The sequence below is a fragment of the Triturus cristatus genome, chromosome 12 (genome assembly GCF_964204655.1).
Source record: "Triturus cristatus chromosome 12, aTriCri1.1, whole genome shotgun sequence".
In the NCBI taxonomy this organism is placed as follows: Eukaryota; Metazoa; Chordata; class Amphibia; order Caudata; family Salamandridae; genus Triturus; species Triturus cristatus.
In genome coordinates, this window is record NC_140595.1 from 576211404 (window position 1) to 577364836 (window position 1153433).

The 1153433-nt window shown below is 46.2% G+C and overlaps 3 protein-coding genes and 1 long non-coding RNA gene across 9 annotated transcripts; 2 read left to right on the forward strand and 2 right to left on the reverse strand.

Annotated features, from left to right (window-relative positions):
- Window positions 1–37706: 37706 nt before the first annotated feature.
- RGS9BP (regulator of G protein signaling 9 binding protein) lies at window positions 37707–46619 on the reverse strand. The gene has a single exon (XM_085637543.1). The coding sequence runs from the start codon at window positions 45416–45418 to the stop codon at window positions 44705–44707; it is 714 nt and encodes a 237-aa protein (XP_085493669.1). The 5' UTR covers window positions 45419–46619; the 3' UTR covers window positions 37707–44704.
- A 52112-nt stretch (window positions 46620–98731) lies between these two features.
- ANKRD27 (ankyrin repeat domain 27) lies at window positions 98732–694610 on the forward strand. 6 transcript variants are annotated; one of them, XM_085639132.1, is made up of 30 exons: window positions 98732–98849; window positions 167020–167105; window positions 210250–210384; window positions 212509–212619; window positions 219088–219244; window positions 257716–257870; window positions 286619–286678; window positions 286766–286819; window positions 286904–286969; window positions 287047–287123; window positions 312749–312870; window positions 322076–322154; window positions 337050–337182; window positions 349391–349483; window positions 367260–367387; window positions 368954–369036; window positions 402350–402465; window positions 410539–410631; window positions 418568–418765; window positions 428114–428173; window positions 428273–428392; window positions 441943–441987; window positions 499175–499297; window positions 507568–507765; window positions 514011–514130; window positions 595755–595916; window positions 611742–611856; window positions 628398–628485; window positions 658089–658161; window positions 693223–694610. In XM_085639132.1, exons 3-30 carry the CDS (start codon window positions 210283–210285, stop codon window positions 693763–693765), a joined length of 3474 nt encoding a protein of 1157 aa, XP_085495258.1. In that variant the 5' UTR covers window positions 98732–98849; window positions 167020–167105; window positions 210250–210282; the 3' UTR covers window positions 693766–694610. The 6 variants fall into 6 exon arrangements, with proteins under 6 accessions (XP_085495258.1, XP_085495261.1, XP_085495263.1 ...); XM_085639135.1 differs by having other exon boundaries at window positions 286904–286960; XM_085639133.1 differs by lacking the exon at window positions 98732–98849 and adding an exon at window positions 99331–99350.
- Window positions 694611–803597: 108987 nt separating this feature from the next.
- On the reverse strand, window positions 803598–859221 carry PDCD5 (programmed cell death 5). The gene is made up of 6 exons (XM_085639685.1): window positions 858939–859221; window positions 855827–855870; window positions 846628–846689; window positions 838481–838572; window positions 809096–809167; window positions 803598–804553 (listed from the first exon to the last, which is right to left on the reverse strand). Exons 1-6 carry the CDS (start codon window positions 859002–859004, stop codon window positions 804512–804514), a joined length of 378 nt encoding a protein of 125 aa, XP_085495811.1. The 5' UTR covers window positions 859005–859221; the 3' UTR covers window positions 803598–804511.
- Window positions 859222–911975: 52754 nt separating this feature from the next.
- On the forward strand, window positions 911976–912579 carry LOC146776289 (uncharacterized). The gene is made up of 3 exons (XR_014972374.1): window positions 911976–912066; window positions 912153–912244; window positions 912351–912579. It is a non-coding gene; the product is annotated as an uncharacterized LOC146776289 (long non-coding RNA).
- Window positions 912580–1153433: the final 240854 nt, after the last annotated feature.

Sequence of the window (1153433 nt, forward strand, 5' to 3'; positions counted from 1 at the left end):
CCCTGCATTCCCTCACAGACTGACTTAAAACTTCCCCTGGTTGATGAACCAGAAAAGGAGAATTATAAACTGAAATTAAGGTCTAGCAAGTCAGACAATTTGATTGTTTAAGTCCTCTCCAAGGTGAATCGGTTGAATTTGTCTCTGACATGTATCCTCTAGACCGAAATAGAGAGAGAAATAGACAGAAACAGCTCAAGAAACATGCGCACTGTAAATCACTTCGCAGTCACTGCATAGTGACATTGTTAATTATGTTTTTTCTAAGTCTTCTGATTATCATTGCCAGTATATTATTACACACGTATTACCCTATTTCCAAGCGTGCTTCCAATGCTACTGCCGAACATTCTTTTAGCGAATTACCCCCGCATGAGTTGTCCTATAGATTTGCGCTGCGCAACAACACATTCATTAGTATGTTACATAATTCTCATCAGACCAGCAATGCTACAAATTGTTGGATATGTGGCCGACTCCCTCCCTATCAGAAATATAGGGGAGTTCTGCCCCTCTTTCCGTATCCATTCACACACAATGGCTCCTGTGGAGCATGGTTTAGTTTGATTAATTCCCTAGATTCAAATACAGTAGTTTATCAAGACAACTGGGCATGGGGAAACCTGAACCTAGTTTTACTTAAAGTCTGCTACCCTAACAAGGAGGGACTTCCCAAAAGAACAGGAACTGATCTAGAAAATGAAGTATATGGACTAGGTAACTTTACACTTAATCTCATGATCCTAAATGTTGAATCCGAAGCTACACCAATCTTGCCCGCTATGTCAGTATTTCCAGTTAGAGGCGAATTATGTGTAAGAAAGAATGGTTCAATACACATGGGCCATAGTAAATGTACCACTGTAATAGAATTCAGTGATAAAGGCAAGTCTACATTTAGAGCTTCTCGTCACTCCTACTTCATTTGTGGTCACACCGCATACATACGCCTACCCCTAGATTGGGATGGTACCTGTTACATTGCATTCCTTCTACCACCTGTTTTCCTAGCCCCGCCTGATTACCATAGGAATACCCATTTAGTACACAATAGACAACAGAGAGATCTCCCGATTGTCGATTACACCGAAACAGCATGGGAGCAATACACAGATTTCAATAAAGGTTTCTTTCCCTACATAGGTACAGTCACTAATAGTAAGTTGATACGTAGATTAACTAGAACCCTTGAAGCAGTAGTGAATGAAACTACTTCCGCCTTAGGCAACTTAACAGAGGAGCAGTCTGCGATGCGGATTGTTGTCCTTCAAAATCGTCTTGTCCTTGACGTCATCCTGGCCGATAGGGGCGGAGCTTGTAGGGTCATCGGATCAAGTTGCTGTGTTTTCATACCAGAAAACGCGCCGTCAGTATATAAAGCCATAACTCGACTTCATAAGATTGTAAGCCAGATACACCAGAATCCAGGCACCTGGACTTGGTCCGGTTGGTTCTGGAGCATGTTGTCAGCCTGGGGATGGAGGATCCTATCCTTCCTAGGTATTGGCTTTCTCATACTATTCAGTTGCTGCTTGTGTCTACAATGTGGGCCAGCGATTTGTGGTCTGTGTGCCACATCGTGTATCCCGCCTTCAAATTTTCATTCGAGATCCCGGAAGAAGAAAGAAGAACAAATGATGCTATATGAACAGATTGATGGATTGATGAAAATGGATATTTCATAAGGGTCCGTAGGGGACAAGGAGGGAATGAGGAAATACGAATTTTATGATCAGTTATGTCCCCTATCTTAGACCCCAACGACTCCATGTACATGCTACAAGTACATGTATGTTCCCTCCAGTTCCAGCTATGAAGACGCAAATACATGTGCGTCCAACGCCAACATATCCTCTTTCAGATCCGTCATGAATGGGTCGAATATTCCATTCCTAAGTATGATTGGCCACCGACTTTATATGGTTCACTTTTCTAGTTTTACAGTTCAGGCGAGTAGGCCCTGAATTCTGTCATCGAGCCTTTTCCTGCTTCTGCCTCTGAAATGCTCCAGCCTGGACCTGCATCCGTGTCCATGAACTTTGTCTTACTCCCTGCGCGGCTAGCGGTGCCTGACGCGGCCTGTTGCCTGCCAAAAACTGTATTCAGCCTTCAAAGTTATCTGCTCCGCTCCTCATCCAATACATTCCTGTCTAGTAGTTTAGGTAAACATCCTTCTAGCTACCGAGCAAAGGGCCCGGCCTCGCTGTCTTTATGCAAGTAATTCATAGGCCCATGGAAGATTCTTGCCCCCTCGCATCTCATGTAGACACATAGACGCTTGTACACGCACTAACAGTCAGTATAGAATAGGATCTGTCCGAGAAGACCTTTCCTTCCAGATAATATGGTTCCTTAAACACAAGATATTAGATATGATTTAGGACTAGGTTGTCCTGACACCCCAGACTTCTGTCTCCATATGTAGAGCTAAATGTCAATTCCCCTTCACCCTCTAGTTGCACGTCAATCACACGTCATGCGGCTGCGCGCGCATCTCTGCCAAATATTTCTGCTGACACTGCAGGATTCTCTTATGGATCCACCCACTTGTGACATCATTTTAAATGACGTTTCTAGTATACGCCTGTATTTACGCCTATTTTCATTACGTATGTGTATTCTTATCTGTATTATCAGCTGTTACGCCTCCTGCATCTGTCTTAATGCAATGCTTTTCATATATATATTGTTACTTGTCAATAATGTATTGCTGATCCCTTCCTGAACCTTCGTGGTGATGGAATATGATTGCCTGGTTCGAACTATAATTCCTTTGTAAGGAATAAAGCCCTTTTCAGAACCTCTAATACCACGGATTCTGCCTCTTATTTTGACTGAGTTATTCTTACTAGACTTTACCGCATAAAAAATAGTACAGGTAATTTAAATATTTACCACAACCCGATGACACTTAAGAAGCAATATGGACTAGGGAAGCTCCGTCTTCGATATGTGTACAACATAAAGACAACTCATACAGACTTCTCTCCAGATAGTACCTTATCCCAGTTCCTACAAAGCTATAGTTGTTGGTTCCAATCTATGTTGGAGAGGTTGCTGGAAGAGGGGGGACATGTTACACATGTGGTGGACCTGTGTCAAGGGTCTTTCCTACTGGGAGGAGATCATACACATGGTGGAAGCAATCATGAGAGGAAAACTATCAACTGATCAGCTTCTTCTTCGAGGGGGCTCAGGCGAGGGCTCTGCATACCAGCTTACGCCCCCCTTGGGCAAACTCATATCTCTCCTCCTTGCCGCCCAACTCACATTAATGCAGTTTTGGAAGCAAGAAGTAACACTTCAGTAAAAGTCTGGTGGGCCAAGATCTGGTCAGTCTACATGAATGAGAAATTAATTGTTCTATTACATGACAATGAACAGAAATTAGAGAAAATATGGTCCCCCTTTAAGACCTATCTAAAAACCTGCAAACGCTATTGGGGTGGCTGACGAGCAGACTGTCCGTCCTCCAACGATCAGGGATAAATGGGTGTCCTCAACTTCGGTTCCGACCTGTCAGACATAGCGGATTGATCCTCAGCACCCCAACAAGTGTAGCCCTGCAAACGTGATATACTACCCCTGGTGCTTTGATACCACTTCTCTGTTATCTACCATAGAAAGGTTTGGATTTCTTTCTATAACAAAGATATACATAATATTGTTTTCTCAACACAATATGTATGCTGTTTATTTTAATGTAATTGATGACACCAGTTGAATTATATACAGGTTAAAAAAATCATCACAACTAGTTTGTAGGCCACTAAAGTTAAACAGCCTAAAGTGGCATGCATGAGGAGCTAATTAATCTTAAATCCCCGCCTTAGGACTGGATCCTTAGCTTAGGAGCCAGTCAACTGGTCTACTGGATTGTTTTGCATGGTCTCTTCCATCCAGTAATGAAACGGGGAGGCTCCAGTACAAGGGGAACACCCATTTCAACTTCTTTAAGAGCTCCCCCATAGTACTTAGGTCACTTGAGTTAATTTGGGGGCGAGAGCTGGACAGGATCTATAATTTGTATCCAAATCTATTTAGATGTGCTGGCACTGGGCTAGAAGAACTAGGGGAAAAGGGTCTGAGATCTGAATGCACCTGCTGCAATCCCATTCTGGTCTTTTGAATCAATGCCTAAAACACTCCACTTGAAAGCGTAGTCCGATTGCAAACACCCAAAAAATCTGGAGTCTGCCATCTTCAGACTCACTTGTCTGCTCAACTAAACCACCACTTGTGAGTCACATATTAGTAAGGGTTGCTAAACAGCTGTATTTGTTGCCCAAGGGCAGTGTGTGCATACCATGGTGCCAACAACTAACAAACTTGCCCCCCCCCCAAATAAAATCACCCTGAGAGGAGGGAGCGGGGCCTTGTGCTGAGAAGTACCTAAGAAGAGGCACTTTGCCCCATTCCCCAGTCCCCCAAAACAGCTTGCTGAGGCTGGTGCCGATGTCCTGCCATGTTTTCACACCCCTTAATGGTCATCTGCTGTTCAAAGCCACGAAGGACGAGCTGGGAATCCACCCTTTACAGTGGTTTTCGGCTTGTTTCCCATGTCACTGTGTGATATCGGCTGCACACTGTAAGATCGTGTGATGGGAGCCAATATCGTGTGACACCTGGTAGCACCGTGTGGGTTGACAGGTCTAAATGAATATGGGTCAGCGCACTTCTACCCAGGGGCCAGAAATAAGGTATGATTGAAGTGCTAGAAACTAGTCGAGATTTGTTTTGAATCCTTTGGATTCTGAAGCACCCCTACTCCTGGAGAATGATCCTTCAGTGTGTAATGTTTTTGACCAACTGACCCATAGGGATCAGAACTGCACCAGGAAACTCGGGTTTGCCAGCATTTCCACTGTGTTTGCTAAAGGAATAGCTAGAAAATGTAAATACCCCCTCTACCCAGTTGGAAACAAACTTCTAATGACACCAAATTAGTAAATCATGTAAGTCCAACATTTCCGTCCAATTACCCTTACATCCAGGGCTTTAAGTGGGATGAAAACATTGAAGGGTCCCTAGAAAGGATGGGGCCTATATAATTAAAGGTGTGGCTTAAACATGGAAACTAAATTTCACATAGCGTGCCACTACTCACACAACTGAAACTTGTATACATGACCATTAGTCTGTGTGCTCTGCAGAGAGGCCAAGGATTGGCTGAGCATGTATTCTGAACACCTTTTTGACCCACTGACAGACACCAAGAGAAATTCGCACTGCCTTCAGTCACAACTCAATCGTGGCCCGTTATAAACACCTGGTATGATGCCTAAGAAAAAATACAGTAGCACAAAATCCTGGAAATAACAAACACTCTTAGGGAATGAAAAAGTAAGCAGGCCCTGCGACAAATAAATAGGAACGACATGGATTATTTTAATAATGTTTACACTCATTGTTTACAAATCGATCCGAGTTTTAGCCGGTAAAATAAGGAGATGAATACATGGCCCGAAAGTGACCCATTTCAAAGTCCGTTTTTTAATTACTATTGGCTCTGAGAACCAGAGGGACCCCAGCCAACTTGAAGTCCTGCTTACAGCCACTCAAATATCCACTCCCCCTCTAACGTTTCCATCCAGCCTTTCTCTTTTATATCCTTTCATATATCCATCTTTTCCTTTTTCCCACTATCAATCCACATGCCATCCATCCATTCATCCATCCACTCTTTCACCTTTGCATCCATGCAATGTCCACTCTGTTCACAAATTGATCCATCCATCCTTTTGCTTTTCTTTCCGTTCATCTTTTCACTCTTTCATTCATCCACCAATTAACCATTTCACCGTTCAGTCCATCCATCTTTCCAACCATCATGCTAGGCCCCCTTCCTTTGTTCTTTTCACCCTACCCACCTTTCAACTTTCCTTCCGTGTATGTCCTTCCTTTTACCTGTCCATACTTTGACCCTTCTCTACTCCTCCCTTCTCAGTTTCTACCTACCACTATTATTTCCTATCCCACATTATTCTTTCTTACCTCCCTCTTCTCCATTCGTTCTATTTGCTGCACTCTGTTCATTTTATTTATCATCATTTCTTTCTGTCCCCTTCACAGAACTTGTCTCACTCTGTAGCCCTTGATCCCAGCCTTGTTATTCTCTTGTATGTACTTTTGCCGGGCTCGGCAGACAGAAGAGGTCAATGTGCAACTAATCTCCTTTTAGTGGGACCAAGATTACCAGCCCATCGGGTGCAGCAGCAGCAACCCCCACCTAAACTGCTAAAGCAAGGGTTCAGAAACCACTGGTATTTGCTAAGATTAGTTGCATTAGATGGGAGAGGAGAAACTGAAGTCATGTTGAGGACAACTTGCATTATCAGCAGTGACAGACACTGTTAAACAGGCATGCATAGATGAGACAGTTTTCAACTAGAACTTGCATATTGGGCACAGAACAGAAAATATAAAGACATTACTTATTTCGAGTAAACATTTTGTAGTGTACATGATGTACCACTGGAGTGGCATCTTATAATGTTACGCCACGGTGCTATTCCCTCCAGGCCCCTAGCCTCCTGCCAGGCCTAACTGGAGGCATGGAGGGCGCTTCCGGGTTAGGCCAGGTGTGCTGCTGACAGGAGCAATCTGCAGGGGAGGCAAAATATAGACCCAGCAGTAAGCATAGCTGGTGTGTTGCTTCGGAGTGTTTTTTGGGTGTCACACCCCCAAATAAATACATTCTTGGCATGGCAGGTGGGTCTGGGCAGCCCTAAGTTGGTTCTGGTTTTTCCTCATCATGGTTTTAACTTGTTCATTATTTGGGTTAGTATATATATATATATATATATATATATATATATATATATATATATATGTATTCCAATGGCCCAAAGCTGGAAACATTCACATCTTGTAAGTCGCCTCTGAAGAAAGGCAGGAGCCTTGAAACGCGTCAGGCGCTATGAATACTAACTGGAATGCAAATGCTGGTTTCTTGGTGAAAATAAACCTTTTGGTTTTTCATTTGCTGTCGAGTGCTTCCTCATAAAGCTTTGGGCCATTGGAATACATATATATATATATATATATATATATATATATATATATATATATTCACTTAAAAAACCATAGGTTTCACACACGTTATAGTTAGGAATTAGCATTTAAAAAACCTTGCAAATTCACTTAAAAAACCATAGGTTTCACACATGTTATAGTTAGCTGGACATTTCAACCGTAAAAAACCATTGAAATTCCCCCGTTATAGTTAGTTCAGATAACTATAACTCACGCGCCCGCAATCCACTGCTCATGACATCACATATTACATCACTCATGACATGGTCAGTGGCATCACTCATGACATCACTGATGACATCATCCTTGTGATAGAGTGGCGGTCGCGCGAGTTATAGTTATCTGAACTAACTATAACGGGGGAATTTCAATGGTTTTTTACGAGTGAAATGTCCAGCTAACTATAAAATGTGTCAAACCTATGGTTTTTTAGGTGAATTTGCAAGGTTTTTTAAATGCTAATTCCTAACTATAACGTGTGTGAAACCTATGGTTTTTCAAGTGAATTTGTAAGGTTTTTTAAATGCTAAGTTATGTATGTTTTATTATATTTTTTATATATTTATTTTACAATAAGCTACCTATGTATATAGTTATAGATTGACTGTATCCTGTAATATGGAATGGCTCGTTTAAAATGTTTTTTTTTTAAGGTTTTTCACCGTGCGCGCATGGTGCGCGCACCCCGCGATTTTTTGAAAAAAAAAGAAAATATTTTATTCACCCTTCGGGGTCCTTCAGGGACCCCCTGACAAAGGCTAGGGGGTCAGGAACTCTCTACCCTGCCCCCTTTTCACGTTCTCCACCTTTCTTTTTCACTGTCACACACAAAACACACAAAATGGCGGCCGACACTTCCTGATTTCGACCGATTCGAATGTTGACTGTCATGTAACCACCAATCAGAATTACACTCGCGCACGTTATGGTGCGCACACCGAGCGCGCACGGTGCGCGCACGGTGCACGCTTATAGATATTTATGTACTTTTAACTGCAATTTTCTCAGGAACTACTGAACAGATTGACACCATATATGCAAAAGGCACATGCCTGACCTGAGGATTACCTCTTTGCCAAATTTCAAGTAATTCTGTTCAGCCGTTCGGGCTGTACCTTCGACTAAAGGTCCTATGGGAAAATGCATGGGGAAAACGCATTTTGGGACCCCCTTTTTTCTCAGCCCCCGCTTGACGAATCACCCCCGAGACTTTCAGGGTAGGAGCTGAGCGGAGCGCCCCATTAGTTTTGAAAATTTCGCGCAGATTCGTCAACTGGCGCCAAAGTTATTCAAAATAGAATTTTCAGATTTCCTATGGAAACTCGGTCCTAACTATAACTATCTACTGGCGACCGCCAGTAGATAATATATATATATATATATATATATATATATATATATATATATATATATATATATAAAGTCCAAATCCCCACTCCAAGCAGATAGAAGAAGGGTCTGACACAGCCAGGACGCAAAAAGACGATTTATTCCAAGGTAGGTAACAACGCTGAATGTAACATTGGGCAGACGCGTTTCAGCGGTTCAGCTTTCATCAGTGCCTGTTACGATGTTTGGAGCCTCGCACCTGGTGGCCATTTAGATGTTCTCGTGGCCACTCCTACCATTTTGCTTGGGGCTCCTCCTTAGTTCTTAAAGGAATACTGCAAATCGCGTTGTAAATTCAGACAGGTGCATGCTGGTACTTGCAGTCCCTCTGTGGATCTTCCTTAAGTAAGTAGAGGATCCGCTCGCCCAGTGGCGTCCCAACGATGTGGCCTCCGGACTGCACCCAACCACAGCTGTCTGCGAAGTTGACAAACCTCACTGGAAACCCCTTAGCGCTCCCTGCAGTCAATGCTGCTCCTCTCTCCCCACGTAGTGTTGCTTTCACCCTGTGGTGCTTCAGCCTGCGCGAGGGGGCGCCGCGTTTTGCATTACCATACACAAAGTCCATTCAGATTGCTGGCTAACGCGGTGCAGCCAGATCGAGAGTGCGTGTCAGAAGGCCGGTGCCTGCAATACCGGCCAAACATGAAGTCCAAATCCCCACTCCAAGCAGATAGAAGAAGGGTCTGACACAGCCAGGACGCAAAAAGAGGATTTATTCCAAGGTAGGTTACAACGCTGAATGTAACATTGGGCAGACGCGTTTCAGCGGTTCAGCTTTCATCAGTGCCTGTTACGATGTTTGGAGCCTCACACCTGGTGGCCATTTAGATGTTCTCGTGGCCACTCCTACCATTTTGCTTGGGGCTCCTCCTTAGTTCTTAAAGGAATACTGCAAATCGCGTTGTAAATTCAGACAGGTGCATGCTGGTACTTGCAGTCCCTCTGTGGATCTTCCTTAAGTAAGTAGAGGATCCGCTCGCCCAGTGGCGTCCCAACGATGTGGCCTCCGGACTGCACCCAACCACAGCTGTCTGCGAAGTTGACAAACCTCACTGGAAACCCCTTAGCGCTCCCTGCAGTCAATGCTGCTCCTCTCTCCCCACGTAGTGTTGCTTTCACCCTGTGGTGCTTCAGCCTGCGCGAGGGGGCGCCGCGTTTTGCATTACCATACACAAAGTCCATTTAGATTGCTGGCTAACGCGGTGCAGCCAGATCGAGAGGGCGTGTCAGAAGGCCGGTGCCTGCAATACCGGCCAAACATGAAGTCCAAATCCCCACTCCAAGCAGATAGAAGAAGGGTCTGACACAGCCAGGACGCAAAAAGAGGATTTATTCCAAGGTAGGTTACAACGCTGAATGTAACATTGGGCAGACGTGTTTCAGCGGTTCAGCTTTCATCAGTGCCTGTTACGATGTTTGGAGCCTCGCACCTGGTGGCCATTTAGATGTTCTCGTGGCCACTCCTACCATTTTGCTTGGGGCTCCTCCTTAGTTCTTAAAGGAATACTGCAAATCGCGTTGTAAATTCAGACAGGTGCATGCTGGTACTTGCAGTCCCTCTGTGGATCTTCCTTAAGTAAGTAGAGGATCTGCTCGCCCAGTGGCGTCCCAACGATGTGGCCTCCGGACTGCACCCAACCACAGCTGTCTGCGAAGTTGACAAACCTCACTGGAAACCCCTTAGCGCTCCCTGCAGTCAATGCTGCTCCTCTCTCCCCACGTAGTGTTGCTTTCACCCTGTGGTGCTTCAGCCTGCACGAGGGGGCGCCGCGTTTTGCATTACCATACACAAAGTCCATTCAGATTGCTGGCTAACGCGGTGCAGCCAGATCGAGAGGGCGTGTCAGAAGGCCGGTGCCTGCAATACCGGCCAAACATGAAGTCCAAATCCCCACTCCAAGCAGATAGAAGAAGGGTCTGACACAGCCAGGACGCAAAAAGAGGATTTATTCCAAGGTAGGTTACAACGCTGAATGTAACATTGGGCAGACGCGTTTCAGCGGTTCAGCTTTCATCAGTGCCTGTTACGATGTTTGGAGCCTCGCACCTGGTGGCCATTTAGATGTTCTCGTGGCCACTCCTACCATTTTGCTTGGGGCTCCTCCTTAGTTCTTAAAGGAATACTGCAAATCGCGTTGTAAATTCAGACAGGTGCATGCTGGTACTTGCAGTCCCTCTGTGGATCTTCCTTAAGTAAGTAGAGGATCCGCTCGCCCAGTGGCGTCCCAACGATGTGGCCTCCGGACTGCACCCAACCACAGCTGTCTGCGAAGTTGACAAACCTCACTGGAAACCCCTTAGCGCTCCCTGCAGTCAATGCTGCTCCTCTCTCCCCACGTAGTGTTGCTTTCACCCTGTGGTGCTTCAGCCTGCGCGAGGGGGCGCCGCGTTTTGCATTACCATACACAATATGTATATATATATATATCAAAAACAAGGAGTTCATGGTACTCCCAAGGTCCGGTGCACTCACGGGGTATGTGTCGGCTATAAAACATATGCAGACGCGTTCCCACCACCACTTCACGGTTGCACCCGCCGCGAGTTCGGCTGGCCCCAGGTGGAATACTGTGTTTTGGATTCAATTTGGGCTGCTGAACCGCCGCTTACGGACTCTGTTGACCTATTCAGGTTGTGGCTTATACAAAGCTAGAGTGCTTCACCATATGTGGGACACAGACAGAGTTTTCGTTCTAACAGCGGCAGGTGAGTGGATGTTTTTATTGACGGCTTTTCCGCACTGATGACGGCAAGAGCCAGAAACGCGTCTGTGGATGTTTTATAGCCGACACATACCCCGTGAGTGCACCGGACCTTGGGAGTACCATGAACTCCTTGCTTTTGCTGTGTAATAAGTGGTTTCCACCACCACTTCCCGGTTGCACCCGCCGCGAGTTCGGCTGGCCCCAGGTGGAATACTGTGTTTTGGTTATATATATATATATATATATATATATATATTCACGCTCCATGACTCCTTCAGATTTACAAGAAAGGATCGAGCACTCACGGGTAAGTAGTGTAGCAGCTTCGTTTAATTCGGAGAAGTAAACAACAGACGCGTTTCGGAGCTAGTCCTTCCTCAGTGTTGTTACTAAGTTCATTACAAGCTACTTCTTATATACATCATTCAAAATTAAACATAGAAGAGGTCGGAGGGAACAGCGGTCCGGGATTCTTGGGCGCCATCTTTGAAGGGTCAACTTATAAATTAATTGTTCAAATACAATGGTATATAAATGTATGATTACGGATTGACTGTGAAATTTAACAATTAATGTTTTTTCGAAGCACATCGACATTTCATCAGTTTAAATGCAAAACAAAATTATCACATTGGATATATTTCACAGTACAATCTCTTAGTTATGAAGCCGTGGATCGGCAGTCCGCCTATATTAGGCGATTTGTGACCCCGCAAAAGGTGCCAACCAAAATTGTCCAATTGACCATAGTCATACACCTATTTGTATTTGCCGTGTATCGGCTTTTGATGCTGACTAATAAGTCATATGGTAAAGGGAAATCAATTTAAAGAAAGGAGGAAAGGTGCAAGGAAAGAAAGAAAGTAAGGGAAAGGGAAAATTAGGAACAGAAGAAAGATGATGTGACACATATTTCGAGAGTCAATGCTAGACAGCATATTCAAATGATACACAATGGGTCACAATCATAATTACAATTGATGTTTGGTAGGTCAGGTATTTCAGAGTGGCAATGATTTCTGGAGTATCTACTATCTAGGTCCCTAGATGTACTATCAGCTCTTCTCCTGAGTTCAACCCATATGGGGTCTTAGTTTGGAGATCGATTATATATCTTGACTCCAGTCATCTCAATCTTGCTACTCTGTCACCTCCTCTGGCATGTGCAAAGACACAGTCAATCGCAAAAAACTGCAACAGATCCCTGTCGCTGTTATGTTTTATAGCGAAGTGTCTAGCTACGGGATAGGTAAAATCTTTTTTCGCTATCGCCCGCATATGTTCCAGGATTCTGAATTTGACACTGTTCACTGTACTCCCCACATACATGAGTCCGCATGGGCATTTTAGACAATATACCACATATGGTGTTTGGCAGGTCAGAAATTTTGGAATGACTCTTCCTTTTGGTAAGCCCTTAACATTGTAGTTTAAAACTCTTTTGCTAAAGGCGCAGGCTTTACACTTCCCACAGGGAAAAAAGCCCTTCATTTCTTTTAAAGTGCCCTGTTTGCGGGGAATAGGGTCTAAATGGCTATGTACCAGGTTATCTTTCAAAGATCGAGCTTTTCTGTATGTGATTAGGGGGGGTCATTGAAACATCAGACCCGATAATGGGATCATTTTTTAGTACATGCCAGTGTTTTCTGAGGATAGACCTTAAACTGAATGTGTCGCTGGAGTAAGTTGTAATCAGCCGAAATTGGCCCTCCAAAGCTCTTTCAGATTGTTTTGGTTGTAAGATTTGTTCCCTTGGTATTTTTCTGACTCGTGCAAGAGTGTTCTCTAGAAGATTCGTGTTATAACCTCTCATCTCGAATCGTCTGAGACTGCTCTCTGCTGCTAATTCAAAATCGCACTGTCTTGAGCAATTTCGTTTCAATCTAAGGAGCTCGCCTTATGGAATGCTATTTTTTAATTTTTCAGGATGAGCACTAGAAGCATGGAGGATACTGTTCCCTGCTGTGGGTTTGCGATAAAGGTCAGTTGTCAGTTTCCCTTCTTTGACTTCCACCTTCAAATCTAGATAGTTTACTGCCACTAAACTAATCTCTCCTGAAAAGTGTAGATTTGCGGTATTCTCGTTAAGATGTTGGATGAAATCATTTGCTTTACCCGTGGAACCTCTCCAGATTATAAAAAGGTCATCGATGTATCGATGCCAGGATACTATCTCCTTTGTCCATTCCGAATTTTCCGCGCTCCAGACCACCTGCTCCTCCCACCAGCCTACGAACAGATTCGCATAGCTGGGGGCGAAGCAGGTGCCCATCGCGGTTCCGGAGATCTGTCTAAAATATTCTCCTTGAAAGAGAAAAATATTATTATACAGACAGAATTCAATGAGTTCCAGTAACATTTTGTTATGGGTTGCAAATTTCAAAGCTCTTTTCCTGAGAAAATGTTCAATAGCCTTTAGCCCTTGGTTATGGTTAATACATGTATAAAGACTGGTGATGTCTAATACAATCATACAAAATGACGAGTCCCACTCGATTTTTGCAAGTTGGTGAATGAAATCAGTCGTGTCTTTTATATAGGATGGCAGTCTCAATACAAATTCGAAAAGAAAGTGATCTAAAAATCTAGACAAATTTTCCGTTAGACTTCCCATGGACGAAACAATTGGTCTTCCTGGTGGTAGTGTTGCATTCTTATGGATTTTGGGTAAATGGTAAAAAGTGGGCGTGACCGGATTTGTTGTTCTCAAGAACAGATATTCTTCCAAGTCCAACATTGTTGTGTCGTGCCATTTTTTAATGATGGAATGCAATTTCTTGATGCTCTCTAGATAGTTTTCCTTAGTGGTTAGTTCATAACAATTAGCATCCTGTAATTGTCGTAGGGCTTCATTTATGTACTGGTCACAAGGTATTAGTACAATGTTGCCCCCTTTGTCTGAGGGTTTGATAATCACGGCGGTGTCCTCTTGTAGATTTTTTACAGCTTCTTTCTGTTTGAGAGTCAAATTCTGTTCAGTTTTGCAATTTCCTGCTCTCGCTCGTAATTTAATTAGGTCTTTTATTACCCCTTCAGAGAAGACATCAATAGCGTCCATCGGCATTTGGGGTAAAAATTGAGAAGGTTGTTTGAGGCCACTCGTTGGTGCTTCCTGTGTCACATTGCTTGCTTCAATCCTTTGCGTTGAAGTCATATATGTCGATGTTTCTTCTAAGGTTCCCTCTTTCCTTAGATTTTCCAAGACTTCCAAGGTGGTTAGGTCGTTTACTGTAAGTAGATCAGTGTCTTTATGTTGGGATTTAAGAAATCTGGCTTCCTGTGTTGTAGGTTTTAACTTGAAAAATGTATGTAGTTTTAACTTGCGCACTAGTTTGAAGATATCAATCCTGGTTTGCGTGTATTCCAGACGGGTTCGTGGACAGAAAGAGAGTCCTAGTTTCAGAACTGTTTCTTCTGTCGGAGTCAGGACTCTGGAAGTTAGATTGATTATTGTTAGTTGGTCAGTTTCTTCTACCATTGGCCTCCCCTTTTGCTTCGTGTTATACGTGGGGTTTGATTCCTGGTTTTTCCTCTTCCAGCCACCCCTTCTTGTTTGTTTTCTTTTTCGGGGGGCTTGCTCTTGCCTCCTCTTAACCACGTCTGGCGTATGATGTTGAATTCCAATTGAAAAGGAGTAGTATGCTCACCGGAAGAGCCTGCTGTGTCATCCTCAGAGAACTCATTTTCGGTAACATCCGATTCTGAGGTTACCACTTGGACTGTTGTTTCCGGAGGCAGAGTTTTCCTTTTTTGAACTTCTTTTCTTGATTGATCGAATTTCTTTGCGAAAGTCAACACTCTCCCTGAGGCGTAGTCTCTTTCATCACGCTGAAACTTCTCTTGTTTACGTTGTTTAATCTTGGTTTCGTAAGCAGAGAGTCTTCTTTTCATCGCTGATCGCAATAGATCTAGTCGATTTTTATCAGTTTCTTTGGTGAGTTCCGTTTCCAGTTCCTTGATGTTTTTTAAAGCCTTTTCTCTGTCGCTCCACGCGAACTTTACCAAAAGCTCCAGCGTGCCTTTGCAAAATGCGGCTGTATGTAAGGCCCATTCCTCGAGGAGAAGTGGGTCGGGATTCTCATAGGAAGGCACCGTGTAAACGCGTAACCCCCTCGGTACTCTCTCCACTTCAATATAGTTCTGCAGGGATGTGGCCTCCCACCACTTACGTATTTCTCTCTCGTACAGCCTTTCCAGCTTCGTAAATTGTGATTGTAATGTATTTGGGATATCCCCTAATTCCGTTACTGATGTCGTTTGGGTGTCCGGCATTTTCTTTTTAAAAATGCCCGTTGCCACCTCCCTCCGATCCGCCTCGTTAAACATCTCCATTATGTTGGCAGTTGTCACAATACTCCTGTTTAAAACGAAGCTGCTACTACCTTCCCTTCGCCTAGCTTCAATTACAGATATTCGGCGTCCCAATTGCGTATGCAAGGCTTACCTTCGTTCACCTCGATGGTTTGCCGTGGGTATGCCGGTCTATTTTCGTCCCGTAGATCGTAGATTCGCTGAATCTTGAAACGGTGCCAGCGCTTGGTAATATCCCGCTCAACTGCACCTGAGAAGCGCGGCACGCTAAAGGCGGGTGCTTCAAATGCGGAGGTGCCCCGCAATCTCTATTCACGCTCCATGACTCCTTCAGATTTACAAGAAAGGATCGAGCACTCACGGGTAAGTAGTGTAGCAGCTTCGTTTAATTCGGAGAAGTAAACAACAGACACGTTTCGGAGCTAGTCCTTCCTCAGTGTTGTTACTAAGTTCATTACAAGCTACTTCTTATATACATCATTCAAAATTAAACATAGAAGAGGTCGGAGGGAACAGCGGTCCGGGATTCTTGGGCGCCATCTTTGAAGGGTCAACTTATAAATTAATTGTTCAAATACAAAGGTATATAAATGTATGATTACGGATTGACTGTGAAAATTAACAATTAATGTTTTTTCGAAGCACATCGACATTTCATCAGTTTAAATGCAAAACAAAATTATCACATTGGATATATTTCACAGTACAATCTCTTAGTTATGACAAAGGAGATAGTATCCTGGCATCGATACATCGATGACCTTTTTATAATCTGGAGAGGTTCCACGGGTAAAGCAAATGATTTCATCCAACATCTTAACGAGAATACCGCAAATCTACACTTTTCAGGAGAGATTAGTTTAGTGGCAGTAAACTATCTAGATTTGAAGGTGGAAGTCAAAGAAGGGAAACTAACAACTGACCTTTATCGCAAACCCACAGCAGGGAACAGTATCCTCCATGCTTCTAGTGCTCATCCTGAAAAATTAAAAAATAGTATTCCATATGGCGAGCTCCTTAGATTGAAACGAAATTGCTCAAAACAGTGCGATTTTGAATTAGCAGCAGAGAGCAGTCTCAGACGATTCGAGATGAGAGGTTATAACACGAATCTTCTAGAGAACACTCTTGCACGAGTCAGAAAAATACCAAGGGAACAAATCTTACAACCAAAACAATCTGAAAGAGCTTTGGAGGGCCAATTTCGGCTGATTACAACTTACTCCAGCGACACATTCAGGTTGAGGTCTATCCTCAGAAAACACTGGCATGTACTAAAAAATGATCCCATTATCGGGTCTGATGTTTCAATGACCCCCCTAATCACATACAGAAAAGCTTGATCTTTGAAAGATAACCTGGTACATAGCCATTTAGACCCTATTCCCCGCAAACAGGGCACTTTAAAAGAAATGAAGGGCTTTTTTCCCTGTGGGAAGTGTAAAGCCTGCGCCTTTAGCAAAAGAGTTTTTAACTACAATGTTAAGGGCTTACCAAAAGGAAGAGTCATTCCAAAATTTCTGACCTGCCAAACACCATATGTGGTATATTGTCTAAAATGCCCATGCGGACTCATGTATGTGGGGAGTACAGTGAACAGTGTCAAATTCAGAATCCTGGAACATATGCGGGCGATAGCGAAAAAAGATTTTACCTATCCCGTAACTAGACACTTCGCTATAAAACATAACAGCGACAGGGATCTGTTGCAGTTTTTTGCGATTGACTGTGTCTTTGCACATGCCAGAGGAGGTGACAGAGTAGCAAGATTGAGACGACTGGGGTCAAGATATATAATCGATCTCCAAACTAAGACCCCATATGGGTTGAACTCAGGAGAAGAGCTGATAGTACATCTAGGGACCTAGATAGTAGATACTCCAGAAATCATTGCCACTCTGAAATACCTGACCTACCAAACATCAATTGTAATTATGATTGTGACCCATTGTGTATCATTTGAATATGCTGTCTAGCATTGACTCTCGAAATATGTGTCACATCATCTTTCTTCTGTTCCTAATTTTCCCTTTCCCTTACTTTCTTTCTTTCCTTGCACCTTTCCTCCTTTCTTTAAATTGATTTCCCTTTACCATATGACTTATTAGTCAGCATCAAAAGCCGATACACGGCAAATACAAATAGGTGTATGACTATGGTCAATTGGACAATTTTGGTTGGCACCTTTTGCGGGGTCACAAATCGCCTAATATAGGCGGACTGCCGATCCACGGCTTCATAACTAAGAGATTGTACTGTGAAATATATCCAATGTGATAATTTTGTTTTGCATTTAAACTGATGAAATGTCGATGTGCTTCGAAAAAAAATTAATTGTTAAATTTCACAGTCAATCCGTAATCATACATTTATATACCTTTGTATTTGAACAATTAATTTATAAGTTGACCCTTCAAAGATGGCGCCCAAGAATCCCGGACCGCTGTTCCCTCCGACCTCTTCTATGTTTAATTTTGAATGATGTATATAAGAAGTAGCTTGTAATGAACTTAGTAACAACACTGAGGAAGGACTAGCTCCGAAACGCGTCTGTTGTTTACTTCTCCGAATTAAACGAAGCTGCTACACTACTTACCCGTGAGTGCTCGATCCTTTCTTGTAAATCTGAAGGAGTCATGGAGCGTGAATAGAGATTGCGGGGCACCTCCGCATTTGAAGCACCCGCCTTTAGCGTGCCGCGCTTCTCAGGTGCAGTTGAGCGGGATATATATATATATATATATATATATATATATTTTTTTTTTTTTTCAAAGAAAGGTTTTCCGCTGAACGCCGCACGCCTGCCCATTCGCGTCGGTGCCTGCCGTGGTAGCGGCAACCACAAGAATAAGTAAAGTTCAATCCACAGATAGGAAAGAGGCGGCACACCGTCCTGGTGTTAAAGGTAGTTTAATCGCTCACAAAAAACAACAACGCGTTTCAGCTGAAGAACGGCCTTTGTCAAGTTGTTCGTTTGTTCCACCTTGCCGATTTTAAAGCAATACACGTAATTAATGAACATAGAAAAAATACATCGTGCATCTCGTAAATAATTAATTAGTTCAGAAATGAAATAATAACTGATTTTGAACATCAAATCGTGAATTGCAGAGATTACATGCCAAAATAAAATTAAAATTAAGGGAAAACCGAACACAGAAAACAGAAAACAGTTAATGCTGATATCCTATTCTCCAAGTGGAAACGTAGCAAGGAAATGAAGAAAAGACTGTAATTCGTCATTGCGAAACAACCATCATCTATGAGTTTCGTTCAACAATTAAGAGCATGGATTAATCAAAGGGTAAAATTACCCGTATAAAAACCATGATTCAGCAAAAAAGTGCAATTCGGCTTATAACTGTTGCTAAGAATTCTCCACTTAAAACGGCATAGCGGACATACTAAGTTGTTGTATACAAACAAGTGAAGTGTATAGTGCAACAAGAAATAGAGAGGACTGATGAGAAAGGGAGGTAACCGTTGCATGACACCTATTACCATATCGAATCTCGTTGGTAGTCTTTAAAACGGACAATATAAATAATACAGTCCATTAACCCTAAATAGGGAAGAGATATAGGGAAAAGACCCTAAGATATAGGACAAGTGCCCAATAATCTATTCTCACAAAATCCGAAAGATCACAACGAGCGTATTTGAATTATTTAGGTAGAGTAATACAACCACAGATCAATGTCTGTGCCCGCCCCAACATCAATTCAGTCACAGACATGTGCATAAGTTTTCAAAAATCATACAAAAAGTGAAAAATAAGACAAAAAAATTATTACTAAATATAAGTCATGTATATACAAGGTACAATATATCTCATAGTACCTATCCAGAATCACTGAGCGTGATGCGTATATGAAAACATATGTACACACAATGGACACCGTATGGATTGAACAGGGAAGAGGAACTCAATACTCACATTGGTCATTAATTCAAGCTAGACCCTCTATAACCCATGACATGTCCGATGGAAGATGGAAGGAGCCAGAACGTAAATGTCGAGAAATGGAACACGCCTACAAAGGGAACCCATCCTGGACCCCAGTAAACTTACTTCTACCCTCACATACTCCCGCAAAGCACCTAGCGCTGTCCTCCTCGGCCCGCATGTTGCCACATAGCGGCAGGCACGAATAGAAATGCTTGTTTGGCGCTCACGTGACACCGGCGGAGCGCGTGTGACGCATTACGTCCGGGTTACGATCTGATAAAAACTAGACTGCGCGGAAGTGGGTATTAGACTAAACTTTATTAGCCAACCTCGAGAAAAAAGTCTGTACAAAACCCAATTTAGTTCAGTGGGAGCAAATGTTGATTAGTCAGTCTCCGTCAACAAATTTTAGGAATAACCCATTCTGTGCACTTTGATCGAATGTTATTGGCTCAGTTGTATCTGGAACAGAATTAAGCGTCAAGAAGACGTGTTATTGATGGGGACAGCTCTAGTGTTAATGTACTTATCGTAATTAATGGTAAAATGGAAACAATTGGAACAAGGAACTACCAATAAAAAAGGCAACAATCATATTGCCTGTGGAAGTTTGAAATAATGCTGGATCGCAAATTCTGGTTTGAATTAAAATTAAAACGATACAGCTTATGGTGGGGGAATGTTGGTGCAATACATTCCAAAGGGTCTGTGTCCCTAATCCAAAGGATGTACTAGAGGTAAGGATGGCGCTGTTCAGAAAGGAAATGGTCAATAGTCATTAACGTTTAAGAACTGAACCCCAAGGGATATTATCATTTAGTCCTGTGCGGTGTGTGGACAAACGATAAATCCACCGCTGTTCTTTTTCAAAGAGCGTCTGATGGTTGTTTGAACCTACATAAGGCTGTTCGATAATCGTCCAACTCAGATCGTTCGTAGTGTGATTGGACCGTAAGAAATGTTCTGTGAGTTTTGTGGTGCTCTTGTGACAGCGAATATTGCTCCGATGTTTACAGATCCGTTGTTTTATTTTCCATGCTGTCATTCCCACATACCTGAGACCACAAGGGCATGTGATCAGGTATATCACATTGGTGGAGTTACAGTTCGTATGGGACCTTTGCTCCCATTGCTTTTCAGGTTCCAGTGATAGTTGTTTTCGTAGTGGAGGTTAAGTGACAAACACTGCACGACCCACAGGGGAAATGTCCCGTTACAGGGGGAAGACCCCAAACACTTTGGATCGTCCTGTCGGAATTCTTGTCCAATTTTCTGGGGCGGGTGTGCACGAGTGTGTCCTTAATTCTCCTTGCTCTTTTATAGGGGAACAAAGGCTTCTCCCAAAAGTGGTTGTTGCTCTCCAGAATTTTCCAATGCTTCTTAATAGATTTACTGACAGCATTGGATGCCGCGTTGTACGTAGTCACGCATGTCAGAGGTGGAGTCTCGGTAGTTCTTGCTGGATTTTCTTCTAGAAGTGCTTCCCTATTTTGATTCCTAGCCCTCTTACAGCTTTTTTTGAGGATCCTATCCGGGTAGCCTCAATTTTTCAACTTGACTGTGAGGTCTTCAGCCTGTATTTTGAAGTCCATGACCTCGCTGCAGTTGCGTCTGAGCCGTAGGTATTGGCCAAAGGGGAGATTCTCCCGCAATGGGGGAGGGTGGTAGCTGGAGAAATGGAGAAGATTGTTCTTAGCTGTGGGTTTATGATGCGTCCTAGTCTTGAATTGGTTACCAACTTTAGTTATAACCACGTCGAGAAAGACAATCTCATCTTCTTTATAGGAGTGTGTGAACTTCAGGTTAGGGTCACATGTGTTAACCCAATTTTCGGTGCCTTGCCAGATGATCAGCACGTCATCTATGTATCTTTTCCAAAAAGATACATAGGGTGCATAAGGATTTCTTGCTGACAAAATGTGTTTGCACTCAAAGTCAAACACGTACAGCCCGGCCACACTGGGCGCGAAAGTGCTGCCCATCAAAGTGCCCGTCGACTGTAAGTATAGCTCTCCTTGGTATTCAAAAAAGTTTTTCTTGAGTGCAAGGGTGGCGCATGAAACCACGAACTCTTTAGGTGTGACGTAATCCCATGAGGTTAACTCCAAAGTCGCCTTGATGACGTCAATGGTATCATTCTGTGGTATACAGGTATAGAGACTCTCTATGTCCATTGTGACTAGAGATGATGGTTCATCTAAAATCACAATATCCTTTGGTAGTGCCAGTAAGGTTATGGTATCCTTGAGGTAGGTGCTAGTTGCCTTACCGTTCACACAGTTCTATAGGTTAGGGTGCGCCTTAGCGAGCGCACACCGCCATGGAACTCTCTCGGTCCTGATGAATGCTTAGCGAATATGCATTGATAAGCTGAAACATGTTGACCACTTGCTTTCACTCATTTTATCAAATCGGATGTTCCTGGTCAACCTAACCAGCCAGTTAACGTCCGTCACACCCCTTTTAACGGTCGCCGGTTTTCCACTATTTGAATTTATTTTTGGTCAAAACCTGCCACCTTTTAACATTCACACTACTCACAACACTCACATCCTTGCACACAAAAAAACCTGCTCCGCTGTAACTCAGGCGTTGTAGCACACCAGCGAGGCATTCGGCCTCTCTGGTGGGAACCCAATGATGAAGCATGTCACCAACCAGGTTGGTGACTGAGCGTTCTTCTAAAGAAATAAGTCTTTCCTTGTGCTGTCCTATCTCTTAGATATAACAGTTACTCTTTTGTTGTTTTTGAGTATAACATGAATCCTCTCATAGGGAAGAGAACGAGACTACAAAGAGGTAAATCTCCACCAAACAAATGTCTTTGCTCTTAACTTTATGAAGTAAGTGCTCCTTTGTTAGGTAGAGATGTCCTCATATTCCTTGGCATCAAGAATGTGTCCCCAAGATCGGTGGGAAACGTGCTGGGTTTTTTTTTGGTAAGCTGTCCATCATCCTGGCAAAAGGCAGGAAGACCTTTGCATATTACTAAGGTGGACAGGGTGGGGCCAAAAGGGCAGAGCTAGCAGGTGTGGAATTGCAGAGAAAACACACTTACTTTGTGTGGGGGATGGGGTTCCAAGGATGATTTCGGCCCCGGGGACCTCATTCCCTGGCCAAAATTCAATGGGGAGGGGGCCCGCGCAGCCCCCTTCCCCAGGCCAATATTGGCTCCAGAGACCCCAGCCAAAATTCAATGGGGTAGGGATGCCACGTGGCCCCCCTCCACGGGTCGATTTCAGGTGTCCACTTTTTGGGGGGAACTTTAGTGTAAATTTGTCAAACGGTTCCAAAGTTATAAGTAAGTCGAAAACCGCTTTTTCTATGAAAACTAGGTCCTACCTAAAGCTACCGTCTGATGACCTCTGTAAATTTTACACTACTAGTGGTACTGCAGCACCAATTTTGCCACCCACTTAAGTAGCCTTTAAAACTGACTCAATTCTGACATTGCAGCCTGTGTGTGCAGTTTTAAAGTGCCATGTCGACTTAATAAACCTTTTGCTAGGCCTAAACCTTCCTTTTCAATACATCTATGTCACCCTTAGGTAGGCACTAAACAGCTCAGAGGGCTGGATGCCGTGTATATAAAATGGTGGACATGTTCTTTTAACTTAAGACTTTCCCCAAAATGAATAACCAGTCACTATCTAAAACAAGGACTGGCAATTTTTTGACATGTTGCACAGTAGTTGAGATTCTGTGCAACATGGCTTACAGAAAAAAAGCTCTATGACGCAGTCAATGCTGACCACGTCATAGCGCTTTTTTTATTTTAAGCCATGTCACACGAAAGCTCAACTGCTGAGCATCATGTTAAAAAAACATTGACAAAGCCAACAGATTATGCATAGGCAAAACCTATTGGCTATGCCATTGTTTGTTTTGTCATACTAGTGGATGGCAAAAAAAGTGCTGCAGTCCATGAAACATTTAACTTCTCCATGCCACTGGTATTGTTCTACGCAATATAAGAAACTGGATTGTTGAGGTGGGTCACCACATCATTGTTTGCCCGCTCCTGACATCACTGGACCACAAGGACAAGCATTCACAGGGCCCCTAGAGGAGGTCCCTGCAACGACTTCCAGCTGGCCGCGTCACAGCACAATAAAGCGCACCACAGAGTCCCACGGCGCGAGGGTTGTTTTTTGCTCACACCTAACATCACCGGGACCACAAGATCCAGAAATCACAGGGCCCCAGGAGGCAGTCCCTTCAACGACTGCCGGCTGACCACAGCACAATAAAGTGCCCCATAGAGTCCTGTAGTGCCAAGGTTGCAAGCGACACCAGGGAGAATGAGGCCTCCCTGATTATCAAAGTCATTCATTGGATTAGGTATGTTAGGAAATGCTATAGTGTGACCACTCAGATATCATCCAACGCATGCAACTTCCTTCCACATGTAACAACTCAGATTGTGTTAAATTGGAATTCGAACATCTGTCCATTGTAAATGGCTTGCTGGCACTAGAGGCACATACCCTCCCTACACCCAGCTCACTCACTCAGTTCAAGACTCGTATTCCATCTGTCCAGAAGGAGAAGGAGCCCCAGTCCCAACCCTCTTTAAAACTGGCAGTGTGACTCGAAGCACTAGGGACTCTTGCCCCTTCGAGTATAACTGTGCAAAGTGCCCCTAGGGGCTTCAATGTCAATCGAAAACCCCGCCAAACATTTGTAACTTGTCTCATTATTCTCGCCCTGCTAAAACACTGCGCCCTTTCAAAAATCCGGGGTATGCATTGGCCATGAAGGCCCTCTTGATCAAGCCCAGTAATTTATCCCTTATATTTTGGAATATTGCAGGACTCAGAAGCAAGAGCTTGAAAACATACTGGGGGGGCCTACATTGATTCCAGGGATGTCAACCTATTTCAAGAAACCTGGGAAATAGAGCCATCACATAGGCATGGCTTCAAAAGATTTTTGTTCCGGCCCGTAGGTCCCTGGCAGGTAGGACAGCCGTGGCCGGTGCAGGTAAGAGCGGTGGGGCAGGGTGTTGACATACAATGACGAGGGAGAATGAAATGTAAAAACAAAAAAAACCCACTTACCAAGCACTCGCTGCATCGCATATTCGGTGATGCGGCGAACGCAAGGTAAGTGGTTTATTTCTTTTAAATTGTATTCTCACTCATCGTCGTATGTTGAATCCTCCAATCACCCGCCCCATCGCTCTTACCTGCACCGGCCGCGGCTGAGGTAGGCCATCAGGTGGCCTTACTATATCGCTTAGCATTTCCTTGAACTGTCTGGTGAGACAATTGAGCATAGATTCGCCTGATGTTCTTAGACTAAAAATCTCATATTGGTGAGAGAAAACATTGTTTCTATTTAATGTTTATAACAGAAGTACTACAAAAACTTCAGACTCTCCCATTTTAACTTTACTGAGAGATTTGCTACCTAAGGCTGGCAAAGAGGCTGCCATTATAGTGGGCAGTGATTTAAAATCGACTTTTAACCCTCAGCTCTTCTTATGGATACTGCTAGCTATGAGGACCAATCGCTGGGCATTCCGTAGCTACTGGGCCCATACATATCATCCCTATCCAAGTCAGCCTTACAAATGATAGATTTATGCTTATGTTGTCATATGAGAGCCTACAATGGCCGATCGCCTTCAGGTCTAGGGAGGACCTGGCTTGGCAGTTTGGTATGGACTGTTCCCATGAGGCACAGGGTCAAGACTGATTTGCATATGGCTGGGTGTAAACTGGGGTGGCAGGGTGAGCAAAAGAACAATGGATTTAACACAGACCTATTGACTGGGGGTGAATGTTTGATTTGCTCTGCATTCTGTCCATCATCTGTGTGTCTTTTGCTTTCTAGCCCTAAGTGCGCCAGGTATGCCCAGACGTGGGTCCCGGGCTCACTGTGCCACTGGATTCAAGCTAGCCTGGCTGATATGGGGTGATGCCCCTAAACCAGTCACAGGATGCTTGTCTCCGGTCCAGGGAGGACCTGGCTTGGCAGTTCGGTCTAGACTGTTCCCATGAGGACAGGGTCAAGACTGATTTGCATATGGCTGGGTCTAAACTGGGGTGGCATGGTGAGCAAAAGAACAATGGATTTAACACAGATCTATTGACTGGGGGTGAATGACTGATTTGCTCTGCATTCCGTCCATCATCTGTGTGTCTTTTACTTTTAGAAAGTTGCCATTTTCCTGCCCTTTTGTGCCTGTGGCCTATCTTGAGACACATGACTGAGTGTAAGTGACAGAATTTGTGAATTCCTCTCAAACAATCACACAATAGAGGGATTAGGTGTGCCTTAATTGGCCATCTGCTGACAGGATGGGAGGGGCAGAGCTAAGCGCAGCCTCACTTGCATATGGAATTCTCTGCCCTCACACAAAGGATTTATCACCTCCACATTGTCACTACAGCCAGCTTGGAGCCAGGGAAGGGGAGTCAAGAAATTTCATGCACTTCATAACCACTCTCTATAAGCTTCTCTCACCTTCCAGATGGAGGGCACCAGGGTATAAAAAGGAGGCCTCTGACACCTGTGGACTCTGCCAGGAAGAAAGACTGATGTGCTGCTGAAAGGACTGCTGCCCTGCTGCTTTGCTGAACTTCTGTTCTCCTGCCCGGGAGAGAGCTGGACCAGCAACTTCATATTGAACCCAGGGCTACCAGATTGGCTCCAAGGACTAGTCTGATGGCCTCCTAATCTGAGACTCAGGGACATAAAAGGATCCCTAACATACTGAACAAGCACCTGGACCCAGCTGAAGTGAATGTCTGACCCCTAAGTGGTACCCATGAGGTCCTGGACCCTTAGTGTGGCCTCAACAAGCTGTATTGAAGTTTTGGCTCATCGCCAACGGGCCTATTCGCGCCGAGACCTCACTGCCATTCAATGTGAAGCTCCGGGCAGCCGTCTCTTCACGCTACATCACCAACATGTAGCCTTACGGCTAGAGCTGTCGACCTCGAAGCTGGGGAACCGGGTTCGAGTCTCAGCAATGACGCTCAACATCCAGTGATTCTGGGCAAATCACTTAATCTCCCCGTGCCTAACAAAAATGAATGTGTTCTTCTGTAACAAAACTAGTGCTCATGTGAAGCGATCTGATACCCGATGTCTCGGGTCTAGTTCACGCTATATAAAACTCTAAAAAAAAAAAAAAACAATTGTTGGGCCTCCAACACGGATTTCCAGCAACATCTGGCCTACTCGTTAGGCTACTGCGGCAGCCTGCCGTGGTGCTCTTCCTACTCCTCGAGGGCCCCTCCACTGAAAACAGGACTCTTGGCACTAATTTGAGAAGGTAAACTTTAAGCGGGAATAATATATTGACAGGAGCCGATCTGCACTCTACCGCAGTCAGCCTGAACTTGTGACTTTGACCCAGTTCAGTGAGACCAGATATCCATAGTTGCCGCCTCATGCTTTTTTATGCTATTATCAATACAAATCTTTGAAAATTCATAACTCCGGTTGCACTGATTGGATTTTTGTCATTTTGGCTTCAAATAATTTATTAAAATGTACTCTTAATACTAGATTTTTCTAAACTGGTGTGGGATTTCTCATGTTGTATTTTCACTTTATTACTGTTTGTGTGCAAATAAATACTTTACATATTGCCTCCAAGTTAGGCCTGACAGCTTTTTGTGCCAAGCTACCCAGGGTTAAGCACAAGTTAATTTAGAAACTATTTGTGGTTCATTCTGCAATGGATTGTGGCTGGGGCTTGACCAGGGCTCACACAGCAGGCAACCAACAAACCAATTTCTCAGACATTTTTTAATTGTTTATGTTTCACCTGCAAAATTTGCTTACTTGGTAAAGAACAATTGAGTATATTGTTATAGACAGTCTTGTTCGAGAATCACTGGTGCTTTGTTCATGACTGAATTCCTTGAACACTGTCAATAAATTTGCAATTCACCCCATTTCTTCTGCATAGCAATGCTTTATGAAATTGTAATTTTATTGTTTGCTATCTGAAAGTGGGCAGAATCAACCTTCAGATAAACAAGCATTTGTAATGCAATCGGTCTCGCCTTTGGGACCTTATATGTATTTAGCTATGCAGCACATTAGCTTGGGTGCTGAAACATCTACTGTTCTTTAACATGGAGGGAAAGTAAGCACAAACCTGTGTGACACGCCAGGTATGGAACACATGGAGGGAAATATTGCCTTTCAGCTGGAAATGGTATAGTCCAAAGCTCTGTTTTTAATATAAAATCAGGGCCTTCGGTCGTCATATCACTGAAAATACAAGATTTGAAAAAAATATTATGGTCTACGGGTGCCCATGGAAGACAATTTCTATGGACTGGAATATAGAGAATGCTAAAGTGAATCTGGTATCTTGGCACTAATTTGAGAAGGTAAACTTTAAGCGGGAATAATATATTGACAGGAGCCGATCTGCACTCTACCGCAGTCAGCCTGAACTTGTGACTTTGACCCAGTTCAGTGAGACCAGATATCCATAGTTGCGGCCTCATGCTTTTTTATGCTATTATCAATACAAATCTTTGAAAATTCATAACTCCGGTTGCACTGATTGGATTTTTGTCATTTTGGCTTCAAATAATTTATTAAAATGTACTCTTAATACTAGATTTTTCTAAACTGGTGTGGGATTTCTCATGTTGTATTTTCACTTTATTACTGTTTGTGTGCAAATAAATACTTTACATATTGCCTGACAGCTTTTTGTGCCAAGCTACCCAGGGTTAAGCACAAGTTAATTTAGAAACTATTTGTGGTTCATTCTGCAATGGATTGTGGCTGGGGCTTGACCAGGGCTCACACAGCAGGCAACCAACAAACCAATTTCTCAGACATTTTTTAATTGTTTATGTTTCACCTGCAAAATTTGCTTACTTGGTAAAGAACAATTGAGTATATTGTTCTAGACAGTCTTGTTCGAGAATCACTGGTGCTTTGTTCATGACTGAATTCCTTGAACACTGTCAATAAATTTGCAATTCACCCCATTTTATACCATAAGCAGTGACGATTTTTTTTTTACATATTTGTCATGAGCATTTCTATATTGCACTGTGATTCTTTTATTGTTAAGCAGTAAAAAGCATTACATTCCTGAGTCGTGCAACTCATTGAAACTTTCTTGCGTGCTTTTATATTTGTATAACTTGCTGAGCTAACTTACTGCTCGCTTATGCCTGTGAATAGCCATGTACTGCCTATACTGAAATCAACATATTTGTAATGTGCACACACAGCACACATTGTTCATAATTACTGTAAAACAAGTTTTTTATTACATTTTGGTAAACGTCAGCTAGCTTTTGAAATCTCTTTATTTAATTTCCTAGGGAACTTACATGCTTAATGAAGTGTTCTAAAAAGGTTTGTTATTTTAGTTTTACTGTTGAGTGTGTGCGGGTCCAGTCTTTTGGTTTAAATTTTTTTGGTTCCTTGTATCTTGTTTTAAGCGATGAAGTGCTTAAATTATTCTTATTAGCACTGTTGACTGGGACTCTCATCCTTACGAGGTTAACCAGCAAAAACTGTTGAATGTGTCAGTTGTGGCACTTATTGGCTACTTCTATATTTGTGTAACTTGCTGAGCCATCCTATCCAGTAATCTTTTCCCACCTCCCATATTGCAGGCCTGTGATTATCCAAAGTATTTTATCAAGGTGCATTCCAGTTTAGTGGCTGATGCCATTATTAATTACTTTGCTGTTTTTACTTGTGCTTCTGTGATTAAAAAAATATATATATAATAATCACCAGAAGTCGTTGGGTCTTCCCTGTGTTGTGGTGATTACCATCACCTGGGGATGTCATTGTGCTAAAAATACATGTGAGTGAAGCTACGTTGCTGTAATGTGCGATAATGTGCTGCATCGCGAAATACTTATAAGGGCCCAAAGGTGAGACCGATTGCATTGCAAAAGCTTGTTGTATCTCTGCCTACCATGAACAGAGAATTCCATACAACTTTGCACCTTCCAAAAGTGGTATATATTTTACTCCAATTCTATTGCTCAATTTGGAATAGAGACAATTTTCGTGTTTAAGAATCCGTGATAGATTTTCTGCACAAAGTAAAAAACCATGGCCAGTTTACTCGAATTATTAAAAGAAAATGGAGGGAATTTAGTTTAAGTGCTTAGAAAGAAACCTGTATGCAATGCTTCCTCATCACATCCATATGTTGTTAGGGTTTTGCATTTGCATTCCTAGAGAACACTACATATAACCTTACTTGCTTCTTGACATTACTTACTCGTTGTACAAGTTTCACAGCATTGGGTGACATTTCTCCACTGTCTCTCAGAGGTAGCTGAGACACATCCTTTATCTGTATTTGACCTACTTGAAGGCAACCACTTATAGCAATTTAATCTGAGACCCTTACGATCAGACATATACTATTTGACAGACACAGCCATTACTTAAACTCTTCAGCACAAACTATTACTGCCAACTAACTGTGACCTGCTCTACTACTTCTGTGTTGCTACTTCCAGGCATCACCAACAAACGAGTGTATCCTTTGTAGAGTGGCTGCCATGGCCATATGCAGTGGCTCCAAAAAAAGAACTCAAGTCCAAATACATCAGGGCTAGGAGTCACACTATATCAGTGTTCTTCCTATTTTTTATGTCAAGGCCCCCCGAATAAAATAAACCAGCACTGACAAAGCCAATAGTTCTCTCCTTTGGGATTTATCGGCGTTTCCGGTGGCTCATTCGCAATGCTTTACAGCAAGTTCACTTGACTCTTTGGAGTTCATCAGCATGCACTCATTCACCCTCAGCCCTCGGCCTACCTCATCCGTGTTATAGTAGCACCAAGGAGACTTTAGCTGGTCTTCACATTAGGTCACCTAGCTGTCAGACACCCTATTTCGCCCTCGCCAACACTCAGCCAGCCCATAAAGACCCTTAGGGAATCCTAAGAAATCCCAAGCTAGACCACTTTCTTGCTAATCCTGAGCCACCACAAAAGGAAATCTGCCAGTCCTGAGACACCTTCGTCTGGCTCTTGGGTAGTTCTCTGGTAGCAACAATTGGTCATCAAAAACCCTTAGCTGTCACTCAGCTGTTACTGACCATTATTCACCCTCAAATCACCTCCAAGGTGACTCTGTTGCTGCTCTCAGAGCTGGCCAAACCCCAGCCACAGGTACTCTGCCTTTTCATAAACATCCTCTGTAAGAAATTGGGTTATTTAATGAGGGGGTAAAAACCCTACTCAAGCAGCAACCACAATCCTTGCCTGGATGAACTAGAAAAGTCACTAGATCCTGTGCTTAACCCTCCGATAGCCTGGCACAAAAGCAGTTAGGCTTAACTTAGAGGCAATGTGTAAAGTATTTTTAGCAGCACACAAACAGTAATAAAGTGAAAACAACTCAAGAAAATCCCATGCTAAATTAGAAACAGAGAAAATTGTAATAACTAAAATGACACCACAACAGATTAAATTCAATCATTAGAACCAGAGTTATGCATTTTTAAAGTTTTACATGAAAAATACCGCCTAACAGATCAAAGCACCAACTGTGGTTATCTGGTCGTGTGAGACCGGAGCAAAGTCAAATTTTAAGGCCAACTACAATGGAGCATGATTCAACTACACAAGGTGGATTGGGCCCAGTCTCAACTTAACTTTGAACTTAAAAAAAAGTAATTTTTGAAGAAAAGTTCCTTCTAAGGTAAAATTTAGGGAGCAAGGCAGCTGGTGGTGTAATAAGAGAAGGCGTTGTCGTTGTGGAGCCTCTGGATGGAGTCGTGGTTAAGATTTCTACCTTTCTACCTTTTGGTACCTTCGGTGATTGGTCCTGCTAAACATGATTTGCTGCTGCGGAGAATAACTTATTGGGACCTACCATGGAGTCAGGCAGACCTGCAATGCACCTTGGGAGGTTTGGTGAGCAGGTCTGGGTCTTCTATCAGCTCTCAAGCCATTTTTTGGTGAAATGTTTTATAAGTCCCAACATTTAGGGTGAGCCAGGAGTAGCACCTTCAGCACCACCACCAAGGATCCAGAACTGGAGGGGCACCACTTTGGGGAATCAGAAATCACTCCAGCAGAGGCCAGGTGCAAGGTTCAAGGTCTCTGGAGCTTGTTATGTCCCTGTACCTCACACAGGAGGTCAGCCAATTAGCTCTTGGAGTCACTCTGGCAGTCCTGGGTTCAAGCGGCCAGGCAGGCCTCAAGCAGTAGGGCAGTCCTCTGAGGATACAAGGACTAGTTGAACTGCAGCTCTTTGATATTGGACACTATAATATTCACTGCCCACTGCTAATCTTGTCCCATAATGCTTTGCAGTACCTTTGGTTGGGATTGTATTTTTGCCCATAACTGTGCTTGGGGTGGTTCTAGGAGGAAGGGACCACTACTGAATCGTTCACCAGCATGATATGCTCTTTGTGTTCAAGGCATCTGCTTGGTCCTCCCCCTAGGTTAGGGGGGACCCCAAAATCATCCCCTCTTTCATTGCCTAATATTTTCACTCACAGTTCACAGTTCACTTTTGTGAATTGGTTATATGCTTTTTAGCATGTAAAATTGCTTTATCAAAGCATTTGTGGGTATTGTTGATATTGCTGCTACGCCATGTGTTGTAGCACAGTTTTTGCAATGTGCTACGTGCATTTTGCGTAGTAGTGCAAACTACGCATGTTCCGTGAGCGAAGCGTAGTACTAGGGTTAGTATTTTGAGTGCTCGGAGGTCCCTGAAAGTACTGTGAATGATTGTCATTATTTTAAGCGTGCATTATACACAGTATGATAATAAATTTAGGTTAAAGATAAAAAAGTAATTCTAAAGTATAGATTTCATTAATATGCAGAAAATACCTACGGCAAACATTTTTTATAACTGTCCTTTAAAAGCATGCACTGCATAGCTCAACTTAGAACACCCTGACAGTACCTCGCAAAAAGAAAATATCTTGTCATGAGGAAGCTCCTAAGTGATTTCATCAATGAATACCTCCCAGGCAGCCTTTACATTTGACAAGTCACCAATTGCACACATTTGCATTTCTTTGGGGAAGCAGAGACCCTGACAACAAGCATTTGCAATGGAATAGGTCTCGCACTTGCTAGAGTTTGAGCTACTGGCATTGTAAATGCCAATGCCTTTTATATATGTGTTCTTTTTAAAACCTCTAAATAAAAGGCATTGTCATTTACAATATCAATAGCTTAAACTCTCGCATGCGAGACCTATTGCATTGCAAATGAGTGCTATTAAAATGCAAAAGCACTGATCGATTTCTGAACAATGAGTGTAAAAAACGTTAACGTAATCCATGTTGTTCTTGCTTTAATTTCACAGGCTTCCTTAATCTTACATTCCCTATGAGTGTTTGCTTTTTTCCAGGGTATTAACTTTTTTTTTCTTTCCTTGGGCAGCATATTACTATTGTCCAGTACATAATTTAAATTGAGTCACATCCAGCTGCTTATAAAGGGGCACAATTGAGTTGTGGTTGAAGGCAGAGTAGTTTCTCAGTGCCTATTAGGGGCATAAAGGTGTTCAGAATATGTGGTCATCCAATCCTTGGCCTCTCAGCAAAGCAACACAGCATGGCCTCTTTATGCCAGTTGCAAATGTGTGGGTAAGGTGTCACTCTATACGATTTATAGTGTATATGTTTAAACCACATCCTTAATTATATAGGCCTCACTCCTTTCAGGGACTCCCACTTTTTACATCGCCATTAAAGCCCTGTGCATATCTCACTAGTGCCTAGAAATACCAGATTCTGAGACGCGCACAGTCAGTCACTCAATTGCTATCAGTGGTTTGAAAGATACTTTTGAAAGAAGAAACGCGTGCTAAAGCCCACCGAGTATGAAGCCGTCCTGCGCTTAGCCTTTTACTGGCAGCGTTGAAATGAGGTTTGTTTGACCCAATGTCCTGTTCCTGCTCGAGGAATCCAAGCAGCAAAGGGAGCGAGAGACCTCTGTCAAGAAGCAGGGAGGCTGCTGTGTAAAGAGCAGGGATAATTCTTCGCCTTTCTTCTTACAGTCTTTCGCTGTGAAGGTGACTTGTGCACCGAGGCCTGTTTTCATGTTTTTATTAGGGTTTTTATAAACTCTGCTCGCTATACATAAATACTCACTCCATCAGTAGATAGATTTCAAGCAGCATTACTCGACGTTTAATTCAAAAGACAATTAGGAAAACCCCTGCGTGAAAATCAATGTTTTAATGCTCCTGAAACAGTCAGTTCTCCTGTTTTTACTTTTTTAATGTCCCTAGTAGTAAAACAGAAAACAGAGGACCCACGCTTAACTCACACACAACTAAAAGTGAAAGTTCGCTGTTGTGCCTCCGCCGGCTGCTTAAAAAGTGAAAGCTAGCACGGCGCGCTGAATTGAAACCACAGCACGTCGTTGTGTTTAATCTAGAAGAAACTCAATGACGAAAATAGTACACTGTGTAACAACCACGTTAAGGGGCCAGTAGCCATGGGAGGATACAAATGACGACATGGCTGTACTAAGGAGGGGCTAACAAGCCTCATAATGAATCAGAAGACAGCATTTACAAAGGACAAATACAAGCCAATGAAAAATAAGGGCAGGGGAGTGGGCGAAGCTTCTCTCCGTACTGAACTACCACAGCTCTTTGCAGAGCAGCGCTGGCGCGCTGGCTCACGCTCGGCCTAAAAAGGCTTACTGCTTTTTAGCCCTCTGCCCCACCCTCCAGAATGAAGCACAGGAGACTCCCTTGCACATCAGCTGGGGAATCTAAATTATGGAAATGAACTTCTGTTCTTTACCTGAGAGGCTAAATTTTGGGACAAATGCCATCCGTTAAGACATTAATCACAGACAACTGACTTTAGGGGTAATTTAGACAGTCCATGAAAATTACAGACGGTTGGTCACCCTAGGAAGTACATGCCTGTAAACAAGAAAATGAGCAGCCCAAGAAAACACACTATTCCCCAGCTCTGGCGCAAGCCCTTGGCTTCAGAGGTGGTTACCAAATATGGAAGATCCCATGATGCAAGCGCTCCAAAAGAGCGCTCATATGATATCCCCCGTTGTTAGTGCAACAAGACCAATCTAGCTGCAAAACGAGGCTAAGTGAGAAAAGCAAACAGCAACAGATACAAGGCGAGGTAATTTTCTTCTGCTACTTTCTCCTGTGCTGATGTGGGCACATTTGAAGCCCAAGGGGATGTAATTGTGGCCAGTAACATTCGATGACATTTAATTATGCTACTGTAATAATGCCATGGCGTGAAGCCGCACAACTTTAACCAGACATCAGTGTGCTAGTTCCCTTGGAAATGGCACACATTACTGGGAAGCTGGCAAAACAGCTCAGAGGAGGAAGGCATCTATAGCAGAGATCTACCCGTAACTGGGCAAAACAGAAGTGAATCACTCCCCTGCAAATGCAATCGTTCAGTCTTCTAAGGCGATACAATCAGTACCATTAAATAGGGTGTTAACACCTAGCATCTAGAGGTAATTCAGTTTATCGAGTGCTCTATAACTGAGCTGTCATTCTTCTGAAATTGTTATGTAACCACTAAAAGCGTTCTATGGTCATAGTACAGGAATGTCATTCACTAGTGTTTCTTAAAGAGTGTAGCAGTAAATTAAACAGTGATGTAACAAAATTAAATGAATCCAAACACAATTAAGAATGGTTAAGGAAAGCAAATGTTAGCACTGCATTCAGTGTTTTTCAAACAGCTTGTACATGTACAAACATGCATATGCTTATGCTTCTGGAGGACTATATATTTTTTCTTTGCTTTATAAATAATGCGTTTTCCACAGCGAGAATCTGACTCAAGGTTGAAATAGTTGTGTACACTACTTATAGAAGTACTCCCATTTTCAAAATGTTTTCATATCTCTAAAGCACGCTCTAGTTCCCTACAGCGCAACGTGAGGGTGTGGTCTAGTGCCTAAGTTGTGGACCACAGAAGAGGGATGCTGAGTTCTGTCATCTACTTCCACCCTTGACTAAAATTTTGTTACATTGATCAAATTTCTTGATCCCCCATGTCTCGAGATGGTCTCTATGTTTGTTTACAGAAAGAGGCGTGGGTGGTGCACTGCATAAGCTAGGTGAAAGGTATTTTCGTTCAATAAGGTCTGGGTGCGCAATCAGGGTGGTGTTATCCGTCCTAACACCATCAATGAACAGCTGAGTAGTGTCTTGCAGAGATCTGCAAGTACATCCCCTGGGTAGGCACTCCAATGGGTAATCAAACTAAGTTGATTCATACAAAAGTGAATCCTTTTAAGATGCGTGTTTTTAAATGCTTTTATTCAGCAAATTAGTTCAATTCGATATTGTTTGGCATATCAAATGTTCATTTGTAATCCATACTAGCAGATCTATGAATCTTGATCTCCTATGCATTTCGGGCTGGGACGCCCTTGGTCACGGAGTACTGTTGAGGAAGGGAGGGAGGGATGAGTCAGTGAGGGTATACCGCCTGGATTTACACGTGCTTAATGTGACTAAGTGCAACAATAACTAAAACGGGTGTGTTTGCTAACGTTTTAGTGACTGAGTGAAGGTACTGGGTAGTGCAATGGAAATTACTGCGTGTGTTGGTTGAATGCGCGCTGCGCAATGACATGCTGGGTTCTGTAGCGCTATGGGCGAAGAACACTTACTTCATAGATACCGGTGGCAAAGCGTGCCGTCCATTGCTTAGTCGGGGGGTCTGCGTGTGGTACGGGCGGGTGCTCGTTATGTTTAAACACTCGGTGATGTGACGTGAAGAAACGTAAACATAAACAAAGGACTACTCGGAAGTATGCACGGTGGCGGCCATCTTAGAATGTGGGGAGATAGAGTACAGGTAATGCAAACTGGGGAGAATGCAGAGAGACAATGTCAAAAAACAGAAGTAGTATTACGTGAATAAACAGTAACATACTAAGCAATGCATCATATTAGTATTACAGGTAACAACTATACTCAATACGGTCATTAAGACCATGCGGCTTCAGAGTCTGTAACAGATAAATCTATTCAAGTTCTCTTTTTAACAAGAGTTTATGATTGTCAATCCCTTCTCGTTTGGTGAGGGTTTCAAGTACTATGAATTTTAATTGGGCGATGGAATGCCGAGCCTCAGCAAAATGCATGGCGATGTTGGATTTCTCAACTTTCAGCCTGATGTTAGATTTATGCTCGTTGAGGCGAGTTTTAATTTTCCGTTCGGTTTTACCGATGTACAGCTTTCCACAGGGACATTTCAAAGCATATATCAAATTCATCGAGTCACAGGTAGCATCAACTTGAAGTTTAATGTTGTGACCTTTCATTGGGTGCTGGATACTGTTGCCTTTGATGACACTATTGCAGTGATTGCAATTGAAGCAAGGTATGGTGCCACGGTGTTGTGTGTGGGTTTCAGTGGGTTTAGACAAAATTTCCTTGAAATTTCTGCTTCTTGTATGTGCAAAAATTGGTGGTTTCTCAAAAATGCCCTTGAAGTCGGGTTCACTTTGTAAGATGGGCCAGTGCTTCCGTATAATCTTCTTGTATGTAGGGCTGGCTGTGGAGTATTTGGATACTATCACCATGCGTTGTTCTTGCACTCTATTGCTTTTCAAAAGGCTATCTTCTCTGGTGATGAGAGCAACTCTAGATTGTGCTTCATTCAGAATATGTTCAGGATATCCTCTAGCACGGAATCGTTCACGCATCTCATTAATGCGCATGATGTATGTCTGTTCGTCTGAAACGATGCGTTTAACACGCAACATTTGCGAATATGGCAGGTGTTGCTTCAGGGACCCTTGGTGGAAGCTGGAAAAATGTAAGGTATTGTTTCTGTCTGTGTTTTTTCTGTGTAAATCGGTAATGAATCCCTCTGGTGTGATCTTGATATTGACGTCAAGGAAGGAGATATCTGTGTCACTTATGTGCCATGTTAGTTTTATTCTTGGATCTTTGCTGTTGATTTCTGTTAACAGATCCTGAAGAGACTCTTTGGTGTTGGACCACATGAAAAACAGGTCATCTATGTATCTGACGTACATTTTGGCATAATCTTTAAACTTAGAGTTGGTATATATGTACTGTTTTTCAAAGTTCTCCATGTACACATTTGCATACGTTGGGGCAGCACAATTTCCCATCGCCATTCCGGATAGCTGTAAAAACCATTGATTGTCTAGCTTGAAGTAACTGTGATAGAGAATAAATATCAAAAACACGCATCTTAAAAGGATTCACTTTTGTATGAATCAACTTAGTTTGATTACCCATTGGAGTGCCTACCCAGGGGATGTACTTGCAGATCTCTGCAAGACACTACTCAGCTGCTCTATGTTTGTTTGCCATCTTGAATCAGGGTGGCATTGCCTCCATTGTGGTGGATAAATCTCTCCTTAGTGGAATCAGAAGGCAGAGGCCATGTGGACAGTGCCTTCTGCAGTTTTTAGAACTCTGCTATTCAACCTTCTGCATATTCGGCAGATTATCATGAACTGGAACAAAGATGGTCCTGGCACCAAATGGCAGTTTGGTTTTGGGGGCTTTGCGATTGAAGCAGGAAACAAGTCTTGGAAGTGACGTTTCAGCTGGCAGACAAAAAATAGTACCTGAATTGCGTCGGGAGCAGTAGACGGGCACTAATTAACTTGAATCAATCTGTGCTTGGACCCTGCTCCACAGCAAGTGGTGGAAGTAACGTTTTGGCTGCACTGGCGAATTAAGACGGATGCACAGAAGAGTGAGGCACAAGAGTAAGCAACAGGCAGGCTCCAAGCCATTTTTGGATACAAGACCATCTCGCGAGTGAGGTGCATGTGCTAGCGTGTGCTCTCACAGGCTTGACTCTAAACAGAAATCAAAAAACAAGTGCAACAACTTGTATATGTGCAAGTCCCATGATACATGTGCATGTATGTGTGATGACGTTAGCAGCCTATCATGATGACGTATATATAAATGTGTTCCGACGTATACACGCACAAACGGCATGACATGGTAGCCATTTTGTTTATTTTTTTATTTACCATTCCAAGATGGAGGACTCCAATCTTGGCACAGAAAAAATATATATAATTTAAAGATGCATTTGAAAAAAGGACCTGCCGGCAGGCAGCAAGTGGCAGCTATCCAGATTTCTAAAAAAGTTAATAACAGTTTTTCTTTTCTAAATATGCAATGGGAGGGGAAAGAAAGAAATCAATGCGGGAGAAGCAATGGAGGCTCTTGAGAAGGAAAAAGAAAGAAATTAAAAAAGCAAAAAAGGGGGATAATCAATGGATGAGATGGGGAAGGATGGAGCAAGGCGGTGGGTATTGGAGGAGTTAGGCAGCACAGAAAGAAAACACATGCACTCTCATTAAAGAGGGGAGTGACAAACCTAAGAGCAGGAACGAATTTCACTGAATAAGAAGCAAGCATTTGAGAGAATTAAGTCAACCAATAGTAAGCAATGGACTATCCCAAATCCCAGTGTAAGCTTTGTTATAGTCCTCAATAGGTCTTTCAACAACAGGGAGCTAAAAGCTGTCTGTAGGAGAGACCTAAAAGAGGAAGCCCTCATGACCACTGTAGAATTAATGTTGTTGCAAATGCACACAAAGAAGTAAATCTATGAACTTCTAGGGTAGAATTTATGATAACTAAAAACTCACATCACTTTTACTTTGTTGGAACATTTAGTTGCCACCAATAGACACAGACACCACAACAGTTGTAGAAATCTGTATTGTTTCCTTTGTGGTTTTATTTTCTTATTATGTCTCCAAAATGTCACATCACAATACAGTTTCCTATGTAGCGTGAGTAAGTATTTCTGTCATAAAGATTCATCATTTTATATGCAAATTACACAAAAGGATCTTTTTGATCAATGTTCTGACATGTGCTTTAATAATTTCAAATAAATAACTTTCACTTGAAACTCCATTTTTTGTCCTTCAAACTAGCTTGAAGTGTTAACTGGCATATTACATTTGGCATAGTTTAAAAGGAGGCAAAAACAACAAGAACGGTTATTTATGCGAATAGAGCGTTCAGAAACGATGCAGAGATTAACTGTTTTCCAAATGCTATGGGGGAAAGTACCATTTACACAATCCAGTGTGAACCACAAGTAAAAAAGTGATATTTACAATGGACCATCTCATTGATCGCCCCATCATGTTCCTGACTCTACTCCATTTACTTTGTGATAATTCACACATTGTTAACCCGTAAATAATAAATCTTCAGTGCTTTAATTCTAGATTTTGGTGAACAGAAGCTAGAACTCCAAAGAGAAACATACAATCTTATAATACAAGTAAGGCTGTATTCTCCAAGTCGTGATACTTTGAGAAAATGTTTTGCTCAGCAGATTGCTAATGGAGAAAAAATACAACTATACGTGAATTAAAGATGAAACATATTAACTAATGCCTTGCACTTTGGTAAAAGGTGTCCCTTTAAAACATGTGTAAGTATAACACTATCTAGATTCACATAAGAACACACAGCCTTATATAATAAATATCTAAGTTATAAAATACTGAAGTGCAAAAGTATTTTCACAGATGTCTCCCTACGTTGTGTTTATTTCAGAAAGGCAGGTAGATACACAGAGCTGAGGGTAGGGTGCAAGTTAAACAATTGTTTCATATAGGCCTTATAGTGCAGATTACTTAATTTCAGAAATCGCTCAAGGGCCAGTTCGGTCTGATTTTCCAAAGCATCTGAATAACACAAATGGCTGAAAAATTTGGTACTCTGCATTTCCAGGCTGTGCTGTATGCAGCTCGTACTCTAACTTGTAGCACATTCAGGTTGCTGAATCTACTGCAGACAGCCCAATTTAACTGAAAGCCTGAGCATACCCACCCCGTGCATAACAGAATGGTCGGACTGCCCAGATCTGACCCACAGGTGCCTTCACAGAACAACTATGGGACCTGAACTGCCAAGCATGTTTGACTGAGTGTTTATTACTACTTTCTTATACGTATGTCTGCATTTTCCAGAATATGCAAATGTACTATGGAGAACAAGGCAAAACGATGGTTTGCTGCAAATTACATCCACATTTGTATACATGCTTAAGAGCCTAGATTGCAGGTTTTCAAACTCCAGGTGAATTGTGTTCAAAAGTATCTAGAAGTATCATGACCAGTGTTTGAAGCTTGAAATAAAGAAAACACTAAAGTGTTTCTCACTGCGTTTGTGAACTTCCAAAATGTTCCTATAAGAGGACCTAATAAGAACTACCAGCGCTTTATCTTTGGAAGGAAAAAAACACACATGGTTATACCTAGAGCCCTACAGAAGCTGCCATTTCGGTAGTGGCCCACAAATGCCTTTGACCAGAGGAAAAACAAAATACCAAAGGTGTCCACTATGGAGTTTAGTAACATTTCCATGACAACCCTCGCTCATTACCTATGGTTCTAGAAGGCCAATCACACTTTGCAAGTGGACATCAAAAACCCAACCAGTCAAAGTCAAAACTGGTAATTGTTTGCAACAATTAGGGTACTTCCAGTGGTAATCTCTTTATTAGCACTGAGTGAAGGAAGATTTGGTTTTTAATGGTTGTTTTAAAAGTATTGCAGTGGTTCAATGAAAGGAATCACCGACCTCTTCTAATCTGCAAAGTAAGAACACATGTAGAATCTAGACACTACAATGGTGTGGAGGAAGCATCTAGTCCAAGCAATTCCTTGTAAAATAGTAAGTGCATGAACAGCTTCATAAGCAGCCACCTTAAGACTTTCACAGAAACTGCTTGCCAAAGTTGAACATTTGTGTAAAATTTAACTACACGTCACAGAATCTCTCAATATTCAAGTTACCATTTCCTTTCCATTGTTCTAAATTTCAGCATGAAAGTCAGTTACAGCAACAGCTGACCGAACACTGATGTTAAATAGAAACATGAAAAAGTCAAGTGAATCTCAATGAAATCACTGCAATTTCTGTCAGTCGTCAGTTGCATGATTTGAGATCTGATGCTTTGAAAAGGGGCTCACACTAGTTAACATGTAGCAACAAAGAAAAAAGCTAGAAGCATGTGTAAGTGGAACTTATATCCATGTAAGAAGCGAGCACAGGCCCAATGCCTTTAATTGCAGCAGGTAAAACATAGCCAAAGGCCCTACCCTATGAGCCCTATAGAAAGATTTGTGTTGTGGCCATGACTGTTGCAATTCAAACAAGCAATAGCAAAGCCAATAGGTCTCGGCAATCCGAGAGCTATTGGCCTTGTCAATGTCTTTTAGCCAGGCTCAATAGCAGCACGGCTGCTGTTCAGCATAGCTGAAATTCATCAAAAAAAGCGCTTGACCCAGCCTGTGTTGTATTCTGAACTCACATAATTGAAATCGCTTTCATGCGCGACAAAGAAGAAAAATGTTTTGGTGAAACAAAACATGTGGGAAAGAGCACACGAGTCGCAGAGCTGTTTTTGTCTATTTGACCTGTGGTGTGCTCTGTTGCGACTCATCTGCCAGAAGCAAACAATTATGTTTAAATGAGAGGGGGAACGGTGGGTGAACTGGGAGAGTGAAAGTGAAACAAAATAAAAAAGAGAGGACATGTGGGTGAAGCCAAGCTTGATAAACAACATGCCTTGTGAAGCGTCATTTTAAAAGCCTTGCTACATTTCGGAATGTCTGTTTCTATTCGTTTGCTTTTTTTTTAATAATGAAACACCATAAACAACTGTTAAAATGGAACAGAAACAGTGCAAGGGTGGGAGAAGAGGTGAATAATAAAGCCGATCTGCAAAAGTTAAGAAGCAACGGGTGCGAGAAGACAGAGTGAGCGAAAACACAAGCACTCATGTGCAGTGTTCAAAGACAGAGAAAAAAGAATCTCCTAAAACAGGAGCAGTGGATGGACACACGTACTTGGCCCATGCTCCGAGGGAGGGCCAGACACAGGAAAAGGCATGAGGCATTCATGCTATGGACAAACAGGAATGAAGGATACAAGAGCGAAGATGGAGCGAACAAATGGTAAGCCTATGGGCGGGTTGAAGCCAACCGAATGGAAAACAACGGGTCTCTTTAAAACAGAGCATGCGCTTTATAGCCGAGACCTAACAACTACACACAGGCCACACTGCAAGTTCTACATAAAGGGCTTTTCCACAGGCCATGCTGAATGTGCATATATGTAGCAGGCATGGCTATCCACTACTTACAGGATGTAGTACAGGCCGTTCACTGTGCACTCTATGCCCTCTAGGAAACCCCGATGGTTACATCTTTCATGTCACATGACGTTAGCAGTGATAACATCAATTATATATTCAGAGATGGCATGTGTGAGGTCATGAGCAGAGGACTAGAAGGAACACAGATTGTGCAGTTAATCAGAACTGTTAACTTCCAAAGACTTTGGGATTTTGATTGTAACCATATCGCCCCTGAAATAGGCTCTTCTTCAGGGTTGTTGTAAGGTTATTTTAGTATGTCATCTTAGCAGTGAATGTGTATTTCACAAAACATCAAACTGCGGCAGGCACCACCAGGTGGTAAGTTTAAATTGAAAACGCCTCCATTTACTTAAAAATAGTCAGTTTACAAAAGCTTTATGTGGGATGTTGACACCACAAAAACTGCATATTTCTGTGATTGTAAATTGTGCAAAGAGGAAGGGTGGTACTGGGAAAAGATTATTAATAAACTGATCGTTCAAAGTGGTTCAAAAAACATTTATGATCTATACATGAAAGTAGTTTGATTAAAAAGGGTTGTTTTCAAAAGTACATGAAGGTGCAAAAAGGAAGCAAAAATAGCAGCCCTCCTGTTAATTGGATTTATTATAGCCAATGAGATCAGCTGCCCCAGGCATTAGCAGCTTAATTCACAGTGGAGGTAAAGGTCTCATCAAGTCCAGGAGGTTGGCCACCTATAATCAGCAGATCATTGCTCTCATCGAAGGTATCTGCCTAATAATGAGCCTAACACTGCAGAATCCAAACATGCAAAGCAGGGTGCAGTAAGGACGACGCCGCTGTGAGGTGCCAACACACAAGCACTAAAGACAGAACTAAAAACTCATACTTGTACTTTGCTTCTTCTAGGCTCACATGATACATACAAATCTATCTCTAAACAAAGCAATAAGTTAACACACCACATCAAATAACATTTTATCCTTTTCATTTGACAATACTGATTGATGATGACAGTATTTCCGTCCAAGTACTCGTTTTTCCCCAGTGTTAAGAAACTGTTTTAACTCATTTTCTATAACTATTCCAAATTCAGTAGTGTGGTGACCCTGCTACCAATATGTTAAAAATAACTAGTTGGTTACGACTTGTGACAGACTAGCTGCACACCGTGGAATCCCTGCTGATCCTGCTGGAGTTGCGCCCCACCACTTTGTGGAACCCTTCTGTAAACTGACAGACTTCTGTACAACCAGTCAATTTTCCATGAACCTGCGCTACTGGTATGCTACTATATGCCCTTAGAAATCCAGAAAAGGCAACGAATCTCAAAGAATTGCTTGCGTAATTACTGGAGACAGGCAATCTTATCTGTTCTTGTTGTGCCCTGCATACAACCTGAAGCAGCTTTAGCCAATACCTGGAGCTTAGAGCCGTGAAGGATTTAATTTACTGATTGACATTGACAAGGAATGTCCCAGCATCGGTTTTCTCTGCTGGGGCGTGTTCAGTGAAGCGGTCATGAAAAGTGCATAAAATGGTGGCAATGAAAGTGCAACAGTAAAGAGGACATTCTGCGTTAAACAACTGCAGAATTTTTGCATTTCAATAGTCTATTAAAATGTTCCAGTTTTAAGTGCCATACCTTGTACAACAGCAAGAAATACAATTACAAAAACAGTTGCTAGATCCTGAAAAATACAGCTGTTTAGAAAAACTGGCATCAAAATATACATACACTGTTTAAAAAAACAGAGAGAAATCCAATCTATTTATAGACCAAAAATCCGTTGAAGCTTTGAAGCAAAAAGGCTTCCATACCCTAAGCCACTCTACATATATACGTATATATTTGCACAATACCAGGGTAAAAAAAATGTAAACATTCATCTGTAAAAAATAAATACCTTTTAAATGTTGCCCTACACATAAATATTAATAATGAGGCATTTGGTTCGTCTTATGCCCCTAATCTAATTTGTGCTACCAAGTCAAAGCTAGGTAACAAGCAGATGTCTTCTAAACCTTTTGAGATGATCATCGTAAAATGGCATGTTATCACATCTACTTGTACGTCGCTGCCAGAGAAAACCAAAATAATTTATATGCTGGAAATAAATATGTTTTTGAAAAGATGATGGTTTGTCCCACCTAATGATTGAAAACTTTGTAGATTTGTGCCGTGTGCTAATAATTAAAAGATAGTCTTACGAGAGTTTCACCACACAGACAGCTAAAATTACAGCAATGATCAGCACTGCTGTGAAGATTATCCCAGCTAAAACTTTGCTGAGGTCACAGAATGGCTTGTTCTCGTCCAAAGAGATCATGCCCACAGAGGAGGTCCCAGCACTGGCTGGGTAGTTCAGCTCAGCTCCAGGGTCCTGCTTGGCTTCCACTGTCCACCGAGGGACATTCACCTTCATCTCCATCTCGTACATCATCTCGTCCACTTGGTGGATTTCATTCTCCAGGTCTTTCAAGTCGATCACATCAATATTGTGGTCTGCGTCATACCTCATGGTCTGGACGCTCATGGCCCGGGCAGCCACACCGGAGGTGCCACCACTCATCCCGCTCTGAATTAGGTACTTCCTGGGTACGTTCAAGGGGAACTCCTGCCCCAGCTCGAGAGCACGCTTCATGTCTACCTCCAGGAGGTCCATGCAGGTGGAAAAGATCACCCAGAGCCGCTCAAATTCTGCCCGGTCCTCCTTGCTGATGCTCTTATCCTTCAGGGCGGTCGTGAGCTTGTTCCTGTTGGCTACAGCGAGCTCCTGTGCCTTCTGGCGAGTCTTTTTCAGCTCCTCTCGCAGGTTCTGCGAGTCCGATGTCCCACCAATAGTCAGTACCATGTGCCGGTAGCAGGCGGCCACCCTACTGAGAGCATCCAGCAAGGTCTTGCACTCGTCTTTCAACATGGCTCAGCAGAATATGTGCCCTCACTTTCGAGGGCTCGGATCGTCCAGAATTAAGTGTAGGGCTGGGCAATTCCTCAGTTACATAAAAAATTGATTCTAAAGTCTGAAACTGCTTGGACGGATTGTGTCATTGTGGGTGAGGTTGGGGCTCAACACCTTTGTATCCTCTTCGTTGCAATCCAAGTATCCACATGAAAATCGTACACACAAAAAAACTAGTGTATGGTCTTCCTGCGGCATGCACATTAGTTAATGGTCAAATTTACTATCCAGGCAGCTCTGCTTGGAATGATCCATTTTCAAGGAATATATCGCTTGGAATTGATCGTCAACTCTTCCAAAAAGTACTGTGTTCAGTAAAGGGTTTCTCTCCTCTTCTTGCTTAGAAATTCTTGTATCCACTTGTATGGACTACGCGGTGAAAAGCGTTACATTCTTAGCAAGAGTACAGTGCGCTGGAATAGAGACATTCTCTGCCCTGGGGAATGTTCGTAAAATTAAGGATTCCTCTTCCTGCGAGTGCTATGCTCTGGAATATTTATACGGCCCTTCCAGGCGGGCACGCGATGTCTGGAACTCTTGCATTTTCTTCTCACCAGAAGGAAAGCGCTTAGAAATGATGGAGCAGTCTCCCCAAGCGGACCGTGCTCATAATCTTTTCATTTTCTGAGGAAAGCACGACTACGAGATGACCTGCTTTATTCAAAGCAAGATTTTTGTATTATTATATTCACCCTCCACGTAGAAAGCCCAGGGTCGGTAAATCGTGGGTTTCGTATACCGCTTGCTACTAGTTCAGATGTGCCGTTCCGTAGCGCTGCGTGGAACTAGTATTGGTATTTCCCGAGTGAAGCTCAAAATTACCGTATCGTCTTCCCAGGAAGAAACCCCTTTCGAAGAAACGTGTATTCGCCGTGACAGCCCTTCCCAAATCAGAGGAAGTTCACGAGCACCATCTAACCGCCAACGGCAGAGGCGGCGGCCACTAAATCCGATTGCCTCAGTTCTGGTTACAGCTCCAGCCCTCTTCAGCCACGAAAAGGACTCTAAACCGATTTCCCTGATTGAAGGCAGGGAGAGGCAATGGGAAATCTAGTTTATAGTGATTGACAGGCGAAGAGGCCGTACTAGGAGGGTCTTACTGGTCGCACAGTCCCTTAAACCCTGCAAGTGGTTAGAAAAATAAATATCACCGCTCTGAACAGACGGACCACCCGCTCGACAGGTCCCACCCCCGGCCGCACCAGAATACAAACACCCGCCGCCCCGGAAGAAATCGCCAGCTGCACAGGGACCGGATAGCGGTCTATCCCACACCATCTTCTAGCTGCGCTGCCCCTAAATAGCTGAGCGTTGATCAAAGCCTGGAGCTCCTTCGAGGGGTCAACCGGGAGCTATAACTGGCACGGTGGCACAAAGCTGGCTCTCTTGTTTTTAAAAGTAAATTAAAAAAAGCCCGACATTCCCCCGGCAAGAGCAACGAATCACCCCATGTACACGAGTGCTAGCTCGAAACTTTGACGCGTGAATACATGCAGCATACTGTTAATCACGCACAAGTACCCGTGCATACATTTGTTTTTGATTGATTCCAGATCTTTTATTACAAATAAAACAAGGGACAGAGATGACAAGCTTTTCTTTTGATTCCGCCTATATTACTGGCACAGGTGGCATTTTTGCCCTGATAAGACCCGATTTTTCTTCTACATTCGACGAAACTTTATTTATGAAACTGCGTGCAAAGTTAAATTTAGATAGGCTACATATTGTCCAAGTGTCCTCCTTATTTGTTCACAAGATGTTTAAATATATAAGATCACATTACCTCCTGTTCTTCCTCGCCACATGAATAACGAAGTGAGCTTCAGCTCCACACCAGAACCCTCCAAAGCAAAATATGGCCTCCCATCAGGCGCGCAACACCCATTGGACTCAAAGGGCTTCAGCCCCCCCCCCCCTCGTGTGTGGCAGCCCGGGATGAGACAGCTTCCCAGCGCACACACACCTGCACCCGAGCACTTCACAGGTCTTTAAAGGACCATTTGCATGTTAATGAGGCCTCGCTGTTGTTTCACCCCTTCTAAGAGCCCCTGCAGTTCCACTTTGTCTATGGCTTAAAAGATTCAGCACCCCCCCCGAAATGTTTTCTTAGCCCCCCCCCCCCCGAAATTTGGCTCTAGTTGTGCCTCTGCCTCCCATCCCTTCCCAACATGGCTGATCCCCATCACCCCTGACCTCTATGAGAGGAGGGCCAGCCCAACCCTTAGCCTGTTTTTTTGGTTCTCCGCTGCAGATTCTCCAGAGCGTATTTCAGGTAAGTGGTTCCTGCTGTAGCAGGGACATGGGTCCATGGTTGGTGGCTCTGCTCTAGCGGGCTCTTGGGCTTTGGGACCAGGCCCGGTTGGAGTGGTGTAAAATAGAGTTGCGTGGCGCAGAGTAGAGTGGTTTAGAGTACGTAGAGTAGTACTGTTGTGGGTAACTAAAACGTCAATAGAGACTGCACATAGGGTGAAAGCAACATAAATAAGAAGCTGTAAGCCTGAGTTAAAAAAGTAGGAAAGCACACTGCTCATTCAGGAATAATACAAAAATGCTTATAAAATAAAAATAGTGCATTGCAAAAAGACGAGGTAGAAATAACACGAGGAAGAACACATGTACCTGATCCATGCTCCATTGAAGAGCTAACACTAGAAAGCAAAGGAAGCCCACGGGAGCTAAGCAACCAAAAGATTGTAAATGGCATAGACAACGAAAACAACTAATAGGATGCTGCGGGCAGTTTGTAAGCACACTAAATTGTAAACAATACATCTCGCAGCACAGCGTAGACCTAAAAATTAGGTTAATCCTGAAATTATTTTTCTTGCAACTTAAATTACTACCAAATCTTTCGCATTACTGCACATTGCAGGGCATTTTAAACGTACTCTCATCTTGTATCCTGATGTTGTATATTATACATTTAGTGGCGGTTCAAGTAAACATCCCCTCATTTTCAAGTTGGAATAAATAAGTAGAAACTACAGATTTAGTGAAATCAGCTTTCTAATATACCCCACCATGGGAAGTCTTCAATGTCTTCTTGCGCCCAGCGCCAGGAATCCTGGACCTCCTGCCACCCGTCGCTACACTGCAGTGGAGCTCCTGGCTTTGGACCCCAGAACATCATCTGCTGCACTTCCTCCCCACAATAAACCAAAGGACACTTCACCTGCTGACATTGCTGCTTTTCCTGCCACACAGGGCCACCAGCAGGTACCGGATCCCGCGCCACCTCCACCCAGAAGACTACGAACCTGGAACCGCTCCAGTGCATCCTGCTCAACACCTGATCCCGCTGCAAACACGCCGCAGAAATCCGGGATACCATCACCACCCACTCCCCTGATGTCACCTTCATCACCAAAACATGGCTCAGCCCCTCCTCATCCCCTGACTGTTGCGCTCACGGGCCAGAGGCCAAGGAATAGGGCAGTGAGCAGTCTCTCTAGAACCGTCCGCCGACATAACACGGTGTCAAATGCATGTATCACCGATGGGAGGCCACTAGGGGGCAACAGAAGAAACCTGAACTACATTACCCAGGAGCCCCACGTGGAGACAGCCCGGAAGCAGGAAGCGACTCCCTGACCTCCGGAAGACCTACAAAGCCTCGCCGCTCCCATTGCTTGGGGCTTGACAATTTCATTGTGTCCAAAGAACGAGAGAACGTATTCCGATGGATTACTTTCAGCGTGTCCCGAACCCAGCCGAGCGACAATCTTCTGAGCGTCATTTCCCTCGAGCCCTGGTATCTTTCGCCTCCAGCCCCTCCTCTCCTCTTTGTCAAGACTCGGCCGGCGGAAGGTGTTTCCCCGCAGGACGACCGAGTCTCGGAACTCCCTATACCTCAGTTTCCTGGCGAGCGCAAACGGAGCGCTTTCCCGACGAGACAGAGGATCGCTAACCTACGGTGATGTAACCGAAGGTAGAGAGCGGAGCATCCATACTCCGAGCAGCAGGGACTCCATTCAGGTATTTAGGCTTGTGTAACTGTCGCTCTCGCATAGTGCCAAGACAAGGGGATTGTCTTGGAAGCTGTGCGCGTTCCTCCTGATTTTGTTTTGTTTTGTTTTATTTTGAGGGTACGCACGTGCTAAAGCTACGTGTGGTATTTCCCACCGAAGACCCCTTGCTGATTTTGGTTCTATCATTGACATTTCTATTATTGATCACGCCTTTGGATTCATTATACAAGAGCCAGGAACCCACCCTTGTTTGATAAACCACGGACCGTGCACACGACCGTCTCCTTCCAACTTCCCCTTTTTAATCGTGTCTTCTCAGTTACCCCGGCTGGCCTGACTGTTTGGAGACCTTGGAGTACCAGAGTGCCGCAGTGGTGTTTACTTTGTCCCTTTCCTTTTCTTCCCTTGAGTGCAGTACTGCATAGCGGTGTATCTTAGCCCTGTGTGGGGTTGCGCCCTGGGGGAATTGGGGGATCTTTCAGCCTATCCTCATTCCTGCTGATGTTCTACCGAGGTTAGTGGCTACAAGAATTCACGAGCTGCTGGCATCGTGACAGATTGTCAAGCCCACATATGCCATCAGCCTGAGAGATGGACACTAACGCGGTGTTGACCTCGCTGGTGGAGAGCCTGGCGGCTCTGCAGCAGGAGGTTCACACCTCGCGGCAAGAATCCCAAGAGTTAAGAGCCGAGATCGGGACCCTACGCAGGGAAGTACCAGGCATCTCCAGGAGTGGCAAGAACCCCGTAGGAGGGAAGAGTTCGTACATCAAGGACTGGACACTACCCCCACCTACCACCTCTATGGAGGTGGGTTCTCAGAACACAGGGTTCTTTTCCGTACACACAGCCAGTCCTCCTTCCCAAGGGGCTACTCCCACAGTGCAGGTGATACATAACCCGGGTATACCCTTGGCCCCACCAGAACGTTTCTATGGTGATCCGAAGAAATTCGAGACCTTCCTTAATCAAAGTCGCCTCCATTTTTTATGCAAACCAGCCATTTTTCAAGAAGACGCTGCGAAGACTTCATTCATGATGTCCTATATGGGGGGGGAATGCAGCTAACTGGACAATCCCATTAATGGAGCGGAATGATCCCATGCTGCATGATTTTAAGGTCTTCTGTCTGGAAATGAGGAAACTCTTCGACAGAAAAACGCACATGTTGACCCTGGACAAGGAACTCCTCACCATTCGACAAGGATCACAGGATCTGTTAACGTACATTACGGCTTTCAATCGACTGTTGGTGGAAACCGACTGGCCACCGGAGAAAAGGACCACCCTGTTCTACCAAGGGCACCGAAGCGAACTTATGGACGTCCTCTCCCTAGTGGTGCAACTGCCTCATTCCTGTGAGGAATTAATAGAGCTTACAGTACAATTGGACCATCGGGTGCAAGAACGAAAAGGGGATAGAAACTGAGGAGGAACACGCCCCATCAATTTCAGACCACGACTTAACCAGGGAGACTCGCTCAAGTCCTCAGACAGACTCGAGCCCATGCAGATCGGCGGAATCAGGGGGCCCTTGACAGCGGACGAGAGGGAAAAGAGGAGACAACCGAAGCTGTGTTTATATTGCAGGAAAGGCGGGCATTTTATCAGAGAATGCCGGGCCCGGGAGAGAGTTCCTGACAGAGGCGTCACTCCAAGAACACAGGCCACCACCCAACAGGAGACGGAAAACTAAGAAACCCAAGGACAGACGGGACCACCGCCTTGGGTTTGGGTTCACATACGGTCCCAGCGCTTCTGGCAAACACCATCCAACCTGCAGTGGCACATATCTCCATGAGTGTCGAGTTATGGGTCTCTGAGGCCTCTCCTCTCAGTATCTCGGCACTGCTGGATTCCGGAGCCACAGGAAATTACATGGACCAGCAGTACGCAATGAATATCGGAGTTCCTTGCGAACGCAAGAAGGCTCCAGAAGCCGTGAAGGCAGTCGACGGTAAGGCATTAACGTCTGGACCTGTCACACATCATACCATGCCACTCACCATGCGAATTGGGGCGGATCATTACGAAACCATCCAATTCGATCTTATCGACGCTCCAAATTTCCGCCTTATCCTTGGTATGCCCTGGCTTACAGTACATGACCCGGTCATCAGATGGACGGAACGTACTGTATCCTTGACGTCCACATTTTGTCGAGAGCATTGTACCCAGCGGCCTTTCATTCCAGAACAAACTACCAGTACTCAAGCAGAGTTGTTGGCCACGGGCTGCAGTAACGTTGGATACGGATACTGCTGCTCTACTTTCTTACCCGAGGACTACGATGATTACAGAGAGCTCTTCGACAAACAAAAAGCCACTCAGTTGCCACCCCATCGACCCTACGATTGTCGAATAGAACTTGTTCCCGGAGCGGACATCCCCTGCAGCAGAGTGTATGCTCTTACTGAACCAGAGACACAGTACCTAAAGACATACTTGGAAGAAAACCTTGCTTCCGGATTTATCAGACATTCCACGTCTCCTGCGTCTTCCCCCCTCTTTTTCATTTCAAAGAAGGACTGTGATGAGCTCAGGACGTGTATTGACTACCGGGCGATCAACAAAGTAACGATAAAAAATTGATACCCGTTACCCCTGATTCCTGTCTTGCTGGACCAACTGCGAGGCGCACGTATCTTTACCAAGCTGGATCTGCGAGGGGCCTATCATCTGGTACGAGTAAAGTCCGGTGATGAATGGAAAACCGCTTTCCGAACCAAATACGGACTTTACGAGTACCAGGTGATGCCCTTCGAGTTGTGTAACGTCCCCGCAGCCTTCCAATACTTCATGGATGAGGTATTACGCGGACTGTTGGACACTCACTGTATCGTCTATATCGACGACATCTTGGTATATTCGGACAACCTTCCAGAACACATACGCCACGTCAAAGCTGTGCTAGACAGACTCCAAGCACATTCCCTGTATGCCAAGCTGGAAAAATGTTTGTTCCATGTTGAGGAGGTCGCCTTTCTGGGGTACGTAATTAACGCCCGTGGCTTTCAGATGGATACGGGAAAAGTAGAGGCCTTAACAGGTTGGAAGCCACCCCAGAACGTGAAGGCAGTGCAGAGTTTTTTGGGGTTTGCTAATTATTATAGACGGTTCATCAAGGACTTCTCCAAAGTGATACACCCCATCTCCAGCCTCCTGAGGAAAAACGCTCCGTTCAATTGGAGTGCAGAAGCCAACCAGGCCTTTGAGACATTGAAAGATCGTTTCACCCAGGCCCCCATCCTGCGGCATCCTGATACTTCCTTGCCGTTTGCGGTGGAAACGGACGCGTCGCAATACGCACTAGGGGGAGTGTTATCCCGACGGCACCCTGATACAGGACAACTCCATCCTGTCGCATATTTCTCCAAAAAGCTTACCCCAAGTGAAATAAATTATTCTGTGTCGGATAAGGAACTGCTTGCCATCAAACGAGCCTGTGAGGAGTGGAGGCATTGCCTACTTGGTGCACACCATACTGTTGAAATTTACACCGACCACCGAAATCTCCTATTTCTGAAAACAGCCCGAGCCCTGACCCCACGCCAGCTACGATGGTCCTTGTTCTTCTCAGATTATGATTTTGTGATTAAGTATAAACCAGGACCCCAGAACGGAAAGGCAGATGCCTTGTCCCGACAGGAAGACGATGCATTTCCTCCCCTGACCGAAAACCAAGACCCTCCTGTGAGTAACAGGATGAAATTTGTCCTGGTTATAGTGTACATTTTCTATTGATGGGGGGGAGCCTACCTAACAAGGAGAAACAACAATCTCACTCTTACTGTTCATACTACAGTACGAATGCCGGTTTATCTAGAGTCGGATCATGGGACTCATTTCACTAATGAGGTCCTGAGGATGCTATGTGTAGCATTATCAATTGAGCAGAGACTGCACTGTAGTTATCGACCTGAAGCTTCTAGTACCGTCGAGCAACTCAATGGCACCATAAATTGTTGTCTGGCAAAAGGTTGTGCTTCCACATCACTGAATCGGACTGATGGTTTACAATTGGTGTTAATGAGTATCCCAGAAAAAAAAACGGGTTTGTCCCCTAACAAGATCCTAATGGGACATGCGATGACACTGCCTGCTGTACCTGCAAATGCACTTGTGAGCATCACAGATGACATGATACTTGATTACTGCAAAGGATTGAGTGATGTGGTGCTTTCTGTTTTGCGCCAGATGGCACCTGCCACACAAGACCCACATCGAGAACAGTGCCACAACCTAAATCCAGGTGATCGGGTTGTGATCAAGAAGCTCATTCAGAAGACTTGTCTGGAACCGAGATGGAAAGGCCCCTTCCAGGTGATCTTGGTCATGAGCACTGCTGTTAAGTGTGCTGGAGTACCAAACTGGGTACATGTGTCGCACATTTGGAGAGTCAGAAGTTCATATGAAGAAACAGTGTTCTTTGAGCCTGAACAAAGAGCACAGGTGACAGCGTCACAACAAGCTGACCAACTACAAGGAGCGGTGATACATACAAAGATGTAAGCTGCAAGGACTTCAGACAGTCACACCAACACAAGTTACAGTGATTTCACAAAGTGACATTGACGTCTCTGACGAAGAAGAGAACAAATCTCAGCGTGAGAAAACCATTGAGACAACAGCAGCGAACAGAGGATCCAAGCAAAGGAACAACTACCGAACTAAGAAGAGTCACCCGCAACATTGAATGGCCAGGAAACTATGGGCAAAAGAGACTCAGAAGAAGTGTGTCAGTTGATCTTATACCACTGACTATTCCTGAACAGACAGAGTCAAGTGGTGCAAGGGAGACAGAGGAAGATCAACAAAGACTGAGGAGATTAAAAACAGCAAGAGTGCCTTGTCTACGGTATTCTGTACCTGAGTGGACTTATTTCATGAATAAAGTGCTGAATGTATCAGTGGATGAACTGTGTGATGTGAAATCTGAACTGTTTGAACCTCTATAACATCACATTCGAACAAAAGATTTGGATAAAAGCTGTTCGAAAAGATCTCTGTAAAGAAAAGATTGGAAGATATTTGAAGCAATAATAATTAAAAGTGCAATAAGCAAAATTATTTTTGTTTCGTTTTAAGAAGATATACCTAGGCCAATGCCTGCAGTAGAAGAGTAGAGATAACATTTTAGAAGAACACGGAGAAGGACCAAGGATTATCTATACAAAGATTTCTGAAAACACAGAGACTGTGTAAGAGAGACTGCTTAAAGATAATTGATTAAGAAACTATTGGAGAAAATACGAACTAAAACTGCTGACTTATTGCTGCACATTTTGCTTGAACGATCTGACTACAGACAAAGGTGTTGCCTTAGAAATAGATGCAAACTAATTATGGTATAGTCTTTTCAGTAAAAAAAAAAAATCATACAGAAAATTACATAATATGAGTGGTGATTGACAAACCGAACTTAACACTAACAATGGGCTCCCAAGAATCAGTTCTATTTCAGAGAGAACAACATTGGGTCTTTAGATTGAGAAGTGACATATGGGGTCTGAATGACGATATCCCTTGGACCAGGCTGGACAAATATCAAACAATATATGACCACAATCATAGCCTAGATTTATGCTGAAACACGTTTGTTTGTAATTTATCGCAATAAATCCGAAAGTTGGATTTAACTGACGAGAGTGCTGGTCCAATTTACTTTTTGTTAGGAGCGGGATATCATAGCGGCGCTGCTGCCACAGGACCGGAGCACCCGTTTACGAGTGCGGGACTTCTGGCAGCAACACGGAGTATTGGGGAATGCGAGAAAGGCACACGCACCGCTGCACACACCGGAAAACAAAGTACCCCCGAGGCGCAAACATCTCGAAGACTCAGCCGGGTAAGGAGACGTCGGCTTGACTGTTGCAAGTGCAGTAGAACGAGTTGGGAGGCAAGTATGCAAGAAAACTAGATGTTTAGTGAGGCGGCTCACCGCGAGGCGGCAAAGGACATTTTCAAAAGTAGCCAGGGGCAGGGACACGAGGTGATGGATCAACTTCCAGTACAGGGCAACTAAGTTTAAAGAATAAATACCAACAATTAGAGAGACTACACGAGAGGGAAATTAGGAAGTGGTGGGAGGCCACTTCCCTGCAAAATTATATCAAAGTGAATAGAGTACCCAGGAGCTTCAGAATCTACATGGTCCCTGCGTACGAGAACCCGGACCCAGAGCTCCTAAATGAGTGGGCAGAGTACACCACAGTATCCTCATAGGGTATGCTTAAAATATTAGAGAAATTCGCGTGGGGTGACCATGAGAAAACACTTTTAGAAATAGAAACCCTAGAGAAGAGCATATTGGAGACCGCGGATAGGAGTAAACACGCAGAAGAGAAAGAGTTGATCAAGAAACGATTACTCACCTATGAGAAAAAGATTCAGGAAAGAAAACAACAGAAATTCAAGAGGGACACCAGGGATTACGAATTAGGCAGAATACTAACACCTCTCAGGAGGTATGATGCCCCAAGACGAGATCTGAGATCAAAGAAACGGCCTGTGGTTGAGCATCGAGACACCTCAGAATCAGAGGTGACCAGCGCAGAACAGTCAGAGGAAGAAGGTGGCAATACCAACCAGGGCACCTCACGCCAGAACCTTTTTCACGAGTAATTCAACTTAATAAGACAGACGTGGCTGTGGGGAGGCAAGGGACGACCACCAGAGACAAAACCCACAGAGTCACAAGAAGGGGCGGCTGGAAACACCGGCACAGATACCAGGAACAGGAGAGGCAGGAATACCAAACAATGAGGGACAATTTGACGATTGTCAACCTCACAAAAAGAGCACTAACCACAACTGAGGAGTCAGTTTTGGGATTAGGTCTGACATTCTGCCCGATGGAAGAGTTTGCAATACACACAGACTCGAATTGATTTATTTAAATATATCCGAAAAATGACACTGTATAAATTCTTCAAAATGAGAAATCCGGGGCAAGCAAGAGCAAGAAGTATCTGATGATACTGATATACTGACCGTAGGAGATCTTGAAACCTTGGCGACCTTGGAGGAATTAAGACTCGAAGGAGGCACACATGGTCTGATGGAAGGGAGTACCTCGGACAGACCGGAGGATTTTGGGGTAACACAGGGGGGTGCCCTGAGTCCATTCAAGCCTATCTCGAGATTTTACCCACAGACACCGTTTGATGCAAGTGACATTTTTTCTGACAGTGTGAATAAAGACCTACTGGGTTTGAGGTCAAAGAGAAGATCACACAAAAAATGAAATCTTTCATACAATTAAAGGAAAGAAATCCAAACTTTAAAGGAAGACAAGACAATTATAATGAAACCATTTGACAAGGGTGAAAATATAGTTCTGCATACGAGAGAGAACTATTGTAAAGAGGCCCTAAGACAACTAGAAGACAAACACAACTACACTGCCTTAACAGAGATGGACTACACATTGAGCATATAACCATTTGAACGGATGATTGAGAAATGGTTCTGCAAGGGCATTCTGTCAAAAGAAAAATTCTGTTTCCTAAAGAATAAACATCCTAGGATCCCCACATTCTACCACCAACTGAAAATCTACAAAGATGCCACCAGCCCACCAGGTCGACCAACAGTCTCCTCAATAGGAGGCTTGACGGAGAATCTACTGAGATACGTGGACCATTTCTTATTCCCCTTTGTACTACAATTGTCCTCATACACACGGGACACGAAAGATTTTCTGAAGCAGATACAGGGGATTGAATGGGAACCGGATTTTGTTATGATCACCCTTGACATATCAAGTCTCTACACGAGCATCAGACATACTGATGGGCTGGCGCCAGTGAAGTGTTTTCTGAAAGGACGGCCTCTAAGATTTCTGTAACATAACAATATGCTGGTGGAATTTATTACATTCTGCCTAAATAACAATATTTTTCTTTTCCAGGAACAGAGGAATAGCAGATACAAGGCACGGCGATGGGCACCTGCTTCGCCCCCAGTTACGCTAACTTGTTTGTGGGCTGGTGGCAGAAGCAGGTGGCCTGGGCCGACACAATGGATGAGTGGGTGGACAAAATTGTTTGTTGGAGTAGATATATTGATGACCTCTTCATTATTTGGAGTGGGTCAATGGAATCAGCGAGTCAGTATATCTCCTGCCTGAACAATAACAACCTGAACTTGAGGTTTGCTGGTGAATTGAGCAGCACACAGGAGAACTTTTTAGATCTAAAGGTATTTGTGAGTGACAATAGGAATCACACAGCCCTATATAAGAAGAAAACTGCAGGCAACTCCATCCTACACGGACGAAGTAGTCACCCACTGAATCTGATTCAGAGTATCCCCTAAGGAGAACTCTTGTGAATCAAGAGAAACAGCTCAAGACAGGATGATTACTCGCAAGCATCAAAAGAGAGCATAAATTGTTTCAGAGTGAGGGGATACCCGCTGAAAACTTTGCAAGCAGCACAGCTAAAAGCAGAAGGGAAAGACAGGATGGAACTCTTACAGAGTGAAGGGAGAAAGAAAAAAGAAGAAACAACAAACAACTTTAGAATGATAACACGCAATTCAAATGCAGCAAAAGAAGTTAGAGCCATTATGCGAGAGAACTGGTGGATTATCAAAACAGATCCAGTAATCGGGAAAGATCTGCGAGTAGAGCCAGGGATAACATTCAGGAGATCAAGATCTATAAAAGACTATTTGGTGGAGAGTCACCTCATAACAGTGAAATCACGACAAGGTTTGCTAGACCTCCACGAATCCTTCCCGTGTGGCAAGTGTGGGGCCTGTGCTAACAGCAAGAGGTTCACCTCGTATGGTATACCGGGTACTTCTAAAGAAAGAAAAATAACAAAGTTTATGACTTGCAGCACCACATATGTGGCTTACTGCCTGGTCTGCCCGTGTAACCTACGATATGTGGTTAGTACAATTAACCAGGTCAAGATGAGAATATTGGAACATCAAAGAGCCATTGCTAGCAATGATGCCAACTACCCGGTTGCGCAACACATTGCCAGCCACCATAAGAGTGATAGGGCACTCCTGCAATACTTCTGCCTCGACCATGTACCCAGAGACGTTACAAGGCGAGAGAGAGAAACGACTAAGACGACTAGAATCACGATTTATTATAGACCTACAATCAAAATCTCCAGGGGGTTTGAACAGCGGAGAAGAACTAGCTGTTCACTTAGGAACCTGAAAGTAGAGAGACACGGGCTACTCTTGAGCGTAACAAGGGACATGTTACTGGCCATAAGTATAGAATCTTGAGTCTGAGGTCACCGATTAGGCCCATCCAGGGTGGGATATTGTACGACAGAGTGATGGAAATGATGAGTACTTAAGTGTGCTTTAACAACATAGATTGGGGGTGACAGCTGAGGATACATAGCCCATGGGGGCACAAATTTTTTGCGGTGATCTAGAGAATATCAGGTTATTTAACTTGATAAATAATGTAGCCCATCCAGGGCGGTATTAGGTCGTGTGACTAATACTTAATTGGTTATGCCATCCAAATAAATATGATGTTCTCTGCTGTCAGCGCTAAGAGACCTGTTGGTATATACGCGCTATATAAATCTTCCTACAAATACAAATACAAATATATATTGCATATAGAATGTAACTAGAAATTAGTTGATATGAAATTTAATGGCAGAGTGACCGCAACGATAATGGACATGCTTATAATGAAATGAATAGGCTGTTCAATAGATATATTATAATTTCTAATAGTTCTGACATGTTCCAAGATGGTGCCTAAAGAGATGCGTTATGATGTTGGTCCGTTTTTACTTTGAATGATTAATCACATGTTAATGACAACGCCGTCCACCGACATTGACAAAGGCAAAATGCCGAAACGCGTTTGTTTGTAATTTATCGCAATAAATCTTAACTGATGAGAGTGGTGGTCCAATTTACTTTTGTGAGGAGCTTGATATATATATATATATTTGCTTGGCGTTCACATCATTCTTTGTTTGGTGTTCATATCATTCTTTACACGTCATTTAAACATTTCCAAACAGATATATACATTTATACTGTCTCTACAGGCCTTTCCTACAGTTTCTGCTATATTTGAAGATCACTACAGGTTACCAAAATAATATGAATATGCCCTTTGCTTAGTGTTATTTATAGAGTGCAACTTACATTTTTTTACACCCACTAGATCAAGAATCATCAATAGATATCAGCCATGAGTGCATTCATAATCTGGATTTAAAGTCTGCATTTGTGTCATTTTGAATTTCCACTTATCATTGGGACTACAAGTCCCAAGATTCCCATCACGTGTGCACAAATCATGCAGTACACGTAACACATGTGTCACATATCGCTCCCTCAAATAGGACGCAGACAGCGGTCAAATTCAACTCTCACCGGAACGTCTGATTGTGGCATCAACTATGGAGGTAAGCAGGAATCCACTCGGTTTGCGAAGCTCTGTAGCGAGCTGTTTTCTCAGTATATGCCTAGCCTTGGGTGGCGAGATGCTAACGTTGGGCTCCCACATGCGGTGTACCTGATTGAATTCCACAACTCTTTTTGGCATTTAGGCATTACAACTAATATCACAATTACTAAGGAGAATTCATGATCATGTTTCTCCTTTTTACATGTGGAGAATTGATGTTTTGAGACACAAATATGTATATATCCTTACAAAGTGTTGATATATATGACAGTGCCTTTTGTTAGATGAATAGCAAACGATATATCCTGACTAACTCTGCCATAGTTTGTGACTTGACACACTTCTATATGTTTTGTCTGCAATTGTCATTCACTTTACTTTCCAGTTGAGCACTACAAGACGTGCCCAGTGGTTTGAGAGTGGACTGCACGTCTCTTATCATTATTTAAGACCTATAATGGACAATCATGAAAAGCTATGCTGATCTCTAATAGATAAGAGACAGCTTGAGTAGTATACTGCCAGCCTGATATCCGTGTATACTGTAATGAAACGGTCTCTTATTACTTTCAGAAAGACGGTCCCCACAGAATAACACAGGTTATCGCTACTCTGGCTGCTTAGATCACAAGCCGTGCAGTATATGTATATATTATTTTTTTCACTATCACAAGAGTTTGCAGAGTGACTATGTAAACTTGAGGTCCTGATGAATGCCCCGGGATCCCTGTATGGGACCATCTATGGTCAGAAACATGTTGACCCTTGTGAGGGATATATTTGATTAATCCCCAGTCCTCTTTGTAAACCCTATCCCTGAGGCCACTAAATAAAGCTTACCTGGACCCACGGAGAAAGTTTTATTTATTCTTCACCCCAACCTTTCTTTTGCACTCTGCGCCTAACTCACCCTCGTCCACCGCTCATCTTTGTAATACACCTCAACTCCTTCACTCTGGGGAGTTGTAGCCTACACCATGGACCTTGAAGTCCAGGTGTGAGGAGGGAACCCAATGATGAAGCATGTCACCTTCATGTGAGTGAGGGTTATTGCCCTTAAAGGTTTTCTTTTCTGGGGGTTTTACTACAAACAGCCATTAGTGAACATGCACGGTTGTTGTCTTATTTGTTTGATTAAGGAGCCAAACGTCCAAATTGTGATTTTTTTCGTATACTGGGGATTGGTACATTTTTGGTATTTTTGATCCCATTAACATCCTCTGTGTGGATATAATTGTCTTTTTAGTAGCAGTACTAGTAATAACAAATGTGTTAATAGGGTTTTATTTTACAACCAATAAGGAGATTAGATCTATAAATGTAACTGCAACCTTTACACACACACACACACACACATGAGGAGCAATTGAAAGCATAATTTGCAAACCACAAAAGAGATGATTACAGAGTTAATGTTTATTCTAGATTAGTACAAGAATACACACAAGCTATGGATGCAAACAATTGTTATGTTTGTGTCCACTTACCGTCATCAGCTGCATGCCAGGTTACTTATCGGCATATACCATTGTCATATGCAATTACATGTAGTATTCTGGTTACACTTAATATTTTTACTCGAATTATGATTTAATACTTTCTAGAGTGCCATTATAACAAAGCATGGATTTACAACCCCAAGCAAAATAAATAGACATAGCTTGGTATTATTTTAGACCATCTAACTTTCTTACACAAAAGTTTTCATTAGGACATTAGGGGAAGAAACACTAACATTACGTGCAGTAAGAATAGAGAGGAAGATGTTTTGAAAAACGTCTGTAAGAAAGAAGACAGCGGAGGAGCCTAGCGCGCAACCAAGATGGCCGCGTAGGCTTGTGGCTCCCGAGGGCCTCCGCAACCTCCCACGTCTATCCTGTCATAATCCTGGTTTTCTCGATGGGCTTCTGTTTATGATCTTGCGCTAAGGTGCCACTCGTTTTCCAAATCGAAATTGGACTCCGGGAACCGGTTTTGTGGCGATCTGAAGTTTGCGGCCTTCTTCGGCCTTGGTCCCGAACTCGAGTTGGTGAGGTGCCCGGGTGCGAAGTGAACAACAGCGGCATGCCAGGCCGGGCCAGCCTCGGACCCCGTGCTTTCACTTTCGGTTTCGAGTTGATCTGCGGAAACTGACGTCGGGACATTGGGTGCGCAGCGCCGAGGACGGAGTGCATAGCCTGATTCTTGAACTGTAAACGGGCCTATTTCAGTTGGTGGGCCTGATCTCCTGGCCTTCCTCCGGGTGCTGGAGGGTGCTGACCTTGGTGGTCGCCGACGATGACGACGAGAGTGGACGGCGATAAGCCGAAAGCCAAGTCTACCCGGAGGGGAGCCTATTCCCAGGCCAACAATATGGACCGCTATGCGCAGCCAAAGGGATCCCCTAGTGGATCACGTAAATCGCCTGAGCCGCCCAAGGAGGCCTCGGGCGCATCATCCGAATTGACTCTGCTGGATGTCATGGGGGCCATTGAGGAGATGAAGGCGACTGTGAACCAGCAATTTGATACCTTGGCTAATAAATTGGACTCGGTGTTGATTGATGTCACTTTGGTCAGAGCGGACCTGTCCAAAACCAATGACCGGGTCGACTCATTGACTCAAGCGGCGTCGAGCCTAACGGTAGATGTGGCCGCTTTGCAGACGACGGTGCGGAGGTTGCAGCTCGCCAGTGACCTGACTGATCGTCGCCTTGAGGACTCCGAAAGCAGGGCCAGGCGGAATAACGTCCGTATTATCGGGGTGCCCGAACGATCGGAGGAGTCTGCTGTGGATCTTTTTGTGGAGGATCTAGTGGTGACTCATCTAGCACCCAAAGGGCTGAGCAAGTTCTTCGCTGTGGAACGGGCCCACAGGATTCCAGGGGGTGCGCCGAAGGTGGGTGCCCCCCTCCCCGCGGCCTATCATTGCCCGACTTTTTAATTTTCGGGATAGAGACGCTATCCTTCAGGCATCGAGGGTGGCTGGGCCAGTAAAATTTGAGAACTCTAATGTTAGCTTTTACCCAGACTTCACGCAAGCGGTCCAAAAGCAACGGATGGGATTCTCGGCCATCAAACGGCGCTTGAGAGACATGGAGTTGAAGTATGCGATGCTATTCCCGGCTAAACTGCGGGTCGAGTTAGATGGTCGCTCACACTTCTTCGACCGGCCGGAGGCGGTGGGAGAGTGGCTGGATGCCCTACCCAGGAGTCGAGGTCGGGAAGGTCGGATGGCGGAGAGCGGAGAGGGTTTGACGGAGTAGGAATGGAACTGTGATCCTGTCGATGGACTGGACTGGTAACGTTTTGCACCTGTGGCTGCACTGGACTCCAGTTTGTAACTCTTTGCCCCGTGGTATTTGGAGGTTGCGGGGGGCTTGCTGGGGCCCTTTCCTCCTTCTGGGGTTTTTCTTGTCCCTTCTGTAGTGAGTTTCATATTGGTGCGACAGGCACACTGCATGTTGGGGGGGCTGTTCGGGCTCACGCAGGGGTGCAGGGAGGGGGGAGTTCTGTTGGGGTTGATGGGGTGGGGTTGGGGTTTGTTTGTTTGTTTCACAAGGCGGGGTAATGTTTTTTGTTGTGCTATTATGATTGTGCTCTCCGGGAGGGGGATAGTTTGTGCTGGGAGGGATGGGGGGTAAGGGGTTGAGACTTCTTTCATGGAATGTGAACGGGCTGGGGGACAGGATAAAGCGGGGGTAGTCCTGCAGTTCTTGAAACGTATTTCGCCTGACATTGTGTTTCTGCAGGAAACGCACATCATAGGGAACTCTTTCCATGCCATGAACAGACGAGGATATCGCCTTCTGGCCCATTCTGGTTTCACCTCTGGCTCGAGGGGAGTGGGCATTTTAGTCAGGACCTCGCTCCCGTTGGTGGTGGATGAGGTGCTCCACGACGACAGAGGGCGCTACACTGCGCTGGTGGGGAGGTGGGAGGGTAAGCTGATTTCGCTGGTCACGGTTTACGTGCCGCCGGGCCTGCAGACGGCCACCTTTGCTGATTTGGGGCGCCTGCTACTTGGGCTTCCGGGGGGGGTTTTGGTCTTGGGGGGGGGATTTTAACGCGGTGGTTTCCGGAGTTGAGGATCGACACCCCCCTAGGGACCTCCCTTGGGCCCAGAACTGGTTGGGGGGCTTTCTGGATACCCTGGGACTGATAGACTGCTGGCGGTTGAAACACCCTGGACAAGCGCAATATTCCTTCCACTCTGGGGCCCACGGTAGTCTTTCGAGGCTTGACTATATGCTAGTGCCTGCGGCCCAAGCTGGGATGATCGGGGAAGTGCGACACTTGGCACGCGGTATATCTGATCACTCCCCTCTTTTGCTACACCTAGATATTGCCTTGGGGGCGGAGGGGAGGGTGGCGCCGATCAACCCCTGGTACCTACGAGACCCCACGATCCGTGCAGACCTGGTTAAGTCCCTGGAACACTATTTTACTGACAACGTGGGGTCGGTGTCTTCCGCCATCTCCCTTTGGGAGGCCTTTAAGACGGTGCTCCGGGGCCAGGCTCTGTCTCTCATTTCCCATACCAAAAAACGCGAGGCGCAGGAGGTTGTTCGGCTAGAAAATGAGATCACCGAGTTGGAGATTGATTTGGAGCAAGGTGTTACGGATGACAGACTGCATGTGCTGGCGCTTAAGCAGGCCGACTACAAGGCGCTGGTTACCGAATCTGCTAGGAGTATGAGCAGGGAGCAACAGGGGCGTTTGTACGATATGGGGGATAAGGCCGGGAAGTTGATTGCCTGGTTGGATAAGAAGGAGAGAGCGAGTCGAGTGGTGCCGGAGGTTGAGAGGGTGGATGGTGTGCGTGTGACGGACCCCGGTGATATTGTTGATTGCTTTGCGGATTATTTTCACGGGGTTTACTCTCCGGTCTCAGAGTGATCGGAGGAAGACTCTCGACTACTGCTTCGAGACATTGCTCTGCCATCTCTATCTGATGAGGATAAATTATTGATGGATGCGGCCCCGTCGCCGGATGAGATTGCTTTGGCCATTCGCTCTATTGCCTCCGGTAAGGCCATGGGTCCTAATGGCCTTCCCATCGAATTATATAAGTTGCGCCCAGATAAGATTGCGCCGTTTTTCTGGGACATGTTCCTTGAGGCTCAGGCGGCGGGTTCCCTCCCCCCTGACCAACGTCTGGCTACTATTGTTGTTATCCATAAGGAAGGGAAGCCGCGGGATCGGTGTACTTCCTACAGGCCTATCTCTTTGTTGAACGCGGAGCCCAAAATCCTTGCCAAGGTACTGGCCAATCGCCTGATCCGGGTTGTGGGCGACCTGATTCATCAAGATCAATCCGGTTTTATACCCCATCGCAATACCGCTTTGAACCTGCGGCGACTGCATGGCGTCCTCGCTAGAGCGCCATTCATCCGTGAGCCGGCCATTTTGGCGTCCCTGGACGCTACCATGGCGTTTGAAACCTTGGAATGGCCGTATATTTGGGCAGCATTGGCGAAGTTTGGGTTTGGCCCGGGGTTTATCGGTTGGGTGAAATTGCTCTATGATAACCCACTGGCACAGGTGGTGGTCAACGGACGGGTGTCGGCTCCCTTTGTTTTGGGTAGGGGCACCCGACAGGGATGTCCGCTGTCGCCTCTTCTCTTTGCGCTTTGTTTGGAGCCCCTTGCGGAGTGGCTGCGGTGGCACCCCTCGATGCGTGGCCTTAGATGGACGCCGGAATACGAGGATCGTGTCTCCCTATATGCGGACGATATCCTCTTGTATCTTGCATCTCCGCGCAAATCGCTTATTGTATTGGTGGATGTGTTGAGCTCCTTTGGTCGCAACTCCGGATTGGTCATTAACTGGGCTAAGTCTTGTGTGTACGTTCTCTCCGGGGAGACCCCCCCCCCCCTTCCGCGGGGGTGCCCTATCCAGGTTGCGCAGTCGGGGTTCAAGTATTTGGGAATCTTTATAACCCTGGACCCGGTGGCCCGGTATGAACGGAATCTTCTCCCCCCCCTTCAGCGCCTCAGGGCGGATGTGGCGGGTTGGCGGCGGCTGCCGCTCTCGCCGCTCGGCCGGGCGGCGTTGTTCAAAATGATGTCGCTGCCGCGCTTTTTGTACGCCCTGCAGAACACTATGGACGTAGTGCCGGCCCGCTATTTTCGGGAGGTGGAGTGTCTTCAGCGTCGATTGTTTTGGGATGGGCGGCCGCGGATTGCTCTTGCTAAACTAACCCTACCGTGGTATGATGGGGGGGTCGCTCTCCCTGACATTAAACGATATTATTGGGCCTCCCAGTTGGCTGCTATCAATCACGGGATGTATGGGCCTGCTTTGAACCCGGCTTTTGAGATGGACAAATTGTTATTGCCAAGCGGGGATTATAATCGAGCACTATACTCGGGGTCCCTTGATGCGCGGTTGACAGGCCCGATGCGGGTCGCGGTGCAGGTGTGGCGTGCAGCAAATGCGGCGATGGGGTGGAGGGATCGCTTGACTCGGGCAACGCCATTGTACGCTTCCCAGCGTTTGGGTTATCTGTGTACTACGAAAGGCTTTGAGAAATGGGATATGATTGGTATCAGCAAGGTAGGGGATCTCTGGACGAAAGGGAAATTTAAGACGTTCGACATGCTGAAAACTGAATATCAGTTGAACGATAGGGAATACTTTCGGTATGCTCAGGTTCATCATGCCTTGTGTTCCGTGTTCCCGGACGTGGCGGCTATTCCAGAGTATTCCCCGTTGGAAGACAGAGTATTGGACGGCTATGTGCCGGATAGCACCATTTCGCTGATTTATAAGAAGCTTATCAATGATCGAATGGGTTTGCTGACCTCATTGCGAGAGACATGGATTGCCGACGGTTTGGAACTTAACGACGAGGATTGGGTGTCAGCGGTGGCCTCCCCGAAAGAGGTGGCTATCCCGGCCCGCTTGCGTTTCGTCCAGCTTAAGATACTTCATAGAGTGTACGTCACGGGGTCTGGTTTGATGCGTATGGGGTATTCGGTGGATGGTCTGTGTAAGCGAGGCTGTGGACTACTGGGGACTTTCCTCCATATCCTGTGGGAGTGTCCGGAGGTGACTCGGTTTTGGTGTAGAGTGCATGCGGTGTTAGAAGAAGTCACGCATGTTGCCTTGTTGCCGGAGGCACGGAGATGTTTGCTGAATGTCTGGGAGCCGACTGATTACAATGTGATGCAGACGCAGTGAGTGACTCTGGGCTATATGGTAGCGAAGCGCGACATTGCGCAATTGTGGGGCTCCCAGAGGCCACCAACGGTCTCAGCGTGGAAGGAACACATGGACTGGTGTATGTTCAGAGAGAAAACGGTGTATGTGGCGAGAGGCAAGCCTGGGAAGTGGATTAAGGTGTGGGGTCCCTGGAACTCCTATCGTGGAGGTATTTGCGCCCCGCTCCAGACGCGCGAGATGGATGCTGCTCTGTCTCCCTAGCCCGCGCATTCCTATATGCTCCTGCGACATGCGAATTTGGTTTCTTCTGCCTGGCCCCCCCCCCTCTGTCTCCCCGGGTTTGTTTACTCCTTCGATGCGGGGAGCACATGTTATTGCCATTAACTCCCTCTGCCTTGTGTGTGTGATGTTTTTCGTTTTTTCAAAATATGAAACCTTTCTTTGCTTGTTTATGGACTGCGGCCGGCTGAGTTGATTAGCACTCCAGTAGCTCTTTTGTTGCTTCATCGATGTGAATGTTAAGCTGTGCCTCGGTTTACACTGTGCATTAGCGGCCGGCCTGTTGGTTGTAGGCCCATATTTGTATGTCTCTGAAACTGTAATAAAGGTTTTCCAAAAAAAAAAAAAAAGAAAGACGACAGCGACTTTAAGAAGAAAATTGCTTACCAAAAGCTTAAATTAGACAGAAGACAAAAATCAAAAATCTGTGTTTACAGAAGAACATAAAGTATAGGTTGATATGTGGGAATTAGTAGTGGCATACACACATTTGAAATTATGGGAGGTGCATGGCAAATTTTGCAAGGAGAAGAAACAACCATTCTAGAAGTTTATTTTGTTTGTGGACGGGATGCGTATTTCCAGTTACCTCCTGATTGAGAGGGTATTTGTTATTTAGCTATATTGTTTCGTAAAATGAATCATGTATATAATATAGATGCTTTAACACTGACACCATCACACAGACACACCGTGGTGCAGAAGATGGAACTCAATTAGTGGGAGACATTTTTGGTGCTCCAGTAGGAGTCATAATAAATGACAAAAAGATTAGAAAACTTTCAACTGCTATAGACAAACTGGCAACCAGTACGTCTGGAGCTTTATTAGAGATGAACACAGAATTAGTAGCTATTAGATCTATGGTTTAACAAGACCGTTTAGCATTAGACATTTTATTTGCAGAGAAAAGCGGTGTATGCAAAATGTTGAAAATTCAGCATTTTTTTGGGGTGGGGGAATCTTTATAATAATCAAGCTCACCATACAGTTTAAATTCTGAGATCTTATGACGAGCGCACAATTGCAGTTTAGCATATGTATCACATCATAAAACATTCAAATCAAAACTCCTGAATGGGTCCATGACAGCCTAACAAGACAATGTATAATGTTGGGGGTGGGTTCCCCATTGCCTTTTCTCTCCCAATATGGGGCCCTAGCACCTGCACCCAGGGGAATCAAATCTCCGACTATCTACCCCTATACTCCCGCCAAGGAGCCCTTATATTTTCCCACTTTTTGGGGGCACCCTCTACTTTTATAAACTACTTCTTCTGCCCTCTGACACCAGTCTAGGTTGTTTGCCCATTCCGCCACCTACAGGGGAGTGGAGCCCCCCACCGCCTCCCTATGTTGTGTTTCACTACACCTGCCGCCATTGCCAACCACAACCTACTGTACCGTGGCCATCCCTCCTCGCCCTTGATTATCAAAAGCAGACACTTAACGTCCATTGGGACATTTACAGCAAGGACTCTGGACATTACAGTCGTCATCTCCTGCCAATATCTGCACATCACTGGGCATTCCCACAGGGTATAATAAAAGGTGCCCTCCTGTGCACAGCCCCTCATACATTGGGATGTCACCACCACCCCCAGTTTATGTAACAAAGTGCATGAGTAATAAGAGGGATGCAAGACTTTTAGCTGTATCAGTCGAGATATGGCACGGATCGCTATTTCTCGGGGACTGTGTAGGGCTTTTACGCATTCCTTGTCGTCGATGTTGCCTACATCGTCTGTCCAGGCATGCCTAAGAGAGCCCAAGGGGTCAAGGGGAATTATTAATCAATTTCCGGTATACCACCAATATTCCTTTCTCTGGAATAGGGTCTGCTAGAAAACGGTCCTCTAAAGGGGAGTAATCAGGGGGATCCTGACCCTCCCAAATATGGACCCAGATGGCATGTCCAAGCTGAAGGTAGTGAAGCCTCTGAATGGCCGACAGTTCATATTCCTCCAGACATCACCCATATGCTCAATGCCTATCCTTGCCCATTGTGAGAAACCCCGCAGAAATGACACCTCCCCAGCTGATTACTATGCCACAGGGGGGTCCTGGCTGTCAACCTAAAGTGCCATCCCTGACAGCGTTTCGCCGCAGTCCAAAAACCCCACTACAGTCGCCGTATGTACCGGCAAGCCCACTCTCTGGGGTATATAAAAGGGCCTCCTAATTACCGGCTGTCATCGCCGCTCTGTCAACCCTGTAAGCCGGCTCCCCCCATTTTGAATATACCCAGTCATTGATCACCAGGAGCTGCAAGGACCAATAATATTTTTCAATATAGGCAATTTCCAAGCCGCCATTTTAGGTCCCCCTCCGCAATTTTCTTATGTCAATTCGTGGCGCGCCCCCCTGCTAGAGCAAGGTGTGAAGTTCCTGGCTAATCTGTTTGAAGAAGGTAGGTAGGGCGTATTTTGAACAACGTATAAAAAGCGTTAGGAGAACCATCATCTTGTATAAAGCCACCCTGCCCATTAAAGACAATGGGAGGGTGCGCCAATGTGCAACGTCCGCGCAAAGTCCATCTAATTACTGAGTGAGGTTCTTCTGCATAAACAGCTGTTGGTCTCAGATCACAAAGATCACAAAGATTCTGAGATATTTGAATCCTGCAGTCATGGCTGGTGCCACACATCTTGTCGGAAGTTTCGGGGGAGGTGCCGACAGGGGAAACCCCACTGATTTGGCCCAATTTATGTTGTAACCGGAGTAGCTCCCAAAAAGCTCAATGTCAAGAATCCTCATGATTGAGAAGTACGGCCTGGAGATGTACACAACTATATCATCAGCGTATAAAGAGATATGCTCCTCCTACCCGCCGGACGATGGAATGCCCCATATCAGTGGGTCTCTATGTATCCAGACCGCCAGCAGCTCCAGAGCAAACAGCAAGAGCGATAGAGGGTACCCCTGCCGGGTTCCCCTAAGCAGTGCGAAGATCTTTGATATCACTCCATTTACACTCACCCTGGCCGTTGGGGCTTGATATAGAAGCCTAACCCAGTCGCAGAATTTGGGTCCGAATCCCAATCCGGGCAATTGAGCAAACAAGTAGGTCCATTCTATGCTACCAAATGCAATTGGGGCATCTAACGCCATCAATGCAGTCTGTAACATTTGCGATTTACCTATCCCATGCAAGACCCAATATAATCTTCTAGGTTGTGCTGAGTGCTTCTGCGCTGCATAAAGCCGGACTGGTCCACGTGGACGAGCGATGGAAGGGCAGCCGAAAGCTGGGTCGCGAGAACTTTGGCCAGCACCTTCGTGCCGACCTTTAGGAGATCGGCCTATAAGATCCACACTCCTCCAGGGGCTTACCTGTTTTGTGTATAACTACTATCGTAGCTGTTTGCTGATCCTCTGGCATGGAACCAGCGTCCTTCACAACTTGAAACACCTCTAACATTGGCTCTGCCATCCTGCTGGACATACTCTGGAACAGCTCAACCTGAAGCCCACTAGGTCCCACCGCATTCCCAGGTCGCAGGGTACCAAGGGCCGTCTCTATTTCTTCCTTCGTATGGTTAACGTCAAGGGTGTTCCTCGTCTCACTAGCGAGTGTCGGGAGGGAGAAATTGTGAAGCAAATCTGCTCAGTCTACTGCTGATCTAACACTAACAGGTGTACAAAGTTCCACGTAATAAGTGGGAAATGTATCTGCCAACAGCAGAATTTGTCGTCTGTAGGACTCCTGCTCTATCTTTTACCCCTACCACCCATGATCTGTCCTCTTCCCTCTTGTCGAGCCAGGAGATTAGTTTGGAGGCCTGATCTCCAACATCATACAGGCAACGTTGTGTCACCAGTGAATACAATCAAGCTGCATTGTCTACCAAGGCTAGGAGAGCATGTTGTCGCAGTGATAGATGGTGACACAGGTCTACCCCTCCCTCCTCAACCACTCTCTGTTCCAGGGTAAGAATTTCTTGCTCTATGGTATGGTCTTACTCTTGACCTTTGTCTCCGTCTTTTTACCACCAATAAGTGCCTGAGCCTGGCCACGGATCACTCTTTTAAAGGCTTCCAACAGGGTGCATGGGGACGATACTGACCCTTTGTTTTCTTTAAAATATATGTACGCCCAAGAGTTCAATGTGTCTCTAAGGTCACTGTCCATCAAATACCATGGGTCTGGTCTGGAGAAGATGGCAAAGCTGGCAACTGGGCCTCTAAGGTCAATAACCACTGGGGAATGGTCAGAAATACCCCACGCAAGGTGTGTAGGTCCCTCAAAGCTTCCCACCTGTGCATGGTGTGTAAAAAATAGTTGAGGCGTGAGAATCACACATGTGGGGCAGAGTAGTATGTATACTTATTCTGGTGGGTGTTATGGGCTCTCCATAGATCTACCATTTCCATTGCTCACATAAAGTCTGGGAGAACCTCCCCACCCGCATGTCCTCTTGCTGCACCTAACCGGTCAAAGGCAGGGTCCCTCACCACATTCATATCCCATCCCAGAAAAAGAATTCCCTCGGGCAACTCCAAGAGAAGAGCACTAAGTGTAGACAGGATTATAGTATGGAGTCTAGGTGGGATATACAGGGAACACAGATTGACAGAGGGACCCTCCCAGATGCCCATCAAGGCCACATAGCACCCCTGGGAATCCCACCATATCCTAGCTGCCGTAAAATGCAACAGATCTCTGGTCAGGATGCCTACATCTCGGGAGTTGGTGGACTTTACAGAGTGGGCCGCAAGCTTATACCCAAAACGATCCAGGGATTTATAGCGATTAACTTTAAAAAGAGTCTCCTGCAATAGTTTAATATCTGGGAAATGCCGTTTTATGTGTTGCAGGACCAGGGTAAGTTTAATTGTGTTGCCCAGCCTGATCACTTTCCGTGTTCATATTCGCAGGCTCGCATGTCTTGTCTCAGTCATAAGTATAGAGGTAATTTGTGAGTGACTCTTGCCTCCCAACATAGATTACTCTGTGCTCCTGCTGCTCATAGGCTATTACTGAGATGAGCAAAACAGTCAACATAACAAAACAGTCAAACAATCCCGCAAACTCGCCTCTTCCTTCATCCCTGCTAAGCGAGTTACATACCTCCCACTTACCAACCTGCAGAGTGCCTGTCGCCCAACTGTGTGCCTGACCTCTAGGTGGATAGTCATAACCTATTATCAGAATCCTTCCAACGAAAATAAGGAGAAGCAGGTCCGATAATATTTCGGGACATGGACAGTCACTAGGGCCAGTTAAATGAAGAAAAACAGCCAACCTCCTGCCCCGCCCTCTACCTCACTTCACCCAAAGCCAGGACGAAGAGTTCCAGAAGTCCGCTGTGGCACTAGATGTTTATCTTATGTATGAGTCTATCTCGCGGCCAGGCGGGCTGGTCAAGGGTGCAGGGCTGTGTGACACAGGATGTTTCCCCCAAAGAGCTGCCACCTTTCCATGACTCCTTCCTTGCCCGGCCACTCTCCAGTCCTCCAACCAGTCCCAGGCCCCTTTGGGCCCTGTAAAAAAGAATTACTTTCCATCCACGAGGACTCTGAACTTGGCAGGGTAGTGAATCATTTACTTGACATTTTTTTCCCTTAGGGCTTTCCTAACTGCATTGAAGTTCTGCTGCTGGCACTGCACTTTAAAGGTGAAATCAGGGAAAACGGATTGTAGAATTTTCGTACTGAAGGTCGCCATGGGAGCAGGCCGCTTGGAGGATTGCGTTCCAGTCTCTATAATTAAATATGAGGGCTATCAGCCTGTGAGGCAGAGCCATCGGGTGCAGTGGCGGCCCCAATGCTCGATTTGCTTGTTCAACTGAGAAATAGTTCAATAGTCTTTTGGGCCAGAGAGTGTTAAGAAGAAGGTCCTCGAGAAAAAGATCCGCAGATTGTCCCTAAGCTCCCTCGGGGACCCCCACCACGCGGATATTGTTGTGCCTAGTCCTGCCCTCCTGGTCCTCAAGTCAGGCCAGTGCCTCGGTCTGTTGTTTTGGGAGTTGGGCGACTTGTTCCCCCAGCCGCTTCATTTTAGATTGTAAGCTCCCTATATACATTTCAGCTGTAGACACCTTATCTGCCATTTTGTGGAAGTCTGCTCATAACAGGCTTACCTCCTCAGTCACTGTATTTAGTTTAGGCTCAAGGGGGCCTCTGAGATCCCTGATTGCCTTAATTATATCCTTCAACGAGGGTTCAGGCGTGAGGTCCTCCCCACCCACCTTTGCGGGGTCTGCTGTTGTTCCTACTGATCCCACCGCCGGTCCCATTGCGATAGCATATTTGTCAATCTGATTAGACTGTCCTGGGTGAGGGACCTTGGTCCGAACCATCAATGTCCTGCACTGTGTCCAGTGGCAGGGGATCCTATGCCAGGATCTTGAATGCCTGGGAGGGCCTCACAGCGTCCCGTTTTCACGGGTAGGCGCTCAGTCACTGGCTAGAAGACCCTCAATTAGTTTCCATGCCTGTCACTCATGATCGGAAGGCCGCCGTGCTCTCCCGCAGGCCCAGGTCCTCTCTCTTTACCGGTATGCTGCCTCTCGTCCCCCCGTGTAGGTCTGGACCTCGGTCGCCACCCACAGTGCCTGTGTGGCTCAATGATGAATGCAGGGATGGGGGTGGGCTCACCACACATAGAAATGGCTCAACAATCCTGTTGCTACCCGGTGCCTCCACAAGTCCTCACCTTGCCCCCAGGCAGTGCAGCACCACGCCGGCGCATGCCGGCTCCCAACTGGCAGCAAAGCCTCAAATAAAGGGAGGGCACCGCGCCGAAAAATTCAATCCCCTGGCTCCCGCCACTCCACTTGCGACATGCGGTGGACCGCCCCCTCCATCCCGTAGACCGCAACAGATTCCGAGTTCCTCTGTCCACAAACAGGGCTGCCTGCCGAGCCACATACGTGGGCCCAACCTCGCCTCCTACGGTCCCAGAATCCACAAGATCCCCACAGCAGGAAGCCACCTCACTCTCTCTCAGTGCTGTCAGTCCCGCGTCACCAGGTCCTGGTCTTCTCACCAGGACCATCTCCCTTCTCTCAGCCCGTCAAACTGGCAAGCACCAGCTCCGATTTCCACTCCATCGGGTGGTGTCCCGAGCAAACTCAGGATAGGGATCAGGGAAACTTCTAATGAAGTACCCATACCATTCGCTGCCTGCTTCTGTTTTTGCTCGAGTCACGGCACAGGCCACTGCCATCTTAGACCTCAGGCGAGGCTCGCCTCAAGATTCCAGGTCGTCTCCGCCACCCAAGCAGCTGATTGCCACTGCCGTTGTGCACTCTGGTGTAGTGTGCAAGTCTCTGCGGCGGGCAGTATTCTCAAAAGTAGTCTCTGAAATGTACACAAGAAAATGCTTGTTACTGGGTTCAGACAACGAATCAGTAATCTGCAGGCATGAAAAATAACCTGTTTATCTTGGGAGTTGGTGGACTTTACAGAATGGGCAACAAGCTTATATTGTGAGATCCAAAATTTGTCAACCTTAACGGGTGGCTTACCAAATATGCCAAAAGGATAATGCACTTTTGAGGGTAAGCCCCCTCCCCTCCCTTTTTCCCACAGTATATTAGGCAGCCTCCTATAACTAAAGTAGCATTCAGTACATGTTTAATCACTACCTGTCGTGGGTTTAAAAGACACCAGTGGTGAGCTTGCGTTTGCACAAAACAGTTGAGAAGAATGCGGCACTATATAAATATTTTACTGTTAATTAATTCTTTCTTATTCGTTTACTTACCAATTTTCTTTTACTTGTCCCCCACACATATTTACCATCCATTGTTTTGAAATCTTGACAGGAATGCTTAGGGCACAATTTGGGTGATGGACCCTGGTGATGGAACTGGATATACTACACTATCCCTCCTTAGGCTGACTAACTTGATCCCTCCCCATTCCTTACGATGCCGTTATCTTTGTGTTTCAGCCCTGATGAAGTCTGATGTTAAATTTAAAATAACAGACGAAACACGTGTTGACAAAGAACTAAACAGATAAACGGCAATGTCAAGTGTTTGGATGCTCAAGTAAAGGACAGTGGATACTGTAACAATCACAAATCATTGATCCTCACGGCCAAAGAACTCCACAGATGGATCTTCAACTGCGCAAACGAGCTCGCACCCCTACGTAACCCCGACAGACAACGCCCCAGGAAGGCCACCTGGTTCACCGCCGACCTCCAAGAATCCAGACGCAAGTGCAGACTTCTCGAGAAAAACTGGAGGAACAGCAAAACAGCAGATCGCACCATCTACAACAAGCATTGAAAATGCAATAGGTCTCGCATTTGATTAAGTTAAAACCATTTGCTTTGCTAATGGTATTGTATAGCAAAGCAAATGGCTTCAACTTAATGAAAGGCGGGACTTATTGCATTTTTAATGCTTGTTTTTTTTTACGGGGGCGAGGCACGGAGAGATTAAGTGATTTGTCCAGAATCACAGGTTATTGAGCCGACGCCATGACTCGAACCTGCTTCCCCAGTTCCAGGGTCGGCAGCTGGGGATGTAACACCACATCCTCTGCCCTCTTAGCTGTTGCAAAACTTGTTCCTTTGCCATCTGGGGTCAAAGAGCCTTCTGTGTTATCTCTGCTTCCCAAATGTTTTTGGTGGAATGATTTCATAGCACATAAAGCACCTAAAGGCAAAGTGGTTTGCATCCTACCAAGGGAACAACTAGTAATGCTCAATACTGGACAGATATTGCTTTGCACAAGATTTCACCGCCTGAGGTGTGCTTTTTTTTTTTTTTTTTAAAGATGGGCTACACCAATAGTTTCTGCAGAGGGTGAGCCGGTTTAGCAACTTCTGCGGGATGCTTGCAGTCTACAGATGTGGTTCAAGTCCCAGGGCAGAGAGAGGAGATCCGGCAACAGACTGCGCATGTCACAAACAACTCTCTCGGCCTTTTAAATCGGTCAAAGAACCCAATGTCTGGGGGAAAAAAATAATTTGGGATGTCAAATGTGAAATGCCTAGTGGAAAGTCCTGGTTATGCTTCAGGTCGGAGAAAGAATCCGGTCCTGGCTCCCCTTGCCACTGAAAGGTGTGATCTTGGGCGAGGCCACTAAAATTACCAACCCCTCTGTTGCCCAATGCAAGAACTGAAGGACAAAGGCCTGAGGGCAGAAACCACAGCTTGGGAAGCAGGAAGTAATTGTTCTTGAGAAATAGTCTTGTGTGATACAGCAGTCAATGGAGGGCTTAGGGGCATTGTGATTGAGGCTTCCTCTTTCCGTTTATACTGTTTTCACAGATAAATACAGTCAGAGAAACATTTTGTTTCTTGTCTGTCTGTCTTGTCCGGTGAAGAAGAGTACAGAAACACGGTGCACGCCCCTCTTTTTAGGTCACTTGATGCACGCTGCTTTAGAGATCTGCTCAGAATCACAGTCTTGCACAAGTATTGGAGCCAGGATTAGAACTCAGATTTGTACGTAGCAAGTTCACCATAGAGCGAGCACCAGAGCCGTTTCCTGTCACTAGGATTCTTGTGCTAAAGTGCATAGGGAGGGCGGACTCTCGAGCTGAGACGCGTACATCAGATATCTGCTTCGCTTTACTGTATGGCTGAATTCGCGGCAGTTTTTTGTTGTTGGGCAACAGAATCCCGGAGCATTTCACAGTGGAGTCAGGTGCGCAGGATATCACCGTTTGGCCATGATGACGCCAGGATTGACTCTCTTTTCCGGCAACGGCAGTGACACAGGTTGACACCTACTCAGAGTAGATTGCAGGTTTCTTTCTTCATTGGCAGAGCAGCATGTAGGGTCACCGACAAACAGTGAAACTTCAAAAGGCTATTCGTGGTCCTTGTGGGACAGTGGAAAGCAAACATCCTGCGTCGGGACCATAGTGTGCTATGTGGATTTTTTCAGCGTTTTTTTTTTGGGTGGGGGGTTGTTAGGGAAACCTAACATTCACCCTAATGTTGACGACGAGCCGCGTCTCCGAACCTCTCATTTCACCCAAAATGTTGCTCCTGGTTCTCAATGCCCCCCCTTCCTGCTCCAGGCCTGTCTTGCACTGGCCCAAATTTGGGGGGGGTGGGGGATTTGCTCCAGTGCACACGCTGTGAAATGCACCCCCACAGGACTGGTGAAGCGCACCCCAAACCACAGTCAGCACCCATCTCTCATCCATGTACCACCCAAGCCGAACCTGCTTACTCTGCAAGCTGGAACGCGCCGTGAAACCTGGCAAGAGGTAGAAAGCGCTATAGAAATGGCACGTTACGGTAATTCAGCACGTTTCCATATACATTATGATGGTGTTTAATTTCCTCTCACGAGGCCCTGACACCCTTTTTGGGTCTGGTCTGTAATATTTAACTGTGAATTTAAATCAGTTCCTCCAGTGTGGGGCTCTCCCATCCGGGCGGCTGCACTCACCCCTCCCAGCCCTGCAGATGAGGGTCTCTCCTTCTCTCACATCCGATCCCTCAGCAGCTAAACGCATCCGGCCTGAGGGAAAAGTGAAAGAACGCCATGCGCGCGCTGTGTTCACGAGGGGACAGGAGATGTGCATGCGTAAGCGTGCATCTCCTGTCCCCCTTCAGAGGAGACGCCAGAGAGGAGACGCCATGCGCGTGCACATGGCCTGTCCGGGGCACGCACATGGTTTGTCTCCCTTCGCACACCAAACCGACAACAATAGTCTCGCCAAGGCGAAGCAGCGCATGTGCTACGTTCGCTAGGCGAGACCTAAAAACGCTATGACGGAATCCCACCACTGCATCAGATCCACCAAAAGGACCTTCATCCAGAACAAGATCCTAGCCAACTCCTACAACTCCAAGGAATTCTTCAGCGTCATCCAGGAATCCACCAAGCTCCCCAGCGAAACCACAGACATCACCCCTTCCCAGGACCTCTGCAACAAGCTTGGCTCCTACTTCAACCTGAAAATCAAGGGCCTCTAAGACAACTTTAACGACCAGACACCTGACTCCGAAACCACTTTTTACTCCAGCAACACCAGCCAACCCACCATCTCCTCCTGGACCCCAGTCACCACCGAAGACACCACATCGACCATGAAAGGCATCAACTCAGGAGCCCCGATGGAGCCCTGCCCCCCGCACATCTTCCACAGAGCCGTTGCTGCCATTGCTTCGACACTACTACGCACCATCAATGCCACCTTCGAAACCAGCATCTTTCCCGACGACTGGAAACATGCAGAAGTCAAACTCCTGCTCAAGAAGCCCTCAGTAGATTCCCTGGACCTTAACAACTACCGACCCATCTCCATCCTCCCCTTCACGGCCAAAGTCACAGAGAAGACTGTCAACGCCCAATTAACAAAATTCATCGAAAAAAACTCGCTCCTCGACTCCTCCCAATCCAGATTCCGAAGCAACCACACCACTGACACCGCTTACCTCACTGCAACAGATGACATCCGCACCCTCCTCCACCAAAGACACACCACAGCCCTGATCCTACTCGACCTCTCTGCAGCCTTCAACATCATCTCCCACCGCACACTCACCACCAGACTCCACGACGCCGGCATACAGGGAACCGCCTCGACTAGCTCCGCTCCTTCCTCACCGACAGAATCCAAAGAACCAGACTGCCACCCTTCCTCTCCGAACCTAAGGAAACCAACTGCGGAGTACCCCCAAGGATCGTCACTCAGCCCCATGCTCCTCAACATCTACATGGCCCCCCTCGCCACCATTGTCAGACAGCACGGACTCAGCATAATATCCTACGCTGACGACACCCAGCTTATCCTCTCTCTCACCAAGGACCCCATCACCACCAAACTAAACTTCCAGGAAGGAATGAAGGACGTCGCATCCTGGATGAGCAGCAGCTGCCTGAAACTCAACTCGGAGAAGACAGAGGTCCTCATCCTCAGACCCTCCCCCTCTGCATGGGACAACACCTGGTGGCCCACCGCCCTTGGCAGCCCTCCTGCCCCCACGTACCACGCCCGAAACCTTGGCATCATACTCGACTCCTCCCTCTCCATGACCCAACAGGTCAACGCCGTCATCCTAGCTGCTTCAACACCCTCTGAAAAAGACCACTCTCCCAACTGAGCACATCCCATCACTGGTTCGGGGGATGCACACGTCTCTGAAGAAACAAATGCACAAATGCACCATAAACCCCAAGACTTTCCTCCACACAAAAAAAACACACATCAGACAAAAGAAACACAGCAAAGGAGACCGTCCTAAATGAATCATATGAAATTAAAGCTGTCTACCATCACGATCTAGCTTATTTGTGAAGGTAACCTAAAAAATAATTACCTAGCGTCATAAAGTTGATAAAACTATAATGTATTTTATTTGATCGTGTTCGCCTGCCTAGGCGAGTCTCCTGACATGCAGCCTTGCAGAGAAAGAATGCACAATGGCTAGTAGCCTCGGCACTCATAGAGTGTTTAGAGGGCGCTGGGCAAGTGCTTAATGATCCGTTTGGTGGTTTCACTTATTGTGGTGCACAGAATGTATTTCATGTATCCTTTTTCAGCGATACCCTCCCCCGCAGACATCAAATGTGCCTTTATGTTTGAGTTTGGAATTAACCATTTGCAGGGATCCTAAGAAAAAATCACGAAAGAAAATATATGCCGGACAAAGTAAACTACATAATTTTATGGGTTCTTAAAAGTGTGAGGAAAGAGTGGGAGGGAGAAAAGGGAAGAGTGAAGAGGGCGGATGGGAGCCAGTGAAGGGGAGATAGATGGGAGAGATAAGAAATAGTGCTAAATAAAAATGAAAAAACAGATGGGAAAGAGAAATAAGAAACAGTGCTGAAAAACAGTAGAGAGGCATATTAAAGTATGCTGCAGCATTTTTTTTAAAACACCATGTATGCCGCACAACCCATGAGCGTTAAGGTGCAGGCAGATGGGACAATGATGCAGTCCTGTGATGTTGAAATGCACAGTTACAGCACATGGATGTAAGTAGGGCCCTGATACAGTCCAAGAGTTGGATCTTCAGCTACACTAGGCAGTAGGGGGAGGAGGCAAAGGGACACATTTCATAAAGTTCTGCTTCTTTTTGCAGGCTCATCTCGGGGGTTACCTACTACTAAAATAAAGTAGAGTGCACTGGGGCGAACAGCATTTTGTGACAATTCAAAAATATCTCGTACGGAGCTTTGGGCGTGCACTGGTCGGGGAGTAGGCGCAGTGCTGGTTTTCTGCAGAGAAGTGGTGGGCTGCTGAATTATGTGAAGAGGGGGGATTGGGAGTGCTGGGGGAGCAGTACCCCCGCACGCCTCCCATGCTTGCTGACCAGGCAATAAAAAAGCAAAACTCGGGAACCACATATACTAAAAGCAACCTCTGCACGCTCATGCACTGCCTACGCGCACTTAAATTACTGCTCACCACTCGGCAAGCGCAGTTATTACTGATTACCCAGCCACTATTTACATGGGCAAACGCAAAAAGTGCATTAATGAAACCTGCATAGAGCTGCTTTTATGTGGAGTCGTGTAAGGCGAGACACTGTCAGTAATTAGAGTGGAGAGGGTGTGGGGGAGGTGTGCAACGGTTCCAGAAGACGTTTTGAGTTTTCTGGAAAGAGCAGCCCGCTGTTCTTATCACGCACCAGGAAAGGGAGAGGAGGAAGGATGAGGGAGGGGGCGGGAGCAAACGCAACAAGGAAAACGGGTAGCGCTCATGCTTTAGGATCATAGATATCCAGAAAGGGAATGAGAGCGGCAGCGGGCAAGCGAGAAACAGCATGGGACCATTGAGTGCCATAGAAACAAGTCAGGCAGCGAGTCCCCGTGTTGAACCCAGTCGACCAAGCCACAGAGCGGGGAAGAGAAAACACCACGTCCTAGCGCTTCTAGCAAGGCATACTGTCAGCGCATCCTCGCACTGAGATTCCAGACACACAGGCAGCACGTCCTCTCACTGAAGCCAAACTATTAGGCAGCGCGTCCTCGTGCTAAGAACAGAATGCGCAGGCAGCGAGTCGTCACGCTGATAAAATACAGCTGATGAGCAGGGAGCAGTAGGGAGAAGGTGCACGTGATGCGCTTAATGAGCAATGACGAGAGAGAATAAAGCCAGATGGCGCCTCTGCTCATAACTGTGCGCGTAACCGCAAGCTTTAGGCCACACAAAAAGCTTGGGTCGGCTTTTTGAAGCCCACTTACTGAAAGTCTCGCCAGAGCAGCGCATGTGCTGGCTCAGGCGAGATCTAATGACTGTTTACAATTTATAATGTAATAGAATTATGACAAATCGACCACATAGAAGTAGTACATAAATGTAATTTATTTTCTTTTAAGATACTTGTTTTATTTCACAAGGATACAATCTTGAAGAAAATTTTCTTTTATTAATACAGATGTTTCCATTTCTACATAGTTCATTGTTAGAAAACATAGAATTTTCTAAGGATATAAATGTAGTTCCATTCGTGGGAAAGGATGTTTAAAGTAAAGAAACCTCATGTCTATTTGGATTTCGAAACAACAAAGTTACATACTCGGTTACTGTTTGAAACGCTATGGTATCTTGTGTGAGAAACCGAGGAGTGAACTCAAAGATGATTGGACAAGAGAAGATGCAACATTAACTGCAACATTGATTTTGAACATGTATAATAGTACATGTACCTAGAGTGTTACACCATTCACACAAGTTTTCCACACTTTGTGCTATGCCATTCCATGCAATTTACCCTTTGCCATGGATTGCAGTTGCTGCTGCACATTTCCCCTGCTTTGATTGCTTATTGACGTTTGGATATTTTGAGCTTTATGCTTGTTATTACTCTCTTTTGAACTTTAACTCTTTATGGGTTCTGACTGACACCTTTTCACCCATTCTTAGAATAGGGTTTTTCTTCCTTTGTGGAACAAGCTTAATGCATTGTATTACACTTGAATTAACCATTACTTCTTTATCAATTCTGTAAATGATTGTTTGAAACTAATACGACTGAAATGTATGATTCTGAAGAAAGATCATTTACTAAACTTTCAATTAATAAAACCTTCAATAACTCTCATTATTGACTAAACTCAGATGGAGATTGTGATTAATATTTTTGTGATTTGCATCTGATTTTCTGATTTGGCATCCAAGGTCGATTGGCCTATTGGATGAAATACAGCGGGGATCAGCCCTGTGGATTGGTAAATTGTGTTTTATTTAAGCTGATTCCCGAAGCAGCAGATACAATAGTATTAATAGACAGAAGAGGGCGTGATGAGAGTATTTTTCATTGAGGGTTAAGATGGGACTTTGTAACCTAGCACAGCAAATTGTGCCACAAACTGAAGTGTACCCACCTTGTGTTTAGCCTATGGCTGAGTTGAAAACGACAGCTTTAAGTTGTTTGTGGACATTTGCTTTGATCACTTTTATCCGGGGCAATTGTGCTCAGAATTACCAGGATAGTCCTGCTAATGATATGCTATTACAACTCCTTCTACGTGTGGGGCTCGCAACTTTTGTTTAAATGAAAATATAACACTGGATATGTTGGGTTTATTTCCAAAATTCTTCATAATGAGCAAGGCCTGTGTGTTTCTATGCCAAGTGCATCAGGGCATGTCCTTTGCAACAGAGGCAACATGTCTTATATTACCCTTCTTCCGCCACACTTACAACCCCATATCCTTGCTGCCATTAAAATGTCACATAATAATAAATCAAGCTGCAGTTGCCTAGACCATGGCACCTCTCAATTCAATGGTATTCCAAAATGTATCTTAGTTAAATTTTAGCTTAGCCAGAATGTGGCACTTGGACTGGCCCCTGGAAAAACGAGCAAAACTATTGTCTCGCAATTGAAGAATCCTGCATTGTTTTCTGGATACCAGGCACATTAATTTCAAAAGGCTAATAATGCAATATCTTGCTGCCCAAAACTCTGGCGCCACCTTTATTTAATCCCATTTCCAGAGATATGTCCCTAGTTGCACTCTTCGTTCAGCAGTAGCCCCACTCTTGTGGAACCCACAATCTGCATTTGAGAGCTATAGTGTGTGCTGCCAGCATCTTACCTTGCTTCTAAAATCTGGGATGGTTGTTTACTTAGAGCCATATCTAACTGTTTGCACTTTAAGACGCTGTATACTTTGTTGTTATCATATGCGTATTTTCTCTTACAAAAGCCTTCCGCAGCACTGGGATACCCAGCGACTTGGTACCCAAGCTTTGTAAATCTATTTCCAATCTAGCTCTACACCTTTTTACCCCACTTACAGAACTATGGCAGTGGTGTAACTTAAAGTGGTGCCACCCCTGTCCCCACAGACAGTGACGAGGGACCCTCGACAATCCCATGTGTCACGGATGTAAATTGGTCTAGGACTGAATATTGGCACCTGGAAGGTTAGTGGGGCTACGCCCCAGTGCAGCTAAAGCTAGGGTGACCAGAGTTTTAAAGCCAAAAACCGGGACATTTCCCAAAAATAGAAGGAGGACTACAATTTTACTTCACCCGAGAGCACAGAATGACAGTGCTCCTTAACAAACAATGACAAAATAGGCAGTAAGAACATAAATAAAGTGCCATTCTTTTTATTGTAAATTCTGTTTATTGAATATAGAGCAGAAACAAAGGCCAAACACATTGACACATGTCCCTGTAAGAGAAGCATCAAATAAGTCCACATTCCATGTTACATGGTGAAACATCATAATAAGGACGTAAAAAGCATAGTCTAAACCATGCAAATTATCACCAAATCTTCTATTGTGAAGTATGCCAAGGTAAAGGAGAACAATACATGCTTTACCCCGTCCCCAATCATCCTAACAATATACACATTTCCGGGGGAGAGCAAAGGGATAGAACTGGAAAACAAGAGGCTCTCCATAATCCGGGTGTCGAATGAGATTCTATCATTGATACATAGATGAAATCGTTGGGGACGTGCTATGCATGACATCACAATATATAAGTCCTTCACATTGTCTGAGGGAGCCCTTTGGACTAAGAGGGCAACAGGGAACTGTCGGCAATTTTATAGAAATAATGAAACAAAAGGAAAAACAAGAGAGAAATTCCCTCAAGTAAAGGGGGAGAAAACTGAGGTTGCGCTGGGAGGATCTAGACCCCAAATTGGGAACTAAAGGGTCATCGAGGGGTAAGAGAGCAGGCCCTCTGACTTAGGTGAGCTGTTCCGGGGATTCCGGTTTCCGACCCCTAGAGAATGGCTCAAGGGAGTCTTCAAACAGCTGTAAGGCCCGTAATCTGGGGGGGACCAACCGGGAGTGCCTAGTCATGGTGAAGTAGTGTATAAGTGGCTGCCAAATGCGGTCAAATCTTGCATCTGTGTGGTTGATGCGGGCTGTAAGCAATTCGAGGGCTAAAACATTCCACAATCGTAGAAACCAGGTGGCTATGGGGAGGGAGGAGGGCGGCTTTTGCCAAAATACGGCTATTGACTGCCTAGCGGCTCCTAACAAATTGAGAATCAAGTGCCACTCTGTGTGTCATAGCATTTAGCGTTGAGGGTTTAATGCCTAAACTCGTGACTACCAGGGAGGAAGGAATAGGAAATGCCACCACCTCTATGATGTAACTGAGGACCTCCTTCCAGAACATCATGAGACTCGGGCAGGACTACCAAATGTGAATGAAGTCTCCTCTATCCCTCTGGTACCTCCAACAAGCCGGGGGGAGTTTGGGAACATCTGATGCAGCAGGTTGGGGTATAGTACCAACGCGTCATTAATTTGTATGCTGACTCGCGTTGCGGAGTGCCCTGGTATACCCACCTCTCTGGAGGTATATCCTCTTCCAAGTCTACAGCCCACCGTGTCTGATATGCACGTGGCGTGGGTTGCTGAGAATGCTGTAAGACGGAATATGTTTTAGAAATCAGACCCTTCGAACCCTCAAATTTACGAACCAGGGATTCAAGGGCGGAAAGCTGTCTGGTGGCTCCCTGGGAGTAAGTCTGGGAGCTAAGCCAATGACGTATCTGGTAATATTGCACATGTGTCCCCTCTGTGAGATGAAAAGATTGCCTATATTGTTCAAACGTAAGGAAGTCATCGCCATGAAAAAGGTCCTAGATAACCTGGCATTCCCCCTCTCTCCATGCACTAAACGCCTGAGTTTGCAGAGCAGGGGGGAACATGGGATTACGTGTTATAGGTGTGTTAGGGGAGGGAAATGTCGTTAGGCCTCGGGGTCTCGCCATCTTATCCCAGATCTCTGGTATTGTTCTCATAGGGTTGGCTATGTAGGCTCTGAGGGGCAGGCCTCTCGCGGTAGCCATGCCAAGTCCCACAAAGGTCTATAGGAATCCGCCCGGTACAAGTGGAACAAATGCTTTTCGCTTTTGCGAACCACCCACTCCGATAAATACCAGAGGTGACAAGCCAATAGTATTCCAAAAGGTTGGGGCACGCCAGCCCACCCCTGCCACGAGGTAACATCAGAATCTTAATGGAGAAGCATGGCCGGGAGTTTCCCCATATACATTTTGTAAAGTCCCACTGTAGGGCAAGAATATCAGACTGTGGTATTGGAGTGGGAAGGGTTTGAAAGAGATATAAGACTTTAGGGAGAAGAGACATTTTAATGGTATTGATGCGTCCTAACCATGCAAGGGGAAGGCCCTTCCATCTGTGTAGTTCCTCCCGGATGGCTATCCTATATCTAGGCCAATTTGACAAGGTCCATGTTGAGAGTGTGGGGGTCAAGTCTAGGCCCAAGTACCGAATCGATAAGTCAGTCCACTGTACCGGGATCAGGTCTAGGAATTCCTGGACTTCAGAGGCCTGGAGAGTAAGATTAAGGGCATGAGATTTAGCAAGATTGGTCCAGTATCCCGAAGCATCTTTAACGGACCTTAAGAGAGCAGCTACAGCAGGGAGGGAGGTAGTTGTAAAGGATAGGGAGAGAAGGAGGTCGTCAGCGAAGAGGGAAGCTTTATGTTCATAACCACCCATGGGGATACCCCGAACATCCTGGTCATGACGAATGGCGATGGCCAGGGGTTCCACCACTAGGGTAAATAGTAAAGGGGATAGCGGGCACCCCTGTCTGGTGCCGCGAGAGATGGGAATAGGGGCAGTTAGACGTCTATTGAAACGGATGCGGGTTTCGCATAAGGTGCCATCAATTTAGAGATTATCCCCGGTCCCAACCCCACCTTCCGTAAGACGTCTTTAAGAAATTTCCAGTCCACTCGATCGAATGCTTTCTTCGCGTTGAGGGACACCAGACAGGCAGGAATATTTCTGTAGCGTGCTTTTTCCACCAGGAGGGCTATCCGACGGATGTTGTCTGCTCCCTGACGATGACGGATAAACCCCACTTGATCAGGATCAATGAGACCCGCAAGGTGGGGCTTCAAACGGTTTGCTAGGATTTTCATGTAGATCTTGGCGACTGTGTTTAGTAAAGCGATAGGGCGAAATGACGCGGGTAGGGTATGATCTTTACCTGGCTTTGGAATGAGTACTACTTCCGCTTCATTCATTGTTGGAGTGAGACAGGAGATGTCTGTAAAACTACTAAAAAGATGGAACATTTGATCTCGAAGCTGAGGGTCAAAAAGCCGGTAAAAAGTGACCGGCAAGCCGTCAGGGCCCAGGGTTTTACCAACTGTGAGTGGCTTCAGGGCTCTAGCAATTTTGTCATGAGTAATGGGGTCTTCCAACAGTTTAGTAAAGTATCCTCTCGAATATCTGCCACATCCACAGGGTCCCGGAGGACCTGAGGGGACAGTTTCCATCGAGGTAAGGGCTCCTTATGTGAATTGGGGGGTTGGAGAGAGAAAAGGACATGCGCATGATCTGATAAGGATATATCAGAGATCTCCGCAATACTCAGCGCATGTATCAGGGGGAGGGAAAGGAAATAGTAGTCTATACGAGAATATGACCGATGTGCATGAGAAAAAAAGGAGTAGTCTTTAGAATCCAGGTGTAGGTGTCTCCAGGCGTCAACTAAACCTAAGTCTGTGATGGCATTCCGCAATGTCGCCGACATCGCCCCAGCATTTTAGTGTGCTTGCACAGTGCGATCCCATTTGGGGTTCCAGACCAAATTAAAATCTACCCCAAGAACAATAGGAGTTGTGACTGCCTGCAGGAGTTCCCTGAGGTGTATACGTAGCAAAGCATCCTGATTTTGATTAGGGGCGCATATGTTGACAAATGTTAAGGTCCACCGACCCCAGGCCGTCGTGACTTTAGGATTCACCGCATGCCAACCGGGTTTAAAAAAGATGATCCTCCCCCCGACATCGCCCCAGCATTTTAGTGTGCTTGCACAGTGCGATCCCATTTGGGGTTCCAGACCAAATTAAAATCTACCCCAAGAACAATAGGAGTTGTGACTGCCTGCAGGAGTTCCCTGAGGTGTATACGTAGCAAAGCATCCTGATTTTGATTAGGGGCGCATATGTTGACAAATGTTAAGGTCCACCGACCCCAGGCCGTCGTGACTTTAGGATTCACCGCATGCCAACCGGGTTTAAAAAAGATGACCCTCCCCCCGTTTTGGAAGAGGAGCAAGCCCAATATTGAGTGGGGTATTTGGGGTGTGACATGAGTCTCTTGAATAAAAACGACATCAGGGTCTTGGTGAAATAGATATCGCTACACCTGGAGTCGCTTGTTAGGAGAGGTCAACCCTTTTACATTTAGGGAAAGAAACTTAATAGGGTTAGACATAATACTTCAAAAAGGGATATGCATCCCCTGCAACCCTCACAACAGTACTATAGACCCGCATTTCCACCCCCAAGGCCTCCCACCCCATTAGTAAGATTGGAAGGCCATCATAGGGCTTCGATCCAGCAGAACATGTTGGAGCGGTTCCCAGCAAAGAGAAAAAACAATCTGTTAAGAAAGAAGAAAAAAATAAAGAGTGCAACAACAGATGGCCAACTGTGCCAAACAGGATCAGAGTCTATCAGGAACAGCCCGGAGTCGCGCAGACGGGCCATTCTGGAAAAGTCACTCTCCTAGGGACTCTGAGGAGGGGGGGTGACAGACACACAAAGGTTCGGGGGCCTCAGCTACCCTCATCCCGTGGAAATGTTGGGGAAAGCAATGGTTGCTCTGACCACCAGGCCATCCCCAGGAAACCAGTTGCAATGTTGATGATGATACACTCTGTAGGTATAGTTACTCCATGTAAGAGGGCCGATTGTTGCCTTCAGATACATGCGGCGATTCATCCTATAGTCAACACCTGACAAAATCCAGGCCTTATATCAAAGAACCGGATACGCCCACATTCCAAGACTAGATGCAAGGGACTACAAGGTTAGTCCGGGAGCTGACACAACCAGTGTAGTTTAATCCGCATGTTTTAGCGATCGAGCTAGAGAAGAAGAGCCACTTAGAGAGCGAATGTGGCTAATGATATCTTGCTTAATTTGGGAGGATTCAAGTTTCTGTATACGGTGTTTGGATCTAGGAGGCATAACAGTGGACCATATAGGGCGGAGAGGCACATCTCGATGTTCCCGCAGTGAAGACCGGTCCTCCCCTTCAGGCTCCACGGGGAGCTGTAGAAGCTGTTTTGCGTCCCTCAGCGAACGAAGGACCGTCCGTTTGCCCTCCCAGGTGACAATCAGGGCGAAGGAATGGCCCCACTGGTACTTGATATTGAGGTCTCTCAATTTATCTCTGACAGGCTTGAAATCTTTTCTGCGAAGTGTAGCTGGCGCCAAGTCTTGGAAGATTTGTATCGAGAGGCCATTGTACGAAACTGCCGTAATCCCTTGCACTTTTTACAAATGGCTTCCTTGTCAGCAAAGTAGTGGACTCTAGTACGGATGTCTGGAATAAAATCAGGACGATTGCGTGGGCCAAAGAATCGGTGGGCTCTGTCAAGCATAGGCGGTGAGGCTTCCTCATTCTCTCTGATGGCCTGTTGGAGTTCTGCTGTGAATGCCAGAATGTCCTTTCCTTCCGCTCCCAGTGGAATCCCCCTGATACGCAGGTTGTTCAAGATATTCTTGTTTCAATTGTAGGGTGATATTTTGCTCTTCTATTTCCGTCATTCTTTTCCAAAGGTTTTCGTGGTCTTCTGCCCTAGTGTCCATGGTGCGTTCAAGATCGTCGACCATTCCACCGATCTCCGTGACCTCCCTACATATGTTCTGGAGTCCGGCCTTAAAGTCCTGTCTGAGAGATCCGATCTCATCTTTGATTTCCTGCAGAAAAGGCGCCATGAATGCCTGAGTGATTGGCACCACTTCCTTGATGCCGTGACCGAAGAGTTAGGATCCTCCTGCTTCTGAACTTTCGTTTTAGACCAGAGGGACGTAACCGGGTTGTCACGGGCTGTGGCAGACTCAGTGTCTTTATTGGCTTTACTTTTAGGAGGCATGACACAGTGCACGATGGGGACCGTGGGCCCAGCGATGGAAAGAAGCCAGCCCTTGAAGATGGAGTGGCGGGTGCGAAGATTTGGTGTAGTTTTCCGTGCGTGTTCAGAACAGTCTGGGGTTCAGTCAAGGGGGCACCAAATATCTCATCAGAGCAGAGGCAGAGAAGTTGAGTGAGACAGCTACCCCACCAAAGATGCAGATCAATCTAGGTCTTGGGCGGGAGATTGTAAACCAGGGCGTCCCGCTACCGCCCTTTGTCAATTGGTCCATAATAAGGAAGCTCAGACTAAGGCCACTTTATTCTTTCGCCGGTTCCGCCAGCAAAGGGTGAATGGGAGACTCTCCCCTTTCGTAGTCCACCGTGTTGTGCGCAATAGCTTATGCAAAAGGGAGAGCACTCACCATGCACAGGCAGCTACCAAGGGCACTCACAATCAGGCCGGATTCCCCCCTTCTCCCATTACACCACAAGGCAAAGCAGTTGACCTCCTCCATTCTTCCCACCCAATGCAGGGGGGATCAGGTCGAATGTGCCCCTTTCTACTGTCACTCCACGGGACCAGGAGCCCAGTGCGTGTCCTGCCAGGTGGTAAACGCGCAGTTAGAAGATCTCCAAATAGGGAGGAAGGATTGAGGCCCAACCCGGGGGGGGGGGGGCTCCACCTCTTCCCCTGTGGGTAGAAGTAGTGGTCGATGTGAAGTAGACACTACTGGCCGGTAGCAGGCAGGCGCGCCCCATAGGAGAGACAGCACGTCAGACCCTGGCGCAGTACGGGGGCTCTCCACCTCCCCACAGAGCCCTTGCAGGCAAAGTGCGTCTTACCCATTCACTGTTGCCTTCACGCCCAGCCGTTTACGCCTGGCCTCCCGGGTCCAAGCAATCGAGTCAGGGCGTGCCTGATGCAGGTGCCCGGTGGGGCCCCCTCCGACGTCGGACAGAACCCTGGGGAGCAGGCGCAAGCAAGAAAACCTCCTTTGCGTGGACCCTTCGCTCTCCCGGTCACCAGGCCTGAAGTCACTGCGGCAAGGCCCGACACACAAAATGGCTGCTGGGAAGGCCCCTGGAGAGATCGTCTGAGCCCTGAGAGTCCAGGCACTGCAGGGCGACCTCCCCCGAGCTGGCAGGCTCCTGCAAAACTTCAGCACAGGTAGGGCACCCCACCCCGGTCGTCTTCACTGGTCGCTATATTCTCTTCTAATAGGACGCACCACTGTGCTTACCGTGGGTCCTAGGCACGCCTATCCCCGTCACAGCTCCCGAGGCAGAGTAGCTGGGCCACTAGGTGACCTTAAGGGCGGCGCCTGAGCTCAATGCACCCCCGCACTCACTCCAAAGTCGTGCAGGTCTCGGGGGCCCAGCACCAACACGGGGCCCTCGCCGGCGTATGTACCCCGCACTCTGCTGATGGGGCTGGAGTGGGCTCCCAGCGGCTACAACACAGCAAAGTCCGTCCTACAAGATGGCGGTCGGGGGGATCCTAGTAGAGATCTTCAGAGAGTTCGAGTGCCCAGTGTCTGTAGGGCCTTGCACCACTGGCCAGCAGGGTTCCCCTGACTCACAGCGCCAGTCCAGGCACCCTGCCCCGGTTGACAGACCCGGCAGCAGGGAGCAACAGCAGTTACAGGACACAGTGCAGCGGAGACCCGGAGATACACGTCTCACTCCATTCATGTCCTGGCCACGCCCCCCCAAAAATTCAGTTTTAAAGACAGTATCACCCTTGTTAATTAAATTGCTTTCTTATAACAGCTGCTATCTCTGCTTTGCAAAACATAAAAAGATATCTCCCACCATTTTCAGTCGGCCCTCTCTAAAAACCAGGACATGAGCTAAATTTCCTGAAATCTGCAGGGACAGCTGGTGAAAACTGGGCCTGCCCTGGCAAATCTGAGACACCTAGTCAGCCTAGCTAAAGCCCACCTCTTCAATCCAACTAACAGACTTGCATGCTCAAATTAACACATATTTCATTATACTGATCCACCACTAATCCTTTTTGGGTTCTGGATAGGGTGACCAACTGTAATTTTCACGGACTGCCCGTAAATTAGCCCTAATGTCCCATGATAGGTGTGTTAACGGACGGCATTTGTCCGTAATTTTAGCCTCTCCACTAAACAACACAAGTTAATTCACCCAATTGTGATTCCCCAGCTGAAGAGAGGGAGTTTCCTGTGCTGCATTCCGAAGAGAGGGGCAGACGGCTAAAAAGAAAGGAGCCTTCAAGCCAGAGTGTCTGCTTCCCCGAAGAAATGCAAATGTGTGCAATTAGCAAATGTTAAGGCTGTTTTGGAGCAGTAATTTTCCTTGAATTGATGGAGTCACTTGAAACTTTCTGATAACAGGCATTATCTACTACGCGCTAGCCTATAACTTTAAGATGGCTTTGAATCGCAGTGGGCCCTGTAGCCAGTGTCTAATATTGATGAGATATTCACAGGTAAAATAGATTTTACATCAAGGCCCGGAGGCCAATATTATTCATTACCCTTTTATTGCTCCCCAGACAGCAGCAACAAATAAACAATAGAATTAGAACACCACCATATTCTTATAACACAGAACATGCATAAATACATAAACTGGCAGCCATCTTCCTCTTTTGTTGCTGCTCCAGTGATAAGATAAGTCGATGGTTTATTCAATGAAAAAATGTAATAATTAATGTATTTTGAGATAATTGTGTATGGTTTTTAATTAATAATATGCTTAAGTAATCGAAAGGAAGAACTAAATTTAATTAACGATTATTTAAAAAAAAAAAAAAAAAAAAAAAGAAGAGTTTGATTTTGTAGGGGTTTTATGAGTTTGGATCGTTGGCAAAGGCAGGAAATTAAATTGGGGAAGAGGTAATGAGGTCAGAGAGGCTTCAGTTCGGGTCCGCGATGTTAGTAAAGCATAGTTTAGTTTCGAGCGCTACCTTTTAGCTTTGACGGTTGGTGAGAGGCACGCATGTGAGCGCGAGCTGTGGAGGAGCTGTTCCGTGTGTGGGAAATAAAGCATGTTTTGAACGTGCGAAGAAGCACGAGGGGTGAAAGAATATTTAAATTTGTACAGAAGGGGCCGTCGTACGCACGTAACGTAAACAGCGGCCATTTTAAGAGATTGGGAGAGCCGTAATAGAATACTATGGCTTGAGAGAGAAGCCATATTTTGGGAAATTAGTATCGAAGTCTGTCAAAACAAATGACAGTTTCTGACAGACTTCGGTGAAAGTTCAGGTGTAGGTCGTGTTGTAGTGATTAGCGGAGAGTTATTCAAATACAAAATTAAAGTACAACTAGAAGGAAGACTGTAAGTTAAGAGAAGGTATTTTGAAAGAGACTGGTGAAGGGAGAGTTAAAAAAAAAAAAAAGAAATGAGAGTGAGGAGAATTTGTTTAATTAATTAGGGAAAGATCATTAAAGAAAAGAAAAAAATTATAATTAAAGAGAGAATGGAAGGTGATGAAGGTAGTTTTGAGGACAGGATGAAAAGCTACATGGAGAAAATGTTTGTTGAGATGTCAGCTTCGTTAGATAAAAAGATAGAAAGTACTATGGAGAAAGGGATGCAGAGAAGGATGAGATTGGGTGAGGAAGAGAATTATTGGACCACAGAGTAACAAGAGGTGGTAGCAGGTGGTTCGAAAGATGGAATTAAAAAGACTCAAAAAAGTAAGATCAGTGAGTCAATGAAAAAAGCGAAAGAACGAAAGGTTCAAAAAGGTGTGGCTATAAAGGCCAAAGAGGGCGCCAAAAGGGCGAAGAAGGTGAAACATACAAGTGTTTCGTGTGATTCGACATCTTCAAGCGGAGATGTTGAGCTAACTTGTAGCTCAAGTATAGATGAATCTGTTGTGGAAATTGTACCAATTAAAAGGAGAAAGATTAAGGAGTGCGAGATAAAATTGGAAAATAAAGAGATTTTGGATCCTCAGGGTGAGGATATGTTTAATCCCTTAATAATTCAACATCCTCTCTCTCCACAGTGGGCTCCGGTGGAGCATGTGGCTAGATATGTGAAATACTGGATTAGAAGGGAGATTCCAAAGGAAGTCAGAACGAAAATGAGAAGTGAATGCCCAAGACCTAGTCTAGACAGTAAAGTTGCTTACACGCCAGAGTTAGATCAAAAAATGATGGCGTTCATTAATAAATATGGGAAAGACCCAAGGAAAGGTCTGGAGAAAGGGCTGAAAGGGTGTCAAGACAGGCTATTGGATGTCTTGGGACCGCTCACTAAGATTTTTGATATGTGCGAGGAAGCACATACAAATAATTTTGGAGTGGATGTCGCAGAGATGCGTCAATGGGTCCAAAGGGCCATATGCTTGTTGGGGAATGCAAATACAGCGATTTGTATTGAGAGAAGGAAATCAATATTGTTCAAAATTGACCCAAAATTGGCGGATTTAGCCAATAAGGAACCGGGTGAGAGAAGTGAAGGCTTGCTCTTTGGGGATGAGTTTGTAAAGGACATGTCTCGCTAAGTGAGCACGTGTAGTTCGTTGGAAAAAGCTCAAAAAGACATTAGGAAAGTTTTTGGAGCGGCCGGGAGGAAGCGGGGCCAATTCCCCGGCCGAGGTCAATACATTTCAAGAGGAAATTTTGGAAGAGGAGGAAGGCCCTATGTTTCGAGTTATGGATCAAATTACTACAGTTCAAGAGGGGGACAGAGAGTTTTCTTCCCTCAGAGGCAGAGAAGTAGGGCAAGAGGAATGCGTCCTGAGAGGCGAGCAAGAGGTGCCTCAGGTAAGATGCTTACAAGACCCTTTTTCTATCCAAATAAAGTTGGGCGGCAGACTAGCCCATTTTGTTTTGAGATGGAAAGAGATAACAAGGGTTTTAGAAACTGTAACAGGTTACAAAATAGACTTTTTGCAGACACCGGTTCAGTTGAGGGTTCCGAATATTTTGAGGTTTTCAAAGGAAATGGAGGATTCGGTGACGAAGGAGATAGAAGAGTTAGAGAAGAAAGGTGCAATAGAGGTAGCAAGGAGTGTCAAAGGAAGTTTTATAAGCAATATTTTTCTGGTGGAAAAAAAGGAGAAAGGTATGCGGCCTGTGATAAATCTGAGAGATTTAAACGATTGGGTGTCGTACAATCACTTCAAGATGGAAGGGATTCATATGTTGAGGGATCTCTTAAGGAGATTGGTTAACAAGATTAGATCTGAAGGATGCTTATTTAACTATTCCTATGTGCAAGGATCAGAGGGATTTCCTACAGTTCAGGTGGAAAGGAAGGTTGTGGAGGTTCAAGAGCCTACCATTTGGTTTGAGCTCGGCACCATGGTGTTTCACGAAGGTGATGCGTCCAGTAGCAGCTTGGTTGAGGTCAAGAGGAATACGTTTGATAGTATATCATGGCAGAAGAGAGGAATTTGGCAAAGGAGAAGACGGAGTTTGCAGTGAAAGTAATAGAGGATCTAGGTTTTGTGGTGAACAGGGAGAAGTGTTGTGTGGATCCTCAGCAGACAATTCAATTTTTAGGTTTTCAGATACAGACATTGGAATGTTTGTTGAAATTACCAATGTTGAAGGTGAGGAAAATAAGGAAGGAAGTGGGAAGAGTAATGAAGTCGGAATGGATTACGTTGAGACAGTTAGCTCGGTTGCTGGGTCTATTGTCAGCATCAATTCAAGTGATTTTTCCGGCCCCTCTACATTACAGGGCATTACAGAGATTGAAGGCTTTTCATTTAAGGAGGGGGGCGAAATATTCACAGACAATTGTATTGAACCTGGAATCGAAAGACGAATTGAAGTGGTGGATGATAAATCTGGAGGCTTGGAATGGCAGGGCAATTTTCGGGGAGGTACCAGAGGTAGAGATAGAATCGGATGCGAGCCTTCAAGGATGGGGAGCAAGATGTGGTTTGGTTTCGACAGGGGGCAAGTGGCCAAGGGAGGAGAAGGAGATGCATATAAAATGTCTGGAGCTTCTAGCAGGGTCGTTTGCAGTAAAGAGCTTCATGAAGGACAGCGTGAAATGTTGTGTGTTGTTAAAGATGGACAACTTGTCGGCAGTAAGGTATGTGAACAAGCTGGGAGGAACACGGTCGAGAGGTCTAGCGGAGTTGGCAAAGGATTTTTGCAATTTTTGCTTAGAGAAGGAGATTGTAGTACTGGCTCAGTATATTCCGGGTCTGTGCAACGTAGAAGCGGATTGGTCTTCAAGGTATCTCAGAGATGTGAGCAATTGGAGACTTCAAAGGGAGATCTTTTTGAAGTTGGAGAAGAGATGGGGTCCTTTTCAGGTGGATCTTTTTGCGGACAGACTGAATTGTCAGATGAGGGAGTTTTACAGCTGGAGACCAGATCCGGAAGCAAAGGGAATAGATGCTTTTCTTCAGGATTGGAGCGCGGGGAGAAGTTATGCTTTTCCCCCATTCTCATTGATTCAGAGAACTCTGATGAAAGTCAGGAGAGAGAGGGCAGAGATGGTGATTTTAACGTCATTTTGGAGAAGTCAAGTGTGGTTTCCAGATATGATGGATCTGTTGATAGAGGATACGGTGTTGTTATCGGATTTGAGGGAGATAATTCTGGATCCGGAAGGGAATGTTCACAATTTAGTGATGAGGGGTCAGTTGAGACTAGGGCATGGCTGATTTCAGGAGAGTGTGGCAAGTGCATGGGTTATCGAAGGAGGCTGAGATTCTTATCGCTGAATCATGGTCTAAGGGAACGACAAAAGTTTATAGGTCAGCTTGGAGAAGATGGTCTGATTGGTGTTTTAGGAGGAATTAGGATACCGTATCAGCACCCGTAGTGGAAGTGGTAAATTATTTGTCAGAATTGTATAAGTTAGGTCTTGCTTACAATACGGTTAATATTAGCAGATCAGCGATTTCAGCAGGTCATGTTTTGGTGGACGGTATGCCTGTTGGGCAGAATGTGACGGTCAAAAGATTGGTTAAGAGTATAAGGTTGATTTTACCCCCAAAGGCAAAATATGGTGCATTATGGGATGTTTCTTTGGTTCTGAAAGAATTGGATAGCTGGGGGAATAATATTACAATGGATATGAGTTTTCTATCTTGGAAAATGGCAATGCTTCTTTGTTTGGTGTCTTGTAGAAGGGTGGCTGATATAAAGGCATTGGAGGTAGATTCTAGGTGTTATCAACCTGAGGGGGTGTGTTTTGAGTTAAGGAAAAGAACGAAGAGCATGTCTAAAACTATTTTCTATCCAAATTTGGAGGGAAATGACAATTTGTGTGTAGTACGTTGTTTGAGGGAATATGAAAGAAGGACTTTAACTTTAAGGCAAGGAGGAAGTTCGCAACTTTTAATTTCTTATAAGAAGCCTTTTAGACCAGTATCAACGCCTACGTTGGCAAAGTGGGTGAGAGAAGTAATGTTGAGGTCTGGAATGGATATTGGTGTTTTTGGAGCTCATTCAGTTAGAGGAGCTATGGCATCAAAGGCGTATATGAGAGGTTTTAGTTTAGGTGGGATCATGAAGGCTGCAGATTGGAGTAATGAATCTACATTTAAGAAGTTCTATTTTAAGCCTGTGGAAAATGTCTTGGATAGAGTTTTAGGTGAGCTTTGAACATGCATAATATTGGTCTCCGGGCCTTGATGTAAAATGCAGATTTTCCACATTTAGAAATGGGTAGAAAATCATGATTTTAATAAAGGCACGGAGGCTAATATTATCCCTCCACGGTTCCCTCCCCGATTTATTAATGTTTTTCTTTCTTTGTTATGCAGGATAAAGGAAAAGGAGAAGGAAATAAAGATTCATGGAAGTCATTGGGAAGAAAGTTGAACTTTGTTACTATTTAATAAGAGACTTTGGATTTTATTTCTGGATTCTTCGCAGCACACAAAGAGGTAGATGGCTGCCAGTTCTATGTATTTATGCATGTTCTGTGTTCTAAGAATATGGTGGTGTTCTAATTCTATTGTTTATTTGTTGCTGCTGTCTGGGGAGCAATAAAGGGGTAATGCATAATATTAGCCTCCGTGCCTTTATTAAAATCATGATTTTCTACCCATTTCTAAATGTGGAAAATCTGCATTTTCAACAAGACCACGCTGTTCGTCTTCTCCCTATCCTCAGAAGGGCCAGCCCATTCACTCTCTGATAGACAATAAGAGAGGGCGTTTGGAAAAGATACGTATTATCACTGCAAGGTTTGCTACATTTTGTGTGAAATGCCCAGACACCCCAGCCCAGTGACACATAAAAATGGAAATACATTTCTTTGAAATCATTCTCTGTAATAGACGGTCCGCCAGTTATTTGTGTTGGGTGTAATTACTTTTCCATCTTAAGTAAAGATATGGCGTAAGTGCATGGTACAGAAACATCAATCGTCACCTTTGCTTAACCTCCTCACACACTGTTTTTGCTTAACCGACCATTTCTTTATTAGCTCCTAATGGCGAGGTCTGTGGGGTTACAATATCTGAGAGGAAGCCTGCATGACAGCCCGCGATTTGAGAGCACTAAGGAACAAATGGAGTCAGTTACACTATAGTGAATGTATATTACTATGTAGAAAATAGTCAATAAACGCATTGATAGAATAGTGGGGTATGGCCTCTCCTTTGATGTGTATGTAAAACTGACCCTTTGTCCTCAATTGTTTGCAGTCATGTCCAGAATTACCCTCATGCCAGTTGGTCACCCTAGTTCTGGAGTAGCATCCTACTCGCCAAAAATCGCTTCAACAACTGGTCAGTACTAAGCGCTATATAAATACAATTACCACGCTCTCCCTTACCCAGGCGACTCAACCACCTCCTAACATGTTTTCATAAACTAGGTGACCCAACCACCCCATGGCTTTACAAAAGAGGCCGCCGGAACCCTAAGTTGGGCACACCAGGCCACAATCATGGCCCCTTGCCAATGCAAAACCTGCATGCCAAACCTTTCCTCTTTTTCTGTAGTTTTACATAGCGCGAACTTGACCCGAACGTATTGGAGCGCTTTACATAAGCACCCGTTACGCGCTCTTCTATTTGGTAGAACATGGAGCTCGCAGCGGCAGAATTGTGATCACCAGTAAAGGATCCGAGAAACTTCCGGGTAGAGCAGCTGGTTGGTTCATCACTTCCGAGGGCGGGCTTTTCCGGAGCAACTGGGCGGTCCGTTTCAGGGCGGCCCTTTCCTTTCTAACCAATTAGGGACTCAGTGTGGCGTTCATATCTCTCGACCCATCCAAGTACTGGTCCCTAGCCTGTCAGTCATTATAAACGTAGCTTTCCGATTGGCTTCTTCTGCTTTCAGTTTTTGAAGTAGTAAACGAGTTGAAAACAAGGCAGACAAGAACCGGAATTTTAAGAACCTCCATCAGAAAAGAGGTAAGATGTAGGTGTAACATTTTCGTAAATAATTTCACTGGACCTGTAGTACACAAGATTAACGCTATATACCAGAAGCACTCATTCTTTTTTATTTGGTAGCACCATATTTTAGTCCTTCAATGTATCTGTATACGGGTTGCTATGCTTCATTGACATATGGCTAAAGTTATAGGCACGTGTGTACATACATATGTTTGCGCTACTGCCCCGCTAAAATATTTGTTTTACTTGTTGCCCTGCTGGTAGTGAATTATCATATTAGAACTGAAAACTCGCAGCAGTTAACTTATCCCATGGTTGCTTAATCATTGTGCAGTTATCTTTTAATTGGATGATGGTGTTTATCTGTACGCATAAGATGGAATCTAACCTCGTTTCTACCTAGAAGCGCGAGAGCGTGTTCCTGAATACTCCGATACCTAGTCAGATGCCTTTATTTATGATTCGTTAAAACGTCGTGCGAGTCGTGAGTTTACTTTTCAACCCAGTCTGCTCAAGGTTTGTGATCGTATAATTTGGTGTTACTTAAAAAAAAAAAAAAAAAATGCACGTAAATCACGGCAAAAATTGTACCAATTATACCCGAATTCTGAAATGTAAAATGAAGTAAGCTTGGTAGATGCTTTTAGGGTTACTTACATTTTTAGTTAGCAAATGCTCAGATAAACAGTTTTAAACTATAGCCACAAATGTGTCAGCTACGTTCTTTGGCCTCAACCTTTAGCTGATTTACTACCTTCGTGTGTATGATGTGTTTGCACCTTGGCACATGTGCAATAGCCCTTCGCAGAGTGATTAAAAGGATCCACTGGTAGATTTTTGTTGAGTTATCCATAAACTGTTTTTCACAAGACCTGGGTTATTTCTATTGTTGGTGATACAGCTCACTAAATATGACGTGGCTGATTAGTGTAGTATGTTAATATTGAATTGGTAATTGAATGTTGTGAAATTAATCCATTATTAAAATGCTGAATAATTATGTGAAGAATAAATGGACATGTTTTTGACACTTTTGTTTGATGTTCCTTCATTCTTGGTATTATGACTGTGTAGCATGTAGACTCATAAATAAAAGACTGACATTGAGCAGTGTGCTGCAAGGCAGCACACTGTTAACTAGGGCACAACAGTACGTCCCAAATGCCTACGTGCACGTATACTTTAAGCTTTTTCAAAGAGGTTGATATAATGTATGTAGAAAAGCATAACATTCCTCCCAAAACAGTGGATGGAGATCTACTTACAGCAAACTGAGGTTCATGTTGTTAGTTGTTATGTGGGCTGGAAGTGTTACTGCACGTCTTTCCCCGTTGACCCACAATGGGCGTGTTTTGTGTGCTCGGGGCCTTCTATGTATGTTCTTTTCTCGTACCTTTGTGTTGCCTTGGGTCATTCTCTTAAAGGTTCCAGAGTGATTGTTGGTGGATCCTGTGTCAGGTGTGGCTGTCGTTGTGAACCTGCACCTTATGTTTAATTGAAAAGCATTGTTTTGTATCCTGGTACTAGTATACGATTCATCTTACCATAATGTCCGCAGCATGACAAATGATTTCTCCTCTTCCGAGGGATCCTTAGGATAAAATCCTCAACTCCCCATAGTTAATCTGGTGCAATGGCAAAAACATTTTTATCACCATCTTTGCATCAAGTATCACAAGTTTCAACAGTTTCTATGACCAAGCTTCTTTTATGTCTTGGGTTCAGTACATTTAAACATCTTGAAGATGCATTGCAGGTGGAGGTTTGCATGTACTGTGGTACCTTGGCAAGTAGTTGCAACACATTTTTGGTTATTAGTTTGTGTTCTGAAAATAAGTTTTCAATGCCTGTTCCTAAAGTAGGGCATCATTCTGTACTTGAGGTGTGCAAGCATCGCTCTTGTCCTCACCTCTTGGTGCTTCTTCATAGGGCGTGCATGGCAGACCTGACAACAAATTTTGGGCTCTCTGTGCTCGTTGGTGCACAGCAGGGCCTCCACAGTTTCCGGTTGATTCTCCATGGGAGTGAGCAGAGTGCAGAACATTCAACGTAACATGCCTGCTCATGCATTCAATGCTAGTCGGTCATGCATGGTCTGGCTGCCAGAATGTCTAAAAAGGTGTATAACGTCAAGAGTACTCTAACACACCTCATCCCTACGTGGATAAAGACATAACGGTGTCTCTTGCAAGAGCCACTGCGCAAAAATAAGGCGAGAAAATACATCACAGAGGATACACTACATAGGAATTTCACTCTTACCCGCCCTTGCGTTCTACCCCAGTCCACTTCCTGGAGGAATGCTGATAACTAACTTAAAAGGAATACAACTTTTACCCCTCACCTGTCTTGTGAGCACAGGCGGCCACCTTGACACAATTTTCATTCAGCCCTTTGTGTGTTTCTACAATGAAGTTTTTCAAACTTTTTTTATAAACCTTTTCAGTTGATACTAAAAGGTGCTCAATAGGGCATATAATTATGACTATTTAAGTAATTACAATTGCCCTGGATGTACTGCGCACTTGTCACTATATATCACTTTTAATTTGAGTTTTAATGCAAATTGTGATGTTGCTCAGTAATGCAAATATAAGCTTTCATTGAGGTATAATTGTGGAGAATGTGAACATTCACGTTGAAATACGGCATAACGTATATGTAATAAAAAAGCTGTGATATTTCGTCTGCTTTTTACTTTAGTTTCAACCTGTTCCCTTGGGCAGAGAGAGAGACTTAAGAATGAGGATACCCATTTAGAGCGGGGCATTTACTAGTTGCATTCTTGGGTGATGCCTGGGGAATGTCATCATTTCTATTCTCTGCCCCTTCCCCAGTTACTAACCTCTAACTCTTTTAAATATCACCTTGACTTACGAAGCAGAATTTCGGTGGAACTTAGAAGCACATTATGTACGGAGAGGAGCTTCCTGGTCCATCAGAACCCTCTGTATTAACTATTTGAGCATGCAGTGAACTCGGAGCTCTGTCCAAGGCAGTAGGAGGCAATGATATTTGTGTATCCGTAGCCCCTTTGAGTTCTAAAATGTAATTTGGCCTTTCATTTATAAATTCTACTGCATAACTTACCTTTGTGTGCCTAACCCACAGTTCTCTCCATCACGTTTTGTATTTCTGGTGACATTAGTAGGAGTAGGTCTCACCCAGCCAGCGAGTCTATTGTTCAGTGTTCTTGCTGCCTCTTTTCGGGGTCGTAGGATCCTGCCTTGTTGCTAGCCCCCCCTTCTGCATCCTTCACTTTTCCCCTTAAACCTCCACTGTCGTTTGCTGACACCCCCCCCCCGTAATGTGTATTGCCCGGTCCGTGCTTTCATGATTTACCTAAAACTTGTGATGAAATTTTCTGAGGTATAAACGGTACTGTTGGTCATCCTTCCCCCTTTTTTTTTTTTTTTCCCTCATCTCACGAATAAGCTTCTGCAGATCTTAAGAAGCCGTTTTCCAACTGAGCGCCCTACAGCTTACTGCACTTGCTTAGATCGATCCGACCGGCCCCATTTGATGAAGGCATGGTGTAATCATAGGATTCTCAGGTCTCGGCCCCAGCTCTTAAGGGGCTGCCAGATGTTTATAGAGCTATCCCCAGTACCATCCTGGTCTAGGCGGGCCATAGCAAATGAGGCTTTAAGCAATTCTTCTCTCTTAGGGGGATGGGGATCTTTCCACTTTATACATATCTCTCTCCGGGCAAGTAGCACCAAGTAGAACAGCAACCCACAATGTATCTGTGGTGAGTTCAGATTGAATAAACCATCATTCCCAAAAAACACCAATGATAGATTAACCTCGATGTTAACTTTAAAGATGCCATAGAGAGTGTCACCCACCCCCTTCCAGAAAGTTCTTAATTTGGGGCACTCGTAGAAGATATGAATGTCGTTGGTGTTGGATATCATGCTCCTAGGGCATTTTGGAGTAGGAGACAGGGCAAACTTGGCTATCCTGGCAGGCGTATGATAAAGTTGGTTGGTGACAAAGAAGTGATTCTTCTTTGGACTGGTTGGTTTAATACATTTATAGAGTAATTTTAAAGAGGGCTCAAGCAGGTCTACAATATTAGGCTTGAAGGAGGATTGGTGCCAGACTGAAGATTGTGGTGGAAGTTTCATGTCCTCTGCATCTAGAAATTTCTTATATCAAATGGAGATTTCCTTCTTCTTTGGCTGTGTTGATTGAAAGAGGATCTCCGTATCCCAATCTCCCCTTATATCCTCCTTTTCCACTTCAAACCAGGATTTAAGTTGTAAGTACTTAAACTTAGAAAAACCAGGGCCTATATTAGCTCTTAGTAGCTCCCAAGGGTGGATTCCTTCTACGTCCACCAAGTCAGACCAGGTGGTGATGCCTGCTCTCTTAATTGGTACAGCCAAGCTGTCTAAAAGACAAAGTGGAGTCCCATGTAGGTGCAAGATCTGATTAATATCCGATTCCCCATCTACATGTCACTTTATACCAGGTTTCCAGGGCAGCCTCAAGGACCTTCAGGCGTACTTGTTTGAAATACCTCAGGGCTCCGAACTTGTATAGAAAGCCTTCTCCACCTCCTCCGCCATAGCCATCTCGCCCAACAGCCTTCCCCACGATGACTCCACAGGCTTAGAAAGTAGCATCCAAATGCCTTTGAATTGAAATGCAACTGAGTACCATCTGATGTCTGGGAGAGCCAACCCCTCTTTAGTAAGCTTACGCCTCAACCTCTTCCAAGACAGCCTTACTCCTTTATCTCCCCATATAAAGCTCACGATCTTACTTTGAATCTAGCGAATACACATACTGGGAAAGACATGGGGGACTGCATTAAATAGATAAGTACAGCTTGGGGAGGATGACCATTTTCACCAGGTTGACCTTCCCGTAGATTGTCAGGGGAAGATTCTTCCATCTAGCAAAGAGGCGTTCAATTTCCTTGGTAGTTTTGTTCAAATTTATCTGGGGGATTTTGTCCAGTTCTTTGAGAATATAAATGCCCAGGTATCTTAACTCTTTGCTAGTAGTACTCTCCCATTGGTCGATATTCCAACACATCCCCTCCGTTTTGGAAGAATTGGCTAAGTAGCCAGAGATAGAACCAAATTCTTCCACAAGGGCTTTGACCCGCGGAATAGTCTCCCCCGGGTTGCTGGTGTATAATATTATGTCATCCGCATATAGGGCTAGTTTACATTGGTAATGCTGGGATTTAAAGGGATAAATGGAGTCATCTAGTCTAATAGCTTGCATCAATGGCTCTATATAGTCGTTAAACAACAGACGTGAAATGGGACACCCCTGTCTAGTTCCCCTCTGGATGTTAAAACTGGAGGTGAGCATAGCATTCAACAGAATCTTAGCAGAGACTCCCTGATAACAGTTTCTCAGAGTTTGAATAAAGATGGGGCCGAAGCCCATTGCCCTTAGTACCTCCCAGAGATACACCCAACAGACCCTGTCAAATGCCTTGGCCGCATCCAAGGCTACTACTGCCAAGGGATCTGATTTTACAACGGCCAAGTCAATGTTGCCTATCAGCAATTGTGTCTGCTCCTGGATGTATCTCCCTGTTACAAAACCCTTCTGATCGATGTTAACCAGGTTAGGGACCAATTTGACCAATCTCCCTACCAGAATACCCATAAAGATCTTATAATCGGCATTCAGCAGGGAGATCGGGCGGCAAGAGTCAGTTTTAGTGGGTCCTTCCCTGGCTTTAATATCAGTATAATGATTGCTTCCTTCCAGGATCTGGGGACATGTCCTGTTGAGCTATATACTGAATTAAACAAGTTACCCAATACCGGCATCAATTCGTCTGATAAGATTTTGTAGATTTCATTCGGGAGTGCATCTATTCCTGATGCTTTATTATTTTTAGAAATCTTTATTTGATTTTTAATCTCTTATAAAGTAATTGGGGCATCAAGGAGGTCACAACTAGCTTCAGTTAATGTTGACAAAGATTTACCTCTTAACCAAGTTTGTATTTGATCTAGGGAGGGGGTTAAGTTCTCTTTATAAAGATCCGAAAAAGATAGAGGAGGCATGTTTGCATGTCCTCTACATTGCTTTATTTTTTTCCCCATTATTATTTATTATGAGCTCATTGATATTATTCTTTGAGCGGTCGGCTCTACCTTTCCAAGCCAGTAAAGCGACAGACTTCTCCCCATACTCAAAATTTTGCATGCACTTAATGAGCCATTGTGCTCTACACTTCTGGTTCAGTTTACCCCTATACTCCTGCCTGGCCCCCTCTAAATCTCCCTGCACTTGTGCCAACCTTCTTGGGCTCCCATGGCTGAGTTGATTCCTTTCAGCTTCTAATTGCAAGATTCTTCCCTCGATGATGTGTAGCTCCCGGGCCTCAGCCCGATTTTTGGAGCATGTAAGGCCATGCAGCCTGCCCCTCAGGTTGGCCTTAAAGGCATCCCATACAAAATCCATGGTTGTAGAACCGATATTATATGAAAAATATTCTACCGAGGATGCTTTAACGGCCCGAATAATTCCGGGGTCTAACAGCTTTGCTCTATTGAGCGTCCATCTAGTTTGTAGCATATTACTCTTCCTAAGGTAGGAAAATGACACTGGAGCATGATCCGAGAGATGACTTGGTAATACTGAGACCCCGGTCAGGCTATCCAGGACAAACCTATTAGTTAGAATATAATCAATCCTGGATGAGTGGCGATATTTTTTAATGTAAAACGTGAACCCCTGAAGATCTCCCCTTTTTGCCCTCCAGACATCTACCAGATCCAAATCATGTAGCAGATTTTTCATAGCTCGACGGATTTGGGGGGCCTCTCTACAGTGGCTCTGGTTTGACCTATCTTTTAATGGGTCAAGGAGGACATTAAAATCTCCACCTATGATCAAGGGGGGAGTTGCCACAATTAGTTTAGATTGCAACTTGCAAATATAGGTTGGGTCATCAATGTTAGGTCCATAAAAGGAGGCACAAACTAATTCTATCCCTCCAAAATCCAGCTGTGCCACTATCCACCTCCCTGTCTGGTCGGTCTGAATGGATTTAATAGAACAAGAGACCCCCTGTTTAATCAAAATTGCGACACCCCTACTATTGATCGTTTGTTGTGAGGAGCAATAACTTTTTATCCAGGAGATTCTTGAGAATATTAAGCGGCATTCTGCAAAGCTCAAATGTCTGTCGTAGGAGACAAACCTGAGCTGAGGAAAGCTCTAAATACTTCAGTATCAGCCTTTTGTCTACGTAGACATCTCAGCCCGTTTACATTCCAGGAGATAAAGTTGACCTTACTGTCTCTTATAGAAGTTCCTGCCATCAGCTTGCAGACCCTTGGCGCTAGCTAAACAAACATTTCCTAAAATTCAGATGAGACTAGGTATATTTTTATATTTTATCCACTGCTCCCCGCCTTCCCTCCCCCCCCCCCCACACCCTGTGACCCCTCCTCCCCCCACCCCCCCCCCCCCCTCATAAGGAACCCTCCCTTCCAATAGGCTAAGCCTATTAGATCACCGCTCCCTCGGGTTTCTTAGAAAATACTTAAGTATATACTGATGCGTGATTCTAGGACCTGATGATTTCAACGCCCTCCCTCTCTACCCTCCATCTCCATTTTGATTTTAACAGTGAAGGCATCCACCTCCTCAGCTGTGCGGAATTGGTGCATGTGATTGTTCCACGTGACACGTAATGACGCAGGAAACCTCAACTGAGCCTTGGCTCCCAGACTTTTTAACTCCTCAAGTCTCTTCCCCAGCTCCCATTGTCTTGTTGCTGTGATATGTGAAATATCAGATCTTATAGAGAAGGAGAAGGGGGTTTGACCCGTGGATGTAGATGTTATGGTGCCTTCCTTGAGAGCAGAAGATAAAATTAGCTCCTTAACAGAGTATGACAAAGTTAACCAGTATCTTCCTGGATCTTTGCCTGCCAGGGTTCCTCTTAAAAGGATCACGATGCACCCTTTGAATCTCTTGCACTAGATCTATATTCTTTAAAACTGCTCCTTGTAATAAAGAAATCCCAAACCCCTTTATATCCGACCCATCAAGGGCTTCGGGGATATTTAGGAGCCTTAAGTTATTTTTCCTCAAGTGGTTTTCCAAACGTTCAAGGTTATCCTTCAGTTCCTTATTTTGAGCTGATAACTTTGCCAAATTCGCGGAGGTGGTATGTATAGCTTCCTTAAGTTTGGGGATCTCCGACTCTATTGCATCTGTCCTCATGGTGACTTCTTCCAGTTTCTGAGCCAATACTTCACAGGATGATTGAATAGCAGCCTGGTTTGCTTCTGACACAGAAAATCTACTGGCCATCTCAGCCTGGTTCGTCCCTGGCACAGCAAACCTGCTTGTCATCTCGTACTTCATAGCAAGTAATAAATCTGCCAAAGAGCGAGTCGTAGAATCTAAAGCTACATAGTTCTCAGTGGTAGCATCGCTTATGACATTAGAGATGACTTCTTGCTGATCTTCCTGGGTGTCTGGTATTTCAAACGCCGAGTATCTGTTGGAGAGGCACACTGCAGGGTGAACAGCAGCTGCGGTCGCAGATACAGTTGTTACAGGCGCCTGTGAAGCGTCTCAACTAAGTTACTCAGAGTAACCGATAGTTTTGACCCCTTCAGATTGCTCCGTAGGGTGGTAGCTGTGGTTTCTGAAGCTAGGCTAGTTTGCTCTAGAGGTTCACTTATACCAACTTCTGGGAGACCTTGTAGACTATGCACTCCACCCTGCGGGCTATTCTGGACAACATTCTTTATAGGCTCACTAGCAGTTGCGATAGACGTAGACATTACTTTATAATACGATTTCAGAGATGGAGTGATTTTCACCTTTAAGGGCGATGGTTTCTTGCCCCTGCTTTTCCCTTTCCAGCCTCTCTCCCCTTGATGACAGTTACGAAATCCGTTGTCTCCTTTCAGCTTGCGCTGCTTGACTGATGGTCTAACTTCAGAGATAGGGGGGGGAGACACGGGGGGACAGAATAGGCTGAATGATGTCGGTGTTAAGGGAGGAGTGGGCCACTGTAGCTCGCAGTGTATAGGTGGTGAGGTACCCACTTTCGCTGCATCGCAAGTATTCATACAATAAGGGAGTGCCTCCCCCTCCCCTGGTAGTCTAGTAATTGCAGATGCCCTCTTATAGTAGGTGAAAAGGGTACTCCCAATGGAGCTATCAATAGAACAGCCCGGGAGTAAAATAAGCCCCCTCTTCACTTTACAGTACCTGGCCTTGCAGTCTTCCTTGGAAGGAGTAAGACTCAAACACCCTACCTGGGGGTCTACCACCTGGGGGTCTGCCACCTGCCGCCCAAAATCACCCCCGCAATTAATTCTGATCCGGGAGCTCAAGTAGATGCCGGCACGGGTGCTGGTGCTGTCTCTACCTCCGATGAGCCGGAGCAGGAAATGGGCGGCGTCCCGACATCTCCACTCCCACGCAGCTTCTCTCCACCACCAGCGCCAAACTCCGACTCCTGTCGGGCCACAACGAGTATCCAGGACTGTATGCCCAGCGGATCCAGTAAAGGAAATCTCGCCACACATAATAGGAGGTGAGAGGTAAGGGGTACTTTAAACTGTCGGAAGGTATCAGGCCTCTGACATCAAGCCCTACTGAAGAGCTTGAGGGAGCGCTGCCGTTTAGCTAGCGGCCGCCATGTTCCTTTTCTTACAATCCTACTGTTGGTCATTTCAGGGCTACTTATTTCTGCTCTGGTTCCTTTTGCCTGTCCTAAAGGAAAAAACACAATGCTGTGACACTGTGGTGCAGCAGGACTCACTATAGCGTCGGCGCACTTCTGAGATAAATTTGTTTATCTGACCACTGTGTTGTGACTTCTTGCTATGTTATGCATTCACCCCACAGTCCTAATGTTCCCGGCTGCTCAGCCAGTGAGTGAGGTCATTGACTGGTTGAAATGTTGAGTGTTTGTGCTTCATAAGTGGACAGTTGGATTGAGAGAGGCTGAGCAGCAGTAAGTTGCTCCTAGTGGGGCTTTACATGATTTACCTGTAACCTGATCTAAACCAACATCTTTTATAACCTCCAAGACTACATCCTTGATTGTAAATCACTGTCTATTTGACAGGGCTGCAAATGTTAAGTTCCAAAACACAGCATGGTCTGGGCAGATTCCCATGGCGCCTCTCTCAGCATATTATCTGCATAGTGACAGTCTGCAGAAATCTTGTATTCTTCTTCCTTTACTAAATGTTTTGACAATTACAAGATTTTTTTGGGGAGAGTGATAAACAAAAATGTAAAGCGAAGTGTGAAAAGGTCAGTCTCCTCAAAGTCATATTTTTTGCAGCGTTAAGTTATGCGTTATGTGAATTCAATAACATTCAAACATTTTGCTACAACAACCTTACGAAGTTTGCTATGTTGTGGAACACAGACACATGCCAACTATAAAAAAAAAAAAAAAATACTTTGCCTCATCCCATGTCACATGTAGCAACACCCAAAAGACTCAAATTATGGTGCAGAGAACAGATAGGCATATTTTTTTCCCCAGTTTTTGTATTGGTAGAGGCCATTTCGTGGCTCTGGCATACCAAAATGTTGAGAAATGGTTTTTGTTTTTGCAGTTTTATAAAGCGCGAACCAGACACAAAAGTATCTGAGCGCTTAACATGAGCACCAGTTGCATTACACGAGCACATTCATATTTTTGCAGGCACAGAGATTTATCTGCCCAGAATCACAGGATGTTGAGTCGACGCTGAGATTTGAACCGGATTCCCCAGTTCCCTGCCATTCTGCCACACACTCTCCCATGCAATGTTAACCTTTTTTTATTATATAATTTTTTATTGATTTTACAGTATAAGGATTCAAAGATAAGTATAGAGCAACTGTACATACTTTACTCGTTTCGTTCGCAGCTTCACTCATACCCCTCCTCACGTGTATGATAGGGAGGATTGTACAATCTTACAGTTTAAGCAGGTGTTTTCTCTGTATCTGCCATGTCTCCTCGGACTCTCAGCTCTAATATCATCTGTCTCCACGCCTTCAAATCATTTTCAAGTTTTTCATCCTGTCTGACCTGATTCATTCTGATTTCTTCGGCCGTGGCCCACTCTATATCATGTTTTGCTCCAATTCCCCGTGACTCGCCGGGCGTGGGTTCAGCCATCTATTGTCTATGCAGCGTTTTGCTAGCACCAGCCCCAAGTTCAGAAACCTTTTTTTTTAATTGACTGGGGCCGGTAGGAGACCCAATAGTTTCCCACTTGGAGTACCCTCAAATTCCCACCCTGTTGTTCATCTAAGCGTGCCAAGTATCACCCCGCCCACCATGGCTTTATACCCACACAACCCCAAACTACATGTAGAAAGTCTGCTTCAGGGTCCCTGTAACGTGTGTATTCATCTGATCTAGTGGGGTAGATAGTATGTAGGATCTTGGGGGTGCGATGTAATTGGTGAACAAAGTTAAATTGAATCAATTTAAACTGAGCATGCAAGCCAATCGTATGCCTCCCCTCATGGATTTTCTGCCTGTCTTGTTGGGTAATGTCTTCTTTGAGGCTCTCCTTCCATCTAGAATGTGCTTTTGGGACAATAGTTTGGGCATCTTCCCTTATAGCCCTATATAAATGAGTAACGAGCTTCCAACCCCCTGTCTTATCAAGCAGCCTGGTCAATGTCTGGGAGGAAGTGGGCTCATCAGGCAAGTTTGGACAAATCTTCAGTGCTGTGGCTAACATTTTATTGTATTGCAAGTAATGTCCTGTACCCAGCGCAAATGAATCCGAGGCATCCTCCATTGTTGTGTACTGACTGCCCGTGTATAGGTCTCCCAGGACCACGCAGCTGACAGCTATCTATTTTTTCATGGACATGGTAGTTTCAATGTCCTTAAAAGGTTTAATTATCCATATTGTCTCTTGTGTATGGGGCTCTACGAAGGACGGATGTGACCACTCTATATGTATTTTGTTGACTGTACAATTAATTAAAATCATTACAGTAAAAACAATCGACATATTACTACTAAAACGATAATAAAACTTCAATTTGTGAATGAAATAAAAACATTTTTGATAAGGTTTGCCCCCCCTCCCCAGTTCCACCATGATCAACCTTCCCCAGGATTTATGACTATGGAGGTGTGGCTTTAGTTGCAATCCTGAGTCCCACGATGTTCTGTAAAGATGGGTAGCATTATAAAGCTGTGACTCATTCCCCTTGACCTCTGGTCAGTTATCCAATGAGGCACTGTCCTGGGGGTGTGCTGGAAGTGCTAGATGGCATTAGTGCATGATCGGGACCCCCTCAACTGACTTCCGCTGGATTTGTTACGCTCTTCTCCAGGGTATTGTTTCATTCATTTGCCGTTATTAGGGCGGATCTGATGTGATAAATGAATTTCGCCAGTCTTGCTAGGGTCGTCGTGCTGGAATTGGAAAAGCACATGGCTGACACGTCACTGCAAGAATTTATTCTATTGATGGTACAAATCTGGCGCAGTAGTCGCCGGCGTTCGTTGATGCGATTGGGGCAGCAACATAGAAGGTGCAGCCACGATTCCCTCATGTAGGGGCAGAGTCTACAATTTGTGGCGTCCTCCCTTCGGGTCCATGCAGGGTTGAAGTCCGCAATACCTGAAGTGATTAGTCTCATGGACAGGATTTTCCTTCGGGCCAATGGAGTGAGAGCGTCGCTTAGGTATGCCTGGGCTTTGCCTGCCATATTCCAGTCTTAACCTTGCTTTCCTAGCTGACCTCGGAATATAAAGCACTGTTTTGTATGCTTTAGATTGTGCAGAGTTTAGGCTGGCGTGTTGCGACCCGGGGAAGGCAAGGTGGCCGTAGCTAATTGCTGATAAAAGTTTTGCTTTTAAAACTTAAGTATAGGACCGGCAGTCAGACTAATCAGGTGGAGGCTTAGTTGCTTAAGTAAATGTATGACCTTATTAGCCTTAATGCTCTGATGTTTCAAATGGGTGTTCGCCTTAGCCCGTTCTGTCAGCCACACCCCTAGATAATTATATGCCTCCGCCGTCTTGATTTGCAGGTTGCCCATTTGCCATTGTGCTTTCTTTTTCTGGTGGTAAGTCCCAAAAATGACAAACTTGGTCTTTCCTTGGTTTACTGTCAAATTATTGATGTTGTTGAAGCGATATAGTGCAATTAGGGCTCTTTGTAGGCCCACCTTCGTATGGCCCATTATAGCTGTGTTGTCAGCGTATTGAAGCGCCAGCAGCCTCATGTTTCCTAGTCTTGGTGCTACTAGGCAAGCTTCTTTTAAGGCTTCCCCCAAATCCGCCGTGTATAGATTAAAAAGTATGGGTGCCAGCACGCAACCTTGCTTTAGCACGCTCTACTTAATTATTATCGGAGACACTGTGCTGGCGCTTTTTGTCCCTAACCCAGGTGTCTTTATAAAGCGATCTTATTGCCTTCAGTAGGTTTGGTGGAATGCCCCAGTTTTCTGGCTTCCACCATAATCTTCTGCGAACAACCTTATCAAAGGCTGTGCTATGGGGGCGCTAGGTGACGCGCTAACAAGATGGTCACCAGAGCGTGAAGCTCCTGCCACCCGGTGCCATCATCCTGTGAATTATCCTACCTGCAGAGCGAGTAGACCTCACTGATGCCGCCAGCCGCGACATACAGACCCCCCCCCCCCCGCAGCCCCTCGGAGAAATTCAGAGCCGGCGATAGCCTGCAGCTCCAGTTGTGCTGTGCGGAGTCTGAGGCCGGCGGAAGGAGCAGAGCGGGCCGTAGACCTTGGCCGGCCGCGGGGCACACTCTAGCCCGCGGCTCGCCACGAGGCGACTGGGCCGCGCGGACCGTGATCATGCAAAGGAGGCGGGACGGCGGCTGGCCTCTCGGGCACGGAAGCCGACGCAAGTGGAGGTGGGGAGCGACAGACCCGGCGCTCTACTACTGAAGAGGTGATCCAGCCTGCCAGATTGGGTGAAGCGGCAAAGACGGCGCAAACACAGAGGTGACTGCTGACTGCTGGCGATCGTGCGGAACGCGCGCTGACAGGGCGCCACTGCGGAACGAGTCTGCGACGACATCCCTGGGGTACTGTGCGAGACCCTGGCTTGGAGTACCTCGCTACGGGACCTGGCTGACTACTTACTGGAGCTGCCCGGGTTAGTCGTGCGGACCCGACCTCAGCACTTCAACGTGGTCGAGGGGTGCGGCGGGGAGGCCTGGGAGCAAGGTGGGCCTCTTCGCCAGCTGCAATAGAGTGGTGGGCCCGGCGGCGGCTGCTACGGACGATCGGGGAGTGATGGGCCGCCCTACCACTAGTGGACATGACATTGAAGCCCGGGACTTGCGGGGCCTGTAGCCGGTGGCCCGGTCATTAGACATAGACCGTGAGGTGAACGACTGTGAAGGTGGGGGGGGGCTGCTTTGACCCCGCAGTGAGGAGAGCGACCGGACCTGGCGTGAGCCCCTGGGGCACTGGCATATTGCAGCGGGACTTACACCTTCACATACCCGACGCGCACATGGAGCATCCCAGCTGGCGACAACCGCGTGGAGGGCCCGGTCATAGCTGAGACAGGGGTGCTGTCCGGGTTGTACCACTGTCAATACCAAGTCGGTGGCAGCGGAGGGGTGGCCCACTCGCTAGTGGCCTAGGAGCAGCGGATGCCGACAGCGGAGGTGGCATAGCGTCTGACCTGGTCGGCGCGGGGCACAGACGCTGAGGTGGAAGAGAGATGCCCGACGGAGGGCACTGACGCACTGTGGGGATAGCACGAAGCGGCCTCGGCAGCCTCCGGAGCCTGGGGATACCGGGCAGTTGGCATCTGATAGACAGTGGCTGCGCCGTTCTCAGGAGGATCCTTGTGCCCCCCCCTCCCTCCACTCCTTCCCCCGCGCCGGCGGGGGGGAACGTGGTGTTCACTCTCTCATACCCCGTTGAAACAGGAGTGGGGGTCTGGATTGTTCGCCCGGTGCCGGGGTTGCCGGCGAATGCCTTCAGCACAGCAGTTGGTCATGGGCCGGCTGCGGAACAAGCCGTCTGTGGGCCGATCACAGGCGGAGGGTCTGGGTCCCATATCAGGACGTCATGACAGAGACGTGGAGCCTCCGGCGACGGTACTTGCGGCGAAAATGGACACAGTATTGGCGGCGGTGGAACGGTTGGGTACTACCTTGGAGCAGACTAGGCCCTCCCTGGAGTCCTGGATCGACAAAGTCACAGTGGATTTCACCCTCCTCCACGCGGACCATCGCAAGTTGGCGGAATCCGTTACCCAGCAACGCCAAGCGCTCCAGGATGTCCAACCTGTGGTGCGCAACCACACCGTGGCCCTGCAGGACCTGATCGACCGTGTCCATGCTTTGGAGGATCGTGCCGAGGACGCGGAAGGGCGCTCCTGGCGCAATAATGTCCGAGTGGTGGGACTACCGGAGGGTGAGGAGGGACAGAACCCGGAACAGTTTGTCGAGGGGTGGCTTCGTGACATCCTCCCCCCGGGGGTGCTCTCCCCGCAGTTCGTGGTGGAGCGGGCGCACAGGGTCCCGGCTCGGAGGCCTCAACCCGGGGCTAGGCCGCGACCCTTTCTTTTCAGACTGCTCAACTATCGAGATAGGGACGTGGTGCTTCGTGAGGCCAGGAAGCTGGACTCCATCACAGTGGGAAGTGGACAGGTGATGTTTTTTCCGGATTACACGGCGACAGTCCAAATGCAGAGGAGCAACTACCTGGCAGTGAAGCGCCAGTTGCGTGATCTGGAGATCCCATATTCCCTGCTCTTCCCGTCGTGCCTCAGGGTGGTCACGAAGGAGGGGACCCGATTCTTCGACACCCCGGCCGATGTCTGGGACTGGTTGGAGGAAGCGGGGCTGTGCGGAGGTCGGAGGCCCCCGGATTCCAGAGTTGGTGGACGCCAGGAGAGGAGACGCCGGTGGAGGGAGGCCCGCAGGACAGTGGGGTCGGGCCCCGCCGTGGCACCCAGTCCTGAGAGGATGCGGCTGGAGCGTCAGAGAGCCCTGGAAGCGGTGGCAACCCTGGGGTCCACGAGCAGTCAGGGAGAAGCGGCTGTCCACGAGCATAGCGAACCTGAGACTAGTAGATCGTCTTCCCCGTCCACCATGCTTTCAGAAGATCAAGTTCTACCACTGGTGACACCCCAGACTGCCGACCACATTGTTTGAGCCCAGTGCATTGAGATGGCGGCGCCTACCGGCGTGTGGGCCAACATGAGTGAGACAGGGTGTCGTGGTGACTGTTGGTTTTCCTATTCCCCTATATGATGTGGTGCAGTGCCGCGTGCTGGCACGCACAAGTTTGCTGGATCGTATTGGGTGGATGGGGTAGCGGAGAATCCTGCTCAGGGGGGTTTATGCGTTCTGTGAAGTAAGAGGCAGGTGGTATAGGTAGGCGCAGTTAGGCTACTCGCACATGCTCAGTACCATTCGCACCACAGAAGGCACATATGGCGAATGTAGGGGTAACGCAGGGAAAGAGCAGTTTGCGTTAGCTACAGCCATGCTGCGCACCTGTTAGCCATTACCTGGCTTAGTTTAATTCAATAAGCACTTAGCTTGCAGTTTGGACGAATGCCCATTTTGGGGTTTGCCCCGGTAGTTACACTGTTACCGATTTTCTTTACATATACTCATATACTCAGCAGTACACAAATGTTCCTTTTGTAGGGGGTTTGGTTGCAACATACCGGCATGACACTCAGAGCCTATGTTCCCCCCCCCCCCCCCCCCCCCCCCCCGACCGACCCGACCCTGGCCCCGTGGTCCCTGTAGAGCTCAGTTGCTCTAGATGGCTGCCACTGACGTAATCCCATGGAACATACGGGGAATGCACACGCCAGCGCGTCGTTATTCAATTTTTGCTTATCTGCAGCGGCATGGGGCGGCCATAGCCCTTCTCCAGGAGACCCACATGACGCAGCCTGAGCTCGACCGGCTGCGTGCTCGTTGGAGGGGCCACGTACTCCGCACATGCCCGCGGCACACTGACCTGGGTGAGGGCGGGCACACAGTTTACATGCACGGAGGTAGTAGCTGACCCGGCAGGGCGATACACATTGGCTCGTGGGAGGCTTAATGGTCAACACATACTACTAGGCTCCTTATACGCCCCGAATGTCGAGCAGCCGTCGTTTTTGGCTCGCTTGTCCACGGCGCTGGCACCATATGCGGGTCTTCCCTGCCTACTGGGTGGGGACTTTAACTCTGTCCTTGATACGCGCCTAGATTGGTCCTTTCCCCCCCTCCGCAGCACGCAGGCGGTCTCGAACACACGGACCGTTACCGACTGGCTGTCGCGTTGGGCATTATACGATATGTGGCGCACCCTGCATCCCGATGATCGCATCTACTCGTATTATTCGGTGGTACATGACCTTCACGTCCGTCTCGATAGGGTGATGGGCTCCCACTCTTTGACTCCCCTGTTAGACCAGGCAGAATATTTGGGTCGGACCCACTCTGACCACAACCCTCTTAGGCTGCGTCTCAGGTGGGACCCCAGTCGGCCTCCCGTCCCCACGTGGCGACTCCAGCCGGCAGCTCTAGAGGACGCTGAATTTCGTGCCTCCCTAGGCACAGCGATCGAGCAGTTCTTTGAACTGAATGAGGGGACGGCGAGCAGCGAATTATCAGAGTGGGACGCCCATAAGTCCACTGTCAGGGGCCACTGTCTGGGTGCGACGTGGAACATTCGTTAGCGGCTTGCACTGTCGCTCGCTAGCCTGGAATCTCGCCTTCTTTCGTGCGAACATCATGGCGAAGGCGGGGGTCGTGACTCAGTCCGACTGGCGCGGCTTTGGGCACGCCATGCTGAGTTGCTGGAGCGCTTGCGTTGCCACAATTATGCGGCTCACTCAGCTCGAGTTCACACCACGTCCGACATGGCGGGACGGTTACTGGCCTGGCTGCTCAGACAGGAAGCTGCTCACGCCCCGATAGACGCTGTTCACAGGCCCGACGGGTTGCTCGTGTATACACAGTGGGAGATCCATCAGGCAATGACGGAACATTACGCTGCCCTATATCGTTCGGTGGGGCGCCGACCTGGATCGGTTTCTGGAGGCTGCCTGTCTGCCCACATCCCCAGAGAAACATCAGGAATTGCTCGAGTGCCCCCTCACCGTGGAGGAGATCAGAGACGCGGTGGCCTCTTTGGCCTCTGGGAGGGCGCTGGGGCCAGAAGGGCTCCCAGTGGAGTACTAGAAGGCCTATCGGGAGTCACTGGTGCCCAAGCTGCACGCTCTCTATAACAGATTTTAAAGAACAAAGGTCCTTGGCATAAAAGGAAATAATTCGAATGTTTCAACATAGACTACAATGAGCACTATGGAGGTTCTTCCAATGTCCAGCCGGACAGAGGAATATTTATTCAAGTGAGGTAACAAGATGGGCAAAATACAAGGCACAACAAAGATGGCGAACGGCACAGTCCTGTACCGAGCGTTTGAAAAGAAGGTATAAGTGGTATAGATGCAGGAAGGAAACAACAGGCAAAAAAGAGGGGAGAGAGCAAAAGGCGGCTTACATTTACATAATAATACTATGTAAGCTCAAACCAACAAACAGCACACTCATTTTTTCACAATGGTTAAATAGTGGTGTTTGTTACATAGGTCGACGTTTCGATCCCTAGCTCTCAATACTAAGGGATCATCATCAGGACTAGGAATTGAACTGTTGCCTGATAGAAAGTGTCAAGGAGCCTGTAGGGTAGTAAGACAGGAAAAAGGAACAACAAAAAATTGGTAAATAAACAATAAAGCAAGTCCACCTTACTACGAACAAAACTGGTCAGGAGACCGTTAGAGGGGTGTAAAATTCCGCTACGTGAAGAGGGTGAGTGCATGTACATGTGAGGGTACACATGCGGAAGGAAATGGCAGCGTTGTTGCAGTGCAGTGCAGTGACGCACAAAGTGAAGACAAGACCAAGGAGGTCAAGGACGGTGAGGAAACAGGTGGGGACGTGAAGAGTACCCGTATGGATCAAACAGAGAAGATGCTAACGATGCGTGGTCTGTCATTGCAGGAATTACAATTCGAGAAGGATGCTAACGACGCGTGACCCATTGGACAAGGAATGGATGTGTGTCCTACCGAGAGAGGAGGGTGAAAACAATGGTGGTGGGACGGAGGGGGTGGCGCCGTGCTGTTGGGAGCAAGTTAGTGCTGATGAGGCGGGATCCGTGTGAAGTTTAGGGAACCGGGTTCAGGTGTGAAAGGGGGGGGGGGGGAAGGGGGGGGGCGGGGTGTGTGCTAACCTGGGAGCCAGCTCGCAGTGGAACTGGGAGGGCTCGGTGAATGCCAGGGGCAGCTCAATGGGTGCCTGGAGTTCGTCGGCAATACGTGAAAGCCTGACGAGGGCGTCTGGAACAGCCAACCGATCAGGAGGGCTGGAGCTGGAAAAGGAAAGGATAATGTTGACGGGACCCCAACAAAAATCGACTAGTAAGTTCCGGGGCCGTCGTAGGAAAGGGCTTACCTTATGAATAAAACCAGGGCGCAAGGGGCCAGAACCGAGTGTTCAAGGGCCTGCGGTGGACAGTCTATGCAGCGGAGTGGGCTGCCAGACAAGGCGGGACCGGAGCTGGGAGAAAGTTAAAATAAGGAGATTATATGGGGGAGCACATAGTTTGCGCTCTGGCGGATGGCGTGTGGATCAAGGCTTACCTCTCAATGAGTAGCTGGCGGCCGGAGGAAGCACGGGTCTGCTTTTCCGTTCGGCGTGATAGCAAGGAACAAACGGGACTGTGGGTGTTTTAAGGCGGGCCCGGGGAGTGGGCGAAAGCAAGGGAGGACTATGACGGGGATCGGGAAAGGCCGGCGGCCATGATGGAATGGGGAGGAAGGTGAGGGGCTACGTGAGCATGCTTTAGGAATAGACAATTGTCACTGGAAGTTGACAAACCGTAAAACAAAGGGACACATAATAAAATGAACACAATTGACTTGGAGGTTGATGATAGCAATTGTCAACAATAGACTCAATAGAACAGAAGACTGGACATCCTTACTGTAATCATGTGCGAATTGTGAATCACCTGTTTTCCTCGCTCCAGTCACTATAAGTTGGCATGACTACCCCCGCTGGGACTCCGTGCCTAAACCTGATTTGTAAAATTATGCAAATAATATTCAGCTGTTTTTTTCCCCTTGTTGACAATTGCTATCATCAACCTCCAAGTCAATGGTGTTCATTTTATTATGTGTCCCTTTGTTTTACGGTTTGTCAACTTCCAGTGACAATTGTCTATTCCTAAAGCATGCTCACGTAGCCCCTCACCTTCCTCCCCATTCCATCATGGCCGCCGGCCTTTCCCGATCCCCGTCATAGTCCTCCCTTGCTTTCGCCCACTCCCCGGGCCCGCCTTAAAACACCCACAGTCCCGTTTGTTCCTTGCTATCACGCCGAACGGAAAAGCAGACCCGTGCTTCCTCCGGCCGCCAGCTACTCATTGAGAGGTAAGCCTTGATCCACACGCCATCCGCCAGAGCGCAAACTATGTGCTCCCCCATATAATCTCCTTATTTTAACTTTCTCCCAGCTCCGGTCCCGCCTTGTCTGGCAGCCCACTCCGCTGCATAGACTGTCCACCGCAGGCCCTTGAACACTCGGTTCTGGCCCCTTGCGCCCTGGTTTTATTCATAAGGTAAGCCCTTTCCTACGACGGCCCCGGAACTTACTAGTCGATTTTTGTTGGGGTCCCGTCAACATTATCCTTTCCTTTTCCAGCTCCAGCCCTCCTGATCGGTTGGCTGTTCCAGACGCCCTCGTCAGGCTTTCACGTATTGCCGACGAACTCCAGGCACCCATTGAGCTGCCCCTGGCATTCACCGAGCCCTCCCAGTTCCACTGCGAGCTGGCTCCCAGGTTAGCACACACCCCGCCCCCCCCTTCCCCCCCCCCCCCCCCCCCTTTCACACCTGAACCCGGTTCCCTAAACTTCACACGGATCCCGCCTCATCAGCACTAACTTGCTCCCAACAGCACGGCGCCACCCCCTCCGTCCCACCACCATTGTTTTCACCCTCCTCTCTCGGTAGGACACACATCCATTCCTTGTCTAATGGGTCACGCGTCGTTAGCATCCTTCTCGAATTGTAATTCCTGCAATGACAGACCACGCATCGTTAGCATCTTCTCTGTTTGATCCATACGGGTACTCTTCACGTCCCCACCTGTTTCCTCACCGTCCTTGACCTCCTTGGTCTTGTCTTCACTTTGTGCGTCACTGCACTGCACTGCAACAACGCTGCCATTTCCTTCCGCATGTGTACCCTCACATGTACATGCACTCACCCTCTTCACGTAGCGGAATTTTACACCCCTCTAACGGTCTCCTGACCAGTTTTGTTCGTAGTAAGGTGGACTTGCTTTATTGTTTATTTACCAATTTTTTGTTGTTCCTTTTTCCTGTCTTACTACCCTACAGGCTCCTTGACACTTTCTATCAGGCAACAGTTCAATTCCTAGTCCTGATGATGATCCCTTAGTATTGAGAGCTAGGGATCGAAACGTCGACCTATGTAACAAACACCACTATTTAACCATTGTGAAAAAATGAGTGTGCTGTTTGTTGGTTTGAGCTTACATAGTATTATTATGTAAATGTAAGCCGCCTTTTGCTCTCTCCCCTCTTTTTTGCCTGTTGTTTCCTTCCTGCATCTATACCACTTATACCTTCTTTTCAAACGCTCGGTACAGGACTGTGCCGTTCGCCATCTTTGTTGTGCCTTGTATTTTGCCCATCTTGTTACCTCACTTGAATAAATATTCCTCTGTCCGGCTGGACATTGGAAGAACCTCCATAGTGCTCATTGTAGTCTATGTTGAAACATTCGAATTATTTCCTTTTATGCCAAGGACCTTTGTTCTTTAAAATAAGTTATTACCCGAGGTCCCTAGGCTACCAAAACGGGTCCCCTTGTTCTTTTCTCTCCCGCTCTCTATAACAGGGCCCTTGAGGAGCGCACCTTGCCCGCCTCCATGCGAGAGGCCTATCTGGTGTCTCTGCTCAAGCCTGGACGGGACCCCACCAATCTGGGGTCGTACCGCCCCCTTGCCCTGCTTAATGCTGATTACAAAATCTTGGCCAAGGTGCTAGCGGAGCGGCTGACTCCAACGGTGTTCGTGCTGGTACACGGTGACCAAAACGGTTTCGTGCCCAAGCGTAGCACCTCAATCTGCGTCGGTTTTTTCCGGGTGGCCACTGACAGTGTGCAGCAATGGCCTAGGGCGGGCTGCCTGGTCCTAGATCTCGAGAAGGCCTTTGATTGCCTGGAGTGGGTGTACCTGGTGGCGACGCTGTCGCACTACGGGGTGGGCCTCGGGTTTCTCCAGATGGCAGCCCTCCTTTACAAGGATCCCACGGTGAGGGTGAGAACCGGGCCATATATTTCCGACGCCATCCCGATTTGCAGGGGTGCCCGCTTTCGCCCCTCCTGTTTGCACTGGCAATGGAGCCCCTTGCCGGCACGCTCCGCAAAGTGCTGACTGATGGAATCCCTCTGGGGGATGCGATGCACCAGGTATCGCTTTACGCAAGCGACCTTCTGGTTTTCGTCAGTGACGTGGCACACATCCCGGTCTAACTGGAGCGCATTCTACTCGACTTTGCCGCTATTTCAGGCCTCCGGATGAATGCTGCTAAGTCCTGCCTCTACGCGTTCCGAGCCGACACTCAGGATCTGACCTACCATCTCGGGGGCGTGCTGGTCCAATGGCAGCCGGACATCTTCCGTTATCTGGGTATCCAGATATATCTGCAGCCGGCGGATCTCGTGGAGGGCAATCTGGGCAGAGCCGTGGCAGCGGTCAGGACTCAGATGTGGTTTTGGGGCACCCGCGGTCACGGGGCGAGTCGCCTTAGTCAAAATGGTGATTTTTACCCTGGCTCCTGTACTACTTTGCTAACTTGCCCACTTATATACCGGCCTCTTTCTTCGAAGCCTTTGCACGGTCCCTTCTGGACTTTATATGGGGCACTGCACACCATAGAGTTGCGCTGCCCAAGCTGCACCTTCCCACTGACCAGGGAGGCCTTGCGCTGCCGTGTTTTGAACATTATTACCTAGCTGCACAACTACAGTGGATAGCCCGGTGGTTAGCGGATAGAGGGCGGGGCGACACCGCGACTACGGCACCCCCCTCTCCTTAGCTGATCTCATCAAACTATTCCACCCGGCCGCGAAAGTGTCGAGACCTGTGCCCCTCCTTGTGGTGGTGGCCTGCAAATGCTACCGCCGTGCCCTCTACCTCGCCCGGACTCCTTATGCCCCGGCCATGCCGATTGAGGGTTCTCCTAGCGGACAAGGGGTGCTTAGTGCCTCGGAGCTGGCGGACTGGACCGCGGCAGACATACAAACTCTGGGGAACCTTTACCGGGAAGGTGCCCTCCTCTCGTATGCCTCTCTAGCGGAGGAGACTGGGCTATCACCTGACCACTTCCTTCGCCACCGGTCTCTGATAGCGACACTAACGAGCCGATGGGGAGATCTTCGGGAGGAACCGGAACAACATCTTACGATACAATACCTCCATGTGATGGGACGAGGGAGGCACCTGGTTCGATGGTTTGCGGCCTCCCTGCGTACTCATGCAGCGATTAGCCTGGTCCCGCTGCGTCGTAAATGGGAGGCGGACCTGGTTCGACCTATGACCGACAGAGAGTGGGGACAGAGTGCTGCAGGACCCGACGAAAATTCCCCGGAACATGCGTTTCCGTCAAATACAATTTTTTATTCTGCACAGAGCGTACCTCACGCCAGACTCCATCAACAGATACTTCCGTCGTGCGGACGCGGGCTGCCCTCGCTGTGCGGAGCTAGATGCCGGACTGATCCATATGTTGTGGACCTGTCCCGCACTGGGTTCGTACTGGCGGGTGGTGCAAGAGGCACTCCACGCATGCACAGGTCACAATATTCCGTTCGAATGGCCTGCCTACCTGTTGCGCCTCTTCCACAGAACTCCCTCCACGAAGGTCACCTCTCGGTTTATCGACCTGGGGTTGGTGGTGGCGAAGCAGCTGCTCACTAAACGCTGGAGAGCAGCTGACCCACCCCATGCGCGGGCATGGCGGGGTTCATTCCTGGTGTGGGCCAGGGCGGAGGGCACGGCCCTCTCGAGGGAAGAAACACTAGGCCTCAGGAAGTCGCCCATAGCGAATCAGTGGGAGGCACTTTTGCAGGCCATGGTGCGACTAGACTGGGATCATGCAGGGATCTGTCACAAGCGCGGTGTGGGCGCTCCCCTAGCACGACCAGACACTAGCCAAGCTAGAACTGAGGCATACAGTATTGCAGCGAGGGCCTAGCTGTCCAGGTGGGGCGCAAAGTAAATATGACCATGTCAATAAAGCAGTTTGTATAAGGGGCATAGGGATGGGGGGGACGGACCAGGGGGCAGGGTTAGGTGATGCTAGAGCATAAGCCGGATGTTGCTGGGGTTGTTGTTTTGATTGGCTATCTGAAGTTCTACCCCATTATTTCTTGGTTCGTTAACTGTTTATGGAAACGCACCTGGGGAGAGTGGGTGGAGTGCTAACAGGTCCCCAATGGGGGGCGGGGGGGGTCTCTCAGTGGCAAGATATTGACAGAGACTTTATGGTTACCGCCACAGTTGAGAGGCCTCTAATGCTGATACGGGACTCGGAGATATACCCACCTCCCATTAATTTAATGCCCGCATGCCTGGGTAAATACCAATGACACCACTATTAATGTAAGTTGCTCTGGCTTCAAAGTGCACTGTAAACCTTGTTAAATGCCAATAAACAGATTTTTTTAATAATTAATCAAAGGCTGTGCTATAGTCCAGAAAGCAGCAGAAAAGTGGAGGGTGGTTTTTCCGGGTTGCCTGGGCTGATAAATATGCCAGTGCCAATACGTTGTCAATGGTCGATGCCTGTGACCTGAAGCCAGTCTGGTAGAGAGGTATAATGCTATTCTCTTCCACTCACATCTCCAAGTCCTTTAATATAAGGTGGGCGTAGGCCTTGGCTTCAAGGTCAAGTAGGGCGATGAGCCTGTAATTTGATGGCTTTGAGCGGTCTCCTTTTTTGAAAATATGGACCAAGATGGAGCCCTTCCAAGAGTCGGGAGTTATAGCTATCTGGAAAGTGTAATTGTATAAAGGAGTTAGCATTGCTGCCCAGAAGTCAGTGCCTTTTTAAAGACTGGTGCTGGAATCCCGTTAGACCTGTATTGCCCTGTCCGGATCCTGCGGGTAAATTAGGGCATAGTCTGCATAGAACAAAGTCACAAGAATAGAGCCTCCTACCGGGATACCCCACTGTCTTAGTCTGCTTCGAAGCAACACTGAAAGCAACTCCATCGCCATCGTGAAGAGCTATGGAGACAGCGGGCATCCCTGCCTGGTGCCCCTGCACAGAGGAAAATCCTCAGACGTAGTCCCCCGTGCGAACTCTGGCGGTCGGTGGTGCATACAATATCTGTACCCATCGTATATATTTGGGGCCCAAACCCCATTTTTTTCATGACTTGCCATAGATAATCCCACCTCTCCGAGTCAAATGCTTGTTCTATGTCAAGGAAGACATGGGGCCGCCTGTGTTTTAGGGTCCTGCAGGACATGAAAGAGCCTACGCAGATTTAATGTTGTATTCCTTTTAGGTATAAAACCGCATTGGTCTTCATGTACAAGTGTGGTCAGGTGAGGAAGAAGTCGGAATGCCAGCAGTCCACTGAGTATTTTAGCATCAACATTAAGCATCGAGAGAGGTCCGTAGGACCCTACCTCATCCAATGGTTTGCCCGGCTTGGGAATCAAGACCACAAGCGCTTCCTGCATTGTGCCCGGGATGTGTCCCACCTTAACAACTTCGTTATATACCTCTAATAGCTTATCTGTGAGTGTACCTGCATTTTTATGGTAGAACTTGGCTGGTAAACCATCTCCTTCTGGGGTTTTAGCCGGCTTTTGGTTTTTTAATGAAGCGAGGATCTCCATGACCAGTCAAGTGTGTCTCTAGTATGCTCCTGTCCTCCTCAGACAGTCCTGGTAATTCAAGGTCTGCCAAAATGTTTTTTAGTGCAGAGTCAGTTATTGTTGGGTTTGGTGCATACACATTCTTGAGATGTTCTTTTATCAGCGTATTTATAGACGCCTGTGACGTATGTAGTTTGCCCCCGGCGTCTCGCAGTGCCAGGATTGGGTCTCGTGTCTCTGGTTGTCTCGCAAGTCTGGCCAGAAGAGCCCCCGTTTTTTACACCCTCCGCATTCAATCGTTGTTTGTCGGCCCTATGGGTATATTTTTCGAGCCTATGCCAGTCTTCTGGTGTCTTGTGTCATAGTTGGTGCCATTCCTCTAGTCTAGTGGGTTGTGTTTGAAGAGTCCGTTCTATTTCTAGCAATTTCGTCTCGTTGCGTACCAAGTCACGCTCTAGTTTGCTTCCTGACCCTACCGATATTAATTCACACTCCCTGGAGTACCACCTTCATAGCCTCCCAATCATGAGCCCTCATCGTGGAGGTGCCCCAGTTCTCGCGGAAGTAATGGTCAAGTGTTGTATGTACCGTGGCCAGAAATGGGGGGGGGGGGGAGGGAGTCTGTCGTTGCCTCTGCTCGTAGACACCACTGTGGCACCGCTGGTCACCTCAAACAGACAACATCGCTCCCCATCTTCGCAAGAAACCTCAAAACCAGGCTCTTTGACAGACCCCCCCTCCTTGATAGACAGGAACCTGCACCCCCCCACACCCCACAGCGCCTGGAGACCCTTACGGGTGAGTAGTCGCACTCAATTCAATTCAAATTACTTTATTCGGTTACTTTAAAAGCATACAATAAAAGCACATATTGTAAATTTATACAGTCTAAAAAGAAAAATAGCAGGGAGCAGTTTCTATTACAATCCTATCAAAACACAATTGATTTCCGCAATTTAAAAACATTTTTTAAAAAGGCAGTGATAGCAGCAATTATATATTCAGTGTCCAAAAACTGTAATGCTAATAGTGCAGGACGGCATTGCCTCAGACCTAGTTTTTTAAGCACTGGTACAATCCATGTTTTTCCTAGGGTTACGATAAAATTTGCAAAAAAAAACAATGTGTAGAGAGGATTGTACAGAAAGGTCATCGCATGGACATTTACATAATGTTCTGGACCAGTCATTCAATTCTGGAAAACTTAATGACCTGAATATAATATTTAACCTAAATCTAGTTAACAGGAATCTTTCATAATCGCTAGTGACCAATAGTATATATGGCTGCATATGCTCAAAAGCCAGAGTTAAGTAGTGGGATTGCACTGTTATTTTATCCATTTCCCTCAAGATTCTCCTTTCACTTAAAAATTTCATGCAACTAGACTTTAGGTCCTTTCTAGACACCTTACATAAGGTGTAAGGATCATGATAATATTCCTGATGACTTATTTGACCCAGAAATAGTTTAACATATTCTAGCCATCTTACACTATTTACTCCTTCGAGACCCATTACGTCTTTTAATATATACCGGTTAAGAGTCAGCTCGTCTGTAGTCCAAACCCTATACCATAGGAGGACAGGCTGGATCTTAATCGTGTCCTCCAAGTAGGGTAGGCCAAGTTCCGCATGACAAATGGAGTTGGACGTGCTTTCTGGTACAGACAATAGGAATTTAAGAAACGTATTTTCCATCGTTTGTAGAGTATTAACATTGGAAAAACCCCAAATTCCTGCCCCATAGGTAGCAATCGCAATACATTTTGCCTTATATATGTGCAGTAATTCCCCCGGAGAGTGGTTTCCCAACTTTCTACTGAAGTTTACCAGTGCTGCCAATGACTTACTAAACAGAAGTCTTCTAGATCTAACTGCATTGGTCCAGCTTCCTGTTTGATCAAATAAAAACCCTAGATAAGAAAATGTTTTAGTGCGTTCTATGGCCTTATTGTTAATATAAATATTATTGCTCCTTTTGTTTGATCCAGTGCCACAATTCATAACAAAGCTTTTTGAACAGTTTATTGTAAGACCCAAGTTAGACATAAAACTAGTAAAAGAAGTGACTACCCTTTGAAGGCCAATTCGTGTACGTGACATGAGGACCGTATCGTCTGCATAGAGGAGCGCAGGGATAGGTCGCGTAGATGCTAATGGTAAATCCCTGCACTCTTCTACAAGGGTAGTCTCTAGGTTATTTATGTACATAGAAAATAAGAATGGGGCGAGGACACATCCTTGCCTAACACCCTTCCTAACTCTAAAACTTTTAGTACATTCCCCGTCCCGCCCAAAGCGCACCCTTGCCCTAGCACCCATATAAAGTTGTCTTAGAAGGGAGATTAAAAGAGGATCTGCCCCCTGCTCCTTTAAAATTGACCACAGCTTTTCATGCACAACACAATCGAATGCAGCCGTAAGGTCAACAAATGTTAAAAACAACTTTTCTCCCTTTGCTTTTGTGTATTTATCAATTAAAATATTTAGATTTAGTCCCTGATCAGTAGTCCCTAGGCCTTGACGGAAAGCATATTGTAAATCGCTTATAATTCTATATTCGTCTGTCCAATCCTGCATTCTCTCGAGGATCACTCGGCCTAAGATCTTCACAGTGGAATCCAGTAACGAGATTAGGCGATAACAGGTTGGACTCTGCCTATCTCCCTTTTTAAAAATTGGGACTATGATGGAATCGTACCAGGTCGTTAGGAATCCCTCTGAGCAACATGCATTAAAAACTTGCGTTAAGATCGGTCCCCACAGGGCCAGATTAGATTTAAATAGATCAATCGGAATACCGTCCGGCCCAGGCACCTTTCCGTCCATACTTGCGTTTATGGCGTTGTTAACCTCATTCAGGGTAAAAACCAAAGGTAACTTTAAACAAGCATTTACAATGCAATGGTCTCGGCAATATTATAGGTAGAGCTATTGGTATTGCTCATTATTTTTTTAATTATTTTTGTATCCCTAAATAAATGGCATTGTTATTTCTATTGGCATTAGTTTTTTTTATGCATATGTGATACCTATTGCATTAGCAGAGAGAGAGTGAGGTAGTGAGATAGAGAGAGAGAGAGTGAGGTATTGAAATAGAGAGTGAGGTAGTGAGAGAGTGAGGTAGTGAAAGAGTGAGGTAGTGAGTGAGGTATTTTCTGACGTAGTGAGATAGAAACAGTGAGTGATGTTGTGAGATAGAGAAAGATTGAGGTAGTAAAAGAGAGAGTGAGGTAGTGAGGGATGTTGTGTGGCGCTGAATGAAATCATGCTGATAGGAGTTATGTGGCATGATGGCTCTGTTGGAAGGAATGCAAGAGAGAGGCGACAGAGAGAAGGAAAAGCTGGTAAGGATGAGAGTGCATAACATGGGGAAAAAGACAGAATGAAGGGGAGAGAAGAAAAAGGAAGCAGGAAAAGTGGATAGAGCGGCAAGTGAGAGAAAGGCTAAAGGATGGTAGAGCGAGGAGGGCAGAAAAGGGAATGAAAGGAGGAAAAGGGACAGCAAGAGGAGTGCGAGAAAGGAGAAGGAGGAGAAAGAAAGGAGAAGAGTGGTAAGAGTAGAGGAGGAGGGAGGCAGACTCAGAACGAGGAGAGCTGAACCGGCTGCAGTCAGTGTCGATGCTGGTCCGCACATGAGCCTCACTGAACTCTTGATGTAATCCCTACATGTTAAGCTAGAGCTTTTGAACTGTGGTGTTCAATCCGTGGCTTTGGGATTTTCTTCCACAGCAGCCAATCAGCAAGCAGGTTCCCGGGGAGGCGAGCGGACCGCCATCAGAGCCAATCAGCAATTGCGCTCCGCTAGACTTTTACTGGTTCCTAAAACAAGAACTCAACTGCCACTCGGCATACCTCCAAGTCAACCTCAAACATATGCCAGAGCTTATCTGCTGACACCCAAACCGGCTCGCAGGAAGGGCGGGGTGGCAGTGGCCGGCCAACCATATCCACCAGCAAGGCCCTCGATCTCTGAGACCTGCGGGTGTGCCAAAACACAACTCAGAGGGAGGGGCCCCGCGGGGAGTCACAAGAGCAGGCTCGCGTCCATTCCGAATGTCTCTACCTGAGCTTCTCGCTCGCCCTTCACTGTGTGATGCGATGCCCCTGGAGGGAGGGGGGGGGGGGAGTTTGGTTTTTAAAGCCCTGGATTCCGCGCTCGGCTCAGTGGCCTGTTTCTCACCTGCAAGCCAGTTCTTGAGCTGCACGTTTCATTCGCTGCTTTCCGGCACTCGTAGTTCGAGTGTTTGAAGCAATGCCCCCGCATGAAAAGAAACTAGCTGAAAAGAAGCAGTACGCTTGACACCATCAACAGCAGACCGAAAATGACCCCAAATGGTGTTCTGGAACTTAACGGTGCTGCTGATCCGGAAGGTATTCCTGACGCCTCTCACAAAGCTCTAGTACACAAAACTAACGAGACCCAGAAGATGGAAACACGGAACAGGCACTGATGTGTCGCATTTGTATAGCGCCTCATACCCCGACGAGGCTCCAAAGCGCTTCTGGGCTACCACGGAAAAAGCAACTCAGTTTGCTGTGCCTGCTTAGTAGATTGTGGATTTATACTGTGGGTTGTGGGCCAACGCGTTTTCAAGTGCAACACACATTAACACATTTACCTCAAAGATCAGTAACATCCTTGTCCGATGGGTATAGAGAAAATGCCTCTCCCTGTAATAGATTACAACCTTTAAACAACCGTTACCAGTACCTGGCGGTAGTAGCCGCCATCGACTATGCGCTAAACCACACTCTGTGTACTGCTGGCATTGAGAGGAAAACTCGAGTCCATGTCACAGAAAAGATGCGAGAGGAGGACGAATGAACAAAATGAAGGCAGGGTGGCACCGTTCTGACAGAAAGGAAACGAGTCTTTCAAAGGGGAAGTAGGTAGGAGACACCACCGCCTTTCTCCGAGGCGAAGCAGAAATGCCTCGGAGAAACGCAGTGGCGTTTTCAGATTCGGGGGCGTGTTTCTTTTTCTCTCCTCTTGCCATTGGCCGGAGGAGAGAAAAACATGCCTGAGAAAGGGCGTGGCTAAAAAGTGGAAAGAAGAGCACGGAACACGCCCCCGAATCTGAAAAAGACGGAGCCTATTTGGAGGGACGGCTCTCTCCTCCAATGGCTGGCCTCCGTTTAGGAAGCCAGCCAATGGAGGAGAAGCAAAAAGAGAGGCGGGCTAAATAGCCACTCTAAGAATCATTAAATCTCCGACTTCCGGTTCTGCCTTCGGCAGACCGGACGGTCCTCGACCTAAAAAGGGGAGGGGGACTCGAGTTCATCCCCATTTACCAGGGTCTCAATTTCATCCCTAGTTTCATTATTGTACAATTTAGAGTAATGTGAGATCCACTCCCGTTCTGTTATAGCGCTCTCTATACTGGCTTTGTTACTCTCCGCCAAAAAAGGGGCATTTACTGCTTTCCAGAATGCTATAGGATCTCGATTGGTTGATGCCTCATGCAAAGCGTTCCAAGCTTCTCTTTTTAAGGTTTTTTTCCTAACATTGATTACCCTCCTATAGTTCCTTCTGGTTTCCCTGATATATTCCTGGTTCCTTACCCCCATATTCAATGCATGCTTAAGTTTGGTGTAGGGGGGGAGGAGCCTAGCACGCATCCAAGATGGTCGCGTGAGCACAGGGCTCCCCGGACCCTCGCTGCTCCTCGGAACTTATCCTGACTCTATCCTGACTTGGTTGACGGATTCTGGAAGATGAACGTTGGCTGAACCCTAAACTCTTTTCAGAAACCAAATCGGACCTGGGAGACCTGATCTATGGTGGTTTGAACTTTTGAGGCCCAACTGATGGCTGTGCCCGGTGCGAAGGTGAACTGTGGAGCCGGGGCATAGTTGAACAACAACGGCATCGGGGCTGTGCCGGCGGCCGTCTCATCACTTTCGGTTTCACTTTTGGATCTCTGAGTGGCTGGACAGTGGAGTTGCTTTGTGCGGCTGGGTTTTTACTCGGCCTTCGCTTCGTGCCTTTGCCTCCGCCTGAACCCAGTGTGCCCATTGACTTTGATCCTCTCGCACCGCCACATTGCGGTCCTTGGTACGGCTCGTGTCTGCTTCGCCCGTGCCACTTTGACGCTTGCTCGGCGGTCCCCTTCGGCGAGCGTGGTTCCACATGGGAGGCAGAGGGGATCCCGAGAGGCGTAAGACCAAGACATCCCTACGTGGGGGACCGGTCCAGACCAACAACATGGACCGCTACACTCAGGGTAAAGGGTCCCCTGGGACGGCCAGTGTTCTCCCGGATGACGCTGGGGGTGTTCCGTCCGCCCCTCCGGATTTGTCCCTGCAGGACATCATGGGCGCCATTAATGGCATCAAGGAGACCATCGCTCAGCAGTACGAGGCCTTGGCCCGTAAAATCGACACGGTGGCCATTGATGTTACGCTAATTCGGGCGGATCTCTTTAAGACCAATGAGAGGGTCCAATCGCTGGATTTGCGGACGTCCACCCTTGGTACGGATGTGTCGGACCTGCAGACTGCTCTCGGCGACCTCAAGTCGACCAACGACCTGATGGCCCGGCGGCTGGAGGACTTCGAGGGACGGGCTCGACGCAATAACATCCGCGTCATAGGTGTTCCGGAGACCTCCGACAATCGCCCGGTGGATCTTATGGTTGAGGAACTCATCCTCAAACAGCTTGCCCCCGCTGGCCTGAGTAAGTTCTTTGCCGTGGAGCGGGCCCATCGAGTCCCAGGCGGTCGGCCGCGACCGGGAGCTCCCCCGAGGCCTATTGTCGCAAAACTTTTTCACTACAGAGACCGAGATGCGATTCTGCAGGCCTCACGGGTACATGGCCCGGTCCGATATGAGAACTCATCCGTTAACTTTTTCCCGGACTTCACCCAACTGGTCCAGAAACAGCGGATGGGTTTCCAGGGGGTGAAGCGCCGTCTCCGGGACCTGGGTCTTAAGTACTCGATGCTTTTTCCTGCTAAGCTCTGAGTGGAATACGAAGACCGGGCTACCTTTTTTGACTGTCCTGCGACTGTGAGTGACTGGCTGGATTCTCTGCCGGACCGGGGTGACCGGCCTGGGCCTTCTGGTGGTGCCGAGGGTGGCGGGCCTCCTTCGGAGTGACTTTTGGTCCTTGACTTTGTCATTTTGTTTTGTTCGGCTGGGTTCTACTTCTTTTGTACATTTTGTTTAATTATGATCTATGTTGGGGGTGGGCAGGGACGGGTCCCTTTCCTCCTCCGGGGTCTTTTCGTAGAATGGGGTTTGTAGGGCGACAGGCACACTGCAAGTTGGGGTGGTTTTCTGGACCGCAGGGGTGCAGGGTGGGGGGGGAGTTGAATTTGGGGGGGGGGGTTGGTGGGTGGGAGGGGTTGTTTGGATTTGTGTTTTTTGTTTTCAAGGCGAGGTATTGGCTCTGTTTCAGTTTCAGGTGTCGCGCTATTTGCTGGGGGACCTTTGATCTATTGGAGGGGATGGGGGGGACGGGTTGAGACTGATGTCTTGGAACGTCAACGGATTGGGGGATCGTATCAAACGGGGTGTTGTGCTGCAGTATTTGCGTCGTTTGACTCCTGATGTGGTATTCTTACAGGAGACGCATCTGGTTGGTAATGTTTGTCATGCCATGAACAGGGGGGGATACCGACTCGTGGCCCATTCCGGTTTCACCACTGGCTCTAGAGGGGTGGGCATTCTCCTACGATCTTCACTTCCGCTAGAGATCACCAGGGTTGTCCTAGACGATAGAGGGCGCTATGTGGCTCTGATTGGGAGGTGGGAGGGACAGTCCCTTTCCTTGGTTTCGGTTTATGTTCCCCCGGGCCTCCAGAACTCCACTTTCTCAGACTTGGGTTGTATGCTGCTTGAGCTTCCTGACAGTCTTTTGCTTATGGGTGGGGATTTTAATTCGGTTGTTTCGGGTGATTTGGATCGCCACCCGCCCAGGGCCCTCCCTGCTGCCCAGGCGTGGCTCGGCGGACTCTTAGATACCTTCGGTCTGGTGGATTGTTGGAGGTTAATGCATCCGACACAGTGTCAGTACACATTTCACCCTGGGGCCCATGGGAGTCTCTCCAGATTGGATTATTTTCTTATGCCCGCGGCCCAGACTGCCCGGATTCGAGAGGTCAAGCACTTGGCCCGGGGTATCTCTGATCATTCCCCACTGTGGTTGCTTTTCGACACCGGGATGCGGTCCGCTGGCCGGATCGCCCCTATTAACCCTTGGTACTTGCGAGACCCCAAGATTCGTGATAGCCTTGTTAAGTCGATTGATCAGTATTTTCTCGAGAATGAGGGGTCGGTGTTGTCCTCCGTGTCCCTGTGGGAAGCCTTCAAAACAGTGCTCTGTGGGCATGCCCTATCCCAGATAGTGGAGGCTAAGAGGGTTAAGAATGAGGCGGTGGTGAAGCTGGAGACTGAAATATCGGGGCTGGAGGCGGCTTTGGAGACGGGTGTCACTCGGGATGGGCTTCATGCCCTCAGCTTGAAGCAGTTTGAATATAAGTCTCTTGTCACTGACGCTGCCAAGAGCATGTATAGGGAGCAACAGGGTAGGTTGTATGATGCCGGGGACAAGGCGGGTAAACTGATTGCTTGGTTGGATAAGAAGGAGAGAGTGAATCGTGTGGTCCCGGAGCTTCGGGTTTCGGATGGAGTGTGTGTGACTGACCCTGGTGAGATTGTGGAGTGTTTTGCTGACCACTTCCGGGCGGTGTACTCCCCGGTGTCTGATAGAGATGAGGATGACTCTCGTCTCTTGCTGCGGGATATTGTTTTGCCCGGCCTATCCGTCGAGGACCGTGAGCAGATGGATGCCTCCCTGTCTGTCGCCGAGATTGCTACCGCGATTCGTTCCCTTCGCTCGGGCAAGGCTATGGGCCCCAACGGACTGCCGATTGAACTGTATAAACTACGCCCGGATAAAATCGCGCCCTTCCTCCGTCGTATGTTTCTGGAGTCGCTCGAGCGGGGTTCCCTTCCCGACGACCAGCGTCTGGCTACTATAGTTGTTATTCCCAAGGACGGTAAGCCACGAGACCGCTGTGCCTCATATAGGCCTATCTCCCTACTAAATGCCGAACCGAAAATCCTTGCCAAGGTTCTCGCTAATCGCTTGCTGGGAGTTATCTGTGGTTTGATACATCCGGATCAATGTGGCTTTATCCCTCATCGTAATACCGCTCTCAACTTGCGGCGTCTACATGGCGTCCTCGCTAGGGCGGAGTACTTCTCTGAACCGGCCATATTGGTTTCCTTAGACGCCACGATGGCCTTTGATACCATCGAGTGGCCATTCCTTTGGGCCGTATTGGCGAAGTTTGGCTTTGGGGAGGGATTTATTGGTTGGGTGAAGCTCCTCTATGCTGGTCCAATGGCTCAGGTGGTTGTCAATGGGCGGGTTTCTCGGCCCTTCGCGCTCGGGAGGGGTACTAGGCAGGGGTGCCGGTTGTCCCCTCTGCTCTTTGCTCTCGCCTTGGAACCGCTCGCTGCCTGGCTCCGCTGGGAGCCCTCGATCAGAGGGATCCGGTGGGCCCCGGGCTTCGAGGATCGGGTCTCGTTGTACGCGGATGATATTCTTCTGTACCTCACCTCGCCGCGGAAGTCACTCAATGTGCTTTTTGATGTCCTTACTTCCTTCGGGAGAAATTCGGGTTTGATAATTAACTGGTCCAAATCTTGCGTGTATCCTATCTCCGGTGGCCTTCCTCTCTTGCCGCCTCGGCTTCCGATCCAAACATCTCAATCCGGCTTTAAATACTTGGGGGTATACGTTTCGTTGGATCCGGCGGTCCGCTATGAGCAGAATCTCCTGTCTCCCCTCCGGCGTTTGAGGGCGGACACGGCTCGGTGGTGTAAGTTGCCCTTGTCTCCACTTGGTCGCGCAGCACTGTTTAAAATGATGTCCCTTCCCAGATTTCTTTACGCTCTCCAGAACTCCTTCGATATCATTCCGGCGGCCTACTTTAGGGAAGTGGAGAGTTTGCAGAGGAAACTGGTTTGGGACGGTCGTGCGCGTATCGCTTTGGCAAAGCTGACTCTTCCCTGGTATGACGGGGGCATCGCGCTTCCTGACATTAGAAGGTACTATTGGGCCTCCCAGCTGTCTGCCATTAACCATGCTACGTACGCTCCTGGCTCGAACCCGGCATATGAGATGGATAAATTCCTGCTTCCCGGCGGTAACTATAACAGAGCGCTTTACTCTCGATCTGCCGGAAGGACCCTCACGGGCCCTACTAGGATTGCGGTACTTGTGTGGAAGGCGGCGAATGTAGCTGTGGGCTGGAGTGAGCGGTTAACGTGTGCTACTCCTCTATTCGCCTCTGAGCGCTTGGGAAGCCTCTGGACAACGAAAGGCTTTGAGCACTGGGATACGATCGGCATTAGCAGAGTGGGGGACCTATGGGTTAAAGGCGCGGTTAAATCCTTCGCGGCGCTTCAGAGCGAGTACGAGCTTAGTGAAAGGGAGTTCTTCCGCTATGCCCAGGTTCGGCACGCCCTACTCTCGGTCTTTGGGGAGGGGACCACGGTCCCTGTTTCTTCGCCTCTCGAGGACCGTATACTCGACGGACACGTCCCCGACAGTACTATCTCCCTGATTTATAAAAAACTAATAAATAATCGGGCTGATCTCTTGGTGCGTCTTCGGGAGGCATGGACGGGAGATGGGGTGGAGTTGGACGACGAGGACTGGCAGTCTGCGCTGTCATCCCCTAAGGAGGTTGCCATCCCGGCCCGTCTCCGTCTGGTCCAGCTTAAGATTCTCCATCGTGTCTATGTGACGGGTCCCCGTTTGGTCTCGATGGGGTTTTCTGACGACGGGCTCTGTAAGCGTGGCTGCGGGCTCAGTGCCACCTTTCTCCACATCCTCTGGGAGTGCCGCGAGGTGGCGGAATATTGGCGCCAGGTGCATGATGTTATGAAACGAGTCACTGGGGTCGCTCTGCTGCCGGAGGTGCGCCGATGTGTTCTGAATGTGTGGGAGCCCAATGACTATAATGCGGCCCAGGCTCGGTGGGCGGCCCTTGGGAACATGATCGCAAAGAGAGATATTGCGCAGCTTTGGGGTTCCCAACGGCCTCCCACCGTGTCCGTATGGAAGGAGAACATGGACTGGTGCATGTTCAGGGAGAAGACGGTGTATGTGGCTCGTGGTAAACCGGGGGCGTGGGGTAGAATCTGGGGTCAGTGGAATGTGTATCGAGGGACTATCTGTTCTCCCCCCCCCCCCTGGTGGATACGTCTGAGGTTGCCTTGTCCCCCTGATCCTTGAGGGTTCCTTGCTTACTCTGTTCATCTGAGTATAGATTTGGTTTTCCCGTGGCCCCCCCCTCCCTCTCAGACCCCCCTTTTATTGACCACCCTAGGGTGGTCCTATGTGGAGTTCCTCTGCTATGGTTAGACGCCCTTTCAATGTTTTTCGCCTTGCTTTTTGTTTTTCTTTACTTTGGTTGATAGTTATGTAAAAAGGGTGTATCCTGACTTCCTTTATGTGCAGCTTGATCTCCTGTCATTTAGCGGAGCCCCTGCGGGCCAGTCATTGTTTTTGAACTGCTTGATCATTTCTGCATACTAGCGGCCGGCCCAGGAGGTTGTAGGCCCGTGCTTGTACCCTTTTTCTCTGCACAATAAAATTTTTATAAAATTTAAAAAAAAAAAAAAGTTTGGTGTAGGCCTTTGTACAATGAGAGTCAAACCATCCTTCCTTTCGTGTATTCTTTCCTCTTGTATTTACCCACAATGTATCTTTAATATGACAGGTAATATTTTGGAAGCACATGATAATTTCCTGGTCTGTGGACTTCTCATTTAAGCAGGAGTAAAACATGCTTTTGCATTTCGAGACAATATTTATTACAAAAGTCTCTGTATTCAAGTTCTCCCACTTTAATGCATATCCATTTTGTCTAGATAATATGATGTTCTTCGACAGCTGGTTAGATTTGGAGGTTTAAGACCGTTTCCTGCCTTTTATAAGGTGATCAGCCGCTATAGCGTTTGCCATTACAGTGGGAAGAGGGTATCGGGAAACAGATTCCAAAGATGGAGTGGGATAAGATCCTGGTGCGCACATTAGTAGTGTCCCGAAACGCGTGCTTTAAACTAATCAACTTTTACGTACTGCATAGAGCATACCTCACTCCATCTCGCATTAGGAAATACTTTGGGACGGAGATGGCTGCATGCCCGCGCTGTGGAGAGAGGGAGGCCCTCCTAATACACATGTATTAGAGCTGCCCCAAACTGCAGCTTTTCGGGGAGGAAATAAGGTGGGTGGTGGGCGACCTCATCAACAAGGTGCTCCCGCGCACTCTGGAACACTTTCTCTTGGGATGGTATCCACATACGGCCAAAAATAAGGTGATGGGAAAATTTCAAGACCTGGCCTACATCCTGGCAAAAAGGGAGATCGCTAGGAATTGGAAGATGCCAGGGTGACTGCGGATTGTCTCCTGGAAACATGAACTAGAAAAATGGGCAGGGACGGAAAGCAGACTGCTCCTCAGGGAAGCGAGCCGAGGGATTGGCCAAATAGATAGCTAGGGCGTGGGAAAACCTACTGACTTAACTGATGGTGGGTGCACAAGATGACAACGAGACAGACTCCCCACAACCGGTGACCCCCGAGAGGAAAGGAACCATCGGTGAGCATAAATTGTTTGCAAAACCCATATCATATAGAAAAATTATCTCGTTTAATAAGTCTCCTAGAGGTGTATGTGTAAAATGAGGCAGCGAGATATCTCTTCCGAGTGTTATTTCACATGTCCCCTTATCATCCCTTTTCTTTTGCAGATCGGGGAGTTAAAATCGCCCCCCCCCCCCCTCCCCCCATATGATAATATTTTCATTGGTCGAATGAGCAAATAGCTTCTTCAACTCGCCAATTAATTTACGCAATATACTTTCAGTCACTCCTGTTGGAATATTATTATAAAAATTTAATATAATCACTTGAGTGCCTAAATCAGCTTGTATGGTTATGAGTTGGTAATACTTGTTAGTTATAGTTAGTTCCATTGTCCTCAAATTTAAGTGATTAGAGCTATAGGTGCACAGCCCCCCTTTAGCTCTGCCATGATGAGATCTTCTTGCTGGGGTATGAAGCGTTTTGAACCCGTTTATGTGGATCGGTTCCAGAGCCCAGGTTTCTTGGAGGCTTATTATCTCGAATTTACGCACAAAATCCAACCATGTTTTGATGGAGATCTTGCTTTTTAGGCCAGCCACGTTCCAAAATAGGAACTGGCATTTATCTTGCCTATCTATGCCCCTACTCCTGCCCGGACCCTTCCCCCCCCCCCCGCCTCCTCCCCCTGCAGATTAATAAGCTCAGTTTGTGAGGGGGAAGGTGGAATTATCGTAGCCGGGATTTCTGTTACTGTTCCCACACTTGCCTGAATGTGGCCCATGGTATCTTTTCTTTGTATATTGGTTATTTCAATGTTGGGGGCAATTGTTGGCATACCCGATCTTATTCTATTGTCGATAATTCTGGATGTTGTTGCCTGGGCAAGCTCCTCCTGTCTCAGTCAGTCTACTGCTTCGAGGTTGTTAAGTGCATCGAAGCTATTGTGTTTTTTGAATATTAAAAAGATCGCTAGAGTTTATCGTATGGGGTTTCCCGTTTGACCTTACTCGGCTACTATATAGCGGTTGGTAGAAATATCCTAATGGAAGCACTTTAATACCATGTGCATGTGTGGTGTTGTTACCTGTTCTGCTCAAAATCAAATTTACTAAACCAGGGTTCCTAAAGGTCAAGACTACGCAATCCCCTGTGAGTGTTTTCTGTCCTCTACCAACCCATCCTATTCTCCTTGCCATTTTAAATTCGTAAAATAACTCCCCCCGTAAGGCCTGTCCTAATACCCAGCCAATGAAGTGACCTATTTTTTAGTGTTTCCAACGTTTCTTCTGACCCATGGTTTAATTTAGGTACATTTGCCAACACCACAATATAGGGCGTGCCAGCTGGAGGTAGGTCAAGATATGATATATGCTGTTCCTTCTTCCTTTCGTAGGGAGTATTAGGGTTATTGGCAATAATAGGACATGTGGGCATGATGTTAGCTGGTGGTATAGCTGGCAGGGAAGTCCGTATGTTTACACTAGGGGGCTGAGGCAATGTGTTGTATATGCCTGATCCTGTATCATTAATGGTACCTGGAACAGGCATATTTGTATCATTTCTCAAACTAGTAACTGCCTTGCCCAATGCGCTTTCACGGGTGGAAACACACCCCTGTCCTGAGGACTCCAGTTTGTCCAGGTATTTAGTCAAGTTTTCTTCCACCTGATCAAACCTCGACATCAGATTACTTATACTACTTTTAATATATGTTTCCAGTGCCCCCAACTTAATGTTTAGTTTGCCTACCTCGCTCTGTATGCGTGCATTAGAGCTAAGCAGTGCTTTTTCCCAGTTTTCAGGGTTCTGGGACTTAGCTTTTGCAGGGGCCTTTTTACATAGTTTTGGTGGAGATTTACTTGGCTTTGGGGGTGATGTCTCTAGGATTAAAGGACATGTGCCAGGATTTCTAGGGCGCTTGGTCAGTGGCTGTATTTCGTAATCATGTTCGCTAATATGTTCACCATCGGTTATTTGGTCAGAGATGTTTACCACACATCCATTTGAGATCGAATCACCTCCCCGAGTTTCTGTTGGACCAAAGGGAGTAATATCCCTAATTACGCCCCCTTCCACAGCTGGGTCCAAAGTTTCTTCTACAGTTATTATCTGGTGTTCAAAAGCCCCCACAGCGCCCGTTGGATAGTTTAATAGAGTCTGGCGTGGATGTTCTCCTGACTTAGCTGATATTTTATTCTGGTTAATCGCCAGTTTTCTTTTCCCCATAATTAATCAAATTGGTAGTCGCACTCAACAAACGCCTGATTGATTGATTGAGTGATCATGAGAAATGACTGGTCGTGGTGGTAGGTAGGTGAGGCTCGGATGCAGAGATCTTCTCGTCATCTGGTGCTCAGGCGATGGGGTTCCATGGATGAGTAGCTGCGGGGGGCGAGACGTCCAGGGCAGGGTCGGACTGGGAACCAAAACCAGCCCTGGCAAAGTGCTCGGCTGGCCCCCCGGGGGGTTGGGGGTGTGGTCGAGCTGTTTGCCAGGGCCCATTTCGGACAATTTTGTTACAGGGGCCGATACTGCAGCTATGCTGCAAAAACAGCCCTGTAACAAAAACTGGCCCCAGGTGCCCAAAACCGGCCCCCACCCTGGCGGCCCACTGGGGAAATGCCCGATTCCCACTGTGGCCAGTCCGGCCCTGAGTTTCTGGCACTGGGCTCGGTCCAGGCACAAACGGACACAGACAGGCTTGCCTTTGGCGCGTCAGCGGTGCAGATGGACTGCACTGTCATTAAGTAGGTCCTGGGGTTGGGTGGAGCTGGGAGGTTGGGCTGGGGAGTGGCAGGAAGCAGGAGCTGATATGTCAGGGAGGCCCTGTAGGGAAAAGGAAACAAAACGAGACCCAACAGGCTACAAAATAGGCAACTACAGTAAAACCAATGACTAACAAAAAGGAACAAATGTGCCATCAGATCTGAGAGTGCAATAAAAGGTCACCATACACAGCTGATATTTCTCCAAGGAATATCATGAAGCTTTGATGCTTGGTCTTCACATTGAATTAATAATTTTAACAACCGGAATCCTTGCATGATCAGTCCCCATTTCCTTGGCATCTATTCCATGTGGATGTATAGTGCAATGGTAGTTTAATAATGAAGAGAAATCGGGACCTGCTTTACAATTTGCAATGAAAACAGAATGACAACCTGTCATTGCAGGTGCACCATCAGTTGTTATTGCCACTAACCTTTCCAATGGGACATTTTGTTTTGCAAAATAATTCTTCACCTCATTATGGATGTCGACGCCTCTAGTTGTGGTTTTCAGATGCAATAAAGGTAAAAAGGGCTTTTAATCCATGAAATCTTCAAAAACCATCCTGACCAACATTGCTAACTAGGCAATATCGCTTGCATCACACTGTCTAGAATTTTTCTTTTCATGTTTTTAAATCCCACTCGAGTTGCTTTATCCTTTTGGCAGATAATGCAAAAACCCTCTTGTAATAGTGTTGACTACGAACTGCACATCTGAAATGACAGACATAATTTCAGGGCTATTTTTGAAATCTTAGAATAAGGACTCTGTTATTAGAATCCTTGTTTACTTCACAATTGCTTGATCCAAAAATGTTGCTTTGTTCTTGATCAAGTAATGCTTCACTTAAAAAAAATAGCTGTGTCTGCAATGCAGCTTCTAGGTCACTTGCACTTGTGACCTCCGATTGTTTCCTTTAGGAAACTTCCTCTTAAAATGCATGTGCATTTATGGGACGGGAAAAATCTACGCATTGCAACACACAAATTGACCAGGGGATGGTATGACGGAGGAATTGCGTTGCCAGACTTGAAACAATACTATTGGGCCTCCCAACTCGCGGTGGTCAATCAGTGGGTTTTTGCCCCTCCGTCTGAGCCGGCTTACCGTACAGACCGATGGATAATGACTCCCGGGGGGGGGGGGGGGGGGGTGAGAGGGGGGGTTTCGACGTGCTCTTTACTCCAATCCCAAAGCCAACGCCTCACTGGTCCCACGGCCAAGACAGTTGCACTTTGGCACCAGGCGACAAAAACGCTGGGGTGGCACAGGAAATTGACACTGCTTACTCCCCTGTGGGAATCCGAGCAACTTGGTATATTGAGTAGAAGTCTGGGTTTTGATAAATGGGACTTACCTGGCATCTCCTCTGTTGGTGATCTATGGAAGCGCAGTGAACAACAAGCAGAATACCAACTGGCAGGGTCAGAAACCTTCCGTTACTTACAAATCCGCCGCGCACTGACCTCTGTCGTGGCAAGGCTTTACCCGAGGCATCCCCACTAGACTCTTAACAGACCCACTGACACTTAAGGCTATATTGCTTACGTACCGCAAATTAATAAACCACAAGCCTGACCCTCTGGTGCGCCTCTGACAACGGTGGGATTCAGACCTAGGGTATTTCAAAGATGAGGACTGGTAGGAAGCCCTCTCTTCCCCCAAAGAAGTTGCAATACCAATGCGACTACGACTGATTCAACTCGAGCTCATACACAGAGTCTATCTAGCGGCACATACGCTGGTTATGATGGGACGTCGGCCGGTTCCTGGGTGACTTAGAGGGGCACGACAGAGGGCACCTTTTTTCACACGGTTTGGGAGTGTCCAACCCTTCTGTCATACTGGGTGAAAATCGTTTCCACACTCACAAGGGTACGCGGGAATAATATTACTCCCTCTCCACAACTTTGTCTATTGAATGTGTGGGAGGCTACTGATTTGACTCCCACTGAGCACACATGGGCATCATTGGGGTTTGTTCTAGCTAAGTGGAATATTGCCCAGCTGTGGGGGACCGGGGATCTGCTTAAATACCAAAAATGGGCTAACGGCATGGATAATGCGATGATCGCAGAGAAGGATGTTTTTAAACACAGGGGCTGCCTCACGAAATGGGATCATAAATGGGCTAAATGGAATGCATCACGTGGTGAATTATATGTGTCTCCATCAGTCGAACGGCGCAGGACAGATTTGGACGTTGATCTCCCTCCTCCCTATTGCTATATATTACAGAGGTTCATTTGAGACATGGTTATGTGCTTTTTTTGTAATTGGAGTTGTATGCAATGTGGCCTTGCTGCCGTCCACTGTACGATCACAACTGTTCAATAAAATAAAAAAATGCATGTGCATTGTTGAAAAGTGCCTCTCAACTTTGCCATTTTTTCCACTACAACTGTTGAGCCACAGAATAAACATACACAGGGATCGTTAATGTGTGTACATCATTCATCTACTCTGAATAGAAGAAATATGTCTTACTGTTTTGCCTTTTGGAGGACCTGGCTCTTCATCCATAATTACAATTGTTAACGCTGTAAGCAAGAGTAGAAAAGTATGAGGTACCCACCCATGTTTATTATGCACGAATGCCATGAGTACGACTTCAGTGATAGTGTTTCACGCAATAGCAACCAGTCTGATAATTAAACAGCATAGTTAGAAAGTGAATCAATTAATTCACACATGGCATGTTTAATTATGAAGACTCCTGGATGGCTGCTGTTCCCAAAATTGGCCTAGGCTAGGGAACGTGGGCCTTGAGCGTTGATGCAAGGAAGGAAAATTAGCATCTTTTCCGTATGGTTAAGTATAGAGCAATGGCCGCTATGGGGCCTGCAGTGGCTCCCTCACATCCCTGTGCTTTGGTGCCTCTGCAACTACTTCACTATAGATAAACAGGCCCTTGTACTTTAAGATCATATTATAGCAGAATATCTGGCAATGAATTGATCATCCTTATCCGCCCTTTGAATGGGTCCCTGAACTCAAGTGTACACAGAACACACTCTTGGAGTAAGAACTTGGTACAAACAATGGTACAGGTCAGTAGAGCCATCAAAGCAAAACTAATTGTTACAGCAGTGTACGCTCAACAAGCATTTCCAGGCTAAATTGGCACTTTGCTGGAGAAAGCTCAGTGCAACGGCTGCAAGCGCATTTTTCAGCTACCAAAATATACGTGCAGTACCCAGTTTCATCCGGAGTTTAGCCTTATGCAGCAAAAATATGATTGTTTGGGCACTCTGGCTAAATGCTACTATTGGGTCCTACACGCTCCCATTGGATCCTTGAAGGAAGTGCTTAAACCAATCTATGTAGCAAAGAAAAACCATTGGTACAGCTATCTACAATAAGCGGTATCCCAAAATCTGGCAATTGAAAATTGGATGACAGATTGCACAAGCTATATGCAAAAAGAACAATTGATGTACAAAATGCTGAACAATGTCAAACCTCATGTCCACTCTAAAAACATTACATTGACACCCTAATCAGCACTGATCACAATTCAAGACTATGCCTGACCCAGAAAGCACAGTTTTACCTGAGTATTACTTTCTCCCACATGGGTCAACCCTCTAGGATCAGACTCCCAAATTCTTTTTGTGACCATTTTCACAGTTTCACTGATTCAGGTGTAGATCGTTTCAATTTCAGAGGTCTGCACTCTTAATCAACCTCCCACCACATTGAAGACTAGAGACGTTTTCCTTAAAATCCAGAGAAGCGTGAAAACTTAACTTAACCCCTGACTTGCCTGTTGTAGAGCATTCATACACTGCATAACATCTGTCCCACCTTCATCTCTATCCCCTAGTAGATGCTTACCAATGGTCGTTCAGAATAGAGCGGTTACATTGTATTCATAGTCCTTTTGCAGTACCAAAATCTTCTATGGCTTTGAAGCATCAAAGTCTTTGTGTTGCCGACTGTACCTCAATTCATTGATACATCTACACAGATTTCTGGCCTCCTGCTAATATATTCAACTCAGATCATCAGAAATGTTTGAACTAACCCTTCGCAGGCAATGCCTACAACCAGTTTCTTCCATTCTGTGGCTAAGCTCTCTATCTGATTTATTTATCGCTGTATCTTACTTTTTGTTTTGGTTACACCCATGTCCTTTGTGGCGCAGAGCAGCATCTTGTTTTCTGAATGAAAATGGAATGACAGTCTTTTCACTTCAACTCTGTGAACTTTCCTAAACCATTTCTCCTTCCCTTCCCTTGGCACATCCCTCCTTAACACATGGTTGTCCTTGTAGCCTTCCTCCTACCTTTCCCAAGTTCTAGTCCTTTGAAAGCTTCAGGTGATACGGGCAAGTTGTTATTCTATTCAGTGATTATCCACTGCTCCATATAGCTGCAACGACATGCGATAATTTATCTGCTGTCCTCAATGCATACTTTTAATGTTCTCGAAATTGTAAGTAAAGTTGCCAAGAGTTTGTGACCTCACCTCAGCCAAAAATGTGTAGCTTATAAAAACTGTTTGCTCCCCACACAGATATCAGAGTTTATCTTTAAACCAGCGTATCTTTCTTTCAAGAGGGTCAAGGAACTTATGTGGCCAGAGCGATACAATCAGTGAAATCTGCAATGGCCTTTTAGGGAATGCTGCCGCTATCAGTAGCCGGACGAGTGGCGGTCCTGTTGTATTATTTGGAGACTCTTCCACTGGGGATCTCGAGCATTTTTCAAAGATCTTGACTCCTCAATCACAGCATTCATCTGTGGAGCGGGACGCTGACGAGTAGCATTAACCACCTTGCAGCGACCTGTGACAGAGGGAGGACTTGCAGCCCCAGATTTCGAAGGGTATTATTTAGCTGCCCAGCTGTACTGGCTAATCCAATGGCTGGCTGCAGGGCGCAACTCGGAGAGGGGGCAGTATCCGTATGTGCCGGAAACCCAGGACCTGGCGAGGATCATGCTGAGGGTGCATAGGAATGGGTCGGAGGACACAGCGGAAATTAAGGTGGTGTGAGATGCTGGGTGAGGTACCAGAGAAGTGTGGGAGCCAAAACTCCCTACTCCCCGGATCTGCCCATTATGGCACTTAGAGGGCTGCCGCAGGGAGAACACAGGACAGGTTTGGAAGACTGTGCGTTGGCAGGACTGAAAGTGATGGGGGATTTATATCAGGACGCTACATTCCTCCCATTCAAAGTGCTTCAGGCGGCGTAAGACCTACCGGCAGGTGAGTTCCTGAGGCACGGGGCCCTAACCAGAAGAATCGGGCAACATTGGGGAGTGGGAGGGGCGGAGCCGCAAGCGCTAGTGGGATGCAGATCTGTTGCGTTATAGGAGGTTTAAGACCGTTTCCTGCCTTTTATAAGGTGATCAGACGAGACATGCAACAGCCGCTATAGCGTTTGCCATTACAGTGGGAAGAGGGTATCGGGAAACAGATTCCAAAGATGGAGTGGGATAAGATCCTGGTGCGCACATTAGTAGTGTCCCGAAACGCGTGCTTTAAACTAATCAACTTTTACGTACTGCATAGAGCGTACCTCACTCCATCTCGCATTAGGAAATACTTTGGGACGGAGATGGCTGCATGCCCGCGCTGTGGAGAGAGGGAGGCCCTCCTAATACACATGTATTAGAGCTGCCCCAAACTGCAGCTTTTCGGGGAGGAAATAAGGTGGGTGGTGGGCGACCTCATCAACAAGGTGCTCCCGCGCACTCTGGAACACTTTCTCTTGGGATGGTATCCACATACGGCCAAAAATAAGGTGATGGGAAAATTTCAAGACCTGGCCTACATCCTGGCAAAAAGGGAGATCGCTAGGAATTGGAAGATGCCAGGGTGACTGCGGATTGTCTCCTGGAAACATGAACTAGAAAAATGGGCAGGGACGGAAAGCAGACTGCTCCTCAGGGAAGCGAGCCGAGGGATTGGCCAAATAGATAGCTAGGGCGTGGGAAAACCTACTGACTTAACTGATGGTGGGTGCACAAGATGACAACGAGACAGACTCCCCACGACCGGTGACCCCCGAGAGGGAGGGAGAGGGGAACGCACACTTAGAACAGCGCCGATAGGCACTATTGAGTATGATGCATAAACGCCGCACTTTGCACGAACCCAACAGACTCTAGAGCCCAGCATTCGTCCACATACTTGGAACTCAAGGGGGAGGGGGTCTTGTTTTTGTTACAGGGGGTGTTAAGCCATGCTTGCTGAAGTACAAGGTCATGTTGCCACATGCAATGACGAGATCAATGTATGTAACCAATGCTTCTATCTTGGAACATTAATAAAATATGGTTGGAAAAAAACAAAAAAAGAGGCTCAAGGAACCTGATGAAACGGCAATAGCATTCTACCCTTTTGCAATCTATTTTCTTTTTTTAAAGAATGGCGTCTAGGCCTATACAACTAGCATTTTTAAGCAAGCAAATTAACATAACAAGATGGCTGACATAACTGGTACTCTGTAAAGAGATCTCTCTGATCAGAATTAGAATCCAATATACAATCCGAGTAATTCTGCAACATTGATGGAAGATTTACAGGGCTTAAGTCTACCAGTGCTCTACTCGAGCATTTGTTAGCTTGCAGTGTCCTTGTAGCACAGCATAAGTCTTCTTCGCAATTGAGACACCAGAACACCATGTCATGGTGCAGCCTAGGCAACCAAAATACAGAGGAACCTCCTAGACCATTGGGAATGCAACAGAGGAACACCAGAAGACTGCCTGGCTTCCTATCCACTGGAAGCTCATGGGACTATCTTAATGAAGAACCAAAGCCAATCAGATAGGATCCACTGAACCCGGTAAAGACAGAGGACTGATTGATGTGAGGGCTGTGACTAACCCAAAATCAAGGGGTGGACTTGCTCACCTGACACATCATCCGTCTGGGAACACCTGTGAAAAATGTGCCCTTGAGTCATACATTTGAGGATCTATTCAGGACACTAGCTTTTTTGGAGCAATAAATAAACTGGAGGCTGGCAGAGAAATCTGGCATGACGAGGGAGAGTGTCTGGCCTAACACAATAGAAAAAGGACCGCCTACATGAAAATAGTGATTGACGGGCACTGGAGCAGTAGAAAAAAGCCTATATGACTGAACGGGGCTGGAAAATTAATCATATACAGCAGTCAAAAGTACCCTGCTTGCTTCGCCATGCAGGGACAGACGATAAGGCTGGAATTCCTTCTACAATAAATGGGAAAGCAGGAGATAAAACCCCTAAGGTAGGCCGTAAGTGCCCTTAAGGCCAGGTGAAATGTATTTAAAAAGAAAGACATGCAATTGTTTTACATATACTGACAGTGAAAAATCTTCAAAGTTGTTTTTCACTATGGCAATGTTGGATGTCCCCTAAAAAAGCACTGGGTAACATTATAATACCTATTAATGTGTAACTTCAGTTTGGGAATAGCTAGAACCATGAATAATGAACTCAAAGAATAGGAATTGAAAATCCAATCTGATAGTAAACACCGATTTTAAATTAGTTTAAAAAAATGCCACTTTATGAAAGGTGTAATTTTCCCGCTTAAAACCTGTAGTAGCCCTTTCAGAAATAATCCTGAACTGTCACACGGCAGCCTTCTGGGAGGTATGAATTGCTCTCAGGAATGAGAATAAATGGGCCTTGGCTAGGAGGAACTGTGGAAACACAAGGAGATGATGGACGGAGCTCTGAAACCTTTCAGACACTCACCCCCAGTCACAGATCTGGGTTGAATCCATCATCTTTCTTTAGCTCTCTTCGCCACCCCAGTTCAGACACAGCTATATGCAAATCAGTCTTAGTCCTGTGCCTCATGGGAACAGTCCAGCCCAAACTGCCAAGCCATGTGTTCCCTGGATTGTAAACAAGCATCCTGGGACTAGTTTCGGACTAACAGCCCTCATCAGCCAGGCTCGCTTGAATCCAGTGGCAAAGTAAGCAAGGGACCCACTTATGGGCATACCTTGCCAACTAAGGGCAAACACAAGGAGATGATGGATGTAGCGCTGAAACCTTTCAGACACACACCCTTCAGTCACAGATCTGGGTTGAATCCATCATCTTTCTTTAGCTCACTTCACCCCCCCAGTTCAGACACAGCTATATGCAAATCAGTCTTGACCCTGTGCCTCATGGGAACTGTCCAGCCCGAACTGCAAAGCCATGAGGAACTGTGACCTACTCTTGACATGATGGCCTGGAGGATGTGACCACCAACTGCACAAGCTTAAAGGAGCAGCCCCTTTAACTGGCAGATTCAAATCACACCTCTGCCTGCCCCTGCCATTGTCCAGGTAGGCTGTGGGAGGAACTCGTTTTGCAGGGGGAGTTCCTCATTTCCCTAGACACACCTCAGGGATGTGCCCAGGGTTCTAATCCAGGGAAGAAAGATTCTACCATGTTGGATTTCGTCAGAGCAAGACACTGTAGGATTGTGTAGGGCCAAACTCTCAGGAAATTATGTTGAAGTGAGTAGGGTTGTCCCTGGAAACATTTTCCCTGTTGGTAGGACTTCACGTGCTAAATCTTTACTTCAGAAAGATGACTATACATACTTTAACCTGTGGAGAGAGACCCCAAGGACCTGCTGTCACTTGTACCTAGAACAAAAGAGTGGACTCAAAGGGGTAATTGGTTAGTCTCCTGTTAAGCTACATGGTCACAAAAAGCTGCAAGAAGCCCACCTTCCTTAAGAGTCAGATGACCAGTTCCCACTGGAACATGCTGGTGGTTTCCCCTAGAGTGAGTCCTGACCTCCAAGTGGTGTCTTCAAGTTCTCAAGGCCTTTGGATAAGTGTTGGTGTACTTTCCTCCTGTCTATCCTTAACATCTGGGACTTAAAATCCTTTCCAATGACTTTTACCAGAAGAATCAGAGGTTCCCACCAGACCGCTGCCAAACCACTGGCATGGCACTGCCATTGCATCACCGGTCTAATTCGACTTGGTGGTTTGCTCGCTGAAAGAACTTTGACGCCTAAAAAAGATTTTAAGTCCGAAGGTAGAAATACTCACCGGGAAAAGGCACTGAAAATAGTCGACTAGCAAAGGTCCTTCCCTGGGATTAAAGTTTGAGCTTTCCCACCAAAAGTCAACGGCTTCACTAGTTCTTCAGATAGCTGTCCTGTCTGATGGAACCCATCCCTGCCACAGCTTGCTGCCTTGTCCGCTGAGGATTTTCAACTTCCAAAAGGTTTCCTCGTTGGAAGGAAAAACCTTCCACCGGATGGAACCTGGTCTTCGTATCCAAGCTGCTCTCCATCACAATCAACCTTTAGGTTTTGAATTTGACCCTTTCTAGCGCAACCAGATACCAGTGGTTGGTGCTTTGCTCCTTTTCGTGCTAGAAACATCTAAAACTTTGATAAATCATTTCTCCAGTTCCCTGCATCTGATTTTTGACGGTTGTGTCTATTTGCTCATTACATATTGCTCTCTTTTTATAAATTGGAGTGAGATTTTTTTTTATTGTTGTGTTCTACTTTTTAACAGTTTTGGCACCGATAAATGCTTTACACATTTCTCTTAAGTTAAGCAAGCCTTCTCTGTGCTACAGCTACCAAGGTTCAAGCTCCGGTTCAAATTATTGAACTGACTGGTCCTGGTAAGGAAAAGTGCTATTATTACTTGAAGAGAACTACCACTCATTTACCTAATAATTCTTTTCTCACAGTAAACAACTCCAGTGTTTTCCTAAATTACATTGAGTAAAAAGATTATTTAGTTTGTAAGAGACTGATCTTTCCAAATTTGAATGGAAAGGTACAAAAGGCAGTGCCCAAACAGGATCACTTCCCATTAATGATCACAAAAAATGGCAGATGGCACACGTTAATTTGTATATCAAAAGATGTGATAGCATGACAATGGAACTATACTCCTTGATAGTAATACATATTGTCTTAAACTTATTGCGTTGCCACAGGGAGTCAATGAAGATTTGCGAAGTGAATGTAAATGACCGTAACGATTTAAGCCTAAAATTAGACTATCCACATAATCCAACTTTGCATGTGGCACCTCTTGTATTAACTCCAACATCAATTAACCAGGAGTGACTGTTATTTTCCTCAGAGTTTTAAGAGTCAAAAACTACCTGAAGAAAGCATGCTAATGTAAGGCTTTTGTGAAAGCCAGACATCGAACATGAAGTCAAGATTATATACAACCAATACCTACATATGTGGGGCCTATGTTGCTTGGCCTTGATTCCTTCGGGCAGAGATCTTGCAGTCCTCCAACCACAAGAACGCTAGTCTTGTCTGTATTAAATATCAGGTTGTTAATGTTAATCTTAAAGATAGTTGTGAAGCCGGGAGGCGGGTGCATTGACATCCAGCTGAAGGACTAGCTCGATGATTTCACTAAACAAAGAAAAGTTTAAATGAACTGAAAAGGCCGTGTAAAGGTGAAAGGGTGTAGTCTCAGCACAATTTTGTGTATACATGTCATGTGCATTCACAGTGTTTAAGACGTATAACCAGTCTTCAGTCTTCTAGTGACATTCTGTAACGCCCTGAACGTCTCAGGATCGTTTAACAGACACGATAATGAGGACACAACCACTTGTGAAGGGTTAGTTATTTTAATGAAGGCAAAAACAATACAACGAATAAACAAAAGTTATAGTCACTGGAATCCTCCAGGCGAAGTACGTTACCAGCCCACAGCACGGATGGTCCTAACCGTCCTCTGCATATACGCCGATCCCGGCGTATGCCAACAGAGGGCAGAAATGAAATGGCCGACAATGCCAATCGGTAGGCTGTGAGGGGCACGAAGAGTGTTGGGGAGAATCGAGGAGTCAGGGAAACACCCAGCCGGGGTCTCTACCTGAAGGGAGCAGCCGCTCAACCTCTTCCTCAGACTGCACCGGGACGCGGAGTCACCTCCTGGTGATGCGTCACCGATACCCCAATCAAAAGCAAGAAGACTGAACCGAGAGCAGCCGCTCGATCGATCCTGTGGACTTCCGAGTCTGTAACGTGGCAAACACCTCCTGGTGTGCGTTACAGCTGGCAGTCCCTGTATCTCTGGTCGGGCTGGGAGTTACGACTCCAACCAGCAAAAGCGCCACTGCGCTTTGACTCAGCCGAGTCAAAAAGCGAAGCTCAATGGTTGACCGGTAGAGCTTCCGGGTCCTTCACAGGTGACGATGGGGCAAGACACGGCCCAGGGAGTAACGACTCGACCTACCTCCGTTCTTGCCTTACTGGAGCACCACTCCGGAACACTGCTCTTCACGAAGCAGGTACGTCGGTGTAAACACAATATCCGACAGCGTTGTACCTCCCGGTTCCTCCCTTTATAGGGCGTGTTTTCCTTGAGTTATGTAACAGCTCTCCTGTTTACATAACCTCTCAACCGCTAAGCATCCTGGGAGATGTAGTCCGTTTACGCTGGTTACCGTTTTCCTCCCCTCGCATGACAGGAATTCTTGACAGTACATCCTCCCTCTCAGCGGCTCCCCACGGGTCCAGCGCTGGCAGGAAAACGCCGATGGAACAAGGAGACCAAGCGCGGAGCATGAACCCCTTCAGCCGGTTCCCATGATTGCTCCTCCGGGCCATAGCCTTTCCACGCAACCAGGTACCACAGCTTCCCCCTGCGCCATTTGGACGCCTGTATGCCCGACACTTCATACTCCACCTCCGACTCCACGCATACCGGCCTAGGTGTCCCAGACGGCTTGGAGGGTGCTGGTTTGAGCAATGATACATGAAAGACAGGGTGTATCCGCAATGACTGGGGCAAGCACACCTTCACGTTCATGGGACCCATACACTTGGTAATGCGATAGGGGCCCATGTACTTGGGATGGAACACACTGTTCTTTCGAAACCTCATGTTTCTTGTGGATATCCAGACGTAGTCTCCAGTGCGGTACAGTGGCCCGGGCCTTCTCTTCCTGTCGGCCGCAGCCTTGTATCGTCTCTTGGCCTCTATTAGGACAGCCCTTGAGCGCATCAACGTGTCTTTTATGTGTGCCACCCTGTCCGCTGTGGCGGGAATCCTGTCCTCTCTGAACGGATGTAGAAATGGCAAGAACCTGGGATGTTGGCCATAGTTGCTATAGAACGGAGATGACTGTGTGGAGCTGTGAGTGGCGCTGTTATAGGCTATCTCTGCAACCCATAGCAAGTCGACCCATTCTTCCCTGCCCTGGTCCACAAAACATCGCAGATACTGTTTGAGCGTTTGGTTCAGGCGCTCGGTTTGGCCGTCCGTTTGAGGGTGGTAGCTGGTGGACAGGGCGGTCTTAACATGCAGCGCAGTGCACCAAGTCTTCCAGAATTGCGCAGTAAACTGCGACCCCCGGTCCGACACGATCACCCTAGGTAATCCATGCAGTCGTACCACATTCTTTAGGAGTAGTGACGCCAATTCCCCGGCCGTAGGGACTCTCTTGCAGGGGATGAAGTGCCCCATTTTCGTCAAGTAATCCACCACCACCAGTATTGCCGTCATCCCCTGGTCTACCGGTAGGCCCACCACGAAGTCCAGTGATATGCTATCCCATGGTCTATCCGGGGTCGGAAGTGGATGTAAGAGCCCTTAGGTTCGGCCATGGTCGGCCTTCATGGTAGCACACGTAGGACACTCCTGTCCCCACCTCCTGACATCCACTCTCATGGTTGGCCACCAGAAATGCCGTCCCATGCTAGCCACCGTTTTTTCAAAGCCCAAATGACCTGCGCATGGAGAGTCATGGCACCAGATGAATGCTTGTTTCCTTAGCCTAGGCGTGGGTATCAACAGGCACCTGCCCTTCAGGGGTATCCCGTCCTTCAGCTGCCATTCTCTGTGACTGAGGAGCCACCTCCGCCATGCGAATGACCTGATCCCTCTCTTTATTCCCCTCAGGAAAGTATCCGGTTGGATAACCCCCAATACCATCCTCGGGGAAATGATGGAACGCTCGGTCGCAGGCAATGGTTCCTTAACTGCAGATTGACGGGACAGGGCGTCCGCCTTCCGGTTTTCCGTCCCCGGCCGATATGTGATGCGGAAGTTGAACCCCGCAAAGAAGATCATCCACCGCAGCTGCCTGGGAGAAAGGTGTCTTGTGGCCGTCATGAACTGTAGGTTCCGATGGTCCGTGTACACCGATACCACATGTCTAGCCCCCATCAACCAATGCCTCCATTCGGTGAAGGCGTCCTTGATTGCGAGAAGCTCCTTCTCCGCAATATGGTAGTTGCGTTCGGCGTCGTTGAGTTTGCGGGACATGTACGCAACGGGATGAAGCACCCCTGTGTCGTGGTTGCGTTGGGACAAGATAGCCCCCAGCGCCACATCCGATGCGTCCGCTTCCACCACGTAGGGGAGATCCGGATCGGGGTGAGCCAACACCGGCGCCTTACCAAAGGCGCTTTTCAGGGCCTCAAAGGCTTTGTTCGCTTCAGGGGACCAGACAAACTCCTTGGACTTCCTCAGTAGCTGTGTGATTGGGGCCACCAATCCTGAAAATCCATCTATAAACCGCCTGTAAAAGTTGGCGAAGCCAATGAAACTTTGGACGTCCTTCACGCTTTGGGGCACTGGCCATTCTTTCACCGCCTTGATCTTTCGTTCTGCCATCTCCTGTCCCTCTGGACTCAGCATCACTCCGAGGAATTCCACGGACGTGACGTGGAAGTCACACTTGCTGAGTTTACAAAACAGTATGTTTTCCCTCAGCGTTTGGAGCACAGCTTTGACGTGGTGTACGTGCTCCTCCACACTGGACGAATAGATGAGGATGTCGTCGATATATACTACCACGTAGATATCCAACTCCTCTCTGAATACCTCATTCAAAAAGTACTGAAAGGCTGCCGGGGCGTTGCACAGACCGAACGGCATGACGAGGTACTCAAAAAGGCCGAACCTGGTCTTAAAGGCGGTCTTCCACTCGTCTCCGTCCCTCATGCGCACCAGATGGTATGCCCCTTTCAAATCCAACTTGGTGTAGATACGAGCTTTCTTGACCTGTTCCAGAAGTACACTGATGAGAGGCAAGGGGTACCGATTTTTTTATGGTTATCGCATTCAATGCCCTAAAGTCCACACAGGCTCTCAGCTCCCCATTAGCCTTCGGGATGAAGAAGAGTGGCGAGGCGGCCGGAGACTTGGACGGGCGGATGAATCCTAGCTTGAGGAGTTTATCCAGGTACCCCCGGAGATGCACGTTTTCAGGCTCCGTCAGGGCATACAGCCTGCCGCTGGGAACGCTGGCCCCTGGCACCAGGTCGATCTGGCAGTCAAACTGTCTATGTGGTGGTAGCACTTCCGCCTTCACCTCATCAAATACATCCTCAAAACTGTGATAAGCCTGGGGGAGAGCCACATCTTTTTCTGCCGCTGTAGCCACCGTCTGACTCCCGCTCTCATCTGCGTCAAGGGATTCCGTTCTTATTCCACAATGCAGGATGCAATACGGTGACGTCATTTTGATGCGATGTGTTGGCCAATCCACAGAGGGGTTGTGTTTCTGTAGCCACGGCAATCCCAATATGACGCCATATTGGGGCGCTCGGATGATGTCAAAATCGACTTGTTCCAAATGGTCCCTCCCATATCTCATCGGAAGGACCCCCGTGTGCTGCCCGATGGGCCCCGTCACCAATCGCCTTCCGTCTACAGCATAGACGTCTTCGCGTACAGCTTTGGGAAGAAGCACTAGCCCTAGCCTGCATGCCTCGTTGTGGTCCATAAACATGCCAGTGGCCCCTGAATCCACCATGGCCACAACGGGTATCCACTGGTCATGCACTCCCACGTGCACCGTGAGAAACAGGTGTCGTTGTCCCTTAGTGACCGAGTTGGAAAGTGAAGGGATGGATGAGTGACTCCGAGATGCCCCTTCTTTGGTCTGGGAGTCCTCTAGTTTTCCGCCGGTATGTCCACCACGGCTGTTACCGACCGGTTGGCCCGATAACGTGACGTCTTCGGTTTGGCAGGGCATTCACGTACGTAGTGGCCTTTTTTGCCACAATATAGGCACAATCCTTGTTTACGGCGTGACTCTTTCTCCGTGGCTGTGAGGCTCGCTCGTATTGCGCCGATGTCCATGGGTTCTCCCTTGGATGTGGTGGAAGTTTCAGGACTTCCCACCGTCACAGAGGATGGAAGGGATTTTCCTTTTCTCCCATGATCCCCCTTTCTTTCACTTAGCCTATGTTCCAGCCGTAATACCAGGTTGATAAGGCCCTCACATGTCTTGGGTTGAGGGTCAATATGAGCCACGGCGTCCTTGAGCTCATCGCACAGCCCGTGATGGAAGAGCGCCGTCTGTTTAGCAACAGGCCACTTGGTTTCCGCAACCAGCCTTCGGAACGCGTTGAGATACTGCACCAGGTCGTTGGATCCCTGTCACAACTCAAGCATTTCACGGTCCGCCGTGTACGAGTCAGCCCTTCTGTCGAATACCTTCAGGAATTCCTCGCGAAAAGCACCCCAATCACATAAGATGGGGTCGTCCCTGCTCACCAGAGGTACGGCCCATTGTGCCGCGTTTCCAGCCAAATAGGAAATAAGGAAAGCCACACGAGCCTGACTCGCGGGGAACGCCTTTGGTTTGCACGATAAATGTAGCGCCACTTGTGTGAGGAATACCTGCACTGTGTTAGGATCCCCACTGTACCTCTCTGGTGTTGCCAAGGGGATGGCTACCGGCATTTCCACTACTACCGCAGGGGTCTGGTTCGTGAGGGAGGTGCTGGGCGTGAGCGGGTCCAATTGGATAGCATCCAGTCTGGCTTTTACATCGGCTGTTTCTTGCCTAGAGGCAGCCACTTCAACTTGCACGGTCGCTAAAGCAGCCAGCACATCATCAAGTGTTGCCATGTCTGTTATCGACCGGGAGACAGTTAGTGTTATTACGGTCGGATGTTTGTAACGCCCTGAACGTCTCAGGATCGTTTAACAGACACGATAATGAGGACACAACCACTTGTGAAGGGTTAGTTATTTTAATGAAGGCAAAAACAATACAACGAATAAACAAAAGTTATAGTCACTGGAATCCTCCAGGCTAAGTACGTTACCAGCCCACAGCACGGATGGTCCTAACCGTCCTCTGCATATACGCCGATCCCGGCGTATGCCAACAGAGGGCAGAAATGAAATGGCCGACAATGCCAATCGGTAGGCTGTGAGGGGCACGAAGAGTGTTGGGGAGAATCGAGGAGTCAGGGATACACCCAGCCGGGGTCTCTACCTGAAGGGAGCAGCCGCTCAACCTCTTCCTCAGACTGCACCGGGACGCGGAGTCACCTCCTGGTGATGCGTCACCGATACCCCAATCAAAAGCAAGAAGACTGAACCGAGAGCAGCCGCTCGATCGATCCTGTGGACTTCCGAGTCTGTAACGTGGCAAACACCTCCTGGTGTGCGTTACAGCTGGCAGTCCCTGTATCTCTGGTCGGGCTGGGAGTTACGACTCCAACCAGCAAAAGCGCCACTGCGCTTTGACTCAGCCGAGTCAAAAAGCGAAGCTCAATGGTTGACCGGTAGAGCTTCCGGGTCCTTCACAGGTGACGATGGGGCAAGACACGGCCCAGGGAGTAACGACTCGACCTACCTCCGTTCTTGCCTTACTGGAGCACCACTCCGGAACACTGCTCTTCACGAAGCAGGTACGTCGGTGTAAACACAATATCCGACAGCGTTGTACCTCCCGGTTCCTCCCTTTATAGGGCGTGTTTTCCTTGAGTTATGTAACAGCTCTCCTGTTTACATAACCTCTCAACCGCTAAGCATCCTGGGAGATGTAGTCCGTTTACGCTGGTTACCGTTTTCCTCCCCTCGCATGACAGGAATTCTTGACACATTCATATTTGTTCAGTTGCCTCATCATTTAACAATTGTGTCTTCCAATACATCACATTTGTCTAACACGTTTCACAGATCTTTCTCTATCCGACTGCTATTTCTATTTGTACAGTTATGATCATCACAGTAATGTCTCCTCTTGTGTCCCTTCAGTGTGTAGACTCTAATGAGTCCTCTGCTTTACTTTGCCCTGTGTACCCTTCATGGAGTTAGACTGCTTCTCCCTCTGGTTCTCCTGTTTCTTTACCCACTAAATAAACCTGATAAGTTTTCCAGATGTTCTTTGGCCTGTTCCGAATCGGGAGCAGTTCATATATGTCTCTGAGTGAGTATTACAGTATAACGTGTTGCTGTGCCAAGCTTCTAGGGAGGGGTTGGGCTTTTGCTCATCTCGTCTTCATACGGTGTTTTGCCAGTAGCATACCGATAGATATCAATTTGCGGTCTGCCTTTCATATCATTTTACTATAACCTAGTAGCGCCAGGAACTGGTCCATCTCCAGTGTCATACTCACTATATTCCCAAGTTCTAGCGTGACCTTCCTCCTGAAGGAGAATACTTCCGGGCAGTACCATGCCACATGCATAAAGCCAGCATGCTGTTCAGAGCATCTATAGCATGATGCGGTATCCCGCAACCCATACCTGTGTAACTTTTCAGGAGTATAATATATATGATTTATATATTTGAATTGTATTAGCCTGTGTCTTCCAGTTTGTGAGGCTTTTCTGATCATAGTGCAACAATATTTCCAGCAATCATCTATAATGGCTGTATCAAGGTCTCTTCGCCATTCTAGCCTCGACTTGTCCATCGAAGTCGTAAAGTCCTGTGATTAATTTAGTGGGTGACTTTCCTATATCAAGGATGCGAGTGCCGGCATGTCTGGGGGGCTCTAACATGTAATCTCCCAGTAGTGCATAGCATGTGTCTAATTCTGAAGTAGTGGAATCGGGTGAAGGCTGTCGGGTGCTCTGATTCAGCACCTAGTGCCTCCCAGCTTTTTACTGTTTTATTGTCAAATATGTCCCCCCATCTTGGTGATCCCCAGTGACCCAAGGGCCTTTATCACTCCTTTCACTTTTCCCAGCATGAAGCAAGAACACCATTCCACCAGCATGTGTGACAAATACAGCACCGCTCCAGCGTTTTTTTTTTTTTCTAAAATAAAATAGAGTTGTGGTGTTTAACGAACCAAAGACCCCGTGTCGTCTCCTGAGGGTGGAGAATAGTGTTTGAGGGAGTGTAGCGAGAGCCACCGCGTCTCTCTCTATGTATAAGTAAGATAGATCTGGCGGACTATGGAGCCAGTAATGTGCAAATAAGCTCTGCGCGACTTGGAAGTATAACTCTATGTCTGGTGTGTTTAGTCCGCCCATATCATATGGCAAAGTTAGTGTCTCCTACTTCACACGTGGTTGTTTTCCCACCCAAGAGAGTTTGATCACGAGGGAAGGCAATGTAGTGAAACATGTGCGTGATAGTAGTATTGGGATGTTTTGGAATAGAAATAGCAATCTTTGAAGGATCACCATTTTTATAATGGCGATTTGTACCATTACAGACAGTGGTAGCTTATTCCATCGATGGATATCTTTCTCGATCTTTGTTATCGCTGTTCCATAATTTTCAAGAACAACTGTCGAGGGGTCTGTATGTATATGGGTACCCAGGTACCTGATCTGTTCCGATGTCCACTCTAGCGGGTAATTCAAGGGGCATCGGCCTCGTGGCTGGGCTAAGGAGACATACCATGGACTTCTCCCAGTTGACACTAAGTCCTGATAGTCCTCCAAATCGCACCACCTCTCCCAGAATGGGGGAAAGATTATTCCCTCTGTTTCTAACATATATTAGTATATCGTCTGCATATGCTGAAATCGGGTCTATAGTCCGGGAAACAAATACATCTATGACTATGATATTCTCTTATAGCACATGCCAATGGTTCCGCCACTGAAGCATATACGGAAGAGAGAGGGCACCCCTGTCTGGTGCCTCAGGAAATATTAAAGGGTGCGCTGACTGTGTTCCCTGTTCAGACCCGTGCCACTGGTTCTGTGTACAGTATTTCAACAAATTTCAGAAAGACCTCCCCTGCCCCCACTCGATGAAGAACCGCATGCAGAATCTCCCATTTGACTGAATTAAATGCTTTTTCGGCGTATAGGAATATCGTAGCTGCCTTCACCTCTGGGTCTGTTTGCTGTATCACGCCGAAAATGGTTCCGAGATTTGATTTAACTGGATTGCGCCACTTCTACTAATCCAGGCAACAGTGGGGCCAGTCTATTCGCCAGTATTTTAGCATATCGTTTGGTGTCAACATTTAGAAAAGAGAGTGGGTTTGCCTGGCTTTAATAAAGTAATAATCATGGCCTCTTGCATAGAATGAGGCATGACACCAGTTTGTACTATTTCCTCAAATAATGTGACCAAGTGTGGGATTAAAAGGTCCTGGTATGCCTTGTAAAAAGCGACTGTTAGTCTGTCTCCACCCGGTGCCTCCCAGACTGCTTGCTAGCAATGGCCTCACGCCATCAGATGCTCTCTATGTTCAGCAGAGAGCCATGGCATACCTATATGTGCTAAATAATCAGTCACATCTCCTCAGTCTGGTGGTATGGGTGTGTGATATAGATCCGTGTAGTATCTGTGGAATGTTTTTGCTATACTGTCCTCGTTGTACAATGTACTTCCATCATCTGCTAAAAGCTTCAGAATCCCCCTGCAGTTTTGTTCCTTGGGCGCATGATGGCCCCCCCCCCCCCTCCACATCTTCTGCCTGTGGCATCTTTTCTCATGTGTGTCACTTCACTGTTGGCGTTGTCGTGGTATTCTATTATTTTAGCTTTAATATCCCCTAGTAGGGAGCAGTATCCTGTTCGTTGATGTCTCGATTGAAGCCCCAGGTCCTTCCCAATACCCAGCTAGTCTTTATGACTCCAGTATAGCAGTACCACTCTTGTGATCAGAGTCTCCATGTGCTTGTAATTATATTCATCTCCCCCTTTACTGCAATTCACAGGTGTACTCGGCTGTCTCACCCATCCCGACCTAGTGACCATGCAACTTCCACTGTCCAAATTGCGCATGTTGAAACAGTGTTACCGGGATTACAGGACCATGGTTCAATTGGGCTTCCAGGGTGTCCCCCTGAAACTCTGAAGCAACCTTGCACCCTCTCCGCCTCTCATAGCAAAGAGAGCAGGGGGAGGGAAGGAATGGAGTAGGACAGTAGGTCCGCAAGTCCAACCGCCAGAGCAGCATGTTCTATACAGTTTGATCTGATAGTTCCTCTTGGCATAAGTGTGCTCCTCTCTAATATCCACCAGCACTGTTCATTCCTCTGCGTCTTGAGCATCATCATCTTCATTGGGGGTGGAATCAGGAGAGTTTCTCTTGCTCCTCGGTCCTCCTTTGCGTTTGAGGAAATGGAGTATCAACTTGGGATCTGTGAAGCAATGAGCTTTCCCTTCGGAAATGACTCTCAACTAGGCCGGGTACATCATGCTGTATTCCATATTTAGCTCTCTGTCTTTTCTTTGCCTGGAGAAACTGTTGACGAGCCTCTCATATTTGTTGCGTAAAGTCAGGGTAAAAAGCCAGTTCCGCACCTCCATGCCGTATCTCTTTCAATTCTCTTGACTTGCGAAGTGCCACATCTCTGTCCCTGTAGTTCAATAACGTTGTTACTTTTGGACTGGGTGGAGCCCTGGGGCCAGCCTCTGTGCTAAAGAATAGTGGACGTGCTCTACTACAAATATGTCAGAGAAGGTGTCTCTACCTAGCAGTTCCACCAACAGTCGCTCCACATATCGCTCCATGTTCATTACATTTGCAGATTCCACCACACCTATTCTTTTGCCTGAAGCTTGTCTCCAAATCTTCCATCTTTGCTTGCAATACATGCAGGAATTTGTACACTTTCCCTTGTGCTTCTGAGTATGCATTTATTGTATCTTCAGTGTCAGAAATTCGTTTCTCGGCATTATCCAACCTTTCTGATTGTTTATCCAGTCTTTCTGACATCCTGTCTATACAAATCGTGAGGGCATCTATTTTCCCATCTGTTTTTTTCAGGCTGCGTTGCATAGTGGTTAGAATTAGTTTCAGATCCTCGTCCTCTGGAGGGTCTGTGGCCTCAGAACCCAAGCACAGGTCAGCAGCATTGGTGGATTTCCTCAGTTCAAAGGGAAGTTTAGCTTGAGTTTTATCAGTTTTTCCCATAGCGGTTCACGAGGTCTTTGGTTTAAGGAATATAGTTGGGGGGGGCTCCAAGCTGTTTTCCCTATTGTGTGCTAACTCGCCCCCTTCTGTCCTGTGTTCCAGACTCTTGCTCCCGTCCAGGGCTCTATGATTCAAGCCTGCCCTTGTATACTTTTTGTGAACCTCCGTACTGCTCGAGGTTTCAGCCCTCTTTCAAAGCCAAACTTTTATCAAGGTGGGCTGTCTGTCGTGCGCGTCCTAACAAAAACCATGCGCGTTACAGTTTACTATTGAGGCGGCCTTGTTATGTGCAATCAGACGTGCTGCGTAACCAGACCGCATTAATGCGCCTGATCAGTCGATCACATCTTGCCCATATGTCCACTGGTCACAGTCACGTAGGGCGGTACTCAGTTTTTCCGGCTGTATAGACATTGTGCCCGGTACCCAGTGGATAGCTCTGTTGTTGGAAAGAGGCACTCGTCTGTGTGCGCAGAGCCCACCACGGACTGTGCTTGAAACCCTCTGTTCTGCCGGTGCATTAAATTCCGTACACACTGTGCATTCTCTGTGCAGATCCTGTGCCGTCCTGAAGCACCAGCCGAATCGCCTGTATCTCCAATTTTTCATCCCGCTGCCTGCGTTCCGGGCCCGTTCCCCCTCACCTTACGTCCCTATCCATTGTGGCCTACTTGGGGCTCACCCCTGTCGTCGGTGGCTGCGTCAGGCCATCAACTCTGTCTGTAGTCTGTAGGCTTCCTCCCCAGTTTGCGTCTGTCTTGGGTAGTCTGCTTCCTGGGGGGCCCCCACACCAATTAATACAGCTGTCCACGCTGAGCGCCGCCTTCCGCTACCCACATTATTCGGGGACCCGGTCTCAAGCAGCTCCGATATTGCGCTAGCCTTTGCACTTTTGGTTCCAATTTATGTCACACGTTGTCGTACACGGTTCTGACGGCGATCTCTGCAGTTACAGCGCCTGTCGGGTGTTGCGTTTGGAAAGCTTGTTGAGTTGTTGTTCCCTGTGATATAAATGACGGCGTCTTCTTAGAGGATTATGAAGTATTATGTAGCTGGGTCACCGGAGCTACGCTGTGCTGCTGCCATCTTGGAACCAGGCAAGCTCTGCCCCCAAGTAAGCTATTTAAAGGTGGGATGGAAAGGAGATGTAGATGCCACATGCCTCCTTCCCTGAACAAGTAATGCCAGACATTCCAGTGCCTGCTCCTTCACTCCTTATCCGTATTAGCTGGGAGTAGTAGACCCTGTCTTGGCATTAGAAAAATGTTGAAACATAAGGCAGCTATGTCTCCTCATTTTATAAGAATGGACCTGGTGCTATTTTGGGGTCTAAACCTTGCCTTAATAGTATCCGAATATTGGCCTTGATCCGAGACATTGGAAAGCGCTGTAGAGATAATGCTTTTAATAATTGTTGTTGGAAAAGGAAGAAGGAAAATGGGCCAATAATTGACCAAAGTACTAGGGTCCAGTGTAGAGGGACATAAGCCGCTTGTTTCTATATAGTAGGAGCCATTCTAGTATCGAAGCATATACTACATCTCCCAGTGAGAGCTAGAAAATGTACCTTACTGGCATGTTTGATGCCGTTCAACAGGAATGCGCCCGATCGAAAGCCCAATTTAATGGTGTCAATTTTGGCATGTATTGTATCCTCTGAAAGAATAGAAAAGGAGGAGAGCCTGCGTGGAGGCAGATTGGAGGCAGATTGGTTGCAGACGGATAATTTGAAGTGATGGTGGTAGATTGTAACTTTTCAGTATGAGGAAAAAGAGGCGGCAGCAGTTGGCTCGATTTTGAATGGAAAAAGAAAGCTTGTTAAGTGTAGAAAAATGGATATAGGATAACTTGTTAGATTAGAGAGTTCTCGAATAATGCCGAAACATTAATGCACATATTCTTACTATTAAGAATATGCTATTGATAGTTGGCTTGCCCACTAGTTGTAATATTCTTGTATGTTTGTACACTTTCATGAATTTATATTTTCTTGGCTTTAGTCAGTCCACAAGTATACATTTGTCTCCTCACATAGAAGTGTCACATGCCAAAATATAATTGTACCACAGAGCCTGCGGACAGTTCGCAAACAATTTATCTCCTAACCACTACCTAGAAATCTAGAATTGAGGTGCTAAAATTGTTAAAGATTCTCTGCACCAGTAGATACATTTTCAGTTAACAAAATTATTCCCAATAGTGAAAATCTATTCTTAATGGCATAGGCTTTCATACAATTTAGCAGTTTAGGGCAGTAGAAAAATTCTAACGGTAGTGCATCGTAATTGACCCGCTCTAAAGGCATCTAAAGACCCGAATATTGTCAATATTCGTGAAAATTAGATCCGTCATATTTCTTACCTAGAAGAGCAAAACCTCAGCAAAGGCTAGACTAAAAGTAGTAGCTTGTTCTGGGTTAAGGGGATTATCTATTTTACACTTTTTTGGAGGCAGTAAAATATTGACTGCCACTAATTCTACAGACTCAAAATCAGGCAGTGCAATGTGAAAGACATAAAGTTCTGTTTTTTAATATATAATGGCACAGCCCCCACCCATTTTGTTAACATGATAGATTATCTTTTAGTAAGGTGAATATTGAAATATCACAAGCGATGAATTGTGAAACACATTTTCAATTGGAGAAAAAGAAATGGATATCTTCTATCTTGGCCCACAGTTAAATAATGAGAATTTTGTTTTAAGTTTACTCCGAGAACCAATATTGAGTAATAAGCTTTTAATAGCTCCTGAATGTGAACTGCTATCAAAATCATCCAACACCGGATTGTTATCTACAGGCAAGCAAGCAAAGACATTCACTGCTTACTGCGTGAAGGCCAGAAATTAACATCTTGAAACCAGTCGGTGTTCAGACTGGCTTGCCTTTACTGAATGATAGCCGTCTGCAAGCTGTCACATTCTTCTCCAATAGAAGTAAGAGTGCAACAAGGAAATCCCCAAAATCCAGCCTTCTAACCAAAAGGTTGATCAAAGAGGGTTCATCAGTAAAAGGGCAAGCCCTCCCACTATAGTAGAGAGAGGGACTACTGCCAATAGCTTATCTAGAAGCACAAACTAAATTGTGCCAAAATGTAGCCCAACAACATATAAGTTTACAAGTTCGGTAATTGCAGTTTACTAGACTGTCTGATGCAAATATCTGCTCAAACTGAGAGGGAGAGTGACAGCCAAGAAACGTACTGTTAGTAGTTAAGCAAGAGTGTTTGCAGGGACTATTCTCATAAACTAGTCTGGTGGCTGGCTCATGCTGTTCCAGTGGAAGCTAAAGGACAGTGGGGAGGATACCCCTCCAAAGAGAGGTTTAAAAGAAGGGGTGAAATATACACAAAAGGCTTTTCATGCAAATACTCTGAGTAAGCTGTGACCGTCTTAGCTTTCTAACTACTGTCACAGCTATCCACAAAGAGGTAACCAAAAGGTGGCAATTTTAGAGTTTATAATGCAAGACATAATCACAGCTGCCAAAGAATGGGAGCTCTGACAGAAACCGATTGCAGTTTGGTAAAGTGTCTCACAAATGTCATAAGTTGTGGACAAAATAACCACACATTAGAATCCTTGCCATAACCACATAAAAGAATCACACTGTTGCCTTTGCTGCCTGCCACATTTGTTACTCACCATATCTGTATGCTGTTTATATTTTGCAGTAATAGTCTTATGGCAACCTTTCAAGTTTGTAAATTGCTTGGTGTTGCTACACATGCTCTTTGAAAGCAGACCTCATTTGGCACGAAGAATGAAAATGCAAGCACCGCCATGAAGATGCAATGGTTTTGTCCCTAGACCTGCTGTTAGGAGGATCCATTCTGTAATGAAGTGGCATATTTAATGGCAAATACAGTACTGGTAATTGTGTGCTTGTTCTGACGCATACAGTAAGGCTACATGTGTCATGAGTTAGCAGACCCTCAATGTGAAATAAAGAAGTGTCATACCAGAGGCAGGATAATGTGAGATGTCCATCCTGCACTGTACAAAGTACAGGACATGTAAAAGTAGTCATGCCGGCAGTTAACACTAGATGGGCCCACGTGTAAACAGGGACCTATGGATGTCAGGTCAGTGTCAATTTCTTTTGAACTAAATGCCTGATATTCAAACTGCAGTGTAATTCTGGCAGTCCTCAGCACAGGCTGTAATCTCACCTTGTTCAAGCAGGACCTCATGGATGTACCTCGTATCCTGCCTGTCCTTCTTGAGCAGACATTTCTTGAGCAGGCTTGTAATCGCTAGTTGTAGTCACAACAGACATTCTGAGTCCTGTTGCCAAAATTGAAGAATCCGAATACTCATGTCTAAGGTTAGGAAGTGCTTTACTGCAATACAGTCCCTGTTGTTAAAGCATCTTCAGCTAGTAGTGTTTAATGTTCACAGGTAGAATGCAGCATACATTGAACAGGGTTGCCCTATCGTGCATCTCGTGAGGGCAGTATTCATGATACCTTTTTAAGACCCCCATGGAACATCTGTTGTATATTCCATGAAATACTTCACATAGCTAGTAATTGTCGTGAAAAAATCTGACCTGGATTTTACCCTTCTTTACATACTTTGAGCACTCCTGCACTACATGCATGGAAGCATTCCACCAGCTGTTATCGGCTGGACATCAGGAATGTTCAAGTAACCTTGACATTGCTTGCCCAAAGTAAGGGCAACTCCTTTCAGTAGCAACTGCACCACTCCATGGTAGAAGCATGTGTCTCCCAGAGTCAGTCACTATATGAGGAAAAAGCTGTAAGGGAAAAACTTCCTGTAAAGGATTGTGGAGTTTCCGGATTGTAGATTAGTAGGCGAAGAGTGAAGAAGGACCAGGTATTGAACAGTCCTAACGGAGCTTTACAGAGGCTATGTATGAGAATCTAAGCCAGACTGAAGATGAGAATCCAGGACAAGCCTGTAGTCTGGCCTGGAAAAACACAAACAACAAAAATAGCCACACAATGGGGTGCCAAACCAGCTGAAATAAACTGCAGTTTAACCATGTTATGCAGTGTTCACAATGATTAATTCCATTATATGGGGTAAAATGTGGATTGTTTATAGAGCAAGAGAAACTGTATCAAAGCAACTCATCAGGAGGCTACCATACTATTGGATTGGGATTTTCCTGAATAATATATAGGCAGGTCATCTCCTTGCAGACTGGAGAACCCACAGCTATGGCCATCACTGGTGACCTATCCCTGGCCCTTGAGCTGATTGCAGGAGATCAGATCAGCGTCCCAGCATACCATCTCCAGCACATGCTTAGCAGTGAAGAGAGATTACACACTCAACCATGTGGCATGTAGCCGCACAAGAGGTAGAGGAAATTACCACAGATCTAGGCCCCTGGGTAGCCCATCTTAAAATGCTGCCCAGGAAGCTGGAAGAAGAGCACTGCTGCCAAAACCCAAGGTGATTGCCTACCATGATCATCTCTTGGCAAGTGTGCACTGCGAACCTCCCAATCCCCTTTTGTGCACCATGACCAAAAGGCACAATAGCAGCAAAAGATGGGTTCAGGATGCTAGACTGAATTCCAATAATGCTTCTTTGGTATTGACATTCTGTAACTCCAGCAAACCGTATTACATCTTTCTGCATGATAAGGCAGTGACAGTAAAGGCATGTCTATATTCTGGCTCAGTTAATTAATGCTATCATTACTAAAGGTTCTTTGACATCATTTTTGTTTTACAAAATAAAAAGCCTTCCTTTGAAGGATACATTTGATTATTGGAACAGGTCCATCCTGAATTTTTCCAATAATGTATAATAATATTTGCAGGTAAAAAACACATAACACTTTATGAAGATTTTTAAAAAATTGTTTTGACTTTTCAGAGACAACTAAGAAACACAAATGAAACTGAAGAAAAAGAGCCAAGAAGCAGAGCTGGTGTATTATAGTTGCATCTATTGTAGATAAGGTGAGTGTGGAATAGAAAAAGAGAGAGGGGAAGAGGTGAAGACGGGAAGCTTGCACAAAAGAATATTGATATATTAGTCAATTAAACCATGAACAAAAGGAATGTGTGGCTGAATTGACAGTTCTAAAACAATGTTAATGTCCTGACCAATCCTGAGAAATGCAACGACCTGCTCGGATACTTTAGACATACAGTGAAGCATATAAATGCGATACTAGAAAATGACCACGTATCTCATGGACGAAGATGGTACTCGGGGGGGATTCGAGTTGCAGCTAGGTACAAGACACTGTTTTACTTTGTTTCCTTTTATGGCACAGCTATCCTATTTCAGGGGCTTCCACAATGACCAACGTAAAACTATGAGGCAGATCAGGTGCGTTGGATATTCTCTCTTATTCATATTACATTAGGTGCCATCCCTCTAGTGTCATAAAATGGTGCTGTGGTTGACACCCCAGAAGCAATGCTGCAATTATAATCTATCTTGGCCATATATCCCCATCCTGTTTATGGGAGATTTCAGTATACCATCATCTGAGCTAGATTTCTTAAGGTACTTGCAATTGGGCAAAACAGCTTAAAATCTTTTCATGACTTACTTAAATGTGTTGATATGAGGTTTTTGATTGCAAGACCTCTGACAAGATAAACGTCCACTGACGCTCCAATCTACATATCCTAGTGCATCTTATGCAACACAAGCCTCCCTAGATTTCGTCTTAATTTTTGAAGAGCTAAAAGTAAGCAAGGTAAATATAATGCTGGCAACGTTTTCCATTTGCTGTCCACTGGTAATGTTGGCTGAAGTGGAAGGGTGATTATTGCAGGATCCTTCTATTACATGGAGATTTAACAGGCATAGAGTGCCTTCCAATTTTATAAGTAGAGATGGACTATAGAGGTGCTGTTAGTGGAATTTAGAGGCTGCAAATTCACAACATGAAACAGATCGAATGTGCCTACAAATCAAAATATTGTATGAGAAGGAGGAAGTTCTGCATGCTACTCTATACTGATAGCAATTATACAAGGAGGGAGGAAACCTCTGTAAGCTCATGGCATGGCAAGCATGGCGTAAACTAGCATTGGCATAGCCAATAGGTCTCGCCTTTGGGACCTCATAAGTATTTGATTATGCAGCACAATATCCTTGGTGCAAATCGACTGTTGCATGGCTAAACACTTGTATTGTCCCAGAGGAGAGACCTATTGGCTATGCCAATGTTTGTTTTCTGTATGAGGCCAGGGAAGTCAGGAACATACTAGAGTAAGGCTTGTTCTATTAGTGAGTTGGACTAGTCTAGAAAACAGTGATAAGTTAAGAAGCTGTGATCTACAGCTTTACTTCAAGGATCCAGTGCGAGTCATGGCGAGTTTGATAATGAACGTAAAAGAATGTAATGCTAGAATAGATATTAACCTGATCCACCTACATTTGATCACTTCACAAATCTCCCCCTGGCCTGAAGTGACCGCTTTACAAGCTTTAGTCTGGATCCATGATGTTATTGTAGAGAATTGCAACTCTGTGTTCTGGCTATGTGATCTGGTTAGGGATTGTTTACTGTTCACAGCTGCCTCTGTGGCCTGTGTGTTACGGTGCTTCATAGTCGGCCAATCAACCAAGGTGTAAACAAATCACTTAAATGATGTGGACATCGGGAGAGGATGTGGTCCATCGGCTAGATTGCCCACTTTGGTGCTGGAAACCAGGGTTCGAGCCTCGGGGTCGCGTCGACATCCTGTGATTCTGGGCATATCACTTAATCTCCCCGTGCCTGAATGTGTAATGTAAATACGGTGCTCATGTACAGCGCTCCAATACCTTCGGGTCGAGTTTGCGCTATATAAATATGCACAAAAAAAAATGTATTCACCTGAACGTGCACATCAACCACCTTCTATCTATTAACGATAGTTTAGGAAAATCTGAGGATGAGTGGAACAACGTTTGGCTCACTAACCCACCCGATTATGCGATAACAATAACTCCCTGGAGGTTTTTAACTCAAAAGTAGCAAAAATAGAAAGGAATCTTCAGAGCCTTTATTTCGTGTCAAGGTGCCAGGTGAATTCTTTCTCTCTCTGAAACAATTTATATTCCGCTTCACCGAGACTCCTTCCTTCCCCTTATCCCCACACTCCGTGGTCCGTTTTGTTGTTAATAGATACGCCTATGTTCCCTCAAACAAGATAAACAATGATTGTTGTAACGTGCATTGCCAGTGGAAGGAAACAGATGTGTCATTGTCAAAAGTAATAGATGGCAAACCCAGGGATCGACAAACGCGTGAGCTCCCCCCTCTAAAAATGTCTGACACCCCTGAATACTTGCGAATGCATGAACGGGGTCTGCACCGTCTCACACAGTCTGCAGGGGCTCCTCTTCCGAATGAAGCGATCCCTTGACCTGCAGACTTTTCGTCCACTGTCCTGCCATGGGCCGACTCCAAGTGTGCAATGCAAGGAAGAGATTTACCAGCAGAGAGAGGGCGCGACACCGTGAACCGGGCGCAAGGAGGAATGGAGCTCTGTGCCCATTTCCTGTCACAGAGACGGACTGACGCACTGCCAGCGGACGATCACGTTTCTTCCCGTTTCAACTGGTATTCTATCAACTAGGGCGAAAATATGAGGAGCCGCCCAACCCTTTTGTAGGAGCGTGACTTAGGTGAGTGGGGATACTTGTGTACAGTTTCAGTTTCGTTTCTGATGTTCTGGGAAAGGCGCAGCAGACAAATGCAATGACAATGGTGGGTTGGAAAGGAGATGTCAACAACCACCCCCCAATCTCATTTCTGCTAGCACCAGCGAAGATGCTGGAAAAGACGGTACAGCACCAACTGGCTAATTTCATTGACGGCATGACATTTTGCATGACACGCAGTCTGGTTTTCGGTCCAGTTTTAGCACGAGACGGTGCTGTTGGAGGTGGCGGAGTCAGTAAGTATGACTGTGGACACTGGAGCATCAGCGATGTTGGTGCTTTTGGACCTGACCGCAGCATTCAACACTCTAAATCACCAAATCTTATTAGACAGACCAAATTGGTGGGACTGGGGGGATGGCTCTCTCCTTGCTGCAGTCTTACCTTAAAGACCACACGCAAAGGGTCTCTCCTCAACCCTTTCAGTCGGAACCTAAGCCACTGTGGTGCGGAGTTCTGCAGGGCTCAGCCTTGAGCCTGCTACTCTTTAACACCTATCTGATACCCCTTTTCTCGCTCATTGCCTACTGGAAAGTGAAGGCAATCTCATACGCAGACGACACCCAGTTGGTATTCTCCTTTATGGATCACTCTGCTGACCCTTTCATTAGATTTAAGGGATGCTTGAAGAATATCTCTTGCTGGATGATTAATAATAAACCAAATCTCAATGCGGACAAGACGGAGGTCCTGTTCTTTGGTAAGGTATCTCCTCTGTCCGCAGGACTTTGGTGGCTGGCAGCAATGGGCCTACCACCTATCCCAGCAACTTTGGCAAAAAACTTGGGCATAGAATGGGAAACGGATCATCTGAAAGAAACTGTTAGTTATAGATTCCTTACCTTAGAATTATCCACAGGTGTCAGACTGTATCCGTGAAGTTTTTCATCAGTAGTACCCCTTCGTGTCAGAAGGTAGCATCGGTCGACTCTGCATTTGGCTTCGTGGTCGCCGGGATGACGTCATGGTAGCTACATAGAAGCCACCCTCGTGCACTGATGTCAGTCCCTCCTTTTTCCGCGCCAGCAAGCGCAGAACCAGAGAGAGCGGTACCCCCAGTCACTTTTTGACTGACTTTTTTTCTCGATTTTTGTCGACGCCGTTTTTTGAGTACGACTCCTGGTGCACGAGGGATCCCTGGCTTCAAGGCTTGCGGTTTCTGTAGCCGACTGATGTCGGTGACGGATCTGCACCGCATGTGCCTCTTCTGCCTGGAGCGCTACCATGACTCCTAGTCATGCTCTGACTGCCGGACCATAAATCCGAACTCTTTGCGGGAGCTGTCCCGAAAGCTTCTCGAGGCCCGGCAGTAGGCTCCACGCCATTCGAGGTCACGGTCGCATAGGAGGTCGAGGGACTGGTCGCGGAGCCACCACCATTCTTCGTCCAAGTCTTCGCACTCGGGGTCAGGTAAGTCGAAGCACAAGAAGAAGTCTAAGAAGCATCGTCACTCTTCGACTTCTTCCCGTCCGTCCTCCGATGCGATGAGGGATGCAGGTGGTGCCCCTCCCACGGCTCTGCGTGCGGAGCCTGAAGGGTCGGCTCCGGGTTTCCTCCCCTTCCCGGGACCTGGAGCGACCCCTGCCCAGCGTTGTCAGTTTTACGAAGCGATGCACGCCATCTTTGGGCAGCCCGACTCCACCTACGTGCCTTCGGGCCCCGCGGACTCAGCCTGGGGGCCCTGGGCCTTTGACGCCGGCAGCTTCGGCCTCTGCACCGCCTGGCCCCCTTGGATTGGCGCCGGTCGATCTTGTTACACCCGTCCACAGCCGCCATCAGCTGTGTCCCCAGCCGACGTCGACCCCGGCCCTCATCCCGATGTAGACACTGAGCCGGACCGACGCCAGACCCGGCGCCGATGGGTACTTTCGTGCCCCTGTTCTACCCTGGCTCTTTGAGACTAGATTGGCAGCCAGAGGAGGGTGAGGAGGACAGGGAGGGGTCTGGGCACCCTTTAACTGACCAGTTGGTTTATGAACAGGACTGGAGAGGAACTGCGGGAAGCCAGTGGTCTGGATACCTCACCAGACCCTGGCATGTTGTCTCTTCTACCGTGGCTACGGAGGAGAGAATGTTGTACGCAGTGGTGTTGCGTGGGGCAGCTGAGGCTTTCCACCTCGAGCTCCCTAGGGTGGCAGTCAGGACTAACCTCCTGACAGAGGTGCTTCAACCGGCGGCGAGCTCTTCAGAGCCGCCGCCGCCGCCGCTGCTGCTGTTTAATGAAGCCCTGACGGACATCCTTTTGGGCACCTGGTCCAGGCCCAACACAGGGGCTCCTGTGAACAGGATGATTGCTCGACGCCACCGCCCGGCCCCGGGCGACCCCACTTTACTCTCCTAACACCCCACCCCTGAGAGCTTGGTGGTCCAAGCCTCCACCTCCAAGGGCGCATTCCCTACTGCTCCACTGGACAGGGAATCCAAAAAGCTGGATCATCTTAGGAACAAGACGTTTTCTTCCTCCAGCTTGGGACTGCGGTCAATAAACACTTCATGTCTGTTGGGCCGTTACACCCACTCCGTGTGGGACACGGTTGCGCAAGTATTGCCTCAGTGCCAGGAGGAGACCCGGGCCGTACTCTCTAGGGAGGTTGCCGAAGGGAGAGACGCAGCGAAGTTTACCATCCACTGTGGGTTGGATACCTCCGAGTCATTAGGTAGAACGATTTCCACGTCAGTAGCCCTTCAACGCTACGCCTGGTTGAGGTCAACTGGTTTTTCCAGGGATGTCCAATCCACTCTTAGGGACATGCCCTTTGATGACCATCGCCTTTTCAGTGACAAGGCAGACAACACCTGGAGCGCTTTAAGGACTCTCAGGCAATGGCCAGGGCCTTGGGCCTCTCCACCACCTGCCCTGCGCAGTCTGCCTTTCACCCCTTTCGTGGCTATAGAAGGGGTTCCCCGCCACGTTCCGCACAGAGCCACAGGCCGGCGCAAGCTGTTCAGCCTCTGCGGGGACGTGGGAACTAGCGCTGTGGTTCTGGGGGCCAGAGGCCGGGCCAGTCCACCACAGCCCCCTCTGCAGCAGCCTCCAAACCCTCCTAGTCCGACCTTTCAGGGCCTCCAAACGGCAGTGGGTGGCAGGATGCGCCATCATGTCGGACAGGTGGGTTTTGCAGATAGCCCAAAGGGGCTACTCCCTCCCCATCAAGACTACCCCTCCATCCATGCCACCTCAGTACCATCGCATGTCGGAGGATCATCTGTCCCTTCTCCAACAGGAAGTTCTGACACTCTTGGCCAAGGGAGCCATCGAGCGCGTTCCTGTCCCAGAAGTAAGTTGTGGTTGCTATTTCCACTACTTTCTGGTGCCCAAGAAGGACCAAGTCCTGCGTCCTATCTTGGATCTCAGGAACTTCAACCGCTTCCTCCGGAAGTTCAAAATGTTGACGCTCGCTCAGGTCCTGTTTGCCCTTAACCCTGGAGACGGGATGGTAGCGTTGTACTTGCAGGACGCTTACTTTCACATCCCTGTCCTGCTGGCCCTCAGGTGTTCCCTGCGGTTCACAGTAGGTGACGAGCACTTTCAGTTTACCGTGCTCCCCTTTGGCTTTACCAGCGCCCCTCGGGTGTTCACGAAAGTGATGGCGGTGGTCGCAGCTCATCTGCGCAGATCAGGGGTTCCAGTTTACGGGCGACCTCCTGCATTTGCTGGGGTTCTCTATCAAGGTGCCAAAGTCACACCTGACCCCCTTTCAGAACCTCCTCTTCATCGAAGCGGTTCTGGACACGACACCGTTTCGGGTTTATCCTCCCGAACAGCGAGTCTGTGGTATTCGGGCTATGATTCCGATCTTTTAGCCTCTATCCCAGATTTCGGTCAGGATGACCCTCAGGCTGCTGGGTCTGATGGCCTCCTGCATCCTGCTGGTGGACCATGCCAGATGGCATATGCGGGCTCTGCAGTGGGACCTGAAGTTCCAGTGGGCACAACATCAGGGGAATCTGTCCGATTGCGTCCAGATCTCGGAGGGCACTGCACACCAATTGCGGTGGTAGCTTACGAACCAGGATTGGGTTGACTGCAGATCCCTCTCCCTTCCTCAACCAGAGTTCACAGTGGTGACCGACGCATCACTTCTATGATGGGGTGGCCACATGGTGGAGGCGGAGATCAGAGGCCTCTGGTCTCCGGCGGAGTCCGGGCTCCACATCAACCTTCTGGAGCATCGGGCAATTTGTCTTGCACTCAAAGCATTCCTTCCCTCTGTCCGGAGAAGAGTGGTGCAGGTGTTCACGGACAACACCACTGCCATGTGGTACTGCAACAAACTGGGCGGGATCGTGGACCCTATGTCAGGAGGCCCTCCGCCTCAGGACATGGCTGGAACATCAGGGCATATCTCTCCTGGCTCAACACTTGGCAGGTTCCCTGAATGCCAGGGTGGACTAACTCAGCCGCAGGTGCATAATGGATCACGAATGGCGTCTTAACTCGGAGGTGGTGCAAGGTCTCTTTTGGGAGTGAGGAGAGCCTTGGTTAGATCCATTTGCCACCAAAGAGAACGCGCAATTTCAGCAGTTCTGTGTGTTGGAATTCCCAAGGCGGCACTCGCTAGGCGACGCTTTTTGTCGCGAGTGGAGTTGCGGTCTTCTTTCCACCTATACCACTTCTGTCCAGAGTGCTGAAGAAGATCAAGCGTGACCGACCTCAAGTCATTCTTGTGGCTCCAGATTGGGCACGAAGAGTCTGCTATCCCGAGCTGCTCAACATGGCCATCGATCCTCCGATCCAACTGCCTCTTCCGGAGGATCTTCTGTCGCAGCAGCAGGGGACGGTCCTCCACCCTAACCTGTCAAGCCACCACCTCCTTTCGTGGAGATTGGGTGGCGGCAGTTGACGTTGTTTGACCTGCCTCCCGAAGTCTGTGATGTTATCTTGGCAGCCAGGCGTCCCTCCACTAAGACAGTATACGCCTGCAGATGGGACTAATTTGTGGCATGGTGCACAGCAAAGACCGTGGATCCCCTTTCCGCCCCTCTTTCTGAGGTTCTCTTGTTCGTCCTCTCTTTGGCACAGCAGGGCTCTGCTCTGGGCACTCTAAAAGGCTACCTCTTGGCCATTTCAGCCTTCCTTAGGCTTCCTGATCAGCCTTCTCTTTTCAAGTCCCCTGTTGTAAATAGATTCCTTAAGGGTATTACTCATCTTTTTCCTCCTGTTCCCTTCGTAATGCCCCAGTGGGACTTGAACTTGGTTCTGACCTATCTTACATGTGCTCCCTTTGAGCCACTACATAACTGTCCTCTCAGGCTTCTCACTTTGAAAACTGCCTTTCTGGTGGCCGTCACCTCTGCACGCAGGGTGAGTGAGCTACAAGCTCTTTCTTCCAAGCCTCCGTTTCTGGCTGTCCATCCGGACAAGGTCCTTAGAACTAGACCTTCCTTTCTTCCCAAGGTGGTTACTTCTTTCCACATTGGCCAAACCATCACTTTCCCCACCTTCTTTCCGCCTCCGCATCCTTCAAAAGAGGACGAGAGGCTCCACCGTCTGGATCCAAAATGTGAGATTTCCTTCTACCTGGATCGCACAAAGCAATTCCGGGTGGATGACCAGCTCTTTGTTGGTTATATGGGCGCTAAAAAAGGTCGGGCCGTGCACAAACGGACCATCTCCAGGTGGGCCGTTCTGTGGGTCAAAGCTTGCTCTTCTTTGTCAAAGAAGGAGCCTCCAGTGGGACTGCACGCCCATTCCACCAATGCCGCCACCCGAAGAGAATTCCTGCCCATATTTTTCATTGGCTTGTGTCTTTGGCCTTCGCAAATGCTGCAGTTTATTCCTGAATAGGCATGTTAGTCTCTCCTTGGTACGGCCATGTCGTCATTTGTATCCTCCCATGGCTACTGGCCCTTTTACTTGGTTGTTACATGGTACGTGTACTTTTTTTTTCTTTATTCAGCTTCTCCTACATTAGGCACCCGACGTGCATTTGCTTACATTCAGCGCGCCATGCCCGCTTTCACTTTCGAAGCAGGGACAATGGCGGCCGTTTGTTTGAATTGCCATAGGTCTCACATTTAAATGCGAGACCTATGGCATTGCAAATATTTGTATTAACGTCTTTAGCGCAGAAAGGAAAGGAACGTGAAGGCAGGAGGCTCTGAGCGAGGTGTTCTTTCTCTCTGATCCTCAGAGTGCCAGGGAATCCGGGACATAGTAATTTGTGGGGTGCTACATCATTTCAAGGGTACGAAGGGTGTGCGGAGAGGACCGAGCATCGTATTCGGGCACAGCTTCCCAAATGGCAGAGCAAAGCTTGACACAGATCTTTAGGCAGGAATCTGAGGTGTGGAACAAAAACCTCTCTGAAATCAGAGCTGTTCTGGGAGCCGGTGGGTTCCCTCTTCATACAGCACAGCCCGTCTCTGAGCCGAGCAGTCCCCGCTTCCGTTGCATGTAGACTTCTGCCCCCGTTCGCGTATCAGGATTTTATTTTTATTGCCGTTGGTATGTCAAAATTAAAATTCACTTGTGACACCCCTGCCCCACACCACACACTTTCACCCAACCCACACTTCCAGAACGCAGATATTTTCATTTTCTGCCAGAAGTGGTTTATATCATCTTGGAGGTCCTCAGAAGTTGAAATTTTTGTTGTTGATCGGCGTAATTGTGGTGCTGAAATCTTTTACAGAAGGATGGTCAATGCCATTTCCATTGCAAATATAGAGGAAAAACCTCAACGGAGATGTAATCGTTTTTATTTAAAAAATAAACGGGCGTAATAGTTTTTATTTGAACATACATGTTAGAAATGGGGGTCTCTAGTTGGCACAGGTATGCACTTGCGACAAGCAGGGACTCTCAATTCTAAGTCAGAGTAAGGGGATCACCCTTTCAAATAACCCCTGCTCACCCTTTAGGTAGTGTGGCGCAAGCAGTCAAGACTATTCTCAGGGCGTCATAGGTTAAGCATTTGTGAACACATACAGTAATGCAATGACACACCACAAATGGACACCAGTCAAGGTTATATCAAAAATAGGTTTCTTTATATAAGGCTTAGCACAAGACCAGAATAACGATTAAAATGACCACAGTATTATTTTAAAGTTCAAGGTTCTTGCAAAAAGGCTTAAAATGCAAAAATAGGCTTCTTTTACTCAATTCTGCTTCTTTTCAGGCTTTGTACGGTTCGTACCTGGGTGTACGACTCGTCCGCATTAAAAACAAAAAAAGTACGAGTCAAACAATCGGTGCGGACTCCGGGGTCCGGGACGTGCACACTGCGGTGCGAACAGAACAAAGTACCTTAAGTTCGTGGGGTCCGCGACGGACAGTGCGGGACAAGTTGATGGGTCCGGGTCGTAGTTCGGCAGTGTACTCGGTCGGGTCCGGTCGCGGCGTCGGGACGCGGCGTTGGTACGGGACCTTCAGGGGTACGTGCGGATGATCCGGATCAGCTTGCAGAGTCCGTGGCGTCGGCGTTCGGGCCGTACCTTCGGTGCGGATCGGCGGCGACACTTCTCGGCGCCGTACAGCGTATGGGGAGGATCAGCGTACTGCGGCTTCTCGGCTCTGAGTACGGCACGGTGCAGTACGTTAGCAGCGTACGGACCGTACCTGCAGGACGATGGAGCTTGGGTCCGGCGTACAGGGTTCGGCAGCCAGGGTGTACGTCTCGAATCGGCGGGGAAGGTTGGGTGCAATGCAGCCGGGAGGGATACGGTGCGTACTAACGCTTTTGGATCAGCGTAGACGCACGGTGCCGGGTGGCAAAGACACGGCTTCGCGGCGGATGGTGTACGAGTCGTACTGGGGCCAAATCCAGCAGGAAACAAGCACAAATTGTCCAGGCAACTCAATTTTGGAAGGCAGATGAGTCCAATGGTCCTGGGACTCAGTTCAGGGGGCAAGCTCTTTTGCCAAGCCCTTGGGGATAGTTGAAAAACAAAGTGCAAAGTCTCTTTCAGTCTTTTCCTCTTCTTTCTCAGCAAGGCACCAACTTCAGGCCAATCCCCCAGGTCAGGGAAAGTTGCTCCTCCTTCAGCTTCTTCCAGGTCCTTCTAGTCAGGCAGAGTTCCTTCGTGGTTCAATCAGGATCTGATTTCTTAGGAGCAGGGCTCCTACATTTATACCAAGTTTCTTTTGTCTTTACAGGCCAGGGGGGCCTTTGCATAATCCCAGTCCAGTTCTTTTCAGTGAGGAGCACTTTGTTGTTGGGACTCTGGCTTCTTCTTTCAGCAGGCAGGGCAGAGACATCAGACGCTCCCCAGGGGGTGGAGCCAGCATTGTGGTGGCAGAGCACAGCCCTATTCAGAGTCAAGGTGCACTCCTCCCACCCATCCTGGTGTAATCTCTCTATTCACCACCCGGTAGCCCCAGCCTGTCTCCTGGAACGTCCCAGCTCTGTCACTCAAGCTACACACAAAGAAGATAACCCCTCCCAGCAGAGGCGGACTGAAATGGTTAGGCATGCAAAGGCTAACTTTCTAAAAGTAGCATTTGCAAACCCAGGATATTAAAATAACCTTTACTAAAAGATGTATTTTATTATTCTGAGTTCAGGCATACTAAACACAAATTTCTACCATGCTTCCTGAGCCTGCTAGGATTATAGAGTGTTATAATCTAGCAGCCCATTCTCATTCTGGCCTATGGAGAGCAGGTAGCCTTACAATAGTGAAAAACGAAAATGGCTGTAATTCACTATTAGGACATGCCACACACTTCAGGGCATGTCCTACCTTATTCTTACAATGCAACCTGCCCTAGGGCCTACCATAGGGGTGACTAACATGAAGGTAACGGAAGGTTTAGGGACTGGCAAGTGGGGACACTTGCCCAGTCAGCGCGACAGTACCAAACTGCATGCAGGTTCTGCAATGGCAGACCTTAGACACATTTTACCCCACTGCTTCTGTGGGTGGCACAACCAGTGCTGCAAGCCCACTAGCAGCATTTGGATATACAAGCCCTTGGCACCCCTGGTGCACTCTACTAGGGACTGATAGTAAACCAAATAAGCCAAACATGGAAGTCAATTAATGTATACATTTTACCATAGGGAGAGCATATGCACCTTAGCACTGATCAGCAGTGGTAAGGTGCCCAGAGTCATAAAGCAGCCAACACCAGGTCAGAAAAAATACAGGAGGAAGGCAAAAGGTTTAGGGATGACCCTGCAACAAGGGCCAAGTCCAACAATACATAATTAAATAAACTCCGCTCTATGAGATACAATAGTGTGTTGGGTTGTCGTAGTATGCCTAAACTAACAACTAGTGATGCTTTTTCTCGGATTGTTACCACCTGTCTCGAAATTCGATGGACAGTTCCTACTTTTATGGGAGAAAGTTATCATTCTTGTCAATTACATTTGATTTTCTTTTTTTTTAAGTGTGCTGCATGTACCTTAACCTCCAGCAGAAATTTAGATTACATCAGCAAAATATTTTTGTGTGTTCTGTCTTTGGCAGCTCACTTATATTTCCTGCGTGGCCCAAATGCCTCCTTATTGAGTATGTAAGCACTATTTACTTTATTGAGTTTCTCTTACTGCAAGCCGGACATGCCCTGCTTCAGCTAAAAATGCATGTGGTTTTTTTTAAGCGGCACAGCCGCATCTGTAACACTTCATCCTGTGCTAATGGGCCGAAGCTGACGAGCACATCTGTGTTACATGTCATCTGTACTAAAGCCGCCTGATGGGTTGTTTTCCAAAGCCTGTTTTATTAACAACACCACCACCACCAATACCACCACATCCACTACCACCACAACCACTACCACCATCTCTACCACCATCAATACCACCACCACCTCCACGAATACCAACACCAATATCATGACCACAAATACCACCGCCAATACCACCACCAATACCATCACCACCACCAATACTGCCACCACCAATACTGCCACCACCAATACTACTACCACCACCACCACCAATACTACCACAACCACCAACACCATCACCAATACCACCACAAATGAACCCACCACCAATACCACCACCAATACCACCACCAACAATACCACTACCACCAATACCGCCAGCAACACCCCCACCACCAATACCGCCACTAATACCAATACCACCACCACCAGTACCACCACCTCAGTGCCTCTCGCTCACAAGTAATAGCAGGGGCATTGTACGACGCCGGAGCTGCAGGTGAGACCATCCCTCTCTCCTTCCATGCCTGCCATAAAGCACAGCCCGTCCTGCACCAGGAAGTGAAGCCAGGGCCCTACTACAGCTGGAGTGTTTTTTATTAGGCCAAAGATTGCAATGACTTTATGCAAAGCCACAGTGCACACTCAAATCATGGAGGGGGCAGAAAATAGCCCCCTCCCCTCCCGTTCTTCCTCCTGAGCCTCAACAGTTTAATCACAGAGCGAAAGGTGTTGGAGCGCTTTGTTAGTGTTTATAGCTCGAATCATATGTAACTCTCACTTCACACTTTGTGTCTGTGTAATTTACAACAATTACACATCATCTTCACTGCACTATTTATCACTACTTTGAAGACGTCGCAGGCCTGTTTCTTCGTCTGATGTTTATAATCTAACAAGCGGTCGAGCAGGCCCCTTTATTGTAATGCAATAGGTCTTGCATTTGCCAGAGTTTAAGCTATTAGTATTGTAAATGACAATGCCTTTTATTTGTTTCAAACCCCAAAACATGAATAAAAAGGCATTCGCATTTACAATTGCTGTAGCTCAAACTCGCATGAATGCGAGACCTATTGCATTGCAAATCCTTGTTTTATTATGGAAGGACAATTCTCCCACCACCTCTGTGTTTTGATATATTTTTTAACTGTTGGTAACCCACTCAGTCCCAATGCTATATATCTTCCAAATACCCTTGTTATATACTAAGCTATGCAGCACTGATTATATAGATGTTTTCTTTTAAACATTTTAATATACATTATTTTAATACATTTATATTTGTTTATGTATTTTCATTAGTATAGTTACTGATTTAAATGGGGTTCACCCTTCCCATTTAATTGGGGGGTTAAACACTTCCAAACCCCCCCCCCCCCTTTTTTAGCTGTTAATTGTAAATATGCATCTATGTGTGTGCGTGTGTGTGTGTGTGTATGTATGTATGTATGTATGTATATATATATATGTGTGTGTGTGTCTGTGTGTGTATATGTATGTATATGATATTTTCTGTGAATTTTTAAATTGGGATAATCCTCTAAACCCTGCTCTTGCTTCGATTTTCATTTTACATCTAGCTTTTTATATAGTTTATGTATTTTAAAACCCTAATACTTTCCTATTTCCTTACCTTTTTTAGTCTGTTATTATATTAATCCAAAATTATGGTGAAAACGAATTTCGGGATTCTCAATTAATGGTAGGTAGAATATGTGGACCCAAAATGTTCGTGGTATACAGTCACAGGTGCTAGCAATGATAAATCCACCCAGCTTTTTATTCTTCGGTCTTACTAACCAAGCACCACATCACATGTTGCATCAAAAACATCTCCTTAAAATGCATGTCCTTTCTCTCAGCCTCTTGCCCTCCTGACCTAATTAGGTTCAAATATACAGCCTTTTACTATCGAGAGAGAGAGAGAGAGAGAGAGAGAGAGAGAGAGAGAGAGAGAGAGTATATATATATCAGATTATTTGGTAATAATATTAAATATCTTTCATGTTTGCTCTCGTTTTGGTGTTCCTTTAGAATATTCAGCATCCGAACTAAAGATACTGGGGCTCATTTCCCTGCCAATGCAACAGTCGGCCCACCTAGAACTCTTCCTTCTCATAGCGGTAGGAAGCCCTCTTAGCTGCTCAGTCAAATCTTAGCTGTTTCTTATATGCTGTCAACTTCGTATTTATAATACTATCGAAGAATTTATTATACAGGTATAATAAAGTATATTTTAACTTACACTTTCGGAAATGGTTCCCTCCAAAATTCTGGCAAACTGTCCGTTTCTCCGCACACTCTTTTTGTAAGCATCGCTTAAAGTCTACATACATATACAATGCAGTTCACATATTCTAATGTCTAGCTTGTCGGGCTTTGAAATGTAATTAAGAATTAAAGACTGTAATGGGGTTAGCTCCCTCGGGGCTCTACCATATGAAATGGTTTCCAGTATTTGAGTGACTAAACCAGCCACAGTAGAGGGATTGCTTTTTTTCTGTTCCTAAAAAGGTGGTCGAAAGTAAATCTGTTGTCGCCCAGTGGGACCTTGCCTCTGACCTAGTCACGGATTTGCATGAATATGGAGCTTAGCTCTCGCCCGTAGGGTTTTGCGTCTTGTGTCACACCCGCCTCCTGCACTTGCTGCCTGCTTTCTGCCGCCATGCTTGCTCGCTCTGTGCCGCTTCTAAGCGGTTTAGAGCTAGTTATTTGTGATGTGTAATCTCGTCCACCATGGATTAGGTGAGAGATCACCACTGTAAACTCTTTCCATGCCACCATCTGCCAAATCGAAAATGGCTTTAAGCTATTTTAGTCTGAGGTGAATTTGCTTAATGCTCATTTAAATCGGAGTTTGTCGATTAGAGCACCAGCTTGGAGTAAAGTGGCCTTGTTTTCACATTAAAATAGCAACCTGTGCCTTACACGCGTACTGTCTTTATAGTTTTTACTATATGTTCTGACATATTGTCTTATTAAATTAGATATTAAATTGTGGGTTTTTGAGCAAGCATAGGTTTTGTTCTGTTTTCATATTCTGAATTGAAAAACATGCCTGTAATCCTAGTTCTTCCCGAAATGAATCAGAACAAGATATTGTTCCCCTGTGCACAGGATTCTGAACGCCTTTTTTTAGTGGCAAATACAACTCTAAAGAAAATGTAAGGCTGCAGCACTGTAAGCTTTTAATTCTTTCTTTAACAAGCATTTGCTATGCGATAGGTCTTCCATTACTGAACGTTTGAGCTATTGGCGTTGCAAATAATAATGCAAATCCAAAAGCGTAAACTTTCAGTAATGCGAGATCTATTGCATTGCAACTTCTTGATACTCTTGTTAAAAGTATCTGGACATTGCACCTCATTTTAAAACCTACATATAGCAATAAGCAACCAATGAACCTTTTCAAACGACTTTACGCTGTACGGCAACACATGTTGCTGCAATTTTAGTAACTTTTGAACTGTTTGCGCTATAACCAAATGTTGTGTTAACAACTGCAAATTATGCAGCAGATCATGAATAATGTGTCAAATGCAGCTTATCTATGACAATGCAAAAATCACCAGATCGCACAATCGCATACTTCCAGTGGCCCTGCTTAAGATACTGCCCGAGAATGTCCCACTTCATTTTCCGCTAGTCCAACATAATTTGAATAACCTTCTTCATGATTTAGATAATCTTAACACATAAGCCTCGTGGCCCTAACAATGGCAAAGCTCTACAGAGGGACGTGAGGGCTGTCATTATGATGAAACCATAGTATTTTTTGAAAAAATGGCAAATGGGTCATATAATGACATCTTAGGGTTTTGGTGACATTAACAAATCAAAACGCCTTCAGCCTTGTGATTACATTGAATGCCACTATGATATTAATTGTACCATAAAGCATGGCCGATACACAAATACGTTCACAATTTTTTTTATAATTATCTAAAAAATGCAAAGGACAGCCAACTCCCTGAAGGTGCTACATTTGGGAAGCTGGCTATTTGGTGTGAAGGGGAGTTATTGACAACCCTGCACGCTCAACAGAAGCTCAGGAATGCCAGGCTGTTGTAATTAAGAGTCAAACGTGTTCCCAACAAGGAGCTCCGAGCCTTGCGGGACCTATGGTTGGCTCCGGCCTTTTGATCTGTTTGACCTTTCTAATTAACTAAGATCCCTGTGAAGGAAGGATTATATCAAGTCCAGCAGAATGCATAGACAGCAGTCAGGCTGACTGGCACGGATGTGTCTGTGTATTGTCGAGGCACTCCTTCACCCCAGTACATTCTGCCTGAGACACTAGAGTGAAAACAGACACAACTAGAGCAAGCTGGAGAAACGCTTCTTCTCACGCACACGCGGCATTTAAAGGGCATTTAATATGCCCGTATAGACAGTACTAAGAAGCATTGCATGAGGCAACATATTCCACCAAAGAACGTTTTGCGGTGTTTTTGTGGTGTACAGTAAGTTCAACCTGCGAAGATCCAATGTATTATTGGAAATACAAAGTTCCGCCTTGCCCTCAGCTACTGCCTCTCTGGAGCCATGGCGTGTCTGCAGAAGATTGCTGTAGCTCGTTACTGCAATTATTTTTATCCAACTGTATCTGCTGAAAAAAACAATCTTTAGAAATGTTGGAAATGAAACCTGTGAAGGGGCAGTCCTGCAGCCAGCGGACAACAAAAAAATGAAAGTTTGAGCTATTAGCGTTGCATTATTATTTCAAACGCCAATAGCTCAAACTTTCAGTAATGCGAGACCTATTGCATTAGGGAGGTGGTGGGGGAGGGGTTAAGATGCAAAGCGGAAGGGTATTGGGAGACGGAGGCCGGAACAGGCGCCCTCAGAAACCAGCGCCGTGCTGACAAAAATGCACATCAAGCTTGGCATGCCACACTTTATTAAACAAAAAATATGCCTTTTAAAAAAAGGTTTGGGAGAGCTGCACTGTAAGAAAATCGCACCACTGACATACGCGCCGCATAAAAACCCCCAAAAGGATTTGGGCGAGCCACGCTATAAGGAAGTCGCGTTGCCACCATTATTGAAACTCAAACGGCCCGGAGATGAGAGAAAAAAAATTGAAAGGAGCGCAGCTGCCATGAAGATCAAGATTAATCAATAAAGGGTTCTGGCCCTTAATCAGTAAGGCTGGACCAATCCATAATCAATACAACACAACCGCTGCCAATACTGATAAGTATTCACTGTTTCACTCCTAGCAATCACACGTGACACTCATAGTGATTGAAAAAATTAATTAATAAATAATTTATTTTTAATTTTGATACTCTGTATCTTTTTTCAAAAGGAACTTGTTCATGTTATTATTTTCATAAACATTACAAATATTTTCGGACCACAAAACACAATACAACTATATACCATCAACTTTTACACTTACAAATAGGACATTACATTACAATACATTTCATGAATAAAAACATTTTTACCAAATCTGAGCAAGCTCAAATTCCATCCTACACTAAAGAAAAAGAAAGAAAAAGAACCCAAGGGAAAGATTTAAGAAGGTACACCACAGTCGTAGTCTAAGATGCAACACAAACAGAGAGAATTTTGGTCATAAAAAAATATATATATATATATAAAAAATTAAAGGATTTTTGGCAAGCCGTACTATAACAAAGTTGTGCGGCAGCCATTATCGGAGCTCCAGTGAAGCATGTCAGTGTGCCTCATAAAGAAAATAGTGCTCACAAACGGTAAATAACACATCCTGAGTAACACTTAACAGGGGCAGTCCTTATGGGAGGGTACAACAGGAGAAAAGCCGGTACTAAGGAGGAACTAGAATAGATTAACCAACAAAACAAAAGCATTTCGAAAAAACAGTCAAAAGAGCCAATTAAAAACATTGGCGCAACATGGGTGGAGCTTAATGCCTATATCCTGAATAAAACATGACTCGAAGAGACAGCTCAAGCGTTGCCTCGGCGAGACCTAGAAATTAAAGCGAAGGATAGCAAGGAAGGAAGGAATGTTAATTTGTCAGAATTAAATTTAGCATCTTCCAGACTTGACTTGCAGTCTAAGGGTGAGTTTAAATTCCTGTTTTGTCTGTATTTGGGAGTCTGGCTGCGAAGGTAATTGACTTCAGGTTAAGGGCAGGGCTTTTCCTTGTGCTCCGGACAGAAGACCCTGCATGTGCTAGGTACTGAAAAGACAGCGTGCCACTCAGCATACAAACATGTCCCTCTATCTTTTTGGTTTGCTTATTTACCACTTCCCTATATCTGACTTGGCTACCTATAATCAATTCATAACTCTTGCTCTTGACCCATGCATACTAAGCCTTACACAACTGTTGACCCACCTACTTCAACCACCGTCTGAAATTTCATCAGCCCCCCAGACACCTCTGATCTGCATCCCTTACTCTAACCCTTAACCCCCGCATCTGACCTAGCAGATGCAGCGGTTGCTCTTTCTCCTACCTAGCAGCGAAGACCTGATGCTAGCTACCCTTTTAGCTATGATCCTCCCCATCTCTTTCAGAGTTCTGCAAGTCCCTGAAAACCTTGGTTATTGGGCTAATCAACTGGACTCTGCCAGCGCCTCGATATCCTCACGGATGACGAGAAGAGCTCTACAAATCTACTGATTGATTGGAAAACCACATCCATTTTTAGGAGAAATATTTTCCATATTTTCAATCAGTTGTAGAGAAGTTTGGATAGACTCCCTAAACCCCTCCGATCAATAAGATTAGCCGCATATGTTTTCTCTTCATCAAGAGATTATGAAAAATGCATTTTTTTTTTTAAAAAACATCTTAATTGCAAGCCTATTTTGATCGAAGTTGCAATCTCACCACTTTAGGCGAGAATGTTTCCTGCGAGTGCATTATACTTTTATCTCCATAAATCTCTTCTGAAGAGGCTGTGGATTTCTAAAATGCTACTGTCCGACTATTCCACTTCTGTTACCAGTTAGTCTAGCTGCTTTAGCTGCTAGCTTTGTGTAAGGCACTGTTTGGTGCACCTCTAAAGGAAGTTTCAGCAATACAGTCCATCTGTGACACTTCTGTCTGCAACACAGGGCCTGCTTATCTCACAAATTAAGGTGTGACAAACTCTCTCTCATCCTTCAGCCTCCAGTTGGAAATGCTTCTTCTTTTCATGTGAGTCATCAACGTAGTTAATTTTAGTTTTATACCTATTTAGACAAAGTGATTGCTTGTAAAGTATCATAACGTCTGATCTATTCATACAACAGCTAAAATACCCGTATTTGTGTACCTTCAAAACTGTTTGGTTACTTTGATAAATCACCGTAGCACCTTTGCTGCTTGAAAATTTCATATTTAAGTACTGTTTATTTGTATAGTCCTATACATTTCCTCGTTTTTGTTTTTAAATATGTGATTCTTAATAATATTGAGCATTTATTACTTGGGGGTCATTCATCGATTGCCCTAGTGCGGCATAACTTATTTTTAAAATGAATCCCAAAGTAACACCAGTTTTCTGAGTTGTGACAGATTAAGCAGATCTGAGAACCACCTGGGGCTGCTCTATAGTGAACGGAATCTTTTACTTTGACCTGTTTTAGTTTGATGATCGGCTGTATGATAAGAGGAGTTGGTTGATAAGTGTAAAGAACTTCATCGGACCGAATGAGCAAAATCACATTCCCCATCTTCTGGTCTTCGGGTACTTTAATATACCATGCACTTAGACAGTTTTTGGATATTGCTTGTTGACGTTTGTGAAATAATGCTTCACATTTTACCAAAAAGATCTTCGAAGTGTTTTTTTAAGTGGATGTGAGGTGGTCTGAGAAGGGTAAGAATATCCGGTCGTATTATGTGTAGAGGATAATTTGGCCTGTCTGATTGGCGTAAATACCATAAAGCTTTCACTTTGCCGCCTTGCTTTGTGTACTTAACTGGGATGGTGTAGCCTGGAGTCTTTAATATCTAACCCTATGCACAGGGCGTCTGGAATTATGCAGCAGTATGGTATTACTTAATTATTTTATAATTTCTACACACGCTAACACCGGGAAAAGATCTCACCTCATTAGTACTCCTTTAATATCCAAATATAACAATAAGCAGCAAAAAAGTGACTAGCTAACCTTTTCAAAGATCTTCATCGTTGCCTCAAGTTTAACTGCATTTTTTGTAACGTTTGATCTTTTTGAGCAGGGAGCACTTTTTTTTATTAGTCTGGAGCATATGCAGCAGATGATAGATCATATGGCAAATGCGGCAAATCCATAATAATGCGAAAAACTGTGCGGCAGGCAAAATCTCATCATTCCAGCGGCCTTGACTATGCATCAGATTTTCATTGGACAAGAAAACTTTGGTAGCTAATAACACACCAATAATGTTTAGTATCAATAAAATTGAGCGATGCAATTTAAGTGACTCATGTTAATCTTTTATTTACAAGAACTTGCATCCTCCTATAATAATGGGGCTGTCAAACTTTTATTAGACAAGTTTGTTTTCCATAGCAATAATTGAGATGTGTAGGCCGATAATTCTGTCGTTTATTTTGAATTTCTGAATTTACTTACAAAATGAGGCAGATTTAAAGCTCACTCGATTCTATTCTGGTCAGCCATCCTAGGTTGAGGATTTCCAAGATTCCTCACATTTATGTTGTTTTGAAATCTAATCCTCTAAAAGCTGCTTCTATTAATGTATTTTTTGAGGGTAAGTGGCCTTGTCAGAAAAACTTAGAGGGATTAATTCAGTCAATAAATGTTGATCGCAGTAACGTTGTATGCTTATTAGAGGTACAGACTGCTTATCAAGTAATGGAATAGGTTTGGCTATTGAGTGAGATCAAGAATCATGGAATTATTTTGTCTTGTTCTGTAGTGTTGTATTAAATTATTCTACACTGATTTTTTTTTCTCCATATATTTGATTTTTTTTCGTGGGACAAAAGCTCCTCAGTTCAGACTGTGGCTTCTCAATCTAGTTGCTAGCAGTCAATGTAAAAAGTTTAGAACGAGGCTGACCAGCCTTCTTGAGTCTAGGGCCAGGTTGCAGTTTTGTCGCCAACCATTGAGAAGTCAAACCAATATTTGAGAACGCACAAACTGATTCCAAGTCAGTAATTGACGGTGCACTTCCCCTCAGATATTTGACAGCTAAATGGGAAGGTGGATCCTGTGATAACTGCCCTGTTTGTGGTATTACTAAAGAAACGATCGGTCACTTTTTATTTTCTTGTAAAGTCTATCTGGCCCCAAGGCGTACCTGGCTGTCCCCGATGTGTAAAAACTTGGGGACCACCAGTAGCATTGCTGCTCTGCGTATTATATGCACTAGCACTTTGACTTGGATTTCAGTAGCCACTGCAAAGTATCTAGGGTGGGCGTGGTCGATTAGACAGAGACTGCTAGTCACCTGACTATTCTCTGGATTAGACAGAGACTGCTAGTCATTTGACTATTCTCTGCTATGTTATTTCGTCTGCATTTTTTTAACTTGTATGTTTTTTAATCTACCTTTTTATCCAAATCATTCTTATCATTTTTTACAATTCCCTATTGTCTAATAGTACGGTACGTTCAATTTAAAAACAGGATTAGTAATCAAGTCTGAAAACTTTAAGAAGTATGTCTTGTATTCTGATATTACTGTTTGGAATTTAATTCTATTTTAAAAATGTTGTATGAATCTGTTTTTATTGTAAATTTGTATTTTGCTTTTATGAATGAAATTCGAATAAAGCATACCTTGACTTGACTTGATGTCATGTGTCTTTTTACATCAGTTACCTCTCAGGGCGTGATATTATTGGATGAGATATCCCAGCATATAACAATAAAATGGGTAAATAATACACTAAAAGGTATTTAGTGTTCAAATATAAAATGAAAAACTAAAACATTTTAAAAAGTTACAATAAAACCAAGATTTCACTAAAATATAGCCACCAAGTACTATTTTTGGGAAACCGAGAAGTTCAACGTTCCAATGGAAAATGATTCATAAAACAAAACTCTGCATTACATTCATAGTTGTGGTGCAAAGTTCATAGCAGTTAGTGCTTCAGGCCATTATAAACTTGTCTTTGCAACCGCTCATAATACATCAGATTGTCAGTTGCATCAGGTGTGCTCATTTTATTTTCCTCAAAATATCATCTTATTCTTTTTTTGTACAAATGTACTCAAATTTTCCAAAACCTCAGGTTGTCTTTTACAGAAAGCGCAAATGTGTTCAAGAATATCATTTTGTCAATGGCTTCTTTTCTCAAAATATGGAATTTACTTCTTTGTTGACTTCATGCTGTTGTTACAGACCTGCGGGCAGCCTTTCCCAAAGCCTCTGCTAAGGGAGACTGCTACAGAACTTTCTCTGCCATGGACATCCATGGGACCTGACATGGTCATTGTCTGGTGGCACACAGCCTGGCTAACCAAGGCTCACAGAGAGGAAGGCTGTCTGCTTCTGACTGTTCCAGCCAGTCTTAACGTACAACAGCATTGGCCAATCACTGGATGAAGCAACGACTGGAACCATACTTCATCAATGTTGAAAAAACGCACAAAGTCTGAATGGGCACACTTAGTACATAACAAACTGTGCATGCCCAACCCCATCTTAATTCTGTGGGCAGTGCTAAAATAATAAAAAGAAATTACTCTGGGACACTGATGAATGGATAAGGTTGATTTGTCGGTGGTTGACATAGGAGAGGCAATGACAGTCGAGCACACAATCCCCTGCATGGACTCTGAATATGCTGTGCTTCCTGTTTGGCTCTCGTGATCGACCCGCAACATCATACATTTGCAAATAATTTAATAACAGTGGTTTCTTGTAATTTGTAACTAATTAAGATATTATAGATGTTGATTAGCTTGGAAAAATGTATTATCAATTACTCCTTTAAATATATAAAGCAATAATATTTTCAAGATCTTGCAAGACGCCGGCGGGAATCTAGTGGGAGATCCAGCAGAGGAACCACACTTTAAAAAAGGATTGGGATTGGTTCATATGGATGTCTTTATTCAGAAGGAGTTGTTTCAATCCTTTTTGCTTTGTTTCACTATTGGATTTTGGTGAGAGTAGACTTATTTGGCTTGGCCTCCTTTCCTGTTTGCCTTTCTTCACAAAGATATCTTTATCAGGTTCTAATGAGCAGTCAGGGCAAGCTGCAACAGCTAATCTATCTCAGCCTCCCTAGGATTCCTTTCTGTGGCAATTCTTTGAAATTAGGACAGGTAGCAAGAAAGTTTCTGCGAAGTACGTTACCTGTAAACTTTGAAGCAAAGAGTTCAACCGGAGAAATAAACAATATAGCATGAGTACCAAAGGGATGTGGAGATACCTTAGATCAGTGAAGCCACAAAGGCTCGCACAAGCAGGGTTGGCTGTTGCTTCGGAGCTAGAAAACTCTCCTGGGGCTTCAACATCATTTGCTCCAGGAGATACTGTGCCTGCGCAGGTTCCAAGTGCATAAGCAGACAAAAACCCTGCTTTTTATAATAGAGCGCTATTTTGCTGTTTGCGTAAGCAGATCGTTTTTCATCAGAGACAAGCGGGTCTACCCAGGAGAAGCTGTTCCAAGTGCCCCCTAGGCAGTCGTTTTTTTTTTTAACTGTTTTTTTGTCCATTTTTTATTTTTCCTTTTGGTTTTAAGGAGATGCGGTTGGTAGTTAACACTTCAGGTTGATGTTTTTGTTGTACCCTTTTAAAAAGAAAAAAAAACTAAAACTGTTTGAAAACACATTTCTTTTTTAGAGTTGTTAAAGACTGTTAACAAAAAAAACTCTTTTCAGAGATACCCTATAGTTTAATGATCCACGTTCTTTGTAGTATATATCCCTTTTTTGCCCCCTTCTCCAAAGCTCTCGCAAGATGCTCGCGAGAGCCAAGGAGGCACTCCCTCGCATGCAGTCCGAGTGGGAAGGGCTTCCTGTTTTGATCTCACGAGATAGTGCTTTTTATGATGGACTTTGCATTTACACTGAATATATCCTGATGTATGTATAATTTATATACACCAGAATAGTGTTTATAAATTGGGTTTCGATTAATGAAATGCTATCTATTCTATAATTGTGGAGAAAAATAAATCGCTTAGATATATGAAACGCGCTTTTTTTATCTGCATGAGACGATCATTGGTACATAGCACACAGACACTCATTTCTTTACTTTATGTCCATTTATTATTAGGAAAAGTTCAATCGCTACTTTTTTTGCAATCCAGCGAGATCATAACCTTTTTTTATATGAAGAATTTACACTTTCCATTATTACAATTCTTATGCCTTATAAGTACCCATTAGTAGGGTGTGGGGAGAAAGTAGATTCTCAAATTATACTAGTCACAGTATACTAGTAGGGTGTAAGGAGACACTGTTCTCAGTGACCCCTCTCTGTAGCGTAACAACTGTATATAGTAGACTATGGGGGAGAGACTGGCCTTTCCATTGAGACCTTACATGAAGCAACCAGTGTGTAGAGACACTTCTTTTCCACTCGCACCTTTCCCCAGGCTCAGCAGTATGCATAGTAGGGTGGGGAAAGTACAAACCTTACACGTAAGACCTTACTATTCCATAGTAAGTATAGCAAGTACTGACCTCTCCCCTGAGACCGCTCCTTAGATAAATAACCATATATACTAGGGTGTGGGAATTGATTAGACTGTCCAGTCCCAGCCCTCCCCAACATGACAGACCAATATATTAGTGTGTAGGTAAACAATGTCGTTCTCCACTGACACCTATCTCCAGGACAACATGATTGAGCAGTACGGTGTAGGCAAGCAGGGGCCTCACTACTGACACCTCTCCCTAGAACAACAGTAATACGCAGCGGTGTCTACCCGCTAACACATTTTTTACCAGGGTGAGAGGTGTTTGTAATAGGATGTCAGAATACATTATCTGTCCATACCTCTTCCCATGCTGACAGGTATGCATAGTAGTCTATCGGGAGGAACTGTTCTGTATGCTGACACATCTTTCTTGTATCATAAGTCTGCGTAGTAGTGTCGGAAGAGACTTGCCTCTCTCCTGTGACCTGTGTCTTGGATGATGGTTGTTGCAAATAATGGTGTGAAAAGAGCCTTACCTCTCTGGTCACAGTTCTCCCCAAGATGACTGATGTACAAGTAAGGTGTGGGGATGAAATCACCTCTGCTGACAAGTCTGTCTTGCATACAACTATACATACTATGATATGGAAACGCACTGCCCTGTCAGCTGAGACATCTCCCCCGAATAACACATGTGCAATGTAGGCTATGGGTAGAGACTGATCTCTCTGCTCATACCTTTCTTCATAGTAATGAATGTCCATAATAGAGTATTGAATGATGTCACCTCTCTGTTGTGAACTGCCAGTTTTAGTCAATATTGCAGTACTATAATAAAATCGAAAGTTATAATAAGTGTTAAACCAAGAGATCAAAAGTAACTTAAACTTTTTTATTACAACAAAACAATTGTACAATACAAAACTACAACTATATTAACAAACTACATCATCAGCTATAAATTAAACAAACAACTTTAGTAATATAAAACATTTTTCTCTGATGTTCTTCAGAAGATGGTAACGGCTCCCCCACCTTTTTGTTAGGTCTCAGCTCTAGACAGAAAGAGACATCTTTATGCTTTGTGGGCTTCACCCCGCCCACAGGCTTCCCATTTGCTGGCTCCATTGTCGCTCATCTAATCTTTCTCCCCATTTGTCTATGGCATGCATGCGTCATTCCGCTTCCTGTGTTTAGCCCTCCCCGAGAGCAGGGACCAATTACTACTATCCATCCACTCCTCCTATTTAATGACCATTTTAGAAACTTCTTTTTTCTTTGTTTAAAAGTCCATTTCAGGAGCAGTTGTGGTTTTCACTAACTCGGAGAGCCGTGCTGTAAATCATGTTTTTTATATTGTTTCTTGTCCCATCCCCCAAGGGGGTTGGTGGTCCCTCACAGCACGCGGCCGGTGAGGGTGCTTAGCTGCTCCATGCTAGGAGGGTAACAGGCGACAGCAGCCTCCGTGCAAAGTACAGAGAACCCAACTCTACACCTTCGGTCCAAAACTTTCCAAATCACAACCAGTGCACCAATTTCATGGGAACCTGCCCAGAACCACACCTTAAAAGGGACACAGCCTTTTACAAAACTTGCCAGCACTGCGCCCGCTGCCCAGATTGTGCCATTTAGCCTCCCCTCCTCGTAAGCACCCAGCCACTCTCTTCACTTCTCTCCAGTCCACCTCCTTTTACATCATTTCATGTGTAAGTCTAAGTTATTGTTCTCCCTCTATCCTGTTCTATCATTTTTGTCATCGCCCTCTACCACTCTTTCTGTGAGTTGGATAGTCCTCTAGCTTCTCTTTAGGAGGGACAGCCCCGGCCCTACAAGGGTAGGGCTAGGAGAGGATCTTTCCCATTGACAACGACTAACCGTTCCTGGCACGCACTCAGTGTGCCATGAAGTAATACCACAGAATGCGCAGATTTAAAATTACCGAAAACCAAAGAAAGACTAGGTCTCTTACAACTGTCAGTATAACTTTTTGAATTTTCACGCTGTTATGCTATCACGTCCAACTTTTTGCTCAGAGTTCATGAAGGCATGACTGCAAGTGGGTGCTTCTCAGGGATAAATCAAATTTCTGAAAGTTTCCGCTTTCACATACTTTTATCCAGTGCTAAATCACTTTACAAGTAAGAATGATGTGTAGATTGTTCCTCTTTCACTGCTGTGATCATGAATGAGCTCTTAGTGCCAAATCAGAGCCTTGGCTAGGCTCTCCCTGTCAACTTTTTGTCTCGCCCACCTCTAACACTCAAGATTAACTATTGGTAAGGTTTATTTGAAGAGCATTGTCAGGTGTCAGCCTTTGTAATTAAGTTGATGTACATATCACTCAATTAAATACATTGGCCAGCCCCTGACTTTGCCGTATAGCAAAAAGATTACCTGTTCATGTATACCCGTGGTTATACAAAGGAGTAACTGTGCATTAGCTGCAGGCGCTTGAGAGCTGCATTTGGCTGGGGAACACTTACCATCTGGCCATGCTGTGCTGAAACACATTGACATTGACAAAGCAAATAGCTCTTGCATTGCAGAGACCGATTTGCTTTGCAAATGCTTGTTTCATCTGCCTACTGGATTTTAATGTCGGTAGTACTTCTTTTTCTGTCTTTTAGCCACCTTAACCTGCCAGAGAGCCTTCAGCTTCCTATTGTTTCATAGTAGGCTAGGTGGCAAACCAACATAGCTTGTGCATAGTTTGCTCGTGCTGCTAAACTAGACAATTCTTCAGACACTTCCACATCCTTCCAACCCGAATACACTGTACCTGAAGAAGTACTTATTGCTAAACAGCACAATAATCCTGCTTGACTTAACAAGTCTCTTTTTTGCTGCTTATGTAAGCAGATAATTCTTTCCTCCGAGACCAGTTTCCATTTTCCTCCTTAAAAAAAAAAAAATGTTACCGAAAAGATAAGTTACATACTTATCAATAATTGATAAGTGTGATACATCACTGTACTGTCTAAGCTTTACTACATTTTTCACCCAAAATCACATATTTATAACATACACAAGTAACTTGTTATTCCTTTCTCCTGGAAAAATTCCACACCCCAAATCACTATTTTTCTTATTTTCACATTTAAATTATAGTATGCCATGAACCCTGCTTTCATAACTGTTTATAAAGTAACACATGAATCTTCACATACCTTTGCTGACACACACCACAGTGTTTCACAGTAGAAATAGCAAGATCACTCAAACACCTCATAGGGCTACATTATGTGTACAGTGAGGGTCATAAAAACACTAGGGCTTGTACCAACACATTCCACAATCTTTCTTTTATAGTTTGGGAAACACTGCTTCCTTTACTTACAAGTACATACACTTCATTTTTTACATTATCTGCAGTACTTGCTGATGTCTCTACATTCTACAGTCTACCTCTCAAATGCTATATTGGGAAATCTACAAACCGCTTTTCTCTCAGTGACCCTTGTGTAGACTAAGTTTACCAACATTATTAGTACACTTACTGACACTTCACATCAAAGTTTGTTAAATGTATAATTAAATACCAGAGCCTGAAACTCTTTCTTAAATGCAGATGAAAACACCAGTCTATTTCAGCTCAACATAAATTCACTTCTGTTGAGTAGAACTCAAACAGACTCCCTTCTCCCCTAAAACACCTAGGACAAAGTGAGCTATCTCTGGTTCTCCACCCAATCACACCACAGCCTGTCTTCAACCATGTAATGAGAATTGTAACTATTGGTTGAGCCTTGGCCCTTTTTAAAAAAAAACCTTCTCCCCCATATGATCTTGCGAGACTCTCGCAGGATCGTAAAACACCTTGTGGCAGGTAGAGGTGGGACTACCCTCTACTTTCAAACCGGCCTTTCAAAAGTGTGTGTGTAGAGACTAGCCTCTCCGTTGAAACCCCTCTCTCGCATAATGGGTGCACATAGAAGGGTGTGTTGTGGGACTGGCCTCTCCTTTGAGATCTCTCTCTGAGGATGAGTGTGTGTAGTAGTGAGCGGAAAGGGACTGCTCTTTCCTCTCTGACCCATCTCTCAGATGACAGGTGTGCATGGTAGGGTGTGTAGAGAGAAACTGGCCTCTCCTCTGAGACCTCTCTCTCAAATGACAGGTGTGTGGATGGACTGGCCTTTCCTGTCAGTGCTCTGTCTCAGATAACGGGTGTGCATAGTAGTGTGTGGAGAATAACAAGCCTCTGCTTTCCCACCTATTTTTCAGATGACAGGTGTTCATAGTAGTGCGTGTGGAGGGACTGGCTTCTCATTTCAGACCTCTCAGGTGACGGGTGTGCGTCTTAGTGCGTGTGGAGAGAGCCTGGCCTTTCTGCTGAGACCCCTCTCTTGAATGACGGGTGTGCGTAGTCAGGTGTGCAGATGGACTGGCCTGTCCTTTCAGACCTCTTGCTCAGATGGCAGGTGTGCATAAAAGGGTGTGTTCAGAGAGACTGGCCTCTCTGCTAAAACTGCTCTCTCAGATGACAGATGCACAGAATTGTGACTGGAGAGGGACTGTTCTCCCTGCTAACACCCCTCTCTCTGTTAATAGGTGTGCATAGTAGGGTGTGGGAAGAGATTGTACTCTACTTGCAACTCTTACCAAGCAAATGGGCGTAAATAATACACTGATAAACACCATCTCCTGGACCACTCTTTCCTACAGTAGCAAATGTGCATACTACAGTGTATTCAAAGATCACCTACTCATTTCTACTTTTCAAAATCCTGCGAGAGTCTCTCAAGATTGTAACATTATTTGGAGAAAAAAAAAAGATTTAACCTTCTAATCATCACAGTACGTCTCTCACATTCTTCCTCTCAAAAACAAGGACCACAATATGCATTCCTATTAATATGGTGTATTGAGAACTCATCTACACCTTTTTACTATTTACGATCCTGCAAGATAGTAAAAATGAGTTTAAAACAATATACATTTATTATCATCACAGTGGTTATCCTGAGACACCACCTTTCAGATCTAGGGGCCAACATGCCTTTCTGCTGCCCCTTTTATATTGTATTGTATTGTAATTGCATTTATATAGCGCTTACTACCCCTTTACGAGGCGTCAAAGCGCTTTCTCGGCGAGTAGCACGCTACTCCGGGACCCATAGAGGATTAGTGTTGAATTAGTATACTGAAACATGCAAGTAGTTTTAAGTGGTGGATAGGTTAGTCAGTTATTTCGATTCAGATTGATTGCAGAAGGATAGAAGAGGAATAAAGGTTTGTATTTATATAGCGCTTGTTACCCCTGATGCGGTGTTGAAATTTGTTTTGTTTTTTGGCGAGTAGCACGATATTCCTGAAACCTGTAAAGAATTAGTGGTGAATTAGTATGGTGAAATATGAAAGTAATTTGAGTGGTGGATATTAGTCAGTTATTTGGAGTGAGAAGGATCGCGGAGGGATAGAAGGGGAAGAAAGGTTTGCATTCATATAGCACCTGTTACCCCTGATGAGTGTTGAAGTGCTTTTCTGGCGAGTAGCACGCTGCTCCGGAACCCATCAAGGATTAGTGTTAAAAATTAGTATAGTAAAATGTGGAGTAATTTGAGAGGTGGATATGTTATTCAGTTATTTGGATAGAGAAGGGTAGTTGGCGGGATAGAAGAGGGAAAGAGGTTTGTATTTATATAGCGCTTGCTACCCCTGAAACCCGCTTTTTTTGGTGAGTAGCACGCTACTCTGGAACCCATAAGGATTAGTGTTGAATTAATATGGTGAAACATGAAAGTAATTTGAGTGGTGGGTATGTTAGTCAGTCATTTGGATTGAGGAGGATTGGGGGGGGGGCAGAAAAGGGAAAAATGTTCGCATTTATGTAGCGCTTGTTACCCTGATGGGGTGTTGAAACGCTTTATTGGCGAATAGCATGCTACTCTAGAACCCATAAAGGATTAGTGGTGAATTAGTATAGTGGAATATGGAATGTGAGAAGGGAACATGTTAGTCTGTTATTTTGATTGAAAAGGACAGTGGAGGGATATAAGAGTGAAGGATTTGGATTTTCTTTTTTTTTTAGGTCATAGCAGTAGGAGGAGGCTTTTGGATGAGTAAAAATGGGTTTTGTAGGGGAAGAGTCAGAGGGAAGAGTTTAGAAAGGTTTGTTTTGGGGGATCGGTATAGTAAAAGAGGTGTCAGATGATGCAAGGAGGTGTAGAGTAGGAGAGAGTTTAGAAAGGGTTATTTTGGGGGTAAGAGTAGTGGTATGGGGTTTGGGATAAATGAGAGTGGATGTAGAGGATATATTGATAGATGTATTATAGGGTGAGGGATAGGGTAGTGCATTGTAAAGAGTAGTAGGAAGAAGTTTGAGATGAGTCAGAAAGTTGGGCTAGAAGATGTATTGAGAGAAGTAAAGGCTGAGAAATAGGGTAGTGCATTGGAAATGCTAAATTAGAAGACAGTGATACATACATAGATCCATAAGTACATTGAAAGTATATAGAAGCATAAAGGAGGTAAGTATATGGAGATTAAAGATATTGATAGAGGTACAGAATGAGAAATAGGGTAGTACATTGGATATACTGTTTCAGGAGAAAAGTAGCAAACACACAGATCCAATTGCATACAAGGTACATAGATGCACAATGAAAGCAAGATCACGTAGACCAATGATGTTTTTTTTTTGTATTTTTTTTTAAACAACACAATTCTACATGTTTATACAAAGCAATACACAAAGATGGGTACATATCTATAGTGAAAATAAATGCTTATATACAGAGGGATATGCTGTAAAATTCTGTTTGCCTATGGTGCTTATGTGGGGAAGAGCCAATTCTTGAGTAGTTTTCTGAAGATAAGGTGGATCTTATGTTGGGGGTAACGAGTTGCATAGCTTGGCTGCTTGAACAGAGAAGGATGTGCCACCCATGTTTTTTTTCCTTGTATCTTGGGATTTTGAGGCAAGATGCCCCTTTAGAGCAGAGATTCCTTTGTTGAATGTGTTTGGTGATTTTATTCCTGATGAAGAGCGGTCCCATCCCATGTATTGCTTTGTGGGTGATACAAAGCAGCTTGAATGTGGATCTTCTGGCAACCGGTAATCAATACAGAGCTTTCAAGGCAGGTGAGATGTGGTCTCGCGGTTTGATATGGAAGAGTAGTCTGGCAGCCAAGTTCTGAATCCGTTGTAGTCTTTTCATGGTTGTTAAAGGTGATCCGTGGTAGAGGCTATTGGCGTATTCGAGTTTGGACAGAACAAGGGAGATGGTCGCTTGGACCTTGTGTGGGAATCCCAAATGAGGGAAAATTTGTTGGGAAGGCACTGCCCCGCCGCACAGCAGGCAGCCTGGCCCACACTCATCTGAAGCGCCGCTGCATACGTCCCAGACGACCGTCAAAAGGAACATGGCCTTCCAGCAGGTCAATGCGAACTCCCCAACCCTCCCAGCACTGCACAGCAGAGAACAGAGCCACCAAAGCTTTGAAAGATGTGCACCACGCCTGCCCATAAGAAACGTGTGGAGATATCCACAACAAGGAACAGGAAGTATGGAGGAATTAGGGATTCCCATCTATGGGAAAGGCCGTTTGATTGGAAGCAAAGGGGTAATGGAAGACAACAATTCCATTTAACATTTGTCGTATAGAAAACCCAATGTGGGCCACTGTTAAACAGGACAAACCTACAACAACCAACCAAAATTACTACTAAACACAATGGATCTATTAAATACAATGGCATTATACATCACGGCTATTGACATAAAAATAGGAGTATTGAACCAGTGGGTACAAAGGGTGCAGGCGGAGGCGCAGGTCGGGACAGTGCCCACTAGCAGTTGTGCCTGTAGCCCAGTTCTGGAGAAATTGTCCACTCTCCCTGGAATGCAGGTAAGGTTCCTGTAGAGAAAGGGCAAATGCAATCTGCCAAAGTAGCGACTAGCCCGATAGGTCATTTATACACCAACAGGTGGGAGACAGATGAAAAAGAATCGGCACAAATAAGCGAACGGGAAGCGAGGTCCCTTCGGGGGAGGGGGGGGGGTTAATTCCAGTGCGGAGAAGTTACAGCAGAGGAACAAGGTTGATCCTACTCGGCGAAGTAACCGGGAAAAAAAACGTAGCCAATGGGTAAAAGGCGCACAAATGACCAGTCATCCAGTACACCAGGAAGGAAGGGGGCAGAGGAGGATGGAGCATCAGATCCAGCCTTACAAGGGGAAGCGATCTAGATAAATAAGCTTTCTAAGAGACAGCGCAAAAGACTCGGGAAAAGCCATAACAAAAAAGAGGTGCAGAGCACTTCAGCACATCAAGGGAAGGTGTACCCAATTTTCTGTTTAAAGACAGGTAATTGAGTGGAATGTCAAGGAAAAAAGAATGAAGACTGGGTAGGGGATAATAAAGTGGAAAAGGAGATGGAGAGGATATCTATTTGAGTGGAAGTAAAAACGATGACAGAGGAAATGCATGGACAATCTATCGAGACTCAGTGGGAGTTAGATCAGATCAGACCAGGAAAATGTGAAGTAGCAAGTCAAAGTAATATAGTAAAATCAGTGGGGGGCCGGGAAAGAATACAAAAAGCTCTGGAAGCAGAGAAAGGCATGGAAGACAAAGATGAAAAGGAGATTAAAACGTGAATAAGAGAAGAAACATTGAGGACTGATAAGGCCGTAAAAGATGAACAGATGCAATGTCAGTCAGGAGACTCAACTCGGATACAAGGTCCCAGAAGAAGCATTGCAGGTTAAGATCATACAGCAGGACATAGTTTGTACTATAAAGCAAGGTCAAAGAAAGTGGTCGATTCGCCCCAGCCCGCCTAGTAGTCACTGCAAATTGACATTTTTTCCTAAATACAAATCCAGGGGGCATTTTGATAGAATAAATAGAGGGTCTGTGATTCGAATGACAAAACAAATACCGGAGTTATGTCATATAGAGCCTATGGGCATATACTCAGTCACATTCGTAAATATTGCAACGTGGGGAGGTGAGGAACCGACTATGATTACATGGGCTACTCCAGTGTTAGCGGACCAAGTTTGAGCGGAAAAATAGAAATTTGAAAAAGGGGCATTGAGATCCCTAGGGAAAGGGAGGAACCCTACCCACAGTTTTTAGATCCGGACCGTTGTGGCACTCGTCGAAAAAGGGTAGAAGAGGAGTGTGGTAGGGGACGTCAAAGCCAAATAAAAAGTCCATTATTGTGTAAGGTGCAATTAGGCTTAACAACGATCCTGAAGGGGGCAAGGAGTAGTTCAATTACATCTTTAAAGGACCACACAGCCATTCAGGCAGGTAACCATATAGACGTTATGACGAGCGAAGACCATCATCCTAAATCTGATTGGTCTTGGCTCCCGAGTGTGCTGAGTGCCAGTTCAGACAAGGATCGAAGACCCTGACAGAACAAAGTTGGCACAAACGACTGTATTATGAACAAAGTTGACATCTGCTCATGGAATATAGAGGGCCTGGCAGCAAAGACAGATGATGAGGAATTTTTATCTTATATTAAAATGTTCCAGATAGTCCTCTTTCAAGAAACATGGGCACAAGAGGAAATTAAGCTTCCGGGATATCTGTTACAGTAAGCCAGCGATCAAAATAAAACAGCAGGAGGTCTGGCTTTATATGTAACAGTGGACCTAAGACTAGAAATTGAAGAAGTAGAAATTGATCATACGAACATACAAGCTATTCAGGTGTGGCCTCATAGTCCTGCTAATAGGTTCCCCTTGATGATAATAAATGTGTATACACATCCCCTTGGAAGCAGAAAAAAAACAATCGACAAGATTGAGTTTATTGACATCGCAAAGCATAATGAAACCAGTTCCGTGGATTCTCTTGACGGGTGATTTTAATATGAATCTCTTCCAGGTGACTCCTAGGGATCAAATACTGGACGTATGGACCACATTTGACATATTCTGGTGACGGAAGTACCCAAACAGCGATCTGATAGATTGGGCAAAGAAGCGGTGAGAAATTTAGAGCACCATGGTCTCCGAGTATTGAATGGCCGGACGTATCCGGATATATCAGCTCAAGCGACTCGTTACTCGGTAAAATTGAAATCAGTCATAGATTACTCACTAGTATCACTCCCACTATATCATATGGTAAGAAGTTACAAGTTGGGCAATAGGCTGGAAAGTGATCACCAACCACAAATGATTAGACTTAACTTCTATTCCTCTACATGACCAAACTGCCCCAGAGTTAGGTCAGACCATTGGCCTTAATTATGAGACTACACTGGTCAGTAAATAGTATACAAACTATCGAGCTGCAAGCAAGAGCTCAGTGGGAAGCATTAAATAAAATAGATCAAAATCCTTTGACTCAGTGGGAGCAGTTTTCAATCTGTCTAGTAGAGAAGAATGCTGTTCAGTCAAAAGTCAAGGCAGCAACAGTTACGTCATTCCCAAATAAGATGTCTGCACAACTTAAAACAGCAAAGAAAAAATAGAATCATGCCTTAAGGGTTTTAAGAAATGACGCATCCTCCAGAATCAGAAATGACGCCCTACCAAAATAAAGGTCACTTTATAAAAAAGAGGTATGGTTACAAACAAAAGCGGAGCTAGATCTATATTGGTGTAAAATTAATTATGCAGCTAAACGTAAAGACGCACGTGAGTTTTGGAGTTTGGGTAATCAAGCAAATGGCAGGAAACAGCAACTAATATCTTCAAATATATCGGAAGAAGTCTGAGAAAAGCACTTGGGTTCTACATCAGGTGCCATAAACAACATAATAAAGCCAGTGGAAGATGGATCAGGTGATAATTCAAGGGACATCATGCAGTTAAAAATCCAGTACACAACAGTGGAAAAAATTATAAGTTCTAGTCGTCTGAGTGGTGCGCCAGGACTAAATGGCATCCCTCAAGCCCTATTTAAAGAAAACTCGCAATATTGGGCTAAGAATCAGACAATACTATTTAATAACGCCTTGCAGAATGAAGAAATCCCCGATAAATGGAGGGGCTCAATCTGGGCCCCGATCTTTAAAGCTGGCCAGTCCTCGGACCCTGCGAATTATAGGCTAATAGCCTTAATGGATTGTGAAGCGAAGTTTTTTGCTAAATGCCTGCTGGCAGAGCCAACGGCTTGGGTGGGAGACAGTAAACAGCTGTCAATGAATCAAACAGAATTTATAAAAGGCATGGGGACTATTATTAACAAACTGAAATGGCAAAGTGCCGTTCATTGAAACTGTATTTGTTTTATTGATTTTAGTTCGGCCTTTGACACGGTACAAAGAAATATTCTTTGGAACAAGTTATCGAAAAGTGGAATTGCACCTAGTTTGTAGAGAGCCATCCAACTGCTGTATAAAAATACCTAGACAAGAGTAAGGTTGGGCCAGGGTACAGTAGTGTAAAAATAAATGATAACAAGGAATGGGCTGAAGCAAGGATGTGTGTTGGCTCCTACCTTGTTCAACCTGTATTTGGCTGATATTTCGCCTAGGTTGACCGATATTAATTCTCATTCCCCGTCTGTGGCCGGTTTTAAGGTTTCCCATTTATTGTATGCCGACGACATTGTATTAAGTTACACAAAGTTGGGGCTGCAGAGACTAATAAATGAAACTGCTCTATACGCTTCATCTCACAGGTTAAAGGTCAACTTAAAGAAGTCAAAAACAATGCTGGTGGCAAGGGGGTTAGCAGCGCAACCTCGATTGAGTATAGAGGGGTCTGTATTAGAATCAGTTTCAGAGTATAGATATCTGGGTTTCCTACTAGACGCTAGGGGTCCGGGTAAGAATCCGTGGGCTGCACTACAGAGAAGAAATAACTCACTAATTGCAGCATTCGCAACCCTAAAGAACAACTTAAAAGGCCTTTCTCTCAAACCATTACTAGAAGTAATATCAGTAAAACACGTTCCTTCTCTGACATATGGTGTAGAGACTTTGAGGATGTGCTGATAATATTATAGACAAGTTGGTGACAGGTACCTATCGTCGCTTGTTTAATCTCCGTCAGCAGACATCACCAGCGCAAATTTGACTTGAATTTGGCCTTAGATGACAGAACCTAAACAGTTTAGGGGCATATTTAACATTTTGCCACAAACTGAGACGGGATAATAACGCAACGCTGATGACCGTGATTTGGGAGGCGGTTAGTGACAATAAACATAAGCAGGCCAACGATTACCTCAAATTGGCTATAGATACGTTCAAGGCTGAACAATTATGGGCTTTACCCCTTTCACAGGTGGCATTTAACAAAGTGATAAATGGCAGTAGCAAACAAATTTACTTGCTGCTGGATAAAGCAGTATTGGCTAAAAGAGCCAATGCATGGACAGTGATTGCTTCATATGGTATGCTTCAAGCTCGGAGCTATCTAGGGGGTCTAAATAGACAAAGGGCCAATTTTAAATGTATGAGTCTCCAGTTAGGCAATAGCTTATTCCGTGGGGACACCCCAACGTGGAAATAGCCGAGTGGTAATAAGATGTGTCGCCTCTGTAACTATAATAGAGAAGATACTTGTCATATCATCTGTAGTTGCCCGGGGCTATTAGTGGAACGTAGGAGGCTGCTGAGGCAGGATTTTAATACTCAATTGATATGATCATGCCGACAAGCAGTCCTTGCCAGCCTGCAGGGGGAAGGTTTACAATTAACTGGCAGATTTTTGAAGTTTATAGATATAGCAGAGAGGAAATTGATTAATAGTGATCAATGAAGATTTTTTTTTAGTATTTATGATTTGAGGAACTGTACTTTTAAATATGTGGTTTTTAAATAAGGGCTTGGGATTGGTTATGTATGAAAGGTAAGGAAACTTCCTAAAGAGGCTTTAATTTATGAATTGTTAAATTTGTATTAAGATGTTTTTTACTGCAAGTTTTTACTAACTGAACAATACAATGTTTCATTCATTCATTCATACTAAACACAATGGGAAATATCTGGGTTTGTATACTAGGCAAAACACCTGCACTCTTACTTTAATTTTACAGGAATCAAAAGATATATACCCTAATCAATTCTTTTATATACAGTTTCATACTGCACAGCTGTCGTTTCTAAGCACGGTAAGTAATAACCGAAGTAAGTCCCTCACCAATACACTGTGTCATGTGCCTGGCTGGTCCACTGTAATCCCCACCCCCTCCCCCCCCATCACTGTAACAACCTTTATGACACCTATTACCAGCACCCCTGTAGGTTCAATGAGCACTAAATGAAGGACCAAGCCACTAACGCCATTTCTCTAGAGATGTTGGTGCAGCAACAACCATAAGTAACTTTTGAAAATTAGTAATGTACTGACTTTCTAGCAATGTACTGAACTCCCTCCTTTGCCCCAATGCAACACCAGTTTTATACACTAATACCATCAGTGGTGCCCTAAGCCCTGATCGAGCCAGCAAAATCAATAGTAGCAACTGGTTCTATTGTAATCAAACTGCAGGCATGAAATGATTGTCAACAAAAGCTTATGCTAACCAGGCAACGTGCCCAGGTCAAGTAGACTTAATAAGGAACTGCGTAGTAATATTTAGAAGAGCAAGGGGAACAGAAAGTAAGTCGAAGTTGACCTGGTGGCCTTGAAAGAGGGACTTTGTCTAAAACAAGCTTGAGCGCCATCAATCGTTTTATCTGCAGGGCTTGTGCACTGCATAGAAGCAGGAGAGCACTAATGGCCTTACGTCACAAGCGGAACATTCAAGTGGTCACCAGGTGCTTTACAGCTCAATCGCATGTACTCCAACGGCTTCAAACCCCAATTTTTTGCCCAATACCAACTCACTAGTTTGCATTGTGGACACATACCTAAACAACAAGTAACACATCACCAAGAAAACAAAGAAAATGTTGTACCAGTTCTCTCTATTACAGAATGTGAGACCATTCCTCCCAGAAAGCGACAGAACTATTGTGCAAGCTGTTGTACTCTAAAATCTGGATGGTGGCAACAACTTGCTTCATGGCCTTACAAATTCCACGCTTGTTCCTTTGAAAGGCATCCTTCATGCCTCAGTATGCATGATCCATGGCTTTAAGAAATATGAGCACATCACCCCTATCCAGATGGATTTCAAATGGCTCTCCTTTCAGGCCCCCACCTTTAAAACCAACTGTATCATTTGCAAAGCCATCACGACTAGCACCTCCATCCATATGAGGGTGACAAGCTCACCATCTCCAGTGGTCCTAGCTGCAGGTGAGCTGGGAGCAACATAAGAATGGAGGCATAAGAAGTGTAGGAAAGGAAAACAGAACAAGGCAACAGGCCTTCTCCCTTGATACACTCATGATCTAGAACTACATCCCTCGAGCCACCAAGCAAGTCTCAACCCTCCAATTTAGGGACGAGCTACGAATCATTCTAAAGAACACACATCACAATGCAGTAACTAGTGCTAAAATAACCAAGCTATCGCTTCGTTATTTTGTTGACTGTTTTTTAGCTTTCAAGGCTGCAGAGCACCCAGCTGCTTTTTGGCTAGGTTTGTACTATACAAATAAGTATGCATTTGTGCAAAATTCTTTCACATTAATTCAATATAAATCTAAGTCTATATCAAGAACTGATTGGTAAAACACACAGGGCCTAATTCACAAAGGTAAACCCACTCTCCTGTCCAAGTTTATGCCCTGCCTGGCAGTCACAAAGCACATGTCAACAGCAAGTTCACGACTACTGAGATTCCGCAGTCAAGGTCGAGAATTCTGCACATAAAAAGATGGGTCTCCACAATTGTAAAACCACTGCGAACACGCACCCCGCGACCACCAAACAAAACATAAAAGTACACAACAGGGCAAGTTTATCTTTGTGAATCAGGCCCTAATTACAACCGGTCTTTTAAATTAACAATCTATCTACAAACGGGATTAATATTTACTGTCTGCACCCAGTATTTACCAGCTAACATTCTTCAACAGCCAGAGCTTTAAGTGGGCTGGGTCCTGTCAATGCTCAGCAGATGTTAAAAGAAGGTGTTGAGGCGGATCCCAACCGGGCTCCCGATTTTTACGTTCAGGGTTGGGGGGGGGGGGGGGGGGGAAGCTTAACTCTGCAATAGTACCACCTTCCGCTGCTTTTGATGTAACTTCAAAGAGACACATTTTTCAGCTTTTTATAGGCCAAACTTGTAGCAAACATGAGCACCAGTTACATTACACAAGGACATATTCATGTTTTGAATCACAGAATGTTGAGTCGACGTGAGGCTCGAAACTGCTTTTTCAGCTCGAAAGTCGGTAGGTCTTGCCTCAGCCATCACCTGGCCCACTAGAAAGGATGCATTTTCAATATTATTTACAAGGGTTATTTATCTTATGCAATTTACAATCCTTGATAAAGCCAATAGTCCTGGCTTGTTGTAGGTGTAATGTTACTTGTGTTATATATCTGGATGAATGGCCAGAAGAAGCCAAATGCCAGTGGGGCAGCATACTATGCTAAGTACATATTTTTAGCTTGTGTTTGAAGCCACGCCCTTAATTAAATCAACCACGCCCCTATGGGACTACCCCAATTTTTTCATCCTACTTAAAGCCCGGTCTACAGCGGATCATGAGCATCTCGCAAACCCTCTGCAGACGAGTGCCAGTGTTGGCTGATTTCTGGTATCTGAGTTGGGACATCGGCAGGTTGGTAGAACACCAGTGGTATTTCAGTCTGCTAGACATCTCAATGATCGTTATTGGGCGGTTTGCGTAAAATTTAAAGATTTTTTTAAAACACTTCAAGAAAAGTAATGAATGTCGATTAGAGAAGGGACCTGCACTGCACAGACAGGTACAGGGGTTCTCTTGCGGAAAATAATAGCAGACGATGTGTACATACTCTATCCTAAAAGTATAAAACTGCATTATTAAAGAGGACAGGAAGGGATATACGTGGGTGAGTTCAAATGGCGTAGAGATAGCGACTGTCGAAGCAGCTCTGTCCAGGGGTACAACGAGACCCTTTCTTAATTACCAACCTGCCGTTCTGACCCTGCTGCACAACCCGCCCCCCTGCAGAAGTTGCCCTCTGGGCCAAGGGACACCAGTCCAAACCCTAAACCAACTGCACCGCAGTCCTAACAGCACCATCTCCCCCTACTCCTCTCGTTTTGTTACTTCATTTCCACACCACCTCCAAATATTCACAGTAAGCCATAATGGCGGCCATTTCATTTCTAACATTGCAAAAGCCATCCAATCGGAACACTCGCTTCCGCAGGACTATGTGAATGCTCACACGAAAAATGGGCCTTTCTACCAATCATAGGCCTCCGTTTTTTATTTTGCCCTCTCACTGGAGGCTCACAGTACTCTTGCGAGCCCAACTGCCAAAATATGCAGTTATTTTTCACCCTTAACTTCTCAAAAACTGGTTAACGGATTTACACCAATTCACGAACAGCACAATCTATGGACCAAGATTAGCTTCCTGACAAATTTGGTGTAATTCCTTTTAGCAGTTTTTGCTATAACCTGTCTTAAAGAACTCTATGGAAAATGCATGGAGATTTTAAATTTTGGTACTCACCCTTTTTTTCTTGACTCCTGATTGACTGATCACCTGGAAACTTTACAGGAATGAGCTGAGGTGGATAAACATTTGTTTTGGAAAGTTTCATGAAGATTTGTCTAACGGGGTCAAAGTTATTAGCAAACCAAAAAATGCTCAGTCTTTGGAAAAGCACGCCACTAGATGGTGTGTGTGTGTCTATCTTACTCTCAATTCATGCCACGGTTCACTCGTCCAGCGCACACAGCAGCACCAGGAGTAGAAATGAAATGGTGGGGAACCAAAACTTTTCGTTCAGCAAAGTTTATTACTACCTCATGTGTATGAAGTTAAACATGCAGGGTGCATGAGTACATGCCGGTCTCCAGTAGGTATAGTTAGAACCTAGTTTCCATGGGGAAAGCATTTTTTGTTTTGCTAATAACTTTGGCACCATTTGATGAATCTTCACGGAACTTTCAAAACTAGTTTGCCACTCACTTCAGCTACTGTCTTGATAAATACACAGCACCAAGAGCCATTTAGGTTGAGAGCACGCAGAGTCCATAAAGGCCCTTGGGGTTTGCCACTTTCCCTAGAAGGGATTTGCAACTTAATACACTTGCATGCTCAATACCACCATACTGGTCTAAAATCCTTAGGTCTTTTACTGAAGTGGTACTGCTGGCCAGCACCCCCCTTCTGGAAATCGTTCCAGCACCACTGACGGATTCTGTGTTTTTAAAAGACTGGATGCGGGGCGTGGAGGATGCGGGAGTCGTGACTCCACGAGGAAGGCAGGAGCGACTGACAGACTAGGAAATGATGGGGAGCAATGGTGTATGCAGCGAGAGGGAAGGGGCGGATAAACGAGGGAGCAGCTGGACAAGAGCCGTGAATGTGAGCGAGAGAATGGAGACAGGACGTGAGAGAAAGGGAAGTAGAACAACATGGGTGAGGGGAAGCAAGCAGCATGAGCGAGCCAAACTCGGACTGATTATTACTTGTTAAGCCCTTTCGCCCATGGGAAATTGTGAAATAAATGCCCTGGGCTTGATGGGAAGATATTTATCCAACAGCGAACCACGGAAAACATGGAAGACAGTGGCTGAAGGCCGGGGGCTGACCAAAAAGCCCACTCTTCCGTGCTGTACACTATGTACGAGTATGGTGACATGAGGTCTCCGAATAACCCATATAGCTGTCGGTAGGCGAGACCTAAGGGCCTGTTCTACAGTCCTGCTTTCGTTGCTTTTTGAAAAGCGCTGAACGTTGAAGGCTTTCACCTCGCCCCATCTAGGCCGGACACAATATTTCTAGTCCCGTTGTTTATTTTTACAAATCCGTGTCGTACATCAGTTGACCCTCTTTCACTAACGCACGTGACAATGTATAAACGCGTAGCCCGGGACTGGAGCCTGTTCTCAGACCCTCCGCGGCCCGCTGACACCCATAGCCACGTCGGATCCTTTCATGCTCACTTCTGAGGAGGTTTTCAAGCGTGTTTCGCCGTCACATGTAATTCCTAGACCCGAGACTACAGAAGGGCCCTTGTGCTTTTAAGCACATCACATTCCCTGGCGCTAGAGGCTTATGTCATGTTATAGTTTTTTCAAGACAGAAAGGAACGGTTCGTTGGCACTTTAATTCCTCATAACGCGTATCTGCTTGTTTTTGTTTCAGGTAAATTATTCAATTCACGAATCTCCCATATTTGACGACTCCAGCGAGATACCTTCTAAACCTTTTTCATTTATGTGATCGTAGAAATTCTGCGTGCAATTGTATAGAAAATTGGTTTGATTCTTCGCGTTTTTCTTGGCAGGAAGCGTTCAACTTTGGGGAGGCGGAAGTCCTTATGGCTGTGTATGATGAGGATATTTTGAAAAACCCCTTCTATCTGGCCATTCAGAAACGACGCCCTGATCTTTACAGCAAAGTCGCCGAAATCCATGGCATTGTAAGTCACTGTTTCTTTTTTTTTTTTAGTCGCCCGCAAATGTCTCCAGTGCTGCGCTTTAAACATGCTTTCTACTGGTTTGATAAAGTTCACCATTTTGTCTTTCGGTCTTAAGGGTTGAATTGGTGGTTGTTCTGCTAAAATACCTGTTGGGTGGATCGTAAATAATTGTATTTCTTTCTTGAAGCTTTTAGTTGCTTTATTGCATGATTCTATGCTCTGTGATGCTTGTGAATGTAATTATATAGCTGTACGCTACAGACTGTCCATATGCCTTTATTGTAAGCCATAATTTGGTTGCCTGTAGCATTGCTACTTTTGTATCGAAAGGCTTCCAGTTTTCGATTCTTACTGATTTTTACTAAGAAATATACTCTGAAAACAATCTATTTTGCTGTCCCTATTGATTCTTAAATACGGAAAAATACAGAAAATATCTTTTCTTTTGGACAATTGTCACTCCTGCCAGTAATGTGAACTAGGTCAATAGTTGTGCAGATTGACAGGTAGGCGAGTTGAAAAGAAAACATCCTAATGAAGCTTATATAACTGCAGCAGTATAGCTGTTTAGCTGTTTAAGCTGTTCTACAATGCAAATTATTTCAAATGACTGTATTGTACTGTAAATGGCTCAAAAAATAAATATGGCTAAATACACACTGAAATGGAAAAAAAAACCCCAAAAAACATAAAACTGTGAGCCCTAATCTCAAACTATATTACCTGTGTTCAGTTATGTGTAAACGGTTAGTGGGGGCCCTTTGGTCGGCTGATTTTATATAAATATAACGAGGGCAATTTTGTTTAGGTATTTTTTTAAAAACATTTTCAGCAGTATTTTTCCATATTTTGTTTCTAATTTTAGCTGTGTTTATCCACCTTTCTTTTGAGTTATGTGAAAAATCGAAGCTGAAACTCATCTCCACATTGATTTAACTGCTAAAAGTATACTCCTACTTAAATGCCTGACATTTTTCAATGATATAAAAGCACATGGATGATAAATCAATACGTTCATATGAAACAGTGCACATTTTAGTGTAAACCTTTTGCTCATCTACAGCTCTTTAAGCCTCATTGGGAAACTTTTCTGTCTTTAACGCCCTTACCGGTCATCAGCATAGCAGTCATGACTGGCAGCATTTAGAATACCTCAGGCAACTACCCCGATTCCCTTTTCATCCCTTTTTAAATATAAATACATAAAGGAAAATTGATGAATTTCTTACTGTATATATCTAAACAAGCTGTAGAAATAGGGCACCTTTATTTAAATCACGTTGTTTTACATGGCATACCACAGCCTACATTGAATTGTGGTGCTCAGGTGTGTTGTTAGAACCCATCTCAATGGAATTCGTTAAGTCCAATCAGAAGAATCATTGGCCAAGTGGATCATTCAAGGATTCAAACTTGTGCGTGCCAGGTCTCGTGGGTGAATAGGGGTATTAAAACCACCTAATCTGTTGCCACATATCTTTTGTCTGTCTTGCCAGATCGCCCCCATCTCCTATCATTGGGTGGCGTGACAGTCTGGTGGGTAGAGTCAGCCATAGGTGCCCTATGCTGCCCCTTCAGCCGAGGAAGGAGGTAAGGATTTGTGGTAGATGCACAAGACGCAAGGATGCACCTGGAACTGAAACCGGACACACGGTCATAGCAATGCCACACAAGTCTCCAATTTAATGATTTAAAATGCCAGTATCAGAATATTTTGTAAGGAGAATACATTTTGTGTGGAGAAGGACTGTTTTTTAATTCAAACTTGCCTGTCCAGAATTAATACTCTCATCAGATCCCAGGTGTTATTAAAATCCCTCTTGTCCTGAACGCTGCCCTTCCAGTTTTATCCCACCTTTTATACACTATTTATTTCACTTGAATTTACCTGCGTTTCCCCTCTTTATATATAGCTTGTTGCCATTCAGGGACTTGGTAATGGCAAATTTCCCCCTTTGTAAACTTTCTGTGTCAGTAATCCTCCCTTTATGTAGCCAATCCTGCCTTGACTATTCAGTATATTGCTGATTTAGAATCATGAGAGAAAAAAAGAATTTCCAATTATGTAACAATGTTTCAAGTTTACCAAAAGAATGTAATGGCTTGTGTGTATTTTTCATTTAGATCTTGGTGCCACGCAAAGGCAGCCTTTCAAGCACTGTTTATTCTACCTGCCCTTTCGACTCGTATGTTCTGAAACATGTGGAGGATGGATTTCAGACACTAAATGGAAAGGTACGTTTTTTATTTTGGGGAGGGAATGGTTGGTTACTTGTATGTAAGAATATGTGGAATCAAAATATTCCTTTCCATTCAGTTTACTAAATCAAATATGAAGACACAAATGATTCACCCGATGTAGGTACTTGTTTATGATTCTCTCTCTGTGGAAGAGAAGGAAAGTCACCTTCCTTTGTGACTAAACCACTTAAACCCCTGCCTCACACCATTTTAAGAATCTGCTTCAGCGACAGAAGATTTTTAGGATCTGGCCCCCCTTATGCCACCCATATTACTTCCCACTTCACTCCCTTAAAAGAATCTCTTATGCAAATGGAAGAGAAAGGAAGTTTGTCAGGACACATCCTCTTCCCTCCATGGCCATTGATTTGGTAGCTCTTTTAAACCTAATCCTACTGATTTGCTCCAATTCTTCCTTCTCTTTGCTCTGGATAGGATGATAATCCTGCCCAAAATAAATTGGATCAATATTCAGTGTGGAACTCCTGTGATGGGCATGCCTGTGTCCGGTCCCTGAAACAAACCACCTATGGTGGATCCTGCTGATTCCAGATTGGTCACAGTTTCGTTATTTTTACGTGTTCATCAGGAGCTTTTTCTATGATTCCTTCCTTAGTTTACTAAAATATATGGTGAAGGGTCAATCATTGGATCTGCCTATGCCTTTGGATCTTTATTTGCAAAGACGTGTAGCACTTGGAACAGGCAAAATACTGGAATTAATCAGCCCATAAAAAATAAACAAGGCAGTTATGGAAAACATTTTTCTCATGGTTACATTTAAATGCAGATTCCGCAACTTGTGGACATGATCAGGTGCCAGACTGGATCTGGAAAACTCTAAAGCAGTGCTTCTGCGTCAGTAGGTGGTGTTATAAAACTCTACATTGACACAGTTTTACTAAGCAAGTGATGAGAAGAGCTGCATAAAAGCGCCACTAATACGTGCTGACATCAGTTCCTTTCTTACCACACCTTCAGATGAAGATGCAGAGCTCTGATCCTCTTTTTCTTCACTCTGTGAAGTGATGTTTTTTCTTCAAATTTTTCCAGTGTGCAAGGGTGCATGTAATCACCAAGATTACAAGGGCTAAGCCTTGTAGGGACTGTCAGAAACAGATGTCTGTGACTGATCCCCACAAGATGTGTCTTTGGTGTTTGGGTTCGGTGGATGACCCCAAGGTCTGTGGCGACTGCACACAGATGAATGCTAAGGCCATCCGAGAACAGGTCCTGCTGCAGGCTGAAGTTGAGTGCAAATTTGGGTATGGTCTAAGGTGCACCACTCCATTGATCCTATTGTGAAGTTGAAAGTGCAGACCAGCTCCCATTTCTGAAGTTGTTCCCAAGCCAGATCATCTTCGCAGTCAAATTCTTTGGGTAAGTCCTAGAAAAAAATATAAGAAGCCCATATGGAAATCTGGGCTTTCCTGCCACTCCTTCTCTGTGTCACCGAGCCTCCAGGTCTTGCTCCCGGTCTGCCGAGGAGCTGATTCCGTCCTTGGTCCTAATGCATCCCGGGTCCGTTAGTGACATTGCAGCAGGTCGAAGCCTTTTGAGAGGCTGTGCTGCATATCTTTGACACTTTTCCGGAAGTCCGCCTTTGGACCCTAAAAAGCTGCAGGGGCCTTCAGTCTGGTAACTGCCAATGTGTCTACCATTGGCACTGCCTGTGCTATGTGAACCTGCTTTGTTTTCCACTCTGGTGTCAGTGCCGACTTTGTGTTCAGCCCTAAAATCTGTGCCGGTCCCACGGACCTTGACGGTTGAAGAGGGGCTGCAACTCATTGTGGTCTCCATACCAAATTCATCTCGACCAAGGCTGCACCTGGATCCCAATGTATCACAGCCAATACTCAATACTTAGGCTCAGATGCTATCCCTCTACCACACAGTCGTGGACAGACAATAAACAAACATTTTGGCTTGGACTCTGACTACAGCCAGCCATATGGAGATGTTAATGGAGGGGATAAGTAAGAGTTTGCCTCCCCACCCTTATGATGAAGCCAGGTGGTACATGGATCTACGGGATGGCAGTGGGTTAGATACCTCATCCGATACTGGGTTGGTATAAACCCCCCCCTCCAATTCACCCCATTCTCCTCACTATGGAGGTGAAAACAAATGTCCTCAGAGAGGTACTTTAGCCTGCCGAGGCACGCCAGGGCGCATTAACAATTCCCTCACTGATTCACTATTGGGAAGTTGGGAAAAACCATGTTCTGACTTCTGGTTAATCAAGAGATCACCCCTTGCCAAATACAGGCTCCAGGCGCCTCCAACTTTTTAATTTTACATCCAACCCAGAGAATTTGGTAGTGCAGATGTCCACCAACAAAGTCAACTTGAACTCCTTTCCAATGACTTCTGACAATAATCCAAACAGATGGAAATGTTTAACAAGGGAATGTTCTCATCGGCCAGCCATGTCTTGAGGTGCCTGCTGCCTTCTTGGACGCTATCCCCACACACTTTGGGACATGGTTGATGATATTTTACCTGCAGCCCCAGAAAACGTATGTGCTTCATTGACTCAAATCATTCAGGATGGCTGGCATGCAGCAACATTTATCGCCGCTTGTCCCTGGACAACCGGGATTGTCTACGAAGGGCTAATGGTACAAGCGTGGTGCTCAGGCGCGACGCATGGAACAGATCACAGATTTCACAGGAGACATCCAGGTATCCTTTATGGACTTGTCCTTCAACAGTACGCAACTGTTTGGTGAAAAGGCGGGTTCGACCCATGAGCGTTTTAAGGAGAACAGAGCCACGGTGAAATTTCTGCCACTCCCTCCAGCAGTTTGGGCCTTTTTGGAGCTAAGGGTTTTGCTTAGTGGCGGGCTTTGCCACCAGCACAACAGGCTTCCATGTCCTTTGAAGCTTAGGGCAGTGGGCCCAACAGACAACTACCACCAGGGTCAATGTAACCCTAAGTCCCCCGCCCTTCTGACAACAACCTAAAAACTTCTATAGTGCTCATTTACTGGCACATAGCCACTCAATAGGAGGCAGAATAATCCACTTCCTTAGGAGTTGGCAGAGCATTGCATCTGACATTTTGATCCTCTGAATTGTCCAATGGGGCTATGTCCTGCTATTCCTTTACAACCTTATGCAGCTGCCACCTATATCAGAGGAGCCTTTGGAGGACCATCTGTCTGTTTTGGCACCAGAATGTGCTGGCACTTTTAGCCCAATGAGCCATAGAGGGAGTGCCTAGAAGTAGGAAGCGGATGTTAGTCATCCTTGTGCCGAAAAATGACGAAGGCCTGCATCCTGTTTTAGATCTTTGCCCTGTCAATGCCTTCCTCGGCAAGGACAAACTCAAGAAGCTCACGCTGGCCCTGTTCTTTCTGTCCTGGACATGATGATGGTGGTGTTGGACCTGCAGGACCCTACTTTCACATCCCCATTCTGCAGGTGCTACCTTCTGTTCAAGATGGGCCACAAGCATTTTCAATTTGCGATGCTTCTTTCCGACCTCACCAGTGCCCCTCTGGAGTTCACAAAAGTAATGGGTTTGTCGCTGACCGTCTGCAGTGGTCTGGGGTAATAAGTCTCCCTTTACCTCAAAGACTAGCTGTTGAAGGTGGGCTCACCACAGTCCGTTGCGAACCACCTCTAAACAATGGTGAATCTCTTGGCATCATTAAGGCTCTCAACCATCCTGCCAAAGTCAAACCTGACTCCTTCGCAGAGGCTCCTTGTCATCGCACCCATCCAGGATACGGTGCGCTTTGGGCCTTTCCTCTGGACCAAGGTGTTCAGGACATTCAAGCTATCATCTTGATGTTTCAGTCTCTGTCCGGGGTCTCAGTGAGCAAGGCTCTGAGACTTTTTGGCCTGCTTGCCTTCTCCATTCTGCTTGTCAAGCATGCCCTTTTGGGACATTTTGGGAACTGCAGTGGCATCTGAAGTCTCAGGGGGCCCAGCACCAGGCAAACCTGTCTGATTCTATCCAGGTGTCAAAGGAGACTGCAGAAGATCTCTAGTGGTGGCTACTCTACCACAGTTGGGCCAGTAGCAGATGCCTCCCCATATCACACCCAGAACTGATGGTGGTACCTGCTGCATCACTTCTGAGTTGGGGAGGCCTTCTTGGAGAAGTGGATATTAGAGTACTCTGGCCTCCGGCAGAGTCCTACCTCCACATAAACCTGTTGAAGTTGTGAGTGATGCACTTGGCATTGAAGGCCTTCCTGTTGACCATCCGGGGCAGGCTGGTTCGGTTTATCATGGGAAAAACCAATACATTGTGATACTGCAACAAGCAGGGTAGGGTTGGGTCTTGGGTTCTGCACCATGAGGCGCCACACCTCTGGATTTGGCAGAGCAGTCTGTGCATTTAGCCGGTGCAGTCTACCTGACGGAATCTTTAAACAACAATACAAAGAAACTCATCTGCGTGTGCTTAGCTGATCATGACTGTGATTATACCTGGTGATGGCGGATCGCGTCTTCCAGTCTTCCAGCAATGGGGTGATTCATGGCTCAATCTCACCACCAACAAGAATGCGCAGTGTCAACACATTTGTGCGTTGGAGTTCCCAAGAAGGCTCTCCCTCGTAGACTAATTTCGCATGCAGTAGAGCATGGGACTCCTGTACGCATACCCGCTGCTACCTGTTTTGCATCAAATTTTGAAAAAGATCAAGAACAATTGGGCCCCAACTCAGTCTAGTTGCTCCGGATTGAGCCAGGAGACTATGGTACCCTCAACTTCTGGGCCTGGGCATCTGTCCTTCGATCAGGCTGCCATTTTGAGAGGATCTTTGATTGTCACAGAACGGCAGGGTCTTGCATCCAGGCCTTTTGCAACCTTCACCACCATGTGTGAACATTGAATAGTGACAGTTAATCTCCTTTGACCTCCCTCCCTAAGTCCTTGATGTTATCCCGGTAGCCAGGCACCCTTCTGCGAAATTTATGTATGCCAGATGCTGGGAGAAATTTGTGGCTTGGTGCAGTACTTGCCAGATGGACCCATTGCAGGCAACACTGTCAGATGTATTGTTTGTTTTGTCCTTGGCCTAGCAGGGTCTAGCTGTGTGCATGGCTAATGGTTACTTTTCGGGCTGAACAGCCTTTTTACGTTTGCCAAGCCAACTGTCATCGTTTAAATCACTGGTTATGATGCATTTTATTAGAGGGTTTGCTATACATGTTTCTGCCAAAGCCACTTTGTGTTGCCACAATGTAATTTCAATTTGGTCCTCACTTTCCTCATGTGTACCCCTTTGGAGCCAATGGAGAGTTTGCCATTGCGCTTTCTCATATTAAAATGATCTTGATGGTTGCGATAACATCAACACTCCTTGGGAATGAGCTTCAGGCCCTCTCTGTCCATTCTCCTTGTACCAACTTTTTTCCAGACAAATTGTTTTTAGGGACCCGTACAGTGTTTCTACTAAAAGTCGTGACACCCTTTCACTTCAGACAAGCCATGATTCCTCCGACTATCTTCGCTCAGCCTCATTCTTCGAAATAAGAAAAGAGACTCCATTGTTTGGACTCCAAAAGAGCCTTCCGCTTTTACATCGATCACACCAAGGAACATCTGGTGGAGGATCAGCTGTTTGTGGGGTTCCCTGGGGCAAGTAAGGGCAAGGTGGTGCAGAAGCAGAGCATTTTGCAATGCATAGTTCTCTGTATTAAGATCTTCTACTTCTTGCGTAAGAAGCAGCCTACAGAAGGTCGGAATGCTCATTCTACCAGAGCTAAGGCTCCTACCACTGCATTGGCATGCAAACTGACTGTCTTCGATTTCGGTCAGGGTGCTGCGTGGGCATCCTTGCAGAAGTTCACAATGCACTACTGCTCGGACAGTCCGGTACATCAGAATGTTAATTTTGCCTGTTTGGTTCTATAGGACTTTTCAGTCTGAGCCATTCCACAGATCTAACTCCTTGGGAGGTACTGATTTGGTATCTAAACACAAAGTGAGTAATCTGTGGTTAGAAGTATCCATCAGAAGAACAAGTTACTCATCTTCGGTAATGTTTTTTCTGATGAATACTCTAAGCAGATTCCTCACCGCCCTCCTACGTCCCCATTCTGTAGAATTGTGTCTTTTCCATCTAAATGTTCCTGTTAAGGAATTTACCCAGTGGTTAACGCAATTTGCTGATTAACTCCCTGATGAGTCGTGAAAGAAACGGACGTGAGCGTGCATGGGTGGTGCTTGTATGTGGCTCCGCTCTTTATTTCCGGAGTGAAACCGCATCAAAGTGGAGTCGCACGGCATCACCAGCCGGCATGCCAGGAGCACTTCTTTTGAGTTCTCTGGATATAGTCTGGCTGCTGGGGAAATTCAAGGTGAGGAATCTGCTCTAATCCTCCACTAAAAGCAATAACCAAAGATAGTAACTTGTTCTTTTGTATGGTATGTTACGTCTACATTTCTAATGAAAATAATTACAGTGCTCATCTGTTCATATTGATTCTGTTGAATTTCAGGGACTTACAATACAAGGCAACCAGATCAAGTTAGGTACTGGATTTTCGTGGGATCTCACTGTACCTGTCCTTTTTGAAGAAACTTTTTACAATGAAAAAGAAGAAAGTTTTAGCATATTATGTATAGACCGTCCACTAGAAAAAGATGAAAGTTCAGGTAAGTTCAATTAGTCATTAAAAATAAGTGCATATGCTTAGTTGTTGGGCAAATCACAGTGTTCTTTTTATGTTCGGTGGTTGTTAAGTTTAAACATGGACTAAAGAAGAGGGTCAAGGAACATGTCATATTTGTTTGAAGACAACATTTAGTGTTATGTGGGCTTTTAGATGCAGTAGTGTTAGTTAATGATTAGTAACTGATGCCAATGTAATTTTTGAACTTCCACCTTTCCTCCACTGCAAAGTAGTTTCTTCCACTATATTTGCCTATAGTAAATTACCTAACATCTGAATATGTAATATTTATTTCGCAAAGTGAATTTACTGGTATTTCTTTCTACTGTTGCGCAAACCAGTATTACATTTAGCAACAGTCTCTCACTGATGGTAAGCTGTTTACACAGAAACAATTGTCCACAATTAACTATTCATTATTAAATGCAGTTTGTAATCCATTTGTACACGCAACAAGTTGGCTTCATATCATGTTCTAGCAAGTTCGGCTCGGGAGGCAAAAGAAGTTAGGGAAGAACACACCAGGCCATTGACTCATAGTAGGGCTTTGGGTCTTCTGTAAGAAATTTGATTACTTGGGTTGGGCAACTGCCCAACTCTAGGCATAATCAAAACTGTTGACAGTTTGAACCCTCAAAGTCATTAAATTAACCAGAGCTCTAATCACTGATAGCTATGGCACAGAGCAGACCGGCTTCGCTTAGGACCATGTTTAATGTATTTATCACTGTTATGGTACTGCATAAAGAGTAAAAACACCAAGCAATAAAAATCCCAAACCCAAATTAGAAAAAATAAACTTTAATGAATAAAATGTCAAAATTTGAAATCTTAAGTGAAAATAGCGCCAAAAAGTGAAAGCATAATGGTAGTCACTGGTCGCAGTAGACTGGGACCTAGGCACGATTTGAGGCCGACCATGATGGAGCCTTGGCTGGATGATGTTGGAAGGTTTACCTTGGTATTTAGTCTGTGTTCCGAAAGTCAAAATCCTTCAGCGTGGTAAGGCAGCAGGCTGTGTCTGAGGAGATCTTTGCAAAGTCATGGGTGAGGTACTGCTGAAGCTGATGGTTTTGGCGGAAAAAGCTCAGAGGGAGAGAAATTGAGATTTTATACCCTAAAAAGACCACTCGCCATTTGTATACTTTTGGCACCTTCGCCGGGTCAGGATTTTTACCTTGGGGCCTGATTTAGAACTCGGCTGACCGGTTACTCCGTCACAGCAGTGACTGATATCCCCTCCGCCGAAATATAAATCCCATAGGAAATAATGTAATTTATATTTTGGTGGACGGGATATCTGCCAACATTGTGATGAAGTAATCCGTCCGATGAGTTCTAAATCAGGCCCTTGGGCTCTTTTTTGGAGCTGAGAATCCTTCAGTAAGGCAAGGCTGCAGCTGTATCAAACGTTGACTTCCACAAGGCTGCATACCTTCCCGTCAAGGGTGTGCTGACTGGAATTTGCTGCTGTGGAGAAGCTTTGAGTGAGAGAAACCAGATTTCTTAGCCCAGTGAGGTCTCTGCTTGGTCAGATGGACCTTTTCCTCCTAAGGTCTGGAAGTCCACCTTTATCAAGTTCCTGGTTTGCAGGGAGGTAGGAGAAATCGAGGTGAGCAAAGCCAAGTGTCCCTGGACCTCAGGAACAGCACTTGGGTGCCAAAGCTCACTCCAGCAGGGGCCACCAGCAGGGCCCAGGCCAGGTCCAGTTGGTATTGGGCAGCTGGAAACTTCAGGGAAAGGCCACTTGCAGCTTTTTGTAGCCCTGTAGCCACACGGGAGGGCAGCCAACTGACCCTTGGAGTCTACTTCTTTGTCCTTTGTATAAGAAGGAGCAGGTCCTTCAGGTCATAGACAGCAGGTCTGAAGATACCATATTTATACCTGGCACTCACTGGTGAGTAGGGGTGAATAACCAAGGAGTGAACCAAGTTCTCAGAGGTTACACAATCCACATCTGCAGCAGTTCCTGTTTGCCGTATTACAAACAATCCCACTGTTCCCCTTATTCCCAAAATCCAACATGGGCAAATACTTCTTCCCTTGTGCAGAACCTTTGTGCCTATTCAGAGGTGTGGCCAGGATAATGAACAGTCCCCTCCTCTATGATCACTTCAATCCAGTCCTTAAGATAACTATCCCCTATTTGGTTTGGTACCTGCCTTACTGGGAGGACAGAAGCTGGAGTCTTTCCACGTGTCACCTACCATTTGCTTGCGTCAGTGGAGACCCTTTGGAAGTAAATTAAGTTCCTAGGTATACCCCCAATGGTTTTCCTGCCAGGGAAAGAAAAACACCTCCCTACACCCAAGCCATTGTCTTTGCTGTCGGCAGTTTTCACACCTCATCAGGGCTAATCACCCACTGGACTACTGCTAAAGAGCAAATGTGGAGCTTCAGGCATGGGCAAGGTAACTTTATAAAAGTTATCTTTCCTTGATGTTTATTAAAAATCCAGTTTTACTATTAAGTTTGGCTTCTAATAAATATTAGAAAGAGTAGTTTAATCCGATTTCGAGCTGGTCTCAATCCAGAGATGGCACAATTGATAGTTAATCCCACTACCCATTATTTCCTATGTGCCATCTAGAGCCTTCCTACTGTGAAAATAATGTTTGAGTACTAGTCACTGTGAGAACATCTTGATTTTACATTTCTACTTGTCATAGTTTTAAATTCCATGCATTCTGACTTGTGAGCTGCAAGTTCTACAAAGGAGGGCCTTATTAATACTTGAAAGGATGGGTTTCTTCTGCCAAGAACGGTTACAGTGCAGTTTTACTCTACAGTAGTCGGGGTACACAGGGTAAGCCTCAAACCATGTTTGCCATACAATTGTAGTGGATGGCACAGTAGGTGCTGCAGTCCACAAGTGGCATTTAACTTCCAGTACCTGGGTGTACTTTCTTTACAATATGGTTCTTATAGGCAAGTGTAAAGGTACCAATTTGGAATAAGCCAATTCAATCATGTTTAAAGGGGAAAAACAGGCACTGTACCACTGGTTAGCAAAGGTAAATTGCACAGAATTCTAAAGCCAGCAAAGTAGGTAGGGCAAAACTGTGGGGGGGGACACCACACAAAAGATGGTCATTGTTAGAAATTGGGTTTCTGGTTGGCAGAGGTATGCTCCCTGTCCAAGCAGGGACCACAACCCTAGTCAGAGTAAGCCCCAAACACACCCTAAATTAACCTGTGCTCTCTTCCTAGTAGCTTGGCATAGGGCAGTCGGGCTTGACTTCAGAGGCAATGTGTAAAGTATTTGTGCAACACGTAAAACAGTAAAACAGTGATAACAAATCAAGGCAAAAACAACAAAAATCCAATAAGTAGAATTTGAGAAATGATTTTATAGAGAAAAAACTGTAAAATGGCATGTAGAGACAATAAGCGCATACTTGGGTATCTGGTCGCTCCAGACCAGAACAAAGTTAAAAGTTCAGGACAACCACGATGGAGTGTGGGCCAGATACAAGGACCACGTTAGGCCGGCTGAACAAAAGTGCCTTGTTCCTGGTTGCTTCGACAAAGATGCTGGGTACAACCGAACGATGCATGAATGTTCCTCCCGCAGTAGTGGTGATGCATTAATTTTCTTTATGCAACAGCGGCGAAGCGTTGGTTCCTGAAGGCGATGCACTGGCTCTTAAGGCACTACGCTGGGTCCATGATGCGATGGTTCCGAAGGCAATGGGCCAGGTTTTTCCACGCAGTAGAGGTGATGTTCCTAACACAACAGGATGCGTTGATTCTGCTCTTGCTGCAGAGGATACATCAGTTCTGCTTCACCAAACACCTTAGGCCACTTCCAAGGTTACAGGCCTCGTTTGGCACCACTTGGAATGTCAGACTCACAAATTGCAGAGTCCAGGTGTAGGAAAAGGATGGTTGGAAGTATTTTATGTCCTTGAGACTTCAGATCAGTAGGCAAGCCCTCTTAACAGGTCGAAAAGTGTACTCAAGTTGCGACCCCAGAGGTGCAGTACTTCTATCCAGTTGGGTCGTTGTAGTGGGGGAAACTTCAAAGAGATGCCTTTGAATTGCAGAGTTCCTGCCCTAGCTCCAGACCTACTAAATGGAGGTATGCGGTCCTTGTGTGGGGACAGGACATAGCCTATTCAGGTATAGGTGTGAGGCTGTTTCCAACTCCTCCCTCCCATCGTGCCCAGGATGGCCCATCAGGACACAGATGGTCCATCAAGTCACACATAAGCTCCTTTTGTGTGTGGCTGTCTAGAGGGAATGCACAAAGCCCAGCTGTCACCCCCTTCCAAACGTGTATTCAGAGACCCGTAGCAGACCCAAAATGGCAAAGTAGAAAAATGCCAACCTTAAAAAAGCAGTGAAAAAGGGGGTCAGCCCAAAGATAAGTAGTTAGATAGGGCCTTATTAAAGTAACACAATGAGAGACCTAGCTACCATTATCTGAAAGAAACACGTTAGTTAGATTCCTCACCTTAGAATATCCCCAGGCGTCAGACTGGATCTGGAAGATTTTTCGTCAGCAATACCCCTTGCGCGTCGCTAGGCGTCGTCTGCGGCTCCGCGTCCGTCGTCGGCGTCGTGCACCGGAATGACGTCGTCGGAGTACATAGACGCCGCCCTCGCGCGCTGACGTCAGTTCTTCTTTTTTCCGTGCCAGTAAGCGCCGATCCGGGAGAGCTACCCCTTTAGTCAATTTTTGACTAACTTTTTTGACTCTTTTTGGTCATTTCTCGACTCTGGTGCCGGTAGGATGCCTGGTTTCAAGGCCTGCGACGACTGTCACCGACTGATGTCGGTGACCGATCATCACCGCCGGTGCCTGTACTGCTTGGGCCTTGGCCCTGACCTCGAAAGCTAGGCGGGAGCGGTCCCGCAAGCTTCTCGAGCTTCGCCACTCGGCTCCGCGCCGCTCTCGATCCCGGTCACTCGTCTGGCTCGAAGTCTTCGGGTAAGTCGAGGCACTCCAATAAGTCCAAGAGGCGACACTGCTCTTTGGACTCCCCTCGCCGGTCGCGCGACTCGGCCGAGGGTCTGGGTGGTTCCACCCCCGCGGCTCTGCAGGAGCCGCAGGCGCCGCGCAAGTCCCCATACCCGACGGTCCCTGGGACTGACGCGACGCCGGCGGAGGTCAGTGCCTTCCTCTCGGCCATGAGGAGCCTGGCCCCGCCGTCGACGCCCGCTGGCGCGCCTTCGGGCCCCGCAGCCTCGACTGGGCGACCTCGCGTGCCGGCGGCTCCGGCCCCGGCGCCCGTTGGAGGCTCCGGCCCCGACGCCGCAGGTCCCCGAGGGGCCCGAGCCTGGGCCCCCGTCGACGCCGGTCGACCTCGTTACGCCTCCTCCGCCGGCACCGATACCACCCACGACGCCGGCTCCGGTCGACGTCGATCCCCGGTTCAGCCCCTGTCCGGTCCCGACGCCGCTGCGGCGCCTCCCGACGCCGCTAGAGACACATATTGTCTATCGACCGGCTCCGATCATTCCTCCTGTTTACCAGGAATCGGATGACGGGGGCGACTGGGAGGGGTCTGATGACCCTATGGCCCTTCAGAGCCAACTTGCACAGGACTGGGCAGATGAACTGGGGGAGGCCAGTGGGTTGGATACCTCACCGGACACTGGATTCATCTCTCCTCCGACTGTGGCTTCGGAGGAGGGTGCAGCTTTTTCTGTGGTGCTGCGCAAGGCGGCCGAAGCCCTTGGGCTTGAGCTGCCTGCCGTGGCTGTGAGGACTAACATCCTCACTGAGGTGCTTCAGTCTGCCGCATGCTCCACTGAGCCTCTGCTGCCATTCAATGAGGCCCTCACTGACGTTCTGCAGGGCACCTGGTCCAAGCCCTCCACAGTCCCTCCTGTGGATAGGAACGTTGCCAGGCGCCACCGCCCTGCTCCGGGTGACCCCAGTTTCCTGTCCCAACACCCCACCCCCGAGAGTCTGGTTATCTAGGCCACTACCTCCCAATCCTCCTTCCCGGCCGCTCCTCCGGACCGGGATTCCAAGAGACTGGAACAGTTTGGTAAGGAGCTGTTCTCTTCGCTCAGTTTGGGCCTGCGGTCTTTGAACACCGCCTGTCTCTTGGACCGTTATTCCCACTCTCTGTGGGATGCGGTGGAGGACGTGCTGCCACTGTGCCCGGAGTAGGCCCGGGCGCGGCTTTCCTCGGCCCTGGCCGATGGGAGAGATGCAGCGCGCCATGCAATCCGATGTGGGCTTGACACTACGGACTCGCTGGGTAGGGCGATTTCTACCACGGTGGCGCTTCGACGTCACGCCTGGCTGCGGTCCACGTCTTTTTCAGGGGATGTCCAGAGCACCCTCATGGACATGCCTTTTGATGGCGCTCGCCTTTTTGGTGAGAAAGCGGACAGTGCGCTGGCTCGCTTCAAGGACTCCCGGGCTACGGCCACGTCCTTGGGCCTCTCGGCCCCGCGGCCACAAACTTCCGCTTTTCGCTCCTTTCTTGGCCAAGGAAGGGGCACCTCCTCACGTCTGCCTAGCCACCGGCCGCAGAACCAGCCTGCACGCGGACGTGGTTTCCGCCGAGGCGGTACTGGAGGACGACGCGGTCAGTCCACATCCACCCCAGCAGCATCCGCCTCAAAGCCTTCCTAGTCCGAGCTTTCAGGCCCATTCCACGCCAGTGGGCGGCAGAGTTCGCCATCACCTGCTCCACTGGCGTTCCATCACGTCGGACAGGTGGGTACTGCAAATCGTCCGAAGGGGCTACTCCCTCCCCTTCAAGACGACCCCTCCAGCCATGCCACCGCAGCACCACCGTATCTCGGGGGATCATTTGAATCTTCTCCACGAGGAAGTTTCGGCCCTCTTGGCCAAGGGGGCCGTCGAGCGCGTTCCGAGCCCAGAAGTAGGCCGTGGTTGTTATTCCCACTACTTTCTGGTTCCCAAGAAGGGCAAAGGGGGCCTACGCCCTATCTTGGACCTCCGGAACGTCAATGCCTTCCTCCGGAAGGAACGGTTCAACATGTTAACTTTTACTCAGGTTCTAGCTGCCCTCGACCCTGGAGACTGGATGGTAGCGTTGGACTTGCAGGACGCATATTTCCACATCCCCGTCCTGCCAGCCCACCGGCGTTATCTGCGGTTCACGGTGGGTCAGGAGCACTTTCAGTTCACCGTGCTCCCCTTCGGCCTTACCAGTGCCCCTCGTGTGTTCACGAAAGTGATGGCGGTGGTCGCAGCTCATCTGCGCAGATCAGGGGTCCCAGTCTTCCCCTATCTCGACGACTGGCTGTTGAAGGCGGGCTCGCCCCAGGCAGTCGTCTCCCACCTCCAGACTACGGCGGATCTCCTGCATTTGCTGGGGTTTTCCATCAACGTGCCGAAGTCACACCTGAGCCCCTCTCAGAAGCTCCTCTTCATCAGAGCGGTTCTCGATTCGGCGCAGTTCCGGGTTCATCCCCCGGAACAGCGGGTCTGGGATATACAGGCCCTGATTCCCATCTTTCAGCCTCTATCCTGGGTTTCGGTCAGGCTAGTGTTGCGGCTTCTGGGGCTGATGGCCTCCTGCATCCTACTAGTGCATCACGCCAGGCGGCGCATGCGGGCTCTGCAGTGGGACCTGAAGTTTCAGTGGGCCCAGCATCACGGCAACCTGTCCGACCATGTCTTGATCTCGGAGGGCACTGCACAGCAGTTGCAGTAGTGGCTCACGGACCGCGATTGGGTCACGGGCAAGAGCCTCTCCCTACCCCTACCGGAGCATGTCGTAGTGACGGATGCGTCCCTCCTGGGATGGGGTGGCCATATGGGAGAGGCGGAGATCAGAGGCCTCTGGTCTCCGGCGGAGTCTCGCCTCCACATCAACTTGTTATAGCTGAGAGCGATCCGACTTGCACTGAAAGCCTTCCTTCCCTCTGTCCGGGGAAGTGTTGTGCAGGTGTTCACGGACAACACCACCGCCATGTGGTATTGCAACAAACAGGGCGGGGTAGGGTCGTGGACCCTTTGTCAGGAGGCTCTGCGCCTCTGGACATGGCTGGAACACCAGGGCATCACCCTGGTGGTTCAACATCTGGCGGGCTCTCTGAACGCCAGAGCAGACGAACTCAGCCGCCGGTGCATGATGGATCACGAATGGCGTCTGAACTCCGAGGTGGCGCAAGGTCTCTTTCAGCAGTGGGGAGAGCCTTGGTTAGATCAATTCGCCACCGACGAGAACGCGCAATGTCAGCAGTTCTGCGCGTTGGAATTTCCAAGGCGGCACTCGCTCGGCGACGCTTTTCGTCGCGAGTGGAGTTGCGGTCTGTTGTACGCCTTTCCGCCTATACCACTTCTGCCCAGAGTGCTGAAGAAGATCAGGCGAGACCGGGCCCAAGTCATCTTGGTGGTTCCGGATTGGGCACGAAGGTACTGGTGTTCGAGGCATGTGGGCTGCTGAATTCATATCTGTGCATAGATCGCCGCCTAGTGTTGGGTCCGGATGTTTGCACGTTGTTGTCCTGGAAGAGTCTTCGAAGTATCCTGAGATAGGTGACTCCTCCCCTGGACCACAGTGCGCATGGGCATCCTCTCCATCCTCAGATTGTTTTTTTCCGCCATTGGGTTCGGATGTGCTTATCTTAGCTCAAGTTAGGAAAATTTAGTTTAAGGCCAAAAGGCCTTTAGTTTTCGTCGGTACTGTTCCCGCTCGGTATCGACAGCTTACTTGCTAGTTTAGCAAACTTATTCAAGTTTTTTCGGATCCGTTTAATCCGACCATCGACCTTACATCGACGATGGAATCGAGGACCCCATTCAAACGGTGTCCTGTTTGCCACGCCAAATATCCACATATCGACGTCCACCCGGTGTGCAACAAATGCCTCTCGCCGGATCACGACGAATCGAAATGTATGGCCTGTGCCCGATTCCGATCCAAGAAGACTCTCCGGAATCGACGGGCAGCGAGATTAGAAGCGCAGCAATCGGCACCGGCCCCGACCAACATCTTCAGCACCGAGGACGAAGATGTTGAAAGCGTGGAAGACATGAACTCCAGCCCCGCTTCCGAACACGATTCCCGATCGGAAGACGCCGATGAAGCGCTTTTTCACAGGGAAGAAGCCGACGATGAGGTAGGAGACTACGATGAGGCCTTTGGGGCCGAAGAAGATAGCTCTGGTGAAGAGCAGGGCCTACCCGTCCAAACGGAGGCTATCAAAGTGCGTCAGTCTACGGCTCCGGTCGAGGGATCGCCTTCGGGCCTTAGCCGAGATCAATCCCGCTGTTCTTCGGCCCCGCCTTCTGGCCCGGCCTCGAACATCCAGCGAGAGCCATTATTACCGAAAAAGACTGGTTTCCCTTCAACGAAACCGAAACCAATCGTCGCACCGGTTCAACAGAAACCGAAAGTGAAACTGGCAGTGGTCGGCTCGAAGACCTCCACTCCTTCGACGCCAGCCAAAACCATCGGCTCCGAACGCACAAAAAGGGATTTCGGCGCCGAACTCGCTGCAGCGGATGTCGGCACCGACCCGAAAAGGAAGGCCATCGGTACCGCCAAAGCGCCTCGGCCCCCGGCACCGAAGCAATCGGCCTCGACCACCAAGGTTAAAATGACCGCTCCATCGGAGTCCACTTCGAAGGCAGCGACTAGGGTCCAGTCATCGACGCCGTCGACCGCTACTACCTCTCCTCGACTCGATGACCCTGGGGCTCCGAAGAAGTCCACGCCTACCTCTACAGAACCACTCTGCACCAAAGAACCTTCGGCGTTCTCGGTGCGACAAGTTGCAGCGTCATTGCAACGCATCAGAGAAAAGGCAGCCCTCCAGTCCACGTCGGGCTCCGACCCGAAAAAGGCTCCAAAGGCACCTTCGGCACCAACCAACATCACTTTTGGTTTGCCGCCGTCCACAGCGCCAAAAATGTTCGAGATCCGAACACGTGTCACCCAGACAAGGTCCCCATCTACTGGACACTCTCCTACTGGGCCTTCACCGTCCCAATTCATCGACGCCGACACCGGCAGACTCATGCTCCGAAAACGGAAGGTCACGCCAGACCAGGCTTTGGACTCATACAGAATTCCTCTAAAGCAGAAACTGCCAGCAGAATCGGAACCGGTTCTATACGAACGCCTGCACACCTCCTATCCAGATCCCCAGTCCTTTTCTCCGACGCCCTCCGACACGGACGCAATGGAGGATTATATGGGTGATGATACCACCTACCCCAGGGATATAGATCCTGAGGAGCAGCAGGACCCAGATCAAGCTTGGGATGACCCTGCAGACCCGGGTGCCACAACAGATACCCAGGACACGCAGCTTTACGGCGCAAAAATATCTCCCACAGAGGACACTGCTGCCTTCAATGCCCTCATAGAACGTGCTGCAGCCAATCATGGAGTGCAACTCCACTCTGACACAGTTGAGGACGACTTCTTGGTGGACACTTTCGCCTCCTCAGAGAGGACTGTCAAGACTCTGCCCATGTTAAAAGGTGTTCTCAAGCCAGCAAAGGACATTTTCAAGGAAACAACCAGGGCACGGGTGATGAACCCCAGGATTGAAAAAAAATACAAACCTGTGCCTGGGGACCCTATGTACATTAGAGGTCAGTTACCTCTGGACTCCATGGTGGTTGCTAACGCTCGCAAACGAGCGCACTCGCAAACAACTGGTGATGCTCCTCCCCCAGACAAAGAGTCCAAGGTGCTGGAGTTCTCCGGCAAGAGGATTGCAGCCCAAGCAGCAAACATCTGGCGCATTGCCAATACACAGGCACTCCTGGCTCGCTACGATCGTTCACACTATGACACGCTAGAGTCACTACTCCAACATCTACCAGACGAGTACAGAAGCAGCGGAGCTCCTCATCAGAGAGAGACAACTTTTTACAAACGCATCCATTAAGTGTGCACTAGATGCTGCCGACACAGCTGCGAGGGCGATAAACACCAGCGTCATGTTACGCCGACACGCTTGGTTAAGAATCTCCGGATTCAAACCTGAGATTCAAAATAACATCCTAAATCAGCCTGTCAACCCCGACTACTTATTCGGACCAGAAGTTGACACCACCTTAGAAAAGATCAAAAAGGACACTGACACTGCAAAGTCAATGGGGGCTCTGCAAACGCAGACATTTCGGAGCGGCTCCTTTCGTCGCCCCGGAAATAGGGGAGCGGCTAGAGGACAGGGGTCACAGCAAACATACAATAAAGGGGGCACACAGAGTACCTACGATAAAAACAACAGAGGTGGATATCGTGGCTCCAGCACCAAGGGCAGAGGACGCGGTTACGGCAACACCAGGTCCTCACCCAAGAACAAACAGTGACGCCCTCTCCCTTCCCCCCGACCACATAACACCTGTCGGGGGGAGACTCCAGCGGTTCCTGTCCACGTGGAATACCATCACCACGGACAGGTGGGTCAGGGATGTTATCCAGCACGGTTACTGTCTCGAATTAACCTCCACTCCACCCACAATACCGCCAAAGCACCGTCCTATGTCCTCAGAGCACTTAGCATTATTGCAGCAGGAAGTGCTAAGTATGCTGCAAAAAGGTGCAATAGAGGTCGTGCCCGTCCACCAGCAAGGGACAGGGGTGTACTCTCTGTACTTCTTAATACCAAAGAAGGACGGGTCACTCAGACCTATACTAGACCTGAGACCCCTCAACCACTACATTCTCTCAGAGCATTTCCATATGCTCATCCTACAGCAGGTTCTCCCGCTGCTCAGCCAGGGAGACTTCCTAGCCACACTAGACCTCAAAGATGCGTACTTCCACATCCCCATACCCCCGTCACACAGGAAATATCTCTGGTTCACTATTCAGGGGCAGCACTACCAATTCAAAATCCTCCCCTTCGGTGTGACAACAGCACCCAGAGTTTTCACCAAGTGCCTAGCTACAGTGGCTGCACATCTACGGAGACAACACATTCACGTCTACCCTTACCTGGACGACTGGCTTGTTCAGGCAAAGTCAGCCCAGCAATGTGCCAGCCACATGTCCCTCACCATTCACCTTCTTCACAGTCTGGGATTCTCACTAAATTACCCAAAATCACATCTCCAACCCGCACACGTACAACAGTACCTAGGTGCGACCATAGACACTCTGGCAGCCACAGCTCAGCCAAATTTAGTGAGGATCAACAGCATGCAGATGCTGATTTCAAAGTTCAAACCTCAACACTCCCTTCCTGCGCGAGTGTTCATGCAGTTGATAGGCATGATGGCCTCCTGCATTTTCATAGTCCCACACGCGAGACTACATATGCGCCCGCTTCAGGAGTGCTTAGCACGTCAATGGAATCAGGCTCACGGGCAATTAAAAGACCTAGTGTTGGTGAGCGGTCGGGCATACAACTCTCTGCATTGGTGGAATCCACAAAACCTTTGCAAGGGCCGACCGTTCCAAGAGCCTGTTCCACAAATAATACTGACGGCGGACGCGTCTCTCCAGGGATGGGGAGCTCATGTACTCAATTACACAGTGCAGGGACTATGGACAATACAACAAAAGAAGATGCACATCAACCTTCTAGAACTGATGGCAATCTTCCTGGCAATGAAGGCATTCAAAGTACACTTGTGCAACAAAGTTGTGTTGATCCGGACGGACAACATGACTGCCATGTACTACATACAGAAGCAGGGAGGAACACATTCTCCACAGTTGTCTCATCTGGCTCAGAGCATGTGGAAGTGGGCCATTCAGAGGAACATATTCCTCATGGCGGAACACCTCCCCGGCAAGGACAACCAGATGGCGGATCTGCTCAGCAGACACAGCCACCAGATGCACGAGTGGGAGCTACATCCGTCAGTACTCCAACCGTACTTCCAACAGTGGGGTCATCCAGAGAGAGACCTATTCGCCACACACGAAAACGCAAAATGCCAAAGCTTTGCCGCCAGGTTCCCACATCCACAGTCGCAGGGCAATGCGATATGGATGAACTGGTCCGGCAGATTTGCGTACGCTTTTCCCCCAGCGCCATTGATACCGCTGGTGGCACGCAAACTGCGACAGCACTCACTGACACTCATCCTAGTTGCTCCCACATGGGCGCGCCAGCCATGGTACACCACCTTTCTATAACTTTCCGTGGTGCCGCATCAAAGGCTGCGGATCAAACCTGCACTCTTAATGCAGAACCATGGCGAAATTCAGCACCCAGATCCGCAACAGCTGAACCTGGCAATCTGGCTCCTGAAGTCTTAGAGTTTGGCTACCTAAACCTGCCACCTGACTGTATGGAGATCATTAAGGAGGCCAGGAGACCCACTACCAGAGCTTGCTATGCAGCTAAATGGAAGAGGTTTGTCATTTACTGCAACAACAATGACATTAACCCGCTAGACGCATCCATTCAAAATATAATCTGTTACCTCTTACACCTATACCGATGCAATCTGGCATACACCTCAATACGTATCCATTTGACCGCAATAGCAGCCTATCTCCAGAATAGGCAGCACCTCTCTTTGTTCAGAGTGCCTGCCATCAAAGCTTTCTTGGAGGGACTTAAACGAGTAATTCCCCCAAGACACCCACCAGCACCGGTGTGGAACCTCAACTTGGTCCTCACCCGACTAATGGGTCCACCCTTCGAACCTCTCCACTCATGTGAGATTCAATTCCTCACCTGGAAAGTAGCTTTCCTAGTGGCAATCACTTCGTTAAGAAGAGTTAGTGAACTCCATGCACTAACCATTCAAGAGCCATTCATACAGGTTCACGCAAACAGGGTCGTACTTCGTACCAACCCCAAATTCATGCCTAAAGTAATATCGCAGTTCCACATGAATCAAACTATAGAACTGCCTGTTTTCTTTCAAAATCCACAAAATGTAGCAGAGAGAATGCTCCATACACTAGATGTAAAAAGAGCCCTCATGTACTATATAGACAGAACTAAAGTCTTTAGGAAGACAAAACAACTTTTCGTTGCCTTTTCTCCACAACACAAGGGCAACGCCATTTCCAAAGCAGGTATAGCCAGATGGATCGTTAAATGTATTCAAATTTGCAATCAAAAGGCTAAACGCACATTAACAATTCCCCCACGAGCCCATTCAACACGTAAGTTAGGGGCGTCCATGGCTTTCCTGGGAAACATTCCTTTACAGGAAATATGTAGAGCAGCCACATGGTCCACTATACATACATTTACCAAACACTACTGTGTAGATGTACACTCAAAACAGCAGGCAGCTGTAGGACAGGCTGTTCTCAAAACTCTTTTTCAGTCCGCTGCAGCTGGCACTGGTGGCCGCCGCTAATAGGAGGTACTGCTATGTATTCTATGCACAGATATGAATTCAGCAGCCCACATGCCTCGAACTGAATATGCTACTTACCAGTATGCATCTGTTCTTGGCATGTAGGGCTGCTGACATTCATATCGCCCACCCTCCTCCCCGGCGCCTGTAGCAGCTGCAGCTCTCAGAATTACTGTATAGCATGGTCATCACTTTCTGTATCTACGCCATCACTGCCACAATGGCGAAAAACAATCTGAGGATGGAGAGGATGCCCATGCGCACTGTGGTCCAGGGGAGGAGTCACCTATCTCAGGATACTTCGAAGACTCTTCCAGGACAACAACGTGCAAACATCCGGACCCAACACTAGGTGGCGATCTATGCACAGATATGAATGTCAGCAGCCCTACATGCCAAGAACAGATGCATACTGGTAAGTAGCATATTCAATCCCGAGCTACTCAGTATGTTGACCGATCCTCCGATACGTCTGCCCCTTCGGGAGGATCTTCTGTCGCAGCAGCAGGGGACGGTCCTCCACCCGAACCTGTCCAGCCTCCACCTCCATGCGTGGAGATAGAGCGGCGGCAGTTGATGCCCTTTGACTTGCCTCCTGAAGTCTGTGATATCATTCTGGCAGCCAGGCGTCCCTCCACAAAGACGGTATACGCCTGCCGGTGGAACAAATTTGTGGCATGGTGCACAGCAAAGGCTGTGGATCCCCTTTCCGCCCCTCTTTCTGAGGTTCTCCTCTTTCTTCTTCCTTTGGCCCGGCAGGGCTCTGCCCTGGGCACCTTGAAAGGTTATCTTGCTGCCCTCTCTGCCTTCTTACGGCTTCCTGATCAGCCCTCTCTTTTCAAGTCCCCTGTAGTGTCACGCTTTTTTAAAGGCATTACTCGCACGTTCCCTCCTGTCCCTTTCGTAATGCCTCAGTGGGACTTGAATCTTGTCTTAACATTCCTGATGTGCGCTCCTTTTGAGCCTCTTCACAATTGTCCTCTTCGTCTTCTAACTCTTAAGACTGCTTTCCTGGTAGCCATCACCTCGGCTAGGCGGGTGAGTGAACTCCAGGCTCTATCGTCCAAGCCTCCTGTTCTATCTGTTCATCCGGACAAGGTTGTCCTTCGGCCTCGTCCCTCCTTTCTTCCGAAAGTGGTGACCCCCTTTCATCTTGGGCAATCTGTCACCTTGCCCACCTTCTTTCCGCCTCCGCATCCTTCCAAAGAGGAAGAGCGGCTCCACCGTCTGGACCCAAAACGTGCGCTCTCCTTTTATTTGGACCGCACAAAACAGTTCCGAGTGGACGACCAGCTTTTCGTTGGCTACGTGGGTGCAAAGAAGGGAAAAGCTGTGCACAAACGGACCATCTCCCGGTGGGTCGTTTTGTGTATAAAAATCTGTTATTCCTTGGCGAAAAAGGACCCTCCTGTTGGGCTGCGAGCCCATGCTACTCGGGCCACAGCGGCTACTACTGCTTTGGGACGGGGAGTCCCTTTGCAGGACATCTGTTAGGTGGCGACGTGGGCTTCGCTGCACACGTTTGCCAGGCATTATTGCCTAGACAGCCAAGTCCGGAGGGATGGCTTCTTTGGCCGTTCTGTCCTCCAGGACTTTCTGGTGTGATCTTGGTTCGCAGACCCACCACCGGGGTTGGTATTGCTTGGGTACCTATTCTAAGGTGAGGAATCTAACTAACGTGTTTCGTTCAGATGAACAAGTTACTCACCTTCGGTAACGATGTATCTGTAAGAAACATTAGTTAGTTAGATTCCTCACCGACCCACCCATCCTCCCCGTTCTGCGAACTGACATCTAGGGTTAAGGCTATCCCTTTCAGGGCCCTAGAATTTTTTGGCACCAGTGTCGGTCTCTTGCATGGCCCTGCGTTCCTGGCGCGGAAGGGTATGTACAAGAACTGACGTCAGCGCGCGAGGGCGGCGTCTATGTACTCCGACGTCATTCCGGCACACGACGCCGACGACGGACGCGGAGCCGCAGACGACGCCTAGCGACGCGCAAGGGGTATTGCTGACGAAAAATCTTCCGGATCCAGTCTGACGCCTGGGGATATTCTAAGGTGAGGAATCTAACTAACTAATGTTTCTTACAGATACATCGTTACTGAAGGTAAAGTAACTTGTTCTTCTGTGCTGCTATCTACTTAAACAAAGGGCCAATATTTGATTTAATTGGTCCTGGTTATTTATTCAACCATTACTTTTTCATGTCGTATATCATTTTCTTCATTTCATAGAAGTCTGAAATGGAAAATACACCATTCATTTCAGACCAGTGCAACACAGTAACATGTGAACATAACAAACCATGTGCTCTACATTAAACACATGAAATGATACAAAGTTAATACAACTGAAAACAACTGTACACCAGTCACATCTCAAACATGTAGCAAACCCTTCATATGTGATTCATGTAGTCCTAAAGGGGAATGCTAAACGTTGGGAACAAGCATAACACCAGCTGGGGTTGAGTCAACGCTACATCTCCCTCAAAGCTGTTTATGTTAATGAATTATCCATTCCTCAATGATAGTAGGATTGCCAAAATGCCGACGCGTTTCGAGTCCCAGTGATACTCGTGGGGCTCTCTTCAGGGCTTCTGACTTAGTGTAATCTGGTCAGTGTGGATTCTTTAATTTCGGCACTGCCAAGTTCTTAATCTCCAATATTCCTTGGAAGTGAAAATAGGGGAATTCACTATCCTTTTTGTTATAAACGCAGATTATCTTTCTTTATTCTCGTAATTGTCTCATCGGATGGGTCCCCCGTTACGGGTTACTTTTCCTGTTGTCTTTCTTTGTCCAAACAGTTATACCGTTGAATTGGTCCCCCGTTAGAAAAGTGAAATTTTCAGAACTGCAATTTAAAATCTGACTTCACCATTAGTTCAGATTTTAAATTGAGTCCAGAGACACTAAACCTAAAAAGACTATCTCTTCGCAATTGGCAATTACACTTCTAAAGTTTAATAAGGTAATCCCAGTGTTGTTATATTGGAGAGATGGGCCTTGCAGTACTGAAAAACGAATTTGAGAGTTTTTCACTACATGAATATGAACAAGTAGCTGAAAAGGGAGCGAGGAGGGCGCCCAGGGTATGTAGGTGATTAATAGTGGGGACGGGGTGAGTGCGGCTGCTGTCAGGCAGGATGCAGGTCGATCAAGAATCGGGCAACTGGAGCTCCGCTAAGGCTCGACCGCCATCTTGTGCTCTGTGGCCACGCCCCTCGCATCTGCAGCCATTTAAGAAAGCCCTCACAGATGTCCTCCTGGGGGTCTGGTTCAAATCCTGTTCTGGGGGTTCACAACACCAGGGGTTCCTCACTCAGCACCCCACCCGAGGGTTTCGTGGTGCAGGATTCAGCTTCCAAAGTCCACCCAAGTGCCTTTTCTGCTACTCCCTCTAGATAGGGAGTCCGAGAGGTTGGAGACTTTTGGAAAGAGGATCTTCTCCACCAGCTTTGCCTTGCGGTGTGTTAATATCAGTGGCCTTTGGGCTAATACTCTTGTGCTCTAGGTCATTCGTTGGCACAAGTGCTGCTCATAGTCCTTAAGGAGGCTTGTGCAATTCTCACGCAAGTCATCCTTGATGGCCGAGACTTGCTCGGCACAACAATGGGCTCCACGGTGGATCTTCGCCACCATGCTTGTTTGCAGTCAATAGGCTTTTCAGGGGATGTCCTCATGAGCCTCATGGACATTCCATTCAGTGGCTGTTGCCTGTTCGAGGTCAAGGCAGATGCAGCGCTGAAGCGCATTAAAGACCAGGTCGCGGCTCGCTCCTTGGGCTTGTCTTCTGCCCCCGACAGCCGCATTCATCTTTTTGCCCCTTCCATGGCTGTGGTGGCAGGTTTCAATCTGGTTTTCAATATCAGCCATACCTGCAAGACCAGTAGGCTTCCCAGACTTTTTTTGTGGCCGCTGTAGAGGTTCCCACACATCTAGCAGACACCAGGGACACAGTGCAGCCCAGTTGTCTACCCCTTCATATTCAACCCCACCCAAACTGCTTTAGTACTCCCTACTCAGTGCTCTGCCCTCCACTAGGGGCAGAATCCAGAACTTTTTTACCAGAGTGGCAGACTGTCACTTCAGACGAGTGGGTGTTGCAGATTGTTCTGTGGGCTATGCCTTTGCATTCATGCAAACCCAGCTACCCATGACCCTATCCATACAGTGGCTATGAGGAAACCACCTGTACTTACGTCAAGAATTTCAGCCTCTTACGTCTGAAAGAGCTATCAAGAGTGTGCCGACGACCAGAAGTAGGTTGTGGTTGTTACTTCCAATACTTTCTGGTGCTGAAAAAGGACCGCAATCTGTGCCCTAGTCTAGACCTTTGCCCACTTCACACCTTCCTGAGAAAAGACCGGTTCAAGATGCTCACCCTTGCTTAGATCCTGTCTGCCCTAGAACCCAAAGACTGGATTGTAGCATTGGACCTGCAAGAAGATTACATTCAAATCCCTGTCTTGCAGGTCCACAGATGTCACCTGCGGATTACGGTGGGTTTGTTGCATTTAAAGTTTGCTGTGCTCCCCTTTAAGCTCAGCCCTGCACCTCCGTGTTTCCGAAAGTGATGGCGCTAGTTGCTACTCATCTTTGGATGTCCCAGTCTTTCCCTACCTCGAGGACTGTCTGCTGAAGGTGGGCTCACCCCAGACAGTCGTCACCCACCTCCAAACTCTGGCAAATCGCCTACCTTCCTTGAGGTTTACTGTCAACATGCTGAAGTCATACTTGACTCCTTCTCAAACCCTCCCTTTCATCTGGGCCCTTCTGGACAGTGATGTTTCGTGGATATCCTTCAGTGCAGAGAGATCCCGATCTTTCAGCCCTGTTCTTGGATTTCGGTGAGGCTGACTGAGGCTGCTGGTTCTGATGACCTCCTGCATACTGCTGGTGAAGCACACCAGATTTGGCATGCAGGCTCTGCAGTGGAATCTGAAGTCATAAGGGACACAGCACCAGGAGAATCTCTCCAATCTCGATCATCTTTTGGAAGAAACTGCAAGAGATCTGCAGTGGTGGTTACTGAATCTCGATTTGGTTAGCGGCAGGCCCCTCTCCTTTCCCCTTGAAGCCTTAACCGTGGTGACCGATGTATTTTTGTCAATGAATCAAACTTACAAGGGCTTCTGGGTAAGTAAACCTTGTGGGATCCACATAAAACATAGCACATATGTGCCCTGTTTCCAAAAAGATGCCAGGGCAGAAGGTGCTCACTACAGAGAGAATATACACAGACAGTAAAAAGGTAAACACCAGAAATGTATTGCACACCCATTCACTAGTCAATCACAGGTATACTGGTTGGATTTGGCTCAAGGGTAAGTAAATGGTTCATCACAACATTTTTATTCACCATTGACTTTACAAAAAGAAATCTGCAAAAGTCATTGTTAATTATTTCAACACCCAGACAACTACTGAGTTGCACTTGTAGCTTATAAGCTATAAAACCACATGAAGGCACCAATCACTTCACAGTCTGTTCACACGCCTTTCATGCGTTACACACAGAAAACTATTCACAATGTCCGCTTCTGGCCCAACACAATACAACATTTATGTTTACAAACAGCACCATTCCAGGGCCCATCACTCATTCGCCCACAGGACTAACATGCCAGTAACACCACCAAGCACCCAAACATAAAGCAACTGACAAACACACCCAAGCAAGTCAGTACACATACTTGATACCAGCCACCAACACATCGCCAGTCCACACACATGGCCAGGCAAGCGCCAGTCCACGCACACTGCCAGGCAAGCGCCAGTCCACGCACACTGCCAGGCAAGCGCAAGTCCACACACACTGCCAGGCAAGCACTAGTCCACGCATACTGCCAGGGAGAGGGAGCAGAAAACAGCCAAAATATTGCCCCAACACCTTGCTCCCGACATATAAATAAAGAAAATTCGTGGTGTCTAATAGCTTTTTGGTCTTCTTTTTTTTTTATATATATATTTTTATTGATTTAGCCGTACAAGCATATTGCAATACACTGATCAAGCAGTACATTTCGTGTTCAAATATACATAAGAATATATCGTCTCCCGGATATAATTACATCCTAGAGAAAGAAAAAATAATAAAGAACAGTGCATTTCCACAACAATCGTGTCGATACCTATAATACTGTAGTAAGGCGCATCCCGGTCATTTTTATCCAGAAGGAAGAAAACATAACATAATAACGTTAACTATCCCCCCCCACCCCCCACCTCCCCAATCACATCAAGGTTAACACTATCTTATAAGGCCATTGCAGGCCAAATGTTAAATATGTGTAAAGATATCTTACACTACAGCCATGGTATGTGAGGCCTGTGGGCTTGCTGCCGCCTCTGGATTGTTCTCAGCAGCATCTTGTGTCTCTATTACTTGCGAGGAAGGATCCACCCCCTGTGGATATCTGTGATCATGGCATACCAAGCCATCACATCTTCATCCAGCCAATCACGATCCACCGATTTACCAGAACTAGTCCCAGCTGGGCGAATTTACATGTGAGCTTTTTCCCTTTGGGTTTAGGGAGCAGTCCTAACAAGATCTCTTTGATAGATTGAGGTAGTGTCCACCCCGTTACTCTCCAATATTTCCCCCCAGAAGAGCCCCAGCCCTGGGCAATCCCATAGCACATGTAGGAATTGGGCGTCACCATGCCCGTATCTGGGACAGTCAGCGAGACGATCCGGGTATATTTTATGTAGAACACTCGGTGTCAGGTAGGTTTGGTGCACTATGTTAAATTGTGTAAGTTTAAATCTGGTATTGGAGCTTATGCTTTTAACCCCTTCGTGCACCTTTTGCCATTCCAGGTTTGTTAAGGGCTTCCCTAGCGCCACGTCCCACTTGGCCTGAACAGGCAGCGGGCACATAGTCAGATCGTCTCTCAATGCCTTATAGATATGCAATACCAGTCTACGGCCCCCCGATAAGGTCACAAGAGCCTGCAGCGTAGCAGTAGTCGGTGGCTCCTCCGGAAACATCGGCCACACCTCTCGTGCGACCGCCGAAATCTTGGAATACTGAAGGTATTGCCCCCTACCTAGCCCAAACTTGGCTTCCGCCTCCTCTCTGGTAATGAACCTCTGACCCAGATCTAGATCCCCCCCCCATCGTGGAGCAGCCCCCCTCTGTCCATCTAAGAACAGACATGCTTTGACTTATTCGTTTGAATGGCACCACCACCCACAGCAGGGCCCCGGGGGCATATGGCACTCTCTTCACCACAGTTTTGATTGCGAGTTCCCAGATCCCTGCCACATGTCTTGTAATGTATGGGTGACTCTCTGGCACTCGAGATCCCATCATGAGGAGGTTCGGGAGAGGCATCTCTCCATGTGTACCCTCCAACAACCGTTTCTCCCAATTGTCGTCTTCATCTAACCACTGGATGGCGTGCTGAAGCTGCGTTGCCATGTAATAAAAACCTTGCCTAGGAACCTCCAATCCCCCTTTCCCCATGTCCTTTGTAGGGTGTCTAATTTCACCCTTTTCCGTTTGGGCCCCCATAGAAGATCCACCAGTAGGTGATCAAGATTACAAAAGTATGTCCATGGAATACAATAGAGGGAATTCTGCATAGTGTATAAACAACGTGGAAGAATTACCATTTTTATCAATGCTACCCGTCACAGCAGGGACAGGGGTATCTCCTTCCACAATTCAATCGATTTGCGAATTCCCTCTACATAATTCCCCATAATGCGCTCCAGGTAGGTCTCCTGTGAATGTGAGAGCTTTACCCCAAGATACCGTACCGAGTGTCTAATCCAGGTTATCCCAACCCTAGGTAACTCACTTTCCTCTCTGCTCACCAGGTCCCCATTGGAAACAGCCTAGACTTCCCTGGATTGAGGCAAAGACCCGACAGTGCACCAAAGTCGTTTACTTCCCGTAGGAGCTCAGGAGCCGCTTCTACTGGGCGCCTGAGGAATACCAAGGTATCGTAAGCGTATATTGACACCACGTGGAGTGTCGTGCCCAATCATATCCTTCGATGTGCCATCCTAACTCAGAGGGAGACCGCCAAAGGCTCCATCACAAGAGCGAAAATGAGCGGTGATAGGGCGCAGCCCTGTCAAGTGCCCCTCCGGAGATCCGATCTCTGACACCTGGTAGCGAATGGGAATCAGCCGCAGGCTTATTGTACAGCAGCTTTAACCATCTCAAGTATCTTTCCCCCCAGTCCCATCCGTCCAAGCACCATCCACAGATAGTCCCACTCAACAGAGTCAAAGGCCTGTCTGATGTCTAGGCGACACAAAGCCCACTCCTCTCCCTGTAGATGCGGTGCGTGCCAGACATGAGCCAGCCTACGCCGGTTATGCCTTGTTACGACCGGGAATGAACCCAGCCTGGTCCGGGTGGACCAATCGGGACATATATGGCAAAAGGCGCGTTGCGAACACACCACTCAGAATTTTCCCATCAATATTTAACAGGGAGATAGGTCTGTAAGAGCCCGGGGAGAGGGGATCTCTATCTGGCTTTGGAATGTGTCTAGTGGCTTTATGTCTCCATTGGGGGCAGATGGGCCTAAAAGTAAGGCCTATATGCCACCAGCTTCCAACATATAAATAATTTGAATCCCTGGTGTCTAATGTCCCTCTGCCCCCTTGGGGACCAGAAAACGGCCAAAACTATGCCCAAAATATTCGGGAGCGACCCTTGCCCAAGGGGCTGCTGCTCTACACCAAATATACTCCTAAATAAATCCCTGGTGCTAGTGGCTGCCTTACTGCTGTGCAATCGCAGCCCCACCTGTGATCGATCATACAGCTGGAATGAACGGCAAAGAGACACTGGGTGTAGGAAAGTGCCACTTTTTGCATGGTTGACACTCTTCGACTAAGTGTGCCCTGGGTTCCTGCTAACCAGGTGCCCAGGGCCTATGTTCCTTCCTGAAACTGTACCTTTGCAACCCCAATTGGCAACTCTGTAGCCACATGTACGTCCCTCATAAAAGGTACCATGGGTACCAATGGCACTGTGACCAGGGAATGCCCCACAGGTCTGCAGCACATATTGTGCAACCCTTAGGGGCCCTGTACCTTAACACACATACACTGCCCTTGCAGGCTGCGTGTTTTGGAGCAGAGAAAAGTGAAGCGTTGATATGGCACACATACATGTGTGCCATGCCTAGAATCCACTGCCTATAGTATAGGTAATAAACCCCTATAGCTAGGTGCACTATACTACTGGTGAGGGTACAGGTGCATGAGCCCTGGACCCCTACAGTGTCTAAGTCCATTCATAGACATTGTAAGTGCAGTAAAGCCATAAAGAATAAATGATCTGGGAGTTTGTCATTACGAACTCCACATCACCATAATGGCCTTACTGAATTCTGGGAAGTTTGGTATCCAACTTCTCAGCGTATTAAACCCACACTGATGCCAGTGTGGGATTTAATGCCAAACGCACTCAGATGGCATCTTAGAGATGCCCCCTGAAAAACGACCTAACTCTAGTGTCCTGGCTGACTGGCTGCACGCCAGCTGCCACCCCTAGACCTGTTTATAGACCCCTGGGTCGAGAGCCTCCCGCTCTCGGGGTCCTGAAACAAAACACATCTTGGGTAGTGGTGCCAAGCCTCCACCCCCAGGAAGAGCAGGGTCCACGAAGGGGAAGCTTTTTGCCTTTGTGAGCTGACCCAGCCATTTGCTGCTCCCAGCAACTGGCCTCCACTGGTTCTAACCCCCCACTTTGGGAGGGAGAATCGGCAGGAAAACCAAGATAGTAGTGGTGTGCCCACCTTTGCCAACCCCACCCCTCAGGTGGGGGAGGCAAGGCAAAGCACAACTCTCAGTCCCTACCCTCTTGAAGATTGAGGAGACCCAGCCGACCAGAATGACGCTAATGCCCCCTCCCACTGGAGGCTGGCATAATAGGGGGCCCATCGCCTATCCTGCATGCGGCTGCCCCTGTGCCGCTATGGGTGCACCTTGTGTGCTAAGTTGGATCCCCCTTTGCCCTGACCTTAACCCTACGAGCTTCGCTCCCTCAACCCTGTGACTTGCCCGAGAGCAGCCACTAACCGACTGCCCCCTGGCCCCATAGGCTAACATCAGGCCTCAGCACTCTACACATGGCTGCCCTAGTGCTGCTGTGGGTGGTTTTTGAGTGCATCCTTGACCCTGGGGGAACCCTTGTTCTAACCCCAGAAACTGGACCCTCAAGACTGTTTACTTACCTACAAACAGATAACCTAATTTGCATTGACTGCTTTCCGCTGAAAAACCTTTAAGTGTGGGGGGTGTTTGTATAGAAAGCTAAGTAACTGTGTTTTAATGCAAAAGTGTTTTACTTACCGTTTATCTAAGAAATGTCCTAGTGTGATATCTATACATACCACACGGAGTAGAAAATGTAATCCCAAAAGTACTCTAGAAAAAAATCTGAAAAGTAATCGCAAAGAAATTACACACACTTACTGATTTGAAGTATTTTGCAAACCTGTAACAATTCACTCTCATCCAGCTTGCTTTTTTTGATCAGCCGGTCTTGAAAAGTAAAATTCTATTTGCCTGTATCAAGTCCTGCTTAGTTCTAAAAATAAAATAAAACTAAAGAAATATTTTTAATACAAACAATTGTTCGGTCTTGGAGTGTGTGACGTCATGTCTTGCATGAGTGTGCACAATAAATGCTTAACACTACCCTTTGATAAAGCCTTACAGCTCGCCCACACTACTTCAAATAGAGGAAGGTAAAATCTGCTTTTACCTTTGTAAGCCTTTGGGGATCCACTGGACGCTGTGCACACTATACCTTACTTTGGTATAGTACAGTGGTTCCCAAACTTTTTTGACCCGCGGCTCCTTTGACCAATTGGCCGTTGGCTGCGGCTCCCCATTACATTACTATTTTTTGGTGGGGGAGAATGTAAGGCCGACCTTGGTAGGACTTCCATTGTAATCCCTGAAAATAATAGGAATGAAGGAATGGAGAGCTTCTCATATCAGTTTCCTACAATCGTTCTCTTTTGAGGTCCTGCTCAACTGACTAAATCAAACTTGGTTCACTTCTTAGATTGTTTCTATAAAGAAAGCCAGCACATTTCTCAGGTGGATAAACCACATGTTGTGGGATTGATTTTTAAATGCATTTGTGTACCTATTGCAACGTAGGTTTGCAGGCGAAAGGATTTTCAAGGGCAAAATTATAATCATGATTAGCAAAATTGGCAGGATTGTAGTGTCCTAAATGGGATTTATGAATTTGTAAATTCTGCAGTATGGTAAAATGTCTGCATTCACAAATGTAGTGTTGTGTGTGGGATGTTTAGGAAGTCCTACATGAAAATGAGGTGAGCATTACAAATTAGATTTGAATTTCCCTTTCCCCTGCATCTTTACAGGCCCGATAGAAAGGAGCCTCACCCTGCACCTCAACAGGTCTTGTTGACTTGGATGGAATTTTCTTCCCCTATCTCTACCACCTTATAAACTGGAATGGAGTCTCAAACATGCCCCTGATTGGCCATATATAGTCTCAAATTGAGTTTAAGCTCTGCACAAGTGTCTACAGGAAGGATGAGACTGATTTCAAATACATGCTTTGTGGAGCAGTTCGGAATGACTAGCAGACTTTCACTTTATATTTATAAGGGTGTCGAGCTGGGTATTAATCTTGTGATAAACTGAGCAAGAGCTGAGCGTTTCATCGAGAGGGCTTGTGAAGTTCTTGGAAAGAGTGAAACGCGGTGAAAGATGGAGGGGGTCAAGAGAAGAGCACACTTGCTTGTGGGTCCACGGTGCCCTCTGATCTTGAGCTTCCCAGTTCGAAGAAGGCACTGCATATTCCTTCGTATGCTGCGAGAGCTAGGTCTTCGAAACTGTGTTAAGTGCTATAAAGAAAACTGAGTTGTGATAGTGTCCCTTTGAAGAGCTGATTTAGTGCATGTGCGTCAGATACATATAGTACTAAGATTAATGGTTACTTAAAAAGATTGAAATAAAGACTACATTCACACGGATTTCTAAGTATAAAGGATATTCAAATATGGTACGAAGTTCTGCACCCTGGGGGTAAGTACAAGTGAGAAAATGGTGATTTAACTGAATTTAAGGGACCCTCTTCATCAAACCCTATATATAATCTAATGACATAGCTCTTTTAAGTTTCAGTTTGAGGCTAGTTATCCGAAAGTGTGTGATAAATGCATATTGCAAGCCCAGTGCCAGTAATATTTCTATTTATGGTTATTTCTCAAACCGAAGTTCAGAAACAAATATAATAGACCTATATAATTTGAAAAAAAAAATGACTGCATACTATTTGTCCAGACGCAACTACGAGAGTTCCTATACCGATTGCCACCTGCTCAGTGCTCTCACTACCCGACTCATGCACTGCTCTCCTCGTGAACTGACAGAAGACATTCTGCTGCGCCGCCTCCGATCAGGGCTCATGGGGAGTTAGGAATTCAGGTGCGAGTGAGAGATGTTCTATAATTATCCAACTAACATTTTCAAAGTGAATAAAAGAACATGCATTTTAATATCTGGTGTAATCTGTGAGCATTCCCTAACGTAAATAAGACTAGTAGTACTAGTCAGTTGAAACAAAATTTAATAAGAAGGACACTTTACCAGGTAATAATGCCACGCTCTCGGCTCGACCTGTGCTTCCAAACTCTTGCTGGCTGACTTCCTCCCTCCCTCTCCCTGCGTCCACAGGGCCCCAGGCTGCAGCAGCAGAGAGAGAACGAAAAAAAAACACAGAACTACAGCTGCCGAGCGGAGTTACAAATCATTGGGCTAAGAGGCAGCAAGTGCACCACCTAGTTGGCGCCAGGAGCAGTGCTGCCGGCCTACATACAAACGGCCAATGTGATTCCTAATGGGTTTTTCTCAGCAACTGCAACCGTGGTGCCCCTGGCTGGTGTTAGTGGCGCTACGGGGTGCCGCGGCGCACAGTTTGGGAACCACTGGCTAGTATATACAGAGCCACCTTCCTACACCGGGGAAAAGTAAAAACTCCTTATTTTCCCCCTTTGCCTACTTGCCGTTCCTGATTCCTCCCAGGAGGAAAGTCTGTTTCCTCTGACGCGCTGGAAGGAATGGCTTCCAGTGTGTCCCCGGGCTGGTCTGATGACATCAGCGTGCAGTGTGCCCACTGACGTCATCAGTTCTCTGACAGATGGTTCTAGGGTGGCAGCAGAAATGCTTCTGCTGCCACCCCCAATGAAGGTATGTTGCCTGGGGTGGGGGGGAATTCTGTAGCGGACCTCCAGTGCTCCCAACTCGGGTGGGTGCCAGGACAGGTTGGAGCCGTCCTCTGCACATCCCCACTTTGGCTGTGGATGACTCCAAACCGTCCAGGGTCCCCAAGGGGTTAAGGGGAATTTGCTGACTATCTCAGCTTTTTTGCGGTTTTCAGGTGAGCTGTCCCTGTTTAAGTCACCCTTAGGGACTTGTTTCTTCAAAGGTTTTAAGCACATTTTTCTGCCTTACTCTTTCATTATGCCCCAGTGGGATTTGAATTTGTCCTTGACCAACCTGATGTGTTCTCCTTTTGAACCTCTGCATATGTGTCCTCTCATACTTCTGTCCCTTAAGACAATATCTTTTTGGTTGCCAGTACAGTAGCTTGGACAGTGAGCGATCTTCAGGCACTCTCCTTTCTACCTAGGGTGGTGACTCCCTTTCACGTTGGTCAGACGTTCACCCTTTTGACGTCGTTTTTTTCCCCTTCACTCCTCCAAGGAGGAGGAGCGAGTCCATCGTTTGGATCGAAAGAGAGCCCTTTGTTTTTATATCGATCATACCAAAGACCTTCACCTGGACAACCTGCTTTTCCTTGGATTCCCTGGAGCAAAGAATGGCAAGGCAGTGCAGAGGAGGAACATCTCTTGATGGATTGTACTCTGCATAGAAATCTGCTAAGCATTGGTGAAAAAGAGGTCTTCGGAAGTCTTGAGGGCTCACTCCAGGAGAGCCAAGGCATGCGACTACTGTGGTGGCACATGGGGTGCCTAACCTTGAAATATGTTGGTCGGCAATGTGGGTGTTGTTCCATATGTTCACAAACCACTATTGTCTAGTCAGTCAGGACCATCGAGATGGTCATTTTGCCCGCTTGGTTCTGCAGGACTTTTCCATCTAAACCAGTTTGCAGTCCCTCCTTCAGGGAATTTATTACTGTAGTATCTATTTTAAGGTGTGGAATCAGTGGTTAGAAGTCTCTACGAGAAGAACAAGTTACTTACCCTTGCTAATGTCTTTTCTGGTTGAGACTCTAATATTTAGGGCTAGTAATAATGCCTTGCTTTACATTAATAAAACTCAAACTCACTGGAAAACCATAGGTTAAAGTGATGTTATTGTATGGTGTGGTACTAAGATTTTAGCTTACACTAACAAAACAATCTCTAGAAACTCACTGAAAGAAAACCAAAAGTTAAACTGACATTATAGTTAGGGCATGTAATAATTATAAAAACTACTTTAAAAAACACTAAAATTCAACAGTTCTAGCTTACTGAGTTCACTATAAGTTGGGCCCCACCATACACTACTTATGGCGCTCACATGTAACATCACTCTTGACCTGTTCAGTGACATTATTGATGACTTCACTGATTACATCACTGAGGACCTCTCAAATGCCATCACTGATCAAATTACTGATCACATCTTCCAACCTACTGCTGTTGAAAGTTGTCAATAAACAAATACAGCTTTTCATATATGAAAGTAAATACTAAGTGATGCTGAATCATGTAAAGCATAAATTACCTTTCAGACACACAAGTCTCTTGGGTAAAAACTTTATGAATATCACATCTCATGTGGGCAATCAACCAGACATCAGACATAGGCAGGCAAGCCTTTGCTGCACAGGATGCTCGTCCTGTGAACAGTTCTTCATTGAAGAACCCAGTCACCCAAGCCCCATTTGGGGGCCAAGCCCCTACTACGTCCATCTTTGCCCTGTACCGAACCTTTTACCGTTAACCGTCCTCTTGTGGGCAATGAACCAGACATGGATAGGAAAGCACAAACCATATATAGTCTTTGCCCTATGAGGAACCCTACCACGGAGAGCCCACTCCCTCCCTTTAGACACCCAAGGTCCCGTAGGTGGTGAAGGCTCTACTGCTCACAGACTTCACCCTGTACCGAACACTTTGTTGAGAGCCAACCTCTTGAGGGCAATCAAGCAGTCATGGTGGGTAAGTGCCTGCTGTGTACAGTCTTGACTCTTTTGTACAGCCTCTCATGGAGTGCCCATTCCCTCCAGACACTCAAGGCCCCTTAGGACAGGAAGCACTTACCACGTACAACCTTCATCCTGTAGAAGAATCTTTACAGATATCCGACCTCTTGTGGAGAGACCCGAGCTAACAAGTCACTGCTGCGCATGGTCTTTGCGCTGTGCGCAACCATTCACAGAGAGCTCACTACTTTCACACCTCCAAGACCCATTAGAAGACAAAGCATGTTGCTATAGCTTACACCCATTAGCATTAAAGAGGCGATAATACATTCGGTCTAGATGTACCTTGGGTCTGAATGATGTCATCAGTGCTGTCCTTTTAAATATCCTCAGAGGTGTAATTTGGGATGTCATCTGTGATTTCATCAGTGATGTCATTAAACATCTCATGAGTGATGTAATATGTGAGGTGATCAGCAGTGGAAGGTGGGGTGCAAGTTCAAGTTAGCTCAATAAACTATAATTGTTTCATTTCGGTGTTTTTGTATTACAATTCTAAATCTTATTACAAGGCCAAGGTATATTGTCACGTAAACCATTGTGATGTACAAGTGAAATCTGAGCCTAACTATAATATTCCTGTAACCACTTCCCTGTAAACTTTGTTTTTTTCCCCAGTGAATATATCATATATATGTGTGTGTGGATGTATATATGTATATATGTGTGTGTGTGTGTGTGTGTGTATATATATATATATATATATATATATATATATATTACCTACTGGCGGTCGCCAGTAGGTAGTTATAGTTAGGACCACGTTTCCATAGGAAATCCGCAACATTCTATTTTGAATAACTTTTGCGCCGGTCGACGAATCCTCGCGAATTTTTCAAAATAGGTGGGGCGCTCCGCTCCTACCCTGAAAGTCTCGGGGGGATTCGTCAAGCGGGGGCTGAGATAAAAGGGGGGTCCCAAAACACGTTTTTCCCATGCATTTTTCCATAGGACCTTTAGACACAGCTACAGCCCGAACGGCTGAACAGAATTACTTGAAATTTGGCAGAGAGGTAGTCCTCAGGTCAAGGAAGTGCCTTTTGTAGGTTTGGTGTAAATCTGTTCAGTAGATTCTGAGAAAATAGCCTTTAAATCAATATATATATCTGAGCCAGCTTACGGTGCGCTTACCGTACGCGTACGGTGACGTGCGCGAGCGCGATTCTGATTGGCTCTTAGATCTTAGTAAACATTCGATTCGGCCGAAACCAGGAAGCGGCGGCCGCCATTTTCTCTCTCGCACTCTGAGTGGGGCAGCATAAATGAAGCCCAAAAATGTGTAAAGGGGCAGTTTATTGAGATAATATTCACCCAACAGTGATATACGGGCCCCCAAACAACCCCCAAGGCCAAAAAAAAAATTTATTTTTTTTTCGAAAAATCGCCGATTACGCTTACCGTACGCGTACGGTAAAAATTGGTTTAAAAAAAAAAAAATTATCCACACTCTCCCCACCCCAAGTGCAAATGGTGCCCTAAGGGCAGCATTTGTGCATGGCATATCAAACAAATGAAAATAATAAACAAAACATTTCACAACGATGCGCATAATATGTTCCCCATGTGCGCACGGTGCGCGAAGCGCATCGTGCGTACATGGCCCATCCCGCATAATGTGGGCACGCGGTGCGCACAGCGCACCGCGTGACCACCGTGCGTGCATGGCACTAACTGCGTAAAGTGGGCGCGCGGTGCACGAAGCGCACCGCGTGCTCACTGTGCGCACACGGTGCGCGAAGCGCACCGTGCGCGCACGGAACAAACTGCGTTAACTGGGCGCGCACGCCACGAATGGCGTAAAGTAAGTTAGCATTTAAAAAACCGTACAAATTCACTGAAAAAACCATAGGTTTCACACATGTTATAGTTAGCTGTACATTTTACTGATAAAAAACCAATGAAATTCCCCCGTTATAGTTACTGTAGGCAACTATAACTCACGCGACCGTAATCCTCTGCTGATGACATATGTGTCTTTATGAAAAAAAAATATTTGTAATATATGTATAGCTAAAATTTAATGGAAGAAGACATGGGCAAATAAGTGTCTAAATACAGTATTCGCATCAGCAGAGGATTACGGTCGCGTGAGTTATAGTTGCCTACAGTAACTATAACGGGGAAATTTCATTGTTTTTTTATCAGTAAAATGTACAGCTAACTATAACATGTGTGAAACCTATGGTTTTTTCAGTGAATATATATATATATATATATATCAGCTTCAACTCTCCTCCTCACTCTGAGTTTCTCTGGAGAAAGAAAGCACTCACGGGGGGCCGTTTCTGTAATTTTATTAACTGGAAACATTTGCACATATACAAACAACAAACAGACTTGCTTTGGTAACAACTATTCTCTATGTTTACCGAAGCGCCAACAAGCCATGATTTTAAACATTCATCTTTTTACATAAACATCAAGGAGGGACTACCGCACATTGCGATGTCTCCCACATGAGTGCACCCGATTGGTGCTTTGGAGCGGAGATATATATCTCAAACCACCACCTCCCACAGAAGCTCTATGGAAGAAGGCACGGACTCAAGATGGTTCCGGATTCGGCATCTTTTTATTTATTCAGGTCGCCCTCAATCCCAAGCACGAGGAGAGACTCGTTTCAGCCTTCAAGAGGCCTTTGTCTATCTCGTTTGGCGCTGAATTGCACCTGTATTAAGTAGCCCTTCCCACCAGACTGATGAATAAACATAAACAACATACTATAAAGTACGTGATCAACTCACAGATGAAATATAAAATATATATGTACTATCCACAGCTAGAAAATCAGCATAAATGCAGGTAAGGCATAACTTCATAAATATTACGCACAATGCATGTATTTAGTTTGCTTAAAATACCGAAAATGTTGTCCGCAGGGATAATTATACATATGAATCACCACAATCGTTTATCACAGTGGGATTAATGTGGGTATTTCAAAAAATGCAGCCAAACTCGTAATCCTGTGTTGCCTTAATAAAAATATATAACTCTTAATATAAAAATGCCACTGCTGTCGAACGTTATTGTTCATGTCCGCTTTTGTTAGCCAATGTCCCGAAAGCTCACCCGAGCTGATAACAAATCCGCAGCAGCATGACAGCTGACCTTAAATTTGAAATTGAAGTGTTTTCCTGCCGCGATATCAATGTCACAATCCTGATGAAAACCGAGCACCGGGACTGGATAATTAAAGTCTCATCTCGGGGTTGCATGTTCAGACATTGAGTATACTGGCAACTCAAAATCTGCCGAGCACGTGCTCCCAAACCCTTAGGACTCCATATATGTGTATGTATTACTGTTTTGGCTACTGAGGAGACAGTCCCGCAATAATAGCTCACTGGGGGTCGGCAGATCTCTACAGTTTTGATACTTTTTCTGACATTCTCCCATGCACAGTAGTCATCAGTCACTTGACCATCTATACTTCTCAGATTCATAATATGGACTTTACACAGTTCGCATCGCCGATTGTTTTTTCTTTTTATATGGTCAGATACATTTATTTAATTTTTTATCCAGATCATTTTTTGTCACAAACTATTTTGATTGTTCGTATATTTTTTTGAGTCTGTCCTCTGTGACTAATATACATGCAGGAAATGTATAGCGCAAGTCTTTTCTGTATGTTGATGCTCCATGTTTACTGTGTTTTTTATGTTAAGTAGTGCACAATATTTCACGGTCCAATTTACTTTGCGAAAGACCAGAGAGGTTGAAACGCGTCAGTTGCAATAACATTTCCAAAAGAATTTAGCTTGGAGTGTGGGTTTGTTTATTAGTGCGGCCGCTAGTGGAGAGAGATATATATATATATATATATATATATATATATATATATATATATATATATATATATATATATATATCCATATATCCTACTGGCGGTCGCCAGTAGGTAGTTATAGTTAGGACCCTGTTTCCATAGGAAATCCGCAACATTCTATTTGGAATAACTTTGGCGCCGGTCGACGAATCCTCGCGAAATTTTCAAAACTAATGGGGCGCTACGCTCCGCTCCTACCCTGAAAGTCTCGGGGGGATTCGTCAAGCGGGGGCTGAGAAAAAAGGGGGGTCCCAAAACGCGTTTTCCCCATGCATTTTTCCATAGGACCTTTAGACACAGCTACAGCCCGAATGGCTGAACAGAATTACTTGTAATTTGGCAGAGAGGTAGTCCTCAGGTCAAGGAAGTGCCTTTTGTAGGTCTGGTGTAAATCTGTTCAGTAGTTCCTGAGAAAATAGCATTTAAATCAATATATATATCTGTAAGCGCGCTCCGAGCGCGCACCGTAAGCTACGCGTACGGTGCCGTGCGCGAGCGCGATTCTGATTGGCTGTTAGATCTTAGTAAACATTTGAATCGGTCGAAACCAGGAAGTGTCGGCCGCCATTTTCTCTCTCGCACTCTGAGGGGGGGGATGAAAAACAAAGTTGGATATCATTTAAAGGGGGCAGGCTAGACAGCTCCTAACCACCTAGCCTTGGTTATGGTGTGCCAGAACGCCGAATACGCTTACCGTAAAAAATAAAAAAAATCCATATTAACCCCCCCCCCCCCCGTGTGCAATAGGTGCCCGCAGGGCACCTTTTGTGCATTGCATATTCTTTATTTGTGAACATTTAATAGAAAACCTTTCACAACGAAGCGCATAATATGTCCTCCGTGTGCGGACGGTGCGCGAAGGGCATCGTGCGTACATGGCCCATCCAGCGTAACGTGGGCACGGCACTAACTGCGTTAAGTGGGTGCGCGAAGCGCACCGCGTGCTCACTGTGCGCGCATGGTGCGCGAAGCGCACCGTGCGCGCACGGAACGAACTGCGTGAAGTGGGCGCGCACGGCACGAACGGCGTAAAGTAACTTAGCATTTAAAAAACCGTACAAATTCACTGAAAAAACCATAGGTTTCACACACGTTATAGTTAGGAATTAGCATTTAAAAAACCTTGCAAATTCACTGAAAAAACCATAGGTTTCACACAAGTTATAGTTAGCTGTACATTTCACTCGTAAAAAACCAATGAAATGCCACGTTATAGTTAGTGCAGGCAACTATAACTCACGCGACCGCAATCCTCTGCTGATGACATATGTGTCTTTAGGAAAAAAAAATATTTGTAATATATGTATAGCTAAAATTTAATGGAAGAAGACATGGGCAAATAAGTGTCTAAATACAGTATTAGCATCAGCAGAGGATTGCGGTCGCGTGAGTTATAGTTGCCTGCACTAACTATAACGTGGAATTTCATTGGTTTTTTACGAGTGAAATGTACAGCTAACTATAACTTGTGTGAAACCTATGGTTTTTTCAGTGAATATATATATATATATATATATATATATATATTCACTTAAAAAATCATAGGTTTCACACGTTATAGTTAGGTGGACATTTCACTCGTAAAAAAACAATGAAATTCCCCAGTTATAGTTAGTTCAGATAACTATAACTCGCGCGCCCGCAATCCACTGCTCATGACGTCACATATTGCATCACTCATGACATGGTCAGTGGCATCACTCATGACATCACTGATGACAACATCCTTTTGATAGAGTGGCGGTCGCGCGAGTTATAGTTATCTGAACTAACTATAACGGGGGAATTTCATTGGTTTTTTACGAGTGAAATGTTCACCTAACTATAACATGTGTGAAACCTATGGTTTTTTAAGTGAATTTGCAAGTTTTTTTAAATGCTAATTCCTAACTATAACGTGTGTGAAACCTATGGTTTTTTCAGTGAATTTGTACGTTTTTTAAAATGCTAAGTTATGTATTTATTATATTTTGTATATATTTATTTTACAATAAACTACATATTATATTTAAACATGTTTTTAATGGTTTTTCACCGTGCGTGCACGCACCCCGCGATTTAAAAATAAAATAAAAATTTAAATATTTTTTTCTGCCCAGGGGGTCCTTCAGGGACCCCCTGACAAAGGCTAGGGGGTCAGGAACTCTCTACCCTGCCCCCTTTTCATGTTCGCCACCTTCCTTTTTCACTCTCGCACTCAAAACAAACAAAATGGCGGGCGACACTTCCTGATTTCGACCGATTCGAACGTTGACTGACATGTAACCACCAATCAGAATTACGCTCGCGTACGGTAGGGTGCGCGCAACGTGCGCGCACGGTGCGCACACGGTGCACGGCTATAGATATTTATGTACTTTAATTGCAATTTTCTCAGGAACTACTGAACAGATTGACTCCATGTATGCAAAAGGCACATCCCTGACCTGAGGACTACCTCTTTGCCAAATTTCAAGTAATTCTGTTCAGCCGTTCGGGCTGTACCTTCGACTAAAGGTCCTATGGGAAAATGCATGGGGAAAACGTGTTTTGGGACCCCCCTTTTTTCTCGGCCCCCGCTTGACGAATCCCCCCGAGACTTTCAGGGTAGGAGCTGAGCGGAGCGCCCCATTAGTTTTGAAAATTTCGCGAGGATTCGTCAACCGGCGCCAAAGTTATTCAAAATAGAATTTTGAGATTTCCTATGGAAACACGGTCCTAACTAGAACTATCTACTGGTGATCGGCAGTAGATAATGTGTGTATATTTAATCCTGTGACGCCCTCAGTTTGAACGCCTGCGCTCCTCTTTTGGCGCTGTGCGAAATTCCCCAGGCAGGGCAGCCGGTAAATATAAACTATCCTAACCATAACTATCTACTGGCGACCGCCAGTAGATTTTATATTATATATATATATATATATATATATATATATATATAATCTCCCATGAAGCGCACTCTCACGTGAATTGTAGAAACAGTGAAAGTTTCTTTCTTTTTTTTTGTAGCAACAGCAAAAGTTTATTTGGTTTTGTAACACATTTCGACTAGTGGCACAGTCTTGTTCACACACAGAATAGCCACAAAAGCAAGGTTTACATACCCGGATAAGACATAAAAAAAAGGACTACACCACATAGTAAAGGACTACACGAGAAAAGGAAAAGTACCGAATAAACTTTCGCTGTTTCTACAATTCGCCTGAGAGTGCGCTTCATGGGATTGGAAGTAGTAGATTGAATGTCCAGTGTGTCCCGCCGGAGCAGTGCGACAACTCCCACGGGCCCTGGGTCATGGAAGGTACATTAGCTTTTGTTGCAAAATATATATGTATCTCACAACCATTGGCTGTCATCTTGGAGCATTTCTGAGATACATTCTTTCTATCCCCCCCCCCCCCCCCTCCCCTCCATTAAGCCCTCCTCCCCTTCCCGAGTGCTCTGCAGTGTGGATTCGGTTTCAAGTGAGGAAATCTTTGTGCCATTAGTAAAAGGTACCTGCAAGTTAATTAAATGTGTGGATAAATGTTGATCCTTGTGGCATATACAGGTTGCTATTTTACTCCCCTACCAGTAGTAAAATACTTTATCTCGGCCATAGGGCACTGAAGTAGCACTGTAAAACAACTTAAAATACAGTGCATTAACTTCTCAAAAACAGTACTGCCATCTTGTACAAGAAAAGTTCATAGAGTACTCCACTATTGGCCTGAGTGCACAAAAGAGAATACACAAGCACAGACCATAGACAACAAACTAAAGTGGTCCACCATTTTTAGAGTCTCCCCTACCAGCTTTGAATTATCTTGCTTGGATATGGCTGATGTGGTTTGGAAATGGCAGGAAAGTTTATGGTCCTATTGTAGAATTCTGTTATTGTTCAAGGGACATGTAAGGGAATGCACTTGGTCAAGGGAGGTAACTGCAGTTGAGTACTAGTAACACTGTAAAATTAACAAAACCACCAAGCTACTTTATTACTCTAGAATTTCAATTATGTTTTACTGAAGAGCACTACATTGACACAATGTTCAGTGTTCCCTCATTTCATGTAGGCAGATCTGCTTTTGTGCATTTTGGTGGCAAGGAAGATGCAAAGGACTTCGAATATTAGATTAAGTATACCGGTAGAAAACCAAATATGCATTTAAGTGTTTAAGTAAATAAGCAAGCCATTTGATTTGATGTTTGATGGAGGAGCAGAATTAGAATGACGTCCACACAGACTCCATGTTGCTGGCTCGGTTAGAGCAACTTGCAATTTCTGGGTAGCTGTGTTGTAATTTACAAGGGTTAAATAGCGTTCCTAGGGCATAGTTTCAAAAGGAACAATTTAGTATAAATAACCCGATATTTGTAAAGCGCAAATTAATCACCCGTAAGGGTCTGAAGGCGCTGGGGGGGCGGCAGAATGGTGAGCATAAGCTTGTTAGAGGGACCCGCTCCATTAGCACCCTTAAGTTGGAATGAGCAGAGATGGCCACAGCTTGACACCTGTACAAGCAACTGCAAAGCTGTGGACAAACATAAAAGGGTGAGTACCCACCTTGTTGGTCTGAGCACTAGTTACAGACTCCACTTACAAAAGTATCTTCTCAGAATCGGAGTGTGTTCTCAGTTGTGTGGAAGCATAGATGGCCCCATTTTTACTGCTGTAAAGATATAGTTTTGTCTCATTGTTTTTAGTGATGTTAATGCACTCTTCTCTGAGGATTTGGGAGACATTTGAATACTCGTTGGGGACATTTTCTTCAGATGAAACCTTTTTTAGAAAAATAATAAATTAAGTTGTTGGTGGGAGCAGCATATATAGAAATTAGTTTGCCAAGGAAAGTAAGGGTCTTGTAAAGTCTGAAAGCCTGTTAGCACCTGAATTGGTGATGGCGGGTAGACTAGATGAATGTCAATTGAGTTTAAAATGTCCTTTTCCGTAATATTTGCACCGTATAGCTTAGTTTTATCACTGAGTGAATGTTGTTTCCTTTCAATCTATATGAGAAATGTCAAACAACTGATAGTATGTGGCTTCATACAAGATCATACTTTGATTTAAACAGTCACACATCTAAAATAGTGCTGCATATTATGTTGCCCGATCAGAACTGCCAGCTAATATGCATCTTCATTGATAAATTAACATTCTAAAAATGCATTTCAATGTTTTTTTCTCCTAGAAAAACCTCTAATAACATCAGCTTCATATTCTTTGAAAAACATAGAAGATGCAACAGAGTTTTTAGGAAGGCACACCGAAAAATTTGATAAGATCATTGCATCATTTCACGGTTCGTTTAAGGAATATGAAAGAAAAAGTCTCCGACATTATATAGTGAGTAGTTCAAATGTTTAAAATCACCTGTTTCATCTATGCTGAATCTGAATGAATGAAGTAGATGTCTGCTTGGGTAAAAAACAGAAATGGCATGTGTGAAACGGAGTTAAATGTAGGTAATAATCTCACAAGCCATAGTATCTCTTAATGCAATGTTTATAAATGTTAGTCTTTTCCTAATATAGGGTCTAAGAATATACTCAAAACTCAATTAATGATTTTCTTTACCTTTGATTTTTCTGCTTTATCAATCAAATATGTGCACGCCCAAAGCCATTCCTAGACACTTGACCTGCCTACTCTTCGCACTTCACCCATTGTGCTTTAGATACTTAGTCCCTTATTTGCAGGTATAAGAAAAGTTTGCAAATTACTCCATGTGATGGTTTTTCTCTGCACAGCACAGATTTTGACATTTAAAACCTAGTTGCATTCTTGTGGAGAAAAAATAAAACAAGTATGCAGGATTTGGCAGCTCGGAATGGGTGAAGCCACGCAGTATTATCATGTCAGCCTCCATTTCTTGGTGTACAAGTCAAAATGAGGAGGCAGAACTGCACATGGCTGCAGCCCTACAGTACTTGGTAAGGTCGGTTTGATGATATATTGGTGTACCCTACATCGAGGAATGTGCATTTTAAGGCAATGGCTGGTCTCTACAGAGGGAGGACTTTGCCTTGCTTATTACATGCTGGAAATGAAGGAGCTCTGTCAGTTGCATGTATTTTCCCTTCCCTGAAAGGGTGTGTGAGAGGATGCAGGCTAAGCAGCCCATCGCTATTGTGTTCCCTCCCTTCAATTATTCAGGCAAGCTCAGTTGGAAACACAGCTCCAGAGTTTGAGCGAGAGTTAAGTGCATCATATACTTTGAGTACTGACTGTATTGATTGCTTACCCAGAGACCGATCAGCTGGTTTAAAGGCCACTGAGAGACCCACCAAATGCTGCTCATATCGTGATCCCGTGAGGGAGGATTTCTAGGAATAATAAAGGCGGAAGAAGAGGAGAGACAGAGAAGATACTGTACAACAGTGAATGAGTAGCCAGCCCATTGATATACAAACAGTGGAGAACCAAGATTCCTTACCTAGCTAGTCCTGAGCCCTAATAAAACTTTCACAAACACACGTTTGAAACCTAGCCTTTGAATTGAGTCATATGCCGCATTTGTAATCACCATGGTGACATGAACTGTTTGTGTCTTAAGGCAAGTAGTACAAAAGTATTGAGACCTTTGATGGCCATTTTGAAAAATAAACTCCTTTGGACATTACTTGAATTGTACAGTTTGATAGCACACTATAGTTGCACTGCAGATGAGAGCTGAGACATTTGGTGGTGGTTACAGGTGGTGCTGGACATAAGTGGTTGATACAGGATGTGAAGAGTGCACTACACTGTACAGATTATTCTGGCATGAAGAACATCAGTAATACAGCGGGGTACGTGGGGAGGTTTTATTTGTTTCCTGTCCTATGTAACTTCCCAATCCAACTGTTACTTTCCTTACTGCCTCCATTTAAGGGATTGCTTAGTGCTCCCCTGGTTGGTGTAAAGCCATGACACCTACCCAAAAAACCCATCTTTGCTGCAGGCAAGGACCCTACTCAACAGAAAGAACATCTCTCCATAGCTCCACTAGTTTCCTGTGTGCAGGGTTTTGTCAGACTCCAAAAAGATTTATATAACCATCTGGTCCTACACAAATCTTAGGTTTATATCCCATTTTACAGTGCATCAGGAAAAGTGTTTGGTTGAGCTCTCATTGTTAGGGTCAGGATATTTTAAAGAACACTAGAATACTGTACATTTAATTTATTGGCAGTATTATCAGTAGTAGTGACTGATGCATTCCAGCACGGTTGGGGCAGATGTATGTACCACATTTGGATGAACAATTAAATATCCGGTTTACTGTGATTGCAGTATGACTTATTATTGTTACGGTTGGCTGACACTTTACTTCTCTGGCTAAACTTCTCACAACCTGGTAATCAAATAAATTATCATTTAAAAGCCCCTGGATTAGTCAGTTTAAGATTTCCTTGTATCCTAGCCAGTTTGGCAACCATTGACTGATTTATTTATTTTTCAGTAACGTTTAATTATTTTTTTATTCTTTTTAGCAAGAACATATAGTTACTATACACGTTACCATCCAAAGTATGATGAAGTTGGTGTCATTCATGGAAATCACCAAGCGCCTGTCCGCCCACCACCTTTGTAGGAGAGGCGTATAGTAAAATCTGGTGTGACTCTTTCCCAACAAGGCTCTTCTCTTGGTGCTCTGTGCTACACATTCTGGTGTACTTCATGCTTTCACACATTTTGTAATCCGTTCTTCTGCAGATGAACACCTGTCCAATCCCCGGTACCAGTCGGTCAGTATGTCCGGATCACAACTTACATCCAATCTTACTCATGGCCACCAGGAACCCTATTGCAACTTGGGTCTTAGCGCAAGCCATTTTCTCCCAACCATCCAGAATTCCCAAGATTGTTATCTTAGGGTCCAGGTTCACTGGGTGGCTAACCACCGCTGCAAATTCCCTCTGGATGTATTGTTAGTATGTCAAAATTGTGGGGCATTACCAAATAACATGCAGGAATGTGCCTTGTGAGTGTACATAATTGAGAAAGTGAGGGTGCCCTCCCCATCTGCCACAGTCTGGCCAGATGGTAGTATCCCCTGTAGAAGTTTTTGAGTTGTGTGTGCATCAAACAAAAAGCCTAGGCTAATTTATATGAGGCCATCGTTGCTTCTGCTCATGCCTAATTCTTGAGCAGCCAAGATCCGTCTCCCATCTCTTTCCTGTACCAAAGTGGGTCCAACGCATTGAGAAGCAGGGATTTATACATCTTAGATATATCTTTTTTATTTTTTTTACCCAGCTGCTCCATTTTTACTTTAGTTCTCAAAGAGTTGTGTTCCCGTACTGCTTTGAGCCTTTCTCTATACGCCTTCAGAGCGTGGTGAAGTTGGGTAATGCTGAGCAAATTATCTCCTGCTAATTGCTTGAATGCTTTAATGTGGCTGTGCATCCACACTTCTCCCAACTTGGAAATGCCAATGAGGTCCCACATGTGTAAACCCACTAGGTCCGTACAGTGGGGTTTTACTGGATAGTTTCTCTTGCTGCTGAATCCACTTAAGGGCTGTATTCCAACATATTAGTGGTGCTTTTGTGGTAGGTGGTAGAATACTTGGGATGGGGGTTCCATACAGTAAAGCATACAAGTCTTACAGTTCTAATCCGTGTAGCTCTAGTAACACCACAGTCTGATCTATCACCAAAAACAGTCATTAAGTGTGACTAACTGTGGATCCAGTAGCATTGCTGTGTATCTGCAATTCCCAGCCCGCCTTCAATGGTGGATGGCATGCATTTCTCAAATGAGACTCGTGGTGTCCTACCAGCCTAAAGAAAAATTACTAAGCATTGATCTTAGCGGCTGAAAGAATTCTCATGAGTGGATAAGGGTAGTTTTGGACAGCACAGAGAAGGCATGGAAGTATACCCGTTTTAGAGAGTGCTCCGGTCCCATTATGACTAAGGGGCAAAGCTGCCCACCCAGTCACTTTGCATTTAGTTTGCTTCAGAAGCAGGGCAATATTGAGTTCCAGCACGTTTTCCATCATTCACCATGATCATGCTTAGGTAATGGAAGTGGTCTACTGTGACCTGTAGTTTGGTGTCAAGCAACATTGCTGGCGGCTCGCCCCTCACTGTCCGGTAAGGGAACTTTACACTGTTGACCCAAGGGCCACAGGCTTCCCCATATATCTAAAGCATTTAGATAGGGGGTATAACAGTATCGTGGGCCAATAAATATAGAGGAACAGATCATCAGCATATAGTGACTCCACCATACCACCCAAAGCCAGGCACCTGCACATCCAGGTGCATCTACAATGCCACAACTGCAAACGTAAGCAGTGAGAAAGGACACCTTGGTGCATGCCACATCCGATGGGACAGGGGGAGGATAGTACTCCATTCACCCTTATTTAAGCTGCTGCTCTTTATTCAGACTCCTGGGCACATTTCAGATACTGGGTGCTAAAGGCCTTTCTCAAGAAGACCTGATTCATAAAGGGTAATGGACCATGTCAAATGCTTTCTCGGAGTCCACCGGCCACCTGGCTGCTGATTTCACAAGGGTCACCTGAAAGCATCTGAGACCGTGTCTGGGGCTCCTAGTGGACATAAAGCCATTCTAGTCACTATGTATTAAGGCACATATTATTTTGGAAAGCCTGGTGGCAAGAAATTATGCCAGCAGTTTCACCTCAATAGTTATTATTGAGATCCCCTAGGCAGGATACACTCCTGTGTAAAAGCTGCTGTTTCTGCCATAGGAATAACAATGTAGTCTTTGCGTGATTTGGAATTATGTTTCCTACTTCGGCTTCTCTCCCCCTTCTGCAAACTGATCAACCTAGCTCTGTCTTCTGCGGTACTCCCCAGGCCTGGAAACTGGCCAAGGTGGTCCCTTTACTTAAAAAACCCACACTGGACACCTCAAAACCAGAGAACTTTCGCCCTATTTCTCTCCTTCCGTGGGTATCTAAGATCGCCGAAGCTTATATCAACTCTCTTCTCACGAGTTTTATCGAAAATAATGATCTGCTCGACCCTTCCTAGAATGGCTTCCGCCCACATCACAACACTGAAACCGCCCTTCTGGCTGTAACTGATCATCTAAGGGGCGCGTTGGACGGCGGTCTGATACATTTGGTTCCAAGCGCTGCGTTCAACAGTGTCCCACCATATCTTGCTGCAGCGCTTGGAGGAGATTGATATTGGAGGCCATGCCTTGGGCTGGTTCCCCTCCTTTCTATCAGAGAGAACCTTTCAAGTGTCCGTCCCACCCTTCTGCTCCCAGGTACATGCTGTCCACCAAGGGGTCCCTCAGGGCACTGCTTTGAGCCCAACACTATTCAACATATACATTCAACCCTTAGCTGCAGTAGCCAGGAGCAGAGGATTAACTGTGGTATCCTATGCAGATGATACACAGTTGGTGGTGGCACTATCAGACGACTCCGCGCAGGATGAGCTTAAGTTTAGGAATGATTTAACAGCTATCGCAGACTGGATGACCGCCAACTGCCTCCAACTGAATACTAGCAAATCTGAGATCTTGCTTGGTAGGGAAAGACACTCAACTGTGGAGTGAGTGTTGGTGGACTTCCACTCTGGGGTGTCCGCCCGTCACTAAACAGACAGTCAAAAATCTGGGAGTATGAATAGACTCCACTCTTACTTTTCAAGCCCAAAGCAAAGCGGTAGCTGGGACCTGCTTTGGGCTCCTACATGGGCTTAAACCACTGTTGGGATTCTTTGACCCCACCATCCGTCAGGTTATCGTCCAGACCACCATTTTATCTATGCTGGACTATTCCACCTCCCTATACTTGGGGGCAAACAGAGCCGAGATTCTCTGCCTACAAAGGGCACAAAAACTGCGGCTCAGACACTCCTCCGCCTGCCAAGAACCTGTCCTACAACTGATGTCATCCGCAGACTGCATTGGCTGGTGGCGGCAAAACGTATCAAGTTCAAAACTTTGTATGGCTCACATAATTCTGAACCTTCATTCCCCTGATATTCTGGCCAATCTCCTTTCGCCCTACACACCCACCAGCCAGCTACGCTCAATGGTCCAGCACCTGGCGGTTGTCCCCCGGGTAAGGAAAGCTCGGGCGGGAGGATGTTCTTTTCACGTTCTCGGTCCGAAGCTCTGGAACTCTCTTCCTGGATCAGAAGCATCCAAAACCATGCGTTGTTCCGTAAAGCCATTAAAACGCATCTCTTTCCTGCATAATCGGTCTCCTGTGCTTCTTTTTCAGTGCCTATAACAGTTTGCAGTTTTAGCACTGCGACGTCCCTTTGGTGGGGCAGCTGCGGGCTCTACAAAACGTGCAACATAACGTGCATTCAAGTAAAAAGTGAATTGTTGCTTGCCATCTACACCATGTATCAACCTGACCGGAGTAGGTTGCCCAAGGCTCCTGTGTCTCTCACGGAGGATGCACTGTATTCATCTAGCGTGGGGTGTACTACTAAGTTGAAATCCCCACCTACAATAGTCATCCCTCATGTTGCGTTTAATAGGATATTTAAAGCATGTTTAAATGTGTCCTCTTTGAGATGTACTCTAACAAGTATCCACCGCTGTCCCACTACTCTCCCTCAAATGACTAAGCAGCGCAAAGGGTCTGCATTTTTTGTCAGATAAAGTGAAGGCGGATGTATTCCTCAAAAGGATGGTTACCGCATCCTCCCCTCCTGCCGAAGCCTGTTTGAAGCTAAAATGGGACACTCTAGTATAGCCTGTTTGGTGCCCAGTAAGTGGGTCGTTGGGAGTAAAAGGGTTTCAAGAACATATTTCTTGGCGTAAAGCATCACAGCTCCCCTCTTGATTTTATTGTTCAACCCATTTTACAATCCAGGAGATTATTGTGTGGTGGCCTATGGTCATGTCATGGATAATTGTGTGTATAGCCAGTGCATCCCCAGTGAAGGACATCTAATCCCATAAGTTCTCGTATAATGCTAAACAGACATATGTCTTGGGTCCACTAAATCTCTTGTAAATATGCTATGTTCGTCTAACGATCAAGGCTTACACCAGGGGCTTGGGAGACTGTTGTGTATCTGGAGGCTATTGTGTATTAGAACCTTAGGAACAAACAGCTCCGCTGCATGATACCTCAGACCTGTAACAAAACAAAGCAATTTGAACAATAAACAGCCAACCTGTCTGCACTGCAGCTTCAACTTTCTCACTCCCCCACCCCATTATTCCACCCACAAGCATCTGTTGCCCAATTCAAGAGCAGTGAACAATTAATAGTGGAACCAGACTCTATGGATGTGCATAGTCGTTCAATGTTGATGCACCTCGCCCATCATCTAGCAGTGAAAGCCTGTCTCTTGTTGCCATCCGCAACAAAGGTGCGCATTTCTGCTTCTAGATGATCTGCAGACTGCTGTATCAGGGTCTTGTTTTAATTGGGGGTTCGAACTGGGCCGTCCCACCAGACCCCACCAGCCTAGGATATTTCATTCTCTGTGTTTAGCACCAGGCGCATAGTACTGCCAGGTGGCAAGGGAAGGCGGATATGGGGGAGGAACATCTCTATCTGTGCATTCTGGTGAGCTGAAACCTCTCCCTTTACCACCAGTGTTCTTGGCTGCAGGACTCTCTTCGGGCAGCCAAAATCTTTTCTGTTGTGGTTTAGAGTGTCTGTCCACTCTAGCCCTTCTAGGCTCTGTGTCTGAACTTGCTGGATGCCTCTTCTCAAACCAGTCCCATGCAGCTGCAGACTTATCCAACAAAAAAGGCTTACCACTGAAGGGAACCCTGAGTTAGGCTAGGTACATCAACACATACCTCCGCTGCATCGCCATGAGTTTCTGTTTGTGTGGAATGAGCATTGTTGCTGTTGCACTGCTCGTATGTACTCTGGGAAGAGCATGATTTTGTGATTCTCCTGAGTAACTGTCACCAGTTTGTGGCCCATTTCAAGGGTAGTGTCCTTGTTGTTATAATTGAGGAGGCGCACAATAACACATATTAAGGGTTCACCAGGAGAGAGCCATGCCATCAGAGTGCGATGTGCATGCTTCACAACAAAGCAGTGAGACAAGTGTCCTTGGGTATACCCAGGATTTTAACCAGCCTATAAGAAAGCCCTCTCCTTTCGAGTATTCAGCTCCCTATGGCATTCTCACAATTTGAAAAGTGTTCCTTTGGGATCTCCTTTCTGCATTCTTCGCTATCTTCTAGGCATTTGGTGGGCTCTAGAAGCTGGACCCGCATTGCATGGATCTGATCTTCTGATCCTGAGATTCACATCTCCGCTTCCGTTAATCACTCTTTTGTCTTGCAGAGATCAGCTGTAGTAGAGAGTTCCTTCATCTTAACTTTTAAGGACAGTCTCGAGTAATTGATAACTTGAGTTAGCGCCTCCGCCTTGGATGACATGCTGTCCTGTTCCACAGGTTACGGTCCAGAAGACACCACAGTCAACTCGCCTTGAGGTGCCTTTGTCTAACAGTGAATTTTTGCCTACGATTGATGGGTACTCCTCTTACCCATGATGGCAGTGTCCCCCTGATCGATGGACATTTAGAGCGTGCATGGTTGGCCAAACATAGGTCCCAGACAGGAGGGGGATGGGAGTTTGTTTAATCACTGTTCTATTTACTACTAGAGATGCAGCTGAGCGGACATGCGTCTCTGACCCCTAGCATTTCTACACAAAAGTCAGAACCAGCAGGCTACTGTTAAAATGTGGGTGGCGGAAGACCAGCCCCCAGCAGCTGCTCACCACATCTGGCACTGCCCCTCAAGAGACAGGTCTCGAAGCCCCCCCAATTACAGTGTAGTCTGCCATTCAGGCAAAATCCAGATCAGCAGGCGAGGGAACCTCTCATTCTCCACCAGTCACAGGCGCATCTGACCCAGGGAGAGGACCGGATTCCATTATGCAGATTCAGAGGTGGTCAGCCCCCTATTTGTCTGGAAGCACATGCCGACATCGCTCCCTCCATTCCTCCACAACACACCCAGCAAGGCATAAGTGCAGCATGCCTGTCTCCTTACCCACTGTCATCAAGGTATATTTCTGGGGACTCAACCCCCACGTGGTGTTGGCAGCTACCCCCTCACCCCAGTGCCACTATCTGCCACTATCTCTGAATGTTCACAACTGTGATACCAGAATAATGTTTGCAAAAGGTGCTGAAGGGCGGTAGCAGTTTTTGCTCTCCCCGTCTCCATCCGCGCAGAGCCTAGGTATCTCTCCCGTCTGCTCCAGACCTGTTTCCTGACCACGGACCAGGCCTGGGAAGTTTCAGGGCCTCTACATCTAGGCTGTGTCAGAGTCCGATCTGCTGCAGGGGCGGCAGTAACAAGATTAAAAGTGCAGCTAACGTCAGTCCTTTGTTGCTGCTTCTCTCGAGCACCCTAAGGCCCTTTTCTACCATGAGATCATTCCCTGCTGTTGCCTTCTGTCCCGTTACTTGCTCTGCTCCTCCAGACCACTTGGGATGGATTCATTCAGTTTTTCAAGGGGGTCGCCAGTCCTCCGCTCCTATTTACAGCAGCCGCATTATAGATGGGCCCAGGTAGGGTGCAGATCACAGCAGGATTCTTGCAGGATGGTAAGGGTGGTGTAGAGACCCCCGTTTAGGCGTCCATCATCTTAGCCTGCTCGCAGCCATCCCATTGACTCATTTCTAAAATCCTGTTCCAATAAGAGTCCTGGAGAACATGGCTGACAGTATGTTTCAGGTTCACCTGCAAAGTCTTTTATGCTTGGGTCTTTCATTTGGGTTTCACTCAAGTTAGCATTTTTAAAACAAGATGGGACAAAGATCTTGCATCTTTGCTTCTACAGTTTGTACAACCAGTGAAGTCCATTAAACTAGAAGGATTTTAAAAAATCACTACCTCTCAAAAGAACTGAAGTTGCTTGCACAGAAAATAATGTACATGCTCACCTTTGTTTGGATGTTGGCTATACTGTGAGGAGAGGAAGCAAGTATCTTGAAGATGATGATGATATACTACAAATGTTGTGTCTGCAGAGAAAAAAAAACACCCCCTACAAGTGTTTAAGTGTTGAGTTATTTCTTCCCTACACTCTAAGTGTGAAAAATATGTTTGTTTCTAATGGAAAGAAGGTAGACCGGCTTGGTTTAGGTGCTTTGTGTCCTGACCTCGCAGGTTCAAACATCGCCTTTTTTCAGACTTCTGTCTGAAAAGGAGCCTAGATGTTCACAAGGGGCACACACTCCATTGACCTGGTCTAGGTTGCAGTTTAGCCAGCCTGACCCTCTTGGTTGATGGTGGACATTTTTGTTCCACCTGTCTATTGACATAACTATTTTCCTGTCTTCTGATACCATTGCAGGCACTGACATTGGTTCTTCAAAAGTGAAAATGCCATTCACACTTTTACCAAAGTGATGTCACAGTGTTGGCTTCTTTTCCTACAGATAGTCTCTTGACAGCCTCATGTTTGAGGCTGAGCGACTCTGGAATGGCAATGAATGGAAACTACAGACAGTTAATAGAGCATGTGGCACCTGTTTACTTTGTGTCTGGTGCTTTCTTCTTGATCCCTTAGTCAAGGGGTAACATAGGCACCAAGGTGCAGGTTCTTATTGAGACAGATGTTTCAGGTATCATTTTTTAATTTTTTTAATTTTCTTTCTTTGAACATCCCTTGTTATTTCTTTACTCATTCAGTTATGTTACAAGACTTATTGTGCCATACCATATTCATAGAGTAAGTTCGCCCATGGCCTGCTACTAGAGCGAGACCAGTGCTGCTGTGGTACACTTTACCAAAGTGCCTGAATCACTCCACTTATGTTTCAAGGATATTTGGCTTAGTACAGTCTGAGTTTAGTTCTACTCCCTCACTATTAAAGCACTTGTCTTAATCTCATGAATTACAGTGCCAATATTTGTTTCTCGCCTTTTTTTTGTTTAGTTGCATGCATTTGTTGTTGCTTTCTACTTGATGCTTCTCTTTAAAATTGGTCCAAAATGGAATACATACTCTGTTTTTGTTAGATACCGGTTTGAAGCCCTAGCCTGATCCTCCTTCCTAACTCACTAATAGGAGTCCATTGTGGCACTATTATGGTGCTCATCAAATAGTATATTTTTATTCTTTGGGGCACAGTAATATATATAGAATTGCATCATTCTGACAACAAAGTAATTTTTTTAAATTATTAATTCTTTTTGAAGTTTTCATTGATAATACAGCAGGAGCAAATAATAGGCCACTAATGTGCAGGTAGTTCCCATTGTTTGCGTGTCCAAAACAATAACTAAATTCAACACCAAAACCCACCTCCCTCGGCCCCCCACCCCACTTCCCCCCCCCCCCCCTCCCAATTCCAACAGAGACCCATATTCCTGTAATGGTGACAGAGCACATCCGACAACAAACAAAAATGTTATCCGGCATGAACCCAATGATTGTCCCCAGCCCCATCTCAATCCAACTCTTCTGTCTCTATCAATTCCTCCAGGGAATAATATGATGTCTTTTTACACCAGACTTTATGGAATTTTTGGGAGCAGCCTCTGCTGATGTATATGACTTTTTCAGCCATCGTATACATATCTTTTCCACTCCTGCCATGTGGGGCATTCCCCCAATCCCCAGTGGCGAGCCAAATCCCACTTTGCCACTACCAGGCTGAGGCCACAAAACAATAGTTGGGCCCGGGGCAAATCAACATCATTAGGGCTTCCCAAAAGGATAAACTTGGGATCTAATCTAGCAAGAACATGGCACGAAGTTCTCCAATGACGGCACTCCAATAAGATTGTATGTGTGGACAACTCCAGATGGTATCGAAAAAGGAACCCTGTGTATTGTTACATCTCGAGCAGTGCGAATCAGAGGCACTTCACTTGTCATGGAGTAGGTGCCTATTGTAATAGACTCCGTGAAGAATCTTAAACTGAACCAGCCGGAGCTGTACCTTTATTGAAACTTTTCTGGGATGCATTAAGGGTGCTCCCCAGTCAGTATCCTCCATATCTCCCCCATCAGCCACCCACTTCTCCCGCAAGCCTGTTAGGGTGTTCAGCTTATTCTTAATGAGGATCCTGTAGGTGGAGGAAATGGCGCCCCTTCCCAGGTCTTTTATCAACAGCCTCCCTTACAACAGTGGAGAGTCTGGCATACCTTCACCTGGGAGCCCTTCTCCCTTCCATGCCTGCTGTACTTTAGAAATTGATTTCCATGCATGCCATATTTGTACAGGAGTGAGGAAAATGACATGATATCGCTATGCCAGATGAGGTCGCCCAATTTAGAAATCCCTATCAAGTCCCAGCCCCGAAAGCTTACTTAATTCAGGCAGCCATCTCCCCTCCCACAGTGGCATGTCTCTAGTGACCTTATGCCACCCAACAGACTTTGTGGCATTGACCCAGGCCACCGAGTGGCTGGCAGAAAAGGGTTGGTCCCTCAACCCCCATATAGGTAAGGAAGACAAGATTTCTGTGTCCACTGGGACCGTTCTAATCTAAAAGGGAAGTGGTCTTGGAGAGTTTAATTCCACTCAATGGCATTGATGAGGTGGGATGTCAAATAGTAAGCACATATACCCGGTAAAGCAATACCCCCCATTATATTAGTTGCGTTAGAGAGTTGATAGGGATATTCTGGGGTGTATATCCTTCCACAGCAGGGTCCGTAGGGCGCCTTCTATTGTGGAGAAGGTCTCCGATGGAATAAGGTAGTATGTATGTTGGAGGGCATATAGTAGCTTGGGCAGTGGTACCATTTTAAACATAGTGGCCATCGCTAGCAATGTAAGGGGTAGACCTTGCTACCTCTCCATATTTTCACGGCAAACACGTACAACCCTTTTGAGGATGCGTTCAAAACATATCTTTTTGGAGCGTCAGAAATATCCCCAAATACTTAAACCGCAGATTAGTATGTGTCCAGCGATGGGGGAGAGGAGGAACAACAGTATTTTCTTGTGGAAGGTACAGTATTAACGCAGTATCCCGACTAGCCTCCACATTCCTCCAGTGACTGGAAAAGTAAAGGTTGGACCAGACCAGGTCAGTAATGTAGAGGAGGAAGTAATCCGCGTACAGAGAGATCTTTTGTTCGAAGATTGTCTCATCTGAGGTGCGGAAGCCCCAGATCTCTATATGGTTGCGGATCCTATATGCTAGTTATTATATGGTGAGGGCAAACAAGAGGGCGTATGGGGACACCCCTGGCTCATACCCCTACCTATCAAGAAGACACCGAAGCATTCTTAATCAAACACAGAAGTGTCATTTTAGGTATGTTAGCTTAGAGTTTTTAAAGATTTTGTTAAATGCAGCCTAGGTTAATGGGAAAGTGACGCAAGTTGTGGTTGATCTTGCGGTGTGATGAACAATGAAACATGTTTTGGTCAGGAAAGGGGAGAGCTAGGAGCGTTGAGTTTAGTTCAGACTGAAAATATATTAAGTTAATGGCTAAATATGATCAGATGTTAAAATCTATTGTCAAACATGGCTGCAAGTAATAGGAAAGAGAAATCTGGAAAAGTAAAGGTCAAAATGGGTTATGATGGGAGCATAGGTACTGAATTCATTGAGGATAATAACTAATTCTAAATATGTTGTTCTGTGACTTTAGATTGTTTTTTTCTTTATTAGATTTTTAGAACTATGCCTGGGCGTAACTGTTTTTCTGAATGTGGATATTGGATCAAGAATTTGGTTGCAGGTCAAAATTTTCCAGGAATAGTCATTGCCTTTCACCCCGTCCTTTGTAGTTTTTAGAGATTACTTTTGCCACCATCATTTTAAACAATCCCTCAATTCCCAAATCATGACTCTACTTACTATTCTCATAATCTTGAATCCGAATGATTCCTGGACCAACCCTTTTCCGCTTCCTTGCTAAAAGTTCAGTTCTGACATGACCCAGAGTCTGATTTTTACACTTTGGAGACACTTAAGATTGGAATATTTCTTTTGTTTTTAATGGCCTATGTATTTTACTTTTCTCTATCAAATGGCTTGCGTTTTTGAGTACCCCACTTAAAATTTTCAGTAGCGGATTGTGTGGAAGCATCTGGCCTTAGATTTTAGCAACAGATGGCTTTCTAGGTACCGTCTACAAATTTAAAATTGTTGAAGGCTTAGTTACTCAAGCTCCTGGACTGGACAGTGAGGTTACTCTTTTGGGGCACTTTTATCATACGTGTGCAAATTCCCTGGACTGTAAATGAGGTAGAAGATTTCGTTTTTCTGTCATCCTTGGTCAATAAAAAAGAATTTTCTATTGTGAGCTTCACTTGGTCTGTTCCACTAGTAGAACCACCTCTTCTCGACCAGGATATGTCCTGCCCAAGCAATTGTACGGGAAACCAAGGTGGAACTGCATAAACACTGGACTGAGGTGGGAGGGAAGAAGGTGTTGAATTACTGTATGCAAAAATACTACGTGAATTCTGTGCATCAATTCATTTGTGATGTTACAGGGTCGCAGGTTACCTTAAGATTGATGTTGAATGTTATATGTTGGACAAAAAAAGTGAGATTCTCAGCTGGTTTATTTAAATTACAGTTCACTATTGCACTAAACATAAAGCTATTTATATAAATGTCTACAACACTACCCCCTCACTATCTCTATATTCCTATGGATTATTTTTTAAAGTGTTGAAAATAATTTGTCAATGACCATCTAATATGTAGGCATTGTCTGTTAACCATGAATCTTTTACTCAAAATATTTGCCATTTAATTTCCTCGCTTGGGTTGTGAATATCAGGTGAAAGCTTCAAGGCTAAAAGGTCCCGCATTCAATGACTCCCAGAACAGAGAGGCCAGATGAGGTACCGTAGGAGGGCTCTCTGTAATGATTCAGGAAGCCTCAGTCCATCTTGGCTGACGATAGTGCATGCGCGGTCTGCTTGGAGGGGTATGGTACACTATAAAGGGCTTAGAGTCCGTCCACTGCTTACGTTGGCATTGTCACTCTTCTTTGCTGCATCCTATATGGCCAGCGGGTGCCAGGCATCACTTCCTTTTGTGGCGCATGGAACAAGCAGAGATTGATTTATCTTAAATAGTGGTTTGGGATATTGCTGTTCCCTCCATTTCCCCATTTCTGTAGTATTCCTTCCATTTACCCTATACTCCTCCAAATTATTGGAGACAGCCCCTAATCGCATAAACCACCCCCTCCGCCTCAGTACAAAGAGTATATCAGTTCTTGTTCAACTTTTTTATCTTTGCTGAGTTTTACCACTGTCCGACTTAAAATGCCATATTTCTCAATGAGGCCAAGGACTTACCATTATCTGTCCAAGTTTTGTCTCGGAAGTGTTTAAGGAAGATTTAACTCTCTGGTTGGAAACATTGATCAATAAACATGCATCTGAAATAGCCGTAAGGTCTATGAACTGTTGGGTTCACTTAGCTAATCTCAATCTCTACTCACCTGTCTGGTCATGTTTATGACCTTACTTTCAACTGTGGCGTTGAGTCACAAAATCTAAATATGTGAACTACATCGTGATCAGATCATTTTTTTAAAACAATGCTATTAGGAACTTCTGCTCAATCAATCTTCTTAAAATTAACCTCTCATTACTTTTCAGGCTTACAAGAGATCCGCACCAATGCTTATGGGAATGACTTTGATAACCCTGATATACTCCTTGACAGTTCAACTGCATACATCATGAGGAGCCTTGAATTGCTTGTCCCACCACAATTGAAAACAGGCATTGGCAAACCCAATGGCTCTCGCCTATGCTAGAGCTATTGTCTTTAGCCATGTTGCACAGAAGCATGGTTGCTGTTCATCATGGCTAAAAGTCAGTGGTACAGAGTAGAGTGGCGTAGAGTGGAATGGCATAGAGTAGTACAGTCCAACAACGTGTTTGAAAACAGAACAATTGGAGAAAATCTGCATGGAAACAGAGAAAGTGTTCTGAAACGCATATTTGCATGATAAGCAATATAAAATTATAAAAAAAGATGTATATAAAAAGCGCAGTAGTGAAAGAAATATTACCTGAATCACAACGTGAGCAGCAGACAGACACTATTTAAGATAAATCAATCTCTGCTTGTTCCATGCGCCACAAAAGGAAGTGATGCCTGGCACCCGCTGGCCTAATAGCATGCAGCAAAGAAGAGTGACCATGCCAACGAATGGTAAGCAGTGGACGGACTCCAAGCCCTTTATAGTGTACTATACCCCTCCAAGCAGACCGGGCATGCGCTATTGGCAGCCAAGATCTAAAAATGAAAGATGACCTGAGCGTAGTGTAGGGATTGTAACTTTGAACATCAATAGAAGCAGTCAGAGAATGAGGACAGTATCTAATACTAGATTCTTAGAACAGGCTACCTCAAAGCCACGAATCAAGTCTAGAAGATGTACAATTTTATTTGTATTGTGCAAAGAACAAATCAAACTAGTTTAAAATCTCGCTTGAGGTGATGAACCACAATCGCCCAAGAGTACCCCAGGTACTACAATTCAACAATGTGACAATCTGTCAAATGAGGCTCCCGACTCTTGAGCATGGCCATCGATGCACCGATCAGACTGCCTCTTCGGGAGGATCTTCTATCACAGCAGAACCTGTGCAGCCGCCACCTGCTTGTGTGGAGATTGAGCAGCAGCAGTTGACAGCTTTTGACCTTCCTCCTGAAGTCCGTGATGTCTCCTAGACAGCCATGCGTCCCTCCACTAAGACGGTATATGCCTGCAGATGGAACAAGTTTGTGCCATGGTGCACAGCAAAGGCTGTGGATCCACTTTCTGTCCCTCTTTTGGAGGTTCCCTTGTATAATACTTTCTTTTGCCCAGCAGGGCTCTGCCCTGGGCACTCTTAAAGGCTACCTTTCGGCCATAACTGCCTTTCTTCGCTTCCTGATCAGCCTTCTCTTTTCGAGTCCCCTACTGTAAATAGATTTCTAAAGGCCATTACTCACCTCTTTCTCCATTCATAATGCCCCAGTGGGACTTGAACCTGGTCTTAACCTATCTTATGTGCACTCCTTTCGAGCCTCTTCACAACTGTCCTCTCAGGCTCCTCATTCTGAAGACAGCTTTCCTTGTTGCCATCACCTCTACTCGCAGAGTGAGTGAGCTTCAAGCTTTGTCTTCCAAACCTCCTTTTCTTGCTGTTCATCCGGACAAAGAATTCCTTCGCACAAGGCCCTCTTTTCTTCCCTAAGTGGTTACCTCTTTCCATGTAGGACAGACCATCACTTTGCCCTCCTTCTTCCCACCTCCGCACCCTTCCAAGGAGGAGGAGAGACTCCAGCTTCTGGACCCAAAATGTGCGCTGTCTTTCTATCTCCACTGCACAAAAGATTTCCGGGTGGACGATCAACTCTTTGTTGGATATGTGAGGGCCAAAAAAGGTCGGGCGGTGCAAAAACACACCATCTCTCGATGTGTTGTCCTGTGCATTAAAATCTGCTACTCCTTGAGAAAGAAGGAAGCCCCAGTGGGACTGTGTGCCCACTTCACCAGGGCGACAGCTGCTACTACTGCCTTGGGGCATGGAGTCCCACTCCTTGACATCTGTCAGGCGGCCACGTGGGCATCTCTGCACAAATTCTGCATACATTATTGCCTGGACAGCCAACGTCCGGAGAGACTGCTACTTTCGCCGTTCTGTTCTCCAGGACTTTCTGGTGTGCACTTGGTTCGCAGACCCACCTGCGATGTTGGCATTGCTGGGGTAGCTATTCTAAAGGTAAGGAATCTAGAACTACAGTCTCTTTCAGATGAACAAGTTACTTACCTTCAGTAACAATGTATCTGTAGGAGACCTATGCAGTTATAGATTCCTTACCGCCCCACCCATCCTCCCCGTTAAGCGAACTGACTTCTAGGGATAGGGACTCCCTTCCAGGGCCCTAGTTATGTGCACCAGTCGTTGGTGTCTTGCATGGCTCTGCGCTTCTGCCGTGGAAAGTCTTGTCAGAACTGACGTCCGCGCGCAGGGGCAGTGTCTAAGTAGACACCGCGACGTCATTCTGGCGACTACGGTGCCAACTACAGACGTGGAGTTGACCGACGCCACCTACCAACGTGCAGGGGTACTGCTAAAGAAAAAACCTTCATATCCAGTCTGACGCCTGGGGGTAATTCTAAAGGTAAGGAATCTATAACTACATGTGTCTCTTACAGATACATTGTTACCGAAGGTAAGTAACTTGTTCATATAGTGAGTATATGCCCTGCCATTCAATTGGTTAGGAGGCTCAGTTTTCCTGCCAGTCCATAACTGGTGCCCAAATCCTAACCCCCCTTTGTCTCGCAGTCTTACCCTTACGTGTATACAAGCTCTGCTCTAGGTGTAATATGGAAAGCAATCTAGCCAGCCATTGGTCATAAGTAGGAGGGTCTGGGCTAAGCCAGGCCCTGGCAATGCAAATCTGAGCAACTGCCATAGCTACAAATGCAAAGTATTGAAACTCATTCCTTACTTCCCGATTATCTAGACCCAATAGCATGAGCTGTGGTGAAAGGCAAACCCGTGAGTGAAAAACGGCCCCTAGAAACCCAGTAATCCCTTGTTTAAATCCGTACAGCTTACTACACTTACTGAACATATGAGCAAGACCTGCCTCTTGACTACTGGATCGCAGACAGTTCGTACCTACACTTCTCCCCCAGCTAGCTATTTTTGCAGGGCTATAATAAAGATTAAATAATGTCTTACAGTGCTTGGCCTGGAAACTGGCCGACAAAGGTACAAAGTGTGCTATCTCTAGTGATTCATGAAATTGTACATCCTTAATACCCAGCTTCCGACTCTAGTTCTCAGATTGTTTTCCCAAATCATCAGGCAAAGCTCAATTAGACATATATAAATCAGACTAATCCTGCATTCGTCCGAATTGCCAAGTAGCTCAATTACCAAAACCCTCTCTGCCCATGCAGTTTCCCTGGCACTTTTTAACAAAGAATCCATAACCTGGAGCCTCTTAAAAGAATCCAGTCTTTCAAACCCATATTCCCCCTGAAGCTCCACATAGGAATTACATTTTTTTAATTTAAAAAATCCTGAGCTTCCCTATATCACACTGTAACCGTTTAGCATAGTGTTCATCATGAAAAATGGGTGATCTTTACCGAGGAGTGTAATAATTATACCGACAAATCCGATCTTACTTTTGACCAGAGTGCAAATCTTAAATGCAGATTGCACTGTCTTGAACGTAACTTTTTTTAAAAAATAACTAGGTTCCACTGTTCTTATGACACATTTATTTACCTCTGCCCCCATTAAAAGGTCACAAATGGGGGGGTAATTCCTCTACCAATCGATCGCCAGGCTGCTTACCAAATAATATCTAAAATTAGACAAAGCCCTCCCACCCCTTGCCCTGGGTAGCATCAGATAGTTAAGGGCCCTTTAAGCTCTGGTGTATGACCATATAAAACTATTGGCAATATTCTCCATCCAGCATTATCGAATTCTAACGGGATAGCCCTAAATGAATAAAGGACTTTGGGCAAAAAAAGCATTTTATTTACATTGCTGCGCCCCACTATTGATAGATGTTAATTGTCCATCCTTCTAAAAATCCCTCTTGGCATTCTGCAACACCGGAGCCAGGTTTAATTCCACTCTCTTTTCTACCTTACTTGTAATATTTATACCTAAATATATGGCATGCCCAACCCCTCATTATCCACCAACTGTATACACTCACTAGCAGTGCTTGAAATGGAAAAATAGAAGTGCAGGTACTCTGTACCAGAGTACCTGCTTGTTTCTGAAAAGGGCCGGTACTCTCCATTTAAAAGTATAGCCTTTCTCTTGAGAAGTGCCGGTAGTCTCCCGCTCAAAATAAAAGAGTGCCGGTACTCCGTACCGGACAGTACCGGCCCATTTAAAGCACTGCTCACTAACCACTGTCTGACTTTTATTCTTATTTAAAAGATACCCAGACACTTCCCCAAACCTTTAGGCCTCACCCTCAACTTCCCTTATTTCCTTTTCTGGGTCAGGTGTTACTAGTGCAATATCATCTGTGTAAGCTAATGCCTATTTACTCAGGTCTTGTGAAACTACTGAGGAGATTAACATAATATCCTCGAGCCTCCTAATTAGGGGATATTAAATAATAATAATAATAACCCATATTTAGCGCAAACATCTCTCCCCTTAAGGTTTCAAGGTCGCGGGGGCCGTCGGGGAGATTAAGTGAGCTATTGCCCAGAGTCGCATGATGCTTAGCTGCTGTTGTTGCTGTGATCCCCGAACTCCGGAGTCAGCTGCTCTGGCCACTGCACCACACCACTCCCTCCAAGAGGGGATCAATATATTAAGCAAAGAGAAGGGTCGAGCAGGGACATCCCTGCCTTGTCCCTCTCATTATGCAAAAGGCTTCTGACTCTGCCCCCACTATTTGCAATCTGGCTTTAGGATTTCTGTACAGTGCCTGCACTGCCTTTATGAAACCCGAGCCGAACTGCTTTCATTTAAGGACAGCCCACAGGAAATACCATGCCACCGGAAGGCCTTTTCTGCATCCATATTATCAGGGACATGGAGTCACCTACTATGCCAGCCTTATTGAACAATGCAGTCACCCGTCTGGTCTGATCAGTAGTCCCTTTGCCATCAATAAACCCATGTAGCCATGGGGATACCAACTTATCAATAACTTTACTTAATTTGAGAAGCTAAGATCTTAGCATACAGCAATGCATCCCCATGTATCAGTCAAATGGGTCTAGAAGACCCTGGCTCAGTTGAAGGCTTCCAATCATTTTAAAACATTATATTAGTAGAAACACAGAAGGACTGAGCTTGTAGGCCGGATGGCACTGTCCTAAATAAATTAATTAAATCTGCCCACAATACAGTCTGAAATACTTGATAAAGTTCAAGAGGGATTTGATCCAGGCCTGCTGCTTTCCCAGATGCTAGTGCGCTCAGTGTGTCCTCTATTTACTCTACTGCGTACGGAGTGTCTAGACAAGCCTTTCATCTGTGTCTAACCGTCCTCCTCTAATAGTGCTAAGATATTGCCCTTTCTCCTTCTCTGTAGGTGTAGCCTTTGCCTGATACAGTTTCCTATAGATTTCTTTGAATACTTCCAATATCGCTTCTGAAGTAGTAGCCAATTGTCCTACATTATCCTTTATTTCCTGGATGTGTCCTTGTACCGCCTTTAACCATGTCCGAAGTGCCAACAACCTTCCCACTCTCCTGGTATATTCGTACCACTGGGTCCTACACACCAAGTATTTTTCGGCTGCTTTTCCTGCATAGATATTAATAAAGGATCTCGCTGACGAGATCCTATGTTGTCTTTAATGCTGTTCGCCACCTTTCATCGCCACTTGCATAAGCTGTGCCTCCAAATTACTCCTCTTCTCACATCTAGCTTTCATTTGCTAGGCTGGAGTTTTCTGTCTGTGCAGGCTAAAAATAAGAGTTTCTCCTCTTACTCCGTCCGGCCTTCAGGGCATCCTATACAATATTGTTGGGGGCACTATTCATATTGACCTCCATAAAGGCGGGAATCCATTTCTTCATAGGAACAGTATATTTTATATTTGAAAGCAATCCCATGTCAAATGGCCTAGTCAGCATCTGAGACTTAATTACCAAAGTAAAAGTTTCAATCAATAAGGGGTTATGATCCAAAAGGATTCATGAAAACCTCTCAATTTTTAGCCCGTTAAGAATGCCTGTCGATACTAAAAAAAAATAATCAAGCCTAACATGCTTCTTATGAGGAGCTGAGTAAGATGTGTATCCTGTATCTGGGGCCCTTAACCTAATCCACACATCAACTTCAATTGAAGCACCTGTAATGCCTGAAAAACCCTAGGCTTTCTGCACTTGTAAGGATCGGTAGGTACTGCTTCCAGACCCCTATTATTATGAATATTCAAATCACCACATAGTTTCACCGGGGGTAGCCCAAGATGCAAGTTCAACATTAATAAAGTCGATTACCACTGGGTCATCCAGATTGGGCCCATAAACGGAGCAAACGATGAAAGCTAGATCCCCCACCACCGTAAACACTCTTATCAAGACCCTCACCCATATTTATCAGTGAGTTTTTGTCTCACTTCGCTAACTTTCCTACAGGCCAATACAGCTATCCCCCCTTGTAGTAGTTCCCTGTGTGGTATGTGCCAATAGAGTATAGCCAAGAGTTTTCAATAAGCTTTTTCTCGACCCTCCAATATGGGTTTCCTGCATGCAGATGATGTCTGCCCTACATAACTTCAGGCATTCTGCTACGTCCCTCCTTTTAATATGACCATTAAGGCCACAAATATTAATTGTGGTCATACACGGTTTCCCTACTTGTGACATTTACATTTGCAATTCTCTTTCTGGCCATGTCTTAAAACTACAACCAGCAATAATCCAACCAATCCTACTTTCCAGATACTTGTGTCCCATCTTCATCTTTTCTCCTCTTGTCAGTCTCCCCACCCACCCTCTGTTGCTCCGTAAACCCCCACCACTAAAAGCCATAACCACTCCTGGCCCACCCGCATGACCACCCCTCCTACCATTCAAAGCAACCAGAACTACACTGGTTAACAGATGGACTGCATCCTCCCCTCCCTTACCAGCTATACCACACACTACCTACCCTAACCTTCAGACGAAGGTGTTGTATAGAGAAAAAAACACATGCTTTAAAAGAGACGGACAGAAATTTCGAAAAATAAAAAAGTAATCTAATTTATAATTCGACAACAAGAAAGATAGAAAGCTGCAGCTGAATTAAGAACACTAGGATCCCAGCAGTAAACATAGTTGTATTTTTGTGTTAGAGCAAACCCAGACATATCCGAGCCCTCTACATCTACGTGGAGAATCCCCATAAAGAAAGCTACAGAACCTAATAACATTCATTCATGGCCCATTAGACTAATCCGTCTAAAAATTCCTTGGCCTTGCTTTCGGGGGTAAAAACCCAGGTCACATTCTTATAAATCAGCCTTAATTGAGCAGGGTTTATTAGGTACGCCTTACCCCCTTTCTCTTGACAGGTCTTTATGAGCTGCCTGAGCCTCCCAACTTCTCTCTACCGTAACATGAAAAAAGTCAGGCCTAGTAAAGAAAGAGAGACCCTCAAAATTCCGTTTAGAGTCGGGGTGTGTCATTTCAACTACAGCTTGTCTAAGCAAAAAGTTTCCAAAATAGACAACAATTTCCCTCTGCTTTAAGGAGCCACTGCCATTCGCCTAGGCCGTTTTCTCTTCGACAAATGGAAACCTATGGGCCCTTGGAATCTCCAAGTCCCATCTCCAATTCTGGGTAGGCGCCCTTAAACAATTTTACAACAAAACACCTCACATCCTGGTCTTCAATCCTTCCTCAACGCCCAAAATCCGTAAATTATTTCTCTATTCTCAAAATCCTCCATTTTCCACTGGATATCTATAATCTGAGATTCTTGCATAGAGGATTGCTTTTTCAAGCTCCACACATCTGTTTCCAGCGCCGTCGCCTCAGTCTCTACAGCTGCAATCCTTTTCCTATTCGCGATTCTCATTTTCCTACTGTCCAAGCGGTTTTCCTCATTGTAGGAAGGAGGATATCTGACTATGGTTACCCCCTACTTTTTGCCTAGTGTCTAGCTGGTTTTTCGACTTAGTTGGCCTGAGATCCTGCCATTCAGGATCTCAGCCCATGTGCTCTCTTTGAAATGGACTCCATGTACCGTAGGTGCATAACCCATTGGAACTAGATCACCCTGTGAGCCCCTGTACCAGTGTACACTAGGTACCCAGGGCATTGGTGTTTCTAAGGCCTACCAGGGGCTGAAGCATGTATTGTGCCACCCCTGGCCTGGCCTAACAATTTGACACAACTGGCTGATCACTCAGCTGGGGTAAGTGGTGTAACCACCTCTTACTTAGGTGTAGTATACCTATACCTAACCTTAAATGGGACACATGTTAACCTATAAGTCACTCCTATGGCAGGCCTTAACAATCCTGAAGGCAGAGTGCTTGGTTTCATGTGAGATGGTGCTCTGGCATGAGCTGAGCCCGTCTGCAGTGGTCGGAACAACTTCCTTCTACCGTTTCCAGATATCGCCATACCATATACTCTTAAGTGCATTATAAACCTCGCGGTTTAAATGCTATCTTGGGTTTGGCTTTATCAAAACATGTCGAGTAAGGTGTCATACGAATTGGAATACTAACCCCTCGCCAATTCTGGCGACGGGGTTAGCATTCCACCCTTCTAGAGGGACACAACATGTACAGAACCTGAAACCCGGGTAAAATCAGACATAGCCTCAGCTCCACAAAATGCACGCTGCCACCACAGACACAAGTCTGCCCTCCTGCTGCTGGGAGTCCTTCCAGCTTGGGAGACGTGGACAAAGGGTTTCCTGCCAGGGGAGGTGCGAGCACCACCCCAGACAGGATTTTGTGTATTGGTCAGGTAGGGCTTGAATAGAATCAGACATGCCTGAGGCTCACAAGGAGCCTCGGTGCATATGCCAGTTCAAACCGGTCCTGGGGCACACCAGCCCCGGACCTGGGGCGAGCTGGACAAAGGATTGGGGGTGTAACCACCCCCCTTCCTGGTCCCACCCTTAGGGAGGGACCTAGCAGGTTGTCCGGCCCCTAGAATCTGCTTAAAGGTAGGAGCTGTGTCCTAAGACTTCAGACATCCTGGAATCAACTTAACACTAAGAAGAAGACGGGAACTTCGACGTTCTGCTGCACAGAAGACTGAAGGAATTTGTATTGACCTGGGAGTACATGCATATTGGGGTGATCCACATATTCAAGGTGTTTTAGATCTGATGTCTATAAGCATGTCCCCAGGTGTAAGAGCTTCATCTGCCTTTGACGTCATTGGAAGCCATGGTTTTCTGTCCCTGGAGTTGGACTATATATCTGCGAACTAAAGTAGATACCCAAATTGCTGGCCTGTATCCCTGACTAATAACCTGGGTGTTGAACTGGGGTATTGATACGGGGTGAGCAGGAAGGGGGATGGGGTGTGTGAACTGAGGGAGGGGGGAAGCAGATCTTCTGTCCGAGTTCACCTGGTGATCCGGCGTGCTACTGCCGTGAATGCGGGGGGGAGGGAGGGGGGGGGGGATTATCTTCCTGGGGCTATTCTGGGGCTGAGCTCCCAATAAGCTAGAGCCACTTATTGTACCATCTGTACTTGACTGTTTCACTCGGAGTACTGCAACAAGTTCCTTTCTTTGTTCTAATGCCAGCATTTCCCTGCTCTAAACAACCATTACTCCATCCAATGCAATTAGCTCAAGAAAGGATTGAACACAAGACAAAGGAATTTAAGTACTACGACCTGCATTCTTGCTTTGTGATACGAGGGCAGGCATAGGTCCAATCAATCTTTTACTAGGTCTATTATTGGCACTGGCACCCAAATTGCAGCCCATGTGAGGTTGAAGTCTTGATACCTGCTGAAGTCATTATGCCCATCCCGCAAACTTGACATATTAGAGTCCTCACCATCACTGGCACTGACCTGTAGTCTGGCCTCTATCAGATTTTCTTTTCCATTCTGGAATTCTTTCCCGTCTACTATCGGTATGCTGGTAGAAAGAACCCCGTGAAAATCCAGCTTCAAGTGCGCCTGTGCCCTCACAGCCACTACCACTCAGCTCAGTGGACTGAGGCTCCACCATATTGCTCTTGCCAGCCCTCGATCCGGGCTTCCACAGTGGGATAACCAATGTAGGAAAGTGCCCCTTTTTGACATGGTCACCCCCACGTTTTGCCTGGCATTCAATGCAATTTTGACAGACGTGTACTGGGTTCCTGCTATCCATGTTCCCAGTGCCAGATCTTTTCCTAAAACTGAACAATTGTTCCACCAATTGGCAATACCTTTAGCACACCCTGTAAGTCCCTAATAAGTGGTACCACTGGTACCTAAGGAAAGGAGGCTAAAAAGGGTCTCTAAGTGCCGCAGTATGTATTGTGCCACCTCAGGGGCCCATCAGCAGACTAATGCACCCCGTCATTGCAGGCTGCATGATTTGGTGCAGAGGAAAGTGAAGACACATGTCACACCTCCTGTGTGTCATGCCTGCAGACACTGCATGCAGTATAGGTAAGTCACCCCTTCAACAAGGTGCACAATACTACATGTGTGGACATTTCTGCATGAGCCGGCATGCCCCTGTAATATCTAAGAATCGACTTGAACAGCACAAGTGAACAGGGAAGCCATTTTAAGTACATATGCTGGACACTGATAATTACGAGTTCCCCAGCTACATTATGGCGTCACTGAAACGAGCGATGTTTGGTATCAAACATCTTGTATTAATAGGCTCACACTGATTCCAGTGATGGATTTATTAATAGAGGTGCACTCTGAAAGCCTGCTACCACAGACTGGTTTCTGATACCCTGCTGATGAGACCCCGCACTCCCTGAGGTCAGAAACATTCCTTGCCACGCTACCACCTTTTCCAAGCTGGATTGCTAACTCAACAGCATATCAAGGCATGAGGCTTCAAAGGCCTTCTCCACCTTTGATATGCGAACCACGGCTTCCCCAGACAGGAGAAACGTCCCCAAGGCTCACTGGGTCAGGGTTATTCCCACTTTCCACATCAAGTGGTCATATAGAGGGTGTAGTTGCCCTAAAGTTAAGTAGCCCATTGGTTGCTTCCTGTCACTCTCCTTAACACCCCTAAATTGAGTATTTAGGAGGCACCCCTGATGCCAGGAACTTAGATTCATCGAATCCAGAAAAAGACAAAGTAGAGCTGCGAGACAACGTGAACTGAAGACTGCATTGGACTTTTGGTGCCAACCCCTTCCTGCTTGCACCAGTCCAGACATTTGTTAATTGTCCTGCTGCTGAGCAACTACCAAAAACCTTGGTAGACTGCCAACCCTTCTCAAATTGACAGCAATCTCCCTTGGAGTAGAGGAGACACTCCACTGCATTCTGCAGGTATCAGAGAACTCCAGTTTATCTTGTTGCCGCTCCCCGGCCAGCCCGATGCAGTAGCCCCCAGGAAGAGGTACCTAAGTGCTTAAAGGTCCGATCTGCACTCCCCCTCCCCCACCGAGTGAAAGGACACCAGTACCAACTGGAGCAGCACTGGACCAGTACTCAGGATACTGGACTCCTTGCAGCAACCAAGGCCTTTTTAAGTCCAGGCGGGACTCTAACAGCACTGTGACCGAGCAGCCATCTAGAGATGTCAGCACCGCAGATACCCACTTCCAGAATCCTCCAGCTGTCCTGACTTCTGCTCCCTCAACTGGCGAGACGGACAACCGCCAGGTCCTAGATCGCACAGGGCTTAGCCAAAATTTCCCCTCTGCTTCCGAGCGCCCCAGCCCGGGTACCAATGAACCGGCTGTGCCCCTTTGTTCCCAGGACTCTTGTGACCCGAGGCTCCCGTTGGGGGGCTTCCAGACTTGAACCCAAGTCCTCCTCTGCAGCCTCTTTCTAGGTGCCCCCATTATTTCCACTGGCGTAGCGCAAAGCTACCAACCCAACCAGAACCTGGACTCCCTAGATCAGGTAATGAGTAGCTGCTGGTGGTACTTTGGACCTAATCCCCTACGACCATAAGGCCAGAAGGAGACCCCCAGAAACCAACAGTAAATAACTTTATTCAACATATGCCTTTTCTCCCACAGGGCAGCATTGCTGCATAAAGATGTATTCAAGTGAACTGTTGAACTGTTTACTTACCTGTGAAATTCATCATTTAAAAATGTACTTACTTGATAACACATATTTGGGTATCAAAATGTATATAAAAACATTACGACTTATTTTTCAAAATTTGTCTCGGATTTATTCTTGAGTGCGTGTCCTATTTATTTTCTCTGTGAGTTCAACAACTGCTTAGCACTACCCTCTGATGAGCCTAAACTGCTCGCCCACACTGCCACAAAAAATTAGCGTTTGGTGTTATCATTTTTGACTCTCTAAACCAATAAGGGTTCGCAGGACTCTTTACACAGTGTGCCTTTTTTTATCCACTATATAAAGAGCCAGCTTCCTGCAACCAACACAGACAGAAGGGCGGCATAGTTGTCTTTTTTACCTGCAGGATATCTTTTTACTGTACTAGGCACTTATATTTCTGCAACTTTGGGGTTGAATGCACCTTTTATCGCCACTAGAGTTCGCAGTCTCTCGCCGTCATCTTGTTTTCTGGTGTTGCAGTGGGGGCCTTCCTTAGTTGATTCCCTGCTTAGAGACTCCACAGGGCAATCTTCATAGCTGATTCGCCAAAATGGCCACATAGCCCGGGGACACTTTGGGGCCATTTCTGATCAGACTACCTTGATGTTTGTATGCGAGGCGTCTGTAGCTCCTACCTGGTTCTCGTGATGCTGCGTTTAAATCAGATCGCAGTAAGTATGCAGAACAATCCTCTACAGTGCACAGCGGGGCTCAAAATTCCGCTCTTTTTTTTGCCTACTCGGCTCATAAAAAGCTGAGCTGAGCATCCGCTCCCCATTTCAGTATTGCCTTCATTCTCCCTTAACCTCAAAAAGCCATGCTTGAAGGGAGAGGAGCTTGCACAGATGCTGCCATCTTTACTCCCTGAGAATCTATTTGGCTGTTGATAAAAATCCCACATTAACCCTTCCTGAAGGGATCAGGTCCAATGTTGCATATCGGAGGACAACAGCCAAGTTCCTATTTCTAGATTTTCTGCAAGAAAGAGTCTTTAGGCATAGGTATTCAATTAGGTGACTCATGTCTTAGCCTCACTCTTCAGCACCTCACATTTTCAACTCTGTGTGGAATGGCTGTAAGGCAACATACTAGTGCTTTCTAAAACACCTAGACTAAGTAAATAAGTATAGTATGGTATGTTAACGTGCTGCTAATCCTACAATATGTTTTTTCCTGTGTAGTAGCTGGGAATACATTATCTGAGGTAAACATTCACATTTGTATTTACATTACAATTAGTCAAAATACTTGTGAGCATTTATTATGCACACTTCTTGATTCCATTAGGCCAGCGTTTAGTTTTGGTAACAGTGGAAGCCTTTATTGTTGCTCCACATGTCGTTTTGTGATAAAGTATTATGCAGTAAATTAAAAATCTTGGATTTTGTTTTGCGAAGTCAAAATGATAATTTGTAGATACTGTAGTTGATCATCTTTGCATAGGTAAAAACAAAAAAATAATTTACTACTTGATCACCAATGCATTTAATTTTTTTACAGGATTCTGTCAATGCAATTTACACAAAATGTCTTCAGCATTTATTAAGAGATTCTCATTGGGTAAGGTGCATTTTTATGTGCTCTAAATTTGTTTGATAAAAAAATAAAAATGGGCATAGTAATCAGAATTGTCTTTAAATTTTTTAGAGAACGATTGCGAAACAGGAACCTCAGATGAATCAGATAAAACAAGCTGTCGAAGTAAGTGCCTTTCAATGGGTTAAAAAAAAATTAGAATGTATGTATAGTTTTGGTGAGATTTTAAACATGTTGTTTCATTAACAGATGTATGTACACCACGGTATTCATGAACTGATCTTTAAGTGCGTGGGAACTATAGAGGCAAGTGAGGTATGTCTTAATTATTTATAATTCAAAGTTAATACACAAACCAGTTCTTCCAATTTACTAATGTATTTATTTGCTAGGATGCTGCCTTCAATAAAATAACGCGAGGCCTACAAGATCTTCAACAGAAAGATATTGGAATTAAGCCTGAATTTAGGTAAGTAATGTGCTAATGATACTCTTTTAAATTTGCATAAGAAATGAAGGTTATTTAATTTAGTGTGTGCTCAAACATAGTGCCTTGTGCCTTTGATGGTGTCACTGCATTTTATACTTATGAGGACTACTGAGCAGATGGATGCAAGCAAAAAGTGATAATAAGCTCAGGATATTTGGGAGCGGTGTAGGTCATCATTTTGTTTTTGTGTTATCTTTTAACCTCCTGTATACCATTCAAGATGGGAGCAGTTTGATAAGTCTACATTATTTCAAAGAAGCACTCGTTTCTAACCTCCATTAGTAAGCTTCCACCTTGGAGGAATTGGCTGGATCTTGTGCAATAATACCTTTCCATATCGGAAAAAACTAATACAACCATGTGCAGGGTATTCTGATAATACCACAGTTCCACAGAGTAACTTTCTAAAACCCTTTCCTTTGATCTAAAAACCTGTGCTAGGATGTCATATGCCCTGTTTAGCTGGGCATTGAAGAATGTGGGGAACAATGCCATTTTGAACAAAATGGCCTACTTTAAAGTAATATTGACCTGGTTGATAACTCCGGACATCTATTGTGAAGTCATATAAGATCAGATGAAAGTTCAATTTGAGATTCTTGCCCACAGCTGTTTGAATTGTCTCTTCATATTTGTCAGGCAAAAGGCCAAAAAAGGAACTAATTTCTGCAGTCCTCCAATCCACAGTACAGTATGAACATATTTGCATGAAGTGCATTAGTATAGGGCTTGGTTTGTTAGGTACACCGGATATCACCGGAGATTGTCAGGGTTTTTCTACCATCTCTTTCAATGTCTGAAATTCACCCCTCGTAGCTATTTTTTCTAATGCCATGTAGAAGAGAATACAGCTGAGCGAGCAACCCTACCAGTGCCCAGGACTAGAGCTTTAGTAATATCCGTTTAATTGTACCTTGACAACCGGCACATTGTATAATAACATTCCCTATTTGCAAAGCTGCAATCTCATTTATGTTTTTTACCCCCTAGTAGGTAGTCCTATTCAAGCAAATAGTCTTTCTTGGTGTTGGGATATCTCTGGTCAAGGTAACCTTTAATGGATAATCCTTCCCCCCACCATCCTCTGAACCACAGGATGGTGTTCAAAGATACGACTAAATGTATCCAGAAAGGCACTTCAGAAATTTGCTGAGTTTTGTTTATTATTTTTAGATGTCAGATTTTTGCACTGTTTTCCACTCTGTCTTCTCTGGGTCTCAGACTGATAAATGACTGATGTAATCCTTCTCTTGTAAAAGGAAATGTAACCACTAGTATGCTTCCAGACTCCTAGAGCAGCACATGAGCAGGTGCAGCCGTCTGGGAGGCATGATGTCTGTTTTGAGTTTATAACCCACATCTACACCATCTGGCCCACCTTCCATACGTGATGCAGTTTTCATGGCATCTATGATTAACTTCATTTCTGAGACCACACTGGTGGCTTCAGCCCCCAGCCAACCAAGTCTTCCCCAATTTCTGTCCTTGAGGTGACCATAATACCTCTAGCATCTGTGAGGCTCGCGTGTCGGAGATGTCAGTTTTGGCTGTGAAGCAGAAGTTCTGTAGTAGGGGATCTCTGTGTATAGTCATAATCTAGTGAATAGTCCCGCCCATGTGCGCGGACCCCGGAGCAATAAAAAATAATCTCTAAAAGGTGACAAATCATGCAGACCTGCATACACCTTTAAGAGAGAATTTAATTTAAAGACAGATAATGCAGCCTATACCCACAGGCTACACTGTCCAGTACTTCAACTAGAATTCCACCAAAATCCACAAACAGCACTGCCTGTCCAATTTTCCTCCACATAGGAAAAAACCCTGCCTCTACCAGCAAAAGCCTCTGGAATGATAGAGAGGAAGGAGTGGACAGACAAGCCCCATAGGCTGCCATTATGTGGCTTGGAACAGGATACTGTGCCTTTAAGAAAACTTTCCAGTTTTCCAGAACTTTCCCCAGTATCCCAGAATGCCCAGCAGGTCCCATTTACTTTCAGTTCTTTTTTCCGGCTCCTGCTAGCAGGACCCTGGAGCATTGAGCTCTACCTTTTTCAAGGTTTTCATTGAGATTTTGGCAATTTTTGTCACTTTTTCTTGTGTTTAGTAGCTGGTACTGTCAACATGCCTGGCTTGTTCGACAAGTGCCCGGAATGTGGTCGAAAGAAGGCTAAAACTGACCCACACGAGGTGTGCATAGCTTGCCTTCCCCAGTCCCACGTGCCTGAAAGCTGTACCATCTGCCACTCGTTTTCAGCCAGAACCCTGAGGGACAGGATGAAGAGCAGGCTTCAAGCTCTGGAGGAGCGAAGACTGAAGGCACCAGGTGGGTCTGGAGGGGCTGATTTGGCCCATACTGAGGCCTCTGGGGGGGCTCCCCAGGGGCAGGAAGACCAGTAAGCGCTCCCGCTCCCCGTCGACGTCGAGGGCGTCGACGGCGACGTCGAGGAGGATGACCACCGTCTGTTCGCCGTCTCCCCAGGGCTCTGGGGAGAAGCGGCGTCGACGATCGCCGTCGAGGGACCTGAATAGGCCGCCGTCGACTACATCGGCGTCGTCGGCGACGACGCCGTCTTCGGCTGCGTCCAGCGGTCGACGTCGAGAGAAGACCCGGCGTCGGCGTTCGGCGTCGAGGGATCGCAGCTCGCCGTCGATGAAGAGAAGGAGATCGCCGTCGAGGCGAAGATCGCCGTCGAGGCGGAGATCGCCGTCGAGGCGAAGGTCGCCGTCGAGACAAAAGTCGACGCCGAGGAAGAGATCGACGCCGAGAAGATCGACGTCGAGGCACAGGTCGACGTCGAGGAAGAGAGAGTCGCCGGGATCGGTGTACTCAGTGGTGTATACCCCGCCTCGGAGGTCTCCGTCGCCTCCTCCTCTCCCACCTCTGCCACCGCCTCCTCCACCACCGCCACCTCCTCCACCACCGTCTCCACCTCCTCCACCGCCTCCTCCGCGGCCGCGGACTCTGTCTCCGCCACCCCGGCCTCTGTTGCTGCCAAGCACTCCTGCGGGACCGCCGCCGGTCCCCCCGAGGTCGGTTTCCCTTCCACGGTACCAGACTCCGCCGCAGGGGACCCCGAAGCCACGACGCCCACGGTCGCCTGGACCAACGAGACCGGCGGACAGGCCTAAGCCGAAGAGGTCGCGCTCCCGCTCTCACAGGAGGCGACGATCGCGGAGCCGAGGGCGATCCTCGTCAGACTCTAGACGACGCCGCAGAAGGTATAGGTCCAGGTCGCGCTCCTCGGACAGGGACCTTTCCCCGACGCTGTCGGACTCCCCGGGGACTAGGGTGTCGCCGGTGGACGACTTGGTCTCGTTCCAGGAGGTGCTGTTGCGAGGGGCTGCGAAGCTGAATATCACGGTGACGGTTCCAACACCCACGACGTCCGTGATATTTGAGACGCTTCATAAAAGACACTTGTCTCGCCCCCTCCTGCCTCTCGTGCCTGGACTGGTGGAACCAGCCTTGGAACTGTTCCTCACTCCCGCAACAGCGAAGGCCGCTCCGTCCAGGCTCATGAAGAAATATAGGGCCCCGGAGTCGGATCCGTCATTCTTGAGAGGGGACCCGAAGCCGGATTCGGTTATCGTGACGGCGGCGAGAAAACAACATGCGACCGCCCCGGCCTCCACGGTGCCACCGGACAAGGAAAGCCGCTGGCTGGACTCTGCGGGCAGGAAGGTGTGTGGTACCGCCGCCACCACGATGAAGGCGGCGAGTGCAGGGGCGTTGTTGGGCCGTTACGACTGGGCCCTGTGGGAATCCCTGCAGCAATATGCGGACCTCCTGCCACGAGACAAGAAGGAGGACTTCTTGGAGACGGTGCGCGAAGGCATGCTGGTTTCTAACCAAACGATCAGCGCAGCAGCGGATATATCGCTATTGGCCGCCCACGCCTACTGTCATGGCGTCCACCAGCGGCGCCATTCCTGGTTGCGCCTGACGTCCCTCAAGCCGGAGGCGCAGCAGAGAGTGGCCAACCTGCCCTTCTCGGGGGAAACCCTGTTCGGGAAGCATGCGGACGATGAAATGGCCCGCATGAAGGCTGAAGCGGAAACCCTGACGGCCGTCGGGTTAGAGAAGGCCGAGAAAAAGAAACGACCGTTCCAGAGGAGGTTCGGGTCGTCGGGCCGAGGGCGTGGGCAGGGCTCGGGACAGCAGCAGCCACAACAGCAGCAGTTCCGCAAGCCCTTCCAGAAGCGCCAGAGGGGTAGAGGTGGCCAGCAGGCTACTACCACAAACAAGGGCCCGGCCGGGTCTCGGCCCTGAGCTGTTACTTCCCCCTCAACCGTTACCCACTCCAGTGGGGGGGAAGCATTCGATTTTTTCCGGCAGAGTGGAGAAAAATTACTCAGGACAAGTGGGTGCTGAATATTGTTTGCAATGGATACAGTCTTCGGTTCATCAGCCCGCCTCCAGCGATTCCGCCGGTCAGCTCTCGCTTCCAGCTGAGGGAGCTCCAGGCGGAGGCAGACATCTTGTTGAGAAAAAAGGCGGTAGAAGAAGTACCTTTGTCTCAAAGGGGAAGAGGTCTGTACTCTCGGTTCTTCCTCGTTCGCAAGAAGGACAAGAACGAGTTCAGGCCCATTCTGGATTTGCGACAAGCAAACAAGTGGATTCGCAGAGAGAAGTTTCGCATGCTATCGTTGCACCAGATTTACCCTCAGCTGCAACGGGGAGACTGGCTCTGTGCCATAGATCTACAGGATGCGTACTTCCATGTGCCCATAGCACAGAAGCACAGGAAGTTCCTGCGATTCCAAGTCGGCGCCAATCACTATCAATACACAGTACTGCCATTCGGGCTAAAGTCTGCTCCAAGGTCTTTTTCGAAGTGCATGGCAGTGGTGGCGGCACACCTGCGGAGGAACAAGGTGTTTGTCTACCCGTATCTGGACGATTGGCTGATCAAGGCGTCATCCTTCGAGGAAGCGCAAGAACACTTCCGTTGGACGTGCGAGCTCTTGAACAAGCTGGGGTTACACGTCAACATGTCCAAATCGGTCCCATCTCCGGTACAGTGCATACAGTACCTGGGGGCCTCCATAGATACGCGGTCAGCAAGCGTGTCTCCTTCGGAGGAGAGACGGTTATCACTCCTTCGGAAGGCTCAGGACCTCAGGACTGCTCCATCGACGACTGTGAGGAAGGTGTCGTCTCTACTGGGATCGATGGCCTCCTGTATCTTCCTCACTCCGCACGCACGTCTACAGATGCGACCACTGCAGGAGTGCTTGGAGGATCAGTGGGATCAGAAGACAGGCTCTTGGGACGACAAGATCCGACTGTCTCTACATGCTCGTCAGTCTCTGAAGTGGTGGTGTTCGGCGGAAAACCTCCTCCAGGGGGTTCCCTTCCACAAGGACATTCCCACGACGAATGTGGTGACGGATGCTTCTCTCCAGGGCTGGGGTGCGCATTCCGGGGACCTGCAGATTCAAGGGAAGTGGTCTCCTTTGGAATCGACGTACCACATCAATTTCCTGGAACTCAGAGCTGTCTTCCTGGCACTGACGGCTTTCCTTCCGTCCTTCCAGACCAACTCGCTGCTGATACAGACGGACAATACAACCACGATGTATTACCTCAACAAGCAGGGGGGGTCGAGATCGCGCACTCTGTCGCAGGAGGCGCAGGCGATCTGGCGCTGGCTGCTGGCCCGAGGACTGACGATTACGGCCACGCATCTGCCAGGGGTGCAGAATGCTCAGGCGGACGCCTTGAGCAGGCTGATTCAGGAAAACCACGAATGGGTCATAAACGGCGAAGTACTAGGAGAAGTCTTCGCAAGGTGGGGGACTCCAGACGTAGATCTGTTCGCCACCGCCGAAAACAGCAAATGCCGAGACTTCGCATCCAGGTACTACCAGCGGGGGACGCTGGGGAATGCGCTATGGATCGATTGGTCGAACAGCTTTCTGTACGCTTTTCCACCCATTCCCCTGATTCCGGCGGTGCTCATCAAGCTGTCCCAGTCCAGGGCGCGGATGATCCTGATCGCCCCGGAGTGGCCCAGGCAGTGGTGGTTCACGGACCTTCTTCACCGGTCTCTCCTTCCTCACATGCGGTTGCCGTGCAGGCCGGACCTTCTCACGAAGTTCGGGGGGCGGATGGTGCACCCCAACCTCTCGTCTTTGAGTTTGGCGGCATGGCTCCTGAAATAGTGCAATATGGTCATCTGAATCTACCAGACGATTGTATGGACATTCTGAAGGAGTCTAAGCGACCTTCCACTAGGACATCCTATGCTTACAAGTGGAAGAGGTTCTGTATCTGGTGTAAGTCCAAGAACTTTGATCCGACAACATGTAAGGAAGATGTCATCCTTCCATACCTTTTGCATCTGGCGCAGTCTGGCCTTAATTTCCATTCCATTAAGGTTCATCTGGCTGCTTTGACTGCTTACAGGAAGTGCCCTTCACAGACGTCCTTCTTTCAGATTCCTGTGGTCAAGGATTTTTTGGAAGGCTTGAAGAAGGTGTTCCCTCCTGTCAGACTTCCCTCGCCTTCTTGGGACTTGAATGTGGTGCTGTCCAGACTGATGAGAGAGCCTTTTGAACCTATTCACAAGGCTTCATTGCAGCACCTATCCTGGAAGGCGGCGTTCCTAGTGGCCATTACATCGGCCCGCAGGGTGAGTGAACTTCAGGCATTATGTTGTCAAGAACCTTATACTGTGTTTCATGCTGCTAAGGTTGTGATGCGTACTCACCCTAAGTTCCTTCCTAAGGTTATCTCTGACTTTCATGTCAATCAGACCATAACTTTACCTACGTTCTTTCAGAATCCCTCTTCACCAGCGGAAAGGGCTCTCCATTCCCTGGATGTCCGAAGGGTGTTGAAATTTTATCTGGATAAGACCAAGGATATTCGTAGGTCTGACCAATTGTTTGTTAATTATGGCTCAGTCAGGACTGGTCTTGCAACCTCTAAGCAGTCCATCTCTCGGTGGATTGTGTCCTGCATACAGTTGTGTTATCAAAAGGCTAATAAGACCTTAGGGGGTAAACCTAAGGCTCATTCCACCAGGGGCAAAGCTGCCACGACGGCTTTGCTGCGTAATGTTCCGATTGCGGAAATCTGTAAGGCGGCCACTTGGAAGTCGGTCCATACCTTTGCTGCGCATTACTGTCTGGACACGGATGCCAGGGCAGATGCTCAGGTTGGGCAGGCTTCGCTGCGAAATTTGTTCGCACAGTAGTGGTAGTGTCTTATGTGTTCTCCACCGCTTTTGTTGTGTGGGGATGGGCTTGCCATTCTATTCACTAGATTATGACTATACACAGAGATCCCCTACTACAGAAGGAGTAGTTTCTTTTCTGTAACTCCAGTTCTGTAGTAGGGGTATCTCTGTTATAGTCATAAGCGCCCGCCCTCCTCCCCGGTGGAGAGATACTTATTCATATGTAGAATGCTACAGGTCTGGCGTGCTACGCCTTCAAAAAGAACTGAAAGTAAATGGGACCTGCTGGGCATTCTGGGATACTGGGGAAAGTTCTGGAAAACTGGAAAGTTTTCTTAAAGGCACAGTATCCTGTTCCAAGCCACATAATGGCAGCCTATGGGGCTTGTCTGTCCACTCCTTCCTCTCTATCATTCCAGAGGCTTTTGCTGGTAGAGGCAGGGTTTTTTCCTATGTGGAGGAAAATTGGACAGGCAGTGCTGTTTGTGGATTTTGGTGGAATTCTAGTTGAAGTACTGGACAGTGTAGCCTGTGGGTATAGGCTGCATTATCTGTCTTTAAATTAAATTCTCTCTTAAAGGTGTATGCAGGTCTGCATGATTTGTCACCTTTTAGAGATTATTTTTTATTGCTCCGGGGTCCGCGCACATGGGCGGGACTATTCACTAGATTATGACTATAACAGAGATACCCCTACTACAGAACTGGAGTTACAGAAAAGAAACTACTCCTTACTGACACTAGCCTTGGGTAAGCCCTTACGCCCATGACTGACCAGGAAATTCATTTTCTGATCCCTGTGGTTGGTACTATTCACCACATAATAGAACAAGAAATGTCCTTTATTCTGTTCACTGAACTGTCTCAATATGGCGTTTTGGTAATGTATTGCTTCGATTAAACAGTGGCTCTGAAAGTTTGATAACCATTCACTTCCTGCAAAGCTTGAAAGGGTTTGCAGTGATCATGTACATAGAAAGCGGACTGTGGTCCATCAATCAAAACAAATATACAAAACAGTTGTGTAATATGATGTTTATTTGGGAACCCATGTGTTATCACACTGTCACATCATGGTAGTGCCTATTGCCTCTCTATTTCTGCATAGTGCCTCTCTGTGTGTATTAATCACCCGGTTGTAGGTTTGTTTGTGTTGACCAAGTGCAGGAACAGAGAGGCAATGGGCACTACCAAAACCACAATGCACCAAGCGCGACACATAGAACACACATGCAACAAAATTAAGTCTATAGATACGATGGAATGACGCGGCAGTGTGATAACACATGGGTGCCCAAATAAACATCATATATTACACGACCACATAGATTATGTCAATTTGCTCTCTCCAAGATTGCGCTTGTACACGGTTTTGTATATTTGTTTTGATTGATGGACCACAGTCCGCTTTCTATGTACATGATCAATGAGGAAATGTATGTAAAGCTTTTACTCACTGTGTAACCGTTGGGTGAACTAGCCCCTTGATGGTGAAACGCATCACTGCGGGTTTATGAGTTAATAAACCCCCTCTTTGATGAAACTTGGATTTGGTGATATGATTTGCTCAGAGTGCGATTGGAACTTCGCAATTTAATATTGAAATACCGTCTCACTCCGCCGGCATCGCACCACCCCTCGAAGGGCTACAATCTTCAGGAAGGAGTAACTCGAGTTTGATGTATATGTGTGTATATATATATATATATTTATATATATATATATGTGTGTGTGTGTGTGTGTGTGTGTGTGTGTGTGTGTGTGTGTGTATATATATATATATATATATATATATATTCACTGAAAAAAACATAGGTTTCACACACGTTATAGTTAGGAATTAGCATTTAAAAAACCTTGCAAATTCACTTAAAAAAACATAGGTTTCACACATGTTATAGTTAGGTGGACATTTCACTCGTAAAAAAACAATGAAATTCCCCTGTTATAGTTATTTCCGATAACTATAACTCGCACGCCCGCAATCCACTGCTCATGACGTCACATATTACATCACTCATGACTTGGTCAGTGGCATCACTCATGACATCACTGATGACGACATCATCCTTATGATAGAGTGGCGGTCGCACGAGTTATAGTTATCTGAACTAACTATAACGGGGGAATTTCATTGTTTTTTTACGAGTCCACCTAACTATAACATGTGTGAAACCTATGGTTTTTTAAGCGAATTTGCAAGGTTTTTTTAAATGCTAATTCCTAACTATAACGTGTGTGAAACCTATGGTTTTTTCATTGAATTTGTAAGGTTTTTTAAATGCTAAGTTATGTATGTATTATTATATTTTTTATATATTTATTTTACAATAAACTACGTTTTTAGGGTTTTTCACGGTGCGATTTTTTTCGGAAAAAATTAAAATGTTTTTTTCTGCCTTCGGGGTCCTTCAGGGACTCCCTGGCAAAGGCTAGGGGGTCAGGAACTCTCTACCCTGCCCCTTTTTCTCGTTCGCCACCTTCCCTTTTCACTCTCGCACTCAAAACAAACAAAATGGCGGCCGACACTTCCTGATTTCGACCGATTCGAACGTTGGCTGACATTTAACCACTAATCAGAATTACGCTCGCGCATGTTAGGGTGCGCGCACGGTGCGCGGCTATAGATATTTATGTGCTTTTAACTCAATTTTCTCAGGAACTACTGAACAGATTGACTCCATATATGCAAAAGGCACTTCCCTGACCTGAGGACTACCTCTTTGCCAAATTGCAAATAATTCTGTTCAGCCGTTCGGGCTGCACCTTCGACTAAAGGTCCTATGGGAAAATGCATGGGGAAAACGCGTTTTGGGACCCCCCCTTTTTTCTCGGCCCCCGCTTGACGAATCTCCCTAAGACTTTCAGGGTAGGAGCTGAGCGGAGCGCCCCATTAGTTTTGAAAATTTCGCGAAGATTCGTCAACCGGCGCCAAAGTTATTCAAAATAGAATTTTGAGATTTCCTATGGAAACACGGTCCTAACTATAACTATCTACTGGCGACCGCCAGTAGATAATGTGTGTATATTTAATCCTGTGACACTCTCAGTTTGAACGTCTGCGCTCCTCTTTTGGCGCTGTGCGAAATTCCCCCGGCAGGGCAGCCGGTAAATATAAACACAAGTGACCTCTGAGCCCAGAGGTCGGTTGAAGATGCACTCACTCGGAATCTGCTGCTTTTCAAGTTGCTTTTTATTACATATTAGCAAACATCGCTATGCCCAACGTGTTTCGGTTCTCAACTCGAACCTTGATCACGATTAGATTGTAACAACCGGGCAAGACCAGGCATTATTTATTTCTACTGCCACATCTACTTCCGGTTTGTGTAGTTGCAATGCATTCATGGTCCTAGTAGTGCTCAAAACTATTTTTTCACGTGTCATAAGTGTTTTCTTTAAAAATTCATATGATTTCCTTTTTTGAGAGTGCTATATATGGAAGTGAGACACAGTGCGTGATGATTCGATTGTTAAAACAATAACATTTATTGCTACAAATTAGCCAAACGAATGTTTCCATTGCTCGCCGTTGAAGCATTGCAGTGCGGGGGAAACTTTCTCCTGCAGCCGGAGGGACATAGGAAACCGTGGAAGCCTTCGGAACAGAGGTAAGAGAAAAAGGCAACATTGTATCTCTGCAAAGCTGTCTCTGAAATCTGTGCTCATAGCGGGTTACGGAGCTCTCAATTTCGTTTCCGTGTGACGGTAACATCACTAAATTAAACAGTGAATGTAATGAAGCCGCGCAATTGGTAATGCGCGACTCGGTCAGCATGATTCATGAAGGACTGGGATTAATGTTAGAAAATACATCTCGACTTGTAGGCTTGTGAGCAAAAGACATTTAAATGAAGGAAATATCTTCAGATTTCTGCCTCAATCTTGTTATCCAGCGCTTTGTGAAAGAGAACTCTGAATCTGTTCTTAAATGTGCAAACGAAATTTATAAATAAACATTATTTCTTTAAATATATAAAAAGTAGAGAGCAACATACAAGCTATGGAAAGAGGAGAAGCCAAACGAAATGCAGAAGTGGCTCAAGTGTTTGAAACCATTCCAAGTTTATTTCATTCCAGAGGCAAACTTAATGTCAAAGCTCTCAATGACAATAAAGAAACTCTCCGGTACTGGAAGAGACTCTCTAGAAAAGAAATCAATAAATGATGGGAACTGATCACTTTAAAGAAATATGTGGAAGTAAAAAGAATCCCCCGAGGTCTATGCCTGACACACATGCCTAGTCATCAGGATACCAGTGGAGAGTTACTCAAAGAATGGGGTGAACATCTGCTAGGCTCTTCAGTGGGACTAATAACAATCCTCATCAAACACACAAAAAAAGCACTCATGGATATTCAGAAAGAATTGAGTGAGATAGAGGAGTCCCTGGAAAACTTTACTTCATCTGAAGAACATCAAAAACTCAAAGAGGAAATGACTAAAAAGTTGGAAAAACACGAGGAACGTGTTAAACAACGCAAGCAATTTAAATTCCAGAGGGATAAGTTAGATTTTGAAGAAGGGCGCATCTTCACTTTCGCGAGAAAGTTCGAGCAACAAAGGAGCAAAGAACAGCTGGAAACTACCAGTGGTCAGTTTTCCAGCTATAAATCCCTGACAAGCACTGACGTAAGTGAAAATGAAGGTTGCCAGTGCCCCACAACAACCCCCCACGACTAACAAGAAAATTCATTTTTTAACGGAAATGCGCCTGGCCCTGCAACAACAGAACTGGGAAAAGATAAAACCAGCGGGCCGTGGAAGAGGAAGGGGAAGAGCAATGGGCAGCGGAGGTTCATTAAAACAAGGAGAGGCCAAAGAGGGCTAGGAAGGAGGCAACTTAACAATGGAGATCCGGGGCAGGACAATACAGAACAAGAAATAATAGACCACAAAGAAGAAGGAAATAGAGATGACTCCCAAGAACTCAATGTCCTCAACCTTTCCGACAGACAACATACAGATCCGGAAGAACAATTATTAAAGAAAGGTCTTAATTTTTGCCCCAATATACATCTGGACATCACACAAACACGTATAGATCTTTATAAGTACGTCCGCAAAATAAAATTGGCTAAAATCTTTGCGGAAAAAACATAGTCAATAAAAGGCAAATCTACAACAACTTTTAATAGTGAACTATTGGCAGAAGATGAACAAGCCTTGGCAACTTTGCTAACAATGGGAGATGTGGAACAAGAAGACCATACAGACAGCTTGGGGGAATTACTGCCTCCGTTGGGAGCAGGGGCAAGTGGCCAAAAAACGAAATCCTATTTCTACCCAACTCTGCCGCCAGGAAATAAGATCGATGTGTTCCACGAAGCGGTAATACATGACCTATATCAACTCAACCAAAGAAAGGGTAAGGACAATCTATCAGTCCTGGAAAGAATGGCATTAAAGAATCTGCGGCAGGACCCCTCAATCGAATTAAAACCCGCGGACAAGGGCGGGAATGTAGTAATTCAAAACAAAAGACTACATATGGGAAGCGAACAACCAGCTACAGGATGAGTCCTGCTATAAGGAAATGGATTACAACCCAACTAAAGAAATAGAGACAACTATAAACAAACATCTAAATGATTGGCTTGAAAACGGTCTGTTAGACGAGGATGAGAAGAAATATCTAACAGTTGCAAATCCAGTAGAAGCTACAATTTACTTTCTACCGAAAGTGCGCAAAACGTCAATGTAAACCACCGGGCAGACCAATCACATCTGCAAATGTTTCAATAATGGAACTGATGTCAAATTATATTGATCACTTCCTAGCACCAATGGTAAAGGACCTTACTTCCTATTTGCGAGACACAACATACCTACTTCAAAAACTAGAAGGGATACCATGGCATCAAGGATACAAATTGATATCAATGGATGCAGTCTCGCTGTATACAAATATAGAACATCAAATAGGATTAAAAGCGTGCAGTTTCTTCTTAGGCAAAAGGAATATTCAATATAAACAACACAACACCATGCTGCTAGAAATGATATCCCTGTGTTTACATAATATTTTCACCTTCAATAAGAAACATTACCGACAAATGAAAGGTACAGCCATGGGCTTTTCTTTTTCTCCAAAGTTTGCAAATCTTGTGATGGGTTGGTACGAACAAAAAATAGCTTGGAACTGCGAAAATGACAAACGTGCAAAAAATCGTTGCATAGTGGCGGTTCATTGACTATCTATTCATAATATGGGATGGATCGGAAGAGGATTTTGCCGCATATTTCCAAATTTTAAATAACAACTAGACCAAATTGCAATTCACATACGAGATCAGTTCAAGTAAAATATAATTTTTGGACATCGAAATGTATGTGAAAGATAATACCTTGCAAACCACACCCTTCAGAAAAAAAACCGCCACGGCAGAGCAATGCAAACTAGGTTCGAAAAAAGAAACTACCCGAACAAAGTGGTCAAGAAAAGCTTAATGAAGGCGAAACTAAAAAATTGAACTGAAATGCTCAAGAAACAAGAGAGACTAAATAAAGAGGACCTCACAAAAATAAGATTGATATTCAACTGAAACAAGTGACTTGACTCTCATACTTAAACACTGGGGCATTTTGAAACTAGACACAACGCTTGCTGAATTCATAGGGGATCATCCCAATGTCACCTATAGGAGAGCTCCGAACTTGGGTGACAAACTGACCCATAGCCACTTCAAGTTAAAACAACAGAAAACATGGACTGAAATCGAGGGTTTCTGGCTGTGTAAAAATTGCAAAGCTTGTAAAATAGCAACCCCCCCCCCCCCCCAAAAAGGTGGAAATCAAAAAGGGCGTCAAGTGGAAAATAAAACAACAAATCACTTGTAAGAGCAAATACGTTGTGTATATATAGTGGAATGCCTATGTAATTTAAAATACATAGGTAGTACCATCTGTGATATCAAAAAAGCATCCTCTAGCATATAAGAGCTACTGTAAACAAGGACCGTTCTAATGCCATTACAAAGCACATGGGAAAAATACATGAGAGTAAATGGGAATCGCTGAGATTCTATGCAATAGAACAAATACCGAACCCAGAATGAGGAGGAAATCATCAGAAACATCTACGACAGAAAGAATCATAGCACATTGTGTCGTTCAGGACTTTGACTCCCCTAGGGTTAAATCAGGATGAGGAACTGTTTGTACATCTGTAAATATTAAACTACTTCACTTAAGGGACAGTTACCCTGACTAACAATATATCAGCCACGATGATTTCAAGGACAACATTAAAGATTGCATGCTGCATCTTTTATTAGATAGAATGTCATCATAAATTTGGTAAAATTTTGTATCATCGATAAATTGTTTCCAGAAAATACATGCAATTACTAGAATAAGTATATATACCTACTAGAGGGAAGATAGAGCTTTAATGAATCAGTCGGGACTGTTTCATTGATAACCTGGAAGATTCGAATCTGCATTTCTGACTAGACAGAAAGCGACTATGATCTGGTGAAAATATTGTAATGATGACTGACTGCTCCTTAAGTATAAATATGGGTTCAAACATAAATACCCACTGGAGGGTTGATACTGCTGCAATGCCTCAACGGCGAGCAATGGAAACATTTGTTTGGCTTATTTGTAGCACTAAATGTTATTGTTTTAACAATCTAATCACCACGCACTGTGTCTCACATATGTTTTTGTAAATGGCACTTCCATATATAGCACTCCTAAAAAAGGAAATCATATGATTTTTTAAAGAAAACACTTATGGCACGTGAAAAAAGTTTTGTGCACTACTAGGACCAGAATGCCTTGCAACTACACAAACTGGAAGTAGATGTGGCAGTAGAAATAAATAATGCCTGGTCTTGCCCGGTTGTTACAATCTACCCGTGATCAAGGTTCGATCTGAGAACCGAAACGTGTGGGCATAGCGATGTTTGCTAATATGTAATGAAAAGCAACTTGAAAAGCAGCAGATTCCTAGTGAGTGCGTCTTCAACCGACCTCTGGACTCAGAGGTCATTGGTGTTTATATATGTGTATATATGTATATGTCAGTGGTAATACAGTGATCATATCACCTGCCTAAATTGAAAAACACTTTTAGTAACAACAATACAGATCCTACATTAAAAAAAAACAATTTGGCGCAAAAATAAATTGTTAAATTTAAATGAAAAGGGAGAGACAGAGAAAAGAATAAAAATATATATCTTTAAGTGGTACCAATCCGTTCAGTCATTATACATGATGTAATGTAGAACTCACCATCTATTGTATCAAGATATTATTCAGATTCAGTTAATCAGTTACGTTGACTCGTTTCGGTGGGTTTCAGGACTAGAACATATATTCTCCCACACAAATACAACAAAATGTGTTCAGTCAATTGAAAAAATACAAAGTTCCTTAATAGGACATATCCATATCTTAGTGTCCCAGAAGAGCTTCTTATCCTAAAAGCTCATGGTCATCATGGACCAGAACATAATCCAGGGGAGCATTTGTTGCATCGATAATATACAATAACTATGCGGACAGTTGATGAAGCATTGTCCAGACTAGTAGGTTTCATAAGGGAAATCAATCCTCCTTATTTTTTCGTAAACTGTAACTCCGTTTATATGAAAAATATGAAAAGCGGTTCATGTCCTTTGGTTGATGTGGCACATGGACGCCAATATGCGTTCCTATTAGAATGCTCCCCTGGATTATGGTCTGTTTCTTGATGGTCTTGAGCTTTTAGGATAAGAAGCCCTTTTGGGACACTAAATATGGATATGTCCTGTTAAAGAACTTCATATTATTTCATTTGGTTGTATACATTTTATTTTATTTCTGTGGCATAATAGATGTTCTTGTCCCGAAGAAAGTGGTAAAAATTTGCGAAACCCACTCAAACGCATCAATGTAATTGATGTTGTAATTGGGACTGATCTGTCCTCAGTTGCCCAGGTAATAACAAGCTTTAGACAGTTTTGCTCTTGTTCTTGTATCTATCATAATAGGAAGAGTTGGAATGGTAGGGATTTTCTGTCTCATGACCTCTGTTTTTCATTTTCCGTAACTGTCAGTAGACATTTTGTCAAACATTCAGAATCTACAGCCTCTTCCTTTTCTAGTTCATGTCCTCCAAGATTCCATTTCCTTTGCTCTTATTTCCTGGCTCAGTGAGTTCAAATATGAATATCACCTGATCTTTCTCATCTTGGTTGACTGCTTCTGAAATTTGGTAGGCCATCCGGAATGTTGCATTATTGGAGGAATATAAGGTTTCACTGGCATCAGTGTATGTTTGTAACAGGTGCTAGGCAAAATGCAAAGTATTCAAAAGCATGCGATTTCTCTGTGCGTTCGTGTACAAAGCTGACAAGCTCAGTGTGTTTTAAATCCTGCTGCTCTGTTTACTGGCACAAGCACAGAGAGCACTGTTAATGGGATCTACGTGTAATATGTGAGTCTGTGTTAAGGACTGGTGTTGGTCATTATATTTATTTTATTAAGAGTAAAAAACAGCATTTGTTCAGAACCTGAGGTGCTACACTTTGTATGCCCGTATATCAAAACTATCCAATGGCTCTCCTATTTTTCCCGTTTCAGCAATGAAGAAAAAACACACTGGCCCTACAAAGCTGGATGGCAGTAGATACAGCCGGTCCTTTGTATTGTGTTACGTGCATGGCCACCAGGTGGTTTTCTGTAATGTGCTTCTTCGGATCCTAAGTGTTATGTAATGCGTCTTCTTTAGTCTTGGGTTGTGGACAGCTACTCTGTTTGAATCGCCTTTTTCCTGCATGGGGTCAATCAAGAATCAGCATGGATACACAAAACCTGTTTTTGGTACCCTAGTTTGGTTCCATAGTTTTTCTGCCCCCATTCCTTCTATGAAGGTGGGCGTCCCTCAGGGCTCAATTTTGAGTCTGACACTTTTGAACCTTTATATGTCTCCCCTTGCTCCCCTGGCAGAAGCTTGCGGTGCGACAATTTCCTATGCTGACGACACGCAGCTTCTGTTCACCTGTGACAAGGGTGATGAGAAGATCAATCTATGTCGGACTGGGGTTTTCGCATGGCTCAGAGAGAACCAGCTCAAATGCAACCCAGAGAAATTGAAAGTAATTTTCTATGGTTCTCCACCTTTGGACGGGTGGAAACAATGGTGGCCATCAGACGTGTCACCTCCTCTCTCCTCGGTTAGTACGGTTAAGAACCTGGGTGTCAAGCTGGATGCTACTCTGTCCATGAAAGCCAAAATCCAGTCAGTCGCTTGTTTCGGCCTCCTGCCGATGCTCCCTAAGTTCCTTCCCCTCCTGCATTTTGTCCACAGGAAGGCCGTTGTTCAAGCTCTTATTGTCTCAAGGTTGAACTATGTTAATGTCCTATATCTAGGCCTCCCGGAGTACCTTTTGAATAGATTACAGGTGGTCCAGAATGTGGCCACTAGGGCGGTCCTCCTTCTTAAACCTAGGACTCAGATCTCTCCTCACCTGAAAGCTTTAGACTGGCGCCCTATGAGGAAAAGAATTTGCTTTAAAGCCTTGGCCTTGGCTTTGAAGGCACTACAGGGCACGGGCGCATACTATCTCAGAAGAGTCACACTCTATGCCCCCGGCAGAACCTTGAGGTCATCCTCACCGTATCTGGCGGCTGTCCCTAAGTTTTCCCGCACCCGTATAGGAAGTCACTCTTTCCAAGTGCAGGTCGCCCAAGTCTGGAACCTCCTGCCGGCGACACTCAGACAGATGACTGACCTACTTACCTTTAGTAAGTTGTTTAAAACCTGGCTCTTCCAACATCTACCTTAAGTTTTCCTCCCTTCCAGGGACAGAGGCAGCCTAGTTCTGAGGTTCTTCAGCGCCGGGACACTCTGCCTGAGTAGCTGTGCACTTTATAAATACCCCTCATATCATATCTAGGGCTACCGGTTTTATGGTATTTATTTTTTTGCCATTTCCGTCTTTATTATCCATATTTATTTTTTGCTAATTTTATCTGTATTTATCCATATTTATTTTGGGTTTCGTGGAAAAAGTAAGCTGAAATTAGTATATTTCCACATTTATTTAACTGATAAATATGCGCTTATGCTTTAATGTCTGCCAGGTTTCAGTGCTGAAAGATAAATCGGTGCATTATATGAAAATATGTGAATTTCAGTATCAACCTTGTGCCTATCTACTGCTGTTAAAGCCTCTTGGCTAAAATTCCTTTATTTTTTAACCCCTTTATCTATCAATCCACACATCTATTGGCCTGGCAGTCATGGCAAACATTGTTTAGAATTACTCAAAAGGCACCCAAATTTCCGTTTTGATCCACATTTAAAAATAAATGCATCCAAAAAAATAAATGTTTTCTGTCTGTATTTATCTGTAAAAATCAGTAAAAACGGAAAACGGGGAGCCTTAATCATATCATATCTTAGTGCTTCCTTTATTATCCAAGTGTTTTGTTGATGAAGTAAGGACAAGGAAGAAAACACAGCTTCAGGAGCTCTTATTACTTTTTAGATTTTCCGTGTATGACCTTCATCCACCCCTTTAAGGCTTGAAGGCAAATCTTTTCACTTTTTTCTCTCTGGCAATTTGGTAAATTAGGTTCTATGGGCTCCTTGAGGTGGCATCCAAGCAGATTCATCAGTCAACTGCACATTGTGCAGATCCTCATGATATCCTAACTGGACATTTCAACTGCTCTTTCACTGCTGTGCGCACACCCCTTGACACCTAGCAAAGTAAAAGATACTGCCTAGAGGGGGGCAAGTATATATCTCAGTTGGAGAAAACTGGTAGAAAGCCAGGTCCATTCAAATTGAGGCTTGGTTCAGATTTTGAAAGCATTCTTAATTTATGAAGTGTGTCCTTAGTCTTTTTTCTTGACTTTAGCTGTGTTTTTTCTGGCTCCTGCACCTGTCAGGCAGACCAGTGAAAGTTATGCACATTTGGCTGGGAGGTGCCTGCCACTAAATAAATAATGGAGAATTGGCTTACCTGCTGATGTGTTTTTTCCCCTGTCAGGGTTTGCAAACTGAGCCAGAGGTACACCTTTGGAGTGTTCAGTGCTTATGCGTGAAGTGTTGGACATTCACATTATGACACTTTCCTTCGTTCTGTCACAGCATCCATGAATATTAAAGAAAATCCTTTCACTTTCAAACTGAATATGTTTTGGTGAATATCTCATGAACAGGTGAACACATCTTTTCCAATACAAGAAATGATATGCATGTTCTGCATGGGAAAAATCTCACAGGGAAATCCTGTTTCTGATAGAGACTTCAAGCTGCGGATCCCTCACCTTTCGAATATTCACCAGACGTGAGATTGGATCCAGAAACTTTTTCAGCAGTACCGCTGCATGCCAAAAGGTGGCACAGGGCACCTCTACACTGATGCGGTTCCTCTACGGAAATGACATGCAGAGCCTTTATAGGCGCCACTCCTGTGTGCTGACGTCTGTTCCTTTCTTTCTGTGCCTATAGATGCAGATCCGCTGGTCTCTTCGCGTCTGTCTGTGACTTTACCTTAAAAACGTTATTTAGTCCCCATTGGAGTGTAGGGTGCTGAGTTCCTACCCGACTATTCATGCAGTGTCCCGTATCTACTCCACATTATTGCAAAATAGCCTTCCCTCAATGGACCCATTGCGGGAAACATGGGAGGGGGATGTGGGCAGACTAGAGGAGGCTAACTGGACACGGACAGTGGAGTACCCTAGAGACCTAGCGATCCAGTTAAAAATCCTACATTGGGCATATTAAACCCGGATTTGTCGGTTTCATATGGGTCTGGCACAGGATGATCGGTGTCTCAGAGGATGCCATATGAGAGGCGCTCTAATCCACACACTATGGGACTGTCTGCGGCTGGTGACCTTCTGGGAAGGTGGGTGAACGTATCTCAGAGACTTTGAGTGAGGAGGTGAAGCTTACGCCACAACTGCTCACACTGGGAATTTGGAGCGAACAGACACTGGGCCGCTATGCCCTACTCTTTTGTAACCTGGCTTTGATGGTGGTCCGTAGGGATATCTTAAAATACTGCTGGGCACCCACTCCACCCACACTGCAGGAATGGTAGGAAGGTTTGAACTGGTGCATGGAAACCGAAAAATTAATATACCAGGCGAGAGGATGCCCGCGTAATTTTGAAAAATTTGGGGCCCATGGAGAACATGGAGGGAAGAGGCTGGGTGGTGAAGGAGGAAGAGGCCTGCCCAGATTGGGGAATAACTGGATACCCTCTACAAATAAGGAGACCGTGTCAGAACTCGGGCCTATTACCCTGGGAGTAACACTGTCTGACCCGCTGACGCCCGACCCTGACTGGACACACAAGATGAGAATTGTTGCAATAAAAGTGTGTATGGCCTACATGCCCATGGATGGGGGGGGGGGGGTGTTTATGATGTTTGAATTTTTTCCAAAATAAATGGAGTCTAAAAAAAAAAACTTTTATTCAGTGTGCATAGATGTCACCCCTAAAAAAGACAGTTTTTAAGCTCTGTAGGGACAGTCAAAAACAAATGTCTGTGACAGACCCTCACAAGGTGTGCTTTTGGTGCCAGGGCCGAAGCATGACTCCAAGGCCTGCAGCGACTGCATCTCAAAGAACCCAAAGCTTGTCAGGGAACGGGAGGCAAAACATTGTTGCCAAGCATAAAAAGATGCTGGGACCGTTCCAAGTCCTGATCCGCTTCATAGATTCAGTCTAGGTCGTATTCCTGGAGACGACCAAGCCGCTCCAGAGATAGGTCTTAGTCTCACTCCAAGTCTTCAGCCAAGCAAACGTCTAACCGTCATTTGTCTCCCTCATGCCACTCTCACAATTGCCTCAGCAGGCATGGAGGGAGTGGCGCTACCCTTCTCTATGTCATTCCTGAGTCGATCACGCAGCTTGTTCTGGCATAATCTGAGTTTTCTGGCAGCTTCAGCCGTGCTGCATAAAGATTGAAGACTTACGCAGCCATGCTCTCGCTCATTAGATCCCTGCCAACTCCCTCTGGTATGCCTTCGTGCTCCAAGGAGCTGAGTGGCTTTCCACTTGGGATACCGCCGGCAGGTTCGCATTCGACGCCAACGTGACACTCCTAGCCTGTCTTGCCTGTCTTGATTCTGACTTTTGTCCCGACCCACTTCCGGCGCCATTACCCATGCCGGCCCCGGGTATTTTGAGGCCAATGCCCACTTCACTGATGCCAGAGGATGAGGCCCAATAGTATTCCTTTAGGCTGGTCTGACTTTGACCGCAGTTGTGCTCAAATCTGCCCGAGGCACCACTTCCTCCCCCCCCCCTCCCCCCCCACCTGATTTGTCACAGGTACAACAACACTTTGCGTTCCCTTTTTGAGACCGATTCGGATAATCACTGTTACATAACTTCGGAGTTTGCTCAGCACTACCAGGATGTCAGTTGGTACGAGGACTTACACAAGGATAGTGGCCTCGATACTTCTCTGGACACAGGTCTTTTTTTTTCCACTGAACCAGCCGCAGAGTAATTGGCTTCCAACGCAGGCATGGCGCTCGAAGTTCTTGACCTCCAGCTTGGAAGTTAAGAATAATGTTTTGACTGAGGTCCTTCAACCGGGCAGACATCTTTTGAGACCCTTCCTTTCAACAAAGCACAAATTGATACATTATTAGGGATTTGGACCAAACCGCTCTCTGGCCCACCGGTCAGTCTACAAATCGCTAAGTGCCATCTCCCTGATCGAGGCGACCCGGCATTTCGTTTTGCATTACCCCTCACCAGAAAGCCTAGTGGTGCAGGCTTCCACTAGCTTCTCTAATCCAAACAGATTTCCTACCACTCCCCTTGACAGGGAATCTACGCGAGTGGAAACATTTGGCAAATAGGTATTTTCCGCTACCAGTTTGGCCCTTCTCTCTGTTAGCACCAGCAGTTTGTTGGAATGCTACTGAGCAGGGCCACCGCAAACTCTCTGGGCTTCCCGCCCCATTACAGCAAACAAAATAGTTCCATCGCTCCTTTGGCAGTTTTGGCCGAGACGTATCTTACCGCCAGCATGTCCAACCCCCACCTTCGTTGTAAAGGCCGATGTCCACACCACCCCCTTGGACAAGATCAGCATGCCACTCAGTCTGCACCCCCCCCCCTCCCTGGGCCTGCGCCCCATCTTCCAAACCTCATAAGCATGCCCTTACATGGACACAGCCACTCGGTGGAGGCAGAATCCACCGATTCTTACCGGGTTGGCAGGCAATCACGTAAGACATGTGGGTCCTGCATATGGGTCCTGCATATTGTTCACAGGGTATTTGCCTTACTTTCCTTTTCTTTCCTGCCGCACCTTCCACTGTCCACCAGCTGGTGACCGGTTTTGAGCTTCCATTTGCTCCGGCAATCTATTGAGATGATTTACTCCCTCCTTGACCGAGGATCCTAAACTGGTCCCAAAATAAATTGAACTTGGCATTTTTTGCTCATCTAGAGCTGATTTGTAAGCTCTATTTTACGCCCCTGATGAAATTCACCCGGTTTCCTAAGGCCAGAATAGTAAGAGGCCCGTCTTTTAACCTACGGATACCACATTAATTGAGAGACCTTAATACCTAGATTTGAGGTTACGTCTCGCTACTATTAAAGATGCTGGTATGTGTGCTCAGTCCTGATGAAGACCCGTGGTGATTGTTTTGAATTCAACACATAAAGGGTCGAAACGTCTACGATAATTGACGATCTCCACTCCTGCCAAGCCAATCACATTGTAATTTCAAACAGCCAATTGCCTAAGCAGTTACCTTCTTTTCTTGGGACACCCTACCAATTTACTGTTGTAACATTTGTATCATTGTGTGACTATTCTCACTTTTTGTTCATGTTTGTTATTTTCATCATTGTATCATTGTTCAACAGCCCTGTGTGTGTGTCTTTTGGTGATATGTCAATATATTTTTTTGCATCACTTCAAGATATATGATTGACAATATATCGTACATGTTAAATCTCCTTTTGGTGTCGTATCCAAGTTCTTCTAATAATTTGTTCTCATTGGGGTGCAAATTGGTCTACTGTGCTATGATACATTTTTGTTATTGACTAAATAATTTCTTCAATTTCAATAATGCACATATTGATTTTGGTTTTATAGAAGAAATACTTTCCCCACAGAACCAACTGTTGCATACCAACAGAGGTTTTGAGGCAGGAAGTGCAAGCTCTTTTGGCCTAATGGGCTGTCTAGGGGGTACCAATGCCAAAGGGCATGACACCGTTCCACATCAGTCAAGCTATCGTGTTGTGCATTAGAATCTGCTGCACATTGGTCAAAAAGCAGCCTCCAGAAGGCCTGAATGTTCATTCTACCTGGGCCAAAGCTGCTAACACTGCGTATGTGGGCATCCCTCCATACAGTCATGAAGCGCTGTTGCCTGGACCGTCTGGTAGGTCGAGAGGGTTATTTTGCCCACTTGGTCTTGCAGCACTTCTGACTTCATTCACAGGCCCACCTCCGAATAGGTATTGCTTTGCTTTTTATTCAAAAGGTAACAAATCTGTGGCTTGAAGTCTCTATCGGAAGAACAAGTTACTTGCCTTCTGGCAGAGACTCTACCGATCCACAGATATCTCACTGACTCTCCCATCCTCCCCATTCTGAGATTTGCCTCTGTCCATTAATAAGGTCCTAAGTCTAGGAATCTGGGCAATGTCTACAAATTTGCTTTTGGGGACTTTGCTCTGGGGTTGCAGACAGTCTTGAAAGCAACTGCCGACAGTGTGTGGGAATAGCGCCTATATAGGCTGTGTTTTGAAGTAAGTTGAAACATTCGGTAACTTAGACATATTTTGTTTTGTTTAAAATGCTTGCCATTTTTGTAAGCGAAGGGATTTGTAAACCTTAGAATTGTCTTTCAATATTTTAATGTTGACAAATTGTGAACAGGAAATTGCAGCAGCCACTGGAAGAAGTTAAACAAACCTGGACGGGGTCAGACTGGCTTTTCTGCCACTCTGTTATTTCTCATGTAGGCTGCCAGCTGTGGGGGGGGGGCATTCACAGTAGGATGAGTTGCCATGGCCCAATTCTAGTCACTGCTGCCGCAGAAGGAGGCTGATTTGAACCTGTCACTGAGTTTGTCAGTGTGGTGAAAGTCATTATGGTAAAAAATGATAAAAACGTGGTTTGATGAAAAGGGACCACCAGAACTGGTTTCTGTGTTGCTTTTCATAAAATTCACAAACCACTAATATCCCATCCATCTTTTCTCCAAACTCTTGACACCGTGTCAATTTGTTGTAAATGTTAGTCAAGCTGCCTGATCTAACCAAAAATGAGGCACACATGATGTATATATTGTTTTAAATAAACCTTTAGTTTGTTTATTCCAGGACATCAGACCAGTACTCATGAACCTTGCCACCACCTGAGCATGTGGGGGGTCCCTTCCTCTTCCTACAGTCTTTCTGACATTGGTGTGAGGAGTTTGTCATTATATTAGCCTGTTTATGATGTGTGTAATGCCTCCACTGCAGTAATGTGAATTACATTACTCATTTTTTTGCAAAACTACATTTTACCCCTGTTCTTCTGAGGTTGGGTGCCAATGTATTACTTTTCCTATTCTACATATAAATCCTTTCCTTAATATCTAGATACAATCTTTTTTGATCACCCAGGGTCCCCTTATTGACATTGTAGAAAATCTAGTTGTGGCTTCTTTATTTTTTAAAGCAAATGTCTGTATCAATTGAAAGCGAGTTGAAAATCTTAATTCCAGCTTATTTACAACGTATATTTTATACAGACTTTTTAAACCCCTAATTTATGTTTAATTTATTGCAATTAAAATCATCTACTTAGCTTTTTAGAACAAAATAGAGATTTTTATTTGAACCTCGAATAGTTATAAATTAATACAAGCTTAAAACCTGTTAAAATAAATGTAGATTGTGTTTTATGTCCCAAAACATTGTTCTTGTATTCTTATGTTTTAAAATAAATTATGGAATTTCTGAAAGAGAGAAGCATCTAAGGTCGTTTAATTATGTGATAAATCATTAAAAAGAAGAATGCAGGTTCAGAGACCTTAAAACAGAGGAATAGCATGGACATTTGCCATTTCTACCTTACTGAATTGGTATCTGCAGTAGCAAATGAATGATCTGTGAGGAACACTTGGAAGAGACCCCTTCTAGTCTGATCAGTGAGCATTGATCCAGACACAAGCTGATTTAACTGAAGGTCAGCCATGTGTATTTGTAAATTAAATGTTTCTCGTTAAATTAACGTTTACTTGCTGACTTTTATCTGGGAACGCATTTGTTCAGTTGATAAGTTGAAACTCAATGTTTGTTGTATTGCTTTAGATGACGGTTTCTGCTGTAACGCTGACTTCATATTGATGCGTTGAAATAGGTAAAGAAACCTTCATTTCTTCTGAGAATTAATATACCTTGTATGTGTTCTTCTTTTGACAGTGTTAACATACCTCGAGCAAAGCGAGAATTGGGTCACCTGAATAAATGCACTTCACCACAGCAGAAGCTGATGTGTCTGCAGCAGGTGGTTCACAATATAATGCAGTCTCCAAGCCAAAGAGGTTTGTGTCCGAGATTCAGCAATCTGCATTCTCTCATTGCTGTTTAAAATTGTATGTAGTTCACATAATCCGCTCAGTTATGCAGATTATTTTTCAAACACTGCAGAAATTTGGGAGTTGAAGAAAGTTTTTTTGAAAAACTTTCGTTTTTCTTTCTGGAAAATGTAGGGCCTGATTCAGAGTTTGGCGGACAGGCGCTGCATCCACAAACAAAGGTGCCATAGCGTATAATGCACTTGTAGTAAGGAGGACTTGATTTCCGTCACGTTTGTGACGGAGTAACCCATCCATCAAGCTCTAAATCATGCCCTTGTTTTTTTATATCAACCTGTTTCCTCTGTTCAAAAACGCTGTTTACTAAAGATGAGATTTAATTGTAAGTGATATATGCTTTAACCTTTTACATGAACTGAATTACCATTATTCCAAAATGTTATAACTGTGGTTTTTTTATGTGCTTGGCTAGATATCAAGGAAAGGAAGACACAAATTCATAGGTCTGAGCTTGAAGTAGCATATTTGGAGAGATGAAGATTTGGGGTTTTAAATCTAGCTTCCGAATTCAGGAATGGTGGGTGCTGAGGACAATGTGTGAGTACAAGGTCCCCTTAAAAGTCATAGGGTGTAATGAAGTGCAAACCCTTGCTCAATTTCGTGAAAAAGAACTATGGTTGGATATGCAGTGTAAGTAGAACATTAAAAAAATAAATAGTTTTAACCCACCTCTTAGAAAAGTAAATATATGTTGCAGAATGTAATTGACAGTACACTGAGTTTGTGCTTCAGTTATTGTACTTTAAACATAGCCCTAAGACCGCTGACCATCCACTGGAACAAAGGAGCAGCATCAGGTGCCTAAAAAGAAGTCAAACTAGCAACAAGGGACTTTGATTATTCTTTTTCAGAACTAGGTTACTGAATCTCACTGGATTCATTTGAGTGGTTATTTCATATAGTACAACAGACATTTACAGAATTACATTATATTCACTTAGAAGTGCCCCTTTAGCCCCCCTGTAAGAAGCTGGCTCTCTATATGGTATACCAAAAAGAAGTATACCGTGCAAAGAGTCCAGGCAAACCCCAAAGAAATTAAAGAGGAACAAATTACATCCCAAATGCACTTTTGTGGTAGTGTGGGTGAGCAGTTAGGCTTATCATAGGGTAGTGCTAAGAATTTATCTCGCACACAAGTGCAGTAAACGAGACACACTTAAATAAATAAGACACAAATTCATAAAAATAACATGTACTTTCATATAAATTTAGAAACCAAGATCATTGGGTAAGTACTTTCTTGTTATGATTTTTTTCAGTTTTCAGAAATGGACACTTAGTGCATTTTCTGGACCGGCAATGTTATTCAATGGGGGAAAAATATGTATTCCATTCGGGCACTTCTCAGCGACTTACGGGTGTGTTCTTCTAGACTTAAGGTGAGTATGGGGCAAGGTCCAAGGCCACTCCAAAGGACACTTCGGAAGGCTTTGGGGCGTCCAGGTGCAGAGTTGTCGCGGCGTTTAGTGTCCCATTCACTTCAATGGGAAAACGGTCCAGTTACAGGGGACAAGTGCGGGGGAACCCAAAAGGGGGCTCGATCCTTGAGATCCTTGGGCATGCAGGGTCACCTTTGGTCCACTTTTCCTCGGGCTGTGGGGCTTGAGTACAGTGGTGTCTTGGGGTCTGGTTCTGGTGCAGGGGTTTCTCTCTGTTGGAGGGGCCTGCAGAAAGAGGCTGCAGGTGGTGACTGGAAGTCCAGTTTTGGCAAACCCAAGCGGGTGCTTAGCTCTTGTTGGTCTGCGGGACCACGTAGGCACCATTACCTCACTTGGACTCGGGCTCTGGAGCACGGGTGCATAGGTGCTTTGAGGTGTTGGGTGTCAGCGGTCGCAGACTCACTTCTTTGTATTTGTTTGCTGTAGTAGGGGCAAACAGGACAGGTGGGCCACTCACGAAGTGGGTCTCACTGTCCCTGAAGTCCCTCGACCTGCAGATTTGTCTTCCTCAGTGCCGGTCTGGGCACAACAAGCCTTGGCTGCTGTTAGGGGTCAAGTACCCCAGGGATTGGTACTGTGCAGCTCTGTTCGGTCCTGGCACCCCCACACTTGGAGGGAGGATGATTCTGACCTGTAGGAGCACTGCTACCTCTTCCTGGATGGCTGCTGCATTGGTAGACTCCGCAGGCAGCAGGTCAGTGTACCGGGTCTTGCTTCTTTGATGCCTGTGGCTGCAGGGGATTATCTCCTCTACTCCAAGAGAGTTCCTTTGGCAATTTGCAAAGCTCTGGCAGCCCTCCGGGTTTCTTGAGGTCTGCACAGCAGCAGGGCGAATCAGTTGCTCCACGAATATCAGGTGCAGCAGAAAGGCCGGCGAGGTTGGCGCCAAGTCAATCGTGCTTCTCGGTTTCTTGTGTCAGTAGTCTTCTTCCACTTTTTGTGTCCAATGAAATCTGAAGATCTGGTATCAGGAGGTCCTCTAAATACTCAATTTAGGGGTTTTAAGGGGAGTGAGGGGTAGCAGGCATTGGGCTTTACCCCTAGGGTCGCTACGTCCCCTGGCATAACCCAGTCCCAGAATCCCTAAGTTTGGCATCATCAAGATCTGGGTTCTCCAAAGTCTATCCTTGAGGGCTGGATCCATGCCAGATGTTTAGCATATCCACGTTTAGATAAATGTAGTTATCTTAAAAATCTGGCATGGATCTGGTCCTCTACGACCAGCTTTGGCAAACCCTGATCAAGATGGGAAACTCCGAAAAATCGTTCCCACTTCAGGTAGCTCACCTTAGGGATGGTACTAGCCTGCCTGAATAGCTAATTTTCGCCACCTGTCCAGGTGCCAAAAAGCTCTGAACGAAGGGGGCCGACTTCCTCTCCTGTGAGGGAAGCCAGACTCGCATTTCAAAGGTGGTGGCTTCTTTGAAGCTCTCCTGCCTCAGAATGCTAATCAGCAGGTCATCCTTTGGGAGGTGGTGTAAACAACCTCTTTCCGAGCAGGCTTTGTTTCTGACCTCCTGAGAGCAAAGGCCCTCACACTTGGGGGGGGCGATCAGAAACTTGTCTCTGGCGGCAGACAGTCAAGAGCCAGTCAGTCAACACACCAGAGGCTGGTAGGTTTTCTGGGGTCACCTATAAGGTGCCCTCTATGTGCATGTATTAATACATCAGACACTGCATCAGTGTGAGTTCATTAATACGAGATGTTTGATGCCAAACATCCCTATTTTCAGTGAAGCCATGGGGTAGCTGGGGAACTCGTTTTCACCAGTGTCCAGCACATGCTTTTAAAAGGGCTTCCCTGATCACTTGCATTATCTAGTAATGGAATAGACATCACAAGGGCACATCTGCTCATGCAGATATGTCTTCACATAAAATATAATGCACCCTGACTTAATTATGTTAAATGCAGTGAGTTTGGCATCACACACAGGAGTGTCATGTTGTTTTTTCAATCCTGGTTTGCACCATGTCATGCAACCTGCAATGGCAGTCTGTGTGGAATATTTTTATGGGTCCCTTAGGGTGGCATAAGATATACTGCAGCCCTTAGCTTTAGTACCCCTGCCCTAGGGACCTGGAGTACCATTTACTAGGGATTTACAGTGGTGCTAAAGTCCTTAGCCAATTGTAGCACAATTAGACTTCTCCTTGTTTTAGGGACGGAGAAGTAGCACTGAGGTCTGGTTAGTAGGCCCCAGTGTACTGTCAGAGTCGAAAATATGCTTCTAGTAGCTAAAAAGGAGGCAAAAAGTGGGGGTGTAACTGCAAAAAAAGCCCAGCTCCCTACACCCCTCTCCCCAGTTTAGCATCGCTGAAATAAGTATCATGTATGCCTATCATGTAAATCCCTTAACCACCCCCACACTACTAGAGAGATTGTTGCTGGCTTATCACTTCTTTCCAAGTATTTGTAAGGAACATAACACCCCCCCTCCCCTCGCCCCCAGGTAAACCTAAACGTCTCACTCCATATTAAGCAAAGAATTCCAAAACTGTCAACCTACCAATGCATGTCGTGGGGGGAGGGAGGGGGGTATCCTCCAGATATATAGGAAATCACTCATCACTTTTTTTCAAACCTAGCCCATTATAATTCATGTTGTCAGTTTTTTCATTGTATATTCCCCTGTGACATTGTAAAACGGAAGACCAATCTTGTTGCCTCCAAGATGTTGCTGTTGGCAGCTTTGCGGCTCTCCAGCACTTCCTCAGAATCACAAGGTCACACTGTCTTGCCTTATCATGAAGCCGAACATTAGAAGTCTCAGAACCAGCAGGTTGGCATTCATCCTAGAACTAGATAGGTTAGGAAATCTCTACCAGATGGGAATAATTTCTTCCTGAGCACCATATTTGTTACAGCAATTAAGATTTGTGTAAGAATGCATGCGTTTGAGTTTCCGTGGTGTGAGCTACTAGCTGAACATTACTTTATAGTATACTTACCTATCCTAAAAGTTCATAATACCTATATTGCCTTTCCATCATTTTCATTTTCTTTACTAATCTATCTGCCCAGGACATTTTTCCATTTCCTCATGTAGTTTCCCCTCACTTCAGGCTTGATAACAATATCTTGTAGATGGACAATGTCATGCCATTAGATTACAGTCCAAAAGCCAGTAACTTTACAAAATCTGCCACAGTACTGTGCCAGTGTTTGCCTTATTTTGTGATTGTCTATAATGGAGTCTACAACTTTGCTGTACCCCAGATTGGATAATTGTGATCAAGTAATAAACTCTCTTGCTTCCATTGATCAAATGGGTCCGGGCCAAAAATGTGTGTGTTGGGTGGACTACTAATAGCTAAGGAATTTCCTATAAAGCACTTCAAATCAATGCTTGGTCCATGGGAACTAAGTTTATCGGATTCCTTTCAGATCTAGTATATCTTAATGCAAAGTTGGGTTACTGGATAGTACAATTGGGAGTTGAGTTCGCCTTAAGCCTGACTTGTGTCTTTCTAAAAGCCTAACCAAGAGATCACCTTGCCTTACAAGTTTGTCAAACAAAATTGCCTAGAAATGTGGTACTTGCACTTAACGATAGCCTTAAAGAAGTATATGGCCCCTAAATAACATGTTTATTTTAAAGTTGCTGAACCAAGAGAGATACAGTAGGCTTCTTATTAGGTGACTCTTTTTAGGCTTCATCTAGGGACATGGGTACTTGGCTTTGAAATGGTCAACATTAAGGCAGAGTGCTTCACTCCCAGGTAAGTAATTCCATCTGCTGCCCAGTGGAATGGCGGGGAAGTTGGGTGCTTCTGATTTTGTCAGATTTATTTAAAAGCCTAGCACCCTCTTGAATGTAACCAACTGAGCCAGTAGTTGCAGGGCTGAATGCAGTTGTCAACTTGAGAACACTTATATGGTCATCATCAAAAGCTTCTTTATGTGCCTCCTCCAAAGTGCAGACATGGATCTTCTGTCATCTGCTGGGCAAGCAGCCAAGAATCAATGTGAAGAGTAGGGACGACAGCAAGCAATCTCGTATAGTGCCCCTTCAAAGGATAACCTTCTCAGTGAAGGACCCATTGAGGCTTATTCTAGTCACAGATTTGATGTAGCTATAAAAGCCAGTTTCTGTGTGTCTGAAGAACCCCAGACAAGAGTAACATGCTAGGTCAAATGCCTTATCAGCTTCTGAAGAGAACAGTGGATTATTTTGTTCACAACTTCTTCCATCAAGGGAACCATTCTCATCTCATAAGTCTGAAAGCCCATGTCCAAGTTGAACTGATCATTAGCAGTGAGCAGATAGCAACAGTGAAAACATGTTTTAGATGAGCAAAAACTAGGTAGGAGAATTGTTGCGAAATGCATTCGTTTATATGCAGGGTGACCTAGTGGAGTGGGTTAATTGGCACATTTGGAAAATATGGGCTTTCAACATTTTCCTGAAAGAAATGAAGGTGGGCTGATTTATCAGATGTGTGGGATCGGGATTTCAATAGCTGGTCTCTACTCCTGAGAAGGATTGATTCAATATTAAGATTGTTTAAATCTAGGTGTCTTCTAGTAAAGTGAGTGTTACCTTCTCACATCTGTTTGGCTGTGAATGGAAAACAACCCTCAGGGGAGTGAGGGATGCGAAATGCTGGCCTAAATGTAATTTCCAAAGTCTAATCGGAAACTAATCATGGTGTGAGCATCTGTTTTAAATTGGCATGGAAAGAGAAGGTTCTTGAATTTTCTTATTTGAATGAAGATAGATATTGACTTATTTTGTTAAGTTTGTTTATATGTGAGGATAATGATAGGATATTTTCAAATGTTAAACCCAGTGGATTTACTCCTGATATCAGAGACTTTGAGAAATCCGCTAGTTTCAGCTCATTTAAATAATGCCAGATCGAATCTGTGTTCGATTTTGGGGGTGAGGAGATGACATTTATTTTTGTGGGTTTAACTTAAGGAGATGTTGTATATCCATTGCTGAATTTTTAGGAGGCCTGGTCACTGGAAGAGAATGCCCTAGGTGGACTATGTTGGATGATCTTGGGCATTTGTAAGCCAATCATTGCCAAATGGCCACTTAGGTTTTATACCAGGGTTGTCCTGGGCCTCCCATTGAAGTCTTAGATCATTTCAAGAGCCTATATACCAAGTTAAACCTGAGCATTATGCTTGACTGAAGCCCAGGATTCTTTAAGAGTTTTTACCTTAGTCATCCCCATTAAAAACTTGCCCTTTTGCTTGAGGGCATTGTTGCTTCCCTTGCCTAAGGTAAGCTCATGCATTATTACACCTGCTTTGCCTCAAGATGTCTTAAAGGGCTCCTTAATGGCTCCTTTCATCTTCTTTCCAAATATTGCCCAGTGCTTCATTCAGAGCCTTTGACCAGGACAGGGATTAGATGCCCACGGGCCCTTGAGCTGCTAGTCTGGGCTTTAACTGGAGTCACAGTGAAAGGTTAGATATAGGATTCTTCCTGATTTGCCCTTTTAGTACTTATGTAAACATTTAGAGCATTCTCCTGGTCCCTCCCCTTGGTGCCCTCTGGTGCTTCACACAGAAACACTCCTGCCTCTGGAATTGTGGATAACCCATTAATGATGCCACCAAAGGCAACATTTGCAATTACTCATGAGTTACTCTCATGGTCTGTAAACATTTTTTCAGCATAGAACTTAGATTCCCCAAGATGCCCATTAGGCTCTGTTCTAGCATCATCATTCGCATTCAATCAGTAATAAATGCTTGCTGCTATTCTCAGAGAGATGGCAGTGGTTTTGTTTGCCAATATGTGTTTTTTTACTGTTGCTTAGTTTTTCCTAGTTTCTTTGCAGGGTCTCCATCTGTTCCAAGTAGCACTTTGCCTCAGGTGTCGTTGACTTTACTTTGCAAGCCAGTTGGGTGCCTTTTTTCAGAGGGTCCTTGGTCACTCATCATCCATTTGGAGGATGCATGCCATCTCTGGCTTGTATCTAACCAGGTGTTTCATAGACGCAATGTTTGCTCATTTGATTCCTCAGGCTCCATTCCATTGGCCTTTACTGGAGCTTTCCTTCTATGGATTCTGACTGACCTTACATGGACTTGCTCCAAGCTCAGAATGTATGGGATCTAGCTTTGCGGAAGAGCTGCTGAGTTCTCTCAGTTGGAGTAGTCCTTAAACCCCCTACTGGGACTGTAGTTGCCTGCTAGTCCACTGGTGAAGAGTGTAATGAGCTTGGGTGGACTATGTAGAAAGCTCTAGCTCATGGACACTGTGAGCAGCTATCATTGGTGGGTAGTGTAAGGTGCAGACATTGATGAGCAGTGTGAGGAACGGTCATTGGCGAACAGAATAAGAAGCAAGCATTGAGGTCTGTGTAATAAGCTGGCACGCACAGTGATGATACTTGTATACGATTTGAGGACATGGCACTTGATGCAAATGTCAAAAACTGCTGAGCATTTGGAAGAGCTCACTCTGGGGCACAGTATAAGGATGTGGCAAGCAATGTAAGGCACAGGAACAGGGTGAGGCTTTGAAAATTGTAGTCTTGAGTGGGAAGAGCACATTGGTGGGGAATCTGACACACTAGCACTATTGGGAAGTGTGTGTGGGGAGGGCAGATAGGAACACAAGGAATCGTGTTATGGTAATTGAGGTTACTGGTGATCAGTTGTGCAAACCCACACCACTCAGACGTTTGAGCATCTGGCGCCGAGTGCAGTGTAAGAAACAATAGTGTAAGTGATGACACGGTTGGGCAGTATTAATAGCAAGTACAATATAGAATAGGTCTGGGAATTGAGAGAAGCTGGCATTTGTGGCTATTTTAGGGTTGGCACTGGTGACTAGTGTTAGAAATGAACCTTATAAGGCCATGGGGCTGGTGACCAGAGTGAGATGCTGGCACCAGTGAGCAGTGTCAAAAGCTAAATCTGGTACACAATGTGAGGACCTGCCTTTGTTGGACAGTGTGAAGAGGAGGTATTTGTTGGGAGTAAATAGATGGTGCTAGTGGTTCGTGCAAGGCATTTACCCTGCTATGAAGGACTTCAGGCTCCTTTGCTGTCAATCTGGCATCTCCCACAGGCATCAAATTCACCCCCAGTGTTCATATGAATGATGTGCATAGCAAAGGAAGTTTAAAGTGCGACTTGAAGTAGGACTTACTTAGATACTACTTGTTGGTTTTCCCAGCTCACCCACCTAGATGGCACCCTTCCACGTTGAGTGCTAAACCCTGCCAGCAATATATGCCATAACAGGAAAAGGAAGGAAGTGTGTAGCATGCACCATAGCCTATGCTGAAATGAAACCACCAAAGAGTGTTAGTAACTGGAATTTATACAAGAAATGTATTAGAGAGCTTAAATGGGAGAACATACCTGTGTAGAGGTAAATAATTTGTTATATCTATTCCCCATGGGCCCGTCCACAAAAAACAAAAGAGTAGACTGCACTCATTTTCGGTCCCCCAAACAAATCATAATCCTTAAACCCAAGAAACAGCCTTGTGAACCTAAATCGCCGAACACTATTTTATTATCACAAAATGCATGATACCGCAAGCATCCCAACAAAAATACAGGAATCTACAGGCTTTCTTCCTGTCTTCAAAAGAAAGATAGTGGAACATGAGACAGAGGAACAGAGCTACTTTTGTTCTTAGGATCTAGTGAATGCACAGAACTAAAATCAAATGTTTGAACTCTTGTTAACCTGCCCATTTTTCTCTGTAATCTTTCCATGCTGTCTTGACAGTGAACATGGAGGCAATGTGTGCGGATGATCTCCTCTCCGTCCTTTTGTATTTACTTGTGAAAACCGAGATTCCCAACTGGTACGTTGTCCTATTTTTTTCAGTACATAATTACTTACGGTGCTTTCTTTTGTAAGTGACATAAATGATGGCCATTGGATTGTGAATATGCCTCCAAGGTTTCTCTTGTGTGTGACAATTACACAAAACAAAGCTGTTTTCAGGCACCTGCATGTCTTTTATTAATGTTCTGTTATGAAATAATTCACTGACATTGTTTCAATGGGCCAGCCTTAAGCTAGGGAGCAGGACAAAAATCCAAAGAACCTGCAAATATCTCGAGCTAAGCCCAGTGCCATATTACTTCTGCATTTTTCTCTTGTCAGGAAAGAAGTAGCATAATTTTTATTAGTAGTTTTGTTTTTCATTTAGAGTGATAGTGCATCTTTTACTACATGCTAATGGTGAAATTATACCTTTTTATCAATTTTCTTTTCTTCTGCTGACCTTCATATTGACTACTTAAAATCCTAAGGTGTCTTGCCTCTAGTTAACTGCTAACATTTTTTTGAGCATAGGTGTGTTTTCTAACTTGCCATATTTTGATTAAAAGTTGAATTGCATAAATATATAATATACAAGGTTGTAAATTAATATATAAGAAAAAGAGGTAATATACAAACTGTTTCTAATCTATAACTTCAAAAATGTACACATTAAACTAATCTCCTGTCTAACAACAATAATAAAAATGCGCAGTGGAAAAATATTTATAAATTAGAAGGAAAATGAAGGGCAAGGTCCAAAAGGTACAAGATGTCCATAATCTGGTACATTCTAGGACAAATAAGACTACAAACTTCTGTTCTTGAAAGTTATAATAAAAGCCATAATCATTGCAGTTACTTGAAGTATATGACCATAAAATAGTCATACTTAGTAAATATAAATGATGTAAAACCAAATGCGCATTCCCACAGGTTTAACTAGTGGTTTGACCAGTTTTATCTACCTCCACATTGGAGAGAAGCATTAAGAGGGTAGCTCTTCTAGTAATAGAATTTTATTTGGAAGTCTGAATCTCATCAACCTTTTAATTTAAAAATGATTTATATTCCACCAGACATTAGAAGTTAACTTTCCCCCCCCCCCCCATTTTATGGTGATTTGGTGTAAAGCAGCAGCAGTGTATTAATAATTTTACCTTTATTAGCTAGAATTTCACTTTCTTTTTCAGGCTACCCAGAAGTGTATTATGTAAATGAATAAATTAAATTAGCATGCAGAATATCAATTCCACCCCATCCCCCATATAGAACAGCTTGTTGCCGTCTGCTTCTAAGCGGTTCTTTTGTATTCTTTTTCTTGGAATTTTGGAATCAACTTATAGTAGCCAGATTTCACATTGTCCTTGGAAGCTTCCAAGCACCTCATTAAATATGCAATTGTTTTTATTAACTTAGGTTTGCTCATTGGTCTATATGTGACAACTGCACATGTCTTTATCTGAAAATTCTGAGGCACGACATTATGTACAAGTATGACATTACCTCACTCCACTGTTCCTCAAAGACTCACAGATGTTATTTAGTTTACTGATAGGTAGAATTTTTGGTATAATTATTAAAAATTTTACAGTATCGTTGAGACAATAAAACGTATTCAAATTCAGCATATTGATTGAGGCATGGGACTGTCGCCCCACACAGTAGAAGGTATAAAACTGTTAATCATGACAAAACAATCTCAAACAATAAAACAAACAATACAAAAGATGAATTCCAAAATGGTAATGTTTGCCCTACACTACTCGAATTATAGCTCTGTTAATTCAAATGAACCCCACTTGTTCATATTAAACTAAAACAAATCCAATATTTAGAGATAACCGTCCAAGAATTTAGCAAATGCCCCTGTGTGATATACATGTTTGTCTCTTAGGGACTGCACATTCACTTCTAGCAAGTTTGCACCATAAAACCAATCCAACATTTTTTAAACATTAATTTTTTTCAGCCAGTAGTTTGGGGCAAAAATCAAAAATATGATCTAATGATTGTTTGGTATCGCCACAGTCTGCATACCTTCTTTCCTTGTACTTCTGGATGCAAAGACCCCCCAATATATGCAGGGGAAAATGGAAAAAAGTAGGTTGGGTAAATATAGGTTATCGTCTGATGCCGGCATGAATATAGGTAATAAGGTTTCCATCTTAATTCATGCCATTTTGCTTATAATCAAATGTGTGTGTTTTATGCATGTTTTTTATTTTTTTATTTACCATTGTTTGGTACAGTCTGAACCAAACATGAATTTTTCTAGGTTGCAAGTAGTGTAGATATTCATAATAAACACAAAAATTTAAAGGTTTTAGATTGTTCTTCAGAACCCCTGTTTAAGGTACCAAATGAGCTCCTGTCATTCCACAGGCACTTTATTCCAAGTATGTCTACCGGTGACTCCCAATTATCTAATCCAGGGTCCTCCAATTATCTAATCCAGGGCCTTTAATTATCATACAGAACCAATTTATTTCCAAATTAACCCTTCATTCAGTCTGGGTCTTCAGAATGCAGGTGGTAGCAGAATTTCACAAACCATGCTTTCATTCCAAGTGATAGGTAGAACTCTCTAAATTCTAGGCTGTTTGGTTATGAGCCATGCCTGGATGAATACAATAGAGAGCAGAGCAGATTATATTGTGCTAAATCAAGTTCTTTTTCTGCCAACCCGTTAGCTCCTCTAAGCCATAGGTTAATGATAGTGGGCATTTGTTTTTAATTACATGCTTTGTGGGATGTGTAGTCAGGCTGAAGAGATCCAAGTAGAAAGGACATTTACTAATTTAACTGACTTGTTCTTCAACATAGTAATATGTCCCCTAAAATCATTTTTCTTCCCAAACTGGCCCCCAAATGGCAGAGCTATAGGGCGGCCCTGACATCTAAATGCCACCTGCTATTTCTCTTTACTCATATAAAAAATTACAATACTGGTTTTGGACAATTAATAGATTTGTATATTTTACTAACGCCCCTATTGACCAATCTTAATATAGTCCAGCTCACTGGGCAACTTGACCATATCTGTGGTGCATAGGTTAAACAACAGGGAGGCAAGCACACAGCTGTCAGAGATCCCTAGACCTATGCAGCATGCAGAATACAATTAACTTCAATAATTGGCCCAAATGTTTGAATTGCACATAAGTGTGTGTGTGTGTGTGTGGCTTTTTAGATAGTACATTAACCAACATTCTCCTTCTTTATTTAACAATGATTTTTTGAAAGGCATTTCCTTGCTCTTTTTGAAACCACCCTGTTAGACCTGGTACCATTGGCGTGGCTCTCCCTTCCATTTTTTTGCTTTTGCCTCCTGTGTTTTTGCTATATGTTTTACTGGTTTAGATGCTTTGGACACTGTGCCACTGCTATACAGTGCAAGTGCTCCCTATGTTAAATTGATGTGGACTAGATGCCCCTCCCATGTGGAGCTAAAGATGACAATGTCGTCTAGGTAAGCAGACGAGTAGCTCTGGTGTTCACGGACCACGGTGTTCATTAACCGTTGAAAGGTGGTGGGCTCTCCGTTGGGAGGACAGTAAACTCAGAGTCTATCAGGGGTGATGAAGGCGGTTTTTCCCCTATCCTGTTCTCTAAGGGAGACCTGTCAGTATCCTTTTTTTAAATCAAGGGTTGTTATGTACTGGGCGTCCCCGAGTTTCTCTATTAACTCCTCTATCCGTGGTAGGTGGTATGAGTCAAATTTGGAGATGGTGTTGACGGCTCTAATATCGATGCAAAACCTGATTGAGCCGTCAGGTTTAGGTACCAGGACGATGGGGGAGGTCCATTCGCTCCTAGAGGGACGTATAACGCCCATCTCTAACATGGCTTGGACCTCATTTTGGACAGCTTGTCTCCTGGCAGCTGGAATACGGTATGGTCTTTGTTTAACGGTCTTGCCAGGGACTGTCTCGATGACGTGTTCAATCAGGGACATCCTCCCTGGTGTATCCGAAAAGATAGAGGAGAGCGGCTCAAGAGTTTTCCTCAGGGACTGTTGTTTTGCGGGGGACAGGGACTCATTCACTACCAGCTGGGGTATGGTACACGTGATTCCTACCCGTGTTGACATTCCCGTGTGGGCTGTTTTTGGGATGGGGCCTAACCACTTCTTTAAGATGTTGATGTGGTATGTCTGTACCTTGGAAGATTTGACCTGTACCTTATAGCTGGTTTTCCCTACCACCCCCACCACCTTATAGGGGCCCATCCACTCTGCTTTTAATTTAGTTGTGGAGGAAGGAAGTAAAACCAATACCCAGTCACCAAGGTTCAGGGTTCGCCACTTTTTTCCTTTGTCATAGTGATACTTCTGTTTTCTTTGTTGTTTTTCTAGGTTGGAATAAGCGAGATCCCGCAATTTTCCTATTCTGGACCTGAGACTATGGGTGTATTCAAGAAAACCACGGGTCTCACACTCCTCTTTTTTCACACGCCTCCTTGGTCATTTCAAGAAATGATCTGGGCTGTCTTCCATAAAGCAGTTCGAAGGAAGAGCAACCCAGACTGCTCTGTACTTGACTGCGGACGACATACAGGGCGAGAGGAAGAAGTAGATCCCAGTCCTTCCCCTCACTTTTGAGCATCTTCTTCAGGGTCAACTTCAAGGTCCCATTATATCTCTCTATGAGCCCGTCAGTTTGAGGATGATAGACAGACGTCCTGATATGTCCTATATTCAGGGTTCGGCATACCTCCCTCGGCCTCATCTGGCGAGAGACAAATGGGGTGCCTTGATCCGTCAGGATTTCTCTGGGAAAACCTACCCTGGTAAATAGCTCAATGCGCTTTTCTGTGATGTTTTTAGTTGGTGGTGCTCTCTTAAGGGGAAGGCTTCAGGGTAGTGGGTAGAATAATCCACCACTACCAGGGCGTAGAGGTGTCCTTTCCTTGTTTTCGGTAGTGGGCCGATTAGATCCATCCCGATTCTCTCGAACGGGTGTCCTATTATCGGGAGGGGCTGAAGGGGAACAGGAGGAGGTCGGTAGGGATTCCTCCTCTGACAGACCTCACATTCCTGGCAGTAGGTTTTTATGGACCTATATATCCCGGGCCAATAAAAATGTCTTAGAATACTCTGGGTTGTTTTCTCTGCCCCCAAGTGGCTGGCAGTAAGGTGTGAGTGGGCGAAGAAGAGTATTTGATCCCTAAAGGCTAGGGGTACCAGTAACTGAGGGGTACTATCTGGTTTCTCTTCTCGATACAAGAGGCCGTTCTTTATGTGGAACCGGGGATACTTCGGGGGTTTGGTAGGATGCAGGGTCTGGGCTATTTGCCAGGCGTTTTGCAGGGTAGGATCATTACTCTGAGAATATTTGAAGCTTTTATCTAGGGGCCAGGGGGTTGGGGTGACAAGGGCTTGGTATGGGGATTTTCTGACATTGTTCTCCTTTCTTCTTGTTTTGGGGGACTGTAGAGTGGTAACAAAGAGTTTGAAAAACCCGGGATTGTCTGTCCCTATTATGACGTCCTCTGGCAGGTCACTCAGTACTCCCACCCTTTCCCTATATGGGGATCCTTGCTCAGTTTTGAGGGTTACTAGTGCCACCGGATATGGCTCAATGTCCCCATGTACACACCGTATGTGCACTACAGAGTCTACAGAGTCTATTTCTATTTGCTTTTTGTCAACCAAACATACCTGTACTACCGACTGTCGACATCCTGTGTCTAGGAGAACCTTAACCCATTGTCCGTTTAGTAGTACACTCGCGTAGAAGGCACTCCCCAACTCAGCGGTGTAGAAGACGGTCTTCGGTGTATACCCAATGTCCATGGGCTCCTCCTGGAGCTTTTTGTGGGGGCATAAACGGGCGATGTGCCCTCACTCCCCACAATCGAAGCATTGAGGACCCCGCTGCGTTGGAACGTCTACTTTGTGGGGTCGGAACCACTGAAGTTCGTGGCTGAGTTTTGTGGGTAACTTTTTCTCCGGTTTTCCTGGTACAGGACGGTGGGCTCTTTCCATCTCCCCGGTATATCCTCGTGATTGTGCACGAGACAAGGTAGCAGCCATTTCTACTTCCTCAGCGGTGGTGAGGTGCCTATGCTGTCATAGCCAACGCTGTGTGTTAAACGGAATGGCCTCCTGGAATTGTTCCAGATAAAGCATGTCCATTATCTCCTCTTTGGAATTTTCTGTGGGCTTTGACCATTTGTCTGCCGCGGCCTTCAGACGAAAGAAGAGGGTCTTGGGGTTCCCTTCTGGTATGCTTTTTTCCCTGCAGAATCGTACACGGTATGCTTCTGCATCCAACCCAGGGTGGTCTAGGATGATTGTCTTGATTTCGGCATACGGTGTATTGCCGTTAGCGTTTGCTACTTGGTAGGCTGCCTGTGCTTCGCCTGTAAGGAGAGGGGCCAAGAAGATGAGCCATTTCTCATATGGCCATCCGCAGGCCCGGGCGGCTCTTTCAAAGTTAACGAGAAATGCGTCCGGATCCTCCCCTGGGACATATTTCTGCAATGAGACACCTGGGGGACCCGAGGCGCTGCTTCTTACTTCTCTTGTCCCAGAGGCCACCTGCTCCTCCGAGATCTTATGCAGCCCTTCCAGTTGTGCTGCTATGCTTTCCTTAATCAAATCCCTGTCGGCCTGGGCCGAGGTCATTTGCTGCTGGACTGCCCATCCCAGCTTCTCCTGACTCGCCACAATGTGTTGGATTAAGGTCTCCATTATTCCGATTCTAATGGAATGTTGCCCGCATTCTCCACCACTTGTAAGCGGGACAACAAAGAAAGGTCCACAACCATTGGTATGTTTAAGAAGCGCCTTTTATTTACTGGCTGCGCCGGTTTCAAAAGTCAGGTTTTACATGGTAATAATACGTCTTATCCCTGTAGACAAGAGTACATCGTTTCTGGGTTAGAGGTCCTTGGAACTCTTCCGGCAGGAGTCTGGAGCGTCCGCGTCCCCTCAAGGAACAAACAAACAAAATACCCAATTGGTAAAGGATTCTATTTCCTTCTACCGTCACCACAAGGGAAAGGGAGTGAGGAGACACCCGGGGACTTCACACTTCCAGAGAAAGTGAAAGGTTGAGCTGTCTTTGTGGGGAAGTGCACGTGAATGCAGGCAGCGGCTTAGAGAGTCGGGGACGTGGGGAGGCTTCAGCAGGGACTCTGAGACCTTCTCCCACCTCACGACCCACCCCGCAACCCTTGCACGCACCTGTGAGAGCCACGCTCCTCCTGGAGCGTGGGAATGTTGGCCTCCTGGCTTCTCTGGAGCTTCTGTCTGCTCGTCCTCGGCAGTCAACACGAGGGCCGTGACGTCTTCCCTTCTTCCTCCGCTCTCCGACCCGGGGGTTCTGCTTTCCGCGCCAGCTCTCTCCACTCGTCTTCTGGAGTCCGTCGTCTGTGTTACAGCCTCTCTCTTTTCATTGGGAGCGGGGCCGATGACGTGTAACTCGGAAGTGGGTTCCTGAGACAGCTGTTCACAATTAAAGGGGCCTTGGCTGAAGACCGGCGTATAGGTGTCTGGGTTTAGATTCGCCGCGGTAAACCATTCCGAGGAGTCCCCCGGCTGTGAAAAGAGGAGAGAGGATCCTCAGTGTCAGGTACATGCCACCACTCTTTTGCCTGCACAGTAGGGGTCGGGACCCCGTGACAGTTAGCCACCCCTAAGGTAGGCCGAAGGGCAGGGTGCATTGTATGTACAAGGTAGGACATGCGGTGGTGTGTGTGTGGCATGTCCTGATGGTGAATTACAGCCAATTTGGTTTTCACTATTGCAAGTCTACCTGTCCCCATAGGCCAGGATGGGCAGTTTGATTATAACAGCTTATAATCCTAACTGACCCAGGGACCACGGTAGAAATTAGAGTTTAGTATGCCTGAACTCAGGATGATAAAATACATCTTTTAGTGAAGTTGGTTTTAACATTCTGTGTTTTTTAAAATACCACTTTTAGAAAGTAGGTATTTTCTTACCTAACCATCCAGCCTGCCTCTGCTAGGTTTGTGTATTCCATGTCTGGTTTGTGAGTGACAGGGGCTGGGGTGGCTCCAGGGTTCGGGTGAGTCTGCACTAGGATGAATAGACCTATCTGCATTGGGATTGGTGGGAGGAGTAGCACCTGGGCCTGAATAGGGTTGTGGCTGCCTATCACAATGCTGGCTCCACCTCCTGTGGTACGTCTGATGACACTGGCCCACACTGACAAAGGAAGAAGTTGTGCACTGGCAGAGTGCACCTAGAACTGGTTTGGACTAGGTACAGACACACTCTGCCTTCAGAGACAAAGGATTTGTGTGTATAAAAAGGGGGACCCAGAACTTTAGATCACTTCTGGGAATCAAGACACACCTTTTCTGAGGAGAAGAACCAGGAAACTGAAGGAGGAGACTACCCCTGTGCTGTTTGGGGGTTGGCCTTCAGTGGTTGCCTCATTGCCAAAGAAAGGAGAAAACGACTTGAGTGTGCTTTCATCATCTTGAAGAAGATCCCCAAACACTTGAACTGTGCTTGCCTCCTACCTGAAGTCTCAGGGATACAAGACTTCACCACCAGCTCCCCCCGAATTCCCTTGCTGGGAATTGAAGGGCCTGCTGTTGTGCTGGGCCTTCTAAGAGACTGCGTGTCGCTGGGAGCTGGAAGCACGACTCAACAAAGAAGTGTGTCGCCGCCGCAGCAGTTGTCGTCACATCGCCGAGTAAGCGTGCCACTGCTGCTGCTGTCCCCATCGCATCACCGAGGCACATTGCATCACCGGAGAAGCGTGCCGCCGCCACAGAGGTCGTCGTCGCATCACCGGAGAAGCGTGTTGCAGGGCCTGTGGCGGCTCAGAAGATCACAGAGTCGCCGTCGGGCGTGCACGCATCGCATCTACGTTGTCGCACCATAACCAAGACGCCATTTTTGTCGCACCAGAGCACAGGAGTGCCATCGCATCAGATCGCAGTAAGAAACCTGCGCGTCAACTCCCCACATCGTAAGGAAGCGAGCCTTAACTCCCCTGCGCAGCAGTAAGAAACCGACGCATCCACTCCCCTGAGTGTAAGGAACGGCGCATCACCTTCCCTGCGACCCTTTTGTTTGTTTTGCGTTACAGATCCCAGGTACTTTGTGAATAAAGTGTTGAATTTACAATCTAAAGTGAACTAAGCTATTTCTACCATTTTAAAGACTTGTTTTGATTACAGTATTGTGGATTTTTGTTGTTTGGTCTTGTGTTAAGTCTAGTAAAAATGACTTATTTTTCTAAACTGGTGTGGTGTCCATTTGTAGTGTTTTCACTGTATTACTGTATGTGTTCACAAATGCTTTACACACTGCCTCTGAGATAAGCCTGCCTGCTCGTGCCAAGCTACCAAGGGGGTGAGCAGGGGTTATTTTAGGAGTGTAGCCCCTTACCCTGACTAGACGCAAGGGTCCCTATTTGGACAAAGGCGCCAACTAGAGACACCCAAATCTAACACACCCTAATACTCCAGGCGAGCAGGTGGAGAACTCTATACTAACATGATTCTTTCAGCACCCGCAGGGGTCAGTATCCATGTTCACTCACTGTGCATTTCAGTATTTCAGTTGTAGCCGTGATTTTGCTAATCAGATCTACTTATTTCACTGTCACTAGTGTTTCCTATCCAAGATTTTAATCTTTACAAACTACTTTCAGCATCTGAGGTAGAGAAGTTACCTGAGTTTGTAGCAGTGCCTCTGAGATATCTATTTTTTTTATAATGTCAGCTTAATGAACTGGATGTGGAATTCAAGTTAAGATATAATTTCGGAATGACTGAAACCACGATATATATCCCTCTTCACCTGCAGGCCCAAGTTCTAAATTACCTTCCATAGAGTCTGCATTTATGGGTGGGTTATCTGCTTCTGTCCCCATAGGGGCAATTGACATCCCTTTAACATCCCCTTTATACACAGACCTGGGGCATTCAACATTCCCTACGGTACTCTTTACTCAGGACTCTGAGACCAACGTTTGTAGTTCCTGGCTTGTCCTCTGGCGAAGGCTCCGTTCATGAGATACTGATTAGATCAGGAAGCCGAATGGTGATGCTCTTTGTGCATTCTCATGCATCAGGTGTGCTGCTGTCTCACTTCTGCAGCCGAAATTCAGGTTCGAGGCATGTGTGCTGTAGATAAACACGCTTTGCATACTCCTGCCATCTAGTGTCCGGATGTTTGCAAGTTGTTTGTCTTTGAAGAAGGCTTTCCTAGTCACAAGGTAAGGTGGCTCCTCCTTTCGGTGATAGTGCGCATGGGCATCGACTCCATTGTTAGATTGTTTTTTTCGGCCAATCGGGTTTGGTCGGGTAGTGCTGCGCTCCAGTTCAAAACTGTTCTTCGAGTTCCCCTCGGTGCGCAATCCTCTCTAGCCTCGACGGTAGATATGACAGGGCACACTGGGATGAAATGGAGCAATTGCTCCAATATCTCCCAGAGGAGCGTAAAGCAAAGGTGCTAGATTTGGTAAATGAAGGGAAGCTAATTTCCTATTCTTCAATAAAATGTGCTCTAGATGCTGCTGATACCACAGCTAGGGAGGTCAACTCTAGCATCTTACTCAGGAGACCTGCTTAGTTAAGGATTTCCGGGTTTAAACCTGAAGTCCAACAATTTTTTTTAAATAAACCATCTGACAAAAAACATCTCCTTGGTCCTGAGGTCAATCGGGCACCTATGCAAATGAAGGACACTGAAGTGGCCAAGTCTGTGGGAGCGCTCCAGTCTCCTTCAAACAAAGGCTCCTTTTGTCGCTCCTTTTATAGAGCAGGGTCCAAAACCACACCCTCAGACCAGAATACCTCCTCTTACAAAGGTAACAGCCAGTCCTGCCCCTCAAAAGGATTTTATAGAGGAGGATATAGAGGAAACAACTCTAAAGGCAGGGGCAGAGGCACCACACCCCTTAACTCCCCTTCCCGCGACCACCGACTATACTACACCTGTCAGGGGAAGACTTCAACAGTTTCTCCCCATTTGGCAATATATAACAACCGGCAAATGAGTGATCGAAATGATTCTACATGGTTATTGCCTGGAGATTACCACTAATCCTCCAAACATTCCGCCTCGCTCTCGCACATTGTCTCCAGATCACTTGCAGTTGCTCGAAAAGGTAGTGCAATCTATCTTATTAAAGGGAGCCATAGAACCAGTTCCAGTACAGTACCAAGGTTCAGGGGATTACTCTTTCTATTTTCTGATCCCTAATAAGGATGGGTCCATAAGACCTATTCTGGATCTCAGAGAGTTAAAGAATATATATATAGTGTCAGAGCACTTTCACATGGTAACACTTCAACAGGTACATCCACTTTTACAGAAAATACATTTTATGCCTACTCTAGACTTAAAAGACTCCTATTTTCATGTTCTAATTCATCCAGCTCATCGCAAATGCCTCAGATTTGTGATAGCAGGCAAACATTACCAATTCAAAGTACTCCGGTTTGGAGTGACTACTGCTCTGAGTATTTGCCGAATGCCTGGTGGTAATCGCAGTTCATCTCCGAAGACAACATATTCACATCTTCTCCTACCTAGATGATTGGCTCATCAAAGCCAGCACTTACCAATACTGTCTACGACACACTCAGACCGCAATACACCTTCTTCATCAGCTGGGCTTTACGGTCAATGCACAGAAATCCCACCTGCATCCTTCACAGATGCAACTTACCTAGGGGCCAGTCTAGACAGTATCAAAACTCTAGCCTCTCCCAATTTAGCCAGAATTCACAACATTCAGTCTATGGTAGTACAATTTCAATCCAACCAATCATTACCAGCCAGAGTGTTCATGCAACTGCTGGCAATGATGCCGTCTTGCATCACAATTGTACCCCATGCAAGACTCCACATGCGTCCCCTACAAGAATGCTTAGCACGTCAGTGGAATCATTTGCGGTGTCAATTAACTGATCTAGTGTTGGTAGAAAGCGCACCCATCGCTCTTTGCAGTGGTGGAACCCGCAAAATGTATCAAAAAGATGTCCTTTCATCGACCCTATCCCACAGATCGTGCTCACAGCAGACGTTTCTCAGACAGGATGGGTTGCCCATCTCCAACATTACACAATAAAAGACCTGTGGAGCAACTAGCACAAAAGTCTCCATATCAACTAATTAAGAGCTTCTAGCGCTCAAAGCTTTTTATTCTCACCTAATAGACAAAGCTGTCCTAGTCTGAACAGACAACATGATAGCAATGTACTATGTACAAAAACAGGGGGGGGGGGGGGGGGGGACACACTCTCTCCAACTGTCACGCCTCTTTCAAGTCATTTGGAATTGGGCAATCCATCAAAAATGTATCTTCTGGCAGAACAGCTCCCAGGGGTAAGCAATCCAATTGCCGACCTCCTCAGTAGAACGAGGCAGCAAATTCACAAATGGGAACTTCATCCCCAAGTTCTCCTTCCATACTTCCAACAATGGGGATTCCCATAAATAGACCTGTTCGCCACAGTCGACAACACAAAATGCCCAAACTTCACCTCCAGGTTCCCACACCCACTCTCCAAAGGCAATGCCCTATTAATGAACTGGTCAGGGATATTTGCCTATGCTTTTCCGCCTCTCCCTCTCATTCCATTTCTGGTTCGGAGGCTAGGGCAACATTCCCTCACACTGATTCTAGTAGCTCCCACATGGGCCCGTCAACCATGGTTCACCACCCTGTTGGAGCTGTCAGTAGTTCCACATCAAAAGCTGCATCTCACTTCCAGGCTTCTCATTCAGAACCATGGAGAAATGAGGCATCCAAATCCTAAAGAACTAAACCTAGCGATTTGGCTGCTGAAGTCAGAGTTTGGTTATTTAAATCTACCATCAGATTGTATGACTATTCTGAAAGAAGCAAGAAAGCCTGCTACTAGCTCATGTTATGCAGCAAAGTGGAAAATATTTATTGTCTACTGTAATAACAATAAAATCAATTCTGTTGATGCTTCTGTACAAAACATTGTTACCTGTTGCACTTACAGCAAACTGGACTGGCTTATACATCTATTTGTTTGCACATTGCAGTGGTAGCTGCGTATTTGCAGAACAGACAACATTTATCCCTATTCAAAGTTCCAGTAATCAAAGCCTTCATGGAAGACTTGAAAATGGCAATACCACCAAAAATTCCCCCTGCAACAGTGTGGAATCTTAACATTGTCCTTACAAGACTCATGGGTCCATCTTTTGAACCTTTGTATAATTGTTCTTTACAGTTTCTTTCATGGAAGGTTGCTTTCCTCATTGCAATTACTTCATTGAGGAGAGTTGGTGAGCTACAGGCATTAACCTTAGAAGAACCCTTCTTTCAACTCCATAAAGACAGGGTAGTTCTTCGCACCAATCCCAAATTCCGTCCCAAAGTAGTTTCTGCTTTTCATATTAACCAATCAGTTGAGTTACCTGTGTTTTTTTTTCTCAGCCTGATTCAGTGGCAGAGCGAGCTCTTCAAACGCTTGATGTTAAAAGAGCCTTATTGTATTACATAGAAAGGACCAAAGATTTTCGCAAAACAAAACAACTGTTTGTTGCATTTGCTCCATCTCACAAAGGCAATCCCAACTCTAATCTGGCATTTTAAGATGGATCATTAAATGCATTCAAACATGCTATGCAAAAGCTAAAAGAACTTTATCCATACCCCTTAGAGCGCATTCTACTTGCAAAATAGGGGCTACTATGGCCTGTTTAGGTAACATTCCTCTAGCTGACATATGTAAGGCAGCTACATGGTCTACACCAAACACATTTACCAAACACTATTGTGTAGATGTATTAGCACGCCAACAAGCTAATGGAGGCCAAGCAGTACTTCAAACACTGTTTCAAACATCAACAGGTTAGCCACCGCTTTGGGAGTATACTGCGATGTAGTCTATGCAAAGCATGTGAATCTACAGCACACATGCCTCAAACGGATTATGTTACTTACCCAGTAAGCATCTGTTCTTGGCATGTAGAGCTGTAGATTCACATGCGCCCACCAGCCTCCCCGGGCACCTGTAGTTGTTTCGGTTCTTGATTATACATTCATACGCATGGACATCTCTAGACTACACTTACTTACTCCATTCTCACCCTCGTGCGGGAAAACAATCTAACAATGGAGTCGATGCCCATGCGCACTATCACCGAAAGGAAGAGCCCCCTTACTTCGTGACTAGGAAAAACTTCTTCGAGGAAAAACAACTTGCAAACATCCGGACCCAACACTAGATGGCAGGAGTATGCAAAGCATGTGAATCTACAGCTCTACATGCCAAGAAAAATGCTTACTGGGTAAGTAAAATAATCCTTTTTGCACTCTGGTTCATCAATTGTAATCCAGCCGCAGACTTTGCTTTCCCTTTTTTCTGTTTTTTCTCCTTGCTGTTATAATATGGTATTGGGTTACAGGCTGACAATGGGGAGAACTTAATACAAGCTTAAAATTCACACATTAAAAGCTGCTAAAACAATTCAAAAGTGCACATTGCTACACCAAATCTATTTGGTATAGTGCATGCTCCCAACTAACTTGCCATTAGATCCTTGTGTGCATTTAGGATGTGAACGTTTGCGATGAAGTACCCCTCTGCCAAACTCTAAATCCAGTCTTTTGTATAGCTGGTATGAAGGTAGTTACAATCATGCAGCCAATTATTCCTTGTCCTCAGTGCAAAGACTTAAATAAAGGTGTTCCAGTTTGTTAGAATAGGAAACTCTCCCCTGGGACCAGATATAGACCAACAACTCGTTTTTCAATGGTAACAGAACTTTTTCGTACATTGTAATAATTTTTTATCATTATCAAAGTTGGACGCTGTGGTGGTATTTGCTTTTTTGTGTGACTTATCCAAAAATGAATTAGCTGTGGACTCGTTATTTGTCAAATGAATTGTAAACACGCTGTATGCTTAATTCCTTTTTGCATAAGGATTGTCTGTGTTTTGCTTTTTTAAGGATGGCAAATTTGAGCTACATAAAAAATTTCCGGTTCTGTTCCACTGTGAAGGATGAGTTGGGGTACTGCTTGACCTCTGTTGAAGCCGCGGTTGAATATATTCGCCAGGGAAACCTGTCTGAAAAGTCATCTGTGAGTAAACCCTTTTGCCCTTTTAAATTTAAATGATTGCACGATAATACTTCTAGTGTTCATGCTAAAATGCTGTGGAATAAAGGAGCTTGAAAACTAAATTGCAATTTTGTTAGAATTAGAACATATCTGAGCACTTAATCCAGTGATCCCCTCTCTTCGATTTTAAAATGTCCTACATTCCAATCAATAAACAAGCTCCCAATTTCCCATTCTGAAGTCACTGTTTGCTTAATTTATAGGGTGTTTAGCAACTTGCTTGGATATTTGTTGGTGAAATTTTTAGGGTATAACCAGTGTTTGTACATTCCCTGTCCAGTTTTTAGGTTGAAGCCTTCCAGACAGTGCAGCTGTCTTCTTTAACAACATCTTGGGAACATTTGGAAAGCTTCCCTGGATATCACTCTGCCCATGACTTACCATTGGCTTTGTGTTTGTTTTGTAACTCCTATTTGCTGGCATTATTTGTTTTAGTCTGTCCAGCCTGAGCTCATCCCTTCTGTGGTTCACACAATATTTACGGTATCCCTCCACCGGTGCTCAATTTCCGTAAACAGGCCTTTACATTTTGTTCTTATCTTGTCACATTTATTGTACATTCTAAGACAGAGTTCAAATGTCCGGCTCTGTCTTCATAGGGAGCTAGGTGGTTGCTTTTTTTTCCCTCTGACTTCGAAGTGAGAGGATTTATGTGACAATCATGCTTGCAACTGGGGGGGTGCTGGACAGAAGGCTGCACAATGTTTTTTTCTAGCACACAACAAAATGTAAATGTTTATAAATGAATTGTGCACATATTTCAGAATTTAGGAAGTTCAAATGAGGCGCATTTTTGATAATTCTGAAATGTGATGAACTCATTTTTTAATACGATAAAAAACAAATCAGTCAATAGATGACGTCACCACATAATATCATTTGTGCGCAGTATAGTTTTGTTAGGAAAACTATGTCTGTGCAAATGTAATGGTCATTTCAATTGAAGATGTTTGGTCTGTAATGGCTGAGTGCTACCACACCATGAATACTCCACCTTACCCCACTCTACTCCACTTTGCAGCACTCAATTCAACTGGACTCTACTCTGCACTGCTCCACACTACGCGTCACCTCTACGCCACTCCACATTGCACCAATGCATGCAACTTCACTCTACGCCTCTGTATTCTGCACCACTCTACGCCAATGCACTCTACCCCACCCCATTCTACTCTACTTTGCACCACTGCTCTTTACACCACTCTAGTCGAGGACAATCCACTGTACCCTGCACCACTCTCCTCTATGCCATTCTACTCTACAACACTGCACTCTACTCTGTACCACTCCACTCTACGCCAGTGCACTCTATGGCAATCCATTGTACTGCACTCTAATCTACACTGCACCACTGTATTCAGCGCCACTGCACTCTGTGTCACTATACTGTACCGTGCACCACTCCACTCTACTGCGCACCACTCCACTCTACAACAATCCACTCTGCGCAGCTCCACTCTGCCCCACTGTATTTTACTCTAATCACTGCACTCTGTGCCACTGTGCTCCATACCAATGCACTCTACACCACTGCAGTCTATGCCACTGTTCTCTACGCCAATCTACTCTGCACCACTCCACTCTACACCATTGTACTCTATGCCATTCTATTCTACTCTGTTACACTATGCCACTGCTCTCTATACCACTCTACTCTACACTACTGCAATTCAGGACACTCTGTTCTACAACATTGCACTCTCTACCACTTAACGCTACGCCATTCTACACTGTACCACTTCACTCTATGCCTCTTTACGCATCTCTAATCTACTATGCACTGTTCACCACTCCACTCCACATTGCTCCAGTCTTGGCCACTCCACTCCATACCACTCTACTCTGTACCACTCCTCGCCGTTACTCTGTGCAACTGCACCACTCCCCTCTACCCTGCACTACGCCACTTCACCCTTCTCTGAAACAGTTTACTCTATGCCACTGCACTCTACCCACTCTGTGCCCCTCCACTGTTTACCACTCTACTCCACTGTACTCTATGCTGCCCCACTTTACTCTACTTTGCCCCATTCTACTCTACACCACTGCGCTCTACGCCACTCTACTCTAAACCACTGCACTCTCTGCCAATGTACTCCACACCACTTTACTCAAAACCAATGCACTCTACGCCACTGCAGTCTGCGCCAACTACTCTGCACCACTGCACTCTATGCCACTGCATGCTACTCTACACCATTGGAGTGTACATCACTGCACTCTACACCATTGCACTCTAAGTCACTGCATTCTATTCTACTCTTAACCACTGTACTCTATGCCATTGTTCTCTGCACTACTCTACACCACTACACTCTAGGCACTCTGACACTCTACTCGACAAGACTGCACTATCCCTCACTGTACTCTACCCCACTCTTCTGGATTCTACACCAATGGACTCTATTCCACTACACTCTGTGCCTCTCTACTCGGAAACACTCCACTCAATCCCAGTGCTCTTTTCTCTGTACCACTTCTTTCCAGTGCACTCTTCACCACTACTCTATGCCACCACACTCCCCTGCATTACGCCACATCACTCTACTCTGAAACTATCTACTCTATCTATGCCGCTCCACTCTACTTTTCACCTATGTACTCTACACCAGTGAGCTCTTCCCACTCTACTAAACAAACCTCTGCACTCTCTGCCTGCCAATGCACTCTACACCACTTTACTCAAAACCAATACACTCTATACCAACTACTCTGCACTACTGCACCCTGCACCACTATACTGTACAACACACTACGGCGCTGCACTCTACTCTACTCTACACCATTGCAATCTACGCCCCTCTACACCATTGCACTCTACATCACTGCACACGATGCCTCTGTATTTTACTCTGTACCACTGTATTCTACTCCATTGCTCTCTACTCCACTGCACTCTACACCAATACATGCTACACCATACCACTGCACTCTACGACACTCTTTTCTGCAAGTCTTCTACCTTCGCCACTATACTCTGCATCAATGTACTCTACACCACTGCACTCTACTCTACACCACTCAACTCTGTACCACTTTACATCACTCAACGCCACTGCACTCTACCTCAGCCTAATCTACCCTGCACTACTGCACTTTACCCTGCACCACTCCACTCAGCACCACTCCACGCCACTTCACTCTACTCTGAAAAGTCTACTCTATGCCACTGTGCTCTATGCCACATCATCCTGCACCACTCCACCCTGCGCTGCTTCACTCTACGCTGCGGCACTCCGCTCTACTTTACACCACTCTACGCAACTGCACTCTGTCAATGCGCTCTATCACATTACTCAAAACCAATGCACTGTATGCCACTGTGCTCAATGCCAATCTACTCTGTACTTTACACCAATTCACTCTAAGTCAACTTCACTCCGCGATGCTGCACTCTTGGAGTCTCTACTCTATTAAACACAACTCCACTCAAACTTCACTCCGCTCTGTGCCACTCCACTGCACCCACTTTATGCCACTACTCCACTCCACTATGCTCTACACGACTCCCTCTACGCTACTCCATGCCACTTTACTCCCCTCTGTTCTGTGACACACTGCTGTACTCCATTCCACTCCTCCTCCTCTCTACGCCACCCTACTGCTATCTAGAACACTCTATTTCACTCTATGCCATTCTACTCTGCAACAATCTACTCCGCTCTATGCCACTGTACTTTACAACACTCTATACAACACCCTCTACACCACTCCACGACACTCTGACGCTGTACTCCACTCAACTTTATGCCATTCTACATCCTTCCACTCTGCAACACTCTGCTCCCTCCACAGCCTTACGCCACTGCACGCTACTCAACTCTACGCAGCTCCACTCTCCTTTACACTACTTACTTTTAGCCATGCTGAACAGCAGCCACGCTGGTGTGCAACATGGTTAACACATATTGGCAAAAACAATAGACCTTGCATAGGCGAGACCTGTTGGCATTGCCAATGCTTGTTTAAAAAGTGTGGCCTTTTGCAGAGCTAACATCTTTTAGATTCACATGCTGTGCATTACTCTGTTTTCTACAGGTAGGGGCCTTTAAATGTATCTAAGGGCCTGATTTAGATCTTGGCGGGCGGCTTACTCCGTCACAGCGGTGGCGGATATCACGTCCGCCTAAATATAAATCCCATACGATATAATTCGGATTTATATTTTGGCGGACGGGATATCCGTAACTGTTGTGATGGAGTAACCCATCCGTCTAGTTCTAAATCGGGCCCAAAGTGTTTAAAGCGTTAACTTTCGGTGTTGACCATAGGGGAAGTCATGATGACTCACTGTGATGTCGACTGTAAGCTCACAATACCCCCAATGCATCACCATCATTTTATAGATTTTTTTTTCCCTCTCAACTAGGGTTGGGGAAAACTTGTGTGGATTGGGTCTAATATTTCTTGTAGGTATAGAGAGTGTGCAATAAAATGTCCTAATTGCATTCGAAAAGTTGCATCAATTGACAAGCATGAAGTATATGCATCGCAGTGATTTTGCAGGCCGTCATGCCTGAGGCAGTCATTCGCATGTCATGTTGTTCGGGCTAATGGCACAGCTGTGACACGGTCCATTACATGTCTGTGGGGCTGTAGCGGAGCAACTCCGATGGCAGGCCTGTATGGCTAGGGATGAGTCAGTCTCATGGAAATCTAGCAAGGTTGAGGGATTTGTATACCACGAAAATCAGGAAGTAGCATGGCCTGTCAGTAGCTGGGGAGTGGAGTCACGAGATTGGACGGAACCAGCAGGCTGTTATTCATTGTAGGCAAAGGCATTTTTGATTCCCCACTGTTTTCTCTAGTGCTAACCACAGGGCTGGCTTGATTTCCCTCACAACTGTGACCTGGCCTGACATCAGTAGACCAGGGTGACACACGCTGTGAGTTCATTATGTTGTGGCTCAAACATAGCATCATGACATGAGTTATGTTGTCATTCAGTGATGTAGCAAAAAGTATTTTTTGCACTGTGCAGTCCTGTCAAGGGCACAGGCAGGCTGTTCCACTCAATTTTAAATGACCTTTACAAAACTAAACCTTCACACCGACTGCACGCTATAACAAGGATTGGCAAAGTCGATAGGTTTGACTTTGGCCAACAGCCTTTTGGCTTTTTCAATTATCATTTGGTCATGACTTTTGTAAAACTTTATTTTTGAGGAGGTCCCAGGTCCTCACCACTGTAAAAAGCAAACATTGGCTAAAAGCAAAAAGCCGAATGATGTACCTGACAGTGAATTACACCAATAGACTCCCACCTGTCTTCTATACCGAATTCTGCACTCTCTTCTATTCTTCCTCCCTTTCTTTCTACGCCTCCCCAACCTCGGGCATCTCCTCCTTTCCTTTCTTATTTTTTTACTACCTGGGGCAGTATTACATGTACGGTGCACTTTCCCTGTTTGCGCCAAGGTGCACCTTTAAATAGGTGCACCGTGTGCAAACAAGGGAAGTGCACCGTATTGCAGTGAATGCGCTGCCCTAGGGTACAGTGGCTGCTTCAAAACTGCTCTGTGTTTCACAGTGCAGTCATCAACCTGCCTGTACTTTCAAGAAGGGAGAGACATGCCCTTGCAGGCGGGTGCAGTGAGCAACTGCACCCGCTTGCAAAGGGATGTCAGTGGGGATCTCATTCTTCTCTCCAGAGAGCTGCCTTTAGAAGGTACACTCAAAGTGCGCCACCTTTTTTGGCTCTGTTTTAGTGAGCCTCCTAAAGACATGCTTGCCTCTGCGACCGTGTCTATTATACGGCATGGTTGCAGAGGCAAAGTGATTGCCTCATTTGCATGGGACTACGCCCCCGTGCAGCCCCTCATTGCTGTAGACATAGAAACTACTGAGAACCTTTTTTAAATAAAGATTTACCTTTTTAACAAAGGCATTTTTTCCTACTAAAGGTATTTCGTCCTTTGAACACTTCTCAAAAATTAGGATATCTCGGCATGTTTTTGTCAGGCTAACTTGATTCAGGAAAGTCATCAAAATTAATAAATTCCTTTGAGCACACCAAAGGACGCTCATGTTGAAGGGTTTCTGAAAACTTTTAAAGTTATGACTTTCTTTTGAGATGTTTTCTGGTCCTGTCAGCATGTACTTGCAAATATATATATATATATATATATATATATATTCGAGGCATATGAGCTGCAGATTACACACTTGTGCATAGATCGCCATCTGGTGTTGGGCCCGGATGTTTGCAGTTGTTTTTCCTCTTGGAAAGTCTTTGGAAGTCACAAGATCGGTGACTCCTCCTTTGGATCGTATTGCGCATGGGCTTCGGCTCCATCCTCAGATTATTTTTTTCCGCCATCGGGCTCGGATGTGATCTTCGTGCTCCGGTTCCGAACAGCTTCCAGTTCGACGATCGACGCGCAATCCTCACCCCAACTCGCGGTATTGTTTTCGATCGCGATCTCCCCACTCGACACGCCTCTCATCGGAAAAAACCTTTGATTCCGGTCGTCGACGACGGCCTTCGGGCCTACCCAAGCTCCGGTCCTGGCTAATGGAAAGGACTCCCTTCAAGAAGTGCCCTCGATGTGGGTCCAAGTTCCCCCACACCGATCTCCACGAAGTATGCAAACTCTGCCTCTCCCCTGAACACGAGGCTCGAGATTGTCCGGCGTCGAAGTCCTTCCGGTCCAAGAAAACCATCCGAGACCGAAGGGCTAGAAGAACCATGGCACACTCGTCGACAGCGATTCCGGACGACATCTTTGGGGAAGGCGTCGACGCTCCAGAAGAACACCACACCGACGAGGGACTCGTCAGCGCCTCCGAAGCCGACGATTCAGATGTGGAGGACATCACTCTGGCACAGAGGGTCGTGAGTACTAATCTACACCCCCCCCACACCCTCGCCTCCGGGCCTAAGCAAGACCAAAGACACTGCTTCCCACACCGCACCTTCGGGCCCGGTAAAGAAGCTGATTAAGCCTTCCGGCGGCTCGGGCTCGAGCAAGCCCACCGTCGGTGCCGATAAACACTCTTCCACACCGAAAAAGAAAATGGCCTCCGCTTCGACACCGAGCCCTGCACCGAAATACTCGGTGTCGAGAACCAGTTCCAGCTCCTCAGTGCCGACACCATCTTCGGCACCGACAAAAGCACACAAGGCCAACGACACTTCGAAGCCGAAACCCACCTCGGCGCCGACCAAACAATCAGACTTTTCCAAGCATAGTTCCAAACAACGAACCAGCGCGGATAAAGCCAAAAAACCAACGGCCCGACGCCTTCGGCGCCAACGGACCAACCAACATCACCAGAACTCTTTACACCGGATCCATTACAAAAAACACTAACCAAGGATCCTAAAACCGGACATTTGATGCTCTCCATCAAAAAGAGACAGCTGGAAAAACCTGCTCCGCCTCCACTTCCAAAGAGGAAAGACTCTGCTACCTCTCCTTTCAGAATACCTTCCCCACCTCCACCACCCCCTCCACCTTCCCCATCTCCACCGTCTCCGCCCCCACCTCATCATTCCCCAACACCCTCTCCGGATGGTGATTATCAGGGGGATCCATATGATGACATAGGAGACGTACCCCAAGATTTACCTACAGGGGACCCTACTCCCACAGGCTCCCCAGACCCATGGGACGATTACAATATCCCTGACATCCCTAACGTCCCACAGGATGATCTCTACCCTTCCAGACCTTCCCCACCAGAAGACTCACTGGGGTTCAACCATCTATTACAAAGGGCAGCACACTATCACGGGGTAGATCTCCATACCGACCCCGTGGCGGAGGATTTCCTCCTAGATACGTTTGACACCACACATAGGACTACCTCAATATTACCTATGCTCAAGGGAGTTATAAAACATGCGCCAGAGGTCTTTAAAGATCCAGTCAGAGCCAGGGTCATTAACCCGCGCATTGAAAAGAAATATAAATCCGCCCCTACAGATCCCTCCTACATCAGAGGGCCAGCACCACTAGATTCTCTGGTAGTATCCACAGCACGTAAAAGGGCCAACTCCCAAGCGTCCGGCGAAGCACCACCACCTGACAAAGAGTCTAAACTCTTGGACGCATCAGGCAAGCGTACTGCATCCCAAGCTGCCAACATATGGCGTATCGCTAATACACAAGCGCTACTAGCCAGGTATGACAGGGCCCATTATGACGAATTAGAAGCCATAATGCAACATCTCCCCGATAAATACAAACCTAGGGCCAACAAGCTAATTCAGGAGGGCAAAACCATTACTAACACCTCCATACGGTTGCCCTAGATGCAGCAGACACAGCCTCCAGGGCCATCAACACTAGTGTCCTCCTCCGTCGCCGTGCATGGCTAAGGATCTCAGGTTTTAAACCGGAGGTACAGGCCTCCATCCTCAACCATCCCTTTGACCAGGAACATCTGTTTGGCCCAAAAGTGGATGAGGCCCTAGAAAAGATGAAAAAGGACACAGACACGGCAAAATCCATGGGAGCTTTACAATCACACCCTCCCAGGCGCTCCTTTCGCCGCTCTTCCTTTCGGAGCACATCTAGAGGCTACTCCTCCGACACCGCTTCCACTTCCTATAAGGCCCCTACCCAGTCCATCTTTACAAGGGGCTTCGAAAGAGGCGGCTACAGGGGCAACAATAACAAAGGCAGAGGCAAAACAAACACTGCCTGCTCTGCCACCGCACCTACCCAATGACTTCCCTCCACTCCCCCCAGACCATCCCACTCCGGTCGGGGGCAGACTCCAAAATTTCCTCCCTGTCTGGGCCACCATCACCTCAGACAAATGGGTAATACAAATAATTCGGTCAGGCTACTGCCTAGAACTAATATCTACCCCCAAACATTCCACCCAGACAACGCCCAATGTCACAACAACATTTAACACTACTAAAGCAGGAGGTAATCTCCCTCCTACAGAGAAGGGTGATAGAACACGTTCCTACCGACCAACGAAATATGGGGGTCTACTCCCTATATTTTCTCATACCAAAAAGGGACGAGACTCTGCGGCCCATCCTAGACCTCAGGCCCCTAAACGAATACATACACTCAGACCATTTTCACATAGTAACGCTTCAGCAAGTACTTCCACTGCTTTCCCAAAACGACTTCCTGACCACTTTAGACCTAAAAGACGCTTATTTCCACATTCCAGTGCACAACGCTCACAGGAAATTCCTCAGATTCGTAGTGGACGGCCAACACTACCAATTCAAAGTACTCCCGTTCGGAGTCACAACAGCACCACATGTATTCACCAAGTGCCTAGCAGTAGTGGCAGCACACCTCAGGAGACAACACATCCATGTCTTCCCATACCTAGACGACTGGCTAATAAAAGCCAGTTCATACAGCCAGTATGTACAACACACGCATGCCACTATCCAGCTACTTCACCAACTGGGCTTCACAGTAAACCACGCAAAGTCCCATATACAACCATCCCACATAAAACAATACCTCGGTGCAACCATAGACACCTCAAAAGCGCTAGCCTACCCCAATCCTGCCATGATTACAAGCATTCAGGCTCTCCGTGCAAAATTCATGGCACAGCACTCCCTTCCAGCTCGAGTGTTTATGCAACTAATAGGGATGATGGCCTCTTGCATATTCATAGTACCTCATGCAAGACTCCAGATGCGTCCTCTCCAAGAGTGCTTAGCGCGCCAATGGAACCAGGCCCATGGTCAGTTAACAGATCTTGTGTTGGTAGACGGTCGCACCCATCGCTCTCTGCAGTGGTGGACCACCACAAACCTTTCCAAAGGTCGACCGTTCCTGGACCAGTATCCCCAGATAGTACTAACGACGGACGCATCGCTCTCCGGATGGGGAGCTCATCTATTACATCTCACCGTGCAGCGCACATGGACACCTCAACAAAAGTTACTCCACATCAACCATCTGGATTTACTAGCGATCTTCTTAGCCCTAAAATCTTTTCAAACATAAATTTCAGGCAAGGCAGTCCTAATCCGCACAGACAGCCATGTACTATATTCAAAAACAAGGCGGCACACACTCTCCACAGCTCTCTCAGCTAGCACAGAGCATATGGAGATGGGCCATACCCCAGAAAATCTTTCTCCTAGCCTAGCTCAGCATGTACCAGGAGTCCAAAATACTATGGCAGATCTGCTCAGCAGACAAACACAACAAATCCACGAGTGGTAACTCCACCCACAAGTTCTACACCCGTACTTTCAGATGTGGGGGCATCCACAGATAGACCTCTTCGCCACCCACGAAAACACCAAATGCCCAAGCTTTGCCGCCAGATATCCACACCCATTGTCCAAAGGGAATGCGATATGGATGAACTGGTCAGGCACATTTGCGTACGCTTTTCCGCCTCTCCCACTCATTCCACTAGTGGTGCGCAAACTACAGCAACACTCCCTCACACTAATCCTAGTAGCTCCAACTTGGGCCAGACAACCGTGGTACACCACACTGCTGGAACTATCTGTAGTACTGCACCAAAAATTACGCCTCTCTCCACACCTCTTAACCCAGAACCACGAAGAGATCAGACACCCGGACCCAGCTCAGCTCAACCTTGCGATCTGGCTCCTGAAATCCTAGAATTCGGTTATCTAAATCTTCCCCCTGACTGTATGAACGTCATCAAGGAAGCTAGGCGACCCACCACTAGAGCGTGCTACGCCGCCAAGTGGAAACGTTTTGTTGTCTATTGTCACAACAACACCATCAATCCCCTAGACGTCTCCATTCAACACATCAGGCTTCTTACTCCACCTACAAAGGTGTAATCTAGCCTATACGTCCATTCGCCTGCACCTCGCAGCTATAGCAGCTTACCTACAAAACAGGCAACATCTATCACTCTTTAGAGTACTTGCCATTAAAGCCGTCATGGAAGGCCTTAAAAGAATAATTCCCCCCAGAGTGCCACCCTCACCTGTGTGGAACCTAAATATCGTTCTCACCAGACTAATGTGGCCTCCCTTCGAACCTCTAAACAAATGTGAACTCCAATTTTTAACATGGAAAACCGCTTTTCTCGTAGCCATCACTTCCCTCAGAAGGGTCAGTGAGATACAAGCCTTTACCATTCAAGAACCTTTTCTACAAATGCACCATAACAAAGTTGTTCTCCGTACCAACACAAAATTCCTCCCTAAAGTCATTTCCCCTTTTCACCTAAACCAATCTGTAGAACTACCAGTATTCTTCTCGCAACCACAAACCGTTGCAGAAAGCTCTCAACACACTAGATGTCAAACGAGCCTTACTCTACTACATCGAGAGAACACAACCTTTCCGTAAGACCAAACAACTGTTTGTCTTTTTCTCTCCACCACACAAGGACAACCCCATCGCCAAGTCGGGGATAGCTAGGTGGATTGTCAAATGCATTCAGATTTGCTACCACAAAGCAAAACAAACGCTATCCGTTCCCCCTAAAGCCCATTCTACACGTAAAATAGGGGCTTCAATGGCTTTTCTAGGAATCATCCCATTAGATGATATCTGCAAAGCAGCTACATGGTCAATACCGCACACTTTCACTAAACACTATTGTGTAGATGTGCAAACTAAGCAACAGGCTAGTGTGGGCCAGGCTGTACTCAAAACATTATTTCAAACAACTGCAACAGATACGGGTGGTCGCCGCTAAGGGTGGGTACTGCTATATAATCTATGCACAAGTGTGTAATCTGCAGCTCATATGCCTTGAACGGAATATGCTACTTACCAGTATGCATCTGTTCTTGGCATGTAGAGCTGCAGATCTACACACGCCCACCCGCCTCCCCGGCTACCTTTATCTGTTCCAGTTTTATCTTATTTAGATACAACACACATGGGCATCTTCACTGTTTATTACTACGCTCCATCATTTCCCTGCTGGCGAAAAACAATCTGAGGATGGAGCCAAAGCCCATGCGCAATACGATCCGAAGGAGGAGTCACCGATCTCGTGACTTCCAAAGACTTTCCAAGAGGATTCAGCGCCTGTCATTCGCAGATGCCAGGATTGGAAATATATGTATTTTACTAATCCCCATGAAGGCATTTTTTTTTCCATTCAAGTGAAATATATTGACATACTGGTATGTTTTAATGTCTTTTTCTGCACATTTGTATCTTTTACAGATCGAAGACAACTATTTAAAGACATCTACAGTTTTGTTATAATAATGTGTTTTATTTTCTAGGAATCTGGTGAGATTACTGATAAGCAGTTTTTGAGGCAGAGAATGAACATGCTGTCCCAGATGTCTGCAACACCAATTGATTGCTTGTTTGAGGTGCCACCCTAAACAGATGTTCTAATTAAATTATTTGTACTATTAAACATTTTTGACATTTTGCTTGGTAACCACTTTACATCATTTAACTGCATAAGCGTTAGTGTGATGGGCTCAATCTTTTTGATTAAATAAATGATCAACATGCTAACAGTGTGGCTATGGTCACAACGAAGTCCATCAGCAATACAATTTCTTAGTTTGTGCATGAGGTTTAATGAGATGAAAGAGGGATTTAAAGTGAAAATTAAAAGATATTATGTGTTAAGTGCTCTTGGAGTCATCCCCTGGCGTATGTGTAATGTCTGCACACCTTTCTTCAGATGATGTGCTTGCTCCATAGTGCAGATTAGGCAGAAGGCTGTTAGCTCACATTTAAAGGCTTTTCTCTACATCTTCTTGCGTCCATAGCCCACATTCTTTGCTTGTTCTGTTCTGCTGAGCCTAGTACTTACCCTGTAGGAGGTCAAACTACATCTGTTTGGTTAGTGGGACTATTGTGCAGGTTGTACTGATCAAGATCTGAGATCTGTGTCCTGAATTGTCCACTTGCGGCAAAGGTCTGTCTCTGTGTTGATCATAGACTTGAAGGGGTCTGGAGCAGGATTTAACGAAGGCAAAGATGTTGCATCTATAAATGTGTAGGCGATGAGTGTTTGCTTGGAGGTTGCAAGAGCTGAAGGTTTTAGCCACTAGTTATTTGTGGTATTTTGTGACAGAAAACCACATTAGCCAATTAAAGGCATGTTATGTTATTGCAACTTGTACAATGCACAAATACCCTAGGATGTGTTGGTGCTAGCTGAACGGGAGCTTAAAACAGAATGCGCTAATTGTTAAAAAAAAAGAAATGTGTTCGAGGCATATGAGCTGCAGATTGTATACTTTTGCATCGATCGCCATCTGGTATTGGGCTCGGATGTTTGCACTTGTTTTTGTCCTGGAAGAAGTCTTTGTAGTCACAAGGTAGGTGACTCCTCTCTAGGATGATAGTGTGCATGGGCATCGACTCCATTCTTAGATAGTTTTTTTCCGCCATCGGGTTCTGATGTACATTGCTGCGCTCCGGGTCGATATCGGTTTTGAATCCCCCTTCAATGCGCAATTCTCTCCATTGGACGGTATTGTCTCGATCGTGTTACCCTTTTCGACGCGCATCTTCAAAACCGACTTCTCGACCTCTATCTTCTATGCGGGCCGTTGGGCCTCTCCGCTCCGACCACGCCTGCAGTCAATGGAAAGGACTCCTTTCAAGAAATGCCCCGGGTGTGGTGCTAAGTTCCCCCACACAGACTTGCACGAGGTGTGCAATCTCTGCCTCCCCCGGAGCACGAAGAAAAGAACTGCAAGGCCAGTGTATCGTTCAGGTCGAAGAAAACCATCCATGATCGTCTGGCTTAACGTCCCAAAATGTCTCGTGGAAGCAGCTTGATTCCGGACGTCTTCGGAGCAGATCCCGAAATGCAGCTGGAACAATTGGGTGACGAAGAAGACATCTACATCTCCGAAGCGAATGACTCCGACGCTGAAGAAGTCACCCCTGATCAGCGGTCCGCGAGTACCAAAAACCTGCTCCCCAAAAACAAACCGAAGGCCCCGGTAACACCCTCGCCCTCCGGCTCTGGTCGACACCGACAACATACTTAAGATGCCCCGCCCTTGGGCCCGGCTCTGAAACCGAAACATAGGCCTTCCGACTCTGGCTCGAGCCAACCCCATTCCGGTGCCAGGAAGTCCTCCCCGGCACCGAAGCCAGAAGGCAAAGACTCTTCGTCGACGTCGAAGCTCTCTGCGTCGAAACATAAAGACAAAGAATCGAACCGAAGAAATCTTCGGAGCTGATAAAGGCCTCGGACTCCAATAAGTCGTCAGAGCCCAAAAAAGCCTCGGCGCATAAAAAACACTCACAGACTCCGTCTAAAGAAGGCTCGGTTCCGAAATCTTCGGCACCGAACAAGGACATTTTGCCCACTCAGCCTGAATTTTTGGACCCAAAACAAAAGACTTTGTTTATTGATCCAAACACAGGCAAACTAGTCACCAAGCCTCCAAAAAAGAGTAAACTGGACACTTCAGAGGACCCTTCAATACCTCCCAAGAGACAGGACATGGGCACTAACACTTCCCCACCGCCTTCTCCTCCTCCAGCTAATCCACACTTATTGATTTCTCCTCCACACTCCCCACAACCTATAGTTTCACCTCACACATCAGATACTGACGATCATGTAGGTGGGGATACAGATCCACAAGGGTTTGATAATGATGATTCACATACCATCCCACATAACATAGACCCTTGGGAAGACTACAATACAGACCCCGACCCACATAATGACCCGGATGTCTATCCATGTAAGCTGTCACCACCAGATGACAAACCTGGGTTCGCGCAACTAATCACCAGAGCTGCCCAATACCATGGAGTCCCCTTACACTCCGGCCCCCAGAAGAAGATTTTTTGCTAGAAACCTTCGCACCCTCGCAAAAAACAAGCACCCTGCCAATGTTAAAAGGCATGATAAAACATGCCCCAGAAATTTTTAAGGACCCAGTCAGAGCCAGGGTTCTCAACCCCAGTGTGGATATAAAATACAAGGCAGCTCCTTATGACCCAATTTATAATACAGGTCAGATCCCCTTGGATTCCCTTGTGGTAACTAATGCACGCAAGTGGGCAAACTCACCTCACAGGGTACAGGCGACACCCCACCCCCTGATAAAGAATCCAAATTAATTGACGCATCAGGGAAACGTATCGCGTCATAGGCTGCAAACCATAGGCGTATTGCCAATGCCCAAGCCTTATTGGCCGGATATGACAGAGCCCACTACGACGAGCTTGAAAAGCTCATGGAACACCTTCCTGACCAGTACAAGCAAAAGGCCAACAATCTTATCCAGGGGGACAAATTAATTACCAACACCTCAATAAAATGTGCGTTGGATGCAGCCGATACCGCATCTTGCGCAATCAATACTAGTGTCTTGTTGCGCAGACACGCCTGGCTCCGGATTTCCGGATTCAAACAGGAGGTTCAGACTGCTCTTTTAAACCAGCCATTTGATCAGGAGCATCTTTTTGGGACGACAATTGACACATCCCTAGAAAAGATGAAGGAGGACACCGAGACTGCTAAATCTATGGGGGCCTTACAGTTCCCTTCCCTTAGGCTCTTTTCGCCGCTCTTTCTACAGAGCCGGCTCAAAAAGCACTGGTTCAGAACAGCCTACTACCTCCTACAAAAGCCCCACTCAAACATCCCTCAAAGGATACTTTTGCGGAGGATACAGAGGCAACAATAACAAAGGAAGAGGTCGCGGCAACAACCGCACCTCCCCTACCACTAAACAGTGACTTCCCCCCGATTATCCCACTCCTGTCGGGGGACGTCTTTCACAGCTCCTACCTGTCTGGAATTCCATCACAACAGACAAGGGGGTAAGACAAATTATCCAGTATGGTTATTGCCTGGAACTCACTTCTACCCCCCAAACATTCCTCCCAGACAGCACCAGATGTCCTTAGAACATCTAACACTTCTCAAACAGGAGGTTCTCTCTCTATTACCAAAACACGCAATAGAACCAGTCCCCTTGCCTCATCAAGGCACAGGGGGTTTACTCCCTCTACTTCCTAATTCCAAAAAAAGGACGGCTCTCTCAGGCCCATACTGAACCTCAGGCCACTAAACCGTCAGACCACTTTCACATGGTCACTCTACAGCAGGTGCTTCCACTACTTCAACAGGGCGACTTTCTCTCCAATCTGGATCTAAAGGACACCTACTTCCATATTCCCATTCACCCCGCTCACAGGAAATATCTCAGGTTTGTGATAGATGGTCAACACTAGCAATTCAAAGTCCTCCCGTTCGGGGTCACTACAGCACCCAGAGTCTTCACCAAATGCCTCGCAGTAGTTGCAGCCCACTTAAGGGAAGACATGAATGTGCTGTCTCCTTATCTGGAGGACTGGCTCATAAAAAACAAATCACACAGCAGCTGTGTGCAACACACCCACAAAACAATTCAACTGCTTCACAGCTTGGGATTCACAATAAACCTCGCCAAATCCCATCTCCAACCGTCCAACATACAACAATACCTAGGGGCTACAATAGACACTTCAAAAGCTCTAGCATACCCCTACCCAGTCAGTATAAGCACCATACAGGCTCTAATCCAAACATTTCAGCCTCAACACTCACTACCAGCGCAAGTGTTCATGCAGTTAACCGGAGGGATGTCCTCCTGCATTCTCCTCGTCCCTTATGCAAGACTCCAAATGCGTTCATTAAAGAAATGTTTGGCGCGTCAGTGGAACCAGGCTCAAGGTCAGGGAACAAATCTGGTGTTGGTGGACGACCGCACCCATCGATCTCTGCAGTGGTGGAACACACAAAACCTTTCCAAAGAGCGGCCGTTCCTCGACCCGGTTCCACAGACCGTGCTAACAGCAGACTCATCGCTCACCGGCTGGGGATCTCATCTGCAAACCCATACCATCCAGGGCATATGGACCCCCCAACAAAGACAATTCCACATAAACTACCATGAATTGTTAGCAATCTTTTTAGCGTTAACATCTTTTCAACTCCACCTCTAAGGCAAAGCTGTCCTGGTCTGTACAGACAACATGACAGCAATGTACTACATACAGAAACAGGGGGGAAACACACTCTCTGCAGCTTTCACACCTATCTCAGAGCATATTGAGATGGGCCATCGCGCAAAACACACATCGCCTTGCAGAATACCTCCCGGGTGTACACAATCAGATAGCAGATCTGCTCAGTCGTCAGACACAGCAAATCCACAAATGGGAACTTCATCCTCAAGTTCTTCGTCCATTCTTTCGCATGTGGGGCCAACCAGAAATAGATCTGTTCGCCACACATTAAAATGCCCAACCATCGCGTCCAGGTACCCACACCCATTGTCCAAAGGCAATGCACTATGGATGAACTGGTCAGGCAAATTTGCTTACGCTTTTCCGCCTCTCCCACTCATTCTGTTAGTGGTTCGGAAACTCAAACAATGATCCTAGTTGCTCCAACATGGGCCCGACAATCATGGTTCACAACCCTATAAGAACTATCAGTAGTACGTCATCAAAAACTATGCCTCTCACCCAAGCTTCTCACTGAGAGCCATGGAGAGATAAGACATACAGATCCCAATCAACTAAACCTTGCGATCTGTCACCTGAGGTCTTAGAGTTTGGCTGCCTAAATCTTCCGCCAGACTGTATGAATATCATTAAAGAAGCTAGACGCCCTACCACCAGAGCATGCTATGCAGCAAAATGGAAACTATTTGCCATTTATTGCACAAACAACAAGATCAATCCACTAGATGCTTCTATTCAGAACATTATCTGCTACCTTTTGCATCTACAACAATGTAACCTAGCATATACATCTATTAGGCTGCTATGGCAGCTGGATGTAGCCTAGCATATACATCTATTAGGCTGCTATGGCAGCTGGATGAAGCCTATCTCCAAAACAGTCATTTGTCTTTGTTTCGAGTGCCAGCTATCAAAGCTTTTATGGAAGGACTTAAAAGAATAATCCCACCCAGAGTCCTGCCCTCTCCAGTATGGAACCTAAATGTGGTCCTTACCAGACTCATGGGTCCCCCTTTTGAACCTCTCCACAAATGCGAAGTACAGTTCCTCACTTGGAAGGTAGCCTTTTTGGTTGCAATCACATCTCTCAGGAGAGTTATGAAACTCTAGGCATTAACCATACAAGAAACATTTTTACAAATCCATCATACCAAAGTAGTTCTTAGGACTAACCTGAAATTTTTACCCAAAGTCGTATCTGCCTTCCATCTCAACCAGTCTGTTGAACACCCAGTGTTTTTCCCTCAACCAGACTCAGTGGCAGAACGAGCTCTTCACACCTTAGACGTTAAAAGAGCAATAGTCTACAACATTGAAAGGACAAAATCCTTTAGAAAGACCAAACAACTGTTTGTGGCTTTCTCCCCACCTCATAAAGACAATCCCATCTCAAAAGCAGGAATTGCAAGGTGGATTGTTAAATGCATCCAAATATGCTATATCCAAGCCAAACGCACACTAACCATTCCCCCTAGAGCTCATTCCACACACAAACTAGGGGCATCCATGGCATTCTTAGGGAACATTCCCCTAGATGACATCTGCAAAGCAGCAACTTGGGCTACACCACACACCTTCACAAAACACTATTGTGTAGATGTGCAGGCAAAACAAAAAGCAGGTGTGGACTAGGCTGTATTAAGAACACTTTTTCAAACCACTGAAACAGTTACAGGTAGCCACCGCTAAGGAGGTAACTGCTGTACAGTCTATGCAAAAGTATACAATCTGCAGCTCATATGCCTCGAACGGAAAATGCTACTTACCAGTATGCAACTGTTCTTGGCATGTAGAGCTGCAGATTTGTATACACCCATCTGCCTCCCCGGGTACCTCTATCTGTTCCAGTACTATCTTACTTAGATACATTACACATAGACATCTCTTTCTACTTCTTACTACTCCATCGTAACCCTTCATGGCAAATCAATCTAAGAATGGAGTATATGCCCATGCACACTATCATCCTAGGGACTCCTAGGGAGGAGTCACCTACCTCGTGACTACAAAGACTTCTTCCAGGACAAAAACAAGTGCAAACATCAAAGCCCAACACCAGATGGCGATCTATGCAAAAGTATATAAATCTGCAGCTCTATATGCCAAGAACAGATGCATACTGGTAAGTAGCATTTACCTTTAAGTTCTTTCCTAAAGTGAAGCTACGAGGGGATGGCTCTGATATGGGGCGGAAGACTGTTCCAGAGTTTGGCAGTCCCAGTAACAAAACCTCTTCCACCCCAATTAGACTTCCAGACTCTGGGGATTGTAAGAGTACTAATTCCCAAAGAGCAAAGGGGTCTGTTATAAATGTACCACTGGAAAATGGGTCTCAGAAATTCAAGACACATGTTGTGTAGTGCTTTATGAGCTACACACACAGCTTTGAGTTTTACATGACTTCGCACAGGAAGCCAGTGAAGCTTCCTGATTCCAGGAGATACTGAATGGAATTCAGGCAGTCTTAAGACTAATCTGGCTGCAACATTTTGTACTGTGTGGAGCCTATTAATGTGTTTTTCCTGAATATTCAAGTAGAGGACATTGCAGTGGTCTGGTTTTGATAGAACTAATGCAGTGACCACATTAATTGGAGAGTTAGTAGGCATGTATGTTATCATTTTGTTGATCATCCTAAGAGTGAAGAAGGCAGATGAGATGACTGCTGAAACCTGAGCACCATAGTTTAGCCTATTGTCAACATAAAAAACAAGATTCTTGGCTTTTGATAGAGGGGTGTGAAAGGAACCAAGCTCATCTGGACACCAGGAAGGAGACCAGGTGGGAAATAGGTTGCCGAATAGTACAACCTCAGTTTCCCCCGAGTTGAGCAACATACATTGCCAGGAACTGACTGCCCTCCTACAGTCCTGGATGCGCAGAAAGCACTGTAGGGTCATTATTGAAAGTAGAAACTACTAGCTGAGTGTCATCAGCGTAAGAGGTAGGTGCGAAGTTGTATTGTTTGATTAAAGAGGCCAAATTTGAGACATACATGTTAAAAAGTGTAGGACTAAGTGAGGATCCCTGAGGGAACCTGCAATGTAAGGTAAAAGAAGAGGACTCCTAGCAACATAAGGTCACTGATTGGTTCCTATTTCAGACTCCTATCTTAGCTAGACAGTTGACCAAGATTTTATGGTCAACTGTATCAAATGCTGATGTTAGGTCGAGGAGAACAAGGGCCGCAGTGCCACTCTGGTCTACGGCGGCTCTTATTTCCTCGTTGGCATTAATGAGGGCTGTTTCTGTGCTGTGCCCTGGCCTGAAACCAAACTGAGTTGGGTCCAAGAGCTGGTTTTCATGGATAAACTGAGCTAAATGTGTGCTCAGTACTTTAACTGCAATTTCGGCAGGAAGGGGAATGTGGGACATATGACGGTTTGTTTTGAGGGTCTGCTGGATTCAAACTGGGTTTCTTTCTTGAGGGGATGGAGGCTTTTTTCCAAACCACTGGGATGATTCTGAATGGAAACATATAATTAAAAATGAATGAAAGATTGTTGGCAATCTTTTCCGGGACAAGCTTGAGTATAGCAGTAGGGCAGAAATCATGTGGGGAATCAGATTTTAATTCATTGAGTATTGTTGTGACTAGCTCTGAAGTGGTGGGTGGAGATTCTAAGAGAGTAGCATAGGATAGAGCTGTCTTGGTGGGGAGGGGGAGGTTTTTTGGCATCTTCTGTATGAGTTGTCAAAGTTTCTAAACATTTTATCCGCTTTGTCTTTAAAGTTAAGTGATAGTGTGTCACAGAACAGTTGGCTATGAGTGCCTGAGTTGTTACTGGGAGTGGATAAGTTAAGTAGAGTACATTATTCAGATCTGGTAACATTTATATCATATTTATAGGCCCACTCTTCATTCGGCATGACAAGATCAAAATGCAGCCCTTTATATGGGGCGGTTACTGGCTTCCCTGTGTTGCCAGGATGCCTACTTCAGTCTGCCAATCCTCCTCAATCACAGACATTATCGGAGGTTTTATGGTGTGGGGGGGTCGTCCATGCACTATCAGTTAACCGTTGTACTGTTACGCCATGCCCCTTGACAAAAGTGCTCATAATTGTGGCAGCTTCACTCCAACGATCATGAGAGAAGTTGCAGTTCCTGACAACATCTTAAGCACACGGTGACTCCTCCCTCACGTGGGCTTTACTAGCGATGCCCAAAAGTCTCAACTTACTCCAACATACTTTATAGGAGTGGTGCTGAACATTGCCTACATAAAGACTTTTGTTACTCAGAGGATAATGGATATTTAGGGAATAATTTTGATTCAGGCACTAATACCAATTCTGCACACCCTATGTCTGCCTGGTCTTATGGGCTTGTGCATCCCGTTGTTCTCATTCCAGTTGGCAGATGAGAGGCCTTTAGTGCCTGAGAATTGAGAAAAGAGATTGGCTGCAACATCACAGAAGCCTCTCGGGTCAGATGCAGATCTTCCATTCAATTTCCATGAATTTATATTGATGGATGGCCCTCTCAGCCGTTTGGTAGGTCTTCCCTCCAGCCTTCCGCAGGCCCAGACTACCGTAGTCGCATACGCCTTCTGTAGGAAGCTGGCTCTGTATACGCTATACCTAAATGAGGTATAGTGTGCATAGAGTCCGGTGGAACCCCAAAGGTAGGCAGAGGTAAAAGTAGATTATACCTTACACTCCAATTGTGGTAGTGTGGGCGAGCAGTAAGGCTTTATCAGAGGGTAGATTTAAGCATTTGTGGTACACACTCAGGCAAGAAATGTCGTCACACACTCAAAGACTGAACTCAGAACAATTTGTTTGCATAAAAAGTATTATTGAGTTATTTTATTTCTAAAGCCAAGCAGGTGAAATAATACTTTGCAAAAACGTATGCAATGTTTTACAATTTAATGCAGGTTCAAATGCACTTAATTGAATTACAGGTATGTCAATGTTTTGAAATTACTGTTCAGTTACTTTTCAGATTACTTTGAACATTGCTTATTGGATTACTCATCAGATTACTTTTGCAAATCAGTGTGATATGTCTAGATATCAAACTGAGACATTTTGTAGACAAAACGTAAGTAAGTCACTTCTTGTACATTTGCAGTTTTGTAATTGTTCCATAGAAAATAACTCCACACGTAAAACATTTTTCAAGAAAAGCAGTCAATGCAATCCTATGGAAGGAAATTGAGTTATCGGTTTACAGGTAAGTGCAAGTTTGTGGGAGTTGGTATTCTGGGGCTAGAACCAGGCTTCCCCCAGGGTCAAGGATGCACCCTTGAAACACCCTCAGTGGCAGAAGGGTGGCCGGGTGCAGAGTGCTGAGGCCCAATGTTATCCAATGGGGTATAGGGGGCCTCAGGTTGGCTGCTGACAAGCAGGCCAGAAGGTTGTGGGAGCAAAGCTCCTGGTGTTAGGCTCAGGGCACAGTGCCACAGTGCCCTTGGTACATGTGGTACGATTTACAAGGGACTGACCTGTGGCCAAAGAGTGACAATTGGGTTTAGTCTTAATGCAGTTTTAGGGAAAGAATATAGGCCCTGGGTACCTGTTTGTCAGGAACCAAGGGCACACTCAGTCAAAGTGCAACAGCAGTTTAGCAAAAAGTGGGGGCAACCATGCAAAAAGAGGGCACTTTCTTACTCCTTCTCTTTGGGTTGGGGTGCTTATTATGGTGACATGAGGATGTGTGCTTTTTTGTCTATGAAGTAGCTTTTTCTCAAAAACGTGCTGGAGCTGCATGCGGCTCGCCTTGCAGGCTTCCTCAGTGTGACAGTGGATGTTTTTGGTCACCTATTACTAGGGGGACTATGAGCGAGAGCTACACTCTGAAGTGACAGAGAAGAGATGATAGTCTTCATTTTGAGGTGCCCATTGCAGATCAGTTCCCCATAGCCTGTTATAGGAAGTGTCTTTGGTGTTGTGCTATACACTTTCGGGGAATGGTTCCCCCTGGGGATGCCTTTCAGTTTTGTTTGTCTCAGGGCTTGCTGTATACATTTTCAATGATTCTGCTTCTGTCAAAGGTCCAGCGAAATGTGTGGGGAAGATTAAGCACAATTGATTCTGATTGCCTGAGTCTGGGCTATGGGGAATTAGGAACTGTTGCTTGCAATAAGGACTAGCTAATTTTGGGTTCGATTATCTGTAATTTCCCATCATTTACAAGTAGCTTGTTTGACAAAGCAAAAGATATATGTGAGGAAATGCCCTTTTTGTGTGGTCACCCCAGTTTCTTTATGAAGTGTATTGTAAAATTTTAGTCTCTGCACCCTGGGACATTGCTGTTCAGTGTATATGCTCTGACCCCCTAAAACATGTAGAAATTGGCTAATCCTTGATTGCCTTATTTAACCTTTCTGTAAGCCACAAATGTATTGTGTGGAAATACACATGGCATTAAAGGTTAAATATGATCTATAGATTGCAACACTTTTTGTGTGATCCTGTAGTGTGATAAAGGAAAACATGGCTTCGGGCCTACCGTTGTAGCAGGACTACTGTAGTGTGAAACCACAGTGCGACCTGTTAAAATAACCTTTTTTAACAGGTGAAAACGCCCCTTTTAAATATTAGTAAATCACCCCTATTGAAAGACTTGTAGCCCACAAAGTAAGGTGTATGGTATTTAGAAGTGGGGCATATTGAAAATGAATGTTAGCATGTTCCTACAGTGACAAGGCCCTAAAAGCTATTGCATGGTGGCAGACCTAGCTGTTCTTTGTAGACGACCAGAGTGCAGATTAAAATAGTATTATTGTATCTCCGCACTGACTCAGTCTGCCCCAGATGTAGTTTGCCCAATGCAGATCTACTGTGCATGTTATGGCATTGCCCTGCCCTGGGAGAGTACTGGACCGACATAGTGACCACTTTAGCCCGCTGCACCGAGCGCTACATCCCTTTTCACTGGGCGGTTTATATTTTGCACCTTTTTAAGAGGGGCAAGAAGAACAGGGTCACGTCACGATTCTTGGACCTGGGCCTAGTCACAGTAAAACGCCTGATCACTAAGAGATGGATTGGACTGGTGCTGCTTATTGCTCAACTGGGCCATGGCAGAGGGTGTGACCCTGCAAAGGAAAGACCTTCTGGGACTTTGCAAATTTCCCCAAGCTTGTGGTTGGGGGACTATTTTGAATGACCTACAAAATCTAGATACGCCCACTGAGGATATATGAGGGGACGGAAGTCTAAGCAGCTCTAATGCCACAAATTGCTGTCACTACTGCAGTGACTCAGGTGGGGCAGTGTCCTTCAAACTCTATTCAGCCAGACATAACATAGTTGCTTAACACCTGCTACAAGCAGATAAACACCTGATGTAGTACCTCACGGCCATAGGTCAAGGGCGGTTATCCCTTACCCCTTGTTGAGTTATTGTCCTCATTTTGTTGAACCCAACTCCCACTGTTCAGAGACGCGTTCTATCAAACACAGATCATCAATGGGCCGCACATTACTTAGGCAGACAGCACGGTTACTCCTGCATGCAGGTGACTTACCGTTCTCCAGTATTGGATCTTTCATAGATTCACATGCTTGAATCATCCCCGTCGCCGTAGTGAGAGTCCCACGGTATACATATAAAAGCAGTAGATAAAATAACCATAGGCTCCCATGCAATGAAAAGTCCGTGCAATAGCCTATCCACCCTCTTTTGTAAAAAGACCAAATCCTACCAACAGCCAATTAGGCGACGGCACCCTCTAGAACAATCCCAAGAGAGACTAGGTTCCTCAGATTTTTCTACTGCACATCGTGTGAAAGGAAGTCTCCCTGAGCTCTGCTCCGTTTTCTAGCAGTATTTTCATCAAAAATATCTGAATCTTCAAAGAAAGGTCTCTTCAGGTCGTGTGGATCATGTGGAAAAAAGAGGCTGCATGCTGAGGATCCACATAAGAGCTGCATCTACTGTCTTTACCCTTAACACAAGGGAAAGACTGCAAAATCTGCTTTTCTACTAAAACCCTCAATGATAGGGAGGGTAGATTATTGATTTGGCTACAAAAACTTAAGTCAAAATCTGATTTTCTCACTGGCTTAAAAGTAAACACCTAAAAGGAGAGAGAGATCTCTTGAATCTCCTGAAGTTTCCAAGAAAAAGACATCAAAAAGGTCTCATCATGAGGAGGGAGGTGCCTCACATAAACGAAAGCTTTCATTTCCTACTGAGGAGAAAAGCCATAAGAAAGACAAATATTCTTCTATCCATTCCATGAAGATATCTATCTCAAAGAAGCTTGTACCACAGACGGCGTTAACTTCAGAATCACCGTCGAGGAAAAAATGATCCTCTAAACAAGTGTTTCCTTCCTCATCGTCCCAAAAATCTCCATCGCCAACAATGGACTCAACGACTGTCCCGTTGACGACAATTCCAAAGACGACAATTGCTGTACCTCCATCGAACTCATCGTCGACGGACACACTTACGATGACGACTGCAACATTTTCGTTGGCATCCTTATCTACGACGGTGGTTCCGTCGACGACTTCATCTACGGCAGGAGTACCTGAATGAGATGAATGAAGCTAAAGGAAGGTCTGGATTTGCATGGTCTTCTCAAGCGGCTCCACAGTAGGCCGAGACTTTCGTATTTAAGAGTTGCAGGACTTTTTAGAAATGCCTCTAGTCAAAATGTGTATTGAATTTTTTTTGCCTTTTCACCCGGTGTGAAACACAGTGGGTATATTCAAGGGATTGGGGTGAGGACTCTGCGGCGACTCGAGCTGTGAGACTCGGCCGCCACACATGGGTTATGCTGACTTATTTGCTCGTGAGGGGTTTAGGGCAAGGGTGGGGGGTGGTGGGGTTTAGCGGGGGAGGGACAGTGGGAGCAGGAAGGGGCGAGATGGGCAGCACAGCATTTGAGGAACACCTTGATAAGTTGGGAAACTAATGAGTGCAGGCTGATTTATAAAATAACTGATGTAGGATTGCAAGGATACATTAAAGCTATTATTATGGTAGGCAAACTGTCGAATTGTATTTAATGAGTATACAATTTGTCTCAATGAATATTTGTGCCTTAAATGATCTGGGCAAGAGACAAAGAGCAGCAATAATTTTTAAAACTCTCCTGGCTGATATATGTCTCCAGGAGACCCACATAGAGGGCACTAGAGGGAATATACTGGAACAGATAGGGTATAAACTTATTATCAATACTAAGCAGGGGACCAGAACGAGAATGTTCGCCATTCTTTCTCGGATGGCGGATATATCTTTGAAGAGAAGCCAATCGGATAGGTGAGGTCTCTGTGTGTTGGTTGAATGTATGCTTCAAGATGCCACTTTCACTTCATGTTCAGCCTATGGCTCGACTACAGATGACCCTGAGCTTTTAGAATTTTTGGATGCAGAGCTTGCACAGTGGCCTACCCCCATAATATGTGGTGATTTTAATATTAATGGCTTGGGAGGACTTTGGGGGGAAGCGGGTGATAAATATATGGGGTAAAAGAGAAAAGTCTTTAAGGCTCTCACTAATTTAGTACAAAATAACGGACTAACAGATGTGTGGCCGCACCTAAAACCAGCTGACCTGGGCAGCACGTTCTTCTCAGCCCCCCACAAGTCAGTTGTTCGACTAAATTACTTCTTTGTCTCCCATCAGCTAATACCTAGGTGTAAATAGAGAAGCATCCCCGGATTATTCAGAATCATAATCCCTTAACTCTAATAGTCACTTTTGCAGGGGTCGGAAGATCAGAGCGGGTGTGGACATTCGAAAGAAGGCTTTTAGAGGATCAAGAGTATGTAGCGCATATGAACAAATGGATTAAGGGCTCTGGGATATCAATAGAAGGAGCACAAGTTGTGGGATGGTTTGGGACATGTTCAAAGCTGGGGTCAGGGGGGAGACACTCCGCTATAGTCTGTACCGGCAAAAGAGCGAGGCGCAACGAGAGAGAACGCTGTATAAGTCCGTAACGAATATAGAAGAGTAACTCGCAGCTACCTTGGCGCTGGGTACACCACCGGATAACTTACTGTTTAAGCTAGCTATAGCCAAGGCAGACATTTTATTTAACTTAATTAAAAAAATTCCTTAGCAAAGTGCTCCAACAATTCATAAATACAATACAACATAATGTCAGTGAAACACGCATCACATTAATCTGAGAAAACTAGTGTAATCTGGGAAAGATAAGACAAAACATTAATTCATACATATAAACATAATGAAATAGGTATGGTGGCTATAAGATGGATACATGTTTTAATATAGCTTCACTGTTACTTACACTGAGTTCTCCATATTATGTTGTTTTTGTTGTGATGAGTTGTTAATTAATTTGAACCATCTGACTGCCTAGGGATTTTTCACTCAATTGTATTATTGCCCTGTCCTAGGAGTTCTAGATTAATTACAGGGGTCCTTGATATCTGCATTGTATAGCCAAGGCAGAGCTAGAGGTCATTACTGCAGCCAAGGCATCTGAAAGAGTCCTCGGTAGGAGGGAGCACTGTGATGAGTACAGCAAGCGGGTGGGCCACGCCTTGGCAGCACAACTGAGACAAAAGAACGCGGTAGGCGAAATCCTCAAAGTTTTAGACTCTAGCGGGAATCTTATTAGGGGCTTGCCGGAGATTCGAGAAGAGTTTCGGCAATACTATAAAAATCTGTATTGTGAGGAACAATGAGGAGAGGAGTGTCTGGTGCGTGAGTACTTAAGTGATATACCCATACAGCGTATAACCCCGAAGATGCAGAGTCACTTGAGACTTTATTGACTATGGAGGAGATCTATGGCGCACTTAGTAGTCTCCCCTCTGGCAAGGCAGCAGGACCGGACCAGATCCCACTAGAATTTTATAAAACCTTCCTCAATATAATAGGGCCGGTCCTGGTCTATACTGTCTGTCAAGCTCAGCAGTGGAGCTCTGCTCCTGAACCCTGGGCTGGGGCAGATATTACCATATTCCTTAAAGGGCTAAACACCTAGAGAGCCAGGTTTTTATAGATCCATCACGCTAATGAACAGTGATGCTAAAATACGGTTGTAAGGCCTTGGCGACACGCTTAAATTATATTATTGGTAACACCCACGCCAGCACAGGTTTATACCAAGGAGGGGCACCACAGATCACACTTGCAGTGTTATAACTTTGTTTGACGCAGCCAAAGTCTCAGGGGATCCTATGGCTTTGATACTCCTAGATGCCAAAAAAAGCATTTGATAGGGTCTCCTGGGACCCTCTTTGGATGGCTATGAGTTGGTATGGTATTGGGAATCGCTTCATCAGTGCAATACAGGCTTTGTACAAAGCACCGACAGCCCCATTGAGACTGAACGGGGGGTATACAGCACCGCTATCAATCACACGGGGCACCAGGCAGGGGTGCCTATGCTCCCCCCTTCTCTTTGCCTTATACATTGACCCGCGGATCCGGAAGATGGAGGCCAACAATATAATCAAGCCAATTAGATTTCATGGGCTCGAAACAGAAATACTGGCCTACGCAGATGATATTGCTGGGGTTAGTAGGCGGGACTGTTGAAGACCAATGGATAAAAACCGGCTCCCCAGATGTGAGTTACTACTTGGGGAGGATGCGTGGAACTGTATGCTGAAATACAGTGAATCCAGTTACTATAAAAGAACAAGATTTAAAACACTGGTGGCAGCATTTAAGATCTGGGCTGCGTTTAAAACAAATAACCGGTTTAGGGAGTCAATTTTTAATACTCGGATGTACAGAAATACTATGTTCCCGGGAATTTTCTCTGATAGCGTAATGTTAGAGTGGGAGGGGTGTGGACTCCGTAAGATAGGCGATTTCATAGTGCCAGAGGGAACTCGATCTTTTGGAGACATTCAGGCTAAATTTAGAATTGCACAAGAACTTTTTTAAAATATTTACAGGTACCTAGTTTTCTAGGAAGCAAAATAGGCTGACTGAGTGGCTTCAGGGAAGTCAAAACAATTGAGACTGTAAGGGATGATGAGCACTGCACCATTAGGAGAATCTATGCAGAACTCTTTGCTGAAGCAGGACGATCTAGGGAAGCAGGGGAGGATATGGATGGAAAAGCTTAGTTTAAACCAAGAGGGATTCCTTGAGTCCTTAGACTTAGGTCAGACCATTTTGTATTCAGCAGGGCTGCAAGCCCAGCATTTTAAAACAATATTTTCACTGTATTACACCCCGGTGAAGATAGCGCAGTGGGGGGGACAGGATGGAACTGGCTTCCCCCGCTGTAATAGCACTGACGTGGATATAGTTCACACGTTCTCAATTTGCCCACGGCTTGAAACAATAATGAATGCAATTGAAAAATTACTGGACCAAACTTTGAATTTAAATGTGCTATTAACGCCTGAATTAGTGCTTCTGGGGACTAGCAGTGGCAATACACATGATCCATCTCAATACTTCCTTTTCTTGGCCATGGCAGTGGTGAGAATCTGTATTACCTCTGCCTGGCTTGATAAAATGGCCCAGACATTTTAGCAATGGCTTGCTAGGCTGTTCGCCATCTTTAATCTGGAAAAGGGAATTTATGAGAGAAAGGGCACACGAGGGAGAATGCTTGTCAGGTGTACTTGGGCACCGATTTATAGATTGAAGGATGATGGGGCTTAGTACAGACCCTCACTGACTGCTTGGCTATTTTTCTTTTCTAATTTCTCTTTATGAAGATTGGTCTGCCTCCCGTTATTAAACGACATGGCTTTTGTTTAGCAGATATGCAAATCTTTGTATATACAGTCCTATCTGTAGCACCTTATTTTTTCAAGTTCGATTGAATTATTGTTTATATGTTTTGATTGTCCCCGTTTTATCTTCAGCATGTATAACTGATGACTGATAATTCCTCATGTACTAACTGTTAATGTAATAACGATGCTGCAAAATAAAAAACTTATAGGATTGTAATTTATTATGTCGTGTTTTCGTCTTTTTTTTTACTGTTTTGGTACTACTAAATGCTTTACACATTTTCTTTAAGTTAAGCCCGCCTGCTCTGTGCAATAGCAATCATCGGTTCAGCTCAAATTTAACTTATTGAAAGCTTTGACTTGGCCTAACAGGATACTTATTTTATTACTTGTGGTGGACACCAATCTACCCTAATTGATAAACCATGTTCTCAGAATATATATAAAAAAAAAAATATTGGATGATATTTAATTGGTGTCTTTTGCTTGTACAGCTCATTGCATCTGGCAACCAGAAAGAAGTGGAGAGGTTGTTAAGTCAAGCAGAAAGCGAGGAAGATACTGTACTGAAACTATGCCATCCTCTTTGTTCCTGTGACTGTTGTGAAAAGCTGGTTTCAGGGTAAGGTATAGTGTTCAAAAGCAACGATGTGTGTGTATGCATTCACTCACAGATTTGCCTAAGAAATGAATGGTGTGCTGATTAAGTTTTGGTTCACTTTTTTCATAGGATGATTCTTGAGCACTTTACCAATCACATTTTAACAATCCAAACTTGCAATAATAACTGTTAAAAATATTCCTGTAAAAAATAACTAATAGAATCATTATAGGATTGCTGTTATGCAAAGAGCACAAAATATTGAATATAGAAAATAGACTTTTACATTGTTATGGTTGGTCCTATCCATCCCTTTTTGTGTTAAATTTGGATTACTGAATTGTCATGTTTTGGTGTTTTCATAGTCATGCTAATCTATTTGTCATAAACTTGGTTTTGCTTAGAAGTGGAGCCAATCTACACAAACGTGTGTATCCCACTTCTGTGAGCTATCTAGGAGTTAGAAGAACTGGAATCATGACATTTTGTTAAATATTTGAAACTCCACTGAATGAGAGATCGTCTGTGAGAAATGACCAGTTCATTATGAATAGTCTTTGTGTTCTTAAATTGGAATAAAGTAGTCCACGTTTTGGGATGCCCCTTAGTTTTCAAAAGAATAATTAAGCACAAATAACTATTTCTTGAAAATAGTGTAGTTATGAGCATTGATATCTTGTTCACTTTGATGCTGATGGTTTCAGAAACTTTAGGATTGCGTCAAACACTCATCATTTCCAATCTACTGTTTTCTTTCAAGCCGGTTTAGGTTTATGTTAATCTTTTTAGTGGGAATGAAAATCATATTGTACTTGGTTAGATTCGGTAGTAACTACATCAGTGGTTCTAAAACGAAATTATTAATTACATTGGGTGGTGACGGTGCAAGGGGTTGCCCAAAGTCAAGAGTAGGTACATTGATATTTTTGTGACCTCTAGTTGCTTTATTCACCAGAATGTTTATGCATGCCATTTATAAAGGTAGAGACTGCACTCTTGTTTCTGAACCCAGGTAGTGCCTTCCGATTCATATCTGTAAGAGCAGGGGAAGAGCTTCTCTTCTCCTGTCTTGACATTCCTTATTTCCTCATGAATCGATGATTGTCATGAACAAAGTGAGGACACAATGGATATATTACATATTGGTGGTCTTCAGTGTTCTAAGTCCTCCTCTCCCACATCAGTTGATATGAATGGCTCTCTTCCACCTCTGTGTGAAGTATATACATGTTTGTACTGCTTAAGTACACTAATGAAGAAGTTCTTATGGATCAAGTATATTTGTAACTTGGTAATAAAGAGGGGGTAACTTTATTTTATTATTTTTTAAAGGTAACTCAAGTGACTTACCCTTATGTAATAAGGATTGTAATGAGTAAAGCATCTCTCTAGGCAGTGAAGACCACTCTCAAGTACCTGATGCATCCATTTACTTTAGGAAGTGACAAGATGCTGTGGAGGTTATGGGTTACAGTAAAATGTTTTAGTTATTCATCTTATGAGCCACACAGATGCTTGATTACCAGTACTTAATTGAAGATTTGTAGATCATACTTACTAATACCTGATGTACCGTATTCTTTTCAGGAAGTTGAATGATCCTTCTATTGTCACTCCATTTTCCAGAGATGATAGGGGATACACACCACTTCACATTGCTGCTATCTGTGGTAAGACTTCCTTCTGGCATTCTATGGATGTTAAAGAGAAAACCTTGTATATGGCTTGCGACAAGCTTGTTTTATCTAATTAGATTATGATATATGTTTTGAAAATATAGGTAAAAGTCCTCCAGTACTAAATAGCAACAGATAATTTACATTTTATTGCAAGATAATCCAATATACATTTAAAATTCCATTTATAATTGCAATTAAAATATATTCCATTCTAACAACAAACACAATGTTCACACTTTTAACTGTAGTAACATTCTCTACTTGTCAGGTATTTCCTGATTAGCCTATGAAAATAATCAAATTGGCATAACAAAGCTCATTATATTTTTCCTCTATTAAAAGTGCAGTAGCATTATGGCTGTTAGCAGTATTGTAATTAAAAAAAAAATTAACCCTATCTTCTTCTAGAAAATATGGAAGTAAAAGAACAATATGGCTTAGCGTAACTACAGATCCACTACAAAACATACATTTACGTGAATTGTAAGAAATCATAGCTCCTTCTAGCATGAGCAGAAGAATATAGAGTAAGCCAAATATCAAGTCTTTTAAGTTCTATGTTTAGTACTTTGTGTCCCAAAAATGTCTTATAATTATACACCATTGTTTTTTGTTCTTCAGGTTATTCATTTTACTTGCTGCACTTAACTGATTTATCAGTTTGTTTATTTTTTCCTGGAATTGAGTTGCAGGTCCTACCACTAACTACTTATCCCTGGATACACCTCATGATTGATTTTGAGGGCTACAAGATTGCATACTATAGCATAACTAGTATTAATATCCAAACCTTAACCATAAGCTCGAGACCACAAAACAGACTTATGGATTCATTTCTGTTTTACTCCCAATGTTATTAGTGTCTTAGACTCCAAACAAATTATTCCTTTTAAGTTTTTCAAATACATTTAAGGAAGCAGCAAAGAAATATCCATCATAAAAAGAAAGGAAGTTCATTAGTGTAATTCTGTTTAAAGGAGGGTTACTAATAGGGCAACATTGACATCTAATTGGTTGGTTTATTTTTAAAGCATTTTTGCAGCAAACTTAATACCAAATTGGTATAGGTACTCACATGAATTTGAGAACATGCTTGTATCTAGGTCTTTGAAACTGTCTGATAAGGTAGGTTGGATTGAGCACAGAGGGATCTTAATCATTAAGATGGAGTCTTATATAATCCGTGCGCTCTTTTGTTGTCTATTCTAAAACTTTACATTTGGTAATTCTTGTTGGTCTGAAAAGTAATTTGGACTAGCAACAACTTTCTTCACTGGCAAACGAAAGTTCTGGATTACCATGCTAGTGAGTAATATAAATGTAAATAGACTAACCTCATTTTTAAACTATTCTCTTCACTAACCACTTTAGTGATGTAATCTAGGGTGTTATTATTACAGGCAAACTTTGTACCTCTAAATATGTCCACCTGCAATTCTGCAATGCTCCTGTCTTCAGTTCTCCTGTGGATCGCAAAATTGGTGACCTGAGATAAATGTTCAGTGTCTTTATTATGAACAGCTTGAAATGAGCTATGCTTTACAATAAAAAAAACTACAACCTTAGGAAATGGTGTTATATTTAATGTATTTAGTTGTTTAAAACCATAGTTTTAGATTTGTGAATATTCCATTATATGACTGTAAAGTGACTTGTTCTCCCTAAAACGTAATCACCTTTTCCAATGCGTAGCAAGAGTAACTAGTACTAAATGGTTATGTTTTCCCTTTGCCAGAAAAAACATTCTTACCCATTGGCACCACAATTTTTTCATTGTGTGATTATCATTTAATTTCTGGCAATTGGTGTTTTTTTTTCAATATTACTGAATTGTTTGGACAGAAGACAGATGTCCTTTCTCTGCAGTTTTTTGTAATGGACATGTCTGGCTTTCTTATATGTCTATTTAATTTTCTCTGCATATTTTAAACAGTTCACTCATCTTCCCTGTTCAAAGAAATTTGCTTTTCTTACAAGACTGGTTAAAAAGCTATGTGCCCTTTTAGGCAAAGAGCTTGAAGTAATTTCAGGTCCTTCTTACTCGAGAAGTAAGGGATTGCACTCTTTGAGCTTCATATTAGTCTGAATTATGTGAAGGCTGCTCTGCGAAGAGTGCAACTCTTCTGATATTTAACAGAGTTTTCGATCTGCTCGATGAAAAATGTGGATCTGTCTCAGACAAAATCAAGTCGATTTCAGAAACCAACTCCAGACCCACAATAGAATTACATTGTAATTGATAATAATGTTATGTAATTAAAAAAAGAGGGAGAAATGTGCAGCATATGTATCATAATTGAAATCAGTCACACTTTCTAGAAGCATGCATGTACAGAAAATATTTGGCAGTGCATTGAAACCATGTCACTTTAAAGGTGTCAAAATATACATTTTCCACAGGTATGCAAAGTTTTTGGGGGAAAACATGAGTAATGTGTATTTCACTGCTTATTACTGGTAGTATAAGATTCTAATGCAATGTGTCCCTAACTGTAGATCGCAACCCATTGGTTGGTCGTGAGGCGATTTTCGGTGGGTCACAAATGTCCAAGCAATAAATAAAGATCCCTTTAAATTCTGTTTTTATCTCGTCACATTTGCTGTGCTTCAGAGACGGAGGTCAACTGTCAAGCTGTGTCTTCTGACAAATGACTGCTTATTTGTTTAACATGAGGATTTACAAACTCCACTCACCCTCTCACATTGCAGTCAGAGAAAGAAAAGCAAACTCAATTATGTAATAATCTTGCTGAGGTATGTCATGATGACCGGGGGACGGACAGTTCACTGTAGTAATTAATTGATAACCTGCCCTTGTGCAGTACTGGCGGTACTTCCTCAACGCTGATCCACCTGTTTTTCGCAGCCCACGCCAGGTCAGGCATCAGAGAACAAGACTGGCGGAAGTAATTGCTTCACCCTTTTAAACTGGAACTGGGAGGAGGTTGGATTAGAATTTACGGGACACAGTCCCTTAAATTCAAACCAACCCTGATGCACATTGTCGACGCCGAAGAGGATGTAGAGAAGCCTGCGCGACTGTAGACCGCATGCACAAGGAAACTTATCACTGACAGACACCATTGGAATCAAGGAGGAGAGGACACCGGACGGCCTGAAGGAAGAAGCTGAGGGCCAGAGATTGCCATCAGGAGGAGAAAGGACCGTCCGAGTCAGAGGAGTCCCCGAGAAGCCAGGAGGCCGCTGGCAGGACTTAGCTCCCGGCCACGCTCCTGGAGCTGCATGGCTTTCCCAGGCACGAGCGCCAACCCAGTGATCTGACTCTCCAGCCGCTCGATGAAGAGTGGTATTACCAAAAGCCTTGGATCATGCCAATAACTCTAAAAATAAAAAAACACTAAACAACCGACTGTGGTCTGCGTCATAGATCCCGCTAGCGCGACAGGGTAAAAACTGTGAAAGGAAAGGCTGTGAGATTCCTTTTTTTGTAGTACTCAACAAAATGTACATACCTGTAAATAAACTGTACACATTCAGCAGTTAGCACAACTTGGTATGTACCAGTTTATTTATTTTAAGTATTTATAAAGCGCACAGCTACCCAACAGGGTTTCCCGGTGCTAAAGTTAAAACTGTGTGATTGATGTTTCGACATGCACTATGAACTCCACTAATTTTGCATTTGGTTTCTCACTGTAAAAGCAACAAAAATCTATTTAAAACATAGTGATGGAAACAAGAAATTTAATTGGGTCAAAACTAATCAAGACACTTTACTTGGTGATGCACAAATGATTAAAATTTACTGAACCCCGATTTCCACACATTATCATTTGTGTGCAATATATATTTTTATCAGTTAACTACTGTGTCTGTGCAATGTAGTGGATAGTTCAATGGAAACGTGCTGTCTGAAAATAACAGTGCGCTGCCACATAATGCTTTAGTTACACTAAAAATGTACCCTCCTCATGTCTGTTAAAGCTAGGTGAGTCAGGAACGTTTGTCATTCTAAAAATTGGGTTGTGGTTCTAAAAAGTTTAGGAAGCACTGTTCTAATGAATAGTGACAGAAATGGTGGAGCTGTAAGTAAGCGCCACCCCTGCGCACTGACATTTATTTCTTTGTTTTTGCTCTTTCAAACGCAGAAGTGGTGCTATGTTCCCTTTTTTATCTGTTTGATTTTTTTTAAACTGAATTCCAGTGTGCAAGTGAATGATGTCCCCACCTAAAACTACAGGCTTCAGACCATGAAGTGACTGTTGTAAATAGATGTTGGTGATGGATCTGCATATGGTGTGGCTTTGGTGTCTGGGCTCGGGGCACAACTCCAAGTCTTATGAGGACTCTGCCCCCAAGCATCCGAAGGTGATCCAGGACCATGATGCACAGCGGTATTTTGCTAAACATCAAAGAAGTCACAGATCTCGTGTAAGTCCTGCTTCAAGTCGAGGGCATGGACCTGTTTCCGCTCTCTAGGCCAACACCGTGGCAGCTGTTCTTTGCGGTCGAAGTCATCCAGCAAGTTAAAGTCCATATTGAAGAGGAAATGCAAGAAGCCGAAATCGTATTCAACTTCATCCCGCCACTCTCAAAAAAAAGTTGTGAGGGCTTGAAAATGCAACTCTGTCACACCTGATCTCCAATTTAGGAGCCGATCCAGCAGTTAATTTTGATGTGCCCTAAGTTCCCTGGGCCATTGGCAATGTCACAGCATGTCAAGGCCTTTAAGGGGGCCATGCTTAGTATTTTTGGCACTCTTCTTGCTCAAACCTGCTTTGGGTTCCACACTGACTCAAGTGCAGATATCAGGCTCCAAGCGATGCGTCAGTCCCTCTTTTATTGACTGTGATGGTCCCGGCATTGCTGGTTCCAGAGGGGGCTCCGCTCCCGATCCCGGTGTCAAACACTGACCCAGATGTATCTTGTCCCTGGCTGAGGGCATACTCCAACTCTATTGTGGTGCACCCAGTTACCGTTCAGCCTGATTAAGACAATAATAGTCCTTCTACCATGGAGCCGTCCTCTGTGGCTCCATCAGCTTTTCAGTTCCGATTCTGACCAGAGTTGGCTACCACTTAGAGATGACAGTGGTGATGATGGGGATAATTTATCCCCAGATTATGGTGATGGCCGTTTATGCATGGATGTGCAGGAGACCATTGGGCTTGATATTTACCCTAATACAAAGTTGATTTCCTCCTTTGAGTCGCCACTGGGGGAGAGCACTACCTTTTCTGTAGTTATCAGACATGCTACTGAAGCACTGGATCAGCAACTACCCTCTGTTAAAGTTAAAACAAATGTCCTTGCTAAACTTCTATAGTCTGGACTTGCTTCTTTTGTGCCCTTATTACTTTTCAACAAAGCCCTAACTAACTTATTCGCTAATGGGCAATTTGTCTAAACCTTGTTTTGTTCCCTGGCAGGTAGCCAAACGTTGCAGACCGGCACCTGGCGACTCTGATATTCTAGATCAGAATTTTCGCAGTGCACTCGATGTATTTCATAGTTTAGGCTTTTTAGTTTAATTCATGGTGTGCTACGACATCTGTTGCACTGTGTCTGGAATTGCCCTTGAAAATCCAAAACTGTGTGGGTCAGGAACTCCTTTCCCTTAGATGTGAGCACCATTATCTTGAAACAAAAATGTTTCTTATCTTATTGTAGATCAATTAATTTTCACATGAATCTTCAATGTTTGCTCAACATAAAGTTTTATTCTTGGTTTTCTTTCTTATGTGAATTTCCTTTACAATTCTAGCATCTTATGTTCAGATGCACAAATATTCCATTTGCAGTTTCTTCTATACCCAATGCATTTAGGGTCTTATTTGACCCTTCCTCAGGGGTCTAACAACAAATACATGAATAGAACAAATCCAATATACAATCTGAAAATCCTTGAATACTTCAAACAAAACAGGAAAAAACGAAGGCTAAATTCAGCATGGTAACAGTATTCTGATTAAACACGCACTTCACAAAGTTTAATGCAATCTTTCTGTGTGTCGATAATCATTGCGTTTTGAAACCGTGGCAAATTAATTGTAAAAACAATAAACAATCGCAATGGAGCGCACACCGCTAGCCCCTCCTCCGGGTTGCCCCAAGGGAAGCTGGTACATGAAGTTCCCGAGTGGTTCACCCCAGTGGGTGCAAGTAAGTACTTGTTTGATCTCTAGACCCGATACATGTCCCGGGTTTTAAAATATCGCCCGAGACATGGCTCGGGTTTCGGGATAACTTCCCTCCTCAGTAGAGAAAATAGTTAGGGGCATGTATCGGGTCTAGAGATCATCAGTTCAACAAGTACTTACTTGCACCCACTGGGGTGAACCACTCAAGAACTTCATGTACCAGCTTCCCTTGGGGCGACCCGGAGGAGGGGCTAGCGGAGTGCGGTCCATTGCGGTTGTTTATAATTGTAAAAACAACCTTACCAATTTTGGAATCTTAAAATACACGCTAAGTATGTAGACTTTGTATTCTGTGCATAAGCTAAGCTAACGCAGGGCAAGTGCGAGGAACATTTCCGTGTCAAAATATTGGCTACATTGTATCGGCAGATAGCTGTTGCTTACGGAAAGAATGCGTACATAATCTATCATTTTGCAGCGTGAATCTTTCTGGATTCACTATGCTGTGCATTATTCCGCGATCTTGTGGTTGGGTCCGGATTCGTAGTCTTTTCTTTGTTTTTTTTTTTTTTGTTTGTTTTTTTTTGTAGCCCAGGTGGGCGGCGACGACCCACCATTTGGTGTACCTCCCGTGACGTCGTCGTGCTTCCTGCGGAAGTCCCACCTTTGGGGCGCCATCTTCAGATTCTTTTTTCCGCCGTTGGGTCTGGATCGTCATCGGGAAGCTCCAGAATTACAATCAAAGGAAGAAGGAAAAGCGAGTTTCGTCGATAACTAACTACGAAGATATCACAGGAAAGGAATAGATTACATCAGGAGCGCGAAGAAAGGAAGTTTTGCGCCTTTTTCTTCTACGCCCTTGGAGAATGCGCACTCAGAGGCCCTGAGCGCAATGGACAAGACGCCATTCAAGTTCTGCCCTAACTGCCACCACAAGTTCGCGCAGAAGGACCAGCATCCGGTCTGCAACCTCTGCCTACCGGTCGACCACCAGAGTAAGGACTGCAACGCCTGCTCAGCCTTCGCGCCGAAGACGCTCCGGGTGAGAGAACGACAGAGAAGAGCCAACGCCAGCATGGATGGCAAGGGTAAGGCCCCGTCGCTCTACGATCTGGGCCTCTCCACGGACGATGAGGACAACGTCGCCGAGGGACCCGAAAACTTCACGGTCGTAGAGACCGACAAGAAAAATGAAGACTAGGTAAGAGAATCGTCGAGCTCGAAAACCCGAGGGTGACTCGAGAAAATCTGAGTCCAAGTCCACGAAGGGAGCCCCGGCGCCGAAAACTTTGACGACCAAGGGGGGAACCATGGACAAGAGGCCGAGCGGATCCTTCGAAAAGAACTCCCTGGTGCCGAAAGACGCCGAAAGGCAAGGATCGTCGAAGACAACCCATGAAACGGGACGCTCGACGCAGAAGGAACGGTCGGCGTCGACGCAAGTTCCGTCGAAAAGGCCTGCGGTCGACGCCGAAAGCATCTCCGAGATGGAGAAAAAGAAGAGGCGGCTCGAGGCCGAAATGGAGAACATCCTTCAAAGGAAGAAGGAGTAAGACGCCAAGATGAAGGAATTCAAGATTCCAACGGCTCCACTGACGAACGTCGTCGAAGTCGAGGACGAATTCGACACCGAGGGGCTGACGAGAGATCTCGAAGAGGAAGACAAGACCTATTATGAAGGCGAAGCCGAGGAAGAAGACCAGCAGTCATTCTACAGCTCGGCGCCATCTACCAGCCACGACATCGAATGGCAGGATCTCGACACCGAAAACCCGGAGGAGCCCGTGGACACGTACCCTTCGAGGCCTTCGCCACCCGACGACATCGGGGTGTACAATATGGTGGTCAGGAGCGCAGGGACAGCCTTCGGCGTGAAACTGGACGAAGAGAGGCCGAAAGCCGATTTCCTCCTCGAGACCCTGCTCCCCATCCAGACGAGGAGCCAATTCCTTCCCATGCTACAAAGTGTGATGAATCAGGGGAGAGAGGCCTTTAAGGAACCAGCGACCTGCCGTTCGATCACGCCCAGGACGGAGAAGAAGTATAAGCACTCTTCTCTGGACCCCCCTTACATCAAGGGTAGCATCACTGCCGACTCCATCATAGCTTCCACGGCCAGGAGAAGGGCCAACGTGCCAGCAACTTCGGGGCCACCACCTGATAAAGAAAGCAGGAGGATAGACCTCACAGGAAGAAAGGTCGAGAGGAACGCCGCAATGCACTGGCGCATGGTGAATTCCAATGCACTTCTCAATAGGCACCAGTACCAGCACTGGGACGAGATGGGGGAGCTCGTAAAGCACCTTCCCGGAGAATACCGCCAGAGAGCCTCGCACCTGGTGGATGAAGGTAAAAACATTGCCAACTCTTGTATAAAGACGGCGTTGGACGGGGCAGAGACTTCGGCAAGACTAATGGCCATAGGGGTCACCGAGAGAAGACATGCATGGCTAAGAATCTCGGGATTCAAACCGGAGGTGCAGAACAACATCCTTAGCACCCCCTTCAACGGAGAGACACTGTTTGGAGCAACAGTAGACGAGAAACTCACCCAGCTGAAAAAAGAAAACGAAACGGCGAGGTCCATGGGGGCCCTACAGCTAAGGGGAATGAGGCGAGGCAATCCCTCTAGGAGACCCTACGGTCGGGGAGGAAGCCAGCAGGGGGCGTCGCACCAGACGTTCCAGCAGGGTCAGCAGGGTGATAGTCACGGACAACAAGGTCAACAGAAGCAAAACTGGCAGTACCAACCTCGGGGTCAGTCCTTTCGCGGGAGAGGGAACGGACGTGGCCAGAGGAGGAGAGGGGGTGACCAGCCCTCATCAAAGTGACTCAGCACGTAGGAGGACGCCTACCCTCGACATGCCCCCAAGGGTGAGGCGCAGTACAGTAACATCAGGGGGGAGAGAAGAATCAAAAGCCTACGAGCATGCAACACCAGTAGGCGGAAGACTGAGGTTCTACCTTCAGGAGTGGCGGCGTATAACCACAGACAAGTGGATACTGAACGTCATGCAGTACGGATACTGCGTGGATTTGGAGAAAAGACCTCCAAACAGAAGACCAAAGGGAAGGCAGAGGTCGGCTCAAGAACTGGCCCTACTCAGAGAAAAAACCCTGAAACTTCTAGAAAAAAGAGCCATAGAGGCAGTGCCGTTCAGAGAACGCAACAAAGGGGTCTACTCAAACTACTTTGTGGTCCCGAAAGTAGACGGAAACCTCAGACCCATCCTGGACCTGCGATACCTAAACAAGTTCATCAGAACGCAGAAGTTCAAAATGACTTCGCTGCAGGAGGTACTGCCCCAAATAAGAGACGGGGACTTCATGGTCACCGTGGACCTCAAGGATGCCTACCTGCACATCCCAATAAACAGAAGGCACAAGGGCCTTCTAAGGTTCAACATCGACCAGGAACACTACCAGTTCACAACCCTGGCCTTCGGGCTAAAATCGGCGCCAAGGGTTTTTACAAAATGCCTGTTGGTGGTCGCGGCCCACCTACGAAGGCAGGGGATCCATGTCTACCCCTACTTAGACGACTGGCTGGTCAAGGCAAACACACGCGAGAAGTGCGAGAGGCACGCAAAACGCGTAACAGACACTCTGACGAACCTGGGGTTCTCGATACACTGGGGGAAGTCATCGCTGGAACCGGAGCAGGTGAAGATTTTCCTGGGAGCAAAAATCAACTCCCTGAACAGCACAGTGGTGCCCAGCGACAGGAGGACAGATGCCCTACTGAAGGAGACGCGGCTCTACCAGAAGGGGCGAGCTCTGACAGTGAGGTCAGTGAGCAAGATGATGGGGATGATGGCGTCGTGTATCCAGCTGGTGCCGAATGTACGCCTGCACATGAGACCATTCCAAGAATGGCTACAACAGCAATGGTCACAAGCAAGCAGAAGTTGGGAGGATCTAGTGGTTGTTACGCACGCAGTGCAGGAGGAGATGACTTGGTGGAACAGAGACAACATGACAGCAGGGAGAAGCCTGACACCACCAAACCCAACAATGACCATTACCACGGACGCATCGCAAAAGGGATGGGGAGCGCACATGGACAACCTCAGGGTGAGGGGTCTGTGGGCTCCAGCAGATGCGGTTCGCCATATCAATTACCTCGAATTGAAAACCATCCTGCTAGCCCTGAAGGCATTCCAGAGGCACCTGTATAACCAGAGGGTGTTGGTTCAAACAGACAACACCACGGCAATGTTCTATATCAACAAGCAGGGGGGGACACAGTCGTTCCCTCTCTCCTCTCTGGCACAGGAGATTTGGAGATGGGCCTTACCTCTCAGGATAGATCTACTGGCAATTCACCTACCGGGGAAGGACAATGTGGAGGCAGACTGGCTAAGCAGGCAGACCTCGGCATCGCACGAGTGGGAGCTCAATGGCCAGGAAACGGAGAAGCTTTTCCGGAGATGGGGAACTCCCACAATAGACCTATTTGCAACACGCCAAAATGCAAAATGCCAAAGCTTCGTGTCCAGGCAACCAGATCAGCAATCCCAAGGAAATGCCCTATGGATAAGCTGGTCGAGGACATTTGCCTACGCCTTTCCACCGATACCCCTGTTGCACAGAGTGCTCGACAAGTGGAGAACCAGCAACATGACTCTGATCCTAGTGGCTCCGCAGTGGGCAAGGCAGACATGGTTCTCACAAATTCAAGAAATGGCACAGGGTAATCCCCACAGGTTCGAGAGGAGAAGGGACCTGCTCTCCATGCAAAACGGAGAGGTCCTGCATCCGGAGCCAGAGAGCCTCAACCTGGCGGCATGGCTCCTGAAGACCTAGAGTTTGCGCACCTTAGATTGCCTCCTAGCACTATGCGGGTGCTGCGGGAGGCAAGAAAACCAACTACACGCAAATGCTACAGCGCAAAATGGCAGAGATTTACGGTGTGGTGCAGGAAGAAGGGCTTGCAAAACAGAATGACTAGAGACTCAACAGTACTGAGGTACCTCACACACCTTCTAAAGAGTAACCCCTGCTCGAGCTCCCTAAGGGTACACCTAGCGGCGATCGTAGCCTACACCAGAGGTGAGAAGGGTGGAAGTTTCTTCACTTCGCAGGTTGTGAAGAGATTCATGGAAGGAGCCAAAAGAATTTCCCCTCCTAAAAGGTTGCCGCCGCCAGCATGGAATCTCAACGTGGTACTGACGGAGCTCATGAAGGCACCGTTTGAACCCATTCACAAGGCCTCACTGCAAATGTTGACGATGAAAACGGCCTTTCTGGTGGCCATAACCTCACTACGCAGGGTGAGCGAGCTTCAAGCGCTAACGCTACAGGAACCCTACATTCAGATTCACAAGGACAGGGTGGTCCTGAGAACAGACCCACACTTCATGCCCAAGGTGGTGTCGGCGTTCCACATGAACCAGAGTATTCAGATACTGAGTTTCTTCCAAAACCCGACTACGAACGCAGAAAGGGCGCTGCACACTCTCGACGCTAGAAGAGCGGTGATGCACTACATTGAGAGAACCAAGGAACTCCGGAAATCAAAGCAGTTGTTTGTGTCCTTTGCTACTAGCTTCATGGGTAGACCAGTGACTAAGGGCACCATCGCTAGATGGATTGCCCTCACTATTCAATTCTGCCACAAACAGGCTGGGCAGGAGCTAGCAGAGGGGCCTCAGGCTCACTCCACAGGGAAGAAGGGGGCCACCGTGGCCTTCCTGGCAAACACGCCCATTCAGGACATATGTCTAGCGGCAACTTGGGCATCTGTGCACACGTTCACGAAACACTACTGCGTGGACATTCAGATGAACAAGGAAGCACAGGTTGGACAGAAGGTGCTTCAACACATTTTCAACGACCAACACTCATCTACCACCCAGCCGCCACAAAATTAGGAAAACCGCTACAAAGTCTATGCACAGCATAGTGAATCCAGAAAGATTCACGCTGCAAAACGAATAGTTTCTTACCTGTCGGTGTAGTTTTGCAGCTTGAAGATCTTTCTGGATTCACTAGCGAACCCGCCCACCTCCGCCAGTAAGATGAGGCTGGAGGAAGAGGGGGTGAAATGGAAAACATCAGAAGGAATAAAACGTACAAAAAATGGACTGAAGGACTAATCAATCGCCTAGGGTTAAAAAAAAAAAGGAAAAAAGAACCCGAAGATGGCGCCCCAAAGGTGGGACTTCCGCACGACGACGTCACGGGAGGTACACCAAATGGTGGGTCGTCGCCGCCCACCTGGGCTACAAAACAAAAAAAAAAAAAAAAAGAAAAGAAAAGACTACGAATCCGGACCCAACCACAAGATCGCGGAATAATGCACAGCATAGTGAATCCAGAAAGATCTTCAAGCTGCAAAACTACACCGACAGGTAAGAAACTATTCGTTGCAAAGATTCAAAAGATTGTTTAGTTTCAGTAATGTTGCTACTGTCATAGAACCTTTCTCGTACGCAAATACTCTTGCGTTTCAATTATTTGCTTAACAAAAACACTTACATTGAAGAGCGCTGCTTCAATCGCGGAATGACGCGCGAGAAACTTTACGATAGTGGCTTCTCTCACGATACCACAGGTATTTACGTAAAATACGTCTTACCGGTTCAATTGGACCTTAAAGCGTCCGTGCTCCTATTTTGTGATGGGTGATTGTGGAAAACTATACTCACCATGATGCACTATTGTGGTATGTAAAGTAACGCCAGCTAATTTCAAAGTGTTCTCGGCTGTAGACATGTAATGATAGTGATTTAAAAAGGATTTACCACATTTCGTCAGTATCATCCTTTGATCTAAAACAATTAAGCGCAAGATTATTTGATGACTCGCAATGATAAGATACGGTACTATGTCTCAGTGTGCAAACGCTAACAATCGTAACAATCATGTAACTATTCAGTTAGAATTTACGGTTTCTATATATAAACTGATCATAAAAGTCTATGTGAACAGAGTAGTGCTTTACCCATAACCGATTTAAACAGTGTAAGTTACACCAAATATGCTTATGTGCATTTATAGAAAACAAGACAGTTCAATGCGATCATTCATTCCAGTCGGTTGCATGGACTGCAATTTTCTATTCCAGAAAATTTCAGCTCTTAATAGTTGTTTTTGTGGGTCCATGTCTGGACGTAATTGTAGTGATTCCAAAATGGTGAATCTTAATTGAGAGATTTGATGATTGGCTTCTTGCCAGTGCGATGCCACTGTAGATTTAAGGCTTTTTAATCGGATGTTGCTTTTATGTTCTGTAATACGAACTTTCACCTTCCGTTCTGTAAGTCCCACATATATTTTGCCACAAGGGCATTTAATTGCATAAATAATGTTCTTGGTGTCACACGTACTTGTGTGTTTTAATATGATTTTTGTGCCTTTTGTCGGATGTGAAAATTCCTTTCCCACCATGAAGTTATTACAGTGTGTGCAGTTCTCACATCTCTGCATACCCTTGAACTTATGTTGTTGGCTCGAATCTTTCCTTTGTGACAAAAATTCTTTGAGATTTTTTCCGCGCTTGAACGCAACTTCAATATTCTAACACAGCATCCTACTCTTTTTAGTGGTGCAAGCTTCAACCAGCAAAGTGAATCCTAATTCTACCCTAGAAGATGCCACACTGCGTTATTTGGGCATTTTGACCCAAGCAGACCGTTTCCTTCTCAGTTCTGAGGTTACTCCAGAGGTTTGGTGTATATGCAAAGCCAGCGCTCCCTCCCGCTGCTGTCATCCCAGTATTTTCGTGGTCAGGAATCCGGTCCAAGCAGGCAAAACACTGGTCACCAGGGACACCTTTCTTCCCAGTCCCCTGTATTTTCAGCATCAAACTCCAAGCTGCTTTAGTTTGTTCTTAGCGGCACACAAAAACCCTGTGGGAGGCAGGATCCAACATTTTCTTACAGGGTGGCAATCAGTTACATCAGAAAGATGGATCCTCCAGATCGCCAGCAGAGCTAAGCTCTCCCATATCTTTCCGTCCCACCATAGCTTCCTTCCACATCTGATCGGTTTCAGAAGTGCCATCTTGCTGCCAAGTTTTCAAGCTGTACTTTTTTCATGGGGCCATTGAGAGGGTACCGCACTCAAAGAGGTAAAGGTTGTGACTTCCGCTATTTCCTCATGCTAAAGAAGGCCTTCATCTTATTTTAGATCTTCACCCTCTGAAATCCTTCTTGCAGAAGGATAAATTCATAATGCTCATACTGGCCCAAGTTCTGTCTGCATGGAACCTGGGTGGCTGTATGGTAGCCTTGAACCTGCATGACGCATACTTTGTTGTGCCCATCCTGCAGACCAACATAAGTTACCTGTGGTTCAAGGACAGCGAAGAGAACTTTGTTTGCCATGCTCCTTTTTGGCCTTACCAGTGTCCCTCGGTAACACACAGCAATGATGTGGTGATTGCCACCCATCTTCGCAGGTTGTGGATACCTGTTTTTGCCTTCCTCAACGATTGGCTGTTGAAGCTGGGCTCGCTATTGTCAGTCATGGACCACCTTCGGATGATGATTGTGAACCCCTGTCTTTATTGGGGTTCTCTATCGATGAGCCAAAGTCACACTGTCTCTTTCACAGAGGCTTCGTTTAATAGAAGCAATCCTGCACACAGTGCAGTTCAAGGCTATTCTTCTGTTGCAATAATGTATTAGCATTAAGGCTAAGATTCAGATGTTTCTTCCTCAGGATTGGATCTCCGTGAAAGTGATTCTGAGATTTCATGGTCTCCTGCATCCTGCTTGTCCACTTTGCCAGGTGACATATGAAGACTCTGCAGTGGGGTCTAAAGTCTCAGTGGACCCAGCACCAAGTAAACCTTTCGGATGTCATCCAGGTTTCGGAGGAAGGAGACTGCGCAAGATCTTCAGTGGTTGACCGCAAGCAGACCCCGCTCCTTTAAGGAGATCTGGTTGAGGTATAATACAGAGAACTCTAATCTCCGGAAGGAAAAAAGGTGCCTCCGGATCAGTCTGTTGGAGTTGCAGGCCATTTGTTTGGAGTTCAGGTTTTCCTACCATCCATCAATAGAAGGATGGTACACATTCTCATGGACAACACAACCTCCAAGTGGTTCTACAACAATCTGAGTGGAGTGAGGTCCTCTGCCAGGAGGCTATGCACCTGTATAGGTCGTTGGAATGTCAATGCACCCTCTGGTGGGATTTATTGAATGCCAGGTGGGATGAGTTCAGCCATTGGTACCAGGCAGATTGCGTATAGCGGTCACATCTTGGTGTGGCACAGGGCATCTTCTGGCAATTGGGAGAACCATGGCTAGATATTTTTCCACCGCTGAGGACATGCAGTGCCCAAATATTTGCGCTTTAGAGTTTCAAAACAAGTCCTCTCTAGGAGACTCATTTAAACTGGGGTGGAACACTGGACTCCTATATGTCTTCCCGACTCTGCCTCTCCTACACTGAATTCTGAAGAAGATCAGTAAGGACTGTGCCCAAGTCATCCTAGTTGCCCCAGATTGGGTCAGCAGAGTGTAGTACCTGGAACTTGTTGACATGTGTGTCTGCCCTCTGATCAGGCTACCACATTGCGAAGATCTTCTGTTGCAGTAGAAGGGCAGGTTCTCCACCCGAACCTGCACAATCTTCACTTTCATGCATGGAGCTTGACCAGCGGAAGCTGACAGTATTTGACTTGCCAACAGTTGTAGACGTCATCCTGGCTGATTGGCACCCTTTCACAAAGTTTGTTTACGTCCGGCACAGTTACACATTTGTGGCCTGGTGTGGAGTCCGGAGGACAGACCCTCTGCAAGCTAAGCTTTCGGGTATCTTGTGTTCTATGCATCTGTTGCTTTAGATACACATACTCCTGCCATCTAGTGTTGGATTCATATGCTTGTGAGTTCATTTTCTTTGAAGAAAGTCTCTCAAGTCAAAAGATACACTGTGACTCCTCCCTTACCTGGCAGTATACATGGGCACTGACTACGTTAGATTTTTCTTTTTCGCCTTCAGACGTGTATTACTGGGGCTCTGAATTTCACTTTGTTCTTCATTGTTCCGCTCAGGCCCACACTGTAAACATTGATTTCTATCTTCGGGAAAGGCTTACATCACCCACGTTCTTCTCAGCAACAACATCTAGAAAAAACAGACTTAACCATCAAACTCCCTGTGAGAAAGTGGGTTTCTGTTGCAGTAAACCCCCCCCCCCCATTTTTTTGTTGTTGTTGCCAGACTACTGATGCTCTTTGACTTGATGTGCTCTGTGGCCACATGTCAGCCCCTGGTAAATGGTACCATAGGTACCCAGGGCACTGTGACCAGAGACTGCCCCTAAGGACTGCAGCACTTATTGTGCCACCCTTAGAGGCCCTGTACCCTGACACACGCACACTGCCTTTGTAGGCTGGGTGTCTAGGTGCAGAACCAAACAAAGAGTTGACATGGCACACATCCCTGTGCCCACAAACCACTGCCCTGGCATACGTCAGTAACCCCTCTAGCTGGGTGCCCTATGCCAGTGGTAAGGGTACAGGTGCATGAGCCCTGTATCCCTACAGTACCCAGGTCCGTTCCTGGGCCCTGTAAGTGCAGTGCTGCCATTAAGAGTATATGGTGCTGGGAGGTTGTCATTACGAGCTCCACAGCACCATAATGGCTATACTGAAGACTGGGAAGTTTGGTATCAAACTTCTCAGCACATTAAGCCCACACTGATGCCAGTGTGGGATTTAATGTAAAATGCACCCCAGAGGGCATCTTAGAGATGCCCCCTGAAAAACGACCAACTGCCAGTGACCTGACTGAGTGGCTGTGCAGGCTGCCACCACCAGACATGTTTCTGGACCCCTGGGTCGAGAGCCTGCTGCTCTCTGGGACATGAAACAATGCACATACTGGGACGAGGTGCCAAGCCTCCTCCCTCAGGATGGGCAGGGTTCACGAAGGAGAAGCTTCAAAGTCATGCCGCCTTTGTGAGCCTCTCCAGACCATTTGCTGCTTTCAGCAACTGGTCCCCACTGGTTCTACCCCCCACTTTGGGCGGGAGACCTGGCGGGAAAAACAAGTGAGGAAGAGAGGTGTGCCCACCTCTGCCAACTCCACCCCTAAGGTGGGGGAGGCGCGGTGAAGCACAACCTCGAGTCCCCGCCATCTTGAGGATGGGGGGACCCAGCCAACCAGGGACAGGCTCCTGCCCTCCTCCCACTGGAGAGTGGCAGAATAGGGGGTGTACCCACCCCAGGGAAGGAACCCATTGGTCCCTGCGCTTTACCTACCTGTAACACCCCTAAATTTAGTATTTAGGGGCACCCTGAACATTCCTTCCTCAGATTCCCGCAACCTAAGAAGAAAAGGATAAAAGAAGAGGCCCAGCAGAGGAGCCTGCAGAGAACAACTGACTTGGCCCCAGCCCTACCGGCCCGTCTGCAGTTTCCAGAGAACCTGTGCCAAAAATAGTCTTGTCCTGCAGCTAGCGACCTCCAGAACCCCTGGGAGGACTGACTGCCTTCAACAAAGACCGGATCTCCTGTGAACAGCAGCCCTGTTCAAAAGAAACTCTGATAACAGACTCTGAGCCTGCTGAGAACAAAGAAACCCGACGCCTGGAACTACCACTGCACCCATCGCCAACGGCCCGAGTTAGAGTGGCCCACTGGTCCCAGCGAGGTCTCCCAGCGCTCCAGAGTCCGAGTCCACCATGGGTTGAACCCTCCAAGACTCCCCGACGTCGCCTGCAGCCTCTGCACAGAGACCCCCCCCCCCCAACCACGAGTGGCCGGTAAGCTGAAATCCGACCTCAAAAGACACCCCTGCATCCAGCCGCCCTGCGCCCTGGAGAAAAGAACCTGAGGTGCACCTACGTCCCCAAGCCCTCCAACTTACCTGCCCAGCTATTGGTTCCTCCCGGAAGTCTTCCTGGACCGAGCCTGCAGCTGAAAACCAAAACCGAAAATCTCCTTTGAAATCAACAGGGCACCCGACCTCAAAACAGCACCCTGCACCCAGCTGCCCTAGCGCCGCTGAGGGTGCCCCTTTGGTGCTAACTTGGTCCCCAACTTGCCCTGAGCTTAACCATAGGAGCTTTGCTCCCACAACCATGTGGCCTGCTTGCCAGCCGCCACCGACCGGAGCCACCCTATCCTCCATAGGATAACATTGGGCCTCAGCACTCTGAACCCGGCCGCCCTAGTGCCACTGGGGGTGCAACAACAGTGCATCACTGACCCTGGGAGACCCCTGAGTCTAACCCCAGAACCTTAACTCAAAAGACCGATTACTTACCTTGAGACCGATAACTCACTTTTCCTCATAGGATAACATTGACACTTTTTCTCCCAAAAAGTTTCTAAGAGTCGACTTTTGAAAACTAAGAATATTCCTTAAAAATCGCACAAATAACCTAACCGAATTTTCTCAACTGTTTGCAGGAAAGTTCTCAGTGCTGAACCCAGGTGTCCAGCACTGAGTAAGAAAAGTAACTAAAAAGTAACTTACCTGTGATTGAATTTCCTTCCATAGGATAAAATTGGGGGTTCTTAGTGAAAAAGTTTGTGCCAACTTTTGAAATACAAGAATATTCTTTAAAAATCATACAAACTACAAAAACGTAATTACTTACCTGTTTTAAGTAGATGTCCCAGTGCTGAATCTAGGAGTCCAGCACTGGATTACAAAAGTAACGCAAAAGTAACTTACCCGCTAAGTGAATTTCCTCCCATAGGATAACATTGGTGAAAAAGTTTGATGCAGCAGCCAGCCTCTGACATCACCCTTGACATCTTCGGAGAAGAGGGCTTGCTCGACCCTGGAAAAGGTGAGGATGCTGGGTCTTATAGCAGTCTGCCCTATCAGCTGTCACCCAGCCAATAGGCGGTGTTTTCAGCCTACTTAATCAAGGAGTAAGAAGTACAAGACTTCTTCCTCGCCTCAAACCTCTGGTCCTCACATGAAGCCCTCCGCAAGGGTCACAATATGGTCGACATCGACACCAAGCCTCTGAAGAGGCCTCATGCACAGACAGAGCATCACCCCCAAAAGGGTTGTGTATCTACTCCTCCCCACACCTTTGGGGCCTCCGTAGCCTTTGGGCTCAAGTAGGCACAAACAAAGGCTTCAGAGTTTGTGCCACGCTCGGCTCCAGGCACCAATCCTCTTTAGCTGTCAAGTCCCAAGTGTGAGAAGTTGGCCTGATATGTAGTGCTCACTATTCTAGTGATCACTGTGTATCATTCCAAACGACCCTTATTGATGATTGGTTGTAAGTCAACCTTTTAGACCAGCTATCCTAGTAGCGTGGATACGAGCAGTCTTTAGGCTAAACTCTAGAGGGCGTGTTAAGCCAGCTGTTTACCATCACATATACCCCTTGAACACCAAGTGAAAGGACACCACACAAGTTGTTATGAAAATAAAAGGATATTTATTTATAACAAGACTACCCTGGCTCTTTATGAGTCAGGGAGCTAAGCACACTACAAAACTCTTAGGAAAATACTTCAGTTGCACAATTTACACAAATGCCCGAGGGGCACGAGAAACCATCTACACTAACAGTGGAATGCGAATGGTTAGAGTCTGGAGATACTGATTCCGGAGTGATCCGATCAGTGGGACTAAACGAAAAAGGAACTGGACACTTGTAGGGCGAACCTGCGATGGAGCACCGAGATGCTCGAGTTACCTAGCCCAGAGGCTGCGGCGGTTGAAGGTTCGGCAAGATGTCGGAAGTCCTCGTTGTAGTCTCAGGAGCCTGAAAGAAGAAGTTGCTGGCAGGCGACCAGTGACGATGTTCAGAGCGATCCAAGCCTGGATCGGTGGTGAAGGAAAACCTGAAAGCAGAGGGGACTCAGTTCTCAACCGCTAGCCAGCGATCGTGTGGGTACCAGGAGGGTACCGGCTGAAGTCACCTCGACCAGGTGAGTGGGTGACGTCGGACTCGGCTGTTCCTCGGACCAGGAGGCGCGGCGGCGACCAGGAGGGAGGGCGAGCTGTCCCACGAAGGTGTCTGCTGTCGATGATGCTGGGCCCAGGAAGGGGCAGCGGATCTTGGCAGTGGCCACCCAAGCGGGGGAGTCAAGATGGCGTCGGGAGTGGACCAGGAGGGTCCGTGGTACTCCTCTGTTGAAGGGGAGCAAGAGCCAGTCTGGAGCAACCAGACTAGTGATGAAACAATCGTGGTGCGTCGTGAAGAGGGCCACAAGCCGGTCGGCAAGTGGTCGAACAACGCGGTGAACAACAAGGAGCGGAAGGGCCCCCACGCAGGTCTCGTGGATGCTGGGGAGGCAGACTTCGATGCTGGAGCTGCTCAGGGTTAGGGCTTCTCAAACCCTAGGTGCACTCACTCGAGGGTCCCTCGGTGGGCGTGCTAGATAAGCGTCGTGCAGGTTCTGAAGATAGCCGGTCCCGCAGGTCTCGTCACACCTACGACTCTCAGCTGAGCTGATGAGGGAGGTAAAAGGTCAGAGATGGCATGGAACTCGGGTCTCGTCGAGCTGGGCAGTCTTGATCCGTAGGAGAGACTTACAGCAAACCGCAAGCGCTTAGATGGTGCCTGCTGGTGCAGGGTGGCTACTCCTTAGCCACAAGGGAGAGTCTTCAGAAATAGTCAAGAGTTCCTTTCGTGGAAAGTAGTTCGTGATTCGGAGTTATCCGATTATCTGATTATCCAATTTGGGAAGGGGACGCGCTCCTACCTTTATTCTAAGAAAAGGGGCTGGCCCGTGACTAGGTTCTACCTATGGGTGGAGCCAGGAGGGGGGTGGTTACACCCCTAACCTTTGTCCGGCTTCGCGCCAGCTCAGGGGCTGGTGTGCCCCCGAAACTGGTTTGAGCCGGGCTATGCACAGTGAGCACCGGGGTGCCACTTGCAATCACCTTCCTTTCAGCCCTGCCTACCTGGGATACACAAACCCTGTCTGGGACGGTGCTAACACCGCCCTCGACAGGAAACCCTTTGTCCAAGCTCCCCTTGCTGGAAGGTCCCCCAGCAGCAGGAGGTCAGACTTGTGTCTGGTGGCAGCATCCATTTTGTGATGCTGAGGCTTGAGTCAACTTTAACCGGGGTTCAAGGTTACTTCCATGTCGTGTCCCTCTAAAAGGGGGGAATGCTAACCCCGTCACCAGGACTGGCGAGGGGTTCGTATTCCCATTCGTATGACACCTTACTCGACATGTACAGGTGATGCGATGCCAAAGTTAGCAAATAACCGCAAGGATTATAATGCATTAAAAGTAGTTGGCCCGCGTCACCATGGAACGGCTATTAGGACTTGGTTCCGCAAGCCGTCGACGGGCTCAGCTCGCGCCAGAGCACCGTCCCACATGATTCCCTGCACTCTGCCTTCAGGATCAATAAGGCCTGCTATAGGAGTGACTGATAGGAACCCATGTGTCCATTTTAGGGTTTAGGTGTAGGAATACTACACCTACAGCAACGGGTGATTACACCACGTGGCCCCAGCTGTCGTGCAGCCAGTTGTGTCAGATTTGGGCGGCCATTCCAGGGGCGGCATAATACATGCTTCAGCCCCTGGTAGGCCCTGGGTACACCGATGCCCTGGATACCTGTGGTATGCTGAGACAGGGACTGACAAGGTGGCCCAGTTCCAATTAGTGGATGCACCTAACGTACATGTGTGTTAATTTCGAGAGAGAACAGCTAGGCTGTGGGTCTGATTGGCAGGCCCACAGCCGGAGAAAGTCGTAAACCAATGAAGCAAAAGCAAAAAATCTGGGTGATCATAGGATTGCAGACCCTACTCTCCTACATGACCCCCCCCAAACTTCGGGACAATAAGCTAACCTTGACCAGGTGAGTCTTCTTGCTCTAAGTGGAAATACCTGGAGAGCCCATCTGCATTGCCATGATCAGTGCCAGGTCTATGCTCCACTGTGAAGTCCATCCCCTGTAGGGAAATGGACCACCTAAGTAGTTTGGGGTTTTCACCCTTCATTTGATTTAGCCACAAGAGGGGCTTATGGTCGGTCTGAATCTTGAAGTGAGTGCCAAACAAGTATGGCCTCAACTTCTTCAGGGCCCAAACCACAGCAAAGGCCTCCCTCTCGATAGCTGACCAATTCTTCTCTCTGGGGGTCAGCCTCCTGCTAATAAAAGCTATGGGCTGGTCATGACCATCAAAATTCAGTTGCGATAGAACAGCTCCCACACCCAGCTCCGAAGCGTCTGTTTGGACAATGAATGGTTTGGAGTAGTCTGGACTCTTTAGGATAGGTGCTGTGCACATGGCCTGCTTTAGATCATCGAATGCCTTCTGACAGCTTGCTGTCCACTGAACTTTTTTTGGCATCTTTTTACTTGTCAGGTCGTTTAGCGGGGTCACAATGGATCCATAATTTCTGACAAATTTCCGGTAATAACCAGTCAGGCCCAAGAAAGCTCGAACCTGAGTCTGGGTGGTTGGAGGAGCCCAGTCCCGGATGGCCTGTATTTTGCTCTCCAATGGTTGAACCTGGCCTCCACCTACAAGGTGGCCCAGGTATACAACCTGTGTCTGCCCTATCTGGCACTTGGTGGCCTTGATAGTGAGGCCTGCCTTCTGCAGGGCCTCTAACACTTTCCTCAGGTGGACCAGGTGATCCTCCCAGGTGGAGCTAAAGACAGCGATATCGTCCAGATACGCCGCACAGAAGTCGTCCAACCCAGTGAGAACGCGATTCACCAGCCTTTGGAAGGTGGCAGGTGCATTTTTCAAACCAAAGGGCATTACCACGAACTGATAATGCCCACCCGGGGTAGAAAATGCTGTTTTGGGCTTGGCCTCCTCAGCTAACCTGATTTGCCAATACCCAGCGGTCAGGTCAAACGTACTTAAGTAGTTGGCCGAGGCCAACCGGTCGATAAGTTCGTCTGCTCTTGGTATCGGGTGGGCGTCGGTCTTAGTGACCGCATTGAGACCTCTGTAGTCCACGCAAAACCTCATCTCTTTCTTACCGCCCTGGGTGTGAGGTTTCGGCACGAGCACTACGGGACTAGCCCAGGGGCTGTCCGAGGGTTCAATGACTCCCAGCTCCAACATTTTCTGCACCTCTGTCTTGATGCAGTCTCTGACATGATCAGGTTGCCGATAGATTTTACTCTTTACGGGTAGACTGTCCCCAGTGTCGACCTCGTGGGTACACCACTTGGTCTGACTGGGTGTCAGAGAGAACATATGTCGAAAGGATTGAAGAACCTGTTTACAATCCTCTTGTTGATGTCCAGAGAGGCTGCCACAAAAGACAACACCATCTACTGATCCATCGTCAGGGTTCTGAGAGAGCAGGTCTGGGAGAGGGTCACTCTCCTCCTCCTGTCCCTCATCTGTGGCCATGAGCAAGCCCATGCCCTCCCTGTCGACATATGCCTTGAGCCTGTTTACGTGGAGCACCCTGTGGGGGCTCCGGGGAGTTCCCAGGTCTACCAGGTAGGTGACCTCTCCCTTTTGCTCAATGATCGTGTGGGGCCCAGACCATTTGTCTTTGAGTGCTGCTGGGGCCACTGGCTCCAGCACCCACACCTTCTGTCCAGGCTGGTACACCGTCAGGACAGCCTTTTGGTCGTGCCAAGCTTTCTGTAATTCTTGGCTCGCCTCAAGGTTTTTAGACGCCTTTTCCATGTACTCCGCCATCCGCGAGCGGAGACCGAGCACATAGTCCACAATGTTTGATGCCGGCTTTCTGAGAGGTCTCTCCCATCCTTCCTTTACCAAACAAAGGGGTCCCCGTACAGGATGTCCGAACAGAAGCTCAAAAGGGCTGTAGCCAACCCCCTTCTGCGGGACCTCTCTGTAGGCGAACAAGAGGCAGGGTATCAGGACATCCCATCTTCGCCGAAGCTTTTCAGGTAGTCCGTGAATCATCCCTTTTAGGGTCCGGTTGAATCTCTCAACCAGCCCATTGCATTGTGGGTGATAGGGTGTGGTGAACTTGTAGTTGACACCACATTCCTTCCACATAGCAGTCAGATATCCCGACATGAAGTTTGCACCTCTGTCTGAGACGACCTCCTTAGGGAAGCCCACTCTGGAGAACACTCCAAGCAGGGCCCGTGCCACCACAGGTGCTGTAGTGGTCCTAAGGGGAATAGCTTCAGGATACCTGGTGGCGTGGTCCACCACCACCAGTATGAACTTGTGCCCTGATGCTGTCTGGGGTTCCATTGGTCCGACAATGTCGATCCCCACTCGTTCAAAGGGTACCCCCACCACTGGTAGTGGTATGAGGGGGGCCTTTGTCGTGCCACCTGACTTACCACTGGCTTGGCAAGTGACACAGGAGCGGCAAAACTCCTTCGTATCTTCGGACATGTGGGGCCAGTGAAAGTGTGGAACAATTCTGTCCCAAGTCTTATTCTGGCCTAAGTGACCTGCAAGGGGAATCTCGTGGGCCAAGGTGAGAAGGAAACCTCTCAGAGACAAGGGGATGACCAACCTCCTGGTCGCACCAGGTTTGGGGTCTCTTGCCTCAGAGTACAGGAGTCCATCGTCCCAGTACACTTTGTGGGTACCTGTGGCGTTCCCTGCAGCCTCAGCAGCGGCCTGCTGTCTGAGGGGTTCAAGTGAGGGGCAGTCTAACTGTGCCTTCCCCAGGTCTTCCCTGGAGGGTCCCCCTGAGCCCAGAAACTCAACCTGACCAGGTTCAGGCTCTTGCGGCTCAGTTTCCCTCAGTTCTTTAAGGTCAGCCTCCTCGGAGACTTGATCCACGACCTGGGGCAAGGGGGAAGGCGAAGCCTTACCCTTACTGCTCCTTTTCTTGGAAGGTGTCTGGTCCGTTCTTCCAGGATCCAGCACCTGTTCAGTGGGGCATCTTTTGGCCTGTGACCTGGTCACAGCAAGGACATGTGCTGGCAAACCTAACATTTCCATGTGAGTCCTCTGCTCCACTTCTGACCATTGTGACGTTTCCAAATCATTACCCAACAGACATTCTACGGGGAGGTCTGAACTAACCACAACCTTTTTCGGGCCACTTACCCCTCCCCAGGAGAAATCAACAACTGCCATACTGTGATTGGTAGTGACGTTGCTGGCATTGGTCACTAGGTAACTGGTACCTAGCATGATCTGTCCAGGGTCCACGAAGTTAGGCGTCACCATGGTGACACTGGCACACGTGTCCCTGTAGGCCTGAGCCACTTTTCCATTTATCAAAGGTGTCTGCCTGTATTTGCCCAAAGTATTGGGACTGGCATCAGGGGACATATCCATATCCCCTGTACAGACAAGGACGGCCTGAGTGAGCGTGCCGACTAAGTCGTCACTCCCCTCGGTTCCCAAGGTTAACCCAACTAATGCCTTGGGAGGCGCACTACCACTGCTGACTGTACTAGGGGGCGCAGGTGCCTTAGGGGCTGCAGTGGTAGGAGTTTGCCCTCCTTTCTTGGTGCACTCACTAAACCAGTGAGTCTTACTTTTACAGTATTGGCACCACCTTTTTGACTGGCCTTCTTGAGTCTTCTTCTTCTGTGAAGCCTGACCCCCACCCTCTTTGGTTTGTTGGGGACCTGTCGAAGACTTCTGGTCATTTTGTTCGTTCTTGTTACCCTTTTGGTCTGCTTTCTTCTGACCACCCTGGTTCTGATTCTGGTTCTGCTTGACCCTTGTTCTGACCCATCTGTCTGCCTTCTTTCCCAATTCTTGGGGAGAGGTCAGATCCGAGTCGACAAGGTGCTGATGCAACAATTGGTTCTGACAGTTGTTTAAAATCTGTTCTCGCATGATAAGATTGTACAATCCTGTGTAATCAGTAACCTTGCTACCCAGCAACCAGCCTTCCAAAGCCTTAGTGGCACAATCGACAAAGTCAGCCCAATCCTGAGACTGAATTTTCTGGGTGTCCCGGAACAGCACCCGGTACTGTTCCGTGGTTAAGCCGAACCCATCAATCAGTGTGTTCTTCAGGACTTGGTAGTTGTTAGCATCCTCGGCTCTTGTAGTGAGGAGCTTGTCCCTTCCTTTACCTTCAAAGGAAAGCCACAGTATAGCTGCCCACTGACTTGGGGGGACGCACTGGACAGTGCAGGCCCTCTCCAAGGCAGTTATCCACTTGTGGATGTCGTCCCCTTGTTTAAAGGGGGGCACGATTTTACTCAGGTGTCTAGTGTCTATACCCCTGTCTTTCTCTCTATTGAGAATGCTGCCACCAGTGGGATCTAACCCACTTAATTTCTGCTCTCGGGCTAAGGCAAGTCTTTCTTTGGCGAGGGCAAGTTCTTCCCGCTCGATCCTCAGATTGACCTCCCGCATCTTCGCTTCATGCTCCCTCCTCTGAGGGGAAGTCATTCCTCTCTGAGAAGGTGCCTGAGAGACATGTGTATGAACCGATCTGCCAGAGCCTCTGGAGAGAGACCTAGCTCGTCCGTTCCCAAGGTTAAGCCTGCTTGAGCGTGGGCCCGGGGCTCCCCCAGTTCCATTCTCATGCCTGCTTAAGTTGGTCCTTGTAAGCCTGCCGACTACCACTGGACCTTTGTCTGCCTCGTCTCCCGATAACTCGTCCTCGTCCTCCTCCTCTGTGTGGAGGTCGAGGTCTGGGTCACCGAGGGTTCCCTCTAAGGGAGGCATGTTCCCATCTGCACTGGGGGGACCTGGGTTAGAGGACCTCCTAGCATCGTACGCCTCTAAGAGACCTATCAGTATTGCGATGGTAGGGTTAGAACCCTGGTTTAGCTTCCTGGAGGCACACAGTTGTCGCATCTCCTTGAAGCTAAGAGTTGCATATCGTGACACGACCTGTGGAGGGTCACTGACCACTAAGGGAGTCCCTGCAGACTCTCCGTGGACCGACATGCTTTTCTAGTGAGGTGTAAGTGTTGCACCTACCTACACTATGGGTTTACCTACTGATCCCTTGCTAAGAGTTGTAGTCAGGGTGTGCTAGCCCTGTTACACTACAACAGCCGGTTCAGTAGAACTCGGAGTATTCTAAGTTAAGTTATATGTACCTGGGTACTTATGTGATCTTTCACTGCGATATTCTTAGGATACGTGTGTGGTAAAACAACAGCAAGCTCAAATCCCAACCGCTGCTCACCAATGTGAGAAGTTGGCCTGATATGTAGTGCTCACTATTCTAGTGATCACTGTGTATCATTCCAAACGACCCTTATTGATGATTGGTTGTAAGTCAACCTTTTAGACCAGCTATCCTAGTAGCGTGGATACGAGCAGTCTTTAGGCTAAACTCTAGAGGGCGTGTTAAGCCAGCTGTTTACCATCACATATACCCCTTGAACACCAAGTGAAAGGACACCACACAAGTTGTTATGAAAATAAAAGGATATTTATTTATAACAAGACTACCCTGGCTCTTTATGAGTCAGGGAGCTAAGCACACTACAAAACTCTTAGGAAAATACTTCAGTTGCACAATTTACACAAATGCCCGAGGGGCACGAGAAACCATCTACACTAACAGTGGAATGCGAATGGTTAGAGTCTGGAGATACTGATTCCGGAGTGATCCGATCAGTGGGACTAAACGAAAAAGGAACTGGACACTTGTAGGGCGAACCTGCGATGGAGCACCGAGATGCTCGAGTTACCTAGCCCAGAGGCTGCGGCGGTTGAAGGTTCGGCAAGATGTCGGAAGTCCTCGTTGTAGTCTCAGGAGCCTGAAAGAAGAAGTTGCTGGCAGGCGACCAGTGACGATGTTCAGAGCGATCCAAGCCTGGATCGGTGGTGAAGGAAAACCTGAAAGCAGAGGGGACTCAGTTCTCAACCGCTAGCCAGCGATCGTGTGGGTACCAGGAGGGTACCGGCTGAAGTCACCTCGACCAGGTGAGTGGGTGACGTCGGACTCGGCTGTTCCTCGGACCAGGAGGCGCGGCGGCGACCAGGAGGGAGGGCGAGCTGTCCCACGAAGGTGTCTGCTGTCGATGATGCTGGGCCCAGGAAGGGGCAGCGGATCTTGGCAGTGGCCACCCAAGCGGGGGAGTCAAGATGGCGTCGGGAGTGGACCAGGAGGGTCCGTGGTACTCCTCTGTTGAAGGGGAGCAAGAGCCAGTCTGGAGCAACCAGACTAGTGATGAAACAATCGTGGTGCGTCGTGAAGAGGGCCACAAGCCGGTCGGCAAGTGGTCGAACAACGCGGTGAACAACAAGGAGCGGAAGGGCCCCCACGCAGGTCTCGTGGATGCTGGGGAGGCAGACTTCGATGCTGGAGCTGCTCAGGGTTAGGGCTTCTCAAACCCTAGGTGCACTCACTCGAGGGTCCCTCGGTGGGCGTGCTAGATAAGCGTCGTGCAGGTTCTGAAGATAGCCGGTCCCGCAGGTCTCGTCACACCTACGACTCTCAGCTGAGCTGATGAGGGAGGTAAAAGGTCAGAGATGGCATGGAACTCGGGTCTCGTCGAGCTGGGCAGTCTTGATCCGTAGGAGAGACTTACAGCAAACCGCAAGCGCTTAGATGGTGCCTGCTGGTGCAGGGTGGCTACTCCTTAGCCACAAGGGAGAGTCTTCAGAAATAGTCAAGAGTTCCTTTCGTGGAAAGTAGTTCGTGATTCGGAGTTATCCGATTATCTGATTATCCAATTTGGGAAGGGGACGCGCTCCTACCTTTATTCTAAGAAAAGGGGCTGGCCCGTGACTAGGTTCTACCTATGGGTGGAGCCAGGAGGGGGGTGGTTACACCCCTAACCTTTGTCCGGCTTCGCGCCAGCTCAGGGGCTGGTGTGCCCCCGAAACTAGTTTGAGCCGGGCTATGCACAGTGAGCACCGGGGTGCCACTTGCAATCACCTTCCTTTCAGCCCTGCCTACCTGGGATACACAAACCCTGTCTGGGACGGTGCTAACACCGCCCTCGACAGGAAACCCTTTGTCCAAGCTCCCCTTGCTGGAAGGTCCCCCAGCAGCAGGAGGTCAGACTTGTGTCTGGTGGCAGCATCCATTTTGTGATGCTGAGGCTTGAGTCAACTTTAACCGGGGTTCAAGGTTACTTCCATGTCGTGTCCCTCTAAAAGGGGGGAATGCTAACCCCGTCACCAGGACTGGCGAGGGGTTCGTATTCCCATTCGTATGACACCTTACTCGACATGTACAGGTGATGCGATGCCAAAGTTAGCAAATAACCGCAAGGATTATAATGCATTAAAAGTAGTTGGCCCGCGTCACCATGGAACGGCTATTAGGACTTGGTTCCGCAAGCCGTCGACGGGCTCAGCTCGCGCCAGAGCACCGTCCCACATGATTCCCTGCACTCTGCCTTCAGGATCGATAAGGCCTGCTATAGGAGTGACTGATAGGAACCCATGTGTCCATTTTAGGGTTTAGGTGTAGGAATACTACACCTACAGCAACGGGTGATTACACCACGTGGCCCCAGCTGTCGTGCAGCCAGTTGTGTCAGATTTGGGCGGCCATTCCAGGGGCGGCATAATACATGCTTCAGCCCCTGGTAGGCCCTGGGTACACCGATGCCCTGGATACCTGTGGTATGCTGAGACAGGGACTGACAAGGTGGCCCAGTTCCAATTAGTGGATGCACCTAACGTACATGTGTGTTAATTTCGAGAGAGAACAGCTAGGCTGTGGGTCTGATTGGCAGGCCCACAGCCGGAGAAAGTCGTAAACCAATGAAGCAAAAGCAAAAAATCTGGGTGATCATAGGATTGCAGACCCTACTCTCCTACACCAAGATTCCTCCACAAGCCTCGAGGATCTTCGAAGATATAAATGCCCTCAGTGCCGACAAGGAAGCCTTTCTCCATTCGAACCCACTGTTGACTGTCACTGGCGCCAAAACCGCCACTGGATGCGGTCAACATCCGGCTCCAATGATGCAGAACAACTGGTCCTACAGAGACTGCATGAGGGGTTGGATGCTCCGCCTAAGCGCCTGTTCATCAATCCCCGGATGGTTATAATCCCCACAAAGCTCCCTCCAGCACTACCTTCATAAACTTTGCTTCTGCAGAGAAAATAGCTTTCGAGAAACAGCTATCTTTGGAGCACCCTTCAGCTCCTACGCCCAAGAAGCACAAAGGCAGTGGCACCAGTTCTCTCCCCTGTATTACCCTTCTTTCTCCTCCTCCACCACCTCCAACCCCACTTCGTCCTCCATCACCAAAACCACCTCCATTGCCTTCTCCTTCACCAGAGAGTTGCCCCTACTCTTATGGCGAAGGTACACCCCTTCCACCCAGCAAGACCCTTACGAGGTGCTATTCGACCCGGTGTGTACGGGGCAGGTTCCAAAGCTGCTTCAGCGGGCTCTACACCCTCATTTCAGAAGCAGCAGCAATCATTCCCTCAAGAGGCAGCACAGCGGTACAACAGGGGTGCCTATAGGGGCAACAATAACCGGGCCAGGACGAGATAGGTTCTGGCAAAGGGGCCTCCACCTCCAAACATTGACTAGCTGTGTCTACTCAGATCACAGAACTGTCAGAACTGCAGAATTTCCTCCCTCTTTGGCAGGAGATCACATTAGACAAGTGGGAGTTAGCAGTGGTTCACCACAGCTACTGCCAGAACATCTCATACCCCCTCTCAACAGCCCACACCTCACTCACACCTTTAACAGCAACCATTTTATCCTTCTTCAGGACAAGGTATAAGCATTCCTCCAAAAAGGGGTCATAGAGCTGGTGCCCCCTCGCCAAAGGGGAGGGGGTCTACTCTCTTTACTTCCTTATCCCCAAGAAGGACTGCTCCCTCAGACCCATCTTGGACCTCATGCCTCTAAATTGCTACACCATCTCCAAACAGTTCTATATGGTGATTCTCCAGGAAGACATCCTTTTATTACAACAAGGCAGTTACATGGTGGCTGGTCAAGGGCACAAGCAAGCAACAATGCCCCACAGACTATTAGGCTACCATCTAACTCCTACTCAGCCTCTGATTCACAAGAAATGCCACAAAATATCACCTACAATCCCTATAAAAGCCAGCCCTTTCTATTGCAAGTGCTACACCTACTGAAGCCCACAAAAGGTGCTAGCCTTCCAGCAGCTCTTACCTCTTATTCAGCCAAATAGTCAACTCTCAATCAAAATCTTTAATTTCTTGTGGGGCATGTCTTCCTGAATTTCCATAGTACTCAATGCCTGTCTCCACATGTACCTGCTACAACAGTGCCTCTCTGCTCAATAGCCACAAACGGTGGGTCAATGGGAAGATCTAGTGGTTGTAAGCGCCAGAACCCATTGCTCTCTCCAATGGTGGAACAGCAACAGCCTGTTGCACAGGCTCCTCCTAGACACTATTCCGCAAGTCACTTCACCACGGATGCCTCTCAAGCCACCTGGGGAGCACATCTTGATCACTGGACCATATAAGTTGTATGTGCTCCTTATCGTCAGGAGCACCACATCAACTACCCTAAAACTCATTTCTACACACCTAGTCCTGATAGCCTTCCTCCCCCCACCTTCAGGGCAAGGTAGTTCTAATCGAAACAGACATGACAGTAATGCACTTAGTTCAGAAACTGGGCCATAGTCATTCACTCCCCTTGTCGCTTTTAGCAAAAAGACATGGCAATCCCTCACCTTCCCAGTGTTCTTGGCCCTGCCTGCCCCTTGAAGGAGGCTCCCTTGGCTAGAGCCTTAATCTTTTACATCTATCGCACCAAAGATCCTTGGGTGTTCAATCAGATTTTTGAGGGATCTCTGGGGCAAAAACGGTAAGGCGGTGCAGAAAAGGACTTTATGAAGGTAGATATTCTTTGCATGAAGATTTGTTATGAATTGACCAATAAGCTGCCTCAAAAATGACTTGAGGCTCAGTCCACCAGAGCCAAGGCTGCTGCTACTGAGTTGACCTGTGGAGTGTCTGTTTTTGTCATCTGTCAGGCTGCGACATAGGTGTCCCTATGCACGTTCATGAAGCACTACTAACTTGACAACCAGCTCATACTGGATGGGAATTTCCCTGTTTCGGTCCTACAGGACTTTTTGATCTGAGCCCACTCGACAAAGTTTCCTCTTTGTGATGTACTGATTTGGTATCTATTTTGAAGGTGAGGAATCTCCAGTTAGAAGTATCCATCAGATGAGCAAGTTGCTTACCTTCCGTAAAGCTCTTTCTGGTGGATAGCTCATTTAACTGCAGATTCCTCTCTGCCCTCCCACTTCCCTGTACTGTGGAGTGGTCTCTTTTTACCATCTGAAAAGGTCCCAAGTTAGAGATCTGCACACAGGTACCGCCAGTTTTGAGCTCCGTGTTACAGGGCACGAAAAGAGTGTAGCAAGAAACTGGCGACAGTGTGTGAGGGTGGAGCTTATGTGTCTCTGTTCCATCACTTCTGGTGAGGATTGAAGTCAACGTGGAGCTACATGGTGCCACGTGGTAGCTCAAAGGAGCACTGACGAGAAATCTCATGGATCAATTGTGACTCCTGGGGAATATTCTAAAGGTGAAGAATTTGCGGTTAGATAGAATATCTACCAGAAAGGGTTTTGCCAATGTTGCATAACTTGTTCATCACAGCCATATCCTTGCACAGTTCTGTATTGACAGATATAAATACCATGCAAAGTCTTTGTTAGCCATTAGGTGCCTGATGATTATTTACAAAACATGGATAGACATTAGGCTCATTAAAAAATCCATTGCATCTACCTCCCTAAGAACCAATAGCATCACTATTCTTCGTGCAGAAAGGTTAAAGAAGGTTTCCCTTGCTACGGAAATAGTTTCTGAAGAGACATCTTGATTTCAGTCATAATTTAGACAACTCCTTTTAGTGACAAGTAAGCCTAGGGATGCCTGTTACCTGATCACTACTAAAGATCAATGATTATCTCTTGAGAAGGAAGTGTGGTAGGGCTTTAGGGCGTAGGGCTGTTCCTTTTCTTATGCCCCATTTCGATCAACGGAATTTTGTGAAGAATCATTTGTGAAAACCTGAATATGTGCCAAAGCATCTTAATCTCATGCACTCAAATTGGTGCAGTATTCCTACAACCCAGCTGTTTATATTTTATGTTGTGTTTGCAGAAGCCTTCCCTTCATATGCTTTAGCTCCTAGTTAGTTAAACGGCATTCATCAGTTGGTTGTTTGAATAGAGCGAGTCCTTTAATCCTGAAATAGTTGTATTTATTTCTGAGCAAGCAGTCTCAACTTGAGATGACCATGTCAATGCCTTTAAGGACATTGATGACTAAAAGATTGTGACTCACACTTTTTTGTTTGGGCAATTATAAAAATGCAAGCTGTGACAAAGCTTCAGAAATGCTTTCATTGTGTGCTTTCCTCTAAAATGCAGTTTTTTTGTTGAAGGAATTGTTTAATTTTCAGTGTGGTTTTTTTCCCTGAAGGGCAAGCACCATTCATTGACCTGCTGGTATCAAAAAGGGCTGCCGTGAATGCCACAGATTACCATGGATCAACTCCTCTTCACCTTGCCTGCCAGAAGGGATTTCAGAACGTAACAGTAAGCACATATCAAATCAAGACTGTAGTTAGTGTAATGATAATTTAAGGTCAAGCATCTACTTAATTTTCCAGAACATTTTCTTTTGTTATATATATGAGAATATAACTCCAAATCAACAACTGCTTCTTATAAACATGTATGACATTATTGGCGATCATTATAAGTAATGTAAAGATACAATAAATCCCGCCACAGTACTGAATTTGTGCATAGCGCATTCGTATAATGCTACAAAGAGTGTCCACAGTCCTTGTGTAAAAAAAAAAAAAGGGTCATAAATAACTATAATCTGATCAAGTGTGACCCATGTACTTATAAGCATAAAGGAGTCAAGCTATAAAATGTGAGGATGTTAATAATATAGGTATGTACAACAATGTGGTGTTATCTATGGCCAGTAAGTACAAAATTGAGGTACAGCTGACAAACAAAAGATACACAGGGTAAAAACTGCCAAGGAAAAAGTAAAGTACCTGGACCTAAAATCAATTGTAGATTGAGAGGAAATATTGGCAGAGCTGAGAATCAAAAAAATAATCTGGTGGCATAATTTCTTCCATTTAATTCATAGATGTTTATCAACCTACTTAAGATTCCTTGATCTTTTGTAGCATTTGTTTGAGAACCTTTTCCAAGAGGACCTATATATAAGTAGTTTGTATCTTTTGAGTGACCTCGTTTTCTGGTTCTTCCTTCAATATGTGATGCTATATTGGCGAGTAAAGCTTCAAGCCAGGACGCAATTCACCCAGATCTGTATAAAGCCAAAATCGCTTTATGGGGGGCCTTTACTGACAATAGTTCTCAGTGCATGCTGCACTGCTGGGTTTTTACCCACATGGTCGGAATCAATTATCATCCCTATTTATAAAATGGGAGATCGATCTAATCTGGCCTCCTACAGGCCAATTTCTGTACTTGACTCCCTGGTGAATATTACGGGCCGCATTATTTTTAATAGATTACAAGATTGGGCAGATACACATAGCATTTTATCAGACTTACAATACAGTTTTCGTTCTGGCGTTGGAACAATTGAATTTAAGAATGTTACTTGGGAGATATGTTAAAATCAAAGAAGGAAATATGTATTTAGCTTTTGTTGACCTCTCCTCAGCATTAGACTGTGTTATGCATGCCAAATTGTGGTCAATTATGAAAGAGCTGGGGGTAGAGATGCCGATCATTTGTTTTTTGAGGGACTTGTACTCTGGCTGTAAAGCTAGGGTAAGATATGGTGTTAGAGGGGAATGCACTGAAGCATTTGGGGTGGAGAGGGGGGTGAGGCAGGGCTGTCTCCTGTCCCCCTTCATATTCTTTCTTTATATAAGTAATGTGGGTGCTGTGCTCGTAGCTCGTTGCATCGTCACAAGTGGGGACTCGCCCTGTACTGGCTTTCCTCTATGCCGACGATGCCGTCCTTATGGCACGTACTCCTTTCGCCCATCAGTCCTCGTTGACAAATATTGCTGAATATATGCAGGATCTTGGTCTTTTAGTAAACCAGTCTAACACTTTTGTTATGAAATGCGGGAAGAGCACCACTAATTGCCGAGACCTAAAAATACATGGTACAACTATAGGCATCACCAATAGTTTTTCGTATCTGAGGATTTTATTTGATAACGAGTGCCTATGGAAGAAGGCTATTTCAGATAGGAAGTTGCAATTCGGTAAAGCCTGTATGGCTCTCAGAGGGTTTGCTAAACGACTGGGTTCTGATCCACCTGCACTGATAATGTCAATCTACAAAGTTAAATGTTTTAGTGTTGCACTTTATGGTGCAGGCATGTGGGGATAAAAGAAATGTAGAGAGATTCAACTGGTGGAGAAGAAGTTTTTTTAGATATCATCTTGCCATCCTGAAAAGTACTTCAGTACAGGTATGTCACGCCGAACTTGGAGCTCCATTCATTACAGATCTGATCCTGCTACAGCCTATTTTACTTTGCTATAAAGTATGGACTTCTATACATACTGATTGAAATCGTGCAATAATCGAGGGCTCTCTTAAATCAAGTCTATGTCCGCACATTCCATGGCTTGTCTATATCCATCATTTCTGTAATGATCTGGGTTATCCTGAGTATTTTGAGAAGGCTGAAACACTACCTCCCAATAGAAGAGACTTTAATTTTTTTTTTTTTTAATGATCCATTTGGAGAATGTTAGACTTGCATCTGAAATCTGTAAACCTAGTGTTCTCAAAAAATCAAATGATTTTAAGTATAGTATGATATGCTACCCTATCTTAAAGCAGTTTTAAATGCAAGACATAAATTTGTGCCGACCCGCTTAAGATTAGGTACCTTTCATGGATTGGTCAGTTTCCCAAATATGAATGATTGTTCCAAAATTTTATCTAGCTGTCCCTGCAGTGATGTAATGGAACAGAATATTATGCAAGTGGTGTTTTTTTTGTGCAAGTTTTTACCCACCAGAGGAAGCGCTATATTATACCTATTATAAGAGGGGCACATTTCACGCAATGTTGACCTGCGTATCTATACTTGCATTCTGTGCCCACTCTGGAGATCCTTTTTATAGGCTTTTACACCAGAAAGAAAATTTCTTCACTTCTTTCCAAGTAACAAGATACAGTGTGTAAATTTAAGCTGTAATGCCGGGTGGCGCAATCTGCGCCAAGTGTATTTTATTTCTTGTTTATCTACTGCCATTGTATGTTCCTGCAATAAAAAAAAAAACAATTCTAAGTCTGTTTGCTGATGAGCTGGGACCTGCACTTACAGTGGATATGTGGAAAGACTGCTGTGTGCTAACAGGTCGCCTCACGGCGAACTGCAATCTGCGGCTAATCCACTTGAAATATGTGCACCAATTTTATTATACCCCATTGCAACTTCATAAGTATGGTTTGCATGAAACTGCTAATTGTGTGAGGTGTGGGCATGCTGACGCTGATTTTTTACATATGTCCTGGAATTTCTGCTTTCTGGTCCAAGGTTACGCATATTCTCACGGAAGTTGTGTTGGAACCTGTACATTGCAAGCCGGAGCTCTGCCTGCTGGGTAATGTGAAAAAGTTAAAGCCATGCAATAGGCGGATAATCGCTGTTTCCACTTTGTGTGCGAATTGGGGTTGGTTCACTTTTTGCTCTTGTTGACATGATCTACCATGCATATATATGTGTGTCTATATGCTTTTTGATTCAATAAACACATTTAAAAAAAAACTTTAAAAAAAAAAAACTGTTACTAATGAGGTGAAATCTTTGCAGAGCCATCATGTGTAAAAGTTGCAAAATAACGAATACCATCATAAAATGTGCCACATCATGCAACATAATGTGTCTTTTCTTGCGACATAATTTAGTCCATCTTGCCTCATAATTTGTGGGTCCCTGCTGCATAATACCAGTGGACCTGACTGTGACTCAAAATGCAAGTGTAAATGTGCTGATAATAAATATAGGAATATTTTCAGTGATTTAAAAAAAAAAAAAAAGTCTGTTTGCTGGGAGAGATGGGGAGTGCATGGCGGACCCAATACAAGGTTTTTGTCCCCCCTTCTTTGCTCTAGTTTCGCTGAATTTCAGCCAACTATGCTCTAGGAACTTTGTGTGAATGCGGGAAACAATCCATCTAGATGTGAAGGTCTTTTATATTTTGTTGATTTTTATTGACGCACTTTTGTCCTTTATTAACGTTACATAATGGTATTGTGATCTCATTTTAAGTTCTTATTATTATGTGGTCCACCGGTAGAATTGGGCATATATTTTGACTCGATGACATGAATTGTATTTTTATATTTTTTTTAATCTTGTACTGTTTTTATATATTGCTTTTATGGATGGCTAACTGCCACCAAATAAATTATTGATTGATTGATCTTTCATAGCATTTGTTTGAGAACGTTTTCCAAGAGGACCTATATATAAGTGGTTTGCATCTTTTGAGTGACCTTGTTTTCTGGTTCTTCCTTCAATATGTGTATTAAACAGTCAAATATACTGAATAGTTCCCTGTTCAGACATCAAAAGTCACTAGCCAAGTGGTATTTATTATTCAATTCCACCAGTTATCAAATTGGTCATTGGAGGTCCCATCTGCCAGAAATGATCAATTCTAAAATTAATAGTAGATTTAGTCAGTTCTAAAGAACTTGTGTCAAACCCTTTACACTCAACTGCATTTTGCAGAGTTCCTTCATGAGGACTGCAATGCCATCATATCAATTCACCTAGCTGCAACGTAATAAATGTAACTTTTTCACAGTGAATGATTTATCTAAAAAAGCAAACCATCTGTGTTACACCAGCAAAAGAAGACCGCTTTTAGCATCTGGTCCATTAGCCATTCCTGCAATCATTGTTAAAGTTTGTTTTACTGTCTTCCCTTTTCAATTCAGACTTCCTTTTGACAATGGCAGTATTTCCATGTTTTAATCACATACATATGTGAAGCGTTGGTAGCATTTAATAATTTACATAACTCCTCACAGCTGGCTCTAACTGAGGATGAATAAAGGTGGTTTTCAGTCCAAAACACTTCTTCCCCTCAGACTGATAGCTAGGCCAGATTGTGAATGTAAACGGTCAAATGATTTGATACCACTGGCATTAGTAACTTGTTTAAGTGAAACAAGACCTATTCCTTTCCCTATGGGCCTGTTGAGCAGCTTATCATTTAATGTAAGTATTTTAATTGACTTAATTGAGATTCCTCAATTACATTTGACAAGATGACTATGCATCTTAACATTCTCCTCAATGTTCTTGAACGTTAATCTTTTGAATCATTGTCTTCTTGAAACATCAGGGTCTCTCCAGTGGGCAATAAATTCCCTCCAGTAGGGGCAACACACTTCTCTTCATTCAGAACCCATTTCATTGTTTCTGTATTATCTGCACTTAGCCAATTCATTTGGGTATATTAAGGTGAACATGCCATAATATTTATTAAATATCGTGGCTTTTCTGCCAGTCGTAGTTTTATCTGTCCCTCTACCTCAGCCAGCAGAGGTGTAGGTCTTTAGCCTGCTCTCAGAAATGTAGAAATGAGGAAATTTAATTTTCTATAAAGCTCCAAATGGAGCAGCATTATTGGAATCATAAGTTGATGTACATATTTTGGAAAAAAGTGTATTTATAACCCAGTAATATAATTGATTGTTTTAAAATGACTTCACCAGATCAAATGTAATAGTAAACTCCCTACCATTACATTAAAAACTTTATAAATATTGATTGAATTGTCTTATTTGATGCAGTAAAGTGTAAGTATTTCCAAGTTGGTTTTTGCCACCTCAGTTCACTCTTTCATGTTAGTTCTTAATTAGCAATGGTTGGATATAAGAAAAATCTTATACTTATCAGTAATTAATATACTATCTGTTAAAGATGATAGCAGCTTAACCACCTTCAAGATAGGCGTAAAAAAGGAGGAGTTGGGATCACTCATAAATAGGAATGCCCTTGGGAGTCATAAACATTGTATGAGATGAATAAAGTTATCATACGTATTATATCATACGTATTGTTTCATTTAAGCGAGTGCTACAAGAAGGTCTCTGCTTCAAGTGAAAATTCAGCTATCTCCTTTCTTCTATATTCGTTTGTGTTTAATAGGTAATATAACAAGCACATATTTGATTAACCATTCTTGCTCAAACTGAAACTTGTCTGTTTTACCTGAACTCTGAATTGAGGTTATCAAGCCTCCTAAGTACTCTACAATCAATACTGATTAACAACAGGGTGAGAATTTGAGGTAATTCTGAAATCTTTGTCTAATTTTTCTAGTAGCACAACAATAGCCTTTTGAAAGCTACGGAAACCTTTCTCGTATTTCATGTATGTTGGTCTCCTAACTTTGGTGCCATTAAATCAGCTAGCGTGTTGAAAAATTCAAGATAAGTCATCTGGCCCAGAAGATGTCCCTAATTTTAATTACGCTATGGCATCCTTAATTTAACTTTTGGTGACTAGTATCCCAAGGAACTTGCCAGACATCAGTGTATTTTAAAGTGGAATATCCTGAAAACAATTTAAGCTACTTTGTTGAACGGTAATTACTAAGGAATACAGATGCACATTAAAAACTGAAAACGTATTATTATAAGAAGATACAATTTCACCTACCCTTTTCTAGTCTCCAAACATGTAGCTCAAGGTCTTAGAATGAAGTCACCTGCCACATTGGTGCAACATTTGTTGGAGTCAAACATCAGTTTATTAGGATTATGTAGAATACAATAAAGTTCTCAAATTTTACAACCAGAATATCCTGTTGGTCCAGACTCTACCACCCAATGGTCTGGAAGGCAGTTTACCTTTGCAGACTAAATAAAGACATACACCTCCCTCTTTGCAGCTTCCAGCAAGCATGAAAGGTTTCAGAACGCTAGGCTCATTAGTCCTTAGATTTTCCACAGTGGAGACTTGCAACTTTATTGTGGTTTGAACAGCAAAGAGTAATGGTTTTATTCATTTCATGTTGAGGTAGTTCTTGAGCCCCTTTGTGAATTTCTGTCTCTAAAATTGGTCTATTAAGTATAAAGCCAGTGTCTTTTTGAAGTTCAATTGTTATCAAAGATTTGTAGATTTATTTTTGGTACACTGCTATTGGATTTATTCTTGATAATGGGCCAAGTTTGAAATCCAGTAAACCCAAGAGCCTTGACATGCTAACATTGTCAATAATCTGAATACTCTTATCCGTCGTATAAATGTACATTTCATGTGGCAGTTTTTAACAGACCGCTACAGTGGATTGCTTGTGGCAGAAGCAACTTTCAGTGGGGTTTTACCTTCTGTATCAAAAGAGGATTATGTCTAACTTGATGGCAACAATGTTTTATACTATGTAAAAAGAAATAGACAAGGAGTGTAAACTTTTTGCAAAACTACCTCTGAAATGTGGTTTACATATAAAGAATACAAATGTATTATGATGTATTGTTTATGATCAGATTTCTCAAAATAGCCTACATTGATACAGTGTATATTGACAATGTTGAACATATTAACAGCGCATGCTCTGGTCTTACAAATGCAGTACCTTATTAGACTTTAAATTTATAAATTATTTATATTTTCCAGGCTAAATCATACACTACAATAAAGAACTTAGGTCCACGCTCAATTTGGCGTTGTCTCTACTGTTCCTAATTCTGATTGCAAATTAAAGATGGCTTTTTATCACCTGAGACAGATCCTTCCTTGTTGTGAGAGTTTAACCCCTTCTGTGCCCATGACGAGCTGGACTCGTCATGGGCCGCGGTTGCGCTGTGCCCATGACGAGTCCAGCTCGTCATGAACCCCGCCCACTAATGCAACGGCCGGCACAGGGCGGGGAAAGGGCGTGGTACACAAGGGGTTAAATACACTTCTCTACAATACATGTTGACATTTGACTTTTGTAAGGCACTCTTCTCTGTCCCAGACTGTTGTACTCCAATATCAGCATTTTGCTTCAAAGAGCCTTCATGTTCTTTACAGTAAACCACCTAACATTACCATAGCACAACTGGTTTGGCACTTCGTTGCATACCGTGGTGGGATGAAAATAAAACCTTGTTGGTATTCGAATATCTGACCTTGAGGCTTTTCATAGCTAAAATGGGTGATTTAACCAAAGGTGCATATTTTCATAATCAGTGCAGCTTTTATCTAATGAAACATTCTTTTGTGTTTCTTTTTGTCTGTAAAAATCACTTCTCTTTACCAGGTTCATATTATGCAAAGAAAAAAATCAGAAGGATGAGGGGTCAAAAAGGGGATAACATTTGTTACTATGTGCATTTCAAATTCTTTTAGAAAGGGCATGAGGAGGGATGAGGATGTTCATTATTCAAAATATAAGGTTAAGGAACGTAAAGGAGGACCATATTTTCCAGCATTCAAACATGGATTTGCAGTTGGTTTTGGTTTCGTAGGTTCATGGTAGATATTAAAGGCAAAGGTAATTTTATGTTATGAAAAAGTGCATGTTTGTGGAGTTTTAAAGTGTCATTGAGATGTAACCGGCATAGCATGGGTTCTATTTTTATTATTATACTAATGCAAGCAACACCATACATTTGTAACATTGTTTTTGTTTTCAAAGCTTCTCCTTTTGCACTATAAAGCCAGCACAGATGTTCAAGATAATAATGGAAACACGCCACTTCATTTAGCCTGCACATATGGCCATGAAGATGTGAGTAGCTATTGTTGCCATGTAGCTGGATATTCTAAAAAATGTTCATGTAGTTAAGCATTTTAATTATTTTTGCATTACAAATTTGTGTTCTGAAACTGTACTCTTGATGACATGAAAATGTGTGCTGCACTGCTTACTATATGCGTTTGAATCTTGTGGCACCTGCTTTAGTTGATAGCAGCTAAAGTTACTGCCAATAATTCTGTTTACATCACTTTTCATTAATGAGCATCAAAGCACACTGACTTGTTTCCAAATTTAGGATGGCAACTAGATGCGTTCCTTGGTGTAGTGCTTGATACTTGGGGATCTAAGAGAATTAAAGATTGAGCCTTCCTTAAACGTATGTCATTCACAATCCCTTGCTCTTTAAATTTCCCATCTATAAAGGCAGAACTTTCTGATAAAAAGTAATTTAATGGTTCTTTTATATACGTGACCGTAACAAAAGATATGCAGAATTTAACAAATAAACTATTTGTCATTGGGATTAGCTACTACAAAAATGTTATGTTATAAAAAATCGACTTGTCCAAATGAGTGAGTTGACAAAGTATCGCAATATACTTATTATATCAGAGAAGCGTTAGAAAAAATCCTCTGAATATGCTAAGGCTAATATTGTAACCTCTTTTTTGAATACACTAAATTTGGAATTTACCAAGCGTATTTTCTCAAATCTCCTAATCTTTGAATGCCATTGTTTTAGCCATATATTTAATTCATAATACCCAATGCATTCAGCGTACGGCTAGTGTGTATCTCAGACCTAGTAAGTGCGGATGCTGAAAACACATCCGGTTTATCAAGTACACACACTACTCTTTTTTTCAATATTCCTTATTCAGTATTGGATCTTTCATAGATTCACATGCTTGAATTATCCCCGCCGTCGAGGTGGGAGTCTCAAAGTAAAATTATAATAGTAGTAATTCATATCATCATAGGCAACAATCCATTGCACAGTCACTGAAGTAGCCCATCCATACGCATTTGTAAAAAGAAACAAAGTTGAAACACAGCCAATCTGACATCATCACCCTCTAAAACACTCCACACAGAAGCCAGACCCTCAGATTTTCTGCTGCACGTCGTTGTGACAGTCACTCTGAGCTCTGCTCAGCTTTTTCTCTTCATCTTGGATTTCTGTAGATCTTAGTTTATGGAGATCATCATCATTGGAAACTAAAGGCAGTGACGCTCACATCTTGCTAGTCTGAACTCTGTGTGAGGTCCTGCAAAACATGTCTGAACTTTTGCAAGAGCTCATACTGGCTGGTCATTATATGGGGGAACAGTGTGCACAGACTGGAAGTCACAGAGACGTTGCTGGCACTTGTGCAGGAGGTATCTCTTTTTTTTGTCTGATTGCAAAAGGAGTTGTCCCTGTCTGGCTGAGCACCCATTTCCAGAACAGTCTACTTCAAGCTTACTTTGTGTACTGTGTCCCCTCCTTGAAAAGGGGGTACAAGCTGCACTTTAGTCTGCAGTATGAAACTAAGGTTGATAACACTAATCATCTGATGGATACCTCTACATGCAGAGTCCTCACCTGTAGAACTATCCCAGGCACAAGACTGGACCTTGAAAACTTCAAAGCTCTCAAGTCGCCGGTTGAGGGCGCTGGACTCTGTCGAAGCCAGAAGTGACGTCCGTGTCACTGAGGCCATAAAGCATCTGCCCCCCAGGGCAACGACTCCATTCTGGTTTTTTTCTGCACCTTCGCTGTGGGGCCTGAGCTTGGTTCTCTCGGAGGAGTTTCCTCACAAAAAATCATTTTGAAGCAGTACCATTTCTCCCTCCTCATCTCCCCAGGAAATCAGGGTTCACACCCTGCAGGGTTTGTGAGGGACAGTTTGTCTTTGGTGCCTGGGGCCACTCCAGGTGTCCTGGGTCTGCTTTTCATGCCTCAGCATGTACCCTGAGGCTATAAAAAAGCAGGAGACTAAGCTCTTCATGGCCAGGCCAGGAAAGACCATCAATGCTGCAAGCGGTCAATTGCATCACTCTAGGTCTCCATCCTCCTCATCAGTGGACAAAAAAAGAAGCATTGGAAGTCGAAGAAACACTCTAAATGTAAGTCTCCCTTTTTCTGTAAGACTTCCACAGGACCTTCATCTTTGAAGCAGGAGTTCGTTGACCTGACTTTGGTGGTCCCCCAGCCCTGCTGCGCCACTGGACTCTGCTACAGCCGGACCTTTGGCACCTGTGCAGCCACCGCCCGATGTTCCGAATGTGGTGCGATCTTCCCTGAGTTCCCAACCCCAGGGTTGGACCCAGTGGTGTACCATAACACTATGTATTATATCTTTTTGAAGGCTTTGGAGCTGGCAGCACCTTACCGGCTTCCGATTTTCATGCCCTTACATCCAACACTCTTCCACACCGCTCCGATTGATCCAGCGCCAGAGCCACACTGTTCAGAACTGGCGCTCAGATACACAGCACCTCAGCAATTGCCACCACCACCTCCGATACAGCTGCAGCACCACAGATACAGCACACCTTGTCACCCCTCGAATCAAATTTCATAGGGATACCTAACGTCTTTCGGAGGAGGAAGGCAATAGAAATGTTTTACATGACATTTTTTTGGGACGCACTCTGATCCTATTGATTTCATGTCATATGGAGGAACTGGGCATGATTCTTATGAATTTCAAGGAATGTCCTCTGCCAGTGGTTTAGACATGTCTCCTGAGCTAGCCATGGACTTCCCCGTTGGTCCACCAATGCCTGAAGTAGTTTTTTCTTTCCACAAACTGATACTGAAGGGTGTCGAAGTTGTAGATTTTACAACTTCCCACCACAGAAACCAAGACCAGCATTCTCACAGAAGTCCTTTTGCCTTCCTCTTGAACGTCCAAACCATTTATTCGTTTTAATGAAACTATATTAGAGCCCTTTTTGGCAGCCTGGGGAAATCCCTTCTTCCACTCCAGCAGTCCACCTAGGTAAGTAGGCCAACGCTATAGTCCAGCTGTAGGTGGCACAGCATTCCTTTTGGCTCATCCAGCACCCTTGAGCTTTGTCATCCGGTTTACGTAGACATGGGGGTCGATAACCTGCGTCATTTCAATTGGTTCCGGGGGCTGGAAATTGATGGCCTAGGGAAGGGTCAATGATCCTTGTTAGAGGTCCGTTGGGATCCTCTTCTGTCTGGCAACTGTAGTTGGCCCCCATATTTTCGTAAACCGGATGTCCCTGTGATGACACTGGTCACAATCCATACTGCTGAACCCCAACCATTTGCCTGGATTCAGCGTTCCTGCAGCCCTTGAAACTCACTCCGGTGCACCCCGGCTAGTTTTGCATTTTAACCTCTGGCTTTCCCAACCTATCTCCGTGATTCACCGATCCCCGTCCATACCCAGGTCAGCACGAACAAAATTGTAACCTGGTCAATAAGATGACCATAATTTACTACAGGTCGAAACGCTGTTGACCTCCCAGCACAACTCTTGGTGCAAATCTCTGGTTCGCAAAATTGTTAATCCTCTGTAAATCATTTTTCTAAATAATCACTTGTGAACCTTAGAGTAACTTGTAAATATTGTCACTAATGCCACCCTGCGCCACTCTTCGCTGTGTCACTTGTCTCTAGCGCCATCCAGTTTGTATTTCAGGAACACTTAGGTGTACACGTTTTTTGGGTTACACCCACATCCAGTGTAATCAGTGCTGATACTTTTGTTTTCTATACTTGTTCTAAATGCATAGTGCTCCTTGCATATCCTTTAAACCCTTTGAGTTACCCTTATTTCCTTTTTGCAACTATATGTGCATGTTTTGTTAACAGCCTGTTGAATATTACATTATAAAATCAGGCGTTGACCCTGCACATTCTGTGGCATGTGGCACCTCCATGACCATTTGGAGACATGCTTGGATCCGCACATGTAACTCCAATCAAAACTTATGAACGTTTCTTTTGATGGGATGTGACATTTTGGTGATATGGCTGATACAGCTTTAGTACGTTTAAAAACCAGCAAGTCCACTACACCCTCCCTCGGCCTGCAGCTCCTACTACCGCCAGCTTTCAATCTTTTAGAGGGGATTTTGTTTTGTTTTTTAATTTTCTAGTTTTATATAGGGCGAACTTGACCCAAAGGTATCAGGTATCGGAGCGCTTTACACAAGGACACATTCATTTTTGTTAGGCATGGGGAGATTAAGTGATTTGCCCAGAATCACGGGATGTTAAGCGTCATTGTCGAGACTCGAACGCGGTTCGATTTGAGGGTGACCGCCCTAGCCATTGGACCACATCCTCTCCCCCTTCCTTTTGTTCAAGACATTATAAGCCGTAACTCCCACAGCATCCTAATCCTCTTGTAGAGCCAGCGAAAGCACAGTGTATCTGCCTTGCTACCCTTCTCCTTTTTCTTCCTCCTCCTCTCCCGCCCTGCCAGGCAAGCTAATCTAGTTTGTTTCCCCAAGTTCACCTGGAGCCTTTTGAAGGCAGTAGTCTCATTTTCTTCCGGTCTGGAAGGGCCTTACTTCGGACCACGGGGTTCCTTCAAATCATTGCAAAGAGCTAAGCCCTCCCCTTTCTTCAGGTTACATTCACTTCCTCCTTCCTCTTCTCCACCCTCATACCACCTAGCCATACTGCAGCGCTTCTGTTGAAAGTGATTGGAGTTGGTACCAGAGCAGGAGTGGGACCAGGGATGTTACGCCTGTTACTTCCTCGTGCCCAAAAAGGTCAGCAGTCTTTGTCCCATCCTGGAACTCAGGGACCTGAACTTCTTTCTCGAATATTAAAAGTTCAAGCTGCTGACCCTAGCTCAAGTTCTACTGGTATTGGAACTTGGAGACTGGATGGTGTTACTTGATCCACATGATGTGTATTTCACCATCCCTATCCTACGGTCACACCAGAAGGACTTGCTATTTGTAGTGGGTTGTACCCACTACCAGTTTTGCAGTACTTCTCTTTGACCTAACATCAGCACCTCAGGCCTTCACTAAGGAGATCACAGCAGCTGCAGACCATCTCAGAAGGTCAGGCATCCCAATTTTTCCATATCTGGACGACTGCCTAATCAGAGCTAGTTTGCCAGGGCTGGTGTCATGCCATCTGCAGTCAACAGCATCCCTGCTGTACGGTCTGGGTTTTTCGGTGAACAAGCCTAAATCTCACCTGTTGTCCTCCCGTGTCTCCATTTCATATGACCATTACTGGATACCAGCCTTCACCATGCCTTTCTTCTGCCTCAGAGGATAACTGATATCCAGGAAATGGCCCCATCATTTCACCAAAGTGCAAGAGTACCAGCCCTAAGAACCCTCAGATTCCTAGCTTTGCTGGCTTCCTGCATTCTCCTGATCACGTAGGCACTTTGGCACATGAAGGCCATGCAGTAGTGCCTACACACAGTGGCTCCAGTACAGGGAAGATCTTTTGTAATCTCCACCAGCGGTGCAGTGGAAGTGGCTTGATGAAGGAATGAGGCGAACTTCGCTCCACCTCTGACTGTGACTACGGTAGTGACAGATGCTTCTACCATTATCTGGGGAGCCCATCTGGAGGATCTGAGATCAGGGGCCTCTGGTCTCCAAAAGAGCAGGTTCTTTACATCAACCTGCTGGATCTGCAGACGATCCAGCTGGCATTTAAGGCCATCGATCCCACCATCCGAAGTCGGTCCTCCCAGATCTTGAAAGACAACAAAACATCGATGTGGTACGTTAACAAAGAAGGAGAAGTAGGTGTCTCACCTCCTATGCTTGAAAGCTTTGAGACTGTGGTCCTTGGCACACCATCAAGGGACTTGGCTCATCACCAATCATCTAGTGGGGGTCTATGAATGGCAGAGCAGACAGCTTGAGCTATCGACTAGTGGCATCTTCTACCAGAGGTAGTCCAGGACATCTCCGCCCAGTGGGGCACTCCTCAGGTAGACTTGTTCTGCAATCTTCAGTATTCATTGAGGGAAACCTTGGGGGATGCTTTTCAGTTGAGGTGGAACTTTCAGTTCCATTACGCGTTTGTTCCATACTCTTGATTCCTTGAGTTCTCATGAAGATTTGTGCTTTAACTAAAGCCATTTTTAGAAGTCTTTCTTGTAACAGGGATGCTTGCAACATCCTCTGCTTTTATGACCTGTACCAAAATGCTATTTAGATCACCACATTCCCCATTAAACCAAGAGCTAAATTTGGGGCCATGCTTCTTGGGTTGCGGTCCAAAGATTGTAAAGTATGACAAAATACTTTAAAAAAAGACTTTGTGCAGGTCGGTAAAGGTTGCAAAGTCTACATCACTCCTAGAGTCAGCCTCTATTTAGGAGAGAACCTTTGGAGTAATGGCAAATAAGATATCCGGAAGGGCTACTAATTGGCGCCATTTTAGGTGCCGCATTTTATTTGTAGACTTGATATCCCCTGTATAGGAAAGTAGGCAATGATTGGAGGGGTGTTTGTCACAATAGGCAGACATAGAAAGAGACAGTGGGTTGTGATCGCTCTCCGTCCTTACTTAAATGACTGTCATCAACTTTTGCCCAGAGACGTAAATCGACTAAAATATGGTTGATACTGCTCATGTGGTTTTGTTTATTGATCGTGTGGGACCCCTTTAAGTCGGGTCTTGTTCAGCCATTGGTGGCCCTGGCCCATACTCAATGGGAAGAGCCTTAAGCTGAAGAGCAGCCTGTGTCCCATCTTTTTATAGGGGGGATATCCAGAGGTTCATTAGTTAGCTGGACATCATCTATGTCAAGGGGTTCATAGTGGTGTTGAAATCCCCTGACCGAATAAGGTGATAATGGAGAGAACTCCTTTCCCGATAGTCCTCAAGGGTCTGCAAGGTTTTAGAAGCCTAGCACCCTTTCGCCCCTCGGGCATAAATACAAAAAATAGCAATCCTAAGATTTTCATAGTGCGTGAGCAGGATGCCCAGAATATCCGGGCAATCAATGTCAAGTTGTCGGAATTTACAATTAAGTGAACCTCTGGCACATGTACTTAAACCACCCGAGGCTTTCTCACATGTGATGGGTTTTTGTGGAACTTGAAAGCTATGGGACCCTGGTTTGAATATAGGGTTCACAGACCATTTTACTTGGTGCAAATATTGAGACCAGCGTAGACATTGGGGGTTTCTGTACTGAGAGGGCCGTACTTGTGCCATGATTCAGAGATGGAATAATTTCAGCGGACATGTTGCCAATAGTAATGGGTAGACTTGCAAGGATATCAGATTTACATTTTATCTAGTACTTGCTAGTAAATTGGAGACTGACCGGCCCTCTGCTGGCAAAGGAAGGTTTGGGAACTGCCTTTCATTCATTCCCCCAGTGACAAGATGACAAAGGGTATATTTAGGCTCATCTTCGACTCCACCCTTTATCATCTTCTTATATACTGTGGGTGGAACCACTGAAATCTGACCCCACTACAACCTGCGCCATGAGAATTAAGAAATGCATGAAAGGCAGGTTTGAACCATGATACCTCCAACAGTCTCAGACAGGACTGAAAAGCCCTGCGCTCAGAGATGTTTTAAAACATATCTTTACCCAAACATGCACAGTGGAGTTAGATCAGTAGTAGGGGATGGGTTCCCATCAAAAAGTGCAAGGGCTTGTACTGTTTAATAGTAATGAAAGACTGAGATGGGTATAGAGCCTAGCCCTAATGTCTTATTCCGGAACTGCCTCTCTTCAACATTTGTGAATTCTTTGTTTTACATCCAGGCCCTTAACTCCACCCTAAAGTTCTTTTTTGTGGTGCTGTTCCTTGGACAGAGCAACTGATATACACTTTTACAACATATCTAATAGACATGGTTTTGTTTGAGCCATGGTCTTTCTCTAATCTGCAATTGATGATAAACTTTTGTTGGAGCCTATAAGATTAAGAGTTTGAAAGAATAAGTATGTTTTGCCATTGGATGTGGATGGCATTTGTCTTTCTTTTCTTCTAGTGTGTGAAGGCATTGGTGTATTATGATGTACACTCCTGCAGACTTGATATTGGAAATGAAAAAGGAGACACCCCTCTTCACATAGCTGCTAGATGGGGCTATCAAGGAATTATTGAAGTGCTGTTACAGAACGGAGCCAGTACAGACGTAAAAAACCGAATGAAGGAGACTCCCATGCAATGTGCTTTAAATCCCAAGGTATTCTTTATTTTGACAGAAATACACATTTTGTTTCCACTTTATGTATTTGTTTAATTAGGCATGTCATGCATAGGTCCAGGAGAGTCAGGTCTTGAACACAAAATAATTTAGTAGACCTAGGTGTGGCAAAATAGCCAAATAAAAAAGTCTCCTTGCAGCAGTCTAGGAAGGTAAGTGCCATAATGTATGCACTAGGAAGTAGATTCATTTGTTTGGATCTGGCGCTTCTAAAGCTACACAGGTTAAATAAGAAGCTCAAGGGTATGCTCAAAATAATTATTTGCTTCTCCTTTTGAATAAAAAATGTACTTGGAAACATATCTATTTTTGACACACATTATTTGAATTTTGTTTGTTACGTTTAGAAGCAGTTAACAGGATGGTACTGATGCAGCATTCAAATATATTTGAATGTTATCACATCAGCTGTGCAGAATGTATCTATTGAATGCCAAACAAGCTATGATCATTTTTTTTAGTTGATTAATATTAGGTCTAGGATAGCCATTTTCTATTGTCTTTCCATACAAGATATAACTTCCTCTTTTTCACAACTTTATTATTCTGCCCTTGGATCCAACAACCCACCATACTAGAACTTCTCACCAGAGCAATGGAGGCACTTCCCAGCAGCTGGGACACATTCGAAACAATGGCACAGTACTAGGAAACCATCATGGTAGTGGTTTCCTCAAGATGTAAGAATATTTGTCATTAATATTGGCACAGGGACATTTGCTTTTGAGGGAGGCGGTTTTAATGTAGATGAGCAAGTTGTAGCATACGGTATGAAACTTAAATTGCTACAAACATTCCTTTGGAAAATCATGTAATGTATATGGATGCCTGGGATTATCGCAAACTGTATTTCAGCCATTCTGTCCCTAGACATACCTGGGTGTGATAGATTTTTTTATTCAGTGAGGAAACATGCCTTAATTAAGCTTCTTCATCCGTCAATAGGTTTGCTTAGATCTTTTCACTTGCACCCTTATTTCACAAACTGGAAAGCCCTAAAAGATTGCCCGATTTGCTCCATCAACATTACTGAGCTTATTTAAATTCTTTTAATTTAGAAATTTAATTATTGCTTGCAAAATACATTATTATATATTCTCAAAACAAAATGTTGAACTTTGCTTGTTCAGAATGAGATCATTTCTGAGGTCATCAAAGTAAACTTTATTTCAATCACTTGGATCTTAGAAAGTACATCACACGTAGATAATAAACATAAATAGATGTAATGTTAAAAAAGGATCACAGAATGTATACACAAGATTAATCTCAAGGCTGTCCTCCCAGGATAAAAAGTAAAATCATAGTAACAGCACAATACATTTCCAAGTGTATAGGCCAGGCCTCGTGCCCTTAAAATGACATAATCAACAATTCAGAAGTCATTCCCTCCTGGCTATCAATGGGTCCCTAGGTGACCGCATACAATAAACTATCTCAAAGTGGACTGGATTGCTCCTTTTTAGATGGTAGTGACCAGAGACATAGGCCATTTTAACAACAACAGTTTGCAGTAAATATTATCAATTAAAGTGGCCTGTGCAACCATAGCTTGAATTAATCACACTTTCCCATCCGATTTTGTATAAAATCATAGCAAGTGTTGACCACATAAAGAAAAACAATCAGAGTAAGAGCGTTTGCAATTTCAGTTTTCTCTACTCGGCTAGACAGCAAATAGAAGCTAAATGGACAAGAGGAATGAGCTAATATAGTCGCAGTTCCCACATCAGTTGTTCTCTGCCCTTAGAATGCTCTTTAAGTGCCTGATCCCTAGAGCCATAAGCTATTAAGCCATACCAAAAACCAGTACTTTACTCTGGTCTCTTCTGAGTATTCTATCTTCTGCTTCGAGGTGTTGTCTAGTGGCAATATTCCTGCACAGGGGGACGATCCACTTCACCTTAAGATTATTATAACGAGGGCAAAAAATAGTAGGTGTACTAAAGATCCCCCCTCGAACATTCTGGACACAAATCATCAGGCAAAGACTTCACTTGCCATTTACTACAAACCAATATGGTGGGAAGAGTCCTGTATCTAAATTGAAGATGCAGTTTCCATGCATCGTCAGGAACAATTTTGTCTATGGTTGCTTCATACTGTATGCCAGGTTTAAAATTTATAAAAGACAGTGAACGCGTTCCCTTAGACTTTGTCACGTTTTCCACAGTAATTAACTCCCAGTAAATTTCTTTGACCCTTGCTCTAGAGATCAAACACATCTTCACAGGTGAAGTCCAGTAGATTTCCAGCCCCAAGTTCTTCATGAGTGCCCTAATGGAGCTCATTCAAGGTATTTTGTTGCAGAAGTCAATTTCACCAGGTACAAATTGTAAAACATATGCAAAATATGATTCAATTTCCTGTGAAAGATAAAACATTTTATGATAGGTTACACATTATTGAATCGGAAGATAAGAATTACATTTTGCCAACATCAATACAAACTTTGATGAATATAAATTTTGGGATGAAATAGAAATACTTAAATTGTGATCCTGTTAATATTTTCCAAATTGCATCAAGACACAACGTCTTGTATATAATTTTTCTCCTACTCATGAATAGCTCACATATGTAAAAACCATCAAAGAAGTGAGTGCTCTGGCTCAGTAATTGGCCTACCACTATTTATCAGTTTTCTAGTCAAAGGCTGCTGTGTACAGAAGAGCATCGGAACACACCTTCTCATGAACAGAATACAAATCCAGTCATTCTCAACAGTACAGTAGGTGCCTAAATATACTTGACCATGCTGATCAAATACACTTGAAAACCTGCAACGTAAAGTAGGTGAAGAGACCAAACTTGGATTAAAGACCTTGGGCCTCATGTAGGTAAATAAATTTTACCGGTTCTTAAATACCGAGCCGTACCGAATCGGTAAATTAGAATCGGTAAGTTATATGTAGGTAAAAATTCGGTAACAGTTACCGATTCGGTAACATTCGGTAAATACGAATCGGAATTCACCGATTCGGTAAATACCGAGGTGATAATTACCGATTCGGAAAATACCGAGGTGGTATCTACCGAATCCGAAAATACCGAGGTGGTATCTACCGAATCGGAAAATACCGAATCGGTATGTACGGATTCGGTAAATAACATCACATGACTTGACGAAACAGCTAATCCTGTGCAACGACAGCCCACCCAACCAGGAACTGCCCACACCCAGGCAGGTGTACACAATTAGCCGAAGTGGCCACACCCAGGCAGGTGTACATAATTAGCCGACCCTGGAGAGGCTTGGAGTGCAGAGGAGAGGCAGGGAGCAGTTGCATGTGCGAGCGGGAAACGAACAGCATGTCCAGCCAGAGAACACAGAAAGACGGAGGGGAAAGGAGGAGGAAGCTCAAATTCAGCCCCAAGGAACTCCAGGTGCTGGTGGAGGAGGTGGTGAAGCAGCACCAGAAGCTGTTTGGGAGGCAATCCCTGCAAGTGCCTGAGGCCGAAAAGCGCAACATATGGCTGGCCATCCAGGCGCAGGTCAATGCCGTGGGAGTGACCCACAGGGACATTGAGGTCCTCAAAAAGCGCTGGTATGACCTGAGGATTGTGACCAAGAGGAAGATGGGCGACATCCAGAAGGAGGCCAGCCAGACCGGAGGTGGAACCAACAGGGCACCTGCCCTCACCGAACTGGAGGAGCTGGTGGCGGCCACGATCGAGCAAGAGAGCGTCGTGGGTCTTGGGGACGCCGACAGCTCTGCCAGAGCCGCAACACACTAAGGTAAGACGAAAGCACAGCAATGTAGCCTCCCCTACCCCTATCCCACATTCCCCATTGTGAAACGAGAATCACACTGCAGTCCACACGTGTCAGTGCAGACAGGCATTGCATTCCGGGAGATGTAGTCAGGGCAACACTAACCATGACGTAAATGTTACAGGGCAACAAGGCATGTCACGCACTCGAGGCACAAGGAGACAGAGGACAGATTGGAATGTGAAATGATTTATTGTGACGCTTGCAATGCAGCCCTTCGGGGACACTGAGCCAATGTTGTTTTTCTGTCCACAGATGTGACATCATGCAGTACAGGGCATGCTGCAGGGGAGACGGCACACCGGCCACAAAAATCACCTCTAGCCAGCACGAGTTCAGACCAGGGAGCAGGCCCACTCGCAGCCGCACCACCAACACAGCCAGCCTCGCCGCACACAGAGCCAGCATCACCTCACCGAGAGCCAGCATCACCTCACCGAGAGCCAGCATCACCACAACCACAGCCAGCATCGCCACTCATGTTCGAATCACCGGCCACATCTCCGCTTGCAGGTGTGAGAATGAGGATGCGTCCAGCAGCCAGGCTACGAGCCTTCGACACCTCGTCAGACGACAGCATGGGCCCAGAAGACCGCACCGGGCCCCAGGAAGGGAGCCATCCCACTGTGCCCCACACCTCACAGGCAGCACAGACGGGAGCAAGAGGGCGCCGCAGGTCGCGTGTCCAGAGTCCACCAGCACCCACTGACGGCCATGGTGTCTTCTTGGGGCTCGAGGGCCAAATGTTGAAGCAACAGCGCCTGCAATCAAAGGCAGTTATGTCAGTCCAGAGGCACATGCGGGTGATGAAGACAAGCTTAGTCAACATGGACACAAACATTGGCGGCATGGCTGCGGGCATTCGGGACATGTCCCAGTCAATCCAGCAGTTGTGCAGCAAATTAGATGCTGACATCGAAGCACGGCGCCGGGAACGCCAGAGAAGGGACACTACCAGCAGGGCACTCAACCGTCTGGCAACTGCGACTTCCCTACTTTGCCGGCGCTCTGTGACGATGCAGGAGGGCCTAACACAGTGCTGCAGCGACCTGTCTCGGGGGATGGTGCAGGTGACAAGTGCACTAGGGGTGCTATTGACTAGTCAGGCGTCGACAACTGCTGCAGGGGATGCTGCGGAGAGCATCGACACCAGCAGCAGCATCACACCCCCCGTCCCCGAAGCACGCAGGAGCAGCAGGCGGCTTGGGGTTGGCTCTAGTGAGGATGCACAGGCCGTGCAATCCACCACTGCAGCGCGTATGCGCAAACATTGATGTGGCCCTGCTTAGCCACTTCCCATTGGGTGACGTAACCCTGGACATACTCCTTGTATAGATGGTATATTGCCAGATTGGCCTGTTCATGTGTTCATGGCGTGGTGCCACATTAAACTACGTCATGACTTCTCACAACTCGCTGTGTCCCCTCACTTACTCAGAAATAGTTGCATGTGATCTCTGCCCGTCTCTCTCTCCCATCGATTGCAGTTGGCACTCTAGCTGCGCTGCCCTCTGGCTGGCCTGACTCATCCTCGTTGTCCTCAAAATATGTTAGTTCCACATCTGTACCTTTTTTCGTGGCAAGGTTGTGCAGCATTGCACAAGTGGCAATAATCTTGCAGCAGGTGATGGGTTTGTACTGGCGTGCGCCTCCGCTCTTGTGGAGGCAGCGGAACCTGCTCTTCAGTAGTCCAAACGTGCGCTCCACCACATTGCGTGTTGTTTTGTGGGCCACGTTGTATCGTCTCTCACTCTGGGTTGCTGGGTGTAGGTAGGGAGTGAGGATGAATGAACGGCATGCATATGCACTGTCGCCTGGATGAGTAAAAGGGAACCATCAGTTACATGCCTCTATACACTCTGATTTGCAGGTTTCAAGGGGCGTCACTGTTACTTACCCAGCAGGTATCCCTCTCCGAATTCTCCGGCACTCAGTCGTGTGTAGATCCCACTATTCTGGAAGATGTAAGAGTCGTGGGTGCTCCCAGGAAACGTTGCAACAATATCTGTGATGATGTTCCCTGCATCACAGATCACCTGCACATTGATGGAGTGGGTGGACTTCCTGTTCCTGTAGATGTGCTCTGTATCAGCTGGTGGACAGATTGGGATGTGTGTACCATCAATACAGCCGATGACATGGGGGAACTGTGCCATGTGATAAAAGTCTGTTTTTGTTTTCTGCAGTGCAGCCTGTGTGTTTGGGAAGCTTATGTAGTGGTGCATTCTCTGCATCATGGCATCCAGGAACTTCCTGAAGAAACGGGACAGGCAACTCTGGGATACACCACCCACCGCAGCTATCACCACCTGATAACTGCCGGATGCCAGTAGATGTAGGCTGCAGAGCACCTGCACATGTGGTGGTATGGCGTGCGCCCTTCTTGTTGGCTGGTCCAGGAGTGGGTGCAGGTCCCTTATCAGGTCCATGATGGTTTCGGGGTGTAGCCTGTACCTCTCATGTATCTCTGCATCAGTCAGCTGGAGTAGTGTGATGCGCTGTCTGTAGATTTGTTCCTCCCGTCGCCACACCCTCAGTCCTGCTGCCTGTAGACGTAGGCGCCTTGCAATGACGTACATGGCGGCCATGTTGTCCACGCTGTTGCATTTTGGGATTGCTTATGTGCATTGTTGATGGTTACCACCTGCTTTCAATCCGTGTTAATTACTGACTCTTATTTACCGATTTTCCTGGATTTCTTAATTACCGACTGCTCCTACATGTCATTTTAAATTTTTACCACTTCATATTTACCACTTCATATTTACCGATTCGTTAATTATGTATTCGGTAAATATGAATCGGTATTTTAGAATTCGGTAACTATGAATCGGTATTTACCGCCTCATATTTACCGAAAAGTGGTTTTTGGACTCCTACATCTCACTTGTCTGGATACCGGTCGGTAACGGCATATTTACCGAAAATCGGCCGTTACCGACCGGTATTTCGCTACCTACATGAGGCCCTTAATGAGGAAAATATTTAGGGTTGTTTCCTTTTAAAGAAAAAGTTTATTCTTTCAAATGCTTCTCCGCTAAAATGTGTGGCTGTTTTGACAGCTGTTTCATTGCTCTTGACAATGGGACAGATGCCAAAATCTCCATTTCTATTAATCACCACGTCGCTTGATACCATTGCCAGACTTAATTTTTTTCCATATTTCAAGAAGGTTAACAAACGTAGCACTCAACTTGAGACCATAGTGATAAAGAAATCAAGCCAGTCCCAACATTCCAATCCTTAGTGGCATGTAAAAAAATTATAGTTCAGAATGATAAGTAACATTACAAGGTAGAAATCTATGTAATTGCAAGACATCCTGGCAGAAGTCATGTTTGCCATGACATTCATATAATTGACCAGATTTAAAAAAAAATTTTTAACACACACTGCTCCTAGATGCTCATAAAGACAACATGTCTGGTTGAGGGTTTTATTAGGAAAGCAGGTACACTAAAAAAAGACCTACGAAGGAGACTAACACCATAAGAGAAATAGGCACCCTTTTTCATAGGAATATACTAAATTTGCAGGGGTCAATCAAGAGCATGATTGAAACACGGTGGGTAATTTAAAGTGGCAATGTTGGACATCCTCTAAGCTGTAAATAAACCCAAAGTCCATTTGAACCGACATCATTTGACAAATTGTATATTTCCCAACGTTTGCAGAGGTGCCGCAAGAAGAAAACCCTAAACCCAATGATCAGCCATTTACCATGCTTTGTTTTTTTTTGTTTTTTATTGTTTTTCTCTTTTATCTAAAAAATAAAAACACAATGTGTTCTCCTTTTGCCAGTTACTTTACACTGGGCCTTCCTGTCATCTATACAACTAGCCTGTTTAGTGTTTCTTCTTTAAAAGGTGAAAAATTGCTATGAAAAGCGACTGCAGATAAGGTTAAAAGGTTAATTTTCTTGTATTAAGCTATGTGGTATTTTAAAGATGGTAACTATTAGAAAAGAAGACCAATGATTCGAGAATTTTCCTTAAATTTGCCAGAGAAGACCAATTCAAGGCTGCTTCTTGCAGATCTGGAGCTCCTCAAGATTATTTAAAGCACTTTATCTTGCATGTGCGATTGAACAGTTGTCTACTTTCTAATCATAATTAAAAAAACACACAATCTGCTCATCACTGTAAACATTGCATTGTCACTCAGCCATTGGGCTGAAGGTTTCCAGTTTGTTGGTTGTGATAAGCTCTTTCATAGCAAAGCAATCCATTCAATTTCAGACTTGAATGGACATTTTTATGAGTGTTCATTGAGAGCTAGTAGTCCCTTTGTCATCAAGGTACTGTCAAATATTTTTCCTTTGAAAGTCTGGAATTTGTAGACCCATTTTTCAACACAGACTGCTTGTACTTACTATCAGCAAATATGAATCACACATTTACAAAAGTTACTTGTCTTTTCCAGTCTCATCCTCCATTACAGTAGCATTTTCAACTATTCACTTACATTATTATTTTGTATCCTAGTATTTCTTTTTAATATTTGGTTTAGTGTGTGCTAGACCACCGCACATCGGCGTGCTGAAGTGCAGACATATAGTGTAACATCAGCAAATGTTCCATGGGTTAAGACCACCTCATGAAAGATTGAGTGATGAGTTGCCCTAGACACAGGTAGAAAAAGAAACAGTTGGAAGGTGCCACGCTTAAGTCGGAATTAGAACGTACCCAACTCAGTAAGATTTAGAAGGACCTTAAGGAGGTGAATTTCTTTAATGGATAACACCATTAGATAGAGTTGGGAGTGTTCTGTATTTTATTTAAAATGAATGTACCTTTTTTACCTTAAAAAATAAATGGGGGTCATGAGTGAAAAAGGTGCTTATAAGTTAGGTATTCAAATGTAAAACCCAAGGATCCTGAGGTATAATGTACATGGTTAGATATGCTTTAGTCCTTAGCAGCCACCTCCTTACATTCCTGCTTCTAAGTATTGTATTCAATCAAGAATGTGATTCTATGGCACATCCAATGCTGAAGAAGAAAATATTGTGGACCTGACCTATGGTTGTCCAGTGTTGGTTTCTTCCATAGATAAACAGGAAACCTCCAGTCCCTTCTCAGCATGTCACAAGCTTTCTTGGCTGTCTTATACTGCTCCATAATAAATCTATGATGCAACCTTTGTGGCTTATTATGTCCTGAATGCGCTTTGAACAATAAGGATGCGGAGAAGCTACAAATAGAATTTAGCACTCAAATCCAGATTATTAGAATCAAGGAAAACTCCTTTTGGCTGGTAACAAACATTTGAGGAAATCTACACAGGAAAGGGAACCTGGAATGGAGGAATATCAAGTGGAAATCGGTGCAAAATCACATATGTCCTTTGTTCCCCACGTCCAGGAATTAAAACACTAAATGATTTCATTTCTGAATTGGGTAATAAGGCCCAAGGGTTTATGGGCCGCTGCTGCATAGGGGTCTCGGTTCATCAAAAAAATTTAAGGCTTATGAATGTACTAATACTGCTTGATGATTACAGACCAGTAACTTTTTTTTTTCTTGCATGCTCCCATTTTAAAAAAAATCTAGATTTTATCTTTATTGGAAACTAACCATACAAGAGTTGAAAGGAGACCAAGCACGTCTGAGGTAATATACTTTGCACATTCATATAAACTTGTTAAATAAATTGTATTAATTTAAAGAGCACTAAATTATCTTTAAAATGTTGTGTTGATATCATTGCAGTCACTGAGTCGTTCTCCCCAGCTTTCTGCTGATACTTTCAGCAGAGGGTCATCAGTTTCCAGTTTGTCCTCATTATCTGTTGATCCCAAACAGGAAGAAGGAAAAAACCATTATAAAGAGGTAAGCTCAATTACTCTAGCAAACAAATATATTAAAGTAGGTATTTTAGCCCATGTTAGAGTCAGTCTTTAATATTGGTTATTGGCACTCACCATTCATTTGAACCTTATCTGCAATCAAGGGTGTGCAAAGAGTAAGAAACAATAACTAGTGTTATGGGCCTGCATGTTGGTACAATAATGTGCCAACAGTGAAACTCTGTCTCATTTGCTTGATCTAACAAGCCTTCCTCCGCTGATGGCCACTTGTTTGAATGAACTGCTATTTCTGAGCAAGATTCCAGCACACCTGTATACCATTTATTTATGGCTGCATTCTACGGAATCTGATCGCCTATCATTCTTTAAACGTTCCCATGAATGTTCTAACCATTATTTTGACTTAAAAAATGTAAAGAGGAACTACTTTCCAAATGGTAGCTGCATTTAATTGTTCTTGAGCTCAGTGACTCAGATGTTCTAAAATACTGTCCACTAAATGGCAGGACAGCGTAACATGTGGGTCTGCATCTAAACCAGCTGCAAACCGATTGTTACCGGTAAAACATTGTCCTGCATCCAGGCTGCTTGTCCATATAATTTGATGTTTTACATTATATCAGCTCTTCCCCTGTATTACATTATCATGTAAAGCTCTTGCAAACTTGAATAGCTTATTTATTGAATGATCGCCTTCAGGTTCCTGATAGGAACTTTCAAAAATGTATTTACTCCTAAAACAAAATATAATCATGGAAAATCGAAAAGTAATGAAACTGCAGTGACAAATGAAAAATAATATTTGCTGAAGTTAACCCTTTTAAGAATAAGTTTGGTTAAAGGGGCTTTTTGCACTACTTTTCTCTAATTGTATTTACATTTGGGGCACACTTTTCTTATCAGGAATGAGACCCATTTGAATGATGAACACCATTTGGGTCTCCCTCCTCATGCCAGTAGTTGAATGCCTTGGAAAAGCCTAAATTAAGCCATTAAGAGATTATATGGAGATAAGTCAGGACTGACTTTTAGGACATGCCTCAGAGTTAACTTTACGTTTACTAATGTGAGGTAGCTTTTCATCAAGTGGCAGCATTTTATGGGTGAAGCGGTAGAATACCATCTTTACTGCATTCCATTTACCTGCCCTAACAAGTCAGGCATGATGGATTCATTTTTTTTTAAATTCCATGGTTTGTACTGTCTTTACTGACTGAGATTATGTAAATTGGAATCTTGCTGTATTGTTTGTATGCAGTAGACTTAGCAATCAAACATTCTGTGTTTTCAAGAATACATGAAAAGCTTAGTCTGTTAGGAAAGTCTGTCCCATTTCTAATATGTGAGGGGTACTTATATACTCTGGAGTTTCTTTTACTGCATGGTTTGGCGTCTTGTGTTTGCTTCAGCATGATAAATGAGGCTGTCTTTGGTGGTGTAATCCAGTGATAGGGTTTTGTGTCTAAAGATGAATCTTGCAGTGATGGAATTTCTGAAGATGATTGTACCATGACTGTGCTCCAGTTGCCTTTCAAGAACTCGTCCTGTAGGTGAGCATGCTTGTTAGTGTGGACGATCAAAGATGAGTTGGCAGTGGACTTATTCCCTTTATGAGTAAAGGTATAGGGAGTGTAGTCTCCTAAATAAATATTTTATTATGTTATGTTTTTTTTTTTATAGAGCACTGTCATCCGTGCTGGTATCCGGGTGCTTTGCAGGAATGTGAAGCTAGCCTCGAGGGGATTACTCGAAGAGCCAGGGCTTCAGCTTCTTGTGGAAGTCAAGTTGAGAGGAGGAGGCTCTTGTATGGTGTGAGAGGTCATTCCATGCTTTAGGAGCAATGTATGAAAAGGCGCAACCTCCTGACATGCTGATGTCTATGCGTGAGATGTGTGCTAAGGAAAGTGCTGTTGAGCGGACGTGCCTGGAGGGTTGGTGGAAATGTAAGCGGCTGTTCAGGTCGGAGGGTCCTGGGTTATGTAGAGCTTTCTATGTGTGAATGAGAAAGTTGAACTGTGCGTGCTTGGAGCCAGCGGAGTTCCCTAAAACAATATATCTTTCCTATTTGTAAAGCGCAAACCTATCATCCTTCAGGGTTTCAAGGTGGTGGAGCTATTGCCCAGAGTCACACAATGCTGAGCTGAGCTGCCACTTGTGCCCGGGATCGAACCATGAGCCCCACGCTCTGGAGTCAGCCGCTCTGGTTGCTCCGCCACACCTCCCTCAGGTGTGGGGTGATGTGAAACTGGTGTGGGAGGTTGAGAACAAGCATGACTGCTGCGTTCTGAAAGGTCTGTTGTCTTTTTGTGAGTTTTGTGGGTGATACCTATGTACAGGGCATTCCCATAGTCCAGTTTGCTGGTGAAGGGGTTTTGGATGACTGTCTTCCTGGTGTCGTTTGATAGCCACTTGTATATTTTTCTCAGCAATTTTTCTCAGGGTGTGGAAGCAGGTCGAGGCGATGGCGTTGAGTGGAGTGAACATGTCAAGCGTACTGTCTATAATGATTTTGAGGTTTCTTGCTTGTGGGGTGGGAGTGGGTCTGGGGTCTGTAGACCAGAAGGTGGAGTCCCACAGTGGGGCATCCTTTCTGAAGATCACTACTTCAGTTTAGACGTGTTCAACTTAAGGCAGTTGGACTTCATTCAGGTGGCCTCTTCTGTCATGTAGGAGTTACAATTTTGCCTTGGGATGAGTGTTTTGTCTATGAAGGAGTATCAGTTGCATGTTGTCGGCGTAGGTGAATATTATCAATGGTGTGTGCTTGGATGACATCTGTTAGCGGAGATCTGTAAATGTTCAAGAGGGTGGACTAGACGAGGAGCCTTGTGGAACTCCGCAAATGAGCTTCCAGGCTTCTGAGGAGTAAGGTGGCATGTTGACGGTTTTTGCTCTTCTGGTGAGAAATGTGCATATGCATTGGAGGGTGCGAGATTAGGTGGCAGTCTTGTGCAGTTGTTAGATCAGGGTGGGGTGGGAAACTGTGTCGAAGGCCGCAGAGAGGTCAAGTAAGATCAGGGCTGCAGTTTTTCCTCTGTCAAGGATCACCCAGATGTAGTCTGTTGCTGCCTTGACGTCTGTCTCTGTACTTTGGTTTGGTGCGGTAGTTGGCATGACGTCTGTTAATGGCTTTTTCTAGGACTTTGGTTGGGTATGGTAGGAGGGGAATCATTCTGTAGGTATTTCCCAAGCTTGGCTGGGTCTGCTGTGGGCTTTTTTAAGAGGGCATTTGCAGCTGCCTGTTTCCTTACTTCCAGACAGGTGGCTTTGTCAATCGAGGTGGTGAGGGTGAGTTTCCTTGATAGTGGTGGACGCTTTGTAGTAGACATGTTGCGGGCAAGGGTCTGTCTGACCGGGCCAAGGAGTGGATTGTCTTCATGATTGTAGCGGTTTCCTCTGTAGTGATAGTGTTCCATGTGGTCAGGGTGTTTCTCTTTGTCCAATATTGGTATACTTGTTACCAATTTGCTTGGGTCCAGTTGCAGATCAAGTTGTTGTATATTTATGTGATTTTGCTGCAGAAGAATCCTGTACGGTTGTTACCAATTTCCTGTGTTGGGGTACTGTTGCTGGTGGTGAGGTGATTCTTAATGACTGCAACAATGTCTTTGGTGTTGCTGCGTTCGACCAGGGGCTTCCTCTTGGTGTCCTGGATCTGCTTGGGGTAGTGCCTCGGGGCAGAATTGAACACGTCCTTGTCTGATTCTGCTTGGCTTGCTCTCCACCTCTGTTCTAGTTTCTTGCAATGCCGTTTGGTAATTTGAAGTTCCTCCATGGCCTGTGGCCGTGTTTTTTGCTAGTTGACTTCGCTTGTTAGAAGTCATGGTATAAGCGCAGGCAGTAATCCAGTTATTGATGTTGCTCGATAAGTGGACTGTATGTTCGGGCTGGTTCTTCTGGAGGGTGGGAGCCCAAGCCACTTCTCTTCTGTTGTTCCAGTATCGGCTTGCAGGGCCTGTCGAGGTAATTCTTCTGTGGTGAAGGGATGTAGGTTGTGAAGTTGAGAATGGCCAGGTTGGCCCAGGTAATGGGTGTTTTGAAAGATATGTCATTGAAAGAGGTAAAGACACCTGGAGGTGGTGCAGGCGAATGTGTCCTTGAGAATAATTGCAGCTTCTCCTCCGGGTCTGTGTTGTCAATCTTGCCTGAAGATCTTGTGTTTCACAAAAATGACTGTGGCAATGTCTTGCACTTGTGCTACAGCGTCCGAGATTTGAATACGTTTTGACAGAATTTCCATGGTGCTTTCGTGTTTTTTAATATTCAACCTCACAATTTGCAATACCAGGTGCCTGTGCCCACTTGTGCACCCAGGTGCTACATTTTGTTGGGAATGGCAGGGAAAGCCTCAAAGGCCCCGCCAGCTACCCATGAGTGGCTTGCTTCCAGTGCACCATGCAGGAGCTGGCTTCATTTTCTGGGCTCCCCCAGGAGCAAACTGCCTTCCTCCTGCCTATCCCATCTGCGGTGAGGGTGGTGGTTGGATGCTGGTCTCCACAGAAACGGCATAGTGAGGAGTGTCCAGCTTGGAACATCGTTTGGTCCCCGAAAACTGGGGCCTGTGGCCAAGAGAGGGTTTTGTGTTGCTGATGGGTGTTGGGGGTTCCCAGGGGCAAGAGAGGCTCTGGGAAAGGGGCCCCACGCTCGTCCCCTCCTCTCCCCATTGAAAATAAATGAAGATGGTTGGTCCGACCCCAGGGGCGTGCCTCTCCATAGGGTAGTTTGAAAAATTTGCAGCAGAGCATTATGTGCTTGATTTTCCGCCTCGTACCCCATGGACCATTCTTTGTTACCTCCGGTTATTGAGGCAATTTGGACTAAGGAGGTGGGGAGACCAGCTCTCCCCACTAGGAGCATTTTCATCAAGCTTTCAAACTTTTCTTTCTGGGGCTTGATTTCCTGCCACTGCTGCAGGATCTGTGCTCCGTTTTGCCTCCTGGCCCCTACCTTCACCCGCTATCTTTTTTTCTCAGCCCCTGCACAGCCTGCCAGCAGAGTACTCTCCCTGCTGCACTCCCAAGACCTATGGCACCTGTCTTTCAGCAGCAGAGTCGAAAGGCTTTTGTCTTGATGGGGTCACCCATCTCTAGGACCAGTCCACAGAAGATCCAGGTGAACCCTCCAGGGTCTCCCCTCTTACCCAAGCAGGTCCATCCCTCAACTGTCGCTCAGGGCCGTAAGGGGGCCAGCATCATTGGCCCTGGAGATGACACCCCTAGTCCTTGGGAGCCATCTGCTGTCGAAATCCTTAGGTCCCAGTTCTCAGTGGGGGTCAGGTGGATTCTCCATTTTATGCCATACGGTACACTCACATGCTCAGCCCTCACACGTTTTTGTGTAATGAGCCCAGGGCCTTCTACCCAGTAGGGGGCCTTATCTTAAACCGCTGGCACTGATAATTAGCAGTTTACCTTGAGTGAGGTACGCTCACAAGAAAACTCCAAAACTTGGGTAGTCAGTAAGCAAAAAATCTAGGGGTATTAAGTGGGCAGAACCCAGTACCTACACTTACTATGCAAATATTTTTTCGGATGGCAAACAATGCTACCATGTGCATTCTGCGGCTCAGAGCTGGCTACACACCACCCCAGAAGTAGCATAGTGGAGCTGCAAATAAGTGCCACCCCGCGCGCTGACATCAGTTCTTTTATTTCCATTACTTTGACAGGATCCGGGCCTCCACTCCTGACTTTGTTGGTTTCAGATTACTTTCTAAAATTATTTCACCAGTGTGCTAAGGAACAATGTCTCTACCCAAACCAACAGTTTTCGAGCTCTGCCAGGACTGTAGGAAACAGATGGTGGTCACAGACCTGCATGAAGTATGTCTTTGATGTCTGTTCACTACTCTAAGTTGTTTGATAAGTGCATCATCATGCACCTGTATATGATCTGAGACCGGTAAGAAAATCTGTATGTTGCCAAACACATGATGTCGCAGCTTTCATGTAAGTCCCACTCGACTCCAAATCACAGACACTGACTTATTCTCGGTATTGTTCCTGAGGATTTTCCTGTGACCACTTAACTTCGCACTCCAAGTCTTCTGTTAAGTCAACGTTCAAGCCCAAGGATAAGAAAGTGAAGCAGTACTCAACCCCATCCTGCTTTCTGACTCCAAAGACAAGGCGCAAGTATATTAGGCATCTCTTCGAGGTCTCCATCTACAGAAAAAATTTCTCACCTGGTCCAAGTCGTCCTACATTTCCTGGGCCATCGTTGGCTCCACAGCAGATCGAGACCTTCCATGTCTTTTCTGAATGACTCTTTCTCGCATCTGGGTCCCCATGAAACAGGGAGCTCCAGTTGGGTTACAGGCGGCAGGTCCTACTGCCTGTACATTATTGCCACCTATCCGCACATGGAGTACGCTGCTAGTGCTGGTAGGTGTAGCATTGACCTCCCTGCCCTTCCATTGTGCTCTTTATGTTCGTGAGTGGGTGTGCACCATTTTCCAGGACTTGTGGTATGATACTGGGAGTGTGGTGACCCTGGGCAACCCTGGAGGCTGATTCTGGGTACCCAGGACTGGTCTGCAGTACCATTGGAGGCCATTCCTCCGTTTTGTGGGTCCCTCCTTCCCTTCTCTCTACTTGTTGCACTTTCCCAAGAAGGCAGCCCCCTCCCCTCGAATGGAAAGGGTCATAGGACTCAGTCCTATGAGGAATTTCCAGAAATTAAAGTAGGACTAAGGCTGTACCTCTAGAAACCCTGAACTCCGAATGGAGCGGCCATCTTGGAATGGCTCTGGGTTTTAATGCCTCACTATAATTTGGTAGCTTGGCACGGTCCCAGGGTGGAGAGGATCACACTCACCGCTTGATACCATCACAATCTGGTTTCCTGCACACTGGATCTGCTATAGTGCACATGCGGCCCGCATTATGAGCTTTCTCTTGTTCGCTCGGACAACCGTTCCTCTCCCTAAGAGACTGCTTGAGGGCCCCAGCCTGCCCACTTGACACTTCTCCTAACTCTTCCCGCGTCCTATGACATAGGAGAGAGATCTGGAACCCTTCGGATGCCTCCTTCTGGGCTTTTACTCATCTCCGTTGGGAGGTATCTGGTCACCCATATTTGCCACTATCTCTCCTAAAGCAAGGGACATAAAACTAGAACCTGCGGGTCTTAACTCCTTTACAACTAAGTATCCTCCTAATCTCTCCAAAAATGCATCCAAAAGCTTCAAACACAGACTCCTCAAATTCCATCCTGAGACCCTTATCTTTGACCCATACTTCTGCTCTAGTAAGGGAACGTTAACTAGTGACCTGCTCTTTTACAGTAAAAGACGTGCACAATGGACAAATGCCCTTTACTCCTTGCACCAACTCAGCAACTCTAGGAAAAAACTCCACGGTCTTAGACTTTCAGTATCTCCCTTGCTTTTCTGTAGAGTAAAGGTTACTATACCCCTATACAATAACGAGAACGTACTAATTCAATCTTCGAATGACAGACTAGCAATATTGGATAAGATCTTCTCTATCATCAGAAGGGCTGTGAACAATAAGATCTCATCTCCCATCCAAAGCCACTCTAGCTCCCCTGGTTTCAATTTTGCACCCCTAGTGATGCCCATACTTACCCCATAATCACTTAGCCCATACTTCACCACCAACCCAGGCTCCCCCACCTAGTCTCCTACCAGTCTAACCTGTGATTCTCTGTATCCTGCATAGTCGAGTCTCACTAAGTGATGCACTGATCCAGACCCCAGGCTCCATACACCCCTACTAGTAGTAGCATAGACTCCCTCATTCCAGGACCTAATACCATCTGAAGACCTCACCCCGGCCCCCGAATTCTTTCTAGAGAGTCCATCCTGTACTCGTACATCCTACCCCTGGGCCTAGACATCTGAATCCATATACCCTAACAAGACTATCCTCTCACCGTCTAGGTCTTCCTGTCTACACATAATTCCCTGTTCTCTCCTTCCTTCTATTTTTGCCCCCACACTGACTCTCCCTCTGCAATACCTTCCTACCTTCCTGAGCTAGAGATCCTTCATTCCTCCCCTCTCAACCTGGCCTCACCCCCCACAACCCACGACCACCCACCACCAGCCTCTGTGGAATCTCGTCTTGACAAGATTTCTCTTAATCTGCTCCACCTCAAGGGTGAACTACAGAGACTTATATCCATCATCACAGAGTTGCTGCTCATTCAAAGGTCCAACAGAGTCCTAATGAATTGGTCTGGTACCCAAACTGTCACAATGCCTGCCCACATCCTTCACACTCATCACCTTTGTTGGAAAACCATACCTCTCCCTAATGCCCCCTCTCGACCCAGAAGACTGGCCGAGTGTCTATCAGACATTGACATCCATGCCCTCCTCCTCACTGTCAGGGCTTTAAGTGGGATGACAAAACCAGAGGGTCTCTTAAAGGGGCGTGCCTGATGCAAATAAGGGTGTGGCTTAAAAGCAAAGAAGCTAAAAACCTGTGCTTAGCTTAGTGTGCCACCGACTGATATTTTGCTTCTTCTGTCATTGCATCCAGATGTATAATACAAGTACCATTACACCTACAAGAAGCCAGGACTATTGGCTTGGTCAATGGTGGTTTGTTGCATAAAGTTGTATATAATATTGGAAATGTTTCCGCTCTTGTGGTAGAGGTTGTGGTTTAATGCTCGAGCTGCAGACTTAGTTGGGTTTTGAGTCTTGAGGCAGATTAACTAATTTGCCGAGAATCACAGGATGCTAATCTCCCCATGCATACAACTAAATCATGTAAATCGCTCCAATAATTTTGGTTTGAGTTCGCACTATATAAAACTTGCTGCATTTATTTTCCAAATGCAGGGCTGATAGTTTGCCTTTTGAAAGAATTTGTTAAATGCTGTCCATGATGGACTCCGTGATCAGGGGACCAACTAGCCCGAACTTGGGGGGGGGGGGGGGGGGGGGGGGGTTATAGGTGTTTAACACTCCCAGCCAAGGCTGGCCTTTGCACTGGTCGCACATTGTGCAACAGTCTTTTTGTGCGCCCCTCCACCATTTCCTCCTCTTTCATAAATTCCCTCACTACCACTCACCAACAATGCACCTCTTCACTCTATAACACCTTTCTGACAAACATTTCATTTTTTAATAGTGCTGCTCATAGTTTATTCGCACTCAGTTGTGTGATCTGCATGGTACACGTTCTTTATAGCAGGCACATTAACCCTCTGCGCTGTGTGGGTGGCAGGAGTGCCCATGTGAGTGCAAGGTGAGCGATGAAGCAGTGTGACAGTAGGTTAAGAGGAGTGACTGCAGGGTGAGTGAGGTGACCTTATGAATTTGGGTGCAGATGCAAGTGCGAAGTAGGACGAATGAATTTATGGTTAGTGATGGGCTTGTTTGAGTGAGATTGCAGATTGAGCAGTGAGGGGGACAGGTGAGTGAAGTATCAGATGTGTGCAGGGTGAGTAGTGTGCTTGTGTGACTGCAGGGTGAGGTACAGGGTGAACAGCACAAGTGTACTGCGAGTCCAAAATGATCACTGTGAGTTCAGGTTGAGTGGGTGAATGGCGTGAGTGCATGGTGATCAGTGTGTGTGCATTGTGACTACTGAGTACAGGGTGAGTGGGAAAGTGAAGGGCGAGAATGAGGAGCAAGTTGTCTGAATGCAGGGTGCATTCCCAGACACTTAAAGTAACTCAGCTTGTTATTGATAGCGGCATAGGGTTTCAGATACAAGTTAAACTATTGCTATTATGGTATTAACTGGGGATCGAGGGTGGAGGAAATAATGTGCTGATCCTGCAGCAAACTTCCAGTCTCATGATTAGGGTTGCCAGGTAATTATTTTGATGTCCCAGATGATACAAAAATAAGAAGTCACCTTAAGCAATATTTTCAGCACTTATCCGTGCATACTTCAAACAGCAAATATAAATAGAAAGCACTTTTAATTGTATTCTAGGGCTGCCTGAATGTTCCATGACTGATAATTAAAGGGAACAAAGACAGAAAAGTCGCATTACAAATGAATACATACTTTTTTATTTATAACCCTATTTGGTGTCAAGGCGAGGTTTTTGCAAGCTCTTTAAACAAACCATGATGCATTTTTATTTTGGCAACCCTTCTTTATATTACTTTTCATGAAATGCATTCTCACACTATGGCAGTAAATGTAAAATGCAAATGTTAAGAATAGGCAGAGTGGGGGCCCAGGGAGTAAAAAAAAACGAAGCCTCGGAAACCAGTTTACAAAGGTATGTAAATTTGCAAATGGTCTTTAAAGACCTGTGGAAAAACCTGGGCATGCTGGAATAAAGACTCCAGACACCCAGATCTTCATTGGGGTCTGGAATGACCTGAACGGCCATGCAGTGACAGGTTCAAATCCTTTCTTTCTGACTTCGTGTTGACCCAACTGTGACAGCCATACTCGCAACAAGGGTTAGACCTTAGGCCTTATCATAGCAAAAACAGACAGAATCACACTGCACTCCATTGTCCCTTAAGACTGGACTGACCACTACCATATCACCTTCCTCATCAATGTGGTTGTGATCCCGAAAAGAGCTCAACCAAAGAAACCAAAACAATGGAAAAGACGTTTATAGAACACAAACCTAATTACTTATCTATCCTCAGTTACAGTTCCATGACTCCCACAATGACGCCCTCCCTGAGCACTACAACACCTCTTTTTTGAACATTCTTGACTCGATCGCCCCCCCCCCCCCACTTCAACTAAAAAACATATCCAACAAAGTCCCAAAACCGTGGTTAATCGGCAACCTTAATACTGAAAGACGCAACCTGAGATTAGCAGAAAGAACCTGGAGATCCTCGCCGTCAATGAAGCACCTAAAATGTTTAAGATCAGTGAGGAAACCTATAATAAAAGAATCAGAAGCACTTAAGCCAACTTCTTTAGAACCCAGCTTGACCAAGCTAAAAATCGACCCAATAAACTTTTTGAATTTGTCAAGCAACAATCACTTAACCTACCAAACCTTCTTGACACCTGGGCTAGCACTCTCCCAAACTGCGAGGATTTCACTTCCTTCTTTTTGGGTAAAACAGAAAACACAGAAAAAGATCTGAAGTCGGCGAGGAAGCTCCTACCAGCTATCACACATCTTGCCGCATCCCTTGCAGACTTCTGATTCAGCTGATCACCCTGGGCTCTACCCAAAAACTATGCCTCCTGGCACACAATCACTCCCCTCAACAAAATTGACATTCACAACATTTTTATAGCGTTGAAACCCTCTAATCAACTAATCTACCCTTTACTGCCAAATATCTTCAAGGAGATCAAATTATCTATTCTCCCTCTGTGGACTAAGATCGTAAATGCCTCACTCTGCCAAGGCACTGTCCCTGACCGCAAGTTAGGGCAAGTAACCAATGTTTTGAAAAAAACAACTGCAGATTGCTCAGATCTTACCAGTTTCCACCCAATATCCAACATTTCCACTCTGGCAAAGCTACTTGAAAAATGCGTCCAGATCCAGCTCTGCAACCACATAGATCATTTCCAACTCCTTGACTAATAGCAAGACGGATTCCGTCAAGGGCATAGCACAGAATCCGCACTCAGTGACATAGTGGATGATGTATTAAAAGTGCTGGACCAGAATGAATCATGTCTTCTTATTTTCCTTGACTTATCGCCAGCGTTCGATTCTGTCAAACATGTCTCCTAAATCTATTTGAATGGAGTATGGGTTTATCAGGGTCCGTCCTACACTGGTTTACCTCATTCCTCCATAACAGAACCCAACGTGTCATGGTTAATCAATCCTTGTCCAAGCCCACTGTGGTCCCCATGGGAGTACCACAGGGAATCACTCTCTCTCCTACTCCAACATATTCATGGAACCTCTAGCAGACTCCTTGACATCCTCTAACATTCACTAACCTATGTATGCAGACAACACCCATTTGCATCTGAAAATCTCCTCCCCAGAAGACATCATGTCCTCAACACTTATATCTGGCTTACTTGTAACGACTCTCTTCACATTATAGACTCTGCAAGATCTTTGGGATTTACCCTAGACAAATCCCTGAACATGCAGGAGCTCATCAGTACTGCCACCAAAGGTGCAAATTATCAGATGAGAATTTTAAGGAAACTAAAACCCTTCCTCCCCCAGGGCAACTTTAACTCGGCGGTCTAAGCTCTCGTCTTGCCCAGGCTGGATTATGGAAGTGCTTCACTCTGTGGCTTGCCTATATAGAAGTTGGCCACTCTGCTGCCAGACTTGTTCCAGGAACAAAAAGGAACAAGCCCATCTTCCCAAATCTGAAATCCCTGAAATGGCTCCCTTATGAGGCAAGAATACAATTAAAAATTGCGTGCATAACTCCAAAAACCTCCACATTTTAATACCCCTAGGTATTTGGCACAAAAGCTAGAATTATCAGGCGGATGCCATCATCGTGAAGTACCAGCTTTCTGCTGCTGAAACCCCAGATTTTTCACAAAAAGAAAACGTGCAACAGGGCCTTCTCGGGCATCGCCCCAAACATTTCGAACTCTCTGCAATATGCCTGATTTCGTCTACGCCTCCTTCAAAAAAGAAGTGAAAACACTTCTGATGAACACATTTTTGTCTTAAGAGCACGCTTTTTGGCCCTTGATCCTTTCCGTGTTTTTTCTCATTTGTTGATCATGACTACTATATTTCTGACTTACTGTGGAGGTCTAATTTATCACCTGTTTAATCTGCTCTGTTTGCATCCTTCTCGTATATGTGACTGTTTGCTCTTGTGTCTTTGTGTCTTACTTAGCTCTTACTTCTCCCTTTTTCTAAAGCGCATTGATACCCTCACAGGTTATGTTCGCTCTATATTAAACTTGATAAATGTATCTTCAAAAAACAAAAAAAGATTTTTGGTGTTAGTAAACTTTGTCAAACGGTGTACCTCTTTATGCTGGTTTTAGCTTTGTTGTTAAAGAAATACACTTTTTTTCAGTTTTGTAGAGACGTTATCATATTTTCATTAAATTGCACGGAAGACCATCCTTGGGTGTGTGTGGCCGTTTACCATTGGCCTGTGAAGTAGCAGTAGATGTTGTAGAACCCAGGATAATGTGCTACATGGTTAAATAATTATAAGGTCCTAAAGGTAAGACCTATTGGCTATGCCAGTGCTTGTTTATGTTTGATACAATCAAAATAATTTGTCAATTAAAATGCATCAACATAAATACGAATTATATTATTTAGAATCTACTGGTCAGTGACTTTTTGGCTTACATTGTAAAGTAGGCTTAGAATTGTATTGTTAGTTGTTTGTCTTCAAGCCTGTTATTTTGTGCTGTTTTGAAACCAGTGAAATGTAATGTCGCTGCCGGGTCCCAATTTAGATTTGCTTTTGTATTATGTCTCATGATGAACATTTTCATTTTCAGTTAATCAGCAGTTCATTTCGCAGGTTTATCTTTCTTACTGTGTACCTCAGACTCTTACAAATGATAAAAATGAATGTGCCCTAGGCATTTTTTAACCCTGCAGTATCCGATTGAGAGGTTGGCAAGGACATTGCATTTATCTCTGAGACTGTAGCTTAATTCCACCATTAAAATAATGTCAGTTTTTTCTTTAATATAGGTAGATAAACTCCTCAGAGCTGTTGCTGATGGGGATCTCGAAATGGTGAGTTAATACAGCTATGTTTCATACTACATAAACAAGTATATGTTGCCTTTGTTAAGAAAAAAAAATAAATAGAATATTTAGCTTTCTATTTATAAGTAGGACACAAACTTGTACATTGTCCATGGAGTTTGTCGTCAGTGATTAAAGTGAAGACCATAGATGGGTGCTTGGCCCATTTCTTAAAAGCAACATCAAAACGGATCTTGAATGATCAAAAGTTTCATTTTAAAATTGTCTCATTAGGGCATGGAGGTTAACCTCTACTACAAGATGCCAACTATTACTTTTGCATTTGATGTTTTAAAAAACGGTTATATTGTTTTGCCCGACAGAAAAGTGATGTGAGGCCAACAAGGTTTGGTGATAGGTTAACTCGGATGGTTTACTTAAAAGCATAGGCTGATATTTGCACACTATTTTGTAGCCATAGGCAGAAGCTGAATATTGTACTTTCACGTTCTTATTCACCATTACATTTGAACATGCAGGTCATTCTTTTGTCATTGACATGTTGTACATAATCCACCATATAGTAATTGAGCTTAGAATCTTTTTTCCCATAAAGTGTTTGTGCACTGGCTGTAAGTTTGTCTAGTATGGTGCTCTGACATAGATATTAAAAACTCACAGTGCACTGGCAACAGACTGCTTCTCACATTGTATTTCCTCCTGTGAGTTTGGATCCATGCCTTTTAGTGGGAGGTTGACTAAAGGATCTGAAAGAAACACGTTAGTTGGATTCCTCACCTTAGAATATCCCCAGGCGTCAGACTGGATCCGGAAGATTTTTCGTCAGCAATACCCCTTGCGCGTCGCTAGGCGTCGTCTGCGGCTCCGCGTCCGTCGTTGGCGTCGTGCACCGTAATGACGTCGTCGGAGTACTTAGACGCCGCCCTCGCGCGCTGACGTCAGTTCTTCTTTTTTCCGCGCCAGTAAGCGCCGATCCGGAAGAGCTACCCCTTTTAGACTTTTTTGACTAAATATTTTGATCCCTTTTGATCTTTGTCAATCGACATCTGGTGCCAGTAGGATGCCTGGGTTCAAGGCTTGCGGCGATTGCCACCGACTGATGTCGGTGACCGATCACCACCGCCGGTGCCTCTACTGTTTGGGCCTCGACCACGACGCGGACTCGTGCTCCGACTGTCAGGCCCTGACCTCGAAAGCTAGGCGGGAGCGGTCCCGTAAGCTTCTCGAGCTCCGACACTGCTCCGCGCCATTCTCGATCCCGGTCCAGGAGGAGGTCCAAGGATCGGTCGCGGAGCCGCGACAGACGTCAACGCTCGTCTGGCTCGAAGTCTTCGGGTAAGTCCAAGCGTTCTAAGAAGTCCAAGAGGCGACACCGCTCTTCGGACTCCCCTCGCCGGTCGCGCGCGACTCGGCCGAGAGTCAGGGTGGTTCCACCCCCGCGGCTCCGCAGGATCCGCAGGTGCCGCGCACGTCCCCATACCCGCCGGTCCCTGGGACGGACGCGGCGCCGGCGGAGATCGCTGCCTTCCTCTCGGCCATGAGGAAACGGCCTCCGCCGTCGACGCCCGCCGGCGCGCCTTCGGGCCCCGCGGACTCGACTGGGTGACCGTGCGTGCCGCCGGCGCCGTTGGAGGCTCCGGCCCCGACGCCGCAGGTCCCCGAGGAGCCCATGCCTGGGCCCCCGTCGACGCCGGTCGACCTCGTATCGCCTCCTCCGCCGGCGCCGACTCCGGTTCCACCCCCGCCACCGACTCCGGTCGACGTCGTTCCCCGGTTCAGCCCCTGTCCGGACCCGACGCCGATGCGGCGCCCACCGACGCCGCATCCGACGCCGCTCAAGACTCACTATGTCTATCGTCCGGCTCCGATCCTTCCACCTGTTTACCAGGAATCGGATGACGGGGGCGACTGGGAGGGGTTCGATGACCCTATGGCCGTTCAGGCTCAACTGTCACAGGACTGGGCAGATGAACTGGGGGAGGCCAGTGGTCTGGATACCTCACCGGACACTGGATTCATCTCTCCTCCGACTGTGGCTTCGGAGGAGGGTGCAGCTTTTTCTGTGGTGCTGCGCAAGGCGGCCGAAGCCCTTGGGCTTGAGCTGCCTGCTGTTGCTGTGAGGACTAACATCCTCACTGAGGTGCTTCAGTCTGCAGCAAGCTCCACTGAGCCTCTGCTGCCATTCAATGAGGCCCTCACTGACGTTCTGCAGGGCACCTGGTCCAAGCCCTCCACAGTCCCTCCTGTGGATAGAAACGTCGCCAGGCGCCACCGCCCTGCTCCGGGCGACCCCAGTTTTCTGTCGCAACATCCCACCCCCGAGAGCCTGGTTATCCAGGCCTCTACCTCCCAAACCTCCTTCCCGTCCGCTCCTCCGGACCGGGATTCCAAGAGACTGGAACAGTTTGGCAAAAAGCTATTCTCCTCCCTCAGTTTAGGCCTGCGGTCTTTAAACACCGCCTGTCTCTTGGACCGTTTCTCCCACTCTCTGTGGGATACGGTGGAGGACGTGCTGCCCCTGTGCCCGGAGGAGGCCCGGACACGACTTTTCCAGGCTCTGGCCGATGGGAGGGATGCAGCGTGCCATGCAATCCGGTGTGGACTTGACACCACGGACTCGCTGGGTAGGGCGATTTCCACCACGCTTTTCGCCCCTTTCGTGGCCAAGGAAGGGGCGCCTCCTCACGTCCGCAGAGCCACCGGCCGCAGACCCACGCGGTCGCGGACGTGGTTTCCGCCGAGGCGGTTCTGGAGGAAGACGCGGTCAGTCCACATCTACCCCAGCAGCATCCGCCTCAAAGCATTCCTAGTCCGAGCTTTCCGGCCCATTCATCGCCAGTGGGAGGCAGAGTTCGCCATCTCCTGCTCCACTGGCGTACCATCGCTTCGGACAGGTGGGTGCTGCAAATCGCCTGAAGGGGCTACTCCCTCCCCTTCGAGACGACCCCTCCAGCCATGCCACCGCAGCACCACCGTCTCTCGGAGGATCATTTGAATCTTCTGCCAAAGAGGCCGTCGAGCGCGTTCCGAGCCCAGAAGTAGGTTGTGGTTGTTATTCCTACTACTTTCTGGTTCCCAAGAAGGGCAAAGGGGGCCTACGCCCTATCTTGGACCTCAAGAACGTCAATGCCTTCCTCCGGAAGGAACGGTTCAAAATGTTGACTTTGGCTCAGGTTCTAGCTGCCCTCGACCCTGGAGACTGGATGGTAGCGTTGGACTTGCAGGACGCATATTTCCACATCCCCGTCCTGCCGGCCCACCGGCGTTACCTGCGGTTCACGGTGGGCCAGGAGCACTTTCAGTTCACCGTGCTCCCCTTCGGCCTCACCAGTGCCCCTCGGGTGTTCACGAAAGTGATGGCGGTGGTCGCAGCTCATCTGCGCAGATCAGGGGTTCCAGTCTTCCCCTATCTCGACGACTGGTTGTTGAAGGCGGGTTCGCCCCAGGATCTCCTGCATTTGCTGGGGTTTTCCATCAACGTGCCGAAGTCACACCTGAGTCCCTCTCAGAAGCTCCTCTTCATCGGAGCGGTTCTCGATTCGGCGCAGTTCCGGGTCTATCCGCCGGAACAGCGGGTCCGGGAGATTCAGGCCCTGATTCCCATCTTTCGGCCTCTATCCTGGGTTTCGGTCAGGCTAGTGTTGCGGCTTCTGGGGATGATGGCCTCCTGCATCCTACTAGTGCATCACGCCAGGCGGCGCATGCGGGCTCTGCAGTGGGACCTGAAGTTTCAGTGGGCCCAGCATCACGGCAACCTGTCCGACCATGTCTTGATCTCGGAGGGCACTGCACAGCAGTTGCAGTAGTGGCTCACGGACCGCGATTGGGTCACGGGCAAGAGCCTCTCCCTTCCCCAACCGGAGCATGTCGTAGCGACGGATGCGTCCCTCCTGGGATGGGGTGGCCATATGGGAGAGGCGGAGATCAGAGGCCTCTGGTCTACGGCGGAGTCTCGCCTCCACATCAACCTGTTGGAGTTGAAAGCGATCCGACTTGCACTGAAAGCCTTCCTTCCCTCTGTCAGGGGAAGTGTCGTGCAGGTGTTCACGGACAACACCACCGCCATGTGGTATTGCAACAAACAGGGCGGGTTGGGGTCGTGGACCCTTTGTCAGGAGGCTCTGCGCCTCTGGACGTGGCTGGAACACCAGGGCGTCACCCTAGTGGTTCAACATCTGGCGGGCTCTCTGAACGCCAGAGCAGACGAACTCAGCCGCCGGTGCATGATGGATCACGAATGGCGTCTGAACTCTGAAGTGGCGCAAGGTCTCTTTCAGCAGTGGGGAGAGCCTTGGTTAGATCTATTCGCCACCGAAGAGAACGCGCAATGTCAGCAGTTCTACGCGTTGGAATTTCCAAGGCGGCACTCGCTCGGCGACGCTTTTCGTCACGAGTGAAGTTGCGGTCTGTTGTACGCTTTTCCGCCTATACCACTTCTGCCCAGAGTGCTGAAGAAGATCAGGTACGACCGGGCCCAAGTCATCTTGGTGGCTCCGGATTGGCCACGAAGGTACTGGTATCCCGAGCTACTCAGTATGTTGACCGATCCTCCGATACGTCTGCCCCTTCGGGAGGATCTTCTGTCGCAGCAGCAGGGGATGGTCCTCCACCCGAACCTGTCCAGCCTCCACCTCCATGCGTGGAGATTGAGCGGCGGCAGTTGATGCTATTTGACTTGCCTCCTGAAGTCTGTGATATCATTCTGGCAGCCAGGCGTCCCTCCACAAAGACGGTATACGCCTGCCGGTGGAACAAATTTGTGGCATGGTGCACAGCAAAGGCTGTGGATCCCCTTTCCGCCCCTCTTTCTGAGGTTCTCCTTTTTCTTCTTTCTTTGGCCCGGCAGGGCTCTGCCCTGGGCACCTTGAAATGTTATCTTGCTGCCCTCTCTACCTTCTTACGGCTTCCTGATCAGCCTTCTCTTTTCAAGTCCCCTGTGGTTCAACGCTTTCTTAAAGGCATTACTCATACGTTCCCTCCTGTTTCTTTCGTAATGCCTCAGTGGGACTTGAATCTTGTTCTCACATTTCTGATGTGCGCTCCCTTTGAGCCTCTTCACAATTGTCCTCTTCGTCTTCTGACGCTTAAGACTGCTTTCCTGGTAGCCATCACCTCGGCTAGACGGGTGAGTGAGCTCCAGGCTCTTTCGTCCAAGCCTCCTTTTCTATCTGTTCATCCGGACAAGGTTGTCCTTCGGCCTCGTCCTTCTTTTCTACCGAAAGTGGTGACTCCCTTTCATCTTGGGCAGTCTGTCACCTTGCCCACCTTCTTTCCGCCTCCGCATCCTTCCAAAGAGGAAGAGAGGCTCCACCGTCTGGACCCAAAACGTGCGCTCTCGTTTTATTTGGACCGCACAAAGCAGTTCCGGGTGGACGACCAACTTTTCGTTGGATACGTGGGTGCTAAGAAGGGAAAAGCTGTGCACAAACGGACCATCTCCCGGTGGGTCGTTTTGTGCATCAAAATCTGTTACTCCTTGGCGAAAAAGGACCCTCCTGTTGGGCTGCGCGCCCATTCTACTCGGGCTACAGCGGCTACTACTGCTTTGGGACGGGGAGTCCCTTTGCAGGACATCTGTCAGGCGGCTACGTGGGCTTCGCTACACACGTTTGCCAGGCATTATTACCTAGACAGCCAAGTCCGGAGTGATGGCTTCTTTGGCCGTTCTGTCCTCCAGGACTTTCTGGTGTGATCTTGGTTCGCAGACCCGCCACCGGGGTTGGTATTGCTTAGGTATCTATTCTAAGGTGAGGAATCTAACTAACGTGTTTCTTTCAGATGAACAAGTTGTATCTGTAAGAAACATTAGTTAGTTAGATTCCTCACCGACCCACCCATCCTCCCCGTTCTGCGAACTGACATCTAGGGTTAAGCTAGTCTTTTTCAGGACCCTAGACTTTTTTGGCACCAGTGTCGGTCTCTTGCATGGCTCTGCGTTCCTGGCGCGGAAAGCTATGTACAAGAACTGACGTCAGCGCGCGAGGGCGGCGTCTAAGTACTCCGACGACATCATTACGGCGCACGACGCCAACGACGGACGCGGAGCCGCAGACGACGCCTAGCGACGCACGCGCAAGGGGTATTGCTGACGAAAAATCTTCCGGATCCAGTCTGACGCCTGGGGATATTCTAAGGTGAGGAATCTAACTAACTAATGTTTCTTACAGATACATCGTTACTGAAGGTAAGTAACTTGTTCTGCAGCTAGAGAAACTGAGAGCATACTTCAGAAGAGAGATGCGTCCTTTGGTCTAGTAATTTTTTTTTTTTAAACAACAAATTTTATTTGGTCATTTTTCAATATATCGGGCCGAAGCCCCACAGTGGCATATATGAGCGTTTGGATGACGTATGCAGCAATAACCGTTACCACTAAAACAAATGGTCCCTGCCAAACATGCAGGTCAACAAAAAATAAGAACAGTATGCAGACAGTGGTCAAATCCCCAGATTCATTCAGTACATGATGCAGCAAGTTTCCTAGAGTCATCCCAATAAGACAATGATATAAGCATACAATAAGGTTGGGAGCGTTGTAGGGCGGGGGTCGAGGGGCAGCCTTTATGACTCATCCTCAGGCAGGGGGGGGCAAGTATATTCCCCGATATGTCGCCCATCGTGTCCGTATCTTACGGTGTTTCCGGGGGCAGCCCGAGCTTCAAAAACAGCGATTTTCGCCCCCATACACTTGTCCAGTGCGGCCTTCCATTTACCTATAGTCGGGGGAGATGATGCCTTCCAACACTGCGCTATGTCTCTTTTGGCGATGGTGAGGGCAAGGAACAGTAGATGTTGTTTATAGCGATTCCCCCCCCAATGTCATCTGTGGAGTGTAAGAGAAACAGCCGTGGGTCCAGTGGAAGCACCCACCCCAATACCTCATTGAGGCATGAACTAATCCTGTTCCAAAAGGGTTGCAGGGCAGTGCAGGTCCACACGGTATGGAAGAAGGACCCCTCCTCGCTGACACACCGCAAGCACACTGGGGACTGAATGACCCCCATTCGCCACAGACGTACCCTAGTGTAGTAAACCCGGTGCAGATATTTAAACTGGATGAGTCTGTAGCGTGTGGAGACAGCCGCGCCCATAGGGCTGGCAATCGCTTCAGCCCAGTCGTCATCAGCCAATTCAGGGATGTCAGCCTTCCAGGCCAGTCGGGTCTTGTCCAAAGTGGTGGGGTTGTGTGTCGTAAGTGTTTGATAAATTTGCCTGATTTTATGCAATCCGAGGTCCCCCATTAATAGATGGCCCTCCAAGGTCTGGAACTCCGGGAGGGTTTCCATATTATGGATCTGGGGAGAGAGTGCGTGTCGGAGCTGTAAATATTTGTAAAATTGTGACCTATGAAGGCTGAACTCCGTTTGTAATTGTTGAAATGATTTTTATGTGACGCCCCTCATAACATCTCCTAGGGTCGAGATCCCCACCAGGTCCCAACCCCGAAACCCACTCCGTGTGGTCGCAGTCTTGAGACATGTGCCCTGCCACAGTGGGGTTTGTCGAGTTAGTCTCCCCTTCCATCCCATCTGCCTGGTCTTGGCCCGCCACAGCTGTATGGCTCGTCTGCTAGCCGGCGGTAGATGATCTAGCCTTGTATAGCTATATAATAAGTGGAGTATGGGGACATGCTCCATGGCGGCATGTTCGATAGCATACTCCGGGTCCGTGGGAGAATTATACCACAGTTCATTGATTGCAAGGATGTGGGATGCGACATAATAGGAATAAATGTCATCCGCCGCAATCCCTCCACAGTACGAGGACTGGGAACAGGTGCGGAGCGCCACCCGAACTGCCCCCCCCCCCCCCAGGAAATTATTTTGGATGGCATTCACTTGTGCAAACCAGGTGCGGGGGATAGGATATGGGAAATTTTGGAGGCGATACAAAATCAGAGGCAAGGACACCATCTTAAAAATGGCTGAACATCCATGAAGGGACAATGGGAGAGCAGACCATACCACTGTCTCGTTCTTGAGGCTAGCCGTTAATAGGGTGATATTGTGTACCCAAGAGATTTTGGGGCTTGGGTAGATGTAAATCCCCAGTTATTTGAGCCCATCTGTGGCCCGGGACAGCTGGGATTTGTGTGAAGACCGGTTGTGCTACCAAATAACCGAAGGATTTCTAGGATACGGGGTCCAGAGTACCACGGGTCTGTCATGAAAAAAAGGACGTCATCCGCGTCTAGCGCTATACGGTCTGACCGTGAGCGGGACCAATCGAACCCCCGGAGCACCGGATCGCTTCTCACCCAGGCCGCCAGGGGCTCAACCGCCAGGGCGAGCAACAATGGAGAAAGCGGGCAGCCCTGGCGGGTACTCCTTTGGATCAGGAAAGGGCAAGAGCGGTGTCCAGCAATTCGGACTGACGCCGTCAGGTTCATATACAACAGACGTATGTACGCCAGAAAGCGGGGCCCAAAGTTGACCGCTTCAAGCAGCTAAAAAAGATAGACCCAGCTTAAGGAGTCAAACGCCTTGTCAATATCGGCTAGTAACAAGGCAGCCGGGCGGCCTAGAGTAGGGGCCGCTGCGATGGCGTTGTGCACGCGTCTGATGTTATGCCTCGTAGCCCTCTGCGGCATAAAGCCCGACTGATCGGGGTGAATCAGATCGTGCTGCACCCCCGAAGGCGATCAACCAAGACTTGCCCCAGCAACTTGGGTTCAAAATTAATTCGGGAGATGGGGCGATAGGAGGATGGGTCCTCAGGTGGTCTGCCAGGTTTAAGAAAAAGCACTATTTCCTCATGTTGCCAGTCCTGGGGCAGACTTCCCAGGTCAGTTGCGTCCGCGATGGTCGCCAACAAGTGAGGCCCTAGTAGGGTCATCGTCCGCGATAGTCGCCAACAAGTGAGGCCCTAGTAGGGTCATGGGGAACCCATTGGGGCCCGGGGCGCAACCCGGCTGGATCGCACTGAGCACGCCGAATAGTTCCTCTAAGGTAATGGGTATCTCCAGGGTCTCCCGCACTGAATCTGGGTGCCGGCGAGGCGGGATGTCTGTGAGAAACTCCGCTATAACTTCGGCAGAGATCTGCTCCTTACGGGCGTAGAGAGATGCGAAGTGTCTCGCAAATTCGTCTGCCACCTCCTACGGCGCCGTGTACATGGACCCATCTGGACCTTGGAACGTAGGCGTGGCGGCCGGGGCGCCATCTGTTTGGCACAGTCTATGGAGCATTTTACTTGACTTATCCCCCCACTGATATATCCGATGTTGAGATGCCTCCCGGATCTCCTTGGCTTCGCCAAGGAGGTATTGATGCAGTTCTCGTTGTGCGAGGAGCAGATTACGGCGAATACCGGGACAAGGATTGGCACTGAGTTGGGCAGACAAGGTCACCTGGCGCGTTTCCAGGGTATCGAGGTATTCGCGGCGCTTACGTTTTGGTCTAGTAATTTTGATAAGATTATTTGTTCACAGAGAGAATCTGGCTGTATGAGAATTAGCCCGCACAAATGCAAATTACAGCCTTTTAAATCCGAATTGATAGGCCTGATTTAGAGTTTGGTGGACAGATAACCTGTTGATGGATATGCTGTCTGCCTTATTGGAACTATATAATATAATGCACTTCTAATACAGCGGATGGGATATTTGTCACGTTTGTGGCAAAGTAACCCATTTGCCAAACTCCAAATCAGGCCATAAGTTTAGAGAACACACCATATACATTTATAAAGCAATGCAATAGACATTAAACGTTTAAAGCTAATTAAAAAAAAAAAAATAAAGTCAACTCAGTTTGGCTAAGGTGGGATGACCCATAGTTCCATGCTATATATTGTGGAGAGAGGAAACAAAATGTGAAAGACGCTTGAACAAAACAATGCATGATGATGGCTGACCAAAAGTCATGTATGTATGCATACCTATAACGAGAGGTCAAATTTCTAGTCCACTCAGTCCAGAGTTCACCACCAGCAGGTTTTGTGAGTTCTTTTGAGATATGCTAGCATTGTTTTTTTGCCTTTTCTCAGTTTTCTAAAAATGGTTTGCAATTGCATTTTTATAGATTCATCCCAGTGATTAGTTGCAAAGTGCCTTCAGTGGTCTGGGAGACCATTTCTGGCCATGAGAGAGAGATTACTGAATTTAAAATAGATTGTGAGTCCCTTCTCCAGTCATATACAAAAATGCCACAGCAGGCACCTCCTTGTCCATTGTGTTCTTTACACAGCCTGATAATACGCAAGATGTGGTCTGAAATGTTATGCTTTTCTCCCCTTTTAATCATTGCTTTCTCTATTAGCATTTTGAGCTATCGCCCAGTTTTGATCAAAGCTAAAGGGGCTCCATTGGGGCGAGCGTCCTCTAGCTTTGTTTTGTGAAGGTTGCACTCCCTGCTGTGTGAGCTTTCTCTTAGCAGTGTCCTGTCATTGTTAAATGGTAACAGCAGTGACCTGCCTCCTGTCACTCCCTGTTATTACTAAAGTACCTCAGCAGTGTCAATTAATATTATTATCATACATTTGTAGAGCACATCTTTCACCTCAAAGGTATCCTGGCCGTGACCTCATTTAGACCCAGACGACAAGGGGAAAACACTAGCTAATTTGTGAACAGGCCCTTTCTTCAGTGCAGCTATTTTATTTAGGAAACAGCCAGGATTTAAGAGCTTTCCTAAACTGAAGAAGGTCCTTGCTGGCTCTCAAGGGGGCTGGTAACTTGTTCCAGAACTATGCTGCCCTCACTGAACATCTGCCCTCCATGTCTCACTTTCTGAAATTTCGGGATACATAGGAGATTAGCAGAGGTTGAACGTAAGTTTCTTGATGGTATGTATGGTTTGAATTTTCTTTGTAGGGGTATGGATCCTCCTTTAGTTTATTCAGTGACCGTTATACTGCTGCAACCTGCACTCTGTGAAGTCCTCTTACTAAGTAATCTGATTCGCCTTATAGCAGGGAATTAGAGAAGTTAGGCCTGCTTAGAGTAGTAATTTAAATATTAATGTCTTTGCTGACGGTGGTAGCATAGGTAAACCTTTCCTCAGGTTAATGCAGCACAAAACATGTTGCGGCTGTCTTAACATGGGTCTTCATGGATAACGTATTGTCAAAGTAAACTCCTAGATTGCGCACTGACTGAGATGTTTCTGGATTGCTCTTATTTGCCCAAGGCCAGAAGTTAGGGAGTTTACTTGGGTTTAGTGGCTGAGCAATATAGAATTTCTCTTCTGCCTCTATTAAACTTTAAGGAGTTGTTGGTCAGTCACTTCATAACATCACTCTGGCAATTATGGAATGCTTCTAGTGACACTGGTCTGTCATTGTATAAGGAGAGGATCAACTGGGTATCATCCGAATAGTTTACAAAGCTGATACCATACGATCAAATGAGTGACATAAGAGGATGCAAGTCAATATTCAAAAGAATAGGGATCAGAGCCAAGCCCTGAGGTACTCTGTGCTCCACTGTTCAGAACTCTGAGCAAAAAAGGGTGAGTGAGATAGTTTGAGTACTATTTCTTAAATAAGATTTGATCCAGTCCAATAGTGTCCCATCCATACTAAACTTTACTAATCTAGACAGCAGTATCATATACTTAACCATGTCAGATGCGGCTGATAAGTCGAGCAATATCAGAACTGCCGTTTGACCTTTCTCTTCTGTCATCTGTCCATGGCGAGAATCCGCGCTGATTCGGTACTATGTCAACTTGACTTACCGGTGTCCTATCAGAAATATGACGCCCCTAGAGGATGATCATCTTCTTATTTTATAAAGGTAGAGATGAGCCCTGTCATTGTAGCTTATTTTTTACTTGTATTGCTCTGCTTTAAAACAATTCTTTCAAATCTCTGCATATTTCCATTTTATGTAGTATGGCCTATTGAATAATACATTCATTTTGAGCATTGCACTAACTTTGTGTGCCCTGAAGTCTCAAAAATATCTTTTTTTAGGTGAAAAGAGCATACTAAAGAATAATACACCCCTGTGATCATCTGAACATCACAAAGCCCCATTCTGGTTTCACCATAGAATCGCAGCTGAATAGGATCAGTGTTTCTGGTTAACAAACACTATAAACATATTTTGTGATATGTATTGTTTAATGATTCTGTCAACCTCTCACTTTCATCATTTGTACAAAATAAATGTTAGTTTAAGTTGAGTAGTGGCTAAAAGCAGAAAAGCCATATAATTTTGCAACTATTTTTTTAGATAAACTGAAAGTACGTTAAAGGCCTTAAAATCAACTTTTACATAGTTTGTGGTAAGCTGGATTTATGTGTACCAACAGATTACTGTTTTTTTTCTTTAATTTTTAGTTTGATTGGGTATTTTCTTTCAAACAATGTGACTGCCATCTGAAGCTCTGCTTAGAATTCTACCAAGAAGACTGATCCCAAATTAAACATGGAGTGCATGCATGGTCAGTGGAGTAGCTATCATTTGTGTAGCAGATAGAGTGGTAGCTGGGGTGTAATGCACCACACCCCCTTGCAGTTAAAAGGCTGCCTTTTACAACCAAGCTGGATCAGAGGCTCATTTTAATGTTGCTTTAGTGTCAATAACATAATTGCTGGACTATAGTACAAGGTACAAATTCAGCTTTGTGATGCACAAAATGGCAAGTTGCACTTCTAAATGTGTTAACTCAAAGTAGAATGGCGTGACTACAGTGTCATTTAGAATGTGAGTAACTATTCTCATAAAAGTGGTTAGTGGGTATTCCAGAGTACAACCTCCTGCATAGTTTTGAGAACGCCTCTAACCTCACTTTTGTGGGCATTCGCAGGTTTTTTCCCCAGACAGTTTTCTACCCCAAAAAACTGTTGAAACTTGCACTTCTCTGAAATACAGGATTAAAACCATTTTAAAGTGGGCAGGTGAGAGGGAGAACTCCTAAAACTCCTAAGATTATAAAAGAAATTCCTTCCTATGGAAAACATTTCATCTCATAAAGGTGAGAAATCAGGCTGCCTTGTCCAAAGAAGGTACTTTAGTGTGCTATACAGAAGATACTCTTAAATGACCCATTTAGGTTTTATTGTCACAGTACATCTCAAAACCTCATCTGGCATCACAAGACAAAGCAACATTCTCCTATTTTTGGTATTTTTAAAGATGCTGGACTGGGTAGAGAAAACTGTTTTTCCTTTATACTGGATGGACACTCTAAGAAAATACATGCATTTTCATTACTGTATATAAAAGCAACTAAGTAAGCTGTTGCCTCACATCGAAAAAGTATTTGACAATGTTTTTTTTAGTATCAACCTATTCTGGAGTTGTCCTAAAGTCATCTAGAAGCTGAAGAGCTTTGGTAATGAGTATGTGGGTGACTGTTTTTCTGGATTCTGTGGGGATCCAGCTGAATGTCTTTCAAAGCAGGCTGAGCTTGTGGAAGCAGGATGAGGATCCTGCGTTGATTTGGCAGTTCATTGTGAACGTGGAGTCCAGGATGATGCGGAGGTTGCATGCCTGGGCCCTAAGGGTGGGAGGGGTTCAGAGTGAGGCGGGCCACCAGGAGTCGTCACAGGCTGAGGGGGTGGATCCCAGGATGAGTACTTGGGTCTGGTCCAGGTAGCAATGTCTTTCATACCGTTGTGAAAGCTGATTCTGGCAGCTGTGGGTTCATTGGTGAGGGTGATGATCAGCTGGGTGTCATCTGCGTAGAAGACAATGTTGAGTCTGAGGCTTCTGACGATGGCTGCAGGGGGGGGGGGGCATGTATACGTTGAAAAGCGTTGGGCTTAGGAAGGAGCCCTGGGGTACAATGCAGCTGATCTCTATAGGTTCTGAGAGGAACAAGGGTAGACTGACTTGCAGTGTTCGGCTGGTCTAAAAGGAGTGGATCCAGTCCAGTGCCTTGTCGCGGATGCTGACATTGTGGAGTCTTGTGATTAGGGTGCTGTGGGAGACCTTGCTGAAGGCGGGCGAGAGGTCCAGTAGGATGAGGGCTTTGGTTTCGCTGTGGTCGAGGAGGGAGCGGATGTCGTCGGTGGCGAGAGTAGAGCGGTTTCAATGCTGTGGTTGCTTCGGAAGCGGATTGGGAGGTGTCCAGGCTGTGGTTCTCGTCGAACTCAGAGTTTGGCATTGATTACATTCTGGATGACCTTGGAAGGGAAGGAGAGAGATAGGTCTGAAGTTCTTGAGGGAGGAGGGAGATAGGTCTGAAGTTCTTGAGGACTGTAGTTCGGCGGACGGTTTATTCAGCAGGGGGTGATCTTGGCATGTTTCCAGTCATCGGGGAAGGTGGTCGTTTCGATAGAGCAGTTGATGGTGCGGCGAAGCTAGAGGCGATGGAGGCGGTTGCTCTATGGAAAATGTGCTAAGGGCAGGGATCCAATGGGGCTCCTGAGTGGATGCTCTTCATAGTCTTGAGTGTGTCATCTGTGGTGAGCGGAGTCCAGTTGAGCACGATCTGTTGGGGTGCGGCGTGGTTGCGTGTGGTGGTGGCGGACGTAGTGGCAAGGCCTTGGCTGTCAAAGCTGTTGTAGATCTGCCGGATCTTGTGGTGGAAGAAGGTGGCGAGTTTGTTGCAGAGGTCTTGGGAGGGTGGGTTATCTGTGGTCTCGCTGTTAGGCCTGGCGAACTCCTTGATGATGGCAAAGAGTTGTTTGCTGTTGTGTGCGTTGGCGTTGAACCAGCTGGCTTTCTTGGAGCTCCATCAGTGAAGGTTACTTGCTGCAGTGTTGACATCTGTTGGTGTTGGCGGAGTGGTCGTGCTGAGAAAGTCGACAAGACATTCTGCGGTGGCCTTGTTCCATCACCGACTCGGGGGTGATGAGGGCGGTCGTATGTGGTAGGCGTGGCAAAGGCAAGATGTACGCAGTGGTGGTCAGTCCAGAGGAGTTCGTGGTGTGGCTCTAGGTGAAGTTCCCACTGATGGAGAAAACTGGGTTGAGCATGTGTCTGGCTGTGTGGGTCGGTGTAGTGACTAGCTGCTTGAGTCCGATGTTGGCGAGGTTCTCTAGTAGTGATGCGGTGTTCTGGTCACTGGGTTTGTCCAGGTGGAAGTTGAAGTCTCCGAGTAGGATGTAATCCGTGGATGCGAGAGCCTGGGGTACGATGAGATCTACAGTAACGTCGGTGAAGGGTGGGTGGGTACCAGGGGGCATGTAGATGAATGTGCAGCAGAGAAAGGTGTTGGGGTTGGTCTGGACTAGAAGTGGAGGTGTTCCATGGTTGTTATTGGGTTGTTTGAGTGCGTGGTCAGACGGAGGGTGTTCTTGTGGACGATGGCGATGCCTCCTCCTGGTGAGGAACTTGCAGGTTTTGTAGCCATCGGGGATGGCGATGTCTGGTCCAGAACAGGGGTGGTCCAGGTTTAAATGAAGAAGGCGATGTCGAGGGAGGCAGCGTTGAGGAGGTCCCAAATTTCTGTGGTGTCTTTGTGGAGGATGCAGTTGAGCCGGTCGGGTGCGCTGTTTGTTGGCTGGGCGGCATGGTTTGCTGGCCTGTTGGCGTGGGAGAGGGTGTGGCTGCAGTTCCGGCAGGCGAAGGGTCCCTGGGTCTCCTTCAGCGATGCGGGGTGGCATCCTGAGTTGAGGGTGAGGAAGGTGCTGTCGGAGTGGTGGAAGGTGCGAGAACCAGGGTCCCTGGTTCTGGACGCGGCCCAGGATCGGACGGGCGTAGACGGGCTTTTGTTCGGCGTGCTAGCAGCTTAAGTAATGTTGCGGGGGAATTGGAAAGCTGGAAAAAGCGGGAAGGGTCACTGGAGGGGGGCAGGGTCTTGAGGGATCTCGGGGCGAGGGCGGTAAAAAAGGCAAAGGAAAAAGACAGAATAGGGGCAGAATCAAAAAAGAGACGAAATAAAGGCAAAACAAGCATTCTCAATGCAATAGGTCTCGCATTTGCGAGAGTTTGAGCTATTGACATTGTAAATGTCAATGGCTTTCATTTCATTGTGTTGGTTTTTAAAACATAAATAAAATGCATTGTCATGTACAATGCCAATAGCTTAAACTCTCGCAAATGTGAGACCTATTGCATTGCAAAAGCGTGTTGGCAGGTGAGCAGAGGGGTTGTGTCCACACGGCGCTTGTCACTGCATCCTGTCCTGCCAACTCGGGTGAAAGGGAGTGGGGGAATAAAGTGGTCTTTGGAGCCCCATGCCCTCCCTCGTTCAAGCTTGCTGAAGGAAAACCGTGACTTCAACAAGCGTTTCTTGCCTTCTCTTTCCTCCCTTTCATTCGTTCCCCTGTGAAATGGATTCAAAGAAGAAAGAAACATTTTGTTGGAAATGTTGTCTCTGTCATATTCTTTTCAAACTGCAGCCTCGGTACGTGAGGGAGGGAGGGAGGTGAGTTGATGGTCCGTGGAGCCCCTTGTCCTCCCTCGTTCAAGCTTGCTGAAGGAAAACTGTGAATTCAGCAAGCAGTTCTTACCGTCTCTTTCCTCCCTTTTATTCGTTTCGCTGTAAAATGTATTCAAAAGAGAAAGAAACACTTTTGTTAAAATGTCATCTTTCTCTACCATTTTTGTTCCAAACTGCAGCCTCAGGACGGAAGGGGTAAATAAATGGAAAAAAACTGTTCTAAATATGGGAAAATAACTAAATAAAGCAAAATATAGTGGCTGTAAATTGACCAGATTGGTTACTGTCACATGCAAACACATTAGTGCCACTTTACAGAGTGGGCCAGTTAAAGCGCTACTTTCGTTTTCTCCTCTTTCCTAGAACAGCAGCTTTGAAAGTGAAAGCGCGGATGGCTCGCTGAATATAAGGAAAGCACGTCGTGTCTGCAGTAGTGAAAAACCCATTGAAGAAAATAGTGCTTACAGACGAATTCAGACATACCCTGTTGCAACAGAAGTAAAAGGGTCAGTCGCCATGGGAGGTTTCAAAAGAAGACATGGCGGTTCTAAGGAGGGACTAACAAGACGAAGGAATCAGAAGGCAACATTTAGGAAGTATGACACAAGCCAATGGAAAATATGGGCAGAGAGTGGGTGGAGCGTCACATCCCTAACTCAATACTACATGCCTCACAGAGCAGCGTATGCGTGCTGCCCAGCCAGGCTTGACCTAAATAGGCGAAAAAGCCAAAAACTGAGACGGGGAGGGGGGGGGGGGGGGGGGCAGCCCTAGCAGCAGAGCAGAGATGCTCAGACACTAGACCACCTGGGATGAGGCGCAGGCAGGAGCCTGCGGGTGGAGGAGAGCCTCGAACTCCTGACCAGTGGGTCCGCAGCAGCAACAGGGGCAGTAGCAGCTACCAGGCGAAGCTGCGCTGTGAAGGGAGCAAATCCACTAAAGGTTAGTGGACTGCCTCTTAGACATCTCTGAAAGACAGAATTAAAACCATTTCAAAGTGGGCAGGTGAAAGGGAGAACTCCGAAAATTCCTGAGGTTATAAAAGAAATTTCTTCCTAGGGAATTCTTTTATCTCATAAAGGTGAGAAATCAGGCTGCTTTGTCCAAAGAAGGTACTTTAGTGTGCTATACTGAAGATAGTCTCTTAAAGAAGCCATTTAGGTTTTAATATCACAGTATGTCTCAAAACATCATCTGGTATCACAAGGCAAAGCAACATTCTAGAACGCCTAGTTTTGGTATTTATAAAGATGCTGGACTGGATAGGGAAAACTGTTTTTTCCTTTATACTGGATGGACCCTTTAAGAAAATGCCTACATTTTAATTACTATATATAAAAGCAACTAAGTAAGATGTTGCCTCACATCGAAAAAGTCTTGGACAATGTGTTTTTTTTTTTAGCATCAACCTATTCTGTGGTTGTCCTATCCTCATCCAGAAGCTGAAGAGCTTTGGAACATTGCCATTCTGAGCAAGCTAATAAGTAAACTATTTAACAGTCGGGCAAAGCTGCTATCAGGCATGTTGGACAGGAAAGAATTCAGTAACCAGTCTCATTCCATACTGGTACCTGCATTTTACAACTCCCCCATATCACTTAACCCCCCCCCCCCCCCTCCCCCTTTGCTTCATATTTTTAAGCAACCATGGTCTCTTAAGTTAAAAAGGCAGGTGACGTGCTACAGATTTGAATCAATCCCACTAAAGACTCAGTGGTATGGCAGATTAAAAAGTGTCCCAGATCGGTTCTATCCAATATGTAGGGCTGCATCCAAATCATTAACTCATTGTAAGCATCTGTCGCAATCTTCTAGAGCTACACAATTTTTGGTTAAAGCCTATATTAAGATCGCTAAACATTCGTACATGTGCCCTGGCAGCAGAATTGTATTTGACGGGTGACTCAGGCCAGCTTAATGCTCGGTTTTTAAGGTTCATGAAGCATGCAATCAAAGTAATGAATGGCCTAGCGTCCATCGATCAACCCAGCGAAGTAAGGAGCTTAGCTGGAGAACTATGATGCTCATGATGCTGCAAGAGGTTATTCAAGCTGGAATGCACTGAAAGACATCTTTCATTTGCTGACTTCAATCCATGTTGTGCCTGTGATTTCTTGCTTCACCTACACTATTGGTTAGTTCATGGCACGCCTGTTATGGCTTTTGATGCAGGTACCTAAACATCTGATTGGTCAGTTCCCAAAGAACAGACTAGCCATGTGTGGAGTTTGAGATGAAGAATAGTGCCAGTAAAGAAAAAAGCTAAGCCTTCAAGATTACCATAGCCATTATGCTATCAAAATGCATTCAACTTTGTTCAAGGATGTACTTATAGAGGCAAAACTGGCCCTTTTCTCCTAAAAGGCCTCTAGGTCGAATATGAGAGGACTGCTACAGTGATCAATTCTTAAATTCACTCCTGGTTACAAGAGGACTGTCACTCTGATTGGTCAAGTTGTCCTGCATTTTAAAGATTTGTGCAGCTATTTACAAAACCATATAAAGAAATGATCTGAAGCTTTATTTGTATGCTGATGATTTCTTTCAAATACTCCCTAAAGTCGATTTTAAATATAGCTTCACTGGGTACTTATCACTCTGGAAAGGACAGCATGTTTGCTTTATTGTTTACTCTGATACAACAACAACGATGCCAATACTGAAACTCATCTTTAAACTCATATTCAATTGTGAGGGAACATCTTGAAGAAAACAAAATGGACCTTAGACCTCTCTTTCCATCGATTTAATCAATGAATTTTTATTTAATTTCCATTCTTTACACCTTCCATTTTAGAAATTAATCAAACCTCAACAAGCTATTAATGAATACTAATACAACAAGTTTCATATCACAACATTCTTTTTTCACTCCATACATTCTATTCATACATAGCTGTCATTTATTCGCATTCATCTCACACATTCAAAACATACATCAACTTAATTCAGCATAACTGGATTCAAATTTTATAAAAATCTTTTCATATACGCCACATAAACAATGCTAAACAAAGTCGTCACTATGTTCAACACTTTTTAAATGAATTCATAGTTCTTATGGCCAAATATCAAGGTCTACGCGTTTCAAGACCCCTTCAATCATGGGGATCTCATCAGGACCTGTAAACTAAAATCAAAAAAAACTTTTTCAGTATAGCTAGATACCCAATTCCTCTTAGTGCAATTAAAGATCTTATTAACAACTTGGATTACCTCAATAAGATGATGAATAGATCAGCCGATCTAACAACCAGGAAAAATCTAAATTTCGGAAACAAAACAGATGGTGGAGGGCAAGAGTCAAGCCTTGGGTATATGTCAAAAATGTAATCTCTCATTCATTCTTTTATACTCATTTTTTACTTGCATAGTAAGTTTTCTTTCTTGCTCTAAATCGGGGTGTGTCTTTTATTGTTTCTGTACCTAAAATGAAGTGAACAGAGAACGTCTTACTTCTATCTCTGGCATCCGGTTAAAACCAATGTTCCGTTCTAAATTTATTGACACATGACTTACTTGAAAAAACGTTACTTGAACAAGCGTTGGTGAAAGGTGGTTTTTTTCCAGTTGACCAATATGATCTCATGACCAGCTGTGAAGGATATGAACAAGCCTTAAGTATATTTAATTATTATAGCGGAACGATACTTCTTTTGAAGGAGTATACCACTAGACAAAGTACCTTAATTCTTTAGCCCCCAGATGTTAATCACTTTCGTTGAGTCCAGCACACTGACTGGTCTTCGATTATATTTATGTTTTTTATCATCAACTATAAGAAATCAAAGGTTGACATTATCTCCATCCTTAAACTTGTATCTTTTGCTCAAAATGCAGTTAATAAATGACCAACCAGCTTTGGAGTTCTTTGCAGAATGTAAACCTGAGCCAGTGTTGGATTAGAGCAATTTTCCAGTCCAGTGCAATCTATGTGAATGATAAGAGCAGCTTCACAACATAAAGAGACATTTCCTCTGGCTTTGTTTTCCAGCCAGACGTTATTGTGTACCAAAACCTTTCGCAAAGAACTGCTCATTCCAGCTGTTGTAAACAAAAACTGGAGAGCAAAACATTTTACCCCTTAAGACCGTGTTGAATCATTAATTTAGCTTCTCTGTATGTTTCAGTTTATTTCATTGACTCTTTTAGAACCTATTATTGAATCTTATTCAAATCTACATATTTCCACCAACCTTCTGTATTCAAAGACTGCCTTTTGCACAGGGACACCCTGTTTACCAGCAGTGTCCTCAGCAAGAAACAGGTTTTCTTTCTCTGCTAATTTCTGAACTACCTCTATGGGTGGTGGCACTTTATTGGACCATTCTTAATGGGTTGTTGGCTCTGTTGATTGTTTGGCTTACAGAACCTCAAACTCTTCACCTGTAACTGTGTAGCATAGGAAGCTCGTACACATTCTGTAGTCCTCTGTTTGGTAATAACCTGAGAAGATATTTCTACCTACATAGGGTGTGGTTTTTATCTTTGAATGGGTTTTTAATGTTTAAATATGTTGTATTGCGTACAAGAAACAAAGTACGCATTGCTGCAAATACACCCACATATATAAATAGAGTACACTAAGTTTGTCAATAACTAAACAACTTCATTTGAACCCAGCTACTTCCTTAATAGTGGGTGGGACACTAAATCTCTGGCTAAATCCTGAGCAGACCCAGACTAGTATCCACAGTTATGCCCTTGATCATATGCCTCATCACCCTTGAAATAGTTCCTCTAACCTAAGGACTGACATAAAACTGGCCCAGCACTGTCACAAGCATTCCAAGAGCAGGAGGAAACAAATGAGTTTGCGCAGCCTGTCATGGACTGACCCAGTCCAGCCTAGACTGGATCACCCCCAAGAAATCCTTAGCAACCTCTAGATTAGAAAAACGGTGTGTAACCCACAGGCCACAGGATAGGAATCCACAATGAGATTTCATTAATGGTGTGTTTGAACATTTACTTTATGCTCTGCATTTCTCCTCTCCTTGTCATTGTAACCCTACTCCTATCTGGGAACACATGCACCCTTTTCTGAAATGCACGGCCACCTTCGAGTTTAGCGTACAGGATACTTCGTCAAATGTCCTGTCTGCTGCTTTTAAAGTGCCATTGTCTAGAATGCACTTGTGATATGATGGAATGAACACCTGCCATGTTTTTCATTGGCGTACCATGACTGCCAAACTCCAAATAAGGCCCTTATTTCTTTCATATACAGGAATAACACTAGATCGACACCAAGGAGAATCCTTCCCTTTGGACAGCATAGTTGCATTGATTATACAGAAATGCCATCCTCTACGGAGTATCCTAACCATGGAGGCACATCTGATTTTGTCCCACCTACTCTTTATGGTATCATCATATTCATCCTCCTGAATGCCAAAGCAGATACTAGATTTGTACAACAATGTCTGGAGGATCAGTTGGTGCAAGTGGATGCAGATGAAGAGTTCTTTGGAAGATATGCTTTAACGCTCCTCAAGCAGGACATCGGCTTTTGTTGTGTTATATTGTTACATGTGCATCCTTGATAGGATAGCACATGTCTGAAAAATCCCATGATAGGAGAGTTGTGGTCAGAAAGAGAATCTCATTTTCAAAGCAATCTCCTACAATCCAAGGCAGGTCATCTTTCTCTGAAAGCCTGTACACTATCTCAAAGTATGGCTAAAGTTCTGATACAGACGGACAATTCCACAACAGTGTATTTTTTGAACAAGAAAGCCCCACATCCCAGACACTATCACTGGAGGTGCAGTCAGTTTGGGAAAAGATTTTGCCAAGCAATTTATCCATATTAGCTGTGATTTCTCAGGAATTCAGAAACCCAAAGAAGATGATGTCAGCATGTTCTACAAAGAAAAGCACAAATGTGTTGTCCATTGCAATGTATCTGTCTGAAAAATAGCAATTAGCTACCATTTGAGAATATATCTCTTATTAAAAAAAGTACCCCAGAATCCTCTCACACAGGCTTAAATATTCTAAGGGTTATGACATCTAAGAAGCTATGTATAAAACAGGTGTTGGTTTACAAGGAAGTGATGTTTCCTTCTTCTTTGTAGCCCTTGTTTTAATTTCTTTCAGTGATATAATTAACTATCTCCTAGATTCCCAAATTCCAAAGCTGCAATAAAGCACCCAACCTTGTAATTAGAAGAGACAGTCGCTATGGACCTGCAGCTTTGCTCAGTGCCACTACCCTGGGTCGCCGTCATGCTTCTAACAGCAAAGGGCCCGCCCATCATCATAAGACAGCGCTGTCCTGTCGAGCCTCCACAGCAGCTCCTGCCGCATCCTTCAGGCTACCAGACTCTGATGGGCTTCAGAACTCATATTCTTGTGGCGCCAGTATTCCAATGGGCACAAAAACCTGTTTACACCTCTCTGCCACCGCCATATTTATTCTAACTGGAACACCAGTTGGGGACTAAACATAGAACAGGATCCAGCTTGAGACCCAATGCTTCACCATATTTAGTTTGGCACTATTAAGCTCTTTAGGTCTCGCCTTGGCAAAACAACCTATTGTCAGCTTAGAGTAGACATAGAGCCCGCATTTGGCTTGCCATTAGTGGTCTTTATTGTCACTCTCATTAGTTGTTTTTTTTAATTGGCTTTATTGAGCTTTCCTTCCTTTTATTCGTTTTTCCCTTGTTTGCCCTCTCCTCCAGTATGGATACATTATTTGTGTCTGTCCATTGCTTGATTATCAAGATCTTCTTAGTTCTTTTGGGTTAAGCACTCCAAAGGAGGGCATGTGTTTACCTGATGTCTCCCTCATGTACTTCTCTCACCCTGCACTCTGTTCCCTGTGTGCTTATGCCACCTGTCCATTTTGTTCTCACCTTCTTGTACTCCCCATGGTGCTTTCTTGCACATGTGCTTCTCCCCTACTCGGCTCCACGTTTCTCTCTTCCCATTGATCCTCCTCCCTACTTGCTGTTTTTGTTGCTTACCTGACCTGCACCCTTCTTCTCTTCCCTACCCAGGTCCTCTGTGCCCTGAGCCTAGCTCTTTATGTTGCTGCACCCCACATGCTGCCTACCATGTTTTCCCTTCCACAAAAAAGTGTTTTTGTAGATACATATTTATTTACAGATTCAACTCTGGAAATTAAATAAAACGATTGCCTCATTTTGCAAGTGCACGCGTGCACCAGCAGATGATTATGGCATCACATCATAACACCTTTTTTCACTTTGTTTCCTTTACCCATGCTGCACATGATCAGGGATGCTGTAGACCATGGCTAAAAACCATTGGCGAAGCAAATGCCCCAAAGGCGAAACCTATTGGCTTTGCCAATGCCTGATTGAATCCGAGATCTTTTTCCCTGGGGCAACAGGGACATTTTCTGTATTTCCAAGCCACTCAAACTCCTACCTCTCAGCACAACACAGATTCCCAGCAAGATTCTGCTAAACTCCCTCCAGGCTCTTCTCTATTAAACATGGGTTTATGTATTGAGACTTTCTCAGATGCACTGTGGGCCTCTCTGGAGAGCTGAGGGGTCTCTATGGGGACAGGAAGTCTCACCTCTCCATCGGTACTGTTACACCTGCAAACTCACTAACTTATGTACTCGCACTTGAAGCTATCTAAAACACTGTACCAATATAAAATGAATATGCACCGTTTTGATGCTTTTTTTTGTGGTCGTGTAGCGAGTTGCTGTATTTTAATTAGCACGCTGTGGTAAAAATGCTGCGCACTTCACCTTAAAACAGTAATGCACCTTCCATTATATACTTAATTGTATTGGTAACATTTATAAAGTGCAACTGAAGAACTAGAATGAAGTGCAGCTCCGTACGTAGCTGCAATATACAAAGTCTGCATGTGAGAGCACATTCAGGTCATGTATAGTGAGGACTATCTGAGTCATCTGTGAGAACTCTGGGTTAAAAATATCAGATCGTTAGCATATGCCTCCCCTGGCTTAAAGCTCTGCAAAGAGGGTTAAAGGGTGCTTTATGCACATGAGAAGTTGTACCTTAAAAAAGCAGGACTCTGCTCATATGGTGGGTTATTGAAGGTGAAGTGTTTAACTGCACCGGTCCTTGTCGTTATCATTTAAACATAATAATCTTAAAGTGGAAAAGGCTGCAAACGGATTCTCTTGTATTGAGTGGTCACAGTCCTAGGTTATCTCCTGAAATCCAAGATTACAGGATTTAACCAGGTTGAACACAGGCAGTCAGTGAAGCTGTATTACTTTGAGTTTTGCTTTACTGCTTCCTGCCTCTTTGATCTTTGAGTTGTACCTTGTATTGTATTTTATGATTGTTGTATTTGTAGTGAAAATGTATGTGCTTTTATGGACTTTGTGCTTAAGCTCCGAATAAAGCCTTATGAAATGAAATGAAATGAGTTGTACCTTGTAAAGCACCACATTTCTGGAACGCTTTATCTTTATATGAAAATATTATTTAGATATGTAGATTTGCAGTTTAATTGGAGCTAAAGCAAAGGTTTTGCCCTGAGAAAAAGGTCTCAAGAATGTTCAATCAGTGTTTGACATTTAGCCACTGGTGGCTTTAGCTTATCTTGGATGCTAAGTGAAATGCATGCATCTTAACTGTTGGAGGGAGGGCCACCGGGTAGTCGGGGAGACTATTCCGGGCACCTTCCTACCGCAAAGGTATAGCCGAGCGCTGCTGAGAAGCCCCCTCGGGGAGGTCCTTCTCCTATGATCGTACTAGGCCCAGTAACACCACCACACAGGACTCAATAGCAGTTGCAAGATTGGACTCTTTATCAGCAGTAATACGGGCAATATTTACAGAGGGATCGAGGGATCCTATCAGAGTCTCAATGTTCGTTAAGAGGATAGGGTAGCGGGACAGTCTTAGTACCAACCAGGTACGGGAGGGCCCTGTGCCAGACCTTGGATGCTGGCTCGGACGTGGAGAGCCGCGACGGCGTCTGCAGGGCTCGGATGGTAGTTCCGCTTAGGTCGAGCCGCGACACGGTCAGCAGGGCTCTGGTGGTAGGTCCGCTTCGGTCGAGCCGCGATGAGGTCAGCTGGGCTCAGGTGGTAAGGTTCAACAAGGTCGGGCCGCGACAGCGTCAGCAGGGCCCCAAAGGTTCGTGAAGGTCTTTAAGCACGGTGGAGCCGCGCCGTCGTCAGCAGGGCTCAAGTGGTGGTTCCGGGTGAGTCTTCTTCCGTAGGGTCAGCCGCGATCCGATCAGCAGGGCTCTTGACTCCAGGATACAACTCCTGCCCTGTTGTCGGGTCGCCCCAGATCTAGGACGGGAGCCCTTTGATGTCCGGACCCTTGCGCCCGGAGGGGGCGGAGAGGCCGGGTAGGGAGCGGCCAGACGCCCAGCAGGAGAGGCGCCAGGCCCCAGAGAGCTGTGGGCCGGTCACACCCAGGTGTGGGGAGACGGTTGGGGGTCCCATCGATACTGCCCTCTGCCGGGAGTGGGAAGGGCTCACGTGGTATCCCCCGGGCCAGGGGTTGGCGTCTCGATGTCGGGCCTCGCTGGGACCGAGGCCGGGTAGAGCAGGGTCATACAGATGGTCACGTGGAGTGACGTGCAATCCAAGATGGAGGAGTCCCGATGTGCATGGGACCTCGTGCGGCTTAGCGCGGGGAAACAGGACCACGCCAGGAGGCCGGCTCCCACACGCGTCCCCCCCAGCTGAAGGCAGGGAGAGTCACCCATCTTCTTGGGGGTTCTCCTCGCCGAGGCGGAAGAATCGGGACAGGCCGTCAGCATTGGCGTGGTCGTTGCCGGGCCGGTGTTCTACAGTGAAGTCCATCCCTTGCAGTGAGATGGACCAGCGCAACAGCTTGGGGTTCTCGCCCCGCATTTGCATGAGCCACCGCAAGGGCCGGTGGTCAGTCTGGACCCTGAAGTGGGTACCGAAAAGGTAGGGCCGGAGCTTCTTGAGAGCCCATACCACAGCGAAGGCCTCCCGCTCGATGGTGCTCCACCTCTGTTCTCGCGGCAGCAGTCGGCGGCTGATAAAGGCCACTGGTCGGTCGAGGCCCTTGGCGTCCAGCTGGGAGAGGACTGCCCCGACCCCGTACTCCGATGCATCGGTCTGGACTACAAATTCCTTGCTGTAGTCGGGGGCCTGTAGCACAGGGGCAGCGCACATGGCCGCCTTGAGAGCATCAAACGCGGTCTGGCAGCGGGGCGTCCAGTGCACCGTCTTGGGCCGCTTCTTCGAAGTGAGTTCCGTAAGGGGGCCCACAATGCTGCCATAATCTTTTATGAAGCGTCGGTAGTAACCGGTGAGGCCTAAGAAGGCCCGGACAGCGGTTTGGGTGGCGGGAGGCTCCCACGCCTGGATGGCGTCGACTTTTACTTGGAGGGGGGCCAGCTGGCCACTCCCCATCTGGTGGCCCAGATAGGTCACAGAGCCTTGACCGATCTGGCATTTACTGGCTTTAATGGTGAGCCCGGCTCTTTGGAGAGCGGCCAGGACTTCCCCAAGGTGTCCTAGGTGCACGGCCCAGTGGTCGCTGAAGATAGCAATGTCATCGAAGTAGGCCGCGCTGAAGGCTTCGAGACCGGCCAGGACCTTGTTTACTAGCCTCTGAAAGGTCGCTGGGGCGTTCTTCATGCCGAAGGGCATCACCCGGAAGTGGTAGTGGCCATCGGGGGTAGAGAAAGCTGATCGTTCTTGTGCGCCGGGAGTGAGCTTGATCTGCCAGTACCCAGCGGTGAGATCAAAGGTGCTTAGGTAGCGGGCGGCCCCTAAGCGATCAATCAGCTCGTCGGCTCGTGGCAAAGGGTGGGCATCGGTCTTGGTAACTGCGTTCAGGCCCCGGTAGTCGACACAAAATCTGAGTTCGGGGGCCGTGCCGGGGGCGGCGGCCTTTGGTACCAAGACTACCGGGCTGGCCCACGGGCTGTCGGAAGGCTCGATGACTCAGAGGGCGAGCATCTTGGCGACCTCGGTCTTTATGCAGGCTCGGACTCGGTCAGGCACTCTATAAGCGCGGTGTCGTACAGGGGGGCTATCCCCCGTGTCCACGTCGTGGACGCACCAGGGGGTCACCCCGGGCGTGAGAGAGAAGAGGGCAGCGAAGGGTTGCAGCAGCTTCTGGCAGTCGTGGCGCTGTTCTGGTGTCAGGGTGGCGGAGAGGCGGACGCCCTCCAAGGAGCCGTCTTGGCTCGAGGACCCCAGGAGGTCTGGTAGGGGCTCGGAGTCACTTTCACCCCCATCGTCAGTAGCCAGCAGTAAGCTTAGTTCAGATCGGGCAAAGTGGGGCTTGAGCCGGTTGGCGTGCAGGACCCGGAGGGGGTTCCTCGGAGACTCCATGTCGACCAGGTACGTGACGGGGCTCTTCCTCTCAACTACCTTGAAGGGCCCGGTCCACTTGTCCTGCAGGGCGCAGGGGTCCACGGGTGACATGACCCAGACCTGCTGGCCCGGCTCAAACTCGACGGCGGAGGCATTCTCGTCATACCAGCGTTTCATGTCTTCTTGGCTGGCTTCAAGGTTGGCTTCTGCCAGGGCCCGGAACTTCCAAGTCTGGTTCCGCAGGGTCAGGAGGTACCGGTAGACGTCGGGCGTGGCACTTTGGACGTTCGCCTCCCAACCCTCCTTGACCAGGCTGAGGGGCCCTCGGACGGGGTGCCCATACAACAGTTCGAAGGGGCTGAAGCCCAGGGACTTCTGTGGTACCTCCCGGTAGGCGAACAGGAGGCAGGGCAACAGGACATCCCATCTCCTCCTGAGGGGCTCTTCCAGGCCCTTGATCATCCCCTTCAGGGTTCGGTTGAACCGCTCGACCAGTCCGTTCCCCTGGGGGTGGTAAGGGGTAGTGAATTTATAGGTGACCCCACATTGTTGCCAGAGGGATCTCATGTACTTCGAGATAAAGTTCGTCCCCCTGTCGCTCACTACTTCTCGGGGGAACCCCACCCTGGAGAAGATGCCCATCAGGGCCCGGCCCACCACTGGAGCTGTCACAGTTCGGAGGGGGACAGCTTCTGGGTATCGGGTGGCGTGGTCGACCAGTACCAGGATGAAGCGGTGGCCCAGGGCGGTTCGGGGGTCGAGGGGCCCCACGATGTCGATCCCCACTCGTTCGAACGGGGTGTCGACGGCTGGAAATGGTTGTAGGGGGGCTTTCACCCGTCCCCCAGTCTTCCCGCTAGCTTGGCAGGTCGGGCAGGACCGGCAGTGCTGGTCCACGTCTCGTCTCATTCGGGGCCAATAGAAATGGGTCACGAGGCGGCTGTAAGTCTTGTCCCGCCCTAGATGTCCGGCGAGGGGCACGTCATGTGCCAGGTTCAAGAGGAACTCTCGAAATCAGAGGGGGACCACCAGCACCCGGCCGGCCCCTAGTTCGGCGACTTTCTGCTCGCTATACAATAAGTCATTGTCCCAATAGACCCAGTGGGTTCCCGTAGGGTCCCCCGCAGCCTGCGCGGCCGCCTGCTGTCGGGCCCCCTCGAGGGACGGGCAGCCCTTCTGCTCTTGCTGGAATTGTTCGCGGGTGGGGCCCCCGTCGTGGCGCCACTGGGCCAGCTCGGGGATCTCGCTGAGGGGAGCGGCCTCGTTGGAAGAAAGTTCGGGCGGCCCGGCCTCCTCGTCAGGTTCCTCCGGGCCGGAGGAGGTGGATTGTTCGGGGCCCGCCGGCCGGTTGGTTGGGGGCCGCGGCTGGCTGGGCGGTCATGGACCGAGTGGTGGCGCAGGCCCACTCAGGTAGTCCTAGCATCCCCAGATGCTCTCGGCGCTCCACCTGGGCCCAGGGGGAGCTCTCTAGGTCGTTCCCCAGGAGGCAGTCCACCGGGGCGTCGTCGCGGACAGTTACTTTTAGGGTGCCGGACACTCCTCCCCACTCGAAGGGGATTCGGGCCATCCTGCACATGCTCTCGGTGTTGTCTGAGGTCCGGACAGGGCAGAGGACATGTGGCAGGATCTGTTCGGGGGTCACCAGATGGCAGCGGACAGCGGTCACACTGGCCCCAGTGTCCCGGAGGGCCTCGGCCCGTCGCCCGTTGATGGTGACCCACTGTTGGTACTTCTGGGTGTTGCTTGGGATGGTGGCTCGGGGCACCATTTCTCGGGAGCCTAGGCATACAAGCGACATGGCGGCTGGTTCCCACTCGGGGGACCCGTCGTCGTGGTTTTCCTCCTCGTCCTCTCTCTCCCCCAGGGCTGCGGCGGCTATGTGTCGGGGAGGTGGCCCCGTGGTCCCGTTCCGTCGGTTCACGGGGCAAGCCGGGTCGCTTGCATAATGGCCGGTCTGCTGACATCCGAAGCAGGTCACTGTCGGTCGTGGTCCAGTCCGGGCGATAGGGGTCCCTCTTCGGCCCTGGGTCAGGGAAGCGGGGTTGGTTGCTTGCCCTCGTGGCGGACTTCTGGGCGGCCCGGCTGGGAAGTCTCGACTGCGGTGGGACCCCCCTCCTCCGCCTCGCTGGCGGGGAGGTCCCGTGGTACTCCGGGTGTAGTCCCCCACAGGGTTCCGAGGGACCAGGGTGTTGACCCATCGGTCCGCTTCGGCGGCGAGCTTCCGGGGCTCGGTCAGTTTACTGTCCAGGAGGTGTTGCCTTAGTTCCACAAAGCAGTTGTTGGCGAGGTGCTCCCAGACAATGAGGTCGAACAGTTCATTATATGAGGTGACCTTGCTCCCTTTTATCCATCCTTCCAACGCTCGGCTGAAGAAGTCCACGTATTCGACCCATGTGGTACCGGGGATCTTCTTGCAGTCCCGGAAGTGTTGCCGGTACATCTCGGCCGATAGTCCGTTGCGTGTGAGTAGGGCTTCCTTCATGTGGTCGTACGAGGTCATCACGGCGTCGGGGAGTTGCAGCAGGGTATCCTGCCCCTCGCTGAGGAACCTCCCCCATAGGCCGGCGCCCCAATCCTTCCGGGGTACCCGATGGGAGGTCATGGCTACCTCGTACGCTCGGAACCATTGCTGGATGTCGTCATTTTTATAGTACTCCTTGACGACATCCTTGGGGATGTGGACCTTTGGCTCGGTCAGGGGCAGAGCGTCCCGGGCTCCGGGGTTGCTGGTCTCCCCAGTTTTAGCTTTTAGTTCAAGTTCTTTAAGGCTCCTCTCGTGCTCGAGGGTTAGCCGTCTCTCCTCTAGCTCCCGATGCCTTTTCTTCTCCTCGATTTCTTCTTGCAGCCGTAGTTGCTCCAGGGCTATCTTTTTCTCCGCCAGTAGGAGCTCACCGTCCAGCCGGAGTCGGGCAAGGTCCATTTCGTGTGTCCGTGCCCTTTCCCGTTCTCGTATCTCTTCGTGGGAAAGGCTGGTGTCCGGGACGGTTCGCTCCCCGTTTGTCGGGGGCGTGGTCGGCAGGTTTCCGTCCCGGGCCGAGGTCCCTTCTGCTCGGGGTGGAGGGGTCTCGAGTTCTGCCCAGGCTTTCAGGGCTCTCTGCATAGCTTCCTTGGTGCCCAATCCTGTGGTTGGGATCCCTTTGTCCTTGCAGAACTGTTTGAGTTCTTTGTGGGTGTATTCCTCCAGTTTCTCCACCTGGAAGGTTGCGGCCACGGTTGCTTCTTGGCCATCCATGGTTTTCTTTTCCCGTCTGGTCCGGCAGTGGTTGCGTTACTTGCTTGTACGATTGCGTCTGGCTCGGATCCCGTCGCTGGCCACCAAATGTTGGAGGGAGGGCCACCGGGTAGTCGGGGAGACTATTCCGGGCACCTTCCTACCGCAAAGGTATAGCCGAGCGCCGCTGAGAAGCCCCCTCGGGGAGGTCCTTCTCCTATGATCGTACTAGGCCCAGTAACACCACCACACAGGACTCAATAGCAGTTGCAAGATTGGACTCTTTATCGGCAGTAATACGGGCAATATTTACAGAGGGATCGAGGGATCCTATCAGAGTCTCAATGTTCGTTAAGAGGATAGGGTAGCGGGACAGTCTTAGTACCAACCAGGTACGGGAGGGCCCTGTGCCAGACCTTGGATGCTGGTCTCAGAGCGGCTCGGACGTGGAGAGCCGCGACGGCGTCTGCAGGGCTCGGATGGTAGTTCCGCTTAGGTCGAGCCGCGACACGGTCAGCAGGGCTCTGGTGGTAGGTCCGCTTCGGTCGAGCCGCGACGAGGTCAGCTGGGCTCAGGTGGTAAGGTTCAACAAGGTCGGGCCGCGACAGCGTCAGCAGGGCCCCAAAGGTTCGTGAAGGTCTTTAAGCACGGTGGAGCCGCGCCGTCGTCAGCAGGGCTCAAGTGGTGGTTCCGGGTGAGTCTTCTTCCGTAGGGTCAGCCGCGATCCGATCAGCAGGGCTCTTGACTCCAGGATACAACTCCTGCCCTGTTGTCGGGTCGCCCCAGATATAGGACGGGAGCCCTTTGATGTCCGGACCCTTGCGCCCGGAGGGGGCGGAGAGGCCGGGTAGGGAGCGGCCAGACGCCCAGCAGGAGAGGCGCCAGGCCCCAGAGAGCTGTGGGCCGGTCACACCCAGGTGTGGAGAGACGGTTGGGGGTCCCATCGATACTGCCCTCCGCCGGGAGTGGGAAGGGCTCACGTGGTATCCCCCGGGCCAGGGGTTGGCGTCTCGATGTCGGGCCTCGCTGGGACCGAGGCCGGGTAGAGCAGGGTCATACAGATGGTCACGTGGAGTGACGTGCAATCCAAGATGGAGGAGTCCCGATGTGCATGGGACCTTGTGCGGCTTAGCGCGGGGAAACAGGACCACGCCACGAGGCCGGCTCCCACATTAACTCATATATTTTTTTATTTTTTTTAAAAGTTTTTATTGTTTTCAAAACCGGTACAACCAAAGGACATTGAAACAGACCGTGTGTATAATTCACATGACAGATCACCACCCAGGCATAAAATTCCTCAACCAGTCCCAGTTCTAATGCAGTGAGAAGAACAGTGCCGTCCCCCCTCCCCGCCACCCCCCAAGCCTTCTTAACCATCCGAGTCAGAGGAGTCCTCATCTGAGAGAGGCGGCGGATCACATATGTCTCCCCTGTACTTGTTCCATGCTCCCCATACCCTGACCCACTTTCGAGGACATCCCCGCCTGATAAATACGGAACGCTCAGCAAACATGGCTGTATCCATCTCTCTCTTCCACACTGACAGCAGCGGTGTCTCCACCGCTCCCCATTTTTGGGCTATGTTCCTTTTGGCCGTCATGTTCCCCAGCGTCACCCAGCCCTGCGCCTGACGATTGAGATCATTGGGCTCCCACACATTCAACAAACAACGCCTGGGCTCAGGCACCAGTGACACCCCGCATACCTGTGACATCGTTCGCATCACTCACTTCCAGAATACCTGGAGAATAGGACACTCCCAGACAGTGTGGTAGAAGGTTCCCTCCTCCCCGCAACCCCGCAGGCAGAAGGGGTGAGGCGCTTTGCCCAGTTTATGTAGCAAGCATCTGGTGAAGTACGAACAATGTAGAATACGAAGTTGCACCAGCCGCAGCCTCGAGGGTATACCCGCCTCGCGCGGCGAGGCCAGTGCCTCACGCCAGTCCGGGTCATCAAAATCACCTTCGGCCCACCTCTCCCGCAAGAGCCCCATAGGGTCCGGCGAGTTGTTGATCAGTTTGCGGTACGTGAAGGACGTCGCCCTCTTTGGCATGTAATCGGTCAACAATCTGTCCTCCAGCGGGGACGCCTCTGGAACCTGCACACCAGGAGCTAACTGTGCCGTCAGGGCATGTTTCATCTGGAGGTATCGGAACCATTCCGAGGGAGCCAGCTCATATTGCTGTTGTAAGCGTGCGAATTGGATGACCGCCCCTTTTTGCCACACATCGCCTACTACCGAGATTCCGATGTTGTCCCAAGCGTCGAAGCCCTTGCTGTCCCTCAGACGTCCCAGCCGTTTGGTATCCCAGAGAGGTGTAAGCTGAGTCAGGACTCCCCGCCAACCCAACCTGGCCTGCGCCGCATGCCAGATAGATACAGTCTGTCTCAGAGGGCCGATCAGCTGCGGGGCCAGTCGGGCATCATACAGAGGGGACAGCATACCCCTTTCACCCAGTACATCCCTGTCCGCCTTAAATGCAGGGTCAGACTGAGGCGCATGAAGCCACTGGTTGATCACCTTGAGCTGCGCCGCCCAATAATAGAGCTGGATATCCGGGAGCGCGATTCCCCCATCGTACCACCCGCGAACTAGTTTTGTTTGCGCAATTCGCGCCGGTTTGTTGCCCCAGAGTAGGTTGGAAACCTGTGCTGCTACCGCGCGGAAGTAGGTCGGAGGCACCGGATATGGAGTATTCTCCAGCACATAGAGAAACCGCGGCAGGGCCATCATTTTGAAGAACGCCGCTCTCCCCACTAGGGTCAAGGGCAACGCTCCCCAGTGCGGCACATCACGCTTGAGGCGGTCCAGTTGAGGGCTCAAGTTGCGCCTGAAAAACTCCAGCTGATCCATTGTAACGTGCACCCCCAGGTATTTGAATGACCCCTCCACCACTTGTATCTGGCATCCCGCCGACAGTCGAGGAGGGGGGCCCCGCAGCACCAGGAGGACTGACTTCGACCAGTTTATCGTATAGCCAGATGCCCGGCCAAATACCTCGCAGATGTTAAGCAGTGTCAAGATGGAACGCCTAGGGGAAGACAAGTAAAGCAGTATGTCGTCCGCGTAGAGGGAGATGCGGTCTTCCCAGTCAGCAGACCAGCGAAGGCCCCGCATCATGGGCTCCCATCGTATCCAAGTCGCGAGCGGCTCGAGCACTAGGGCGAAGAGCAGCGGCGACAGAGGGCAGCCCTGACGCGTACCACGCCCCAGGGGGAAATCCTCCGACATGTGCCCGTTGGCCGCGACACGGGCCAGTGGCTTGGTGTAGAGGAGTCGGATCCAGGCACAGAACTTCGGCCCAAACCCCAGATGTGACAACACCGCGAAGAGAAAGGGCCATTCCACCATGTCGAATGCCATGCGGGCATCAAGGGAGAGAATGACCGCCGGTTCCTGCAATCGTTCCACCCGGGCCAGCACACCATGTAAGCGCCTCAGATTGTGGGATGTACTTCTCCCAGGCATAAAGCCTGATTGGTCCGGGTGTACTATGTCAGACAAATGAGGCGTGAGTCGGAGGGCCAGCAGTTTCGCAAGGATCTTGGCCTCTGCGTTGATCAGCGAAATGGGACGATAGGAGGCACATTGATCCGCCGGCTTACCTGGCTTTGGTATTACCACGATAGTGGCAGTTCGCTGGTCCGCGGGGAGTTCCCCCGCCTCCAGGCTGTGCGTGAACATATTCAGCAAGTGTGGGGCCAACATCTCGGGTAACCGTTGATATAGCTCAATCGGGATGCCGTTGGGACCCAGCGCCTTACCGGGCTGCAATGCTTTAATAGCCACCTGAAGCTCCTCCACCGTGAGCTCGGCCTCAAGGGTCTCTCGAGCCTCCGGGGAGAGCTTGGGCATCTGCAGGTCTCTGATGTATGTCAATGCCATCTCCACCGACATGGAGGAAGCGGAGGAGTACACTTCCCGAAAATGCACCGCCAGGGTGCGCACTATTTCTCGCGGGTCTGTCGTTTTCAACCCCTCGGCAGTGCCAAGCTGCGCAATCAACCGGGCACCGCTGTCGCGTCTGTCCAGCCACGCCAGCAGCCTTCCAGTTTTATCCCCTACGTCATAGACTGTGTGCCTCGAGGCCTCTGGTCGTTGTCGGACACGCTCTGCGAGGTGCTCCTTGTATTTCACCTGAATCACTCGCAGGTCATGCGAGGCTTCACGGGAGGGGGTCTCGGCTTGGCGAGCCTCCGCAGCCCGGAGCTCAAGCTCTAGCGACTGTAGCTCAGATGTCTGTGTGCGCTTATATTCTGAGATGGCGGCCATCGCCTTGCCCCGCACCACCGTTTTGTACGCCTCCCAAAGAATCGTGGGGGAGTCGACCGAAGCGGCGTTTTCGTGGAAGTAAAGTTTTGTCGCCTGTTTTATGGATTTACTAATCTTCGGCAGTCGCATGCAGCTGGGGCGTATCGGATATACGCGGCGGCGCATCAGGTGATAGCTAGTGTATTGCAAGAGGATCGGGGAATGATCAGAGATGCCCCTGGGTCTGATGTCTATACTTTCAATATTGTGGAGACAACCGGGGGAGCCCAGAAAGTAATCAATGCGGGTTAAACTAGCGTGTACCCCGGAGTGGTACGTGTAGGACCGCGCCCCCGGGTGATGCCATCGCCATAGATCTGTGAACCAGAGCGCCGCCGTAAAGCTCGCAAGGCGGGACACCCCCCCACCCTTCACTCGGGGTGGAGACCGGTCAGTGTGGTCATTCATCACCGCATTAAAGTCGCCCCCTATTAACACCTCCCCCTCCGGTAGTGTAAGCAGAAATTCACTAAGTGCCGGGAGCGCCTCAGCATGTAACCCAGATGGGATATAGACCGACACTATGTTGTAGGGCCTCCCCTCCCACTGAAGGTGAGCTGCGGCGAAACGCCCAGCCCCGTCCGTATATACACTAAGCACGATTAAGTGGGACTGATTGCGCATCAATATGCCAACCCCCCGGGACCCAGAAGTGAATTCAGAGTGCGCCACCATCTTGTACCCCCATCTGTCCAGCGCTCTAGTAGTGGAGCCAGTGAGATGGGTCTCTTGGAGTAAGACCAATGCCGGGGCACACCGTTTGATACTATGCAGGACCAGGCCCCGTTTGATTTTATCTCCCAATCCCCGAACATTCCACGTGAGCAAAGAGAGGGGCCGCACCGGGGTCAAATTGGTGTCAGGGGATACGTCACTCATCAAGCCTGACATCACGGCGGCTGGGAGAAATGACATAGCATGATGCGGATAGTACGTAAAGAGACATGTGTCGTGTAGTGTGTACGCGCTTGGGATAAGTCAATGGCCCGTGTCCTATAGAACCAAAACAGAAAAACAGAACCATAAAACGTTCCCCAACCCCCCAACCCCCTCCCTGCCATACGGACTCAGAACTGCCCGCCACCCCAACTCAGCAGAGTGCTCACTCCCTCTAACCCCAACCAGTACTTGCGCTTTAAGGAGCGTGGAGTCCGAGGAAGACCAGGACATCCCCTATCCCTAGGTCCCATCGTTCATGCCCCAAAACAGCTGATGTTAGGCCAATACAGCAGCAGCAGGCCCCGGAGGTCAGTCTTGAACTACATTTCGGGGGCAGCACAAGCCACGATGTCATCCGGTCGGCTCTTCCTCAACCTCTTCCGTTCGCCGGTCGTGTCCAGTAGGATCTTCCGCACTCCCGGGGTGTCTTGTCCCCCGGCTCGAGCTCCCAGCACTCCTAGCCTGGCGCCACCCCTCTAGCCAGTCATGAGCCTCCTCCGGTGTGTTAAAGAATACAGTCTTGCCCTCCGCCACAACACGGAGCCGCGCCGGAAAGAGCATTGCATATGGAAGTTCTCGGGCCCTTAGCTTCTTCTTGACCTCCACGAAGCCCCGTCGCTGCACCGCCGCCGTATAGTCTGGGAAGAAGGACACCGTGGAGTTTTGGAGACAGAGGGGCGGCGCCACCCGCGCCGCCTGAAGAATGGCATCCCTATCCCGGAAATTGAACAGGCGGGCCAGGACGGGCCTCGGAGGCGCACCCACCTTCTCGGTCGCCCACCCGGTACTCTATGGGCTCGCTCCACCGAGAAAAAGGCAGAGAGGCCCCGGGGCTGTAACTTGGACTTGATCAACTCTTCAACGTAGAGATCCATGGCTGGATGCCCCTCACTTTCCGGAATCCCGGTAATACGCACATTATTGCGGCGGGAGCGTCCCTCCTGATCGTCCAGCCGGGCCACCATACGTTTATTCTCCGTCTCTAACTGAGACACCTTTTGTAAGAGGTAGTTCGCGTCTTTCGCTAGGCTCTCCGTTACCTGCTCCACATCCGCGACCCTGGCGGACATTTTCTGGAAGTCTGCGCGAAGCAGAGATACGTCCGTGGAAATCGACCCCACAGTGGACTGTACTTGCGTTAAGGCAGCCATAATGACTTCCAGCGTTACCTTCGGCGTTTCGTTGGCCGCCGCCATCTTCTCGGCGCGGCCGCTGCGGTCTGGCAATGCGGAGGAGTCCTTGGTATAGGCGAATTTATCCAGCTTGCCTTGCTGGTGCCCTCTGGTTCCTTTCCCGCTCATGGTCCGATAGGTGATGCCTCCAGACTCGCACTCCCGCAGACCGCCAGGGAGTCAGTGAAGCAGGCCGCCCCGCTCAGGCCACGTCTGCTCAACAAGAAGAGGTCTAATGCTACTTGACTTACGGCTCTTATCAGTGGAATAGGGATGTTCACAAACAGAGAAATGTGGGCAAAATTACCATTTTGTCTACCGGTATAGAGAACAGCAGTTTAACCCAGGCACAAGTGTAATCTTTCAGCCAAGCAGCAGTCCTCCCATAATACTATTTCCAAGCTACATCGATATCCCTACGATCCAGATCCCCAGATAGTTGATAGTGGTTACAGCCTACTTAAGTGGAGATTCAATTTTGAATTGGTTGGTAGCAGGGATCAATGGGAACAAATATCAGATTTACACACTTTCTAATGACAATCTCTACTCCCCTCACGTAGTAGGAAGCTACATGTGCCCCCGTCCCTCCAATCTATCCCACCTGCAGCCTGGTTTTGGTGTGCCCTGCAGCAGTATAATGTCCATATGTGTCTCCTAAGATACACAAAAACCTAAAGCAGCTTGAGTGGGTCATTCATGCCTTGGATGTTCAATGACATTAAGGTAACTCCGTCATCTCCCAGAGTTCAGTAATGGCGCCCCATTCCTGAAGTTAGAGAGCAGGGTGGCGGCCCAAGATCCCCTCAGCAAAAGCTGTAGTGTTGGCAGGACAAAAGCACTTCCCACTGGAAGGTCTTGGGGATGCACACATTAAACAGACAGTCAATACATTCTAACACCCACCCACTTCTACCCCCCCAAACTGCTGAAGAAGAAACCCCTCCCCATCCACCCCCATATCCAGCCCAGGTCTGAAAGGAAAAAAGAAGCAGGGGAAAACAATTGGAATCCATCCAAGTGTCGCTCAGTGAGCTGAGTAAACAGTCCATCTCTAGAGCGAGACTGGTGGCCGAGGAATGCATAGGAAAACCAAACACCACAGTGTAGTAGGTTTCAGGTGCCCCACCATGGCAGCCTGCATAGGTAAGTATATGGTGTAGCCACAGGGTCTTTGGTGTTTGTCAGTCTGGCATTGTCTACTGTAAGATGCTTGGTAGGAGCTGACGAATTAGAGCTGTGAAATCAGTCATGGTCACTCAAATGATCCCCTAGGCTGTTGGCTATATCACTTGCATCTGCTGGAGCCTGTTGAGTATGTCTGTAGCAAACTTTTGTAGCCAGTTTAGGGTTGACCTGTAGTTTGGCTAGATATGAGGGCATTTGATAGTCCGGCTTTTATCAGTAACCGTTAAACAGGCAGGAACTCTCTCTAAGCAGGTTGAACAGACAGAGTGAAATTCGGGTAGATCAAGACCCTGTTTCCCTGATGATGCAGATTTCCTATCTTCCTTGCAAGCCTCAAGATTGTGTTGCGGTCTCTGCAGTGAAGTAAACTGGTGATAATTGGACGCGGGAGCCACGGTGGGGAACGCAGGTCCAGTGAGCGGTGTGCACATTCAACACAGAACATACTTGTGAGCTGCTCACCAAACACAGTTTGAATAATATTTTCTGTGTAAGTTTTGGTTTTGTCCATAACTGTAGATTCCAAAACTTTTAATCTTGTTTTTCATGGAGTGTGCCTCCAGATCCTCATTCCTAGCCTTAATACCCTCAAGCACCTTCTCCATTATCAGCAGATGTTTGTTTTGACACGTGACATTCTGTTTAAGATCAAATATTCTGCACTCTAATTGATCTCAGCTGTCATCATGCTTATCAATTTTTATCACTCATCTGGTCTAAACTAATCTCTTGGTCAATGTATTGATCTTAGAATCAACAGTGCGGGGGCTGTCTCATTTCAGAGAGCAAGTTTTCTTTATACACTAGTCTCTCCAAGGCATCTATCTATCGAATGTTTTCTTTTCGTATCACTACTGATGGATCGCATAGGTCTCTTCCTCTTGAGGTTTAGCTTGGCCTAGCCTTGGTACTGTATTGTTTCCCCATCTGGTGTTTGAGGACACAGCGCCACCAGATTAGCAATTAATTATGGAACCATTGGGCCTGCAAGCTCATAGTAAGAGTTTTTCCAGACTTGTTTCAAAGAGGCACAGTGGATCCTGCAACACACCAGCAATGTTGTTGCTCTGGGAGGCACATGCAGACTCTTGATGGTGCCTTTATACCCCTGGAATAAGTCAGCCGAAGCTCACATGTAATGTCAAAGTCTTCGGGGTGTGGTGTAACATGGGGCTATAGCTATGGTGGAGGGGCACATTGGATCTCTGTGTCTGTTTTATAGTTTACTCCGGGGTTCAGTCCTTATTAGATTCCTCTTGGGTGGTCTCCACAGGGGAGAAAGAGCTGCGCGAAGAGGATCTCGTTGGGAGCTGCAGCAAGGGGATGGGAAGAAGCCGCTGGACCTATGTCGTCTTCACAGCACCAGCTTATCCCTCCTGGGCCGACGTGCCACTAAGGTGACCACTGCCCCGTCATTGAAAAAATGGTTACTCTCAGCTGGCAGTACCTGCCACAGTAGCGGCCATCTTGCAGCCCGGCTCCGTGGCACCACCGGGCAGGCACTTAACGCAACATGATGAACTTTTTTTGCATAACAGATGATGACTGCCCTTTTCTTTTTCTGGTAGGAAGCTGCTTCCTGATTGGGTGAGACTTTGCTAGTCCGTGTTCTGCACTGTGTAGGCTTTGATTGCACTAGACCAGAGGTTCCTAATCATTTAACTTCCGTGGACCCTCACTGAATCAATACTAGAAGGTGGGGACCCCTGCCTAAACAATTTATAAGATTTGAACCTCAAACAATTATGCAAAGCTACAGAAACAAGTAAACCTCAAGATACACAAATTATCAAATATTTTCTTTAATTCACAAACAAAAATCAAATTTATAATTTTGATGGAAAGGTTGGAGCTTTTTGAATTTTGGTTTATTTCTAAAAGGCAAAGCAATATGCTAATCTCGACCATATTGCTTTGACTTTTTTTTTGCTCCTAATAAATTCTTTTTTTGTCAGAGCACACTAGTGCTTCAGTTGAGGCTTGTACTTATCCACACTACTGTTCTCTATATTTGGACTGTTCCTACAAATCAAGCTAAAGATACCAACTTAATTTTTTGCCTCCAGTTTCAAATCTCTTCAATTTTAATGAGCGTTTTAAAATTTTTGAGTTTGCGTGGTTATGTGTATATACTTTATGAATCTACTAATATTGAATTTTCGTAGACCCCCTAAGTAGGTGTTGGGGACCCCCAGGTGTCCTTGGACCACAGGTTAAGAATCACTACACAATACCAATACCATCAGCCATCCTGAATGAAAAAAACACTCGAAAAATAATGGGACAGAGCCCTAGTCAAACTTTCGTGATAATCTGGCAAGATTGAGATGTCAGTCTGCATTAATACTGATGTCAAGACCAGCCACTGTTTCCCTAAAGACTCCAGCTCTGCTTGCTTCTCCATCAGTTTAATCCCTTGGCTGCAAAGCCTTTCCCTCCTTCAATGCTAAGCCCTTACATCTACCTATAGATTCCTCAACTTTTGAATATCCCAGATGCTAGTCTGGATCCACAAACCTTTCTCTAAAAGCTCTCCCACACCAGAAGGGGGCGCCAGCTCCAAGTCTGCCTTTCCTGTGGTACCACATTGTCACTGGAGCCATCTGTGTACTGACGTCTGTTCCCTTTTTTCTGCACCATCGACCCATTCCGGACTAACTCCTCAGGAAAAAGGGAATCGTTATTAGACGATTTCTCTCGCTTAATTTGTATTTCGGTGCATTTCTCATCAAAATGTCTCAACCAAAATGATCTGGCTTCAAACCATGCGGAGATAGTGAGGGTTGAATGTCTATTACAGACCCTTATAAAATCTTTCTTTGGTGCCTTAGTTCGAACCAAGAGGTCAACAAGTCTGAATAATGTCAGAAGATGCACCCAAAGGCAGTTGAGGTAAAACCAAGATGTTTACGGCCAGAGCTCAAGTTGAAAAACGGGGTTGTCGGAAGTCACACCCCAGGTCAAGATCACCATCTCCTCCATTTTTAAATTATCTCTAAGAAAACATAAGAAGAGAAGACATGCATCCTGGTGCCAATCTTCAAAAAGCAACCGCCACAAGAAGAAGATAGACTGGCACTGACTCCTGCTGACTCATCTTCTGCGGCTCCATAGGGCCTGGCGACAGTGTCTGATCCAGTTTCTCTTGTTGCGCAATCTCCAAGGCCCCAGTCAGCAGCCCAATTCCCCGATTTCCTGGCTCTGGGGTCGGATCCATCAGCCTTTCTGAACACTGTGTTTAGTATGTTTAATAGAGTCATGATACCTACTGGCGTGCCTGTTGGCCCCATGGGTACCCTGTCATATAATATAGGAGGAATGCAGACTCCGTTTCAGCCAATGCTTGTTACTCCTTTTTACCCAGTGACACAGGTCTCTTGGGTGAATCCATTCCTGGCTCCAGCATCTATTGGATTTGAGCTGAGGAGGATGCCACCACCTCTCTCAGAACCCAGCATCTCTCCGGTGCCACTGGACATTCCACTGACTCCGCTTCCATCGATATCAGCAGGCACACTGCCTATGCCCCCCACTTCAACCTTTCATGCTACCTCCATCAGAACCTCATTCGGAGGGCTTTCACATGAGGCCTCATAGATCAAGAAAGAAGGTGAGGAGGCTGTTAGAGGAATAACGATTTTTCATGGGTCAGATTGCTCCCCAAGATGATCAATATGAAGATGACCATGATGAACATAACCAGTCAAATCTAGATACGCAATATGACACAGCTCTGAAATGGTGCTCCTATCTACCTCAGGCATTCCTCCTCCGGAAGTCGCCTCCTACCGTACAGTGTAAAGGAAAGCTGCGGATACCTTGGACTTAAATTTATCAACAACATTAATCTAAACCAAGACCGGGTGTTGAGGAATGACAAGATCATTCCACCATCTGGGTTAAGAGACAAAATTATCGACCTAGTTCATGAAGGACATATGGGGCGAAGCTTAACTAAATCAAGACTTAGGGAGCGATATTGGTTTCCGGGTATGGACTCCTTAGTAGAAAAGAAAGTAAAAGATTGTAACGCGTGCGCAAATAGTGACAAGTCAAAGATGACATATAAAGCACCGTTGTCTCCGGTATCCGAACCTTGCAAACCATGGGACAAACTAGCCCTTGATATCATAGGTCCTATCTATCAACAAAAAAGGAGTAAATAAACGATTTGCGTTTGTTATAACTGATTACCATTCTCACTGGGTGGTCATCACGATGGTGAACCAAACTACTACAGAGGCACTTATAAATTTCTTAAGAGACATATTCACATCAGAAGGCATCCCTTCGACAATTGTGACAGATAATGGGGTGCAATTCACTTGTTCAGCCATGTCGTCATTCTTGTCTAATTTAGGCATAACACAATTTAAGACAGCTCTTTATTGTCCTAGAGCAAACGGCATGGTTGAAAGAGTCAACAGAATGGTCAAAGAACACATTCAAATTGCATGCTATAACCAATTACCAGTTGAGAAAGTTATGGGCATACCATACAACTCCTAATCATATCACTGGCACCTCTCCATTTTCGTCCCTAAGAGGGAGGAAACCTGGCACTAAATTCTTCCCCAATTGGATTGGTGGGGGGGGAAAGTGTGGAGCAGGATGATGTAGAAAGAAGCAGAAGAATTGTTGCTAACCAGAATAAATACAAATGTTACTATGACATCAAACATGTTACAAAGGAAAAGAAATGGGCAATTGAAGACTGGGTGTCGGTTAGAAGACCAACACGTAGTTGGGAAAGTGAATCCAAATTCATGGAACCATTGAAAATTGTGAAGGTAAAGCAGAATACGGTTACTCTTGAAAAAGGACAAAGCTGGAGCATGGATAGACTGTCAAGATCCTCTGAACCTGTTTAGAATCTCTTTAGTTCCTCTTGCTTTTTCACCATGTAACCTTGGTTATCAAGAAAGCGACTATTATGCTTATTAGCTTGTGTTTAATTCTTACTACCAGAATTACAACCCCTGTTAAGTTTACTGTAAGATTACTGATTTTTTTCCTTCTTCTGTTAAGGGGAAGATGTGTTATAATTATGTTCTTTTACGGTGCGTGCTTTTCCCTCCTTTGTCTATTACTCTTTTCCCCTCTCGGAATCTTCCTACCTTCCTCCCCTTCTCTTTCCCCCTTCTCCTTTCCGCTGTTGGTATTTCCCTACTGTTGGCCGAGAGGCTGCTTTAAAATGTTGGTGACAGAATCCTATCTAGCAGAGCAGCTGCTGGATGTGTACTGTGGAGGTGGAATAAAGAAGATCTTACCTGCATTGGAGTCTGCATCTTTATTGCAACACCTAACATCCCAATAGGGCGTCCTTCATTCCTCCACTCATACATCTGAGCCTCTTCTCCCATTCAATTAGGCACTCACTGTGCCTTTTTGTTGTGATGTGCCAGAAACCAACCACCTCTACAGCAGTTCCAAGATCAGTTGCTTGAAGGAATAAGCCGGCACAAGGAGATCGTACTTTTCTTTCAGCCCTCTCATCTCCTGAAAGTTTAGTGGTTGGTTTAAGCCTCATACTCCTCAGAAATAACCCCACGATCATTCCCATCTACTGTGGGGAACCAGAAATTGAAGATGGAACGCTTTACTAAAAAAATCTTCTCAACAGGCAACATGGCATTAAAATCTCTTAATCCCTCTTGGTTGCTAGGAAGATATGTTCGTGCTTTGCTAGGCTCCGCCCAAGTTGTTAACACCAACGTCTCAGATGTTCTTAGAGAACATTTTTCTGAGTTGATTACAGACAAGCAAGCTGCGGCCAAGCAAATGAACCAATCAGGCCTGTACACTAATTCAGCGATCATGGCTATTGGTACATCAATATCCCTTCATCACCATGCTTGGTTCAGGAACTCTGGATTGTCCATTCCGCTTTAATACACCTTCCCTTTGAGGGTTCTCACCTTTTTGGAGCAAAGGCTGACTGCTCTCGAACGATTCAAGGACAGCAAAGCTACAGTCAGATCCTCAGGTCTTCAAACTTTAAAGTCCAAAGGCAGTACAGGAAATTTTAAGTCTTTAGCCATGGATTTTCTTTTCTTTTCAAGTCAGACAGAAATACAATCTGCAACCACAGCAGCAGTGTAGGAAGGTGGAGTATTATGTGGCGATGCTGTTTAGGCTTCACTGTGCAATACTCCAAAGATGGACCTTGAATTTACAATATTAAATCCTTAACTCTGTCCTGGTTGAGTGGCAAAGAGCAGTTGGGGTTTACTAGAGGAACATGTGTTAAGCATTTCAGATTACCAACATAGGACGATAAGTAATTGACACTACTCAAAAGAACTCAGACACCAATTCATTAAAATAAAGCATTAACTTATAATGATTTAGACTCCAGAATGAACAAGGTGAGATGCATATAACCGGAGTTATAGATGTTGGAAGGAAGCATAAATCACAGCAATTCAATACTGCAGAACCTTTGCATTGTGGTCAATAGGGAAAAGGTGGGAGTGCTAGTTGATTACTTGCAGGTCAAGTTGCATGGAACCCAAGGAGAGAAAAGGTTATGCGGGTCCCAGGACCAAGCCATGATAGTCAGTTCAATGTTACCTGTCTCGAGAAGCCTAGATTCAGAGTTAGTTACACATGATGCTGGTGCAGAACAGGGTGCAAAAAGTCAACAACGAAGCCAGTGCTGACGTTGGATGAAGGTTTTGTGGTTTTCCTTCGAGGTGCAGCGTAGGGTAAAGGGGTTGGTTGCCTTGGCAGCAGAAAGTGATTTCAACGTCCGGAGGTCCTGGGGAACATGGTAGACACTTGAAACTTTGTGGAGGTCAGGACTACATTTCCCACATTGCACTTGACTATCTACTTCTGGGCGATCACTCAGAGGGCCCGATGGCCAGCGATACTTTGGTTCTGGTATGCTGTTTTTACCTGCGGCTGTAGAGGACTAGTGACACTAGTCCAGGCAGTCTGCTAATGCCTTTGGCTCTCAAAGGGGTCCCTTGGTCTGGGGGAACCAAACTTTAGTCAGGGACGAGCCGCATTCCTGCAGTTCCAGGAAGGTTGTCACAGGTGCAGAGTATCACACCTTTGGTTTGTGCAGCTTCTGTTGTCGCAAATACGGGTCTCTTTTTTCCTTCTTGTAAGTCCAGTCAGAACGAAGCTTCTGGTGCACGGAGTAGCCCTTAACTCCTGGATTTAGGTGTGTGGGTGCAAGTGGCCAATGGGCTACTAGCTCCAGCAGCTAATCTGCCCCTGAAGTGACCACATCTGAGGATGAAGGACAACTTTTCTACCCAGAACCCACTATTCTACCACTTTTTTCAAAAATGGCAGAAGTTTTAGCCCACCCTAGCTGTGTGATAGCCTTCTGAGGGTGTACACCTCCTAAAAACTTAATTTTCCTGCCTCCCTGGGTGCGGATGTGCCTGGGGGCAGGGTGAGGGCTGTTTCCTCTTTTGGGAAGGAGCCTGGTTGCACATCACAGGCAGTACAGCCTTTGAAGCTCACTGCCTTGCTATGCCACTTGACTAGCCAGCCTGGTACGGATAAGGTGCGACCACCATCTTGTCCAGGATATTGTTTTTGACTCCTGTGAGAGCTCATACCTCCTGTCTTGGTGGCAGCAAGTGCAGGCTGGCAGCCAGAGCACAGGAAAGGTTTGGGCAGCCAGGTGGGCAACTTCTAAGGTAGCCACATGGGTGCATGCCACATCGTCCTCAACACAAGATTTGTGTCAAAGGTGATGAGGTAAGTTGTTTGATAACAAATCCAACATATTTAGGCGGTATTATAATGGAGCTGCCAACCTCGGGTTTGCCCAGGTGCCAGCCCATGTATCCTATGGACTGTCTATCACTTATAGTGTCCTTTAATGGTAAAGGCCACAATAGGTTTACATGTCCACACCTTTAAAATAATGCCCCCTGGGCTTAGGAGGCCTTCCTTAGGGGTGACAGGTATATATTATCAAGCATTGGCAAAGCTAACCGGTCTCGGCAATCGGGAGCTAATGGTGTTGTCAATGTCTTTTAGCCATATTGAATAGCAGGGATTCAAGCAACACAACAGGGAGAGGGAACAAAACAACACAATGGGGAATTAGTCAAACCACAACACGGTATAGGGCAAAGGGTGATTGGGAGAAAGTAAACAAGCAAAATAATGAGGGGGCATCCAGCAACACAACATGCGAGGGGGTGGAAGGCAGCTGAGATCTTAGAAGCCCATGCACTAGCTGAGCCCTAGAAATATTTGCTATGTAAATCATACAGCACACCTCACATAAGATTTGAAAAGTTACTTCAAAATTCAACCATGTATCTTTGTTTTTATCATGTGGAATGCACTATTTAGTTGCCTAGATATGAGCAGCACTTACAAGAAGTAAAAATATGCATCAGACATGAAATAATGAAGTACCTAATCGGGTCGCAGGAAGTTCAAATTCTGTTAACATTAATACTACTTTCTTTACATCCAACCCAGTTTTTTGGTCTGAGGTGCTAATGCTTCTGTTTAAATACTGCTTGGTAACTAACACCATCCCAGACTCTGAGAGGAACCATTATTCAACCAGTTTTTAAAGGAGGCACAAAATCAGACCCCCGCCACTGGGGACTTAATGTCCCTAATAGATAATGACGCCAAACTTTACACCAGCTTGTTGCTTGATGATCTTAGAGCCTGGGCAGAAGATCATCAGATCATACCAAAAAATCTATGTGGCTTCCGAGAGAAAGGTGGCACCTCCTGGGATCTGATGGCCCTGGCCCTCATGCGTGACAAAGCAATCCGAAACAAAAGACCACTTTATTTCTGCTTTGTGGACTTCAAGGCCGCTTTTGATAGCATTTCAAGAGGTCCCCTCTGGCACAACTTGCGGGAGTGGGGTCTGCGAGGCCAACACTTGGTTGCGGATCAAAATAGGTTGAAGGCTCTTGTATTTCAAGGAGGATTCCCACAAACGCTGAGATAAAGCAGACTGCATTCTTGCTCCTTTGCTTTTTAATCTATACCAAGATGACTTGTCAAAGCACCTTGACGAAGCAAATTGCCACCCATCCAAACTAGAAGGCCATCGAATGACAAACCTGCTATACACAGATGATCAAGTGCTTCTTAGCCAGACAAGGATCAGCCTTCTGCGGCTACCTACCACCCTACATGCCTACACTGCCAAGAATTTGCTAGAAATTAACAAAGATCAAGTCTGTCACATTCAGCTCAAAACCAAATCTGAATAGTAGGTAGCAGCTTAATGGCATCTGGCTCCATCACAGCAAGGACTACAAATATCTGGGCATCCTTCTAGATGGCAAAGGATCATTCACATCTCACCTACGCTCCATACACAACAAGGGCTCTGGTTTAATGTTTGCTCTCTCAGCCATCACATGAAGCTTCGAGGACCAAGTCTCGACCACCTTCTCTAGGTAATAAAAGCAAAAATCATCCCTGCACTAACCTACGGGAGTGAAATAGCCCTAGGCAGGGAAGCTGGGTCAATAGGCAAACGGGTTGCTAGAATCTACACAGCCACTCTCTGCCTTCAAAGAGTGCGTCACCGGCGCAAGTGAGACTTGAGTACAACATCATAAAACAGCATTGGGCCAGAGGCAGCTCTTTCCTTAACTTCTGTCACTGGCTCAGATCTGCACCACCCAACTCCATGCATGGTCTTAGGTGGTGCGAATTAGAGGGCGCTGATTCAAGATAGTCATACAGGCAACATCTCGAGGACAAATTGGTGGAATTCTCACTGTCTGAGGCCTGGAGTAAACACCTCTGTCACAAGGTCTTTAAAAATTTAACAACATCCATGGCAAAAAAATTGTCAAAACTTGCGGATTTGTCAGAGTTAAGCAAGTGCTCCCTTGCTCATCAGTTATAAACTCCTATTCTTCCAGTAAGTGACAGAACAACATTTCCTGCAAATACCCTATATGGATTAAGGCAAGGCTCATGATCTTAAGACTGGACAAATGGAATACTCATGCTAATTTTCCTGGGCAGGCACCGCTCAGTTTCCTATGACACGAGTTGCCGCTTACGCGAAAATAATCCTTAGTCCATATCCTATGTTCTGCCATCAATTGCTGCAGCGAAGGAGAATTCTTCTGCGTGCCAATTTCATTCGGCTAGGAGTGCGCACCTGCCGGCAGGCAGTCATGGCCAGCCTTAAGCCTTCTAACCCATTACTAAATGTCAAAACTGTTAAAGTTCTCCGGATGGTTGCAATCAAACTGGACTCTGTCAATTCCACCAGTACCGTGGTAACACTTTCTTAAATGCTGAATTTTTGTTACTCATAATAGTTATAAAATGATCAAAACTGCTTCAGTTCTCTCTGGATTTGGGCCTAGCTAAGTGTTTACAATATTCCTCAGACTATCACCATTCTTTCTTCGTTTGGTCTAAATGTGCACTGCCTGGATGTACTAGGTCAGCCTTTGAGCAAGACGAGCTTGCTACCTGTTTTGGTTTTGCACTGTTTGCAGATCTGTTTGCAACAGGCCTGTGTTTTGAGTATGTTGCACATCGCGTCATAATCTAAGCATAAGAATTTGATCTGTTACTTCTCTGCCTGTATTCTGTAGATCTATTTTTTGACAACAGGTCTGTGTTCTGCGTATTTTGCACATATTTTCAATTCCATGCGCAAAAGTCAGTTTCGTTATGTGCTTCGACTTCTTTTTTTACCTGCTTAAAAAAAAACACGTTTCAGCTGAATCCTCTCTGCTTGTATTTAGCTTTGCTTATTTTTATCGTATGGTTCCACCATTATACGCTGTATATTTTTCGCTCTTTTAAAAAGTTTGTAAACTTTTTATGTAAACATACAGTAACATTGAATGACCTCATTACTACCAATGCTAAAAGCTGTTGTAAATTATTTGAAATACGGGAGTAAAAGAAAAAGCTTAACACTGAATTACTATAATCACTGAGGGCAAACAGCTCAGCAGCACACAGGGAGATAAAAAGGCAGTGCTGCTCCATGACCATGACCCTAGGCTCCCTGCCTGCTGCTTACAGTGACCAGCCCAGTCCTTAGCTAAAGCAAGCCTTGTCACTGAGCTGTGCTAGGCTGAGAGTTTCCCCTCCTTCCACAACGCTTATGTTGCAACCTATTGCAGGCAGTTTGAGTACGACATCCACACTTTGGTAACCCCAACTCTGGATGAACACAAGTACTTGGTCCATGCTCCAGGGCAAAGCCAAGCACAAGCTCAGGGCATGGCACAGGCACAGGCATGCCTTCACAAACGGGAATGAAGGAAATGAGTAAATCACATGTCTTCGAGAGCCTGCCTGTGCGCTATCTAGCCGAGACCTAAAAATAGTGCATTGACTTTGCAACACATGGTTAGGGCACAGTAGAGTTCGAGCATTTTAAACTGCTCCTGCAGTCTGCAATGGCATGCCTGCCGTCATTAGTTTACTTGGGTCACTCAGTGTGGCAAAAGCAGTGCTTGAGGCTCTGATGACCCCTTTAAAACCCATGCCCTGGGTACCACTTGTACCATATACTAGGGACTTATAAGGGGGTTAAAGTCCTTGGCCTCTTGTCTCCAGAAGACAGATGTTACACATCAATCTTATGGAATTTCAGGCATTGCGTCTGGCTCGCAAAGGCTCCCCTCTTCCTTTGACGGTCTGTATGTCAAAGTTGTACTGGACAACACCACTACAATGTGGTACACCAGCAAACAGGGAGGAGTAGGGTTGTCTCTTCTCTACAGAGAAGCTCTACGACTAGTCATGGGCTCAGGACTATCAGATTTGCGTGGTAGGAAATCACCTGGCCTGAGTGCTCAACTTGTGAGCGGACAGTCTTCGCCAGTATCATCTGGCCGACCGTGAGTGGCATCTGCACCTAGAGAAGCTCCAGGACATCTTCTATTTATGTTGGATTCCTTATGTGAAACCCCAAAAAACTGCCAAAATGTAGCTACATGTTGGGGTTTAAAATGAAAAAGAAAAAGCAGAAAAAAGTGCTCCGCATAAATGTTTTTTGCTTTTGTCCTAAGAAGACTTCAATGAACGAATTGCTGTGATAAAGTCACCATCTTAACAGCTTTCAGGAACATGCAGAGCTGAATCAAAAAAACTTTTTTTTTAACCACAGTGTTGGCATTTTTCAAAGAGGTAGCTCATTTTTCTAAGTTTTGTGCTTTCAAGCTATTTCCAGTTTGTGGTGGAAAACGATCTGAAATCCATGTGTGATCCTAGAAAGCTAAAAAGTTCTGGAAAGTAAACAAAATTACGAATTTAAAAAAGGGGGTATTTGTGTAGAATCCCTCATGTTTTTCCAAAAGAAACAGATTTTATCTGTAACTTCTTGTCATGATGGGCGACATATATTTTGACCCTTCTAGTGATTGAGATAAATAGGTTTTGTAGATTCTTCAAGAACTTAAGGCACCTAAAGACAACTGAGCTGCACCTTACAATGGTTTTCCATTGTGTATCAACTATACAACAAAGAATATGGTAAAATATAGAGAGTGAAATGTGTATGAAGGGAACGTATGTATTTCTGACGTACACCAGATAATGAGTTAAGGAGCAGTGGTACCAACCTGCAGAGGGTATGTTTCAAACTGTGTTCTTTCTTGCACACTGACTTACATTTGGGAGACACAAAGGCAGAGAAATCCAATTGGTAATAACTAATGTTCTACTATTCTGTTATTCTTTCACGTCTCCAGATTTAAATGGTACCTCACTTGTGTCTGTAGGCCTAGTGTCCAAGTCCAGAAAGGCCCCAAAACACAACAAGGACACCGCTCATCTTTCCACTGATAACTGAAACTAGACCCCCAGGGGAAGCCAGTGTGGAGGGCCTGGTGTGTATGCCACATAGTTTTCTTACCCACATTGCCCTGAAAACCTCTAACATTACCTCCTGCAAGGACTCCTGTTGATCATCGTTTGATCTGTTCCTGTTGCGAACACTAGGCCGAGCCACACAAATGGGGTATCAAGAACAAGTGGAGGAATACTAGGTGGTCAGTATTGTCTGGAGTTCTGCATATTCGAGAGGTTTAAGTCACAGAAATGCAAGAAAAATGTGCGATTTTATAGAAATTTAGAGGTTTGCAGGGCATTGTGGGTTTGAAACATTGTGGGATCCACACAAGGCACACCACCCTGAACACCCCTAGGTATTTAGTTTTCAGAAATTTCTGAGGTTGGTAAGTTTTTTTGGGTGGCCGCCGAGCCTGTGCCAAAATCCATAGCTACCTTTTTGTTGATGGTGCCACATTGCATTTTGGACTCCTTCCTGTTGCAGGCGCTAGGCCCTCCCACACAGATGAGGTACCATGTTTATTGGGAGACATGTGGGAGTGCTGGGTAGTGAGAAATTTGTGTTTTCCTGCAGATTGCAGTACTTTCACTCACAGAAATATGAAGAAAATATTTGTAGCCACTGTTCGAGGTTTGCCAGGGCTTTTGTGTAAGAAACCCATGTGGGATCCACTAGAGACACATTACCCTAGAGTCCCCTGTTATCTAGTTTAAACTACCTGGGATTGCTAGGTTCTTCCTAGAGTCAATGTACACCCTGGACTTGAAAGTCAGAAAAAATGAATATTACTGCATGCCCATCTGCTACTCAAGTACACACGTATACTGGTTGGATTTGGCAGGAGTGAAAAGTTCAAAATGTAAATTTTATTAACAAAAGATTTAATGAAAATTAAAATGCAGTAATCACTGTTATTAAGATAATTGAAATTTCAGAATACATAACTAGTGACTCGCAGCTCGTGAGCAGTAAAACCACGACAAGGTACCAATCGCTTTACTGGCCATTGGACACTGTTAATGAGTCACACACAGAAAACCATTCACACTGCCAGCCTTGTGCCAAACAACACTCACATCAACAAACCGCACCATTTAAGGACCCATAACTTTCGGAGCCAGATGGCTGTGTCTGTGGACAGCCGGTGTGTGTGGACTGGCATTTGGCTGGCAGGGCGTGTGCAGTGACCAACAGCAGGTCACCACACACACACAGCAAGGCAGCCGCTACTGCACATACAGTCAGTCTACTGCCGCTGCACACACGCTGCCAGCCAGCCACCACTACATACACCACCAGTGAATCACCACCAAACACACTCCCAGTCAAACAGTCCACACCCATCACCAGCCAAACGCCAGTCAGATAACACTATGAAGTTCCATACCACTTTCATTTCTGAAACACTCCCAGAATTAACAGATTACACACACACATAGCACATGCAGAAAAGAACATTCAACTAAAAACAGGACCTTATTTTCATTTTTCCCCAAATGTAAAAAAAACCCTCCAATTAAAAGAAAGTGAAAGAAAAATCTATGATTGCATGCATAGCAAGTGTAATTAAACATATCAAACTATTGGCGGCCAGAAAAAAATTAGCAATACAGACCATAATCAGTTGTGTTTTACTCTCATGGTTACTCCCAGTGCTCGAGTTGCGTATGGTATACTTTCAAACATGTGGGAACACATAGGCCAGAATTAAAAAGACACTGTCGGCAATACATACGACTCTCCTTTCATTCTGTTATTTGAGCACATACTCTACAGCTCCGACAAGGAAATACTTTTTTGGTGTTGGAAGAATGTATTCAGGAAAGTGGTGATCTTTCAATTTAACCACATCCTCAACTACTCCGATTCTAGGAGCGCTTGCTTGCTGTACTGCAACAAAGCTGACTTTTAGAGACTGCTGAAACTATACAAAACTCATCTTGCAACCTGGAAAACGGTTTTTGTAAACATAAGCATTGAAGGATGCTAAATCAAATAGATAAACAGCCAACTTCTTGTACAAGATTTAGGACTTTTGAGCAACATTGTAAGGCTCCAACCTTTGATACTCTCTATTCTGGTCTAGAATGCAGAATGGTTTGTGCATTTCTGCTACCTGACCCCAAACAGCCACAGGTGCAGTACTTTCATCATGCATAGTGGAGAGCATGTGGACATCTCTTCGGACTGAAAATTTCAATATGAGCAGTCCATTGCTATGCAAGTCACTGCTCTATCCCCTATAAAGTTTCTAACACACAAGCTCTTTATGGTAACCTAAATGATTAGAGCAAATTGAGCACATGCCACAGTGCCCACTCTGAACAATTCTTTAAATATTCTTTAAATATTTGCACATCTGTGCAGAAATTGTCCTCGTATAAATTATGATTTTTTTGAAAACATGCTCTGGTAAGTTCCCACACAATATTTTCATTGACTGCAAAAGTAGAAGGACAACTGGGGGGGTAAATTGAAGATTTCCTACCGGTGTACACCCTGAAATGATACACATACCCTTTTGCGCTTTACCACAACATATATAGCTTAATACCATAATATGCTCTGTTGCTGAGTATATACTGTCTGCAAACCAAACTGCCCTTGATCAGGACCAGACTCAGCCACATACATATTGTGTTCTGGAATATAGATGTCTGAGAAACATTCAACTAAATGGTCAAGGACTGGCTGAATCTGGAAGTGAAGGTCGCAGTCAGGGTGATCTTGTTGCAACGCTGTAGCATTGTCCACAAAATTCCACATCCTCTGCAGAAGAAAATTCCAATCTTGACTGATGGATGTTTGAAAAATAGCACTTGGCATCAAGGGCCTAGTAGACCAATATAAAGACAATGGTTTCCGTAGCAATACCTTCAAATAAGTTAAACACCAGAACTACTTTACTTCATGGAGATTTGTTGTCTCCCAAATACGGTTTTGCATAAAATAAGTCTACTCCACAATATCATGCAAAAACACCATCAATAAAGAACTGGGAGAAATTGATAGGCAAAAAGTCCTCTGTATTCATTCTACACTCTGCAACACCACTAATGACAGGCAAAACAGGCTGCACCTTGTTAGGGGCTACCTGGGGTTTAGCACTTCAGATGGCATCCTTCCAGACAGGAAAATTGAACTGCCAGGATCTTGCACTTGGTCTTCTGCCTCAAATGCAGTGTCAGTCTCAGAGCCATGTCGTAGGCAGATTCAAAAAGCAAACCACCAACCTGTAGGCGGTCAACCTGCAAGCAGCCATAATGCTTACTAATACAATTGTCACAAACAAAACAGACAACTGTAAACAACAGTACGTCAAATTAGAACTACACAAACTGTGGCTGTATCCATCAGTAAATACAACTATTGAATTATGATGATCGGGGAAGAAACTAGCAATTCAAACCACACAATAAACCTTTTACTATGAAAAGATTCCTAGATACCTCTTTACTTGCCACAGACCGCTAGATTGAGGATCAACTGTGCCTACTCTGCACACACACAGCATTCACTAAAGATATACCACTAGAAAACAAAAACAACAATAAAATTAATACACAAGACAACACATTATAAGATCTTGCACAATTCCAACCATGAATTTGAAAGACACTAAAACATAAGCAAAATATAACAAAATGATTACAATTGTGAAAAAAACATGCCAAACGGGGCAATAATACACATTTGAAGTTAAATTTACAAAAAAATGTTTCCTTACCAAACAGTTGCAACTATACAACTGCAGATCAACCAATCCCAAAACCGCAATCAGGCTACACCACAAAGAAAAGCAAAAGCTTTGCACTACAACAAAAAATAACATCACAAATGCACATGCTAAAAAATAAAATATTTAACACTATAAAGCACAATGAAACCTTCTCTGAGGGGCAGGTCCGAATCAAAAAAGGGTGATCTACACCCAAGAGGGACACAAAGCGAAGGCAAATAATTGGTATCCTAGAATGGAGCCAATCCTTACCCCATGGGCTTCTCCCCCCACATACAGAAACCTGTCCGTGGTGTCTTGTGTGTTTCGATCAAAGCAGATCAACCTCCAAAATGGCCAATCTCACCCCATGCAGGGTGGAAACAAACGAAAAAGAAACATGCCCCCTACAGAGAAGCGACGCTTGCCCAAGGGGCTGCTCCCCACAAAAAATTAAAGGCACAAATTCCATGGTGTCTGGTGTTTTTCCACCTACACCACTCCCACCCCAGGTGCGGCCTAAAGAATGACTGATCTCCCCCCACGAGGGACAGAAGCAAAATATAATTGCCCCCTTGAGGAGAGAGACATCCCTGGTGTCTAGTGGGCTTCCACTCCCCGGAGAGCAGGTTGGCCTAAAAAATTAAGGAGAGGTGGAAGCCCTCTTGAGGGGAGAGATCCTTGGCCAAGGAGCCGCTCCCCAGAAATGTAATGCAAGTCATCCCTAATGTGTTACCACCACCCACCAACCGCAAAGGCAGATCGGCCTAAAACATGGTAGCAAAAGAGAATTCGGGCCGCTTCCTAGAAATAAACAATACAGACATCCCTGGTGTCTAGTGGGTTTCTACCCATCCCCCCCCCTCCTTCTGCCCTGCCCCTGGGACAAACAGGCCCGATAAATGGCTGTTCTGCTTGGGGGGCATGGGAGGAGGTGGAAAACAAGGTAGAGGAACAGGCCCCCAATTGGGGAGCAACCCTCTCCCAAGGATCACTTCTTGCCACAAAAAACAGCCCCTAGTGCCTAGTGCCTGCATTCCGGCTGACACTCATTCTGGTCAGACCTGTGATCCTGCAGCAGGAATGCACTCGAGAGACACCAGGGGAGAGGAAAATCTCATTCCTTTCCTCCGCTGTCTCTCCTACTGCCTCATTTCCCCACCCCAGAAGGTGAGAGGACTCACTTAAAACTTCAGCCTTTCACTTAAAACTTCTGCCTCACCCAACACAACGTCAATGCAATTTGTTCAATTAGAACCTTGAATCCCTGAGTTCGGGCTTCATCAGGCAATGAGAGAGCTGTGTCTGCTCAGTGGCAGTTCAGCACGACTTGTGCTGGCTCTTCCTCTAATGGCCTGGGCCATTAGAGTAAGAGCTCTCTCATTGCCCGATAAAGCCCAAACTCAGGGATTCAAGGTTCTAATTGAACAAATTGCCGAGTGGGTCAATCTACCCCTTTCACAGGAGACCTCAACAGCAGACGGCCTCCATTTCACTTTCTTCGGTCCTGAAGAAAGCCCACTTGACCCCCAGGGGCAACCATAAGGGCTGAAACATGTCGACCTTTTTATGGAAACCCTAAAGTGTACTAGACCATAACTAGTCTTCCTGTGCACGCCAAGACTTTTTAATTATCTCAAATCCAGTTTGATTAAAAGTACTTTCTGGCTGTACGAGATTTTAATTTCACTTCACTCCAACACAACCACCTATCTCTTGATCACTACTGCAATAACCAGTGGTTCAACCTCCTGGTCGAGGAAGCATGAAACTAACCCTGTGATGATGCTGTCACGTTACCAACAACAGAGCGGAGAATCAAGCTATACCACTTTTCCAGCCTGTGAACGTAAATGAGGGTTTTTATCGGTATACTATACGAATATCGCAAACCCTGGTTACTCAGGTCAAGTGATCCATTCTCCATTTGATATTTAGCTGTAGAATATCTCCAGCCTGTTGTGAAGGGGGTATAAAGAGGACTAAGAGTATCAGAATCTCCTTGAAGGTTATTTCTTTCAAGTTTTACTTTGTAACCCATCGGTAGGCTTAAGGGCACAATAGTCTTCTTTTAGGCTTTATTAAATATGTGTTTTGGGTTGTTTATTTTGGGTTTTGGCAGTATGTTTAGTTTCACTGACATTTATTTAACTTGTAAAGTGTATGGATCCAAATCTGTAATTCTTGTTTGATGCCTTTCCTTTGCGAGAGCATAGCCAAAGGTTTTTACAGCCCTTACCCAATGACTTAAATATCAGACAAAATATGCAGCTTAAAATAATGTTCTAATATATAAAAATTATTAGTATTCCTATTCCATTTGTACTAGGTACGTTATCTTTTTGAGTGGCTGGATGAAGACTTTGATGAAACAGAAGAAGCTGTCCAGACAGAGAAGGTTGAGTTCTGTCACCCTCTGTGCCAATGTGCTAAATGTGGTCCTGCACAAACGGTAAACATTTTGAGTGAAGTTTTTGCAAGAGTGAAATCTTTTCATAAGTGCTCCTGAGGAATACATTTGTAGATGATTCTTGATGCTACAACAGTGGTGAATTAAAACATTGTGAACATATTTAGAATTGTGTAGCATAGGCAGTTTGTGGTCACTTCCGCACAACGCTTTGCCCATAATCTCTTCCACTTTCTTTTGTTATTGTTTGCCGAATTTGTTTTATTCATCTGTTAAATATCTGTAATTGCAGTGCAACCTCAGTGGGATTTGCCTCTATATGTAAGTATTACAAGGGTATGCAAAGTGTAGTTGTGAATTTAGAGTCTATTTTGATTTCTCCCCAGTTTGACCATTTATCAAACTATATTTTACATTGGAGTCCTTTTTTTTATTTTTTTTTTTTATTTTTTTAGCAATAAGGGAAACCTAAAATGAGACAGGCATGGAAACATAGTTAGTGACTTAAAGTAAGGGAGGTAAAAAGAAAGTGGCTATTGTAGGAAGCAGCAAAAAGGAGCTGCACTGAGCTAAAACGGTAGAGAAAAGGGAGGTGTAGTTCAGAAAGGAAGTCTAGAAAAAGCCAAAGACAATAACATATGAAGAAAGGAGGAGAATAATAATAAGGAAGTTAAAGGTGGTGAGTGAGAGGGGATGGAACAGTCACTGTATATGCATCTATTTTGAGATTTAAAGATACTGACCAGTAAAATGGGGTTGAGGTGCAGCTTAAATTTGGTGATGGAGTTGAATGGAAGCAGAAACGTACATACTGAAGTAGGTAGTGTGTCAGTGCTAGTTACTGGGCTGAGTCAGAAATGGCTACCACTGAGCCTATGCAGAGTTTATATCCTGTGGGCACAGCCGATATTCTAGAGGAAGAAGTATGAACATATAAAATGTGATATGCTAAGGACACAATTTACAACAAATGGTTGTAAGTTGACTTGATCAGTATAAAGAGAGTGAGAAACGAATTACAATACTGCCGAGAGACAACTGTAACTAATATGCAATACAATATCACGTTATAATAAAAAGTTATTTGTAGGGAAAAATGACTCTGAACTTCAGTTTTGAAATAAAGCTTATGGTCTTCCTTTGTTGGAGTTTATTATTTCATTTTATTTTCAAAAGTACCCTTTATGGGTAACTCATCGGTCCTCTGTAAATGTAGCATTTGGTGATAACTACAGTATTCCTCATTTCATCTTAATACAAGCCTGAGACCAATATTTCATAATGTTTAGGAAATTAAGGTTTGTGTTAGTGCTACCTTTAGGGGTAGGGTTATGTTCAGTTCAAAGTTGAGATAATGTTTAAAGTCAAGGATCTACTTGGGTTTATTCATTTTTTATTTATCTATGTGTTTTTAAGCTCTACCTCATTGTAAAGTATTAAGCACAGGAAAGAAAAAAGTCAATACATAAAAAACAGTAACCGAGAATGAGGAACAATCAATCCAGTTGTTTAGATCAGGTAGTATTGTGGTAGGATTTCTTTCATGAGGCGCAAATAAACAAGTGTGTTTTAAGGATGTTTCTATGACCGAGTTGGACAGTCTGACGCTTGGATACTTCGATGCAGGAGGGCTGAGATGGCCACAGCAAAGAAACAGCAAGAATCATCTCATTGCTGATAAGATAGCTGCATTTGCTTAAGTGTGTTGGTGAAGTAGCTGCTAAGAAAAAGACAGTGAGAAAGGCTCCCAACAAAAGGCCAGCAAAAGCCAAACCTGCGCCCCATGGATATGTGTAACCAGATGACAAACTAGCCTAGCAGGGTGGCAGACCACAGCATAGACAGCCAATGAAGGTAGAAAAACAGATCCCTGTGTTGGGGTGCGGGAGCAGAAGAGTGGACATGATAATTAACCATAAACTGGGGTGATGAAAATGATGAAAAGAATAAACAAGACAAGCCCCCCCCCCCCACCCTTCCCACATGGGAAAAGAACTGGGTCAGGTGGAAACTAAAAGGATCTGAAGGGTGACTGTGCTGAAGAGGTGCACACTTATTACTTAATGCGACGTTCAACTTAAAGTAAAGAGCTGCTTAATTATGTTGATATTGAATAATTGCCCATGTGCACTAACACTCTAAGGGCCAAAAAATGACAGCTAAACCAGGCAAGATATACTGATCCCGGTAAGGGCAGTATAAAGGAATTGCGCTGTCAGACATACCTTTAGGCGACAAACCTTAGCAAATGGTAGGCAGAAACAAGAATGGCTAAATCCAGAAGGGAAAGGGAATTGATCATTGAGGACTTGCTCTAACATGGTGCTGCAAAGAAAAAAGAAGGGGCCATCATAAGCAACTACAGCGAAGTGATAAAGATCACAATAGGGCGGCAACCTCACAACCCAAGATCATAACCAAATTTTATTGCAGCAGTTATTCCTCAACATCAAAACTGGAATCCGATCCTCACGAGGAGCTGAACGGAACATAAAAAGATTAATAAAGATGTTGCAAAGGTAGACGCTAGAGTATATATACTGGAGAAGGTAATGGATGATCAGACAGCCAACTAAGAGGCATTCAAAGCAGGTTTACTACTTCTTAAAGAACAATGTATAGTATTCCAGGAGATGTCGAAAGACCTAGAGAACAGATCGTGCATGAACAACTTTCAAATTTGCAGAGCCCCAAAGGGGTGAGAAGGGCACAGATATAAAGAAACACATCCAGTGCCTCTATGAAGTGTTGCTAGGATCAGTTCTTGAATATCTGACCAAAGTTAATAGAGTGCATTGAGTAAAGTCCTGGTCTAGGAAGACCCCAGCTCCGCTAGTTATATTGGTAAGGCTCCACCATTTCATGTATATTAAATGGGTTATGGAAACACTACATGGTGGCAGACTGGTTTCCTTCAATGGAGTGGCCTTTCAAATTTTCCAAGATCTATTTCAAGTGACCCTTCAGAAAAGTAAAGATAATCACCAACTGACTACTTTCTTAAAATCCAAAATAGTAAGAGACCGGTTCAATTATCCATTTAGAATGATATTGTCATGGAAAAGATGTGTATAGACTTCAGTATCTTTGTCAAAGGTAAGAAACTTCCTGGTGCTTGAAGTGCAACGTGAGCAGCAGACAGATGGTTCAGCTATACCTCCACAGCAGTGTAAATCAGAATGTCTTACAGTGTGAGATGGAAGAGATGCAACAGAACACCAAATGAGGAAGAGATTCTGGCATCTTGGAAAGATACAGTAGAACACCTTCAGAAAGTCTGTTTCAACTGACAGAATAATGGGTTGGATTGGCATGAAGAATGAGCGACATAGACCTAGTTATTAGAATGGTGTTGGGGGGAGGCTTGTTAAGTCACGACCACAGAGGAAATCTCAGGCAAGAACTAGAGGTGGGATGGTAGAGATCTGCAAATGATAATGGGGAGGTTACTCCAATGATTCCCTGGGATGCATTGAAAGTAGGAATTAGGAGGCAAATGATAATGGGTGCAGGCTGCTTAGGAAAATAAGGGTAATGTTTTTAAACAGACTAAATGCAACTTGGTAGAAGTGAAGAAGACACATAGAAACACACAATCACAGTGCATACACAGAAAGCTGATGAGCTCTGAGGTGGCACACAACAGAGGTTCACAGATTGAACTGTTTGCTGGTGAATTTGGACAGTCGTTTTTTTGAAGGGGAAATAAAGCTGGCATGTTGTTGGCAAGCCTTCTCAGAGCAAAGTAAGTGTATTACTTCAATACAGAGATTAAAACCAGGGGCACTATATGCATTGGAGAAAGTGAACATTTGGACCGCCTCAAAGAGTTCTATGAAGAATTCCAATCCAGAGACTACACAAGAGGAATTCCAGTATTGGGAGTGCAGCTCTCCTGTGGCAGTCAGATACCAACCAGACAATCCCAAATGCAATGATTGTCAAGGAAGAAATTCTGAAAACAGTCAAGAACCAGAAGTTTGCTAACGTGCTAGGGTCGGATGTCTTGATGGCCAGATTTTTTTAAGTGTTTGAACCGCAGCTGCTCCCGATTCTTGCGAGGTTCTTCAACAATGTAGCACTAAGGTGACCACCTAACTGACAAAGGTGTCAATCTTGTCAGTACTTAAACCAAACTTGCCTCCAACAGAGGGATCCCCCATCTAGTCTGATTTCATTATACCATACTGGTGCTACCCTGCTCGCTTCTATTTTGGCAAGCAAAACCCAAAAAGTAATACCGACCCGAATCTACGCCACCCAGGTCGGTTTCATAATGTGGGGACAGACAGGGAACAATACTAAGAAGTCCATTCCTTTAATCGAAATAGGGAGAAGAGGTGGAATCATGTTGGCGCTCCTCTCATTTGATGCCAAGAAAGCATTGGGAGTTCATGAGCGCTTCCTGAGCTGGGTGCTGTAAGTGTATCCTGTGCAAAATCAACAGTTGATGGACAGAATGCAGAACAATGTCATATATTCACCCCAGTACAGAGATCTGGGCCTAAATCCATCGTTCTTTTGCTCACCATGCTGTTCCAGTTTGAACCCAGCCATATGCAAATCAGTCTGGACCCTGTGCCTCATGGGTACAGTCCAGCCCGAACTGCCAAGCCAGGTTCTCCCTGGACTGGAAACAAGCATCCTAGGACTGGTTTCGGGGGTTCATTCTGTCCATCATCTTGTGGGTTTTGCTGTTCGCCCTCTGTGGGAAGGGTATGCCCAGACGTGGGTCCCATGCTCACTACGCCACTGGAGTCAAGCTATCCTGGCTGAAGAGGGGTGAAACCCCGAAACCGGTCCTAGGATGCTTGTTTCCAGTCCAGGGAGGACCTGGCTTGGCAGTTCGGGCTGGACTGTACCCATGAGGCACAGGGTCAAAACTGATTTGCATATGGCTGGGTTCAAACTGGAACGGCATGGTGAGCAAAAAACGATGGATTTAGGCCCAGATCTCTGTACTGGGGAGAATGTATGACATTGTTCTGCATTCTGTCCATCTACTGTTGTTTTTGCAATTCTCCATACTTCACAGTAGTGGCAGATGCGTCATCTCTGTTTATCTGGGAGAGTAACCTTCTGGAGGTTTACGCCATTCAGTTGGCTCTGAAGGACCTTCCTCTCATCCGCCAACGGGAAGCCAGTCTCGGTCTTCATAGACAACACATCCATCATGCGACATGGGGTAGTGAATCCAGTTGCCAGCAGACGATACATTTCTTCACGGCTGGATCTTCTAGGGATCTCCCCGACAGTAAACTATTTAGCGGTATGGCTGACTGCCACAGTGGAAGAGCTCAGCAGATGCCATCTAGTTGACCATAAATGGCATCTCTGGCTGGAGCTGGGGCAAGGCGTCTTCACCCGGTGGAGTGTGCCTTGGTTAAATCGCCACTGCTGAGAAAATGCAATGCCACGATTGTTGTGCACAACAGTTTTTGTCCAGGGGTTCCTTGAGAGACGTGTTTCGCCTGCAGTGCAGTGGGACATCTTCTCTGTACTTCTTTCCTCCCCTGCCTCTCTAGCTTCTCCTGCCCCTTTAGCTTCTCCTACCCCTTTAGCCTCTCCTACCCCAGGATTTGAAGAAAATCAGGACAGGCTTGGTATATGCCATCCTGATTACTCCACACTGGGCCAGTAGAGTGTTGGACCCTGAAATGTTGAGTCAGAGCATGTGGGTCCCACACCCAAGCCTCCTCGACCTATGCCTCCATACATGGTGGACTGAATGGCAGCAAATGGGGACTAACCTTTACACTGCAACTGTCACAACTCATGCCATTACCCTGCATGCCGTTGCAAGCAAATGGTGTGCAGCTGTGGGTAGAAGGTGTTGAATTTAACTCCAATACCTTCTCTACTGTTGCACAGACTGGAGTTGTAATAGAAAATTAAACTATTCCAACTTCCAGCACTCCCCCGACAGCAAGTCGGGGTAAAGTTTTGCGCTTCAACGGCATGCGAGGTAATGGCATGCATTGTAACGTCCCATAACAGAGACAATGAGCAGTTTTGATTCACCTGCTGAAATAGTTCTTGCAGCATCCACTACTTCATCAGGTAAATCCCATCATAAACCCATCTAACAAAAGTATATGCTCTGGTTGTTGGGAATAGTCCAGCAAGTCTATGACCGGTACTGTTACATGTTGTTTTGCGACCCTTTCAGCATTTCTACAATTGCTTAGCCAGTCTTCATTAGTCAAGTCAACAGGTGTGATGTCTTTTCTAAAGGCACTGATATACATGTTTACAACTGTGTCTTTCATTATGCTTCTGAGGGACCTTAGCTTGGTCCTTGTGTTCCTGATTTGCACACCCTTTGAGTCTATGCAGAATTGCTCCATAAGATTGCTGATAATCAAAATAATTTTCCTTATTTGTGAGCTGCAGGCTCTGTCAGTGCATCCTCCATTCACCCCCTTCGTAACTTGGTGCTGCAAACTCAAACTTAATTTCTACCGAAAGTCACGCCCCCCTCCCCCTTCCATGTAAAATGTCCAATTGCTTTTCCTGCTTTCTTCTCTCTGCCAACCCCTCAAGTAAGGAGGGAGGAGAGGCTTTACGAGCTGGAACCAAATGGAGCCATCCATTTTTTCATCAAGCCCACAAGAGAGTACAGAGAAGATGACCAGCTCTTTGTGGGTTTTACTTGAGCACAAATGGGGAAGGCGGTGCAGAAAAGAACCCTGTCCAGGTGGACCATCTGTGACAAGTAGTAGTGTTGGACATCCACCAGGCTGCTACATGGGCATCCGTGCACCCATTCACCACACACCAATGCTTCGGCAATCAAGTTTGCAAAGAGTGACATTTCTCCCTCTTGATCCTGCAGGACGTCTGAGAATCTAATAGATTCAGCTTGCTACCAGTTCCAGTCAGTCTCTTTTAATCCACATATGAAGGTGTAGAAACAAAAGTCAAGATAAACTGATTATGTATGGCTCCACGCCATCTTTTCTGGAGGCCATATGGGGTTGACATGAAGTCCAATGGAGCCATGTGCAGGTGCTTAGGAGCGGTTGCTTTGAAAACAATCTTGCTCCAGTCTGGCATCTATGGGATAGTCACAAGGTGAGGAATCGGAAGTTAGAGTATCCACCAGAAAGAGTCCTACCAAAGGTAACTAATTGTTCCTTCAATGAAGATGTAAATTATGATTTGTGCATGACTGGAAAGAATGCAGCAGTGAAAAATGGTTCTACAACTGGTCTGTTTTTAGAGGAGACAAGCCTATCTCCCACAGTCCAGTTCTTTTTCTGACTGAAACTCTTTTTGAGGTACTAAATGCTGTCCTCTGGATGCCCTACCTCTATGCCTTGCGCAATTCCCTTTCCCTTTGCGTACATGTCAGATACACGGCAAGAGGAAGAGGTGTGGCGCCGCGGCCAGGGCGACTGACTCCGGAATCTGGGGATCACGGTTCGATCGCCGGCGGCAGATTAGCCCAGCACCATGTGACTCTGGGCAATAGCTTGCTTAATCTGCCCAATGGCCCCCAGCGCCTAGAGACCCTTATGGGTGATTCTTCGCGCTTTACAAATGTGGATTATTATTATTATATTATACGGCACTGGCGCACAGGCAAAGGCTTTGCCTCATTTGCATGGGGCAATGCCGCCATTCAGGTGGAAAAAATACTCCCTTCGCATTGTGTGGGTGTTCATTCAGATTTTGTGTTCGGATAAGAAAAGAAATGTAGTGTGGGTGTGAACTTGGGTTTCCTTTGAGGATAAGGTAAGCGATTTCAGACCTTTTATTCTTTTGCCCATTCTACACGGTAGAGCGGAAAAAAATCATTATCCCACTGCTGAAAAAATTCTGCATCCGATCGCACAAACAAGCTCTTGAAACTTTCTGATTATTGGAAACTCCGTTCATATGTTTTATGTTTGCTAATTTCCTGCTTCCGTTCTTAAAATCAGAAAAATGCACTTTAATCCACATGGGGCACACTTTTAGAACTTGCACTACCATCTATTAGTGGGTGAAAGCCGTTTTATGTATATGGTTTTATGACTTTTTAAATCAATTTAATATCGGTTTCATGAACTTAACATCATCTTTTTAATAATTGCCAAAGCTGAATTTCTGTTTTATATGATGTATTTCACTTTTCAATGATCTTATGTACTTTTTATGCATTTATTCGGATGCGAAATAAAGATGTGATTGATTGATTGAAGATAAGCGATGTTGCAGATGACTTTACCTTTCCGTTTATTAGACCAGTTTCATGGCCATGCTTGCAGTTTTTTAATTAAATATTTTACTTGTTGTGTTACTTAAACCATTGTATTGTTTTCCCACAGAAGTTCCTCAAGGTCCCAGCTAATGGACTTGGAGTGAATGTTGCAAATCGCGATGGCTTTACTCCTTTGCATATCGCTGCACAATATGGGCATGCTGTTTTGGTCTCTCTTCTGGTAAAGCATGGTGCAAGTGTTGGTGCCAGAAATGCAATTCAAGCTGTACCACTTCATCTAGCCTGCCAAGCAGGAAATATGCAGGTAAACTGCGCTTTTTGGAAGGGCCTCTTCAACTTTCATACTATAGTCACAGTGATTTTGGTAACATAATTGAGAGTTTTTGTAAAGATTCTTCTTAAGAATGGAATTGAATTGGGTATGCATATTGCGAAACTGTTATGGCACCTGACTGAACTATTAAAGACTATCCTGTTGTATTTTGTTGAATATATTTTGTAGAGTATTCGGAGTAGCTAGCAAATGTATGAGAATCTAAGAGTAAATGCCTCGAACCATTATTATTATAAACATGACAATAGGAAATATACATCTAAAGGGTTTGCGTAATCTTTGCCAAAAACCTAGCGGCATTTAAAGCAGCTATAACAAACCTATTAGTGAAGTGTACACAATAGTTACTGAGTAAGTGTTTGTTTCTCCCTCTGTGTATTTGTGATCATTCAGTAACCTAACATAGATGTTTTTAACATCTTTGGACTATAGAATATGGTCACCACCAGGCATCTGACTAATGTATTTGTTCTGCCATAAAAGATTTCAATGTCTGGGTCACACTAGAGGTTACGGTGTATATGCTTATGCCTACACTTTCTGTAAAGGTGTACTTTTCATGGGATTCAAAGCTATCTCAGATTCCTGTCTATAGAATATCACCTATTTCCAGGAGTAGTGATAATCTTGAAGCAGAGTTTCTGTGCTCATGCCCCCTCTGCCCCCCATTTCCCACTTTACTGACAGGGATCAGAAATGATGGGGAAGTTGGTGTTTTTCAAACCAAATTAGCATAATTCATTCAGCTGTTTTTGGCACCAAGTTTAAGTGTGAATATTGGTTTTGAAAACCACTGAGATGGATGAGAAGCTTATGACTGTGGGTTTCTTTATCTTCTCAATGATCCTCTTCTCCTGGGAACACCTATGTGGCCACTGATACACACCATTGACTACACATGCAGCTTTTCCAAAGTAGTAAAGGTCCACAGATTTTTACTCTGCCACGCAGGATCTGGTTTTAGTGCCTGACATTTACTGATTTTGCACATCTTAAACTGAACTGTAGGGCTTAAAACGTTTTTGGAAACATTTCATGCTACCCTGTCTGTCTCTTCCTCACCCCACTCTTGACTTTGGAACACTGGCTGTAGAAGAAAGCACAAACTACACCTCCTTCGGTGATTGGATACATATAATAGGGGTGTTGATAGTGGCCTCTTTGATAAGCTGTTAATTAGTTCACCACTTACTTCTCTTGTCCACACAGAATTATTTTTGAGAAGGTAGGGTTCATTCTCCTCACTTTGCTCTTCTATAAAGTCACCTCACCTGTGTCAACATACCGGTCTTGTTTTACAGATTCCTTTCCTCCTGTGGTAAAACACCCATCAAATTTAATGCTGTGACTATAATCTGTATACATGTTTTCACAGCAAGGAAGAGGGATCTGTTAGCCAAGTAATTTATTTAGGATCTGGGTTTCAGTGTCTCAACCTGAGGCAATTTCAGCTCACTCCCATCCTATGCCACACTATGAAATGACTAAAGCGAGACCTGTTGTTTTCAATGACTTCTGTATTGCTCTCCTCCTTTGATATTGACTTGAATTTGATGCATTCCTTGCGTATGATCCAGTACCTTATCAAAATGATATTGAGGAGGAGAGGATCACCTTTGCACCCTCACTTCACCTGATGACGGTCTATGTTTGAATGTGTAGAGTGCCAGTAGCCTTGACACTTCTCCAATCAATCAGGGGACTTATAAGCACACTACTCACCTGTGAGGGTCTCAAGGCGTGGGTGGGGGGGGGTTCAGCAGATCCGTTCATGCGAAAAGCCAGGTCTTCAGAGCCTTCTTGAAGGTGTTCAGGGAGGGGGCGAGTCTGATGCCGCTGGGGAAGCTCGTTCCAGGTCTTGGCTGCGATGTAGGAGAAGGATCTTCCCCCAGTTCTGGCCCCAGCGTGGACCCTAAGTCCACGCTGGGGCCCTTAGCACCCATCCCTTGCCCCTATCCTTCACTTGGTAAAGTGCTGCCTTTGGTGTGGTATTATGCAGGACCATGGAGGTTTTGGATTTGCAGTTGCCTACTGTGGACACACTTGCGCTAGTTTCTTGACCAAAATTCCTCAACCTGGGCTATCTACATCTGGCCTGTTGTTGCCTAAATGACCCCCTCACAGATGGCCTTTCTGTGGGTTGGTTCAGACCTTGTTCTAGTTTCCCTGGTGAGCTGCCCGTTTGCATAGCGCCATAGTAAGTTCAGGACAACCAGGCTATAATCCCAATGTTTCAGGTAGGAGCCTTTGTTCTGGCCCACAAGCTTATGAGACCTATTGGTCTCCTGGCATCGTGTACACTGCTAGTGCCTCATGGCCATTGGCACATACATACTTTGCAGTGGAACCTTTGGCTACAGTGAGGCCAGCAGTGGGCGTACCTCCCGGACAACATTAGTTTCTCAGACAAGGTGGTCCAGGACTTTCAGTTGTGGATAACGGATGCCAATCTAACATGTAGCAGACAGTTCTCCTTACTCTATCCAAAGCTCTCACTTGTGATAGATGCATCAAACATGGGATGTGGGGGCCACCTGGACAACATGAAGATCAGAAGACTCTGGTCTCTGATGCAGCAAAGGCATTTTCCAGAGCAGTGTGACCTCAACGTAGGTGTGGATGGTGAACTCCGCTTAGTTTGTGGAGTTTTCCACGCTTCGTGGCATTCCGAAAAACTCACCTCCGGGAAGCGGAGATTTTTCCTTGCTTGCGCTCACCAACGTCGAGTTTGCAAGCAAGGAAAATCCACCTCCCGGCGAGATCTCACCGCAGGCGGTCGCGGATGTTCGCGACCGCTCACGTTGAGAAATCTTCCGCACTCATTGAGAAAGTTGCCGCTCGGGTAGAAAATCTACTTGAGCGGCAAAAAAAGAAGTAGCACACTCTTGCACTGTGCATGGTGCTGTTCATGCTGATTTTACAGCGCGGGACAAACACCCGGCTCTGAAAATCAACACGAACGGCATGACCGAATGCACTCCGCCACTTGCGGAAACTCCACGCGGCGTTGTTTTTGGACACTTCGCAGAGTTCCACATAGCGGAACTCCGCTCAGGCCTACCTTTCTACCTTGCATCATGGGTAGGTCTGTCCAGTTTCTGACAGACAACTCAACTGCCATGTTCTACTATAACAAGTAGGGCGGCATGAGGTCTTTCAGCCTGTCTGGTGACTCTGCAGCTGTTGCTGGCTCATGGGATTTCATGGAGGTAAGCCACCTAGCTGGCTCCCTCAGCATCAGGGCAGATGAACTCACTAGCGTCATTTTGCCAACCACGATTGGCATCTGCTTTTGGAAGTGGCACATGATGTGTTTTCCCAGTAGGGTGTGCCCATAGTAGATCTGTTCGCTTCCCCCATAAAGACACCATGTCTGACCATTTGAGCCTTAAAAGTTTCTTCTCCAGTTTCTCTGGGAGAATCGTACTCCCCTCACTGAGGTTCAGGCCTCCTTTACACCTTTACGCCACTATTGCTCACCCCACATGTCTAAAGGAACCCCAAGAGGCACTGACCACAGCTCACCCTGATAGCCCCAGATTGAGTCCAGAGAGTCTGTTGTTCTGAACTGGTGTGTTGAGATTATGCCCTCCACTTCTGCTACCTTATTGAGAGGACCTACTGCTGCAGCAGCATGGCATGGTCCTACACCCGAAACTAGACAATCTACACCTTTATGCATGGAGATTGAGCGGAACCACTTGAGTGATTTTGTTGCCATCGAATGTTGTGTATATGATCCTGGTTGCTCGCTGCCTTTCTATGAAATCTGTCTGTGCTGGCCACTGGAGCTGTCTGCTCTCTTGAAGCCATATTGTATGATATCCTTTTGTTGTTTTCATCTCTGGCCCAGGGAGGTGTATTGTGAGCACTGTTAAAAGTTACTTATCAGCACTTTTAGACTTTCTGTTTGCCAAATCAACCCTCCTTATTCATCTGTTGTGATGCCTTTTTTTAAAAAGCTTATATATATATTTCCGCCTTTTATGATGTCGCTCTGGGAATTGGATGCGGTTCTTACATTTTTTGATGTGCACACCATTTAGGACTATGCAGAGTAAGTGAGGTTATTGGCTCTTAAAACCGTCCTCCATATTGTGATTTTCTCAGGATGTATGCTGGGTCTACTGGTGTTGGCATCCTATAACACCTTCTTTTCTGTCAGATTGGTGTTTAGGATGAGACCATCCTTCTGAAGATAGTGTCGCCCTTCCATGTGGGTGTAGTCAATCACACTCTCTAGGTTTTTTTTCTGCCACATCCCTTTAAGGAGAAGTTAAGGTTGCACTATCTGGATCCTAAGGAGGCCACTAGTTTCTACTTTGATAATTCTAAAGAGCAGGTGGTGTGCCACCAATGTGAAAATAGGAACGATGGTCCAAAAATGGACCATGTCAGGGTGAATTGTACTTTGTATCAAACTGTGCTATGCTTTAATGAAGAAAGAGCCATATGAGGGGCTTTGGGTCCTTTCCATAAGTACAAAAGGCACCACTATGACCTTGGCGTGGGGTGTTCTTGTATTATACATCCTCCAGGTTACGACATGGGCATCAATCCACACCTTCATTAGGCACTGTTGCATCAATTTTCATATCCACAGGGAGGGCCATTTTGCCCGCTCAATCCTGCTGGACTCCCTAGTGGTAAAGTTCACTTTTCAGACCCATCGCCTTTTTGTAGGTATTGGTTTGGTAACAGTTCAATAGGTGAGGAATCTGCAGTTAGAAGTATCCATTTGAAGACAAGTTACCTACCATCAGTGGTGCTCTTTCTCCTGGATACTCTGTTTAACAGCAGATTCCCAGCACCCACCTGACTGTCCATTCTATTGAGCGGCCTTCCTCTGATTGATAAGGCCCAGAGTTAGGTGTTGCACACTGTTTATTTCCACAGTTGTTAGTCTTCTTGTATCAAAGTGGGCAGAATGTGTGAAACACAGGGATGGCACCTCTATGTAGCTCCTTGTTATCACATCCAGAGGTGATGCGGAGTTGACACAGTGGCTGACTGTGCCACCATCGGCCTGTGGGAGCTAGCACAGAAATTTCCGGTTACAGTCTGGGATGATTCAAAAGGTGATGAATCTTTAGTTGGAGTATTTGTACAGAAAAAGTGTTACCAAAGGTATTTTTTTTTTTAATGCATAGCAAACACGGATGTAATTTTGGGCTAGTGACAACTGTCTAACAGCTCAGTTTTCCATCCTTTTCTGTAATATGAGATACTTAAGTTCAATGAAAATCATCATGAGCTACTAATATTATTAGTGTTGTAATAGTGGCCATGTGAGACGTGATTACTTTAGTGCCACCAAGATTACTAGTAGTGATCGGCTAAGTTTATCAGGCAGGGTCGCTAGCAGAAATGTAAAAAAAAAAAAAAGGCTTGGTCAATTTCTAATGCCTCTACATGTGAAATACATAACAGCCATAGCTATAAAGCCCCTGATACCAATGTAATGAAAATAGTCTTCCCTAGGCAATATGATTTATCACTCTAATATCTGCTCTAAATATACTTTGGAAATCTAGCCATTTTTCTCCAAACATCAACTGAGTTCTGAAAATGTTATGTGTATTTGTAAAGCACACTATCACCCATGAGGATATACTGGCCCTACATAGGTGTGTGAGCCTAGCCTTACCTAAGGTTGAAAAGCCAGGTCTTCAGCTTCTTGCGTATTCAAGAAGAGAGGAGGGGGCTCTGATTTGGAGAGGGAACGATTTAAGAGCCTGCTTGTTCTCCTGGTCTGGTTCTGTGTATGCGTGGGAAGGTTGCGATTAGGATTCCTGCAGAGAGGAGGTGTCTGGATGGTTGGTGGAAGAAGATGCGACTGTTCAGGTAGGTATTATACATAATTTAGTCTTGAATATACACTGTCAATGTTGTTACACATATTAATTCTTCCAAGCAAAAACTTCAAATTCAGTAGGCTGAGGTGTACACAGGAGAGCTACTTTGCAGGTAGCTGGTGAGATACCAGTAGCTCATGAGGTACTCGTTGGAGAAACCCGATATAGGATGTTCTAATATGCACATGTAAATAGACCTATATCGTTGCAATTAATACCAGTGGGAACAACCTGTCAAAAAAAGCTTGCAAAAGCATTTCAAATTCTGTATTTGGCTAGTGGAAATATCATACTGCGACTTTATCCCTTTTTTAAAAAAAAGAGATTGGTCAAATTAATAACACTTTTTCTGTCTTGTAGGTGGTGAAGTGTCTTTTTGATTACAATGCAAAAGGGAATAAGAAAGATAATAATGGATGTACACCTTTGATGTATGCTTGTTTGAATGGTCTGCATGAAGTTGCTGCATTATTGTTGGAGGTAAGAATATTTTCTAATGTTTTTCTGATAGCAATTTTTATATCACTTATTGCTTGATCAAATGGAAGGAAATGTTGCCATTGTGTCTTTTGCAGTGCATCTTAAACACACAGAAATGAGGTGCAATCGAACAGTGAATGAAGCTTACGTTTAGGTGGTTTATCTAAATGTGCTACATGAACCATGATTTAGTCTTTTTTTCTGCTATTATACTGCTTAGTGGTTGAAACTCTCCTTGCCCTCGATTTTAATGGAAATAAAAGCTAGAAACAATTGCGTCATTGGATTTTATCTTTTATCTTTTATTTCCATTAAACTGCGTCATTGGATTTTAGGGCGGCATGGCCAAGCAGGCTACGATGGTGGATGTGCTTTAGCAGCGCTCTGTGCTTTCCACCCTGCTAACGCATTAAATCTGCACCTTGATCCCAGCATCTGTGCTATATTTTTATCCTCTTGAGGTGCACTGAGTGACGGCGGCACACCACCCATGGATTGAGCTATTTTCATGCCCCCGCACTGTGTACGACAACTGGATTGTCAGCCACACAGTCGGGGGTGAGGGGGGGGATGGTGTGCTGTCTTACGATCTGAAGCACAGTCCCGCTACCTAGTGGGCCCCGCCTGTCGCTGCACCTTCCTACTCAACCCCCAAGACCTGCGACCGGAGACTTGGGGTCCCTGGTCGCAGAACTAAGCTACATAAGGGATGACAACAGGAAGCTCGCGGATCTGGTGACTAAAGGGAGATAACTCTAGCTGCAATACAGACCCAGACAGCAGACTACCAATGTTCCATTAGACACCTGCATGAGCTGTTTAGCACATTGGAGGAGAGGTCAGATGATGCTGAAGGCCACTCACTTAGGAGCAATGTTTGGATCCTGGGCATACCAAAAGGCCTGGTTTTGGTAATTAGTCCCCTTCTAGGACAAGAACACTACTTGTTCACAGTGCTCAAGGATGATGTACATGTGATGCAATCGACAGGGTTCTTCCTGCAGCTACTCCTCAGTCCATGGATGGGGTGAGGTGGTCCTGGCCACGGTGTTGATGTCCCTCAAAGTCCTTTCGGTCCTTGTAGAAGTCTAGTCACCCGGTATCACGGTCACAGTCAAATCCTTCTCTGGCCGAAAACTCGTCTCCTGGACTACCAAGCTGCACTCTGAAGACTCTCCTGGGTCCAGTAGACTGTGGTGCAATTTTAAGTGTTGGGTCTTGGCCTCTGGTGCTGCACGGCAGTGATTGGTGGTGGTGTGAAGATTCTGGGCTACCAACTTGCCCCAGCCGGCTTATTCAGCTGTTGTGGCCCTGTGCTGCGAACAGGCGGTCACCCAACTGACCCATGGAGTTCCTTGTTTCTTCTGGGCTCCGGAGATGACTTCTCCACAAGCAGCACGCAGCAGACACAATCCCTTCTAATTTGCTAGCCACTAGGTGAAGCCCACACTAGTGCAGCCTCTTTGCCGGCTTCTCAGTGCAGCAGGGCAGCCCTCCTTGGTTCCTTCTTCCAGTCTAGATCTGAGTTCTGGGTGCTTGGGGTACCCTTTTTATGATCAGAATGTTACCTCTGGGTTGATGTGGCCAGTAGCCAATAGACTACTAGGTTACCTCCCTCGTGTTGACCACTCCCTTGGAAGTATGGTATCTGGCTATCCCAGGGTGCACAGTTCTTTCCACTCCTAACATGACAGAACCCCTCTCTCGGCACACAGAGCTCTCTAGCCCAACCCAGGAAGGCATGGGGGAGCAGCCGGTTTCCCCTTCCCTGTCCCTAGTGCCAGCCTGTCTACCTAGATAGTGGAGCAGCCCCTCTTCCAAGTGTTAGCCATTTGCCCTTCAAAGGCCGCTTCTCCTTTGAAGCTCACCTTTTGGGCCAACACCTGTGTGGCTTCCTGCAGGAGGGAGAGAACAGCTCACTTCAGTGCAGGCTTCTATTGTCTCCTTTCCAGGGTGCCGTTGGTACCTCTCTCCAGGAGGGCAGAAAGCCCTCTCTGGGACAGGCTCCTTGTGCAGTCGTCAAGGACACAGGAGACTAAAGGCAACAAAGTAGTAGCTTTGTAAAAGTTGCACATTGCAACATGTTACATTAATTTTGACTTGAGCACTAAGTTGAGCTCAATGTAACGAGTTGTTTAGTACCTTGGAGTATACTAACTTTGGTTGCACTGTTCAGGAGTTAGCACAACTAAGTGGTCAGTGTTTAACCCTGTACTCGCCAATGGGGCGACCAAATCTTTCAACAGTAAAAAGTTTCACGTTTTTACTGCCAGATGATGTAAAATACATGTTCTGCCGGTGAAATATGCTGAACTCTGCTTTTGAGCTCAGTAGTCCTGCCAAAGGGGTGACTTACACATATTGCTGAGTGAGGTTTGGCTTTGCCATTGCTTGACAGTCAGGCTAGGAGTTTAAAACTGCTTTTCCAGTCTCTAGTGGTGGACTGGAAGACTCGTTTTACTGTTGTCATACCCAGGGTGGCACTACCAGTGCAGCAATCTCTGGGGTGACACTCTAACATACATTCCCTGGGTACCATATACTAGGCACTTATGTGTAAGTTAGCCTATGCTAATTGGGTATAGCTAATGTAAGATGCACCGTTTAGGGTCAGGGCACTGCCATGGAGGTCAAATTAGCAGGGCTTTGTGCACTCTGACTTGAAAAACCAGCAGCATCAGTCCAAAAACTTGGGGGTGGCCATACAAAAAAGAGGCTTTTCCTTACAGTTAGGTTTGCTGATAGTTGTCGTCCACTTAAGAAGGGGGGTTTATAATACTCACCCCTGTATGGGCGGCTGTCCCGTCAAGGCAAAGTCAGAAGTGCGTCCAGGTGTCTCAGACAACTGTACAGTTAGGGAAAACACTTTAATTCACTGTCCATTTAAAAAGGTTAAATCTTGTTTCAGCTTGACAGATCATGTTTTAGGCATAATAAATGTAAGAAAATGCAGCTGTTTATTTGATTACCCTCAAGTTTTGGACTGGTGCGGCTGGTTTTTCAACTCTGAAAGTACACCGAGTCTGCCAGCCAGGCTTCAGTACCAGTGCTCTGACCCTTAAAAAGGTATATGTCTAATTGGCTCCACCACAATTGACAAAAGCTTATTTTCTTGCAAGTCCCTAGTAAATGGCACTAGAGGTACCTAGAGCCTGTAAGTTAAACTGTTCCTCGTGGACTCTAGCACGTATTCTACTACCATGAGTATGACAAAGCAAAGCATGACTCTCAGCCTACCATTGCCAGCTTGCAGAGCATTTTACACTTCTAACAGAACTTTGTCATTTAAACCAATGGCAAAGCGAAGACCTTCCTTTTTAGGTTTCGCGCCTGCATGCTTGTGAAATCCATTGTATTCAATATAAATCTTAAAAGGGTCTTGCAGCCGTCTCCCTTGCTTTTCATTGGTTCCTGTGCCTGTCACTTACTTTTCCTCCAATTCCATTGGCTGTAGCATACTATTGTCTGCTGTTCCTCGTATATTTGCTCTTATCAGTGTCCCGAGTACTGTTTTCATCCACTTTTGGGGAATTTTTAAAAATGTTTTTACTGCACAACGCGTGCGCTCTGCTTGTTTTGTTTGTCCTCCACCTTCAGCACGTATTTGTCTGATGCCCTAATCTCCCTGTGTGAGCACGCATTTCAAGCGCTCACCGTGCAGCCCATCCTGCACCTCGACCCCCACAGCTTATACCAACAGGCGCACACCAAGAAAGCACTGCTTTTGTTCCACTGTTATTTCATATTAGTTTCAATTTCCCCTATTTTATGGCACTCTCAGATAATAGAGACGTTGTTTAATCTTTATTTGATAGGCTCCCATTTTTTAAAACTTACAGGATAAAGTTATATTATAATTCAACACGCTAATGATATTTGTGTGCTGGTTTCTTTCTGAAATTCATGCATGTCCGTCTGCAGAGTCATCAGTAAGCTTGTGAAATGCCTGGTAAATACTTCCGCCATATTATGGCCCAGGCTCTAACACTTTGCCTATATTGGACAGCGGCTCGTGAGCACAAAAGACGGTGTTTAGCTTCTGATTTTTAGGGACAGGAAAGGGGCCATTTTTCAGAACATTAATTATCTCTACACCAATTCCACTTACATTTCGTTTAAACATAGAAACCGAAAGCTTGTGTGTGTATGTGCTGTGGCTGCCATCTTCTGGCCATATGAAGCAACCCCAATGACAGATCACCGAGTTGTTCTCATGGGGAAAACGTTGGTGGTAGGAATTCACCATTTGGAAATACTGTAGAGCAGAGTTCTTCAAAGTAGGGAGTGAGCACCCGTGCTCAACCGGTCTCTTTAAGGCCTGTGAAATGATTATGAAGCAGTTTCTTGATTTTGCCAGTTAAGCTGTGGGTTGCTGTGTGGTAATGCAGTGGATCCGGTCTGAGCAGATCTGCATGATGCAAAAAGAGCTTGCTATGTGCGGTTAAAGTCCAATCCAGTCCGGGATTTGTAGCTCACTTTAATTTGTACAGGACAGACGGCAGTAGCCAGTAAAATAGTTCATCTAGTTATGGGAGCCAGGAGCTGAGAATATTATTTATTTTCTTAATAAGGCCTTAAGGAGTATAATCATTAAAAGATATATATATATATATATAACATATTTCAGTATACAATTGTAAATATCTATTTTATGTCTCCACAAGACATTACCACTTGACTTCATGCATCCATTCAACGCAATGCCTTATAAATTTCACATGTTCTAACAGCCATGATCCAACAGTTGTCAAGGTGTCCCACAGCCAACATGTGTTTAGCAAGTTGTAGCTTCTTTGGCACGGCGTGGGGTGCCACTGTTGCTAAAGTCAAGCACCTCTCTCGAGTACAGCTCGCCGCGGCATCTTTAAAGATGGGGCTTGTCTGTTGTTGGGCAGCTGTGACTGTCTGTCTCCCTTCCAATTCTCTTCCGCCTTGCTCAAACTCTGGGTCTCCTCTCTCTTACCCTGCAGATTCCTCCTTTCATCTCTCCCTTTCTCCACATCGCTCTCCCAAACCCTTGATATGAATATTTTGTTTGCTGTCTCTCATTTGCTCCCTCTCAGTCTCTTCTGCTTTCCTATTCACCTTCTGTTTTCTTTCTCAGCGCCCTCTGGCTGTCTGTCTCTCTCTCCCTCTCTCTCTGCAACTCTTTCCTCACTCTTGCTCACTTTTTCGCTCGCTGTCTTTCTCGCTTTGAGCCTGCCCTCCATGCTTTCTCTCTTGTACCTCTGTCTCTCTTAATCGCGTACTCTGTCTGATGTCACTTCTCCCTTTTCAATCCCCTGCTGCTCACTTGTGTTGCACTCCTCCACCCCTGTCCTCCTCTCGCTGTCCATTGTTTGTCCCCCATCCTTGCTCTCCTACCAATGTCTGCGATTTCCACCCACCTCCACCATCTTTCTTAATGTTGCTTTGCAACATGTGTAAAAATAAAATAAAAAACATGACAGAACCAATATATTTCACAAAGGTGAAACCCATTGGCTTTGTGCATGTTTGTTAATATTTGTAAGTTATCTCTAAGGCAGACCTACCAAGAACAAAAACGCAGACTGCATTATATTAAAAATATGGACATGTGTTTTATCAACTTTGCATGTCATGACTGTAAAAACCCTACATTGCTGTTTTTACTGTTGAGAGGCTAGCAGCCACATTGGCCAGTATGGAGTTACATACTCAGAACTTAGCAGTGCTAAGTTCTGAATGGACTACCAAATATGGTAAAACGTCAAAAGAATTGGTGCATTAATCCCAACTTGTTGCTCAATTTGAATTTAATCTAACTTGTCCACGGATGGCAACTTTAGGAAGTTGGCACTTTGTTGCCCAAAGTTTCTAGTGACATTTATGGTTGCACACAAGCTGCTGTCCTCAAGACAGCCTTTTGCCCTCCTGGGGTGAGGTGTGAATGAGCCTTGGTAAGGAACTCAAAGGATCTGCCAAGAGTTGGTGTGACACCCTCCCCCCCCCCCCCCCCCCTCTCCTGGCAGGATGGCCCATTTGGTTGTGAGTGCAAAAGGCGAGCTTCAAAGGGGAAGCCACCTTTGATGGGCAAATGGTAGTAACAACCAAGAGGGGCGGCTCTTTTGTTTTAGTGGCCAGGCTGGCATCTCGGACCGAGAGGAAAAAGTCATAGCCGAACCAGTTTTTCCATGGGCATGTGGCCCCCAGGCCTACACCTCTGGGGTGGATAAGTAGCTGCACACATCAAGAGAAAGGTTCTGCCATGTTGGAAGTGGGCAGAATGGTGCATTCTGGCATAGCCAAATGCCACACTTTGCTGAAATTTGTCACTAGGTGGGAGGGGACCTGTTAGCCCATTGGCTAGTAGTCTCAACATCCCAAGGTCCAGAAACAGAAATAAAAGTGGCACCCAGAACTCAGATTACGTATATACTGGAGAAAATACAGAAGGGCTGTCCTGCTGTTCTCTGGACCCAGCAAAGAGAGGCTGCACCAAAGACTGGACTGCTGCTAGGGCTATCAGAGAAAGGACTGTACCTGTGGTGTCCTGCTCCAGGAAAAGTAATCCCTGAGCCCCAGAGAGAGAGTGTGACTCCAAGTGTCCATTTGCCGACTCCCTATTCACAGGGCCATAAAAGATGAGAAATCTGCTCCTCTATGAGCCCAGCGATAAGAAGCCTGAGTGTCGCTGGACACCAAGGTGGGGAAATCTGGGAAACAGAGTCCTGACCTTCAAAGGTTTCACCCGCATCTGCTGGACCCAAGATAGTCATCTGAGTCCAATTTGGTCTCCTAGCAAGGAAGTTCTTTCTGCCAGTTAAAGGGAATCACTGGTTTTGCTATAACTGCCACTCCATGTTTGTGGGCTAGGTTGTGGTCACAGAAAGACCCCAATACTTGCTCAGCATCATGCATTCCTCACAGCAGGACCACTCCATTGATTTCTATGGAAGTTCACCCATAGACCCTAGAACTGGCCTGGAGACTGATTTAACTGCAAGGTAACTGTTCAACTGGACCTTATTGGTTCCTATGACTGGCTCCCTACCAGTGTTGGCTTTCACAAACATTCCCTTTGGGCCCATTTCAAGTCACTTGTGGCTAACCTTTAACCACGAGCTGCGATAGATTACAATTAAATATTGCAATGTGTGAAAAGCTATGATTTATTGTCTCTTTAAAAATTCATAACTCTGAAACCCTCCAGGGGATATTTGTTGTTGAGGTGTCTATTTAAAGATAAAAGTATAACGTGTTATACATTGATTTCAGATTTTTATTGTGTTTCATTTTCTTCTTATTCAACTATTTGGTACTTCTTAATGCTTTACACTTGTTCCTTTGATAAAGCCTGGCTGCTCTGAGTCACAGCCACCCAGAACTGAGCTAAGATTTTACAAACAAATGTCACTGGACCCAAAATGGAATTGTACTTTTATTTTACATGGTGAGGTTGCTCATCCACATCATATAATAAATCACTTTCCTCTCAATAATAAACTTTCAAAGATGAATTATGGTACAATCCGAAAAGCAGTGCTTTTCGGATATACAAGACATATGCCACCTGATGGTAAGAAATGCAAAGGTTTTGATGAGCATTGACCATGATTTAAGAATGTCACCAATACAAGAACATTGTGATGTCCATTGAGCAAATTCACATCTCTTATGACAGAACCAAGAGAGTTTAAGGATGTTAAGACCATTCAGAGATCGTTATATTTAAGTCAAGGAAACCTTCGATTAATCCCCTACCATATGAGGGCCTAATTTCCTAATCGAGAGGGTACCAGCATGAAAAGTAGGTTGTGGTTGCAATTCCCACTACTTTATGGGGCCGAAAAAGTGAAAACAACCTTGGCCCTGTCCTAGATCTTCACCTTCTCAACACCTTCCTATCAAAAGAGAAATTTAAAACGCCCATTCTAGCTCAGGTTATGACTGCCATGGATCCTGGAGACTGGATGGTAGTGCTGGATCTCCAGGAGGCTTATAACCACATTCCTGTCCTACAGACCCACAGGCATTACCTGCTGTTGACCGTGGGCCAGGAGCATTTTCAGTTTGGTGTGCCCCTCTTTTTGGCTTCACCAGTGCTCCTTTGGTATTCCTGAAAGTGATGTCTGTGGTTGCAGCACATCTTTGGGTGTCAGAGATTCCAGTCTTTCCATATCTCGACAACTGTCTGCTGAAGGTGAGCTCACCACAGGCATTCATCACCCACCTTCAATCAATCTACTTGTAAAGCGCGCTATTTACCCGTGTGGGTCTCAAGGCGCTGAGGGGAGGGGGGGTGGAGGTGCTGCTACTTCTTCAAGAGCCAGGTCTTGAGGAGTCTTCTGAAGGTGAGTAGGTCTTGGGTCTGCTGCAGAAGGGTAGGCAGGGTGTTCCAGGTCTTGGCGGCGAGGAAGGAGAAGGATCTGCTGCCGGAGGTCACTCGGATGTGAGGAACAGCGGCGAGGGCGAGGCTGGCAGAGCGGAGATTGGCGGGTGGGGGTGTAGAAGCTGAGTCTGCTGTTAAGGTAGGCTGGTCCGGTGTTGTGGAGTGCTTCGTGTGCGTGGGTGAGGAGTCTGAAGGTGATCCTTTTGTCGACGGGGAGCCAGTGTAGGTCTCTCAGGTGGGGGGTGATGTGGCTGCGGCAAGGAATGTTGAGGATCAGGCGGGCGGAGGCGTTTTGGATGCGTTGCAGTCGTCGTAGGTGTTTGGCTCAGATTCCTGCATAGAGTGCGTTGCCGTAGTCCAGTCTGCTGCTGACGAGGGCCTGTGTCACTGTTCTTCTTGTTTCGGTAGGGATCCACTTGTAGATCCTGTGGAGCATGCGGAAGGTGTTGTAGCAGGAGGAGGAGACGGTGTTGACCTGTTTCTACATGGAGAGGGAGGAGTCGAGGATGATTCCTAGGTTGCGTGCGTAGTCAGTGGGTGTTGGTGCTGCTCCCAGCGTGGTTGGCCACCAGGAGTCATCCCAGGCTGATGGGGTTGGTCCGAGGATGAGGATCTCCGTCTTGTCTGAGTTCAGCTTCAGTCGGCTGCTCCTCATCCATTCGGCGACGGCCTTCATACCCTTGTGGAGGTTGGTTTTGGTGGTGTGCGGGTCCTTGGTGAGGGAGAGGATGAGCTGGGTGTCGTCTGCGTAGGAGATGTTGAGGTCGTGCTGGCGGGCCACTTGTGCGAGGGGGGCCATGTAGACGTTGAACAGTGTCGGGCTGAGGGAAGAGCCCTGGGGTACGCCGCAGATGATGTCGGTGGCTTCAGAACGGAAAGGTGAGAGGCGAACGCTCTGGGTTCTGCCAGTGAGGAAGGACGTGGTCCAGTTGAGGGCCTTCTCTTGGATTCCGGCTTCTTGGAGGCGTGTCTTTAGTGTGTGGTGGCAGACCGTGTCGAAGGCGGCTGACCGGGTCCAGGAGGATGAGGGCTGATGTTTTGCCATTGTCTAGTTGGCGCCTGATGTCATCTGTGGCGGCGATGAGGGCTGTCTCGGTGCTGTGGTTTCTTCTGAATCCGGACTGGGACGGGTCTAAGATGTTGTTGTCCTTGAGGTGGCGGGTCAGTTGTATGTTGACGATTTTCTCGATGACCTTTGCTGGGAACGGGAGCAGGGAGATGGGCCGCAAGTTCTTGAGGTCCTTGGGGTCCGCCTTGGGCTTCTTGAGAAGGGCGTTGATCTCGGCGTGCTTCCAGCTTTCCGGGAATGTAGATGTCTCGAAGGAGATGTTGATGACTTTCTGTAGTTGGGGTGCGATGGCTGCGTCTGCTTTGTTGAATACATGGTGTGGGCAGGGGTCTGATGGTGATTCTGAGTGGATGGAGTTCATGACCTTGCGTGTCTCGTCGTCGGTAACGTTGGTCCAGGAGGTCAGGCCGTTGATGCGGGTGGTGTTCGTCGGGTGGGTGTTGCCTGTCGTTGTTGGGGCGATCGGGGTGTTGAAGCTGTCGTGGCTGTCCACGATCTTGCGGTGGAAGAAGGTGGCCAGCGCGTCGCACAGTTCTTGTGAGGGCGGGATGTCGGCGTTGGTGCTGGGGTTGGAGAGTTCCTTCACGATGCTGAAGAGCTCTTTGCTGTTGTGTGCGTTGTTGTCTAGGCGGGCTTTGAAGGAAGATCTCTTGGCGAGTCTGATGAGGTGGTGATGTCTGCGGGTGGCGTCCTTGTGGGCTGCGTGGCTGACTGGTGTTTGTTCGTGGAGCCATTTCTTCTCCAGTTTTCGGCATGCTCGTTTGGAGGTCTGGAGCTCTTCGGTAACCAGGTGGCTTTCTTGCTGGTGTGGCTGTTGGAGGGTTTCTTGAGCAGGGCAAGGGTGTTGGCACAGTCGTTGATCCACTGTCTGAGATTGCGGGCGGCGACATCTGGGTCGGTGTGATCGGTGGGTGGGTTCTGGGCGAGGGTGGTGGTCAGCTTGTCCTCTGTGACTTTGCTCCAGCAGCGGCGGGGCAGCTGTTGGGTGCGGTGGCGAGTGGTGGCCTTGTTGAAGGTGAAATGGATGCAGCTGTGGTCGGTCCAGTGGAGTTCGGTGGTGTGGTCGAAGGAGATGTGGGTGTTGGTGGAGAAGATGGGGTCAAGCGTGTGGCAGGCGGCGTGGGTGGGAGCTGTGAGGCCGAGGTTGTCGATCAGGCAGGTGGAGTTGGCGTCATTGTTGTCCACAAGGTGGAAGTTCAGGTCCCCGAGGAGGATGTAGTCTGTTAAGGCGAGAGCGTGGGTGCTGGCGAGGTCGGCGATGGAGTCGCTGAACTGCGCCCGGGGTCCGGGGGGTCTGTAGACGAGTGTTCCTTTGAGGGTGGTGTTTGGGTCGGTGTGGATCCGGAAGTGCAGGTGTTCGGCGGTGTTGAGGGTGTCGTATGAGTGTGTGGAGACCTTGATAGAGGATTTGTGGATGATGGCAATTCCTCCTCCGATTCCGCTGGCGCAGTCCCTGCGGGTGATCTTGTAGCCGTCCGGGACGGCTATGGCGATGTTGGGTGCCGAGGAGTCGTTCCACCAGGTCTCGGTCAGGAAGGCAACGTCTGGTGCGGAGGTGTCGAGCAGGTCCCAGAGACACTTTACCACTAGGGCAACAGCAGGATCAAACTCACGGCGGAGCGGCAGCACAGGGAGGAGAGGCACAGGCACACAGGTGGAGCTGTGCGGCAGGTGGAGAGCGACCTGGCCTGCAAGCAGGGTCAACGGTCGCTCTCACTGCCGCGCAACGGCCGCCATTTAAGGCGGGGAGGGAGGGAGGAGCAGCTGGGAGGCGGGAGCGGGACGGCGAGGGGGCGGGGCCGCAGGGGAGCAGCGGAGGGAAACGGGCAGGGGGAACATAAGAAAAGGGGGAGGGGAATACGAGGCAAAAAATGAAGAGAAAAACGAGGAAAGAGCAAAAACAGAACAGTACAGCAATTCACAGAATCACAGGTTACAAGGCACAAAACGGAGACACTTTACCACTTGGGCAACAGCAGGATCAAACTCGAGGCGGAGCGGCAGCACAGGGGAGAGGCACAGGCACACAGGTGGAGCTGTGCAGCAGGTGGGGAGCGACCTGGCCTGCAAGCAAGGTCAGGGGTCGCTCTCACTGCCGCGCAGCGGCCACCATTTAAGGCGGGGAGGGAGGAAGGAGCAGCTGGGAGGCCGGAGCGGGGCGGCTAATGGATGGCGAGGGGGTGGGTCGCCGGGGAGCAGCAGCGGGAAACGGGCAGGGGGAACAGAAGAAAAGGGGGAGGGGGGATACAAGGCAAAAAACAAGGTGAAAAACGAGGAATGAGCAGAAACAGAACAGTACAGCAGTTCACAGAATCACAGGTTACAAGGCACAAAAATGAGACACTTTACCACTTGGGCAACAGCAGGATCACACTCACGGAACTCCCGGCGGAGCGGCAGCTCAGGGCGAGAGGCACAGGCACACAGGTGGAGCTGTGCGGCAGGTGGGGAGCGACCTGGGCTGCCAGATTATGGCAAACATACTCCATTTGCAGGGGTCCCTATCAACGTGCCAAAGTCACACCTAACTGCTTCTAAGACGCTCTCCTTCATCTGAGACATTCTGTACACGGTGCAGTTCTGTATACCCTCTGGAGTGGAGAGTCCATGCCATATGGGCCATGATTTCAGTGTTTAATCCTCTGTCCTGGATCTCAGTGAGACGAACTTTGAGGCTGCTGTGTCTAATGACACCCTGCTAGTGAAGTATGTCAGGTTGCACATGCCGCCTCTGCAGTGGAATCTGAAGTCACATTGGGCACAGCACCCGGGGAATCTCTCCGACCTGGTCTGGATTGCAGAGGAGGCTGCAAAAGATCTTCAGTGGTGGTTGATGAACCAAAATTGGGTCACTGGCCTAGAGTTTACAGGGATGACCAATGCATCACTTCTGGGATGGGCTGGCCATCTGGGGAGGTGGAGATCAGAGTTCTCTGGTCTCTGGCAGAGCCACCTCTCCACCTCAACCTACTGGAAGTGAGGGCCATCCTCTTAGCATTGAAAGTCTTCCTACCATCCATCAAGTGAATGCTGTCCAGGCATTCATAAACAACACCACTTCCATCTGGCACCATTGCCATGTGATACTGCAACAAGCCGGGCTGAGTGGAGTTGTGGACCTTGTGGCAGAAGGCCCTGCGCCTCTGAACATGGCTGTAACGTCTGGTCATTTTCTTGGCTATGCAACACCTGGAGGTATCTCTGAATGCCAGGGCAGATAAACTCAGCCATTGACCCCTTATGGATGATGAATAGCATCAGCACCCGGAGGTGTCACAAGGTCTCTACCGAGAACAGGGAGAACCTTGGGACGATTTATTTGCCACTTCCTTGAACCGGCAGCGAAAGAACTTCTGCGTGTTGGAGTTTCCAAAGCGTATCTCGGTTGGAGACGTATTCCGTTTTGAAGAGAACTTGGGATTCCTGTATGGTTTTTTTCTGCCGATGCCTCTCCTGCCCCGAGTTCTGAAGAAGATCAGAACAAACCTGTCCCAAGCCATCCTAGTGGCTCGTAACTGGGCACAGAGGGTATGGTATCCAGAACTCCTGGGCCTGAGCATCTGTTCCACGATAAAGCTGCCCTTTTGGGAGGATCTTCTGTTGCAGGGCAGGGTCTTGCACCCAACCTGCGCACTGTCCACCTTGATGCTTGGAGATTGAGTGGCGACAGCCGAGTGTTTTCAGTCTTCCTTCCCAGATCTGTAATGTTAGTGCCTCCGTAAAAACCGTATACAACTGCTATTTTGGACATATTTGTGGATTGGTGTTCCTCACGACAAGTTGATCCACTTTCTGCTTCCCTGCTGGAGTGTGCTAGAGGTCTTGTTGTTTGTGTTATCATTAGCCCGACAGGGTGTTTGCTCTGGGCACTGTTGAAGGTTACCTCTCTGCCATTCCGTGTTTTATTTATTTTTTCTCTTATTTTTTGCAGTTCTCGTATCAGCCTTCTCTGTTTAAGTCATGGATTGTGACATGTTTTCTCAAGGGCTTCCAGCATCCGTTCAAACCTACCACTTTTGTTATGTCCTAGTTGGACCTTAATTAGGCTCTTCTCTTATGTGTTCTCCATTTAAACCCATGCATATCTGCCCTATGCGAAGTCTGACACTAAAGACCGCCTTCTTAGTATCAATGACATCAGCCAGGAGAGTGAGTGAGCTTCAATCTCTTTCTACCCCTCATCCGTACACCTGCTTCTACCCATACAAACTGGTTCTTTGGACCTGGTGCTCCTTTCTGCCGAAGGTGGCAAACCCTTTCTATGTCTGACAAAACATCGCGCTGCCAACTTTTTCCACTCCACTACAGCCTTCCAAGGAAGAGAGTCTATAATTTGGACCCAAAATGAGCCCTCTCTTTTTACGTCAATCGCACCAAAGAAAACTGGTGGATGATCAGCTCTTCATTGGGTTCACTGGAGCGTAAGAGGCGAGGCAGTGCAGGAATCGATGATCTCTTGATTTATTGTGTAGCGTCTTGTGCGTTAACAGTGACAGAACCCTTTTGGCTCCTGATGAATTCCATAGAGCTATGACGTAATGGATTGAGAGTATTGCATTGAAGGTTGCTTTAGAATGTTGAATTTGCAGTTAGGCGCAGACAAAGATGTGCTAGCAAGCTCCGTTTATGGCCTAGTCATTGGCGGGTAGCCCGGCTGGGAAGATGCTACAAGTAACCTGAAAGTTGACAGTGCGCTCTCACAGTTTGCCATGGCCCAGGCAAACTGTTTGTGCATGCCACGTGTGCTGTCTTTGATGTACAGAATCAGCGCTGAATGCATCTGGAGTCAAAGCACAGTTCCAGGCTCTGTGAAACAGTTGAAAACAAAAGCATTTACAGAGAATCAACACGTCTTTGGCTGAGAACCTGTTGTTCAGGACATGCATAACCTGCTACTACGCAACATAGAGCCATACCAAGTATGCAGCAACAATGCTGCAATTACAAGTGCTGTGAGGCAGAGATCAACCAGATGTAATCAAGTGCACAGAGACACCAAGAGGCCTAGATGCCAGAAATAGTCGTCTGCTTACCTGAAGTAATTAAAGAGTTTTCATACCAAGCACTGAGCAAAGCAGCCAAGGAGAAGTGTCCATGATTTTGCTTACAGAGCCATCCATACCTGAAGAAGCGAGCCACCAAAGCCGCTGAGTGGGTCACGGAACAACTCCACAGGTCTTTGAAGAGTGAAAGTCAGTGAAGGGTTTGGAATAGTGGCAGGTTGTTGTTGCAATGGAGACTAAGAAGAAAATCAAATTTCCAGTTATCATCAAGTATGATCCAGAGGCCAGTACATCACAGGGTCTCAGAGAGAATGAGCCAGAAACAGTGGCGAAATACCTCTGCGTCCTGCCTCATTAAGTTCCACACTGGTCTACAATTCTGCCGCATTCTTGAAACCACCATCATCATTTGATGACACCTAACAACAAAATATTGGCAACTGATGGTCTACATGGATATTTAAGATTTCATTGATGCACTTGAAGAGATTGATAAAAAAGATTATCAAATACCTCAAAAATCTTGTTGGTGATGGCGTAAAGGAAGTCATAAAGAAAATGGCATGAACTGATGAAGAAATCACATACCGTCAGATTAAAGAAACTTGAATGTTAAGTTCAATTCAGTGCCCAATGTTGACTATGAAAGATATATTTTCAGTCAAGAACGATAGAAACTTGACCAAATCATCGATGACTTTGTAGAAATACTTGACACGCTCATCAAACACTGTTAAGTTCAATTAATTTAATGAAGAAGCCATACATCTCAGGGTCCTTCATGGATCCTTGTCTGATTCATTCAGACGGCAAATACTGAGAGAAACTCAGTCTGGAACGAATGTTAATAGGTGCTAGAGCTGATGATCTTGCTGATTAACAAGCTGCTGACATGGGGACTGGAGGTGCCCAGAATGAATCAGTCATGAGTGTGAAAGTAAGTCAAAGCAAAAGACTGATGGACACTAGGTGATGTCTACACTTAACAAGAAGTTATTTTTTAGATGTGGATTTTTGTTTCCACACGAAGACAAATGTCCCACCATTAGATAGATATGTGAGGGCTGTGGGAAGGAGAACAATTTTGTGTTGGTTTGCAAAGGGAAAAACAAGTGTATTGTGGCTCGAAGACAAAATGTCCACTGCAACGCTTCAGAACTACGTTTGACGCACACCCACAAAACCCCGCAGTGACGTCAGGTACCCCAGAGCGACACTGAACAAAGTTGATTGTCATCTAAATCATCGTCACACAGTTCATCCATATCAGTATCAAGTGAAAGTGAAGATATGTTTGTACTATGTGGACTTTTTTTTCAAAAAGATTGTGCACATGTTGGGCCTGCCGCATGTGAAGAAAAATGTCAGTCCAGGTGAAGTCGACATACCAAAGTCACTCAAACATTGTCCAAAAATTACACTGAAAGTTAATGGTTGTCCGATACCTTTTTACATCGACAGTGGTGCGTCGATAAACATCATGCCTTAGCAGAAACCAGGCCTGGACACGAACGCCCTGAACAATTTCAGACCCGTTTCCAATCTTCCTCTCCTATCTAAAATCCTGGAAAGGTGTGTTCTCCTACAACTGACGGAACACATTGACAGCATCAACCTCCTGGACCCCCACCAATCGGGCTTCTGAATAGGATGCAGTACAGAGACAGCAATCCTTAATGTCCTAGACGATATCCACAAGTCACTAGACAAGGACCAATGCTGCCTACTCATCCTTCTGGACTTATCTGCAGCCTTCGTCACGGTTGACCACAAGCTACTCATCAAAATACTTCAAGAAAGGCTAGGTGCAGTAGAGGTGGACCTCCAGTGGTTCTCCTCCTTTCTCCAGAACCGCACACAAAGAATAAAAATCAAAAACTTCTCGCCAGACCTACACCCTGTCAGCAGGGGTGTCCCCCAAGGGTCAGTTATTTCCCCGCAACTTTTCAACATCTACATGGAATCCCTCACCACCATACTCAAAAGAGCCAACATCCCCTTCCACCTATATGCAGACAACACCCAGATCTATCTCGAAACCTCCATCGATGACATCCATAGACTAAACAACACTCTTAGAAGTCCAACACTGGCTATCACTAAATCACCTGAAACTCAATCAAGACAAAACGGAATTCCTCCTCATTTCTAACAAAGAGGAGAACCCCCAAATCGTAGAATGGCTAAAAGCCATTGACGATCTCAATGGCAATGTCACCCTGGCTGACAACGTGAAATCGCTGGGAATTACCCTCGACCCAAAACTAGCCATGGCCAAGCACATCAAGAATTTCGCAAAGAGCGCCTTCCTCAATCTGAAGTTACTCAACAAAATAAAACCCTTCATCCTGCTCAAAGACCTCAAACAAGCTACTCAATCACTGGTGTTGTCCAGACTAGACTACGGGAATGCAGCCCTCACTGGTGCAATGCCACTTAGCTCCCCTAAGAACAACGCTCAAAGCAGAAGCAAGAATGATCACAGGAGTAAAGAAATATGATCACATCGCACCCACACTCAGAGAGCTAAAATGGCTCCCAGTCGAATTGCATGCCAACTTCAGAACTGCCTGCCTCACGCACAAAGCTTTGCACACTGGGAAACCCGCTTACCTGGCCTAACTTAAGAAGGCAGGTCAGGCAAGGACCCTCAGGATTTCCAATATGCTTCTCCTCATCCCGCAGAAAACTCGTAAACAAAAAAACGCAGCCCGTTCCTTTTCTGGAAGTGCGCCCAAAATCTGGAATTCAATCCCTGTACATATCGGAACTAGCCTATACTTTCCAAAATTTAAAAGGCAGCTCAAAGACCTCTTCCTCAATCATCCGCCCCCAAACCGATAGCTGCCACCGGAGCACACAAGCTTGCACAAGACAGCATACCGATACTTTGACATTAAGACTGCTACCTCTGCCAAGCCACCGGACCCCTTCCTTTATACCCCCTCCCTGAAAGAGGTCAGCTTGAGGCAACGTGCATACTGCTAGAATTCTATCTGTCCCCCTTGCCTCAACGCTGTGCCACGCTCTCAGATCGCCGTAGCGCCATGAGCCATTATGTATACTACTGTACTACTGTGTTATTTCCTTGATACATATGTTGTAAAGCGCTCCAATACCCTCGGGTCTGGCCAGCGCTATATAAAACTCTTAATAAATAAAATAAATATAATGACTTGCATAGCTTACTGCAATTTATGCCATTGAAATCAAAAGTGTATACATGGACTGCATCAACACCCTTAAAAAGTCAAGGTTTATTTGTAACGACGATGAAACACAAGAAAACGAAGGTACAAGAACACATCCATGTGCTTCAAGGGACAGTGTCAAGTGCCTGTCTACTAATCATCAGGACAGCTGCTGATATGGAACTTGATTCTCGTGAACTGCAACATGAATGCTCACCATGAAATAGTAAGTCTAGCTTAAGACTATAAAAGTAAAGTTGCATATTAATGAGGATGTCCGTCCTGTTGCTCAAAGACCTAGGCAAATTGCTTTTCATTTACAAATGAAAAAAAGACCTTGAATTGGTACTTCAGCATATCATTGAGCGTTCTCCTGGTCCATCAGCATGGGTTTCTTCCATCGTGGTAGTGCCCAAAAAAGAACATTGAAGGTGCAGTATGCATATGTTATGACACACATCGGGCAAACAAGGTCACTGAATGAGAACTAAATCAAAGTCCATACATTGCCCCATTTAATTGTGTAATTATATCCGCATTATTCCCCCCCTTGATTTGAATAAAGGTTATCAGTTGGAACTCGAAGAAAACTGCAGGTACATTACAAGCTTTTCCACATATGTTGGTCGGTTTCAATACAAAAATCTAAGCTTTGCTGTCTCATCAGCTGCTGAACTTTTTCAAGACGTCATTCGACGTATCGTACAGCCATGAATGAGTTAAATTATAGTGATGATATATTGGTTTTCGGAGCTACACAATAAGACTCTCACACAAGTATGTTATTTACTGGCTGATGCAGGTTTGAATTTGAATGCAGATAAATGTGAGTTCCATAAGACGAAAGGCCTGATTTAGAGTTTAGTGGGCAGGTTACTCAGTCACAAATGTGACGGATATCCCGTCTGCCATATTGCAAGTGCCATAGGATACAATGGGCTCTTAATACGGCAGTCAGGATATCATCCAGGTTGTGACGAAGGAACCCGGTACGCCAAACTCTAAATCAGGCCCAAAGTAGAGTTCTTTGGCCGTATCTGTTCTGATGGGTGCATAACACCGGACCCTGTTAAAGTACAAGCACTGTCAGTTGCTGATCCCCCCCACAAGATGTTTCAATGGTGCATTCATTTCTTGACATGGCCAGCTATTGTTCTAGATATATACGAAACTTTGCCACTGTAAGTGCTCCATTGAGAGAGTTGAAAGAATGTTGAATTTCAGTGTTCACATGAATGTGAGAACATTTTTAAGAAAATCATTAAAGCCATTGACCATGTCACTGAAGTGGCGCGTTTCAATCCGAAACTTCATACAGAGGTTGTTGTTGACGCTGGCCAATTTGGGTCAGGTGTTATCCTTGCACAGCACTGCGGACAGCCAAATGCTCGAAAGCATATTATTGCGTATGCAAGTAGGAATATGGCCCATCCAGAGTGTGCTTACTCACTACCTGAAAAAGAAAGTTTAGGCGTGGTATGGATGTGTGAACACTTCCATGAATTCCTGCACAGAAAGCCTTTTACACTGGTAACTGATCACAGTACTCCAATATAGAATTATTGGCTCTGAATAACTAAGGTAGGTCGAATTGCCCATGTCTAACTATAGATTTTAACTCTAACCCTTACTCTCATCATATCCCTCTTGTCATGTTTTTTTTCCCCAAGTTGCTCTTTGAGTGTGTCATTAATTCCTCCTCCTTAAAGGCCACTTTTTCTAACAAAGTTAGGTTAGAGAGCGATAAGCCCCTTCTCTGCGCTCTCATCGCAAGATCAATAGTAAAGCACAGTTTAGAATGTGCTGAGTTGATTGAAACAACAACAAACCAGGAGGAGGAACCGCCATCATCCACAGGAACACCATCAGAATCTCAACAAGCACCGAAGACGTCCTCAGCATGGTCGAACACCTACACTTCCAGATCCACATCAATAACAACACCACCCTCAGAGGAACCCTCGTCTACAGACCCCCGGGACCCCGACCACAGTTCAGCGAATCCATCGCCGACCTCATCAGCACGCACGCCATCACCGCCACAGACTACATCTCCCCTGAGACCTGAATTTCCATCTCGAGAACGACAACAACAACTCCACAACACTGATTGACAACATAACCAACCTCGGACTCAAACAACTCGTCACAACACCCACCCACTCCGCTGGACACTCGCTCGATCCCATCTTCTCCGCCCAGCGACCACATCACCTTCAGCCACACCACCAAACTCCACTGGACTGACCACCACTGCATCCACTTCTCCTTCGAGAAACCCACCTCACACAACCAACCCCAACGCATCCCACACCGCAACTGGAAGAAAGTCACTGAAGACCAGCTCATCGCCACTCTCGCCCGAGCCCCTCCTCCCGAACCCTCCGAGACCGACGCAGCTGCCCACAACTTCAGACAATGGATCAACGACTGCGCCAACACCCTCGCCCCGATCAAGAAACCCTACAACAGGCGCAATGACTCTAGAGCCACCTGGTTCAACGCCGACCTCCAGAACTCCAAGCACACCTGGAGAACACTCGAAGCAATGGCGCAAGGACCAGATACCGGACAACCACGCAGCCCTCACGAACGCGAGACGCAAACACCACAAACTCATCCGATCCGCCAAAAGAAACTCCTTCAAGGAACGCATCGACAACAACACACACAACAGCAAAGAGCTCTTCAACATCGTGAAAGAACTCGCCACCCCCAGCTCCAGCTCCAATGAGGTCCCATCGTCACAAGAACTCTGCGGCTCCCTCGCTACCTTCTTCCACCGCAAGCTCACAGACATCCACAACAGCTTCGACACTCAGGAGCCGGCGACAGACAACGACACCCCCAACTCTACTCCCACGAAACTCCCCAACCTTCTGCTCTCCTGGAAGAACGCCAATGTCGAAGATACCATCAAAATCATGAACACCATCCACTCCGGATCACCCTCCGACCCCTGTCCCCACCACATCTTTAACAAGGCAAGCTCCATCGCACCTCAAATTCCAAAAATCATCAACAGCTCCTTCGAGACCGCCACCTTCCCAGAGAGCTGGAAACACGCCGAGATCAACACCTTCCTCAAGAAACCCAAGGTGGACCCAAAGGACCTCAAGAACTTCCGACCCATCTCCCTGCTCCTGTTGCCGGCCAAAGTCCTCGAGAAGACCGCCAACAGACAACTGACCCTCTTCCTGGAGGAGAACAATGTCCTGGACTCCTCCCAATCCGGCTTCCGCAGCAACCACAGCACCGAGACCGCCCTCATAGCCGCCTCTGATGACATCCGGACCATACTGGACAAGGGCGAAACGCGGCACTCATCCTCATGGACCTCTCGGCCGCCTTTGATACCGTCTGCCACCACACCTTGTGCACACGCCTTCATGATGCAGAGATCCGTGGAAAAACCCTGGACTGGATCACCTCCTTCCTCACTGGCAGAACCCAGAGAGTACGCCTCCCCCCCGTTCTCCTCCGAAGCCACCACAATCACCTGCGGCGTACCCCAAGGTTCATCGCTCAGCCCGACCCTTTTCAACATCTACATGGCACCGCTCGCCAACATAGTCAGAGCGCACCACCTCAACATCGTCTCATATGCCGACGACACACAGCTGATCCTCTCCGTCGCCAAATCCAACCTCCATGAGGGAATAAAGGCTGTCGCAGATTGGATGAAGACCACCCGACTAAAACTGAACTCAGACAAGACGGAGGTCCTCATCCTCAGCTCCACCCCCTCCGCATGAGACTACTCCTGGTGGCCCACCTCGCTGGAAGCTGCCCCGACACCCACTAACCACGCACGCAATCTGGGGTTCATTCTGGACTCAATGCTCTTTATGACCCAGCAAGTCACCGCCGTCTCCTCCTCCTGCTTCAACACCCTCCGAATGCTCCGCAAAGTCTACAGATGAATCCCCACCGAAACCAGGAGAACAGTTACCCAAGCGCTCGTCAGCAGCAGGCTGGACTATGGCAACGCCCTCTATGCAGGAATCATGACCACTCTCCAGAAAAGACATACAGAACACCTCTGCACGCCTCATCCTCAGACTTCCCCCGCCCCATCACCACCCACCTAAGAGATCTGCATTGACTCCCGATCGACAAGAGGATCCCCTTCAAACTCCTCACCCACGCTCACAAAGCACTCCACAACGCCGGACCAGCATACCTCAACGAACGCCTGTCCTTCAACACCCGAAACGCCAGCTCCGCTCAGCCGACCTCGCCCTCGTCCCACGCATTCGCCGAACGACCACCGGCGGCAGATCCTTCTCCCACCTCGCCGCAAGGACATGGAACACCCTCCCCGCCAATCTGCGGCAGACCCAGGACCTGCTGACCTTCAGGAGATGTCTCAAGACCTGGCTGTTCGAGCAATAGCTGCCCCCGCCCTTAGAGCCTTGAGACCCTCACGGGTGAGTAGTGCGCTCTACAGATGCCTCGATTGATTGATTGAAAACCACCATCTGGATACATTGTTTGTCACGGTAACTTGGACAGATGCTGCCCCGGGTCCCAGCCTGTTAGAAGCCACTCCCCCCTGGTTTTGCAGTGCACGCTTATGTCAGACCCGGAAGAATGGGAGGGGGTCTTGCTATTTTATATCGAGAGACATTTGTCATATCCTTTTTAGCCTATCCCTCTCAGGAGTGTGAAGCACTTGCTTTTAACATCCAAGCCACTACGCAGCACTGCTTTAAGGGCATACTAATCTATTGTGCCCCAGCCCTAGGGCTCCTTTTATTGACCAAGAAGATGGACTAGCTTCTTCTAATATTACCATGTTGGAAGACTTTAACTTCCATTTAGAAGCTGGTTCAGACCCCGAGTCCTCGCGGCTCATAGACGCTATGAATTCTCTAGGTTTATCCCAACAGGTGGTGGGACCCTCGCATGTAGCGGGCCATACGCTTGACTGCGTCTTTTTTAATCACCGTATCTTATTTCAAAGGTACTTTGCCTTTAATCTGGTCTGACCACTCTGCGGTTCTATTCAACATAGCCTTCCCACGTGGTCCAGCCACCTATAAGACTATGCTCAACCCCAGAAAGATACACGGCTGGAACAAAATCAGCCTGCATACTCTTCAGGAGCTTCTTCTCTCGTTACAACTGGTTTATACCGTGGATGTTGACAGCAACGCTGTGATCTATTCGAGCTGGCTGGATGCAGCTGTGACCACAGTCGCACTAGAGCTAAATATTAATGTAGGTCATAATTGCCTCTCAGCCCCGTATGCTATTCTGAATTGCTAAAAACACAAAAACTAATTTGTAAAAGACCAGAACATCTTTGGAGAACAGTGTAAGACAGCCAGAGACGGACAAATATAAATTATGTCTAATACCTAGAAAATCCCTCTTAGTTAAGGAAAAAACTAAGTGTAATACACAGAACGAGTGCGTGAATGACCGTTTTTCTGAAGTCGGGGGATCCACTTGAATGTCTTACGTAGTATGCAGAGAGAGTTGAAGCATGTGGAGGAGACAGTGTTGAGCTGGTGATTCATAATGAGTGAAGAGTCCAGCGTAACCAATCTAGAGCCTTTCCCCGGACTCTGGCGTCGTGGAGTCTGGTGGCTAGTGTGCGGTGGGAGACAGTGTTGAAGACTGCTGATAGGTCCAGGAGGATGAGGGCTGCTGTTTGGTCTTGGTCAAGAAGGGCACGGTTGTTGGCTTTGGCGGCGAGGAGGGCGGTCTCGGTTCTGTGGTTGCTGCGGAAACCGGATTGTGAGGTGTCTAGGATGTTGTTGGCTTCGAAGAAGTGAGCTAGCTGGGTTTTGACGGCCTTTTCGATGACCTCAGCTGCGAAAGGAAGCAGAGAGATGGGCCTGAAGTTCTTGAGGTCCGTCGGGTCTGCGAAGGGTTTCTTCAGGAGGGGACTTTGGCACGCTTCCAGTTGTCGGGGAATGTGGTGGTCTTGAGGGAACAGTTGATGGTTTGATGTAGCTCGGGTGCGATGGCAGTCAGTGGCGGCCCTTTGCAAGATGATCGGTGGACAGGGGTCAGAAGGTGTTACAGAGTGGATGCTCTTCATGATCTTTAGTGTGTCTTCTGTCGTCAGTGGGGTCCAGGTAAGTAGGGTCTGTTGGGTGTCGTCGCTGAGGGAGGGGGAGGGGTGGTGCAGAGGTCTTGGTTGTCGAAGTTGTTGTGGAGCGTCTTGATCTTGAGGTGAAAGAAGCTGAGTCTGTTGCAGAGGTCTTGGGAGGGAGGGACGTCTGTTGTTTCGCTGTTGGGTTTGGCAAATTCCTGTATGATGGCGAAGAGTTCCTTGGAGTTTGGGTGTTGGAGAGCATTCTGTCATTGAGAAAGTTCTTCTTTGTGAATTTGATGAGTTGGTGGTGTACCGTGGTGGCTGTTTTGTAGGCAGAGCATGCTTCCGGAGTTTTGCTGTTTCTCCACGTCCAGTCGTCGGCAGGAGTGTTTTGGTGAATCAGTTTGCTTTCTTGTTGTGTCGTCTTGTGGAGTTCTGGAGGGGGGCGAGTGTGTTGGTGCAGTTTTAATGACATCTACTGTCCTAGGGCACCTTTAGACGCTACCTCTACGCCGAAAGTCTAGAGTCAGTAGCCACTCCGGATTTCTCCTCCTTGTCTAGTTTTGCTCCACTTGCCTCAAACCAGGTCTAGGACCTTATTGGCCCTGCAAAATCAGGTTCTCCTTAAGATCGCTGCCCAGTAGCAGTTCTAAAACTGGTGCCGGACATCATCGTAGATAATCTCACGCTGCTGTTCAACTCCATATTCCTTTCAGGATGTTTATCCAAAATTTTGAAATGTGCTTCAATTTTACCAATCCCAATGAAACCCAACCTTAACCCTAACGATCCGAAAAACTTTCGCTCCATTTCCCACCTTCCGTTACATGCCAAAATGATTGAGAAAACCATGAATTATCAACTCTCTTCCTTTATTACCAAGCATAGCTTGCTGGATGATACCCAAAACGGATTTAGAGAAGGATATACCACAGAATCAGCTTTGATTAAATTAGTGGAGGAAATCAGAGCGGCATTTGACGGGGGAGGTGAGACAGCCTTGATCCTTTTGGATCTCTTGGCGGCTTTTGACACCGTCCATCATGACATCTTGAAGGATCCTCTAGCAGCTTTAGGATATGTGATCCTTTCTTGCAGATAGGAGGTGTAGGAAAGTAGGATATGCTTCCTATGGTTACCGCCGCTTTTTGCACCCACTGTTTTGACTAGTCTGGCTGGGATCCTGCTATTCAGGACCCCAGCTTATCTGCTTTCTCCATTAAATTGATATGTATGTACTTTGGTACAACTCCGGATTGGATACTGGGGTACCCTTATCAGTCCCTAGTATATGGTACACATGTACCCAGGGCATAGGTACGCCAGAGGCCTCCCATAGGCAGAAGCATGCATTATGCCACCCATGAGAGGCCATGCAAAGTGGAACCTCAGGTCTTCTGCTGCAGCCTGTGTAAGCTGGTGCTTGCACCACTTATGAGAGATATAGGTTCACTATATCTACATATATCACTACACTTAAAACTTTATAAGTCACCCCTATAGCAGGTCTTAACAAACCTGACGGCAGGGTGGCGGGTTTTACGTGAGAGGGTGCTCCTGCATGAGCAGAGCCTCTCTACAGTCTTAGAAGACCATTCTCCCGGGCTGTACTTGATACTACCAGACAGCGCAGTGGACTAATGCATCCACTATAGCGGCCTATTTTCGACCTCATGGTCACAGGTTCTAATCCCGGCGGGTCCACTCAGCCTTTCATCCATCTGAGGTCGATAAAATGAGTACCATTGAGTTGGGTAACAATATACATCTGTTATTCAGCGCCTTGAGACCCTTGGGTGATACGTGCGCTTTACAAATACATGTTATGTTATATAGGTAGAGGTGCATTATAACCTTACGGTAAATACTATCTCAGAAACGTCTGCAACAAAGTATGTCGTGTTTGGTGTCAAACACCTTGGAATCCTACCTCCACACCAGTAACTGGTGTGGCAGGTATGATTCCTCACCTCAGAACCGAGGTTCTGGGGGTACCCACCGGTACCAACTTTATCGAGCCTTACAGCACCAAATGGATTCTGCCAGCCACAGGAACGAGTCTGCCCTCCTGCTGCTGTGCCAAGCTCGAGCAGGGTAAGGCAGTACAATAGGTTTCCTGTCACAGGGAGGGGTGACCACCTCCCAGACAGGATTTAGTGTATTGGGGCTGGGTGGGTGCACTCTCTCAGTGTCAGAAAGTCCAGCTCTGGGGCACATTTGGTGTCCCTGTGCATAGTCCAGCTCAAACCCTTCCTGGGAGCCATTTGCTCACGCTCTGGCACAAAACTGGACAAAGGACATGGTAGTAGCCTCCCCCCTGTCCTGTCCCTCCCCTAGGAGGGACTGAATTTCATACGGAATCTTAAAATAAAGTAAATAGCTCAAAATAACAAGAGGCAGAATCCGTGGTATAAGAGGTTTTCTAAATGGGCTTTATTCCATTCAAAATGGCCGACTCGAGTCGCGGCCTTCAGGTTCCGTCACCACGAGGGTTCAGGAAGTGAAGTACAATACTTTATTGACAGTCATGTATTTTTATAATAAGTGCATTACAATGAAACGAATGTAGAAGGCGTAACATTTGATAAGAAAAGTGACAAAATAGGTACGTAATCGAAACTAGGCGTAATAAGGAATAGAAGAAACATGATTGGTTAAGATTATCAGACATAGGTGGATCTATAAGATAATACTTGGCATAGATGCGCGCGCAGCAGCATGACGTGTGATAGACGTGCAACTAGGGGTGAAGGGGACTTGACATTTAGCTCTACATGTGGAGACGAGAAGTCTGGGGGTCAAGTCAACCTAATCCCAAATCATATCTACCATCCTATGTTTGGAGAACTATGTTATCCACAAGGAAGGACTCTCGGACAGAATCTATTCTATACTAACTGTGTGTGCGTGTACAAGCGTCTAAGTGTCTATATGAGATGCGAGGGGCAGAAAACTTTCCATGGCAGCAGGGCTATGAATCACTTGCAGGAGGACGGAAAGGCTGAGTCCTTTGCTTGTGAGCTAAGGGAAATGTTTACCTAAATCACTAGACAGGAATGCATCGGCTGAAGAGCAAAATAGATAATTCGAAGGTGAAATACAACTTCTTGGCAGGCAGGCGAAAACTGGCCGAGGCAGGCACCGTTAGCTGCACAGGGAGTAGGACAAAGTTCATGGATACAGATGCGAGCTCAAGCTGAAGTTGTCAAAAGACAGAGAGCAGGGAAAGGCTTTGAGGACAGAATCGGGCCTACTTGCCTGAACTGTAAAAATGGAGTAACTTAGCCATATAAAGTCGGTGGCCTTTCATGTTTAGGAATCGAATATCCAGCCCATTGATGGCGGATCTGACAGAGAACATGTCGGCGGTAGACACACATATGTTTGCGTCTTAGAAACTGGAACCGGAGGGAACATACATGTACTTGTAACATGCATATAGAACCGTTGGGGTCCAAGATAGGGGACATAACTGATCAGGAAAATCCACATTTCCACATTCCCTCCTTGTCCCCTTCTTGCCCTTCAAGAGATATCAATCTTCATCATTCCATCGATTTGCTCATGGAGCATCATTTCTTCTTCCTTCTTCTTCCGGCATTTTGAACGAGAACTTTGATATGGGATGCATGATGTGGCACACAGACCACAAATCGCTGGTCCACATTGCAGACATAAACAACAACTGAAGAGCATAAGAAGGCCAATACCTAGGAAGGATAGAACTCTCCATCCCCAGGCTGATATCACATTCCAAAACCACCCGGACCACGTCCAAGTGCCTGGATTCTCGTGTATCTGGCTTACAATCTTATGAAGTCGTGTTATAGCTTTATATACAGATGGCGAATTTTCTGGTATGAATATGCAACAGCTGGATCCGATGACCCTGCAAGCTCCGCCCCTATCGGCCAGGATGACGTCAAGGACAAGACGATTCTGGAGAACAACAATTCTCATCACTGATTGTTCCTCTGTCAGATTGCCTAGGGCGGCTATAGTCTCGTTTACTACAGCTTCAAGAGTCTTGGTTAGTCTACGTATCAGCTTACTATTTGATATGGTACCTATATAGGGAAAGATACCTTTATTGAAATCTACATACTTGTCCCATGCCGTCTCAGTATAATCGACAACTGGGAGATCTCTACGCTCTCTTTCATGTACTAAATGAACATTTCGATAATAATCAGGGGGAGCTAGGAAAACAGGTGGCAAAAGGAATGCTATGTAACAGGTACCATCCCAATCTAGAGGCAGACGCATATATGCCGTCTGGCCACATATGAAGTAAGAATGGCGAGAAGCTCTAAATGAAGATTTGCCTTGATCACTATATTCTATTGTAGTAATGCATTGGCTATGGCCCATATGTATGGAACCAACTTTTCTTACACATAATTCACCTTTAACTGGAAATACTGACATAGTGGGCAGAATTAGTTCAACTTCGGATTTGACATTTAAAATCATAAGATTAGGCGTAAAATTACCTAATTTATACACTTCATTCTCTAAATCAGTTCCTGTTCTACTGGGGTGACCCTCCTTATTAGGGTGACAGACTTTGAATAAAGCTAGATTCAGATTTCCCCATATCCAATGTTGTTGATAAACTGCTGTGTCTGGGTCTATGGAATTTAATAAACTAAACCATGCTCCACAGGAGCCATTGTGTGTGAACGGATGTGGAAAGAAAGGCAGAACTCCTTTGTTATTCTGATAGGGAGGGAGTCGGCCACACACCCAACAATTGGTGGCATTACTAGTCTGATGGGAATGATGTAACATACTAATGAAGGTGTTATTGCGCAGCGCAAGTCTATAGGACAACTCATGTGGCGGTAGGTCACTAAAAGAATGTTCACCAGTTATATTGAAAGTACGTTTAGAAACAGGATAATACATATGCAACAATATACTTGCAGTAACTATTAAAAAACTCAAGGAAAACAAAATTAATAAAGTCACAATACAGTGGTTACGCAGTAATTTACAATAAGCATGTCGTTTCATTATGATTCTGGACTCTACATGATTCAGACCTAAGGGATACATGTCGGGACAGATTCAACCGCTTCACCTTGGAGAGGACTTAAACAATCAAATCGTCCGACAGCTTGGATCTGGACCTGAGTTTCTGTTTATAGAGTTCGGTGCTACTGGCCTCAGCCAAAGGTAGCTTTGAGTCAATGGGGGAAGACACACGGGGAGTACTGTTTGTGTCAGGAGGAAGTCCATGAAATTTTTTTATATGGCTGGAATGCACCCATCCTTTTCTTCCTTCGATCTTCACAGCTGTTCTGGTCGTCAGCAGGACCAACTTAGGAAGCCTCCACCTTGGCTCCAGTTGGGTTTTCCGATCAAAATTTCTGATGAGAACATAATCACCGGGAATTACATCATGAGGTTTCACCTCGGTGTTGTCGGGAAAAGCTGCGACTACCTGTGAACGACAAGATTGTAGTGCAGACATCAAGGAAGCCAGGTAATCTGTCAGCATATTACAGTCAACATCAGTTATTTTACGGGGTATAGGCGTCCCCCACATATTCGGTGGTCTACCAAAGATCACTTCATACGGGGATAGCCCTGTTCGAGAGTGTGCTACCATTCTCATGTAGAATAGCGCAACTGGTAAGGCTACTATCCAGTCCACACCTTTTTCCTGACATATTTTAGACAATCTGATTTTTAAAAGTTGATTATGTCGTTCCACGAGACCTGCTGCCTCGGGGTGTCGGACACAGTGGAATTTCCACTGATATCCCAACAAAAGTGAGACATGTTTCATTAATTCGGATGAGAAAGGCTGGCCGTTATCTGAATATACAACACGTGGTAAACCGTACCGTGGGAAGAATTCTCGAACTAGCTGCTTGGCAGTAGTCGGGGCAGTGTAATCTGATACGGGATACGCCTCTGTCCAACGGGAGAGAGCGCAGACAACTACGAGGACATATTTGAATCCTCGACAACGTTCCATCTGAATATAATCCATCTGGAGGACTTCAAAAGGATGGTCAGGAGGCTGAAATCCACCCTGCTCTACGGGAACACTTTTTCCTGGATTAAACTGACAACATATCATACAGGTACGAACTTTTTGTTTAGCTGCTGCTCGTAAATGTTTATTGAACCAAATGTGCTGAATGCTGTCTAGCATAGCCTTCTCTCCTAAATGTGCTGGACTGTGAACTGTAGCTATAATGGCTTGAACCATGGAATCAGGGAGAAACCATACAGATTTCTCCTTCGTCATCCACCCTTGATCTGTCTGGATCCCTCCTAGTTCAGTCCACTTCTTTATTTCTTCTGCTGTGGCATGTGTCTGTATGTCAATTACGTCAAGTGCGGGATCCTTAATTGTCATACACTGTGTTGGTGTCTGAACTATTGGCTTTGTCATGTCTAATGTGCGATTCTGAGCAGTCTGTTTAGCTGTTCTGTCAGCTAAATCATTGCCTTGAGAAATGGTATCAGTGGCCTTCGTATGTGCTTTACATTTCATAATCGATATAGCAGTGGGTAGATGTATTGCGTCTAACAAAGCATGAATGAGGGGTCCGTGCTGAATGTGGGCACCATGGGAGGTTAAATAACCTCTCTCTCGCCACAGCACGCCGAAGTCGTGTACAACTCCGAATGCATAACGTGAGTCAGTGTATACATTAACTTTCTTATTTGTGGCTTGAATACAGGCTTGTGTTAGAGCAATAAGTTCTGCTGCTTGGGCTGACAAAGTATCTACACAATTTGTCTCAATAACTTCAGTGTCTGTTGTGACTGCATACGCGGCCACTAAGTCTCCTGTACTTGCTCTCATGCACGATCCGTCTACATACAACGTCAGGTCTGGATCTAACAATGGAACGTCTGTCAAGTCTTGTCTAGGTTTCGTCTTTATTTCAATGATTTCGACACAATCATGAGCTAGTGGGTCTGTTCCAATTATAGGTAATAGTGTAGCAGGATTCAATGTATTACACCGTCGAATCTCTATGTGTGGTTGAAACAATGTCAGTTCATAACCGGTAAGTCTTGCTATGGTCAAGTGTTGTGTTTGTGTTCGGTTCACAAGAACCTCTACCGCATGTGGTACTTGTACTGTCAATGGGTGTCCTAATACTATGGCATCGCTTTGTCTGATAGCTAAGGCTGTCGCTGCCACTGATTTCAGGCATGCAGGCAAAGCCTGAGCTACGGGATCTAATGTACTGGAAAAATAAGCACATGGCTTACGTGATCCTGCTTGATCCTGAGTGAGTACTGACAAGGCAGTACCTTCGCGTTCTGTAACAAAGAGTGTAAAATGTTTGCTATAACATGGTGTTGCTAAAACAGGTGCTTGACATAAAGCTTTCTTTAAACTTTCAAAAGCTTGTGTATGTTCTTGAGTCCAAGGGAGAACAGTCGATGTGGCTGCCTCCTGTGTGGTTAACTGAATGAGTGGTTTTGCTAGAAATGCGTACTGAGGGATCCACTGCCTACAATATGAAGTGAGGCCTATGAAAGCTCGCACCTCCTTTTGTGTCTGGGGTATTGACATGTTAGCAATTAACTGGATGCGATCTGGTGTAAGCTGCCTTCCCTCCTTGGACAGCGAGTGACCAAGATAAATAACTCGCTGAACACAGAATTGCAGCTTGGAAGGGGACACCTTGTGCCCCTTGTCGGCTAGGAAATGTAAAACTGTCAGAGAAGCTTTTTCACATTCTGACTCGCTTCTCGCGGTGATCAGCAGATCATCGACATATTGAAGCAGTGCAGTATTGACTGGCATGTGGATACTGTCAAGTTCTCGTTTCAATGCTTGGCTGTAGATGCTGGGGCTTTCTGTGAATCCTTGGGGAGCGCGTGAGAATTTAAAGCTGCGCCCATTTAAACTGAATCCGAACAAGTATTGGCTTTCCGGATCTATTGGGACGCTGAAAAAGGCATTCTTGAGATCAATTACAGTAAAGAATGTTGCTTCGGAATCAATTGCTGTCAATAATGATGATATATCAGGGACCACAGGGAATTGTGGTACAATACACTTGTTTAGTTCACGCAAATAAATAACCAATCGGTATACTGGTGGGGCAGTAGGATCAGTTCGTTTAAGAATCGGAATTATCGGTGAATTACATATATTAGAGTCTGTTTCTACAACTACTCCCTGGGCAATCAGCTCGTCAATGATTTTCAGCAAAGCCACCACAGCATCATGCGGTAACTTGTATTGTCGCATTCGTGGTAGTACCACTCCTGCTTTCAATGTAACTCGATAGGGTGTAATGTTCATGCAGCCAACATCCGTAGGGCCTTGTGCCCATAGATGTACTGGTAAAGTCTGTAGTCGGGGATCCATGTCTCTAGACACATAGTGACCTTTAAAATCACGCAAAAACAACCTTACTCCTTCCGGAGAACAACATATTATGGCTCCTAGTGCTTTCAGAGTCTTAATTCCTAACAGATTTTCTGGGCATGATTTAGTAAGCAATAAATCTGTAGTTCGTGTCAAAGGCCCTATCGTAAGTGGTAGAGGCTGTGATACTTCATTAACAATAGGTTTTCCCGAAAAACCAAGGGAAACATTTTGAGAGCCTGAGAGGGGTGCCCCTGGAACTTCACTACGTTTTATTGTTGTTCGACTTGCCCCTGTATCGAGTAAGAATTTTCTATTTTGACCTAATAATTCACTATGTACATAAGGTCCTTCTTGATCTACAGGAATCTCGATAAGTGGTAAGTCAACTTCCCTCTCTAGGCTGGTTCATGCGTAACGCTGATACTCAGGGTATTCATACTGTGCGGTCTGATACATTTGTCGTGTTGTGGTTTGTGTGGCAGTAGCAGGCAACGGTGGTGCAGCTGGCACAAACTGTATGGGTTGCTGTGAGGCTGGCATGGACTGTTGCTGAACTGGCATGGACTGTCCATGCTGCATAGCTCCTTGTTCATTCTGATCTTGTCTAACTAATCGTGGTCTCTCTTTTGCAATACCTGTAGCTATATTACGTTTTAGGACTGGGCAATCATGTACATAATGGCCTAGTTGTTTACAGTAATTGCAGGTTCCTTTTACAGGAACTGCAGAATCACCAGAATGTGTCACACCCTTTTTGTGACCATCTGCTGGTACTGTCTGAGAAACTAGCATTTTCATTTTTGTATCCTTCATGCGTCTATGCTCATGTTCTTGTTCATCCCTAATTCTATTGTGATGATACTGTAACATTTGTAGCATTTGCGACGGAGTGTTACTTTGCCAGGTACTCTCGAATTTCAATATTCTATTCTTCACTGGAGGCAATGCATTTTCCACTAATTTTGTCACAAATAGATGTGGATATGAGTCACTACTTGCTTTTATACCACTATTTATACCAAAACATTTTTCAAATCGAGCATAATAATCGCTTGTGTCTTCATCTTGCTTTTGTTTGCAGGCTGTGATTGCACCCCAATCTTCCTTTTTTGTAGTTAATAAACGTGGCAGTACCTGTACTAGTAAACCTGGTAACAGTTTAACTTTATCCCCGAGCCCTGAACCTGCAGTTCGGCCCCTTTCTTCCTCTGCTAATGCTGTCCAGTCTATCTTTTGGTCTCCTACTTCCCACTCTTTTTCTTTCAGTTTTTCATATATGCCAGCAGGCAAAAGCACCTTTAATATCGTCATAATATCAGGAAAGGTGTACTCTCCCATCAGTAACATGTCTTTAATTTCTCGGTGGAAACCCGCTGGGTCCTTGTCGTGACTAGGTACTACTTTCTTCATTTCTAATAATTCCATTTTTGATATGGGTGTGTAAACAAATACACGGTGAAACTCATTGTCTTCGCCTTTTATTGGGTGCACTTCTCGTAAAGGATTTTGTCTATCCATATAGTACGGTGCTCTTTCTCTGCGGGGCAGGGAGAGAGAATCTGGATTTACAAAAAGGACATACTGTTTACGTGACACTAATATCTCCTTAATTAGCTTGTTACTAGAACCTCTCCATCTGTTCGTGAGTAGTTCCGTTAATATATCAGGTAAAGGACCAGGGTCAGCATGTTGGCTCTTATATAATATGAGGAGTTGCTGAATCATATAGATTCCAGCTAAGCGTTGTTCATCTGTACTGAGATTAAAAAACGTGTGTGCTACGGTCTCATCACCGTATTTTTCAGGACTGTCAATCCAGTGAACGGCTGATCTGGCCAATTCTTGCTCATCCATGGAATCGAGGAGGTGGTAACCCCTTCGTTCTCGCAGTATCTTATCTGCGGCTTGGAACGAATGTTCAGGAGATTTCAGATTTATTACAGGCGTCGGATACGTTCTGTTATTATTTGGACATACAGAGTGTATGGGATCAGAAAAACATCTAGCATTATCACAGGATCTTCCTCTGCCTACATAGGCTATGGTCTCTGACTGTCTTGCGGAATTCCCTGATTCGGACACTTCATCTTGCTCAAACTCGTCTGTTCCCAATCTTTCTTCATGAATACGCTCTATTTCTTTACGTATTTTTCGGCACATGGCCATTATACAATTTTGCTTATCGTGTCTCCCTTCTGATATATTCTGACTCCATCTTGTAAGAGTAAGCATTGCATTCGGGTCTACCCCCGGACGGTCTTGATTTCTGATTACACAGTTTATGAGGAAACGTAACAGTTCCCCTTGTATTTCTACTTTCTGGAATTCCATAGCTCTGTTAATACATCCTGGATCTCGTCCTGTTTGAACAAAATGATATATGTTATCTAGATGCGTAGTCATTCCTGGTAACCTCGCTAAATACTCGGCGGTTCGCCTGATACGTAATGATGCCAGGACCATTTCGTCCTCTTTACCAACCACTGGGTCATATCTACAATTTACAAGGAGTTCCTTAAGCGTACGTTCACTTACGAATTTAGGTGTACGTGAATGTGCTGACTCTTGAAAAACAAGTTTATTTATTCTAGGTGGTGTGAAGGTATTGCTAGCCCCTCCCGTGGCCCCATCTGGGGCGTCGGGTGTGAATGGGTTCGTTGAACGTGACACAGCAACTATGGGTGTCGATACCCCTGTAGAGTCGACTGCGGAGACAGATGCGGAAACAGATGTGCTTGCCAAAGCTTGTGTCGGGACTTGCTGTTGCACGGGGACAGGTACCTGATCCTGACGTTGAACCCCTCCGCTAGGCGGTCTATGTGGTGTGGCGTTAGCATACTCGGGAGCTGCGTCGTCTAGATATGAGGAAAGAAAAACATCTTCTGCGGTTCTGGGATGCCCTTTTGGATGTACCTTAATTGGAAATAATGGGGGTGGCAAGTCTTTTGGCGTCTCTGGAGCAGCCTTAGGTAGTCCTTCGGCTAGAAGGGGATACATACCATTCATAAGAGCATTTCTTTGTCTATTTACTTGTTCTGATTTCACTCGGATACCTTCCTTAATTAATAGATTTTCTTCAATTTTATTTGAACTTTCTTTACTCCTCTCTTCTTGTCTACGTGCTTTTTCTGTTCGTCTATGAGATTCTTTACGCCATAACTCAACAGCGTCTTTCTGTGACTGTCTGACCTTTCTTTTCCATAACTCTTCCTCCACTTTCATGATGCATTCTGCATCCCAGGTTCCCGCTACGGGCCACCTTTGACTTTCCGGCAATCCCTTGGTATAATCTACCCATAGATCAAGAAACAATATGGCATCTAAGCCATGTTTATGGTACATAAAATGCCCTGGAGTGTCCCTAGGAGGAATAGGAACTGCTTCTTCAAGCACCCCTTTTCTGGTAGTAATCTGTCTTAACTTCGAGAAGAGCGGCATATTTACAACTGATCTGATACTTACTCTTGAATTTTCTTAAATACGAAAAACACAATAAATGAACAGTGAACAATGAACAGTCATTCATACCACAATATGCAAGACATTTCTGAATACTTTAGACATTAAACATTAAACATTATAACAATGATCGACAATGATGACAGTCTGCCTAACTAGTCACCACGCTGAATTCTTGACAATAACTGAATACTTCGGAATACTTGATCTACTGCTAAACAGTACATATACACTGCTAAACAGTGCAGACCGGATTTGTGTACCCAAATCCGTCTTGACCGGCACAACCTATGTGCGCGTAAACACGCCTCCCCGGTGATGGTACTCACCGAGTAGCTCCTTGAAACGGAAGGCCTCAGAGAATGGACAGGACTCGATAACTGCGGACAGCGGACCCTCTGGACATCGGGATTTCGGAAAAACCTGGTGGGCCTCAGTATACCTCGGATCTTGCTCTCTCAGCTAGGCTCTGGTCGGGATACTTCGCACTTCTCACCGCCTCGTCTGGGTTGATCGCAGCCTCAGTCGCCCCCGCTTGACCGGAGGGAGCTTACAGGAAATCCTGCTGGTACGCGTTTATGGTCCGTCCAGCTGTGGCAGGAGACCGGGCCTGCAACGCACCGCCGGCGCGTGAGATGAGAAAGTGTCCCTGTTCGGGCGCCATTATGTGGTAAATAAAAATACCGGACTGAATTTCATACGGAATCTTAAAATAAAGTAAATAGCTCAAAATAACAAGAGGCAGAATCCGTGGTATAAGAGGTTTTCTAAATGGGCTTTATTCCATTCAAAATGGCCGACTCGAGTCGCGGCCTTCAGGTTCCGTCACCACGAGGGTTCAGGAAGTGAAGTACAATACTTTATTGACAGTCATGTATTTTTATAATAAGTGCATTACAATGAAACGAATGTAGAAGGCGTAACATTTGATAAGAAAAGTGACAAAATAGGTACGTAATCGAAACTAGGCGTAATAAGGAATAGAAGAAACATGATTGGTTAAGATTATCAGACATAGGTGGATCTATAAGATAATACTTGGCATAGATGCGCGCGCAGCAGCATGACGTGTGATAGACGTGCAACTAGGGGTGAAGGGGACTTGACATTTAGCTCTACATGTGGAGACGAGAAGTCTGGGGGTCAAGTCAACCTAATCCCAAATCATATCTACCATCCTATGTTTGGAGAACTATGTTATCCACAAGGAAGGACTCTCGGACAGAATCTATTCTATACTAACTGTGTGTGCGTGTACAAGCGTCTAAGTGTCTATATGAGATGCGAGGGGCAGAAAACTTTCCATGGCAGCAGGGCTATGAATCACTTGCAGGAGGACGGAAAGGCTGAGTCCTTTGCTTGTGAGCTAAGGGAAATGTTTACCTAAATCACTAGACAGGAATGCATCGGCTGAAGAGCAAAATAGATAATTCGAAGGTGAAATACAACTTCTTGGCAGGCAGGCGAAAACTGGCCGAGGCAGGCACCGTTAGCTGCACAGGGAGTAGGACAAAGTTCATGGATACAGATGCGAGCTCAAGCTGAAGTTGTCAAAAGACAGAGAGCAGGGAAAGGCTTTGAGGACAGAATCGGGCCTACTTGCCTGAACTGTAAAAATGGAGTAACTTAGCCATATAAAGTCGGTGGCCTTTCATGTTTAGGAATCGAATATCCAGCCCATTGATGGCGGATCTGACAGAGAACATGTCGGCGGTAGACACACATATGTTTGCGTCTTAGAAACTGGAACCGGAGGGAACATACATGTACTTGTAACATGCATATAGAACCGTTGGGGTCCAAGATAGGGGACATAACTGATCAGGAAAATCCACATTTCCACACCTAGAATCTGTCCAACTCTCTCCCGTGGGTATAAACTGGGTTACCTGGCTACAGGACATTAGATTTTACGTGGACAAGATTCTGCAAGAAGATACCACTACACTTCAACCGTATGGACACGCTGGACCTCCCTTGGGCTCGACTTCATCTTCCCTTGCCGTCCCCAGTCTCGCCACTGTCCGTGATCCATACAGGCTCCTTGCAGGACCTTGTGAACCTCCAAGACAACAGAAGAATCTCCCTTGGGGTGAAGGAGTCACTTCCCTGCAAACGCAGGCCCCGTAACGCATCTGACCGGTTTGCTGATCCTGAGTTTCTGGCTCCAACAACACAGGAGGTGGGTTTCTGAAGGTCTCTGAGGTCGAGCTGCCCTCTTACCAAGTTTGAGGCAGATATCCCTCGTGGGAACCGTATAACCCATACCCCTGTGCACCGTGTCCATTTGCAGCTGCACATGCTTGTTGTCATGCAACAATTCCGTGCATTGGGCCATTTGTAGCCCTGACCCCAGCGCATCTTTTCTGAGAAGGACTCTTGCATCCTCGCACTCTGTGCCCTGCTAGCTGGTATCCTGTGAAACCGCCTGAGGTCCCCTCACGACTCCTGTGCCTTCGGCCTTTGCGTCCACTTGAGGGTCAACTTTGCTTTATTTGGGCTCCCCTGGTTGCTCCAGGCCTGCCCTGACTCCCCTTGGTGTGGTGAGTCCCCTGGTCCTTGCTGGGCCAGATCAACACCGAACTTGACCATCTGCGTTGTTTGCCACTACCAAGGCCTTTTGGTGCTGCTGCCAGACACCGACCCCTCAGCACTCGACATCCTTCGTGGGACAGCTCGTGTCCAGCTCCTGGTCGTCCAAGACGTCTCCTGGTCCGCACAGCTGAAGAGTCAAGATCACCGTCAACACACCTAAAGCACCCGACATCAGTGGGCATTCGTCTACCGAGCCCCTGGTCACTCCAGAATGGCCTAGACTCTGTCCCCTCTGCTTTCAGGTTCTTCTCATCTAGAATCCACGTTTGGATTCCGCCGGACACTTTTCGTACTTCCAGTAGCAGCATTTCTTTGTCAACATCCATAGAGAATGACACGGGTTTGCGATGCCACTTCGTGCCTATGCACCGACTCCTCTGGGATAGGTAACTCTGGTACAAAGGTATCCACGGGTGGGGTGGCTCTCCAACCTCTTAAGTTCCAAGGGTTGTCTTCGTAATCTGCTGGGAAGGGTCCTTAATCTTTAATTTTACAACTGCGACTTTCACATTGAATTGTACGGAGCACACGGACGTGTTCTCACTCTGCACCTGTCCTCCGTGGGGTCCCTACTCACTCACCTTGGGTGGTTCCTTGGGGTCCCAGCAATTCTACACCTCCTAGACTGTCTAGCCCCGAGTCGTGGTTCTTATACCACTTATTTAGTATATGGTTTGGTCTCCCCCTGGAGCCCACTGTGTATTGTGCTACTTACGTTTGATTCTTTGCAATTGTATTATTTGATTTATTTATTAAAGAGTTTTATATAGCGCTGGCCAGACCCGAGGGTATCGGAGCGCTTTACAACATACGTATCAAGGAAATAACACAGTAGTACAGTAGTATACATAATGGCTCATGGAGCTTCGGCGATCTGAGAGCACGGCACAGCGTTGAGGCAAGGGGGACAGATGGAATTCTAGCAGTATGCACGTTGGCTCAAGCTGACCTCTTTCAGGGAGGGGGGATAGAGGAAGGGGTCGTGGCTTTGTGTTCTATCCTCGTGTAGAGGATACTAGAGTGTTCTATAGAATAAATACATATTTTTAGAACTACTGTGTGGTTTCCCTTCCATTTAACCAATACTATAAGGTTGCATTCTGGTAAAACAAGGTGCTTAACATTCCTTCAAGACTTAGCCTGAAGGCTGCTCTCCACAGCTACCACTAGGATAGCTTCCTATAAACGTTGTCTTTGACCTAATCACCATAAGGGTTGTCTGGACTGGTACAAGTTGCCCACTTCAAGTAGTGGACAGAATTTACCAGACCAACTTCTCACAGGAGGTAATTTGTTGCTTCAGATCCTTATACTTGAGAACACTTTTTACTTCCTTGTGGGGTGCCCTAGGGTTCCTCCATCAGTCCAACTCTGTTTAATGTTTAGTTTGCAGTCCTGGCCCCATAATTAAATCATTTCAGTTTGCCCTGACTTCTTACGCGGATGATGCTCAGATAGTCGTTGCGGTTTCCAACCAACACAATATCATTGGCAAAAACGTCCGTGACTGCATCTTGGCTGTTCTTAGATGAGCAGAATTTGCCTAAAACTTAACTTCAATAAAACGGAGGTTGTACTCTTTGGAAATGACCCCTCTTTCTGGTCCCCAGGGTGGTAGCCAGGTGACTTGGGATCACTTCCTACTCCAGTCGTGAAAGGCAAAATCTGGGAGTGATCATAGACAATAAGCTCTCGTTCGGCTATCAGATTAATGCCTTGATGCCATCGACTTTCTTTATTCCAAGAATGATTAAAAAGATCTTATTTTTCATTTCCCTGACTTCCCAAAAACTGTAATGCATGCTTTGATTTTGTCATGCCTGGACTATTGCAACAATATGTGTATGAACATACAGCAGTAACACATGAAGAAGTTACAGGTGTTGCAAAATGCACCTGTGACTTCTGTCTCACACTCCCAAATTTTGCTCAGTTAAAACTGTGATCCAAAAAACTCCATTGCCTACAAGGCACTTCACAACATAGGCCCATCGTATCTCACACAGAAGTTTAATTGGTATGTACCCAACAGGCCACTTCGGTCGGCTGGCGCTAAAACCTTGGCGCTAAAACCTTGGTAGTATCCAGATTTTAAAAAGCTAACTGGGGCGGTAGAAGCTTCTTTACATGCACTGTCATGGCCTGGAATGAATTACCCTTTTCCATCTGGGCTGCCCCGAGCTTGCTGCCCTTTCGAAAGGCCTTAAAAACCTGGCTCTTTTGCAACTAAGCCACGGTCCGGGAGCTAGCGCCAGGGCACCCTAGCGTAACCGTGTGCTCTACCAGTCTCAATAACATTAACAAACTTTACTAACAATATTTGGCAATCCAAAGGCCATGTTGCCTCATTGCATTGAGTGTTAGGGATTATGGCTACAAGAGTACAATTATAAAATTGTGCATCATCCAGTTAAGGATCAGAACCCTGCTGACTACTTTTCGAGAGTGCCCATTCAAGGTCATGGCACTCCATCCAAGTCAACTGAAACTTATAACTTAATCGTAAAATCAAACACACCAGCTGCCATTTCGTTAGTCCAGATTATCACAGCCCCAAAATATCTACATGCTAAAGTTGAAAGACATAATTACACATCAGTCATGAAAGCAGCACACTTGATTTCTCACCAGTGAGGGTAAATATCAAAAATTAAGAAATGTCAAAGATGAACTGTGCATAACTCAAGAGGGAGTTATATTGCAAGTGTCAAGAATCTTGATTCCAGAGAGTCTGCGGCAGTAAATGATTTAAGTGGCCCACAAAGGACATAGGGGAATTGTTGCCACAAAACGAGCTCTCCGAGACGGAGTCTGGTTTTTCGAAGGGCAAGTTGAGAAGGAATTTAAGGCCTGTCATCTATACAACTGCCTTTCTACAAACGTTACTCAACACACCCTAAACATGTCAGAACTCCCAAAGCCTGCCTGGTAGAGAATAATCATTGTCTTTTTTGGTCCACTCGACAGCGGACATCACCTGATGGTGATTGAGGCCAAATACTAGCGATTTCCATTAATTGAGGATCTCTCATCCGCCACTCAAGAACAACTCATTGGGAGACTGGATGGCATCTTTGCGACATGGGGTGGTCCATCCATCATAAAATCTGACAATGGCTGCCTTTTAATAGACAAGAGTTCAAAGACTTTTTTTTTTTTATTCTTTTTATTAACAAAAATAAACATATCGGTCACTTACAAATTTCAGATCGTTTAGAGTTACAGTGGCACAACTTTGGACTCTTAGACATTCGTATCTCTTAACATGGCACAACAGATCAGGAGCGTAAATTCTCCCCACGTTCTTGGGTTAGCCTTTCCTCAACCGAAGGATAGGTTGGGGGCTCACAGATGTTACCACGGTAAGCATTCCAGGGAGACCAGATCCCCGGAGTTCAAAGACTTTTTAGATCAACGGAGTAAAAGCATCAAAAGAGCCAAATCTGTGGCCGCAGTCCAATCGACTGGTTGAGGAGTAATGGATGAGTACACCAAAGAAAGTTGTGCAGTGTGTTGCACTTTAGAAGCTTACTTTGTGTTAAATTTAACAAGGAGAGCTTACTGTTAAACGCCTCACTCTACCACCTATGAAAGCCGTGCAACATTAATGTTCAGGAGAACAATGACAACCAAGATACCTCAGTGCACCAATCGGAGTGAAAGAGGTGAGAATGCAACTCTTACAAGGGACCCGTACTTGGTTCAGAAACAAAAAATGAAGCGATATGCTGACTGAAGATGACATGCAAAAAACATTGTCTTCCTGAGAACAGACAGAGTGCTTGCACGTCAGATGTGGAAAAGAATATCTGATTCAGAACCTTTTTAAGTGGTGTCAACCCAGAAACGCATGGGGACTGCCCAGTGCCTTGGGAGTCTATTACCAGAGACTCTTCTCACTTTCTGTATTTGATTCATTGTGCTAGATTTCATGGTGTAAAGGGCTACTGATACTGAAGCGCAAGTGACTGCTGCTGCCTTTTCACCATCGCAGCAGATTTTAGATATTGATGGTGGCAGATCTCAACTTCACAAGATGGCCACTTGAAGTGATCGCTCCAAGTACGCGGTATCCCTAACTGCACATTACCAGCTTATTTTTGCATGCAGTTCTCTTCTCACCAAGTTCCCCATTTCCATGCTGAGCACTACATCACTGGAAAAGAGTAAAAACAAGGAAGCACTGAAACAACAAGGAAAACGAGCAGTGATCATGACACCAGACAGACGACCATCCACAAAGCCTGATGCTGCTTTCCGAAAGCATTTACCATTAAACCTCGAACAACCTCGCATTTGGTAAAAAATGCCCCTTACCACTCTCCCAAAGTCTCATGCACAAAACTTGAGGCCACCATGATCACTCCATTTGTTTTTTAATTCAAGTCGTTTTTATTGAAAAGAAAAATAGAAAAATGACAAACACAAACAATAAGTGACAAATGAGATCCAATACAAATAGGCAGATATTATCTGAGAGCCTCAATGCTATAGGTGATTCATACCCATCCCGGACACGTAAATGTCATATACCTCAGAACGTAATAATAGAATCAGTAGGCCAAAACAATAAGTCAGAATTTCACGGCCGGGTTACATGGATGAACGTGTATCAAGTCAAATTTACATATAGATTAAATTCAATTTAAATTTAAATTAAATTAACTCAACTAAAATATGTCGTGAAACCACGCTCAGCATACCAAGAACCGCTCGCTTGTGTTGAGTAAGCAGCATAACTACCAATGCCTTATTCATGTGTGTTATCTTCCCTAAAGCCCCTGCCGCAGTCTGCCACACTTTAATACCGGAGTGTTCACAGTCGCATATCCAGCCTTTCACTTCAAGGGGGGTCAAATGAGAACGAGGATCTATCTAGGGCTTTCCATAGCCGCTTATGTGGAGCACGCCACGGAGAGGAGTGCAGAGCTGGATTGTCAGCCCCTCTTAGAAACGAGAGCCATTCCTGCCAAACCCTGAATGAGACCTCAGAGGCGCTCTTCCATTTACATAGTACCACCTTACAAGCTAACGTGAGTAAGATATCTAACAACTGACGATCATTGTCATTATGAAGCTCCTGATCCAACACCCCCAATAGAACATAAACGAACACTCTCTTAGATTTGATCCTGAAAACACGATCTATGCAATCAAACACTTTCCCCCAGAATGACCCCAGCGCCGAACATCCAAAGAGCATATGAGCTAAGTCTCCTACCGCCGACTCACAGTTCCAGCATATGGGACTATCTCTCAGATGTGATTTATGAAGTTTTTCCGGCGTCCAATATGTCCTATTAATGAGCATGTATTTGGTTTGGGCTAGAATCGGGGAGATCTTATTCGTTAGGGCAGTAGCATGTATCAAATCCCAATCAAACATCAAACTGGTAGAATTGGGTTCAGATTCCCACCTGGATTCATTCTTTTTATGTGTCTTCCGTGGGACAGGGAGAAGTAGTTTATACATTTTGGAAACAAAGTGCCCTGACTTCAAAAGTCGTGGGACATGGGTCTTAAGCCATGGGTCACTCGTATTGAGGGAGCGCGTAGACAGAATAACTTTAAGTTTCAAGAAGTCGTAGAAATCCATCGGTGACGGATTGTGCCTGGCCTGGAGCGTGGAGAACGGCAACGGTTGCCCCCCTCAAATAAGTCGTTCACTAGGTTAATTCCTCTCCTAGACCAACTCTCCCACTGCAGGAGTTTCCCTTCCATCTTAAATGAGGGGTTATACCATAAGGCTACCATAGTGGTCTTTCTCCAAAGTAGTCCTACTTTGTGAGTTTGGTCAAGCCTGAGAAGTGCTCTTCTAGTGTTTAGTAGGATGTATTTGGAATGGGGCAGATGGGATATATCCATCGAGAGCAATGCTATAAGAGGTGATTTACCGATCAAGGACCTTTCAATCTCAATCCATAACGGAGTGTACCCCGCATCTTCAGTTAGCCATTGGGCCCCTTGTTTACATAGAAAGGCCGTTTGATAATTCCTGAGGTTAGGCAGACCCAGGCCTCACTTTTCTTTCGATAGCTGTAGCTTCTTCATAGATATCCTGGGTTTCTTCCCCTGCCACAGGAACTCGCCAAATAGCCTCTCTACCTTTGTCAGGAAGGCCTCCGAAAAGGTCATTGGCAGCATGCTCGCCAAGTAGTTTACCAATGGGGTCACCATCATCTTTAAAGTTTCCGCCCTGCCCCACCATGAAAGAAACTTCGGTGACCATCCCTCTAGTAATTTCGAAATTTTCTTCAGAGTTGCGCTCTCGTTAACTTCCAATGTTGTGATTAGATCCTTGTCAAACTCCAGCCCCAGGTACTTAAAACAGCCTGGTTGCCACGTCAGGCCAGAGTTCCCCAGAACTTCTCTATTACCAAAATTATTCAGTAATTTAACCTCTGTCTTATCTTTATTGAGTTTGTATCCCGACACCCTGGAGAATTTGTCTATGGTAGAGATGAGGGCTGTTATAGCCTCCTCTGCCCTTTCTGATACCACCAAGACATCATCCGCATATGCGGTCAGCTTTATTATACAGTCTTCAAATGGAATTCCAGCAATCCCTTCATTAGTTGTCAAACGATAGAGAAATGGTTCTATGGCTAGTAAAAACAGTGAAGGAGAGAGGGGACACCCCTGCCTGGTTCCCTGGTGCAACTGAAACGCAGAGGAAAACGAACCTCCAGCTCTAACTCTAGCAGAGGGGCAAGAATACAAGGACATTACCATCTTCGTAAAGAAATGGCCTAGGTTGAATTTATTTAAGACCGCATGCAAGTAATTCCAGTCGACTCTGTCGAACGCTTTTTCGGCGTCAAGTGTGATTGCGACAGTGGGGGTAGACAACAGTTTTGCCTTTTCGAGTACATGTGCAAGTATCCTGGTGTTATCACTGGACAGTCTATGTTTTAAAAAACCCGCCTGCGAAGCGTGTATTAGTTTGGGCAATACCTTTTGCAGTCGACTAGCTAGGATCATGGCTAGGAGCTTACAGTCCAGATTAATGAGTGAGATAGGCCTATAATTCTTTGGAAGCGTTGGATCTTTCCCCTCTTTTGGTAGTACTGCAATGATTGCCTCAGCTAGCGTTCCTTTCACCTCCCCAATGGTGCTGATTTCCTGGAATAGATGTAAGAGTGGTTGTAATAAGAGGGAGGAAAAGCCCTTATAGAATCTAGCAGTGAACCCATCCGGGCCGGGTGCCTTCCCGCATTTTTTAATGATTTAATGACCCCCTCCACTTCTTGAAGTGTGATTGGACCGTTAAGGTCATCACGATCTGTATTAGAGAGGGAGGGAAGATTGCACTTATCCAAATAACCTTCAATTTCGGAGTTTACTACTTCTGTGCTTTTCGCATAAAGTTGCTCATAGAATTGTTTGAATACCTCCGCTATCTTTACTGGGTCTGAGTGTGTCGACCCCCCCTGATCCCTGATGGACTTTATCATGTTTTTCTGTATTTTGAATTTGAGGTATGCAGCGAGACTCTTACCTGCCTTATTTGACTCACATAGTTTGAATCTCTTCCTCCTAGCTAGCCAGATCCCCGCTCTTTCACTTACTATTTTGTTATATTCGTATTTCTTATTAGCTAGTATATTCAGTGTTGCCTCCTTCCTATCCAGCAGGTGTCTCCTCTCTAGAGTGGCGATTTCTCCCTCTAAGTCCTCCAATACTTTATTATGGTTCTTGTTTATTGCAGATTTTATTTTAATAACAACCCCTCTGATCGTGCTTTTAAGTGCTTCCCAGCGAATCAAGTCAGTAGTATCCCCCCCTATTATTATGTTCTAAAAATTCTCTAATAGCGGAATCTATCGCCCCCCTATGTTGTTCTTTATCAAGGACCTCCTCATTAAACCTCCAGATTGACTGGTGAGAGGAAGATCTGACGTTGGAGATGGACAGGGAGATACAAGAGTGATCGGATAAAACCCTCGGCTCTATGGACGTTTCTTCTATTCTGGGAATGCCATTCTTTGTGATGAATAAATAGTCAATCCGGGAGAATGAGTCATGCGGAGGAGAGTAGAAAGTATAGTCTCTCCCGTCAGGGTTCTGCAACCTCCATGTGTCTACTAGATGGAACCGTGTACATAGATTAGTAAAAGCCTTATGAGATCTATTGCTTCGAAAGGAGCATCTAGAGTCTCTGTCCAATACCGGGTCAAATGGCAGGTTGAAATCCCCTGCAAGAATGTGTATGGCCGAATCAGGGATAGTCTCGAAATGTTTAGACAGCTCGGACCAAAAAGCCAGGTCACATGTATTAGGAGCATAAACGTTCGTAACATAGAATTCAGTATCATTCTTAGCCAACTTAGTTGTGACCCATCTCCCTTTAGTGTCGGTAGTGGAGGAGAGCAAGTCTACATTAGATTTTTTTGCAATCAATGTCAGGACCCCATTTTTCTTCCCTAATGCTTCTGACCCTGTGTGGCGGGGTAGTGGGGACAGATTCTACAACCAAGCCAGTACGTTGTAACGAGGGTTTTATTTTTGATAACAATGTCCTTTGCCGTGCTATTTGTCGTCTCGTAGTCGATGCCGGGGGGAGGGTTCTGCTCCTTCTGCTGGGCTCCAGATTGAGAATCGGCTTAGGACACCAGTCCTTCTCTTTTAACAGGGGCCGGGAGTGAGGGAAACCGAGTGCTCCAGTGCTCGTTTGTACAGGTGCTAGGTGCTAGGTGACTTAGTGCTGAGTGAGGGGAGGGGGTGGTGTAATCACTATTACGGTGGCTCTATCATCAGTAATTACGTTCAAAGAGGAGGCTGCGTCTTTCTGCCCACCCAGCCCGCTACTTTCCCCCGTACCTGCTTGAGCCACGCTCCTCCCGTGGGAACGTGGCGGGGCGCCTCGCGGGATCGGTGGCCTCCTGGCTTGTCGCGGTCGTCTCCACTCTGCTCGGATCTCGGGTCTTCGCTCTCTGCTCCACGTCGCTCCTCTTCCCCACTCCTCGTCTTTCTCCACTGCAACACTCCGTCTGCCTCCAGGGAATCGCCGTCTTCCGGGTTTCCTCCGTCTTTATCCCGCCCTCTACCATGACGTCATCAGGGGGCGTGGTTTCGTCCTGGTGGTAGGCCGCCTTAAAGGAGCCCGGTTCCGACTCCGATGTCCAGTCCCGTGATGGATAGGGATACCAAACGTCCTCTGCAGATCGTTCCATTGGCTGCTGTAGGGGAAGAGAGGGCGGTGAATTCCACCAATTCCAGTCTGTTGAGGCGGCGTTCTCGTCCCCGTCACACCCTGAAACCTCAATGAAAAATTTATTCCTGAGAGTGTGAAACTGTGCAGCACTAAGTTTAGATTCTTGCACCAGGACAATGTCGCCTTTTTGCCTACGTAAATAATCCAGGACCTTCTGGCGTTTAACAGGCTGATTAAGACCTTTGACGTTAAGAGAGAGTATCTTCAGATTGTGCACTCTCGTCGTGCCCATAGGAGTGTCAATTGTGGATAGTGACATAGGTATTCAATTGCTAGACATAACGAATTATTAATAGACTGCACTTATATGTACTTATATGGGACCCTTCAGACTTGCCTAGAGCGCCTAACCATAACGACATTGGCCTGCAGGAAAGTACAGCATCCGGTCTAACCGGATCAGGTGAGACAGCGACAGGATGAAAGGTGTCAGCAGGGGTAACGCAATAGAGTACTCTATCAGTGACCTGGTAGTGTAAATGGCTCTGGCATTGGTATAAGCAATGGAATTGGCTGTGGCAATGGCAGTGGCAGTAAACTGGTGTCGGCCTTGGTATGCGTTGGATCATGACAACATAAATAACACAAAAGAATATTAACACTAACAACAAACATGTACCCCACCCTATCCCCTTGCCCCCTCCTCCCACCCTCCCTTCTATCCCCAAACCTCCCTCCCCCTCCTCCCCTCCCCGAGATAAGCTAGTAGACATGGTGACACGGAAAAGACAGTGTCCCTCCCATGGCTTCAAGCCGTATCCATGTTAATAGTAATACGGGAGTCAACCCAACATACAAAACGTCACCTAACTGGTGTATCCATGAAGTAGCAATACTGTTTTAAGTAACAAGTGAATAATGCAAACATAGATCGGTATATCCCCAGAGGAGTTCTCTACTATCTCTACTTCTCTGACCACAGTAACCACATATTCTCCCAGCCAAGAAAACACCGCCTAACAGACCTCCCCTCCGCCCCAAGGCACTTAAACCGGTGTAATACAAGATCCTCTCATGAGCAGGACATCGGGCGCACCTTCAGAATTCTAGACTAGCTGGAGTCCACCAGTGCACCCAGGAGACCAGTTAGTGACAAGCATTTGAATAAGACAGAAAATGCACCTGAGCGCTTAAGATAGTCTCAGTACAGAACTAGTATACCCCTGTCCTCCGGAGCATAGCCCAACATAGCCCCACATTGTGTCAGTGCAGCAGATTATCCGGACCTACTAGTATGTTACCACCGGTGATACAAAAAACTGTTGCATAGTAGGCAGAGATCTGACCCTATTTAGCGGCAGAAGTAGAGGCCAGTGATGGTGTATCCATAAGCAGATCCTCGCCTCCTTCCAGAAATCGCCTGAGCTTTAGCGGATCTGTGTAAATCTGTGGAGAGCCTTTAACGAAGATACGGAACCTTGCAGGACCTACAAAACCAAATTGGTGTCCCAACGACTTTAACTTTGGACGCAACGCAAGAAAGGCCTTCCTCGTGTCTACAGTTTCTTTGCTATAGTCCTGTGATATGTAAACCTTATTTGACTTCCATAGAACATGGTTATTTTTGCGTACAAAGGACAGTATTTGATCCACATGTTGGTAGCGCAAGGGTTTACACACAATAGGTCGTGGACCTTTTTGACCCGTCAGGATCCTGCCTGGACCCCTATGAGCTCTATCAAATTCCAACGGGTGATGAAAGGTAAGGTTGGTTGCCTGTGAGAACCATGCCTCCAGAAATGGGACACAGGACTCGTATGCCTCTTCTGATCCCTCCGGTATTCCAAAAATGCGCAAATTCCCTCTTCGATTTCTGTCCTCCAACTCCGACTGCTTCCTTGACATCTGTTCTGTGGAGATATGTAGGTGTTTAAGAGAGCTACAGGTTTTGGTCTCTGAATCTTCCAGTCGGCTGATTCTCGATTCTGACTCTGTAAGTCTGGCATTAGTGTCTCTGATGTCTTTACGGATAGCTACAATTTCTTCCTTTGTGGACCTTGCAATCTCCTTCACCTCTTCCAGTTTGTTCAGTATTATGTCCATCGTGTCGGTCACATCCTTTTTACCCTTGATGGGTGAGATTGGAGCCGGAGGTTCAGCCTTAAGTCTTTTCAGGTTCTTTGTGTCTTTGTCCCCCATTTTGTACCCACTATTGGAAGTCACTTGATACGGCTGCTAAGACTGATGATTCTAAGCAGGCCCAAATAGCTTCTGGCTAGGACTCCAGACACACTATGAGCACACGGACAAGATATTACCACAGCAAGAGAGCTTCCACCTGGACTCCTCCCACCGCTGCCAGTGGCGTAGTCAGCGACTTAAAACTGCAGAGCGCACCTCAGAATTACACTCGTGGTCACTTGTGTCACTTGTGATCACATGTGGTCAGCAAGTTGTTGAGCATATACTACATCGCCTTCAATCTGCACCGACCTCCTTGATCCTCTTTGCTCCACTACTACTGGTAGTTGATATAATCATTCAGCAGATCCGAACAGGCCAGGCTGCCCCTGCATACTCTGCATTTCTTCCGTAGTCCACGAACTGTACCGCTGTACAACTGCACAACTCCCACGTGCCACAAGACTTGCATATGGTGCTTCAGCCTCTCACAGATCTCTCAGCTCTCTCCGATCTCTCAGTTCTCTCAGATTTCCCAGATCTTCCAGCTCACTCAGCTCTCCAGGTCCCTCATGTCTCTCAGATCAGCAGCGTAGAGTAATGGCGGTGTTCATACATATATGGGAAGAGCCATGGCACCTATGTCGCCATCAACCTCCTTTGCAGTATCTCTTGCCTTCAACCAGAAACATACTATGCGCACTCCATGTGTTGACTCTGTAATTGTAAAACGCTAATTAGCTTACTACAATGTTCCGAGAGGAGCCTCAATAACCGCCGACACAGCCGCCATTTTGTAAGGATCAGGGGAGTGATCGTGTGCACCAAAACCGCTTTCACTGCTTACGCCACTTTTGTTTGTGATACGCTGTACCTGTGGTACGCTGCTGCACCCAATTGCCTCTGTATTCATGTAGCTTTAGTCGTGGGGTATGTCGCCCCTCTTACACTCCGGCGGCAGCCCTCGCGTCTCGATCACACACGGGGGCTGCGGAGACTCTTGTAGCCGCCATTTTGCCTCTCCTTACCTCGTTTTTTATTGGCCCCGCTCAGCATGTTTGGGGTGATATAAAATATTATCCGCTTTCCATTCCAAGCGCTTTTTAATAATCTTGCGCTGGCCTCTCCTCGACTGTCTTCGTTTCTTCGTCACACTTCAGGACATACAGAGACTCTCAGAGAATTCCTACATCCGCCATCTTGCACACTCCACACATCAGCGGTATCCAAGCGTGTCAGGAATGATCTATATTCACTCAGATCCACTCACTGTTGATGTGGTGGCGACGTGCTTCCTCCAATCTTCTTCCGATCTCCTCCAGCACTCCGGTGAGGTAGCGGTAGCAACAGCGCCCGTCCGGGACCGGCAGGCTCCAACTGCTGCACTCCGCCCGTGTTCGGTCTCCAGGGCACCGCGCTCAAACTTGCTTCCAGGAGCACCTCGCCGACTCAAATTCAACCCAGAGGTAGGGCTCAGCCTCCGATCGATGAAATCGTCATTCTTGTCACCTATTTGACAGGCATTAACTCCTAAATCACTCCGTATTTCCCTGCCACGGGAGGAGCGTCGCTTCAAGCCGCCATCTTCTCCGGCGTCCAAACCACGCCCCCTCCATGATCACTCCATTTTGATAGAAACATCTAACCCCCAATTCCTCACCTTTTGAATTCCTCCAGGTGTTGGAGTGGATCCGGAAACTTCTACAACGTAATATCCTCTAGTGTCGACAGGTGGTATTGTGTGTCGTGTGTGTGTGTGTGTGTGTGTGTGTGTGTGTGTGTGTATATATATATATATATATATATCACCTGCTCGCACCCGTTCCTTTTTTTCCATGCCAACTGATGCAGATCTGAAGCATCGTCTGTTCTACAGGTTTTTTTGTGCTAAATTTCTACTAGAGATTGCTTTTTGTGTGCAGAATGTCACCCAATCATCTGGTTTTAAGCTGTGAATGGCTTGTAACTGATGGATGTTGGTTACAGATCCACACAAAGTTGTGTTTGTCTTGCTTGTCGTGCACTAAAATGAATAAGAGGGCAATCCAAGGCCGTGAAACAAAACTTGAAGACTTATTCTCGTTCGATGTCAACGGTGCGATGTTGCTGGTCGGTTTCAAGGAGATCTCATTCTCTTTCTAGAAGTCCCCGAGAAACAGTACTTCATCAAAATCGAGTAAGTCCACGAAGAGCTATAAAAGAACATACAAATTCCAGACATGGCTCTCATGCTTTACAACACTCGAACCATTCGGGGTCACATAAAGCACCTGGAACATCTAGACAAATTTGTTTCCCGTTGTGGAAGCACCTTTGACATCCTTTCCATTTTGACTTCCAATGGATAAAGTAGCAATGCCAAACCAGCTCCAACAGTTTAAGAAAGCTATGGAAATCAGTGGTGTTACTCCATATCTATCTGGTACACTTTCAAGTGCCAAGGATCGGAGGAGGCCTTTGGCTGTTCAGACGTCGACAGATCCATCCTCGAAGCCAGCTGTACCTCTTTGTTTTTGAAGCAAACAACTTCAGATCCGTCAAACAAGGACCTGTCGACGTCTCTGCTTTCTTCTTTCCACAGGCTATTCGGTCAAGACCGCAGACTCAATTGGTGACACAGGCATCGACGAGACAGATGCCATGTGCAGATCCAATCTTTCTTTCGGACACAGAAGCCAATGTACCATCTAATATGGTTTATGCTCCATCCGAACCTGACCTGACCAGTGAGGAATATCTTTTTGAAGTTGATTTCCCTCAAGATCACATTTTACAAGATTTGCAAGATACAGCTGGTTTTGACACCTCTCCAGAAATAGGTTTGTCTTCTCCTACTTCAGTCATAGCCACAGAGGAAGGAAGCATTGTTTTCCACAGTTATACGCAGGGCAGCTGAGACTCTTGTTCCTATTTTGTCCACAAAAGAGGTTAAAACTACTTTAAAAGAAATTCAAGACCCCGCTTGTACTTCACATGAGTCTTTATTGCCATTTAATGAGGCTTTGACAGATGTTTTTATGAGTACCAGGGCTAAACCAGGATCTTGTCTCCAATAAATCACCAGATTGCAGAACATCATCCTGCCCTAGAGGTTCTGGATTTTTTTCAAAAGCACCCAACTCCAGAAAACCTAATAATGAAGGCTTCCTTTAGCCATACTAATCCCAGTGCTTTCCCTACTAATCCCATGACCAGGAATACAAGAAGATGGAAGCTTACACAAATGTATTCTCTTCGATGAGTTTGGCTTTGAGGTCTGTTAAAACTTCCTGTCTTTTAGGGAGATATTCCCATGTTTGGTCAGATAGTGGCTGAAGTATTGCCTGCGGTTCCGAACCATACTTGCAAAATATTTCAGAGTTTGGTTGCTGATGGACAGGATGCAGCAAAATTATCAATGAAATCTGGTTGGGATACAACATATGGGAGAGCACTGATAACCAGTGTAGTTATTAGACTACCTGCTTGTATCTGCTTCACTGGATTTTATACAGATGTTCAGCATTCATTAATGGATATGCCTTTTGATGGCCCTAGATTGTTCAGTGAAAAGGCAGACCCAGCCCTCGAAAGGTTTAAGGAGAGCAAGACCACTGCCTGCTCCTTAGGTTTGGCACCCCTGGCTTGACAGCTACCACAGCAGCAGCTCACCTTTCGAGTCTTTGGAATAGGCTACCTTCAGAGAGAGAGGTGGTATATGCCTCGGTTGCAGCAGACCACCCAGTATTTTAAGAAACTTAGTTGTGGAGCAAGTAAACAACATCCAGCAACTTATGGACGCTTGCCCACACTCCAGCTGCCCCTTCTACAGCAACTTCAAAGCATCCCTAAGTTAACCTTGGTGCCCCATGATTGCCAGGTTGGAGGTTGAATCGCCTATCATCTCCTAAAATGGAGGGGTACAACATCACATCAATGGGTGCTCCAAATCGTGGCACAAGGTTATTTCCTGCCCTTTCAGTCGTTCCCTCTGAACATTCCACCACCACCACAACATCTACTGGTAGATTACTTGTTAATTCTTCAGGAAGAAGTTCAGGCTCTCTTATCAAAGGAAATAATTGAGAGCGTTCAAATTGCAGAAATTGAGTTGTTTCTCTTGTTATTTTCTAATACTGCAAAAACGATGGGGGTCTTCGGCCCTGAATTTTATTTAAAGAAAAGACTAGTTCAAAATGCTCACTCTGACCCAAGTTGTATCTGCCCTGGACCCAGAAGACTGGATGGTAACGTTAGATCTGCTGGATGCGTATTTTCACATGTCCATCCTGAAATCTCAGATGTTACCTGCGGTTTCCTGTGGGACAGGAATACTTTGTTTTCTGTCCTCCCCTTTTGGCTGACCTGTGCACCTCAGGTGTTCACAAAGGTGATAGGTGGTTGCAGCCCATCTACGGAGGTTGGATATACCAGTCTTTCCACCGATCGTCTACTTGTGTTGATGGCTATCTTGCCACCGACCATTGCGAACCATCTCTAGATGGCAGTTGACTTGTTAATACTGTTGAGATTTACTATCAATGTGCCGAAGTCACACCTGACTCCTTCGCAGAGGCTTCCTTTCATTGGGGCTATCCTAGATATGGTGTTGTTTCGAGCTTTAGCACCGCCCCGGCGAATCCAGGGCATTCAGGCTATGATCTTGATGTTTCAGACTGCAGCCTAAGTCTAAGCAAGGGCGGTTCTTAGACCTCAGGGTCTCTTGGCCTACTGCATCCTGGTTGTGAACTATGCCAGCTGACACATGTTGGTCAAGCAGCAGTCCTCTTTCCCTATCCCATCCGGAACTAACCGTAGTGACGGATGCATCGGTTCTGGGGTTGAGGAGGCCATCTGGGAAAGAGGAAGAGTAGAGGACTCTGATCTCCGGCAGAAGCTTGGCTTCACACATCTGTTGGAGTTTCAAGCGATTTATTTGGCTTAAAAGCTTTCTTTCTGAAGATCAGAAGGAAGAGAGTTTCGGTACTCAGAGACAATACAACCGCCATGTGGTATTTAAACAAGGCGGAGTAGGGTTGTCGGTTCTGTGCTTTGAAGCTCTAGGTCTTTGGAAGTGGCTGGATGATCAGGGCATATATAGGATTGTCCAACACGTCAGAGCAGATGACCTCAGCTGGCATGGGGTAGCGGATCACGAATGGCATTTACACTCCGAGGTTGTACAGGGTATTTTTCAGCGGTGGAGAGAACTGTCTCGATCTGTTTACCACTGCAGAGACTACACAATGTCCAGAATTTTGAGAGTTGGAGTACCTAAGGTAGTCTTACCCTGGCAATGCCCTTTGCCTACATTGGGGCTTGAGGCTCCTGTATGCCTTTCCACCCCTACCTCTTCATTTTGGAGTACTCGAGAAGATCAAGAGAGACTAGGTCCAAGTAATCATAGTAGCTCCAGTCTGGTCGAGGAGTGTGTGGTTCCCAGAAATTCTGGCCATGAGCATCATTGCTCCAATTCGGTTGCCTTTTTGGGAGGATCTCCTGTCACAGCAATAGGGTCGGGTTCTGTACCCGAACCTGGGCAATTTACACCTTCATGCAGGAAGATTAAGCAGCAATAACTGATGGGATATGATCTTCCTTTTCAAGTAATTAGCTTGATCCTAGCAGCCAAGCATCCATCTACAAAGACTGTTTATGTCAGACAGTGAGAGATGTTCGTAATGTGGGGTTACTTTTGTCATGTTCAACCCTTACACGTTTCCCTTTCCGATATTCTCTTGTTTTGTTTCTCATTACCACAGCAAGGCCTTTCTGTAGCTGTGGTTAAAGGTTATTTAGCACCCCTTTCAGCTTTTTTACATTTGCCAGCTCAACTAGATCTCTTCAAATCACGTTGTGATGCATTTTTTAAGGGGTTGAGCCATGTTTCCTCAGCTAGAAAATCCACCCGCAGTGGTGGCGTCCACTATTTGTGCAACATAATTCCCGGGGCAGTCACAGCTCATGTCATACCACACTATGTGGTCTAATTAGCATGACTTGTACCCGGGGGGGCGCCTCATGATAATTTTCTGCTGGAGTTCGGGCGGCAGCAATCAAGTCATCCTCCTCCAGCTCCTTCAAGTACATCTCAAGAGGGGACCATCTATTCTTGGGGCGAGATTTAGCGGGCATCAATTTCCAGTAAGCATTCAGCTGTTTCTGATAGGAGGCCTCATCCTTCAGCCACCTGTCCTTCCGAGGCGTCTGGGGTCTACCACAAAACCAGGACAGTGGTCAGTTTGCACGTTTCAGGCAGGAGCTCCTTAATGTAGCCTAGAATCACAACTCTGAATGCTCTGGGCATGCCCTGTGATTTTGTCAATATTATCCAAAATTGTTTCCCAGAAGTGCTGCACCTCGGCCAGTCCCACTCCAAATGCAAGAAATCGACGCTCAGTACAGCACGCACATATCGCTTCGCCCAGACCCATCCTGTGAATCTTCGCCGGAGTGTGGTAGAGCCTATGAAGATATTTAAAATAAACTAAACGCAGCCTATAGTTTGGGGACAAGGCCCTGAATTGTGTACTGCAATATTTCCACTGCTCTTTAAAAAGGGGGACCTTAAGGTCTGAAGGCCATGCCTGCAGGGCATTGCGCACTCACACCATCACAGTCTCCTGCATTCCTGCATATAGCTTTGTGACCAGCCTGTGCAGGGACAGGCTTGTGAGAGTCGCCTCCAGGACCAGAAATGTGTGAGGGGCCTCTAGAAAGGAATCCTGAACCACCTGCACATCAGCTTGTTGTTGATAGTAGGTGAATGTGTTCATTAGTGAAGCTGCAGGCCCCTGTAGAGCCTGTTGTGGGGCAGCAAAGGTGCCCTCCGGGCAGCTGTAGCCACTACGATTGCCAGCGTCCAGAGTAATAGGGAATGAGGGATGGCCAATAATCAGTACTGACGGGGCGAATAAGCAGTTCAGCCCACACCGTCCAAGCTACTAAATCAATCCGTGTCCTCAGTCGCCTAGGGGGCATTTACCAAGGATTCTGAAGTGGCCACGGGGCAACATGGTTGTGTTCAGGTGCCGCATGCGGCTGGAATTGTGTAGGGTAGAGCCAATAGTGTGCAATTCATACCCATATCTGGTGCTCCCAGCACCCCCTTCTCAAAGGCGAGTGTCATTGTCTTCCACACCACTCGGGGCTATTCGCTCGCCCACACCATTGTCACCACATGGGACCTGAGCTGCCTGAGTAAGTAGGCCAACAGGGGGAGAGGCAGGTTTATTAAGAGATGGAGAAATGTAGGGAGAACCACCATCTTGGCAGTGGCCAGTCTCCTGGTTAATGATAACGGGGGCTTCAGCCAGCCCTCCACCGGTTCCCCCAGCCAGGACATCAGCCTGCCATAATAAGCTCACCACAATTCATCCATATCCTGGCTCAGCCAGATCTTTAATTATCTGACTACTTCCCACACCAACTCTGAGTCGACTTCCCTGGTTACAGCCATAAGCAGGAATATGATTAACTTAGCCCAGTTGATATTGATACCAGTAATGCCACAAAATTTGGTGAAATCGGATGAGTGGGTCCAAGTTATCCTGCATGTTCCTAACATACAGAGTGACGTCGTTCGCGCATATGGAGATCAGGACGTCGCGGGTAATAAACGCAAGGCCGCAGTGCCAGTGGTGTTAATGCAGTCAAGCCACCGATGTTTCCATTGCAATCACAAATAATGTGTGCGGCAGGCGGCATGCCTGGCAGGTGCCCCGTGATATTTTAAAAGGGGGGGGGGGGTGGGTATTGTTCCATTATTCCAAGGTGTAACAACTGGCTGGGCGTATAACAGGCCAGTTAGTCTGATAAACTAGTGCTCCACTCCAAGGCGCTGCAGTAGTTTAAAAATGTGAGGCCATTGGAGCAAATCAAACACCTTGGTTGGGTCTAAGAGTACCGTTGCTGTGCCGAGATCCGGGTCAGTGGTATGTACATGGGCAAATAAGGTGTGCAAGTTATGGGCAGTTGACCATCTGGGTACAAACTCAGACTGATCTGGGCGTGCTATACTCTGTTGAAGCAAGAGTAGCCATGAGGCTATCAATTTCGCTATGATTTTATTATCAGTATTTATCATAGATAATAGTCTGTATGATTTGAAGCACTGGGGGTCTTTGTCTAGTTTTAATATAGTCCCAATCAATGCCTCTCCAAGAGAAGGGTGGGGTATACCGTTAAACAGGGATTCCTCATACATTGCGAGGAGCTGTGGAGCCAGGAGTGGGGAATACTCTTTGTAGAATGTGGTAGTAAGGCTGTCCAGGCAGGGAACCTTATCACATTGCAGCGCGTTAACCTGGACAACAACCTCCACCGTAAAGGGCTTATCCAGGAATCACTAATAGCCCTTCTCGAGCCAAAGCAACTGCACATAGTCCAAATAGGAAGTAAGGTCGGGGGGGGGCGTGGGCTGCGTGGATGTGTATAAGTCAGAGAAGAAGGTTGTCATTTCGCCCTGTGTAGCTTCCACCCCAACATGCGGATTTTGCTGCTAATCCGTTCATTCAACAATATAATCATTAGCCAGGGTCTTACCCACCCTATCCCCCCTCTTGATAGCATTGGGCGCAGGCCTCCTTTCCTTAATAATGTGTTTCTTTATGTACTGCTTCATCAACCTCAATGAGTTTACTAAGAATGGCTGCTAGCACAGATTCAGTGCATGTCGCAAAGTATTGGAGTTCTAGAGTGCAGATCTCCGCTTCTAGCTTCACCATCCCTGTGTAATGCCTGCAGCACGCCAGCAAGCTTTGCTACGCAAACCCTCCGGATCCCCACCATAAAGGCATCCCTCAGCATGGATGGAGAGAATATAGACTGCGCATTGTGTTCAATGTACTCTATAACGACCAATAGGACCTCACTAAAAAACACCAGGTCAGGAACGGCACCATCCAATAAGCGCCATGCAAAAGCGTTGGTTATTTAGTCCGAGGAGGTCATCTTCTACAGGACTGGGGCGTGATCGAAGAGCTTCTGCATAAGGTGCAGGATGTTAGTGGTCCTAGCATCTACATCTCTTGTCGCTAGCCAATAATCAATTCTCAACCATGTGGTGTTTGTGGGCTGTATGCTCGTACCTTCTGCGCTTCCTTAGTGGCGAGATCTCCAGAGGTCAGTGCGGTAAATGTCAGCCATTATGATGCAGTTGCGCGACCACATTTGAGTGTGGACATCTGGAGTCGCTGGACCTGTCTGAGCTAGCATCGAAGACTACATAAAAATCCCCTCCCAAAATGATCGCATCTGGCCCAAGCATCCCCGCCCATCTCCAGACCTCTGCAAAGAAATGGAGGTCCTCTGCATTCGGGCCATATATGGATGCTACCTTCAAGGGGTGGCCCTGCATACCGGCCTTGTTGACCACATAAGACGGTAGCCCCTTATGGATTAGCACTGCAAGCCTGCATGCATAGTTAGAATACGCCATATGTCGCTTCCCAATCCAACATGCACACAGGCGCATCTGAGTTCCATCTGTGAGGTGCAATGCCTGTAGGAGACAAATACCTATGCCATGCCACTATAAATGTGCTAGTCTGTCTATCATTGAGCCCCCTTATATTCCCAGTCACACATTTAATCAACAGCATTGAAAGCTGTAGATGGAAGTAAAATCGCTGGTCATGCATGCAGGGGTCGCCAGTCTAAGAGGCAAGCGTTATCATGCTGAGTAGCAACAGGTGGGGGGGAAACAGCCAAACACATTGCAGACAACATGCATCTTGCTTCAACATTACCCCCAACATACAGCCAACCTCCAACTTTGACCGCCAAATCTACTTCTATTAAATCTCTATTTACATAATTTATAGAGCGCATGGCGACCCAATGGCATCCCAGCGGTGTTTGAGGCAGCATCCCAACAGAGTGAGACCCTCAAGGACTAAGCTATTTAAAGAGCCAGGTACTGATCGCTTTCCAGAAGCGTAGCTCATTTTCTATTGCACAAATAGCTGGTGGTAACTTTGCCACATTAAAGCCGAACGACCAACCACCTCTTCTAATTTTTCTGATAGTTGGGATAGAAGCCAGATGTAAATTCACAGACCAGAGTGGTCTATTCGGAGTATAGGGAGTGATCAGTTGTTGAAGGATAGGTGGACCATGGCCTTGCAAAGACCGGTGTGCAAATTAGGCCAAATATTACCACACCCATCATACTGCACCAATATTGTCCAAAGAGGACAGTAAGGGAATCATCCCGAGGGGGAGATCTAGAGGCCCAACACTCTCCCAGCCAGGTCGAAGCTGTGTGGCTGGAACAGGATAAGATCAAAGGGTCAAAGCCAGCCCGAGCAGAGCGTCCAGTGTTTTCCTAGTCCAAGTCTCCGGTGTCAGTGTTCAAGTGTCCGGCTTATTTCCATCTCCTAGTTGGGGGAGGAGTCTGTAAAATGACCATTTCTGTCAGATGTCTGGCGGGACATTCTCACTCCGTCGGTTATGTTGGAGTCTCCACATCAATCATTATCACTAAGATGCCCCAGCTCGGCGCCTCTGCACAGAGATGCCCTTGAACAATTTGGCAGTCTCCTTCGGGTGTGTAAAGTAAAGCGTTTTTTCAGAGCTGTAGATTCAAAACTTCGCAGGATGATTCCGAGATTGTATAGCATCCATTTTTCTGCAGTGAGCATTTGATGGGAAGAAAATCCAGTCTGTACAGCAATTGTGAAATCCTGGTAGAATGTTATTGCCCTGGTATAGGAGAGGCTGTCTATCTCTTGCTAATCTCAGCATGGTATCTATGTCTCAATAGTTTAATAGACAGGCGATGTTGGAAAACGAGGCAGCATCTGTGAGGCCTGCACAAATAACATGACTACATTTGTCCTTCACTGGGAACCAAACACCCAATTGTAGCGCCTGACTCTCAGAGGGTAGCGTTGCAGAGCAGTCTGAGGCTTACTCAAGGGAGGTGGTGTGGGCTAGTAATCGCCATTTGCAGGTGCACAAAAATAACACTCAATTATTGATTGTCCAGTCTGTACTTTGCTTTATAAAAGTAAGAGTACATTTATTAAACATACACACTACTCAATACCATGCACCAATTTACAAATATACATAAGCTGTTGGAATTATTTTGTGACATTGCATAACATCTCCACCCCTCCCGCAGGAGGGGTGGGGTCTAGTACCACCACTCCCATGTATGCACATCAACTTGCCCCCAATGCAGTTAGTTGAACATAACCTGGAGCGAGGGCCCTGCGCACTGGCACCATCCCAGTGGCGACCCACCCCATTACCTCAACAAGCATTAAAAAGGGGTAAACCTGCCTTGGTGACACATGACCCTGACTAAGCATCTCCTACTGACCATAAACTTGGCACCTCTATATCTTAAGGGCTAGCAGTCTGGGGTCTTCACCTAAGCGCAGCAGCAAGAATCCATGTTTACGCACACTTTAGAATGACAGTACTCATCACCTTGGTTGATCATTTGAATGCATTGCAATTACAGCCCCTTGGGGCATCACAGATGAAATCACAGGATTGCTCATATACAGCCAGACACCCTAGCAGGACTGTCTGGCCACATAGCCCCACTTGGCCTATGACATCTCCTTACACATGTGACTTACAGTCCCTTCAAAAGAAGTACTCCTGTCAACTACACTTCTCCTGCAGTGTGCCTCTTCACTTTAAAAGGAATCACAAAAGCATGGGATTACGTAAATACAGCCAGACCCCCCTAGCAGGAGGGTCCAGCAACATAACTCCATTTAGCTTAACATCACCTTACACAGGTACTTCACTTTACACATGTGACTTTCAGTCCACCTAAAAAGAAATAACCAATAGTAAATGCATTTCGGTGCAATCACACCACTTCACCTCCAGGGGATGCCCTTCTCCAGACATCCCCAACTCAGCCCTTCTGCTGAGCCCTTGAGGGGTTATTCTTTCAGATGCCCCGTGAAACTTAGGGGTGGACTGTTCTTCTTTATGCTGGGGGAGACTGCGGTGCTCCTGCCGCCCCCCTGCACCCCTTTCCACAGATGAGGTTGACCCCCTCCTCTGGAGGCCACCAGGCACAAAAATGGCAGATTTCTTCGTGCTGGGGGGGGGGGGGGGGAGAAGAGCCCTTCTCTTCCTGTGCAAGCACTTTTTAAAAGTTGAGTAGGGGGCTGGCATAAAGTCTCTGTTGGTCCTATCAAACGGCGACACATCACGTCCCTGCCCCTGCTCCCTCCTTGTCCAGCCTCTGAGCTTGTTCAAAATGGTGTCCCCCAGGGTTTCTGGCCACGTGTCTGAAGCCTCATCCCCCACGCTGCCTTCCCTCCTTGGTGCAGCCTGGTGCCTGGCACCCAGTGACAGCTGCTAATTGATGAGCCTGTATCCCCTCCCATCTTCTCTTCTTCGAGAGGAGGCCCTAGCTTGTGGAAGAAAGGTCATCAATCCATCCAGCTGAGGTCAGCCCTCAGCCTGGGTCTGGTCCTGGCTGGCTTACAGAAATATGACAGTTCTGGATGACCCAAAAGCAGTACAAATATGACTTTGGACTCTGCAGAATACTTCTTTTCACCTCCAATACAATGGACTTTAGGGCATGTCTGGAAACTGTAGGCCTTGTGGAAGTTAATTTAGCCATGGGCCCCACATTCCCTTAGGGAAATAATGAAGTGAAAACACAGTAAAACACACTGACTTTCCCTGGCATGTTTCTTTCCAGCGTATAAAGCCTATTCCATATCACCACCTAATACTGCATAAGTCCTGCCGTACCATTCACTTTGTAGCTGCTCTTGGACTGCGCACGCTAGGAATCTCCCCTGCGCAGCCCGTACACGTGTGCACACGCATGTTCACATGTGTCTGCATGTAACCAGCCCGGTGTCCCTTACTCCAGCTGCTGCGCAGTGGCCTGGTCAAGCCAGGGGAACACCAGTAAAATCCCCATGCAGTCTCTTACATCCTGAGTTCACTGTGGGTGAGTCCCAACTTATGAGGCTCCCCCACAGTAAAAGCTAAACAATTAGGTGCTCAAAAAGCAAAAAATCCGGGCGGCCCATAGTGTCAGAACCACCTTCTAACACACGCCGCGCCCAGCTGATTCCTACAGGGAAGAAGTAGCCACTCTACATGGGTACACTTCCCGTAGTCAGCGATAACTAGTTATAAGGGGTTCTGACCAGACCCCCCCTTACTGACCATTTATCCGCTTAGACTCCTCCCATCCATGAAATCTCCACCCATGACAGGGATGCCAGACTACCCTAAGAACCCCCCGGGCTCTAGGTTAGATACCTCTAGGTCACTCATGATCTACATGGACTCAGCCTAACTAGGCTCACCTTTGCCGTTGGGCATGCAACACTATGCCTACCACTTCTCTGGACAAGGGTCCAGTGCCTCAGCACTGATGCGGTCTTCTGGGATAGGTCTAAATCCCATCCCCGGGGTCACTAGCTGGTCTCCCTTCCAGAGTTTGTTCCAACCAGTACCCTCTCTCCGTTTTGGTCCTTGCACCCCAAAGATGCAACCTCTCTGGACCCTCACCCTCAGCCTGCCGCTGAGGTCATTCTGCTGCCACCACCCTTTCGGGATGACTGTCTTCCCTAAAGAAAGCACATCCACTTGTGCTTCCCCACACAGAAAAGCACCCTTTGGCCACTGGACTGGCTCCCTGATAGGACCTCAGACCGGCCTCACCACCACACTGGCAGTGCCAGGGAGGAACACTGAGGGTGCCTCATCAGACATACTACAGCTCATTCCCCCCCATCAGTAGCTCCACACGGAAACTACCCCGGGAACCTAGATCCCTTCCTTGTTCTCCGCTGCGAGAACAGGGCCTATGTACCCTTCCCTCCGAGAGGTGCGCTCTCCTCCCGGAGAACCCTTAGAGAGCCTGTGGGCCTCGAGTTAGCTAGACCCAGGCCCACCTCTCATGGCTCTCCCTGGTCTCCCTGCAGCGCCTTGGGAGACCGCCCAGGGACCTACATGGTCCCTGGATGGCCTGCACCACCCCTTATGAAGAGCAGGGTCCCTTCACTTAAGATAGGCCCCACCTGCCTTCAGGGTAGTACTACCACTCTCAGCCAGGGACCCTAAAGATCCCGGCTAGGCCTGCACCACCCCTTCACGAAACACAGGGTCCCTTCACTTAAGATAGGCCCCACCTGGCTTCAGGGCGGTACTACCTCCATCAGCCAGGGACCCTAAAGATCCCGGCTAGGCCTGCACCACCCCTTTGGGGAAACACAGGGTCCCTTCACTTAAGCTGGGTCCCACCTGTGTCCAGGGTGGTACTACCTTGCAGAAGTCCACCTCCTGCCTCGAGCTAAGGAACACCCCCATGCTCCTGGTCCTGGGGTTCAAGACCCACAGGGCCTACCTGACTGGTCACCAGCCACCCGACCCTGACACCTCAGGGTCCACCACTAACCCTCCACGTTGAACTAGGGAGCACATCGCCCCCACTCAGATCTCCACTGGGTCAGTTACTTGGCCCACCTAGGGTACCTAGGGGCTACCACTACACACCATCACTCAAGAACTACCCTCCTTGGGGGCCACCCACTACCAGGGGCCCCCCCTGGGTTGCTCACCTCCCCACCAGTTAACCTGGGGGGACCTGCCGGACACTCAACTCTACCACACCCTCCTCCCACTGTGGGAAAAGGTTCTTGGGGTCCCCCACCATGGGAACCCCTGGGGCGCTACTACCTGGGGTAAAGAAACCTCCTGCCCCACCCTTCCAGTGGTTTTGGCCTGCGCCATTAGCAAGAAACTTCCAGTGGGGGAAGGATATCTGGGGCCCCTCCTGTGGAAACCCTCCCTGCCCTTAAAAAGCGCGGGAACCTCCCAGGACCCCTACTTCTCCTGTCCCCCTTGAAGGTCAATCCACTCCTACACCCCCACCTGTGATGTAGGTATCAATTGCTGTCCCTATCTCTTGAGGAGACACCCTCCTCATGCAGGTGTAGTGTATGTAGTGTTAGGGTTCAAAGGTGTACAATATGGCTCAGAACATTTGTATGCAATCCTTTCCTGGAAAGCACCATCCCGCTAGCACATTATAATCAACATAGCGCGGTCATATCAATACAGCTTACATTTAAACCATAATAACTTCACATGGCACATATGGGCGCGGGGCTTTCCTTTCCCATACCTTTAGTTCACATAACCAAAACGTTGAACCTTTCTCAGAGCCTTGCGCTCTTCCATTTGCTCATTGCTGCATAGGTAATGTGTGGCAAAACTGGACTTATCAAATGCTATAAATGCACACCAGAATGGGATACTATGTTTCCCGCCGCTAGACACCAATGTTGGAAAACGAGGCAGCATCTGTGAGGCCTGCACAAATAATATGACTACATTTGTCCTTCACTGGGAACCAAACACCCAATTGTAGCGCCTGACTCTCAGAGGGTAGCGTTGCAGAGCAGTCTGAGGCTTACTCAAGGGAGGTGGTGTGGGCTAGTAATCGCCATTTGCAGGTGCACAAAAATAACACTCAATAATTGATTGTCCAGTCTGTACTTTGCTTTATAAAAGTAAGAGTACCTTTATTAAACACACACACTACTCAATACCATGCACCAATTTACAAATATACATAAGCTGTTGGACTTACTTTGTGACATTGCATAACATCTCCACCCCTCCCGCAGGGGGGGTGGGGTCTAGTACCACCACTCCCATGTATGCACATCAACTTGCCCCCAATGCAGTTAGTTGAACATAACCTGGAGCGAGGGCCCTGCGCACTGGCACCATCCCAGTGGCGACCCACCCCATTACCTCAACAAGCATTAAAAATGGGTAAACCTGCCTTGGTGACACATGACCCTGACTAAGCATCTCCTACTGACTATAAAGTTGGCACCTCTATATCTTAAGGGCTAGCAGTCTGGGGTCTTCACCTAAGCGCAGCAGCAAGAATCCATGTTTACGCACACTTTAGAATGACAGTACTCATCACCTTGGTTGATCATTTGAATGAATTGCAATTACAGCCCTTTAGGGCATCACAGATAAAATCACAGGATTGCTCATATACAGCCAGACACCCTAGCAGGACTGTCTGGCCACATAGCCCCACTTGGCCTATGACATATCCTTACACATGTGACTTAGTCCCTTCAAAAGAAGTACTCCTGTCAACTACACTTCTCCTGCAGTGTGCCTCTTCACTTTAAAAGGAATCACAAAAGCATGGGATTACGTAAATACAGCCAGACCCCATAGCAGGAGGGTCCAGCAACATAACTCCATTTAGCTTAAGATCACCTTACACAGGTACTTCACTTTACACATGTGACTTTCAGTCCACCTAAAAAGAAATAACCAATAGTAAATGCATTTCGGTGCAATCACACCACTTCACCTCCAGGGGATGCCCTTCTCCAGACATCCCCAACTCAGCCCTTCTGCTGAGCCCTTGAGGGGTTATTCTTTCAGATGCCCCGTGAAACTTAGGGGTGGACTGTTCTTCTTCATGCTGGGGGAGACTGCGGTGCTCCTGCCGCCCCCCTGCACCCCTTTTCACAGATGAGGTTGACCCCCTCCTCTGGAGGCCACCAGGCACAAAAATGGCAGATTTCTTCGTGCTGGGGGGGGGGGGAAGACTGTGCTCCCCCAGCCGCTCCCCCAGCACCTTTTCACAAGTGAGGGTGGCCCCTCTCCTCTGGGGGCCACAAAGCACCAAAACAGCAGATTTCCAAATTCCTGGTGAGGCATTATGGGGCACTTCATGCTCCTCTTTACCAGGCCCCCGCCACTGGGAACACTCTCCTCTTCCCTCAGGGTCTCTGATTCAGCAGGGTGCTGTCTTCACTGGCTCCCTGCGCCAGCCTCTCGCCAGGCTCTCCTTCTGGGACTCTGTTCTCCCTGCGCAGAGGCCCCTGCTTCTGTGCACCAGTCCTGGGCTCTTCTTCTGGTGCTGATAGGGTCCTGGGGGCAGTCGGGGGGTCTCTCCTTCCAACTGCCCATTGCGCCAGGCTCCAGCACCTTCACACTCAGCAGACCACACCCCAGAGAGCCCTTCTCTTCCTGTGCAAGCACTTTTTAAAAGTTGAGTAGGGAGCTGGCAGAAAGTCTCTGTTGGTCCTATCAAACAGCGACACATCACGTCCCTGCCCCTGCTCCCTCCTTGTCGAGCCTCTGAGCTTGTTCAAAATGGTGTCCTCCAGGGTTTCTGGCCACATGTCTGAAGCCTCATCCCCCACGCTGCCTTCCCTCCTTGGTGAAGCCTGGTGCCTGGCACCCAGTGACAGCTGCTAATTGATGTAAATTGATACTTGTATAGCGCACTACTCACCCGCAAGGGTCTCAAGGCGCTTGTCGAATACCGCTGTGGAACCCATCCTGGCTTTCCCTGTGAGGCATCCACTCCTGGGCACCCCCAAGGTGGAGGCCAGGCATCCTTAGCGTTGTGGGGGCCGTTGTGGAGATTAAGCCAGCTATTGCCCAGAGTTGCAGAGTGGGACTCCATGATTGGAATGGCACCGAGGCGAAAATTATCAGGTCCGTGGAATTTTTGAGCCCAAGACCCGCCGAGGCAGTTCTGGATGACCCAAAAGCAGTACAAATATGACTTTGGACTCTGCAGAATACTTCTTTTCACCTCCAGTACAATGGACTTTAGGGCATGTCTGGAAACTGTAGGCCTTGTGGAAGTTAATTTAGCCATGGGCCCCACATTCCCTTAGGGAAATAATGAAGTGAAAACACAGTAAAACACACTGACTTTCCCTGGCATGTTTCTTTCCAGCGTATAAAGCCTATTCCATATCACCACCTAATACTGCATAAGTCCTGCCACACCATTCACTTTGTAGCTGCTCCTGGACTGCGCACGCTAGGAATCTCCCCTGCGCAGCCCGTACACGTGTGCACACGCATGTTCACATGTGTCTGCATGTAACCAGCCCGGTGTCCCTTACTCCAGCTGCTGCGCAGTGGCCTGGTCAAGCCAGGGGAACACCAGTAAAATCCCCATGCAGTCTCTTACATCCTGAGTTCACTGTGGGTGAGTCCCAACTTATGAGGCTCCCCCACAGTAAAAGCTAAACAATTAGGTGCTCAAAAAGCAAAAAATCCAGGCGGCCCATAGTGTCAGAACCACCTTCTATCAGGCGATTATTGGGCGAGCTGGCGCGACCGGGGGAGGCAGCTGGCCCGGTGACGTGTGACCTCTTTTAATGATGAGCATGGCTGAGAGGGCATCTCCAAATAGAGTCCGAAGTATCGCTTCAAATTAATTAATTTGACACATTGTCTTTGATTCCGGAACTCCTATTATTTTTAGATTATTCCTCCTTGAGCGTGCTTCCAAGTCTTCATGTTTGTTGCGAATAACCTCTAGGACCTTCTAGATCTAGAGCAGCTTCTCCCTGGCCGAGGAGTGCGTGTCATCTCGGAGACCACGACGCCAACGACGGACGCGGAGCCGCACGACGCCACCTACCGACGCACAGGGGTACTGCTGATGAAAACTTTCCAGATCCAGTCGGACGCCTGGGGGTAATTTTAAGGTAAGGAATCTATCACTATGTGTTTCTTTCAGATATACATAAACTGAACCTTGTGAATGAGACCATCAAAACATTTTGTAGCAGGAACTGATCCATCAGGCAATGAGCCTTATGTTCTAATTATAATCCTGTAAAAATTATAATCCTAAAAATGAAGACTGACTATATGTGGTTGACTCTGAGCAACACATTGTTTTATTAATCCTTCCCACAAATTGATTTTGCATTAATAAAGGGTATTTTGTACCTGGAAGCAGGAATTCATTATCCTGGGAGAAAGAACTAGGGAAAGTAAAAAAGCAGCAGTTATCCTGGAGAGGGAGGGGAGGAAGGAGGGCAAAGGTGAAAGTGCCTCACTGACTTGGCTATTTCATGTCCGGATTATTTACCCTTGTCCCTGTGGTTCAGTATAGTTTCTATAGGAGCTAGGTATATTGTCCTAGGAGATATGCTTTTCTTATTGGACTGCACCCAAGGAGGTTTGCTTTTCTGTAAGTAGATGTCAAAGGTATCTCAGTTTCCTTGATGAGTGTGACTTTCACTAGTTTGTGCTGTCTGTGCTTCTAATGAAGTATAGGCTATCCCACCATGAAAGGAAAGATAAGTTCGCTGAGTTTTTTCTTTCTGTGAGGATCAGTTTAGTGCCCAGGGCTCTGAGAAGCTCAATCACGCAGAGATTTGGGTGGTTGAGGCGAGAAGTGGGTTTGCATGCAAAGATACCTAGGGATGCTGTAGAGACGTCAAGGAGTACCTGGATATTGAATATTTTTTAATGGAATCTTTTATTTTAAGGCAGACAGCATTGGCATTTGCAGAACAACTAAATTTTTTGTCTGTTACCAGCTTTCACCCTGCAGTTCCAGCAGAGCTTGTAATCGAGGAGGCCTACTTTGTGTAGACTGGGGTCCACAATACGTTATGTGATGGCCATAGTCTTGTCTGAGCTAGGGGAGGTGTGGATTTTCGGACATAATCTTAATTCGGGATGAATATAATTAGGGAAAATCATTATTAGGAGCATATAAGTTTATAATATAAAATTCGGTGTTATAGTTTTTGCTGTTAAAATTAACCACCATCATAAACTATCATGGGCTGGCAAAATAATTTTGATGTTTGTTTTTTTGGCAAAGTAGCAACTCCCAGGCGCAGGGTCTGTGGAACGGTTCGAATTCTGATATTTTGCACAACATATCGGGTGAAGTGTCTCCAGCCCGACTTAATTGTCCAGGCAATAGTGGTTGGTGAGCGTGTGGAAGGATGCCCACGTTAAAGGGGGTGAGTGGCCCTGGAGAGCCCAGCCGCAAGATGGCTGTCGCCTAGCGAGGCTCTGCTGGCATTAACGACAAATCTGTCAATTTTCCGTACAAAATAAGGGCATCGGGTCTAGCCCAGCGGCACCCGTGCACTGCTAAACTGGCCGCACCAGTGGCGCCCAAAATCAGGGAGGAAAACAGAGCCAGGGGCCGCCTTGTGGCGACGAGCATACTGTGGCCTGGGGACTGGTGGAGGCACTTCTCTGCGCGCCTACGGGCAGAACATGAGGAGCAGAGCAGACAGGGTACTTGTGAGTGAGTGCGTGCTGGCGGGCCTCCCGGGATTGGGCGGCTCACGCGCGGCAGTTGGTGCCTGATCAGTTTGCCACTTTGGAGTGCACCGGGCCTGGCAAAGCCAGGCCAGGCTTTCTCGGGCCCCTGTGGGCAGCATACTAAATGTTTTGGGCCCCTGCGATTGCAGCCTAAGGGAGGGCCAGGCGGGGACCTGACATCCATGATCCGGAAGTGGGAGAAGGACAGTGAATTAAGTGATGGGACGGGGTTGGCCCCAGGGGGGATTCTGGCAGTACTGGGTCACGTTCAGAGCCTGGGCCACGACACAAGAGGTTGTCTGGCAGGCAGCTGCTCCCGTCTCCTTGCAACTGCCCAGAGGGGTGTTGGAGGACTATCTGTGAGGATTGGAGCACGGCCAGTGCCTCGGCCTGGTGCCTGCTGGTACCCCCCAGGATTGGGCCCCTGGGCTGAGGCGGGCCCAGCAACAGTGCCCTGTGCCACATCCCACCAGAGGAGTCTAGCAGCAAGGCTCATAAGATGCGTCTCAAGAGATGCGATTTCACCGCCCATTCTCTGGTACTTTTGCGGGTCCACCTCACCCCCAGGAAGCTCTGTTGGGATGCTGCCTCAAACAGTGCTGGGATGCTCACCAACCGCTCAGTGCAGGGGCCCACGCACAGAATGGGTGGGCTGCTAATCCATTGCTTGCTGCTAGACTCCTCTGGTGGGATGTGGCACAGGGCACTGTTGCTGGGCCCGCCTCAGCCCAGGGGCCCAAACCTGGGGGGTACAAGCAGGCACCAGGCCGCAGCACTGGCCGTGCTCCAATCCTCACAGATAGTCCTCCAACACCCCTGTGGGCAGTTGCAAGGAGAGGGGAGCAGCTGCCTGCCAGACAACCTCTTGTGTTGTTGCCCAGGCTCTGAACGTGACCCAGTACTGCCAGAATCCCCTCTGGGGCCAACCTCGTCCCATCGCTTACTTCACTGTCCTTCTCCCACTTCCAGATTATGGCTGTCAGGTCCCCCCCTCGCTATCCCTTAGGCAGCAATCGCAGGGGCCCAAAACGTTCAGTATGCGGCCCACAGGGGCCCGCGAAGGCCTGGCCTGGCTTTGCCAGGCCCGGTGCACTCCAAAGTGGCAGGCTGATCAGGCACCAACTGCCGCGCGTGAGCCGCCTAATCTCGGGAGGCCCGCCAGCACTCACTCACTCACTCACTCACTCACTCACTCACTCACTAGTACCCTGTCTGCTCTGCTCCTCATGTTCTGCCCGTAGGCGTGCAGAGAAGTGCCTCCACCAGTCCCCAGGCCACAGTATGCTCGTCGCCACTAGGCGGCCCCTGGCTCTGTTTTCCTCCCTGATTTTAGTCGCCACTGGTGCGGCCAGTTTAGCAGTGTACGGGTTCCGCTGGGCTAGACCCGATGCCCTTATTTTGTACGGAAAATTGACAGATTTGTCGTTACGGCCAGCAGAGCCTCGCTAGGCAACAGCCATCTTGCGGCTGGGCTCTTCAGGGCTCTCCAGGGCCACTCACCCCCTTTAAAGTGGGCATCCTTGCACGCGCTCACCAACCACTATTGCCTGGACAATTAAGTCGGCTGGAGACACACTTCACCCGATTTGTTGTGCAAGATATCAGAGTTCGAGCCGTTTCACAGACCCAGCGCCTAGGAGTTACTACTTTGCCATCTATTCAAAAGGTGAGGAATCTACAGTTAAGTCTCTATTCAAAGAACAAGCTACTTAGCTTTGATAACACCTTTTCTGGTAGAGACTATCTAACCCCAGATTCCTCACATGCCCTCCCTTTTCTGTGGAGTGTTCTCATAAAAATCTGTAGGTAACAAGATTCCAATACTAAAAGTCTGCACACAAGTGTTTATAATGATGGTTTCTTAAGGTTCCACATCTGTTGCATGGTTGGAATACCACCTATTCTACAACATACGGTCCCCTCTATCTTAACAAGAACTCTCAGAGCGTCCAATTGTGGTAAACAGTAGTGGCTGACATAAGCCCTAAACAGCTAAGCGCCTGACTTCTAAGTTAGCAGGCAGACCGCTGTCCTCCAGGGCGATGAGTAAATTACTCTCACGTCCTGACGGAGTTTGCTTACCAAATTTAGAAATGTCTGTTGGCATAGCAGACTTGTATAGCATTGGCAGAAATTGTGTTTTCTGTCAATGCATTGTAGGTTTGCTGTATGGCTCCGTCAACATGACCGGCAAGCTTATAACGTTTTTTTATTTTCAGAAAGAAAATCCCACAGTGGGATAATAAAAACAGTGCTCCCCAACTTCATGGGACTTTTCTCCCATGGCAAGGGGTACATAGAGCACTTTTCAATGCCCCTTACCACCAGGATTTTCCTGGCGATGACAGACATTGAAAAGTTGCTGTGTGTCCGCCCATCTAAATTAGGTAGGCGGACCTACATCCAGACTTTCAACGGCCCTTACTCCGTGGGGCCATCAGAGGAGTTTTACCACGGGTGAAACGGACTAGTCTCCACCGTCAAACCATGAACCGACTCAGGCAGGCGGACGATTATGTTGGTAGGGAAGGAACTCTGTTGTGACAGTTTCCTCTCCACTAACATATAAATCAGGCCCTAAGTCTGTGTGTATTGTTTCATGCATTGAATCAAACACAGTCACACAGCTCACTGTGTTAGTTCCAAGATCTGGTCAGGATGAACATGGTGCATCTAGGCCTTATTTTTCAAGTATCAGTTAATTGATCGTCTACTGTAATACTGTAAGACACTACCTCTGTGTCATTATATGAACCCAGCCTCCATGCATTAAGGGGAAACAAAATACAAACAATTTTGACAATACCTACCTTGTTTCTAACAAGCATCTTTCTGGCACCACAGTCTTTGGTTTGTAAAATCAGTACAGTACTCAAACATGACCAAGGAAACCCCACTTTTGAAAGAACTGTACCTTCTTTATTCCGAAATCAAGTACGTGATCATTTTTCCAAATATGTCTGATCAAAGAAACAAAAAAAGTCACAGACAAAAAAATAAAGCCGGTCAGAAACAACTAAATCAGACCCGCCTCTCCCAGACTTCCCGATAAAACCAAAATGGGATTTGAAAGCTTACATAGACCCAATTCTCCAAATATTATTGGCCCTACTTGAACTGGCACAAGGAAAGAACTCCAATACTGATATTATGCAAACTGAGATCTAAGGTATAAGGAAATATGTGAAAGATCTAGGAAACAGAATCTCAGAAGTGGAATCCAGAATAAGTCCCAGAGAAGATGAAAAATAGCAAACACAGTATCCCTGCCAGCTAAAGCTGCGACACTAACAAAAGACATTATTGAGCTAGAGGATCTCAACTGCATGGAAGACCATAGGAAATTTGGCCTTTGAGAAAGCTCAACTAATGAGGCCCACTCTAGCACTGGGTTCTTAGAAACATTGGTACCTTAAACTTTGGGAATATAATTCAGGAAACATTTTGAAATTGAAACAGCACACAGAATCCCATCAGGGAAGCTTTCACCAAAATCATTTATTGAAAAGAACAACTAAGACCTCTGACCTTTGGACCTATCGTACACAGACATGCAGAGGATATTTTGAACCATATAAAAAAGCACAGCAGATTCCATGGAATGGAGTCAAATTTGGCATTGTCCTTTAGGGGGAAAACCATGATCTTCAGTGAACCGTCTGGCTTAGTCATTCATCTTGAATGCTTCTTGATGTGATATGGACATCTAAACTGTCTACACTCTTACCTCTAAGCAGGTTGTGTTAATGAGACAGAGGTGTTAACAGAATATTTCAGGCTTAATCATTACATAAGCACTGGAAAGTCAGTGGAAGTAAGATTAAATGGATGCTTGTATGTCGCATACTACTCGCAACATATCCCTCTCACTAAATTGTCCAATGTATCTTCTAAATGTTATCTGTGGTCTTGCATAACAATTCAATACTTTGGTATGTTTAACAACCCTGTTAACCCAAATCTACTGGAAAGCTAGCCAATATAGTTGTTAACCTTGGCAACATGCTTCCAAGGTGTGCTTTAAGAGAACGATTGGCAAGAAATGCGTAACCTTTGTCTAACCAATAGCATCTAGATAGTCTGGTTCCACTCATATGTGATGCCTACACTGATCGGCCCTTATCAAACAACCTCTGATGCCCAGTTCTTTGGGAAGTTCTGTAGTGTGAATGCAACTATAACTATGCCAGTTGTCTTAAAGAATGCAATCATAACAATAAGCATTGCACTAGAATCACGTATGCCCTAGTTCATAGTTGTATAAGAATCTGTTTGCTGATCATGACAGAAGTTGTATTTTCGGTAAGGCTGTACTTACCAAATCTACTTTGCAGATAGCTCCGATGGGTCAATGCTCATGGCTTTCTACACTCTAGCTGACATACAGGGGGATTAAGAGCCTTGGTGGTCTCTCAGGAATCATTAGGATGAGCTTTTTATTACATTTTTTTGTTATTCTTTCTTCTGTTTCTCAACGCCCTTCCCTCTCCTCTTTCATTTTCTTCCAGTGAAATGTCGTCATCGGCTTACCCAGTAATCTGCTGATTCTCAAAAGGATATATTAACCCCTTCTAATGTTTGAACTATGCTGTGACACCGTCACTGAGTTACAAAACCATATCGCAAGCCAGGCAAGCTTACTCACAACAAATTTCACACTAATAAGGTTACAATTCCCAAAACTCACTGTATTCTAATTAGGGTTATAAAAGCTGCTACCATCCTATGCAATACTCTAGAGTAAATATTTGCTACTATAGATAAATAACCAGATTTTAAAAGTTCTTTGCCTAAAAAGTTCTTTGCCTGAACACAAAGAGCCTTAATTACCATTTGAAGATTGTATTATTTTGTTACAAACGTATAGGGGTTCAAATCCTTCATAAGGAAAACAGGACGGGTCCCAGAGACTTCTTACAATTCAAACATAGTTGGATAGAAGATTGTTTTATTTCCCCGGCAAGCAAAAAGAAGTACGTGTCATAACTCTTCTCTCCAAAAAATCAAACCTCAAAATTATTTTTCCAGCCCATGATTGTTTATGATGGTGGTTAATTTTAACAGCAAAAACTATAACACTGAATTTTATATTATAAACGTATATGCTCCTAATAATGATTTACCCTAATTATATTCATCCCGAATTAAGATTATTTACGAAAAACCACACCTCCCCTAGCTCAGGTAAGACTATGGTTATCACATAACGTATTGTGGACCCCAGACAGTCTACTCACAGTAGGCCTCCTCGATTTCATGCTCTGCTGGAACTGCAGGGTGAAAGCTGGTGACAGACCAAAAATGCAGTTGTTCTACAAATGCCAATGCTGTCTGCCTTAAAATAAAAGATTCCATTAAAAAAATATCCAATATCCAGGTACTCCTTGACGTCTCTATAGCATCCCTAGGTATCTTTGCATGCAAACCCACTTCTCGCCTCAACCAACCAAATCTCCGCTTGATTGAGCTTCTCAGAGTCCTGGGCACTAAACTGATCCTCACAGACAGAAAAATACTCAGCAAACTTATCTTTCCTTTCATGGTGGGATAGCCTATACTTCATTAGAAGCATAGACAGCCCAAACTAGTGAAAATCACACTTTCTACACTCATCAAGGAAACTGAGATACCTTTGACATCTACTTACAGAAAAGCAAACCTCCTTGGGTGCAGTCCAATAAGAAAAGCATATCTCTTAGGACAATATACCTAGCTCCTATAAAACTATACTGAACCTCAGTGACAAGGGTAAATTATCCTGACCTATGAGCTAGCCAAGTCAGTTAGGCACTTTCACCTTTGCCCTCCTTCCTCCCCTCCCTCTCCTGGATAACTGCAGCTTTTTTACTTTCCCTAGCTCTTTCTCCCAGGATAATGAATTCCTGCTTCCAGGTACGAAATACTCTTTATTAATGCAAAATCAATTTGTGGGAAGGATTAATAAGACCATGCGCTGCTCAGAGTCAACCACATGCAGTCAGTCTTCATCTTTAGGACTATAATTTTTACAGGATTATAATTAGAACATAAGGCTCATTGCCTGATGGATCAGTTCCTGCTACAAAATGTTTTGATGGTCTCATTCACAAGGTTCAGTTTATGTATATCTGAAAGAAACACATAGTGATAGATTCCTTACCTTAGAATTACCCCCAGGCGTCCCGACTGGATCTAGAAAGTTTTCATCAGCAGTACCCCTGCACGTCAGTAGGTGGCGTTGTGCGGCTCCGCGTCAGTCGTTGGTGTCGTGGTCGCCGAGATGACGTCGTGGGCGCTACTTAGACGCCGCCCATGTGCGCTGATGTCAGTTCTTTCTTTTTCCGCGCCAGCAGGCGCAGATCCGGGTAGAGCAGGTACCCCCAGTCATTTTTTGACTGACTTTTTGAGGCTTTTTGTCTCTATTTTTTCATTGAGTCTTCGACTCTTGGTGCAGTTAGGATGCCCGGTTTTAAGTCCTGCGAGGACTGTCACAGCATGATGTCGGTGACGGATCCGCACCGAGTGTGTCTTTTCTGCCTGGGGCGCGACCACGACCCCAAGTCATGCCCTGACTGCCGGGCCATGGTGCCGAAGTCTTTGCGGGAGCAGTCCCGAAAGCTGCTGGAGGCCCGGCAGTCGACTGCACCGTTCGAGGTCCCGGTCCCGTGGGAGGTCAAGGGACCGTGCGCGTAGTCCTCATCATCGATCTTCGGGATCCAAGTCTTCGCAGGTCATGAAAGGCGAAGCACAAGAAGTCGAAGAAACGTCATCGTTCTCCGACTTCCCCTCGCCTGTCGTGCGACGTGGCTGAGGGTGGTGCCTCTGGCGGAGCCTGTGGTGTTGCCGCCGGCCTACCCGCCCTTTCCGGGTCCGTCGGCGACTCCGGCCCAGATACAGGAGTTCCTGTCGGCCATGGCTCGCCTCTTTTTGGGCCGTCAGGTCCCGCTGGTGTGCCTTCGGCCTCCGCAGCCCTGACTGGGGGACCTCACATTCGATCGCCGTCAGCTCCGGCCCCAGCGCCGCAGGACCCCCATGGATCCAGGACTGGATCCGGGTTGACGCTGGTTGACCTTGTAACACCTCCAACGACGTCGACCTCACTGGCACCACTTACGACGGCGCCCGCTCCTCGGGACAACGTCGGCCCAGGTTTCAGCCCCAAAGGGGACGCGGCGTCGGGATGGTGTCAATCGATGCCATTCTCGGCGTTGCTCGGTGATTTCTATCCCCAAGTCCCTGCTCCTTATTTAAGGCCTGCGGAACGCCCTGAGGAAGAAGGGGAGGACTGGGAGGACCCTCTCGCAGCTGATTGCGAGTCTGAACAGGACTGGGCAGAGGAGTTGGGGGAAGCCAGTGGTCTGGATACCTCACCAGACCTTGGCATGCTGTCTCCTCCTACCGTGGCTACGGAGGAGGGCGCTAGTTATGCTGTGGTGTTGCGTAGGACAGCCGAGGCTCTACACCTCGTGCTCCCTATGGTGGCCGTCAGGACTAACCTCCTGACAGAAGTGCTTCAGCCAGCAGCTACTTCTGCGGAGCCGCTGCTCCCCTTCAACAAAGTACTTTCCGACGTTCTTTTGGGCACCTGGTCCAGGCCCACCACAGGGGCTCCTGTGGATAGGAACGTGGCCTGATGCCATCGCCCGGCTCCGGGTGACCCCATTTTCCTCTCCCAACACCCCACCCCCGAGAGCTTGGTTGTCCAAGCCTCTGCTTTCCCAACCCCCTTCCCTTCCGCACCACCTGATAGGAAATCCAAGAAACTGGATCAGTTCGGAAAGAAGATTTTAAGTTCCGCCAGTTCTGCGCTGCGGTCCGTGAACACCGCATGCCTCTTGGGCCATTACTCCCACTCTCTGTGGGAAACAGTGGCACAAGTGCTGCCTCAGTGTCCGGAGAAGACCCGGACAGCACTCTCCCAAGCTGATGCAGAGGGGAGAGACGCAGCTAAGTTCACGATTCGTTGTGGCCTCCTTTCATGGCACCGGAATGGGTACCCCGCAGCATTCGCAACAGAGCCACAAGCCTGCGCAGCAACGATCCCAGCGTGGACACGGGTTCCGCCGTGGCGGACCAAGGGTCCAGCGGGTGGGTCAGTTCTCCTCCATCCCGGCCACCACTGCCTCCACACCTTCCTAGTCCGAACTTTTAGGACCATCAAACGCCTGTAGGCGGCAGGCTTCGCCATCACCTCCCCCACTGGCGCACCATCACATCGGACAGGTGGGTTTTAGAGATAGTCCGAAGGGGTTACTCCCTCCCCTTCGAGACCACCCCTCCAGCCATGCCACCTCGGTACCACCGCATGTCAGGGGATCACTTGGTGCTTCTTCAGCCTCTTGTCCAAAGGGGCCATCGAGCGCGTTCCGACGCCAGAAGTAGGTCGTGGTTGTTATTCCCACTACTTTCTGGTGCAAAGAAGGACAAGGGCCTGCGTCTTATTTTAGACCTCCGGAACGTCAATCGCTTCTTCCGCAAGGAGAAGTCCAAGATGGTGGGTCTTGTCTGCTCTCGATCCACAAGACTGGATGCTCGCTTTGGCTCGGGTCTTGTCTGCTCTCGATCCACATGATGGATGGTAGCGCTGGACTTGCAGGATCCTTACTTCCACATCCCAGTCCTGCGGGCCCACCGACGCTACCTGCGGTTCACGGTAGGCCACGAGCACTTTCAGTTCACCATGCTCCCTTTTGGCCTTAACAGCGCCTCTCGGGTGTTCACGAAAGTCTTCCCGTATCTTGACGACTGGTTGTTGAAGGCGGGCTCGCCCCAGACAGTCCTCTCCCACCTCCAGACTACGGCTGACCTCCTGCATTTGCTGTGGTTCTCCATCAACGTGCCTAAGTCGCACTTGATTCCCTATCAGAAGCTCCTCTTCATCGGAGCAGTTCTGGACACGGCGCAGTTTCGGGTCTATCCTCCTGAACAGCAAGTCTGGGATATTCGGGCTCTGATTCCGATCTTCCAGCCCTTCTCCTGGGGTTTTGTGACCCTGAGGCCGCTGGGCCTCATGGCCTCCTGCATCCTGCTGATCGATCATGTCAGATGGCATATGCGTGCTCTACAGTGGGACCTGAAGTTTCAGTGGGCGCAGCATCAGGGGAACCTGTCCGATTACGTCCAGATCTTGGAGGGCACTGAACGACAGTTGCAGTGGTGGCTCACGAACCGACATTGGGACAACGGCAGATCCCTCGCCCTTCCCAAGCCGGAGTTTACAGTAGTGACTGATGCGTCCCTCCTGGGAAGGGGCGGCCACATGGGAGAGGCGGGAATCAGGGGCCTCTGGTCTCCGGCGGAGTCCAAGCTCCATATCAACCTTCTGGAGCTTCGGGCGATCCGACTTGCACTGAAGGCATTCCTTCCCTCTGTCCAAGGGAGAGTAATGCAGGTGTTCACAGACAACACCACCACCATGTGGTACTGCAACAAGCAAGGCGGGTGGAGTCGTGGACCCTATGTCAGGAGGCTCTGCACCTCTGGACATGGCTGGAACAGGGCGTTTTCCTGGTGGTTCAACACCTGGCAGGTTCTCTGAAAGCCAGGGCGGACGAACTCAGCCGCATGTGCATGATGGATCACGAATGGCGTCTTCACTCGGAGGTGGCGCAAGGTCTCTTTCAGCAGTGGGGAGAGCCTTGGTTAGATATATTTGCCACCGAAGAGAACGCGCAATGTCATCCGTTTTGCGCGTTGGAATTTACAAGGCGGCACTCGCTCGCCGACGCTTTTCATCATGAGTGGAGTTGCGGTCTGTTGTACGCCTTTCCACCTATACCACTTCTGCCCAGAGTGCTGAAGAAGATCAGGCGCGACCGGGCACAAGTCATTCTTGTCGCCCCGGACTGGGCTCGAAGAGTATGGTATCCCGAGCTACTCAGTATGAGCATCGATATCCCGATCCGACTGCCTCTTCGGGAGGATCTTCTGTCGCAGCAGCAGGGGACGGTCCTCCACCCGAACCTGTCCAGCCCCCACCTCTTTGCGTGGAGATTGAGCGGCGGCAGTTGATTCCTGGAAAAAATTTGTGGCATGGTGCACAGCAAAGGCTGTGGATCCCCTTTCTGCCCCTCTTTCTAAGGTCCTTTTGTTCCTTCTTTCTTTGGCCTGGCAGGGCTCTGCGCTGGGCAATATCAAAGGTTACCTTTCTGCCATTTCAGCCTTTCTCAGGCTTCCTGATCAGCCCTCTCTTTTCAAGTCTCCAGTTGTAAATAGATTTCTCAAAGGCATTACACACCTTTTCCCTCCTATTCCGTTTGTGATGCCACAGTGGGACTTGAATATGGTTCTTACTTATCTTATGTGTGCTCCTTTCGAGCCCCTTCACAACTGTCCTCTTCGTCTCTTGACCTTGAAGACTGGCTTCCTGTTTGCCATCACCTCCGCTAGGCGGGTGAGTGAGCTCTAGGCTCTTTCTTGTAAACCTCCGTTTCTGTCGGTCCATCCGGACAAGGTTGTGCTCAGGCCCCGTCCTTCCTTTTTGCCAAAAGTTGTTACAGCTTTTCACATTGGGCAGACCATTACCTTGCCCACCTTCTTTCCGCCTCTGCATCCTTCCAGGGAGGAAGAAAGGCTCCACCGTCTGGACCCAAAACGTGCGCTCTCATTTTATCTCAACTGCACACAACCGTTCCGGGTAAAATGACCAACTCTTTGTTGGCTACGTTGGCACCAAGAAAGGTCGGGCAGTACACAGGAGGACTATCTCCCGCTGGGTTGTCTTGTGTATCAAAGCCTGTTACTCTTTGGCTAAAAAAGTGCCTCCGGTGGGGCTGCGTGTTCATTCCACTAGAGCAACTGCAGCCACTACTGCATTGGGACGAGGTGTCCCCCTGCAAGCATCTGTCAGGAAGCGACGTGGGCCTCGCTGTACACGTTTACTAAGCATTATTGCCTGGACAGCAATGTCTGGAGAGACGGCTTCTTTGGCCGTTCTGTTCTCCGGGACTTCTTGGTGTGATCTTGGTTCGCAGACCCATCACCGGGGTTGGTATTGCTAGGGTATCTATTCTAAGGTAAGGAATCTATCACTATGTGTTTCTTTCAGATGAACAAGTTACTTACCTTCGGTAACGATATATCTGTAAGAAACATTAGTAGTGATAGATTCCTTACCGCCCCACCCATCCTCCCCGTTCTGCAAACTGATTTCTAGGGTTAAGGTCATCCCTTTCAGGGCCCTAGTTTCAATGCACCAGTGGTCAGTATCTTGCATGGCTTTGCGTTCCTGGTGTGGAAAGTCCTGTACAGAACTGACGTCAGCGCGCGTGGGCGCGTCTAAGTAGCGCCCGCAACGTCATCTCGGTGACCACGACGCCAACGAAGGACGCGGAGCCGCACGACGCCACCGACCGACGCGCAGGGGTACTGCTGACGAAAACTTTCCGGATCCAGTCTGAGGCCTGGGGGTAATTCTAAGGTAAGGAATCTATCGCTACTAATGTTTCTTACAGACATATTGTTACCGAAGGTAAGAAACTTGTTCTTCATGTGGGCGTCCAACAAGCAACATGTTACCATTTTCAAGTACCACCTCCCACCCTGAAACCCCAACTCTCCCCCTCCTCCTTTTACACCCCCCCCCCCCCCCCCCCTTACCACCACCACCACCACCACCACCCATCACCCATGTGTGGCCATCCTCCTGGTAATTGCATGTCCGCACAACTTATATACCCCTTCTGGCCAGTTTACCTCCGAACTGCAAGAACTGCCTGTGGACATTTTGGTCTGTAACAATATTTCCAGCAGCTGGGAATCTCACAATGCTCCTAATTTGGGCCATTTTGTTTGTTGATGTTTATTCATATTTTATGCACCAGAGTAAAAAAATATTTGCAGTCTTCTGATCTGGCACTCTTCTTTTTTTTTTTTGTGTTTTTTTTTTTTTGAGTGGATAAAGGACTAGTTGACCATTTTGGGATTTTAGATTAAGAACCTTTAGGGCATTAGTCCATCACTGGCTGTATATGTTTCGTTCTGGTCTGTACATAGCAGGAATATTCTGCCCATGGTGATACAGCATGTCTTATTCCCAATCATGACAAGAGATTGTAGAAACAAAATAGCAGCTTATTTATTTATGTTTGTTTCATTACACAAGATGTCTGTTTGCTTAGCTCCTCCACACAACATAATTTTAACTTGATTTCACTGGCTTCATTCTAGAATGGTGCTTCAGCTAACATTTCAAATAACAAGGGAAATACTGCATTGCACGAGGCAGTAAAAGGGAACCACGAGGTTGTGGTGGAGGTTCTTCTTCGCTATGGAGCCTTGGTCCACGTCTGGAACAAACAGCAGCGCACACCCATGGACTATGCACATGAGGTACTGCAGCCATCTTCCATCTTATAACGTGTTGAGTCATATTCCTCCACCTCCCGATGTACTCCTCAGCTGTAGGCCAAATGGTATTTATGCACATCTATATTTTAAGGTGAAATGTTAGTACTTTTTAGCCTTCTGTATTGTGAATATTGAACTGTCAACAAGAGGCACATGCACATCAATATCACAATGATCATATGATTTTGACATGCTAAGGATTCACAAAATGTCATTTTTATTTGCATCTAGGAGTTCTTTCAGGTACCCACATTTTCTCCTTTGCATCCGATAGGGAGATGAACCTTTGTATCTTTGTTTACTCTGTGTAATTATTTTTGTGAAGGTTGAGTGAATTTTATGTAGCACAATGTTCACCTTCACCTGGCAATGAGTTCAAATTAGGAATGCCAGGTTTTTAAAGCTTTCTTAAACTTCAGATTGTTGAGACCTCCTCTGAGAGGTCTGGAAAGTACAATTAAAAGTTAGCTGCATGAATACGGGCATACTGAATAAGGGCGCAAAAAGCGAATCCACCTACCCGTATAACAGCATGGTAGAATCTCAATGGAAAAAGTAAAGGACATCTAAGGGTAGAGGGCTCCAATTTAAAAAGTAAGTTACAGATGAACCATGTGTCTGTATTCTAAAAGACATAGTGAAAAAAGGCAAACATGCAATAAAATAATTTTTCTCAATAATAAACACCAATATGGTTGAGCTATCACAGGTGTCAAATCTTCAATTTCACCTAGTTTCAAAGGTAGGTGAGCAGCCACATTCTGGACCATATGCAGACATGATAGTGACTTTTTTTTTTAATAGTCCCAAGTATACATTATCTTAATTGAACCTGAAGTAAAGGGACATGGTTACACTTGTTTAAAAGGGAGAAAGGGAATATGTTTAATACGGTGTAATTGAAAGAAGCAACTCTTGTGAGACCTCTGTGATCTCTAGATAAAAGCACAAGTGAGAGTCCCTTGGATCCAGGTCGGGGATTCATATTCCATAATGTAGAATGCATAGTTGTCAAAAACATCGCTAACATGTTCAAGTTGATTGATGGAAAGCCACCTTCAGATAGTTGACAGAGTGACTCTTATGTCAACTGTGGTCGAAGGACTCCCAGATGTGAGGCTGAGAGAAAGATGGATTTTGTCAGCATGCGTAAAACACTTGACAGCAAAAGACTGGAGCAGGGTCATAAGAGAACACTGTTAAATATTCCACAATCCTGGAGATCTCATACATAGATTTCCCTCCTGAAGAGGTTAAACTGCAGCAGCAGTAAACATTCACCTCCAAAGAAGGGAAAAGGTTGAACATTAATGACTGGCATGAGATGGGTTAAGACTACTGTGCTTTGCGCATACCTGTGATGCAGCTGTGCTGCAAACAAAGTGTGCTCCATCTTAGCTGCTCTGGACAGCCTTTAAATAAGGCTAATGGCTAAGGTAGACTGCCTCTGAACACTATGTAAAGGCAAGGTAGAGTTGCATGATGGTGTTAAACATCACCTAACTGCAAGAAGTTGAAAAGTGACAAAATGAACATCAAATTTAGGCTGGCCAACCCCTCTGGAGTTCTTTTCGGCTCCACAGGTTCGGCAGGTGCCACAACTGGATTCCCCCTGGAAGGTCTGTCCTCTGTGCCAGCCAAGCCATTAGATTTGTTCCTGAATTCCAAAGGGCTCCGGTCGCGAGACTGCAACCTTCCCATAGCTGGTCCCAGTGACATTGTTCCCGGTGCTACCTACCTCATTGTCATACCCGACTCCAATACAGAGCTGGACAGGCGTTGCTCGATGTTGATTCCGGCGGTGGCCAGAACTCAAACTTCAGTCAGAGCCAGGACCTACTTTCTTCGAAAGGCCTTGTAGGGAGTACGATTGGAAGGGATCTGAGCAAAGAGAACTAGTACGAGGAACTGGTGGAGGCCAGTGGTTTGGACACCTCCCCAGACCCACTTATTTTTTTCTCCTAGTTTGGCTTCAGAGGAAGGGCCTTCCTTTGTCATGGTGGTGAGGAGGGCAGATGAGGTCCTGGATCTAATGCTGCCCTCAGTGGCTGTCAAGACAAACGGTTTGACTGAGGTGCTTCAGCTGGGAGTCGTCCCACAGAACCTCTCCTCCCATTTAATGAAGCCCTTACAGATGTCGTGCTCGGGACATAGGTCGAGCCCTTCACAGGCACTCCTGTGCACAAAGCAATTACACGCCACAGCCCCCTTGCTCCTAGCGATCAGGCTTTCTTCCCCCAGCATTCCAGCTGTAGAGTCTGGTCATGCAGGCCTCCACTTCCAAAGTCAACCCTAGCATCTTCCTTACCGCATTACTGGATAGGTAATCCCAGAGACACCTTCGGCATGAGGATGTTCTCTTCTGCCAGCCTTGCACTGCTGTTGGTGAGTACCACGTGCCTGTTGGGCGGATATTTCTACTCAGTTTGGGATTCTGTTGGGCAAGTGCTGCCCATAGTATCGGAGGAGGCCCAAGCCATCCTGACCCAGGATATCGCTGATGGCGGGGACACAGCAAAGTTCACCATGAGCAGTGGAGTGAATACAACCAACTCGCTAGGCAGAGCGATTGTGTCAGTGGCCTGGCTGAGATCTACTGGCATTTCGTGGGATGTCCAGGCATCCCTTATAGACATAGCATTTAATGACACAACCTGTTTGGCGACAAGGCAGTTTAAGCACTTGAGCGCTTTAAGGACAACCGCGCCACTGCCTGGTCATTAGGACTCTACACAATCCTGCCCCAGTCCCGCTCTGCCTTATGCCCTATCCATGGCTACAGTAGGGGCTACCAACCGCTTCCATTCCCGCCCAGCCACTAAGGCCAATAGATCTCCCAGTCCTGTCATGGCTGCGGACACAGTTCACCAATCCCTGTGGGACCCAAGGCTAGAAGTCTGCCCAGTCTGACAAACCACTCTCCACCACTCCAGCAGCCGCAGCCTCCAAATCCCTTCAGTTTTCCCTCTTGCCATCATGGGCAACTGGTCAGCGAAAGGATCCAGCACCACCTGTCCCACTGGTAGTCCATACATTGGACAAATGGGTGCTCCAAACTGTTCAGTGGGGTTGCACCCTTCTATTCACCGGAATCCTGCCAGCCATTCCACCATCCTCAGATCAGCTCTCTGAGGACCACCTCTTCCTGCCCTGTCAGGAAGTGCAGGCTCTTTTGGCCAAGAACAGAGAGGGTGCAGGCATCCGAAGGAGGTCTTGGTTGCTTTTCACACTACTTTCTGGTTGCCAAAAAAGAGGGAGCCCTCTTCCCTATAGAAGAACTGCAGCCTCTCAACTACTTTCTGAAGAAGGAGAAATTCAAGGTACTCATGTTATCTTAGGTCCGTCTGACCTGGTCCCTGGAGACTGGATGGTAGTGCTGGACTTGCAGTGCGTCTATTTTCACATACCCATCCGGTGCCTTCCCACAGGCATTACCTATTGTTTAGGGTAGGCCACGTGCACTTTCAGCTTGCTGTGTTCCCTTTCGGCCTTACCAGCGCCCCTTGGATGTTCACAGAACTGATGGTAATGGATTCAACCCATCTGCGCAGGTCAGAGTTTCCAGTCATCCCTTTCCTCAAGGACTGGCTGTTGAAGGTGAGCTCACCCCAAGCAGTCCTCTCCCATCCCCAGACTACAGCGGACCTCCTGCATTAGCTACAGTTCACTACCACAGTGCAGTAGTCACACCGGATACCCTCTCAGATGCTCGCTTTCATTGGAGCCATTCATTGCACAGTGCAGTTTCAGACCTATCCTCCGGAGCGGCGAGTCCAGGATATTCAGGCTATGTTTCCGATGTTTAAGCCTTTATCCTGGATTTAAGTGAGACTGGCTCTTAGGCTGCTGGGCCTCATGGCCTCCTTCATCCTGCTGGTAACATATGCCCACTGACATATGCAGGCTCTGCACTGGGACCTGATGTCCCAGTGGGCGCAGCATCAGGGGAATCTCTCCGACCTGATCCAGATATCCGTGGAAAGTGCAAAAGATCTGCAGTAGTGGCTGATGAACTGCAATTGGATCAACTGTAGACCCCTCTCCTTTCCCACCCAGAGCGGAATATGGTGACGGATACGCCAATCACTCCTGGGTTAGGGTGGCCATCTGGGAGAGGTGAAGATCAGAGGACTCTGGTCCCTGGCAGTCTCTCAGCTCCAGCTCAACCTGCTGGAGTTCTGAGTGATTTTCCTGGCATTGAAAGCCCTTATTTCTCCCATCAAGGAAAGGCTAGTTCAGGTGTAGAGAGACAACACCACCGCCATGTTGATATTGCACAAGCAGGGCAGGATGGGGTCATGGGTCCTGTGTCAAGAGGCTCTGCGTCTCTTGACATGGCTGGAACGTCAGGATATTTTCTTGGTCATACAACACCTGGTCAGATCTCTGAACTCTATGGAGGACAAACTCAGCCATTGATTCCTCCTGGATCACAAATGGCTTCTCCGCCCAGAGGTGTAGTGGAAGGTCTCTTCTACAACTGGTGAGAACCTTGGCTAGATCTTTTTGCCACCATCCAGAACTCGCAATGTAAGCACTTCTGTGTGCTGGAGTTTCCGAAACGGCTCTCTCTGAGACTCATTTCCCCTCTACTGGAGTTCAGGACTCCTGTACCCCTTTCTGCCGATACCACTCCTGTTGAGATTTCTCAAGTAGATCAAGAATGACCAAGCCCAAGTTATCCTAGTGACCTGGATTGGGCAACGAGAGTCTGGTATCACGAAGGCCTGAGCTTGAGCATCTCTCCTCCTATCAGGCTGCCCCTTCGGGAGGATCTTCTGGCACAGCAACAGGGCAGGGTCCTGTACCTGAACCTGCATACTCATCTACATGCATAGACATTGAGTGGCAACAGTTGAAGGTGTTTGAACTCCCTCCCGAAGTATGCAGTGTCATTCTGGCAGTCAGGTGTCCCCACACTAAAACAATTTACGCCTGCGGGTGGGACAAACTTGTGGCTTGGTGTACTGCCAAATCCATTGATCCTATGTCTGCACCCTTGTCTGAAGTCATTTTGTTTGCCTTTTCCCTTGCCCAGCAAGGCCTTTCTTTGGGCACAGTTATAGGGTCCCTTTTCTCCATATCGGCCTTACTCAAGTATTGGAACTTTCATAGATTCCCATGCTTGAATCATTCCCCGTCGTCGAGATGGGAATCCCCGGTATACATAAAATAGCAATAGAAACCATTACAAAAAAAGAAACTAGGCCTAGGCCCATTCTAGTTTTGTAACATATCCACCTCTTTTTGTAAAAGAGACCAAATCAAATAAACAACCAATCCGATTAGCCTCACCCTCTAGAACCTTCCTGAGAGAACCTCAGACCCTCAGATTTTCTATTGCACGTTGTGCAAGGGAGTCTCCACTCAGCTCTGCTCAGTTTTTTCCTGTCAACCTTATTCCTACAGTTTTTTCACCTGTTTTTTCTGCAAGACCTGCTTAGACTATGTGTCAATATGTCTGACAAGGAGAAGAAAGCCCTCTTTAAAGCGTGTGCAACCTGTGCTAAGAAGAGACTTTATGTGGAGGACAAGCACAAGGATTGCATTTACTGTCTGTACCCAGACCATAAGGCAGCAGACTGTAAGATATGCCGGACATTCTCAACGAAATCTTTGCGAGACCGTGAGGGGCATCTTTTGACCTGGTTCCAGAAGCTTAAGTCAAGGAAGTAGCCAGTCTCCAGTGAGAGTGAGGAAGCGTCCTCCACTTCATCTTCTAGGAGGTCTGTGAAAATGGGTAGGTCTTCTCCTTCACCTTCTTAAGACCGTCCCAGTAAAGCCTTGAAAAAGACCTCTCATAGGTCTGAAAGGCGTAGTCCTAGCAAATCTCCTCACCGAGGTGTAAAGGAGAGGGAAGGACTATCTGCAAGAGTGACATCAGAGAGGACGTCCAGCTCAGTTCCTCCATCTTCTCCTGCAGTGCCAAAAGCCTTTAAAAAGCCCCCATCTGTCTCTTCTGATGGCAAGTCTGTGAAGAATATTCATTCGTTGACGACGCGGTCATCGACTCCATCAACGAAGGCTTCAGAGGTACAATCAAAGTCCTCTTCTCCTTCAGTTCTGGCTCCGTCAACGGTGATTTCCTAGTCTCCTTCGCCTACGCTGCATGGTTCAGTGTCGACGGCATCGACGCCGGTTGTGAGATCCGCAGTGGTGGCAACTCTATCGTCGGCGATGGCATCGACGACTTTGACGACGGCAGTGGTGATGACGGCACACACATCTACCACAACAACGGCAGCATCTGCTACAGTGGTGTCGACGATCTCGACGACTGTACCGTCGATGGCATTCATGTCTTCGTCAACGACCCTTACATCATCGTCGACGACCCCATCGATGAGGGAAAAAATTCCAATTATGATCAGGAAGCGCAAGATTACCCCTGAGATGACTTCCCCCAGGAGGGTGACACCTCTACCACTTGCACTCATCCTTGAAGAGGAGGAATCTGAGGAAGATGACGGGCCGTATGGGTATGCGAATAGCCCGTCTCAGTTGCACGTTAAGCGCAAGGAAACAGACTCTGAGGAAGAATACGTGGAGGAGCAGCAGTATGATCCTCCCTTAGGTTATCAAGAGGTCTACTAGCAACAGATGGTCTCTATGCCTTCCTCCACTAATGGACTTACAATTCATGCTTTCAGTCTGTAGACGGAGATTCCCAACACCATCTCTGTCTCCGTTTGGGGTGCCAGTTACAGCTGTTCCTCCTGCACTGCCTTCTACGCCTCAATTGCCACCGCCTCCACCACTGCCTGTGGCTCCAGATACACCGCCAATTGTCCCTCTCATCCAGGATGACACCTCTGATGAGGACCAGGGCAACGTCACTCTTCCAGATCCAGGCACGGAGTGGAATGACTATGTTATTCGTGATCCCGCTTCGCCTTCTCCAGCGCCAGTGGATTCTTCCCCTGGAGACATAGGGAGTTTCCATAATTTGATGGAAAGGGCTACTAAGAGATTCGAACTGCCCATGCCCCCGGTGCAGTCCAAATGTTTCCTTTATGACTTCAAAGAGCCTTACAGAAAATCCGTTCAGACCATTCCTATAGTTGGTCATGTCTGGGACGAGGGTCTAAACGTGATGAGAAGTCCTGCCATGGAAATTCCAGTACTACCTCGCCTTGAAAAGAAATATAAGGCTCTTGAGGATAGCCTGGCCTGCCTGGTCAGTCAGTCTAAACCGGACTCTGTCATCTCCCAGGCAGCCCAAAGAAAGTCCCAAAATCCTTCAGCTCCCCTCACGACACCTCCAGATAAAGAGGGTAGACGCCTCGATAACGCCGGCACAAGGTTTTCCTCCATGTCCAGCCTGATGGTCAGGGCTGCAAACGCCTTAGCAAATCTTGGTCACTACGATAGTCAGATGTGGTGCGACATTTCCCCCTATCTGGATCAATTGCCGGAAGATGCAAGAGTGGAGGCGAAAAAGATTCTTCAAGAGGGAGGGAAAACCTCTTCTGAGGTCATGGACATTGCAATGGACATTGCAACGACTGCGTTCCGCTCCCTAGCGGAAGCTGCTGTCCTTCGTCGCCTAGGTTGGCTTCGAGCTACATGGTTTGGCCCAGAGGTCCAAAACAAAATCTTGGATCTTCCCTTCGATGGGGAGGCGCTCTTTGGGAAGCACATTGATGATGCGCTCCAGGACATTAAGAAAGACACGAAGACCGCAAAGTCCTTAGGGACTAAAATACCGCAAGGTCGCCTTTCGTGGGGCCAGAGGCAGAGGCCTTCCTACCTACAGAGTAGGATACCAGCAACAACGGTATTCTTCATATGCATCAGCCTCTCAATCTTACCGCCCGCAATATAACCAGCGGCAGGGTCAATCATCCTCTTTCTCTCGATCTAACAGAAGACGACAAGGACGCCAGGGGAAGGACTCCTCTAAGCGTCAATAGCGGCTTGCTGACTCTTACTACTGATCCCTCTCCTTCTGTAACACCAGTGGGAGGCAGAATCTCCCATTACTTTCACAACTGGCGGCAATTAACATCGGATCATTGGGTTCTGAAAATCATTCAGTACGACCATACTCTGGAGTTTGTCCATGCACCGCCTTCCAAGCCCCCTCGCGCCACCGAGTCAAAATATCTTCGTGTTCTACGTTTGGAAGTCCATCAAATGCTCCTGAAAGGGGCGATAGAGCTGGTTCCTCTCTCTCAGCGGGGAGAGGGATTCTACTCCAGGTTCTTCCTGGTTCGGAAGACCTTGGAGAAGTGGTGCCCTATTCTAGAATTGAGGGAGCTCAACACCTATCTCATCAAAAAGTCATTTTGAATGGTTTCCTTGCTAGACATTCTTCGACTCCTCAACTCAGGAGATTACATGGCCACATTGGATCTAGAGGATGCATACTTCCATGTACCCATCCATCCAGCCCACAGGAAGTTCATTTGCTTCACAGTAGCCAAGAGCCACTTTTATTTCAAGTTCCTGCCATTTGGACTCAGATCTGCTCCGCCGATCTTTACAAAAGTACTAGCTCCCGTGGCAGCTTTTCTGCGAAAGCAACAGCATCAGGTTTTCCCTTACCTGGACGACTGGTTGCTAAAGGCTTCTTCCAAACATGCGGCAGAGGAATCAGTCGCGGCGGGCACACACCTTTTCAACAATCTGGGTCCTACTCTCAACACGGAAAAGTAGACTCTGTGTCCATCCAGAACAGCTCAGTTCCTGGGAGGCATTCTGGACACGTCCCTCAACAAAGCCTTTCTAACCCTAGAGAGACAAGTAAAGCTGATGGTTATGGCCTGTCTACTTATAAGAAAGCAGTCCATTTCAGTTCGCCTCTACAAGTCCCTCCTAAGGTCCATTTCTTCCTGCATTCCTCTAATTCGTCACTGCAGGTTACGGATGCGTCTCTACAGGAGGAACTAGACTTGCAGTCGCGCCAAGTGGACGGGTCCTTCAAGGACAAGATCTTCGTTACCGCGTCCATGGGGGACGCCGCATCGTGGTGGACGAACGAGGATAACATTTCTCAGGCTCTCTCCTTCAGGGTCACCCCAGCTCCTCAAATAATAACTATGAACACCTTGCTGGAGGGCTGGGGAGCGATCTTGCAAGACCTTCATATAAGCGGCCATTGGCTACCCCAACATCGTCTTCTACTTATCAATCTGCTGGAGCTCAGAGCGATTCGCCTGGCCTTGCAGGCTTTCCTCCCGCAGATAGAGCAGTCTGCAGTCCTGATACGAACGGACAATACGACTGCCATGCATTACACAAACAAAGAGGGTGGCACCAGGTCTCGCCTTCTGTCAAAAGAAGCTCAGACAATCTGGGAATGGGCGATTCAGCATGGAATATCACTAAAAGCGGAGCATCTTCCGGGCATTCTCAACGAGAAGGCGTTCACGCTGAGCCGACTGAAATCAGTCAGCCACAAATGGGAACTAGACCAGTCCACTCTGGAGCAGGTTTTTCGCCTATGGGGCTGGCCGTCCATAGACCTCTTTGCCACGCCGGCGAACAAGAAATGCCGATTCTACGCAAACAGGTTTCACAATTCAGGATCATTGGGGAATGCACTTTCATTGGCCTGGTCAGGCGCCTTTGTTTACGCTTTTCCCTCCATTCCCCTGATCCCCAGACTTCTCAGGAAGCTCAAGGCAGAACCTTGCAAGATGATTTTGATAGCTCCTGCGTGGCCCCGCCAATTTTGGTTCACAGAGCTGCATCTTCTCTCCCTGGAGCATCCACTTCCTTTGCAGCCAATTCCTTTGCTGCTGACAATGTGCCAGGACCAAGTCTGGCACCCGGATCCTCGACCCCAGCAGTTATCGGCATGGCTCCTGAGCACCGAGAATTTCTTGGTTTGATCCTTTCGGCAGAATGTTGAGACGTACTTTCTCAGGCACCGGCTCCAAGTACCAACAAATCTTACCGGCTAAAGTGGAAGCGTTTCTACCTTTGGTGCTAGCAGGAGGGCATTCATCCTCTTCCTTCTGCACCGCATGAAGTTCTTCCTTACATCCTTTTGTTAGCAAAAGCAGGGCTGGCTCACTCATCCATCAAAGTTCATCTTACCGCCATCTCTCGCTTCAGACGCACATCCTCTTGTCGGCAAGGATAATTAAACAGTTTCTCAAGGGCCTTTTTAAAGTTTTCCCTCTAGTCAAGCCCCCAGCTGCCTCTATGGCACCTTAATTTGGTTTTCAACCAGCTCATGGAGCATCCCTTTGAGCCTATTCATCGGGCGGACTTGAAATTCCTCTCCTGGAAGGTGGCTCTTCTGCTAGCCTTAACTTCGGCTTGGAGAGTAGGTGAATTACAGGCACTCACCATTCAGGAACCTTTTCACCAATTTAAAAAGGGGACAGTGATACTCCGTACCAACCCAAAGTTCATACCGAAAGTTCCTTCAGACTTTCATTTGAATGAGCCTGTCGTACTCAAAACCTTTTTACCTCAACCTACTACTCCGGCAGAGAAAGCACTCCACTCACTGGACATTCAGCGGTGCTTAAAATTCTATCTTCAACGTACTAAGGACTTCAGGAAGTCACCTCATCTCTTTGTGTCTTTCAGCGCCCCTCGTAAGGGTTTCCCCTTTCCAAGCAGTGGATTGCTTGTTGGATTACCAGCGCTATCCAGTATTGTCACCGAGCAGCTGGCAAGCCCCTTAATGATCGGGTCCGTGCTCACTCCACAAGGGCGATTTCTTCTTCGACAGCCCTCTTTGCCGGAGTTCCTATCCGGTAGATCTGCAGAGCAGCAACCTGGAGCAGTACTCATTTATTTACAAGAAATTTTTTGTGCCTGGATTCTTCAACGCAGAGTGACACAGCAGTGGGCCAGGCAGTCCTGAGTGCCCTCTTTCATTAAGTGGTGAGCTTTTCCCTTTCAACCCTCCTTCCGTCTTTCTGTTTAAGCTCTTTGCACATTTTTGAAGTTCATTTGCTGGTTTCTTCCTTTTTCCTTATGTTTACAAATGTGTTTATGTCGCGAAGGAAGAGTCTTGACTCACCGTCAGCAGGGTACAGCAGGAACGATGCGTTGCTAAGAGGCCCTCTCCCCACAGGGGTGACACCCCTGCGTGCTCATAAAACACCGCATGTATGTCACCCTTCTAGGGGGAAGGGTAAAAAGGGAGAAAAGAACCAAAACGAAATAATCTACTGCTGGCAGGCTCAGGCACGGGAGGTCCTTGCTAGATACTCATTCTCTGGTAAGGTCCACCCCAAGAAGCCCTGCAGGTGGGACAGAAGCACACAACACATCAGACGCGCGCTCTGCTCCTAACCCCCCCTTCTCTAGCTCCCCTCCCCGCTTAGACACTTACTTTGGCCAGTCCTTGCTTTTCCCTTAGGTCTGCAGGTTGAAGAAACACACGTCTTAGTACAGTACTAAATGGTAGGAATGTTAATAGTACTTATCTGCAGTGAGGGAATACGGGATCTTCCTTGGTTACCTCACCAGGAAGTCTTCATGAATCTCGGCATGCCCATCTACCGGCGTCTCCCGGGTGTCCTTGGGGAGTCGGCTCGGTAGGGAAGCACGTCCCCGAGAGGGTAGGGAGGAAGGGAACAGAGAGCCGCGCTTTCGCGGTAAGTTGGGGGGTGTGCGGTCGTCACCGCGATGCAAAGGGGGAGTAGCGGTTTGTAATCCGGTAGTGAAAAACCATAGAACCGGGTAACGCGTAGAGCGCGTCACCACCAGGTAGGCGAGTGTGTACCACGCACCCGCCCTTCACTCCGGGAATGGGAGCAGCGCTCACCACAGTGGGGCTCGAGGGTTTTCAGTTCCTTGCCGCGCTCTGGAAGGGCGGCAGTGGTGAACACGGGCCAAACGCCCGCGAAGAATCCGGGAAGTGGAGAGGTCCGTTCCGATGCCGAACTTCTCGCTCCGTAGCAACGAGGCCAGTCAAAGGGATCTCCGTCTGAGACCCGGAAGTACTGAAAGTGACAAGCCCCGCGTTACCGGTAGGCGGAGCTTATAAAGGCCCCGCGCGACTCACCCGAGGAGTCTGGGAAGTGTAGTTCTAGTCGGGCTCAAACCTACGCTGCGCCTCAGCTATCTCCTCCGTCCCTGCACCCTGACAGTTTAGTTACCATTGACTTTCGGTTTTAATAATTAATAATGGATAAATAAGGAATTAAGGTTAAATAAATGTGCTCATAACTGCTAGCTACTCTGATTCAAGAATGGGAATCTATGAAAGTTCCAATACTGGAATAAGAAAACAAGTTACTTACCTGTAACTTTGGTTTTCCAGAATTGGAAACTTTCATAGATTCCCATGCGACCACCCTCCTCCCCTGGGAAAGTTCAGCCTTCAGCATCTTCAGTTATATGATTACACAACGGCTACAAATATCTGAGGGTCTGAGGTTCTCTCAGGAAGGTTCTAGAGGTTGAGGCTAATCTGATTGGTTGTTCATTTTATTTGGTCTCTTTTACAAAAAGCTGTGGATATGTTATAAAACTAGAATGGGTTTCTATTGCTATTTTATGTATACCGAGGACTCCCATCTTGACGACTGGGAATGATTCAAGCATGGGAATCTATGAAAGTTTCCAATACTGGAGAACCAAATTTACAGGTAAGTAACTTGTTTTCATCCTGGGGTCGCCAGATCAACCCTCTGTGTTTGTCACGTGTGGTGACTTGTTTCCTGAAAGGTGAACAGCACATGTTCCCCCTTCACCTTTCATCATGCCCAAATGGGACCTGAATTTAGTCCTCACCTTCTTAATGTCCTCACTACTTGAGCCCTTTGCACAGCTGCCGTCTGAGACTGCTGACCATCAAAACCGATTTCCTTGTAGCTATAACATCTGTAAGGAGGGTTAGCAAATTGCAGTCACTTTTAGTTCAACCCTGTACAAAACCGTTTTCCTAGATAAACTGCTCCTTAGGATACATGCTTCGTTTTCCAAAGGTGGTTACATCTTTCCAAGTCAAGTGGAATATCATACTGCTTAATTTCTTCACACACTCGCATCCTACCAAGGAAAAGGAGAGACCACTGTTTGGACCCAAAATGAGCACTGTCATTTTACATCCATCGTGCCAAAGACTTCCGGGTGGGCGATCAGCTCTTTGTTGGTTTTACGGGTAAAAATAAAAGCAAGGAAGTTCACAAGAGAACCATCTCCAGATGGATTGTCCTCTGTATTAAAATCTGTTGCACAATGGCTAAAAAGCAGCCCCCTGTCGGCTTAAGAGCTCATTTGGCCAGAGCTAAAGCTGCGACCCCTGTGTTAGCTAGGCTGCAACCACTGTGTTAGCTAGAGGAGACCCAGTTCTGGATATCTGTCAGGCAGTTATGTTGGTATTGCCGCTCACAGATCAGTTGACTGGGGGCGAGTGCTTGCAATGTTCAACACTGTCCATCATCCCCTTAGGTTTTGCTTTGTTCGCCCTAAGTTGGCAGGGTATGCCCAGATGTGGGTCCCTTGCTCACTTTACCACTGGATTCAAGCTAGCCTGGCTGATGACGGCTGATTAGCCAGAAACCGGTCCCAGGATGCTTGTTTCCGGTCCAGGGAAGACATGGCTTGGCAGTTCGGGCTGGACTGTTCCCATGAGGCACAGGGTCAGACTGATTTGCATATGGCCATGTCTGAACTGGGGTGGCGGAGTGAGCTAGAGAATGATGATGGATTAAACCCAGATCAGTTGACTGGGGGTGAGTGCTTGCAATGTTCAACACTCCGCCCATCATCCCCTTTGGTTTTGCTTTGTTCGCCCTAAGTTGGCAGGGTATGCCCAGATTTAGGTCCCTTGCTCACTTTGCCACTGGATTCAAGCTTGCCTGGCTGATGACGGCTGATTAGCCAGAACCCGTTCCCAGGATGATTGTTTCCGGTCCAGGGAAGACATGGCTTGGCAGTTCGGGCTGGACTGTACCCATGAGGCACAGGGTCAGACTGATTTGCATATGGCCATGTCTGAACTGGGGTGGCGGAGTGAGCTAAAGAATGATGATGGATTAATCCCAGATCAGTTGACTCGGGGTGATTGCTTGCAATGTTCAACACTCCGTCCATAATCCCCTTTGGTTTTGCACAGTGGCTAAAAAGCAGCCCCCTGTCGGCTTAAGAGCTCATTCGGCCAGAGCTAAAGCTGCGACCCCTGTGTTAGATAGGCTGCAACCAATGTGTTAGCTAGAGGAGACCCAGTTCTGGATATCTGTCAGGCAGTTATGTTGGCATTGCCGCACACATTTGCCAAACACTACTGCCTAAACAGTTGGGTCCGCTTGATAGGCATTTCATCAATTTGGTCCTCCAGGACTTCTTAGGATAATGCAGTCCACAGACTCGCCTCCTGGAAGAGGTTGCTTTGATATCCATTCTAAGGTAAGGAATCTGCTTCTAGAAGCCTCTATCAGATGAACAAGTTACTCACCTTTGGTAACGCTTTATCTGGTAGAGAGTAGTGGACCCTCCCAACCACCCTGCTTCTGCAAACTGATTTTGTTAGGCACACTAGTACATCAATATTCTGTCGTGACACCATGCTTCTGGCGAGGAAATGTCATGTTAAGTAGCTGATGTCATCACTCAGGGGTGGCGCCCATGGCAGATGACGACGCCGGCCCCAACACGGAGCCAATTCATGCCACCTACCGGCATGCAGAGATACTGTTTGAAAATGTCCGGATCCAGTCTGACGCCTGGGGAATATTCTAAGGTAAGGAATCTGCGACTAGATAGTCTCTAACAGATAAGGCGTTAGCGAAGTTCTTCTAGCCCAAACGACTGGTATCATCATACAACCACTCAAGGTTTGTTATAGAAACCTCCACAGATGTTTCTATAACAGTCTTAAAATAATCTGAGTCATCTGTTTGGAGTGGTACTAGAATATTGATCAGAATATCTTTGGACATAAAAATTGTGTCCTAAATATCATTTACAAAAATATTGCACCAGTGGATTTAATGATACAAAATCTAACCCAAGTGGGATGATATTTCTGTAGACCTTATTTGGGCCACTATATTTATGGCAGACGGTATATCTGTGTACAGTATAATGATATTCAAACCACCATTACGTCATCTTCATATACCATTCCCTGCAGCTTTGCACAACCTTATCGGCAAGAATTGAAGACGTTAAAGGGAGCTGCTCCACTGTTTGTAAGACTAATGAAACTGGACTCCCAGTTCCACAGCTCAGTTGAGGTGTCCAGTTTACGAACATTTTAATGAAAGAGGACACGGATTGGGTTTGGCAATCAATGTGTGGCATTCGGTAGTGTTTTCCAGAAATCTCTATTATGCGGGTTTACTGAACATTCTAAGAAGCTTTTTGTAAAATCTAAAATTACGTTTTTTGTTTGCTGTGTTTGTCGTCTTTCTGACAGTAATTTGAAATGTGTTTACACCTCAGTTTCTGTTGTCAGATTTATAAAGAACTGTAACTGAGCCGGTTGTATACTTTTTTTGTTTAGTAATTAGAAACATAGGTACAGTATACAACAATAGTCATAAGAAAGTAGCCAAGAATTAGCAAACAGAATAAATAAATTAAATGAATAAATGACCCAAGAATGTAGTCATTAATATAAAAGTACTCCAAAAGGGGAAAAGCAATAAGAAAGAGCTGTACCTAATAATACAATAGCATTGTATACTTTCACGTTAGCCTTTGACCCTTGCGCACAGGCGAGCTAGGAGATTTATTCATTACAAAGTGATTATCTCGGGATGTAAACCACCATTGGAAAAGGAATGCACGTCTAGAATGTCTTTTATCTTTGTTACACAAAGGTTTTTTTGAGCAGTTTTGGGGAGCGCAGGTATTAATTTTTATTTACATTTTTTGTATTTGTTTAAGAATTCTAAGATTATGAAGCTACTACAAGCTGCCTCCGAAAATGGAACCTCTGTACCAGTGGAAGAACCAGTAACAACAAATAGTCAGAGGCACAATGCCAAGATAAGGAAGAAAAGTAAGCGTTTCTTTTCATAGTCCATGCTTCCCGCCTGATGTTGTACTCCATGCCTGCACTTAGGAAGGTGTTTGTGGCCATTAATTAAGAAAGAAAGGTTGTGTAAGTAGATACCACTGTGAGTGGATAACTGGTATAGATAGCCTGGGGTTAATCTTCCCAGCCTAAAGATTATCTGCCCAAGGTCAAGGTTATGTCCTCAAGTGTAAACCTCTGAGAAGCCCGCTAGTGCTAATGAAATTTAAAAAGGGGTTGTGGGATTGTAATGTTAGCTTGTGACAATGATTTGTTTTCTGTGATTGTTATTTAGAAGGTTTCTTGTGTACAGTTGTAGTAGCATTTTTTTATATATATAAATATATATTGAGGTGTCTAATTCTGTTGTGTTGTATTTGTACCTCACTTTATGCCTGATATTTTCTGTTTCAATTCGAAAAATTGTCAATGAAAAGAGAAATAGACAGTTGGTATTATGTGGAATATCAAACTAAGCCCAATTAATTTTCGGTTTGACTTTGGCGCAGTTGTAATCAACGTTAATTCACCTCAATGCCATGTATGAGTAGCGCTCTTTGACCAGCAATAACATCTTAGGTTTGACGCAACCTTTGTACCTAACCTGTCAACAGACTCCTATATGGTTCTAAGGAAACTGCCAACGTAAATAGAGCTGCAGGAGTCATGTTCACTTTGTCATGGCTGCTTGTTTTCATGATCGCTGCGGTCAGCGTAGCAAGGGCAGTGCAAGCAGTAACAGCCTCCCCAGGGGTCAGCCTAAATCTGGAAATTCTTGCAATAGCTCCTGCCTGAAATATGTGGCAACTTTGACCTCTGTTACGCCATTCTGCCTCTGGACATGAGGACACAGAGATGCATAAAGATGCCACCGCTGCATTCTTTTCTCGGTTCCTCTTTTTTCCACAACCATTAAAGCAGATGCGGAAATCCGCTGCTACTGAGTCTTTTCACCAAAGTCTTGAACAAACTTAGACAGTGTGTAGGTATGTCACCCTCGAAGACAACTGGTCTCAAGCCGTGCTGTGCATGTGCATGTTGGAAGCAGATGTCATTGACGGACCCACACAACATTGGCTTATAGTGCCTCGGGATCAAGCAGGACTCCAAGTCATGGTACTAGGGTTCCATGAGACTCTGTAAGGCCATTAGGGAGAAATAGGCCAGCCTCTAGGTCGCAGAATACAGGAACTGAGGCTGGTGTTGGTAAGATTGCCCTCGCCAGGTAGGTCTAATGTCAAGTCAAAAGACAAATCTTAAGGGTTAGTCAAGGAAGAAACACAAAAACATAACCAAAGCTCCTTGACATCTAGGCACTCCCAATCCATGGAGCGATTGCACAGTTGGTGATCTCGCACTTAGTCTGTCCTCTGTGTCCAACTTCAGTTCATGCCAAACTAGAAGCTAATGTGCTTAATTTCTGTTGGAAGCTACCCGCTCTGTAGCAGGTTACAAACTTCAGGGAGGCAATGCTGCAGATATTGAAGTTCATCCGGGTTCCTTGTAGTGTGCCTTTCTGGGCCATGGATCCATTGGAACCTCCTGTTGAACTTCCGTTGGTAGGCCCTGTCTCCTTGCTGACTGTCTCTGGCCAAAGTCAGCCTACTCTGTCAATGGTTCTGTATTGTGCCTTAATCTTTATGATGCAAGCCCTGCCTTCTGGTCTTTTGTCAGCTCAGAGTCCTCTACCAGTTCTAGCCTTGAATCTGGAACCATCTCCAGCTAAATCTCCCCTATCTTCCCCCACCCCCCTCCGCCCTCCCCCTTCTGTATCAATAGTTGTACTAGTAGAGGGTGGAGGGCGTTTTTGGGGCAGATTTGAACCATCATGCTTCTGACATTAAAGACAACCACTTTGCTTATATGGCATCTTTCTTGGAAATCTCTCCAGATTTGGGGCCAGCAACAAACCCTTTATCATCCACGGGCCCTAGAGCTGATGCCCCAATCTCTGTCAACTCCACCCCTTAGGTGGGGGAGGCGAGGTGAAGCACAACTCTCAGTCCCCGCCATCTTGCAGATGGGGGAACCCAGCCAACCAAGGTGAGGCATATGCCCCCCTTCCACTGGAAGGTGGCTTAATAGGGAAGAGACCCATTGGTCCCAACTTTTTTACCTACATTTATTCATCCCTTGGAGAGCTACAACATCTCACATAAATGTAGTAATAACTGCATTGGACCTCTCCTGTAGGGAAGACCCGCTAGGATGAACATGTTGGATGTCGAAAAGGCATTTGACAAATTCTCTTGCCGGTTTTTGTGGTGGGTGATGCGGTCAATGTTTTTTGGCCCAACGTTTCTGGGGTGTGTTCTGGCTTTGTACACTTTTTTGACTGCTTGTATTGTTTGTGGGAGGTGCTTGTCAGAGCCTTATCAGATGAACAAAAGTACACAGCAAGGCCGTCCCCTCTCACCACAGCTTTTTGCGCTCTACCTTGATCCCTATATCTTCGAAAAAGACAGTTTTTCTTCCTTCCTTATACCTTCACAAATTAGATCTCAAAGTCCTTGCTAATTTAACCTCCTCCCCTTCTAGTGCCCTAACCGCTATCGTAAAGGCTGTCAAAAAGTTTGAGCAGATTCCCGGATATAAGCTTAATGTTGATAAAAAAGCAGGTGGTGAGTAATATTTCTGCTCCAAAATCAGAGCCGTACCTTACTGGGCTGTATCAGTTACTTTTCTGAGCAATATACATGAAATTAAAGGATATTTTTGAGCTTAATTACAAAACACTATTTTGAAATAATTGCTGATCTTTAAAACATGAGATCAATAACATCTAGGCCTTATTGGTAGATGTAATATTATCAAAATGGTCATACTCCCACATTATCTTTGCATTTTAGACTATGCCTTTGTATCTTTCCAAAGTCTTTTTAAGAAGGTAAGATTAAGTTTATCTGGGGATACAAATAAGCATGTTTTGCAGTACAATATACCTTCAACTTGGCCATCATATGAGAGGATTGTCACTCCCCTCTCTATCGTTATATTATATTGCTGCTTTTCCCTTTAGGCATTTCACTGTAATGGGAAGAGAGCAGTGCTTAATTTATAAAATATTAAGTGCAGGTGCTCCATTTTTTTTTATGATGCCACACCCACTTCCCCTTGCTTCACCCACATCCTCAACTGGCACTGCTGAAAGCCAGATGTAATAGTGCGAAATAATCTATCCTGCAACCCTAGGTAGTGTACGGTGGTAGGTGGTGTTCCCCACAGTGATGAAGGTTGGATAGTGATGTGGGTGGGCCACTGCTTTAATAATAGGGTTCCTCTTAAGTGGTTGTGATAGGCACCCTCAATCAAAAGGGGATAGAGGGACTCCTGCTTTGAGTTGCTTTCAGGGCAGACCCTTCCTGAAAGCAGCCTCCCAGTCTCCATTGGAACGGTGTAACTAACCCCTTACAATCCAGTAGCTCAGCCCCTCTGTACATGTTCAAACCCTGTAACACATACTAGGGGTAGTTAGATAACACTTGGATCCGCATTACATTTTGGAAAATACATATGCTACCATGGTTTAATAGTTACGTTCAGTGTTATGTCTGTTTTGGTACCTGCTTGTATAAGTTTATAGTTGTCTTTTTTAGATTCTTGCACTCGGAGGCAGGCCGCGAGTTGCATGTGGCGGCGATATCTGTAAAACACCACATAACACAATATTGGATAACTGCTCACAAAACTATGCTGTGGCCTCGTGAAGGCAAAGTTAAAATAAATTATGAGGAACTCAAGTTGCAGATCTGAGATCCCTCGCTTCAGCTGCTACGTTGCTTTGCTGGAATGCAACCAACCTTGGTTTTGCAGTTTTTTGTTTTTTTTACATATACGCAAACTCGACCTGAAGGTATTGGAGCGCTACATGAGCACCAGATACGTTACACAAGGAGATGTTAATATTTGGTAGGCACACTCAGATTAAGTGATTTGCCCAGAATTACAGGATGTTCAGTTGATTCCATTTCATTTATGCAGCGCTTAATACCTGCATCTGATAGAGACTACTAGCCGCAGATTCCTTAACGTAGAATTATCCCTAGGCATGAGACTGGACTCAGAAAACTGTCTTGCCCAGCATCTCTGCGCGCTGGAATTGGTGGTGGGGGGGGGGGGGGGGGGGCGGCGGTATCACGCGACTCCGCCCTGATGTCTTCCGCGGGTGTGATGTCAGCGAGGTCACATAAGCCCCACCCCGGCGCAGATCCGGATCGTGTCCCTGGCCTGTTTTCAGGCCTTCTTTTCACGTCTTGCGTTTCTTTTTTGAGAGCAGTGTGCGAATGCCTTCGGGTTTTAAGACGTGCTCGTCTTGCGCACGCCAGATGTCGGCGACGGACGCTCACCCCATTTGTATGTGGTGTTTGGGGCAGCACCATAACTCCACGGACTGCGAGGCTTGTCAGCAGATAAAGCCGAAGTCCCGGCGGGAGCGCCGGATGAAGCTCCTTTCAGCCCGCATGTCCAGGACGGCGTCGTCACCGCGTCCATCCCCCACGGAAGGGTCCAGGAACCACTGCTTCCGTCTCCGACATGGTCCTCCTCAGAGGCCGCAGGGGCGTCGCTCGCCCTTTGGTAAGTGTTGCAGTTTGTCCACGAGGCCCGGTCCCTGCCCTATGGGGAGCGCAGGTGCTTCGCGAGTCGTGCGGCCTCAAGCGTCGCCACCCTACCCGCCGTTTCCCGGTGTGGGGGCATCCAGAGTCCAAATGGAGGCCTATGCTGCGGCCCTGCAGGCCTCCTTTGCTCCTCCTCCCCTTCCTGGGACGTCCACGGATCCCTTGTCATGCGCGGGGCCATCTGAGTCGCCGGCGGCTCCGGCCCTGGCGTCAACATGTTCGGCTCCAGGTTTTGGGGGTGTGGTGTCGTCGGTGTGCGGCCCTACGGGGTTCCCTCCTTCGGCCCAAGGCGCCTCTGCCTCACCGCAAACCCCCTTAGGGGTCCCTGTGATGTCGCGGGAGGTTGCTGGGACTCGTGGCGAGTCCTCCTCGGTCCTCTGAGCAGGCGGCGGCCTTGTCCGAGGCCGAGCTGATGCCGCTCAGGCGCCAGTGGCTGTCGGCCCTGGCGGCGCCGCAGGGGCTGGCTGGGGGCTGGGTGCGTCCCGGGTCCCCCTCGTTTCTCCACGCAGGCGGCTGCCTCGTCGGAGGTAGAGTCGGCGCCTTTTCGGCGTCGTTCTTTAGCCGCCCCTGCCCCGACCCCGCCCCATTCCCCCCTGCGCCAGGGGTGGTGGAGGTCGTCTCGGCGTCCCCTTCGGCGCCAGTCGACATCAAGCTGGCGCCTGTGGCGGACTCCACGGCGCCGTGCCGGCGTCGGGTCGTTGATTCGTCTTCAGAGGCCCCCTCTTCTCCAGAGGTTCGGCAACTTGTTTTATCTTCTTCCCCGGAGACTGAATGCCGCGTCGTGGCTTTTTCCCCAGCGTCTTCCAAGGAGGGCTCTTCGCTGTCCCTGTGCCCACAGTCTTCCTCAGAGGCGCCTCAGGCTCCCCACTCGTCTGTCCAGCCTTCTCCTGTCCGCACTTGGCTGTTTCTTCCTCCGGTTGGGCTGGGGGATGGCCGGCTTAACTTACAGCAGTCTCCCACGGAGGAATTGCTCTCCCCACCGCGTTGCCCTACAGAAGCGAGTGCTGCCTTCACCCGGGCTGTCTCCACGGCCGCTAGGATTTTGCACATGGGCGACCTGGCTGCCCATTTCCCAGTGGACCATTTGCTTGAGGTTCTCCATCGGGGTTCTGGTGGACGGGAGCTGCTTCTTCCTTTCGAAGCTTCGCTTCATAATTCTCTCTTGGGAGCCTGGGGGCGTCCTGCCATGGGGGACCAGGTGGCCCAGACGCTTCTCCACCGCCACCGTCCTGCTCCGTATGATCCTGCCTGCCTTTCCTTCCACCCTTCTACCAGGGGCCCTCTTCTGCTGACTGCCTTTCCTTCTTTGCCCTGGGTGTTGTCTCCTCCGTCACGGGAGGCCCTGTGGCTAGATTTGTGGGGGCGTAACATCTTCGCTTCCTCCAGTGCTGCCTTGCGGGCGCTCAACACACTTTGCGTGTTGGCCAGAGCCACTTCCTCTGTGGGATTCCGCAGAGTCCCTTCTGTCTTGTGATTCTCAGGAGGGTGCCTGCGCTGATCTGCGGCACCATGTGTTGGATGGCCAGGAGCTGGCCGCATTTATTCTTCGCTCGGCACTGGATGTCTCTGAGGTTCTTGGTCGCACTATGGCTTCTTCGGTGGCCCTCCATCGCCATGCTTGGTTGAGGGACAGTGTTTTTCCTGAGAATATTAGGGAGCGTCTGGTTGACCTCCCTTTTGATGGCACTCTATTGTTTCATGCCCCGGCAGATTCTGCTACTCAGCGGTTCCTTGCGGGGCTTTGTCGTCCTCCTCCTCCTCCTCCCCCCTCAGTAAACCTGGATGTCGGTCCTCTGCTGTGCTCTGGGAGGTGTTCTCCCTTTGTTATTCTGGGGTCTAGTGTTTGGTAGCCCCGGTTGCGTGTTCTGTCTGGTTGGTGTGCCTTCAGGGTCCTTCAGTTGGCCCTTCGGTGCTGTTGGCTGCTGGTCCGGCCCTTTTTTGACTTGTGGTTTTGGCTGTTGGTAAGCCCGTGTAGGTCCTGAGATTAGACCTTCTGTGTCTTCTTTATTGGCTGATTGGCAAGCCGTCTGCGGTTCTACCCGCAGGTCTTTCTGTTTGTCCTCTGCTGCAGAAATGTTTTCCTAAGAGGTGTTCCCATGTTTTCTTGGGACGTAACATACCCTATGTGGGGTAATTGTAGCTATTCGGGTTCCTTGCTCTCTGTGCCGTCACGGTATGTCGCAGGTGCAATCTTCTTGCTGATTGTCTTGAAGCAGCTTGCATTGCGCCCCGGTCCGTCCTTCTCCTTGTTCGCTACGTCGCTAGACCAGTCTGGCCTGCTGTCTGCGGCATCGTGTTGTGGCGGTTCTGCACTTCTGTCGGTGTTTCGACTTTGTCCTGGTGTTCCAGAGGGACTGGCTTTTCTTGGCTTCTGTGTTCTGGTGGACGGCTTGGGTCCGTCCTCCGTCTCTCTCTCTCTTTCTTTTCTGTCTGGTTCCACTTCTTTTATGGGTCAGTGTGTGTGTTTCTGGACCAGCCCCTCCTTTGGGGTGTGTCCTGGCCCTCCCTGGCTTCTGCCTTCGACTGGTGTCTGGCTTGTCCTGGGTACGCTGTTCCGTGGTGTTGCCTGCTGCTGGCTGCGCATGCCCGTGCAGGCCTGCTCGTTCTAATCCACCGTTGTGGCCTTTGATGTGTTCCCTTGTGCCCCTGCCTCTGGTTCAGCTGGGGCTTTGTGCAGCTGTGCCTTTCTTCTTCTGTCTAATCTATTGGCGGTGGAGCCGTTCCTGCCTTGTCCGCTACTTGCGGCCGAGGTGTGTTCAGCAGTTTTCTATCACTGTGTATGTGTTTCTTATGGTGGGCCCTGCCTCCGGTTCTACCTCTTCTCCCTGGGGTTTGAGGTGGTCCTTGTGTTTCTTGAGGTTTTTAGGACGCTGTCTGCCCCTGTGGGGTGTTGGGCGGTTCTTCCTTGGTTGGGCTTAGGATATCCTGACCTTTCCCTTATTGTCCCTGTGACATGTCCCCTGCTGGGGCCCTGAGTCTCTCCTGGTGGGGAGGCTCTTTCGCAGGCCCTCCTCCCTTCTGGGTATGGCTAGGGTATCTATTCTACGTTAAGGAATCTGCGGCTAGTAGTCTCTATCAGATGTACAAGTTACTTACCTTTGGTAACGATGTATCTGGTAGAGACGATTCTAGCCGCAGATTCCTCAATGACCCGCCCTTCCTCCCCGTTCTGCGAGGACCCTCAGCTTGGTTTTCTGCGCTCGCCTCCATCTGGGTGGCTTGTCTTCTGTGTGTGTCCTATTCGTTTTCTTCCGGTCAGGCATCCCTCCAGCTGGTTTCTCTCCAGTGTAGGGGCCTACTTTTGCTCTTTTTCCCTCTGTTGTTAGAGTTTCTGATCCCCTTGCGGTCTTCTACGTTGGGGATTCTTTTGCCTGTCCTTTTGCTTCCTGCTCCTTTCAGGGGATATGGCCCTCCTGGACAGTGTAGTCTGGGGGTGGATTGCTGTTGCTCCTCTGTTCCGGGCTTGTGGCCCTTCGCTGTGTGGTTTGTGGTTACAGTCTCTCTCTCTTTCTGTTACAGCGCTTTCACATGCTTGTGCCTCCAGGATGGCTATCGCCTTGGCTTGCACGGTGGTTCCACGGAGTGGTGTTTTGCGCTTTCCCTGCTATGGCTGCGCTGCTGTGGCCTTCTGGTACTTTGGTGCCAACTGGTGCTATTGCCTTGGCTTGCATAGTTGTTCCTCAGAGTGGTGCTCTGCTCTTTCCTGCTCTGGCTTGACTGTTGTAGCCTACTGGTACCTTGGTACCAACTGGTGCTGTTCCTCACCTTTTGTTTCTCTGTTTTGTTTCTCTGGTTTTTTCGCACACTGTTCCCATGCTCTCCACAGTTTTGTTGGTATGGCTCCACGTTGTGGCGCGGAAAAGTTCTTCGAAGCAAACTGACGTCAGCGCGCCGGGGTGGGGCTTATGTGACCTCGCCGACGTCACGCTCGCGGAAGACGTCAGGGCGGAGTCACGTGTGAGTTGGCACTTGGCAGGCAGGTATGTCAATGGACCCGGTCCTGAGAAATAAGTGCCGTTGGTAAGCACCAGGAACCACCGGCCCAAATTAAGCACTGAAAGAGGGGAGTTCCTCTAGGCCACTGGGTTAAACAACATTTGGATTGTGGAAACTGTTTATGCCATAGTATGGGATGTGAGCTTAATGCCCAGATAATCTATGTCCAGAACTCTGTCAAGAGAATGACTATAATGGTGCAAGTTGTTTTTAAATGAAGGTTTAAAAGAGGTTTTTCCTCAGTAACTGAAAATGAAGTTGGTGTATCACTCCTTGTTTTCAGTTAAGTAATCCACATATAAAAATACATTTCAAAATTAAATCTCAGCACTGGAAACATGATCCTCTTTCAGCGCTGAAAGATGTGGCAAAATTACTAGTAATTGTCAGCGCAGGGAGCATGCTAACAACCCAACAGATGAAATTGCAAGAAAGTTGACAGACTACTGTACCCAGCTGCAGTACAGTTTTTGCACTCACTTTTGTGTGCTGCCACCTCCAGGATGCAGAACTGACAATTGCTGCATGAAACATAGGTTCAACACCAGTTTACATTGTGGTGGGTACTTTTATTTTAACAAATGCACTTCACATTACAGGCACTGTGTTTGTCTGCTTTCTTGGAGTCATACATACAGAGCAAGAAGCACCATCCTAAGAATAGTCAAATTGCCTGACAAGCACAGTGGAAACGTATGGGCTCTTTTAGAGCCTGACAGGTGGCCTGCCAGCCTGTCGGGTGAAGAGAGGATAGCTGCCACATTTAGCGATCACTATCCACCTGGTGGAGACCTCTAGGATAAGCGTATCCCCCACATAGGCAGATGCACCTTCAACACAACTCATTCAAGCCACAATGTTTTAGCCCACTCTGCATTTTGACCAAGTAGTGAAAGTTTATGCTACTCCAAAGTTGGGTGAAATGTATGATGTTTGCATGAATTCCATATGCAAATAGCTTGGCTCTAACATTCATACATGAAAACCTGGCTCACCCATCAATAAGACCACTTAATAAGCTCTGAAAATGTGGCAAGCAGATTATACACTGAACTCAGCAAGGCAGTTAACCTATTAAACTATCTTACAACATCCGAAAGATTCTGACAAGTAAGGCAAAGTGTGAAGGGAATGCACGACGAGTGAGAAATTAGAACAGAAGTAACCGTATTTGGAACTCCTTCTTGGAGAGCTGTTGCTTGACTATTTAGTAAAGTACTAAAGTTTCTGTTTTCTCTGTATGCTTCTGCTGATAAAATTAAAAAGAGAAAAGGAACTATGTTAACTGTTCTTGTTTCATAAGTAGTCTTTTGACGGTTCATACCCATTAGCCTAGTCTTTCAAACGTTTGGAATAAAAAATAATTTTTCGACCTGGAAAGCAAAAAACAACGTATCAACTATTTTTCACCAAAGTAGAAAATGGTGACGAAAGCCTTTAGGACAAAGTTTCCTGACAGTGTGTTTATACTAAGGCCATGCCTCAAACAATAAATGGTGGATTTAATTAGGGCGTACCTTCGCTCGAATTGGAACAACGTGGACAAAGTGTGAAATACACTGCTACTGTATCCCATACACATCAGCACGCGCAAAGGAATCAAGGCAAACCACGTAAACTGCCTAGTAAAATAAAAATAATAAGCTGGTCAGATCTACGATGTGAACACATCTTGTTTTATATAGCTGACCAAGGAAATGACCCCAATAGAATATCAAGTTACCTGTCCTTGTTCGAAACGGGCCGTAAGACAGATGCTGCTGTGTTGGTGCAAGAGTGAAAACTAGGCGTAAGTGCCGTCCATGGTTTTTTAAACGTCAGATTGCGTAACGTGAATATGATGAAGATGAAAGACAGACCCAGTTTGTGAGAAATAGCTAATCAATTGTGAGTGTGAACAGAATCCGAAAAGACTAAAACAACACGAAAGAAACAGAAACATGCCTCTGTGTAGTGACAGGTTCTTCAAAAACATTACTACACATAGAATATAAATTCAGTGCCACAGAAGATCGGTGGAGTTACAACGGGTTTGAGAGGGCTCCTTAACATAAGTGCAATTAAATGAAAATTACAAACACATCCATAGTTGTCATAGACCCAGCCGAGAAATAAGTGCCGGTGCTCAGCATCAGCACCAATTAAGCACTGGAAGAGAGTAATGACTATTGGGTGGTTTTTCCTGAGTATCAAGGCATGGGCAATGTCACTGAGGCCCTGATTTAGATCTTTGCAGACTTACCGCCAGCCCACCGCGGCAGTCCCAAGTTCTCCATAGAGTTGACCTGCTGTATTTAGATGTTGTGGCGATAGACAGGAGACCGCCGCTGTGGCGGTCTTCTCTGCTGTCTAGTACTGTGTCTCAGTCAGGCCGATAGTATTGCACTGAGCCAATTTAGATGTTCCTGTTGTACTGGCAGTGGAGTCCTGACATAGTGGGGCAATGGTGGCGTGGAGACCGGTAAGTACCACTTATTTACTTCCCAGTACACATATATGTTATGTACATGTCAATATGTACATGTAGGTAATGTGTACTGGCCATTGTTGTTACATATAGCATTGCACGCCAACAACCTAGACACACCATTGACTGTACACGCACACCTACCACAAAAGCCTACCTTAGAATCCCGCGATAACTGGGTGGCTGAGCATCTTGGTCAAGTAGCAGCAGCACTGCGAGGGCCTGGGCAATGGTGTTAAAGACTGAATCAGAGGTGGGACCCCGAAAAAAGGTGAGTTTTCACCTATTTTTCTTCGTTTCCTCCAGCCCGAGCTTGGAGGTTTCCCTGCCACAGTTGCCTTAACCCCTTCCCTGCTCATGACGGAACCACTCCGTCATGAGCCACGGTTGCGCTGTGCTCATGACGGAGTGGTTCCGTCATGCTGCGGCCGTTGGCCGCCGCTCCGCCCACGCGGCGCTAATTCCCCGCCTGTGCGGGCGATTAGCGCAGTGGGCGGAGACGTGACGGAACCACTCCGTCATGAGCACAGCTCAACTGTGGCTCATGACGGAGCGGTTCCGTCACAAGCACAGCGCCACCACGCTGCCCCCAAACCCCCCCCCAGCGCCGCGGCGGAATTCCTGCCGCGGCGAACGGGTTAACGGAAAGGCACTTCATAACCTGGACAGCAGGAATCTCAGCAGGACTCCCACCAACACTTGCTTCAGCTTCTGATGCTGTTGATGCAGGGGGCTGATTTTTGAGGAGTAGGCGGGACCGCGGGGTCTTCCCTTCAATGCCCTGCTAACATCTAAAATGGGGCGGGTGGACTGCCAAGGCAGCAGGTGGGAAGGCCAGCAAAAAAGCGACGGCGGGACCATTCCCGTCAAGATCTAAATCTGTCCCGAAGCTCCTAAAAAGGTCATGCCGACACTTCTATTTCAGACAGCTGAGATTCAAAATACTGTCAGTTTATCATCAAGTTTGGCTGAACTTAAAGCTCTGTAACATTGCTAGCTTCACCCACTCCACGCTTTTGGGCTTCAATACAACTTTTTGAAAGCCTAGACGTGCATGTTGTAGTACTTGCTGGCAGGAGCTGAATCTTAACACCTTAGGCCAAATATTTTATGAGAGGGTCCTTTTTTTCTTGTGAAGAATACGAAAAAAAATATGAAATGCCTCTGCAAGGATTTTTCCTGGTTCTAAAAAATAATTAAGGGCATAGAGGTTTCATATCTGCAAAACGTTACCAGATAGCAAGCCCACTTTTTTGTTTTCCATTAAAATGTGAAGATGACCAAAATAATCTTTAACTGCAGCACTGGACTGCCATTCATAGTGCACCACTTTCTTAAATGTGTATGTTGGCATACATACGTTTCCTGCCAAAAAGTGCTTTTCATTATTGCTGGAACTTTACATTTTAAATCCTATATTGCTAACTGGGACAACAGACACCAATGCACTTTAGAAATATTAATTGACATTTTACATTTGAATCAGTAACCGTTCAATCAATTTGTTGTAAAATAAAAGCCTTTAGAAGGTCTTAATATACGTGTCATTCAGCATAAAACTATATATTCCAGCAAACCAAGGATAATTATTGTCAACAGATCGATAGAGGCCTTAGCATCCCAAGTCCTTCATGGTTGAATGCTGTGGACCAGTTTTAGATAAGCTTTGCACTGGTGGGGGTTACAATTTTGCATTGACATCTGCCTCTTTCACACTTATTACTGTCCACACAAAATATCTACATTTCAAAATAGCTATCACTTTCCCCAGCTCAAACGTCTACATACACCAGCGTGCACGAACTGTGTGCTGTGTTTCTGTGCCCCCTGCCTCATTCCATCGTTCCAATGTCTGTGCACTGTTGTGTATTTCCCAAGCTTACAGAGATGCTTTAAAACTATAATGCAGTTTTAGGAATTCCATTCAGTAATGGCTGCCGTGTTTATAAGCAGTCAGTATTAGTGGAGCAGCACTAAGGAAATCAATAACAAAAGCAATTGAACAATAGGTTCTACAGAAAACGAAAAATCTACTTGTTTGGGGCATGTGTAGCTGTAGATACATACGCTCTGCATACTCCTACCATCTAGTGTTGGGCTCAGACATGTGCAACTTGTTTTCATTCGAAGAATTATTGAGTATTGACTCGACCTGACTCGACCTATGACTCGTAATTTGCATGGACATCGTTTCCTTTGTTAGATTGGTTTTTCTCTGCTGTTGGGTTCCGCAGTGTCTCTAGGGTCGAAGCCTCATGGTATCATCTTTTGGTCCAGTCACACTCTCCAAACTTTGGATTACTTAGGTTTGACAATCGGGGGTCCTGCACCATTTTGTTTGCATTGCGAATCTCAGCCTCTGAAAAATACTTAACACCCCGTTTAGGGTCTCTGCCTCTTTGGGGCCAACTCTGTAGTCTTTTACCCCGAGAATGAATGATCCATGATAGAAAGAACTCCAGTATCCCTGGACAAACCTCCACCAGGTTTGCCACCTCGGTCTGTCCCTGGAGCACGCAAACGAAACGGTGCAGGACCCCCCTGTTCCATCTGCCTCGCCTTTCGCTCTAAGAAAATGCTACATTATTTTCATGACTCTGCGCCCAACGGCGCATCCAGCTGAAGGTTCTTTGCCTCATAGGAAAATTAGGATGTTGAGGCGGAACTGCAGCCCGGCACCCTTGTGAGTTACTTTTCAGCTCAGTTGGCACTCTGAGGATGAGAAACAATCAGCCCCCAATGACTAGCTGAAGACTTCCTTTCCTCCTTCAATTGCCAGTCTCCGAGCTGCGGCTGAGCACCACCTTTGAGGGGGTCGGGCATCAAGCCCACCAGCCACACATAAGGCTTCCGGTCCCCCACTCCAAGAGGGCCATGGTCTGCATCGAAAAGAGGGCTAGAAGCAGCTTCAGCTGTCAAAACCACCAAAGAAGCCTGTGCTCTTGACTCCGACAACACCTTCGGTGCTGGTGTCAAAGACACCATAGAAGACTTACTTGGCTCTGAAGATTCCGTCAGCACCAAGAGCTTCCTCGAAACCGGCTCATGAATAGCCAGTTACAGCACCAATGAGCCCAGTGCTGGAGGCGCCATCCTTTACTGCATCAACACTCCCCGCAGGATCCATAAGACGTACCACTTATTTATTTATGTGTTTTTAAATAGCACAACCTTTACCTGAGGGTGTCCGAACTCTTTACAATAGAACCAGTTACATCATATAAGAACATCCGAGTACATGAATTACATAAAGATACGAAACAGATAAACTCTAAGTTTGCATAAGAATGGTAGTGACTACATATGTCTACTGTATATACTATTGGTTATAGTTACAAATATTCAAGTTGCAAATTCACTCAAGTTTACATTTTAAGGAAAGCTGAAGTGATTAGGGTTGGACAATTATATATTACATATTTACAGAGAATGATCTACTCGCCATCGCTGGGGTACTTGCGTAACTCATTCATCCAGGCCATCAGGGTGCAGGTGCACTCACTGGCAGTGTTCTTGGGCCTGGAGGGATCCCAGTGCTGGTGCTGGCTGCAGGGGTAGAATAACGGGTGGTGGTGGGCGAAGACAGCTGTGGTAGTCTGCAGGTACATCTCGCGCTGCACGGGGGAATCAAGCCAGGTTATCGACACCTTGCCCCAAGATGGGCCCAGCAGAGAGGCCAGGCCTCTGCAAGGGCCCCAGTCCTCCCCCTATATAGTTATACAAACATCTGACGTGATTGCATTAACCCCACTTACCTTCCCTACCAGAAAAATGCATCTCCCATATAACAATTAAACTTGCATGAATTTGTTTATTTAAAGGGTGTGCATTATAGTTTACGCTCGAGTACCTGTAGGTGAAAGACCAATCGCATATCTGATCCTGCTTCCACCGTGCTCAGGATCACTATTTCCATACTTATGCAATTCGGCCGCTGGTTGAGGGTCAAAGCTTAACGCCCCAGCTCTGCTCTCTAACAGTGCTTCTATAACTCATGAAAACATTCAGGCTTCTTCCTGCTTCCACACTCCAATCCAAACCCAACAGGTATTACTTATGGAGAGGGGGTGTATAAACTGACCGGGAAAACATGTTGGGATTGAACAGCACTCAGTACAGATGCCCAATAAAACACAAAATCACAACAGATGCGCATGAATACACATGAACATGACCTTTGACGAATACACATGCACCACTGAGACACGTTCAACAGAAGCACCAGAATATGCCAAACTAACAGGTCGGTGGCAGCCAAATAGGCAAATACACCAGGCGAGTGCAACACTGTAGCTACTTAGCTCAGATCCAAATATTTGAAACACAATAGCTTTGCCAACACATTCTGTACCTGCCCATGGAGCTTCTCCACCCGGTATCCGAAGAGGATCTCCTCATAACAGCCACCTAGGAGCTGTACATGCCAATCCATGCTCCGAAAACTTTCGGCAACTTGAGTGCGGAGCGAGAGTAAGACGCACATGTGAGAGCTATTTGGTGCAAGCTGAGACTGTGCCCCCTGATGCATGACAAGTAGACATCTTGGAAGGGAGGCAGATTAAGAAATAAGTAGAGACACTGACACGGGTATATACAAATAGTTACTGGGAAAGGAACCAAAGAGAGAATCCAATCTGCCCTAATAAGCCTGATGAACTGCAGGACTACATAAGCAGCGATGGAAGGTTAGCAGCCACTGCCACTCTGTAGTGAGAGTTACAGGGGAAGCAACCAACAAAAGGGGGGGAGTTGCACTGCTCCGTGCAGAGCGTGGCGCTCAGCTCTGCTCCTTGAATGTAAAGTTTAAACGGCGCAGTTTATAAATAAATAAGGGTCTGCTTAAAATCGTAATTAATAAAAGATGCTTCCACAGTGGCAAGCATGAGGTGTTGGTGGAAGGCACGGAGAGATTAAGAGAACAGGGTCTGGAGGCAGCGCCCTTCTCCCACAAGTGGCGAGGAGAGGGCAGAAAGAAAGGTAGTGCAGAAAAAGAAAATATATGGCCACTAGTGAAAGGATGGTAACAAAACATCCTCAAGGTAGGACAAATTAACACTGTTCACCAATGAAAGCAATACAATGTTTAAAGGCAGACCAAGCATCCATTCAAAAAGTGGGGGCGTGTTCAATGCCCCCTGAAGGTATTACAGCATGCCTTGCAGAATAGGCCATGCGCGCTGCTTATGTCTCAACCTAAAATGCGGGTATTTGTTCTGCTTTCACCCAGGTTAGAAATGGTGTTGGTCACGTGAACCAGAAGGTTACAGCTCTTACAATTTTACAAGTGGTTATTATTTTGAAAAGTATTGGGGCCTGGCTGAAGATGCTATGTGTTTTTATAAAGGATACAAAGCAGAATTTTGGTGGTAACTAGGAGAATTTCATAATAAGTAATTAGTTTATCTGCAAGAATTTTTAAGATGACCGTGTTTCCTTTCTTTTCAAAGCATCTTCTAACCCAAGACAGAAAATGGTAGATGATGAGGTGCGCAGGAAGCGTGCACACCTTGTCCAGTCGATAAATCAGTTTAACAAGTGAGTATGGTGACCTGTGTGGGTATTTTTATTTCATTCACTTTGTTGGACTGTGTGCATTCCTTCCGTTAGTCTTCTGTTCGTGTGGCGAGTTTCATATTTAAGCAGTGACATGATGCCATTTAGTGGAGAAGTACAACAAAACTAAAATGCCCAGTGGTTGTTACAGATGGAACATAAAGCTGTATTTTTAGGTCTACGCCTACTAGACAGCACAGCTGTCTAGTTTGCTTACGACATCTTGGGAGACATTCGGAAAGATTCCTTCAGAATGCAGTTAGGTCCGTTGTTTACTATGGGTTTGTAACTCACTTTTGCTTGCTTTCTGTTTGCTGGCTCTATATGTTTCAGGCTGTCCAGCTCGAGTTTATCCCTTCCTATCAAACACTATTCACTGTATTCTTCCACCAGTGCTCAATTTCAGTAAACTGGCCTTTAAATCTTGTTCTTCACTTGTCACATTTGCGGTGCATTCAAAGACAGAGGTTAAATGTCAGAGTTTGTCTTCTGAGGGAGCATGGGGTTTACTTTTCTTTCTTTGACTTCAAAGTGAGAGTAATTATGCGACACTCATGCTGGCTCTAGGGGAGTGCTTAATGATGGCTGTATAATATATTTTCTAGAACATGTAAATGTCCTTAAATGTACTGTGCAAATGTTTCAGAAGTAGAAAAGCCCAAATGAAACACATTTTTTGATAATTCTGAAGTGTCAGAAACTAATATCACGGCCCGCATGATCAAAACAAATCAATGCGGGCCGTGGCTAAGCCGCGAAGCACGATGGCCGCAGCTTAGCAGAGCTCTGCTTCTCCTATCATCCCCCCCCCATCTATCCGGCGCATATATCCATAGATTGTGCGTGCAATCCACTGGTCGTAAGGCATTCGGAACACGACCCTGCAGTGGGGGGCCCCCAACATCAATCGGGAGCATAGTATCCAACACGGTCGAACTGAGGCCTGTATGGGAAGCGGAAGCCGGGAGTTCAAGTAGTGTTACAACAAACAAATGATGGACGGAATGCTGACAATGCAGACATTCTCCCCCAGTCAAGAGATCTGGGTTAAATCCATCGTTCTTTTGCCCACTACGCCACCCCAGTTCAGACATGGCCATATGCAAATCAGTCTTGACCCTGTGCCTCATGGGAACAGTCCAGCCCGAACTGCCAAGCCATGTCTTCCCTGGACCGGAATCAAGCATCCTAGGACCGGTTTCTGGCTATCAGCCGTCATCAGCCAGGATAGCTTGACTCCAGTGGCGTAGTGAGCACGGGTCCCACGTCTGGGAATACCCATCCCACTTAGGGCGAAAAGCGTTACAACAAACAAATAATGGACGGAATGCTGACAATGCAGACATTCTCCCCCAGTCAAGAGATCTGGGTTAAATCCATCGTTCTTTTGCCCACTACGCCACCCCAGTTCAGACATGGCCATATGCAAATCAGTCTTGACCCTGTGCCTCATGGGAACAGTCCAGCCCGAACTGCCAAGCCATGTCTTCCCTGGACCGGAATCAAGCATCCTAGGACCGGTTTCTGGCTATCAGCCGTCATCAGCCAGGATAGCTTGACTCCAGTGGCGTAGTGAGCACGGGTCCCACGTCTGGGAATACCCATCCCACTTAGGGCGAAAAGCGTTACAACAAACAAATGATGGACGGAATGCTGACAATGCAGACATTCTCCCCCAGTCAAGAGATCTGGGTTAAATCCATCGTTCTTTTGCCCACTACGCCACCCCAGTTCAGACATGGCCATATGCAAATCAGTCTTGACCCTGTGCCTCATGGGAACAGTCCAGCCCGAACTGCCAAGCCATGTCTTCCCTGGACCGGAATCAAGCATCCTAGGACCGGTTTCTGGCTATCAGCCGTCATCAGCCAGGATAGCTTGACTCCAGTGGCGTAGTGAGCACGGGTCCCACGTCTGGGAATACCCATCCCACTTAGGGCGAAAAGCGTTACAACAAACAAATGATGGACAGAATGCTGACAATGCAGACATTCTCCCCCAGTCAAGAGATCTGGGTTAAATCCATCGTTCTTTTGCCCACTACGCCACCCCAGTTCAGACATGGCCATATGCAAATCAGTCTTGACCCTGTGCCTCATGGGAACAGTCCAGCCCGAACTGCCAAGCCATGTCTTCCCTGGACCGGAATCAAGCATCCTAGGACCGGTTTCTGGCTATCAGCCGTCATCAGCCAGGATAGCTTGACTCCAGTGGCGTAGTGAGCACGGGTCCCACGTCTGGGAATACCCATCCCACTTAGGGCGAAAAGCGTTACAACAAACAAATGATGGACGGAATGCTGGACTGTTCCCATGAGGCACAGGGTCAAGACTGATTTGCATATGGCCATGTCTAAACTGGGGTGGTGTAGTGGGCAAAAGAACGATGGATTTAACCCAGATCTCTTGACTGGGGGAGAATGTCTGCATTGTCAGCATTCCGTCCATCATTTGTTTGTTGTAACGCTTTTCGCCCTAAGTGGGATGGGTATTCCCAGACGTGGGACCCGTGCTCACTACGCCACTGGAGTCAAGCTATCCTGGCTGATGATGGCTGATAGCCAGAAACCGGTCCTAGGATGCTTGATTCCGGTCCAGGGAAGACATGGCTTGGCAGTTCGGGCTGGACTGTTCCCATGAGGCACAGGGTCAAGACTGATTTGCATATGGCCATGTCTAAACTGGGGTGGTGTAGTGGGCAAAAGAACGATGGATTTAACCCAGATCTCTTGACTGGGGGAGAATGTCTGCATTGTCAGCATTCCGTCCATCATTTGTTTGTTGTAACGCTTTTCGCCCTAAGTGGGATGGGTATTCCCAGACGTGGGACCCGTGCTCACTTCGCCACTGGAGTCAAGCTATCCTGGCTGATGATGGCTGATAGCCAGAAACCGGTCCTAGGATGCTTGATTCCGGTCCAGGGAAGACATGGCTTGGCAGTTCGGGCTGGACTGTTCCCATGAGGCACAGGGTCAAGACTGATTTGCATATGGCCATGTCTAAACTGGGGTGGTGTAGTGGGCAAAAGAACGATGGATTTAACCCAGATCTCTTGACTGGGGGAGAATGTCTGCATTGTCAGCATTCCGTCCATCATTTGTTTGTTGTAAGGGAGTTCAAGTAGTGGCACATCGGTCGTCCGGGGGCCGCCCAGAGTTCTTCCCCCCTCCCCTCTCCCCTCCACTGGGGTGAAAACTGAGAAGGCATGAGTCGAGCCCGTAAGAGTGGAATATAGGGACTGCGGCCCGCGGAGAATAATAGAGAGCCATGACCCTGTAGAGAGGCGGAGACTAAGTACAGGCGCCTCTGCTTGGCTCTTGGCCTTGGGACCCCCGCCCCGACGGTCGGACCGGAGACCTTCCCCTCCATAGATGGTGGCATCGTGAGGAACCCGAGGAGTGCAGAGGCGAAGGCCCCACATAGAGACTGGTAACGCAGCAACGCCCACCACCTCACAACAACAGCCGCAGGAACGCACGAGGCGGGAGTGGCCACCGAGACTGCAACTGCTTCATTACAGTCGCAAATACTTTGAGCTGAGACAAATGCGACTCCCACGGGTGCGCCCCTGTTTATTGCTTCCACAGAGAGCACCTCTAGTGCACCCAGTCGCGTCATACGCACCATTCATCCTTCCCGGCGCACAACTTCATTAGCCACCGTATTCCTGGTCCAACCATATCGGGGCATTGGTCAGCCCACACAGAACCCAGACAAGCACACGGGTCCGCCTTCAACGCTGGGAGCAACTCAGTATTGCTATCCTTGCGGCGTTCCATCACCATTGATGCACCACCTGGGACGAGAAATCAAGGCGCAATGTCGTCAAACAGAGGCAGCAGACCAGACTGGACAAATACACACTCCCCAAAACGTCAATACCTGAACCCTCCCCCACGAACAAGAGCGGAGGAGCACAAGGAAAGGTAGACCCAGAACCTATGCTTAAGGATGTCCTAGAAGCGATTGACGGGATCAAGACTTCGCTGGAACACAAGATGGACGCCATTACCGTGGTGGTCAACCTACTCCAGGCGGACCTGCATAAAAATAATGAACGAGTCAAACAAGTGGAACTTACAACCGCAAGTCTAGTAGAAGATACCTCCCAGTTGCAGACAGATGTCAAAGAATTGCAACAGTTCCGGAAATTTGCTGAAACCTAGCTGGATGATTACGAAGGGCTCCTGCGACGTAACAAAGTGCGAATCTTAGGTGTCCCGGAAAAATCGGAGGGGCAGGCCACGGACCTCTTTGTAAAAGATCTTATCCTGAATCATTTGCCACCAAGGGGGCTCTGGAAGTTGTTTGTCATTGAGACCACATAGAGTCCCCGGGACTCGGCCGAAACCCGGGGCCCCACCTCGACTGATCCTAGCCAGGTTACTCAACTTCTGAGATCGGGACGTAATACTCCAACATGCCCGGACGGGGCCACCTCTGAAATACGAAAACGCGAAAATAACCACCTTTCCAGACTTCACCCAGCTGGTCCAGAGACAAAGACTCTCCTTTCTGTGGATCAAGAAGGCACTGAGAGACAAAGGATATAAGTACGCCATGCTGTTCCCAGCCAGGCTTCGAGTGGAGGCGGACGGTAAGGCCTGGTTTTTCGAGCACCCATAATCAGCGGCGGACTGGCTGGAAAATCGCTGATTTGCACTTCATGGGACACTGGGTTAAAACCGTTGGGGTGGTGAATCAGTGGGTGGGGGTGCAGTTGAAACGGGCCTACAAGCTACCTTGACATAGATGGGGAATCGGAACCGTTGCGGGGAAGACTGGCAGACACTTCTGTAAAGCTACGAGCCTTTCACCAGAGTAGCATTGACTGGCAATCTAATTCGCATGTAAGGGATTGCACAATCTGTATTGTTTGTGTTTGGGGGAGATGGGGGCACCACGTACCCCATTTTTCTACATTTAGTTACTATGTAGGGCGACAGGCACTCTGCAAGTTGAATCATGGGCAGTTTGGAGCCCAGAGTGCAGGGGAGCAGGGAGGGGGAAGGTTGGGAGGGAATGTTCAAGTTATTGAGTTTTATTAATGTATGTAGGGTTTGTTTTATCGACCACACCAACATGTGCTACAGAGCAGGAGCGGTTGCAATATTTAAACACTGATGGGTACACAGTGGGATATAGGGGTTGGAGTCCTCAGCTGGAACGTCAACGGACTTGGCGACAAGATCAAGCGCGGCATGGTCCATCAATATATCAAGAGACAGGCCCCGGATGTCATCCTCTTACAGGAAACACATCTGATTGGGAATCAGCCCAAACGTTATGGGAAGCCTACTAATCAGTTATCCACAGGGAAACACTATCCCCGATTGCGAGTAAGAAAAAAGACAAACAGATTTATTGCGGGCAGAAGACGAAGTACTTAGATTGGAAGAAGAATTAGAGCAGGCAGTGACCCCTGAAAAATTACACCTCTTGAACTTAAAACAAGACGACTTCAAAAGCATAGGAACAAATAGAGCCAGGGCGCAGCGGAGGGATACTCAGGGCAGAATTTATAAACACGGAGACAAGGCTGGGAAGTTAATTGCATGGCTGGATAGGAAGGAATGGGCTGCCTGTCTAGTACCTGAATTGCAGGATGAGGGCACTGACCCACAGAAAATAGCTGACCAGTTTGCAGACTATTACCAGACGGTATACCACACGAACGGGCAGTACACTGCCGAAGACAACAGTGCCCTGCTCCGTGACATCAAGCTCCCCACTCTCACAGATGAAAATCGCGAATATCTTGAGTCCGCTTTCTCGAGCGATGAAGTGGCACAGGCGATACGGGAGGTACATTCGGAGAAGTCATCGGGTCCCAATGGCATACCAATCGAACTGTACAAACTGCGACCGGATAAGATAGCCCCGTACCTCCACTCAATGTTCGTAGATAGCAGGGGAAAAGGGATGCTTCCTATTAACCAAAGGATCGCAAACATCGTGGTCATCCACAAAGAGGGTAAACCCAAAACCAGTTGTGCATCTTATAGACCGATATCATTGCTTAACACAGAACCCAAGATCCTGGCAAAGCTATTGGCTATACGCTTGATAAAAGTAATTGATCGCCTAGTGCACCCCGACCAGTCAGGCTTCATGCCCCATCGGAACACCGCCTTAAATCTACGCAGACTACATGGCGTTCTGGGCAGAGCAACAACTATCCTAGAGCCAGCAATACTAGTATCTCTTGACGCCACTCTGGCATTTGATATGGTAGAATGGCCATATCTCTTCGCTGTACTTGACAAATTGGGATTCGGACCCACTTTCGTGAGCTGGGTCCAGTTACTATATTCAAATCCCATGGTTCAAGTTGTCGTGAACAACCGCAAGTCACCAGCTTTCCATCTAAGTCGCAGCACACGCCAGGGGTGTCCCCTATCGCTGCTTCTTTTTACCTTAGCCTTGGAGCCCCTGGCGGCTTGGATCCGCAGAGATCCAGTGATTCGTGGTATGCGTTGGTCCCTGGACTGGGAAGGTAAGATATCACTGTATGCAGACGACATTCTGCTATATCTGACTTCCCCGAGAGCCTCCTTAATATGCCTCCTGGACATCCTTGCAGTGTTTGGGAGATATTCTGGATTCACTATAAAGTGGTCCAAGTCCGTGGTCTATGTCCTGCAGGGAGAACCGCCCGTTCTCCCGAGGGGCTGCCCGATCCAGATAACGTCGGATGGTTTCCAATATCTCGGCATTTTTATCACGCCGAGTTCCGAGCTCCGCTTTGCCCGCAACCTCTTACCACCAATACAGAGACTGAAAAGCGACATTAAAAATTGGAAGGCCCTGCCCCTTTCATTATTGGGTAAAGCTGTCCTTTTTAAAATGATTGCATTGCCCCGCTTTCTATACGTCCTCCAGAATTCAATGGATCCAGTTCCCAAATCGTATTTTAAAGAAATAGAGAATTTCCAAAGAGACTTTTTATGGGATGGTAAACCCCGAATCGCCTTAACCAAGCTCACCCTCAACTGGTATGACGGGGACATCAGTCTCCCAGACATTAAAAAGTATTATTGGGCGACCCATCTGGCGGCTATAAACCAGGGGGTGTATGGGCACCTGGATGACCCGGGGTATGCCATGGACAGATGGCTCCTCCCAGGGGGTGGGTTTCAGTTGAGCACTCTATTCTAAACCCCGTAAATACCCACTCACTGGGCCGACAGCACACTCGGTCCACATATGGCACGTGGCTAACAAATCGCTGGGATGGGACCGTAGACTCACCCTGGCAACCCCACTGTGGAATTCCGAAAGGCTGGAAAATCTCTGGCAATCCAAGGGCTTTGATAAATGGGCCCTTATTGGAATCTCCCAGATTAAGGATCTCTGGGTCAACAATGAAATCGGTCCTTTTGCCTCCCTCCAACAGAATTATCGACTGGCGGACACTGAGTATTATAGGTATCTCCAAATTCGACATGCCCTGCGCACTCATATTACCAGTAAGTCTCCCCTCCCGGATGCCTCCCCCTTGGAGGATAGACTACTCGATGGCCACCTTCCAGAAAAAAACCTCTCTCTGATCTACAAAAAATGAATTAACAATATGGACGACCGCTCCAATCTCTAAAGGTGAAATGGATAAGAGACCGCTTAGAACTGGATGAGGAGAACTGACGGGAGGCGGTCTCCTCCCCAAGAGAAGTGGCGGTCCAGGCCAGACTACGTTTAGTACAGCTCAAAATCCTACACAGGATTTACACCACAGATCCGGGCTTGGTCCGTATGGGCAGGGCAAATAGTAGGGAGTGCAGACGTGGATGTGGGGAGGTCGGCACTTTTATCCACATCATATGGGAATGTGCACACATACAGTCTCTTATTGGCATGCCATACATCGCACTCTACGTGAGGTGCTCACCATCAACCTACAGCCAGAAGCACGCAGGTGCCTCCTAAACATTTGGTAACTGACTGACCTTACCTCTTATACTAAACAATGGGCAACTCTGGCAGTAATGATCGCGAAAAGAAACATTGCACAAAACTGGGGGCCCCATCAACCGCCCACACTGGGAAAATGGGAGGAGAAAATCGACTGGTGCATGTACCGGGAAAAATCAGTCTATATCGCCAGAGGGTGTCCCAGGAAATGGAACAGGGTGTGGGGGCCTTGGAACTTATACAGAGGGAATATGTGTACCCCACCGACACCCTTGAATGAAAATGAGACTCTTGTAACCCCCTAATTGTCATATGCTGTTCATTGTAACTTGTTTCTCTGGGACCCAGGTTGGAAAACTGGAAGATATCTAGTCTCTCGCTCATTGAGTCAATATGGTGAGTTTTGTCGACGAGGTTTAATAAAAAGAATTATAAATTAAAAACAAAATTGAAAAAAATAAAAAATCAATTCACTAGGGCATGATGTTTCCACACATTATTTAACCGCTGTATACTTTTATCAGGGAAACTGTATGTCTGCTAACTTCACTCCATGCCTCGCTACTCTACACCACTCTACTCTATTCCTCTGCATTCAAGGACACACTATTTGCCACAGCACTCTTCGCCGCTCCAATCTAGGCCATGGCACTCTACACCGCTCGAGTCTAGGCCATGGTACTCTACACCGCTCCAGTCTAGGCCACTCCACTCTACACCCCTTCAGTCTAGGCCGATCCACTTTACACCGCTCCAGTCTAGGCTGCTCCACTTTACACCGCTCCAGTCTAGGCTGCTCCACTTTACACTGCTCCACTCTAGGCTGTTTCAATTTACACCGCTCCATTCTAGGCTACTCCACTTTACACAGCTCCAGTCTAGGCGGCTTCACTCTACACCACTCTAGTCTAGGTCGCTTCATTCTACACTGCTCCAGTTTAGGACCGCTCGACTGTACATAGCTCCAGTCTAGGTCGCTCCGCTCTACACCGCTCCGCTCTACACCACTCTAGTGCACTGTACTGTGCACCACTGTACTCTACGCCACTGCTGTCATCGCCACTCTGCGCCACTACGCTCTACAACACTTTACTCTGCAACATTGTACTCTCCTCCACTGTTAAAAATGGGGTCCGTTGTTGGCAGAGATATGCACCCTGTCCAAGTGGGGAACCACCACTCTAGTCAGGGTAAGTTAGATACACACGAGACGATAACCTGTACTCACCCTCGGGTAGCTTGGAAGAGGGCAGTCAGGCTTATCTAAAGAGGCAATGTGTAAAGTTCACACAGTAACACAACGAAAACACCCCAAAAATACTCCACATAGGTTTAGAATAATAGACAATCATTTAATCAATAAATCAAGACCAAAACGACAAAAATCCAATGAGTAGAAGTTATGAATTTTTAAAGAATAAAATGAGTTCTGATGGATACTTCTGCCTCACCTTATGAATACCCCACTGCGCCAGCATTCCGCAGGAAATTCTTTCCTAGCTCTCCCACATCGACGAAGACGTCGCAGTAGCACGGCTCCGCTCGCTACACCGTATGACGTCATCGGAGCCATAAGAGGACCTCGTCGGCGTGCTGACGTCAGTTCCCTTTTTTCCGCACCGTCGACGCTTAACGATTTTGCTTAGGGCTCTCCATTTTCTTCGAGAATAACTTTGTATCTCTTGTTTGTTTCCTGATGGCTACTTCCAGGAAGACCGGATTTAAGCCCTGCAGGGAGTGTGGCGGGCATATGTCAATCACGGACCCGCATGAAGATTGCCTCTGGTGTTTATCTTCAGACCATGACGTCGAGGAGTGTCGAAGCTGCAGGAAGATGAATCCTAAGGCCATTAAGGAACGTGAGGCTAAGTTGTTCATGGCCAAAGCCAAAAAGGAGAAGAGCGGTAGTAAGAGAGCGAAGTCTTGGTCGTCCCACACATCGAAGTCGAGCAAGCATAAGAAATCCAAGAGGAGGCATGGCTCTCAACACCGTTCTTCGAAGGCCAGGGCCTCGAGTTCGAGGTCGCCGACTCCTGCTGAATGGCATCGAAGGAAGGACTTTGTTTCTCCTTCTCCTCAGGTGATGCCGGTTCCATCTCCGGCTGCGAAGTCGCCGGCTTCGAAGGGCTCTTCGCAACATGAAGACTCACTGGTTCCAGCGATGTCTGGTACCTAGGGAGTCATCTCCAGGCCGACTGTCCTCTCCGGTGCGGGCGCCGTCCCCAGCTCCGCAGCCTCTAGCTCGACCTCAGGAAGGTACGGATCCATATCCTGCTTTTCCTGCTCCTGGTTCAGACTCTTCGCATTTCCTTAATGCCATGTTTGGCATGTTTGCCAGGGCATCTGCTCCATCCGGCGCGCCTTCAGGCCCCGTGGGTCCTTTGGCCTTTAACTTGGGTGTTCCTCAATTTTATCCTCAGGCACCCTTTATGCCGATCTTGCAGTCGACTCCGGCTTGGCATTTCCCGGCGCCGAGCTCTTCCACTCCGGCTCCACGGACTCCTTCGGCTGTTGATTCTGCGCCGACTCGAGTTCGATCGGCGTCGAGGTCAATGCTCCTCCGTCGACGCAGTAGATGGCTTCGCCAACGTCGCATGTGGCGCCGCCGATTCCTAAGCAGCGCTCTTGTAGTGAGGCGCAGAGGATCCTTGAAGAGGAAGAGTATGCACTGATCAGGAGGAAGGGGAGATTGTTGATTCCATGGATGAGTTTGAGGGCCTCCGTGAGGCAAGTGGTTTGGATACTTCTCCTGAGTATAATCTCCCATCTGCTACTGCTGGTGCGGTGCAAGACATTGCTCCTTATCACGTGGTCATAAGGAAGGCGGCAGATTTGCTTGGTTTACAGCTTCCCTCGGCTGAGGTGAAATTTAACATTCTTACAGAAGTTATTACTACTTCTTCATCTTCTACTGAACCGTTGCTTCCCTTTATGGATGCTTTGCCAGAGCCAATATTGGAGGTGTGGCAGAAGCCTTTGTCTGCTCCTGCTGTTTCTCGCTCCATTGCTAGGAGGTACAGGCTTGCTCGTGGTGATCCGGCTTTTTTTATCCTCTCATCCTACGCTGGAAAGTCTTGTAGTCCAGGCTTCTTTTTCGAAGCAGTCTTCTGGTTCTTTCCGTACCATTCTCGGTGATAGGGATTCTAAGAAGATGGAGCAGGCGGCGAAGAAGGTGTTCTCTTCTTCGAGTATGGCTCTTAAATCCACTAATGCTACCTGTCTTCTCGAAAGATATATACATGCTTTAATGTACTCAGTCATGCAGCTAGCTCCTAAGTTGCCTGAGTAGGATCGGGCTAATTTCATGGAAGTCCTTTCTGATTTGCAGGCTGCTGCATGTCATGTGATTCAATCAGGCCTGGACACTGCGGACTCTGTGGCTCGTGTGATGGGATCTTCTGTGGCTGTAAGGAGGCAGGCTTGGCTTAGTTTGTCGGGCTTCTCACCTGATGTTCAGGCGACTTTGCTGGATTTGCCCTTTGTGTCAAAGCTCTTTGGATCCAAGGCGGACTCAGCCTTAGAGCGTTTTAAGGACAGCAGGGCTACTGCAAGGTCTCTAGGCCTCCAGGTGCAGTCCAGAGGGTACGGCTACAAGCGGTATCGTGGTTTTGGGAGATCGGCTTCCTTTCATGGCTGTCCGCAATCTCAACAGGGCCAACAACAGCAGAATCCCTTGTATAAGTCTTACAGAGGGAGGAACAAAGGAGGCTTCAGTGGTGCAGCTCAACAACAATCCTCCTCCTCTTCTTCTACTTCCCCTCCCGCCACCGTTGGTACATCAGGAAAGCAGTACTAGATCCCCCATCTTAGAACATGTTGGTCCGGCAGGGAGTCGGGTGTCCCATTTTCTACAAGAGTGGAGACTGATCACGTCAGATCGTTGGGTCTTGAATCTTGTAGAGAATGGGTATTCCCTTCCTTTTTTGGAGTTTCCTCCTCCTTACCCTCCTCGCCAGGGTTGGTGCTCAGAGGACCACTTACTGCTTTTACAGCAGGAGGTTCTTACCTTGCTTCAGAAAGGTGCGATAGAGGTGGTTCCGGAGCAGGAAAGGGGTCAGGGTCCCAAAAAGGACGGTCGCTTAAGATCGATCAGGGACCTCAGGGTTTTGAACCTTTACCTCAGACAGGAGAAGTTCAAAATGGTGACCTTGGCTCAGGTTCTCCTTGCGCTGCAACAGGGAGACTGGATGATGTCCATCGATCTACAGGATGCTTATTTTCATCTTCCCATCCTGAGGTCGCATCGGAAGTATCTCCGGTTCACGGTAGCGTTGCAACATTATCAGTTTGCGGTTCTTCCGTTCGGTCTTCCGTCCGCACCTTGAGTCTTTACAAAGGTGATGGCGGTGGTAGCGGCTCATCTCAGAAAGCCAGGGGTTCCTGTTTTCCCCTACCTGGACGACTGGTTGTTGAAAGCGGAGTCTCCAGAGTTGGTTTCGCGCCACTTGCAGGTAACAGCTCATCTGTTATTCAATTTGGGTTTTTCGATAAATGTACCCAAATCTCACCTGGTGCCTTCTCAGCGCAGCCTGTTCATAGGAGCAATACTGGACACTTCTGTGTGTCGAACATACAGGAAATGATTACTTTATTTCACGATGGAGCGGTTGTTCCATTCCTGTTCGGTCTGTTCGCTTCCTGCATTCTGTTGGTCAACCATGCACGCTGGCACATGAGGACACTCCAGTGGTGCCTCCGCAGGCAGTGGTATCAGCACAACGGAGATCTCGGGCAGAAGGTCAAGATCTCCAGAGAAGCTGCAGCGGAGCTGATTTGGTGGAGTTTGCAGGGCAACCTGTCTCAAGGAGAGCCCTTTCAGCCTCCTCCACCGGTGGCCACAGTGATCACGGATGCCTCCACTCTAGGGTGGGGTGCTCATCTGGGGGATCTGGAGGTCAAAGGTCTTTGGTGTCCAGAGCAAAGGTTGCTTCATATCAACCTGCTGGAATTGTGGGCGATTCGTTTGGCACTAAAGGCCTTCCTCCCTTCCCTTTGCGGTCAGTCGGTAACACTACCTCGATGTGTTATATCAACAAACAGGGAGGTGTAGGGTCGTTTCGTCTCTGTCAAGAGGCTCTGCGACTCTGGTCCTGGGCTCAGAACCATCGGATTTGTGTGTTTGCAAATCATCTGGCCGGTGTGCTCAATGTTCATGCGGACAGTCTCAGTCGGCGTTACTCGGTCGATCACGAGTGGCGGCTTCATCCGGAGGTGGTCAGTCGCATCTTTCAGATGTGGGGGTCTCCTCGGTTGGACCCGTTTGCCACTCACGAGAACGCGCACTGCCCGTTCTGCAGTCTCCAGTATCCGATGCAGGGAGTGCTGGGGGACGTGTTTCAATTGGATTGGAGCTCACAACTCCTTTATGCGTTTCCTCTCATACCCTTGATTCCTCGGGTTCTGAGGCAGGTTCGCCAAGACCGGGCCCAAGTCACGTTGATCGCCCCGGATTGGCCAAGAAGGGTGTGGTACACAGATCTACTTCACCTCTCATCGCACCCTCCGCTTCGTCTCCCTCTCAGGGCAGACCTCCTCTCGCAGGGGCAGGTTCTTCACCCCCACCTCCAGAGCCTGCACCTTCATGCCTGGAGATTGAATGGGGCAACCTGAGTTCCTTCTTCTTCCCGCCGGATATAGTGGATGTTATTTTATCGTACAGGCAACACTCCGCTAAGTTTGTTTACTCTTCCAGATGGTCCAGATTTGTTAGGTGGTGCAGAGAGAGAGACATTGACCCTTTGAAGACCCGTTTGTCTAATATTTTTGAGTTTTCACTTTATTTGGCACAGCAAGGTTGTCGGCTTTTCTATGTTTGCCGAACCAGCCGTCTTTATTTAAGTGCCCCATTGTCATGAGGTTCATTAAGGGCCTTACAAATAAGTTCCCTCCCACACCTTTCATTATGCCTCAGTGGGACTTGAATCTCATTCTTAGCTTTTTAATTGGTTCTCCATTTGAGCCTCTTCATACTTGCCCGTTGAGGCTTCTTTCTTTTAAAACGGTTTTCTGGATTGCCATTACCTCGGTTAGGAGGGTAAGTTAGCCTCAGGCTCTTAGTTCGAAACCTCCTATCTTGACCCTTCATGCAGATAAGTTGGTCTTAAGGACCAGGGCTGCTTTCCTTCCCAAGGTGGTTACCCCTTTTCATTTGGGACAATCCATTACTTTACCTACCTTCTATCCTCCCCCTCACCCTTCCAAGGAGGATAGACTGCATTGTTTGGACCCAAAGAGAGCTGTCAGCTTTTACTTGGATCGGACAAGAGATCTGAGGCTGGACGATCAGCTCTTCGTGGGTTATGTTGGGAAGATGAAAGGCAAGGCTGTGCACAAGAGAACTCTCTCCAGGTGGATTATCTTGTGCATCAAGATTTGCTACGCCTTGGCCAAGAAGGACCCTCCTGAAGGTATCAGAGCTCATTCCACCAGAGCTAAGTTTACTTCTTCTGCTTTGGCTAGAGGTGTTCCTGTTGTTGAAATTTGTAAGGCATCAACTTGGGCCTCCCTCCACACCTTTGCGAAGCATTACTGCTTGGACTCTGAGGTTAGGAGGGATGGCCATTTTGCTCGTTCTGTTTAGCAAGATTTTTTGGTCTAGTCAGGTGGACACCCTCCTCCAAGAGGTGTACGGCTTTGGGAATCTATTCATAAGGTGATGAATCCACAGGCAGAAGTATCCATCAGAAGAACAAGTTACTTACCTTCAGTAACGCTTTTTCTGGTGGATCCAGTATCTGCCTGTGGATTCCTCACTGTCCCGCCCGCCTCCCTGTTGTCCACCTGTTTCTACCCAAAAATATTTTATCTTAATATTTCTTAATCATGTTGATATTTTAATAATGAGAAATGCTTATTCAGTTGCTATTTCTCTATGTCTTTATTGATTATGCATTTGTGAATTTATATATATGTATATATTTGGTATGCTATGTTTGCATTGGAAAATGTGTCGGTCCGCCCGTTTCCCTCGGTGGCACAGAAAAAATGGGTGGAACTGACGTCAGCACACCGAAGCGGTCCTCTTATGGCTCCGATGACTTCATATGGTGTCTCGAGCGGAGCCGTGCTATTGCGACGTCCTCGTCGACGTGGGAGAGCTAGGAAAGAATTTCCCACGGAATGCTGGCACAGGGGGTATTCATAAGGTGAGGAATCCACAGGCAGATACTGTATCCACCAGAAAAAGCGTTACCGAAGGGAAGTAACTTGTTCCTTTAGCGCTTAAGAGCAGTACGAAGTGCCTATGGGGGGTTTTCTGGTTGTGCTGGGCCTGGGCAAAGTCAACAGTTCAGGCTGACCGCAATGGAGCACAGGCCAGGGAAAAGAGCCACGCAGGACCGGTAAACCTTGATCTGGTCGCAACTGCGAGATGCAGGGTGCAGAGGAGCATTGCGTCGATGTCTGGCCTGCAGTTCAGGTGATGCATTGATTTTCTTCACACATGGCAGCAATGCATTGAGTCTGTTGAACGAAGCACCAGTTCCAAGTGCAGTGGTTCAGAAGAAAATACGGCGGGCTAATCCACGCTGGAGGGGCAATGCGCCTATCTCCTTCATGCAGTGGCGGCGATGCCTGGGTGCAAAAGCTGTGGTTCTGGACGCAATGAGATAGTTCAGAGTGCGATGTGCCAGTTCTATACCCGCAACAGGGTCGATGCACCTTTTCTGCTACATGCAGACTGCAGATATGTCGATCTCCCTGGTGCAAGTATCTGAGTCCACTTCCAGTGAACCAGGCATAGGAGCAGGGGTAGAGGCCTTGTTAGCCCAGAGCCTCAAGCAACAGTAGGCAAGCAAACAAGCCCTTGGAGATAACTTCATTTGTAGGGCAAAGTCGAGCTCTCCTTGGCAGGGTCAGAGAGCGGCAGGCGGTAGGGCAGCACAGAAGAAAAACAAACCTTGCAGTACAGCAGAGTGTCACTCTTTGATGCAGCACAGCAGTTCTTCTGACAGGGCCCAGTTGTAGTTCCAAAAGTGTCTGATTTGTTGGGGTCAGAGCCCCAGTACTTATACACAGTTGTGCCTTTGAAGTGGGGTGGCTTCAAAGAAGGGTCATTGAAGTGCACAGAAGTCTTTTCTTCCCAGCCCTGGCTCCAGTCTGTCAGCAGGGGATAATTAGCCCGTTGTGTGGGGACAGGACACTACCTATTCATTCGCAAGTGTTAGCTCCTCCCTCCTGTTCTGTGTAGGAAGGGCCATCAGAATGCAGATGAGTGCTCAGACACACCTAACTTTCTTGTGTTTTTGGCTGTTTAGAGGAAATGCACAAAGTGAAGCTGTCACCCACCCTAGATGTGTATTGGAGACAGGCTGCAGGCAGAGTAGTAAGCGCAGCGAAATGTCAACATTCTAAAAGTGGCATTTCTAAAATAGTAATGTCTAATCCATCTTTACAAGTAAAGAGGATTTGCCATTACCATTCCAAAGACATCAAGCATGATACAGCTACTCCCTTGTAATCAATAATTGCACCTTAAAAGTGTATTAAGGAATTCCCAATGTTAGCCTGTGAGAGGAGTAGGCCTCACAGTAGTGAGTGTTTTGTCATTACCAGGACATGCAGAACTTAAAAGTACATGACCTACCTTTTACTTACGCAGCACTCTGCGCTTTGGGCTACCTATGGCCTACCTTAGGGGTGACTTATGCGTAATAAAAGGTGAGTTTATGGCTTGGCAAAGAGTTTTAAATGCCAAGTTGAAGTGGCAGTAAACTGCACAAACACGCCTTACAGGGGCAGGCCTGAGACCGCTTTGAAAGGCTACTTGTGTAGGTGGCACAATTTGTGATGTAGGCCCACTAATACAGGCCCTGGGTATATGGTATGCCACTTTGCAAGGGATTTATAAGTAAACTAAATATGCCAATTTTGTATACACCAATGTTACCATGTTTAGAGGAAACTCACATGCACTTTAGCACTGATCAGCAGTGGTAAATTGCTCAGTCTTAAGGCTAACAAAAAGATACAGCAAAAAGAGGAGGTAAGCAGGCAAAAGGTTTGGGTAAGACCACCCTAAGGATGAAAGGTCTAACAGCCACTAAACTCTACAACACTCTACAATACTGCACTCTCCACCACTATACTCTACACCACTCTACCCTGCACTCTACGCCACTGCACTCTGTGACACTCTACACGACTGCACTCCATGCCACTGCAATCTATTATGCACCACTCTAATCCACGCAATTGCATTCTATGACTTTGCATTGTATGCCACTGAATTCTATGCTGCTGCACTCTACGCCAATATACTCTGCAACTCTCTAAGCCAATGCACTCTACACGACTGTTAACCCCATGCCATTGCACTCTACTCCCCTCTATGCCACACTGCACTCCACAATACTGCACACCACATACTGCACACCACGCCACTCTACTCTACATTACTCCACTCTGTGTCACTTCACTCTGCAGCACTCCACTCTACATCACTGCACTGTATGCCACTGCACATTACGGCACTGTACTCTTCAGCACTGCACTCTGTGCCATTATACTCTGCAGTACTACATTCTTTGCCACTCCACTACGCTACTCTGCATCACTCCACTATACGCCACATTACTCTGCAGTACTCTACTCTACTGCACTTTATGCCACTACATGCTACGGCACTATACTCTGCAACACTGGACTCTACGACACTCTGCAATACTGCACTCTCCACCACTATACTCTACACCACTCTACCCTGCACTCTACGCCACTGCACTTTGAAGCACTCCCCTGCTCTCTATGCCATTGCACTTTGCTGCACTCCACTCTACACCACTATACTCTACTCTGCACCACTCTACGCCACTGCAGTCTGCCACTCTACACCACTGCACTCTATGCCACTGCAATCTACTATGCACCACTCTAATCCACACCATTGCATTCTATGACTTTGCATAGTTCTGAGAGAGAATATTGTTGATTTACAGGAGGCATCTAGTGAGTTTGATGCCCCAGAGAAGGTCTTAGAAATGTATATGAGAACTGTAGAGCAGATGGGGTCTTTTTTCCAAATAGCAACTAGCCGCAACTTCCATAATATGCGACCAAAAAGTGGGCAGACCTGGTTCTCTAAGGACTGTAGACAAAAAAGGAAAGCTTTAGCCCTTGCTATTCAAAGTAAAAATTGTCCTCTGGTCCAAATTGCTAGGAAGGAGTACAAAGCAGCTTTGCTTTGTGCCAAGCTGAAGTGGGAAGAATCCCACTGGCTGGATCTGAAGGACGCTAGCATAGCAAGGGATGCTAATTTATTTTGCGACCTTGTCAGGGGGGCGGACAGAAAAGACCCTGACCCAATTCTTAATCATTTTTCGAGTCCGGATTAGTTTGATCATTTTAGGAAACTCTATTCGGGGGCAGACGCAACCTGCCAAGAAGGGCCGTATGATCGGTTAAGTACCCTCCTCATCCCAAATACTTGCGACCTCTGTTGCGGGGATGCTGCTCATGCACAGAACTATGCACAGGAAACCAGGACCTCAGTGAATTGTGGTGTACCAAAAAACTCACCTCAGTACCCAGAACCCCTATCCTACTATCACCAGTGTCTCATTCGTTCTCCGTATCATCTTGAAGCTACCAATGATTAGACAAACCAGAACAAGCGACTTGGAGTACTCTCAGGAATGGTGGGAATCAGAAACACCTTTTCGTTATTATTCTCATATCAGTCCACAACAAGTGTAATCAGAGACACGGAAACGCTTAAAATGTTTATTTTTACCTACGTGCTCTAAGGTGCAGTACATTGGCTAACATAAGCAGACAAATGATTAGAAATAAAAACCATCAGCATTGTTACAATTCCATAGAAAAAGTAGGGAGAAATCATATTATAATGATAATGGAAACAGGTCCTATAATACCTTTAACCACCCTCCCTTCGCTAGTAAGCTAGTTTTATATACTAATAGAAGGTCTCTAGGTTTGAATGGGGAACCCCATACCGCAAAAATCAGCTTAGGTGAATCACATCACAGGATCAGCTCTGCTCTCTGTGTCTGGAAAGATTTCTCCAAGTGCCTGAATCATGCATGCAAATGCAATATTAAAGGCACCCGAGCTTCAGATATTTGCAGCTGTGTGCTTGTTGTGTCTAGAGCGTGGGCCGATCAACCCGAATTCAACAGCATACATTGTTATTTGACCTTGACGGCTTCTGCACAGTGTTCAGACTAAGGTCGCGGTGCACGTCTAAGGATGTGAACAACACACCGTTCTCATGTGAAGAAAAAGCAAACAAGCAAGCAGTTTTAGTTGTAATAACAGCAACCTGTAGTGTTGTGTGCAAAAGCAGCAAAGTGGCAAGATGGCGTTTAACTTCTAAAGCGCTTATGCTAACATAGCAATGTGTGCACGCAAAACCCTGACTCCACTACATCTCTTTACGCTAAATGAAGTAGAAGTGGCTATCAAAAGAATAGTGCCAAACAAAAGCTCCTGGACCAGATGGTCTCCCTGGGGACCGATTTCTCGCGGATCCTTGTAATTGGACAAGATATATCACGCTTTTAATTAACTCCATCTCTAATGGATTCCCCATACCCGAATCGTGGAAGGGTGCCAAGGTGGTGCCAATTTTCAAAAAGGGATCTTGGGAGGACCCTGCCAACTACCGACCTATCAGTTTGATTGATGCTATTCAAAAAGTAGTTGCCAGGGTGTGGCTGCAGAGAATCCAACTATGGGCTGAGGACGAGAACGTCCTCTCCCATTATCAGGCGGGTTTCAGGGACAAACCAGGACGATTGACCAAGCATTTAGGCTGCTTCTCCTTTATTGGAAGGTAGTCGTAGTAGGTTGAGGCAGTCTTTACCTCGCTTTTATTAACTTGAAAACTGCTTTCAACCTGGTTTCTCGCGATCGGTTGTGGTAAATCCTGGGCGAGATGGGCATCCCTCCGTTAATACTTAACTTGCTGATTCAATTGCACGAAGGTAATTATGCACAAGTGAGATGGGGTCACAAGAGCAAAAAACTGACAGGATTACTGTGAACAGGGGAGTATGCCAGGGCTGTGTTATGGCACGAACCCTGTTCTCCTTATATGTGAATGGGGTGGTTAGCTCCCTTCAGGAAATTCCAGCTGACGCCCCGGCTCTGGCAGGAGATAGGGTACCTACTCTCCTGTTTGCAGACTATACACTGCTGATTTCCAAGACCCCAGGAGGGTTGCAAAATTCCTGGACAGGTTTCAGCTCTTTTGTAACTCCAGGGGGCTGATTATTAACACCAATAAGACCAAGCTGATGACATTTAACCCCTATAAACCTTTTAGGCATAACTTTACCCGGGGAGGAATACCCCTGGAGAGAGTCGGCACTTTCGATTACCTCGGTATTCGACTCTCCGAAAGAATGCATTGGAGATCCCATATCAATAAGATGCTTCTGAACCACAAACGTGTGGCTGGGGCAATAGGTAGAGAACATCGCTCCTCACAGAGCAGACCTGTTGCCCCGCCTCTCACGATTTATGCTGCAAAAGCTGTTAGCTCGGCCTTTATGGTGCCAAACTGTGGGGTTTCGACAACGTAGAAGAGATCCTCCTATAGAGATATTGCCAGACTACAACCCTTACTTTTTTGGGGACATTTACTGCGGACTGCTGAACTCACTAAATATGCTGCTGTATTCACAGAGGTAATTAACCTAGACGGTAACCACAGGGTCAGCTCGATAAATAATGTTAAACTATTATTCGCCCTAGACCTTAAGGAATCCTGGGAATCCCAAAACCCCCCAGTAAAAGTTGACCTTAAATGATCATAATGGGCCTGTGTTGATACACAGGAACTCAGTAATCCCAAAGCAGGAAGGCTGACAGAAGATTTCTATCAGCATAAGCAGCACATACTGCTGGAACCATATTTAGATTTTATCCAGAGACCAAGAGATGGGGCGCTCTATATACAGTTTAGGGTTGGCTCCCTCTTGGTTTGCGAACTAACTGCAAAGTGGAGCCCCCCCCTTATCAGACAATTGCGGGTGGCCCCTGTTGCGAGGCACCGAAGGAGAGTGTGGCCCATCTCCTGTTTCCATGCCCAGCATATAACCTAGCTAGATCCAGATGGTTAAAACCCATCTGTAGACAGCTGGGGACTTCTGATCATTGTGCTACTTTGGGAATTCTGAAATCAGATTCACGAACCCTTTTTGCTTGTGGCTTGGCAAAGTACCTTAGTTGCGTTTGGCTTGTCAGGTCCAAATTCTTATGCAGAGAGGTCTGATATTACTTTGTGGACTTTTTACAATTGTCTCCAAATAGCTTGAACGAGATAAAATGCACTGTCACTTTATCCAATTAATTATTTTATATATCGATCAAATTTTATTATTTATTGGAAGTACAAATTTATTTTCCATCCTGAATCCTGGATTGGCCCGTTATTGTTTATAACCATTAACGAAACGAACAAGTGCTAATATACTATGCCCGGATGGATTTTATATACTTTGTTATTAATAATGCTTTTATGATAACTTGTAATTTTTATTGTTGGATTGTAAGAATGATGATGCTTTTATGATACTTGTTATCGAAATAAAGCTATTTGATGTATTCACTTTGCATTGTACGCCACTGCATTCTATGCCGCTGCACTCTACGCTAATATACTCTGCAACTCTCTAAGCCAATGTACTCTAGACGACTGTTAACTCCATGCCATTGCACTCTACACTACCCTATGCCACACTGCACTCCACTCTGCAATACTGCACACCATGCCACTCAACTCTGCATCACTTCACTCTGCAGCACTCCACTCTACGTCTCTGCACTGTATGCCACTGCACACTACGGCACTATACTCTGCAACACTGCACTCTACGCCACAATACTCTGCAGTACTACATTTTTTGCCACTCCACTACGACACTCTACTCTACATCACTCCACTATATGCCACTTCACTCTGCAGTACTCCACTGCACTAGATGCCACTGCACACAATGGCACTATACTCTGCAGCATGCCACTCTATGCCACTGACCTCTACACCACTCTGCTCTACTACATTCTTTGCCACTACACTCTACACTCTGCTCTGCATCACTCTACGCTACGCGACTCTACTGTGCATCACTCCATTCTACACCACTTCACTCTGGAGTACTTCACTTTACGCCACTTCACTGTACGCCACTGCACTCTACAGCCCTATACTCTGCACCACTCTACTCTGCTCCACTCTACGCAACTGCAGTCTGACACTCTACTCTACACAACTGCACTCTATGCCACTGTTCTTTACTATGGAACACTCTAACTTATGTCACTGCATTCTATAATGTGCATTGTACACCACTGAATTCTATGGCGCTGCACTCTACACCATTGCACCAAATTTACCACTTTACTTTGCAACTCTCTATGCCAACACACTCTACCCCAGTTCACTCTACTCCACTGTACGCCCCGCGACTCCACTCTATGCCATTCCAGTACACAACATTCTGTGCCACTCCACTCGATGACACTCTACTCCACTCTTCGCCATTCCACTCTACGACACTCCACACCACTCTTCTCTACGTCACTAACTTTTAGCCATGCTGAACAGCAGCCACACTGGTATACAACATGGCTAAAACACATTGGCAATGCCAATAGCTCTTGCATATGCGAGACCTATTGGCTTTGCCAATGCTTATTATTTGTCTGGATATGATGGATATCGAGCAGTTTGAACACAAACACTGTAACTAGCAGTCACAAACGTAGATAGGTGACAACAGTATGATAGACGAGGTTTTAGAACTCTAAATTACTTCCCGCTAGTATCATTTGGAGTAATTTAGGGGGAAATGCCTATCACAAGAGTACAAAAACAGAGCACAAGCAGCTTCTGACTGCTCGTGCTCTGTTGCATTTCGCAGTATTTACTTAGTGCAAATTGCATCCGCGCGTCTATTTTGGGCATGAGTGCATTTTGCACTAAGAAGATAGTACTAGATGCAGGGTAACGCTCCTTGCATAAAACAGCATAATTTTGCTGTAATTTCACGTGATTACGCTACAGCAAATTAGGAGAGCTACGCCCTCTCCTAGTTCCAAGGCCTTTGGCCAAACGTGTAATGTTGGAAGAAAGATAACTTTGAGTAATAGGTTGTAGAATTATATCTGAAAGAAACTGTTAGTTTTAGATTCCCTCCCCTTCGAGACAACCCCTCCAGCTGTGCCACCTCAGTACCATCGCATGTCGGTGGATCATCTGGCCCTTCTCCAACAGGAAGTTTCGGCACTCTTGGCAAAGGAAGCCATTGAGCGCGTTCCTGTCCCACAAGTATGTCATGGTTGCTATTCCCACTACTTTCTTGTGCCCAAGAAGGACAGTGGCCTGCGTCCTATCTTTAATCTCAGGAATGTCAACCACTTCCTCCAGAAGGAGAAGTTCCAAATGTTGACGCTCGCTCAGGTCCTGTCTACCCTCAACCCTGGAGACTGGATGGTAGCGTTGGACTTGTAGGACGCTTATTTTCACATCCCCTTCTTGCCAGCCCACCAGTGTTACCTACGGTTCACGGTAGGCCACGAACACTTTCAATTTACTGTGTTCCCCTTTGGCCTTACCAGCGCCCCTGTGATGGCGGTGGTCGCAGCTCATCTGCGCAGATCAGAGGTTTCAGTCTTCCCCCTATCTCGACGACTGGCTGTTGAAGGCGGGCTCGCCCCAGGCTGTCGTCTCCCACCTCCATACTACGGCCGACCTCCTGCATTCAGTGGGATTCTCCGTCAACGTGCCAAAGTCACACCTGACTTCATCTCAGAAGCTCCTCTTCATCAGAGTGGTTCTGTACACAATGCATTGTCGTGTCTATCCTCCCAAACAGCGAGTCTGGGATATTCAGGCTATGATTCCAATCTTTCAGCCTCTATCCCGGGATTCGGTCAGGATGACCCTCCGGCTAGTGGGCCTGTAGCCTCCTGCATCCTGCTGGTGGACCATGCCAGATGGCATATGTGGGCTCTGCAGTGGGACCTGAAGTTCCAGCAGGCACATCATCAGGGGAACCTCTCTGATTGCATCCAGATCTCGGAGGGCACTGCACAACAATTGCAGTGGTGGCTAACGAACCAGGATTGGGTTGACCGCAGATCCATCTCCCTTCCCCAACCACAATTCGCAGTGGTGTCCGATGCATCACTTCTGGGATGGGGCGGAGATCAGAGACCTCTGGTCTCCAGCGGAGTTAGGGCTCCACATCAACCGTCTGGAGCTTCGGGCGATTCGTCTTGCACTCAAGGCATTCCTTCCCTCTGCCTGGGGACGAATAGTGCAGGTGTTCACGGACAACACCACCGCCATGTGGTACTGCAACAAACAAGGCGGATGGGATCATGGACCCTATGTCAGGAGGCCCTCCACCTCTGGACATGGCTGGAACATCAGGGAATATCCCTGGTGGTTCAACACCTCACAGGTTCCATGAACGCCAGGGCGGACGAACTCTGCAGCAGGTGCATGATAGGTCACGAATATAGTCTTCACTTGGAGGTGGTGCAAGGTTTTTTTCAACAGTGGGGAGAGCCTTTGTTAGATCTATTTGCCACTGAAGAGCACATGCAATGTCAGCAATTCTGCGCTTTGGAATTTCCAAGGCGGCACTCGCTAGGCAACGCTTTTTGCCGTGAGTGGAGTTGCGGTCTTCTATACGCCTATGCCACTTCTGCCCAGAGTGAAGAAGATCAAGCACGACAGGGCCCAAGTCATTCTTGTGGCTCCGGATTGGGCAAGAAGAGTCTAGTATCCCGAGCTGCTTCACATGGCCATCGATCCTCTGATCAAACTGCCTCTTCGGGAGGATCTTCTGTTGCAGCAGCATGGTACGGTCCTCCACCCGAACCTGTCAAGCCTCCACCACCTTGCGTGGAGATTGAGCAGGGGCAGTTGACGTCGTTTGACCTGCCTCCCGAAGTGTGTGACTTCTTGGCAGCCAGGCGTCCCTTCATTAAGATGGTATATGCCTAAAGATGGAATACATTTGTGGCATGGTGCACAGCAAAGGCTGTGGATCCCCTTTCCACCCCTTTCTGGGGTTCTCTTGTTCCTCCTTTCTTTGGCCCAGCAGGGCTTTGCTCTTGGCACTCTAAAGAGCTACCTCTCTGCCATTTCAGCCTTCGTTAGGCTTCCTTATCATCCTTCTTCTTTTCAAGCCCCCTGTTGAAAATCATTTCCTTAAGGGCATTACTCATCGTTTTACTCCTGTTCCCTTCATAATGCCCCAGTGGGACTTGAACTTGGTTCTTACATATCTTATGTGCACTCCCTTTGAGCCGCTACATAACTCTCCTCTCAGGCTTCTAACTTTAAAAACCTGCCTTTCTGGTGGCCGTCACTTCTGCGCGCAGGGTGAGTGAGCTACAAGCTCTTTCTTCCAAGCCTCCCTTTCTGGCTGTTCATCCGGATAAGGTCGTCCTCAGAACTAGACCTTCCTTTCTTCCCAAGGTGGTTACTTCTTTGCACATTGGCCAAACCATCACTTTGCCCACCTTCTGTCCGCCTCCGCATCCTTCAAAAGAGGAAGAGAGGCTCCATCGTCTGGATCCAAAATGTGCACTTTCCTTTTACTTGGATCACACCAAACAATCCCGGGTGGACGATCAGCTCTTTGTTGGTTACGTGGGCACTAAGAAAGGTTGGGCCATGCACAATTATTATTATTATTAAAACATTTTATAGAGCGCGTAGTCACCCGGAGGTATCCCAGCGCTAAGAACCCTACCTCTACAGGTCAGAGGGCCGGGAAAGGAGGGGGGTAAGGGAGGGGAGGGGGGGGGGTTAGGAGATCGGGGTTCCGGAAGAGCAAGTTGCTTTTAGGGAAAAAGGTGGGTTTTCAACCGCTTCCTGAAGCGTAGGTAATGTGGTTCCATTCTCAGGTCGCGGGGGAGTGCATTCCAGAGGCGGGCGGTGTGGACTGAGAAACGTCTTCCGCCTGAACGTGCCTTCTTAAATCTGGGAGTGATGATGAGATTCTCCTTGTCAGAACGGAGGGATCTAGAGGATTTATAAGGTTTGATAAATTTTCTAAGAATAGGGGGGCCTTGATCCAGGTGGGTCGTTCTGTGCATCAAAGCTTGCTATTCTTTGGCAAAGAAGGAGCCTCCAGTGGGACTGCGCGCCCATTTCACCAGGGCGACGGCAGCTACCACTGCTTTGGGATGGGGAGTACCCCTTAATGACATCTTTCAGGCGGTTCAGTGACTAAATATCGAGGGACAGAATATAGACTGGCCAAAATATCGACTCAAAAATATCGAGGGACAGAATATAGAATCACTATCTACAAACAGGTAAGTTCTAAAATATCGAGTACAAAATATAGATAGTTAAAATATAGTTAACTAAAATATCGATTTTTTTTAAATGTACTAAAAATAATATAAAAGTGATTAATAAACACAATTAAATAAAACATAGTTAAAATAATGTAAAAAAGCTTAAAATGTAAAAATAATAAATGTAATGTAAAAAAACATATTTTTTTAACATATGTATTTACGTAATAATATAAAATAATTATTAATCTTAATTATAAAATATTTAAAACATTACAAATATATTTACATATATATATATAAATAAACCTAATATCTAAATATAAAAATAAATAATATATAATAATTTAAATAAAGTAATACTTTTATGTTAATTAATAATTTACACTACATTAAATATAACACAATTAAAAACATTACATAGCTAAGGGAATACAATTAGTATTCACACTCCAACAATTGCAAAAGTAAAGAATTTGTTGGATAGCGTAGGGGTAAAAATTACTATTCCCGCTCCAGTGAGTGCAACAGTAGGGAAAGCGTTGGATAGCGTAGGGGTAAAATGGACTATTCCCACTCCAATGAGTGCAACAGTAGGGAAAGCGTTGGATAGCGTAGGGGTAAAAATTACTATTCCCACTCCAGTGAGTGCAACAGTAGGGAATACGTTGGATAGTGGGAGGGTAAAAACAACTATTCCCACTCCAGTGAGTGCACAGTAGGGAAAGTATTGGATAGCGTAGGGGTAAAGATTACTATTTCCACTCCAGAGAGTGCAACAGTAGGGAAAGTAATGATTTAATATTTAAATAGGAATAAATGAATTATCAATGCCAATTAAAAATTAATTAAAATTAATTACCAATCACAAAATATTAATTAATTAATTATAAATACCAATATTTATTAAAAATTAATTGCCTATTATTAACAACCAATTAATTTTAAATACCAAAAATGAAATAGGTAATAAAAAAAGATCAATTAATAATTAACAAATTATTTATCAATACACAAAAATAATTTCTTTAATTACAATTACATTACTTCCCTCCCTATTCCCCTATAACCCACAACCCACTCCAAAGAATACATTAATACAATTAACATAATTATCAATTAAACAATTAAAATGACTTGCCAATTAATAAAAAAAATTAGCAATTAATAATTAACAATAAATTAAGTATCAATACATATAAATAAAAATAAATATTTACTTAATTACAATTAAATTACTTCCCACCCTATTCTCTTATAAACCCACAACCCGCTACAGAACTAAAACGCAAAATTAAATAAAAAACAATTCATAAAAATTAATATTTAATTTATTATAATTAAATTACTTCCCACCCTATTCCCCTATAAACCCACAACCCGCTACGGAATTAAATTACGCAAAAATTAAATAACATAAAATTCATTACTTAAAAAAAATTAAACATACATTAAAAAAATAATATATAATTTTAACACATAGTAGCATACATAACACTAAAAATGTTTTCGATATTATGGAAAACTATATTTTGAATTCGATATTATGGAAATCGATATTTCTTACCTCAAATTCGATATTCTATACAACTATATTTTGGGAATTCGATATACTGGCCTCTCTATATTTTTGATTTGATATTCTGGACCGTCGATATTTCAAATTCGATATTTTGGGTGTTTACCCTGTCAGGCAGCTACCTGGGCATCACTGCACATGTTCACCAAACATTACTGCCTGGACAGCCAAGTCCAGCAAGACGGCTTCTTTGGCCTTTCTGTTCTCCAGGACTTTCTGGTGTGAACTTAGTTCACAGACCCACCTCCGGTGTTGGTATTGCTGGGGTAAAGAATCTATAACTGTTTCTTTCAGATGAACAAGTTACTTACCTTCGGTAATGATATATCGGTACGAAACATAGGTTAGTTATAGATTCCTTACCGCCCCACCCATCCTCCCTGTTCTGTGAACTGACTTCTAGGGTTAAGGACTTCCTTTCAGGGCCCTAGTTTTCTGCACCAGTGGTCAGTGTCTTTCATGGCTCTGCTCTTCTGGCGTGGAAAGTCGTGTACAGAACTGACGTCAGCACACGAGGGCGGCGTCTAAGTAGCTACTGTGACGTCATCCCGGCGACCACAACGCGAACGATGAATGCGGAGTTGACCGACGCCACCTTCTGACGCGCAGGGGTACTGCTGACGCAACACTTTACGGATTCAGTCTGACACCTGGGGGTAATTCTAAGGTAAGGAATCTATAACTAACCTATGTTTCTTACAGATATATTGTTACCGAAGGTAAGTAACTTGTTCGTACTGCTCTTAGATTAGCAGTCAGCCAACCAACTTGGTGTCACTGATGAGGTAGAATGTTAATGTGGGACACTAAAATTGACACAAGGTAAAGTTACAGACTTCTTCAATGGTGGTGGGTGGGTGGTCGAGTGTAGGCAATTGTAGCATAGTAGTGTTATAGTAGTCTGGGCTGCTCACTAGCCAAGTGTTTGAGAGTTTTATTAGTTTGTAATTAGAGGTGGAGGTGCATTTTATAGATATTCTAGCATCCAAAATATGGTCCCCTGGCTGTTTTAAATGTACATGGCCCCAGTCAAATGCTAGAAGATAGGCTAAGCTGTTTAAAGAGCGAGGGTGGGCAGTGTGTTCGGGGTAGAATATGCAAGAATAAGGATAATTTTAGTTTTCAAGGAATGCAACAGGAGGGAACTTAGGGCCCCATTAGTATGGCGGGTGGACTTTGTCCGCCCGCCATACCCTCGGGAAACGGGACCGCCCGCTGAGGGTGCGGCGGTCCCGCACTCCCGATTAGCATGCGCCCGCCACACTGGCGGGCGCATGGCGCATCTGCAACATTGCGGCGGGCGGTGCAGACAGCACCGCAATGCCACAAAGGCAGCCTGTGCCTTTCAATGCACAACGTGACAGGCACCGCGCGGTGCCTGCCACGTTGTACATTGAAATGCATGGGGTACCATAGGTACCCCCATGTGCACCCCCCAGAATCCCTGCGGGCCCGCTACGGGCCCCCAATGTCAAAAACCGCCTGCCTGGCCTGGCATGGCCGCCACAGAAAGGCAGGTCCCCGCATGCATAGTAATATGGATGGCGGTGTCTACCAGACACCGCCACCATATAAACTGCTTTTCCGCCCGGTAGGCAATCAGGCAGATTGCCTACCGGTGGAAAAACGCCCGCCGGGGTCCCCCCTACCATGGTAATGTGGCGGGGGGAAATTGGCAGCGGGCGGAGGTTTTTAGCGGGGGGGGGGATCCGCCCGCTATAGTAATGGGCCTCTAAGAGTATTAATTGATGTATGCTTATACATCAGGCTATGTATTTGTGTCTTATTCTTCACTGTTATTTCATGTATAGAACAGAGAGTTTGCGGACAACAATAACAAGAGACAAAAGCATTCCCAATTTTGATGACCAGACAGTACATCAGGTAGGATATTTCTTTATTTTTTTAATTAACTTGCTGATTAATCTGCATGTCATGGTGTTACTGCAAAATTATCTCTCAGTGATTTTGAGTTTCATTATTTAAACTGAAATGCAAATACTATACAGTTGTTTTTTCTTTATTACAGGTAATAAAGATAGTTTTTTTTTTAACTCAAAAATTCTAATGAATATGGCTGCTGAACAGTAAATTAAAAATTATACTTTAAAACATATAATCCACATTTGTTTTTTGGTGCACTTCCTGGTTCAGACCCAAACGCTGAGACATTCACTGCATGCTATAGCATCTTAGTTTCATTCTGCTGCTGGAACTGCTTCTTGTCTGAAAGGGACCTATGGAGAACCTGAAACAGCAGAGAAAACAATGGCACGCACAAAATGCCTTCTTTCTGGTTGTCTTCTCCTGTCTCTTTATGCACTAACCTCTGTTTGTCAGTTACCTTAAAGCTCTCTAGCAGCCGGGCCCCGTTCTCCATTAGCATTGTCTTTCAACTAATCTCTCTCCCTTCAACTCTGCCTCACTTTATCTGCCTCCTCTCCCATCCCTTGTGCCAGCTCGGTCTTCATATAGGTTTTGCTGATGGATACATCTGCCAGTGGATTCCTCACCTTGTGAATATCCCCTGCGCCAGCAACATTCGGAACTTTTTGTAGCTCTCCACGCTGACGAGGACGACGTCACAATAGCATGGCTCCGCACGCGGCTCCGCTGACGTCACTGGAGCCATAAGAGGACCTTGTCGGCGTGATGACGTCAGTTCCCTTTTTTCCGCGCCGTCGACGCTAACGGTTTTTTGGGACTCTCGTAGCTTTTCTGGTTACTTTGTGTTTCTGCTGTGTTTCTGGTCTCATCTTGCTTCTTTCTTAAGGATGTCGACAAGGAAGTCAGGGTTCAAGCCCTGTAGTGATTGTGGAAACACATGTCCATCACGGATCCACATGAGGATTGTGTCTGGTGCCTGTCGTCGGATCACGACGTTGAGGGGTGCTCTTGCTACCTCAAGATGAACTGAAAGGCATTAAAGGAGAGAGAAGCCAAGCTATTCATAGCGAAAATGAGGAAGGAGAAGAGAGGTCGAAGGCGTTAGAGATCAAGATCCAGGTCGAGGTCGGGTTCGAAGTCGACATCGGGTCATGCTTCAAAGTCAAAGAAACATAAAAAGAAGAGGCATGGCTCTCGACGCCATTCGGATAAGGAGACTGCTCCGAGATAGACTTCACCTGCTCCTCGACGTCGTAAGGACTATGTTTCTCCCTCTCCTTCTGTGTCGAATCCGGCTTCACCTGCTTGCCCGGCTTCGCCTGCAGCTTCTCCGGAGCGCTCTCGGGCTCCTTCTCCGACGCCGACGCATTCTCCGGCTCTGGTGGAAGATGCTCCGATTCCTGATGAGTCTTCGACTCCAATGGCTCCACCGGTGTCCGGTAATGCCTCAGTCTGAGCCTTTTCCTGGCCCGGGACAAGACCCATCACATTATTTGAATGCCATGTATGTAGGGCTATGTACCCCTCTGGAGCACCTTCGGGTCCCATGGGTCCAATGGCCTTTAATTTGAGGGTTCCTCAGGCCTATGCTCAGGCTCCCTTTATGCCATTCTTTCCAGCGGCGCCGTCTTGGTATTTCCCGGCGCTGAGGACGCCTACACCGCTCCCTTCTTCTCCGGCTCCACCAACTCGACCTCGTTCGTCTCAGGTTGTACCTTCGGATCCGTGTTCGACTCCGGCTCCGTCGGAGTCGTGTACGGCGCCGCCGATGCCGGTCCTGAGGATTCGATCCAGGCGAGAGGCACAAAGAATTCTTGAGGAGCAGAGGAATGGAAGAGGGTGAGCTCCTAGAGTCAGATGACTTGTTTGAGGAACTAAACGAGTCAAGTAGCCTTGATTTGTCCCCAGAATGGGAGCTTTCTCCTCCTACAGATGCTCCCTCTACAGATGTGGCTCCTTACCACACTGTCTTAAGGAAAGCCTCGGAGCTCTTTGACTTGCAGCTCCCAACGGCTGAATTTAAATCCAACATCCTGACGGAGGTTCTTCATTCTCCCTCCACTGTGGTAGAGCCTTTGCTTCCTTTTAATGATGCCATCACTGAGCCAGCCATGGAGGTTTGGCGCAAGCCCTTTTCAGCTCCGACAGTGTCTAAATCTGTTGCTAGGAGGTGTAGGGCGGCTCCAGGAGATCCGGACTTTCTAACATCCCATCCTTCTCCTGAGAGTCTGGTGGTTCAAGCTGCCTGTTCAAAGAAGTCATCTGGGGCATTTCCACAAGTTCCTAGTGATAGGGAGTCGAAAAAGCTTGATAAGTCGGTCAAGAAAGTGTTCTCATCGGCAAGTATGGCCTTGAAGTCCAAAAATGCCACCTGTCTTTTGGGCCGTTACATCCACGCACTTATGGATTCAGCAAAACAACTGGCTCCTAATTTGTCTGAGGAGGACAGACAGAATTTTAATGAGGTCTTGTCGGACACTCAGGCGGCTGCACGACAGGTTATTCAGAGTGGTTTGGACACTGCGGACTCTGTTGCCAGGATCATGGGCTCCTCGGTTGCCACAAGGAGAAGTCCATGGCTTAAATCGTCGGAGTTCTCTCCGGATGTGCAGGCAACACTTCTGGACCTGCCCTTCGATGGTTCTGGGCTTTTCGGAAAGAAAGCAGATGCAGCCTTGGAGAGGTTCAAGGACAGCAAAGCCACGGCTAAGTCTCTGGGCCTGCAGGCGCAGCCTAGAGGTTCCTCTTACAGGAGGTACAGAGGTTTTGGAAGGTCGTCATTTCGGACCTATAGGCAGCAGCAGCAGCAAAATACCTGGTCGTCATCTCTCCTCCTTCTCCTCCCTCCCTCCTACCACTGCAAAGCAGCCCTAGATCCGCCATTCTGGATCATGTTGGTCCTGTGGGGGGGTCGGCTTACCCATTTTCTGCAAGATTAGGAATCGGTCACTACAGACCTTTGGGTTCTAAATCTTGTAAAAAAAATGGGTATGCTCTCCCTCCAAATTGCCCTCCTTGCCAAGGTGCTTGCTCGGAGGACCACCTTCTTCTCCTGCAGGAGGAAGTCCTAACATTACTGAAAAAAGGTGAGATAGAGGTGGTTCCAGAGCGGGAAAGGGATGCTACTCCCGGTATTTCCTGATACCCAAGAAGGATGGCAGGCTACGTCCAATCCTGGATCTCAGGATCTTGAACCTTTTTCTGAAGCAGGAGAAGTTCAAGATGCTCACCCCTGCGCAGGATCCTTCAAGCGCTGCAACAGGAGGACTGGATGGTGTTGATCTACTTGAAGGATGCGTATTTTCATATTCCGATCCTGGAGTCTCAAAGGAAGTATCTCCGTTTTACGGTAGGGTCGCAGCATTATCAGTTTGCGGTTCTCCCGTTTGGTCTTACTACTGCACCTCGAGTCTTCATCAAGGTGATGGCAGTGGCAGTGGTGGCAGCCCATCTCAGAAGGTCGGGGATTCCAGTTTTCCCCTATCTGGACGACTGGCTAATCAAAGCAGAAAAGGTGCTTCATCATCTGCAGGTTACAACTCAACTGTTGTACAAATTGGGTTCCTCGATTAAACGTGCCGAAATCTCACCTGGTGCCCTCTCAGCGCAACCTGTTCATAGGGGCAGTACTGGACACTACTGTGTTGAGCATTCCCACCTCCACAAAGGATTCTCGACATACAGGAAATGATTCCCTTGTTTTACAATGGAGCGGTCGTACCTGTCCTGAAGGTCCTTCGCCTGCTCGGTCTGTTTGCTTCCTGCATTCTGTTGGTCAACCATGCACGCTGGCACATGAGGGCGCTCCAGTGGTGCCTCCGCGGGCAGTGGTATCAGCACAACGGAGTTCTCAGGGAGTCTGTGAGGATCTCCAGAGAAGCTGCAGCGGATCTGTCTTGGTAGAGCGTGGAGGGCAATCTGTCTCAAGGAAAGCCCTTCCATCTACCTCCATCGGTGGCTACAGAGATAACGGATGCATCCACTTTAGGGTGGGGTGCGCATCTGGGGGATCTGGAGATCAAGGGTCTTTGGTCTCCAGAGGAAAGGTTGCTTCACATCAAACTTTTGGAGTTGCGGGCGATACGTTTGGCACTCAAGGCCTTCCTTCCTTCCCTTCGTGGACAGTTGGTTCAAGTCCTGACGGACAACACTACCGCGATGTGGTATGTCAACAAGCAGGGAGGAGTGGGATCGCATTGTCTCATCAGAGAGGCTCTGCGTCTCTGGTCCTGGGTTCAGGATCAACAGATTTGTCTGATGGCAAATCATCTGGCCGGAGTTCTGAACGTGCGTGCAGTCTGTCGGCAGTTCTCTGCCGACCACGAGTGGAGGCTCCCTCCGGAGGTGGTTCGTCATGTCTTTCGTAAGTGGGGAACTCCTCGGGTGGACCTGTTTGGCCCTCACGAGAACGCTCACTGCCGGTCATTCTGCAGTCTCCAGTATCCGATGCAGGGAGCTTTGGGGGACGCGTTTCAGATGAGATGGGACTCACATCTCCTTTACGCGTTTCCTCCCATACCCTTGATTCCTCGGGTTCTGAGGAAGATTCGCCAAGACCGGGCCCAAGTCATATTGATCGCCCCGGATTGGCCAAGAAGGGTGTGGTATACAGATCTTCTCCACCTCTCCTCGTGCCCTCCGCTCCTCTCAGGGCAGACGATCTCTCGCAATCGCTGGGGCAGGTTCTACACCCCCACCTCCAGAGCTTACACCTTCATGCCTGGAGATTGAACGGGGCAACCTGGGCAACCTGAATTCTTTTATTCTCCCGCCTAACGTGGTGGACGTGATTTTGTCTCCCAGGCGTCACTCCACCAAGTCTATCTATTCCTATAGGTGGTCCAAATTTGTCCATTGGTGTGGGGAGAAGTCTATTGACCCTTTAAGGGCTCGTTTATCCAACATCCTTCAGTTTGCTCTTTCTCTTGCTCAGCAAGGTTTTGCTGTAACTACTGTGAAGGGTTGTTTATCGGCTTTGTCGGCATTCCTTTGCTTGCCGGATCAGCCGTCCTTGTTTAAATCACCTATTGTGTTACGGTTCATTAAGGGCCTTACCAATAAATTTCCGCCCACTCCATTTATTGTGCCTCAATGGGACTTAAATCTTGTCTTAACTTACTTGATGGGTTCTCCCTTTGAGCCCTTGCACAAGTGTCCCTTAAGGCTATTATCTTTTAAAACAGTCTTTCTCATTGCCATTACCTCGGCAAGGAGGGTAAGTGAGCTTCAAGCTCTGAGTTCGAAACCCCCGTTCTTGACCATTCATGCTGAAAGAATGGTACTCAGGACCAGGGGTGCTTTTCTGCCTAAGGTGGTAACTCCTTTCCATCTGGGGCAGTCCTTTACCCTTCCTACCTTCTATCCTCCCCCCTCACCCTTCCAAGGAGGAGGAGCGGCTTCACCGCTTGGACCCTAAAAGGGCGGTGAGTTTTTACCTCAATAGAACTAAAGACTTTCGAGTGGATGACCAGCTCTTCGTGGGCTTCATTGGCTGCAGGAAAGGCAGAGCGGTGCACAAGCGCACCCTTTCCAGATGGATTATCTTGTGCATCAAGATCTGTTACTCTTTGGCCGGTAAGGAACCTCCAGAGGGTATAAGGGCTCATTCTACCAGGGCAAAGTCTTCTACATCTGCCTTATCTAGAGGTGTTCCTGTGGAGGACATTTGTAGAGCGGCAACTTGGGCCTCCCTCCACACTTTTGCGAAGCATTACTGCTTGGATACCGAGGTGAGGAGGGACGGACACTTTGCACGTTCCGTCCTTCAGGACTTTTTGGTATAGAAGGGTGGACACCCTCCGGGAGTGGGGACCGCTGTGGGAATCTATTCACAAGGTGAGTAATCCACTGACAGATGTATCCATCAGAAGAACAAGTTACTTACCTTCGGTAACGCTTTTTCTGATGGATACAATATCTGCCTGTGGATTCCTCACTGACCCACCCACCTCCCCGTTGTCCACCCTTGTATACCTACAATAGTGATAATGTGATAAAATCTATCTGTTACTGTCAAAGGAAGTGTGTTATTTCTTTTACTTTCCTGCATTGACTTCACACTGTGTGGGTTTGTTTGAATATTATGTACTGTGTATACTGTATATATATATTGTTGTCGGTCCGTCTGTGTGCCTCGAAGGCACGGAAAAAAAAGGGCGGAACTGACGTCATCACACCGACGAGGTCCTCTTATGGCTCCAGTGACGTCAGTGGAGACGCGTGTGGAGCCATGCTATTGTGACATGCTATTGTGACAAAAATTTCCAAATGTTGCTGGCGCAGGGGATATTCACAAGGTGAGGAATCCACAGGCAGATAGTATCCACCAGAAAATGCGTTCCCGAAGGTAAGTAACTTGTTCCTCAGAACTCAACAGAAGAAAATCTTTTAAAAATATATATATACACCATACTCCTAGATATTTGTGTTCTGAAGACAATTAAAATATGGACAGAGTGGAGTAGAGCAGGCAGTGAAAAGCAGGGTGGGAAAAGGTAGCGCTTTGGATGGAAATGTGCCAGATGTGATGTAAGTCTATCTAGTAACAGATTCCTTACCTTTGAATTTCCAAGATTTCAGACTGGATCTGGAAGAATTTTGCTTGAGCAATACCCCAGAGCGCCGGTAGCCGGAGATGATCAGCTCCACACGGCGGCGATGTCCGCACCGGATGTGACAACCGCATCACCTGTATAGGCGTCACCTCTGCATGCTGCCATCCGTCTTTTCTTTATGCGCCAATTGGCGCTGATCCGGAGAAAGAGCTCTCCCTCCCTCTGTCAGTTTTAGACAGAATTGTTTTGACGTTTTGTCAAGTTCTTTTTTGAGAAATTCTTTCTCCTGGTTGTGTTAAGGATGTCTTTGAAAAAGACAGGGTTTAAACCCTGTGGCGCCTGTCATTGTCGGTTATAGACCTACACCTCTTGTGTCTGTGGTGCCTCAAGCACGACCACAACTCAAAGTTGTGCTCGGTCTGCCGATCCATGGCACCGAAAGCTTTGTGGAAGTGGTCCTTGAAGCTGCAGCGGGCCGGCAGGCAACGTCTCGGAGATCTTGGTCCCGATCGAGAGGGAGGTCGCGGGACCGCTCCAGAAGCTCCAAGTGTTCTTCCTCCCATTCCAGGTCATTGAAACATTCGAAGAAGAAGCATAAGAAGTCGATGTGTGCTTCGACTTCCCCCTCATCTGTCAGCTGAGACGACTAAGAAGCATCGACGTTCAAGGCATGGTTCTTCAGAATCATCAGGACAGACTCTGAGCCTCCTTGCTTTTCCAGGAGCTGAAACAACCCCTGCTCAAGAATTTTACAAGGCCTTGCGCTGCGTAGTTGATCGGTGTGACCCCTGTAGCTTGCCTTTGGGCCCGCTGGTTCAGAAGGAGGTCCCATCTGATACTGCGGCTCTGGCCTCAGCTCCGATGGGCCCCATCGGACCGGCGCCGGTCATGCCACCGTGACCTTCCCTGGCGCTGGCCCAGACTCGAATGCTCCCAGCACCTACTAGCAGCACCAGCCCTATTCTGATACCAGGCAACATTGAGCCAGAGCCATGTCTACCGACGTCTGTGCCGACAGGATCCCCACGTCCTAGGTCTGAGCCTAAGCCCTATTCTGAAGGGCTAGGCCAGGGGGAAGAAAGGGAGCGGGGTGATTGAACCATTTACAATACTGGTGAAAAGGTCAGGATATGGACTGTTGTGAGGAACTCGGTGATGCCAGTGGTCTGGACACATCCCCAGATACTGATATGCTTTCTACCCCTATCGTGGCTACGGAGGAGGAAACATCATATTCTGTGGTGGTGAAGAGGGCAGCTGAGGTCCTGGATCTGGAGTAGCCCTAGGTGGCAGTCAGGACTAACATCTTGATGTATGTGCTACAACCGGGAGCTTCTGCTTCCGAACCCCTGCTCCCTTTTAATGAAGCACTAACAGATTGTCCTACTGGGAACCTGGCCCAAGCCCAGCAAAGGGGCTCCTGTAAACAGGACAAGCCCACCACCACTGCCACTTGGGGACCTGCTCTTCCTCACCCAACACCCCACCCCTGAGAGCTTGGTCGTCCAAGTCTCTACATCCCATGGTGCATTCCCTTCTGCACCCACGGACAGGGACTCCAAGAGGCTGGATAGCTTGGGGATGAAGATGTTTACTTTCAACAGCCTTCCATTGCATTGTCTGCATTTTTGTGGCTGTCTGACCAACCCTCTTTATTTAAGCCCTCTATTGTAAATGTGTTTCTTATGGGACTTGTAAATATGTTCCTTCCTTCTCTTTTCATTATGCCTCAGTAGGATCTTAATTTAGTTAACACTTTCCTAATGTGGACTCCTTTCAAGCCTCTTCATGATTGTCCCCTCCAGCTGCTCACCATCAAAACAGTCTTTCTCGTGGCAATAACATCTGCCTGGAGGGTGAGTGAGCTGCACGCTTTATCATCCAACCATTCCTGTCTGTTCTTCCAGATAAGCAGGTGCTTTGCTTGCCGAAAGTGGTAACACCATTCCATGTGGGCCAATCCATCACCTTGCCCACTTTCTACGCACCTCAACATCCCTCAAAAGAAGAGAAGTGACTCCACTGTCTGGACCAAAAAAGAGCGTTGTTGTTCGACCTTGATCACACACATGTGTTCCGGGTGGGCGACCAACTCTTTGAGGGGTATGTTGGAACAAAGAAAGGTCGGGCGATGCAGAAACTAACCATTTCGAACAGGGTCGTTCTCTATATTAAGCTGTGACCACTGTGTTAGCACTTGAAGTCCCATTCCTGGACATCTGCCAGGCAGCCACGTGGGTGTCCCTGCACTCATTCTCCAAACCTTACTGCCCGGACTGTCAGGTTGGCAGGGATGGGCATTTTACCAGTTCAGTCCTGCAGGACTTTCTAGTTTAGAATTTGTCCGCAGCCCAGCACCAGGGACGGTATTACTTGGGTATCTATTCAAAAGTAAGGAATCTGCGGCTGGATGTCTCTATCAGATGAACAAGTAACTTTCCTTTAGTAACACATTAGCTGGTAGAGACAATATCTAGGTGCAGATTCCTTACCATCTCACCCATCCTCCCTGCTCTGCAGACAGATTTCAGGGTTAGGGGAAATCCCTTCCATGGTCCTGGTTTGCGCACACTCTAGTGTCAGTGCATTTCATGGCTTTGCGCTGCTGGCGTGGAAAGTCGAGAAAAGTAACTGAAGTCAGCACGCCGAGGTGATGGCTATATAGGGGATGCAGGCGTCACTTCCAGCTCGGATGATGATGCCACGCGGAGCCGATTGACTATAGGATTTATATTTCGGTGGACAGGATATCCGTCCACCAAGATCTAAATCAGGCCCTTATTTAAGTAAGAAAGTTTACTAAGCATTAGTGGGCAGGTATTTCAGCTTGTGTTATGTATTACTTAAAAGGTCAGTGTTGAAAGTGGGGGTCCTTATCCCTCACCGCCACCACCGAATGCTGGAAGCGGGAGTCCCTGTCCCACACCGCTGTTGCCAGGTGGGAGATCCGGACCCCTCGTTTCAACGTTAGGCTAAGTAGGGACACCGTCTGAGATAGCCCTACTCACCCCCTTAGTAACTTGGAACGAGCAGCCAGGCTTATCTCCAAGGCACGAGTGTACAGTATGTGCAACCACACTCATAGCAACCCAATGACGTCACCACAAATAGAGTTTTTATAAAATGAGTATAATCTTTATATAAGCAGATATACAATATGACCACACGCTACAAAACCAATAATAATGGGTAGTATTCCTTCCGGTGGATTGGTAGGTTCTAATCCCAACCACCGCTTCTAACCAACAGTTACGCTTGCGTCTAACCGTTTCCAAAAGGTTAGGCAGGTCGTATTGCTAGAATCACACACGTTGCAAAAGAAAAGAAATACTGCAATGCGTAACAATATACTCCTGTACTCTGCAATAGAGAAACAATGCCATACGTTGTGCCACAGTCATATACTTTGCAATAGAAGGAATAATGCAATGTGTATCACTACCAGCATGCCCTGTGTCCCAGGATCCTTGTTTCCGGTGCAGGTAAGACATGGCTTGGCAGTTCAGGCTGGACTGTTCCCATGAGGCACAGGGTCAGACTGATATGCATATGGCCATGTGTGATCTGGGGTGGCGGAGTGAGCTAAAGAATGATGATGGATTAAACCCAGATCAGTTGACTGGGGGTGAGTGCTTGCATTGTTCAACACTCTGTCCATCATCCCCTTTGGTTTTGCTTTGTTCGCAAAGAAGAAACAAAGTAATGCGTCGCGCTACAATCATGTACTGTGCAATGAAGAAATAATGCAATGCGCCACGTTATAATCGGGTACTGTGCGATGAAGAAATAATGCAATGCACCACGTTACAATCATGTACTATGCAAGGGAAAAATAACGCAGTGCGTATCCCACCAAGCATGTAGTTCATCAGGCACAAATAAGGTCAGGCGTCCTACGACAGTTCGTTAGCAGCAATAATGCAAAGTGTAATACGACAGTTTAGGTGCTCCGTTAACAGTTGCCTCCAATCATGGATCAATGATAACACTAAAAAAGTACCGCTTCTCACTCCGGCCACAGTACTGCCCCTCCTTGGGCCAGCACGGGCCTAGAACCGAGCCAAAACAACAGGCTTGCGCAGCTCACAGAAGCGAGAGGCCGAGAGAGTGTCCCTCCGGCCCGGAACCCCACCCCAGGTGGGGATCCACGCTACCAGGGGGGGGGGTCGGTCGCGACCCACTCTCCTCTCCTCATTCAGCGACTTGGGCCTTGATCCAGAACTCCGTCATTGGGCATGGCGAGCTCGGCCCGGGGGCTCAGCTCCTCCGGGACTGCCAGTCCGGGCTGCTACTGTTTAACTCCGAGGGCCCGATGACCTGGCCCTCCTTCCGGCGGTCTCAGTGGACACCAAGACCCGCCCTCAGCACTGTGGAGGCTTACTTCGATTTTGGTGCACACACTACCTGGGCACTCCTCACCAGCGCCTCTGGTTGCACCTCGACATGCACTCTGCGTGTCCGAGACTCGCCTCTTCTCTGGTGTCCACGATGACCAGGCACTCTTCACCAATGCCCCGGCTTGCACTTCGACACGCACCCTGCACGTCTGAGACTCACTTCTTCGCTCGGTGCACACCACGACCAGGCGCTCTTCACCAACACCTGGGCTGCACCTCGACACGCACTCTGCGCATCCGAGTCTCCTACTTCTCCCGATGCACACAACGACCAGGCGCTCCTCACCAACGCCTTGGCTTGCACCACGACACGCACCATGCCCGTCCAAGCCTCCTCCATGCCTCCTCCATCTACCGGTGCACACAACGACCAGGCGCTCCTCACCAACGCCTTGGCTTGCACCACGACACGCACCCTGCGCGTCCAAGACTCTGTTTACTTCCAGTGTGCCCACGATCACAAGGCAAAACTTCCAAGGGTCTCAAGCTGCAAAAGCACACGCACACCGCGTTGCATGGGACTTCTCCGGAAACTTTTATGTTCCTGCGTTTCCAAACAGGGTGCCAGCTCACCTCGGGCCCTTGGGGTTCAAGACACAGCACAAAGCACAGTCTTGGTCAAGCAGGGGTACCCAGCGCCTCCAAGCACAGTCCCAACAGCCTCTTCCTTGGTTAGAATAGCAAACTGCAGACCAGTCCCAGATCAAGAAGCAAGGATTGGGTCCTTCCCCAGCAGTCTCTTCAGTTGCTCCTTCCTTAGCAGAGGTTCCTCTTGCCCACGAAATGGGTCCAAGCCTTTTCAGTCTCAATTCATTTCTGTTCCATTCCAACGTTCGGGGGTTTCAGCTCTCATAGTTATACCCCTTAATGTCTTTGAAGTTTGTTCAGGGGTCCCTGGCCCCTCCCTAAATCAGTTCTCGATGTCTCCCTCCCAGTATCACTTTTTTCCCTTTGATACTGGGGGTCTGGATCCTTAATCACTCAGCAGGAGCTGGGTCAATTGGTTTATAGCACCAGCCCAGGCCTTTTCACCTCCCGGGCTTCTCCTCCCCTTCTCTCCAGATGCAGGGCAGCCTGGTGCCATCTCAACCCCTCCCTGGGTCAAGACCTCTCCCTGCTCCTCTCAGGTCCAGACAGTCAATCCACATTCAGCAGAGAAACACAGAAATGCTTAAAGCAAAAAACTCAGCCACTTTCTAAAAGAGTGGTTTCTGAACACACAGTGACGAAACCACCTTCATAGAAAGATGTGTTATGACACTGAGTTCATACATACTAAACTTCACCTCTCCATTATAAACTTACAGGAAACCAGGCTACCAAAACACAACACCCAGCCTCCCCCATTCTGTCCTATGGCAGAGTGGCCTTTCAGCAGTGAAAAACGAAATGGAGTGTTTTTCACTGTCGGCACATAACACACACCTTAGTAAATGTCCTGCCTCTTACTTACACTGCACCCTGCCCAGGGGTTACCCGGGACCTACCACAGGGGTGCCCATTGTGTACGCAAAAGGGAAAGTAAGTTCTGACAAGTGGTTGCACTTGTCAGGACAACATGCTAACTTAGCAAACTGCGTGCAGGCCCCACACTGCAGGCCTGAGTTCCCTTCTCGGCGTGCCTTTGCATTACTAGCCCTGGCACACACAGTGCACATCACTAGGGACTTTACTAGTAAGGCAAACATACCAATCATGGGCAACCAATTACCATTACACTTTACATAGGGAACACTTGTACTTTGACACTGATCAGCAGTGGCAAAGTACCCAAAGCATCTAAATTGGCAACTCTGTCAGGAAAACGGTCTAGGGTTAAAGCAAAACGTTTAGGGAACTTTAGCCAAAAAGGCCAAGTCCTACTGTCAGTTTTCATATTCTTTTGATCAGTTCTAATTTTACAATGTTGCAGCTTAGTGTGTGGATCAAGAAACCATATTAACTATCATGGAAGAATGTAATCTTCTACATTTACTCAAACACTCCAAACATTGTGCTTGACCTGTTTTCGCTTTACTAGCTTCTCTGTAATTTTTGGAAGAAATTAGACTAACAATGTTATCTTCTGGAGTACGATTTGCATGCAGATTTATTAACCAAAGAACTAGGCATGCCTTGGTGCAGCAACTGACCCACACCTACATATATAAACCGTTCCAGAGGTCTTCACTGGTGAACTACTTTGTGCCTAGAAAACTGGCACTGTTATCGAAAAATAGACACCCAGTCTACAGGGGTGTGAGGTTTTCAGGACTAGAGTAGAGGTCTATACGTTTACTTTGGTTACTAGACAAACATCAGTTTAAAAGTAGTACATCTCATTCGAGGCATGTGTGACTGTAGATACACCTGCTTTGCATACTCGTGTTGTCTAGTGTTGGATCCAGATGTGTGCAAGACGTCTTTCGAGTCACAAGGTAAAGTGACTCCTCCTCTTGGTAATGATGCGCATGGACATAGTTGCCATTGTTTGATTGTTTGCTTTCCGCCGTCTGGTTTGGACGTTTATGCTTATGCTCCAGGTCGAGACCATTTCAGACTCCTTTCAGTTCGAGATTCACCTTTAGCCTCGCCGGTATTATCAAACGTGTTCCCACCTTTGCATTTTGAAATCAGAAAACTATTGGCTGTCGGATCGACGTGCTCAAACCGCGAATCTTTGGGCCTCACCCTTCTGGGCCTATCTTTACATCCCCTTCGGCTTCACCATAGGTTGCCCTGTGGATGGAACAGATGCCTTTCTGTTTCTGCTCGAGGTGCCACACCAAGTACCCGCGGACCGACCTTCTCCAGGTCTGCAACCTGTTTGCTCCGGAACACAGGGAAGAGGATTGAGAGGCCTGCCGATATATTTGATCATAGAAAACTCTACGAGACCAAAGGGCACGTTGCAGGGAGATGACATGCTTGACATATTCGGACAGTAGGATGTCAAGGAGGAGGCACTCCACGAGGCTTCTGCTGCAAAGGCTTTTTCCATCGAAGGCTCTGACTCCGAATTAGAAATAGACCTCTAGTTGCAGGATCTTCCACCATACTGTGAGTACTGAAGTCCCCATCCTGCCACCTGAAAAACATTCGACTCCGACCGGACATAAGGCTCCCAGGCCACCACTGCCAGCAGGCCATGGTCTGCCCTGAAAATCCGATTTGGATGCCCCTCCCTCAGGCTCGTCACCGAAACTTATGCAGAAGCCGACCACCTCGGTGCCCAGCCGACCAGCCCCATCTTCAGCACCGACCACTTCAGTACCGAAACTAAAATCCATCTCCACTCCAAAGATTTTGAGGCTGGCACATCTGACCATGGTACTCCAGTGGAACTGATTCTCCACAAAATGCAGGAGAAACTCTATGGCTGCCAGAGGCAAATCCAAATACAGCCTTACACTGGGTGCATTCTGGCCAATACTGTGGCTTCTGCGCCACCTCCATCTAAGCGTCAACTCTCCTTCAGAGAGGCCATTGATCTGCCGATGCCAACCAAGAAGAAGACTGACAATGCCACCAGTCCCTTGCACCCTCCTACACCATCTTCTCCACCACCACCCATTACCCACCCATCTCCACCACCTCTCAGGGTGATCTATTAAACATCACTCCTCCGGGGTCCTCACATTCATTCACGGGTGGGCATGGGACAGGGGATGATACAGTTGATGCACCACAGCCCCCTGATCCTTGGTCAGACTACAACATTGACCCTCAAGGAGACACTGATCCTGACTTCTACCCTGGTAGGCCATCTCCTCCTGATGACACCACCTCTTATCAGGAGCGTATTGGCAGGGCTGCAGCTTATCTTCAGGTATCACTCCATAAGATCCTATAGAGGAGGATTTTCTCTTAGAAACCCTTTCCACAACACATAAGGTAATACAATATCTCCCTATGCTCAAGGGTATGCTCCGACATACAGATGATATTTTTAAAGATCCTGCGTGGGCCCATACCCTCATTCCCAGGAAAATATAAAAGCCTCATCATCTGACCCTATTTATATCAGAGGGCAAATTCTACCCGACTCCATGGTTTTGTCAAATGCCCGTAAGAAGGCTAATCCTCAGGCTGCAAGTGATGATCCACTTCCTGATAAGGACAGTAAGCTTATGATGCCTCTGGCAAGAGAGTAGCAGCGCAGTCCGCCAGTTGCCGGCATATTGCAAATACCATGGGTTTATTGACCAGATACGATTGAGCCCATTGGGACATAATGGAGGGCAGTAGCTTGTAGCTGAGGGCAAGCTTATCTTTAACACGTCCATTAGGTGTGCCCTAGACTCCACAAATATTGCTGCTAAGAGCATTAACACAAATGTTTTGTTGTGCCGCCATGCCTGGCTGCGCATAGTTGGCTTTAAGCCAGAGGTCCAACAGAGCCTATTAAATGTCCCCTATGATAAAGAACACCTTTGTAACCCAAAATTTGACCAGGCTCTTTAGAAAATGAAAAAGAACATCAAAGTTGCAAAGTCCATGGGTGCATTACAAACACGAAGTCCCAGTGGCTCTTTTTGCTGCTCCTCCCATAAGGCAGCCTTAAAAACATCTTCTAATGCCTGTTCCTCGTACCACGAGGCCAGAGTCACCACCCCTGTCCCCGAGGCTACTACAGGGGCAACAACTCAAATGTTAGAGGCAGAGGTGCTTCCCCACACGGTGCTGCACCCACCACAAAGCAGTGACTCTCTTCTCCAGATCATTCCTCACTTGTCGGTGGAAGATTACAACAATTTCTCCCCACTTGGCGATCCATAACATATCCATAAGAGCAGTGGGGTTTTTTAACATTATCCAACATGGTTATTGTCTGGAGCTTATTAGCAGACCTCAAAACATTCCATCTTGCACTCACAAGCCCTCCCTGGAACACCAAACATTACTCAAACAGGAAGTTCAAGCTCTTTTACTCAAAGAAGCTATAGAATCTGTCCCTCTACAACATCAGGGGTCAGGAGTCACCCCTTGTACTTTATAATCCCCAAAAAGAACAGATCTTTGCGGCCAATCCTAGATCTATGGCCCTTAAATCATTACATTCTGTCAAAACATTTCCATATGGTCACTCTCCAAGACATGATCCCACTTCTACTCAAGGCAACTTTCTATCAGTCCTAGACTTAAAGGACGCCTACTTTCACATTCCGGCAAATCGCAAATACCTAAGATTTGTGATAGCTGGTAAACATTACTAATTCCAAGTCATCCCATTCAGAGCGATTACTGCACCTCGAGTATTCACCAAATGCCTAGCAGTGGTAGCAGCAAATTTACGCAGACAAAACATCCATATCTTGGCGACTGGCTTATCAAAGCCAGCACTCTTCCTCTGTGACAACAGCACACACAAATTACCATACACCTGCTCCATCATCTAGGCTTCACCATCAATTTCCAGAAATCTGATCTTCAGCCTTTACAGGTTCAACTGTATCTAAGGGCTATCATAAACACACAATTGGGATTAGCCTATCCCAATACAGCAAGAATAAAAAAATTCCTGACGATACCACATTTCCAGCCTAATCAACAGCTGACAGCCTGAACTATCAAGTGCTTACTGCGTATGATAGTATTGTGCATCGCCAGTGTAGGAAAGTAGGATCTGCTTTTATGGTTACCCCCACTTTTTGCCTGGTGCCAAGCTGTTTTTGACTAGTCTGACTGGGATCCTGCTAATCAGGACCCCAGTCTCTCTGCTTTCTCCTTTAAATTGTTGTGGTATGTACTTGGGTACATCGCAGATTGAATACCGGGGTACCCTTATCAGTCCCTAGTATATGGTACTAAGGTACCCAGGGCATAGGTACCCCAGAGTCCATTCAAAATGCAACTACAGGTCTGTCATTGCAGCCTGTGTAGCTGGCGCTAGCACCACTTATAAAAGATATAGGTTTCCCATATCTAGGGTCACTGCACTTAAAACCTATAAATCACCCCTATAGCAGGCCTTATCAATCCTGAAGGCAGGGTGCTTGTTTCTAAGTGTGAGGGTGCCCCTGCATGAGCAGGACACCCATACATCCTACTGAGTTCATTCTCCCAGGTTGTAAGTGAAGCAGCCATATACCATATAGAGGGGCACTGCGGAAGTACGCGATGACCATCTCGAAATCGGCTGCAACGAATCCTATACCGTAAACGCATAAACAACATGGCTGCTGCCGACCAGAGACACGATTCACCCTCCTGCTGCTGAGCCGAGCTCGAGCAGGGAAAGGCAAAACAATAGGTATCCTGTCACAGGGTGGTGTGACCGCCTCCCGGACATGATTTAGTGTATTGGGACCGGGTGGGTGCGCTTTCCAGCGCCACTCAGTCTGCATGAGGGGCACATTTGGTGCCTCCTTGCATAGTACAGTTGGCTTCCTCTCTGGCGCGAAACTGGACTGGGGACTTGGGATTATCCTCCCCACTGTCCGTACCCTCCCCTGGGAGGGTCCCCTGAATTGACCCAACCCTTTCCTTAGGGTACTTAAGGGCTTACCTGGGTGTAGGTCCCTAGATTTGTCGTGTGACACAATTCAATTCAGATACCACTTCAACTTCTACCGTCTGGGCACTCTGTTCTTTGTTTGGGCTCGACTTCGTCCCCCTTTCAGTCTGTTGCATTGTCTGTGCCTGTGCACCATACTGGATCCTTCCAAGGCCAGTGGGCATTGAGGACACCTGAAGGAATCTACCTTGAAGTGAAGGAGTCACTTCCCTGCATCTGCAGGCACTGCAACTAAGCTGACCGGTCTGCTGATCCTGAGATCCTACAGACTCCGAAAGGCTCAGCAACACAGGTGGTGGTTCTCCCTCTCTTGAGGCCTGCCTTGCCTTCTCACCAGGTTTGAGGCCAGTATCCCTCATGGGAGCCGCAGGAACCGAACCCCTGTGCACCGCGTCGACTTGCAGTTACAAAGGCTTGTTAGCTTCCTTCCGCCAAGATCTTGGGGCTCCAAGTAGCCCCAACCATCTCCAGTGACCAGAATCTTTGTCCACACCGCATTGTTTACACCGTGGCTTGCATCTTTTGGTGAGCTGCTCGAGATCCTCTTGCAACTCAGATTCCTCACCTCCCCCGATCTGTTGTTTTCTCACCTCTGTTTCTCAGAGCACTAAAAAAATAGATGGGGAACTGACTGTGCTGGGTGGGCGATAGATGTCTCATGTGAAATTACTTCTCTGTGTGGCTTCCGGTGCCAAGATAGAGCCAGAGCCCCCTATCAGTGTAAGAGAGATATGAAATGTTTCCTCATCCAGTCTGTGCCTGAGAATATTCAACAGATGAGGAATGTGCCTGTAGATTATGTTTCCACCAGAAAAATAGTTACTGAAGGTAATTAACTTTCACCTTTTTATGGATAACTGTTTATAACAGCTTTGTTATCCACTGCAGGGGTTCCAAATAACATCAGATGGACTAGAAGGACAAAGATTACATTGTCTTATTTTCACTTTTAACCTTGCGGTGGAAACCAGCATGTAATGGCGCAGCACTGATTGACTTATAGAATGCTAGCGGAGTGAATGCGTAATATTTCCGATTGAAAATGCGCCTGTTCTCCACCTTCCCTTCCCCTTTAAGAAATATTATGCTCCTGGTGTGTGTAGCTTTAGATATACATACTGTGCTTACTCCAGCCATCAAGTTTTGGGCTTAAATGTGTGAAAGTTGCTTTTCTTCAACGAAGTCTTTCAAGTCATAAGGTATGGTGACTCCACCTTTTGCTGGTAATGTACATGGGCATCAGCTCCATTGCTAAATTGTTTTTTCTCCGCTGGCGGGTTCAGACATGTCCCACTGAGTTCCAGGTTGATGCTGCATAGTGTTGTCGCTGTGCCTGTTCAGATCCACCACTCTCGTCAATGCTTACAATCTTCGCGAACACTCTTCTGTTCGAAGAGTCACACAGCCTTCCCTCTACACCAAGACCTTCCAACCCTCTGCACGGGGCATCACTTCTCTTGGAATCCATCCGCTCCTCAACACCCAACAATGGTCTGTCTGTAATAGAAAGGACTCCATTCTGGTACTGCCCGAAGTGTCAAGCCAAATAAACAAGCCACCTCCATCAGATCTGAAATCTCGGTCTTCCTGTTTAGGGTGCCGCCCCTTCAGGAACAAAAACACCCTTTGATACTGCCGTGCTCAATGCATAGCTGCTGCTTCAATGGCACACCAGCAAGCCGAGGACACTCTGGACCTGTTTAGGGGCCAGGACGTCGAAGGCGATCTGCAACCCCGGAGCTCTGGGCCTGAGGCCCAGGCCTTAACACTGGAGGAGAGTTGCGCCAAAGTGGATGAGCTCCCATATGCCCAGCATCCTGTATCGAAGTCGGCTGCAGCAAGTACAGACTTGCCACCTCCCAACCCGCAACACCATTAAGAAGCTGAGCATCACCCTTGAGGGGATCCAGCTTATAAGCCCGCCATGAGGCTTGCGGTCTGCCAGTGCCACAAGGCCATGATTGGAACTGACTTGCTGCTTTGGATCTTGCGCTCTTCCAGGTCTTGGAACTGAAGTCCTAGACGAAGCCAAGCACTTCGGCTTTGACCACCTCATTGGCCCCTGTTCCTCCCAAAGGTAAACTGACTTTTGAGAAAGCCCTGAAACCCACTAATGGAGTCTGCGCCAAGAAGCCTTGGCACCATGACCAAGACATCTCTCCACCTCCTTCTCTGCCCTGCCTCCCTCCACCTCACCTTTATTCTCCTCCTTTGCCTTCCTCTCCAGGCCCACCTCTCCTCTCCTCCCCAACAGACCCATCACCTGATTCTCTTCAGGGATCCCCTCATTCTGGTTTTGGTGGAGACCGCTCCAGGTCTCCCTATGATATGCCCCTGGGCCCACATATTCATGATGACCCAATGCGATGACTATGACTTTGATCCCCCTTCGGGAGACATACCCTGACGTTTATCCTGCTAATCCGTCCCCACCGGATGACACTACCTCTTATCATGAGGTCCTGCAGAGGGAAGCCACTCAAAGGTCTATGCAATATTTACCTATGTTAAAGGGGATGCTCAAGCATGTCCCCAACATCTTTAAAGAGCCAGTAAAGCCCCAAGTGATCACCCTTAGGGTTGCTAAAAAAAAATACAAACCATCCCTTTCGGATACTCCTTACAGGAGGGGCCAACTTCAACCTGACTCCCTGGTTGTCCCCACCGCCCATAAGCATGCCAGCGGCCAAAGCACTGGTGATTCCCCCTCCCGATAGGGAGAGTAAAAAGACAGACCTGTATTGCAAATTCCATAGTATTACTCTACTGGTGTGATAAGGCATACTGGGGTTAAATGGAGGAATTGCTTCAACACCTCCCAGACCAGTCAGCGAGGTGGGCAAGAGCTTGTGGCAGAGAGCAAAATTATGTCCAATACCAACATTCAGTGTGCCCTCGATGCAGCAGACCCAGCCGAGTGGTGCATTAACTGTAGTGTCCTCCATTGCCGACACGTCTGGCTCCAAGTTTCTGGTTTAAGCCAAACGTGCAGCAGCATCCAGTCAACTTGCCATTTGATGAGGAGCACCTATTCGGCCTGCAAGTTGACCAGATGCTGGAAAAAATCCCCAAAAAAGGACACCAAGACTGCTAAGGCTATTGGGACATGACAGACATCATCTTTCACTGTTCCCAATACTGTGGAGGGGCTAAAATGACCACTCCTGAGGCATCCACTTCATTCCCCAGCCAACAATAGCAACAGACACCCTCTCGAGGCAATTACAGGGGAGGGTACAAAAACAGCAATAATAGAGGAAAGGGCAGAGGCACAGCCGCTAAAGAGGCTGCGCCTGCTAAACGGTGGGGACCCTTACTCCTCCCTCACCCCTGACCACATAACACATCTTGGGGGAAGACTGCAGGGGGTTATGTTCCTCTGGACAAAGATCATTTCAGACCAGTGGATTCTCAGCAAAATAATAGAGGGGCATTGTCTAGAACTCGATTTAACACCACAAAACATCCGCACCAGCAGATACAAATGCACCTTCTTCAGGAAAAGATGCATGCACTCAGCCGGGGCGAGGCACGGGTGGGGGTTGCATAGAACCTGTGCTGCCACAACATTGCGCAAATGGGGTATATTCCTTACAGGGGTTGCATAGAACCTGTGCTGCCACAACATTGCACATATGGGGTGTATTCCTTGTACTTCCGAATTCCCAAGAAGTATGGGTCACTAAGGCCCGTTCTCGACCTTAGGCCCCTCAACAAATACATCCTGCCGGAGCACTTTCACATGGTTAGGCTCCAGGATGTCATCCCACTACTTCAGCAAGGCGACTTCATGACTGCCCTTGACCTCAAGGAAGCCTGCTTCCACATTCCCATTCTCCCTGCACATTGCCAGTTTCTCCAGTTTGTGGTAATTGGTCAGCATTATTAGTTCAAAGCAGTGGCCTTCGGGGTAACCACAGCCCCCAGGGTGTTCATAAAGTGTCATGCTGTGGTGGCCGCTCACCTCATAAGGAACTGTATCCACGTCTTATCTTACTTAGACGATTGGCTGATCAAAAGTATAAGAGAACAGCAGTGGCTAGGACACACACCAGTTGCCGTTCATCTCTTACACTGCCTGGGCTTCACCATCAATACCACAAAATCTCATTTGCAGCCCCTTCCAATCCAACCCTTCCTAGGAGTCATTATCACTAATACATATGACTCTAGGAGTCACAGGGAAAGCATATCCCAGTTCTGCAAGGATCCATGCTTCCCAAACACTGCGCCCTCTTTTTCAGGGAGATCGTCGGGTAACAGTCAGAAAGGTCTTGCACCACCTTGGCATGATGGCCTCCTGCATTGCTATAGTCCCCCCATGCAAGGGTGAAGATGTGCCCATTGAAGGAGTGCCTGGTGGAACGGTGATCACAGGCAGAGGGTGATTGGGAGGATCTAGTGTTGATCTGAGGCTGTGATGCAGATTGGGGTGTACAAAATCTCCCTACTTCCACGGATAGAGTAATTTCACAGTTACACGCACATACACTCACCATACACTAGGGCCCATTTCACTAACATACACTCAAATACTCTACCAGCATTGAACCTGTGGAAAGAAAACTCCTAAACCCCACAACTACACCGAGGTCGATAAGACCTAGCTATTGCAATTGTCATAATCTAAACAATCTATACATCAATAATCAAATAGAGTACTCAATAATTGACAAGAAATAATCACCAACATCGTATTTAAAATTATGATTCTTTATCTAAAATTTGTCAAAGAAATTAATCAGAATAAATCATTTTCTCATAATTACCTATTCTAGCTAAATGTCAGAATGGGTCATCAGGACAAGTCTCTCAGTAGAAATCTCCCAAGTCACCGTCCTCTCAGCATCGATCTTCACCAACGAAGGTTTGGGAAGCAAAATTCCGAATGCAAATGAACACAGACCCTCTCTAGTCTAGTATATTTATAATGAAACTTGCAATATTAAAGAAACATTAAATGTTTACACATCCGCCGAACCGCTGAGCAGAGCGAGCAGGAAAGGATGTAGCATCGCTACATTTGGAAAATCTCCGCTCAGGAAATCACAAAAATAAAAAGACAGACCAGGAACCAAAAATAAAAATGTATCTCTTTACAGTCCACATTTCCTCAGCGATGACACAATGCTCAGAGTTCTTTCTTAACAGTTCCTTTGTCCTCCAAGGCTGTCCAATACATCTGGAAACCTGCCCAGAACTGCTGCTGTCCTCACAGAAAGTTTTAACCAGGCAAGGACTGTGATCAAATGTGTTCAGCAAGGCCTTCTCATCACAAATTCTCACTCGAGGCCAGGCTGCAAACGGCGGACATGTTTGGTTAAGCCAAAATGGACCATCTTAATTAAAAGAGACAAAAACAACGTTACCACAGCATAGTGATTAAACAGTGTTAACCCCACTAATAACCTTATGTGTATGTAATTATCTAGCTTTAGCAACACAGAAAAGCATTAATTCAAAAGCGTTTCGTGCTTAAAATAAACAGCACTCAGCAACGTTTATTTAATAAAACATGCACATTTATTAAATAGCAATACAAAAGCATTCCCTCGTGTCGGTTTTCTTCTTATTAGTATGTTGGTAAGTTTAAACATATACACAAAACAAATAATTAGTAATTAATAATTAATAATGTTAACTTATGACAAATAGACAAACCAGAGCTTCAAAACCCTATAGATTTTCATTAGAAAATCCTGCTCCAGCAGCTGCACTCCTCGCTCTCTGCAATGATGGAATGCCACAAACCTAATGTAAGGATGGCCCTTTCTAGAGCCAGTGCCACAAATGACTATCACTAGGGATTTCTTGCTCACTGGTTGTGGGTGCCCTTACAGGAGTTGACCGTTCAAGGGATGTGGACATCCCATCAACAGGGTCTTCACATCAACCACTTGCAGTTGATAGCTATCCAGCTAGCCCTCAGGGTGTTCCCTCCGAGTGTCCAAGACAAAGTAGTACTCATTCGTAGAACCAACACAACTGCCATGTTCTACCTCCAGAAACAGTGTGGGACACACACTTTGCAGTTGTCTCAACTAGCCCAGGACATTTGGCAGTGGACAATCCATCAGAGTTGCATACAGTACATAGCAAGAGTAGAGAACAATTTTGCAGGCCTAGTCAGCTGGAGGCAGCAACATGTCCACAAGAGGGAACTCCACCCCTAAGGTCTGCTACCATATTTGCACCGTTGCGGGTTAGCCCACATCGACCTTTTCACCCACGTCAAAAAACGTAAAAATGCCCAGCTTCACCTCCAGGTTCCCACATCGAGTCAATGGCCAATGCACTATGGATGAACTGGTCAGGAATATTTGCCTACTCTTTTCTACCTCTCCCATTTTTTCTGATTGTGGTTCAAAAGCTTCTGCAGACATCTCACTCTCATTCTAGTAGCCCCTACCTGGGCCAGACAGCCCTGTTTGACCACTCTCCTTGACATGTCTCTAGTGCCCAGCGAGTTGCAGCCCAACCGAGCTGCTCTTCTCTCACGAAATGAGGGAACACACAGACACCACAAACAACTCAATCCTGCGATTTAGCTCCTGAGGCCCTAGAATTTGGATACCCCCATTTAACTTCAGAGTGTATGACCACCCTTAAAGAGGCCCGCAGGCCTACCGCTAGAGCCGTCAATGCAGCCAAATGGAAACTGTTTGCGTGCTACTATCTTCCTAAACATATTGACCCCTTCAAACCAGCAGTTCAAGACATTGGGCCTGATTGACATCTTGGTGGATGGGTTACTCCGTCACAACAGTGACAGATATGCCGTTCACCAAAATATAAATCCCATTATATCCTATAGGATTTATATTTCGGTGGACGGGATATCCATCACTGCTGTGATGGAGTGACTTGTCTGCTGAGATCTAAATCGGGCCCATTTTCAGATATCTGCTTCACTAGCAAAAGTCTGGTCTTGCTTATTCGTCTCACAGACTTCACTTAGCTGCCAGTGGGGCTACTTTCAAAACAGAGAACACTTTTTTTTAATAGGGTCCCTGTTATCAAGGCCTTCATGGAGGGGTTTGAAAGGATTATTCCTCTGTGGGAGTAACCTGCTCCCATGTGGAACCTCAATATTGTTCTCACAAGGCTTATGGGCCCACCTTTTGAGCCACTGAACTCTTGTCTGTTGCAATTTCTTTTCTGGAAAGTTACTTCCCTCAGGCATGTGAGTGAGCTTCAGGCTTTTATGCTGGAGGAACCTTTTTTCCAAGTTCACAATGATAGGTTAGTCCTCAGGACAAACCCAAAATACCTTCCTAAGGCAGTCTCTAGCTTTCCCCTTAATCAAACCATTGAACTCCCAGTTTTCTTTCCACATCCAGAATCAGTCACAGAATGTGCTCTACATACATTAGATGTTAAGAGAACCCTAATGTATTACAGAGGTAGGACAAAACCCTTCTGTAAGACTCAGCCGCACCTTGTCTCCCTTTTCAAAATGCACAAAGGACGTGCTCTCTCTAAAGTAGGTATAGCATGCTGGTTGGTCAAATGCATACAGACATGTTATATCAAAGCTAAAAGACCTTTACCTGTTCCTCCCAGATCCCACTCGACCTGCAAAAAGGATCTTACATTGATTTCTTGGGAAACATTTCTATAGCTTGACATCTGCAAAGCAGATACATGGTCTACTCCCCACACTTTTACCAAACACTATACTTTGTGGATACCTTAGCTTGCCATAAAGCTAGTGTTGGCCAGACTGCCCTATGTACATTTTGTAAATCTTCTTCAACATCTTCGGGCTAGCCACCACTTATGGGAGGACTGTCTTACAGTCTATGCACAGCATGTTCATCTACAGCTGCACGTGCCACAAACTGAAAATGTTACTTACACTGCAAACATCTTTTCTTGGCATGTAGTGCTGTAGATTCACTTCTGCCCAATGTCCTCACTGTTAGCCTTTTTATGTGTTTTAGAAAAAAAATCTTTAATCTTCCTTTGCATAGTCATCCTCTCCTGCATCTCCATGCTCCATATACATCCATGCGGGAAAAACAATCTAACAATGGTGCTGATTGCCATGTGTATTACCAGCAATAGGTGGAGTCACCGTACCTCATGTCTCTAAAGACTTCTTCGAAGAAAAACAACTTGTACATGTCTGAGCCCAAAACTGTATGTGAATCTACATGCCACAAACAGATGCTCACAGGTTAAGTAATATTTTCCTTCTTAGCCCCCCACTCGAGTAAGCGCAAGGTAATTCCTATTGCATTGTAAGCACTAACTTTAACCTTCCCTTTAAAGTAAAATACTTTTACCTCTTTTGTATAGTCTGCAGAGCTCTAGTTTTGAACAAGGCATCTACTGAGTGCAGCTTTGCAGAAACACGTTTTTTACTATTCGTTCACTGATAAACCAAAAACACCAATCAGCCTCACCTAAACCAAACTTTTGGTTTGTTTCTGAGCACCATTTCAACCCAGAATGCTTGGTGATTTAGTCTTCCCAGAACTGTGTCCCCTGACAGAGTCAAGAAGTTGGACAGCTAACTCAGAAAGATTTGTGGCTGTTGGCCCAAAAGCCTTAAATACCTCACCCATGCTCTTCTGCTATTCAAGTCCACTATGGTAGATGGTTGACCTCTTATCTGGCCTCCTGCCTGAGCACTGATGCATAGTTTTCTCTACTGATCACGAGCAATATGGATACATCGAAACAAACACTGCTTTTACCTCGATGTGAATACAGGGGAATGGTCAAGAGGCACTGACACCATAATCAGACACAATCCCTTGATGCATGCTTCTGGTTTTTCTGGAGACATACTAGCTCGGTTGATTGACGCAACAGGAGGCTTTTTAGGAAGAAAGTAGGCAGCTCTTTCAAATGCTTGAAACGTAATGCCACATCCTCTATTTTGACCAATTATGGGGCAGAAGAGCCCACAGGGATCACCCACGTCGTCACTGGATATTGCCATTCACTTTTACGTTCCAAGATCTGTTTATGCCCAGCTATCTTTCAGCTGCATGACCCCTGAGGGAAGAAAATGTTGAGATTTCTTCTAAAATGTAGGATGCGCCCCATGTTAGTCGGCTGCGGACAGAATTCGAGAAAGGGCTAATTGCATGTCAATCAGATAAACACATTCTTTCAGATATCTATGCTTTCCTTCTTATTCCCATATCACACACCAAGACTCTGGCACAGCGCAGGTGGGATAAAGAGTGCAAGGCTGTGTTCACACCTGAGTAATGGTATGACATAGTACACAGGGCCAGGGCATCTGAATGCAACATGGTGGGGAAGAAAATGTTCCTTAAGATAGCCCACTATTGGTACTACACTCTGGCTAGAATCGCCCAATGGCTGGTGGCGCCCTTACAGGAGTTGAACAATGCGGACAAGTAGGCACCCTTACACACCTGTTATCACTGTGTCCTCATATCCACCACTTCTGGTCTGAAATCCTGGCCGATATTGATAAAATTCATTTGACGAAATTGCCTAGGTTCCCCAGTCATATATTGTTGGGACTCTCAAATGCTTTGACCTATTCCGTGAAATCATGCGATGGGCGAGCCATCACACTAGCGATTGGAGCCGCTAACCAGGTGGTGTTGTCCCATTGGGTTACCAATGTTATCCCGACAAAGTTGGATTAGCTTCATTAACTATGGGAGCTCGTGGGAATAGAGAAGTTAATGGCGACTGTCACACATAGTCTGCTACGGGTTGATAAAACATAGGGTTCTAGTATTTGATTTTTAGCAACCAAATTTATGGAACTGACCTGTCCTGTCTATTTGCGCCTACTTCACCTCATTCAACCAGCTATCTCGTATGAGTCACAAACCTTCTGACTATTGTCTACCCAACCTCCATATGAGACACTTTTTGGGTATATGATGATCTTTTTGAGTGTATGTATTCCTTCTGTTTGTCCTTTTTTTAAAAAATATATTTTTTTACTCTTTTTCTTCTGTTTTTCGTCTCATATTGATTTTTTGTCTCTTTTTTCCCCACCGACCTGCGTATGTAGGTGGGTTGATGTTATGCCCTGCTTAGAATAATAAGATGTAAACCATAAAATGTAGGATGAACACTTCACACAAATGGGTCATTTGGAAAATGAGATCATACTACTCCCTATCATTGAAACTTTCACACATTGGAAGTCGAGGGCGGGGCCTAGCTTTCTGAGGTGGAGGACGGCTTTTGTGAAATGGGCAGGTGCGGAGAGCACACTTCGTTTGCAGTTAGCACATAGGAGGAACGACGAAAAGGCCTTGGCCCGTGCATGGAAGTCATTGGTGGTTGAACTTCAGGGGCTGGGGTCGGACAATAAAGGAGAAGGGAGCATACCTGACGGACAGGAGGAAGCGATCAGTGGGGAGTAGGAAGGGGGCCATGATGGTGGGTGGACACGCTCGACACGGCTGACCCTGGGGGAAAGCCCAAGCTGCCATGGGTGGGTCTGAGCACCTCTACACGAGTCATAGTAGGAGGGGGGGCCGTATCAGGGGGAGGACAGGAAGACGGGGGCACACTGACATGGGTTGCGGGAGGGAGTGGGGGGGGAGCCCAAGCGGGAAGGGTAACTTTTCCTATGCATAAGTAGTCGAACTGCTGTATGTCACACTCTCCGGTGGGGTGCTGGGGCACCTGAGGGAATTGTATTGGTTGTTGGTACGAAAATGATAAAAAAATGTTTAAACAAAAAAAAATCATTGAAACTTTCACACATTGGATGAATACGCACCCCCTCCCTTTCACAGCAAGTACAGGAAAACGCAGAAGTTCATGATGGTGACCCCGACACAAATTAATCAGGCCTTGGTGGTTCAGACAGGTTGCTCTTGTTGGACTGCATAACACATACTTCCTTATATCAATATGGCACTGCCACAAAAGTCACTGAGGTTTGTGGGCGATGGACAGCATTTTCATTTTGTGACTCTTCCCTACCTAGCTCGAATCATCTTTTAGAGTCCACCAAATTAATGGTAGTGGTTGGAGCCCACTGCTTGGGAGATGGGTCACACGTCGTCCCCTAGCTTGAAGATTGCTTGATAAAGGCTGTGTCGCTGGAAGCCGCATCGCATCTCTGCAAATGTAGATGACTATCTGTATTCTCCGCCGTCTTAGTTTGTCTCTCAATCCACAGATGTCAGTTCCGATATCCCACTGTAACCTAGTGATTTGGTTTTACTAGAAAAAATATATTTTTTGATAATTCAACATTTGGAATCTTAAGACAAACTGATTTAGCTCTGTTAATATATACATTCGAAATTAGAGAGGTGTTACCAAACGAAGCAATTGCGCAGTGAACATGAGTTAAGCGAGTAAGAAGTGCACTAGTGCTACACAGTATATGCATAAATAATGACAATGGAGGATGCACAGTTATTTCATCTGAACTCTTTAACAGAATTGCAGGTTACTGGATTACATAAAAAGTACAGTACACTATTATTTTGTCAACGTTTCAACCCCTTGAGGTTATTTGTACAGTCATCATCAAAATGGCAGAAACCACATGTAGGAAGCTGGCTCTGTATATACTATACGAAAGTAAGTTATAGTGTGCACAGAGTCCAGTGGATCCCCAGAGGCTTTACAGAGGCTAAAATAGATAATACTAATGCTCTCTTTGTGGCAGTGCGGATGAGCAGTTCAGAGGGATGTGTTAAAGCATCTGTTGTACACACTCAGGCAAGAAATGATTACCCACACTGCATGACTATATCCGAGACCAATTGTGTGTAAAAAGTATTACTTTTTGTATGTTTATCACTTAGAACCAAAGATACTTTGTTGCATAACATACGTTTTGCAATATCACAGCTTCTAAGTTTCAAGATTGACTCTGGGCAAGGGTCAGGTAAGAGTAGAGACTGCACCTCCAGTGGCACTGGGGCGGCCGGGTGCAGAGTTCAAATTCTGTGACTGGAGCCCAATATTAATCAGTGGAGGCTGGGGGCGCTCAAAGGGGTTCCGGTTGAAGGAAGGTAAAATCTGAGTTGGGGCGGGGGGATCAATCTCCAGGGGTTTAGACCAACACTGTGGGAAGGCTACGGGGCAGCATCATGCACACACCCTCAGCAGCACAGAGGTGGAGTGCCAACACAGTGTTAGGCGCCCAATACAAATCAGTGGAGAACAATGGTCTTAAATAAAGGGTGCAGGCTGATAAGCTGGACGAAGGGAACCGGTGGCTCTGGAGATAAGTTGAGATTCTGAAGAACTCAAGGACACAGTTGGTGGAACTCCCCAAGGCCTGGGGGCTACGGGTGCAGGGGTGTCTTTAAACGTCAGAAAGGTTTTACCAGAGCCGGTTGCCGTTGGGGGAACCTTTGTGTTGAGGCTGCAGGCTTCGTCATGGAGTCCAGGAGAGGTCACCCTGGGCTGGGCTGGAGCTCAGGACCGCTGGGTAAGCTTCTTGGGACCAGTGGGCCACTTCAACTCAGACTGGAGGCGTCTGGTGCAGAGGTGGTTCGGGAGATCTAGTTGTGCAGTTCAGCAGGGCACTGTAATTATTGTTGTTGGTTTCTTTGTGGACAGGGACACTGTCCTTGGGAGTTATTGGTCTTTGGGGAAGGCAGGCAGGCAGGCAGTCCTCCCAGGGTTTTGGAGGTCACTGGGCCCACAGGACGAGTCGCTGTTTGGAGCAGGTTTCTTCAAGGGCTGCAGACAGGCTGGTAGGGCTGGGGCCAAATCAGTAGTAGTCAGGAGTCTTCACTGCTGGTATGGCTTTTTTGTCCTTTTTTTTCTTCTTTAGCTCTCCAGGAATCTAAGGATTAAGTTTCAGGGGTCCACTAAACACTCAATTTAGGGGTGTAACAACATGCTGGAAAGAAGTAGCCAATGGGCTACTTACCTTTAGTGTGACTACACCCTTTGTATGTCCACTCCCTTTGGTCAGGGGGCATACCACTAATCCTAATGGCTGAAACCCATACAATCAATATGGAGGATTTTTAAAGGAGAGGGTCATATCAGCTCAGGACACCTTAGGGGTGATCCTGGCTGAGATGGGACACACACCTCCTGTTTACTAATTTTCCGGCCGACCTTGCTGCCGAAAGTGGGGCTTGGGGAGGGGGGGGGGGGGTGCATCTCCCCTAGCTGCAGAGACCCTGGCTAGCATAACAAATGGCACGAAGTCTTTGAGGCTCACCGCCCTTGAATGCTGTTACTGCTTGAGGGTAGGTGTGAAGCACCTCCACCTAGGGCAGGCTTTGTTTCTGACCCACGAGAGCACAAGGCTCCCACCTCAGGGGGTCTGAAACATGCCTGGAAGTGGCAGGCCAGTGCAGACCAATCAGCCACACACATCTGTAGAGATTCCACAGGTTACAATGGGAACCACTTCTGCAGTAACCCACACGACATGCTAAGCATATAGCCTGTGCTGATGGTCACATCCTTACAACCTTCTGGTGGGAGACCCAGTCACAGCAGACAAGCCACAAATCACATTTGTGACCATTGCACCCCTCAGCAGGTGGGGAGTTCATTGACATCTGTTATTGAACACACTGTGTATCAAAGAGATGTAGCATCTCTGCATCATTGTCAGTGTTGTGGGAAATCATGCTCTTTCTGAAAACTGTTGTTTCCTCTGTGCAGGGCCAGCATGTTTTGTGTCTCACAGACAGCACAACAATGATGCACTGTGCAAACAGGGTGGGTCAGCTCGAATGACTGTAGCATGGAGTGATTCGTATTCAGACTGGGTAACACCATGTGAAAATCGTGAGGACCAACAGACAAAAATCATTTGGTAGATCATTATGCTGGTGTACTTCATAACCATTGGCGCAGGCCACCCTACAGAAGACCTTAATATTTAGACTGCTGATGCATGAGCATTAAATGTGGAACCACGCTACCATTCATTTCACCACTTATGAAGAACATCAAAAATACATATGTTTTCACCTTCAAGTTTATGACGTACATGAAGTCAAGTAAAAGCATTAAAACCTATAGCTTACTTTCTGACTTGAGCCTGGCACTCACTTATTAATATCTTTTTAGTATTAGAGTTGTTGCCACATGGTCAGTATTGGATAAAGGCTTGGTTTTGCAGATGTCATGGTGGCGGTATTCCACCAAGCCCCTGTAGAGTTGTGTTGCATACAAAATAAAGCAACCACTCTTCAGTCCCACAACGTCACTCAGCATTGGTTATCTGCTCAGAGCACATTTTCTTGCACCACGTTCTCAAATTTCTTGTGTTAAGCTCTGGTCTCATATCTCCTTATCTTGATTCACAATCTTGCCCAACAAACTGCTTCATTCAGGAAAATCTTGACAGATGTTGGATTACAATCCATTTCTTCACCCCTTTTTGACCTCCCTCCTCCCAATCTTGAGCACACCCCTCGGTTGCATGTGACATTCAAGTCCATTCGCTCTTTTTCTTAATTGATGCACTCATATCCAAGTGCTTGCTGCCCATTTATAGCTTACCCCTCATGGGTGCGGTAAACACGGTGGAATGGGGTGCTATTCAGATGGATTTCCAGTGATTAAGGTTGGTTCACAAATTTCCATCCTTCACATTCTGCTGTCTACGTGATTCTTCTGGGGAGGGTGTTGCTGGGCCAAAGGCACTCAGGCTGCAGTTCACAGATAATACTCCATTAAGCCAGAATGTTTTTAGGTTTAGAGTGTTCCCATCCACATGGGACTTAGCCTGCCAGTTTTTGCTAGCCGATTCCTTTTTAGGGCAAGGTCAACATCGATTTGTTATGATTGGTCACCTTCACAATACCCCCAATGAGCACAAGAGGCTGTATGGTTTCTAAGGTAATTCCAAATGCTGAAGATTTACGATTCTGCATTTATCACTTCTTTGCAGTCGTCGACAATTACAATTATAAAGATTTTATCCAAATTTCAAATGCAAAGGTATGAGATATGTATTTTGTTTTCATATGTACAAGATGAAGAAGAAATACTTTATTGTTTATTAATAAAAATCATTATAAACAGGAAGTAAAAATAAAAAAACATTAAATTGTGGAAAGGCAACTAAACATTGTAAAGTGTCAAATAATATCGGGGATACATTATATTTCAATTCAGTAATCACACCATAGTTTAGCAGCATTATGAAGATTTTTCTCCACATCCTAATTTAAAGTGCCATTGCTAGAGTGCCTTAATATGTAATCATTACAAAGATGCCAACCTTCTCTGGTTGACGTTCCATTTCTAATATTAGAAATCAGATGTTTCACACAAGTCACAAAGGACAACGCTGCATTATTTATAAGCGCCATGAAACCTTTGGGTGTACGTGCGCTCTAGAAATAATTTTAACATAACATAACATAAAACGAATAATAACCTTTTTTTCTAAGAAATTTTATAAGAATTACCCACAGTCCCCCGTATTTTAAAATTAAAATATAGAAAATGTCATAATTAAAAAAAAACTATATAAAGTGCCACTGTGCAAATCCTTTTTAAATGGAGCCTTTATCAAAATCTTCTAAGAATTGCTTGCACTGCCCCTCTTATAGATCAAAGTGATAAAATGCCATAATTAAAATATCATAGATGCGGTGCAAACCCTTTCAAAGAAGTCTTTCTTACTTACGTCAATCAACATTCTATATAGTTGTCAGTTTATGGAGGTATAATTGACAATTATATCTTTCGGACAGCATCATTGGACTGGCCAATTATTGGTTATCACAAGCTGATTACTGGTTATCACAAGCCCCTATCATCAGGTGGCACCCTCTAAAGTTAACTTTTTTTCTGCAATAAGAATAAACTTTACAAACTGTGTTGTTAAATGAGCCGATTTCCCGGAGAGGCAAGTGGTAATTGCTTGTCGACATGTCCTCACCCCGTTTTCTTTAAGAATCAATTTCAATAGGGCTTTCCTCTCTTCTAGCAGTTGTGGACAAACGGATAAAATATGCAGAAGTGATTCATTATGAAAACCGCACAACCTACAACTGTTTGAGGGCCACATTTTTACCCATGGGGGGGTTCCATCCTTTGTGGGGTATCTCCCAACTCGTAGCAGAAGGAATTTATCTCTTTTAAGGGGTTTTAAATCGGAGATGAGATAAAATTGTGGCTCCAATTTGGTGAATGAATTGATAACCGACCATGCATGGCTTTTTTTTAGCAAGCTCATCCTTATATATTAGAATCGTTAGGAAGTTGGCCGATTGGTTTAATGTTTGTCTGTACACAACTTTATTTCTTGCTATCTCTTCAAAAGGGTGAAACTTTAAAAAAAATGTAAGCTCTCCGATAAGTAAAATCTCCAACCCTCAGCATGCTCATATCCCATTATTTCTTGCCAGCAGAAATTAGCAAGTGTGCCTGGGTCTGAATAAAAGAAGGAATATAAAGACTTTAAAAATGCAGATTGTCTTATTAAAGATTGTCTTTTCAGACCAAATTCCAATGTGACATTGGCGTTCCCGATGTTCTTTGGAACCCTGAAGACCGATTTAAAAACTTTTATCTGTAGATTGTCAAGAATTTTTGAGTCTTTTCCTTGGAAAATCACTGACCTATAGGCCAGGGAAGGAATCAACTTTGCTTTATTACCTTAAGTAAGTGTTCATAATTCAGACATGCTAATGTATCGCTCAGCTTTCTGAAGGCAAAAGACAGTGCCGTAGCTTTCGCTTTTAAGTTAAGAAAGTACTGTTTAAAAGACAATCTGTTGTCGAATGTAATTCCTAAATCTTCATAACATTTTACGGTTTCAATCTTTAAACATTAATATTCCAAACTCTTATGTCAGATTTAGCCGAACAAATCGTCATTATTTTTGTTTTTTTAGTATTGATCAGTAAACCATTAGCTAATATATATTTGTTAAAATAATCTATTAATCTTTATAAACCTATGGGAGTATGGCTTAACAGTATGGTATCATCTGCGTATTGTAGATACTTTATATTTTGACCTGCAAGGTTGGGCGAGTGAGCATTAACATTTTTAAAATGTGACTGTAAATCGGCCATAAAAAAATTAAAAAGACATGGGGATAAGACACAACCTTGTTTAAGACCACTATACGTTTTGAATCAGCAAGTTTTACAGATGAATATACTTCCTTCATGCTTCTCAAAATAAAGTTATGTGGTCAAACGATCTGAAATTGAAAAATCCCACCACTTGCATGGTTAACTGGCTTTAGGTCATAAGACTGGTCAGAAGTATTTTTGAGATGTGATCTTCAATTTGCATTTCCGGGCCCTGAATGTATTTGCACTGTTGTTTTGAAGGTCTAAAATGATTCTACGGCTTTCTCTCTTTTCTCACCATTTCATTGTGTGAGTGGGTTTTAAGGCGCAGGAATTCGGGATGTGATTAGTCTAAATAATGAAGGTGCTTCATTATGATTTTTTTATATGATTGAAGCCTGCTTACAGTTTAAAGTATGTACTTTTCAAAAGTGGAATGTGCCTCTAATTTTCCACAAAAAAATAATGTTCCTTAACTTAATGGAACATTCTTATTACTTTTACTTCCTCCTAGCTTTCTGTTATAGTATATTCATATTTCCACATAATTTAAGTGTGGTGCTAATAGGTTTAATTGCCAACTTGCATTTCTTCAACTAATAATACATTCTTATTTTTGTTTACAGTTGGAAATTAAGAGCTTTGATAAAAGTAAGTTGAAACATGTTGAACAATCTGAAAAGATGGAATGTGATCGCTTAAAAAATGGGGGTGAATCTGCAAGTGAAGATGATGGTGGTTTTGGTGGTGAAGAGGATGTCGAAATCATTCAAAACACCAAATCAATGCATCGAAGGCACACAGTTAAAGTGGGGTATTTACCAGAGACCCTGGGAAATACCAGTGACAGTAGCGATCTATTAGATTGTACAGATCACAGTAGCCCTTTGTCTGAACAGAGCTGTGGAGATTATGAGCACATAGACAAAGAGTTAGAGGTGTGCAGTCAAAATCCTAAGAATCTAAGACTGTTTGACTTTCCCCTTCAAGAGGAGAGTATTACAAAAAGTAAATCTGCTTCAGAAAGACTACCTCTTGAAAAGGACCATGAAGTATTGTGTGATGAAGCACACCGGCGATGCTCATTGGACTTGAATTTCTCTGTTCTAGAAACGCCACCACAGTCCATAAGCCAAGGACCTCAACAAGAAAAAACTGCCCAATCCTGAGACTATGCAAAAAATGAAATTCATCTATCAAGGCACTAGTTTAGAATTGTTACCGTAAAAGAAAAAATAGGTGTAGATTGTACCTACTTACTCCAGTTGTATCACTAAAGCAAATGTTTATAGTATAAAATTCTCCTTATTAAGTGTATTTAAAAAAAATGCACGAAAAGTTTGTTAATGAAGTTGTCTCTTTGTCTTCGGTACTAGAAAGTAAATATACAGCTATACTAAATAAAATGTTGATACAATGAATTAACATTATGTGAAAAATGTATGTATTAAAACAAGAAAGGTCAAATCCTCTCTTAGAAAATAATTTGTACTGAATTAAAAAACTGAACAACTTGGAACAAACTAATTTTTCCAACTCTCACACTTAGTGCTTTTATGCAATGCTGCTAACTAAAATCAAATTTGTTATGCTCAAGCACAATAACAATTATTTAATTTCTTGCCACGGGTAATCTCAACAGCACAAGCAAAGGGTGTTAGGTGTTTTTCTTTTTTGTAGTAAAGGCAAATCAAAGCTAAATTTGTTAGCTGATATTGATGTAAATGGTTGTCATGTAATATATTGCAAAATATTTGTGTAAAAAATGCAGTTTTATCAGATTTTGTACTACAATGCTGATAAAATAATTTTGCTTTTGGCAAGCCTGTAAACTTTAACTCAAAGCATAACCTATATGCACAGTCTTGCAAATGCTTGTATTCCTGCAGAAGAAGTGTCACATTTATATTTTTGTACTAAGTAACTTATGATTTCATGTAATTTTCTAATGTGCCTTTGATATGTGCCAAATGATGCAATCAAACACGTATAAAATAAAGGTTATTAAAAGTCACAATGTTTTGGAAATGCGATAACTAAAAGAATCATTTCTTCAAATTGAAACCTACACAGTAATCAACAACTAATTGCTAATAATTGAAATCTGTATTTTTTACCTCTCCATGTGGCAAAGCTAGTTAATGTAACTGTGTCCCAGACCATTATCTTTAGCCGCCGTATGTGAGAGTGCAGAAATGTCTCTAGAAATTACTTGTAGTGGGGGGCCTACATGGGCAACATAGAAACAGGTGGGACAGCTATAAATGGTCATCTTCAATAGAAAGCACATTTTTTAATTTGCTAATAACTTTGCTGCTAGCTTGAATCTGCATGAAAGTTGGAACCCAGTTAGTGTATTTGACTGTTTCAGTATTCCAAATGTCGTATGGATCTGACCACAAGGAAAAAGTCAAAACTGATATTCTATTTTAGTTCCAGTGAACCTTTTCGGTCTCCCTTGCAGCAAAATCTATTGAACGGAATCCCTTCAAACTTAGATTGAAACTAGAACTGTACACAGAATAGACCCTTTTTGTGAAAGGACAGTATTGTGATATTTGTGTTACCAAAAGGTATCATGTGGTCTTGAAGACTTGGGGCATGATTTAGATCCCTTCCTAGTGGCGGTTACAAGTACTCTGTCAAGCTAACGGAGTCCCGCCTGCCTATTTAGATGTTTGCTGGCTGAATCGTCGTCCGCATCGTTAGACTGTTTACCATTGTGTAAGTTGCACACCTCCGTTGAAGCAGCAGACTGGTTAACAGTACTCTGTCGTAGTCAAGCCGGCGGGTTTCCGACGAGCCAATTTAAAATTCCCTGTTGTACTGATGTTGTTCTAGCCGCGGTTTCCTGACTGAGTGAGTCTCTGGTGTAGTGGAGACTGGTAAGTACCGTTTTTATAATGTGTCACTACACATATAGGTTGTGTGTGATTTAAAAATATAAGTAGGTAATGTGTCATGCTCAGGCTTTTTTGTACATATAGCATAGCACGTTGTGAGCGGGTAGATACTACTGGAGACTGTTTTGGTGCTTCAAGGATTTTTATTGTTTTGTGCACACGTCGTCGTAGAGGAGTGGGTCGATAATATGGTAGTGGAGTCTCTTTCTCGCTTCCTCGGGGTTCCTTCCTTCCTGCCGTCCTCCTCCTCCCAGGGTATTGTTCCAGTTTGGGCTGGCTCGGTCCTCGGGTGGCGGCGTGGTACCGATGATCCCTGGAAGAGAAACAGAAAGGGTTCCAAAGGTCAGTGGCCTGTTATCTTTCAGTTAAAGACGTGAGGGAAGGGGGGGTGAGGGATCACTCAGTGCTCAAGATAATGCTTATGGTGAGGGGTGGTGCTCGGGGTGGGTTATTACCGGAATATCACCAGGGTATCATGAGTACAGGCTCTGAGGTCCCCTTACGCTGCTACTGGCGGCGCCCCTTGTTCCCCACCCAGCCCGTGAAGCGCTCGCGTACCTGCGAGAGCCACGCTCCTCCGGGAACGTGGCTAGGCGGCTCACGGGGTCGTTGGCCTCCTGGCTTCGATGCCTCGTAGTCGACTTCTCCTCGATATCCCGTTCGCTTCTTTTCTCCTCTCCGACCGCCGTCCTGTACTGCTTCCTCCTCCTCCGCTCCGCTGTCGCCCTCTCGTCCTCCGGTGTCAGCACACACCTGTGATAGCGCATTTCCGGGTATTTCAGCCCATCCCTCGTCGTCGTCACTGCTGGGGGCAGGGTTGAGCGATAGGCCTTCCCAATTAAAGGAGCGGTGTCCCTTTTCTTCGGCTGGGACGGGGAACTGCGGCCCCGAGGGAGTCCACTCCGGTTGCTGGCGAGAGAGAAGAGGGGAAAGGGTGTCGATCACCTTCGTTGTTCTGAGGGGGTGCTCCACGGTTGGTTTCGCCTCGTTACACACCTCCCCCCTAGGAATCGCCCGTTTGGGGAGAGGATAGCGAGAGAGATAATCCGCGCTTCAGTTCTCTGTGCCTTTCCGATGTTTGATTGTGAAAGCGAATGGTTGGAGGGAGAGGAACCAACGCATTACTCTCGGGTTTAGGGAGATGTTGCGGCTCATCCACTGCAGGGGAGAGTGATTGGTGTAAAGGGTGAAGGGACGGCCCTCTAGATAATATCTCATCTTATCTACAGCCCATTTAATTGCCAAGCATTCCTTTTCAACCGTAGGGTACTTTAGCTCCTGGGGAAACAGTTTCCTACTGATATAGAGGATGGGATGGTCAGTACCCCCCTGGTCTGTTTGGGAGAGGACAGCCCCATCCCGTCATCTGAGGCATCGGTATGGAGAATAAAGGGGCGGGTGAAGTCCGGTGAGGACAACACTGGACTGCTTGTGATCACTCGTTTCAGGGTGTTGAAAGCTTTCCACATTACGGGGGAAGGAGTTCGGAGGACATGAGATCGGACTTCTTGTTTGAGGGTGTCCGTGAGGGGGGCAGCTATCTCCGAGAACTGTGGAATGAAGCAGCGGTAATACCCCACTAGCCCTAGGAAGGCTCTCATGTCTTTCTTGGTGCTGGAAAAAGGGGTTTCAGCTATCGCTCTGACCTTTTCTATTTGGGGCTCTATCATACCGTGACCCAACACGTATCCGAGATACTTCGCCTTGTGATACCCCACCCGTGACTTTTTGGAATTGATGTGTAACCCCGCTTGTTGTAGGGCCCCTAACACGGTTTGGAGATGTTGTAGATGGTGTTCCAAGTCGGGGCTAAAGATCACGATATCATAGAGGTAGGCTGATGAAAACGACTGGTAGTTACGAAGAACGGTGTTCATGAGGCGTTGGAATGTTGCGGGGGCTCCGTGTAATCCGAAGGGCAACACGGTGAATTCATGTAACCCGTCCGGGGTGGCAAAAGCGGTTTTCTTTCGGTCCTCCTCACGTAAAGGTACCTGCCAGTATCCCTTGGTCAGGTCCAAAGTTGTAATAAATTTTGCTTCTCCCAGTTTCTCTATTAGCTCGTCTATGCGTGGGATGGGATAGGCGTCAAACAAGGAGATCTCATTCAGGGCTCTAAAATCCATGCAGAATCTCGTACTCCCGTCTGGTTTTGGTAGCATAACGATGGGGGAGGACCATTCACTCCTGGAGGGTCGTATAACCCCCAACTTCAACATGGACTCTACTTCTTTTTGGACAGCTGCCCTCTTGGCCGCTGGTATCCGGTATGGCCGCTGTTTAATGGTCTTTCCCGGGGTCGTGTTGATCCGATGTTCTGTCAGGGTGGTTTTGCCTGGCTGATCTGAAAAGAGATTGGCGAAGGCCGATAAGGTTTCCTGGAGGTCTTCCTTTTCAGGATCTGTTAGATCGTCGTTTACTACTAAGTCGGATAGCGTGGAGTGGGAGGAGGTAAGCGTCGGTAGGGTTAGGTGCGCTGTCTTTGGCGGGGGTCCTATCCATTGTTTCAATAGGTTTATGTGGTATGTTTGGACCTTTCGTGCATTTACTTGGAGTTGGTAGCTAGTTTTCCCTATGGTCCCCACCACTTTAAATGGCCCCTTCCATTCCGCTTGAAACTTCTTCGTGGACGAGGGAAGGAGAACCAGAGCCCACTCCCCGATGTTCAGTCTTCTCCATCGTTTCCCTCTGTCGTAATATGTTTTCTGTTTCGTTTGGCTTTTCTCCAGAGAGGAATAAGCGAGATCTCTCAATTTCCCGATCTTGGATTTTAGGGCTTTCGTGTACTCTAACATTCCCCGCTCCTGTTCCCCTTCTTCCTTCTCCCACGCTTCTTTGGTCGTCTCCAAGAGAGACCTCGGTTGTCGGCCATATAGCATCTCGAATGCAGAACATCCGAGGCTGCTCTGTCTCTGTCCCCGTATAACGTACAGCGCCAAGGGCAAAAGCTGATCCCATTCTTTTCCGTTCACCATCAGCATTTTCTTCAAAGTGGCTTTCAGCGTTCCATTATATCTCTCCACCAGTCCGTCGGTTTGGGGATGGTAGACCGAGGTTCGGATGTGTCGCAGTTGTAAAAGCCCACACACCTCTTTCATTAGACGGGAGACGAACGGAGTCCCTTGATCCGATAGGATCTCTTTGGGGAACCCAACTCTAGAAAACAGTTCCAGAAACCGTTCCGCTATGAGGGGGGTGGTAGGGGACCGCAACGGGAATGCTTCTGGGAACCTGGTGGCGTAATCGACTATTACAAGGGCGTATTGGTTTCCCCGTCGGGTTCTAGGAAGAGGTCCTATCAGATCCATCCCAACTCTTTCAAAAGGGGTTCCTATGATGGGGAGAGGTTGGAGAGGTACTGCAGGGGGACGGTGGGTGTTCCCCTCTTGACACACCTCACAGGCCTGGCAGTGAGACTTTATATCCTTGTATACCCCGGGCCAGAAGATGTGGCGCACTACATTCTGTGTGGTTTTTTTCACTTCCTATGTGTCCTGCTGTTAAATGGGAGTGTGAAAAAAACATGATTTGCTCTCTAAATGCCGTCGGGACTAACAGCTGATGGGGTTCGTTCCTATTCCCCTGTCTATACAATAGCCCCTCTTTTATAAAGAAACGAGGAAAGAATGGGTTGGGGTTGTCTTGCTCTCGGTGGGCCTGTTCCCATGCGTTCATCAATGAAGCATTGTTCGCCTGTGCAAACCTGAAGCTTCTGTCTAATATCCATGGCTCGGGGGTTGTCAGGGTAGGGAGAGGGGAACATGGGACCCGTCCCAAGTCTCCGGCTACGGTCTGTTGTTGTAATTTTCCCATGAATAAGTCTAAAAACTTGGGGTTATCAGTTCCCAGTATGAGGTCTTCAGGGAGGGATTCCAACACCCCCACCCTGACGAAACACTGTGTTCCGTCGGGCAAACCCAGGGGTATGATGGCGACCGGATAAGGCTTGACATCTCCGTGTACACATCTTACGTGCACCGTGGTGTCGGAGAGGAACTGGTTGGGCTTTACATATTCGGCCTGTATAACAGACTATCGGCAACCTGAGTCTAGTAAGGCCTTTATAGTTGTCCCGTTCACCCGTACACTTACATGGAATGCACTCCCCAACTCGGCGGTATATAGGATGCTTTTGGGGACGTAGCCGATCTCCATAGGTTCTTCTGACGTCTTCCGTTGGGGGCACAGTCGGGCTATGTGCCCCCAAGCGCCACATTCGAAGCACTGAGGTCCTCAGAACGATGGCACTACTGGTCTCGGGGTGGGAATCTTTGCTGGCTCTGGCCGGGTTTTTCGCTTGTATCTGTTCCCTATAGGACGGTTTAACTTCTCTGGTTCACAAGCCGGTTGTTTAGGCTGAGCACGAGCATATGTGGCAGCCATCTCCATGGCTTGTGCGGTGGTGAGACGGGAGTGTTGGCGCAACCATTTTTGGGTATTATATGGTAGGGCCTCCAGAAACTGTTCCAGATAGATTTGGTCTATTATTTCCTCTTTCGTACTGTGGGCAGGGGTCAGCCATTTATCGACGGCCGTCTTTAACCGGAAGAACAAAGTCTTTGGATTCTCTCCGGGTGTGCCTCGTTCTTTAAGAAATCGTACTCGATATGCCTCAGCATCCAATCCCAGGTGGTCCAGGATCACTGTTTTGATCTCTCCATAGGGCGTAGAACCACCCGGGTTGGCCACCTGATAGGCCGCTTGAGCTTCCCCTGTGAGCAAAGGGGCCAAAAAGAACGGCCATTTGTCTATGGGCCAACCACAAGCCCTAGCAACATGCTCGAAATTGAGCAGAAACGCATCTGGGTCTTCCCCCACCGTATATTTCTGGAGGGAGATTCCGGAAGGCCCCGGGGTCGTGGATCGCGGGTCCGTTTGGGTATGGATCCCCCCTGGGTCTTTAGCATCTCATGCAGACCCTCCCATTGGGCCGACACCGTGGTTTTGAAAGTTTCCCTGTCGGCCTGGGCGGATGTCAGCTGCTGTTCCACCACCCAACTCAGTTGGTCCTGGCCCTTCACCAGGTGTTGTATTAGCGATTCAATCGTCTTGGTACAGATAGCGTCTAGGTTGCCCGCATTCTCCACCACTTGTGAGCGGGTAGATACTACTGGAGACCGTTTTGGTGCTTCAAGGATTTTTATTGTTTTGTGCACATGTCGTCGTATAGGAGTGGGTCGGTAATATGGTAGTGGAGTCTTTCTCGCTTCCTCGGGGTTCCTTCCTTCCTGCCGTCCTCCTCCTCCCAGGGTATTGTTCCAGTTTAGGCTGGCTCGGTCCTCGGGTGGCGGCGTGGTACCGATGATCCCGGGAAGAGAAAGAGAAAGGGTTCCAAAGGTCAGTGGCCTGTTATCTTTCAGTTAAAGACGTGAGGGAAGGGGGGTGAGGGATCACTCAGTGCTCAAGATAATGCTTATGGTGAGGGGTGGTGCTCGGGGTGGGTTATTACCGGGATATCACCAGGGTATCCGAGTACAGGCTCTGAGGTCCCCTTACGCTGCTACAGGCGGCGCCCCTTGTTCCCCACCCAGCCCGTGAAGCGCTTGCGTACCTGCGAGAGCCACGCTCCTCCGGGAACGTGGCTGGGCGGCTCACGGGGCCGTTGGCCTCCTGGCTTCGATGCCTCGTAGTCGACTTCTCCTCGATATCCCATTTGCTTCTTTTCTCCTCTCCGACCGCCGTCCTGTACTGCTTTCTCCTCCTCCGCTTCGCTGTCGCCCTCTCTTCCTCCGGTGTCAATAGACACCTGTGATAGCGCATTTCCGGGTATTTCAGCCCATCCCTCGTCGTCGTCACTGCTGGGGGCAGGGTTGAGCGATAGGCCTTCCCAATTAAAGGAGCGGTGTCCCTTTTCTTGGGCTGGGACGGGGAACTGCGGCCCCGAGGGAGTCCACTCCGGTTGCTGGCGAGAGAGAAGAGGGGAAAGGGTGTCGATCACCTTCGTTGTTCTGAGGGGGTGCTCCACGGTTGGTTTCGCCTTGTTACACACGTATACAACATACATACACTATTAAATGTACACCCATAATCACCACAAACACAACACCCACAAACCACCACACGCAAAAAGAAAATTTCAATACATGTGTGTTCATTTAACAATAATAAGTTATAAAACGAACACTAATGCATTACACATAAGAATAACATTGCATGTAAGGGCAATGTAAAAAATAAACAAGGCTAAAGGAAATGTTAACACATGATTGATAGTAAGACGTGTAAAAAAAAAAAAATTTACTTTTGATCCTGGCAACAATGGAGGTGATTAGCATTGTGGTCAAGTTGTAACAGCAAAGGACGGACCTGGACAATGGTGTTCAAGACGGAAACAGAAGTGGGAAACAGAAAAAAAAAGTTATGTTTTTACCTCATTTCCTTCGAATCCGCCACCTCAAATATGGAGGTATCCCCATACAGTTGTCCTGACAAAAATGCACATTGTGATTAGGGTAGCAGTAATTCTGGCTGTACTTCCTCCGACAGCCGCTTCAGCCTATGGTGCCGTCGATGCGGAAGGTAAATCCTGGCAGAGCCGGCAGCACTCGGACATGGCCCTGCCAACATCTAAATCAAGCGGGTGGACTGCCAAGTAGGCGGGCGGTGAAACCGTGGAAAAAGTGATGGCAGGACCAGACCCGTCAAGATCTTAATCAGGCCCTTAGTTATATAGCTAATTTGTTTATTTGCGGTTCTGGCTTCATTGTTAATTTTCAGATTATCACAAAACAAAATAGATGGACCCAGGGAGACAGAGGGGCTGGCGTTGGACCTAGATTTATGTGCAAGCAGAGTGCATGTGAGGTGACGTATAACAATTAGCACTACCACCAAAATTGTATTGGGTTTGGAATATTAAATCTTGTTTCCTTTTGGGGGCTGGGAGCGAACCAATTCAAATGTGTCCCTTGATTCTCTAACAAGTTGGCTTTCTCTGGGCCCTTCTAAAATGCGCAGGAGGCCAAGGAACTGCAATGCGAGGCTTGTGGCATCTGGAGCCGCCAAGGAGCTTCTGGATGGCTGATCTTTGCTGCCAGTCTCAGAACTTGATGAGGCCTTGTCAGGGTGACATGGCAATGATCAAGATGGCGTCAGCCATCTTCCCCTCCTGGACAGTTTGAGAGGCCTGGCCCAATGTAACAGCAGCCATGGAGGGGCCGTTTCGAAGCCCCAAAAGAGACAGGCAAGAAGGAGTTGATCCAGAGGATGAGAGTGCACTGTAGCTCATTTGTGGGGGTTCCGACCTACCTGGGGGGCTGTGGTGTGGTGATTGTCTAAAGAATGAGGTAAGGCGATTAAGGTCATGTGGGCTCCAAGGCTCAACAGAGTACTCTAAAAGGAGCGCACAAATGACTGCACTAGGGAATCTTCATAAAGGGGGTGGGGGCAGTGATCGCCTCGACAAAACTTGAAACAGCACACCTGGCTAATGTGGAAAGCCTACAATATGATGCCTCCAAAAAGAAGGGAAAAGCAAGAGGGTGACCAGAAAGACTCCTTTAACCTTAAATCATTGGCTAGGCCTGAGTCTGGTATGGCCGATGAGGGTGAGGAAGAAGCTGGAGGGGAACCAACCAGGGGAAATCTGTTTTTGGCAGCAGGTTTATTGAAAGTGTAACGGTATGACAGAAAGTGAAAAATGGGAAAGAGTCAGTCATTTGTCATAAAAGCATGAAGATCAAAATAAAATGCAAATCTTGAAATAGCAGAACACAGATCAGAAAACAGATCAGAAATCAGACAGACTGTCTTGCCTTTCAAAAGATCAGGGGAGAGTGAACCCAACACCATCAGGAAACGCTCATTTCATTTTGTATGTTTGATTTGTTTATTGATTTTCACAGGGGAAAAAAAGAAAATGCATAGATACAACAGATATATGGATGTAATTCCATAACAGGTAGTAGTGTTCCCAAATTGGGTACTCCTGAACAGCGTTATCATGCGCGTTATGAAATACGGCGAATTACTCATACGTGTGAATTCATACCCAAGATTGGACAATATTGACGACTACAGATAACACTGATATAGTAATGATTTTGAACTGACGTGATTTTTGTTGGTATGCCGTGGAGATTTCTTATTGATTCGATATCTTGTCTTCGATATCACTTACTGGAGTCTGGAATTAACAAACCAACCATTAGCCTTGAGAAAGTCATAGTACTTATCAAGTACGGACGAAACACGTGTTGGCTGTTTTGGATATGGGTCTGAAAACCAATAAAAAGAACATTTTTTATTGAAGCTTTGACGATTATTCATCCTGTCCTGCGGCACTTTGGAATACTTTGCATTCTTTAAGGACTTTTGTGAATTGTTCATCTACTTATTAGTAATACTGGTCCTTATATAAAGAGTTGTGTCTAGGACCCTTTGTACTCTGAATATGGGTGCGCGTAACTAGCTGGCTTTTCTTTTGATAGATATATGGATGTGGTAATGTCTCAGGGGTGTCACAGTGCCCCGCTACAATGGTTAATCACAATGGAGTATTACAAATTACTTAGATCGCTGATACAGTGGCACAGTAGCTTACTACATAGATCAATTAACATATGTAGCTTATGTTCATATTTCAGCTATGCTTCAGTAGTCCCAAATTTTTCAATGAAGCAGAAGGAAAGCAATTGCATTGTGGTTAGGCGTGTGTTGTCCAGTTGATCACTATTGTAGACGCAAGTTCCATATTGCATATTAGATTGATCTGTCATGTAAAATCAAAATAAGAAATGCTGTTGACAAGCAAGTGTAAGAGATCTCTGAACTTTTAAACAAACCAACCAACTCCAGGCATACTAATACTCAGAACGAGTCACCTGAGACGAGCAGTGTTGGACCTAACGTCCTTGAGGCAGCTTGACTCCGGCCAAAAGGCTTTTATCTCACTACGGCATTTCGTGCTTGCACCTCACCCATCTCACACTTCAACGCAACACCACTTAAAAATGACGCTACACCCAAAACGAGGTTCAGACTCAGTAAAGAAGTTTTATCTTTCCTTCTCAGATGCACTCAATTAACATTTTCCATTACATTCAGGATTAACATTACAAGATATTCAGAGCAACCGTGTGACTATTTTCATTATCTCAGTATAGCACGTTCCTAACCTTCATCATATTGGTCAAACCAGTACCTCGTTTCTCATATCTCACATGACATCCCCACATATTCCATTTCCAGTAACCCTTCCCCTAGGTGTACAGTGGGTCCACAGGTGGCCCTACAGACAGTTGGGTACCCTGGACACCTCACTTCTTGGGCTCTGGTCTATCACATATGATCCTTCCTAACCTTAGAAGCTATACGGATGTCTTGTCTGGCTACCAGAGATCCCGGTCAAACTTGAACTTGCACCTGTAGTCTCTTATTGACCAATAGTTACATTAACTTAGTTGAACATTTGCATATGAACTATCCCAGCCACTGGGAATCAGAATTACACAATTGAATCGCTTTTCCCTCTCATCCCCTCAACATAGTTCACAGTCTCGCAAGGCACCGGTGGTTTCTTCTCTCCACCCAGTATCTGGCTTTAAGTCCACCAACCCCCCTTTCTACTCAAGTCCCGCTTACTGTCAACCTCTTGGTTTTCTCCTTCTTACGATCGGCTAAGTTTGAGCCGAGTTTCCACCTCTTCCGTCGTTGCCAGTTCGCTGCACAGGCACGGGTGGAAAGAACCCTCTCAACTCACAAGGAGGGCGGTAATGAGGCACCCCCACCCATTTCCTCCCTTGATGATTCCCCAGCTCGCGAGTCTCGCTATGGGTAGCCCGCTTTCCTCTCACCCGTGACCTCGCCGGCCACCCGGCACGAACTGGTATCCTTCCCTCGCAGCTCCAGGAAGGCTTCCCGCCTGAGGCAACCCTGTGAAGAGGCGCGGCCTCCTCGGACTTCCCATGTCAAGGGGCGGCGCCTTGACCTCGGGCCCTGTCACTCGATCCGGGGAAGGCGGCCTCCAGGCCTACTGGCTGCGTCTCGCGTCAGCTGCTCCGACGCGTCGTCCTCACGCCGGCTCCCACCAGGAAGCTCCGGCTCCTGCTCCGACCCTCCCAGCTCACCGCAGACTACTTCCCCGCAGCATCCAGCGATCCTCCACATTGAGTCAGTGGCGGCGGCCTCCAGTCACAGCGCCTCCCCAGGACTACGCACCGGCCCACGGCATCCCGGCCAGTGATGGTGAGTCTCATGCGCGCGGAGCTCCCAGGGTACAGGCTGGTTTCCGCTTCAGCGGCAACGGACCCCTGAAGTCCCTAGCGCGTCAGGAATTAGGATTGCGCCGCACTTTACTGGCACAGGGCTGGAGTGGATGTCACTTGGGTTTTAGAGCGCTAAGCTGACAGAGCGCCTCACTGTCTCTCAGAGGGGCTGAAATTAAGGGGGCCAGGGTCGCACTGCCACGGTCCGGTAGTCAGTCACCCTTTCGCTACCAGGCTCAATCCTCGGTTTCCAGAGCCCCAGGCAACTCCAGGAAAGTGAGCAGGGTGGTTCTAGACGGCAACTCCTCCCCTGGTCCTCCTTCAGGGATTCTGGCTATAGAGAGGCCACCATGGACGATGACCTCCAAAGTCATTGGCTGTGTGCAGGGACCGGTCAGAAGGTCGGGGGTGGTGTCAACTGATGAGGGCAGACGTGCAGACCCTGAGACCTGCCAATTCCCTATCTAGCGCAACCACCTCCCCACTCAGGTGCCTTACTCCTGACTACCTCACAGCTCAACTAAGTCCTAAAATGGCCGCCCTGCCCTCACCTCTATTTATCACCTGGGGCCTGACTGGCCAGAGTGGCCCAGAAGGTTCCGGAACCTCCCATGGCAGTCTATGGCCCGGGTGCTGAGGTGACAGTTGAAGCCACCATTTTATGAGACAAGCCTCCATCTTCCTATTTCCTCATTGAAGCACCTTGCGCCTCTCCCTCAGGTAGCAAGGATGAGGTGCCCAGAGCCTCTACATCAACACCAAAAGTAGTTAGTGAACAGAGAAAAAATGAGAAGGGAAAGGGAAAAAAAAAATAATATGAGGAGGGAACTGCCAAAGGGCTGACAGGTCTAACAAGCAGTATGTGCATATCGTAGGCTGTAAGACCAACATGTCTCCCCCCCACTATACCCCCCTACTCATATGGTTATATATGGAGCATAACACGCAATAAGCCCTGCAGGGGTGAATATTGGTCCTCTGTTTTCAACTAGGCAACTAGACACCGGTTCCTTTAATCTGAGAAACGTTGTTTCTGAGTCAGGGTGTACAGCTATTTAAAGAGCTATGAGGATTGAGTTCCAGATGTCTAATATAGGGAATTGAGTGCGACCAGGCTAATAAAGACAGTGAATCACTAGACTCTCGTAATGAGCCGTTTGCCCACTGTAAGGCCCAGATCTAGGAATCGATTTGTGGCTCTCAGTTTTTTATCTCGCGTAAATATCCCCAGCAGGCATGATTCCCATGTGTTCGAGAGCGCTCTTTTGGTGCAGTCGGATAAGTGTTGTATTACCCCCCTCCCAAAATTTTTGTAGTTTAGGACATGACCATAATGTGTATAATGTCAGCACTGTGATGAGAGCACCTGGGACAACACATATCAGGTCTATGAAAGTAACAGTTGATTTTTTCTGGGGTCAGGTATGCTCTGTGTATAATGTTGTATTGTATTAGTCTAAACCTGATGTTGCAAGGAATATGTGTGGGGCTCGCCAAAATTGTATTCCATTCTGTGACTGTGCATGGACGACCTAGATCTGTCTCCCAATTTGCATGTAACTGAGTCAGATCTATTACTGTGTGTAGACGTAATGCATCCGCAAACCAACAAGTGATATGTCGGCCTTCTCCCATAACATGTATATACTGGAGCACTAGATGCATCTGTAATTCTTTTTTTATGTCTCCCCATTTACCTCGCAGCAAACTGATCCATGAGGCATGCATGAGAAAGTGTCTTGTAGACATTCCTTCCTCTTGTGTCCGAACGCTATACTGCAGGAGTGTGCCATCTTGGTAGAGGTCTCCCAGCACATGAATACTCACTGAGTGCCAAGCGGCAAGGTCTATCAGGGAGGTTGTCCCATTGCCTCTAGGCATCCCTAGGATTGGCATCGCTGGGGCATATGTTTTAATGTTTCTGGTGAGAAACCGGGATCTATGTAAGCAGCGACTGGCCACTTGTAACAGCAGGGGGAAGGGGCCAGACTTCCTGCCACAGGGGTGAAACAAGGAGAGTATAGTATTTCATGTGTATGGAGCATCGTCCCCAGCTGTATCCGATAAATTTAGTCCCGCTGCCCACCGAGCCATCCACAGTAGTTGTGATGCCAAGTAGTAATGCTCTAGATTGTGTACAGCTAGTTCCCCCTGATCCAACGGCAGATATAAATTCACGAGTGCTACTCTGCATTGGGATGTGTTCCATATTAATTCACGGAGCGTGCGCTCAATGGGTCAGAAGGAGGAGGGTGGTAGGTATAATGGTAATTTGGTGAAATAATAAAGCAGTCTAGAGAGAACCAACATCTTTATGAGCGACACCCCCACTGCCGTGAAAAAGCAAGAGTCTTCCAGAAAGTCATCTGTGACAACAGAAGTGAGAGCCCTAGTAAGATTGCCATTCAGTAGGTCCTGGTCTTCGTGATACACTCTAATGCCCAGGTAACCGGGACACCATTGACTATGAGAATTGAGTCAGGAGTGTGTGGAACAAATGGAAAAAGACCTGATTACCCCCAGTTAACCCGTAATCCCGATAAACGCGCAAAGAGAGCGAGCATATTATGTATGGCATCTGGGACCCTCCCGATATCTTTTATATATAGTAGCAATCATCTGTATATAGAGAAATCACATGTATGTCTCCTCCCAGTGGGATGCCCTATATTAAAGCGAAGAGGTGAGGAAGGACAGCCTTGTCTGGTGCCCCTTCCCACTGCTGTAGGCTGTGACACCATTCGGCAAGTCCTAACCCTCACAGTTGGGCTGTTCTATAATAACTTGACCAGCGTGACAAAGCGGAGTCCCAAGCCGTATTGGGGAAGGACACTAAAGAGAAAGGGCCACCCGACCGTGTCAAATGCCTTTTCGAGATCGAGCACCATTCAGCCACTGTGGGGCCAGATCTGAGGAGCATATCGCTTACACGAAACAGCCTGCACAGGTTAAAAGTGGTAGAGCAGTCCGGATCAAACCTGTTCTGATCACCATGTATTAAGTTGGGTACTAAACGTGCTAGCCGTCCCGCAAGTATGCTAGCCAGTACTTTAAAATGGACATTTAGCAGCGCTAATGGGCGGTAGGAGCCAAGCTGGGTAGGGTGTCTGTCTGGTTTCAGTAGGGTAACCAGTGTGGCTTCACACATAGAGTTCGGTAGGTGCGACGAGTGCACTGCCTCGTCCTATACCTTCTGTGGTGTTGGCGCTAAAATGTCCGAGTAGGCTTTGTAAAACTCTGGTGGAAAGCAATCCGTGCCCGGCACCTTCCCTAAAGCTAGGGATCTAATCTCTCCTTGGTATTTCAGCTGTTCTGATGGGTGCATCCAATTCAAGACATTGTTCAGGGGTTAGCTTGTAGAATGTGAGGCCGTCTAAAAAACTATTCAATTCTAGGTCAGAAGCTTCCATGGTTGTTTGGTATAGCGAGGTGAAGTGGAGGACCTGCTCTCTATATATTTCTTGTAGTGTGTATCTCATTAACCCATTAGGGGATTGTAGTGCCGTGATGAGACCACGTGGCTGCTCCTGCCTAATCATCCTTGCGAGTAGGTCCCAGAGCGATCCGCTGTTGCATGTGTCTTGGCTGAATGTGCCACATAATTAAGGCACCTCAGCCTTTCAATCAGCGCTGTGTGCCTCGACCTTGCTGTCAACAGCTCCAAGAAGTAGGAGTCAGTGGACACCTGTGTCTCGGGTGTTAGCAATTCATGTTCCACCCCTTGTAGCTACCTATCTCCGCATCGCACAACCCAGGCCCAGACAGTTGCCTCTCTGTGTCACCTTAAAGTCATCCCACTCCTATCAGGACAGATTTTGCTGTGCCTGTGTTATGGGCGAAATAGTCCTTTGTGGCAGTGCGGAGAGATTCCGGAAAGGGTGGATCCTCCAGCATAGCATACTGTAGGCACCATGTTGTGATCGGGGAGGGCTGAGCATCCCATGCTAATGATACGCAATGCGGATTATGATCAGTGTGCGTGCGACCTACATAGTTGGCCTGCATTACATATGGCAGCAAGTTGGATGTGCACACAATCCTATCAAGGTGAACATGCAGAGTATGTGGGGTGGAGTAGAAGGAGTATACACGTGTGTTAGGGTTGCAAGGACTCCATACATCGTCCAGCCCCCAACCACTGGCCTAGTTCCTCAGTAACGAGGCTCCAGTAAATGCCATAGTGCTTTGCAGCGGTGGGAAGGAGCGGTTTAGGGCTGTGTCAAAAGTCCCTTCCTATTACCCACGGCAGATTGCTCCATCTGGAGAGCACAGACAATAGTGAGCTCCAGAAGAGTCCCTGGTCTGAATTAGGTGAATAAATGTTACCTAGTAGGAGGTGTTAGACCGGTTAGCCCTAGGGTGGTCTACCCCGTTTTTTGCCCTTGTGGTCTAATTTTTTCCGCCATATTTTTGTTGGCCCTAAGTCTCTGGGCGCCTTACCACTGCTAAACAGTGCTGAGGTGCAGGTGCTCTCTCCAAACAACATGGCTGCCACAGGCCCCTGCTACTGCGGAGTGGCCATTGCATACACACACTAGTGGTTAGGAGCAGGCTGGGACATTCTGATACAGTATCTTTTTCCATCCCGCCTTTTTGTCCCATAGACTTTTATGTGGAAGCTCCTAGAACCTTCCAGCCCTGGGAGGGATTATGCTTTGCCTCCTTTGCAGGAGGGTCACCTGACCTGGGGTATAAGACAAAAGGAGGGAAACCTGACTAGTTAGTTGGGGCACCACTGGACCTGGGGGAACCTCTTCCGGAGCGTAGGCGGTTGGGCCTAGGGGAGAACCCTACACTACCGGGACTGATTGAGTCTAGGCCCTGCTGTGCCCAAGTTAGATGAGGGACTCTGCCTGCCTGCTGATCTTGCCTGGTGAGGGGGAAACCGAGGGGACCATCTCCAGTGTGCTGCAGGGACCCACCCTGCCTCTGATGCCCGCCAACTCAACCCCCCTTCTCCCCCTGAAAAGCCTGCCAGGGGAATCTGCCATCTACTTTCCCCCTCAGACCAGTGCTGACCTGGACTGCTGCTGTGTGCCCTATACAATTGCAGATAACGCGCTGTGCCACCAGACCTGGACCCCTGAAGAAAAAGCTGACTGTGCCTTAAGCGCGGTGTGCCCCAAGTGCTGTGCTGCTTGAACTGTGCCCCTGAGGAAGAAGTTGCCTCCCTAGCGCTGTGACCTCCCAAACGCTGTGCTTGTTGAGCGCTGTGTCCTCATAGCGCTGGGCCCCCTGAGCGCTGCGGGCTCCCACAATCACCGCCGCCGCCCAGGATTGGTTCGACCTGCTTGCCGTGGCCCCCGAAGTCTGATCGCCCCACGAAGTCCCCCCTGGTGTGCGGGGGGGCTAGCGCGCTCGCGGAGTGCCCCTCGGCGCTGGAGAATCGAGCGCGGGCTGCCCAAGGTCACCACCGCTGCCCAGGTACCCGAGGGAGGCGCCGAAACTGCTGGGCGTGCCACCACCGGAGGCGCTGTGTCCGCTCCCATTGCTGCAGCACGAGGACTGCTGCCCACCAAGACCCGGAGGGTCGGTTCACCGCGGTGGTGCCCGGAGGCTGAGGAGGGCCACCGCCACTCTGAAGTAGGCCGGGAGCGAGAGGGCCACGCGCTGTCTGGTTCCCAGGGCGCCGGCTGCGTCACATGCCGCGCCCCCAAAGCGCTGCGACCCCATTGGCCGCTGCCCCGGAGCTACAGAACGAGATCGGAGCCCGGCCGGACCGTGCCGGAGACCACGTGAGTGAGAGCGGCGCCCAACTGCGAGGCGTATTTCCCCCCCGGACTGCAACGAAGAGGCAGTGAGTGCGGAGAGGGGGGGGCCTGCCTGGGTGCCCCCTCTCCGGTTGAGAACTAACACTGCCACCGGCCCGCCTCATAGACTGGGCCCCACGAGGCGACGTAGGTTCTGCCTTCCACTATGGGAGGAGGAGGCCCAAGGATCACCGGCAGGGCTGCGCCACCCCCTGGAGAGGGGCGCCTTTAATGGGTGTGCTCCATGAAGGGGGCCTTGATGTTCCTCTCCCGCTAGAGTCGCTGAAGGGAATAATTGGTGCCCCGCCTGAATCTACCCCTGGTTGTCCCACATGTTCCCCTAAAAGAAATTGCGCCCGTGTGGGGCCATATGGAACTGACGGTGGCCCAAAAAGGTTAATGGTGCTGTACACTTAAATGAAGTCATGCCTGTGTTAATCTAAATGAATTACTGTTGCCCTGCCAGTCGCTGATTCCTGTCTTGGAAGGCCATAATCGTTGCTCTGTGATTATTTAAATGAGTTAACTGTTGCTCTGAAATGCCCTGATTGATTTGATGTAATGAATTGACGGTTCCTCTATCCTGCAGTGCTTAATGTAACCGAATGGACTGATTGGGGCCTGATGACTACCTGTTTTAGCTATTCCATTGATGGGAACGACTTTGTTGTTGTTGTTGCCTTGAAATTAACTGCATTATTATTCTTGAAATGAATTGATTCACCGCAACTTGAGGTAGATAAAGAATCTTGTGTTTTTACGAAACAACCTGTTGTGGTGTCCTTCATTGTGTGCGCATGGCTGAATCCGTGTGAGTGAGTGCCGCACCAGTGCCTTCCTACCTCGCGCCAAGCTACCGTTTCGGAATTGGTGACCCCAGTTCTAACTGGAGGCATCTCCTATCTAGTTTACCTTTGAGGAACACATCTTCCTTCTGCATCCGTTACCACCTCTTCTACCTGGAGGGGAGTACCTGAGACAGTCGCGGATGCTACCTGGAAGCAGCATGGGAGTGGGGGGGAATCACTATAAAAAAAAAATTAAGCCACCGCCTCTCCTGCAGGCTCTTCCTGGCTTCTTGTGAAAAACAGGAAGCACCCACGCTCCCGCAATCACAACGCTGCAATGCGGCTGTAGGGGTGGGCATGTTCTGCATGTAGGCTGTAATGCAGCCTGCATGGCGAAGGGGGAAAGTGCGCATGACTGGTTTGGGCGACCCTTCGTGATATCCTAGCTATATGTTAGTGTGATAAATTCCCTGACTGTTTCTTCATCTAAAGTTGTAAACCCCCACCCCCCCAGCGTTGGTGTCATTCCACACATAAGTGACGTAGCAGTGCCTCATGATCTACAAACTAGTATTTGAGATTACAGTAGAAAGCAAGCGGCTTTATAAAGGATATGGCATATATTAGATGATTCCATCCGACGTCTGTGGGGTGATATCTGGCAGAGTCAGAGTTAGTATAAGAGGGACAGACAACCGACAAGCCTTCATCTTCAGATGACCGGGCTGACACCTCTTCTCGGTCAGATTCTTTGGCTAGATCCAAAATCCGCTCCGCCTCCCAAACAGCCTGCTGTCGTTCTTTGATTATTTGTTCTAGGTTTGGTACTGCAGTCAATTCTGGTGTCTGCGGCGTTCAGATATTTCCGCTGCGTCTCCCCGCGTACCTCCCCTGCCAGCCGGTCTGGGACCCGAGAATCCCCCGGATGTCTCCAGCCAGTCCCAGGTGTCCCGCGGTGCATCAAAAAACCTAGCTTTACCATCAGCTACTATGCGCAGTCTCGCAGGGAAGAGCAGGGAATATTGGATGTCGAGTTGCCAGAGTTGTGTAAGGCTGCCCGGGGGGGGGGGGGGGTTGCGCAGCCTTAGTGCCACAGGAAGGCACAGGGGTGGGAGGTCGAGTCCCTGGGATAGACCAAGGGAGACCCCAGCAGATAGCTGCTTCCGGCGGGGAGGAGTCAGGGGGTACATATTCTGTCTCCGCCCCCTCCTCGCCCTCTTGTCCGCTCGTTCGCCTTGCCAGCAGTTCGTCGTGCTCCGTCGTGTCGCTCTTCTTTTCTCGGTGAGTCTGCCGGTTACTTCCCTCTCGCCCCGGCCTTGTCCCTGGGCAGTACCAGGAGACGGGGCCCTGTGGTCGGCGTACCACGGGCGGGGGAGGGCCGTGCTCGGGGAACGAGGTTGTGGTGGGGCACGGGATTTATATAGCGTGGTGTGGGGAAGGGCGCCGCTTGTGCGAACGCGAGGCGCTGATCCGCTTTCGATTTCCCCCCCCCCCCATCCTATCACCTACGGGGCTGCAGCTCAATAGTAGAGCGCATGCGGTGCATTCCGGTGGCCGCAGGTCGCTCCCCGCATCCCCACTTCGTGCACAGTGCTGCCGACCTCGGAGCGGGGGACCAGGGTGCGAGAGTCGGCATTGTTTCACCTCTACTGCAGGGGATGCGGAGGATCGCGGCGCTGGGGGTGGTACTATCACGCTCACACTCTGCTGGTGCGCGTCGGTATGTTGTTGATGCTTACGATGTTTCCCCCCCCCCTCACCCCCCTCGGACTGCTTTGTCCACTCCCGGCCCGTTGGGGGCCGCGGGCGTGCTGCTGGTGTGCGTCGGTATGTTGTGGGGCGCTCGTGTATTTGGGGGGGCGCAGTTTGGATTATCGTTGAACTAAGGCCATAATGTATCATTGTTAGAACTGGCGATTTCTGGTTGGCTAAGGCTTGCGCCAAAGCCAGGCAGAAACCACCACTCTAGTCAGGGCAAGGAAGTTACACGCCAAAGATAACCCCTGCTCACCCCCCTTGGTAGCTTGGCACGAGCAGTCAGGCTTATCTCTGAGGCGATGTGTAAAGCGTTTGCGCGCGCACCCAGCAACAACACCCAAGGCCCACCACAAAGGAAACTCCACACAAGGTATTCTATAAAAATAACCTTTGTATTGTACACAACACATTAGATAAAAATACACACTTTACAATGTGCCAACAGGCACGGGCAGAATTTACAAGGGATTATGTACAAGACAGGGCCACCTGGACCACTGTCAGGAATTAGCACTTTTTAGATATTTAGCACACAAAATATATAAAATCACTGTAGCACAAAAATAATATGTATAGCACACAACCAGTACTTACTGGTATCGGGGGAGTACCACCTACGTAACCCTAACTACTTTAGGAGACTGTCCCGCAGGGAACTAGAACCTCACTAGCACCACCTGTACTAGGAGAAAGCAACAACCACCTACGTATCACAATACCTGTAGGGGTAATAGAACGTTACACATGATGCATCACATTCAGAGGTGTATGGAAGGAAAAACACATGATGCCTAAAAACATTCAGAGGTGTAAAAGCAATGGCACATGACGCATCAAAACACATTCAGAGGTGCAAGGAAGGAACACACATGATGCATAAAACATTCAGAGGTGTAAAAGCAATGGCACATGATGCATCAACACACATTCAGAGGTGCAGGTAGGAACACAATTGCGCAAAACTCCTATGCCACCACCTGTGGCAGTCCCTGGGCCAACTGGCCTGGAAGTGGCTAGGACGCCCGGTGTTCAACAAAGTTAAGCTGCGCCAGCTGCGCAGACTAGAACAAGAATGGTCCCCCACCTAAACGTGGCAGCTGCCCACTAAGTGCTGGGCAGCTGGAAAACGGACTTCAGGCACTCTGCGTGCCTCTGGAGCCCTCTCTGGGCTCTGACCATGTAAAATATGTCCCCTAGAGCCTTCGTGGCTCAGCACAACGTTGGAGCCTCACTGGGCTCGAGAAACAATCGTGCTCCCCTTCGTTTGGAGCCTCGTGGGCCCAAGACAGCCGGAAATGCCTCCAAGAGCCTCGCAGGCTCTAAACAAGAAATGCCCCCGTCGTTGGAGCCTCACGGGGCTCGGAAAGAATGGTGCCCTTCACGCTGGAGCAGCCCACTGCCTTCTGGGGCCGCTCCGGTGGCCACTACTCGGCCAGGCAACGTTGGAGCCTTCACGGGGCTCTGACACGGCCCCCGCACCCCCAGCGCATGCGCGGAGTCCCCCAGCCCTGCTACACACTCACCGGGCTGATCGGGGACTCCCGCGTTGTCTCTCCTCCCGGCGGACGCCGAGGCTTCCTTGCAACGCGGAGGGGCAGGCACCGACAATGTGCCTCGCGCCCCCTCCGCACCGGCTCCGGCCGCACTTCTCCTCGCTCGGGTCCAGCGCGGGGTAGGCTCCCGCCTGGATCTTCACTGCACAGGAGCGCGGGGTAGGCTCCCGTCCGCTTCCTGCTTCCGTCTCGGGACCCGCCCCCAGGCCTGCCTGACTTCCGGCTGAAGCCCGGCCGCGGCGGTGAATTCCTTGGCAAATGAGAGGGGTAGGCTCCCTCGCCAGCGAGCACAACGGCGGGGTGGGCACCCGCCGAACTTGGCAGACACCGTCCGGATCGCGGAGTGGGCACCCGCTATCGGATCCCAAGCGCTCACAGCGCTATAAAGTAAACCAGCGCTCCCAGCGCTATAAACAAAGGAAGGTCCAGCAAAACAGCGCGCCCAGCGCTAGGAAGTCCAAAAAGCGCTCCCAGGCGCTGCAAGCAGGGTTCAGCAACAAAGAGGTCCTTCAGAGAGCAGGGGGCAAAGGCTGGGCCCAGAGCCAGCTCACAGGGCCCTCCAGCAGGGAGGCAGTCCCCAGTGGCGGTCTCTCCTGGCGCCCAGCAGCAGCAGGCCCCCCCTCAAGTGGATCCTGGAAGAGAACAACTTCTGTGGGGACACAGCCCCATTTTTATACATTACAAGGCTTTGTCTAAGGTGCAGGGAAGGGGCGAACCAGTTCCAGCAGGTTCCTGAGCACTTTGTTTTGCTCAGCCCCTCTCCCTATTCACTGGCAGGGCTAGGGTCATTAGACGCACCACAGGGGCCGGCGCCAGCATTGTGTGGGGGAATCCCTGTCCTATTCAGGACCCAGGTACACTCCTCCCCAGCCATCAACATGCTAACTCCCCATTCACCACTGGGTGACTCCTCCTGACTCTGGGGAATTCCCTAGTCCGTCACCTGACCTCACCAGCCAATCGCCAGACAAGCCACACATTTCAGACTGCACACTGAAGTGCCCACTTCTAGAAGTGGCACTTCCACACCAGGTACATGCACGCCGCACACATCAACGCGCAGCATTCACTCCCACGAGTCCGCACATACCAAACACGGGCCTGCACACCCCACGCATCAGGAACTACCGGGACACATACATTCCCCCATGCATTCCTATGGGAGGGCAGGCCAACCTCACAACACGCACGCACTTTACCCTGAGACACAGCGGTAAAGTGCGCAGAAACCAAAATCTATTACACCAAGTCACAATATTAAGCAAAAAGTCTCGGGGTGAACCGGCCAGAAGGGCCAAGTCCAACACAACCCCCTTCCAGCCAAAACGCAGGGTAGGCCAATCACCACCGTGATGGACTTCCCTGCTTGGGGCGATAGAACACGGACGCGGGCCCGCCACTGCCGGGACACCCTCCTGTTCTACGCCACGGTGAACCCCTGGGGTTTCTTCTCAAACCACTCTCCGGACCAACTGGGCTACCCCACTGGTACTCCCAAGCTGTCCGCGGCCAAGACCAGGCCCTAGGCCACCCAGGTGCCACTGGTCCTTGCCTAACCACAGAGTGGGGGGTAGTAACCCCTGGCACATAGCAGCCATTCTCCACTCTACCCCTCATCAGGGCAGTTCTAAACTGCCACTGATCCTCCAGCCTAGGGTCCGTACCCTCAGGCTGACCAAAAGTCACGGGTGAGGCTCTCCTCCCCCTACCTCTTCTCCTAGGGTTCCGCCCTCTCCTCCTTTGAGAGGCACCCTCGTAACATACCTCCCCAACCAGCTCAGGACCCCTCCCGGAGAACTGGTCTACCAACCTAGGGTTTAACCCCTCAGGTTGCACCGGGGTCAGAGGTGGGCTCTCCCACCCTCTGCACCCCCTTCCAGAGTCCTGCTCCCTACCAACTGGGGCGGTCCCCCTGGAAGAAGAACCGGTCAGGACACTGGTTACAGTAGTCAGACCCTTCAGGTCAGGCTGCTCCTGAACCTGGCCTTCCAACCTCCAGTCTAAAACCTTCGGTGGAATAATTGCCTGGCACTCCAGGACTTCTGGGGATTTACACACCATCCCCCCGAGAGTAACATATGCCTTATATGTTGCATGACCGTCTGCCTGGCGCAGATCTCCCGTCCCCTGTCCACCTGACAGTGCGCAAAGATCCCCCAGGCCAGACGTGTAGTCGCCATGGTCACTTCTAGGAGACTCCGCCCTCCCGGCTGGTCTCTGACCCACTGGCTCCTCCACCGGGGAACACAGCCCCATGCCACTCCCCTCGCTGGACTTCTGTACCCTCCCTACTGGAGCGGTACTGCCAGACACTAGAACCACAGGAGCCCTGTTTACAGGCGCTCCCGGTCCTCTACTCACTAGGTGATCCTCCTCAAATGGGCTAACAGAACAGCCTAGGTCCCCAACTTGGTGTTCCCTCATGAAACCACCCAAGTCCTGAGGCAGGGTTTCGTACGTCTGGGGACCCTCAGTCACCCACTTACTCCCGCTCCACTGAGCCAGGCCGTAAGCCCCTACACCCTCCTCGCTATACTGGGACCTAGCTGGGCTACACGGAGCCTCTTCCACCACGCTGGGCTGGAAGATCCCTGAACCACTACTTTTGGAGTCACACCCTAATGACTCTAGCGAACCTTGGGCCCTTTCCCAACAGTCTGCTTCCTCTGCAAGGTCCCCTGGACTAGCAAACCCATACTCCAACAGGTGTTGGCGCAGCTCGGGACAACAACTCCTGAGCATCTGCTCTTTGACAACCAGGCCATACATGGTGGAATAACTGCGTTTCGGGTCAAGACTCGCCCAATCGTCCAGTGCCTCCTCACATTCACCCAAAAACTCGTCCCAAGTCTGGTGAGACAGCTTCCTACTGTTTCTGAATTTCAACCTACATTCTTCCTCTCGGGAACTAGGTACCAGACTGGGGGAACTGGGACTTCCTATACTGAAATCTATCTCGCTGCCACCACTGGACTCAACCCTCCCTGGGGAGCCCAGAAAACTAAGACTGCGCGCAGGGGATAATCTACTCTCCAGCGCTGATTTCTCCCTGGCGAAGGCCCTCTCAGTCTCCGCCATCCTCTCCTGCGCTAAGACCCTCTCGGTCTCCAGCTTTTTCTCCTCTATAGTCAGCTGCGCCATCCCCCAGGCATGCTCTAACCTGAGCTTCTCCATGGCCAGCTGATGCTCCCTCTCTTCCCTCCTATCTACCCACTCCTCTGGGGACAGGGAAAGGGATGGGGTGCTGCTCCTGACACTGGACCCAGCAAGGGACTCCCTATCTATGGGGTCTTCACTCTCTACTGGCGTCCCTGTCAGGTAACCTTCCTCCTCCTCAGATTCCTCAGGGCTCCCCTCAGACCCACCACCCTCTCGGCGTGCGGCCCAGGCCCTATCTTCCTCGCTGCGCTCTCGCTCCCACTCCTCCTTTTGCCAAAGGATCAGGTTGTCCCTCAGTTTGGACTGGGTATCTGACTCACCCACCTCTATGTCCCTCTCCTCACAGAACCTTACCAGCTCCAACCTACTGTACCTAAACAGACTACAGAAGTTAAAAGCAGGCTCCATTTTGGCGGACGTTCCTGAGAAGAGTTCAACACAAGGAACCTGGGTGTCGGAGCTACACAGGAGTACACAATTCGCAAAAGGTTTCAGTGAGCTCTCTATCCTGGAGAACTCACACTCACTGTCTAGTGCCCCACACACCATCCACACACAACCCTCCCCTCGGACTGGTAAGGCAGTTTCTACCACCCCTGATCCCTCAACCTGACCACCACGTGACACAGGTACCAAACTCTGGGCGCAGGGCGGGGGACAAATGTACTGGACACAATTACACAATGATACCTTCAGGAGAAGAAATAAAGGAACTTCAAAACAATAATCCCTAAAATGTGGTTATCTAATGCAGAGTTTTGCAGTGTGGCCAGTCGCTGCTGCGGTACAGCGCAAACGCAAGTCCAAATCCCACCGCTGATCACCAATGTTAGAACTGGCGATTTCTGGTTGGCTAAGGCTTGCGCCAAAGCCAGGCAGAAACCACCACTCTAGTCAGGGCAAGGAAGTTACACGCCAAAGATAACCCCTGCTCACCCCCCTTGGTAGCTTGGCACGAGCAGTCAGGCTTATCTCTGAGGCGATGTGTAAAGCGTTTGCGCGCGCACCCAGCAACAACACCCAAGGCCCACCACAAAGGAAACTCCACACAAGGTATTCTATAAAAATAACCTTTGTATTGTACACAACACATTAGATAAAAATACACACTTTACAATGTGCCAACAGGCACGGGCAGAATTTACAAGGGATTATGTACAAGACAGGGCCACCTGGACCACTGTCAGGAATTAGCACTTTTTAGATATTTAGCACACAAAATATATAAAATCACTGTAGCACAAAAATAATATGTATAGCACACAACCAGTACTTACTGGTATCGGGGGAGTACCACCTACGTAACCCTAACTACTTTAGGAGACTGTCCCGCAGGGAACTAGAACCTCACTAGCACCACCTGTACTAGGAGAAAGCAACAACCACCTACGTATCACAATACCTGTAGGGGTAATAGAACGTTACACATGATGCATCACATTCAGAGGTGTATGGAAGGAAAAACACATGATGCCTAAAAACATTCAGAGGTGTAAAAGCAATGGCACATGACGCATCAAAACACATTCAGAGGTGCAAGGAAGGAACACACATGATGCATAAAACATTCAGAGGTGTAAAAGCAATGGCACATGATGCATCAACACACATTCAGAGGTGCAGGTAGGAACACAATTGCGCAAAACTCCTATGCCACCACCTGTGGCAGTCCCTGGGCCAACTGGCCTGGAAGGGGCTAGGACGCCCGGTGTTCAACAAAGTTAAGCTGCGCCAGCTGCGCAGACTAGAACAAGAATGGTCCCCCACCTAAACGTGGCAGCTGCCCACTAAGTGCTGGGCAGCTGGAAAACGGACTTCAGGCACTCTGCGTGCCTCTGGAGCCCTCTCTGGGCTCTGACCATGTAAAATATGTCCCCTAGAGCCTTCGTGGCTCAGCACAACGTTGGAGCCTCACTGGGCTCGAGAAACAATCGTGCTCCCCTTCGTTTGGAGCCTCGTGGGCCCAAGACAGCCGGAAATGCCTCCAAGAGCCTCGCAGGCTCTAAACAAGAAATGCCCCCGTCGTTGGAGCCTCACGGGGCTCGGAAAGAATGGTGCCCTTCACGCTGGAGCAGCCCACTGCCTTCTGGGGCCGCTCCGGTGGCCACTACTCGGCCAGGCAACGTTGGAGCCTTCACGGGGCTCTGACACGGCCCCCGCACCCCCAGCGCATGCGCGGAGTCCCCCAGCCCTGCTACACACTCACCGGGCTGATCGGGGACTCTCGCGTTGTCTCTCCTCCCGGCGGACGCCGAGGCTTCCTTGCAACGCGGAGGGGCAGGCACCGACAATGTGCCTCGCGCCCCCTCCGCACCGGCTCCGGCCGCACTTCTCCTCGCTCGGGTCCAGCGCGGGGTAGGCTCCCGCCTGGATCTTCACTGCACAGGAGCGCGGGGTAGGCTCCCGTCCGCTTCCTGCTTCCGTCTCGGGACCCGCCCCCAGGCCTGCCTGACTTCCGGCTGAAGCCCGGCCGCGGCGGTGAATTCCTTGGCAAATGAGAGGGGTAGGCTCCCTCGCCAGCGAGCACAACGGCGGGGTGGGCACCCGCCGAACTTGGCAGACACCGTCCGGATCGCGGAGTGGGCACCCGCTATCGGATCCCAAGCGCTCACAGCGCTATAAAGTAAACCAGCGCTCCCAGCGCTATAAACAAAGGAAGGTCCAGCAAAACAGCGCGCCCAGCGCTAGGAAGTCCAAAAAGCGCTCCCAGGCGCTGCAAGCAGGGTTCAGCAACAAAGAGGTCCTTCAGAGAGCAGGGGGCAAAGGCTGGGCCCAGAGCCAGCTCACAGGGCCCTCCAGCAGGGAGGCAGTCCCCAGTGGCGGTCTCTCCTGGCGCCCAGCAGCAGCAGGCCCCCCCTCAAGTGGATCCTGGAAGAGAACAACTTCTGTGGGGACACAGCCCCATTTTTATACATTACAAGGCTTTGTCTAAGGTGCAGGGAAGGGGCGAACCAGTTCCAGCAGGTTCCTGAGCACTTTGTTTTGCTCAGCCCCTCTCCCTATTCACTGGCAGGGCTAGGGTCATTAGACGCACCACAGGGGCCGGCGCCAGCATTGTGTGGGGGAATCCCTGTCCTATTCAGGACCCAGGTACACTCCTCCCCAGCCATCAACATGCTAACTCCCCATTCACCACTGGGTGACTCCTCCTGACTCTGGGGAATTCCCTAGTCCGTCACCTGACCTCACCAGCCAATCGCCAGACAAGCCACACATTTCAGACTGCACACTGAAGTGCCCACTTCTAGAAGTGGCACTTCCACACCAGGTACATGCACGCCGCACACATCAACGCGCAGCATTCACTCCCACGAGTCCGCACATACCAAACACGGGCCTGCACACCCCACGCATCAGGAACTACCGGGACACATACATTCCCCCATGCATTCCTATGGGAGGGCAGGCCAACCTCACAACACGCACGCACTTTACCCTGAGACACAGCGGTAAAGTGCGCAGAAACCAAAATCTATTACACCAAGTCACAATATTAAGCAAAAAGTCTCGGGGTGAACCGGCCAGAAGGGCCAAGTCCAACAATCATGCTCGAATTCGATTGGCGACGAGGGAGGGCGGCCGCAGCTGCGGGCCTCGCAGAAGAGGGGTCGTCCGATACCTGCCCTGCTCCCAGCACCCGGGCTGTTTTCTTGGGAGACCGCCTGGGAATACCAGGTGCTGCAGGCATTTGCAGCGATATTTATTAATCTTACTTAGCATGTCTAAACTCTAGCTGACAGTAAAGTACCTCCCGGAGTCTCTCTCGCCGGTTCCGTTTATAATTGGGAAAACACAATTTGCCTCCGGGGGCACGGGCTCGGATCATACTCTGGTGGAGGCCTGGCATCTCCGATGGAAAAACTGTATGGCATTGGGTGTCGATTAAGTGTATTTGCATTTGCGCAGTAACATAGGATTAAGAATGCTGGCCTTATAGTCTGCTGTCCTCCCAGTACGATTCCTCCCGGCGGCGGCAGCAACTATGAAAGGGGTGCGGCCTCGGTTGCAAGTCCATGGGAGCTTCGTTTTCTTTCCCGGTGCCTGCTCTCTCTTGGGCGCCCACATGCCCGCTTCCCCTGGCCTGCCGCACCCCTCCCATGCCTATCGGGCGGAGCAGCACCCACCGCGACGATTGTGGCTAGCGTCGCGTGGTTCTGTGCTATCAGCCGGGCACCCCGAGCGGGAATGTGTATGGCTGAGGCGGGGCTCCAAATTAAAAAAAAAAAAAAAAAAAAAAAGAAATCTCACGCTCCGTCCCTAGTGCGCGTCCCTGCACTCGGAGCGCACGTTGGCGCGAGTAGGCCTGCGCGTGGCTGCGCTAACCCCGTTGCGCACGGTGATTGGGGATATGCCTCTCAGCCAGTACCCCTCCCCTCCCCCCCTCCCTGCATTTGTCTTGGTGGTTGTCGTGTTCGGGGCGGCGGCCCGGGCCACCGAGGCGGGTTCACGCCTCGCGGGGGGCCTACATGCGTCCCACCATCAGCGAGGGGGTGGATGTGGCTAAACGACTAGAGCACCCGAGCTTGTAGCTGGGGAATGTGTTTCGAGTCTGGTAGGAGGCTCAAACATTCTGTGACTCTGGGCAATTCACTTATTTACCCCATGCGGAAGCATGAATGGGTCTGTCTGCATCGCCTCTGGGGCTCAAGTAAAGTACGGTTGTCAAGGCTCTCACAGGACAAGGGTTTGAGTCCCGCCTACGCTGTCAAGTGTCACAAGTGGGCAACAAATTGCAACTCTTCTTTCTATCACCCCTGGTCTCCCCCCCAACCACTTTCAGCGCAGGGTTTGTCTTGGGGGCATGCATGCAGGTTATATAATAAACAAAAAATTTTTTTAAAAAGTTGGTTTACAACCCTCTCCTTTTTGCTTCCAGATCGTGCCAAGGTTTAGGCGTACCAGACGAACACGCTCGCCGCCGGACAGGGGTGTAAGTGTGCCAAGGGGCGGGGAGGGAAAAAGAGAGTAGGCCCTCGGCTTGCATGGCAAGAACAAGGTCGCCCTGGGGCGCGGGTTTTTAACAGTTGTTGTTCTTTTGTATGCAGGATATTTGGGACAGCACAAGTTCGGGGCAGAAGGACGTGCGCACGCTTCCGTGAGAGTAAGTAGTAGCGGGTGTGATGGCGCAGATTGGTGTCCGGGCGAGTAGGGGCCGGTTTCAAGTGGTACTGGCCGCAGCTTACGTTCATTTCTCTTGCAGGTTAGGACCCAGTCCGAGATGGATAGCGAGGGTACCCCAGCGCTCTTCTCGACGCCGTCTCAGGTTGATGAGACCCAGCAGGGCAACTCGCAAGACGCACAGATAGCGGCAATTATTGAACTCGCTAAATCTAAAGGACTGGCCTGGGCTGCAGACCTCCTCAAGGCCAGCAGCCCTGACGACTCTGGTGTCATTTCTGGGGGTCCCACGACGGGACAAGAGTCGACTGACGAGGCGGGCCCGCCTCGGTCCAAACGCATCCGCAGGGCCACTGTTAGAGGTTTCCCGGCTGAAGTACCAGCACACAGGATCCGCTCGGTGCCCATCGTCAAGGGCACATCCGGGCACCCGCCCCTGCCGTCCCCGGCCGGCCCGGCCCCCCCCAGCAGTTTAAGCACACCGTCCGCTAACTTTGCATCCAGGGAAGACCTGGCCAATCTCAATGACACCCTTAAAAATTTCATGGAAGAGGTCAGGGCTGGTTTCTCGCGTGCAGCCTCAGCTGGGGGACTGCCGATTGCTGACAGTGCGGGAGCGTGCCCCTCCGCTGCAGCCACCGTTTGGGCGCCACGAGGGACATGTCGTCAGGCCCCGGAGCTGTCCACGGTGCCGTGCACACCAACTATTCCCTTGCCCAGGAGTGCGGATCCGGCGGCGGCAGGTTCTGAGATGTCCGCCTGGCAGGAGATGGCGGCTCCCGTTGGCCCCCCCGCACCAGGGCCCCTCCCTGCAGGGGGTGAGCAGCGACAACCAGCAGGAGGTGAGCCGCCAACTGGGCAGCCTGCTGCCGTCCTTCAGTCCACCACCCCCTCCCCCGCCCAAGGGGCCAGTTCGTCCTCGCAGCTAGCTAGCGCAACAGCACCATGGACAGCTCTGCAGACCTCAGACAAGAAGGAGGTTACTCATGCCCCGCTCCTGTCTGGGCATAGCTCGCTGATCTGGGAGGTTCCCTTGGCAGTAAAGGAATTCATCTGGAGGCGCGAATTCTTGGACATCTTTTCCCTTCTTCTGCTGGGTCAGCATGGGCAAGACGCGCGTAGGCTTGGGGGGGAAGGAAGAGGATAAGAAGGTCAGGTTCCAGCAGTGGCCGGATAAAACCATAGACAACTGGCTAGCCGCCTTCTCCATTTTACAATCGGTTATCCTTGAAAAATTTCCCGAACAGGGTCAGGCGTTAGTATTGTACCAGCGGCTAATTCACACGGAGGCGCAGAAGTGGGGCGGGGAAGGGTGGCTCAATTATGACCGTGAGTTCAGAAAGAAGATGGCCATTTGCCCAGAGATGGAATGGGACCAGAAAGAGGTACAGCTGTGGATGGACCACATGGGGTCCCGGGGAGCCCAGAGCCCTGCCTCGCTTCCCAAAGGGTCAGGAGGGGGGGGCGGCCAGCCAGGGAATTCCCAGCCTATTTCTAAGCCCGCTAGGCAGTCCTTTCGGGGGGGGCGCAGGGGAGGTGGCAGGGGAGGGGGGGCCAAGTGTGTCTCTCCTGGGACTTGCAATCTGTTCAATGCCGGCTCTTGCTCTTGGGGGGCCAAGTGCCGTTTTCAGCACTCATGCAGCAAGTGCGGGGGGCGTCACCCCGCTTCCTCTTGCCAAGCTAAACAAGACCAGAAGCCTGCTGACACCTTCAAACCGTCCTCTTGAGTCCCCTCCGCCCACTCCCCTAGCGGCAGCCTCTCCCCCCCCTCTCCCTCCCCCCGTGCTCAGCAGCACCTACCTCACCCAGCACGGGAGTCCTCCAGGCACCTCTCCAGTCGCCTGTGCGCCTGCGCCCCAGGCCAGCAAGGGTCCGTCCCCTGTCCGCCTTGACCGCATACTCGATCTACTCAGACTGTACCCCCGCACTTCTGACAGTGCGCTCCTTCTAGAAGGTTTCTCGGTGGGCTTCACCATACCATATGTAGGTCCCCTGTCCGGTCGCGATGCGCAGAACCTCAGATCTGCCAGGGTCCTTCCACAGGTCCTAAAAGAAAAAGTTCAGAAGGAACTAAGGCTGGGACGGGTAGCGGGTCCTTTCAGGGAGCCCCCGTTAGAGAACTTTGTAGTCTCCCCCCTCGGCCTGGTCCCTAAAAAAGAACCAGGGTCCTTCAGACTGATCCACCACCTGTCTTACCCGGAAGGGGGCTCAGTAAACCACGGCCTTCAGGAGGGCTCATGCTCTGTGTCTTATTGTACATTGGATGTCGCGCTTGACCTGGTAAGGAGGGTTGGCAAAGGAGCATGGTTAGCGAAGGCCGACATTGAGTCGGCCTTTCGTTTACTACCAGTGCACCCGAGCAGCCAACACCTGCTGGGTTTCAAGGTGGACGGCATGTACTACTTTGATAAGTGCATGCCCATGGGGTGCGCGGTCTCCTGTGCCTTCTTCGAGGCCTTCAGCTCTTTCCTCCAATGGGCCTTCTAGCACTCTTACGGCGTTTCCGGGGTCTCCCATTATTTAGATGACTTCTTATTCATCGGGAAGGATGGCACTCAGGATTGCAGGTCAGCCCTCGCTGATTTCCAGGTTCTGATGCATCACCTTGGCGTTCCCTTAGCCCCCAAGAAAACGGAGGGTCCGGCTCAGGTCCTCTCTTTCCTAGGTATTGAGTTGGACACAGTGGCGGGGGAGGCAAGGCTGCCAGCTGACAAGGTGCGGGACCTGAGAGAACAGATTAGCCAAGTGGTAGGGAAGGGGAAGGTTTCCTTGGCAGCCATTCAGAGCCTCCTGGGGAAGCTAAACTTTGCTTCCAGAGTGATCCCTGCGGGCAGGGCCTTTGCAAGAAGGATAGCTAGAGCCACGGCCTCTGTGCGCAGGAAGCATCACATGGTTAAGTTGAACAAGGGGATGCGTGAAGATCTTATGATGTGGGCAGACTTCCTAGTCAACTTCAATGGGGCTGTCATCTGGCGCGACCCTTGGGCTAGCAACCGGGAGCTTGCCCTCTTTTCTGACGCGTCTGGCCGGGATGGGGTCCGGATTGATTTTGGACAAGGAGTGGTGTGCTGAGAGGTGGCCTAACGCCTGGCACAAGAAAAAGGTCACGTCCAAGATCACCGTCCTTGAACTCTTCCCAATTGTGGTAGCATTTCATCTCTGGCCCAAGGTCCTGTCCGCAAAAAGAGTGCTGTTCTGGTCAGACAATCTAGCGGTGGTGCAGGCCATCAACTCCCAGTCTGCCAGCTGCCCCCTGGTCCTGTGCCTACTGCGAGAGCTTGTCAGGGCCTGCCTATTCAACAACGTAGAGTGCAGGGCTAGGCACATTCAAGGGATTTCTAATGTTGCCGCTGACTCTTTGTCTCGATTTCAGTGGCACCGGTTCCGGGAGGCCTGGCCGAGCGCACGTCAAGAGGGGACTCCTTTCCCGCCACACTTGTGGCGGCTGCTGAAGTGGGACCACGAATGAGGGAACTGGGAGAACGGTCCTTAGCCCCCAGAACTGCGAAGCGCTACGGGAGCTGTGTCACTCTTTTCTGTGCAATTACAGGGGGCTGGGAGGAGGATCAGGTGGCCCTGGAGCTTAGAGTCCAACAATTCCTTCTGTGGGCCAGAGAGGAGGGCAAAACGCATTCCTGGATAGCGGGTCACCTCGCTGCCATCAGCCACCACGCCAAACTGAGGGGACAGTCCGACCCCACCAAGGCTTTTGTCATCAAAGCAGCCTTGCGAGGGTGGGCCAAGATGTTTCCGCGCTCCCCTGATCCCAGGTCCCCCATCAGTTTCTCACTACTTCAAGGGATGCTGGATTGCAGGGGCAGGGTCACTCACTCAGGGTACGAAGCTACACTGTTCTCGGCCTGTTTTTCCCTAGCTTTCTTTGGTGCCTTCAGGATCGGAGAACTAGTGGCTCGTTCTAAATCTGACTCCTCGGGGTGGCCTTGAACGTAAAAGACGTAGGACTGGAGCCGGGTTGCCTAAAAATTGTCATGAGACGGTCCAAAACTGACCAGCTAGGGCGAGGGAGGTTAATTGTGCTACACAGCCTGGGGGATGAGAGGTATTGCCCGGTAGCATGGGTCAGAACTTACCTGCCGCTCTGCCCGCGGGGGGCGGGTTACCTGCTGGTTCATCCGGATGGCCTCCCGGTCACTAGATTCCAAGTGGACCACATCCTAAAGGCCTGCCTACGGCTGTCCGGCCATGAGGTTAGGAACAAAAAATTCAGCAGCCATTCGTTCCGCATAGGGGCGGCCACCACAGCGTACTTGGCAGGTCTGCCCTCAGAAGGGATCATGAAGGTGGGGCGCTGGGAATCGCATTGCTTCAAGCGATACATTCGGCCCTAAGCGTGGCCGCGGGGCCCCGGGGACAGCTTGGTGACTACTTGTAAGGGTACCTAGAGTCTGTCAGGCATCCCCCCCCATTACTTTTGCTCTTGTTTGACGTAGATTTTGCTTGTAGATGTGCTGCTTTCTCTGTTTTATATAAACATATATTCCAAATTATTTTCTCTCTTTATTAGGAATGAAGGTTTGGGTAATTGGTCACTCGATTATTGCGAGACTGGCACATTGGGCAGAGGCGAGAGAGTGGCAGAATGGCTTTGTCGCTACAGACATCACGTGGTTGGGATTCCCGGGCTTGCGATGGTGTGCACTGTTACGGAAAGTGAAGCAGAGACTCCGGGGAGGGTGGCTCCCGCCCAACCTCTTGGTGGTTCACCTGGGGGGAAATGATTTAACATCACTAGGAAGGAGAGCTTTGCTCCAAGCCATGAGGGACACTTTTTGCCAGTTGAGCGTGTTGCTGGGGCCGTGCGAGCTGTGGTGGTCTGAGATGACACCACGCGCCATTTGGCATGGAGCCCGCTCAGGAGACACTGTCGAGGTGTCAAGAAGGAAAGTTAACAGTGCCATGCGCAAGTTCACTGAGCAAAGAGGCTTTGGCTTCATCAGGCATGGCCTTTTACACGCCAAATCAACGGGGTGTCTGGAGGGTGATGGGGTGCACCTCTCCACTTTAGGCATGGATTTATTTTTACTGGATCTTGGGGAAGCATTGGCAGCTGCGGGTTACAAATAGTAGTGGTACCTTGGTGGGGGGGCCCTGGCAGTGACGGTGGCCACTCCCAAGGCTGTGGAGGAGTTACAGGGCGATCCAGGGTCTGCACATACCAAGGGGTATAGCATGCAGCAGCACCGCGTGGTGCTAAGCCAGGATACCCAGGGATGTTTAGCATGTCCACTGGAAGACCGACGGCGCCCCGCTATCCGACAGGCGGTTGTGGGTCTGAGCAACCGGGGGCTGCCATGTATGCTCCGCCCACCCATCACGGGGGGGCGTGTGAAGCAAGTGGACTGGTGGTCCACGGATGGGAGGGGGGGACTCTCCCAACATTTGGTATACACCAGTTGGCGTTGCCATGGTGACTCTAGGCTTATCAGACGGGCAGGCGGCATAGGGGCTGGCCTGCCCTGGGATCGCCCGTAAGATAACCCACCATGTTTGCATATTGCTTATGCTAATAAACCTGCAGCAATATTTCTCCACTTACATTCAGTGTCGTGTGTTTTATTTATGTACTTATGTGTTTTGTGATAACTGTTGCCGATATTGGCACTATGTAAGGCTGCCCGGGGGGGGCTTGCGCAGCGGCCCGCCCCTTGGAGGGCAGCCGCCTTAGTGCCACAGGAAGGCACAGGGGTGGGAGGTCGAGTCCCTGGGATAGACCAAGGGAGACCCCAGCAGATAGCTGCTTCCGGCGGGGAGGAGTCAGGGGGTACATAGTCTGTCTCCGCCCCCTCCTCGCCCTCTTGTCCGCTCGTTCGCCTTGCCCGCCCATCCGCTTACCCGGCGTCCGGAGGGACAAAGGGGGGGCCAGGTTTTCTAACAATTTTCACTTTGTGTTGCAGGAGGAGTTACAGGGCGATCCAGGGTCTGCACATACCAAGGGGTATAGCATGCAGCAGCACCGCGTGGTGCTAAGCCAGGATACCCAGGGATGTTTAGCGTGTCCACTGGAAGACCGACGGCGCCCCGCTATCCGACAGGCAGTTGTGGGTCTGAGCAACCAGGGGCTGCCATGTATGCTCCGCCCACCCATCACGGGGTGGCGTGTGAAGCAAGTGGACTGGTGGTCCACGGATGGGAGGGGGGGACCCTCCCAACATTTGGTATACACCAGTTGGCGTTGCCATGGTGACTCTAGGCTTATCAGACGGGCAGGCGGCATAGGGGCTGGCCTGCCCTGGGATCGCCCGTAAGATAACCCACCATGTTTGCATATTGCTTATGCTAATAAACCTGCAGCAATATTTCTCCACTTACATTCAGTGTCGTGTGTTTTATTTATGTACTTATGTGTTTTGTGATAACTGTTGCCGATATTGGCACTATTGCTTTGGGCTAAGAAAGAGCTGCATCGGCGCTGTACTCCAACAGTATAATCTGGAAATAAACATCACCTTCGTATTCTCCACTCGGATCTCTTGCAGCTTCTGCGCCTCTCGTAATATTGAGTCTCTGTCGCGGCAGTGGAGTACCTTAAAAAGAAACGGGCGGGGGCCGGAGCCAGGAGCTGGTCTCCTGGAAGGTACACGACGCACCCTCTCGACGCCGGAAAGACTCATTTCATAGGGTAAAATACAATAAGGGTTGTACATCGGGGGCGAACGTGCAAAAGCCCAGAAATTGCACCCAATCAGGTTAAAGCAAGAAGGATACAGTTAAGTCATATTTGTCAGCGCTGTCCCACAGATTCATATAGTCTAGTTCCCTTCCCCTGTAACACCTCCTAGTTAGTCCAAATGTTGTTACAGTAAAGGTCAAGTTCTCAATAGAATCGCATTGTGTTCCCAAGAGGCTCCACCTTGGAAAAGCGTCCACTTGGCTCACACAGCACGAGCCAAAGCTTGAGAACGTGAGAAAATGATCTTGTTTCAACAATCGTGTGCTGGGTGCACGCTGGGGAAAGCAGAAATAGTTGACTGCGTGCAAAGGAAGAAGGCTGACTGCAACAACCATTTTGAATTCGAGGCCTGCCTTATCGATGTTAACTAAAACCAATTCTTCATTAAAATATCTCAAATTCATTAGGTTAATCTCACTGTGTTAACACAATTCTGCATTTTCATTAAAACCACTCTACCATGTGTATGATAACCCTTCTCGGCCCTGCCCATGTTGTCAGTTGAACCCATGTGCAGTTTAATATCCTATGAAGTATGTTTCACTGAGCCAGGTAGTGGGAGTGGTATTATTTATCCGTCTTTTATATACAAGAGAAATGGCTTTTTGGTCATCATTTCAGATAGATCTTCAGTGTAAAGCATTTATGGGCATGTGTGTCACTAACACCTTCCTAAATCTTGGGTATCAACATCCCTGTGTACTCTTGAGGCTGTATCCAGTGTACAGCTGTATGAACAACCTTATACTATTTTGTCCCAGGTGTACCCCAGTTTGTTCCCTACTTGGAGAATCTGTCCAACTAGGTCACTTCTTTTAGGACTGTACCCCCCGACGACAGATTGTGATTTGTCAACACTTTTTTCCACCCAAGACCTGCACTCAGCATGTGCTGCACTTTCACAGCTGCTGTTGGGGGTTCTGGTTCATCAATAGTTGCATTATAGGGCGTAACACAGGCCCCCGCAGTGCGGGGGGGCCCCCAAGCTCCAAGGGGCCCCCTCAGGACAGCACTCTGGCTGCAGAGCTCCAGTTCGAGGCTGGAGGGGGGCCCCTCCACCTGCATTGCAGGGAGGCCCCATCCAGTTTCGTTACGCCAGAGAGTGCCAAATAGCCCGCATTAACCCTGAGAGACTTCCTCTGGCAACGAAAAGACCACGTTTTTGATGACCAATGTTTGGGATCCCGAGTAATATTTATGGATGTCTTGTAGTGCATTCCGTCTTCATACACCTTCGCCATAGCATCCATCCGTGTTGATATTGCAGATTGCATTCCTCAGAGAGATTACTTAGCTCAGAATTGTTGGGGAGTTGCAGGCTTGGCCAGCTAAGTCTCCCTAAACTCTTTACCAGAAAAGTTGTCTTCAGAGTTCTACCTCCTTACCCTTCTAAAGAGGGACAATTCCGTAGGCTTGATCCTATCGAAGCATTACGGAACTGATTACCAGTTACTTGTTGATTTCTCTAGAGCAAAGAACAGAAAGTAGTGCTGAAATGGATGATCTCCACGAGCTGTGCTGTGTATTCAGATAATTTGGAGATGGCTCTCAAAGGACCACCAGAAGACGGGCATAAGGGTTCATTCCAACCGGTAGGACAGCTATGTGTTTGCATTTGAATGTCATGTGCCTCTCTCACATCTGTCAGACTGAAAACTGGTCTTCTATGCTTACTTTTACCAAGCATTTCTGCCTAAACGTGGCGTGGAGGAATGTTACGCCATTTGGACTAGCTGTTCTGCCACATATCGTGGTTTAAATGTGCATTTGATCGTGGATTATCATTGTTAATCTTTTGATCATGTTTATGGGTTGTAGTTTTGCCCGCCACATATTACTTGATGGTGTTGTGGGTTGTTTCCACACACATGATATGGTTAGTCTCTCGTCCAGAAACATTTGAGTTATTAGTCTCGCTTTTGCTGTGGTAAGAGGGTATACTAGTTCTACCTTTGTATTCCCAGGCAGTAGCAATGGTGTATTAAACGGTATGGTGATTGCTGTTATTGTCTTAATTTGGAGGAGCACTTCCTTCCAAAATCTTTTTATGTTCGAACAAAATCACCACATGTGGGCCTTGGCCCGTTTCTCTATAGAAAAATGCCAGCAGCTAGTAGAAGTCACAAACATAGAATGCTGTGGTGAAGTATCAAGTCTTTAGGATTTTATAACTGTTCTTCTTGTATTGACTACTGATTGAGGTTGAGGGGGCCCTGGCCAAGAAACTGAACCATGTCTCTTCTGGTATGTCCAGGTCTAGCTGCTTCTCCCATTTATTCATGTAAGCATGGTTAGTGGTCTTTTGGAGAGTAGATAGGACCCTAAATAGCTGGATTATTCTTTTTTAGTGTTGCCTTTTCTCAGTAGCATTTCTGTATCTGTTAACGTTCTAGTTCCTGCCATCTTCTGGTTTAGTCTCGCCCAACAGGAAAATTGATCACATCTGTATGCATTATGTTCTCTTAAGTTCCGTTTTTTGCAACAGGAAGGTGGGCTCCTAAATTTTCCTATATCAAACTGTACCTTCGAATAACCACCAGGCGTCAGATTGGATCCAGAGAATTTTTCTCTAGCAGTACCCCTGCACATCGAAATGTTGCATCGGTCGCCTCCGCGTTCGTCGTCCGCATCGTGGTCGCCGGTATGACATCACAGTGTCTACTTAGACTTTTTCTACACCAGCCTAACGCAGATCTGGAGAGAGCTTACCCCTCTAGTCATTTTTTGACTAAGCCTTTATCGACTTTTATTGACTTCTTTTATCGAGTCATCAACTCCTGGTGCGCGAGTGATGGCCCATCATTGGAACGGTTTCAAGCCCTGCGAGGTCTGTCACAAACTGATGCCTTTGACGGGTCCACACCTTGTGTGCCTTTGGTGTCTGGAGCGTGACCACGACCCAAAGTCGTGCTCCGACTGCCGGGCCATGAATCCGAAGTCTTTGCGGGAGCAGTCCCAAAAGCTTTTGGTGGTCTGGCGTCGCTCCCAGTTTCACTCGAGGGGAAGGTCTCGAGACTGTTCGTGGGGCCACCACACCTCGTTCAAGTCTTCGCACTCCCAGGGTAAGTCGAAGCACAAGAAGAAGGCAAAGAAGCACCATCGCTCTTCGCCTTCTTCCCGTCAGTCGGCTGATGAGATGCAGGACCCAGAGCGTCGTCGCTCTAAGGCTCTGTCCCCGGTGCCTGTTTCAGGGACGACTCTGCACCTCCCTCCTTTTCCAGGAGCTGGGCCGTCCCCTGCTCAACTTCATACGTTCTACGAAGCCCTTCATTGTATCTTTGGGCAGCCCGACTCCGCTGGCGTGCCTTCGAGCCCTGCGGAGTCGGTCGGGGGCCCTAGGCCTTCGATGCCATCGGCTCTAGCGCCGGAGGGTCCCTGTGGATCCAGGCCTGGATAATGTTCAACGCCGGTCGACCTTACTCCACCTTCCCAGGTGCCGATCCCGGCGACGACGCCCCTAGCGTTGGCTCTGCCCCTGCCAATGCCGTCCCCATCCCCAAGATGGATGTGGAGCCAGACCGACATCGAATCCGATGCCGGAGGGTACTTTTGTTCCCTGTTCATCCCAGGTGTTTATAATCGCCCTGACGATGGTGTTGGTGATGAGGACGGGGAGGGGTCGATGGACCCTCTGGCTGACCAGTTGAAACAAATGGACTGGAGAGAGGACCTGGGTGACGCCAGTGGGCTGGACACCTCTCCAGAACTTGGCATGCTTTCTCCCTCTACCGTGGCTACATAGGAGGGAGCTTCTTACGCTATGGTGGTGCGTAGGGCAACAGAGGCCTTGGGCCTGGAGCTCCCTACAGTGGCAGTCAGGATTAATCTCCTGACGGAGGTGCTTCAACCTGCAGAAACTTCTTCAGACCCCCTCTTGCCCTTTAACGAAGCCCTCACGGATGGCCTTCTGTACACTTGGTCCAAGCCCAGCACAGGGGCTCCTGTGGAACGGACGATTGCCTGCCGCCACCGCCCGGCTCCGGGAGACCCAGTTTTCCTCACCCAACACCCTTCCCCCAAGAGCTTGGTTGTCCAAGCCTCTTCTTTTAAGGGCGCATTCTCTTCTACTCCCCCAGACAGGGAATCCAAGAAGCTGGATCATCTTAGGAAGAGAATGTTCTCTTTCTCCAGCTTGGCACTGTGGTCTGTAAATACAGCGCACCTCTTGGGCCGATAATCCCATACAATCTGGGATATGGTCACACAGGTGCTGCCTCAGTGCCCAGAGGAGGCCAGGGCGGTTCTGTCCCAAGCAGTGGCGGATGGAAGAGATGCAGCCAAATTCACAATAAAATGTGGACTGGATACCACTGACTCACTAGGCAGAACAAATGCCACGTCGGTAGCCATTTGGCACTACGCCTGTTTGAGGACCTCTGGCTTTTCGGGGGATGTCCAGTCAGCCTTGCTGGACATGTCCTTTGATGGCCGTCGCCTTTTTGGCAACAAAGCAGCCTCAGCGCTGGAGCGCTTTAAGGATTCTTGAGCTTCTGCTAGATCCTTTGGCTTTGCAGCATCGTCTTGTCCACCTCAGTCTACTTTTAGCCCCTATTGTGGCTACGGAAGGGGCACCTCACCACGTCCGGCCCAGTCTGGCCACTGACTCACATAAGCTGCCCAGCCGCTGCTTTGCCGCGGACGGGGGACCCAGCGACGCAGGTCTGAGACCCAGCGGAAGGACCAGTCTACCCTTTTCTTCCCTGCAGCAGCCTCCAAGCCTTCCTAGTCCCACTTTTCGGGGTCACCTGCGGCCAGTGGGTGGCAGGATTTGCCATCACCTCCCCCACTGGCAACCATCATGTGGGACAGGGGTTTTTTGCAAATAGCTACTCCTTTCCCTTCGAGATTACCCCTCCCTCCATGCCATTATCTTTCGATCGCATGTCGGAGGATCATTTGGCGCTTCTCCTCCAGAAAGTTTTAGCTCTCTTGGCCAGAGGGTTCTTACGCCAGAAGTCGGAAAGGGTTGTTATTCCTGCTACTTTCTGGTGCCCAAGAAAACAAAGGCCTGCGTCCTATCTTAGACCTCAGGGCCCTCAATCGCTTCCTCCGAAGGAGAAGTTCAAAATTCTAACCTTAGCTCAGGTCCTATCTGCCCTTGACCATGGAGACTGGATGGTGGCGTTGGACTTTCAGGATGCCTATTTTCACATCCCCTTAACATGGCTACACGCTTACTAACGGTTTTTCGGATCAGAGCAGTTTGGATATGCTCATTCGAACGGGTGAACTGAGGTAACTGTCACGATCTCAATCGACTTTGGTGCGTGGTTCTATCTTATGGCTTATGTTGCTAACACTGCATGCTTTACTTTGTACACGTGTTGGACTATCTCACTTGATCTCGGCACGCATATTTCATATAACATTCACGTATTTATTTAACACGCCGCTATCACCGTATCTATTTCACAGCACGATTCACACGCCGGAAATTTTCAAAAAAGACACCGGATAGCTTGGGTGCAATTTCTAATATGCCTTTGTAGTTCTCCTTAACAGCGTTTCTTGATATACTTTCGTGCACTTTTTGAAGCTTGATATCTTGGATGGTACATGTTTTCACTTATTTAACTTTGTTAACGCTTTAATTTGTAAGTGGAAGTTAAATCCTATGAGGGGACATGCAACATTATCTCCTGTTTTTGTTTACAGGATTCCTCCTGATGAAGGGTTTTTCCCGAAATGCATAGAGGATATCCACCAGCACCTTTGTTGACACAACATGTGATAATTTGTTTCACGGAACAATGAATTTCTAATTTCTAATCATGAATAAATGAACTTTGGTTTAACCAGAACGAAAATTGGTAACTTTGTTACCCCACAACGCTGTGCGCATAGAGGGACACCACCCTGGATGGGATAGTGCAACTTTTGTTATTTCTTCGACCTTGGTTTAGGGGTCGCTCCTCTAGCAGCACGCCACTACTTGTTAAAATTCAACATACTCAGAGATTAAACGGGAGTGCGCGATATTTCAACACTTGTCTTTCTGCATCGCTCAACCACTATCGCAGCACCCATGGCCTATCAAGATATCACCAACCTCACAGACAAACGCGCCGAAACATTTGCGTTCGGCGATGAAGAAATACAGAGGATCTACTCTTTAATAGGAGACATTGAAACTACCCCCTCTGGCACAGGCACCATACAAAGCAATATTAAGCAACTCCTTTACCTGACAAAACGTGAAATCAACCAACGTCTACATGCGAGTACAATGATTCAATACCACCGAGCGCAACGCATTCCGAGAGGCCTACGGATCTCTCTCAAACCATCCCTGTGTAAAAACGACCCGAAATTTGTAGATAGATGGTACGGTATCCTGAACAAGTGTTCCTTGGATCTCATATTGCTGATCATCGAAGAGTTATCCAACATTCTGGAAGATTTAAATACAGAGATCACCCAACTTAAAAACGAATTGGCCACTAAAATGTCTTCAGACGATTTATCTCAGACTCTCAAGGATATCAATGATCAACTAGAGAAGCACAAGCAAGAAGTCAATGAGAGAAAACTCAGAAAGTTTCGACGGGACACGATCGATTATAAACTCGGAGAAGTTTATAACTGGGCGGAGGTATATGCTAGGAGAAGACAATTTAAACCACCCTTTAGAACATCTGATACTGACACATCTCCAGCTACCAGTGATTCCGACACCACTCGTCGTAAACCGAGGAGTTTCCCACAAAAGGATCAACCACAATCGCAACCCATTCCAGACACTGAGATTCCAACGACTTCAACGTCTACTTCCTTACCTTCCGCTGTCCCTTTTTTAGGGACAGGCCAAAAAGACCTCGGAGATCCAGGAGGGGCAAAAAAAGTAATTCCACCTTTGGACAAAAGAACGACAAGGAGCCAGCGGTAAATGATAGTGACAACTTGGTCATCAACATTTCCTCAACGGTTCTTAACAAATCCCAATTACGCTTGTTACAAAAGGGGTCTTCATTTGTACCAACATATTCTAGTAACCCCATGGAAGCAGATGTAAGTCTATTTAAGTTCATGCGGAAACTCAGACTTAGACACTTTTTCGATAATGTTCTCACTGAGCCTTTGACTAAAACAGAAAATACACTGAAAGGTCTTACATCCAAGAGTACCTATGTAGCCCCGGTGAGCCACAAAATTCTTGATACCTTTGAGACTTTGGTGAAGCAAGATCTCCAGTCTGTTTTTAAACATCGCAAACCCAAACATGCAAACTTTACATCGAAGGATAAATCTCTGCTCAAGCAACTAGCTGACAATCCCAACATAATCTTCCTTGATGCTGACAAAGGAGGGGCACTGGTTGCCATGGATACCATACACTACACTCGAAAACTGGATGAACATGTGTTAGACTCTAACACCTACTCAAAACTTGATTACAATCCTACAACTACCATCTTACAAGTTTTACAGAATCTTGTGGATAAAGCAGTCCTATCGGGCACCATTGGTGAGACAGAAAAGAAATTTCTAATCTCTAAATTTCCTAGAAGTCCATCCCTACGGATGTTACCAAAGATCCACAAAAATCTACTGGATCCCCCTATGCGGCCCATCGTTTCAACTAGAGGCTCACTTCACGAACCAGTTGGCAAATACTTGGACAGACATCTTCAACCACTCGTGCAGTCTATGTCTACCTATGTTAAAGACACAACAGACTTTCTGAACATTCTTCTCAAGTTCAACATCCCGTGGGACACGGATATGTACCTCTGCACGATAGATGTTACTTCCCTCTACACCTCAATTCCCCATAACATGGGGTTAGAAGCCACGGAACATTTTCTTCTACAATCACAAATTTCTCATGATTTACAGGTTTTTCTAATGGAGCTTCTACACTTTACACTTTATCACAGCTATTTCTCTCACAACAACCAATTTTTTCTTCAATTGAATGGAACATCCATGGGAAATTGTGCAGCACCTTGCTACGCTAACCTGTTCATGCACAAGTTTGAGTTGGATCACATTTTGCACACCACACCATGGGAGAATCATCTGTTACTGTTTGTTCGCTACATTGATGACATTTTCTTAATTTGGAGAGGTTCAAAAACCATACTGACTGAAGCGATTACGAATCTTAACACCATCAACGATAGACTCAAGTTCACTTCTACCATCAGTGAAACAGATATAAATTTCCTAGATGTTCACATTTACATCGTGGATCATCACATTCAAACTACACTCTTCAGGAAAGACACAGACAGAAACAATCTGCTACACTACTCGAGTTTTCATCAACCTTCTCTAAAACGACATCTACCATTTTCCCAATTTCTCAGGATAAAGAGAATCATCTCTGAACCCCAACAACTAACCCAACAAACCTTGGAAATGGAACGACGCTTTGTAAAGCGAGGTTATCCATCGCAAATACTGACAACAGCCATTGACAAATCGTCCAATAAACAAAGGGGAACGTTGTTGGAAAAACAACCAACAGCCTCAGATACAGCTACGAGAATGGTTATGGTTACAAAATTCTCAACAGAAAGTTTTAACATCAGGAAATCCATTCTCAGACATTGGCCTTTACTACAAATGGAATCTGACTTCAATCAGATCTTTTCGCAGCAACCACTGTTTGCCTACGAAAGGAGTAGAAATTTCATGGAGGTATTAAAATCAACAAGCTCCTCACAGCCATTTTCTGAATACAAGGGTACTATACCTTGCCACAATTGTGGGAATTGTAATAACATCATTACAGGCACGAACATACAACATCCAACTAAAGGTCACAACATAAAACTTTTCGTTTCTGCAACTTGTGATTCCAAAAATGTTGTTTACATGTTGAAGTGCCCATGCGGCTTGCCTTATATCGGCAAAACCGAAAGGAAAATGAAAACCCGATTAAACGAACACAAAAGCAACATCCGCAACAACAATCTCAATTCGACAGTAGCAGTACACTTTAATGAACACAAACACAACGTCAGTCAATTACGTTTCCTAGTGTGTGAAACAGTTCCGCTAAGGGAAGGTTGTGACAACAGAAAATTTCTGATTCAAAGAGAGACCTTTGGGATTTACAAAATGAACTCCATGGTACCCCTTGGACTGAATGATCGTCTCGAACTGAGTTGCTTTATTTGACTTTGAATTGTTGCCTACAAGAATGCCCAAAAGCTCATATACATCTTTCATGTTTAAAATGTTATTGTTTTTTCTCCACTGTTTCTTTACCCATCTTCAACCTTTCTGCTTACATGTATTTTCCATCCATGTTTCTTCTTTACAACTTTATTTATTTAATTTTTTCCAACACCGTTTTTTAGCTTTTATCTTACATTGGTGACCACAACTTACTATTTCAACTTTTATGTATTTCGCCTTGGTTACATTGTACTAACTCGGTTTTCTTGTCGAGTCATTGTTTATTGTTTTTTGTCATGTTCTGACAATTTATATGTTTCCTATTCTAAGATGGCCGCCACTATTAGAGTCTTCTTTCTTTGTTCACTATCCGCATACTTAACATGGCTACACGCTTACTAACGGTTTTTCGGATCAGAGCAGTTTGGATATGCTCATTCGAACGGGTGAACTGAGGTAACTGTCACGATCTCAATCGACTTTGGTGCGTGGTTCTATCTTATGGCTTATGTTGCTAACACTGCATGCTTTACTTTGTACACGTGTTGGACTATCTCACTTGATCTCGGCACGCATATTTCATATAACATTCACGTATTTATTTAACACGCCGCTATCACCGTATCTATTTCACAGCACGATTCACACGCCGGAAATTTTCAAAAAAGACACCGGATAGCTTGGGTGCAATTTCTAATATGCCTTTGTAGTTCTCCTTAACAGCGTTTCTTGATATACTTTCGTGCACTTTTTGAAGCTTGATATCTTGGATGGTACATGTTTTCACTTATTTAACTTTGTTAACGCTTTAATTTGTAAGTGGAAGTTAAATCCTATGAGGGGACATGCAACATTATCTCCTGTTTTTGTTTACAGGATTCCTCCTGATGAAGGGTTTTTCCCGAAATGCATAGAGGATATCCACCAGCACCTTTGTTGACACAACATGTGATAATTTGTTTCAGGGAACAATGAATTTCTAATTTCTAATCATGAATAAATGAACTTTGGTTTAATCAGAACGAAAATTGGTAACTTTGTTACCCCACAACGCTGTGCGCATAGAGGGACACCACCCTGGATGGGATAGTGCAACTTTTGTTATTTCTTCGACCTTGGTTTAGAGGTCGCTCCTCTAGCAGCACGCCACTACTTGTTAAAATTCAACATACTCAGAGATTAAACGGGAGTGCGCGATATTTCAACACATCCCCGTCCTGCCAGCCTACAGGCGCTACCTGCGGTTCACGGTTGGCCACAAGCATTTTCAGTTCACTGTGCTCCCTTTGGCCTTACCAGTGCCCCTCGGGTGTTCACGAAAGTGATAGCAGTGCTCCCAGCTCATCTACGCAGATCAGTGGTTCCAGTCTTACCCTATTTCGACAACTGGTTGTTTATTAAGGCGGGCTCGCCCCAGGCTGTCGTCACCCACCTCCAGACTGTGGCAGACCTCCTGCACTAGCTGGGGTTCACTATTAACGAGCCAAAGTCACACCGGATTCCCTCTCAGGGATTCCCTTTCATTGGAGCTGTTCTGGACACAGTGCATTTTCGGGCTTATCCACCCGAGCAGTGAGTCCAGGATATTTGGGCTATGATACTGATGTTTCAGCCTCTATCCCAGATTTCAGTGAGAATGACCCTGAGGTTGCTGGGCCTCATGGCCTCCTGCATCCTGCTGGTGGATCATGCCAGATGGCATATGTGGGCTCTTCAGTGAGACCTGAAGTTCCAGTGGGTGCAGCATCAGGGGAATCTTTCCAACTATGTCCAGATCTCGGAGGGAACAGCGCAAAAACTGCAGTGGTGGCTAACTAACAACGCTTGTGTCAGAGGCAGATCCCTCTCCCTTCTCCAACCAGATGTCACAGTAGTGACAGATGTGTCACTCCTGGAATGGGGCGGCCATCTGGGAGAGGCAGAGATCAGAGGCGTCTGGTCTCCGGAGGAGTCTGAACTCCATATCAACCATTTGGAGCTCCGGGCGATCCGCCTGGCACTAAAGACATTCCTTCCCTCTCTAAAGGGAAAGGTAGTGCTGGTGTTCACAGACAACACCACCACCATGTGATATTGCAACAAACGGGGCGGGTGGGGTCGTGGACCCCATGTCAAGAGGCTCTTAGTCTCTGAACATGGCTGGAACATCAGGGCATGACCCCGATGGTTCAACACCTGGGAGGTTCTCTGAACTCCAGGGCAGACAAACTCAGCTGCAGGTGCCTGGTGGATCACGAATGGCGTCTTCACTCATAGGTGGTGCAAGGTCTCTTCCAGCGGTGGGGAGAGCCTTGGTTAGATCTGTTTGCCACCGAAGAGAACGTGCAATGTCAGCAACTCTGCGTGTTGGAATTTCCAAGGCGGCGCTCTTCGGTGACGCTTTTCACCACAAGTGTAACTGCGGCCTCCTTTTCACCTGCCCTGAGTGCTGAAGAAGATCAAGCGCGACCGGGCCCAAGTTATTCTTGTGGGTCCGGACTGGGCACGAAGAGTCTGGTACCCAGAACTCTCGAGAATGGCCATCGATCCTCCAGTAAGACTGCCTATTCAGGAGGATCTTCTGCCGCAGCAGCATGGGAGAGTTCTTTGCCCGAACCTGTCCTGCCTCCACCTCCTTGTGTGGAGATTGAGTTGCAAAAGTTGACAGCTTTTGACCTTCTGCCTGAAGTCTGTGATGTCATCTTGGTAGCCAGGCGTCCCTCCACAAAAATGGTATATGCCTGTCGATAAAATAAGTTTGTGGCATGGTGTACAGCATAGGCTGTAGATCCCCTCTCTGCCCCTCTTTCAGAGGTCCTTTTGTATTTACTTTCTTTGGCCCAACAGGGCCCTGCCCTGGGCACTCTTAAGGGCTATCTTGCAGGCCATCTCGGTATACCTTCAGCTACCAGATCAGCCATCTTTATTCAAGTCCTCTATTGTAAATAAGTTTACGGGCATTACTCATCTCTTTCCTCCATCTCCTTTTGTAATGCCCCAGTGGGACTTGAACCTTGTCTTGACTAATCTTATGTGTGCTCCCTTCGAGCCTCTTCACAACTGTCCTCTCAGGCTCCTTACTCTGAAGACAGCCTTCCTTGTTGCTATCACCTCTGCTCACAGTGTGAGCTTCAAGCTCTTTCTTCTAAGCCCCCTTTAGTTTCTGTGCATCCGGTCAAATTGGTGCTTAGGACGAGACCATTGTCCAAAAGTGGTTACACCTTTTCACATTGGACAAACCATCACTTTGCCCACTTTTTTCCCACCTCTGCACCCTTACAAGGAGAAGAGATTCCACTGTCTGTACCCTAAACATGCGCTGTCTTTCTACCTTGACTGCACGAAAGGTTTCCGGGTGGATGATCAACTCTTTGTTGGCTATGTGGGTGCCAAGAAAGGTCGTGCTGTCCAAAAGTGCACCATTTCAATATAGGTTATCTTTTGTATAAAGATTTGTTACGCGTTAGCAAAAAAGGAACCTCTAGTAGGGCTGCGGGCTCATTCCACTACAGCTACAGCAGCAACTACTGCTTTGTCACGTGGAGTCCAACTTATTGACATCTGCAAGGCGGCCACGGGGGCTCTATGCATGTTCGCCAGGCACTACTGCCTAGATAGTCAAGTCTGGAGGGACAGCTATTTTGCCCATTCTGTCCTCCAGGACTTTCTGGTGTGAACTTGGTTCGCAGACCCTCCTCCGGGGTTGATATTGCTATTGTATCTATTGTAGGATAGTAGGATCTACCTCTTATGGTTACCCCCACATTTTGCTGATGTATCCCTTTTTTCGACTTAGTCGGACTGGGATCCAGCTATTCAGGACCCCAGTCTATCTGATTTATCCTGTAAATTGATTGCATGTACTTTAGGTACACTCCAGATTGGATTCTGGTGTACCCTTATCAGTCCCTAGTATATGGTACACCATGTACCCAGGGCATAGGTACCCCAGAGGCCTCCCAGGGGCTGAGGCATGTATTGTGCCACCCCTAAGAGGCCAATCAAAATGACACCATATTTCTGCTACCACAGCCTGTGTAAGGAGGTGCATGCACCCCTTACTTAGATATAGGTTCCCTATATCTATTCTAAATCACTACACATATAAACCTATCAGTCACCCCTATGGCAGGCCTTAACAATCCTGAAGGCAGGGTGCTGGGTTTTGTGTGAGAGGGTGCCACTGCATGAGTAGGGCCCCTCTGCAGCCTTCGGAACCTATTCTCTGAGGTTCTCTGTGATGCAGCCAACCATATATACTTGGGTGCATTATAACCTCGCGGTAAATGCTAACTTTAAAACGGCTGCTTAGAAACATGTCGGGAGAGGTTTGATTCCACCCTCCTAGAGGAACCTATGTGGATCACCGGTATACCCGGTACCAGCTTTCTCGACCTGGGGATCACAAAATGGATGCTGCCAGCCACAGACACAAGTCTGCCCTCCTGCTGCTGAGACAAGCTTGAGCAGAGAAAGGCCTGACAATAGGTTTCCTGTCACAGGGAGGTGTGACCACCTCCTAGACAGGCTTTAGTGTGTTGGGGCTGGGTGGGTGCACTCTGAGAGTGCCAGAAAGTCTGTACTAGGGGCACATTTGGTGTCCCCAAGCATAGTCCAGCTCAAACCAGTTCCAGGAGCCATTTGCTCCTGCTCTGGCGTGAAACTGGACAAAGGACATGGGTGTAGCCACCCCTCTGTCCTGCCCCTCCCCTAGGAGGGTCCCCAGAGTTAGTCCAACCCCTTCCCTGGGCATAAAGTGGGAAACCTGATTACAGGACTTTGGATTTTACCTGGACTAAACTCTGCAACAGAAACCAAGTACTTCGACAGTCTACACTTCGCTGGACGACAGAAGAATCTCCCTTGGAGTAAAGGAGTTACTCCCCTGCAGCAGCAGGCACCTAGACGCATCTGACCGGTTTGCATCTCCCGAGCTCCTGAGGACTCCGAAGATTTCTGCAACACAGGAGGTGGGTTCCCGAGCGTCCCTGAGGTCGATCTGCCCTCTCAGCAATCCTGAGACCAGTATGCCTTGTGGGGACCGTGCAACCTGAACCCCTGTGCAACGTGTACTTTTGCAGCAGAATATGCTTTTTGGCGATCCTTGAGGCTGTGCTTTGGACTAAGTGTAGTCCTGACCCCGAGCCGCATTTCCCCTGAAGATCTCCGGCCTCCACTCCACAAGTGCTCTGTGGGCTGGTGCTTTGTGAATTCGCTCAAGGTCTCCTCGCGATCCCTGGTCCATTGGCCTGTGGGTCCTGGCGAGGGTTACTTTGATTTTCCTTGGGCTTCCCTGGTTGCTCCTGACGTGCCCTGACTCCCCATAGCTTGGAGAGTCTCCTGGACCTTGCTGGTCCACACCGTAACCTGTTTCCTCTGCCCGTGTGGGTTGCCTTTGCCAAGGCTTGTTGGTGTTCAATCCGGACACTGACCTCTCAGCACTCGACATCCTTTGTGGGTCAGCTCACCTCCGGACTTTGGTTGTTGTCGACGTCTTTTGGTCCTCGTGGCTGCAGAGTCAATCGTCCCACCTTCACACCTGAAGCACCCGACATCAGTGGGCATTCATCTATCGAGCCCCTGGTCACCCTGAAGTAATCCAGACTCTGTCCCCTCTGCTTTCAGGTTCTTCTCACCTCGGATCCAGGCTTGGATCCCACCGGACACTTTTCATCTTCTTGGCAGCAGCACTTCTTCGCATCACGCCATTGAAAACGACGAGGGTTTCTGACACCACTTGACCCCTATGCACCTGGCTCCTCTGGGATAGGTAACACGGGTACCCCGGTACTCACAAGGGTGCTGGCCTTAGAACCTTCTATGTTCCAAAGGGTTTGTTTGAAGTCCTCTCCGAAGTGTCCTTAATCTGTAATTTTCCAACCGCGACTTTCCCATTGAGTTGTACGGAGCACGCGTCTGTGTTCCCACACTGCACCCGTCCTCCGTGGTATCCCTGTGTCACTCTTTTGGGAGGTTCCTTGGGGTCCAAGCGATTCTATTTGCTCTAGGCCCTGTGTCTATTGAAGTCGTTGTGGTTATACCATTGTTTTTAGTATATGGTTTGGTCTCCCCCTGGAGCCCGCTGTGTATTGTGCTATTTACTGAAGTTCTATTTTGATTAAGTATTATGCGCTTTATGTTCTAATCTCATACAGAGATTAGTAGAGAGTGTTTAGTAATAAATACATATTTTTTTATATAACACTTCTGTGGTTCTCCTTTCATTTGATCACTCAGGAGGTTCTTTACTGGTTAAACAAGCTGCTTTACATTCCTTCAAGACTGAGCCTGAAGACTGCTCTCCATAGCTACCACTAGGATAGCTTTCTACAAAGGTTATCTTTGACCTAATCACCATAAGGGTAGTTTGGACTGGTGCAAGGAGCCCACTTTAATTAGTGGGCAGCATATACCAGGCCAACTTCTCACATCTATTCTAAGGTAACTGTCTCTTTCAGATGAACAAGTTACTTACCTTCGGTAATGATGTATCTCTAAGCGACATATATTAGTTATAGATTCCTCACCTCCCCACCCATCCTGACCGCTCTGCATACTGACTTCTAGGATAGTTGCTTCCTTGCAGGGCCCTAGTTGTGGTGCACCAGTGGTCAGTGTCTTTCCTGGTTCTGTGCTTCTGGCGTGTAAAGTAGTGTCAGAACTGACGTCATCCCGGCTACCACAACGCCAATGATGGACGCGGAGTCAACCAACGCCACCTTTCAACGCGCAGGGGTACTTCTAGAGAAAAATTCTCCAGATCCAGTCTGACGCCATGGGGTAATTCTAAGGAATCTATAACAGATACATCGTTACTGAAGGTAAGTAACTTGTTCATTTGCTAGATCCAACAATGGCCCCTGCTGTGTGGCATATATATATATATATATATATATATATATATATATCTCTCAATTGCTTAATTTTGTTAACTAGTATCATAAAAGCATCGGGCAACATTTATAGAAAAGCAAAGATTTAAGATAATGCAAGTTGTCATGTGATACATAGATAAGCAGAAGAATGTGCTCGGCCAGGACATATGAACATATTATTGCACCGCAAGAGATAAAATAGTTATCAGCAAGACGATACAGTAAAAGTTTCTAAGAGTTCATTGATAAAATTATGAGTAGTTTGGATAAAAACAGTTAAAAAGTACAATCATAGCAGTCCAACCCAATAGGGCTTGTGTAAAGTGCCAGTGCAAAGAGTATGGTTTTCATGATAAAAGGCTATCTTGGGTTTGGGTGATTTCTCCATGTGACCTAGAATATGAAGTTAAGCTGCTCCATGCAAGGCTTTTTGCCTAACTATCCAAGCTTGGACTAGGAACTTAGCCACCCCACTAGCGAAGAGAGCTCTTGCGTCGGACTTCAGAATGCGCAGAGCAACCCGATGGTCGACGGTGCCCATTTGTCTGCAGAATGGTTTTAGCCATTTGGACCTTGCTGTTTTATACACTGGGCAGGCAAACATGACATGGGCAACACACTCCATCGCGGCTCTACAGCAAGGACAATCTTCTGTTGTCTGTTTGGGGAGGTGCCATTTTGTTGTTAGTGCACGGACAGGAAGTGTACCGAGCCTAAAATGGCTATACAGTGCCCTATCTTGTGGTACCTGGATTATGTCCAGATATGGCTCAAGGCTTCTGCTCTGCTTAGGATGGTAAAATTCTTCCGTTAGCCTCCCCGCATTTGGCTTGCTGAGTTCCTGACTATCTATCCAATCCCAGTTTGCGCGTTTGGGCTCTGCCTTGTTAGGCGGGTTTTGGCTGTCCCAGAATTACTTGAGGCCCAGAGCTGTCATGGTTTTCCTTATGTTGGATATCCATTTAACTCTGTGATCAGCATCTAGGCTCATCACCTCAGTGAGTGCTGAGGCATATTTTGTGAGTTCAGGAGTCCGCCTTAGGTGGGTCCAAAAGAGCAATGGGCGCAGCTGGCGATGTCTCTGAATGACCGCCTGCCCATGTCGTACATTAAAGGTGTTAATGGAACATTAAGGGGGAGCATTACTAGGTCCCTCAAAAACGTATGCTCAGATCTGCAGATGTCGTCTACGTTTTCGAACCCCCATAGCTCTGCTCCATAAAGGGCTGAGCTAACCGCCTTAGCATCATAAACCATGAGGTTCGTGGCAAGATGCTGTGGAGCTTGTCTCATATACAGTCTCCTGGATATCTGCTTATTGAGCTGATCTCAATGTTGTATGTCCCTCTAAAAGATCCTAGTGGACGCTATTAAATTGAAGGTCTGTTTGTGTGTATCTCATGGACTACCTACTGGTTCTATATGGCAATATATCTGTTGTTAACTGTACTATTCAATGTAAAAAAACCTCAATAAACAGATCAAACAAAAAATGGATATCTGCCAGGAGACCACCAGGGCTCTGGTATATACCTTCACCTATCCCTTCCTGTAGGATCCTCATTCCAAGGACAAGGTACCTTTCTGGTGTGCTGACCTTCTACAATTTTTGATTTGATGATTGGGAAGAGTTTAAGTTTCCCCCTGGATCTCATTTATTGGTAGCAGCATGCAATGTCGTACAACAGGAGAGCTTATGAATTATTCGGTCTATAGGACCATAAGCAGAGTGGCTGCTTTACATGAATTGGTAGATTGTGATAGGAGTTAGAAATGCACTGTATGATCAATAATAATTAGCAAAGACAAACCGATCACCAGGGAGAATGCAAGACAAAGTGTAAGCAGCAACAACATGATGTGTGTCACAGGACAGTTTCCATCGCCCATAACTGGTTTATTGAAATATTGATTCTTTTGGGTGGCCCTCTAGGCTACTTATTAATTTGAGCTTTTTGGGAATCAGGAGGCAATGTTTTAGGGTTCTTTTGAACTCCTGTCTCAAGGGTCTGGACCAAATGGGCAACTTAAGGGAGTTCTAATGTAGGACTTTAAGACTGCCTGCATTCTGGATGATGCACCGCCCGGCTTGGATGGAGTTAGCCAGCACTGATTAGCAGATCTTAATTTACTGGTGGAACTGTTATTGGTAACTGTATCAGCGGTACCATGGAGAGTTTTGACAGCCGGTGTTTTAATTTTGTAATTTAACTGTTTTTTCCCCTGAGAGGTAGCCAGCTGGCTGGAAATTATGTGAAGTTGGTTTGTTGCCTAGGCTCTGTTGACTAATGTATTGACTCCAGATCACTTCAGGGGTCTGTTTCAACCTCATGGTCACAGGATCAAATCCCTGCGACTTCACTCAACATTTCATCTTTCTAAGATTAATAAAAAGGATTACTATTTATTTATTTTTTTATGGAGTTTTATATAGCGCAAACTTGACCGGAAGGTATCGGGTAGCAGAACACTTTACATAGCACCAGTTGCGGTACATGAGGACACAGTCATTTTTGTTACTATTAATTTTGGTAACAAGGAATAGCTGTTATTCGGTGCCATTATGCCCGAAGAGGTGAATATGCACAATAAAAATACACATTATTTCATCATCAATCAATCAATCTTCAGGTATTTGCACATAACCTTAAAAGAACAGCTAAAAAACATTACATAAAATATACATGCAAATTGCAATAAATGAATAACACTCATAAATACATGAAACATAAAAAATTCACAGAATTGCGCCAACTTATTTAAGAAAAGCCATCTCACACGAATCAAAGGGGATAGCGGTACCTCTCCTAATCCGTCCTCCCCCAATCACTAAGCACACACACAAAAAGGAAAAGGAGGAAATGAAAATATCTGGTCAGAGTATCACACAGGTTTTCTTTACAAATTGCCCTCACCTACTAATAGTGGCATGCTTCATCATAGGGCCTGCTGACAACATCCCTGCGCAGACCAACGCCAGGAATGGAGCAAAGGGATATGGGGAAGATAATACATACACACATATATATATATATATAGGGAAGACAATGCATACATATATGTGTGTGTGTGTGTGTATATGTGTATGCTTTCCGCACTACACTTCCCATAATGCACAGTCTCATTTGAGCCTCCCATTGGTGGGTGTGTCATATGTTAAATGGTGAAGTGGGTTAGCGGTTGTGCACACCGTTTCCGTTAAAGCCTCTGAAGAGAAGCATATGGAGCTTCGAAACGCGTCAGGCAAATCCACTACGGAGCGGCTCCTACAAGCGGATCCCCATCCCTACCTACACATAAATCAAGCTGCTGGTCGAGTGCTACTTACAGGTGGACAACTTTGGAGCAGAATATAACACGCGGCCGTCCTGCCGCGGAGTATGCACCACCCCGGAAGTCTTGGGGGCCACGAAAGTGGAACAGCAGCCGTACATAGGATTGAGGACGGGCCCACTTGCAGGGTCCATACAGGACTTGATTATGTGCTTTCCGCACTACACTTCCCATAATGCACAGTCTCATTTGAGCCTCCCATTGGTGGGTGTGTCATATGTTAAATGGTGAAGTGGGTTAGCGGTTGTGCACACCGTTTCCGTTAAAGCCTCTGAAGAGAAGCATATGGAGCTTCGAAACGCGTCAGGCAAATCCACTACGGAGCGGCTCCTACAAGCGGATCCCCATCCCTACCTACACATAAATCAAGCTGCTGGTCGAGTGCTACTTACAGGTGGACAACTTTGGAGCAGAATACAACACGCGGCCGTCCTGCCGCGGAGTATGCACCACCCCGGAAGTCTTGGGGGCCACGAAAGTGGAACAGCAGCCGTACATAGGATTGAGGACGGGCCCACTTGCAGGGTCCATACAGGACTTGATTATGTGCTTTCCGCACTACACTTCCCATAATGCACAGTCTCATTTGAGCCTCCCATTGGTGGGTGTGTCATATGTTAAATGGTGAAGTGGGTTAGCGGTTGTGCACACCGTTTCCGTTAAAGCCTCTGAAGAGAAGCATATGGAGCTGGTAAATGGACATAATATCGAAAAAATAATATCGAACAACAAGAATATCGAAGGTAAAATATCGAGATAACATTAATATCGAAGTGTAGAATATCGAGGTAAGTAATATCGTGTTTTAAGTGTTTAGTAAAATATCGAAGTATGAAATATCGATGTAGTAATATCGTCTGAAGATAATATCGATTGAATAGTTTTGTGAGAAATATCGAAATATAATATATATATTGTTTAAAATGTGTATTTCATGTATATTGAATAAGTAAATTGTTTAATCATATTTGTATAAATACTTTATTATTGTTTAAAATATAATTAATAGTGTTAAGTAATTTATTGTATGATATGTTTTAGGAGCGGGATGTTGGGTTATTAGGGGATAAGGGTGGGGAGTGTTTTAAAAATATTAGTGTAAAATCAGATAATAATTTAAAATTATTAAATAATAAATAATTATGAATAGTAAATTGTAATGAAATTTCTAAATTAAATATTAGTAATTTAGAAAAAATAAAGAAATTATATAAATTTTTTAGGAGCGGGATGTTGGGTTATTAGGGGATAAGGGTGGGGAGTGTTTTAAAAATGTTATAGTAAAATCAGATAATAATGTAAAAATTAGGAATATTTTAGATTTCGAAATTTAACAATTTCTATACAAATTCGAAATAAAATATTTTAAAATTAAAATGGAATATTATTTTTTTTTTATGAGTGGGATGTATGGTTATTAGGGGATAATTGTGGGGAGTGTTTTAAAAATATTAGTGTAAAATCAGATAATAATTTAAAATTATTAAATAATAAATAATTATGAATAGTAAATTGTAATGAGTGGGATGTATGGTTATTAGTGTATAAGGGTGGGGTGTGTATTAAAAAGCTTTTAATATGGTTGCCAATGAAATTGCGAGTACGGAGAGACGGATGTCACTGGAACATTTGCGCGTACACACAGAGTCAAGAGACTCAAGCGTAGTCCACACTGTACCGTTATCCCCAACCATTACTGTGTTTAAATCCAATGTGCCCAACCCACCATCTATTACACCCGAGGAGGAAAGTGATATTATTATCCTTGAATCCCAGCTTGACACCACTGAATATGTCCCTATCCCTCATATATCCCCAAAGGCCAAACCTGCTGGAGGAAAGAGGACAAGAGGCCCCCCTAAATCTCTAAATAATAAAAGGAAACCAGTTCCGTATAATAAGGGCCAACCTACACCGCAGAGTATGTGGACCAGAGGGAAGCAAAAAACAATAGGGGTCAGTGGTGCTACGACTGATGAAGTGCAACTGGTTGAAGGACCTTTGGACATTATTCCTCCAAGTAATGGTACAAACTGTACTTACACACAGACTGAGTTAGTTAGTGAAAACATTCCAGCAACGAAATCAAATGCTAACTTTTTGGAAACCATTGTAGATACCGTTTTTAAACAATTAGAATGTCAAATGGTCAAACAATTTAATAATATTTTTAAAAGATTGGATCGTATCGAAACAATGATTAAAAATGAGGATGCTAAGAGGAAGGGGGCTATCAGTCTTGATCTAATAAGGGGTGAGCGCTTTTTGAAAGACTTAGAAAATGTTAACAAAGATATACTAAGTGATATGCGAATATCCCCCAGTAATGTCACCACTGCAAATATTGTAACGAATAGCACTAGTGACGGGAGAAATCACATCTTAAAAAACCCCCAGCACACCAAGGTCACGGCCATAGAACCGATATGCCCCAATACTACTGCCACTAATATGCCTAAGGATGCTCCCACCCATCACATCACAGGAAGGAAGGCACCAACTAATACTGCACCTGATATGGGCCAAATAACTACCACAAGGCCAACAACGCACTCAGGGCCTGTCCTTAATCTGCCCCCCGACGCCTGCCCTTATGTGATAATTCTGGCAGGAGTCCCTCAGTTAAGGGAGGGACAGAGTGAGACATGGATGCAGCTTAACAACAAATGCATAGACTGGCTATCTAAACACAAAGGGGTAGGACCTAATATCACGAGAGAAATTTTGACTACACGACGGGTGAGCTGGGTTGGGCCTCTACCAAAAAACATAGAAGGGGATTGTATCGTCATTAATTTTAGAAATCCTTCTACAGTTAAATTTATTCTTGGTAGTAATAATAAATGTTTTTCCCCGCCCACTGATATAACCTCCTTACCACTGGGCTACTTTTACAGACCCCATTATAGACCTTACAGTTCCACCCTTTCGCCTTTTCCCTTACACAATAGGTACAGTGCCCTGTCTGATCTGGGCACTCTGGACTGACCATCAACTATTCCGTCAGATTCAGTAGTTAAGAACTATTCTAAAATACTCAGGCCAGCAGGGGATTCTCCCATCGATTTAAATATAGTGATTGCCAACGATGATAAGGTGCCTAAGAATAATAGCTATGTTTCTACCTCGGCATCTCTGACTAACAATTTGGCAATCCTAAGTTGGAATATAGCAGGTTTAAATGCTAAAGTTACAAATAGCGACTGGGTGGACTGGGTTTCTAAATTCGATATTTTAATGTTTCAAGAAACCTGGTGTACCACTTCTTTACTTTTTGATGGTTTCTGCTGTTTTAATCAAACTGCCTCAATACCTGCTTTAGGTAGACCCAGCGGGGGACTATCAACATGGGTCAAAATGGGTGCCGATGTCACAACTGAACTACTGGAAACAAACAATAGAAACTTCCAGGCATTGCTTTATGTTAGCAGTGTTAGAATATGTTTTGTAAATTTTTATAATAACGATTTTAAAACACATCCCAATATGAATTTTATAGAGCTGTTTAATTTTATTGATGACATTAATGAAAGAAAAATGTGTGGTAAACTTGACGGGATATGTGTTGGAGGCGACTTTAATGCACACATCCACCGTCGAACTCCTCCTTGTAAAAGAGGTGAAGAACTATCTAACCTTCTGGCCACGAGGGATTTAATTAATGTAATGGAAAAAGTAAATACCATGGAAAAACTCCGCCCTGTGGCCACCTACATTGGACATGGGAGTGCTTCCACAATAGACTATGTACTCATGAGCCCCATGCTGGTGGACCTTTTATTAGAGGCCTCAGTAGTAAGGTGTATCTATAGCGACCATTACCCCATTTTATCTACCCTCAAACTTCCTCACAAAAGGTTGAAGCGGAAGGAAATAGGGGCAAAAAATTTAGCCGCGTCGACAGATAGGCTTAGGGTGGTTTGGAAGGGGATTAACAATAAGGGGGTACTAGCCCAGGTTATAAAATCCGTTCCTGGTCTAGTCTTCACCTGCCTTTCATCCGACCGCCCTAATTATGCGATAGTGGAAGCATTCACTGAATTGTGCAAGATTATAAAGAAGGAGATATCCAAGCCAGTCGTAATCAATACCAATACCACCCCCAGATGGTTTGACAACTCTTGCTCTAGAGCAAATAGAGATTTGAGAGCTGCTTTAAAGACTGATCCACCAGATCAGCCTTTGGTGAGGACCTTGAGGTCTAATTACAAACGTGCTTTAAAAACACGATCCAATGAGCTTTTAATAACCCATTGGGAATCACTTGCAAGAACTGCAGCAACAAAGGATATTGCCGGGTTTTGGAGAGAGGTCAAGAACTTGAAATCATTTGGCTCTAATATCACTCCCATAACTTGTAGTATACCGGGGGATGTATGGGTGAAACATTTTACAAATATTTACATGGCATCGACCTCACCTATCGAAAATTGTCATCCATTTAAGTTCCCGTATATTTCAATAACGGAAGTAGAGGATGCAATTTTTCAAAGCGCCGGAAACAAAGCGCCAGGGCCTGATGGAGTATCTATTGATTTAATAAAATCAGAGCCTGATCTATGGTCCCCACTTTTGTGTAATGTTTTTAATAATTTATCCATCACTTCACTGCCTGATTCTTGGTCTAATAGCACCATCGTTCCAATCTTTAAAAAAGGGGACAGATCTGACCCTGGGAGTTATCGCCCGATATCATTAATCGACAATACATTGAAGATTCTGGGCAGGGTCATTTTTAATAAGATTAACATCTGGTCCGAAGAAAACAAAATTTTACACCCATGCCAGTTAGGCTTTAGAAGCAACGTAGGGACGGTTGAGCAGTGCCTGAACCTAAACTTAGTCTTAGACAAATACATTATAGCTAAAAAATCCCCACTTTATTTAGGTTTCATGGATTTAAGCTCCGCCTTTGATTTTGTCAACCGATCACGCCTATGGACAGCCTTGCTGAGGTATGGTTTGGACGAATCTCTGGTCCACTTTTTGGCTTACTTACACAGTGATTTAAAAGCTTGTGTTCGTATTAACAATGATGGTGAAGTTTCGGGCGAGATTTTAATTGGCAGGGGTGTTAGACAAGGCTGTGTCTTGGCTCCCCTGCTTTTTATTTTATATATAAATGAACTAAGTACATCCTTGGATAAATTGACTTTAGATGTTCCGCTCGTTAACGGCAAACCTCTCCCCGTATTGCTTTATGCCGACGATGCGGTACTCTTAGGTCGTACACCTAATGCACTTCGCACTTTAATATCAGGCTTCGTTTCTTATATGGCCGATCTTGACTTATGCACAAATTTTAAAAAATCTTATATAATGTCTTGTGGGCCTAAGAAACATAAAATCAATCATATTACGTCAGGGAATAACGTTCTAAACAGCACTAGCACTTTCCCTTACTTAGGTTTGCTGTTTTCCGATTTCGGATCCTGGCAACCACATGTTGCCAGAGGGAGGAATAAACTGGGTAAAGCCATTAATTCTATAATTACCTTACGCCAACCAAAGCACACTGAAGTCATTCTGTCACTTCTACAAATTTACAAAACCCAGTGCGTCCCTGCAGGAACTTATGGTGCTGAGGTATGGGGATACTCGAGCTGCACGAACATTCAGATTGAAGAAAATAAGTTCTGCAGGAGGGTACTGGGGGGTATCATCTCGGCACCATCATATGTGTGCCACAGAGAACTGAACCTCCCATATATAGAGGACTTTATAAAATCTAGACCTGCTCTGTTTTGGCTAAAAATTTGGCGTAACCCAGCAGCCTCGCTGACTCGTGATATAATTTTAGATTGTCTAAAAAGTGAGCGGGCAAAACACATTCCCTGGCTCAATGCGGTACAGATGAGCCTTCTAAGCGTAGACATGGGGCATCTTTTCTCAGCACCTGAAATAATCGATACATCACATAGGACCATAGTGAAAAGGGCCTTATTTGATTTGTATCGAGTGAATAGAGAAAAAATTGAATTTACAAAGCCAGTAATTATTGGGTACATACCACTACAAATAGCATGTACCGAGCCATTTAACATGCCCCAAGGCTATCTACGCAAGAAATTGGGCAGATGGAACCGGAGTTTGCTGTTTAGATTTAGGGATGGGAGTGTGGTAAATTTACTCTGCTTCCCCTTGGGCTACACTCATAACTTGGGGAGTTTATCCTGCCCATGTAACCAGGGTGGAAAGCAAAGTTTGTTGCATTTTACACTGTTTTGTGGTTTTTATGCAAAATATACCAAACACTTTCTAATCCCTTATTTGAGAGCTAATGCCCTGACGGATTTTAATGAGGCTTTTAGAGTTTTACGGATGTTAAGTTCTGACGATGTAATTTACAGAGTCAACCACTTTCTTCAAACCGCTGTCCGCTCTCGTGCCTCAATGATTATGACTTGAAGTGTGTTGATTATTCTGCCAAGTTAATTTATTGTGTTTTATATATTGGTCGTCTACTCACTTCAATGAACTTAGTTTGGAAGCCTGTCTATTATCTTATCTATCGCACTTTTGCTCATTGGGTGTACCTTCAGATATGCTGTTTTTAAGATTAGTTTTTATCAATGACTTAGGCTGTTCTAACGTTTGCACATTGCATATTTGCACATTGATGTACCTTAGACACGCTGTTCTTTTTAAAATATGTTTTATTATTCATTGGGATGGTTTTTTAATGCTTTTAATAGACGAATTTTCTGGAAGTCTCTGATATGTTTGATATGGAACTATTTTTACAGTACTTGAGTTTCGAATCTGCACTTATTTGACTGTGTTTAAGAATGTTTGTTGTATTTTGTATGTACTTTTATGGATGTCTGTTTATATCCGAATAAAGATCATTTGAATTGAATAAAAAGATTAGTGTAAAATCAGATAATAATTTATAAATATTACATAAAAAATAATTATGAATAGTAAATTGTAAAGAAAATTCCAAATTAAATATTTATAATTTAGAAATTCAAAAAAAAATTATATATATTTTTTAGGAGCGGGATGTTGGGTTATTAGGGGATAAGGGTGAGGAGTGTTTTAAAAATGTTATAGTAAAATCAGATAAAAATGTAAAATTTTGTAATATTTAAGATTTCGAAATTTAAACATTTCTATAAAAATTATAAAGTAGATTTTGTAAAAATCTAATGAAATATTTTTTTTTATTTATGAGTGGGATGTATGGTTATTAGTGTATAAGGGTGGGGAGTGTATTACAAAGATTAGTGTAAAATCAGATAAAAATTTAAAATATTACATAATAAATAATTATGAATAGGAAATTGTAAAGAAAATTATAAATTAAATATTTATAATTTTGAAATTTAAAATTATATTATATATATTTTTTAGGAGCGGGATGTGGGGTTATTAGGGGATAAGGGTGGGGAGTGTTTTAAAAATTTTATAGTAAAATCAGATAATAATGTAAAAATTTGTAAATTTTTAGATTTCGCAATTTAAAAATTTCTATAAAATTACGAAATTGTATATTTTCAAATTCTAATGAAATATTAATTTTGTTTTAGGAGTGGGATGTAGGGTTATTAGTGTATAAGGGTGGGGAGTGTATTAAAAAGATTACTCTAAAATTGGATAATAAGTTATAAATATTATTACTAAAGAATTAGACATGTTAAAATTTTAATTTCATTTTGACAATGTTTAAAAAATATTTTCAAAATAATTTCGACATTATTTTTTTGTTTCATGGTAGGGAATTTGGGTTTTAAGGGTGTAAGGGTGTGGATTGTATTTTAATGATTGTTACAAAATTATAGAGTAATAAATAAATATTTAATTGGGAATAATTGTAATATGTGAACATTTTGGGACTAATGTAGGTAAATAAATTTTACCTGTTCTTAAATACCCAGCCATACCTAATCGGTACATTAGAATCTGTAAGTTATATGTAGGTAACAATTCGGTAACAGTTACCTATTCGGTAACATTAGGTAATCACGAATCGGAATTCACCTAATCGGTAAATACCCAGGTGGTATTTACCCAATCGGTAAATACCCAGGTGGTATTTACCCAATCGGTAAATACCGAGGTGGTATTTAGCTATTCGGAAAATACCAAGGTGGTATTTAGCGATTCCTAAAATACAAAGGAAAATACCACCTTCCCTTAACTAAGTAGCTAATATCATAATGATGTTATAATAGAAGGTCTCTTAGGCTTGAATAGGGGACCCCATACCTCAAAAATAAGCTCAGTGAAATCACATCTCAGGAGCATCAGGAGCCGTCTCGCAGGAAGGCTCGTCTTCAGTCTGAATAATAAACCGGATGTCTGTGACATGAAAAGCAACAACTTTCAGGTATTTGCAGCTGCGCGTGTGTCATGGCTAAAGAGTGGGTCGAACAACCTAGAGTGGAACACATGCATTGTGTAAAATTCCAGACTGTGTGTCACAGCATGTACAGACCAAGGTCGCTGCGCAGAGCTTGGGATGGAAACAACAGAATGCACTCGTCTGAAGGAAGTCTCGAGTAAGCAGTTTATTCAAGACAGAACATGTAAACCCAGTGTCGTGTGCAAAGACAAAAATATGGCTACATAACATTCAACGTGGTTATGCCAACTGAACAATGTATGCACGTATTCAGGGAGAACTCACTACACGCCCCCTTGAGCGAAGCAATATGTAATAGGCAAGAAAAGAGAGAACGCAGAGTTCAGTTTCGTCAGAGCAGAACAAGGCGTAACCAATGCAGCGCCAAAGTCCTAAAGTCCAATTAATTGCAGCATAAAATTCAAAAAAACACAATGCAAGTATAGTAAAAAACTCAAGCCGACCATCAGGAAGAGAAAAAAGAGAAATAAAAGAAATAAATGTTGCGCCAGGGTGCTGTCCAGTAGTACAGGCGCAATGGACGACAATCCAGTTAATCCATGAATGTATAGGCAGCATATGTGGCCACGGCTTCCAACAAAAATTCGTTTGCAGGGCCACTAAAAGTCTCAGCCATCCAATTAAGTAAAGAAAAGGAACATACGTGTTCTCCAACCAACGGAGCCTCTAGCACAATCAGAGGGCACCCGGAATGTTCCTCCAAATAGCTCATGGACAAGAAGTCGGAGGCTGCCGCTGAGATGTCCCAATTACCCAGGATACCATGCGCCGCACCACACGCCATGATCCGGACACCAGAACAGGCCAACTCGTGAGACACTAAGGGCCTCATTAGTCGATCGAAATCCGGCACCTGAGACACTATGTTGGTCAAGCACAAATCCAGAGGCCATTCAAAGGGACAATCCAGGCAGTGTAATACAGGTTGTACGCAGGTGAAGTTGGAATACCTGAAGGATAATCCATAAGCCAGACTCAAAGTCGCCAATGGCAAAGTACCATAGAAGTCAAGCATCCGATCACGAAGAAGATGCAGACGGGACAGGTGCTCGTGTGGCATAGAAGGAGTAGCCATTCCGGAATATGGAAAGGAAAAGCAGCACACCTGCCACTAGCGCCAGGAGCAGCGGGACACCTCCAAAGATGATCTAGAACAGTGAATGAACAAATGCCGGTATTACACCAAAAATAGTTTGGGAAGAGGTCACGAGACCCGAGCCCACATGTTTAAAAAAATGAGCCAGGCCGGTGGTGGACGAGGCATTGATAATAGTTTGGATCAAAGAGCCCAAATGCAGGGGGAGGTCAGTATTCAGAGGCGCCTGTATCTCATTGCGCGTATGAGCAACGTGAAGGACAAATGTTTCACTAGAGGAAGTCAAAGGCACTTCTTTGTGGGACAATGGCTCTCTATTCGGCTCAACTTGTTGAACTCTGCTTTCAAGGTTGGAATCGAAGGCCAGATGGAAACATCCCGCCGCACATGCGGGGGTGGAAAAAGAACAGTATTGCAGCAGACAACTTAATGCGAGACAGTTATGTACTGGATTCCCACTCACATCCAGCAGCAAGCTTCATTATTCAACATTAAATGAATAGCGTTTGCAAGCAGAGTGAAAGAAGGTGTAATCACAGGCACTGGGATACCTCGTAGGACGCACGCCAGAATCTGGGCTTGTACATAGCATGCGCCGTGTACTTGCATGTGCCTATTGTCTCATGTATGGATCATAGAAGAGAGTGTGCTAAAGCTTTTATCTATAACGGCTAAGGCCTTCTCCATGTTTGCTTGGTCAATAGCTCTCAATCTGGAAGCCGCCTCACTGTGCGACAACTTGCAGACTTCGTTGTAAATAGCATACGCCCACCTTTTGGTTATGCCACCCACAGGACCATTCACAAAATCACTCAATTCGGTATGCACATTGATGGAGTGGGTGGACTTCCTGATCCTGTAGATGTGCTCTGTGTCAGCTGGTGGACAGATTGGGATGTGTGTACCATAAATGCAGCCAATGAAATGGGGGAACTGTGCCATGTGAGAAATGTCTGTTTTTGTTTACTGCAGTGCAGCCTGTGTGTTGTGGAAGCTGATGTAGTGGTGCATTCTCTGCATCATGGCATCCAGGAAATTCAAGAAGGAACGGGACAGCCAACTCTGGGATACACCACCCACCGCAGCTGTCACCACCTGATAACCGCCGGATGCCAACACATGTGGGCTGCAGAGTACCTGCACATGTGGGGGTATGGCGTGCGCCCTTCTTATTGGCTGGTCCAGGAGTGGGTGCAGGTCCCTGATTAAGTCCATGATGGTTTCGGGGTGTAGCTTGGACCTCTCATGTATCTCTGCATCAGTCAGCTGGAATAGTGTGATGCGCTGTCTGTAGATGCGTTCCTCCCGTCGCCAAACCCTCAGTCCTGCTGCCTGTACATGTAGGCGCCTTGCAATGACGTACATAGCGGGCATGTTGTCCACGCTGTTGCATTTTGGGATTGCTTATCTGCACTGTTGATTGTTACCACCTGCTTTCAATCCGTGTTAATTACCTACTCTTATTTACCCATTGTCTTGGATTTCTTAATTACCTAGTGCTCCTACATGTCATTTTCATTTTTACCACTTCATATTTACCACTTCATATTTACCTATTCGTTAATTATGTATTCGGTAACTCTGAATCCGTATTTAGGAATTCTGTGAATATGAATCGGTATTTACCCCCTCATATTTACCTAAAAGTGGTTTTTGGACTCCTACATCTCACTTGTTTGAATATCCGTCGGTAACGGCATATTTACCTAAAATCCGCCGTTACCCACCTGTATTTGGCTACCTACATGAGGCCCCTTATGTCGAAATTGAATTATGTAATTTTAATAGGAAAATCTAATTTCAATATTTATGTAGTGTTTATGGGTGGGATGTGGGTATATTAGGGGAGAAGGGTGGGGAGTAATTTTTAAAAATAATAGTGTAAATATAGATTATACAAAAATTCACATTATTTGTAAATATTGTGAAATCAAAAATTTACAAATATAAATATAATTAAATAATTGTATAGTTGATGGAAAAGATATTGTACATATTTTTTTTTAAATTATGGTGATTATGGGATAGGGGTGGGTATTGCAACTATAGTTTTTTAATTTTTAATAGTTTATAAATTATATCTCATAGTTAATACATGTAGCTCATTAAGATTTTAAGTGATCTTATAACCAGCACCTTCTCTCAGTTTGATCTTTCTGGAGTGGGAATATTAAATTATATAGGGTTACTGTCCAGCACCTTTCCTGACTTAATGTTAACTGGAGTGGGAATAGTAAATTATATACAGTTAGTGTCCAGCATCTTCCCTGAGTTTATGATATCTGGAGTGGGAATATTAAATTATTTAGGGTTAGTGTCCAGCATATTTCCTGACTTTATGTTAACTGGAGTGGGAATACTAAATTATATAGGGTTACTGTCCAGCACCTTTCCTGACTTAATGTTAACTGGAGTGGGAATAGTAAATTATATAGGGTTACTGTCCAGCACCTTTCTTGAGTTTATGTTAACTGGAGTGGGAATAGTAAATTATATAGGGTTACTGTCCAGCACCTTTCTTGAGTTTATGTTAACTGGAGTGGGAATAGTAAATTATATAGGGTTAATGTCCAGCACCTGTCCTGACTTAATGTTAGCTGGAGTGGGAATAGTAAATTATATACAGTTAGTGTCCAGCATCTTCCCTGAGTTTATGTTAACTGGAGTGGGAATAGTAAATTATATAGGGTTACTGTCCAGCACCTTTCTTGAGTTTATGTTAACTGGAGTGGGAATAGTAAATCATATAGGGTTAATGTCCAGCACCTTTCCTGACTTAATGTTAACTGGAGTGGGAATAGTAAATTATATAGGGTTACTGTCCAGCACCTTTCTTGAGTTTATGTTAACTGGAGTGGGAATAGTAAATTATATAGGGTTAATGTCCAGCAACTGTCCTGACTTAATGTTAACTGGAGTGGGAATAGTAAATTATATACAGTTAGTGTCCAGCATCTTCCCTGAGTTTATGATATCTGGAGTGGGAATATTAAATTATTTAGGGTTAGTGTCCAGCACCTTTCCTGACTTTATGTTAACTGGAGTGGGAATAGTAAATTATATAGGGTTACTGTCCAGCACCTTTCTTGAGTTTATGTTAACTGGAGTGGGAATAGTAAATTATATAGGGTTACTGTCCAGCACCTTTCTTGAGTTTTTGTTAACTGGAGTGGGAATAGTAAATTATATAGGGTTAATGTCCAGCACTTGTCCTGACTTAATGTTAACTGGAGTGGGAATAGTAAATTATATACAGTTACTGTCCAGCATCTTCCCTGAGTTTATGATATCTGGAGTGGGAATATTAAATTATTTAGGGTTAGTGTCCAGCACCTTTCCGGACTTTATGTTAACTGGAGTGGGAATAGTAAATTATATAGGGTTACTGTCCAGCACCTTTCTTGAGTTTATGTTAACTGGAGTGGGAATAGTAAATTATATAGGGCTACTGTCCAGCACCTTTCTTCAGTTTATGTTAACTGGAGTGGGAATAGTAAATTATATAGGGTTACTGTCCAGCACCTTTCCTGACTTTATGTTAACTGGAGTGGGAATATTAAATTATATACGGTTACTGTCCAGCACCTTTCTTGAATTTATGTTAACTGGAGTGGGAATAGTAAATTATATAGGGTCACTGTCCAGCACATTTCCTGAATTTATGTTAACTGGAGTGGGAATAGTAAATTATATAGGGTTATTGTCCAGCACCTTTCTTGAGTTTATGTTAACTGGAGTGGGATTAGTAAATTATATAGGGCTACTGTCCAACACCTTTCATGAGTTTATATTAACTGCAGTGGGAATAGTAAATTATATAGGGTTACTGTCCAGCACCTTTCCTGACTTAATGTTAACTGGAGTGGGAATAGTAAATTATATACAGTTAGTGTCCAGCATCTTCTCTGAGTTTATGATATCTGGAGTGGGAATATTAAATTATTTAGGGATAGTGTCCAGCACCTTTCCTGACTTTATGTTAACTGGAGTGGGAATAGTAAATTATATAGGGTTACTGTCCAGCACTTTTATTGAGTTTATGTTAACTGGAGTGGGAATAGTAAATTATATAGGGTTAGTGTCCAGCAGTTTTCCTGACTTTAATGTAAGTGAAATGGGAATAGTAATTTGTATAGGGTTAGTGTGCTGAATGTATATGTATTGTGTTAATGAAGTATGCTTTTGGATGTAATTGAGGATAAAAAATGTGATTTTTACATTTAAAAAAAAAAAAAATAGCTACATTATATATGTGAGAGTTATAAATTAGGAAATCCAATGACACATTTTATCTTTTTATATAATCTTTATTTTTTTTAAAGAAACTAGTCAGATGATTTTTTTTTTTATTTACAGAATGGAGTATACATTAGTAGAGATACAGGAAATATGCTTTCATTTGTGTCTTTTTCAAATGTTTAAATTAAAATAAAATGTATTCATATTATTACATTTCATAACAGAAGTATTGATAATAACAAAAAAACATACATAACATTTATTACTTTTTAACATTGTTAGCAAAAAAACATTCTTACAGTATTCATATAATAATGTTTTGGTTGGCTATATACATAAAAAATATCATTGCATATTTAATTTCTGAAGAATATTGTTTCATTTTGATTTTGTTGTTGTACATAATTAGTACATGATAAAAATTATGTTTTTATGCAATGTATTTTTAATGATTATTAATAATATTATTGTAGGAAATGTTAATATTATTAATTTTTATATTTTATAATTATATGAAAACTAATTTTTGTAACATGTACATTTTGTTAATAAATGTTAAATAATATAAACATTTTCTTAGTGTTTGTACAGTTGTGAAAATAAATTACTGTATTATAATCATAATAATAATGTTTTTATAATTATTATGAATATAATTTTTAAAGGTATTATTTATTAGAAAATAATTTTCAAAAAATTTTGATACATTTATGTGATATTTTTATATGATTATAATGTGTTCAATTTATTTACACTGATTTAAGCAGGGATTTTCATTTGAATGGGATTATTTTGTAACCTGTTCATGTTATTTTGGGTCATTTTGGAATGAGGAAGCTCGCGGTTGGAAGCTGCTTCGCGTTGAGCAAGGTAAGGGGTGTTTTAAGTATTAAGTGTTATTAAATACTTATGTTTAGGGTAGTTAGGATGTTTATAGTGTATTGATAGATAATTTAAAATGTTTTGGGTGTTTTTGACGTGTTAGTAATGATTTAGTTACGTCTGTTTGTTTACTGGTAGTGACGTAGTTTTCGAAGTAAATATTGTGATTAAATATGTGTTGTTTTTAAATGATGTAATTGTATTTATTAAATGTATTTGGGTGTGATTGTGTGGGTGGGTATGTTTTCTTCTGTTTTTCAGGTAAATGTTGATCGATGTGTTTTTCGAAGACCAACACGCGTTTTTTTTTTTTAAAGCGTGTGTTACTTGATTTAATTAATATTGTTAACACACTTTTTAAGTTTTTACGGGATTTCATGGAGCGTTTATTTTGATTTTTAAATTGTTTTCGGGTTTTTGAGGGTTTGGATATTATGATGAAAAGAGAGACGTTTTTTTTTTTTTTTTAAAGTGTGTTTTAGTTAATGGAACAAATAAAGTTATCACACTGTTTTTTTTAACCCGGATTTCCTGGAGCGTTTGTTACAATTTTGACCTTTTTTTCGGATTTTTGAATGTTTCACGTTTTTGGATTGGCCGAGGATGGATTTACATTGGATGTGTTTATTTTTTCTTTTTACTTGGTGGAATTCATCTTGTATGGGTACATCAATGGTAAGTTATATTTTGTGAACATTTGGGTGGGAAATGTTATTATAGTTTATTGTTATATATATTACATTTACAGAATTAATATTTAATTGTACATATATATTTCTTCTAAGAAAATGAAATGTTTCTGACAATTATATATTATTTCTGAAAAAATAGTATTAATTTATGATTGCAATAGTTTATTGTATTGACCTATTTCATTTATTAGCTGTGTGTATGTTAATTATAAAATGCTTTTGGCTATTAGTGATAGGTAGTCTAGTCCACTTGTTGATGGGTATAGGTTTACTTGACTTTGTAGTAGATCAAACATTTGTTTGGATTGTTTTGTTAATTTAGGACCTATTTGAGTCACAGATTGTTGCATCCGTAATTCTTGGTAGCTTTGTTCTTTTTGTAGAGATTCCAGCAGTTTTTGTAGGGTAGGTTTCCCTCTGCTTGTAGTTGCTTGGAAGGCATTATGCCATCCTTCAACACTATTGTTTGTTTTGGATTGTTTATTTAAGGTACTCAGGTATACATTCCACCAAGGAATGTGGAACTTTGGTTGTCTTCTATGTCCTGATCTATGTAATCTTCCCACCCAGGTGTCCTCAAAGTAGTCTAGAAGTTGGCTTAATTTGTCTTCGTTCTTTTTGTAATAGGGACTTTCAATGAGAATATTATAGTGTTCTGCTACATCTGTTACAGGTACGTATGCTAGTGCTATTAGTTTTTTAACCTGGTAGGCAAAAGTACTATCTGTAGCATATTGTACACTTAGGGTGGACTTTTGCAGATGTCTCCATAGACTCTGGTTAAAATGATAATAGCAACCTTGGATTGCTGTGTGTGGATAATTTTTTAGTATTGAATTGATCATGGCTAATTCGAAATCAATAATTATTTTTTGTGGGAAATAATTATTGGTTTCTTCTTGAATTTTGGTTAATATTTCTATGTATGTTGTTTGCTGTTTATTTGGTAAGAGGGCATAGATGAATGGAATGTTAGAATGGTGGTACAATCCATGCACTGTGTACAGCTGGTAAAATGGTTTTGGACAAACTTTAAAAGTTCCATCCATCATCCAAGTGTCACATTGTTGTAATTTCACTAAATTGTTTGCAGTAGCAAACATAATTATTCTTTTATCAGGAGATTTGTTGTCAAAAAAAATAAATGGTTCATTACTGTGAGTTATGCTTAATTCTGGGGGAATAATTACTGTCTCAAATGTTTTAGGGGTAGGTAAAGTTTTGGTAGTTAGTTTTTTTTGTCTAGCTATAGTTCTTTTTAAACAATCAATTGGGGGTAATTGTGCTGATGCATGGTGTGGTATTTTAATTAATTGTTCTTTGAGTATTTGGGTGGTGGGTTTATCAGTGCTAGTACTTGCTTCTTTAATGTTTTCAAGAGCATTTCTAACTTCTATCTCTGTAATATTGGGGGGGTGATTATGTTCTTTTACAGAAAGAACAGTGATTTCTTTTGTAATAGCTCTACCATAGCATTTGTTTGAGTAGTATTTGCTACATTTCCAAAACATTTTCAGACCACTTTGTTTTTCTTGTGTATATACATAACCCATATAACATAACAACATTTTATTTTTTTGAGATGTTATAAATTCTGCACCTTCAGTCATGTTGTTCTGTATTATGCTAGGGGAGATGAAAAAATATTTTGTAAATATAAACAATGTTATAGATATTTTAAATATATTTACATTTTAGTGAATATACTTACAATGTTTAATTTGATGTGTTGAAAGATGTTAATTAGCTGACTTCAAGCTTTCAGTTTAATCTTGGAGATAGATTATCTGTTGATAAGAAAAAAAAATATTGTTAATAGTTGGATACATTATTTTGAATGTGCTACTGTTTTAAGGGGGAAAGTAACATTCTGGATGCGTATTTTAGGCTGTTTAATGATTGAGGTTTATATACTTACTTATGTGTTTGGTCCAGTAGGTGATTGCGTAGAAGGTAGTTTTGGATGGTTCAGTGGTTTTCTGTAGAGGCGAGAAATAAGGAAAAAATATTTTTTAGAATAATTTTTTGTAATTAATAGTTGTAGGTCGGTAGGAAAAAGTAAAACAATACTTACATTGATTAATATTAGAGTTGTGGGGGTGTCCAAAATATTTCGGTAATTTTAGGAGGTATCTATAGAGGAGAAATGAATGTAATTAAATCAAGTGTAGTACATTCATTAATAGAAATAGTTTCAGCTGTAGAATTGTAGATTCGTTGCTTTATAAATAGAGTAAAACTTACTTTCTGTAGTTGTTAAATTTTCTTTAGGATTGTAATTCTTCTTTCAGGAAATAGTTGAGTAGAGTTTCGTCTTATTTCTTCTTTTCAGTTTGTAGTGTGAAAGAGATGTTGAAATGTAGTGGTTTTATAGTGTGCAATTAATTAGTTGCTTCATTTCATTGGTTTAATTTGAAATGTGAGCATCTCATTGGTCCACGTGAATTTTTTTTTTATCTACTGGCTGTTTGTTTCCTTGTAAGGAAAACGCTAATTAGCAACTTATTAGTAGTAAGTAATTGTTTATTTGTATTATTACATGCTTTAAATATATTTTTAAATTTGGTTTAATGGATGTATAATAATTATAAAATTATTTATGTCGTGAAATGTATTCATATTGTTTATGGAATGTTTATTTTTAAATGTATATGTTAGAAGGAAAATTTTAATGTTATTTAGGTGTTTTATTATGTATTACAATGTTAATGTATGTGTTGGGCTTAAAGTATATTATCTAAATATTTTTTTAGATAGTCGATATAGCGAAATTAACTATATTTTGGTTGTCTATATTTTTGTTTTCGATAATTTTAACATTTACATAGTAATTTAAGAGTAGACGATAATGTTGTTAACTATATTTTTAACTTCGATATAATCATATACGATAATTTGTAAAGACGATATTGTGTACTCGATATTTTAGTATTTTCTTAAATAAGTATGGTGAGTCGATAATATTGTAGTCGATAATTTGGCAACGATATTTTAAGTACTCGATATTTTGGTAATCGATATTATGTCAGTGATCCTATGGAGCTTCGAAACGCGTCAGGCAAATCCACTACGGAGCGGCTCCTACAAGCGGATCCCCATCCCTACCTACACATAAATCAAGCTGCTGGTCGAGTGCTACTTACAGGTGGACAACTTTGGAGCAGAAAATATATATATATATATATATATATATATATATAGGGATCTATTGTGCAGCACTACAACAAAGACTGTGCTTAAAACCAACTCAGGAATGTCCTCAAATACCTAAAGTGCAGGGATGTCGTTAGCAAGCCCTATGATGAAGCATGCCACTATTAGTGGGTGAGTGAAATTCTTTAAAAACCTTGCGTTTTTTTCTGTGATACTCTGACCAAATATTATCATTTCATCATTTTCCTTTTTGTCTGTGTATTTAAGCAAACCCCCCACCCCAAGACACACTTTGGCATCTGCTACCATGCAACGAACATAAAAAGCTGGTCTACATTGTAAGAACCCCAGCTTTTTTTTTTTTTTTTAATAGGCGATACAAACTTTCGCCTAAGAGGGTCATAAAATTTGCAAAATAAGTTAAAGTGCATCAAAGTCTGGGGAAAATATCACAGGGGCACACCAAAATGCTATTTGGATCGTACTGGCCCAGCAGGTGCCCAATCGAAACCTTGTTACGAGCGACCTCTCTCATGCATTGTTAATGCAGGCAAGGAAGGGCTCCAAGCCCTGGCATGTCTGAAGAACCATCCCAAAGTCACGCACAGATGTTTCCGTAGTTCCTTGGATTCTCGGTAGCCATAGCCAGTATCTTAAACTCCTTCTTGGCCCAGACCCCTCCCTTCATTCGGTAGCTGCAGGGAAGAGAATAATTCCAGTCAACCCAGACTGTTGGTCATATTTCTAATGTAACTCAGCCATGCTATTTTCAGGCTCAGTCACAGGACAGACCGTCAGAGATAATTTCCCTATTAAGATCTGCATGTTTGTTCCCCCATATTGAGATCCAAAGAAACAGGGGGTACGCTTAAGATCATGAACATAATCTAGACCCAATTTCTCATGTAAAGCAAAACTCAAGCTATTGGGCCTAACTCTAACCATACAACATCGATTCTCCTCTTTCTGTAGAGAGAAGGTATGCCGATATCCCCAGATACGAGCCCCAAATGTTAAAACCGGTAGGCATTTTAGTTTGTAAACCTCCAGCAGCGGTAAGACTGGTTTCACTCTTGATGCAACCTCCACTGGCTCTCTGTCGAAAGGAGAATAACCTTCAAACTGCTCACACACGCCTAAACACCCTTCATAACACCGGACCCCAATACCTCAACGAACGAATCTCCTTCCACGCTCCCAGGAGAAACCTCCGCTCTGCCGACCTCGCCCTACCCATGGTCCCCCGCATCTACAGGGCCAGAACTGGTGGCAGATCCTTCTACTACCTGGCGGCCAAGACCTGGAACAAACTCCCCCTCCACATCAGAAGAAGCCGGACACTGCCCCAATTCAGAAAAGACCTTAAGACCCGGCTCTTCAAATGCTCTACAGAGCTGCTCGCAGCTCTCCCTCCCCCCGCAACCCCCACCGTGCCATGAGACCCTCACGGGTGAGTAGTGCGCTTTAAAACCCCCTTGATTTATTGATTGAAAGTCCAAAAACAATGCCCACTGAGGCACTGAATTGAGCGCATCACTTTGGGGAAATTGGTAAGCATGCATCTGTCATCAAAGGTTACCCCCAGATAATAGAACTCCTGAACAAGAATTGATGACTGCCCTTTATTGGCCACTGGACCTAGTTTACTCTGAGATTTGCCACACACCATAAAGTGGGTTTTAGATATGTTGACCTCCAAGTCCAGGTCCAAAGGCGTCAACTGCTCCCTGCAAACTGAAGTACGAGATAGAAGTACTGTGTCATCTGCATAAAGCAGAGCCGGCACGCCCTTGCCATTTACAATAGGTATAGCTTTACACTGGGCAAGTAAAAAAGAGTGCAAACCATTGATATATAAAAGGAATCATGAAGAACCCTTACAAATTCCACTATAGGGTGAGGCACACCCAACCTATGCAGAATTCTCCATAATTTTGTGCGATTAACCCTATCAAAAGCACTACTGAGGTCCATAAATGCAAGGTATAAAGTACCTTTCTTGGCATTGTTTATTTCCCAATTAGCAGGTGTAAATTTAGGCACTGCTCCCGTGTCCCTGGACCTTCTCAAAACCCATACTGTACTTGGCTCATAGCTGCATTATCCTGGGCCCAGCCCTCTATGCTGCACAGGATAATGCGCCAAGAACCTTAATCATAGAGTCTAGCAAGGAAATGGCGAGTAACAATTGGGGTCAGTTCTAGTGCCTTTTTTAGGATATTAGTAATGATAGGTGCCCAAAGATGACATTTTTTATTATAAAGGTTCATTGGGCCCAGAGCCTTTTTTGATGGGCTTTCTAGAATAGCAGCTATCCCTTTGTCAATGCGAAATCTAATTTCCAAACTGAGGTGGGAATCAACCGGCAACCATACACCCTCTCATGGTTCCCCATAAGAACAGATTTGACTAAAGTGATCGAACTATCATTTGGGTGGAATATTAGACCCCAATCCTTCTGTCATCCCAGTAGTAAAGTTCTCTTTATTTACAACACTTCAGAACCTCCTAGTATCTTTAGTCTGGCATGCCTGAACAAGATTCTCCCACAGCTCTTTCTTGACCACTAGTTTCCTGTTTTTAATTGCTATTGTTATAGTCTAATCTAGCTTGTTTTATCCTTGAACTATCTCTGGGCTTACTAGTCCGCTTCTTTCGTAACCTCTTGTTGGCGGCTCTGCATAAACTATCAAACCATTCAGGATATCGAGTCTTTGTTAGTTTACGGGCACCATTAATTACTATAATTAGGTACATAGCAGAGCTGTTCAGCCTATCCAAAGCACCCGTAATCTCAGCAGGGGATGAATCAGGTGACAACAGTACATCTGTGATCAAGCTAAGATTAAATTTCAAGAGGGCTGAAAGGACAAATGGTATATTTGCATAACACCAGAAACCTCAAGCCTATTATTCTTAATCTCAATTCCCCTGGGGCCCTCAGCTCCATGGGGCATCAAAGAACCGGCAGGTCAAGCACGATCTCAATAGGGTTGTGGTCACTATGCTCCTTCTCCTTTACACCTTCCCCAAGTACAAACTTACTCATGACTCTAGATACAAATACATCATCACTGTACTCCAACCCACGACAGTCAGTAGTTGCCTGGAAGGATTACCTACCAGCTCAGATGTATTTATCAGACCAAAATTAAGAAGGGCTCTCAATAATTCTTCCCCTCTATGGTCTGCACCTGGTCCTTCTAGACAATTAGTATCTAATTTCAAAGGGATTCGGAAGAGTGTAATAATGATTCTACGATAGCACAAGCAATCCTTAGAGATAGTTTCCATCCTTCGTTTCAACATGGCCAAGGCTGAAACCCAGAGCATGACTTTGAGATCCCAATTCCCACACTGGATTATAGAAGTTAACAACAAAGATATCACATTTATTCAGAAGGATGATCCACACAATTAGAATACTCTGATGGTTGCATTTAATCTGGATAGCCTGATATATCCTAGCAATACGGATAATGGTCACTAGCCCCCTTCCCCCCTGGCTCTATGACCAGGATCCCAGACAGCGGAACTGAAAAGTTCAAAAACCCATCCCATTCGGTGTCCCCAGGGGACTAGGTCTCCTGCATCATCACAATATCAAACTGGGATACAAACTCCAACCAATCCCAATCCTGAAGCTTGCTTTAGTACCTGACAATGTTCCCGCAGACTAGCTGCAGTAAAGAGCCCTTCCCTTGCACGAGAATCTGAAGCATGACAGTGCCCCCTCCCCCCCCGTTGCTGGGGTGGGCACAGTTCCATGGACTGCTATGGAGTTATCAATGGGTAACCGTCAATCATTATCCTCTAAACCAGATAGCGCTGAGAATCTGTTGCTGATCCTATCCACAAATCCATTTCCTAATACCGGATGCTGGTGCATCACCATCTTCCCTGTTGGTTGGAGATGCTTGTAAAAACAAACAAAAACAGCAGTACTAATGGTAATAATCAGGCAGTGCACTAGCCTGGGATACCCGCAGTTGATTACCACACAGTCGCCCTCCAGATGCTTAACTGACAAGCCCAACCACCCTATACTTCCCACAAATAAAATGTCCTTCTGCTCAATGGGGAGGAAATCTGAATTCTTACTCAGCCAGATGCAGACCTTATTTTTCAATTGTGCAGTGGATTTCTTCACTTATGGCGATAATGATGGAACATGAGTTAAGACTGCAACATACGGTCAGTGGATCCTGAAGAAACCCCGTGGAAGATGGAAGGTTGGAGAGTCACCCACCCGTGGATACCCCAGGAACTACCTACACCAGGAGCGCCGGGTGTGGTGACCCTCCAATCTTACATCTTCCGCTGGGTGTCTTCTAGGTTCGAGGGAAGGGTTCTTTTTCTTTAAAACTGCAACTATGACTTACCACTTGTGTTGATCACGTGGCCATGTTTACAATCTGCACACGGCCTCAGTCGGGTTCCTGGGTACTTACCTTGGGTAGTTCCTTGGGTCCCCAACACTTCTACATCTCTGGATCCAGTCTCGACTTGAGTCATGGTTTGCATACCCCTATTTTAGTATATGGTCTGGCCTCCCCCTGGAGACCACTGTGTATTTGTGCGACTTACGTGCTCTATTTCCTAAGTATTGTGTTTCTGTCTCCGCGTAGGAAATATTACAATTTTGTTAGTGAGTGTCTGTCATAAAATACATATTTTTATAACTACACTGTGTGATTCTTTTTCACTTAACCTATACCATAAGATTAAGTACAGGTAAAACAAGCTGCTTTTAACTCCTTCTGGACTAAGTCTAAAGGCTGCTCTCCTCAGCTACCACTTAAAGAGCTTTCTAAGGTTGTCTAAGACCACTAATATCGCTATAAGGGTTGTCTGGATCACTGCAAGGTGCTACACTTACATAAGTAGGCACCATATACTAAGCCAGCCTCTCATTGGTGGCAGCGGTGGGATTCAAGCCTGCATTGTTCTACCAGCTAATCTAGGTGTGGATTAATTGAAAAATCATCACTAGCATTAGGCACATATAATATTTAGATAGACTAAGTAAGTTTTACTGACTTATAGATTGGTTGTTAAGGGTCTAGCACAACCCTGTCTCCAATCTTAGGATATTTAGTTTATACTAGGTTAGGTAGGTGCAACACCACACTAAAACTAGTAGCCATGTCTCTAGTTTAGAATACTAATGTACCCCAGTCTGCTAGATACAGTGGTCTTAAGTTCCAGGATCTAAGGACCCTGTGTACGGCTAGGACATTAAACACAGGTAGTAATCCAACCACTAAGCAGCTCTTAGAGCTGCTTATCCCAGATGATCTCCAGAACCCTGATAGGTCAGGGGATCAGGAAAGTGGGTGGGGATGCTCCAGAAGATGACAGGAGGGGTTACCCCCCCCCCCCCCTGTGGCCCTAATTTTGAGTAAGATCAAGAGGAGTCTGAGGACTCCACCTTGATGAACTCTGATCCAGAGGGTGTCTCTAGAAGTAAGCCCCCATGTATTCCTCCTGGGAGGGTACAGAGCAGGCAGAGGAGAGCTAGGTTTCCCTCTGCTGAGTCCAATGTTTCAAGACCTTCCATAGAAACCTCAATCTTTAGTCAGAGAGAGGACTCCTTGGAGAGGGAATACCACCTGATCAAACTTGAGAGAGTTAGACTCAAGCTCAGGCGAGATCAGTTGGCCCTTGACAAGGAAGCCCTGGGAGCCTAAAAAGCTGTGAAAAATCTGGGATTAGATGCCCATGGTGGCAGCACTAGTGTCCCTAGAGTAAGAGAAAACTCTTTTGATATGAGGAACCGGAGCAGGATAGTCCCTCCTTGCCAGGAGGTGGGATGACATCCAGAAATGGATCACTGCTTTAGAGAGGGCCTGTAAAGTTCGAAAGGTCCCTCAAGGGCAGCAGGCAGCTATCCTGTGGCTCTCCTTTGCTAACAAAGATAGAGATAAGCTCCTTGCTGTTAGAGAAGAGGATGCTGACAATCAGTTCTGAAGAGTGCACTCATTGATGGGTTTGGCTTAACCACTGACCAGTACAAGATTAAGTTCAGAGACACCCAGAAGGCACACACCCAGGACTGGGTAGATTTCATTGATAGTGCTATTAAGGCTCTGGAAGGCTGGCTTCATGGAAGCAAGGTACAGGACTATGAAGGATTGTACAATTTGATAGTGAGGGAACACATCCTTAATAACTGTCAGAACCAACGTTTTCACCAGTACCTGGTGGACTCTGATTGTACTTCTCCACAAGGGAAAGAAGGCAGACAAATGGGTCCGCACCAGGGTCAAGCTGAAAAATCATGGTAATGGAGGTGACCGGAAGAAGCAAGATTCTTCTAAATCCCAAAATAGAGATGGGGACAAAGGTAAAGATATAAAGGAGTCTTCTCAAGGTCCACAAAAACCTGCTTCAGGAGGTAGGTGAGGGAGTCCCAAAATTCCAAGAAAGGCAAAAAGAAACCTTGGTGTTATTTATGTAAAGACCCATTGGACAAGAGATGCTGATTGTCCAAAGGCCAAGGAACCTACTACCACTGCCCCTAAGGGAACTGTGGCTATCACCAGTACAAGTGGTAGTACAGCAACCAAGTGATTAGTTGGGTTAACCTTGGGTTCTGAGGAGGGTTCTGGCCTAATAAGAATTCCAGCCCAGGTTGTTCTAGTCTGTGATGGTGGCATTGATCCGGCTACCTTACTAGTAAGTCCCACTAATTTGGGCAGGTACAGACAACAGCAATTAATAAATGGAAAGGAAGGAATTGCTTTAGGGGACACAGGAGGCTGTGTCACCATGGTGACAGAGAAACGTGTGTCCCCCTGAACAAGACATCCTTGGCAAATGTACCAAGTAAACAACGCTAGCAATGTCAGGACTGATCATTCCTTTCCAGTTGTGAATCTCAGCTGGGGAGGGGTAACTGGACCTAAGAGAGTTGAGGTATCCCCAGAGCAATCTCTCTGCTGGGCAATGACTTAGAAACTTCAGCATGGTCTGAAGTAGAGTTCAGGACTCATGCAGAAATGATGGGCATTTCTGCCAGTTTCTTTGCTGTGACCAGGGCTCAGGTCAAACAGCTCAGCACTGAAGGAGCACTGGATCCTGGAACAATGGATCAGTTGCTCCTAAAAGAAGGAGCAGGAAGGATAAGGAATTATTCTCCTCCCAAACTCCCAGTGAGGATCAGTGGCCTAAGGAGGAAGATCTCAATCCCTGTGAAGTTCTTGCGGGCAGGGGGCCCTTCCAGGGCAGACGCGAGTTTGGAGCAGCGATCCTGCACCTCTCTTGAACCACTCAGACAGCAAGCTGCTGCTGAGGAAGGTGGAAATGTCAGTAGGTCCCATAGGATCTATTGGAATGATGGACTTGATTTTCTTTTATTAACTGTTTGATTACTTAAAATCTTTACAGTATAAAACACATAAACAGCACCCCCCCTCCCAACCCCCCCTTCCCCCAAATAAAAACACGGTGTTCAGCTTTAAAATAGAACAGTGGCTACATGGGCTATATTTACTACTTTATGTCCATTTAAAACTTCAATTAAAAAAAATAAAGATTTTAAAAAATAAAAATATTGGGTTAGCACCCTTTCGCGTTTTTTACACCTCTAGAGATCAATGGTTATATAAAAATCCAACAGGGTCATTCTCTCCGTGATATTAATTGTCATTAAGAAAAATTCTTAACGTGCCCCCTGTTTGGCTCCAAGTTTAATTTATGATACCAGTGACCATGTAAGAAACCCCTGGGTTAGGTGATGACTAACAGGGTTAGGGCACCAGATAATTTTCATTACAGAATGACAGGACCCCTGAGTTCTGCGGCCTTTTGATGGAAATCAAGTGCAATTCTAATTTGAAGGATAAACTTACCAACTCTGGCAAGCAAGTACGTTGTGATTTCTGAAAAGCACCAGTCCAAGGCCTCTGTACAGGTTCTGAGGCCCAAGTCTCTTAGGGCCGGGCGCAGCAAACGACGACGATCACTGGCCAACTTTGAGCAGCAGCATAAAAGATGTAGCCAGGATTCTCTGTGGTAATTGCATAACCGGCAGGAGATAATGCTGTCAGTACGTGCCCATTTTGGGTTAAAATCCGATATCTTGAGGGCCATGAGGCGCAAGTACAGAATTTTCTTTCTTGCTTGGGCTGAAAGTGAATCTCGCAAATATGGTTGAGCTTTCCAAGGAATATATGACTTATCCAGGGCCAGTGTGAGGGAGTTGTACCGGAGTGATGAACGATCCAGTTCAGATGAGATGGTCTGGACTTGGCGCTTTACAGCTTTGGCCCAGGCAGAATAAGGAATTTCGTGAAGGGGCATGCTCTTTGCCTCGATTTTCAGTAGGTCTATTGCTTGTTCCAACTTGGAGTGCCATGGGGAACCCGCTGCCCTGAAAAAAAATTTTAGGAAATATTTAAGATTGTTTTCAGGGGCTTTCAGTTCTCTGATGTAGTATTTTATTAGGTCCCCCTGTAGTACCAAGTCTGGTCGGTTCAATCCTATTTCCAGCCTTAGCCTGGTGTTCCTTGCTTGTCTAGGAGCTTGTAGCATGGTCTTGTAAGCTTTTAACTGGGCCGCATTGATGACTTTCTCAAGTGCTCCTGGGAAGGCTAAATGATCGTAAGTGATTGCGGGAATCAGTTTTGCCCTAAGTACAGTCAGCATGGGTTCTATAGATGGACTTACTAGGCGATGGCTTAGTCGTCTGAGAGACAGGATTATTTTGTTAATTCTCGGTGTTAACTCCTTTATGTGTTTGGCTGCTGTGGCCGTCTCCGACACCCATACCCCCAGATAATTGTAGGATGTAGCTGTCCTGATTCGGTGCTCACGCAAAGACCATGTTGCTTGTTTTTTGTGAGGGTATTTACCAAAGATTACTATCTTGGTCTTGCTCTCATTGATCTGTAGGCTATTTTCCTTGTTGTATACTGCAAGACTATTTAATGCTCTTTGGAGCCCCATCCTAGTGTGGTCCAGGACCACTGTATCGTCCGCATACTGGAGAGTTCCCCCGGCCATCTTCCCCAATCTTGGAGGTACTAGGCTGGCGTCTTTCAAGGCTTGCCCCAAGTCTACAGTGTACAAGTTGAATAGTAGGGGGGCCAAACACACATCCTTGCTTTAGTCCGGTGTTAGTTTCGATTCTTGGTGTTACGATTGTTGGACTTAGTTTGACCCAGACCCATGTCCCCTCGTAGAGGGCTTTTATTGCTTTTAGCAGGGTTTCCGGGATCCCATAGATTTGAGTTTTGCCCATAACCGTCCTCGATTGACTCGGTCGAAGGCCGTGGAGTAGTCTATGAAGCAGCAAAACAGGGGCAGCTTATTGCTCAATACGGCTTGCTTCGAGAGGTGAGACAGCGCTATGTTGTCGTCCATGGTGGAACTAGTAGCCCTGAAGCCAGTCTGAAAAGGCGGGAGGATACTGTTCTTGTCCGCCCAAGCCTCTAGGTCCCTTAGTAATAGGTGGGCATAAACCTTGGCTTTTATGTCAAGCAGGGCTGTGAGCCTATAATTAGCAGGGTTAGAGTGGTCTCCCTTCTTATGTATTGGAAATAAGAACGAGCCTTTCCAGGATGTTGGTAAAATTGCTGTGAAGAACGAACGATTGTATAGCGGGGTAAGTATGGATGCAAAAAAGGCAGGAGCGGCTTTGAAGACTTGGGCGGGAATACGATTTGAGCCAGGGGCCCCATCTGTTCTTGTCGACCTAATGTACCTTACAGTCTCCTCCACTGTATAAGTGATAGGCTGACTGGGCACTGTAATTTCTTTCTGCACGCTCTGAGTTTTAATGGTTACAGCTGCCACCTGCGATCACTCTGAGCTAAGAAAGCCCATCTTGTTTGCTCCACTAGTGTACAGACCCTTCACATACTGTTCCCACACGTTGCCTGCAACACTATTTTCTTTGCGCTGGCTTCCAGAGCTCAGACTATTGATGTATCGCCATAGCTTGCTGTTGTCTTTCTTTAATTAGTGAGAACATTTTAAGCCAATTCTTTTCTGTCCGCTCTCTTTTCAACTCCCAGACTTTCTTCTTAGAAGTGACTCGCAAGGTAGGGATGGAGGACATCTGTGACAAGTAGATACCTTTCTTTTTTGCCTTAATTGCCTTATTAAGGGCTCGTTTACTTTGTCAGGCACCTCGGTTTTCTACATTCAGGCAAGGATTGATTTGAGTGTCGGCTGCTTCTCGATTGGTTGGTGTTACCCAAGTTCTTCTGTAAATCTGTTGTCAGTGTTTCCCAAAAATGAGTGATGTTCTTTATATCTTGTGTCTTTAGTTCCGCCTCCCTTTTGGTTACATACTCCCACAGGCTATGACTGAGGATGGCAGTCCATTTTATTCTTTTGAGGGCTAGATGACGTTCATCGCCTGTGGTTGCTCCAGTTGTTTCCTGGGCTGCCACCTGTTCCCGCGCCAGATTAAAGGAGGCACAGAGAGGCCTGTGGTCGCTTTCGTCTCTGTCGTCCACAGTGAAGTCACATAGTTTGTGTGCCTGCCCTTCATTGATGAAAATATAGTCTATGGTGGAGACATTCCTGAAGGTCGATTTAGGGATCCATGAGGGACGGCTGATTTTTTTTTTATTCCATGAGTGGATTGTAGGTTAAAGTTTGTGAGGAGTGAGATCAATGGGCCTGACTTCTTCCCATTGCTGGGTGCGACAGGGATCTGACCCAGACCTCTCGTGTTGAAGTCTCCCGCAATTATCACATTATGATGCTCAAATCTGATGAGTATGTCTTTCAGGATGCTGGTGAAGGATTCCATGTCCTGGTGCATTTGAAGTTTAGTTGGGTTAATGTAACAATTAATTAGTAGCAGAGGATGGGGCTGTTGTCCCTTTTTCAGCCCCTCAATTATAATGGCTTGAAGGTCAGATGACTACTTTTATTTCTTTGATTTTAAATTTGCAAGCGTGACATAAAAAAATGGATAAACCCTCAGACGGTCGTCCAAAGATGGTCCTTTTGGTCGCTGGTATGTGATGTTCATTGAAGCCGCCAATTGGGGTGGTTGACTTGGCCCAGGTCTCCTGAAAGCACAATACATCCCCCTTTGCGAGATAGTCTAGTGTGGCCTTGTCTCTAAAGATGTTACTTAACCCAGCAATATTCCATGAGATAAGGGTTAGCTTACGGTCTTGGCCACTAATTAAGGTTGAACATCCTCTGTTTTCATTGCTGTATATTTGATTAGGGACCCTGTTGCCATATGTCCCCTGTGTGGGCTGCTGGAGCGGCTGCACTCTTTGCTGCGTGTCTCTGTGCGAGATATTGATTTTTAGCGGGGTTCTTAGTCTCCCTGGTTTCACTCTCCCACCTAGGCTTTTATTCATTGTACCTTTGAGGATTGATGTAGGTTCTTGCTGATCGTAATTGGGCAGAAGGACGTGTGGATATTTTGGCGCACTGAGGGCAGTAACTTCAACACCCCATTCTGCGAGATGTGAAGCTTCGCTGAGGACGGCATGTTGGGCCTGCTGTTGTATGAATTTGACCAGAGTGGGGTCACCATGGGTATCCCTCTCCAGACTTCTAAACTTTACCCACTCTATGTTATCTGAGGTGATTTGTGCCAAGGATTCAATATGGCCAAAGAGGCGGACGATGTTGGACCTGTTCAGAATGTCGTAAGAGCCTTTGGCTGTATATCTGGGAGTAAGCATCACCTCATGTATTGCTGATTGATTATTATGCTTGGAGGTGCGCAGTGTCTGCCCGTCTCCCCAGGCGGTGTACCTCTGGAAATTCAGATTTAGTGGGTTTTTATGGACGTCTCCTGGCTGATGTCTGCCTATCGCCCCATTTGGCGATCCCGCCTCTATTTGTTCTTCTTGCTGCTCATCCTGGTTGCTTTTGGGATATTTGGCAGTCCTGTGTTGGTACTCCCAGCCTGGGGAGCTAGAGGCCCTGGATTGTGTGCTGGCATCCTCCTGTAATGTGCTCTGCCGAACTTCCTCATCATGGGTCTTCGCTAATGTTTGCCCAACTATTTGTGGGCCCTCCCAATGGGTAGTCTGTTGACTTCGATCCTCCCCTGACACGGAATGTTCTTCCCTTGTCGTCTTGGCCTTGGTTACCTGTTTGAAGTTGAAAATGGGGAAAAGTGGCTTTGAGCTGTTTTTGTTCTCTGTAGCACCAGAAGTTGGTATTGCTGGTAATATTGGTCTTCTTTTAGCTTTAGATTTCTTCAGTTGTTTCTTCGCCCTCCTTGACAGCGGGGCTTCTGCCCCTGCCACTACTCCATCCACCTTCTCCACCGGGGAAGCATCACCCTGTGAAACATCGATAGTTGTGGCAAGTGGTAGGGCCTCGGAGTCCCCGTTCCCTTGTGCTTCTGTGATGTTCTTGTAGCTTGGCCCTGCCAACGGCTCCTTGGATACACAGCTATCTGCTGGGAGATAGTTGGTAATTTCTGGTTGCTCCGTCTTCACAGCTGATGGCTTTGGGATTATTTGTTCTAAAGGGAACATCTCCCTCTGTCCCTTGGCAAGTGCCAGCATGTCCTTTAATACTTCTGGTAGCCCGGACCATTTTTCTATAATGGTGGCACAGGAGCTAGTGTGTGCTGCGTTGGCATTATGGACTTCAAGTGATGCCTCTAGTTTTGCCAGCTTGTCATCTTGGCGCACCAGGTGCTGAGCCATTGACTGCAGTAAATCAATTTGTACTTACATCTTTGTGGACTGCCATAGCAACGCCCTAGCCATTGTGTCCTGTACTTCTCTTATTGCTGACAGATTTAACTCTTTGAGAGTAGCCTCTTCCGTTGCATCTTGCTGATCTGCTAGGTCCATCGGGCTCCAACCCTCTGTTTGGAGCGTTCTCAAGTCAGCGGTTCTTCCAGGATTTATTGGTGTTGCATCCAGTGTTCTTTCAATGGTCTGTTCTAGTTTTTGCAGGAAGGAGGTAGTTAAGACATCTGTTCCTGGGGAAGTTGTCTTCTGATTTACCCAGGATATCGCTGTTGGAGCAGTTCCCTTACATGTGCTCATTGGGGGGTTAGCCACGACCACCTCCTTATGCTCATCATCCTCCTCTTCTGTGGGCCGCTGATGGATATCAGCTGTAATCCATATTGGGCTTTTCGCCCTAGCAGCGGGCCTAAGACTGGTCTCAGGACTCCCAGTTTTCTGTGTGGTGGCAGGCTCACAGGAATAGTGCCCGCTCTGACCTTTGTTGTTCTTTGGGGTTCCTGATGGTATGGAGACGGTCTCTGTCTCCCCTTGCCCGAGACTGTTGGACCACTGGAGGCCTGAAAGAAGTAAGTGATGAGTCCTTGGGGAGGGTGTTACAGTTGTTTAGTTCCTGAGTTTGTAGGGTAGTTATACTCCTTGTTATCCTTCTTTGTGCAGGACCTGCGGGGTCAATCTCCACACCTGGCCGTATGTTTTTAAGCGTCTTTAAGCGCCGGCGTCAGGGGCTCTGGAGGATTCTATTCAGTACTTATGGACCCCCTGGTTAATGCGTACCAGCTGTACTTGGTTTGAAAGACTAACTCAGCGAACACCAACCAAGACTACAGTACCCAGAATGCATTAAATCGCCACGTTAATGCCCGAGTCCGGAAGCAGGTTTCGTGGTAGTATTGAGTGAACTGTATCTTTATATTTGCAGCATTCTAGAACACCTGGCAAGGGAGTACAAAAGTCAAAGTGCCGGTACAAGGCCTCTATAAAGTCTCTATAAGCTGCTATGACACCCGGAGTCAGCAACCCCTCTAGCAAAATCTCCTGTTGGATATTCAGGCTGTACAGGCTATTGTGTATTGTTTTATCTACGAGTTCCCTTGACACTGTCGATCTCCTACCTGGGCAATGCCCGCTGCAAAAGGTGAGCTGGGGGCCTTGTCAGTAATCTCCCATTTCTGCCCGAGTCTCTCCGGTTCCACGCTCAACCAGCTCAACGCGCCAAAGACGAACTAGGGGGCTCCAGGTGAAGGACTGAATGAGCGATATGATGACCACAAGCCGAGGCTGCCGATTCCAGCCGTGCACCTCAATGAGATGAAAAGGTCACTGGCAGCTACTGCTGCTTCAGGTAATGCCCTTGCGGCCCCTGCCGCGTTTGGAAATTCCCTTGCGGCTCCAGCCGCGTTACAGAAATGCCCAAAAAAGCCCTCGCGGCTCCTGCCGCGTTTGGAAATGCTCGCGGCTCCTGCCGCATCACAGAGATGCCCTCGCGACTCCTGCCACGTTACAAAAATACCCTCGCGGCTCCTGCCTCATTTGGAAATACTCGCAGCTCCTGCCGCGTTATAGAAATGCCCCCGCGGCTCCTGCCGCGTCTGGAAATACTTGTGGCTCCTGCCGCGTTACTGAAATGCCCCCGCGGCTCCTGCATATCGGAAATGGCCCGGCTGCAGCTGGAAATACTTGCGGCTCCTGCCGCGTTACAGAAATGCCTCTGCGGCTCCTGCGTTTAGGAAATGGCCCCGGCAGCGTCTGGAAATACTTGCGGCACGTGCCGCGTTACAGAAATGCCCCCACAGCTCCTGCGTTTAGGAAATGGCCCCGGCCGCGTCTGGAAATACTTGAGGCTCCTGCCGCATTACAGAAATGCCTCCGCGGCTCCTGCGTTTAGGAAACGGCCCCGGCAGCGTCTGGAAATACTTGCGGCTCCTGCCACGTTACAGAAATGCTCCTGCGTTTTGGAAATGGCCCCGGCCGCAATTGGAAAGTACTCACGGCTCGCAGCTCCACTGCTGCCTGGACTCCTCGGCGAACTGAGCGCACTGACTGGTGGACTTCTGTACTCTGGAGATAGAGACCCCAAGACTGGTGCCACCAGGAAGTTGGTAATACCTCAGAAGTTCAGGTGTTTTCTTCTCTCCCTGGCATGTGACATTTTCCTTGTAGGATATCTTGGGCAATGTAAGACTTGAGACAGGCTTGTCCCTCATTTTCACTGACCCCATATGTTAGAAGACACCAAGGAGTTTTGTCGCTCCTACGTCACCTGCCAAGCCAGTGATAAGTCAGATGGCACTACAAAGGCCCCCTTAATTCCACTTCTAGTGGTTGGAGTTCCCTTTGAGACGGTACAGTATGGTTTGAAATTGTTGGTCCCTTGAACCCTCCAACTGCAACTGGACACAGTTATATCCTAGTAGTAGTGGGCCATGCCACTAGGTATCCAGAAGCAATTCCCCTTAGAACCAATAAGATTCCCTGTAGTGGCCATGGCTCTCATGGGAATCTTTTCCTGAGTGGGCTTCCCTGAGGAGGTCTTAACAGACAGAGGTACCAACGTCATGTCTAGTTACATCCCTGCAATGTAAAAAGAGTACGGAGTAAAGTTTACCACACCCTACCATCCACAGTGCAATGGGCTTGTTGAGAGGTTCAACAAGTCCCTTACAGGTATAAACATGGGACACCCAGAAAAGCTTAGGCGAAAAGGTGATGTATTACTAGCCTGCTTTCTCTTGCCTACAGAGGTTCCTCAGAAAGGGGTTGACAACAGCCAATTTGAACTTCTGTTTGGACATCCAGTTAGGGGTCCATTGTGTCTAGTTAAGGAGGGAGGGGAGCAACACCTCAAACCTGCTAAACAGGATATTGTAGACTATTTCCTTGGCCTGCGTTCTCGTATGGCTGAGTATATGAGTAAGGCCAGCAAAAACCTTGCGGCCAGTCGAGCTTCAAAAAGCCTGGCATGACCAAAAGTCTGTCCTGATTGTTTAACAGCCAGGCCAGAAGGTGTGGGTGTTGGAGCCTGTGGCCCTAGCAGCTCTCCAAGACAAATGGAGTGGCCTCCACACAATCCTTGAACAGAAAGCTGAGGTAATCTACTTAGTGTACCTAGGCACTTCAAGAAGTCACACAGGGTACTTTGTGAACCGCCTGAACCTATCGCAGACATGAGCTTGCTCATGGCAACTGATGAAGGACAGGAGGAAGAGAGTGTCCCTCTTCCTGAACTCCTCTCTCAGAACCCTGTTGATTGGTCAGTTGATGGAGTAGCCTAGGCAGGCAGCCTTACTGACCAGCAGCAAGCTGATTTCAGGAAGATCCTCAATCAGTTTAAATTGATGTTTTTTCTGACGCCCAGTCATACCCTCTGGTGTACCCATGAAGTGGACACAGGTGACAGGCTGACAGTAAAGAACAACATTTACAGGCAGCCTGACCATGTCACAGATGGCATCAGGACCAAGATCCAAAAGATGCTGGAATGTAGGGTCATTGAGTCTTCAGATAGCCCCTAGGTTAGCCCAGTAGTCCTGGTACCAAAACCTCACACCAAGGGTGGAAAAAGAGAGATGGGGTTTTGTGTGGACTACAGAGGCCTCAATGCAGTCGCCAAGACTAATGCCCACCTTATTCCAAGGGCAGATGAGCTTGTACTTTGGCCTCAGCCAAGTTTTTATTTTTAACACACATTTTATTCGGCATTTCTTATATAAAAAAGCAATTACGTGGCATACATTTCCTGAGGAGCACTTTCCAGGTATGATTACTAACATTATACTTCTAACACCCAGTAGTAAGTCTGGTAATACATCATGCTCTGGGCCTCAGCCATGTTTCTGAGTATATTTGAGCTGGCAGCTGACAAATCAGACTAGCTGAGGAGGCCAAGCCAAAAATCGCATTTTCAACTTCCAGTGGGCATTATCAATTCATTGTGATGCCCTTTGGTCTGAAAAATGCACCTGCCACACTTCAGAGGCTGGCGAACAAAGTCGTAACAGGTCTGGAAGCCTATAGTACAGCATATTTTTACAATAATGCTGTCTTTAGCTCCACCAGAAATGTTCTGGAGGCCCTGCAAAAGGCAGACCTCACTATCAAGGCCACCAAGTGCCAGATAGGGCAGAGCAAGGTTGTATACTTGGCCACCTAGTAGGTGGAGGCCAGGTTCAAGCATTGGAGAGCAAAATCCAGACCATTATGGACTGGGTTGCTCCCACTACCCAAACTCCGTTCAGAGCTTTCTTGGGTCCGACTGGGTACTATAGGAGGTTTTTTGAGGGATATGGGTCAATTGTGACTCCCCTTAATGATCTCACCTCTGAGAGAATGCCAAAGAATGTTCAGTGGACAGTTAGCGGTCAAAAGGCATTTGATGACCTGAAGCAGGCCATGTGCACTGCTCCCAATCTGCAAAGTCCTGACTATTCCAAAACCTTCATTGTCAGGACAGATGCATCTGAGATAGGGGTAGGAGCTGTTTTGTCATAACTAAATGCAGAGAGCCAGAATCAACCAGTAGCTTTTATAAGTAGAAGGTTGACCCCCCAACCTGTGGTCTGGGCCCTGAAAAAGAGACAATACCGGTTTGTTCACACAGACCATAAGCCTCTTATGGCTTAAACAAATAAAGGGTGAAAATCCCTAACTTTTGAGGTGTGCCATTTCCCTACAGGAGATGAACTATTTAGTGGAACACAGGCCTGGGATTAACCATGCCAACGCAGATGGACTCATGAAGAACCAACTTGGCAAGAGTAGTCTCATCCCCTTACGTTGGGGGGGGGGGGTGGAGGGGGGGTGAGGGGGGGTTGTGTAGGAAAGTAGGATCTGCCTTCATGGTGACGTCCCTTTTTAAGTCTCGCCTGAGCCAGCGCGCATGCGCTGCTCTGCGAGGCATTTTGTAAGGGCTTTTAAATTCCAAACACACGCTTGTGCTTGGGCTTGGAATTTATCACTTGCTATTGGGCTTTGCGTGCTGTCTTTCTAAGACATGTCCCGCCTTCTCTGTTCTGTGGCCTAGAGTCCGCGGTTAGCGAGCATGAGCGCCATATGTTTCCAATTATCGTGCAGCGTCTCGCGGTCGCGTTAACTGGAAACAGATGGGCAAACATGGCGCTTTTCGCCACGGTGGGCAAAAACATGTCCTGTACATAACCAAAGATAATCAGTTTGCACACTGAGCACTTGTCTTCAAACTGTGGGCATTGTGCTTTGCAGAACATGTTTGTGTGTTTGGCAACACATGTCAGGAGTGGGAGGGTGTCTTGCAAAACTGGCTATGCATCACAAAGAGTAAAGAGCCCAGCGCTCGATGATGGACACATTGGCCTACGCCTACCAGCGTCAGTTTGTGTAAAGTATCTAGCTACAGGCAGCCTCCCGTTGCGTGAACCAACATACTGAGCGCCAAGCATGCACTAAGAATGTGGTGTGCCCAACGCTAAACAGCACTTTTTAGCAATGCTTTGCTGCCGAGAGCAGGCAGTGTTTTGAATAAGTGTGTTTCATTTTGAGCACACCCTGCAGTACAATTGTCTCTGCACTGACCACTACCCAGCGGTACATCACATAACGCTGGTCATTTTCATGAAAATTATACCTAGTCCAACAGTAACTAGAAAATATCACAGTGTTCTTATCCAAGCATAGCAGGTCGCGCTACTTCGCCTGATGTTAGTTGGCCTGGCAGGAAAGCCTGGAGGTGGTGTGCACTTCCGCGCCACATTACGCCTGCTTTGCATGGATTATCAGGGGTTAAATGCCCTTTTGCATGGCTCGTGTTACTTAACTTCAGGTGAACCTCAGGCAACAATGCAGTAAATCTTGGCCATAGGGTTCACATGTTCATAACAGCAGACCTGACCCGGGGGGTCATCCCAGACGCGAGCACGCACCATGCACTCAGGTTGGCCCATTTACGAGCATCTCTAGGGACTTCTGATGATACTCAAGGAGAGTGAGGCGGGAGGGGGACGAATAAAAGCAGAGCGTGAACACCGACGCACGGACTCCATGACACTCGCATGTGCTGCCATTAAAAGTTTAGCCACTCTCGGCGCAAAAGTACGACCTTTGCATCCGATAGCTTGTGAAGAGGATTCAGCGTTGAATGTAAAGAAGTGCACATTTCAGGTTTTATTTTTAAAGCATCCAATACTCAGCCAGCTTCTACATTTGAGAGGGAAGGCCAACTGTCAGCTCAACTTGAGAACACAGCCCTTTCCCATCGGCATTGTGATGACCTCACTAAGAAGGGCGCGTGATGATCTGGGTTTGAGGATAGAGGGCTCCCTGCGAGAACCCCTACACCTGAGACCCAGAAGTAAAAGAGGTGCACAGCAGCTTTACAATTGATAACACATGCACTGGTGCTTGGTTCCTTCACATGACAAAATGTGGTCAACTCAGTGGGTTTGAAGCTTACAAAGCCACTGATGACCAGTAAAGATACACGTATGATGAAATGACCGCCCAAAAAAATCTAAAATTCCAGACGCCATAAACTTGGTTAGGTCTATGCCTGTGCATGGATAAACAAGACAGTACCTGTCCAACCGAATGTGCACCCAGAAAAATAGTCGGCAAAACATCCCATGGGCAGGTCATTAAGGCCACTGAGTAATGCAAACATTTAAATATTTGATATTAGGACTCAGCAACAGGAAAGGATTATGGCTATCAGATCTTAGGTACAACACACTGTGTCACCACCCTGGACAGCCCAGCACTAGTGAAATGTAATAAATTATTACAGTTGAGTTCTGACATCACAGTCTCTGCTGCCAGAGCCAGCAGCCATGGTGAAAGGTGCACCATTAAGCGCTGCACTTAAAGCAAGGAAAACAGGAACTGATGTTTCATTCTTGTGATACGTTTTTCTAAACAGAAAAATTGTTCAGTAGAAAAGAGATATTCATGGCAACAAGTTAATGTTATTCCATGTCATAGGTCAATACTGGTAAGATGGAATCTTTGCATGTTTCTAAACAACATGAGAAACAGCATGTACATTAATATATTTGGCTCCCCTGGGTAATAATAACACTGGCTGCAAGCTCTCCGCGTGCAGGCTCGAGCCTGCTTGCTCCGCGTGCCGCCTTGCCCGCTCCTATCACAGGTGAGCAGCCAATGCTGGCGAGTAATGGGGCGGCCTCGGGGGACGTGTTAGATTTGCTAAGGCCTTTTTCACCTTATCAATTGACAAAGCGGCGTTATCTAGGAAATAATCGCGCGAGCGCTGTTGCGCACCCCCACGTTTTCTGGGAAGCTGGTTATTGCTTCACACCTGCATTTTCCCTTCAGATGAAACACTACATTTACAAAACAAGCACACACTATTGGTCTAATAAATCTGACAAATATATTTTGTCATGTAAAGTAATTGGACTTATGAAACGTGCGTACCAGTGGACTGTATAATATCACATCTAGTACACCACCGGGTCCTCTTAATGCAGGTATTTGTGACTATACTGAACTTTCAATGCATTGTGAAAAATGTGAGCTAATTTGGCTTCTATAATTTAGAATAACATAACGTGTATTTGTAATGCGCAGGTTAACTCAGAAGGGTATTTTGGGGCGAAATAATATTGTTACCCTTTATCGATCCCCAGAAGGATGAAAGGCTAAGTGGACCTGCCATAATTTGAACTTGTGACTGTGAGGTCAAACACAGGCCCCTACACTGGGCACCTTAGTCTACTAAATACACTCCACATAATACCACTCAGTACCACATAATTACACATCACATAATTACACTCTATTCAATGCAACATAAATACACTCCACATAATTACATGCCACATAATTACACTGTACTCAATGCAACATAAATGCACTCCATATAATGCCATTCAGTGTGACAGTTACACGCCACATAATTACACTCTACTCAATGCAAGAAATACACTCCACAAAATACCACTCAGTGAGACCGTTACACGCCACATAATTACACTCTACTCAATGCAACATAAACACACTCCGCATACCACTCAGTGCCACATAATTACACGCCACATAATTGCACTGTATTCAATGCAACATACATACGCTCCACATAAATGCACGCTATACCACCAATCAACATAAATGCACTCCACACCACAATTTCACGAAGCATAATTTCACTCAACACCACAGTTCCAGGCCACACATTTCCAATACACACGGCATAATTAAACACCAAACCACACATTTTAACTCCACAATCCACAACGTACCTCCAATCCACACCATATAGTGTCACCACCTGAGCACCAAACATCATTCACCACCACCATTTTGCATCAGCGCACCACCTAAGCATCACGTCAGTCTGCCCTTGGAATCTGGCATATGTTGATTCTCCCCTAGTGTCCACCTGCTGCTTGAGTTCTAATTAAATTACTGTTTTCCAACCTCCACTCCCCCATTATTTATGTCCCACTCCCCCATAACAAAAAAAATATAACAAACAAGCATGAGAACAGACAGAAAGAAGTTGCCAGCAGTGCAAGTACAAAAAAAGTAGAAGACATTTTTTATGTTAAAATCTTTTTTTTATCAGGTTTTTCAGTTGTATATAATGTAGTCTTCGTTTGTATAAAGGTAACAAAAATGCTTAACACTTTTTATTATAACTTTTCAGCATAATGAACGGCAGCCACAATGCTCTACAACATAGCCAAAAGTTCTGGCTAAACACATAAGGTCCCAAAGGCGAGACCTATTGGCTATGCCAATGCTTGTTTGCTGATGTCATTGTGTTTTCTGACTAGTCTGACTGGGTCCTGCTAATCGGGACCCCAATCTCTGTGCTTCCTCCCTAAATTGGACATGGGAAGTACTTAGGTACATTCCAGATTGGCTACTCGTGTACCCTTGTAAGTCCCTAGTATATGGTACTAAGGCACCCAGGGCATAGGGACACCAGGGGTCTCCCATAGGCTGCAGCATGTATTATGCCACCCATGACAGACCACTCAAATTTGCCATTGCAGCCTGTGTAAGCTGGTGCTGGCACCACTTACGACAGATATAGGTTTCCCTATATCTGAGGTCACTACACTTAGAACCTATAAGGCACCCCTAAGGCAGGCCTTCCAATCCTGAAGACAGGGTGCTGGATCCTAAGTGTGCGGGTGCCCCTGCATGAGCAGGGTACCCCTACAAACTTCAGAGTCGATTCTCCCGACTTGTAAGTGCATGAGCCATTTCAACATATAGAGTGGCCATGCGGTATTATGCGATGACCATCTCTAAACTGGCTGTAACGAAACCCGTCGTGTCTGGTATCAAATATGTTGGAATTATACCCCCACACTGTAACAGTGTGGGGGTATGATTCCATGAACTGTAAAACTCCTCCGGGAGGTCCTCAGTGCTCCCGGTACCAGTCTTCCAGAACCGGACAGCAAGCTAGGGCTGCTGCTGGCCAGAGACACGTTTCTGTCCTCCTGCTGCTGAGCCAAGCTCAAGCAGGGGAAGGCTGAACAATGGGAATCCTGTCACAAGGTGGTTTTACCACCTCCCAGACAGGATTTAGTGTAGTGGGACAGGGTGGGGGCGCTTACCAGCACCACTGAGACTGCTTGAGGGGCACATTTGGTACCCTCCTTGCATACTCCAGTTCAAACCAGTTCAAAGAGCAGATAGTTCCAACTCTGGCACGAAACTGGACAAAGGACATGGAAGTATCCTCCCTACTGTCCAGCCCCTACTCTGGGAGGGACCCCTGGATCATTCAAACCCTTTCCTAAGGGTACTTAAGGGCTTACATGAGGGTGGGACCTTAGATTCGTTGTGTGATTCAATTCCGATTCAACTCTGCGTTATATTCAACCGTGTGGACATTCTGACTGTGTCGAACTGACCGTGTCGGACAGACCGCATCAAACTTCGATTTGGGAACAGAGACTGCAACTGGGAAGACTGACTGCTCCACGTCTCATCGTCCTGCAAGTCTGCTGCTTAGTCAATGTCCGTGCTCCATACAAGTTCCTCACAGGGCCAGTGGACATCCAAAGACACCCAAAGGAATCTCCTTTGGAGTGAACGAGTCACTCCCCTGCATCTGCAGACACCGCAACATAGCTGACCAGTTTGCTGATCCTGGGCTCCTACAGACTCCAACAGGCTCAGTAACACAGGTGGTGGTTCTCCAACTCCCTCGAGGCCTGCACGGTCTTCAGACCGAGTCTGTGCCCAGTATCCCTCATCAGCACCGCTGGAACCGAGCCCCTGTGCACCGCGTCGGTTGGCTGTTGCTAAGGCTGGGCGACTCTTGTCTCCAGAGATCTTCGGGCCCTTTCAAGGAACTTCTTTGATTCCAGTTGGCTCCCCTATTTGCCCAGGCCTGCTCTGACTTACCTAGTCACAGTGATTCACTTGGACCTTGCTGGTCCTGACACTGCACCTGCTTTGTTTTCTATGCCTGTTGCTGTTTCCAAGGGGTTTTGGTGCGCCTGCCAGACACTGACCCCCTTGACTCTCGACATCTGGCATGAGGCAGCTCGTGAACGGCTCCTGGTATTCCACAACATCGACTGGTCCGCGCAGCTTCATCTCCCAGGGCACTGTCAACTATCCTGCATCTATTAAGATCAGTGGGCATTTGTCTTTCTTGCCCCCTGAGTGGCATAGACACTTTCCTCTCTGCTTGCAGGTACCTCTCATCCTGAATCCACCTTTGGGTTCCACCGGACTCCTTAGTCTTCTTCTCCAGCGGCATTTTTCCTGAAGTCCTCCATTGTGGTCTACAGCGGTTTCCGACGTCACTTGGCACCTATGCATCCAGCTCCTCTGGTGTAGGTACCCTGGTTCCTGGGGTATTCACAGGTGGGGTGACTCTCCAACCTTCCATCTTCTACTGGGTTTCTTCAGGGTCCGCTGGGAAGGGTCCCTTTTCTTTAAAACACCAACGGCGACTTACCCATTCACGTGTTGATCACGCGGTCATGTTCACACTCTGCACATGGCCTCCGGGGGTTCCTGGGTACTTACTTCAGGTGGTTCCTTGGGTCCCCAAAACTTCTACATCTCTGGGTCCAGTCTCGACTTGAGTCGTGGTTCGCATACCACAATTTTAGTATATGGTCTGGTCTACCCCTGGAGACCACTGTGCATTTGTGCTACTCATGTGCCCTATTTCCAAAGTATTGTGTATCTATCTCCGGGTAGGAGATAGTACAATTGTGTTAGTGAGTGTCTGTAATCAAATACATATTTTTATATCTACACTGTGTGATTCATTTTCACTTAACCTATGTCATAAGATTAAGTACTGGTAAACCAAGCTGCTTTACACTCCTTCTGGACTAATCCTGAAGACTGCTCTCCACAGCTACCACTTAAGAGTGCTTTCAATGGCTGTCTAAGACCACTAAAATCACCATAAGGGTTGTCTGAATTAGTGCAAGGTGGTACACTTATATAAGTGGGCACCATATACTAAGCCAGAATTGTACACCTGCCAATGGAAAAATGTTTGTAAATATTGTACAGAAAGGTCTATTGAACCCCTTATCCGACTCTGTCAGATGTTCTCCTTTTTATTCTTTCCTTCTCCCAGTAGTGCTCTGCTCTGGGCACTCTGAATAGCTACCTATCGGCCCGGTCTGCCTTTCTTCGGCTGCCAGATCAGCCTTCACTTTTCAAATCCCCTCTTGTGCAGAGATTTTGGAAGGGGTTAACTTATTGGTTTCCCTCTTCCCCTTTTATTATGCCACAGTGGGACCTTAACTTGGTTCTTACCTTTTTGATAGGAGCACCGATTGAGCTGCTGCACAACTGCCCTCTACGGCTGCTCACTATGGCAATCGGCTCTGCCGGGAGGGTGAGCGAACTGCAGGCACTGTAATCACAGTCCCCTTACTTGACAGTCATTACGGACAACGTTGCATTTCGGACTAGGGCATCTTTTCTGCCTAAGGTGGTAACGCCATTCCATCTGGGACAGTCGGTTACTCTGCCCACTTTTTATGCCACTATGCATCCTTCTAAGGGAGAGAAGCGTCATCGTTCTACCTTGATCGCACAAAAGAGTTCCGGGTGGACCATCAACTCTATAGGGTACAAGGGAGCTACAAAGGGGCGTGCTGTCCAAAAGAGGACCATATCACACTGGGCTATCCACTGTATCACAATATGTTATGCCTTAGTTAAGAAAAAACCTCCTGAAGGCCTTAGGCCCCATTCTACTAGGGTGAAAGCAGCTCCAATGCGGTGTCCCAATTGCTGATATCTGCCAAGCAGCCACATGGGCATCTTGCACACGTTCATCAGACACTATTGCCTGGATTCTCAGATACGCAGGGAGGGCCTGTTTGGCCTCTCTGGCTTGCAGGATTTTCTGGTTTAAAGCTTTTCTGCAGTTCCACGTCTGGGGAAAGTATTGCTTGGGTATCTGTTCAAAGGTAAGGAACCTGCAGCTAGATGTCTACATCAGCTGAACAAGTTACTTACCTTCGGTATTGCCTTATCTGATAGAGACCTGTTCTAGCCTGCTGAATCCTGACCAACCCACCCGTCCTCCCCGCACTGCGGAATTGCTTTTAGATTCAGGGCCGTTCCCCTTCAGGGCCCTAGCTGTTTTTAACACACCATGATCAGTCACTTAATGGCTCCATGCTTGAGGAGTGGAAAGTCACACTGGAGTGGTGGTTAGAATGACGGGCCGTCGCGATGATGATGACGACGAACACAACGCTGATGAAGTCATCTACCAGCATGCAGGAGTACTATCAAAAAAGTTTCGTATCCAGTCTGACGCCTGGAAGTTCAAAGGTAAGGATCTGCGGCTAGATCATGTCTCTACCACATAAGGTGTTACTGAAGGTAAGATGGGGAGAGGATGTAGCCTTACGGCTAGAGCGGTTAACCTCAAAGCTGGGGAATCGGGTTCGAGTCTCGGCAACGACGCTCAACATCCTGTGATTCTGGGCAAATCACTTAATCTCCCCGTGCATAACAAAAATAAATGTGTCCTTCTGTAAAGAAACTGGTGATATGTAAAGCGCTCTGATACCCGAGGTCTCGGGTCTAGTTCGCGCTATATAAATCTTTTTTTTTTTTTTTTAAAGTATCTTGTCCATCAGGGTGCTCTGCGAACTTTTTGAGAGGTCAACCTGGCGACAGCAAGGCAGTGCACCCGTTCTGTAATACGGACCCTGTTTTTTTTCCTCAGTTGGCTGTTTGTCTACACTTGCAAAAAGAAAAAAGGTCAACTGATGGACAGAATGCAGAACAATGTCATACATTCACCCCAGTACAGAGATCTGGGCCGAAATCAAACTTTTTGCTCACCATGCTATTCTAGTTTGAACCCAACCATATGCAAATCAGTCTTGACCCTGCACCCAATGGGTCCAGTCCAGCCCGAACTGCCAGACCAGATCCTCCCTGGACTGGAAACAAGCATCCTAGGACCGGTTTTGGGCTTTCAGCTCTCATCAGCTAGGATAGCTTGACTCCAGTGACATGGAGAGCACAGGACCCATGTCTGGGCATACCCATCCCACTCGGGGTGACAAATGCAAAAAGAACAATTGATGGACAGAATGCAGAACAATGTCATACATTCACCCCAGTACAGAGATCTGGGCCTGCACTTAGTTTCACAACCCATGCTGCAGCTTTGCCATCCACCGCTTCATGAATAGAGATACTGGAGGTCTACTGTTCCTCTAAGACAAGTGTGGGCTAGGCAAGGTTTCAAGAAAATGCATCATTCCAACAGCGCCACCTGTCGGTTAGTGGCACAATGTAACTGTTGAAGGGGCTAGCTGCTCAACAGACCTGCTGAATGCTTGTTGGCACTGCACATCTTTGGGAAGTTCTTGTTGGATCTGGCTAAATCGCCCATACCGCAGTTATCGCACATGACAAATCTTTTAGACTTTGTGCCATTGTAACTAAGCATTCATGGGAGGAATTTTGACCCCCTTGCAGATTTCAAATAACACCTTCTGTTGCTTTGCTTACTCCCTCTGTATTTTGAATCGGAGTTTTTGAAATTGTATTGACAGCAGCGTGCCAACAACACCTCCACTTCTGCTGCTACCCTGATAGGATTCTCGTCTTGCCTCAGTTGAAGGTTGCTGAGGTGTTAAAAGGGATATTGTGCTCCATCTCACAGAGGGCAAGTAGTAGTGCTACTGCTTTGGCTTCCTCCTTATATTGGAACAAGATGATGTTGTTTGCCCTTCTTGTATCCTCAGGCCTCATGTGCTGTGCTTCCTTCACCGTTTGTTCCATTTCTGTGCCCGGTTAGAATTTGAAAGGTCCTAAAGGAAGCAGAGTAAGTTGCATTTCTGCGAGATGTGTAAAAATAATCAGAATAACTTTAATTTGGACTCTTACAAGCCCAGCAATCTCATGTGAAGATATGTTGATATTTATAACAATAGTAGTACTATGATGCTATTAATCAGGAGTATGTCCTCTATAGTTTGCTACTATTTAAGTTCTACAACCTTTCTACATGGCAAAGCCTAAGGGTGTACAGGAGCCCTTGTGCTACGGAATAGATGTACCACAATGCATTGCACTAGTAACCACTTCAAAAATCATCGCATGGATCTAGACACTGCTGTGATATTTTTGCTAATAATTTGAGTGATTGGTTGTGAAGCATGAGAGTAAAGTGTGTGATAGCACTATAAATTAGCACCTCATCAAATATACTGTTGGAACGGAAACGTCCTCTGCAAGGGAATGAATGTACACCCTCTCCTAAGTGCCCAACTTTATAGCTGTTCGGATCCCTAATGCTATTTTTTTTGGGTCATAGGCAAACACATCACATGTGTGCCATGAAATAGGCCTTTCTCTCAGACTGCAGTCTTGTTGGACCAGAGAGAAGCCCCAAGCACTATCCTCGTGGTGGTGAAAGGGTACTGCCTTCCCCAGCTGTTAAGCAGCACAAATGCAGGGGTGTCAGCATACTGTGTAGTGATCAGTAGGAGAGAACCGGAACTTTTAACCTATGACACTAGAGTAAGACATACAGGTTCACTCAAAGTTCCGCTACCGTAGGCTCAACTCACCCTTGGGCTGCATCTGTTGTGAAGTAGTGCGCAGAGGTGGCGTACCTGCACTGGGCACATGTGTGCCTGGGAATGGTACAGTACAAGAAAAATGCAGTACATGCATGTGCTTGATGTATATATGCCTATGAGTGGTTCAATACATGCAGGGTGTAGTGCTATGCAGGTGAAATGCATGTACTGGAAGTATGTGTGCCTATGATGGGAACATTACATGAAGGATACAGTGTTGGCAGGGAGTTCATATCAAATGCATATGCAGAATGTACATGTGCCTTTGAGTAGTACAGCAGACAGTGCGGTGCAGTATGTGTATGCTGTATACATGCACTGGGGATATGGGTGCCTGTGAATGGTACAGTACATGACAGACTCTCTGTTCCATTGTGGGGGACCCAGGCCTGCATGGTTAAACATGAGGAGGTAGAGGAATCCATCTTAACAGATCTTTCTATTGATGCATTCCTCTAAGTTGAGTGGGACGCACTGGAGAGGGGAAGGGTCAGGCTTCCCTCATACACTTCCAAAGGTGCTCTTTGATTCAGTGAGAGGTCACAAGGAAGGGGTCTCGGCACATCTTGAGAATCAGTTGGTGCTTACAAGAGAATCATAAAGAGTAGGGCTACGGCCCTGGTCTAACCTTTTGATACACACATCACTGTCTCTGACATCCAGATGTGCACTCTGGTCACTCCCATAGACTGTGTTGTGGGGCTATCCACTTTGGAGTTGATCCTGCTGTGATGGACTGTTTACGAGAGGGCAGAAGAATGGGCACTTCAAAAGAAGCAAACCCCCAACATAAAACTTCAAAGACTTAATCTCTCAATAAATATTTTCGCCTGGAAATGGATTATAAAAATGGTTGTTTGATACCCCAAAACATGTCATCTACCAAGCAGCCAGGCAGGCTGTGTGAGTATGGGAAGCTCTGCATGACTTCTGCCTGTAACCAGGGCTGGGGGGGGACAAGGCCTCCTAGTCGAGGGGATATCACCCATGGAATGCAAGACCACCTGCCCTAGAGCATCAGTGCCTGCCTGCTTGCCAGGACCAGTGTGCCCTGCGAGGAAGCAGACAGCAAAGTCAAGTGGGAAGTTCTTGCGAGTAGACTCCCTTTTCGAGGTGCGAGAAGATGCTGCTGAATCGATCAGGACGTTACCCATGAGCAGGACTAAGTCGGCAACCCTCGTATTTCAGAGGAGGGCCGAGAGAAGAATGCAATAAGGGCTGTAGTTCACGTACAGCAGTGGGCCGCCACCAAGGAGTTCACTGTGCATATCGGCCCAGAGCCTGTGTACCAAGAGAATATGGTAACCTCATATGCCAGAGGGGGTCATTAGGCCCAGAAAGCCGTGTGACCTGGTTGGGAATTGTCACCAGAGGAGTGAGGCCACAGTGGGATCCTGGGCACCCACCTGGAATGAAGGAACCACACCAGGATCTTCACACCACCCTCCAGAACCTCTCATCCCCCCAAATAGAGGAGGAACCAGAAACGTATCCTGTAAGGAGGAGCCGTTGAAAACCTCCAGTCACTCTGGTGGCGCAATTGCATGTGAGGACTCCAAGACTGCTGACTGCAACCCAGTTCAGCCACATGCAGTGAACTCACCTGAATCTGCTGCTTCAGCACATGCAGAAGGGGCAATCCTGCAAGTTGAGGTAAGACCACTTTCGGGCCAGTTGGCCCCGGGGAAACTTGCTGCTAGTTAGCGATGAGTCGCTGGAAAACTGTTGACTTTAAAATCGTCACAGTGGACTCTTGAGACTCTGACTATTAGAGGGGCTTGCCCTGAATGCTGCCTACAGTGAATGGGGAATTTACCACAAGAAGGAACGAAATACTAGAGCCCTGACCTCAGGGGGATTGTGTGGTGGTCTGTGAATGTCATTTTTCCTTTGTGTTATCAGCCGTAGAAATAACACACTTCTCGGTTTTAATAAAAGTATTTGGCTGGGAATGATTTACTGCTGCACGCCTTTTGAGTGGTGAGCCTGTGTTCACTCACTCCAAGAGGGTCTTGGACTGCTTGACCACATTACATTACTACTAAGAGTCAAGTGCAGAAGAGGTACTTGGAACAGTTGCTCAGGATCCATAGCATTACAGGCCCGTGACATTAGGAGTAAAAGGCCCCAACCCCCACGGTTGGGCCCAATAACCCTCCAGCTTACCCAATGGCCCCCTGAAAGGGGTTCTGACATATACCATCTAGCAGATCCTACATATCATACATTTCACTTACCTTCCAAACTTCAAGTTGTCGCAGAAGTGTTTATGCTGCTGATACTTGTTAGAGCCTCTGGCTGAGTTCCTACAAGGGACGGGGTGGTAATGATTCCGTACCCGGCAGCCTCCTGTTGCTGCAGCTTCTTGCAGCAAGTCCTCCTGCACACTCCTCTTTGTGTGCAGAATCATGTTTTTTCTTTTTTTTTGCCTCAGAAGCAGTTATTGAGGCCGTTATTGCTGAATAGTCTCCTGTACTTCCTGCTGCTATCCTGGGGGTTCTGGCTATCCATGAATCGGAATGGGGGTAGAAAGCAGTAAACTGGACTTGTAGACGACCTCTACTTATATTGTTTGGCCTGCTGCACTCCTGCAGGCTCAATTCCTTATTTGCTCATGTAATTGCTATTAAAAGTGCAACATTCCACATTTGCAAATAGTACAGATAACTTAATTGAGATTTGATATTCTGAAACAGCGAATACTAAGGAATTGCCATTTTTAAGCCCGGGTGTCTTTGTACATCGCATTTTGTGATTTTTCATTAGAGACCTTTTGCAAATAAGGAATAGAGAAATCAGTTTTTGGACATCACAACTCTACTTAGCTTCATTAGCACTGTATCTTATTGCCATACCACTACCCATCTTGTAAGGATGCCCAATATCTTTATTAATACTTTTTTCCCCTGATTTTATACTCTTGCCTAGCTCTATTTCTGTTAATTAGCCACACTGGACTAGCTGATGTGTTACTTCCAGCAGTGTCGCTTATTTGGCTGAGTTCAAAGTCAGAATAGCGCCATCTTGAGTATATCGACATTTTCCATAACGAGTCTGACACCTACTGAGAGGACGACTTTATAACAAGATGGAGTATCAATCAGAAAATGTGTAACTGAATATCATTAACTTTTTCATCTGAGAAATGGACCTCTGAACCCTTGAAGAAATAGTGTATTATTTCAACTCTGTATTTATTTTGCCACTCCAGTAAAATGTATTACTAGCTACCACATACAGAGTAAATTCTGAGTTACAGTATTCTCTTATTTAACTATTCTCTGTCAAATGAGTTGTGTATGTATGTATATACAACACATATATTATATGGTTAATCGTTCTTAATGGATATTTGCCTGTGGTTTCAGAGCTCACATTTCACAAAAAAGCAGTGTAACTGAATTATCTCCCATAATACACTGTGCTGAATCGATTTGCAGTATATTTAGCTTCCCTACAAAAAGCTAAATACTGATTTTTGTCTTTTTTTCAGTGCGGGGGGGGGGGGGGGGGGAAGGGGGGGGGGGGGGGAAGCTCTACCAATGCCACCCAGCCGTGATGCATTAATCTATCAATAAATCCTCTGCAGTGGGTGAAAATAAACATTGTAAAAGCAGAACACCCTCAGCAAAAAGTGACTATACCACATTGCACTTTATTTTCCTTCTTCATATAGGTTTTGCTAAATCTACTCTATACTGGCAATGTACTACATAAAAAGCACACTTTAGAACGTAGGTTTTTAATTTCCTTACAATGCGCTTTGCATTTAAAATGGGACTTCTAATAATACAAATTGTTGCATGGAACACATTTTAAATATTAGCATATTACCCCCAACAAAAACACACATTTCTCAAAATATCGACATAGTCTCAAACAATGAATAGTAAACAGATAAAGTTCAAATGTTCCAAATATTTGTAAACAACAAGTAGAGTATAATATGGACCTATATTGCAGTTTCAGGGTTCAGGTGACATTTATAAACCTCACGGTTTATACATGTCATCATAACCCCTCGCTAATTAATTAAAATATATTGGAGTATATATATATATATATATATATATATATATATATATATATATACACACACACACACACACACACACACACACACACACACACACTCACTCATACACTCACTCATACATACATGTCAGCAACACCCAATGTGTATTTATAGTTCTGTTACTGATTCTATTTGATAATATGTTTTCTGATTTGGTTATAACTTTGGCACGGTTTCATGAATCTGCACAAAACTTTCCAACAAATAGCACAAGGGACTACGTTTTGGCCTGTCAAGCTTTGTGGAGATTTTGTCGATGGAGTGGAGGAGGCAGCAACGAGTAGGTGAAAGCTAAAACCTTCTCAAAATAAGCTCGGTCTGATTCAGGTGTTTAACTCAAGTTTGCAACGCAGCTGCCCACGCGGTGCGGGTTATGTGCGTTAGAGGTCTGCATATCCGCAGCCAATGTTACAACAGTTGTGTGACTGTGAAGCTTTCATTTCTACACCTGCATTCATGAAGCTTGCACCACTGTTGTCTGCACTCTTGTTCTTCTAAACAGTCGGAACAACTGTATTTTTGTGACTGATGCTTTACAGGTTGGGGTCACTGAAGGGCACTAGCAGTGCCGCTACTTGTCCTGTATCTGCTCAGTTTTTGACAGAGGCTTCTTCTGCTGTACCTGTTCTGTTTGTGTTAGGTAGGCATGCATTGCTGATGACAGGGAGCTCCTCTGTCGAGGGCTACATTACAGCACAACTGGAACACATTGTGGAGTTAGCCAATACCCAGGCCTTGTACACAGAGTATAGTATTTGAATCGGTTTGGTAATTTCAGATGTCACTGGTACCCCGCAACAATTACCCACAGTCCATAGATTCAAACGTTGTCGCCATGTTAAACAGCCTACCAACGGCTTTCTCAGTCAAGCTCATGTGACATAATAAGACATAGCAGAATACACATGGCACAAAATACTACAAATAGCTTTTGGGTATCTGAGACAGCCAATGGATGGCATGCAGCCTTCACAAAAATCATGAAGAAATGTTCTATCATAACCCAGCTCTCCAGTGGAGAGATCCTGCCATTGTGTGTGTATAGATGATTATGGCAGCAAAGGGAGCCAGTGTGTCCATCAGATCAGGGTGGGGCTGATGGTTATATTTCTTCAGGGCCTTGATTAGGTGTGCTGCGGCATGTAGGGAGCCCTACAGAGGGGCCACTGTAGAGTATGGTGAAACAGTGCATTGCCAAAGTCGAGATACAGGAGGGTGAGGGCCTGAACAGCAATTCTTATGTCACTTTCTAGGACAGATGGTTTCACTTTCTCCAGTGGAGATAGCTGGTACCAGGCCTCCTTGGTTGTCTTCACAATGTGTTCTATGTCCAAGATTAATTAGAGTGACTTAGCATTGGGTGAAAGTTGGGTCAGCTATGTCCAGTTGCATGTAATTGAGCAAAGTCTGGCCTGTTCTTGGCAAACAGCAGAACTCCGGTCTTAGTGGGACAGTGTTTCCGGTGTGTGCTGGTCTTCCAAATCTAGAAGAGGTAGTGCTTGAGGCATTGCATTTCTAAGGTAGTGGAGACATTCATCTGTGTGCCAGCATATTGGTGATCGTGGATACTATTGTAGGCGTTTCCCAATGGGCTCTGTGTAGAGAGTTAAGATGATGGGGAAACCAAATGGATCCCTTGGACACTCCACAGCTGATGGTGACCTCTTGCAACCTGTAGGTGCCAATGTAAACAAATCGATATTGGGTGGACAGGTAGGAGAACCAGTGGAGGACATTACATAAGAATCAAATTTGATATTTCAGTGTGTGGATGAGAGTGGAATGATCAACAGTGCCAAAGGCAATCCCGCAAAATCAGGAGGCAGGGGTCACCGTTATGTGTGGTCAGGAGGGCATTCTCTAAATCTTGTGAGGTAACCGTCTCTATGCTCCAGCGTGATCTGAAACCAGATTGGCAGTCATGCAGGATATGGTTGACTTTGATGTGACTGTGCAGGTGTGTGTTGTCATCAGGGTCTAGTGTGGTTGTCTTCAGGAGTGGGAGGATCTGGCCTGCCTTGAAAGTTTCTCATAAGATGATTTGAGTGAGGGTGGGGGTTGATGGCAAGTAGCAATGAGAGAGTGTTTGAAAAGGTTTTGATGCAGTATGAGGGTAAGACATCACCCACATAGAAAGTGGTTTTGAGGGGGGGTTGAGGGTATGGGCCATGTCTCTGACAGATAGGGGTTTGAAGGAGGACTATTGTGTGATGCAGTTTGTAGGTTCGAGCAGTAGCCTAAGTAGCCTTGGAGTTTCTGACACACTGTTGGATCTTTTGCGTTTTTTCCACTGAAGAGGTTGCTGGCATTGTACTAGTCTCTGGAGTGTGAAACTGGAGAGTCAGGCAGGTTGAGGCAGTGCTGGATTGTCTTGAAGCTCGACTTACACCCACCTCCCATTCCACACTGATCTGTCAACTGTGACTAGAACCGTATCATAAACAACATATCCCTTAATCTAAAATTGTTTTGGGTGAGCACGCTGCACATAGGGTTCCATCCTTCAGGGCATGAATTGGTTGGTATCTGAGCTTCATATATAATGTTGGTGCACTGAACCACCTTCATTTTAATTCTTATTCATGACACTACAAAGTGGCTTTATTCTTGCTGAAGATTCCAAAGCTGCAATACATTTCCATATTACAGGATCCCTAATGTGGGCTTCTGCTTCGCTGTATAAAGTCTGTGCTCCACTTACGAAGGTAGATTTGAGGAGGGATTCCATAAAATCAAACACTAGCTTTCAGGTTGTGAAAATGTACCACTCAATCGAATTTCACCAAGGTTTGACAAGAAACATAGTTTTATCAATCACTGTTTCCGGTATGATTATTTTAGTCATGTTGAATGAGTTCATGGATTGTTTTGCTGCTGTGCAAAGGTTTGGAAAATAGCGAATTACAGTTTTCAAAATGTATCCACCCATTGTGTGGCTGGATAACATACACCTGTTAAATCCTACTAAGTTAAGTCCCCTGAGATACATATCAAGACACTAATGAACGTTGGGCCCGTAAAACTTGAAAATGGCGACGATGGATCACTCAGAATGCTGATACATCTTGACCTTTCAACCACATTTGACATGGTGAGCAACACTGTTCTACCCCAGTCAGTTGCTAATACTTCAGACAAGACTAACAGATGGTTTAAAATCCATCCTGGAGGAACATACCCATGGCAGGAGATGGCCCTCTGCCACATGCAGAGTAACTCTAATCTTAGTTGGATGAAACCTAGATAAAGATAAATTGAAACTATAAAAACAGTTACCTAAAAAGTTGAGAAATGGATGGGGGAAACATGCTCAAACTAAACAGTTCTATAACTAAAATTCTGGTCGAGAGTCCAGCACACCGCCTCAAAAAATTGACACCCTTGCCCCCCCTCTACCCAAGTCAAACCCAAATAATGTTTTGCAGAACAGGTTCCCTTCAAAGTAGACTAAAGTCCACCTCATTCCTACAAAATACTTCTAGATGGCTCGGATGATGAAGTCGGATAAAGAGTACAATATACAGGCAAACGAAAGAACATTTATGTAATACATTCTCAGGCAGGCTACATAAGTACACTAGCTGTTATATTTACTTCAATTTATGTCACTTTTGTTAAAAAGAAGTCCTATCACATAGGTGGACTGACTTCCTTTTATTTAAGTGTATTTCCTTATTTGATGCAGTGTTTTGCACTGCTTTTCAACAAAAACAGTAAATAATGACTTTCAGTTTAGCTCAAAACAATTTTGGAAATACTAGTGGTTAAAAACGCCAAAATCATAAAACTGGAGTCAAATATGTGTTGTGTTTGAACTCAGTTGTGGTTTGCTTTTTAATCATTTCTACATTGCCAAACTCAAAGGGCTACCTTATGTTGGGTCAGTACCTGTAAACTTAGCAGAAAAGCACTTTACTATAACGTTAACGTTCAATCTGAAAATACAGTGGATATCATGAATCTAAAAGCAATATCAGAAAACTGTGGAGAGGCACTGTGTATTTGCAATCTAGAGAAAAAGATGTTTGTTGACTAGCAAACTGGTGTAGTAGGAGGATGTCATACAGCATAGTTTGTTGGGAGCAAAATCCAACAGAGTGCAATGTACATGTCTCAGATACCTGAGTAGAACAATCTTTGTAGGCCTCCACCCGAAAGATGCAACAGTTAGTTTTTTAAAAGATAGAGACAAGCTATGCTTGTAAACAAAAGTCTCCTCCAGCAGACTTTTGTACACAGTTTTACGATAACATGACTAGCCCATTTAACAACACTCCTCTCTTCTACAAGTATCACACAGAGGTCTGGTGACACAGGGCTTTTTCTCCACAAATGCATGCACTGAGTAAAACGCATTGTCCCAATATTTTCTTTCATTTTACACCGGTCCACCCCCTCGACTCCCAAAGACAAATTTGCAGAAAATTAATATCTCAGTCTTCATCATCAGAATCCATGACTTTTCTTCTGTTAAACTAAAAAACAAAACAAAAAGTTATCAACCTAAATGCGTATCGGCAGACAGGTACAGATAACAATGCAATTAGTCCTTCACCTACATTTATGCACGTGGATGAAAAAATATGGGGTTTTACATGATAATTTATTTTAATTTAGATTAGTATAACTGAAATATTTGTTTTTCATATCTCAATCAGCTGTTGATGTACAGCCTGGCTTGCATGAGACGCTTGTATGGTCTTATCAACCCAGCAATTTGGAACCTCTTCTTACTTGCACACTTGATTACTGAAGGCATTTACCATCAGTGGGGATTAAATGGAAAATAAATATTGAGATAACTAAGCAGATACAACATTCATAACAACTTTGTTTCTATTACCATATCTGAAAACATTAAGCTGAAGGATCAACACCATCAGACTAGTCTTAGTCAATAAAATGTACATGCTTTTAGGTGGTTCTTGTATCTGCTGAAGAAACGGTCCACCTTTTGCCAAGGCTATCATCGGCTTTGCTCTTGTCAAATTATAAACATTAGGCATGCAGTTGTCTACCACCGAAAAGGTGGTACAGAATACCCACGCTAAGCTAAGTTTGGATTCTTTTGGCTCTCTTTCCCGAGGGTCGGGCACGGACGCTGTCGGACTTAGCGGAACTCCCAGGGATGACTTACATGGACAATTTCATAGTAGCTAGACTCTTGGGGACACTTCGCTCTAGCAGCTCTAGGTAGTGTTTGGTACAGAACTGCGGGGTGCAATGACCCAATCAGCAGTGTGAGTCTAAGGATGATCTCTTCAGAACGTACCGAACTTCACTACCTACAGGCAGCCGCTGGCAGAGGGTAGGTGCTGAATGAGCCGGCCCCCGACGCAACCCAAATAGGGCGCGGGCAGCCATCGGCAATACCTAGGAAGCCCTCACTAATACTTACGAGGGTAACACAAGTTCGGTACGTTCTGAAGAGATCATCCTTAGACTCACACTGCTGATTAGGTCATTGCACCCCGCAATTCTGTACCAAACACTACCTTTCTTTTACGCGGGTTACCCCTCCAATTCCTGGAACCCCCGTCTGTATCGTGCACATCCCTTCACATAGCTAGGTCCTGAAGAAACACCACTGACCTTCACAGGCTAAGCAGGCGTGAAACATGTCGACCTTTTTATGAGTCACATGAGCACCTTGCGCTCACTAGTGACTCCCTGACCTACCGGTCTTTTTACTTTACCAGGGTTCCCGTAACATTAAAATAGCGTATTTGGACACCCCGAGGTAATTTTATTCACACACTTTGCACGCAACCATCTGTCTCTTGGATCCACCACCATTTTATCCCGCACACTCGCACTCACCTATCGGCTTTTCTCTTTAAAAGACCTCCGATAAAGACACCCTTCGGGGGACCGTCGGGCATTGCAGCGCCGGCCCGACGAGGAGCAATAAAAAGCCCGATGATGAAGCAAGACATCCTTCGGGGTGTGTGAGGGCCAACAAGAGGCTACATTGAGTCCTCCCCTTCGGGATTGGATCCTTGATACTGGGGATAGTTCTCTGCCTCTTTTCTCCTTCACCCCTCCCTCCCCTTTACCTTTTTCCTCCCCTCTACACTCTCTCTCTCTCCTCTTCGCTATTTTTTCACTTTTCCTGTTGAGTAGGTGTTCACTAATTTTGTTTCACCTCCAACATGGAACAAAGTCCTCGTTGATGTAACTATCATTGTTGGAGCACGGACATTGGACCATAACCAGCTCCTGGTCCCCCTCTCTTTTTTTGTTGATATAGTGCATTCCCTCCCACTACTAGATCTAGTACCACGGCAACTACCCGAGCAGACACACTCTAATGTGTTGTGTATTAGGCTAGCTGGAACAACGCTCATTGAACCTACTACAAGGAACCCCTTTACCCCTCAATTTTTCCATCCGTTTTTCTATATGATTGTTTTTTTTAAAAAGTTTAGTAGAAGATTGCTTTGCGTTTATGTCACGTCAACAGTCTATTATAATTGAAATTTGTATTGTGATGTCTCTATTCTCAAGTAAAAAAAAAAAAAAAGCATGCAGTTGTACCTTGAATCGCAGAGTAAAAGAGGAGAAGAACCCCTCAAAAACGAAAAGTTAATGAGCTCGTCACTAGTTCCAGGCCAAATGAAATATAGCTCTACCGAAAACCCCTTTTGAGCACCTACCATTTTGTGATGCAGTTCTAAATCTAAAAAGCAATTTGCTAGATGATGGGGTCCACTGAGTCAATTGGCTAAAAGATGCACAAACAGGAGTCCGCAAGTACACTGTATTTCAGAAAGCTGACATCCAGCCTGCACCCAGATTCTCGCTCCAGGAGAATACACAATAAAGAGCAAATATGGATAGCGAAACATGATTTGCTAATGGGGCCTTTTACGTACTGTTACCAACTCACAAATTCTGCGAAGTTGCATATTAAAGGCTGCTCACTAACTGTAATGTAACAGGTAATATTAAATGATTACCACTGTAGTCCCCGATTAAGGAAATTGAATGCTCTTCTACCAGCCAAAACAACATGCACTTTGGACAGCATGAGGCACTTCATGAAAGAGAACTGTTAATGCTAGTCCAGAACGGTGACGCATAACTTTGAGAACAACTTGTTAATCAAGCTCTACATGAAATTTTCTACGTAGTCTTGACTTTGCTACACAATGGTGCACCCAAAAGCATCACAGCTTTCTGAAAGGAGGAAAGCAGCCAGCTCCAGGTCTTATAAAGGGAATAATTTGGATGGTGTAAGTAGACTCCTCCCAGTCTAAGCTGGTCTCGCAGTCTACTATTTGTGGGCTGTGAGACAAAGGGGCTCATAGGCTACGGTGCTTCCCCTACCTATCCCCACATGAATAGCAATAACAGCAGACATTCAACCAAAACAAATCCTAGTACTTTCTCTGAATGCCTGTCTCAAAAGGCTGAAAAATGACTCCCTGGCCTTACTAAACATTAATTTAGGAAGACAATTGATCTTACAAGGGAAAAACTGATATGCAAGTATATCTGGTCCAAAAAAGACTGGGGGAAGAAAAGTAGTAACAATAGGTAGATGTGATGTTTTTCAGAGGGGTTTTAAGAAATTTTAAGAGCGAAGTTCGAGTTGTCGACTATGTTACTAAGAACCCAGTGTTAAAAAAAAAAAATCCCGGTATTCAATTTTTACCCATCTTTAATATTACATTATGTATGTCCCTAATACATTATCTGCAGATGCTTTCTACATCTATGCCGGCACAGAGGAATAACGGGAGAGCCATACATATCACTGCTTGCTTTCTGCCATCTCCCTTGGATCTGAAAAGATTTGCTTGAGGTGGTAGAAGGCAGGTTAGACCTTTAGCCACCATTTCGCCACCTCGATTGGGTCTCTGGAAACTTGAGCAAGGAGGTGAATCTTCGGGTAAGTGAGCAATTGTTCTGGCGACATCATAACAGTGTGTTATATGTCCCACTGTTGCTAAATCCTGCCAGTGAATATCCCGAGTCCCAGTAAATTAGTAAATTTGCTTTCACAATGCGCTTTATTTTAAAGTCTTATGAACCCTGAAAACTGTCCTACATATCTCAGATTAATGCTAGGCATGCAACCTCTATGACAGCTAATTAGGATATCTGATATTTATTCATCCTTCAGTCGCCATCTTTTGAAATAATGCACACAAAAAAAAGACTTACTCCTGGCAACACAATCATTCAGTATGACACTTGTTGCAAATAGGATATTCACTCTCTAAAAATATTGATGTGAACTTGGACTGTAGCCTGAAACAAAGAACTTCATTGTGAAAAGTTCAAATACCCCCCTACTATGTTCCCTGATTGAAAGATTTTTGCCATCCTCGTAATCTCTTGAGTTTTTGCCCATGTCTAACCCCATATCACCTTGCTGAGATACTAACATCTGACGGTTTTAACTTGCCACAGATGTATGAAATGCTGCAGAGTCAATGCCTGTACACATCACAATCAAAAGAAACCAAGCATTGGCATAGCCAATAGGTCTCGCCTTTGGGACCTTATAAGTGTTTAGCCATGCAACAGTTGCCTAACTAAACACTTATAAGGTCCCAAAAGCGAGACCTATTGGCTATGACAATGCTTGTTTTAACTGCTGCAATCTATTGAAGCCTCACGGAGAACATCAAAGCGGCCGCGAAAGTAATCGCGGTAAAGCGCGGCGCGCGCGCCCGCGCACATGCACTGTAGCTCTAGGCTGGCCTGGTAGCACTTTTTGGAGCCCTCACAAAATGTCTCGCCAGACCAGCGCATGCGCTGGGTCAGGCGAGACCTAAACACACCCTACAAAAAAAGTAACTAAAAATTAAAGAAATGTTTCAGGATCAGTTTACTTGGGCAAAAGGTATCCGGTATGGAAATCTGTGGTGAAGTTCACATCATAATGTAAAGAGAACTGCAAAACGTAACAGTGCCATTATAGAACCACTGAGCATTCACACCATTTCTGTGTTGATGATGGCAATACAATTAGCCAACTTTGAAAATATTAATATTGTAACACATACTTTTACTGTTGTCTTCTTATCGGTCTGCTGGCTGACTTTCTCCAAAATTTCTATCAGCCCTTGTTCAGATATCTATGAGAGAACAGAACGCTGTATATTTAATACAATACATTTTTGTTCATAACATACAATGTTTACTCCATTTATGGTCAATAACTGAAAATACAATATGACGACATTTCAGTTTATGACAAAATACTTAAGCTTCAACTAAATCGTTACCCAAATAACCCTCAGAATTAAACACAATGATCAAATGTTGAGGAAATAGATTATGTGTACAACCAGCCATATGTGTTGGAGGTAGGGGTGCTGCAGCACTCTCAAATAACCATGCTGAAGTTTCGAAGGTGAATGAGCAATAAAGATGGCCGTAAAACCGGTTTTATTTTGTCACATATGTGGTGCATCCAGAGACACAGGGCAGCTGTCAGACTATCTTCTGATAAATTCTAGCTTATTTTTTTAACATTGAAATTGAGGTTTACTTTTCTTTCTCGGACTGCAAAGTGAAAGTATTTTTTAAAGTGAACAATGCAACAGTCTGGTGTGAAAGAAAAGACTGTAGGATGTCATTTTTTCCCCACCCAACAAAATTTAAATACCTATAAATTAACTGACAAAATGAAAAGTGAAGCACAAATGAAGCATTTTGTCATTCCGAAGAGCGATGGAAAAAAAGATTTGAATGGGATCAAAATAAATCAGGACACCTTACTAGGTGATTTGCAAATGTCAAATATTTTCTGATACCCAATTTCCACATATCATTTGTTACGCTATATAGTTATATCACTAAAACTGCATGCCTTTGCACATTTAGTAGCCTGCTCAATGGAGATTGTGCAGTCTGTAAAGGATTGAGCTACCATACCATGCTTTAGTAATATACCTGCGACAGTGTGCTACAAAATGGACCACTAGTTGCATACTACACCCTTAACACTCTTGCTGAATGGGAATGGCTCATTTGCTACACTTGTTTTTGTGTGATGCTTGGATTTTTCACAATCCCTATAAATTCAACCATGCAACAGTGAAGCAGGACCCGCACTCTGAAAATTGTTCCAGCACCACTGCAACCAGCAGCAGAATACAGGGTGGTACTACTTTGTGGTCTGTGGCCCAAGAGAGAAGGATTTTATTTCAACATAGCATTTATATTTATTCATTCATTCATTGCACAGATTCGGTTGCTGTGGTATCTTTCCTCGAACAATGAAGCTTGCCACAGAACTCTATCAACTTTGAATTTGTAAGTACTTCTCTCTGGTCGTGCCTAATTCATGGTGGGGTTAACATGCCAAGCAGGTGACGTGGTTTCGATAAACCTCTACTAGAACTGGAATACTCAAAAGTGGCTGAAACAAAGGTCCGTGGTCTCCAAGTGTCCAACTACACATCAATCATATAGGTCTACAGGGAACACGTTAAGCTGTCCCTAAAGACGGTGGTGAAACCTAAAAGGATCTTATTCAGTGTCATTTGATGACTTGGGGCCTGATTACGATAACAACATGTAGTCAGTTGTTCCACTGGCCAAATTACAATGTGACCGCAGTGAAGGCAGTCGGAAAAATGCCTTTTTCCATTGCGGCTTGTGCTGTGGCCTGGAAAAGGACATTTATTATGTATGCAAATGTAAATGTAAATAAGTCCTATTTGTATACGTGGTAAATACTGCGATGTAGAGACTCGCATAGCAGGACCAAGTGTAGTAATGTCATAAATCAATGGCAAACATAACAAAAGATACCTGTATAAACAGGGAGATAGGGCAGATGTCATATGTCCCGAACCTCCCTGGGCTACAAAATGTTGCAGGCCAGGAAACAGAAAGCTAGCTGGCACAACTTTTATTTTCTTAATACCCATCCTGCCCCCATACCTCCTTGCACACCGGTGCCTATTTGCTATTCGGAATTGGGAAACAAGGCTGGGACAGCTGTCCCAGCCCTCCTTAGCCATCATTCTGTAGGATGAAGGAGGCCTATGGCAGGGGACACCTGATTCAGTGCCTTGTTCACTAATGTGTCTGGAGAAACAGCTGTCTGCACTGTGCAGCTAACTGGCCCCAATTACAATTAGAATGGTCGTGTTTTGATCCCCTTTAATGAGGAGGACATGGATTAAACAAAGGACAATGGCTAGGCTTAGAGTGCTTTTGAGCCATCACAATGCAAATGAACAGTCTTGCTTAGAGACTAAATAGATGGAGAGAATGAAATCCAACTAAAGCTTTAATTATGGTTTGGCACCCAGTACTCTGTCCACCAAGGTGGCAGAGGACATGAATTTCATCACCCTGATGTAGAACCGTCTGCCAAATTTAGAGACCACCAATGGCCCGCCATCATCTCGGCCGCCCTCTTGGAGCCTCCTTTCACTGAGCAAAATGTTTGGAGGACGACCGCCATCTGTTTTGACAGTCATTTACCAAACTTAACATTTTTTTTTGTTGTATAGAAAGAGGAAGTTTGTTTCTAGGAGGGTGGGCTGGGGGGCGGGGGGAGGGGGGACCGGCGGCGACGAATGACCTTGACACACTGGGAGTTTTCGCCCAGTGTGTGTGGATCACTTATTTATTTTACTTGCAGTTCCTCACCACTGTTTTTTTCCTGGCACTGACTGACAGGAGAAGAAAATACAAACGACATTACACTGGCCAAAATGAATAAGATGGGAGTGTAATGTATTTCTCCTACGCTTCCTACTCCGTCGGAGGAAGCTTTTCGTCGACTGTCGAACATGGGGAGGAGGTGGGTTTGTTCACACCCAAGAATTCCTACTGTTCCAGCTATGACCATTGAGATGACTGTTGAAGGGACTAAAGGAAGCTTAAATATTTCCTCCACATTTGATAATTGCGTTTTATTCCGAGGTATGCTTCCGCCATGGCTCCACAGCGTTCCCAACAGCCCAAGAGAGATTAACGGCTCCATGTACACCTTAACCTCAGTATAATAAAGGATCATCACGTGTCAAAGATGAACAAAGGTTTCCCAGATGTATGCGCGATGAGGTGCTCCCCCAGCTAGCCCCCGAGGCTATGAGATACCGGTGGCTCCCCACGGTTTTTGTTATCTAGACATTTATGTCACCCCGGACGCAGATCTCTTCTTTGAACGAAACCTGTTCGGACCCCTTCAACGTTTCAAATCTGATGCCATGCATTGGGGCTCTCTCCCTCTTACTCTCCTGGGGTGCGCATCCCTGTTCAAGATGCTTGCACTTCCGCGTTTTCTGTACGCATTACAGAACACCCCCAACCCAGTCCCAGATTCCTACTTTTCTCAGATCGAGGGTGCACTACGGGGTTTATTGTGGGAGGACCGTACGCCGCGGATAGCCATGAATAAACTCACCATGGGATGGTCTGACGGGGGCATTGGGCTACCAGACCTGAGACTTTATTATCAGGCATCCCAACTGATTGCTATCAATAGGTGGGCATTCGGCCCCCATGATGACCCCAATTTTAGAACAGATCATTGGCTCATGGGAAGGGGCGGCTACAACAGAGCGCTGTATACTACTCCCCATAAAATTAATTTAACCGGCCCCACGGCTCGCACGGTCGAGACTTGGCATGCCGTCACTAAAAAAAACACTGGGCTGGCATAGGCATTTGACAAAGGCGACACCATTATGGGAACAAGACATTTTGGGACAACTTAGTAAATGCCCAGGGTTCGACAAGTGGAACACTATAGGGATATCTACCGTTGGGGATATGTGGGTGAAGGGTGAAACTGGCCATGTTTGCAGAGCTTCAGATGAAATACCAGCTGGCCAACATCAAGACTTTCAGGTACTTACAGATTAGTCATGCCATATCGTCTGCTCTGCAGCGAGACGGCCTACTCCCCGACTCCTCCCCTTTGGAGGATCGGTTGTTATTGGATCCCATGGATCACAAGGCCATTTCACTCACCTACAGGAAACTAGTCAACAACCGTGCAGATCCGATGCAAAAGTTGAGGACGTGCTGGGAGAAGGACCTGGGTTTGATAGAGGATGAGGACTGGCGTGACGCATTGGCCTCCTCTCGTTTAGTGGCCATCCCAATGCGCATGCGACTCCTACAGCTCAAGATCCTTCATCGGGTCCATTTTGACGCTAACCTCCTGTTCCGAATAGGTAGCCGCCCGACCCGCTCTGTCTCCAGCATTGCAATCAAGTAGGCACCTTCATTCTCATATTATGGGAAAGCCCACACATCCAAGATTATTGGGCGAGAATTGCCCGTCAACTCGGGAGAGCATGCGCAAAGCCCCTGACACCATTTCCTCGCCTCTGCCCGCTTAATATTTGGGGGGCGACAGATCTTTCTCAAGCGTAACAGATTTGGGCTTTAATGGGATTTACCATCGCGAAGCGAAACATTGCACAAAACTGGGGGGTGGAGGCAGTCCTGATCCAGGGGGCATGGGCAAGATTTATGGATACCGCAATGATTGCGGAAAAGTCAGTCTTTAAGGGCCGCGGATACCCCAAGATATGGGATCATAAATGGGGTAAATGGAATAAATACAGAGGGGATATATGTATCTCCCCAACGGTGGAGCTGCAGAGGGAGAGACGTGCACCGATAGCCCAGCTGATGGCAGAAATGGAGGCTTCTCCTCCTCAGAATCAGTATTGGGGTGGCCCCCCAGTCTCTGGCCTCTCCTGTACCAGGAGCTGTATCTCTATATATAGGGCTATCGTCTATGATCAACTGGGTTTGACACACTCCGTGATTTGTAATGTTCCTTGCCTATTTCATACGTGGATGTTAAATGGAATTGTGGGAGGTGGAAGGGAATTAAATTGTGATAAAACCATATGTCATGTGCTGATACCTGGTTGTGGTTGAAAATCAATAAAAAGTTTACACAAAGAACAAAGGTAAAGATGAATGACAAAAATATTCGTAAAAAGCAAAAAAGTAATGTAATTTAAATTAGATTAAGTATCAATTATAATCTAGGCATTAGTGTAAAAAAGGAATACATAAAAAAGCGGATTATTTTAAAAAAGATTAGAAAATAAGGGACATGTTATGAATTAATAGTTTCATAAAATAAATGCACACGTACATGGAGAAAGGAGGGTAGAGGGATTACGCCCCATTATAAACATTTATTACCCACTGGCGGTCACTACTGGGTAGTTAAAGTTAGGTTAGTGTTTCCATAGGAAATGCGTTTATGATGCTAATACCTTTTGACGAATCTACACTAAACTTTCCAATTTTTTTTTGCCTAGTTTGTGCATGTAAAGTTTCAGGGTGATCCGTCAAAAAGGACTGAGGAGAAAAAAAAAGGGGGGGGGGGGTCCCAAAACGCAAAATCCCCATGCATTTTCCATAGACTGCTTTAGGCAGGGCTACAACAAAAAATGCTGAACTGATTACACCACATTTGTCAGAAAGCTACATCATGGTCCACAGTTTGTGCTTTTTGTGATTTAGTGTAAATCCGTTCAGTAGCTTTTGAGAAATTAAGGTTGAAAAATATTTGTATATCCAGACGGTTGGGTTCAAGCCCAATTTTATTTTTATAATAGGAGCATACCAATTAGCCCAGGGAGCAATTCTCCCCCCACCACCCTTGGGCCATCTCGCTCTCTCAGGAGCGATTGCTCCGACTGGCTGCCAGCAATATGAGAAAATGTTGCTGGCAGACATTGTTGGACTGAGGGACTTAGACCCTTGTCCTTAAATAAATGAAAACCCATAATATAAGGGAGCAGGGTAGGGATATCCTGTCCCAATAGGCCCCATGACGAAAACAAATTCGTTGATTTTTGCCAAGACCCCACAATACTTCTGCTGGATCCAAAAAAAAAAAAAAAAAACATTACAGCTCAGGCCGTGTTTATTTAAGGGGAGAGGCACGCAGCTCTCCCTCCCTGATTCTTTATAGGCCCAGGGAGCCCACCACCGGGGCTGTAATGCCAAAATAAGGGGGGAGGAGGTTGTGCAACCCCCTCCCCGAGACTTCTAAGGCCCCGGGGACCCGTTATCAATGTTTTAGATTATGTTACGAGTGCTACAATATGTGGGGTAATTAGAAGTGAATGGTGAGGGTGGGAGTTATAGCTACTTTTGGTAACAAGTTAGAGTTATCTGAGATAGCTATAACTGGTAAATCTCAGTGTTTTTGGGTGTTTAAAATGTTTAAATTGTCACAGAACTATTCACCTATAACAACATTTTAATATTTGTTTTTTTCAGTGAATTTCAACGTTATTTCATACATAAAGCTGCTCCCTTTGCATCACACATGGCTATGGCCGTGCGGAGCGTGGGGTTGGCCGCTTGATCAGTCAAGCAAAATACCCCCCCACCTACTGCAGCTGTGAGCGGCGTGAAGTTGGATGCAGGGTCTGCCCAGCAGCCATACCCTGCATTCAACCTGCCGCAGGCAGCCAGTCCCCTGCCAACTGAGGTGGTCATGTGGCCCTCCTCCCCAAGCCGCTAATTGCCCCTGGGACCCACTTTCCCCTGAGCATTTTGTTTTTAAAAAGGGTAGGGGTGCATGTGACCCTCACCTCTAGTGGCTGTGGGTGCCCCATCCCCTGTGGCTATCTTTTTTCCTAAATGGGTGCTCTCCTCTTTCTAAGACACAATTGGCATCGGGAACCTTCCTCCTGGGGCCCAAAAATATATCAGATGAAGGCCACCCCCACATGCCAAATTGAACCCAGGGACCCCATCCACCCGGCGCCATACTTTTTTTTTAGGGGATGGGTGCACGGCCCTCCTCATCAAGCCTCAAGAGGCCCTGGGGACCACATTCCCAGGGTCCAAATACATTATTGTTAGGGCAGGGGGGAGACTGACCCCCCCCCACCCTGTACCCAAATAGACCCCGGGACCCCATCCCCTGGGGCCTAACACAACGTTGGTGGAGGGGGAGCTCCGGTTCATCCACCTCAGCTCCTTCCTGGAAAGTTTCGGGTGATCCGTTAAACGGGGGCTGAGAAAAAGAGGGGCCCGAACACTCACAAACCCCCCTTGCAATTTCCATAGGAAAAAATAGGCAACCATATATCATTTTTTTAAAAAACACACCATAATTGCACCAAATTTCGCAGATAGTTAGATATGCGTGATTTTGTGTAAATCTTTTCACCCGTTATAGAGAAACTGAGGGCAAAACAATAGCGATAGCTAGTATTGTGGGACTCTTGAGGGGGGGAAAAAAGCACAAAAAGAATTTGGATTAGCTGAACCCCGTGGGACCAAGCAATGTAATTGGTGACCGCAACATGAAGAAGAGGTTGCATCCACCATTACAAGACTTGGTCCCCAAGTCCTGAAATATAAATTTAAAAACAAATGGGGGCAGGTTAGGGATACCCTGAACCCCTAGCCCTTGTGGGAAAAAAAGCAAAATAAATAAATGAAACAAAAATCAGAGGTCGTGGGATTCGTCATGGTCCTAGCGTTGACCCCCTTCATGTGTTTCCATAGGACTTCCATTGGAGTCCTGCAGGCCCCCCCCCCCCCCCATTGCACCCAAGAAAGGGGGGTTTCTGTGGCTGATGGCTGCGCTTGTGACCACCTGTGTGGGAGGAGGGCCTGGCCACCATATATCTCCTTCCTGCTTATAACTGCGTGCAGACATGCAGGCAGGGAAAGGGATGAAACAAGTGCTCTCGCTTGCAGGGTGCTGCATTTTCAGCAGCTTCCTGTGTGCATGAGCAATACCGGCTCCCGGAGGAGAAGGGGGGGGGGGGGGGGGGGGGGTCAGCTGCGACTGCGGGGAAATTAAAACCTCTCCCGCAGTCCCATAGCACACTGGGTGACCTGGGTGGGACCAGGGCACCCAGGGAAGGGAGCCGTGCAGCCCACCTCCTCCATTCAATTATGGCCGGGCCCCGGGTAATGGGGTACTCTTGCGAGGGAGTGCAATGGCTGCGGGTACCAGGCCTGGTAGGTATCTGGAGATCTTTCCATCCTCACACGAGAGACTAGATCTTTTATTACCATGCACACGAGACGTACGCTGGGATGGATTATTTTCTGGATACCTCGAGAATTGCACCACAAACTAAATCAGCTTAACTAGTGCCTTGCTCGCCATCAGATCACACAGCAGTGACTCTCACCGTAACCATTTCCCCGATCTGTCCGCCTTCCAGCAACTGGCGTCTACGAGACACGCTTTTACATCACAGCCACGATAGTGCAGCAGTTTACTAAATCTCTACAGGGCTTCATGGCCACTAATAATAACTGAGACCTCCGTCACCACCCTTTGGGAAACTCTGAAGGCGTTGATCAGGGGTGAACGATTTCCTCAGCGGATAACAAAATACGCAGAGATAAGCGAGACCAGCTATCAAGATAGGTCAAGGAACTAGACAGTATCCACAAAAGGACTGAAACTCCTGGGGTTTGGCGACAGCTGGAGGCCACACGTTCCCAACCGGCAGGCCTCGATCTTAACAGGGTAGAACATGCTGCACTCCGACTGTGCCACGCCTTCTATGTTAGGGGGGTAGATGCGGGCGACTGTTGGCCAACAGGTTGCGAGTCTAGCAACAAAAAACAGGAGTCTAGACTGCGATTGACTCGGCTGGGGTGGAACAGAAGGATGACCCACACATAGCGGAGTCGTTCCGCCAATTCTACACAGACCTCTATGCAGCTCAGGTGCTTCCTTTACACAATTCAGCCCACTCTCTCCGTGGAGCTACTAACGCAGGAGCAAGCTTCGGATTTGGATTGCCTGATCCATATTGAAGAGGTAGGTGTCCGCCATCTCTCATCAAAAACCACTAAAATCTCCCAGGTCCAGACAGTTTTCCCAAGCTTTTCTAAAACACGTTCTGCCCCATTATAGCCCCCACACTTACCAGGGTATTCAATGCCATAGGAAATCCTTCCGCACTCCCACAGTCAAAGTTAAGAGCCTAAATTGTGGTCACCCCCAAGCCTGGTAAAGATATGCAACACTGCGCTTCCTGCAGGCGGATATCCTTATTAAACTTCGACCTTCAACTGTTTACAGGGATCTTTGCTGCGCGTATGACACCTGTGTTACCAGGGAAGATAGACCTAGCTCAAGCAGGGTGTGTCCCCAACCGCCAATGTAGCGACAACACAAAAAGGGTGCTCCACCTTACTGAGAAAGTGCAGTGTTTTGACACGAAGCGCATGCTACTATTCATCAACGCGGAAAAAGTGTTTGTTAGGGTTCATTGGCAATACATGAGCAAGACCCTCCAACCTTTTGGCTTTGGCAACCAATTCCTTAAATGAGTCCTTAGCAACTACAATGGCCCACAGCAACAGTGTGAGTGAATGGATACTCCTCTGCCCCTCTTCCAATCTGTAGGGGCACGAGGCAGCACTGCCTGCTCTCCCTCCAACTGTTCGCCCTCTATATGGAGCCCATGGCCCAATGAATGAGATAACCCTCTCATATCTGGGGTTCGCATGGGGGAGGGCGACACACTATCAGTCTCTACAAGGATGACTTCATAGCCACTTGAGGATCCCTTAGCATACCTCCCCCCCATTCCTAGCCGAACTCCAGCTGTTTGCTCGAGCAGCGGGCTTCAAAGTGAATATACATAAGTCGCAAGCTCTCAATGTTTCACTTCAAACCCCCACGATCCTGGAGCTACAACGTTCTTAGCCTATTCAATGATCCTCCACATCAGTTCCCTATCTTGGGCACCAGCTCATGGCAAACACTCAGAGGACAGTATCCCTTAATTATAAAAATGTACTTCAGCAGATACAATCAGATCTGCGTAGATGGAGACCATATAGGCTTTTTTGGCTGGGCATTATAGCGTAGGTGATGGTGACCATCTTGCCGAAGATACCATTTCTCTTTCAGGACCCACCCCCGGGACGCTCCGTACTCTCCAACAGGAGATCAATTGATTTGCATGGGTGGACAATTGGCCCCGAATGCACAGGGATCTCGGTTACAGACCAGGCCTCGAAAAATCTACCTGCCCACTCGCAATTGTGAATAAAATTTGATCAGGTCGATATTTTTAGCACCTACAAGTCCCATTCGGCGAGTAAACTTAGGCTGCAAAGGAACAGGTGTTCTGTTCATTCAGAAAGTGAATGAGCAATAAAGATGCTACTAAATCTTGTTTTTATCTTGACACTTTTACTGGAAAGAGGTAAAATGCAGGTTTGTCTTTTAACTAATGGCTGCTTGGAAAATTATTTTTCTCACTCTTACTAGAGTTAGAGGTTTTTGTCAAGTGAGCTGTTTGAAGTGGTTAGTTATTTTTCCTAAACACATAACATTTAAATAAATAGCCTGTAAATTAATATTTAAAAATATAGCAGGACTTACGAAAGCACATTTTTTTAAATTAAGAAGTGGGATGCAAACAAAGAATTAAATAGGAGCAAAACAAACCAGAACACTTTACTTGGATATGAAAAAATGACACGTATGAAGAAGTGCAGAGTTTATGAAACACATTGGCTGTTTGGCAATAAATTAAATGTGTGAATAAAAGTATCCTTCATACAAGACTCTGCTGTCAGACACTATTATTTTTTCTCAGTAAGAATATTACAGAGATCGATATATATGCATCTCTCGACTGGGCCTTTGTTGCAGTTGTCGCCCCCCACCCGACTTTTTGCACCCTTCTTAGCTACTAGATGCTGATTTTCGACAGTGCACTGAGGCCTGCTAACGAGACCTCAGTGCCAGATCTCCTTCCCCAAAACAAGGCGTTGTCTAAGTGTGCTACAATTGGCAAAGGACTTTACCACTCCTGTAAGTCTAGTAAATGGCACCCCAGGTACCTAGGGCACGGGTACTAAAGAGGGTCACTAAGGACTGCAGCATATCTTATGCCACCTTAAGGGACCCACGTACAAATTCTGCACAGACTGCCATTGCAGGCTGCGTGACATGGTGCAAACCTGGATTGAAAACATGACGTGACACACTCCTGTGTGTCATGCCAAAGTCACTGTATTTAATATATGCAAGTCACCCCTACAGAAGGCCTTTGAACCATAAGGCAGGGTACATTATATTTTAAGTGAGAACATCTGTATGAGCAGATATGGCCCTGTGATGTATACTTCTATTAATAGATATGGCAAGTGAGCTATCTGAAGGTATGCACTGGGCACTTGTCAAAATGAGTTCCCCAGCAACATAATGGCTTCACTGAAAAATATGGGGTTTGGTATCAAACACCTTGTATTAATATGCTCACACTGATTCCAGAGATGGATGTATTAATACATGTACCCAGAGGGTATCTTAGAGGTACCCCCTGAACCCTATGAGCCTTCTAGTGTGCTGGCTGATTGTGCAACCCAGTCTGCCACCACAGATGAGTTTCAGACCCCCTAGGAGGTGAGAGCTCTGCTCTGAGGACAGAAATAATGCCTACTCTGAGGGGGGAGGTGTTATCACCTCCTTCCCTAGGAAGGCTGGTAAATCAGCATATCAAGATAGGAGACTACAAAGGCCTCTGCTGCCTTTGATATATGACCCAAGGCTTGCCAAGACAGGTAAGATGCCGCCCGTGCCCTGGGCCATCTGGAACCAGGACAGGTGGGAAAATTAGCTATGCAGACCGGACACATGACTAGGGTGAACAAGAATATAGAGATTACACTATCTTGTGTGTGGTGGAATTAGGAATTCTGGGACAGGGTGATGCCCACCCCAAAGGAAGTGGTCATCTGGGGGTTTAGTGAGCCCGGGAGTAAGTAGCCCACTGGCTACTACCCCTCACTCCCCTTAATGACCTTAAATGGAGTATTTAGGAAACGCCCCGATATCAGGACATCAGATTTGGACGGACACAAAAGAAGGAACGGACAAAGAAGACTGCTAACATGAGAACTGTGGAGCACAACTGACTTGGTGCCAAGGGGAGAGGATGTGGCCCGTCGGCTACGCTGCCGACTTTGGTGCTGGAAACCAGAGTTCGAGCATCGATGTCGCGTCCACATCCTGTGATTCTGGGCAAATCACTTAATCTCCCCGTGCCTGAATGTGTAATGTAAATACGGTGCTATGTAAAGCGCTCCAATACCTTCGGGTCGAGTTCGCGCTATATAAATATGCAAAAAAAGCAACAACAAAAAAAACCCTGCCAACCTGTCTGCTGCACCAGACCCTCTGAAGCAACCGAATCGTCCTGCTGCTGGGCAGACTCCAAGAAACCCGGAGGGTTGCCAGTGTTTCGCCAATCGTCAAAGAAACTCCCTTGGAGTAAAGGAGCTACTACCCTGCAGCCGCAGGCATCAAAGAAGCAAGCCCCGGTATTCTGACCGGCTGGCTACGTGGACTACCGGTGCAGCAGCCACCCAGGTAGCCGTGCTCCTACAGGTCAGATCAGTCCTCCCTCCAGTGTGAGGACGCCAGATCCAACAGGAGCCACACAACAACAATACCTGGGGTACTGGACTCAACAACAACAAAGACTTGATGTGTCCAGTCTGGACAAAAACGCCGAGAAAAACAGAACTGCACGTTGAGGGACTTGAGTGACAGTGAGTGTCCCATCGAGAGTAGCCAAGTGGTCCGGTTTGCCCTCTTCTGCAGCAACCAACCACAAAAAGTGAGTATTTGACTGTCACCATCACACGCCTCCAAGTACAAATGCACTTGCGCTCTACTGCCCGAGTCCAACGGAGGGGACGATGCCAACGGGATTCTCAGACCCACAGGAGCTAACCCCACCCTTGGGTTTGCCCAGACTGGACTTTCAGTCTCCACCTGCAGCACCCCTCCAACCACGAGTAACTAGCCCCAAAGCGAATGCCAAAAGACATCACTGCACCCGAGCCCCACAACCTGAGAAGAAGTGGACCAACGGTGTCCCTGCGTGCCAGAGGATCTCGAGGGTCGAGCACCCCTGTGGGTTTCCCTGGACAGGCCCCCCAGTCCCAGCTTGCAGCCTCTTTGCAACCGGACCGTTCTCCATTAAAGTGAATGGGACACTTGACACTGTAAAAATTCGTACCTCGAAAAGTACTTACCTGATTCAGATGATCTTGTCATCTAAATTAATAAAAATTAAGTGTTATTTATATAAACTAGTGTTGGATTTCTTTATTGATTGCTTGTCTCACGTATTGCCTTCATGTGTACAATAAATGTTTAGCACTACACTCACAAAAGAGCATTTGGGGTGCCATTTGCGCCTCTGTAATTCCTTTGAGGTTTGTCTGGACTCTTTGCACAGTGTACCTATTTTCGGTCCACTATATAAAGAGCCTGTTTCCTACAAAATATATATATATATTGTATGCGAGCAAGGCCAATGTTGTGGCCGAAACACGTCAAGGCAGATATTCCTGTGATGAAATAAAGTCTGTGAAAAGGAAGTTGGTGTCTCTGCCTGGTCAGAGGGGATTCCTTGTGAATGGAATGACGGGAAGTGGGGGACGGGGAGACAGACAGACAGACACACACCTTGCTAAGTTGCAATGAAATGGTGCTGCAATGTAGTAAATACGGATGTAGTTTTTTGTCATGTAGTGACATACATCACACCCTACTGTATCACTACTAGTACAAACCGATCAGATGTGAAGCTTTTAGACTTCCCTCTCTGAGGAAATTTGACGTGCACAGTTTTAATTTCTACAATGTTCATTGTCAAGTAACTATATCCTTGTGTTCCATACCCGATCAGCATGCTTTTTTGCTCAGTCCCGCACCCCTTGCTCACTTTTTGAAAGAGATCTTTTGTGCAAACTTAAGTGTACTCTATGGTGTACTCCTGAAGGGTGTTTGTTTTCATGTTCCTATGGAAAATGAAAATGCTTTTCATCCTTTGAGTGAATTTACCGACTCAGCCACAATCTAAGCTTCAACACCTTCAGAGAATTTGTACACCATTTTAGAACAGATAGCCACTTCAGCGTGATCCAATCATGGTGCCTCTGCCGATTCTCCTAAGTTTTGTTTGTATCCCATGAAAATGCTTTCCCTTATACTCCAATAGTCCCTCCAACCTGAAGCAAAAGGTAGAATTAGAGGTGGAAATTAGAACAAGGTGTACTCATTCCCATCTCTAGCATTTATAGTACCCCCATCCTATCGATCAAAAACTACAGAAAGTATGGAAATCTCATTGTATAGGATCCCGCAGCTTTAGGTTCTCTACTGTTGCCAAGTCTTTGAGTTATCCTGAACCCAACACCTATTCAGTCCTGTATACTGCCTACAGCTTCTTTGTTTTATTGTGGGTAATCTTCCTTTTTTTGTCTATCCTGATAGCCAATATATATCTGCCTTCACATTCGAAAGACAGCCAACTTGCACAAGGCTCCACCAGGGCTATACAGAATCGCCTTCTATTTTCCCCCAGTTGCTCAAGAAAGATCTAATTTCCTTACCTTTGCTCGTAGTTCTGTTGACATTCGTTATTTGGATGACCCGCTGGCCGCCTCAGATTCTTTTGACCAATGCACAAGTGAATCTTGGTATTTACGCACTCGCCAGCAAAGAGCTCAAAGACTCAAAAGAGACTTTGATCCTCTCCTGTACATTTATTGGGTCACCATATTACTTTCAGAAAGATGCTAGTCCGTGATTTCCATCCAAGTAGTTTTAAAAGGTACCCCATCCCACTACTGTCACTGTGTCCCAAATGTGGACCCTTTTTAGGGATGGATGCTTATTTTTGTCAATGGACTTTAGGTTATGCCGTCCTTGTTAAGTCTTTACAGGACCTCACTAAGAAAGATACTCTGGAACCCTTGCATTGGAGAAAGCAGAAAACCTGGTTGTCATTTTAAAGACTGCTTTTTTTTCTCAGCCTCTGCACTAGGTTTGCTTGATTGTTTTGGCATGAACAAAGTGTTTGCCCTCAAGTACTTAACCAAGAACATGATTAATGCAAGGAAACTCATATTCCTTTGCTCCGGAATCTATTGCTGCAGGATCACCCCCATATTTATGTGCAGTGGCAACTGTTGCCCACAAGGTTGAAGTGTCATAAATTAAATTCTGCTGTGCTCTTCAGTTAAACTTGCTAATTCTCATTCAGCTTTCTTGCTCAAAAATAAAATGGAGCATATATCAATGGCTCGTATGTCTAATTAGACTTCTGTCTACTTCCCAGGATACTCTCGTAAGATACCTTGTGTACATTCCGGCCTCATTGTTCCCTACTTCAAAAGATGGTGAACTCCATGATTATATGATTATTCATTAACACCTGTGCACCCCGAAAAGCTCCGTATCAACTTCAGAGATACATCATTAACAAACTGTAGTATTGTGCTTTCTGTTGATGGGTCCTGACTCAAACAATTATGCTGTGTTCATACAAACTCAAGTAGATTAAAGTACATGTCTTCCCCAAGCATACTCTGCCTAGATGGCTGAGCTTCTCGTCCTTCTAACAGCTTGTATCTGTAGCTGCAAATCAGAGTCTCACCAATTCAAAGTATGCATTTGTGGTAACCTGGGACTTCAGCCTGCAATGTCGACAAAGGGGTTTTCTCAAATCTGCAGGTACACTTATCAAAAACTGCACATATGTGAAGAATCTCCTTCAGGCTTTGCAGCTTCTGCAATGGGTTATTGTGGTAAACTGTACCACACATTGAAGAATCATGTGTCTTATGGTTTTGCTGATTCCACAAGTAAGACTGTATCTGTATCCTTATCCCATTTCTCGAGTGAAAAATGCAGCTCTCTCTTACCTCCGAGGAAATGGCCCAGGGCATTTCCAGAGACGACCCTATCCTCATGTATCCAGATCCCACTGCATATGGGCAAAAAACAGAAACGGCCATTGAATCTGAGGACACGGATACAGGACCATACAGATTGAGCTCACCATAATTTGTGAATTCCAGTGACTTTTACATAATGTACTATCAACAGACCTTTTTATATTAGAAAAAGATAGTTGTAGGGGGTATGGCCAGCCAAGATGGCCCGGCGGATGCGATTCACCTTGGCTCCGCCGACACCAAAAGGAATCGCGGGGAAACCTCTTGTCTACAGCTTCCAAATGCCGATTTAACGAAAAGGCAGAACCCGGGGGGCCAAGCATAACATCCTCGGCCACATCTGAGACTCAACAGAACTGCGATGCGCATGAGTGAGGCCGAGGCCTGTGAAGCATGGAGAAGGCTCCCCGATGACAAGACGGCCAAGCGTAGAGGAAGCCTAGCAATACGGAGTGGCGAGATAAATCAGGTTTAGTAACTCACCCCCAACACATTACCGACGACGAGGAGACATCCTGGGCATAGCAGCAAGGAATAGCGTGCCTGCAGAGGGGAGCATCACACGGCCGCAACAAGATGCTCACCTTTGGTCTAGAGGAAGCAGCCGGGGGACTCCAATCTCCAGCGGACGTGCCCCAGTGAGTCCGTGTGCCGATCCAAGCGCAGACCACCGGGGGAGCAAGTTGGGTGTGGCGTCCTGGGGTTGGGCCGAATTGACAGAGAAAGCTGAGACATGACTTTCCCTATGCTGCCTAGGAAATAACAGAGTGTCCAACTACTTTGGCCCTACGGACATGACCAGTTCCTGGAATCCCTGCACAATTTTAAAAAAAGAATTGCATGAAGAACTGAAAACAGATCTGTCCAACCCCTTGGAAACTCAAGACCTCAACGAAAAGCTGAGAACGCTGAGGCAGGACGTGAACGCAATAGGGAGATGGCTTATAGAACTGCAAAACAAAGTGCAGGAATTAGGGCAAGGCTCCGACCAGTTGAAGAGCACGACAAATTCAAAAAACGCAGCTTCAAGCAGCCATAATCAAAACTGAAGACATGGAGAACAGGTTCCGAAGGGACAACATACGAATTTGGAACTCGGTAGAGGGACCGGACCTAGAAGCCTTTGTAATAGGTCTATTCAACGAAGTTCTGGCCCCCAGTACAGCCAAGGTTAAGTTAGACTGGGTGCACAGAGAAGGGAAGCCACCATCGGGAGACAACCAGAGGCCACAAAACATACTGGCCAAGCTACACTCCTTCAAAACAAAAGAGGCCATCCTGCAAGCAAAGTTGACAAAGTGACGTACCAAGGCTCCTCCTGCACCTCATTTCAAGACATCTCACCAGTGACGCTAACGCGCCGACAACAGCTCCGACCATTTACTAACACACTGCGCCAGGAAAACTTGTGGTATTTAAAGGCCAGTCCTAAGGGAATGTCCATCTGTATCATAACAGAACCCATCACTGCACGGAGATGGAGGTGGCCATGGCTATCCTAGGTTTGGAGACAACAGAGAATGGACAAGCAGTAGGTGGACCCGAACCGTCGAGAACCAGACCCGGTGGAAGCCATGATACCTCACCTTGGCTTACCCAAAGCCCACTTAAACAATAGAGGAGAATGTGAACACAACGAGCAATAACAATTGAAGTATTTCTCATTTTCTACTTTCAAGGGCTACAAGGGCCTAGATCAGTGATACGGCACCCAGGGTCCTGAGAAGACCGATAATCCACGAGGCTCAAACATCCACAATTAATACAAGAGCACGACGACCACAGAACAGTGTCACAGATTTTTCAAACTACATGGTCAGGAGAGCAGTAAACAGGTCGCTCAAACCCCAGTTCGCAGGGCAGCAGAACTCGGAATCCCGCAACTACAGAGACAATATAGCCAAAGCAGCGATGGACTGAATCTAACCATTCGATGTTAACACAGGGACCGGTTGTTCCTGCTGGTTTGATATGGGTGGGTGTGTATGTGTGTGTTTGTTCGGGGGGGATTGTAATGACAGTTGGCCATTGGGATGGAAGAGAGGGGGCTCAGCCCCAGTCAGGGAAATGGTAGTCTAGGCCTTAATGTGGAATGTGAGCAGGCTGAACGCTCCGGCTAAATGCCATAGAAGATGGAAACATCTTAAATGATCACTACGATATAGTCGCCCTACAAGAAACTCACCTCAAAAGGTCGTAGGTTCATAGATTACGTCATAAAAGTTATCCCCAAATATACCAATCATCCAGTCCCACTAAGTACAACGAGGTGGCGCTATTGCTTCATTCAACATTGAAATTCCAACCGGAAGGTTACAAGACAGACAAAGAGGGGAGAGTAGTAATGGTGAAGGGACGCACACGGGGTCAATGTGCACAGTAGCAGCGATCTACGCTCCAAACTCTAATCAAGTGACCTTCACAACAAAGAATTGACAATGATGGGAGGCTTTGCAGAAAGGGAGATACTTTTAATGGGGGGGGGGGGGGGGGACTTCAAAATGACATGGCATTCAGGACCAGACAGCACACACCCTCGCAGAGCCCAAACAGGCAGCTTCTCAAAGGCGGTCAAAAATGCTATACAAGAGATGGGCATAATTGACATGTGGAGAGAGCTCCACCCAACAGACAGGGATTACACATTTTTCTCACACATACACCGCAAGTATTTGAGGCTCAATTATATCTTCTTGAGCCGGACACTAGACAGCGAAGTACGTACCGCTGATATCCACCCTATCGTCATTTCAGACCACGTGCCGGTGGTTACATCCCTCGAGTGGGGAGGGTGGGGGGGGGGGGGGGGGGAATTGGGGCACTTGGCACACCAGCGCTGAGTAAAAAGGGATAAAGAATACATCGGCGATAGACAGAGCCAGACGGGCACCTTAGAATAGTCAGAGCACCGAAAAACTGACACATTTGGGAGCTTTCACAAATCTCTATATACTGCAGAACAAGCAGACCCACATTCCCAAGTAGAATATCTCAACAAAGTGGATCTGCCCAAATTAACACCCAACACAATGAGAGGCTGAAAGAACCCATAAGCGAGGAGGAGGTAAGGCTAGCAATAGGCTCCCTAAATCTTTATGTCCCCAGGACCAGACAGGCTGACGGCTTGCTTCTGTAAGGCCAGAACGGACAACGCACCCGACAGTGGTATTATATTGCTAAAGAAGGGAAAGTCACACCATCCATGAGCGAAGCACTCACTACAGTAATTCCCAAAGCTGGGAAAGACGCAGAATTATGCAGCTACTACCACCCCATAGCCCTCCTTAACCAAGATGCTAAGCTTTACCCGAAAATACTGGCCTCAAGACTGGAAGACCTAATGCCAGAGTTAATTCATCCAGACCAATCTGGGTTCATTAAGGGACGACAGACACATGCCAATGTCCGACTGGTTCTCCAACTCCTTTCAAATTCTTTATTTCATCAAATCAAACAGAACATACATTTCAAAACATCTTAAAGTAAAACATTATTTCCTCCCACCCTTCTCGGCCCACTCCCCGCCCTAGAGCTGGATCCAAAAAAAAGAACTACATTTATAGGGACAGGAAAAAAAATATGCATCAAAATAAAAAAAATAAAAAAGGAAAAAGGGGAGAAAGAAGACATACACAGATCCATTTGTAAGAGCAAACCGTAGATCTGCAGTTATTATACCCTTATTCTTCCAATACCCCTACCATCCACTGCTTAATTGGGGCCCAGATTTCTCTACCCCGTTTCCTGGCTTTACCTCCCCAGCGTTCATATACAGCTATTTCAGATCGATATATAGCGAGGAGTCTCCCCAGCCATTGCTGCCCAGTGGGTGGTTCGGGATCCAGCCAGGCTGTGGCCAAACACAGTCTAAGGATAGTCATGGCTATAAATAAAAAGATCTGATGTCTCCATGGAATTCCCATATCACTTACTCCTAAAACTATTAAACCCGGTGAGATAGAGATTGGATAACCAAGCTTTGCTTCATGTATTTTGTCAACATCCTTTGTTAGATTTTCAAGCTTGGGGCAGTTTGCAAATAAATGAAGGAGATCGGCAGCAAAGCAGTCACACCGTGGACAATGAGCGCCCTTAGATCCCCCCCCATTTAACAATCTTCGCCGGAGTAATGTATGGATTAAACCATGTTTTATAGCATTGGATCTGTAAATTAGCAGCGATAAATGAAGTCTGCGCTAAATACAAGGAATCTTCACAATCCCCAATCCCCATATGTAGGAGCTCTGACCAGCGAGCAGAGTGTTTCGCCAAGTCATCTGCCATTTCTTTATTTAATAGTTTATATATATATTGGTGAGGGAGAGAGAAGATTTTAACATCAAATCCACAAGTTCTATCTGATTGAAGCAGACACTTACCCCTTTTCTTTAACAAAAAAAAATCACTGATTTGTAAATACTTTAAAAAATGGGTGTTACTAATGCCAAATTTATCCTTTATTGTATCAAAGGAGAGGATCCCTCCCTCGTCTACCAGATCAGCTATGACCCTCACCCCCCTCTGAACCCACTGTGCTATATAGCCATCCTTAAAAATATCTGGGAGTAGAGGATTGTCCACTAAAGGGGTATATCTATTTATCCTACCGATCCCAAATTTCTTCTGGATAGCTGTCCATACCTTAAAGGCTCCCAAAAAAACCTTAAATCTAACCCTTTTAAAATATCCATATTCAATCTGCAGTAGAAGACATCCTTGAGCTTCAATGCCTATTATCAGTTCAAAAATTGATACCAGATCTCCTCCTTCTGAACTAATTCTCTCAGAAGTTAGAAGCGTAGTCATCTGTTGGAGTACTGCCGCCCAATAATAGAATTGAAAATTAGGGACTACCCAGCCCCCTCGTTCTCTCGGCAGAGTCAAAAAATGTAAAGCTCTTCGGGGGCGTTGCCCGGCCCTTAAGAACCAAGACGCCAACCGATTTAAGGATTTAAACCAGCGGCTTTCTACTTCCATCGGTATGGCACTGAAGAAATACAATATTCCGGGAAGAAACAGCATTTTGATCACATTGCTTCTCCCTATTAATGTGAGCATAAGATTATTCATTCGGGAAAAATAAGTTTTGGTCTTCCGTAATAATGGGCCTAAATTTAGATCAACAATGTTCTCCACAGCAGCTGTTATCTCCACCCCTAGATATTTCGCATTGGGGACCACCAGAGGATCATCTAACTGCAAAGAGACATTTATTACCACCAAGCTTTTGCTTTGATTAAGCAAGTATCCGAAGAGCCGTCCAAAACTGGCTGCTTCCCTTTCAATTTCCACCAGGGCATAAGAGGGATTCGGAGTGGTAATGGCCAGGTCATCAGCGTAAACCTGAATCTTAATATCGCCCCCGCTTATTGTGCATAGCAATAATACTAGTATTATGCTTGATCTTTCTAATAAGGGGGTCGATATACAGCGCAAATAAGAGGCGAGCATGGACACCCTTAACGGGTTCCACGGCATATCGAAACCGGTTCAGACATATCTCTCATTGCAGTCACTCAAGCAACTGGGTTACGATACATTGTCTGGACCGCTTTAATAAATCCACTACCTAATCCATTCCGGTCTAGTATAGCCCATAGGAAAGGCCAGGAGACCCTATTGAAGGCTTTCTCTGCATCTAGCAGGATTAAAGCCATATGGTCTCCGGCTATTTTGGAGGCGTCAAACAGGTCTATTGTTCGCCGAATAGGATCAGTGGTGTTGTGGCCGGGGACAAAGCCATTCTGGACGGGTGAAACAAACCTCTTGATCACTTTAGATAAACGATTAGCCAGTATTTTAGAGTAAATTTTTATATCACTATTGATCAACGTGATGGGTCGATAAGACCCTTGCTCGTTAGGTGGGTTTATACTTTTTTGGAAAAACCGCTATATTAGCATATCTCTAGGAATCCGGAGTCTCCCCACCCGATTGGGCATTTATAACTAGCTCTCTCAGCAGCTCATTTACGCATGTGTAATTTTTTTTATAAAATTCCCCTGGGATGGAGTCCGTTCCGGCCACTTTTCCACTTGGCAAGGAGTTGACCGCCCCCTTATTTCCCCCTCTGAAATTGGGGCGTGGAGAAACTCAACCTCTTCAGAGGTTAGTTCTCCAAAAGATAAATCCAAAATATAATCCATAAATTCTAAACCATTAAAATGAGAGTCTTCATTGTATAGATACTGATAAAATCTCTGAAATGCAGAGCGAATAGCCAAACGATCGGTTATTGTGCCCAGGATAGGATCCCTCATTTCCAAGATGTCTTCTTGTACTATCCTCTCTCTTGTGCGTCTAGCTAGTAGTTGTCCCACCCTTACATTATTCTCATAAAGCTTATTTCGCCAAGCAATACATTTGCCGGCTGCCTTTTTAGCCGAAATTTCTATTATTGCAGATTTCCCAACAGCTACTCTGGCTAGGGCTTTCTCGATGTCCCCTCCAACCGAAATTGCCACAACTGACAGACCTTCGGCTTCCATTAACTCCGTGTATAAGGCATGTTCTGATGTTTTATTCTTTCTCTGCTCCGCCCAACCGTAACTGGAAGTCTCCCCCCATATCCTGGCCTTGAGAGAGTCCCACACGAGCACTCCCTTTATTTTCCATAATAAATTGGGGAATCCAGGCCTTCATATGCTGTGCATATCCACCATCTAACAGTAGAGCCCTGTCAAAGGTCCAGCGAGAGACTGGAGGTGGGTTATTTTGTGTAGGTATTTCAAGGACAAGGGGGTTATGGTCGGACATAACTCCAGGGTACTTATAAATCTGACCTTTCTGTGCAACTACGGGAGAAACAAAAAAATCAAGTCGGACATGAACTTGATGGGGAGCAGAGAAAAAGGTATAGCCGGGATCTCCAGGTTTAAAAAAAGGCCCAGATATCCAAAAGACCATGCAATGCACATAGATGTGCAACAGACTTATAGACCTTGGGCTTACGACCCCAATATATTCTTCCACCAAATTGGCCGCCTTGTGATTTTATATTTATATTAAAGTCACCACAGATGACAAGAGGCAAAGGCCAGCCAACTAGTTCGGCACTCAGCCAATCAAACAAAGCAGGATCATCTAATACAGATCCATACAAAGAGCATAGAGTAAATGAGCAAGCATTCATAACACATTGAACAATAGCCCATCTCCCCATCTTATCAGCGCTTATATTTGGAAACTTAGCTAGCCCTTTCCGGGCCATGATAGCAACACCCCGTGTTAGTGTCCCTTGGGAAGTACTAGTAATTAACTGATATCCAGCCAATTCTGCAATTTTCTGGCGGCCGGCTTCTATGTGAGTCTCCTGAAGACACACAATATCTGCTTTTAGATATTGGATGTCTTCATTGATTCTGCGTTTTTTTAGTGGATTATTTAAACCGCAGATATTCACAGATGCAATCCTCACCGTGCCCTTACGCATTTATCCCCTTGAAAAAGAACCTATTCCCTGTGTCCGGAAGTCCCATCCCTTTACATACTAAGCCCATGATTAAGGATCCAACTCCACCCCGTCCCCCCCACCCCCAAAACCCCGGCTAAACAGGTCCGAAGACCCTTGTGATGCCTCCTGCATCTGCTGTCGCCCGATGCCGCCTCCGCCCCCCACAGAAAGACCAAAAAATCTGAAAGTGGAAAAAAGAATAGTTACAAGAAGATAAAAATCTTAATCAGAAGGAGTTGAAAAAAAGAGCTCATTATTTCCCTGCACCCGAAATTTCCTGCAGATATTCTTGTGCCTGAATTTCTGAGTTGAACACTCTGATCACACCTTTACATATAACTTTCAGGCAGGCAGGACTAAATTAAAGTATACTTCACAGTCTAGTTTCTGAAAGGGAGTAATCAGCTGTCTGAGCCGCCACCTTCTCTCCACCGTTGTGTGGCAAAAGTCTGGCCTGCCAAAAAACGTATGTCCCTCCGCTGTACATCTGGCTTCTGGTCCGACCTTATCAAAAACTGCCTGTCGCAACAAAAAGTTACCAAAGAAAATCAGGATAGCTCTTAGTTTATCGTCTTGAGCCCCTTGTCCCTTTTTTCCCCAACATGAGGGGGAATCAGTGCACTCTCTGTACCTCTGAGTCCCAGTCCCAATGCTTCAGCTACGGGAAAGCTCCCTTAAGTAACCGCAAGACAAAACCACTAATATCCTCTCCTTCTGCGTTTTCAGGAATACCGAGCAGCCTCAAGTTTTTTCGACGCTGTTGGTTCTCGAAATCCTCGAGCTTCCACATGACGCAAGTCATTCTGGCCTCATTTGCAGTTGCTGGTTGCCCACCGTCCTCAGCCCCAGCGCCACTACCCGTTCTTCCAGTGCAGAGGTCCGCTCCGTAATCTCAGAGCAAGCATTATTGATTTTTCTCATGGCCCCCTGCAACTTCTTTGTTGCCATGTGGGCACTTATGTGTTCTTGTCGGGCTTCAATTTGCATTTGTTTCAGGGTAAAATAGATCAAACCCATTGAAGGAGAGGACTCCGAGCTGACATGCGGGCCAGAAAATACCTTTGTTGTCTCCTGAGTTCCGTCCTCTTCTCTCCCTTTGGCCTCTGGTTCCAAAAGAATCCCAGAATTATACCAATTCAGCGGGCCAGACTGGCAAAGTCTGACTCATACCCCTTAACATGAGAGATTTTCTCATGGATGTCCCTCAGTTTTTTCATTGCAGTGTGCCGTTTCTGAGTAACGGGTTCGGTTTTGGAGCTATCAGACTCGTCGGTGAGAAAATAGAACTTGTCAGCCTCCGGTGACCCTACGTTTTTAAAATTGCCCATGATGATGTTAGGCTCCGTAGGCATACTGCCCCCCCAAGTCTAATTGCCTTTCTTGCCTCTCAAGAGGACCTATCGTGTCGCCATCCCCCGCAGAAATATCAGGCAAGGCACTAGTCAGATTATTGTTAAGTTTTATAGGGGTCTGAGCCAAAGTCTAGTTTTTTGCTTTACACGCATTACTCCCAATTTGAAGAGTATCTCTCAGCTCAGCCTGTTCCTTGCTGTCAGGCCCCTCTTTTTAGCTTATCTTCTTACTACCAGGAGGCTCTCGTACCAAGAACATCCCTGGTACTATCGGCTGTTTGATTTTTCCTGCAGTCTCCAGAGGACGCTGCTCCAGCGTCGGACGTCTGGACCTGGTCACCTACTCCTTCTCACCGAGCACTGGAGTAGCGTCCTCCCCTTTGCAGCCAGCCGGCATCTTCTGGGAAGAGGGTAGATCTCGCGGTCCCCCGGTCACGCTCCCTGCTCTGATTTCCGCCCATTCCCTGGGGGAGGGGGGGGGGGGGGGGGGCGGCTTCGTTACTTTCGGTGGCATTTTGCTACAGAACAGACGAAAGCCAGTGAGGTCGACGAGTCCAGCAAAAACGCTCGATACCAGATGCACGAATCGACCTGAAAACAGCCCGATTCCAACTCCAAAGGTAAGTTTCATTCTGTAATCACATTATATCTCCCATCTGCGGGGTGGAAGCGGCAAACACAGCAGTCACGCAGCCACCATCTTGCCTCGAAGTTTTTCCACACCCTTTCAATGGGCAAAGAAATACCTTACCTACCTAGGCATTAAATTGACATCAAAGCTCTCACAACTATTCCAGGCTAGCTATCCTCCATTATTAAATACACTGAAATCAGATATAAAGAAATGGACCCCACTGTACTTATCATGGATAGGCAGAATCAACGCAATTAAAATGGTAGTGCTGCCCAGATTCCTTCACCTGTTCCTGAGTTTACCCAATGAACTGGAAACAGGCTATGTGGAAAAACTAAAGACCATTCTCAGCAAGTTTATCTGGCAAAACAAGTGGGCGCACCTTCCCTTCAAGCTTCTCCGACGCCTTAGAACGGAGGGAGAATGGGGCCTCCCAGAATTTAATTTATACAAGGCAGCAGCACAGCTTAGGGTCATCGTAGCGTGGTCCCAGAGGGAGTCAGACAAGCACTGGCTCCATATGGACAGGGCAATAGCTGGTAGAGTTATGTGGGATTTACTACGGAAACCAAAAAAAGATCGCCCTACCAACGCCTATCTTAGCACTCCAACCAGAACTGTCCTGAGGTGATGAGGTTCTAAAGAAGACAACATGGACAACCTTCCCCTCCCCCTTCACTCCGATTCACTACAACCCAGCGTTCCCCCCCAGGAATGCAACCGGGACCATTCAATGCTTGGAGGGAGGGAGGTTGTTTGACTTTATCACACCTATTCCATAATGCAGATATACGTACCTCTGAACATTGCTGGCGAGATATCAACCTTGCAAAAGAGGGATTCTTTCACTAACAACAACTAGGACATTGGGCACTACAACCAGACACTAGAGATGCAATCACAAGAGAACTCACCCAATTAGAGAGTTTTGTTAAAAGGACTACAGGCTCTAAGAGCATCATCACCTTGTTATATGCCTTGTTATTACGTACAACACCTGCACAACCACCTCTCCATATCGCCTTCTAGGAACGAATCCTGGGCCATAATATCTCCGAGAGCAAATGGCAAACACTCTCGAGAGACATTCACAAACACAACCACTCGCTGAGCCTCCGGGAGGCAAATTATAAAATATTATATGACTGCTATTTGTACCCCACGAAACTGAAAGAATACTACCCAAATACATCAGACCTGTGCTGGAGGGGTTGTGGTTTGTTGGGAGACTTCCGTCACACCTGGTGGGACTGTCCAACCATTCGCCCATTTTGGTCAGAAATTTTTGCCTAATAAAAGTAATCCTGGGATACTAGATACCAGACACATTATTCTTTGCACTATTGGGGTTTAGATCATATTCCCTGAAATATCAAACCAAGGCAGATAAAGGTAATATGTGGCTATGTCTAGGGGCTGCAAAAATGGCAGTGGCATTGGCCTGGAAGAAACCAGAGGCCCCAACCAGGACTCAATGGCACGCTCGTCTATGGCAAGCCATCACCATGGAATGGATGAGCGATGTTTTCAGAGACGATTTTAAAAATTTTGAATACACTTGGGGGGGGGTCCTTAACTAGCTAGCTCTCTAAGGGCTTACCACTACTAATGTGCCCATCTAGAGCACGAGTGCTGCACCTTTTCCAATTTTGACTAGCCACTCCAGAGACATCTGAAACACCCTGGGGCCCCCCTCCGGTCCTAATGATTCCCCACCGCTAATGTACAATTATTGATAACTCTACCAAACCTCAGACACCTCACTTGTGTACCTGGTCCTGCGGGGGGAGGGAATAACTGTGTGTTAACAAGCATTGGCATAGCCAATAGGTCTCGCCTTTGGGACCTTATAAGTGTTTAGCCATGCAACAGTAAATGTTGTTGCAGTAAGGATATTGTGCTGCATAACTAAATACTTATAAGGTCCCAAAGGCGAGGCCTATTGGCTATGCCAATGCTGGTTTTATTTGATGGGGTGTGGCTTACTGGGTGGAAGTTTGGGCTTGTGCGCAGGGAGGGACCTGCCATGTTTTTCAGTGGGCACTTTGCAGCTGGCTGCATGTCCATGGGTGATAAAAGAAGGGACAGCAGCCTGTGTTTCCCTACCAAATTAGTTTTTCTGTCCCTCGAAGATGATTTTGTTGGGACGGAGTCTGTAGTTTTACTTACACTCACTGCTGACACCGGCATGGCCCACACGACATATCTCCCACACGACAATGTGTGTGTCGGTTATGAAATTGCTCTTTACATAACGTTATCTTTCTTGCATTCTCATAAAGACAGGGGTAGCAATCCCTCGACCACAACATGGAGCGAGTAACCTGGAGCCCGGGCATCTGTGGAGCGAGAAAGGGCTGGTTAGATAAGAGCGCCGGTGGGTGACGCGAGCTACGCAGCGCCTATGCGTCGTCGGGCAGCGACGGTGAGCGCCAATAACAGACGGAGTGGGCAGTCCTGTTGGCAAACGGAGATAGGATAGGAGATCCACGGCAGAGTTGTGACCAGTCACTGAAAACAAGTTATTCGTTGAGGGACAGCTTCCTCGTGAGGTGCAGTGACAGGATTTTTACTGCACCATTTCGCATAAATGATCCGGCACACTGCGTTTTGTAACATCGCTACAGACATTTCCGGAGCTGTTGTATTTTGTCAAATGTGAATATCCGACCAAAAACGTATTCGAGCACAAAGCCTAAAGTATAAAAAAAAAAAAAAAGATATAACAAGTAAAGCAACAAGCGCGACCCGGCCGGGAGTTGTGTGGCGCGCAATTAAATAAACAAGTGAGACAGATGTGAGCGAGTAACACCAGAGACTTCACGAGACAGACCTCGACGGCGACGCGAAAGTAATTAGCAGAGGCAGAGAATGAAACCGAACTTCCGTGCAGTAAGGGAGGGGGGGAGGAGCGGGTGAGAGAGGGGGAGGAAAGCCGGTCATGTGAGGAAAGAAATGCTAGAAACCAGGATAGCAGCTGTGCGCGTGCATGACATCGCGAACGCAAGCTGGAGGCCTGAAAAAGCCACTATATTAGCACTTCCAAAACCAGCTTACTAAAACTCACGCCAGAGCAGCGCTAAAGCACTGGCTCAGGCGAGACCTAAAAAGGGAGGGAGGGGTTCTGTTAAGGGATACAACAGAGATTAACAAGTTCAAGGAGACTATTGCCACAAAGTCTGAAACTTTCCGGAAATAGCATTACGCTATGAAATGATGGTTCTCATGTTTCATATGTATTTTTTAAATGTTGAGAGGAAAATGCAATAAAAAGGAACTATGACAAAAAAAAGACAGATGTATGCAAAGTTTATTCTATTCCACCCAATTAAGTTTTGAAAGTTAATCTTGTGGCATCCTTTACCTGAGCTTCTCCTCCTTCTATGGTGTATGCCAGGATGACCTAGTTCTTCTGTGTCTGTCAATGCCATTTGGACCAGTCAAGCATTATTACCCAATATCTGCTTGCATCTTCGACCCCTTTTGCAGCGTCTTCTTAGACACAGGGACTTCCTGTACTTTCATTGCGATAGGGTTTTGGCCCTTCCTTGGGTCCTAATAGGCTTTGCGCCTGGAATTGTTTAATTCCGAGGGTACATTGTTGGACTGCTGACATGACAGTTATGTTCACTAATGTAAATCCTGTACTCCTGAGGGACATGGTTTCATACCCCCAAACGGAAACAGCTTCTATGGCAACTGTTTTGATGGATCACTAAATAAGGACATGCTATCCTGAGAGAGGGATCAAAATAATATTTCTATCAAGGAGTAAAGTGGTACAGCACGAATGGAAAACTGCTAAAAGGGGTTGGTTGAAGAACTTGCTTTTCACGCTTTAAACTGTATAGAATATGGTGAAGAAGAGGGACATTGTAGAATAGGCTGATTACTGATCAGTGCTCCTGACTGCATCGAACCCTACTCTATCACTTCAGCCCAAAGTTCTAACCAACCCTACTTGATAGTTTGTTTGGGTCTTTGACCCACTTGGTATTGCCTGCTTATAACAAACATGTCTTCCAAATGAGTGACCAAGGAACAGGGTTAAAGTGTGACAAGGAAATGCAGGGCACAGTGTAATGAGAATTATTCTAAGTAATCAGACTACCCCTGCTCAATATATGAATCTATACAATTGCCAATGCTGGAAACATACAAATTTAAACATACTAGATATTTAATTTCAATTTGTATATCCTTTGTACAGAAAGCAAATGCAATAGATAAACTGTGCATTAAAACCTACCTTTCCACCGAGTTGTCCAAATCTTGCCATCTGAATCAAATAATTTTCAACAGCTTTGGCTTTCTCTGGTTTCACAAGAGCCAAGTTACTCACTATTAAGAAAAGGTAATATAACATAAAAATGATCCAAATTCAAAATGTATGAAGTTGTCTTAAGGAGTAGTGTATAAATGCACTGCATCATAACCAATTGTTTTTTTTTTGCAGAGTTTTATATAGCGCGAACTTGACCCGAATCGGGTATCAGAGTGCTTTACATAGCACCAGTTACGTTACATGAGGACACACATTCATTTTTGTTAGGCACAGGGAGATTAAGTGATTTGCCCAGAATCACAGGATGTTCAGCGTCATTGCCGAGACTCGAACCCAGTTCCCCAGAATCGAGGTCGAGCACCCTAGCCATTAGGCCAACTTACTAATACTAATTCCAACTAAGTGAAAAGCTTTAAACGTAACTTGAAGATTTAATGGCTACCTTTTGTTTATATTAAGCATGCTAAATCAAATAGATCTCTAGCAGGACCATTTACTGTTGAGGCTGCAAATTTATGAATTAAGACCTAATTTCACAGACATACGTAAATGAATCCTAACATGGTAGAACATTTCTCTCAGTAGTAAAGCTTGAACGTATTTAAGCGATAGACAAATCTATTAAGCATGTTGATAAAAACCTGGACAATACACAAACATAAGTTGTATCCTGTAACACACAAACCTATTACTTTTACTAATTCTGCATTTTTCGACGGCTTCAGTCATCACAAGTTTTAACACCCCAAAGAGCCTAGAAATTAGCATAACTTGGCCAACATATTTCTTTGTTGGAGTAGCAAGGTGACAACCTTTTTTTGTGACATGGCTTTTTTTATTGGGCACATTATATAAACAGATCATGGGCCATATGTATCAAGCCTTTTTCCCCATTTGCAAGCTGGCAGATTCTCAGAATCTGCCCGTTTGCGAATGGGAAAAAGCCTTTTGGGATGTATCATCCCAAAAGGCCATCGCAAAATCTGCGATTCTCTATTTTGCGAATACAATCAATTGCAAATTGCGATTCCTTAAATGCAATTCTGGAAGCACCAAAGATTTGCTATTTGGCCTTTTTGCAAATTACCACCAACTTCAAGTAGGTGGTAATTTGCGATTTTCTTTAAAAAAGCACTTTCCTGACTTTTTTAAAGTGCCATATGTAGCACATACATGCCCTTGGGGCATGTATGTGTGCAAAATGTGCACACATGCATATTACAGTGGTGCAACAGGGTGTCCTTTTGGCACCCTTGCAACCATGAAATTGCATTCTCAATTTGCGATTCTCTATTTGGTAATCGCAAATTGAGAATGTCTTCCCATTCTTTACTATGGGCCTCCTAGCCCATAGGAATGAATGGGAAGGTATTCCTTATTTGCTAATCTCAATTTGCGATTCGCAAATAAGGAATATGTAGGATTCACAACATTTTTAGCAAATCCTACATACATTGCATACTGCGATTCTCTAATTGCAATTCGCTAAAAAACACAATTTGAGAATCGCAAAACTCTTTTTTGATACATATGGCCCCAGGTGTTTTAATACTGCGAAATCCCAATAGATTTATTTTGTACTCACTTAAGCAGTGAAGCACCAAACCGAATTAAAGATCATCAATCGATTCACTATAGCTCTAACGTTTCAAAGAGATTTTGCCCACTTTGATGTCATTTTTTAGGTAACTCTTTTGTAGGAACTTAGATGATGGGAAAAGTTTGCATCCTGCAAGCCAACTGTCAGTTTGCCTCTGAGGCATTATTTTCAGTCATCTTCATGTCGCTCATCCTCGTTCCCCACCCCTGGATCTAGCCTCATATTCTTTTAAGAGGCTGTGTGTAGAGAAAAATAAACAGTTCTCACCCCTTGGTAGGTACTCTGGTTGGTAGTCATGTTTAAGTCCATCTCCTCCAACCTCATATGCGTTTTGAACTTGTATTCTTTAGTTCTCATTTATATTTGTAACCGGTAAAGGAATTAATTATAAGCAGTTTTGCCCTTCCTATACACTGACATTTTCAATTTCACTCTCTGCACTTTGGCCTCCATTCTGCTCCTGAGCCACCTTCCTGCAGGGGCCGATGGGAAGTAGTTTCTCCCACCGACTATAGCCTCAAACAATACATCAAGCAATAAAAACACTTTTACTGTTAAGCTTCCTGGCATTCAAATATTTTTTTCATGCATGTCAAGTTCCAAAGTGCATTAATCCAAGGAATTGAATAGGTCAGCATCTTAAGACAACAATTCAAACAGTGAAGTTACCCGTAGCGCCACCCCTTTATAAGCAACATAAATCTTGAGAAACATAAGTTTCTTAGGACGTCATATCCCCAATCTGCAGCACAACCCTTTCTTCCAAACTACCACCCAACTGCTGTTGCTTCCTCTCACATTTCAATTCACTACATTCCTGATCAGTACATGAAACTGAACATTATTTTTAGAAGGTGTACATTACGGACATTCCCTTCCCATACACCAGAAGACCACAAAAACCACAAACTGGGCAACATGTAACAATTGCAGAATGCATTAACAGGGAAACAAAGAAAACAATATGTAGCTGTGTACAAAGAGACAAAGATACTACGGTAACTGATGCCATGCCCAGCCCTCTCATTGCGTAACAGTGATAGGAGCCTCTTTTCTTGCAAGATCTTCATTCCAGAACAATACCATTTCAATACACAGTTTAGATTCTCTTAATAGCCCTATATGTTTCCATTTGACCTTCATGACTTAATAACGGGATTGTTTTCTTCTTATCCCAGCAGGTGGGTTGATTTTACTGCCTCTTGTAAGAAAATCAGTATCTACAGGGAGTTTGTGGCATATTTCCATAATTTCTTCAAATCCTTCCTAATGGCTTTTTTGTCTGCCCATCTTTTCATGATATCTCTAGCCATCATCAACCCCTCATCATTTTCATCAGCAATTTCCCCATCAACCTATTTCATGGGAATCGGCATCCTACTCAGAAAATCTGTCACATTGTTTGCTCCTGGTACGTGTTTCACCTCATAAATGGAATCTTATAAGCGCAATGATAAACAAGCTATTCTAACAGAAGTGCTCTAGTTCAGCCAACCCCACTTCCAAAAGATTCTGGTCCCATCTACCCTGCATTGCACAGGGGCTTCGATATTTGGCAAAGGCTACCTCTTACAAAAAGGTCCACTCAGGTTCCCTGTTTCAGCAACTTTTTGTGCCCTCTCCTCGTGCAAAAGTATAGGATCGATTTGAAATCCCTATGACTTGCTGGCTCAGGACACTGAGGGGTGAAACGGTTATGAACCCACCAAAAGAAAATGTATCCTAAGCAAATTAAGTCAATGAAACTGGTCTCAGGCAAGCATCTTCCCATATTTTGAAAGTATGAACAAAAAAAAAGTAGGTGCGTCCTGGATGGGGCATGGACTGCAAACCGAAGTCCATGCCCAAGGAAGGAGTCGGCAATCAAAATATTGCTGGCGGCCATTATGAAAGAAAAAAAGTTCATCAAAAAGCAATGGATTCAGTAAAATTAGCACAAGCAGCTGTTTGGGTAGCTTGATTATCAGAGACTCATAAAAAGGCAACAAGCTAGGAAAAAAATAGGCTGTGCTAAACAGGGCAGATGACAAATGATTTGCAGGATCAAAATGTTATAAAAGCCCTTACCCATTCCCTCTAACAGAACAGAATGTATACACAAGAAAATACTATAAGGGTAAAAAATAAATCAGGATTTTGAACATGGCAGAAAAAAATAATGCTGGGATGCAGTTACGAAAAGGACTCCAAAATGCCCTGGTCTTACAAGAGGATACCCAATATGTCACAGTCAAGGCCCCTTAAGCCCTAGAGCCACCTACAAGGTAAAATCGCTGGAACTCTCCATATCTCCCCGGAAGTCATTGTAGCCCATGATTTCAACACAAAAAAAGTCTTGATTTATACATAGAATACAGGTGTCGGACTACAATTTAAAGGCTAACCAACCCATGTACCCAACTACTGTGCCTTAACAACTCAAAGGGGGCATACCCACTTTAAAGAAACAAGACAAAAACAGAAATAGTCCAATGTAATTGCCACCTCTTTCCCAATGAGATGAATGCTATGGATAAACGAAGGAAAGCAACATTACACTGTAATCTATTCCCACATTCAAGAAACTAGACTTTGAAATTCAGAAAGAAAAGCTGAATCGTATTCAGTGCAATTTTGGCCACAATAAATGGACCAGGCTGGAAAGCTGGAGAGCATCAGCTCTGTTTTTTTTTTTTAAAACAAAGTGATTGGGCCAAGGGGAAATCATGGAGGGAAGGGAGGACAAGGGACTGGATGGGACAAAGAAGACAACAAATACGAAATATCAAAAAATAACAAATGGGAAGAGTACCAAAAATAAGCCACAGAGTAGGTGGCAAGGATTAATACAGTTCCTGAATTCCACAGAGTGAGCAAAGTTAGCCTGAATTTTTTCTAGGATGATTAGGGAGCAAAATGGACTCAAATAGTGCAGTTTAAAGTACAATTTCACATAACTTTGCTCAAATGCCAAACGCTCAAAGAACTCACTAAATATTCCAGTGCTTTCATGGAGTGCCAAGCCAATGAAGCCCGACACTCCCCAAGGGTTGACCGTATTTTTGTCAAACTGTGCAGTGGGTGCTCCTATGAGTAAATAATCACCTCCATGTGCCAGGGCTAGCTTTGGCGATGGTGCCCCCTTATAGTTTAGATGCCCGCTTATGCCAAGAATTACATAGAATACACCGGTGCCAGATTTTTGCCATTGGCTACATCCATACACCAAGGGTGACCTATTGTTAAAATTAACATTGGTATGTCAGGGACAGCATTTTGTGAACAGTGCTTCCTTAAGCAAACAATTACACGCAACATGCCAGTGTCATAATTTTGGCATGGATTCAATCCCATATAACATGCATGACACAAGTGCCAAAATCTCCATCTAGCTTGTCAGGGCCAGCATTTTGCCTTCTGACATGCCATTGTAGTCATCTGCAATGCCAAGAATTACCTCAAGTAAGCCAGTGCCAGTATTTTTCCTGGGGTGTCCCATATGCCAAGGGTTCCCTCTAGTGTGGCAGTATTTTGATATGGGAGTCCTTTATAGATGAACAAATACATTGAGTTTGTTAGTATATTGCCATGAATTCCTCTTAAAAAGGGTCACTGAAATTATGTGGCAATGAAGAGGCAAATTAGGCAGCAGAGCTGCAGAAATATGTGGCAAGAAAAGGCAAATTATGCAGCATAATTTGTCACAGTATCATTTCATTATTTTCTCATTTTAATACCTATGAATACGGTCTGGGCAAAGCTACATCTCCTTAGTAACACCTTAATAAAACAAACAGCAACTGATAGGTCATCAGTAAACTGAAGTTCACCTTGGTGACAATTTTTTTGGGGGTTAAATCTGCAAATTATGCAGGAGATTGTGGATTAGGAGTCAATTGTGACAAATCAATAATGATGCCAAAATTGCAATGGCTGCAGAATCCCATAATTCCAGGGACCCTGTCCTTATCCCATGAATTACATCCAATATACCATCCTTTTCTAGGAGTGCCTCTCTAACTCAACAATGACCTCCAGTATGCTAGGCCCAGAAGCAGATTTTCACCATTACCACCCACACGCTCACACTCACTTATGCTCACTTACCTTAACTCACTTATTCTCACTCGTATTCATTCACCCTCACTCAGTCACTTTCGCTCACATGCTCACTCCTAATGAGTCTCACTCATTACGTTCACACTCCCCGTCAACTCACACAATGCTCACAGGTAGTGGCACACTCTCACTCAAATATTATCACTTGCATTCACACACTAATTCACATCATTGTCACTCTCAGGCACTTGCACTACCAGTCTCTCTCATTCTGCCTCAAATAGTTTTCATCGAGTTACACTCACGGTATCTCACTTCCAATTATTTGCACTTACTCCCCATTAGCGACTCACACACATTCAAACAACTTCAGAGACACACATGCTCATTCGCAGACTCAACTGCACACTCAAATTTGTGAGATTCTTTTTGTTTGTTTTTTAAACGTACTTTCCACTGCCTTTGCAGGTCTGCTTCAGCTCTGTGTGCTACATTGATCCTCCTAGCAGGAATACAGCTCCCTCTTGCCTCTGCTATTAAAGCAGAAAACTGAAAGCTGGAACCTGTGCACAGGCTCTGGGTTTCAGTGTCTTGTTTTTTTACTTCACCTTTTCCTAACTCGTCATAGGATAGAGTGAGGTCAGAAGCCTCTTCACAGGATGGGGTGGGGGTAGAAAGATTCTGACTCCACTATGTGATGTGTGGGCGAGATGACAACTTGATTCCAGTGTAATGCCTGGCACTTGTGGGTTGTAGCCTAATGCAATTGTTGCTACTTTCAAAGGTATTGCCGCAGGGTGTCACAACTTGGGAGGAACATGGGCATGCATGTCAGACCCCTGATGTCAAGCTTGGACTTCACCAGACCTGGAAATCTGTTTGATTGCTGGTGTAGGCAACGCTATGAGTCTGCGCCAGCCATCAGACAGATGCACAGCCTCAAAGGACCTGCTTTTTTGTGTTTTTTTTAAATATCATTAATGAATAATAGGTTATAATTCACGGATACTATAATAAAAATTGGTCAGAAAACAAGGACGGTGGGGCGCCAATACTTATAGAAGTGAACTTACAACAGTTTTATATCTACGGATAAAAAACAAGTTACGATACCCCTTATTTCTCATCTTTATGTCAACAGCGAATTCGTTCACACTGCTCAGGTAAATGACACCTCCTGATACCATCTTAAAATCCTAATTTAACTATAAATAATCTTATTTGTATGTGCCAGTAGGCACTCTGCCATATTATTCCCAACCTTTGACATATCTAAATCCATTATCCTGCTTTGAAAATCAAGGCTACCTGAGGGATACCCAGGTTAGGGCAAATCAGATAGCCCATCTCAAGTGGTAGATATTAAAGAAACAATTTTCAGATAATTTTATTTACAAACTGAGCACTCTGGTTACATGAGTTTCACAGTCATATTTGATAGGGAGCAAATCATAACTTGTGCTACACACAGCTAAAACAGGGGTTATTCTAAAAGGTTACTTTCAAGCGGCTTAATTATAAGGAACCATCTCAAAGATGGGTGACATACATCACACTAACAAATGTGGATGCTCCAATAACACAGTGACGAGAAAATGGTCTCTAGAGGGCCTGGAAAAATAAATTAATAGCACCTGCCATTTCTTCAAGCAACATAGCTCAATCAGAAAGGGGCTGTGTACAGAAGTTATATGCAGTGGAGTACTGAAATCCAAGAAAGGTGGAGACACTGTGCCAGAGAAGCTTAGAACTTCAGAATAGAAGGTTATGGGAGGCCAGAACTGCCAGTAAGTGATTTCAATAGCACTGTTTAATGGGAAGGGTGTTGGGCCAAAAACTAAATATGCTAAAGGTCTACACTGTTAGGGGTGTTTAAGTAGATCAGGTCGATAAACTTGTTTGAGAGGGATCTTATATGAGTCACCTAAATTAAAATTGAGCATCTCTAAAATATACATGCAGTCAAAAGGACTGCTCATTTCACTGTGAGATGGGTGTAGTAAATGTGCAACGTCTTGTGAACACAAAAACCTTAACAAAAAAAACCCTATCTTTTGCAATGGGGGTGGAAGGTTGCCACTTGCACTACTGAGAACAAGCTTACTGTGCCATTCTCATAGGCGTACAAGCTAGAGGTGAAATATTAAGAGATACCCAAATATACGCACAACCAAAGGATTTGTCCTGTAAAATTTAAGAAATCGATTTCTTCTATGTTCAGTATTAGCCACATTCTTTGAATCTTTAGTGTTACCTCTATTGAATCGAATGAAGCAAACAGCTCCTGCCGCTTTGTGGCAGGATATATTCCTCTCAATTGTTGTACTGCAGCAGAGAGTAACAGATTTACAACCGCCTCCTTCCTGGGCATCATTTGTGGGCAGTGATGCACAAACTAACTTTTTTAGCGGAAGTATGTTCTTAATGTTATGGTGATACAGTTTAGTCTCGGTTTACGAGCCATAGTACTTACATCTTGCACGAGCAGACTGTTCCAAAACTTGCGCTAAGATACTGTTTCTCGCCTCTGTTTCCCTGAAATAGACAACAAAAAGTAAGAAGCACTGAATTTTCATGGAACCAACAAGACACAATGCAGGTGTAGCAAACGTCTGTGCTCTAGAACATTTGATGTAGCCCAAAGTTCAAAAAGGTGTATTCTCCATCTTGTCTGTGAAGATAAATCTAGTAGAATATGGTTTCAGTAAGTTTCTATATACTCAAAGATTTGCCTAGGAGGCTGATTATTTCTAAAAGAGACTTCGAAACAATTATTTTAGAAGGAGAACCTATCCTACTACATCTGCCCCTTTGCCAACTTCTAACATCGCAACCTCAAACTCTGTAAAGTAACAATGTAATGGAGGCCGACTGTGCTCTTTGCACCAGACCTCAGAACAACAAACATTTGCAATGCAATCGGTCTTGCCTTTGGGACCTTATATGTTTTTTAGCGAGGCAGCACATTAGCCTGGGTGCTGAAACATCTGTTCTTTTACACGCATGCCCTAGCACACACAAAACAATCATCATTTACTATATTAAGACAAGTACATTGCAAGTCGAAAAAAGATTGTGTTTTAATGTTCATTCTTCGGTTGATCCGGCCAACACCTGTTTTGTCGTCCGGGAATATGATGAAACACGCAATGGCCATACAGGGAGCCGGTGGACGCTAAGAAACGTCTGCGCACGAAAGTGCCATAAAGATATAATACTGGATGCTCGCAAATTCTTTTACTGACACGACGCCATTCAACGTGGATGTCAGATCCCATTGAGGACTAGTAACTTGGAGCATCTTTACCTTTCCCTGCCTCCCATGGCCAGAATGGAATAACTGGCAAAACCGGAAGTCAGGCGCCCTTACCCCGGATGTGCTCTGGCAGGAAGAGAAACCGGCGTGCCGTGCTAACGCGGGGCTCCCATGCTGAAGGGAGAGCCCCGCGGTGGCGGCCGGAGTGGAAAAAAGCCCCGGGTCCCAGGAGGGGGCACGGGTGAAGAGTGCTGGGGCGGCCAAGGCTGCCCACGGCAGCGCAGGGCTCCCAGGAGTGCAGGGAAGCCCCGCAAGAAAAGTGCTGCCGCCTCGAGGAGGAGCCTCCGCCAGAAGAGAGCAGCCCGGTGAGTGAAGTAGGGCTGGAGGGCTCCGTGTGGACTATTGTTGGTGCCTGATCTGAGCGGCCCCGTCTTGCAGCGAAACGGACCGCCGTTTTGAAAATAGGGATTTGAGGAGAAGGGCATTACTTGACGATGCATTTTATATTCCACGTGGTATTTACCCACTCGCTTCCAGATGGTTCTAACTTTAGCGACAGTCCCTCCGCGCGCTTTAAGGCAAAGTGCAAATGCACTTTTTTAAATTACGTTTATAAGCAGGTTTACTCTTTGAAGGCTATGGATGGGTTTTTGCAGGCGCGTGAATAGGAAGGAAAAGAGTGGCAAGCTAAATGCGGGCGATTAACGTAGTACGCATGAGCTACTGTTCATAAAGGCCCCTACAAACAACAGTGCTTCTTTGGGCCGCTCCAACGGGAATGGCATGTGATCGGAAGGGGGGGGGGGGGGGGGGGCAGGAGATGTGTGCATCGCATGTGTGGACGTGCGTGTTCACGTGCGCGTACACAAATTCTGCCAATGCCCTGCGCGTGCCCATCTCCTGTCCCACTTCCGAGGCAAGTCAGCAACAATAGATCTCGCAGGCGACAGCGCTTTCGCGCTGTGTTCGCCAGGTGAGACCTAAAAAGCAGAAGTAAACAAGCAACAATTCCAGCCACTCTTTTGGACCCCAGTGTCTACCCGGATTTCCACAGTAATGTTCATTTAAATATCTGTGTTTTGTTGGTTTCCACTGCATCTGCTGTGATGCAGTATTCGTTACCCTTTCTGTGTACAAATATTTTCAGCTATTGATCCAGCATCATACAGGAAAACTCTTCTGCAGAAAAAAGTACATATTCTGTGCTTATTACCTTTAATAATTTCTATTTGGCTATCAAGGACTCCAACATTTTCTGCCCAAACTTTCCTCCAAAGTATATACATAGCCATCTTTGAAATGTCCCCAATCCTTTTTCATCGAGAAGTACCCTTCAATGGTGGTATAATGTTAATCTCCATCTGTGTGTGGAGGCATCACGTATCATGTTATCCTTCAGGTTAAATCTCTCCATTTAACTCCATTGGCCCTTTTGCTCTTCCTCAGGCTGTTCCCAACTGTTCACCCGCAAAGACATCTGCAAGCAGAGATTACGCAAGGATATTTCCATTGGGCTACATTACGCATCAGTTGAAATATCCCAACCAGTCATAATTCTCATTTTAAATTGTCATCATGTTTGCCAATACCTGGTACCAGTCATATGACACGTGTCGTATGACATGTCGTATGCAAATTTGGTACCGGACTGTCAGTCTCATATACAATGTAATTTATGACCGAATTGAAGAACTGAGGCCAAGGTCTTATCCCTGTGGCATGTCTACTGTCACATTCTCTGGATTTCCTCAAGTTAACCCATTCCTTCTCTTAGCCAGTTTTTAATCCAGCAGCTCCTCTTTCCCATCACTATAGGTTAATCTTTGTTTTAGTCTTCCTTTCTGTGTGAAAAAATGTACAATTTTATACTACTGAGAAAGCAGATAGCACCCATTAGTCTGTCTTTATGTATTTTCCTGAAAATACATTCAAAGATCACAATCATATGTGTCTGATATGCCAATCATGCTCATGAAACTACCATATAACACCATTTATGTCCAAGAAGTGGACTAGTCTTTAACAAGCATTTTTCCTTAAATGCCCCACGTCAGTCTGAAGCTATTCTAATCACATCTGGCTGGCTTGTAGTGGTCAGTCTACTCCACATTAAGAACGGACTTGGCAGGACATTTATTTTCGATGAAGCTTAAAGAGCAAGATCTTCGGGACAGAATTTGTCTACACACTACCTCTCAATTGCAGTAGTGGTCAAAATGTAATAAGTTCCAAATGTAAAGCTTAATTTCTAAAAAGCAGTTGCACTTCTGTTCCATCTACACAGAATATCGGAATGATAAACATCGTTGCACACATTTTTGGACTACAATCATGGAGAATTTCGATATGTTAAAGGAAAAATACTATTTGTGAATTGTATTCATGTGAACTTTAAATTTGAAATCTCAGGGACAGTCAATGATCAATTGTAGTGGTTCCGTTTTATAATTTTCTCCTGGATCTCAGACCTTTTTCTGAGACAAATATTTCTAGTGGCTGTAAGGGGTATCATAATGTGCAATGTTGATAAGAGCAATGCTCTCCATGACTTGATAATGGAAAGACCTGTTAACGGAGATCCAGATTATGATTGATGCATCCAAGTGGTCATTCAAGCTACCCCATTTCTTAAGTCACTGCACTGGTTTCTTGCACGAGATTGCAATTACTCTGCGGTCTGGGTATTGTGCACATTCCCAAAGTCTTTTCACTGCAGTATCCTAGGGATAACTGAAGCACTGGGTGACCTTCCACAGAAGAACATCCACAAATGGACAACTAGGCTGAATTTTCCATTAGAGGTCCTAGAGGGAATTCAAAGATTTTTGAATAGCCGCCTCACTCACTGAATAGTGGCATGCTTCATAATCGGCACCTATCCACACCCTGGTAGGGTGGTACCACCAGGGCAGAATAAACAAAACTTGTGAGTTCTTACACAAATCATGACTGGATTTTTAGCAGAGATCCAGAAAGGAAATGGTAAAAATGTCTTAGGGTATACCGGAGGAGATTTCCTTTATTAGTTGGGTACCCCAGAAATGAACAAAAACATATTGTGGGGTCTATTCAAGTATCAAAGTCTCAATTACCCCTTAAGAAGCAAACATGTTTAGGCCCACATTTAAAGCTCATATGGGTCTATGCCTTTGCTAGGGCAGTTAGTGTCCCTGGGCAAGTCTAATCGTTCATACAATGCGTAGAATGAGGCCTATGGCTCTCACCATGAAAAGGGATTCTTATCTGAGAAAACCCTAAAAATGGATGGTTCAGGAATCATGCGCATCTAGCAGGAGGCATCCTCCTGTATAGTCAAACAGCTCCAGCGGTGGTCTCAGCGGGAGCTGCAGGTTTCAAAAGCAGGCACTTTACCTAGACGAATGTTTAACTACAAGAGGAGACAATAGATAATTGACACTCGTACTCTAATAGACCCCACAATCAGTTTTTAGTCATGTCTGGGGTACCCACCTAATAAAGGAAATCTCCTCTGGTATACTCCAAGACATTTTTACCATTTCTCTTCTGGATTCCTTCTTAAAATCCAGTCGAGATTTATATAGGAACTCTCGAGTTTGGTTGAGTCCGCACTGGTGGTACCATCCTACCAAAGTGTGGATAGGCACCGATGTTGAAGCATGTCACTATTTAGTGGGTGAGGCATCTATTCCAAAATCTTTGGATTCCCTCGAGGACCTGTGTTGGAAAATTTGGTCTAGTTGCCCATTTGTGGATGTGATTGTGTAAGGGAGAACGCAACTAGGTCTCCCATCTCGCTCTCTCTTTGTGAAAGAAACTTCCACAGAAGAAAGCAATCACTGCGTAGCTTGACTGCTTCTATAGGGAAATTACCAGTTTCAATTTTTCGCTTGCATCTTTAAACAGAATGCATGAATGGGAGAGGGCTCTTTATAGATTATGCTCATTCCAAAATTTAGCAAAATATGGCCGATATTGAATCAAAAGGTGGTCAAGGATTGTGCCTAATAACTACACACCTATCCTGGTAAAAATTTTAAAAATAAAAAGTATATATTCACTATTCTAAACTCCACCTTGCAATGCACGGGTTAGTTGATGTAGTGTATGGAATGGGTTTGCCAAGTGAAATTAGTGTCTGTATATCATGAGGTAAGGGTATAAGTACTCGTGGGTATAGAGGTGTTAGGGAATAGTAAAGTGTAAAGGTTCTGGGGCAGAGGTATTCAGGGATACAGATATTTGGGCATGTTACAAATACACGCAACAGGATATAGAAAATGCAGAGGTTCTGGACTACAAGTAGGAGTATAGGTACTTTGGTATAAGCAGTGGGTAATGGCCTTAGCGCACAGGCAGATGTAGCTGTACCAGGGTTAAGGCCAGAGTTGAGGTATGAGGGTATAGTTAGGAATAAATATATCAGTGTGTGGGCATGGGTAGGGGTTCTAGAGTATAGCAGTACTCAAGCACATTAAGGGTAGAGTTGCTAGCATTTAGGCAAGGTTTGAGGTAGTGTGATAAAGGCACAGGTCGAAATACTACAGTATAAGTAAGAATAGTTATTGAAGGATAATATAGAAGGATAGATGAAGAAGGGTGTAAAGAGGAAGAGAGAAAAGGAAAGGCTGTGGGGTTCCTGCTCTCCAACAAACAAAACAAAGAAACAGTACAAGAGAGGACGAAGAACAAGGATAAGGTGGCAGACAAAAAGGAAACAAGGGATCTAAGGGATTCCATGAAAGAATACAGTATTCAGAGAATATTTCTGCTAGTCACTTGGATGGATTGGATATCATGGGAGTGCCATTCATTTGGAAAAATGTGAGGGAACGGGTTCACATAGACCTTTTCTGTGAAACAGGTTTCTCTAACCAACTTTCCCCCCCAGAATTACATTCAAATGCAACACATTCATGGGCCTCAGATTCCACCCAGGAGCAACGCAACCCATCGGTGGGCAACATTAAGGAATGTATCTGAATACATAATACAGGGGTAGTAGGGGTATGGTTGAAGGAAGGATATGTGTTGGGGGGTGATGACTTCTATTCCAAGGTACTACCTAGCCCACACAGGTAGGATGACACAGCAAGACAGCTTTAACCTCTATGGATGCTCTGCTCTTGGGGGGGGGGGGGGGGGGGTGACCTATATGGTCGAGTAGGAAAAAGAAAGGATATAGACCACAGGTTTATATCACCAGCCCTAGGACAAATGGGCTGGCACAGAGCAGAGGGGCCTACGGCAGTGCTTAATTAATGAAATAAGTTACAAGTTCTTAGTCAGTAGGCAATTATAGCTTGAACTACCCATTGCCCCTGTTTGTGCTCCCAATGACAGTACCAAACCAACTAATCACCATCACACTCACACAAGTGTGACAATACAGACTATTCCAGGGCCCCAGAGATAAGAATATCTGATGGCGGAAGCTATTAATAATTTTTAATCGATGATGAATTAATAAACACATTTTATTGTGATTGTTTCTAAATTAGACAAACAGCACCACCATGTGGCAGCCTATAAGTGTTGGTGCCGAACACCGCAAACCACACGCTTAAATTAAGCACTGGCCAGCGGCTGCGTGGGGAAAGGAAATATATATATATATATATATACACACAATAACAATATTAAATACCACAAAGTTGCCCTGGGAAGAGCACCACCATAGTAGAAGTTGTTACTTGTAAACAGCAAGGATCGTCTGCAGTGAAAATTTAAATCAACCCAATCTCTCATAGCTGTATAGAAAATTGGCCTACTTTACAAAATGAATATTTACATTTAAAAACTACACCTGTAATAACCACACTGCTGTACATCAATGATTCTCTGCAGCTTATCACTTGCTGGTTCATCAACATGTAGCTAACCAAAACATGACAAACATATAGAAAGACACTCAAAACTAGTTCTCTTTTTAAGTCACATTTAAGCACTTAAAAGCTTTCAAACTCTGCATATACATTTATAACCCGATTCTCAAAAGCAGGAACACCGTACTTCCTACACGCAGACTTCTCTATTATGAGAGGAGTATTTCTGCAAAGTACACAGATGATTTTACTATCTTGAAACCCTATGGTCCCATAGGGGAAATATCGAACACAAAAAGAGAAAAGGAATGTTGAACGATTATAACTATATCATATATTTGCTATGACTTTTCCACATAGAATCTGCATTTCTAAACATAAAAATAAATTGACCAAATGCTAGTGGTTCAGAATGTGTGCAACTGTACGTAGAACATCTTATTTCTTTCAAAGTGGCTGAGGGAAAGGAAGCCTCCAAGTGCAAATAGACCTGCGTGGAAGACAGAGAAAACAAGCATCTGCAATTAATAGGTCTTGACTTTGGGAACTTATAAGGTTTTAGTAATACTGCATATTGTGTGAACCCAGAGTTTTTTGGGTGCAGAGTCGCTGATGAGCAAGCGGTGTCCTCTGATTTAGGGCAAATCACTTAAAATACAAGCAGCGATCTCGGAGGGGTGGTGGGGGAGGGGTAGGGAGAGACAGCACCGGGAAAGAAGGCTGCCACAAGCAGGAAACAAGAATCAATGGTGAAAATGAAAGCGGTGAGGCGGTGGAGAGAGAAAGCATGCGATACGACTTTAACAACTTTTGAGCTTATAAATGACTCCATCTTGCAACATTTAAAAAACAGCAACAAAACGGCATCAAACATGCTGTGAAGGGCGTGCGATCAGAGCTGGTGACTCAAGAGTTTGAGTCTTGGCTCTACATCCTGTAATTTTGAGCAAATAACCTAAAATACAAGCAGAGATCTCGGATAGGTGGTGGGAGCGGGATGAAGATAGAGGGACAGCACAGGGCAAGCAGGCTGCCACGAGCAGGAAACAAGACGCAATGGTGAAAATGAAGGCGGGCACGTCGTTAAGACGCACCAACTTCAAAGTAAAACAATAATTAAACCAATGAAGCAAATGCCAACCAAAACATGAAGCAGAACGTCCATGAAACGGGCACTGTGCTGACGCATTAAGCTAAGAAAAACAAAATACTGCATCTGTGAAGCGCGCGCTGTGCTGACACACAAGCCGAGGCAAACAAGAAAAGAAATAGTGCACACAACGGAACCTATATTAAAAAAAGCATAAGACCACGTGTAACAGGGGCAGCCTCCTGGGAGGGTTTGAAACACAAAAAGGTAGGACTAATTAAGCATGCTGACCAACTAAAAGCATGCCATTTAGGAAGGGCAAGAACATGAAAGATTGGAAAAGATGGGAGGTGCTTCAAGCCACAGTCTAGATTACAGCATGCGCTGCCCTGGCTTCACCTAAAAATTGATAAATGTTAACAGCAATCCTAAACTTATGCATGCGAATTCCGAACAAGTAGGATTAGGGCACACTGAGGTACGAAATAGCGGTTACATAGGATTTACTTTTCTCTGGTGTACAGCTAAAGGTCTTGTGAATCAGCTAGGTAGTCTAAATCTTTGCAAGGTGTTAATGTTTGCATCCTTTCATTCAATAATGTAGGTCCAAAGTATTTTACCCCCCCAATTGCTAGATAAGATGTCGATCCCATTGGTGTTTGAGTAGCACAAAAAGAAGAAGTAGGTACAAAAAGAAGGTGAAACAAGCATGGGCAATGTCAATAGGTTTAGCTTTAAAGAAATGTTGTATTGTAATGTGAAGCCTTGCAAGTATTTAGCATGGGATTGGATATGTATTTGTGTAGAAGCAGAATACTGTAATATAATATTGGCACAAGTTAAACCGTAAAGTGACAGTTGCACTGTCAAACCAGACCCAAACAGCCATATAGGTTAATGATTGCCCTCTCCCACCTGTGCAGCTAGTTATCAAAGACACTTGAATAGCATTACAATGTCATATGTGTACCACTCAAATTTCAAATTCAAGCAGCTGTAAAAATAAACAAAATTATCACAGCTGTGCGGAGGACAAGAACTTTTATGTGGAAGCACACAACTTCTGCCCAAACAAAATATGTACTCCTGGTTCCCAACATGTGGGTGAAGCCACAGCCCCTCTCCTGGTGATACTCACATAATTGTCTGGCGACAGCTGCGCTGTCAAGCCACATCATAAAAATGATGACAGTGTGCTTCTTCTGATCCCATAGGCGCTCCAATGCCTGCATACAGTAGTAGCATAGGAAGAAGCTCAACTGAAACTGGTACTGGGCAAGGATCGTCCAAGATGTTTTAAGTTATCTCTCAATGGCATGTTACAGAGAACTCTCCTTAGGCAATCACATTCACTTTTGCAAGGTAAGAACTGGGGTATTCTGTGGTTTTACCTGATAAACACATTTGATATTTCAAGATAAAATTAGATTTCAGCACTTGACGTACAAACATGCAAAAAAATGTAAAACCGCAACTAAGGTTTACTTTACATCAATTAATAACGCCTCTCCTAAGGTCATACCTTTGTTTGTTCTCTTGTTGCTGTGCCTGATCTCCAGAATTGTCCTACAAAAGAAGAAATGAGCCCTTATTTCTACAGTTAAGAAGCAAGTGCTGATTTTAGAGGTCATGACAAAAGTATGCATGCTGAAGTAGTTTGTATTAGTCTATAATGTACTTGGCTTTCACATTACCATATGAAGTAGCTAGACCAGTAACACAGACCATGTTAACCGGTTTCAACAAGATCATGAAAGCATAAAAATAAGCAAACATTTGGCAGGGCTAATAGGTCTCACATTAGTGGTCAGCATTTTGGTTTTGTCAAAGCGTGTCTTGTTTTGATTTGTTTTTGTAAAACTTTATTGTTGTGGGACCTGCTGGCCCAGACCACTATAAAAAAACATTGGCAAAATGCATAAATATTTTTTTTATCTCAAAAATCACACATTACCACTTTAGTCCTTGGACTGAACAAAACTACTTTGTCTGCCATACAACTTAAAAAGTCAGAAACAAAACAAGGAATCAAACATTCAACTGTCTGGTCACCTCTTTGAAAATCAGGGTTTGGAGCGTCTGCGCATATACAGATCAAGAAAAGGGGACTTCTGAACCATGTAAGAAAAGTGATCAACATATTATTAAAACTGGTCTGTGGCAAAGAGTGCACAGTCAGTTAAGCACATGCATGTTAATGTTTCCAACTAAACCGCTCTGTCTTCTCAGGTCGATCAGTTATGTGTTAATATACTGTGCAAAAGTAAAGACTGACGGTTAAAGCACTATTCAGTTGCAGGATTGTGATAACGAGTGCTACATAATAATTTCAGTTTTTGTATTGCACTTTATATTCAGACCTTGCAGATAGGCATTATCAAAATGTAATATTTGGAAGAGGCACAGACCATGTTTTGTATCCAATACGAGTGGCTGTTACGATCACTTTTAAAATGTAATTTTACAGATATGTAGAATGATATCTTTACACTGCTACATCAATACACGTGTTTCCACTACTTCAATTACTAGAGATTAAGTACCAATTGATAATGTTTCTCTAAACTGTAAATAGACTATAGTCTATTATTATTCAATTGTATTATTGGGCCCCAATATGTTTTCGTGCACTTTGCATTGTTTGAGAATCTGTCCCATGTGGATCAGGCCGTTGACCTTTGGTGGAAAGGAATTCAGTTTAGCTTATCGACCTGGTAGTCTCTTTTGGACGATGCAGGTTGTGATGAATCCGATGTGACCTTGGAGTGCCCAAGTCTATTCTTTATGGGTACAGGGTGTGAAAACATCAGGTGATATCTCCTTCATTGGCTGGGTCATCAAAGCTGTCTTGAAGGATTTGGGGCTGCAGGTCAAGGGCATTCTAGAGTTGTAAGCGGAGTACTTTGATGATTTTCCCTATGCTTTTATGGTTGCAACTGGATTGAATATGAGGTTTAAAATCATTCATTTTACAATGTAGCTAGGGGTTTATGGAAGAATATTGTTGTTAAGAGGTTACCTCTTGGACTCCTTAAATATAATTCTTTGATCCAGTAAAGGCCAGTGTAGATCTTTTACAACCAGCCTTATGTGATTGATTTTGATTTCAGGCATTTTCTGTTCATCCCCAGCTTGCTGACTTTAGAATATGTTTCCCCAGTAACCCTCATAGACCATGTTGCAATAGTCCTATTGAGACTGTAGCAGAGCAATGCAAATTCGAGTCAATATTTCGCATAACGGAACAGGAAAACCCTTTTTAGCATCATGAGCTCTTAGATACTGCTGCAATCTTTGAGAGGAAGGCCAAAAACACCAATGCTCATTTTGCTTGCTGTAGTGGTGCTTAATCCCTGCAGCCATGTGAATAGGAGCTGGATTCAAGAAGGTTGATGGTAACTGTAATGTCTGTGTCATTTGTAAATATGTGTAGACCCTTTAAAAATGGCTGATATACATACACACACACACAAGTTGTGTAACTGCTATGCTGCACTGGGAACGCGGAACAACAAAAAAGATTTCCACCCCAGGGTGGGCTCTACAGACCCTACACTGCCAGGAGAAACCAAGGCCCCAATTTCCACCCAAAAGAAAGTGCAAATTTACATATGGAGATGCTCTTCCTATACCCCGAAATGAGTATTCTGAAGCTCAGACACACCGTGAAAATACCCAGGTGTATACCAGGATATCTGTCACTGAAATTGGTTCTGGCATGCTTCTCAACTGAAGTGGCCAGGAGCATTACAATGTATTCTCTTGGCACTGAGCACACGCATAACGGCCTCAAGGAATTTGATGACCTGCTATCAAAGGCTCATCCCAGTTTGGTATTCCCTCAGAGAACCTTTGAAGAGCTACCTGGAGAAATCCAGGGGGCTCAGAGGGCAACACATAGTGGTGGAGCTGCGCGGGGGAGAGCAGTCACACTGACCAGGTCAGTGGTCTAGCCACAAATAAGGGATAATTGACAGTCTTTAAGTTCCAGCTGCCATATGAACATTTTTTGCAACTTTCGGGCACATATAGCTCTCCTGCATCCAGTTAAAGACACAGGCTATGGGCAGACTGATTTTCTTTACATAGTACTGGAGCATTCCCAAGTTCCATTTTGCGCTTTACAGGATGTAACATCAATTGATAGGGTATCTCCTATTCGAAGCGAAAATCTAATGTAGGCAACATTTTTTTTAATTTTACAATTTTTAGTCCAACAAGATGTGCTTCCCGATGTCGGTACCTTGAAGTTAAAAAAAAAAAAAGAGGTTTACAAAAAGAAAATACTATTTTTTCCACAAAAAAAAACTGGTGCAATGAACGGGAACTACTGTGCACTTTCACTACTGGCAAGGATGTGGGTGAAAAATTCAATTACCAAGTGAGCTACCCAGTCTGCTACCTTATTTGGAAACTCCTAAGCGTCATAGCAAAATGCAGGCATACCAGCTTGCAATACAACCATGAATTTGTGGTTATTATTCCAGACTGTGCTAGATGACGTACAAATGGGGGTCCTTGTTGTAGAAATTAACTGGAGAACTCATCCCAAAATTAGGTTCGGCACGCATGCCGTCTCTCATCTACAAAAGAGTTAACCCCTCCCACACAATCCCTGCTCGGCTGCTCCTTACCCCGTGCTTGGCCTGCAGCTCAGACATCCGCTGCTTCCTGATGGCCTCCAGCTCCTCGTCCTCCATTCTCGCTAACGAAAGGAGGCTGTTTGTAATTGTGCAGCACTACTACCCTAACAACGCTACAAAAGCCGTAGCGCAGAGTCGCGCACGCCTAAACACCTAAAGAGGGACTGCTATAGCGGAGACACTCACATGCCGGAAGTGGGGCGACAGCCATTCAAAATTGGGAGGAAACAAACGTCCACGATAATATAACGCGACGGCTGAGAAACTGACACTGGCCTTGGAAACCCTGTGGAAGAGAGAGAAAAGGGACTAACAGAAAGCAAACTTTAAGTCCATCACAGAGTCTGTTTTTGCTGCGCGTGAACTTAACCGCTCCTCTGTAATGGTGAGATAAATGAAGGAAATGCTTACACATAAATGTTTTTCGTAACCTTTAAATGAAACAAAATCTAACGTATTACTGATAAAAATAATTGCTACATTTGTCCGGTAACATTTGGCTCATAAATATTAGAAATTAAATGACCTGTTTTATAGACTATCTGAATATGTGTAGATTCCGGAGACTCTTGCTTTGTTACGCTTTCAAATATGGTGCATAGCTTGGAAAAGCACAGCTAATGGGCACTGCTAGAACGAGAATGGTCTGTAATGTGTCCTCCATCTTGTAGTATAGTTCCACAGTAAGTGTAATTACATTTATATAGCGTTTACTACCCCTAACTTGAAGCCAGCGAGTCCACAATAAGAATTATAGGAAAAGCGCTCCAAAAATTGTAACTGTGCCTCAGCACTAATTTATCCTGCTTGTCACAAAAGTCCCGTGACTCCATGTCACGGGGATACATCTTTACCATTAGTGAACTTTGTTTTTACATATCATTGTTATCAGGTGTGTTGGTTCAATTAAAATAAACGAACTACAATTCCCGGAATGCATTGGCATGTTAAATCATAACCCAGAACTGTAAACTAGTGTTCCTATTCATGCGTGACATTAGATTCAGCATTCCTGGCATTTTGGCCAACACCACTTTGCATGTTGTATTGTAATTTAATTTAATAACATTTACACAGTGCTTACTATCCCTTAAGAGTCGTTGGTGTGCCTTATGGAGAGTAGAGCGCTGCTTCTAACCCAAGGTTAGACACCCTTCCATGCATTTGCCTCCGTTTTAAGTCTCGCATGAGTCAGCACATGCACAGTTTCTTGTTAGGTCTCACCTGAGACTGCGCGGTTGACACTTTTTTTTTTTAAAGTATATTAAAGCAGCGGATGTCTGAGCTGCAGGACAAGCTTAGAGCCCACCCATTTCTTACTATTGGTATGCTTGCTCGTCTATGCCCTTTCTCTTACTTATTACGAGAAGCTTGCTCAGGACACAAGTCCTTTAAAAAACAAGCATTTACAATGCAATGGTCTCGGCATTGGTAAAGTTAGAGCTATTGGCATTGCTCATGACATTATTTTTGTTTATGTTTTTGTTTTTAAAACATTTAAAGAAACGGCATTGTCATGAGCAATGCCAATAGCTCTAACAATGCCGAGACCGTTGAACATGGGGCTGAGAGGGGAGCAAGAGAGCACACATGACTGACAGGGAAACAAGAGAGCACACCGGGCTGAGAGGGGAGCAAGAGAGCACACGGGTCTGAGAGGGGAGCAAAAGAGCACATGGGGCTGAGAGGGTAGCAAGAGAGCACACAGGACTGTCTGGGGAGCACAGAAGCACACGGGACGTGCAGGTGAACAATGGAGCACACAGGACTGGCAGAAGAACAAGGGAGCACGCATAGCTGGCAGGGGGAACAAGGAAGCACATAAGACTGGCGGGGGGAATGGAAGCACGGAGAACTGGCACGGGTCAAGGGAGCACGCGGAACACGAATGGAAATCTTGCAAGCGAGAACGGGCAGTGGAGCAAAATAGCACATGTTGCACGTGAACGCCGGTTCTGTGGCACCTCCTGTCGCATCTGAAAGGGGCGTCCTTCCATCGTTTGGCGGTTCAGATGGAAAAAGATGTGCTCCAATTCCCTTTTTCTAAATTCATGATAAATTCTAGGTTGTTTTATTTCTTCTGAAACTGTTGGTGGAGCTCCTGGTTCTGCGGGACTGGTTGTCAATGGATCCATGTTTCTAATCTGTGCATGTTAGAGCACATGACGCAGAGTTGAAGCATTGCACTCTCGCAACTGCAGAGAACACTCGGGGGCTCTCTGGAAACGGGTAATGTTGCAACAGGATGCATCACTGGGTGGAAGGGAGACTGAAACATGTTTAACAAAAACACACACACATTTAAACCTACTCCACCCACCCCTCTTTATCCACCTCCGGTTTCCATTTTGGAACATCCTCAGCGCAGCAGCTTCGGCGAGCCACACAGAATGGTGAAAAGGGAAGGAAAGACTTGTACAAAGGAGTACGCTGAAGAAAATACAAATAGGTTTGTACATCTTAATATGCAAATAGCATCTCAGGTGTTCGAGTACTTGCAGCGAAAAACATAAACCCATTAGACACAAAAGGTGAGGGTGCGTGCACCCTTTTTCCAAGAGAAAGGTGATAAATACAGATTAAGGGTGGAAAGATTTCAAAACGTGTGGATGCTGTTGGATATATTTACCGGGCGAGGGAGAATATCTGGATAATGTGGAATGCAGTACCCGGTCGCGCATACTGATGAGTGACAGAGTGAACTACTGCCCAGCCCTCAGTCCAGAGAGGCGGGCGCCTGCTGTTAATTGCTCCCAGTTCAAACCCTGGGGCCGAGGCCTCGCATTTCATATCTGTCTAAAGAGACGCGGTCGGTGGGGGCGGCTAAATTAAAATCTATATGCAGGCACATAGCAAAGGAAGACTGCTTTACAACAGCAATTCCATCGCGAGCATTTAACAATGAAAAGCAAAGTCACGGCTACGTACAAACTGCCGGGAATCGCCCTGAACACCACCGCCTTTCTCCGAGGCAGAGCAGAAATGCCTCGGAGAAAGGCAGCGACATTTTCGGATTCAGGGGCGTGTTTTGCTGTTATCTCCTCCTTGAGACTTCTTGCAAAAAACACGCCCCCCGATCCGAAAAGGACGAGGCCTAATCTGAATGACTGACCTCTTCTCCAATGGCTGGCCAGCATTCAAGAGGCCAGCCAATGGAGAACAGGGGAGAAGAGGGGCGGGTTCAAGCCCCTCTTCTCCAAGTCATTAAATCTCGGAGCTAGACTGCGCAAGCGCAGCCTTCGCAGCCGAGACCTAATGAAGTGGGGGACTGACCAAGTAAGGCAGTATGCAAGTGACAAAACAAACACAAGGTAATTGGGGGTCTAAGGGAACGTTTAAAGACCAAGCATGGATATATTCCCCAAGAGTCACTATAAACACAACAAAATATCCACGGGTCTAGCGAGCCTAAACAGACCCTAGGCACAAGCAGAGACCTTTAGTAATGTAATCACAAATAATCCTTAAAAAGGAAAATCCTTTATAAAGGACGGATTCCTATCACTCACCGAAGTGACATGCTTCATCATCTGGGATCGCCTCCTTTTGTCATTTTGCCATTTTGTTTTTTAAGTCCGCCACCTTGAATCTGTTTAAACAAGTTTAATCCAATCGTACGGTGGTTGGTGGCAGTCTAGATTAACCTGGCAGCCATCTTGGTAGTAATTGCTTAATATATATAATGGAAACTCACTGTAGAAAGCATGCAGCAAAACGCTCCTGGCAGCCATCTTTGCGAAAACATACTACGAGTGCAATTGCGATTCTCCTATTAACATGACCAGAGAATCTGGATTTCATTAAAGACACGGAGGCTAACATTATGCATTAATCTTTTAGGACATGTAGGACAACGTCGGACATGTGCTCGATAGGTTTGCAATAGTGTCGAGCAAAGGTGGACGCATTGGGCCAGTCCCCTGCTTTGAGGATATCATCCAATTTAACACCAGACCAGAAGCATTTGCTGGCCATAGCACCTCTAAGAGAATGGGCCTGAAATTTAGATAAGTTAACACCGGCTAGTTTCATAGCGGACTTGACCCATCTGGCAATGGAGGTAGAGCTAATGGGCTTGAATGGTTTGACAAAAGAAATAAGCAGTTGATTTGCGTCATGAGGACGAAGATCATTCATTCTCCTATCATATTCCTTCATACAGTCTACAACACAAAGTTTGGTACACAGGTCGAAACGAGGATAAAAAATAAAATCTGACATAGTTTTGGTTCTTCTAACAATTTTGAATTTGACACCAAACATATCATAATATCTATAAGATATATCAAGACATTTAATATCAGAGACTCTACGGCAGGAAATTAAGCACAAGACAGTAGCAAGTTTAATGGAAAGACATTTCCTGTTAAGAAAAGAGTTATCAGGCCAAGAGCAAAAGAGATCTAAAATGGCCTTAACGTCCCATAAGGATTGATACTTAGGTCTAGGAGGCCTCTTCAGTCTAATACTCTTCATAACTCTACAAACTATAACATTTTTACCTACCGACTTACCGTTGATGTGCGAATGACCAGCGGAGATAGCTGATCTATAACAATTAATAGATCTATAGGAAAGACCCATCTCGAATTGTTCCACCAAAAAGTTGACTACGTGTACGAGCCTTCACGGGATCCAGGTCCCTCTCCATGCACCAACAAAACCATTTTTTCCAAATGTTGTTGCACCTATAGTGTGTTCCAGGGGCCCAAGATTCTCCAAGGAGAATTGCAGCTGATGACGAAAGGCCAGACAGTTCGTTGGATTTCCTGACACCTTCCAGGCAAGAAGGTTCAAATTCCCGGAAAGAATTAGGTGGTGATCTTCTCCGTCTGCGTTGGTAACAAGACCCTTGACCGCTGGAATTAAGAAGGGAATGTTGCATGCCAACTCCAAGGTTGTCGGGAAACAGGCCTGGGACGGCCAAAAGGGGGTTATCGGGATCAAAGAACAATTGTCCTGTCTCACTTTCTGGAGAACCCTTCGAATCATGGCAAAGGGGGGAAAGGCGTAACCCCGGAGGTCTGACCAAGACTGAAGAAATGCGTTCACAGCAAAGGCGCTCGGATCCGGCATCCAGCTGAAGTAGTTGTCTAATTGGAAGGTTATAAATGTAAACAACAAGAGAGAGAGGGTTGAGACACACTCTTAATCCCCCTATATGATAAATTAAACAACAGAAGAGTGTGTAAGAAGAAACAAGTATTCCAATAAAAAGAACTAAAAGTGTATTAATGTGCCCTAGACAAATCAATCTGATATGAATATAGAACCCTCACTCACCAACCTGGTTGGTGACATGCTTCATCATAGGGTTCCACCAGGGGTGCCTACTGCACCTCTGGTGTGCTTCGATGCTTCCTTAATGCGGAGCGCAAATATCAGACCGAAAGGATTTTAATGTGTGATAAGTGCAAAAAATAATGGTGTTGGTTAAAAAGTACACAGGATTTGTCCACAAGCAATTTTAATGGCGACGAACCTGGCACTGTCTAAAAACAAGTGTAAGAAAGGATGGTTAGCACTGACTTAAATTGGTCAGGTACATCCTATATAATGAATACTGTATTGGTCGACATGTTTCAGCTTCTAGACGTTATTACACGAAGCTTTCTTCAGGACCTATATTTAAATAATAATAATATATGCATGCACTATACATATATGTTTTTTTACAGATATCCTAAGGCTTTTGTGAAGTTTTCGAAGGCCTCTACAAAACCGTGAGTGTATTAGTTTTTTTTGCACCTGAGGTTAGGGTAAGCCTTAGCGAGCTTATACCGCCAAGGTGCTGTTTCCATTTTTTATAGGTCCTGAAGAAAGCTTTGTGTAATAACGTTTAGAAGCTGAAACAAGAGGAGCTTAATTTGGAAATTGACAGAACAAGTAAAAGAGTACATCAAAAGGATTTGCATTGTGCACACAGTTATTTGAATAATATTCTTATCAACCTGTTTGGGCGATAATGGGGCGGCAAGTCACACAGCTCTTCGTGTTGTTTAAATTTATTTGACTAATGGACAATTATCTGTATTTTGTTTTGCCATTTTTGAGGAATGACTTACTGGAAATCTCTTTAATCTGAATTCACACAGAAATTCTTTTCTTATGTGTTGCTTGTCTGGTTTTGTCTTTTAACAAATAGTTTCCTTTCACATGTTAGACTCATTTATATTGCAGCAGGATACCACAGTTTTTTTTAAATATCTGCACATCTTTTTTCTCCCTTGGGCAAATTGTGATCACAATGCAAAACTTAACCGCACCTCCTTTCTTTTTAGCTGTACCGGGTAATTCACCTATTATTTGGTAAAAATGGAAGAGGATCTTCCATCGTTATGCCAGTGTTTGTGATGAGTCTTTGAGAATAAAAACATCTTTATTGATGCACTACCTAGGTGCAAAAGATCAAGAGATTTACAAAGATCTTCCTGATTTGTCTGTTGAAGATGCAGATGGTCTTAATGAATTTGAAACGTGTTAAAAATAGGATGTCTATTTTTTCACCCAAGATGAGCTCAGTTTTTAAGAATTATCATTGTGCAAAAGAATGCAGAGGTCAGAAGGGTTGGTAGAAAATTACATTATGGTTTTCAGAGAGTTAGCTGCTTCTTGTAGTTTTGGTGCATCCTTGGAAGAGAGACTGTGTTCAATTTCTGTTAGGCTGTTTGCAGGAAAAAGGCAAAAGAAGTATTTTGGGGAAAAAGATAATCCATTTCTGTAACAAGTGTTGACGTTTTCTAAAACGCAAAAGCATTCTAAAGCATTTGTAGATGTCATTAAGAAGGACAGTCAGGTGAGAGACTGGGTGTCAAAATGACAAGATATTTGTAGTTAAAGACGCTTCCATTACCAAACAGAAGTTTAAAAGAAAAGTTTCTATGTTCAAACAAGATGGTAAGACATTTCAAGGCAAGTGTTTTACATGGCAAACTTTAAAGAATGTCTAGGATGTAAAGCCATGTGTAAATTATGTGAAAAGAAAGGTCATTCTCCCAAATGTTGTAAATCCACAAAAGACAAGAAAAAAGTGCAAGAAGTCAGTTTTGATCAAGACTCTGATTTGGAAGGTGATGATGACATTAATATGATTTTGCAAGTAGGAGAGCACGATGGTGACGGGCCACACAATGTACTTATTAATAATGAACCTCTGAAAGTGTTCTTTGATTCAGGGGCTAAAATAACTTCAACACCCAGTCAATTTTTTAAAGCTAAGCTGGTTGAAAAAATTTAACTTCACAAACTAAATATGAAGCCCAAAGGTTATGGTGGGAAACCAATGAAACTGGGAGGTTATTTTTGGAACAATAATGAATTTAGAAAAAAAGTGATACCTGGAAGAATGTACGTTTACAGCAAAGGGGATTCTGTTTTCGGTTGCTTTCTTAAAAGAGATTTACATGTTTACTTAGACCCTAATGCTAGTCCTTGTGTGTGCATAAGATTCATGTAGGATCCATCCTGTACACCAGAGTGTGATGTAGTACAGGATGAAAAAGAAAGTCATGATGTTTATGAACAAAATGTTCCTAGTGTGTTCCAACAGAAGTTGGCATGTTTGCAAAACTATATGCATAAAATAAAATCAAAATCGAACGCTGCTCCCAACGCTTACAAAGTGAGAAGTGTGCCCATCATGGCTAAAGAAGCTATAAAGAAATACATTGACAGGATGTTGAGTGAGGGGATAAAAGAAGAGATAGAAGCCTCTGAATGGTTGTCCCCAGTTGTAATGGCACTTTACGTCAACACGGAGGCCAGACTTTGAATTGATCTCAGAGAACCTAACAAGTGTATAGTGCTTGACCATTATCTGCTTCCCAACATCACTGAAATGTTTTATTCTTTGAATTGGGGCTACACATTTTTCAATATTAGACCTAGCCTCAGCGTATCACGGGGTAAAATTGCATCCAGATTCTCAAGCCTTCACATCTTTTATCACTCCTTTTGGTTCATTTAAATGTTTGAGGATTCCCTTTTGGATTAATATCTGTTTTTCAGAGGACCATGGAAAGAGTGCTGAAAGGGGTGAATAGTGAGAAAATTTACCAGGACGATGTGTTTGGCAGCGATGTTGTGGAACATGATTCCAGACTCAAAAGAGGTTCGCAGGCACATTGAAAGTAGTGACTTGACATTGAAGGTTAAAAAATGCAAATGTAATGTTTCAGAGATAGAATACTTCGGCCTTTCCATATCAGCAAGGGGCATCCGTCCTAAAGAATATTTCGTTAATGCCAATAGTGACATGCCAGTCAGTGCCCAGGAATAAATAAGAGTTGATGAAGTTCTTAGGGATGTCCGAATTTACAGTAAATTCATACCTTCTTTTTCAGAAAAAAAATGTTCAAGATTATTGTTGAAGAAAAATTCTGAATTCAGGTGGCATGAGACTTGTGAGGAGAAAGTGAATTCTGTCAAATCATGTTTAAGTAATGCATACGACTTGGCGAGTTTTGAACCAGGTAATGAAACGGTTTCATTGACGGATGCCAGAGCAAGTGGTGTAGGAGCAGTATTGACGCTACGGCGTGGTGGTGTGGAGAGAACTAATTTATTTATTCCTCAATGTCTCAGTGGTGTGGATTTTAATTATTCCGTAGTTGTCAAAGAGGGATTGGCTGTGTTTTGGGCAGTGAGGATGCTGCATAAATTCATGTGAAGCAGATCTTTTATTGTTAACTCTGACAACAACCTTTGAAAGAAGTATTCAAGAAGACGGGAATTGATTCTATTTCAGAAAGAATAAGAAGATGAGTTGTGGCTTTACGAGAATTTGAATTTGATTAAGGGCCTGATTATAAGTTCCGCTGTCCATCGGACTGCCAATCCCATGGTGGAGGTGGGTGGCGGTCGGGGATAGATGCACCAGTGGTCCAACCGCCGTAATACAAGTACGGTGGCTGGACTGTTTTAGGACCGCAGCAACCGCCCGGTAACCACGTTCCCTTGCTGTGCTGCGGCGGTCTGAGACAGCAATGTGCTTGGCGGTGCCGCTGCGGCGCAGCCAGGCATATTCTGAGTTTCCTCACCGCCAGCCTTTTCATGGTGGTGAGCCCTCCATGAAAAGGGTGGAGATGGGGAAGCAAAGGGGATCCTGCAGGGCCCCCTGTTGCTCCTGTATACTGGGATGCATGCAGGGGGCACATGGTGTGCCCTCCTGTGTGCATTCACGCACAGTTCCTTCACGGCATGGACTAAACAGTCCTTGTCATGCATTAACATGCTTTAACTTTCGCATTGCGGTGCCTATTTCAAAGGCACTGCTGTGGTGATGCCAAACCAGGAGAAAACTCCTAATCTGGCAGATGGGTGGCAGTCAACTTTGGCAGTTCGGGTGGGGGTGTGCCGCTCTGCTCCCGCACCGCCAAAGTCGCAATCAGCCGCTTGGTCTTTGTTCTGGGTGTAGTCAACAAAATAGCAGATTGTTTTTCCAGGTTGAGTTGCAACAAAGTATAGTCTTCATAAAAATAAAGTTTTTTGATTATGGTTCCATGGGGGATTTAGTTTTGGTTGTGTTGTCACTGGTGAAGTGCTATAAGAAGATAAATGGAAATTGGAATTGAATTAAGATGTAATTTTACAAGAAGTTAAGGAGATGATAATCAAAGGTTGGACATCTAAAGACAAGTGCTCAGAGGGAGGCATGTCATATTTTAATGTTAAGGAATAACTGCCAGTGAATGGTGACTTGTTAATGAGAGGTAACCAACTAGTTCCCCCTTCAAGTTTAAGAGAAAATGATACCGTACAGATTGATGCCACATTCCACTGCTGGTATGACACCTTTTGAATTGTTCAGTTTGATAAAAGATAATTCGAAAAAAATCCTGCTTGGGTGAATGCGTGGGAATGGAAAGCATTTGAAGAATGAGGATTGGGGAAAAAAAGGAGAGAAAACGAGTGAAAAGAATGTTGGATTTTGATAATCGCAAAGCTGTTAAAACAACACATTTGCTTGTCGGAGATTGGGTGAAAATCAAATTGCCCAAAAGAAGTGACAGTTTTTCAAATTATAGCAATCCACTCAAAGTGGTGAAAATGTTCAAAAATGCTTAAAAACAAATTATCACTGAATCTGGAACTTGAATAGAGTTGCTAAACTTAATGTTTCTTCAATGTCGGACGCCAGCCAGAAGAAGAAAGATTCAATATGTGGTGGTGTTGGTGATTTTGTTGCACCTAGAAGAAGCACACAAAAGTCTGGCAAACCTTTGTATTGAAAAGAATATGTATATGAATTCATAATTAATTTTATTGTGTTTTATTTATAACTGGGAAGTGTGGGTATGTTGTGTAAGTTAGACAATGTTAAATGTTATCATACATGAGATGTTACTACAAATGGAACATGGAAGCTGTGTGTTCTTATCCTGACAACTAGAATATTATGTTTGAAGCAAACAGCAGTTGGAGCTGAGCCAAGCAACTGATGATGGCTGAGGTCGCTTTTCTCTGTACTTAATACAACTTGTAGAGTACTTACTGTTGTGTGGTGTCCTTCAAACTTCACAACATGCTATTGAAATCTGAAGTTCTGCCCCTCAGACCAGAACTTCAGGCACACCTGTGGACACGTGTCAGTGACAATTTTGAGTCTCTGTGAACCTTGACGCAAAAATCTCCACAGACCAGAATCGTATGTGAAACTGTAATGCATGCATACTATTATTGCATAATATAATACGTGTTCATTTATTAGCATACAAGTGTGCTCTTTAACAACCAGATTGGCTTATTTTCATTAAACATACCTGCTGCTCAGATAACCACTGCATGGCGCTGCATTTTTGCTTTGAAACCCATCTGACACGTTTCTTGAAGGAGGAGATGGCATGCCAAATGGAGTTTGCGGTTGGGTAATATGATTGCACAGTGCATGTTTGTAGTCATGGAATGCTAACAAAAGTGACCATTTGGTGACCTTCCATTCCAAAGGTTTAGCACCGAAAGATGCAGTTTGTGAGGAACCCGCTATTTTTGTATACAGAGATCAGTCATATGTGATTTACTCCAGTGTGCATTCTGTTTTGTCGTTATACTGACTCAGGTTGCTTTTTATTGGAAATGTGTAGTATTTGTTTTTCTGTTGCCTCGTCCCTTCCCCCACCCACCGTAAGAAAAAAAAGTGATATGATGTGGCCACTTTATAGTGCCTTTTTTAGGGCTCGCCCCTTGCGATGCAGTGCGCAGCACTGCTCTCGCAGGCGAGCCCTTTTGTAGGGGTTTAGAAACGGACCCTGGAATCGCACACGCTCGTACGTGTGCTTTTCCTTTTGGGTTCCGCTATTGAGCTTTGTGTGCGTGTCTTTTTTTAACAGAGCACGCAATAGGCCAAAGGCGGGCGCATTGCTCCGCCAGTGGCCTATTGGTGTCTGTTACGCGCACTAAAGCCCATATGTTTTCAATTATCGTGCCCAGACACGGGCGCGATAATTGAAAACATATGGCTTGCAGTGGCGCGCGCGCACCACTCGCGGCCATGTTTGTTTTTCCCATAGCGATCGCTTTCACTTTCACGATCGCTTTCAAGAGGAAATATTAAGGTACTGTATTTTTCTATTTAAAAGCATAGAAATGTCACTTTCATCAGGAAAATAATAGTAGAAATCTGAATCCCTGAAGACGCCTTCTGCATTTCAGAACATTGTGAGTAGTCTTGGTCCTCAAAGTCGTTACCCTAGACGTACAGTACAGGGATTGACCTACATTGGCCTCGCATCTGGAACTCGTTGGAGAAATGCTTAGGGCTATTTCAGCACACTTTCCCCATGCTTGAGACGCGCTATCAACTAACCACGTATGCGAGGTTCTGCTCTCGTTAAGTGCTATCTTTAAACAATATTTTCTTTAAAATGCCTATTCTCAGACAAAACATCAGTAAAGCTGCACGTCAGTGGCTGTAGATCCATATAATTATCCCAATCTGCGTCATTCTATATTCTTCATTGACTTTTCTTCAGCAGCATATCTCTTCAATAAAAAATCACTCCTGACAGTGTTTCGTCCTGATTTGCTTTTTTTCTCAAGACTGTCACCTGTCCTGTGTCAAGTCAAATTTCAGTTCTATCCTTGACCTAACCCTTTCAGAACCCTTATTGAAGAGTCCAGTTTTAGAAATCTGGGAAATTTTCCAAATTGCGCGTAAGATGCAAAACCTCACGTGCACTTTTGATGTGCATAGTGCTTGTGATAGGCATAATAGGTGTCAATATGCTCCACAAGACTTACCTCTGCTTGTGCAGCGATTCCGCAGAGACGACAGGAGCGCCCGTCCCCGCACCCACCTGACCCTCGTGGACCGTAGAACCCAGCAGGGATGAGATGGACGCAGGGAAAGGAGCCTGAATGAAAGCGGTGGGTAGGGGTGCAGGGTATCTCGGAATGACCTGTGATAGAGGAAGACTATGGTCAGTGAAGAACCCACAACCACAATGGAAGCACACACAGAGCTATGTCCTGTCCCAGACTCAAGGAACTCACCCTACTGCGGGAACGCCGGTCGCTACACGGCCGTAGCGTAGGTGAAAGGCCAAGGACAGGCTATGCAGTAAGCAAATGTCGGTGCTCTCTCACCGTGGTCAGTGGAAATCAAGCTAGTTTCCTGTAACAACCCTGGAAGCGGCAATCAATGTTTAACCCCTGCTTCCGAGTAGAGAAAACAAACAGCAAGGCGCCACAGCGAGAAAGTAACTCCTCTATAGTATTAGCACATACTAATGGGTAAAATCATCAAAGGCAAAATCAGCAATGGAGAACAGAAATAGCGCTAAGCGCGTTTAGGCAAAAACAGACTGTGGCAAAATCATCCAGGCAAAATCAGCAATGGAAATCAGAAATGGCGCAATGCGCGTTTAGGCAAAACCAACAGTGGCAAAATCATCGAGGCAAAATCAGCAATGGAAATCTGCAATGGCGCTATGCGCGTTGAGGCAAATAAACTGTGCAAAATCATAAAAGGCAAAATCAGCAATGGTAGGCTCCACTCCCCCACAGGCACAAGAACAGGAGAAACCTTCAACAGCCCGAGAAGGCTAGGGGGCAAGGGTTAGGAAAAACCTGAGAAGCCAGGACTGGTTCCGAAGCGTGGACGAAGGTAGAAACAGGTTCCACTGGATAGGGACGGCGTTCTTTTCCGTTCGGCTTCAGGACGGTCACTCTCGCTCCTCGCTGCTCGGAACTCCAAAGAATACGAAGCGCCGAGCCGGCGGGAAACGCGGCGTATAAGCGTTTCCCCCGGAAGCGCTTCCTTGACCCTAGTGCTCCTGTGGATGACTAGACCGGTACTCGACTTCCGCCCGGAAGTGAGTATTTCGGGTCGTCTCTGTGTGTGCGTCTTCGTGGAGGGGGACGGCAAGCGCCGTAACATGACAGAACCCCCCCCAAAAACAAGTCCCCCCCCCCCGGGGCTCAAAAAGGGACTGCAGGGCGAGGGCTGCAGGGGTGACTGAGATGAAAGGCACGGACCAGAACAGGAGCATGGCGAACATGGGACAAAGGCTCCCAAGACCGCTCATCCGGGCCGTACCCCTTCCAATCGACCAGGTAGAACAACTTCCCCTTGGTACGACGAGAACCCAGGATGGCCCGGACTTCGTACTCCACGTGGTCCTCCACCACCACAGGAGACGGAGGAGAAGGAACCCCGCCATCCGGGCGGACCGCTTGCAGAAGAGAAACATGGAAAACGGGGTGGATCCTCATGTGCGGAGGGAGCGTGAGTTTCATGGCCACCGGATTCACCACCTTCTCAATGACAAAGGGACCCACATAACGGGGTAACAGTTTCTTGGGGCCATGCACGTTGAGATGTCTGATAGACAACCACACTCGGTCACCCACGCGGTATTCGGGCTCCTTCTGTCTATGGGCGTCAGCATGCGCCTTGTAGGTGTCCTTTGCCTTGGCCAACTCAAAGCGAGCTTGCTGCCAGATAGTACGTAAGGCAGCATGATAGGAACGAACTGACGGCAAGAAGCAGTCCCGGGGTATTTCCCAGGCAGAAGTGCGGGGGTGACGGCCTTGGAGGCAAAAGAAGGGAGACATTCCGATGGCAGAATGCTTACTGTTGTTGTAGGCGTACTCAGCCATCCATAGGACCTCGGACCAGTCTTTGTCAACCATAAGCAGCAGGCAACGGAGGTACTGCTCCATGGTGTGGTTAGTTCTTTCCGCTTGACCGTCCGTTTGTGGGTGGTACGCTGTGGACAAGCGTACGTCCATCTTGAGGATTCTGCACACCTCTCTCCAGAAGTGGGACACGAATTGCGATCCCCGGTCTGTTATGACCACCGATGGAATGCCATGAAGGCGGATTACTTCTTGCACAAAGATTCCGGCCAGGGTCACAGCTGTGGGCACCTTCAGCAAAGGCACGAAATGCGCCATTTTGGAGAGATGGTCGACGATGGTGAGAATCGTGGTGTGCCCCGTCTTGGTGGTAGGGAGTTCCACCACGAAGTCCATGGAGATGGTGTGCCATGGATACGGTGGTATCGGAATGGGACGCAGAAGGCCTACCGGAGACACGGAAGCGTTCTTACTCAGGAGACAGATGGTACAGCTCCTCACATGAAGTCCTGTGTCGGCCACCATGGTCGGCCACCAGAATTGTCTCTGCAAGAGCTCCAGTGTCTTATGGAAACCGGGATGGCTGGACAAAACGTGGTCGTGACATAGGCGGACCGCTTCCTGCCGACTGGGCACCCCAGGTAGATACAGCCGGTCTCCATGAAACAGCAATCCGTCCGTGTATGACACGTCTGTGCGTCCATCCGCCAGTCCCTCCAGGTTGACTTGCTCCGTGTCCTTCCGTACTTGAGTTAAGAAGCCCGAAGACGTCACCACACCCTGGAAGTGTTTCTCGGCAAGGATAGGAACAGGCTCGGTGTTCTCAGCTTCGTTGTCAGCTTCTTCCATCCGCGAGAGGGCATCAGCCTTGGCATTTTCCCTTCCTGGCCGAAACGTGATCACGAAATCGTAGTCATTGAAGAAAAGGGTCCATCGGAGTTGTCGGGCGGTGAGAGCGCGTGCTGACCGGAGAAACTGAAGGTTCCTGTGATCCGTATAGATGGTTACAGTGTGTTTGGCGTCTTTCAGGAAGTGGCGCCATTCCTCGAAAGCGGTCTTGATGGCAAGGAGCTCTCTGTCCGACACCGAGTAGTTACGTTCCGCAGGTTGTAGTTTCTTGGAATAGAATGCCACCGGATGCAGTAGACCAGTGCGGGTGCTCCGTTGAGACAGCACGCCCCCGATGGCATCTTTAGAGGCATCCGCCTCCACGACGAAGGGCTGCTTGGTGTCGGGGTGCATCAGAACCGGGGCTACGGTAAAACGTCTCTTCAGTTCTTGGAAGGCGTCGTCCGCCTTTTGATCCCAATTGAAGCGCACTCCCTTACGCAACAACCGGGTAATCGGGGCTACCATCTCGGAGAAGCCAGTGATGAATCGGCGGTAGTAATTGGAAAACCCCAGGAACCGTTGTACCCCTTTCACGGACTCCGGGGGGGGCCAGGACAGGATGGCTTCCACTTTCTTGTTGTCCATTTGTATGCCCGCTGGAGTGATGACATGCCCCAGGAACTCGACCGTGGTGACGTGAAAGACGCTCTTTTCCAGCTTTACATACAGACGATGTCTACCCAGCCGCTGAAGGACGGAACGCACGTGCTGCACGTGCTCTGTGATGGTCTGCGAATAGATCAAGATATCGTCTATGTAGACGATGCAAAAGACGTCTATGAACTCCCGTAACACCTCGTCGATAAAGTACTGGAACGCTGCTGGAGCGTTACAGAGTCCGAAAGGCATGACCTGGTATTCGAATAACCCGAATTTGGTTCGGAAAGCGGTCTTCCATTCGTCGCCTTTTCGGACTCTGACTAGATGGTACGCCCCCCGCAGGTCGAGTTTAGTATACACCGAGGCGTCTTTTACCTGTTCCAGGAGGTTGGTTATCAAGGGCAGCGGGTAACGGTTTTTGACGGTGATGTTGTTCATCGCTCGAAAGTCAATGCACGTCCGCAGATCGCCCTCCTTCTTGGCCACGAAAAATAGAGGAGAGGAAACCGGAGACCTGGAATGACGGATAAAGCCGTTGACCAAATACTCGTCCAAGTAGGAGCGTAGGTGGGCGTTTTCTTTCTCCGTGAGAGAATAAATCCTGCTGCAGGGCAACGTGGAACCGGGAATCCGGTCTATCCGGCAATCGAACGAGCGATGCGGCGGCAAGGTGTTGGCTCCTTTTTTGTCGAACACGTCGGCGAGGTCCAGGTATTCTTTGGGCACGGCTGCTTGGGAAACCAACCCCATTCCCTGCACGGGCAGCGATCTTGCTTGTATGGAGCGAGTCCCGAGGAGGTGGTCTTGGGTATAACAGGAATCACAACAATGCTCTGAGTCCAAGTGGATGCTTCTGAATACCCAATCAACGCGAGGATTGTGCTTCACCAACCACGGCAACCCCAATATCACCTTGAATTGAGGAGCATCAATGACGTCAAAGCTGATGACTTCGGCGTGGTGATTGATAAAGGACATAGTCATTTTCTCGGTGTGGTGCCGAATAGGGCCGGAAGTTAGGTCTGTTCCATCCACCGCCTTGACCGTCTCGGGTTGGGCCTTTGACACTGTGGCTATACCCAAGGCACGTGAGAATGCGGTGTCTATGAAACAGCCTGTAGCACCGGAGTCCAACATCGCCGTCACTTGCCAGGTTCTGCCCTCCTGGTTTTGCAAGGAAACATCCATTCCTATATGGTGAGTACCGTCGACTACAGCAGGGATCGCGGCATTGCAATACGAAAAACCCAGAAGACGGATCCCCTTATCTACTGGGTTGTCTCGTTTCCCGTCTTCTCCGTTTTGGTGATGGGCAACGCGAACGGCCTCCCGCTCCGGGACTTCGTGGGCTTCACCGGACATTCCCTGACGAAGTGTCCGCTTTTCCCACAGTACAGACATTGATTCTGTTTCCTCCGCCGTTCCCTTTCCTGACTTGACAAAGGACCTCTTATGCCTCCGATTTGCATAGGTTCAGGTGCGTCGCTCTGGGGACCGGGCCCTTCCTGGGTCTTCCGGGTCTCCTTCTCCCCCATAGATAGGAGACGACTGTCACTGCTTCCTCCTTTATCTGACTTTCGTTCTTGCAACCGAAAGTTCATCTTCACCACCAGATCGATGAAGGGACCGATTTCCTCGGGTGGATCAGGGAACTGCGAAATGAGATCTTTTAGTTCGTCTCGCAATCCTCGATAAAAGACTGACACCTTCTTGTCCTCGGGCCACTGGGACTCAATCACTAGCCTACTGAAAGTGGTGATGTAGTGCAGGAGGTCCTGGTTGCCTTGCTTGAGGCTGAGCAACGCGTTATCAGCGGCTTGCACAAAGGTGTGCCGCGCGAACATACGTCGCATAGCTTCCTTAAAGGTCGGCAGGTGGTGCAGCATGGGGTCGTCGTGTTCAACCAAGGCTATTGACCACTGAGCGGCGTCTCCGCCCATGTACGACAGGATGTAGGCAACTTTGGATGCATCATCAGGAAAGGCAGTGTTCCTGGCCATAAAATGCAAGTGGCATTGATGGATAAAGATGCCATACTTGGTACTGTCGCCATAGAACCGTTCCGGTGGTGCCAGTTGTACGGGATGAGGAGCGATAACTTGGACCGCAGGAGTCGGGTTGCTGGCGGCAGAGGACCCCCCAAACGTAAATGTTGGCTGTCGTAATATCCCTTCCTGTATGCTCCGGTGGCTCGGGGCGGACCCCCAAGGGTTGGTGACCCCCGATGACATCTGGCCCTGTAGGGTAGTCATGTCGTGACGTAAGCTGAGGTTTTCTGCCTGTATTGCGGTTAGCATGGAGGCAATGTCTTGCAAGGTGACCTCTGGGTCGCCCATGTCGTCTGGGCAGAATGGTAAACGTGGGCTTCGTATTCTGTCAATATGCTCCACAAGACTTACCTCTGCTTGTGCAGCGATTCCGCAGAGACGACAGGAGCGCCCGTCCCCGCACCCACCTGACCCTCGTGGACCGTAGAACCCAGCAGGGATGAGATGGGCGCAGGGAAAGGAGCCTGAATGAAAGCGGTGGGTAGGGGTGCAGGGTATCTCGGAATGACCTGTGATAGAGGAAGACTATGGTCAGTGAAGAACCCACAACCACAATGGAAGCACACACAGAGCTATGTCCTGTCCCAGACTCAAGGAACTCACCCTACTGCGGGAACGCCGGTCGCTACACGGCCGTAGCGTAGGTGAAAGGCCAAGGACAGGCTATGCAGTAAGCAAATGTCGGTGCTCTCTCACCGTGGTCAGTGGAAATCAAGCTAGTTTCCTGTAACAACCCTGGAAGCGGCAATCAATGTTTAACCCCTGCTTCCGAGTAGAGAAAACAAACAGCAAGGCGCCACAGCGAGAAAGTAACTCCTCTATAGTATTAGCACATACTAATGGGTAAAATCATCAAAGGCAAAATCAGCAATGGAGAACAGAAATAGCGCTAAGCGCGTTTAGGCAAAAACAGACTGTGGCAAAATCATCCAGGCAAAATCAGCAATGGAAATCAGAAATGGCGCAATGCGCGTTTAGGCAAAACCAACAGTGGCAAAATCATCGAGGCAAAATCAGCAATGGAAATCTGCAATGGCGCTATGCGCGTTGAGGCAAATAAACTGTGCAAAATCATAAAAGGCAAAATCAGCAATGGTAGGCTCCACTCCCCCACAGGCACAAGAACAGGAGAAACCTTCAACAGCCCGAGAAGGCTAGGGGGCAAGGGTTAGGAAAAACCTGAGAAGCCAGGACTGGTTCCGAAGCGTGGACGAAGGTAGAAACAGGTTCCACTGGATAGGGACGGCGTTCTTTTCCGTTCGGCTTCAGGACGGTCACTCTCGCTCCTCGCTGCTCGGAACTCCAAAGAATACGAAGCGCCGAGCCGGCGGGAAACGCGGCGTATAAGCGTTTCCCCCGGAAGCGCTTCCTTGACCCTAGTGCTCCTGTGGATGACTAGACCGGTACTCGACTTCCGCCCGGAAGTGAGTATTTCGGGTCGTCTCTGTGTGTGCGTCTTCGTGGAGGGGGACGGCAAGCGCCGTAACATGACAATAGGAGTATCCATAGCACCATAAACACTAGCGGCCAGTGCTGTGTGTGCGTGTATGGCGGTGGGGTGGGATGTTGACTTAATTATCTAATTATGCTGCAATGTCTTTGGGGGCGAGTTCTCTTAGGAGGAAGTATTTTACCATTAGTTGGTGGGTGTCGACTTTTCATGGCGCATGCACAGCGAGCTGAATAGCCTCTAGGCACTTGAGGTTTTAAAGCCCGAAGTATGTAGGATTTACGGTCAAAAATCCTTTGGATGCGGCCGTGCCCTGGGCAGCAGCCTTGGTTAATGCAGCCCACAGGAGTGTGCCATGCAGCGCAGGAAGCAGCTAATTAAATAAGTCAATCATTACCTGCGCGCGTGATCTCTGCACTGAGCCCTTGATAAGAAGACTAACTCAATCAGGGGCAGTAAGATCTACCTTTATTTAGCAGATGTTTGTGCACCTGCCAGCGATGATGTCATTCACCTTTCCCCTTATTTCTGTTGAATTTCAAATAGCATAAAATAGATACAAGAAGAACGGCTTGCTCAAAATGGCTGCCACTCATTGCCATTGGCCCTTTGTCATTTACAAAGCAGACAGTTACTTACTAAAGCCTATCTTGTTTTATAGCAGGCCATTAACAAAGTAGTGTTCCTTCCCCCCTGCTACCAGGGTGCAGTGGTATGGAACTTACCACATATCTTGGAGGTGGGCAAGTCACTGAAAGCTCAGGCAAGATGGCTCTGGTCCAACTCGAGGACTTCTTGGATCCTCTGGCCCAACATGAGCCTTGACTTCGGCCTGCCTGCCTGCCACTCATGCTCTAACCTCATGCACCCAAAATTAAACCCAAAGCATTAACCTTTGATGTAAAAAAGTAGAGACAAAGAGGCACCTATGTAGTGGTTGAATTGCGAAACCAGAAAACCTCGGATAAATCCCGGCTTCCCTACTTTACCAGATTGTGTGATCCTAGGCAAATATTGTGTTTCACCAACACTCTTTTTAATTCGTTATCAGACAAGAGCACCTATAATTATTTTATGTCCAGGGTGTATGCAATACGAAAACCTTGTGTTTCATTGATAATATTACAATGTTGGTCTATCTATAATAATAATTCTGCCCACATATAGGAAACAGATCACCACTGAACTGCATTTTTAGGTCATTACTAGTGTTGTCCGGGCAGGAGGTGGGGAATCTTTCTAACCCCCTATTTAAAATAAAATCTCTTTTATTAAATGCCTTTCCTTGTAGTGATATAAACTAATGTACTGAGGTGAAACGCATCTGCATGTTAAAGAGCTATGACTTTTTTCAATTTTGAAACGAGGTTAGCAGATTTTTACATGATTTACTTGGCAAATATTTTCATCAGCTCTGCTCCTGCAGGGCTCTTAGGGCCCATTCCAGAGCCTTGGCTCAGCTCTGGCTCGACTTCCCTGGTAATTTGTAGGCTGGCCCACCTCTAACAGCTCACATAGATGGCGCCACTACAAACTTTCAGTTGGATACTATTTCCTAAATGGACGCCCACTGTTGCTGAAGAGGAGCTCTCATGAGGAGCAGTGGAGTATTACTAAGGGGCTTCATGCCATCCCCACACTAATGCTCTAACTCAACTGGAAGATCAGAGCGAGGCTTCCTGTGAGATTCTCTCCTGAAGCCTGGCCGCTCCAATACAATGCATACACCCAGTTAATATTAAAGCTTCACAAAAACGTTGGTGTGATTAAGAAGTCGATTCTTCAATTTGACAGTTTTTTATCTGTCTCGTGTGTACCTAACATAGCGGGTGCCATCATAGGAAGCGGGCAAAATACAAACCCAGATAGCAGTAAAAGCTGGTTAATCCATTTATTAGAGTAGCCTGAAAATGAACATAATGTAGCGGAAAAAATCTTGTTGGTGCAACTTTAATTTGAGTTTCTAGATCGAACACCAGTGCTGAGCAGTGCGCATCACCTCTTAGACGAGTGCTGTCAGTGGGCTGGCTAAAACCAGGAACTGGACGGGGACATTCTGAATTACTTCTTGGTAACTTTATTTCGGTCAAAGACCATAAAAGCACAGGTAAAATATATACATACAAGATAAAATACATAAATATTTAACCTCTTCAATGCCCGTGACGAGCTGGTCTCGTCATGGGCCGCGGTTGCGCTGTGCCCATGACGAGACCAGCTCGTCACAAACCCCGCCCGCTAATGAAACGGCCGGCACAGGGCGGGGAAAGGGGCGGGCACTGAAGGGGTTAAGCACATAGGTTACAAAATTATTAAACAAAGAGTTATCAAGGAAGACATAAGGAACAATTCAGTTCATCAATATTAAGAACAGTTAATCACGGCAGACCTCCTCCGCCACATACCGTATAAAAAAACGGGAGACAGAAAACACAATGGGGGGTGAGGTATCGTATCTTAAAATCCTACAGGCTTGGGCACATTGTTTTAGGCCCAGGTTTCTACACAATGGCACCAACCAGGACCTACGTATTGCACTATAAGCAGGCCAGAAAAATAAAACGTGGACCATATCTTCTCTACTTTCATTACAAGCTGGGCAAATTCCCTCTCCTCGCCCAGCCCATTTACAAATCAATGCCCCAATCGGGAGGCAACCGTGCCTTAATTGTGCCTTAATTGTGTATATAACTTTTTTGCCATTGGGGGTTGTATCCAATCTAAGAATTCCTCTCTCCTGGGCTCAAATTTTATTTGCAGGAATTCTATGGTCAACCTACCCATTACTGGCAAGCGGTGCAGCAAACTTAAATTGTGCTAAGTAGGGCCAGCAGCTCAGTTCTCCGCACCGCTGTTCAACTTTCCTCTGGGGTCTCCCATAATTGAGGCAAGCCTATTTGATGTACAACAGCTTTAATGTGGGATAGCCAGGGTATATTTCTGCTCTTCAGCTGATCCCAAATTGCAGAGAACTCAGCTCTATAGTCACCAAGTTCAGGTACTGTCCACAGCCTTCTCCAATAGAAAAGGGGTCGAGTCGCTAGGAGTTCCGAGATAGGCTCTAGACCTAGATCTAATCTCAGAGGTATAAGCGGAGTGCTCTGGGGGAGCCCTAACAAGTTCCTGATAAATGTGTGCTCAACCTTAGAGAGGCTCAATATACACGTATGGCCCCAAAGTTCTGCAGCATACATTGCGGCAGGTCTAGCTTGGGCACCATAGATTTCAAGGGCTGGGGAGACTGGCTTAAATTGAGTTTTCCTCTGAAACTTACTGATACCTCCCACTATCTGTGTAAGCCTCAGGGCAGATTTGGTTACCGGGGGACCCCAGCCGAAATCTTCAGTCAGGGTAACACCCAGATATACAAAAGTTCTAACCCTTTCAAGTGGGGTACCATTTAAAACTGGGCTGGGGCGGGTGCGTTTCGGGGGACCGAAGATCATGAACTTCGTCTTTCTAGGTTGATCTCAAGTCCCCGCGAGGCGCAGAATGATACAAAACCGTCCAGTACCCTCTGGATGCCTGTAGAAGTTCGAGACCACAATAAGGTGTCGTCTGCGAACATCAAAGCAGGCACCCTTCCGGACGCCAGCCGAGGGGCATCGCTATCCCTAACAATATCTAGCTCACCCACCAGACCATTTATGTAGAGGCTAAAGAGCGTAGGGGCCAGGGCGCAGCCCTGGCGTACTCCTCTAGTTACAGGGAAGCGGGCCGATAGTTCCCCATTCTTCCCACATCTAACCTGGGCATAATTCCCTTTGTGGAAACGCTTCAGGACGTCTAATAGGTAGGGTGGAAGGTCTAGTTCTTTCAAGACCCTCCATAGATTTTCCCTGGGCACAAGGTCAAAGGCGGTCTGTAAATCTACGAAGACCAAGTAGAGGCTACCACCCTCAATACTTAGTCTTCCAATAAAGGACCTGTAGCCTAAAGAGCTGGTCCAGGGTCGAAGTCCCAGATCTAAAACCAGCCTGGAGAGTAGTTATTACTTCATTCTCATCCGCCCACCTAAGTATTCTATCCAGAAGGATCCGGCCCATAAGTTTCTGGGTAGTATCCAGAAGACTTATCGGCCTATAGTTTGAGAGGACTAAGGGGCAACCGTTTTTGAAAATGGGAACGATCTCGGCCCCTGCCCAGGTGTCCGGCAGTTTGGCTCCCAGCAAAACCGCGTTAAACAATACGGCTAGGTACGGTGCCCAAATTTTTGGTTGGGAACGGAAGAGATCACCTGGTACCTTGTCAAGGCCTGGTGCTTTATTAGGAAGCTGCCTAGCAATTGCAGATTCAACTTCCTTGACTGAGATACTCTCAACACTTCCAGAGGCCAGCCTCACTCCAGCGTCCAAATGACCTGCCTGGTCTCCCCAGTCAGAGGCCCCCCGCAGTCGATACTCGTGCGGGAGGTCTAAGGCCGGGGGAGCACAGAGAGGATCATCTGATTGTAATGTCGTAGCCCTATTCAAATGTTCAGGTATAACAACCAAGGGAGAAGTGTAAAGTGCGGCGAAATGTGCCTCCCACACTGAGGAAGCAATATTTGGTAAAAACGATTCCCCACTATCTCTCGTAGCAGAGTTTACCAATGCCCAAAATAATTTAGCATCCTTTGACACTAGGGCATCTCTCAATTTTTTTCCACCTATCTTCTTCCCATTCTATCTTGCCCCTGGACAGTTCCTTCTTATACATCTGCCTAGTAGCCCTGATATTCACTATGTTTTTTGACTTAATTGTTGCCAGAAGCTCCTTTTTAGGTCTCGCCTGATCCAGCGCTTGCGCTGATCTGGCCGAGACATTTTGTATACAGGCTTTTCAAAGTGCTGCCGTGGCCTAAAGCTTCCGTGCACGTGAACGTGCACGCGCGCAGCGCCATGTGTCTTTCCTCCGTATCACTTTCACTTTCGCGGCCGCGGCCGCCTTGCCAAAGCTTGTTTAGTCTGCCTCTGGCTGTACACAGAATGCATTAAATATAGATGGTGAACATTTTGTTTCTATATGGGTCACTGAAATGATATTGCTGCCAGCCGCATTTCCTAATTAATTTGGCAAATGGTAGAAAGTGAAAAAGACGCCATTTTAATTATAATAAAATTGCCCTTATAGCAAAATCGGATTTCAAAATGTACGCTTGTCACGTTGACGTTTTTTTGAAAAACGACGCGGCGCATATATTCAATTTACACCAGTTTAATGGTTAATTCACATTAAAGTGAAAACCTCCAAATTTGCAGGGCCTTTCACTCCCGCATCTCCGAAGATACAGAAAAGGAATTTCGCAAATTAGCATATTGTTCGTTAAAAATGGGAACAGTTGGTGAGGGTGGTGGCGTGGGAAGACACATTGATGCTTGCAAATCATGGCTGCAGTGGTGACGTTACATGTCTTTTTGAATAAATCATAGTATAACATTAGTATAACAGCTAAGTAAGGCCATTATCCCTGTCTCATAATTAAAAAACATCAGGTATAAAGGCGTGCTGCTATTAGCAGACCATCCACCTGTGTTTGATGATGTCACTTGTCAATCAGTGCTCATAGCATGTTAAATACTCACAAGTATTAGTTGCAATCAATGCAAACCACCTTTCAAGTTGTAGTGCATGCAATCCAAAAGTATAGAATGTCTCCTTGCATTAATGATGGGTCAGATTGACCCGAATGCGGACTGCACGCGCAGCTCAACGCAACAATAGGCTCGGGTTGCAGGCAAGCATTGTTTGGTGACGTGACATGTCTTACCTTTCTGCTCTGTGGCATAAACACGTGATAACATAACATAGTATAACATGACATAGTATAACATAACAAAACATAGTATAACATAACAAAACATACCAAACCATAACTTAACAAAACAAAACAACACAACACAACACAGGACAACACAACACAACCTAGCCTAACACAACATAACACAGCCTAGCCTAACACAACATAATACAGCCTAACCTAACACAACATAACATAGCCTAGCCTAACACAACATAACATAGCCTAGCCTAACACAACATAACATAACGAATTATAGCATAGCATAACAAAACAAAACCTAGCATAACATAACAAAACATAGCATAACACAACAAAACAAAACCTAGCATAGCATAGCAAAGCACAATAAAACATAGCATAGCATAACAAAACACGACAAAACATAGCATAACAAAAAACAACAAAACATAGCATAACAAAGCATAGCATAGCATAACAAAACATACCATAGCATAATAAAACACAACTTTCAAGTTGTAGCGCGTGCATTCCAAAAGTATTGAATGTCTCCTTGCATTAATGATGGCTTAGATTGACCCGAATGCGGACTGCACGTGCAGCTCAATGCGACAATAGGCTTGGGTTGCAGGCAAGCATTGTGTGGTGATGTGACATGTCTTACCATTCTGCTCTGTGGCATAAACACTTGATAACAAAATATAGTATAACATAACAAAACATAACAAACCATAACCTAACAAAACAAAACAAAAACATAAAACAAAACACAGCACAACAGCACAGCACAACACAACAAAACCTAGCCCAACACAACATAACACAGCCTAGCCTAACACAACATAACACAGCCTAGCATAACCTAATACAACATAACGTAGCCTAGCCTAACACAACATAACATAGCCTAGCCTAACACAACATAACAAAACAAAACATAGCGTAGCATAACAAAACATAGCATAACACATCAAAACAAAACATAGCATAGCATAGCAAAGCACAACAAAGCATAGCATAACAAAACACAACAAAATATAGCATAGCATAACAAAGCATAGCATAACACAGCAGAACAAAACATAGCATAGTTTAACAAAACACAACAAAACATAGCATAGCATAACAAAATATAGCATAGCATAACAAAACAAAGCATAGCATAACCTAACAAAGCATAGCATAGCAAAACAAAACATACCATAGCATAACCAAATAAAGCATAGCATAACAAAAAATAACAAAACATAGCATAGCAAAACAAAACATAGCATGGCATAACAAAACAAAGATTAGCATAACAAAACACAACAAAGCATAGCATAGCAAAATATAGCATAGCATAACAAAACATAACAGAACATTGCATAGCATAGCATGACAAAACATAGCGTAACACAGCATAACATAACAAAACACAAAAAACATAGCATAGCATAACAGCATAGCATAGCATAGCAAAACAAAACATAGCATAGCATAATAAAACATATCATAGCATAACAAAACACGAACAAAACAGCATAGCATAACAAAACACAGCAAAACATAGCAAAGCATAACAAAACAAAGCATAGCATAACACAACACAATAAAACATAGCATAGCATAACAAAATATAGCATAGCATAACACAAAGCATAGCATAGCAAAACACAACAAAACATAGTTTAGCATAACAAAACATAGCGTAACACAGCATAACATAACAAAACACAAAAAACATAGCATAACAAAACAAAACATAGCATAGCAAAAGACAACAAAACCTAGCATAACAAAGCATAGCATAGCAAAACAAAACATAGCATAGCATAACAAAACATATCATAGCATAACCAAACACGAACAAAACAGTATAGCATAACAAAACATAGCGTAGCATAACAAAACACAACAAAACATAGTATAACAAAACATAGCATAGCAACAAAAACATAGCATAGCATAACAAAACAAAACATAGCATAGCATAACAAAACATAGCATAGCATAACAAAACAAAGCATAGCATCACAAAGCATAGCATAACAAAACAAAACATAGCATAACTAAACATAGCATAGCATTGCAAAACAAAACATAGCTTAGCATAACAAAACATAGCATAGCATAACAAAACATAGCATAGCATAACAAAACATGACAAAACATAGCATAGCATCACAAAACATAGCATAGTATAACAAAACAAAGCATAGCAAAACACACCAAAACATAGCATAGCATAACAAAACCAAACATAGCATAGCAAAACATAGCATAGCATAAGAAAACATAGCGTAACACAGCATAACATAACAAAACTCAACAAAACATAGCATAGCATAACAAAACATAGCATAGGAAAACACAACAAAACATGGCATAGCATAACAAAACACAACAAAACAGAGTATAGCATAGCATAACAAAACATAGCATAGTATAACAAAACATAGCATAGCATAGCATAACAAAACACAACAAAACATAGCATAGCAGAACAAAGCATAGCATAGCAAAACAAAACCTAGCAAAGCATAACAAATCATAGCATAGCATAACAAAACATAGCATAACACATCAAAACAAAACATAGCATAGCATAGCAAAGCACAACAAAACAGCATAGCATAACAAAACACAACAAAATATAGCATAACAAAACATAGCGTAACACAGCATAACATAACAACGCAAAAAACATAGCATAACAAAACATAGCATAGCAAAACACAACAAAACACAGCATAGCATAACAAAGCATAGCATAGCAAAACAAAACATAGCATAGCATAACAAAACATATCATAGCATAACAAAACACGAACAAAACAGCATAGCATAACAAAATACAGCAAAACATAGCAAAGCATAACAAAGCATAGCATAGCATAACACAACACAACAAAACATAGCATAGCATAACAAAATATAGCATAGCATAACACAAAGCATAGCATAGCAAAACACAACAACACATAGTATAGCATAACAAAACCTAGCGTAGCATAACAAAACACAACAAAACATAGTATAACAAAACATTGCATAGCAAAAAAAACATAGCAAAGCATAGCATAACAAAGCATAGCATAACAAAACATAGCATAGCATAACAAAACACGACAAAACATAGCATAACAAAACATATAGCATAACAAAACAAAGCATAGCATCACATAGCATAACAAAACATAGCATAGCATAACTAAACATAGCATAACAAAGAATAGCATAGCAAAACAAAACATAGCTTAGCATAACAAAACATAGCATAGCATAACAAAACACAACAAAATATAGCATAGCATAACAAAACATAGCGTAACACAGCATAACATAACAAAACACAAAAAACATAGCATAGCAAAACACAACAAAACACAGCATAGCATAACATAGCATAGCAAAACAAAACATAGCATAGCATAACAAAACATATCGTAGCATAACAAAACACGAACAAAACAGCATAGCATAACAAAATACAGCAAAACATAGCAAAGCATAACAAAGCATAGCATAGCATAACACAACACAACAAAACAGCATAGCATAACAAAATATAGCATAGCATAACACAAAGCATAGCATAGCAAAACACAACAAAACATAGTATAGCATAACAAAACATAGCGTAGCATAACAAAACACAACAACACATAGTATAACAAAACATAGCATAGCAAAAAAACCAAAGCATAGCATAACAAAACATAGCATAGCATAACAAAACACGACAAAACATAGCATAGCATAACAAAACATAGCATAACAAAGCATAGCATCACATAGCATAACAAAACATAGCATAGCATAACTAAACATAGCATATCATAGCATAACAAAGAATAGCATAGCAAAACAAAACATAGCTTAGCATAACAAAACATAGCATAGCATAACAAAACACAACAAAAAATAGCATAGCATAACAAAACAAAACAAAGCATAGCATAGCATAACAAAACATAGCATAGCATCACAAAACATAGCATAGTATAACAAAACAAAGCATAGCATAGCAAAACACACCAAAACATAGCATAGCATAACAAAACCAAACATAGCATAGCAAAACAAAACATAGCATAGCATAGCAAAACATAGCATAGCATAAGAAAACATAGCGTAACACAGCATAACATAACAAAACACAACAACACATAGCATAGCATAACAAAACATAGCCTAGCAAAACACAACAAAACATGGCATAGCATAACAAAACAGAGTATAGCATAGCATAACCAAACACAACAAAACATAGCATAGTATAACAAAACAAAACAAAGCATAGCATAGCAGAACAAAGTATAGCATAGCAGAACAAAGCATAGCATAGCAAAACAAAACATAGCAAAGCATAACAAAACATAGCATAGCATAACAAAACATATCATAGCATAACAAAACACAAACATAACATAGCAAAATAGGTTTGGAGTGTTTACCAATGTCGCTCCTCAGATGTCTATTCAATGAACACCACACAGCAAAACATAGCAAAGCATAACGAAACAAAGCATAGCATAGCATAACAAAACACAACAAAACATAGCATAACAAAACATAGCATAGCAAAAAATAACATAGCAAAGCATAGCATAACAAAGCATAGCATAGCATAACAAAACAAAACATAGCACAGCATAACAAAACATAGCATAGCATAGCAAAACACGACAAAACGTAGGCCTGAGACATGTTTTAAATGGCTACTTTAATTGGTGGCACAATGAGTGCAGCGGGCCCACTGGTAGCATTTAATTTACAGACCCTGTGCTCAGATACTGCCATGTACTAGGTACTTACAAGTAAATTAAATGCACCAATCAGGTGTAGGACACTTTTGGCATTCTTTATTCAGTGAACACCAACAGTTTTGTACTGGTTAGCAGTGGTAACGTGCACAAAGTCTTAATTCCAACAAAAACTAATTGACAGAACAGGAGGGGTGAAGGCAAAAAGGTTGGATAAGACCACGCCATGGATGTCTGCTAATAACATAATATTACAATCACCTGTCCAAATAAAAAAAAATAATATGCTAGCTAATCTCGCTGGCAGGTCTGAAGTTAGGGAAGCAAATAAGCATTTTTACGTCACTCCACTTTGGAAAAATGCTAGAAGTATCCACTACTGTTTTTTACAAAGTTTAGTGCACATAAATATTTAAAAGTTGACAATGTATTTCTAACAGCAATACTCTGTTCTATAGTACTATTATTTCGCCACCATTTTCTCTTTGAATTCCTACATCACTTTATAGATGGTTCCTGCTGCTAAACTTGTTTTCGTATCCCCAGGGCCGGACTGGCCGTAGCGGGCACCCAGGAATCCCCTGGGGCAGGGGCCGGGCCGTTTTTAGGTCTCGCCTGAGCCAGCGCTTTAGCAAACTAGTGCTTTCAGGCCTCCAAATACAGTGCATGTGCGCCGGGCGCGAGCAGCATTTGGCAGCCTGAAAAGCACTGCCTGATCACTTTCGCGGCTGATTTGATGTCCTCAGTGAGCCGCGCGGCCACTGAGGACGTCAAAGCGGCCGCGAAAGTGCACACCATTTGCCACCCCCTTCCTGCTTGTTTATTTTTGCCACCATTTCTTGCAACACAGGTGAGGAAAAAAGCATTTTCATTTGACTTTCGACGTCCCTCGTCAGTGCTTGTTTTAATTTGCTTTCACTACGTTCTTTAACTTTATTCTGCCGCACTTGCACCTTTCTGTTGTGCACTCGGCACCCAAACATTGTTTTTTTATTTAAATTAACAACCCAGCACGCTATTTAAATTAATAACACCGTGCACTCGACAATGGCGCCTGGCCCTGCAGCTCCTCCCACCCCCGGGTGCCACGCTTTACAAGTACAATTAAACATTTTAGTATTTTGCTTTGACTTTAATACTGCGCACTCGCACCTTTCTTGTTGTGCACCTAAAAGTAGTCTTTTTATTTATTTAAATTAACACGGCGCATGCTCAACAATGGTGCCTGCAGCCTGCCCCCGCCCCCTCTCGCCCCCTCTTGCCCCCAGGCACCAAACTTTAGGTTACATATTCAGTATTAAAAAAAACTCTGCTCCCGAAGAGTTTGAGATCAAGGAGAAAGCCAATAGTAAAGGTGTGTTGATTTTCTTTGTAATCGTTCCAAACCAGACGAGATCTCTATTTAATGGTAGTTCAGCTGGGCTTACGTAGCAGCCTGCAAAGTCTGCTTGTATCCTGCTAATATCATGTTATAATATTGTGAAAATAGCTTAACTGGTTAAATACTTGCTACGGATGGCTGTGGTTAAACTCTGCTCACAGGTCAAAATAATAATGACCCAGAACGTTTAAGTGTTTTCTGCAGAGCATCACTTGTTGTATAGCGCGGACTTTACCCGAAGGTGTCAGAGCGCTTCACAACAGGAACAGCAGTGTTACATGAAGAGAAAATTACAAGTGGGCATGTTACAAAAGTGTTGATCGTTAAAACAGCCTGTTTAGAATATAAAGTTAAATAGTAGATTAGTTCATGCTCCTGGGGCGAATTGTTTTTTTGTGCATTGATCTTTTTGCGTACTCCGCTTTGTTTTTACATCCAGGACTACCAGTACGCGAATTCTTTTTTAAAATAAACTGGTTAGGATTAGCTAGTTGCGCTTGGAATAGCGAAGGGTGAACGATATATTACTAGATAATCTGCTCACTGATGTCGCATTCATTGGCAATACCATGTTATCCTTTGATTAGTATTGGACTGGCGTTTTGGTCAAACGTGTACTGCAGGTTGAAAGGGTGGTGTAGGCGGGGCCGGGTCACAGCGCAGCGCGCGCGGTTGTAGTCAAACCAGAATTTGATTTGCAACTGCCTACCTCCTCCCACCATCGGGCTCCTTTTAATCATATGGCCAAGCCAACACAGAGAACCATCAGTTCTCCCCGCGCTGTGGTGCACTGCACCGCCGCTAAATCTCCCATTATTACATTGATCCTTAACTACCGTCAACTTGAAACTTATTCACAATTCAACTCAGAGCATACTATATCGTCTTCCAATCCCCGGAGCATGCAGGTGAAGTACACTATTCAGGAGCTGTAGTCAGAGCTTTAAGTGGGATGAAAAAACTGGGGGGGCGGTTCTCAAAGGGGCGTGGCTCAAACACCTACGCCCAAAAATCTGTGCTTGGCATAGTATGCCGCCCGACCTGTATTTTGCTGTTTGTCATTGCATTCAGATATATGACACAAGTAACATCAAACCTACAAAAAGTCACGACTATTGACTTGGTTGTTGCATAAGAAAAATTAAGCTGCAAGTATGGCTGGTACATAATATAGAACAAGCATTTGCAATGCAATAGGTCTCGCATTTATACGAGTTTGAGCTATTGGCATTGTAAATGACAATGCTTTTTATCTAAGTTTGTTTTTTTAAAAACATAAATAAAAGGCACTGTCATTTACAATGCTAATAGCTCAAACTCTCGCAAATGCGAGACCTATTGCATTGCAAATGCTTGTTTAATTTCCTGCAGGCATCATTAAACCAGGGGTGAGTTTTCAGCACACACCTCTTGGTTCTGCCTACAGGATTAAAAACATCCCCCAAGACCTTAACTAGTGTTTTATGTATTTCCAATGCCTGCAGTTGTCCAGTTGGTGCACCCATCTGGGCTATAAGGGGTGTTACAATTTGGTAAATTTTTGCAAGCTGTAAAGGAGACTCTGCAAAATGGGGCCATTTCACCCTCCTTCTGTTATTAGTCAGTACGAGGGGAGGCATTGCCGTAGCAGATTTAGGATCAGGATTAGTTAGTCCAAAAGGCCCTGGATTAAAAGTTAAGACCAGGGCATTATGGTCACTGTCCTGTCTTTTTTCTATTCTAAATTCCTTCAGCTAATCCCAATTTTTGGCTTCTACCATTACATAATCAATGATGGATACTTTATTAGCCCGATTGAATGTTTCTGTTGCTGGGCGGTCAGGGTCCACTCTCCCATTGCACGCCTGCAAGGATGTTGCAAGGGAGAGGGATTTTACTTGTAGCACCAAAGGTGTCCATGCTCTAACTGGGACGATATTAGGATCCGGAATGTGCCATAGCACATCTACTTCATCCTGTTCGTCCAGCTCGACACTTCCCAGTGGTTCGAATTGGCAGTTAAAGTCCCCACCAAGAATTATAGCAGTAGAAGGGTCTAACCCCAAAATAAAAGCCCAAGTCTTTAATTGTGTCTGATTCTTGGCCATTTCTAGTTGGTCTCGAGTAAACATTGATTAATGCTACTGGTGGGTTATTTGGAGGTTTTAGTAAGACACACTGGACGTCCAGGGATTTTGTTTGAATTTGTGTTGCCTGGATTCCCAGATGTGTGCCTACCCAAATTGATAATCCGCCGGATGGGCGGCCTTTACCTGTGGACACTGCCAAGATATCAAAAGTAGCAAAAGTCGGGCTGGAACTCTTTTCCAGTGCCCAGGTCTCTTGCATTAGGCAAATATCATGCTTTGCCATAAATGCGGCCCACTCCGGAGTATGTAATTTGTTTTTTAGACCGGCTATGTTCCATGAGACCAGTTTTAGGCAACCTTCCACCAAATTTTCAAAACCCTCAATTGCCATACTCCCTCTAATACTAGTCCTTTCCAGAGGTATCTGGTCAATTTTTAAGTCCTCCCTCGGGGTTGATGGTAAAACATTTCCCTCTCTTACCCCTACCCAACTAGGAGCTTCATTGATGACTTGTGAAATTTGGTTTCCACCTAATCTGAGTCAGTCCACCTCTTCTAATACGCTAAACCTGTTCCATTGCGGTTGTAGCGGAAAGAGGGGGGCATGGGTTGACCTACCTTCCCTAAATGTCCCCCCATTTTCCAGATTATGGAGTTGAAGGTGGCACCCCCTATTATCGAACCTGACTCTGGGGTGGTAAAATTCCAAGCTAGGGGTAGGATAAGAATATGAGAGATGCAGTGGACATATTTGAGTGTTTTGCCTATAGGGAGGAGTATTGCAGATATACTCTACAACGGAGGTATCCCTAAAATTCAAAATTATTACATCACCCGCTACTGTCTTTGGGTCCCTCCCAATCCAACCCACTCTTCTGGCCAGCAGAATTTCGCCTGAAGCATTCGCTGGCAAGGGTCTATTTACCGTGAGCCACTGAATGCACTTGTTTTTTAGCTCCCCCTCCCTTTCTCTTTTCCCCTCACTTTCTCTTTTCCCCTCACTTAAAGGTGGTAGTCCTACAAGTGCTACTACATATGGTTGGGCTTCAGGGGGTAGATTAATTGTTGGCAACTGTTGGGAAGTAATTCTTAATGTTGCAGTGCTTTTCAATAATGAATTGATTTTATCCCCCTTTTCACCTTCCTTTGCCTTAGTTGGAACTTTATCTGCGGCACTTGCCGGATTTCCTGCAGTTTGGCTACTCTGTTTCTGGAAGTCACTACTAAGTAAAGCTTGGGGTGGAACAGGTGTGGATTTTTGAGTCCCTAACGTGGCTCCTACATTGGTAATCTGTGCTGGGGGACTGTTATTTCCAGCTATTATGTTACAAGGAGCGTTATGTGATAAAGCTTCAGTAGCAAGGGGTACAGGGGTTCTTCGCAATTTGGCTGACTCAATTATCCCTCCCCCTCTAGTATTCATAATGGAAATGAGTTTAATTTGTAGGCTGGCCCACCTCTAACGGCTCACATAGATGGCGCCACTACAAACTTTCAGTTGGATACCATTTCCAAAATGGACGCCCGCTGTTGCTGAAGAGGAGCTCTCATGAGGAGCAGTGGAGTATTACTAAGGGGCTTCATGCCATCACCACACTAATGCTCTAACTCAACTGGAAGATCAGAGCGAGGCTTCCTGTGAGATTCTCTCCTGCAGCCTGGCCGCTCCAATACAATGCATACACCCAGTTAATATTAAAGCTTCACAAAAACGTTGGTGTGATTAAGAAATCGATTCTTCAATTTGACAGTTTTTTATCTGTCTCGTGTGTACCTAACATAGCGGGTGCCATCATAGGAAGCGGGCAAAATACAAACCCAGATAGCAGTAAAAGCTGGTTAATCCATTTATTAGAGTAGCCTGAAAATGAAAATAATGTAGCGGAAAAAATCTTGTTGGTGCAACTTTAATTTGAGTTTCTAGATCGAACACCAGTGCGGAGCAGTGCGCATCACCTCTTAGACGAGTGCTGTCAGTGGGCTGGCTAAAACCAGGAACTGGACGGGGACATTCTGAATTACGCTTTCTGCTTCATCTGGATCTGGATGACATTGAAAGTGTTGCTATGGTCCCACTGGGCTATGGTAGAGCAACGCTGGGAAGAATATTGGACCGTATTTTATAAAGGGCCCCACGGACACAATTGGCGTTTGTACCTGCACATTGTGTCCGCAGGGCTTTTATTTGTATTACAGAAGGGACCTCAGATGCTTGTGCGACCCTTTCTGTAATATGGATGGCACTAACGCAAAATGTATATTTTTATTACAGCATTAAATTATTACAAGTTTACTGGCTTGACTTGTACACCGCACTTGGCAGTACATTCAAACTATTAGTGCGGCCTCAGATCCTCGCGAATTGCCCACCATAAGTTGTCCCCCGTGATATGAGCTGAGCATTTTGCTGTTGCCGTGCTGCAATGCGGATTCCCCTCGTCCAGAGTTTGTGTACCCCCTATTTTATGTCATTCTACAAACTGCGTGATCTCTACAGGGTCTGAAAACTTTCAATGGACTAACTGAAAATATGTTTCGGGAGCGCTTTAATAGGGTGTGTGTGTTTTATAAACCACAATAATGAAGCAGAGAGGCGTGTGTTTGTGCAAGGTAGAGCAAATGTCATAGATTTCATTAAAAAGTTTCCTAAAATATCTGCATTGGATTGTTGAACCGGTCAATAGTTTATCTTTGTTAGGTCTGTTGGGTTAACAAACCTCAAGATCGAGGTTCGAGGTGCAAGGCTAACTTTGGCCCTGCATATCCCTGACTCCCATGAGACTTTGCAGAAACAATTCCCTGATTGTTCCTGTCCTGTGACTACACAGATTTTGAATTGGTTATTGTGGAATGACCTCCTCAGACTATTAGTGCTGCGGCTAGAGCAAACTTTAGACTTTTTGAACTTGTGAACTTTTTATCATGTCTACACCGTATGGAGTAGATTATAACAACGCAGACTCAATTCGCAAAGCTATTTTTGGTCAAAGACACGCGGGGTATCGGCCGCTCAGTCAGTATATCTGTGCACCTCCAGGTGGGATTGTGCTTGGACCACTTTCTGTAGCTGTCGCTTAGTGTTCATGACTTTGTGTGCTTGCGCGCATGGAATACTGCGTGCCTATCACGTTGTTTGCTTGTCACTCAGTGTATCTTTGACTTCAGTATGCGTGGGTGTGTATGTGGTTGCAAACACTATTAGCTTTATATGTGCGTGCATTTGTGTTTGCGTGTAAACGCGAGAGGGCCTGCCCGTCAGTCCCCGTGTATGTCTTTTACCGTAAGAGACCAAGTTTATGTCACTTCGTAGATCTGTTTCACTGCGTTTATCTAGCATTGTTTGTGAAACTGTATGTCTGTGCCACCTCATGTCTGTGCCCCGACTGTGTTTGCGAGACTGTTTCCTATCACTCTTTCTGTTTGCCATAACCTCGTTATCTGTCACTGTCCATAGTACTGGCTGCTTGTGTGACAGATTGTGAGAAGGCTCGTGTGTGTTTTTATTTGAGGTGGGCGAGCCATTAAATTAACAGGGTGAGCCCAACCAGTGCCAAGCCAAGGCTCTGGCTCCACTCTTAAAGCCCATGCACGAGCCGAGCCCTGAAAATGTTTGCCATGTAAATCATACAACACACATTAAATAATGATAATGCCTCTTCAAAATTCAACAAGCATTTGCAATGCAGTAGGTCTCGCATTTGCATGAGTTTGAGCTATTGTCATTGTAAATGACAACGCCTTTTATTTATGTGTTTTGAAAACCTGCAAGCGCTGTGTAAACACGCACTTTGTACTTATAGTCGTTACATACGAGAAGCAAGGCTGGCAGTAACTGCGCCTCTTTTACTGCCAGCCTTGCTTCTTGAAAGCAAGGACTATAAGTATGCTTGCAGGTTTTAAAACATATAGATAGAAGGCAATGTCATGTACAATGCCAATAGCACAAACTCTCTTTTTTTTTTTTTACATTACACAAGGCAACATATCAAACCAGAACGCCAACTTCCCCATTTAATATACCGGCCCTGGGCGCCAGGCTGTGGACGAAATAATACGCTTATCATTCACTTTTATATACGGAAAGGTAGATTAGCAGGTAACGCTTCAGCTTTAAACGTGTTTGCTTAGAGCACACATTTACAGCAAAATACTGGTTCAAGATCGGGGATCTTTTATCTCCTTGTAAATAGCGGCTCACTAAAAGCTATTTCGAAACTCTGCATGTTTAATAGCACATGCTATTATTACTACTCTCAACTGTATTGGTTTTATCACCGTAAAGAGGATAATAATCTGAGTGAGCCCAAAAAGATTACGTGATTTTCCCACAATCACAGGATATTCAGCATATCCTAGGAATCAACCTGATTCTCAGTTCCAAAGTCGGCAGCTCTGGGAGTGTGGCATGTATTAATTACTAACTTATCAGAATATGAGGGCTTACCTCTATTGTATACAGTATTGGGCTTTCAACCCAGCCATTGCTTGACACTTTGTTGGAATCTCTGTCATTCTGCTTTATAGCATCCTAAATAGCCACCAGAGCCCATGCGTCACTTCCATTCCTTTGTCTGGCACAGGGACAAGGCACAGATTCATTGCATTTAATTGTTCTCCATACGCTCGTGCCTTTATTAAAGTGCTCTTCAATTGAAGTGCTATTTTTTTTACACATGTTGCTGCATTCCTCTCCCACCCACCACTTTACATGTTGCTGACCGCTTCACCCCCACCCCGGTCTTGCTTATTTTGTTTTCATTGGGATAGTTGCACCGCACACAATTTCACAACTAACAATTCCAATCCAACCCACAATTCCACTTCATACCACAAACATCCACTCCACACCAAACTGCATAGAAAAGCACATTGCCAGTTACAACGCCAATAGCTCTGACTCTCACAAATGCGAGACCTATTGCATTGCAAATGCTTGTTACTGTTCTGCTGCTGTTTCCCTTCCACCCTCTCATTGTCCGTGTTGCCCACCCCATCAGAAACTGTTTAACTCGAACCCTGACTCCAAGGACCTCCAGCAGCTACAGATGCTGGAAAACCAAGCATTGACCACCTAACAAGCAAGTGAGGCCACAACCACCAAGGCAATGTTGGGAAGGTCTCTCGAATGTAGCGCCTTATAACTCTCCGGAAGCACTTTTTGAACTGTTTGCACTGGCAAACAACTTTGCACTAGCCCACAGTTGAAGTCATTGACTTTTTAATTAAGTTGCTTCTTTTGATTGTTATTAAGCAATCCACCAAATGCTTTTACACTGTTTTCTGCAAGTTATGTGCATGCATCTCTATATTTTATTTAGTATGTGTTCTTATGGTTTTGATTATGCTCTTTGTATTGCAATGGTTTTTAGTAACTACGCAACTGAAATAAATTTAAACACCCCCACCCATCATAAGAAAGAAAAGGGCAAAGATGCAGCCAGTTTTGGCCGCATCATAAAGCTTTTTTTTAACATTACTTTTAGCCATGCTGCACAGTCAAACTGCTTTACAACATACCTAAAAGACATTGGCAAAGTCAATAGCGTTGGCATAGGCGAGACCCATTGACTTTGCCGGTGCTTCTTTGGTGGTGGAATTAAAGGAGGTAGATGTAACTGTTAGCTGGGGCTGAAGGAAAAGTTAGTTCATGCAAATGACTGGTCGGGTTCCCCGCCCACACGCCCAATTAGCAAAGCTGTGAGCTGCCGGTTGCAGCAAGGAGCTGATCGGAGAGGCCTGTTACACCCCTTGCAACCCAGCCTAAGTGGCTCCGGCTTCCGGGCTGCTGGCTCTCGGGTCGCTGGTTTTCGTATCTGACAATTGAACTACCAGAGCCCCAGAGTGACGCCTCAAACTGTGGCTAGTTGTATTGTGGTCGGATAGAGTTTCCTTGGGTGACCAACTCCGACAGGGAACATGTCAGGGGGACCAGCAAGGTCCTCAATCTGTTTCCTTGGGCGGTCTTCAGTGAGTTCCAGGACCTTTTATCTTTTGCTTTAGGTTCCTATGGAAGTGGTCCTGAAGCAAAGAATACAGGATGCTGAAAATGCTCAATGATGCTATGGATGCGATGCAGTCAACGGGAGTCTTCCTGTGAATACTTCTTGGTCACGGAGGGGGTGAGGCAGTCCTGGCCAGGGGGTTGATGTCCCTCAGAGTCCTCTCGGTCCTGGTAGAGGTCCAGTCGCCACGGGGCCACCAGTTGTGTGGCATTGCGGTCACAGCCAAATGCTTCCTTGGACGAAAACTCCTCTTCTGGGCGACCAAGTTGCACTCTTGCATGTCCAGCAGGCTTGGGTGAATTTTAGATGTCGGGTCCTGGCCTCTGGTGCTACATAGCGGCAGTTAGTGGTGGTGTGAAGATTCTGGGCTACCAACTTGTATCAGCAGTGTTTTTTTAGCTGTTGTGGCCCTGTGTTGCGAATTGGAGTCAGTCAACTAACCCTTGGAGTCTATTGCTTCAGGTGGGCTCCGGAGATGACTTCTCCACAAGCAGGATACCGCAGGCACAGCCCCTTCTCCTTTGCTAGCCACAAGGTTCAGTAGGCGCAGCCCATGCTGGTGCAGCCTCTATTTGCCAGGTCCTTGATGTAGCAGGGCAGTCCTTCTTTGGGCCTTGTTCCAGTGCAGTGGGGATCTGAGTTCTGAGTGCCAGGGGTTTCCTTTTATGCTCAGGAAATGCCCTCATAGTAGGGTGCGGTCGGTAGCCAATGGGCTACCAGTTTCTCTGCCTACTGATGTCTACCTCCTGTGAAGCGTGGCATCTGACTATCCCAGGATGCACCATTCTGACCACTTCCAACAAGGCAGAACCCCTCTTTTGGCATCCAGATCTCCCTAGCCTAACCTAGAGATGTGGCTACCAAGGGGGCTCAAGGCCCCAAAGAAACCAGTTTGGCAACCGGTTTCCCCTTCCATGTCCCTGGTGCCAACCAGTCTACCTAGAAAATGGAGCAGCCCCACTCCCCAGTGCTTCCCATTTGCCCTTCAAAGGCGATTTCTCCTTTGAAGCTCGCCTTTTGGGCTAACACCATATGGCTTGCTTTAGGAGGGAGATAACACCTCTCAACATTGCAGGCATCTATTGTCTCTTTTCGTGGGAGTCGTTAGTACATCTCCCCAGGAGAGCAGAAAACTGTCTCGGGAACAGGCTCCTTGTGCAACCGTTAAGGCACATTAGATTAAAGGCAACAAAGTGGCAACTTTGTTATAAGTTGCAGACTGGTTCATTGAGCGTAATGTAGCAAGTTGTTTGATACATTGGACTATCAACTTTGGTTGCACCATTCAGGAGTTAGCACAGCTGAGGGGTCACCGTGTGTACTCGCCAATGGGGCAACCAAGTCTTTCGACAGTAAAAATGACAGTTTCACGTTTTTACTGCCAGAACATGTAAAATACATGTTCTACCTGTGAAATATGTTGCACCCTTTCTTAGGGTTCGGTAGACCTGCCGAAGGGGTGACTTACACTTATTGCAGAGGGAGGTTTGGCTTTGCCATTGCTTTAAGTGGCAAAGTTGGGCTAGCAGTTTAAAACTGTTCTTCCAGTCTGCAGTGGCAGACAGGGAGTCTCGTTTTACCTGTGTCACAACCAGTGCTGCAGTCCCTCAGGTGACCCTCTAACTTACATGCCCAGGGTACCCTGGGCACCATAGAGTAGGGACTTGTAGGTAAGTTAGCTTATGCCAGTTGAGTATAAGGCAATGTAACATACACGTTTTAGGATCAGGGCACTAGCCCTGCGGTCTGGTTAGCAGGCCTCAGTGCATTCTCAGAGTCGAAAAACCACCAGCATTAGTCCAAAAAGTTGGGGGTGACCATACAAAAATAGGCATTTCCTTAAAATTAGTAAGAACCTGGAAGTAGGAAGCTAGACAACCAGTAGGACGTAGAACACTGGTAGGTACCCATGATCAATATTTCCTCAATTGATGACAATCCTTGAAGAACAGCAGGATTTCTGAGATGCCTGGATGCTGAAGGAAAGTTAGTCTTAGATGCTGGACTGAGCAAAGTGAAGAAGACGGGATAACCCATATGTCACGGTCAAGTGGTGTGTCCTTAAGGATCTTTTGAATTTGATGTAGTCATTTTTCAGTCTTAGTCATAGAGGTAAGAAATTCCACAGTGAGGAGTCTTGGACATGGAAAGACCGACCACTGCATGTCTTGTGTTTGATTGCAAAAGACACCATTAGGTGGATCCGAGGTTCCTGGTGGAGGATAAGAAACAATGCGCCTTGCAAGGCAATTTGGTGAATAAGCATGGAGCACCTGGTGTGCAAGACAAAGAGTTTTGAAGGAGAGCGTAGAGGGAGTTCAAGGCCAGCATAATATGGTTGTGTTGTTTCAAATTAAGCAACAAACACACAGCACGGTTTTGGACTCTGGAGTTTTGAAATGGGTAGCCTAGGGAGACTTGTGTAAAGGCAGTTGTAGAAATCCAAGTGGGACATTGTGGAAAGTCAAAAAGGCACAAGAGATGACAAGGAAAAGCTCAAACCTAGTTTGATAGTAAATGACCCAACAATGGGGTCATGTCCACCTCCACTCCAGAACAAGCACCAACTGACAAAGAATGGTCAGTGTATCACAGAGCAGTGAGAGTCCAAGCTCCAGTTACAGGTACAGGTAAACATTCCAACAAGAGAATTCTAAACATCACTAAGCAGCATAACACCTAAAGAACACAGATTAGAGGAATATACACATACTACAGACATGACCATGGTGACAGAGATTTTCTAAGAGCAGTGGAGCTGCAGCAGAATCCCTTTTAGCAAATATACACTGTCGGAAGCTGTTCTGGTCACAGCTTTTATTTGGGACTGGGGTCCCAGGAGGTTGATCATAGCTCACTATTAAAGTTGCTTGCGCTATCCAGGAGTTTTGGAGGGTGCTTAGTTTATCAGTTCAAAGTAACAGCAGAGCAATTATTCCTACATCAAGCAATGTACACGTATTAGGCAGTGGGACAGTTTGGGGATGCTGCTGGGCTCATCTTCAAGCTTGAGGTGGAGATGTGTGTCGTCGACATACATGTGATAGCCAATCTTGTATGAGTTTAAGAAGTTGGCATGTTAGGGCCATGTACACTTTGTATAGCATTGGTGACAAGGCAGAGCTCTGAAATACACCACACTTGATGTTGACTATTCTGGAGAGGAATGGGCACTGTTCAACTTAGTGATTCAAATTGTAGGTTTAATTGTATATTACAGACATTAAAGGCAGAGTAGCAAGGCCAATAATTATCTGAGGCTTTAAATTGGCTTAGTATTTTATTTTTTTAAATGCTGTCCTACAGCAATCATGCAGCAAATCCTGGTACAGTGCTTGTTAGACCTGTCCTTTTTATAAATAAAGATGTGCCCTACTTCACCTGTGATTGAACTTCTAATACATCTTGCAAAGGCCTGGCTAGTCTATCGTTTTCATTGACGGTATTGTTCGCATTATATCCTTCTTGCATTTTGTGCGCACCGTTTAACCACAGAGACAGAGACATATTGATCAGGGCTCCTGCAGAGGTGGGGAGTGAATGCGTATAACCCAAATTTGTTATCTCATACTTTAACAGATATCCCAACTAAATTCCTCAGCATGAGACAGTCTGAGTTGAGAAGTTCCTGCTAGCATTCTGTGTGGCCTGCAGGTCACAAGTAGAATCCCAGCAGGGCTAACTCGGCCTTTCATCCTTCTGGGGGGAAATACATTGAGTACGATTAACCCAGGTTGTAGAAACCCTTGATAATTACAATGAACAGAAATAGCAATAATCTTGTATAAGTAATTATATAAAACAAGCCATTCACATGAATGTAATTATTGCGTCTTATGTCTGTACAACTACCTGTTTCTTAACCGATTCACAGACTTTCAGGCCATCCATTGTTAGGTCTGTTTTATTTCATTTGTATACTATTTTTTGTATTATAATTTTTTGTCTGTTTGTAAATGAAACTTCTATTTGTTTATTGCTAGCATTGGATCATACCATTGGAATCCATTATTGTTGTGTAACGCCACCAATTTACAAACATTCATGTATTATTCCCTGTTTAATTTCTAAAAATGCTTAATAAAAATTATTTGAACATGAATGTACTTATTGGATTTTCTAAAATGCATATCGTGCTATGAAGCAACAGAGCCTTGTACTTTATGGTAAAGGGTCGATTTAAAGTTGTGCATAGCAGTGTTCAGGAGTTAGAGGTTCTTGTTGTCAGGGTTGAGATTGCAGGAGCTGGAAAGATTCTTATTGGGGAATTGATCGATGAGGTGCTCCTTAAAGAATTGGGTTCCTAGCTTTTCTATGAACTGTTTGGAGTACTTGTGCTACACAGATGTGTAGAGGGATGTTGTTAGACCAGGCATCCTTGGCGTGGTTTCCCCTGACTTTTTGCCTTCTGACCTCCTGTGTTGCAGGGATTCTGCTTGCGCAGAACTGTACCTTGGAACAACAGAACGTCAGAATGCAGGGACTATGTCTCTCTGCCACATCAGTGCCTGTCAGTCCAAATTTCCTGGCTAGCCCGCACAGCCTTAGCGGAACTCCTAAACTTCCCAGAGTAGCAGGTAATTTTGGCAACTTAGAATACAACCCTCTAGTCCCCAAGGGAACCATGGAAACAGACCAAAACCTTTCGCTTCTCACTGATGCATGTCCATAATAAACCAAATAAAGACATGAAGAAAGTTAACAATAGTTAGTGAAACTATTGTGCTCTATTATGAAGCAAGTGTGCTGCATTTAGAAAACATACCACTAAGCAAAGAAATCAAGATTACTAGTAAACTGTATACAATGAAAAGTCCTAACATGGCAAATGATATATCTGTATACGCCTACCCTCCCTGCATGAGCACATGGATATATCGGTGATCTCTGGGATTAGCATCGGACCCCATACTTGGTATTTTGTAGTTAGGTGGTCTGCATTATAAGAGTAAACTCAGTTTACGCAAGGCTGGGGTGCCTGTCCCATGACCTGACTCTCTGCAAGAATCATCCTCTCTGTTTTCATAAAGGCAAGTCTCAGTTTAATTAATAAGAAGTGCTGTGTTGGAAAACAGTAGCTGTGCTTTTGTGTTGTGTCTAAAACATTAAAAGATATTGTTAACTGATCACATGAAAACAGTGCAACATGTTGTTCAACCTTGTACTAAATGTGCAGACAGAGTCCCAAGAAGGAGAATTACATAACAAATAACATGTGCCGTGTATTTCTAAAATGTTATTGTGGCCCAAAATCAAATGTATTATGTGTGGCTGCCCGAAGCAAATGGCAGCTTAAAACATGTAATATGCAGAACTAAGGGAGAACCAATGTAGGTCCAGAAGGGAACTTGCTACTCCTGGTTTTGCTGGCCCTAGGATTCTGTGCACTTTACCACTGCTGACCATTGCTAAAGTGCTTGTACTCTTTCTCTCAAACAAGGTAACATTGGTTTATCCACAATTGGCATATTTAATTTACTTACAAATCCATTTTAAATTGCACTATGTCTGCAAGGGACTGTACATTAAATGATACTAATAGGCCTGCAGCACTGATTATGGCACCCACTTAAATAGTTGAACCATGTCTCAGGCCTGCCACTGCAGAACCTGTGTGTGCAGTTTTGAACTTCCATGTTGACCTGGCTAATGAACACTGTTGCCAGGCCAAAACCTTCCTTTTTTCATACATATGTCACTCCTAAGGTAGGCCCGGAACAGCCCAAGGGCAGGGTGCAGTGCATTTATAAAGTAGGACATACACCTTTACGTTTTACATGTCCTAGTAGTGAAAACTCTTAAATTATTTTTTCAGTACTACAAGTCCTATCTTGGATAATATTGGGATTACCTTATTACATTTTATACATGTAATTTCCAATTGGGAAGAGATTTGACCTCCAAGTTCAGTGTCTCTGGAATCACAATTCAAATTCACAACTTATGGTGAAGTCAGATTTAAAATTGCAATTCTGAAAAAGTCACTTTTAGAATATGAGATAACAAATTTAGTTGGTATTTTCTTACTTTAGCAATTTGGTGGCTGCTTGCTGTCTGGGTTGGGTGACAGGTGGGCTTTGTGTATTCCCTCTAGGCAGCCACACACAAAGGACGCTTCGGTGTGACTGGAAGGGCCATCGGTGTCCTGATGGGCCATCCTGGGCAGGATGGGAGGGAGGAGCTTGACAGAGCCTCACACTTACACCTGAATAGGCTGTGTCCTGTCCCCACCCAAAGGGCTGCATAACCCCATGTAGTGAGTCTTGAGCCAGGGCAGGAAGGGTACGGACTCTGTGCACTTCAAAGGCATCGCTTTGAAGTCTCCCTCACTTCGAAGGCATCTGGGTAGAAGTACTGGACTCCAGACCCCACCAGTCAGTTCAGTTCTAGACCTGTGGACACTCTGCCAGGAATAAGGACTGCTGTGCTGCTGAAAGGACTGCCACTCTTCTGGACTGCTACTTCGAAGGAGCTGCTGCCTTGATGTGCTGACCTGCTGCCCTCCTGTCTGGAGAAAAGGGAAAAGAACTGGACCTGGAACCCATCTTGATCCCAGGACCCCAGAATTACTCGAAGGACTAGTCTGCTGGCCTCCTTATCTGAGCTTCAGGGACACAACAGGCTCCCCACAGTTTCTGGACCCGTTTTCAACAAGCTCCGAACCCCCAAAAGGCACCTCTCGGGTCAAGGGCATTTAGAAGTGGTTTTTGACAGCTTACATTAAGCTTTTGGGCTCTTCGTGAATGGGCCCGCTTGCTCTGGAATTGAATCACTCACACAAAGGATCAGCGCGAGCCGCCACAAATTTGTCTCTTTACACAGCAAGCATTGTCCGCCAACGTGGATTGCCATCACAAGGCTCCAACCCATCTGTCCACGACACCCGGTCTGCTCTTCGCTCCATGCTCGGCCTGCTCTTCGCACCTCTCAGATCACCGCCAGCGATGCTCTCCTTGCTCTCAGCAACCTGCTTCCCCACGAATTGGACTCTTGGCATAAATCTTGAGAAGGTTAACCTTCAGCGGGACTAATCTGGAACTGTATCCGACCTCTGCTCCATTGCCATCTGTCTGAAATTTTGGATTTGACACAGTCTAGCGCGCAAGATATCACCAGTTGGTGCTTTATGCTTTTAAGCACTATTCTACAGTTTATTCTTTAAAGATTGATAACTCCGGTTCTACTAATTAGATGTTTCACATTTTGGTCTTGTTTTGTTCATTAAATTAAGCTCTATTGTGTGTGGTGTTTTCACTGTTTTACTGTTTGAAGTGCAGCACAAATACTTTTACACATTGCCTCTCAAATTGAGTCCGACTGATCTGTGCAAATCTCCCAGAGGGTGAGCACAGGTTAATTAAAGGAATGTTCGTGACTTGCTCTGACTAGGATTGCGGTTACTGTTCTACCAAGGCTTGTAACCCAGTCAACTAGTAATCCAATTTCTATCAGTTGTTATTCTAGAACCGCTGTGCATAGTTGAAAAAGGCTTGACTAAAGTTGTTTTCTTTCACTTCATGGTTTCAGGAGGAGTTGTCTTGGTTCATTGTGTTGACTTTTTTATTTCAGTATTAAGTGTGATGCGGTCATTTCTGCAGCTTTGGAAAGTATGCCCAGGGTTTAGAGGAGATATAGACTTGGAAGGGGCAGCTGTTGCAGAACCTCCAAGATGGACCTGCATTGATGGTGATGTTCCTGCATAGAACATTATGTGGAAGAAGGGATGCCATTGAGAAGGTTGCTGCCAACATGCAGACCAGATAGGACCAAGGCGCGGACAGTCATTTTGAACTCTGCTTCTAGAAGTATATGATTTACTTTTCACACAAGTGAAAGGAAGTGCAAATCTGGGTTTAGATCTTACACACAGACTTGCAGGCACCTAGAAACACAAACCAAGAGACATACTAGCATTTGGAAATATCTTCTTTATTTTTTTAATTAAGATGTTTCAATAGCACAGACATACCCCAAGAGGACAGCAGAGTATTTTATGCGAGATGGGAAGTTACAAAACTCAACATGCAAATTACAAGTATGAAAGGTTGCCGTTTATGAGATAGAAGCAGTACACTTCAACCAGTTACAGAATTGTGGTGATCTGCTGGTGAGAAGGAAATAGAACATTCGCACTGAAGTGGAAGCATAACGAAGAGTTAATGGGAGGGGCATAAATCAGGTATATTAGTTTTCTAAATATTTAGAGTTAGCAGTATCCTCAAGCGAGACGGAGCCTTTTCCAGAGGGTTGTGAAGCATACCTGCATTATTGTTTTATTTCTTATGGTCTTCAGTTCAGGATAAGATGGATCATAGTGCAAGAGTTGCAGTTGTGCCGTAGCATGGTATATATGTTTCTGTCAGTGGAAATCCCCAAGAGTGAGATGAGATGGTTGACAGGTGATCAGATGAAAAGTGCCTTGCAAACCAGCCTTTATTGTGATGTGTGAGAAAGGCCTGCGACTTGAAAATTGGCTCTGCCAATGTGTGTGAGAAGATGAGGGTCTGTACTACCATTGAGAAGATCTGAATCGGGAAGAAGGCTTATATCTGACAGCAGAAACACCAAACGGTTTGGGAATTGTACTCTATAAGCTCTATAGAAAAGAGGGACTGGTCAGTGTAGAATCCAGTGGTCTTGGAGGAGGGGCCAAAAGTGGGGGAGAAGCCAGCATGGGCATGAAATATTTTGGTATGGTTGACATCGGCTGAGATGGTCCTTCCAAAACTGGAAAATATGCCAGTACACATGACTTCCCTGAAAATATTAAAATAGAAAATGATCAATCCTTCTAGAGATCTGGAGAATTCAATATTGCATGATCGCACCTCATTGACCACATACTAATAGAAAAGAGACATGGTTGACCTGGGACTTACGGAAAGTGGTTTGAAATGTGGAAAGGCAAATAATTGATATTGACTGGGTTTTGCTAGGTTTCCTCAGAGAATATAGAAACAGCACACATATTTTAACTGAATGTGTGCGCCAGTGCCCAGTTGTGTAGCCCAACCTCCTATTGATCCTTCACTGTCTCAAACCTAAGGCTTCCATGCATTCCTAATGAGAGAGAGAGAGAACGAGAGAGAACGAGAGAGAACGAGAACGAACACACACAAAAAAACAACAAGTAGATAGAAGCCTGAGTATCTGAAATTTGACCTAGTAACCTGGTACCTGTTGATCAATCGCTGGTAGGGAAGATAGTATTCCTTTTTAACATCCTCACCTGGCTGACATCATATAATGCCACAATGTTGACATCAGCCTGGGTTGAAACCACCCTTTTTAGATATATATGTAGGTTCAAAACATTTGGAGGAGAGAAACCACTGGATGTGGAAGAAAAGGACTATTCAGAAGAACTACCTGATGGTGATGGTTACAATCACTAAAGGTAAGTTGTGCCATCTGTGAATGTAGCCCTTGTGAGTGATGGTTATTTAGACATGGGGAGAGAAGAGTTCAGCAGAGTAAGCACACTTAAGACATAGCCTGAATCGCAGGGATCCTCAGGGTCTCAATACGATCTTCATCCTCATCCCCACCCATTGGTTAAGGCTTTGTGCCATGAATTGGCAAAGCTATTTGGCTATGTTAACCCCTTCCATGCTGCGCAAATTCCGCCGCTGTGCTGACGGAATCTTGCGCGGGCGTGGTCATGACGGAACGGTTCCGTCATGAGCACAGCTCAACCGTGGCTCATGACGGAACCGTTCCGTCATGAGCACCGAAGGGGTTAATGATTTTTTTGTGGCGGAAGGTATGTGGTTGGGATGAGGCAAGCAATAATGGGTGAGGTGGGAGGAAGGCGGGTGGGTCGAGTCCAGCAGCAGTGGGTAAAAGGGAGTTGGTGATGTGTCACGGGGCAAGCAGCAACACAAGAAAGGCTCATGGTGCAAGGAAAAATATTGGGCAACGGACAAGCAACAAGGTGGGGGGTGAAGCAATAAAGAATGAGAGGTGGAAGCAGGGCATAAGGGACGGGGTAAGCAACAACAGGTGGAAAGTGGTGGGGGTGGATGTCAGGGCAACCAACAACTGGAGGTTGCGGACGAAAAAGCAATGACACAGGAGGGTAAGGTGGCATGAGACAAGCAAGGACAATGCAGGATGGGCAAGCAACAACATCAGAGGAAGCAACAATGGGAAGGGAGACACACAATGACACGCAGGGACAAGGAAACAAGCAACAGCAACGATGACAGGGAAAATAAATAATAAAAGTACCTCAATCCCAGCACAAGTAGCAGAAAGACTCTAAGAAAAAAAAACAATCAGTACTTGAGCCATGTTCCATGGAAGGGAGAAATGAAGAGAAAGTGAAACCGACACGCACTGACCTATCAATAGAAAGCAAATAGAAATTACTTGAAGCCAATAAATGGTAAGCAATGGGTGGGCTCAAAGCCCCTTTATGCTAGCACAAAATGTCTGGCAAATGGCAATGCATGCTCTGTCTGAGGTGAGATCTAAGCAGTAACAAAAATCATTACATATCAACACCAAGGGGAAGATTTTGAAGCATATATCAGATAGGAAAACAGAATATTTCAACAAGACATTACATGGACAATAATAGTAGTATTGCACATGTAAATCCCAAGAACTATCACACTGGCTGCCACTTTCAGTATTATGGAGCTAGTGATATTATTATCCAGTAACACTAGAAGAGCAAAACCTGCTGTCCTACTTCTGATCCAGAGTGTTCACCGAGTGGCCACTGGCAGTGTCTACCGGAACTGGTACAAACTTTTGACAGCCTCAATGTTCCACAGGAAAACAATCCACATCCGTTACCTACTACAAGCCAACGCCACCTGACAGATTGCACTTGACTGACTACATCAGTAAAAATGTAATGTAAAGTCACAGTGGTAATGACGGGATAAAACCCAAACTCCATCCTCAGACTAAGAAAACCAATCAATTTCTGAGTCCAAGCACTTCCTGCAGGAACTGTCCTTTGACAGGATCAAAGTTTTTCTTTCTTTTTTGAGCCATTACATGAACAACCCATATGTCAGTTGGAACTTGATTATGGCAAAAGGGAAGATTGACAGATCCCGCGTTTCTGATTCAGTTTTATCAAACATTCAATTATGAATGTCATTAGGGATAGTTCGCAAACTTTTGGCAAATGTGTACCTTAACATCTATACTTTTCATCATGTAATGTTGTTTAATCAGGTCTTTTGTAATCCTTGAGTTTTAGTTTTTCATATTATCATAGTCCAATATTTGGTACACGCATCTGAAAAGCCCAGGGCAGGTATTAGTTCTACTTTCAATATTCAAGAGATCGTGCCCAAAGGTAAACTTGATGAATCCAGATCTAAATGAACTTACGAGCCATATCTACACTTACTACAATTTTAGAGGAAGGGGAACAAAATTCTCCCTTAATGAGACTGCAGATAATTGAGAAGGAAAATCAACAAGTGAATAAATGCTTCGGAACCATGTTGACCAGTGTAGCATATGTGCATTGGCCCCTTCAATGCACTGCCACAAATACTTCCGGTCACTCAACCAAGTATCCGCATTAAACTAGCAGTGCAGTTTGCTGGGAATTGAAGTGATAATGGTAACTCAAGGCATATGTTTGGGCATTCTTCGGATGTTTATGTACATTGTATGCAATCTTGATAGTGCTCAGCCTGGTTTAATGCTCACACTGTCATAATATTGGTATTTCTTGGCATTTTTATAACCGTATTACCTCTGCTATTTGAGAACTTGGAGCTTGTATGATGGGTATAACCTGTCTGCATCCATCCATGAGCTGATAATGAATTCATGCACTCACCAACTCTTCCATCCATCGGTGTGCTCACTTATTCAAGCATTCATGCATCCATGAACTCAATTTGTACTTCTTCATGATCTCAGTCACTTACCCACTCGTCCATCTATGCACTCGCTTATCTATCCAAACCAGGGGGTCTCCAACCTTTTCTATATTAAGAGCTACCTGTGTTGAATGAAAATTGTCCAGAGTTACTAATATTATTGTAATAGTAACCACATCAGACAAGATTACATTAGTGGCCATCCTATGCTATATTATCAGCAGTGATCACCTCAGTGCATCAACCAGAATGGCCAGCGGTATTGTAAAAGTATTTTTGTCACTTGGGAATGTCTTTAGCTAGTCACTACATTACAGCCATAGATGCACTGCTTATAGCAGCAACCTAATAATTCAAATATTTTCCCAGCGCCACATGATTTGTCACTCAAGTATCGGCTTTAAAACATATTTTGGAAATTCATCAATTTTTCTCTAAACATCAGCTTATGAGTTCTGAAAATACACAGATTTTTGTCTCAAATACACACTTTTCAATTTTGTATCAAAATATTTTTGATAACCAAGGTTTATTGATTTTTACAACTTTAAAGACACGCAACATGATTGGTTCCACACGTCTACACAGTAAGCATCTTTCCAATATACATTTATGAAGTTCCCACATCCAAGCCATGATACTTCAACCACTTGTTTCTCATGTTTTCAGGGGCAGTTCTGTGCCTTGTAGATCAGTCATTCCTGGTGGGCACACCAGTCCACTCCTCTTCTCCATTCTTCTATCAAAGGGGGTTCAGGGGACTTCCAGTTGCGAGCAAAATCTTGTTTGGCCACCAGTGTTGCTACTCCAATAAAGGTCCGCTACATCCTCCACTCCCCCCAACACTTCTTTCAATAAGCCCACCAGGGCAACCCCAGGGGTAAGATCAGTCTATTGGGCCAGAACCATGGAGAGTTCTTCCCCTACCCTTTCCCAAAAGGGGACCAGCTGTGGGCAAGCCCAGATCATATAAAAGAAGTCTGCCTCCACCAGAGAGCAGTGTACACACTATACCTGGGGAACCCTGCAGGCTCAGTGAAGACACCGGGGGGTCAAATAGGCAAGATGCCGGTAGTTGGCTCAATCATGCGAAGTCACGAGAAGATAGTGATGTCCCTAGTGGCCCATCATCATCAAGGTTTCCCGCCCATGCCTCCCATCGCACACGCAACCTACGAAAGTTGTCCGGAGTGTTGAGGATGTGGGAGTTGTAGATCGTAGAGATAGCTCCCTTACCCAGCCTCCCCATTAAGATCTTGGCCTCAAGGGGATTGATTGAATTCAGAGATGTGTGTGCACAATGTAAACTGTACTAGTAGGACGTGGTGCAATTGCAGATACCGATGAAACCCTGTGCAAGAGATCTGGTAGCGTTTCTGTATTTCCTTAAAGGACATTATGGCTCCCCATCTCTGGACATCTCAAAGATGTGTGATTCCCATTCTGTCCCACTGCACGATAATGGGGTAAACCCTGTGTCCCTCAGAACCTGGGTATTGGGAATATAATCTACAATGAGTTCTGTTGGGTGAAACAATTACTTAGTAAACACAATTCAATGAAAACAATATATTAACAATGCCTTTTTCTTCATGACAATTAATGTCAAGAGATGTCTGATAGGTGCTTTAGACATCAATGAAAGTCAAAACACACTGAAAACACAGATTACATTTTTCATGTACGATATTCATAATAATTAATTTAGTATATGGCTGTCACATATAAAAAAACTGAAAAATAAATAACATAGATAATGTGACTTTAGTGAGCCAAGTGACATGAGGTGGAATTTTACTGTTTGAAAACCAGGGATTTATTTCCCTATTTTGAAAACCAGAATCACACTTGTGGTAAGTCCACTACCATTCTTTGGTTCTTAGTGGTCAGAGAAATTCTCCTTAAAAATGATCCGTTATATATATGTATATATATATATATAAAAGCAATCTCCAACTTGTGAAAGACTCGAAGTAAAATGAAGCTTTCAAGCAGGAAACGGATACCCATTCATTAGTGCTGTTGCTGTTTATTTAGAGCAAAATGCCGCCATATGTATATATATATATGTGTATATATATATATATATATTATCACATCAATGTTTTCATATCATTGAAGGGTTTCTTCACTAACTTAATATCCTCCTCCCTTCATTCATTTTTGTAGATTCCCACTGAATGATAGATTCTTTTGTTTGAAAACCATGGATTAATGGATCAACTGTCTATTTCCTTGATGCAAATAATTTCACTTATGGTAAGTTTACCACCGCATTTGCCCTTCATTTGACATAGACTCCTTCAACATGGTTAGGTTTGTTTACACATTCTTACCCTTTCCAGATTGCCTCAAGTGATTCTTGCTGGATGACCATGTTCCCTGCTTAATCAAGCCAGGACTTACCTTGTGGAAAGTTTGGCCTCATTTACACTTGGTAAGTCCACCATTATTTGTGGCTACCATCTTCATTTACATTGTCTAAATTGTGTACAATAGTCAGACGTAACATACCTCACTCCGGATTATCTCATTTTACATAGGCTGTCCACACGTTTACCTGTCCTGAGGAAGACCCGCTGTGACGCTTATTCAATTGTGCATATCCTTTTGGGTCAACGCTTCTTGATCTGTTCATTTCCATAGTCTCTTCACCCTCATACTAAGAAGAAGACATTTTTAAGGGTGTTGATAGAACTTGATATATATTTATAGTAGGACAGACTTACATTGATTCATTTTACGTATACATGGCTCTAATTTGTATGTCTTGTATAACACCTATGCACCTCATGTCACTTGGCTCACTAAATTCACATTGTCTATGTTGTTTATTTTTCTGTTTTTTTATATGTGAAAGCCATATACTAAATTAATTATAAATATCTTACATGAAAAATGTAATCTGTGTTTACGGTCTGTTTTGACTTTTATTGGGTCTAAAGCACCTATCAGACATCTCTTGACGTTAATTGTCATGAAGAAAAAGACATTATTAGCAAGTCTCCTAACAACAATCCCCCTTTTCCCTACCTAAACCTCATAAATTCTCAAGAACAGGTACACATTGCTTAAATGGCTCGAAAACCCTATGTGGTTTAATTATATTAATGTGTTTTTCATATTATGTTTACACCCACTGTGTAACTGCTCATATTCGCTGTATTTGTTCATGTTTGTAAGCTTACTCTACACATGCTCCTAATTTCGATGGTGAGTGTTCCTTTTTTCTCATCTCTACTGGTACCGTACAGCGTCCTCCTTCTGGCATGAACATTCTGACGTCAAGGAGCAAAGTATTATCCATCCCGTTAGGTAATGGGAAATTACTAGTTCACTATTGGGCAATTGTAGGTAAGGAAAGCACATTTCTACTGCAGTTTCGGGTTGTGATAACATTGCAAATTTACTGTGGTGCCACTTTGGCCTTCATTACCAGTATATTGGAATTGGATGCAGGGATACCTGGGGGCCGACATCTCAGATTCCAGCTGGTATGCTTGCACTACTTTCTGTCAGTTTCAAGTGTTCTCCTCTTAGAACATATTAATGTACCTAGTAACACAGAGTCCTTTTCCATGCATTTCTCCCCGATTCCAGGCGGGAAGCCACTGACAAGTGGAAAGTGTCAGCTGGAGTGAGAGTGGGCGGTGGGGCAGTGTAGTGGAGCAGCGGGGGGGGAGTGCTGGTTTCAGCCTGCCTGGAGGGTGCGTTGTCTGCTCCCCTGTACGGCTGTAGCCGCAGGTCAGGGCTCTGGTGTGCTACTGCCCTGGCCCTACTCCTAGCCCTGTAGCATGAAACAGAGGTCTGGTCTCTTCGGGCGTTGAATGATCGGCCCGGAATTCGCAGACCCAATAATTCTGAGCCCAGACACACTTGGAAGTGCATGTGGATGAATTTTCAGCTGGGGTTATTTCTGTAGTGTGAAGGATGCTGTATCTTTACAAACCTACCCACCAACCTTTATGCCATAAATGCGTGTTGCTCTGTAAATCTAGGTTCCTATAGGGTGAACGCAGCCACGTAGCCACTGAGCTATGTAAACAAGAAAGAGATGCAGAAGGACAGTACTGACATTAGCAGGGATTAGTTATACAAGAACCCATTGAGAATCATGGCTACCTGTGTCACAAGTTCAGTTAGCCCCCTTTAATGTCCACGTATGTGGTTGGTAAAGTACCCATGCTATTGAAAGGCAGTCTGAGAATGTGTGCCCTGCACAGACCTTTCAGCGAGCAGTGGCAATTTAGGGCGCTGATGGGTGCAATTGTCATTTGATTGTATTCATAATATTGTAAATGTTGTTGCGTTTATAAAGTACTTCTTGTGATTGGTGGCTGACAGACTAAAGCATTTCTTTAGCACACTCTACTGGACCAGCTAGGTCCTCATGTATCAACACATTTCTCCATAGACATAGGATGGGGAAAACCCTTTGATACATCATGCGGCAGGTCTCTTGGCGACAGTCCTGCAAAACCTGTCTAGCCAAGTTTTCAGCATTTTCCTGAAACTAGGGACCGTGGCAGCAAAGTCTTCTATCTTCACAGAAGAGCATTCCAAACCAAGAGAGCTCGCGCAGAGACAGTGTGGACAACTTGTGAAGAAATTAAGAATTGTATAGATTGGCTTGTCTCTGCTACGCAGATTCTTGTGAGTAATATAAGACCTGCCTTTGGATGAAAGGGTTGGGCCAAGTACTATGGGCACTTGTAGGCACAACAGGCAATCTTAAATCTAATTTGCAGATCTACTGGAAGCCAGCCTTCAATCAGCAAAGACATGGTCCCACCTCAAACACAGCCCTGACTGCGGTATCCTGAGCTCACTGAATTCAACCACCCCAGGAGCCTGGAAGAACTGAATATAGAGTGCTGAATTAATCTAACATTGAGTTAATCGGAGCTCTCACAGCGAAGGCCATCGTGTGTGCTATTAGAACAGACGGAATGAGTTCTGCTTCTGTAATTACAAAAAATATTTTTGCTGCATTTTTCACCAGAGGACCAAAGTGAAATCTAGCAGAATGTCCAGATTCTTTACTTTTTCTTTCAGAGGTAATCTGAGATTAAAGTTTTTTGCGGAGGTTAGGAAAGTGGATTATTTTGGGTGGACAAGTGTCCACCTCAAAAGAAAGGCCACCACCTCCTAGATGTCACACAAACTAAATAAAATAAACCTGTGCTCAGTCACTCGTAACATGACACAAAGTAGTCTGGCTTAAATCAAAAGAAATGTGTAAAGTATTTAAGGAGTGCAATCACAGTCGAAAATGTCACACTAGACAAAATAAAATACCATAAAATAATTTTAAAATAAAAATGAAGGCATAAAATAAGACCAAAACAATAAAAAGCCAATAAAGGGAACATGAGACATGATTAAAAGCTATTATGTGAAAATAGCTCCAAAAGCACAAAGTGTCAATATTAGTCTATGGAAATGGTAGCTGAGACCTAGGCACAATTTGAGGCAAACCGCTTTGTAGCCCTGGCCTTGGATACAACAAGTGGGTTGGTTCCTGTGAAAGCCTGGAAGTAAAAAAGTTCAAAGAAGTTTATAAGTTTTTATCCTGGAATGGCACTTTGTCACATTTTGAGAAAAAAGTCCTCCATGAGCAGACCACTGTTGAAATTGCGGCTGCCGCCGTGGAACCAAAGGCCAAATACTTGAAGGTTAGTCCTGATGGAGCCCTAGAGCTTTGGAGATTTCACACAGAACATTTTCCAAGTCCCATCGCAGAATGGGACTTAGTTTTTTTTTCGGATATGCTGGGAGCCTAGCCCAGGATGAAGCTGAAATTCAATCCGATGCCGAGGAACTTCCAGACAGGTACTTTTTCCCACAGGATCCCTTGAGCTCTGGAGGAAAACATTTTCTCTGTTAAACTCAATTTTCCAGAAGAAACCCCATTTTTGAAAACTAAAACTGCCTTTAAAATATCAGTTTTCAGTTTTTGAGAAATGCACAGTCTCAAAACATCGGCTTGTCATTATCATCATGTACTCCCATGTACAAATGCCTCATATGGACAGACTACTTTGAATTCCCAGGTATTAGTCATATGCCATGGATGCTCACCATTGGTATAGGCAACAATGGTCCTAGACTTCTTTAAAGGTACAATTCAGTTATGAAAAACATTCATTAGTCAAAGGTCATCCGGTACATATAGAATTAGCATTGTATCATTAATGTACCACAATTTTCTTTACAATGCAAACAAGTATATCCTCAAAAGAAACAAAGGCACAAAATATCGCTCCAATAGTGACTGTTTATTATTTAGTTACTTTTATAACAGATAACCATATTCAATGCTCCAAATAGAGAAAGAGGTTGCTCCAAGGGGAGTGTGAAAAAGGAAAGTGCTCGTGAGGTAGGACAGATATAAAGGAGGGGAATCCAAAAGGCAAATTCAATAACCAATCAATTACTCATTCTGTTATCCTTACTAAAACTGGTCGTGGTTCATAGTGGCACCAGTTTTACAGATAGGCCTGTCCCTTATGGATTTACAAATGTTCATTTCACGATTTTATGATGACACACAGAACATTCATCTGTGAAAGGGCTGGGATGATATCAGGTACAGGCCCACTGGGTGAGAGAGTCAACGTTTCGTCCCTGGTGCAAAGAGGGTAATTTATATCCTCTGCAGGTGGGTCTTCCTCAGGACGGGGGAGGGGAGGCAACCTAGGGTGAGGTACAGTCAGGATACAGCCCCTGAGGAAGACCCACCTGCAGAGGATATAAATTACCCTCATTGCACCAGGGTTGAAACGTCGACACTCTTCCCCCAGTGAGCCTGTACCTGATATCATCCCAGCCTGCCTTTTCACAGATGAATGTTCTCTGTGCATCATCAGAAAATCATGAAATGTATATTTGTAAATCCATAAGGGACTGGCCTATCTGCAAAACTGGTGCCACTATGAACCACAACCAGTTTTACTAAGGATACCAGAATGTGTAATTGATTGGTTATTGAATTTGCCTTTTGGATTCTCCTACTTTATATCTGTCCTACCTCATGAGCACTTTCCTTTTTCACACTCCCCTTGGAGCAACCTCTTTCTCTATTTGGAGCATTGAATATGGTGATCTGTTATAGAAGTGACTAAATAACAATAAACAGTCACTATTGGAGCGATATTTTGTGCCTTTGTGTCTTTTGAGGATATACTTGTTTGCATTGTAAAGAAAATGGTGGTACATTAATGTGACAATGCTAATTCTATATGTACCGGATGCCCTTTGACTAATGAATGTTTTTCATAACTGAATTGTAGCTTTAAAGAAGTCTAGGACCGTTGTTTCCTATACCAATTGTTACCGAGGTCCGTGGACAATTGTGGCTTACCCCGTTATATCATAATAGATGCTAACCATAGCACCACGGATGCCTGGATTATGCCAGTAATGCCCACGATTATAATAGAGTGTGACATCAGGACGACGTCCCACTCTCTCCCTGATTTCCGGACTGGATATGTGAAACTCGGGTAAGGGATACATTATTTCTATAATAAGTAAACTGGGGTGCATGGCAACACAATCGATTAAAATTGATGCTTGTTAGAAAAAATATGAGACACAGTCCCGAAATTGGTGGTGACAGACAACATCGCTTCCCATCTTCGTAAGAGACCTCAAGACCTGGCTCTTCGAAGGAACCCCTCCTTGATGGACTGGAATTAGGCAAGAAACATGTTGATATAAAGCAGAGAGGGTGACGGGGACACTAAACTCCCAAGTACACCCACTATATACAATTTTTAATCCGATCAGGAAGGACCCAGGACTAAAGTAACAGAGAGGGTACCATCCTATATAGTTTTAATGGAATCACTGCCTCTGTACAAATAGATCCGTATAGTGTTTTGCCCAAAAATATTTTTGCGCTCCAGCCTGTATGTTGGCTTGCAGTGAGGTGTAGAAGCGGTCCAATGATGAAGCATGCCACTAACCAGTGGGTGAGGGTAGTATTTAAAACCTTTTGGGTTTTCCTGATATGCAGATTGTGATAAACTAATTAATATTTAGAGGCCTTCCCTTCTTTGTGTGTGTTTACAGTATAGCTAGTCTTCATGCTAGTCCTCCAGAGTCAGGTCAGGGCCTCTAGCCCATCGCATCACAACCTGCATTAAGATTTTTGAGTAATTAACCGTTCAATTCTCTTCACGAGTGCGCCAAAGGTTTCGGGTTTGTCGACATCGAAACGGCTGACTAGTGTCTTGTAAGAAAAGTTGCGGAGAATATTTTTTCCAACAAGTCTCGCCCCTTTCCGGGTATCATGACACACTTTTGCAAGGACCCATATAGCGATGGCCATTTAAAGTGGTGCAACAAACTTCTGAAAGCGAGGGTGTAAAATGTAAAAACCGTCACTGACCTAAGTTCAATTACTTCACGCTACGCCATGATCTGAGCACATAAATGATGCACACTCACACCTATAGCTCAAGAACCATCGGCGCACAGAGGGCAAACCCGTCCTCGTGGTTATTGCTGTGCTATAGGAGCCCACACATCCAATGATTTTTTCTTTTCTTGTCGCGCTATGAATTTACATCTCCAAGAATACACCGGGGCACACTCTGAACATTCAAACAACACTTCTCACTAACCACCACTCTCATTCACAGATGTGTGCACCTGCAAGCTATCGGAGGATGAGTTAAGGAGACTTGAATTTGTTTGACAGAGGTTTCAACAGAGAATGGACCCCAATTCATAGGAGAATTTCATATACTTTAGTGTCATCAATGTATTGATGTGCATGCACCTTGGGTCCCTTGAAGAGGCCAAATAAGTAGTGCAAGTAAATGTTTTTTTTTTTAAATCTTTTTTTTAAATAGATAATCTATTCTAGAGAATGCACTGAGTAGTATGTGTATTGTTGCTGCTGGGGATTCTGCGCCCGCCAGATGTCCACCAATCCCAGAGCGGTCAAGAAACTAGAGAGGAGACTTTCGCCCCCCTGCCCTATGATTGTACTCGATCGGTCCAACTATGGATCTAGAACCGCATTTACATCGCCCCCCCACCAAGAGAGTGTCCTCTGGGAGGCCTATAAGTAATTTTCTGATCGTTGGGAAGACGATTTTGTGAAGCCTCAGGGGTACATAAAACGAACAGAGGTTTACGATTTGTCCCTCCCATCTCCCTGCCACCGCCACGCAGCAGCAGCAGCCAGCATCGTCCGACCAGACTCCATCTATGATGTGTGGGCATGCAGTCCGTATCAATATTCCTAGTCCTCTGGCATCGGAAGCATACCCTGAGTGCGCCACTAATCTATACCCAAATCGATATAACGCTTTATATTTGTTGCCTCTGAGGTGAGTCTCCTGTATCATCATGATGTCTCGGGAGTGCCTCCTAATGTGCTGTAGGACAAGTGTGCGTTTAATTTTATTTCCCAGACCATTCACATTACAGGTCCAGGCCCGGATTTGCATTAGTCGATCTACGGTCGTAGCTATGTTCCCCGAAAACCACAGTGTGTATCTCCCCCCCCCCCCCACTCCCCACCATTCTTGCATGCATGATACATCTCTTTAGGTCTTGAGCTGAAAACATCAAAACAAATAACAAAAATGTAACAGTACCCCAACCCCCCACCCTGCAACCCTTCTCACTGAGTAGAATACCCCCCCTCCCCAACATGCAGAGTGCCTGTCGCCCTAACTGTGTAATGGTAACAAATAGTGAGGGGCGTGAGCCAGCCTCCAGCCTAAACATTACAAGCGGATAAACTATGCCGCATTTCCTTTTTGGCGTACACCTCTGTGCGTAAGTCCACAGACCAATGTCTGCCAGCATTACCAGCTTCGAAGTCACTGCGACTGATCTCCAGAAATTTAAAAGTCACTTTACATAGTCCATTAACAGACTTGACTCAACCCTCACCCCATCCACCATAGGTATAGGATCGCCATTGACAGTCATAGTGCCCCCAACTGTTCACTTATCTGGTCTTTGTGGCTGCGTTGGATTCTTGGGATCCTGTTCCTCCTTTCTCTGTCGCTCTTCTTAGTACCGTGTGATTGGGCCATAGCACCTTTCCGCCCAACCATTCTCCAGCCCTCCAGCCACTCGCTCGCCTCTTCCGGCAAGTTGAAACAGAAGGATTTACCCTCCGCAATGATTTTCAACTTTGCTGGAAATCGCATCATATACTTGATGTTTTGATTGCGCAGGGCCCTCTTCACCGCATCAAAAGTGCATCGTTAGCGCTGTACTTGGAGTGTGAAGTCGGGGAAGAATTGGATCGTGGGATTTTCATGTTGTAGATCCCCATGGTGGTGCCCCACTTGTAGGATTGCAACCCTATCCCTGTAGTTGAGCATTCGTGCAATTATCGTGTGGAGGGGCCCTGGGACGAGGCCTAGGTCCCAGGGCACGGTGCGATCTCTCAACGTCAAAAGATTTTGCTAAGCGTTTTGTCTTCAGTTTGTTCAGGATGAGGTCCTCCAAGAAGAGGTCCACCTACAGTCCCTCCATAACCTCAGGCACCCCCACTACTCGAATATTATTACGACGTGCTCTGCCCTCCTGATCCTCCAGCCGGGCCAGTATGTCTGCTGGTTTTTGGTCTGTTTCGAAATCTGTTCTTCCAGACGCTTTATCTTGGATTGTAGTTCACCAATGTTGGTCTCTGCCGATGTGATCTTGTCTGCCATCTTCCTGAAGTCCGCTCTGAGCAGGTTGACTTCTTTTGTGACTGAGACTAGTTTCGGTTCTAGGATCCACGCAAGTCCAATATCGACCGCATTATATCATTTAGCGAGGGGTCCGGGGCTTGATCCTCCCCGTTGTTCATCAGCGTCCCCCCCCCCCCTGCTGCACCATCTTCATGGCTCATGCTCACGGTATATTTATCAATTTGGTTCGCCAGGCCTGATCCTACTCCCTTTGTGCGCCCCATCTGGCAGCCCGTGGGTGTTTGCAGTGGGCCTGCTTCCTCCCTGGCCCTGATGCATTGAGTTGGAATCGCAGGGAGGGGCCTGCCTGTCGCTTCAGCCCCGCTCCGGCTCTTGGGCGCAAGGCTCTCTACTGGTGCTTCTCAGATTAACTTTGCCTCCACTCCTCTGGGGAGTCCTTTGCGTCTCACCCACCCCGACTGGGGCTCCTAAGGATTACCCATTGATGCGCTTCTACAGGAAGGACTAACCTTTCCACTGTCGGGGTCTACTTCAACCTCTCACTAGCGGCGGCCTACTCACTGTCAGATCCGGGCCCCCAATCCCTCCGCAAATCACTGGTTCAACTATTGGGACTCCAGTTGTAAGTGAAGGCCCAGGGGAATCGCCATCACTCGCTTTTCAGGCTCACCAGTCAGGCAGGCGCTTCTTCACCCACGTCTGAAGCCAGTGGCCCGCCTCTCGGGCACCGTTGGCTTTCGTGGACTGATGTCCAGAATCACCGTATCTGGCGCCTCCACTCACTGCCAAGTCCGGCCTCCCAGCCCTGCCGCTCACATAATCTCTGTATTCGCGGCCGCCGCTCTGATCAGCAGAGGAGAAGGGGGGGGGGGGACGACCAGCCTTTTGTGGTGTTGGGTGTTTCGCCAGCTCCCCTACCCCCGACAATCTCGGGCCCCCTGTAGAGCGCTTCGTAACCGCAGCACCAACGGCCCGTCAGGCCGTGCCTCTCAGCCTTCGTATGTTTGCTTGCCACCCCCAGATCACAGGCGGGGGCGAGCCACCATTGTTCCTTCACCCACACAGGACTTTTGGCATCAGCTGTTATCTCGGGCAGTGTCACGTTTTCCAACCCGAGGGCCCGGACTCCGCTGTCCTCAGGTCTGACAGGTCGGTGCCATTTTACCCGTTCGAGCTCCCGCGGCCGCTGTCTGGGTTCTCTGTCATTCTCTTGCCTGTCGAGTTGATAGGTCTTCGGTGAGGACACCGCGATGATCCCCAACCTCTCCTCATGCACTGGTGCTCCCTGGATGTCGGATTTCGACGGATTTTATGGGGCATTTAGCTGGCTGCTAGCGCAGCTCTTTCAGATTGCGGCCATCTTAGCCGGCTGCTGGCTACACCCCCCCATGCAAGTAAATGTTGAGCAGTATAGGAGACAACAGCAAGCCATGGGAATCTCACACTTAAAACTGCTTACCTGTGGCAGATATGGACCAAATTTAACCCGTTGATAATTATCCAGGAAACAATAAATCCATGTGGAGGTTTTCCTAAGTGCCACAGCATGGTTTTTATTTGGGGTGGGCGTAACTCACATAATTTTGTGTAGCGTAATTAACACAAAATTACTTGAAAGTACACATGATGATGCAAAATGTATCACACGTTCAAATTAAGCTGAACAGCCTGTTCAGGTCAAAATTAAACTTGAAAATGTAATTTTGAGTTGATTTCCATTTGCTCTGGTTTTGCATTTGTAGGTTTGCACTAAAAAACTGAATGTTCTGCTCAGGTAAAGAAATCTACCTGAAATGTTTGATAGCTGCCCAGGTTAAATGAGCTGCCACTTGTGTTCAAAACACTGCTGTTTGTATTCTGATTTGTTTATTTGTGCTAAAAAATTACCCAAATTATCCATTTGAATAAAGAAGTCTACCTGAAATACTGTTTGTCTTAAAAGATTACCCAAACGCTACATCTTGCGTTAGAATTCCTCCCTGAAATTACACGATGTGGATCAATGTTGTGATTTTGATAATTTTGCGTAAAGGAGCACTAGGAGAGAATATGACCCCTCATCTGTGAAGCCCAAGGTGTAGTTCAAAAAACCAGGAAGTGAGGTGTTCGGTCCATGTCCGGCCACAAAAACCGATTGCACAACTGAGAGTGTTGTATGCTCTTCCAAGAAGACTTAAACTTGCTTATTAATGGATCTTTATAGCACCTTTTGTAGCATGGGGAGGTTATTAATAGGGTGGAAGTTAGAAGGCTCTACAATAGGGGGATTGTCTTCTCAATGGAGTGATTACCTGACTTTCTTTCAGCTGACCAGGCACATTTGACTTTCTGATTGAACGATAGAGCAGGTGAGTCGAGAATGGTATGCTGTTTCATCAGATAGGCAGGGTCTGTAAGAACAGTGGAGCTCCCTCAACACAGTACTCTGGCCTGAGAGCTCCCAACTGAGTCTGTAGGGGGGCCCTCCATGTACTTTGCAAGGGGGCTCCCTCAACTTTCGTTACACCGCTGTGTAAGAGAATCCATAGGATTGAGGCCAGAGGTGGAGTCCCAAAGAGTTTAACACAGGGGGCTCCAACGAGTAGCCTGAGAGCTACTGGTAACTAGCCAGAACCCCTAAAGTAGCTCTCAAAGGTGAAGCCAAACCAATCACCAAGAGTGTGTGCATATTAACTCCTCATTTTAGGACGCTCACAGTGACAGCCAGCCAAACCGATGGTAGGGCCTCTAGATAACATTGAAACACACACTGTGTTGGCTTCTGGGGTCTGCCACATGACCACCTGTATTGACTCTAAATCTAACTAAGTCACAAGGAAATTGGCCATCACACGTGTGTGAACAATGCACCATCTAAGAAGAGTGGCTGCAGTAACAAGTGCTGACCCACAAAAATGTGTGACTGTAGGAGCCAAAGTGAAAATATGTTAATTGGGAGCATGATCAGCCCAGGAGCTGAGGAGAGCAGGGTGTGGATCCAGGGTAGAGAAAATGAAGAGCCTCATCGGCATTCATATATGCTTATGACTGTCTGACAATGTGTCCCTTCCTAATAAACAGTGTTGTTTTTTGGAAGATACGCCTAGTGTCAAGGACTGCTAAATGTGTATGCTGGCCCCAACCATAAGGGTTTTATCTCTGGTGCAATCGTGTCAGTTCAAGGCATAGTAGTGTCAGTGGCATAATAATGGCCATCCTTGACTATTTTGGGCATTTTTAGTCTAGTTGTGCTATACTGGCTGCCAGTATTGACATATTAAGAGCATGAGTGGCCTACTTTTAGCCATTTCTGACAGAATGGTGACCACTTCACAGATAATAATGACCACGACTGATACACAGTGGGCATCCTTGATATTAAGGTGTCCAGCCTTAGTGGTGGCCTGGTAACAATGGGGGGCAATATTAGCATATCCATAGTGTTCTAAGCCTCTGATAATACCTGTGGTTTCTAAGCAGAATCTATCTATATGAGCCATTTTTACACAGTAGTACTTGATTAAAATGACGTGCTGATGTTTGAAGACTGTGCATTATATAAAAATTATTTTTGAAGGCAAACAGTATGTTTCTGAAGAGGTTTTTACTCTGGGAAAATCGAGTTTGTTTGCTCAAAGTGAAAAGTGGTATTTCATAGAAACATGTTTATCTTCAAAAACAAATATACTGACGAAGACAAAATATTGTAGTTCTAAAACACATTCAAAGCTGATAGCTGAATAATAATTCAATTTGAGTTGGTGGGACTTACTGCTGTGGTCTTTTGTGCCACTGGGTGTTTGATTATTTGAATATTACTTCATTACTCAGGTGGATGCATTTAATACTGTTAAACATTTTCCTGGTATTTCTGCTGGTAATCTCGCCTAGAATGCTTGGGTGGTCACTAGTGATAATCCTGCTTAGGGTGGCTGTAGTGTTATGCTGAGCAGACCTTTGCAGTCCAGGGTGAAATCTCTTCTCATTATGACCCGCATTAGAAAAACTTTTTCTGGGGGAAAACTTTCTCTTATCTGGCCCCCTTATATTGAAATCAGCTACCATCCCATCTACGGAAGTGCACAGACAACCTTCATGTTAGAAAGCTTCTCAAAACTGAGCTTTTCAGATACTAATGCTGCTTGCCTATGGTGCTCTGTGGCACTGAGATACCCCTTCTGGGGTGATTCATGGGCATGATAAATTATATTAACATAATAAAACATGTTAACACATTGTCATTATTTTTTAGTGATAAAATATGCAAGTAGCTCAGCAGGAATGTCCTTGAGCAGAAGTAGCTCTGTCTACAGGAAAGGTTGGAGACCCCTGGTTTAACTCATCCTCTGATAGCTTGCAGGTGCACACATCTGTGAATGAGAGTGGTGGTTAGTGAGAAGCGTTGTTTGAATGTTCAGTGTGCCCCGGCGTATTCTTGGAGATGTAAATTCGTAGCGTGCCAAGAAAAGAAAAAATCATTGGATGTGTGGGCTCCTATAGCACAGTGATAATCACGAGAGGACGGGTGTGCCCTCTGTGCGCCGATGGTTCTTGAGCTATAGGTGTGAGTGTGCATCATTTATGTGCTCAGATCATGGCGTAGCGTGAAGTAATTGAACTTAGGTCAGTGACGGTTTTTACATTTTACACCCTCGCTTTCAGAAGTTTGTTGCACCACTTTCAATGGCCATCTCTAAATGTGTCCTTGCAAAAGTGTGTTGTAATACCCGAAAAGGGGCGAAACTTGTTAGAAAAAATTTTCTCCGCAACTTTTCTCACAGCCGCTTCGGTGTCGACAAACCCGAAACTTTTGGTGCACTCGTGAAGAGAATTGAACGGTTAATTACCCAAAAATCTTAACGCAGGTTGCGATGCGATGGGCTAGAGGCCTTGACCTGACTCTGGAGGACTAGCATGAAGACTAGCTGTACTGTAAACACACACAAAGAAGGGAAGGCCTCTAAATATTAATTAGTTTATCACAAGCTGCATAGAAGGAAAACCCACAGGGTTTTAAATACTGCCCTCACCCACTCATTGGGCCGCTTCTACACCTCACTGCAGGTCAACATACAGGTTGGAGCGCAAAAATATTTTTGGGCAAAAAAACACTATACGGATCTATTTGTGCAGAGGCAGTGATTCCATTAAAACTATATAGGAGGGTACCCTCTCTGTTACTTTAGTCCTGGGTCCTTCCTGATAGGATTAAAAATTGTAAATAGTGGGTGTACTTGGGAGTTTAGTGTCCCTGTCACCCTCTCTGCTTTATATCAACATGTTTCTTGCCTAATTCTATAGCCCACTAGGGGTCTATGGCATTCCTCAGGATATAGATCCCATTTTCGTAACTCCAAAATTCCTTTATTAGTGAGGTTTTTAGTGTATACTTAACTGTGTAGTTATAGTAACTCACCAGGAACGTCCTATAATAAAATGATACCCCATTAGTTTGTATCCATGTATGCCATTTAACAGTACATTGTATCAGTTAGCTCACCCTTACCCCTGTGAGTTGTCTCTTTTCTAGGTTATCCATTTTGTTTTAACATCGTTCTCATTTCTCTGGTATCTCTGTGCTCATATCTCATTCACAATCAATCAATCATCAAGCGTTTGTTAAGCGCGACTACTCACCTGTAAGCAGTGGTCGAAGTGGGGGAAAAAAAGTAGGGGAACTGTGGGCGGAGACTCAGGGGGCGGGAATAACCCAAGGATTGGATTAGTGGGCGGAGTCGGAGGTGTGGCTAGAAATAGCAAAACATACCAATTTTTGAACGTTTGGCATTTCACTGACCAGTTACAGCTTATAACGTTATTTAATTCAAAGAATCAATAAACATGTTTATTTGAGGTTTAATATATAAGTTGTTTATATTTAATTCATTTACAATGTGGGACATGTTTCCAATCACAGAATATTCCAAATACGCATATAAGTGGAATCATAAGCCATTTGTCTCCGAGCCATGCAGTTTCTTTCATCTGTACTTCTCCTCCCTTTTTCTAACCATTTCTGAACATAAAATTCAGGTTTAAATTCTATGACAGGTGGCCCCACGATATTTATGAACATTGTAGAAGACAGACGATTGATTGATATTCTGTTCCGCAGTGGTGTGAGCACATCATTCATTACACTAAAGCCCCGTTCACATTCAGCAGTTGAGGTACAAAAGGTGTTTATAATGTGCATTAATGGTTTCAGGCTTTCAGAGATGCAATTTTTATTTTGTTTGTACTCTCTGAAACCAAGGATGTACTGCCTGGTATCAAATACATGCAACCTGCTACAAAGATTTTGTAATTCTCCCTCACCGTATAAGATGTCTACTGGATCTGGCCAATAAACTGGTTGTAGGAGTTTCATTCTATGTACTAACTCTTTGTATTCTATTTCATCATTGTTTGTGGTTGTGCATCTAGAAACATTTGATGCATTAGACATTGTCATCCTTTTTCGCAGGTTATTTGCTAAGCTCCTAAAGAACTGTGCCTTATTGATGCTAACACAGCCTTTGTTCTGTTGCAGTCCTACACCAGCAAACTGCATCCGTTCAGCAGCATCTAATGCAGTTGTAGCAAACAAAGGGCCCAGGTGCATCAGCCATTGATTCAAACACTAAAATCTGCATCTGTATTGAACGATCGGCCTCATATATGGTCATATCACGCCGCTGCAGCCTTCTGGATAGGTCACCCAATTCTGTGAGAGCATCATATAAAATGCCCATATTTTCAACAAACACCAGGGAGGTTAATAAACGGTTTAAACCAGCATATTTCCTCTGCTCAATGTCACTCCTCGTTGAGTCTTCGGAAGATTCCATGAAATGTTTAATAAGTCCTTTGTAGTTATTCCAAACAGCTCTCACAGATCTTTCACTTGAGGACACCCAACGTAATCTAGCACCTTTCCAATTGCCAGAAGTCTTACTTCTACCTCCAGAGCACATTCCCCAAGCTCTCTCTGATTTTTCGGAGAGGCATGGTAGGTGGTATATAGCTTATCAAAAACAAATTTGAGCTGATTAATGCCTGCGACTTCTTTACAAACATCACCCACAGCAAGCTCCAGCTTGTGGTTAGCACAGTGCCATACACTCAACTGTGGATATTTCAGTTTCGGAAGAGTTGCCACACCGGATTTCCTACCTATCATATTGGAAGCACCATCTGTTGCAAGCTGAACCAAATGACTTTTTAAATACTCATCAGTAAAACCGTGTCTCTCTAAGCATGCAAGTAAGGTATCTAAGATTAGATCTGTTGCTGTGCTTGGCAACTCAACAAGGTCCAAGAAAAAGGTCAGTGGCTCATTGTGTTTATCAATACATGCTCTTACACAGATAATTAGTCTGGTCAATTTACTATTTGTGAGCTTAGGGACATATTTATGGGAATGGTGGCGCAGGGCAGCACAGCAAGTTACTTTGCTGCGCTGCCCTGCGTCACAGGGAAAGGGCGGGAATGTGCCGTATTTATCCAATATGGTGCATTCCGGTCTTTTCCCCCTGCACTGGCGCCATTTCGACAGCCTAGCTTCAACGCAGGCACACTTGCCCCATGGTGCAAGGGTGCCTCCTTTGCATGCAGGATTGTTTTTGTGCAGGAAGGGGCACCTTCCTGTACAAAAACAATCTTGAGAGGCTTTTTCATCTTTCTATGTGGGCTGCAGAATAAAGCACAGTTTGAAAGAGGAAAAAGCAAGGAGAAATAAAGATATTTCTCCTAGTTATGCCTCCTCTGGGGCAGCGCAAGATTTTTCCGCATTCCCAGGATTACAAGTCCTTGTAAATCTATGAATGCGTCAAAAAACGTGGGGGTTGTGTGGGAGACTTTTATTATTGCAGGAAAACTACTGCGTGACAAAGCCACTGCTGCTCTAGGGTGTGCTGCTTTGTAGACCTGCCCACAAGACTGGTGGTGAACCTGGGTATGAATTGTGGTGGACAGGGCTTCAAGTTTACCCAACTGGCCACCGGTAGGGTTCACCTGCTGGTGCTAAGAGACCAGGGCTTCTAAGGTCTAGTGGGGCCTTCTAAAGTCTATCATGGGTGCTCCCTCAGGAGTGGTCTGATGGACAAGGCAGGAAGGCTGAACCAGGTTCCCCAGTTCCAAATTTGGTAGCTCTTGCCATAATGCCACATCCTATCCCCACCGAACACCCTTCTGCCCCACTGAGTGAAACTCGCACTGTCTTCACCTACAACCCAATTCTGCCCCATTATAAGCACCTGGATGTGACTCATTTCAAATTATGCAGTGCCTGAAAAAAAGTAACAACATTCTGGGAAAAGCAAATACTCATAGGGAATGCAGGATTATGTAAAGCATGCAAAATATAAGCAGGAACGACATGTTACCTTAACGCTTTTACTCTCGTTCAGAAATCAATGAGTATTTTTTGTCTCAAACATTGAGGACATGAATATAGGGCTCCTCCTGTACACATGTGTTAAGCAGGGCTCAGAGACAAAGGAACTCTTCAAGAGAATCTGATCTGACTCACGGAAACCCACAAGGGCTCCTTCTTATCCACAAATTGTGCACTCTTGATTGTCAGCGCCAGGATGCCTGTTAGGTGAGAGTGCGCTTTACAAGTGAGATAAATAAATAAATAATTCTTATTCATGTCAGCCAGCTAGCTGCTCAAACATAGTATAGCACATATGTATTCAAGTGTCCTGCAAAGAAGAATGAGTGCGAGTAAGTAAATGTGGGTGTGAATGATTGAGTGCCTGAATGTAACTGAGCATGAGTGAAAGAGTGTATGTCGATGAAAGTGAGAGAAAGTGAGTGAGAAGGAGTCACGTAGAGTAAGTGAAACTGTAAGTTAGAATGAGGTAATCAGAGTAGGAAAAAGTGGTGAGACTGATTGAGTGAGAATGTGATACCGAATGTTGAAGAGTGAGTGCAAGTGAGCAATTTTGAGTAAAAGGGAAAGTGAATGAGAATGAATAATGGGGGTAGTGAGCCTGAGTGAGATAACATGTGAGCAAGCAGGACAAAACACAGGCCTTGGCAAAGTGGAGGTAAATATTTACTTATGGGAGGAACATATTGTGCATCTTGAAAAAAAATGTGGTCAACTCCTGGGGATGTTGTCTTGGCACAGTAATGGCTTTGGAGAGAATTTGTGTAAAAATGGGGTGTTGAAAATAAAATGCAGTATTTGACCCTTTAGTTTTTTTTTCAAAATTATCTTGGGAGTAGCAACACCCAGACTGCAAATCCTCCGGGCCCTCCTTTATCTCTTCTTAGTCTTACAAGGCCCAGTAAATCGCACTCTTTTCCAAATCTCTTTCTAAATATTATCACTCTCAAAAACTGTTTTTTCTATGTAATTTTCCTTTGATGGGAAGAGGAGGTTTCTGAGGTGGTAGTATCAGGCAAGTGACACTACTTGGGCTCCCTCTGTTCGAGCCTTCATGGAGGATCCCTCTTCATTGCTACCTCCACCTGACCCCAGACTCCGCAACGCACTCCCTTACAGGCTTGATTATCAACTACTCCTCTCCAGTGCACCTTATCTCACAGCTGACCTTGGGCCCCAGCCCCATATCAGGCACCATCGGGCTCCACTTTCATTTTTCCCGGTAAAAACATTAGTAAAATCACCTTCAAACTTAAAACATTGAATATAGCAGTAAATACAATGAGCACACACTTTAAAGTATGTTCCACAGAAGCCCTTATGACCCGACTGCTAATTAAATAAACAAAAACAGAAAGGCCATGACAAGGCCGGCTTTAGCGCTGATGCGAAAGTCTTTTTTGGCGCCACACCAATAATCACTGCCATACGCCACAAGTGCTCCTCATCTCCCCATAGCCCCTCCCCCTTATGACCTCCTCCTCGGATTCCCTCACTGCCACCCTCCACCAGTGCCCCTCATTTCGCTGTAGCCCCTCCCCCTCATGACCTTCTCCTCAGAATCCCTCACTACCATCCTCCAGCAGTGCCCCTCATCTCTCCCTAGCTCCCCTCTCTCCCCCATGACCTCTTCCTTGGATTCCCTCACTGCCACCCTCCAACAGTGCCCCTCATCGCTCCATAGCCACTCCCACTACCTCCTCCTCGGATTCCCTCACTGCCACCCTCCAACAGTGCCCCTCATCTTTATGTAGCCCCCTCTCATATGTATTTCATTTGTTGTGTAGCGCTACTCATATCAGTGTAGTGTGTGTCAGTACTTTACACCACGCACACATTATACAGAGACAACGAATCATACAAGTATGTACATCAGTCTACAGGGAATGTCACATAAGCCAATGAGGATTACAAGGTGTATGAATCACACGTCATCCATACTGGTGGGCAGTATATTTTAAGAGGGTTTGGTCTGGAGAAGCACAAACTCAGGATTTAAAGAGTACTCCAGTGGTTAGGGGTTGGCTTTACTGATAAAAATGTATATCTGCCCAAAGATACTCATTTTAGCAACATTAGAATAATGAAAGACTGGGGAAGTTCTAACTATATCACAAAACAAAAAACGCTAAGTTCTAACTATATCATTCAGGTTTGCATACAGCTCTTTGATGACAGTTCATTGGTCACTGTCCTATGTTAGGATTGTAACTTCTGAACTGCACGTAACACAAGGATCTCTGTCACAATGACAGTAACCCACTGAGCTTCCACATAAAATACAGTCCATCCGCACTTAACTACTAACAGAGAAATGATTGCTCTCCAGCAGGATCATTAATCCCCAGCGTTATCTGGGCATTTTTTTATTGTCCTATTGTTGTCCTGCATCAGCCATGATAACGATAAAAACGGATTAAATGAAGCGCACACGAAGTACATGTCCTGCTGCGCCTGTGTAGAATTTAAAAAGAAAAACAAAAAGTGACACATTCTCCTACCTACTCCATTAGTCAATCTTAGTGTCACAGCCTGAAGTGATAAGCAGCTGCAGGGGTTGGGAAAGGTGAATCGAAATAAACAAACTTCTTTTCTCCTGCGCTGCATAGAAAAAGAATATCCACGCAGCAGGACAGTCGGCAAAGGTTACCGCGGCCAAAGAAAGGATTTGTCGCCTTTCGCCATGCCCCTGTTGGAGATGAAGGGGTGAAAAATAAACAAAGCCTCGTTAACATGTAAATGGTCTTTTAAAGACCTGTGAAGTACTCGGGTACGGCTGCGATAATCTCTGAAACTGTCTGTGTGTGAAGCACTTTCAGCCCCATGGCGCCTACCTTCAAGCCCTTACTAGAACCGGGTCTGAATTAGGGCAGTCCCGGGACGCTTTTTTTAAATCAAGAAGTAGGGGAACGGACTAGCATAATTTTTAAAAGTAGGGGCACGCCGTGCCCTTCCGTTCCCCCCCACTTCTAACACTGCCTGTAAGGGTTTCAAGGTGCTGGGGGAAGGGGTGCAGGCTCCAGTCCATCAAGCAGGGGGTCCATCGAAGAGCCAGGTCTTGAGGTCTCTTACGAAGATGGGAAGCGATGTTGTCTGTCACCACCCATTTCGGGACTGTCTCATATTTTTCTAACACGCATCGATTTTAATAGATTGTGTTGCCATGCACCCCAGTTTACTTATTATGGAAAAATGTATCCCTTACCCGAGTTTCACATATCCAGTCCGGAAATCAGGGAGAGAGTGGGACGTCGTCCTGATGTCACACTCTAGGGGTAGAGTCGTAAAATATACCAGTTGTTAACTCTCTAACTCTCCAGTGTAGATTCACCTCGTGACCCCGAGGGAATATTTTTCCGATTGCCTATTTGCCCCTACTCTTCCCTTTCTGGCAGGGAATGTTGATTCATTTGTAGTAGGAATGACTTGCACCATGGGCTGTCGCGGTTAACGGCCTCCTAGAACCAGGATTCTTAAACCGCAATGTTGTTTGTAGTAGTGTGAAATAACCACTAGATGGCATCATTGCTTTCGCCATTTTATTTCCACCTTTCGACCCTTGTGTCACGGAGAGTGTTCATGGCTGGCCTATTGGGTTCTGAGTGCCGTAGGTCAATGATGCCCCTGTAGAGAGTTATTTCAGCGTGTGACGCTCAGTTGTACTCACCCACTCAATGGAAAATGCCCGGGACGTGGGAACCGTATCTGCATTGTCTTCGTAGATGACTTATTGTAAGGAATGGGCTGTGCTCAATCTCATACTTTTATGAACAACTACCATATTTAAATACAACCACTCCCTCCCGGGGGGGGGGGGGGGTGTATTTAATCTGTGAAAATGCACAATAAAAACATTTAAAGTAAAAAGGAAAAACTACCATATTTATTTATTTATGTTATTTTAATAAATCCATGAGAAGCGATACCTCCGTGCATTCAGAGCAGCGGGGAAGGGGTGCTTTTCTTCATTTAGGATTACGATTCCCGCGCTAATGCAAGGCTGGACACACCAGAACAACTTAAACTCGTCGCCACCCTTCTGCGTACACTTGGGGCCAGATGTACAACATATGTTTGCATGCGCAAACAGGTTTGCGACCCGTTTGCGCATGCAAAAATACCTAAGGGCCATGTACAAACCCTAATTAGCGAGTCTGAGTCCTATGTATGACTGTTTTGCGACCGCAATTGTGGTCGCAAAACAGTCACAATTTACCACCTACTTCAAATAGGTGCTAAAGCATTCACAAACGGGAAGGGGTCCCCAGGGAACCCCTCCCCTTTGGGAATGCATGGGAAAATATTTTTTAAGGGCAGGCAGTGGTCCCAGGGACCACTCACTGCCTGACCTTAAACAAGCATTTGCAATGCAATAGGTCTCGCATTTGTGAGAGTTAGAGCTATTGGCATTGTAAATGACATTGTTTTTTATCTATGTGTTTTGGTTTGGAGTGGAGTGAATGTATATGGTTTAGAGTGGTTGAATTGGAATTGTTAGTTGTAGAATTGTGTGGGGTGGAATTGTGTGGTGTGTAGCGTATTTGTGTAGTGGAATTATGTGACAAGGTGAATAGGGGCGAGAGCTGCACAGAATAGATAGAAAGGAAGATAGAGAATGATAGGTTTTTTGTACTTGAAGTGGTGAATGAACTCTAGATAGAGGTGGTGCTCAGGTGGTGCGGAGTGATACTGAGGTGGTGGTGAGTGATGCTGAGGTGGTGCTGAGTGATGCATTGGTGGTGCTCAGGTGGTGCTGTGCTGGTGCTTAGGTGGTGGTAATCGATGTTGAGTTGGTGCTGTGCTGATGCTGAGTTGATGCTGCACTAGTGTTGGCGCACTGATGAGGAGGTGGTGCTGTACTGATGCTCAGGTGATTCTGAGTGATACTGAAGGGGTTCTTAGTGATGCTCTGGTGGTGCTGAGTGATGTGGTGTAGCTGAGTAATGTTGAGGGGGTGGTGCTGCGCTGGTGCTGAGCTGGTGCTCAGGTGGTACTGAGTAGGTGTTGCTGCTGAGGTGGGACACCACTGTTGGTTGTGCACTGATGCAGAGGTGGTGCTGTTCTGGTGCTGAGGTAGTGCTGAGTGATGCTGTGGTGGTGCTGAGTAATGCTGTACTTGTGCTGCACTGATGCTGAGGCAGTGATGCTACACTGATGCTGAGGTAGTGCTGAGATGGTGCTGCACTAATGCTGAAGTGGTGCTACTTTGGTGCTGAGTTGAGGTGGTGCTGCGCTGGTGTTGTGGTGAGGCTGCGCTGGTGCGGAGTTGGTACTGTGCTGGTGGTGGTGCACTGATCCAGAGGAGGTGCTGTGATGATACTCAGGTGGTGCTGTGGTGGTGTTGAGTGATGCTGAGGTAGTAATGAGTGATGCTGTGCTGGTGCTGCACTGATGTTGAGGTGGTGCTGCTGCACTGATGCTGAGGATGAGAAAGGTGGTCCTGGAGATTAAAAAAGCTTGGAGTTTATCATGGTCTATTGACACAATATTACTAATTTCCAAATATGCACTTGAGGCTTGTGCACAAAAGATGTAAGATTACTTGAGCTCATGTACAGACCATGTGAGACCATGACCATGTGAGGAGCTTTGGAAAACTGTGCAGGGGGCATGTAGTAAGATAGTGGGCGGAGGCGGGGGCATGTGGAGAGAGTGAAAGAGTGCATGGGGTGTGTGCAGTGTGAGGAGGTCTGGAGAGAGACTGTGAGGAGAATGGAGCACATGGAAAGGCTGTGCACGTGAGAGGAGATATGATCACTCAGACAGATCATGTTATTTTGGAGCTTATGTACAGTGTTAGGAGCCCACAATGTCATTACAGCTTTTAGCCTCCGGACCGCAAACACCATCATACTTTGTTGCTACTAGGGCCCAAGCGCAAAGCAGCAAATGTGTTCATAGAGTGTCTGCGCTCTATTACACTTATTTGTGTTCTCCTAACCTAGATAGATCCGTGACACCACTAATTGCTAATGATGCTGTGTAATGAAATAAACGTCATTTATATGAAATAAACAGTTTATCATCACAAAACTACATTTGAGTGCTTTTTGCAGCATAAATGTGGCAAGCACATAGACGTGTGTGAGGGATGTGTGTGTGCGGTGGGAGCTACAGGGATGGGGGATGTTAATTTGTGAATGACAGGAAATTTTAGAACCAAACAAGATGTGGAGGAGGTCTGGGTTTCCACTGTAACCACTGACAATAATCCAGAGATGCAGGTTAAACAAGAGACTGAGGCGACAAACAGCAAACAGAGCATGCGCACGAAGCGCTGATTACTAAAAAAAAAACTAACATTCTGAGGTTCTGTAGCGATCCGAACCCGTGTATTCGGTATCGTAGTACTGACACGATTTTGGTACCAATGAACCGTAAATGATCCATTATATGCATGACAGTGTTTTCGCTGCGCAACTGGCATGAATTCACGGAGAAATAGGGCATTCTGTTGTTAAGTCATGGCATCCATTTTAGTTACGGCATCCATTTTGTTTCTTGCCCTCACATAGTCAATGAACGGGCGATGACCCCGGCAGAATCACCTTGTTAAGGATACATAAGCTCGAGCCCCGAGAAAGGCTGACGCTGCATGACTAGGCAGAATCAAGCTGCCTCCCTTGCCTGAGGCCAGTCCTGCTATACTGGTTCTCGTGTCCATTGTCCTGACTGAAAGGCCGAAGACGGTAGCCATGCCCGTTTATGATCCATAAACACCTCTTATCCTACTTTTCAATCCTTTGCACCTGGCTCTGCTCCTCTCCTTCTGGGCCTTTACGATGGGGAGGTTACGATTTTTATGATGGGGAGGATCGGGCAAAGAATGGAAAACTGACAAGGGGACCTGATCGAATACCGAAAACCTACGATTAGTTATTGTTTGATATCTATTTACTGTTTGTTTGGGATACCGGGTTGGGCATGAGAAATATTCGTGTAATGTTGCCTAAAGACATTTTTCGTGTATTTAAGGAACAACCCACTTAATGCAATTTGAACAGTCTCGTAGATTCTGCCTCTGTGTGGTTCCTATGACTTCTGTGTCCCTGCAGTAAATAAATCTTGGTCTCTGACGCCACCATCGAGAAACCCGCGTCTCTGTTTATTTGTGCACCGAGACAGGAGGGAACTCAGGGGTCTTCGGGTGTTGTTTCCCTGACACCTCTGGACTCTTAAAAGTCCAGAACCTCAAATTGGCGCCCAACGTGGGGCGACGTCATCCGGTACCGGTCCAAAGCCTGAAAAGTTCGAGGAGTTTCGCGTGAAGATTCCGGAGGGAGGTACCCCGCTTCATCGATCCCTGCATGTCGTAAAAGTGGCCCGACGATCTCTTCCACGAGGGTTCCCGTTCCTAGACGGCTACAGAGGACCGCTGCCCTGACTGTCGCCCTGTCTTGGACCCGAGGTGCAGACCTTAGTACGGCGAGACGTAGACGGGTTCTCCTTGGTGACGTCTTCCATATTTCAGTTAAGTATTAAGTGGGTTACGCTCAGTTTGGTTGTTCTTTGTTGCTCTGGTTTAATTCGTAGATTATCATTGGTTACTCTTGTTTAGATAATCTTTGTTTTGGTATTGGTTCATTTTGGTAGGCCTAAGTTCCCTGCGCATTTTGGTTGGAATTTGTCTTTGTTTGTCATGACTAGCAGTAGTAATTGTTTCCTGTCCTGGTTACGTTGCAACGGGGATTCCCGGTTGGAGGATTCGTGTTTGGTTCCTCCGATTGGAACTCCTACATATGAGCTCTATTGTAAACACGGTGTAGGTCCTATTGCGTAAAATGAAGTATGGGTCCGTTATACCAGAAAAGATGGTGTCCTTAGTTGGCCACCGCATGGTAGCTTTGAAATTGAAATTCTAGACAATCTAGAAATGAAGTTGTTTAAAAGAAAAGCCCGGCCGGCAATGTTTGATTCTTTTCGCGTATGGCGTAAAGAAGCCAAACGGAGAGAAATTAGGAAGACGAAGAAAGAACAGAAAGAGAAAGGGTTGACTTTAATGGAGTCTGCTAGGCAGCTGCATGTCAACGAGACTGAGAAAGCAATGGAGATGGCGAATAGAAAATATAATTTGGCAATTGATAAATGTTACCCTGTATTGCCATCTTGTCCTACTAAGCCGATAGAGGAAAATTACAGCATTGTTTCGACGAGGCATTTAGTTTTCACTTAGGGGAGCCTCACGAAAAAGAGCATGCTGTTTGGAAGCATTTTATAAAAGGGAAGGGAAGGTTTGTCCAAGGCTCCTCAAACAACGGCAATAAACGTACTTCACTAAGAACCCGCATGTTAATAAATAAATAAATAAATACGCGTGATGCCAATAAAGTACTTTACTAAGAACCGGCATGTTATTAAATAAGTAAATTAATACTCGTGACGGCAATATGGCATGTTGATAAATAAATACATGCGACGGCAATATGGAGCAAGCTGCAGCAATAAAGTACTTTACTAAGAACTGGCATGTTAATAAATCAATAAATAAATAAATAAGTGTGACGGCAATATGGAGCAAGCTGCCGCGCTGCCTACCAAAATCAAGCAACACGAGGACCTCGAGTTGTGAAACTGAAAGCCATAAACATCACACCTAATGAACCCAGCCCGCGAGCAAAAGAGACGCTGTGAGCGTGCACAATCTCCAGTCCGGGCAGGCGCGGCAAACAGGAGACAGGGAGGGAACAAACATGCCTCCCTTGCAATCAAAAGCGAGCCTTTTAGACACGTGCCAATGAAAAGCATGGGTGGAGCTTCCACCCCACTTCCGAAGCAAAACCGACGACAATAGATCTCGGAAGCGTGCAGCACATGCGCTGCGTCGCTAGGCGAGACCTAAAAATGAAAGAAAAACGTTTAATTTATTTCTTCTTTAAATGCATCCTGTTTTCCTTAAAGGAAAACGGGCTGCATTTAAAGAAAAAAACCTGCTTTATTTAAAAGCAGTCCCAGACATGGAGGTCTGCTGAGCCCAGCAGGCCACCATCCCTGGGAGGGCCAGCCATTCCCAACGGGGTCGCAAATTGCGAGTGGCTCATTAATATTCATGAGCCTCACATTTTGTGACCCCATTGGGAATCGCTAACAGTGTCTCTGACACTGTTGTACTTTTGCAACTCGCAAATTGTGACTCACAATTTTTCTCAATTTGCGAGTCGCAAAAGCAAATGGTCGTACATCTGGCCCTCGGTGTGCTACTCCTGTGGTAGAACAAACTGAATGTTTTTTTCATTTATCCTTTTTCTTTACAACCCCCGTATTGATGCATTTGTAAATACTTTTTACAAACATCGGGAATTATATATTTTCATAGGGCACCGGCACATTGTGCTTCTTACTACGTGTGTTTCCCTGTCCGTGCATTTAGAGTCCTGACTAAAACATTAAAAAAGCCCCCTGCCGGGATAAAAAAATAAAAAATAAACGATGACTATCTATTTAATATTTTTTTTGTGTTGTATTTCTTTATTGCGGATTCAAACACTTTTACACAGAAAACGAAGTAGGGTTGTACATACGTTGTTATGGGTTGCATTCACATCCGTACAAACGTGATATTCCGCCGTGAATTTGGCACATTGATCCTACAAATAACAATCATACACTGCAAACTTTAAATGGGGGTGATAATAGAGAAAGGGAGGGGTAAGGGGTGGAAACGGGGGGGGGGGGTATGTATGTGCCTGCACAGTTCTTCTTTCTTGCCTCCTCCCCTACCGGGCTGGATGAAAACTACCACGCTACCTCAGCTTGCGCTCCACTTCCCCTTGTTCCCTCCAGGATGTTTGGAGATGGTTATGTATTATCTCGTTAGTGCCTCATTCTTTATTTGAGGGGTGAACCGAAGAGCAAGTTCAGGGGGTGCGTGGGGAGGAGGGAGGGGGACGCAGATAGGCCCTGGCAAGGGAGCCCTGACAAAATACGAGGGTTACGATGGTTTGGCAGCGCGTCAGTCTATCCCTATGGCCATGTGGCAACACGGGGATGTTTGTGCATGTATGGGTATGTCGGGGTGGGGGGGGGGTATGGAGAAGATGGAAGGGGGAAACAGCGCCTGATAGTAATACTAATAATGGTAGTGAACATATTTGTTGTAAGAATAATAATTAACTGTGAGAATGATAGTAATGCTGAGAATAAGGCTGAGAATACCAAAGCAGATCTAAAGAAGGGGAAATAGAGGAGTGAATGAATGAAAGCGAATAGAAGATAAGAGCGGGAGGAGGGTGGGTCAAAGGGTGAAACTGAGGGGAGTGGCGACGGTTTCTAGAGCAGCTGTGGCACGCTATGCATTCAATCACCAGAGCCCGCTGCAGGCACATCAGCATCCACATCCGGCGCCTCAATACGTAGGAAGGGTGTCCATACCTCTAGAAAGATGTCTGATTTGTCCTGTAAGTTGTATATGATGATTTATGATCCTCTCATGGGAAGCCGTTTGAATCATAACTGTCAGCCAGGACTCTTGTGTCGGGGGGGGGTCACGGCCCACCATTGGCGCAATACGAAGAGTTTGGCCGTAGCCAAAGCTGTATAAAAGAGGCAGCGTTGCAGTCTCGATAGGTCCGTAAACCGCTGCAAGTCATGCAGAAGAACCTCAGGGGGTGTAAGCGGTAGGCACAGTGGCATGGTGGCACTCTGGGTCCGTCCCACGTAATCCCAAAAGGCCTGGACTGAGGGGCACTCACAGATGAGATGTGCTATGTGGCATCGGGAGTTGGGACATCTCCAGCAGTTGGCATGGGGAGAAGACCCGCTCTGTGCAATTTTGTGGGCGTCCAGTACCAGTCCTGTAAAACTTTAAAAAGTCAGAATTTCATCAGCGCCTCTCTTGCTCCCTTATCCAGGGCTTTTAAGATATCCACCCATTCGTCATCTTTGTATGTGATTGCCAACCGTTCCTGCCATCTGGCACGTAGCGTCTCATCATCATCAGTCTTTATTTCGGTTTTACAGTACCATAAAAGAGACAAGCACATGCAACTTGGTTGACAGTGTTCAGGACAAAAAGGTACTATGAAATGCTCCCTATAAACACTCTTAGAAGTGAAGAGAGAGGAATAAAAATTGACAAATTCATGATACAAATGAACAAACACAATAAGAGAACAAAGCTAAACAGATTTCAACATTTAAATGATTCTGCCTATCGGGACAAAGCTATAGTGCTAGTGCATTGATAGATATTGTTTATATCTCATTTTGCTAATGAATGCGGCCCGATTATGCAACAACAGCCATTTTAAAACCCGTGCCCCAAGTGACCAATAAAAAAGACAAAAAGCTTAAAATAATGACATAAAACCAATTATTTACAAGCCAAAATACTGGTGCAAAGTACACACCCGACTGGCCTAATCATTATAATTTCAGTTTGATTTATTCATATCAGTTGGGGAGGTAGATATAACCCTCCTTCTAATGGCCCAGAACTGGCCTAGAAATGTTGCAGTTGCACAAGCATAGAGTGGTCTCACATCTGACTTTAAAATGCGTAGTGCGTCTTTGTGGCTGCGTGTCCGAAGTTGTCTACATACCGGAGTTAGCCAGTACCTTCTAGGTCTGGCATAGGCAGGCAAGCAAAAAAGACATGGCCTATTGTTTCATACAGGTATGGGCAGGAGGGACAACCCTTGGGCTGAGTTTTGTTTGCCAGACAGGAATTAGTGAAAGCATTAATGGGTAGACAGCCATGCCTGAACTGGATGTACAATTGCCTGTCTGCCGGCACTTTAACAAAATCAAAATAGCTTTCTAGCCGACTGATGGATTTTATGTCAGTAAAAACATCAGTTAAACAGCCTTGGCGGATTTTCATGAAATTCTTCTGCGCTACCCATGCTCAATACTGATATTTTAGTTGATCCCTGGAGTATGTGGGCTGGAGACCATCTAGCTCCTTAGGCACACCTATGCCTGCCCGGATGGTATCTGTGTGTTTAATCCACCCAATTTTATGGTTTCTATCCAAGGCAAAAACTTCAGTAAAAGCAGCGGCATAGGGGGCCAGGTCAGGGGTTGTGATCATTCTATGCCAAAAGAGCAGTGGACGTAAGCTCACCTGGTCATTAATAGACTTGACACCCAGGTCAAGTTTCATGGGGAGAAGGGGGGTGCTTTGGGGGAGTGATACCAAGCTCCTAAGGAACTTGTTTTCCACTGTTGAAAGTGTTAACATTTATGGAACCCCACAGTTCTGCCCCTTAAAGCACACTACTCACTACCTTGCAACTATACAGCTTGAGTGTGGGGGCTACAAACTTGGTATAAGAAAGGCAATGCTCCCGCCGCAAGGCTCGGTTAACTGGGAAACTTTCAGGGACGCCTTCTCGAAGTGTTTCTTCCAGGCCATTCCCTTGGACAGCTTGATTCCCAGGTAGTCGAAAGAACCAACTCGCTTGAGCGGAACATTATCTAGAAACAAGTTACCTTTGAAGGATTTGTGGGGATTTAGCATCATCAACTTGGTTTTTAGCAGTGTTGATGATCAAACCCCTCACATCACAAAAAACCTCAAAATGATTTAAAAGTTTTTGTAGTCCCATGGGAGTTTTGGACACCAAAAGGGTGTCGTCCGCAAACAATAATGTAGCTATTTTGTGGTTTGCCAGTGAGGGAGCGTCAGCCGGAATGTAGCACAAGAGATCGGCCACCTGATTTACATATAGGGAAAAGAGGGTGGGGGCCAAGACACACCCTTGGCGTACCCCCCACCAGATCTTGAATGGCTCGGTGGTTTGACCCTGGTTACCCCACCTCACACAGGCAAAATTGTCCTTGTGCAGCCTAATTAGTGGTTCTAGGATTTCCAAAGGCATTCCCATGTCTCGAAGGACTTGCCAAAGTAGATCCCTGGGGACTAGGTCGAAAGCCGTTTTAAGATCTATGAAGGCAAGATATAAACTGCCTTTCCCCAGCACAACTACCTTTGTCGTACTTTGGTATTCGGAACCGCGTAGGGGACAGGGCCCTACCTCTGTCTATTTTGGTATTAGCGAACCGCAAATGGTAAATGCGGCACGTACGAGTGCTTTATGTGCCGTTCTAGCTACGAATGCACTGTGTACACGTATTCTGCTCAACTACGCGGGTTCCATTTTGGAAGCAGTGGCCATCTTGTCATTGCCCTCACATAGGCTATGATGGAGTTAATACGGGCCTCACAGTACACGGGCTTTCCCTCTGACTTCTCTGTGACCTGGGCAGCTGGCTCTGCTGCCCCGGGTCAAACCGGTCTCACGAGCTCCCCTTCCTCCTTCCACCTGTGATTCGTATCAGGGCTTGACCCGTCATAAAACCCTTTCATTCTACACAATCCCCCGGCTAATCTCTCCCACACCTGCTTGTTCTTGCTTTATGACTTGTTTCCCAAAACAGGAGATGCTCATATTTATTGGGGGGTCTATTTACTTCAAACATGGGATCTGAACCTTCCTGTGTAAATCATTGTGGGCTGGCCGAACTGGAATGTGGGATGGTCATCATGACTCTGCTTTTTCGTTTGTAATGTATGCCTTTATATGACCATATCGTAAACCAAGGAATGTATGCCTGGAGCATGATATTTTGTACTTAAGGAGAAGTCCGTTGCTATGATTTTCAGCAGTCTCCTGAGAACATACACGCTGTTGTACTTCTAGGATACCTGTCATTGGTCTGCAGCCAATAAACGATTCTTTGACTTCACCCAGAAGACTCTGTGTTTCTGTAGGTCCGGAACAGGGTGAAACCCCGAAGTCATAGGGTGTGTGCCCCTGCACCGCTGGGTCTAAAATACCCAGTACTTCAGTTTGGCGCCCAACGTGGGGCCGATTTCAGCGGTACCAGTCCAAGCCAGAGGTTCGTGAGGAGCTTCGTGTGGAAATTCCGGAGGAAGGCCGCCACTTCATCGACCCCTGCATGTCGACGTGGTCCAAAAGTCTTTTCTGCGAGGTTCTCCGCGTCCCGACGGCTACGAAGGACTGCTGCCCTGATTAATCGACCTGTTTTGGACCCTTGACGAGTTTGAGAGAGCGAAACAATCGAGAGAGTCTTCTGGTGACGTCATCGATCAGCAATATTCAGTTAAGTATAAGTGGAGCGTCTCCCATTTGTTTTGGTATCCCTCGGGATCGTTTGATTTGATTTGGTAATTGGTGATTTGGTGTTTGCAAACCCCAAAGCCAGAGGACTCGTGTATTCACGAGAATATCGTAATCGATAATCCTTTGACGTTTGGATCTAGACTAGTGAGCGAAGATGCCTGGTTCTGGACTATTTGGTAGATTATTCTGTTTGGGTTGTGGAAAAGATTTCCAGCTGGAAGAATCATGTCCGGTTCCTCCGGTTGGAACTCCAACTTATGAGCTCTATGTGAAACATGGCGTAGGCCCCATTGCATATAACGAAGTGTGGATCCACTACACCAGGAAAGACGGTGTTTTAAAATGGCCCCAAAATGGTAGTTTTGATACCGATATTTTAGATAACCTGGAAATTAAATTGTTTAAGAAGAAAGCCCGGCCGGCGATGTTTGACTCTTTTCGCTTATGGCGAAAGGAAGCCAAACAGAAGGAAATTAAGCTAGCGAAAAAGAATAAGAGAGAGAGAGGTATGTCAGTAATGCAAGCAGCTGTACAATTTAAAGATAATGAAGAGGAGCAAATGAATGAGCAATTGCACAGGCAGCGTAAGTTAGGGATTGACAAATGTTACCCAGCTTTGCCACATTCTAAGCAGGATGAGTCAGAAAAAAAGGAGAAAGATCCCTTAATGTCGCATTTGTTGAGTTCGCCACCCCCGTATGCTCAAACTGCCACGGCGCCTCCCCAGCTTGTAAATATGCCACCTCCAGTGCATATACTGCAAGCCTTGCCGCAACCGCCAGTTGCTTTGCAACCAGTTCCTATTCCTGTAGCGCAGTCCTCTCAAGCGCCTCCGGTAGTGCTTCCAACTACCCCCGCACTTCCTGCGACTTTGCTTAATTCAGTAACTGCCTCCCCTAACGCTCTTCCTTCTACCACTCCAGTACCTGTCTCTACATCCTCTTTTCTTCCCTCTGTTTTTCCCCCTGTTCTCGCCTCAGCTTCTCCTTCAGCGCGACAGCGTTTAGCCAATGTGGTTACTACATTAATGTCGCCTCTTTGGGTCATCTGGTGCAACTCCTGGTGTACAGCGTAAGCAGTTGCGCAGCCAATTGCCTAACCCCGATGAGAAAAAGGTAATAGATCACATGGCGCGTAGATGGATCGTTTTTCCTTCACTGTATGATGTGGAATCGGTTGTTAACACTTTCCATCAATGGGATGCCCCGAAACAGAGATATGTATTCGAGAAAATGTGCGAAATTCTCTGTGAAGAATTGGAGGATAGTGGTAGAAATCCGAACCCGCAGGAATTGTGTAGAGTGAGGTTCGATTTTGGAACTGGTATAATTGTGGACCGCGAAGTAGATAAAGCAGTTGCGGTTGTATTGTCCTTAAGGAATGACGATTGCCAACAGTCATTGTTTGAACAAGAGGTCCTTGTGGGGAAAAAGGCAAAAGCGCGACAATACCCTATGAGAGAAGTTCCCCCGGTATGGAAAGAAGCAGTTGCAGCTGTCGGCAATAACCCCGCTGTGCCAGCGCATTTCCAACGTGTTTGGGTGCATGTTCCATGGAAGCGCTCTGAGGTGTTAGCACTTAAGCAGTCCTTGCCTGATCCCCGTAAAAACCCAGCAGGTTATTATAAAGAGTTGTCACAGACGGCAGGGTCATGCATTATGAATCTGGCCGACATAGACATGTTGTTTGGTAATGTTGTTCCACAGCCTCTATGGGGATCAATTCGTAATGTAGATCACAATGCAGAACTAGGGGATACCTGGGCTAACATTGTTGCTGCTGATGCTAGACAAACGGGTGGTGCGAAACCAGAACCTTTAGTAGCTGAATTGCCTGGTAGAATCATCACGTATATGAAGACAATAATGCCTGCGATGCGCGTAAATTGGGACAAGTTATCTGCATGTAAACAAAAGAAAGATGAGACAGTGTCAGACTTCTTTACTAGGTTTGAGGAAACGTTTATTGACCACAGTGGGCAAGATATGAGTACTGAGGGTGGCCAACGGTTGTTTGTGGATAAGTTTGTGCAGAATTTACTCCCTGACCTGTGTAAAAAGTTGAAAGATTCAGAGAGTTCTTGGGCTGTTTCTTCTTCAGCGCAAATACTGGCTACTGCACAGTATTATGAGAACAGAGATAAAGACGAGAAAGATAGAACGGAGAAGAAAACGAAGGAACTAAAGACAAAGGTCCTTTTACAGCAGGCCTATCCACCACGTGGCGGCGGTAATAATTATAGACAACCCCAAGGTGTCTATCACCAACCCCAACAATTTCAGACTAATCAGCAAATGAATGGGTATTATCAACCACGTGTCCCTGTAGGTCCCAACCAATGTTCATACTGCAAAGAGGAAGGTCATTTTAAATATAGTTGTCCTAAATTAATGCAACGGAACGGTAATGCGTATGGCGCAAGAGGTAGAGGTGGTCAGCAAGCTCCTAGAGGCAGAGGGCGTGGGAGTGTTCCCCAAAACGCGCGTCCTCTTCCGCCCCAAAGCGCCATTAATAGTTTTGATCAGCAAGCTAATGCGACTAGTAATACGGCTCAGTATTACAATAATGATTATTATGCAGAAGATGGTGATGCAGAGAATAATGATTACTAGGATAGCCATAGACAGAGAGAGGGAGTTGTTTCAGTGCCAGTGGATCAGAGTGGACCGTATGTTGAGGTGACTACAGCAAATGTAACGGAGCCTTTTCTGCTAGACACTGGTGCTGCAAAGAGTTCAATCATGCATTCCAAACTCCCTGGCGCACCTTTGTCTGGCGATATAAATGTTTCAGTAGGTTTTTCTGGCGCCCCGGTTAGGAACCCGATTTCCAGTCCCATGTCACTTTCCGTTGGACCTTGCGAGCTGAAAGCGCCCCTGATCCTGACAACAGGTTGTGGTGAGAATTTGCTGGGATTAGATTTGTTGAAAAGATTGCACGCTACACTGTATTGTTCTCCTTCAGGAGTACAACTTACATTAGGCAAGCAAGTGGTTTCTCCAATGTATTTGTCTAAAAACACGATGCCACCTGAATTGTCATCCCTTCCGGATGCCCTTTGGGCTACTGGTCCCAATGATGTGGGCCTCTTGGAAATACCACCATATGTGGCGACTTTAAAGGCTAATGTCAGACTGCCACGTATTCCCCAGTACAAGATCTCTAATGAAGGCCAGAAAGCATTGTTAGACATTGTCAGCGACTTGATTAATAAGGGTGTGATTGAAGAGACAAGAGGCAACGTTTGCAATAGTCCGATTTTACCTGTCTTAAAACGAACGGACCCTTCACAGCCACCTGTTTACAGATTTGTGATTGATCTTAGAGAGGTTAATAAGATTGTTGTGCCTCAGTTTCCGGTTGTCCCTGATATAACTGCCTTGTTAACGATGATTCCAGCCTCTGCTGCATGGTTTTCAGTGATCGATTTAAAGAATGCTTTCTTTAGTATCCCAATTGCAGAAGAGAGCAGAGACATTTTTGGTTTTAGTCTGGGAGGCCGAAGCTTCCGCTTCAAACGCGCTCCCCAAGGCTACTGCGAGAGTCCATCCATAGACAGTCAAGCTTTGAAAGCGCAGCTTGATGCACTTGTTTTACCTAGTGGCGCTATCCTGATCCAGTACGTGGACGATTTACTGATCGCTGCGGATACTGAAAAGATCTGTAAAGGAGCCACATTGTCACTGTTGCGCCATTTATCCGCTTACCATCACAAAGTGTCTCTCTCTAAGCTGCAATATTGTCGACAAGAAGTGACCTACTTAGGTCATCTCTTATCGAAGGAGGGAAGGAGACTGACCCCAGAAAGAATTCAAGCCATTGCACAGTTGAGTGTGCCAAAGACACAGAGAGAAGTGCGTGCTTTCTTGGGCATCACCTCATACTGTAGGCATTGGATCCCTAGTTTTTCTTTGTTGGCAAAACCTTTATTAGCATTAACATGCAAAGACACACCGAATCCTATCCCATGGTCTGAAGAGTGTCAGAAAGGTTTTGTGGAATTACGCAATGCATTATGTTCAGCTCCTGTGTTGGGCACTCCTGACTATAGCAAGCCTTTTACATTGTATGTTTACGAGAAAGATGGATGTGCGTTGTCAGTGTTAACACAGCCTTTTGGCGACAGACCGCGCCCATGCGCGTATTTTTCATCCACCTTGGACCCTGTAGCGAGGGCATTGCCAAGCTGTCTGAGAGCGACAGCTGCTGCAGCGATGTCTATCCGACAATCTGCTGGTCTGGTAATGGACAACACATTGATTGTCATGGTTCCACACGCTGTAGACACATTATTAAATAGAACCAAGACACAACACTTGACTAGTGCGCGATTATCAGGGTATGAACTCACACTGTTAGCGAATCACATACACATAAAAAGATGCAATACGCTGAATCCAGCCACATTATTGCCGATTCCAGCAGACTCAGATGAGATTGAGCAACATGACTGTCTGTTCAGGACAGAAGAAGAGACGAAAGGGAGAGTAGATCTCAAAGATACTCCCCTGACTGAATGTGATGGCACTTTATGGGTAGATGGGTCATGTTTCAAGCTCCCTAATGGTGACACGACTGCTGCATATGCTATCACGACTTTACATACGGTCGTGGAAACTGCACGAGTGCCACATAATTCGGCCCAAGCAGCAGAATTGATCGCCCTCACGAGAGCATGTGTGTTGTCTGAAGGAATGAGAGTGAACATATACACAGATAGCCAGTACGCCTTTGGCGTGGCTCATAATTTTGGGCGTTTGTGGAAAGAGCGTGGGTTCCTGACGTCGCATGGAGCTAAAATTCAGAATGGCAAGTTGGTGAATGATCTCCTTGAGTCACTGACCCTACCTTTGCAAGTTGCGATCATGAAATGCAGTGCGCATAGGAAAGTCACAGATGATGTTGGACGTGGGAATGCGTTCGCTGATGAGACCGCGAGAGAGACAGCACAGAATGTGAAGACTAGAATGTATGTTGCAGGCCCCGCAAGATGGGTTAATGATGTGGGAATGTATGAGAACACAATAGAGAGTGTGAAGTCGCTTCAGGCTGAAGCTACAGAAGAAGAGTTAAGCAAGTGGAGAGAGAGTATGGGTAAGTTGGATGAGAATGGTTGTTGGATTGACCTGACAGAACATAGACGATGGTTGTTGCCTGATGCATATGTGCTTCCAGTGGTTACTATGGCACATGGAATGGCGCATATCAGTACGAAAGGTATCTGTAAGTTGTTGGCTCCAGTATGGCAGAATGTTGGGATTCCCAAGTGTGCAGAGAATGTGGTCAAGAATTTTATAGTATGCTTGAAGTACAACCCTGGTAGGGGAACCCCAACTCCGGCCGGTCACTTTGCACCCCCATCATGTCCATTCGAAGTTTTGCAGCTGGACTTTATTCACATGGAAAGATGCAACAACCTGAAATATGTATTGGTGGTTGTTTGTGCTTTTTCCAAATGGGTAGAGGCTTATCCTCTGAAAGATAACACTGCCCTATCCACAGCCAAAGCCCTTGTGAAGGAGTTTTTCCCCAGGTTTGGGATGCCGAGAATGGTATGGTGTGATAATGGTAGTGAGTTTGTGGGTAAAGTGATGAAGAATGTATGTGAAGGTTTAGGCATAAGGCAGAAATTCCACGCTGCAAATCACCCCCAATCAGCTGGACTAGTTGAACGCTACAATGGAGCCTTAAAGCTCAAGTTAGCCAAAATCCAGGCGAGCACTGGTCTTAAATGGCCTGACGCTCTGCCTCTAGCACTCTTGTCCACCAGAATGACGATACACTCACGAGTGGGACTTAGTCCTTATGAAGTAGTCTTTGGCCGCCCGGCCAACGTATGGGGTGTGCCAAGGCCTACGAAGTTCAGTGAAATAGAGCATCCAGTACTGCTCGATTACCTGTATGATTTGACTGTTAAACTGCGTGTTTTGCACCAACAGGTACATGATACTCTTCCCCAAGCCTCTGAACCTCCTGGACACCCCATCAACCCTGGCTCGTGGGTCCTGGTCCGGAATTTCCAGCGTAAGGGCAACGACGAACCTCGCTGGATCGGCCCCCATCTTGTTCTTCTTTCGACAAGATCAGCAGTGCGAGTGAAAGGGAAGAAGCACTGGATTCATGGTACTCACTGCAAGGTAGTTCCCTTGCCTCTGCCATATGACCAGTGGGTCAACGAGGGTATCGCCGACTCAGAGACAGACATTGTACCTCGCTTTGTACCATTCAGTGACGCACGCCTAAAAGACACAGCTTCAGTCCAAGAGAGTGACAATATTCTGCAGGAAGCTGTGCCGCCATCAAATCGACTGGACACCACTGAGCCTGAACTTTTGTTTCAAGACCAAACAGCACCTGGCCGTCTCCGCTATAACTTGAGACCTAGGCCCATGGACAAATAAAGATTTCCTCATTATTTCCCTTTTGACATTTTTTGCTCTCCCATCTGAAGGACTTTCTTGATTTTTGTTTTTCGAACCACCATCCGGGTTCTGCCGCAGGGTCGCGGTGCCAAGACTTTGGGGTACAGGCCGAAGACGCTAGGTCAACGGTTCTGGTTGGTCTAGGGCGTTTCCCTGGACTGACAGGCGTACTCCTTAGCAGAAGAAACTCATCCACCGCGAGCGGCCCGAGTAGAGGATGGAGTTTTGTAGGATGGAGAGACCGATTGAGGAAATGAACTCTCAAACAAGGATGTGTAGAATTGTAAAAAGTAAATGTTTTGTCTTTTTGTGCTTTGTTACACTGTGTAGTATCATGATGTTTATTGTAGGATGTGTGTTTTTCTCTGCTCCAAAACCCATTGCACCCACTCAACAGCCTATATCTCTTTCTACTGCCCCCTCTCACTCTTTTCACCCTTTGCCTGAGCACGAACAGACCCGACGATCAGAGTTCGTAAATAACTCGTTTATCCAACTCTTGCACCAGCACCAACTGGTAATGAATACGACCAATTGCTGGGTCTGTGGGTTAATGCCCCATACCACTAACAAGGGTATTCCCTACCTGGTGCTACCGTACAGTTACAATGGATCGTCATGGGCATTCCAAACCATGTTTCTCTACGCCCTAGATACATACTCCCCTCGCCCACCGCGTTCCATCAGACCCATCACCAATAATAAGGCTTTGATGAAAGGAGTTGCCGATATGAGTAGGGATATTAATGCATACTCGTCCATTCCCAAAGAAGAGCTGAGACCTTATGTAGGATGGAACGCGACGGGGTATAGTATCAGTCTGGGTGAAAGACAGCGAAAAATCTCATCTCCAATCTGGGTCGTACCCCACATGGGTCGGTTCTGCTTACAGGGTAATGGTCAGAACCCTAGGGCTCAACTGGGAAGAAGTGACTGTACTGAAACGTACACTTTCCCGTCACAGTTTTCCCCTGCGTTTTTGGCTGCTAAGGGCACATATTTCATCTGTCATGACCGAGCATATACGTGGTTGCCCCCTGATTTCTCGGGCACATGTTATATTGCGAACTTACTACCGCCGACATTTACTGCTGCCTCTGACTATCACAAGACCAGAGTTGTGAGAGGTGTGATTAGTAAGGAGGACACTGCCGGTCAGGAAGCAGGAGACTTTTTCCTGGGTTTCCTGCCGTTTTGGGGACCTATGGTCAATAGTAGGAACCTGAGACAGCTGACTCGTGTGGTTGAATCCACCGTCAATGTAACGGCTGGTGCCCTTAGTAATTTGACAGCTGAGCTCCAAGCGGATCGCCTTATGACTTTGCAGAACCGCATGGTCCTAGACGTTATTCTTGCAGACCGCGGTGGGGTATGCAAGGTCATCCAATCCAGTTGCTGCATTTTCATACCAGATAATGCTCCAACAGTGTATCAAGCCATCTCCAAACTCCATAAAATATCTGAAGCCATACACGTGGATAAGGGAGATTGGTCACTGATGGGATGGTTCTGGGAATTGATATCTGCCTGGGGTTGGCAAGTTCTGATGGTCATTGGAATGATCTTAGCCATTCTTTTCCTGTTCTGTCTATGCATACAGTGTGCTCCTGCGATATGTGGCCTCTGTGCTACCTTATGTGTAAGGAAACCTGTATCGAGGGACGAGCTAAGTAATAGGATGATGCTACAGCAACATCTCCATGACTTCGTGAACATTGACCTAGACTCGGATTAAGATGAGTATAGTGATTGCCTATGTAAGGGCAAAAGGAGGGTCTGTCGTACTTTGGTATTCGGAACCGCGTAGGGGACAGGGCCCTACCTCTGTCTATTTTGGTATTAGCGAACCGCAAATGGTAAATGCGGCACGTACGAGTGCTTTATGTGCCGTTCTAGCTACGAATGCACTGTGTACACGTATTCTGCTCAACTACGCGGGTTCCATTTTGGAAGCAGTGGCCATCTTGTCATTGCCCTCACATAGGCTATGATGGAGTTAATACGGGCCTCACAGTACACGGGCTTTCCCTCTGACTTCTCTGTGACCTGGGCAGCTGGCTCTGCTGCCCCGGGTCAAACCGGTCTCACGAGCTCCCCTTCCTCCTTCCACCTGTGATTCGTATCAGGGCTTGACCCGTCATAAAACCCTTTCATTCTACACAATCCCCCGGCTAATCTCTCCCACACCTGCTTGTTCTTGCTTTATGACTTGTTTCCCAAAACAGGAGATGCTCATATTTATTGGGGGGTCTATTTACTTCAAACATGGGATCTGAACCTTCCTGTGTAAATCATTGTGGGCTGGCCGAACTGGAATGTGGGATGGTCATCATGACTCTGCTTTTTCGTTTGTAATGTATGCCTTTATATGACCATATCGTAAACCAAGGAATGTATGCCTGGAGCATGATATTTTGTACTTAAGGAGAAGTCCGTTGCTATGATTTTCAGCAGTCTCCTGAGAACATACACGCTGTTGTACTTCTAGGATACCTGTCATTGGTCTGCAGCCAATAAACGATTCTTTGACTTCACCCAGAAGACTCTGTGTTTCTGTAGGTCCGGAACAGGGTGAAACCCCGAAGTCATAGGGTGTGTGCCCCTGCACCGCTGGGTCTAAAATACCCAGTACTTCACCTTCCAATACAGCAGAACCAGGTGAAACGCGTGATCGATGGTGCCGGTCTTCTCCCGAAAGCCCGACTGGAGAGGAGAGAGGATGTAATTCTCATCCATCCAGGTCTGGATTTTGTCAAGGAGCGAACGGCAGAAGACCTTCTGGGCACAATCTATCAGGCTAATTGGACGGTAGTTGGCGGGCTTCGATCTGTCCCCTTTCTTAAAAATGGGTACTACTGCTGCCCCCTTTCAGGTGTCCGGAATGCTCCCCCCCACCAGCAAGATCATTGGCCAATTTCACGAAATAGGTTGCCCAGTTGTCCCTATCAGCACGAAAGAGGTACGTAGCGTCTGTGCCAAGGGGGTCGAGAAGCGATGCGACGATAGCACCCCATAGAGACTGGACATTACCCCTTTGTACCTCCCCCAGGTGAGAAGGAATGACAGCACTGGAGATGAGGACAGGTGGCACAGGGGTGGCCCAAGCACTGCCTCAGACAGTGTTATAGCTGGGTGTATCTCCGGGACTGTGTTGTAGGAAGACCTTATTCTCCGTGTTGTGCCAGTGGTTTCAAAGAACCGTTGCAGATAAGCTAATCAACTGTATAGGTACCCGCTGCCTGCCACACCTGCCACGTCAAGCCCCTCCCCCTTATACATATAGCGTCATTCCCCCATAGTGGAGCCTTCTCATGTAGACTGGGATGAGCCCCCAGTAGTTTATGTGCCCGGTGTCAGGCCATACGCATGGTGGATATGATCGGATGTGTAGTACCACTGTTCCCGGGCTCAGTCATATATAGGGCAGATAGTCCTACCTCTGCCGAAAGTAGGTGGCTTTCCAACGGAACCCATTGTGGCGGGTCCAGAAAGTCTGGTAAGAAGCACACCATCTAGAAGAGATGTAAAGCCAGTGCATAGAGTTCTACCGATGGAAGGCCAATTCCCCCTTGGGTGTGGCGAGCTTGTAACTTGGACGCGGCTATGCACGGCTTTGAGGAGCCCCACACAAATAACCTTATCTTGGAGTCTATCTGCCGCAAAGTTGTGAGGGGTACCTGTATCGGAAGCATCCCATGCGGACAGCCTGCACTCTACTCCACAGCGAAAGTCCCAAGGCCTTCCACTTCTCGAAGTCTCGCTGCATCTGGGTAATAAGCGGATTAAGGTTGTCCTGAATCATGCCTGGTAGGGCTTTATTGATAAGAACTCCCAGATACTTAAGGCACAATTGTTCCCATTGGAAGGGGAACCCATGTATGGCTGCTTTCGAGGTCCCGTCTGAGAGGGGAAGTGCTTCACTTTTGCCCCAGTTGATCTTATACCCGGAAAGGGAGGAGAAGTCGTCAATAACCCGGAGCAGAGACAGCAGTGAGCAGGGCAGATCCGTGAGGGTTAACGAGATATCATCTGCTTATATAAATACAGTTTGGAGTCACCTATCGGAAGTGGAACTCCCGTGATGGCGGCCGAATTACGCATGGTGGCCGCCAGTGGATCCATAGCCAGGAGGAAGAGGAGTGGCGAAAGGGGCCATCCCTGGTGTGTACCCCTACGTATGGGGAAGGGGTCGGATAGGAATATGTCACACTTCACTTGTGCCATGGGGTTCTCATTGAGGAGGCACACTTTAGCTATAAATTGAGCCCTGAGGCCATAACATTCCATCACTCGGAAGAGGTATTCTCACTCGATCCGGTCAAATGCCTTCTTCGCATCGAGGGAAAGGGCGATAGCATCCGCAGGGAGGCCATTGGTCGCCCACAGTGCGTGGGCGAGAGTACGCAAGTGGTTCCTGGAGGACCGGTCCAGTATGAAACCCACCTGTGAGGCGTGTACCAGGAATGGCATGACTTTGCGGAGGCGTGTGGCCTGGATACTTGCCAGTATCTTTATATCGCAGTTTAACAGCGAGATAGGCCGATAGCTTCCGCACTCCAGGGGGTCCTTCCCGGATTTGGGTAAAACGACTATGACAGCATTATTGGAGATGAGGCCCAGGGAGGCAGACCGTTCTGCTTCACAAAACGCTGCCTGCAGCATAGTGACCTCCTCTTCACCTGCCCAGCGGTAAAACTTCACCGGAAATCCATCATCGCCAGGGGCTTTGTGATGGGGTAGCTTTGCTATCGCTGAGGCTATTTCCTCTTTGCTGCTCTCCCCCTCCAATAGCTCCCTCCCTTTGTCTGAGAGGCGGGGGAGTTTCGCCTCCCGCAGAAATGAGGCCAATCTGTCCGCCTCTTTCGGAGGGTCTGGGGTGTACAGGGTTTTATAAAAGGAAGCAAATTTGTTTGTTATGTCCGGAGGTCGGGTAAGAGTATCACCCGTCGCTGATCTTATGGCCGGAATAGCCATGGACGCCTCGCGTTGGTCGAATTGTGCTGCCAAGAGCCTCCCTTCTTTTTCCCCATGCTCACAGTGCCTCCCCTTATCTATTTAATTATATCTGTAAGACAATTTAAAGTGTGGTGATTCACTGTACTATTGAGATCTAAAATATTCCCATATACCTCACACTGCAAGCACTGCCGAGGAGGCAGAATGATACACCCAACAGTGAACAGCATGAGGTAAGAGAAAAATACCTTTCTGGGCAAATCCAAAGCATACTCTATGTATATTTTAACATATTAGTAACAATAGGTCGAGCACACCGTAAGCACCAGGCATGGACTGAAGCGGGGTCCTCACAGTGGGAGACCTGTTCTCTAACGCCACTCTTCACTACTAAGAAACGTTGATTGACGCTTGGGAGTTGGGGTCCAGTCAGGTTCTCATGAATAACACGCTCTTGGGGACAGCAATCAAGAAAACATGGGGGTGAGTGAAATGGAACCCCCTACCAATGATACACTACGCACAGTCCTCACACACGGGACAGAAAATGAGTGATTACTCTTTTCTATGGGGCAAACTCCACAGCATTGTACACAACCCTGGGACCTCTTAATATGAAGTGGGAGGGGGCACTAGGTAAGGAAATAACATACCGCTTCTGAGAAAAGATCTTAAGGTATACAAAAACCCTCACAAGAAACCCACACTTGGAAGATACCCAATTCAACTTCTTGCGTCAACATATTTGACACCCTGTAACAACAAGCATTTGCAATGCAATAGGTCTCGCATTTACGCATGTTTGAGCTATTGGCATTGTAAATGACAATGCCTTTTTGGTTTTGGTTTTTAAAACATAAATAAAAGGCAGTGTCATTTACAATGCCAATAGCATAAATGTGCGTATATGCGAGACCTATTGCATTGCAAATGCTTGTTTCACAGTGTCATAATTACAGAACTGTAGCATTTTCAATGTTTTATACATCGAAGCCATAGTTGTTGCTTATTTATCTTGTGCAACTAAACAACCATTCACAAAGCCAATAGCCCTGGCTTGTTGTAGGTGTAATGTTACTGGTCGTATTTTATATGTGGAGGCAATGACAGAAGTAGCAAAATACCAGTCTGGCGGCACACTATGCTAAGCACAGATTTTTAGCTTATGTGTTTTTGAGCCACGCCCTAATTACATTAGCCAGCCCCTTTAGAGAGACACCCCCCCCCCGGTTTTCTCATCACACTTAAAGCCCCACCATATGTAAATATTATTTGTGCACCTACTTCCAACTCATGCAGTGTAGATCAAATTAAATGTTTTCTCCCAGTCAAGCAACCAGGCAGAGTGCCACGGATGGCAGAGGCAAAATGCATGATGACAACATGTTAATATGCGTGTGCTAGAAGCTGTCGGGCACTGGGGTTAAAATCAACAATGACATACCTCAGTGTGCCCCTTGGGAATTCTTTGCAGTGTTCTAGATACAGTGTGAAAAGCCACGCCACACATTCTGGCAGACCCTCTCTAGTGTATACTCCGGGCGGCCCGGCCATATTGAATAGCAAGAGTGTGCGCACCACGGGCTCGGGGCTGGCCACGCGCTGCAGCCGGCTTCATATCTGGCATTGCAGGTCACAGCACAGGGAGCCGAGCACCAGGTGAAGGCCACGCTATTTGTCATCAGTGAAAACGGACATTAACCACAATAACAGCCATCAACTTCTTGAACGTTAATGAATCAGGCACTTGCATTGCAGTGGGGTATACGAAAGGGAGGTACAGTTAGCATGCATAATCAATGAAACACATACAGACCTGGGTCCATTTTGCTGTATTTAAAAGAACACCGGCAAAACAATGCACACGTGTATCTGCAATTTAGCATATCGTGTGCATGCAAAGACACGCAAATGTGCATGAAATCATCACAGACTGTGACCTTTCACCCACGATTTCGGCTCCGACTGTTTATAAGAGGCTGGGACCGGACTATACGGACCGATTCACGCAGTGTGGAATTGTGCGCACAGTTAGTTAGGTGCACTGAAAGGGGGCTCCTTTCTCAATAAATGTAGGTGTGTAAACAGAGCAGGATGTGTATTGCCCAATGGAAGAGCACGCAGTGTATATAAAGCACCAATTTTTGTGAGGAAAGCAATATCTACGCTAGCAAGAACGTAAAACAGATCGAAACATACGTGTTACAAAGTATAACAGTTTGCTTTTGAAGAATTTACTACGAACAGTAAATGGTACAATAGGTTAGATACAGCAAGTTCCCCACCAGTCTAAAGAAAGTGGCATAAGCCATATGTTTACTACAGCGGAGACGATATGATATGGAAAGGAACAGAGCGCCGTAGGCTGTAAAAGCAAAAGCGAAAGTGAACGCCAAGAATGCTCCCTGCAACAATGCTCCCTGAAAAGCTTGTGCGCCGAGAATGCTGTACAGCAAACTGAACACCATCAAACGCCGAGAATGCCTCATGAAAAGCCAGAGCAAGGCGAGCAAAATATGCAGTCAGGGTGGGCAGGGCCAAATGCCGACAGGGCGAACTCCAACCCCGCTTCCACAGAACACGGACACAAAAGCAATTAACAACAAGCGAAGAACCACACCTGCACGCGTCCTCTAGAGCCGGGATAAGTAAAGCGCCTATGGCTGGGCACCTGTAGCACACGATCTTTCTCTCATTAGAAGCTTTGCGCCACCAATAAGCTAGCCCCGGTCACCAACCGTCTACCAGCCCGTCGATGCTGTTGCTCTACGCGGGCATTAGTTGGGCTACCTCCTCCCTGTGTCAGCAAACTGTGCAGTTGGTTTGGCTGTGACGCAGTAGACCCCCTCTGCTTTCCCGCGGATCCGGCACTGCGGGCAGGGATTTCAACCGCTCGGGCCGGGGGTGAGTGTACAGCGGTTCCGCCCCCATCCCAGCAAGTGGCGGATTGTAGGGAGGGTGCGCGTTGTCTACCGTTCCAGCCGCTTGGACCCCAACCGCCACATCACAAGAATCGCGTGAGTCCCGACGCGTGGCCGCTCCTCCCCGCCTCAAGCCCCGCCCACGGAATCCCTGCTGCCGGGGCGTGTGAGCGCCTGCACCCGTGGGAGCAGCTATGGAGGAAGAAGAGTTGATGGAAGAGATGATGCTGGCCATGGCAGAGATCCCTGTGAGTACCGCGGCATCTTGGGGAGGGAGGGTTGGGTGCGCCTGGTATGGGAACTCAAACGTTTTTCGTGCCATATTGTCCCTCAGCCTTCTTACAACCATTTGTCCCTCCCCCATAACTGCCTGTGATCTGCGGCATTGTGGACTGTGCCCTCAGGGAGCAGGGTCAGCCCTGCCTCCCCCCCAGTATTCCGCAGGATATTGTTTTCTTTGTGCCCCTGGGGGATGATTTTAAGCAGCGATAAGCGGTGGTAGATAAGCCTGTCAACTGTTTAGTTATCGGGTTGAAAACTGTAACGCGATGTGCATAAAATAGTTTATTTTGACGCATAGTTATTGCGCTTTGGCAAAACTTGGTATCTTCGAAATCACGGGAAATTAACTATTGGTCCCCCTTGCTGCCGGAAGTTCTTCTATCAGTCGTGGTCTCTCTGCACGTGTCCGCCTATTTAAAAAAAAAAAAAAAAAAAGTGCAAACACAGCCTTCGTGCTTTAAAAAACCAAAGGTCATTATCACAGCATGCCAACAGGCGCCCCACGCTGCGGACCTATAATTAACTCAGCAGGCACTCAACGCGCAAGCGCGTTCACAGCGAGAGCGAGACCTAAAAAATTACATGAGGCTGGTGAGGACGAAAGTGAAACTGCTTGCTGGCTTGCGAGGGAAGGGGGACAGGAGATGTGCACGCCGCGTGGCTGTAAGCGCGTACACCAACTCAAATCCGCCGAGAGCCTGCGCGTGCCCATCTCCTGTCCCCCTTCCGAGGCAAGTCAGCAACAATAGATCTCGCTGGCGACAGCGCTTCGCGCTGCGTTCGCCAGGCGAGACCTAAAAATGTACCGAAGATCGTTGGATACTTGCCCACACCTCTGTTATGTTTGGGATTTGGAACATCCCATTTAGTACTTTGGGTGAGGGGAGAATAATAGGTAATGCCGTCACACATGACTGAAATGGTATCGGCCATGACGTGTACGGGAAGGACATAAAAAGCCCGGGGCCCCGACCCCGTGGTCAGAAATTGAAAGTAAAGTGTTTGGGCTCAGTTCTTTAGACGCACAGCGTTTATCAGATCAGGCTGCATGTCTCTACATAACAAATTGGTGACGAGCGGGAGTTTCTTTCTCCAACCCCCCCCCCCCTGCACCCTGCCGCCCACCTGGCTCCTGGTATTCGTGTGTGGGGCCCCATTCACTGCCCAAAGCGTGTGCTCTCCTCCTGGGGGATGACCCCTCATCACTTTTTGCCTGGCTGGTGAGTTTCTTGCACTGTGTGTGCTTCCTACCAATCTGCCCCTCTGAATGTCCTGTGATGGCTTCAGTACCAACCCTTGAGCTTTTTGTTGTGGAGGGCCTCAATCTGTGCAGGCGGCTCGATGGAGAGACTGGAAAACTACTTTACGGACATTGTCCCATGCTCCTGCACTTAGGGGTGCCGCCACTCACGAGCTGGCGAAATCTGTAGTGAAGGTAGTTCTGCCGTTTACATATGCTAGCAATCCATGCAATCTACAAAGCAAGCCCTCGCGCACATTTTGAACCACTTGCGAATCCTGACTACGAGCAGTTCCTCCTACGCCAAGCAGAGGAGTCAGTGCACACTTTTTATGCTCGACCGAAAGAACTTGCTAGCACCTGCACGCTGCCCAACGCTGATGATGAGATTAGCACCGAGTTCATACGGGGTTGCATATCGGTCAAGCTGAGGAAAAATAATCTACAGGTCCCAGGAATGTCCATGGCCGATATGCAAGTGATAGAGTGGCTAAAGAAACTTTCTAAAGTGCACGCTGCGCACATGGAAGTGGCTCTACATTAACAAGTAAAGACAGAGCCTGTCAATGCGGTGATGGCGGTGGGGGCAGAAAAGAAGAAGACCTGTCCCATGCCAGCTGCGAATTCCAAGGTGTGTTAGATGTGCGGGGGATCCTATCCTTGTTAGGGAACGTTTCCTGCCCAGGGGAAGAGATGTTCCGCCTGCAATAAACTAAATCATTCAGCAAAATATGCTGCTCCTCAGCATCTCAAAAGGCACAAAAACCCAAGTAAGTGAACATAATGCAGTCACCTGTGGCCCCTGATGACGAAGAGGACATTGATGAAGATGTGGAATTAGCAGCACATGTCATACACATTCTGCAGCCAGGACAGCACCCCGACGGGACATCCCGAAGTGCACAGTCCTTCTGCCGTGTCACCAAATACTGGCCCTGATTGACACAGGAACTTCAATAAACATTCTTGCTCAATCTGTACTGAAAACGGTCCCACTACAGCCTGTCCTGTGCCCAACCGCCACCCAAGTGTTTGCTTATGGGTCCTCAATGCCGCTCTCACTGGCAGGGGTCTTTACGGCAGAGATATGGCATGAGTCCCGTTCAACGAGTGCCAAGATATATGTCACCAAGAGGGGCTCGGGAATGTTGCTGAGCTGCCGGACGGTGTAACTACTACACTTAGTCACTTTTGCTTTCAGTGTGCACCTGGGGAGCTTCGACGATCTTTTAACTAAATTGTCACAACTTTTCCAAGGCATTGGGTGTCTAAAGGACCACCTCATCCTACTCCACATAGACAAGTCAGTCCAGCTGGTCGCACTGTGACATTGCCAGGTGGCTTTCCCTTTGCACCCGAAGGTGAAGGATGAACTGTGAAAACTGGAGAAGGCAGACATATTTGAGAGGTTAGAAGGCCCCACACCCTGGGTTTCCCCGATTGTGGTAGCCCACAAGCCTAAACAGCTTGGTGAGGTCCGAATTTGAATTGACATGCATTTACCAAAAATGGCCAACAGATGTGACCTCAACCCGATGCCCAATGTGTATGATCTAGTGGCAGAAGTGAGTGGTTTGAGATGGTTTTCAACTATGGATCTCCCAGCAGGGTGGCATCAACTGCTGCTGGGTCCAGAATCAAGAGCCGTTACCACTTTCTCCACCCCTGTGGGCCCAAGGTGGTACAAACACCTCAGCTTCGGAGTGTCAAGTGCGGCTAAAGTTTTCCAAGATACCTTCAGGGGCATGTTGGCTGGTGTTGATGGGGTCATCAGTGTTAATGATGGCATCCTGGTGCATGCCCCAACCTTCAAACAACATCTTGACATGCTGAGTGCAACTTTCAAATGCTTGCAGGACAGTGGTCTCACCCTACATCAGTGATCTTCAAACTTTTTGATGCCGAGACCCCCCCATCAAAATCTTTTAGGCGTAAGGACCCCCTCCCGACAAAAATCCCTAGAACCCGGTACTCCTTATTGTTGACAACTATATATGTGCTCCAGAGACAGTCAATCTGTGGTTGTACCTCATTAGAACCAGTTTAACACCCAAATATAGCAATAAGCAACAAAAAGGTGAGCAGCACAGCTTTACAAATGGCTTTCTACGGAGTGTCAACACCTGTTGCTGCTTTTAAGTAACTTTTGAACCTTTTGAGTAAATGTTTTTTTTAGTTAAAGTCAGCAGATTATGCGGCAGATGATGGATTATGTGGCAAATGCGGCAAATCTATAATTATGCTAAAATCGCTGTCGCCGCACAATCACATAATTCCGGTGGCCCTTGGTATAATAGCAGTAATGCATGGACTGCAACTTCATTGCACAGCATTAGAGGAAATCCATACTATATTTCATGGCATGCTGACGGCTTGGCATTTACAGCTGCATGGAACTGGAGGTAGCTGAACATCATTCATCATAATTAAAACATACGTACGTTTTTTAGGTCTTTCACTGTCCGGTAACTACATATGAAATAACGGGCAGCTTCAATGAATAATAAATACATTTAAAAAAGTTTTTACTCTGTGGGAAATGCACTATAATACATTATGGAACCTCTATTAGTTAATGCACTGCAAAGGTCTGTGTGAAATCAGAGAGCCACAGAATTAAGTTGTGGTTGGTGCAGTGGAGAATAGCGCCTTGTGTATTTTTTGTGCTATGAGGTCACAGCCTGTGACAGACAGAAAGCACTGTGAATATGTAAGTCTTTATTTTATACTTGCATTACAGACAGTATAAGATAGACCGCTACAAAATGCGCAACATGTTTTACGATAAAATGGTGCTTCCAAAATATACGGGCTGCTTTCAAAATATAGGGACTTTTTTATAAGCCCCTTGCACTGCTGGTGCGTCATTTTTTGTGATGCTCTGTTTGCGCAGAGTTCAGGGCCATATCTACGAAGCCACGCAAAGACACTTTGCGTGGCTTTACATGGCCTCCTAAATATGGTGTAAGGCAACACAGCGCAAGTTGATGCATTGCCTTAAACTGCTTCAGGAGGGCGTTCCATGGGCGTTGCGGTGGGTTTTCTCCGGGGTTTGTTTTTGCGCAGAAAGGCGTGCCTTCTTGCACAAAAACAATCCTGCCAACAATGCCGACACCCTTGCACTGTGGTGTAAGTGTGCCTGCGTTGGCGCTAGGCACCAAATGGTGTGCCGGGAGAAAGGACAGGAATGTGATGTACCTTTTGAAATTGGCACAGGGCAGCGCAGCAAAAATACTTGTGGAGCTTCCCTACATCATTTCATCGTAAATGAGGCCCATAGATTTTAGAAATATCTGGACCCTATGTAATACATTTTTTTTACATAACTGTCCCTTCAACACATTCTCAGGTATAGTAAGCGCTTTGTCAATACAATGACAATTAAAAGCAATTACTTCACAGCTCAGTAAACTGTGCACTACCACTCAAAAAGCTTCAAGTGATTCAATCAATTAACTGCAACAGCACTCTCCTATCTTGAGAAATCAAAGCCCGGCAGACAGCTACACACACCTTTCTGCCAGTGTACTGCTGGCCTGAAAGAAATGCAAATGTGCACAACGAGTAGCAAATCCTTTACATTTGCAGATTAACTTGTTGTGCAAATTTGCAGTTCTTTCAGGCCAGCGACACACTGGTAGAAAGGTGTGTTTAGCTGTCTGCCTGGCTTCCATTTCCCAGCGCAGGAGAATCCCTGAATAACGCTCCAGGGAAGGCATTTTAGCTACACCGTCTGGAACGTTTTCTTTTAGCAAATGATGACAGCGACCCCCTTCGCGTTACTCCATGGCATCCACAGTTTCTTGGGGATGGTCACATACTGGGGCCAGTTTATTCAAAACTTGACCACTCTCACAGCCCCACTTCGAGAACTGACCAAAGCAAATGCGGTTCCTGATTAGGGTCCACCCAAGAGGACACTTTTCAAGTGACAGAATAAGCTCTATCAGCGCAAACCACATTGGCTTTTTTGACCCTCACTGCGAGTTGGAGTTGTCTGTGGGCGCCAGGGGGCAGTGCTCTCTCAAAAGCAGGACAAACATGAATGGGCTCTAGTGGTGTATGCCAGTCGCGCTCTCACAGATACTGAGCAGCAATATTCTCACATTGAGAAAGAGGCCGTTGTGGTCCATTGGGGATGTCGCCATTTTGAAATTTATCTTTATGGCCAACCATGCATAGTTCACATGGACCACAAACCAAAGATACCTTTGTTCTTAAACTCCTGGGATTTAAAAGAGGATCCTTCAGTTACAGGAATACCGTTTCATAATAGTGTACCGACCAGAGTTGCAAAATCCAGCAGACTATCTCTCCAGGCATCCCAGACCCACCACGGTCAGTGAAGAGTCAGACACCAAGCATGTGAAGGAGTAAGTGCGGCTGGTGGTGGAGCGGTCAAGGCCTTTGCCTATCTCAATGGAGGACATTATAGCCTCTACCCAGTCAGAGGACTGTCTTCAGTTAGCAATATCAGCAGTGGCTAATGGGAACTGGCACACCCTTACCCACAATGCCTCTCATCGAACTGATGATACACGTCTGACATTGTCATCATTACATAATGTCTGGCATGAACTTGCTGTTTCTCCTAAAGGTTGTCTATTAAGAGGTCCTCGTCTGGTAATTCCTGCGTCATTGCAAAACCAGGTGGCCGATCTAGCTCACTCTGCCCATCAAGGAGTAATGAAGACGGAATCCAGACTCCAGTGTAAGGTCTAGTTCCCTGGTTTGGATGACCGGTTGGAACGCACGGTTGACAATATTCCATCTGTCAAGTTGCTGGCCTTGCCGAGCTGCCTGCAACCCTCATCACTAAATCCATTACCTCTGTTACTTGGTATAGAGCGAGTGCTGACTTTAGAAGTCTACCAGATGGCAGACATACGTTGGTGATAATAGACAATATTTTTAAGTTCCCGGAGGTAAAGATTCTGGAATCAATGACTGCTGGCCAGACCATACCACGTGTGGAGAAGGTTATGGTGACTCATGGTCTGTTGAATAAACTCCGGACGGCAACGGTCCTCCCTTTTCTAGTCAAGAGTTTGCCGAGTACCTCGCCTCACAAGGCGTTCACCTTCGGAAGATCCCTCCCAGCTGGCCGCAAGCTAACGGTGAAGCAGAACTCTTGATGTGGACCTTTCAAAAAATTCCTGAGAATTGCACTGGCCAACAGCCAGAACATAGAGATGAAATTTCCGCAAACAGAGAAAAGGTTGTAGAGGCTTTGCAGCAGCACCCGGCACAAAATGACAGCACGTCGGGGAGAAGAATGGACCAAACAGCGGCAGTTTCCAGTTGGTACTTGTCAAGAACCGACGTCCAGGAAGCAAGACTCTGTTGCCGTTTGAGGTTGAGCCATGGAGAGTGAGTGCTGTGAAAGGAACTATGATCACTGCCCAGAAACATGTGGAAACAATCACGAGAAATGTATCTTTCTTCAAACTGTACCGGGAGCCGGAGTCTGAATCAGGGAGCACTCGTTGTGCGTCTCCAGAGGCTGAATTTGGAAGTGATGACAATGTGAGATGTCTGCAAAATGGTGTTTGCACCAAACTGGGGTGTGTTCAACGGTCACCACAGGCAGACAGATTCTTTGGAATCCCAGGGGAATAGTGAGAGAGACCCCACTGGTGCAGACTCTAGTGTGGGGGTCCCTCAACCTCAAGATGAGCAGGAAGGAGGCGTGCCTGGTCCCAGTCTGCAAGGTATGGAGTGATATGACCTACGTCCTCGAACAGTGACCTCCAAGAAGCTAAAGGATTTTGTATTGGTTTAAAAAAAACAATATTTCCTGTTAATGTCCAAGGCTACTACTGTATCTGGGTGTTAGACCTGGCACCATTGGCGTGGGTCACCCTTCCATTTTTGTCTGTGCCTCAATGTGTTTTGTGTTGGTGTTAGCTGCTCAGGGCACTGTGCCACTGCCATCCAGTGCCACAGTGCAAGTGCTCCCTATGGTAAAATGTATTATGTGAATTGACTTCCACGTTTGGTTTATTTGGTTTACTATCAGTCCCTAGTAGGGTGTACCAGGGGTGCCAAGGGCTTGTATATCCAAATGCTGCTAGTGGGCTTGCAGCACTGGTTGTGCCACCTACCGAAGCAGCGGGGTAAAATGTGTCTAGGGTCTGCCACTGCAGAACCTGCGCGCGGTCTGGTACCGTCGCGCTGACTGAGCAAGTGTCCCCACTTGCCAGTCCCTAAACCTTCCCTTAACTACATGTTAGTCACCCCTCTGGTAGGCCCAAGCGCAGGGTGCATTGTAGGCATAAGGTAGGACATGCCCTGATGTGTGTGGCATGTCTTAATAGTGAATTACAGCCATTTTCGTTTTTCACTATTGAAGGCTACCTGCTCTCCATAGGCCAGAATGGGCTGCTGGGATCGCTACACGCTGTGACCCCAGTGGACTCAGAGAGCATGGTAGAAAGTCATGTTTAGTATGCCTGAACTCGGGATAATAAAATACATCTTTTAGTAAAGGTTATTTTAATATCCTGGGTTTGCAAATGCTGCTTTTAGAAAGTTAGCCTTTGCGTGCCTGACCATCTCAGTCCGCCTCTGCTGTGGGTGTGTGTTCTGCCTAGCAACAGTACAGGAGCAGGGCTGGGGGATTCCAGGAGACAGGTTGGCTGCCAGGTGGTGGGTAGAGAGATTGCCCCAGGATAGGTGGGAGGAGTACACCCTGACTCTTGAATAGACCTGTGCTCTGCCACCACAAAGCCGGCTCCGCCCCCTGTGGAGCGGCTGATGTCTCTGCCCTGCTGCTGAAAGGAAAGAGCCGAGTCACCAAAACAAAGTACTCCAGAACTGGACTGAGCCAGGCCCAGGCCCCCTGGCGCTAAAGAACAAAAGAATCACTGTATAAAAGTAGGAGCCTGGCTCCTAAGAAATCAGATCCAGATTGAACCACGAAGGAACTCTGCCCGACTAGAAGGACCTGGAAGAAGCTGAAGGAGGAGTAACTTTCCCTGACCTGAGGGACTGGCCTGCAGTAGGTGCCTTGCTGAGGAAGGAGAGGAAAAAGACTGAAAGAGACTTTTGCACTTTGTTCTTCAACTATCTCCAAGGGCTTGGAAGAAGAGCTTGCCCCCTGAACTGAACCCCAGGACCAGTGGGTTCACCGTGTCTCCGCTTGTCTGAGAACTCGAGCCGTGTGCTTTCTCCCGCCGGAGTGCTCTGCGCACCTTGCCACCCCTCCTAGGGCCGTGACACCCAGAAGCCTGGCCGCCTCCCCTCGCCGAGAGCCCCGCTCTACCTGAGTCGCTCTGGACCCATCGAGGCTGGTCGCCCCGCTTCCCTGTCACCTGCCTGCCACTGGAGCGTGCCTGGTGCCCCCTCGCCCTCCCGCCGGATTTCTAAGTGGGAAGTGAAATCAAGCCTCGGACGGCCGCCCGTACGTCGTAACGTATCCGGCCGCCTCGCTTCACCTCCCAGCCTGAGTCTGACCGTGCCACCCTCCGCAGTGACCTCCCGCACAGTCCATGTCGGAGGCCCTGGGCCGCACCTGTCTACCGAGAGCCGCCCGCTGAATTCTTGATCCGGAGACCCGCGAGGTGCAGAACCTGCATCTCCCCTGACGACTCGTCCAAGCACATCGCACGTTCCCAGGTACAGTGAACTCTCTATCGGACTCGGGGTCCGCAACGTTCTGATTTCCCCGTATCACTGTATCCAGGGTGCCCTGCGCATCATCGTGACTGGACCGACTCAACCGAGCCCTGCGAAGCGCTCGTGATCGAATAAGTTACCAAAGAAAAGAACAGTGCCTAATTATCATCTTGTGGCTTCCATTTCGCAACCGTTATTGATGGTCTTGTACATGCCTGCGTAACCAAGAATCTTTTATATAAAGCATCCGTATTTTTGATACAACTTACGCCTGGTGTCCATTTGTGGGGGATCGTTGTGGTTTACTGTGTGTGATCATAAATGCTTAACTGACTAGCGCCCTGAAGTTTAGCCCTGACTGCTCGCGCCACACTACCTATAGGGTGAGCAGGGGTTGTTCTGAAGGGGTAATTCTCTCGCCCTGAATAGAAGAAGGGACCACTGCTTGTCACAAGTACCTACCTTGTGCCAACCAGAGGTTCCCCATTCTAACATTGGTGGCAGCGGTGGGATTTTTCGAATTTGCATTTATGATTTACATACAGTGAATTATTGATCACCACATAGAGCAGACCTATAACGCAGCCACAGATTGATTGACAGTTGTTGCTAAAGAAGAATCTCCACCTTAAGAAACCATGCCTAGCTCAGTCAATGGAGGCGGAGCGTCCTCTGTATTCTCTGGAGTGGATGACATCGATTGGGAGCCCGAGGCACTGAGGAAGTGCACAAATGATGTCCTGAAAGGATATCTCTCCAAGTACAGAATTAAGCAAAGTGGACTTGGCAACAAGGATCAGTACGTGACAGCGCTGAGAGCCTGGCACGAATCAAAGTTCCCAGAGAATGCACGGGAGGTGATACCCCCAGAAGGTGTTTTTGAGCCTAGCAGAGGCCTGTCGCCCGAGGAGATGGCCGACAGGAGTGCTGCACAAGCACATGAGGTGGAGATGGCAAAACTGCAAATGGAGATGGAAAGGCAGAAACTGGCCATGGAGCATGAGGTAAAAATGAGGGAGTTGGATCTCAAGGCCAGGAGTTTAGACAACTCACCCTCTGGTGGCAGCAATTCAACAGAGTCAAGGGTGCACATTCCTAAAGATGTAGTCAAAGAATATTATAAGCAGGATGATATTGGGCAGTGGTTCAGGGCCTATGAAGTAGCCATGTCCTCCCACCGGGTCCCTGAGAAGGATTGGGGAGCGGGGTTGTGGGGAAGGTTCCTGAGTGAGGGGCGGGACACACTGCTAGACCTCCCCTCTGATGTCCACACATCCTATCCACACATGAAGGAGGCTCTTATGACAAGGTATGGGTTAACTCCTGAATTGTACAGACAGAGATTTAGGGATTGCACCAAGAAACCTGGTACCACTTATGTAGAATATGTGACCTTTTTTTGCAGAGCGCTGGATGGTTGGGTGAAGGGTAGCAAAGTGAATGATTACCAAGGGCTGTTTGATTTAATTGCATGGGAGCACTTGTCGGATAATTGTTTTCCTGAGCTACGCCAGCACCTGATCGATAGCAAGCTGTCCAACCCGAGGAAGCTTGCTGAGGAGGCGGACCGCTGGATCAGCACCAGGGTCCACAAGGGTCCCATGGGAGGCCCCGCCAAAGGTGTTCAGGGTCCCCAGCAGAAGAGTGGGGGGACAAGGGTAAACAGAGGGAGTTCTACAGAGGGCCCCAAAGTAATTCCCAAGGGAACCAAGGGAAAGGTTCTCAGCCACCCCCACCCCCGAAGCAGACCGGGGCCCCGACAGGTAACCCTGTTCAAAGAGGGCCCCTCAGATGTTACAAGTGTAACAACCTGGGGCACATTTCCGTGGATCCCAAGTGCCCCCTGTATGGTAAACCAGCACCCTCTGGTGCTCCACCCCCCAAGCAGGTGAATAGTGTAGCCTTGGGGAGGGAGATAGATGTCCAAGGAGCGGGGGATCCCGTACAGATGACCCTAGTCTCATTAGGAGACAGTGAGATGGTCGCTGAGGCTCAGCTGCCCCCCAATACTCAAAAGTATGGGCAGTGGGTGACCATAAATGGCAAGAGGGTGGGGGCTCTTAGAGATACAGGAGCCAGTGTGACTGCTGTCAAGCAACACCTGGTGTCTCAAGAGCAGGTTGTTCCACACGCATTCTGCCGTGTTGTCAACGCTGACAACACAGAGAGTCAGTGTCCAATGGCTCAGGTTCCCTTTGAGTGGGGGGGGGGTCTCTGGTACTCTGCAAGTGGCTTTGAGAGAGGCCATGCCTGTTGATTGTCTCCTAGGTAACGATTTGGAGAGCTCCCCTTGGGAGAAGGTGGAGAAGACAACTCACCTGCGGATGGTGGGCTTGCCTGATTGGGCGTGCGTGACCACCCGGTCGATGGCAGCCGGTAGGGGTGTTGAAGGAACCCTGGAGCCTGAGGGAGAGGCCCAGGAACCGGCCTTAGAGAGAGGGCAAGGGAGGCACGGGAATCCGGCTCCTGAAGTTTCCACGGCCCAGGAGGAAGCAGACCTTGAGGGGGATGCCCTGGAGCCTACCGGGGAACAGATAGCTGAACTGGGGGACCTGCCTGAGCTGACCCATTGGCAGCAAGAAGGAGGCCCCACCAGGGAGGAATTCTGCAGGGAGCAGAAAGAGTGCCCCTCTCTAGAGGGTATGCGGCAGCAGGCTGCAGCCCAGGCCAATGGTGATCAGTCCGGAACTCACTTGATCTACTGGGAGAACGACCTCCTCTACTCAGAGCCTAAGGTTGCTGAACCTGGGTCAGCCCGTGCGCTGGTGGTACCCCAGAAGTTCAGAGCCTTCCTACTGGGGCTGGCTCACGACGTACCGTTAGCAGGACATTTGGGGCAGGACAAGACCTTTGAAAGGCTTGTCACCCACTTTTATTGGCCACAAATGCGCAGGAGTTCTGACACTCACTGCAGGACATGCCAGACTTGCCAGGCAAGTGGCAAGAGTGGAAGGAAGCTGAGAGCTCCACTCCAACCTTTCCCTGTGGTCAGTACCCCATTCCAGCGGGTGGGGATTGACATTGTGGGGCCACTGGACCCCAAGACAGCCATGGGCAACAGGTTTATCCTGGTCTTGGTGGACCATGCCACCCGGTACCCTGAAGCCATCCCTCTGAGGACAGTGACGGCCCCCGTGGTGGGACGGGCACTGATGGGAATTTTCTCACGAGTAGGATTCCCTCTAGAGGTGGTGTCTGACAGGGGGACCAACTTCATATCGAAATATATGAAGTCCCTTTGGCAAGAGTGTGGTGTAACCTACAAGTTCACCACACCTTACCATCCCCAAGGAAACGGGTTGGTTGAGCGCTTCAACCGAACCCTGAAGGGCATGATTATGGGTCTCGAGGAACCCATGAGGCGTAAGTGGGACGTCCTCTTACCATGCCTTCTCTTTGCGTACCGCGAGGTGCCACAAAAGTCTCTAGGGTTCAGTCCCTTTGAGCTTTTGTATGGCCACCCAGTACGAGGACCTCTTAGTCTGGTCAAGGAAGGCTGGGAGCAATCTCCCAGGAAACCTCCCCAGAATGTATACAGTTACATGCTGGCTTTCCGGAACCAGACTAGGCGTTTCAGGCAACTTGCTGAGGCAAACCTGGAAGCCAGCCAGGAGGAAATGAAGCGGTGGTACGACCAGAATGCCACTCTGGTTGAGCTTCATCCTGAAAAAATAAATGAGAACAACAAGAGAGCGAGGAAAAGGAAAACTTGTCCTCTTCCCCAGAACAATATGATCAAACAAAATGGACAAGTTTCATGACTCAAAGCAAACTTTTTTCGCTGTCATTGTTGAAAACAACGTGAAAGGAGGGAGAGCACAACTGCTGAGTAAGAAACCCCTCACCCACCTACCTAGTAGGTGGCATGCTTCATCATCGGGGCCCAACTGGATTGTCTAGCACAATCCAGTTGTGCTACAACGCCTGAGATACAGCGGAGCAGGGTTATGAGCAGTGAGTGGAGTGCTATGTGTGAAGTGATTAAGAGTTAAAAAAGTCTCTGGGAAATGCCCTATGAAAAAACTTTAATTATAAGGGTCCCAGGACTAATGTAAAAAAGGGGGGGATGTAATTAGGAATGTTATTTTCCTTGTATCCCTAGAAACTAAGGTCAACTAGTTTCAGCCTTCATCATAGTTCTAGAGGCTTTCGTCAGGACCAGCCAAAATTGAAGATAAAAATAATTTTGGTGAATGGCCGTAAAAATAATATATAGGCCAAGTGTAAAATATCAGCACACACCCTAAAGTGTGCTGTGAGTGTGGTGATGAGGTACTCACAGTAACTCCGTTTGAGGTTACCTGCAAATGAAGAATTAATTTAGAAGTGGGGAACAGTTGTGAATCATGCATATATACTAAATGCATGCTCCTTTCGACTAGAAGGCTAGTGATATCAAACTAGACTGATTTTGTGAAAGTGCATGAACACTATAGAGGCTTGCGTGGCTACAATGTGCCCCACGAGATCCGTAGGTGAGTAATTGTTGTAGTATTGGGGCACATGGTGCGCATATTCGTTATCCATTATTTGCGTGCCTATAGCGCGGTCATACACATATTGTACTTATAGAGTTGTGACTGTGCAAGTATTGAAGACACTAGTAGCTGATATGCTAAAGTAGTCACGTGCACGTGCAGTATTAAAATGAGCTGATTACATGGTGGTATATATCAACATTATGTCCGCTGTGTGTGCCGTTCAGCAGACAAACATTCGTGCTTAAAAATGAAAGACAAACAACAACTAGATGACAGACAACATAAAATACAGTCTCACTTGAGTAGAGAGGTTGTTAATCCTCTGGAGTTAGAACGCCGTATGGTTCTCCGCTTGCCCTTAGTGGAGAAGGAATGGCAAGGAGAGTGTAAGAGCGTGAACGCACTTTACAGGAAAAAAGGGGGGGTTGAAGCGTTAAAGCAGTGTAGTATTGAGGGTCTAAACCGGTCCATGGTAGACCCGTAAGTACTCACAGTTTGTAAGGGAGAACCGGTCCGAAATACCTAGGGCGGCGATCGGTTCCGCTTGTTCAGCGCCGATACACGGGTGGGGCGTGGTTAAGAAGGTCGGCAAGCAGGAAGTTGCGTGCTGCCGCTGGGAAGACTAGAACGTCTTCATTGTGAATGGAAATGAAAGAAATACTCGGTGTCCCGTGTGCGGAGCACTGAGTAGAGGTGACATGAAAGAAGAGTAGTTAAGTCTCTGGGCAGATAAACATTTTAAAATATTAAAATATTTGGGGAGGAAACAGAAGTGGGACACAGTGAAGAGCTCCTAAATATTTAAATAGGAGGAATCCTACGAGGCCTGCTATGCCAATGTAATAGGAGGGAGGGTAAAAAGCAGGGTCACAGGCTACCGCTTAGGGCTGTGTGATGAGTAGCGGTACTTACTATGCCTATGTGTGAAAGGGCGGGTAAAAAGAAAGGGTAACAGGCTACCGCTTAGGGCTGTGTGATAAGTTTTAAGAGTAGCGGTGTTTGGTGCAGATCAGCTAGTAGTGGCGGTGAAGGGCGTAGGGGTCTGTACAGTACAAAAAATGACATTTGCACAAGACTGGACAGAATAATTGTTTATAGACTATAGAGCGATCGAAAGCAGTGATAAGATGTCATCAATGTCGATGTATGCTGTTCCAGGGTACATTATCGTTGAGTCCTGTAATGTGGGTTGAAAGTCTATAGACCCAGCGTTGTTCTTTTTCGAAAAGACGTTCCTGGATGTCGGTTGGGCTGGGGTCTAGTTGTTCAATAACTACCCATGACATGTCATTGGTGGTATGTCCCTTAGCTAGGTAGTGTTCAGTGAGTTTTGTGGTGCTGCGTTTGCAGCGGATGTTACTGCGATGCTCGCAGATTCTGGTTTTGACCTTTCTGGTGGTCATCCCAACATAACGCAAATTACATGGGCATGTGATGAGGTAGATGACGTTTGCCGAATTGCAGTTGGTATGTTTCTTGATTGTCCAGACTTTGTCCTGTTCAAGATTGAGTGTTTTTGTGGCTTCGGTGAGATGACAAATGCTACAGTTGCCACATGGGTGGTGTCCTGTTACTTCTGGAAGTCCCCATGCATTCAAAACTGTACTAGGCATGCTCAGTGTCTTTTTTGGCCTGGTCGATACTAGGCTGTCTCTGAGATCATGGGACCTCTTGTATGAAAATAGGGGTTTTTCCCATTGTAGTTTGCCTGAGGTTACAATTTTCCAATTGTTTTGTATCAATTTAGCTACTTGATTAGAGATGGTGTTAAAGGTGGTTACACACGTGAGTGGTATGGTAGTTGACAGATTCATCTTGGGTTCCAAAAGACCTTCACGGTTTTGGTTGCGGGCTCTTTTTTGTGCTTTGTGGATAACTTTGTTTGGGTATCCACGGTTTTGAAGTTTTGTAGTTAGTTCTTCTGATTGGTTTTTGAAATCTTTAAGATCACTACAGTTACGGCGTAATCTGAGGTATTGGCCGAACGGCAGATTGTCCCTTAGAGGCCTAGGGTGGAAACTCTGGAAATGCAGAAGAGAATTTTTCGCTGTTGGTTTAAAGTGGGTTTTAGTCATCAGTATTCCATCTTTTGCTTCAATTTCCAGGTCTAGAAAGGTGATTTTGGTTTTGCTTGTAGTGTGAGTAAATCGTAGGTTTGGATCTAGTGTGTTAATCCAATTCAAGAATTCATTAAGTCTTTGGTTATTACTTGTCCAAATTAAGAGTACATCGTCGATGTATCTTTTATAGAACGTGATGTCTTGATTGTAAATTGATTGAGGGTTGAGGATATATAGTTCTTCAAAATTAGACACGTACAGCCCCGCTACACTAGGAGCGAAGGTGCTCCCCATAGAAGTTCCGTACTGTTGTAGGAAGATGGTACCTTCATATTCGAAAAAATTATCTTTGAGGGCTATTTCCGCACATTCCATTATGAATGATTTTGGGGTGTTATACTCCCAGATTGTTTTATCAAGGGAGGTGCGGAGAACCTCTAGGGTGTCATCTTGGGGTAGGCTGGTATAGAGGCTCTCAATGTCTAGACTTACAAGGATGGAAGTAGTAGGGTTGAATTCCAGGTTGTTAATTTGGCTCAGTAAGTCTTTAGTATCTTTTAAATACGCAGGAGTCGACTGTACTAGAGGCTGTAGATAGAAATCACAGAAGCGAGACAGGGGTTCAAGCAATGAGCCTATTCCAGAGACAATGGGTCTGCCCGGTGGTGGTGTTTTATTTTTATGTATTTTTGGGATGGTGTAGAAGTATGGAATGGTTTTACCACCTGAGGTAAGGAATAATGCCTCTTGTTTGCTAATGTAGCCATTAGATTCTGCTTCATGAACCATGATGTCAATTTTGGTCTTGACTCTGTTAGTGGGATCTTCGTTCAATATTTTGTAGTTCTTTGGATCATCTAGGAGGCGTGTGCATTCTAGATGGTAGGCATTCCGATTAACCACGCCCCACCCGTGTATCGGCGCTGAACAAGCGGAACCGATCGCCGCCCTAGGTATTTCGGACCGGTTCTCCCTTACAAACTGTGAGTACTTACGGGTCTACCATGGACCGGTTTAGACCCTCAATACTACACTGCTTTAACGCTTCAACCCCCCCCTTTTTTCCTGTAAAGTGCGTTCACGCTCTTACACTCTCCTTGCCATTCCTTCTCCACTAAGGGCAAGCGGAGAACCATACGGCGTTCTAACTCCAGAGGATTAACAACCTCTCTACTCAAGTGAGACTGTATTTTATGTTGTCTGTCATCTAGTTGTTGTTTGTCTTTCATTTTTAAGCACGAATGTTTGTCTGCTGAACGGCACACACAGCGGACATAATGTTGATATATACCACCATGTAATCAGCTCATTTTAATACTGCACGTGCACGTGACTACTTTAGCATATCAGCTACTAGTGTCTTCAATACTTGCACAGTCACAACTCTATAAGTACAATATGTGTATGACCGCGCTATAGGCACGCAAATAATGGATAACGAATATGCGCACCATGTGCCCCAATACTACAACAATTACTCACCTACGGATCTCGTGGGGCACATTGTAGCCACGCAAGCCTCTATAGTGTTCATGCACTTTCACAAAATCAGTCTAGTTTGATATCACTAGCCTTCTAGTCGAAAGGAGCATGCATTTAGTATATATGCATGATTCACAACTGTTCCCCACTTCTAAATTAATTCTTCATTTGCAGGTAACCTCAAACGGAGTTACTGTGAGTACCTCATCACCACACTCACAGCACACTTTAGGGTGTGTGCTGATATTTTACACTTGGCCTATATATTATTTTTACGGCCATTCACCAAAATTATTTTTATCTTCAATTTTGGCTGGTCCTGACGAAAGCCTCTAGAACTATGATGAAGGCTGAAACTAGTTGACCTTAGTTTCTAGGGATACAAGGAAAATAACATTCCTAATTACATCCCCCCCTTTTTTACATTAGTCCTGGGACCCTTATAATTAAAGTTTTTTCATAGGGCATTTCCCAGAGACTTTTTTAACTCTTAATCACTTCACACATAGCACTCCACTCACTGCTCATAACCCTGCTCCGCTGTATCTCAGGCGTTGTAGCACAACTGGATTGTGCTAGACAATCCAGTTGGGCCCCGATGATGAAGCATGCCACCTACTAGGTAGGTGGGTGAGGGGTTTCTTACTCAGCAGTTGTGCTCTCCCTCCTTTCACGTTGTTTTCAACAATGACAGCGAAAAAAGTTTGCTTTGAGTCATGAAACTTGTCCATTTTGTTTGATCATATTGTTCTGGGGAAGAGGACAAGTTTTCCTTTTCCTCGCTCTCTTGTTGTTCTCATTTGTCATTACAGCGCACAGCTGTGAGAGCCAAAAACATTTTATTTTTGTTCCTATTCATTTGATAAGCACAAGCTACAACTTCTGACACACCATGGCAGAAAATGCAGGACTCACGTTCACTGACGAGGATGTCAACAACATCTTAGCAGCTACTCCTTTATTAGCTGACTTCAATGTGGCACAAACAATTTCTCAGAGCGCAGATTGGGAAAATCTTTCTGTGAAAAAAAGAACACGCATCAGAACAATACTACACGGGGTAATACTGACTGAATATTTACGTTCCAATACAGCCCCAAAAGGTCTAATAGTAACTAACGCGCCACGCATCTTCCTAGACGATGCAGCATTCCGTAGAGACTGGGCACAAATTGCATGGCACTGCACAAGAGACTGGATCATTCTGATCATCCAAACAGCAAAAAGACTTTCAGATGCGATCCTTATAGAAATCCAGGCAACTGAACAACACTTCAAAACCACGTTAACATCATACAAGAAAAGACTAGAGGAGGTCAATAAAGAAATAGCAGATTACAAAGAAGAGCTAACACAATCCAAGATCCAACAATTTCAAAAAGACTTAAAAAAATTCTCATATGTTAAAACATACCCGTATTCTGACGCAGACTACAAAACCCCTACGAGATCCAGCCACTCTATGTCTTCAGAAGAAGGTTCCTCAATACATAGTGGTGGCAGTAATGAGAGCTCAGGATCAGAGAAAAGTTACTACACAAACAGACAACGGGGAAGAGGCAGAGGAAGAAACACACACTGGCAACAACCATGGCCTAACATGCACCCAGGAATGGTACCCAATTACCCGGCTCCTTTCCCTCCCATGACTCAACCAATGTTCTATGGCTGGAACCCACAATTTCAACAACCCCACCCCCAATTTGGCAACCCCAACCAACGGTTTCCTTTTTTAGGATCAGGCCAGAGGGGACGCGGAAGACGCCAACGAGGAAACCAAGTACACTGGGAAGACAATCAGAACCCAAGTGCCAACACACGCAGCAGAACGAAGGAACCCCAGCCGAGCACAAGCAGAGCCTAATAACCAATCTTTCAAACCATACTCTCACTACAGCGGAGGAACAGGTCCTCAATAGAGGCCTTGGATTTTCACCCACAGCGAAACTTGATAAATTCAAATTACACTGTGAATTATCAGAATTCTTTCGTAAGCTTAAACTTAAAGCTTTTTTTGAAAACTCACCGAATAAGGAATCACAACAAGAAGCAAAAGGTGACACCACCCTTAAATTGAAATCAACTTTCATTCCTCCTCCTCATACTACACCAGCCGAACTCATCGCATTCGAACAAGCGATATACAAAGGCATAGAAAATACTTAGGAGAACAAAGGATTTAACAACACTACAACTCAACAGTTCAATGCCATCCGGAGTCTCAAAAACAACAGAGACATTATCATCAAACCAGCTGATAAAGGAGGGGGGATAGTTATTCAAAATCGGAATGCCTACCATCTAGAATGCACACGCCTCCTAGATGATCCAAAGAACTACAAAATATTGAACGAAGATCCCACTAACAGAGTCAAGACCAAAATTGACATCATGGTTCATGAAGCAGAATCTAATGGCTACATTAGCAAACAAGAGGCATTATTCCTTACCTCAGGTGGTAAAACCATTCCATACTTCTACACCATCCCAAAAATACATAAAAATAAAACACCACCACCGGGCAGACCCATTGTCTCTGGAATAGGCTCATTGCTTGAACCCCTGTCTCGCTTCTGTGATTTCTATCTACAGCCTCTAGTACAGTCGACTCCTGCGTATTTAAAAGATACTAAAGACTTACTGAGCCAAATTAACAACCTGGAATTCAACCCTACTACTTCCATCCTTGTAAGTCTAGACATTGAGAGCCTCTATACCAGCCTACCCCAAGATGACACCCTAGAGGTTCTCCGCACCTCCCTTGATAAAACAATCTGGGAGTATAACACCCCAAAATCATTCATAATGGAATGTGCGGAAATAGCCCTCAAAGATAATTTTTTCGAATATGAAGGTACCATCTTCCTACAACAGTACGGAACTTCTATGGGGAGCACCTTCGCTCCTAGTGTAGCGGGGCTGTACGTGTCTAATTTTGAAGAACTATATATCCTCAACCCTCAATCAATTTACAATCAAGACATCACGTTCTATAAAAGATACATCGACGATGTACTCTTAATTTGGACAAGTAATAACCAAAGACTTAATGAATTCTTGAATTGGATTAACACACTAGATCCAAACCTACGATTTACTCACACTACAAGCAAAACCAAAATCACCTTTCTAGACCTGGAAATTGAAGCAAAAGATGGAATACTGATGACTAAAACCCACTTTAAACCAACAGCGAAAAATTCTCTTCTGCATTTCCAGAGTTTCCACCCTAGGCCTCTAAGGGACAATCTGCCGTTCGGCCAATACCTCAGATTACGCCGTAACTGTAGTGATCTTAAAGATTTCAAAAACCAATCAGAAGAACTAACTACAAAACTTCAAAACCGTGGATACCCAAACAAAGTTATCCACAAAGCACAAAAAAGAGCCCGCAACCAAAACCGTGAAGGTCTTTTGGAACCCAAGATGAATCTGTCAACTACCATACCACTCACGTGTGTAACCACCTTTAACACCATCTCTAATCAAGTAGCTAAATTGATACAAAACAATTGGAAAATTGTAACCTCAGGCAAACTACAATGGGAAAAACCCCTATTTTCATACAAGAGGTCCCATAATCTCAGAGACAGCCTAGTATCGACCAGGCCAAAAAAGACACTGAGCATGCCTAGTACAGTTTTGAATGCATGGGGACTTCCAGAAGTAACAGGACACCACCCATGTGGCAACTGTAGCATTTGTCATCTCACCGAAGCCACAAAAACACTCAATCTTGAACAGGACAAAGTCTGGACAATCAAGAAACATACCAACTGCAATTCGGCAAACGTCATCTACCTCATCACATGCCCATGTAATTTGCGTTATGTTGGGATGACCACCAGAAAGGTCAAAACCAGAATCTGCGAGCATCGCAGTAACATCCGCTGCAAACGCAGCACCACAAAACTCACTGAACACTACCTAGCTAAGGGACATACCACCAATGACATGTCATGGGTAGTTATTGAACAACTAGACCCCAGCCCAACCGACATCCAGGAACGTCTTTTCGAAAAAGAACAACGCTGGGTCTATAGACTTTCAACCCACATTACAGGACTCAACGATAATGTACCCTGGAACAGCATACATCGACATTGATGACATCTTATCACTGCTTTCGATCGCTCTATAGTCTATAAACAATTATTCTGTCCAGTCTTGTGCAAATGTCATTTTTTGTACTGTACAGACCCCTACGCCCTTCACCGCCACTACTAGCTGATCTGCACCAAACACCGCTACTCTTAAAACTTATCACACAGCCCTAAGCGGTAGCCTGTTACCCTTTCTTTTTACCCGCCCTTTCACACATAGGCATAGTAAGTACCGCTACTCATCACACAGCCCTAAGCGGTAGCCTGTGACCCTGCTTTTTACCCTCCCTCCTATTACATTGGCATAGCAGGCCTCGTAGGATTCCTCCTATTTAAATATTTAGGAGCTCTTCACTGTGTCCCACTTCTGTTTCCTCCCCAAATATTTTAATATTTTAAAATGTTTATCTGCCCAGAGACTTAACTACTCTTCTTTCATGTCACCTCTACTCAGTGCTCCGCACACGGGACACCGAGTATTTCTTTCATTTCCATTCACAATGAAGACGTTCTAGTCTTCCCAGCGGCAGCACGCAACTTCCTGCTTGCCGACCTTCTTAACCACGCCCCACCCGTGTATCGGCGCTGAACAAGCGGAACCGATCGCCGCCCTAGGTATTTCGGACCGGTTCTCCCTTACAAACTGTGAGTACTTACGGGTCTACCATGGACCGGTTTAGACCCTCAATACTACACTGCTTTAACGCTTCAACCCCCCCCTTTTTTCCTGTAAAGTGCGTTCACGCTCTTACACTCTCCTTGCCATTCCTTCTCCACTAAGGGCAAGCGGAGAACCATACGGCGTTCTAACTCCAGAGGATTAACAACCTCTCTACTCAAGTGAGACTGTATTTTATGTTGTCTGTCATCTAGTTGTTGTTTGTCTTTCATTTTTAAGCACGAATGTTTGTCTGCTGAACGGCACACACAGCGGACATAATGTTGATATATACCACCATGTAATCAGCTCATTTTAATACTGCACGTGCACGTGACTACTTTAGCATATCAGCTACTAGTGTCTTCAATACTTGCACAGTCACAACTCTATAAGTACAATATGTGTATGACCGCGCTATAGGCACGCAAATAATGGATAACGAATATGCGCACCATGTGCCCCAATACTACAACAATTACTCACCTACGGATCTCGTGGGGCACATTGTAGCCACGCAAGCCTCTATAGTGTTCATGCACTTTCACAAAATCAGTCTAGTTTGATATCACTAGCCTTCTAGTCGAAAGGAGCATGCATTTAGTATATATGCATGATTCACAACTGTTCCCCACTTCTAAATTAATTCTTCATTTGCAGGTAACCTCAAACGGAGTTACTGTGAGTACCTCATCACCACACTCACAGCACACTTTAGGGTGTGTGCTGATATTTTACACTTGGCCTATATATTATTTTTACGGCCATTCACCAAAATTATTTTTATCTTCAATTTTGGCTGGTCCTGACGAAAGCCTCTAGAACTATGATGAAGGCTGAAACTAGTTGACCTTAGTTTCTAGGGATACAAGGAAAATAACATTCCTAATTACATCCCCCCCTTTTTTACATTAGTCCTGGGACCCTTATAATTAAAGTTTTTTCATAGGGCATTTCCCAGAGACTTTTTTAACTCTTAATCACTTCACACATAGCACTCCACTCACTGCTCATAACCCTGCTCCGCTGTATCTCAGGCGTTGTAGCACAACTGGATTGTGCTAGACAATCCAGTTGGGCCCCGATGATGAAGCATGCCACCTACTAGGTAGGTGGGTGAGGGGTTTCTTACTCAGCAGTTGTGCTCTCCCTCCTTTCACGTTGTTTTCAACAATGACAGCGAAAAAAGTTTGCTTTGAGTCATGAAACTTGTCCATTTTGTTTGATCATGAGCTTCAACCTGGTCAAAAAGTGTGGGTCCTGGCCCCGGTGGAGCCTTGTGCACTCCAGGACAAGTGGACCGGACCCTTTGAGATTGTGGAACGCAAGAGTTCTGTCACCTACTTGGTGAACTTGCGGTCCCCTAGGAACCCCTTAAGGGTCCTACATGTCAATCGACTGAAGCCCCACTTGGAGAGGTCCGAAGTGGGCATGCTCTTGGCCACCAATGATGGGACGGAAGAGGAGTCCGAGCCTCTTCCTGACCTCTTGGTAGCCTCAGAGCGAGACGGGTCAGTGGATGGAGTTAACCTCTCACCCACCCTGACCCCTGAGCAACAGGGTGACTGCCGCCAGCTGCTGGGGCAGTTCCCTGACCTGTTCTCCCTGGTTCCTGGTATCACAAATTGGTGCGTCCATGATGTAGATACAGGAGACAGCTTACCTGTGAAGCACAAGGCCTACCGGGTAACTGACAGGGTCAGAGCCTGCATCAAAGAGGAGGTCTCGAAGATGCTTGCCCTAGGGGTGGTTGAGGCCTCCAGCAGTCCTTGGGCCAGCCCAGTGGTCTTGGTCCCAAAGGCTGCAGCGCCGGGTGCCACGCCCGAACTCCAGTTCTGTGTGGACTACCGAGGACTCAACTCAGTCACGAAGACTGACGCGCACCCCATCCCCAGAGCTGATGAGCTCATCGATCGGTTAGGGGCTGCCCGGTACCTCAGCACGTTTGATTTAACGTCTGGGTACTGGCAGATCGCCTTAACTGATGGGGCCAAAGAGAGGTCCGCATTCTCTACACCAGATGGGCATTACCAGTTCCGGGTGATGCCCTTTGGGATGAAGAATGCCCCTGCCACCTTCCAGAGGTTGGTCAACCATTCCAGCGGGTGGGGATTGACATTGTGGGGCCACTGGACCCCAAGACAGCCATGGGCAACAGGTTTATCCTGGTCTTGGTGGACCATGCCACCCGGTACCCTGAAACCATCCCTCTGAGGACAGTGACGGCCCCCGTGGTGGGACGGGCACTGATGGGAATTTTCTCACGAGTAGGATTCCCTCTAGAGGTGGTGTCTGACAGGGGGACCAACTTCATATCGAAATATATGAAGTCCCTTTGGCAAGAGTGTGGTGTAACCTACAAGTTCACCACACCTTACCATCCCCAAGGAAACGGGTTGGTTGAGCGCTTCAACCGAACCCTGAAGGGCATGATTATGGGTCTCGAGGAACCCATGAGGCGTAAGTGGGACGTCCTCTTACCATGCCTTCTCTTTGCGTACCGCGAGGTGCCACAAAAGTCTCTAGGGTTCAGTCCCTTTGAGCTTTTGTATGGCCACCCAGTACGAGGACCTCTTAGTCTGGTCAAGGAAGGCTGGGAGCAATCTCCCAGGAAACCTCCCCAGAATGTATACAGTTACATGCTGGCTTTCCGGAACCAGACTAGGCGTTTCAGGCAACTTGCTGAGGCAAACCTGGAAGCCAGCCAGGAGGAAATGAAGCGGTGGTACGACCAGAATGCCACTCTGGTTGAGCTTCAACCTGGTCAAAAAGTGTGGGTCCTGGCCCCGGTGGAGCCTTGTGCACTCCAGGACAAGTGGACCGGACCCTTTGAGATTGTGGAGCGCAAGAGTTCTGTCACCTACTTGGTGAACTTGCGGTCCCCTAGGAACCCCTTAAGGGTCCTACATGTCAATCGACTGAAGCCCCACTTGGAGAGGTCCGAAGTGGGCATGCTCTTGGCCACCGATGATGGGACGGAAGAGGAGTCCGAGCCTCTTCCTGACCTCTTGGTAGCCTCAGAGCGAGACGGGTCAGTGGATGGAGTTAACCTCTCACCCACCCTGACCCCTGAGCAACAGGGTGACTGCCGCCAGCTGCTGGGGCAGTTCCCTGACCTGTTCTCCCTGGTTCCTGGTATCACAAATTGGTGCGTCCATGATGTAGATACAGGAGACAGCTTACCTGTGAAGCACAAGGCCTACCGGGTAACTGACAGGGTCAGAGCCTGCATCAAAGAGGAGGTCTCGAAGATGCTTGCCCTAGGGGTGGTTGAGGCCTCCAGCAGTCCTTGGGCCAGCCCAGTGGTCTTGGTCCCAAAGGCTGCAGCGCCGGGTGCCACGCCCGAACTCCAGTTCTGTGTGGACTACCGAGGACTCAACTCAGTCACGAAGACTGACGCGCACCCCATCCCCAGAGCTGATGAGCTCATCGATCGGTTAGGGGCTGCCCGGTACCTCAGCACGTTTGATTTAACGTCTGGGTACTGGCAGATCGCCTTAACTGATGGGGCCAAAGAGAGGTCCGCATTCTCTACACCAGATGGGCATTACCAGTTCCGGGTGATGCCCTTTGGGATGAAGAATGCCCCTGCCACCTTCCAGAGGTTGGTCAACCAGGTGTTGGCTGGGCTGACCGAGTTCAGCGCCGCCTACCTGGATGACATCGCAGTGTTCAGCGGCACATGGGAAGAACACCTGCAACATCTCTGGGAAGTGTTGATGGCGCTGCGCAAGGCAGGCCTCCCGATCAAGGCAAGCAAGTGTCAGATCGGGCAGGGTTCAGTGGTGTACTTGGGACACCAAGTGGGGAGCGGCCAGGTGGCACCCCTCCAACCCAAAGTTGAAACCATCCTGGCTTGGGAGCCCCCAAAGACCCAGACGGAGGTGAGGGCCTTTTTAGGACTCACAGGGTACTACAGGAGGTTTGTCAAGGGGTATGGCAGCATCGTTGCCCCCTTGACAGAGCTGACTTCGAAGAAGCAGCCCAGAAAAGTGATATGGACTGACACCTGTCAGAAAGCCTTCGACACCCTGAAAACTGCCATGTGCACGGCGCCCGTGCTCTTGGCACCTGACTTCTCCAAAGAGTTCCTGGTGCAGACGGATGCATCAGAGCATGGTGTAGGGGCTGTTCTCTCACAGATCACTGAGGAGGGCTTTGACCAACCCGTAGCCTTTATTAGCAGGAGGCTACTTCCCCGGGAACAAAGGTGGAGTGCGATAGAACGAGAAGCATTTGCTGTGGTCTGGGCGCTGAAGAAGCTAAGACCCTACTTGTTTGGGTCTCACTTCCGGGTTCAGACCGACCACAGGCCCCTCAGATGGTTGATGCAAATGAGGGGTGAGAACCCAAAACTGTTGAGGTGGTCCATCTCCCTACAGGGTATGGACTTTACGGTGGAGCATCGCCCTGGCACAGATCACGCCAATGCTGACTGTCTGTCCAGGTTTTTCCGCCTTAGTGATGAAGAACTCCCTGGGGTAGGGTAGTTCTCCCCACTTTTCAGCTGGAGGGGACACGTGTTAGACCTGGCACCATTGGCGTGGGTCACCCTTCCATTTTTGTCTGTGCCTCAATGTGTTTTGTGTTGGTGTTAGCTGCTCAGGGCACTGTGCCACTGCCATCCAGTGCCACAGTGCAAGTGCTCCCTATGGTAAAATGTATTATGTGAATTGACTTCCACGTTTGGTTTATTTGGTTTACTATCAGTCCCTAGTAGGGTGCACCAGGGGTGCCAAGGGCTTGTATATCCAAATGCTGCTAGTGGGCTTGCAGCACTGGTTGTGCCACCCACCGAAGCAGCGGGGTAAAATGTGTCTAGGGTCTGCCACTGCAGAACCTGCGCGCGGTCTGGTACCGTCGCGCTGACTGAGCAAGTGTCCCCACTTGCCAGTCCCTAAACCTTCCCTTAACTACATGTTAGTCACCCCTCTGGTAGGCCCAAGCGCAGGGTGCATTGTAGGCATAAGGTAGGACATGCCCTGATGTGTGTGGCATGTCTTAATAGTGAATTACAGCCATTTTCGTTTTTCACTATTGAAGGCTACCTGCTCTCCATAGGCCAGAATGGGCTGCTGGGATCGCTACACGCTGTGACCCCAGTGGACTCAGAGAGCATGGTAGAAAGTCATGTTTAGTATGCCTGAACTCGGGATAATAAAATACATCTTTTAGTAAAGGTTATTTTAATATCCTGGGTTTGCAAATGCTGCTTTTAGAAAGTTAGCCTTTGCGTGCCTGACCATCTCAGTCCGCCTCTGCTGTGGGTGTGTGTTCTGCCTAGCAACAGTACAGGAGCAGGGCTGGGGGATTCCAGGAGACAGGTTGGCTGCCAGGTGGTGGGTAGAGAGATTGCCCCAGGATAGGTGGGAGGAGTACACCGTGACTCTTGAATAGACCTGTGCTCTGCCACCACAAAGCCGGCTCCGCCCCCTGTGGAGCGGCTGATGTCTCTGCCCTGCTGCTGAAAGGAAAGAGCCGAGTCACCAAAACAAAGTACTCCAGAACTGGACTGAGCCAGGCCCAGGCCCCCTGGCGCTAAAGAACAAAAGAATCACTGCATAAAAGTAGGAGCCTGGCTCCTTAGAAATCAGATCCAGATTGAACCACGAAGGAACTCTGCCCGACTAGAAGGACCTGGAAGAAGCTGAAGGAGGAGTGACTTTCCCTGACCTGAGGGACTGGCCTGCAGTAGGTGCCTTGCTGAGGAAGGAGAGGAAAAAGACTGAAAGAGACTTTTGCACTTTGTTCTTCAACTATCTCCAAGGGCTTGGAAGAAGAGCTTGCCCCCTGAACTGAACCCCAGGACCAGTGGGTTCACCGTGTCTCCGCTCGTCTGAGAACTCGAGCCGTGTGCTTTCTCCCGCCGGAGTGCTCTGCGCACCTTGCCACCCCTCCTAGGGCCGTGACACCCAGAAGCCTGGCCGCCTCCCCTCGCCGAGAGCCCCGCTCTACCTGAGTCGCTCTGGACCCATCGAGGCTGGTCGCCCCGCTTCCCTGTCACCTGCCTGCCACTGGAGTGTGCCTGGTGCCCCCTCGCCCTCCCGCCGGATTTCTAAGTGGGAAGTGAAATCAAGCCTCGGACGGCCGCCCGCTTCACCTCCCAGCCTGAGTCTGACCGTGCCGCCCTCCGCAGTGACCTCCCGCACAGTCCGTGTCGGAGGCCCTGGGCCGCACCTGTCTACCGAGAGCCGCCCGCTGAATTCTTGATCCGGAGACCCGCGAGGTGCAGAACCTGCATCTCCCCTGACGACTCGTCCAAGCACATCGCACGTTCCCAGGTACAGTGAACTCTCTATCGGACTCGGGGTCCGCAACGTTCTGATTTCCCCGTATCACTGTATCCCGGGTGCCCTGCGCATCATCGTGACTGGACCGACTCAACCGAGCCCTGCGAAGCGCTCGTGATCGAATAAGTTACCAAAGAAAAGAACAGTGCCTAATTATCATCTTGTGGCTTCCATTTCGCAACCGTTATTGATGGTCTTGTACATGCCTGCGTAACCAAGAATCTTTTATATAAAGCATCCGTATTTTTGATACAACTTACGCCTGGTGTCCATTTGTGGGGGATCGTTGTGGTTTACTGTGTGTGATCATAAATGCTTAACTGACTAGCGCCCTGAAGTTTAGCCCTGACTGCTCGCGCCACACTACCTATAGGGTGAGCAGGGGTTGTTCTGAAGGGGTAATTCTCTCGCCCTGAATAGAAGAAGGGACCACTGCTTGTCACAAGTACCTACCTTGTGCCAACCAGAGGTTCCCCATTCTAACACTGGGTATTTTCCCAGTTATTTCATGTGATGATGACTAAATCATTCGTAGTAGGGTTTTGCGCAGGCTGGTTACAAATGTTAAGTGTACATGCAAGCTACAGCATAACTTTTTGTTTGGTTTTGTTTGTTTATTTTGTTTTGTTTGGGTAAAGGAGGAATGTGTTGGGGATTTGGAACATCCCGTTTAGTAATTTGGGTGGAGGGAGAATAATGGGTAACCCTGCCATGCATGACTGAAATGGTATTGGCCATGACGTGTACGGCAAGGAAATAAAAGGCCCGGGGCCTGAATCTCGTGGTCAGAAACTGAAAGTAAAGTGTGTGGGCTCAGTTCTTTCGACGCATTGTGTTTGTCAGATCAGGCCGCGCGACTCTACACAACAGCCACAAGCTCCAGGCGCAGACGTCTTACACATGGAATGGGCGTGTACAGTACTGGCGCAGTTCTGGCCACAAATGACAGTGACATTACAGGACCTTGCGGATAGACCACTGCCATTAGCCATTGAGACCTGTTCATTGGTACTGATGCAGCGCTCGGCAAAACACAGACGTACAACTCGATTCCTAGATCTGAGGCTCATACTCGTGAAACAAGACATAGTGATGTTATGGAAGGCTCAGCTACCCCGGGTCATTAAAAAGTGGTTGAAAAAGTCCAGAAATAGGACAGAGCTGAGATTATGGTGCTGCAAAGCATGAGTGAGGGGAGGGGTGACGGGGCGCCACAGAGCTAATACACTGGGAGAGAATGTTATCAGCGATGCAAACTAAATCAGACCATCAACCCCCTTAGATACACGTAGACAGCTTTCAAACGACGACCCCACTGCCTCCATGCGGCAGCGAGTAGAATGACAATAAGAAGCTACCGATTGGGACACTGAGACAATAGCTACATATGAGCAGGTTAAGGTGAGGACACGTGACGCCACAGGTCCCTCTACTGCTCTGGTACACGTTCGGTGGTCTGATAAAGACCACCCCAAATGGGACACTGCATAGCCGACACAATAATAATAGTACCAGCATTTGTACAGTGCGCAGCTACGTCAGGCGAGGTTTCCCGGCGCTTGGGGCAGTCGGGAAGATTAAGCGAGCTATAGCCCAGAGTTACAAGGTGCTGGGCTAACCTGCCGCCGGGAACGAACCGGAAGCCCCCGTGTTCCGAAGTCAGCCGCTCTGGCTGTTGCACCACACCTCTTCCCGGGAACACAGAAGCTGTGCTGCTCCATATATGTTAATAGCAGCTGGGTCTGGAGATTGCTGTTCACCTGTTTGCTAGACAACTGTTAGCTAACTTTTAAAAAATAAATCTTTTTAATGTCATTTAAAAAAAATTGCGTAAACAAAAGAGCATACCCACATTACCACAAAGACAATCCCTGTCAGTTCATCATGCATTAGACAGAGAGATCTGCATATAACAGTTCATGAGTGGCCAGTAGATGAGTGTTTGACAACAGGAGTGGCCACCCTCCCCCTTCTTTCAGCCTTATCACGGCTAGGCCGGTCGGGGACCATCTCTGCGCTTAGTCTGGAAACAACTGCAAACTGTTAGATTACTTATGTACAATTTGAGCACTGTGAAGTTCATCACATATAATGTGCTAGTGGAGTTACTAAGTTACCACAAGATATATTGAACTATGAATATCTTATAAATAGGTGACATGCAATCTATTCTCCTTGATGTGTGTAACCATTGTAAAATGTCAAAAGCACATTGCCAAAAAAAGGAGTGAAAATGGTAAAAGTGACTTGTAAACACCGGTAAAGAGACACTTTTCTTCAGAAAGATTGCCACTGAAAAAGCTGAAAAAATGTTTACGCAGCAAAACATGCTATGTCATATTGTAATGAAAAGCAAATGTAGGTGTCTTTAGGTTTTCTTCTACCTGTTCAAGTATGTATTTAGGCCAAGTGGGCCACTTCATGTGCGACATCTTCAGAACAGCTCTATTTTTTAGTCAAAATATTATGAAATCTGGTACTTGTACTTTTAGCATTATAAGTCCAATCTTAAAAGAACCAAAATCGTATATGCTGGTGACCGAAAAAGGACGACGCTGGCTGAAGAATTCACAGGACATGGGCACATTGACTGGCTTCCCCTGTCTTATATCACAAGGTCCACACATGCCGCCCACACTGTGATGGCTCCTGCATTCACCTTGTACTCTCACAAGCACATAGCCCTGTGCCCCTGAACTGGACATCACACAGTGCTCTGTGATGCAGTATACACAATGCTCCCCTGATGCAGATTATTCAGTGCTCCTGTTGTACGGTTCCTACTAATCAAGTAAGAATGTGCGGTTGGACAAAATATGTGTCGAGGTATGAGCTCACTGTGCGCCATCTGGACCCCTAAATCTGACAGTACTTTATGGTGTCTGCAACCTTAGAACATGACCACTGTGACTACCCCAAGGGAATTGTGGAAACAAATCTACTCTTTTGGGGTTACCTTAGGCATGCCCAAAGGGAGACGCAAGCAATACGCAAATTGGTATTTCAAACATTTACTGAAGCAATTGGATTCTTGTGTAACCTGCATGAGCTGCAATTATTAGTAGAAAGAAGCAAAGCATTGTAACCAGCATTACAAGAATAGTGAAAAAGATGAATAATTCAACCAACATAACGTTGGAGTGATTATATGTATATATGAATATATAACGGAATGAAAACCCTACCTATCCTAACTATACTCTAGGGAGCATAATGAGAAGTACATTCTGCCAGGTCTCTTGGAGTAGCTTAACTCCCCATTTACCTATTTGAGTGATGTATCAGGAAGCCCGGCTGGTGTGTAACAGGCCTCCGTCTTTTGCAGGATGGTGACAGAAGTTAGCAGGGCTGGTATTCAACCATGGGCAAATGTCCAGGATACTCCATGGAAGGGCTTTTCTGACCAGCTAAATGTCAGGAGCAGTTTATATCTTAAAAATTGGACTAGTTCGCACTGTGTCTGAGGTCCTTGGCTAGACATTGTTTTTATTTCCCACTCAGAGCTGTCTCCGAACAGGCAACAACAATATGCAGGGGCAGCATGCTCAGTGTAATTTATCCTTGAACGTAATGTACAGTGTTGCAATAAAATGCTTGCGAAGAAATGTGCTTGCAAGCAGAACACTTTTTGAGTACATTATCATGTACATGCAAAGTATGTTAAAAGTCACTTGTCTAAAAAGATGGCAAGTTTAAACATGTAAAATGGAAGCTTTTGTGCATGGGCCCTATTAAACCTCACTATTCCCACTCCTTGCCTGTAAGGGGACTAATGCCCTAACCTAACTTAAAAGCACATGTTAAAATAATACTTCATATGCATACAATTCTAAAAACCTATAAACTTTAAAAAAAATACTTTAAAAATGAAAGAAATGAAAGCCAATATTGCCTAAAAAATACCAGTTTAAAACATGCATGTGATAAAAACATTAAAAAATAAAAAAGCGGAGGAGGAGCCTAGCGCGAGACCAAGATGGCCGCGTGAGCACAGAGCTCCCGCGACCCTCGTTCCCTCCGGCAATTATCCTGCAAAAATCCTGTGTCAAATATCCGGAATATTGGAGATGAACCACTGCTGAGGCGAGCGCCGTTGTCCGGACTGAAATTGTACACCGGAGACCGAAGTTGTGACAAGTGGAAGTTCGCGGCCTATCCCCCGGGAGGTGCCCGGGTCTCGCGTTGGCATGGGCCCAGACACTAATTGAACAACAGCGGCCGTGTGTGGTGCGGACCATCGGATGGGGGCTGTGTACACTTTCACTTTCGTTTTCTTTTACAACTACGTGCCTCGGCCCGCGAGTGTCTTGGACAACAGTTGTCTGTAGCTCGGCCTGCACATGCATGGGCCTGCATCGGGGTCCCGGATCCAGCGGACCTCGTGCCAATTGCGTGGCTGAGCGGCCTGTTTTTTGACGCTGACTGTTCTGGGGTTGAGGATGTCGACCAAATCGGAAGCCGACAAACAGAAGCCCAAGAACACCAGGCGGGGGGGCTACACCCAAATCAACAATATGGATCGCTATTCCCAGCAAAAGGGATCGCCAAGCGGACCGGGGAAGCCACAGGAATCATCGAGAGATGGCTCGGTCCCCGCACTGGAATTGACACTGCAAGATATCATGGGCGCCATTGAGGAGATGAAGTCCTCTATTGGGCAACAGTTTGAGACCCTGGCACACAAAGTGGACACCATCTCAGTTGACGTTAATTTGCTTCGCGCTGACCTGGGGAAAAGTAATGAGAGAGTTAAATCGTTGGACCAAAAAACCACTAGCCTCACGGGGGACGTCTCTGATCTGCAAATAGAGGTCCGCACGCTGAGGACTACCAATGACCTCATTGCCCGCGAGATGGAGGATTTTGAAGGCCGGGCGAGGCGCAATAACGTGCGCATTGTTGGCGTTCCGGAGAAATCTGAGGAGCAATCAGCGGACTTGTTTGTCGAGGACTTGGTGGTTAACCATTTGGCGCCTAAGGGCCTCAGCAAGTTCTTTGCGGTCGAGCGGGCCCACCGAGTCCCGGGCGGGAGGCCCAAGGTGGGAGCCCCCCCGAGACGATCATCGCCAGGATCTTCAACTTCAGGGACCGCGATGCCATTCTGCAGGCGTCATGAGGGTCCGGACCGGTCACTTTCCAGAACACTGCAGTGAGTTTTTATCCTGACTTCACCCAGGCGGTGTAGAAACAATGGCAGAGTTTCCTGGGGGTTAAGAGGAGGCTACGCGAGAGGGGCCTGAAGTATGCCATGCTCTTCCCAGCCAAGTTGCGCGTCGAGTACGAAGAACGAACCTTTTTCTTTGACTTGCCAGACGAGGTTGGGGAATGGCTCAACACATTGCCTCAGCGGTGGACTAGCGGGTACCATGCTGGCGGAGCGGAAGGAGGCCATGCCGCAAAAGAGTGAGGACTCTGGTGATTGAACATTCTGGCTAAGTTCGGGACAGTGGTTCGCTGATTTGTTTTTACTGCTAGCTATTGTCCGGGGGTGGCGAGGGTACAATGGGATCTCTTTCCTCCTACGGGGTTTCTTCTTGTAGATTAGCTTCTGCTAGGGCGACAGGCACACTGCAAGTTGGGGGGGCTTTTTGGCTTACGCAGGGGTGCAGGGTGGGGGGTGGTTTGGGTTTGTTGGAGTGTTTGTTGTTGTTTTTCATTTTGCAAGGTATCGCAATGCAAGTCTCGTGTGCTGCTCTCGGGGGTGGGCGGGGGTCTCTTGCAATTCTGTGATGGGGGGTAGGGGTTTGAATATACTTAGTTGGAATGTTAATGGCTTGGGGGATCGTATTAAGCGGGGGATTGTTTTGCAATTTCTGAAGAGGTGCTCTCCTGACATAGTTTTGCTGCAGGAAACGCACCTGATAGGCAACACGTGTCATGCTCTCAATAGAAAGGGTTATAAATTTATCGCGCACTCTGGGTTTTCCTCGGGATCTCGGGGGGCTGGAATACTTGTTAGGACCTTGCTGCAGTTTGAGATTGATTCTACTACTGTCGATGAGAGGGGGCGTTTTGTGGCGGTTGCGGGGAGGTGGGAGGGCAGGAAACTGGTTTTGGTTTCTGTTTATGTCCCTCCTGGCCTGCAGACCGCCACATTTGCCGACTTGGGGAGGGCTATGTTGGATCTCCCCGAGGGCGTGTTGGTAATGGGTGGTGACTTTAATGCAGTTGGGTCCGGATTACTAGACAGACATCCGCCAAGGGACCCCGGGGGGGCGCAGAGATGGCTCCCAGATTTTACTGATACACTAGGTTTGGTTGACTGCTGGAGGCTGCTGCACCCCGCTCAGCGGCAGTACACTTTTCACTCTGGGGCACACGGCAGTCTCTCTAGAATAGATTATGTTCTCACCTTGGCTGCCCACGCTTCCCTGGTGTCCGAGGCTAGGCACATGGCCAGGGGCATCTCCGATCATTCGCCGGTGTGGATTTGTATGGATTTTGGCCGTGGAGCGGCAGGTAGGGTTGCCCCGATTAACCCCTGGTATTTTCGTGACCCCAGGACTCGTAGCGCGTTGCTGAAAGCGGTTGATCTCTACTTTTCGGAGAACCTTGGCTCGGTTACCTCCGCGGTGTCTTTGTGGGAAGCGTTTAAAGCAGTACTAAGAGGGGAGGCCCTCTCCTTGATAGCGGATGTCAATCATCGGAGAGATGCGGAGGTGGCGCAGATCGAGGCTGAGATAGTGGCATTAGAGTCTGTCCTGGAAGACGAGGTTACGGCGTAAACACTGCATAAGTTGAGATTAAAACAGTCTGAATTTAAAGCACTGGTGACAAACGCGGATAAGGTTCTCAGCAGGGAACAACAAGGGCGATTGTATGATGTGGGCGACAAAGCTGGGAAATTAATAGCGTGGTTAGACAGGAAAGAACGAGTGAATAGAGTTGTGCCAGAAATACTGATGGATGGCGGGGATATTGTTACAGAACCCGATGGGATAGTCCAGTGTTTCGCGGACCACTTCCGCATGGTCTATACGTCCGTGTCGGACAAGCCGGAGGAAGACTCGCATGAACTGCTGCAAGACATTGCCCTGCCTTGTCTATCCGACGTCGACAGGGAGGACCTTGATGGTGACATCACCGCGGATGAGGTTGCAGTTGCTATCCGCTCGCTACACCCGGGCAAGGCCTCGGGCCCGAATGGCTTGCCGATCGAGTTGTATAAACTCAGGCCGGATAAGATTGCTCCGTATTTGCGAGATATGTTTGTAGAGGCGCGGGAGCATGGGTGTCTCCCATTTGACCAACGCCTGGCGACAATAGTGGTTATACATAAAGATGGCAAGCCCCGGAACAGATGCGGATCGTATAGGCCGATCTCCCTACTCAACGCTGAGCCAAAAATCCTCGCCAAACTGTTGGCTAACCGTTTGATCAGGGTCATTGGGGACTTGATCCACCCGGACCAATCCGGGTTTATCCCACACCGCAACACTGCGTTGAACCTCAGGCGACTCCATGGCGTGCTCGCGAGGGTTGGGACGATGCGGGAGTCGGCCATCTTGGTGTCACTCGATGCCATGATGGCTTTCGACACTGTGGAATGGCCGTATCTGTGGGCAGCGCTCACAAAATTCGGCTTCGGACCGGGTTTTATAGGCTGGATTAGACTACTTTATGAGGAACCTTTGGCTAAAATCGCGGTGAACGGTAGGGCGTCATCTCCGTTCGAGCTTGGGAGGGGCACCCGGCAGGGTTGTCCTCTGTCGCCACTATTGTTCGCCCTCGCCCTGGAGCCGCTGGCGGCATGGATTAGATGGCAGCCAGACATAAAGGGGATCCGATGGTCGCCAGACCACGAGGACCGTATTTCTTTGTATGCAGACGACATTTTGTTATACTTGACCTCACCTAGGAAATCCCTCATAGTGGTCTGTGACGTTTTGAATTCTTTTGGTAGAAACTCGGGTCTCGCCATTAATTGGGGAAAGGCGCATCTATATGTTCTCAGTGGAGACACCCCTACCGTCCCGCGGAATTGCTCCATCCAGATCGCCCAGCGGGGCTTTCTGTACTTGGGGATATATATTTCCACCGATCCCTCTGTTCGATACGAGAAGAACCTACTCCCTCCATTGTCACGCTTGAGACGGGACGTTGCGGGTTGGAGGCGGCTTCCGCTCTCCCTCTTAGGCCACGCCGCATTGTTTAAAATGATGTCTCTTCCCCGATTTCTCTACGCCTTACAGAACACCCTAGAGTTAGTTCCTGCCTGTTATTTTCGTGAGGTGGAGAGCCTCCAGCGCTCGCTGTTATGGGACGGTCGACCGCGTATAGCTATAGCAAAGTTGACCCTTCCATGGTACGACGGGGGGATAGCACTCCCTGACATCAGAAGATATTATTGGGCTACCCAATTGGGAGCGATTAACCACGGTGTTTACGGTCCGGCGTTGAACCCTGGGTTTGCTATGGATCGGTGGCTGTTGCGCGGGGGTAATTATCTTAGGGCGCTGTATTCCAAATCATTGGATGGGTCCCTCACAGGCCCAACCAAGACGGCAGTGCATGTGTGGAAGGCGGTTACAAATTCGTTGGGCTGAAAGGACAGACTTACCCAGGCTACTCCGCTTTTTGAATCCGATATACTAGGGAAATTATGGCACACGAAAGGGTTTGAGAAGTGGGACCTAATTGGGATTTCTAGAGTTGGGGATTTGCTGACTAAGGGTAAGGTGAAATCGTTTGCGATGCTGCAGACGGAGTACGAATTAGGGGGCTGTGACGGATCTGACAACTCTGGAGACCGAGGTGGTGGTTTGATCACTTTTATTTTCCTAGTCTTTCGTTTATGAATGGGGGAGGGTCTATAGTACGGTAGGGGGGCCTCGGGGATTCTTTCTCTGGGCTCTCTCCTTCCCGCCGTGGTCCTTCCTCTCCGGATTCTTCTACCGTGGAGGTTTACGTTGGACGGTTCTCCCCTTGTCCCGGGATCTCATGCGCTCAAAGGAAGAGAGAAAACAGCCCTGAGAACTCGGGTTTCAGCCCGGTCGGATTAGGGGAACGGGGGTGAGGGAACACTCGGTGCACTGGTATAGAGATCGTGGTGAAGTAGTGCTCAGGAAGGGGTGTGTTGGGATGCATACACCAACGCTAGTACCCGGCTGTCCCCTTACTCGGTCCCTCCCTTTCTTTGCCCCCAGCCCCGTATGCGCTCTCGTACCTTGGAAAGCCACGCTCCTCCGTGAACGTGGCTGGGCGGCTCGCGTGGTCGTTGGCCTCCTGGCTCTCGTCGCTGGGGTTCAACGTCGTCTCCGGCCGTCTTCTGCTCCTCCCTCGCTCCTCCGCTGCTCAGTCTCGTCCGGACGTCTCCCGCTCTTCTCCGTCGATGTGTCGCCTTCCTCTCCGCCAATGCTCGATATACTGCTCCTGTTCCTCGCAACCAACTCCTTCCGCTCTCCGGTGTCCATGCACACTGGGGAGTAGGCTGCACTTCCTATATCCGCCCAGGCTTCCTCGTCATCGCTGTTGGGGGTGTGGCTCTCGGCACAGGCCTGCCAGTTAAAGGAACAGACACCGGGATCTTCAGGTACGACGGGTGTCGGGGTTCCTATAGGGAACCATTCGCTTTGCTGTGGAAGAGAAGGAGGGGAGAGGGTATTGGTCAGAGGCTTGGCCTGGGCGCCCCGTTCCTCGGTCCGCTTCACCCCGTGACAGGGGCACTGAATACTTTCGATATGCCCAGGTGCGTCACGCTCTGCTATCTGTCTGCGCCGAGGGGGAGGTCGTGCCTGAGTCTTCTCCGTTGGAGGATCGGATTCTGGATGGTCATATGCCGGAGAGTACAATCTCCTTGATTTACAAGAAGCTTGTAAATGTTCGGACCGACCTCCTCCTTGATGTGCGAGAACAATGGACTAGGGATGGTCTCGAACTGGACGATGAGGACTGGCAATATGCCATCTCCTCTCCGAAGGAGGTTGCGATCCCGGCTAGACTGCGGCTGGTGCAGCTTAAGATACTCCACAGGGTATATGTCACGGGGCCCCGCCTGATTCATATGGGTTTCTCTGACGATGGCTTATGCAAGAGAGGCTGCGGGATGTTGGGCACCTTTCTACACATTATTTGGGAGTGTGGGGAGATCGTAGAGTTCTGGAAACAAATTCATGATGTGATGGAAGAGGTCACGGGTATCGCACTCTTCCCGGAGGCAAGACGATGCCTATTGAATGTCTGGGGTCCCACCGACTATGATGCCGCTCAGACCCAATGGGTGACCCTGGGGAATATGGTGGGGAAGCGAGATATTGCGCAGCTGTGGGGATCCCAGAGACCTCCCACCTTGGTAACATGGATGGAAAATATGGACTGGGGCATGTTCCGGGAGAAAACGGTGTACAGTGCCCGAGGCCGCCCTAAGAAGTGGCATAAGATATGGGGGCAATGGAACCATTATAGGGGAGATATTTGTGTGCCCCCGGTTACTGAGATGCTCGATGTGCAACTTTCCCCCTAGCCCTACTCCCAACTATATACCTAAAACTGTTCATCACCTGGAGCCTGTACCCCTGCTTTCCCCTCACTTATTTGGCGTGGCGTACTGCTCCGCTGATGGGAGTGAGGCCTCGCCCCGGCTGAGAACTAGCGCATGCCTATTATATGCTTTGCCTTGCTTGTGTTTTTATTTTTTGGTTTACATTAAAACTAAACCTTTGTTACTCCTGATGTACAGATATGGACCTTCCTACGTATTGTTCTCATCGTGCTGCCGGACCTTCGGGATGTAGGCTGAATAGCTGTGTACCATGTTGATGTAAATAAAGGTTTTAAAAAAAAAAATTAAAAAAAAAAAAGCGTAATAATATTTTGATACTCCAGGAATGTGCTATATGTTCCGAGAGTCAGTAGGAACCATTATGGATCTAACTTCCGCAGACGATGCTTCCGTTGTGGGCTGTACCTCAAGTTCCAAAGCACAAACATGGTCGTATCCAACCCAATCAGAAGGGGTCGATGGTATGTCAGCCAGTAGTGTAGCCCAAGAGGAAGACACAGGATCCAAGAATCCAGGAACTGGAGCATCCAAGAAAGGTTCATAATATGCATTTTGTAGCAATGGCAATTGCATAGGACAACACTGAAAAGGAATCCTTAGCGGGTGCATTAGCAGATCTATATCCGTAGATTGAACTGGTTGCATTCCGAGGCATATATTCATAGCATACTTGAAAGTCCACATGAGAAGGGGGAGGAGCCTAGCGCGCAACCAAGATGGCCGCGTAGGTGCGAGGCTCCCGAGGACCTCCGTGACCTCCTACATAAATCCTGAAAATATCCTGTCCTAGATGAGGGGACTGTGTTGGTGAGCCCAAGCTGAGGTGTCACCCGTTTTCCGCTTCCAAATTGGACCTCGGACACCGGCGGGAGCACCGATTGAGGTTTGCGGCCTTCTCCACGCCGGCCCCCCGGATTGGAGTTGTGGGGCGATCCGGAGACAAAGTGATCAACAGCGGCGGGCAGGGCTGGGCGACTCGCGTACCCCGCACTTTCACTTTCGCTTTTGCACCCTCCTTGCTGTGTAGGCGAGGTTGGGTTGCGGGGCGGTGTGCGGTGGTGTGGCCTCGTTGGGGTGCCCTGCTGGCCCGCCGGCTGTGATCCGTCCTGCGGACCTGTGGTTGCCCCCCCCCGGAGCCCGTGAACTGGTTTGTCGGCCTTTTCCGAGGTGATTGGCACGATTTGGGGACTGAAACCATGTCCACAAAGCAAGATGGCGACCGGGCAAAGGTGAAATCGGCCCGCCGTGGCGCAGCCCATCAGTCCAACAGCATGGACCGCTACACCCTCCAGAAGGGATCTCCCGAGGTGCCGCGTAGGTCCCCTGAGGACCCGACTGATGCTCCTGCGCTGCCCGCGGATCTGACCCTGCGAGATGTCATGGGCGCTATCGCCGAGATGAAGGCCTCGGTGGACCAGCGCTTTGACACACTGGCGCAAAAGATTGACTCGGTCCACGTGGATGTTGGCCTGGTGAGGGCTGATTTATCCAAGACCAATGACCGGGTCGATTCTTTGGCCCACACCACCTCGGGCCTTACAGCGGACGTGGCGGCCCTCCAAAAGGAGGTGCGCCGGCTTGGCCAGGCGAGCGCCCTGATGGATCGTCGACTGGAGGATTCCGAGGGTCGGGCCCGGAGGAACAATGTCCGCATTGTCGGGGTGCCGGAGGGACGTGAGGAGGCGGCGGCGGACCTGTTTGTGGAGGACCTGATTCTCACCCATCTCCAGCCCCGGGGGCTGAGTAAATTCTTTGCGGTGGAACGTGCCCACAGGGTTCCCGGAGGAAGACCTAAGGCTGGAGCCCCTCCGAGGCCTCTCATTGCCCGGATTTTCAACTTTCGGGACAGAGACGCTATCCTTCAGACTTCTAGGCAACAAGGACCGGTCAGACTTGACAATATGGACGTAAACTTCTATCCTGATTTCACCCCAGCGGTCCAGAAGCAGAGACTGAGCTTTCTCGGAGTCAAACGTCGTCCACGGGACTTGAACCTCAAGTATGCGATGCTTTTTCCAGCTAAGTTGCGGGTGGAGGTGGATGGCCGCACGCACTTTTTTGATCGTCCCGAGGCGGCCGGGGACTGGTTGGACTCCTTGCCCGGGGATCGGGGCCGGGGGGGCGGGGGGGGCGCGGTTGGAGGGGAGGGCTCGCCGGATCAGGACTGAGGGATTACTAGTAGGCCTCGCTCTGGACAACATTGTTGTCATTTTTGACTGTTCGTTAAGTCTCCCTCCTGTGGAGGTGGTACGGGGTCTCTTGGGGGCTCTCCCTCCTCCTCTGGGGGACCAGTTAGTTTAATCATTCATGGGGCGACAGGCACACTGCACTTTGGGGGGGCTGTTTGGGCTCATGCAGGGGTGCAGGGAGGGGGGAGTTCTGTTGGGATGGGTGGGTTGGGGTGGGGTGTTGTTCGTTTTTACCGCAAGGCAAACCCTTTATTGTATTGGTGCTTTTAAGGTGCTCTCGGGGGGACGAATGATGGCTTCTGTATGTGATGGGGGGTAGGGACCTGACTTTATTGTCCTGGAACGTTAACGGACTGGGGGATAGGATTAAGCGAGGTGTGGTCCTGCAGTATTTGAAACGACTTTCGCCAGATGTGGTCTTTCTGCAGGAGACACACCTTATTGGTAATTCCTTTTGTGCCATGAATCGGCGTGGCTATCGCTTGGTGGCCCACTCGGGCTTCACGTCGGGCTCACGGGGGGTGGGCATCATGGTGAAGAACTCGCTCCCGTTGGAAATAGACGAGGTGCGCCATGATGAGAGGGGACGCTACACTGTCTTAGTGGGGAGAATGGAGGGTAAAGTAGTTGTCTTTGTATCAGTGTACGTCCCACCGGGGTTACAGTCTACGACTTTTGCAGACTTAGGGCGCCTCCTCCTTGACCTTCCGGGGGGGCTTCTGGTGGTTGGGGGGAACTTCAATGCGGTGGTTTCTGGGACCGTGGATCGTCACCCCCCTAGGGACCTCCCCCGGGCGCAGGCGTGGCTGTCCGGCTTCTTAGATACACTGGGACTGGTGGACTGCTGGCGCTTAAAACATCCCACGCAGCTGCAGTACACTTTCCACTCGGGTGCCCATGGTAGCCTCTCACGGCTTGATTATGTCCTTGTCCCTGCGGCCTATGTTGGGAGGGTAGGAGAGGTGCGCCATTTGGCGCGGGGTATTTCAGATCACTCCCCGCTCCTGTTGCACGTTGATGTCTTCCCGAGGGGGGAGGGCAGGGTAGCTCCAATCAATGCCTGGTACCTGCGCGACCCCACTATTCGCGCTGATGTGATTAAATCCTTGCAGCGGTATTTCGATGAGAATGTGGGGTCTGTCCTTTCGGCTATCTCCCTGTGGGAAGCCTTCAAAACAGTTCTTAGAGGGGAGGCCCTCTCCTTTATTTCCCATGCCCGGAGGCGCGAGCAGGAGGAGGTGACCTGGGTGGAGGCCGAAATCGCTGAATTGGAGGGTGATCTAGAGGGTGGGGTGACGGACGCTGCACTACATGTCCTACAACTTAAGCAGGCGGCCTACAGGGCCCTCGTCACGGAGGCGGCCAGGGGCCTCTATAGAGAGCAACAGGGGCGACTGTATGATGTGGGTGATAAGGCTGGTAAACTGCTTGCATGGTTGGATAAAAAGGAGAGAGCGAGTCGTGTGGTCCCGCTGATTGAGAGGATGGATGGTGTGCGTGTCACCGAGCCAGAAGACATTGTCTCTTGTTTTGCGGATTATTTCCGCGAGGTGTATTCCCCGGTTTCTCCCTGCTCGGAGGAGGATTCCCATGCCCTGCTTAGGGATATCGCGCTGCCTTCCCTTTCGGTGGAAGACAGGGTGTCGTTAGATGCCGCTCCTACCTCCGACGAAATTGCCCTCGCCATACGCTCGGTCGCATCCGGCAAGGCCATGGGCCCGAACGGCATCCCTATCGAGTTGTATAAGCTGCGACCGGATGTACTGGCACCCCACCTCCGTGCGATGTTCCTGGCGGCCCACTCGCTGGGCTCCCTCCCGCCGGACCAACGTCTGGCTACAATCGTGGTGATCCACAAGGAAGGGAGACCTCGAGACCGGGTTACATCCTACCGGCCTATCTCGCTCTTGAATGCGGAGCCCAAAATCCTCGCCAAGGTGCTAGCCAACCGGCTGGTCGGCGTGGTGGGCGATTTGGTCCACCAAGACCAGTCCGGCTTTATTCCCCATCGCAACACGGCCCTTAATCTGCGGCGCTTGCACGGGGTGCTCGCGCGTGTCCCGTTTGTGCGGGAGCCGGCCATATTGGCGTCCTTAGACGCCACCATGGCGTTTGACACGCTCGAGTGGCCATACATCTGGGCTATGCTGGCGAAGTTTGGATTTGGCCCGGGGTTCATCAGCTGGGTCAAATTGTTGTATTCGGGCCCATTGGCGCAGGTGGTGGTGAATGGAAGAGTATCGGTCCCATTCGAGCTGGGACGGGGCACGCGACAGGGCTGTCCCTTGTCGCCGCTCCTGTTCGCGCTGGCCTTGGAACCCCTGGCGGAGTGGCTGCGGTGGCACCCTTCCATCCGTGGTCTCCGTTGGACCCCCGAGTATGAGGACCGCGTGTCCCTATACGCTGACGATATCCTTTTGTACCTAGCCTCCCCGCGTAAATCACTGATTGTCCTGGTTGATGTTTTGCGCTCATTCGGCCGCAACTCAGGCCTTGTCATCAACTGGGCTAAATCATGTGTGTATGTGCTTTCCGGGGAGGCTCCCGTCCTCCCGCGGGGCTGTCCGATCCAGATTGCCTCACAGGGGTTTCGGTACCTGGGGGTTTACATTACTCTGGACCCGGAGGCCCGCTACGAGCGGAATTTGCTTCCCCCCCTCCAGCGCTTGAAGGAGGACGTCGCGCGCTGGCGGTGCCTGCCGCTTTCGCCGCTCGGCCGGGCGGCATTGTTTAAGATGATGTCGTTGCCACGCTTCCTGTACGCTCTCCAGAATACTATGGATTTAGTCCCGGCGCGCTACTTCCGTGAGGTGGAGAGTCTACAGCGCCGCCTGTTCTGGGACGGGAGGCCGCGTATTGCCCTGGCGAAGTTGACGCTCCCATGGTACGACGGAGGGATTGCCCTCCCGGATATTAAACGGTATTACTGGGCCTCCCAGCTAGCTGCAATTAATCATGGCCTTTACGGGCCCGCCTTAAACCCGGCATTTGAAATGGACAAGATGCTCCTGCCTGGTGGCGACTATAATCGAGCGCTCTACTCTGGCGCGCCCGGACCCCGCCTGACGGGACCTACGCGTGTCATGGTACGAGTATGGCACGCGGCTAACGCAGCTATGGGGTGGAAGGACCGTTTGACCCGGGCATCACCGTTGTACGCGTCTGAGAGATTGGGCTCCCTGTGGACCTCGAAGGGCTTCGAGAAGTGGGACACGATCGGCATCAGTAAAGTGGGGGACCTCTGGACGAGGGGGGGATTTAAAACATTCGAGACGCTGCAGACGGAGTTTCAGCTGCAGGGCAGTGAGTACATTCGGTACTTGCAGGTCCGTCACGCGCTGGGCTCAGTCTTCCCAGACGTCGCCTCCATCCCGGAGTCTTCCCCCCTGGAGGATAGAGTGCTGGATGGCCACGTTCCGGACAGCACGATCTCCCTTATTTACAAAAAATTGATTAATGATCGCTCGGGCTTGCTGACTGGCCTCCGCGAGGCTTGGGTTGCCGACGGGCTGGAGTTGGACGACGAAGACTGGATTTCCGCGGTGGCCTCTCCGAAGGAGGTGGCCATACCGGCTCGCCTTCGCTTCGTCCAGCTTAAGATACTCCATCGGGTTTACATGACGGGGCCAAGGCTTCTGCGTATGGGCTATGCTGAGGATGGGTTGTGTAAGCGTGGGTGTGGTGCTTTGGCGACTTTTTTGCATATTTTGTGGGAATGCCCGAAGGTGGAGCGATTCTGGCGTGGTGTGCATGAGGTCCTGCGAGTGGTTACGCGTGTCGCGCTGCTGCCTGAAGCGAGGAGATGCCTGCTGAATGTGTGGGAACCAACTGACTACTCGGTTCCGCAGACGCGATGGGTGACTCTGGGATATATGATAGCTAAGCGTGACATTGCTCAACTGTGGGGATCCCAGAGGCCCCCGGCGGTGTCGGCCTGGAAAGAACACATGGATTGGTGCATGTTCCGAGAAAAGGTGGTGTATGTGGCGAGGGGTAAGCCTGGGGCATGGGTGAAAGTATGGGGCCCCTGGAACGCCTACCGCGGGGGTATCTGCGCGCCACCACTGCTGCCTGCGGCCTCACCAGCCCCGTCCCCTTAGTTGACTCCTTTCCATAGCCCCGAGCACGGAGTTCCCCCAGTCCTCGATCTGTTCCCCTTCCCCTCTTTAGACTCCTGTGGATGGCTGGGGTCCCCCATTCGGGGAGCACGTGCTGTTACTTTCGATTGCGGGTTGCCTTGCGGGTGTGGTTTTGGTGTTGTTTGTATAAAATGAAACCGTATTGTGGGGTCAGAGTGATGTGGCCCACGACGCTGATACCTCCTGATTTTGCTTCTTTGCAACGCCAAGTGTTTTTGTACGTATGTCATATGTTCCTGTCATTCTAGCGGCCGGCCGGAAGGTTGTAGGCCCATACTTGTATATTCTTGAGATTGCAATAAACGGTTTCAAAAAAAAAAAAAAAAAAAAAAAAGAAAGTCCACATGAAACAGTGGAACACAGTGTAACCACACCGGTTGAAAGGATAAAGACCAGTTGTCATTCAGTTCTCGAAGCACAGAAGCACCAAAGCACTGCATCATACGCTCACGACACAGTAGCGAATGTGACTGTTCCATCACTATTTGGCCGCAAGGTGGAACAGCCATTGCAGAGCAGCAAAAATAGTACCAAAATCCCAATAATCAGTAAAAGTACCAGCAGTATACCTCCAAAGATGCTGGAAACCAGAGAGTGTAGAAAAGATGGAATCACTCCAAAGACAGTCTGGAACGTGCTAACCAAGCCAGACCCAATCGCTTTAAAAAAGTGTACTACTCCCGCAGTCTTAGATGCATTAAATATGTGGCGCACAAGTTCTCTGAAATGGTGAGGGAGGTTAGTGCCTAGTAGGGATTGTATTTCAGAAGAAGACCTTGGTACTTGGAGATCAAACATTCCTCTAGCAGATGTTAAAGAAACCTCCTTCTGAAACAAAAAGGCTTTCAGTATGCTCAACTTATCAAAATTCACATTAAAAATAGCTATTGAAGGCCAAACTGTCATCTCTATGACTGTACGTGTGGACAGAAATAACATATTATTATTGCAAGACCTGACCCTGCAAACCGTTACCACATAGGGTAATCCTGGTTTAGTCCCACAATAACCTTGTTCATTCAGCATCAAATAACTTCTATTTAAAAGTAATCTGAATGCCAGCTGAATCAAAGCAGCTGGGAAACCCTTCAGATAACATGCTAATTTAAGTTGGCCACTGATGCATTACAAATGCTGTGAAGCGTGACCTGGTTTCAAACGAGAGAATGGTGAAACAAAGTTTTGCATTCTTTTCCACTGAGGAATAACTGGTTCCCCATGGCTCGTGTACCAATCTCTCCCCTAATGCCTCATACCTGCCTACTGGAAAATGTTCTAAACATGATGTGAAGTGAAACAGAAATTGGCAGAGAAATGAATCTGTGGATTAACCACTCAGCAGATGGTGTCTCGGCAACTGTGAAAGGCATCTTCTCTAGGTGTTTAATGCTTAACATTGTGTAGATTGCATCCTTTTTTACCATTATTTTCTGTGATTGTGATAAATTGTAAGGCACAAATAAGTCTGTTATATTCAGGTGTTGCTATAATACTTGACCAGACTTCAGAGTTTGCAACGTCCAGCTTAATTGCATAATTGATCTAAGATGGCTTTGTCTGTGTTGTAAGAGGGACATGTCGCTCTGCATAATGTAAATTGCAGAGGACACAATATTATTCAGGGAATAAATTGCAGTTGATGAAGTAGTCATACCATTATCAACAACAGCCAATGCCTTTTCTAAATTAGCCTCGTCAATTTCTCGAATGAGCTCAGCAGCTTCCTATTGGGAAACGTTCTAAAGTTCATTATATATGGCATATAGAAAATGTTTCTGATGTGGTGTTCTAGGGCCCAACAAGAAATCCTGTAAATCTAAATCATCAGACAGGAGAGGCAAGTGTTCTTCCACTGTATCTAGAGTAGAATTCTGTAGCCATTGCTGGCATAACTTTCCCAAACTGTATGTTGTAACAATCCCAGAGTATTGTTTCTGCATATAACGTGGGTCTGGTCTGTTTATCCTGAAACCCTTTTCAGTATATTAAAAAACATGCATGAAAATCACTAGCATCTAATGGCCACAGTAGCCACCCATCTGAACTCGAATGTGAAGAATTGTATGTGCCATTCTGAATCATGTTGTTGAGCTGTTCCTTACTGTAATTTGTAAACTGTTGACAATTATCAAAGCATGCAAATGCGGGAATATTTGGTGTGTTCATGTTTGTCATTTTAGCCAAGCTGAGGCATGATGGTTGCTATATTGTTCTGTTCAGAAAAATCATCTGTCTTGGTATCAGACATGCTCCAAACAAAGCGTCATTATCTTGTGCTTGACACTTTTGTTCCCCAAACACTTTTCATATCAACATTGTCTTTCCAAAATTGATAACTTTGTGATGACAGTTGGGAAATAAAAGAAGCAGAATAAATCAATCTAGTGTCGGTAAGCATATTTTTCTTTGCTGGGGAAGAGGAAAGTTTAAAGTATTAAGACACTGCGTATGCTGGTTTGTTTCCAAAAAAATATGGAAACTTCTGATGGTATGTTTTTCAGCTACCCATTGGTTGTGTCGGGCAGTATTCCCACTGTGTATAATTGAAAGCTGCATGTGGAGTACTAGCTCTGCAAATAGTGATGTGCATACTGCTAATAACAGAATATTTCACCATCATTATTTGTTCCCCTATACATATCTTCACTTTCAAATACTGTATAATGTTCTAGATCACAAAGCATAGAGTGCACAGTATTAACGTTCCAATCATCAGACTGGCTGCCTGGAACTATTATATCATTTAGCAACATTTTTAAGATATAAGGTGTCCGTAAAGTCTCTGTTGGACCACAAATATCAAATGGGACCTTATCCCACACAATGCGATCCGGGACGGAAAATGCAGAAGTGTTCACAAGGGACAGGTCTCTTTGCACTTTATGGAATGAAGAATGAGGTTTCAATACCTCTGTTACCAGTTTAACAGCAGAGCTTTCTGGGAGATAATGTCCGTTTAGGAGCAAAAAGAAAACTGTCACAAATCCAATCCAAATGAAAAGGAAAGCAAGGCAGCTGTGATCCAAACATATAAGGTGGAATTAAGTCTGTTTAACCCAAAAAATAAATGCACAAATCCCATGCAATGGTGTATCTGATGTATCGAAGGAAAAGTCATCAACATAGGCAAAATAGCCAGAGGCAGACTGCAAAAACAATGCCCTCACAGGGCAGTGTTGAACTGGTGGATCATAATAAATACGTTTGTTATTAGGAGGGGCAGTCAGAGACTGTACATTCACAAACAGTGTGTGTATGGTGTTGGTGGACGTAACTGGAAGTAGCAAAATACAGTGTCTGATATTCTCCGCCAGGGAATGGATATTTCTGTATTATTTAATACTTGTAAATGGATATGTATGGTAGTGAGAGGAGACTGGTATCTACCCTGGAGCCCTTGGTGCCTACTGTGTAGGACAAGCCACAGGGTGTGGTTTAATTGGATCAATGGATACAAGTCTCTTGTGTTTATAACCAGCAAGGCGCTGCAAATGTACTGTTGTTGTACCTTCAATTGCCAGGACTGGCACTGGTGCTCTGAAACATTCATCAAACTCCTTATCGACAATCTTCTCTCGAACTAGATCCCCCAATCTTTGGAACCCAGACAGGAGTAGCTGGTTGCGCCTTCGCATCTCCAGTGGCAGAACACTTCATGTGTTCATTCGATGGTCATCTCAGAAGGCTTTCAGTTCCAGTAAGACAGTCAAACGTTCATAAATGTCAAAAGGCGTATTTACTGCCACTGTACCAGGTTTATCAAGGTCTGGGGTACACATCTGGATGCCAAACAGGACTTTATAGGGCATCCAGCCACTCAAGGATCTTCTAAGCTTGCTGTTCTCCATACAGATGATGGATCCAACTGAGACCTGAGCCTAATACTCTAGCTCCTAAAGACTGCTTTAAGTCACAAATTTTCCTCTCCACTATTGAATGTCCCTTAGGATGGTAGGTGGAGGAATAATGCACAGCCATGCAAGGACTTGCAAATGTTTTAGAACAGTTAGAGCATCAGCCCATCACTGTGGCCATACCCATAGGAATCAAGAACACAATTTCACTGCTAACAGGATGTATTTGAAGTTGCCAGAGGAATTTAGTGGTCTCCAGTGGTCAAGGTACACATAAGCCATCAGCTTGCTAGAAACTAGGAGACATGGCTGCCGTGGGCGTGCTGTGGTGGAAGCTTTTATTTGTTGAGAAATGTCACAGCCAAGGACACATTGCTTGGACTGTTTGTAAAGACCTGGCCACCAATATTGTTGCTGGAGTAATTAAACTGTAGCCACCACACCTGCATGGGCAGAAGCTAACCCCTCATGTGCAGCTATGATCAATTATAGTCTGGGGTCTGAATTTGGAATCTCAATCTCCCACTCTGGGGATATGGGCAAAAGGTATCTTTTGCACATCTAATAGGTGGGAGTATTTTGCTGGATATTTTTTTCCAGTGGTGGCTGGTGACATTTGAAAGTGGTGGGTGCAAAATTTTGGGGTAACTGCCGCTGTTGAGCGAGCGTAGTGAGTCAGCCTGAGTGCCATAAAGAGGGTTTGTGTGGTTTCTTATCCCCCCCTTGAAAATTTTGAAAAAATAGTGTTCAGATGGTGCATTTTCAAGCATATTTGAGAAAGCCGGTGGTGGCGTTTAGGTGAAGGGAGTGCCCACCACTCCTCCACCAGCAGTGTCATCCTCTGGACTCGCCCCCAAAACTCGTCAAAGTCCTGGGGGCGGGCCAAGGGATTAAAATAAAATGATAATAAAACAGGTTTAAAACCCATTTTATTATCGTTTTATTTGCTAGTGGTGGTGGAGGCAGGCGGCGCTCCTCTGCTCTAATGGAGCGTCCGCCACTGTTTTTGTTTCAGTAATGGTGTGCCAGCGTACAAAGCATTGACACCAGCCATGATGTCTCCATCCATTCTCGAATGGTAATGAGTAATTGCAGCAACGTCAAAAGTTTGAACTGCTGCCTTTGTGGCTTCATCAGCCAGTGAATTTTCAGCAATGTGTATTCCAACATGTTGGTGACTCATTATATGAATCGCATGAGCCTGTGGCAAGCATTCTTTCAAATGCGCCATCTTTCTCTAAAGCAACTTGTGCTTGATGATATTCCCTTTAGAGCCTCTGAATCCATTCACGTGCCAATAGTGTAAGTGCTCATTGTGAGACTGGACACAATAATATGAATCACACACTATTAGTGTGGGGAATTCAGGATCAATATTCCAAAGTTGCAGAATTAGAGTTTTCAGTTAAGCCAGCTGTGCTGTACAATTACCTAGTGATTGTGTAAATGTTTTGAGAGGATGGAATATTCCATCCCAAATTGTATCCCTCACTGCGGTGCAGGCGGCGAATTATTGCTGTTTTGTTCTGACTGCGTACTGGGCAGAACCATCATTATAGACTATAGAGTCCTGCTGGTCAAGAGGAAAAACGTCATTGGCCACAAGGTATTCTTGTTCACATTGTAGGAATTCTTGTGATGGTAGTGTAGGGACAAAGACATAGTCTATGTCAGTAGCTATAAAGGAAGTGGCCCACTGTATCCATCTTGGACGTAAGGCTTTCGCGTTAGGAATGCTGGCCTTTGTAACAGCCTCTAAGGTTGGGATGGGAGTCATGACAATTATGCTCTTTTCCTGAGCCAGTGATCTTTCCTTGATAAGTTTTGAACTGCAGTCAGTATTTTTTCAGTAGGTGCACAACGCATTTTTGTATTGGAATATAAATGCAATATATATGCAATCGGTACTGCACCACCTTCATTAAAAATGACATGTGCAGCCTGTGGTCGCCACGATTACGCTGATCACCAAGTTTGGGGTAACACATGTGTGTGCAAATGTTTTCATGCAAGCATGTCTGTTTGCAGTGATCTAGGAATCTGTGTATGTTGTGTTGTCCAGTGTGTACTTGAGAAGTCTGGACTTATGAAATCATAAAACTGTTTACCTGTTGGGCGTAGTCTGGTATGTATGTTCTACCAAAATTGAGAAACCCCAAAAGCGATTGTTGATTGTAGTAGCCCACATTTCTCTAAGAAATGTAATGCTAAGCTTTTGACTTCATTTGGTAGCTCATGTCCCAAGAATAGAGATGGGCAAGTTTAGTTTTTTTCAAGTTGAATTTGTAGCCATTAAAATGGCTACAAGTTCAACTTCAAGGAAACAACCTACCGTCACAATTAGGGGTTTCCTATTTAGCTGCGGAGGATTATTCCCTAGCACCATGGACATCTCCTTATAAAGTGACTCTGGGCTTTGGGCACACATAAGAACTACTCAGGAGACTCATTGAATAAGTACCTGACCTATAACGATGGTGTCACCATGTTGCACGGTTCCTACTAATCAAGCAAGACTGTGCGGTTGGACAACATATGCGTCAAAATATGGGAACGTGGTCCATGCATATCATCAGAATATGTTGGCCCAATTCCTGGCTAGCTCACAGTGCACCATCTGCACTCCTAAACTTGACAGGGTACAGGATGGTGTTTTTGTGGTTACCTTAGGCATGCCCAAAGGGAGACATATAAATACACAAATTGGCATTTCAAACATTTATTGGAGCAATTGCATTCTTGTGTAGAATATGTGAGATGCCATTATTAGTATAAGGAAACAAAGCATTGTTACCAGCATTACAAGAATGGTGAAAAAGATTAATTATTCAACCGTCATAATGATTATATGTATATATAAATATATATCATAATGAAAACCCTACCTACCTTAACTCTACTCTAAAGAGCATAATAAAAAGGGCATTCTGCCAGATCTCTTAGATTCACTTAACTCCCCATTTACCCGAATGAGTGAGGAATCAGTAAGCCAGCCTGTTGTGGAAAGGGTCTCCGTCAATTGCAGGATGGTGACAGAAATCAGCAGGGCTGGGACACAGCAATGGGAAACGTCCAGGATAATCCACGGAAGTGCTCCCCTGATAAGCTAAATGTCAGGAGCAGTTTATATAAGTAAAAACGGGCCTTGTTTGCACTGTTTCTGAGGTCCTTAGCTATTCATTGTTTATATTTCCCACTCTGAGCTGTCTCCGAACGGACAACAATGATACACAGGGGCAGTGTGCTCAATGCACTTTATCCTTGAACATAATGTAAAGTGTTGTGATAAAATGCTTATGAAGAAATGTGCTTGCAAGCAGAAAACTTTCTGAGTATGTTATCATGTACGTGCAAAGTATATCAAAAGTCACTTGTCTAAAAAGATATCAAGTTTGAATATGAACATGTAATATGGAAGTTTTTGTCTATGGGCCCTGTTAAACCTCACTGCATTCCCTCAAGGCACATCACCGAGCGCTCCTAGGAAGTATATCACTCGGTGCTCCTCTTAGGCACATTAATCAGTGCTCTCAGGGGTGTTGTGAAGCCCCCGTTATAGTAGCTACAGTGGGGGAGGGGATCTTTATGGGCCTCTTCTGCCTGGAATTCGGCAGACAAATGCTCCCCATTAATGCTGGAATACAGTGCCCAAAGAAGAGCAAGCAGGAGCAAGGAAAACCGACAGCTGGGTAAATAGAACAGGGAAAGAAAGAAGGAATATTAGAAGGAAGAGTTAAAAGAAGGAAGTATAGATGAATGAGTGGGTGGATACGTGAGTATGCGGATGAATGAGTGGGTGAAAGTATGAGTGAATGGACAGATGAAAGGATGGCTGAGCAAAGGGATGGATTACTGAATGGATAGGTGGATGAACAGGTGAAAGGATGGCAGAGTAAAAAGATGGATAGATGGATAGGTGAATGGACAGATAAAAGGATAGCAGTGTAAAGGGATGGATGGATAGTGTATGGACAAGTGAAAGGATGGCAGAGTGGATGGATGGAAGTTGATGGATGCACAGAGGAGATTTTGACAGAGTAAAGGGATGGGTGGGTAGGTGGACAGATAGGTGAAAGGACGGCAGAGTGAAGGGATGGATGGATGGATGGATGGATGAATGACTGAATGGATAGGTGGATGAGCAGGTGAAAGGATGGCAGAATAGAAGGATGGATGGGTGGACAGATAGGTTAAAGGATGCCAGAGTAAAGGGATGGATGAGTGTACTGATGGATGATAGATAGATGGCAGGGTGGATGATGATACAGTGATTGAATAGATAGATGAATTGAGGATGGGTGGCTGGTAGAGTAAATAGGTGAGTGGATGGTTGAGTGAATGTGTGGTTGGATGGCATAATGGATGGATGTCTGAACAGATGGATAACAGAATAGATTGATGGATAGCAGAGTGGATGGATGGACGGACAAATTGAGGGCAGAGTGAATGGATGGATGACAGAAAAGATTGATGGATGGCAGAGTGGATGGATGGATGGCAGATTGAATAGATGAATGGATGATGGCAGAATTGATGGATTAATGGCAGAGGGGATGGATGGCAGAGTTGAATGGCTGGATGGCAGAGTGGATGGCTGGATGGCAGAGGGGATGGCTGGATGATTTCAGAACGGATGGATTTGAATAGCAGAGATGATTGATGGATGGCAACATGGATGAATGGATGGATGGATATCAGAGTTGATGAACTGATTAATGAATTGCAGAGGGGATGGATGTCAGAGTGGGTGGATAGGTGGACGGATGAATGACAGAATAGATGGCTGGGTGGCTTAGTGTAGAGATGGATAGATGGCAGAGTGTCTACATGGGTGGATCCCAGATTGGATGGATGGCAGAGTGAATGGATGGATGAATTAATGGAATGGGAAAAGATTGAAGGATGGATGACAGAATGTAAAGATGAAATAGTGGATATCAGTAGGTGGATGGAAGGGAGAAAGAATGAATGGATAGATGCATCGATTGAAGAGACAAGGAAGCTGTTGTAGGGAGAGTTTGGCTGACTTGCTTCACTTGTTTGGTGGCATCAGTGCTTTAGCTCAAATAGGGGCGTATTTGAATTTTCTGGCTACTCCCTTGAGTGCCCTCCTGTGGTGCTTCGGCTAATGCTCCCTGAAGAACACCACTACTACTCTCCTGGTGCACAGTATTATGAGCTCTGTTGTGGCACTTAAACCTGTGCTTCCCTGACACACATTACCTCGTCCTCCTGCTAAACGTGGTTCTGTATGGCTGGTTTGTGCTCACTGGTGCATGCTTCTTGGTATGTGTGCAGGGGTGCATGTATGTTATATGTTTTAGCGTGTTAGGTCGGGACGTATATAGGATATTTCTAACACTTTGAAGTTATGTAGCACTTTTTGAAAATGGGGAGCCACCGATCCCCATCCCATGGGGTTTCTTTTTGGCCCGAGTCAATCTGGCCTGTAGTCGTCGTATGTGCCTGTGAAGAGAAAATTGCATAGTTTGAAATGTTGTGTATGCGTGCCGTGAGACTTTGTTGTTTGATTTGCAGCACAAGGTTGAACGTTTGTCCTTTGCCCAGCCTAGTGTTGGTGCTGTTGAATGGCAGAGGGTGTCAGTTAGTGCGCCAATGAAATGTGGGCATGGTGTGTTATAGGCAGCATCTTCTGATTGCATCCTTGGGGTGTGATTTGAGGGCGGTATGCTTTTGGAGTGGCAATGCTTCGCTGATACTAGTACTTTGGTTCCCGTGTGTGTGTAATATGTTTAGTAGGTCGCAAAACGAGTTTTGTGAGTATGGTGACACACTTTGCAGCTTGTTGTATTGCTGGCGGCAGGTGTGGCCGCAGAGGATATGTCAGTTGAGTTTCAGCGACCATACTCTGCCCCCTTGCTTTGTCGTTTGCGTGTAGCGTGGCCCTCCCTTGGGTAGTCTGCAGTTTGCCTGTTGTCACACAGTGATGCATGGCCATTTGTATCCGCCTTGGCGCTGGGGTGGTTGTTTGAATGTGTGGTGTAGGTGCATCTAAGGTCTTCTGTTGTATCGGTAGCCTGGTACAAGGGTGCGGTGCCATATGTGCCCCAGCATTCCTTATTGATTGGTGTCCAATATTTAAATCTCGCGCCTGCATAGTCTTCTAATGCCTGTTTGCCGCTGCCTATTTACAAAGCTTCTCATATGTTCAAGTGATCTATTGTGCTGTACGCAATGATAGCCACCAGGTGGCGTGCTAGACCGTCATATGTGTAATGGCTGCATTTGCGGGTCTGTACAATGTGTCCTGCAGTCAGATTAGGTTTTAATCTTCCTTGCGTCTGTGTTGCTATAAATTCACGCTCGATGATACCACCATATGCTTTGATTCATTCATACAGTGAAAGCTGATCAGTCCTCATATCTCACTCTAGTTTAATCTCAGATTACAGAATGCTTTATATTTCAACATTGCTTATAATGCGTAAAAATAATATCCCTTTAGGCTGCTCTAAGTAGGTTGTCCAGCCACAAGCAGGTTTGATCAGTGTTTGTGTCGCAGGGTATCAGTAGTGCAGCAGGTGCAGTGGCACCGGGCTTAGGAGTGCTAGTAACCGTCTGAGCCCCTAATATGGTTATATTGTACTTCGCAACCAACGGAAGAGAAGCCCAGTTTTCTTGCCTGCACCAGGGCCCATCGGCACCCTTGCCACGGCATTAAAAACGATTTAGTTACGATTTGAGAAAATAACTTCCAGTTCATTATATCGTGCTGTTAAATGTATTAGTCCAGTAAGGCAGAGGCATATGGACATCACAACTATTTAAACCAGAAAATGATGGCTGTGACCCACTAGAGAGAAAACAAACCACACGTTTCTACACTTTTAGGTCGAGCCTGGGCAGCGCATGCGCTGCTCTGCGAGGCATGCTGTATTTGAGTATAGACTTGAAGCTCCGCCCACTCTCGCCCATATTTTTCATTGGCTTGTCATTGTTCTTTGTAAATGCTGGCTTCTGATTCGTTAATAGGCTTGTTATTCCCTCCTTAGTACCGCCTTGTCTTCATTTGTAACCTCCCATGAGGACTGGCCCTGTTACTTCTGTTGTTACACGGTATGTCTTATTTAATCTGTAAGCATTATTTTTTTAATGAGTTTCTCCTACTGCAGGCAGGACATGCCGTCTTGCAACATTCAGGCCGCCATGCGAGCTTTCACTTTCCAAGCAGCCCCGGATAATGGCGGCCGCTTCTTTGAAGTGAAATAGGTCTTGCATTTACAAGAGTTTGAGCTATTGGCATTGTAAATGACAATGCCTTTTATTTATGTGTTAATTATCAAAACAGATAAATAAAAGGTATTGTCATTTACAATGCCAATTGCTTAAACTCTCACAAATGCAAGTCCTATTGCATTGCAAATGCTTGTTATCGGGAGCGGCGGAGCCTGAGAGGAGGCGGGACATGCAGAGGAATGTGTGTGGAAGACGAGGTGGGACCTGCAGAGAAGTATGTGTGGGAGATGAAGTAGGACCTGCAGAGTGGGTGTAAATGAGGGGGACCTGCAGAGAAGTGTATGTAGGAGACAAGACAGGACCTGCAAAGTGTGTGGGAGATGAGGCAGGGCCTGCAGAGGAGTGTGTGTAGGAGGCGAGGAGGGACCTGCAGAATGTGTGTTGATGAGGCGGGACCTGCAGAGGAGTATGCGTGGGAGACGATGTGGAACCTGCGGAGTGTGCATGTGAATAAGGCGGGACCTGCAGAGGAATGTGTGTGGGAGATGAGGTGGGACCTGCAGAGGAGTGAAGAGAGGGTTGTGAGCATATGTTCCTCCTTTTCAAACATGTATGTATACCCAGCAATAGGTTAATTCCTTTTTTGGATGTAACACAGTACAAGCAAGTTGGAGTGAAGGTAGTTCTTTTTATTTATCACTCAGTTAAATCCATTTCACTCATTATAGGTCTGCAGCGGATTTACCCGGGACTAGAGATTATACTGCATTGATCTTGAAATATGGATGTTTTTACAATGTTACGCAATAACCGTTGAAAATGTATGAATCTAAGGTTGACATTACATCTTGCTGGAACGACATAAATAACATTGCGAAAGCCCTGGCTTTACTCGCCACATAGGGCGAAACACGTGTTGGCTGTTCTCTCTCTTTCACAATGTTTATACGAAAAACCTATAATGAGTGAACTCCGTTGTGTTGGAGTAGAACCCTGTGTCTCTCGCAAGCATGTCGTATATGCGTATAATTAAAATATGCGTGACTGGCTGCTTTTCCTGCCACTCGTCCTTCCCTTCGGAAAGATCCTGTCTTGATCATCGCTGATCGGAAGTAGCTTGCAGAGGACTTTTTTTTGCGCACTAATGATCTGTAGCTTGTTATGTGCACACTTGGAAAGTAATAAGGTTACTAGATTGCCCACGATCTTCAGGAACACCATTTTCTAGTCCTCGGCTTGTGTTTAATAAACACAATGCATTCTGGGAGATGTGTCCTGGTTTACTTTAATGAAACAGATTGGAAAGACGCTACAGAAGGAGTGAAGCTGTACTTGAATGTGGTACCGCTGATAGCACAAAATCACCTGATAATCTACGTAATGCTTTAATTACAGCCTCTGAGTACTATTTTCTCAAATAGCTTTGTCCTGCCTGCTGTTGCAGGCAGGACACGCTCTCTCCTAATGCAATAAAAATATATATATATAACACAAACGCTTTTGCAATGCAATAGGTCTTGCATTTGTGAGAGTTTCAACTATTGGCATTGTAAATCACAATGCCTTGTATTTATCTGTTTTAAAAACAACACAATAATAAAAGGCATTATCATTTACAATGCCAATAACTCAAACTCTCGTAAATGCGAGACCTATTGCATTGCAAATGCTGGTTAGGTCGAGCATTCAAGACCTCCTGTATATGCTTTAGTATATACTTTAGTATATATACTTTAGTATATACTTTAGTATATACTTATTTGTGTATGTACTTTGTGGGCTCTGGAGATCAGCCCTAGGACTCGTCTCCTTCCGCTTAGGGCCCTTTTTTCTGTTTAACTGCCTCTGTTTAACTGTCTTGATAGCAAACGACTGGTAGAGGTCAGTAAAATACCAGAATTGCTTTCTGCTGAGGGACTTTCTTTTTAGGTCAAGCCTAGCGCAGTGCGCATGCGCTGCTCTATGGGGAGGCCTCTTGAAATCACTCCAGACTTTCTCGAAACTTGTCAGTGTGGTTTTTCAACTTCCACACATTTTATTGTACTTTGCGTGTGGCTTTCAAAAATGAAAGCACGCAATTGGCCAAAGGCGGGTGCATGTCCCACCTTTTATGTAAATGTTCACTCCCACGGCATCCAGCTGTCAGCAGCTAGCAGCGGCGCTGGGTGCCAGCTGCATTCCTCGTCGTGGATCATTAAACACAGCGCGGTCTGTTTCAGTTTAGCGGCCACGCTTGTTTTTTTCACTCCCCACCTCACTCCCACGGCATCCAGCTGTTGGGAGCGAGCAGCGGCGCACAGGGTGCCAGCTGCATTCCTCCTCGTGGATCATTCAACACAGCGCGGTCGCTTTCAGTTTAGCGGCCACGCTTGTTTTTTTACTCCCCACCTCTCCTCTCTGACCATGCCTCCCTCCTCTCCTTCCGCCCCCGCAGCCTCTCGACCTTTTCCAGCAGTTTCACATCCGTATTCTCTCACTTCCACCTCTTTCCTCAGTTTGATTTCCCTTTACATCTTCAATTAATGCCCCCGTACGTCTTCCCCTCACCCTCATTCCCGATGCCCACTCATGTTAACTCAGTCTTTACGTCCTCTCACAAATTCCTACCTCGGCTCTGCCTTGCCCCCCCTCGGCTTCCCTTTATCCCCCTAAGTTCTCTCTCACCCACACAGCCATAGATGCTTTCCTCGCGCACTTCACAACCCCTAACTTCCCCTCCCATGTCGCTTCTACGAAACCACTCCGCACTACTTTTTTACCCCTCACCCTGAAAATGTACATGCTGCATTCAGGATAGGGCATGAAGCTCCGCTCACTTTCCGCTCATCTTTTTAATTGGTTTGTGCCCCTGTCCTTAGTGAATGGTGGCTTTTCATTGGTCAATAGGCTTAGTAGTCCCTCCTTAGTACAGCCTTTTCTCATCTTGTAACCTCCCATGAGGACACCTCTTTTACTCGGTAGGCTTTAATTACAGCCTCCGGGCACTATTTTTTTAAATAGCGTTGTCCTGCTTGCCTTTGCAGGCAGGACATTCTCTCCCACAACTGTTTTTTTTTCCAGCTAGCCTTACGGCCGAGCGCCTTTCTTTATGCATCATGCCGCGCTTCCACTCGATAGGATGACCCTATGTCAGTTATGTATGGAGGTGGTCGCAAATGCTGGATGGCATCCACTCGGAGGGTGTAAAGTGGAGCAATCTCCTCCATTGGTTAGCTACAAAAGACATAGAGTCCAGGTGATCCCCAATATACTGGATGGAGCCGGTCAGGTGGTGGTGAATTCCAAGGGGATCACGTCTGTATTTGCTAAATACTTCAAAACGCTTTACGCAGAAAAGTGTATGTCCTGAATGTGAGTCCACTGCACCTTTGTAGCGGTCTTCCCACTGCCCTGTCTGAACGCTGCGGACAAAGCGGCCTTAGATCAGGTGTTCACGCTTGAGAAAGTAGGGAGCGCTCTGGCGGACCTAAACTTCAGGAAAACGCCAGGCCCCGATGGCAATCTGGTGGAATATTACCGGAAGCTTTGACCCGATATCCCCCCCCCCCTTTCTGGACCTATTTAATGAGGCTAGTACCAAAGGTCAGTTCCCACAAGATGGATGACCTGGCTGCTCTGGTCATCCTACTTAAACCAGGGTGCCCGCAGAGCTAATGTGCCTCGTACATGCCCATTTCTCTCATCAACATGGAGGTCAAGTCATATGCAAAGTTCCTAACCAGTTTTCTTTTGCAGGTGTACCCCAAATGGTCCACCCGGACCAATATGGGTTTATTTCTCGTCGTAGCACGTCATTACGTCAGAGGGTACACTTAGTATTAAATTGAATTACGTTTTTAGGGGGTTTAGTGGCTCTTTTGTTAATAGACTTCAAAAAGGCATTCAACACCCTATGCTGGTCATTCCTAGATGAAACCCTTACCAAGATGAGGCCCAGGCCCAAATATCAGGCATATAATAAGGTCCTTTAGGCGCCTCATGGGCTCAGGTGCCTATCAACTGGATTCTGCTGCTATCCCATCTCCATCCTCCTATTTGCCTTAGCTATTAAACCTCTGTTTCACAGGTATGGGGGTTTGACTGGGGACTGGCGGCGGAAGACCAAATAGCATTATATGCTGATGACGTGTTATTTTTTCTCTCTCGTCCCACTGAAACGGGGCCCTGTTTGATCCGTATCCTCAATACTTTTAGGGCAGCCTCCGGTTTGAAGGTCAATTGGGACAAATCCATTCTGGTGCCCATATGGGGTGACCGCCAAGGACGAAACCTGGCATCCCGAGATCCTCATACGTCGATTGAGCTTTTTATATCTTGGCATATACATTTCCTGGGAACCAGAACTTGCCTGGAGTCTCAATCTTAGCCCTGTGACCAAGAAAGCATTTGAAAATAAATCTTGGTGGGACAAGCTCTCCCCTCAACATTGCAGGTAGAATAGCCCTCTTTAAAATGATGACCCTTCCAAGGCTACTTTACGTCCTTCAGAATGATCTCCTCCACATTCCGCAGGCATGGTTCAATTCCCTGGCTGCCATTGCACAACGGTTCATCTGGGTACATAGGCCCCTGAGAGCAGCTTTTGGCAAGTGTGTCTGCTCTATAAATGAGGGAGAACTTGCTATGGCGGACGTTCACCTCTGTTACTGAGTGGCTCAATTACTGACCATTAATGACTGGTTGCATGGGGGACCAAACATATCAACGGGAGTTGTCCCTCTTTGACCTGAATTGGGTGGTGGGTATCCTATAGGGCACCCATTACAGCGACCCTTCCGGAATTGACCCAGGTGGTCTTCCAGGTGTGGTGGGCGGCGCTGAGATCGATAGGCTGGGACCATAAGCTCACAATTGTGACCCCCTTGTGGGATGGCAGATGGCCGGTGCAGGTGACATACCTTGGGGTTTCCAAGGATGGGCTTGTATAGGAATATCTTGCTTGGAATATATACGTGAGTGGGACCATACTAAATCCTTTCAAGACCTCTGCGCGTAATTTTGATTGCCCCCCTCCCAATTTTTTTGCTATTTGCAGCTGGCATGCCCTATTGGAATACAAGGGAGAGTTGGACAACATCCCAGAGTATAGTCCACTTGAGGGGCCGCCTGCTTATGGGTCCCATAAGGAAGGGTGGAATCTCACAGATCTATAAGAGCCTGGTATCTCACTCTCCCGTCCTGCTGGTCCCGTTACCAGAGAAATGGGAAGGATGAGTGGGTGCCCTAGATGAAGCTGACTGGAGGGACGCATTTATGGCCCTCCGCGTGCTGGCAATCTCGGCAAGGCTCTAGCTTATACAGTATAAGTTTCTGCATCAGGCATACCTATCACCCCTTCAGCTTTGGAGGGTGGGAACCTACTACTCCCCGGTATGAAGTAGATGCCAAGACCCAGGGGTGATTATTACCAAATGATATGGTCATGCTCAGTTATCCAAGTGTACTAAAATACCCTCATCTCTACTTTAGCCCATGTAGTGCGGTTACATATTGAGGCACATCCGAGGGTGGCGCTGTTGGGTACATTAGAAGATCTAGGGAGTCCTCGTGGAGACAGATCACTAGTGGGTTTGGGCACGTTGGTGGCTAAAAGGGAGATAGCCAGACATTGGAGCTCTCCTGTGGCCCGTTCAATTGTAGCATGGGCAAATGGTATGGATTGGTGCGCCAAGATGTAAGAGACAATATACTAGGGGATGCCCCCGTAAATACAAGACGGTCTGGAGAATATGGTGGTCATATCATGGAGTAGATGGATGACGATGCTGGGGCATAATGTGAGATTGTTAATCCATGGAATGAGATTGAAGGGGCGGGGGGGAGATTTTTCATGTACATGTTGTGTGTTCTAGATGAGCAACTGATTGTATTGTTTTCCATTAAAATGAAAACAAAATGTTTAAATATAAAAAACTGCTTTTAGAGAAAGCCACTTCTGGTGTGTCAGTGTGGCTTGCAGGAAAATTGTGCACTCCTTTTATTACTAATGAATATATACGCAGAAAGACTAGGGAAGGATTTCAGCCAATTGAAAAGATGCACTGATGAAATATAATTCAAATATGAATAGAAGTAAAATACAGATATTAAGTGTTAATTTTTTTTATTATGAGAGTAAAATCAATTTTATGAAGCCATAAACCTGGATGATGCATGCCAGGAATGAAACGCTAAATATCTATTATGGAAAATAGTATTCCATGGATGTCTGCAATGGTTTGCACAACGAACTCCCAATTCAAGAAGCGCTGCATTGGTGGACATACTTTTTTGTAGAATGGTATAGTGAAAATGGGGTACCTCCGTAGGCCCACCAATCAGAAATTTAGGATGCAGTACATCTTAAACTGGAAAGAAAACTATATACCTTTTGCGCTCCTGCGATGTTATTTTGTTCTTTGCCAGTAAGGTTGGCACAAATGGCTCTAATATACCTTCTAAGCCAAATGGTTAAAATAACACAAGCATTTGCAATACAATTGGTCTCGCCTTGGTGACCTAATATGTATTCAGCTATGCAGCACATTATCCTGGGTGCTTAAACATCTACTCTTCTTTAACATCGAGGTAAAGTAAGCACGAAACTGCGTGACACGCCAGGTATGGGAACACATGGAGAGAAATATTGCCTTTGAGCGGGAAATGGTATAGTCCAAAGCCCTGTTTTTAATATAAAATCAGGGCCTTCGGTGGTCATATCACTGAAAATACAAGATTTGAAAAAAAATATCATTGTCTACGGGTGCTCGTGGAAGACAATTTCTATGGACTGGAATCTAAAGAATGCTAAAGTGATTCTGATATTTTACTGACCTCTGCTGGTCGTTTTCTATCAAGAAAGTTAAATAGAGGCAGTTGCCAGAAAAAGAAATAGAAAGTCCCTTAGCAGGAAGCAATTCAGGTATTTTACTGACCTTTACTGGTTGTTTTCAATCACGACCGTTAAATTGAGGCAGTTGAACAGAAAAAAAAGTCGCTAAGCGGAAACAGACAAGTCCTAGGGCTGATCTCCAGAGCCTACAAAGTACATACACATATAAGTATATACAAGAGGTCTCGAATGCTCGACCTAAAGAGATTGAACAAGTTCAGATTAAATGGTCCTTTTGCAAAATATATTTCTCAGCAGGGTCCAAACTTGGGTTTACCCTCATCAAAATGGTTTCTTCTTGTGGCATGGTCTGCTCCTAGACTCTTATCTGTTGTGTGACTTTAGACTCGTGTGATGCTGGAAAGGGGGGAACTGCCAAGCAGATGCAGGGCTGAAGCAATCTGAAAGTTGGCAAAATGGCTTTCGTGCTTTCAGGTTGCTGTCTTCTAGCCCTGATGGTGCAAATGTGGGTATTTTCTTCAGCTATCCTTCTGACAGGATAGCTGAGGTGTCCTCGTGATGACCCCCCCCCCCCCCGCTCACCCCAAATGCACTGACTGCTGCAGTTCCATTGGAATAGTTTCTCCTTTTATCACCACGCTCTGCTGCTGCCATATGCAAATCAGTCTTGAACCTGCTCCGATGGGAACAGTCCAGCCCAAACTACCAAATCAGGTCCTCCCTGTAACAGTACACAAGCAACCCAGGACTTGTTTAGCTATAGTTAGGGCTTATTAGCCAGGTATAGTTTGGTTCCAGTGACACAGTGTGCACGGGACCCATGTCAGTGCAAGCCTGTCTCACTTAGGTCGACACACTAAAGTAGACAAAAAGTGATGGATGGAATGCTTGAATTAATCTCAGCCGTTGGTAACTACTCGCAGCCACATCTCAGCCCATCGCTATTTTGCATACAATATCGCCTCAGTTTGGACCCAGCCATATGCAAATCAGTTTTGACCCTGCTCTATTGAGAACAACCCACCTTGAACTGCCAGGCCAGGTCCTTCCAAACAGGCACACAGGTAACCCAGGAGCCGGTGGCTCAAAGTTCAGCACATTCCAGGTAGCACACTCTTGGAGATATTGTTTCTCAGCACCGAAGACTCCACTGAACATTAACTTTTCACAAGATGGGACAGACAGATCTGTCCTGTACTATGTCCGATTCCATCTTTCGTGAACCACCTACTTTTCTGTGTCCATGTCATCTGAATAACCCACGAGTAGACGCACTGTCCAGTTTATCATTTATCCATATCAGTGTCTCCTCTGAACCACTGAGTTGGTATCCAAGTTACGTTTGTCTGGTGGGTCATTGGGTTTTTGCCTAAGGACATTATATTAACTAAAGAAATCCATCTGTAAGCACAATCATAGCAATATTACATTTTTCTACTGCTCGCAATTAGGTTTCTTAAGTGATAGTAATGTTTCCAGGGACCTTCAGCTCCAGAAGTGCTACGACCTTTTTTTTTTTTTTTTTTACACTTAACTTTAGCTGTGCTCCCTTATTTTCTTTTAATTCAACACATAAAGTTTCACGTAAGGCTTTGGTGGAAGTTAAACATCTGCATCAAACCAGCAGGTGTCCTGTCTGCCTGTGGTTCACAACAGGGCTGGTGCTAGGCATGGGCAGTGTGGGCAGCTTCCCAGGGCCTCGCACTCAGCCCACCAGCATGGGGCCCCGCACCAGTCCAACACACCACCAGCCCTCTTGTACTCCTGCTGATTCAATTGAAAGCAGTAGTCTTTTTGCAATTGGGCCCATGAGAGGGAGGGGATGGGGCCGCCCTGGGCCTCTTAGGGATGGTGTCCCAGTTGCAAGGAGATGCATTTTGCAGGTTTGTAATAAGGCCTCCTGCCCGGTTGCCCATTCAGAAACACTGTGGGATGCCCATTGTCAGCACTTTAGCGCCCCACTGGTTTAACTCTCAGCCCCCAAGCAATTCTCACACCTTCAGCCCGAAATAGGCTGGAAAAGAGGTGCTTGTAGGTGGCTGAGAGGAGGAGCTGTGGCCCAGGAAAGGTCTGCACAAAGAAACTTCCGGAGTCCTGAATGTGTCACTCATGTAAATTAGAGGGGCCTCCATATTCCCTTTGGGCCCAGTGCCCCAAAAATCCTAGAACCGGCCCTGGTTCCCAAGACCACTTTTAGAGGCAGGCAAGGGCCGGGTGTTCGATGGTGGAGACTCCGCAGTCTGCACGAAGACACCTTTGCCAACATTCCTTCCGGCTGCAACGGAAGGTCAGCCGGAGCTCCGGGCTGAGGCGGACATTTCACTGTGGGCCGCCATGAGTGCCCTAGCGCAGCCGGTAGAGTACCTCAGAAACTGTCCCCAAGTGCTGGAAGAAAACTCCCTGCAGATCAGGGCATTTGCGTTTTTTGTTTGTCAGGAACAACCCCCTCCCCCCCCTCCTTGGTGGGGTTGTTTTTATGAAATATTTGTATTTTTTTTTAACACAAGTGTTCCCGCTGTGTTGGCTGGAGCAGGTTCGGGAACAATGACCCTCCAGGAAAAATACAGAACATTCAAAATAATATGAGCAGGCTGCCACAGGTTGATAGCCCACGTGCCGAACTCAAAATATCCCTCATACTCTTTTTGAAAGCATCACCTTTGACTAAATGTTGACTTTATTTGCGAGAGTTCTGTGTCACACTGTATAGTAAGCTGGAAATCTACCACCGGAGTACCCAGCTGGAGTGGAGAACGGACTCCAGCCCTGTGGCGACCTTGATGAACGAGATTACCCCCTCTGTTAATGCCCGGTAGGCCCTAATTGCCTAGAGAAAATTCCTGACCAGATATATTGTGCATGGCACTGTGATCTTACCCCCAGTACCCAAACAGGCATTCCCACGGAAGCCCTGGTGCACCTTTTCATGCCTTCAGCGATGCTACGTACATACCTAGACTTTCACGATAATATTCCAGCTGCTTGAGCGCGTTCTGTCCTGTCATCCAAGGTGTCACGTGCCTGAGACCCTCTTCCTGTGCTCCAGCCTTGCACCTGCAGGTCGGGCGCTTTCTCTCGGGGAATGTGCTTGGTGTATCCAGTTATCTTGTGCTTGAAGTCCGAGTTCCAGTAGGGATGCTCGGTTCCTCCAGGTGTCGGGAACAGGAGTAACAACGTCTCCATTGCATTGTCTTGTGAGGTTTGTTTGAGACAACAAGTACCTTTGTATTAAATGCCACTCGCTGGAATCCTCTGTGTCCAAGGGCTGCCATGCTTTGTAGTTATGATGAAACAGGAAACTGTGTCTCGTTTGACCTGGTATTTCATTTCTCATCACTTGACTCTTGCAACCTTTGATACTTTTGAGCACAACTACGACTCCCGCCTGTCGAAGAACAGTGGACTGGGCTGCCTATGTATGTGACCCCTTACTTATTATTTCCATGTATATTGGTTTAGATGGAGTGTACTGTAAGTAGATGGGCAGAGCACCATCCATGATATTGGGGAGATGTACATTAGCGTGAGAGGAGTTTACAACACATAGCAGGAATCGCTATTACTAGTGTTTATTTTTCTTTTCTGTTTGTGACCTCCAGGGTTTACCTGGCAGTGGTGGGCAGAATAAAGGGGTTCTCAGGTTGTCCTCTCTATGCAGGGCAGGTGGTCTGATGCCCTTGCTGCGGTGGCCCCTACTCTGTCAGGCCATCGGAGTAAGTTTCATGATGGCAGAGCCAGTGGGGGCGGCAGCTTCAGGAAACTGATGGTCCACTTGACTCAACATAGAGTGGGCAGACTCTGGGTTTGGCTGGTGGGTATTCTGAAAAATGTGTGAGTGAGTACGCTCTCCACCGAACACTAAACCAGGCCCTTAGTCTTGGGAGGCTTCATTTCACATTCAGTTACTCCTACTTACATGTGCAAATCCAGATTTTGAACAGCTGAACTAGTGTTACAAGAGATCCCATGGCACTCCCCTGACAAGCCATGGTTTGAGCTCCATTGACGCGTGTGATTCCCTGACAAAAACGCGTGGACTTCACACACCATGTGTTGGCAGGGTGTGGTGGGATCTCTTGCAATGTGAATTCAGCTTCTGGCATTTTGCAGGATAGCTCTAACTTCCTGATCACATTTCTGTTTCGGTTCCTGGTAACTTCTGCCTAACTTACAAATTATGCAAGTACCCACTGCAAATTGCAGAGGAGTGGCATTAGTGGCACTTCGTGGAGAGTGTGCGGCCATGGAGGAGGGAGTCTGTGGTCATTCCCCCGACCGCACAAAACGCAGCTTCCAATTCCGCCAGTGGCTCTATGTAGCCCACTTCTGCTGATGGTCCGGGCAACCGAGGGGTCAAAGGGTATCTTTCTTTCTTTCCTTCTTGGACAAGAAGAAACTGAAACAGGCTTAGCAGATCACCCTGCCAGACCCCCTTGGCCCCAACATTACTCTGTTTCTGTGACCCTGAACAGTTTCCTTTGCTGTATCTCCACCCTCTTCATGAGTGTCTGAGCCCCATACAGGGCTGGCTGCAGGATAGACTAGCCTGCTGGTGGCTCGGATCATCTGGCCCAGCCTTGCCCATGGTATGATCTTTGATGGGGTGTGATCAGTGACAGTCACGTGGTGCCCCGAGCAGGCTAGTCCATGGTGACCGGTTCTGTAAATGTATTTATTTCTAGTCAGCTGGACAGGGAATGTAAATATTGAGCCTGTGTGAATCTCTTGGCGGCATTATCGGCTTTAAGATATGTAAAAGGTTTTGTCTCTCTTCAAAGTCTACATGAACAACTTGTGTTGGCCAATTTGTTAAGCTGTGTCCTACTTTTTATAACTGCAAACCTTGTGAGGGCTCCTTCTTTCCTAGCATGCTATGGTGGAGTGTGGTCCATGACACTGCACGAGTGCATTCTATTTGTTCTTATCCCTAACTACGAGTCTTGTATTAGTTCAAGGATAGTCTCTCTCCAGCTGGCAGATTCTTGGGTTCATTCCAGATAGTGTCTATCCAACGATCAGACTCTTGTGTTAGCTCAAGGACAGTTTCTACCCAACTATTGGATTCTTGTTTAGTTCCAGGATAGCTTTTGCCCAACTACTGCATTTCACTGCCAGTTCCATTTTGGTACATAAAGTTCTATCGCAGCGTGTTTTAGTTCTCTTGTGGTGATATCCCATCATGCTGTTTGCCCTCCTCTACCCCGTAGCGCCAGTCCCTGATTTGGTTTCTCTTGCTGTAGCACCTAAGTCTGAATTCTAGCCCTGCTTTTCCATAGGGCCCTTTAATAAACACCCTACTGATCCAGAATGCCTCTGTTTTTTGGGACTTTCCATCTGCCCTCTTTTGTATGTGACAAATCTGTTTCAGTGCAGCACCTGTCTGTTGCAACCACTCATGGATCCATCAAGGAAGTCAAATGAGTGAGAGGGGCTGAGTGAGAATAACAAACATAAGACGTTCGATCTCTTTTCCCGGAGTTATGCCAGGTGACTCTCTAAAAGTAAAGAGGTTCCAGGAGACCTTTTGGATCTCTCTCTCTCTCTCTCTCTCTCTCTCTCTCTCTCTCGATATATAGATATATAAAATGTATATATAACGTGTGTGGATTCATGCAGTAAACAAGGTATTGTTTATTCAATGGCCACTTGCCTATCACCTTGTTTATTCAGATATTCAGTACCTCTTTTTACCAGTTGGATATTGACACAAGGTTTGTGTCCTTGGCCCGTGTCCTCATCCGTGTTATTGCTGTCCCATTGTCAACAGTGGTGTGGCTGGTTGGGTGACACCTCTTCTCTTTCCACTCTTGGTCTCTGCCCGCGCCATTCTGGCTCCTCCATCAGTCCATGGGATTCACCAGTCTTGTTCCTGACGTCCTCTCTGGTGTTTATTGGCTCCGGTTCAGTGTGTCTAAAAGTGCCTTTCCTCCTGAATGGCTGTGTACCATTAGAGCCGGATTACAAGTGGGATGGGTTTAGATGCTGGGATACCCTGTGGCTGTAAATAACATTTTCAGCTGGTATTTCGGCTCTTCTATTGATCTTTTATTAGTTAATCCCCAGGGAACAGTAATACCCACGTGGACCCAGTTTTTTTGGAACTAATTCTGCAAGATTTTCCAATTCTTTGTGGATTTATGCACTTCAATGTGTCACTTCCTCTAAGCAAGTGATAAATGGAACTGGGGGCAGGTGAGGGGTGGCGGAGGGTGGAAGATGACATGGTAGGCTGTAGGTTGGCAGGGGCTGCATTCCACGCTCCCCTGTGCTCTAGAAAGGGTCTGGGCAGCGTCAAGGATGGGCTGGGCAGGGTCGATGATGGGCTGGGCAGGGTCGATGATGGGCTGGGCAGGGTCAAGGATGGGCTGGGCAGGGTCGATGATGGGCTGGGCAGGGTCAAGGATGGGCTGGGCACGGTCGAGGATGGGCAAAGGCAGGGTCAAGGATGGGCAAAGGCAGGGTCAAGGATGGGCTGGGCAGGGTCGAGGATGGGCTGGGCACGGTCGAGGATGGGCTAGGCAGGGTCAAGGATGGGCTGGGCTGGGCAGGGTCCAGGATGGGCTGGGCAGGGTCGAGGATGGGCTGGGCACGGTCGAGGATGGGCAAAGGCAGGGTCAAGGATGGGCAAAGGCAGGGTCAAGGATGGGCTGGGCAGGGTCGAGGATGGGCAAAGGCAGGGTCAAGGATGGGCTGGGCAGAGTTGAAGATAGGCTAGGCAAGGTCGAGGATGGGCTAGGCAGGGTCAAGGATGGGCTGGGCTTGCATGTGCTTTTTCCAGCCAGATTTTTCGGGCGGTAAAGTGGACCCGGTGTTCAAACGCCCGGGAAATCTAGGTGAGGGATCCTGGGCAATCTGTTTTCGGGCGGAGCAATATACCTCCCGAATATACACTTTAAACTTTGATAAACCTTGACCTGGCTTCCCAAATATACCCCGATGGCGCAAGGTCAAAAGTAACATCACGAAATGTTTTTCGGCTGCCTGCGACAGCGTGGGTGATATAAAAGCTTTGATATTTTCGACGTGATGCTTTGCAAGTGAATTCAGCTCTCCCGATCACGGGGGAACCTTCATTATTGACGTCAGTGTTGGAGCGCTGCAAATGACTGATCATGAGCAGGCATCATTGAAACGGAGCGCTAGTCGAGAGCATTTCCTCGTGTGCGTTTGGGTCATATTTGGCGCACACAATCTCTCCATCGAGGGAGCCGCAGGCAGGGCAAGTGTCCCATGGACTCAAGGCTTCGGTATTGGAGGCTGCTTAATCGATTTATGAAATTCATAGGTATGAATGGATAATTAAGTCACGTGACATTCTGCAATGGAGGCTCTACAAATATACGGCAATCTCGTGTTATGCTGTTCACTGGGTGCAAAACAGGAAGCGCGACTACCGTGTCCAGAAAAATATATACTGACAGTTGGGTAAACGTAATGCTTTTTCCAGTAAATTGGGTGCTTAAAAATTTAGCAGAGAGCGTTTTGCCTCCAGGGCGCATTATTCAGGGGAAGTGAAATGCCCCCAGTTAATCATGCATGGACAATTCTTAGCGTGGAGGCGGTTTTTAGTGGGGGCTTCGCTGTCAGAAATACAGTGCTTGAAAGGGCTTTATTTTGATTCACTCTCTGTAAACGGATCATCGGCTAAAAGCCCAACGCACAACAATGTTTTTAATGCACATAGTTTTTAATGCGATTACTGCTTCTTTAATTTGCAAAATTGCAGTTAAAAAAAAACTTTGCCCTTGAATTGACTTAATGTTTGGAAAGAGGGGGCTGCAACTAACAAGGACAAGATAATATGCAATGGGAAATATTGTTGTATTTTCTGCCCAAGGGTTCTGCTATGACCTTTTAAAACAATGGTCAAAATATGCACAGTATGTATCATGGATGTATCAGGGGAGACAGCATCATCTCTACAGACTAAGAGATAAAGTGCATAAGAGGCCCCTTTAATGAGATAGATCAGAACTAACAATGACACCTCACAGCCTAATGCCAAACACCTCACTTAAACAGTAATCAGCCAACAGCCGGCCAAACCTTAACCACCATCCATTACATACCTCACATGCACCATGAATCGAACAGTGGTCCTTCTAGCAGTCTTAACCTCTCAGACCTTCCCTAGTAGCACTCATCTGCTCATGGCTTGCCCCCTTAAACTTCTCAACAGTTCCCCATTCTGTCCTTCTCAGAGCACCATGGCTGAAGACTACTTTACTCCCGCATCCCCACATGTAGACGCAACCGTTCAATGTCCAAGCCAAACACTCCTTCCGCTTCTCCTCCACGCAACCAACCCGCATTCATGTTACCCAGGGTCGTTTTTACCATTAGGCAAGACTAGGCGGCCGCCTAGGGCGGCAAATGGGGGAATTTTTTTAAAATTTGAAATCAAACAGGGAAATGGATGACAGGGGGAGAGAGTGATGGTAGTAAAAGGGAGGGGGCGGCATTTTTCAATTCTCGCTTAGGGCGGCAAAACACCTATTAACGGCCCTGATGTTACCTGCCTCACCCCAGCTTCCGTACCCTCTACCTATCCCGTAAATAGCGCTCTGAATTGTAGCCACGTGATATCTCCACAGCAGTCTCGCCAGGACACCCCTCAGTTCAGATAAATACTATTTGTTTCCTGGAAATGACAAAATAACTCTGCCCTCCCAGAGCAACCATATTCCTCAAATGTTATCTCCTTATGCCTGAGCCGTTAAAGACACCCCATAGTACAACTGTCCCCCAATTCAACTTCTTCCTTGCTCCACATTCACCTCAGTGCCAACTGTGTCGGTAACGCGACGGCTCAATGCTACTTGATCTCCTTCAACTCCCATTGGCTTATGCAGCATGACCCCATCATCTGGTCTGGGCGCCCTCTCCCCTTATGAAGGTTCGCTAATATAGGTAGAAGCTGCCCCAGGGCATCCCTCACTTTCCAAACCACTCCACCTATATCCTTCCCAAACATTCCTTTTCTTGGTGTTTTTTTCCACCGCTTCACAAAGGATCTCAGCATGTCCAGACACATGTTCTTGGCACAGCCGGTCCCGGCGTTCAAACTCCATGGCATGAAATGATAAGAAGTAGAAGTAATGGAAGAAGAATAGGAGAAGGGAGGGGTTAGGGCTTAGAAATAGCATTAGGCTTCCTTCTGGACACATATCTATTGCTGCAGTCTACCCCCATCCCCAAAGGTTCTTAATCTGGCCATCTGTAAAGCCAATGCTGTTTGTCTCCATCCCAGCCGCAATTCTGAAAAATGTGGCCCATATTGCCATCCTATTAGCCCCAACCTAACCAGGTAAAACTTAAAAACCTGAAGAAGCTAAAAGCTTATCCATTGAAACCCATTGGAATGGATTCATATATACCCTTTCCTTTCCTGATGCAGTGTACCACAGCTTTCCTCTGCTGCACGGCATCCATCTTGACTTGCTTGCTCCTAGTTCCCCCACCTGTGAAAAACTCCCACCAGTCCTTTCTATAAGCATGTCTGTTAAAGGTGCCAAAGTCCCCTCTGTTAACTGGAACACTCTCCCACCTCCTGGTTCTCTGGTGGCCTCTATCCCTTGTCCTAGCACCAGAACATGGAACCTTTTCTATTGTAAACGAGACAAGGCAGCAAAGTCTTTTTCCAAACCCAGGATACGTTGTGCCTTCTAAATGTTTTCCTCACAATGTATGAAATTGCCATCACTGACTTCAGATTTTCTGTCTAATGCCTGCCACGCAAGCCCTGGTATTCCAACTTAAATCCTTTTTTAAACTCCTCACTGCATACCCCTGCTCCTTCCCTCTCTAGACAGAAATATTATCAGGAACCTAATACTACCCCTTTAAATGGTGTGTGGGCCTTTTCTCACATTTCTCTAGTTACCCCTTCCTCTGCCCTGCTGTCCTTGTGATATTCCCTCAAACTCTCAAATTCAGCACAGCCACATGTTTTACACATGAATGTCAAATCTTCATGAATGGCCTACTACATAACCCCTGTTGAATGGCCATAATGTTCTTGCTGGTTGGGCCTGTTCGATGGCCATCCTCTGACCCTAGACTGGATGGGATGCTCAAGAAAGGTGTTAGACCTGGCACCTTGGCGTGAGTTTCCCTTCCACTTTTTTGATGGTGTGCCTCAAATGTTTTGCTGGTGTTGTCCGCTCAGGGCACTGCGCCACGGCTAATCCGTGCCGCAGTGCAAGTGCTCCCTAGGTAAAGTGTACCTGTAATTGATGTTCATGATTGGTTTATTGGATTCACTGTCAGTCCCCAGTAAAGTCACCAGGGGTGCCAGGGCTTGTGAATGCCAATGCTGCTGGTGGGCTTGCAGCGCTGGTTGCGCCACCCACAGAAAGCGGCCTTGTAAAATGTGTCTAGGGTCTGCCACCGCAGACCCTGTGCGCGGTCTGGGACCGTCGCGCTGACTACGCAAGTGCCCCCACTTGCCAGTCCCTAAACCTTCCCTTACCTACATATTAGCCACCCCTCTGGTAGGCCCAAGGGCAGGGTGCATTGTAGGCATAAGGTAGGACATGCCCTGATGTGTGTGGCATGTCTTAGTAGTGAATTACAGCCATTTTCGTTTTTCACTATTGAAGGCTACCTGCTCTCCTTAGGCCAGAATGGGCTGCTGGAGTCACTACATGCTGTGATCCCAGTGGACTCAGAGAGCCTGGTAGAATGTCAAGTTTAGTATGCCTGAACTCAGAATAATAAAATACTTCTTGTAGTCAAGTTTATTTTAATATCCTGGGTTTGTAAATACTACTTTTAGAAAGTTAGTATTTACTGACCTGGCCATTTCAGTCCGCCTCTGCTGTGTGTGTGTGTTCTGCCTAGCAACAGTAAGGAGCAGGGTTGGGGAATCCCCAGAGACAGGTTGGCTGCCAGGTGGTGGGTAGAGAGGTGACACCAGGATGGGTGGGAGGAGTACACCTTGACTCTTGAATAGACCTGTGCTCTGCCACCACAAAGCCGGCGCCGCCCCCTGTGGAGCGGCTGATGTCTCTGCCCTGCTGCTGAAAGGAAAGAGCAGAGTCACCATAACAAAGTGCTCCAGAACTGGACTGAGCCAGGCCCAGGCCCCCTGGCGCTAAAGAACAAAAGAATCATGGTATAAAAGTAGGAGCCTGGCTCCTAAGAAATCAGAATCCTGTTTTACCACAAAGAACCTCTGCCCGACTAGAAGGAGAAGAAGACGCTGGAGGAGCTGGCCTGCTGCTTGCCTTGCTGAGAAAGGAGAGGAAGAGACTACTGAAAAGACTTTGCTGCTTTGTGCTTTAAACATTCTCCAAGGGCTTGATCTGAGCTTGCCCCCTGAACTGAACCCCAGGACCAGTGGGTTCTCTGTGCTTTTGCTCGTCCTCCGATTCGAGCTGTGTGTGCATCCCGCTGGAAAGAGACTGCGCCCCTCATCGCCCCTCCTAGGGCCGTGACACTCAGGAGCTTGCCTGCCTCAACCCCGTGAGAGCCTCGCTCCGTCCGGAGCCGCTCTCTGTCCCCGGGCTAGGTTGCCTGCACCCCTGTCACCGCCTGCCACTGGAGCGCGCTGAACGCGCTATCACCCCTCCCGCCGGAAACCGTCCGACGACTGTGATCTACGCCGGGTCATCCAGCTGCACTGACCGTGCCCTGTGACCCCGCTTCGCTATCCCTGGAACATCTCAGGCCGCGCCGCCCCCGCTATGGAGACCCCCCCCTGCACCGCCGTGCTGAGGGTCGCTGGCCGCGCCTGCCTACCTGCCCACACCCGCTGATCGAGGTCCCAAGACCACTTCCCAAGCTGAGAGTCGCACCGACCTGTGCCGACTCTCCCCGTCACGAAAGAAGTTCCAGTATAGGGCTCGGGGCCCGCAACGCCTTATTTCCCCGTTCGCCGGAGCCGATCTCTGTAAGTACTGGAACCACAAGTAACATTTGCAAGAGACTACAAAGTATCCATTTGAAACTACGAACAAAGAACATTTGCCTGCTTTACAACCTGGTGGCATAGCGAAAACGTTATTGGTCTTGTGATAAGTCTGCTGAGATATATATACCTATTTTTACATAAAGAAACGTATTTTTCTACATATCCAAGTCTGGTGTCCGTTTCTGGGGGGATTGATGTATTTACTATGTGTGTGATTGTAAGTGCTTAACCAACAACGCCTGAGGAATCGCCTTGGCTGCTCACGCCACGCACCTAGAGGGTGAGCAAGGGTCATTCACAAGGGGTTATCCTGCGCCCTGACGTAGAGGAGAGGGTTCCTGCTTGACACAAGGGCAACCTTGCGCCAACCAGAGATCCCCGACTCTAACATTGTTGGCAGCGGCTGGGATTTCGGATTTGCATTTATAATTTGCATACAGTGAATTATTAATCACCAGATAGTGAGAGCAGACCAAGTAACGCAGCCACAGGTTTTTATTTTCTGAACTTTGTTGAGACATCGACCCTTGCGACAGCCATGCCTGGCTCACTCCCTGCTGGAAGAGCACTCTCTGTGATTTCTGGAATAGATGAGGTGGATTGGGAGAGACTAGAAGGTTACACCGCGGAGCAATTGAAAGGCTACAGTGTAAAATTCAGAGTTCCCCATGCTGGATTCAAGAAGAAGATCCAGTACACCAAGGCGTTGAGAGCCTGGAAGGAGTCAAGAGACCCACAGAATGCGGGGGACATCGTTCCACCCGACAACCTTGGGGAGCCCAGCAGAGTCCTGTCGCCAGAGGAGCTGGCAGACAGGGCAGCAGACAGGGCGCATGCAATGGAGATGGCAAAGTTGGCAGGACAAATGGAAATGGAAAAGCAGAAGTTGGCCTTGGAGGCACAACAACGCAAAATGGATCATGATATAAGATTGAAGGAGTTGGAGCTGAAGGCGAAAGGTTTGGACACCGCTCCTTCTGGTGGCAGCACTCCACCGTTGCAGGTAGAGTCCAAGGTGTACATCCCCAAAGATGTAGTAAAGGAGTATTTTAGAAAGGATGACATAGGGCAGTGGTTTAGAGCCTATGAGGTGGCCATGTCTTCACACCGGGTCCCTGAGAAAGACTGGGGAGCGGGGTTGTGGGGAAGGTTCCTTGCTGAAGGGCGTGACACACTGTTAGATTTACCCTTAGATCTCCAAGCCTCATACCCCCATATGAAGGAAGCTTTAATGACCAGGTATGGGTTAACTCCTGAGCTATATAGACAGAGGTTCAGGGAGACTAAGAAGATCCCTGAGAGTACGTATGTGGAGTATGTAACTTTTTTCTGCAGAGCACTGGATGGTTGGGTGAAGGGTAGCAAGGTGAGTGATTATCAAGGGTTGCTTGATTTAATTGCATGGGAGCACTTGTCCAGTCAATGTTTTCCTGAGCTATGCCAGCACCTGATTGATAGCAAGCTGTCCAACCCGAGGAAGCTTGCTGAGGAGGCGGACCGCTGGCTCAGCACCAGGGTCCACAAGGGTCAAGTGGGAGACTCCGCAAAAGGTGGGCAGGGTCCCCAGCAGAAGAGTGGGGGGGACAAGGGTAAACAGAAAGGGTTCCAAAAAGGCCCCCAAAGTAATCCCCAAGGGAACCAACAGAAGGGTTCTCAGCCTCCCCCACCCCCGCAGCAGAACGGGGCCCCGACAGGTAGACCTGTTCCAAAGGGGCCCTTCAATTGTTACAGGTGTGGTGACCCGGGTCACATTGCCTCTGATCCTAAGTGTCGCCTGTTTGGTAAGACAGCACCCACTGGTGCTCCACCCCGGCAAGTAGCTAATGTTAATTTTGGGGAGGAGGTAGCAGTCCAGGGGGGTGGGGGTCCCTCGCATATGACCCTAGTCTCGCTAGGAGACAGTGAGATGGTCCCTGAAACCTACTTACCCTCTAACACTAAGAAATATGGGCAAGTAGTGACCATCAATGGAAAGAAGGTTGAGGCTCTTAGAGATACAGGAGCCAGCGTGACCTCGGTGAGGCAACACCTGGTGTCTCAAGAGCAGATTGTACCCAATGCCTACTGTAGGGTTGTCAATGCTGACAACATAGAGAGTCGTTGTCCAATGGCTCAAGTTCCCTTTGAGTGGGGGGAAGTCTCTGGTACTCTACAAGTCGCTGTGAGAACTGACATGCCTGTAGACTGTCTGCTAGGGAACGACCTGGAGAGCTCCCCTTGGGAAAAGGTGGAGAAGACCACACATCTGAGGATGGTGGGTCTACCCGACTGGGCATGCGTGACCACCCGGTCCATGGCAGCCAGTAGGGGTGTTGAGAGGGTCCTGGAGCCTGAGGGAGAGGTCCAGGAACCGGCCTTAGGGAGAAGGCGCAGGAGGCGCGGGAAACCGGCCCCCGAAGTTCCCACGGCCCAGGAGGAAGCAGACCCTGAGGGGGATGCTCTGGAGCCTACCGGGGAACAGATTGCCGAACTGGGAGACCTGCCTGAGCTGACCCATTGGCAGCAAGAAGGAGGTCCCTCCAGGGAGGAATTCTGCAGGGAGCAGAAAGAATGCCCTTCTCTCGTGGGTATGCGGCAGCAGGCTGCAGACCAGGCCAATGGTGTTCAGGCCAAGACACACTACGTGTACTGGGAGAGTGACCTCCTGTATTCCGAGCCTAAGGCTGCTGAACCTGGGTCAGCCCGTGTGCTGGTGGTACCCCAGAAGTTCAGAACCTTCCTACTGGGGCTGGCTCATGATGTGCCTTTAGCAGGACATTTGGGGATGGACAAGACCTATGACAGGCTTGTCACCCACTTTTACTGGCCCCAAATGCACAAGAATTCAGATTCCTACTGCAGAACCTGTCAGACTTGCCAGGCAAGTGGTAAGAGCGGAGGGGAGCACAAGGCTCCTCTGCAGCCCTTCCCCGTGGTCGGTACGCCATTCCAGCGAGTGGGTATTGATATTGTGGGGCCTCTGGACCCCAAGACAGCCCTGGGCAACAGGTTCATCCTGGTCTTGGTGGACCATGCCACCCGGTACCCTGAAGCCATCCCTCTGAGGACAGTGACGGCCCCCGTGGTGGGACGAGCACTGACGGGAATTTTCTCCCGAGTGGGATTCCCTCTAGAGGTGGTGAGCGACAGGGGGACCAATTTCATATCCACATATATGAAATCCCTGTGGAAGGAGTGTGGGGTAACTTACAAGTTCACCACTCCTTACCACCCCCAAGGAAATGGGTTGGTTGAGAGATTCAACCGAACCCTCAAAGGCATGATCATGGGCCTGGACGGTCCAATGAGGCGTAAGTGGGACGTCCTCTTGCCATGCCTGCTCTTCGCTTACCGAGAGGTGCCACAGAAGTCTCTAGGGTTCAGCCCCTTTGAGCTTCTGTATGGTCACCCGGTAAGAGGACCTCTGAGTTTGGTAAAGGAAGGCTGGGAGCAATCTCCCAGGAAACCTCCCCAGAATGTATACAGTTACATGCTGGCCTTCCGAAACCAGACTAGGCGTTTCAGGCAACTTGCTGAGGCAAATCTGGAAGCCAGCCAGGAGGAGATGAAGCGGTGGTACGACCAGAATGCCACTCTGGTAGAGCTTCAACCTGGACAAAAGGTGTGGGTCTTGGCCCCAGTGGAGCCTTGTGCACTTCAGGATAAGTGGACAGGTCCATTTGAGGTTGTGGAGCGCAAAAGTCCTATCACCTACTTGGTGGACATGCAGTCTCCCAGGAACCCTTTGAGGGTCCTACATGTTAACCGCCTTAAGCCCCACTTAGAGAGGACCGAAGTGGGCATGCTGCTGGCCACTGATGATGGAATGGAAGAGGAGACCGAGCCTCTTCCTGACCTCTTAGTAGCCTCTGAGAAAGATGGGTCAGTGGATGGAGTTAACCTCTCACCCACCCTGACGCCCGAACAACAGGAAGATTGCCGCCACTTGCTGGGGCAGTTTCCCGATAGGTTCTCCTTGGTACCTGGTGTCACAGATTGGTGCGTCCATGATGTGGACACAGGAGACAGCTTACCTGTGAAGCACAAGGCTTACAGGGTAACTGACAGGGTCAGAGCTTGCATTAAGGAGGAGGTCTCCAAAATGCTTGCGCTAGGGGTGGTTGAGTCCTCCAGCAGTCCTTGGTCCAGCCCCGTGGTCTTGGTCCCCAAAGCTGCTGCGCCGGGAGCCACACCTGAACTCCGGTTCTGTGTGGACTACAGAGGACTCAATTCAGTAACTAAGACTGACGCGCACCCTATCCCCAGAGCTGATGAGCTCATTGATCGGCTGGGGGCTGCCCGGTTCCTTAGCACGTTTGATTTAACGTCTGGGTACTGGCAGATCGCCTTGACCGATGGGGCCAAAGAGAGGTCAGCATTCTCTACACCAGATGGGCACTTCCAGTTACGGGTCATGCCATTTGGAATGAAGAATGCCCCTGCCACCTTTCAGAGGTTGGTCAACCAGGTACTGGTTGGGCTGGATGCGTTCAGTGCCGCCTACCTGGATGACATCGCAGTGTTCAGTGCCACCTGGCCCGAACACCTGCGCCACCTCTGGGAAGTGTTGATGGCTCTGCGCCGAGCAGGCCTCACGATCAAGGCAAGCAAGTGCCAGATCGGGCAGGGTTCCGTGGTGTACTTGGGACACCAAGTGGGGAGTGGCAAGGTGGCACCCCTGCAACCCAAAATTGAGACCATCCTGGCTTGGGAACCCCCCAAGACGCAGACCGCAGTGAGGGCCTTCCTGGGGCTCACTGGGTACTACAGGAGGTTTGTCAAGGGCTATGGAACGATTGTTGCCCCCTTGACAGAGCTGACTTCCAAGAAGCAGCCCAGGAACGTGATCTGGACTGACACCTGTCAGAAAGCTTTCGACACCCTGAAGACTGCCATGTGCACGGCGCCCGTGCTCTTGGCCCCTGACTTCTCCAAGGAATTCCTAGTGCAGACAGACGCTTCAGAGCATGGTGTAGGAGCTGTTCTCTCGCAGATGACTGAGGAGGGCTGGGACCAACCCGTAGCCTTCATCAGTAGGAGGTTACTTCCACGGGAAAGTAGGTGGAGTGCAATTGAGCGAGAAGCATTTGCTGTGGTCTGGGCGCTGAAGAAGCTAAGACCCTACTTGTTTGGGTCTCACTTCCGGGTTCAGACGGACCACAGGCCCCTCAGATGGTTGATGCAAATGAGGGGTGAGAACCCGAAGCTGTTGAGGTGGTCCATCTCCCTACAGGGTATGGATTTCACTGTGGAACACCGTCCTGGTACAGATCACGCCAACGCTGACGGTCTGTCCAGGTATTTCCGCCTTAGTGACGAGGAACCCCCTGGGCAAGGGTAGTTCTCCCCACATTTCAGCTGGAGGGGACACGTGGTAGACCTGGCACCTTGGCGTGAGTTTCCCTTCCACTTTTTTGATGGTGTGCCTCAAATGTTTTGCTGGTGTTGTCCGCTCAGGGCACTGCGCCACGGCTAATCCGTGCCGCAGTGCAAGTGCTCCCTAGGTAAAGTGTACCTGTAATTGATGTTCATGATTGGTTAATTGGATTCACTGTCAGTCCCCAGTAAAGTGCACCAGGGGTGCCAGGGCTTGTGAATGCCAATGCTGCTGGTGGGCTTGCAGCGCTGGTTGCGCCACCCACAGAAAGCGGCCTTGTAAAATGTGTCTAGGGTCTGCCACCGCAGACCCTGTGCGCGGTCTGGGACCGTCGCGCTGACTACGCAAGTGCCCCCACTTGCCAGTCCCTAAACCTTCCCTTACCTACATATTAGCCACCCCTCTGGTAGGCCCAAGGGCAGGGTGCATTGTAGGCATAAGGTAGGACATGCCCTGATGTGTGTGGCATGTCTTAGTAGTGAATTACAGCCATTTTCGTTTTTCACTATTGAAGGCTACCTGCTCTCCATAGGCCAGAATGGGCTGCTGGAGTCACTACACGCTGTGACCCCAGTGGACTCAGAGAGCCTGGTAGAATGTCAAGTTTAGTATGCCTGAACTCAGAATAATAAAATACTTCTTGTAGTCAAGTTTATTTTAATATCCTGGGTTTGTAAATACTACTTTTAGAAAGTTAGTATTTACTGACCTGGCCATTTCAGTCCGCCTCTGCTGTGTGTGTGTGTTCTGCCTAGCAACAGTAAGGAGCAGGGTTGGGGAATCCCCAGAGACAGGTTGGCTGCCAGGTGGTGGGTAGAGAGGTGACACCAGGATGGGTGGGAGGAGTACACCTTGACTCTTGAATAGACCTGTGCTCTGCCACCACAAAGCCGGCGCCGCCCCCTGTGGAGCGGCTGATGTCTCTGCCCTGCTGCTGAAAGGAAAGAGCAGAGTCACCATAACAAAGTGCTCCAGAACTGGACTGAGCCAGGCCCAGGCCCCCTGGCGCTAAAGAACAAAAGAATCATGGTATAAAAGTAGGAGCCTGGCTCCTAAGAAATCAGAATCCTGTTTTACCACAAAGAACCTCTGCCCGACTAGAAGGAGAAGAAGACGCTGGAGGAGCTGGCCTGCTGCTTGCCTTGCTGAGAAAGGAGAGGAAGAGACTACTGAAAAGACTTTGCTGCTTTGTGCTTTAAACATTCTCCAAGGGCTTGATCTGAGCTTGCCCCCTGAACTGAACCCCAGGACCAGTGGGTTCTCTGTGCTTTTGCTCGTCCTCCGATTCGAGCCGTGTGTGCATCCCGCTGGAAAGAGACTGCGCCCCTCATCGCCCCTCCTAGGGCCGTGACACTCAGGAGCTTGCCTGCCTCAACCCCGTGAGAGCCTCGCTCCGTCCGGAGCCGCTCTCTGTCCCCGGGCTAGGTTGCCTGCACCCCTGTCACCGCCTGCCACTGGAGCGCGCTGAACGCGCTATCACCCCTCCCGCCGGAAACCGTCCGACGACTGTGATCTACGCCGGGTCATCCAGCTGCACTGACCGTGCCCTGTGACCCCGCTTCGCTATCCCTGGAACATCTCAGGCCGCGCCGCCCCTGCTGTGGAGACCCCCCCTGCACCGCCGTGCTGAGGGTCGCTGGCCGCGCCTGCCTACCTGCCCACACCCGCTGATCGAGGACCCAAGACCACTTCCCAAGCTGAGAGTCGCACCGACCTGTGCCGACTCTCCCCGTCACGAAAGAAGTTCCAGTATCGGGCTCGGAGCCCACAACGCCTTATTTCCCCGTTCGCCGGAGCCGATCTCTGTAAGTACTGGAACCACAAGTAACATTTGCAAGAGACTACAAAGTATCCATTTGAAACTACGAACAAAGAACATTTGCCTGCTTTACAACCTGGTGGCATAGCGAAAACGTTATTGGTCTTGTGATAAGTCTGCTGAGATATATATATACCTATTTTTACATAAAGAAGCGTATTTTTCTACATATCCAAGTCTGGTGTCCGTTTCTGGGGGGATTGATGTATTTACTGTGTGTGTGATTGTAAGTGCTTAACCAACAACGCCTGAGGAATCGCCTTGGCTGCTCACGCCACGCACCTAGAGGGTGAGCAAGGGTCATTCACAAGGGGTTATCCTGCGCCCTGACGTAGAGGAGAGGGTTCCTGCTTGACACAAGGGCAACCTTGCGCCAACCAGAGATCCCCGACTCTAACAAAAGGGCTGATACAAAAGGGGGCATGAGGCATGGTCTGTGAGGCAAGATAGCAGACATATTCCTGTTAGAATGTGGTTTGAGTCCCTAATACCATTCATAATCCTGTTCTACAAATCTGTTATGCCTGCTTTTTATGGTTATGTGGATGCCCTATGTGCTGCTGCAGTGACTGGCCCTTAAATGCCGCTGTGAGGTAAGGGTGGTGAGGCCTACCCCTGAGCTGTGACGTAAGGAGGTGAGGAGCGTGCAGGGCCCCAAGAAATTTCTGTTGTGCCTTCATTTGGAACCTATGCAAGACTGAATAACTTGTGCAGCAGTGATTGTGGTGCCATGGATGGGCAGAGCAGTGAGACTGGAAGGAAGCTTCCCTGCACTCCATAGATTCAGACACTGTGTGGGCTGAGAAGTGAGCCTGATGAGGATGGAGTGTGGTCAGCATCCCTCAAAGAGGGCACCAGATGATCAATCGAAAGTGCTGAAGGAAGGAGTAGTGCGGTGGAAACATCCACCCTTAGGTCAGGACTCTGCAGGGCCTGCCTCTGTGAAAAGCTCAAGCGCTTCAGTGAGGCCTTGTTCACTTGTGGGGTTGCAGAAGCAACAATTTTTAGGTTGAGGATCGAGACTGGTTGTATTTAGTTTGTGGGCATACAGCTTGCCCACTGATTTTCATTCTTTTGCTTCAGTGTCTTTTAAAAATTATTGCTTGCTAGTGGTACGTTTTCCTACTTTTGAAAATTTTTCCATGGCTTGCCCTTCTTTATATGTTGACGATGAGATGCTCTGACGTCATTATGCTGCGCCTGTTGCTGCCTGTGCATGTTATGCCAACTGGGCTGCTCCACTTGTGGATCTGAGAGTGGTGGCCATGGGTAGCGACTCCTACATGCGATACTACTTAGGCCATAAGGGAAAGTTCGGTCATGAGTTCCTTGAGATGGAGTTACGGCCAGATGGTAAGGGTTTCCAGGCTCTATCAGAAGGAGTGTGGGCAGCTAATTGAGGCCAGGGGTAGCCACACTCTCCAGATATCTTCACGGGACCTGCATGCACATTGATTTGGACTCGGGCTGTGTTTCAAGTAGCATCTATGTCAATTTATATCAAACACTGGTTTTGATAGGGTCAGGAACTGGGCTAAGGTAGTTGTTCTGTTCAATCCACTTTAACACCATAGTCCCACCAATTGAGTGAGAGACATGGATTCCCGTGGGCCCCATTACACAGCCCACCTTACTCTAGACCTGGGTCTGCCACAGTGGTGCCCTCATGCAGTTTAGATAAATCCCAGCTTTAAGAACATGTTAAGTGGGGAGTCATTTGGAGCCATGAGTCAGACCGATGGCTCCGTTTTGGACCTATTCCTGAGTATTCCACTTTTATCGTCCATATCCCCTAGCCATGGTCCTTTGTGGTTGTTGTAGAGGGGGGAGATGGGGTCTGATATTGATGGTACTAGATGTGAGGCTGTTTTCGAGCGTGTCCATATGCACACGGTCCGCTCTCTACAATTAGTTCAGACTCACATTGGCTGAAGCACTGTGTGGTTCATTGTCCAGTATATGCTTCGTATGGATAATTTAACATGATGGCACCATCTTATACTGCGGACATGACAATAAAGGTGTTTGATACAGCAAGAAATGGGGCTAAATTCTGATGGTTGATGTGTTCTTCGCAGGGCGACCTCAAATGATTTATTGTCTTGGCTAATTTGACCCTTCTCTATCACTGCCTTTTTCACAGCAATGACTGGGAGCCATATCTCTCACTGGCCCATAGTTCGGAAAACTACTTTCCAGGAACAGATTAGTCGGGTCGACACTACATGAGGACATTGCGGTACATTTGTGCGGGATGTGTAATTTGGGGTTTCCATCTAGTGCTCAAGCTTTTTTTCCTGGAAAAGCAGATCTTCCTATAAAAGTTGCATTTCCCCTTTGTGTCTGTTTTCTGGGTGCAGCCATATTCAAAAGGAACAATTCATTCTTTAACTCGCTAGACATTTTGATGAAACAGTCAGTCGAGGCAATATAGAGTGCAAAAATAACACTTTTAGGTAACCTAAGGGATGTAACAAACTTTAAAACGTTGACCTAGGCATGTATTGTTCTAGGCGGGCTGCTCCTATTCCATATACGAAGGCTTTGGTTGTTAATCTTGTTCTGTTATGACACATGTGTGGTGCTTAAACACTTCATTCATTACTTACAATGCAAAAAATGAGCTAGTGAGTGACTGCCAAAGAGCTTCCGTGACCCTCATCATCTTGTGCTAGCAGATCAGTCTAAAGATGAGCCATGATGGAGAAGGAGGACCTTACCCAGTTTGCAGTTTCCTGTCTGATTTTCTGTACATGTGTAAGGCAGCACCACATCTGACTTCTTTGTTTTTAGTATTTTGGAACTCATTTTTATCTAGCACCTACATTAAACTCAGGAATAACAAGTCACAGTTACCCGTCTCAGCAGAACCTATGTTATCATCCACTGAATCATGAAAGTCTGAATTTATTGTTTAGGTATTTGAACCTGTGGTTTACAGGTTACACAGATCTCTGTAGCAAATACTACAGCTGCTTGTGCTGTCATACCCTAACTCCTCCTTATGAGTCTCAGTGTTCCTCTTAGCTCTTCTTTGCTAGTTCTGTGATTGATTGCCCAAATTTGGGTCACAACTGAAAGAGATATTCGAGTGCAGTTCAGGCATTTATTTCACACCAGGCATTCAATTTCTCTGTTCTATCATTTCTAGAAATAATGTATTTAATCAATCAATCAATCAAAAACGTTATTTCGGCCATTGCGGCCACAAAAGCACAAAATATACACAATTGCAAATAAACATTATATAGTTAAAATATAGTAAAATAAGAGCCACAAGTCAATAATTTACATATTTCCATTAAAATAATAAATAAAGTTCAGAGTTTTAAAAATAAATAATGTATTTACTTACTACACGTTTCTCTTTTAACCAGTCTCTAGTATTGGTAAATAAAACGTTGTTCAATGGTGTGCTATTTCTATTCTACCTTGCAACATGAGATTTGTATAGGTTTTTAATACCTGGCAGCAAGGCACCCAGGGTAATGTGGTGCATGGCTAAACACTTATAACAGGGTTCTCCAAAGTCGGTCCTGGAGTGCTGGATCCATGCCAGAGTTTGAGCATATCCCCATTCAGATAAATGTAGTTATCTTAAAAACCTGTCATGGATCAACTTTAGAACCCTGACTAATAAGGTCCCAAAGGCTAGCCTATTGGCTATGCCAATGCTTGTTTTAGTTCAACTGGCAACAGTCCCCACCACCAGGCTCCCATCCTTTCATACCAGAAGACCCTTGATGCCGGAAACTAGTCTTGAGACATGACACAGGGGGAACTGTTTTCCGGTTTGAACCTAGGGGAGATTTGGGCACTGAAACGAAGGTGCCTGATGGCCTCTTTTGCTACGGCCTTTGTCCCTCTGTATGTATTGAAGACAGAGGGGGATGGGTTAGTGAAAGCCTTAGCCTCTTCTTATCCAGCCTCTGAATACTGCTAACGGGGTGTTCATTGTATAGTCACCAGAGCTGAGAGGGGTCACGCTGCCCATGGTCGGATCTTATTGCTAATCTGGTAGCTAAAGACAGCCTTCCATATACCCTTGCTGGTCCTGATGCCTTATATGTATATAGTATTTCTATAGCATGAATCTAGCCCAAAGGCAGCGGGGTGCGGTACACAGTCAAAGGCGAGCTTAAAGTCAGCGAATAGCAGGGGAGGAAGCAGAGTTGTGGTTGGTTAATGCATTGTAATGTAATGCTCTTTAAAATGGTGAGTTTTCAAGCCTTGCCTAAATTGGAGCAGCGTTGAGGCGGTCCTGAATGATGCAGGGATGTTTTTCCAGATCCTGGGTGCAAAGATGGAAAGGCCTGCTGTCTTGTTTTCTTTTTCTGACAGCTCCTGCGAGGCACTTTGCCCCATCCTGAGGGGAGGTGGTCATATGTCTTCTGCTGTACCGAATGAACTTTGGAAGCCTTCCATATTGTTAATTAATGTGGCGGTGTCAAAGCCCTCGAGGAGGGGATACCCTCTCCAGCCAACCTAAAATACATACTCAAACCCAACCACAGGATTTTAACAATAGGGAGTTGATGGTAAAATCAGAACTGCTTGACTCGTCTCATTGATGCCGCACTGCTTAGCTGACAGGGACCACCAGTCACCAAACACGCTAACAGTCATTAAGTCATCAACAGTTTAACAACCTGATGGTGAAGAAAAAAGGTTCTGATGCTCCGTCCATCACCACCCCCTTTTGTACCGCTTTGTTCGCCATAAGTTGGCAGGGTATGCTCAGGCGTGAGTCCCTTGCTCACTTTGCCACTGGATTCAAGCAAGCCTGGCTGAAGATGGCTGAAATGCCAGAAACCGGTCCTAGGAAGCTTGTTTCCGGTCCAGGGAAGGCATGGCTTGGCAGTTCGGGCTGAACTGTTCCCATGAGGCACAGGGTCAGACTGATTTGCATACGACCATGTCTGAACTGGGGTGGCAGTGTGGGCTAAAGAACGGTGATGGATTAAACCCAGATCTGTTGACTGGGTGTGAGTGTTTGATTGGTTCTGATGCTCCGTCCATCACCACCCCCTTCTGTACCGCGGAGAAAAAAGGTAGCCAGCTGCAAAATCATCTGAAGAAGGAACACATGGAAAGTCCTGGATGAGTGCTAGAAATGCAGGCTCAAAAGGGGACCAAAGTAGTCAGAGTGATAAGACCACATTTGAGGAATCCTCGTCCGCAGACTTTCTCCAGAACACTAATGACACAAACACTATTTTTGAAACATAAATCGTTCAAGTGAGGGTTTATGTGGGCTGTCTAAGAAATCCAAGTGAAAGACGAGTCACCCTTCAATGCCAAAATGGGCAGGGTGGTTTATATCTAGAACAAAAGAAACTCTCTTTTGTACAACCTTGCTCTGTATAACCCACATTTTGTTTCCCTAGGCTAACTGGAGATGCCCTTAATGATTATATACAGTAAAACGTCTTAACACAATCAAAAATACTGCCTGGCTCTGTCACCATATTAAAAAAAATTCATATCAATTTGTGTACAATACAATAAATTGTGTCGTCTATACATCGAATAACATACGAGAATTAAAAACATACAAGTTAAAAAGCGGACTGTTCACTGTCCATAATTCTCTAATACAATTATTAAAAATCATTATTACACAAAGAATATTTTAATTCCAATAAAACCATTTATAAAGTAACTCAAAAGATTCTGTCAATGCGGCTTTTCGGTGGCACTCAAGATGGTTCACACCACCTTCTTCAGGACAGGTATTTGCAAATCATAGAAACATTCTGGGAGACAGAGAAATATAAAAATTCATACCAGTCTTAATCATTTTAAAAAGTATTAGACATCACAACATCTGGCTCAACTGTATTTTAATGCAAACCATTCACCTTACGGGCTCCATCCCATCTTATATTTTATAATCATGCATAATAGTTAGGCCAATTCTTTCATGGGCTCTAGACATTATGGGCAAACCTTCCATGCCAACTAAATCAAAATCTGTGGGTCAAGTTTAGGAGGAATGCTCACCCCGCTGGGGTTGTCTACCTTGTTTTTCCTTTTGCTGCAATCATTGATTATCGATAGTCAAACAACTTGATGGTTTCCTGGAACGACTCTCAAGACGCTTTCTCTCCTAGAATTTATTACACAATATTAGGGGGAGGTGCCTATAGTCAGACCTAATTCATGCATGTTTATCATTATACAGACCCAGCCCATGTTGAAACTTACTGTTTCTATATGATGGATGCTTTAATATATTCTGTTTCGATTACCCACAGTTACTTCTTGTGAGAAGGTATCCGTAACCATATATCAATATATATGTTATACTATATTGCACAAACATTGACCCCTGGTTCTAGATATCTAAGAGGGAGATGGAATGTCCCTTGACGGTTCCCCTCACCCACCCATAGGTGGCATGCTCTGTTTTCTATGACTATGTAACACAGTCATATTTAATCACCACTCTTGTTTCTATACAGGAACTGGATGCCACCTCGAGTCTTGTATGCCGAGGTTTAAGGGGTAATTAGCTAGCCCGACATTTCGGGTAGGTCATTACCAAAATTTGTTGAAATGTTTTTGATGATGTGTTTAATTGTACTGTTGTGTTGCACTAAGACATGAAAAAATCAAGGTTTACATTTATATTATACTATTGGGTGCATGTTAATAAGTAGTTATGTGTTTTTCACACTTAACACTTTGTCTCTTTCTAGCGATCATGCTGACCAGTACAAAGCAACGCTTGAGTGGTTATCCACTCCGACTACTGGTTGTATATCCCATCCACTTACATAATTTGGTATGAGTGGATAGTTCACTTTTTCACACAGTCTTGAAGAAAGCCTCTACATCTCTAGTGAGAGTAATAGGCTGAAACATGTCGACCTTTAGAGTTCTGTGACAGATTGAATCTCCCTCTGTCATAGCCACACTTTTTAATCCTGACCTTTGGATGCCCTATTAAAAACATACCATAGAGCCAGTTTTAGTACACTTACACTTTCTTTGCTTCACCTCTCACCACACCTGCTCATCTAAAGGTTTAGGATACCTCTTCTCTTCACAAATAAAACATCTCTGAGCACCTCCCTTTCCGTGAGGGGGTTGTAGCCCGCTCTACGACTAGGTTCATTGTAAGAGGAGGTTGCCCGATGATGAAGCATGCCATCTACGGGTGGGTGAGGGGAACAGTCCTAAGAAAGGGACATCCCAGCACTTTCTTTGATATCTGGACCCAGGGGCCAATTTTTGTGTTTTCTAGTTGTGATAGTGGGGAGTCGGCCTCTGCTGGTTCTTAAACCTCCTATGGTCCTTGCCTTGTGTAACATACTATATTGCACCCCATTTCATTAGGTGCTATCTATCCCTTGTGGTTATTATATGAAGAGCCCAACTTTTTGCCTACTGATTTATTAAAATATTTCTCCCTTTCTTTCAATCATCTGGGAGACAACTAGGCTTCGTTTTTTTATTGGTCTGTCTCTGATTCACTTCTGGGCTATGGATTGAAAACATTGAGTACTTGGAAATATTTCCAAATTCAACTGCCTTTTCCTGTTCATCCTGAATTATATTTAAAAAAACCTCAATGAATATTAAGCCCCCCCTCCTGTATTACCTTAGGTCCTAATTCTCACCACACAGCAACACCTTTTTAGTAGGATCTCAGGCCAAATCCACTACAATACTCACCACACCACGCTGTATGGAACCACATCTTACTTCTATATATTGTGTCTTCCCGTCACACAATATTTAGTTCTAAACCCTCGCTGTCCGGCCTCCTGTGCAATTGAATAACTAACAGCACAGACCCGGGGCTGCCCCAAAGTTCTACCCACATATCTAATCCACGCTCAACTTGTAAAGCTGGCGTCTGTCTCGCGTTTCGGTATTGTCACCTTTTTGCAACTCATCTGGTTTATATACCGTGTCCCACCGCGCGTCAAGTGGTACATGCGCACTGCTCATTAGTCTCATGTAGTGGCCATATTGCTTACAGGCAAATGACTTATTTAAACATTGTTTTAATGTTGCTAATTCCCAGGTATACTTTAATATTCCTGGATTTAACTGCACTTCTGCATGCTATTATCAATGCCCTCTGGTGGCTCCACTTTCTCATATGCTAAAAAGACAATATGGCGCGGAAAGGTATTCACAAAGTTATTACCACGGCCATTTGTAAAGGGACCATTCTACTGGGGTCCTTCAATTTTTGGGTTTCCTCTCACTTAATGTCTCAAGCCCAACGTATTTTATGTGATTAGATCGTCATTATTATTGGTGGGCATATTCTTCCATAATAGTCAATATTCGGTCATTACTTTATATATTATTCAACTCCTGCTGATCACATTTACTATAACCTTATCTATATCTAGTCTCCTGCCCACCCTTCATGAGAAAACTCCTTGGCTGCAACAGACTCCATAAGGGTCAATATCACTTTTATCCAGGGATTTACTCCATACCTCAATGGTGTATCCTAAAACAGACCAACAGATGTTTCTATTGCAATGTTCCTGACCATGTACCATTACACCAAGTGCTTCCATGCTACCGTATCAATCTCTCCCATTCCTCTGAAGTTTAGTTATAATGTAACTATGGTGGATGGTTGTCAACAGACCTCTCTTATATTGGGATGGTGGTCAGTTGAATGGAAATGTACGTGGGGTGGCGTGGTCTTTGCATACTTCACGGAAAATAATCATGTTATGGTTTGCTTAAACTGGAAGCACAACCAGCAGACTGGGCTCAATGCATGATTTCTCGTACACAGAATTGGCCATGGCAGGAAGATTAAGGGATGTCCAACAATTGAAAATATTATCCTAAAATGTTCATATACTTGGCACAATATCAATTGGAGAATAATAGAACAATACTTGAAATGGCAAGAACCTTTGCTGATCCTCTTACAAGAAACCTACTTCCTGGGTACCAAATGCAAATTTAAGCTACTTACTGGGTACCAAATGCAAATGTAACCTACTTACTTGGTACCAAATGCAAATGTAAGCTACTTACTGGGTACCAAATGCAAATGTAACCTACTTACTGGGTACCAAATGCAAATGTAACCTACTTACTGGGTACCAAATGCAAATGTAACCTACTTACTCGGTACCAAATGTAAATTTGTCAGGAGAGGGACCTATACCGCTCTAGCATGTGCAAGCTGTACTCCATGTTCAAAAGAGGTAGGCATAGTGGCTAAGGGGACACCACCCTTTGTGGTTAGAGCAGTCTGGATAGACCCTAACAGGTACTATGTGAGCATCTATGGGATTTGGGGCAGGAAGGCCATTGCCATCATTAATATTAATGAGTTGCTGAGGCTACCGAAACTAAACAAAATTAGCGACCTTCTCTTGGAAGTACCACCCACCTTACACAGTACAGGCACAGACTTTAACAACATCGTTGAGAGAGAGGGATAGAATGACAGATACCTCTGCTAACATAGATATACCGATACTCTTGGCTCAGTATGGCAGGCCATGAAACTGATTGACATTTGGAGGCAAAAGTATGTTTCACTCCAGTGTTACTCATACTTCTGTGCACACACACAGGTCATTCTCTAGATTGGGCTAATTCTTCACCTGAACCATAGACATACCCCACATAGAAAGTGTAGAGTATCCAGCAAGAGGCATACCAGACAGCTGGGATGTTGACTGGATGCATTAGTGCCACATGGAGACTAGATGTCTGGGAACTTGGAAATGGAGAGACTGTCACTACTCTGATAAATGCTAGAAACATCTACTTTACAGATAATGCTGGGTCTGTAACATCTCAAACAACACCCTGGGAAGCTGAGGAAACTGTGCTTAGGGATAGAGCCAAGGATAAAATTAGTTATAAAAAGAAAACTGGACTCTAGTAAAAACATACTGTAGAAGAGATGATTGCAAAGACCGAAAGGCTTATGAGCAATCTTCTGACTGATACAACAGGAAACAGGCACTTGAAACTGGTCTGAGCAGTATATTTGGTGACTTAAACTGCAAACATACAATACTTAAACGTTAAAAGTACATTATTTAAAAATGCTGAAAAAACAATATAACTAGTGGTTTGGAGACGCAGAAGGAATGAGGTGGCTAGATGAGTTGGTGAGATCCTTACTAAAGAAGGGGTGAAAGTTGCCATACACTCGGAAACATGACAGGTCTTGCTAATATGTAGATTTGTATGCAAGTGAAGGAAATGGGCAGTGAGTCAGGCATAGCTACTTTTCTGGAGAGATTACATATATCAAGGCTAAAATAGGAGGATAGAGGGATTGTAGATGAAGGTGTAACCTCTCAGGAAGTGGCAGAGACCATTCAGCAGCTACAAAAGGGAAAAGTTATAGGGTCTAAAGGTCTGCCTTCTGAATAATTAAAAAAAACTCATATCTCGTCACTTGCTCAACATGTTTAGGAAGGACTACCCAGTAGGAGAGCTGCCAAGATACCATAGACATGCCACTATAACAATCATATACGAAAAGACAAACCTCAAACTGAGTGCTAATCATATCACCCTATATCGCTTCTTAACATAAAGATAAAAATACTACCCAAAATATTAGCAAACATATTTGTGAAAATGATCCTATGGTTGATCCAACACATTCAGGCTGGCTTCGTGCCCTATAGGTCCCAATTTTAAATCTATGCAGGCTCCATAATTGGCTGAACAGTATGAGATGTAGTAAGGATCTGTTAGCGATCCTCTCCATTGATGTCGAGAAGGCTTTGATTTTGCCATGTGGGGGTAAAATTACTAAAATATCTCCATGAGAAGGAGGCCAGGTATATAAACGTTGCTACCCCGATGTGCTAATTAGGGCTCTTGAGAAGGTGGGATAATATAGCAGTTGCTCTGGGCATTTTGTCTCTGCTAACTCTTGCTTCCGCTCAATCGGTCCTCCTGAATTTGGGCAAGCCTTTTAGATATAGCCCGCATCAAAGCAGTGAGAGTAAATTGTGTCCTTTCCCCTTCTTGTAAAGTGGAGCAGTGCACAAGGAAGGGCTGCCCCCTCTCCCCACCTCTGTTTGCGATACCAATTGAACCCTTGATAGGTTTGTTCCATATCCCAAATTAGTGGAACATGAGATGAAGGGACAAAATATTCCTTTGTACTGATGATTTCTTATTATATGTGTCAGAACCTCTCTGGACGATCCCTGAACTGCTCACTGTTTTCTGGGATTTCAGAGTACTCCAGTTTCAAGTTTAATTGAAACAAGTCTATTGTCATTAAAAGAAGTGGAGAAAACATGGAATGATTACAATCATGGGGCATCAGAACAACCAAAGAGGCATTTAAGGAACTTGAGATGGAGGTAAAGGGGGGCTAAGATGTGTTCCTGTCTTGCAACCTGGGAGTGGTGTACCTAAAGATTTTGCTACTGGGAGGGCTACAATTATTAAAATAACTTTTCCCAAATTGCTATATGTATTGATCAATAGGGATCCAGCTCTGTTTTGTCCCTCCATAATATTTAGCATTAATCTTAATGAGATAACACGTTTTTTTCCTTGGATGATGTGTTAAATTGGATTTTAGCAATAAAACTTATTTTAAATTAAACCTAATTTTAGAGCTGAAATAAGCATGTTCGGAATTCTTAATATTATCTAAGATAATCTGTGAGTCTTTTGCAGCCTACTTTATATTAAACAAACAAGAACTAATGATGTAACCCCTAGAGGTGACTTTGAAAGCATCCCAATTAGTGTAAGCTGAGGATTGTGTGTTATTATTTATCTAAAATAAATCCTTAGCAAAGGATTCATAACCAGAAATTACATTTTGATCCTTCTACAAATAATTAATAAATCTCCACTTGGAGCTTTTATTATTTCTATTGAGAATATGTAAGTCCGACCATACCGAAGCATGATCTTCTATAAGAATGGAACCAATCTCTAAATTCATAGGTGTTGAGCTAGAGTCCTATTAAAAAATATAGTCAATCAATCCTCAATGGGAATGAGGAGTTGGTGAATAAGAACAATACTCCCTAACATAACGTGTATTTGTAAAGCGCACTTTCACCCAAGGGTACCTTGGTGCTGGATAACAGATGTTTATCATTACCCAACTCAGTGGTACTCATTTTATCGACCTCAGAAAGATGAAAGGCTGAGTGGACCCACTGGAATTTGAACCTGTGACCATGAGGTTGAACACAGGCCCCTACAGAGGACACATAGGTCAACTAAGCCACCAGACCCAGCTAAGGTCTGGATTAAACAGTCTCAAAGAATCAGATAAATCTTTTTGCAAAACTGTGTCTTGAAAAGTCTTAACAGTCTTAACAGTACTGTTGGGAATACATCTGAATAAAGACTTTCTGTCAAGAAAGGGATTAATTAATTGGTTCCAGTTGCCGCATAGAATATAATTTTCATCTGTTTTCTGAGATTTTGAGGACTATTGTCTTCCAGAATTCAGGGAGAGGAGGGCCATAAACAATAATAATTCAAAAAGGAAAATTATCAGTTTTAAGTTTAACAATGAACCATTTGCCATACATTTCTCTACCCTGGGAATTTAGTGAAACACATTGATTTGGAGACTCCATTTTGTTTCAAAGAATAGCAGGAAAGGAATATGGTGAGAGGGAATAACATCTCAATCATGCTGACAGAAATTGAAAAAGTGAGAATAGGTAATATAGTCCAAGTTGCTATAGAAACAAAAAGAAAAGAGAGATAATCCTATAGGGGCAAAAGGGTAGTAGAGTACATTAAAGACGAGATGTATGTGGAAGCTCTTAACATAAATACTATAAGAAATTACATATAAATCAACTACGAGGGATAATATGAATAGTGATACTAAGCTATTGAAAACAATAATTTGAGGAGGAAACGGTGAATCAAATCAGGAATAAATGTATTTAGGATATCAAGAGACTGGATCAAGGATAGTCAGCTCAAGACAAATGTGGATCCACCAAGGAAAGAAGACATGACAATATACCATGAGAGAAATCAGAAACCAATCTATTCTGAAATTAATTAAACAGAGCAAAAGGAGCTAAAGTGTAATTGAAAATATAAACCTATTTCTGCAATAATGAATTAATACAAAAAGTGTATGATTTTTTGTGATTAGACAGCATTAATAAAGAAAATGGAGAAATTAGTCATATATCAATATTCCTTCCCAGTCTGTATCTTCAACCTTGTGTTGTTGAATAAAATCATTCAAACTGTCAGAATCTTCAAACATGGTATTCCTATCTTTAAACATCACTTTAAAGAAAAAACATGAACAAGACCATATTTTGCATTCATAGCCTTAAGTTGAAGTAGCAACACTAAGGACTGTTTCCAGTGATTGGCGGTTGCATTTGAGATTTCCTTGAAAAAGGCTTTGTTTCCTGGTCACTGCAAACTTTTCAATGGCTTTGCCGCACATAGAACCTCCATGAGCTCGGTGAATTGTAGGAAAAGGATAATAATCACTCTAGGATTAGTTCTCAATGAAGAGGAGTGTTTTGGATTTAGACTACGAGCTATTTGAATGCAAAGCCGATTATATCTTTACATGTGAATAAATCGTTTTCTGCAAAATGGAGATAAACATAGGGCCTTCAGATCCCTTTGGTATACCATAGAGCCTTCAGTTATTTCTCCTTTTTCTATTTTCTAAATCCTCAGTGGTTTTATTGAGCTATTCAGTCTCTTTTATCATATGAGAAACATCAGGAACAGAATCCTCAACATCACTTATCCCCTGTTCAATAATGCAGGCTATTTGCTCAATGTAGGAAGGTAGGATCCTTCTGCATGGTTACCCCCACTTTTTGCCTGGTGCTAAGCGGTTTTTGACTTGTCTGACTGGGATCCTGCTAATCAGGACCCCAGTCTATCTGCTTTCTCCCTTAAATTGTTGCGGTAAGTACTTAGGTACATCCCAGATTGGATACTAGGGTACCCTTATCAGTCCCTAGTATATGGTACTAAGGTACCCAGGGAATAGGTACCCCAGAGGTACCCCATGGGCTAAAGCATGCATTATCCCACCCATGGGAGACCATTCAAAATGGAACTACGGGCCTGCCATTGCAGCCTGTGTAAGTTGGTGCTAGCACCACTTACTAAAGATATAGGTTTCCTATATCTAGGGTTACTGCACCTAAAACCTTTAAGTCACTGCTACAGCAGGCCTTATCAATCCTGAAGGCAGGGTGCTTGGTTCAAAGTGTGTGGGTACCCCTGCATGAGCAGGACACCCCTACAGCCTACGGAGTCCATTCTCCTGGTTGTAAGTGAAGCATCTATATACTATATAGAGAGGCACCGCATAATTACCAGATGACCATCTAAAAAACTGCTGCAACGAATCCCGTCATGCTTGGTATCAAACATGTTGGAATCATACCTCCCACACCGTAAACGAAGTGAGAGGTATGATTTCAAGCACTGGAAGAGCCCTTCATTACGCTCTCAGTGCTCCTGGTACCAGCCTTCTTGACCCGGGCAGCACAAAATGGTTGCTGCCGACTAGAGACACGATTCTGCCCTCCTGCAGCAGAGCAAAGCTTGAGCAGGGGAAGGCAGAACACTAGGCATGCTGTCATAGGGAGGTGTGACCACCTCCCAGACAGGATTTAGTGTATTGGGGTAGGGTGGGTGCGCTTGTCAGCGCCATTCAGTCTGTATGAGGGTCGCATTTGGTGTCTCCATGAATAGTCCAGTTCAAACCAGCTCTGGGAGCTGTTGGCTTCCTCTCTGGCATTAAACTGGACAAAAGACATGGGAGTAACCTCCCCCTGTCCAGACCCTCCCCTGGGAGGGTCCCCTGAATCGTTCCAACCCATTCCTGAGGGTACTTAAGGGCTTACCTGTGGGTAGGTCCCTAGAGTCATCGTGGGGCAAGATTCAGATCAGACACCACTTCTACTTCTACCGTCTGGGCACTCTGGACTTTGTTTGAATTCGTTTGGGCTTGACTTCGTCTCCCTTCCAGTCTGCTGCATCGTCTGTGCTTGTGCACCACACAGGAACCTTCCAAGGCCTGTGGGCATCAAAGACACCTGAAGGAATCTCTCTTGGAGTGAAGGAGTCACTCCTCTGCATTTGCAGGCACCGCAAATAAGTCAACCAGTCTGCTGATCCTGAGCTCCTCCAGACTCCATAAGATTCTGCAACACAGGTGGTGGTTTTCCACAGCTCCCGAGGCCTGCTCTGCCCTCTCACCAAGTTTGAGGCCAGTATCCCTTGTGTGGGTTGCAGTAACCGAACCCATGTGCACCGCATCAACTTGCAGTAGCAAAGGCTTGTTGGCTTCCATCCAAGTAGATCTTCAGGCTCCAAGTAGCCCCATCCTCGAGCATCTCAAGGGACCAGAATCTTCAGCCACACCACATTGTGTGCATCGTGGCCAGCATCTATTGGTGAGCTGCTTGAGGTCCTCTTGCGACACCAGTGCCTCTGGCCTGTGGGTCCATTTGAGGGTCACCATTGTTTCTTTTGGGCTCCCCTCATTGCTCAGAGCCTGACCTGACTCCCCAGCTTTTGGTGAGTCCCCTGGACCTTGCTGGTCCCGACGTTGCTCCTTCTCCAGTTCCTGCATTGGTTGCATTTGCCAAGGCTTGTTGGTGCTCCTGCCGGACACGACCCCTCAGCACTTGACAGCCCTCGTGAGACAGCTCATATCGGCTCCTGGCCTTCTTCAGCATCTCCTGGTCCTTACAGCTGCAGAGTCAAGGTCCTCGTCATCCATCCTGCAACACCCGACATTGGAGGGTATTCGTCTTCCAAGTTTCCTGGTCACTCCCGAGTGACATAGACTCTGTCCCCTGCTTGCAGGTACCTCTCATCTAGTATCCACCCTTGTATTCTACCGGACACTTTCTCCTTTTCCAGCAGCGGCACTTTCCTGAAGTCCTCCATTGGGTTTGACTGCGGTTTCTGACGCCACTTCACACCTATGCAGTCGGCTTCCCTAGAGTAGGTAACGTGGGTACTAGGGTATCCACGGGTGGAGTGGTTCTCCAACCTTCTGTCTTCCACAGGGTTTCTTCAGAGTCCACTGGGAAGGGTCCTTATTCTTTAAAAATCCAACCACGACTTGCACGTAGAATTTTAGGGAGCACACAGTTGTGTTCCCAAACTGCACACGCTCTCTGTAGGGTCCCTATCTACTCACTTTGGGTGGTTCCTTGGGTCCTCAGCACTTCTATGTCCTATCAACGTGGTGTTGAGTTGTGGTTCTTACACCACTTTCTTAGTATATATACTGTGTATTCTGTGCTATTTACTGTGTTTCTTTGCAAAGTATTGTGTGCATTGTGATCATCTCCGGGTAGGAGATATTCAAAGGTGTTATATAATAAATACATATTTTTATAAATACCTTGTGTGGTTCTTTTTCACTTAACCTAAACTATAAGATTGCATTCTGGTAAAACAAGCTGCTTTACACTCCTTCTGGACTAAGCCTGAGGCTACTCTCCACAGGCACCACTTAGAGAGCTTTCTAAGGTTGTCTAAGACCTCTTAAATCACCATAAGGGCTGTCTGGACTGGTGCAAGGTGCCCACTTACATTAATGGACATTATATACCAGGCCAGCTTCTCACACTCAAGAATTGACCACTTCTCCTTCATTCGTTGTAAGGAAGCATTGGTCTCCACTACAAAAGGTTTTACGACTCTAATCCCTTCCATGAGGTCATCTAATGTCAGAGCAAGTGAATACCTTGGAACTAAATCAACATCTTTGGTCGCTTTATAGAAATTGTTGAGGTTGTCATTTTGGGAACTGCCCCTGACACATGTGAATGAGCAATTCCCTCACACTAGGCAACACCCATGGATAGAAAATTGGCTACTTTATACATGCATGCAGTATTTTTTTTTAAACTTTGCAATTTATATGAGCAATGAGTTAAGAGTTGCATTGTTTCTACTCAGACTACAAAAGCTAGGAATCCAATCACTAATATACCACTTGCTGCATCAGTTGTTCATAGAGCTTCAGGTGCTCTCACACAGGTTGTGTCAACATAGTATACACTTTTAGCTGAGGCTGCATTGGATGAGCTCAGAGGAAGAACAGTTTTAGTAAAGCAACTTCATTCTCATTCAAATTGGCCAATATAATCCCTCTTAAAAAGTCAACGCCTGAGGCTAACAAAAATAGTAATGCAGATAAAATGGAGGACCACCCTCCGCTAAAAGCATATACTGTGTTGAAACAACCCGTGTGAGAACTTTTGAGTCTGAGTAGAAACAATGCAACCATTAACTCATTGACAGTGGATGCTCATATAAATTGCTAAGATTTTATTTAAAAATACCACATGCATGGAAAAAGAAGCCAATCTTCTATTCCATGGGAACCACAAACATTGTCCAAGGGGCCACTAAGTTTGGCCTGTGATGTGACTGAGGACTGCTTTGATGCCAGCAGGGAAGCTAAGCATGTACATCTAGTGGTTGAATTGCACAATGTGAAACCAGAAAACCTGCGATTAATCCCAACTTTCCCACTTTACCAAATTGTGTGATCCTAGGCAATTGTTTTTTTTCACTTTCCCTCCTTTTTTAAGTCTCGCCTGACCCAGCGCATGCGCTGGTCTGGCGAGACTTTTAGTAAGGGCTTAAAAAAATGCTACCATGGCCGGCCTACGGCTTGCGTGCATGTGCGCGGGCGTGCGCTCACGAGCAGAGGCGCCATATGGCTTTCCTCTCGCTCTCCCGCGCGCGCGCCTCGCTCTGCCTCTCTGTCTTGCTCGCCCCTCCCCCTCCACAAAGCGTGTCTCGCGGCAGCGCGTCTCGCGAAATCGCGGCCAATGCTTGTCACTTTTGCGGCCGGACCACGCTTGTTTATTTAATTAATTTGCCGTGGGGGTTTTTCAAATCTGCGTCCGTTTTATACAATCTTTACTTTCAGCGTTAGTCGCATTATTCACATGACCACTTTTGCTTCCCGATCTTCCAATGAATGATTGTACTGGTACCCATCTCTTTACCAAATGCCTTTCTCCCCATCTGCGTCCGTTTTAGACAATCTTTACTTTCAGCGTTAGTCGCATTATTCACATGACCACTTTTGCTTCCCGATCTTCCAATGAATGATTGTACTGGTACCCATCTCTTTACCAAATGCCTTACTCCCCACTGTAAAAACATGCATGCAAGCGGATTCACTCGTACTGAAGCGTCCTACTTAAATGGATTGTCTGTGGACATCGGAGGAAATGGTGGAGCCCACATCCTGAGCACATTCACGTGCTTCTGGCGATGGTCTTGGTCAGTCTTGGGTAGCTCACCCACTGTCCCCGGATTCTGAATTTGTCAAGATACAATTACTGTGATAGCGCCCCCCCTCCTCCGTTTCTAACTCGGACTTCAGTCACTGTCACCCATTAAACTGTATTTCCACACCAGCCTCCCCGCTTATCATTTGCCACTGAATACTGCCCTTAAATTGTGTAGCAGTCACTTTATAAGCCCGAAACTCAGCATGATGTAATAAGACATCTAAATATCTGTCAATTTCAAGCTTCTTCCAACCACAGCGTCTGCATATTTATATTAACAGATCACTGGCAGGGGAGCTAAGTTAAAGAAAGATACTTTCAAACGTTGCAAAACGTAATTTTTTTTCGGAAAAAGAAGACAAACATAATTTTCTTCTAAATATGATGATTCTGATTTTTCATTTAGGAGAATGTCCAACAAATGCTAAAGAGCACCCAATTGTGACAGGGACGTTTTTCGGTGTTTTGCCGCCCTAGGCGAGAAGTGCCATCACTCTCTCCCCCTGTCATCCAGGCGAGAAGAATTCATGCATTAGAGATTCCCAAACTCATGTTTTTTGCCGCCCTCCCCCTTTTGCCGCCCTAGGCGGCCGCCTTGTGTTGCCTTATGGTAGAAACAGCCCTGAATTGTGATAGTCATCTCTAAGAACTCCTCCAAACTAGACCAGAAAGCATTGGCAAAGGCTGTTGACTGCATATTCAGGAATCCTATTCCTTAACTATTGGCGCTGTAAAATATTCCTTCCTCAAAAAAATAAAGAAAGAAAACGTAGTTAGCCAAGGTAGTTCTCAGGCCCCAGTGCATCCAAACTTCCTGTATAGCAGGAAATACTTATGGATGAGCTTGACTTACCACAGTTGGGTCGGAGTATGAAATGTCTTATTTTCTTCCTATAGAGCTGGTTTACTGCAAGTGGCTTTTAGGTTGCGGAGCTATCTGTAATCATTTGCCATGGAGATTGTGAAGTTGAAGCAAAAAAACAGTGTCGAGCTGCATTTTGAATAACTAGGAGGTCCTTAAGACTCTATCTGGCACATGCATCAACAATGCCATTTGCGATTCCTTAATAGCGAAATATAAGGATTCGCTAATAAGGAATAGCAAAAGGCTATGCATGTAGAAATCGCTTACAAAATAGCGATTTCTAAAAATTCCTTAATTGCTACTCGCAAATTGCGAGTCACAATTAAGGAATACCTCCCCATTGATTCCTATGGGCCTAGAGGCCCATAGGAATGAATGGGAGGACTTTCTCAATTTGCTAATCTCAATTAGAGAATCGCAAATTGCTCATGCTATTTCAAGGGATTCCAGGGCGTCAAAAAGACACCCTGTTGCACCCCTGAAATCTGCATATGAATACATCTTGCACACACACATGCCCCAAGGGCATGTGTGTGTGTAAAATGGAACTTTGAAAAATGCACTTTAGTGCATTTTTCAAAGTTTTTGCAAATTACCATGAAGTTCAACTTCATGGTAATTTGCTCCCCCTATAAGCGAAATCGCTAATTTTTAAACTTTCATGCATTGCATTTAAGGAATCTCAAATTTGGGATTCCTTAAATGCCATAGCAATTTAAGGAATCGCAATTTAGAGATTCCTTAAATTGCGATTTTTGCATTTGGGATGATGCATCCCAAATGCAAAAATCCCAGTCGCAAAGGGGCAGATTCTGAGAATCTGCCCGTTTGCGACTGGCTTTTGCTTTGATGCATGTGGGCCAAAGTTCTTTAGGGAAAAGAGATCCGTAGTGTGGGGAGGAAGGCACAGAGAAGACACTTGCCTTTGCTATAATTCTAAATCTTTGGCTGACCAAAGTCTTTGTGTTTAAGGGCTGTAGATGTCGGGGAAGAGAGGATATTATAAAATCAGAAATGAGTAATGGAGAAGCAGTGTGTGACGCATCTGCAATACACAATTCGCAAAAGAAGTCTCTTCAAGTCTCACCAGCCTGAGCATGCACTAGCACAAACGCTCTCGCTTGCACAACTTCTGGGTTGAATACGGGCTTGGAGGCCGCCTATTTCTTAACATTCCTTGGTATCTTTGTCACTTTTCTTTGCTGCCTTCTAATTGGGTTGCGCTTGCCAGGCCTCGCCTCCTTTTCTTTGTGGTACATAGACCAAGCACAAATTGAATAATATTAATTAGCGTCCGTCCACTCTTCGTGCTGTGATTCAGATACTATTTCTTGTAGCAGTGCTGCTCCACGAGCGCCAAAAGTGGACAGAAGGTTGAATTTTTCTTTCCAGGAATCAGACTCACAACCTGCCTGAAACGGTGCACTTCAGTGATGGTGAATAGCCCATTGACCCATCCTGCTGTGTGTGGTAAGTAGCTCACTTAGCCGTCCTGATGCATGCAAGACATGTCAGGGATGCAGGCAGTGGTGGGACCACTTGTACTCTATTCCTTCAGACCTTTCATTCATTATTAAGGTAACCATACCATGCATGAACATTTTTTATGTTCAGTAAGCGAGATGTATGTGCAAGGCCTACAGTTGGGCAGCAGCTCAGAAACAACTCCTGCCCACGGTTCTGGTTGTAGAGGAGAAGGCTGATTTTTTCAAGTTCTGCTAGATGAGTGGCTCGCAGGCTGCACAACAAATAGTGAATACAGGCAGTCTCGTGCACACGGTCACAGACCCATTGTACAGTTGTCTTCGCCTGCTGGAGACTGATCCCCGATGCCATGTTGGCTTCATGAGCGTTCCTCCTGAGTGGGATTTTCGGTGCCGATCTTGATGCCAGTAGCAGTGGAATATCAGTTGTATGCGATACGACAGTGGTGGCATCTGGCCAGTTTTGTGAAACGCTCAAAGCACATGTAACCGAGGATGTCGCGGTATCGACTCTTCCCATCCACTGCCGTGCTCAACCAATTCCCTCGCAAATGCTAGTTGTCTCTGATTACAAATCAGTTGGCAAATGAGTCAAGTCCTTTTATAAAGCAGTGACTTTACCTCATTACTTGCATGTGTTGGGCATCCAGGGGATTGACCAGCTCCCCAAACAGTATCTCGTTTAATTGAAAGTGGTCGGCACCAATTACTTTCGCCGTTAATTCTTTGCTCTGGAGATACCGAAGGATTACACTCTCAGTGCATTTAAAGCAGCCTAAATACAAAAAAGCTAAAACCATTATTGTGAAATTTGCATGTGTTTTTATCTTTTTATTTTATTAAGGATGTTTGTACAGTATGCCCCCAGCCCCAAGAGAGAACGGATGCTGCAGAAAGCACCTTTTGATTCATGGCAACACTGGGAGCTAGGATCCACATTTATAAAAACTAATTGGGGGGAATTTTCTATAGTGCGCTTAAGGAGAAAAGCAAATATCTTCCAACCGCCCAATGACTTATTTTAGACATTAGGAGGCGTGCTGAAGTGTTGCGGGGTAGAATCTGAAGGTCTGGTTTTCTTCTCTGCTGCTTCTTTGTGTCACCCGGTATGGGTTAGAGACAGAGGGGCTTATTAATTAGAAACTAACACAGCAAGGTACCGCAAATTAATTTGCTGTGCCACGCTGCAATAGTTTTGAGGCACAGGAATGCAACATATTTACAGCAACATGTCGCATCTCTCTGACTTTCCCTGCGCTGGCGCACAAACTGCTGCCATGCGCCGGCACAGGCGTCATGGGGAGATTGTTTTTGTGCAGGAAGGGGCACCTTGAGGTGATGTCCTCTCCCTGTGCATGCTGTAGAATTCAGCACACATTGAAAGAGAAAACAAGCATTGGCATAGCCAATAGATCTCGCCTTTGGGACCTTATAAGTGTTTAGCCATGCAACAGTTTATGTTTTTGCACCAAGGATATTATGCTGCATAACTAAATACTTATAAGGTCCCAAAAGCGAGACCTATTGGCTATGCCAATGCTTGTCTTCATTATCACATATAAGAGGACCTCGAAAATACATGACTTCAGAATGTGCGCTGTACAAAACCTTCTCATGTGTCTGATTTAATAAACTATAATATTGTTCATGTATAATAGGAACCTAGGACACCCTAAGAGTGCACATAACAACTGACGTGCCTTTTACTTCCCTATTGACAGTGTTGTCCGTGTGTGGGGAAAAATCAATGTTTCTAAATTTATATTTAAAAACTATCACTGTAAAAAAATACTTCTTAATGCATTGATATAATCTAATGTACTAAGGTGAAATGATTCTGCATGTTAATGAAATACACTTCTTGAATTCTGAAGAGACCATATCATATTATTACACTTTTGCTGCAAGATGGCTTTGGAAATAAAGGTGCTCCTAAAGATAAGTGGTGCAGGACAACCTAGTTACTTCCATTTGTTTAACTTCAATTAACCTTTAAATAAAGACTTGCCTGTTTATTTAATATTTTTTCAGTGTTAGTGCTGAGAGGAGTGAACAGCTACACGGTACTGCAGTTAATCAGGGGGCTGCATGTAAAGGTCAGGAGAGCTGCACTTTAAGTATCACTGTTCTGTACAGTGAACGACCTTGTCTAACAGTGCAGAGAACTAGGAAAATAAGTTAAATTGCTAACTATTCACATGGAGGATGAGGTAGAAGCAATTCCTACTGTTTTGAAATCATAATAATTAGAGTAATGAAGAAATCCTCTGTGTCATTGAAAATAAGGAAAACAGACATGCTGCATAGCTAGAGGCCATTGTGGGGGGGGGGGGGGGGGGGGGGACATACCATAAATCAACATCTGAGCAACTTGAACAAACAAAATTCAAAATTGCGGACACGCTTCATAAAATACAAGATTACAGCTGAAGGAAATGTCTGATAAAATGGGCTAAATTCCCACCATTAGACTCCACAAAGGATTCGCATAATGAGGACATCTTTTGAAATCGTGTTGCATCAGTCAACCCGCTTGTTAGTAAAATGTGGTGCGGATCCGCTCCAGACCCTCAAGAGCCTTCTGTGATGTCGAACTACATCTATCCTCCATAGACCTTTCCAAACTGGAGGACGCGCTCAAGGAGTCTTCGTGTCAGAAATTCAAACACATTCAGTTGTGGCGTGCCCTGGAATCATGTTCAGGAGACTGGCTCAAATTACCGAGGTGGCCACCTAGAATACAGGGTGTTCTTGGGAAGACTAACCGCTGTACAAGAGATCCTAACAAACAGCATACCTCCTCTGTCTACACTGTCTTAAAATCTTGTGGGGAAAAAGACTTGGGTCTCCTCGAGGATGTCAGTTGGAAGGTTTTGCTGCTGCATTCCAGAAAGGTGGCAAGAAGGGCAGGTCTATGTCGAATCCTTTTAAAATCCCTATAGAAAGCTTACTATAACAAGTGCAGGTTGTATAAGGTGGGTCTAGCTACAAATGGATGCCTGAAGTATGTAGAGGGAATGGCAAGCTATTACACACAGTCTAGGTTTGTAGGATTATGCTGGTCTACGGGAGCAAGATAATGGATACCTTCATTTAAGGGAGAGGATGTGGCCTAACGGCTTGAGTAGTCTCCCTAGGAGCTGGGGAACCAGATTCGAGTCCCGGCAGGGACGCTCAACATCCCTTGATTCTGGGCAAATCACTTAATCTCTCCGTGCCTAACAAAAATGAATGTGTCTTTGTGTAACTAAATTGGTGCTCATGTAAAGCGCTCTGATACCTTCGGGTTTAGTTCGCTATATATAAAACTCCCCCCAAAAAATATTTCTCAGTGGCGCTAGACACCAGCGCTACATTAACACACCAATTTGTAGAGAAAGAAAGAGTAAATCAGCTATGCCCTACAAGACTGAGGTCAAAGCCTGTTTACTGAAAAAATGATTTATGAGAACAGGGGTTGTCCTGGGAAGTTAAGAACATGTGAGTAAGTCACTGGCACATGGTGATATTGATAAAAAATCACCCTCTGGTTTCTCAAGCTGTGTGAAATCATAGGTGAAGGGTGTGACATCAACACATTTATTTGGAAGGGACAGTCCAACATCTTGATGTTGCGAATAATTGTTGATTACTTTTTATGTATGCATTCTGATCCAAATTGCCACAAGTACTGCAATGCTTTCATATGTTTCCATAATAATTGCTTTTCATTTTATGAAATAAAAAAAGAAATAAAAAGTATTTAAAGAAAAAAAATAACGGGCTGATACAGAACTGTGAACCAGCTGGCCACGTTCACTACTGGCCGTGGCCTTCATGCCACGAGTCCTATCTAGCACACCACATCATTTCTGTTGTCTCACACCCACTGGTGAAACTCTTTGTCAAATCACACATAAGCCAAACCACTAAAGTTACCCTACACCTTTCCAATCACAACAATATCCTTAGATCACCAAACTTCGAATTCATGATAGCATTTGCACCATACATTCAGGATGTGAGGAAAGTTCACATTCAATTCTCTAGACTAAGTGGGAAATAAGTCCTTTTTCGCCCACTCCTGCTTCTCCTTGTTTGAACCCTCCTTTAGTTTTATCAAAGCTGGACGAACCCGAAGGTGTTGGTACAATCACTGAGAAGCAGTGATAGGGAACCCACTAGGTTAGTTAAAAGGCCCCTCACACACCAACCTGGTTGATGTCATGCTTCATCATAGGGGCCCCAACCGGGTGGCCGAGTGCCTCCCGGTTGTGCTGCGACGCCTGACTACAGCGGAGCTGGTGTGGTGCAGAAGTGTGATGTCGTGAAGGCTTAAAAATATCTCTGAGAGTCCTTGCCGAGGTAAATTTATTATTGGCGGCTCAGGATATATTAAAATAAAACTATGTGGTGCAACTACGAAAGAGATTAGTTTCTAATAGTTGTATGTGTGGTAGGTCTACATGTTTCAGCCCACTTAGGAGTGTCAGGGGCTTTCGTCAGGACCAGTGAGTGAAGTGAGTGGCAAAGTGAGGAGTGCCACGTGATTAGTGAAAAATAAAAAGGATTTAATTACCTACACACTCTCTAAGGTGTGTGGAAAAGGTGTCTGCACACTGGCGGACACCGCAGCGAAAAAAACCTGTGGGAGAAAAGAACATAGCACAAAGACATATAAAGCATTAACATTTTGTGCTGAGTATCGCCGCAACTATAAAATGCAATCTTACGTGCTGTGATGTATCCAACACTTGCAGTCGGTAGTGCCTGTGGCCACACACATACTATACTGGTGTGGCATGCTGCTATAGTCTCACACTGATCAAAAATAACAAATGAGAGGACGCTGAGTGTCCTGTGAGCTCTATCGTTAAATTAGTGAACAGCAAGACCGGCAACAAGACAGGCAGGAAGGGTAGTGAACTATTTTCATGGGGTGCCTGGTGGAGGCAGTGGGCACCTTGAAGGGTGGTGCTGTGTGGCCACCGAGTGGTCAGACTTAATCGTAAATACCCAGTACGCACTCCTTTGGATAGGTTATCCAGGTGACAGTGTGCAATACATATGAGGTGCTGGGTACACAGAGGGGAATTACCCCTATGTGACGTGCTGAGGTAACGGGGGGGGGGAGGGGAAGACAAACAGAAGGAATTAAAAAGGAATTACACTATGGCTGAGTGTTGGTCGCTGCTCAGGAAAGGGAAGGAGTGCGCTCCTTAATTCACAAATTCTGTGGGTAGAAAGGAACAAATCAGGCATGAAGATCGGGACATCATCGGCAGATGTAGACCGACAGGGAAACAGCGCGCGTCACCTTACTTGGTCAAGTAGCAGCACCCGTATACCACCTACTCGGGGCTCCCGGATCCCGGATGATGGTGTGTCCGAGGCGGAGGTGGAATAAGTAGTGGTAGGGGGCCATGGATTACGTGCTGGGCGTCAGTAGGCGCTGCTGTGGCTAAGAGGTCTGCGCATGTGCGAGGCAGGGCTGCGAGTTGTGCGCGCATGCGTGGGGCGCGACTGAGCGTAGAGGTAGCTACTCCAGAGCGCATGCGCTGAGGAGCAGAGAAGCAGCGAATTGGAGGGCGCGAGTAGTGATAGCTTGAACGGGGTCAGGCATGTGGGTACTGGATGCCAAATCTAAAATATCGGTACCTGAAGTAAGCCTTGTGTGGGAAAGGCGTGGACCGAAAACAGGGGTGCAGATGTGGTGCTGGCATCTGGCTAATAAAGGTGAACAGTGGGGGTTCGCCTCACGAAGGTCCTTGGGCTACGGGGTCTGCCAGGAGAGTGGGAGAATACAGTGCTGGCATAGGAGGCTACAGGAGGACGAATGAAGGGGTGGGATTAGGTTCTCCTGAGGCTATTCCATGGGATATTGTCGTTGAGTCCAGTGGTATGGCTGGACAGACGATATATCCAACGTTGCTCTTGTTCCAGAAGGCGACTCTGGATATTTGGGAGGTTGTGGTCCAGGGCCTCTACCACAACCCATCTCATGTCATTGGTCATGTGGCCTTTTTCCAAAAAATGGGTAGTCATTTTAGTTGTATTTTTCTTACATCGTATTGTACTACGATGTTCACAGATCCTTGTTTTTATTTTCCGAGTGGTCATGCCTATGTAGATGAGGTTGCAAGGGCAGGTGATCCGGTACACAACATTTTCCGAGTTGCAATTCGTATGTTTGCGGAGTTCCCAAGTTTTTCCCGGTTCAAGATTCAGTTGTTTGGTCGTCTCAGTGATGTGACAGACACTGCAATTGCCGCATGGGAAGTGCCCTTTGACGTTGGGGAGGCCCCATGCGTTGAGGACCGTGTTGGTGGGTTTGGGGAAGCAGATCGGTCTGGTGGATACGATGGTGTCCTTGATGGTGCGGGCTCTTTTGTTGGCCAAGAGGGGAGGTTCCCAGTTGAGTTTTCCTGTGTTCAAGATACTCCAGTTTTTTTTAATGATACGAGCAACTTTGTTGGTCACTGTGTTAAAGGTGGTCACACATGTGAGTGGCGGACTGGTAGGTGCCTTAATGTAGTTCTCAAGAAGGCCCTCGCGATTTTGGTTTCTGGCCCTCTTGTTAGCTGTCTTGGTTATCTTGCGAGGATAACCACGTTGGTGCAGCTTTTGGCAAAGGTCAGTTGCCTGTGCCTTGTAATCCTTGGTGTCACTGCAATTCCTGCGGAGGCGAAGGAATTGGCCATATGGAAGGTTCTCACGGAGGGCTCGGGGATGGAAACTCGAAAAATGTAATGGGGAATTGCGAGCTGTAGGTTTGAAGTGAGTCTTACTCACAAGGCCTCCTGATTCTGCTTTTATGTCCAGGTCTAGAAAGGTGGTCTGATGCCTGTCTGAGCTGTGTGTGAACCTAAGATTAGGGTCGCACGTGTTGATCCATTCGCAGAAAGAGGCCAAGGATTCTTCTGATCCTTCCCAGATCAGGAGGATATCATCAATGTACCGCTTGTAGAATTTTATTTGGGGGATGCGTGATGAGTTGATGTCGAGGAGATGTTGGGTCTCAAAGTGGAAGACATACAGGCCCGCTACGCTAGGGGCAAAAACGCTGCCCATTGAAGTGCCGTACTTCTGGAGATATAGCTTGCCTTCATATTCAAAGTAGTTCTCTTTGAGCGCTAGTGTTTCGCATTTGAGTACAAAGGAAGGTGGGGTGCGATGTTGCCAGTCGGTGTTGTTGAGAGCCTGTTCTAATACTTTGAGGGTGTCGTCTTGAGGGAGGCTAGTATATAAGCTCTCTACATCAAGTGACACCAAGAAGGAAGTGTTGGGGTCATAGCGTATGTCCGCTAGAAGACCTAGAAGGTCTTTGGTATCCTTAAGGTACGTGCTGGTAGATTGAACCAATGGTTGCAAGAAATGATCACAAAAACGTGAGAGGGGTTCTAAAAGAGACCCGATGCCGGAGACGATGGGACGTCCCGGGACGGGGTTTTGTTCTTATGGATCTTAGGAACAGTGTAAAAATATGGTATTTTGCCTTGTGTGGTTGTGAGAAATTTGGCCTCGTTCTTGGATATCTGGCCAGAGTCTTCCGCATCATCCACTAAGGATTGTATGCGAATCTTGAGGGAGGGGGTGGGATCATTTATGAGCAACTCATAATTTTTGGTGTCGTTAAGAACCCTCCTTTACTCACACCTCTCTGTCCTACTGTTTAAAAAAAAATCACTAAATTCCTCTTTTCATATTTTCGTTTTGTTGCTGTCCCCAAAGGCAGTTTCTTTATTGTTAGTAATCTTCCTCAGAGGGCTCTGTCCCAGCCCTTCTCCTGTTTGCCCTCTCCTGCATGTTTTTCCTTCTTCAGCCCCCACCCCTTTTTGTCCCATTCCCAGCACGTTTAGCTCACATTCTGCCATGATGGCATCCGTTCACCTTTTGGTTTTGTTGAGGGGTGCGGTCAGCTGGCTGAGTGTGTCAGTTTGGATGAGTATAAGTTCTGCTGTAGCAAAATCCCCGTATGTTCTCACTTGGTGCAAGTGTGCATTGCCCAGCAAATGTTTTATGTGGTTAATAATGATGGTAGCTAGTACTGTTGCGTGCTTTGTCAGTTATCTGCATAATCGGTCTTGTTGGTAGAAAGACGACCGATCTGGCTTAATGTGTGCTATCGTTATATGATGTTTGGTATGTCTTGGTGGGAAGTGAGTGCTACTTTGTGAGGCATGTTGTCATGTAGGATGGTGTTGTGGATATGGACAACTTGTGTGAGGTGTGCAGTGGACATGCACCACTTCCGTGAGTGGTGTGTGTACACACACACACACACACACACACACACACACAAGCTTGTGTGAGCTCTTGTCCTTGTGTGCACTGTGCACACAAGCAGGCACATCTTCAAACTTCAGCATTGAATCCCACCAATCAGAAAGCCATTATGCAATAAACCAATGAGAATCTAAAGAAAGTAGGATTCCATTTGCATTCCAGAGAACCCCTTACATGTTTATTTCTGTATACAATAGATGTGGTTCGAATGGAGATGACACACTATTTAAATATGTCTAAATACATCTAGGGCACAAGTCCTAAAGTTTGAAGTGGGGGGCCTGACCTGGTTTGGCAGTTTGCAAGTGACATCATGGCGCTCAAATTCACACATGGCATCACAGGAATTGCCATCATAGAAAGTGGCATCACAAGCCATGACTTTACAGGAAGTGGCATCACAAGAAGTGACATCAGATCTAAAGCCCTCACATATATGTTTAGTGGATCTGTCATGTGTACGTTTGAGCGCATTGCGAGAATAATAGCACAGTGAGCTATGGAAGATGATATTGTGACTTCGACACCTTGCAATCCCCCAGTTTTATGTAACACATCCTGTACATTCATTTACAAACGCATATATTTTATTGTACATGTAATATGCACGTGTTGATGTAAAGCGCTCTGACACACTGCATTGGGATGAGTAGGGCTATACAAGAAAAAATAGTGGTACTTTAAATTATTTCAACGCCACCTCAGGGGAAGTAAGCACTAAATAAATGCAATTTGTTTTGAGTAAATACTGGGAAAGACCAACACATCTGATATTCTTACAGTGCATGCATATCTGCTAAACAGGGACTGAACAAGGTGAAAAGCTGCCTCTCTAAAGTATGTGTGAAATGCTAACAAGGGGTGAGCCTTTGTTTCCCCTCCGCTTCATTTGCATCAGGTGTGAGGCTCCTGACTGCTCCCAGCCAAGAGACTGGAACAAAAGGAGGCCTGATGACCCCTCAAATTCGGCCTTTGTTATGGGCCCAGCAGGAGGCTTAAATAAGAAAGCCCCTCCCATCCTGCACCTTGTTGCTTGTTGCAGATGGAAAGCACACAAAGTGCATGCGCTGCTGAATGTGTCCAGTGTTTGAAACTACACCGGGACGAGTTCAGCACATTATTCAGTGCGGCCCACATTCTTGGCAGAGTGGACGGCGTTCTCCCTGTGTAAAAAAGTGGGTGGACGCTGTCCACCCGCGTGTTCCCCCGACTCGTGCCCTGTATACATCACAGTAGTGTATATCTAATAAGAGTTCGGTGATTGAATTACCAATGCCTTAAATCACTATGAGAATATTTTGTTTTTGAGCTGCATTTTAAAAGTAATACTTTCTTTCCTGCTGAGAGACCGCAGAATGTGGATTCCTGGCTTCTTGCTGCGATAGCTTCATGAATGCGACTTCAAACTTTGCCTAATAGAGTTATATCTTTCCTATTACTTAGTTTCCAATATTTGCAACAATGAAGCGCAAAAAAGGAACGATTGATGGACTGAAAGAGATCTGTATGGGGGAAGCAGGCTGATCCTTGCTGCTTCCGGTTAAAAGGGCACCAGGCTGCTGGCTGGAGGCGTACACTGAGCTCTGATCCCACAGAGGAGCAGGGGGCCGCAGTAAGCACCCAGGGGACTTCCGGCTCTGATCCCACAGAGGAGCAGGGGGCCGCAGTAAGCACCCAGGGGACTTCCGGCTCTGATCCCACAGAGGAGCAGGGGCTGCTGTAAGCACCCAGGGGACTACCAGGCCTCGTTCCTTAATTCTAACAGACATCTTGCTCCCCAGCCGTGCCCTGGCACCCGGCCCCGTCCCCGGAAGTCACCCGCGCGCTGATTAGTGTGGACACCTGCAGCCCCCTCCCAGGCCCGGGCTACCACGAGGCGTGTCAGAGGCACGCGCGCGTCAGTGTTTCCCATTCCTCGCGGGCCTGCTGCAGTGATGGTCACGCACATGACACGCATGGAGTTCAGCGCAGGGCACTGTGTGCGGGGCAGGAGTTCAGAGTTGTTCTATTTTTAATTTATGCAGACGTGAGTTTACTGCCACGAGGAAATGATAACTTCGCCAGGACTGAAGCTCCTAGAGGGCTCCATGGCATCAGGGAAGCCATGTTACAGTCTCAAATCATTGATTTCAGCTGCGTTAGACCAACGGGTTCAGGTGACATGAACCAGGAATACAACTCTCAGAATGCAATAGTTTATTAAAGGAAAGTCCAGGACTGGACAAATGTGTCCCTGATAATCTGGATGTATCTGGTAAACCGTGAAGCCAAAAGCTAAGGCCAGGATTCCCTCCGCAAGCCAAGCCACCGACTTTCAAGTGAATAGAGATTACATGGCGCAATATAGGTAATTCTGTGGGGAAAATGAATACCCACTTATAAGAATAACACTGTCAGTGTTGACATTGGATTTATGAGGCCTATCTGGAGCCGCCTTTCAGTCTCACCCTCTAGGAGCATAACCCCACATTAAAACTGACATACTGCCAATATTGGCTGCACACCTTCACAAAACCGAATCACACGCCAGGCCCAGATGCAAAACTTTGAAAGGACATATCCCGGACCATCGAAGTGTGTTGTCACGCTGCACTGGTGGAAAATTATGGACTGTACAAGTGCGAATTAACAAACAATTGTTTACTTCTGATCAAAAATAAGTCCTTATGAAGGTCCTTACATAGTATACGAGTGCAGTCGTCGTCTGATAATATATACATATAGGCAGTGGTGAAACAATCCAAATTTCTTTTGTGGTGTGGTGGGAAGTGCTTCTCGATGGTGTACAAATATTTTCCCTGTGCAGAGAAAGAATATTTACATCTGCAAATGCAGGTAGCTAAGCATACACAGATGCATAATTTGCACCATGTAAAAGTACAACTGCTCATGCTTGTGAGTACTGTTGGAAAGCTGAGATTCTAGTGGCTTATCTCAACTTCCTAGGTGCACTTCTGACGTTCTTTGAGAATGTCCCAAAAATCTGAAATATAGACCAGGCACAGATATAAGTTTAGGAATTTAGATTTCTCTGTTTATTTTCTGAGACAGGCCATAGGGTGTTGATTAACAAACTTTTGAGAATATTTTTAAAATACACCACTGGGGTAATATTGAATGTGAGTATATAGATTTTCGACAGTAAATTCACGTTTTTGAATTTCAAAACTGATTTTACATTTGTAAATATTTACGGCCTAAGGACGTAGATTTTAAAAAAAGTCTCTGAATGGAGAAAACTATGTAGAAAGGTTAAAGGGTGAAAAGGTAGTATGTAGTTAATATATTTGAAACTGTACAGGGACTGTGGAGACATGATTACTTTACATGTAATCCTATTACAGTGTGTAATCCCTACCAACCCAGCTAACATTTGTCTGTTCCTTATCCTTCATCGCATAGAACACTCCATCAGAAGTCAATAATGCAGAGTACAAGTCTCAAAGAACTCCAGCCCTGACCCACAAGTAACACAGAACCCTGGCTCCAGATGCTAGGGTTTTCAATGTAGGAAATCACAGACTACTTACTATAAGGTCAGTTACTAACAACATAGAGAGGCTGTTAATTCAGTTTCAGAATATGAATGTAGGAGCCATTAAGACATTTCTTTAATTCTATTGTAAGATTTATAGAGCTCATTGGGTTACTTTTAAAGTCTGGCTTGACAGCCCAGCTTTTCCTCGTTCATATGAGATCAACAGAAAAAGAGCTTTCAGAAGCACATTTGAGAGAGGGGCTCATGCAGTGCCCGCATGTTGGTTTTGTTGAGTACAGCATTGGATTGGGCAGGAGTTGTGTGCTGCAACTGACAAAAGAGTGCTTGTATTGCACTTGTCGCCATCGGTGAAAACATTTGCTCAGTACAGAAGTACTGTGTTGGTTGTGGTGGTAAGCCAATGATCAATGCGATAGGCCTGATCTGTTTAATATGAAAAGTTGTGAAAATAGGGAGTAGGCTCAACACATTTGTTTTTAAAAGCATATGTCAATAAGCAAAGCATTTAAGGGTGGATTGTTATCACTCTATTAAAGCCTACAGAGAGGTGTTTTATGATATGAAGTCTTCACAGATTATCCTGTTAGGTATAGGTTTTGGTGTCCGTTGCTGTCTCTGACAAACCGTGTGGATAGAATCCTTATTAGGCTGTTTTAGGAGTTAGAGTAACTTGCTTTACCAAATGTACTTTTGTATACATGTGTAATTTTATGTCTGATTGCCTGATGGTTGTTGTGAGAAGTTGGCCTGATGTATGATGTCACTAGTTATAGTGTACACCTTATATCAGTCCAAATACCCTTATGGTGATTGGTTGTAAAGTCAACCTTATAGACCAGCTATCCTAGTGGTAGCATGGACAAGAGCAGTCTTAGGCTAAACTCTGAATGGCATGTGAAGCCAGCTGTGATACCATATATAATCCCTTGAATACCAAATGAAAGGACACCACAACAGATATATATATAAAATAAAGTGTATTTATTCTAAGCAAACCCTCAGCACTCTTTATGAGTTTAGAGGTAAGTACAACACCGTCTTATTAATGCATACAGTAAGTCACACAGGTAAGTAATACAGTTAGGCCCTAGGGGCCACGCAAACCATATACTAAGTAAGTGGTATAAGAACCACTGTCACGGAAATAGAATAGGCCTAGGCCTAGGGAATCGCTGGGGCTACACTACACTAGCGTTAGTTAGGAAGTGGGAGGCCCACGGGATTCGTGTGCAGAGTGGAAACACTCACGCGTAATGCGTAAAAGTCAATAGCAATAGTACAGTTTAGAAAACGGTAGATTTAGGACACTTCCGGAGTAGCTAGGAAGTTGAGACTTGAAAACTAGACACTAGGATAGTCACTATCCTGATGAGCACCGGAGTACCCAAGTTACCTAGCCCACAGGCTGCGGGTGCATAGGGGTGAAGATGCGTCGTTTTCGTCGTCGACTCCTATGGATGCCTGAAGAAAGATGCTGACAGGCAGTCAGTGAAGAGTGTCCGGTGGATCCCAAGGCTGGGATCAAGAAGAGAAGAAAACCTGCAAGCAGAGGGGACAGAGTCAAGGTCACTAGCCAGTGACCACGTGGAACCAGGAAGGAACCAGGCGATGTCGTGAAGAGTTGCAGGTGAAGGTGAAGCTTGTCGCTGCAGCCAGGAGGACCAGGAAGCGTCGAGGACGACCAGGACCAGGAGGCGAGCTGTCCCACGAAGGCTCTTGCTGTCGGCGGCGTCGAAGTTGGACTAGGACTCACCAAGCCTTGGCAAGCGGAACCCACGAAGAGCAAAGGACTTGCTTCTGGTGCAGACCAGGAAGGTCTGGGGTGCTTCTTCTTTGCAGAGAAGCGGGAGCCAGTCTGGAGGAGCCAAACCAGCGCAGAAGATTTCAGGGAGCGTCGTCACCAAGGCCACTAGCCAGCGGGCAAGCAACCGGACAGACGCGGCAAGCAGGAAAATGCTGAAGGGCCCCACGCAGGACTCGTGGAGTGTGGGGGGCTGGTCTTCGGTGCAGATGGTGCTTGGGGTTGGGGCTTCTCAATCCCCGGTGCACAACTTCGAGGGTACCTCAGAAGCTGCGCTGTAAGTTACTAGCCACTTTTCCCAGGTAGCCGGTTCCACGTCGCTCGTCGCCTCCACGGATCTCAGCTCTGCTGCAGATGTGGATGAGGGTCGGAGAAGTCTGGAAATCAAGGCTCTGGTCGGGCTCTGCAGTCGGTTCCTCGTCGAACGTTTCACAAAGCAAAGGGTAGTCACTTGATGGTGCCTGTTTGCACAGGGTAGCCACTCCTTGGCTACAAGGGAGATTCTTCAGTCTTCTTCTTTCGTCGAATGTCGAAGGTCCAGAGTTTCTGTTCAGTTTTGCAGGTTCAGGATAATCTAAAGTCTTGAGGCCCAACTCCCACTCTTATACTAATCTGGGGGCTGGGATACCTGCTAGGTCACGCCTTATGGGTGGGACCTGGGAGGGGGTGGTTACACCCACTTCCCTTTGTCCAGTTTCGCGCCAGAGCTGGGGCTGGAGTGCCCCAGCGCCGGTTTGAACTGGACTATGCAAGGAACACCTTGTGTGCCCCAGGCATGTCTCATTCCTTTCAGCCCACCCTGCCCCAATACACTAAAGGCTGTCTGGGGAGGTGCTAGCACCTCCCCAAGCAGGAAACCTATTGTCCAGGCCTCCCTGGCTGGGATCACTCCCAGCTGCAGGAGGTCAGACTTGTGTCGTGGCAGCAGCATCCATTTTGTGATGCTGAGGCTTTGGTCAGAGGCTAACAGTTGAAGTATGATTTTAACATGTCTTTCCCTCTAGAAGGGGGGAATAATATTCTCATGTCCAGAAATGGCATGGGGGTATTATTCCCGAGTGTTAGACACCTTACACGACATGTTTTGATAAAGCCAAACCATAGTTACCATAACCGTCTAAGATTATAAGGTACTTTAAGAGTATATGGTAGGCTATATCATAGAACAGCTATAAGGACATGGTTCCGAAAGCTGCAGACAGGCTCAGCTCATGCTAGAGCACCATCTCACATGTTACCAAGCACTCTGCCTCCAGGATTGTCAAGGCCTGCCATAGGAGTGACTGATAGGTACACATGTGTCTATATGTAAGTTAGGTATAGGAATACTACACCTAAGCAAGGGGTGATTACACGACCTTGCCCCAGCTGAGTGATCAGCCAGTTGTGTCAAAATGGAAGGCCAGGCCAGGGGTGGCACAATACATGCTGCAGCCCCTGGTAGGCCTAGGGTACACCTATGCCCTGGGTACCTAGGGTACACTGTACAGGGGCCAATAAGGTGATCCTATCCAAATGGGTTATGCACCTAAAGTACATAGTATTAATTTAGAGAGAGAACAGCAGGGCTGTGGGTCTGATTAGCAGGCCCACAGCCACATCTAAGTCGTAAACCAGTAAAGCAAAAGCAAAAAGTGGGGGTGAACATAGAAAGCAGACCCTACTCTCCTACAGTTGTGTTGTGGAAAAGTTTATAATCAATACAGTACGCCTGAGTACGTTTGGTGACAAGCCATTGATAAAGACTATTGACTGGTTTATTTACTGGAAAATGTTATGTCAAATGTCAAAGCTATGATCAGTTTATTTTTAAAAGAATTTATGATAAAGGCATTAGGCCTGGCTTATTTGGTGTGGAAAAACATTTGTTAGATCCAGGAGGCCGGCCTCTAACAATGGATAGTTATCACACTCTGTTACAGGCTACAGGTAAGTATTGTGTTTAAAAGAAATTTCCCAGATTACCGTAGTAGGCAAGGGTTTTGGGTTCCTTTACACCCCAGACAAACCACCTGAGTAGGACATTTTCACTGTGATCATCCATGTTAGGCCGTTTTGAGAAGGTTTGCATATAGTGGGTCTGTGAAAATTGCGTAATTGCGTGGAAAGCAAATTGTCTTTTCACACTATATTTTAGCACCAATTGGGTCCTTGTGTCAATTTGTGGCACAAGGGCACATTTTGAAAAGATCATAGTGAACAACAGCCTCTCACGTTCTGTTGTTACCATGCGTTCACAGTAAAATGTTACCTTGAATGGTGCATCATTATATGAAGTGGTGTAATGGCGTCATTTCGGGAACTTCATGTAAAAGGGTAACATGAATGATGCCAGCATAATTTAAATTCCATCCAGGCCTAGTTAAGTATATTGTGTTGTCAATTGTAATTTTTTACATCTTCGTAATTTTATGATGGTATGTATGATGGTTGCCAACTTACGCTCAATTCAATAGTCATGCATTGGCTATGGTGTCAAACCAATGGTAAAGGCTACAGGCATTATCAGTTCATTGGAAAAGGGTTTGACGGGAGACAGCGTTTACAACGCTGGTAATACCACGCGGGTAGATTACAACGCGGATGTTACATCGTCCACGTTGTTACCACGCATGGCATTACATCGCAAGTCGTTTCAACGACTTGCGCTAGATGGCGCGCAACACCAGGGAATGTGTTGGATTTTGAATCCAACACCTTCCCTGCGCTAACTGGAGTAGGAATAGTAATTTATACTATTCCTAAATCCAGCGCGCCATCTAGCGCAAGTCGCTGAAACGACTTGCAATGTAATGCCATGTGTGGTAACAACGAGGACGATGTAACGACCGCATTGTTACCTACCGCGTGGCATTTGCTTGCGGTGTAACATCACATATTCGGGTTTGACCTGTTCTGCTTATTTTAAAAGGTAATGAAAAAGCCAGTGACCTGACTTACATATTGTGAAAAGCATATGTTAAACCTAAAGGGATTTTAAGGATGGATTGTTATAACACTGTGCTAACGCCTGTATTGTATAACACTGTGCTAACGCCTGTATTGTTAAGACTGTGCTAACGCCTGTATTGGTATAACACTGTGCTGACGCCTGTATTGTTATAACACTGTGCTAAAGCCTGTATTGTTATAACACTGTGCTAAAGCCTGTTTGCAGGTATTTCGTCGCATGTTTCATATATTATCCTAGCAGCAAAGCATTTTGATGTTGATGACCCACTTGAACCGACTGTGGGGTTGAAGATTTGCACTATTATAATCCTTGTTAGGCCTTTTTGGGAGGAATTTTATATTGTTTTGACCATTGTAATTGTATGCATATTTGTAATTTTATTATGCTATACTCAAAGGTCGCCCTGTGAAAATGCTTAAGCTCAATACAGAAAGTTTAAGCCATTTCCGGTGACAAGGGAATGATAAAGACCTGATTAGTTCATTGGGAAACATTATTTCAAATGGCATCAGTCCCATATGTTATGTTTATTATGGAAAGGTATACAAAGGCAGTGTCATCATTGGGGAATTTGTTTGGGAGGGGCTACCTCCACCAAATCAATAAACCCATTCTAGTTATGTCAAAACGCAGTTCTGAAAGAATTCCTGCTGAACTCCTGGCAGCTTTGGCACAAGTAGCAGGCAATCCACAGAGGTTTGTGTTTTAAGTTCAAGCAGCACCAACAATTTTAAAGTAAAGAAGACAACACAGTAAAATACACACACCAATTTAGAAAAATAATTCAAAATATAATGAATAGGAGACACACCAAGTTCATTTAAATAGGTTAAGGGGAACTGAGATATGATTTTCTGAAGTTTTCAGGCTAAAGGTGTCTAGAAAAAGTAAACCACCATCGACAAACAGTTTGTGATGCACAGGGACTAGGTGGTATTTCAGGCAACTGTGACAGAGTGGAGATTAGTTGCATCAAGTCGGTCAAATATTTTAACTTCAAACATAGTGTACAACAGCTGGCAAAGTTTCTACTGGTCAGTTTGCAGTCCCTGGCTCCCCAGGGAAAGCTTCCGGGCACCAGGTTTATCCAGCCAGATCTCATGTAGAGTCCAGGAGTTCTACTTCTTTTTGTGTCTCTGAAGTAGGTAAACAGGAGGCCAGCCAATTGGCCCTTAGAGATCTATTTTCGTTACTGGGTGCCAGCAGGAGCCAGAAGTCTTTGTGTGAGTAGTCTTCTTCTGCCAGGAGTCCTAGTCCATTAGGGCCTTCTTCTTCAGATGGAGTCTTTCCAGGTTCAACAATGTTCTGAGGAAGTGGTGGTTAAGGTGCTAGTTGTATCCTGTACACTAGCCAGTGAATAGATAAATTCTATGTGAGGAAGAACTAACCCCGCCCCTCTTCCCCCAAAACAATCTAGTCCACCCCACAGATCCCAACCCAGCACACCTTAACTTACCTTTTAATCCCCAGCCCGATGAACTGCTTCGACAGCCCGTTTCCTGTAAAGAGAAGAAGGAAAGGGTTAAGTTGGATGGCAGAGAGATGCTGGCAAAGAAGGAAGGTGGATCCATGGATGCACGTAACCAATCACCAGCGAGTACGGACCAAGAAGAACGGATGCTCGGGTCAGAGCTGGGGAGAATAGGGAGGCAAAACCCAGAAGACTCCAGAAAGGAAGGAAGAGCCCGGACCCAGCCTAACGAAGGAGAGGAGGACGAAGACGCCGATCCAGAGGACAGAGAAGGACCCCCAGTTTCTGCAGTCGAGGAGCAGAGACCAGCACAACAGGACGACGAAGCTCCAGAAAAGTGGACCTAAGAGTGGTGGTCGCCCTGGGAAGCTTGAAGTCCACACCGCAACTCAGGAGAGTTGTGGCTTTTCCCGATATGTGGGCAAAGAGAGAAGGGTAGATTCAGTGGATGTACTGGGTGGGGAGTGAATATGTGGGGAAAGTTAAGAAACAGTAGTGTGGCAAAGGGAGGAGAGGGGAGGAGTACAGAAGGGGCCCGGGATGAGGGAAGTATAGGGACCAAAGAGAGTCCTTGTCTTAATACAGTGGCCATTGGTAATTTCCAGAAAAGAGAAATTGGTGGATTTTGAGGGAAGAGAATAAAAGAGCCTTTATATTAAGAGTCCGAGAAAGAGAGGACTAAGGAGATGATTAAGAGAAGCCATAAAAATGACCTGAGATAGACTAAAGGCACATAATTGGTTTGAGTGAGTCAGGGGAGCCAAGTGCACATTTGTTTTCTCTATTCCACAACCCCCCTCCTCTTCTATCAAAGGGTTATAAATTAATAACCCGAAGCAAAAGGGTTCTCTACACACCTGGGTGTGGTGATGGTCCCTGTCGCTATTAAACCTATTAGACAGGCCATTTTACTTACCTGTTCTCCTTGTCTTCTCTCCTAACAACCTGGGGACGACGCACCACTGGAGACTGGAACTGGAATCTAAGGGAAGGAAGAGAAAAAGAAGGTTACTAATGAAAGAAGAAGCCCTGACAAACCAGGACCAATATTTCAGAACCAAGACATTATTTTTTTGTTATTAATTTTTCTTCACTGCATTGTCCTGTCAAAATAAAAATGCCAAAATTGAGAAACGTATGCGGCCTCCCAGATTTATTGTCCGCCCATCTCTCACATTCTACCACCCAATCCTAACTATTTTCTCACAGTCCCATTTGATCCTTTTTTAGCACTTCCTCATTGCCTTACTGTAAAATTACCCATGAGTCTCTGCCTCAAGGTCAAAGGCTAGCAGGCAGGCCCGTCTTCTACTCCTTTAGCCACTCCCCAATTCAGATGAACCCTCCTCCCACCTGACACCCCAATTTAGATGAGCCCTCCTTCCAAAACTAGATCTCCCTCCTACTGTGTTTGGAACCCAGCTGTCTGGGAGTGTCCTGGAAATGAATAGGAGAAGTTGTCCTTGGCAACTCCAAGTCAACAAAAGGTAGTGCTAAAGCCACCATTTGTTCTGCTAGCTGTTCCTGTCCACTTCCGTATGGCTAATTACTGCTAAGTGGTCAGCAGTTAACGCCCATTTGCTGTTCCTGGGCTCAGAGGCAAGCTATTGTCCTCTTAGCAAGAATCCTAACCTCTACAACAGTCAAGGATGTACATTCTAGCCCAAGAAGTGTAATGAGTGACAGAACTGGTTTTAAACTAGTTCTGTCTCAGGCAGCCTAAAGTACAATTTTACAGTTACTTTAGTTATAAAAAATCTGATTTCACCAGTAAATCAGATTTTCAAAATTGGCATGGAAATAACGTTGAAGAATTTTTCTAGGGTGTCCCCAAGTGGATGCAGATTAAAGTGAAAACAGATTAAAGGTGTTAATCCTAACTAGGCCTGTTAAGGAAAAGTCTAGTAGTTCCTACACAGTTGGGTATTATTTCACAGTGAGAGAACACTAAGTCCAATATGTAGCATGCCCTATTTTTATTTATTTATTAGCATGCTGCCATGTGGACTAACAAGCACATTTTAGGTGTGACTTATGAATATATAAAACTATACTTTACCTACATGACCAAGGCACATTTCCTTGCCATGTGTCACTGCAGTAAATTTAAACTGCAGACCACACTGAATGCTGTATATTTTGCACTATATGTCCACGCTGTAGGTCCTTTTTCTGAGCCACATACAATGTTCCTTAGGATCTGTTAAATAAATGAATTGGGTGAACTCAACTTTACCGCTACTATTTTAGGACCAGAGCGCATGTATTGTAGCACTTATTAGCAGTATCACAGGGCACACAGTCTATATACCAGCAAAAATAGGTAACTTGAAAAGGCAAAAAAAAGTGATTCTGCATCGCAGCCCCCTTCAGTCGAGAGATATTGCAGAGTAATCAATCTCTTGATGGACTTCCTTGCCCAGGTGAAAGAACAAGGTCAATTCACAGTTTCTGCAGTATCACTTGTATGATCTGGGCCCCTCTGTCAAGATGTGCCCAAGGACCTAACCATTTTCATGGGAAACCCTTGTGGTCTGCAGACCCCATCTGTAAGAGGATTACACCTAGTTGACTAATAAATGCACCCCAGTATGTGAATAGTCACACCATGGCAAACCAGGCCATGTGACCCATCCTGCCTCCTGTAATCAGATCTGTGTCCCCAACCAAAGGTCATTTTCTGTTCAAATGGCAAAAAAGAAGAAGAGACCACTGACAGTTGTCAGTTTGCTGCACCAGGTCACCAGGCACCCACTCACAGGTAAATGCTCAAATCCAGGGCCTTGGTTAGGCAGCTCCTCCAGTCTGTGGCCTGATAAATAGTCACCTACCGGATTTGGAGTCCTCTCCAGATGCAGTTCAGGACCTTCCAACACACATAGCTCTAGGTGACCCACACATGGCTGCGCCAGGCTTTCAGGCCAAAGTCAGGCATGTAGCCTAAGACTATCCTCTTGCCTGTCACTACAACGCCCACACTATGGTCTCTGAAAGTGTCCAGGCAGGGAAGTGCAGCTCACACATGACATTCTTTCCCTTGGCAAACTCTCTTGTCTCTAAGTCATTGGTTATGGAACCTCCCTGAGACCTCCCAGGGCTTTCAGAGTGGGTGGTTACAACGCCATTGTGCAGACACCCTCCTTCCACTCTCCCTTTTACTATCTCAAGGGTGATACAATGAGATTGGAATTCAGCTCCGGGTGTGTACTTTGTCACTGAACATGTGCCAGGTAGGTCAGGCCTTCCAGTTTGGTAGCACAACCAGCATCATGGGTCACACATTCTCTCTGTGTCATTCAGGGACTTGCCTGCTCCAGGACTCCAGCCTCTGTGGCAGCTCAGGCAGCATATCCAGGATAGAACTGGCCTTACCAGTGCCAGTCTTTGGATCCTCTCATGTCAGATTATGTAACCTCTAGACCACTAGTCCTCCTGCTTGGGTCCCTGTACCCTAACCTTAGGGTCTAAGTTAACAATAATACAATTTCACCATTACCGCAGAGTCTGGCAGTTTGGACACCTAGATCCTCTCGGCCAGTGGTTCTCTTCCCACCTGTGGTAGTTCACTGCCAGGAATACAATCTGTGATCAAGCGAGGACACACCGCTACCTTCCTCGAGGCAACTACCCAACTCCATTGCAAAGAGAGCATCGTCTTGGGGCAGTCATAGTACCTACATAGACGTATAGCTCTCCCTTCAGAACCTGTCAGGGGAGACCACAGTCTCGACTACCATGGTCCATCTGCCATAGGCATCCCACAGAGCAGTGACCCGGATCCAATTCACTATGACCCTGAGAAAGTACGTCGTAGCACTCTCAGGGATCACCAACTTATATTCTGGGTCTACCTCCCAATTGGGTGAAATAAATTCTACAACTGGCATTTTAGGGCCAGAGCACATGCTTTGTAATACTGATTATCAGTATCTTACAGGGCAGAGTCATAACACCAGCAAGAATAAGGTCAAAAACAGCAATCAATCTGTGATGACGCTACATAAAATGGGAATAGGCTACAGACAGCAGGTTGATTTATTTATTATGAAACACATATTTTAAAGCTAATAGTCCTTTTAGGGTAGATTGTTATTGCACTGTGTTAAAGCCTGCAGTCGTGTATTTTGTTACATGAAATATCACAGATTACCTTTGTAGACAAGGATTTTAGTGATGACTACACTCTTTTGACAAACCCTGGGATTAGACGATTTGTATATTAATAATTATTTCTAGAATCCCTTCGGAAGGACCAGCAGGATTGGTTGTGTAAAATAAACTGAGGTGACATGGTGAGCAAAAAATACAATGGCTTGGTACACTACCCTGACCGATTGCCAGTGGTTAGACAAATTGTAAGCATTCCTACCGTCACCTTTTGTTTGTTTCATGTACCACCCCAAGTGGCATGGGTATACCCAGACGTGGTCCCATGCTCACTGTGCCACTGGAACTAAACTGTACCCACATGGGCGTCCGCAGGGGGGGCAAGGAGGGGCACTTGCCCCCCCTAGAGCGCCCCTCTTTGGGCCCTGTGGGCCGTGGACCCCCATGGGTCCGTGACACATTCCAAGGGGGTCCGCGAACTGGATCGTATTATATTGAAGCACCCATGCGCTACTACGGCTACAACTACAAGCACTGAATGACAGCGCAGGCCAGGGCGGCAGGACCAAAAAAAATCGGGCCAATCACCATTTCAGCTTTGGGGTGGAAGCTGAAGGGTGATTGGCTTATTATTTTATAGGCGCGCACGCTCGCGCACGTTCGCAGTGCGTCTTCCCTCGCGTTTGCGGCCAGCCCAGGAGCATTTTGCCGCCCAACGCCCTGTCTCCGCTTTCGGCTAAAAACACTAGCATTCCGGCATCTCGGACCACTCGAGGTCGGAGACGTGAGTGTTTATTTTTTAATTAAATTTACAGCTAGTGGTCAAGGGCAAGGCCAGGGGAATTCAGACGCCGTGTTTATTGAGGCCGGGTCATGGTGTACTTACTTACCCATACATGCCACCATTTCAGGAGAGCAAAGTGGTAGATTCTGTAAAAAAAATCGGGAGAATGGGGCCTTGAATCGGGTTACTGTCATGTATGGGCCTTGGAAGTGTGTTGCTGCAGGATCGGACATTTAAAACGCAAATGCACGTGTTTTTCTTACCTGTTAGAAGCATGGAGCGCCAGGGCCGGCTTTAGGGCGGTGTGACCGGTGCCACCTTCCTGGGGGCGCCGTGCTTGAATGTTACGCTTTTGAAGCACCTGCTGCCTGCAGCGTTTCTTTCCCCCGGCAATTACTAGGCTCACATACATGTCACAATAACTCCTGTGATTAATTATCGTCCGAGAGAGATCAGCATTTTGCATAGTTGAGGTTTTGACTTATGTGAAGTTAGTGCAGAGGGTTAATATGCCTGCTGCAAAGAACGTGTGCCAAGTGATTACAGAGTGCGTTTGCGTATGTACAGATCAGCAGGTTACTGCTTTCAAAAGAAACCTCCTTTTGTTACTTGCAATTTATAACTTAAAGTCCTAATATAGAATAGTGAGCTATTAACTTTCATCCCAGAACTGCATACACATTGCAAATAATACATTATTAGAAAATTGATTAATGTTGCAAAAAGGATTAATTTGGCTAGAAATCTATTCTTATTATTAAAGAGAACTCCCAACTATGCAGTTTCTTTTTCGACTCTGAGTTTGGGCTTCTCCACACCAAGCAGTCTTAAACTATACTGCCTACCAGTATGGATGACATGTGACTCCTACACTTTTAGTCTTTTGGCTTATGTAACATTTCAGAGGACTCCATTGTGATGGCTTTGGGTTGACAAAGAAGCCGTCAATCAATAGACCTCACTGTAAGTGCGCAACAAGAGGAATAATTTACAAGTTTTTATATTTTCCAAAGCAAATACATCTTAAACAATACTTATGAAATAAAGAAAAAATAAATCAGCACATAACATACCAGCTCTCTCTTGTTTGAAAGTGTATGCCTCCATAGTGAGCGCTTTCTAGTCATTGTCAGGTGTTTTACTTTTGGCAAACATAATCAGAATTCCTCAAACAGCACTTTTAGAACGTTTTAGCACCCCCAGGCAGCTGTTGGAGTGCATCTACCCAGAACCTGACTGCTCAGCAGGAAGTAATGGCAGGCTGAACATACATTTCTTATAAAAAACTCGTCAGATATGCTTATCTTCCGAATTAGTGCTATATTAGGGTTCAGCGTGGTGATGAGTATTGGTGTGCCAGGGGTAATTTTAGGGTTCAGGGCGAGAATGGGTTTTGGGGTGCCAGGGGTAATTTTAGGGTTCAGCGTGTGGATGAGTTTTGGTGTGCCAGGGGTAATTTTAGGGTTCAGGGTGGTAATGAGTTTTGGGGTGCCAGGGGGTAATTTTAGGGTTTAGGGAATGTATGAGTTTTAAGGGGCCAGGGGACATCTACAACTCACTTTATTCAATACAGCCAGCCTGGTTTTATAAAGCACCTATATTTTGTTTCTCAAAATCAAATGGTGATTATTGTGAATTGAATGGCATCACTGTAAATACTTCATGTCCTTTGCCACACATTTCTGTACTATTGGAACAAGTTTGTATGGCTAAGGTGTTTGCAAAATATGATTTTAGGGGGGCACACAGCTTAGTTCCCAATAAAGCAGGAGACAAATGGAAGACCGCTCTTAATACTAGATATGCACATTCAGAGTATTTGTTTATGCCATTTGGTCTTTGTAATGCTCCAGCTGAATTTCAACACCGTGTAGATGGTATTTTTTTGGGTATCGTGTGTATGAATAATGTGGTATATTCAATAGCGGTGACATAAAAACAGATTAGAAATTGCTAATCAGACAATAGCAGCTTGATCCTTCCATTAATATTTTGCATCAGGTTTCTAAATCCTTTGCATGCCTGTGCTTTTGCACTTTTGGCCAAGAGCCGCTCCTGTCGGCAGGTGAGCTATGCTTTTTTCTTTGCCAACTGCTAGAAGATGTGAATGATATCTTCCAAAGTCCACAAAAGAAAGAGATGGCTGTGGCATAACAACCCTATGATGTATGAGATCATATGCAGCCTGCTTCCTGTCCCCCATTGCTCCTTCTGCGCCCCAGTGTTTCTTGTGACCCACCTGGCACACATCATGTCGGAGGATAGTGATGACGTTAACATTTTGCCCCCCCCCTGGAAAAATTTCTGCGGATGCCCAAGTGTACCCAGCTGATTAACCCATAACTAGGTCGAAACTAGTCCTGGGTTGCTTGTGTTCCAGTTAAGGGAGGACCTGGCCTGACAGTTCGGGCTGGACTGTTCCTATGAGGAGCAGGGTCAAGAATGATTTGCATGTGGCTGGGTCCAAACTGAGGTGGCATGGAGAGCAAAAGAACAATGGGTTGGGATTCTTCTTTGAGGGGTTACCAGTGGTTAGACAAATAGAAAGCATTCCTCCCATTGCCTTTTTTGTGAACGCGTTGGCATTTGTGCCTCTGCTTGAATAAATAAGCATTTTGAAAACTTCTACCGGAGTGCTGTGGGATCCTTTCTACGGAGTGTGAGGAACCGCTTTCTCAGATATATATACACATATTACTGTAGGAGACGAAGAGGCTTCGTTTGTTTCGCAATGGTGTCTTTATTTTGATTATATTGCGTGTGCAAACACATATATATATATGTATGGAGCTGTGAGGAGTCCTCCTGAAATGTTGATGAGTTTTTATCTTCTTTACCTCTCTCTAGGTCTTAAGATGTGGAGGGACCCCCGGAATCTCAAACAAAAGAAAGCAGTGGTAAGTATCTATTCAGGGGAAATTCAATAATCTCCTTTCACCGTCTCCTTTGGTGCTAAGGCTGGAAACGGTGCATGACAACTTATGGTAAATAAGAATCAAAGAAAAGATAGAGAGGGATTTATAGAAGTAAGTGAGAGAGGGACAGATAACCTCTATGTCATCTATTTTAAATAATACTTTTCTTCCCCCTCCTTTTATTTAGGGTAGGAAAGTCGACTCTGTATCTCTCAGCGTCATGGGAGTTTAGGGGAAACTTAAAGGGAGGCTCAGGGGATTCAGAGCTTTCCTCAATTAGTTTGTCCTTTTTTAACAAAAGCAAGGAAACGGTTATCTGCTTTTCTTTAACTACCCCAGCGGCTTCCAGGATAGGTGGTGCTCTGCACGTAATGTGAAAAAAAGTAATACAACAGAGTATCCCCTTCAACAACACTTCCCATGTCTAGCGCTGCTCCCACTCCCCCTCCCTCATCCCTCCTTGTAAAGAACTCCAGCAATTCCAGCCCTTGGTACTCACACGCTTTGCTGCAACTCTCCAGAGTTGCAGCTGCTGCTCAGCATCCTCTGGGGCGATCCACCACTCCTCTGAACCGTACTCTTCTTCTCTGCTGAGCACGGGTCCTTCTGGTCTCTCCTGCTTGACGGCTTCTCTACCAGACTCCTGGGTGGCCGCGGTCTTCCTCTGCTTCGTGGTATCAGGAGAAACGTTCCTCTCTTTTCTGGCTGCTCTGGTCTCTTGACTCCTGCTGGCGGCATTTTCCTCATTCGTCTCCCCTTCTGGTTTCTCTGCTCCCTTTGCCTCTTGCCGGCCTCCGCAGGATTGGTTCTCTCCTTCCCTGAGCCCGCCACCCTTTTTAAAGAAACAATCGTCTTTCACTGTCTGGGTGACTGTGGTGCGAGGCAGTTTAACCTGTTTTCCCTTTCTTTTACAGATTTCCCAAAGACGAGGGAGTAAGTCGTGAGGACGATGTGATGACTTACAGGTAAGGGGGAATCCCAGGGGCTCAACCTTTCACAGTTACCTACTGGGGGTCGCCAGTAGGTAGTTATAGTTAGGACCTAGTTTCCATAGGAGACACATATTTTGTTTTGCTAATAACTTTGACAAATCTTAATGAAATTTTCAAAACTAGTTTGCCACTCACTTCAGCTGCTGTCTGGGAAACAAAGGGGGGAGGCCCAAAACATGTTTTCCCCATGCATTTTCCCATAGGGATTTTAGACACAACTACAGCCCGAACCCCTGAACGGAATTATTCTAAATTTGGCAGAAAGCTAGATCTTGGTCCAGAAAGATCTTTGTTATTTGGTGTAAAGCCATTCAGCAGTTTTGGAGTTATTAAAAAAAAAAAAAAAGATTTATGAATATCTAGAGACTCTGAGAGTCCGCGGATCAGACAGATCTCATAGTGAGGTCTGGTTGGCTGCCACCACTTCAACCAGGAAGTGGTGGCAGCCACCTTGCGACTTGGACTCGGCAGAGTCCCAATAAAAAACATTTTTAAAAAGTACAAGGGGTCAGGGTAGAAATACCGTGACCCCTAGGCCTGTTGGTGGGGTCCCACAATGAACTAGAACTTTTTTTTTTTAGTTCCACCGAATTCGTGGAGGATCCACCGGAAAATAAAAATAAAATTACAAAACCAAGCACAGTTTCCTGTGTTTGTTTTTACTAGCCCCCTGGGTGGGCCAGGTCCTGGGGAGGAATTAATTATCATAAAATGGTAAGGGGGTGCACACTGCCCCCCTCCCTGGGCTGCTTTCAGCCCCAGGGACCCCATTCCCCAGGACCCGGCTGATCTAGAAAATGGGGAGAGGGCCGCGGGCCCCCCTCCAGGGACAATGTCGGCCCCAGGGACCTCACCTCCCCTATGCTTTCAGTAGTGAGCCATTAATGGCCCTGGGAGCCCACCCTAAGGACATAGCGGTTTCCTGTGTTTGCTCTCACTTGGCTGGAGCAATTTCAAACCTCCCGCCAAGTCAAAGCAAATGCTAAGTCTCCACCCAGGGGACGGGAGCATGAGAACTGCTCCTGCCCGCTGGAAGCAGACTTTTCATCTGTATCCCTGCCCACACTGAAGTGGACAGAGATAAAGATTAAAATATTGCTCCTGTCAGCAGGGAGCAGCGTTTTTTATTGCTTCCTGTGGGGAGATGCAATGATGGATCTCGCTGGAGGAGGGGAGCTGGTTGGCGCAGCTGGGGCCTTGGGGCTCCCCTCATGGCCCCAACAAGGAGATGGTGGGTGTCCTGAGTGGGCACCAGGGTACTCACCCTTTTTTGACTGGGCCTCGTGGGATGGGGTCCCTATTTAAAATGTGGAAGGCCTAAGGGAATGTGGTTCCAGGGGTCACATTTGCCTGGGGAGTAGGGCTGCTTGATACCCCCCTTTATAATATGGCCGGGCCCAGGAGATGGGGTCCCCAGGGCAAGAAATCGGCCGGGAGGGGGGCTGTGTGCCCCCTTCTCCATTTACAATATTAATGGGCCCGGGAGGTGGGGTTCCCGGGGCCAAAATTGGCTCGGGAAGGGGGGTCTGTGTGCCCCCTCTTCCCTTAAATCCTGTGATGGGCCCTAGGGGATGGGTTCCGGGGGGCCAAAAAGGGCCCGTGGAGGGGGCCACTTAACCCCTCCCCTAAAAATATGCGGCTAGCCCCATTTATGGGTTTCCTGGGGCCAAGATTGGCCCAGGGTGGAGGCTGTGTTTCCGAGCTCCAAGTTGGCTGCCTTTGGAGGGCTTGCAACAGAGCCAGGCCGGAGACCAGGCCCAGCGATCTTCGGCCTTGCGCAGCGTGGGGTTGGCTGAATGTGAGGGGTTGACTGCAGGGCCTGGCCGCAGGCCTCGCCATGCAGTGCTAATTATCCCACATCAGAATTATCTCAAGGTACTATAACTCATGCCCTAAGGTAACTATAACTTCTGCCCTCGCCATGCACTGCTAAGTCCCCCACATGTTACATTCACTCATGACATCTTCTATGACATCATTGATAATATCACTGTAACACTGTAAGAGTTCCAATAAAATTATTGATGGGAAAACTGTGCATGGTGAGGCCACAAGCCATAGATAATTTAGGGCACAAGTTAGTTTTCTGAGAAAAGCATAACTATAACTGTTGAATTTACATGGTTTTGTGTGTGTAAAATCTGAACCTAACTATAACTTCCCTCTAACCTTTGTTTTTTTTAGTTAATTTCTAAGGTTTTTTAAATTCTATTTCCTAACTATAATGTCCCAGTAACCTTTTGATTTTTTTTTTTAGTTAATATAAATATATATATATATATATATATATTCACTGAAAAAACCATAGGTTTCACACATGTTATAGTTAGCTGGACATTTTACTGATAAAAAACCAATGAAATTCCCCCGTTATAGTTATTGCAGGCAACTATAACTCACGCGACCGCAATCCTCTGCTGATGCTAATACTGTATTTAGACACTTATTTACCCATGTCTTCTTCCATTAAATTTTAGCTATACATATATTACAAATATTTTTTTTTCATAAAGACACATATGTCATCAGCAGAGGATTGCGGTCGCGTGAGTTATAGTTGCCTGCAATAACTATAACGGGGGAATTTCATTGTTTTTTTATCAGTAAAATGTCCAGCTAACTATAACATGTGTGAAACCTATGGGTTTTTCAGTGAATTTGCAAGGTTTTTTAAATGCTAATTCCTAACTATAACGTGTGTGAAACCTATGGTTTTTTCAGTGAATTTGTACGTTTTTTAAAATGCTAAGTTACTTTACGCCATTCGTGGCGTGCGCGCCCAGTTAACGCAGTTCGTTCCGTGCGCGCACGGTGCGCTTCGCGCACCGTGCGCGCACAGTGAGCACGCGGTGCGCTTCGTGCACCGCGCGCCCACTTTACGCAGTTAGTGCCGTGCACGCACGGTGGTCACGCGGTGCGCTGTGCGCACCGCGTGCCCACGTTACGCGGGATGGGCCATGTACGCACGATGCGCTACGCGCACCGTGTGCACATGGGGGACATATTATGCGCTTCGTTGTGAAAGGGATTCTTAATTAATTTCTATAATGCATATGCCATGCACTAATGGGGCACCTTCGGGCACCATTTGCACACGGGGTGAGGATAGTGTGGATATTTTTTTTTTTTTTTTTAATTTTTACCGTACGCGTAATCGGCGATTTTTCGAAAAAAAATAAAATTGTTTTTTTGGCCTTGGGGGTTGTTTGGGGACACCTATATCGATGCTGGGTGGTTGCGAACTGAATATACTGCCCCTTTATATGTTTTTTGTCTTTGTTTTTGCTGCCCCACTCAGAGTGCGAGAGAGAAAATGGCGGCCGCCGCTTCCTGGTTTCGACCGATTCGAATGTTTACTTAGATCGAACAGCCAATCAGAATCGCGCTCGCGCACGTCACCGTACGCGTACGGTAAGCGCACGGTAAGCGCACCGTAAGCTGGCTCAGATATATATATTGATTTAAAGGCTATTTTCTCAGAATCTACTGAACAGATTTACACCAAACCTACAAAAGGCACTTCCTTGACCTGTAGACTACCTCTCTGCCAAATTTCAAGGAACTCTGTTCAGCCGTTCGGGCTGTAGCTGTGTTTAAAGGTCCTATGGAAAAATGCATGGGAAAAACGCGTTTTGGGACCCCCCTTTTATCTCAGCCCCCGCTTGACGAATCCCCCCGAGACTTTCAGGGTAGGAGCGGAGCGTAGCGCCCCACCTATTTTGAAAATTTCGCGAGGATTCGTCGACCGGCGCCAAAGTTATTCAAAATAGAATGTTGCGGTTTTCCTATGGAAACAGGGTCCTAACTATAACTACCTACTGGCGACCGCCAGTAGGTAATATATATATATATATATATATATATATATATATATATATATATATTTCACTGGCTTTGTAGGAGTGAAATCTGAGCCTAACTATAACTACCCCGTACCCTTCGTTTTGATCAGTGAATTTATAAGGTTTTTTAATGTTGTTTCCTAACTATAACGTCCCTGTAACCTTTGATTTTTTTTCAGTGAATATATATATATATATATTCACTGAAAAAAAATCAAAGGTTGCCAGGACGTTATAGTTAGGAAACAACATTAAAAAACCTTATAAATTCACTGAAAAAAACCTAAGGTTACGGGGTAGTTATAGTTAGTCTCAGATTTCACTCGTACAAAGCCAGTGAAAAATATATATATATTCACTGAAAAAAATCAAAGATTACTGGGACATTATAGTTAGGAAATAGAATTAAAAAAACCTTAGAAATGAACTAAAAAAACAAAGGTTGATTTTTTTCAGTGAATATATATCTATATAACCCTGTAACCTTTGTTTTTTTTCAGTGAAAAACAAAAATATTAATATATATATATTCACTGAAAAAAAATCAAAGGTTACAGGGTTATATGGATATATATATATATATATATATTCACTGAAAAAAATCAAAGGTTTACAGGGATGTTATAGTTAGGACATAAAATAAAAAAAAGCCTGGACTCATTCAGTAGAAGCCACCAGCAGTGTCCAGGACAGGTCTAGTTGGAACTGGTCAGCGGGGCTCATCAGGAAAGTGATCTTCTTGCAGCTTTTGGGTTCCTGTAGCTTAACAGGGGGTCAGCCAACTGACTCTTTGAATCCACTTCTCCTCCTGGGTACAAGTGGGAGCAGGTCCAACCCTAGGGGGGCGGGGGGGTCTTCTCACAGGTCACAGCAGCAGGTGCAGTCCTTCTGTTTTTCACAGGTCCAGCGGTGTTCTGAAGAGGGTACTGGGGGACCACATTTATGCCCAGTTCCAGACTGTTGGTGGAGGAAGCTGCTTCCCACTCCCTAATCAATGAGGTAAAGTTTCTCAGCAGTGACCCTACCCACTTTTGGAGCACATTCTGTATGTTTTGCTGTAAACTATCCCACAGTGCCCCTCTCTACCTAAAACTAAGATGGCAGAACCTTTCTTCCCCTATGCAGACCACCCTGTGCCCACCCAGAGTTGTGGTTATGATAATGGACAAACCCTCCCTTGTGGTCACTTCAAACTAGATCTGGGTTAGCTGGCCCTCCCACTGAGTTTGGAGAGAGGTTTGCTATTAGGACAAAATGGAGCAAAGGCGTGAGCTACATCTGTCAGTGATAGGGTAGGCTTCCTTTGAAGCCCGGGAAGGGGCTGGGCACAGCCCCTCAGGCCATCCTACTCAGGGAGAAAACATCTTCGCACACCCAAGCCCTTTGTCCACTGTCTGGGAGCAATACACTTTTCAATTCAAGAAAGCCATTAACAGGTGACACTGAACCCTGGTAGAGAGGCACGTGTGCTTCGGCAAGAAAATTTATTACAAAGAGGGGGGACGGGGAGCTAGAATTGGAAAAAGAGGTCCAGTACCTACGCTCCCAAGGCTAACGTGATAATCACTCAAAGGTAACTGTTCCTAAAGAAAAGGAGAAGCTGGCCAATGTGGTTGCCTGAAGAAGTAGTGAGTGAAACCTAATTCACAAAAACGGTTGGAAACGAAACTGCTGCCTGTACCACACCTATTCTGGTTGTGTGGGGGAAGAGTACGGTGCTGCCAGCTGTGTTGAATCTGATGTCTTTATGTGGAAGAAACAAGCACGGCTGCTGCTGTACTGCACAAATTGTGTGCATGAATGAGGGAAGCTTGCACGGCTGCTGCCTGGGCCTAATGAAATCTGTGTGTGAGAGGAAAGCTTCCCTTGCACTCCTCTCTCGCCTGTGCCTAATCTGTGTGTGTGAGAGAGGTTTGCCTTGCTCTCCTCTCTCGCCTGTGCCTAATGTCCTATTACTTACCGGTAATCTTCATTACTCCGGGTCCCGTAGTCCTCGACACCGTCATGGACTAGTGAGATGTAACTATCTCGCTGACAGAAAAAGAACGAAGGAATGCTGGACCTACCCTTCCCCCTCCCACTGGGAGTACATAAGGAGTACCGTCCCAGCATTCCTCCTGAAATACCAAGCCATAATGAAGGCCGGCAGACAGGGAGGGAGGGAGGGAAGTCATGACGGTGTCGAGGACTACGGGACCCGGAGTAATGAAGATTACCGGTAAGTAATAGGACATTACCCCCAGGTCCCTCCGTCCTCGACACCGTCATGGACTAGTGAGAAATACCAAAGCAAACCCCGGCATTCATACTAGAAAACACAACAAACCACCAGGATAGCAAACAAACCCAGAGATTTATTGGAAATAAAGCAGAAAAACAATCAGGAGCGAACAGAGCTCAACACCCCCAATGCAAAACCTCCATCATCCCCCAACAGATTGAGAAGGCGATAATGCCTGATGAAAGTATTGGAAGAGGCCCACGTGGCAGCCCTACAAATCTCAGAGAGAGGAACACCCTGAACCTCCGCCCAAGAAGCAGCCACCCCTCTCGTAGAACGACCCTGAACCCCCAGAGGAGGAGGAGAACCAGACAGAGAGTAGGCCAAGGAAATGACTTGCTTCAGCCAACGGCCGATGGACACAGAAGAAGCCTTACTCCCAAGGGAAGCCGCACCAAAGGAGACAAAAAGGGAGTCCGATTTGCGAAAAACCGCCGAACGGTCCAGATAAATGCGCAAAGCCCTGCACACATCCAACAAAGACCACTGGGGACCACCAGGAGAATCCAAAACAGAGCCCAGGGCAGGTAAAACCAACTCCTGACACCTGTGAAATTGCGAAGAAACCTTCGGTACAAAAGAAGAATCCAGTCGGAGCACCACACCCTCCTCCGTGAAGGAAAGAAAAGGAGGCCGAGCCATCAAGGCTCCCAACTCCCCAAGACGACGAGCAGAGGTGACCGCCACCAGAAAAACCACCTTGAGAGTCAGAAATTTTAAGTCCACCACATCCAAAGGTTCAAAAGGAGGACCGATTAAAACTCGCAGGACCAAAGGCAAATCCCACAGGGGAAAAGAAGGACGAGGAACAGGCCGAGAAACAGCAAAACTGCGAAGAAGACGAGAAACCAAGTCCTCAATATCCGAAAGGTTCCCCCACGGGGAACGAAAAGCCCGAACAGCGGCCCACTGTGCCCGCAGAGTAGACACAGCCAAACCCTTCTCGAAACCTTCCCACAAAAACTGAAGGACAACCTGCAAGGAACAGAACAAAGGGGAGACCCCCAACGTCGAACACCAACGGTCAAAATACCCCAATGCCTATCATAAGCCTTAAGGGTGGAAGGCCGCCGGGAACGCTGAAGAGCCACCGCTAAATGTTCCGGGAAACCGCGCCGTCTCCAACCCTGCCTTTCAACTTCCACACCGACAACCGCAACCGGAGAAGCGACAGGGACGGGGAAGACCGAAGTGGAGACGGAGACAGGGGAAGAAACCAGGGACCCTGCACCGCCAAAAGACGCACCGTCGGAAACCAAGACCTCCGAGGCCAAAACGGCAGGACCGCCACCACCTCCCGATCCTCCTGACACAAACGGGCCAGAAACCTGGGAACCAGAGCCAGGGGGGGAAGGCATAGAGGAGACGCGACGGCCACGGGAGAGACAGAGCGTCCACCCCCCAGCAACCCTCCTGCAGAAACCGGGAGCAAAACCGAAGGAGCTGAGCATTGTGCCGGGAGGCAAAGAGGTCCAGAAAGGGACGCCCAAACCTCCCGCACACAAGCCGAAACGCAACCGGGGTGAGAGACAACTCCAGAGAGTCCGGAAAGCACCGACTCAGGGCATCCGCCACAAAGTTGTCCACTCCCCGAAGATGAACCGCCGTCAGAGACAGCAGATGTCCCTCCGCCCAACAAAACAGGGGCACCACTATCGCATTCAAGGAAGCCGAACGAATCCCCCCTTGATGATTCAGATAAGCCACCGTCACCATGTTGTCGGACCGCACCAACACGTTCCGACCGAGCAACAGAGCCCGAAAACCCATCACAGCTCGGGACACCGCCGTGAGTTCTCTCCAGTTGGACGACCGGCGGCTCTCCAGGAGGGACCAACGACCCTGAAGGGAGTGAGATTCCAAGGTCGCCCCCCAACCCAAGGCGCTGGCATCCGATGTCAAGACCAGAGAAGGAGAAGACTGCAGGGGCAGACCCAAAGACAGATGATCCCTCACAGACCACCAAAGAAGAACCGGGAGGACCACCGGAGACACAGGAATAAGAACGTCCATGTCGCGGGACAGGGGATCCCAGAGAGACAGGAGGTACACCCAAAGGGGGCGCAGATGAAAACGAGCCCAGGCCACCGTGAAAACTGTTGCCGCCATCAGACCCATAAGACGCAACCAAAGGCGCACCGGAAAGGCACCCCCCACCCGGAAACGACGAGCAAGGGACACCAATGTCAAAACCCGAGGCTCGGGGAGGAACACACGGTTCAGATCCGAACGGAAGCGGGCCCCAATGAAAACCATGTCCTGCGACGGCGTCAGCTGACATTTGGGCAAGTTGATCAGAAACCCATGGGCCCGCAACGCCGAGCACACCACCTCCCTGGCCTCCAGCAACAGGACCCGAGATGGAGCATGGATCAACCAGTCGTCTAAATAGGGGTACACCATCACCCCTTGGAGATGAAGCCACGCGACCAAAGGCGCCACCACCTTTGTAAACACCCTTGGCGCCGACCGGAGACCGAAAGGCAACACCATGAACTGGTAATGACGCCCCTGAACACAAAACCGTAGAAACCTGCGGGATCGAGGATGGACCGCGACATGGTAATACGCATCCTGAAGATCGAGGGTACACATGAAGTGACCCGGCAGCACTAATGGAATCACCCTCTGCAAGGTCTCCATGCGGAAAGGAATCCTGGCCACCCATTTGTTCATGACCCGCAGATCCAAAATCAAGCGGAAACCCCCCGTGTTCTTTGGAACCAGAAAGACCAGGGAATAGAAACCCAACCCCATCTCCAACGGAGGAACCTCCTGAATGGCACCCTTCCGAAGAAGGTCCAGAATCCCGAGAGAAAGATGGGACCGCTTCACACGACTCGAAGGCCAAGGAGTCGGCCGAACACCCGAGTCTGGTGGAGGTGCCGTAAATTCCAGGACATAACCCTGGCGAATGATGTCCAACACCCAGACGTCGGAACACGACTGAACCCAGGCATCCAGGAAGAAGTGCAGCCGCCCTCCAACCAACAACCCGGGAACCACCGCCAAAGAGTCAGGAACGCGGCTTGGCAGGAGGAGGGGACTTACCCTTACGGTCCCGACCACGGCCAGAAGCAAACCTACCCTGGCCTCTCACAAACTGCCTACGAGAAGCAGGGCGAAAGAAAGATTTGGGTTTAGAAGGGACAGGAGCAGTAGTAGAGACTTTAAAAGAGGAAGAATGTTTCTTTTCTTTAAACAACTTGTGCAATTTCGTCTCCAACTCTCCTCCAAACAACATCGTACCCTGAAAGGGCAACCTCAAAGCGCATGCCTTCTGCGCAGAGTCAGTCTTCCAGTCCTTGAGGACAAGACTGCGACGAGCAGCCACACAAGCCCCCCCGGACAGAGCAGAAGCACGCACAACGTCAAAGGAGACATCAGACAGAAGCTCCACCTGACGCTCAATTTGCTCCAGCAAGCCAGAACAGTCCGTGGCATTATCCATAGACTGATAGAGAGACTTCAGGTCAGACAACAGGGACTGCGACACATAAGTCCCGTAGATGCCTGCCCTCAAGGCCAGGTGGGAGCCAGAATACACCTTACGGAGCGCCACATCCGCCTTCTTGTCAACCGGATCCTTCAGAACAGCATCTTCAGCAAGGGAAGTACGCCCCACCAAACTAGCCACAAACGAGTCAATAGGAATTGAATCAGGCAGTTCAGTGGCCATATCCTGCAGAGGATAGAGTTTCGTCATGAATCGAGGAATCAAAATGCGATCAGGATCAGCCCACTCGCGCTTCAAAACATCTTTGATGAAGGGATGGACAGGCACATCGACAGTGGCAGCACTCTGAAATTGACGCAACAAAGGGCCCCTAGAGGTACTAGGCGCGTCTCCGTCAGGGAACCCCATGTTCTCTTTAACATGCTGCACAATAACTGTCATAGTATCCTTGTCCACATATTTGCCCTTCAACTCGTCATCCCCCAAATGTCCAGCAGACTCATCGCCACTAGAAGCTGAAGAAACAGGAGCAGGACACTTGCGACGGGAACCAACATCACCCATCTCAGTCAAGGTTTCCCTGATTAAGCGCTTAATATGCGCATCAGCACCAGCATCACGGCGCCTGGACCTGGCAGGAGAGGGAGACCTGGAATCACTAGAAGAAGAGGAAGACCTCTCCCGGTGATGTCTTTTCCTGGAATGCTTTCCCATCGTAAAGAATACACCAAACACAGCAAAAACGCCAGAGATAACAACCGCTATGCGGTACTCACCCCAAACGCTCGTTATAACGAGTCTCCCAAGCCGGTAACCTCGAGGCGCCTGACTTCCGTCCCCACGATCAAAAACCGGAAGTCAGGCATGACGACTTCCGGCCGGGGAAGGAGCTCCAACCAATCCAGAGGAGCATCACGGCCGCGCCCCCTAGCAAGCCCAGCAGGCCAGGAGAGGCGGCCATCGGGCCAAGAAGAAACCAACGCGGTATTACACCGCCGCGTGGAACTAGGAAATGGAGAGGCCCGCGCCACTCCCCCCAAGCCCAGCAGGGAGGGAGAGGCCAACAAGGAAGGGCCGCCGGCACCAGGTAAGAACCAGCGGCCACAACGATAAATCCAGAAAGAAGGCAGGAGCGCCCCCGCTCCTGCCGCGTCCTCTTACACCGTCAGGATGACAGAAAAAGAACAGGAGGAATGCTGGGACGGTACTCCTTATGTACTCCCAGTGGGAGGGGGAAGGGTAGGTCCAGCATTCCTTCGTTCTTTTTCTGTCAGCGAGATAGTTACATCTCACTAGTCCATGACGGTGTCGAGGACGGAGGGACCTGGGGGTAATCTGTGTGTGTGAGAGTGAGGTTTGCCTTGCTCTCCTCTCTCGCCTGTGCCTAATCTGTGTGTGTGAGAGAGGTTTGCCTTGCACTTCTTTCTCGCCTGTGCTACTCACTGGGTGTAAGGAAGCTTGCATAGCTGCTCCCAATGTTAAACCTTTTCTGTGTTTAGTGGGCTGTGAAATAAGTGAATGAACCCGCTTCAAGCAGCTAGCTGCCTGCCCCCCAATCCCGCTCTGCAAGCGCTGGGTCTCCCAGGGCTCTTCACGCCCCCCTTCCTTCCCTGTGCATCCTCGGAGCTGTCCAACTCTGCAGCTGCTGAACGAGGAGCGGCAGTGCCACGGAGAGCCCCAGCTGTGCCCGGGAGCAGCGCTGCTCTGCCAGCAGGAGCCGTGGGAGCAGGAGACCCTTCACAGGAGCAGTGAGTGCGTCACTGAAGGAGCACGAGACCCTTCAGATGAGGATGGCAGACTGACTCCACAGGAGCAGTGCGTCACTGCCAGGGGCTGAGGGAGCAAGGGGTCCTTCACCGGAGGATCAAAGACTGACTCCACAGAATCAGAGCGTGCACTTCCAGGAGCCGTGGGAGCCAGGGGCCCTTCACAGGAGGATCAAAGACTGACTCCACATGAGCAGTGCGTCACTGCCAGGAGCTGAGGGAGCAAGGGGCCCTTCACTGGAGGATCAAAGACGGACTCCACAGGAGCAGTGCCGCCCTTCCAAGAGACGTGGGAGCAAGGGGCCCTTCACGGGGGGATCAAAGACTGACTCCACAGGAGCAGGGCGTCACTGCCAGGAGCTGAGGGAGCAAGAGGCCCTTCACTGGAGGGTCACAGACGGACTCCACAGGAGCAGTGGGAGCAAGGGGCACTTCACATGAGGATAACAGACTGACTGCACAGGGGCTGAGGGAGCGAGGGGCCCTTCACAGGAGGATAGAAGACGGACTCCACAGAAGCAGTCGTCACTGCCAGGAGCTGAGGGAGCAAGAGGCCCATCACTGGAGGGTCACAGCCGGACTCCACAGGAGCAGTGCGTGCACTTCCAGGAGCCGTGGGAGCCAGGAGCCCTTCACAGGAGGATCAAAGACTGACTCCACAGGAGCAGTGCGTCACTGCCAGGAGCTGAGGGAGCGAGGGGCCCTTCACCGGAGGATCAAAGACTGACTCCACAGGAGCAGTGCGTCACTGCCAGGAGCTGAGGGAGCGAGGGGCCCTTCACCGGAGGATCAAAGACTGACTCCACAGGAGCAGTGCGTCACTGCCAGGAGCTGAGGGAGCAAGGGGTCCTTCACATGAGGATAACAGACTGACTGCACATGGGCGGAGGGAGCAAGGGGCCCTTCACAGGAGGATCTAAGACGGACTCCACAGAAGCATTCCTCACTGCCAGGAGCTGAGGGAGCAAGAGGCCCTTCACAGGAGGGTCACAGACGGACTCCACAGGAGCAGTGCGTGCACTGCCAGGAGCCGTGGGAGCCAGGGGACCTTCACTGGAGGATTATAGAGGGACTCCACAGGAGCAGTCGTCACTGCCAGGAGCTGAGGGTGCGAGGGACTCGTCATAGAAGGAGCGCAAACTCGCACGACAAGCGCTGCGCTGTACTGCCAGGACCTGAGAGAGCACAAACTCCCGACACTGGAGCAGCGCTGCTCTGCCAGGAGCTGAGGGAGTAAGGGGGCAGTCACTGCAAGATCACTCACTGGAGGCTGACAGACTCCCTTTACAGAACGAGCGCCTCTCCGCCCAGAGCCCTGGGAGGGCTTCACTGGAGGATCACAGACTGACTCCACAGGAACAGCGCGTCACTGCCAGAGCTGAGGGAGCGCGAGACCCCTCACAGGAGGAGCACAAACTCGCACCACAGGAGCTGCGCTGCACTGCACTGTTCTGTCAGGAGCCGAGAGCACAAACTCGCACCACAGGAGCAGCGCTGCAGTGCCAGGAGGCGCGAGAGCAAGGGACCCTTCACAGGGGCACCAAGATATCACTCACAGGGCAGCGCTGGAGTGCCAGGAGGAAGATAAGTCTTACTAGGGCATCTGTACCAGGCAGGAGCGAGCAGGGGCCAAGACTCACACGAGCATCCGCGCGCTGCCAGGACTCACCGAGGAACACTGGATCCTTTCAAAACAAGACCCCTCTGGACAGGGAAAGACAATCTCAGACTATCGGCCCTGCCGTCCTACTCGGAGAGGATGTAAGCACTGCACCAAGAGCAGCTCGGCACCATAAGAAGCAGGAGGTGGCACTCTTCTTACAGGAGCAGCGCAGTACGCTTACAGGAGCAGCGCAGTACTCTTACAGGAGCAGCGCAGTACTCTTACAGGAGCAGCGCAGTACTCTTACAGGAGCAGCGCAGTACTCTTACAACAGTATTGTTAAGGGAGCAGCCCAGCGCAGGATGTTACTCGTACGTGAGCAGCACGGCAGGGGGTAGTACTCTTACAGAAGCCTCTCAACTGGCGGTAGTATTCTTACAGGAGCAGCCCAGCAGGAGTCAGTTCTCCTACAGGAGCAGCCCAGTAAGGGACGGTACTCTTAAGGGAGAAGTTCAGCGAGGAGATCTACTCTTACAAGAGCTGCCAGCAGGGCGCGGTACTCCTACAGGAGCAGCCCAGCAGGGGTCAGTACACCTACAGGAGCAGTTCAGTAGGGCGCGGTACTCCCACACAAGCAGTAGTTTCACAGGAGAAGACCATCAGGGGTGGTACTCTTACAGAAGTAGCCCAGTAGGGGGTAGCACACTTACAAAGGCAGTCCAGTAGGGCAGGTACTGCTAGAGCAGCCGAGCAGGGCACTTTACTCCTACAGGAGCCGCTCAGCAAGGGGTAGTACACCTACAGAAGCAGCCCAGCAGGGGGTCAGTACTCCTACTGCAGCAGCCCAGCAGGGGGTCAGTACACCTATAGGAGCAGTCCAGCAGTGGGAGGTACGTCTATAGGAGCAGCCCAGCAGTGAGTGGTACACCTACAGGAGCAGCCCAGCAGGGGGGTAGTACTTTTACAGGAGAAGACCAACAGCGGGTGGTACTCTTACAGAAGTAGCCCAGCAGGGGTTAGCACACTTACAGGGACAGTCCAGCAGGGTACGGTACTGGCAGAGCAGCCAAGCAGGGGTCAGTTCTCCTACAGGAGCAGCCAAGCAAGGGGCAGTTCTCTTATGGGAGCAGCCCAGCACGGGGCTGTTCTCTTATAGGAGCAGCCCAGCAGGGGGCAGTTCTCTTACAGGAGCAGCCCAGCAGGGGGCAGTTCTCTTACAGGAGCAGCCCAGCAGGGGGAAGTACTCTTACAGGAGAAGCCCAGCAGCGGGCAGGACTCTTACAGGAAAAGCCTAGGAGGGGGCAGTCCTCTTACAGCAGCAGCCCAGCAGGGGAAGTACTCTTACAGGAGAAGCCCAGCAGCGGGCAGGACTCTTACAGGAAAAGCCTAGGAGGGGGCAGTCCTCTTACAGCAGCAGCCCAGCAGGGGAAGTACTCTTACAGGAGAAGCCCAGCAGCGGGCAGGACTCTTACAGCAGTCTCTTATCTACAGGTAGTCCTCGTGTAGGAGCAGGCCTGCCAGAACCCGAGATTAAGAGTGCACGTGGCTTCTGTAGTACAGGGTTGTCACTCTCATACTCACCCTATCCTCAGCCCGTGCCCGGATGGTGCCAGATCGCTGTCCGTGCCATCCACCGTGCCCCCTGTTAAAGCTCCCGGCTGCCTCCCTGGTGGAGTCCGCTGAAGCGTCAGCCTCCGAGGCCGCGGTGTGACCTGTTTATTCCGAAGGCGGCAGCCGGCAACCCCGCACCGCCAGGAGCTGGGAGAAGGTACTTCGATCCTTCCAGAGACAGAATATCCTCTGAGAAGGAACGCCCTGCACTGACAGGAAGAGGCATAGAGAGGCAGCTGGTGATCAGCCCTCATTACTTACAAAGACCCTTCCCAGAGGGCACACTGAACGGCCCCTGAAACCCTTGGCTGGCAGCAGGTTCGCATCCAGGGCAGAGCAGCACTGCTATACCTTCAAAGCCCAGCCTGGATGAGCTTGGCAGCATGGGTCTCAACACGAGAGCAGCTTCGTTTGATGCCATGACCCGTAGGTCTGTCCTCCTAACTTGCATGCTCACCCTGGTGTCCATGGAGGGCACCACAGGCCTTCGGATGCCCTCCTTCTCCGGGCACATCAAGGAGAACTCCCCGGCAGGAAGCGCTGTGCACGGGCTGGACATGCCTCTGAGCCGCCTGAGCCCAAAGCCCTGGTGCGCAGTGGTCCATGGGAACCGGTGGCACCTCCAGCTACTGGGAGAGGGCCGGGGGGACTTTGGGCTCTTCCTGCAGCCGCGGCGTGGCCGGATCTCCCTGCGGAGCGCACATGCCCTAGACCGAGAGGAGAGGGCCGAGTACCGGCTGCACCTGGTGCTCTGTTGCCAGCACCGCCTGCTCACGGTCCAGGGACCCGGGAACATGCTCACCAAGTTGGCCACCATATCCATCAGCATCCTGGACGAGAACGACAACGCGCCGCATTTTATGGCCAGCAATGATCTGGGCCCCCACATCAGCCTGGACGAGACCGCCGGGCTCCGCTCGGTGGTGGGCCGGGTCAGTGCGCAGGACCCAGACCAGGGCACCAATGCTGAGGTGGTCTACTACGCGGACCCCACCAGCACCCACTTCTTTGTTATCCCCAAGACTGGGCAGGTCATCCTGGTCGAGTCACTTCTGAACATGAAGGTGGCAGTCAACCTTACTCTGTATGCCCGGGACCGCGGGCACCCACCACTGGTCAGCGCACCCCTTGAGGTGGAGATCTGCCCCAAGTCCTTAGATCTTCCCATGAAGGTGGCACCACGGAAGAGAGAAGGTAGATCGTTACTCCACCAGGGTCGCAACGAGAAGACCAAGTTCATGTCCCCTGAGCAGGTCCACAGTGACAGCACTAAACCTGAGCTCCACGGAGCCCGTCCTGTTCCACATCCGGGGCATGACCGCGGCCCGTCACTTCCCTATCCTGGTCTCCATAGGACCATCTCCCATTCCATTGCAGCAGTCCACAGCCCCCAGGATCAGCATCGCAGTATCCAGCCCCATCTCCAAGGCACCTTGTCCCATCCCAAGCCATACAACACAGACCCCCTGCCTGAGCCCCACACGGCCCTCTTGGTGCCTGAAGACGCAGCGCCAGGCTCCCTGCTGACCACCTTGTCGCCCGGCCGCTGGTTTCCTCATGTCTGGTTTGAGCTGCTGTCCCCTTCGGCTCTGGACGCTTCTCTTCGTGTGGACAGGGAGACCGGACAAGTGACACTCACCAGGACCCTGGACAGGGAGAGCGCGGCACACCTGGAGTACATCATCAGAGTGCACGAGACGGCAGGTAAGAAACGTGACGGCCAATATGACCCTGCCAACCCTGTGTCTTACATACATGCGATGAACAAACCCCAACTCTAATTACCATGGATGTAACAGACCTCGACCGTCTCCCAGGTCACGACACAACACACTCTGCTATTTAAGAAGAGCCCCACTTCTCACTACCCCACATCTTTAGAACTGTTTGTTCAAGTCATATTGGAATACAAGACCTTTGCTGCATTTTAAATTCACCATATCTTCTGATGACCTAATTCCCTGTTTTATGACGTGATTTCTATCCCATGGCTTTCTGTAGATTGTTCTGCCTCCTCGGGCTCCGGGTCTTAACACTCTGTATCAAGATCCAAATTATATAAACACCACAGAGCCCCATCCTACGACCTCTGACACCCTGTTCTTTGGGCATCTGTGGGCACTGGCCCTGTTATGGGTTTTATGTCTTTCATATTTGGTGCAGTGATGTGACTCTTTTCCTTTATTTCCCATTCTTGAGCAGGTTACCCTGGGCCAGTAATGGGCAGATTTGTATGTTCTCCCTAGATGAGTTATTTCTCACCTGCCAGGCACATTTCTGACACTCCATAGTATAACCCTACTCCACAGAACACAGCATGACATGAAACACAGTGTAGCCTAGCATAACGCAGCAGATCATCTCAACTACTTCTTTCATATCTTTAAAACAGTTCCTGAATATTTCTCCTTCCTCGTTTCACTCAGTTGTTGCATAAACCCCTCGCCTGCTTTGCACCTCTGGAGATCTGATCTGCACACTACCTTTGTCACATCTTCAAAATTGACCCCCACCCCACCAACATTTCCTATTGCCCCACTCTCACCCCTGAGGTCTAATAAGACCTTTACCCCTTACATTCTCCTGATAGAACCCGTTAGCTATTGATGGGATACTTTGGGGAGTTTCGTGCTTTTCATGAATCTCTTGCCTACAGATCCTTAGTGTTTCCTCGTAGTTTTCATTACAGAAATTCACAGCCAATGTCTTCTTTTCTTTCATCTCGCGTACTCTTTCTGTGTTTTTTTTAACAAGCATTTTACAGCATAAGTCTCTGCTACGTAAGTTGTAGTTCCCGAATTAAGTCGGTAAAGAGCATATAACACGTAGCCGAAGTACTCCTTGAAGCGCTACATGTGAGCGAGTTTAAATCCAGGCGTGAAGCGTGTTGGGCTCAATGAAATCCAAGCTGTTGGTGGGATACGAGTCACTGAACCATGTAAACACCCATTGTGCGGCAAACATCATAAAATGGGAGACTTACTATAGGAATTACCCCTTCGCCGCGGCACGAATTTTGCCGCGGCGCTGGGGGGGTTCGGGGTGAGCGCGGCGCCGCCATGCTCGTGACGGAACCACTCTGTCATGAGCCACGGGCGCGCTGTGCTCATGACGGAGTGGTTCCGTGACGACTCCGCTCACTTGCATTATTCGCCCGCACAGGCGGGGAATCAGCGCCGCGTGGGCGGAGCGGCCGCAACGGCGGCAGCATGACGGAACCACTCCGTCATGAGCACACGGCACCCGTGGCTCATGACGGAGTGGTTCCGTCATGAGCAGGCAAGGGGTTAATAACCAAGAGTATAGTTGTGTACAGGCACAAGTCCTAAAAAAAGCAGTGGGAGACTGTCCAGGTTAGGCAGTATGCAAGTGAAGCGTGCCATCACAGCGCATGATGTCAAGACGCGTGACATTGCATGTGACATCACTGGAAGTGACATATTAAATATAAAGAGCTCACACATATGTTTATCAGGTATATCACAAGTACATTTAACCACATTATGAAATTTAACAAATGAGATTTGGCATCAGGTTGTGCCAAAAAAGTGGTGCAATCCTGACGCAAAAACTGGGCCTCAACTAATACATACATTTTTTAAAACCCTGCCAAAAAAAGAAATTGGCAACAAGGAGAAACATGGCAGTAGATCTGTTCTGCTTAATTGGTTGCAAAGTCTGCATTTTGAAATATTTTATGGGTTAAGGGCTGTAAAATAATGGTGAGATAACTCTGATGGTTCATGCACTTGCTGGAGAGATCTGTTTTGTGAAGTCCCAGATTTGAATCAAAGTAGTATCAGGTTAATGTATCTCCTGAAAAGGGCATCACGTAACATGCAGATGACAGATTTTTATTTTATGTAGATAGTATAGTGGGTTACTGCTTTTAACACAGAGATCCTTCTGTTACTTGCAGTTCATAAATTGTAATCCTTGTAATATAGCACAGTAAGCTATCAAGGACATGTGACTCCTACACCTTGTAACCTTGTCTCATGTAACTCATCTTGTACAGTGATTTACACATGTACGTGATTTATTGTCAATGTATAATGTGTATGTTACGTAAATGCTCTGACACCCTGCATTGGGTTGCATAGCGCTATACAAGAAATAAAATGGTGCTATTGAAATTGTTATTTGTGTAAATACTGGGTCAGACCAACGCGTCCGACACTCCTACAGTGCCTGCATCTCTTCTATACAGTGACTGAACAAAGGCAAAGGATGCCTCTCTTAAACACCTGTGAAGATATAACACACTGTGTGCCTTCGTTTCCCCTCCGTGGCATTTACATTTAAGTGTGAGTTTCCGGCCCCCTACAGTCAGGATATTTAAATAAAAGGAGGCCAGACGGCCCCTTAACTCCGGCCCAGCTGTAGCTGAAAAAAGCCCCCTCGCTGCCTGCACGTTGCTGCTGGGAATGGAAAGCAGACCTGCTGAATGTGTCCCGGTGTCTTACACCGGGACAGGTTAAGCATATTTCGGTGGGGCCAAACCTCTTGGCAGGGGGGACGGCGTCCACCCTGTGAAAGTAGTGGGTGGACGCCGTGTACCTGCGTGTACCCCGACTTATGCCCTGGTTGTGTATGAGAACACCAGCAGAGCAGCAAAAGCTGAGCAAGTAGAGAGCAACAGAAGGCGAGACATCGCGGGTTTGGAGACGAGGGGAATAACAAGGTTCCCATGTCTAGTAACTGCATTGGGAAGGGGGGACTATCTATGGGGCCCCACACTATGGGGACTATACACAGAGAAAAACGAGGAGCAGGTTTGACTTTGGGACTCAAATAAGGGGGTAGGACGAGCTTTCTATGTGCCTTTATCCAGTAGGGGAGGGCAAGCATCACTTGGAGCTTGAAAGTGGGGCGTGGCCATGCCACATGGAATGTGTATTCCCACTGTCCGGTCAGTCAGTTCAGGTAGCTCATTTATCGTCCCTCTCCCAAGGCCTCATTAACCCATCCCAGTCCTCTGCTATTGAGTGTTTGTGGAGGCCTCTCTTCCCTGTGTAGGGCCTAAGTCTATGCTTGGGCTAGGGTGACCAACCGTGCGTAAATTTCACGGACCATCCGTCATTTTGCAGTCACTTCCGTTGTCCGTCATCATTTCTTTTATGGACGCCTTTTGTACATCATTTTGTGATTGCTGCAGGCTGTGCTGTTTCCCTGCCACAATCCAGCCAGCTTGCACTTCTCAACTGTCGATGATGCTGCAGCAGCCCCTACAGGACCGCCCACAGACTGTGGACAGGCCCATTGTCATTCTGACTGTGGCTGATGGTCACTTAAAGAATGGACCAAGGGCGTATTGAAGCACCTGCTAAGTGGGGGTGTCATGGGGTCAGACAAAATTGTTTCATAGACCTTTCTAACGTTGATCTGTGGCTCGCAAGTCAGTCCCTGGCATAAGGTACAGTGACTGGAATTCAGTGATCTGCACCTGGTAATACTGCCGCACCCAGAATATGTGAGTCTCACATAAGATGGCAGATGGTTGGATTGTTCATGTCGTTTTATGTTAAGATATGTTTATGCAGTTTTTCATAATTGAAGTTTCCTTTTCCAGGCTCCCTTTTTGATTTTGGATGTTTTTCTCTGTCCACTGTTGCCAATGTGTAACTTTCACATATATGTAACCAGGATGAGAATCTTGTTTCTACCAGAACCAGTTGATTAGGACAGCCCGCAGTATACATACAGTGCCAACGTTTACATGGCAGGGACCAGCAAACTAAAAAGGACACACCTTTTATTGAAACAAGATGTGTGTTTATGTACATTTGTGGTCTACTAAGCACCGGTATTGATGCTGAATGTAGAATGGTGTAGGGTTGTGGAGGGCCCAGTCTCTCTCACTTTAGCCCTAAATAGGCCCCTTAGATGTGCGGGGTTGTCCATGCATTTTGGGACCAGGGCCATCAGCTTCCAGTTTAGATCTGCAGAGATATTATTTGGACATTGGTAGAGGTGGGCGAGCCACGGAAAGCTCTGGCCAGGCTCGAGCCTGAAGCCTGGCTCTGGCTCAGCTCGAGGTTCTGTTGGAACCTCGAGCCCATAACGAGTCGAGCTTTTATGTACCTTCTTTCTGCCTCCCTGCCTCTCTCCCTACCTCAACCCAGGATATGGCATTACTGTCTGAGCTGCCGACTGTGGAATAAGGAAACCAGGTTGACTTCTCGACATGGGCTCATCATCCTGTGATTCTGGGCACATCACTTCATTTTCCATTACCAATAAACGATGCATTTGACCTTGTGTAAGTAACTGATGCACATGTAACTGGTGATCATGTACAGGGCTCAGCCTTCGGATCAAGTTTGCGTTGTATTTAAAAACTGCAGAAAATGATCTAAACGGTAAAAAGAAAGCCTTAATATAAGGAAAGACCAATAGAGACCCATTTTCTGGCTGATTTGTACAAAGTGAAACCAGGATAAATTAAGTCTTCCTCACTTAAATTGTGTGATCTTGATCAGATACTTAATTTTTGCTAAACTCTTTTTTTTTCTTCATTTTCGCGTATGAAAGCACTTACAAATATGTTAATTCAGACTACCAGTGTACAGAACTACCACTCTTAGTAAGTGCTTCTCAGTGCAGTGCCTTTTTAACGTTAAATCTTCACATGGTAAAGAAATACACTTTTTTGAATTGTGATGAGACTACAATATTTTAGGTGGTGTTTGTTGTATGGTTTACATAGCAAATATTTTCAGGGCTTGGCTCATGTGCGGTCTCTTAGATCTGAGCTAGACTCTTGGCTTGGCTCTCCCTGTTAATTTGTTGGTTTGCCCACCTCTAGACATTGGCCAGGAGATGCTAGTTTCATGTGCAGCATTGTCCTGGCCCAAGAGCGAATCATATCTTGCAGAAGACAAGTGAGATTAGCATGTGCTGGACGCCAACACAACCAACGACCTCACATCAAAGCATTGATTTTTTAATTTAATTTCTTTATTTTTTCCCATAATTAGTTTACAGACAACAGAAAAAACAGAGAAGTTACCAAGGAAAAAGAATACAGAAAAAATACAAATTATTACATACTGTGATTAACAGAAAGAGTGACACAATTTGGCAGAGCTTTTCACCATGAACGAAACCATATTACTACAGATTCAGCCTATCCAGTCTGTAATAGGGGCCCAGATTTTCTGACCCAACTCACGTCTTCTTCTACCTTTTAATCTGTATACTGCTACTTCCATATTGTATGTCGCTAGTAAACGAGCCCTCCAATTAGAAAAGGTGGGTGGATCAGGACTAATCCATTGAGATGTAATAACCGCTCTGAAAACAGACATGGCGATAAGCAAGAAACAATCTTCAGCTTTACTCCGTCCTACCAAGCTTTGAAAGTGATCGACCCCCAGAATCACTAATGTAGGCGTTATAGTCAAAGGTTTACCAGTAATCTGGACGAGAAAGAATTCAACGTCTAGAATATATTGAGCCAATTTAGTGCAGGAATAAAACATATGGATCGTATCTGCAGCAGGAGAGCCACATCTACTGCACATATTCCCTCGAGTGCTAGACCATTTGGAGATTTTCCCAGGAGTGTAGTATAGATCAAATATTGACATGTAGTGTTGTGCTCTGAGACTACCGGTTATTAGGACCAGGCTGGCCACCTCCAAGGAGGCTGCCAGATCGGTGCCTACTTGTCCAAATTTCCGGTCCCACTTGTCATTCTGGGTGCTCAGGTCGTCGGGCAGGTCAGAGATAAGTGTTTGATAAATCAGCCCAATCCTTGATCTTCTTTCAATAAGTCCTCAAAGCATTGAAGAGAGGCTAGTGTTACTGAAGATGAATGCCAGCACTTATATAAAGGGGAGAGCAATATTTTGAGGTAGTGATTAATCAAATCAGAGAGTGATATTAATAGGGCCATAGCAGAAAATTTCCTTTTTGCATTCTCAAAAGTAATTTCCTCCTCTTAACGAAAAGCCCTGGGATGCAATAATGATAGCTGATTGGGCAATATACTGTTGTTAATTAACAATAACCAGAAGTATATCACCTAGTAAAATTTTCTTAAAATGACTCTCCCCCCAACCCCATCATCTATTCTCCGGCTATGTGTAAATCTATATGAAGGAACTGTCCCTGTGCTGTGAGTTGATTTGCGCCCAGATACGCGAACATTCGCAGAGTATGCCTAAAAATAATAAAGAAGTATTGGGCTCAGGGCCTCAAACGGATTTAGCCTGATTCTGCACGAGAGATATCACATGACTTGGACTGTGCGTTACCTGCAGAAGATGAGGGGTGAAGCGACCTTCTCGGGAGCTCTCTGATTACGAAAAGTGTTTTACAAGCATCCGTGAGAGCTGACACGCCCCTGCAGCTTCAGCTTGAAGCCCACCTCCTATGCGGATGACACCCAATTAGTAGTGGCAGCCGTTGACAAAGATTCCTCCGGTCCATTAACACTGCATGACTGCATGAGCGCCATCAGTTTATGGAGGAGTAGGCATTGTTTAAAACTCAATTTGGGTAAAACCGAAGTAATCGTGTTTGGAAATCCCCTCCCTGCACAGTCTCCGGTGGCTTGACACACTTGGCCCTCTGCCTCTACCCGTGACCAAAGCCAAAAACTTGGGCTTTATTATTGATGATAAGCTTAAATATGGAGCACAAGCAGCCAAGGTGGTTTTGTCTTCCTTTCATACCCTAAAGATGATTAGGAAAATTCTTCCCTGCATTCCAACAAGACAAGGAAAAATGTGAATACAGCATTAGTCCTCTCAAAATTAGACTATTGCAATGGGCTGTATATGAACCTACAAGAAAATTTGATTAGAAGACTCCAACTGGTCCAAAATACAACAGCCAGAATGATTTTGAACATCCCAAAATTTCACTTGTTCACCATTTGAATCCGAGAGCTGCACTGGCTCCCGGTTCATAAGTAGATACATTCAAGGCCCTCTGTGTGGCTCACAAAGCCCCCTATCATGCAGGGGCTGAATTCTTATAGGACCCCTTTAGGTGGTACATCCCCAATAGACCCCTGCGTTTGGCTATGGCTAGAACAATCACCTCTGGCAGAGTCAAGAAACTGGGGAAGAAGGAGTTTTTCACCAGTATGGCCAGGCTCTGGAACAGTTTCCCTCCATATCTTAGAGCCATTTCTAAAACGTGGCTCTTTAGCAACTAATTGGTCATAACTCAGCTTACTCGGTTTCCGCAAGCCCCAAGACACCCACTGGTATATGCGTGCGCTATAAATTTTTCTAACATAACATATGAGATGCTAGTAACAAAGTCCATCCTAGCAGATCTTACCGACCACTTCTCTCACCAAGCATGCCTACTCGGGACCATGAGTTGTAAACAAATATCAGACTGAACAACCCAGTCCAGTAACCATATAAATAGATTATTATCATTTGAAATACCACAAAAAGACCTGCACAGTTGCTCAAAGCTGCTCGCACACTTAAAAAACGTGAAGTGCACGATTGCCTCAACCTAATATAAACTTTTTTTGACTTGTGCTTATGTTGGTTGTCTATTTACTTACTTATATAGCATTGTTCAACATCCTCTGATGTGTCTGTAAAACTCACCTTTTGTCCCAAATTTTTGTCCTGAATTTTGACCCTTTGTCCTGAATTTGTACACTCACTGTCCTGAATTTGCACTCATGCTAGTTGGTCACCATAGCGTGGGCCCAACGTAAAACCAGATTGCGTCATGATTCATAAGAAGGTGCAAGGGGTGACCTCCATTGACAGGTAATTGCTCTGTTAACCAGAAGGGGGCAGAGATCCATGGAACGTGTTGGGCCTGCGTTTCTTGGAACACTGGAAAATCCCCAATGCGCAAGCTTCCCATGTGGGCTGTAAAGGAATTTCAGTCCAAGCAGACACTGCACAGAGATTTGTGTCCAATAAGAAGAGAGGGGTGGTGCAGCCCCAGAGCACGCGCTGGAACCCAGCATCAGTAAGAAAACAGGCACTAGAAGCAGCAGACCCCGGAAAACTCTTGTTGACCCTGACGGGGAAAAGGTAAGCCTGATGTGAAATAAAGAACTGAATTAATTTCAACCTGGCGTTCCAAGAGATGGAATGTGAATATTGTGACACCCCGCCTATTCTTTCTTATGGATTGCCCTTCCAGTTCAGCCTCCCAGAGATCCTGCAAGTATTGGTGTGGGGATGGGAGCTGGGGGTGATTGATGTATACAACTATGTGATAGTATTTGTAGTACCTATGGTGCACAGAATTTGATTCGGCTGTTATGTGTTTGGTTTCACATCTACAATTGCTAATTTTGTGCTATTAGATAAGATGTTAAGAATTAAGAATTGCTCCTACGGAGCGCATGTTGGTCTTGGAAGGTTTGAAAGGATTGAAGGGAGACATTTTGATTCACATCACCCAATCTGTCCAATCCAGCTGAACCCCAATGCACACGTCTCCTCAGGTCAAGGAAGGAGTATTGTCCTGAGAGGCCCAAAAGAGGAATACTCGGGGGGGGGGGGGGGTGGTCCTCATGACCCGGCAGAGTTGAGCCAGCCAACGGAGTGTCACTCAAACCAATTGAGATGAAATACGGGTAGGTAGGTATCAGTCGCACCAGTCTCATCCAGTCCTGCTCCTCAGAGCCCACCTGCCCAACCACTGTAGCTAACTCACTAAATAAATATGCTTCGAAATTAGGGGCCCCAGACTCCCCTGGCTGACTAGGAGCCTCAATGTGGCCAGTGAAACTCTCCAGCAGCCACCAGCCCATACTCCCAGGCGGACAGCTAAATCCTGAAAGAACTGCCAAGTCGGATCAATTGGGAGGTTGGCAAAGTAGCACAGGAGTCTCGGAAGCATCACCATCTTTGAAACAGCGATGCGACCCATAACAGAGATCGGAAGTGTGCAAAAATATATCTGACTTTTGAGAGAGGTAGCACATCACACCAGATTCCCCTCTCAGGGATCATCTGCCTATCTACACGCAAATATCAGATTGTGGTACCCTCTTACTTTATCAAGTCCTCTCCCAGGAATGCTGCCAAAGGTGGAAGGCCTCGACGTAAGGGGAAGAAACTTGATTTTCCTTTATTGATCAGTTGACCAGCGGCCCACCCAAATTCATCTAATATATGGGCTATTTCGCCTAATCCTAATCCTGAGCGAGGGTCCTTCAACTAAAGGAGGATGTAATCATTGTAAAGAGAGATCACATGGACACCACCTGGGAGAGGGATGCCCCAACTGTGTCTTTCCTGTTGCATGCGGGCCGCAAATGGCTCCATGGCTAAAGTGAGCAAGAGGAGGAAGAGCGGGCACCACTGTCCTAGTACCTCTGCCAACTACAATTGGATTCTGTATACGGCCGCCCAGCCGGACTCTAGCCACGGGTTCACTATAGAGCAACTGCTCTAGACGTCTAAATCGGGGTTCAAATCCTAACTCATGAAGTACTGCAAAGAGGTAGCTCCAATCAAGCTTATCAAAAGCTTTCTCCAAACCCAGAATTAAGGCTTCTCTGACCTTATGAAGCCTCCTGATGTTATTCTAAGTGCTTCTTCCTGGTACAAAGCCACTCTGCTCAGCATGAACAAGAAGAGCCAAGACCCTGTAGACATGGTCTGCCAAGACCTTACTCAGTATCTTTTAGTCTGCATTGAAATCTGGGACTAAAGAGGCCTCTCATAGTGACGGGCAAATAAACCTCCTCCAGGGATTCTAGGCCCAGTTGTGCCAATCTGGGAGCTATCGCGGCGGAATAGGATTTTGTAGAATTCAAAAGAAAGGCCATCTAAGCCTGAAGTCGTACCCCTGGCCAGGTCTTTTATAGGAATAGGACACTTTATCCCGCACACTTTTACTCCGCATGCCATTACCCTGCAGTCTTCACACAGCTAAATCTTTTACAATGTAGGACTTTACAACGCAATCCATTACAATGCATTCCCTATTACAACGCAATTTACTATTCTAACTCCACGGGGGCGTTACTTTGGACGATGAGTTGTAATAGTTTGCAGTGTAAAGCCCTCTTTGTAAAAGATTTTGCAGAGTAAAATATGTGGGGTAATGGCATACTGAGTAACGCATTTGGGGTAAAGGATGTTTCCCCTTTTATAGCGGCCTTTATCTCTTGGGGAGTGATGGGGCTATCTGTTTTTCTGGAGGTTAGCCTCCCACTCAACTGCCTTCGCAAAGGCTGAGCACTCATTGTTATCAAAATATTCAACAATTTGGGAGGCAAGAGTCTTTCTAAGAGCCTTGATCTCTAACTTTGAAGCAATGATTCGCAAAGATGGACCAATGAGCACGGTATTCCCCAATCGAGGCCCAACAACATTGAGCTGAGATCAGATATATCTCTGCCCAAATAGTCTGTCCCAGTAACTATTGCGGAAAGGCTCGTAGTGCAGACCACCCTATCCAAGCACAGATCATGTAAAGGCGAGTATAAGGAGTAAAGACAAGAAACTTTGTTATGCAGCTGCCAGATGTTGGATAAGGACCTTTGACAGTCTGAGTTAATGGGTCTGCGTTCTGTACAGTCGGCTCCCTTGGAACAGGGGGATGGGACCTGTTAAGGACCGCATCAAGTATGCTACTGAAATCTCTGACAAGGAACCCGGGAATATGCGCCCAACACACCAAGTGCACAGAAAACTGGTCAAGAAAGGCCTCTTGATGTGTATGTGGTGCATGTATGTTGCCTAAGACCCCCGTATACCCATCTAGTCTGCCCTCAAGAAATATTTAGCTGCACTCCAGGTCTGTGACTGTCTCATGACTATTGTTCCTGTTTTTTAATTCTTCATTATTTCTCCAGTCTAATCAACACACTTTTGTCCTTCTTCCATTTCTGTCTCCAGACCCCTCCCACGACGTGACTGTCATGTCCTCTCTTTCTTTTTTTCTCTTTTAAATTCAATTTTTGTACTTTGCTCTAATATATTTTCAATATACTCCTGCTCTTTGTTTCCTTCACTGGTCTTATCTGTGTCTATTCTGCTATTTCCTTTCATTGCCTCTTTTCCATTCCTGTCCCTATGATTTCTAGACCTATATCCTATACTTACTCTTCTCGGTGACATCAGTGTGTTCCTTTATGTGCCTGTTCATCTTACCACATGCCTACTCTGATCTCCTGCCTGCTGCTCTGTTTCCTGATTCTCTGCCCCCGTGTCCACATACTTGGTCCACCCAGTGTCGCTTGCACTCACCGATGTACACCCAGGGAGGAGATGGTACCTACTGGCTAAGTTCTTTACTTCCAAACTTGGAAACCAGGGTTTGAATCCAGGCTTTGTCCATTAGACAATAAATATGTTACTTGGTATCACTTATTCTTTTAGAGGCGACTTTGCAGTGTGTTTTATGCAGTAAAATAATTAGTTCCTTCCTTCCATTGGCGTCCATGTCTCCTCATTTCGGTATTTACATAGCGCGAACTTGACCCGAATCGGTTATCAAAGCGCTTTACATAGCACCAGTTGCATTACATGAGGACACATTCATTTTTGTTAGGCATGGGGAGATTAAGTGACTTGCCCAGAATCACAGGAAGTTCAGCGTCATTGCCGAGACTTGAACCCAGTTCCCCAGATTTTAGGTTGACCGCCCTAGCCGTTAGTCTAACTCCTCTCCCCTAATTTCCTCCCAGCACTCTCACCTCTCTGTTTCCTCACCCATGTGTCTTTCTTACCTCTGTCCTGACCCTATCCGTCCATCCGTCCATCCATACATAGATCCATCCATCCATCCATACATACATACATCTAATGTTAAATAGCACAAAAATGGCCCAGAGGCCTTAGAGCTCTTCACAATGGAAGAAGAGATAGTAATATATTGAAAGCTTAATTAGTATTAAAAAACAGAGGGAAAACTAAGCACATAAGCAACAATGGAAGAAGTTCTCAGAGAGCAGAAATTCACCAAGAGCTCACAAGCAGTTTTATTGAAAGAGGGGAAGTTTAAACTCATATTTCAAGGCATCATGAGAGGTAGCGGCTCGTGTATTTAGGTGGAGAGGGTTCAAGATTGTAATCACACCCCTAATGAAGGATTGTGCCCGGTTACAAAAGGTAAGCCATTGGAGAACAAAGTGTCATTCCCCATACATTTGTGGACAATCCTGAGGAAGGTATTATGATTCATTGTTGTACATGTAGCAGATGAGCCCAGAAGCACAAGAAGACCAGAGTAACCGGAGTCGAGAATGCGAAATGCATCACCTACAAAGTGGAGTGATGCAGTTTTTTTTACTGAGGCTGGTCAGAATCCTGACGGGTACTCACAAAAAAAAATCATCAAAGATGTTGTGAGTGAGCTGCGCTACAATATAGATGTTGATCACCTTCACAAGAAAGGACAGACCAGAAACAGGATGTAAGTTTACAAGATTTGCTGTTGGTTTCTTGGAAGAACAATGACTTGGCCAGTTTTAAGGCAGTCTGGCAACATTCCTAGGTGAAGAAAAAGATGCACTACCTCTGCCATATTTTTATAATGTTCCCTCGAACTGGGTTTGGGAAATGGTTCAAAGGTTTAACAGTAATGATGATTTTTCAGGGATCACCTTCAGAGACTTAGTCAGATAGGGGGCAGTATGTCTTGCTCTTACAGTTGTGGGAGCCCAGAAGAAGTGTCAATGATATTCCAATGGATTGATGGAACTGTAAGGTCAAAGAACTTAGAAAACTTTTCAGATTTTGCAGCAGTGGAAGGGGGCAGGAGGTGGACGGATGGGGGTTCAAACCTAAGAGACAGAGATGGTTTGTTCGCCCTTCAGACTACTTCACATAGTTGTTTCGGGTGTCTTTTTTTTTTTTTAGAAGTCATAAGGGATTTGATGTGAGAGGCATTTGTATTGAACATAAGGGTTTGGACTGATAGGAAAGTTAAATAGGCCAAAAAGGTAGTTCCATTTGCACACCACAGGATTTGGGAGGGAGCACAGGCATTTTACTACTGTTTAGCAGTGGTAAAGTGCACAGAGTTCTAAAGCCACCAAAACGAGACATGAAAAATTGATTGGGAAGAGCACCACAAAATGGGAGGATTACAACAAAAAGTTCTTACAGTAATAATGTGGTGTCATGCTGGTTTGTGCGTGTATCCCAAGCACATCACTAAGTGGATGGCAAGCACACTGGGTTTTGTAGGTGGTAGGAAAGAGCTATATAAGATCAAGTAGCAATGTTTGGCTACGGCATGTACAACTCATATTGACACATGCTTTCCTGTTTGACATTTCCAAGCACAATTTGGCTGGTTGCGGCACGCCTTAAACATCTTGGTGTGTTGTTATCTGAAGGGGTTACGTCTGCTGAGGTTCTCATGTGTCCTAAGTCTACGCAATTGTTGCTATTCCATGTTGTTTAATTCAGGGACCATGTAGTCTCCATTCTTTGTACAGTCATCTTCTGAAGAGTGGCAGGCAGTGTTCCTTCTACAGGAGGTGTGTATGTAGAGTTTCATGTTTCTTATGTTGCACGGTTTTTATTGTACAGTGTGGCGCCTTGTGGGGATTGAGTTCTAGTTCTCACTGTACAGTGTGGCCTCTTGCTATGTTGAGTGCTGTGTCTGTCATTCTGCACAGTTTTTATTGTACAGTGTGGCGCCTTGTGGGGATTGGGTTCTAGGTCTCACTGTACAGTGTGGCCTCTTGCTATGTTGAGTGCTGTGTCTGTCATTCTGCACAGTTTTTAGGTCTCGCCTGACCCAGCGCATGCGCTGGTCTGGCGAGACTTATTGAGAGGGCTCCAAAAAGTGCTACCAGGCCAGTCTAGAGCTACAGTGCATGTACGCGGGCGCGCGCGCCGCGTTTTACCGCAATTACTTTCACTTTCGCGGCCGCACGGCCGCTTTGCATAGCCAATAGGTTTCGCTTTTGGGACCTTATAAGTATTTAGTTATGCAACTGTTGCATGTCTAAACACTTATAAGGTCCCAAAGGCGAGACCTATTGGCTATGCCAATGCTTGTTATTGTACAGTGTGGCGCCTTGTGGGGATTGAGTTCTAGTTCTTACTGTACAGTGTGGCCTCTTGCTATGTTGAGTGCTGTGTCTGTCATTCTGCACAGTTTTTATTGTACAGTGTGGCGCCTTGTGGGGATTGAGTTCTAGGTCTTACTGTACAGTGTGGCCTCTTGCTATGTTGAGTGCTGTGTCTGCAGGCCCGGACTGGCCGTAGCGGGCACCGGGCAATCCCCCGGTGCGCCGGACGGGTGGGGGCCGGTTTTGGGCCCCTGGGGGCCGTTTTTGTTACAGGGCCGTTTTTGCAGCATAGCTGCAAAATCGGCCCTGTAACAAAATCGGCCGAAAACCGGCCCTGGCAAAGAGCTCGGCGGCACCCCCAAGCCCCAGGGGGGGGGGCCGGCCGAGCACTTTGCCAGGGCCGGTTTTGGTTCCCAGTCCGGCCCTGTGTGTCTGTCATTCTGCACAGTTTTTATTGTACAGTGTGGCGCCTTGTGGGGATTGAGTTCTAGGTCTTACTGTACAGTGTGGCCTCTTGCTATGTTGAGTGCTGTGTCTGTCATTCTGCACAGTTTTTATTGTACAGTGTGGCGCCTTGTGGGGATTGGGTTCTAGGTCTCACTGTACAGTGTGGCCTCTTGCTATGTTGAGTGCTGTGTCTGTCATTCTGCACAGTTTTTATTGTACAGTGTGGCGCCTTGTGGGGATTGAGTTCTAGGTCTTACTGTACAGTGTGGCCTCTTGCTATGTTGAGTGCTGTGTCTGTCATTCTGCACAGTTTTTATTGTACAGTGTGGCGCCTTGTGGGGATTGGGTTCTAGGTCTCACTGTACAGTGTGGCCTCTTGCTATGTTGAGTGCTGTGTCTGTCATTCTGCACAGTTTTTATTGTACAGTGTCGCTTATTGCATGTGTTGAATTCCAGGTTTTCATGTTGTACAGTTCTTATTGTGTAGTGTGCTATTGTGAGGGCTGACGTTGGACAGTTTATACTGTACAGCGTAGCATCCTGCAGGGGTGAATATCACGAGTTCCTTGTATCTTATTTCTCACTCTTGTAACTGTGCATGGTGACATATGTTTGGGAGTGTATGCGCTGAGTTCCCGCTCTATCACTGTTGTTACTGCACAGGATGACTCATATCGAGGGGTGGGGGTTGTGTTTTGAGTTCCAAATAGATCATGTTGCCCAGTTGTTACCGAGTAATGTTGTCTGTTGAAGGGGATGTTGTGTGTGTTCTGTTCCTTGTCTGTCTCGTTGCACTGCTGTACCTGTATATCATGCGGCAGAATTCTGTGGTTTATTGCGGGGTGTACTTGTTGGTCATGTTGCACAGTGGTTACTATATAGTGGTGTAATGATAATAACCATTGACCCACGGTATTGTCTTTTGCAGTGGGAAGCCATGTTCCTATAATGTTATGCTCTTTAGTTCCTATTTTGCTCTGTTAATAATTTCAATGTGCCAGCCTTGTGTGTTTGTTGGTTTGTTGTCCATGATGTTCCACAGTTCCTGATTTATGTGGTTCCTCTTAGGTGCAGTTCTGCCCCAGTCATAAGTTAGGTCTGACTCCTCTCGGTTTGCATGGCTGACTCAGCCTGTGTGTCTGTGGCCTCCTTACAGAGTGTTGTGTGATGTTTTCAGCTCTCCTCACGTACAACTGTGAGTTGGCCATTCCGTAAGAGCAGACACTTGCCTGGGATTGGGCCGGGTGCTGTTGTTGAAGTAGTCATGGATCATGGCGAGGAGGTAGTTCCCTGATTAGATTCCCTTTTACATTCACTGGATGGTACAGTGCAGCAAGCAGAGGAACAGCTTATATTCATTGGCAAAAAAGAAGGCCAAGACCATTTTGCGACATCGCTAGCTAATTAATATTCGTGAGATCTGCAACTCTAAAAAGCTTAGAAACCATAATAAATGTATACGATGAAATAAGGAACAGAAGCAGAATAGGCTATACTAATAAAGAGAAATACAAAAAGGACATTTGATAGTTGTTAGGTCTTATGTCTTAGATATGGCAAATCCTCTTATGATAGGGTATAGAAGTTAGAATTTAGGTGATGTGTAGTGCTGGCAGAACAGAGAATATAGAGCATTGCGGTTGGAGGATTATTGTTTGAGCTGTGGCTTTCCGGTGTCTTCCTCCTGAGCCTCATCCGTTTGTCCTACTCCTGCAGCTGGAAATAAAGACTCTGTTAGGCAGAGTACCAGTTAACGCAGCAAATCTGGAGACAGAGGCAATTAAAGAAAGAATGGATCATTGAGCGGAGTCTTATGAAGCACACGGACACTCCTGGGAGTGTCCCGGCGATGTGGACCAGTGGTACGGAGAAAACGGCATTTAGGTATGAGTGAATAATAGTGCAAAGCTCAGCCGGGTGCTGATTCCATGATGGAGCAGCCACATAGGAAAAGGAGCGACCACCCTTTCTGCCTGCCTGACCTTGGGTACCACCACCAAAGAACGTGTAGAGGACCAAAGACCTCGTGGTGGAGAGTAATGCAGCAGTCTGGCCGAGAGGTATTAGGGGCCAACAGAAAACTAGGCCTAAAGTGCGAGAGGTAGTGTCTTGAAGACCATTCAATTTCCCACTGGCACCCAATGTAACAAATTTAGCTGAGGGGACATAGGCATCTGAGCTGTGAAATCAGATGCGCTGCTACATTTTGGACAATCTGTAGCCTGTCAATCAAATAGTCTGGGAGACCAGCATACAACATGTTGGCATAGTCCAATCTGGACGTACAAATGGCATGCCCAACTGTCTTATTGAAGATCGAAGGGAGAAGGAAAGACATGTTTTTTAGGGCTCAGAATAGCACAAATCATGCACCAACCACTGATGACATCTTAGTATGAAAAGACAGCCCTGTGTCAAACTTGACCCTCAAATTCTTAACAGCCGCAGACGGCTGCGGAGAGGCAGGTGCTGCAGAATCAGGCCAATGAAGTGGCTGGAACACAGCCAATCAAAGACTGCTTGGAGACTGGTCTTGAAGGGAGCAGCCGCGGTCTCAGACCCCTTCTCAAAAGAGAGCAGCAGCTGAGTGTAGTCCGCATCGGGCATCACCATAAATCCATGCGATTCAACCAAAGATGCTAATCGAGCCAAATAGATGTTAAAGAACATCGGGCTAAATGAAGGGCCGTGAGGCACCCCGAGGGAGAGGGGCTTGTTTGCTGAGAAGAAAGGGGCCAGCCAACCTGATTGCCCTCTGACCTCCAGGAAAGACTTAATCCAATCCACGGCCAGGCCCCCTATACCCAAGTCAGCAAGGCATTGCAGAAGGATTGCATGGGATACGGTATCAAAAGCCGCAGATAGATTGAGTAATATCAAGGCAGCTCTTCCCACATGGAGTTTCAGTTTAATGTGTTCTAAAACGTCTAATAATGATGTCTCCATACAATGTTTGGGACAAAAACCCAAATGACTTGAGTAGAGTAGCCTATATTTTTCCAGATGTTTCAAATGCTACTTATTTATCAGCTTCTCAAACATTTTCAAAACTGCCGGAAGGTGTGATATTGGTCTGACATTAGCAAACAATTTGGGATCCATGGACAGTTTCTTAAGAAAAAGTACAAGTTTAGCTTTTTTCCAGACCAACAGTGCTGAAGCTGTTCATAGCGAGGTGCTGAAAACCTTGTTCAAAACAGCATTGACCATCTCAACAGCGTGCCCCAGCATAGAAGGTGGACGCAGGTCAGCGGGAGGGCCCAATATGCTTGTCAAAACGGCAACTTTGGACTCCTCAAGTGAGATGGAATTAAAATGGAGGAGTGAACGGAGCCTAGGTGCAGCTCCTAGACCCAAAGGCACCTTGCCAACCCCCATTCGGTGTAGATGCCACCACCGAATTATTCTGTATTCTGGGGATTTTTCCTCAAAGAATGTCTAGAGCTTGTCTCAAAGTTCCTGAGCAGTGAAGATCCCAAAGATACAGGATAGTGGAGCCAAATTTATTTTGCAATTTTCAAAATCTCCTGAAGGTAAAAAAAAGAAATCATTTGGTACAGGCAAAAACGTTTGTTTGGTCTAAAAAACACACACATTGCCATAGTACTCCCTGGCACGGAAGGGAACTACTTTGTGTGCGGAAGTGTTCCTTGTCAAAGGACAGCCTGCTGTAAATCATAGTTTAGGCAGCCAATGGGCGAGGTGGGCTGATACGTTGCCCCTTAAGTCATGCTGGGGTGAATAGAAGAAAGATGTGCATGACACCAACCACAGTCTAATGAATGAAGTCTGGCTGAAATCCTTATAACAAACTATGTTTTACACATCGTTTTAGTAGCATCAAAAGGTCTTGGCAAATATAGACCTAAAAAGGCAATCATTCTGGCATCAACTACAAGCTTCTTGCAAGAAACAGAAAGGAAGAAGGAAGGAAGGAAAGAAAGAAAGAAAGAAAAAAGCAAGATGGCAAGAAAAATGGCAGGAAAGAAAGAAGGCAAGAAAGAAGGTAGGTAAAATGGCAGAAAAGAAGACAAGAAAGAAAGAAGGCCGGTAAAATGGCAAGAAAGAAAGACAGCAAGTAAAATGGCAAAAAAGAAGAACAACGAAAGAAAGATGTAGAAAAAGAAAGGGACATAGAGTTAAACAAAAAAGAGGAGAGAAGGAAAGAGGGAAAAAATAGGAAAGAAGGAAAGAGAATGACATCAAGACAAGGAAAGAGAAAGAAATAGAAAGCAATAGAGAAGGAAAGAGAGGGCAAAAGAGAACGAAATAATTAATGAAATAAGGCAAGAATGCAAGAGAAAGAAAGAGAAAGACCGAGAGAAGTAACGAAAGACAGGAAGAATGGAAGAGAAAAGGAAAGAGAAGGATGGAGAGAGAGGGAGAAAGAAAGAAAGAAAGAAAGAAAAAAGAACAAAAGAAGACAAGGAAAAGGCTGATGTGTTGATCCCAGGAACAACCGTCCAATATCAGTACTGGATGGGGCAGGCAGAATTTAGGGGTGGCTGTTGCTCAATCCCATTGAGACTGGGCCAAGAAACATCCGATCCGGCCCGGCCTCCAGGCAGGCATCAGACCTGGAGCTGGCGCAGGAAACCAGGCGATGAGATTGCACTTCACTTGTATCAAATATGTCCCGATAATAAAGTCCGCCCTGTTTCTGACCTTCATTGGCCTAAATCGCGTCAGACTCCCCTGAACACCAGGTTGCATAGACTGCACGGTCGGTTTCACAGCGACATTTGGATTGACAGACTGATGGGAAATGTTTTTGCTACATTTTTAGAGTAAAATTGCAAGGCGCAGATGCAACTCTACAGTCGGTGTACTCCGCAAATGTTAATAAATATTTGCACAGCTGCACTCTGAGTCATGAGGCCCTGGAGTAACACTTCTATTGCAATAGATAGATTTTGGGAGGCGGAAGTGCTCCGCAGATATTGACAGGCGCTCGCGGCAGCCCCCCTCATCTGTGATGATGCCATTTCTAATAATTTGCTCATATTCGGAGCAGGCCCTGAACTGCTGTCATCAACTACGACGATTTATCCAGCAGGAAAGCTTTCCCTTCCATAAAATAAGCCCCTCGGTGTCTGTGACCGGAAGCTGAGCGGCCCCATGCGTGCGCTAATCTGCGCCATATGTCTGCGCCCATTGAAGCAAGTAATCACTGCACGTGGGACGGCGCGATTGCTCTGTTTTACACCGAAATCCACTCACGCAGCGAAGAAACAGAGACCTGACTTGTCCTCGTGCCCCGCGGCTCCTTCTTGCCGCGAAGCCCTGGCGGGGCGTGCGCTCGCTCCCCGCGCGCTGCTCGAGGTGGCGCAGCTGCTGCGATGAATCCACTCTCTGTCAGTTGCATTAGTTGCAGGAGATGCTCATAAAGAAACAGATTATAGAGCGAGGTTGTGGCGACCTGGGTAGGCCTTATTTGGCTGCCGAACTGCGCCACAAAGTCAGCGCAGTTCTCGTGTTTAAATAAGAAACTTTAAGATATCCCATTTTCAGGGTCGGACATCCCATTTTCAGGGTCGGATTTGGAGGGAAAATAGGCCTGGGCACCAAAATAAAAGACGCCCCCATAAGTGAACCAGATAGCGAAATAAAAAAGTGATTTGCAAATCAGGGAAGTTTTGAACTTGTAAAGACACACTGAATACCTTGTTTGCATCGGATGGGAGTCAGTGTGCATTTGTGCTTGCTGCTGCTATGTTTGTGGTAATATGAGAGGTATAACTGTAAAAAAAAAAAACAAGCATTGGAAAATCCAATCACCTGTGCAAGGTCGATTGGCTTTGCCAATATAATTTAGTCTAGTTGTACACCAGTGCGGCTGCTGTTCAGCATGGCTAAATGTTAGTGGGGTAAAGGAGAGTGGCATGGAGTGGAGCGTCGTAAAGTGGAGTAGAGGGGAGTGTTATGGAGTGGAGTGGTGTAGAGTAGAGCTGGGTGTCATGGAGTGGAGTGAACTGGAGTGTCATGGAGTGGTGTAGAGTGTTGTGGATTGAGCAGAGTGGAAAGGCGTAGAGTGTCAGGATGGAGTAGAATGTGGTAGAGAGGAGTGGCATAGAGGGTTGTGGAGTGGCATAGAGGGTGTTGCTTTGAGCGGAGTAGAGTGTTGTAAAGAAGTGTAGGAGAGTAGAACAGAATAGAGTGGAGTGGAGTGTTGTAAAATCACGAGGTGTAAAGTGGAGTGGCGTAGCGAGTCGTGGGGTGGCATGGAGTGGAGTAGTGTATCGTAAAATAGAGTGGAGCAAAGGGGCATAGAGGGTGTTGCATACGGCCTCCTAGAGTGGTGTAGTTTTGCAGAGTGGCATAGAGTGGAGTGGAGTAGAGTGTTGTAGTGTGAAGTGGCATAGAGTGAAGTAGAATGTTAGAGCGGAGTGCAGTGACGTAGAGTAGAGAGGTGTAGAGTGCAGTAGCGTAGAGAAGAATTGTGCAAAGTAGACTTCAGTGGCATAAAGTGAAGAGACTTAGAGTGCAGTAGCGTGCAGTAGATTGTTTAAAAGTAGAGTAAAGTGCGTGGAGTAGAGTGGTGCAGGGTAGAGTGAAGTAGAGTAGAGTGGTGTACAGTGCAGTGGCATGGAGTGTAGTGGTACAGAATTGATTAAAATGGGGGAGTGGCGTAGAGCGCAGTGGGGCAGAGTGTAGTGGCATAGAATGCAGTAGATTTGAGTGATGCAGAGTAGTGTACAGTGGCATAGCGCAGTGGCAGAGTGCTGTCTAGCTGAGTGTGGTAGAGTAGAGTGGCGCAGAGTAGAGTGGTGCATAGAGCAGTGGCATAGAGTACAGTGGTGCAGAGTAGAAAAGAGTGGCATAGAGTGCAGTGAGGTAGAGTGCAATGGTATGTAGTGGTGTTGAGTGCAGGGGCATAGAGTGCAGTGATTTAGAGTAGAGTGGCGTAGAGTGCTACAGAGTAGAGTGGCATAGAGTGGCGCAGCATAGAGTGCAGTAGTTTAGAGAGAGTGGCATGGAGCGCAGTGGCGCAGAGTGAAGCAGAGTGCAGTAGCATAGAGTCCCTTTGCGAAGAGTGCAGTGGCATAGACTGCAGTCTTGCAGAGTAAAGTGGGGAAGAGTGGAGTGGTGCAGAGAAGAGTGGAGTGGCCTAGACTGCAGTGGTGTAGAGTGCTTTGGTGCATAATAGAATGGTGTAGAGTGCACTGGAATAGAGTAGAGTCGTGCAGAGTAGAGAGGCTTAGAGTGTAGTGGCATAGAGTGCAGTGTTATATCAAGCAGTAGTGCAAAGTTGATTTAGAATGATGTAAAGTGTAGTGGTGTGGAGTGCATTAGTGTAGAGTAGAGTGCTGCAGAGTAGAGTGGCATAGAGTGACACCTCATAGAGTGCAGGGGCATAGCATGCAGAGGTGTAGAGCGGTGCAGACTAGAGTATAGTGGCATAGAGTGCAGTGGTGCAGAGGAGTTGGTGTAAAATGCATTGGCATAGAGTACATTGGTTTTGAGTAAAGTGGTGTTGAGTGCATTGGTGTAGAGTGCAGTGGTTTAGAGAGAGTGGTATAGGACGCAGTGGCACAGAGTGGACTGGTACAGAGTGAAGCAGTGGCGTAAAGTAGATTGTTTTAGAGTGAAGTGGTGTACAGTGGAGTGGTGCAGGGCAAAGTGCATTGGTGCAGGGTAGAGAGCAGTGGCATAGCGTAGTGGCATAGAGCAGAGTGGTGTAGAGTGGTACAGAGAAGAGTGCAGTGGCCCAAAGTGGAGTCCAGTGGCACAGCGTGCAGTGGCGTAGAGTAGATTGTATCAGAGTAGAGTGAAGTGGTGTAGAGTAGAGTGGAGTGGTGCAGAGTAGAGTGGAATGGTGCAAAGTAGAGTGCAGTGGCATAAAGTCCATTGGCAAAGAGTGAAGTGTTGCAGAGTAGAGTGGCGAAGAGTGGAGTGGTGCAGAGTAGAATGGAGTGGCCTAGACTGGAGTGGTGTAGAGTTCACTGGTGCATAGTAGAGTGGGGTAGAATGCACTGGCGTAGAGTAGAGTGGTGCAGAGTAGAGAGGCGTTGATTGTGGTGACATAGAGTGCAGTGTTATAGAATGCATTAGTGCACAGTAGATTAAAGTGGTGTAGAGTGTGGTGGTGTAGAGTGCATGCACTGGCCTAGAGTGGTGCAGTGGCGTAGAGTGCAGTGACGTAGAGTACAGTGGTGTAGAGTGCAGCGGAGTAGAGTAGAGTGTAGAGTGCATTGGTGTAGAGTGGGATGGGGCAGAGTAAAGTGATGTAGAGTGCAATGGTGTAGAGGAGAGTGCAAAGTCGTAAAGTAGAGTTTCAGAGTATGTTGGCGTACAGTGCAGTGATGCAGAGTAAAGTGGTGTGGAGGGCAGTGGCTTAGAGTGCAGCGGCGTAGAATAGAGTAACTTGGAGTGGTGTGACGTAGGGTAGAGTGGAGTGGCATAGAGTCGAATGGCACAGTGGAATAGAGTGCAGTAACATAGAGTTGATTGTTTCAGAATAGAGTTCAATGGAAGAGTTTAGTGGCATAGAGTGCAGTGGTGCAGAGTAGAGTGGTGTAGACTAGTGGCGGACAGTGCATTGACGAGTGGTGCAGAGTGGAGTCAAGTGGCATAGATAAGAGTGGCAGAGAGTGCAGTATTGCAGAGTGGAGTGGCGTGGAGTGAAGCAGTGTAGAGTGGAGTGGTGCAGAGTAGAATGAAGTGGTATTGGGTAGAATGCAGTAGCATAGAGTGTAAAGGCGTAGAGTGGTGCAGAATAGTGTTGAGTGGCGTAGAGTGCAGGGCATGGAGTGACAGAGTGTGGTGGCAGAGAGTGGAGTGGGGTATAGTAGAGTGGTGCAGAGTAGAGTAGTGTGACTCAGAGTACAATGGCATAGAGTGCAGTGGCGTATAGTGCAGTGGCATAAAGTGTTGCAGAGTAGATTATAATGACGCAGTGTTGCAGAGTATAGTGGTGCAGAGTGCAGTGGTGCAGAGTAGTTGTAGAGTGCAGTGGCATAAAGTGCATTGGTTTTGAGTAAAGTGGTGTAGAGTGTATTGGTGAAGAGTGTAGTGGTGTGGTGTAGAGTGTTGTAGATTAGACTGTTTCAGAGTAGAGTGGAGCGGCACATGGTAGAGTAAAGTGACATAGATTGCAGAGTAGATTAGAGCGGCGTAGTGTGGATTGGCATTGAGTGCACTGGCATAGAGTGGAGTGATACAGAGTAGAGTGCATTGATGTAGAGTGCAGTGGCATAGGGTGCAGTGTTGCAGAGTAGAGTGGCATAGAGTGGAGTGGCTTAGAGTAAAGTGGTATAGAGTGGAGTGGTGTAGAGTGCAGTGGCGAAGAGTACAGTGGTGCTCAGTAGAGTAGTGTGAGGTAGACTGCATTAGCATAGAGTAGAGTGGTGTGGAATAGAGAGGCATATAGTGAAGTGTCGTAGAGTGGAGAGGTGCATAGTAGAGTGTAGGGATGCAGTGTGGAATGGAGTGGAAAATGCATGGTGTAGTAACACACTTCCATTACAGACAACACACCATTAATTGAAATCACAGTTACGTTTTCACAGGCACACAATTTCACTGATAAACGTATACAGCGCACAAACGATAATGTATAGGAATGTCATCACCTAGTGTATTGATTTGTTTTAATCGTTTTAAAATATTTGTTTCCACCACACTTCATAATTACTAAAAAAAACGTGCTTCATTTGGACATTTCTAATTCTGAAATATCTGCCCAGTTCGTTTACAGACATTTACATTTTGCTGTGTGCTATAAAAACTATCATTGTACAGCCTTCCTCAAGCACTCTCCAGAGCCAGCATGGTTGTCACATAAATCCTCTCACTTTGAAGTCCGAGAAAGAAAAGTAAAACCAAACTGCCTCGAAGACAGACCCTGACATTTGACCTCTGTCTTTGAGTACACAGTAAATGTTACAAGATAAGAACACAATTTATAGGCCTGTTTACAGAAAGGGAGCGCTTGGAAAGATACTGTAAATAAGGTATGGGCAAGGGAAGGGACAAACTCGAGCTGGACATCCTAAAACAGAACATCAACGTTAATTCCCGAAGGGAAAAGGGTCTAAGGGAAAAGTTTAATGACCAACACAACAGTTCAAATCCCCTATCCTTACATATGAAAAACACTAGCGAACTGGTGGTCGTGCAAAATGAGGAACTGAATATAAAGAAAACAGAACAAATACAATATAGAGTGTTACTATAATCAACTGGTCTGAGTGTTGTTGATAGAGATAGAACATTGAACTCTAGATACGGATTCCCATCAACTGCCAAGGGAGGCCAGTGTCATCACTTGGTAATCCTTCCTTCTTGTCACTACTCCTCCACGCCAAGAGGCAGATGTAGTAGCCAAGATCAGAGTAGAGTGCAAGTTCAAGAGAGAAATCGACCAAGAGTGGCCATATGTATTTCTGTTGAAGGGTACTATGTGTAGTAAGTGCAGTGCAAGTGAAAACTTTAAAAAGGGAGTTGGACAGAGAAAACTATGTTTAATGAATATCTCTGTTCCAATCCTATTAAAAAGGCGTGTAGCGGCAACTTTTAACAAATAGGTTGCATCATATAAGGGTCGACTAGTTTCAGCCAGAAGGGAATGTGTTCCCGGCTTTCTTCAGGACCAATACATAGTTGCTACTGCAAGTGATTAAGAAAAAACAAGAAAAAGTGACAAGTTGTCCAACAATACAACCTGGTACCTATCGACCTCACGGCAAGTAGGGTGTATTTCACTCCTGTTGAAAGAAAATACAAACGATAGGTAGTGTTCTGTTTCAATGTTCCTCATTACATACAAAGTTAGAAATTAGATCTCATAACAGTACCAACCAGTGTATCACCTATGAGAAAGAGCGCCAACTCACCTTACTTGTGTGAGCGTCAGACCTCACCTCACCCGGTAACAACTCAGGTAATTGAGACCCCGCCCTGTAAGTATGAATCATATAGGGCGAATTATTCAACAAACCAAAGGTAGTGTTAAAAATATGTTGACAATTGTTAAAAAAGCGGTTTTAGGGACAAAATCAAAAGCATGTGTCCAGTAGGAATAAATCGCCAGGAATATTAAGTGTGTACCGCAGTAATCGGTATTGTATTACAGCTCTTAAGGTAAAAAAGAAGAAAAGAGCCGATTAACTGTGAAAGATGGCAACCTCGCATCATGTCTAGCAGGAACCCAAAGACAGTTATTTCGTCGGCATGGTGTACCTATATGCAAATGAATACTTCAGTATTAAGGTCTAATATAAAGTCTCAAACGAATCCGACTATAAAACTAGCCGGTCACTATTTAGTAAGGCACACACGATTCGGAATCTCTCTGGCCGACTAAGTGTGGTTTAGACCTGTCTCTAACAGGAGGAAAGCCAATCTGTTTAAACATTTCGCAATACCTATCGCGTCAGTTTGTAAACATCCCCGGTATAGCTGTAAGTAAGCCTGGGGCAGATAGCGTAACAGTGCTGATTTGGGAATCGCCCCATGTATAGGAAACAATCAGAGTCAAGCGAAGGTAGACGCGCATACAAGCAGTCAAACTCACCTCTCCGTCGGTGCCTCGGTCCTTCCTGTGTTTGTGGGAGGTGCCGAGGCATTGTGTGACGGGAGTATAAAGCGTGAGTGAGTCATGTGACGCTTCACGCTACGTATTGCAAATGACTCGGGATGATGACGGTGGGGGACTACAAGATGACGTCCCTGAACCCGGAAATGGTAGTTCTTACACAATCATGTGGATGTGCCGGTGGATTGGCAAGAGGTGTAATTACTTGGGAAGCAAACAATGTGTCCATAGCACTATCAGGTATTACGAGTGTAATGCTGAGGAATCCAGAAATCAAGACAGGAAACCCCAAGGCAAATCTTATATTACACGGAGCAGATAATACACCTTGTGGATGAAATGTTCAACTCGTTAAGAGCTCTTTATCAAGTCATGGGTTCAAAATCCGACCTTTTATAGAAGAGTCCATGGAATGGAGTCATTCAGGCCTTTTGTGTCACTTTGGAGTTTAAAAACCCAGCGTTGCTCTTTAGTGAATAAGAATTTGGCCTTGTCACTGTTGTGGGACGGTATGAATGGTTTCTCCAAGACAGTCCAGGAGAAATCGTCTGCCTGATGATTAAGCTCCACAAAGTGTCTGGTGAGTCTCGTATTATCTTTCTTGCATCTGAAGGTGCTTTTGTGTTCGAGCATCCTTGTTTTAACCTTACGCGTCGTCATGCCGACATATTTCAGATGGCATGGACATTGTAATAGATAGATAAGGTTATCACTATTGCAGTTGGTGTAAATCTTCTGTATCCAAGGTCTGGTCAAACCTAGATCTAAAGTTTTGGTATGCTTGGTTTGTGGGTATACTGTACAGTTACCACACGGGAAGTGACCCTGGACTGGTGGAAGGTTCCAAAGGGTGCCTACTCTCCTAGGTTCTATTTCCCTAGTGCGTGTATGTACTAGTCTATCCCTCAGGTTGGATCCCCGTTTGAAGGCAAAGAGTGGTAGTGGAATCTTTGTTTTCGAGGTATTCAAAAACCGCCAATTCTTCCGAATGCATTCTGAATGCCATTGGAAAGAGTACTGAAGGTATTCACAAAGGTTAGGCGACCTGATGGTGGTTTCTCTATCTTCTTCTCCAATAGAGCCTCTCGGTGATTGTTGAGAGCACGTTTGCGGGCATTCTTGACCAGCCTCTTAGGATAGAGTCTAGCTGAGAGTTGATCAGTTAGAGCATTCGCATGATGTTTGTAGAGATCAATTGATGAACAATTACGTCTCAAGCGTAAAAATTGGCCATATGGCAGATTGTCGCGCAATGCCTTAGGATGCTGACTGTCATAACGAAGCAGCGAATTTCGAGCCATCGGTTTACGATAAAGCTCACTGCCCAATCCTGTGCTTGTTGAAAAAATGGACAGATCGAGAAAGGCTATCGTGGATGGGTGCATCTCTAGAGTGAACTTCAAAAATGCATTCTGTGTATTGAGCCATTCCTGAAATTGCCTGACCGATTCTTGATTGCCCCGCCAGATCACGAGGATATCATCGATATATCTCTTCCAGAGTCTAATAGACTCATGGAAGGGATTCACTTCGTTGAGGACGTGGTTCTGTTCAAATTTATGCATGTAGAGATTTGCTAGAGACGGTGCAAAAATACTCCCCATGCTCGTACCTGACACTTGTAAGAAGATCTTGTCCTCAAACTTAAAGAAATTCTCCTTCATGGCCATGCGTGCCAGGTCCATGATGAAATTGACCGGAGTGATGGAATTGAGTTCTGTTTCTCTCAGAATAGAGGCAATTGTATCTAACGTTTCATCTTGTGGAATAGAGGTGTAGAGTGATTCTACATCAAATGAAACAAGTAGATCTAGACTGGGGTTGAAATCTACAGTAGGAAGCAGACGTGGTACGTCTTTCGTGTCCTGTAGATAAGTAGGCATCAAACACACCAGTGGTCTAAGGAAGAAATCTACAAATGTAGATAAAGGTTCAAGCAGAGAACCAATCCCGGAGATGATGGGTCTTCCGGGAGGTGGTCTCTGCAGCTTGTGTATCTTGGGAAGTATATAGAAGTATGGCATGACCGGATGAGCAGTTTGTAAAAATTCTTTTTCATGAGGTGTAATCCATCCTTCATTGAAAGCTTCCTCTACCTTGTTGGTAATGATTCTACTGATCCTTTCTGTAGGGTCTTCCTTCAGTAGTCGGTAGAACCTCTTGTCATCTAGTTGTCTCAAGCACTCGGTGCGATATACTTTCGTGTCTAAAATCACTATGGCACCGCCTTTATCTGCAGGTTTAATAGTGATTTCTCTGTCCTCTGTTAGTGCATGAAGTGCCAACTGTTCATTTCTGGGTAGATTGCTATAACCACCTCTGTTGTTTTGACACAGGGTATTGACTTCATCAAGAACTGCTCTCTCGAAAGCAAGTACCTGGGGCGGGATAGCATGTGTAGGTGGATTGAAGGTTGAGCGTTTTTTCAGACCAGTGTTGATGTTGCCTATTGAGGGCTCAATCTCTTCTTTGTCTTTAAAGAAATGATGAAGGCGAACCTTCCGAAAAAATTTGGCAAGTTCACATTGAACTTGGAAGTTGTCGCCTGTCGATGTTGTCACGAATCCAAGCCCTTTGTTCAAAACTGTAATCTCAGCCTGGGTGAGAATCTTAGTACTCAAATTCTCAATCAAGTCTCCTGTAGGTTCTGTTCGGATGTTGGAGGGTTCTGTTTGGCCCTGCTCCGGGTGTTCATTTGAGGAGCAGTTGGGGTCTGTTGATCGTTCCAATGAACTTGAGCTTGTCGGTTTCTCCTCCTGCCTCTTGTTCTGCCTGGGCCTACCCCTAAAAAAGACTGGTTGTTAAAGTCTTGGGGGTACATCTGATAGGCCGCATTGGGTGGTTGAAACTGCTGTGGGGGAAAACCCCATGGAGTCGGAGGCCACCATTGTTGGAATTGCGGCATCGGGTACCCCCTCCAAGGGCGTCTCATACCTCTACCTCTAAATTGTTGTTTATTAGTTGTGGGGGTATCTGGGTCACTCAAATTGTCTTCGGAACTGCTTCCTGAGTAAGTTGACCCATATCTTTTGCCTTTTTTATTAAATTCAGCTGGTGTATAATGAGGGTTATACACCAGCTGAATTTAATAAAAAAGGCAAAAGATATGGGTCAACTTACTCAGGAAGCAGTTCCGAAGACAATTTGAGTGACCCAGATACCCCCACAACTAATAAACAACAATTTAGAGGTAGAGGTATGAGACGCCCTTGGAGGGGGTACCCGATGCCGCAATTCCAACAATGGTGGCCTCCGACTCCATGGGGTTTTCCCCCACAGCAGTTTCAACCACCCAATGCGGCCTATCAGATGTACCCCCAAGACTTTAACAACCAGTCTTTTTTAGGGGTAGGCCCAGGCAGAACAAGAGGCAGGAGGAGAAACCGACAAGCTCAAGTTCATTGGAACGATCAACAGACCCCAACTGCTCCTCAAATGAACACCCGGAGCAGGGCCAAACAGAACCCTCCAACATCCGAACAGAACCTACAGGAGACTTGATTGAGAATTTGAGTACTAAGATTCTCACCCAGGCTGAGATTACAGTTTTGAACAAAGGGCTTGGATTCGTGACAACATCGACAGGCGACAACTTCCAAGTTCAATGTGAACTTGCCAAATTTTTTCGGAAGGTTCGCCTTCATCATTTCTTTAAAGACAAAGAAGAGATTGAGCCCTCAATAGGCAACATCAACACTGGTCTGAAAAAACGCTCAACCTTCAATCCACCTACACATGCTATCCCGCCCCAGGTACTTGCTTTCGAGAGAGCAGTTCTTGATGAAGTCAATACCCTGTGTCAAAACAACAGAGGTGGTTATAGCAATCTACCCAGAAATGAACAGTTGGCACTTCATGCACTAACAGAGGACAGAGAAATCACTATTAAACCTGCAGATAAAGGCGGTGCCATAGTGATTTTAGACACGAAAGTATATCGCACCGAGTGCTTGAGACAACTAGATGACAAGAGGTTCTACCGACTACTGAAGGAAGACCCTACAGAAAGGATCAGTAGAATCATTACCAACAAGGTAGAGGAAGCTTTCAATGAAGGATGGATTACACCTCATGAAAAAGAATTTTTACAAACTGCTCATCCGGTCATGCCATACTTCTATATACTTCCCAAGATACACAAGCTGCAGAGACCACCTCCCGGAAGACCCATCATCTCCGGGATTGGTTCTCTGCTTGAACCTTTATCTACATTTGTAGATTTCTTCCTTAGACCACTGGTGTGTTTGATGCCTACTTATCTACAGGACACGAAAGACGTACTACGTCTGCTTCCTACTGTAGATTTCAACCCCAGTCTAGATCTACTTGTTTCATTTGATGTAGAATCACTCTACACCTCTATTCCACAAGATGAAACGTTAGATACAATTGCCTCTATTCTGAGAGAAACAGAACTCAATTCCATCACTCCGGTCAATTTCATCATGGACCTGGCACGCATGGCCATGAAGGAGAATTTCTTTAAGTTTGAGGACAAGATCTTCTTACAAGTGTCAGGTACGAGCATGGGGAGTATTTTTGCACCGTTTCTAGCAAATCTCTACATGCATAAATTTGAACAGAACCACGTCCTCAACGAAGTGAATCCCTTCCATGAGTCTATTAGACTCTGGAAGAGATATATCGATGATATCCTCGTGATCTGGCGGGGCAATCAAGAATCGGTCAGGCAATTTCAGGAATGGCTCAATACACAGAATGCATTTTTGAAGTTCACTCTAGAGATGCACCCATCCACGATAGCCTTTCTCGATCTGTCCATTTTTTCAACAAGCACAGGATTGGGCAGTGAGCTTTATCGTAAACCGATGGCTCGAAATTCGCTGCTTCGTTATGACAGTCAGCATCCTAAGGCATTGCGCGACAATCTGCCATATGGCCAATTTTTACGCTTGAGACGTAATTGTTCATCAATTGATCTCTACAAACATCATGCGAATGCTCTAACTGATCAACTCTCAGCTAGACTCTATCCTAAGAGGCTGGTCAAGAATGCCCGCAAACGTGCTCTCAACAATCACCGAGAGGCTCTATTGGAGAAGAAGATAGAGAAACCACCATCAGGTCGCCTAACCTTTGTGAATACCTTCAGTACTCTTTCCAATGGCATTCAGAAATGCATTCGGAAGAATTGGCGGTTTTTGAATACCTCGAAAACAAAGATTCCACTACCACTCTTTGCCTTCAAACGGGGATCCAACCTGAGGGATAGACTAGTACATACACGCACTAGGGAAATAGAACCTAGGAGAGTAGGCACCCTTTGGAACCTTCCACCAGTCCAGGGTCACTTCCCGTGTGGTAACTGTACAGTATGCCCACAAACCAAGCATACCAAAACTTTAGATCTAGGTTTGACCAGACCTTGGATACAGAAGAATTACACCAACTGCAATAGTGATAACCTTATCTATCTATTACAATGTCCATGCCATCTGAAATATGTCGGCATGACGACGCGTAAGGTTAAAACAAGGATGCTCGAACACAAAAGCACCTTCAGATGCAAGAAAGATAATACGAGACTCACCAGACACTTTGTGGAGCTTAATCATCAGGCAGACGATTTCTCCTGGACTGTCTTGGAGAAACCATTCATACCGTCCCACAACAGTGACAAGGCCAAATTCTTATTCACTAAAGAGCAACGCTGGGTTTTTAAACTCCAAAGTGACACAAAAGGCCTGAATGACTCCATTCCATGGACTCTTCTATAAAAGGTCGGATTTTGAACCCATGACTTGATAAAGAGCTCTTAACGAGTTGAACATTTCATCCACAAGGTGTATTATCTGCTCCGTGTAATATAAGATTTGCCTTGGGGTTTCCTGTCTTGATTTCTGGATTCCTCAGCATTACACTCGTAATACCTGATAGTGCTATGGACACATTGTTTGCTTCCCAAGTAATTACACCTCTTGCCAATCCACCGGCACATCCACATGATTGTGTAAGAACTACCATTTCCGGGTTCAGGGACGTCATCTTGTAGTCCCCCACCGTCATCATCCCGAGTCATTTGCAATACGTAGCGTGAAGCGTCACATGACTCACTCACGCTTTATACTCCCGTCACACAATGCCTCGGCACCTCCCACAAACACAGGAAGGACCGAGGCACCGACGGAGAGGTGAGTTTGACTGCTTGTATGCGCGTCTACCTTCGCTTGACTCTGATTGTTTCCTATACATGGGGCGATTCCCAAATCAGCACTGTTACGCTATCTGCCCCAGGCTTACTTACAGCTATACCGGGGATGTTTACAAACTGACGCGATAGGTATTGCGAAATGTTTAAACAGATTGGCTTTCCTCCTGTTAGAGACAGGTCTAAACCACACTTAGTCGGCCAGAGAGATTCCGAATCGTGTGTGCCTTACTAAATAGTGACCGGCTAGTTTTATAGTCTGATTCGTTTGAGACTTTATATTAGACCTTAATACTGAAGTATTCATTTGCATATAGGTACACCATGCCGACGAAATAACTGTCTTTGGGTTCCTGCTAGACATGATGCGAGGTTGCCATCTTTCACAGTTAATCGGCTCTTTTCTTCTTTTTTACCTTAAGAGCTGTAATACAATACCGATTACTGCGGTACACACTTAATATTTCTGGCGATTTATTCCTACTGGACACATGCTTTTGATTTTGTCCCTAAAACCGCTTTTTTAACAATTGTCAACATATTTTTAACACTACCTTTGGTTTGTTGAATAATTCGCCCTATATGATTCATACTTACAGGGCGGGGTCTCAATTACCTGAGTTGTTACCGGGTGAGGTGAGGTCTGACGCTCACACAAGTAAGGTGAGTTGACGCTCTTTCTCATAGGTGATACACTGGTTGGTACTGTTATGAGATCTAATTTCTAACTTTGTATGTAATGAGGAACATTGAAACAGAACACTACCTATCGTTTGTATTTTCTTTCAACAGGAGTGAAATACACCCTACTTGCCGTGAGGTCGATAGGTACCAGGTTGTATTGTTGGACAACTTGTCACTTTTTCTTGTTTTTTCTTAATCACTTGCAGTAGCAACTATGTATTGGTCCTGAAGAAAGCCGGGAACACATTCCCTTCTGGCTGAAACTAGTCGACCCTTATATGATGCAACCTATTTGTTAAAAGTTGCCGCTACACGCCTTTTTAATAGGATTGGAACAGAGATATTCATTAAACATAGTTTTCTCTGTCCAACTCCCTTTTTAAAGTTTTCACTTGCACTGCACTTACTACACATAGTACCCTTCAACAGAAATACATATGGCCACTCTTGGTCGATTTCTCTCTTGAACTTGCACTCTACTCTGATCTTGGCTACTACATCTGCCTCTTGGCGTGGAGGAGTAGTGACAAGAAGGAAGGATTACCAAGTGATGACACTGGCCTCCCTTGGCAGTTGATGGGAATCCGTATCTAGAGTTCAATGTTCTATCTCTATCAACAACACTCAGACCAGTTGATTATAGTAACACTCTATATTGTATTTGTTCTGTTTTCTTTATATTCAGTTCCTCATTTTGCACGACCACCAGTTCACTAGTGTTTTTCATCCTAAAACAGAGTCAGCAAAAAGAAAGCAAGCAAATGTTAGTTGCAAACCACAAAGCCAATGGTAAACAATGGACTGAATGCATTCCCAGGGAAGCTTTCCGAACGTCCCAAGATGTCGTTGGCAAAACAGACAGCTGTGCTGTCCGGTACGCTTTGACCTAAAAAAAACAGCCCACCAGACCATAAAACATGCCCATGACCACACACACTGATTGGGCTGTCAGACCAGCCTTTCGACCTTTCCCAGATTGCCCTGTAGGCCAGTCCAACCCTTGTGCTTTAAGCAGCAGGTGATCACTGGTGTAGCAAATGTGCCATTTCCCCCAGTACAAGAAATGAAAATGGGTCATGAAACTGCAGTCTGAGTGTTAAAATACAGCCATAAGTTTGGTTTATTGGGCCCCTCAGGCTACACCTTTGCTGTTAATGCTTTTACACATTTGTCGATTGTAATAAAATTACTTCATTTCAACTGTGGGCACATGAGAAGCTGCTGTCTATTGTCCATAATGAGCAAAAATGTAAAAGAAAAGCAAAAAGCCAGCAGAAGCTGCAGATGAAGCCTAGAAGTGAAAGAAGCATTGGCAAAGCCAATAACTCTGGCTTTACCTGGTAACCTATTTGGCTTTGCCAATGCTAGGTTATGGTCTGGCTTGACAGTACAGCTATTGCCAGACAATTATTTGAGAATCACCAGGAGAAGGGGTTTGGCTCCGCTCACATATTGGGAGTCAGGAGTACATGTTTTTGATTGGACAGAAGTTGTGTCCTTCCACAAAAAATTGCTTGTCCTCCACAAAGCTATGATCATTTTGTTTATGTATCCAGCGGCCTGAGCTTGAACTTTTAGGGGCACACACATGACATTGCAATGCTATTAAGGTAGAGTGGCATGGACTGGCATTGAATGCAGTAGAGTGACGCAGAGTAGAGATCGTAGAGTGGAATGGAGTGGCATAGAGTGGAGTGGCGTAGAGTTGATTAGCATGGAGTGGCATAGAGTAGAGTGGCATAGAGTGGCATCAAGCGAAGTAGAGTGGCATAGAGTGAAGCGGCGGGGAATGGCTTAGAATAGACGTGGAGTGACGTAAAGTGGGATGGTATAGAGAAGAGGGGCGTGGCACAGAGGTGCATGCAGTGGCGTTGAATGGCGTAGAGTGGCGCTGAATGGAGTAGAGTGGCGCAGAATCGAATGGAGTGGAGTGGCTTGAAATGAAGTAGAGTGAAATGGCATGACATAGAGTGGCATAGAGTCAAGTGTCATAAGGTGGTACAACGTAAAGTGGAGTGTCATAGAGTGGAGTGGCGTAGAGTGGCATAAAGTGGAGTGGAATAGAGTGGCGTAGAATAGAGTGTTATAGGGTGGCATGGAGTGGTGTAAAGTTGCATGGCATAGAGTGTCATAGAGTGGTGTGGCGTCTAATGGTGTAGAGTGGAATGGAGTAGCTTGGAGTGTCATGCGGTAGAGTGGAATTGAGCAGTGCAGAGTGAAGTGGCGTAGAGTAGCATAGAGTAGAGTGACGTAGCGTAGTACAGTTCAAAAATGCATCGAAAACAAAACGAACGGAGAAAGCAGCATGAGAACATGAAACAGAGAAAGTGTCCAGAAACACCTAGGTGTACAGTGAAAAGCAATATAAAAATGTAAATTAAAAGTTCAGCAGTCAAAGAAATACTACCTGAATCACAGCCCAAGCAGCAGACAGACTCTAATTAAGATGAATCAATTTGTGCTTAGTCATGCCTAGTCATGTTCCACACAAAGAGAAAGAAGTGACACCTTGTATATGCTGACCAATTAGTAGACAGCAAAGTTGAGTGACAATGAGGCCAACGAATGCTAAAGAATGGAAGGGATCCAAGCTCTTCATAGCAAAACATATACCTTCCAGCAGCCAGTGCATGAGCTGTCGGCAGACAAGACCTAAAAAGTTAATTAATAAATAACTAAAACACAATGGCCCAAAAGTCCCTAGATTTAAGAAGACTTCTTTCTCTGTGAGTAACAATATTGCTACTGGGTAGAGTGCCATCAGTCACAGAAAAAGTTACCAATGACTGAAGTGGGCTGACCCATTGCTCCATGCTGTATGCTGTATGCAGACCAAGAGAAGAGGTTTTGTTGAAAGTCCCTACCTTTAAGTATATAACCTATATGTATCTTTGGTAAAATGAAACGGTCCACATGAAAACCTGCGACTCAACTGTCTATCCTGATGATTGTGAGTTAATGTCCACTATTGCCAATGCGTTTATCTCCAACAGTATTGTCACAGAACTTTCTGAACCGGCTGTAATCGGACACAGTCAATAGATTGTGAAACACGTCCTGATACACCACGTATATTAACCCATGTTTTTTCTAATGGCCAATAAAACATATCTCACTGGATAAAACTAGTTGGAAGAACAACTTTGTGAAAAATATAATTGGTTACCTTTGCCTTATAGACTGATTCAAGTGCCATGGATAATTCTGATCCCTGCTGAAAACCCTGCTTTGCCATGGGCAAAACTCATTATCACTGGGAACGAATTTCCATGCTGTGAATGAACATATATTTATGGCATTCTTTCCCTTGAAACACTCTTCCAGCTCCAGGAGTACATTCATTTGTGACTATGCCTTTTTACAAGTGTAAAATCACCTTTTGTGACTGGCCATAATGGTTTTTTTACTACATGCATATGTAACTCTAATCACATATGTTCAAATATAACTTGTGAACTGGGCCCCTGGTGCTTTATGTGACTGTTCAGGCAGTTTTATGTCCTCACAGATCCAGTGTGGTAACATAGTTTGAACTTTTCACCTAGACCTTCTCTAAGAATTAAGCACAGTGTTGCAATATGAGGACTCAGAACTATTGGTTGCGACATAACTTTGTCTTGTTTATAATCTGGATACCGACACTCAGACTCGGGTTGTAATTTAAAATACTCTTGAGTTTATTTCATTCGGTGACACGTTTCGCTTGTCTCAGCAGGCTTTCTCACACAACAAACGCCGCTGCCATGTTAGCATTTTAAAATCACAGGCTCCCTGATCACGTGGTCTGCTACTTCCATAACAATGGAGGACAGACTTTTTCACAGTTGGTGATAAAAGCAAGCTTACATTTGTCAACGTGGCAGTTCTTTTTTTCAGATATCTTACATTTATATTTTGCACTTGTTATTCATTGTAAAGCTAATGCATTAAGCTATGCTAATTAAGCAGTATCTCATTGCACTTCTACAGAAATTTCAATTCACTGCTGAGATTTTCTTCCATGTATGTAGTCAGAATTACTTCAAAGCTGGGGATTTTAGGCAAGTGTCTGATTCATCCCACATCATTTGATTTACACATCCAATAAATAATAAAAATGTGCACACATATTCTAAAAGGGTCTGCAATTATAAAAACATTAAAATACATATTAAAATCATATGCATTTCATATGGATGGAATGCAATTGGATGATTATTCAACAATGTCAGTACAGTCTTACTATCAAAGATTGTATATGTGGCAAAGTGCAAGTGCATTTTACAAATTTCCTCTCTATAAAGTGCATTGAGAATTAAAATTGATACAGTACAGACAATAATAAAGTGCAAGTCCCTAACCGATAATTGATTATTTGACAACCATATTGTCATATTCAACCCCTGGACTGAAAAATTAGATACTTGTGTATTTTCAAATATAGTTTTTTCAATAACCTTCTTTCATTGCTTTAAAACAACCCCGCCTTTTGAGAAGCGAATCATTAAATTACATCAATATATATATATACACACATGCACACAAACATCCTCGCCAAAGCACATGGTGAAGGAAGGAACGAGCCACTCCGGATCAGCATGTTTCACAGTCTTTAATATGGCAACAAACAAAAGTAATGCGTTAGACCAAATCGAGGTCTTGATCACATGACCTCGGGTCCACCTCGGTGCTCTTTTAACATGTCATAGCAAACGAGACAACAATTAACAAACTAAAAAGACTATCAGTCTGAAAACATACATTGCGGGCCAATAAAATACAGTCAAAGTACTTGATTCCGCTCCCACTTTCTGCAACGTAAATCATATAGCATTTCACCATTGTAAATGAGACATTGTAATTGATCTAGCATGATGATTTTGATCAAAGTCAAAATTCAAAAACTTACTTCACACGTAAATCTCCTCTGCTTCGAAATAGCCCAATAATAGCATTAAACAATCTGTATGTGCAGGCCATATCTAACAATTCCTACTAATTCCTGAAATTTCTCCTCATTGCTTCTGTTTTAAAATATATAGGGCTGCAAGTAGCCAGTTATCCAAATATGAGTTTCAGCAAATGATAGCTTGTTCAAACATTGTACCATACGGCTTCCAATTTTGAGAAAATTACCCCTTTGGTCTTTACAGAAATATTCATTCATCATTATGATTGATTACATACGAACAGCGTACTTAACAACAGAAATACAAAAAAGTTATAAATAGCAGAACAGAAAATTAAATAAAAGGACACAAATTAGAAAAACGATTCCTCATGTCTTTAGCTAGCCTGCAGAGGCGGGACGATATCTGATGAGGGCTATAATTTAAAATTCCTTCATGATACCCACACAAAATCATATGTGAGGTTACAAGTAGCCTATTTGAAAGACATATGGCTTGCTAATGCTTGTCTGCCTGCATTGACATAACTATATCTCATAAAGGATTTTAAACATATGCAGGGAAATAGTCCCCTTTTCCATACTCTACACTTACTAAACTAGGAAATCCGGTTACACTGGTTCAACTTCCTTGCTGTACTGTATCTTACTCATGACTGGCTGGCCTCCCTGAAAGGGAGAAAGAGTTCCACAGTTACGTAGTTCATATCTCCAAAGCACATTCATTGTCTCTATCGTGGCTAGCCTTTAATCTTCTGCGTGTCATGCCCCTACCTTTTGAAGAAAAACAAACAAATCTAAACATCACATGAGTCCATGATGAAGAGAACTAAAACGTATGAAATAAATACTACCAACTAAACCCAAGAGGAGTCAATTAATACTTAAGCCTCGATGTTTCCCGACATGCTCCTACTGATACAAATCCTAAATCACATATAACAAATAAGAAAAACAAAACAATAGTGCACCTAAAAAGCCGTATCAATTGCGGGAGGCTATTTCCGTTACCCCTGTTATAAATGTGAATGTAGTTCCTCATCAACATTCATCCCCATTGGGGTGATGCATCCGGCTTGTAGAATCAATCTCTATTCTAGTCTGTGGAATGCTGTGGCTCTGTTTCCACCTCTTGAATGTTTAGGCACTGTATCAATGCCCCAAAATTTGCCTTTCATCCAGTCCATATTGTGTTCCTCGTTGAAATGTTTGGCTGTAACTTTGATTATTTGTGATGGCTCTCCAGTGCTCTAATAGGTACTTTTTGACAGGAATGTTTCTGAACCAATAGACCATTTGTCACAAGGACATGTAATGGCATATACCACAAAATCAGTTTTACAGGTAATTAGTTTAAAATTGCACCATTGCTTGATCACTCTCTGTAGAGTATTGTTTTGTACATTTGTACTATATTTACTAGCTTTGCATTGACCACAGCGACGGAAATCCTTACCCTGTTTCAGCCAATTGGTTGCTTTGGGTGCTAAATAGTTGTGTACTAACACATATTATGATAGCATTACTTTGGTCACTGTTGGAGTACTTCATATTTTATCCCTTAAAATGTGATCCTGGGCCAAAATATCCCTCATAGTCTCCAAAATCCCTTTGAGTTTGCCATCATTGCTTTTGCATTTGGTAAAGAACCGAATGGGTTCTGTGCCACATTGACTCTTCTCAGGGGGAGGCCGAAACAGTGCTTCCTCTCTTTTGATTTTATCAGGTCATGTACCCGCCTGTTTCAGAGCCCTACATGGGTAGTCTGTAGCCAAAAATCCTCTCAGTCATTTCACGTTTCACCAAATGATAGCTATGTTCTGAGCTACAATTCCTTTTCGCTCTGAGATAAAGGGGCTACTCCATAACTGTTGGGTGGCTACTTGTTCCACGTAGAATAGAGTTCCCAGCTGTCTCTTTCTTAACAATTCTGTAATTAATACCCCATTTGCTATCGTCAGTCTGATATCTAAGAAGTATATTGTGTTTTGGTCATGTTGCAATGCAAATTTCAAATTCAAATTGTTCTAATTTATGGCACGTCCAAAGGCATTAGGATCAGTTTCATCACCATCCCAAATAAAAAAAATCCCCAGAACACCTGATCCTCTCACCAGCCCACTGCCAAATTGGCGTAACCGTGCCCATCGCAGTTCCCTGTATCTGTTTAAACAAATCCTTTTCAAACATAAAAATATTTTTCAACAAACATATCGCAATAATTTTCAAAATTATATGTGTATGTTCCAGATGATTTATGTTCTTGGCTCGTAGGAAATATTTACTGGCATTGAGACCATCAGTGTTTTTGATACTGAATACACTCTACATCCAAACACACCAACCACCATGTTTTCCCCCAGTGGAGAGTCTGTATTTTCTGAATTAAATCTTTATTGTCTCTCCCATAGAAGTTTAAACTAGTCACAAAAGGAAACAAGAAATAGTCTACATAAATAGAAGTCTTTTCAAAAAGATTATTCTTCGATGAGATGAATGAATATCCCTGGGGGTAGTTTAAACTTCTGTGGACTTTGGGACGCACACATGGGCTGGTAATTGTAGCTGAATAACATTTTAGGAGTTTCAATTCGTCCCAGTTAAGGAGTTGATTATTATACCAGTCCTGCAAAAGATCTCTGTACGTAGGTTGAAAACCACTCAAATACGATTTCTCTATCCTAACATAACATGCTGTGGTCTTTAGCTGCCTAAGAGCTTCCTTCATATAATTGTCTCAAGTCATGAGGACTACATAGCCTCCCTTATCAGAAGGTTTTATAACCAGGTCTTGGTCTTTCTGTAATGCAGTCCCAGCTTCCCACTGTTGTGTATTCAGATTGCATATGTGTGATCCATTATTACATAGTTTAAGGATGTCATTGGCGACCACTTCACAGAAGACATCAATATTGTCTCGGAGTCTGTGGGACATATTCTAATGGTTGCTAAATGTGGTATCAATGCTAGCAGCTGTATCCATGCCAAATGAGGTGAGTAAGTTAGTCACAAAACTAGGATCGAATGAATCGCAGAGTTCCCCTAGCATGGTGTCCTCCCCAGAGTTACCCAGATTGTCAAAAATATGGAGTGACTCAATGTCATCAATTAATAAGTCAGATCTTTGTCTTACTTGGCAAGCAGATGTCTGTGTGTGTATCCTTTGAGCTTTCAGGACACTAACTTTGTATAGTTTCAATTTACGAGCAAATTTATACAGGTCCACTTGTATCTGCGCGTAATCCAGCGGCACATCTGAACAAAACGACAGCCCCAATTTAAGAACTTGACCCTCTGTTGCAGTGAATTTCCTTTTAGAGAGATTTATTACCATGAGCTGGGATGTCGTTTTTTTTTGGGATCAATCATTGTTTCCTCTGTCCCTGGTCACGTGTTCCCATGCCAGTATCGCTGTCTTTTCCTGCGTTCCTGTCGTTTTTGATTTTTGATTTTGCACCTCTGCCTCTCTGTTTGCCCTTGAAAGACTGTTCATTGTTTTGTTTTAATAACCAATATTCCTCAGAACATGACATCTTTTCTGTTTGCATAACAATCAAATCATCGCTGGAATCCAGGTCAGAGCTTAAATCAGTGCTGGAGTCTCCTCTTCCTTTATCCACGGATCGGCGTGTTGCTATCCTTGGCTAACTCACTCTGGGTTTGGTCACATTTTCTCGCAAATGTCAGGATACATCCTGACATGTAATCACGTTCATCACGCTGGAACACCAGTTGTTTCCTTTCCATTACATCTTTCTCATGTACCTTGATCCTTTCATTCACTAATTTCAGTGTGTTGATTACCTATTCCTTGTCTGGCTCGACTCTAAATTCCTCCATTAATTTCTAGATCTGAACCATTAGGTTTGTCTGTCCCTATCATGCATGTTTAATCAGGATCTGAAGCATGACCTTGGAACATGCATTGGTATTATCAGCCTACTTCTAAATTGTTGTGGATTGGGATTGGATAAAGTGGGTATTATGAAAAATCCGTAGACCTCGTGGGATCCGTTCTACTTCAAGGAATTTCTGGATTCAGCTGGCTTCACGTGTGTGTATGTTGGTATTTCTAGGGTGCAAACCTAGCTGTGAAGCAACAGTGCACTATATAAGACACAGTAGTGGAGCGGTTTAGGATCATTTACGTGCACGTACAGGAGAGGGTAGTCAGTAGATGTTTCTGGGTAGGGGACATGGGGACAGGCACGCTGACACAGCGGATACAGAGGGGTGCTATGAAGAGGTGAGCTTTATCTCTTTTCTGAAGCACGGGACCGAAGGTGTTCGCCCGTTGTGAGGTAAGATACAGTGCTCCAGATATTGAAGAGGCCGAAACATGTGAAGGCTTGTTTAATTTTTTTTTTCTTTTCTGCATTTCTTGACTTAGACTTCAAGACTAGGGATATCGTGTGTGATAACTTTTCCAGCACATTCTAGTAACCGTTTAGGCTGTTCTGGATTCCGATATCCGCTTACAATCCCATCTTTTTCAGGTCTAACTTCTAGCCTTGTAGCGTTGGCTACAATTAGGAGTGCATTTCTTGTTCAGAGATCATTTTGTTGCATACAAAGTGTTGCACCATCCTCTTCTAAGCTACTCTCCTACCGAAATATCATTCCTCATAGGTGTGTTTCGCCCATCACCCACTGTGGTTATAACCCTTGGTGGTACTCATTGACTGCTGATGGTGTTTATCTACACATCTACTTCTTTATGTATTGACAGATATTTTGGGTCCTTTTTTTTGGGGTATCTACTTTTGCTTGACTGATTAATAGATCAAGCCGTATCTGTGCAGTATTCTTTCAGCATCTCTGATTTAATGTGCACAGTCTAAATTTGATACACATTGGAATGCGTGAACAACTACCTGGCTGAAGAGACTTTCATTAAATGACCTTTCTGTGCAGAAATCCCTTGTTTACTCTTGGACTTTAATTTCTTAAATGTTGCGGAAACTGCACATGCTATTGGGATCTTTCTGCCGTCTTTGTGTGTTTATTGTGATCACCTTTTTTTGCGTCGCATGCACATTCAATTGAGCACTCCGTGTTCACACAGCACTGAGCACTCATTGCACTAGGTTTAATGATTGTGTATGTTGCATACACATACAATTGGTCAGGAGAAATCTTTTTGTATAAAGTGAATTATTTAGTTGGATCTTCCTTGTTGACTTGTGCTGTACAATACATTTTTTGGTATTGCATGAATGTTGAATTTTGATTTTTAATGATACCTTTTGGGACACTGTTGCATATTAATGTTTGATATCCTTATTCTTTGGGTCTACGGGTGCCTTCTGTGGACTGGATATGTACATATGTGTTTTACTATCATAGTGGTAATGGTATTCAGTCCCCACTAGAACAGTTTAAGGTTCGTTTCTGGATATATAGTTCACTTGATTGAACATCTAGGGAGTCTTCTGACTTTTCAAAAGGAGTTCTTCAGACCTCCGGGTTAAAACTGGGCACCACAGCTCCTTAGCACAAATAATATTTGTGCTGGGTATTGGGTGTGGGTTTCTTTTTTAAATTTGATTCACACATTGGTGCAAGAAAAACTGGGGAGTAATGTACACAAACACTTTTGGCTCCCATTTTGCTTCTGTCGTGCACCAGTTTGTTGGTATTTTTGCATGATGTATTACCAGCAAGAAGCTGGTGGTAAAAGCTTGTGAGCAAGAGCAGTTTGGACTCAGCTTAAAAATGGTGCTGAAGTAGTCTGCAGTTGTAATGTATAGAATTTACTTCCCCCAAAGCAGGCTGAAATGTGTAGGTATATTCCTCTTGTACTCAGCCAAGTTCAGGACCAAGAACACACAAGCTCTCAACCATACATGGGTATCCACTGCATCATTCTCCATTGTATTTTACGCAAACAGAAAATCAGGCAAACATTGATGTATTTGGGTGTCCTTCTGCCACAATTGCATTTCTTAAACTTTTAAGATGGTGGGGCATGAATTTCTGCCTCGAATATGACAATACAAGCGAAGGAAACTGACGTGAGAGAGGTCCAGGTGAGTTCTGCCCCTATTATTGTTTATTTTTTTTTAAAAAATTTTAATTGTGCATTTTACACACAATTCTTACATAAATTGACTAAAATTCCAGAGGTTCTACATGGAAGGTCAAGAAGCATATCTGAAATGATGTGCTGTTCCACACATGTTTACACTCTCTACATGGGTTAATGGGGGTTTCCCTCCCAAGAAAGTCTTTGGAAAAATGTGGAAATTGCCATTAAAAAAATTAGTAAATAGCTGTATGTATTACAGGCAGTGAATATGATGCGACTATGCAATTTCACGAGGCTTACCTTTTAAAAAAATATATATATATATATCTTGTTTCACTTCATATTTTCATGCAGCTGCCTTTGAGTAGATTTTAAAGCATATGTTACGACTGTGAATCTACTTGGAATTCTCTCACAATCATGTGTCATAGACAGCAGAGCTAGAGAAATCTTACAGGCTCCTAAAGCAGTTTTGCTGCTCCATGACATAGAACAGATTCAGGGAGCATGCAGATTCTACCTCAGTTAAATGCTCTGGTGTCCGACAGCAGTAGTCATATCATAGAAAGGTTTTCTAATATGGATAATGAAATGACTTCGTTTAAGTTTGCAATTGCACATACATTACTTAAGCAGTTGTCATCTGTTCCATTCTCCTTCACGTTCATTCTTTTAAGGTGAAGGAGGACGGGCAGATAATAGCCCCCATGGAGTCCTGTTTGCAATTGTGAACCCACCACTAAGGTAGGTGACAGCTGCTCCGGTAATACATTTTTTTGTGTAGCACAAAATTCCACCACTCAGCAATGCAGGGGACAGTGGCGGCTCCTCTAGTAAGGCAGAGGAGTGTCGCCCCATTGCTCAAAATGAAAATAAAATAATACTAACATATTGTTATTAGCCTTTCATTTTTACTATTGCAGTTAGTGACGGGCGGTGCTGCCCAGAGCAGGGGAGGAGTGGTTTGCACTCCCTAAGTGAGCAGGACTGTTTGGCCGGCCAAACAGTCCTGCGCACTTTGCATGTTCCCCACCAGGCTGCATTACACAGAAAATGCACATGCTCTCTGTCCCTGTCTGAGCTCCGAACCACGGCACTCAGACCAATCACAATGCTGCAATGCAGCGTTGTGATTAGATCAGGGGAGCCTGGGTGCTTCCTGTTGCCGGCCAGGACCTGAGACAGGAAGAAAAAAGAGGATGGAGGAGAAGGCGGCAGCCGCCCGATCAAGTTATTCCTTTCATCTTTTATTTTCACCTCTCCCTGATACCCCCTCCCGCACCTCCATCCGTTAGCAGCCGCTACTGGCAGGGTAAACAATTAGTCCCTTAGTGCATGGGCAAGGCAGAGGGTAACCAACTGCCCTCCACCATTTCTCAACGTGGGAGGTGTATGAAATCTCACCCTACTCCTGGACAAGACTGGGATCTACCAAATATGTTCTCCTCCTTGGGCAAGGACGGTAGACATGAAATAATCTTGGACAAAGTGGTGCTAAGGAGTGAACAGCAATCCCCTGAAACACCCCCGTCCCCTAACTTGGGCAAGGTGATTGGATTTACCCCTTCTCCTCCTTGTCCCTTGAGCAAGGTCAGGGAGGACGGCTTTGGACATCTGGCCCCTGTGTCTAGCCGGGGTGTGTTTGTTTCTTAAAGACACACATGTCCAGATTTGTTGGTTCCCACATAATGCCACTTTGGAAGAGCTCTTTGGGAACACTGGTTTGTTTAAAATAGTTGAGGTGAAGCCGGGGGATGACCGCATTGAAGTAACAGGAAAAATAATGGGAGAAACAAACAGTAAATCGGTAGCATGTAAGTAAGTGGAAAGAGGACATCATGGGTACAGGTATCAATGGAGTATTAAGGAAACAGGAACTCAGGGACATACAAAAGAAAGTGGCAAACCTGACAGGAAGTTTAAATAACAATGATGGAAGCAATGAAGCGAAACGAAGACAGAAACTACTCTTAAGGTGATATCAGTAAACATATACTACAATTGGCAGGTTGGTGGGAGCAGCAATGAAAATGGAGATCATAGAGAAAGTGAATGAAAGGAGAGAGGAGATAATAGTCACAGGTGGATTTAGGGAAATAAAGTTATACATTACCTGGAGAAGAAAAACCGCGTGGGAGAGAGAGCCAGAAAGATTAAGTAGAAATGGAAGAACAAATTATGACTTAATCATTAAAAAGCCCTTTTTCGCAATGTTGCCTTAAAGCAGTCTTCTTCCAGATCATGCTAAAGTTCTGGTATCTCCCATAAAGGGTGTTATCTTTACTCAGTGAATTTGTGAGGCAAATACTTTGCAGACAGATTCATTTGCTACAAGCTCTGTATTCTTTCTCAACAAGTGGTAGGAACTAATTTCTGGCCTTTTATATTTATCCTTTCCAAAGAATATTTTCTAATATGCAGGATGCAGTTACTTTTCAAATACATTATCATTTTTGTTTTGTCATTCAATTATCTATTAAACTTTCAAATTTGCATGTTGCACTAAAATCTATTAAAAGTATACCCACACACTACGTATCTGTTTTGTTATTGCTGTACTTAAACTCTACTTAACCACTCAACAATGTCCGAGCTCAGTGCAGGAGGTAGGTGGAGAACTTGAAAGGGATGCAATGGCAAACCAGGAGTCCATGCCAAGCTTCTAGGGGATAGATTGGACCCCATAAAAGGGAGCGGTCATGGATAAGTAAACAGAACTAATAGTGCATCGGGGAGAGTTTGTGCAGAGTTCCCTTCTCTGATGTTGAAATCATGAAGAGGGTGTAACTGACTACCAAATATAATGTTCCTTCAGAGAGGTAGACTAGCAGCGTCCCAAAGAACCATCAGACACTTGCCAGGACAAATGAATCCTTCCATGGTAACCTCCTATAGAGCCAACTAAAATGACAGAGAATATATTATATTAGCATAGTGCTATACACACTGAGCTAGGAAAATGACAAAAGACTTTTACCACTCCAGGTAAAGTATTGCAGCTGGCACTATGCTATTCTTATGCTTAAAAACTCCAGTTACAAAAACATATGTTTAAGCTGATCAGTTTTGAAGTATCAGAAGTGTTGTAGGGTGTTCCATATAAAGGAGCTTCTTTCCATCTAAAACTTGGCAACTACCCAGGGTTCCTCCTTTTTTTTGTTTGCATAATTTATGCAGCACTATAAGCCTGAAAGAATATTGGTTTGTCTTGTCCTGGGTGCTCCCTTGTGTCTGGGCGAAGCTGTGCCTTTCTGATGAGCTCAAATGAGAGCAACACACGTGTCGGGGGCTGTTTGTATTCATTGCACGTTGGCTTGGATGGTGTTTTACCACTCCAGACCTGTCATACTGCGCCTGGAGTGGTAAAATGCTGTTCCCGTTTTTTCAGCTTGGGATGGACAGCACTAGCTACTCCTAGATAGACAAACAGACATTTGTGGTGAGCAGGTTTTGAGTGTTGGTGGTGTTGTACAAAGCTCCAAATAAGCTGCCTGCCCACTCAGCATAGCAAGCCTGCTTGCAAGGCGCTCCTCTGGAGCCTCTAAGATTCCCCCTCAAAGCACACTGCATGAAAGTTGAAGAAAGCTCATCAATGAATGTGTTCAGTCAGGTCTTCTGCAAGGCTTGCTCTTAACTGAGAGCTGCACCAGCTTTGCAATGCTTATTTGATGAAGACTTTGAGGTTTGGGGGCTTCATCTGTATTTGCCCCTTTCTCTGTAAACCCCTCTAAAGAGGCCTTGCAGCAGCGCCTGAGCTGCACAAAAACAACAGCAACACATTGTGTTTGTGGTGTTGCAGATCCTGTCTGCGGGTGTACTCCACACCACTCCCCTCTTCTGGTGGACTGGATCATGACCCGCTTGCTCTCCATCAGAGGGTGACAGTTCTCCTGTTGTGCTGATGTCGGGTTTGGTTCACCCTCTGCCAGATATGTGTCCTGCAGATCCGACAGTTGTATCCCACCTCTGCGCATACGCGCCACTGCGCTGTCAGTTCCTGTGGGCGCATCATGGGAAGGACGCTAATCTCTGAGGATGTGCCACGCGGGTTTAGCTGTGATAGGTGTCCCGGTTACAGCATTACATCGGTCCAGGGGCTGGTGCAGCCATCACAAGGAGATGATGTGATGATCTGATGCCATCTCACAGAAGCAGGGAGTTAAACCTGGGGAGGGTGACTCGGGCAACAGCTGCAAAGAGATCATGTTCACCTCTCACCGGGCTTCCTCCTTTCACCCTCACTATCTGTCCCTGCTATGTTATGTACTTGGCCTTTTGAATGAGGCATCTCCTGCAATCAAAGATCATTAGTACAAGCTCCATGCAACACAACGGAGCAGCAGAGGGCCAATAATGGTCAGTACAGACTTCTGCTCCAACATTCCAGTGCTTTTCTTATTCCTCCTCACTGTTTAATGTAGAAAGTTTCAGCCGTCAGTGAGTTCAAAGGTCAAAGGGCATCATCGCTTCTTGCCTTCTGTTATAGGCTCTGACCTATATGTTGAGTTGAGGGCCTTTAACAACTGATATAGCTCTCAACAGCTTTATTAAAGCGCTCCTTTTCGTGATGATGTAAACATTAATAAATATTAGTCCACCTTGAAGTTCATGCGAAAAGCACACTAGGCAATGTTATGTTTTGTTTTAAGGTACTGGTTTGTCCCGGGTGTGAGGTTTGGCGTTGGATTCATGTGCAAAGGTATCATTTGAGGTCATGTAGGGTGGCTAAGTGGCAATCTTGTCTTTGAGTTGGGGGTGTATGATATTGCGTGTCAGGAGAGTTCAAGTTAGAGGGCTTTGCTGGTTGTCTCAGTTTCTTAGGTATAAAACATCTTGTGTTAAGAGGTAGTTTGAGCTAGCTATTGTCTGTATGAAATCGTATCTAATGTGTGTGTGTGTGTGTGTGCGTGTGCGCGTGTGTGTGTGTGTGTGTGTGCACTCTTTGGGTTTGTGATGTGGGTTTGTGGGATAACGTGGGAAAAGTAGTAATGACATGTACAGTGCAGCAGTGGGGCAGTGAAGGGTACAGTCATGGTATGCGCAGTGGGTTTCCCACAGTAGTGGTATGGAAGAGGGTGGGACCCACCAACGGAGTGTGCAGTATAGTGTCCAGCAGTAAATGTGGGGGGCAGTGTGCGGCCAAAGATTTGTATGTACTGAGGCTTTTCCTTGGTGGTGCTGATGATGGAATGTGAAGTAGGAAACAGAGCAGCCATGGTGTGTGACAGTGTGATGACAAGTGGCAGACTATGCAAACCAGAGCCCAGCAGTGGCAATGCTGCTATGTGGGGTGCGCGATCGTGTGCGCTGCGGATAGTGCAGCAGTGATAATGTTGAATAGTGTTTGGTCCATTGATGGAGCATGAAGCACAGAGTCCATCATAGGTAATGGGACACAGTGATTGTCTGTGTGACAGAGGACAATGTGAGCACCGCTTATAGAGTGTGGACCGGTGATGGCGTGTGCAAAAGAAAGTCCAGGCGCAATAGTGTTGGGCTCAGTAATGCAGCATGCGTCGCCGATTCCAGCAGTGATAGTGGTACAGTGGCAGATCCAACGATGCGTTGTGCATTGGAACATCTGCAATTGATAACGTTGGACAAATTAGTAATACAAATATAAGGGAACCTGGGCACAGTGTAAGGCAAAAATAATTGTTATTCGGAAGCAAATGTATAGGGGATAGATGATGTATATAACACAAAAGAAATCCTGAGGTCTAATGGTAAAGAGAAATAGGTGGTATGTAGGGTGAGGAGGGAATGACTAATGTACGTAGTGAAACTAGAGGAAGCTCCAAAACCAAGGTCAAGTTATCACCGTGGGTAACTAACCCCATCACATGGGATTTTCATCCCAAAGAAAATCTCATAATCTCTAGGGGCAGGCAGCGCCCTTATGTGAGATATGAGTCCTTAGTGTTATGATTGATAAGTACTAGACAATGGAATAAATCCACAAATGAGCCTAAGGTGAGTGGGGATTGCAGTGCTGGTGGTAGTGAAAAAAGTGAGTGTTTAAAACAAGTGACGGGACGGCCGGAAGACTTCTGTTAGACAATGCCGTCCCGATGTTGGATTAAAAAGCAAGGGGGGGCAACACTAATCTAGTCTGATCAATGAAGCAACGTGAAAGAATGTGGTCGACATGTTTCAGCCATATCGCCTGACTAGGCTAGGCTTTCATCAGGACCTAGAAGCTACTGCAGGGAAGAAAACAACGTAACAAAGGATATGAAGAGCACCCTCAACTTGATTGTAGAGTGCAAGTCTCTTCAGCGAAACATACAGCACCTAGATAACGAAATAATTTTGGGAGTGAAGCCAAAAACGCTCAGTCATAATTATAAGAACAAATAAATAAATGTAGACTTGAAGCAAGGTCCAACTCACCCGTACAAACTAGGTGATGAGATGACCTCCACCTGGCAACCGCTCAGGAAGGAACACCGCTCTGAAAAGGAAATGCAAGGCTACTGGTAGCGGCTTACAAATCGTGAG

Coding starts and splice junctions, on each gene's coding strand:
- RGS9BP (XM_085637543.1), bottom strand. CDS start 45,418: ATGTTGAAAGACGAGTGCAAGACCTTGCTGGATGCTCTCAGTAGGGTG.
- ANKRD27 (XM_085639132.1), top strand. CDS start 210,283: ATGGCTGTGTATGATGAGGATATTTTGAAAAACCCCTTCTATCTGGCC. Junction 410,632..418,567: donor GCACATATGGCCATGAAGAT/GTGAGTAGCTAT, acceptor CTTTTCTTCTAG/TGTGTGAAGGCATTGGTGTA. Junction 441,988..499,174: donor CTGATGGGGATCTCGAAATG/GTGAGTTAATAC, acceptor CATTTGTACTAG/GTACGTTATCTTTTTGAGTG.
- PDCD5 (XM_085639685.1), bottom strand. CDS start 859,004: ATGGAGGACGAGGAGCTGGAGGCCATCAGGAAGCAGCGGATGTCTGAG. Junction 809,168..838,480: donor TTGGACAACTCGGTGGAAAG/GTAGGTTTTAAT, acceptor GTTCTCTCATAG/ATATCTGAACAAGGGCTGAT. Junction 804,554..809,095: donor ATAAGAAGACAACAGTAAAA/GTATGTGTTACA, acceptor TTTGTTTTTTAG/TTTAACAGAAGAAAAGTCAT.